The following is a 1,153,433-nucleotide window of genomic DNA, read 5'->3' as shown; positions in this document are numbered from 1 at the left end:
GAGTAGAGATAAGTGGTATACAGTGCATTCACTTAATTTTGTCATCTTATTTGTTTTTCATTAACTTTGCCATATTTGGACCCAAGAGTGACACAAACTTCATATTGAAAAGCTGCGCCTGTGCAGATGATCCTTGAAAGTCACTGTCATTGAATGCCTGCCAACACTCATCTTACCCACAATGTTCCTCAGAAACTGTCCATTTGACCTCAGGGGAGGAAGGAAAAATGAACTGTATCAAATACAATGTATTTAATTTGAAACCAATATTTATGGGTGGAATAAAATTGAATGGGAAAATTAATTATGGCCGGGAACATTGATCAAGTATATTAAATTGAAATGATCTCATCTTAGTATGGTGTGATGACCTCTACTTTCTGACTAATCGCTGAAGGGGAACACATAGATTTGCAACATTTAGGGGTGGTACATTGCCCTAGAAATGGTATAACTTAGGTAGGCTTAGTTAGAGAAATTGTCCGACTTGTCCGGGTAGCTGACCTGTCACTGACCCAATAAATGCTATAAGAGATCGAGAGCAGAGGTGCTGGCAGAGTACTCTGTCAGAAGAATCGAGGTGTTGCTGAGGGATATTTAGTGATTACCCAGTCAGGTTCCTAATTTGGCTTAGAGAGGGGTGTAATGCTGGTGTTGCACTTAGCTGAGGTCACCTGTCCTGATCTGCACCTGTCCTGTACTGTTGGCACTTGATTAGTCAGCAGCCCTATCTTTGCCCCAGCCCATGGCCAGGGTTTATCCTCACATCATTGTAGGTAAATATAATCTATGTGGTATGTCCTTGTGCTATTTCCCTTTCTCACCCTCCCCAGGTACCAATGTTCAAAGGTGTTACTGTGATTTCTTGAAAACTTTATGTCCTATTAATCTTTTCTTACTTGTAAATTTTATGAACACTGTATTATGGACAAAGACTCGTCAAAACTTGCATAGATAAAGTGTTTACAACATCTCCTGAGTCTGTGGTTATTACAGGAAAGGTAAAACTGTTAAATACTACTTTTTATGCTAACACTCTTTCAATCCCTAGGACTTATAGTATAGGTGACAAGGATTGGTAAGTCATGGTTTGCAGGTATAAGTCCTAAAAGGAATCAAAGTACTGATAGGCTGTAAGTAGAAGCAGGACTACTAGTTCTGAAGTGTAGATGTTTATGGACCCAGGTGAGTATGGTAAATTGAGCTGGTAGTCCAGCGCGCCATCACATCTTTGTATATATATTTATCAAGAAATCTAAAAGGTACATAATTTCCTATTATAAACGCCACCCCATTTTTTTCTCTGGCATGCAGCATGGAATTTCTGCAGAAACCATTAGTTCTGCAGACTAGGCACTTTGGAATGCAGGTGGTTGGTTTCCTGAATCATGGCTATGTCAACTTGTTTATGCCTTAGCCATGAAAATAGTGCCTTCCTCTTCATAGGAAATTTGAGACCTGAACATTAAGGGCCACTATGTTAAAGTATGTCAAGTGTCATTCATTGTGATGAGTTTTCCACAGCCCTTGTCAAATGTATTAGTTATCGGCCCATTGTCCTTGGTCAACTGAGACTTTTTTACTTGCGGCTTCTGTTGTGTGGTTAAAATATAGTCAACTGTAATGTCTGGATTGAAGCATTTGAAAACGGATTTCCTGCAAGCACTCATCAACATCCATAGTAACCGATATCTTATCGGATAGGTAATGATAATAAGCAAAGAAGCAACAAACAGTACTGATAGATGGCAACCGGCGACACTGAAGACGCACCTGTTGAGCATCTTCCCTGCAAGGCCCTTGCCCCCACTCAAACTCCCCCCTCTGCATTATTATATTTCTGGCTCTTTATTTCCAAGGGTACAGTTCCGCTCTTTCAGGAATTGTGTCATAATGAAGTTACACACGTTAGTAATTGCTGGGTATCTTGAAAGGACAAATGAAGTCCAAGCCTTTGGCATCAATCTTTTCCTGATGTTGCTTTACTGTCATCCTGTTACCATTGCTTTCTCAGTCTTTTGGATGCTTCAGCAGCTTTTCTTGATAGTTGTTATGTCTATCCCCTTCTTGTGTCTTGGCCTGTGCTGTGGTTGGCACGTTGTCATGGTCCTTACTCTTTAGATTTAGAACCCTCTTGCTTCCTCTGGAGTTCTGGTAATGATTTGCTTGTTTGCCACTGTGGATATTAAACATACAGAGAAGCTCCATAGACTTAGCTGTGAGTGCTGCGAGCGCCGCGCTTTTTGAAAACTTGCAGGAAACTTCAATTTGTAATTTGCCCTGAAAACTGCTTTTAAATCACCTGAAACTGCTTTTAAAATATTGTACTTTCTTCTGTGATTTTACGCTGCACTTGGCACTTTACTTACCTGTAGCAGGCTCGTGTGCTCCGGCCCCGGTCCACCACAGCTGAGGCTGATTGAGTGGAGGGCGGACACGCACGGCCTGACACACCCCCTGGCACGTCCGATGCCTCGTTGCTAGATGGCAGGGAAGCATTCATAAACATCGTCATGAAGCGAGGGCGCGCCTAAGGCAAGCCCGTCTGCGCCCGGCCGGGACCAGGGGCCACGACCCCTGATCCTTGGGCACGGCAGACAAAACTATACTCAGGCACACAGCTCACCAGCCTTAGTGATGCTCACGGCTGCCAACACATCCTCGGTCCCCCATTTTTCATCAATAAGTGCCCTCAGTGTCCTTTAGTCCTTAATGCCAATAGGACAAAAGAGGAAACTCCCCCTCCAGGACAGGAATTCAAAATGTTATTGCTGAATTGTCGCTCTATGCCTAAACACACCATTGAAATCAGAATGATTCTGGAAGAAAGAGACCCTGATGTGTAATTCCTGACAGAAACCTGGCTCAGAGACAGATCAGACCCAGATGTGATCCAGACCCTGCCACCAGGATACTGTATTCAGAGGCAAGACCGTCCTATTAACAGAGGAGGAGGTCTAGCTATTATATATAGAGACACCTTTAGCTGTCGCATGAATGAGGGGCCTATTAGGGATTGTGAAAGCCTAATATATGCCATCGGCCTCTCACAAACATGCACCTTCTCAGGAGGCCTAATCTATCCCCTGGGTCCCTTGGGAGATTTCAACCTGGATTTTCCTGAAAAAATAACCACACTAGCTAGCTCTCTGCCCAACTTTTCGATACTAGGAGATCTTAATATCCACTTTGATGATGCTTCCTCTGCTTTCATCACGGAACTGACAGAGAGCCTGGGAACTCTAGCCCTTGACCTCAAAGTCAACAGCCCTACCCATGTCAAAGGTCATTTATTGGACCCAATTTTTTCAAACACCAATGTGACTGCTGAAAACCCCATCCCCCTACCTTGGAGTGATCATTATTTGATACCATTTACATGGGTCTCGGCAACTAGATACTATTCTGAACCTGCGACAAAAAAACCTGAGCGCAACCTGGCAAAGATCAATGTTGAATACTGGACAAACATCCTGGACAACTCCCGTCCCCCACTTAACGGGGATCCAGATTTAGCCAATCTAGCTGTTAACAGCTGGCTTGAAAGATCATTAGACCTGGTGGCCCCTAGGAAACTGGGGAGAGAGAAGAAAAGCCAAAAAAAGTTAGCCTGGTTTTCCCCGACCCTCAGGGAGCTTAAGCGCAAGTGTAAACAGGCAGAGAGACATTGGCGAAAAGATTTTTCAAAGGAGAAAAAACAAATCTATAGAGAGGCCATAAAATTCTATAAACTAGAAATACGCAAAACACAAGCGAACCACTATGAATCCAAAATTTCCTCAGCTACCAATGCCCCGCGGGAAATCTTCAGAATTTTTAAGACAATCACCACTGTGGCCCCCCTCCCTCCTTCGTCAGATAACATACTCAAACGATGCAATGATCTAGCAGAATTTTTCCACTCCAAAATTCAATCCATCTACCTCTCCTTTTCCCCTTTTACCACCCCCCGGAATCCCACCTTTGACAATACCATGGAGAGTAGGAATGGGATAAAGTTGGAAGTTCTCCACCCTATGAATCTAGAGACTTTAAAATCTTGCCTCAATAAATTAAAATCGAGGTCCCCATTGGACCCAGCACCCCCCAACATCCTCAACCAAGTCTCTCAATCTGTGGCACCCACCATAATTGAGCTGATAAATCTGTTATTAAGCACCGGAACAGTCCCCTCTACCTGGAAACAAGCCATGGTGAAGGCACTGCTGAAAAAAGTGGGAGCCGACCCAGATATCCTCCTGAATTATAGACCCATTTCCCTGCTGCCAGCTATTTCCAAAATCACTGAGAAGCATGTGAATGGGATACTTTCAGCATTTCTCGAGGAAAACGGCTGCCTACACCCGACACAAACTGGCTTCAGACCCCAACAAGGCACCGAAACAGCCCTGATTGCAGTGACTGAGAAGACCAGAAAAATCATGGACATTGGAGGCTTGGCAGCCATCATTCTCCTGGACCTAAGTGCAGCCTTCGATACCGTTAACCATCAACTGCTTATCTCTAGGGCAAGAGAAGCAGGGGTATCGGGGACTGCACTGGACTGGCTGAAGTCCTTTTTAGAGGACCGATCATTCAGGGTCTATGAGGGCGAAGTTATATCGAAAAGCTGGCCATTAAGATGTGGGGTACCACATGGTTCGTCCCTGAGCCCCACACTCTTTAACATTTATATGAGCCCGCTGGCTAAAATAGTGGAACCCTTTGGAATTCGAATTATCACATACAATGACGATACCCAATTGATTGTCTCCCTGAACCAACCAGCAAATAGCCCAGACACCCTAGCAAACTGTATGAGAACAATTGCATCCTGGATAGAAAGTTCCTTTTTACAACTGAACGGAACTAAGACGGAACTGATGTTCCTGGGTAAACCACTCCCGATGGGGGTTTCTACCTTCTGGCCTAATTGTCTAGGCAAAGCACCAAACCCTAAAGACAAAATCAAATCCCTCGGTGTCTGGCTAGACAATAAACTCAGTATGAAAGCCCAAGCACAGAAAGTCGCAGGATGTTGTTTTGGACTAATTAAGATGATGGGAAAAGTCTTCTCACTGCCTTCATGGGAGCCCAAGAAACTAGTAGTCCAGGCCCTGATACTTTCGCGCCTGGATTACGCGAATGCCCTATATGCGGGCTCACCCCAGTCTACAATAAGGAGCCTTCAGGCGGTACAAAATTACGCAGCTAGGCTTCTTATGGACATCCCTCGGAGAGAATCCACCAGAAATGCCATATCCACCTTACACTGGCTACCAGTGGCAGAGAGGATCCAGTTCAAAACCCTCTGTGTCACCCACAAAATCCTGAACGCAAAATGCTCCCCTATATTACAAGGAACCATCCTCCCCTACTTACCTAATAGATCGCTGCGCTCTGGAAAAAAACGCCTAGCAACAATCCCCAAAATCCAGAAAACCAGAAGCGGAGGACAACGATTCTCATATGTGGCCTCCAAAGGGTGGAATACCCTGCCGGACCATATTAGACTGATAGACGACCATCTGGTTTTCCGCAAGCGTTTGAAAACACAGCTATTTCCATCACGCTAAACAGAGCACTCACAGCAAATAGTCCACAGCGCTGGGAGGCCTCTATAAATATTTTTACAATTACAATTTTACAATTACATTATGTAGGGGTTTTCTCTTGATGCCGGTGTGCTGTATGTCTTTAAAGTAGTTATGCCCTGCCAGCGTGAGACGTGAGACATCTTGAGACAAAATATAGTACCCCCTTTAATTTCTATTTTTTAATTTTCTGCTACCTTCTAAAAGCATTTCTTCCTTTTTTTGAAGAAAGGAAAAAATGTTCGGACATCGGAGGAAGTTTGTTGTGTTGTTGGAATGAAGAGAAAACTTTCTGAGTTTGGTCCAGTATCAGCTTGCTGATGGCAGTTCTTGAGCATGGTTTTCTAACTCGGAGTAACTTTTTTAAATTTCTGATGCCCCTAATTTGAACATTGCTCCCATGAGAGGATTCTCAATATCCTCCAATTTTTCAAAGTGCTCTTATTATTTAGATTCTAGAAAGTCAAACCTGCACTTCAGCTTATTAGTTTCATGGGCATGTTGTGCCTGGTTTTTATACACATGATCTCTTCCAGTTCCTGTTTTCAGCAGTGAGTGCTCCAGGTCCAACAACGCTTTGGCAAAATCTGATTGTAGTGCAGAAATGTGCTTATTAGGTTTTACCTGCTCAGCTCTTGCACTGTGCTTATGAAATCTTTGTAGGCATTATCGAATTTGCTTTTTCAGCCTAATCTATTTTGTTCTTATGATTAAATCTATATGTTGTAATAAACATTGCACGTTAAAAATAAAGTTCATATACAAGAGATATGCTATATTTTACTACTAAACAGGCAGCCACACATGCAGTTACCTTGCCGATAACAGGGTCATGACTTGAATGGTGCAGGAGATGCAGTAGCACCGGGTCCAAAAGTTGTCAGAACTCCTCTAAACACATAATATTGAAATATTTCTGACTACTAAGCAGGCAGTCGTAATTGCAGTGAGGTTGCAGTTAAAAGGGACTATGTTTCAATGATGCAGCAGGTGCAGTGGCCAGAAGCTCTGAAGACCCCACTAAACTGAGATTATTGCTAAAATGTTAAACTAAAAAGGCAGGCACGAGTGCAGTTAAATTGCCATCAACAGGGTCATGATTTCAAAGGAGCAGCAGGTGCAGTGACACCAGGACCAACAGCTCTAGGCACCCCACTAAACACCTACATTTGCTAAACGTTCCTAATAAACAGGCAGTCACAGTGCACCTTGCAGATAACAGGGTCATGATTTGAAAGGTGCAGCAGGTGCAGTTGCACCCGGCCTAAAAGCTATCAGAACCCCTCTAAACACCTAATATTTCTATATTTTACTATAATAGGCTCCCCACTCAACACCTAATATTGATATATTTTACTACGAAACAGGCAGTCACAAGTGCAGTTATCTAGCAGGCCCTGGCCATGATTTCAATGGTGCATCGGGTGCAGTGGCACCAGGGCCTAAAGTTGTCATATCTCCGCTAAATACCAAATATTGTTATATTTTACTACAGCCAGACAGTCACAAGTGCAGTTATCATTCAGGCACTAGGGTCATGATTTGAATGGTGCAGCAGGTGAAGTGGCACTGGGCTAGAAAGTTGTTAGAGCTCCTCTAAACACCTACTATTGAAATATTTTACTACCAGATAGGCAGTCACAATTGCAGTTACCTTGCAATTGAAAGGGGCTTGATATAAGTGATTCAGCAGGTGCTTTGGCACTGGGGCTAAAAGTTGTCAAAGCTCCACTAAACACCAAATATTACTATACTTTACTACTAAACAGGCAGTCACAAGTGCAGTTATCTTTCAGGCAACAGGGTCATTATTTGAATGGTGCAGCAGGTACAGTGGCACCCGGTCCCAAAGCTGTTAGAACTCCTCTAAACACCTAATATTGCTATATTTTACAACTAAACAGCAGCCATAAGTGCAGTTATCTAGCAAACACTAGGGTCATGATTTCAATAGTGCAGCAGGTGCAGTGGCACTGGGACCAAAAGCCCCAGGCACCCCACTTAACACCTAATACTGCTAAATTGTGTTCCTAAATAGTAACCTTGAAGACAACATGGTCATGGCTCGAATGGTGCAGCAGGTGCTTTTGCACCGGGCCCAAAAGTTGGCAGAGCTCCTCTAAACACATAATATTGCTACATTTGACTTCTAAACTAGCAGTCACAATTACAGTTACCTTGCAGTTAAAAGTAGGTGCAGTGGCTCTGGGGTCAAAAACTCTAGGGACCCCACTAGACTCAGATTATTGCTATAATTTACTACTAAACAAGACAGTCACACATGCATTTACCTAGCTGGCAATATGGTCATGATTTGAATGGTGCAACAGCTGCAGTAGCACCAGGACCAAAAGCTTTAGGCATGCGCCAAAAAACATACTATATATATTGTTTACTACTAAACAGGTAGTCATAAGTGCAGTTATCTAGCAAACACTAGGGTCATGATTTCAATAGTGCAGCAGGTGCAGTGGCACTTGGACCAAAAGCCCCAGGCACCCCACTAAACACAGAATATTGCTAAATTGTGTTCCTAAATAGTAACCTTGAAGACAACATGGTCATGGCTCGAATGGTGCAGCAGGTGCTTTAGCACCGGGCCCAAAAGTTGGCAGAGCTCCTCTAAACACATAATATTGCTACATTTGACTTCTAAACTAGCAGTCACAATTACAGTTACCTTGCAGTTAAAAGTAGGGGCAGTGGCTCTGGGGTCAAAAACTCTAGGGACCCCACTAGACTCAGATTATTGCTATAATTTACTAATAAACAAGACAGTCACACATGCATTTACCTAGCTGGCAATATGGTCATGATTTGAATGGTTTAACAGCTGCAGTAGCACCAGGACCAAAAGCTTTAGGCATGCGCCAAAAAACATACTATATATATTGTTTACTACTAAACAGGTAGTCATAAGTGCAGTTACCTAGCAGGCACTGGGCCATGATTTCAATGGTGCTACAGGTGCAGTGGCACCGGGCCAAAAGTTGTCAGAACTCAAATAAACACTACCTACTGCTATATTTAACTACTAAACAAGCAGTCACAAGTGCAATTATCTTTCAGGCACTAGGGTGATGATTTGAATGGTGTAGCAGGTGCAGTGGCACTGGAAAACAAAGATCTAGGAACCCCTCTAAACACCAAATATTGCAATATTTTAATACTAAACAGGCAGTCACAAGCGCAGTTACTTTACAGGCAACAGGGGCATGTTTTGAATGGTGCAGAAGGTGCAGTGGCACCGGGGCCCAACGTTTTCATAACTCCTCTAAAGATCAAATATTGCTATATTTTGCTGCTAAACAGGCAGTCACAAATGCAGTTATCTTGCAGGTACTAAGGGCATTATTTGAATGGTTCAGTAGGTACAGTGGCACTGGGTCCAAAAGTTGTCAGAACTCTTCTAAACACATACTATTGCTATTACATCAATTCATTATTTTTCAAAATGTGGCTATTACTTACCTGCACTATGTTATGGTATGGGTCGTTTTATAGCGCGCTCAATTACTCTGGAGTATCCTGACGCGGTGAGACAGCTGTGAGGAGGCAAACACGACAGAAGAGAAGAAAGAATTACAGCAAAATTTTGAAAAGATGGGTCTTGAGTGCTTTTTTAAAGAGATTAAAGTTCTGATTAGCTCGAAGAGCCAGAGGTAGACAATTCCAGGCAACTGCTGCTTTCACAGCAATAGAATGTCCACCAAGGCGGGATCGTTTGAAGCGTGGAACAGCCAGCCGATACTGAGTGGCAGATCGAAGGGGGCGGGTAGGAAGATATAACGAAAAATGTTTCCTCAGGTAAAGTGGGCCCTGATCATAAATAACTCTGTGGGCAAAGGTAAGTGTCTTAAATATAATCCGTTGAGAGACTGGAAGCCAATGCAGGCTGCACAGACGGTGATGGACTCTAGTCTTCCTTGAGATGTTAAAAAGGAGTCTGGAAGACGCATTTTGTATTATCTGAAGGTGATTAGTCAGGTATGCCGGGATGACGATAAACAAGGCATTAGCATAGTCAAGGCGAGAGAGAATGAGAGCTCTCGTCACTGTTTCTTTCGCCACTCTGGGAAGAAGAGGAAAGAATTTGCAGAGAGCTTTGAGAGTACCAAAGCAACTGCAGGTGAGTTTCTTAATATGTTCCTCAAATTTTAAATCTTCCCCGAACCATACCCCCAAGTTTTTTGCTGGATTGCCCACAGAGCTGGCAGATGGAATGTCCAAAGGCCACAGGGATTCTCTGAAATGTGGGGGGAACTGCCGATAGAGTAGAATTTCAGATTTGTCTACATTACATTTTAGCTGGGCATATGCCAGCCAATTGAAGACTGAGGAAAGACAGGTCCGGGCAGATGAAGTGTCCAAATCCGTGGCCAAACAAGTGAACAGCAACTGTGTGTCATCAGCGTAGGTTATTATTTTAGCGCCCAGTTGTTCGGCCAAAAAAATCAAAGGGGTCAGGTATATAATAAACAATAATGGTCTTAAAGTCGACCCCTGGGGCACCCCGGTGGAAAGAAGCTTGGCCGATGACGAAAAGAGTGATAGCCATACCTGCTGAGTCCGGTTGAGAAGAAATGAAGTCAGCCACTGTAAGGCTGAACCGGTAATGCCAATGGATGACAGACGGGTGAGGAGAAGCTGACTGGGAACCGTGCCGAACGCGGCAGAGAGGTCCAATAATATTAGAGCCGATCTGCCGCCCGCGTCCAGACACTCCCTGATAGCCTCAGACATTTCCACCAAAGCAGATTCCGTGCTGTGAGCAGCGCGAAATCAGGACTGAGCAGGGTGGCGGGCATGAGAGGTTTCCACAAAAGTGTTCAATTGCCGGAAAGCAATCTTCTCGCATACCTTGGCCAATACTGGCAGCAGGGAGATTGGCCAGTAGTTAGCTAGAACTGCCGGATCCAAGCCCAATTTCTTCAGCAGTGGCAGAAGTTTGGCCTGCTTCCAGCAATTGGGGACTGTCGCCGTCCTAAAGGAGAGACTAATGATTTCAGTGACCTCGTGACAGAGTACCTCCGCCACGCGCGGGACAGGGGTCAGTAGGTGATCCAGATTTCATGGATTTTAGAACTGCCAGCGTATCAACTACAGATGGTGGGGAAAGTTCCCTAAAGACGTGAATAGTGGAAGAAGAAGGTGGGGAGTGTGTTAGGGCTGAAAAGCTGTGACTGAGACAGGCGGTGCGCAGACTAGTCCGGATTCCTGCTATTTTATTTAAAAAAAATAAGGACAAATCCTCCGACCAACAAGCAGAAGATGGCACTATTGGTTGCTCAGGGCAGGGGGAAAGAAAGCTGTTGACAACAGCAAAAATTTCCCAACTGGTATTATTGGTCTTAGAGATCCTACCTGCATAGTATTCACTCTTAGCCGTCCTGATATTGGCATAATACTCCCTCTGAGCTGTACGTAATATCCCCTTAGCGGTAGGGCAATAGGAGCGCCAACAGCATTTTTCCAGTTTCTTGCAGCCGAGATTCAGCTCCTCTAGAGCAGGTGTGAACCAGGGCTTAGAAGGAGCAGAGCTTTTTTTGCTCTAGCGCTCCGTTTAGCAGAGTCTCCACCCCGAGCAAATCCAGATGTTAAAGAGCTGCACAGCAGTGGTCAAATCAGGGCCTAACGCCGGGCGACCCAGATGGAGAGCATTGGACAGGGCAGGCAGATTGATCTTCTGATGACAAGTGTTAGGCATACTGTTGGAGGGGGGTCTTTCTAAAGACCAGAAGAACCTGATCAGCATATGATCGGACCAGGTGAGTGTTTCAGGGTCAGATATCGTTAAGGGATAGTTAGAGCACACCACATCCAGGATATGGCCCCCCGAGTGTGTGGGCAACATGACCTATTGAGTTAGTTGTGCTAGGCTAAGAGACTCCAACAAGTTTATGGAGTCAGATAACTCACCCACATCCACGTGGATATTAAGATCGCCCAGAAGAAGAAATATAGAGAACCTCAGGGCTCGGGGCACAATAACATCTGCCAGCGCCTTGAGGAATGGTCCAGAAGGGCCTGGGGGACGGTAAACCAGCGTGCCTCCCAGTGTGAAATTAGGTGAGAGAGAAATGAAGAATCTCCCCATCACCTAGCTCATTGAAGGATTCGCTGTGAAAGGACCAAATGTCTTTAAATACAATAGCAGAGCCCCCCCCCCCCCCCTCTCCCCGTTGCTCGATCAGCCCTGATGATTTTAAAACCCCTCGGGATGGCGAGCTCAATGACGGGGGCACTGGTGTAAGTAAGCCATGTTTCGGTTATAAACAAAATATCGAGGTGGCCATCCGACAGGAGTTCACTATAACACTAGTAATAGCACAATATACTGCCTTTTTGTATATAAACAAATCATAACACTTTAACAGAATTTGTGTAACTTATATTATACAACTACTCAGCAAGCTACATTTTACATTAAAAAAAGCTTTGTTAATTATCACATAGGCTCAACCTAATGCATTTACCAATGCTTGTTTAAGAATTCTTGCACCTGCAACGTTATATTTCTATTTGAAGAAGGTAACTGCATTTCAGCTGAATAATCTATATTTTCATTTGTGCATGCTTTCTTTTGCGTCCTGAATAAGTGTTCTTTTTTTTCAGCTTGGCTGGCCACTGGCTAATGCTTTATTGAGTTGGATTTCGGTATTTTACCTGGTATGGTGAACATCTTGTGTGCTCGTAATTGAATGTCCTAGAGAATGTATCACATTGCGGAATATGGCCTGAAACAAATGAAAGATCACTAGCTGTCTTTCTTTGTTTGTACAGCCTGCCCACCATGGTGTAGTCACTTGAGGGTGAAAAGTTGTCAATTCTATACAAGGGCTGTGTTGGTGCATTTCCCAAGCAATAAAAACGAGGGAAACGTATAAATCATCGAAATGACACCCCATTGAGCAAAGAGAAACTCGAAGAAGTCACTGAACTAAAGTGTGCCAAAGGGAGGCAGCTGAAAAGTGAGCAGAACATACTGCCCGACTGCTACTTCATGCACTGGAAGGCACAAGGTGTAATGGATAATGCAGACAGTGATGTCATCTGTGTGCTGATTTGAGGAAGCAAGCAGGCTACGTCGAAGGGTTAATGATCTTCTCTACTACTAGACTGACTGAGCTAAAGTGCATGAGGTGAGCCAATATGATTGGACAGAATCCCTACACAATAAAATGTTTATGTGCTCGGAGTCGAAGAAAAATATTGTTTCTGGTACCTTTGTAGTGAGGCTTAAAAGAATGGGAATCAGATGGAAATAGTTTGTTTGGCAACGACAGGGGAAACCCTGCAGAGCTGCCTTTTCATTCTTTTGCTCAAAGATGTTTACTTCCCTTCTCTGTGCAGCGTGGAGCGTATTCCAATGCAAACTCTATTTTAGTTTTTTAGGGTCCTGAATCACTTACACTTGGAATGACATGCAAATCATCAAATCCAATTCAGTAACAAAGATTTGGCTTTTTGGGAGGTAAAGCAAGGTTCAGTAAAGGTGACACTAGTTAAACAATGATCATTTGAAAAGCATGGCAAACCAGATTATTTCCAAAACAAAAGGGCAGATTTATGTTAACTGGCGCATCCCCAGGGATGCGCCAGTTAACGTGTGACACAGTGCGCCACAGCTCCGCCACCCATGGTGCGCCGCATTTATAATGCGGCGCACCATGGTGCAAAAACGACACAGATGTGTGACCCATCTGTGCCGGAAATGTGGCGCATTGCTGGAGTTGCGTCGCAAGCGCGACGCAGCTCCAGCAAGGCTCGGGGGTGCCCCATCTACACAATGCTGCGTCAAGAGCTACGCCTGCTTCAAGCAGGCGCAGGGTTTTGACGCAGCATTGCCCTGAAAGTGACTGAGTGAAATCTCATAGATTTCACTCAGCCACTTTCAGGAGGTGTTCCTGCGCAGGAACGCCTCCTTATGGCGCAGTGCTTTACAACGTGACGCATCTCCTAGATGTGTCACGTTGTAAATAGGGCGCATTGTTTGCGCCGCAGTTGCGTCGAATAAAGTGACGCAATTGCGGTGCAAAGAGGTGCAACGGCCTCATAAATCTGCCCCAAAGTGTTTTGAAGTGTATAAACGATCATTGCTTTAAACCCACCAGTGTCTCCAATCTACAAAGCACATGTGTGCTGCTGGTCACCAACTAGGTGGTGCAATTGTGGGAAAACTACAGGCAAGACCCGCCCCAGGGATGACCCTTGTGATGGCTGACGCACCCAGTGTAGAATCACAGGGAGGCTGAGAGGGGCATGCCTGATTGACCTGTTAAGTCTTGGCCTGCACGATTGATTGTAATCAAAGCTTGATTGCAGAGAGACAAGTGATCTGGACATTGCACCGCACAGCCAGAGCCTGGGAGGGTGGCGGGACTCCAAGGGGTGGGGCTCGAGTTAAACGGGTATGCTTAAGTGCTGACGTCTAGGGATGGTTTGTGATTTGATGTGTTGAAGGTATGATGTGTACGAATTTCCTTCCCCCTTTTTGTTTTCTCTTGCATGTATATTTATGCTTTGCTAGGAACTGCTGCAACTTCTAATGTTCATAATATTGGAGTGCTCTAGATAGTTACTATGTAATATTGTAAGGCAAAGTATACAGACTGATTCATTACTTTTGAAAAAGAGGAATTGTGTATAACAAAGGAACCCCAATGAAGTTTGTTTTTAAAAAAAGGTCTTGGCCTGCCTTCTCAGCTATGTTAATGATTATTGTAATCTGACATAGTGTTAAAGGCGCAGTTGCACGCTCACATTTGTTCGACAATTTTATTGTGGTGGCCGGTGCTGTCTCGTTGGCAGCGCGCTTCAATTGCAGTATTGTCAGAGGGGCACTAAAATGCGTGACTAATGTATTTTAGTGCCGTGATGGGGAGATCAGCATTAAAATGTGTTAGTCTAATGCCGGATGCGCGCTACATGAGAGCGACCAGGGAGATGCACTTTAGGCCTACAGAATTCAGCCAAGATAAGAGACAACACATACGCTTAAAAGAGCACAGGCATATATGGATAATTAAATTCGACATGTTACGTAAGCACATTAATATTGAAAACGTTCATTAGCTATGAATTCACTTTTCACAATGAGATTTCATCTGGACACGCACACTACAACGTTAATTCTTCGTTTCACAAGATAATATGCCTAACATTTCACTTTGCACGTTATTATAGTACACGATCTAATGACCAAATGTTAGCACAACAAAGTATTATGTGTGGGCGCAAACTACCCATGATTATAATGCACCCCTACAAATGAAAGAGCAAAATTGCGCACCAACATAGTTTTTCTGAAGATAGCCGGACTGAGATCTGACTCTAGATGAATTTAGGTATTCTGGTTTAGATGTTTTGTAGTAGTGCCATTGGTAGTTGGAATGGTAACATGCCAGACACGTAATTAAACCATAGATTTTTATGGTTTGTGCTGTATTTATGACATGTTTTCAAATGTTCAATCCCATGGTACTGTTAGGAATGTATGAGTGCTGGGGTTCTTTAAATGTCAGTAACGAGCAGTGACTAGCACTGGGAAGTCATGCTGAAGCATGGTGTATTAAGATTTTTTTAAATTCCAAATGGAGTTGGACTAGAAAACATTATTAGTACATTATTTGGCAACAAGTTTCCAGCCTATTCAGCTTGGTGGGTGGCAAAGCAGGTATCAGGCCTAAGTGGCTGCTGGGTGGATCAAAAGCGATCAAGGACGGAGTGTGTTCGCCGCAAAGCAGGAGAGCTTACTTCTTTGAGTGGTAACGTAATGGTTTTTAGGACTGCTGGGACCCTATCAATCATGAGCAATCTACCGTGACAGCATTGTTTGTGCCATCAGCTGTAGATTTGAAAAGGCCCTGGATCAAAAGCTTGTGCTGTACCATGAGCTGTGTACGCAAGGTATTGATTGACATTCTTACTTGTGCTGTAAGCTAAGTGCAGAGGGCCCGACCGGCATACCGCTGCCACACATGCACTAAGGAATTTTCTGGTCTTGACTTGGGGTGTCAGAGTGCTGTTTCACTTCAGCGCGAATGTCTGACAAAATATCGACAGACATAAAATAGACCTACAATAATATCGACACAGAAGTATCGAAGTCTAATCGGAGTCCTATCTACATAAAGGTAACAACGCACTACACATAAAAAATAACACAATTAATGTAATTACCAATTAATAATGATTTACCAATAATTTAATTAACAATAAAAATAAAATAAAAAGTAAATATAAATTAATTACAATTAATATAACTTACAATTAATCAACTAAAGTAATTACCAATTAATAATTAATTAACAATAAATTAATACTGGATATGTTCTTAGTCTCGCCGGAGCCGCGTCTCCGAGTGTGCGAACGAGGCAGAGACGCGGCTCCGGCGAGACTAAGAACATATCCAGTTCTGGGGAGGAATCGAGTTACCCTATGCCCGTTCAAGGAAAGTTTTAAAATGTCACAAGATACACAACCAAAAATCGCCCAATAGATCAAAAAGATGAAAGAAAGAAACCCTAATACAAGGAGCTCCTGCTTAAGGAGAGAGAGAAGGTGCAATTAACCACTTTTTGAAACCCCAACAAAAGAAGTCATGAAGAAGGTGCCACAGAATCAAATTTACTGCACCGAAACGCGTCAACGCATTTTTTCAGATATAGAGAATCCAACCAGGGCCCAGTAAACACTGGATGGACATGCAATATTGTTACTAATGTTTACAGAAGCTAAAACAATATAGGCCTGTGGATCTACTGATATATAGTGGCAGAGATATCCAGGAGCCACAGTCATACTAGGGGTTCTTTATGGTGTATTTTTTGTTCCTTGTTTATCGTCTATGAATTGCTGAAATGTTATACACATGTCTCTATTTGTTTTGTGTATTTTTTAATTGTGTTTGAAAAGTATTGGTTTTGAGTGTTTATAATTTTTCAAAGAATATTTCTTTGATTTTAATTGTCTTGTATTTTAATTGTTCAGACATATGTTTTTTAATAAAATTAGATTGTGAACGATTTTATTTCTTTGTGGAAATTATTCTATATTTCCCATAACACAGTGGACTATAGGTTCTCCCCCGTGTCTTTTTAAATGTATGGTTACACGGATCTGTGAGGTTCATTAGTGTACTCCAGGGATTTCCCTTTGACTTGCTGTACTCTTACCCTGTTCCCTGGTGAATGTGGGGTACCCTCTCTTTTGAGATCTAAAAACATACAGTGCCAACTTGGGACATCTGTTCGCACTTTACCTGGACAAAGTCAAAGTTTGAGGCCAACCGTGATGGAGCCATGGTCAGATAAGGTGCGTGGGAGGCCCCGGTCAAAATTTCCCACCTAGAAACTTTTCTGGAACATTTTCTCTCGACAGCGAGCAATGCACTTTGTCAGTCCGGATTTGCAGTGGGTTCACCCGCTTGGTTCAGCGGGAGCCCCCGATCAACTTCTAGTCTTGAGCTCTGGAGCTTTCAGCGGGACGAACCTGGAATCCAGGATGGGTCATGGCTGGCCGTAGTCAGCTTGACTCTCGACGTCGAGTCGGTCCACTTATGGAGCTTTTTCCCAAGGTCGCTCAAAACTTCTCTGAACTTCTGGAATTTCTTCTTGAAGTTCCTCTTGAGGGTTAAAAGTGTCCTAAACACAAATCCAAGGGTCTAGAAGCTCTGAGATGGTCATTGGAATGTTGGAACTACAATTCTCACTATGCACCTGATCAAATCCTTAAAGACCACTGGATGCACTTCAGGCTGGGGACTCCTTGAGGGAGATGGTGCAGGGAAGCTCTCTTAACCTGTTGCTTTCAGGGATTCCACTCCGTAATTCTTATTGAAGCAAGGAAAAGTCCTCATGGCTTTGGTTCCAGGCATGCAGCAGGAACAGTCCTTCAGATTGCAATCCGTTGGGGTGCCCACCAGGGTTCCATCAGGGCAGCCCTTCTTCTCCATGTAGTTTTAGGCAGCAGATCGGAGTTGCTATGCAGCTCTCACATATTTATTCAATTTTCTGAGAAAAAAGGAGGGGGACACCCCTGTCCAATGAGGTGCTGGGTGCTGCTCAAAAGCTTCCTCTAATGTGTGACATATTCTTGTCCCACAAAGCACTGACTCAAAAAAATTCAAGATGGGGAATTCTTCTCCTTGAGAGAAAGACATGGCTAAGCCACCCTGCTGGCGTGGGTCATTTCCATTAACACTCCCCCTCCGGACCTCCTGCAAATTCTATTTCTGGGGCTGCCATCTGGCTGGGGGTACAGGAACAGGGTGTAGGCCTGGCTGGCATTCCTTACTGCCTTGCTCTCTTTAAAGACCAGTATTATTGACCCACCCCCTTCCAGGCCTGTTCTGTACAGCTGCCCCACATAATCTCTGCTCTATGCAGGCCATTTATCATCTCATCAAAGAAGCTTGGCTAAGCCTGTTAAGGCTGATCAGTCAGGAGACGCTGCTAGAAGGTTGGATTTTGGCTCACAGAAAAGAAAGTACTATAACTTCTCTTCTGTATTAGTTATGATAAATTCCACAATGGAAAGTTGTTGGATTTATCGTATAAATCCTTGAATTAAATTTGTAGCTCCTTCCTAACAATATTTATACTAAAATGAAATATTCCAATGTTAGCATAAGGAGCTAGGTATCACCTACGCTAAAAAATGGAATTAGCAGTCTTTCTCTCACAATGACATATAAAACATCTTTATAATGTTCCTGCTAATAGTTACATGGTGCCCCACCCGTAGGGCACCTAGGGGATACCTTAGGGGGACTTATATGTAAAGGTAAGGTAGATTACCACTTTGGAAGTACCTTTAATGTCAAAGTTATTATTATTATTAAATTACACTTGTATAGCGCTATCTACCCGGAGGCCTCGTAGCGCTCATGACTGACACTTTATTGGCACGGGATCAGGGCAGATCAGCGTACTTTTGCATACAAGTGTGTTTTAAGGGTTTTCCTGAAGGAAAGATGGTTAGTGGTTTCCCGAAGGGATACGGGGAGGGCGTTCCAGAGCCTGGCCGCGGTATGTGAAAAGGAGCGACCACCCCATCGAGCCTTCTTGACTCTGACGGAGGTGGCCAGCTGAAGGGAGCCAGAGCGGAGGGAACGCACAGGAACGTAGGGGGTGACCAAGGACTGCAAAATTGCGGGACCAGTGTGATGGAAGGCCCTGTGTAAAATACACATAGCCTTGAACTGCACTCTCGCCGCAATAGGAAGCCAATGGAGTTCTCTTAAGGCATTCCTGGCTGACTGCCGGCGAGGAAGATTGTAGAGAAGGCGGGCCGCACTGTTTTGGGTGACTTGGAGCTTTTGGATGACAAAGGAAGGGGCTCCCATAAAAAGAGCATTCCCATAGTCCAGGCGCGATAGTATCAGGGCCTGGACCAGGATCCTCCTGGCCTGAAAAGGAAGCAAGGGGAGCACCTTCCGCAGCATCCTCATCAGCCCAAAACAGGTGGCCGCAATCTTAGTGGCTTGTACTGAAAAGTTCAAGGCTGGGTCGAGCCAGATCCCTAGGCTCTTTATCTGGGGCTTGGGAGTGGGGGGCTCACCTAGACATGGTGGCCAGATGGATGTAAAAGCGGAGGGGGAAGAATTCCCCAGCAGAATGACATCCGTTTTCTCCCCATTGAGTTTTAAACAAGAGGAGTGCATCCATCTGGCGACCGCCTCCAGACAGGGACCTAAGGTGTGGGACGAACCCTCCGCGTGGTCTAAAGAGACCACCAGTTGGGTATCGTCCGCGTAGGTGACGATACGCACACCGAAGGGTTGGACTATTCTGTCTAGAGGCTCCATATAAACATTAAACAGGGTGGGGCTCAGGGAGGAGCCCTGAGGAACCCCACACCTGAGAGGATGTTTGGGGGACACTGCCTCACCCTCAAAGACCTGGAAAAACCAATCGGTCAAAAAGGATGTCAGCCATTCCAGGGCCGCGCCCGACATGCCCATGTCCGTCAGTCGTTGCAACAACGTGACATGGTTAACCGTGTCGAACGCGGCGCTCAGGTCCAATAGGATAATGGCGACTTTCCCACCCTGATCCAGCACAGCTCTAGCTTCTTCTGTGACCACTAGAAGAGCAGTTTCTGTCCCATGTCGCGGACGAAACCCTGTCTGAGAGGCACGCAGGAGACTGTTTGACTCCAGATAGTTTGTTAGGGTGTTGTTTACGTGCCTCTCAAGCAGTTTGCTCAACCAGGGGAGCAGGGAAATGGGGCGATAGTTTGCCATGTTACTTTGGTCAAGATTGGGCTTTTTCAGCAGCGCTCTTACCATTGCGCACTTCCAAGACGGGGGAACAGATTTGGAGGAGATGGAGGTGTTAAGAACATCCAGTATGATGGGGCGGATCATATCCATCGCCAGTTTGAGAGTGTGTGGGGGTGCTGGATCATTGGGAGATCCAGAGGTGACTTTAGCAGTCAGTTTATCTAATGCCAAAGCATCCAAGGGTGGGATTGTGTCTAGCCTACAAGAAGCTAAGGCATCGAAGGTTGGGAGGGTGTAGGGTTCCGGCTCGTTATTTGTGTCCTCAAATGAGGAGTAGATTGTAAGAATCTTTTGAGAGAAAAAGTTAGCCAAATTGTTGCAGCGGTTTTGAGCACCCTCAGTATCGGGGCATTCGGCTGGGGGGGAAACGAGGGATTTCACAATTTTAAAAATTTCCCTAGGGGCATTGGCGGACGCTTGAATTCTACTGTCGTAGAAGGAGGTTTGTGCTAATTTTATCTCCTGTTTGTAGAGCCTAATATTGGCTCTATATTCATCCTTCTTAGTTTGAGAATAGTCCTGTCTCCAGGCTCTCTCCTGCTTACGGCAGGCTAATTTCATACTCTTAAGTGCGGGGGTATACCATGGAGCAGCTTTTGGTTTTTTTGTAAGATTATTGTTTTGAACAGGAAGAACCCTATCAAGTGTAGAGGTGATCCAACCGTCAAAATTGTTGGCTGCTATGTTGGCATGCGTCACCTTCCCGGGGGGGTCTATAGCCAAAGCAGCTTCCCATGCAGGGAGGGAGAGAGAGGACCATTTCCTAGCTTGGTGTTTGGCGGGACAGTGGGCAGAGAGGAGGGTATTTGTGCGCCAGATGAAAGGTATCACAAAATGATCCGTCCAAGGTAAAGGGATGGGGGGCTCCACTGTAATGTCGTTGATATTACTAAAGACAGCGTCGAGAAGATGACCTCTATTGTGCGTTACATGGAATCCCTTTTGATAGAGGTCCAATGCTTGAAGATTAGCACGAAGCGAGTTAGCAGCAGTATCAAGAGGATCATCGAGGTGCAAGTTGAGATCCCCCAACAGAGTGAAATTAGGTGAAGATAAGACGACGCTGGCAGCCAACTCAGTAATGTTAGTAATAAAATCTTTAAGGGCGCCGGGAGGGCGGTAGATCAGAATGCCAGAGAAGGTGGTAGTGGGGGAAAGTTCTAGCGAAAATTGAAGACTTTCGCAGGTCGATGAGGTAAATGGGGTGATTCGGCACTTATAATTGTCCCGATAAACAATAGCCAGTCCACCGCCTCTCCCAATTTGGCGGTCCAATCTCTTGAGAGTAAATCCTAGTGGGATGGCTCCGACGACTGCCGGGTCGTTGTCTGCCTGAAGCCAGGTTTCTGTTAGGAAAAGGGTGTGAGGATTGAGCTCCTCAATCAGTAGACGTAATTCGATGTGGTGTTTATTAAAAGACCTACAGTTTAGTAAGAACATTCTCCACTCTTGAACAGAAAATGGGCGTCGATTGACGCGGATTGAAGGACTCCAATTACAGTTTTTACAAATGAAGTCTGAAAGAGTAGGCAGAACCAGGTGATCACAAGTCGGACTAGTAGCATGACGTAGGGCATGAAGTGTGGAACAGTCATAGACCATCGTGGGTGCAACCACAGCCATGATAAACAGATATAACCACAGGTAGCAGGAAGCGTCTGGACGCGGACTGGCGCAGACTGGCTTCTCTCTGGCGCCTCTCCGGCGCGTCTACGGCGCTACCGCAGCGCGTCACCGCTGCGCGGTTGAGCAAGGGACTAAGTAGGTAGGCGGAGTGGGAGACTAGCGCGTCAACCCACCAAGTATGGCCGCCTCCAATGGAGCAACCAGGAAGTAGTGCTGCTTGCCTCCCTCCACAACAAACAGCACTAAAAGCTGCGGTGGACCGGGGAGTGAGCGAGCACAGTTGAATTTGCATATAATTTACTTTGAAAGATAGTCTGCAAAGCAGGTCTGCTTTTACAAATGACTGCAGGCAACACAGCAATACACACTCCAGTGCAGGAAATCTACTGGGACTCTAAGCAGACCCTCCAGGATTTAGCGATTTCACGATTTCGCAGTTTGACGCGAAATCGGCACTTTTGTAAAAATGCTGCAATTTTTACAAAAGTGCCCGCGAAATCACTTCTGTGAGGTGGAGGCAGCATCTGATCACAGAAGCACTCCATGGAAATGCCAGGTTTCCAAGATACCAATATGCAAGGCTAGGCCCGTCCTCATAAAAGAAGAATAAGAAAACCAGACTGGTTTCTAGATGTGACCAAAAGAGGACTACAAAAGCTGGAGCGATCTTCTGTAAAATAAAGAAAACAAGAGCAGCCCCAGCACAGAGTTTGCCTGAATGTAACAAACTCAATGCTGAGTAAGAGTACAGACATTTATCTACTCTGTGTAGGGGAAGAGACTAAACATTTGTTGGAAATATAAGGGGACAATGCAGTTGCCTGTTTCCTGAACATAACTCACTGTCATAATGTAATGACTATGAGGAAGAAGATGGACTCGGTGGTACCGAAACTGTCTGTCTTTCTCCTCCATCACTGAGTGCCTATGAATGGCAATGCATCATGTACCTGAAATATGAATGGTATGTATCTTGTAATTGAAATCAATGTAGCACTGTTCTATATGTTAAGAGGTATGTGGGCACAATTTAGAAAAAAATGCTTAGATCTGCACCCTTTAGTTTACTCCTCGCTTGGGTGCAAATTTTACTTTATTTCTGATTTACAAAGCTTTCCCGGAGTTCCCCTGTAATACTTCTCACCTTGAAAACAGATGTACGTTGCCCTTGACAGAAGTAAATCTCTTTTTTGAAGGTGGAATTCGCCATGAAGAAGTTAGTGTATGCCCACAAAACCACCTTTGTATATATTACAAAATCTTTACGGCTTCCCTGCCCTGGAACACCTATTCTCCACCATCTCTGAGCAGGGTGTACGCATGCTGAATATTACATCGTGCTGGCTTGTTTTCTAACATTCACTGATACTGGAAAATACAACTTCCTCGTGTCGAATACATAACAAGTTCAACTTAAAGGTCGGCTTCAGGTTGAGACACAGCACAAGATGACGAGGAGGGAGTGATTCAGTTCTTTCAGAACCACAGTGGGAACTCAGTAGGCAGTGTCTCGCTCACTTTCTCCACCTCCACCCATCCCTCAAACCTATTTTATACATCATTAAATGATAATCTGAGTGCTTTGTCCTGTTACATGTGTGTGCACTGATTTATGTAGACACTGAGAATAAAGATCTCCATGAAGAGCAGGGAGGGTTCAGTGACCCTTGGCCGAAATATTGCCCTTGCATCTCTTGGCCTCTGTGTTGCTGTTGTCCGCTCGCATTTGATGAATGGGGTTTGTAGTGGGCTGCGGGTCAGGGACGACCCCAGGTTTGCAAGTTCTATACTCTATATTAGTCAAAAATTAGCTGCATGAGGAGTAACTGTTCCATACCTTGCATCCCAAGCAAAAACTAGGAGTGACACTTGTAGGGGACATATTATTCCCTAGAAAAAACATGGTTTACAATGCACCTTGGGATCCTCAGTCAAACAGCATCAAGGCAGAGCCAGAGGCTTGATGCAGGAACAGGAGCAAACTTTGCCTGCAATATCTGTAAGAAACTGAGGAAGTGCGCTCTCCTTTGTTCACGCGTAACAAACCCAGCTCAATCCCAGATCTGGTTGATGCTGCAAAACTGCTGACAGCGTCAATTGTGAAGAACGACTACTCACCCGTTAGGGTCTGAAGTTGCTGATTGAGTGGAGTGGATTTGCGGTTCAGTTGAAGAGCAAGGTCTTGAGATTGTTCCCGAATTGAGGCAGAGAGGGTGATTGGCTGGGATGTGGAGTCAGGGAGTTCCAAGCCCTCGCAGCAAAGTAGCAGAAAGATCTTCCTCCAGCTGTGGTCTTGTGGACCCATGGGGGGGGCCAGGGCCAGTTGGGCAGAGTGGGTGTGTGGCAGGGGAGGCGGTGGTTAAGGAGACTTCACCAGTGGGAAGACTTCCTCTGTTCCATATCCCAGGTTGCCTATTCAAAGTGGAATACTCTGCTAAAACAGTTTCATTTTTAAGGCTGAAAATGAATGAGTATGAGTAAAATAAAGGGCCGCAAAATGCAGCTAAATCTCCATATTTGTGCCGCTAAGTTTCCATATTTGTGCCGCGAAATTTGCTAATCCATGACGCTATATCCTGGGGGGTCAGTCTAAGAGAGGTGATTCTGTGCTGGGAGACAAGGAAGAGATTGTAGCTGTTATGGATGCAGAGAAGACAAACAATGGTGTGGTTGCAGTGTCCAAAGTGTATGTTAAGTTGCAAAAACGAATGGGTAATAAACAGAGCTCCAAAATTTGTGACGTGTGGAAGCAATTTTCATTGGGTTGATTCAAAATGTTGTTACACCATTAGTCAAAAATAAAGAAAGTGCGGACGCAAAGGTCATTTTGTTCACATGTACAAAGGTTTTCTCAAATCTAGGGTGGCTGCCATTGAGGAGAGTTCTAGGGAAGCAATGCATGATTGAGTGTTGAGTCTAGGTGAGGAAGAAGGGTGTGAAAGAAAAAAAAACAGGCCAAAGCTTTGTTCACTGTGTTGGAAAGAGATATTGAACTGATGGGGGATTCCTGCGGATATGTTTAGAAGAAAATTGACTAATGTTAAGGTCCTTCCAAAGGACAATTGTTCAGGAGGCTACCATTGGGAAGACATTCATATTGAGGGATATTTTAATGCCACTATTAAGTTCTTAACTAGTGAACCTGAAGGAGAGGTGTACGTTGCAGAGAGGGGATCACCTCTTCTTGGTGGATGAATCAGTACAATTTCAATATTGTTGTAAATCCCATGTCTACTGAACAGGTGATGATTGTGGAAGAGATGAATACTGATGAAATCTTAGACAGTGGAAAGGGAGTGTTCCAGGAGGAATTGGGAGAATTGAAGGACTATGTACATGAGATCAGGGCAAACCAGGAGCGGTGCCAGCGAAACAAAAAGTGAGAAGGGTCCCTCTGGTAGTCAGGGATGAAGTTAAATGAATGATAAATGAAATGTCGAAGGAGGGAGTTATAGAACCAGTGGAGGTTTTGAATTGGATTTCACCTTTAGTCATAACTCAAAAGACAGATGGTTGATTTCGGTTCTGTGTTGATTTGTGTACTGTGAATCAGAATATTGTCATTGAAAATGTTCCCTTCCATTGAAAATGTTCCCTTACCAAACATGAGTTGCTGTTGTTGTTGAATGGTGCTAAATTATTCTCGAAGTTAGATCTAAAGAATGCTAATCTTCAGATTCGGTTGCACAAGAATTCGAAGAACCTTACAGCATTCATTACCATGGAAAGTATATTTCCTTTTACTATCATGCCTTTTTGATTATGTTTGGCAGCTAGTGTATTGTGCCAAACATTGCTACAAAGAGGAGAGTTAAAGAAACTTTTTTGGTGGCCAGGTACTGATATTAAATCAACTCCATGGGTAGAGAGGTGCTCAGAGTGCAAGGAGAGGCTCACAGTTGTCTTACAGTCTGGAATGAGTCATATTCAGGGTACAAAAGAAGCATGGCATAGGGTCCATAAGGATTGTATTGGTCCATTAGCAGGAGTGGGCAGGAACCTAAGATTTTCAATGGTGCTAGTTGATGGTTTTTCAAAGTGGGTAGAAGTCAAATTTCTTTGTGAAATCTCCACAAACTATTTCTGTTACAGAGGAGATTTTCCGGACAGAGGGTTTTCCCAATACACTAATAAAGGATAATTGCACACAACTCACACCAGTAGAGAGGAAGACATTCTTTAATGGCAGTGATAGTAATCATCATCGTACAGCCTTACATAACCCTCAAGCCAATGGTATTTCTGAAAGAACAAACTGCTTGATGAAAGTGCAATTCAAATGGCAGTACAGCATATTTCTAGTGTGCTCATTGCTGGAAATGAGGTAATATGGGCACACCTCACTATGGTAAATAGGGTGTTGCTGCTTTTGCCTTTTGAGGTTATGAGAGGTCTGAAACCTAGGACCAAATTGACACCACTTGGTTTGGAGAAAGATAATGGAGAATGGTAGTGTCTCAGTCAGCAGGCTCCTGTACATCATACTATTGAAGCAGGAGATCGGGTAAAAGTTAAGGATAGGCATATAAGGAAAGGTCTTTTGAAGTTCAGATGTCCCTTTATGGTCAAGGAAGTACATGAATTGCAAGTACTATCGAAGAATGAGAAGAAATGGAAAAAATGTAGAGTAGCTCTATATGAAGAGGAAGGTGAGTGTGAAACTGCTAACGGAGAAGACAGTAGTTGCAGTGAGTTTATGTTAATGGGAGATGAGGAGCTGAGCAGAGGTCACAGATGTGGTTCCTGGGATTAAAGGGAAGTAGACAGTTGTTGGATATCTGGAGCTGGTGACTGGAAGAGAGGTAGAAGTAAGCATGTGGGAGATGAGGAAATGAGAGCAAAACCGAAGACAACCACATATCTGGAAGGCCATGAACAGGAATAACTTTCATAACTTGTTCTTGGATTCTCATTCGCTTGTATTCAATTACTTTGATTTATGTTAAGTTTTAATCTACATGGTTTCATTTCTGACCATTGATTAGTGTTTTATTTATTTCTTATCTGTTTTGTTTTAATGTGCACTGGGGAGGATATGTTGTATTTATGACATGCTTTAGAATGCTCAATTGAATGGTTCTGTTAGGAGTGTATGAGGTGTGGGGTTCTTTCTTTGTCAGTTACGAGTAGTGGCTGGCATTGGGAAGTCACGCTGGAGCAGGCTGAATAAAACTCTTCTTGATTCTAACTGGAGTAGGTCTAAACAACGTTATTACTATAGTTTGCAATCCATCCCACCAACATAGATGTAGTCCTTCTGATTTGTCAACATTTGTTTTCATATGTTCAATTAGCTTTACTACAGTATCTTTTAGTGTGGAGGCATAGTCTCTGCTGACTAAGATTTCTAGGTACTTATAGGGCAACCACTTTGCTAACAGGGTTACCATTGTTTGGTCTTTACAGATATCATAGAATTGGTCTATGCTAAAGTGTTTCATTGTTCTAAAGGGATATAACCCTTCTACCCAGTGAAACACTTTTTCAGCATCAAGGGATAATAGTACCTTTTCATCTAGATCATGCTTTGTTTGTCAGAGTAGATGGGTGAGAATTTGCACAGTGAGGTTTGAAACCAAATTGGTTCTCCTCTACAATCAAATGCATCAGCTTTCCCAGTTTCATTGCTAGAATTATGGCTAGACGTATTATGTTACAGTTGATAAGGGAGATTAGTCTTTAGCTGGTACTGGAAAGCACATTCTATCCTGGTTTAGGAATATGTTTTATGAAGGCTGTATTGAACTGAAGACTCAGAGACCACTGCTTCACAGTACTTTCCAGTAAGGGTTTTTATTGTGAGTGCTTTATATAAATACAATTATATGAATTCAATTCAATTATGTTGAGTTATAATAAAATTAAATTAAGTTATATTCAATTCAAGCATGACTCCATCTTCCCCCGGTGTTTTGCCAATTGACATGAACTTTATGGCTTCCTCAACTTCTTCTTCGGAAATATCTTGGTAAAAGTCAAAACTGTATTCTGGGAGAATATTGGAATCTTGATGTATTCCTTAAAAAGATTTTCTTGTATTATGTCTGGTGTTGGTTTATATGAGTATAAGCTGGCAAGCCGTGTCTGGCAGCTCAGTGGACTAATGTACCCATTTCAGGGACCTGTGTTTGACTTCATGGTCACAGGTTCAAATTTTGGCAGGTCCACTCAGCCTTTCATCCATCTGAGTTTGATAAAATGAGTACCATTGAGTTGGGTAACAATAAGCATCTATTAGTCAGCACCAAGATGCCTCCGGGTGAACGTGCGCTTTACAAATACACGTGTTATGTTATGTTATAGAATTACTGAAATTCATTCACAATAGCCAGTGGGTGTGACAAGACTTCGCCGTTCAAGTCTCTTATTGCAGGTATGGCTCATTGGGCCTCTATTTGTTTTAGTTATAAGGATGGAAACATGTCTGCCTTTTCACATTGCTCATACATTCTCCATTTAATGCGCTGTAAATAATTATTATTTATTTAAGGAGTAAATATAGTTTAGTTCAATTTTTTTCTTAGTTGGAGTATGGAGTTAATCCACTGCAAGGTGTGGATGTTATTTGATTTGATGGTCATGGATCTCTTATTCCAGTTCTCGTTGCTGTTTTTCCATTAATTTCTGAGCTATACTTGTCTCTCCCATACACATACCTCTGAGTTAGGGTGAATAATGTAGTTTAATATATGGTGTGGTTGTGAGACCTCGTGTTTAATAAACTCACTTCCTGTACTGGGTCGACTTATATAAAAGCAACTAGTAACCCCAAGAAAATACTGTATCAAACTCATCACACCTTCAACGAGGAATTCAGCAGGTAGCAATCAGGCTTTCGCCAATTCACTAGCAAATTTCTTTCAAGAGAAAGTTCAGGTCATCTTTAACAGATTTTCTGCTAACAATTCCACAGGCCAGAATAGTAATGATATGCTACTGGTGAATTCTGGAAGGAGCACTTTTTGCGAATGCGATCATCTCACTGAGGAACAAGTCCAATTAGCCATCCTGAACACCAAGTCAGGATCTCCACTAGACCCATGTCCGCCTAGGATCGTCCATCTAGTGCCTGATTCAGCGGCTTTCCATCTGTCCAAGACCTGCAATGCCATGTTCAGTACAGGACATTTACTCAGACAGTGGAAATCAGCTTCGGTCCTCCCACTGTTAAAGCAACCCAATCGGAATGGTTTGGATCTCAATAGTTATCGACCTATATTTAGGCTTCCTTTTCCTGCCAAGCTTGTAGAGAAGGCCACAAGTATGCAACTGGCTGCATTCTAGATGACAACCACCTTCTTGATGACATACAGTTTGGCTTCCGACATGGTCACAGCACCAAATCGGCATTAATCGTGGTCCTTGAGGAAATTAGAGTCACATTAGATAAGGGTGGCAATGCAGCCCTTATCTTACTTGATTTGTCTGCAGCTTTTTCCACAGTCAATCATGACCTTTTGATTGACTAGTAACAGAGCTTAAGGATTGAAAGTGCAGCTTTAGCCTTGCTGTGTTTCTTTCTTACTGGAACATGTTCAATCTGTCTCCTTCGAGGATTTCAGATCTGAGTCTAGTTCTTTGCTGTGCGAGGTCCCACAGGGCTCGTCATTGAGCCTGAATTATTACAATCTCTACATTACACCTCTGGCAACCTTGATCAAGTCATTTGGGTTATCACTAGTATCCTATGCTGACGACACCCAGATTGTGGTCTCGCTCTGTAACGGGTCTCAACTTGTTCCATACCTTTCCGAACTACATGAGCACAGTCAGTCAATAGATGGACAGCACCTGTCTTACACTGACTTCATCTAAGACACAAGTCATCCTTTTCTGGTCCTACTGTCCCCTTCATGTTAGTCAGATGAGTTGGGCTCTATTCCCACGCTCAATCAAGAAGGTTACAATCCTTGTCGTCCTGGTGGATGATAGACTAACTTTCAAAGAGCAATTAAACAAGACTATCTCCACAACTTTCTACACCTTACGAATCATCAAGAAAATCGCTCAATTTCTGCAATTTGACCTTTTAAAGACAGTTGTTCTTGCCTTAGTCCTATTAAGATTAGACTATTGCAACGGTCCTTACCAAAATCTATCCAAAAGGTCTTTGAACAAACTTCAAATTCTTAAAAATTCTGCAGCTTGGATGCTCTTGAAAGTTCCTAGGTTCCATTTGGCCTCTCAAGCCATCATTGGCTTCCTGTGAAGCATTGTATAGTCTTTAAGGTTTTATGCATTGCATTTAAGGCACTTCATGTACTAAGTCCAGCCTGTCTGAAGGAAAGGTTCAGATGGTATTTGTCATGCAGGACTCTTTGTCCCAGCTCTGCCAGTAATCTGGTAGTTCATTTCTGCAAATGTTCTTCTTGGGGGGGCATGAGCTGTGTTATTTGTACCACCCAAAACTGTATCCTTCCCCAGGATCCACGAGCTGCCACCTATCTATCAGGTTTTAGGAAATCTTTAAAAACATGGTTATTTAGACATTAGAAGTTGTGGTTTGTATCCTGACCCTTATCACTCACAGCGCCAAGATGCCTCTGGGTATTTGTTGTGCTCTACAAATTCTAAATCTAATCAAATCATTTGAAAACCGGTATCTCAACACTAGGTAGTCACAGGAACAAGAGTAAAGCATTGAGAAGTGCCAAAACAGACGCATAAGAAAGAAGCAAGACGCAAAGAAGCACAAAACCAATTTATAAAAATAGGGGTTTATCTTTAAAATGATACCTGAATGACAAAGATCCATGGTAAGTTTCTGAAGATATGAATTTTTAAAGGAACAATAAATAACTGTATTTTCATTCAATGAAATAAATCATTGTAATGGACTGCGCTTGAGGTCAAACTTTGCAAACTTTAACAACTTATATAAAGTTGTAAAGTACTACTCTGGCCTGCTGTCGGTAACCAACTCTGGCAGGGAGCAGGTCACAGAGGCCAATGAGGCTTTTATAAACAGTTCCCTCACATTCAAAGCAGCCCATAGTCCAGTTGCAGGTTCTATGGGTGAATCCCCATAGACTTTTATGAAGTCCTCCTGATGCAAGGGATACAATTTGCTGAAAGATGCTGATGGTGCTGATCTGGTGACGAAGGTCTTCCTGTGGCTAATCCACGGTTACAGTGGGGTGACTTAGGCCAAAGGGGCCAATTTCCCTCAAATCAGGTGGCAGTCCAGTCAAAAAACAGCACTGGTATACTGGTCTGTGGTCACAGCGAAATAGTTGTTCCCTTTAATTGGTGATAACTTCTTTCTTTGGTGACCAGACTGCACTTTGATGATTCTCCTGGGTCCAGAAGACTTAGCCTCTCAGGGTGCAAGTTAGTGGTCAGTGCAGTTAGTCATTCTTGGCTATCAAATCGCTAAACCAAGCTTCTTCAGCTTGTGTGGCACTGTAGCTCTAACAATAAGCAAGCCAACTTATTCTTGGAATCACCTCTTCTGTCTGAGGCTCGGGGACAATATTTCTTTGAGCAGGGTACCACAGACTCAGGCCTCTCTGCTGAAGTCTAGTCTTGGTGCAGCATCTCTTGCCTGGTCCAGGTAACAGCAGGGCAGTACATCTTTGGTCAATTCTTCAATACCAACATAACCTGAGGCCTGGGTGCCAGGGGTACCACTTTTATGCCCAGTTAGTGCCCTCAGAGCTGTAGTGAATACCAGCCAAAGTGCTACCAGGTCCTCTCCACCTAGTGACGACTTCCTGTGAAGTGTGGTATTTAGCTATCCCAGAATGCACTGTTCTGCCCACTCACAAGATGGCAGTGCCCATCTCTTGGTGACTGGAGCTCCCAGCCCCACCATTGAGGTGTTGGTGCCAGAGGGCTACACGCCCACAAAAAATCTGGTCGACATCAACTTCCCACTCTCTTTTCCTGTTGCCAATATATCCTCAAGAACAGAAGAGCAGTCCTTCTTGTGTGTGTTCCCCCTTTGTCTTTAAAAGGTGGCTTCCCCTCTGAAGCTTATCTTTTCCCTTTGAAGCTTGCCATTTTGGTCCACACTCTGTTTAGCCTTTCTGCCGCGGAACGTCACACTTCTCCCAACAGCAGGCACTTTGTATTCCTTCCTGAGAGTCATTCAGACCTCCTCCCAAGAGCAACCATAAGCGAATACTGGGAAACTTTGGGCAAAGAAGTGGCTACTTACTAAAGTTGCCAATTATGCAAAAGTAACATTACTACTGCTTGAGCATCAAGACGGGTTGAATGCAATGATTTTTTTGATTCTTTGAAGTATCATATTTAGTTGTCCCATTCCGAAGTTAGCACTGCTGAGTTGTCAGCATGTGACTTGACACTTGCCAATGGGACTACTAACTGTTTCACAGTAAAAACAACAGTGTGGGGGTTTTACTGCCTGGACATGTAAAGTTAAAAACTACATGTTCAACTTTTTAATATAATGCACCCTGCCTTTAGGGATCAGTAGACCTGCCTTAGTGGTGACTTAAGAATATTTTTGGGAAAGTATGTTATTAGTTTGATGGTGTGTGTGAACCCTTCTCAAGCACCATCCACAATCCTTGTGCAACAACCACTATCCCTGTCAGGGTGAACCACTAAAAGTCACAAAATTAGCCTCTTCTTAACAATCTAGTAGCTTGGCATGAAAGCACCCTGGCTTAACTTAGAGGCAATGCGTACATTATTTATGCATCACGTAAACAGTAATAAAGTGAAAACACAACACAGGAAAAATCCTACATCAGATTTGAATAATATAGTAAAATGTATTAAATAATTTGAGACCTAAACAACAAAAATCCAATCAGTAGAACCGGAGATATGCATTTAAAATATTTAGGTAAGTATAGTGCCTAAAAGCACAAAGTCACAAAGGGGGAAAGTAACAACTTCAAGCCAATGGCAGTGGAGCACGGTTTATAAACTGGGACCAAGTTAGTCCTATTGACATTGTTACCTTCACAAAGTCCAGTTTGCGGTGGAGGAACAAAGGAGGAGCAGGGAGAGCATTGTGGATGGTTGTCCCGTTAGAGCGAAAGGCAGACTGGTCATTACAGACATTCATTGATGTAGAACGAAGATACTGTTGAGTGTCACGGCCAGTTGTTGCTGGTGCTTCACATTTACGGTCACCACTGGCTGTCAATGCTGTAGTTCTAAGAGCAAATGTTGCATAGCCGATCATCGATGGTGCTTGCTTTAGAATGAACTGTTGAGTCCATCGGAGCATTGCATTGGCGGTCATTGTGGGCAGCAAGATCTGGGCAACTGACCCGTTTGTGGTCATGAAGAGCCCCAAACTTCAGGATTTCTCCTTTTCATTACAGGAGGAGCTATCTGAATCCAGCCAAGGGTCTAGAACATGGGGTGGCATCTCTTGGGGATCAGAACCTTATGCCAGCAGAGGCCAGCAGAGAGAATGTACATCTAATTGCAAGTCAAGGCAGGTCAAGTGCAAAAGGTCAGCAAGGCAGTTGCAAGGAGGCTTCTGTAGCTCCAGAAATGAGGTCAGCCACTCCACCTTGAATGAAGGGACAGGTCCAGTCTACCTTCTCAGAGAGTGTGGCAGTCCTCTGGCAACAAAGCAGTCCATATTCTGTAGTCCAGGAGTGTACAGAAGAGTTGGTCTGAGAGCCATTATTTTTATACCTGATGACAGCTTTGAAGTGGAATAAACTGGAGTCCCCCCCCCCCTAACAGATGGTTTGGTGTTTCCTCCTTGTCCAGGTTACAAGGTGTCAGAGGTGACAATAGGCTTTGTCAGTGTACTTAGGCAGCTCCTTTGAAATGTTAGTGGGGTAGGGAACAGCTCTGCCCCACACATTCTGACAGGATGGCCCTTCCAGCCAACATCTAGTCCCCCATTGTGTCACTGTCTAGGAGGAATACACAAAGGCCAACTGACATGCTAATCACAGTCATTTGAACCAGGACACAGGCTGAAGGCACCAAACGGTCAGGTCAAGGAAATGACAACTTTCTAAAAGTGGCATTTTCAGAATTGTGACTTTACATCTGACATTACCATTAAATATAATTGTAACTACAATTCTTATGCACCAGCCAGTTCTACTTTTTTCCAAACAAAAGTTACCACTTACTAAATGTGATGAGGTATTATTGGTATTTTATTCTACGAGAGAGGTAGGCCTCACACTAGTGAAAGACAAGGGAGTTTTTTATTACCAGGGCATGCAAAACTTAAATGTTCATGCCCAACGTTTTAAATACACTGCACCTTGTCTAATGGGATATTTAGGGCCTACCTAAGGGGTGACATATATTCTAAAAAAGTTTAAGGCCTGACTAGATGCTGGGCTTTGCCCTTTTTGCAGGGTCATCCCAGAACTCTTTGCCTTCCTCCTGTATTTGTTTTCTAACCTGTTGTTGGGGGTTTTATGACTCTGGGCACTTTGTGCTAAAGTGCATGTGCTCTCTCTTGTAAACTTGGTAAGATTGGTACACACCTGTTTGGCATATTTAATCAAGCAATCAATCAGTCAGAGAATTGAAAGCGCTCTACTCACCCGTGAGGGTGATCAAGGTCCAAAGGAGGGTGGAGTGGGGGATCAGCAAGAGCTAGGACTTGAGAGTCTTCCTGAAGGTTTTCAGGGAGGGGGTCATCAAATGTCTGCAAGGAGCTCATTCCAGGTCTTGGCCGCGATGTATGAAAAGGATCTTAAGCCTACTTTGGCTCTGTGTATGCAAGGGGGTTTGGCCTGTGCAAGGTTGGCTGATCTGAGGTTTCTTTTGGGTACGTGGAGGGTGATTCTGTTGTTGAGGTATTTCAGTCCGGTGTTGTGTAGGCATTTGTAGTCGTGGATGGGGATTTTGAAAGTGATTCTTTACTCCACGGGGAGCCAGTGGAGGTTTCGTAGGTGTTGGCTGATGTGCTTGTGTCGAGGGATGCCAAGACGAGTCTGGCGGCAGTGTTTTGTATAGTCTGGAGTTTGCGGAGTAGGAACTTGTTTATGCCGGCGTAGAGTGTGTTTCCATAGTCTAGTCTGCTGGTGATGAGCGTGTGGGTGACTGTCTTCCTTGACTCAGGGGGATCCATTTTAACCTCTTACAGAGGATTCGGAGGGTGTTGAAGCAGCTGGAAGCGATGGCATTGACCTGTCGGTTCATGGTGAGGGATTAGTCAAGTACGATGCCGAGGCTTCTGGCATGGTCCGTGGGAGTCGGTGGGCTGCCGAGGTTTGGTGGGCCACCAGGTATTGTCCCAAGCTGAGGGGGTGGTTCCGAGGACGAGGACTTCTGTCTTCTCTGCATTGAGCTTTAGGCAGCTATTGGTTATCCAGACTGCAGCGTCCAGCATTCCTTTCTGGAAATTTAGCCTGGCGCTGGTGGGGTCTTTGGTGAGGGAGAGGATGAGCTGGGGCCATGGTGTCAGACGATGGTGGTGAAGGGGGCCATTTGATGTTGAAGATGGTCGGGCTGAGGGATGACTCCTGTGGGATTCTGCAGGTGATTTCCGTGGGATGTGAGAGGAAGGGTGGCAGTCTAATCCTTTGGTTTATTCCAGTGAGGAATGATCAGATCAAATATAGGGTGGTTACTTGTATGTCGATGTCGTGTAGTCTGGCGACGATTGTGCTGTGGGAGACAGTGCCGAAAGCTGCTGACTGGTCGAGTAGGATCAGGGCTGCGGATTGGCCTTGGTCAAGAATGGTGCAGATGTCATCTGTGGAGGAGAGTAGGGCGGTCACGGTGCTGTGGTTGCTTCAAAATCCAGATTGGGACAGGTCGAGGACGGTGTTGTCTTTGAAGAATCTTGTCAGTTAGTCATTGACTGTCTTCTCTGTGAAGGGGAGGAGCAAGATGGACCTGTAGTTCTTGAGGGCCGTGGAGTCAGCTGATGGCTTCTTGAGCAGGGACCTGACTTCTGTGTGTTTCCAGTCGTCTGGGAAGGTGCCTATTTTGAAGGTGGTGTTATTGGTACGGTTGTAGTTCAGGAGCGATGGCAGTGGTGGCTCTGTGGAAGATGCGTGGGGTCAGGGGTCAGTGGGGGCCCCTGAGTGGATGCCTATCATGATCGAGGCGATGTCTTCAGCTGTGATCGGCCTCCATGTGGAGCTGGTGGGCTGGCTGGCATGTCTGGGGGTGCGTTGGCTGTGGTGTCTGGTGGGTGGTCGACAAAGTTATCGTAGAGGTTTTTGATCTGGAGGTGGTGGTAGGTTCCAAGTTTGTCACAGCGATCTTGGGACAGGGTGATGTCAGTGGCTACGCTGCAGGGGTTGGTGAATTGCTGGATGGCGCTGAAGAGTTCCTTGGAGTTGCCGGAGTTAGCGAGGATTTTGTTGTGGATGAAAGTCCTTTCGGTGGTTCTGATTCAGCTGTGGTAGTCCTTCTTGGCATCCTTGTAGGTGGTGTAGTTTTCGAGTGTCTTGCTGTTTCTCCAGTTCTTCTCGAGGCATGTGTGTCTGGCTTTTAGGAGAAAGGTGGTGAACCAGGCAGCTTTCCTGGGGTGCTGTTTGTCGGTGTTGCGTAGGGGCGGCAGGCTGGTCTGCGCCGCTGGAGATCCACGTGTGGAATTCCCTGGCTGCTAGGTTGGCGTCAGATGTCGAGGTGTGGTTGTCTTGGATGAGGGTGGAGTTGAGTTGTTCATTGGTGACTTTACTCCAGTTCCTTCTTGGTGGGCATGGGGCTGGTTTGGGTGGCTTGGGTTTGCGGACAAAGAAGTGTACGCAGTGGTGGTCGGTCTATGGGGGTTGCATTGTGTGGCTGAAGTGGACGCTGTTACTTGCTGCAAAGATGTGGTCGAGGGATATTTAATTTACCTGTAAGTCCCTTTTACAGTGGTATCCCATATATCCATTGCCTGTAAATTAAATGCTACTTGTGGGCTTGCAGCGCTGCTTGCACCACCCACCGAAGTAGCCTTTCAAACCTGTCTCAGGCCTCTGCCACTTCAGGGTCTGTGCGGGTGGTTCACTGCAGCAGTGACGTGGTATGGCAAGTGGTTGCTATGTCCAAACTCCCTTTTGACTACATATAAGTCTCCCCTAAAGTAGGACCTAGCTAGCCCTATGAACAGGGTGCTGTGTAGGTAAAAGGTAGGACATGTGCCTTATCTGTGTGGCATGTCCTGGTATTGACAAACAGCCTATTTGATTTCTCAATGCTGCGATGCTGCCCTCTCAGAGGTTTGCATTGGGGATTCCCTGTCATGTGCTTCAGTGGTAATTTCTGACATGAAAACTGCTTATTGGTGTAAGCGGATTTGTCATTACAATTTTAGAAATGCCACTTTTAGGAGTGGGCATTTCTGTGTGCTCATGTGTCTTTGTGCCCTGCCTGGCTGAGTATTCACCATTTGGTTTTGACTGAAAAGAGAGAGGGAATGTGCATTCACTCTAGACAGTCACAAGGTGGGTTGAGGTGTGCCTTTCCTTTCCTGGATGACTCAGTGCAGAGCTAGTCTGAATACACCTTGGCTAAATTTCGAGTACTTGGAGGAATTTCCCTTGCACCTAAATACGTCTGTTATGCATTTGGAGTGGTGGGAGGAGTTGCATCTGTACCTGAATAGGGCTGTGGCCGCCTTCTACAATGCTGTGTCTGCCCCCCACCGTGGTGTGTCTGGGGCCAGGGCTTGAAATGTGAAAGGGGGTGTTGTGCACTTCTAAAATATGTTTGAAGTGCCCCCAGAACAAACACCTTTGCACTATAAATACAGAGGCTGTGACCTTATGAAAACAGACACTGACACTGCGCACTGCAGCACCCGACTACTGCTGACACCAGCGCTCCTGACTTTAACAAAGAGGAGCTCAATCTGCAACGAGTGTGACTTCGAGAGCCCCGACGACTCCTGCACCAACCTTCAGAACCTGCGGTCGTCGTGCTTTCGGAAGCTCAACGAGAGGTCGCAGACGCCCTGCATTTCTAAAAGATACTATTTGCAGGTCTTCCCGACACCGTAGCTGGCCCGCGATGCCGCGGTCAGCCAGAACTGTTTGGATGTGTTTCCTCACAATGCCGTGATAGCCTGGACGGAGCTATCGATATCAAGGAACTGTTTCTCAAGCATATTTCGATAACTGAAGATTTTTAAGTATTGTATTGTGGATTTTTATCATATTCGGTCTTGTCTTAAGTATATATAAATATTTCTAAACTGTTGTGGTGTCCTTTTGTAGTGCTTACACTGTATTACTGTTGGTTATGTGCAAATGCTTTACACACTGCCTCTAAGATAAGTCTGACTGCTCGTGCCAATCTACCAAGGAGGCGAGCAGGGGCTATTTTAAAACTGTAACTCCTTTCTTCTGACTAGAGTGGTGGTTTCTGCCCGACTTTGGCACATGCCCTAGCAGACCAAAAATCCAATTTCTAACATTTGTGGCAGCGATGGGATAAGACTTGCATTTGCACTTGACTTACAGTGATCGGTGTGCATTACCACCATAGCTCAGACCATTACGTGCCACATACTGTTTCTTTTTCTTTTTGGCCTATTTTTGATTTTGCCGATTTGAACTTGCTACTTCATCATGCCTGAATCAACTGCATCATCTGTTGCATCCCTGGAAGTTGCCTATGAGGAGGATAGGTTGGAATCCTACAGTGTTTAGGTATTGAAAGCGATTTCCAAAAGGCGCTGAGGGCCTGGGTAGCAGCCAGACATGCCAGCGAGCAGTCTCATATTCTCAGTGGAGAGGAGGAGGAGTCTATTCTTAGGGTGGATGTGCTTTTGGGAGGGGGGAACCCTCCAGGTCAGGCAGCAGTAACTTGTCCCCAGAGGAGTTTGAGGACAGGTGGGAAGCAAGGAAGTTCGAATAGGAGAAACTCAGGATAGAAAGTGAGAGGGAAGACAAAAGAATAGCCATGGAGGAAAGGAAGAGTATGTTAGAACATGACATTAAAATGAGAGAGCTGGACTGGGAAGCTAGTAGGGCTAGGCCCAGTTTAGATGGTGGTAGCAGAAATGTAGTGTCCAGTACTGAGGTTGAGGTACACTCACACACAGATTTGGGGGCCTGCTTCAAGGAGGGGGTTGACATACACCGGGGGTACAGGATTGTGAGGTTACTCCAGCAGTACACAGTGTCCCTGAGGTGGATTGGGGAACTGACACAGGGGATCATATTCCTGGTACTGGGAGGGACACTCTACTGACTCTAGATGCGAGGTGCAGGGAAAGGGGTTCCCCCATCATAGAAGCCCTAGTAAGTAAGTATGGAGAATAGCCAGAAGAATATAAGTTCAGAGACAGCAACAGTCAGACACTGTCTCACCAGTCTTGTAATAATGATCTGGGGTACTTTTCTGAGGTACTGGATGGTTGGGTGAAGGGTAGTTTGGTTAACACCTGTGTGGGTCTGTGTGGTTTAATTGATGATGAGCATATTTGAACTCCCTGTTTTCAAGAGCTATGCCAGCACCCAGTGGAGTGTGAATTCTCTGACCCCAGGGAACTTACACTGGAGGCAAACCTTTTGGTGGATTCCAGAGTGTGTGGAAAGGCATCTGGGGGTGACCTGGAAGGAAGTGGCTTAGGTATTTCCCAACCTTTGGGTGGTGGGAAAGGTTTGTTGTAGCATGGGAACGGTATAGGTACTCACGTCCTGTCTCAGTGGAGAAGGAGTGGGAATGGGCTGCCACCCAAGTTGCCCAAAACCCGGTCCCAGAGCCTGGGTAGTACCAGGAGGGAACATCAGGTGGGGAATCTAGGCTGTACTGGTAGGCCGTCCATTGAGGGGGGATCTCCTAGTGTCAGGAGAACATGGAGTGTCTGTAAACAGAGCTCCAGTAGTTTTGGTGTCTGGAGGTGCCGCTCCTAAGTAGAGGGTGCAGAAGTCCAGATGGAGGGGTGAGAGGGGGATGTGTTCCCCAGTGGGAGAACCAGTGGGCTAGGGGTCAGCCAGAAGGGCTGAGCCTCCTAGGAGTGACCATGGTGATACCACTTCTGTCCTGGGGGATCTTTGTGCACTGTCAGATGGACAGGGGTCAGGAGATTTGCGCCAGGCAGACTGTCATTCAACACATGAGTCTTCTGTTACCCTCAGGGGGCATGCATGCTCCCAAGGTAGTCCTGGTGCGCCTGGCAGGTGCTCAGCCACAGGGTTTAGTCCCTGGGTTGGGAGGCCAGGTTCAGGTCCTGCCTGACCTGGAGGGAAGGATGACTGTAAGCAGTGTACTGACCGATTTATGGGGTACCACTCCAGGTGGGAGGGTGCAGAACTCTGGAAGGGGTTGCAGAGGGAGGGAGTCCTCGCCTCTGACCCCGGTTCAACCCGAGGGATTAGATCCTAGTGTGGTGGATCAGTTGCAGGCTCATGGCCCTGAACTAGTGGAAGAATTGTGTAGGATGTCTGGTTCCAGCATCCTGACAGTTTTTGGTTCTGAGGGTGATTCTCCCGGGAGGAGAGTGAGGAACCCTGGAGAGAGAGGTAAAGGGAGGAAAGCCTTGCCTAAGACCTCTGGTCAGCCTGAGGGTACAGACCCTGGTTTGGAGGACCAGGTTCAGGGTGTTCCCCCTGACCTGAAGGAAGGGGTGACTGCTAACAGTGCCCCTACCAGTTTGTCTTCTGGGGGTGCTGCTCCAGGTGGGAGGATACAGAGTCCCAGGGAGGTGAACCGGATGTGGGAGCGCCTACCCCAGTCCATTGTTCAGCCTCAGGGTACAGACCCTGGACTGGTGTACCAGTTGCAGGATAGCACCCCTGAACTGGTGGGCGAATTGTGCTTGACACCTGCCACAGGTGCCCTGACAATTCTGGAAGGGGGTACCGCTCCAGGTGGGAGGGTACAGAGCCCCAGGGAGAAGGAGAGGTTATGGAGGAACCCACACGGTCTCCTGTCCAGCCGCAGGGTACAGACCCTGGGCTGGTGGGCCAGTGTCAGGATGCCATACCTAACTTGGCAGGGATGAGAGTGGAGAAAGGGTGCCAGGCACCTGGGGCTACTGCCCCCCACTCTCTGACGCCACAACAGTTGGAATGGCCTGAAAGGGATAAGACCTGGATCTCATCACTGACAGTTGTCAGTGGCCACTATGGCTGGTTGTCCGGATGGACAGAGTTGCCCCCTGGGAGGGGGACATGAGTCACATCCTGGGGGTGTACTCGGCTACACCCTTGTGTTGACCATGTGGGTACTGTCTGCCTGTTGGGACACATCTGTGAGCAAAGTAAGTTTAGGTGCTGCACAGATGAGGTCCACAGGTGAGGGGAAGGGTTCCCCATGGGTCAGCTTAGTGGGCCCTGAGAGTATGGATAGAGGGATCCAACTAGGTTTAGGAAGGCGTAGCACGGGAAGAAACCCCTGCTGTTGTGGGCCAGGTCTCATGTTCAATCACCCCAAGCAGGGAAGCCTATCGAGGTATGGATTGGTCTACCCTGGCTTTAGGCTGGAAGGGGATTGTGTTGGAAATGGCCCGTTTTACAGTGTCATCCCCAAGCTTTTTGCTTTTTCCTCCTATTTTTTCTTGACATGTTTGTGTTAGTTTTAGGACTCTGGGCACTTTATCACTGCTAATCAGTGCTAAGGTGCATAAGCTCTCTATGTAAATTGGGTATGGATTGGTGTTTCCATGATTGGATATATGATTTACTTGTTAGTCCCTAGTAAAGTGCACTGAGTGTGCCAGGTTCTGTAAATCAAATACTACTAGTGGGCGTGCAGCACTGATTGTGCCACCCACATGAGTGGCCCTGAAAAGGTAACTCAGACCTGCCAATGCAGAGTCTGTGCGCAGTTGTAACTGCCATGTCGACTTGGCAAGTGCACATACTTGCCAGTCCCTAAACCTTCCCTTTGCTTACATGTCAGGCACCCCTAAGGTAGGCCCAAGGTACCCCTGTGGGCAGGGTGCAGTGTATGTGAAAGGTAGGACATGCCCTGGTGTATGGCATGTCCTGATGGTGAATTACTGGCAATTTAGTTTTTCACTATTGCAAGGCTACCTGTTCCCCATAGGATAGAATGAGAGTTTGTTTATCACATCTTATAAACATAACTGGCCCGGGAAACTTGGTAGGAAAATAAAGTTTAGTGTGCCTGAACTCAGAATCTAAAGATGCATCTTTTAGTGAAGGTGATTTTTACATTCTGAGTTTGGAAACACCCCTTTTAGAAAGTAGGTATTTTCTTGCTCGGTCAACCTGTGTGCCTCTGCTGGAACGTGGATTGCCTGTCTGGGTTTTGGATGACAGAAGGGTGGGGAGCAGGAGTGGCTCCAGATATTCTAGATTGGTCAGGAAAGGGCTGAATAGACCTGGGCTGCAATTGGGGAAGGGGGAGGAGATTTCCTTGCACCTCAAAGGGCCTGGTCTGGCTCTGACAATGCCGTCTCCACCTCCTGCCAGGAATTCACACCAGAGAAGGCAGTACTGGTTCTGGCTGGGCACAGACACTCTCTGCCTAAGAGATCAAAGGATTTTGGGATATAAATATTGGGGCCCAGACCCCTGAGCTTTGGAACTCTTTTGGATCAAACAGACTGCCTGGAAGAAGAGCTGAAGAAGCTGTGAGGAGGAACTACCACTTTGCTGTGTGCTATGCTGTTTTGGCCTGCAGTGGCTGCTTCTGTCTTGGGCAGTGAAAGGACTGGACTGAACTTTCTGCAATCTACTTTTGTGAGTTTCTCCAAGGGCTTGAGGTAGAGCTTGCCCCCTGTTCAAGAAGTCTCAGGAACAGCAAGGACTTCGAGAGGTGATTCTGTGCTGGGAGACAAGGAAGAGATTGTGGCTGTTAAGGATGCAGAGAAGACAAACAATGATGTGGTTGCAGTGTCCAAAGTGTATGTTAAGTTGCAAAAACCAATGGGTAATAAACAGAGCTCCAAAATGTGTGATAAGTGTGGAAGCAATTTTCATTGGGTTGATTCAAAATGTTGTTACACCATTAGTCAAAAATAAAGAAAGTGCGGGACGCAAAGGTCATTTTGTTCACATGTGTAAAGGTTTTCTCAAATCCAGGGTGGCTGCCATTGAGGAGAGTTCTAGGGAAGCAATGCATGATTGAGTGTTGAGTCTAGGTGAGGAAGAAGGGTGTGAAAGGAAAAAAACAGGCCTGAAGCTTTGTTCACTGTGTTGGAAAGAGATATTGAACTGATGGGGGATTCCTGAGGATATGTTTAGAAGAAAATTGACTAATGTTAAGGTCCTTCCAAAGGCAAATTGCTCAGGAGGCTACCATTGGGAAGACATTCATATTGAGGGATATTTTAATGCCACTATTAAGTTCTTAACTAGTGAACCTGAAGGAAAGGTGTACGGTGCAGAGAGGGGATCACCTATTCTTGGTGGATGAATCAGTACAATTTCAATATTGTTGTAAATCCCATGTCTACTGAACAGGTGATGATTGTGGAAGAAATGAATACTGATGAAATCTTAGAGAGTGGAAAGGGAGTGTTCCAGGAGGAATTGGGAGAATTGAAGGACTATGTACATGAGATCAGGGCAAAACAGGAGCAGTGCCAGCAAAACACAAAGTGAGAAGGGTCCCTCTGGTAGTCAGGGATGAAGTTAAATGAATGATAAATGAAATGACGAAGGAGGGAGTTATAGAACCAGTGGTGGTTTTGAATTGGATTTAACCTTTAGTCATAACTCAAAAGACAGATGGTTGATTGCGGTTCTGTGTTGATTTGTGTAGCGTGAATCAGAATATTGTCATTGAAAATTTTCCCTTATCCAACATCAATGAGTTGATGTTGTTGTTGAATGGTGCTAAATTATTCTCGAAGTTAGATCGAAAGAATGCTTATCTTCAGATTCGATTGCACAAGAATTCGAAGAACCTTACAGCATTCATTACCATGGAAAGTATATTTAATTTTACTATCATGCCCTTTTGATTATGTTTGGCAGCTAGTGAATTGTGCCAAACTTTTTTGGTGGCCAGGTACTGATATTAAATCAACTCCATGGGTAGAGAGGTGCTCGGAGTGCAAGGAGAGGCTCAAAGTTGTCTTACAGTCTGGAATGAGTCATATTCAGGATACAAAAGAAGCATGGTATAGTGTATATAAAGATTGTATTGGTCCATTGGCAGGAGTGGGCAGGAACCTAAGATTTGCAATGGTGCTAGTTGATGGTTTTTCAAAGTGGGTAGAAGTCAAATTTCTTTGTGAAATCTCCACAAACTATTTCTGTTACAGAGGAGATTTTCCGGACAGAGAGTTTTCCCAATACACTAATAAAGGATAATTGCACACAACTCACACCAGTGGAGATGAAGACATTCTTTAATGGCAGTGATAGTAATCATCATCGTACAGCCTTATGTAACCCTCAAGCCAATGGCATTTCTGAAAGAACAAACTGGTTGATGAAAGTGCAATTCAAATGGCAGTACAGCATATTTCTAGTGTGCTCATTACTGGAAATGAGGTAATATGGGCACACCTCACTATGGTAAATAGGGTGTTGTTGCTTTCGCCTTTTGAGATTATGAGAGGTCTGAAACCTAGGACCAAATTGGCACCACGTGGTTTGGAGAAAGATAATGGAGAATGGAAGTGTCTCAGTCAGCAGGTTCCTGTACCTCATACTATTGAAGCAGGAGATTGGGTTAAAGGTAAGGATAGGCATATAAGGAAATGTCTTTCGAAGTTCAGATGTCCCTTTATGGTCAAGGAAGTACATGAATGGCAAGTACTGTCGAAGAATGATAAGAAGCGGAAAAAATGTAGAGTAGCTCTGTATGAAGAGGAAGGTGGGTGTGAAACTGCTAACGGAGAAGACAGTAGTTGCAGTGAGTTTATGTTAATGAGAGATGAGGAGCTGAGTAGAGGTCACAGATGTGGTTCCTGGGATTAAAGGGAAGTAGACAGTTGTTGGATATTACCAAGGACAACCACATATCTGGAAGGTCATGTACAGGAATAACTTTCATAACTTGTTCTTGGATTCTCATTTGCTTGTATTCCATTACTTTGATTTATGTTAAGTTTCAATATACATGGTTTCATTTCTGACCATTGATTAGTGTTTTATTTATTTCTTATCTGTTTTGTTTTAATGTGCACTGGAGAGGATATGTTGTATTTATGACATGCTTTAAAATGCTCAATTGAATGGTTCTGTTAGGAATGTATGAGGTGTGGGGTTCTTTCTTTGTCAGTTACGAGTAGTGGCTGGCATTGGGAAGTCACGCTGGAGCAGGCTGAATAAAACTCTTCTTGATTCTAACTGGAGTAGGTCTAGACAACGTTATTACTATAGTTTGCAAACCATCCCACCAAAATAGTTGTAGTTCTTCTGATTTGTCAACATTTGTTTTCATTTGTTCAATTAGCTTTAGTACAGTATCTTTTAGTGTGGAGGCATAGTCTCTGCTGACTAAGATTTCTAGGTACTTATAGGGCAACCACTTTGCTAGCAGGGTTACCACTTGTTTGGTCTTTACAGATGTCATAGAATTGGTCTATGCTAAAGTGTTTCATTGTTCTAAAGGAATATAACCATTCTACCCAGTGAAACACTTTTTCAGCATCAAGAGATAATAGTACATTTTCATCTAGATCATGCTTTGTTTGTCAGAGTAGATGGGTGAGAATTTGCACAGTGAGGTATGAAACCAAATTGGTTCTCCTCTACAATCAAATGCATCAGCGTTCCAGTTCCATTGCTAGAATTATTGCTAGATGTATTATGTTACAGTTGATAAGGGAGATTAGTCTTTAGCTGGTACTGGAAAGCACATTCTATCCTGGTTTAGGAATATGTTTTATGAAGGCTGTATTGAACTGAGGACTCAGAGACCACTGCTTCACAGTACTTTCCAGTATGAGTTTTTTTTGTGAGTGCTTTATATATACACAATTATATGAATTAAATTCAATTATGTTGAGTTATATTAAAATTAAATTAAGTTATATTCAATTCAAGCATGACTCCATCTTCCCCCGGTGTTATGCCAATTGATATTAACTTTATGGCTTCCTCAACTTCTTCTTCTGAAATATCTTGGTAAAAGTCAAAACTGTATTCTGGGGGAATATTGGAATCTTGATGTATTCCTTAAAAAGATTTTCTTGCATTATGTCTGGTGTTGGTTTATATGAGTATAAGCTGGCAAGCCGGGTCTGGCGGCTCAGTTGACTAATGCACCCATTTCAGGGACCTGTGTTTGACTTCATGGTCACAGGTTCAAATTCTGGCGGGTCCACTTAGCCTTTCATCCATCTGAGTTTGATAAAATGAGTACCATTGAGTTGGGTAACAATAAGCATCTATTAGTCTGCGCCAAGATGCCTCCGGGTGAACGTGCGCTTTACAAATACACATGTTATGTTATGTTATAGAATTACTGAAATTCATTCACAATAGCCAGTGAGTGTGACAAGACTTCACCGTTCAAGTCTCTTATTGCAGGTATGGCTCATTGGGCCTCTCTTTGTTTTAGTTATAAGGATGGAAACATGTCTGCCTTTTCACATTGCTCATACATTCTCCATTTAATGCGCTGTAAATAATTATTATTTATTTAAGGAGTAAATATAGTTTAGTTCAATTTTTTTCTTAGTTGGAGTATGGAGTTAATCCACTGCAAGGTGCGGATGTTATTTGATTTGATGGTCATGGATCTCTTATTCCAGTTCTCGTTGCTGTTTTTCCATTAATTTCTGAGCTATACTTGTGTCTCCCATACACATACCTCTGAGTTAGGGTGAGGAATGTAGTTTAATATATGGTGTGGTTGTGAAACCTCTTGTGTAATAAACTCACTTCCTGTACTGGGTCGACTTATATAAAAGCAACTAGTAACCCCAAGAAAATACTGTATCAAACTCATCACGCCTTCAACGAGGAATTCAGCAGGTAGCAATCAGGCTTTCGCCAATTCACTAGCAAATTTCTCTCAAGAGAAAGTTCAGGTAATCTTTAACAGATTTTCTGCTAACAATTCCACAGGCCAGAATAGTAATGATATGCTACTGGTGAATTCTGGAAGGAGCACTTTTTGCGAATGCGATCATCTCACTGAGGAACAAGTCCAATTAGCCATCCTGAACACCAAGTCAGGATCTCCACTAGACCCATGTCCGCCTAGGATCGTCCATCTAGTGCCCGATTCAGTGGCTTTCCATCTGTCCAAGACCTGCAATGCCATGTTCAGTTCAGATCATTTACTCAGACAGTGGAAATCAGCTTCTGTCCTCCCACTGTTAAAGCAACTCAATCGGAATGGTTTGGATATCAATAGTTATCGACCTATATTTAGGCTTCCTTTTCCTGCCAAGCTTGTAGAGAAGGCCACAAGTATGCAACTGGCTGCATTCTAGATGACAACCACCTTCTTGATGACATACAGTTTGGCTTCGGACATGGTCACAGCACCAAATCGGCATTAATCGTGGCCCTTGAGGAAATTAGAGTCACATTAGATAAGGGTGGCAATGCAGCCCTTATCTTACTTGATTTGTCTGCAGCTTTTGCCACAGTCAATCATGACCTTTTGATTGACTAGTAACAGAGCTTAAGGATTGAAAGTGAAGCTTTAGCCTTGCTGTGTTCCTTTCTTACTGGAACATGTTCAATCTGTCTCCTTCGAGGATTTCAGATCTGAGTCTAGTTCTTTGCTGTGCGAGGTCCCACAGGGCTCGTCATTGAGCCTGAATTATTACAATCTCTACATTATACCTCTGGCAACCTTGATCAAGTCATTTGGGTTATCACTAGTATCCTGTTTTTTTCTGGGGAGGCATGAGCTGTGTTATTTGTACCACCCAAAACTGTATCCTTCCCCAGGATCCACGAGCGGCCACCTATCTATCAGGTTTTAGGAAATCTTTAAAAACGTGGTTATTTAGACATTAGAAGTTGTGGTTTGTATCCTGCCCCTTGTCACTCACAGCGCCAAGATGCCTTTGGGTATTTGTTGTGCTCTACAAATTCTAAATCTAATCAAATCATTTGAAAACCGGTATCTCAACACTAGGTAGACACAGGAACAAGAGTAAAGCATTGAGAAGTGCCAAAACAGACGCATAAGAAAGAAGCAAGACGCAAAGAAGCACAAAACCAATTTATAAAAATAGGGGTTTATCTTTAAAATGATACCTGAATGACAAAGATCCATGGTAAGTTTCTGACGATATGAATTTTTAAAGGAACAATCAATCACTGTATTTTCATTCAATGAAATAAATCATTGTAATGGACTGTGCTTGAGGTCAAACTTTGCAAACTTTAAAAACGTATATAAAGTTGTAATGTACTACTCTGGCCTGCTGTCGGCAACCAACTCTGGCAGGGAGCAGGTCACAGAGGCCAATGAGGCTTTTATGAACAGTTCCCTCACATTCAAAGCAGTCCATAGTCCAGTTGCAGGTTCTATGGGTGAATCCCCATAGACTTTAATGAAGTCCTCCTGATGCAAGGGATACAATTTGCTGAAAGATGCTGATGATGCTGATCTGGTGACGAAGGTCTTCCTGTGGCTAATCCACGGTTACAGTGGGGTGACTTAGGCCAAAGGGGCCAATTTCCCTCAAATCAGGTGGCAGTCCAGTCAAAAAACAGCACTGGTATACTGGTCTGTGGTCACAGCAAAATAGTTGTTCCCTTTATTGGTGATAACTTCTTTCTTTGGTGACCAGACTGCACTTTGATGATTCTCCTGGGTCCAGAAGACTTAGCCTCTCAGGGTGCAAGTTAGTGGTCAGTGCAGTTAGTCATTCTTGGCTATCAAATCGCTAAACCAAGCTTCTTCAGCTTGTGTGGCACTGTAGCTCTAACAAGAAGCAAGCCAACTTATTCTTGGAATCACCTCTTCTGTCTGAGACTAGGGGACAATATTTCTTTGAGCAGGGTACCACAGATTCAGGCCTCTCTTTGCTACAGCAAAGAGAAGCGGCTGCAGTCTAGTCATGGTGCAGCATCTCTTGCCTGGTCCAGGTAACAGCAGGGCAGTACTTCTTTGGTCAATTCTTCAATACCAACATAACCTGAGGCCTGGGTGCCAGGGGTGCCACTTTTATGCCCAGTTAGTGCCCTCAGAGCTGTAGTGAATACTAGCCAAAGTGCTACCAGGTCCTCTCCACCTAGTGACGACTTCCTGTGAAGTGTGGTATTTAGCTATCCCAGAATGCACTGTTCTGCCCACTCACAAGATGGCAGTGCCCATCTCTTGGTGACTGGAGCTCCCAGCCCCACCATTGAGGTGTTGGTGCCAGAGGGCTACACGCCCACAAAAAATCTGGTCGACATCAACTTCCCACTCTCTATTCCTGTTGCCAATACATCCTCAAGAACAGAAGAGCAGTCCTTCTTGTGTGTGTTCCCCCTTTGTCTTTAAAAGGTGGCTTCCCCTCTGAAGCTTATCTTTTCCCTTTGAAGCGTGCCATTTTGGTCCACACTCTGTTTAGCCTTTCTGCCATGGAACATCACACTTCTCCCAACAACAGGCACTTTGTATTTCTTCCTGAGAGTCGTTCATACCTCCTCCCAAGAGCAACCATAAGCGAATACTGGGAAACTTTGGGCAAAGAAGTGGCTACTTACTAAAGTTGCCAATTATGCAAAAGTAACATTACTACTGCTTGATCATCAAGACGGGTTGAATGCAATGATTTTTTTGATTCTATGAAGTATCATATTTAGTTGTCCCTTTCCAAAAATAGAACTGCTGAGTTGTCAGCATGTAACTCTACACTTGCCAATGGGACTACTAACTGTTTCGCAGTAAAAACAACAGTGTGGGGTTTTTACTGTCTGGACATGTAAAGTTAAAAACCACATGTTCAACTTTTTAAAGATAATGCACCCTGCCTTTAGGGATCAGTAGACCTGCCTTAGTGGTGACTTAAGAATATTTTTGGGAAAGTATGTTATTAGTTTGATGGTGTGCGTGATGTGAACGCTTCTCAAGCACCATCCACAATCCTTGTGCAACAACCACAATCCCTGTCAGGGTGAACCACCAAAAGTCACAAAATTAGCCTCTGTTTAACAACCTAGTAGCTTGGCATGAAACACCCAGGCTTAACTTAGAGGCAATGCGTACATTATTTATGCATCACTTAAACAGTAATAAAGTGAAAACTCAACACAAGAAAAATCCTACATCAGTTTTGAATAATATAGTAAAATGTATTAAATAATTTGAGACCAAAACAACAAAAATCCAATCAGTAGAACCGGAGATATGCAATTTCAAATATTTAGGTAATTATAGTGCCTAAAAGCACAAAGTCACAAAGGGGGAAAGTAACAACTTCAAGCCGATGGCAGTGGAGCACGGTTTATAAACTGGGACCATTGTTACCTTCTTAAAGTCCAGTTTGCGGTGGAGGAACAAAGGAGGAGCAGGGAGAGCATTGTGGATGGTTGTCCAGTTAGAGCGAAAGGCAGACTGGTCATTACAGACATTCATTGATGTAGAACGAAGATACTGTTGAGTGTCACGGCCAGTTGTTGCTGGTGCTTCACATTGACGGTCACCTCTGGCTGTCAATGCTGTAGTTTTAAGAGCAAATTTTGCATAGCCGGTCATCGATGGTGGTTGCTTTAGAATGAAGTGTTGAGTCCATCGGAGCATTGCATTGGCGGTCATTTTGGGCAGCAAGATCTGGGCAACTGACCCGTTTGTGGTCATGAAGAGCCCCAAACTTCAGGATTTCTCCTTTTCATTACAGGAGGAGCATATCTGAATCCAGCCAAGGGTCTAGAACATGGGGTGGCATCTCTTGGGGATCAGAACCTTATTCCAGCAGAGGCCAGCAGAGAGAACGTACATCTAATTGCAAGTCAAGGCAGGTCAAGTGCAAAAGGTCAGCTAGGCAGTTGCAAGGAGGCTTCTGTAGCTCCGAAAAAGGGGTCAGCCACTCCACCTTGAATGAAGGGACAGGTCCGTCTTCCTTCTCAGAGAGTGTGGCAGTCCTCTGGCAACAAAGCAGTCCATATTCTGTAGTCCAGGAGTGTACAGAAGAGTGGGCCTAAGAGCCCTTATTTTTATACCTGATGACAGCTTTGAAGTGGAATAAACTGGAGCCCCCCCCCCCCAACAGATGGATTGGTGTTTCCTCCTTGTCCAGGTTACAAGGTTTCAGAGGTGACAATAGGCTTTATCAGTGTACTGAGGCAGCTCCTTTGAAATGTAAGTGGGGTAGGGAACAGCTCTGCCCACACATTCTGACAGGATGGCCCTTCCAGCCAACATCTAGTCCCCCTTTGTGTCACTGTCTAGGAGGAATACACAAAGGCCAACTGACATGCTAATCACAGTCATTTGAACCAGACACAGGCTGAAGGCACCAAACGGTCAGGTCATGGAAATGACAACTTTTTAAAAGTGGCATTTTCAGAATTGTGACTTAACATCTGACATTACCATTAAAGATGATGTTAAACTACAATTCTTATGCACCAGCCAGTTCTACTTTTTCCCAAACATAAGTTACCACTTACTAAATGTGATAAGGTATTATTGGTATTTTATTCTACGAGAGAGGTAGGCCTCACACTAGTGAAAGACAAGGTAGTTTTTCATTACCAGGGCATGCAAAACTTAAATGTTCATGCCCAACGTTTTAAATACACTGCACCTTGTCTAGTGGGATATTTAGGGCCTACCTAAGGGGTGACATATATTCTAAAAAGGGTTTAGGCCTGACAAGATGCTGGGCTTTGCCCTTTTTGCAGGGTCATCCCAGAATTCTTTGCCTTCCTCCTGTATTTGTTTTCTTACCTGTTGTTGGTGGTTTTATGACTCTGGGCACTTTGTGATAAAGTTCATGTGCTCTCTCTTGTAAACTTGGTAAGATTGGTACACACCTGTTTGGCATATTTGACCAATCAATCTATCAGTCAGAGAATTGTAAGCGCGCTACTCACCCGTGAGGGTGATCAAGGCCCAGGGGAGGGTGGAGTGGGGGATCAGCAAGAGATAGGACTTGAGAGTCTTCCTGAAGGTGTTCAGGGAGGGGGTCATCAAATGTCTGCCGGGAGCTCATTCCAGGTCTTGTCCGCGATGTATGAAAAGGATCTTAAGCCTACTTTGGCTCTGTGGATGCGAGGGGTTTTGGCTAATGCAAGGTTGGCTGATCTGAGGTTTCTTTTGGGTACGTGGAGGGTGATTCTGTTGTTGAGGTATTTCGGCCCAGTGTTGTGTATGCATTTGTAGGCATGGATGGGGATTTTGAAAGTGATTCTTTTATCCACGGGGAGCCAGTGGAGGTTTCGTAGGTGTTGGCTGAGTTGCTTGTGTCGAGGGATGCCAAGGACGAGTCTAGCAGCGGTGTTTTGTATAGTCTCTAGTTTGCGGAGTAGTAACTTGTTTATGCCGGCGTAGAGTGTGTTTCCATAGTCTAGTCTGCTGGTGATGAGTGTGTGGGTGACTGTCTTCCTTGACTAAGGGGGAATCCATTTTAACCTCTTACCGAGGATTCAGATGGTGTTGAAGCAGCTGGAAGCGATGGCATTGACCTGTCGGTTCATGGTGAGGGATGAGACGAGTACAATGCTGAGGTTTCTGGCATGGTCCGTTGAGATCGGTGGGCTGCCGAGGGTGGTGGGCCACCAGGTATTGTCCCAAGCTGAGGGGGTGGTTCCGAGGACGAGGACTTCTGTCTTCTCTGCATTGAGCTTTAGGCAGCTATTGGTTATCCAGACTGCAACGTCCTGCATTCCTTTCTGGAAGTTTAGTCTGTCGCTGGTGGGGTCTTTGGTGAGGGAGAGGATGAGCTGGGGCCGTGGTGTCAAACGATGGTGGTGAAGAGGGCCATTTGATGTTGAAGATGGTCGGGCTGAGGGATGACTCCTGTGGGATTCTGCAGGTGATTTCCGTGGGATCTGAGTCACAGGGTGGCAGTCTAATCCTTTGGTTTCTTCCATTGAGGAATGATAAGATCAAATATAGGGTAGTTCCTTGTATGCCGATGTCGTTTAGTCTGGCGACGAGTGTGCGGTTTTGAGACAGTGCCGAAAGCTGCTGACTGGTCGAGTAGGATCAGGGCTGCGGATTGGCCTTGGTCAAGAATGGTGCAGATGTCATCTGTGGAGGAGAGTAGGGCGGTCACGGTGCTGTGGTTGCTTCAAAATCCAGATTGGGACAGGTCGAGGACGGTGTTGTCTTTGAAGAATCTTGTCAGTTAGTCATTGACTGTCTTCTCTGTGAAGGGGAGGAGCAAGATGGACCTGTAGTTCTTGAGGGCCGTGGAGTCAGCTGATGGCTTCTTGAGCAGGGACCTGACTTCTGTGTGTTTCCAGTCGCCTGGGAAGGTGCCTATTTTGAAGGTGGTGTTCATGGTACGGTTGTAGTTCAGGTGCGATGGCAGTGGCGGCTCTGTGGAAGATGTGCGGGGTCAGGGGTCAGTGGGGGCCCCTGAGTGGATGCCTATCATGATCGAGGCGGTGTCTTCGGCTGTGATCAGCCTTCAGGTGGATCTGGTGGGCTGGCTGGCATGTCTGGGGGTGGGTTGGCTGTGGCGTCTGGTGGGTCGTCGACAAGGTTATCATAGAGGTTTTTGATCTGGAGGTGGTGGTAGGTTCCAAGTTTGTCGCAGCGATCTTGGGACAGGGTTATGTCAGTGGCTTCGCCTCAGGGGTTGGTGAATTGCTGGATGGCACTGAAGAGTTCCTTGGAGTTGCCGGAGTTAGCGAGGATTTTGTTGTGGATGAAAGTCCTTTTGGTGGTTCTGATTCGGCTGTGGTAGTCCTTCTTGGCATCCTTGTAGGTGGTGTAGTTTTCAAGTGTCTTGCTGTTTCTCCAGTTCTTCTCCAGGCATGTGTGTCTGGCTTTTAGGAGATAGGTGGTGAACCAGGCCGCTTTCCTGGGGTGCTGTTTGTCGGGGTTGCGTAGCGGGGCGAGCTGGTCTGCTCCGCTGGAGATCCACGTGTGGAATTCCCTGGCTGCTAGGTTGGCGTCAGATGTCGGGGTGCGGTTGTCTTGGATGAGGGTGGAGTTGAGTTGTTCATCGGTGACTTTACTCCAGTTATTTCTTGGTAGGCATGGGCCTGGTTTGGGGGGCTTGGGTTTGCTGACAAAGAAGTGTACGCAGTGGTGGTTGGTCTATGGGGGTTGCATTGTGTGGCTGAAGTGGATGCTGTTACTTGCTGCAAAGATGGGGTCGAGGAGTATTTAATTTACCTGTTAGTCCCTTGTACAGTGGTATCCCATATATCCATGGCCTGTAAATTAAATACTACTTGTGGGCTTGCAGCGCTGCTTGCACCACCCACCGAAGTAGCCTTTCAAACCTGTCTCAGGCCTCTGCCACTTCAGGGTCTGTGCGGGTGGTTCACTGCAGCAGTGACATGGTATGGCAAGTGGTTGCTATGTCCAAACTCCATTTTTACTACATTTAAGACTCCCCTAAAGTAGGACCTAGCTAGCCCTATGAACAGGGTGCTGTGTAGGTAAAAGGTAGGACATGTGCCTTATCTGTGTGTCATGTCCCGGTATTGACAAACAGCCTTTTTGGTTTCTCTATGCTGTGATGCTGCCCTCTCTGAGGTTTGAATTGGGGATTTCCTGTCATGTGCTTCAGTGGTAATTTCTGTACAAAAGGGGATGGTGATGGACGGAGCATCTGAATCAATTAAACACTCACACCCAGTCAAAAGATCTGGGTTTAATTCATCACCGTTCTTTAGCCCAATCTGCCACCCCAGTTCAGACATGGCTATATGCAAATCAGTCTTATCCTGTGCCTCATGGGAACAGTCCAGCCCGAACTGCCAAGCCATGTCTTCCCTGGACCGGAAACAAGCTTCGGAGGACCGGTTTCTGGCATTCCAGCTGTCTTCAGCCCGGCTTGCTTGAATCCAGTGGCAAAGTGAGCAAGGGACTCACTTCTAAGCATACCCTGCCACACTTATGGCGGCTAAAAGCGGTACAAAAGGGGGTGGTGATGGACGGAGCATCTGAATCAATCAAACACTCACACCCAGTCAAAAGATCTGGGTTTAATCCATCACCGTTCTTTAGCCCACTCTGCCACCCCAGTTCGCCTCATGGGAACAGTCCAGCCCGAACTGCCAACCCATGTCTTCCCTGGACCAGAAATAAGCTTCCGAGGACCGGTTTCTGGCATTCCAGCCGTCTTCAGCCCGGCTTGCTTGAATCCAGTGGCAAAGTAAGCAAGGGACTCACGTCTGAGCATACCCTGCCACACTTATGGCGGCCAAAAGCGGTACAGAAGGGGGTGGTGATGGATGGAGCATCTGAATCAATCAAACACTCACACCCAGTCAAAAGATCTGGGTTTAATCCATCACCGTTCTTTAGCCCACTCTGCCACCCCAGTTCAGACATGGCTATATGCAAATCAGTCTGACCCTGTGCCTCATGGGAACAGTCCAGCCCGAACTGCCAAGCCATGTCTTCCCTGGACCGGAAACAAGCTTCCGAGGACCAGTTTCCTGCATTCCAGCCATCTTCAGCCCGGCTTGCTTGAATCCAGTGGCAAAGTAGGCAAGGGACTCACGTCTGAGCATACCCTGCCACACTTTCCATCACCGTTCTTTAACCCACTCTGCCACCCCAGTTCAGACATGGCTATATGCAAATCAGTCTGACCCTGTGCCTCATGGGAACAGTCCAGCCTGAACTGCCAAGCCATGTCTTCCCTGGACTGGAAACAAGCTTCCGAGGCCCGGTTTCTGGCATTCTGGCATTTCTGGCAGTGTGGCATACCCTGCCACACTGGTACAAAGTGTGGCAGGGTATGCTCAGACGTGAGTCCCTTGCTCACTTTGCCACTGGATTCAAGCAAGCTGGGCTGAAGACGGCTGGAATGCCAGAAACAGGTCCTCGGAAGCTTGTTTCCGGTACAGGGAAGACATGGCTTGGCAGTTCGGGCTGGACTGTTCCCATGAGGCACATGGTCAGACTGATTTGCATATAGCCATGTATGAACGGGGATGGAGGAGTGGGCTAAAGAACTGTGATGGATTAAACCCGGATCTTTTGACTGGGTGTGAGTGTTTGATTGATTCAGATGCTCCGTCCATCACCACCCCCTTTTGTACCGCTTTTCGCTGCCATAAGTGTGGCAGGGTATGCTCAGACGTGAGTCCCTTGCTCACTTTGCCACTGGATTCAAGCAAGCCGGGCTAAAGACGGTTGGAATGCCAGAAACTGGTCCTCCGAAGCTTGTTTCCGGTCCAGGGAATACATGGCTTGGCAGCTCGGGCTGGACTGTTCCCATGAGGCACAGGGTCGGACTGATTTGCATATAGCCATGTCTGAACTGGGTGGCAGAGCGGGCTAAAGAACAGTGATGGATTAAACCTGGATCTTTTAACTGGGTGTGAGTGTTTGATTGATTCAGATACTCCGTCCATCACCACCCCCTTTTGTACCTCTTTTGGCCGCCTCAAGTGTGGCAGGGTGTGCTCAGACGTGAGTCCCTTGCTCACTTTGCCACTGGATTCAAGCAAGCCGGGCTGAAGACGGCTGGAATGCCAGAAACCTGTCCTCTAAAGCTTGTTTCCGGTCCAGGGAGGACATGGCTTGGCACTTCGGTCTGGACTGTTCACATGAGGCAAAGGGTCAGACTGATTTGCATATAGGCATGTCTGAACTGTGGTGGCAGAGTTGGCTAAAGAAAGGTGATGGATTAAACCCGGATCTTTTGACTAGGTGTGAGTGTTTGATTGATTCAGATGCTCCGTCCATCACCACCCCCTTTTGTACCGGTTTTGGCCGGCATAAGTGTGGCAGGGTATGCTCAGACGTGAGTCCCTTGCTCACTTTGTCACTGGATTCATGCAAGCCGGGCTGAAGACGGCTGGAATGCCAGAAACCGGTCCTCGGAAGCTTGTTTCCGGTCCAGGGAAGACATGGCTTGGCAGTTCAGGCTGGACTGCTCCCATGAGGCACAGGGTCAGACTGATTTGCATATAGCCATGTCTGAACTGGGGTGGCAGAGTGGGCTAAAGAACGGTGATGGATTAAACCCGGATCTTTTGACTGGGTGTGAGTGTTTGATTGATTCAGATGCTCCATCCATCACCACCCCCTTTGTACCGTCAGTGGTAATTTCTGACATGAAAGCTGCTTATTGGTGAAAGCGGATTTGTCATTACAATTTTAGAAATGCCACTTTTAAGAGTGGGCATTTCTGTGTGCTTATGTGTCTTTGTGCCCTGCCTGGATTTGTATTCACCATTTGGTTTTGACTGAAAGGAGAGAGGGAATGTGCATTCACTCTAGACAGTCACAAGATGGGTTGAGGTGTGCCTTGCTTTCCTGGATGACTCAGTGCAGTGCTAGCCTGAATAAACCTTAGCTAAATTAAGAGTAGCTGGAGGAATTTCCCTTGCACCTGAATAGGCCTGGTATGCATTTGGAGTGGTGGGAGGAGTTGCACCTGTACCTGAATAGGGCTGTGGCCACCTTCTACAATGCTGTGTCTGCCCCCCGTGGTGTGTCTGGGGCCAGGGCTTGAAATGTGAAAGGGGGTGTTGTCCACTTCTAAAATATGTTTGAAGTGCCCCCAGTACAAACACCTTTGCACTATAAATACAGGGGCTGTGACCCTATGAAAACAGACACTGACACTGCGCACTGCAGCACCCGACTACTGCCGACACCAGCGCTCCTGACTTCAACAAAGAGGAGCTCAATCTGCAATGGGTGTGACTTCGAGAGCCCCGACGACTCCTGCACCGACCTTCAGAACCGACGCCTGCGGACGTCGTGCTTTCGGAAGCTCAACGAGAGGTCGCAGACACCCTGCTTTTCTAAAAGATACTATTTGCAGGTCTTCCCGACATCGTAGCTGGCTCGCGATGCCGCGGTCAGCCAGAACTGTTTAGATGTGTTTGCTCACAATGCCGTGATAGCCTGGACGGAGCTATCGATATCAAGGAACTGTTTCTCAAGCATATTTCGATAACTGAAGATTTTTAAGTACTGTATTATGGATTTTTATCATATTTGGTCTTGTCTTAAATATATAAAAATATTTGTAAACTGGTGTGGTGTCCTTTTTTAGTGCTTACACTGTATTACTATTGGTTATGTGCAAATGCTTTACACACTGCCACTAAGATAAGCCTGACTGCTCATGCCAAATTACCAAGGAGGCGAGCAGGGGCTATTTTAAAACTGTAACTCCCTTCTTCTGACTAGAGTGGTGGTTTCTGCCCGACTTTGGCACATGCCCTAGTAGACCAAAAATCCAATTTCTAACATTTGTGGCAGCAATGGGATAAGTCTTGCGTTTGCACTTGACTTACAGTGATCGGTGTGCATTACCACCATAGCGCAGACCATTACGTGCCACATACTGTTTCTTTTTCTTTTTGGCCTATTTTTGATTTTGCCCATTTGAACTTGCTACTTCATCATGCCTGAATCAATTGCATCATCTGTTGCATCCCTGGAAGTTGCCTATGAGAAGGATAGGCTGGAATCCTACAGTGTTAAGGTATGGAAAGCGATTTGCAAAAACCTAAAAGTCCAAGTCAGAGGCCTCACTAGGAAGGAGGAGCGACAAAAGGCGCTGAGGGCCTGGGTAGCAGCCAGACATGCCAGCGAGCAGTCTCGTATTCTCAGTGGAGAGGGGGAGGACTCTATTCCTAGGGTGGATGTGCTTTTGGGAGGGGGGAACCCTCCAGGTCAGGCAGCAGTAACTTGTCCCCAGAGGAGCTTGAGGACAGGCGGGAAGCAAGGAAGTTCGAATTGGAGAAACTCAGGATAGAAAGTGAGAGGGAAGACAAAAGAATAGCCATGGAGGAAAGGAAGAGGATGTTAGACCATGACATTAAAATGAGAGAGCTAGTCTGGGAAGCTAGTAGGGCTAGGCCCAGTTTAGATGGTGGCAGTAGAAATGTAATATCCAGTACTGAGGGTGAGGTACACTCACACACAGATTTGGGGACCTGCTCCAAGGAGGGGGTTGACATACACTGGGGTTACAGGATTGTGAGGTTACTCCAGCAGTGCACAGTGTCCCTGAGGTGGATTGGGGAACTGGCACAGGGGATCATATTCCTGGTATTGGGAGAGACACTCTACTGACTCTAGATGCTAGGTGCAGGGAGAGGGGTTCCCCCATGATAGAAGCCCTAATAAGTGAGTATGGAGACTAGCCAGAAGAGTATAAGTTCAGAGACAGCAACAGTCAGACACTGTCTCACCAGTCTTGTAATAATGATCTGGGGTACTTTTCTGAGGTGCTGGATGGTTGGGTGAAGGGTAGTTTGGTTAACACCTGTGTGGGGCTGTGTGATTTAATTGTTGATGAGCATATTTTAACTCCCTGTTTTCAAGAGCTATGCCAGCACCCAGGGGAGTGTGAGTTCTCTGACCCCAGGGAACTTGCACTGGAGGCAAACCTTTTGGTGTATTCCAGAGGGTCTGGAAAAGCATCTGGAATGACATGGAAGGAAGTGGCTTAGGTATTTCCCAACTTTTGGGTGGTGGGAAAGGTTTGTTGTAGCATGGGAACGGTGTAGGGACTCACGTCCTGTCTCAGTGGAGAAGGAGTGGGAATGGGCTGACACCCAAAGGGGCCCAAAACCCGGTTCCAGATCCTGGGTAGTTCCAGGAGGGAACATCAGGTTGGGAGCCTAGGCTGTACTGGTAGGCCGTCCATTGAGGGTGATCTCCTAGTGTCAGGAGAACATGGAGTGTCTGTAAACAGAGCTCCAGTAGTTTTGGTGTCTGGAGGTGCCGCTCCGAAGTAGAGGGTGCAGAAGTCCAGATGGAGGGGTGAGAGGGGGATGTGTTCCCCAGTGGGAGAACCAGTGGGCTAGGAGTCAGCCAGAAGGGCTGAGCCTCCTAGGAGTGACCATGGTGATACCACTTCTGTCCTGGGGGATCTTTGAGAACTGTCAAATGGATAGGGGTCAGGAGATTTGCGCCAGGCAGACTGTCATACAACATATGAGTCTTGTGTTACCCTCAGGGGGGCATGCATGCTCCCAAGGCAGTCCTGGTTCACCTGGCAGGTGCTCAGCCACAGGGTTTAGTCCCTGGGTTGGGAGGCCAGGTTCAGGTCCTGCCTGACCTGGAGGGAAGGATAACTGTAAGCAGTGTACTGACCGATTTATCTTCTAGGGGTACCACTCCAGGTGGGAGGGTGCAGAACTCTGGAAGGGGTTGCAGAGGGAGGGAGTCCTCGCCTCTGACCCCAGTTCAACCCGAGGAATTAGATCCTAGTGTGGTGGATCAGTTGCAGGCTCATGGCCCTGAACTGGTGGAAGAATTGTGTAGGGTGTCTGGTTCTAGCATCCTGACAGTTTTTGGTTCTGAGGGTGATTCTCCCGGGGGGAGAGTGTGGAACCCTGGAAAGAGAGGTAAGGGGAGGAAAGCCTTGCCTAAGACCTCTGGTCAGCCTGAGGGTACAGACCCTGGGTTGGAGGACCAGGTTCAGGGTGTCCCCCCTGACCTGAAGGAAGGGGCGACTGCTAACAGTGCCCCTACCAGTTTGTCTTCTGGGGATGTTGCTCCAGGTCGGAGGATACAGAGTCCTAGGGAGGAGAACCGGATGTGGGAGCACCTACCCCAGTCCCTTGTTCAGCCTCAGGGTACAGACCCTGGACTGGTGTACCAGTTGCAGGATAGCACCCCTGAACTGGTGGGCGAATTGTGTTTGACACCAGCCACAGATGCACTGACATTTCTGGAAGGGGGTACCGCTCTGGGTGGGAGGGTACAGAGCCCCAGGGAGAAGGAGAGGGTATGGGGGAACCCACACCTCCTCCTGTCCAGCCGCAGGGTACAGACCCTGGGCTGGTGGGCCAGTGTCAGGATGCCATACCTAACTTGGCAGGGGGGAGAGTGGAGAAAGGGTGCCAGGGGGCTACGGCCCCCCACTTTCTGAAGCCACAACAGTTGGAGTGGCCTGAAAGGGATAAGACCTGGATCTCATCACTGACAGTTGTCAGTGGCCACTGTGGCTGGCTGTCCGGATGGACAGAGATGCCCCTGGGAGGGGGACATGAGTCACACCCTGGGGGTGTACTCGGCTACACCCTTGTGTTGACCATGTGGGTACTGTCTGCCTGTTGGGATACATCTGTGAGCAAAGTAAGTTTAGGTGCTGCACAGATGTGGTCCACAGGTGAGAGGAAGGGTTCCCCATGGGTCAGCTTAGTGGGCCCTGAGAGTATGGATAGAGGGATCCAACTAGGTTTAGGAAGGCGTAGAACGGGAAGAAACCCTGCTGTTGTGGGCCAGGTCTCATGTTCAATCACCCCAAGCAGGGAAGCCGATCGAGGTATGGATTGGTCTACCCTGGCTTTAGGCTGGAAGGGAATTGTGTTGGAAATGGCCCTTTTTGCAGTGTTATCCCCAAGCTTTTTGCTTCTTCCTCCTATGTTTTTCTTGACATGTTTGTGTTGATTTTAGGACTCTGGGCACTTTATCACTGCTAATCAGTGCTAAGGTGCATAAGCTCTCTGTGTAAATTGGGTATGGATTGGTGTTTCCATGATTGGATATATGATTTACTTGTTAGTCCCTAGTAAAGTGCACTGAGTGTGCCAGGTTTTGTAAATCAAATGCTACTAGTGGGCCTGCAGCACTGATTGTGCCACCCACATGAGTGAGCATAGAAACCAGCAAGGAGACCACGTTTGTTAGAGCGCTGGTAAAAGGCTCAGTTACACGATTTTAACTTGTGTTTGAGAATTGTTTTAAAGTTGAATGCACTCACTTGATTCGATTAATTGCGCAGCGTTCGTGTCCCCGGTCCACCGCCAAAAGTTTGATTTGTGTGGAGGGACAGCGAACAGCCCACGGAGGAAGTGATTACGACTTCCTGACCCCCAACCAATCAGCGATTAGCAGCTGACTCCCCACAGGCTTAAAGCTCGCTCCCACAGTCGCTCTGTTGACTCGCTGAGCGTAGAAACCAGCAAGGAGACCACGTTTGTTAGAGCGCTGGTAAAAGGCTCAGTTACACGATTTAAACTTGTGTTTGAGAATTGTTTTAAAATTGAATGCACTCACTTGATTAAATTAATTGCGCTGCGTTCGTGTCCCCGGTCCACCGCCAAATGTTTGGTTTGTGTGGAGGAACGGCGAACAGCCCACGGAGGAAGTGATTACGACTTCCTGACCCCCAACCAATCAGCTTTTAGCAGCTGACTCCCCACAGGCTTAAAGCTCGCTCCCACAGTCGCTATGTTGACTCGCTGAGCGTAGAAACCAGCAAGGAGACCACGTTTGTTAGAGCGCTGGTAAAAGGCTCAGTTACACGATTTTAACTTGTGTTTGAGAATTGTTTTAAAATTGAATGCAGTCACTTGATTAGATTAATTGCGCCGCGTTCGTGTCCCCGGTCCACCGCCAAAAGTTTGGTTTGTGTGGAGGGACGGCGAACAGCCCACGGAAGAAGTGATTACGACTACCTGACCCCCAACCAATCAGCGATTAGCAGCTGACTCCACCCCTGTCCATATAAACCTATGTGTCCTCGGCCGCGCACCGGACGCGCGCAGCGGGCGCGCCGCTGTCGCGCCGAAGTCAAGCCTAAGTCCTGCCCGTCTGCGCCCGTCCGCGACCAGACGGGGCCAGGGGCCAGATTCTATGCCCCAACCTCAAACTTCCCCATCACCTATTCCAGAGATGCTCTCCTTGCCTGTAATTCCGTACAATGCTCCCGAGCCACGGCTCTTAGTTGCCTGCACACCTCCTCAATATGCACCAACTGCAATCTAAGCCTCCTATCCATACCCTCCGCACTAAAATTGGAGACCTCAGATTTTCCGCCATTACGGCCTAGACAAGACCCTACTCCACCCCAACATGAACTCTCTTTTATTAGTCTGAACTGCAGATCATTACCAAAACATAAAACGGATATTTTTGACCTACTTACTACATCACAACCAGCCGCTCTTTTCCTTACTGAGACCTGGTTAAACAGCGCCTCGGGGCCAGATATAGCAGCAGCCCTACCCGCGAACTATACCTACATTAGCAAAAATAGAATGCATAAAGAGGGAGGTGGGATTGCAATCATTTTTCAAAATACCTACACCTGTAAATGGATAGACCTGGACATTCAAAACTGCGAAGCTGGATCCTTCAAGCTTCTGCTATCCCCAAATTTCACTTTATCCGGTGCTTTTATCTATCGTGCTCCGGGTACAGCCAGCATTTGGCCCGCCTCTTTTCCTGAGTTCATTGCCCCGTTCCTGTTGGATGCCACTAACTTTCTGATAGTCGGAGACCTAAACATCCACTTTAATGATACTTCTTGTCACACCAGTACTAACTAACCCTGGGCGGAGTTGGCGGAGTGGGGCTTCGCGGAGCTACGCGAAGTGGGCGAGAAACTACGCCCACCTCTGCACTCTGCGTAGCCCCACTCCGCAAACACCACTGGCCGCCAGCCCCGCCACCCGCCTCCCTCCCGCCCTCCCTAAATACTTTCAAATAAAGGAATCAAATAATTTAAAAAGCACTTACCTTGCCGCCGCTGCCCGCCGCGTCCCCGGGGCTCGCTATCTTCCGTCTTCTGTCTTCTTTAGTAATGCGCATGCGCGGGCGGCCGCGCATGCGCATTTTCTCGTTAAAATGCGCATGCGCGGCCGCCCGCGCATGCGCATTACTAAAGAAGACGGAAGACGGAAGATAGCGAGCCCCGGGGACGCGGCGGGCAGCGGCGGGCAAGGTAAGTGCTTTTTAAATTATTTGATTCCTTTATTTGTAAGTATTTAGGGAGGGCGGGAGGGAGGCGGGTGGCGGCCAGCTACGCTCCGTCTGCGGAGCGTGCGTAGTGCAGCCTGGCTACGCCAGCTCCGCAAAATGCGGAGTAGGCGGCACTACGCACACTCCATGCACGGAGCGTAGCTGGCCGCCCACCGTTAGTACTAACCTCATATCTGACCTAGCAGCATTAAACCTTACTCTGTGTAATTCTGGCCCAACCCATAAGGCCGGCAATCTACTTGATCCGATCTTCTCCAATCTCGACAATATTGTATGTAAGCTACATTTACCTATTCCCTGGTCCGACCATTATTTGGTAGAATTTACTATAACTATCCCCCTGCCTGTCATCTCTCAGACTGCTCCTACAGGACCTAGGGTGATGAGAAATTGGAAAAAAAGTTGATACTACCCAACTGAATGCGTGCCTTGATGAAACTAGGCCCCTCACCACCATAACAAATATTGAGGAGGCAGCAGTTATTCATAACTGGCTTAGTTCTGCCATCAATATATGCCTTCCACAAAGAAATAAAAACATAACTCACATCATCCTCCTGCCCCATGGTTTACGGAATCAATTAAACTTGAAAAAACTGCATGTAAAAATTTAGAGCGTCGATGGCGTGCGCATTACGACCCCTCGATAAAGCTATTATATGAGGCTGCCCTAGCTAAATATCATGCAAACTGTAAAATAGCCAGAGCTGAATACACCAAATTAACTATTGAGAATGCTCAAAACCGTCCCAAAGCACCTTTTAAAATTGTGCAAGAACTCTCTGGTTCTGCCTGTCAATCAAAAGCCCCATGTCTGAACTCCTCACAGTGCAATACTTTGGCAGAATTTTTTATAAACAAAATAGCTAAAATCTACGCAGATTTCAAAGACCCAACTTCTTCTTCAATAGTACCTGAATCTCCCAGAATGATTTCCCACTCTGACGATGCTATACCGGACCCATCTTTATATGACACCTCTCAGCACCTAGTTAACTGGGATTTGCTCAACCCGTCAACACTACGTGAGATCATTAAAAAAATCAAATCAGGTTCCCCTCTAGATCCCTTTCCCCCACAAGTCCTTTTGACACTCGACACCCCTTCCCTCACTCTCATTCTGGAGCTCCTTAACTCCTCCCTAAGTGAAGCTAAAGTCCCCAAGGCATGGAAACATGCTATGGTATCAGCCCTGCTGAAGAAAGCTAATGCGGATCCAGATGGCCCTTCAAATTTCCGTCCAATCTCGCTTTTACCCCTATTTTCTAAAATCTTGGAAAAACATTTGTCACCCAACTTACTCACTTTACGGAATCAAGGAATCTCTTTCACACATCCCAGTCGGGATTTAGGGCAGGATTCTCAACCGAATCGACTCTTCTAGGGGTCTCTGAGACCATACGCCGACAAGTTGACAATGGGGAAACCGTGGCACTCATCTTACTCGACCTCAGTGCCGCGTTTGACACGGTTTCCCACACCATCCTCCTTAACACCTTGCAAGCTTGCGGCATCTCTGGATCTGCCCTTGCATGGCTCAAAAGCTTCCTCACTGACAGAACTTTCCATGTCTTCTCTTCCACATCCTCCTCAAAACCACATGACTCTAAATTTGGGGTTCCCCAAGCCCAAGGCTCGATTCTCAGCCCCATGTTATTTAATTTGTACATCAGTCCCCTTGCTACTTTAGCGGAACAATCTGGGTTGACGATCTACTCATATGCTGACGACACCCAGCTTATTTACTCACTTTCCGCTAACGCACACTCTACCCGTCTTCCCTCTGCTCTGGCCTTAACAACATTGCCAAATGGATGTATGATAACAAACTGAAACTCAATGGAGGAAAGACCGAACTGCTTCTGTTTGGTAAACACACTACCTTGTGGGGCCCCCAACATTGGCCTCCTCAGATGGGACCCACACCCTCTCCCTCCAAAACCGCTCGCAATCTTGGCATCATTTTTGATGACCAAATGTCCATGAAACAACAAGCGGTCAGAGTTGCAGCCACTTGTTTTACCATCCTCAAGTGGCTCAGGAAAATCATATGGATGCTCCCCCAGGACACACAAAAAACTGTAGTCCAGGCTCTAATCACATCTAGACTGGACTACGGCAACATCTTGTACCTAGGAGCCTGTAAGGAAGTCAGGAAGAAACTTCAAACAGTACAAAACGAAGCGGTTAGGCTGCTTTGCAAACTGCCCAAAAAAGTCAGGCAAAGCACCAATCTACCTGAGTTCCCTTGTTCACCAATACTGCCCCCAAGAACCCTCCGCTCCTCAAGCCAACATAAATTTCAGGTACCCAGAATTAACCGAGCAAGAATGGGTGGACGTTCCTTCTCATTACTTGCCCCCTCACTTTGGAATTCCCTCCCTATCCAGCTTCGCACAGACCCATGCTACCTTCAATTCCGTAGGAACTTAAAAACATGGTTGTTTAACCAATAATCCTCTCTTAGGCCCTTCTGTCCCCTTACTGTATTCTCCCTTAAAGTGTCTTTAGCGCCGGGAAACCTCCGGGTAGCTGCGCGCTCTATAAAAATAAATATAATAATAATAATAATAATAACTCAGACCTGCCAATGCAGAGTCTGCGTGTAGTTGTAACTGCCATGTCGACTTGGCAAGTGCACACACTTGCCAGTCCCTAAACCTTCCCTTTCCTTACATGTCAGGCACCCCTAAGGTAGGCCCAAGGTACCCCTGTGGGCAGGGTGCAGTGTATGTGAACGGTAGGACATGCCCTGGTTTGTGGCATGTCCTGATAGTGAATTACTGGCAATTTAGTTTTTCACTATTGCAAGGCTACCTGTTCCCCATAGGACAGAATGAGAGTTTGTTTATTACATCTTATAAACATAACTGGCCCGGGAAACTAGGTAGGAAAATAAAGTTTTGTGTGCCTGAACTCAGAATCTAAAGATGCATCTTTTAGTGAAGGTGATTTTTACATTCTGTGTTTGAAGACACCCCTTTTAGAAAGTAGGTATTTTCTTGCTCAGTCATCCTGTGTGCCTCTGCTGGAATGTGGATTGCCTGTCTGGGTTTTGGATGACAGAAGGGTGGGGAGCAGCAGTGGCTCCAGATATTCTAGGTGGGTCAGGAAAGGGCTGAATAGACATGGGCTGCAATTGGGGCAGGGGGGGATATTTCCTTGCACCTCAAAGGGCCTGGTCTGGCTCTGACAATGCCGTCTCCACCTCCTGCCAGGAATTCACACCAGAGAGGGCAGTACTGGTTCTGGCTGGGCACAGACACTCTCTGCCTAAGAGATTAAAGGATTTTGGAATATAAATATTGGGGCCCAGACCCCTGAGCTTTGGAACTCTTTTGGATCAAGAAGACTGCCAGGAAGAAGAGCTGAAGAAGCTATGAGGAGGAACTACCACTTTGCTGTGTGCTATGCTGTTTTGGCCTGCAGTGGCTGCTTCTGTCTTGGGCAGTGAAAGGACTGGACTGAACTTTCTGCAATCTACTTTTGTGAGTTTCTCCAAGGGCTTGAGGTAGAGCTTGCCCCCTGTTCAAGAAGTCTCAGGAACAGCAAAGACTTCGAGCTCTTCTGCCCTCAGCATTGGGAACTGTGTGTTTTGAGCTGCAAAAGAAGAAAAAGCAACCCAACTACGTCAACGACAACGCTGCTGACCGCGTGTCCTGACTGCACCGCAAAGGGCACAGCTGCAACACCGCACAGCGACCCTGGTCTCAGGGACAATGCCTGCTGATGCCACCACGTAGCCGCTGCTCGCACCATGACCTGTGGGCACCGTACTTTGCAGCGCCTCGCTTCACGACGATGCCTTGGTATTCCAGCCAACGCCGCTACACACCGAAATCGACATAATTGCTTGCACCGTGGGGTTAGAGGGCACCGCTTGTAAAGTTACACGACGCACCGCCCTCATCCCGCACCGCAGCCTTGACCTAACAACACTGGTGCCGTCGACTCCAGTTTGTCAGCAGATGACAGCACTTCAGCAACAACGACTCTGCTGCTTGCACCGTGACCTGCCAATATTGTTAACGAGCACCACATTCATTTCGCTCCGCAACCCTGGTCTCACCGACGACGGTATCTGATGCTGCCGCGAGCCGCTGCTCACACCATGACCTGAGGGCACCGCACGCCGCATCGCTGCACTTTGCACTGCAGCACACAATGCCTGCCGACACCAGCGCTCTCGACATTGACAAAGAGGGGCTCGACCTGCAATGCGTGTGACTTCGAGGGCCCCGGCGACTCCTGCACCGACCTCTGGAACCAACGCCTGCGGACGCCATGCATTTGGAACCTCAATGAGAGGTTATAGATGACTTCCATTTGTAAAAGGTACTGTTTGCGGGTCTTTCCGACACCATAGCCGGCCGGTGATGACCTGGTCAGCCAGAACTGCTTGGAGCTATCAACATCAAGGAACTGTTTCTCAAGCATATTTTAATAACTGATTTTTAAGTACTATTTTGTGGATTTTTATAATTTGTGGTCTTGTCTTAAGTATATAAAAATACTGGATACTTTTCTAAACTGGTATGGTGTCCTTTTGTACTGCTTACACTGTATTACTGTTGGTTATGTGCAAATACTTTACACACTGCCTCTAAGATAAGCCTGACTGCTCGTGCCAAGCTACCAAGGTGGTGAGCAGGGGTTATTGTAGGAGTGTAACTCCCTTATCCTGACTAGCGTGGTGGTTTCTGCCGGACTTTGGCACATGCCCTAGCCGACCAAAAATCCCATTTCTAACAATCTGACTAGGCAGTCTGGGCTAGACTCTTCCTGTTGGAGCAGGACCAAGACTGATTTATGTGTGGCTGGGTCTCATCTGATATTGGCATGGTGGGCAAAAGAAGGATGGGTTGGAATGTAAATTGCCAGTGGTTAGACAAAATGCTAGCCTTACTCTCATCACTTTTAGTGTATTTGCCATAACGCTCTTAGTGGCTAAGAGTATGTACAGATGTTGGTCCCTTGCTCATTGTGCAACTGGAACCAAGCTGCTTCTGAATAAAGAGACCCAATCAGGCCAAAACTGGTATTGGATTCTTGAGTTCCGGTTCAGAGAGGACCTAGCTAGGCAGTTGAAGCTGGACTGTTTCAATTGAAGCAGCACCAAGGCTTGATTTGGGTCTAATCTGAGGTGGCACGGTGGGCAAAATAATAGTGGGTTGGAATTCTAAAGAAATTGCCAGTGGTTTGACAAATTTTAGGTGTTTTCTTAAATAATAAATGACCGGGCAATATAAGTTGAAGTAGTCATGTTTCCTATCTCCGAGCATGCTCTTTAGCCTTCCACTTGCTTTTGCTATCTTCATTCTGGACCACTGGTTATTCCTCAGCCCAAAGGGTCTAACAAGTAGATTAATACTGGGTTTGCTGTCTGTGATTTCTAAAGTCTGATATTCTGCCTGCCTGTACTAATTGTTCACATCCACAATAACCTGTTGCGGTTTTGGTGAGGAGGTTCAGTATAGGCGTTAGTGATGGGGGAAGTATATCTACCCTTTGTGTTTACCTCCACCATTTGCTTTGTACTACTACTAGGCCTGTGCATGAGTGAATGGGAAAATATGTATGTTAACCTGTCTAGAAAACAATGGTTGTACGTTGTCATCTGAGAAAATATTTGAGGATCGCCATCAACTGATGGAGGAATAGGAACAAACTACCTTGAACGTATGAGGGATGTGTCTATGAAAGCCTAGTTAACGCTAGGCTAAATTTTTCCCTTCTTACATATAGTAAATCCTCTTCCTCCACTGGGGATGGCAAAATAGTTCTAAAAGTCAAATTGTTAGCAGGCTTAGTGACTCTACTGGAGAGCAAGAAGTAGACTGGATATCAAGGCAAAACCAGTCCTGGGTTGTTTGTGCTCCAGTTCAGGGAGGATCTGGCCTGGCAGTTCCGGCTGGAAAGTTCCAATTTGAGCACGGTCAAGGCAGATTTGAATATGGATGGGTCCAAACAGAGGCTGCATGGTGTGCAAAATAATGATGAATTGGGATGCACGCCTGAGTAATTACCCCTGCCTGAGATTAATTCAAGCATTCCATCCACCTTTTTTTGTATAATTTAGAGTGTTGCCCTAAGTGGGACTGGTATGTCCAGAAGTGGGATCTCATGGGGGATCTCAAGTGGGAAAACATCTGTTATTTCAGCGCCAAGAGGCCCGTAGTGGTGAACGTGCGCTTTACAAATACCCATGTTATGTGTTATGTTATGTTATGCACACTGTGTCAGTGGAACCAAGTTTACCTGGCCTAATAAGCCATAACTAGAGCGAAACCGGTCTTGGGTTGCTTGTTTTCCGGGACAGAGAGGACCTGGCTTGGCAGTTCAGACTGTATTGTTCCTATTGGAGCAGGGACAGGACTGATTTGGACATGGCCGCGTCCAAACTGAGGAGGCATGGTGTCCAAAATAATGATGAACAGTGATGCGGCCAGAGTAAGTACCAGTGGCTGAGATTAATTCAAGCATTCAATCCATCACTTTTTGTACACTTTACTGTGTCACTATGCGATTCTCCACAACTGACTTAGTTTTGACCAACACAGGCAACATTGTTTCTGACACCCTCTGCGAAACGAATGGAAGAGCCCCCGTGCTTCACTTGTAGATGCACTCTATTACCATTATAGTAACAGGTGCGAAGTCCTTCTCTAGCTCTGTTCCCCTGCCCTCAGTGTAGACCAAGCAGCCTCACCGGCCAATAGACAGATTAACACAGACACTACCTCAGGGTGAATTCTCTTCCCAAATTAAGAAGTGTGCATGTAGAAATGTAACAAAAAAGGGCATAAATAAGATAAATACTTTACCTTGTGTGCGGGTGTCCTGTAATCCCTGCACAGGTCTGCTGCCTGCACATTACCGTTCATAGTGACTCAAATGCCACAGAGGTTGCTGGACCACAATCCACATGAAGGAATGCTGCAGCCTGTATCCCTCACTCAGCTCACTTTTTCTGGGGACAAAAACAAACAGGAAGCCTATACCTACTGACGGTGGGAGGAGTAAGTTATTCATTTTATTTTACAAGGAAGTTGGGCTTTTTATACTTGTCTGTGGACCCATGATGCCTAATATATTTTGAAAATGAACAAGGAAAGTAACGAAGAGGTAAGAGGACTTTTATAATGGATTCAGACAGGATCGCAAGGGTACGCTGAACATTAGGAATACTATGAAGTTGAACGTTTATATGACTACTGCAGGGCATGAGTTTCAATAAAGTTTTCATTTTTCAATTCTATGCACTAAGGAAGCTAGACAGATCCTGGATGTGTCATCTGATATTCTCAAGTGGATGCCCATCACTCTAAAGTTAAATTTGTATGGCATTTATTCGTGGCTTTGTTTTCCATTTCCTCAGCATCAGCACCATTTCTATCAACCCCATGAAATATCACTCAAAACAGACGGTCATTCAAGGATGATGCTAGTCCAGCCTGTGCAAGAACTCCTCAGTGGACTTCGAGAAAGCGTTCAAAGTAGTTTTGCACGTCTTTCTAGAATAAAAACATTAGCGGATGCATTTTAATGAAACTCGTAAAACTTCAAGTGCTGTGATCCATCGCGCTAATCTACACACTGCATCTCCCTTCCATTACAGAGCATCTTTATGGAGCGCTTCCCTTTGATTATTTCAGAGGACATTTTAAAAGATGTATAAAAAGGCTATTAGTAAACTATTTTGTTATTGTAATAAAGATGATATTAGGGGAAACTGAATAGCCATGAAACTGAGATCTAAGCAATAACTGCCAATGAAAATGAAGCTTGGAACAACTGTGTGTGTTGAGTGCTGGCCCTTGGTAAGAGTTTGTGTGGTAGTTACATTTCTGCTGCATCAGGGTTTTTAAAACGAAATGAAAATTATCAGGATACCAAGTCTAATATTGGTGAGTTTAGTGTGCTTTTACAAAGCAATATTTGGACTAGTCACATCTAAACGTAGCAAATTGCTACTGCACAGCTGCCAATAAATACAGAACAATAAGTGGTAAAAGGTGACCTTTGCTTCATTTTCTGTCTAAATGAGCAGTTGCTCCTATGGTCTAATGCTAAGTGGGAAGGTTGATGCTGATATCACATACGATAAAGGTATCACTATGCATGGAACTAACTGTAACTAAGAATGGAATGGGAAAAGGTTTCAAACTTTTGTTGACATCTCCACTAACTGCAACTGGAAGGAGGTAAGAATTCACCACCACCCCTTTCCATCAGGCTAATGATTGATACACCCATTACATAAAATACTATTCCAAGAAAGCATCTGGAGGCAATAATACTCACTTGAGCCCTTTCACTGCAATAACGAGCAGGTCAATCCCTTTCAAGGGATAATGTGGGCAGACAAAGGGATCTCACAGGTAGGTATGCGACTTGGAGTTCCTGATGGTGTAATGCATACATTATGAACCTACAGACGTTCAGTTAAAATGCCTCACCATCAGTTCCTCACTTGCTGCAGCTTAAGACAGAGTGGTGACAAGATGTTGCTGTATCTTGAGCCAGCCATCTGACGATTGACACATTTAGGGGTGGCACAGACTCATATTCAATCTTGTCTTGACTGTGCTAGTTCAATCTACCTTGAGCCATGAGTCAACTGGTAATTGCTGAGAATGTTGCATGGAAAGCGTTTTCAAAATCTGCCAGAAGATCACATATGTCTCAGGACAGTGACAGCTAATCAGGCTGCTTCTTTGAACATTAAAGTCCTAACAATTGTCCATATAAAGCCTTTCTTGGCAATACATTTTAGCCACAGCCATTTGTGGATACTGTGCTTTTCCTACAGCAGCAACCAAACTCTGGAACTCTCTCCCTTGGAGTTGTGGTCAGAAACAAATAACTCTGACACCAGCTGAAAACCTGTATTTTTTGATAAATAAGTATCCCGTCTTTTTTCCTGTCACTTTAAGGTCTTAATGTTGTGCCTCTATAAAGTAATAAGAAGTATCTGCATATGAGCACTTAACAAACAAAATATATAACATAACATATTGTAGTCACTTTGAAGAGCATAGGGCTTGCAATTGCGATACCAAGTGATATTTAAATTACGCCTCTTCGGAAAGGAAGGGAGGAGGATGGAGGGAAGGTCACAAAGCTCTTGATTCAATCTTATTTCTGGACTAAAGAAGTCATGTTTTTTTTAGGTGTGTACATGCTACAGACCTAAATAATTTGAGCACGAGGGCACATCGTAGGATCAATAACGATGTACTGAAAAAGGGTGGGTCTAGTCAGCACCGTTCCAAAGACATGAAGAAGGAACCTAGCTGACTCACGTGAAAGACACATCCTGACTTTGCCATTGGACAGGCCCTAGTCAATGCTTGGCTACATCTGGGAACAGCTAGAGAATGTGAACTTCTATTGCTTGGAACTTACCTCTAACTGTCCTCTAACTAACAACAAGAATGAGTGTGAGCCTTATGGTCTGTGTGGATATCATTAAATTTAGATTGTTAACCTACAATGAATGTTCACTGACTATCCACTTATTTTGCTACAGGATGCTCTCTGTTTACAGTAAGTGTCTGTGTTCTCTTAGGTGAAATGCAGTGCACAGTATTACATGTCAGGCTTCTACCTCAATAAACTACACAACCTGAAATCAAAGCACACAAAATCTCGATTCTAGCAACATGTAGCGCAGTCTTAACAAGCATACACCAGTGTGACTTGGGCAGTCCCATCAGTTTGTTCTGACACGACTCAGACTTGGTATTGTACATAACTTAGTTGCCTTCCCGGAGATGAAACTTCCTAGCCATTCTCCCTGTCCCTGCGATGGTCAGACTAGGCAAAGTACCCTGCATTTCATGCTTATCTGCCCGCTCTATTTGCATCTTCGCCGTCTCTTTCTCAGACCTATGTTTTTAAAATTTTCAGTGTATACTATTACCCAAGCCTTGGAATTGTTATTTGCACTTGATTCTGCAGACATCTGTTCTTTTACTGCTACTTTTTTACTCAAAGCCATTTCTCACAGGAAAAGTCTGGTGTTTTAACTTTCCGAAATTCCCCATTTTTGAGCTAATGTTTTATTATAATGTCTGTATTGTGTTTTATTGTACGCTTTTGTGATTGTTTTTAATAGTCGAATAAAGCTTGAAATGAATGACAAATGAAATATGTACCCCCTACTTGGTTATAAATTCACTGCATTTGTTCTCTCACATCATATCCAGGCATCAAGGTCAAGGTTTAATACTCATACTTACATTTGGAAACATATTTGTTAAATCAAGATTGCAACATAGTCAAATGCTCACATTATCAATTAAAGACACATTGCATAGAATAACCATGAAAAAGCAGGGGACTATGTTTGCTACCGATAACGTTATTAACAATGGTTTTGATTTCAAAATGTACGAACATTTATTTATTAACTGATGGCACTTGCCATACCGTCAATATGCACAAAACCACGTGTAGCATTTGGTGATATAATTTTTAACATTACAACCAGGTATACATACTTTGTCATTTATAAAGCATTCAGATTCATTTGCACTCAAGGCACATTTATATACTTTTCTTTTTTCCATCCGCTGGTGATATATAGTGAGATAGACAAGTCTTTTAGCCAAAAACGTCCTGAACTGTTCTGCTGATGGGATTCTCTGGTGCTGAAGTCTCAACGGGGATTGACCTCTCCACACATCAATTTAGTAAAGTATCTTTGTGTTTTGAAATAAAGAGCTCATCTGTCGATATAATAGCTTTGCATATACTAAAGTAAAGGCATTTGCTGTAGAGATAGCTGTTGGTTGTATTCATTCATTTCACAAGGAGAAAGACAAGGAAAAAGATTTCAGAAAGGGATTGAAAACCTGGTGTAGTGTCCTCTGTATAATAACACGCAGATACTACTTTGATTACACTGAGCTTTATTCAGTCCTTCCAGTCACTGCCTTGTCCCTACTCTAACTGCCCTAAGCTCGTCCCCCTTAGCCCCCCCTGTTCCTGTTCCTCCCCCTTGCTCCACCCCAACCACTAGACCGCATCCCGACATTACATCTCCCCCCTTGTTAACAAAATAAACTTAGCGTCCACCATATCTGTAGTTCCTCGATCAGCCACGCGGGTCTGCAGGCCGCCCGTTTAAGCTATGAAGACACATATCCAGTTCCATGGTGTGGCTTTCTCTTGCCTTGACAAAAGTCTCTGTGACTACAGGGACGCATCTTTGAAATTGCGAAATGTCTCGTGTGATCTTCATGTTCCCAGATTCATGGCGGTTTCCGATAGGGTTCTGGGTTATCCCTCATCTTCAGTCTCCGGGCCGATCACAATTGCCCTTCATGAGGTGACCATGAAGGGCTCCACTTGATGTTGGCGGTCTGTCTTCCTTTGGGGCTCTTGTTCGGTTGACGCTTGATCTCCTTCATGGGAGGTTGTTGTTCTGGTTCTCTTCCGAGCACCGGCATATACTTTTACTTCCTTTTGTCTTCTCCAGTCGAGGGCAGCACTGTCCTCCCGTTCAACGTCATGCATACCAGATGGTGATACACCGTTTGGAAAGATCATCCGGGTTTGGTCCGGGGACTCGTTTGCTGCCGCTGGTTGATTCACCCACTCCCACCTGCGTTTGGGACTGGTGAACCCTTTGACTGTCTGAACATGTGCATGTTTCCCTCTCCGCTGATGATGATTTGTCTCTGTCAACACGTCAAGTTTTCCTTGCAGAGTGACTGGATAGTCCTTTCTCATCCGGTGTGTAATGTCCCTTATATCTGTTTTCATTCGGTAGGTCCTTTGAGTCAGCCTCGCTGACCCCATCAGGGGTGACGGTATATTCTTTATGTCTCGACATACCTGTGACTGACATGACAGGTTGTCTTGTGATGTGATGTTGTCTTCGGAGACATTGGTGTGAGATGTTTTGCCCTTGATGGGAAGAATGTCCTTTGGTTCGATGGTGTGTTCGGGTGATTGATGCCATGTACGTAGTCGGAACCATGACTCGGTCGACCAGAGGGATCGAACAGACATGCTTTCTGAATCGGAGGAGTCTTTTGCTGATTTCCTTCAAGAACGTTCCATTGGGTGTGTCTTGAATGGTAGATTTCTGACGCAGGTAGGCCGTGACGGGCTGCTCATAGAGTCGGAGTTCTCTTTGGGATGTTTCTCTAGGTACCTTTCTTGCAGTGGCTTTGGTGTCATCTCACTGGAGAAGTTGTTTGATAGCCACATGTTTATTTCTGGTGTTTGATCCCACGGTACTTTGTCTCTGCTTCTCTCGTATAATGATGATGGCCTCCTCTCAGTTTCCTCGTTGTCTCGGGTGTCATAAGTGCGTTTGTCTTTGCCTCTCCGGTGTCTGAGTGAATCACTCCGCCTTATGTGGTTTGCTGCTTCTTCTTCTCGTTTGTTTGGTGCACTGGCATCCATGCCATGGGGGTGATGTGTCCCACTGCTTGATGCCTCCTTGGACTCATCTACAGAATTTGGCGAATAGTGGGATGCTCGGGGTTGTTTGTGGTCCAATCGTCTATAGTTTGTCTTTCTCACCCGCTTGTTGTGCAGGCTGTCATCGTGTCCATGGGTGTGATCTGTCCTTCTTGACGCTTCGTCTCTCTTCAGAATAGTTTGTGCCATACTTTGAATGACTCCTTGAGGGCGAACAACTCCTTGAGGTTGTCTTTCGTATCGTTGACTCAGAGTATTCCATGGCTCTGTCGGAGTATTCATGACTTTGCCTCTCCCGCTGTCTTATCTCTGGTCTGCCTTCACCCTCCCTCTTTCTGGTTTTGTTTGTTACTTGAGCTTTATTCCCGGACATGAGGGATGTCTCTTTCCGGGTATCTTGGTGTCTTGCATTCGGGTGCAGTTCCTTTGATCCGTCTCTTGCTTTGACCCGCGCTCCAACTTCGGCCTTCCTGATGATTTCCTTTAGCGACCAATGCCCTCGAAGGATCTTGCGCTTTGTGTTAGGATTTGAACAGCCTTCGATTATCCGGAGCCGAACTGCTACCTCGTTAGTAAATGTGTTGAAATAGCAGCATTGTACCAGACTTTGCAAGCGGTTGATGAACTTTGACAATGGTTCTCCTGGTTCCTGCAGTGCTGTGTTGAAGGCAATGCGATCATGATCCACGTCTGCCTGTGCGTGGAAATGGGCACGTAGCTTCTTTTGGAGTCTCTCATAGGTCTCTGTGTTCTTTTCAGGAAGTGTTCTGACTAAGCGTCGGCCCTCATGACCTACAAGCTGGAGGAGTAGTATCAGACATTTTCCATCTCTTCGTTCACCGATCGTGTCAAGAAAATCGTCCAGTGATTCCAGCCACCGGTTCCATTTAGGACCCAAACACTGACTGTCAGTCTGTGTCACTGGGGGTGGTACTTCAATGCAGGGATTGGACCGGTGGGTTGCTTTTCCCTTGGCCATGAGGGATGAAAGTTTTAGTCTGCTTCTGTCACAGGACTGTTCACCTTGCTTCCCGTCTTATTTGCTGACTCTCTTCGGCCGAGATCCTGTGTCTGGGCGCTTCCTTTGATTTTGGGAAGATTCACCGCTCCTGGTGGCTACTGTCTTTTGTCCGCCCTTAGCACGACTGTCTTGGTAAGCTTCGGTGAGTTAAGCATGGACTTCCTGAATTCGAAATGGCCACCACTCAGCTGCACCATGTGTGACTCGTGGCTCATCGAATTCCCGCTGTCTTTTAGTGTCACATCCTAGCTGCATGTGGTTTGGGGCTCGTCCACAGGGAAGCGTTGTAAAGCTGACATCTTGTTCTTGTGTTTCTTTCCGGACTGGTGCAAATTATCCAGTCCCTTAGTTGATGAGAGAAGACTTTCTTGATTCTTCATTTACTCATGCTTCTGGATCATTTACTTTCGTAGCTTTTTCTACTTTTAATTATTTATCTTTACGTGGTGCTGAAGCTTACTTTGGTACTTGTCTTTGCTTTTGCTTGTTGCTAGTCACTTCGATTCATTGCACCTTTTGTCGCTTGTACCAGTGCTTGATTGTGCTTAACGTCTTCTTTGTTTATTACTTGTGTTTGCTCGTGCTTGTTTCATTTGTAATTCTTGCTTTTGCTTGTGCTTGTTTACATTTTGAACTTCTTGCATTTACTCGTGCTTGTTTGTTTGTTTCCCCCTTTTGCATGTGCTTGTACTTGTTTTCTTATTTTACCTTGTGCATTTGCTTGTGCTTATTTACTTGTTTAGCCTCTTGCATTGGCTCGTGCTTGTTTTCCCTTTACATTTGCTCGTGCTTATTTATTGTGAACCCTTGCACTTGCTTTTGCTTGTTGTGTTGCTGTGGCTTTACTGTTGCCTTTATCTGTCTCTTGCATTTGCCAATGCTTGTTGGGTTGTTGCAACTTTGTTGTACTAGTCAATGTTTGTTTACTTACATCCATCAGTGCTTGTTTTCTTATGTTTGTCAAGGCTTGTTGCTAAACTCTGCTTGCCTGACCTCAAGATGGCCGCCCTGGATCCCTAACAGGGGATTGGAGCAAACTGCCTGACTTCAAGATGGCCGCCACTCCCAAACTCTCATGCTTCACGAGACTTGGCTCTTCTTTAGTTTCACTTTTCAATCAGGCACTCACCCGGCAGTCGCGCACTACGCGGGGCCTGGAAATCTCCCTCAGATGTCCGGTGTCGACGCTATTCACCCAGGAGTGTTCTCTGCTGCAGGTAGGACCGGGGTGGGCTCCCGACGTCCTTACTTCACTCGCCGCGCGACCACGCATTAGGGAGTGAGCACCCGGGCTCAGAACTCGACAGCGCTTTCACGATCGCGCTCCACGTGGTTTCCAGCCACGGAGCTGCAGACAGGTACCGCTGGCCGCTTCACTCTCGGTGCGGGTTTCTTCAATTAGGCTCCACGCGACCAACCAGCCACGGAGCTACCGGCATCCACCGCTGGCCACTGTAGTTTCGGTGGCGGTGTTTGCTCAGGGCACGCGTGTCGCGACGGCGACCTTCCCACATGCTCCGGGACAGATTACTCAGCTCCTGGGGTCCTGCGCAGTGGCACAACGCAGGGATCCCATCCTCGTCGCCAGCTGTAGTGTCCTCTGTATAATAACACGCAGACACTACTTTGATTACACAGAGCTTTATTCAGTCCTTCCAGTCACTGCCTTGTCCCTACTCTAATTGCCCTAAGCTCGTCCCCCTTAGCCCTCCTGTTCCTGTTCCCCCCCCCTAGCTCCACCCCAACCACTAGACTGCATCCCGACATTACATCTGGGTCTTTAAGTTACAGGACACCTGCGCTAGAGCACTAGTGTAATAGTTGGATGAGCTATCACCTGCTACCAACCTGTTTCCTATATCTCTGGATGAGTAATTGGCGCCTAGATGCTCCTTGGAGCGATAGCTGCGCGATATAAAAGACCATTTATATTACATTACATTACATTACATTTCTTAGTAATAATCAGCCACTTGGCTAAAGGAAAGTCCGGGTGCCTTCTCAAAATGTGGTGTGCGGGGGCACACAGGTAATAGTGTGTAATATTAAGCAACGATTAGCACCAGTATTTTTCATGATGGCCACCCATGACCAGATTTCCTCTGGTCTGGGGCTCTTCTGAAATTACTTCAAGTACTGAAATGACAACAGGGAAGCTACTTACTAACGGCTATCAAGGACAATCTTGGCAAGACCTAAAGACGTTAGAAATTGGAGAGAAGAGGCTAGGTTCAGTAGGTGGGTGAAAATATCCAGATGGTAGCCCACTGCCAACGAGAAGTCTTGGCAGAGATCTCGCTAAGATAGGGTATGTCTTCCCATTATATGAGTGATCTGATTTTAAATAGTGTGTATCCACTGACCATATGGCAATATTGTGAGAATGCAATATTACAAAATAGTAAATATAACATGTCCAGTTCCTTTCCTCTTCCAACTGGGATGTGGGGTGTAAGAAACAGAGTTATTGGTTGAAGGGGATGGAAGCCCTACTGAAGAACCAATCACATTCCTAGTCAGGGTGAAACAAAAAACCTTTGCTTAACCCTTTTTCAGCTTGGCATAAGCAGTCATGACTAATTTAAAGGCACTGTGGAAAGTATTTAGGCAGCACACAATCAATAATACAGTGAAAACACAGCACAACAAAAATCCCAAACCGACTTAGAAACATAGTGTACATTTTAATAAATACAATTATACCAGAACAAAAAAAAATGCAATCAGTAGAACCAGTGATATTTAATTTTAGGTTGATATAGCGCCTAAAAGCACAAAGCGCTGCTGGCAGTCAACTGGTCGTGCTAAACCCGGGAAAAGTCAGAAGTTCAATCCGGCTGCGATGAAGCACAGACAGGATACAAGGTCCAGGTTAGCTCTGCTGAAACAGTTACCTTCTCAAAGTCTGGTGCAAACAGTCTAGTTCACAGTTAATGAGGTCGTGAAGAGCAGCGAGAGCGTTGTGATTGGTAATTGCTGCAGCATGAAGAGCTGGCCAGACTTTGTGGACGCACATTGCTGTAGCATGACAAATCTGGTCAGGCATCGTGGACAGTCGTTGCGGAGCCGGCTCATCGCAGTCACAATGAAACCAAAATTTAGTATTTCTCCTTTTCTTGCAGAGGAGTGCACTCTGATGCCAGGCAAAGGTTCAGCACTTGAGGAGGTACATCTTGGGGAAATGGGGCTCACTCTAGCTGGGGCCAGCAGGACTCAGGAAGGTCCAGTTGCAGGTCCAGGCAGGTCCAATTGCAGCAGGGCAGCTGCAGGGAGGACTCTGGAGCTTGTTGTGTCCCAATCACTCAGACAGGAGACAGGTCAGCTAGCACTTGGTATCACTCTGGTATTCCTGGGTTAAAGAAACAAGGCACGTCTCAAGCAGCAGGGCAGTCCTCTGGGGGACAAGACAAACCTCAAGCAGTGGGGCAGTCCTCTGATAGCAGCAGGGCAGTCCCCAGACATACAAGGCAGGCCTCAAACATCAGGGCATGTTTCTGGGGGCCCAAGGCTGTCCTCCTGAAGTCTTTCACAGGTCTAGGAGTGTACTGAAGAGTTCCTCTGAGGGTCCAATATGTATACCTGGTGGTGGTCTTTGAAGTGAGGGGGCATCCTGGCTACTCCCACATCTGGATCTGGAAAGTTTTCCCTTGCCCTGCAGAGTCTCCAAGAAGTCTAGGGTGACAAATGTCTAGTGTTAGGTTCCTTTGTGTTTGCAGGAAGCAAGCCCTCGAAATGTAAGTGGGGCAGGGAACAGGTCTGTCATGATGGCCCATCCTGCCAACATCTAGTCCTTCTTTGTCGCACTGTCTAGGATGAATACACAAAGTTCAACAACTAAGCAATTCGGAGTCATGTGACTCTGGACAGACCAAATGGTTAAGGCAAGAAAATGACAACTTTCTAAAAGGGGCATCTTGAGAATTGTGACTTAAAATCCAAATTTGCAAATTAAAGAGGATTTTAAGTTACAATTTGCTTCAGTTCAAACAAAAGCTAGCACATATTAAATGTAATAAGGTAACCCAATATTATTCAAAAGATAGGCTTTACAGTAATAAAAAACAAATTTAGGAGTTTTTCACTACCAGGACATGTAAAACTCAAAATACATGTCCTACCTTCTGAATAAAATGCACCCTGCCCTAAGGGTTCTTTAGGGCCGATCTTAGGGATGGCTTATAAGTAATAAAAAGGAAAGTTGAGGCCTTGCAAATGGTGTATTTTGCCAGGTCAGAGTGGCAGCTTTAAAACTGCATAGCAGGCTGCAGTGGCAGGCCTGAGACATAATTTAAAGTGCTACTTATGTGGGTGGTATAATGAGTGCTATTGGCCCAGTAATAGCATTTACTTTACATGCTTTGGGTACATGTCCTACCATATACAAGGGACTAATCAGTAAACTAAATATACCAATCAAGTGTAATCCAATTGGACCATGTTTCAGGGGGAGAGCACAATCACTTTAGCTCTGGTTAGTCCTAATGCTAACAAAAAAAAGTTCAATAAACAGGGGGATGAACGCAAAAAAGTTGGAGGTGACACTGCAGTGAGGGGCAAATCCAGCACAAGGTTTGCCAAGCTCAGTAAAATTAACCAGCACTCCTTTATGGCTCATCCACCCTAAAACAAGCGATCGTTTCCCAAAAGAGTTTAACTTGAGGAAAGTGGATAAAGTAAGTTTTCTTCACTAAGCATCAAAGTAATCTAAGCATTTTGACTATCAGGCTTGATAGTTAACACACATACTGGATTAAATTATTTAAAATTTGGACTTCAAGTGTTCACTACTGATTCCAGAACATGTCTCGATAAAGCAATAGTTCCTCACATTACTCAGTGAGGAGTTCCTTTACATTTATTGTTTAAGGTTTTAGAGAAGTTAATGCATTTTGATGTGTGTCATAATGCACTAACCTGAATTCTAACTCTAGCAGGAGTGATCAACCTTTCTACATTTGTTTGTATCCAAAGCCAACCATGCACAACAGGTATGTGTATTACAAGTCTGATTCATCACTCTCCCCATTGCTGACAACTACTGGGTCGTAGTGGATATCTTAAATTGGCTTTTGGCTCACATGCAACTGCTTACTCCAAACACATTGTTGTATTTCTATCTAGGACCCTAATTCGATATTCCAGATTCATGCCCTTATGTGGTTATAATTAATAATATCCTTATAAAGGCATAAGAATCATATCCATATTTAGTAATAACCCATGCAGTCCAAAGCACGGCAAGGCTACTCCCATAGACTCCTAGAAAGCACAACGCGTTCTTTAAACAAACCAAGCCTCCAGCCGCCCGGGAAAACCCCCTGCTCTTGTTTTGATTTGCACAAGAACTCCTAGAGTCCAGAAAGAACTGTTAGTTCTTAGAGACGTCTTATGTCCAACCTTATGTCGAACCCGGCACCTTTGAAGTATAAATATACCAACGTTGCCTTAAGCAAACACACAGTGGTTGGGAGCAGAGCAACGTTCTACTTGCCCGGGAGCCCAGCTGTTATGAGAGCCGACGGAAACCACCCCTCCCCTTGACGCACTGAGAGAGACGCTATCTTTTTCTCCAGCCGAGAAAATCCAGCTCCGGTGTTCCCAAGTCACCTTCGCGGGTTGCTGGGAGATCGAGTCCTGAGAAGCGAGATACAAGACCTCCTTCATTCTATACCCAAGGTACAGAGCTGATTACAACCTTAGAGAGAATTCTTGATTCCGATACTTGTCAAAACTTAACTTAAAACTGCAACTTACTTACTCCTTCCCACGTATTAGGCTTAGGTCAGGTACACTGGGGTAGGCGTATCTTAAAAGCACCAGTTGAGTTCGTTAGTCAATGTTTTTATGTATGTATATATTTTATCCATTTTAAAGTATCATATGGCTAAGAAACCATATCAATACTTTTACAGTATTATTTCCTAATACTACTTTTACTGTACGCACTTTACTTTACAATAAGTATTGCAATTGTGGCAATTCATTTCTCTTGCATGAGAAAGAAGACTGCTCAATAAAATAACACCTTTTATTGAAAACGCCTGTCTCTCTATTTCTCTGCAATCTGGTGGAACTAAGCATGCACGACTGACTGAGTGAAATAGCTGTCTATTGTTTCAAACGACTCTGGAGATACACTCTTTATTCTGGGGGAGCAAAGTTGTCATGTTATATGGTTGTCAGAAGCTAATCCCTTCTTGTCTAAATCAGGTCGGTTAACCCCATCCTGAACATTCGAGAAAGTTTCTAGTGACCTCTGAGCTAGCTGGCAAAACTAACATAGTCAGTAGAGACCTAGATGACCTCAGTCCTATGCCTACACTGCTGTTTATGTTATTCCAATGCGCAGAACCTATCAGGAATATAGGGAACTACACTACAATGTGAAGCCTTTCACCAACTCGTCCCAGTGTTCCGAGTGCTCTGACAATCTTTCCTTCACCAGATAGAGCATAGAACGTCTGGGTTTGGGCTATTACATTGATGCACCTACCCAACATGGGAAGGTGTTTCAGTGCCACAGATCATGAAAACTTACTAATGACACATTGTGTACCACAGGAATACTGCACTATCATGTTTCACATATGTTGTAGCAAAGGACAACCAGCTCGTGCTGATCGGAATGTGGCCCACAGTCTTTAGCATGGGTCTTCGAGCACAGATTTCCCTTGAACTGATGTGACATGCAATACATAGCAAATGTAGGCTGAAAAAATCATCAGTAGCCGGATTTGGTGGGAGAAAAGACCCTACAAGTCAAGGCTATAGTTTCTTGTATTTTAGGAATAAATTGCAAACTTGAGGGGGTGGGTTGTGAAATACAAAAAAAGTACCCACCAATCTCCTTGACCTGCCGGCTTGCTGGCAATGCAATTTCAATAAAGATGCTCCTGCTTTTTCTGTATGAGCATTTTCACCAAGCAAATTCCCTATTGACCTCAAGAGGATCTTGAAATGTGGTGGAAAGTCCTTCTCTGGTCCATACGACACTTGGCTTTCAACACACCAGTGACTTCTGAACTGATGAGACGTGATGCAGTAGAAACAACCAAATGGTCCTGGAGGCCCACTGTGGAGAATTGATGAACTGGTTACACTATTTGTTTTCGCGTTCTTCTTTGTGGCCCCAGGACCTGTAGTGAGCGCAGCTCCCATGCAATTTGCTCTGGCCCTTGTGGTGTGGCCCGTATGGCTGTCCTGACATTCCAACTGTGAGAGGGGCTCATTGGTCATCTGCCTGACATCAGGAGGAGACCCTTTTTGACTGTGGGCACTGATCCAACCTAGTGGATGCAAAACCTTTCTTACACCAGGAACAGGAGGTGGTTATGGTTCTTCTGTTGCACTGTGGAGCGTTGTGGCAGAAGCATTATACTCTAGAGTCTGGATACCCCCTCCCTCTCCATGTGAGCTGAGTCCCTCCTCCCTTGAACCTTGTGGAGGTCTTGAAAGGTGGCTAACATGCGGGGAAATAGAGATAAGCCTGTTGCTTCTTGCACAGAGCATAATATGGACAAATACATGACACGTACCAGCACCAATATCTCACTGGGAGACACGTAATTATACAATAAGCCATAAATGACACCAAGACATCCCTGGAAACCAAGATTGCAGTGGTCTAGTCTGTTGTGTTTTTACTTCAGCAGGACCTATGCAATGCAGCTGAGAGGGTCGCCAAAACAGATTGTAGGATGTAAGAGCTTGAAGACGTGGTTGAGGAGCTCAGAAATATATGACACATTTGTCCTCTGAATCCAGAGACCTCTAGCTATGATTAGAGGACACCAATGGAAGCTGCCACTTGAAAACCTTGAGGATCTTGGGATTCCTGGAGTATTATTAAGGGGTCAGATCCTGAGCAACTTTCTAATAACTTGGCTGGAGTCCTTTGTTTCCTCGCAGGAACTATCCCACTGTTTCATCTTGGAACACTCCCATTGATCCCTAGGGTCAAGGCCACCCCCGGGGCTCCCGGCGAGATCATTGATTGCCAGGTTTTTCAACTATTGAGACAAAGACCTGTACCTTCGAATGGACGAAGGGTACAAATTAATATGATTCCCATACCATCATAGTCTTTCCGGATTACACAAGGGATGTCCAGAAAAGGAGAAAAACCTTCAACTCTGTCAAATAAAAATTAAGGAGCATGGGACTGTATTACATTCTACTGTTTCCTGCAAAGCTGAAGGTCTTCTTTCAATATCGAATCCATTTCTTTGATACTCCAGAGCTTGCCTCGCTGTGGGTAGAGGAGAGGCCTGCACTGGGAAGACAGACTGCCATTTTGGACAATAACTCTTCCATAGCAACCCATGGTCTCAATATCTAATAGTGCAGCTATCCCACTGCTGTGGGAGACTTCCTGGATGGTGCTGTAGCCCTATGGCATACACAGGTCGTATGGCTATGAAAGATGGAAATCAGGTGAATTAAACTGATTCTCCTGAACAATTGTTTACCCACTCTAATATGGCTAGTCCAACATAATTCCCCTCAGGACTTGAATTTGGTTTTACCCCTGCCTGATCCTGTCAGAAACCTTGTAACCACCTCTGCTGGGGCCATTTGCCACTCTGGAACTCGCTCCTCCCTGCTATACCACCACAACACTGGTTTGTGGTGAGGGGTATAATATTGCATAAGGGAGAAAAAGTAGGGCATTGTAGGGCTCACGCCTGCCCTTACTAACTTAAATAAACATAAAGATTGGCGTGGTGCCCTCAGAAGTCTGCTATCTGAACTGATCAGCAGGTCATTAACAGAGACCCAACGAGTTCTCTGTGTGCTTCTAATTGGGCTTTATCTAATCTCAAGGCAATTCCAAGAATTGGACGAGGATGGCAGTGGGTCTAAGGCACCAGATGGCTTTTCGAAGGAGCATGGTAGGAGACAAGTGGGTTCTCTACCTTGACAAAAGTGTGACTACAGGAGAGATCCACTCCAAACAGACCATGTAGCACCTATATAAAAATCTCTACGTTATGACTTAGAATGATACCAGTTGAGAGGTAGGTCCTCTCTTAATATCTATGCTCACCGTACATTTATTACTTGCAGTGTAGAGTACTTAGACATGACCCTGACGAATGCCTTAGACCCACCGCTTAAGAGAGGTGGAAATATATTGGCATGAATACTGTACAGTGACGCATACAGGCCATTATACTATAGTATGGCTCCTGTATTTATCTCTACTTTAGTGGTTTATCCTAAGGTTTTTAAAACTTATTAGCTGGACCTAAATCACTGTCCTGAAAGAATAGAAATATCTAAGAACTCCCTAAGAAAAGCCCCTATCTGAGGTTGAGTCCCCCTGATAGTAATAGATTACCAGGGTGGGATGAGGTGGCAAATGATGAAGCATGTCACATTACCTGAGTGAGCCATCCTCGTCCAATTCTTGGAATTACCTTGAGATTAGGTAAAGCACAATTAGCGGCACTCAGAGAACTTGTTGGGTCTCTGTTAATGACCTGCGTCTCAGTAAAGATAGCAGACTTCTGAGTGCACCACACCAATCTTTGTGTTTATTTATTGTGGGGAGGGGTAACCAACTGAAGTTATTTTCTTGAGTTACTAGTTCACTTACAGGTACTTCCACAACTCCTTATTGCACTGTATTTATGATCCTGTGGGCTTTGGCTACAGAGCTCACCATCAACCATACATACATATTATGTTTGGTCTATTTGGGGTCATTAATGCATTTTCTTCTCTTTTTACTGAATATTTTGTTGGGCTGCTCCAGACGTGGGTGGAAATCTTTGCCTGGACTGGGGTCTTAGCCCTTGTTACACATGACAGGTACTTGGCAGACTAAAGGTTCAACGACTCCATAAGAGACCTGAAACAAACCCTCCGCCAGCGTGAGAGAGCATGATGCCGACTCCCGCTCAGAGTACCTCTATGCCTTCGGAGCTTACAAAAAAGCCATCCTAGCAAGGAAAGCCGAATTTTATGAACTTAGGATCACCACAGCAAAGGACACACAAAACGAAACCTTTTTATGTACTATCAGAGCTGAGACAAACAGAGGCATTGAAGCTCGCCCCTAGCCCAGAAGACTGCAACAAGTTTCAATCCTTCTTCCTAGAAAAGGTTAAGGATATACTGAAAGAGATCTCTGTTACTTCCATCGTCCCCTGTCCACTGCCACCAGTCCCTCCTGTCCCCTTGTACGCTGCACCACTCACCATCTTGCCCACACTGACCACTGACTCTCTGCCTCCTTTAATGGGGCGGGTCAAGTCAGATTCACCAGCGGACCCTTGCCCACTGACAATTTTCAAGATGGACTACCAGGGATCGAATGCGAGGTACTCTCACTTCTCAATCAATCCCTGGTACACGGCATCGTCCCTGCTAACTTCACAGAAGCATGTGTCATCCTACTTCTAAAGAAACCAGGAGCGGATAGGAAGAACTTAAAAAACTTCAGGCCTATCTCCCAACTCCCCTTCCTAGCGAAAGTGCTGGAGCAGCAAGTGTTGAAATCCCTGTCCCACCATCTTGAAACAAGCAACCTCCTGCAGCACAACCAGGCAGGGTTCAGGGCCCATCACAGCACGGAAATGGTTATGCTAGCAGTGCTAGATGATCTCAGGCTTCGGGCAGACAAGAAAAAGCAGTGTGAGCTGCTCTTACTGGACCTCTCCGCGGCATTCGACACAGTCAACCACAACCTACTTTTGTCGCGAATACATAACCTTGGCATCCAGGGCACAGCTCTCAGATGGCTCACATCCTTCCTTAGTGGTCGATCCCAGAGAGTACAGCTGATGGACCACACGTCTGACTTAGGTAGTCTCTCTTATGGAGTCGGGCAGGGATCGGCGCTATCCCCCCTCCTCTGTAATGCCTACCTGAAGCCCATGATAGCCACTCTAAATACCATGGGGTGTCAGATCTACAACTACGCTGATGATACTCACCTCATCATCCAGAGCGACAGCTCCCCAGCCTCCCACGCAAGAATACAAAACACCCTCAAATTTATCGCAAACTGGATGACGGACAATTCCCTTAAAATCAACCCGGACAAGACCGAGGTTTTTGCCATCACCACCGACTCTAATCCCTAGAGCAAACTATTCTGGCATCAGGAATTGGGCACCAACCCGGACCCGGCCGTGGTTGATAAGAGCCTAGGCATCAAAGTTAACGCTAAATTATCCATGATCCAGCAGGTGTCTGCAGTAGCAGGAACATGTGCGGGCCTGATGAGACAGGTACAGAAGCTTGCCCCCCTCCTGACTATTGCCATTCTCAGACTGGTTGTGTCGGCCATGATAGTTTCACGTATTGATTACGGAAAGGCCCTGTACATTGGCCTCCCGGATAAGCTATTGCCAGACTTCAGGTCACTATGAATGATGCTGCCAGGCTAATATTGAGACTGCCTAGAGTGGCCCATGCCACCCCTCTTCTTCAACAGCTGCACTGGCTCCCAGTCAAGCATAGAAATAAGTTCAAGGGCCTCTGCATCGTGCACAAGGCCATTTACGGCCAAGCCCCCACGTACATCAAAGATCGTCAAAACCTCTACACCCCCAACAGGGTGCTTTGATCCTCAGAGGCCTGCCTACTGGCATGCCCTCTTTTCAGCCTTACCTCTAAATGGGGAAAAGCCTTCCCCACCTCCATCCCCCCACTCTGGAACAAACTGCCAGAGAAACTGCACAAGGAGCGTGCCCTTCTCCCCCTTAGGAAGAAGTTAAAAACAATCCTCTTCTCAGAAGCTTGGGGTTCTCCCCAAATCTAACTCTTCATTTCCCCAGGCCAATACGTACCTCTCTCTCTTGACAGCGCTTAGAGACCTGACGGTGATAATGTGCTCTATAAATGCGAAATACATACATACATACATACAAACATACATACAAAGGGGAGTGGATGTTTGATATGTTATTTATTTATTTTTTTTAAATATATTTTATTTTACATTTCAAAAAGCACACATTTCAAAAAAAGAATACAACATTTTCCTCCTACATTTGTTCGTCTCACAATATAACCAAACAATTTTTAAATCGAAACTATTTAACCACCAAGAGGGGAGGCCAAGACAACATATATCATATTATATAAGAAACACAATCGTAAATCAACAACAAAATGAATCATCCTATTCCTGTTCTCCATTTCTCCAAAGGTCCCCATATCTTAATACCTCGCGCTCTCCCTCTCCTACCCTTCCTTGCATATATGTATTTCTCTAAATTATGTATAGCAATAAGATTTGATAGCCATATTTGCAAGGTCGGGGGATTCTTATCTAACCATACTCTGGCTAGCATTAATCTAAAGACAGCTGCTGCCATAAACACAAACATTGCATCGCCTGGGTCCATTTGCACATTTCCTGCGTCCACACCCAGCATAATTAAGCCTACAGTGAAGGTTATCCTTATCTTTAATGAGTTGATTAAAACATTTTCGACATCCTTAATTAGTGTATATATTTGAGGACATGTAGCAAACATGTGGACAATATCTGCCTCTGTAGAATTGCATCTGGGGCATGTAGTACCCTCGGTGCCCCCCCACTTCGCAATCCTGGCTGGAGTATAATATAGCGAGAATAGCGTTTTGTAGTGTTGGGATTGCAAAGGGGCAGAACATAGCATAGACCGGCCTAGTTCCAGTGATTCGTTGAATGATTCAGGTGTAGCCTCAATCCTTTCCCCCCATTTAGCCCTATGCTTATCTAGATCATCAGGTCTATTTTTTGCCAATGCAGCATATATTAGCCTGATGGAGTATTCCTCCCCCATAGTTAGCCCTTCCATCAGTTCGGTTGGGTGAAAGCCCAATGGCCCTCCTTGTTTATTCCTAAGAAAACTCCTAATCTGGAGATACTTAAAGAAGTCCCTTCTGTTTATTTTATGTATTTTAATCAATTCCTCAAATTGTATAATACCCTCTGAATTTACTAAATCCCCGATTTGATGTATCCCTTTACCCTCCCAATCCGCCATTACTGAATCAGCAAAAATTTCTTCAGGGAAGGATTTATTTTTATAGACTTTGGTGTACCTATTAAATCTACCCATACCGGTCTTTTTCAAAAAAATGCTCCAGATTTTAAGTGCCGCCCTGAGAGTCTTGTATGTCTGCCTTCTGAGGTAGCCCAGATCCGTAAAATACAGGAAACCATTAACAGTATTTTGTCCTAGTATCATTGTATAAGCTTCGTTTGACATGTTAATGGTCTTTGATGACCCCCCACCTCCTCCAATTAATCCCTGCATGTACTGGAGAGCAGCAGCCAAATAGTATAATCTAAAATCTGGTGCACCCAACCCCCCTCTATCCCTTGGCAAGGTGATAAATTTATAAGCCCTACGAGTTTTTCCTCGTGCCCAGATAAATCTGTTAGCCACACTCTCCAACCTGCTGAACCATTTGTTCTCAAAAATCAAAGGTATTGACCTGAATAAATACAAAAATTTAGGCAGTACCATCATTTTCAACACATTTGTGCATCCGACCAAAGAGAGATGTAGATTGTTTATCCTTTCCAGGTCCTTTTTAACCTTCGCAAGCAATGGTTCCATATTGCGCTCAACTAATTCCTCCAATTTTGCAGATATATCAATCCCTAAGTATATTGCATTATTGACCACCCTGCTATCTAGACTTGATGCAAACCTATTCACGATAATCTGGGTTTTAGTTTTATTTAGGCTATATCCTGAGATCCGCCCAAACTCATGCGCTTCTGCCTCTACTCCAACCATGGCTATATCCGGATTTGGAGTCAATATAGCCACGTCGTCAGCATAGGCAAGAGTTTTCACAGTGCAACCATTTAATGACATAGGTTGAATAACACGGTTTCCCTCTAGTTTGCGTAATAATGGCTCTATGTACAGGGCGAACAACAGTGGAGAAGACGGGCAGCCCTGGCGGGTCCCCCGCTGTATATGTACTAGATCCGAGTGCCCTCCATTTACTCTAATTTTAACCACCCGGTCTCTGTATAGGGCTTGCATAGCTCGTATGTAACCTGGGCCAATACCACACCACTTCATAACTTCCCATAGATATTCCCAGGCGACCCTATCAAAAGCCTTCTCGGCGTCTAAAAACAGTGCTGAAATAGGGTCGCCTGTGACTTCTGCCGCGTCGATCATAGTGATCAATGTCCTAATGTGCTGTGTAGTACCCTTCCCGGGTATAAAACCATGCTGTGATGGGCTCACCAAGTGTTCAATACAACCTGCTAATCTCTTTGCCAACATCTTAGAATATACCTTGCTATCTGAATTCATCAATGTGATGGGTCTATAGGATCCAGGAAGGGTTGCGGGCTTCCCTTTTTTAGCAATAACAATTATATCTGCCCCACGCCATGAGTCTGGTGATAGCCCCCCTTGCTGTACATATACCATAACCTCAAACATATAGATCAGCAAACAATCACGAAATACTTTATAAAATTCAACCGGAATTTGATCAGGTCCGGTTGCCTTTCCTGATGGTAAGCTGTTTAATGCATCGATAAATTCCTCCAGACCTAGGGTAGAGTCTAACATTTCTCCTTCTTCTTTTGTGACAGAGGGTGAACACACATCTCTAAGATAATTCCTAACTTCCACTATTCCCTCTGTGTTGCCCTGTGTATACAGTTTTTCATAAAAGCCTCTAAAGACATCCCTTATCTCATCTGAGCCTGTGACAATGACACCCATAGAATCTAATATCTCCTTTATCTCTGCATCTGCCCTCTGCTGTCTAACTTTAACCGCAAGTATGTGGCCCACTTTCTCACTGCACTCATATAACTCTTCTTTCTTAGCCAAATATTTTTCAGCAGACCTTTTCGAGAGACTTTCTATCGCGTCTGCCTTCAGTGCTACTAGTGTTAATAATATATTTTCCAAGCTGGATTTAGATCTTACTGCAGCAACTAGTTTTTCTTCTTCGATAATCAGCTTTTGACAAATAGCTTCATTCCTTAACCTCTCTTTCTTACGTCTGGTCATCACATAACTCAGTGTTTCTCCTCTGACACCTGCTTTAAAACAATCCCACGCTTGCCCTACTGAGGCAGTTCCATGATTAATCTCCCGGATGTTTGATATGTTATAATGTTTACTTGCCTATGTCATGCCCTTACTGCGTCCTTATCCAAAGGTGGTCTACTGCCACACCTTTTTACATACCTTCCGGGTATGGATCTTTGGGATGATGCCAGTGTACTCCATTGCCTCACAAAGAACATCATTGTGTTCTTAATAAGGAGAAACGAGGTGCCATCCTTCGCCAGGCCAAACAGTTGTATAAACATGCGCTCTTACTACAAGAAACCAACTTTTGGGAAATCATTGTTGTGGCGTGCATCGGTATGTCAATGCTGTTGCTTACCATGCAGGGTTTCATAGTGGCTTGGGGGAGTGGCAGTTCTGACCCATGCTTGCCTCCCCTTTGAGGTGGACCAGATACATTTGGATGAAATGGGGTGGAGTTTCTGGGTGTCAGGGTCTCTCCATAGTGTTCTGCTCAGTGTATGCCCCTATCCCCTCAAAGAGTAATATTTATTTCGCAACTGAGCTAAGCCTTGCTTTTGGCCCCACTGGGACTTACCATTCTACGGAGATTTCAATGGATTGATAACTGCTGCCCTCAACCCGGCTGGGTCCACACTAAAAGGTTTGCCCTTAGCCAGTCTCTTGAGGACACTTGTTGAGTTAACAAGAAAGAAGAATGCTTGTGAGCGATTCATGCTCTTGAACACACTGTACTGAATGCAGAAAGTGAACATCGGAGAAAGGCCTCTTGAGACATATGCCACATGCTCACACTGGCCCAGGGCTCAAGTCCTAAAAAACAGAAGTGCGGGGACTCACCATGTTTAGCAGATTGGATGTGACAGCAACGCATCTGACATCACAGGAAGTAACACCACTGCGTGTGACAATACAGGAAGCGGCATTACAGCACGTGTCAGTGCATGTCACATCACAGGAAGTGGCATCACAACTCATGACCTTACAGGAAGTGACATCAGATCTTAACACCTCACACATGTTCACCAGGTCTATCCTGAGTACATTTGAATGGATTACAATATTTAACAAATTAGATTTTGCTTTGGGGTAGAGGCAAAATATTGACGCAACCAAGAGGCACAATCTGGGCCTTAACTTATACATTTTTATTTTTAGACCCTCCCACAAAGAAATTGGCAAAAACAAGAAATGTGGCAGTAAGTCTGTTCTGCTTAATTCTTTGCAAAGTCTGTTTTTTAAAATATCTTACAGGGTTAAGGCATTTGCTGCAGAAATCTTTGTGTGCCAGAGAAATCTCAGGGAATAATAATAATGGTAAAACCCACCTACCGACCCATCTTGCTGATTAATTGTGAAGGTAAAATATCAGCTAAAGTTCTTGTGCGGCAACTTATCACATTCATCACAGATCTGATCCACAAAGATCAAAGTGGCTTCATGCTCCGTAGATCGAGAAGCCACAATATATGCAGTTTGCGCAATGCTCTTGCAGTTGTTGCCCAGCTTCGGAGACCCTTAGCTGTTCTCCTCATAGATTTTGAGGAGGCCTTTTTATTGTTTATCATGGACTTAAATGTTCCACGTGTTGCAACATGTGGGCATCGCTTCGCAATGTTTGGCATATGTACAACTGCTATGTGGCAGGGCATTCCCTCACATGAGAGTAAGGGGAACCATATCTGCTCCATTCCCACTTAAAAGGGGGACACAGCAGGGATTCCTCTTGTCACCCCAATTCTTTGCACTTGTGATTGAGCCTGTGGTGCAAATACTTAAATTGACCCTCATGTTGGCATTTTTAGTGGTCCGACACGTATGTGGACTCTACACTGATCAACTCTTTAAGTTATCTTGATAACCCCTATATCTCCTGGACAGTTGTTATGAAGGTCCATGACACCTTCAGGCTCCATTGGGGACTCCAGGTTAATTGTTCAAAGATGAGATTACTCCCTATTGGGCTAATGGGAGACATGGGAGAAATAGTGGAGTACGCACGCCAGACTGGCATGATGGTGGCAGAACGTGGTTTCCACTACATCAAAGCCACGGCAGTCATGACTAGAGCTCATAACCTGATCCCTTTGATGGTCATGATGCACAATAATGTGCAGTGCTGATCTTCATTGCAGCGGTCCTTGCTGGGGTGTGTTGCACTATTGAAAATGATTACTCTTCCAAGACTTCTATAGTTTATCTCTGTTTTCATTTCACTCAAATTGGGGGTGACCCCAGAGAGTTGATTTGCCAAACACGGCATCTCAGTCTATGAAGATGGACTGGCAATAGTTTGCCTAACTTAGTACTACAGGGCCTTCCCTCTATCAGATATAAATAACTGGATTTATGGGTCGGAGGATGACTCAGCAAACAAACTTGAAAGCTGGCTCATGGGTAACCATTCCCCTCTTCACTATGTTGATGCAGACAATTTGCTGTCTCATAAATCTACCCTTTACTTCATCAGTATTGACAATCTAGAAGTCAACACTTAAAAACATTTGATGGGAGGGCACAGTTCCTCTATGGTATGGCACCTTACTGTCGGAGGTGGTGCACTTCAGGGATTTTGGGGTTGAAACTGACTGGCCGTTTCCTCTTTCAGACATTCTGTAGGGGGCACAGGGGTCAAGACGTTTGAAAAACTACGGGTGATTTTCGGTTAGAAAGCTTATGATTCTTTAGATATTTGCAGGTACGACACACCCTCCAGTCATTCTTAACTGCTCAACCAGACATACGCATATACAATTTCCTTGAAGCTCAGTTGACCGTCGATCCTCGTACTAATTGGGAACAGATATTCTGTATATATTCTGTATATACAAGGACCTGGTACTTCATACGCTAGATTATTTCTCAGCCTAAATGGAGAGAGGGGAGAATGATATTGGGCTTCTGGGTGATACATTATTGGTGATGGCTTTGATAAGACCCCTGGGAGGCTGTGGTCATCACAAGGATTTTTGATTCAATATAAGTACCTCCACCGCATTTATCCAAATCTACAGCCAATCTGGCCTATGGACAGGGAGGCAGACACTACTTACCTCCAATGCACTTTGCAGGGGGTGACTTCTTAAACACTTTGTGGAATAGAACAGTCCACTGACCACAGTCATTCCAGGCTTGGCCGGCTGGCCTGTTTTACTCCCAAAATGGCCCGTCTTAAAGTGGTTGAGGATTAAGGGCTCACACATGCTGAAAGAACATTTATGAGATTGGACCTGGTAAAAAGGTAAGTGATATATCTACCATTAGTGGAGGCAGGTTAAGTCTCCAACTGTGGCGATGTAGCGAGTTGAGATGGACCTTTGCTGTGTTATGGAAAAGTCCATATATATAGCATGGGAATGTCTCAGGAAACATGAGGTGGTGTAAGGGAGCTGGCAGAAATTCCAGGATGATATATGAGACTGTTGACTATGTATCTACAGTGGTCGTACTAATTGCTTTATGTTATACTGCTGTTAGTATGTGGGCAGCCCATTACCGACCTGTGGGGATGTTCACTAAACAATGACTGGGGTGACTAGAAAGTTCATGTGTCAGGGTTCGCCATTACAACTCGCATCCAGGTCAATGTGCGGCAGTTATCTACCGCAGTTGGTTTGGGGGACGCAGGGTAGGTTTTGGTAGGCTTAGAGCAGCAGGTGCTGATTACCAGTCATTGCTGGTACGTTGCGGGCGCTCTGGAAAAACTTCCAAAGTTGCCGGTCTAGTCTTTTGCAAGCTGGTGCTGGTGCGAGGACAGACTCAGCAGTCAAGAGCATTGGCAGCATTCAAAGCCACGCACTTCACAAATGATTCCAGAGAGAGTGCATGCTGATATTATTCTAGTTAGTCAAGAGTCAGTGTAGGGAATCTGCTTCTTCTTGTCTACTTAGTATTAGACTAGGTTAGTTATTGTACAAGTGTGTCGAGTCAGTTTGACAGAATATTTAAGGTTTTGAAGAATTAGTGAATTGTTCTAAAGATCCGCCAGGGAAAAAGTATACCAAGAACTAATAGTTCACTCACCTGTTTTGCAACAAGACATTCGGCTTCTTTGACGAGTCTTCAGTCTTCGAATCACAAACACCCTAAAGAAGAAAAGAAGAAAAGCTATGTGGTAAAAAATGCAAAAGATTGTATAGACATTACCAGTTTAGAGAGTAAAACTCCTCAGTTCATTAAATATCTGAAATAAGCAATAAAAGAAAGGCAAAGGTCCTAGCCTCACAGGGTAAGAGAAAACACTGGTAGAGAAATATTGAGCACAGACAGAGTAGCGGGTGTTGAGGTTAATAACATTGTGTTGTTTTAATTACAGTTCACCCAAGTGTTAACACCAGAAGCAGTGCAGAAGGTGCAGCAAGTGGGTGTAAAAGTGAACCCAGAAGCAATCAGTCTCTTCTCTGTCTCCTTCCCCTTTCCCCTGGCAGGTTTCACAGGAGTACTTGTTATATGAAGGCTTGAGTGGAGGCCTGTGTGGAGAATTATGAACTCTCACATTCTGCTCCAGTGAGTGCTTGGAAAGATTGTGAGTGTACAATTGGTGCCTTGACATAATCTTTTCTGTGTTTATTATAAAAGTCAATAGAAATATGTTAAAGAAATTATTCTCAAGGAATTTGAAACCTGGGGTAAATACCACCCCACATGGTCATGGTAATTCCCATTACAGTTTTACATCCCTTTTTTATTACAGATTGTAATGTGGAATATTATGCAGTTTTCGTTTTACCAAATGGTACTGCACATAATCCCCTTCCCCACTTATTTTCTTTCAGCAAATTCCTCCAGGTAATACAACAAGGGTTTTTTATGCAAAGCAAACCTTGGTCAATGTGCAATTTGAACACTATTCAGAATCCAGAAGAGAGTGTTATCACGTTTTGACAGAATTTCTGATTTAATACGGGGCTGACAATGAGCCCAAATTGTTAATAATTCAATTGATTAGTTGATCAATCCAGATTCTTTTTGAGCTAATTCAAGTAGACTAGCTTTCTTCCTTTCACCTTAAAATTGTGCTGGAGCATGACTGCACACTGGACAAGTCAACTCCCTCATTGCATTCTGCTTGCACACCCCGAAGATACAGAGAAAGATCTTCAATTGGCTGCCAAGCAACACAAGATAAACTGTCACTCACACCCTAGTCACCCGCAAGTTGGACTACGGGAACACCCTCTATGCCATGATCACCAAGCAACCCACAGGAAGATTACAGATCATCCAAGACTCATCCTCAAGCTCCCACACAGAACTCGTATTAGACCTCAGTGAAGTGCACTGGCTTCCAATACGCAAACTCCTCACACACACACATACAAAACACTCCACAACTCCTCACACACCCATTCAAGTCACTCCACTACTTGAACAGTCATATCTCCTTCTAAAAACTATCCAGAAACCTACACTCGCCAGACTCCTACTCGCCAATATCCCATGCATATACAGAACCAGATCAGGAGGTGGGTCTTTTCTTACATAGCTCCTAAAACATAGAAATACATCCCTCTCCACATCAGAGCCTCCTCCTCTCTTTTTGAATTCCACAAGAAGCTGAAGACCTGTCTTTTCAGCTAACCAACCTACCATAGGCAGGCTACGCACACCCCGCTGGTGCTTCTGCCAGGATACCTTCAAGGGTGATAGTACGCTTTACAAATACAACTAACATAATAAAAATGTAGATCAGATATCAGGTGAAGTTTGGTGACAAAGAGGAAATATGTTTATACAGACATTAAATATTGCAGAATTGGTCTACAAGATGATGTCTAGCTTAACTTTTTGATTAGAACTGTAAATTACATTTTTAACACCTTGCCAAATCATAAGTGTTAGACCTGGCACCATTGGCGTGGGTCTCCCTTCCATTTTTGCTGTTGCCTTATGTATTTTTGCTGGTGTTAGATGCTTTGGGCACTGTGCCACTGCTATCCAGTGTCACAGTGCAAGTGCTCCCTATTGTAAATTGATGTATTGTTCAGTGGTTCCATGTTTGGCTATTTGGTTTACTTGTCAGACACTAGTGCAGTGCACTGAGTGTGCCCAGGGGTGTAAATCCAAATGCTGCCATTGGGCAAGCAGCACTGGTTGTGCCACCCACAGAAGCAGCCTTGTAAAATATGTTTAAGGTCTGCCATTGCAGAGCCTGCGTGCAGTCTGGTACTGTCATGCTGACTGGGCAAGTGCACCCACTTGCCAGTCCCTAAACCTTCCCTTTTCTTCTTATCACTCCCCCTATGGTGGGCCCAAGGGCAGGGTGCATTATAAGTATAAGGTAGGACACACCCTGGTGTGTGTGGCATGTCCTAATAGTGAATTACAGCCATTCCCGTGTTTCACTATTGCAAGGCTACCTGTTCTCCATAGGCCAGAATGAGCTGTTAGATTATTACATGTTTATAATTCTAACTGTCTCAGAGAACATGGTAGAAATTTGAGTTTAGTATGCCTAAACCCAGAATGATAAAATACATCTTTTAGTGAAGTTGGTTTTAACATTCTGTGTTTGCAAATACCAATTTTATAAAGTAGGTATTTGCTTGTCTAACCTTCCAAGCCTGCCTCTGTTAGGTTGTGTATTCCTTTGTCTGGTTTTGTGAGTGACAGGGCTGGGGGATTCCAAGAGACAGGATGAGTCGGCCGACTGGTGAATAGAGAGATCTGCATCTAGATGGGAGGGAGGAGTTGCACCTGAACCTTGATTAAGGCTGTGCCTGCCTTCCACAATGCTGGCTCCACCTCCTAGGGAGTAGCTGATGTCTCTGCCCTACACACTGAAGGAAGAGAAGGAGTCCTACCAACAAAGTGCTCCAGGACTGCACTTGCCTTCCACAATGCTGGCTCCACTTCCTGTGGAGCGTCTGATGTTTTTGCCCTGCACTGTAAAAGGAAAGGAGAAGTCTGAGAAGCAGAGTGCTTCAGAACTGGTTTGGACTGGGCAGAGGCCCCTCTCCCCTCAGAGAACAAAGGATTTTGGGGTATACATATTGGGAGCCTGATCCCATGAGATTAGATCACTTTTGGACTACAAGTAGAAACCTTAACTGAGGAGAGGAACCTGAAGAAACTGAGGAGAGACTATTCCCAAGCTGAAGTGCTACTTGGGTGATTGGCCTGCAGTGGTTGCCTTACTGCCAAAGGAAGCGGAAAGGAACTTTGTGTACTTTGCTTTCAACTTGTGAAGGATCTCAAAGGGCTTGGAAAAGAGCTTGCCTCCTGCTGAAGTCTCAGGGACAAAGAAAAACCAAAGGAAATAATGGATGGAGCGTTGACAATACAAGCACTCAGCACCCAGTCAACTGATCTGGGTTTAATCCATCACCGTTCTTTAGCCCACTCTGCCACCCCAGTTCAGACATGGCCATATGCAAATCAGTCTGACCCTGTGCCTCATGGGAACAGTCCAGTCCGATCTGCCGAGCCATGCCTTCCCTGGACCGTAAACAAGCTACCGAGGTTCCCATGAGGCACAGGGTTAGACTGATTCAGACGTGAGTCCCTTGCTCACTTTGCCACTGGATTCAAGCAAGCCGGGCTGAAGACGGCTGAAATGCCAGAAACCGGTCCTCAGTAGCTTGTTTCCGGTCCAGGGAAGGCATGGCTTGGCAGTTTGGGCGGGACTGTTCCCATGAGGCACAAGGTCAGACTGATTTGCATACGGCCATGTCTGAACTAGGGTGGCAGAGTGGGCTAAAGAACAGTGATGGATTAAACCCAGATCAGTTGACTGGGGGTGAGTGCTTGTATTGTCAACGCTCCGTCCATCATTTCCTTTGGTTTTTCGTTGTTCGCCAGAAGTCTCAGGGACAACAGACTTCCACCCCCAGCTCCCCAGAAATCTTGTGGAAGTGCCTGCTGCTGTTTTGGGCCTTCTGAGGAGCTGCGTGTCGCAAGGAGCTGGAAACATGACTCATCGAAAAAGAAGCGTGTCGCTGTGCCTGCTGTTGTAACTCCGAAGGTGGGTGTCGCCGCTGGAACTGTCGCACTGCACCGCATCAGGAGAAGCATGCTGCAAGGAAGAGGAAGCGTGACGCCATCGCTGCTGCTGCCGTCGCAACTCCGAAGGAGGGTGTCGCAGCTGTAGCAGTCGCATTGCACCGCATCGAGAGAAGAGTCTTGCAACAAGGTCGGAGCGTGTCGCCATCGCTGAGCCTGCCGTCACAACTCCGAAGGAGGGTGTCGCCGCTGGAACTGTGACACTGCACCGCATCATACAAAAGCGCATCGCATCCCCGAGAACCACGCCTCCGTCGGAGCTGCCGCAGTCACATTGTGGATGTCGCCGCAGTGGTTGTCGCATTGCGCAGAAGTTTCATGCATCGTGGGAGAAAAGTGTTGCAGTTGGAGCTGTTGCTGTCTCATCTCTAACTAAGGGTGTCGCCGCTGCAGCCCACGCATCGAACTGAGAACTTCTCGCATCCCCTCATGAGGTTCTGTAAATTCTGTCTTGTCCCGTGAGGTTATGGTTCGTCACGATTTTGGTGATGTTGTATGAATTTGTCACGTTAACTAGCGCGTTCATTACGTATTCAGGGACTTTGTCTCGAATATGGGTTCCATTTTGTCCGTGCCTCCATTTTGTGTTGCCATCACGTAGGCCAGTGGAGGTAACCAAACAAACAAAGTTGCTTGGGCTTCGTTGTTCATGCACTTATTAACTAGGCCTCTTCTTGACTTGTGAGAAACTGACTCCTTCTCCTGAAACTGACATCGCTAAGCCAATTTCCTTGGTTGATCGTTGTCTGAGATTGCCAATCAATGTTCAGGACATCGTTAACTTTTAGGTTCTTTACACATGCCTTATCTTGCGCGTTATCTGTCATTGTTTCCTTTCTATGTTTCTTCATTACATGCATTGTGCTTTCAATTATGGGTTTGACCAGCTTGTGGAGATTGGATTTGGGACATTCCTAATAATTAACTTGTGGGTTGGGACAATGTAAATTGAGGTTTTTGCTATGTGATGCTGCGTGGGAAAATGTACCTTATTGGCTAGAATTTTGTGCAGTGGGTGTGCATTTATAATGTGAATATTGGTTATAAAAAGGGTTGTTTCGCCTTACAAAATTGAACAGTTTCCTGAGCTGTACACCGTGTTGTATTGCTGGGATCTCTGGTACTAGCTGCAGCTAATGAATATGGTCATTGACGCCACCCAGAAGTATTCCGTGTCTCTGTATACCAAGACAGGTGAATCCGAAGACTTTGGGCGTGCCCCTGGCGCCGCTGGGTTTAAAACCCGGTCCTTCAACTGGCGCCCAACGTGAGGCGACTTTAGCGGTACCGGTCCAAGCCCGAAGATTGTGAGGAGCTTTGTGAGGAAATTCTGGAGGAGGGCCCCCACTTCATCGACCCCTACATGTCGACTGTGGACCGAAGGATTTTACTGCGAGGCTTCCCCCTTTCCGACGGCTACGAAGGACTGCTCCCCTGACTGTCGCCCTGTCTTGGACCCTCTTGTGATGATTTGTTAGACGGTCTTCTGGTGGCGTGACAGACATTTTGGTTAAGTACAAGTGGATCGCTCCCACGACTTTGTTTAGTTTCTTGGTTTTGATTTGGTTATTGCAATTACCAAAGCCGAGGGGCTCGTATATTTGCGAGTATATCGTTTTTTGAAAACCCCCTTAAGTTTGAAGCTAGATTAGTGAGCTATAAGATGCCTGGTCTTAGCAAATTTAGGAAATGGTTTTGTTATAGTTGTAACAGGGATTCCCGATTGGAGGACTCGTGTCCGATACCTCCGGTTGGAACTCCAACTTATGAGCTCTATACAAAGCTTGGCATGGGTCCAATTACGTTTAATGAAGTATGGATCCGCTATACGAAGAAAGATGGTGTCTTACGATGGTAGTTTCGAATCAGAGGTTTTAGATAACCTAGAAGTTGCGCTATTTAGGAAGAAAGCCCGGCCGGCGATGTTTGACTCTTTCCGCCTCTGGTGTAAGGAAGCCAAACAGCGAGAAATTAAGCAAGCTAAGAGAGATAGGAAAGAAAAGAATATATCGATACTACAAGCTGCTAGGCAGTTTAAGGAAGACGAAGAAGATCGTGCAATTGAGGTGTCAGATAGACAACATTGCATGGCCATTGATAAATGTTATCCGGCTTTGCCACCTCTTCTTCCGAATGCGACAAATGACCCTGAAAAGGATCCTTTGATGTCGCATTTGTTGAGATTACCACCCCCATATGTGCAGAGTGCTACAGCACCTCCACGACCCCCAGTTGTTCACCCCCTGTTGCTGTTAAGCCACCAGCTCTTCCCCAGGTGGTTCTTTCTCCATTGGCGCAGTCTCCTTTAGGGCCGCCAACTTTGCTACCAGTTCTGCCTCAAACTCCTTTGCCTTCCTCTCCTTTACCTTCGACTTCCTTTGCTACTGACCCTACATCTCTGTCACCTCAAAACACTTTGTCTCCTGTCCTTATGTCAACCTCTTCTCCTTCTGCTCGAAAACGAATGGCTGAGACTGTTGCTAGTCTTTTGTCTCCACTCTTTGGGTCACTAAATATGACCCCCGTTTCGGAATGTAAGCAGAGTCGTAGTCAGCTTCCTGGTCCAGAAGAGTGGGCAGTGTTGGATCTTTTGGCTCGTAGATGGGTTTTAAATGTTTCTAGGTATAATTTACAAGCGGTTATGGATGTTTTCTTACAGTGGTCTCTGTGTAAGCAAAGGTATGTTTTTGATGTAATGTGTACTTTCCTTCGTGAAGAATGGGAAAATAATGAGTTGGGTCCGATTCAGCAGGAAGTGCTTGATGTTCAGTCTGAATTTGCTAAAGGGACGATAGTGGGTCCCGATGTTGAGGAAGCAGTAGAGACGCTTCTTGCGTTTAGGTGTAGACTTCCTTCTCAGTCGTTGTTCGAACCTGATCCTTCTGTTAGGAGGAAAGTGAAGCAGTATCCGATGAGAGAGGTTCCCCCTGTATGGAGAGAGGCAGTTGTTGCTGATGCTAATCAGGGTATTGCGGCTGCACCAGCTCATTTTCAGCGAGTGTGGTTACATGTTCCTTGGAAGAGAGCTGAGGTCCTGGCTCTTAAACAGACTTTGCCTGACCCCCGTTAAAATCCTGCTGGTTACTACAAGGAGTTGTCTCAGACAGTTGATGCGCGTGTTATGAATTTAGCTGATGTGGATATGTTGTTGGGTAATGTAGTTCCTCAACCTTTGTGGGCGAAGATCCGTCACGAGGATCATGCGGCAGAGTTAGGAGATACGTGGGTTAATATTGTTACTGCAGATGGTCGACAGGTAGGAGGTGCCAAACCTGAGCCTTTAGTTGCAGAATTACCTGGAAGGATTATTAATTTAATGAAAACCTTGATGCCTCCTATGCGAGTGAATTGGGACAAGTTAGCAGCATGCAAACAAAAGAAAGACGAGAGTGTGTCTGATTTCTTCACCGGGTTTGAGGAAACATTTATTGATCACAGTGGTCAGGATATGAGTACAGAAGGTGGTCAAAGGTTGTTCGTAGACAAATTTGGTTTTAATTTGCTTCCTGAGCTTTGTAATAAGTTAAAGGACTCTGAGAGTTCATGGGCTGTTTCTTCCTCGGCCCAGATATTGGCTACTGCACAATACTACAAGAACAGAGATAAAGATGAGAAGGATAAAGCAGAGAAGAAGACTAAAGAATTGAAAACGAAGGTTCTTTTACAACAGGCATATCCGCCTCGCTCAAATCAGCGTCAGCAACCTTCCCAGTTTCAGCAGCCCCCACAGTTTCAGAGATTGTTGCAGAAGCCAGAGTCTTTTCCTCCGCGACTTCCGCTAGGCCCTAATCAGTGTGCTTATTGTAGGGAAGAAGGTCATTTCAAGAATAGTTGTCTGGTTTTGCTACAACGTACTAATGGTATGTCTGGTCAGAGAGGTCGTGGTGGTTTTCAACAAGCACCTAGGGGTAGAGGACGTGGTGCGTTTCCTCCGAATGAACGTTCCTTTCCCCCTCAGAATTCTATGAATTTTTTGATCAACAGAATGTTCCGATTGTTCAGTTTGCTCAGTACTACGCTGATGACTATTATGTTGAAAGCGAGAGTGCTGGTTTTAATGATAGCTAGGACAGCCATGGACAAAGGGAGGGAGTAGTGTCAGTTCCAGTAGGCCAGAGTGGACCTTATGTTGAAGTATTTACATCAGGTGTGGCAGAACCTTTTCTTTTGGATACTGGTACGGCTAAGAGTTCTATCATGCACTCTAAACTCCCTGGCGCACCTTTGTCTGGCTTGATGAATGTCTCGGTAGGATTTTCTGGCGCCCCAGTTCGTAATCCGGTCTCTTGTCCTTTGCCTCTTTCTATTGGGCCTTGTGAATTGGAAGCACCCCTTATCCTAGCGACAGGTTGAGGTGAGAATCTGTTGGGTTTGGATTTGTTGAAAAGATTGTATGCGACATTACATTGTTCTCCTTCGGGAGTACATCTTACGTTGGGTAAGAGAGTGATTTCTCCGATGTATTTGTCTAAAGATCGGCTTCCACTGGAATTGCGTTCGCTCCCTGATACTCTTTGGGCTACATGTCCCAATGATGTTGGCCTTTTGCAGATTCCAACGTACGTTGTTACCCTCAAGTCGAATGCTAAGCTACCTCGCATTCCCCAATACAAGATCTCTAGTGATGGTGAAAGAGCTCTTTTAGCGATCATCTATGATTTGGTTGAGAAAGGTGTGATTGAAGAAACGAGTGGTAATGTGTGTAATAGTACTGTTCTGCCTGTTCTTAAGCGTACTAACTCTTCCCAGCCACCTGTGTATCGGTTTGTGATCGACCTTCGAGAGGTCAATAAATTGTCTTACCACAGTTTCCTGTTATTCCGGACATTGCTGCCTTACTGACTATGATCCCTGCTTCAGCTGCTTGGTTTTCTGTTATTGATCTGAAGAATGCTAACTTTAGTATTCCGATTGCTGAAGAAATCAGGGATATTTTTGGCTTCTCTTTAGGAGGCCGAAGTTTCCGGTTTAAGCGAGCTCCTCAAGGTTATTGTGAGAGTCCCTCAATCTATAGTCAGGCTTTGAAAACTCAGTTTGATGCTTTTATCTTGCCTTCTGGTGCTACTCTTATACAGTATGTTGGTGATCTGCTGGTTGCTGCTGATGATGAAGAGATTTGTAAAGCAGTTACGCTTTCTTTGTTGCGACATTTGTCTGACCTTCACCATAAAGTATCACCTTCGAAGTTGCAGTATTGCCGCCAAGAAGTGACCTACTTGGGTCATCTCTTGTCGAACGAGGAAGGCGATTGACCCCAGAGCGTATTCAAGCGATTGCTCAAATGACTGTGCCATCCACACAGAGAGAGGTGCGTGCCTTTTTGGGTATCACCTCGTATTGTAGACAGTGGGTTCCAAATTTTTCTTTGTTACCGAAACCTTTGTTGGCACTTACGCTTAAGGACACACCAAACGCTCTTCCTTGGTCTGACTAATGTCAGAAGAGTTTTTCTTAGTTGCGTGATGCGTTGTGTTCTGCTCTGGTGTTGGGTAATCCCGATTACAGTAAGCCTTTTACACTCTACGTACACGAGAGAGAAGGTTGTGTGTTGTCAGTGTTGACGCAACAATTTGGAGACTAGCAGCGCCCATGTGCGTATTTTTCAGCTGCTTTAGATCCGGTAGCTAGGGCTATGCCTAGTTGTTTGAGAGCTACAGCGGCAGCGGCTGTTTCTATCCGACAGTCTGCTGGTTTGGTATTGGATAATACATTGATTGTGATGGTCCCACATGCAGTGGATACCTTATTGAATAGAACGAGGACTCAGCATCTTACTAGTGCGCGCTTGTCAGGTTATGAGTTGACGCTTTTGGCTAGTCATGTGCACATAAAGCGGTGCAACACATTGAATCTAGCTACATTGTTGCCGATTTCTGTAGAGACAGATGCTCAGGAACATCATGATTGTTTTCTGCGGACAGAGGAGGAAACGAAGGGTAGAGTTGATCTGAAAGATACTCCTCTTTCGAATCCAGATGGTACATTATGGATAGATGGTTCATGCTTTAAGCTTCCGAATGGCGATACGACTGCAACGTATGAGGTTACGACTTTGCACACGATTGTTGAAACTGCACGTATTCCACAGAATTCAGCTCAAGCAGCAGAGTTGATTGCACTGATGAGAGCGTGTGTGTTGTCGAAAGGAAAGAGAGTGAATGTGTATACTGATAGCCAATATGCATTTGGCGTGGCTCATAGCTTTAGACGTTTGTGGAGAGAGAGAGGATTTCTTACTTCCCATGGTATGCAAATTCAGCATGGACAATTAGTGAATGAACTTCTTGAGTCACAAACTTTGCCGACACAAGTTGCGATAGTGAAGTGCAGCGCACATAGGAAAGTTACGGATGATGTTGGTCGTGGCAATGCGTTTGCGGATGAAGTAGCGAGAGAAACGGCGAAAGATGTGACGAGTCGTATGTATGTTGCAGGTCCTGCTAGATGGGTTATGGCAGGAGGAATGTGTGAAGACACAATAGAAAGTGTGAAATCGATTCAGGCAGAAGCTACTGAGAAAGAATTGAGTGTGTGGAGAGAGACTACGGGAATGTTGGATTCGACTGGCTGTTGGGTTGAGTTGTCGCGGCACCAGCCATGGGTGTTGCCAATTGCGTATGTGCTCCCAGTGGTTACAATGGCTCATGGATTGGCTCACATCAGTTCAAAAGGGATATGTAAGTTGTTGGCTCCGGTATGGCAGAATGCTGGAATTCCTAAATGTGCTGAGAATTTGGTTAAAAACTGTATGTTTTGCTTGATGCATAATCCTGGCAAGGGAACCCCAACTCCAGCGGGTCATTTTGCTCCTCCAACGTATCCATTTGAGGTGCTACAGATAGACTTTATTCACATGGAAAGATGCAATAACCTAAAGTATGTCCTTGTGGTTGTTTGTGCCTTTTCCAGATGGATAGAGGCCTACCCCCTCAAGGATAATACTGCTTTATCTACAGCCAAGGTTTTGCTTAAAGAATATTTCCCTAGGTATGGTTTGCCGAGAATAGTATGGAGTGACAACTGAAGTGAATTCGTGGGTCAGATTATGAAGAAAGTGTGTGCGGGTTTGGGAATCAGGCAGAAATTTCATGCTGCGAATCACCCCCAGTCCGCTGGACTTGTTGAATGCTATAATGGCACTCTGAAATTGTGAATTGGCCAAGATACAAGCAAGCACTGGCCTGACATGGCCAGATGCTTTACCATTGGCACTTTTGTCCACAAGAACGACAGTACATTCTCATGTGGGACTTAGCCGATACGAGATTGTTTTTGGATGCCTGGCAAATGTTTGGGGTGTGCCGAGGCCGAATAAATATAGCGACATCGAGTACCCTATGTTGGTTGATTACTCACATGACTTGACTGCTAAATTGCGTGTTCTTCACCAACATGTGTATGATACTTTACCTTCAGCCTCCGTGGATGCAGGTCACTCGATTCAACCTGGCAAGTGGACCCTCGTGAGAAACTTCCAAAGGACAAAGAATCTGGTACAGAGGTGGACAGGTCCATACCATGTGTTATTGGCGACTCGGACTGCCGTCAAGGTTTGCGGCAAGAAAAATTGTAAAAGGGTACCCTTACCCTTACCATATGACCATTGGGTTAAAAACGGTATTGCCGATTCTGAGACTGAAAGGGTTCCGAGATTTGTGCCTTTTAGTGACGCACATTTGAAATGGACTCAGTCGGAACGTGCGGATGACGAAGTTCTCCAAGAAGCTATGCCATTGCATTTGAGACTTGACACTACGCAACCAGAGACACTTTTCCAGGATGAGACGGTGCCTGGTAAAGAATGCTATAATCTGCGGTCTAAAATGGACAAATAAAATTTGAATCTTTTTGAGAATTATACTCTTTCAGACAAGAAACTTTTTTGTTCTATTTTTCTTTTTCGAGCTACCATCTGAGCTCAGCTGCAGGGTCACAGTATAAGTTCTTAAGGGGTGACCCGCGTATTGACGAAAGGTCTGCGGTTCTAGGGACGTCTAGGACGCCTGGACGTACACTTAAGTGAAGAAGGAAAATTGCAGTGAGCAGCACGTTAGAGGATGGAGTTTTTTGTAACTGAAAGAGTTGGTGAGAAAATGGATGTTAAGACAGGCTTTTGTACATTAATACGTAGCAAATGCTTTATCATATTGTGTTCTTTTATGTTTTTAAGTATCATATTAGCTTGTGTGGGTTGGATTGTTTATGCTACACCACTGAAATCTGCACCCACTTCCCAACCTATGCTTTCCTCTACTACTGTTTCTTTGCACCAATTTTATACGTTGCCTGAACATGAACAGACAAGGAGGTCAGAATTTGTTAACAATTCGTTTATACAGCTGTTGCATCAGCATCAGTTTGTAGTAAATAGCACTAATTGCTGGGTCTGTGGTCTTATGCCTCATACGACAGATAGAGGTATGCCTTATTTGGTTTTGCCTTTTTCTTTCAATGGGTCTGTATGTGCTTTTCAGACTATGTTCATCTATGCAAATGAGGTATATCCCTTACGTTCCGTGAAAGACAATCCAAGTAATAGTGCCTTGATAAAGGGAATAGTAGATATGATCCGAGATATTGATGCATATAATGCTATCCTTGAGGATGAGGTGCGGGCTTATGTTGGTTGGAACGTGACTGGATATAGTACTAGCTTGACAGAGAAGTAGAGACGAAAAAGGTCTCCCCCGATTTGGATTGTACCAGATCGAGGCCACTTTTGTTTGCAAGGTAGTGGTCGAAATCCGAGAGCTCAGCTAGGTAAGAGTGTGTGTGCTCAAACCTATGTCTATTCATCTCAGACTTCTCCTCCGTTCGTGCCAGCTAAAGGCACGTATTTTGTTTGTCACAACAGAGCCTACACATGGTTGCTGCCTGATTTTTCGGGAACTTGTTATGTGGCATTTTTGCTTCCCCCTACATACACTACAACTCCAGACTATCATAGGACAAGATATGGTAGAGGTGTCATCGATCAGGAAGATACCGCAGCACAAGAAGTAGGAGACTTTTTCAAGGGTTTCCTACCGTTTTGGGGTCTTATGGCCAATAGTAGGAATATACGACAACTTATGAGAGTGGTTGAGGCCACTATAAATGAAACTGCTGGTGCCCTTAGTAATGTTACCGCTGAGCTTCAAGCGGATTGTCTTATGACGTTGCAGAATCGCATGGTGTTAGATATCATACTTGCAGATCGAGGAGGGGTATGTAAATTGATCCAATCTAGTTGCTATGTTTTCATACCAGATAATGCCCCTACAGTATACCAAGCCATCTCTAGACTGCATAAGATTTCTGAGTCTATTCATGTGGACGAAGGAGACTAGTCATTGACTGGATGGCTTTGGAGACTACTGTCTAAATGGGGATGGAAGATTCTGGCATCCTTTGGTATGGTTTTAGCTATCCTTTTCTCTTGCTGTCTTTGCATCCAGTGTGCTCCCGCCATTTGTAGTCTTTGTGCTACCTTTTGTGTGCGGAGACCTGTCTCGAGAGAAGTAGAGAGCAGTAGGATGATGATGCTCCAGCAACACCTTGATGATCTGATGAATATTGATTTAGACCTAGATTCAGATTAACATGAGTTTGGATTATTGCCTACGTAATGGCAAAAGGAGGGTCTGAGGTTCTGTAAATTCTGTCTTGTCCCGTGAGGTTATGGTTCCGTCACGATTTTGGTGATGTTGTACCGTATTTAATAAGTACGGCTAATATGGAGTGAATTTGTCACGTTAACTAGCGAGTTGATTACGTATTCAGGGACTTTGTCTCAAATATGGGTTCCATTTTGTCCGTGCCTCCATTTTGTGTTGCCATCATGTAGGCCTGTGGAGGTAACCAAACGAACAAAGTTGCATGGGCTTCGTTGTTCATGCACTTATTAACTAGGCCTCTTCTTGACTTGTGAGTGAACTGTAAGAAACTGACTCCTTCACCTGAAACTGACCTCGCTAAGCCAATTTCCTTGGTTGATCGTTGACTGAGATTGCCAATCAATGTTCAGGACATCGTTAACTTTTAGGTTCTTTACACATGCCTTATCTTGCTTGTTATCTGTCATTGTTTCCTTTCTATGTTTCTTCATTACATGCATTGTGCTTTCAATTATGGGTTTGTCCGGCTTGTGGAGATTGGATTTGGGACATTCCTAATAATTAACTTGTGGGTTGGGACAATGTAAATTGAGGTTTTTGCTATGTGATGATGCGTGGGAAAATGTACCTTATTGGCTAGAATTTTGTGCAGTGGGTGTGCATTTATAATGTGAATATTGGGTATTAAAAGGGATGTTTCGCCTTACAAAATTGAACAGTTTCCTGAGTTGTACACCGTGTTGTATTGCTGGGATCTCTGTTACTAGCTGCAGCTAATAAATTTGGTCTTAGACGCCACCCAGAAGTATTCCGTGTCTCTGTATACCAAGACAGGTGAATCCAAAGACTTTGGGCGTGCCCCTGGCGCCGCTGGGTTTAAAACCTGGTTCTTAAACGAGAAGCGTGCAGCATCTGGAAGATCTTCACGTCTTTATTTCTGTGCTCCTGAACTTTGCCGCATTTCCCTCGCTGCGACATTGCTTGTTGTGGAAACACAACGCAACATAAGGTACATTGACGCAAAGTGTTGCATCTTAAGAACTGAAATGAACTCAGCTAAATCTACCATCTTAAAGTAACAGTATTGTGTATTTGTGTCGTTTCTGGTCTTGTGGTAAAAATATATAAAGTATACTTTTTTATATAAACCTTTCAGTGGTGTCCATCTGTACTGTTGTCACTGGGTTACTGTATGTGGTCACAAATGCTTAACACACTGCCTCTGAGATAAACCTGTCTGCTCGTGCCAAGCTACCAAGGGGGTGAGCAGGGGTTAATTTAGGAGTGTAATCCCCTTATCCTAACTAGAGGCAAGGGTCCCTATTTGTCACAAGTACCTACCTCTGCCAACTAGAGACCCCCAAATCTAATATTTGTGGTCAGCGGTGAGGATTCTGTACTTGCATTTATGACTCATGTACGGTGACTGGTGAACACTACTTAGTGAGTGCAGACCATAACACAACCACATACTTTTGGGTAGATTCCTTTTTGGATTTTTTCTATTTTTGAAAGATGCCTGATTCAGTTGTAGTAGAGAGAGCAGAATCCATAGCTTCCATTGATTGTGAATGAGAAGAAGATAAATTGGAAAGCTACAAAGTACCAAAGCTTGAGCATTTTTGCAAAAAGTTAAATTTTTCCACTGCCGGATTAAAAAAGAAGGAAGAATTCTACAAGGCATTGAGGGTCTGGGTAGAAGCAAGGAAAACTCCTGCGATTGAGGAGGATGACCTGGAAGTTGTGCAACAGGAAGGGTCATTGGGCTCAGGAGGAAGGAGAGTACCTCCCCCCACAGGTATCATTGGTTCTGGCAAAAGTCTGTCTCCAGTGGAGTTGGAGGACAGAGAGAGATCAAGGAGGCATGAAATGGAGATGACCAAGTTCAAGGTGAAAAGGCAACTGGAATTAGAAAATAGAAGATTAGATATAGAGGAAAAGAAAATGCAGTTTGTGCATTAAAAGGTTTTGAGGGAGTTGGAGTTTAAAACCAAAAGTTTGAAGGTTACTCCCTCTGGTGGCAGCATACCATCAGTACATGTAGAAAGTAGAGTGTATATTCCCAAAGATTTGGTGAAAGAGTTTTACAAAAATGATGATATTGGTCTGTGGTTCAGAGCCTATGAGGTAGCCATGCCTTCCCACCGGGTCCCTGGGAGAGATTGGGGAGCGGGGTTGGGGAGAAGGTTCCTTAGTGAGGGGCAGGACACACTGACTTGCCTTCTGAAGTCCACAATTCATACAGCCAGATGAAAGATGCATCGATGTCTAGATATGGTTTGACACCTTAACTCTATAGTACTTGAGATGAATATGTCACTTTCTTTTTCAGAGCATTGGATGGTTGGGTAAAGGGCAGCAAGGTTAATGATTTTCAAGGTCTCTTTGATTTGATTGCATGGGAGCACTTGTCTGATAATTGTTTTCCAGAGCTGCGCCAGCATCTGATAGACAGCAAGTTGACCAATCCTAGGAAGCTTGTTGAGGAGGCAGACCACTGGGTGAGCACCTGGGTCCACAAGGGTCACGTAGGAGACTCAGCCAAAGGTGGGCAGGGTCCCCAGCAGAAGAGTGGGGGGGACAAGGGTAAACAAAAGGAGTTCCACAAAGGGCCCTAAAGAAATTCCCAAGGGAAAGGTGCCCAGCCTTCCCCTGAGAAGAAGCAAGGGGCCCGACAGGTAGTCATGTTACCCAGGGGCCCCTGAAATGTTACAAGTGTGGTGACCTGGGTCGTAAGGCGAATGATACCAGGTGCCACCTGTTTGGTAAACCAGCACCCACTGGTGCTCCACCCCGGCAAATGGCTAGTGTAGCCTTGGGGGAGGAGATTGATGTCCAAGGAGGGTGGGGACTCGCATAGATGACCCTAGTCTCTTTAGGAGACTATTAGATGGTCTCAGAAGCTCAGCTGCCCAGGAACACTAAGAAATATGGGCAGCGGGTGACCATCAATGGCCAAAAGGTGGAGGCGCTTAGAGATACAGGAGCTAGTGTGACAACTGTCAGGTGTCACAACAAAGTAGGGGAGGGTCCGAGGGGAAACTCTATTTAAAGACCCAATAAACCAGCCTACAGCCCCAATTAAACTAGTCACAAGAAATAAAGACTGGTGGCGGTCTGTCTTTAACACTGAAGACTGAGCAGATAGATAGAGGCAAGTGCATGAGTGTTAGGACATACAAGTGTATGAATGGAAGGAAATGAAGCCCATCAGCCCACCCATATGTCGGAGCCTCATCATCTGGGATCGAGTAAGGTCATGGTCCAGATAAGGAGACACACCTGATGATGTAGTGTGTGTTTTTCTCCAATTCTCCAAGACCACCCGAGATGGATCCGACCCAGAGTGCTATGCGTGGGTATAATGGTGTGAGAAAATAAATTGCAATGAAGAAAAATGTGAAACAAAGATCAGAACAAGTGCTAGTTAAAATTGGCTACCATGATGTGGGGAAATATTTATTAGGGACAGATCATGGTGTCAAGATTAAAAGAAAAAGTGTATAACAGTCTGAAATAATGATTGTCCTATATAGTTGATATTGTGGTCAACATGATTCTGCCATGCAGGGGTATCTCCCCAACCAGGCTTTCATCAGGACCAATTAGGATACACTACTGCAATAACGTAATTGAAATCAAAATTGAATCAAAATTAATGTTACCAAATTATAATACTGGATACTGTGCCGTCCGCATGTTGCTCACTGCGTCGGTACTTCCAGTTTTTCAAAGGATTCTTTCCTGAAAGAAATTCAAAACACATAGATATTTCTGTTTTTCAGCTATATCTAACACAAACAAAGCATGCCTATTATTCAAACCATGTTAGTTTTGCTTCAAAGTCTACCTTAACAGTGATAGTGGATAACGATAATATAAGGAAATTAAGTTTTACTCACCCAAAGATTCTTGGGAGTAAACCTCACCTCTCCTGGCCACTGCTCAGGAAATAGAGGCCCCGCTCTGTATTATTGGGAAAAAAAATTCACAAATCTGAGGGTTATCCTAAAAAGTAGAGCCCTTCATGTAAATTCACCACTACGTGTGCTTCCACAAGGAGGCACATAGACAACATTGGTATTAAGTCACTTATAATTTGGAGGTGGCTGACAGGTTTAAGGGCTAATGTCAAAAAAACGGTATACATGTCCTGACACTCAGTATTTTATCATTCACTAAACTTAAGGTATATAATTAGAAACCATTCTCTCATAACCTGATTTTTTGATTATCATCTTAAAGGTTATATAAAGTGGTTACTGTGTGTCTAGGTGGTCATGGACCAAAATTAGATGGCAAAAACAAAGAAAAGAGCAGAGTAATGCAGCGCACTGTTGCTCCTTACCTGTCCGTCGGTACCTCTGGCCTTGTCCTGAGGCTTGGGGGGAGGTACCGACTGGACCAAGCTTTGCAGTTAATATGTCCATTTCTGACCAATCATCAGGCCATATTGCCTCATATGACTCGAGGACCCTGTTGGAAACCGCTGGTGTTACTGAAACAACCGAGAGCGGGAGGTGGCAACACAAGCCAATGCTCATTATTGGCCCTCTAATGGCCAATCAGATTCCAGTTTGAATGTTATGAAAAAGAATCAGAGAAAATTTGTGACAACAAATACAGTAACACTGCAAGAGTGCAAGGCGAAATAATACCCCACCTCCCGATGTGAGAGTGTCCACATACGGTCGATTGACCCCTTGCCTTAGACTGTTGCGGGTTCTATCAAGCCTTGGTGATATTGTCCTTCCCTTTATTGTCCTGATGAAGACTCGCACGGCCGAGGTGTAATCTACCCGTCGGGCCACTAGACGAGTCGAAATGTCGACACCCCATTCATGATCCCACCCGGACTTTGACCCCTCTCTCCCCTCCATAACTCTGACGTGCTTATTTTGGAACTTATGTCCAGTTTTGCATTGATCAAATTACAAAGAAAATTATTAAGGCTGGGTGTTCACTGAGACGGTATTTTCCAAAAACTTCTATTTCGCAATGTAAAAACTGTTACTGTATTTGTTGTCACAAATTTTCTCTGATTCTTTTTCTTACTTTTCTAACAACACTTATATCGTTCTTCATCACGTCTGTTTTTTGCACGTCCCCCCTTGGGGCATAATCACCTTTGGCCAAGTTGTTGTATTAATGTATTGAATGTGACACTTGGAAACTGTTTTATCAATTCAAAATATCCATTGAATTAGCAATGAATTAAATTGCCTGGGAACAAATAAGTCTGTTGCTGTTTTGCTTGATTTCCGTATCATATGTAGGATTCATCTCATAGAGCTGTAGAATTACGATATGCTCTAAATAATTTTGACTCAGTAACTGTGTATTGACTCATGCTATGTTTTATTGATGGTTAGGACCATTGTTTTTCATATCACAATTTACCCAGGTCCTGGACCAATTGGGTTTCCCCATTTTGGAAAATGGTTAAGTGCCAGATCGGGCAGGGTTCCGTGGTGTACTTGGGACACCAATTTGGGAGTGGCCAGGTGGCGCCCTTACAACCCAAGATTGAAACCATCCTGGCTTGGGAGCCATCCAAAACCCAGACAGAGGTGAGAGCCTTTTTAGGACTCACAGGGTATTACAGGAGGTTTGTCAAGGGGTATGGCAACATTGTTGCACCCTTGACAGAGCTGACTTCCAGGAAGCAGCCCAAGAAGGTGATTTGGACTGACACCTGTCACAAAGCTTTTGAGGTCCTGAAAGCTGCCATGTGCACGGCGCCTGTGCTCTGGGCACCCAACATTTCAAGTGAGTTTATCATTCAGACAGACGCTTCAGAGCATGGTGTGGGGGCTGTTCTGTCACAGATGAATGAGGAGGGCCTAGACCAACCTGTAGCGTTCATTGGGCTACAGGTGGGCTGGAAAGTAAAGGAAAGCATCGGAAAATAACGAAGGAGCTCCAGAGGCACCGGGGGACAGAACGGACTCAAAGGACTCACGGCAGTACAGGAAGGCACCCCCCAACCGCAGAGGCGGCTGAAGCGCCGGGGGTCTGCCTAACGGACGTCGCCTGCACGCTCCTCAGCAGGGGAACAGTGAGTCACAGGGAATCACGGAGGCTGTGGAGTGGTAAAAAGACCGGCCGCGCCAAAGCAAAGGAGCCCCATCGGCATCAAAAAGGCCCCCTCCCGCCCGCACCACGGGGGAGGACGCTGGCCACTGTGACTGCAAAGGGACACTGCAGCAGACCCCCCCCCCATCACCTAGCAACGCAGAGACGACGACGGAGGAGTAGTGACTGCCACCGGCTGCCCCAGAAATTGGATGTGATCGGAGGATGTGGCGCCCTGCCCTGAGGAGCGGGAGAAGTGAACCCCGAGACCAAAAAGAGCTGCAGGGGCAGCAGAAGTCTGCAGCATGCCCCATTGTCACTGTTGGTTACATGTAATCGTCTGACCGGCCTCACAGGGTAACACGGAGCCCTGATAACAAGATAAAGATGGCCGCCTGGTAGGAGCTCCTGTGAAGAGCTCCCGGGGCTTGGGATCCCTCAACGGGCATTATCCCTGCTAGCACCCACCGGCACGACCACCAGCACGACGGAACGGAAACCGAAAAAGCAGCACAAGAAGCCGGATCGCTCACTAACTGGATTAGCGGTAGCTGGAGTCTGAAAATGCAGACACCACCATCGCTGGAGCACCGGGAGCCTGCTGAACGGAACGGAAACCGAAAAAGCAGCACAAGAAGCCGGATCGCTCACTAACTGGATTAGCGGTAGCTGGAGTCTGAAAACGCAGACACCACCATCGCTGGAGCACCGGGAGCCTGCTGAACCCTCACCGCGGATCATCCTGCCATAAGACCAGCACTGGCAGCTGGAGTCTCAAAACGCAGACACCACCATCGCTGGAGCCCCGGGGGCTTGCTGATCATACTACATCACCTGCATCGGAGGGCTGAGAGAGGACCCCCCCCCCCCCCCCCTCCGCCCGCTCAGCAGATACGTGGGCTGGAAAGTAAAGGAAAGCATCGGAAAATAACGAAGGAGCTCCAGAGGCACCGGGGGACAGAACGGACTCAAAGGACTCACGGCAGTACAGGAAGGCACCCCCCCCGAACCGCAGAGGCGGCTGAAGCGCCGGGGGTCTGCCTAACGGACGTCGCCTGCACGCTCCTCAGCAGGGGAACAGTGAGTCACAGGGAATCACGGAGGCTGTGGAGTGGTAAAAAGACCGGCCGCGCCAAAGCAAAGGAGCCCCATCGGCATCAAAAAGGCCCCCTCCCGCCCGCACCACGGGGGAGGACGCTGGCCACTGTGACTGCAAAGGGACACTGCAGCAGACCCCCCCCCATCACCTAGCAACGCAGAGACGACGACGGAGGAGTAGTGACTGCCACCGGCTGCCCCAGAAATTGGATGTGATCGGAGGATGTGGCGCCCTGCCCTGAGGAGCGGGAGAAGTGAACCCCGAGACCAAAAAGAGCTGCAGGGGCAGCAGAAGTCCGCAGCATGCCCCATTGTCACTGTTGGTTACATGTAATCGTCTGACCGGCCTCACAGGGTAACACGGAGCCCTGATTTGACATCACGTCCACACAGTGCACACAGATCTACGAAGGAGATGGGTCTGAGTCATTTTCGGAATACAACTTAACAGTCCTTCTGCAAAATTCTGCAAAACTCTGCTGGCAAGCGCAACAGGCACACAGTGTCTCAAGGTATTTATTTCTCCCACTCGCCCACCTAAAAAAAAAAAAACGACCTCCTTTGTTCAAAATGGCTGGGGCCATAAAAGGGTAGCCATAAATCCCCCCTTCCCCTTCCTACCTACCTCTGATGTCCACGAGGCCCCTCAGCTAACTCCCCCACACAGAGATAAGAATTCCTCTCATCCAGACTGAGCATGGCTTGCTCAAACAGAAACAGAAAGCTACCCTTATGCTTAAAACAATAGCAGCAGACAGAGGACTGCGAAGGGAAACTGCTCCTCCCTGCTATCTAGACAACAGCAACAAACAGAGGACTACTGCCTCTATCTCACCTTTGTGTCGGCCATTTTAGACTAGTCTCTCTCCTGGGCGGCCATACTGGTCTAGTCATTTTCGTCATTTTCATCAGTTCTGAGTTCTCTGCTCAGTGATCTATCTACACCTCCCTGGGAAAGGATACCTGCTCACTATTGCAATTTTGTACTTCCACCTATATTTTGAACACTTGTGTACCTTTATTTTGAGCATTTGCAATGCACAGATGGATACCTCATATTTAAAAGAATGTCTGCCTATTATTGTAGTATTATAGTTCTGCCGGGATTTTGAACAGTTGTAATGCACGGATTGCTACCTCATATACCTATACCTATTACGCAGTAGTTCCTACTGGTAATGTACAGTGCGCTACCTCAACTTCTTCTGGCTGCTCGCTAATGTCATTTCTGCCTCACGCAGATTTCTGGCCGCATCGGCACCTAGTCTCAGTATTTCATTCCGGATTTGTTTAATGTACTTTTGCAAGTTGCACTATACCAAGAGGTATACCTCGCACACATCATCATGCAACTCTGTGGTTGCACCAGTATCTTGTCTCAGTACATCATTAGTACCATTCTTGTATCTGTTTATTGTTCATTTGTAAGCTGCACCTATCTCACTTTTTCCTGGAATGCACCGATTGATTCCTCAAATATTTACGTATATTATTGTAAACTGTATTGTGTGCCACCTCATATTTTTTCTTGCATCCCTCCCTTATATACTATCAGGATTACACCTACACTTACACCTTGTACCTTGTAGTTTACCGTATGCTACCTCATATCTATTTTTGTATCCTGCCCGTATATTATATATTATATCAGCTTTGTATCTACACTTACACTATGTACTCTGTAATTTACCATATATATTTGCTCTACCGCACACGCTTATAGTCCTGGCTGTGTTGGGTCATCACTTGCACCACCTTGGTAATTTATAACTTTTTAATGTGTAACCCACTGTACGCATTTGTCTTTCTGCATATCTGCACCACTATAGTGCATTAGTGCACTCTCCCATTGTACCCTACCCTTATAGATTATCAGTTTTATGCACTCTCCCATTGTACCCTACCTTTATATATTATCAGTATTATGCCTACTCTTACACCTTATGCCTTAGAATTTACCGTATGTACTTGCTCTATTGCTCACTCTTATATACTGGTATGCTGCTTGATTACTACTGACACTTCGTAATCTATAATTTATTACTGTGTAACCTACTGTATGCACCTGTTGTTTTGCACATTTGTTTTTCCGCACATCTGTACCACTATAGTGCACTAGTGCACTCTCCCATACCCATCTAACCCTTCAACGCGACATGGACTCTATCGGCAAACACACATACAAAATCAACTACCCACCATCACTCACCAAAAAAGCCGCCAAACGCTTTAAACACAACTTCCTTAGGTCACACCCGGAAACGCCCTTTGCTGACACCTACTTCTCACCGGTCAATAGATCCCTGAACACTGATATCATCTTCCACACCACACGCAGAGCACAATGGAGAAAAGCGTTCCTCACCCTACTCACCGTCTCCTCCACCAGAAAATCCGCACATAGTCTAACTCTCTCCATCACACCATCCTAAGTCTTCCCAGCCAGAGCCACCATCACTATTTACAATAACGGGATTGTCCTATCACAATCGACAGACAGGAACCTGGAACTGCTAGACAACTTGTTCCCCACTTTCAAAGAACACCTCTCCAACTCACGGACAAACACTCACACCTCCCCCAGTCACACCAATCATGACCTCACAGCTACATACGCTTCAATCAGGGACATACCTACCACCCCTGACCTCCCATCCCCTACCCACAACCCCACTACCGCAACTCAGCACTCACACACAGAGACAGATCTCTCCCCCCTTACACCGCTCTCTCCCCCGCCCCCTCTACCAACTCGCGGACCTCCACACATACCTTCAACACTCCTATCACACATACAGCGGGCATCAACACCCCGCTCGGCGCTGACAGCACAGCTCCCACCCATAACACACCTAACGTAGTCCAGCACCAGAATAACACGCACTCCGACAAGTCCCCCCATTTATCCCCCCCCATTCTCAGTCCTCAGTACCCTCCAACCAACTTCGCAGAACATACCCACCCTCTTAATTTAACTCCCCCCCCCTCAACAGGACCATCTCCAACCCCACTTCCCCTCCTACCCTCAGCCCCCATTACCCTCCCTACACCCCCACCACGGCTATCAGGCTCCCAGTCTACACCTTGACCCCCCCGCCTACCACCAATGCCCTCACCCATAACACCAACCTCCTCGCTACCTCATCCACACCCCTCATCCACACCAATGCCCTCACCCATAACACCAACCTCCTCCCTACCTCATCCACACCCCTACCGCCCAAAACCCCTTGCCCTCCTAACTCCATCCCTCACACCAACACAACGCAGACCTGCTCAAACACCAGCCCTCTCTCCCACTTGCACACGAATTCTCTGGTCAGCCATTCACCCTTGACGGTCACCCCCACCCCCATCACCTGCCCTTCGATGGAATACATCACGGCCACCCTCACTCAGATCAAGGAAGAGATACACGCCATCAAAGAACTACTCTCCAAACACCCCATACACCCCCCACCCACCTCCACCTCCCCTCCCAACTTGTCCCCTACTCCGCCGGCTGACTCCCACCCTAATCACGCCCCACACCAGGCGTCAATCCCGGCTCATAGGCACAGCAACTGCCCTCGTCCCCCGCATCGCCCCCGCAATCCCTCACACATCAACACATCCCCGCCCAACTTGTCCCCCACCCCTCCGACTAACTCTCGCGCTCAGCTAACCCACCCCAATCCGACCTCAATCCCAGTTCTTAATCGCAACAACCGCCCTCGCCGCACCCACAATTCTTCCTCTGACCTCGACACACTCGCCCTTCTCCGCTCCTATGACCCAACACCCGAACCTCACTCAACCACACCACACCGCAACATTCCCACAATACACCCAAATCCCCTTAGACCACCTACACTAAACAGCAGATCCTCTATCCCCGATAACCTTAGAAAAATCCCTCTCTCCATAGAATCATCTAACACCCTCTACACACCCAGCCTCAAATGCACTCTTCTCAACTGCAGATCGGCCACGAAACATTCCGCCGCCATTGCTGAACTACTCTTATCACAGGACCTTGATCTAATCGTCCTGACTGAAACGTGGCTAACTGAATCCTCGACACCCATAATGGACATTCTGGTCCCTCCCAACTATCACATTATCAGGCTCGACAGAAAAGGCCAAATAGGTGGTGGAATCGCATGCATCTACAGGGACAACATCTCTGTTCAGAAAGTCAACTCCACATCCCTACCATCCCCTACATCCTGGGAATACATCTGCCTCGACATCATTAGTGAGGGCAAACCGATATGCTCTCTTCACAGCATCTACCACCCACCCAGGGACAATCTCACCTTTTCCCAAGAAATCATGGATATGATCTCAACCAATTCCGGACGGCAGCTCACCCAAATATACCTTGGTGACTTCAACCTCCACTGGAATGACCGCAACGATGCGGTGGTAAATGGTCTTAAAAATTTCCTCGCTGCCCTTAACCTCACCCAAATATGCAACAGCCCAACCCACAAGAAAGGCTCTACCCTCGACCTGATCATCTCCAAAGAGGAATCTATCCAACTCGAATCCATCCAACCCTGTGACTGGTCAGATCATTATATTATCACATTCTTTATCAATGAAAAAGTCAAAGTCATCCCGGCTCAACTCTCCAAGCCCAAAGTCTGGAAAAGAGACTTGAAAAAACTCAAACCAGGCTCTTTGCCCCCTAACAGTTGCAATCTCCTACTCCCACCCACAGGCGCCACGGACGTCCAAACTCTGACTGACCACTATATCAACGCTATGACCTCTATAATTAATGAGGTCGCACCTATGCAGCTAAAAAGAGTCTCTACTAAAATATCCAAACCATGGTACGACGGGAGTCTCAACGAAGATAGACGAGACATGCGAATGGCAGAACGGACCTGGAGATCAGCCCCCTCTGCAATGCACCTAAAAGATCTGAAGAAAAAGAGAAACGCCTACTTCAGGAAAATAAAACGCTCAAAATCGGACTTCTTCAGCCTCCAACTCGACCAAGCAAAAACCGCCCGAGAAAACTGTTCGAGCTAATCAAGTCACAATCAAAGGAGCAACCGCAACCACTAAACACTGGGCGTGAGGCACCCTCCTGTGAAGACTTCGCTGCTTTCTTTATCCAAAAAACCGACAAAATAAAAAGCGATCTCCTCATTGACGCAAGCCTCTACTCCAAACCCCAATGCCTAGCACCCACTGAACCAAAAAACAATGCTACATGGTCAACCTTCAGCATATACTCGGAAGAAGAAATTGGCAAACTGCTCAGCACCCTGAAACCATCCAATCACCTCACGGACCCCCTCCCTGCCTCCGCAGTAAAAGACTTTACCCCTTTTCTTCTCCCTCTCTGGACTAAAATTATCAACAGCTCTCTCCAACAAGGCAGCATACCTGACTCCCTCAAAGTTGGCCAGGTCACACCTCTACTAAAGAAACCTACAGCCGACCCCTCGGATCTCAACAATTACCGTCCCATCACCAATATCCCCACTCTCGCCAAACTGCTGGAAAAATGCGCACAACTACAATTGTCTAAACACATTGAGCAATTCGATCTCCTCAACCCTCACCAGTCAGGCTTCCGAGCAGGACACAGCACAGAAACTGCTATGACTCACATAATTGACGACGCACTTCAAATGCTAGACCAAAACGACACCTGCCTCCTCATCCTTCTTGATCTCTCCTCAGCATTCGACACCGTCAAACATGAGAATCTACTAGAACTACTAAACACAAGAATGGGCCTATCTGGAACTGTCCTCAAGTGGTTCACTTCCTTTCTTCACAACAGGTCGCAAAAATTCAAGAGCAACAACCTGATGTCCTCGCCAATACCTGTAACGCTAGGCGTCCCCCAAGGATCTTCTCTATCCCCAACTTTGTTCAACCTAGTCATGGAACCTCTCACCACCCTGCTACAAGCATCCAATGTACGCTTTCACATGTACGCTGATGACACCCAACTCTACCTCAAGTTACAATCACCCAATGACATCCTGCTCCTGAACTCAACGATCAGTTGCACCCAATCCTGGCTTGCCGATAACCACCTCAAACTCAATGCCCTGAAAACAGAGTTCCTTCTGATCTCACCTCCAGCTAAGATATCAACCACTCAACATTGGCTTAAACTCCTAACCGCACTCAATGTCCAACCCACCATCGTGGACTCAGCAAAATCTTTAGGCATAACACTCGACACTAATCTCAACATGCAGCAACATATCAGCAAGGCAACAAAGGGAGCGAACTTCCAGATCAATACTCTGAGGAAACTCAAACCCTACCTCCCGGCCAAAGACTTCCAAACTGCAGTACAAGCACTAGTCATCCCACGAATTGAATACAGCAGCACCGCCCTCTGCGGACTCCCCCTAACTACAACCGCACCACTAAAAGCTTCTCTAAATGCTGCAGCGAGACTCATCACTGGGTCAAAAAAATACTCCCACATTACCCCTGACCTGAAATCCCTGAATTGGCTGCCTTTTGAAGGCAGAATACAGCTGAAAATCGCCTGCATGACACACAAGGCGGTACACCTAAACTCACCCGGCTACCTCGCTCATAAGTTGACAATCTCTGGGGGAATTAGAAACACGAGAGGCACAAACAATCTCCTGCTGAAACCTCGAAGATTCCGGAAGGAAAAAACATACAAGCGCTCCTTCTCAGGAATGGCGCCTAGGATCTGGAACTCACTCCCTCCCGAAACCAGGCTGATCTCCTCCACTACACTCTTTAAAAAAGAAGTAAAAGCTATCCTCATGGCTAAATACACTTGAGCTACTATTTCGAATCCTATTAACACCTTGCACCGTTCTGTATTACATGTTTGACCCTTGACTTAGTTGTATGAGTTGTTTTATTATCCACATGAGTGGTTGTGTCACTTAGTAGTACTATTATACTGTGATTTATTGAGTTACTCGTTTGAATATGCTCCCCCTTGCACCCTTCTATGTAAAGCTTGATTTGCCTGTTTGACTTTGCTCCCTCATGTACCCGTCTATGTAAAGCGCTCTGATATCTGTGAAGATCTTGTTTGCGCTATATAAAACTCTTTAAATAAATAAAATAAAATTAGTAGGAGGTTACTTCCACAGGGACAGAGGTAGAGTGCTATTGAGCGTGAAGCATTTGCTGTGGTCTGGGCACTGAAGAAGCTGAGAACATACCTGTTTGGGACTCACTTCCGGGTTCAGACAGACCACGGGCCCCTCAGATGATTGACACAGATGAGGGGTGAGAATCCAAAGCTGTTGAGGTGGTCTATTTCCCTACAGGGTATGGACTTTACGGTGAAACACAGCCCAAGTACAGAACACGCCAACAGTGATGGTCTGCCCAGATTTTTCCACCTTAATGATGAGAACCCCGGGAGTTAGGGTAGTTCTCCCACATTTCAGCTGAAGGGGACATGTGTTGCCTCATGTATTGTTGCTGGTGTTAGATATTTCTGCTATCCAGTGCCACAGTGCAAGTGCTCCCTATTGTAAATTGATGTATTAATCAGTGGTTCCATGTTCGGCTATTTGGTTTACTTGTCAGACCCTAGAACAGTGCACTGAGTGTGCCCAGGGCGTGTAAATCCAAATGCTGCTGATGGGCCTGCAGCACTGGTTCTGCCACCCAAAGAAGCAGCCTTGTAAAATATTTCTAAGGTCTGCCATTGCAGAGCCTTCGTACAGTCTGGAACTGACTGGGCAAGTGCACCCATGTTCCAGTCCCCAAACCTTCCCTTTTCTTCATATCATTCACCCCTATGGTAGGCCCAAGGGCAGGGTGCATTGTAAGTATAAGGTAGGACAAGCCCTGATGTATGTGGCATGTCCTAATAGTGAATTACAGCCATGTTCGTTTTTCACTAATGCAAGGCTGTCTGTTCTCCATAGGCCAGAATGGGCTGTTAGATTATTACATGTTTATAATCCTAACTGTCTCAGTTAACATGGTAGAAATTCGAGTTTAGTATGCCTGAACTCAGAATGATAAAATACATCTTTTAGTGAAGTTGGTTTTAACATTCTGTGTTTACAAATACCACTTTTAGAAAGTAGGTATTTGCTTGTTTAACCTTTCAAGCCTGCCTCTGCTAAGTTGTGTATTCCTTTGTCTGGTTTTGTGAGTGACAGGGCTGGGGCATTCCAAGAGACAGGATGAGTCAGCCCAGTGGTGAATAGAGAGCTCTGCAACTAGATGGCAGGGACGAGTTGCACCTGAATGTTGAATAGGGCTGTGCCTGCCTTTCACAATGCTAGCTCCACCTCCTGGGGAGTGGCTGATGTCTCTGCCCTGCACACTGAAAGAAGAGAAGGAGTCCTGTCAACAAAGTGCTCCAGGACTGTACTTGCCTTCCACAATGATGGCTCTACCTCCTGTGGGGCGTCCGATGTTTCTGCCCTGCACTGTGAAAGGAAAGGAGAAGTCTGGGAAACAGAGTGCTTCAGAACTGGTTTGGACTGGGCAAAGGTCCATCTCCCCTCAGAGAACAAATCATTTAGGGGTATAAATATTGGGACCCTGATCCCATGAAAATACCTAAAGATCAATGACGTATGTTGTCCTGCTCTAAAACATAATACCTGGGGCCCCCAAGGGATGCATGTTTTGAATCTCATGTAAATAAACAGCATACGGGATTTTCATTGTTAACTTATAAAGATATTCAGAGTATTATTTAGAGCCAGAAAATTGGCATGGCCTCAGGAACTGAAAAATGTTTGATAGATTTATAAGCCTTACATGATGATCTTTGGGCCATATATGTTACTTCTGGCAAATTTGTAACACGTGGTTCTCCTACCTTTAGAAATTGACTAGGTGCAGAGATTTTACCAAACTACAAAAAGGATATTGGAACTATCCCACTCTATGCCAAAAAGCCTTATATATCATCTAAAAAAACATTTTGAAAATGGTACCAACAAGGAGAGGAGGATTTTGTTATTGACAATCAAATGTATTCTCACTGCCAAACAGCCTCCAAAATCAAAACAGTTCTCACTGTCAAGTAGGCTTTTTAGAAGGAAATGAAGAATACTACAATAAGTGTTTGCCCTTGGTGTCAGACAGAAGATAAGACAGTAATAAATCTTGTATTTTGTGCTACATATTTTTATGACATAGTGAGTGGCTCATACCTGCCATTCAAATTGTTGGTCTCCAAAATGACTCAGTACCTCTACTGGCTTGCAAGTCATCAACATCCAATATTTCTGTTCAATATCTATAGGTCTATTATTTTCCTGTCCTTCCTGCTGTGTGGCCCAATGAGATAACAGACATTTAGAGAGTTTGCTCACTCAGAAGGAAGGCTTATTGTAAATGTTGTACTTTTAGGAAAGCTGGGCCATAAATGACTGGAAATCCTAAACTGTCTGTGAAAGAGGCGGCAAACTCAGAGGTATTGCTTGGTTGACAGTCAGTCTGTAATGTGTTCATAACATTCACATCTTGTACTGCTCGTGGACTCTAACCATCATCGGCTCAAACACGTTCTTCTAAGTTCTACCTGTTGAAGTAGAGTTCAGTAATTTTTCGTCAATCCTCCAGCTTCAGCTTGGAGTAATCAAGCCACAAATTAAACTTCATGACCCAACAGCAATCACAATAAGGTTCCCGGACCTTAGCAACTTATTTTCTGAAGCTAAGGTTGCTCATATGCTTATTTTCTTCTTGTACCATCCAGGAGCAATGTGTACCAGAAATGAAGGCCATAGTTGGTCACAAAGGTGTTGCCGTTCACTTCTCTAAGGTGGTTCCTGTCCCAGAATTGTTGTTGGTTGTGTTCCTTTTTTTAACAAAATTAACCCTCTTGTGAACAGTAAATGTAGGGCAGATGTTCCTAAACTACGTCCGCAGATTGCTGAGGGTCAGAGATGCTTCTTGAAGGTTTCCTCAGCTGTTTAGAAAATTGAAAGTTATGATCAAATTAATAATGTATACATACAAAAAAGCAAAATTGAAAATGTAATGTTTAAAAATGTTCTTCAAACGTTAGGAATCTGAAATTGGAGGCTAAAATTAAGCTGATATCCTTTTCTTGATTTGTCGGAGCAGTGCAAGTTAAACAACCAGAATCTAATATGCATGACTGGGGGCTTTAATTGGTGCAGTGGAATGCACCAACAAAAGGCAAGCATGTATTAGGATACAAAAAAGTGATATAATTGAGTATCCTAATGTGTCCTCTTTAAAAACTAAACTCAATTTTGAGAAGCTCTAACCTTCCATTTTAAAACAAATCTCCGATTTTTCCATATTTTTGTTTGTGAATTAAGTTAAATATGTTGTATTTGTGCATAAGTTTAATTTATACCTGTTTCTGAATTTTGAGGTCTCACCCACTAGACCACGCTTGTGCTATCTGCAGCACGACATACTTATAAAGATCACATAGGAGCTTGGAGCTTGCTCATTGCTTACCATTGGTTGGCTTTTATGTCACTCTTGTTTGCCTGCATCTTATTTGTGTCCCAGCTTGTCAGTCTTGTGTTTGTCCCTCCAATGGAGCATAGCCTATTTATCATCTATTTTATTGCCTGGCTTACATGCTTCCTCTGATTGCTTCTCAGGCACTTCTTTTGTTTCTTTGGGAGTGCATGGATTTTCCAGCCTTTGGCCCTTGTCTATTTCTCTCCCTTTGCATTTTGTGTTGTTCTCTGAGACCTGTGTGCTTCTCCCCCCTCCCTACATATTGTTCCCACCCTCCTGTTCTTCCCATCTCACCCATATGCTTCTTTTTCACCCACTCCAATGTGTTCTCTTTTGCCCATTTGTTCCCCTCAGCATTCCACTTTGCTTTCTCTGTCATCTGTTTTCCCCTTTCCCATGCCCTTCATGTTTTTTCCTTCTTTAACCACTTCCTGTGGCTTCAACTTCCAAACTAGGCTCCCCTCATATTGGTTCTGGCCTGTGTAGCTTCTTTACCCAAGCCCCAGCTGCTTCTATGTCTCCATTGCTTCCATCCCCTGTGTTGCTTACTCCCACCTGCTTAAAAAAGAAACACTTTCATTTTTTATTTAATAATTCAACTTGCATCCATGACTACAAAGAAAACAAGCATTGGCATAGCCAATAGGTCTCGCCTTTGGGACCTTACAAGTGTTTAGCCATGCAACAGTTGTTGATGTTGTTGCACCAAGGATATTGTGCTGGATAACTAAACACTTATAAGGTCCCAAAGGTGAGGCCTATTGGCTATGCCAATGCTTGTATAAGTTTGGAATCATTACACAGCTTTAATGTGCACAGTTCTTCTCATAATTGCTCCCAATCCCACTTGTTTTTGTATGTGTTTGATTTAAGTGCATGTTTTCTATATGTAACACACTTCGCCAGCTTCTTTAGCACTGACCTAACCCACTGATTTGTTTTCAGTGAGTGATTATCTTACATCTCCTTTAGGTGTTGGCACGTGCTTCGACCATTTCATACACTGTGAGCAGGGCCTTATGAGGAGAAACAGTTCCGGATTTTAAAATTGAAAGACAACCTTGTCAGTAGCCAACCAAGGGTCAAGTAGGGTGCCATCTGCCTCCCATATGCGACTCACGAACAAGAGAGGATTTCATACAGATATTCTCAAATGATGTAGTTCAAGGTGCTGTCAAATGCAGTGATGAAGGAAAAGGCGGCACAGTAAAATAAACTAATTGCGACCGATCACACAGTTTGTTCAACTGAGGTAAAGAAGCCGGGACTGATGACAGGTTTCCTGGATTCACACTGCGCCATTCAGACATTAGACTTGCATGAAAGTGCTTGCACTGTGAAAGCTATCTGCATTTTAAATTCCTCTGCGTGGGCGGATGCTGACCCTCTGCAGCAAGGCAACTTTAAGCAATTCAGTAAGAGCATGGGCACAGGGCAGGCAGAAGAAGCCATTAGAGGGGGCGTGGCTTGGATGGCGAGGAGTAAGCACTCGTAGGTCCAGAGCTCCCGACCCCCAAGTCGAACAAGCAGCAAGCATAACGGCGGAGGAGCCCGGAGTGAGGCAAATTGCGCAAAAGCAGGCGTATGAAGGCGGACTGCCCACTTAGATGAAACCGGCAGCACCCGAGGGGAAACAGAAGAGGAGGAAAACCTGCAGAGAACGAGCGAGCAGAAAAGAGCGAAGCAGCACAAGAGGGCGGCGGAAGGCAAGCAAGCAGGCAAGCAGTAACAGGGCGATCGGAGAGATCGAAACAAGGCGAAAGGAGAAACACCGGAACATCGAAACCGCCGACAAGGAGCTGACGACCCAAGCAGTCCAGCAGGGGCAGTAAAAGAATTGGGATCAAGCGCTCGGGACGGTGTGTAAAAAACAAAACTGAAACTGAAGCCAAGGGAGGCCATCTTGCCAAGCCACAATCACAACCAGACGGCGGCAGTCACGCCGGTGGCTCAGGTGGTAGTACCCGCGGGCAGAAGCCAAGGCCACGAGGGGGGCCAACAACCCAACAGCCCACACACGCCGTAGCCCACTAACACGAAGCAGGTGAGCTGGCTAGAGGGCATAAGCGACGGCAGGCGGGAAGCGGGTAAAAGCACCACCGGAGCGAAACGGAGAAGCGCAGCCAGCCAAAACTCAGAGCAAGCCCAAAGCAAGCGCCGCAAGGGAGATACATTCTTGGGGGAGCTAGCGGTAGCTTAAAGGCACAGAAAGGAAGCACCATCGCAGCAGCCATTTAGAATTGGGCTCAGAACCATACGAAAAAAACAAAGTGGCGGCCATTTTGGGAGGGGCACCATAGCATCAAGCTACCCATCACAAGGCGGCAATATTAAGCGGGAGCAAAACCCCTGAAGGGAGCAAACGAACGGGCCAAAGCCCAGAGCAAGCCCAGAGCAGGCGCCCAAAGTAGATCTTGCCTTGGGGAGGCTAGCGGCGGTCTCAAAGCGCAGGAAGCAAGCACCATCGCCATTCTGAAGTGGGGACAAACGAACCAGCCAAGCCCAGAGGGAAGCACCATCGCAGCGGCCATTTTGAATTGGGCTCAGAAAACATACGATAAACAAGCAGCGGCCATTTTGAGAGGGGCATCATAACAACAAGCTACCCATAACAAGGCGGCCATTTTGAAGTGGAAGCAACCCCGAAAGGGAGCAAACAAACAAAACCAGCCATAGTGGCACACAGATAAGCAGCAGGCAGGCGAAGGAGATGAACTGCCGCCGCGACATCCAGAAGCAAGTACACGACCTGGTAATAGGAACAAAAGCCTGCTAACAAAGTGGCGGCCATTCTGTAAGGGGCATGCAAAATAGTGGGAAGCTAGCTACGAGTAACAAATAACAAGTAACAGCAAACCACGCGAGCAGAACGAAACCAGCACACACTCCAAGCACGGCTAGCACTGGCCAATCGCCCCAAGAAGTGTGCAATACCCAGAAGCTGATGAAAGTAGCGCCGGTGAGCGCAGCGTGCAGACAGACAACTAGCCACAACAAAGAAGCGCCTACAGATCAACAGCCAAAGGGGAGCACTCCAAGGAACTGGCGGAGACAAAGACCAGAACCAGAACAGTCAGGGGGCCAAGTCGGTTTCAAAAACCAAGCATACAAACACTGAATAACACTAATGCAAAGGTAACCGGGAACCCCAAGAAGGACCCCAACAAGCAGCAAAAGGCAGGGAGGCTCCTATCACACCAAATCAGGAGAGGGTTCGAAACAATGGCGGGCAAGGATGATAAAAAGATCGCCAACGACCCCAAAAAAAGTAGGAACGAATACCCAGAGTCCCCAGGCAAGCGCAAGAATGGCCAAAGCAATGAAGCAATCACACTAGACACACTCCTGAAGAAAATCACCGAGGGCAACGACCTGGCAAAAGCTACAAAAAAAATAGTGGACAACATCCAGATGGAGCTAATAGCCATAAGAGCAGCACAGAGCAGAGCTGATGGCAGAATAGATGAGGCTGAGAAAAGAGTCAGAGACCTGGAAGACCTCACAAGAATAACCCACAATGATCTGGGCATTGTCATTAGGAAAACGAACACCCTGGAAAGGATCCAGGCGGAGTACGATGACAAGAGCAGAAAGGGGCACATAAGGCTACTGGGAGTGCCAGAAGGAGAGGCGGACACCCCAGGTTCGTGTGCGGCCATGCTGGAAAACCTCTTACCAAAAATCACGGGTCTGAGATTCGAAAGACCATTCGAAATAGAAAAAGCATACAGAATCCCGGCAAGGAAGCTCCAAAACAGCAACAGCCCAAGACCGATCATATGCAAACCACTGAGAGGCAACCAAACAGATGCAATCTTTGCATTTGCCAGGAAGGGCCAACCGCTGATCATAAACGGCCAAAAAATAACTATCACGCAGGACTACTCTAAACTCAAAGTAGAAACCAGGAAGGGTTTCCTTGCCTTACGGGACAAAATGCGTAGAGACAACATCACTTTCAGCTTCGCCGGGCCAGCCAGAATGAAAATAACTGACAGGAACAACACACTCGTATTCGATGACCCCAATGAGCTGAAAAGATACTTGAGAGGGCCGGAACCAGAGAACATGGAGGCACAGGGCCCAGGAGCAAAAAGAAGGGCCTCATCAGACGCGGTGGATGGCGGAGAGAAATAACGCCTACATAAGCGACGAGAGAGCAGACGCTTATGCATAGACCCAGCAACACTGTCTTTTTGTTTTTTTTCCTTTCAACCTTATCGACATACCCAACTCAGTGTAAGAAAGATGGTAAACCCTAAGCACGGTTGCAGAAAAGCGCAAGCACAAGGGGAGAATGCAACCTCAATCTACCTCAGTCTCCTCAGACTAGCACAAGCGTGACAACCTTACCTGACTGAACCAAACCTCCCCAAACGAGTGGCGAGAAGGAGAAGAATATGGACACAACAACTACCTCAGGACGCAGCAGCACAACCATATCCTTTTATCGCAGACGCTATCGAGTAAGGGGGAAATACTATGCAAGGACAAGTGTGACAGGGGTCTTCTGCCCCTTCTCAGCAATTATGCAGACTTGGGGGGAGGGAGAGAAAGGGACTCTTGCTGTCACACGCTCACATTTCAAAAAGCGGGGGGAGGGGGAGGGAGGGGAGGAGGGAGGACGGAGGGGAGGAGGGATAAAGGGGAGATGGCGAGCGAATACCACAGTACAGAAGCATATTTTACTTTTTCTATATGTCTTTACTATCTCTACACTCCTACCTTTACTTACCTCACTTACCCACAGCCCGGGGGGGACATCTCCAAGTGGGCGACAAAGCTCGATTGCGCCCACAGCAGGCCTAAGCAGGCCATCTGACGAGCCACCCATAAGCAACCACACAAAGAAACCACCATGACCGCACGAACACAAGCCAAGATAGCCACAAACCTCAAAGTGGTGTCCCTGAACGTCAAAGGCGTAACCATCCAGTCAAACGCAGGAAAACGCTCTATTACCTGGCAAAACTGAAAGGGGACGTCTATGTACTACAAGAAACAAGACTCTCACAAGAAGAGGCTTCACAGCTGAAAGCGAGGTGGATAGGGGAGGTCTTCTGCTCTCCTGCCAACCACAAGAAATGTGGAGAAGTCACAATAGTGAACAAGAAAGCCAATATGTCAGCTGGGGAAACACACACAGACGAGGAAGGCAGACTACTACTGAGGAGTCTGAAAAGGGAAGACAAGACAATACATATAGCCAACATATACGGACCAAATTCGGATGACAAAGAATTCTGGGAGAGGGTCAGTACAAAACTATCATGTATCCCACAAGAAGACCTCCTCCTTGTGGCAGGAGATATGAACCAGGTCCTAGACCAAGCAACAGACAGACACCCGCACAGAGCAAGCCATGACACCCACAACCCAAAAATTCTGAAAGACTTCTGCACTAAGCTCCAACTCACGGACCCTTGGAGGCTGCAGCACCCTGACGAGCGCGAATCCAGCTTCTACTCTCACCCACACAACTCCTACAGCAGGATTGACCACATCCTAATGTCCAAAACACACTCACATCTGATCGATCACACTGAAATAGCACCAATAACCATCTCGGACCACACACACATCACACTCTCAATGAGCGGGAGGCACAATGACAAACCAACCAGCAGATGGAGACTAAACGGGGATATCCTGCAGAACCCGAGCAACATAAAGGAAATTGAGGAAGCCATAAAAGAATATCTAGAGGTCAACGACAATGGCGAAGTGGAGAAAAACACCATTTGGGATGCACTAAAAGCAACCATCAGGGGGAAGCTTATCAACATCAAGTCCAGAATGAACAAAGGCAGGAACAAGAATATAAAGGAACTGGAAGAACAGATAGGCCTCTTGGAGAAAGGTCACTGTGCGAACCTTACAGACAAAAACACCTTAACAACCCTAACAAAGAAAAAATACGAGCTGAACAAGATCCTGAGTGAAAGAGCAGGCACCTGGATAAATAAATACAAAGCCATAAACCTATGCTCAGCCAACAAAGCAGGGAAACAACTAGCATTGTACCTGAAAGCGAAGCAGAGACAGCACGCAATCGCAGCCATAACGGACAAAACAAACAAATCACAAACGACGAACAAAGGGATCCTAGAGGTCTTCAGACAATTCTACCAAGAACTATACAGTGCAGATGGGAAACTGAACGACGACGGAGGGAAAAGCCTGCTCAGCAGAATCAACCTACCAACACTAACGACCGAACAAAGAGAGACACTCGAAGAGAACATAACAGATGCGGAGATCGATGCAGCAGTCAACCAACTGAAAACGAACAAGGCACCGGGACCAGATGGGTACACCGCAGCCTTCTATAAAACATTCCTCGGCCAACTGAGACCAACCATGGCAGAAACATACATGCACTGTGTACGAAGTGGCAGAATGAAGGAGTCAATGGCGGAGGCCAACATCATCGTAATCCCCAAAGAAGGAAAAGACCCGCAATTCCCACAAAGCTACAGACCCATATCACTCATCAATGTAGATTGCAAAATATACGCAAAAATACTGGCAAACAGACTAAATAGAGTCCTACCACTACTCATCCACAATTCGCAGGAAGGCTACATCAAAAATAGGCTATCCCAAGACAACACACGACTGCTCTGCCACCTCATCAATAAAACAACACACAGTGCAGAACAAGCGGTGAAGATAGCACTAGACGCTGAGAAAGCCTTTGATAGAGTATCCTGGCCCTTCCTGGACACATGCATGGAGAAATTTGGCCTGGGCACTAAATACAGAACAATGGTTATGGCCCTGTACAATAAACCAAGAGCCAGAGTTGTGGTGAATGGAGGTACATCAGAAGCCCTAACGTTAGAAAGGGGCACAAGGCAAGGCTGCCCCCTATCACTCGGACTGTTCCCGCTAGCACTCGAATAATTACTAGCCATGATAAGGGACAACAAAGACATAACCGGCGTCACAATCAAAAGCAAAACTGTGAAACTGGCAGCATACGCAGACGACATCCTCATCACCACCACAAAACCCACAACATCAATCACCGCCTTGATGGACACCATAGAAGAATACGCAGCCGCCTCAGGGTACAAGCTCAGCAAAGATAAATCTGAGTGCAAACCAATGAATGTACACACGACAAGAACTGTACTGGGCCAATCAGGTCTTGCCTGGCAAACAAAACCACTCAAGTATTTGGGACTACTGTTTGGAAGAGACCTAAGTGCCACCCTAGAGCACAACGAAGAAGCAACATTGAAGAAGATAAAAGAGAGACTAGACATATGGTCGCCCAAATACATCAGCTGGTGGGGTAGGCTCAAAACCATAAAGATGATGGTAACGCCGGTCGTAAACTACACACTCAGCATGCTACCCCTGGCCATGACAGAAAACTTCCACAATAAGCTCGACAAATTATTAAACAAATTCTTATGGAGGGACAAGAGACCGAGAATCAGCCTGCAGAAACTGAGACTAACAAAAAACCTGGGCGGGCTGAACATAATGAACTTCAAACACTTCCAAACAGCCTGCCTAGCCAAACAATGCCTATTCTGGGTCACAAACACACAAAACTACGAACCAGAATGGCTGAATGTAGAAAGGAACATTTTAGGTGGGCTAAACCCGATAGCACTGCTCACTGCAAACAAACACCCCCTCAGACTGAACCCTATCATCAGACACACCAAAGAGGCCCTGGTGAAGGTAGACCAACTTATGGAACAACGCATCGGGGAAACAAAATGGGACTCAATTTGGTACAACTCAAGGATACTCTACCAGGGCAAAGTACTGGACAACGAACTATGGATGAAGAGTGGAGTCACCACGCCAAACCAGCTAGAAACAAAAAACTCCCTACTCACCTTCCAGAATCTGCAACAGATCCACGGCCTCCCAGACACAGAACTATACACATTTCTAAAAATAAAGACGGCCACAACAAAGGCGAACCTAAGCAAGACACCACCAACGATCATCAAATACATGGACACCCTCAACACCACAGGCCACCACACAGCAAAAATATACAAACTACTATGCCCCCAAACATCCACGCTGAACAAGAAAGTGATGAACACTTGGGGGGCACTAACAACGAGACACCTCAATGACGAGGAAACAAGCAAACTGTGGAAGTCAGCGACCAGCAACAAAGTCACGCCGCAACTGCCGCAAACAAAATTCTGGCTCCTTCACAGAGCCTACTGGACCCCGGTGAGGCTCCACAAAACAGGCATAAGAGACACTGGAACATGCTGGAACTGTGAAAGAGAGAATGGAAGCCTGGAACACCTCATTTTCGAATGCCAAAAAGTCAGGAACTTCGGGAAGAAAGTAAACAACTTTATCAACGACGTGACAGGCAAGGACATACCAATTACTTTCGTAGATCTAGCCACAGGGTTCATGACACACAGCCTAGGAAACAAAGAGGAAAGGGATCTAGTGGACATCCTACTAACAGCGGCAGTTAAAATCATATTAACAAACTGGAAAAACACTGCCAAAGCCACCTTCAAAAATTGGATAAACTGGGTCACCTTCCTTAGAGGCGCAGACAACATCACAGGCAATTTCTCGAAGGAGCAAGACGCCAAAACTGACATGTGGGAGGCCCTTGACGCACATATGGAACAAGCCTGAAAACGATGTCACCTCTGTCCCCCCTCACCTCTGTCTTCCTCTTTCTCTTCCCAAAGGGGGGGCACTGCTGCACACGGAATGGCAAGCCGAGAAGATATCTCAACATGCACAGCGCACAACCTGGTGGCAAGACTATGCCCAATCCCGAACGTACCCCCACCCCCCCTGCATACTCTGTACTGTTTGTATCTTCTGCTATGTATATCTATATTTTAATTAACACCTTCCATGCTGCTGACGGAACCGTTCCATCACGCCACTCGGGTGGGCTGTGCTGGTGACGGAACTGTTCCGTCACGGCCCGGCCGCCGCGCCTGCGCGGCGCTGATTTCGCGCCTGTGCGGCGGGTTTAATTAAGCGGGCGGGGCCGTGACGGAACCGTTCGTCACAAGCACAGCTCACCCGCGAGCCGTGACGGAACGGTTCTGTCACCAGCGCGGGTGAGCCGAGCGCCCGCCCGCGACCGTTAGCGCTGCAGCGAAATAGCCGCTGCAGCGAAGGAGTTAGAAAAATTGAAAAAAAAAATAATAGAAGCAGCTCATTTTGAGTTCGAGGTACCAGGAGGCTCTCGAGTCGCAGCCAGGCATTTGGCTCGAGCCTTCAATGGCTCGACCACCTGTACTGATAAAACAATGCATGGAGAAAACAGATTAAGACATGAATACAAACAGTACGGTCTGCATGCCCACACAATGGTGAACACACTATTTTATCTGGCAATATATAAACGTTTTTTTTGTCTTGGACATACAACTTCCCTAAGGTTCTCACAGAGAGCAGAGTGAGAACATAATTATGGGAAAGAGTGAGGGACGCAAAGAAAGAGCACAGACTAAATGGGACAGGGTGACTAGGGAGGTCACAACATAATTATAAGGAGGCGTATGAGAGAGTAGACTGATCTGTCAATAAACGTTTTAGAATAAAGATAAAAAGGATTTGAGAAGGTATGCTGGGGTCTAAAAACAAAGCATTGGCTGTGTTGCTACAGCTGGCAAGCTGCTGCCCGAGTCACATGTCTGAGCTGCAACCACTTTTGGAATGTGGGGTGTGCCAGCGCAATGACTCACGGCAGCCTGTGGAGCCAGGCAGAGGTCTGGAATTCTTCATAGGAGCTTGCGAGGCATGGGATACTTACAGGCAGTTATAAAAACAAGCATTGGCCCCGCGACCGGGCCGAAAAGAAATATATATTTTTTTAATCGCGAGTTGTGCGCAAGCGCGACGAAAAAGGTGCTGTGCACGTCGCGCGTGTGCTTGTGCTCGCGATAGTAAGCTGGACGCAGGGAAAGTAGCACTTTCCCAAGCAGCCTACTAAATGTGTCGGCCAGACCAGCGCATGCGCTGGATCAGACCGAGACATAAAAAGCACCCATGTCATTTTGCCGGTGCATGCATGCATGGTGCTCATGCCTACAAAATGACTAGCAGGCCATTCCAAAGGCTTCTTTTTTAATTCTTTAGCCATGCTGCACCAGAATGGCAATACTGCACAGCATTTCTAAAAAGCATTTGCAAACCCAGTAGGTGCTTAAGGCAAGAGCTGTTGGCTTTGCCAATGTTTTGCACTCATGAGAATGGAACTTTAGGTATTCGTCTAGTCCTGGAAGCAGCATAGGAGCACACTGGAGCCGTGTCATGATTTTGGGAGCTGTATCTGAATAGGTAGGATCTGCACCAGGACTAGAAGACTAGAAGCTAGGGAGACAGAGTTAACATCAGTCTTCAATGGCAAGCTCGGAGCACCCATGACAGAGCCTGAAAAGAACATCCAGAAAAGCATGAAGGCAAATCCTGTTGCAGGGGATGCTGGCGGGTGTGGCAATGCCTCTTCGGTGTGTTACTGTTCTGAGTTGTTAGACAAATACAGTATGCCTGATTTGAGTCCATGTTTTTCCCACCTATCCTCTTATTCCTTCAGATCGGCTAGGTTACACTACAACGCTCCTATTTAAAGCCAGTCTTTTTATGCCATCGGTCACATGGAACAAATCACCAACGTGACAGAACCACCATGTGCTTGGAGAGCATTCATCCAGTGCCTCTACTCTGTGTGCTCTTAGTCTGAGTTACCAACAGAATGATGCATCTACTAAAAAACGCACGATTTTATCACTCGAAAGAACAGTACATTTTGATCACAGTACAAAAATGTGATAAATAAAAACATTGGGTACAAGAATGTAACCCACTAACATCGCTTTTCAGCTCAAATATTCCAACAAAGCTTGCCACCTTTGGCATTTTTTTTTTACGAGGGCAAGTGAAGCAAAGTGAAATCAGTTGTATGATGCTTCTCTGCAGATACATCCGGGAGAGGCTTGTCTTAATGCCTGGACCAGCACATACTTGTTAATCTAGATATGCAAGCTACCTTCAACCCATACATACCAAATGACACATCGTGGGTAAAAAAAATAACAAAACCAAAGAAGGAACACTTCTACTAGACTTCCCGCTTATTTGAAGAGACTCACCCTTGAAGACTTAGATACAATACCTGTACCTGAACAGATGTTTGCTTTGTCTCCAACTACTTCAATGTATTATCCCAAAAGGTCATGTTAGAATTGCCGTCACCATTTCTTGAAAACTAGTTGAATAAAAGTTAGGATTGAATCAACATACAATAGTAAATTACTCATTTTTATTCAACCAACAAATTCCGTAACTCGGTGCTGTTAAATCAACTACATGCCTGGTCGGAATGCAGCGACGCTGTTACAATTAATCAATGTATATCCTCTGGCAAGCTACGGCTCAGCAAAAACAAAACCTTCTGAATATTGTTATGAAAGTTTTTGTTGACTGCAGACTTATCGAAAATGTCTATATAATAATAATATTTGAAGCATCATTGTAAGTTAGGCAGTCACCAAATGGTAAAGTTGTTCTCTCTTCATGAAGGTATTTTCCCCCAATTTGGTGGTAGCCATTCCGGGAAGGAAAAGAATAGGGAAAGCAGGTCTGCCATGCCATGAAGGCATGGTGGACCTACGTCACTGTCATTTCTGATAACAGGCTGCCAAAATGGGGGTCTTTCTTGAAAAATGTATTTATTTATTTTCTTATATAGCGCAGGATTCGATCCCCAAGGGGATATCTCCGCGCTTGCGCCTGGGTGCAAATGCTAGACTGATAGTAGAGATGTAGGAATGGAAGACATTAGTTATGACATAACTAATGTCAGCTAAAAGCTTAGACTTCCCTTCCAGTGTGTGTGGGACCAGACTTGGTGATCCGGAAGGGAAATGCTGCAGCTGGGAATAACATATAAGGGCTTCCTAAATACAGATGCCCCTCCAATATCCTTCCTGTTGGCATCCAATCCCTGCCACAGATTTCTAAAGTTGGTAGTTTTGCAGTCCGTAACGCTGCATTCTCATAGCTTCGAAATGAGGCTGGGGAACCGCGAGAACCTCAGTTAGATGCATATCAATTTTTAGCAAATGCCCCATAACCTTTCTATAAAGGAATGAATGAATCAGTATGTTTATAATTGGCCTGATACCATGAGGTCTTTTTGGCAGGGAGGACCTTAACCCACATATTCAGGCTATATATCCCAGATTTTTAATTTGTGATTATACAATAAAAAAGAGAGGCAACTTTTTTCAATCTAGTATAAAGAAAACTGTGTTTAAAATCCATGTAATAAAGCTTCAGAAATGTTCATCTGACATTGTGAAAAGCAATTCTATATTAGTTGTCTCTTCATGATAAAACAGTCAAGGCAGCCAACGTGTTTCGCTCATACAGGAGCTTCATCAGGGCTGTAATTTACAGAAATATAACACATTAAAAAAAACAATAATTGCATATCAAAATCACAACATATACTGCAGATATCACTTCTACAGAACCATATAAGAATGGTCTGATAAACAGATTAGCAGGCAAAACCAATAAAAGATCAAACTGAGTACCCATAAGGGAGATTTCATCACCAAATTGTCTTCAACATGTACACAATTTCACATCATTATATACATGAAATGTTTATCAACCCAACACCAAACTTTTTGGAAAGATTATTTCTTACAGTTGTAGTTCTTTTTCAAAGTTGAATTAGGTGCATTTGGGCCTGACTAATTCAACCAACAAGTTTTAAATCAATTAAAAAGGAATTTCTCGAAACCTAAAATAATTTGGTTTAACATGGTCTGTGTCCTTACTTCAACAAATTGAAAATATAAACACATTATATTACAATATCATGATTGCAATAATCTCCATACAAAATATTTTAATTTTTTTAAAACACAATCGATTCAGCGTTTACCTTATGATTCACATATATTATAATAACACCAGTTTTCATTCATCTATGCATTTGATTCCAAAATGAGCGATTAGGTGTATTCCCACAAAGAAGTGTCCTCAATATGTCACAATTCTGTAAATGCAAGCAGGTTTAATTCTAAAAGTCCATTAACCAATCAAAAACAATTTCATTTCATGCTGACTGGTCCACGAACTTCCAATATAGTGCCATGTTAGAATGGTTCAATTTGTAATGTGGTTTCTATTATTCCTAACTTAATAAGTTATCTTTCATCTAAAAGTCACATCATTATCAAGCCCCTCCAATTAGATCAAAGCAGATAATGAGAGTCTTATTCCGGGTAGTAAAAAAACCATTCTGTGTTTACAATTCATAACTTCTACCTTCTACGCTTTCCTGTTCGTGTATGTGCTTGCCGCCGGTACCTGTTGGGATTGGCTTCAGCTCCTGTTCTTCGCCTGGGCATTGTTGTAGCCCCCACTCCTCGCGCTGCCTGGAGGCAGCGCTGATCTCTGTGGCGTTCTGTCACGGGGCGTGTGGGCTGCTCACAGGACGGGCATTGTAGCGCTGCAGGGACTCACTCTCCCAATAGTCCCTGTCGGCCTTGACCACCTGGCCTGCGCACCTGTGAGCCCCGCCCCCGGACCGCCATTTCCTCTATTTTTGTCAGTCATTCTCCACGCTTCGCGGGACGCGCCGGGAGAAGCCCGGGCAAAGGGCGGGCCGTCTGTGGCCGTCCGGGAACGACCGAGGACGGGACGGGCAACCCTCTTACGCCTTCATTCTCAAGGGGAAGGTAGGATTACATCATTATGTCTACAAATTGTGACAAACCTATAACCGCGGGGGGCAGCAAAGGTACATTGGAGAACTACTGCACCAGGGCCTCTGTGGATTTGGATAAGGATAACCTGTTGACTGAGCATAGGATTGAACGTCGCCGCTCTATCGAGTTCCTGAAAAATTGACCATTTACTGATTTGGCGCCTATATCTGTCCTGCCGGATACTGACACCGATACCTACAGTGAAGATCCACTGCCCTTGGACAATTTTCCCCTACTCCTCAGAGACACTCCACCGCTCCCTGGTACAGCAACCATCACCTAATGTGTTGTCTTCATGCGCTCCTTGCACAGGACCAGACGTTGAAAATGTGCCTTGTGCTCCAGCTAGGGAGTTGCCTAAAAGGAAGGGCAAGATGCTACACATGACCAAAGCCCCTGGCCCACCACCATCTAAAAGGAGAAGGGGGGAGGGGGGTGCACCTCAGAGGGGTAAGCTTAGCCATTCTGAGTTCGGTAAATCCCTGAAAAGTAAGACCACTGTTGTAACTATGACTAAGGCCCCAGCACCATCTGACATAGTGCCAGCGGCAATAGCACTTCTAGACACAAATGTTATATTGCCTGATATCAACCCATTAAGTGAAGCTGGGGTAGTTTCTCCCCTTTGTCAAGAAGCCTTACCACTCTCTGGTACCCCGTGGGATTCCATAGATCAGCTATTTAGGTCCTTTATGCTTCCTATATTGGATATTCCAAAGAGGGTGGAACAACGACTTGGTAATTTATAGGCATTGTATGTTGATAAAGTTGGGGTAGGGCCTTCTACGAACATCCTAAGGCCCACCACTTCATCGACGATTCCACCTCAGACTCCAACTGCCCTTGCCCCTACTCTGGTTGCCTCTAAGGGTCCTAACAATGGCAATATTGGAGCCAACAAACCTTCTGGCAATAACAAACCGAGAGCAGCAGTTGTTCTCAAGAGCTCCAGTAAGGATAATAATACAGCTAACAATCCCCCCAGTAATATCCAACGGAAAACTTCGGCATCCCAGCATGCCCAGGTGCCTGTGGCAACAGCGGCAAAATCTATAGCCCAGGCTGCTAGAGAACCACAGAAGGGAGGGGATAACCCCAGCGTCACGAACCAGCAATTGGGAAGGGGAAGGTTGAGCTTGCCCACTAATGATAAACTACAGGGCCATGATGTTGAATTACCCCCCGAGGCTGTGCCTTTCGTAGTCGTACTCACAGGAGTCCCTACTTTAGAGGCAGGTAAAAGGGAGGGGCATCCCCAGCTAAAAAACAAAATTCTCCACTGGCTAGGACAAAATAGACCACTCCCATACTACATTAACGGAGAGATAGTCCACGTCAGGCGCCTCCCTTGGTTGGGCAGCAGGGAAAAAAACCTCAAGGGAGATATTGTAGTAATAAACTTTAGGGACCCAGAGGCAGTCAGATGTATACTAACGGGGTCCTCGGGGAACTTGAACACAGCCATGGTCCCACACGATCTAACATATTTTTATCCAAGATCGCTTGTGACTCCCCCTTTTTTCCCCGTAGGGCTTGCTGATCCTCACCGCAATAAGAATGCGTACATGCCACCCTATAACAGATACACGGGTCATCCGCCTAGGCCCTTGCCTACTGGGAACACATCGGGTTGGAATACAGTCCCTGTTGGTGGTCACAGCATGCTTCCAGGGGGGTCGGACCATTTGTATGGGAACAGTAGTATGGAGCACTTGATCCCTTTTACCCCGTTGGAAATTTCTAACAGATATGGTGTTCTTTCCTGTTTCGATGGCTGTGATTGACTTCCCGTTTCCACCACCCCTCCCTTAACTAGTTCAAAGGTGTGTAAAGGGGAGCTAGCTTGGGTGGACGCACAGAGTGGGACTAGGTTGATGTCTATATTCCCCCAATCTACCACTGCTCTCTCTATATCCCAAATGGCCAAATCCCCCACATTTAGCCATGACTCATTTAGGGGACAAATGTGCCCTGATTCAGGCGACCCAATCGTAGGAACTGCTACATCTTCCAACCAGTCAATTGAGCCACCTAGCCGACAAAGCAGACATTTAGCGGCCCTATCATGGAATGTGGCGGGTTTGGCTACAAAAGTAGACAGCACTGATTGGTGTGATTTTGTGGATACTCATGGAATCTGTATATTTCAGGAAACATGGGCTACGACCGCCCTCCATAGAATGAGGTATGTTACCTACACTGAACTCGCCATAAAGGGTGCTAGAGGCAGGCCATCTGGTGGCCTGACTATATGGGTGGGTGTCCATCTTGGGTTTTCTGTTAAAAGGATTAGCACTAATAGCCGTGACTTATTATGCATTCTCTTAGCTCGCCCAAAAACACCTAAATTGGCAATTATTAACATTTACTCACGTCCTGTTCGTGTCGGAGGGACCTCACAGACTCTAGAGGCCTTAACTAATTTATTGAATAGTCTCCCTAGCGAGACTAAGGTGTTAATAGGGGGAGACTTTAACTGCCACTATGAACCACTTGGGGGGGCCATTCAGATATCATCAGACGAGGATGACGTCTGCCAGATTCCATTCCCTAATGTCTACCAAACTAAATTCTGGTCACCTATGGTCATGCAGCTCACATCCTTAACATATACACATTCACTTAGAGCATGTAATGGTCGCTTTCCAGGGGATAGCCCAGGAAAGTGTACTTATAATGGAATGGGCCATTCGTCAATAATTGACTATTTTATGGCTAGCTTGTCTTTATGGCCAATGATTTGTAACTTCCAGGTACATGATCGCTCGGAAAGTGATCACAACCCTTTGGTAGTAGAGTTGGATCTGCCACAGCCTGAGGCGGTGCCACAAAAGGCTGACGCTGTATCAAGTAATATTAGAATTATACAGGGTGGGAAAAGAATCCGTTGGGCCACTATTAAGTCCTCACCAGAAAATCTGGCTTTCCTGTACAATAGTGTAATTCCCCAGCTAGAGCGCGTGCTAGAATTGAATGAGAGTGCCTCAAATCTTGCGGCAGGCGCAAAGGCTGTAGAAATCCATTAAGAAGTAATGAAGACCCTGGCAGGCAGTTTTTACAAATCCTCCAACCAGAGCCAACGGCAGCCACGGGACTCTAATCCCTGGTAACACCAGTCATGTAGGAGGGCAAAAACTATTTTAGTATCTGCTCTTAAAACAGGCAGTATGACTTCCATTATGACTGCAAGGAAGGCTTATAAGGATCTCCTGTTCCATGCAAAATCTGAATGGGAAACAGAGATGGCAGGCAATCAAACAGGCACTGATTGTGAAAGATGCACGATCCTTCTGGAATCTGGTTCACACCGGGAAGGCAGAAGGCAAGTCTAAGATCGACCCTAACATCGCTGAGGAAGTTTGGTGTGCTTACTTCAAAGATCTTTACTCTAGTCCTGCTTCCCTAACTCTTGAGCTACCAAGTTCTCCTCTGTGGTTGGATCCTAGCTGGTGCCCGCCTTTATTTACTTTGTTGGAAGTGACACTAGCGGTATTAGCACTGAAACCTAATAAGGCCCCGGGGCTGGACAGGATTCCTGGTGATCTTTATAGAGATGAGTTGAAGATATGGGTCCCCTACTTGACTGTCCTATTTAATGCCATTTTGGACGGACAAGAACTCCCTAGCACCTGGCTGGGGGCCGAAATCATCCCGGTTTATAAAAAGGGCTCCCCGCTGGTACCATCAAACTACAGGCCAATTAGCCTTATTGATGTCACACAAAAAATTTATGCCAGACTCCTTTTACAATGCCTGCAGGATTGGATTACAGAGAATAATATTCTCTCCCACCTGCAAGCAGGGTTCAGAGCCAAAACATCGACCATCGACCAATTACTACAGCTCCAGGTACTTTATTGGAAGCATGTGGTCTTGGATGGGGGTAGCCTGTATCTAACATTTGTGGACCTCAAATCCGCCTTTGATATGGTGGATAGGAACCAATTGTGGAGCATACTAATCAACATGGGGATCCCTCTCTACCTGTGCCATCAACTTAAAAGACTCCATGAAGGAACCTTCGCGAAGGTACGCTTTGGTAAATCTGGTCAGCTGTCTAGGGCATTTCCAATCGAGAAAGGGGTTAGGCAGGGGTGTGTACTTGCCCCCACACTATTTTCCCTCTTTCTAAATGGCCTTATAGAAGATCTGACCAGCGCAAATTTATGCCAGACTCCTTTTACAACGCCTGCAGGATTGGATTACAGAGAATAATATTCTCTCCCACCTGCAAGCAGGGTTCAGAGCCAAAACATCGACCATCGACCAATTACTACAGCTCCAGGTACTTTATTGGAAGCATGTGGTCTTGGATGGGGGTAGCCTGTATCTAACATTTGTGGACCTCAAATCCGCCTTTGATATGGTGGATAGGAACCAATTGTGGAGCATACTAATCAACATGGGGATCCCTCTCTACCTGTGCCATCAACTTAAAAGACTCCATGAAGGAACCTTCGCGAAGGTACGCTTTGGTAAATCTGGTCAGCTGTCTAGGGCATTTCCAATCGAGAAAGGGGTTAGGCAGGGGTGTGTACTTGCCCCCACACTATTTTCCCTCTTTCTAAATGGCCTTATAGAAGATCTGACCAGCGCAAAAATATTGATGCCCCTAATTTAGATGGCGCTAAATTCCCTGCACTAATGTTTGCGGACGACACCCTGCTGCTTTCAAAAACACCAATGGGGATGCAGCGGGTGTTAGACCAATTTACCGAATTCTGTAAGAAAAGGAACCTGGTGATCAACATAGATAAAACAAAGTACATGGTGTTTAACGCCAGCACAATTAATTGCCCCCACCCGAAAATGGATGGACGACCCCTGGAAAGGGTAAATAACTTTGTCTACCTAGGTTTGACACTGAACGACACAATGGGGTGGGGCACTCAAATGTCTAAGGCTAATCTAGGGCTGTCACAGGCCGCGGGGGGAATCTTAAAAGTGCAGAAAACTTGTGTGCATAAACTAGTGAGTGCTCCGCTAGAAATATACAAAGTTCAAGCCAGATCTTCCACCCTCTACGGGGCGGAACTTTGGGGGCACCGACCAGTAAATGAGATCTGTATTACCGAGAATAACTTTATTAGGCAGCTGCTCACTCTACCAAAAAGCACACCGCTAATACCATTAAGGCTGGATCTAAATCTGAGGCCAATTGCAGAAGTAATTGCCTCTCGCCCGCTCCTTTATTGGCGAATATTGTGGAGTGTCCCGGAGCTTGAGAGCTATAGAGAAGAATTGAAGACTGTGATGGCCTGTCAGGGTGCAGGTAGGATACAGTGGCTATCATTTATAAGGGGGTTAGCGACCAAGATTGGACTGAAGAACCTGTGGTCCAATCCTGAGGCTGCACGCCAAGTTATCTCGAGACAAACCCTGGCTGAGACCATAAAACATCATAATCTACAGGAAGCTCTTCAATCAGCCAGGCCCTCCAGTCTCACCGATAGCTTTTTAGATCACAAGAATGTTTACAGCTTTGAGAAGGAACTAGATATGATTGAACCGGTTCTAGCAAAAAAGTTGTATCTACAGTTTAGATATGGCACACTGCCCCTGCATTCATATACAGACAAATGGAAAGAGGGCCCAGCTCGCCCCTGCCCGGGATGTGAAAACTCTAATGAGACCCTAATGCATGTAATCTTGTTCTGTCCTGCCTATAGCAACAGCAGAAAGAAATGGATTATACAGCAATGTCTGAACCTGGGAGTTAGGAATTATCTAGAGTTTTTTAGAATTTTAAAATCCGATACTAATGCACTAATAGTTACAGCCGTCGCCAAGTTTCTGTTCTCTATGTGGCTAATTAGACGGAGAATGCTTCGGAAGTAACAAAGCTCCTGGGTTGTTGTTGGATAACACATCCAGGAAGACTTTGGGCTTCTACTGTATTTTAACTTTTTAAATTTGTTAATGTATAACTTATTCTCTTAGGAATATTAATGGGACTCCGCCACCAAATGGACATTTGTAGTCTATGTATATCAAGTGGGATGTAATATGTGTATTTATTCAATGTCTAAAATGTGTTCTGTACTTTTATGGTTCATAAACAAACCGAAATAAATTTTTGAATGAATGAATGAATAAGAATGGTCTGATAAACAGATTAGCAGTCAAAACCAATAAAAGATCAAACTGAGTACCCATAAGGGAGATTTCATCACCAAATTGTCTTCAACATGTACACAATTTCACATCATTATATACATGTAATGTTTATCACCCCAACACCAAACTTGTTGGAAAGATTATTTCTTACAGTTGAGGTTCTTTTTCAAAGTTGAATTAGGTGCATTTGGGCCTGACTAATTCAACCAACAAGTTTTAAATCAATTAAAAAGGAATTTCTCGAAACCTAAAATAACTTGGTTTAACATGGTCTGTGTCCTTACTTCAACAAATTGAAAATATAAACACATTATATTACAATATCATGATTGCAATAATCTCCATATAAAATATTTTAATTTTTTTAAAACACAATCGATTCAGCGTTTACCTTATGATTCACATATATTATAATAACACCAGTTTGCATTCATCTATGCATTTGATTCCAAAATGAGCGATTGGGTGTATTCCCACAAAGAAGTGTCCTCAATATGTCACAATGCTGTAAATGCAAGCAGGTTTAATTCTAAAAGTCCATTAACCAATCAAAAACAATTTCATTTCATGCTGACTGGTCCACGAACTACCAATATAGTGCCATGTTAGAATGGTTCAATTTGTAATTTAGTTTCTATTATTCCTAACTTAATAAGTTATCTTTCATCTAAAAGTCACATCATTATCAAGCCCCTCCAATTAGATCAAAGCAGATAATGAGAGTCTTATTCCGGGTAGTAAAAAAACCATTCTGTGTTTACAATTCATAACTTCTACCTTCACACAGCGCACCATTTTATTTGTGAGTTATTTTTTTTTGTAACATCGTTTTTATTGCAGTAACAAAATAATTGCACAAACATCATGTTAATAAATAGCCGAGTAACATAGCAGTAAGGCACATAATTAATTTGCTCCCCCTAACACGTTATCTACGTCTCCAGGTAGAAGACTGAGCAACAAATATAATGAGTCCATTTCCTGCTTCATTGTCCAATGTCCATAGCCATAAACACAGGAAGACGTGGACTGCTTTTAAATTTTTGCCCCTCCCCCACCCCCTATCAACCACCCCCCCAACTCCCCACACTCCCGAACACCCCCCCCCCGTGGCAGCGCTATAGTAGAATCCTAGAGAAAAGGAAGGTCTGGTGTGTGCAAGGAGGAGTTAAGCATTCGCTAAAGGTGTGCTCCTAGGTGCGCTAGTGGGGTCAGCCACTTCAGAGTCCGCATCCTCTACTTCCTCCTCATCATTATCATCCCGGAGTGCCTGTACCATCATTTCCCATGCTGTTGCCCTCTCCATGGCTTTCTCATCATCGGTCCTCCTAGCCATCTGTTATAGTAAAGTGCTTGCGCAGGCAGCCCACCTCAGACATTCACCATACCAGCGCTTGTATGTGGGCCCCACTTTCGATTTCCAATTTCCGGTGAATTCCCTCTTTGCCAATATCAGCCCCATATCTATGAATCTGCTGGTAGTCTTATTCCTGGATGTGTGCGGAAACCAGTGCAACACCCCCACTGCTTTGGTGTACTGTATCTCCCTATCCGTGGCGTTATTTAAAGACCTCCCAACCTCCTGCCAGTATTCCTCCAAGGTGGGGCAATCCCACAACATGTGTCCCAGATCCGCCCCCAGTGTGCTGCACCTAGGACAGGCCGCTTGTTCCACTCCAAAGTACTGCCGTAGTTTCCCCGGCATGTGGTATGCCCGATGAATAATATAAAAGTGTATGAGTTGGAATCTAGCGTTCCTTGTGCTCTTCCGCGCCCTCCGCAATAGTTGACCCCAAGTGGCGTCAGGAATCTCCATTTGGAGGTCCAGTTCCCACTTCGCTTTTAGAGCTGTGAGCGGCTGCAAGGCCTCCCGCAACATCCTGGAATACAGACAGGTAACCGCCTTAAAGGTTCCGGCCGCCATCATCGCATATTGGCATGCCATGGAGGTCGCAGGTTCCTGCAATCCCTCTCCCCAGTGGTCTTGCATGGCGCCCGTTATCGCCGCATGTAATAAATAATCGCCACGTGGGAGATCAAACCGCTCCTGTAGCTCCTGAAATGGGAGCAATGCACCGTCTTCATACAAATCGCCCAGCATCTGCACCCCAGCCTCCTCCCAACCTAGCAGTCTCGACCAGTCTCCACCATGAGGCAGGGCTGTGACCATTCCCAGCGGGATCTCCGGAGCATACATGCGGCGGATTCCCGCTCGTTTACGCGCCCGGTTCCAGCAAAGTCGGAACGTCTGCTCTTCCACCGTCAGATCCCTAAGCAATAACTTCTGGTGCAGCGTGACATACGCCAGCACATGCCGCGGAGTGCCCTCATCTCTAGAATGCTACGGGCCTCGATATACCCTTGCGACCTCCTGTGTGAAAGTCTGCAGTTGAGCCGCCAGGTAATAGCATTCGAAATCAGGCACCGCCATGCCTCCCTCATCTTTGGGTCGCAAGAGGGTATCCAGTGCTATTCGCCGCCGACCTGTGCCCCACAAAAATGCTATGACCAGCGATCTCAGGCGCCGAAAAACTGAGCCCGGCACCCATATCGGGAGAGTTCTAAAGTAATATAGTAGCCTAGGCAGCGCCACCATCTTAAGCAAGGAGACCCGACCCGCCAGTGAGAGTGGCAGAGTAGCCCAAAAATCCATACACCCTTTCAAGGCATTAATACAACGAGTTATATTCCCATCCAGCATATCTGCTGGGGTGTGGTACACATAAACGCCGAGGTAGTGCAAGCAGTGAGGTTCCCATCGGAGTTCCTGCGCCGTGAGAGGGCACGGCTCTCCCCGTCTCAGCGGGTACAGACAAGATTTGGGCCAATTGACCTTTAGGCCCGACATCCGCCCGAATAGTTCCAGCAAACGTCTCGCCCCCAGCAACTCCTTCTCCGCATCGGCCAAGAACATCAACAAGTCGTCCGCATACAACGAGATGACATGCGGCCTGGCCCTGTAGGCCAACCCCTTATAGTAGCGGCTGGACCTGGCCTCCGCTGCAAAAGGCTCCATTGCCAACGCAAACAAAAGGGGGGAAATGGAGCACCCCTGCCTAGTGCCGCGTCGTACCGGATATTGATTTGAGATCAGTGAACCCACTCTAACTCTAGCCGTGGCTTCTGTATATAGGACTTTGGTCCAGTTAATATAGACCTCCCCTAGTCCGAAACGCCTCATCACTTCATACAGATAGTCCCATTCAAGACTATCGAAGGCTTTCTCGATATCTATGGAGAGCACGAATGGAGTAGTCCCCTCTGATAACCGAGCCCCCAACAGTCTAGTCAGCCTGCAAATATTGTGGGTAGTATTTTGCGTCGGGATGAAGACACACTGATCTTTATGAATCAAGCTTGTCATGTGAGTCAGCAATCTATTCGCCAGGATTTTGCTCAGTATCTTGTAATCCGTCGTAAGCATAGATAATGGACGGTAAGATGAGAGGGCATCACTTGCTCTACCAGGTTTTAGCAGGGGGATCATAAAGGCCTCGCACATTGATCGCGGAAGTCTACCTCGCGACTGCGCTTCATTGTAGACCAGTTACAGTTGTGGGGCCAGGTATTCCAAGTACCTGCTATAAAACTCTATCGGCAGACCGTCCAGCCCTGGGGTTTTATTCCTGGCCATCTGTTTTACTGCACTCCCTATCTCTCCGACCGAAAGAGGCCGACCCAGCTCCTCTGCTTCCGATTTCTCTATCTGTGGCAGCTGCAACCCTCAGAGGAAGGCTTCCAATTCTTCTGCCCCGCCCGTCAGCCCGCTCTCATACAGATCCTCATAATATGCTCTGAAACTATCCAGGATCCCGGCTTGGGTGTGGCAAAGCCCGCCCCCCTCCTCCTGAACCGCCATGATTGGAGCACCCCGCCTGATCGGGTTGGCAAGCCACGCCAGCATCGACCCTGCCTTATCGCCCACCGCATGCGCTCTCGTCAGATATACCTTGTGGTCGAAGCTACGCAACCTCTCCAACTCAACCGCTAGCGCTTCTCTGGCGCCACTGACCCCCTCTTGGAGCTCAGGGTGATTCGGGCGCTCTCTCTCCTTCTCCCGCAACCGCCGCTCCGCTCTTTCAAGATCATCCAACAAAGTCTTACGAGCACCAGCAGCACTCCCGATACAGTGACCCCTGATCATCACCTTAAACGCATCCCACTCCACAGCCCTAGTGGAGGCGGAGCCACTATTCTCCTCAAAATAACGTGCCACTCGCTCCCCCAAGGCCTCCCTAAAAAGCAAATCATCCAATGTATCTGGTTGCAGCCGCCATGTCGGGACACAGTTGGTTTCCACCATCCAGTTCAGGGACAACAACAGGGGGTTGTGGTCCGACAGCGCGCGGGCCAGATATTCCACGCTTCCCACTGCTGAGAGCATATGCGAAGAGCACAGAAACACATCCAACCTAACATGCAGGTCATGTAAAGTAGAATGAAAGGAGTAATCCCTCGTGGTAGGGTGCAGTGCCCTCCAGGCGTCCCCCAGGTCCCAGCTCTCCTGCCACTCTAGTCGGCGTTTCGCCACCCTGTGTACTGGGGAGGCGTGCAATGGGGGATGGGATCTATCCAAATCAGTATCCACCACCGAATTAAAATCTCCTCCCATGACCATCGGCCCTGCCAAATAACTCGCCAGTTTACCTGAAAGTGTTGTCAGGAAAGCGGTCAAATCCACATTCAGAGCATACACACTACAAAGAGACACTATCCGGCCCCTAAGTCTCCCTTCCACAGCCACAAATCTACCTTCTGGATCTACTACTGTTTTAGTAACCTGGAAGGGAACCCCCGCCCTTATCCAAATCAATGCCCCCCTCGCAAAGGCCGAATACGTTGTGTTAAAGAGCTGCCCCCTCCACCTCCTCTGTAGCGCTACTCCCTCCTGCTTGGTGAGGTGCGTCTCTTGAAGAAAGGCTATATGCACACCCCTACGTTTCAGATACGCGTGGACCTTGTGTCTTCGCACCATGGTATGGAGACCCCGCACATTCCAGGTCACACATTTCAAAGCCCCCGTGTTAGCCATATCCCTCTGCACCCACAGCCAGAACAATGACAGCCATCAACCATGCGCTTGTGCCAACATAATGCTGCCCCCCCTCCCACTCCAAACAAACAAACCCCACATTCCCCCAAAACCAACCTGAGCATCCCCAACTACTCTCGGTCCCCCCCCCAGGACAGGCCCCCCTGCAATTGGAAGTGAACCCATCCAAACTGTCTCAACCAAATTACCCCTCAAAGAAAGGCACTAATACTCGCAGTCTCCACTGCGATGACCTTAAGGGCCAATAGGGTGCGGGCCGTTGCCGAGAGAGTACGTCAAAACAAATCAGTCCCGCATATCCCGCCCCATGATCCCCCCATGAAAGACTCACGAAGTCCCATACAGTAGTAAACAGTGTACACAGGCACAGCGCCCCAGTGTCTGACCATCAGGTCGCTCCTCCAATCCACCATTTCATGCCTCGAGTATCTCCCCAGACGTTTGAGGCATGACGATGGGGCCCTTGGCTCCTCCGAATTCAGAGAGTCCCGTCTCTGATCCCGTGCCCTGCTCCTCCGAGTCCGTACTCTTCCCGGACTGGCTCCTTGCCGTGCCAGAGAGGTCCACCACCGCCTGTAGGGCTGCTTTCCTCTCCGTTTCCGTTTGTGACACCGATGGTTTCCCAGTTCTCCGCCGATTCTTGCGAATACGTTGCGACTTCCTGATCGGCTGTTTCTCTCTAGCCTCTTCCTCCCTGGCCCTAGCACCGTCCATACCAGCCTTGTACTTGTCCTACCAGGCCCAGGCGTCCGCCGAGGTAGTAAAGAAAAGTGACTTGTCGTCCACCACCACTCTCAACTTCGCTGGGAAGAGAAGGGAGTATTTTATGCCCTCCCTACGGAGCTCACGCTTGAGCGACAGGAAATTGGCCCTGAGTCTTTGGGTCTCAAAAGTGTAGTCCGGGAACAGGGTGACTCTGTGATTGTCAACTTGAAAGGGTCCTGCTTCCCTCGCCCTCTGTAGTAGCCAGTCTCGATCTCTGTAGTGTAGTAGCTTAATCACCACCGGGCGAGGTGGCAGGCCCGGGGCCGGAGGTCGGGCTGGAACCCTGTGGGCCCGTTCTAAGGAAAAGAAAGGAGATAGCTCCTCTGGCGCCACCTCAGTGCGTAGCCAATTGTCGAGGTAGCCCACCATGTCATCGCCCTCAATTTTTTCCGGAAGGCCTACGAGGCGAACATTGTTGCGCCTACTCCTATTTTCCGCATCCTCGGCCCTCCTCTCCAACACCTTCAGCCTGTCCAAAGCATCCGCCATTTGTGCTTTCACCGCCGCATGGCCCGGGCCCAACTCCTGAATAGATATCTCCATATCCTTAACTCTGTCTTTGAGCTTATCATGGTCCGCTTTCAGGAGACCTAAGCCCGTCGCCACCTGGGCGATGTCCTGTTGCAGGGCGTCTTTCGTGGTCGTGATGCCCTCTAGGATACGGTCTTGCATACGCTGGAGAGCAGAGACGTCTCGATCCGCTCCATCCATCGTTTCTGATTCAGCCGCACCGTCCCCCTTCCCTTTCGGTTTCACCATCCTGGCTGCAGTAGGTACTGGTTCTTACGATCCCCTTTGCTCTCCTCGCTGTCTCCGTACTGCAGGGCCTCGCCACCGGATAGCCCCCCGGTCAATAGGATCTGGGATCTAAGACACCTGAAGAACTCTGGACGCTGTTCCGATCGCACCCGTGGGGTCCGTTCCCGGAAGTCCACTGCCACAGCGGAATCTCGAGATGGTAGTCTGTGCGCGGAGAGTCGGGATCGTCGTCACAGAGCCGCCGCCATTTTGGTGGCCCCCTCAAGGAACCAGCTTATGGTCGTGTGTCCCCGTAGCTCGCCACCAAAGCAAGGCCACCTGTGTCGATAAGATCAGGGGAGGTTCTCCGGACTGGTAATCACCGCCAGTACTGGATCAACAGGAGAATCAGGCCTCAAACCACCTCCGTTGACTGCGACTATTGTGCAGGCATCAGGACGCCATATTAGATCGATGGCAGCTCATCCAATGCATTTATTCGAGGTCGATTTTCAGGAAGAGGAACAGCTCAAGGTCGTCCACTCTGAGCGCCGCTGCCTCCGTGATGCCTTTAAATCACGGATTTTCCAGTTTTCATTGGAATTCGCATGGATAATCAGGATGATATCTGGGATCGGGCGCGGAGCTCCGGGCTCACACAGCCTACCTCCTCGGCATCCAAGCCACGCCCCCTTATTTGTGAGTTATACCTACACACCCGGGGCCATCTTGTAATATCAACTGATCTCTATTTAAATATAATGTGATGAAATATTAATAATTTCCTGATTTCCTTATCACACAGCTTAATGCAGTAATGAGCATGTTGTTCTGAATAACAGAAGTCATAGCATTAGTAGATATGTGTAACTCTTATCTACATCCCGGAAGCAATCTTATAATATCAACTAGTGCCGGTTAGAGTATATCTTGATGACATGATAGCATATTCATGAATTGAATACATTGTTCTTTAATTCTGTTTTCAATGTCCAACTAACTTAAATTTGTGAAGTGAATGGTTATAGATTATCTTAATCCATGTAGGATTTCTTATGTGCATCATATTTCTGCATCTGCCACTCCTAGACTCCACATTGACTTTTAAAACAAATCTATATGTATGTAGTTAGTCTGCATCACTCACCACCCGTGCTAGACAGTATATATTGCTTTGGGGCAGCTTAATATCAATAATCTAAAGCCATCCAGTGTCAGGTAGAGGTGAGACATCCTAAAACATGGGGGGAAGCAGGATATAAATACAGGGAAGGAGAAAATGATTTGGGTGTTGTCAGTAAAAAGGTGATACAAGTACCCACATTAGTTTACACTATCAAGAAGGAAAGTGGTGCATAGTGAGAAAGGATGGGAGAGTGGACAAATACTTGTGCTATGCTCATTGCAAATGGGTGGGAGTGAATGTCATTAAGCTCCAAGAGAGGCCGAAAGGCATGAACACACCCATTCATAACCATAGGCCTGTGATGCCCAGTATGTTAAGCAGTGATAGTTGTGTACAATGAAAAACACTGTTCAAGATGGTGAATCGACCTATGAATTCCATAATAGGAGAGATTATAGTGATGGGCATAGGTGATGAAGTTGAATACACACAAAACCTGCAGTTTTCATTGAGCTGAGTGCATGGAAACCTCATTGGAGTATCATTGGAGGATAAATCGTGTGAGATGATTGAAGACCAATAGTTCTGTTTCTCTGGCGATAAAGAGGACTAGAGACCCCAGACAAATGGAGTGAGCTGAAGGGTGAGAAGTGGTTTTACATCTGTGCTGAGAATTTACCAGAGATTGCAAGTGTTCCGGAGAAGACAGCTCACTTCTCAGACAGCTAAACACCAAACAGAAGTGTTATTTTTTTGGGTAAAACTTTTTATTGAGAAACAAACATCAGCATTACAATCACATTTCAGAGGAAGTAGTACATCAGGCTTCATGGGAACAGTAGGTGATACCTGTTATACAGAATATACTTTGGAATGGTTACTGAAGACAAGGGAAGGTTGACATATATCTCCTCGGTAGGAATTCCACAAACCCCAAACACGGGTCCACTTCTTGGGACATCCAGGGGCCACATACACTATTTTTTCCTGAAACATTGCCTAATTCAAGTCTCTTTTCCAGTCCCCCACTATAGGAGGAAGTGGCACTCCCCATCGCTGGGCAATGTTTCTCTTGGCAAGCATTAGTCCCAAAGTGACCCACTGTGTCAAGCAAACATTCAAATCTGTTGGCTCCCAGATATTTAATAAACTCCTGCGGGCCTCCATATGGAGGTGAGTGAATAACACAGTGTTACTAATATCGTGAATGTTACGCCAATATGATTGGATCAGTGTACATTCCCAAACTATATGGAGGAAGGTACCCAAATGGCCACATCCACGTCTACAATCCCCCCGTCAGCCCTCCCCATCCGTACCAAATGAGGCCCAGTCACGTATACCCTGTGCAGGAATTTTAGTTGGACAAGCCGGAGGCGAGCTGGTATTGCCACTTCTTTAGGCGAGGAGATAGCCTCTTGCCATTTCTTATCGTCCATCTCAATGCCGTCCCCGGACCACTTCCCAAAAAGGGCCCGGAGGGGATCCGGCAAGTTGTTAACCGATTTTTTGCATATCAAGGAAATGGTACTGTCAGGGATTTGGCCGTCCAATACTCTGTCCTCTAGCAGGGAAGATTCAGGTGGCATGGCCCCGGACTGCAGATGAGTGCGGAGGTGCGTGTCTGACCTGTATATAGCGGAAGAGTTCCACGTCAGCCAATTTGAATTGCTGCTGTAACACGGCAAATGTCTTAATGCATGATTTTCCTCACAGATCACCTATATGAGAAATGCCTATAAGATCCCATTTGTCGCACCCTTTACTCCTCCACAAATTACCCAGCTGTTCAGAGTCCCATGATGGTGTCACAAGTGAAAGCCTCTGCCCCCAACCAAGGCATTTAGTGGCAGTGTGCCAGACATGCACAGCATGTTTCGTGGGGCCTGTAAGTTTATAGCGCTGGGCTTAAAGTAGAGGGCTCTGTTGTAGTTCCCCCTGGAGAGGAGCCATCTATCCATACTGTAACCCGGGTCTCCGGGTGGGGCGTAAGTGCAGTGGTTGATGGAGGACAGATGAGCCACACAATAGTACAGTTTGATATTGGGAAGGTTGATGCCATTCTCAATACCAGTTCAGAGAAAGCTTACAGAGAGCAATATGCGGCTTACCATTCCATAGGAGACCACGCTGGAGCCCTTCCACTTCTCTAAAATAGGATGCAGGTACCGGGTCTAGAGAATTTTGCAGGGCATACAAAAACCGGGGTAGAGACATCATTTTAAAAAGGGCCTCCTTCCCCAACAGGGAAAGGGGGAGCGATTTCCATCTTTCAATATCTTTACTCAGCCTGGGCAAGGGGGGTGCAGGTTATGGGTATAGCGGAGGGAGGGGTCCAGGGAGAGAAAGATTTCCAGATATGTAAAGCCATCTCTGAATATTTGTATGGGACAGTCCTGTGGTGGAACTGGTGGCTCTCCTGCCACCACAAACAGGAGGGACTTGCTCCAGTTTATGGAGTAGCCGGAGTATCTACCAAAACTGATGAGGATGTCTAAGACACAATCAGGGATCGTCTTGGGTAGGTGAAATAGAGGAGGATGTCGTCAGCCTGGAGGGAGATATGGTCCTCCCAGTCCGGTGACCAGCGCATGCCCCAAATCATCGGGTATCTGCGTACCCAAGCTGCCAATGGCTCCAGCGCCAAGGCAAATAAAAGAGGGGATAGAGGGCATCACTGCCGGGTCCCCCTTCCCAGCTCAAGATGAAGATGAAGCGAAGATGACATATCACTTATTGTCTCTTCAGTTAAAACCGGATCCATGCTGGATCCTTGCCCACTCTCAGCTCTTTTTCCAGTGATGGAGTCAATCATACCGGTTTTGACGCAAGTTTGTAACTCAATCTTGTGTTCTGGGACATATCCTCAGATTTTAAAATCTACACTCCATAAACCACTGTTAAAGAAACCTGGGCTGGATAAGACTGAATTAAAAAACTACCGGCCAATTGCCAGTCTGCCATTTATAGCCAAAGTTGTGGAAAAGGCCATGAATATACAAATATCCCAGTATATTGAGACACACAGACTTCTGGACGAAACACAGTTCGGATTCCGGAAATATCATGGGACCGAGACCGCCTTAATCAAAGCCTCTGACGATGTCAGACTAATAAGAGACCAGGGTGGGACAGCAGTCTTGCTTCTGCTAGATCTCTCGGCGGCTTTCGACACTGTCGACCATAGTATCTTGGTCGACCGTGTCGAAAAGATGGGCTTCTGCTCCATGGCAAGGGACCTCATCGCCTCGTTTCTTCTTGATAGAACCCAGGCCGTCACCCTTGGACCTTACCAATCTGCCAAGCTGACACAGCCATGTGGGGTACCTCAAGGCTCATCCCTGAGTCCGACACTATTTAATATCTATGTGTCGGACCTTGCCAACGTCATCAAGGCACATGGGATGAGCCTAACCTCATATGCTGATGACACCCAATTGGTGATGGCCATCAGGGGTGACGGTGGGGAGGTCGCCCAACGCTTCCAAAAGGAATTGACAGAGATAGGAGAGTGGATGGCCTTAAACTGCTTGAAACTCAACTCAGAAAAAACTGAGGTCATGATTTTTGGACCTCTTTCACCGGACTGGTCTGCCTTCTGGTGGCCTTCCACTTTTGGTACCCCTCCTACACCGGTGACTAAAGTAAGAAACTTGGGAGTCACCTTTGATGAAGGCCTAATTTTCATGGATCATGCTAATAAAGTGGCTTCTACAGCCCACTATAAACTTCGCATGATCCGAAAAATAAGTCCTTATCTCCCAGTGACCGCCATTAAAACATTGGTCAGTTCATTGGTTTTAACATCATTGGACTACTGTAATGGGCTATTTCTAAATACCCAAGTCAGAGTCATCAGAAAAATGCAGTCGATACAAAATGCGGCAGCGCACCTGCTCTTTGGCATTCCAAAGTTCACACCAATATCGGATGCTATTACAAGACTCCATTGGTTGACGATCCAGAACAGAATCAGATTTAAGTCGCTGTGTATAGTTTACAAAGCACTTAATAGGCAAGGTCCGCATTTCCTAACAGATCAACTGTGTCCATACCAATCTATCCGTCAGCTCCGATCCTCCAACGGCAACTATTTAGTGGTCCCTCGCTCCAAAACAGTCTCATGGGGTGATCGCCGCTTTATGGATGCTGCCCCCAAACTCTGGAACACTTTGCCCCAGGACATCAGAACATGCTCCACCCTCCTTCAATTTCGCAAAAGACTTAAAACGTGGTTGTTTACCAAATAATTTTTAAACATCTGGGCACCATGTTAGAGCATTGATCTGAATTACCATCTGAAGCTTGCAAATTAACCAGCGCCAAGACGCCTTCGGGTATACGTTGCGCTCTATAAATGGCAATAAATAAATAAATAAATAAATAAATAAAGGCGGCCAATTTTTTATTGTTGACCACAACCTGGGCCAGGGGTTTTGGAGTATAATAGTTGTACCCATTGTATATATTTTGGGCCAAATCCCATTTTCTCCAACAATGCCCACAAATATGGCCATTCAATGGTGTCAAAGGCCATGGCGGCATCTAAGGAGACTATGACTGCCGGCTCCAGGATAGAGGCTGCTCTGCCCAACACATTGTGCACCCTGCGCAAATTAAGTGCAGTGTTGCGATGCAGAATAAAACCAGACTGGTCCAGGTGAACTAAGGTCTCAACCACTGTTAACAGCTGGTTGGCCAAGAGTTTGGCCAGAATCTTGGGTTCTGCGTTTAATAGGGAAATCGGTCAATATGATTTGCAATCGGTTTTAGGTTTCCCCTCCTTATGGATAGTTACAATAGTGGCCGTCCTTTGGTCTAGGGGCAGGAGCCCCATGTCTCTAGAGTCCTCTTAGATAGCCTTTAGGTACAGGGCCAATCTGTCTGCTTTGAGTTTGTAAAGTTCGATCAGCAACCCATTAGGGCCAGAGGCCTTGCCCGATGCAAGGGAACTGATTGCTGCTACTATTTCATCATTAGATATGTTATTCTCCATGAAATCATGGTCGTCCACTGACAGTCTGGGCAGTACTATATCAGCAAGCTTTTGGTGAGAATCTTCTTTAGAATGAGGAGCAACCGATGCGTAGACTGTATCAAAGTGGGCCGCAAACAGGTCCACTATGTCTTGGGTGTCCGTAATGGGTCTACCACCTTGTCCATGGAGCTCAGGCACTAGCATGCTTGCCTAATCCTTTTTATCCAACCATGCTAGTAATTTCCCAGCTTTGTCACCCACCTTATATAACCGCCCCTGCGCCACCCTCCCCAGGGCCTTAGCCTGGTCAGTCGCCAGTGCTCGATAGTCCTGCTGCTTGAGTTTAAGAAGGTGGAGCTTATCAGGTTGGATATCCGATTCTAGGTCTAGTTCTAACTGCTTGACCTCCACCTCTATGGCCTCCATCTCCCTCTGGCGCTCTTTCTTCTTCCCCGAAACCAAAGAGAGGGCCTGGCCCCGAATTACCGACTTGAAGGCTTCCCATAGCGTCTGCGGGGATGCTACAGAGCTCTCGTTTTTAATGAAATAGTTGTCCATAGCTGCAAGGAGTTCCCTACGGATGTGAGGATCCCGAAGATGCCACTGGTTAAAAGGGCCACCCTTCCCACCTACTTGTAATTAAAAGCCCTGTGGAGCCAGACTGGCGAATGATCAGAAATGCCTCTCGCAGGATTTTTAATTTCTCAAACATGGCCAAGTTGAGATGTGGGAATCTAAAAATAATCAATCTGTGATAGGCTCCCGTGTGCCCTGGAATGGAAGGTGTACTGTAGAGTGTCAGAGTGAAAATCGCCAACTGTCCACCAGTCCCATAGCCTCAAGGAAATTGGGTAGCCAGCTAGATGAGCGAGCAATCTCACGTGGAGGGTGACGATTTATTGTGCCTGAGAACACTGAGTTCAAGTCTCCCCCAACAGTAACAGGCCCTCCGGTATGTTCAATAGTAGTGTTCCCAGGTTCCTAAAGGTGGCGGCTTGGAGGCCCGGAGGCACGTAAACTGACAAGAATGTGATAGGATGCCCTTCCCAGGTGCCCAAGACCCCATCAACTACCCCTTGTCGTCTGTCCAGGTTTCCTGTACTACAAGGGGGAAGGACTTCTTCATCAGTATGCCTACCCCTCGGGAGCCTGTGGTGAATCATGCGTGGGCAAACATCAAGTTTCCCCCCTGTGCAGTGCCTTACATACATTACCAATTAGATGAGTTTCCTGAAGTAGGATAACGTCAGGGGTCTGGTGCTTTATGTATTGAAGGTCCACACCACGTTTTATCTTGTCCCCCAACCCATTGACATTCCAACTTAACAGTTTAATCCCTCCGTCCCAACATGTTGCCATAGTAAGTTATAACATTTGAGAATTTTCTTCACCTCCTTTACGGAGAGTGCAATGGGTGTGCTCACTTCCCCTTCTGACATCACAATAGAAGCTTCTGAGACAATGAATACTATAGGAACATAACACAACACCCCGAACCAACAACCCCCCACCCCGCTACCCTGCACTCTGGGCCTAAAACTACCCATTAGGAACTTGCAGAGTGCCTGTCGCCCTAGAAAAAGTTCCAAAAGAAAGAAAAAGGGGGGGAATAGTGTGCTCCGTGTCCCCACCCCTATCCACATCACATGTAGCTCCCCTAAAAGGCATGTAATTCAAGACCCTATAAATCCGTCAGCCCCAGCCATCAGAAACAAATACCCCACTCTTCCAGGCCCACCCCACAGCAAAGTCCCGTTACTCAGTTCAAGAGCTGACGTCCTCCACGGCTATATCTCAAGCTGTCCGGCTGTCCACACTCTCCCCAGCACCACGATTTGTTGGGCTCTTCATTCAGCGGTATTCAATCCACTCTGCCACAGCTTCAGGTTGGTCGAAGAACCACCTTTTTCCCTCGTTTCAACCCAGAGGTGTGCCGGGAACAGCATTGAGTATTTCAGTCTGCTCTCTCTAAGGTCGCGCTTCACAGAGAGGATCGACCTCCTTTGCCTCTGTACGCTCGGCGTGAAGTCCGGAAAAAAGGAGATGTCAGCATTTTCATAATGAAGCGGGCCCCTGCTCTGGAGTTCTAGAGAATAACGAGCCAGGCTGGGCCGCGGAGAGGGACGGCCACCCGGGACCCTGTGAGCACATTCGATAACAAAAAATGTACTAAGGCCTTTGGGTTGCAAGTGTTTAAGGATAAGGTCTTCAACAAACAGGTCTGGGGTCCTCCTAGGATGCGAAGATTATTGCACTGGAGACGGCCTTCGTAGTCATCTAACTTGAGGTCAATGATATTGCAAGAGTCCCGGAGCTCACTTACCTCTCTTTGCAGTTGCGTGACATCGCCAACGAGACTGGAGGTCATTTTTTCTACCTGCTTGACTTTTTCGTTGAGCTTCCCCAGATTGTCCCTAATAAGGTTGATGTCTATCGTCATAGTGTCCATTTTGTGCTCCAACGAAGTTTTGACACCAGTGATGGCTTCCATAACGTCCTTTAGTGAAAGTTCCTGTTCTTCGTCCCCCAGGCTCCCTTGGGTGGCATCCCCAGACAGCCGATTCTTCTGTGTGTCCTTGGAGACTGTGTACCAATCCAGTTTGTTGGTGTGCATGGGTTTCGTCCCACGGGACCCGGAGCCTTTGGAATGCTCCATTGTAGTGTTCAGAGTATGCCCCCAACCGGCCCGGGGAACTCGGGACAGGCTGAAGCACTGCCTCTCAAAGTGCGCAACAGAGAAGCCAACGGGCCAGGAGATCACGTTCAGGGCTCGGGCACAAAGATATCCAGCTCCAATTCCAGCCCCCACCATGGATATGGGCCTCTCAACTCAGCCCCCAGCAACAGCAGCAACCAAGGGGTCCAGCCGTTCAAATAGACATGGGCTCCAAGGGTGTCAGCAGAGCGTCCCCCACAGACCCTGCGGAAAAGCCACCACAGTGTTTCTGGCTTTGGGCTGTCCTGGTCCCAGAACGGAGCACAGAGGGCCACCAACACCCTCACGGCCCCCTCTGGTAGGTCACACCAAGTCACCAAAAGGCTCAAAATGGGCACCGCTAGGCCGTCGCCGGTCTGGGTCTGTGGCAGAAATCCACACCAATGAGGCAGACAGAGGAAGAGCCGCCAATGCTGGGAGCACGCCGCCGCCATTAACCTACTCATGGCGGCCGCGTAGTATGTACGGGCAAACACTTGCACCCTTCCTCTTCACCGAGTGCAGAGCTCAAATCCACGGTCACCACCGCATCTGCGGGCCACAGTCGCCTCCCTGCTGCGATGTTGCAGGAAGATCACGGCGGCACCTCCAGGACGCGGCACCACTGCGTGATGACATATGGCCGGCCAAACCTCCACAGGCCCCCCAGTCACTGTGGGTCCCGGCTTACCGTTCCTTAGCAGGCCGCAACTCTCCGGGAATGATATCTCCTCTGTACGGCTAGTGAGGCGGACCGAAGTAGGCGGGATGGAAATCGCTGCTGTTCTGACAGATGGGCCGTCGTCGAATGGAGCGGATCTTCACTCAGGATAGATTCGGGGCAGAGACCGTCACAGGAGCTTCACAACACACGGCCATCTTCGATCTGCGCTTGGCCACGCCCCCAAAACAGAAGTGTTATTGTTTGATACTATTGCCTCTACTAATTAGCCACCAATTGTGGCCATTTCTATGATAAAGACAAATAATCTGTATATCAAGTGGTTTTTTCAAACCATGTCTTTGACATAGCAGTTTTGTCATTGTTAAGCTTCTTGAAGTTATCCGTCACCCAGTAACGTGATAAAGGATGCCAACTTTAGTTTAATAGTGGCTAATATTTCTTTGATCATGCTTCAGTACCATGCTGTTGGGAGTGGGGGCTTATTTGTCCCACTTGAGTAAAGTTATTGCTTGAATGTTACAGTGTGTGTGGGGGGTGGGGGTGTGCATGTGTGTGAGTGTGTGTGTGTGTGTGTGTAGGTGCATGTGTGTGTGCTAGTTATGCATATGGTAACTGTTAGCAGGACTCCATGGTGAATGTGAGTGTATGGTTATTAAAACCAGTGTGATCCAATTTGGATGCCCCTGGTAAAACATAGCACAAAAGGGTGGTTATGGTGCAGCCTTGTCGCCAAACAGTGATGTAGCCTCACGTACTGGAGTGTGGGCTGCTGGAGAAAGGGCTCCTTCAGAATTGCAGCTGTGAACTTTGTTAGCGAGGACCTACTTTTCATCCTGAGCACAGCTAATTGGATGATGGGTGGTGAGAGCAAGGTAAAAATGGGGATCTCTGCAGAAGGATTTTTTCAAGGCAGGGCCTGCCCCTCTGTTTGTTTGTTTCCAAAGTCCTACTCCAGAAGACTGATGACAGCTAAGTGTTGAGTGTTCACACTTCATTGTGCTTATGTTTTGGGTCCTCCAGTTTGAAGACAGCAGTGTCACTACCTGCTGTGAGAACCATTACTTTCAAGAAAGTTAGTCTGTCCTGTAGTAGGAGAAGGTACCTTTGACAGGGAACTACTTCAAACAGGCTTTGGGGCAAAGACAATTGGATCAGCATCCACTGTCTGTGTTCTCTATAAAGTCTATAAGAGTGGGAACCACTTGGTTCTAGTTTCAGCTCATCATGACGAAGGGAGGGAGCAAGCTAAGAACTACTGAGATCTAGGACTCCTGTTCATGATGTGGAGTCTCCCAGAGGGGAGACCGTATCACCTGTGTTCTGTGCCATCTTGTCAGAGGAAAAGTGTGACTATCTGGTAGCTGTCAGCCTGCCTAGCCCACCAAGACAGAGGTAGTCGCACCTGACAGGTGGATTACTGTGCAAGGAAGAGAATCTCAGCCACTGTGCTTGGAGCATGGGTCAGCTCAGAAGAGGGGACTGAATCAAGGGAGTGTAACCAGCAATAACCTTAGTCTAGGAGTCTGCCTCGGGGTCTCTCATCCTGCCCTTAAGCTTCCTGTTGGACTTGGTCCTTCTGGCAGGTTCACCCCTAAACTTTTTGCTTTTAATTGTGACATGGCGTTAGTGGTTTTTCGCTTCTGCGCACTTTTACCACTGTGTCCCAGGCTAAAATACGTGCGTGTAAGTGAGGTTGGCCTGCCCTCCCATAGGAATGCATGGGGAATGTATGTGTCCCTGGTAGTTCCTGATGCGTGGGGAGTGCAAGCTCGAGTTTGGTATATGAGGATTCGTGTGATTAAATGCTGCGCGATTATGTGTGCGGCATAATGTGTCTAGTGTGGAAGTGCCACTTCTAGAAGTTGGCCTGTCTGTGTAAATTATGTGAATTGGCTGTCTGGCTTGTGATTGGCTTGAGGTGGCTGGTGAGCCTGGCTTCATGAGTCATGATGGGTCTGCCCCGGTGGTGAGTGGAGAGATCTGCATGAGTGATGTGAGGGAGGAGTGCACCTGGGACCTGAATAGGGCTGGGCTTTCCCCACACAATGACGGCTCCACCCCCTGTGGTGCGACTGATGACCCTAGCCTGACTAGTGAATAGGAAGAGTGGTTGAGCACAACAGAGTGCTCCAAAACCAGCTGCGACTGTTTTTTCCCTTAACCCTGTAGCCTAGACAAAGGGATTTGGTGTATAAAAGAGGGGCTGTGACCCCATGTAAATGTCTGTTGCTGATCCTGTCTTGAGGGGGGCCTGCTGCGGCTGCTGGCGCCAGGAGGACCACCACTGGGACTGCCTCCCTGCCTGTAGGGCCCTGTGAGCTGCTCCCTGGGCCCAGCCTTTGCCCCCCCTACCTTCCTTTCTTCCTCGACTTTGTCCCTGGACCTGGGGGGACTTGGGTGGCCTGCCAGCACCTTCAAAGCATGGGCCTACCCCTCCCAAATAGCGAATTGCGCCGCTGGTGAGGCGATCCCTTCCTAGAGGGATTCCCCGGCGTGGGGATCCCCCCTCTTGATCATCGGCACAGGTGCCCACCCTGCTCATTGCCGTGGTTTAATTTTTCATTAGCGGGACCCTACCCCGTGAATTTCTCCATGGAGGACCCCTGATGGGTGCCCACCCCGCCAGGGACTTGCGCCTTATCTCACGGGAGCCTACCCTGTACTTTCCCCAGAATCGCGCCTGCAGGGCCTGAAGGGCCGCCACGCTGCCCGCGGCGACCCGGAAGCACTGTCTCCAAAAATGGGAAGTCGACGGGAGCCCACTCCACGCTCCGGTGTCAGGAGGAGAAGTGCCGGCGAGACCGAGGAGAAGAGCCCTGTGTCTGGTGGCAGCTGTGGAAGTGAGGCAGAGGGGGCTTGAGGCACATTGACCGGTGCCTGCCCCCGCCGCAGTGGGAAGAGATGCGCTGCTCTGCCCGCCAGCTGAGACCCGGTGAGTGAAGACCCGGGTTGTTGGGTTCCGGGAGGTGCGGGGCTCCTAACACAATCACCGAGCGGCCCCGACTGGTAGTGGGCCGCTCCCACGAAGCTTCCTAGTGCTGAAGGGGAGAGGGGGTACATCGGGACATATTGTCGTTGCCCGCTCCGACGTCCGGGGGACTTTTCTTATTTTGAGTCCCCGGAGGAAGGAATCCAACGACGGCAGGTTTATCGGAGCCCACAAGGCTCAGGGGGCATTGAAGCATTCCGAGTCCACCAAGCGGGACTCCAACGATCCCGGGGGCACTCCAGAGAGTAGAGCGGCCCCGGTTGGCAGGGGGCCGGTCCCCCAGTTCAGAGGACACATTTTTGTATTCAGGCCCGAGAGGCTCCAATGACGGGGCACAGTATTATTTAGAGCCTGAGAGGCTCCTGGGCATTTCCTTGGTCCCCGAGTCCCCACAGGGGGGACTCCAAAGGCACAGGCATTTTTTATCTCAAGCCCACAAGACTCCTAAGGGCACGATTGTATTTCAGAGCCCGCAAGGCTCCCGAGGGCACCGTTGTTCTTGTCACAGAGCCTGCAAGGCCCACACATTGTTTTGGGCACCCCTTGTGATTCAGAAGCCCAGAGGACATCCCCAGCTGCCCAGCACTTAGTGGGCAGCTGCTACATTTAGGCCCCTGGCACATCCTCTTTGGCTGCCTGCACAGCCTGCCCTGACATTTTGGACACAGGGCGTTTCAGCCCCAGAGAAGCCAGTTGGCCTGGGGGACAGTTCATGTGTTGTGCCCTTGCGAGGGGTACCTGTTTTTGGCCCTACATGATCTTTGCGCAATTTGTAATGACCTGCCTAATGTAATTTCTGCATCATGTATAATGTATTTGTCCCCATACCTCTGAATGGGCTTGTATGCTTAGGTGGTTGTTTTTCCTAGTATAGTTATACTAGTAAGTTCATGGTTCCCCGCGTGATATTTTCCTAAGGTGGTTAGGGTTGCGTAGGTATTTAACAACAAGGGGTGGTGATGGACAGAGTTTCTGAATTAAGCAGAATACTCTCACCCAGTCAAGAGATCAGGGCTAGATCCAACACCGTTTTATAGCTCACTGCACCATCCCAGCTCAGAACCTGGCTATATGCAAATTAGTCTGTTCCTGTCCCAGTGCATGATGGGAACAGGGCAAACCAAACTACCAAGCCAATTCATACACTGGGAAGGAAACAAGCTTCCGGGGACCGGTTTCTGGTATTTCAGCCGTCGTCGGTCCGGCTTGCTTGAATCCTGATGGTGCAATGAGCAAGGGACTCACATCTGAGTATACCCTTCCAAGCTTAGGGTGGACAAAATATTTAACAACAAGGGGTGGTGATGGACAGAGTTTCTGAATTAAGCAGAATACTCTCACCCAGTCAAGAGATCAGGGCTAGATCCAACACCGTTTTTTAGCTCACTGCACCATCCCAGCTCAGAACCTGGCTATATGCAAATTAGTCTGTTCCTGTCCCAGTGCATGATGGGAACAGGGCAAACCAAACTACCAAGCCAATTCTTACACTGGGAAGGAAACAAGCTTCCGGGGACCGGTTTCTGGCATTTCAGCCGTCGTCGGCCCGGCTTGTTTGAATCCTGATGGTGCAATGAGCAAGGGACTCACATCGGAGTATACCCTTCCACGCTTAGGGTGGACAAAATATTTAACAACAAGGGGTGGTGATTGACAGAGTTTCTGAATTAAGCAGAATACTCTCACCCAATCAAGTGATCAGGGCTAGATCCAACACCGTTTTTTAGCTCACTGCACCATCCAAGCTCAGAACCTGGCTATATGCAAATTAGTCTGTTCCTGTCCCAGTGCATGATGGGAACAGGGCAAACCAAACTACCAAGCCAATTCTTACACTGGGAAGGAAACAAGCTTCCGGGGACTGGTTTCTGGCATTTCAGCCATCGTCGGCCCGGCTTGCTTGAATCCTGATGGTGCAATGAGCAAGGGACTCACATCTGAGTATACCTTTCCACGCTTAGGGTGAACAAAATATTTAACAACAAGGGGTGGTGATGGACAGAGTTTCTGAATTAAGCAGAATACTCTCACCCAGTCAAGAGATCAGGGCTAGATCCAACACAGTTTTTTAGCTCACTGCACCATCCCAGCTCAGAACCTGGCTATATGCAAATTAGTCTGTTCCTGTCCCAGTGCATGATGGGAACAGGGCAAACCAAACTACCAAGCCAATTCTTACCCTGGGAAGGAAACAAGCTTCCGGGGACCGGTTTCTGGCATTTCAGCCGTCGTCAGCCCGGCTTGCTTGAATCCTGATGGTGCAATGAGCAAGGGACTCACATCTGAGTATACCCTTCCACGCTTAGGGTGGACAAAATATTTAACAACAAGGGGTGGTGATGGACAGAGTTTCTGAATTAAGCAGAATACTTTCACCCAGTCAAGAGATCAGGGCTAGATCCAACACCGTTTTTTAGCTCACTGCACCATCCCAGCTCAGAACCTGGCTATATGCAAATTAGCCTGTTCCTGTCCCAGTGCATGATGGGAACAGGGCAAACCAAACTACCAAGCCAATTCTTACACTGGGAAGGAAACAAGCTTCCGGGGACCGGTTTCTGGCATTTCAGCCGTTGTCGGCCCTGCTTTCTTGAATCCTGATGGTGCAATGAGCAAGAGACTCACATCTGAGTATACCCTTCCACGCTTAGGGTGGACAAAATATTTAACAACAAGGGGTGGTGATGGACAGAGTTTCTGAATTAAGCAGAATACTCTCACCCAGTCAAGAGATCAGGGCTAGATCCAACATCGTTTTTTAGCTCACTGCACCATCCCAGCTCAGAACCTGGCTATATGCAAATTAGTCTGTTCCTGTCCCAGTGCATGATGGAAACAGGGCAAACCAAACGACCAAGCCAATTCTTACACTGGGAAGGAAACAAGATTCCGGGGACCAGTTTCTGGCATTTCAGCCGTCGTCGGCCCGGCTTGCTTGAATCCTGATGGTGCAATGAGCAAGGGACTAAGCATGGGCGAATTTTGCGAATCTCGCGTTCGCGAATTTGCGGATTTTTTTTTTGTGTTCGCGCGGGTTTCTGCCAGTTCGCGAGGGTTTTGTACAATTTCGCAAACGCGAACTTACCTGTCGGGTCGCAAGTTTTGCGAACTTGTTGTTTCTACGTGTCCAGCCTGTTTGGGACACTCTTCTTCATCACTGCCACTCTCTGTCACCACTACCACTCTCTGACTACTCATGCCACCCTCTGGCCCCCCCATGCCACCCTCTGTTTCATCACAGCACCCTCTGGTTGTCCAGTGTACATTATTGTGGCAAAGCAAAGCACACCTTCCCTGCCTTAAGTGACCTGAATTAATTTGGGGGTGATTAATGTGTCACAGAATATTTTTTTAGCTGGCACCTGCTTCCTTAGTGCTTCCTGATTAGTGATCTTTTGCACTTGCTAAGTGCTTTCATTGTTGCAAAATTAGTTACAACACCTGCCCTGCCCCAACTGACAATAATGAATTAGGGGCTGATTAATGTGTCACTGGATTTGAACTTCCAGCCTGGCTCCTGCTTGTCTGCCTTAGCTGTAATTCAGGACCTTTGTGAAACTATTCTGAGGGTCAGAGCAGGGTCACATAATAGTTGCAAGTAGGCAACTGAACTCTGGAGGGGCCTCTCAGGAAGCACTACAGGAAATGGCTACTAATGATGAGCTTGAACTTTTGAACCTGGTAAGTAGTTTCAGTTTTGCTAAGATCGTATTTCTGCAATTTAGCGCTTATCGGCGGGGCGCGAAGTTGAACTGGGAAGCCGCGAACTCACGCGAACAGTGCGAGCAAGCCCTAAAATCCACTGCTCGCGGATTTGCGGATTTTGCAGGGAATTCGCGAATCTCGCGGATTGCGAATTTACTGAAAATCCGCAAAATCCGCGAGCGTAACGGATTTTCCGCCCATGCTTACAAGGGACTCACTTCTGAGTATACCCTTCCACGCTTAGGGTGGACAAAATATTTAATAGGGTTGCGTAGGAGGCACTTACCTTTTACCAATGGTTACTGGTTGTGTGCTACATTTGCTATTTGGTGCTACAGTTATTATATGTGTTATGTTCTAAGTGTTATTCCTACAAAGTGCTAATTCTACCAAGTGCTAGTTCTAAAAGTGCTTATTCCTGACAGTGGCCCACGTGGCCCTGTCCCATGTACATAATCCCATGTAAATTCTCCCCGTGCCTCTGGCACATTGTAAAGTGTGTGTTTCTTATCTAATGTGTTTGGTATAATACAAAGGCTATTCTTATATATAACCTTGTGTGGAGTTTCCTTTGTGGTGGGCCTTGGGTGTTGTTGCTGGGTGCGCGCGCAAACACTTAATCTACATTGCCTCCAGGATAAACCTTACTGCTGGCGTCACGTTACCCAGAGGGTGAGTAGGGGTTATCTTTGAAGTGTAACTCCCTTGCCCTGACTAGAGTAGTGGTTTCTGCCTGGCTTTGGCACAAGCCTTAGCCAACCGGAAATCCCATTTCTAATACTTCCAGATCAAGATTCCTATTCTTGCTCAGCCAACAACATGACAGCATTACTGTAGAAAAAAGGTAGGGCTGTGTTGATCGAGAACCTTTTTAGTATTGCCCGGCGCTAACCGCCTCTCATACCACTCGAATCTTTCAAACAAAGAGGCAGGCGCTGGAGACTGGAAGGCAGGAAACAGAAGTTTATTCCGACGGAGCAGAACACGTCAACTCAGACAACAGGGTATCTTCTCGAGGTGCTCTAATACACAAGTTTATTGCTTTATTGCATAAAACACATCTTTTTAACACTTTGATGTACGGAAAGACATCCTCGGAATCCCCGCTTCAAACCCGTTCCCACACACATTTACAGTAGAAGTCCCCACCCCGGTCACAACAGGTAATGATTGTCACGCAGAATGCATGTGGTTGATCGGATCTCATGGGGTGGGGGCTATGATCAGTTGTGGATCCTTTGATGGGGGGAGCTTCCTACTGTATGGGGGCAATAAACAGCATCTGCAGGGCCAGGTGGCGGCCTGGGAACGAGCAGGACAATCGGGCACAGAGGAAAGGGGGTTTTATCAAAGGGATACGGGATCATGAAAGGGATGGAGGGATGTGTTGAGCTGGGAACAGGATGGGGTTCTGAGGCAGAGTTGCGCTGAAGAGGGTTTTATGGCCCAAGCATGTGAGAGCGGGGGCTGTCAGCGCGCGGGGGAGGCCTGCGAGGTTAGGAGAGAGAGAGACAGAGACGCGCTGGCTATCGGCAGTGGGCAGAGAGGCCATGACATTCAAATGGCTGCCGCTTACTCGCACGAATGGGCCTAAAAAGTGACAAGATGGTGCCAATAATGTTGATGCTGCAAACTAGATTTTAACAGTCCTCCCTTTTCAACATATCTAGCCAGCTTGTCTAATCTATATCTATCTTCATCAAGTGCCTAACCTCAACATCGTACAATGCTCTCATGCGTTCTTTTTCGAAGTCCAGAGTCTTAGGGCAGATACAGTTTGCAAATAGTGAACACAGAGGCGGCAGGCATTGGATCCCTAGGCAGAACCCACATATCACGACAACAGGTATTAGGATAATCGTAAATAACCTCCACCCCCAGTTCTTCACAGTACTCCAGAACCAACCACCAAGCGACCATTCTTCTTGTTCCTGGTGAACTTCTGAGGAAAGTCTGTGGAGGTGTTCAATTGCTTTGTATACTGAGGATGAATTGTCCGGTATATATGTGCAGCAGCTGGACCCAATGATGCGGCATGCTCCTCCACGATCCATTAGAACCACATCTAGAACAAGGCGGTTCTGGAGAGCCACCAGGCGGACCGCTTGAAGCTCGGCTGTATTATTTGCAAGGATGCCAGCTGTAATGTTCATTGTTGTTTCGACTGCCTGGGTCAAATGTCGGATGGCACGGCTGTTTGCCATCGGGCCCCAGAGTGGAACAAGTCCCTTCATTGCATCGAGGAACTGTGCTCCGGTGGAGTCGGCTTGTTCAATGTCTTTGGCTCGTTTTTGTCTGTGATGATTCGCTGGAGCCACATAGGTCGGAGGAAGGACGAAGGCGATATAACATGTGCCCCCCCCAGCCTTTGGGGAGCCAGGTGTAAGCTTTTGTGCCACAGACAAAGTACATGTTTGGAGAGGAGACAAAAGAGGGTGGATCAGTGGAGTCCAAAGTTCTGGTAATGCGGCAAGCGCTGCGGCCTACCAGCTGTGTCCCAAGCCCTTCGATGCACATAAGGCCTGTGACGTTGATGACGGATAGGGCCACAGTCAGGGTAGCGGCTGTTCGTTTCCGGAGGTAGGAGAAGGTGGGTCTGGTCGGATTGTTGAACACCTGCATTTCAACTCGTTCCTTGACAGGGATATCCAGGTGGATAGAGTCGTTAGATGTCTGTGGACAAAAGTGTGCAGCAGTTTTCTTTGTTTTGTTCTGCCAGACCTCATGAAAGAAATGTGTCATAGTTCCACTGGAGGTGGCATTATCCTTATAGCTTTCTTGCAAGAGGATCAGCCAAGCAAGGCAGGAGCCGTGAATTGAGAATGGTGAAGGGATGAAGGGTATAGAATGTCCAGTGGCGTGGGGTAGCAACCCACAGATCCAGCAGTTGGTGGCATTGGTAGCAAGATTGTGCTGGTGCAGCAGTTGCACGAAGGAATTGTTCCAAAACTCCTTTCGCCTTTCTCGGAGTTGGGGTGAAAGAGAAATCAGATAATGTTCCTTCATTGTGGTAGGCTGTGCAGTGGTCAGGAATGTCTCACGAGCTGGTGTGCTCTCTTCCACAATCCAGAGGGTGGTCATGAGGAGGAGGCAAAAGAGAAGGGCGATAAAAAGTGCAATAATCTTTGAACTGTGGATTTTGTCAGTCTTTGGATTTCTGTAGAGAATCTTCGGATGTCCGGTTGCTTCCATCATCTTCTTATCGGGAGCTTCCATCATCTTCTTATCGGGTGCTTCCATTATCTTCAAGGGAGCTCGGTAGCGGGCAGAACCACAAACTTTGTTTGGCTTCTCTCCTGGCAGCCTTAGTAGTGTTAGGCCACCGCTCTGAGAATTATGACTTAGTCAGCGGTCTGCTTAGCCGAAGCTCCCTCCTTCCGTCGCAGGTTATACCCTTCTCTGGATGGCACAGTGGGATCGGGAAATTTTGCTAATTCAAGTGTCTCTGTATCAGGATAACAGTTCAAGGATGGCCGGTCTTTGTTCAGGAGCTCTTCCTGGGTAGCCACGTTTTCTGTCGTTGTCAGAGCCGAGGAGATCTTCTTACAGTGGTGTGCATGCACCCTGCTGCGTTTTCCTTCCACTCAAAGAGCTGTTCGGGTGGTGAGGAGGACTTGCCAGGGGCCCGTCCACCGGGGTTCCAGACTCTTTGCACGCTGGAAGTTGCGAATTAGTACAAAGTCCCCGGGTTGCAGGTTGTGTCCGGGACCCCTGGAAGCATCAGGAATGGCATGCAGCACCTGTTGATGGATAACAGACAGTGTCTCAGTCAATTTATACAAGTAATCAGACATTAGGACGTCCGGGACGTCATGAATGGAAGTCGGTTTTGGTGCAGACCAGACGCTCATGGGCCGGTCGAAAACGACCTCGTAAGGTGTCAAGTGGTGTTTGGTGGGGGTGGAACGCATTGATAGCAATGCCAGTGGGAGAGCGTCTGGCCATTTCAGTCCTGTGGTAGCCACTATCTTAGCTAATTTGAGTTTCAAGGTGGCGTTATGTTGTTCAACTAGTCCAGCAGATTGGGGGTGGAAGACTGCATGGAACTTTTGTTTTACACCCAACCCCTTCAAGATGAGTTGGATAACTTCGGCTACGAAGTGGGGGCCATTGTCGCTCCACAAAACTCGAGAAAGGCCGTAACGAGGGAAGAATTCTTTCAGTAGTACTTTTGCAGTAGCAATGGCAGTGTTGTCACAAGTTGGATAGGCTTCCACCCACTTGCTAAATGCGCACACCACAACAAGTACATACTTCAGGCCTTGGCATCTGTCTAGCTGGATGTAGTCCATCTACAGGACTTCAAACGGGTGATTGGGAACCCCAAACCCTCCCCGGGGTACTACAGTTCCTTTCCCAGGGTTGTGTTGCAGGCATATCAGGCATTGTTGGACCAGACGTTTGGCGGAGTCTGCAATCTTGTCGTTGTGCCAAACCTTGGAGACAAGCTTGGTCATAGGGGCTGATCCTATGTGTGCAGGGGAGTGTGCCATGGTCAGTATGGGAATCAGGTATGAATCGGGTAGCAACCATTTGTTCGTGTCTTTTGTTCGCCAGCAGCCTTCATCGTCTTTCAGTCCCACCCGTGCCCATTCAGTCAATTCGTGTTGTGAGCTGGCCATTTGGATGTCCCTAATAGTTTCTTTAGCGTCTGTCCATTTCTCTGCTTGTGACCTGGTCACGTACATGTGTGTCATCGTCCTATTCTCAGCTGTGGTTCGGGCAGTCATGTCAGCTAGTGCATTCCCTTGTCCAATGATGTCTGTCACCTTTTTGTGTGCTTGGCATTTTATTACTGCCAATTGTTTGGGAAGAAGGACTGCTTCAGTTAGGGCGGAGACTAGATCTCATGTAAGATGGGGGTGCCGTGTGAGGTCAAGAATCCCCTCTCCTTCCAAAGGAGCCCAAAATGGTGAACCACCCCGAAGGCGTACTGGCTGTCGGTGTAAATGTTTGCTGTGGTTCCTGCTGCCAGGATGCATGCTCGTGTGAGGGCAATCAGTTCTGCTGCCTGTGCAGATCGTTGTGTGATGCGGGCTGTCTCTACTACAGTTCAGGCTGTGGTAACTGCATAAGCAGCTGAGGTGGTGCCATCAGGGAGTTTGATGCAAGAACCATCCACCCACAGCTCTCCGTCAGGGTCAGGGAAAGCCGTGTCTCTGAGGTCGACCCTACTCCTAGTCTGTTCGTCTGTGAGGGTCACACAGTCATGTACAGGGGACACATTTGGATCGTTCTCTGGTAGGGGTAACAAAGTCGCTGGGTTCAGTGTGGTGCATCTTTTCAGGGTGATGTGGGGTGCAAGCAGAGTCAATTCGTATCCAGTCAGTCGTGCACTCGTCAGGTGTTGCGTCTTGGTCTGGTTCAGGAGGGTGTCAACCGCATGAGGTACTAACACCGTGAGGGAATTCGAGAGTACGATCCCCTCACTTTGTCGGATAGAGATAGCAGCGGCAGCTACAGCTCGAAGGCAGGCAGGCAAAGCTCTGGCTACGGGGTCAAGAGTGGCAAAGAAGTAAGCGCATGGGCGTTGCTTTGGGCCAATGGACTGGGTCAAGACAGACAAAGCACATCCCTCCCTTGCCCTAGGCAGTCCTATGCGAAGTCGTGGGCGTCGTCACAGTCAGACTGTTGGTACTGGTTCTGTCGGGGACGGTCAAATGTATTCGGTCTGCCTGATCTGTCGTTATTCGTATCATTCGTGGACCCTCGTTGCTGTCCTCTATTTCTCGGTCCGCCCTCTACGTCTTTGGGGTCCCTATTCTTGTTCATCTCCAACAGAACCGGGCACTGGGATTTCCAATGGCCGAATCCCTTGCAGAATGCACACTGGTCCTCGCTAATATCTTTACGTCCAACATAAGGTGCTGGAGTACGGTCTTTAGGGGGTAGGTTCCTAAGGGCATTTGTCTGGTAATTCCCCTTGTACTGCTCTCGTCCTACAGTCACCCCTTGCAATTACGCAATCATCACCCTCTCCTTCAAGTCCTTTTTCTTTTTCTCAGTCGCCCTATCGTTTTCGTTCTTCTGATGCTCATAATATTGGGCCATCTGGAGGATAGCCACGGGTTTGGAGGCTGCCCAACTACTCTCGCTGGCCTGCAGTTTCTGAGAGACCTCCTGTGACAGACCTTTGACATAATTCTGGACAAACAGATGGTGTCCGGTGGCAGTGGTCATGTCCTGGCCGCTGTAATCGGAGAACACCGTTTCAAACCGGGAGAAGTATTCTGATACGTCTTCCTGGGGTTTCTGATGACAGGCCGTTACTATCGACCAGTCCACTTTCTTTTCTGGGATCAGGGTTTTCAGTTTCTGCACAATTTTGTCTGGGAGTTCTAAAATGGATTTCAAAGGCTTCTGTCTAGGCTCTCGTTGTCTATCTATGCCATCGAGTTGTGACCAGGTGTGTCCGAACAGCTCAAGTTGGTCGACTTTCCGGATTTGCTTTCACACATCAGCTGGCAGACATAACCCGAAAAACAAATCGAGGTCGGCTAGGGTCATAATCGTTGAACCTAAGGCTGTACCTAATTCAGTGTAGAAGGCAGTGGGGTTTTTACGTAAATCAGGCAGAGATTTTCGGAACGTCAGAATATCCTGCCGATCCCATGGTTGGTAGACCCAGTTATACACTACCGTCCCTCTTGCATCTTGGTGGTTGACATCATCGTGTGTTCCCTGACCTCGTGGGGGAACCCAGTAGGGGGCAGCCTCTCTTATTGGCAGCATGGTGCCAGCTTGCTCTATTCGTGGTTCGTTCGCTACAGAAGTCATAGGTTTAGCTTCCAACCCTTGTTCAGTGAGGTGGTGGAAAAGCTCAAGCATACGCGCAAGGAGGTCCGTCACGTCACACTCGCCCTCATCCCCGATATCGACCTTTCTATACAGAGTCGTTAGGCTCTCGGGACCTTTCTCTCGATATCGGTCCTCATACGCATTTAGGGCATGATAACATAATCGTACAACAAAGTGTCGTCTGTGGCTCCCCGCATATGAGTTGAACATATCCATGATGTGCTCCTCACTCTCCTTTCGTTCTACTAGTGTCCGGACTACCTTGTCAATCCCTGCTCGCTCATCTTTGCTCAACCTGTTCGTTCTCGTGGAATCTGTCTTTCGGGCCTCAGGGTCATCGACATTGTCGCTTGTGCTGTATCTAGTACAAGGGGTTCGGCTGGCGCGGAGGCCATGGGGACCGAGGCCCTGGTACTACTCTCGCCTGTGCTTTGGGGCAGCGGGTGCTGTGCTAAAGCTTGGGAAGGGACATATGGAGGGGGCATGTAGATGATCGGAGGACCTAACAAAAGATCATCGTTGGCTCGCTGCTTCAAGGGTAATTTAGGGTAGAGTGTAGAGGGTGTTCTGACAGGACACTGGCTCGATGTTTCGGACTCTTGCTTCCGTTTGGCTTCCTCTCTCTCCATAATTTCTTCTTCTACTTTTCTAGCAGCTAGGTGGGCTGCCTTTCGTAGCTCTTTCTCTAATCTAATTTTGTTTCTCTTTTTACGTTGTTCCGTTTCTTTGCGCCACATGCCGAGACTATCGAGCATAGTGGGCGTTGTCTTATTGTTACAATGGGCTGTTTCTAGCGCGCTCATTTTATCTTCATTGAAGGATCCTATCAGTGGCCACTGACTTCTCTGATCCTTTTTCGTATATTTATGCCATAGTTTGCTATAGGCTATGGCGATTAATCCATGCTTCATGAACATGTCCTTATTAGGGGTGCCTTCCAGTGGAGCTGGATGGTTCATCTCTAATAAGCGGTCCAGGCTGAACCAACTACCAATCAGTGGGGAGAAGATAGGCATGACAGATTACAACGGGGGACAAAGGTCTGCACTACCTATCCTTTCACTACTTGCAAAGACTAGACAGAATATTTCTATTCTTTGTTATTTGCAGGCAGAGAATATCTCAAAGAACCAATATCGAACAGTTAATGTTCGGACAATCAAACCATCAGTGGGGAGAAAGAATAGGCACAACGGATTACAACGGGGACAAAAGTCTGCGTTACCTACCCCTCACTATCTGCAAAGGAAGAGTGAATCTATTCTTCTTCGTTTGCAGACAGAGAATCTCCAAAAAGAACCAACAATTCAAAGAGTAATACTAGTATTTTCCAAACAATCAAACAATCATTTTGCAATTTGTCGTGTTACACGACCTTACCCGGACCGCATGGACAGTTTCTTGTCTTCCGAATCCAGCGCCCGATCGTCCTCTATTCTCCGTGACTGTCGCGGCACTCCTGATGGTTCCCAGTCAGGACCGTAGATCACTCGAGAGAGGTCTGTTCGGAACCAGTGAAGTTCGGATGATCGGCTGTCAGACGAAGGTCTATCGGACAGGAGCTCTCCCGATCGTTGCAGTCGTTCACTCTGTCGTCAGGACCTCTCCCACTGGATCCACGTGTCACTGATGGGCCCCACGTTTGGGACGCCAATTGTAGAAAAAAGGTAGGGCCGATGTTGATCGAGAACCTTTTTAGTATTGCCCGGCTCTAACCGCCTCTCATACCACTCAAATCTTTCAAACAAAGAGGCAGGCGCTGGAGCCTGGAAGGCAGGAAACAGAAGTTTATTCCGCCGGAGCAGAACACTTCAACTCAGACAACATTTTATTCGGCATATTTTAAAATTGTGATTTTCATTCTGTGTGCACTCAGCATTCTTTACACCCACTTGCACTCACTTTCCCCACATCTTCACGGTCCCAGCCGATTTTAGGGCTAGAGACTGAGTGTCAGGGATAACATCCCCTACGGCGGCCATCTTGAGTGGGGGCGAGAGCGGTGAGAGCGCTCTAGTGTTCTGCATATAAGGATACGGTTGCCTTCCGTGTTAGCGGACGCGTTTGCGGGGGCGCCTCATCAGCGCCAGAGTCTAGCCTGAGTTAGCCCGTCTGCGCCCGTCAGCGTCCCGGAGGCGCTCGGGGCGCGAGCCAGGTGGGTAAGCGACGCCACGAATAGGATATATACTAGAAAGGAGCTCATCTCCTATGATAATAACACTGCTCCTTGTCATCAAATCTTTCCAAATTCTGCTGTGGGCTCGGTCAACTGCTTCGCTTGTGGGTGGTGCCCCGGCACTGCCGGTATCTCCCCATGCAATTCCACCCCTACTAGCAGTAGTTGTGCGCTCCTGAATACTAGGTCACTGCCCCAACACGCTCTTAACATCTTTAGCCTCCTTGCTCATGAGAAGACGGACTGTCTTTTCCTCACAGAGACTTGGCTAGGCGAAGGCTCTGAGCCTGATCTGGCCATAGCCATTCCTCCGAGCCATGCGATTTTTCCGCAAAGACAGAAGCACGGGCAGGGGGGGCGGTGTGGCTCTTATTGTAAATAAACTCATCCCCTGCACGATCCTTCCTGTGGACAATCTACCGGGCTGTGAAATCCTAGCCTTTTCCCTGTCCTTTTCCCCCCAACAGTCCTGCATTGGGCTTTTGCTTTACAGACCCCCAGGCCCTCTCGGCTCATTCGCCGAGGACCTTTTTGCGATCATTTCCACACTCAGCCTGAGGTCGAGACATTGCTTGGTCCTAGGTGACTTTAACATCCATATGGATAAGGCGGAGGACCCGGAAGTGCAAAAATTTCTGGACATGACATCCTCCGCGGGGTTCAATTTGTACTTACGGGCACCTACACATGACAAAGGGCACATTTTAAACCAAATCTTCTCTACTGAACCAGTTACCATATCCTCCTTCGCCCCAGTCCTTTGGTCAGACCATTTTTTAGCCAATTTTCAGATTGCACATCTCACAGCGACCCCACGTGATGGTCAATTGCGCGAGGTTCGCACTTTCAGAGCCTTTCACAAAATCTCTCCAGCCATGCTCACTCAGGCCGTAGAGACCTATCCGTGCGTACTCACAGGCAAGACGTCGCTACGGGTGCTTCATCGGGACGAGGGTCGTGGATGGGTGCCGGCCGTTTTAGCAAGAACGGCCTGCTGGAAAACACAGTGCCCACTCCCTCCTCCCGTGGACAATCAGGACATTCAGTCCACTACTAATTTCTATATCTACTCAGTAAACGACTTGAGACAGATACTAAAGTGACAAGACCGTTTTTACCACCCAGGAACCCCTACAAGCACTGCATTCATTACGTATTAGCATGCTTACAGTCCAGCTTTGTTTAATTCACATTGGAATAAACTAACAAACAACAGGATTACACTATCCGGGAAGGCGATCCTTGTATCCCGGTTCCTTCCATATTCCCTTGCATAAGCGACGTATCTTAAATCCAAAGCCCTGAAGAAGTCCCAGCTTGGGACGAAACGCGTCGGCTGTATATGTTTTACTGATAACTGAAAATAAAGATATAAAGAAGATCAACAACATCTCTCTGAAAAATATTTCTTCATTGTGCTTATATATCATCTTCACTGTTCATTTTGTTACCTCTTGCTGTGTGGTGCACCTTTGCGGTAGCTTTTCCAAGCTGGGTGACGATGTCAACCTCTTTCAGGACTGGCTTACTGCACGTTTCGCAGCCCTCGCTCCGCCGCGGCAGGCTAGGCCACTTCCGGCAAAAGCTTCTGCCCCCTGGTTCTCTGCAGCCTTGGCGGGCAAAAGAAGGTACTGCAAGAAGCTTGAAAGAGATTGGCGGAAGCAGTATGATTCAACCTCCAAGCAGACTTACAGAGCAGCTGTAAAAGAATATCATAGGGATATTACAGCAGAAAAGAAATCCTATCTAGCTAGAAGGATTGAGGAAGCAGATAGCTCCTGTAAAGAAATATTTAAGATTGTTAAAGAGTTTATTTCTCCCACCTGCTGTATCCCCACGTCTTCCTTCTCGGAACCATGGATAACTGAACTAGCAGAATTTTTCACCAACAAAATTCTCACGATCCAAGCGACCTTGAAGGGAACGGATAATATCTCTGATTCCAACTCCAATCCTGGTGATTCCCCCGTCCCCTGGTCACTCCATTCTGACTCAGTCACAGCTACTACCGGTCCTATCCTGGACTGTTTTCCAGATTTGGAGCTCCATATCTCGTTGGACCTCCTGGTTAAATTGAAATCAGGTTCTCCCTTAGATCCTTGCCCCGCCAAATTTCTTGCGACCTTGGTCCCCATTCTTAACCCTAATATTAACCCCATTGTTAATCTGTCTCTTAGCACAGGCGAGGTTCCCACTCCCTGGAAGCAGGCCCTCGTCCTTCCCCCTATTTAATAAGCCTAACATGGACCCGAAACTTCACTCTAATTATAGACCAATCTTATTGCTGCCCGCTCTGGCGAAAATAGCAGAGAAGCATGTACACACCACCCTATCCCACTTTTTAGAGTCTAACTCCTTACTTCATCAGTCCCAGTCCGGGTTTAGATCTAACCTGAGTACTGAAACTGCTTTACTCGAGGTTACTGAGGCTGTGAAGGAAACTCTGGATAGGGGTGGAAAGGCCATGCTTATCATGCTCGATCTGTCTGCGGCCTTTGACACCGTTCCCCATGACCTTCTCCTTACTAGACTTTGGGAGATAGGTCTTAGGGGAACGGTGTTCAAATGGTTCCAATCCTTTCTGGCCGACCGCAGACAAACGATCTGGGCCCCCCTTTCTCCGCCGTGATGCCGCAGCTTGAGGTAGGGGTCCCGCAGTGTTCTATACTCAGCCCCTCCCTCTTTAATATCTTCCTGACACCCTTAGCTGCCCTAGCGGAGGAGCATGGGGCACAGATCGTCTCCTATGCGGATGATACCCAGCTCTTGTTCACATGTGACAAGGCCTGTGACTTCGACTGGGCTGCCATTCGGAGGTGTCTTGAGGCTGTGTTTGGTTGGTTTGGGAAGAGCGGCCTCAAGTGCAACTCGGACAAGTCCGAGATCCTTTTCTTTGGTTGTCCCGCCGACCTGAGATGGAAGGAATGGTGGCCTTCGGCCATGTTTCCGCCAGCCCGTGATTCTGTAACAGCAAAGAATCTGGGCATCCAGGTCGATAACACTCTCTCCTTTAAGGCTCAAGTATCAGGACTTACGGGGAAGTGTTTTGCCATCTTAAGGATGCTGAGGAAGTTTTTGCCGTTCCTATCCTTGAAGCACAGAAAGATCACGGTGCAGGCGCTGATAGGATCGCCCTTAGACTACTCTAACATCCTCTATCTAGGCCTCCCCGAGTATCTCCTGACTCGTCTTCAGGTTGTCCAGAATTCGGCAGCCAGGGCCATTTACGGCCTAACCAGAAGAGCTAGGGCCAGCGACCTTCTTAGAGCGTTGCACTGGCTGCCGGTTCGTAAACGCATCATTTTCAAGACCTTAACGATGGCGTTTAAAGCTCTACATAACATCGGAGCAATGTATCTACAAAAAAGGGTCAACTTCTACTTTCCATCCAGACCCCTGAGGTCAGCTGTCTTGGCCAAGGCAATCGTGCCGGCAGTGCGACGTGCACGATGTGGAGGACGTTCCTTTAACTACCTTGCTCCACGTCTTTGGAACGAGTTACCTCTGACCTTACGCGCTAGCTCTAACCTGCTCGCATTTAGAAAGGAGCTCAAGACTTTTCTCTTTTCCCAATAATTTTTTTTTTCTTCTTCTGAGCACTTTCCTTCGCCCCATTGTCACGCAGCTGGGAATTCCGCTGATTCCCGGAATGCATGTGGTTGATCCGATCTCATGGGGTGGGGGCTTTGATCAGTTGTGGATCCTTTGATGGGGGGAGCTTCCTACTGTATGGGGGCCATAAACAGCATCTGCAGTTCCAGGTGGCTGCCTGGGAACGAGCAGGACAATCGGGCACAGAGGAAAGGGGGTTTTATCAAAGGGATACGGGATCATGAAAGGGATGGAGGGAGGTGTTGAGCTGGGAACAGGATGGGGTTCCGAGGCAGAGTTGCGCTGAAGAGGGTTTTATGGCCCAAGCATGTGAGAGCGGGGGCTGTCAGCGCGCGGGGGATGCCTGCGAGGTTAGGAGAGAAAGAGAGAGAGAGACGCGCTGGCTATCGGCAGTGGGCAGAGAGGCCATGGCATTCAAAATGGCTGCCGCTTACGCGCACGAATGGGCCTAAAAAGGGACAAGATGGCGCCGATAATGTTGATGCTGCAAACTAGATTTTAACATTACCACCAACACGACCATGATATTGCAACCTACTGGAACAAGCAAACTAACCTGTGCTGATTCTGCAAGGAGCTAATACTGTTGTCTGAGGACCTGTGACTGCAATGGAGGGGGGTGGGGTGTATTTGTTTTTGGGCAGTAGGACTACCACAGCCTCTCCTGCCTCATTGCTGGAGCTGCTTAATTCCTTGATCAAGGGGCCACCTGCCTGCCCACACTACTGTTGTGAACCGAAACAAGACCGCTCACACTTCCTTTGTCTGCAGGCCTCATTTCTGTAAGGGTTCAGTGGTTAATGTGAACAGCAGTATCATGGATGATGTCATCAATGATGTTGTTTGAGATGTCCTCTTTGATGATATCTGAGCACACCCATCTCACTGAAGGTGTCACATCAAGTAAACAAGCATTTGCAATGCAATAGGTTTCGCATTAGGAAAGTTTGAGCTATTGACATTATAAATGACAATTTTTTTTATGTGTTGGTCTTCAAAATAGCAAAATTAATAGCTTTGTCATTTACAATGCCAATACTTTTAACTTTTGCAAATGTGACACCTATAGCATTTGTAATGCACCATGTTTTGTATGTACGTGACTTAGATGTATTCATATTACAAATACAAATGGCTTTTAATTTTTTTAAAGAATTAATACTTAAATAAAATTTCTTGTAATTTATAATAGCAATAGCTTAAAGTATTGTAAATAACTTTTGTGAAGAATATGTTCAGTGTATTTTATTGTGACGAAAATCCAAGAACAGAGGTGAAATATTAACATATTTTTGTGACAATTGTAATAAAGCTTGAAACATTGAGAGAACATATTTGAACCAGTTGTTGTTGAATGGTTGCACAGAGTGATGCTGTGAGGGTGATAGATAGATAGAGTGAGTGGCGATAGATAGATAGATAGATAGATAGATAGATAGATAGATAGATAGATAGATAGATAGATAGATAGATAGATAGATAGATAGATAGATAGATAGATAGATAGATAGATAGATACAGAGATAGATTGAGTGGCGCTAGATAGATAGATAGATAGAGTGAGTGGCGATAGATAGAGTGAGTGGCGATAGATAGATAGATAGATAGATAGATAGATAGATAGATAGATAGATAGATAGATAGATAGATAGATAGATAGATAGATAGATAGAGTGAGTGGCGATAGATAGAGTGAGTGGCGATAGATAGATAGATAGATAGATAGAGTGAGTGGCGATAGATAGATAGAGTGAGGGCGATAGATAGATAGATAGATAGATAGATAGATAGATAGATAGATAAATAGATAGATAGATAGATAGATAGATAGATAGATAGATAGATAGATAGATAGATAGATAGATAGATAGATAGATAGATAGATAGATAGATAGATAGATAGATAGATAGATAGATAGATAGATAGATAGACAGATAGAGTGAGGGCGATAGACAGATAGAGTGAGGGCGATAGATAAATAGAGTGAGGGCGATAGATAGATAGAGTGAGGGCGATAGATAAATAGATAGAGTGAGGGCGATAGATAGATGTCTGTTGTTCCTGTCTGTGAGATGCGCCCCCTGTTGGTCCTGTGTGTGTGAGTTGTGCCCCCTGTTCCTGCCTGTGTGAGATGTGCCCCCTGTTCCTGTCTATGTGAGATGCACCCCCTGTTCCTGTCTATGTGAGATGCGCCCCCTGTTGTTCTGTCTCTGAGATGCTCCCTCTGTTGCTCCTGTCTGTGTGAGAAGCATCCTCTGTTCCTGTCTGTGTGAGATGTGGCCCCTGTTCCTGTCTGTGTGAGATGCGCCCTCTGTCGTACCTGTATGTAAGAAGCGCCCACTGTTGGTCCTGTCAAGTGTGGGAATGAGTGAGAGAAAAGAGAGCAAGAGGAAAAAGAATAAAGGTGAGAGAGAGTGAATGAAGGGGAGTCAAAGAGAGAGAGAAATAAGGGGAGATAGGGTAAATGAAGGGGAGTCAAAGAGAGAGAGAAATAAGGGGAGATAGAGTAAATGAAGGGGAGTCAAAGAGAGAGAGAAATAAGGGGAGATAGAGTAAATGAAGGGAAGCGAAGGAGAGAGAGAGAGAGAGAAAGAGAGAGAAAGAAGGGAGAGCGCGAGAGAGAGAGAGAGAGAGAGAGAGAGAGAGAGAAAGAGAGAGAGAGAGAGAGAGAGAGAGAGAGAACAAGTGATATCAAAAAAAGTAAGCCATGCACGAGTGATTAACGAATGCTGATATTTTTAAGCCCACAGCAAATGTTACTTTGCCCAGTGGAAGAATATAAAAAATTGTTTGTAAAAAATTGACAGAGTGCGCAAACCACAGAGTTAATGGCCAATAAAAATAAATCCAAGAGCGAGCCGTGCACGAGTGTATAAGTACTGCTGATATTTTTAAGCACACATCTAATGGTACTTTGCCCAGTGGTAGAATAAAAAACAAATTGACAGAGTGTGCAAACCACAGTGTCAATGGGCAATAGGAAACCAGGAGCAAAACTCCGAACTGTACTCTATTACCTGTCAGCCTTATAAACACGATGTTTTGTGCGCAAAGGATTCTGGAGGTATGTATGGTAATTAGCATTTCCTGTTCACGGCTGGAGCAAAAATTCCTTTAGATGATCGATTCTTGCTCTACACATTTTCTTCTCATTTAATACCTTAAAAAAAAGAGAGAGAAGTCCACTCTGTCGTAGCCCATCACCCCCCAAAAAATGAACAGCAAACAATAACTACCAGATGGGAGAATTATCACAGCTGTTAATTGGAAAAATCCAGGCACTAATAAAGTAACCAAATGTAGCATTTATCCCAACTCCACAACCTCAAATGCAGTAGCTAATGTAGTGTAGTTTGTCGAATGTTTGGTACCGTCCTGCGAATTTGAGCACAATCAGCTCTTAAAGTGCCCTGATACTGAGTCCACTGTACTGTATCCCTATACAAACAAGGCGGGACTGCTAACCCTTTTCATGAATCAAATGCAACGATTTAGAAAGGACAGTAACAGGAGCCAATTGAAATGATGGACGGGAAATGGGTGGGGCGTCAAATCCCTACCTGAATACAGCATGCTTCGCAGAGCAGCGCGCTGGCCAGGCTGGTCATAAAAACTATACCTGAACCAGAGCATATTTAAATGAGCCAGAGCAGGGAATTATTATGCGCCGGCTCATTTCTTTCAGTTATTTTGAGTCCCATTTTTTGCATGTTCCAGTGCACAAATTAAAGATAACTTGTGCCTGTGTTACATTATATTGAGCATTAAGTCTCACAAAAAGACTGTGTGCACTGCAAGGCCAAAATAAGTTAGGATTCTGAGCAACATTTCATCAGGGTGCCCCAGCGAAGACCAGATGGCCCCCAGCAGTGCTTGAAATGGAAAAAAAAGAAGTGCAGGTACTCTGTACTAGAGTACCTTTTTGATTCTGACAAGTGCCAGTGCTCTCCAATTAAAAGCATTATGTCACTCTTGGGAAGTGCGGGTACTCTCCCTCTCAAAATAAAAAAGTGCAAGTACTCCGTACAAGATAGTACCGGCCCATGTAAAGCACTGGGCTGTAGACAGGCCATACTGACAGATTATCACATAAAATCAATTTACCTACAGTCTATTTCAATGGGAATCATTAACAAGGTAATTGGTCATCCAGAAAATATGATAAGCACCCACTCCTCTGGAAAGAGGTTGGCATCGGGATGGTTTTATGGCGAGAAATATAGGAAGTGTCTCTGTTCATCAGACAAAAACTATAATAAAAAATGTTCATATGTTTAATACATGTTTTATATGACTAGGGCACGCTAAGTTAAGGACCAAACAGATATTATGACAGAGTCAGTCAGAGTGGCAAAAAAAAACTCTCTCTCTCCACAATCAACGAAACTTCATTACACACAAAAATGTTATTTAAAGACCAGACCACTCAGTCAGAGCATTTCCTGACTCGTTTGGACATTACTCCGGTTTGTTTGGTCTCCAGTTTGTTTTACCCACAGTGTTCTTAGCCCAGTCTGGGGAAAAAAAGCATTGACCGGCCTGGGTTATATAGGGCTCTACATAGCTCGGTGCCACGTGAGAAGCTTGACGTTGTTGGTATTTAGCAAAAAGCCTTTCATTTAATTCTGGGACCTGTAGTTTCTTGTTTTACCAGGCAAAAAGTACTTAAAAACCTCGACCCGTAAAGTGCTGTTGGTTTAAAAAGAGCTGTGAAGCTAAACGTCAGCGATGGAGTTGTTTTGATGAACCTATGACATTGAACAGTGGCATTCTCTTAGAACCAACTCGATTTGCAAATATTTTACATTAAGCTGGATAAGGTGGGTCCCTCTTTTATTTAAGGTACGATCTCGGTATCTTAGTAGAAGTGTGAACGCATAAGACACCACTGCTTACAAAAAGTTGCTGACAACATTAATTAACACGTACGCCCCTTTTCACTTTGTTGAACAAATAAAAAAAAACAATGTGTGACACCCAGCGCGAAACGAGAAGGGCATATGCTGGAGTTTACCATTTCCTCCTAAAAGAGGTGCAGTGTGTACCTGCTTTTCACAGACTCTCCTACAACCAGCGCCACCTCTCCCCTCCCCTCCCACTGCCGGGAAAGTTCTGCCCACCTTAATTTCGCAACAAAAACAAAACAAGAAATAAACAAAAGCTATTTATTACTTCAAATTCCACAGACAAGAAGTATTTCTTGCAAATGGTCAACTTCGATACAGTTAGTGATAACTTTAATTTGCAAACCCGTGCAATTCAAAAGAGGTTTATTTAGTTAGTGTGCTGCACTATTCAGTCCCCAAATGGCCAAGGAAGTTGAACAAGTGCGCAAACCCAGTGAATGAATAAACACTACAAACACCTACAACAGGAAATAAATCCGGAGAAAATCGGGTATCTTGTTACGCTTAAATGTGAGGCAGCTTTTTTACAACAAGTCCCGCGGCGACCCAGAAGCTCTTGGCCGGCCGGCCAATCCGGTCGCGGCCGACCGGAAGTCCCGCCTCCCGAGCTGCCGGCACATGGAGCGCCCTGCCGGTCGAAGGTAGCCCGGGTCCCCAGGAGGGGGCCATGAGAAGGAGGAGTGTGGCGCCTGTTGCGGGGCTCCTCGGACCTAAGGGAGCCCCGATTGAGAAGAGGAGACGTGCCGCGCCGTGAGGAGCGGAGCGCGAGAGGAGCCCCGCCGGAAGAGCGCAGTCTGTGAGTGAAGTGCGTGCGTGCGTGCCTGTGTGTATGCCTGAGGGGGGAGGGGGGAGGGGGGGGGAGGGGGGGGAGTGTGTGCGCGCGTGTGTGCGTGTGTGCGCGAGGGAATGTGTGTGCGCATGCGTGACTGTGTGATTGAGAGAGAATGCGAGGTAGGGGATAGTGTGCCTGTATGGGTGCCTGTATGTGTGCCGTATGCCTGCGTGTGCATGCGCGCGCCTGTGTGTGTGTGCGTGCGTGCATGCAGAGGGGTGGGGGCTGCCTGTGTGTGTGTGTGTGTGAGCAAGGGATTTGAGTCGCGCATGCGCAGCTACCAGACGCTCGCTCCCGAGGTGAAATCCGACCTCGTCAAAGCGCGCGTCTGGTAGCTGTCCACTCTCCTAAATATCAGCAACATAAGTTGTCGAGCTGATGCATTCATGCTTCGCATGAATGCCACATCAGCTCGACCTAAAAAAGTGTAGGGTGGATTGCTGAAACTAAACCCAGCAACTGTTAATTACTCTTAATGATTAGTATATTTGAATAAGGAAACTACAGTCACACCTTTGGCCTTGACTGATGCTTGCACTAGCAGAATCAGCATTACCAGACAGGTGATACGGTGGTGATCCCGTAGTTGCATTTTAACAATATACAAGCTAGTTGACAAATGCAACGTTTCAATAATAAATGGCATAGGATATCCACCAGACACATCTATACGTTTTTTTTTATTACCATAGAGCATAGTTCCTCTGCAGATGAAAGCCTAGTTTCTTGCAGTTTCTCTCCTTTTTTTTTTTTTTTTTTTTTTTAAACCTTTTTTATTCAGATTTTTACAACATGTTATTTAAAGCCCTTGGTTCCCGCCCCCCCCCCCACCCCCCATGAGGACAGGTATTTCTAATATTATTTACAAAGAGATTTACATTACACAAATACAAATTCCTAAAGAGGGGGTAACAGAGAACAGAAAAAAAAAAAAAAAAAAAAAAACATATTAACATCAAAACCCAATACACTATTGATCATACATTTCATTTTGCGATGATTTAATGAGACAGGTATTGGTATTCTCAATGAGGTTCAGTTGCGTTATTTGGTGGATAAATTTTTTTAGCATTTATACAAGGCATTTTTGAATCCTATATTCAATGCGCCTGTATCCAATCTAGCAAAGGTGCCCAGATTTTCATGCCTCTCTGCCGAATATTACGCCCCTTTTGTTTATAAATGGCTACCTCGAGGCTACATGTCGCAAGTAATCTAGCCTTCCATTGGGAAAAGGATGGTGGAATGGGATCGAGCCAGGCTGATGCGACACATAGTCGAAAGATTGCCATTGCCACGAAGATCACCCCTTGAACTTGTCTAGGCCGATCTTTATTAGTGATGCCCAGTATAGGGGTGGGGGCTGCCTGTGTGTGTGTGTGTGTGAGCAAGGGATTTGAGTCGCGCATGCGCAGCTACCAGACGCTCGCTCCCGAGGTGAAATCCGACCTCGTCAAAGCGCGCGTCTGGTAGCTGTCCACTCTCCTAAATATCAGCAACATAAGTTGTCGAGCTGATGCATTCATGCTTCGCATGAATGCCACATCAGCTCGACCTAAAAAAGTGTAGGGTGGATTGCTGAAACTAAACCCAGCAACTGTTAATTACTCTTAATGATTAGTATATTTGAATAAGGAAACTACAGTCACACCTTTGGCCTTGACTGATGCTTGCACTAGCAGAATCAGCATTACCAGACAGGTGATACGGTGGTGATCCCGTAGTTGCATTTTAACAATATACAAGCTAGTTGACAAATGCAACGTTTCAATAATAAATGGCATAGGATATCCACCAGACACATCTATACGTTTTTTTTATTACCATAGAGCATAGTTCCTCTGCAGATGAAAGCCTAGTTTCTTGCAGTTTCTCTCCTATTTCTCTAATATACTTTCATATTTTAATGCACGAAAACAGTATTTGAGCATGCCTATATCAGCATTCTAAAGGTAGACCTGTTGACTTTGACAGTGCTTGTATTTGCCTCTCTGCCAGTCGACTTGGCCGGTTCTTTGCAAGTGTCTGTCTGAAATTCTCCTGGGAGGAGTTTGTAAACAGAAAAGAGTGCTCAGGGGAAATGCCTCAGGTGCACCAGACTTGGCCTGGCCGCTCCTTAACCAGCCCCACCCTGCTTCGAGGCACTCACAAGTGACTTTATTCAGGTTTTCAGCAGCAAACGCAACCTGAGGTGCGGAGGAAGGGGCATGTTTTCGAATCACAAAGAGGGCACGAGCTGAATGAAGGGGCTCAAACTGTGCGCGAGCAGGAAATAGTCATGGACTGTTTTGGAGCCTCCCAGGTGTTGCTGTCATTAATGTTCGCTGCTTCCGGTAAGAGCCCATTCAGATATATTGTTGCCGTTTGGAGGCAGAGCACACTATGATACTGTAACCCTTCTTTTACAACATGGTTTTATTTATCGTACGCAGTACTGTAGAGCGGTTTCCTGGACGTAACATGTTCCAATTCTAGACTTTCACGCACGGAGCCAGTAGTTGTAGTCGCGTTCAAATAATTGGTTTGAAATGAAAGCTCAGAGTATGCTGTAAAACGACAGCGAAGGCGGTGATTTCGAGCTTCCGTGGGCCGTGGCGTGATTTCCTTATAAACTCAGTATGCTGTAAGCCTCTGTTGTTTGCAACTGTACGTTGTGTGCTGAGTGATGATGTTGTAATATTTGCATTTTAGAAGGTGGATTGACGTCAGTTAAAGAAATGGAGCCAGACTTTTTTTTTCTTTTGTGGGAGGCGGGGGGATTGAGAGGGGAGGGGGGAGAGAGAGTTTGAGAGGGGCTACAAAGCACGCAGTAGAACGCATCTGGCATATAGACCTCATCTGACAGAACACGGAGGCGTTCTTGCCCCTCGCGACCGGAAGTGAATTTGAGAGCCGCCGATAGGGCGGTGCCTATAAGAAACGAATGGGTCCCCTTGGTTCTAACTCAGTTCATCTCGTGGTAGAACGTGGTTGTCCGAAAAATCTTTTAGCGCGGTACAAATGATGATAGGCGTCAGTCACGCACCAGGCTATAATCCGACATCCCAACGACCTATCTTTATAAACCTGTCATGTATGTGTCTCCAGATTGCGCCTCTTAAATTAGCTTTATGGATTCCAAATACGTTCTCAAAGTTATGTACACACCTAGCTTCGTACCGTACTGATACATATGTGAACATGGCAACCTTGTATCTGTATTGATAGTGAGGAACATATTATATTGGTTTACCTTACAATCTAAAACCTTGTACATTAAGAGGCAGATTTACAAGCCCCTTCCGCCACTTTTACGTCACTTTTCCCATGTTAAACATGACGCAAAAGTGGCGCAAGGGGCTTGTTAATCTGACCCTAAATTCGGGGCCATAAAGAATGATCTAAGGCGCCGGAGGGTGGGGGGAGGGGACGCCAACCTTTCAGCCCCCACCCCAAAACATTAAAGGGGGCAACATTCGGCCCAAGACCAATGAATATATGCAGGAGTTTAACCCCTTCGAGGCTGATGACGAGCTGGGCTCGTCATGGCGTAGCCTCCTCGCACACTGATGACGAGCCCAGCTCGTCACGTAAAGTGCGATTTGAAAAATCTCAGCGCAGGAGCGGAATTCCGCTAGCGCGCATGAGGTTAAGTGTGATGAAAAAAGTGTGTGTGTGTGGGGGGGAGGGGGGAGTGTCTCAAAAACAGTTGTGACCTATGTAATGTATTGTAATTGCATTTGTATAGCGCTTACTACCCCTGACGATGTAATTAAAGACGTGGATTATAGTACATTTCTATGACTCATATGTTCCTTCCACTCTGATGTTTTCACTTATTGCCTCCAGCTGCGTAACCAACAGCGGACATACATCGACAACTAGCCAGGACTATTGGCTTTGTCAGTTGTTGTTAGATGTTGAAAGTACACGAGTAACAACGAGTGAGTTGTAAATATTTATTTTTGAAAATGCTTCATTTCTGAAATCATGAGACTGTGAATTAACCCTTTCGATGCTCATGACGAGCTCAGCTCGTAATGAGGCATGGTTGAGCTATGCTTATGATGAGCTGACCTTGTCATGAAACTATAGTATTCAAGCAAGTTCAGCACAGGAGGGGAAAAGTCACAGCAGCCAAGGTGTTAAACATCACTGAGGCCTATCGGAGTGGCAATGGTCTTGAGAATGTCTCTAACACTCCTGTTATGTTTCGTCTGTTAGACATGTACGTCTGTTTTCCCACCACATTTCGTTAATTTCCATACCTTACGCCTCATCTTTTTCCTCTGCAGCACCCTCCTTTCACTCTCTCCTGAATGTATTTCCTCACATCTCTTTCACCACCTCCAAACAACAATGCACCCACTCACCTGTAAGCACTGCATTTTCTTTTACTTCAGCCTTGTCAATGTTATGACAACTGTGTACTTCCTTCATGCACATTTGTACAGAATCACAATTGCAACTGGAATGGGTGCCCAGTGCTCTGGGCGCTCCGCAGGGTGGCCAAGGACTGGATAACCGTAAATTATTTTTGACCCACTGACAGGCTCTGTGAGAAGCTTTCACTACCTTTACCCTCCAATCCAGACCTCTCAATTTTGGACCATTATAAACACCTGGAGGCGACTTAGTTCAAAGCATACACTATACAAGAGTAATATGCTACAAGGGAATAACATACAGCAGGAAAAGAACAAACACTCTAAGGGGATGGAACATTAAGTAAACATATAAACAGAAACAACGTTGTTGACATGGATTATCTTAATGTTTTATACATTCATTGTTCAGAAACCAATTTTTGTGATGTTTAAGGACATCAATATATGTCCCAATAGAGACCCATTTTAATGTCTTCTATTAATTACTACCAGATCGGAGACCCTGAGGGACCTGGTCCACTTAAAGGCCTGAGCAAATGTAAGATATGGGAGACTTGGGCCCCTCTTCCTATTTTGCAGTGGGCCCCAGCTTTTTGCTGCCACTGCTTAAGGTGTGGGTCGGAGCTTAGAAGCGTGCACAGCAGAGGCATAACAAAAATACCTGGCCTAATGCAAGGAAGGAAAATGCCCTCTGTTACACTTATTACATTCTGTTATAGAGCCATAATTTGGGAGAAGAAGGCATCTCAAACCCCAGTGCAACTGCACCTGGTTTACTCTTAATGGCTATGTCTGAGGTGCACAGAATGGGATCAACAAGTAGTCTAGGAAGATATGTTGAAACCAGTCACTTGTTGCGAATGCACAACAATTGAGGCTGGCTTTCTGCAGGAAGGGTGTGTGTTTACTACATTCTCAACAATAGTAACAATTTTTCGGTGTGGGTTGACTGCACAGTTGTGTGCGTGACCTATTGTGTGTAATATAGTGGACTTTGGGACAGTCAATTTAAACAGTGGCTTATATGGATCAGACTCTTTTTGACATCGGTTTGAGGCATTGTCACTCACATTTTAGATCATGTAAGAAGAGTATTTCTTTTTCACTTGCATGCTGTTTCGTGATTCATTCTGCCTTGCATGGGTCAATTTTACATCTGAAAAGTAAATACTGAAAACATTCTTTATTGAGTGCCTTTGTTATGACTTCAATACAAGTCTGACACTAACTAGACCATCAATTACACAACACCACTAATAACACCAATACCAAAATTATCACCACAATTCCAATACTACCAACAACCCCATGCCACCGCTAATGCCTACCCTAAAACTACCACTATACATACCAAAATCACAGATAACAGTATCACCACTGCCAATACTACCATCACCACCAATACCCCATAGCCAAAAAGCCAGACGGATTTGCTGGTTTTGGACCTATCAGTCTTTGGGGGGGTTTCCCCCAAACTTTTTGCCTTCTCCCCTTCTGGTTTACTGAATTAGTGTTGGCCGCACCGGTAGTAGGCAGCCCGAAGCGATGACTCTTCAGCTTGGTTGCCTGTTCTCTGTAATGATCAGTCTTTTCAAGTACAAGCGCTTAGAGACCAACCGGTGATAACGCGCTATATAAATGGAATAAATGGAAATAAATAAATGGAAATGGACCGCAGTGAGACACAATCCAGTAGAGAGAGGAGGATCGGTGCTGCCTGCCTCCCTCGTACGTGTGAAGTTTGAGGGACGGTGCAGCGCGATTGTGCCCATGACGGTGGCCTCCCTTGCAGCTGGTGCTGGAGGCTAGAGCAGCGAGCCGAGCCACTAGCATCAAAGGAACCCCGTAGAGGTAAGGCTGGCCTCCAGGGCCTCGCCCATGGCCGCAAAGAGTTGAGGCTGTGAGAGCAGAACGCGTGATGCTAGTGTCCGCGGTCTACTACAAGGCCCATACTGCAACTGCATCTTGCAGGACTGAGGCTGAACCGCCCGGGTCCCTAGAACAGATACACAAACCAGGCAGCGGCGGTGAGAGTTCCTCGATACAACTTTAATTTACTGATGGAAACGAGACAAGGAGGGGACTAAATAAACAGTCTAAGTCTGTAGTGTGCTGAAAATTAGGCAGTCGAACCCTGGGATATTGAAGTGAGGGGCAGCTGAAAGGATGGAGGAACCTGGTGCCCCTCCTGGGCCCGTGAATTCCTCATGGCTATGCCTGGGGAGTGTGTGGTGGTGGAGGGTCCCAACCCCCGAGGAGATGGCCCTTTGGCACCGGGGTGCCGCTAGGAACAAAAAAGAAAAAGAAAAAAAACTGATTGCTTTCACGGGCTGGACACAAGATCCTAACAGGGGAAATGAGTGGCCCTGCAGAAAAACAACAAGAGGCTGGCTCCCTCCTGTGTGCATCGGGAGCTCCCCCAGTGACGGACATGAGTGCGGGTGCCGGGGATCCCGTGGGTGACCGGCTGCCAGTAATTGGGGAGAGTGCTGCCCTTAGGGGACTGACAGCTGCACTTGTGCTCTCGCCCCCTGTGGTGGCTACAACAGGACCTTGTACATTGTGATCTCTTGCGGGGACCCATGATGGTGAAAGACAAAGGAAACAGACTGGCACAGACCAATAAAATATCAAACGATGCACAGCCGGTGTGAGAAGGTGGCCTGGCATATGCTGTCCACTAGTTATAGTGGGCAACTTGTACCAGTCCAAACAACCCCTTAGAGGTGGTAGGTTAAAGACAACCTTATTTGAAAGCTACCCTAGTGGTAGCTAAGGAGAGCAGCCCTCAGGCTAAGTCTTGAAGGAATGTAAAGCAGCTTGTTTTACCAGTCTATATTCTCTTAAATGGCTAAATGAAAGGAGAACCACACCAGGTATATATATATAAAATATATGTATTTATTACTAAACACACCCTACTAGTCTCATTATGAGGCTAGTGGGCAAAGCACATATGGTACACTTAATATATCACAGTAAATTAGTACAATATACGTTAGGCCCTAGGGGTGAACCAAACCATATATTAAGAAAGTGGTATAAGAGCCACAACTTGACTAGACACAAGGCCCAGAGCCTGTAGAAATGCGGGGACCTCAAGGAACTACCCATGGTAGTGACACAGGGAACCCACATGGGGTGCGTGCAGTGTGAGAGCACAGCCGCAAATCGCATTTATCTTCTATGGGGAAAGTCACGGTTGGAAATTTAAAGATTAAGGACACTTAGGAGAGGACTTTGAGCAAACCTCTTTAGACTTAAGAGGTCCTAGGGCCAACACCCATGGGAGCACCAGAGTACTCAAGTTACCTCACCCAGGGAAGCCGGGTGCATAGGTGTCTTTTGGTGTCGGGAATTGTCGTTGATTTCAATGGTGATCTGCTGCAAAGTGCTGCTGCCATTGAGGAGAAAAGTGTTCGGTGTGATCCAAGCCTGGATCAAAGATGTGAGGAACCTGAAAAAGAGGGGACAGAGTCTGGGTCACTTGCCAGTGACCAGGGGCACGATAGACGAATGCCCACCAATGTAGGGGGATTCAGGTGTGAGGAGGTGATGCTTGACTCTGCCGCCATGAGGACCAGGAGATGTCAATGACAACCAGGAGCTGGATTTAAGCTGTCCCACAAAGGATGTCGAGTGCTGCGGTATTGGTGCCCAGATTGAACCCAACAAGCCTTGGCTACAGCCATCCACGCAGAAAGAGAAAAGATGCTTTGGTGCGGACCAGTAAGGTCCGGGGGACTCACCAGGTGGTGTAGAGTTAGGACACGTCTGGAGCAACCAGAGAAATCCAAGGAAAGTCAAAGTTGCCTTCTCAGGAACCCACCAGTCAATGGACCAGGGATCGCAAAGGTACCTCAAGCATAAATACAAAGGGCCGGCTCACAGAACACTTGTGGAGTGTAGGCCAGCAATCATCCATGGAAAAGGTGCTCAGGGTCGGGGTTACAAGTAATCCAATGCACAGCCTCAAGGAACGTCGAGAAGAGAATGCACTTGCAAATGTGCACGGTGTCCAATTGTTCTTGTTCCACAGTACCCACAAGGGCTACAGGACTCAGCTTTGCTGGGGTGTGAGGTCGACCTCGGATGAGTTGGGAAATCCACCTCCTGTGTTGCAAATACTTCAGAGTCCGATGAGAGCTTCAGAGATCAAACCGGTCAGATGTGTCTTTGGTGCCTACCAAGCAGGGGAGTAACTCTTTTACTCCAAGAGAGATTCTTCAGTCATCTAGTCGTGTAGATCATCGAAGTTCCGGGATTTCTGTAGCAGAGTTTTGTCCATGTGTAATCTAAAGTCCTGTAGTCAGGGGTTCCTTTCTTATACCCAAGGAAGGGGTTGGATATACTCGGGGAACCCACCTCTGGGGGGTCTGGAAAGAGGGGTTGCTAGACCCATTTCCTTTGTCTAGTTTCACACCAGAGCAGGGGCTGGTCGCCCCTGCAACCGGTTTGAACTGGGCTATGCACAGGGACACCTAATGTGCCCCCAGTGCAGACTTCAAAGCACTCTTAGAGTGCACCCACCCAGCCCCAATACACTAAAACCTATCTGGGAGGCGGTGACACCTCCCTGTGACTGGAAACTTATTGTCCAGGCCTCCCTTGCTGGAGTTTCGTCCAGGTGCTGGAGGCTAGACTCGTGTCTGTGGCATCCATTTTGTGATGCCAGGGTTCCTTTAAACTGGTACCGGGTGTACCGGTGAGGCAATGTATGTCTCTCCCTCTAGAAGGGTGGGATCATACCCCCGCCACCAGGACTGGGCGGGGGGGGGTATGATTCCAAAGTGTTTGACACCAAACATGACATGTTTCCTTGCAGCCATTCCAAAGTTAGCATTTACTGCGAAGTTATAATGCACTTAAGAGTATATGGTCTCGCTGCATCACAGAACAACCACGGAGAATAGATTTCAAAGGCTGCAGAGGGGCCATGCTCATGCATGGGCACCCTCTCACACAAAACCCAGCACCCTGCCTTCAGGATTGATAAGGCCTGCCATAGGTGTGACTGATAGGTTTATATGTATAGTGATTTAAGGTAGATATAGGTAACCTATATCTAAGTAAGGGGTGCATGCAGCACCTTACCCAGGCTGCAGTAGCAGTCCTGTGGTGTCATTTTGGAAGGCAGCCCCTGGTAGGCCTCTGGGGTGCCTATGCCCTGGGTTCATAGTATACCATATAATAGGGACTTATAAGGGTACCCCAGAATCCAATCTGAGGTCTACCTAAAGTACTGGGAATCAATTTAGATTCAATTAAAAAACAGTGAAACATCAGCAATGAGTGGGGTAACCATAAGAAGTAGATCCTACTCTCCTACAGCCGGTGTCTACGGGCCTGGGCTGCTGGAAACGGGTATGGGTGGCCTTGATGAGAAGTTGCTGAGGGAGGCAGAGATGACCCCTTTGTTGGTAAATGTACTGGCAACAATCCAGATCACACCGGATGAAATGGTACAAAATATTGACACCATTGCTATTGAGGTTAATTTACTGCGATGCGACCTGCGTAAGGTGTCGGAAAAGGTGGCCACCACATAACAAAATAGGGCCCTGTTTCAGATGGAGGTTCGCTCTCTCCGAGAGATGATCTTTGACCTCCAGAGGTGCACAGGAAGCCTAGATGACAGAGCGGCGGACTCTGAAGGGAGGTTGCGCAGGAATAATCTTGCTTTGTTGGGTTCCCTGAGAAGGCGGAGGGACCATCAGGTGAGCTGTTTTTAGAGTGGATTGTCGACACCCTGGTCTCCTAATTTTTGAACACATGGGGCACCTGTGCCTCTGCCAAAACCTATAGTGCAGCCAAGGGCGATCATTGCCCACCTCTTCAATTATAGGGGACCTAGACGCAATCCTGCAGGCCTCACTCACTCAAAGAGCCTTGAAGTTCGAGCATCACCCTATTTCTATTTATGCTGACTAAACACAATATGTGCAGGATCAATGAAAAACGTTCCTGGAGGTCAAATGCCAGGTACGTGAGATAAATGTGCAATACAGCCTCCTTTTCCCAGCCAAACTAGGGGTTGAGTGGAATGGAAAACTTTTTTCTTTTTTTCAGCTGCAGAGGTGAGCAACTGGCTGGACTCTCTCGGACATTTAGGTGCATGTTTGGTACCCTCAACTGATTCCTCAAGGATCTTCGTTGTGAAACAAGTCAGCACTAGACAGGACGTACCCGAGTCAGTGGAAATCCAGTCAAAAAGATGGGACCACGGGGTCAGATCCTGGTCTGCCCAGATGGTACGTCAGTGGACTCGGGCACCACCCTGGAATTGGAGGAGGCATGCCAGGGGCAGGAGACTGATCGAGTCTTGATGAAGGATGCAGCTAATTGAAAGCTGGGACAAGGACTGGTCTATGCTGATAAACATGAGTGGCAGAGATGAGTGAAAAGGGAAATTTGGGGGTCTTCATGATCTAAAGAAGGGGCAGCTGGGGAGAACCTGAATGAGGAGATGCTGCAAGAGACATTAAAGAGGGGGTAGTTCCTCCAATATTTAGTAAAAGATTGTCCCCATACATAAATCTTAACATGGGTAGAGTGGTGGATGGTCTAAGTGCCTCAATACGGTTCTGGTGTGACTTGCCTTTACCTCTTATGGGCTGTGTAACCATAATAAAAAGGATCATTTTACCCTGGTGTCTCTATGCACTGCAGCAGTTCTGGTACACAGTCCCCAGGAAATACTCCTGGGTGCTGGATAGGTTATTGGTCGATCCTTTTTGGTGTACAGGTTGCAAACAGGTGAGCTTGAAGACGTTACAGAGAATGTGGGACTGTGGGGGGACTTGAGATTCCCTGTCTAGAATACTATTACATGACCTCTCATCTTCAACATTCAGTCCACTGGTTTTATGAAGACGATAATTGGGGAAAGCAACTTCTAGCTGGTCATACGGAGCACTACCAACACTACCAGAATTATTAATGCTTGAATCAGGAGTTCCTTCCCATCTCTCATACATTATACGTTCAGTGGCTGCTGTGTGGGAATCCACAGTTAGGAGAGTGATGGGACATGTGCCCTATGTCCCAGACATTGCAAAAAACACAGTTGATGGACAGAATGTAGAGCAATGTCATACATTCACCCCAGTACAAGGATCTGGGCCTAAATCCATCGTTTTTTTGCACTCCACACCACCCCGGGTTAGACACTAGCTATATGCAAATCAGCTCTGACCCTGTGCCTCATGGGAACAGTCCAGTCCGAACTACCAAGCCATGTCTTTCCCAGACCGGAATCAAGCATCCAAGGACCGGTTTCTAGCTATCAGCCTTCTTCAGCCTGGATAGCTTGGCTCCAGTGGTGTGGAGAGCCTGAGACTCACGTCTGAGTATACCCAGCACAGTCTGGGTGAACATTGCAAAAAACACAGTTGATGGACAGAATGTAGAACAATGTCATACATTCACCACAGTACAAGGATCTGGGCCTAAATCCATTGTTTTTTTGCACTCCACACCACCCTGGGTTAGACACTGGCTATATGCAAATCAGCTCTGACCCTGTGCCTCATGGGAACAGTCCGGTCCGAACTACCAAGCCATGTCTTTCCCAGACCGGAATCAAGCATCCAAGGACCGGTTTCTGGCTATCAGCCTTCTTCAGCCTGGATAGCTTGACTCCAGTGGTGTGGAGAGCCTGGGACTCACGTCTGAGTATACCCAGCACACTCGGGGTGAAAATTGCAAAAAACACAGTTGATGGACAGAATGTAGAACAATGTCATACATTCACCCCAGTACAAGGATCTGGGCCTAAATCCATCGTTTTTTTGCACTCCACACCACCCTGGGTTAGACACTGGCTATATGCAAATCAGCTCTGACCCTGTGCCTCATGGGAACAGTCCAGTCCGAACTACCAAGCCATGTCTTTCCCAGACCGAAATCAAGCATCCAAGGACCGGTGTCTGGCTATCAGCCTTCATCAGCCTGGATAGCTTGTCTCCAGTGGTGTGGAGAGCCTGGGACTCACGTCTGAGTATACCCAGCACACTTGGGGTGAACATTGCAAAAAACACAGTTGATGGACAGAATGTAGAACAATGTCATACATTCACCCCAGTACAAGGATCTGGGCCTAAATCCATCGTTTTTTTGCACTACATTCTGTCCATCAACTGTGTTTTTTGCAATTTTCACCCCGAGTGTGCTGGGTATACTCAGACGTGAGTCCCAGGCTCTCCACACCACTGGAGTCAAGCTATCCAGGCTGATGAAGGCTGATAGCCAGAAACCGGTCCTTGGATTATTGATTCTGTTCTGGGAAAAACATGGCTTGTAGTTCGGACTGGACTGTTCCCATGAGGCACAGGGTCAGAGCTGATTTGCATACAGCCAGTGTCTAACCCAGGGTGGTGTGGAGTGCAAAAAAATGATGGATTTAGGCCCAGATCCTTGTACTGGGGTGAATGTATGACATTGTTCTACATTCTGTCCATCAACTGTGTTTTTTGCAATTTTCACCCCGAGTGTGCTGGGTATACTCAGACGTTAGTCCCAGGCTCTCCACACCACTGGAGTCAAGCTATCCAGGCTGATGAAGGCTGATAGCCAGAAACCGGTCCTTGGATGCTTGATTCCGGTCTAGGAAAGACATGGCTTGGTAGTTCGGACTGGACTGTTCCCATGAGGCACAGGGTCAGAGCTGATTTGCATATAGCCAGTGTCTAACCCAGGGTGGTGTGGAGTGCAAAAAAACGATGGATTTAGGCCCAGATCCTTGTACTGGGGTGAATGTATGACATTGTTCTACATTCTGTCCATCAACTGTGTTTTTTGCAATTTTCACCCCGAGTGTGCTGGGTATACTCAGACGTGAGTCCCAGGCTCACCACACCACTGGAGTCAAGCTATCCAGGCTGAGGAAGGCTGATAGCCAGAAACCAGTCCTTGGATGCTTGATTCCGGTCTGGGAAAGACATGGCTTAGTAGTTCGGACTGGACTGTTCCCATGAGGCACAGGGTAAGAGCTGATTTGCATATAGCCAGTGTCTAACCCAGGGTGGTGTGGAGTGCAAAAAAACGATGGATTTAGGCCCAGATCCTTGTACTGGGGTGAATGTATGACATTGTTCTACATTCTGTCCATCAACTGCGTTTTTTGCTAAGTCCCAGACATGCCATTGTGGGTGGTGCGGCCCTTTACTCACATTGCTGGCTCAATGTCGGTGATGAGATGAAGGTGGATGCCTGCTTATGGGTGATTTATATGAAAATGGGCAATCATTGTCGAGAGAGAGAGGAGGCCTAGACCATCTTTATGCTGGGAGCGGGGTAGATTTTGCAATAAGAAAACATTTCTAGAGTAGCCTGGGTAACCCCCCCATACTAATGTCCTGACAGTGATGCTTTATATGGCTCAGGGACGATGGCTGGTCTCACATTTGTAATGGGTGCTCAGAGATAATTATCCATGAGGGACTCTGCCAGTGCAGAGGAAGTGGGATTTCATAATGGAGGTTGCATTAACAGATCGGGAAATGCTGAGAGTGCATGAGGGTGTGCATGAGGGTGTGCGAGAAGTGAGTTCTAACGCCCCTTTGAAGCTTATTCAATATGATTTTATACACCAGACATATCTTACACCACAAACACTTCATATGATATACCCGGGCATCTCTGGAGCATGCCCCCAGTGTTGATCTATGGAAGCAGAGTTCTTCCATATGATATGGATCTGTCCACCTCTGACATAGTATTGGAACACTATACTTGACCATTTGAAGAGAGCTACGGGATGGGAGATACCCAGTGAGATTAGGTCAGTGGTCCTGGGCCTTCTCCCTGCTCCCAAAAGCAAGAAATTAAACAGAAGGGTTGTTCTTCTGGGTCTAGTTGTAGCCAAGAGACATCTAGCGATAACATGGTTGGCTCCTAAGCACCGTTACCGTGTGCTTGGTTGAAAGACTTTTGTGTATGGCCAACCGCTAAGGTGGTGGGAATGAAACATGTCAGAAGAGACGAAAAACTTGAAGAGAACATACATGCATGGGAAACTATGATATCTGATCTCTGAAAGTCCCAAAGGAAGATGAGCTGAGAGACCTGAATTGGGGGTGTGGGGAACTCAGGTTCAACACAGCACCGATAAGGAACTAGCGGGTAATAAAAACGAATTATTGATACCTTGGTCCATTTCGAATGTTTTTAGATAACCTGTCCTGTTTGAAAGGAGAGTGGATCGACACAGAGGCTGGGTAGGGGGTGGGTTATGGGGGTAGGTTTTAATTTTAGGTTTAATGTTGGCATGTGACAAAGTAAGAAAGTGAAAATGGTTGTTCCTTGATATGTGGTAAATTGGAGATGGGGAACCGGGAGAGAGGTTAGAACTCTCCTTGAGGATTTTCTGTACTGTAATTGCCTGTTTTTGACTCTCAAATGCAAATAACGTTATTTTAAAAAAAATACACAAAAAACAATCAACGCTTACTTAGAAGGTGAGAAGGATTTGCAACAATATATGATGTAGGAATAACATACATTAACGTTTGATTTCCTGCGCAATATTAAATGTATTGTTTTTTGTTTAAAACATCAGTTATTACATTGATTAAAATTTAGATATGATTAAAAGATCCTAAAGTCCCAATTCCTTTTGGAGCCAAGATTTAATCCCAGCTATTATTCTAGCATTTACTTGTCGAAGCTCAATAATGTTTCAAAAGGATAGTTCATGGGTAATGCTTATCTACGGAAATGAATTGTAAACTCTCTGTAATCATTGATTCTATGATGGGGTTCACCGACTCAAGCAACATGGTATAGGTACCAGAAAGGCCGCAACAAAGTATCTTTCAGGACAATAACTCATCAAAATTTTAGTTTAGTTTCTAGGTTACGCTGGGCCAAATAAATGAAGTTCACTGGGCTGAAGCCATTGCTGCAGCAATTGTCATAACACCCACCCCCTCACCCTCCCTCCCTACACCCAAACAGTGACCAGGGATTCCTAACCCAGAGTTCAGATTTATAGCTGATTTGGTCATGGGAAACGTAACAACATTTCTAGTCACTGGGGTGTCCAGTGTACAAAGGATTGAGGGCCTTGGTGCTGTAACAGAGGTTGCCAGGCACTTTTCATACAATTAGTTAAGGCTCCTTTAATTTTCCTACAAATTCAGAAGGAGGACCCGGTAAAGTGGATGGTGAGTTGTTATGGCTTACCCTGAAAGATGTCCCAAATTTCAGGGATTAGAATCTTATAAACAGCGGGTCAGGTTCATGATTTTCAAGAGTATCCAAGGGCCAGAGATCACTGACTGCATTAGTTGGCAACCATGGGTCATGGAGGGGCACCTTAGTTTATACACCTACCAGACACTTAAAATGCGACAGCTCAGGACTGAATGTTAAAGAAGATGGCATTCTTACAAGTCCAAGTACAGCACAAACAACCCTAGCAAATCGGATGGGGCCGGGACATGATAAAATGGGAGCCCCTGCCTTCCTCTCAGGTTGAATGCTTGGCAGCATTTGGTCTCACTAAATCAAGGAGAAAGAGATGTTATGACTGTCTTTAGGTCACTCTTCCTAAGTACCACTAGGTCAGTGGCCAAGTGCACCCTACAGGGTGTCAGGACAGATGTTTTGGGCAGTACAAGCTATATTAATGGTAGTGGGCGCAGATTTAGAAGTCACAATTGGGTACAATCCTTCAGTGTAAAGATGATTCGGTCTTTCCCTTGGTTGTCAGCCAGACAGGATTTCGTTCTTTCATCTTCTTTCATGGCCAGTAGCAGTTCCTCTTCACTAGGTAGCCAGCTCCTAATTTTCTAAGTAGGGCAGCAGCTTCAACCTTTTCTCTGTTTCATGTGAGGGCCTGGAATTTGATAATTGTTAGTATTCAATAAGTTAAGGTAACCTCTCAGGTCATTTCTACGACTTGATTAGTTGACCTTAGATTGGATTAATGTAGCCACAGCAAATAATGAAAAAGAATCACCAGGATATTCAATATTGATTTGTATTTTCATCTAGCTTCAGATAATTAGCATACAATCTAATTTTAAATTTGATCATATTTAATAAGAACTAACAAGCTTGTGAAATCCAGACATGAAGGGAGCTATCTTCCCCAGCCGAGGGAAATTTTATTCTAATAAAGTAAATATATATTGGAAAATCAGTTGTTTCTCATACCAACCCAATTAATCAAAGTTCAATACATTCCAAATAATAACCAGTTCCAGATCATGGATGGAGTTGTCTGCCTCTGTCTGCACTGCAGCGTCAATGTCACAGCTGCTTGTTGGAACCCTTTCATTCAGAAAGGTTCCATTACACAAGCATTCCATCCGGTAGCAAAAACAGCATTTTGTCACAGTTCGCGTTGTTTCTGGTGGCCCAAATTGTCAGTCTCTGTACTGCAAGATGGGTAGTGAGGGGATGGACAAGATAGGAACCGCCCATGTTCACAATTCAGGCAATTATACTCCATCGATTCTAGGTTCTCACCCCTGACATTGCCAAATTTGTTGGACCACTCTGTCCAATTAGTCAGTTTTCGACAGGATGAGATGATGTAGTAGGTAAAAGTATACAAATCCGGAAGAATTAAGGAATCCATTACTTTGCCTTTTCCTTGGAACCACTGTTCTTTAGTCATATGATTGGCTGTGACACTTAGGAAGCAGGCGAGTTAATGTTCTCACCCTTTGTCAGTCCTTTCCCAAGCAGTGTGCTTTAGGAAATAACAATTGCTTTGCTGATCTAGTCAAGTAAGCTACAAATGTGAATAGAATCATTTGAGTGTTAGAATACAAGATTAAACTTTAGGAGAGGTTCCATAGGCTTCAGACTATTCAGTTCATAAGTTCATACTAGGATAGAAAGCAAGTTTTGAGGCCTTCATGAAACACAGCTTGTGCACAATGAATTTGTGCTAAAATATGAATCTTACATTATTCAAAACAGTGCATTAGTTCCTCAATTAGGCAGATTAATGAATTTCAATTACGTCATATAAGTATAAGGTACCTCCATTTTTTTTACTAACATTTCACTATTATTTTGCATATCATTTTGTAAGTCTCTTTACACGTTATAGGTTAATACATCATTCAGGATTTGAAGGACATTTTAAATAAGCTTCCACAAAGCACAAAATATATCATTACTTTGTGTAGCATCTATTTTTCCCGTCAATATCAATGTTCCCATTACACATTCTAGTGCTAATTAACCCTTTTTCGAATATATGAGAAATGTTCTGTGTTATTGTTTATTTACCATATTCATCCAAGCATAAAAACATATGTCAATATGATTGTTAAACTTCGGATTAGCTTACTGACTGTTAAGTGTTACCAGAAACCTGCATCTAATATTCTGCATGCTTTATGATGCAGTATCTAAATCAAGTTTCTTCTGTGTGTTTTCTTAATTTTGATAACCTGACACACATTTGTCATTATCGTAAAATAATGGCACAAATCATTTTCAGGGTAAAGTTGTACAGATAGATGAAAGATAAGGTCAATGCTCTATCATATATATGCATAGTCCATCAGAATGTTCCATTTAGTTGTGGGCAGGGAGCAACTACACATGCAGCATTTCTTAAGGTTAAAGGCAGTAGGCAGACAAACACAGGGTAGTCTAAAATGCTGTAAACCAGCCATGGTGGATCTGTGTCCTAAAAAGGGCATTTTTTACTTTACAGTGTTACAAATATTCTAGCTTAGAAGTCATTGGCTTTACAGGTAGGTTTGCAGAGAAACCTAATAAGTATTCCAACACTTCAGAGTTTGACTAAGTATTGTGATGATTTTTTTTCTCAGCAGCATCAGAGTCGGCATCTATCTCTAACAAAATTGTACCCCAATGACTCAGGTCTGCTTTCATGTTTGGATTTGCGAAGAATCTCCACATTTTCTAGCTTCCAAAATCAGCGCCGCACTCCAAACTCAACCGGGGATTTATTGTTTTCCCTATGGCCAAGCACTGTTGGCATCAGGGGCGCAGAGATATCGAGCAACAACAAATAGATCTATTTTCGGCGTACAGCCATAGACTACTGAAGCATTCATTAGTGGGTTAGGAACCCTCCTTCTTTGAAAGGGTGGAAATGTTGTGTACCCTCTCTAAGACTAGTGAGATGCACCAGAAAGGAAAGGGCCAACTTGGGGATAGAGACAGCTCCCTACTCCTGGCATGGTTGGACTGACTGGCCTATAGGGTAATCAGGCAATGCCCGATGGGCTGTTCTAAAACCTCAGCGGTTTTCTGCCTGTTTGTGGGTCTGTTTTATCCGTTGATTTCCATGATACTAAAGTAAACATTGCCTTCAGCAAGCTCAAATCCATACAGTTTTCCAAACCTTGCTAAACACTTATAGTGCTTGTCTTTACAAGTTTAAAAGTGCCCCAATTTGCTTACATGGGACAGATGTTTTAACTGTCTAATTAACTAATGGGGGACGCTTTTATTTTGGTGCACGGTCCGCTTTTCTGTTTCAGTCCGACCCTGATTCTTGGATTCCACCTAGGAACCCGAAACCCTGTACGCCTGTCACAATGGACTTCAGAAAAGATAGCAAGAGAGCCAGTGATCAGACAGGATTCAAGCTGCATTTTAATATATAATGCCCGTATGTCTCATTATCGCTTTAGCTAGTTATGTGATAGTTGTTGCTCCCAGCTGCCTGGTGGCTCTTGTTCCTAGAGGTATGATTGCTTTTGTTTCTGGATGTGTGGCTGTTATTCACGGTTGATAGTTATATGGCTGTTGCTTCTGGCTATCTGTTGTTCTGTTCATGGCATAGCTGCTGTTCTTGGCTGTGCACTATCTGTCATGCTTAGCTCTGTAGTGGTTGTTGTTCCTGGGATGGCTAAGACTGTACCTGGACAAATGAGGACAGCACCTAGTATATGATGGCAGCACGGCGATGGTGTCTGCGCGGCAGATCTTGGTGCACTTCTGTATGCAATGGCTTTACCTGGACATATGAGTGTCATGACTGTGTATGCGAAGGGTCACATAGCATGTTATAGAAGTCTCTGCACTTATGTGGAGGAGACGTTTGGAACGTAATGAAACTTATGAAGTTGTACTCAGACCTACTGGTCTGTCCTCAAGTGTTTGTGACTGTCTGTTTCTGAGGGCAGTTGTTACATCAATGGTGCATTTATGGGTAAGTCTGTTAATCCATATGAAAAACATGTTTCTGTCGTAAATGACTGTGGGTCTATTTGACGAACCTGAGCTGGACTTTCTCAGAAATATACATACACAAGTTTCAATTTAAAATTGGTCATGAGTGGCAAATGTACATGTTAGATCCCAAAAGTTGTATTTTGCTTTTAGACTTGTGTTGCAGTATTTTGAAAAGATAAACTGTGCAAGAGAAGAGTTGCTACATAGTAAACTTAAACCTATACAGATGTATGAAATTAATGTATGAATTGTAGATTTTGCTGTGAGGGAGGAAGGACGATGAGGTTATTCCAAGCATTTTCTAGTTCAACATAAAACATAAATGCATGGGTATTAAATGTATTATTAATAAGACATTTGAGCAATGAGGCTGGCAAGCATGCCCAAAACGTTGTGTTAATGGGATTCTTGAGTTAGAAGGCATTTAAAAGTTGATTTTAAGATGGCTAAGGAGTGAATAGCCCCCTATTCAAGGTCGGGGTGTTCTACTGGAGCGAGCCAAGGAAACAGAATGAGCAAAAGTGTAATGAAGGTGCAATGAACACAAGTTGGATTGGTAGTGAGGGAAAGGATGTAAGGTTCTGTGAGTAGATAAGTTGTCAGAGATTGTTTGGGAGAATGCTGAATGAGGGTATTTTGAAGGTATGGGGGCTATGCCATTTCACTGCTTTGATAACTAGGCTAGGGAGTTTAGATTGGACCAGTACTGGAAATGAGCCGTTATGCTTCGAGAGAGTACATGGGGGTGGAGTGGACTTGTGCCGTAGAAGGTTGCGTAACACTTGATTTCCAAGCGTGTTGCTTTGTTGCTGGGAGAGTACTGTTTTGGGGCGATCAAATTGCACATTGCTAATGTAATCCATCATGTTTGTCAATTTATGATTTTTTTTGAGGTGTTGAATCCACAAGGGAAGCTGATTCTTTTTAATGTTAATCAGCAGTTATCCAGCAGCACCCCCAGAGGTTGTTGTACACAAACATAAGTTTAGTTTCATCTGTGAGTCAGAAAACCTCCCAAGGCTTCTCACTGTAATGAAGAGGGGCCGTTCATGAGCTTAGAGGCAAAGGTGCTCGGAAGAAGAGCATTTCTGTCCTAGATTAAATGATCGTGAGAGAAAGGATTGCTTCTGCAAAGGTAGATGGCCTTTTGGCAGTTTTATTTATAGCAAAGGAGTGAGAGACAAAAGAAAAAGATTTGAGTAGCCATAGCTTTTAACATTAATGGAAGCAGCATCTGATCATTGCACTCAGGAAATAGGGTGCAAAGTGAGAATAATATAATTTCCAAATTAAAGGCATTGATATCACGGGATATCCATGACTGAATAGCGATTCTAGGACAGAATGCAACATTTTGTTAAGGTTATCTAAGTATGCATGGGGTGAATTAGAAAGGTTGCTGTGTACTGTGTTAAGAAAGGGTGGGTTAGAGTCCTGATGTGTGCTGTGTATTGATAGGTACGTTTTACTTGGCACCCGTGGTAATGCAAATGCCATGGTGATGTGAGCAAGGATTTAAGAAGATGGATTGAGGAACAACTGGGAAAGTCTAATACTGTTGGATTTCAAAATAAGTTACATTTATTTACTATATAAATAAGTGTGAGACATGCAGGGTGTGGCGAGTGTGTGGCTAGCGTGGAACTCTAAGATGATTGTGCTGTGTGGGTGTGTGGTTTACCTATATCTGACAAATCCAGTAGTGTTTTTGTAGAATGCATGCCATCAATTCACATTGCACAGAAAAAGGTTTAATGGGTCTGTTTCCATAATCCAATGTTTGTTTTGAAGCTCAAGATGTCTGCCGCCATTAGTCCTTATGTTTTGTGATTAACATTTGTAAGTATGTAAGTCTACATTAAAACCATTGGGTGTTGTGAAAGTCATGTGACATATGGAATTTTCAGTAGAGCCAGTTCATTAAAAATTGATTTTATGAGTCTGCATAGGAGTTGGCATCCTATATGCGTCACTTTGTTCATCTTTAAATTGAGTCTGCAAGTGTGCTGCTAGCAGAGGTAGAACCAGAAGTAACAATGTGGTATGAGCCTGTTCAACTGGTATCATCGTCACTTGACTACTTTGTTCTACCCCTTCTTTCACCCTGAGTATTAAATGATCTAGCAAACCCTTCCTACCTGTCCATTGACTTTCATTCCACACATCTTCCACCACTCACCTCAAATCGGCCTCATTCCCGATCTCATCTGCTTTCACCCATAACACATGTGAAACTTGGGTCTTGCGTACCACTGCTCTTTTCCAGCACCGCAGGTTGCCACTGACTCGCCTTTGCTGTTTACACCTTACCTATACTGCTAATTTTCACTTTGTTCCCTCCCATCTCTATGCCTGTTCTTCTCTCTCAATTATTGATATTTTTTGTAATCATGCACTCAGTGGCTCGCACTCCTGGTGTAATACTTGTCCTGCAGTTATGCTTAAAATTACCAAAAATACTCTTTGAATTCTCAGCCTGAAAGACTGTTGTAACCTTTCGAGCCTCCATCCATACCTCCTCTAACCCAGTCACCCACTCAATCACTAATTCATCCACCATGAACTCATTCATCCATCCGATCTTTGACTCATTCTTGCATTTCCTCATTCGCCCATCCACACAACTTCACAGATAAAATTGCTAAGAAATGAGAGAATGTTTTTTCTGGTTTGTATTCATAGGTGCATCTTCGCTTATAGATCGCTTGTCAGTGCAAACTATGCAGCATGTATAGACATACACGTTTACTGTTTTGTGCTGACCATTGATGTTCTATTTGGTCACTTATCACATAAATGTCTTCTCTACTTCCTATCATTCACCTATCAGGTTTCCTTCTAATGCTATTTTGCCAGATACACAATTTGAAAATCGTATTTCACTCGCATCTCCAATTTCTTCCCCTTGTTAAGTTTGTTACTTAAACTATCTACTTCTAACTAAAACATTTGGTACAGTGGCGCAACAAAACTTGAGCCCCCCCCTCTGTAAAGTACATGGAGAGGCCCCGCTCCGGACTCACTCAGGAGTTCTCAGGCCAGGTTACTCTGCTGAGGGGGCCCCATGAGCTCGCCTTCTCCCCAGCGCCCATTCATCAGTCTTTTTAAAACCATTGTCAATGCACTGAAATCAAGGATCCATCATGGAAGTTGACTTTATGCTTGATCTGCAATCTAAGAAGTCTCCACTTCCCGACTATTTCTTCATTGGCTACTTTCCCACACTTCTTTGCAGGATTTGCACCTGCCACAGAGAGCCTTCAACCTGTAAACGCCACAGAAATAGTCAAACATTACCTCCTTATTTGCCAGTATTGTATTGTGACCCCAGCAGACCATGGAAGATGGCTTTGCTTTCTCTGGCAGCCATCTTGTAGAACTCCTTTTGATTTCCTTCAGGTCTAAAATGAACTAATAACGAGGTGCCTGTTAAGCAATTTATTCTTATTATATACTCCAGTTTCAAGATACATGGAGACCGAAAGAAGTTTGGACCTCAGTGTGCGCTTTACGAATGATCAAGTCGTTCACTGACTTGACATTCATTCCATTGCAAATTGATGGTCAAGGAGAAGCCCCCCTGCCAACCCTAGTCCCCCACCCCATATGTTTGAGCTTCACAAATGTAACATTGAAAATGACAACTATAGCAGAAACATGACCCCTTTTCACATTTCCAAGAATTCAATTATCTGCATTTTGTATTTCCTCCATCAATGTCGAAGTTGTGAAATCATAGTTAACCAGAATGTTTTATTATAATTTTGTTCTAGTAAAGTATGTAGTGTCTTGTTTTATATGTTTGTATCAGAATATTTGCCAAATAAAGGAAACAATTAGTACTGGGCTATAATTAATCATCATGTGTTTACCATCAGGAAGCATTGTTTCTACTATATATTGCACTACATGGATTTTCTAGACTACAGATATTTTACCGCCTTCTAAGCTTTGTTTTTTACACCTTTTTTTCTCCGAGCAAGACCAATAAAAATAGCAGATGCAACATCAGGATGGTGCACAGTCAAAACTCGATTGCAGAAGCAGGACGTTTGCACATCTCTCTTCCCTTCACTAGTTGCAAAGCAGGAAATACCACTTGCTGGCCCCTTTCCACATCTTATGCTTTTCAATCTAAAATAGATTTGACAGGAATGCATGACGCATTCACGAGGCCAAACCTAGAAAGTATGTACCACAAAACGGATTTCTAGTCTATACCTATGCTCGCAGTGCAGATGGACACGTTTGTTGATTAAAACTTTATTCTGAACTTAAAACAGCCCGGCCCTTACCCTCTATGATTACTAGATATTCAGTTACCGTGGAGATTCTGCACGAGCATTCCCAAGGCAAAACGTGCACTCCCCCCACCCACAACCCCATCCTCCGTCCCCAAGGCATAAACAGCATTGTCTTCCATGACTACATTACTAGGCGATGACATCAGTGAAAAGAAGTATATATATAGATGTGTGTGTGTGTGTGTGGGTGGGTGTATATATATATATATATATATATATATATATATATATATATATATATATATATATATATGTATATATATATATATATGTATATATAGCTAGCTAAGGGATGTTTGCTTGTGTAAAGCTCTCGTTGTAGTCCTCTTTCTGGTCTAGCATTCATACCCACGCGCTGAGCTTTTTGTTTCAAATGACAAATAGGCTAATTATTCTATCATATACCGCTAATGAATTGGATAATAAATGAGTATGTTATTTTATCATCATTCGTCAATTCAGTTTGTGGTGTTCACTTTATTTGCACTCATTATTATTAATATCAGTGCTGAGACCAGTTTAGCAATCAGCTCTCTGAGAATGCAGAGAACCGTGATAAATACAAAAAATAATTCTCATCAGCATTGTTAATCCTGCACTTGGGGATTTTGGTGTTTCAGTAGAGCTGTTAAAAAAAAACTAAGGAGATGATAATTTAGTTATGGAGATTGTAATAGGAAAACATGGGTGTCCTCCTTTGTAGCTCTTGCTCAAAGCATAGGCACCAGTACCTTGCTCTCTCATCTCTCTTGGTAGTTCTAAGATAAGACTGATGTTTAGCAGAGCCCACACTGAAAGCAATGACTGTTATAACTGCATAAAGAAGGGATTTCACAGAAACTAGATCCCGGGGAGCTCAAGGCAGCAAAATACATAGAAACCATACCGTACAGTATTGCAGTTGGAATTCTGAGTTTTTAGAGGTTTTGCAATTAAGGATGGATGCTGGATAATGGAGTTTGAAGACATGATCACTTGTGACCGCCATATCACTGGTCAGCAAGAATATAGAAAGATGACGAGGAGCAATAAACCCACCTGCTAAAGTGAAACAAACTGGAGCTCCGCAATGTTCAGATCTTGCGACCTTATTGAATGTGGTGACATGCCTGATATGTGGCCCTTATAACCGCTATCCCTACAGGGGCCAAACATTGCCCCTGACAGAAACTACACCTGGGCCACAATATGCACTGCGAAAACCAGTAAGAGAACGTGTAGTATCTTCACATTATGTTTATTATAAAGACATATCCTGACTATGTCTGCTGTGTCACCGATACGCCTGAAATCCACGTATGACAAAGCGGTATGTCAGAAGAATGCCACTGCAACTACAATCCTAAAGTAAGCTACATTAGGTAGATGTCACTGCCCACTGCACCGTCAGTCTACCTACACTGCCCCAAAAAGCATTTTTGTCTCAAGACCCCTTTTCAGGCCCAGGCTTTACAGTCTAGAACATCACGCACAGCCTAGTTGCATACTATAATCAAAACATTAAAAACCTGCTTTAAACTCAATGGTTTCAAAACCAAAGTCCTGGTCCTCGTCGACTCTTGTACCTCTGCCTGCTATATTACGCAAATCTGTCCTTCTCAATCACAAGGTCATGGCCTATGTACCATCCCAGGAGCTTATCTCTTTCTAAGGTCGCAAACTGGGGCAGTGGTTAAATCCTCATTCTACCAGTTCAAATTGCTCAAAAAACTACCATTCACGCATTCTGAACGTTATCGCTCGGTAGCTCCTGCTTGCAATGGTGCGCAGTTTTAACCAATCAACAGACTTCAGATAAAACAAAGCCTCATTTGTTATCTCCAAAGTTTTAAATCACTTATATAGTTCTATGTCTCACTTTTATATACCTAGAAATCTCTGCTTCAACTTATTTGCAGAACAGTGTCGAGCTGCATATCTTCTGGAATCCTACAAACAGCCCAAGTCTCTCAGTTGACCACAAAAGAAACTTCAGGAGTTGAAGAGAAAGTTTATATTCACCTATGGAATAACCTACCCCACATGTTCATAATTCCCATACCCTCCTAATCTTCAGAACATCACCGAAAACCTACTTATGCTAAATCCTAATTCAATCAATCAAGGGTTTGAAAAGCATGACTATTCACCTGTGAGGGTCTTAAGCGGCTGGGGGGGGGGTGCGGGGGGGGGCAGCTCCATAGGGTGCTGTGGTCATCTGAAGAGCCACGTCCTTCCTGAAAGGCAGTGTAGGGCTTTGCCAGAGATAGAGGGGGAGGTTGCTCCAGGTCTTGACTGTAAGGTAGGAGAAAGACTTTCAACGCTTTCTGGTCTTGTAGATGGTTGGGATGTTGGCTAGGGCAGAGAGCTCAGCTGATCCAAGGTTTCTCTTGGGAGCGTGGAAGGAAAGGCAGTTGTTTAGGTATGCTGGTATGATGATGTGGAGGGCCTTGTATGCATGTGTGAGGAGCTTGAAGGCTATTCTTCTTTTGACGGGGAGTCAGTGGAGATCGCAGAGGTTTTGGGTGATGTGGTTGTGATGAGGGATGTCTGGGATTAGTCTGGCTGCGGCGTTCTGGACGGTCTGGAGCTTGTGAATTAGTTTTTTGTTTATTCCAGCGTAGAGGGCGTTGACGTAGTCCAGTCTGCTAGTGATGAGGGTGTGCATGACTATTTTTCTAGATTTGGAGGGGATCCGTCTGAATGTTTTTCGGAGTATGCAGAGGGTGTTGAAGCAGGCAGAGGATACTGCGTTGATCTTGTGGTTCATAGTGAGAGATGAATCCAGTATGATGCTGAGATTTGTTACATGGTCTGTCGGGTGGGGGCATTTCCGAGAGTGGGGGTCACCAGGTGTCGTCCGGTGCTGAGATGGGTGGAGCCCAGGATGAGAATTTCTGTTTTCTCTGAGTTGAGTTTCAGGCAGTTCTTTTACATCCAGGTGGCGATGGCTTTCATCCCTTCTTGGAAGTTGTGCCTGGTGATGTTGGGTTCCTTGGTGAGGGAGAGGATGATCTGGGTGTCGTTGGCATAGGAGATGATGTTGAGTCCATGGTTTCTAACAATGGTTGCGAAGGGGGCCATGTAGATGTTGAAGAGGTAGGACTGAGGGAGGATCCCTGGGGTACTCCACATCTGGTCTCTGTTGGTCCTGAGAAGTACGGCGGGAGTCTCACTTGTTGACGCCTCCGGGCATTTGTGCGCTATACAAATCCCACAATCAAATCAAATCAAATCAAATTCTGCCTGTGAGAAATGTGCGTGTTCATTTGAGTGCCTTTCCTCGGATGCCTACATCGTGGAATCTGGTGGCTAGTGTGCAGTGGGAGACTGTGTCGAAGACAGCTGAGAGGTCCAGGAGGATGAGGGCAGCTGTTTGCCCCTGGTCAAGGAGGGCACAGGTTTTGTCTGTGGTGGTGGGTAGGGCGGTCTCAGTGCTGTGGTTGCTGCAGAATTCGGATTGAGAGATGTCCAGGATGTTGTTGGCTTCGATGAAGTTTGCAAGCTGGGTGTTGACTGCCTTTTCGATTACCCTGGCTGCGAAGGAAGCCGTGAGATGGGCCTGAAATTCTTGATGTCTGTCGGGTCTTCAGAGGGTTTCTTCAGGAGGGGGTTGACTTCAGCATCTTTCCAGTTGTCGGGTAATGTGGCGGTCTCGAGGGAGCAATTGATCGTCCAGCATAGTTCAGGTGCGATGGCCGTGGAGGCTCTGTGGAAGATGTGGGGGGGACAGGGGTCTGAGGGTGCACCGGGTGGATGCGCTTCATGGTCTTTAAGGTGTCTTCTGTCGTGAGCAGGGTCCAAGTTAGTTGGGTCTATTGGATGCGTTGCTGGGGCTGGGGCTGAAGCAGTGCAGAGGTCTTGGTTGTCGAAGTTGCTGAGAATGTTTCAGAGGTCTTGGGAGGGTGGGACATCTGTTGTTTTGCTGCCAGGTTTGGCAAATTCCTGGATGATGGAGTAAAGTTCTTTGGATTTGTGGGCATTGGTGATGATTCTGTCTTGGCGGAAGTCCTTCTTTTTGGATTTGATGAGTTGGAGTGCAGGGGTGAACCAGCTTATTTGCTTAACCTGCTACCTCCCAAAGTACACTCTTTGCAGTGACTAGAAGCAATTAATTCATGCCGTGTGTGCTATATAAAACATACACAAAACGTAAATAAAATGGTAGATGAGAACTCTCTAGGTTGAGAGATATACTTTTGTGCGTGTTAAAAGATAAGATAAACCTAGGCCATGCACTGGAAAGGGATCAGTGTTGCATAACTAAACATAATAAGGAAAGATAAGTAGCTTTTGTGTTTTGGATCCTAATTTCCACACCCTTCAGCTGATTGAAGTGCAGGGCATTTTAGTTTTCAATAGTTCAAAAGTTAATGTTCATGATACACAACCATAACTTTACTTGAGGATATATTTCCAGTTATTTAGTGTGTGTTTTGGGGGGCCAATGAAATTATGTAAAATGTGGCTGCCTTCAAGCTCTAGTTCTTGCTGTTTCTTGAGCTTTACCCAGCAGGCATTGTGCACTAGGTGTGGCTATGTGTCAATGCCACTAACCACCTTACCTGTGCTAAGATCCCTCAGGTAATGGCTTTAGTCTGTGTTTATTAGAATATGAACAACACTTGTGGATTTTGACCTCTTTACCTGGTCACACCCAGACGTCAACTCCTGCATGAAGAGCCATGCCCTGTCGCCTCTGTGAGTAGGGCAATATCATAGGTCGCATGCTGTGCCCATGCTTCATGACAGAGAGTGGACAAGGTATGACATTCAGTCATGCCCAACAGACTATGAGAACATAGTATGCCCACTTCCCCAGCACTCTGAAGGCTCTGAACACTGTAAATGCTCCTCAAATCCCAATGGCGCCTCCTCTCACTAGCACAGCCTTTGGCCTACTGTGTCTACTTCACATGAACTCCAGTGCCACTTTAATTATGCTGTTCCAAACATCCTTTGCTCTATCTTTATAGCATTATTTCTCCTTTTCCAAGAGTTCAATGAGTGTATTTTGTGAAACTCTATGTGTAAAAGGATTTCCAAATATGTACCTAATAGATCAAGATTTTTGGTTCAGAAAAAAAACATTTTGCACCAGTGTTAGGGTTCTTATGGAATTGTGGGTTCTTATATTGGCTCCACATGGCTCCAGCAATCGAAAAGAAGTTTCATTCTTCTTGATGAAGTGGAGCAGACCATGATGTTCCTTTCTGATCATTTTTTATCCGGGTAACTTGGTGTGGTGGTTCTGATAGCTTGCAGCCATATGGGTGCTGGGTTATCCCACACATGTACTGAGAACACAGGGGTACACCCTAGAAGAATACAAAATACGATAGTTAAAATAAAAACGTGATGTGAGGTTTGAAAATCAGCATTACCGTTAACAAGGGTTGTGAAACAAACAAGGAGCAAATGCAAACTTTCTTCTATCATTTTAATTAGGGATATATAGAATAAATGCGTTTGCGAATCAGGCAAATTGATCCATATGTCATAAAAAAAATCCCAGGCAGGGCTTACAAAACTGTTCTCTGACTTGAAACATGGGCTTGGGCACACAAGCACCGTATCTTTCACTAGCCTCCCTGTTGAAGTGGCAACTGAGGAGGCTTACACTGTATATAGGTTTTTCCCTTCTCCCTCTTTGGCCTTCCTAGGACTGGAGATAGGGTTGGATGTCATGCCCCCCCCTTTCCTAAAATATCCTTGGCCAGGAGCTTCTACGTCACCATGATGTGTTAGCTCCATGGTCCTCTGAACCTGTGTCCCCTGCCCTTATTTGCCTAGGAGTTGGGGTGTTCAAGCCTCCTCATTCTATCTCTACAACAGCTGGTAGAGATGCAAAGCTCCTTTTCTGCTGTAGATGAATGGCATGAGCTAGCACAGCTGATGGCTGTCAACCTTCCTCCAAAGTAGGTGGTTTAACGTGATGCCTGGGAGCTCTACCATCCCCTGAATGGAGAAAACAAGGAAATGAAATACAATGCCCATGAAGGCCTTCTGTTTCTCTATTGGGGACTGTGCCATCCCCCTCAGATAATAAACATTTAGCAAAATATCCTATTCTCTTAACAGGCTGTAGAAATACCATGTTCTATGTACCTAGAAGAGGGACATTGAATTGACAGAAGTGGTAATACCCTCTTCAAAACATAATATGAGTTGGCAGTGCCCCTAATCTCAGCAGCCATTATTTTCAACATACACAAATGTCATTGATGTTGACACTTAAGATCTATGTAAATAGATAGTTAATGTAATGTAAGCTCACGCACTAGCATAACAAAGGCTCTAAAAGCAGTAGGTGGTTGCCGAACTTCATGTTGCTAAATGACCTTTTAATTAGTACATAGAAGAACAAAGCTTTTTTTCCACTGTCTGTAAACGTGAAAACTGCAATTTAATTTTATTTTATGGCTCTTCCAACTCCAAATAATAATAATGAAGATAGGTAACCGATGCGCACTCCTACTGGTTTGGCCTTTGTATACTTCACCTGTACGCCAGTGCCACTTTTCAGTATGCTGTATCCAATATTCCTTGCTCTGTCTTTTATAACCTTAGTCAACGTTTTCCAAGAGTTCAGTGTGTGTGTTTTGTGAAATCCTAAGTGTAAAATCATTTTGAAAAAATATACATAGTAGGTCAAGAAATGTGATTTCTTTACTCGCGCCAGGCAAGAGGAAAGTTGTATTCCCTGCCTGGGAATGTACATGTAGGGAATAAAGTTTACATTCCCTGTCCGCACACCTCTGTGTAGGAAGCAATAGTATCTCAGGGAATGGGGTACTCGGGAAATTGTTGACACAAGTCCTCGGGATGGGGTTCACAGTGCCATAAGATAGCTCGGGCAGAGAGCCCCCATGCCTCTCTCTCCAATTAAAAAAGCCTTCAGGGCCTCCAAAGGCCTTAGGAGGGACCTTAAAACCCCCTACCTCATTTAAAAAAATACTTTGGCCCCGGGGATGAGGTCCGTTTGCCCCCCTGCTATTAAAAGTAAAATGGTCCTGGGTGATGGGATCCCAGGACATGGAAAAGGCTCGGGGATGGGTGCTCCACAACCCTTTCCCCTTAAAATGATATCACATTGACTCAACCCCCAGGGCGCTGACCCCACCCCATGGGGCTTTTTAATGAAAATGGCAATAGCCCTATACTATTCTTTTTAGTTTTTTTCGCAGAATTAGTAGATCCTCTATGGATCTCTTGCACAACTAAAAAAATACTGATTTGGGCCCCATGGAGGACACCAATGAGGGACCCTCCCAACCAAGCGTAGGAGGGGCAAAGTATCCCCACTCTGCCCCATATTTGCTTTTTTAATCTTTATTCAGACAAGGGACTCTGACCATGAGTCTTAAAATGGCTACTGACATCTTTGGATTTGTTGGAACCGCTGCTACCCCATTGATGTGATATATACATACATATTGAACTTTCATGTCACAAAAATTACTGAACGGATTTACTCCAAATCACAAAAAGTACGCTTTCTGGATATGTGTTAATAGGTGTGTTATTGTGGAAGCTTTTATTATTTATTTACATAAACAACATTTTTCATTTTGTACAACTAAAACTCCAAAGTAGTAGTTGATAAGCTGTGGTATATAGAGGAAAAAGTTTTCATAGATGGCTGAAGCCTGTGCCCAGTGGGCTCCAAGGTCATGGGTACTGGCAAATCGAAGGTTCATACTAAAATATATCATTATAAAATGTAAGAAATATGCTGCGAAACGTGTTTTAAAAAAAATATATTTTTATTGTTATTGCAAGAGGAGAAAGAAACAAAAGCATTTTCGTTCATTACATAACATTAGAAGAATTAGTGTAAAATATTAATACAGAGAAATCCATTATGAAATGATTTAGAAGAAATAAAAGCATATGACATAAGTGCATATTATAGTGGTCTTAACAACATTTAAAGTCAGATATTCAGATAATCAAAAAAATATTCCCCAAATGTTCTCCCATTTTCTTAATGAGTGGCGCCCCCTTAGCCTTGCTAATCCTATCTCCATCGTATAAATTTCATTGACGAGAGCCCACCACTCCATAACATGCGGAGGTTCCGAAGAGATCCAGGCCCTGGCTATTATCAATCTTGCACAAGCGAATAAAATAGTATTCAGATCTTTATGTGGGCTATTTACATCCTGTAATAAAATTAAATGAACTGAAAAAAGGCGGAAATATAATTTGTTTCTTAATTAGAGCACCTTCTACTCCTTTCCAGAACTCAGACAACACAGGACAGGAAAAGAGCATGTGCTCCAAATCAGCAGCCTCCAGGTCACATTTAGGACATTTAGTGCGTTCATTCAATAAGTTATTTAGTGACCAACTGGAGATTCTTTGAGGAGTATAGTATAATTGACATATGGTTTTGTATAGTTGAAATCTTAAATTCGAGGACTGGACCACTTGATTAATTTGACAGAGAGAAGCGGATATCTGATTTGAAGTTATATTTAACCCTAATCTGGTCGACCATTTAACTGCTAGTTTACAACAGTCATCCGCTTTCCCCTGATTTAAGTAACTGTAGCTTTCACTAATGAGTGATTTGGTCCAATCAGAATACAGACACTTTCAAATATCCGAATGACAAACTTCCTTAATTTTCATTTTCCGGACGAGAAAATCCTGGATTTGCATATATTTAAAATACATACCATCATTCAGTTTGTAAAGAAGTTTAAGTGATGTAAAATCAAGTATTCCTCCAGAACCATAAAGATCGTCCAGGGTATTAACACCACAACTAGACCATACAGTCCCTGCACCATCCGAGAAAATTCCAGGGAGCCTTGGATTTCCCCATAGTTGTAGTTCTGCATGAAAAAAAGAGGTCTTGCAAAAAATCATAATCTGTTTTCAGATTCTTGTTATATCCCTGGCGGTCTTAAACTTAACTTGTTTGAAATAATTTGGATCATGAACCCTAGCCAAGAATTGGTTACAATCAGGTCCTAACATAAGCTGATGAAAAAAAAGCGAGTTTTCGTTTTTAAGCAGGCTTCGGATCCGACCAAAACGTGTTAAAGAAAAGTTTGTTTATTTACTAAGCTCATTACGAATCAGAAACCTAAATAATTCCATCACAAACTCTCAGGGTGAAGGTGTACTTCTGGCTGACCTTACACAATGGTGGGCTTTTGTGTCCCTTCAAATTGGTGCTCCACACAAATGCTAACCCTTGCAATGAAATAGACCATCTCAACAACTTGGGATTCTCTACCTTCATAGCTATCAACCAATTCAGTGGCTTATGATCTTCCTGCACCAAAAACGTAGTACAAAACCGATACAGATGGAACTTACGCAAGTCCCACAATATGGCAAAGCACTCCTTCTCAATAGACCTCCCAGTTCTGCTCTCTGGGTAGTAATCTGCTACTAACAAAGGCTACTGGACGCTCTCTATCCTTATCATCCAGTTGAGCTAACACCACTCCAACTCCATTGTCAGAGTTATCCTTCTGTACAATTAAAGGATGACTGTAGTCAGGTGCTTTCAGTACCTTTCAGTACCTAGTGCAGTGCATAGTGCCTTCTGCAGTTGCTCAAATGCAATTGTCTTTGGACACTCTGCAGTCCATAGTACCTTCCTGGGCTGCTTCCTAGAGGTCAAATCAGTCAATGGGGCAACAATACTTCCATAGTTTTGCCAGAAAGATCCTGTAATGCCCATTGAGTCCTAAAAATGCCCTAACTTCCGTCTGGGTAGTAGTTACCTCCAACTCCATCACTGACTGAATATTTGGCATCTGTAGGGTACATCTTCCAATTCCCCTACTCAGTCTATAGAGGACTGCCCCAACGGACACTTGGTTGGATATTGGAGGTTTTGCCTCCTGTATCCTAGCCAACACCTGTTCCATGTTCCTCAAGTTGTCTCCACATGAATTGCTGAATACCGTAATGTCATCTAAATAGGCCACAGAGAACATAGTTAGCAGGTGCGAAAAGTATCAGGAGTATTCTTCAGCCCAATGGGCATCAATCACCTTTAACTGATATAGCCCCTCAGGCATAGAAAACGAGGTGCTCTCCTTTGCACTGGGTGCTAATGTTATCTGCCAATAACCACTGTCCAGATCAAAGGTGCTCAAGTATTTGGCAGCACCTAACCGATCCACAAGCTCACCCACTCTGTAGATTGGATGTACATTGGTTTAAGTTACCACATTGAGGGCTCAGTAGTCCACACAGAACTGCGAGTCAGTAGACCCTTACTTTGGTATGAGAACCAGAGGACTAGACCAAGGACTTTGAGATCTCTCAATCACCCCCAGGTCCAACATTTTGGCAACTTCTAGCTTAATGCATTCCTGAACCCTGTCAGACATTTTGTACATTCTACTCTTCACTGGCAGACTGCCACCTGTGTCTATGTCATGCACACAGACAGGTGTCAACCCTGGAGTTAGCAAGCAGAGGTTGGAAAACCATTCAAATACCTCTCTACACTTTCTCTGCTCTGCTCAGGCGTTAACTCAGAAGCTAACTGCACCCCTTCCACAGTAATATCCTTCATGTCACTATGCAGCAAGTCAGTCTTCCTCCACGTCCTCTGCCATTGCCATGACATTCACTGTGTAGTCTCTGCAGAGGTAAAGCTTCAGCCTGTTAGCATGGAACACCCTCTTGGGTTCTCTTGTGGCACCTGTGTCCACCAAGTCGTTTACTTCAGACACTTTTTGAACTACCTTCTATGGCCCACACCATTTGTCCTCCAAATCCCTGGGGCAAATAGGCTTCAGCACCAACACCTCCAGTGCTTTATGATGCCCAGTCAGAGTAGCTTTCAGGTCATACCATTCTTTGATCAGCGCTTGGCTAGCAAAAAGGTTTCCATTTGCCCGACTCATCACCATCAGCTTCCTGAGGCCAATCACATAATCTGCCACATTTTTCTATGGAGTTTCTGAGGTTTCTTCTCAACCCTCTCTAACTAAGGCAATTGAATCCCTCACGTGTATCCATACAGAAGCTCAAAGCGATTGAACCCTACTCCCTTCTGTGGAATCTCTCAGTAGGCAAATAAGAGGCATGGCAGGAGAAGATCCTGCTTCCTCCTGAGTTTCTCTCGTAGCGTTCCCATCATGCTCTTCAGTGTTTGGTTAAGCAGCTTCCCCAAACCATTGGTTGTGGGTGATATGCGATGGAAATGTGGTATGTCACACTAGCTTGCTCCCACATCTCTCTCATGTAAGAAGAGACAACGTAGGTTCCCTATTTGGAAATTACAATCTTTGGAAAGCCGGCCCTAGAAAAAAATCCCTTGGAGAGCTCCCACTATCACGTTTGTAGTCTTGCTCCTCAGAGGTACAGCTTCAGGATACCTGGTGGCTTGATCCACTACAACCAAGATATACTTGTTGCCTGTCTGTGAGGGGTTCAAATGGACCAACTATATCTATTCCCACCCTCTCAATTGGAACACCTACAGCTTGTAGAGGCACTAACAGTGCATTTGTCTTCCCTCCTGTCTTACCACTCAGTTGGGAAGCTGGACAGTTTCTACAGAACCCCTCTGTATCTCTGCGCATCCCTGGTCAGGTCTAACCTATCTTGGGTATTCAAATCCCCAAGTGTCCTGCCAATGGCACTTCATGGGCCAGTGACAACAGGAAGTTCCTGTGCACTAATGGAACCTCTAGCCTTCCAGGCTCAGGATTTACTGGTTCACGATAAAGTAAACAATCCTCCCAGCCAACATAGTTTTTCCCGACCAACCCTTTGCTGACCTGTTCTTGGGCTTACTTCTGAAGTCCCTCAAGTGTCAGACACTCCTTTTTGCCTTGCAGAAATCCTCCATGGGTAGGCCCTCCAGCAGCTAACATCCCTTGCAACTCTGGAAGCGACTCAGACTCCAGCACATGGTATGCTTTGTTAACCTTATCCTCCACTCCCTGTTGAGCAGAAGCGATTGTCTCCATGGCCACCGCCTTCCCAGAGTCTGCCCTTTCCTGCAAACTATCATGTACTGGTCTATGCAAATTAGAGATGAACCCAGCCTCACTCTGTGACTTTGCTACAGCATGGGCTCTGGTCAACCCAGATGACGTTGTCCAAGCCATAAAGGCTTCTGGTCCTGGCACACACGCTAAGGACAATCAAATCATTGCCCAAGGGACATCCAGCTTCGTGCTTTTCCATTACTGCAACATTAATTATGGTCACATTAACGTTGAGCTCAATTTCAACCCTGGCACGTGGGTACTCCCTGCCCTCTACACTGACTACCAATCCAGTATCCTTGGTTCCAGGGAGTATCTCCTCAGGCTTAAGGTACATCTTCTCAACTATAGTGTGGAAGGCTCCAGTATCCCTCAGGGCAGGCACTTACCTCCCATTAATGTTATTTTTCCGGCACAAATCCCATTGTGATAGCATGGATATGCTTCAGAGCACCTGGGCTCCATTCCCAAATGCCCATAGCTACTAGGTTGAGTGCAGTTGTTCCTTCATGGGAACCTTCTGTGAGAAGTTGGCCTGGTATATAATGCTCACTAATTCTAGTGATCACTTTGTACCATGCCAAGCAACCCTTATGATGATTGGTTGTAAGTCAACCTTATAGACCAGTTATCCTAGTGGTAACGTGGACAAAGCAGTTTTAGGCTAAACTCTGAAAGGCATGTGAAGCCAGCTGTATTACCATACACAACCCCCTTGAATACCAAATGAAAGGACACCACACAGATATATATTGAACATATATATTGGTTTATTAACTAAAAGTATCCCCTGGACTCTTTATGAGCACAGAAGCACAAGCGTTAAACACAAGACAGTTTAAAATACACAAAAGCTGCACAATATGGATGAGCCCTAGGGGCCACCTAAACCATATACTAAGAAAGTGGTATAAGAGATACCAATCTGAAAGGAAACAGGCCTAGGGCCTTGGGAATCGCTGGAGCTGATCGGGACTAGCAGTGACTAAATCGGGAAAAGCCCGCGGGACTCGGGTGCAGTGTTTAAAGTGCACGCACTCACCAATGCAAAGTCTATGGTGCGTAAAAAGTACAAAGTAACTTAGTTCGGAACCTTCCGAGTGACCTAGAAAGCTGAAACTTGAGACACAGGCCCTAGAGATGTGTACCAGTGTAGAAACACCGGCGGAGCTGAGTTACCTGACCCACAGGAAGCGGGTGCATAGGGTCGAAGAAGTGTCGGGTTTCGTAACGCTGGTCGATGGTGCTTGGAGCTGAAGATGCTGCAGGCGGCTCGATGTGAAGAGTTCCAGTGGATCCAAGGGTGGATCTGAAGTTGTGAAGACCTGAAAGCAGAGGGGACAATGTTCAAAGTCACTAGCCAGTGACTACCGTGGAACCAGATTGGAACCAGGCGATGTTGGGTGCAAACAGGCTTTGAGGTGTAGCTTCTCTCTGCAGCCACGTGGACACCGGGGATCGAGAACGTCCAGGAGTCGGTCACGAGCTGTCCCACATAGGCTTCTCGCTGTTGGCGGCATCGGCAACTTGATCGGAGCAAACAGGCCTTGGCTAATGCAAGCCACGCAGGAATCAAAAAAGGCTTATCACTCGGACCAGCAAGGTCAGAGCGGGTGCTCCTTTTTACAGGAGCTAGTGCAAGTCTAAAGCAACCAGACTTGCAGTGTAGTTCTTCGGTTTCGTCGCCAAGATGGCCGCTGACCACGTGGCTAGTGGCCGGGATGGCGTGTCAAGTGGCACAATGCAAAAGGGCCTCACGCAGATCGTGGAGATGCTGGAGGGCTCTTCTTCGGTGCAAGGGCTGCTCGGTGGTGGGGGTTCTCAGTCCTCAAAGCACAATGTCGAGGATGCCTCTGAGGCTGCGCAGTCAGCTTTTTGGGTGTCTTCCAAGAGGTCCCTCCACGGGTCCCTTCTTTGCAGGGACTGTGGATCGGGCTGTGAGAAGTCTGGGAGTCTGGGTCTTGTCAGGCTCGGAGGCGGTGGCAAAGCAGACATCGAGTTGCTGGTTGGTTCCTTTGTCCAGCTCCTCGCCAGGCCTGGGTCTGGAAAGTCCCAGGTCCGGTTTGGACTGGCTTATGCACGGGGACACCTTGTGTGCCCCGGGCATGTCTCAATCTATTCAGCCCTGTCCTACCCAATACACAAAACCCTGTCTGGGGTGGTGCTCACACCTCCCAAGGCAGGAAACCCTTTGTCCAAGCCTCCCTCGCTGGAAGCACTCCCAGCAGCAGTAGGTCAGACTTGTGTCTGTGGTGGCAGCATCCATTTTGTAATGCTGAGGCTCTGGTTAACTTTAACCGGGGTTAAGGCTACACACATGTCGTGTCCCTCTAGAAGGGTGGAATGCTATCCCCGTCGACAGAACTGTCGAGGGGATAGTATTCCAATTCGTATGACACCTTACTCGACATATTTTGATAAAGCCAAACCAAAGATAGCATATAACCGCGAGGATTATAATGCACTTAAGAGTATATGGTATGGCAATATCCCGGAACAGCTTAGGGAGTGGTTCCGGACAGCTGCAGACAGGCTCAGCTCATGCTAGAGCCCCATCTCACATATTTCCAAGCACTCTGCCTCCAGGATTGATGAGGCCGACCATAGGAGTGGCTGATAGGAACATATGTGTCCAGTTTTAAGGTTAGATATAGGGATACTAGACCTAAGTAAGAGGCGATTACACCAACTTACCCCAGCTGAGTGATCAGCCAGTTGTGTCAAATATGGAGGCCAGGCCAGGGGTGGCACAATACATGCTGCAGCCCCTGGTAGGCCTTGGATGCACCTATGCCCTGGGTACCTATGGTACACTGTTACAGGGGCCTATAGGGTGAACCAGTATCCAATTCGTAATGCACCTAGAGTGCATTGGCAGTAATTTAGAGAGAGAACAGCAGGCTGTGGGTCTGATTAGCAGGCCCACAGCCACATTAAGTAATAAACCAGTGATGCAAAAAACAAAAATTTCTGGTGACCATAGGATAGCAGACCCTACTCTCCTACACCTTCAGCCATGTGTTACATGCTTGTGATCATAGGCACAGCTGTGTCAAGGTATTTTTCTTGACCGTCTTTCTTGTAATGTCCTACCTTATGGCACTTAAAACAAGTTACTACCTTGGACTTAAAAGGGCTTCCTTGCCTTCTCTTCTTGTGATGCTTTTTCCTGGACACACCATTACCATTGTCATATTTTCTGGGCCCTCCTTGAGTATATCACAACAAATGATATCTGGGGGTCAAAAAAGGAAAAGAGAGTTCGACAGTAAGAACCACAATACCAAAATACACAGACTAGTATCAGTGAGAAATAATAATTAAAGAATGGTCAAGTCAAGACTCATGAGTACAAGGAGAAAAATATTGTTCCCATCAGAAGCCACACTGTACCGCCCTTGTTGTCATCATATGGGATCTCCTTACCCAGGAGACAAGACGGCCGGTAAGCATTACCGTGACCGAAATGTGGTATGAGGGCAGATCAGAGGAGTGTGGTAGTGGCTAATGAAAAAAGCAGTGTAAGGTGATTTGGAGTGGAGAAGTGAAGGGTACTAAAATTAGGTGAATGGGTGGAAAAAAGCAATTTATTAGTAACCCCCAAACCCTAAGGTTAAAAAGGCAGGTGTGGGTGCAGGTTTTAAATAATAACCGCACTTATAGGTGGTCGACATGTTTCAGCATATTATAAGATTTTCTTAATGCATTCCTCAGGACCTATAAATAATACACTACTGCTTTTAGAAAAATAAATAAATTAGGAAAATATCACCTGGAAATCCAGGCGTACTCAACCATATACTGTCAGTGCAACGGTAAGGGATCCAACATGTAAAACAAACAAACAGATAAACAAATAGAACACAAAGAGTTATTCACATCGTTATTGTTTGTATTCATAGTGGCATTACAATATGTTCAATCATACCTGATCATTATTACAGGTATGCACTCACCCTTGCGTGTAGGCTGAGGAGCTTCACCCCACCTGGCTGCAGCGCAGGTAAAAGGGAGCGCCGCTCTGTGAGAAATCACATAATGATTGTAGAGCGGTTAGTGATATGACACTGACTTATTTAAATGGCAAAATATACTTTGAGATGTGAGGTTAATTAAGCCTCTTGAAACCAGGCTGGGCGTAAACGCCCCACTATGTCAAAACCCAGAAGCGATGACCACTCTGTAAGGGCAGCAAGTTCTAGAAAGCCGATCCGTGTCACTTGAATTTAGCAAACACACACCGAATCCGCTTCAAATTAACATTATCAATGGCGGGATAACATCTGTCAGCACACTCGCACAAGATGAGGAAACGCGCACGAGAAATGCTACGCGTTATTGACGGCGCGTTGGCCTCTAGAGGCGTGTAATCGCAGCGCGAGGCTGCCGAATGTTACGCATATTGCGGTGACTCACCTAACCGTCGGCGTCTCCAGGCAGTCTTCAGTACTGCTCGGGGGGCGCCGACCGCCGAATGTGCTGGTATTTTGTATGCTCACACGCCAGACGTGATGTCGACAGTCACGTGACGGCGGGATTCCTGGGAGTTGTAGTTCGCTACCCAGTATTGTCTCTATACGATAAAAATAGAGTCACAATGGCCTAAGACCTGTGTGCACTGATGCGCTATGAATTACAATTAAGTGTAATAACACACAAGTGTTTGTATTAATGTTAATGCGCTGTTAGAAGGAACAAAATTACCAGTATTATGAAGCGCTACTGAACTCTGGCTTTCTTAGATGCAATATTATTACGTGGACAGAGTCACAAAGGCATACAACCTATGATATGTGCTCTGGATTACAAATGGGTGTAAATAATTACAAACAAATGTTTATAATATATAACGCTGTAGGAAAGAACATAATTATCAGTATTATGAGGCGCTGTTTAACTCTGGCTTTCTTAGATGGACTTTGTTTAGTGTGTATTCACCCATGCGTGTTGGGTTACCAATAGGTATTTGTATTGCCAAGAGGTATGTGTTTTCATAGGCGGTGTAAAATGGATTACCTTGAGTACCATGGAAACTACTCTGGTCCTTACTCTCTGGTTTGAAGCCAGTCTGTTAAGAGTTCTTCTCCCCCTTTGTCTTAGAACTATGCTGCTCCAGCCCTTTATGAACCCTGTTAGCTAACCACTTATCAGCTAACACTGCAAGTTTTGTAGGTTCCCTCTCCATCTGAGCAGACAGGTACTGCCTAAGTGGAGTAAAAAACAACTCCTTCTTGAGTCACTCTGTCACCATCAACTAGTGAAGAGACTGAAAATCCTTGGACTCCATCCCTCCTACGCACTCACTCCAAACACACAAAAGACTATGAATCCAAGTCTTAAACAGAAAACGATTTGATCTCTTGTAGTTATGGAAGCTTTGCAGGTATTGAGCTGACTTCAAACCAAACCTCCTAAAGAGAACTTACCTCATTCGCTCATAGACCATCTGATCTGCCACAGGCATCCTTCCAATCATCGCTGTCACTTCCACTGGCATGCGGCCCATTAAGGCAGCTGCCTTAACACCTCATTCAAGACCTGGGCCTTACAAGCAACCTCAAAGCTCACAAACCATTCCAAAATAGCCTGGCCTTCCACGTGCACAAAATCTTTTGGAACCTTGGCCAACACCTGGCCTAAACTGGAAGTAGAATCACTAATCGATCTTTGAATTCTGATTGCTGTCATCCTAAGTTTCTCTCTTGCAAGGACTATTCTTTCACTTTCCATATCTCTTTCCTTTTCCTTCTGTTTCTCCTTTCAAGCCCACTACTCCTGTCTCTTTAGCCTCCTCTCCTCCTGTTCCTGGCGAGCTAGTCTTAGCTTCACCCTCTTGAACTCTCTGGCCTTTTCATCTTCCTCAGCTTTAACTTTTTGAAGTGCCAACTGCAAGCTCAGGGTCTCTGCTAAACTCAACACACCCAAGGGATTTATACTTGAAATTGGTAACAGTGGTACCCTAGAATTTCGAGGTGGTGAACACACCTGCGTTATTCTAGTAACTAAAGGTGGTGAGTGTCTTGGTGAAACTCTAAAAAATGCATTAGGGGACACACTCGGCATGTGTTTGGGATCATAGAGACTGAATCCACAGCACACTCTTCCTGGGTTCCTAACATGGTTCTCGCCACAGTCAGCTACAGCCTTCTCCATTTCACCCAGTATCTCAAACTGGTCCCTAATGAAATCAGCAAGGACTTCTCTGTCCCTACTCCTGGGAATCCTCCACCCTCCCTACATAAATCCTTCATCTGATCTATGGGCAAGGTGTTGAGGACAGTCCCCAACCATGTATTATCATTTGCCAAAGCGTGTCACCTTTGCACATAGACAGAAGCAAAAACTAGACTTATTGCAACTCTGCTGCGAATTGAAAATGGCCAATGCCACCTCTGTATCTTTTGACCCCTAAAATCTTAGGTATCTGGCCTCTAGTCACAATTGTCAGAACTCCATTCAGAGGGCCAGAGGACATGCAGGCGTTGCTGGGCCCCACCGAGGTGTTTGGGATTGTTTCCTCCTGATGTCCCAGGGCCCACACTACTATGAATCCCACTCTACTGGGTCAAGCACCTCCTTCTGCACCTGACTCTCAGTTAGTAATGTAGTGTGTGCAGTTAAGGCTCCATCAGAGGAAGGTGAAGATACAGATCAGTGAACACAACTAATTGTTTATTGTGCAAGCAGTACACACAATAAATCAATGTCCAGTCAAATACTTATTTTGTTTAAAAGAAGTATTTTTATTCTAATTGTGCGCATGCAAAAGTAACAACAGTCAACATGCAATAACACAGTCCACCCCTGAGGTAGGCACCCTAGTAGTTGTCAGGCCATCCTCCTGGCTACCCATTCCCCATGTCACTGGTGTGCTGTTATTCTCCATTCACATGGGGCAACATCCAGGGAGTGTAAACTACTAGGCCGTGTACATGGGGGTTCTCCTTCTTGGACTCAGTCAACAAGATGTAGTTACTTAGTCAAGTAAGGGTGCAAAAATCCAAAAGCAGTATATCCACCGGGACCTGGTAGGACAAGCTCTGAGCGTACTCACTCTGGCAGTATGAACACTGGCAGTGAGTAAGTAAAGTTTATTGTTCATTAATAATTAGTAATTAAAACTTACAATAAAAAAATAACCTAATTAAATTAAAACCACATAATATCCATCCATCTTTATAATTTGTGCTCCAAGTGCAGAATCACCAAAATATACAATTCGTAAACAAGGAGTTCACTAATAATTAGTGCTTAGTGAGTTAACCAGTTGCGGCATACACAGGAGACTGTGCCCGGGTCATGATCCTAACTTAGAATTATTAGAAACAAGAAAATATGGCAAGTTAAAGTGCCGGTGAGTCAAGATATAAATGTGACCAGCACGCATTATGCAACTAAATATACCCTTTAAAACTTGCTTAATTAAGTGCGTAGGGCCCGATTCACAGAACTAACTTAAGACAAAATCCTAAACGTACTACCATTTTGGTATTCACAGAAGGCACTTACTCATTTTGGTATTCACAGAAGGCATTAACTCATTTCGGTATTCACAGAAGTTAGGAGTCCTAACTTTAGGACTCCTAAATGCCTTCTGTGAATAACAAAAGTCTTAAAGTAGTGCCTTCTGTGAATACCAAAAGGAGTAAGTGCCTTCTGTGAATACCAAAATGGTAGTAAGTTTAGGGTTTTGTCTTAAGTTAGTTCTGTGAATCGGGCCCTTAGTACGTAAACATGACCGGTGCAAATGAGGCGAATTAATATACAATTTAAGATTTGCTAATTTAAAGTGCTTAATGCATAAGCACTTTGCATGGTACTGGAGAACTATACGCCCTCTTCAGTTATAGCCTCGGGGAGGGCAAATCAGATTAACATGTTCCCATCATAGTGCCACAGAGTTTGTGTTCTAATACTGAAGTATTGTACTTAGTTTTTTCAGTTGTTTCTTTGAGGCATCTTTTATTCGCCTGATTTTCTGTCACACATGGAGGTGTCAGCATGTGAAACGCACAAACTGCTGCGACATACAGACTCAACGTCTTTACTTGCCACGGCGATTATTATGTATTCACTTTTTAGCCAACATTTGACCAACATATGTCCCTGGACAGGCTTTACTTCTGAGGCCGTTACCCTGATCATATCTAGGATTAGATCCACCACTACACTCTAAGATGGCCGTCACACTCAGTGCAATACACACATCCACTACAGCCGTCTTCGCTGTCTCCCATGTTCAATCGGCCACGTTTGGTAGCTTGAGTTATACTTGTGACTATTTAAGTACCCAAATTGGAGACTCCGATACCTTCCTGGAGAGCAGCGGCTGGGGTAGGTCTGAGGGTTTGGTTCTTAATGGACTCAGGTAAGCGGTACACGAAGTATGCATTTTTGATAGTTGTGCCAATGGTGCCGTTGTTGTATGGACCTATGTTTCCTAGTTCTTGTTGAGACCCGGCCCCTGCGGGTCTTTTTTAACCTAGGCCACACACAATGGGGGGCACGTTGTGCGGCCACCCGCCTTGACGGCTGCACGCACTGTAGCCCCTGAATCACGACCGTCCGGGAGTCAGCTAGGAATCGGGGGCACGCCAGTTGGGTAGATCCGGTAACCTTAACGTTGCCTCCTAATCACCCTGGTGTCTCGCGGTCCCGGCTTGCTTTGGACCCGGTCGATGAGTGAGGCACCTCGAGACCGGTCCGTGCCATGACATACTGCTCCCCTCGTCTGTCTACTATGTTTTTATTTGACGTCTGTGGCTCCCTGTCATGAGTAACAGAATCTTCTCCATTGCACATGAGCCTTCCTCAAGCTAAGCAGACGCAATACTCGCTTGTCTGCCTGCTACGTTCTTTAACCTTTTTACTTGACCTCCCCCCACTCTAGCGACGCTACTATTGAGTGTCTTTGCGAACCGCTCCACCAGATGAGGCCATACCTTACAGTGCTTTAGGTGAGTCTTTTCTCACCAACATCCTACTGGCTTTACCTACTGTCAAATGTTGATGTGTTCTACTGCTTTCCCTGTAGTTCTTGCTCAAGCACCGTGCGCACTACGTGGCCACTAATTAATGGGTGGCTCATGTGGCACATTATGCTTTCTATTTTATTAAAGGGCATTTCCACCTTCCCATGTATATTAGATGCATAGCAATTCATGAGCAGTAATTTATGCGCTCAGATCTGCTATATTGTTGTTTTTTCCTTTTTATTTTCATTACAGGTAGTCTCTGGTCACTAGGAGAACCCCCCTAGCCGTTTGTCAGTGGTACAGTATACTCACCACTTTTTTACGTAGATAGATTTTCTTCACACTGTGTTTCACACATGGTTCTGAAGAATCGCCACTGATCTTTTATGACAACTACTAGGCGAGAAACATGTCAACCTTCTGGGAGTTGAGTATATATTCTGTTGCATAGTTAACAGGATATATTACCCCTCACTTAGTTTTTTACTTTAAGCAGGGTACCCAACAGAATAAAGATTTCACCAGTGGAATCCCTGACCTATTTTAAACCACAGCACACTCATCTACATTTAACTAGGCCCCTCACCCCCACTGCACCCTTACGGCGAGGAACAAAAGATCTCCGATAAAGAGCCCCTTTAAGGGTGCCCGTTGGGCATTGCAGCGCCGGCCCAATGAGGAGCATGCTCATATGATGAAGCATGACACCTAGCTTGCTGGGTGTGTGAGAGCACTAGTTCCAAAAGGAGGAATTCTCCTCCTCCTCACTCCTCTCCTTTTTTTGACCCCTGTTTCTTTGTCCCTTTTTACATGGCCAGACAACCCAGTCTTGGATCTTTGTGGTGAATATTATTTCACCAAGGAACTGCGTACACTTCTTTGTCTCACACATTGGCAATGCCCCAGTCTCTTTTCTACTATGGTGAGGAATCTTATGAAGCTGTACTGTAGTTTTGTTGTGGAACAGACAGATCAAAATAACCCAATACTACCTGTCTGCAGGTTTGAGTGCTTTTTTAATTAAAGAGAGGGCAGAGCATTGTTATTCGTTCCTCCAATAGCTTTGTGCATATGCATATTAAGTGCAGAAGATCTTCCTGCCCAATTCCACACAGGTAGCAGGAGGTCATTGTTGGATTCCGCTTCTAGGGTAGTAGATGTAGGAGCAAGGGTAAAATGCCTAAGTGGTATCTCAAGAGTTTTTCATTCACTGCCACCCACATCAAGGGACTCCAGAATAGCTTCTGATATTTCGACTAACGCCAACTCCGTGCCTCTACTGGGCTTAGAAGCCAGATTAAGCTGGGTGGAGAATTTTAAATCTCTCCGCAAAGGCAGACAGTTGAGTATTGGCCTGTTTTTCAATAATTTTGGACACTGCTAGAAGAAGCGAGATAGGGTGATAGTTGGAGGGTAGACTTGTCTTCTATTATCAAAGTAGAGCTCTTAAAACCAATCTATTCCGCTCTACACTTGATTAGTGGCTTGCTGGCCCCTCTACTGTCTCTCACCACAGCGCGGGGACACGCCGGTGCGCGTAACCAGGCACTTTATACATTTCTGTAATAATAATAATAAAAGTCATTTTGACGGTTGTGATACCTAGTTTTTTTAATCTGACATGTCTTGCTGTTATTTCCTAAAGGGTCCCTTAAGCCTATCTGTGTTAAGGAGTCATGAAGATAAACTCTGGCTGGGGAACTATCTCAAGAAGTCAACTTCACCCAGAGATGCGAGTTTAGTGTGTTCCATTTAGAACTCCTGATCTTGTGCCAGAATTTAATATACATCTCCCTTCTGGCCATGGTTTGTCTCTGTAGGCCAAATTCTAATCTTATTTGTGCAGAGGAGGTGTATTTTGGGATACAAAAGATCATTCTAAATGCCCCAATAAGAATGCTGTCCAAGGTAGTTGCAACTCTCCCTCGCAGTGTCTCACTCCCATATGATATTGTTGTTAGGATTTTCACTTCAATTTCCTTGAGTAGAGGGGTTAAGGAGGGACCAGCCACATTCTTCTCCAAGGACATCCACGCTAATCCTATGGTGGTACCTTATGTCTCAGGGCTTCTTTCTGCGGCTTGAAGGGTTCCTTATTGTCAATGAAGACTCCTAGGTATTTACATTCTGTCAAAGGTGCCAAACTGTGTTTTCCCCAAGTCCATTTTAGTTTTCTCCCTTTTGTGTAGCTTATTGCCATGGTTTTTGTTTTTTCCAAGTTGATTGACAGGGCATTTTCCAGCGAGTACTCTTGGGTGGCATCGAGTAAGTGCTGCAATCCAACTGGTGTCTGGAATATTAATACTAGACCGTCTGCATAAAGAAGGCTTGAAAGGACTATATTTCCCAGTTTCAGGGCGTGCGACTTGCAGTTGTCCAGTCTTGTGGTCAGGTCAGCTTTGAAGAGGTTGAGCAGAGTAGGGGCAAGGATACACCCCGTTTTAAGCCTTTGGTGGTTGGAATTTGCATAGTGAGTTCATCCCAGCCCCCAGTTTGACCTTTACCCAAGAGTCTGTGCTGTGTACAGCAGGACTAGCTCCCTTAGAAGGGCTGGTGAAATATTCCAGTTGGCCAATTTCTGTCATAATTGTGCTCGGCCAACATGGTCAATGGCAGAGCGATATTTGATAAGGCATGAGTACAGTGATAGCTTGTCCTCTTTAGCGCTGTCATTCAGCAAGGATAAGGTCAGGATGTTGGTGGTAGTTCCCATGTGCTTGCATAAACCAGTCTGGTTTGGAGGTGTGACGGATTTACTTGCGACCCAGATTGTAGCTCCTCCAAGATCGATCCTGCACAATATTTGGCATCAATATCGATTAGAGCCACCAGGTGGTAAATATTGCATTGCTCTTATCGCCATGCTTGTAAATAGAAGATATAATGAATCCTTTCTAGGAGGCCGGGATCTATTCTTCTACCAGAATCTGTCAGAATATTGGTTTCATAATTCCATACCAGTATAAAGAGTGTTGTTTGAATAATACAGGTGGTATCCCATTGGGGCATGGTGCGCCTTCCTGTCTCCCTTTGGCTAACTGTCTTTTGATTTGCAGTACTGTTTTGCTGAGGGTGTCTGACTGAGTGATTTGTACAGACTGGTTGTCTTGGGATGCTATGCCACCGTTGTTAGTGGCAGTGTCATTTGTGGGTTCTGGGAGTGTTTCTTCTGCTGGGTTTGCGCAGATTGCTGCAAACATTTCAAACTGCTCAAGGCAGTTGAAATGCCTGCTCAAACATTTGACCTGGGATTCCTCAGGGAGATGAGAGTTTATTCTCAAGTGAGTCAGGGTTTGAAGATAGTTAATTGTTCCCCAGAACTGCACACTGTCATTGCTTTTGATGTTGTGAAGCAGCTTTGCTGGCAGTGCATCATTTTCCTCTCTTTTCATTGACCAAATTAGCTTTTTTAAAGCGTATTTCTGGCATTTTAATACACACTGCAGAGTGAAATCTGGCTGACTCCTGCGTAGTTTTCCTTAAAGTTTTATTTATAGATTGCTTGAGTCTCTTAGTTTAGGCATATTGTAGAGCAGTGGGGTTGGGCGGGTGCCTCCCAGACTGGGGCACACTTCTAGTTGTTATATTCTGTGGCGGCTCGCCGAGGGAGTGCTGCAGGGCAGTGAGGTGGGGAGGGGCAGGGTGGGGGGTAGTGGAGTCCGACATATGACGGACAGGAGTATGGTAAGTCATTAAATAAATAAAACAATTTTACCTGTGCGCCCTGCATCACCAACTTGGCGATACAGCACGTGCAAGGTAAATTGTTTTATTTATTTAATTACTTACCTTACTCCTGTCTGTCGTATATCAGACTCCACTACCACCCCGCCCTGCACCTCCCCTGCCCTGCCCCCCCCCCCGCCATGCAGCACTCCCTCGGCGAGCCACCACTGGTTATATCAGTTGCAAATGTACCACTGAATTCCTTGGTGAAGATCTTCCATGAAGCTAGGGGTTCCCAGGTAAAATTTGCTTCTGATGCAGTAATCTGTTGACAGATTCCAGGAGTTTATCCACCAAAGAGGGGGTGCACTTGACCCATCTGTTGTTAGTGGCGAATACTGAATTAACTATTTCAGTTGTGAAGCAGAGAGGAGTGGCTGAACCTTTGAAGGTAACTTCTTGTGGAAGATGATCACTCATATCTGTTGCGCCCAGGTGGAAAGAGGAGGTTTTGTGGAACATGTGGCAGGTGACAAATTTGTAGTCAAGTATTGAACTGTTTGTTGTCGAGTGGAAAGTTGATGCAGGCGGATTGTCATCCTGAAAATGCCTGTTCAGAGCCTAGAAGCTGAGGTACTCCATCTCCCTCAGAACTTGAGTGCTGATCCGTGATTTTTCGCCTGATTTGCTGAGCCCCTGTTCCAGGATGTTCCATTGCGATGATTGGTCAGATAATAGATCTTCATCTGCTGTTGTTCTCAGAAGATGAAGACTGAAGTCCCCAGTTAAAATATTAAGTTGTATGTTTGTTCTTCTTCAAGGAGCCTTAATAATTCACTAATCAGTTGTTTTGAGACCATGGCCCTGTCTCTGGGCTGCAGGTAGACATTTACTATCACTACCTTCCATTCTTTGTCATCAATCCTGAGTGTCGCTCTTATTGCTTGTGTTTTACTTGATACTGTAGACTTCACCTTCACCACACCCTTTCCTTGTGATCTGTGGCTGAATCAAGGAGTCATTTGAAATGCACAGGGAGAGCCTGGCTCCCCCTTACTCAGTGCTTGTCCCACTCAGCTTACAAGAATGAAGCAATACACAATTCTGTCTGGGGAGATTCCTCTACTCCTCATGTTTCCACCAGGCAAGATGGGGCTTCCCGAAATGGAATCTACGGTCCTTCTTGTAATGTACAAGAGCAGACTTTTTTTCTCGCAGCATACATTCACAACACACCTCAATGTCTAGTATGGTTGTACCCATGTACCATGTTACCACAAGTATTTAGACATGCAGCACAAAAACTCAGTTTGTGCACACTGTTCAATACTACAGTCTCTCTATACTGCATCAGGGCGTTTCACCTTAAACACCCTCTGTCGGCGCTCACACATTTACCTTGTGCTTACTGTTCCACACTGAACCGTCAGTCTAGTTTATTTCCTCCATGCTCACACGTACTCACCACTACACATGCACTTCGACATCAACCTGATGCAGGCAAAGGGTGAGTTAAAAATAAACAGCAGTGGAACTTTTAAAAAGGTGAGTGAGCCTGTAGGCCTCTCTCCAATGACACAGGGTAAAAGGGACCTGCTCACTACTAGTAAGCATCACACGGTATGCTGCCACCACTGCACTTGTGCTGCTTAACTCTTGGTGAAGGAGTAGCCTTCCACCACTATGAGGGTAATGCTTTGGGCACTGCTCGCAGTCCAACAAGATTGCAATCTGAGAGACAGTCCCATGTCATGGCACATACGCATGATCTGTGTTCGTCTATGACAAAATAATCTGTGTTTAGGATCCAGAAAACAATACAGTTGGGCACCCAGGGTAGGGGTAAACGTCTTTCCCATGCAGTGGTCTTTTCAGTAGTGGCTGGTGTAAGGGAAATGTGGTGGGGTACCACTGGGGGCTTGAGGTGGCTGAAACAATTACAAAATATTCCTGCCTATCTGCTCCTCACCGATCTTATCCTCTGGGTACAGGTTAAAGCTCCCAGCTTCTCCAGAAGCCAATCACAAGGCTGCTCTCACCATGAGAGCAGTGTTAGGATTGGGCAGAGCAGGCTTATTTTTCCTCTCAATCTGGAGCTGGGCGCTTGTGCATGCTGATCTCTCCACCCAGCAACACAGCTGGTTAGGAGAGATGTCCATGCACATGTCGGTTTGGGAAGCCAATCCGCCAAGCGCACTGACAGCAGTACCCACCACTCCTCCTCCCCCTGCTGCAGTGTTGTGGCCCTGTCCCCCAAACTCAGCCACAGGAGGAAAAATAAAATGATCTGCATTAAGATCATTTTATTTTTCGCTTGTCTCTACGGGCAGTAGGGTGATGCTCCTCCGCCACAGCGGAGGAGCCGCCCCTGGGACTTTTCTGTTTTTAACAGATTGTAATCAAAAGTATATGTACCTAATACTTAAAAACATTTCCTCAATTAATAAAATATGTAAAACTCACACAAATTCCTGATTTCTTTCCATTATTGAAATACAAAACTATTCTGAAACATTATTGTAAGAAGCAAAGTTGGTGTAAAGAAAAATGTCTCTCACTGTAAAAGTCTGAAAGTTTACCTGCAATTCGCTATCAGTAAATATGCTTTATCTTAATATTCGATATTCAGAAATACATTTTAGACAAGAGTGAGGCCTTGAGGGAAATAATTCTATTTAGTACGTATTATCAGTTCCGGATTTAAAACCATTTTCTGTCCTCTTGAATGATATATTTGTAATTCATGCAGTTAGCCCTGCCAGTTGTGGTAAACATGGTCAAACAAAGCATGTCCTCTTGAAAGCAAAAAGAGATTTGTGGTTAATTGAGCCCAATTTTCCCGTAGGCTATTGAAAAACGTGGTGTCCAGGTTGTGAAGCAAAGCAGCTGGCCCGAACAGGCATTTTGCCATGTTGAGATAGAGGGAGGTTGGATTAAAGCAAAACAGGAAAATGAAATAGGAAATGTGATTCAGGAAAATGATCGTCATGATTAAAGTTGTAGCCAGCTGATTAAATGTGCATGCCTTCCAGGTTGCAGCCGAAAATAATTTTACCTATGGTTGCAAGGCGCATATCACTCTGACTGTGTTATCCGAAGTCCACTATGAGAAAAATGAACCTGAAAATCTAACCAGTATTATCTTGGCCTACCTTAACATGGAGAAAAATGGATTTGCCATAAAGAACTTTATGTTTGTGCTATAGCATTTGTTCTAATGAGCTTCACTGCATGAACTGTACTCCTATTGCACATGGACACTTTCTTGTCGGGTCCCCAAAATGGCATTACTCTACACCAATACTGTCCCTACCATAACAACCCACCTACTGTACATCTTAAATGAGGATGCAGGGCAACACCCCGTATTAAAAAAACTGAAAGTTAAACTGCAATGCAGTGCACATTCTTTTTGAACAAAAACTGGCCAACATAGGAGAAAATTAGGCAGGCTGTACCATGGCGATGGGCCACTGGCCCACTATTGAACTCATGTATAGGGCGCAACGAACCTCTATTATTGACATGTGGACTGGTTTCAATCCCCTGCCCCCCATTCTCCCGCCCCTCAGAATCTGTTGCTACTCTGGGCATCAAACCCCTCAATTTTGAGACCACAAACAGGTACTTTGACAGAGGACCCACAATTTGATGAATTGGAGACGGAGTTAAACTTATTTCGTAAGACAATATGTCACGGAGGTAGGCACATCCCAGCACATCACAATATCAAAAATACATTCAATTTAGTAGGGCCCACTTAACAACTGAGCTCTAGATTAGTAGAATAGTTTGAAGATTTCATAGAACATGCAATATAGAGTGGATGCCAGGAAGGCTCTTCAGCAAATTGAGCATTTTGAGAAGTGCAGAATCAAAATTCCCAAGTGGGCAGCAAAATCAGGAGAGAAACAGACATCATCCCTAAGTAGCTAAGGAAAGGACAGGTGAGGTCAAAAGTGACATCCATCTTGAACAATATGGCTTGTAGGCTGAAATTGAGGCCTAAGTGACAAAGGTCAAGAAAACATTAAGCATGGGCAGAAAATCCGTTCCGCTCGTGGATTTTGCGGATTTTCGGTAAATTCGCAATCTGCGAACTCTCGCGAATTTACCGAAAATCCGCAAATTTGCACGCAGCGGATTTTTTTTCTTGGTCATACAATATTGCGGCGTGCGGCGTTCACTTACCATCATTCAGCGTTTGCTGAGTTGTTTTTCTTGATATTTTGCTAGTGCTGCGCCATTTTAGATCTTGCTGCGGGATCCCCCTGGAGTTTGGCGACGCATCGCGAGAGTTCGCAATTGCGAACATGTAGGTGCGGCGGGCAGCAACAATCTTGCACTCGCGAAATTACAAAATTTGCAATTCTGCACAAGAAATCCACTAGCAAGCAGCATAGACCTTCTGAAAATGATGATTTTTATCAGAATAACTCCTCAGGTTGACATTTGCCTGCACTTTTTTGGATTTGAGGCCTTTTGACTTTCTTTGGATCACTTTTGGATTAGAAATCAACTTTCACAAGTAAGTTTGTTTGGGGCATTACAGTTGCTGTTCTGCAGAAAAACGAGTTTTGCAAAACTGAAAGCACTCAGCAGGTGCAAAAGTTCACTCATCATTAGTAACCATTCCCTGTAGTACTTCCTGAGGGGCCCCTCCAAAGTTCAGTTGCCTATGTTTGTTTGGGGCATTACAGTTGCTGTTCTGCAGAAAAACGAGTTTTCCAAAACTGAAAGCACTCAGCAGGTGCAAAAGTTCAAACTCATAAGTAGTAACCATTCCCTGTAGTGCTTCCTGACTGGGGCCCCTCCAGAGTTCAGTTGCTAGTTGCAACAATTCTATGACCCTGCTCTGACCCTCACAGCAGGCTCATAGAATAGCTACAAGTAGGCCACAAAGGTCCTGGAAAAAAAATTGCACTGCAACAGAAAGCAAATTACGGATAAGGAAGCAGGTGCCAGACTGGAATTTCAAAACAGTGACACATTAATAAATCAACCCCAAATTAATTCATGTCAGTTGAAGCAGGGCAGGTGTGCTTGCTTTTCCCCCCCATAATCTACAGTGATGAACAAGAGGGTGGCATTGATGTACCAGAGGGTGGCATGGGTGAAACAGAGGGTGGCAGTGGTGAAACAGAGGGTGCTGGGAACCTGTGATGATGAACCAGACGTAGAAACAACATAGTCGCGACCATTGTGAGCTGACAAGTAAGTTCGCAATTGCGAACTGGTACAAAACCCTCGCGAACTGGCAGAAACCCTTGCGAACACACCAAAAAAAAAAAATTACGAAAATTCGTGAGAATTCCCGGATTTTGCGGATTGCGAGTTCGCAAATACGCAAATTCGCGAACGCCAGATTCGCAAAATTCGCCCATGCTTAGAAAACACACTTCTACACAACATATGAAAATCGTTTCAAAAGCAACAGTACTGTATCAATGTGTATATGTATAATCAAGTGTGAAACTTCATTCTGCACGCTGATAATGATGTATAAATGTATAAATGCACAAATATGCTCCACAGTGTTAGACCTGGCACCATTGGCGTAGGTCTCCCTTCCATTTTTTGCTGTTGTCTCTTATGTTTTTGCTGGTTTTTGATGCTTATGGGCACTGTGACACGGCTATCCAGTGCCACAGTACAAGTACTCCCTATGGTAAATTGATGTATGGATTAGTGACGCCATGATTGGCTTGTTTGGTTCACTTGTCAGACCCTAGTACAGTGCACTGCATGTGCCCAGGGCTTGTAAATCAAATGCTGCTGGTGGGCTTGCATCACTGATCGTGCCACCCACCGAAGCAGCTTGTAAAGTGCGTCACTGGCTTTCCATTGCAGAGCCTGTGTGTAGTCTGGTACTGCCATGTTGACTTGGCAAGTGCACCCACTTGCCAGTCCCTAAACCTTCCCTTTTCTACATATTAGTCACCCCTAAGGTAGGCCCAAGGGCAGGGTGCATTGTAGGTAAAAGGTAAGAAAAGCCCTGATGTGTGTGGCATGTCCTGATAGTAAATTACAGCCATTTTCGTTTTTCACTATTGCAAGACTATCTGTTCCCCATGGATGTATGACGGTACAACGCGTACCGTCACAACGCATCCCTTTACCACGCATCCCTTACAACGCATGTCGTTACCACGACTTGCATTGGGGGCGCGGATTTTGAATAATATAATTTACTATTCTAACACCAGTCCCCGTGGACCCAAGGGAAGGTGTTGGGATAGCAAATTTACTATTTTTAATCCTTTAGCGCCCTCCAGCGCAAGTCGTGGTAACGACTTGCGTTGTAACGGCCGCGTGGTAAAGGTACCGCGTGGTAAAAACTTTGTGGTAAAGGATGTTTACCGTTCCCCATTGGCAGTTTGGTTATAACATCTTATAATCCTAAATGACTCAGGGAGCTAGGTAGAATTTCGAGTCTAGTGTGCCTGAACTCAGAATGATAAAAATACATCTTTTAGTGAAGTTGTTATTGACATTCTGTGTTTGAAAACACCACTTTTAGAAAGTATGTATTTTCTTGCCTAACCATCCAAGCCTGTCTCTGCTAGGTTGTGTATTCCTTGTCTGGGTTTTGATTGACAGGGGCTGGGGGGATCCAGGAGACAGGGTGAGTCAGCACAGGGATGAATAAACCTATATGCAGGTAGAGTGGTGGAAGGAATTGCACCTGGGCCTGACTAGGGCTGTACCTTCCTTCCACAATGCTGAATACACCTCCTGTGGTGTGTCTGATGACCCTGGCCCACACTGTCAAAGGAAAGAAGGAGTCCTGTAAATCCAGGACTGCACAGAACTGGTTTTGACTAGGCACAGACACTCTATGCCTTCATAGACAAAGGATTTTGGTGTATAAAAGAGGGGACCCAGACCCCAAAACTTTAGATCACTTTTGGGAATCAAGACAACCCTTTGTTGAGGAGAAGAACTGTGGAACTGGAGGGAAGGAGGAGACTGCCCCTAATCTGAGTGTTGTTGGGGTTGGCCTGCAGTGGTTGTTTCATTGCCAAAGAATGGAGAAAAGGACTAAGTGTGCTTTCATCCACTTGAGGAAGATCTCCAAGGGTTGAACTTGAGTTTTCCTCCTACCTGAAATCTCAGGGATACAAATTCACCCTTTCTGCTAGACTGCATCTAGAACTGCGGTTTTAGCTGCTGCAGAAGGAAATTGCAACACCGACCCGAGTGAGTGACGCCGTGTTCTGCACCGAAGCCGTGAGCGCTGCTCCGTCTTGCACTGCAGACCCGACACCGGCTGCCGTGCCACATCGACGCCAGCCAGCTACACCATAACCTGCCCAAAGCCGTGAGAGCTGCTCTGACTTGTGCTGTGGTCCCGACACCTGCTGCTGGGCAGCATCAACTCCGAAGCTGACATCAACATTGTGTAGCCGATGCTTGACGTGGGTGACCGAGAATCGATCAACAGCACGACATCGTAAGGAAAAGTGGTTTCGGCACCATTGTGAACTCACCTCCCCGATGCAGTAAGGAACCGTCGTCTCACCTCACCTGCGCTGCAGTAAGGAACCGAGTCTACACCTCCCTTGGAGTCGTAAGGAACCGATGCTGCACAGCGCCAACAAAGCTGCACCTCCACCATGCCGCGAGCTGTCTTTGTTTATCATTGCTTTTCCAAGGTACTGTTCTTCGAGGGTCTGTTTTACTCTGGGCCCGACTCCGTGCACCTCACGGTCGGCACCGTACTTTTGCATTTCTTCTGTCACAACATCGCTATAACTAACGTTGGAGTTATTGGTTGCTAGAGACTGATTTTAAGTGAACAACCTATTTTTAAGTCTATTTTTGAGTACAGTATTGTGGATTTTTGTATTTGGGCTTGTGTTAAGTCTGTATAAAAATACTTTTATAATACAACCTGTGTGGTGTCCATCTGTAGTGTTGTCATTGTATTACAGTATGTGTTCACAAATGCTTTACACACAGCCTCTGAGTTAAGCCTGCCTGCTTGTGCCAAGCTACCAAGGGGGTGAGCAGGGGTTATGAGTGTAGCCCCTTACCTTGACTCGACGCAAGGGTCCCTATTTAGTCAGAGGTGCCCTCCTCTTCCAACGAGAGACCCCCAAATCTAACACACACTATACTCAATTTCCAAGAGAGAGGACCAGGGAAGGATTAGTGTCTTTTTTAAAAAGTACAGAGAAGATGAGGGGGGAACAATGCATCGTCTCTCACTGCCAGAATGTATGGGGTGGCCACTATTTGTGTCCTAGAATTTAGCCCTATATGCACTTTTGTCCATTGTGTACTTTAGATGACATGGGAAATTAAATTATATCATGTGTAATATTTTAAACATTTTCGATTTTCTTACCTGTTGAAGCTTTTCATGACTCCTTCCATACGAGGTTTGTCGACAATAAAGAATTAGTTATAACAAGCATTTTGTTTTTCTTTTGTATGGTGTCACTCAGTACTATCCTCCTGTGACGCCCCTAAGTGTATTGTTTTGAGATGTGATGTGAGGCCTACTGCTATGGATTTTCTTCTGAAAATTGAAGAACTTTTTTCAAGTATAGCCCGTGCTGGGATTCCATTGTCATATTAAATAATGCTAAATTGGGTGGTCAGAGCAAACCACGGCCACTATCTTGTGTGCTGAGAGCAGTGGCTGAAATGCATTATTTAGCTTGATGGCCCAGAAAATCTAAAAGGCTGAGGCATTGATCCACAGGATAACAGAACACAAGGGTCACAGAAATGTTTTATAACTGAAGTTGAACTTACCCATATCATGATAAACACCAAGAGTGTATTTCCATCCTGCAATTAATGGATCACTGAAATAATATCGAGGGACAAAATATCGACTTGCCAAAATATCGTGGACAAAATATCGACAGTCAAAATATCGAGTTTGTATCTACAAACAGGTAAGTACAAAAATATCGAGTACAAAATATCGTTAACAATAATATAGATGTAAAAAATATCGACTTTATTAAAAACAGTGTTAAATTAAATTAATATTACATTTTAATTACTAAAATATACTTAAAAATACTTAAATTAAATTATAATAATTAAATAATAAATGAAAATAATAAAAATAATTTTTTACAATCTTATTTGTTGACCCTGAACCCTAAAAATACCCCTTTACCCAAAAACCCAAAACTGACCCTGAACCCTAAAAATACCCCTTTACCAAAAAACTGAAAACTGACCCTGAACCCTAAAAATGCCCCTTCACCCAAAAACTGAAAACTGACCCTGAACCCTAAAAATACCCCTTTACCCAAGAACTGAAAACTGACCCTGAACCCTAAAAATAGCCCTTTACCCATGAACTGAAAACTGACCCTGAACCCTAAAAATACCCCTTTACCCATGAACTGAAAACTGACCCTGAACCCTAAAAATACCCCTTTACCCTAAAACTGAAAACTGACCCTGAACCCTAAAAATGCCCCTTTACCCAAAAACTGAAAACTGACCCTGAACCCTAAAAATGCTCCTTTACCCAAAATGTATCAATATTATTTAATTACCAATTAATTATTAATTAACAATAACAATAAAGTAAATATATTAGCACATTAGCTGTAATTATTTTAATAATTAATATTATTTTTTCCAAATTAATTACTTAAAAATAACACAAAATTATATATATTAAAAATTTACTCTAATTAATGTAATTAACTAATTACAATTAATTAATTACCAATTAATTACTAATACAAAATATGTTCAAAATTATATTAATTAATTAACTAATTAATATTAATTAATTATTAATTAAAAATATTAACAAACATATATTAATTAATTAATTATTATTAAATTGCTTCCCACCCTATTCCCCTATAAACCCACAACCCGCTACAGAATTACATTACGCAATTATTATAAAAACAAAATTCATTTAATAAAATATTTTATAACATTAAGACACACTTTTCACACATATTATTACATAAAAATACACTATAAAATATTATATATTATTAAAAATTCGATATTTTTGCTATCTATATTTTATACAGTCAATATTACTTCACTTACCTGAAAAACGATATTTTTGTAGTCGATATTATGTCCAGTCGATATTTTGTCCAGTCTATATTTAAAACTCGATATTATGTCCAGTCGATATTTTGGAGTCGATATTTTGTCTGTACACCGCAATTAATGTGAGCCATTCCATGGTCACGCATACAATAGCAAAATCTGTGGTGGACTCACCAGGAATGGTAACCACGCTATGCGTACGTGTACCAGGACGAAACACAGAGTTCATGTTGGAATCAAAATGTATGACCATAGCATTGGAAAAAAAATATAAACAAGAAAGGATAAGGGAGCTGAACAAACTGTTTGCAGGATTCAGCAGTGTGACATCATATTTTGAAGCTGTCTGAAATAAAGTATCACTTAGAGACATATCAAGGGCTCCAGAGTTGTCTTTGCGTGCCACATACCTTACATTTCTCCACCTTTTTTAGGTCTTGCCTGAGCTAGCGCACATGCTCTGCCCTGCAATGCTTTTAGTAAGGGGTTTAAACCCGGACCACACGCTCGTTCGTGTGCTTTTTTTTGCTAGCAGCTATTGGCCTTTGCGTGCGTCTTTCTAAGAAAGACAGCACGCAATTGGGCAAAGGCCGGTGCATGTCACTTTTTCAACTGCCCTCAGCCTACGGCTTGAGAGAGAGAGCCTCAGCGCCATCTGTTTCCAATTATCGCTCTTGCGTTCGCAATAATTGGAAACAGATGGCGCTCGCAATGGCCCTGGCTTTTTTTTCTTTTCAGAGTAATTAAGGCCGTGCTTGTTACTCTTGGCCCTTCTCGGAATGTTAAGATTTATTACTTCGTTTTTTTACTTTACTGAAATGTCTTGCATGTCTTTGCTTTTTTGTAGCTCTGTTTACTTTTTTACTCTAGCATATGTTTAATAATAGTGTCCGCATCTTTATTGTTGCACAAATTGACCGGCTCTAACAATGTCACATTAAAATGGATGTAAATGCCCCCCCAAAATCATTGGACCGTTGTCAACTTGTATGTGGGCAGCAGTTTGAAGATTTTCATTCTGTGGCACAGCACTGTCCAGCTGATCGCCCCTCGGTACTTCCACACCAAAGGAGAGCATCCCGCAGTTAAGCCTTAGTTCTCAGAGAGAAGTCGAGAAGGGAATAAAGACCTGCACAGGCATCTGCTCAGTCGACGATTAAATGTCAACCATTCAAACAGTCCACACGTCAAACGCTTTCAAAGTCTTTAAAGAGTGGTTATTACCAAACGGTTATTCCCTCACCATCTCCAGAAGGGCAGAGTTAGATCACCTACATGTTACGTGCACACCTCAGCTCCAGAGGCTTCTGACGCTCGGCTGCCACAGGCTCATTTGTCGACTTCTTAATGGCAACCACGACGCACAGTCCCACTGGCCATCAGCACTTCCTGGGGCAGGAAGCAGTAAAACAGGGCATCTGCCATGGTCAGCTGACACCTTTCTCCCCTAGTGATGTTGAGTAAACTTAAAATAAAGTAGGAAGAGGACACTCGGAATGAGGTCAAAAGTACCAGACCCTTCTGGGAAATTGACAACCTCTTTCTAGGAAAGGCCGCAATTGATCCACACAGTCTAATTAGCAGGGCACATAGCAAGACACTGACTCGTGCAAAAGCAAAACTGCCGCTTAAGTGGTTATCGTTCCTGCTGCCGAGATCTGTATATAATCTACACCTTTTCCGAGGTCTGTGGAAGAGTGCAATTGTGTTAGGTCCGTTGTTTAGGGGGTTTTAGTACTCCACCTGCACCTGGGTCACAGGGCTTCAAGCACTTCTCTGATAGGAGGGCCACATTGCAATGCAGACAGAAATATAGAAACATAGACTAAAAACCCGAAAGGCTATCCTTTCACCCATTTCACGATCCCTCCTTAGTGGTTATCCCATATAATGCAGACCACTTAAGGGCTAGGAGCCTCCAAAACTAAATTAAGACCTTATTTGTTTAAACAAAAAAAAGTTGTTAATCCATTCACCTAAAGCCATCGGCCAAAACACCAGGGTATTGGAAGGAAAATGTGTGTTTAGTTTGAAATGGCCAGAGTGAAACAGTATGCAAGCTGCGTTCTTTTTCACTCTTCAACTTTTACGAGATGCATTTGTTGAGGCCAGCATTTTCCCTCCAGTTCTTTTGTTTTTGTTGTATCACACATCTGTTGATATAACTGCCTGTTTCATGCGTTTCCCGCCTTATAACCATGCTTCCCTTTCTACGCATCGTGTGTTCATTGGTTGACACCCCACTTACACCGGCTCTCATTGCTTGCATAGAACTTGCTGTGGAACATAGAACTTGCTTGCTTCGTCTGCACAACTTCGTACAATACAGTTAGGACTTATTGAAGGACCGTACTCCTTTCAAACTGTTTGACAGCCGCTTCTCATGTTCTTTGTCTTTTACATTGAAGTGATGTAAATGAGGCAAATGCTTCATGCTCATTTAAAATTGATCTGGGCCCCACGCAGTGAGTTGAAATTTCTCAAAAGCAACTCAGAAGCTTTTTTGTAGTGGTTAGGTGTGTGCACCGAGCTGCTCCCCTTTGATTAGACCCAAAATGCATCTGGTGTTCTTGTGCTCTTTGAAGACAGGATGTGGCTTAGAGGTTTAGCAGTTATTACAGACAGGTCTTCTAGTTAGATCAAAATTGTTTGCATATGGCCACCCATGGAACTAAAATGACGAAATGGCATGCCACAAAGAGGAATATCACGGTTAAAGGGTTTCCATCCAACACCTGACCATTGTTGAGTAAACCTGTTGAGACACTATTTAAAATTTGTGTCAATCAGTCAAAAGCTTTAGTCAGCTAACATGATAGCCATAGAGTGCTTGCTAACAACAATAAGTATTAAGAATTTAAATTCAAGTAAAAACAAGCATTGGCATAGCCAATAGGTCTCGCCTTTGGAACCTTATAAGTGTTTAGTTATCCAGCACAATATCCTTCATACAACAACATCAACTGTTGCATGGCTAAACACTTATAAGGTCCCAAAGGCGAGACCTATTGGCTATGCCAATGCTTGTTTCCCATTTCAATGACTTTTACTTTTCTTGGTGGTCCATGATGCACAGTTCAAACGAGAGCCGGAGGCTGCCTCCAGCAGCGAAAAGCCTTTTCTGCGGGCTAAAACAAGTCTTCACCAAGAAGACCTGCCCTTGACAAGGCCTAAAAATGAAGAGTTTACTGAAACAAAGACAGCATTGACTCCTGAACTCCTGGGAGTGGAAGGAGGTCCCAATGATCGGAATGTGAGCAGGGCCTTCAAATATTTACCAAATGGCTAAAAGATGTGGATATGCGTCGAGACACACTGATATTGATGGAGATGTTTCCTTAAAATAAGGACAATTTTTAAAGCAGTGGTGAATAGGAATGTGCTTACTAATAGTGTTTGGGCTTAAATCGGAAACCATGAAAATAAGCCAAAGACACAGCTGAGGGCAAAGCCTTTTTTTTGTCCTCATTTGCCTTAACCCCACTTAAAAAGAAAAGAGAAAAATAACCTCCATCTTTCATTTCGTGTCTTGCTGATCTCGTTGTTTGCTGCCATCAGCCGAAGACATTTATTTACTCAAAGGAGGATCGTGGGAAAGAGATTTTTGCTCTACCTAGGATTTTACATAACCTGCCGGACCAGATGCCAGGGAGACCCTTTTCAGTAGTCCGAGGAGCATTAAAGGCATAATCATAGGACCCGGGGGAAAAAAAAGCAAAAAAACCCCCGGAGTACTACCTCGACGACTTCAGTAGATCCCCAAAAGCCAGTTTATTCTTATTACAGGATCTAGCCATATCAACCTTAGACACTTCATACAGCGATGTCAGCCATTCTGAGTGAGTCGGCGGTATGGACTACTCTACCCAATTCTTGCATATTTGTCTTCTTGCCAAAAGTATTGCGTAGAAGAGTAAGGATCTTGCAGGGCCCATAATGTTGTCATCAAGGCCGAAGATGATTAGCTGTAGACTAATAGTCAAAAGGACCCTCAGGATGGATTCCATAGATATTATAACTTTGTCCCAGAAATCGGGTAAAAGGGGGTAGTCTTTAAACATGTGTATATCCGATGCGTCTGGGAATCCACACTTGTTACATGCTTTACTGGGCTGGAATTTTGATAGTTTGAGCGGAGAGAGGTACGCTCTATGGGCTGTAAAGATGTGATTGCGCCTAAGCCAAGCAGGTTTGACTATTCTAAACAGAGTGTTAAATGATTCCATCCACAACGACTCGCATTGTATATTCATCTGTTCTACCCATAAGTCATCAGCAAGTTTAAATTCGCCATCTGCTTCCTCTGCAATAGCCCAGTACCACATAGAGACCTCCCTTCTCCCCCCAGGCTTTTCCACGAGTTGCTCTTCTAGGTTGTTCTCCCTCCCGAATAGCACATTACACTTAGCCTGTGACTGGACCCAGCTATTCAATTGAATATATTTAAACTTGGAGAGACCAGGCCCCACCGCCTTGCCAAGGTCTTCCCAAGAAAGCAAGGCTGCCCCTTCCAACAAGCCTCCCCACGTCAAAAACCCAGAATCTCTCAGAGGCGTACTCAGACTATCCCGGAGGCATGCAGGAGTACCAGGGGAATCCCATAGTGGTGCCCTTTTTGAAAAATAGCCCAGCTCTACTCTCCTTGTAATTGCTAACCAGCTTCTAGCTATTGACTGAAGAATTTTCAATGTAACTTTTTTGAAAAATGTATGGTCTCCAAACTTAACCCCTTGCATGCTCATGACGAGCTGAGCTTGTCATGAGCTACAATGCTCCGGTGCTCATGATGAGCTGAGCTCGTCATGGCCTTTAGAATGCTTGCACGCTGGGCTAATTCCCCTGCTGTGCTGAGCGTTCTAAAGAAACGGGTGTGGCCGTGACAAGCTCAGCTCTTCATGAGCACAGGAGCACTGTCGCTCATGACGAGCTGAGCTCGTCATGAGCACCGGGGCGCGCGTGTGCCCCCCTCCCCCCAGCACAGCAGTGGGATGTGCCCAGCAGGGAAGGGGTTAAACATAAAACCAACTTCCGACAAGTCTGATCCCCTTAGCATGGCCCGGAACAACTCTCCCACAGTTGTACTAGTGGGCATCTTCAACAACATTCGTGAATGAAATAACTGGAATGCCCATGCACAATATTGCAAATCGGGCATTGCCAGTCCCTCTTTCTCCCTCTTCCGCCTAAGCTTCTTCCAAGCTAATCTGGTGGCTCTGTGCTTCCAAATTAATGAATTCAATTCTCCTTGACATTTCGCTATTTGTTTCGTGTCAAAAGCCAGTGGGATAGAATTAAAAAGAAATGTTATCTTAGGGAGGATGGACATTTTAACTAGGTTGATCCTTCACAAGAATGATAAGGGAAGGTGCACCCACGAGCTCAGCTGTTTTTGGCACTCTTTAAAGACGCGGTTAAGATTAAATTCCGGGATCTTTTCAACTTCCTGGGTTATTCTAATACCTAAGTATCGCATGGTGGTAGCAATGTGGTAATGTGTATTTTCCATATTCCACGCCATTATCTCGGTCTTATTAGCATTAATTTCATATCCCGAAATTGAGCCAAACTCTTCTGCACATGCAATAATCGTAGGGAAAGCTGTATCAAGGTCAGCTGTAAAGATCAGAATATCATCTGCATACAGGGCCACTCTCCTCTCCCACTCTCCAAATTTAAAAGGGACAATGTTATGGTCTTCTCTAAGTACCTGCGCGAAAGGTTCTATATAGAGGTTAAACAGGAGAGGGGAGAGGGGGCAGCCCTGTCGCGTGCCCCTAGTGATCGTGAAGGAGTCTGTCAAAGCCCCCCCCATTGACAAGTAATCTGGCTGTAGGAGCCTTATACAACAATTCTATAACACAGCAGAAACCACTTCCTAAGTTAAACTTCTTCAACACCTCAGAAAGGTATGGCCAGTTAACCCTATCAAAGGCATTAGTCGCATCTAATGTTAGTACAGCCAAGGGGAGGGTGAAGGAAGACGCAATATCAATAGCACCTATTAGGTCGTACGTAAGGTCTGCTAATTGATGCCCTTGAATCAAGCCTTTTTGGTTTTCATGAATGATATTATCCACAACTCCCCCCCAACCTTTTTGACAGAATGGTGACAAAGATTTTATAGTCGCAATTAAGGAGTGAGATTGGGCAATAAGAGTCACAGTCAGTCGGAGGTTTTCACGGTTTTAATATTAAGATGACTGTGGCTTCACTCCAAGACCCAGGAGGATCTTCTCCCTTCAAGAGTATGCTGTTAAAAAGTTTCACCAACACTGGGATTAGACTCTTTAAGTAGACGATATAACTCTCCTGGAAGGCCATCAGGCCCTGTCGCCTTTCCTGTTTTTGAGAGATTAATCGCCTTTCTAACTTCATCTTCGGTAATTTCGTTATCCAAACCAGCATGTTGTTAATTCGTGAGACATGGTAGACAGATCTTTTCAAGCCATTTTTTCCTTTTCTTAGGATCCTCAATGGTATCATTAGTATAGATTGCTTGAAAAAAACTCACGAAAGGCCATCCCTATATCTAAATTGGATGACCGAGGTGATGTCTCCCCTTCCACCATAATCTGTTTAATATGGTTTCGTACCTGATCAGATTTTACTTTCCACGCGAGTAGCTTACCAGCACGTTCACCTAACTCAAACTGGGAAATTTTACTCGCTTCCCATCTGCGAGCAATTCTCTCTTGGAGAATACTCTCCAGTTGTTTTTTAAGTGAATCTAGTTCTTCCAAGTCTGCCTTTGAATCAGTTCCTGTTTGAGTGCTTAATTTTAGTTGTACTCTGACCATATCTTCTTCCAGCCCCTTGATGGCATTTCTAAATTTCTTTTTCCTAAAGGAAGCTCTATTAGAAACGCAACCTCTCCAAAAGGCTTTCAAAGTATCCCACACAACTGATATGCTAGATGTATCTAGGTTCGTCTTGAGGAACTGAATAGTCTCAAATTTGAGAAAATGTATCTCATCCTCCACTAGTAGAATAGTACGGTCAAAAGACCACGATCTAGATTGTTGTTGCTGTGTGAGAGATAGGCTAAAAGCTAATGCAGAGTGGTCCGACAATTGGGATCGAAGATATTCGATGTATTTAATCGAATCCCTTAAGGTGTAACTAAACATTGCATAATCAATTCTAGATTTGTGATGGTATTTTAGGTTGATAAACGAAACCCCCGGTTGATCTCCTGCGCGCTCCCTCCAAATATCTGAAAGAGCAATCTACCTCATTATACTCAAAAGAGTCTGGCGTGATTTAGAGATAACTACTGCTCGTGACTTAGGGGATTTATCTAACCCAGGATTTAAAACAATTTTGGAATCACCTACCCAAATAATAGGATCAGGGAAGTCAATCAGATGGTTGCGAATATTATCCAAACAGGAGGGATCATCATGATTAGGCCCGTAATAGACCACCAAAGTGATAAGCAAATCCCAAAGTAGTGTTTTTAATATAAACCATCTTCCACTAGAATCCTCCCTGCATTCCAATTCTTGCGCCTTGGCTTGTTTTTTTAATCGAACCACCACCCCTCTAATGCTAGCTGATTGGTCTATACACATTAAAGCATCGACCCAGTTCTGTTTTTTTTAATTTCAGTTGACTCTACCTTTAGTAGGTGTGATTCCTGGATGGCAATGACCTGCGCTGGAGAATCTCTTAAATACTGTAATATTCTACCTCTTCTGTTCTTCGTGCGCAGGCCATTGACATTCCAGGACAGAAACTGTATTAATGCCATAATGGGTCTTTCTTCGCGACCTTTGATGCCGTCCCACAGCCCAAGCCCCAGTCTGATTTTAACCACATTTTGTGGTCCGCAACCACCTCAGCTGACAACTGAACTTTCTGGATTATATCCCAATAGAAGTTGAAAGAAATGAAATGACAATAGAATGTCGACAAATGAGGACATTTTATTCTTATATCACCGGTACCCCCCCCACCCTTTGGGAAACCCATCCCTTATTGCTATGGCCTGATGAAAGGCCACATTCGCGTCCCACTGCTTCTGCTGATCTCCTCTCCCCCACCTCTTAAAGTATACTATCCAGAGCTATCCAATGCTAACATATAAATTAAAACATTGCTAATTCTGTACCAACAATATTTCAACCCACCACCCACTTTATCACTAAGTTTTCAAGCCTCAAAAGTTTTTTTTCCCTTTTTTAAGCTTTTATTTCTTTTTCCCAATTATTTCTACCAGATTTTTTTTTCACTACTTTTTTCCCTCTAAATATTGATAATTAAAGTGGTTAAGGCTTGAGCTAAAAAAAAAAAAGAAAGAAAGAGGGGGGAAAGAAAGGCCTAATCTGCACTTTTCCCTTATTTACTCAGAAAATTCAAATCATTCTTTTTCGCGACTGCTTAGAGATTCCAGTAACTCATCAGCCTCATACGGAGATCTAATGTTATAGATTTTGTTATTATGCATAATCTTGAGAAAGGCGGGGAATCTCAACTGCACTGTGGCCCCCAGTGACCTGAACTTATCCATTCTCTGGCCTAATTCCCACTGATGCTCCAAGGTCACTTTAGAAAGATCAGAACGCACCTCATATGAAAAATCTGGCCCCTTTAATGATTTAGCCTTGAGTGCCAAGTTCAAAATCTTCTCCTTTACAGCGTAAGTAAGGACATTTATGAGGATCTTCCTCGGTTTAGCCATACTAGGGTTCAGTCGAAATGGAACCCTTTCTATCCTCTGAATATCTTTTTCTAGGAACCCCATTGATTCCTCGAGATTCAGAGAGTCCTTGAGCAATGCCACTATATAGGTCTTTAAGTCACTCCCCTCCTTTCCCTCCGGGATCTTTAGGAGGTGTAAGTTATTCCTGCGTGAGTTGTTCTCAAGTTACTCGATTCTCTCTCGCAGGACTTCACCATCCCTGCGCAATGCTTGAATTTTGACCTCTGCCGACCCTAGGTTAGCTTTAAGATGTTCAACAGAGCCCTCCAAATTCTCAGTCCTTGCATTCAGTAAGTCTACTTTCTTTTCCAGGGCGTCGCATGCTGCTCTAATCTCAGCCTGATTCTCTTCGGAGACTGCAAACCCCTGTTTTATGTCATTTTTTTAGTATTTTTTTTGTTTTGAAAAAACCTTTATTTTCAGTTCTGGAAAACACATTTCAGAACCTACAACCCAGGGGCCGGCAGACGTAAGCATAATCATGTCAAAGGAATACAGCCCTCCAGCCGACAACCATGGGGTCCGGCGGCGTAGCAAAATAAGAGATACGATCAGTCCACATGAGGATATAATAACGACCTGGTTTTCTTTATCAACTAAAACAAGGAAAGCAGAGTCAGGAAACAGGTGCAAGCATTACATCTCACAGCGAATCACACACAGATCAAATATAATTACACGTTCACAGTACAGGTCCTCCCATATGGCCATTTCGGGACATGGCCAGTTCAACTGTAGGAGAATCACATAGCTCCCCACGATAAACATTCTAGTGCCCCCATTTTTTGTCCCACAGTTTGGGGCATCCACGAATCTTGTACACTGTCTTTTCAGCGATCATGCATCGATCCAATTCAGCCACCCAGCTCACCACCAATATTTTGTCCGGCGAACCCCATTTCATCGCTATTGAGCGGTTGATCAACAGGAAGCCTAACGCCGCCCATTGCAGCTCAGGGTCAGTCAGGTCGTTGGCCCCCCAGATGTTAAGGACACTTTCCTTGGGTGTCAGCAAGAGAGGTTTCCCTAGGGAGCTACTCATTTTTCGGATCGCTCCATTCCAAAACTGTTGCACCATCAGGCAATCCCACAACACGTGGTAGAAGGTACCAGGGAGGCCACATCCGTGCAGACACAGGGTGTCGGGGCGTCGGACAATTCTGGCCAAGATGAGGGCAGACATATATGCTCTGTGTAACACCTTCAATTGGATCAGCCTAAATCTATGGCAGATAGCCGATTCTCTTGGGGACATTAAAGCCTAGCGACAATCTTCCTTGTCTAAAGGGCCCAGGTCTGCTTCCCATTTGGAACGCAGGGATGGAAAGGGATCAGGGAAATTATTGCATAGCTTACGGTAAGTAAGAGAAATGGCCTTCTCTGGGAGAGGTTCCGATAGTAATCTGTCTTCAAGGGGAGAGGTCACAGGAAGGTTCGCAAGATCCGGGACAGCCGCAAGAATAGCATGTTTGATTTGCAAATATCGGAACAATTCAGTGGGCGCTAGGGCATATTTAGTCTGAAGGTCATCAAAAGTCAACAATTTACCCTTATGAACAAGGTGTCCAAGCTCCAAGATCCAGAGCATGTCCCATCTATCGAAACCCTGACTGAAGCAGAGGGAGCCCAGGCCCTGCGCAGACACCAAGGGTGTCGCTCTAGTGTATCTGTTCGCCCATCCCAAGCATTTAGTAGCCTTCTGCCAAATAGCCACTGTGTGTGCCATTGGTCCGACATATCTATTTCTAGAGGGCTTGCTATAAAGAGCCCCTAGGTATCCCTCACGACCAGTGAGAGACCTGTCCAGGAGGAAGGCCGGATTCAATGGCGAACCATGTATCCAGTGGTTCACAGCAACCAGCTACGAGGCCCAGTAACAGAGGCGAAGATTAGGGAGTGCGATACCCCCGTCATACCAGCCCTGGAAATGTTTACAGAGGGCAATCCTAGCGGCCCCTCCATCCCATAGCAAAAGTCAGAGTTCGCTCTCAACTGTGCGAAAATAGGAGTCTGGGACCAGGAAGGGGCAGTTCTGCAGGAAGTAGAGGAAGCGCGGCAGGACCAACAGTTAAAACAGCGCCGCTCTACCTGGGAGTGAGAGTGGGAGGGAGCGCCAGTGAGCAACATTGGTGCGAAGCCTTCGCAGGGGGGCCAATAGGTTACGATCGTAGAACACCCTGGAATCTGGCGTGACAAAGATGCCAAGATATGTGAAGCCCTGCTTGGTTTCTGTGATGGCAAATCCTTTTGGCAGTCTGGGCGGGGGGCCATGTAGCACAAAAAGCACAGATTTAGTCCAGTTTATGGGATATCCTGAATATTTGCCGAAATTGGTAAGCACATGAAACAAGCTGTTAATAGAGGATCGAGGGGAAGACACGTATATTAATATGTTGTCTGCATAGAGGGAAATTTTATCTGTGACGTCTTTAGCCCACTGTATGCCTCTGATAGAGGCGTCTGTGCGGATCCAATTAGCCAGGGGTTCCAGGGTGAGGGCAAACAATAGTGGGGAGAGGGGGAAGCCCTGTCTGGTGCCCCGACGATGCGGAAATCTCCTGGACGTGTGCGTGTAAACTCGTACTTGGCCCCAAAGGTCCGTATAAAGAAGTCGTACCCAGCTAATAAATTGGGGCCCAAAGCCAAAGCAGCGGAGGACTTCGAATAGATATGGCCATTAGATCGAATCAAATGCCATAGTGGCATCGAGGGACAAAATGGCCGCATCCTGCTGCATTGTGGGTCTACGACTCAATACATTGAAACTCTACGAAGGTTTAACGCCGTATTATGACCTGGAAGAAAACCGGATTGGTCATCATGGATCTGGGAGGGGAGCATTAAGAGAAGGCGCGTCGCCAATAGCTTAGCTAGGACCTTTGCCTCCGCACTGATCAAGGAGATAGGCCTGCATTCATTGGGCGGTTTAGCGGGTTTAAGAAGAACCACTATAGAGGCTAGCCTCTGGGAGAGTGGAAGGATTCCGTTCTCCCTGCTTTCGATAGACATATTTCGAAGAAGGGGGATAACGTCAGGGACCATGCCCTTCAGGAACTCAATAGGTACCCCGTCTGGGCCCATAGCCTTGCCGGAGTTAACGGCAAACAGTGCCGCGGTGAGTTCCTCTGCCGTGATGTCAGCGTCTAGGGCCAGTCTATCTTCGTCCAACACAGTTGGGAGGCGCATCTCGTCCAGGAGTTGCCTGGATTCTTCGGACGTGCAGCCATCACAAGCTGTATAGACTTGTTCCAGATGGTCAGCGAAGGCCTCCGCTATGTCTCGAGGGTCTATCACCGTGAAGCCATCTGGCAGAGCTATGGACGATACCCACCTTGACCCCTGATCCCGGCGCTCCAGCCACGCGAGCATCTTACTCACGCTGTCTCCAAATTCATAAATTCGGTGGTGCGTATGAAGTAATCGCGCCTGTGCCTTTTCTTGGGATAGGGCCTTATATACCAGTTGTTGGGTGTGGAGCTTAGCCGCAGTAGCGTCTGCCGGGGCGGCGTTATAGGACATCTCGAGGTTAATGAGGTCCGACTCAGCCTAAAGTATTCGTTTGTTGTGCTTTCGCATGTAACCCTTCTTTAGGGCCAGTGCCTCTCCCTTCATCACTGCCAAGTACGCCTCCCGGAGTGTGACCGTCGAATCCACAAATCCAACATTTTCAGCAAAGTATTGGTCAGTGCATTTCTGCAGTGCTTTCCTAATGTCAGGGATTTGCATTATCCAAGGGGTAATGACTATGGGGCCTCGTGTAAATTAACGATTATAGGTAAGGTCTACACTAAGCGTGAGTGGTCGCAGATGCCGCGCGGGAGGCCTTTCGGGCGGATGAAGCAACCAACGTCCGCAGTCGGGCAGAGTAAATAGTCAATCCTAGACACACTGTTATGTGCATTGGAGTAGTGAGTGAAGTACGGCGTGTCGGGATGGAGGAGTCGCCAGATGTCTGCCAGCCCCATAGCATGTGCAAAGTCTGCTAGTTCCAAGCTATGTCGGTGGGAGCTACACTTGGGTTTACGATCAATGTCATCGCACATCGTCACATTAAAATCACCGCCTATCAAGAGAGTACCCGAAGAAAGACCTAGTATTTGGGCACCAAGTTCCTTGAGGGAATCTCGGATCAAGGTCAGCGGAAGATACGCTGAAATAATATTGAGGGGTGCCCCTCCCAGGCGGCCTCGGCTAGCGCAAAGCGGCCCAGTGGGTCTGCCCAAGTCCGAGTATGAGTAAGTGCCACATTCTTGCAGACTAGAATCCCAGTGCCTCGAGATCCCAAAGAGAACCCTGCGTGGACTAATAGTTTATACCCCCCTTATTGGAGTGCCTGGCATGCATTACCAATTAAATGTGTTTCTTGGAGGAGGACGATGTCAGGGGAGTGGTGCCGATGAAACTGGAGGACTACACTCCTGTTTATTTTGTGACCCAGCCCATTGACATTCCAGGACAGGATATTAAGGGTCTTAGAGACAGGCTGTGTCATAGCAACGGGAGTGACGGAGCTGATATGGGTGGGGGCCGGAACGGACCCGCTCGTGGCATCAAGACCCCGGAACTGGTCGGTTCATAGGGTCAGGAGGATCGCCGGCCCCGGGGGGGCTGGAATCCAGCCGAGGTGGCCAATCTGTCAGTAAGGAACCATGTGTGAGCAGATAATCATGACTGAAGAGGACTCCGCTAAGAACATTAAAAGACATTAAAACGAAGACAAAACATCTGAGGACAAAATTGAACAACATCATAGCAACTAAACATTGCCACCCCTCCCACCCCACACCCTTCCCCCCCACCCTACTTCCCTGCCTGCGGATTCAGAAATATCCACTCCCCAACTCGGCAGAGTGCCTGTCGCCCTCCCACTCGTAACTGGGGTACTCGTGAGCCGCCAGTGCCACATGCCCGACTTAAAGAGTCGATGTATGTACAATACACTGATAAGAAGACATGGTATGACTTATGCAACATTCACAAGATAGAAAAATTACTTGTCAGTCAGCAGGTGCAGCCCAACTTCGGCCGATGGAAACAGGATCCAGGAACAAAGGTCAATACAGAAGGAGGAAGCCACAGGTCCCGGACTTCTGCGGCAACCCAAAGGGAGCCACGTAGCTAAGACCACAGCCTATTTGGAAATGCTCCGCTGTATTAGGGAGTGTCACTCCACACCATCAAGAGGTCCGGTGAACAATTCCTGACTTTCCGGCAAAAGATCGTCTCTTGAGAGCTCCTCCGAAGCAGATCGATTTTACGGGGATCCTGCGCTTCCGCACCAGCTCTCCACCCAGTCCCACACCTCTTCCAACGAAAGAAAGAACCACGTTTTCCCCTCCCTTTCAACACGAAGTTTCGCCGGGAAGAGCATGGAGTACTTGACGCCTTTATCTCGCAGCACCTTTTTGACCTCCAGAAAGCTGCGACGTCGCGCCTGCACTTTTACCGTAAAATCCGGGAACATGGAAATGCGAGTGTTCTCTAAAAGAAGAGGCGGGCCTGATCTAGCAGCCTGAAGTATAGCGTCTCGGTCCCTGAAGTTGAAGACCCAGGCGATGATGGGACGGGTGGGGGGCCCGGCTTCGGTCTACCACCTGGAACCCTGTGTGCTCTTTCAATGGAAAAGTAGTTCGAGAGCTGCTTCGGGTTAAGGTGCTTCGTGATGAGGGACTCTACAAATAGGTCAGCCGAGGGCTCCTCCATTCTCTCCGGAACACCTAGGATACGGATGTTGTTCCGTCTTGCCCTCTCTTCATTGTCATCCAGTTGTTCACTCATCTGCCTCTGTTGTTTCTGAAGCTGGGCGCCCTCCCGTTGAAGTGTAGACGTGTCATCAATCAAGGCAGCCGTCTTAACATCCACGTCCTTAACTTTGGTGTCCGTTTTGCGCAAGTCGGCCCGCAGGAGAGTCACCTCAATATTCACTGAGTCAATTCGGGTCTCAAGGGAAGAGTGGACTCCAGCGATAGCCTCCATTACGTCCTCAAGGGTTAATGCCTTTGCTCCCTGCGTAGGGGACTGTTATGACGGACTTTTTTTCCGGCCCTTTGTGGAGGGAGAATGATGGAGATTGACTCCAGTCTATCAGGCTTATAGCGTAGGGGTTAGGACTATAAGTAGGACCCCTCTGGAAGACATGGTAGGGTATATTCGTACCCCTTTTCCTAGAGTAGGGCTTACAAATTTAAGCTAGGGAGCAGATATATAAGTATTAGTCATGATCCACCCTTTTCCTAGTGTGTTAGGATATTTTCCATGGAGTTATACGTATTCTGGGCCCTGTAGGCCTTAAACGGGACAGACTCCATCTTGCTCTCTGCCTGGTAGCTTGAGAGGCTTTCTAGGTCAAGTGTAATATTTTAGTTTCAAGGTGTTGTTCGCTTGGAGAGAACCGGCTCAGGCTGGCCCTTATCGAAGGAATGTATTTTTCTCCACTCCGAAGACACAACTTCAGGCCGGCCGGCTGGGAACGTGTCCTTGGTACGGGGAGGTACAAGAATTTGGTGGGCGGCAAGTTACCGGCCGTAACTTTCCATGAAGGAACAGGCTTTGATATTAGCGAAGGTGTTAGAGAGAGAGGGAGTTAGTTCCTAGGCGGCAGCTAGCCGTTAGCATCTCTGCCATTAATTATTTTCTTTGGCGGACAGTCGCCATCTTTGAAGTCCGAGAAAGATTTACCACCGAGACTCTCTGAGAAAGTTCGAAGGAGAAATAGCGCGGAACGCATAGAAACAGAGAGAGAGAGAGAGACCCGGTAGCCAATAACCAGCAAGGTTCCAGTGACTTGGAGGGAAGCAGACGAGTTTGAGCCTAGCGGTGCAGACGTGTACTTGTGACGGCTGGGGTGTGACTCTAAGACGAGCCAAGACACAGAGACGAGAAGGGAACCTAGATGACTGCCGAGCCCCGACTTCATATTAACCAGGTGATCTCCGCCCTTTCTTTAATTCATTCTAACATTTACCTTTCCTTTGCAGAATATATATATTGCATAGTATTGTGTTTGTAACTATTGTCAATAAATACCCCGGTTTATTGTGAACCAACATGTGCCTGGTGTTCCTGTTCAATCGCGGTAACTGATCTTTGTTGTCTGACATTGTTTGCATGAACGGATGTGAAATCCCGATCAGGTAAGGAGTGATCAAGCCAATAGGAATCGAGGGGACCTTTGATGTCGGGAACAGAAGGTACATATCCCAATTAGAAGAAACATACTAAATTCACATTGTCCTAGTCTTATCCCAAGTAGATAAATGAGAAGTTCCTCCCATAGGTGTTCATAGGAAGGTGGTCGTCGTTGATATGCGGCGTTAATGAGAGCGCTGGGGGGGAGACCAGCGTGTAGGTTCGCGGGACTGTGAACCGAGTGTAAATGAGAGCGCTGGGGGGGAGACCAGCGTGTAGGTTCGCCGGATTGTGAACCGAGTGTAAGTGAGAGCATTGGGACTGCAGGCCCATGTGTAGACACGCCAGATTGTGTGTCATATCTGCCCTGGGGTAGATTAGTCTGGGTCGGAGTGGCCGCGAGACTAGCTGATATGTATAAGATATGGTAGAAAACCCATGCATGTTTATTGCTATTCCCCTATCCTTAGGTGTGAGATGTACATATATGTATCTATATTCATTGTAAATACGTTCTAAGGAGGGAGGTGGTTACGTTTTGACTGGGTTGGCGGGGCCCCTAGGGGCGGATTCCATCTAAACGGAAAATCCGGTCATTACAGGGACGCGAGCTTCGGGTCCCCTGGGAGGGCAACCTCTTTGTTATCAGTCTTAGCGCCCCACGAGTTCTTGTTAATCTGTCTCTGATTAGGGGGCCGCAACCCTCTGCCGGATGCCATCCTTATGTATCCGGCGAGTTCCCGAGTCAATCGGGATGAGGTAGAGCCAAGATGAAGGTTGAAGACCAGCGCTCCCCCACAGGTGGATGGTTACAGTGGAGTGGTGTGGCTCACTGGTTAGAGGTGGCAGACCCAGAAGCAGAGGTCGTCCCGGGACCAGGGTTCGATTCCCGACGCGGTAGGGTCTTGGCCCATGGTCCGCGGACTCGATAATTCTCGCCTCGGTGCCTATTCCAACCATGGGTCCCACTCAGCAACTCTGGGCAATAGCTTGCTTAATCTCTACTAACGGCCCCATCAGCGCCGGGGATGCTTGTCTTCACCTTGGAGATGCCCAGGAGGGACCATCTCACAGGGAAAGCCAGGATGGGTTCTCCAGCGGTATACAGCGCCGGGACGCCCCTTTGCTGGGGCAGCTGTGCGCTTTACAAGTATACAACATTTAACATTTAACATTTACAATAGGAGCACACTCCACAGCACACCGGCAAGACCCTCAGCGGCACCGACAAGGCCCACTACGCAGACGTCCACACCAACAGGTCTAACCAGCGTCTGGATCTCGGACTTATGGCGTGAAACAACTCAGTAAGCTCCACAGGGCACACAAGCAAACACTAATGCTGGCATGCCCATAATGGTTGAAGAGCCATTGTGTGTGTCAGGTCGCCAAGGAGCCAGAAGGCGATGGTAGGTTCATGTAGGGGAGGGCCGCCACCCAGGCGCAGAACAGAAGCGTTGGCCGCCAAGGCACCGGAGGACACAGCGCCCGGTGCGGGATTACTGTGGTGTCATAGATTCCATGGGCGACAATTACAGGGTGCACCTTAAGGGAGCGTCCAGTCTGTTCAAAAGAGGCCCCACGCGATTCCGGCCCCTGAGGGAAGCCCCAAATCCAAGGGCGGTGCCCCCGACCTGGTCCGATGGGAGGCCAATAAGAATCAGCAGTCACCTGGGCTCTCTGTGACACACCACCCTCAACCTCGCATCGGTTCCAGCCCGTAGACCTCAGGTGGGGGGGGTCGCAGGTCCCCTCATGGGCAGGAGGATAGTGCACTGGAGCCCCGAGGTCTATTGGCCCCAAAGCCAGGATGCTGGGTCAATGGCGCCCCGGTGAGCAGTCAATCCTTGTAGCTCACCTTCAGTTAGGTCGTCAATGGCTGGGAAAACCGCACACGGGGTCCGTCTCCCCCCCCCCCCCCCCCCACCCCCCCCACCCGCAGGGGAAAAAGCAGCTCCGGTGGACAGCTCCGAGGCAGAGGCAGGGCGGGTGCTGACCCAGATCCGGGTCCAGCCAGCAAAAGGAAGACGATGCGGAGTTCCGCCGGCAGCAGGCCTCAAAGCCAGGGCGTCGTGTGAATGGTGCCCTGGCCGACCAGCGATTCCTCCAGCCCTCCTCCACTCAAGGGAGAGATCGCCGTCAGTGTGTCCAGGGGGGCTCGCCCAGCCCCAGGTGGGAGAGAAGCGGGTCTGGCAGGTAGCGGTTGGGCGTCACTGATTCCGCCCCCAGTCTGGGCCCAGCGCTCCTCAGCCGAGTCCGATGCGAGGGCCGGCCGGAGCTATCGTACGTCCGCCATCTTGAGGGCCCTGGGGGATCTCTTCACGCCGGGCTAGTCGGCTCCGCAGAGCGCCGATGTGGCCAGCACCACTGAAATATGGGCACAGTCGGTTCACAACGGGAATCTCCCCACTGGAAGAGGAGTTCCCGGTCTGCAGGCGGATAAGTGGGGCGGATTGCCGGGCATGGGTCGGGAGTCGTGCTAGCAAGCAACCATTCCCGTCGGCTGTTGGCCACGCCCCCTCTATGTCATTTTTTAATGACAAGAAGAGGGCCTCTATCGAAATACCATCTGCACCTTCCCCTCCTCCTTTTTCACAAGCCACCAAAGGAACAACCTCCGAAGGGATTTTAGTAAGTAAGTCGGACGCCGTTAAGTCCTCATAGGAAGTTATCTTACTTGTGGAATCAAAGATAATGCCACGGGTAGTGTCATGGGGAACGTAGCAGGTTTAGATGTGGTAGATGTGGTATATAGCCCCATAGTAGGATTAACAGGATTAGCCATCGTGGAAGAGGGGGGAGGAGAGCAAAGAAGATTTTTCCCAAGGGCAGGAGTGCAGGCCTGCTCAGTGGATGCCTCTTGACTCGTGACTTTTAATATCTGGGGTTGTACCCTGAAGAAGGAGCGTAGAGAGGGGGTGACCCTAACAGAGGTAGCCTTAAAAGAGGCCTTAACAGAGCCCTTGCTTCTCACCCCTTTAACACTCCTCCCCTTCACCTAATAACGCTGGAAGGCAGTGTTGCGCCCTGCCCGAGACTCTTCCTGCTGCTGTCCCCCTTTCAAACCAGGTTCTAGTGTGCCATTGGAACTGCCTAGAACCCCAGTATCCCCTTCTAAACCGCAAGCAGAACTATTCAGCAGCTTCTTTTGTGTGCTCTTCTCACACTTTCCTTTCCTTTTGCCCCCTCTTTTGCGTGTGGTAGGCTTTTATATGATTTCAGGAACTTTGGACTCCAAAACCTGAACAGAAATATGTGCACTCTTACCGGTTTCAGTTTCGAAAACCTCTCGTCTCCGCATCTGCCTTCATCACCTTGATTAAGCACAGGGCATGCAGAGATATCGGAAACCTTACCAACCCCGGCTTTCGTGTGAACTGTCCCCTCCCGCAGGAGGAAAGCTCCGATGCCGCTTGTTCTGACGCCGCCTGAGCTCCCCCGGAGTAGACCACGAGCCGCCACTCGGCAACCGTGTCTCAGCTCCAGGGCAGCTCTATCCCAGCGCGGCAGGAGCAAGGGGCTGGGAAGGCGTAGAGACCTCTGCCCGACCGTGGGGCACATCCAACAAGTACAACCAAAAAACTTAGGGGTCTAAACTAGAAATCCTTTGGTGATTTCTTGGAGTAGTGCACATCCAACAAGCCCTCACCACACCACAACAGCAATGGAGGTAGGTTACGTCCGTTTAAGCTTTCAGTAACACGATAGCACCATTGTTTCCACGAAACTCCTTCGGTGGTAGAAGGGGGGGGAACGCAGAGCTAGGACGCGCGCTGCCGCTCAGCTAGCGGGCACCATGTTTCCCATCACCTATATTTTACCTTTTGGTTGAGGGCAAAGCCTTTTTACTAATTAAACAGTAATGTTGATTTGATACCACCAGATAGAGGCCCTGTTTCAAGCAGAGCTACAGTAACTCAATATGCAACACATCGAAATTATTCAGGTCTATTCTCATTCTGCTTTTAGTCCTTTCCCCTAGAACCTGTTGTTAAAGGACCAGTCCTTCTAGCACAATTCATTGTTTGGGCATTTTACGTCTAGTAAATTGACACCGAGACAGTTTTTTCATGGCTTCGTTTTTCAATCAAATCAGTGTTGATAACAACCTAACACCAGATCTTGAAGACAAACACAAACCACAGACATGTCTTGTGCTAAAGGAATCTCCACCCGAGCATCCTTTTGTTTACTGCTAGGAAGATTCATGTTTCACTTGCCCCGGACACTTCCTTGTCATGGCCACTTAAAGAGATATAACTAACACCTTTGGTGTCGGAGATCATCAACAGATGACCTTGCCTTTAAGATTCATGTCATTTTAAAGCTAATAGTATGCGGGCTTCCATTGAAAGGTGTTTTTAATCTAACTTGAGAGATGGCTTCAGGTGTTGCTTCTGTGAATCCAAGCACTTTGACATTCAACTAGCCATGTATGCTCTCAGTCTATGTGGTTGATGACCTGCTTCTGGCTTTAAGTCAACGTTATTTTGAAGGCCCTGCCAAGCTGAATATGTTGCCCATCTTTAATGCCATACAAGACTGGGTGCAGCTGCAAGACGAGGTGACCTTGCTGGTATGCTGAGCACCTTGTGCAATAGACCTCCTTGCTCTTCATAGCCACATCCAAAATTCAACATAGGGGGTCCATGTGCTATCTGTAGGTCGTGCCCCTTTGCATAATGACAAATATCAATGCACCCTCCAAAATCGTGAGGCCTGATAGTGTCAATTCACCGATCATATGTATTTTTCTGTGTTTGCATGGCAATCCAGAGATACCTTTGAGTCAACAACAAATTGGCAGAAGAGACCATCTGAATGGAAAAAAGGCCTGAAGCTTAATTTCCAAAAGACTTATGATAGTGTGCTGAGAGAGCTGCTTGGTCACCGAAGGAAGTGAGTAGCCATTATTTCATGGTCAGCTTTTCATTTTTACCAAGGGAAGGCCCTGCATGACCAACCACTTGTTTGGAAACAGAGCATCCTATTTTGCGATTAAGAAATGGTTTATGAGAGCACAAACTCAGATATATATGAAAACATATATAGTCAGTGAAAAAAAGTAAACAAAAGGATGCTCGGGTGGAGATTCCTTTAGCACAAGACATGTCTGTGGTTTGTGTTTGTCTTCAAGATCTGGTGTTAGGTTGTTATCAACACTGATTTGATTGAAAAACGAAGCCATGAAAAAACTGTCTCGGTGTCAATTTACTAGACGTAAAATGCCCAAACAATGAATTGTGCTAGAAGGACTGGTCCTTTAACAACAGGTTCTAGGGGAAAGGACTAAAAGCAGAATGAGAATAGACCTGAATAATTTCGATGTGTTGCATATTGAGTTACTGTAGCTCTGCTTGAAACAGGGCCTCTATCTGGTGGTATCAAATCAACATTTACCTTTATTCTCCTCTTGTCCTCATACTGGGTGCCCAATTATTCAGCATAATTGGTTCCTAGCATTAAAGTGTCTAAGATTTTACTGTTCATATTTTTTAAAGGAAAGACACCAGGTAACTCTCCATGTAGAAAAATAAAGGTTTTTCTTGTGGGTCACGTACATCCTTGCTAGGTTACTGAAGGTTACTGAAGAAGTTAGGTGGGAATTTTAGTAACAACATAAGAGTTTTAAATGCAGAAAACCACTGAAATTCACCAGATATAGTTATCTTAAGTAACTATAACTCATACCCCTAGCTAACTTTAACTTCCACTATCAATAATTGAATTGCAAATGTTGCTGTGATATTTATTATCTATGGTGTCATAGAAGATGCCATGAATGATGTAATATGTGGGGTAATTACAGTGCATGGCAAGGGCCTACGCTGTGACTCAGCATTTTCAATGGCTGTTTTGGGGCAAAGGTAATGGCAAACTCAGATCGTGCTACCCTCATCAGGACCAGGGATACCATTGGATGGTAGTACTTTCTTGTGTGTGGGTATGGAGAGCTGGATTATATTCCTGCCTTTCATTGGATGCTCTCGAAGTCTTGCACTATTCTGGTCCATTTTCATGTCCTAGTACTAACAATTCACCTTTAACATTTTATACATTCAGTGATCTCACCGAACCATTGTAATTTTTCGATGTTTTGTGAAATATTCTATTTTTACTCTTTAAGGGTTGGGCAAGGTGATGTTTTACAAAAACAATAAAATAAACAAGCATAAATAGATGTAACAATGGTGTTGAAATCAGTAATGTAATGGGACTAACACTACCAAACCTCTTTCCTTATGCACCCCCTGAAGAAGGTTGTGTAAAACACAAACAACAGCACTACGGTCATACACAACTTACGAAAGGCTAACGAAATACTGCCTGAATCTGTAAATGCTTTATGGGTGCCGTTACTACTGTACCCTTAGACAGCTCTTCTAACACACAAATTCATTCATGAGGGAAAAAAACAAATGTTTTTAATAGACATTGAGCTGTTTTAATTACAGAACAGAAATCTGCGTTGGAGCCAACAAAATGAGTTACCTTGGCAAACCCCAAGGTTTAAACATAAAGGATTATTTCACGCCCTTATGATGCATGACCAACCCTTGTTGATCCAGGAACACTTGCTGGCCATGCAGCACCCTCCCCAGCAGCATTACAGAAGGACCCATAGTCACTTTGATCCTGGTAATCGTCAAAACTTGTTCAATTGCTGTGCCCAGAAACTCTGAATCACAGGGCAAGACCACTACATTTGGAAAACAAACTTGCCATTTTACCACATCCTCTCTAGCCAATATTAAGAAAACAGTGGTTTGATTTCTTGATAGTTTAGAGGGGTGCTGGAAAATAGTTTGGAGCAAACGGAAAAATGTCTGGCCTCACATGGAAACTGTGTTAACCGATCTCATTGTTAAATACTCTTGTACATTATGATTGATGGAAATCTCTTTGATCAGGTTTCAAGAGCATGTTTCCCATCCAATACAACATGTGACTTGCATTTAATAAGTTTTAGAAACTAGGACTGAACAGCGAAAAGAGCACTCTACCACATCCAAGTTATGGCAACAAGTAGCAACAGTATTATTTTTTTCCAAAAACAAAGTTATAATTTGAATATCCTCGCCATTGTTGAATCTATTTGTTGAAAACATCGTTAATTCTGAACGTGTTCCTCCCAGATGTCAACCGAACTGGATACATAACTTTCCTTTTGAGTTAAGATGATTTTGACATTAATGTTCTAGTCTGCACGTTAGCGCACACAACACCATAGTGTGAGACTTGGATCATCACAGGCGCATACATTAGAAGTTTGGAACTACAAGATCTTTACTGGGAATGCCAAAGTAACAGTCTATACTGGCTATAAAATGTAAAATAAAAACATTAGAGCACTTGCTGTAGAAATTATTTGCATTTGGAGTATGCGCTTCAAGTTCAATGATCTCTCTCCTTTACCAGTTAAATCTGAATCCAAAAACTGCCATCTTGTTTTAAGTTCTTCACTCACTTTTCTTGGTTTTGGTAATGTGCAAAGCGACCCTATGTCAAAGTTTAAACATGCAGTTTACTTTGTCTTCCCGATTAAATGTTATTTATTTTTACCTCAAAATACAAAACTGCAACAGACTTTAAACTTGATTTTATTTTCCACAAAAAGGTATTCAGAAATAGAATAGCCCTATAGTTTTTTTTAAAAGTATTTCCATATTTAGCAGTATATTTTGTTGAATTGTTAATTACTTTGACTACTACCTAAATTACTGATGTGCAGGAAGATAGCATCAGTTGGTATTGCTCCTACTTTTTTTATCAAGGGAAATAGTGAATATGACACAAATGTAAACAAGGTCATTAAAGTGCAGACTGTTTGGTTAGTGATGGCGGGTTAATGGAAAGCCTTGTAGATCAGCAAGCTTCATCATTTGCAATCTTTCTCTCATTAAGCATGGACTTGTGGAATTGCATATAGTGAAATGCTTACTAGGCACCAATTAGAAACGCTGTATATTTAAATGCAGACACAGGGGCAAGTTTGACACACACATGCACCTATGCGCGTGCACACACTCACACACATACACACACACGCGCACCCACACACACACACATACACACACAAATGCTCCTTGGTATCTAGTGGTTTCTTTACCCTTAGAGGTCAGATGAGCTTAATAATATTGTTGATCTGTCCCCATTGAGGGTATACATGACCAAAATGTGTGCCCAAAAAAGGGGGATCGAACGTAGCCTATGGGGCCGCTCCCTGACATGCTCATAAACATATACTTGGTGCTTGTGGGCTTTCTGTCCCCTGGGGGGAGGCGAATGAGTGTAATAACCACCATCTGCCCCAAGAGGGGGCAGAAAGAGTGTGCCCATGTTATTTAGTGGAGCTTTCTGGGCAGTCCCCACACTGCACCAAGAAAAGAGTCCCAGGAGCATGGTTGGCTTTCTTCCCAACCGGGCAGGCAGATCGGGAACTGTTGGCCATCACCCCCCCCTCCCAGAAGAGCAGAAAGACTGTGCCAATTTTTTTTGTTGTGGATGGAGACATTGGCATGCCCATTCTGGACAGCCCCACCTCATAAACTAGGAAAAAAATAGTCCTTGGTGCCTACTGCGCTTTTTAACACCCCTGTGGTTGTCCATATCTGTACCCAACAAGAGCAGAAAGACTGTGCCTATTTTTTTGTGGGGGTAGGGTATTTGCATGCTTGTTCTGGGCAGCCGCCACCCCATAACTATAAATAAAATAGTCCCTGGTGCCTTGTGAGATTTCTGACCCCCCGGGTGAGCAGAAAGACTGTGCGTAATTTTGTGGGCTGGGGTAGGGGCACTGGCATGCCCATTCTGGGCAGCCCCCCTCAAACTACAAAAACAATAGTCCATGGTGCTTAGTGGGCTTTCTGCCCTCCTCGGGGTGCGGAAACACTGATTTTGCAGCAAAACACCGGCGGGGGAGCAAGAGCCCTTGCCTAAGGGGCTGCTTCCCCCGACCTGGCATCTAGTGGTGGATTCCTGCCTGAGGATCGCCCTCCTGCGGTGATTCCCAAGCAGAGATCCACTAGGGAAAGGTACAATTGGGAAGGGGAGATTATCTCCTTTTAAATGATATCACTCCCATGTGCTTCTGTGCTCTGGGGGCTGAGAGAGCCTTGTGAGGGCCGAAGCAGTGAAACTGAAATGAGTCAATCGGCTCACTTCACTTTTTCCCTCAAAGTAATGATGTCAATGTGCTATGTGCCATTACAGTGGAAAAAATGCCTCAGCGGCTAGAGAAGGTCTTCCCCAGCTCCGGACGCAGAAAAAACAAAAAATAAAATCTCTCCGCTGTTTCCTGGTCATGTGCAGAGGACGGAACGGTTCTGTCTTCAGCAAATGAGCACCGTGGCTGAAGATGGAACCATTCCATCTTCAGAACCCAAGGGGTTAAAGAAAATAGCCATCTAACTACCCCTTCCACATAGAGGGGACTGTGGGAGGGCTTACCTTCAATGGCCTTAACTTCCTCGGTCTGTCAGAGAAAGCTTTATGCCAACAGAGTAAATTTTACTCCACTGGCATAAATCTGGCGGTCTGCCAACTCAAAACTGGGTGGACGGATTAACCCCTTCGATGCTCATGACAGAACGGTTCCGTCATGAGCATCGGTCGCGCTGTGCTCATGACGGAACTGTTCCGTCATGACCACACCCGCGATTGGAATGTTCAGCACCGGGGGAGAATCGGCACCGCACGCAAGGTGTTAAGAGTTTTGGCAGACAGGGTGATCCATTGCCTTTGCGATTGAGTAGCCTGTCCGCCAAACTTAAAATCGTTCCCTAAACCTAATTGGCTGCGATCCCTTGAATAATTCCAGAGGGTAACTATCTTGTTTTGCTTTCAATTGATGGTTAACATTAAGATGTAGTTAGACCAAAGGATAAAAAGCAGAGGAAATTGGATGTGTGAGAGAAAGAGAGAGAGAGAGAGAGAGAGAGATATTGACATGTTGCAGAAGCTGAGGTGTGTGTGTGTGTGTGAGTGTCTACAGCAGGGAGTGTGACAGTGTGCATGAGAGAAGTGTGTGTGTGTGTGTGTGTGTGAGACAGAGAGAAAGACAACATGAATGAGTGAGGGAGAGAGAGAGAGAGTCAGTGATAGGTGTTTCGGCACAGGAGCTGAAGTGTGTGAATACATCTCAGAGAGTTTGACAGTGTGGGTGAGTATGACAGAGAGAATGAGATAAAGTGAAAAAGCAAAGTGTGTGGTTTGGAGAGAGAAAATGACAGTGTGAGAGAGGAGGTAACTGTGTAAATGATTGACAGTGTGTGACAGTGTGTAAGTCCTTGTGTCCAGGCTGGTATCCCCATGAAGGAAGCTGAAGCCACCAAGCAAGGGCAGATTGAAGACTGAGTCATAGACCCCTTCCTTCAGCATGTGAGATGGTTCTGACAGGCTTTGCAAGAGGGGGTAGCATCACAAGAGATGGTAGCATTGGAAAAGAAAGAGTATCATTGGATAAGAGAAGATAGCATCAGACACGAGAGGGTAGCATCGGACAAGAGATGGGAGCATGGGACAAGAGAGGGGAGAATCGTACAAGAGAAGGTGGCATTAGACTGCTAGTACCATGTGTCAAGACAAGCAGGGTTGGTAGCAGAAGGATGTAGGAGTGAACATTGTTGAAAGCAGGGAGATCCAGCAGCAGTTAGTGGTAGGAAGGAGGCCCGGCAGCAGTTAGTGGTAGAAGGAGGGAGGAGTACACATTGGTGAAAGCTGGAGACCAGGCAGCAGTTAGTGACAGAAGGAGGGAGAAGAACACTCTGGTGGAAGCGAGAAACCAAGCAGTAGTTAGTGGCAGAAAGAGAGAGGAGTGCACATTGGTGACAGTGGGAGACCCAGCAGAAATAAGTGGTATGAGGTAGCCCCGGCAGCAATTAGTGGTAGAAAGAGGGAGGAGAATAACAGCAGACCTTGTGCAGTGCAGTGCACCAGGCACACACTATAGGGGTCCCTTGGTAGGTTGTAACTGTCCTGTAAAGTATTGTACTGCCAGCACCCCATATCTGCCCTCAAGGCCATGACTTACCTTAACTCTCTTTGTGCATCCAGTCTGCAAGAGGCAGGTGGTGATGGCAAACAGCTAGCAGAGAGCAAGGGATGGCCCGGCACAGAGGGTAGGCAACCTAAGGGGAAGCTTGCAAGGGCTGGCTGAGAGAGAGGACACAACCTGTAAGGCATGAGGCACGGAGTGTAGACTGCCTGGAACCAGCCTGTTTGAATCTGGCACAGAAGGAACAGCCAGGATCGCAAACACTGTTATTCCACCAGAAGTTCATGTGCATGCGATGTCTATAGATGCAGCATGTCATGTGTTACTCTGCAGCCATCTTCCTGATTGCAACAGTAATAACTAGTCAAATGACATGCTGCACGAGGCACAGAATTATAGTGTACTCGTTTTGAGCCACACTCTTAATTACATAAGCAGCGCCTCTGGAGCAGGATTTATGTTCTTTTTGGGCCACGCCATCTTTTGTTTTATCTCAACTTAAAGCTGTGTATAGTAAAAACCATAGTTAGCTGTATAAATGTTTTTCTTAATCCAGTATGTCTTTCAATATGGCAAAGTAACAGCGCTTCACATCATATGCAATAAACGCCACAGGATGGCTCTTGGAGATGACATTTCATACTATCAACTAAAGAGTTCCACTGATAAACCAGAGAGCATCATGTTCTACAGAAACAAAACACCAATACATTTGTTGCTGTCAACCGACCACTGTGCTTCTGAAAATTTGTTTTTTTTTCATTCTTCTCACAAGATATAAAGATATCGATGAATATATGCTCACAAACAAGAAAAGGTGGTCATGTATTTTTAGACATTTACTCTCACACAGTGACAAGTCTCACTTCTGAGCATATACTAGATGGGAGCCCGTGGATTAGGATTAGAGCATGTTTACGTATTAACCACACCAGGATAACGGCCAGAGAAGCATGCATTCTGGAAGAGCCCCTCAGCAGGGGCCAGAAGGACTAGAGTTTAGATGGCAATAGGAAGATAAGATGCAGGAGATGATGTGTCCGCATTCACAGAAAGGCGCTGGAGGCAGGCAGACCCCACTGGGTCTGCCAAGATTTAGACAGGGGCGACGACGCCACAGCTCTAGTTACTGTTCCCAGCATGACTGCTCTAGTAGGACTCTAGCTAGATAAAAACTAGACAAAGAAGACAGACTAACCGTTGTTCCTTGCTTGCTGTTTCTGTATGTGAGCATGATTTAGACCTGGAGTGCCCCGCACCTCCAAGAGTGAAACTCGGCAACTATAAAAAAAAAAACGTATTTCGCTGTGAGGCTGAGCCCTACTACTGTAAATAAAGTTTAAAAAAATATGTGATTGGCTGAGAGGCCGAGCCCAGCTAACTGTGAATAAAGTTAAAAACAAGACAGGAGCATCTCTATTTTGCCATTAGGGTATGGACGGGGAGCAAGTAAAATCCAGGTGACGCTTATCAGCTGGAGTTCTCCTTGTAGTGGATGTTGCAGGTTGACCTTCCAGCACTTTTCTACCTGTTGCTGATCAAGGAGTTCACTCCTTATTCTTTAAGACAGGCAAAGTCCTTTAGTTGTGAAGCTTTGTGAGTGCAGCAGGTGCAGCCCTTATGAGTGTAGTCCTCTCTTGTGCATTCCAAGGATCTAGTAGGGCAGTCCTTCTCCAGATGTTTCTTTTTGGTCTTTGAGGGCCCACAACACCAGCAAAGGCTCCAGAAGCACTAATTTGCCTCATGGAGGTTTGGGACTACAATTCCCACAATCCTTTAAAGTCCACGTGAAGCTGGTCAGCTGGGCTTGTCTTGATGGAGTTGATGCAGGTGACGCTTTGAAGCTCTGTTGTAGATGTTGCTTTCAGGTAGTCCGCTCCTTATTCTTTTTTAAGTCAGGCAGAGACCTCTTTTGTGAAGCCCACAGTGAGCAGCAGGTGCAGTCCTTACGAGTGTAGTCCTCTTGTGATGCAGACCAGGGTTTCAGCAGGGCAGTCCTTCTCTTGATATTTCCAGGAAGGGATCTGATTTGCTGGGCAGTTCTCCCATATTTATCCATGTTTCTGGGCTGGCAAGAAGGAGGGTACCCTTGACCAATGGGGTACTTGGTGCCACCCCGTGTGATGACCACTTCCCCTAAAGTGTGTCATTTTGTTTGTCCCAGAAAGCACTGTTCAGGTCTGGCTACGCCCATCCACAGGTGTGGCTAAGATTCCCCTACACTCCCCTTCCAGACTTTCCTCTTATTCAATTAAAGGAGCCACCACCTGGCTTGGGTACAGGAAGTTGGGGGGGGGGGGTTCCCTGGTTCATGTCCTCACTGTTGTTCTCCCTTTGAAAACCAGTTTGCCTACACAGCCCCCTTCCTGCCCTGGCATCTGCTGCTGCAGATCTCCTGACATCAGATGTCTTCTTTGTCTCAGCCCAGGCCACTCCACACCTCATTAAGGCAGCTTGGCTCTGTCAAAGGCTGGCCAACCAGAAGAGGCTGATCCATAGCTGAATCAGGTAACTTTAGGAAAGCAATTCTATAACTTTTTTCCTACAATAGTTATAATAAATCCACCCTTGGCAAGTTGTTGGATTCATTATAACTATTATTTTGTAACTTTAAATTATTTGTTTAGCTCACTCCTGTCAAAAGATAGCTTGTGTTAATGTTAAATAAATACTTCCCATGTTACTCTAAGAAGCTAATGTACTGCAATGGGGAACAACGAAATTGGCAGTTGTTCCCTCACTAGGACATATAAAATATCTGTCCATGCTTGTTTTAACATTTCACCCTACCCTGGGGGGACCTAGGGCTGTCCTTAGGGATGACATATGTACAAATAAGCTAGTTTAAGGCTTGGAAACACCTTTAATTCCAAAGCTGTATTTGGACATAATTTTTTATTGCAGCCTGCAAGGCAAGGCTGGCTTTCAGAATGACAGCAGGAAACATAACAGTGCACATGTCAGTGCATTAAATCTACTGGGCCTCTAAACCTGCTACCCTACCATATACTAGGGACTTACACAGGGGCTGTCAAAACCTATGATAATCATACCCAATAATCATATATCTTTTACCAGAGCACTGGCCCTGGGCCTGGGTAGCAGGGCTAGGGGCACATTCATAGACAGTAACCCCCCCAGTATCATTCAAAAATGGAGACAGGGGGACGCTGCAAAAAGATCTGTTTTCTCACACTGTGGCCTTCATGCTCTACTGAGACATGTGCGTTGTGAACAGAAAAACGTGTAAAAGTAAATTTCTTCAGAGTAGAAGAACTCCACCACGACTTCTACACTTTTGTTTGTGTGCCAACCACCAAGAAACCAGGTGCAAACTTTTAAAATTAGCATTCAATGCAGACAATATTTCAACATAGTGTTACCCATCTCTTCTATGAATTATAAAGCTCAGTTTCGGCTAACTGGGCAGTGCGTGCAATTAAAATTATTCTTTCCAAGGGGATTTGACATTCAGAAACATCCCACGGCCATCACATGTATTTAATTGAAAGGCAGATGGAGGTTGGAATCTCTCTTGAAAAGAATTACTTGATGACATATTCCTAGACATTACCAAGACAAAACTGCTTAATCTGATTTGCACCGTAGAAAACACATGCAATGTGTAGTACTTTCTGGAATGGACCGAAGACAGAAGTTCTAGTGGAAATTATCTGTCGAGGAAAGAGATACAGGAGTAGCCTGATAGATGCTCCTTTCTATTACACCGTGAGAATAATTTATGAAGCTTTAACCATAGGGTTATTGGGCATGACCCCTTACTTTAATTGAATGAATTATCCTGAAATGAGATGTTGAACTTTATTCTTGGATTCAATAAAATGAATGAAAATGCATATTTGAACTCAAGACAACGTTCTCTATGAAAGGTTACAGATAGAAAGATGGTGCAGAAACACTACAGGCAAGTAGAAAGGTTTTAGAATGGTGAAGTCAAAGCACTCAATTTCATATTTGCAAAATATTTTGCAGTCTTAAGTGCAATTTAGAGCCATTAAAAATGTGATTTAGGTTGGAGTTCCTACAACCTGATCCACAGACTCCGATTTGAGAAATTTTTAAAACATGATTCAACCTCATGCAATGAAAAATATATTGGTGTCGTATTGCACATTAATCTAGTCAAATCATTCTAGGTGGTGGTTTTGCATAGCTAATTTGTAGACAAATCTAAAAGTATTAATGCTGAGGAAAGCATTCAACTTTCTTTTTATATTTTCAAGGAGTATAGAGGAGGGCTTTCCTCTACATGGAAAAATGATTTCCAACTGAGGCAAAAAAGTAAAATATGGAAATGAGCTTAGCCCTGCAGTTGTCTAGGTAAAAGTTGAGTAGTAGGCGTGTGCCTCAAAATATAAAAATTTTGAGGATTTCAAGATTGAATCTTTGGGTGATTTGTTGATCATGCAAAAACAGGAATCCATGCAAATGGTTGTTGAAAATATGTGGGGTATATTTTCTTGTGACTTTGTGCATTGACTACATTTATCTGACAAGTGTGAATGAAAAACCTGCAAAAACAAATGTATTTGGCAGGTAGTTTTCATAGTAAGAACAATTTCTCCAACATCTGCAGTAAGTTGGAAAAGACAACTGCTTGATGAAGAACATTTTAGAATTAAGTATTCAGTAAGCAAGGACCCCTACAATAGGTTTGGGAAGAACATAAAGTCGTAAAGAACTACAATGAACATAAGCAGGTTTTCAAATTGCCTACTACCTGCAAAATACCAATATAGCCAATACTTAATCAATCATTTTTAAAGCTGCCTTTCTAACAGTCCTATATCTGCAACCTTAAGAACTGGGTCATCCATTGGTCCAGGATTGACAGATTAATGTCATAACATAAGGGCTACTGCTACGGAAATGATTTTCATTTACATCAACTGTGTGCAAATTTATCTCAAATGACTCTTAAGACAATCTGGCATGGACCCAGATATTGCCCCTGCTTTAATTGACCATAGAATCAATAGTAATATGATATCTAAGAAACCATGTTTGACTGGTAACTGCTTCCTTTAGCAGAGAAAGCATTTCATTTATGCTGAAACTTTCTGCCATTTTTTCCGTCTCCCTACTTAAACTTTCCAGACCTCAATGGGAAAAAATGGAGATCGAGTAATATCCTTATTCTTAAAATAATATCTCCCACTTTGAAGATTATCATTGTTAGCCGATATGCAATATTATGGGGTTATTAAAATAGGAAACAGGATTGTGGTCGAGGTATTTGGGGAAAGTAATACAAGATTCGTAACGCAATGTAAAGTTGGATATTCTGAAATGGGCTAAAACATATGTAAGATTTTTACGCAGCATCTTGGGTATTAAACATTTTAACATGGTCAGTCTTCAGGATGACTTATCTCTTACACAAAATATTCAAATAGCTAAAAGTGTTTAATAAACTTGTCACTTACTGATACTAAAATACAATACAATAAAGAGGAGGCTAGTGTAAATAAGGTTACATCTTTCTTTGTTCACCAAAAAAGGTCTCAAATTGTTCAATAATATAACTGTCCTTTGCTCCATTATCCTTGAAGAAAGAAAGACTGACCTCCTTAATGGAGACACACTTTATTTTGATAATCAATCACACATGCATGTCCATTCTAAAGGAATCATAGGTACCATTGTTCAATACAAACAAAAAGAAACATTGTTTTTAAAATGAGATTCTCTACGTCAGTATTGATGCACTTTTGACTGTAATTAATTGACGTTCACCTTTTTGGGCAACACAACGTTTAAGAACAGTCATGCATATTTAACTACACTGTGAATTGTCCATTGGCATATGAACCATATATGATCCAGGTCCATGGTACTTGTTTAACTGACGCAAAAACAACAATTGATTGACAAAATGCCGAACAATGTCATACATTGACCCCAATTCAGAGATCTGGGCCTAAATCCATCATTTTTTGCTCACCATGCCATTCCAGTTTGAACCCAGACATATGCAAATCAGTCTTGACCCTGTGCCTAATGGGAACAATCCAGCCCGAATTGCCAGGTCAGGTCCTCACTGGACTGGAAACAAGGATCCTAAGACTGGTTGTGGGGTTTCACCCCTCTTCAGCCTGGATAGCTTGACTCCAGTGGCCTGGGGATCATGGGACCCACTTCTGGGCATACCCGTCCCACTCGGGGTGACAATTGCAAAAACAACAATTGATAGACAGAATGCAGAACAATGTCATACATTCACCCCAGTACAGAGACCTGGGCCTAAATCCATATGCAAATCAGTCTTGATCCTGTGTTTTACTGACCTCATGAGGGAGGAAAGATAAGATGACCCCACAAGCGTTGAATCCTGGGATCTGCAGGGTGTACAGAGAGTTCTGAAGTTTAATGTATAAACACATTCAGCAACCATATCAGCTTTGTGTGATGGGCAATGCAGAAGGAATGGGATGAACACTCATTGTCTCTCTTTTAGCTAACAAAATGTTTTAATGGTTTGGGTACTCAGTTGCATATAGTCACACAGTCAAAATTATACTTATTCCCTCTTAGGCATGAAGTGTAATCTCTGAGGGCAGCATGGGGACAGAGGATTCCTAGAATGACTATGTGGCCTCTCTCTGCAGCAGAAGGCAATTTCTTTAATTGGTGCAAGGATGGCAAAAATATAATTTCCAATTAAGATTCAATATGACATTTCTGTGGAGGACTATGTCTTCATGGATAAGAGTGTGTCAATGCCATTAGTTACTTGGCATCTCAAAGGAACATTCAGCCACATGTAGTGGGTCATGAGACAAGTTATTTTCAAAGTCCAAACAATCCTGAGCCTTTATAGAATAGACACTGGTTGGCTACTCCCCTGGCCAATCTACATGCTGGGTCATTTCGTGGCCATTCTGAATGGTCACTTGAAAGTCAGGCTCAACAAGTCTAATGTTTGCCTACTTTGCTTTGCAGAGAATTGCACCTGGTATAATGCCCTTTTTCGCTGGACTGTGTTTTTGTTTTGCCTTCAGAAAAGACAAGAGCTATTTATGTCTGTTATCCTCTGAATATGTTCACAATTTCCAGAAGAAAAAGACACATATGCACTGATGGTAAACAAAATATACATATAGAATGGCTACTCAGTGGCAGCAACCTCGGTAGCATCTAGTCGAACACTTAATATATCTGTTTGCAAATGTATCCTAATACTGATGTAAAGCATCATATTTGAAGATTTCATTTTCTTCAAAGCTTCTCTTTCACAAAGTGGCAAATTGATTCCTGCAATGATTAGGTTACTGAACGCTTGTTTGATTTAAATCCGCAATCTGAAACCCTCTAAATCCAAAATCCAATAATTTGCAGTGTGGGTGATTCTGCCTCTTGTATCTGTGACAGCTTTTAATCGAAAGAGAACTAATGTTCAACAGTCACAGATGGAGCAAATTCGTTGTACTATGCTAGGTGATGGACAGCTGTGTTAGAACAGGAACTCCTTACCGAACGCGGACATGATTTTTCCTTTAGTAATTAGTACTTACGTTTAAAAACGAAACTGATGTTGAATACCTATTGTGAAATAGATGTTAACTATTAATGTAAAAAGATCTTCACAGTTTTTATTGCGGTTATCAAAGCAGATGTTGGTTACATAATATGTCAGTGGAAATGCAGCTGTATTAAAACATTACTACAAATGCATTAGGTAAAGGAAAGAGGATGACAGCCAGGGTCAGATTGCTTGCATTTTTATATGTATATTGTAGAAGTTGTATGTATTTTCAGCCAGATTTAATCCAGTTGTCTGCTGTTGTGTCATTCACATTTGTCTTCCACCCACTCCAGCATGCATCCTGGGGCAATGGGTCAGTCTACTTCAGCCATTCACTGTAAGTTGTGGTATGTTGTCCCTTCAAAATGAACACATCCACACACAAAGTAGTTGCCTTTAGCGCCAGGGACTCTATGGTAGTGTGAAGGTTCCTGAGACCAAGCAGCTAACAACAGACCTACTGGCTTGAGAATGCAGTTGTTTCCACCAAGCCACATCACATGTTCAGCATCTTCCTACTGGTCAACTTTTGAATGGCATTTTTTGATGATCTCCATGCCATCTTTGTGAGGTAGAGCAATTGGTTTGCAGAACAATTTCTCTTGGCAGACATTCTTGACAAGAGTAATTTGTTTGCTAAGAAACATTGACAATGTGTACTCTTTTAATGACAATAACTTCTGTCTTCCCTTGCACCTCAACTTGGTCAGTAAACATCTCTCTAGATGGGACACCTGCATATATACATTTGTTTTCATTACTTTTTCATCAGCCAGTTTTTCATCTACTCATTAATCTTTTCTGTTCTCAGGATATCGATTTCTGTTGATAATCAAAGGAATAAAGTGCTGCTGCTGACAATAGGACTCGCCAACGTTTTTATTGATTAATTGATTGTATGTGTGGATGTATTTTCTTCTCAAACTTTTGGTTTACAGTGGCAAGTTTGGATTAATTTGCAGCATTGTTTGCCCAACGTGAAAGGATTATCATAGGTTTGGAGGGGGATGATTAAAGCTGGCAGCAGCTTCCACGTTAAAATGAGTAAAGATATCATGAATGAGATGCCCACCAGCAAAAGTGCCTACAGTCAACATAGCGACATATGAATGGAGGACCATCGTATTTAGTACTTCTAAGTATTCTACCCGGTATGCTTGCAAAATGGGAGTCAGAGACTTTTGGAACTCATTCTACATGTACACTTACTTGTGGCCCCAGTTAAAAGACCTCAAAACCCAATGAGGAAATTCTCGGGTCCAGTTGAATACAGCTTTCTAATTTATAAAGCTTGAAAAGTATCGCCAAATTTGTGCTAGACAAGGCTATGCTAAATGGGATCAATCGTCAACATCCTCCTTTAAAAACCTATTACAAGACAGATAATATATATCTTATGTAGAAAGGTAGGAGTGCAATACTGATGTTGCATGAGGAAAAAGTACATCTGTGTAAAGTTTCTGCTTTTGATTGTTGCAAAGTTATTGGCATTATTTGGATGAAAGTTGTTGGTTGCTCAGATCCAACTTAGCAACTTGACTTCAAATTTGGTTATATGATAGACAGAACCGAGATTTATGATCGAGATATAAATTTGTGAAAACACTCAATGGTTTCCATTGTAAGCCCACTACACTATATAAATATTATACGACATAATCTTGCTCTGGTAGAAGTGGCTGATCTACCTTTCTGTTTTCCCGTTTGGTTTATTCTTTGAATACTGGTATATATTTTATTTTTAAACAACTCTTCCTTTTAAAACAGTCTTGCATTTCAGGATATCGCTAATTATCCAAATGTGCCACCGAGCGGGTTTTGTCAGCAAGATTTGGAACTCCAGGCAATACAATACGATGATTAAAGTCTGGCTGTTATTGACCTTTTCAGAAGGTAGACGCCAGTGCACTTAGGAACAACACAGTGGATGGTGACTTTCCTTGAGAAATTAAGAACCACCTTAAGCTTCTGCCAAGTAAACAGGTCCCAGATATTTGTAGAATATGTCAACCCATATAATTGTTAATAAATTGACCACCGATTCACAGGAATTTGTGTGTGCAATGCATCCCCAGAGTGTGTGATAAAAATCCTCTCCTTCAACATTACAGTATGGGCATGCTGCATGTGTGTGTGGAAAAATAAGGTAAATAAGTTAAGGAGTTACATACACTCTGTGTAAATAATATTATTGTGCAAGTGTAAATCTAGCATTACTATAGATGCGAAAGGTAGCGCTAACAGTGCAAGTCCAGTCCCAGTCTGTGACTAGAGTCACTATATCCCTTTACCACTTACCCCGCAATCCTAGCAGCTCACATTTGGAGTTTGAGCCAAATGCTTTATATAGAGGAGTAATCGCTTTACGTTTCCCATTAATCATAGAAATTCCCTTTAAACAGCCATGTGATTAACCCAGGATATACAAATGGTCTCCACGACCTGTTGGGCATTAGGATGCATCGTGCACTGTACTCAGGGGCTATTCTCCACCCTGAAAAAATTGTGGTTTCCTCTCACGCAGGAGACATTAGTGAAACGCATGCTCGGGAAATATTCTCTAAGCACCTTCCCCAATGGCCACGTGTACACTTGATGGATATCACAACAGTAGAACCCATCCCTTATATAGACCTTTTCTTTTTAAGAGACTAAATAATACTCTACGCTCTCTCCTCCCTACCTACCCGTTTCCACCTGATGACATTCCCCCTTTAACTATAGCAGCCTCAGCATCAGAGGGCATCACATGACTTCCAGACTCTACCACCCGTGTATGACCATGAGGCTGGACACTACTAGCGAATTTGGGGTAAATGGGAGGAGGAATTGGGTACATCACTGACGGATCAGATATGGAGTTATTGCTGCACACAGATCAGAAAAATATCTGTTAACCAAAGGCATAGACTAATACATTTTAAGTGTGTGCATGGATATTATCTCTCCCCAGTAAATATTGCCAGATTTGACCGTTCGAGACCAGATAACTGCCTGAGATGCTGTCCCCCGGGAGCAGACTTTACGCAAACAACGTGGCTTGCCCGAGAGTCTCCCCCTTTTAGCAGGCCATATTCACACATATATCCACCATGACGGGACATGCCAGAGCTCAGGACCTCGAAGTAGCCCTACTGGGATATACTTATTATGTACCACACTTGTCTCGACATCTAGTCTCAATGGCCCTTTTACTGGGTAAGAGAGAGGTGGTTATGTGATGTGGAAGTGGCAGTTCACCCACACCCACGGAGTGTCTGGAAAGTGTGGGCCATTGTAAAAGTATGGTAGGGGAATATGCTAATTTACAACCCCTTACATCAGGCCCCAGGAATACCTGGGCACCCTTCCGAGCGTACCTTCACAACCTCACACAACTACCTGCTGATGATTCTCCCACTCTGCAGCCCACAGACCACGTGCAGCACCCTGCTATCTAGGTCCCCTATGGTCCGGATCCATATCTTTCTAGCCGGAACATATTGATAATATAATGGATGATTGGAATACTATGTACTGCAGATTATTACATGTGATCCAGTAGTGTGCACGGATGATATCTTGCAATTGTATTTTTCTTTTTTGATGTTGTATAAAAATTCAATAAAAACAATAAAAATAAAAAAACAGCCACGTGATGGGGCACTGACACATCGCACTTCCAACAGTTACACATTACAGCCCCCATCACTCCATACAAGAGGAAGTATTTCAAGGGGACCCAATACTCATAAAATAGTTCCTGAAAACCCACAAGCTGTTCATCCACAAACAGACCCCCACCAAGACCAGCCCCTTCTCTAACCTAACACGCAAGCCACTCCAAGTATACACATGTGGCTGCCGCAGCAATCCTCCAATCAGTAACTCTCGGGCATACAGGAGATTTTCTCTGAACTGAACGCCTTTTCGATGTCTATTGCAAGTGCAAATGCCTTTGGGTAATCCCATAACTAGGAGAATGAACTATAGGAGGGAATTGAGCCTTTTCTGAACAGGGTAAATGAGCCCGATACACTGTAGAAGAAGCAGATTGCCAGGGTTTTCCTGAGAATCTTAAAATCCACATTTAAGATAGATAACGCTCTGTATGATGCCATTAATTCTCCATCCCCATCTTTTTTAAATAAGGCAACAAACAACGCCTTGTCCATCACTTGTGGGAATTGCCCAGGCAATCTGGCCTCATTATGTTATGCATGCAGTACAAGGGCCAGATCATCAACATAGGTGGCATAGAATTCGATAGGCAAGCCGTCCCAAACAGGCACCTTCCCCTTGGCTAAAAGATTTATAGCACCTTGTACTTCTTGGGGTGTTATGTCCCCTCTCTGGCTGAACACATTTTTACCAGACTAGTGTCACTTAGTGGCCATCACATACTTGTGCATTGATTCAAAATGTCCGGTGTCCCTAGTAGCTTATAGCTGTGTATGATAAGTTCCAAATGCCTCTTTTATTTTGCATGCGCATAGACCAGGTTCCTGTCGACATTGAAAGTTTTGAGGATCATTGAGTCTTAGCTGTCTGGATTAGCTAGCAATGTGAGTAATCTCACCATTTTATCCCTCTTTTCATTTGCTTTTACCATATCTGAATGGCAGTCATACCTCTTCAAGTGATCTATCAACTTGAACAGCTTTTTCATCTCCACAGACAGAAGGCGACTAGCGTCTGGTTCCATTACCGCCTTAACCTCCAATGCATCTAAAATATTCTTTTGCTGAACAACCTCCCTCTTAATCTGTGCCCAGACCCCCATTATCGTAGGTATGCATTGACACAGAATAACTGTTTTAAAGGCTTCCCAGTCAGTGACAAAGAACCTGTGTCCTTGTTTTTACTAGAGTAAGTACAAATGGCATCTTCCAGCACAGCATGGAAGGCCTGATACTCAAGAGCTTCCACATTTAATTTCCAGGTCGGTATATCTGACCCAGCAATATCAATATCCCAACTAATCAGAACTACCAAGGCCTATGATCTGAATGGGATGCTAAATACTCAGCCTACATCACTCTTCCATGCATAACACTATTGCACAGAAACTTATCAAGCTGTACGTGCAAATAATGCATACCAGAGTATAACAAGTACTCCCTGCTTACTAGATTGTGTGTTCTCCATTAGTCTAAGAGGCCCCACTGCTACATCTATCCACATAAAATCCTGGTCAATCTGTTTATCAGCGAAGAGGGCAGCGGTGTAGTTTGTCAAGCATAACATCTTCTATACAATTGATACCTCCAAAAAGAACAGTGAGGAATGTTGTAAGAAAGTGCCCCTTTTTGCATGGTCACCCTCTAACTTTTTGAACGATATCTGATGCTATTTCACTAAATGTTGCTCGAGTCCCTGCCAATCAAGTTCCCAGAGCCTGTGTTCTTTCCCAAAACAGTACCATTGCTCCCACAATTGGCACACATCTGCCCACTTATAAGTCCCTTGTAATAGGTACCAGTGATACCAAGGGCCTTCTGACCAGAGAGGGTCGCTTAGGGGTGCAGCATGTTGTGCCACCCTAAAGGACCACACACCTAACACATATACACTGTCATATGTGTTGTGGTGTGGCTAAACTATAAGAGTACAAAACACACAACAGAGCAGAACAGGTCAAAAGGTGGTGTGTGACTATATCAGAAACTATGAAACAGTAGGATGCAAATGTAGACCAATGCTGTTGCAAATTATTGGTAAAACAAAGCTGGAACAATTCCCATCAGCCCACCCTTATGGTGGAGTTAACGTCACGTGGGAATTGTCTGATCAAACCATACCAGGTCCGGCCATATAGTGCTGGTGTGGAAAATGGATGTCAGGAATCTAGCCATGGTGTTTTACCATGAAGTGGACTAGATAATGTGCAGTGCTCATGTGATTGTGATGGATAAAATTGACTACGCAACCCCTGAAGGAGCGTACATACAGAGGTTAGTGTGTCAAGGGTTAAAAACACGCCAGGTAGGGAGGCTACCTTGTGGCGCTGTGCAGGACGGTCGACATGTTTCACCCAACGGGGCATTTCCCCGGCTTTCTTCAGGACCCTACATATAGAGTGGCTACTGCAACTATAACTACAGGTGATATGTGAAATGGAAAATAACCAAAAGTTTACTACTAGACAGATACATATCTACCAGTAACTTTAACGCTTAGACGTCCACTGGCGGGAGAGAAGCATGTCTTCTTCCTATCAACAAACAAAAAAGTATTGATGTATAACAACACTAGATTACACCACCACAACCATCTGAATACAGAGAGACCGTATAGAAAGAACACACCTGCATGAATAATTGACGTTCTGCATATATTGAAAAAAAGCATAATAGCTTAATCACATAGAGGCATTTCCTCAAAGTGATACTCACCCAGCCTTGTGTGGGTGAAGACCTCACCTCACCCGGCAACCGCTCGGGAGTATGAGGCCCCGCTCTGTGGTGTAGAAAAAGGGGCACAGTAAGCACACTGCTCTACAATGCCCAAGCCAATTGCTCTACACACATAACCCAACAAACGTGTGATAGGTGCCCAACTGCCAAGCCCACACAAGGCTGGGTGAGTATCACTTTGAGGAAATGCCTCTATGTGATTAAGCTATTATGCTTTTTTTCAATATTGTTTTACCAATAATTTGCAACAGCATTGGTCTACATTTGCATCCTACTGTTTCATAGTTTCTGATATAGTCACACACCACCTTTTGACCTGTTCTGCTCTGTTGTGTGTTTTGTATTCTGACAACAGGGGAGCGAGCAGGCAGGTCGTTAAATATTCCCCTTGACCCTCCACACATGTTTGTTTTTAAACTATAAGAGTCTCACATTGATTTTTTCTCTCAGAGTATTGAGAATACAAACAAAGGTGAATCTTCTGTTTGATTGGGTTACTTTATTTCAACCCTTTTGAAATTTTGAATTATTTTTAGATATATTTTCATGGGTGAGAAAAAAACTTTACACAAACATTTACAAATATTTGCAACTATTATACAACTAACATATATACAAGTAAATGAACATTTATACACAAACTTCTTTTACACAAAAAAATAGCGATTGTATATCCACAAATAATTATTCTTTGCGAAATTTCAAACCACTATAGTGCCCAAAAGGTAAAAAAAGAGAGGCAACAAGAATTACATTTTTCTTTTTTGGATAATTTAGAATGATGAATAATCAACTCAAGGACTAGTAATTTTTGATGCCTGTTTGCCGTTTGCCGACGCGTTTTGAATCTGGGAAAGATCGCAGATTCTCCTCAGGGCTCTTTCAATGTCGTAATCTATATGAATAGAAATATAAAGGAACTTCGTTTCAATAACTGGAAACTAATGGTTTTAATGTCCCCTATACGTGCTGGTAGCCACTAGACTAGTTACCTTCATAAATGGGCGACGCGGTCCCGCGGTCCAAATATTCAGGTGGGGCTGTGAACCAAGGTCTTTTGATTGTGACAGTGAATCTGTTATGAAAAAGTTGTGGAATGGTTACTGGACCACCACAGGCAGCACAGTCTAATTGGCTCTACGACTAGACGGCTCAAATTTCCTACCTTTATCCGTTGTGGCGGTAAGGCTATGGATGATTTCACACTGAAGGTAATATGCTCATGGAGCAGTGCTGATGATATCTGCAATGCACAAACATAGGTTGTGCTCAATGATAATTATTTTTCTATTTTCAACAACCACACTCTAGATTTTATGAGGGGAGAAGAGGGAAAACATACCTGTGTTTTTTTCAAATTGGAGCGGAGATCGTTGATCACATTGCCGTTACTCTAAACCTTACGCTGCCGAAGGCTTTTCTGACAGGCGGGGAGCTAGGTTTGGGCTCCTCCGCGGCGTGCGGGAAAGCGTGCTGCAGTCGCGCTGAATTCAAAAATAAAAAATTATTTGGTTTGGGGCGAAACCGCGATGATGTCTCTACCATTTGTTGAGACCTCGCTAACACTCACCTCACTCTTGCGTGGAAAGACCAGGAAATGCGAACTCATTGGTGGCGGGGCCACCATGTGGGGCTCCTACATCACAGTGAACGCTCCGCTCGGCATTGTGGTTGTTGTAGTCATTGGGGAATTCAGTGCGTTGAGGTTTTAAAGACGAGAAATCTCCGATAGTGAATTCAACCCCGTTTGGGTGCTGTTGAATTTTAGTATCAGATAGGCCTCTTTCCTCAATAGAATTTGCTCAGTAGTGGTACCAGATTTGGATTGATTAGTACTAAATAACACAGTCCATTGGAACTCGTTCTCTCCATGTTTATTGTCAATAAAATGTTGGACCAGGGGCGCGGTAAGAACTTTGTTTTTAATGCGTGACCTGTGTTGTGTCATGCGTCTTTTAACCTGTTGATTCGTCTTGCCTATGTAGATTTTAGGACAGGGGCAAATGATGGCATAAACGACATTTTTTGTTCTGCAATTGGTAAAGCCTGAATGAGTCCACGTCGTGTTGGTATGTTGAAAGGTTTTACCCTCAATTGTCGTGTCGCACGCAATACAATTTCCACATCTGTGGTGTCCCTCTATTGGTTTGAGGCCCCATTGGGATAATATATCACTTTTAGGTTTAATTGTCCTGATGTCTGCACGAACTATTTGCTGGCCAATGTTTTGGTTTTTCTTAAATGCAAATATTGGGCGAGGGACTGGTGTTTCTAGTTCTTCTAAAAGATGCCAGTGTTTCAACACCATTTGTCGTATTTTATGGGTTTCTGCACAGAATGTCGTAACGCAGACCAGGCTCTCTAGATCACGTTTAATTTTTTTTTCAAAGAGACACTCTCTAGGTGTATATCGAGCTCTCTTGAAAGAATGTTTCAATAATTTTTTCGGGTAACCCCGTTGTACCAATTCGTCACAAAAGTTTTGCCCATGCTTTTCAAACTGTCCTATCTCGGAACAGTTTCTCCTAATACGGAGAAGTTGCCCATATGGCGAATTCGCCCTCAAATTTCTGAGATGCGAACTTCCATAATGGAGGATGGTGTTTTTATCCTTTGCCTTCTTGAATAAGGACGAATTTAAAGTCCCACCAACATTTTTTATTTCCACATCAAGAAAAGACATTTTTACATTACTTGAGTCCAGTGAGAATTTTATGTCCTGATGTCTTGTGTTTAACCACTGGTGAAAGTCGCTCAACTCGGCGTGGCTCCCCTGCCACAAGAGCCACACGTCGTCGATATAACGATACCAGTGCACTATGTGATGTTTGAAAGGGTTATTTTCCTCTACAAATTTCTTCTCATATTCGGCCATGTACAGTACGACCATTTCAGGAGCATAAGGGCACCCCATCGCGGTGCCCTTAATTTGCATAAAGAAGTCATCATTGAAACAGAAATAGTTCCTTTTCACCGTTATTTCGGCTAATTTCAACATGAAAGATGTAGGAACTCTAGGGGGTCTTTCCCTAGAGTCAAGATAAAGTTTGAGCACCTCTAACGCATCGTCCTGTGGGATCTGCGTGTAGAGTGACGTCACGTCCATAGTCACCATTAGTTGTGATGTATCGTCAAACAAGGAACCCTCCACTTTCATTTAAAAGTCGGTCGTGTCCCGTAAGTAGGCCTTAACTTTTACCACAAAGGCTTTAGGAAGAAGTCCACATATTTGGACAATGGCTAGAGGCACGATTCACAACCCTAGACGATTGGTCGTCCCGGGGGATTGGACAAGTTTTTATAAATCTTGGGCAAAAAATATGCCACAGGGGTTCTAGGAAATTTCTTAATCAGAAAGTCACTTTCTTTGGGACCCAAGAAACCACTGTCTCTGCCGGTTTGGACAATCTCTGAGATTAGGGACTGTATCTGTTGTAGTGGATCTTCCGTCAGTTTCCGATACCATTCCTGGTTGTTTACCTGGGAGAATCCTTCTGCTAAGTATTTTTCTCTTGGCCAGATGACAACGGCACCGCCCTTGTCGGCCTGCTTTATTACCACTGAGGGATCTTCCTTTAGATTTCTCAATGCTGCCCGTTGTCCCTTAGTGATGTTCGGTTTCACAATTTTCTGCTGGTGTTCTAGTTCATTAATTGATGACAACAGAATTTGTTCGAATACATGTACCTGTTTAGGAATGTTTTGAGTTGGTACGAAGGTGGACTTCTTTCTAAGGCCCGTGGTCTCCATGTTGATGATCGGAGGTTGGTTCGCAAAAAAGGCTTTAAGTCTAATCTTACGACAGAATTCTATCATTTCCAACTTGATTTTAGTAAAATCTGTCTGTCTGGAAGGGACAAATTTAAGCCCCAAATTAAGGACTGACTCTTCATCCCTTGTCAATGTCCGAGCGGATACGTTGACTATGGTGGAGGGGCCTTCTACGATTTGTAGTAGTTTTTCCGGGTTCGCATTTCCCATGGTGCTTTGAATCTTACTTATGACTGTTGGCCTTTCTCTAAAAAAGGAGTTTGTTTTTTACTGTTGCCCCCTCTTGCTTCGGAGCCTGATGACTCAGAAGACGAGGTCTCAGAGAAAGTTTTGAACCTGTTTCTAGATCTTCCTTGAAAATTTGTAAGTGCTCCTCGAGATTCTGGTTGGGAGTAATAGTCGTCTTTAAGGAAGGGATAAGCCCTTTCTAATGTAAAGGATTTAGAATCCCTTTCGTACTGAGCTGTCTTACTATTGATGGTGTTATCTTTAAAAGACTGTATCTCTTTGTCTATTTTCTCTAGAAGAGCCTTAGAGTCGAGAACCACCTGGCTGTCCCTGATGGCCGTAGTAAGTTCCTCAATTTCTTGTAGCTCCTTAGCACATAATCTCTGCGCTGTTTCTATGGTGTGGACCATCAAGTCCCTGCTGCAGTTCATGTTTATTCAGCTGAAACCCTTTTTGTAGTCCGCATCATCAGTAAAGATCACAGGGACATTCTTCACCTGAAGACCCCACGAGATGGTCCCACCCCTTAGGTGCTTCAGGAGAAAATGGCCGTGCAATTCCGTGCGAATCTGTTTTTTCCAAAGTCTAGTCAATTTATCAGTTTCATTTTGCTGTTGAGCTGAAGAACTCAAAGTGACCTCAGCAAAGGGGGATGTGGCCAAAAGATTTTGAATGTGGCTCTCAGAAAAAGAAAGAGTGTCTTTCTCACCCATTACTTTGGAGGGACAAAAAGTCTCTCCCCGCTGTGAGCTAGAAACAACTTACAACATTGAAAAATCCTAATGCCCTTAAAACTCTCGCGGGTATAAACCCGCTCTAAAGTTTGTGAAAAAAACGGAGTCTGGTCCTGGGACAAGGGGGCAGCTGGACCTAATATGTATGAAGAACAAACGAGTTGCTGGCCCTCACATTGATTTTTTCTCTCAGAGAATTGAGAATACAAACAAAGGTGAATCTTCTGTTTGATTGGGTTACTTTATTTCAACCCTTTTGAAATTTTGAATTATTTTTAGATATATTTTCATGGGTGAGAAAAACACTTTACACAAACATTTACAAACATTTACAACTATTATACAACTAACATATATACAAGTAAATGAACATTTATACACAAACTTCTTTTACACAAAAAAATAGCGATTGTATATCCACAAATAATTATTCTTTGCGAAATTTCAAACCACTATAGTGCCCCAAAGGTCAAAAAAGAGAGGCAACAAGAATTACATTTTTCTTTTTTGGATAATTTAGAATGATGAATAATCAACTCAAGGACTAGTAATTTTTGATGCCTGTTTGCCGTTTCCTGACGCGTTTCGAATCTGGGAAAGATCGCAGATTCTCCTCAGGGCTCTTTCAATGTCGTAATCTATATGAATAGAAATATAAAGGAAGTTCGTTTCAATAACTGGAAACTAATGGTTTTAATGTCTCCTATACGTGCTGGTAGTCACCAGTGGTTAAACACAAGACATCAGGACATAAAATTCTCACTGGACTCAAGTAATGTAAACATGACTTTTCTTGATGTGGAAATAAAAAATGTTGGTGGGACTTTAAATTCGTCCTTATTCAAGAAGGCAACGGATAAAAACACCATCCTCCATTATGGAAGTTCGCATCCCAGAAATTTGAGGGCGAATTTGCCATATGGGCAACTTCTCCGTATTAGGAGAAACTGTTCCGAGATAGGACAGTTTGAACAGCATGGGCAAAACTTTTGTGACGAATTGGTACAACGGGGTTACCCGAAAAAATTATTGAAACATTCTTTCAAGAGAGCTCGATATACACCTAGAGAGTATCTCTTTGAAACAAAAATTAAACGTGATCTAGAGAGCCTGGTCTGCGTTACGACATTCTGTGCAGAAACCCATAAAATACGACAAATGGTGTTGAAACACTGGCATCTGTTAGAAGAACTAGAAACACCATTCCCTCGCCCAATATTTGCATTTAAGAAAAACCAAAACATTGGCAAGCAAATAGTTCGTGCAGACATCAGGACAATTAAACCTAAAAGTGATTTATTGTCCCAATGGGGCCTCAAACCGATAGAGGGACACCACAGATGAGGAAATTGTATCGCTTGCGACACGACATTGGAGGGTAAAACCTTTCAACATACCAACACGACGTGGACTCATTCAGGCTTTACCAATTGCAGAACAAAAAATGTCGTTTATGCCATCATTTGCCCCTGTCCTAAAATCTACATAGGCAAGACGAATCAACAGGTTAAAAGACGCATGACACAACACAGGTCACGCATTAAAAACAAAGTTCTTACCGCGCCCCTGGTCCAACATTTTAATGACAATAAACATGGAGAGAACGAGTTCCAATGGACTGTGTTATTTAGTACTAATCAATCCAAATCTGGTACCAATACTGAGCAAATTCTATTGAGGAAAGAGGCCTATCTGATACTAAAATTTAACAGCACCCAAACGGGGGTGAATTCACTATCGGAGATTTCTCGTCTTTAAAACCTCAACACACTGAATTCCCCAATAACTACAACAACACAATGCCGAGCGGAGCGTTCACTGTGATGTAGGAGCCCCGCATGGTGGCCCCGCCACCAATGAGTTCGCATTTCCTGGTCTTTCCACGCAAGAGTGAGGTGAGTGTTAGCGAGGTCTCAACAAATGGTAGAGACATCATCGCGGTTTCGCCCCAAACCAAATAATTTTTTATTTTTGAATTCAGCGCGACTGAAGCACGCTTTCCCGCACGCAGCGGAGGAGCCCAAACCTTGCTCCCCACCTGTCAGAAAAGCCTTCGGCAGCGTAAGGTTTAGAGTAACGGCAATGTGATCAACGATCTCCGCTCTAATTTGAAAAAACCACAGGTATGTTTTCCCTCTTCTCCCCTCATAAAATCTAGAGTGTGGTTGTTGAAAATAGAAAAATAATTATCATTGAGCACAACCTATGTTTGTGCATTGCAGATATCATTGGCACTGCTCCATGAGCATATTAACTTCAGTGTGAAATCATCCATAGCCTTACCGCCACAACGGATAAAGGTAGGAAATTTGAGCCGTCTAGTCGTAGAGCCAATTAGACTGTGCTGCCTTTGGTGGTCCAGTAACCACTCCACAACTTTTTCATAACAGATTGACTGTCACAATCAAAAGACCTTGGCTCACAGCCCCACCTGAATATTTGGACCGCGGGACCGCGTCGCCCATTTATGAAGGTAACTAGTCTAGTGACTACCAGCACGTATAGGGGACATTAAAACCATTAGTTTCCAGTTATTGAAACGAACTTCCTTTATATTTCTATTCATATAGATTACAACATTGAAAGAGCCCTGAGGAGAATCTTCGATCTTTCCCAGATTCGAAACGCGTCGGCAAACGGCAAACAGGCATCAAAAATTACTAGTCCTTGAGTTGATTATTCATCATTCTAAATTATCCAAAAAAGAAAAATGTAATTCTTGTTGCCTCTCTTTTTTGACCTTTTGGGCACTATAGTGGTTTGAAATTTCGCAAAGAATAATTATTTGTGGATATACAATCGCTATTTTTTTGTGTAAAAGAAGTTTATGTATAAATGTTCATTTACTTGTATATATGTTAGTTGTATAATAGTTGTAAATATTTGTAAATGTTTGTGTAAAGTGTTTTTCTCACCCATGAAAATATATCTAAAAATAATTCAAAATTTCAAAAGGGTTGAAATAAAGTAACCCAATCAAACAGAAGATTCACCTTTGTTTGTATTCTCAATACTCTGAGAGAAAAAATCAATGTGAGGGCCAGCAACTCGTTTGTTCTTCATACATATTAGGTCCAGCTGCCCCCTTGTCCCAGGACCAGACTCCGTTTTTTTCATAAACTAAAAGAGTCGACATGGCACACCTTCCTGGCTGCCATGCCTATACCCCACTGTCTGTGGCATAGGTAAGTCATCCCTCTGGCAGGCCTTACAGGACTAATGCAAGGTACCCTATACCACGGGTGAGGGCAGGGCTGCATGAACAATATGCCCCTACAGTGTCTGAGTCCATTCTTGGACACTGTAAGTGCAGTGAAGGCATTTTGAGTACATGGGCTGGGAGTTTGTCAACATGAACTCCACAGCTCCATGATGGCTTTACTGAAGACAGAAGTTTGGAATCAAACTTCTCAGCATAATAAACCCACACTGATGCCAGTGATGGATTTATTCTAAAATGCACTCAGAGGGCATCTTAGAGGTGCTCCTTGAAAAACAACCAACTTCTAGTGTATCGGCTGACCAGTCCCTGCCCGCCACCACAAGATAGGTTTGTGACCTCATGGGGTGAGAGCTTTTGTGCTTTGGAGGTCAGAAATAAAGCCTGCTCTGAGTGGAGGTACTTCACACCTCCTCCTTGCCGGAACAGCAGCACTCAGTGGTGAGCCTCAAAGGCTCCCACTTATTTATACTGATTTTGGCAACTCCAACTAGTGGGGTGCCTGTCCCCCTGTCCCCACCCCTCTTTTTGGCAGCAGGACAGGCAGGAGCATTAGCCAGAGGAGGAGAAGTGTTTACCTGGGCTTGGAACACTCCTAGGGTGGTCATGGGCTGAGATAAACCCCTCTCTTTAAAATTCTCGCTCTTGGTTTGGAGAATTTGGACCAGTAAGGATAAGGATGCACCCTTTTCCCTAAAGAGAGGGGGCACCGAAAGGGTATAGTCATCCTATGGGACAGTAGCTATTGGCTACAGCTCCCCGACCTCAGTAGTGCCCTTAAATGTGGTATTTAAGGGTTCTTTATAACCTTGTTCCAAAGATTTGACGACGTAAGAAGAAGGTCCGAAGAGCTGTGCAGCAGCGAAGGAGGAAGACAACAACTGACTTGGCCCCAGCCCTTCCGGCCTGTCTCCTGCTTCAAGGACCCTGTTATCAGAAACCGGCATATACTGCAGCCAGCAACCTCCAAGAAACCCAGAGACCAGAGCTGCCTTTGACAAAGACTTCTTTCTCCCGTAGACACCGGATTTATCCAGAAGGAAACAAACCCAAGGACTCTGGATCCAGGAGGATCCACAGCACTTGCACCACTCTGCACCCAATGCCCATGGCCCAAGTCCAGGTGGCCCAACCACCCAGTGACTTCTCCCTGGTGATCATGACCTGGGATCCAGTGTTGGACAACCTCTCCTGACCTCCCCCACAATGCCTGAGGCCTCATCCTGAAGGGTCCCCCGAACGCGACCTGATCTGGTCAGGGAATCCCGACACCTCACACATCCCTGCACCCACAACCCCCAGGCTTTGAGTGCCCAAACGATGGTGCCCCAGCATCCATCCCCACTATGCAAAACACCTCTCCAGTTGTTGTATTCCTTCAACCAGTCTTCAGGACGGAGCCTGCAGCCTTTGTCTCCGACCAAGGATCTTCTTTGATTCCTATAGAGCACCCAATTCCCCTTTGCACCCTTCACCCAGCCGCACCTGTGCCACTGTATGTGCAGTCTTGGTGCTACTTGGTGACCCCAACAGTGCTGACCTCAACCCCTAGGGCCTGTGTCCCTGGACCACAGTTACTTACCTGCAACAGTTGTCACTTCAGGTTACCCCCAGCTCCCATAAGATAACATTGGGCCCAGTGACAACTGCACCCATCTGCCCCAGTGCTGCTGGTGGTGGTGCAGTAGCTATCTGAGTCTGATCCTTGCCTAGTGTTGGTCAAACCCTCCGCAGACTGAACTTGTAGGTCGAGTGCTTACCTGAAAATTACTTACCTGCCTTTCCTCCCGTATGATTGCATTGGTTTTTCTCTGTATTGCAATATGTGTTGGTTCTGAGAATAATATGAAGTGTCTCTTTTGACATTGACAAGCATTACATGCACATGTACAGTATTTTGAATGCTTATACAAACCGTATATTGAAAGTAGTACAATTCTAAAAAAAAAAAGTCTACTCTCCTGTAACTGAGTTCCACTTGATTCTAAAATAAAAGTAACTAAAGTAATATTTTTGCAAACATTGGCCTGGAGTTAGTCATTGAATGTGGGTTCCTGCCTTGCATGAATGTGCACAACAAAGGCATTCATTCTACCCTCTGATAAGCCTAACTGCTCAGCCCAGCTACCACCAAATTGAGAGTAAGGCATTATCTATTTTATCTTCTGCTATACCTTTGAGGACTTATGGACTCTGTGCACACTATATCTCTTTTTGATATAATATATACAGAGCCAGCTTCTTACAAATGTTCTATAGTCGCAATATGGGAAACCATATTCTCCAGGAAAGCCATCTTTCTGTCCAAAGTTTGGGGCCTAAATATTGACGATTGCTATAACCTTACCCTCAAGTCTGCTGAGAAATGTGTTATGATGAAAATCCCTGCTCTGTGTGCTCCTAGGACATAATAAACTATTCATATTTCCCTAAACTGTCATGTAATTTAGGTACAGCACTGAAAAATAACATTTAGTCATGTGATTATGCATGTATTCAATCACATATGATAATTATAGAGTAAGTCCCCACAAGGATGGTAACACCTGTTCAAGTCCCCACAAAGATGGTTCTGTGCGCGTTATTAAATAACAACATATTTGCAGAATTGAAGCAGGATCCAGTATTATGATTTTTTTCTTAACATTTTTCTGTTATCGGTATATTTTTAAAACATTGGGAAGTGTTAGTCCCCACAAGGCAGGTGAAAACACATAGTCCCCACAAGGATGGTAACACGTGTAGGTGTGTGTGTGTGTGTGTGAACTGGAGTTTGGCTGACAGTCTGTCTGTACTGGCATTTGGCTGGTCATTTATATACTGCCATTTTGGTGGTGGTGTTTGAGGACCTGATCTTGGCTGGTGGTGTGCATGGACAGGTGCTTGCCTGAAGGTGTATGTGGGTGATGCTTGGCTGGCAGTTTACATTAATGGTGTTTGGCTGGCTGTTTGCATGGATGGCGCTTGGTTGGCATTGTATGTGTGGACTGCTGTTTGGATGGAATTGTGTGTGTACTGTTGCTTGGTTGGTGGTGTGACTTGTATGGATCCCCCAGCATTTTCTTGCCCAGAATCACCTGCAAACCTCAAATTTAAATAAAAAGTTTAATCTTTCTCCTACTTCCATGTGGAAAAGTTGTAGGATCACTGCACTGGCACAAATTTCCTACCACCTAGCGGTCCCCTTGGTCTCCCGATAAAAATGATACCTCCCTTGTGTGGGTACCCAAGGCAGAGTAAGCCCAAAAACATATTTGCCCTTTTGGACCCGCTTTGGTTGCCCCTCAATCTCTACACATTTTTAGCCCTTCCCTGTCACAGGCATTGGCCACCCACACAAGTGTATCGGGAGACTAAGGGGAACGCTGGGTGGTAGGAAATTTGTTCTGGCCCGGTGATGTCACAACTTTCCCACACAAAAATGTGAGGAAAATGTGACTTTCTAGCTAGAAATCATTGGAGGAGCCATGCAAGTCACACCTTCCTGGATTTCCCAGGGTTTCTAGTTTTCAGAAATGTCTGTGTTTGGTTGGATTTTCCCTAGATGGCTGCTAAGCCTGGGACCAAAAACTTAGGTGCCCCCTATCTATCACAAAACTAGGTCATTTTCTGATAGATACTTTAGATGTCTCCACAATATGTTTTGGGTTGCTTCCTGTCGCTGACACTAGGTCTACTGACACACATGAGGTATCATTTTTATGGATGAACTTGGGGGAATGCTGGGTGGATGGAAGTTTAGGGCTCCATAAAGATTTCAGGTCTTTCCATCACAGAAACTTAAGGACAACTTGTTTTTTGTAGTCAAAGTTTGAGGTTTTCAAGGGTTGCCGGGTAAATAAATATGGTGAGAGCCAAGCAAGTCAGCCCACCCTGGATACCCCTCAGTGTCTAGTTTTTAAAAATGTACAGGTTTGCTAGGTTTCCTTACATGCTGGCTGAGCTAGGGCTAAAATTCCTAGACTTTGCACTTTGAAAAAAAGGGTCAGTTTTCCATGAAAAGATGTGATGTGTCCACATTTGCGTTTTGGGCCATTTCGTTTCACAGCCACTAGGCATACCCACACAAGTGAGGTACCACTTTTATCAGGATACTTGGTAGAATGCTGGGTGGAAAAAAATGTGTGGCTCCCCTCAGAATTCAGAACTTTTTATCACAGAAATGTGGGGAAAATATGTTTCTGGGTAATAGAACCTGTACAGAGCGACACAAGTCCCTGAGTGTATAGTTTTCACAAATGAAATGTATAAGTTTGATGGATTTCCCCAGGTGCTGGTGATGCTAGGGCCAAAAAATCCACTGCTAGTCACACTGCAAAAAAAAAGGGTCCATTGTCAATGGAAAAATATGATGTGCGCACGTTGCATTTTGTGCCGTTTCGAGGGCACTGGGCCTACCCACACAAGTGCAGTTCTTTTTATATCCGAGACTTGAGGGAATGCCTGGTAGATGGAAGTTTGTGTTTCCCTGCAGATTCCAGAACTTTTCATCACAGAAATGTGAGGAAATGTTTTTTTAGACCAATTTTTAGGTTTGCAAGGGATTCTGGGTAACTGAAAGTGGTGAGAACCACACAAGGCACTGGATCCTGGATTCTCCTGGATGTCTAGTTTTCAAAAATTACAAGTTTGCTCAGTTTTCCTAGCTGCTGGCTGAGCTAGAGCTAAAAATCTACATGTAGGCACATTGCAAAAAAAAGGATCAGTTTTCAGTGGAAAAACGTGATGTGTCCGTGTTGCGTTTTGGGCCCTTTCCTGTTGCAGCCTCTAGGCATACCCACAAAAGGGATTTATCCAGCCCCCTCTGTATGACCCATTGCCTCCAGCTTCTGAAAACCATTTTTATCGGAAGACTTGGGGGAATGCAGGTGGGTGTAAGTTCATAGCTTCCTGCAGATTCAAGAACTTTGTATCACAGAAATTTGAGAAAAATGTGTGTTTGAGACCCATTTTGAGGTTTGCAAAGGGTTCCTAGTAACTGATCCTGGTGAGAGCCATACACATCACCCCAACCTGGATCCCCCTGTGTACATAGTTCAAAAAAATGTGCAGGTTAGCTAGGATTCCTGTTAGAAATTCATCCTTTTGCCCTGTTCACCTTCATTTGTGCATAATTATACTGGTGGTAATAGATTATGACTGTACCCTTGTCTCTGCTAACCAGGCCCAGGCGCAGTGTTATGTTTATAAAGGTGCTTATAATAGGGTATACTTAAAATTGGTAATAACATACCCTATAAGTCCCTAGTAGATAATGGGGCCAGGGGTGCAATCTACTTTTAAGTCCCTAATATATAATGGGGCAATTGAGGTTTAGCGGCCCAGCAGATTTCCTGCACTTGCGTGTGTGCGCTGCTGTGTGCTGCTGTCCTTTTAAAGGAAACCTGGCTTTGTAGACTATCTTTAAATATAACTTGTGTACAGATTCATCTTTGGTGGTATGGGCACTTTAGATGTGATAATCTACCATTTATTCTATATTAGGCACCCCCACATTCTCCGCTAGGTGTCTCAGGGTTGGAAGTCATGTAACTATAAGCAGGGACCTAACAAAATACGTTTTATATGCCCTGGTGAGGGGAACAACTGTTCATTTCATGTTTCCCCATAGTATATACTTATCTCCATAGGCTAACATTTCAATATTTTATTTAGGTATAGAGATTGCAGGGAAAGGAGCTAAATATCATTCAAGGACATAAAACGGTTGTTATTTATAAATTCAACAACATGCCAGTGTTGAATGTATCATACCTATTACAGAAGAGAAGTTATAAAACTTTCTCTTTTGTAGGCCAAACTCCAGCCTTCTGGTGGTCACCCTTAGCAGGCTTAGCCAGGCTGCTTTGATTAGGTGATAAGTAGCCTGGCCGGAGCAAAGGCTATCTGACTGAGAGAGTTCAGAAGCTGGAGGCAATGGGCCATACAGAGGGAGCTGGATAAATCAAACTGAGCTAAAGATAGAGCAGATCAGTAAGGAATGCCAGGGTTACCTACCCCACATCCTGTGCCCCAGCAGATGGCAGGCTTAGGACAGGAATTTGCAGAGGTCAAGGGAGAGGAGAGCTAATGGAAATCAGCCACACAGGGGGTTGGTTTGGCCAGCTGTTACTCCTCTGGAGAGAAATCATCAATGTCGGATTTTGGAAGTGCAGTGCTTTGTGGGACAAGAAGATGCCACACTCCAGAAGAAGTTATCATGCTTTTGGGTGGCACCCAACATCTCACTGGACAGAGGTGCCCCCCGCTTTTCACCATAGAACACTGAATAAATATGTGAGATCTGCATAATGTCTCGGATTGGCTGCCTGTCGCTACTAGGAGAAGAAGGACTGCCCTGCTGTTATCTGGATCTCCGCCCAAAGGCCTGCATCTGAATGACTGCACCTGCTGCACAATCTGAAAATACAGCCCTAGGGACTATGCCTTGCTTCAAGGATGATTAAGGAGTAGCCTCCCTGCAAGCAACAGGTTAACAGAGCCCACCTGCATCATCTCCATCAAGAATCCAGATCTTGGAGTGCGCCCAAGGGACTGTTAAGAATTTGGCCATGTGCATTTTAGGGATCGTAGTCCAGACATCTCAGAGACCATCTAGGAGATTCCAGACCTTTGAATTTGTGTTATGGACACTTTGAACCTACAAGGGGACATTTAGAAGCACCTCCTGAAGTTTGGAGAACTTTTGTGAAAATGTTTCATGAGGTGACTGACTTGATGTCTTGGGGTAAGCCAACTACTTTCAACTGAGACCTGGCAAGGATTCCAGGTTCATCTCACGGAAATCTCAGGCGCTCCAAACATCCAGGATTTGATTGGGGCCTCACAGATAGTCAAGCTGGCGAACCCTCGCCAAATCCGGCCTGTGTTTTTGGCCATTTCCTGTTCCAGGCAATAGGTATACCCATTTTTATCAGGAGGCTTAAGGGAACACAGAATAGCAGATCAAGTTTAATAACAAATTGTCTTTCTCTGTATTTGCGTCTTCCAAATGTAGGACACGGTATAAAAAAAGAATTCATTTTGAGAAATGCCTTCTATTTTACATGCTAGTATGGGTACACGCAAATTCAGAGATGTACAAATAACCAATGCTTCTAAACTCCATATTTTGTGCCCATTTTGGATATACATAGGTTTCCTTGATAACTATTTTTCACTCTTTATATTTTACCAAAGGATTTGCTGTATACCTGTTACACAATGGGAAACCACTACAAGGTGCCGCTCAGTTATTGGCTCTGGGTACCTTGAGCTCTTGGTGTACCTACAAGCCCTACATATCCCCCAAACCAGAAGGGTCTAGCAGACATAACAGTATATTAATTTTGAAAATCTGCCATAGTTAGAAGAAGTTCCAGATGAAAACGTAGACACAAAGTGCTGTTCTTTTTCAATTTCAATATTTGTTTAGTTCACTGTTATTTTCTAAGGGAAAACTTTGAAGGATCTACGCAAATGTCCTCTTGGTGAATTCAGAATTTTGACTACTTTTTAGAAATGTTAAGCTTTCTGGAATCCACCACTGGTTTCACACCCATTTCCACCACTAACTGAATGGAGGTTGAAAGCACAAAACAATAGAAAAAAGGGGCTATGTTCCAGTAAAATTCCACAACTGTGTTGAAAAATGTGTTTTTCTGGCAAATGTCTACCTGTTCCTGAATGCTGGGAAGATGGCGATTTTAGCACTGCAAACCCTTTGTTGATGCCATTTCCAGGAAAAAAAACAGACACTTTCATCTGCAGCACTTTTTCCCAATTTTCCTAAAACACCCAAAATGTAACTGTATTTTGGCTAATTTCTCTGTCCCCTCCAGGAGAATCCACAAACCCTAGGTACCCTTTGAATCCCCGGGATGTTGGAAAAAAAGAACACACATTTGACAAGCATACTTTATGTAGACAAAAAGTAGTTGAGACCTAAGCACAAACTACCCCAAATAGCCAATAAAAAAGGCAATACGAGGAGGTGGAGGTCTAGCAGTAAAGAGATTAATGTCCATCATGGCTAGGCACATTTTGGATTCTTAGGAGTTTGTTCGTAGAAAAGAAACACATATAGAGGTTTGATGCAAATGCCCGTCATCAATGAGGAACATATATCAAATATTTAAATGACTTTGCATGAACAACCATGATGGTGGTTCATACAGCTGTATAGAGTTTGCTGTAGGGCCGTTGAATTTGGCAGGCATAATAAAGGTAGGGTGGCAAATGCAAAAGTCCGCACCCTCTCTCTTACTGCCTTTACTCTGTCCACCAAACTCTAAAGCGGGCTCTTAGTTTTTTTCAAGAAGATTAAAACACTCCAGCAAATTATAAGTAATTTAAATTTGTTCAACTCATTAAAATCTTCACTATAGCAACTTTTAAAATAAAAAAATACAAGAATGAAAGACATCTTTAAAATGACATGTCATTTCAAAAAGTACAAAAGTATTATGCCCAAAGAGAACTGGTCTGCCACACAGCATCTATAAAAATGTTTGCTCACAGCTGATCAGGGCATGTATAATTCTCAATATCAATCCTATCCCTCTAATCGCCTTTTTTATTTTCCTCCTAGTTCCTTTGAAACAGAATATATGCCATTGGCAGCGACATTATATATTCAAGCGTTCAGCTTATTTTGGCCAAACCGGCCTGCATCATTGTACTTTCTAATCCTTCCATTTTGCGTGCTTTGTTGCAGCAATCTTCTTTCCCCTAGTAGGACATTTAAAGTAGCAGTTTTTATGTATTAAGGATTCATCTTACATCCACCTAGCCTGCGGTTTCCAGAAGTAAACAACACATTGACTAACTGCTCCTGAGTTTGTACATTGGCAGATTAAGACAACACACCATGAATATTTTCTGTCTGTTGGCCCTTTTCTTTCTCTTGAATAGGCTTGCCATTCCTCGTGTATGATTGTATTATCTAATGAGTGCGCTTTTTCTGACCAAATTCCCTTCTATCATCGGCTCGAGGCATAAGATTAATGGAGATTTATCAGATGTACAAAATCTGCATTTTAGGTTTTATTTTGCAAGGCCTGCCCAACTCAGAATTTCCTAATGGAAGTAGTTAGCCGTTGTGCACATAGATGTAATCCAGAACATTCTTTCCTGTGCATGATTTCCCAAAAGAAGCCTTTAGAAAGATCTTTATTATGCACCGCTAATCCTATAACAGAGTTTTTAAAAAGCAGCTTTACAAGCTAAATCGTGTCCTATTAGCCAAAATTCTAACCGAATTTGGCTGTCTTAGAATACTTTTAGAAAAACTTGTCATTTATGCAGAGCGTTTCTTACATCGAGATACAAAGGAACGCTTTCTTGGCCATAGGTCAACGAGGGTTGTAGTTTGGCTTTAATTACTTTCATTATTGTGTGTGTTGATGAAGCTTCTAATTTTGCATATGGTCTAAACATACAAGTTTTAATTATGCTGCCCTCTTATTTACTGCAAATAAATATAATTGAGGTGCCTCTGGGTCAGTAACCCAAAAGCCCAGAAAGCTGTACAAAGATACACATGACAAGTAAATATAACACACACACATATGTCATTTATTTGCTGCATTAACTTAGTTTTGTTTATGTTGATTCTACGCTTAGTGTTTTTTATTTCGTGTCTACAGCTTTAAGAGAGTTGGCTAGACCTACTACCCACATCCTATCCATAATCAGGATACCATTTGCATATCATAACATTTGAACTTCATTTGGCTTCATTCTTGTAGGGAATTATTTTAGGACTTCTAAACGTCTGTAGCAGATGGCCGAACACACATCCGTGCTTCAGCCTCCTAATCTGAAATATTAAGGACTTTCAACTTTCACTTTAACCCAGGCCCCTATGGCCCCTATATTCCCTAGGCTCCATGTTTCCTGATGCTGCATTAAAATTGACAAAGCAGATACAAAGACTATTTTTCAATGTTTTGTTCCGATTTAAATTAAAAACAATGGTTCTTGCTTGTTGTTGATAGTGCTGCATTCAGATCTAAACACCATTTGAAAGAATGGAATTATGGGCCATATGTAGGTAATTGCCAAATACCGAATTCTTAATTCCGAATTTTACAGCTTCGGTATGAAGAATTTAGTATTTGTGATGTAGGTAAATATTCGGTAAGAAAAACCGAATCGTTAATATTCCTTATTACCGATTCGGCAATACCGATTCGGTGATAAGGAATACCTACCCATTCATTCCTATGGGCTTGGAGGCCCATAGAAATAAATGTGAAGACATTCGGTATTACAGATTCGGTATTACCAAATCGGTAATACCGAGAAGGTATTTCCAAAGTACACCCTGTTGCACCCCTGAAATGTGCATGTGTGCCACATGGCACTTTAAAAAAAGCAAAATTTTCTTTTTTAAAGGATTTCGGTAATTACCACCAACTTGAAGTTGGTGGTAAGTAACGAATTCCTAAGGCCCAAAAACACTCTTAAAAGTGCTTCCTACATTGCATTTAAGGAATCGGTATTACCGATTCCATAAATACAAGGCCAATTAGGAATCGGTATTAAGGAATCTGTATTTACCGATTCCTTAATACCAAATCCTTCCCTACATCACGAATGCCTAAATACCGGCAGGTAACGGTGAAATTTAGGGAATTTCACCCTTACCGACCGGTATTTGGGCCACCTAAATTGGACCCTATATCCTTGTTTTTCAGGCATATGTATCTAGCTCGTTCAGGAATGTCCCCATTCGTATTTATTTTAGCATCAATAGCTAACAGAACAATTCAGTTGTAAATTGATGACTTTTTGTGGGTAACTTTTTTATAACAAAGGCTTTTTAGGGTGTCTTCTTTTCTGAAAAAGACTAATATATAAATATATATATATATATATATATATATATATATATATATATATATATATATATATATATATATATATATATATATATATATATATAAATATATATATATATATATATTACCTACTGGCAGTCGCCAGTAGGTATATATAGTTAGGATTTTTTCTCTATGGGATTTTTGAAAATTCTATGTCTAATAACTTTGGCGTTTGTGGACGGAATTGGCTGAAATTTTCAGGAAAATGGAACATTTTGTTTCTGAGCAGCCCCTGACAATTTGGGGGAGTTTCATCAAGGGGGGGCCGAGAAAAAAGGGGGGTCCCAAAACACGTTTTTCCCATGTTAATTTCCATAGGGCGGTTGGCCTCACTTTTAGCTCGAACGGCTGAATGGATGTGCACGAAACTTGGCAAAATTGTAGGGACTGTTAGCCCGATGTGCCTTTGCTAGGTCTCAATATATGTGCTCCAGTGGATTTTGAGTAATTTAGGTTCAAAAAAAGATATATATCTGGGCGGAGCCTAACCACACATCTGATCTGATTGGCTGTCAGCACTTCATCCAAGAAGTGTTGGCAGCCATCTTGGGACCAATATACATGATAGCACCTCATTAAAAAGCATTGTAGTTAATAGAGGGGTTTAGGACTTTAGTTACATTATAAATCATTTGTTGATGGTACCATACTCGTTTTAGGAATTGTGGTGGGTTCTAAGGTGATTTTACCATGTGAAAAAACCTTCTGCTGTGATATCAGGAATATTGTTTGAAAGAAAACTAATATCTCATGATTTTCCCACAGTGGTTTGGAAGGGGATCTATAAGCTAAACTGAAAGCATATTTTCTGTAAATTCACATTATCTTTCTCAGTCATGTGAAAATGAAGTCTGACATTCTCAGTAAAACATGTACATCCAACAAGGACAGAGACTGTCAGTTGATTCCTTTGTGTTCTACTGCAGCCTCCTAGAGTGTTCTAAAGAACAACTAGAGCGCTAACAGTCCTACTTATTACAAAGGTATGGCACACCTGAAGCCATCTTGATTGGAATAAAGTGGTAACTCTTAAAACATTTAATTTAAAAAGAAACAACATGAGGGGGTATATTTTGCCATAGAAAGTATGATTAGTGCTGCAGAATGAAAAATGAGGGCACATTTTGAGTGACTTCTCAAATCCTTTTCTGTTTCATTAAAACATTCTGACATGCAGTCTCCCAAAATGGCCACCAGAGACAAAAGAGCCCAAATGTAGCCCAAATATCACCCAGATGTAGCCCAAGTATAGCCCAATGACAGAATGTCCCAGAGTGTTCTAAAGAACAACTAGAGTGCTAACAGTCCTACTTATTACAAAGGTATGGCACACTTGAAGCCATCTTGATTGGAATAAAGTGGTAACTCTTAAAACATTTAATTTAAAAATAAACAACATGAGGGGGTATATTTTGCCATAGAAAGTATGATTAGTGCTGCAGAATGAAAAATTAGGGCACATTTTGAGTGACTTCTCAAATCCTTTTCTATTTCATTAAAACATTCTGACATGCAGTCTCCCAAAATGGCCACCAGAGACAAAAGAGCCCAAATGTAGCCCAAATATCACCCAGATGTAGCCCAAGTATAGCCCAATGACAGAATGTCCCAGAGTGTTCTAAAGAACAACTAGAGCGCTAACAGTCCTACTTATTACAAAGGTATAGCACACCTGGAGCCATCGTGATGGGAATAAAGTGGTAACTCTTAAAACATTTAATTTAAAAAGGAACAAAATGAGGGGGTATATTATGCAATAGAAGGTATTATTAGTGCTGCAGAAAGAAACATTAGGGCACATTTTGAGTGACTTTTCAAATCCTCTTCTATTTCATTAAAAAATTCTGACATGCAGTCTCCCAAAATGGCCACCAGAGACAAAAGAGCCCAAATGTAGCCCAAATATCACCCAGATGTAGCCCAAGTATAGCCCAATGACAGAATGTCCCAGAGTGTTCTAAAGAACAACTAGAGCGCTAACAGTCCTACTTATTACAAAGGTATGGCACACCTGAAGCCATCTTGATTGGAATAACGTGGTAACTCTTAAAACATTTAATTTAAAAAGGAACAAAATGAGGGGGTATATTTTGCCATATGAATTATGATTAGTGCTGCAGAAAGAAAAATTAGGGCACATTTTGAGTGACTTCTCAAACCCTCTTCAATTTCATTAAAACATTCTGACATACAGTCTCCCAAGATGGCCACCAGAGACAAAAGAGCGTAAATGTAGCCCAAATAACACCCAGATGTACCCCAAGTATAGCCCAATGACAGAATGTCCCAGAGTGTTCTAAAGAACAACTAGAGCGCTAACAGTCTTACTTATGACAAAAGTATGGCACAGCAGAAGCCATCTTGATTGGAATGAAGTGGTAAGTCTGAAAACACTCAATTTAAAAAGGAACAACATGAGGGGGTTAATTTTGCCATAGAAAGTATGATTAGTGCTTCAGAAAGAAAAATTAGGGATCATTTTGAGTGACTTCTCAAATCCTCTTCTATTTCATTAAAAAAATTCTGACATGCAGACTGAAACATGCACTTTGAATACCAGCAGCAGACGTCCCTGGTGAGCAGTAGCTTTACTACAGTGATCTAATGTGCAACTAGAGTGCTAACATTCAGAATTTATGGCAAATGTGTGACACATCTGAATGCCTTCTTGATGGAACCAAAGTAAACAAGCATTGAAAATGCAATAGATCTCGCCCTCGTTTAAGTTAAAGCCATTCTGTTTGTAATGAGGTGGCTTTTTAGCTTTGCTTTTATTAGTGTTTTTTCAACTTTCATGTAAATAACATGCATCTGTATGCATATAAGTTTATGTATGCATGCATTTATGTTTGTATTTATATAGATATACAGATGATATATGTTTATATATGTATGTATATATATATATTCACTGAAAAAAACATAGGCTATAGACCATATATAGTTAGGAATTAGCATTTACAAAACCTTGAAAATTCACTGAAAAAACCATAGGTTATAGACCATATATAGTTAGGAATTAGCATTTACAAAACCTTGAAAATTCACTGAAAAAACCATAGGTTATAGACCATATATAGTTAGGAATTCGCATTTACAAAACCTTATTTTACTCACACAAAACCATTGAAATTCCATATATAGTTAGTTGCACTAACTATATATCGTGCACCCGCAATCCACTGCTGATGATGTCACATATTACATCATTCATGACATGGTCAGTGGCATCACTGATGACATCACTGATGACATCTCAAATGACATCACTGATGACATCACTGATGACAACATCCAGTGACTGTATGTTTCTGTAAAGTTAAAATATGTCTTACATATTGAAGAATGAGTGGATGTATAAGTGTCTGGATGAAGGATTTAGTAGGTGCATGACTGACTGTATGAGTGAGTGATTAAATGTGTCTCACTGAGTGCATGGGTTAGTGACTAAACTGTCTTAATTTGTGCTTCATTATGTCTGTTGTTCTGTAAACTGCTGCATGTGTTGATAAGTAGCTATATGAGTAACTATATGGGTTATTGATTGGTTGCCCAAGTATTTGTATGGGAGACTGAGTGTGTGTGTGGGTGGCTGGGAGGTGTATGACTCTGTGCACAGATGTGTGAGCAGTTGATTCACTAGATGTATGGTTTCAAAAGTGCATGTGGAAACAGCTGTATGGGCGGTTGACTGTGTGCATGAGTGTATTGGTGAGTGAATGGATATCTCAGTGCTACATGTCAAAGTAAGTACATATGTAAAACACAGTACATGTGAGAGTTGACATATATAAATAACTGTGCATAAGAGCCAGTGAATGTGTGAGTGGCTGTATGGATCATTGTGAACTTGTATCAGGGATTGTATAAGAGAGTAAATATGTGTTAGGATATGTTTGAATAAGTAAAGTTTGTATAACTGTATAGTTGAGGAAATGGAGGTGTGATTGATTCTTTGCATGACTGACTAGGTGTGTGAGTAACTCCATGGATGAGTGACAGTCTGTGAGTGTCTGTTTACACTGATTGTATCTAAGGTTATATTAAAGTCTGAAGAGGTTCATCGTATTATCACATGAATGATATCATCAGTGATGTGATCAGTAATGTCAAATGAGATGTCATCAGTGATGTCATCAGTGATGTCATTTGAGATGTCATCAGTGATGTCATTTGAGATGTCATCAGTGATGTCATCAGTGATGTCACTGACCATGTCATGAATGATGTAATATGTGACATCATCAGCAGTGGATTGCGGGTGCGCGATATATAGTTAGTGCAACTAACTATATATGGAATTTCAATGGTTTTGTGTGAGTAAAATAAGGTTTTGTAAATGCGAATTCCTAACTATATATGGTCTATAACCTATGGTTTTTTCAGTGAATATATATATATATATATATATTTTCGGCATAGAACGTACGTCAGCAGCAGCATGCAGCAGCAGCAAAGTAGACGAAGCAAACCCAATATCTGTGAATGTGGTAAGTTTTATTTCATTAAATCGCTCATCACCACTCCGCCATGACTCGTTTCGGTGCCAACAGCACCTTGATCACATGACAAACGTTGCAAGGCGGGCGTGCTCATTTTAAATTGCTTGGAGCCAATCAACAGTAACGTCATAGACATAGAAGACATATGTTGAGAGAAGTTACTGCATTAATGCATTGCTGTATATAAAAGCATAAGTAGGACATTGTTAATAATCATATGGTCTTACAAAATGAATTAAATTGGTAAAATTGGTGCAATATCATGCTGTGCAAATGAATTTAAAATTCAATAAATAAATAAATACATATAAATATATACTCATATAAAATTTCAAAATTCATATATATATATATACACTCACACATAATTGATTGATTCTCACTAACAGTAATAGGTCAAAATAAATAACCAATTTGCTAAAAGCTTAAAACCCTTTCTTAAAAGAATTTTATACTGTATGAGAAATTGCATGATACGGGAGCAGTCGTTGCATAATGCATATGATACTCCTGTTGTGTACCAATTATTGCCTACTGACATATACAATGCTAAAAAAGTTTTTATCTTTTGTGGACTCCGAGCTAATTGTGCAACCCCGTGAAAACTAAAGAAAAATGTGATATTAAAATGTGATATTTGGTCTGAGGCAGATACTATGTTACTTAAAATGTTACTATGCTGGAATGATAAATAGGTTGATTAGAATTACAGATAAGTATAGCAGTCTTCCCCTGCATTGAGTCCATTCGGGCTCTTAGTGTCGAGTAAGATGATATGTCGTGTTTCCAATCTGCGCAGTAATAGATCACGGTCCCCACCCCTTCTCTGGGGAGGGACTGTGTCTATCACGAAATAGCGCAAATCAGCAGCCTTTTTGTTGTGCATCAATTCAAAGTGTCTTGCTACCGGATACGTTGTGTCGCCATTTGTAATGGCCCTTAGGTGTTGGAGTATCCGTTTATGTACTTGTGGCCTTGTACTTCCCACATAACGTAGGCCACAAGGGCACTCCAACACGTACATGGCGTATTCGGTACGGCACGTCAACTTATACCTGATGGTAGTCGGTATTTTGTTGAAAGTCGTGGTATATTCCTTCTTACTGACTCCATTCTTGCAAGCCTTGCAAGTTGGACAGCGTAAGAACCCTTTGCTCTTATCTATCCATGGAGTCTCTGCTCGGGTTTCAGGACTGCTTGAAACCAGACAACTGCCCAAAGATCTTGCCCGCTTGTAAGCAATCAAGGGAGCCCCCTTAAATTGATTACCTATAACTGGATCACTAGAAATTAGTGACCAGTTGCGTTTGATAATATTTCTGATGGTACGGTGCTGGTTACTGTAAGTTAAAATCAATCTAGTTCTGTTCTCCTCCTGTTGTTTAGTTGTCTGTAATGCAGTAGAGCCTGTCATGATGGTTGTATTGGGGGCAATGGCAGTGATGGCTAATAATGAGGCTCTTGGCTGTGCATTTGCATGGTTCATAGCCCTCATTATTATATTATGGCGATAACCTCTTTTTTTAAATCTAGCCGCACATTCATGCTGCGCTGACAAACAACCATCTTCCGTACTGCAAATCCGCCTGATGCGGAGCATCTCACCATAAGGTATGCTATTGATCAAGTGGACAGGATGGTGACTGCTTGAATGGAGGATACTGTTACCAGCTGTTGCTTTTCTATATAGCTTGGTTTCCAGTTTTCCTCCATTTACAACAATTTCCACATCAAGAAAGCTAATGAAAGTATCACTGATCTGGCTGGTAAATTGAAGATTCATATTATTTACATTTAGACTATCAATGAACCCCTTAGCTTCCTGTAAACTTCCATCCCAAATTACAAAAAGATCATCTATGTACCTTAACCAAGAAATGACTTTGGTAGCCATGATCTCCGAGTAGTTAGCCGATAGGACCTGCTCCTCCCAGTACCCCATGTGCAAACAGGCATAACTGGGAGAGAAGCAGGCCCCCATCGCTACTCCTCTAGTTTGCTGGAAATATTGCTTCCCAAATAGAAAGAAATTATTTTCTAGACATAAGGTGATCATATCCATGACCATGCGTGTATGAGTTTTGCAATGTTCTGGCCTGGCATTTAAGTTGGTGGTAAGTAACGAATTCCTAAGGCCCAAAAACACTCTTAAAAGTGCTTCCTACATTGCATTTAAGGAATCGGTATTACCGATTCCATAAATACAAGGCCAATTAGGAATCGGTATTAAGGAATCCGTATTTACCGATTCCTTAATACCAAATCCTTCCCTACATCACGAATGCCTAAATACCGGCAGGTAACGGTGAAATTTGGGGAATTTCACCCTTACCGACCGGTATTTGGGCCACCTAAATCGGACCCTATATCCTTGTTTTTCAGGCATATGTATCTAGCTCGTTCAGGAATGTCCCCATTCGTATTTATTTTAGCATCAATAGCTAACAGAACAATTCAGTTGTAAATCGATGACTTTTTGTGGGTAACTTTTTTATAACAAAGGCTTTTTAGGGTGTCTTCTTTTCTGAAAAAGAATAATATATATATATATATATATATATATATATATATATATATATATATATATATATATATATATATATATATATATATATATATATATATATATATATTCCACTCCTCCTGCTTCTCCACGCAGAACACAAGGACCATATATATGCTACATATATATATATATAGGATATATATATATGTAAGTGTATATATATATATATATATATATATATATATATATATATATATATATATATATATATATATATATATATATATAAGTAATGCATGCACATTGGAAAAGAATACTTTTAGCGCTTTTCAAAAATGGACACACCACAATTCACCATACTTTGAAAAGCCATCTTAGCCAGGCCCGTACTATGTGCCTTCTAAGTTTAGGGGATTTTCGTTCAGCCATATTTCATGCTTTTTCTGAGAACTTTGTCTATGGTAATTTATATTGTTTTCAGAGAAAATACATTTTTGAAACCCCAAAATATATCTTTGTAACTGTTTATCAATGAGCAATAATTAAGGCAATAAAAACAGTTTAACTGTAATGTTTGGGGTCAGGATGGGGCAACGTTACCAGCACACAGCTGCCAAGGTTTCAGATTTCTATGTGTGACATTTTCATAATTTCAGTTTAGTTATCAGTGACATTTCAAGGACTATGAGTGAAACTTTCTTGCAGGCAAAATCAAGCAATAAAGATGAGGGAAACATATAAATATTATAAATTACACCCCGTTGAGCAAAGAGAAACTCGAGAAGACCATACTGCCTGACTGCTCTTCATGCGCTGGATGGCACGGGGTGTAATGATAATGCAGACAGTGATGGCATATGTGTGGTACTTTTAGGAAGCAAGTAGACTACTTTGAAGGGTTAATGATCTTCTCTCTTACTAGACTGACTGAGCTAGAGTGCACGAGGAGAGTCAATTTGATGAGATAGAATCCCTACACAATAAAATGTTTATGCGCTTAGAGTCGAGGAAAATATTGTTGCATAAAAAAAGGGAATCAGATGGAAATAGTTTGTTTCGAAATGAGAGGTTAAACCCCCGCAAAGCTGCATTTTCATTCTTTTGCAGAATGATGTTTGCTTCCTTTCTCTGTGCAGCGTGGAGAGAAGCCGCGGTCGGCAGTAGGAGTTCCTGCAGGGCGGTGACGTGGGGAGGGGGAGGGGTAGGGTGGGTGGTAGTAATGTATGGATTACGGAGTTTAACAGGTAAGTAAACATATAAATAAATAAAATGAATTTCGTTGCGCGTACTGCATCGCATTTGGTGATGCAGTGCGCACAACAAAATTCGTTTCATTTCTTTATATGTTTACTTACCTGTTAAACTCTGTAATCCATACATTACTACCCCCACGCTGCCCCTCCCCACGTCACCGCCCTGCAGGCAGGGGCGTAGGAGACACTAAAATTCTGGGGGGGACAGGGACAACCTTGTGGATTTTCCATTGACCCTATACAAATCACCACCCATTAAACAAATACATTCGTATCGTTTTGAAGTGAAATATTGAGAAAAGCAGGCATGTAGTCACAGTTTGCATGTATGCTTTATTGTTGTTTACATTCACATAGTAATCTGACCAAATGTTAAAAAAATGTATATGAATCTTGCATCTTGATGCACCAAGCAAAAAAGGATGCTGACTTCGGGTGAGGGCGTCATGGTTGCAAGTGCATTATGGCTTGAAAAGTACCTGCTGCTGCATTCCTGGTCTCCAGAAATTTTCAGGCAACAATACAAATGTGAAGATAACTTCGGTAATTAATGATCTTTATTGAGAGAGATCAGAGGTCTGAGTACTGGAAGTTTTGACTCATGGTAAGGTAGCCACAGTGGGGTAATATGCCCGCTACAAAGATCGTGTACCACGCAGATCACAAAATATATATAATGTAAATAGGTCAGTAAGTTACTGCTTTTGTCAGAGAGATTCTTTTGCTATTTGCAGTTCATAAGTTAAAATCCTAACACTGAACAGTGAGCTATTACCCTTCATCAAAGAGCTGCATGAAAACTGCAAGGTATAGATTAGAACGTTATGATTTTTACCCAGTCTTTCATTATCCTAAAGTTTGAAAATGGGTTCATTAGGATGGAAATCCATTCTGATTATTAAAGAGAACCCCCAACCATGGTGTTATGTTTTAAAATATGGATTTGTACTTCTCTAGTGTTGCAAAGCCATCTGTGCCCTGGGCACTCCCCAACTTTTTGCTGACTGGTACTGGTGGTACCTGACTCTGACTGACCCTGGCCTCTGACTAACCAGGCCCAGGGCTAGTGCTATGTTGAAAGAGACACTTACAAATACAGTAAAAACACCTACATACACTAGGGTGCACTATGGGTTAGGGTACCTACATGATTGACATGACCTCTCCTATTACATAATAGGGCATGGGTATTGAAACTACCTTTAAGTCCCTAGTATATATTAGGGCATAGTGGTTTAGAGGCCAGCACCCCTTCCTGCTCTTGCAATTGTGCACTGCTGTAGCCTGAGGTTAGTTTAAAAGCAGACCCGTGTTGGAGGACTGCTTTTAAAATGCAAATTGTGCCCAATCTTGACTTTTGGGTTTAGGGCACTTACAAATTGATAAACTACAATGTTGGGGCATATTAGGTATCCCCAGGGGTTCCCTTAGGTGACCTAGGGGTTAGAGATCAGGTATCTACAAGGAAGGCCCTTGTAAAATGAGTGTTATATGCCCTGGGTTTAGTGAAATTGCACATTTCACTGCCTACATTGTAGTATAGTGCTTCCCAAAAACGGCTTTTGTGCTCGGAGCACTGTGAAGTGAGGATCTGCAATATTTTGATATAATCAGAACCCCTAAAGTCTTTCCTATGTATTCTAGGGGTGGGGGTCCTGTAGGTATAAGGCGGATCCTTATACAGGCCCTGGTATTGGAGAAATTGGCCAGTTAATGTTTCCATTGCAGATCCCCGGCCCATAGATTAACATTGCAAGAGGTTATTAATTAATAACTGGAGAAAGGAAAGCCATGCAACTAGGATTAAAGGACTCAGAAGAATGTTAATGATAAATGCAACAATGTGGTATTGTTGAATTTATTCTAAAATGTACAGACAAGAAGTTATAAGATTTTCTTGTCTGCAAGCCACAATTCAGCCCTCTAGTGCCCTGCCTTGATTTGTCAGAGGTAAATGGATTGGACTGGCTGTTTGAAGAGATGATAAATGACCCCTGGAGTTAGGTGGCCTGTTTGAGAGTAGAGTTTGCTGGGCATACTCACTCCAACAGCAAATTGTTGTGAGTATTTTCGTATAATTGTGCAAGATGCATCATACTTTCCAGAACCAACAGGCTTCCCGTCGTGGTACTAAACAACTCATTTACCTGCATATGTCATTAACCCCCAAATAAAAATACTGAGACTAACTAGCTCCAAAAGTAATTTTTACCAATGTTTGCGTATAGTTATGCAAACTGCCTCGTATTTGCCAGAACCAACAAGCTTCTTGCCGTAATACTGAGCACCTCCTGGCTAAACGCTCGTATGGTACTCGAGCATACTCGTTATCTATGTCTCATTACCCTTAAACAGAGTCACCCACTCTAACTTAGCCTCTTACCTCCCTTTCCTCAAAGAAATATGCTGCTACCGCACCTCTGTGTGGCGTCTCGGCTTGCACCGGCAAATTAAATACACTTGCGTTTACCTTGCAAGGCCTGCTGACAGCCTATCGAGAACTTCCTTACTCCTTATGGGCGCCGAACGAAAAATAGACCAATCAAATGGGCTCATGTTTCCAAAACTGTGTTAAACATTTTGGACTCGTTTTAGGTGTTACTTATTGGTATTATAAGCACACATATAACTGCTATATGGAATCACTAAAAGGCCTGCTTTTGAGTAAAAAGCCCAATTTTGAACCTATATTGTTACTTTTAGGTGTTTTAAGCACATATAGCGACTAAATATGAATCCTAATTTTAGTTATAAAACCTACTTTTAGAATTCATATACAGCCAAAAAAGGCTGTTATTATTATCTATGAAAAAAAGTCTAGTGAGATGCCACATATTAAAAAGTATAAAACTTTATCCAGGTATAAAATCCAACTTTATATTGCAGTCCCTCCAATAATGCATGCGAACATTCCCAGTATTTAATTGCAGTCCCTTCACTAAAGCATGCAACAAATATCAGGGTAAATACCACATATTATAAAAAGGTGATGTAAACACTCAGGGGCAGATTTACAAGCACCTTGCGCCTCTTTTACGCCGCTGTTGCTGTTGCACTTTTGTGACGCAGCGGCGGCGGAAAAGATGCGCCATGGTGCGGGATATTTACAACGTGATGCATCTGGGAGATGCGTCACGTTGTAAAGCCCTGCGTCAGAAGGAGGCGTTCTGGCTCAGGAGGGGGGTGTTCCGGCGCAGGAGCGCCTCCTAAAAGCGGCTCATTGATTAGTTGTAGGATAATTCTGATGCTCTATCAACTACTCAAAAGGCTGGAATCATTCGATTGTCTACAATTATGAATGTGGAATTTACATTTTTCACATTTTAATCATGTTTTTAGTTCCTGGCAAATTGATATTAAAACTATCTGGGTATGTTGTGATGCCTCACATGTATAGGTAATGTATGCTAAGAGAGTTTTATGTAATCATGGCAGTGACGACTGGGGTAGCACCTGAAAATACTTGCACTAAGTGAATGCTGGCTTGGCCTGTTCATATAGATGTGGTGCGTAGCTTATTGTGGGCTCTGGAAGGTCATTAATGGGACTAGTTTTATTGAGGAAGTTTGAAATACCAATATGGAAAGTTGATTTTGCCACATCAATGCACTCTGATATGCTTTAACTCAGCAGGTATGTACAAAAAATAGATGTGTATCCTTATATTTCAGTCGGACCCTTGAAGTCATGAAATTACTGCTATGAATTATTACATTTGTGGAATTGGTATTTTATTAATGTTAACTAAAAGACGACTTTCAAACAAGAGATGACTTCGACTTTCTGCTTTTTTTCCGTTGGACAAAATCACATTGCTTGCTATCAGGATACTTAAAGTGAACTATTTTTCCAACTCAACAACCTATCCCACAGATGTGCATACAAATAAATAATTTAACATTATTCCTTTGCACTCTGTTTCTTCCATTTTCATATTAATCATAGTAATAAGCAAAAGGCTTCTTCTCAAAACTTACCTTCTTGGTGTCTGCATACTTTGTAATGCCCCATTTGATTAGTGGTAATATCCTCTGTCACAACGTAACCCAGATGCGTGCTTAGACTACGACTAATGCTAATTTGTTTTAATGTTCCAGGGTCAGGTGAGTTTCAACTGCTTAAAATAAACATTTAAGCAGAACAGTAGCCTTTGAGTGACTGAATTGCGTAGGTAGTGTGAATAAGGTCAAGTCGGTGCTGGGGAAGGGCAGGATGCAGACAGCAATAAACAAACGACTTCTCTCCCTTTGTCCTGAAGTGCAGACTGCAGGCAGCCGGGGTAGCGAGAACGAGGTGTGAAATGATTCCTGGAGCTTTGCAGCACACCAAAGGTAAAGTCACACAGGTTAAGTACAGGGCCATTGGCACGTCAAAGCACTAGTGATTTTTACGTGTCAATGGCCCAGCAACTAATAGGAGAGAGAGGACAAGTTATTTCGTCCCCTCATCCCCCCACCCTTGTCCCTCGTGTCCCCCCCACTAGAAAATCTGGGGGGGATACGTCCCCCGCGTCCCCCACACTTCCTACGCCCATGCCTGCGGGAACTCCTACTGCTGACCGCGGCTGGTGGAGAGTATTCCAATGCAAGCTCTATTTTACTTTAAGGGTCCTAAAAGCATAATTCTTGACTCCTGAAACGCGGTGTCCTCACCAGCAGCTACTGTCTGACAAGGTAGTAAGACAGCGGCTCCCCATCTCTGGGGAGAAGGTGGTAGCTTTTATGGGACACCTTTCTTATGAGAGTGAATTGAGAGGTAAGGGTTGGTTAACAACCTGAAACTCATGAAGTCCAATTTCCGTAAAAAAAGATTTGACTTTTTGGGAGGTAAAGCAAGCTTACACTACTTAAAGAACAATCATTTGAAAAGCATGGCAAACCAGTTTAGTTCCCCAAAAAGTGTTTTAAAGTGTATAAACGATCATTGCTTTAAACCCACCAGTGTCTTCAATCTACGATGCAATGTGTTCTGCTGGTCACCAACTAGGTGGTGCAATTGTGGGAAAACTACAGACAAGACCCGCCCCAAGGATGACCCATGTGATGACCGATGCACCCAGCGTAGACTCACAGGAAGGCTGGGAGGGGTAGGGCTTATTGATCTGTTAAACTCTGGCCAGCCTGCTTTACTCTGGTAATGATTATTCTACTCTGACATAGCATTAAATTTGAAGACGCAGTTGCACACTCATATCTGTCAGATCATTTTATCAAGGTGGCTGGTGCTGTCTCGTTGGTGGCGCGCTTCAATTTCAGTATTGTCAGAGGGTCACTATAATGCGTAACTAAAGCATTTTAGTGCGGTGATGCAGAGACCAGCATTAAAATGTGTTAGTCTAATGCCCTATGCGGAACTTGGAAGAGCTGTCAATGATGCACAAATGTATGACAGACATACACACGCATGCATGCACGCACACAACAAAAACAGATTAAAATTACGTTATACTTAGATGTTGAAATGAGAGAGAACTAACATTGAATAGACCAAAACCGACTGAAGTACGAGAGTTATAGTTCATGTGATTACAGTGCTTAATTTTTAAAATAAAAGGTGTCTGGCCCAAACTTTTGCTGAGAAGCTGCCGTCAACGCTGCAGAAGGCGTGGAGCTAAATATCAAGGCTTCGTATTCTTGATTCCCTCCCATGTACCTTTTATCTCTCACCAGGTGCTCTTTACTCCTCCTTGAGCTCACTTCTACATATTTCTCCCTTTATTTCTGTTTTTCGTCTTTCTCTTCCTCCTTCTTTCCCCCTTATGTATTTTTCTTTTTCTTGTTCTGGATCAAACTCTGATGAAGAAAAATGAGTGCTGGTGCCTAAAAATTGGTGCTGGTGGGTCCCAGCTGCACCCACTGGTCTAGATTAAGCACTGGTAATTAACTATAAATTACACCCTCATCGCACACTTCATATGACCTGACATATTGCATTGGGAACCTAGGTACTTATCCATAACTAGCAGCCCGTCCCGACATTGTCCGGGAGCAACAGGCTTTCTCGACCCCCGCCCGCCCCGACATTGTCCAGCAGCTCGGGCCCCCGCCAGGCCCGTCCCCCGCCTGCCCCGAACCCCGCCTGCCCGGACCCCCGCCTGCCCCGACCCCCGCCTGCCCCGACATCGGTCCCCTTATCTCAGCCGCGCTACTGCCGCCTGTCCGCTGCTTGCACCACCGCTGGCCTGTCCGCTGCTCCTCAAGTCACCGCTCCTTCCCCGCGCCATGTCCGCCGCTCCCTTACCTCAGCCGCCACTCCTCCAGCCTGTCCGCTGCTCGCACCACCACTGGCCTGTCCGCTGCTCCTCACGTCACCGCTCCTCCCCCGTGCCATGTCCGCCGCTCCTCGTCGCGCTCCTGGACACCGCTCCTCCCCACGCTCCTGACGTGAGCACGCACGTCGCGGCCGGTGCTACTTTGGAGGGACTACTTTTTTTTACTGTCAATTTTTTAAATACCGTTTTTTTTAAATGTATTTAGCCTATAACCATCTACACACCCTGACAATTCCAACGGTGTATCGGGTGTGTGGATTGGCGCTGTGGTTCCTGAGTTTACCCGCCTCAAAGGCTGAAAGTTCTTCCTTTATTATAGTAGTATAGATTTAACAATGTTCTTTAAATCTAATGAGTGATTTCATCAAGGATGTCATTTACCTTGTCATGTGTGATGTCATATTTGCGTTCATAAACAGTGCAGGCTCGGGGTCAGTGTGCAGGCCACGTGCAGCAGCGGTGGTCTGCCGAACCTGGCCGTATAGTCAGGTCCTTTACCCAAGCCTTTACTGGCACCCAACCTGTGCTACACACTGTCGTTGCCTGTGCGCTATGCGAGTTGGCCAAGGTGCCTAGCCTCAAGGCTAGTGCCTGCACCAGGAGAATGGTGCAGGCACTAAGAAAGACAAGAAGACGTTCCTTACAAAAATAAAAAATAACCTAGTGAAATTGCTTCAGGATAGTTTATCATATCTGATGGCATATAAAGGCTAGAGCATTGTTAAAATCGAGAAAGACCTGCAGCCTAGTGATCAGTGATTGCAATCCGCGCAGATCCAGCTGAGTACTCCCAGTGGGTCTGTCCAAATGTCCCAACCTCCATTTGCCACTTGGAGAGACAGACTAAGTGAAAATGTGAGGAGGTAGAAAGTAGGTCATAAAGCAATAAAGTGTGCATTAGAAATTTGAAAGAAGGGATAGAAGTTGACAACATGTGGGTCAAAGGCATCCTGAAAGAGGAACCAGATTTTCAGATAAAGATATAACATGTCTAGAGAATGGAAAAACATCAAGTGATCAACAGTGACCAGGCAAGAGATATTATGGAGAAGCTATCAATGTTTTGTCGAGAAGGAAAGAATAAAGACACCTGCCCAGCTCCTGGAAAAAGATCCCATTTTATGTCAGTGAGGCATCCCTCTACCAAGATTTGGCAGCTGCATCCTTGCAATGGAGCCTATAGTCTTATCGTTAGGAGGGAGTGCTCTTCATGTTCTTTAAACTAGGGATACGGATGTCTGGAGCTATATGGACTCTAAGCCTCAAACAGAGACACCAGAATGGGGGAATTTTATTCTGCCCACACCAGACTGAGAAGGACAGGTCCACGAACAACAGATGAGGAGAGGTCTATGATCCAAGAGGTCAGTAAAGGTAAACAGACTGCATCACTGAGGGGAAGAAGGGTCATATCACAGGCTCAGTATGTAAAGATGTTCTCTAGAACACAACATGAGACACTAATGGTGAGAGGGGGGACGAGATTAAAGAAATATGCCTAGAGATGGGTAGGCGACTCCACTGAAGGCCATTTTTATAAGGGAGTGATTAGGGAGTGCTAGTTACTAGACAGTGGATGAGGTTCGTAATTTTGCCCAGCATAGGGATATCCATGCAACAACCCATAATACTCCTGGAAAATGGATGTGTTTGGGTCCAAGACAAGGCTGGGGGATACCCAAATCTCACTTTGTTTCCTTGCTTCATTATTGTGCGAATTTGGTTATGGGTTACCCGCACATACATCACAACTCATTGTGGAGTGAGATTGGGAGGAGAGCAAGCAAAGAGATGCTAACAGGACTTAAACCTTCTCTCTCCGTATGTAAGGGACCCCCAACTCTCCCCCAGTAAAATGAATAGGTTTGGAGTTACCTTAGATGGCAGGACCTGGATATTAATTTCCTTCAGGAGACTCACCTGCTAAGAGGTCAACCTATTTTGAATAAAGTTTAGAAGTTACCTCACTCAACTTTGGAGAGCCCAAAAATCAAAATCGGTGGGAGTTGCCAATATTTGCAGAAGGAGTTTTGGTTTCACAAAGCTACAGATCACCCGTGATCCTGAGTGACTATATTTAGTGGTAGACTCTGAGGTGCAAGGCACTTGGTACCCATTTATGAATGTGTAAACCCCCTAACTTGCTGCAGGATGAAGTGTTGGGAAGACCAGTTTTCATGGCAAAATATTTGCTTTTTACTTTGGTGGTGTTTGATTAAACTTCCCCAAACTTTCCAAACAAACGGTTCTTCCACCTCAGCTACTTCCTGTTAAGCGTCCAGGTGATTCAGTAAGCAGGGCAGAGAAAAAGAGGGGTTCCCAAAACACTTTTTCCCCCACGCAATTTGCTTAGGAACAATTAGAGAGCGTACAAAAAAATAGCTTACCAGAATTACACCAAATTTAGTGGAAAGCTAGATCTTTAGCAATAAAGCATGCTTTTTGTGATTTGGTGTAAATATCTTCAACTGTTTTAAAGAAATTCAGGTTTAAAATAAACACAACAATATCTAGTGCCACAGGATTTCTGCAGGAGTTCCACAGAGAAAAAAAACTACGAATGAAAGCATTCTGATTGGCTGGCCTTGTGGGACAGATAGCTGTAAATAGCTAGACACAACATGAAGAGAAATGTTGTATCCGCTATTACAGGACTCTGTCTCCAAGTCCTAAAAATTATTCAGAAAATATATATGGGGGCATGGTAGGGATACACTGCCACCCTAGTCCTTGGGGAAGGGGACGGGGGGTTGGAACACAAAATAAACAGGCATTTGCAATGCAGTAGGTCTCGCAATTACTAGAGTCAGGGCTATTTGCGTTGTAAATGACAATGTCTGTTACCCATGTGTTTGGGTTTTTGAGTGGAGTGAACGTATAAATAAGCATTTGCAATTTAATCAGTTTCACATTTATGAAAGTTACAGCTCTTGGCATTGAAAATGACAATGTTTTTTACTTCTGTTTTTTTGCAGGGGAATAATGGCATTTGCATAGCGCTATTGCCATTCATATGACCGTGTGGTGCTGGTGAACCCAAAAATGGAAAATAAGTTATGAGGGAGGGGAGACAAGAGTAATATGTTGGCTAAAAAAAAAAGTACCTGCATTCTGGAAATGTCAAGGGAGTGCAAGATTAAGTTAAGCATGTGAAAATGTAAGCAGGAGCAACATAGTTACCTTAACACTTTTACACTTAATATTCAGGAATCATTGCATGTTTTTGCCTGCAAAGTGAAGAACATGACTAAAGGGCCGGAAAGGACCTGTTTAAATGTCCATTGCTTATAACCTTACAAAATGTAAGCAGTATGATCTAAAAATACCACATCCTAAAATACTGAGCTGCGGTATACATTTTATAAACTAAAATATGGAAAACCGCTGATAAGGTTCACATTCAACATTTACCACTTTAAGCATCAACCAGGTATTGCATTACCTCCAGGAATGGTGCACTTCCCCGCCCAGGGAAACAATGCTGTTCAAAGAAAGAGGAGAAAACAAAAGCAGCACTTCACTGGAAAACTCTATAAAGTGGCACTAATATGTGTGGTTGGGAATAAAACCAATCAGGCCATATTGCGACCACTCTGTTTCTTTATTTAGTTTTTCTTTCCTTCTGCAAAAAAAGTAACAGGAAAGCTGTGCCTCTTTTAGTGAGCGTAGACACCGAAGCGCTCCCAAATGTGCATGCATGCCTAATTGCAAAGTGAAATTAAACCCTGCTTCATAGTAGTGCACAGAGCAAGATAGGCTGATTATAATACAAATGTCCTCGTTGGAAAAAGTTAGTGTGGCGAGCTGCCACTTTGGAACTGGTGCTTATATAAAGAGCTCCAATACCTTCCGGTGGGGTTTGCGCTCCAACTGTGTTAGAAATGGGATTTTTGGTTGGCTGAGGCTTGCGCCAAAGCCAGGCAGAAACCACCATTCCTACGTCAGGGCAAGGGAGTTACACGCCAAGATAACCCCTGCTCACCCTCTAGGTAACGTAACGCGAGCAGCAAGGCTAAACTTGGAGGCTATGTAGGTTAAGTGTTTGCGCGCGCAACCAGCAACAACACCCAAGGCCCACCACAAGGGAAACTCGACACAATGTTATATATAAAAATAGCCTTTGTATTATACCAAAACACATTAGATAAGAACACACGCTTTACAATGTGCCAACAGGCACGGGCAGAATTTACAGGGGATATGTACAAGACAGGGCCACCTGGACCAATGTCAGGAATAGGCACTTTTAGAACTAGCACTTAGAACATAGAGTATAAAATCACTGTAGCACAAATTAGAAAATGTAGCACACAACCAGTAATCATTGGTAACAGGTAAGTACCCCCTACACAAGCCTAACCACCTTAGGAAAATGTCACGCAGGGAACCAGGACCTCACTAGCAACACCTGTACTAGGAGAAAAACAACCACCCAAGTATCACCATACATTTAGGGGTATAGGCACATTACACATGATGCATCAAAACACATTCAGAGGTGCAGGGAAGGAAAACACATGATGCCTAAAAACATTCAGATGTGTAAGAACAATTTCACAGCACTCACATTAGTCACCACCTGTGACCCTGTGTCCCAAAGTCAGGGGGACCTAAACGTGGCAGCTGCCCACTGAGTGCTGAGCAGCTGGAGATACAATGATGGGGCCACGTGGGAGCCTCACAGGCTCTGAACAACTGACTGCCCTCAGGAGCCTCTTGGGCTCTAAACAAAGCAATGCCCCTGAGGCTCCGGGGCTCCACACAATGTGGGCTGCCCAGGCGTTGGAGTCCCCCTTCTGGGGACTCGGGAGAAATGTGCCCGGGATCGGTGGAGTCCCTCTCGGGGGACTCGAGTTTGCCAAGATGTCCCTGTGCCCTCTCTGGGCTTTAAAACTAAGCAATGCCTCTGAGCCTCCGGGCTCTACACAATGTGGGCTGCCCTGGCATTGGAGTCCCCTCGGGCTCGTCAACACATGGGGCCATTTGAGCCTTTCAGGGCTCATTCACAAACATGCCCCCGGATGCTGGAGTCCCACTCAGGGGATTCCGAGGCAGGAAATGCCCTGGGAGCCTCGGGGCTCCTAAATTACAAATGCCCCACTCGTCGGAGAGAACACACTGGGGGGTGGGGCGGGCACTGGCAATGTGCCCCGACGCCCCCCTCTGCTAACGACACCACAAATGCCCCACTCACCGGCTCTGGTATGCGGCCGGTCTTCTTCGGGTGTCGCCTCTGGCCTCCTGTGCTGCGTGGTGGAGCCCCACCCTTCAAAGGGGCTCCTCGTCAGTGCTGCGTTCTCGGCGGCGTTCTCGGCGGCGTCTCCCTTCGGTGCGGGGCTCTCCCAACCTCACGGGAGCCCCGCGCTATCTCCGCCCGCACTTCTCCTTCTCTCCCCGGGCTGCGGGGGTGGGACTTCCGGCCGCCTGGCCCCAGAACCTCCGGGTTGTCGCGGGCAGCGCGGCCACCCGTCCAGGCACTGTAGGTGGGGGCTAAATTCACTGAGGGGTAGGCTCCCTCGAGTGAAATATTAAACGGGGTCCAGGGCACGGCTATCTCTTGGGGCAATGCCGGGTGGGCACCGGCTCCAAGTACATAAAGCGCTCCCCAGCGCTACCGACAATCACACCGCTCCTAGGGGCTTTAAAGAAGAAATAAAGTGCTCCCAGCGCTAAGCAGTGAAAGTAAAGCGCTCCCAGCGCTTAAGGCAAAAATAAAGCGCTACCAGGCACTAGGGGTGAAAGTAATATATAAAGAAAACAATATCCCAACTGGTATTATTTTTGGACAAGTAAAAAGGATATCTATACAGTATTATCCATCAAAGAACAAGGAAACTCATTTTGATTTTCATATGTGCCCGAGGCATCATTTTATCATCATTTATGCGCAAAATTAGGGCAATTGTAGTTACAGTTGATATCAGCACTCTAATTTGTGAATAACAAGTGACAGCCCAAAGATGTACAAGGTGCAAAAAGTGGGTGACACTACAGCGACACAAGTGAAAGTGGAATCAGCGTGAACGGCGCAAAGTGTGTGGTCATAGAAATATATACAGTGATTAAAAACAAAGGGGTTTATCAAATAGTTCAATTTTGTTTTTACAGTTTACATTTTTTTTCAAAAACCACTAAGTAAAGGGCGCCTAATGTCTTGCTGGAAAGTCGACGGCGTTTCGATCCATATGAGTAAGGATCATCATCAGGACTGAGGGGCTGTAAACAGTGCCTTGGAAAGCTGATTGGAAGCAAAACTGGGGTTCAGGCGGTAGGAGCAATCTCGAGGCACGTCTCAAGGCTAATTAATTATCGTGCCTGGAGTGTCATCCAAGTGCTTGGGAGCCGTACTCTGTGCCCTCCTCCTAGGTCCGTGCCCCCTCTCCCGGGGGTGTCCTCTCTCTGGGCCCCTCAGTTGATGCAGGTCAGCGAATAGAAGCTGCTTCAAGGCGCTAGAGTCTCTGAGCGCCTGGACGCCACGGCGGTGGAGGTCGGAGTGGAGGGGTGGGGTCACCCTGAAACTGCCGTTGCAGGGTCTGAACTTGTCCGGGCCCCTCAAGGGCTGACAGCAGAGCCCCCCTTCAGTCCTCGTGGGTGAACAGCCGGGAGACCCCCGCACACGCACACCCATGTCTAGAAGTAGCACTTCTACACTAGACACATTCACGCCACACACATCATTGCGCAGCATTCAATCACACGAGTTTGCACATACCAAACTCGAGCCTGCACACCACACGCATCAGGAACTACCAGGGACACAAACATTCCCCATGCATTCCTATGGGATGGCAGGCCAACCTTACTCCACGCACACTGGGACACAGTGAAAGTGTGCAGAAACCAAAAATCACTACCACCAATTCACATTAAAAAAGCAAAAAGTTTAGGGGTGAACCTGCCAGAAGGGCCAAGTCCAACAAACTGCAAAACAATAAATAAATAGCAGGAAAGCGGTGCCTCCGTTAGTGTGCATAGACACTGAACCTCTCCCAACTGTGCACGCAAACCTAATTGCAAAATTAAATTAAACACCTCTTCATATTAGTGCATAGAGCAGTCATGCTGATTATAATAGAAACGGCCCAGTTGGAAAATGTTAGTGTGGCGAGCTACCACTTTGGAACTGAAAAACTGGTGCTCATGTAGAGTGCTCCAATACCTTCCTGTCATGTTTACACTACATTTGCAAAAAATAAAAGGCTGTAAACTTAGGTAGCAATTAAAAAAAAAAGAAACTTAAAAATGGATGCCATACTGAAACATAACACAACAAAACAACTGCCAGTACTGCCATTCTATTCTCAATCTTCTTTTTAGGGGGACGTATTGATGTGAAACAATATGTACCATGGATTTCTTTTTCAATCTGAGCTAAATCAATTTGTTTTATCTAAATTTTTCATAACAAAATATTTTTTTCTTTTTCAAACTTTTTAACACATAATTGACATTTGCACCTTGGTATATCCTAGAAAACTATAAACGTCAATAGCATTCACTCTCTCTCTTTCTCACATTCTTTTACATACATCCATGCATACAACCAACACCTATCTCAAAACTCTCAGTTTTACAAAAACACTATATACATTTGACATTTGTTATTTACAACAACAAAGCCATGGAAAATAATATTTTGCAAATCCATATAGATTGTAACATTATGAACAAATCCTATGTCTGAAAGAAAAACTGGTCTACGTGTTTCAAACTCCCTCAGTTGAGAGGAGTTCTCTTCAGTACCACGTAGCTTAATCTTAATTTGATTAACTGTTCTCACTTGTAAGAAGTGGGGTGTCTTCTGAGTCTGCTATTTCGTTTGGTTTTTTCGTCTTAATAGCTTTCCAAGGTGCGCGCGTTACTTTTTTTGTTTTGTTTGTTTTAACGATGAGCCCAGCCACTTGGCAGCTGCCGGTTCGGCTCTGTGTATGCCTCACAGTCTACTTCCTTGTTCGTTGTCCAGTACTGAAACATAAAGTGTGGCTCCCGTGTACCTAAAAGTTATCTGCGCTACTGCCAGTGAAACAGGTGCTGTGATGATAAAAACAAGAACAGGAAATAAAACAAGTAGTCTCCAAAGGAACACAATAAACACCTACAGCATAGGGGAAACTGTAGTTGGTTGGTGCTCCTGAGAAAAAAATGGAAGTAATGTATCAGGGGCACTAACCAATGAGGAGCCAGCAAAGAAGAACAAGGCAGGAGTGTACCAATGGCAAGCAGCAGGCGGGAGTACACCCCATATAGTGATTACAGGAGGTTTTGCAGACAGCTCGTGCATGCTGCCTAGGCTTCGCCTAAAAGGTTTGTGGTTGTTTTGGTCCCGTGATACTCCATCAGGAGCCAATGTGGATCACATGTGCTCCAGCGGGACTCCTGAAACAAAATGTAAAAAGGAAAATGTGGGGTGGAGGGGCTCTGTGGCTGGTTGGCGCACCACTTGAGGGTCGATGGAGGGCCTGACTGCATGCAATGCCCTGAGGCCAATCCCACACCACACAGGGACAAACGTTACCGACCTAATTATTTACTGCACCGTTATGATTCACTGCTAATGAACTCACATACTTCCTCACTAATGACATCTGATCGGTATAACTTGCATTGCTATGATGTACTCCCTATAACCTCACATATTACGTCACTGATTACATCTGAAATCTATGGCAGTGAAAGGTCTTCTTAATATAGTAATGCATAACTGGTGAGTTTCAGTGTGTTTTGCTTTTTAAATATTCGTTTAATTTATTATTAGACTAAGTATATGTATTAAAATCATACATGAGTTCATGACTGATCTCTTCAATTATGTTACTTGAGGTGTTATCAGTGATTTAAGGAATGAGATCAGATAATAATTGAGTGTGAATAATGGTTTGATTAGCTAACTATAAATGTTCATTTTCAGGGGTGAGGTACGTGCCTGGTGGAGGATGTCACTCCATTCCTTGTCTGTCAATGTATATTAGCATTCTGTCTCTCACCTTTCATGGGCCGGTGAAGCAGGAGGACGGGATGGCATTATCAAAAACAAGTAGATATCTGAGAGTATATTTTTATAATTTCTCGCCTAAGTATCCACTTCTCAAAAGCTGTCAATGCTCTGCTGGCATGAGGGAGGATCCAAGGAAGTGCAACACAGTGAGCTACCATCAAATATTGCCAGCGTTCCATTTCAGGCTATCCGTAGCAGGTTTGTAGTGGGCGGAAGGCCATAAGCCTGTCTGTATCGAACAGGTGTCCTATACGCTTGCAGTTGGACTCCTTCCATGCCCCAAATGCCACCCCATAGCTGCTGGTGGAAAGTCTGGATTCCCTATCAAAGGTGTCTGTGGAGAGATAGGGGTTGAGCGACTGAGTCGCAATTGTACTCTATCCTAAACTCCCATCATAACCCAAACAACTGAGGAAACATACACTCCCTTCGGCATATGCGGTTTTGGCAGCCATGATATTTTCCAAATATGTACAGTGGCAGTCGCCTGATCAATGAAACACTAATGCTTTTTGCTGAGTGAATGACACCATTCTACCATATATGGGTGCTTAGCCACCTGGTAATAGCAGCGAAGGTTTGGGACACCCAAACCCCTGCAGATAGGGGAAAGTATGCGTGAGTTCTGGCCATCCTCGCTCATATTCCCTCCCATATGAAATCCCATATACATGTCTGTATCCTGTCTAGTACCCGCAGGGGAGGCTGAAGAGGCAACGTTTGCATGACATATAGGAGTTTAGGGTGAAGCGTCATTTCGACCGCTGCCAAGGGTCCCAGCCACAGGAGATGGTGAGCCTTCCCCTTAGTGAGGTCGTTCCTTGCCAGTGTTAAGAGGTTCTCGTCGTCGTATGTGGCAGTGGCTCTGAGTGTGGGGTATATCTGAAGCCCAAGGTACGGGATACCGCCCTCTGCCCAGCGATACAGTAGTTGGCCACTGAGCCGGGTTCGCTCAGTCTCTCTGAAATGGTCAGCCCGAGGATTAGGGTTTTCTGGGGATTGATTTTAAATCCAGACGTGTCCCGGAACGCAGCCAGCTTCATCGAGGTGCCTCCTGAGACGTGTCTGGGTCGGTGAAAGTCAAAAGTATATCATCTGCATAAAGGATTATCTTATGTTATCTATCCCCACATCTTTATGCCAGAGATCTGCCGGTTGGTCCATTTTCGTTCCGCAAATGGCTCCATAAAGAGTGCAAAAAGCAAGGGGGATAGAAGGCAAACCTCTCTGGTACCTTGCTCTATTGGGAACACAGATGATCTTATCCCGTTCACCTGTATGTTAGCTTGGGGAGCAGAGTAGCATGATTGAATCCAACCTCATAGTCATGACCCAAAGCCAACCGACAGAGGTACGGCCAGTGTACTCTGTCAAATGCTTTCTCAGCATCAACAGTCAGCAAAAGTGTTGGGACACATGTCCTGTGTGTCTTGTCCAAGAGCTGGCACAATTTTTTTGTGTTGTCACTACACCCTCGCTCTAAGATAAAACCAGCTTGGTCAGAGTCCACCAGCTCTTCTACATAGGAGCTTATCCTGTATGATAAAATACTGGTGAAGATTCTCATATCAACATTGAGGAGGGAGATTGGATAGTATGCGTGCAGTCTCTGGATCTTTGCCAATTTTTAGAATTACTGTGACAGTTTCCTGGAGTATCAAGTCCAAAACCCTGCCCTCCCAACTCAGTGTGTTATATACTCTTGCTAAAATTGGGGTGATCCAGGCACAAATAGTTTATAGAATTCCACCCTGTACTGATCAGGGCCTGGCGCTTTGTTGAGTTGTAGTCTCTGAACCACCTGTAAGGTGAGATCCTTTTTCCAACACGGCAAAGCTGGTCCTGTGTGGCACTGGGGGAGGCGCAGATGCTAAATAACTTTTGGCATCTGAATCTCGAAGCGTCTTTGCCTTAAGTAGATTCTTAGAGAAGTCTAGAAACACATTGGCAATATCTATGTCGGAAGAGCACATAGTGCCATCTGCCCTCCGTATCTCAGAGACCCTGTGATCTGACGCCTGCACGCGAAGACAATGCGCTAGCATGAACCCTGCTTTATTACCCCCAGCATAATACTTTTGGCATATTCTAAGAAGGGCATATTCCGCTCATCCCATATCTATGGCCCTATCTATGGCCCTCAAATGCTTCTTTGCCACCGTCAGTTGACGGCGGATCACTACAGAACTCGGCCTAGTGTGAGTTGACTCTAGTTCTTTAATCTGAGTTTCCAACTGGCAGCATTTCTCCTTTTGCTCCCAAGTTAATCCTGCCTGCTACGCTTAAGAAGTGTCCCCTCAAAACCACCTTCAAAGTTTCCCATAGTGCATGGTTGGATGCCTCGGAGTGTCGTTATGTTTTAGGTAGATATGTATTGCTGATTGCTTGTCTGTTCTTATTTTATCATAAGTCAGGAGTTTTGTGTTCAGTCGCCAGTGAGAAGGTGTGTGCATTTGTCCTCTGTTGTTAAACCCCAGGAGGAGGGGGGAGTGATCTGAAAGTGACGCTGCCCGATTTCTACAGAGAGTGTATTGCAGGTGACCGCTAGTGTTGTGAGGAAATACTCTATACGTGCATATGTCTGGTGGGACGCAGAAAAGACTGTGAAATCTACTGTTGTGGGGTGTATGTGTCTCCATATCCGTGAATCCTGCCTCTTTCAGCCACTGTCTGTTGCCTTGTGCAAGTCCCCCCATCTTGGCCCTGATCTCAGGGCTGGTCGGTCCCTGCTTGTGCCCATGTGAAATCTCCTCCCATCATTTTTCGAAATACATTTTTTAGAAACAGATTTTTACCTGAACAGACCATTTGGGTAATTTATGAGTGTGAGATGCATTTCATAAATTACTAATAATTACTCATAATTATGCGTAATTTTGCCTTACTTTCACTTAATTACACAAAGGCAAGTTACAGGAGATTTGCACACCCCTAATTGTTAACAAACTGTAATGTTTTATGCCTTAACATAATCAACAAACAATTTTAAGTGAAGTTTTACATACACCTTTTATGTTTTAATATTCTGTGCTTTCCATCAGTCTGCAGTGAACAACCACTGGACATCCCCTCCCAGCTTCTGCTGTTGGGGTGGGAGAATGAGATTGACAGTAGGGTCTGAGTTGTAACTGTGCCTTAATCACACATTTGTGTGCTGCCAGACAATCAGATTACCTGGATACTAAAATCCTCTGAGGAGTCACAGATCCTTCACTCAACAAAGGGTAATAATGCTCCCTCTTCAAATTATACTGTTTATGAGTCAAATTGTTGATTCTCACAAAGTCATTAGCTTTATCCCCAGAGTTCATTCTCTGATTGAACTTTTAAAGTATGCCTGATTGTTACATAAATACCTCAAAAACTAAAGAACAAATTTACACCAGAACATAAATTCCTTACTCTGTGTAAAGTTATAGTTTCATACCTCGTTTGGTGTAATATTGTTTTAGCTTTAGTAGTGTGTAAATTTTTCTATGGAACATTGCAGGGGGGCCATGACTTTTGTTTATCATCCGGTACCTTTTCTCCCAATAAAATTACCTGTATGAAACGGAGCTTGGTGATATGTAGGAGATACACCAACTCGCACCAATCTTTCATACAGCGAATAATAAAACCAAATAACACATTTCCAGTGGGTGCCGGTCCTAATTTTAAGTGCATGTATTACGTCACTGATTACATCTAAAATCTATGGCCGTGAAAGGTCTTCTTAATATAGTAATGCATAACTGGTGAGTTTCAGTGTGTTTTGCTTTTTAAATATTCGTTTTATTTATTATTAGACTAAGTATATGTATTAAAATCATACATGAGTTCATGACTGATCTCTTCAATTATGTTACTTGAGGTGTGTGTTATCAGTGATTTAAGGAATGAGATCAGTTAATAATTGAGTGTGAATAATGGTTTGCTTAGCTAACTATACATGTTCATTTTCAGGGGTGAGGTACGTGCCTGGTGGAGGATGTCACTCCATTCCTTGTCCGTCAATGTATATTAGCATTCTCTCTGTCACCTTTCATGGGCCGGTGAAGCAGGGGGACGGGATGGCATTATCAAAAACAAGTAGATATCTGAGAGTATATTTTTATAATTACCAGCTAAGTATCCACTTCTCAAAAGCTGTCAATGTTCTGCTGGCATGAGGGAGGATCCAAGGCTATGCAACACAGTGAGCTACCATCAAGTATTGCCAGCGTTCCATTTCAGGCAGTCCGTAGCAGGTTTGTAGTGGGAGGAAGGCCATAAACCTGTCTGTATCGAACAGGTGTCCTATACGCTTGCAGTCGGCCTCCTTCCATGCCCCAAATGCCATCCCATAGCTGCTGGTGGAAAGTCTGGATTCCCTATCAAAGGCGTCTGTGGAGAGATAGGGGTTGAGCGACTGAGTCGCAATTGTTCCTAATTTTAAGTGCATGTATTACGTCACTGATTACATCTGAAATCTATGGCCGTGAAAGGTCTTCTTAATATAGTAATGCATAACTGGTGAGTTTCAGTGTGTTTTGCTTTTTAAATATTCGTTTTATTTATTATTAGACTAAGTATATGTATTAAAATCATACATGAGTTCATGACTGATCTCTTCAATTATGTTACTTGAGGTGTGTGTTATCAGTGATTTAAGGAATGAGATCAGTTAATAATTGAGTGTGAATAATGGTTTGCTTAGCTAACTCTATTCTATTGCTTATTTTATATGCAGTCTTTGTTTACAAGACATATTGACTCTCAGTATAGGACAAAGTTATTTCATTCCTTAGTTCAATCAATCAATCAAAAATCTTTATTTGGATTAAAATTAATCCACAAAAGAATAAAAACAACAGCAGACTAAAAACACAGCACATTCATTTCCTCGTCACAATATAGCGACACAGCATCTCATTCATTACAGTCAGTTTGGAGGTAAGGTTCCTAGCCAATCTAAAGTGCATAAAGTACGTATTGTGCAAAATGACCAATTGTGTAGGTACAGGAAAGGAACAAACCAATACTAAGGTATAATACTAGATACGTTTAAAGTCATCATCTTGTCGAAGGCATATTCAAAACAGATTGAAGTACATAATGATAAGCTACGTTTTGTGCGAAGGCATCCAACTGTGTAAAAATGCATGAAAAATGTTTATAAATGACAAGATCCTTTTATTCAAATAATAAAAAAGATCATAAAAGTTCAGACAAATATTTTAAAATGCAATAATAGAGCCTTCAGCTGTTTCGTGTGAAATTGTATGTGAAATGCATTAGAAATAATTTAAAACATGGTTCAAGTTATCATAAAATATTTGGTGTGACCTCTTGTCCTCGGTGCATGATTCTTAAAGGCTATGGAGTTTCACCAAAAAAGTGAATTTTTTTAAGAATGCTCCTACAGAGAGAGACACATAGGGCTAGATGCATCAAGGGTTTTTGCATTCGCAAACGGTGCAAATTTCAAATTTCGGCCGTTTGCGAATGCAAATCCCGTTTTTGGGATGCATGAAGCACTTTGCTATTTTCGCAATTTAAGAACTCGCAATTTTATTGCGATTTCTTAAATTGCGATTGCATTTAAGAAATCGCAATTTTGCGATTTCCTAAATGCAATGCATGATTACTTTGGAATTGCGAATTCGCAATTTGGAAGGGGTAAATTAGCATGAAGTTGAACTTCATGCTAACTTACCGAAAACTTTCAAACATGCACTAGTTGCATATTTGAAAGTTTTCATTTACACACACACATGTCCTTGGGTCATGTGCGTGTGTAAATTGCACTTACAGTTCAATTTCAGGGGTGCAGGGAGGGGTTCTTTGAACCCCCCCCTGCACCCTTGAAATTGCATTCACATTTTGCGAATCGCAATTTGAAATTCGCAAAATGTGAATGCCTTCCTATTCATTCCTATGGGCCTTTTGGCCCATAGGAATCAATGGGAAGGGTGTTCCTTAATTGTGATTCGCAAATTGTAAATCGCAATGAAGGAAAACTACAGAATCGCTATAAAATTTGTGATTTTTTATGCATAGCATTTTGCGATTTCTTAATTGCGATTCCTTAATTTTCGCAATGAAGAAATCGCAAAATGCTACAATGATGCATCTAGGCCATAATGATTCAAGAGCATCCACAGGTAGTAAAGGGAGGGCACAAATTGATTAAAACCTCATTTTTTAAGTAACAGTAAGAAGATTTTATTTCCATGGAACTTCATAAAACATGCAGAAAAATATACGTGCCAAGGTTTGGGGTGATGAATCAACACAGGGACAAAACAGAATTTAATTTAGGGTCGAATTTTCCCAGAGGAAACCACAGGTGATATCTGATTCCTTAGATAGTACACATACTTTGTAAACAAAACAAAAAAAAATAGGATAACGCTTTTCAACAGGCCAGAGTCTTGGCAACTGTTACACCTATAAGTTTGGCAAGGCTGGAAGGTAAAACAAACCCTCTGCCTTTGGACAAACTGTGTAGTAGCTCTAGGGAGCGTGGCATGTAGCTCTTGGTGGACTGAAGGTTTTGCTCTGCATTCCGTCCATCAATTGTGTGTCTTTTGCTTTCTTGCCCTAATGTGCCGGGTATGCCCAGACGTGGGCCCCGGTCTCACTGTGCCACTGGATTCAAGCTATCCAGGTTGATGAAGGGTGAAACCCTGAAACCGGTCCTAGGATGCTTGTTTCCGGTCCTGGGAGGACCTGGCTTGGCAGTTTGGGCTGGACTGTTCCCATGAGGCACTGGGTCAAGACCGATTTGCATATGGCCAGGTCTAAATTGGGGTGGCATGGTGAGCAAAAGAATGATGGATTTAACCCAGATCTCTTGACTGGGGGTGAATGTTTTGATTTGCTCTGCATTCCGTCCATCAATTGTCTGTCGTTTTGCAGAAGGAGCACAGAGGCACAACACCTGGCCACAGTTTAGGTTGAAGTGGGTGTTTAGTTAATCTGATAGCCAGACTGGCTGTTCCTCTGCATCTAAGAAAGCTGTTCCAGTACCTCAATCCAAGTGAACAATTCACAGATTATCTCTCAACAGCGCATACTTGTACACATGCTGAATATGCTGAAGGGTTATCACCTTTGCCATTATATTAATAAGCATGTGATCCATGACATTTTAATTCAAAATAAATCATTTACAGTGTAGTACAGATTATTTTCACTGAGATTGAGTAGAGTTTCGCAATAAACGATGCACACCTATAGTTCTCCAGGGCACTGAGTTAGCTTCATGTTTTTAATAAAACTCTCAACCGCAACAGGATCAAGAGACAGCAAATGAAAGTAGTTTGTGTCAGGTTTCACCTCCCTAGACCACATCTACTCCTCTCAAGCACAGTCGCACGAAGTATAGCACAGTATACTCGATTTGTTAGTAAGTAAGCTACGCATCAGTACACATGACATATATCTCGAAATGATTGGAGAGTGACATAGTAAAATTTATAAGAGGGTTAAACAGAAGAAGCATATCATCATCTCAAGGCCTTTTATGTCATAGTAGTGCTGATTTTGATGCGAGGGAAGGAGGAAAAGAGGACCTAGCCACATTATGTTCCCACTAACAACAATGTATCACTTGCATCCTCCAGGGCTTGTGCCAGAAGATAGCTCTGGAGAGGGCCCAATATATCCTTGGGCCTGGAAGCACTTGGGAGTGTTTCAGTATATATAGTATAACCCAACAGAGCAATGAGAGGACTGCACTCCAGCGAGATTGATGTTATTCTCTCCAATACGTCAAAGACCTGTACCCAGTATTCTTGGACCCGTAGACATTCCCAGGCTAATGTAGGAATCCGGCCCTCGGTCTATTACATCTCTCGCAGTGATTTGTGTCTTTCAGTTTAAACCGAAACATTTTTACAGGGGTGTAATATAAGCGCTGCAGGAATTTATAATGTGTAAGGCATGGTTTGCAACTGGCAGAAATGTGTGCAGTTTGTAAACAAGAATATTTCCAATGTTCGTCCGCTAATTCAGCCCCTAGTTCAGTGTTCCAGTTTGCACGAGAGGTGTTGGGGGACTCTGGTCGTTGTGAGCGGATACTGTGATATCATATATTGTGGATACCAAGTGTCCCAGTTTTGCAATTCCCCGCAGCTGATGTAGGGGTGCAAGGCTGGTGGGTTCCTGGGGAAAAGCCAGAACCACAGAGCGCATTCACTGTCGGAGATAGACATAGAGAAAGAGGTCCAGGGAGGAGGGTTGCATTCCATGCAAAAAGTGATCTGATTAGCAAAATGTTCCATTATGACAGAGATCTCTCTGTTTGGTGATGTTGCGGGCTCACATAGCTTGATAACACTGCTTTCTTGGAGCAGGGGCATTCGGGGATGATAGGAGAGAGGGAGTAGAGGCGAGTATACTATGGGGATCTGAGGAGACGGGAGATGCAATGCCATGCATCTACTGTGCCTGTGATCTTAGTGGGTGCTATGTCACATGTGCCAATGGGTGCGTGCAGTATCCCGTCCAGGGGGATAGGAGCAGCCAGCCAGTGCTCCACTGCCACCTGTGGCATGTACTTGGGAGGATTAATCAAATAATAGGCATAATGAGCTTGTGCACATGTAAAGTATACTTCAAAATCTGGAATATCAAACCCTCCCGGCGCATAAGGTCTTGTGATTATCGACCACTGTATTCGTGGCTGTTTATCATCCTAGAACAACCTTATCATTTCTCTGCAGAGTATCTTGAAATAAAAAACGGCCAGGATGATAAGGAATATTCGGGAATAAATACAAAAGTTGTGGGAGCACCACCAATGTTATTAAGGAAGCTCAAGCTGCAAGCGAGAGAGGCAGGGAAATCCAGCGGGTGACAGTACTTGTGAGGCGAAAATAATAATCCACAATTGTAAAGCACACAATCCTCCGTACGGGTCTTTAGGCGCTGGGGGCCGTCGGGTAGATTAAGCAAGCTATTGCTTGGAGTCACATGGTGCTGGGCTAATCTGCCGCCGGTGCCGGGGATCGAACCGTGATCCCCAGGTTCCAGAGTCAGTTGCCCTAGACGCGGCGCCACACCTCTCCCACTTCATTATCCATAAGTGTACCATAATTGAGGCGTATCAGTTCTTTCCTGTCTCCAGAGATTCAGATCCCCAGATATCACAGGTCTGTTTCACATTATTCTAATGGTAAGTCCAAAGAGAATTTAGTGACTGCGGGCGTTATGGGGAACATTAGTGATTTTCCCCAATTGATATGGATTCTAGAGTGTTTCCCAAAAACAATGAGTTCCCGCAGTAGAGGATTAATATTTTGCTGAGGGCATTTTACGTAAAGGGTAATGTCATCTGCATATAGGGAGATCATGATTTGGCATAGATAACAACAGAGTGCTTTATCCTGGTGGTGTTGTCTCAACTTAGATGCCAGGGGTTCGACCACAAGGGCGAATAATAAGGGGGATAGTGGGCATCCCTGCTGGATGCCTTCTCGAGATGGGGAATGCAGATGAGAAATGACTGTTTATTAGCACTTTGGTTGTGGGATTTTGATACAGCAATCATATCCAGGACATGAAGAGGGGGAGAAAGCCCATGCATTGCAGAACGCTGAGGATGTAGTCCCATTCCACAGAATCAATGCCTTGGTTGCATCTAAGAATACTGCAGCCAGTGGCTTATCAGGAGCTACATTCTGGAGAACGGAGAATAGGGTGTGGAGGTTGTGAGTGGTGGTGCACCCTGGAACAAAACAGATTGACCAGAGAGGACAAGTTTGTCCATTAGTAGGGCCAGACGATTAGCAATGGCTTTAGCCAAGATTTTTGTGTCACAATTTCTGAGCGATAGTGGCCTATATGAAACACACGAATCAGGGGGTTTGCCATGTTTCAAAAGGGAAGTGATAAACGCCTCTCTCATAGACGGGGCCAACCTCCAGAGACTCTTTGTAAAGCTCCTTCAGAAAAGGGGTCATCAAGTCTATATAGTTTTTATAAAATTCGTCAGGGAGGCTGTCTAGACCTGGTGCTCTGCCGGATTTCATCTGCATTATCGCCTCACGGATTTCATCAATCTCAAAAGTGGCACATAAGAACAACCTCTTGGAATCAGCTAACCAACTGAGTGCTACGTCCCGTAGAAATCTGTCGAGTTCAAAATCATCACTCCATTGCGAAGTGTATAGCGTGGAGTAGTGTGTGGTAAAAGTCACAAGTATGTCTGCCCAATCCTGGTATATCACCTCCCCAGGTCCCTCAATCTCCAGTATGTAGTTAGAGAATTGTGGCCGCCTTATCACTTCAGCTAGTGCTTTCCCAGGGCGTTCGCTTTCTTCATATCTTCAGGCCACCCAGTTTTTGCCCATGAATTTAGTTTCACGTGCTGCGGTATCAGCATATTCTGATAGTTTCTCTTGAAATTTGTGTTGTGTCTGTCTCTCTCCTCCTGCAGTGAGTCGAGTCTCTAACGCTCTTGGGTCTCTTTCCAGCTTCTGCAATGTGCCCTGTATATCTCGTAGTACCCCAAAGCTTTTGGAGATGCAAAACCCTCTAATCTTGACCTTGAAGGCCTCCCACATAATTTCCACACTGTCGACAGACCCCCTATTTCTCTGAAAGAAGTCTTTCATTTCCTCACCTAGCTCGCTATGGAAAGCAGCATCTAAAAGGCTGTAGGCTGCAATCTCCAGGTACATCTGGGCATATCATAGCCCGGCGGTGTAAGCATGAGATTCATGGGAGAGTGGTCAGAGAAGGTCCTGGCTAGATGTGTGGCATTCTGTATATATGGTACTAGGCCGCATGAAAGTAGGCAATAATCTATCCAAGCCCATGTAGCAGCCTGTGTGTTAAACTGTGTACCTTCAATTGCATTAGGGTGAAGATGGCGCCAGGCATCAATTAAGCCTCACTCCATCTGTATCCCCTGTAAGACTGCCTGAGATTTATTGTAATGATGTGATGTGGTGTTGTCTGCTGTGGGTTAATGTGGGTTTCCTGAAGCATAGCAATATTTATCTGGTGATGATCCAAGTATGCCAGTATCTGTCGGCATTTTCGCCGGTCACCCAGCCCCCTACATTCCAAGATAGAAGCTGTAACTGTTGGATGGTTAATGAATCAGCCTCACTCCCCATTGGTGGAAAAAATGATGACTGTGCGTATCTACACTTATTGCAGTGAGAACAAGAAGATAAGCATAATTATGCCTGTTTTGCTGTGGTGTATGCGCAGAGAAGTCCGTATGAAAAAACCCACCAACCCCCCCTCCCACTGAAGCATTCCAATCATGCCAGACCTGTCTATCCCTCCCCCACCCTATTCATAAAAAAACAAAAACAAATGTTCCACGTCAAACGGTACAGTACTATTCGAGTCATTCAAAGTTAAGAAAAAGAAACGGGAATCTCCCATAGAGGGGAAGTTCCTAGGCGGCACACAAATACCTCTCTCCCTTCAGGGCTATCGAGATAGAACCTCAGAACCCAGGGTGCCTGGTGACAGTAATTTCACATTACCCATCATGTGACACAACTAGCCAAAGTACGTCAATATCCCACACTGAAGGGATCACGTTACAGTAGTGTCCGTGGCTTCACCACGATTGAGTCTCTCTGGTCTTTGGTAATGAGTGAACATCTTCTTCTTGTTCAATGTGTCGACGATCTTGGTGAGGCATCCGGGGTGTGTTTAGTGGCGTTTTGGCGTTTGAGTTTTTTCAAGAATTCTTTGGCTTTTTGTGGTGTTGTGTAGAACATCTGTTACCATTGATGAGTAACTCGAAGACGGGCTGAATACATTAAGGCATAGTCTATTTGGGTTTGTCTTAGCTACTGTTTCACGGGAAGAAACTTGTGCCTCTCCTCCTGCATGGCTGCTGTGAAGTCAGGATACATGGTGAATGGCACTCCCTCGAAGTGCAGTTGTTTCTTTTCCCGCGCCATTTTTAGGGCGACATAGCGATCCCTATAATTCAGGAGGCGTGCGATGATGGGCCGAAGGGCGCTTCCGGGTGGAGGTCTCGGACCCAAAGAACAGTGGGCTCTTTCGACTATGAAGTGAGGGGAGAGAGACTCTGCCCCACTACTGCCAGTTGCAACTTCTCAATGTATTCTTCCATTTTGCCCGTATTTGTACTTTCTGGAATTCCTAGGACACGAATGTTGTTCTGTCTGCTTCTCGCTTCGAGGTCCTCTTTCTTTGCGGCAATTATTCTCAGCAATTTGTCAATTTGCGACACAGAGTTTTCAATGGAGAAGAGGCATCCTCAGCAATAGAAATGCAGCGCTCTGTCTCCTTTATGCGCTTCTCGTGGCCATTTATTTTATGTACGATAGCATCCATTCGGGTAGTCATGACATCCATTTTATCTGCGATAGTTATGACGCCTTGCCTGACCTCTAGTAGTATGCCTTTCATGTCCTCGTTCTGAGAAGGAGGTGATTCCTGTACCTCAGCGCCTCCTTCTACCTCTGTCTGCTGCAGCCAAGTAATTTTCTTGGCTTCAAAAGTCAACCTTGGCTGTCTCACGTCCTGTTTCCCCATGATTAGTGCACAACTATCCGGAGTATGGTACTTGTCTCTGGCTGGGGTAACTTTGAGCGCCAAACGCCTGCGGATTCACTATTTATTATCTGCTTCACTGAGATGAGTTCTACAATGCTACTTTACAGGTAACAGTAGAATAGTAAGAGCAACTTAGGAATAGTCAGTTAAAATCTCAATGTCTATGCAGGGCACTCCAATTTTCAGGAATGCCCAATGGAAACCCCACGCGCTTACATGCCTTTCAAATGGTGGATATGCTCTCGCGCTTAAAGTTGATTTTTCCCTTTGTTTCTGTGCCTCCAGTTTTTTCAAGTGCCCAGCTCTGTAGTGGCTATCATGGGGCTCCTGTCACTTTGAGTTATCTTTGGTGAAATGCGCAGCCGGCACTAGCGACGCACGACCAAGTACAGCAGGGCTAAGGATGTAACAGTTTATGATATGGGCTTCCCGCTTGTGTAAAATGTGTTCACTTTATGCACTTTACAGCCTTGTAGGATGTGGGTAGAGAGCAACATCACTTATGGTCGATACGCCACCCACGCGGCCTAATTTGAGATGGCACCGTACTTTATGAGCATTCGTCTTGCGAGGATGAAGTAGCCGCCTCCACCTGCTACGATCACTTGCCTTGTGCAGCAGTTAACAGGGTCTTTTAAACAACAAGGGTGGGAATCAATTATTTAACACAACACTGGTCCCTTAGAGAGAATGAGTGGAAGGCAATGAATACAGACCCAATCAGTGCTGTATTTGTTGAACTTGTCCAGCCGGACAGTAGTTCAATGTTTAATTAGTCAACAATTCTATAGGGAATGTGCGGACAAGGATACTGAAAGTGGGTCACAAGCCTGCGTCCTACTACAGAAATATAGAGACATACATTTGGGGAAACATTAAGGGGAGGCTCAGGCAATGCTCACGGTTTGTTTCCAAGACAAATCAAACAAATTGCAAGGAACAACTCTACATAGGAGATAGTAACATCACAGTGTACGTATGCACCTTTCCTGCCCATTTCACCACATCCTTCCTCCATACCTCCGTTGCTGGAGCCATGTGGAATTTCCAGAGCAATCCATTGCTACACTAGCACCAGAGGCAGGCTCTGGAAGCAGACTATCAGCTTTGTTCGTTTAGTGAATGTGTCCACCTTCCAGCAGGCGTCTGAGTAGATCGTGCAGAAATATAGAAGCAGTTGCCTCAGAAATATATTGCGTCACAGCCCCAAGAATGTAGATGCTACCGGGCAGGTTCATACCATGTGCACAAAGTCTGTGTCCAACGTGCAATATCTAAAACAAGTGGACTGGGCACCAGTATACATTTCCCTATCCTGTCTGGGGTTAGGTAAGCATGGTGTAAATATTTCAATTAGATGTAACAGAAAATAGCGTTTCTAGACACAGTCTTGATCAATCCCAAGCAGCGAACCCATGAAGTCATCGTTATCTCGTCATAAGCTTGTCTTCCCACCAGTTATTGAGAGTCTGCAATCACCCTATGGGGCCTTGCAGTAGGGCCCAATAGAGTCCTGTAAGTGTGTGTTTTGTCTGCACCAAATCTAAAACCATCTCTAGCTGTCCTGCGGTGTTGGGCAAGCCTTGTTCTGAACCCCACATCTCACCCATGAACTCCACTTAGGGCAGAGTATAAGAGGAGTTGTTCTGGTACCAGGGCATGAGTGGCCATTAGGCCCTCAAATGAGTGCAGCCTCTTGTCTCCGTTAGGTCCCCCATACCTTGATGCCTGAGGTGGTCCAGGTTTTAATTTGGTGCAAATCCAGCAGTTTCCTATTTTGTTGTGGTACCCAGAGTGGAAAATTTGGAGCATATGCTAATACCCTCCCTTTGTGTATGTACTTTCTTCAGCTCCATGCGACAACTTTCAGCAGCACATTATTAATACCTCTCATGGACGGGATGCTCAGGAACCCTTCCAATAATAGGCGAAAACGCAGTTCGATTTGGGTCAGAATGCACCCCGGATTCTGTAACTTCCCCAGCCAGTGAATCAGCCACTGCAGTTAGGCTGCTGCATAGTAAAGCTCGTAATTTGGTGACCCTAATCCTACCTCTTGCAGTGGGGCATACAGCATATTCATTTCCACCCTATCTTCCATTGCCCCATATAAGCGCAGTGAGCAATTGCTGCAGGTCTATGAGGAATGGTTTCTTCAATACTACTGGTAGTGCAGCAAAGAAATGCACAAGTCTGGGAAGGACCAACCTTTCTGGGATCAAAATCCTACCCACTGGGATCCCTCTAGTCAAAAAGGCATGGTCTGTCTGATTAAGGTCAGTGCCCTCCCTAAGTTACCATCAATTAGATTGCGCTCAGTGTAATATATTTGTACACCCAGATATTTAATGGTGTCCTGTTTCCATTGCAATTGTCCCTCTTGGAACTCCTGCTGCTGTGGCATGGGTGGTCAATCAGTATAAGAGGAGTTGTTCTGGTACCAGGTCATAAGTGGCCATTAGGGCCTCAAACAAGTGCAGCCTCTTGTCCTCTATTAGGTCCCCATGCCTTGATTCCTGCGGTGGTCCAGGTTTCTATTTGGTGTAAATCCGTCAGTTTCCAACATTGTTGTGGTGCCCATAGTGGAAGATTTGGGGCATATGGCATTGCCCTCCCTTTGTGTATGTACTTTCTCCAGCACATGTGACAACTTTCAGCAGCACATTATTAATACCTGTCATGGACAGGATGCTCAGGAACCCTTCCAAAAATAGCCGACAACTTGGTTCGATTTGAGTCAGAATGCACCCCGGATTCTGTAACTTCTCCAGCTAGTGAATCAGCCACTGGAGTTGGGCTGCTGCATACTAAAGCTCATCATTTGGTGACCCATCCTACCTCTTGCAGTGGGGCGTACAGCGTATTCATTTACACCCTATCTTTCATTGCCCTATATTAGAACTTTTAGTAATTGCTGAAGGTCTACGAAAAATGTTTTCTTCAATACTACTGGTATTGCAGCAAAGAAATAAACGAGTCTGGGAAGGACCAATATTTCTGGGGTCAAACTCCAACCCACTGGGATAACTTTAGTCAAAAAGGCGTGGTCTGTCTGATTAAGGTCAGTGCCCTCCCTAAGTTACCCTCAATGAGATTGCGCTCAGTGTAATATATTTACACATCCAGATATTTAATGGTGTCTGGTTTCCAATGCAATTATTCTTCCAGGAACTCCTGCTGCTGTAGCATGGGTGGTCGAAGCAGTGGGAGCAGACACCACTTGACCCAGCTAATCCGTTGTCTGGATATCCAGCCGAACCCATTTAACATTTAACAAGCGCATAACCTCTGGTAGCACAACAAAATCCGCTCTTATTATTATTATTATTATTATTATTATTCTGAGTTTTATATAGCGCCTGGTTACCAAAAAGGCATCCCAGCGCTCACCAGAGAATGAAACTACAGAGTAATGCGGGGGTTTAGGCAGAAAACAGAAAAGTTTTTAAAAGCTTGCGGAACCGAAGCAAACTGGTTTCCGAGCGAAGTTGTAGGGGAAGAGAATTCCACAGAGTGGCTACATTTATAGAGAACCTTCTGCCACCAGTTCTTACTTTCTTCACCCTCCCAACCTGCAAAAGATGTTGGTGATCAGACCGGAGAGAGCGGAGGGCTTTGTAGGGCTGAACCATCTTCCCCAGAATAGGTGGACCTGCCCCCTGCAGGACTTTATGGGCGATGCAGAGTGATTTAAACTTCACCCTGTCCCTCACAGGGAGCCAATGCAGTGCCTTGAGCGCAGGGCGAGCAGATTGATATCTGGGTATGCCCGTCAAAAGCCTGGCGGCAGCATTCTGCACTTGCTGCAGTTTGTTCATGGTAGATTCTGGAGCACCCAGGAACAACGCGTTGCTGAAATCCAGCCGCGAGATGATAAGCCCCTGGATGAGAAGTCTCCTAGTGACCGCTGGGAGCAGCGGTAGAATCTTCCGAGCCGAGCGGAGCAGGCCAAAGCACACGCCAGCAGTCTTTTTGGCATGGGTTTTAAACGACAGGTCCTGCTCAAGCCAAACCCCGCCAAACCAAACCCCGCTCTTAGCTATATTAGTGAATCATCAGTGTATAAAGACAACATTTTGGCTATGTGTCTATATAAATAACCCAGTGTGGACCCCGTGCGCATAGCATGCTGGCCAATGGTTCCATGTTCAGTATGAATAATAATGGAGAGAGGGGGTAACCTGCCTGAAGTCCCTCTTTATGAGGATCCAATCTGAAATAACCCCACCTGTCCAGACCCTGGCCATCGGACACTTGTACAAAAGTGATATCTTCATTGGAATTGCAGTCCTATGCCCAGTCTGCTCATCGCAGGCTGCAAACATGCCCTCCCCAGGGTATTAAAGACCTTCTATATAGCTAAAAAGGCCACCCAGCACTGTTTCTATCCGCATGCCCAGGCACTGGTCCAGAATAATCGGCAGAAATTCCGGAATGAATTTCCATCTGCTATAAAGTCGATTTTATCTCGGTGCACTACTGTATAAACTGTTTACCAGTGGGATCAGCCTGTTGGCGTGTACCTTGCCCAACATTTTGTAGTCAAGGTTTAGTAATGATAGGGGGCAGTATGATGCAACCTTCAGTGTGTCTTGTCCCTATTTTTAGAGCACCACTATTAGTGCCTCTCTCATAGTCAGATAGTATACCCTGTGCCTGTGCTCTTTTCTAATCTTTTAATAGCTGTGAGGTCATCCGGGTCTGGTAGGTGGCACAGAGCTCAATTGGAAATCAGTCTGTGCCTGGGGATTTACCCCATGCAATCTGGTGCATAACTAATTTAATTTCCCCTGCAGAGGGTTGAGAGTAGGGATCACAAAACATCCTAGATAGTCTGAGTTATCGCCGTTTCTATTCTCCCATCATCCCTGTACAGGACCCGTTAATAGTTTTTGAATGCCTCCTTTTAATTCCCAGTTGAGAGACTAACCCTTAAATCAGGGCTGGTACGAATAGCTCCTGTGGGGGTACAAGAGATCTCTGCTTTCAGCCACCAAGCTAATAAGCTGCTTGCTTTATTCCCTTGATAATTTTGAAGTTTAATGTATTCCTTATACTCTAATTAGATAATTGGTTAAGCAACTCCCTATACTCTTTCTTAAGGTCTTGTAATGTGGTATGCAGATCTTAGTTTTTTTACCCATGTTCTCTCTCTTGTCTTTATATAGTCCTCCAGGTCCAACAACCCCTCACTCCCCAGACTTTTTTTTATTCCTTATTGTGTTGTCATGCGCATCCCTCTCAGCACTATTTGAAATGCATCCTATTCTACTACCCTCTCAGCACTTCTTTAAATGCATCGCATTCCACTACCTTGAGGTAATATAAATTTTATGGTCATGTTGTGTTCCCTAGCGAGTACCCCACCGACTCCATGTACGAGTTAAAAGTGCATGTAACTTCCCTCCTGTACCAGCTATGAAGACGCAAATACATTTGCGTCCAACGTTAACTTGTCCTCTTTCAGACCCACCATGAATGGGTTTGATGGTCCGTTCCTAAGTATGCTATGCCAACGTCTTTTTGAAGTGTACTCCTACGTTTTTCAGCCTGGCTGAAAGTAGGCCCTGAATCTCTGCCACCGAGCCTCTTTTCTGGCTTCTGACTACGAGGGCCTCTGCCCAAGCAGCCCCCGTACCCGTGAACTCTGACTTACTTCTAGCGCGGCCCTCCGTGCTCAGCTCAGCTTGCTGCCTGCCAAGATTGACTATAACCTTCGAGTTATCTGTTTTCCTTTCCGAAGATACATTCCAGCCTGCTAGCTTCAGTAAACATCCTTCCTCAGCTACAGGGCTAAAGGGCCGACCTGTCTTTATGCAAGTAATTCATAGCCTCTGTTGCCATGCTTCCATGGAAGGCCCCATGCCCCCACGCTTCTCATACAGACACTCAGGCGCTTATACACGCACTCACAGCAAGTATAGAATAGCTTCTGCTCTAGAGACCTTTCTGCCCAGATAGCTTAGTTCCTAAACATCAGATATCAGATATGATAGAAGCACAAGTTGATCTGACATGCCAGACTTCTGTCTCTTTCCGCCAGTGTAAATGTCAAGTCCCCTGCACCCCGTCTATCACACGTCATGCAGCTGCGCGCGCATCCAAGCTTCCGATTTCCGCTGACATTGCAACATTCTGTTAGCACCACCCCTTGGTGCCACCCACTTGCGTCACCTATCAGTGACGTTTTCTAGCACACACGCCTAGTTACGCCTAGTTTACGCCTCTTGATGATGTACTAGCACCACGTGTATACTGTTATCTTGTCTTCTCTCAGCTGTTACGCCTCTTACATTGAACATTATGATGTAAATCAAGTATATAAGCTATGTATTGTCAATAAACGACGGCGCGCTCATCTATCCCTTCTGACATCCTGTGTGGTGGTCAGAACATGATATCCTGATTCCTTTATGAGGAATAAAACCCTTAGAAACTCTTACACCACGGACTCTGTTTTCCTTCTTTCCGATTGAGTTATTATTGATTAAGTACTTACCTGCATAGAAATTAAGAGAGTAAATTAATTATTTACATCATTTTGGCGCCCGAATAGGGACCCCTCCCCCACCTCACGCGCCGGAAGGTGCGTTGCAATCCGTGTCCCCTGCCATCAGTTAGACGGACAACACGTGTACTGGCAGGATTTCCTGCATCCCCCTCTGACACACGGAGGTGACGAAGACTGCGATCAGTGCCCAGACGAGGCGGTGAGGAGTGCGGAGGATCCCGACCAGAGCCCAGCCGAAGGAAGCAAGGTCCGAGGTGTGAAGAGGCCCACCAGTTTTCCGAAGTTTTCCGAAGTTTTCCGAAGTTTTCCGAAGTTTTCCGAAGTTCCGAGTCGAGTCCAGTCGAGTTTTCCGAGGCCTTCTGTTTTCCGTGCTTCCCGGTGAGTACCATTGCTGGGTCGTATCTAGACGGGTTTGGGTACGCAAGTCCGGTCTGCACTGTTTTTAGGCAGTGTATCTGTACTGTTTAGCAGTATATAAAGTATTCCGAATTTCTGCACTGTTACAGCAGTGTATCTGTATCGTTGAGCGGTACATTTAGAGTAGGGGGAAGTTAGCTATGTCTTTAAATGTTTCATGTAATTAATGTCGTGGTATGAATGTGATTGTTTTTGTGCATTATTGTGTTCTTGTATAAATAGTTACAGTTGACATTAAGTATCAAGGATCAAGCATTCCAGTATCAAGTAGGCACAATGCCGTTTTTTAACAAATTAAAGCAGATAGGAACTAGGAAAGGGATGTTAGAGGAAGAGATTCCAATCCCCCCTAGGGACACTCCAGGTAATTTCATGTATAATAAGCATGGCATAGACGCCATCTTGTATCTAGAGTTATGGACAGATTATACCAAGCACCTAGAGGAAAGATACCGATGGCCAGTTAACGGAACATGGGATGCCGAGTGCATCATAAAGGTAGAAGAAATATTACGGAAAAAGAAAGCTAGACAATCTCAGAAAGACGCCATAGAATTTTGGCGTAAGGAATCACGTAAGCGTGCTGATAGAGCACTCCGTAGAGAAGACAGGCTTAAAGAATCAGAAAAGGCCCAAGAAAACGAATTAGTTACTGAGGGAATTCGAGTAAAAGTAGAACAAATAGATCGTATCCTAAATGGCAAAGTGAACAACATGTATCTTTTGGCCGATGGTACCCCTGACGCCATTTCAGAAATACCGAAAAATTTGCCGTCACCATTAGTTCCAACTAAAGTAATGCATAAGACTACTAAAGACATATTCCTAAATTCATATCTCGAAGATGTAGCGCCAGCTTACACCAATCTGCCTGTTCGTGCCCTGCCTACTGACAGGGCCGGGGGTGGTACTGCCCCCCAAGATCACTCTCAGCCGACACCGAAAAAGACTAGTTCCGTTCCGCCAGCTCCGCCACTTCCCTCACCTAAAACTGATCTGCCGAAACCACTTCAATCAGATCCTACTAAAAGACAAATTCAGATACTGACTACACACAGAGATAATGCCCAAGTTTCCGCTTCAGGAGGTGCGACCGCGGGTCTCCAGACCCCGCCACCGACTCACAGATTAAATCTCAGAGGTATGCAGAGTCCTTTTACGCACAGATCCCCCCGTTCTTCTAATTCATCCCGTCTTGATGCACTAAAAGAAAATATGTCAGTTTGTAGATATGATCCAGAACCTGGACAGGACGACTTAATGGTATTAGCGTCTTTACGGTTAAGATCTGCTACTGATAGTTTGTTATGTTATGCAGGAATGAAGGAGCACCTAGATAGAATATATGAGTTCGTTCAAACGGGAAAGGACCCCGACAGTATTAAGGATGCCCTGGAGAAACAGAAAGTTACCATGCAAGCACTGATACTACGATTTTTCATAAATTGTCTAATAAGAGAACGAGACAGGCCCGGAACAGATCAGAGTGAATTAGATGCATTGAACAAGTGGGGTCAAAATATAGCCGATGGAAAACATGACAGACAAAATTGCATAGAGGCCATGTATAAAAAGATTAAGAAAGCAGTGATAGCAGTACACGAGAAAGAGAAAGAAAAGGCTCCCTCCGAGGAGGAAGAAGAATCTGAAGAACTAGAACCGACTACAAGCACTATAGCATATGTAGGTAAGGGAACTTATCTTAGGAAGGGTATCCGTCCAGAAAGCAAGAGAGTTTTCTTCTCTGCCTTAACGAATCCGAATTCTGCTGAACATCAGTTCCAGGAAACTGATAAACGGCTTCGAGATCGAGTTGGGTACCATGTACTCAATTCTATGGATGAACAAGAATTAGCCCGATCAGCGGTATCATGGGCCGAAAATGCAGACATATATAATGATGACACCGTAGCACAGACATTTCTGAACCTCTCCCCCGACGAACAGAAATTAGCAGGTATATATATGATTCAGCACCTTCTCATTAAGTACAGAAAACATTATTCCGATCCAGGTCCCTTACATGAGACACTAGAAGCACTACTGATGGATAGATGGAGAGGCTTAAGCACTAAATTAGTTCAAATAATTCTAGAACAACGACGCAGATATGACACCTTTGTAAGTCCTGAATATGTTCCCGCCCCACCTCCAGAAAGGAAAATGTACCATATGCAGTGCGGGGGTGGTATTGAAAGTCAGAACCCCTTGCGAGAAGTGCACCCTGTCATGGGTGAGGATAAAATTTTGAAACGCGTGTATGTACACACGCCTCTAACTAAATTAGAACTGTTAGAAATGAAGAAATTAGTACCGTGCCATGATAAAGACCCTGCAGGTTTTCATAGAGAGCTCAAAGACATGTTACTGATGGGGGACTACACATATGATGATATCATGAAAATGTTGAAAGTATTATTGCCTACGGGTATATTCGAGAAATTAAAGGAAAAGGACTGGGAGGTGGGAGACGCAAAGATTGCCTGGGCAGAAATAGAGGATGAAGAAAAGAAACGGGTTCCAGGGTTAGGCCTTGGGGACAAAACTAAAGCATTACCAGGTTTAATAGTACAGGTCCTGCCCAGATTATTGACAACTAGAAAGGAGGATTGGGATGCAATCTCGTCCTGTAAACAGAAACATGATGAAGATACTAGCGACTTTTATTCAAGATTCGAGAAATGTTTTATTATCAATAGTGGCCTCCAGCCAAGTAGCGAGTCGTACCCACATCTTTTTGTATCAAAGTTAGTCGAGAATTCCCTACCGTTAGTTAAAAATAGAGTGTATAAAGTCGAGAGTACATGGCAAGCAAATACGCCATCCCAGATGTTACAAATGTTACAATATCACCAGAATAGAATTAGGGAAGAACAAGATCAGGAACAGAAGCGCATGAAAGACACGAAAATGAAAATGTTAGTAGCCCAGACGGTCCCATCCGACAGTCACAGGAAAGGTACGACCCAGACAAGTCACGCCGCAGCTCCTGTTAAAGGGACATGCAATTATTGCAAGCAGCCAGGTCACTACGTACACGAATGTGCAGTTCTGAAACATAACATAGCGACAGGTAAAACTAAAGAGAGACCGCATCCGCCTAGACAAGACCATAACCAGCATCAGTCTATACAGAATACACAGCCCATGCATGCATCCGCACAGACAGCACAGACCGTAGCAGTACCACAGCCACAGCCCATTGCTGCAACTCAGCAAGTCTCACAACAGATGTACCAGTATGCCCAGTCTGCTTACCCCGAATATTCCCGATATACATGAAACAGCCTAGAGAGGGAAGGTGGCTTGCCTCTTATCGAGATTCCTGTAGATCAAGAAGGTCCTTATGTACACAGTCAAGTATTGGGGAAAGATAGAAAGTTTTTAATTGACACAGGGGCAAGTCGCACTACAATAAGTCATGACGAAGTTCCAGGGGCACCCCTCTCAGGCTCACAAAATGTTTCCCTTGGTTTTTCAGGACAACCTATTGTAAATGAAGTCTCAGAACCAGTTCCCCTGGCTGTGGGTCCATTATCACGCGTTACAGACCTGTTACTAACAAAATCATGTCCGGAAAATCTGTTAGGAATTAAAACACTGAAGGCTCTAGGAGCTATAATATGCTGCTCCCCGGAGGGGGTTAGACTCTTTCTGCGGGATTTCAAGGGTCATTACGTCCTTCGTGAGTTTGACGTCAGATTGAAAAATGTACCTGATTACTTGTGGGCAAAGGGCCCAACTGATGTAGGATGTATGCACATTACACCATACCGCGTTACCCTCAAGGCAGGTGTTGTATTACCCAGAATCAGACAATACAAGTTACCACCCGATGCTGTAGCGGCTTTACTGAAAATCATTGAAGAGCTCATTGCCCAAGGAGTGGTCGTCGAGACCGACTCCAATATCTGTAACTCACCCATCATTCCGATTCTTAAACGTACTGATCCCAATGCACCGCCAGTATATCGGCTGGTGATTGATCTTCGAGAATTGAATAAATGCATTATCCCACAGTATCCTGTGGTCCCCGATATATCATCTCTCTTGACTGCTATTGATTCAGAAGCAACGTTCTTTACTGTAATTGATCTCAAGAACGCCTTCTTCAGCGTGCCTATTGATCCAGAGAGCCAATATCTCTTCGGATTCTGTTTAAATGGACGCAGTTTCAAATTTTCGCGCGCACCTCAAGGATTCACAGAAAGCCCCAGCATCTATAGTCAAGCACTGAAAAGACAACTAGATTGTATTCAAATGCCAGTTAACACCGCTTTACTACAATACGTCGATGATCTGCTGATCACCGCACGAAGTGAGCCCGCATGTGAAAAAGCATCACTGACAGTTTTACATTTCCTGGCCGACAAGGGACACAAGGTGTCTCCTTCGAAGCTACAATTCTGTGTTCAGCAAGTTGTGTACTTGGGTCACTTGCTGTCCAAAGTGGGGAGACAGCTCACTCCCGATCGCATTCAGTTAATTGTGAACATGCCGCAACCCAAGACACAAAAGGAAGTGCGGGCCTTCATAGGCCTCACCTCGTACTGCAGACAATGGATTCCCCAGTATGCATTTCTAGCTAAACCACTCATCCAGTTAACGACACAGGAGGCAGCGACTTCGACTGTCCTCCCTTGGACTCAGGAACACACACAAGCTTTTGAAGAATTAAAGAAAGTTTTATGCCAAGCACCAGTTTTAGCGACACCATGTTACAGCAAACCGTTTACACTTTTTGTTACAGAACGTGATGGCACAGCGTTGTCTGTCCTCACTCAAGACCAAGCAGGTTCACATAAGCCTTGTGCTTATTTTTCTAGTACATTGGATTCAGTAGCTCAAGCACTCCCTGCGTGCTTAAAGTCAGTAGCAGCAACAGCGTTAGCAATAAGACAAAGTGATTCAATTGTTTTAGGTCATCAGTTAACAGTTCAAGTACCACATTCTGTAGAGGTTTTGTTAAACAGAACCCAGACTCAACACTTAACTATAGCACGACTGACAGGTTATGAATTAACACTATTCCAGCCACACATAGAAATCAGACGTTGCAGCATCCTGAACCCAGCAACACTGTTACCTACAGTTATGACAGATCCAGCTCCGCATGATTGTATAGAAATAATTAATGCAGTAACTAAGCCTAGACGAGACTTAACAGATGTCCCATTGACAAATCCAGACCTGACACTTTATGTGGACGGTTCATGCATGAGAACAAGTACAGGAGAATTAGTGGCCGCGTACGCCGTGACCACTGAAACTGAAATTAAAGAAACACATCGTATTGACACCCTGTCTGCTCAAGCAGCAGAGCTCATCGCTCTGACCCGAGCTTGTATTCTAGCCAAGAACAGAAATGTTAACATATACACAGATTCCCGCTATGCCTTCGGAGTTGTACACGACTTCGGAGTCCTCTGGCAAGAACGAGGTTTTCTGACTTCCCACGGGGCCAAGATCCAACATGGCCCCCTCATTCAAGCACTGTTAGAAGCAATACATTTGCCCTCGGGCATATCAGTCATGAAGTGTAAAGCACATACTAAAGTCACAGATTCTGTTTCCCAGGGTAACGACCTGGCAGACCAGACAGCAAAACATACAGCATTGACTTACACCCAGACTACTGATGTGACAAAGACAATAGTCCAGACCCAGTGTATGACAGTTAGAGATCCCGCCCTAGACGTAATTGACATCCAGACACATGCTACTCCAGAGGAGATAAAGAAATGGACTGAACTAGGAGGGATTCAGACAGATCAAGGTTGGGTGACGAAGGGAAAATCTATATGGTTTCTCCCCGACTCAATGGTTCAAGTCATGATAAATACAGCACATAGTCCTGCCCATCTTGGAGAGAAAGCCATGTTAGACAGTTTACAGAATCTCTGGTACAACAAACACTTACGAGCAGCAGCAAAACAGAAAGTGCGTACTTGCATGATCTGTTGTCAGTTCAATCCAGGTAAAAGCGTCCCTGTTGAGCAAGGTGGATTTCATCCTCCCGATCACCCTTTTGAAGTCCTCCAGATGGATTATATCCAGATGAATAGCTGTAGAGGATTTAAGTATGTCCTTGTAATTGTTTGTGCTCTGTCCCGCTGGACCGAAGCATACCCAGTCCCAGACTACACTGCTCCGACCACTGCCAGACAGTTGGTTCGTGAATTCTTCCCACGGTACGGTTTGCCCCGTGTCGTGTATTCAGATAACGGACAGCCGTTCTCGTCCGAGCTGATGAGACAAGTTTCCCTCTTGCTAGGATATCAGTGGAGGTTCCACTGTGTCCGACATCCCGAAGCAGCTGGCCTTGTAGAAAGGCATAATCAGACACTAAAGATCCGTCTTGCCAAGATCTGTCAGGAAAAAGGGGTCGACTGGATAGTCGCCCTGCCCGTGGCACTATTCTACATGAGGATGGTTGCCCACTCGAGATCAGGGCTATCTCCGTACGAAGTGGTCTTTGGAAGACCGCCGAATATGTGGGGGACGCCCGTTCCGAAAAAGATCACTGATATTGATTGTAACATGTTGACAGATTACCTTGCCTCCTTGATGTCTGCACTCCAATCATGTCGTTCACAGGTTGCCGCAGCCTTCCCTGACAACACCGATGTAAAGGCGCATGAGGTCCGTCCAGGGGACCTGGTAGTCGTCCGGAATTTCGACCGGAAAAGTCCGCTGGAACCCCGCTGGAAGTCTCCAAAGACCGTTCTGCTTACCACCAGGACCGCCGTGAAAATCGAGGGGAGAAAGGGGTGGGTCCACACGAGTCACATCAAACTATGCAATGAACTAAAAAACGGACTGAAACAGGACTCTGACTCGTCCACCCCCACCAAAGACTGTGTTGAAGCACAAGACGTTACTGTGCCTAAAAGAGAAAAGACTCCTCAAGAACTTTACCGAATGAAGCTTCGATCTAGCAAGTCAGACAGTTTAATTGTTTAAGTCCTCCCCTAGGTGAATCGGTTAAATAGTTTCTGACATGTATCCCCTAGATCGAGTTAGAGAGAGAGAGGAAAAGAGAAGAACATATTGCAAATCACTTCGTAGTCACTGCATAGTGACACTAATAATCATGTTTATTCTGAGTATTCTAATTATTATTGCCAGCATTCTGCTTCCTATGTACTGGCCTATTTTCAGGCGTGAACAATCTGCTTACAATGTCTCTGCTGAACACACTTTTAGTGAACTTCCTGCACATGAACTCTCTTACAGACTTGCGCTGCGCAACAATACATTCATTAGTATGTTACACCATTCCCATCAGACAAATAATGCTACAGACTGTTGGATATGTGGCCGACTCCCTCCCTACCAGAATTACAAGGGAGCTCTGCCCCTCTTTCCGTACCCATTCACTCACAATGGCTCCTGTGGAGCATGGTTTAAAATAATTAATTCTTTAGATCCTGATATTGCTGTTTTCGATGGGGGCTGGGTTTGGGGAAACTTGAACTTAGTCCTGCTCAACGTCTGTTATCCTGATCAAGAAGGACTTCCCACTCGAATAGGAACTGATCTAGAAAATGAAGTATATGGATTAGGTAATTACACAATTAGCCTTATGATCCTCACTGTTGAATCTGAAACTGCTCCAGTTCTGCCCCATATGTTAGTACTACCAGTCACAGGTGAATTATGTGTTAGCAAGAAAGGTTCAGTACACGTAGGTCATAGTAAATGCACTACTGTGGTCGAGTTCAGTGACCATGGTAAATCGTCTTTTAAAACTACCAGTCATTCCTACTTTGTTTGTGGTCATACCGCATACATACGTTTGCCCCCAGATTGGGATGGTACCTGTTACATTGCATTCCTTCTGCCACCTGTTTTCCTAGCTCCTCCTGATTACCATAGAAATACGAATCTAGCACCGAATAGACCCAAAAGAGATATTCCCCTTGTCGACTACACAGAAACGGCATGGGAACAGTACACTGATTTCAATAAAGGATTCTTTTTCTTCCTAGGACCTGTCCAAAACAGTAAATTAATACGCAGATTAACGAGAACACTCGAAGCAGTAGTGAACGAAACTGCCTCCGCTCTAGGTAACTTAACAGAGGAGCAGTCTGCTATACGGACTGTTGTCCTTCAAAATCGTCTTGTGATTGACGTCATCTTGGCAGATAGAGGTGGAGCTTGTAAGGTCATCGGGTCAAGTTGCTGTGTTTTCATTCCACAAAACGCACCATCTGTCTATCAAGCTATCACCCGTTTACATAAAATTGCAAATCAGATACATCAGTATCCAGGCACCTGGACTTGGTCCGGTTGGTTCTGGACTACGTTGACAGCTTGGGGATGGAAGATCTTATCGTTCCTAGGCATTGGCCTTGTTATAGTATTCAGTTGTTGCCTGTGCCTGCAGTGTGGGCCAGCGATATGTGGACTGTGTGCCACATCCTGCATTGAGCATTCCAGTTGCCTCTCAAACAGTCAAAGAAAGAAAGACGAACATATAATGTTACAAGAACAAACTGATCGATTTATGAGGATCGATATATCATGAAGGGTCCGTAGGGAACAAGGAGGGAATGAGGTAATATAAATTTTATGGTCATGTTGTGTTCCCTAGCGAGTACCCCACCGACTCCATGTACGAGTTAAAAGTGCATGTAACTTCCCTCCTGTACCAGCTATGAAGACGCAAATACATTTGCGTCCAACGTTAACTTGTCCTCTTTCAGACCCACCATGAATGGGTTTGATGGTCCGTTCCTAAGTATGCTATGCCAACGTCTTTTTGAAGTGTACTCCTACGTTTTTCAGCCTGGCTGAAAGTAGGCCCTGAATCTCTGCCACCGAGCCTCTTTTCTGGCTTCTGACTACGAGGGCCTCTGCCCAAGCAGCCCCCGTACCCGTGAACTCTGACTTACTTCTAGCGCGGCCCTCCGTGCTCAGCTCAGCTTGCTGCCTGCCAAGATTGACTATAACCTTCGAGTTATCTGTTTTCCTTTCCGAAGATACATTCCAGCCTGCTAGCTTCAGTAAACATCCTTCCTCAGCTACAGGGCTAAAGGGCCGACCTGTCTTTATGCAAGTAATTCATAGCCTCTGTTGCCATGCTTCCATGGAAGGCCCCATGCCCCCACGCTTCTCATACAGACACTCAGGCGCTTATACACGCACTCACAGCAAGTATAGAATAGCTTCTGCTCTAGAGACCTTTCTGCCCAGATAGCTTAGTTCCTAAACATCAGATATCAGATATGATAGAAGCACAAGTTGATCTGACATGCCAGACTTCTGTCTCTTTCCGCCAGTGTAAATGTCAAGTCCCCTGCACCCCGTCTATCACACGTCATGCAGCTGCGCGCGCATCCAAGCTTCCGATTTCCGCTGACATTGCAACATTCTGTTAGCACCACCCCTTGGTGCCACCCACTTGCGTCACCTATCAGTGACGTTTTCTAGCACACACGCCTAGTTACGCCTAGTTTACGCCTCTTGATGATGTACTAGCACCACGTGTATACTGTTATCTTGTCTTCTCTCAGCTGTTACGCCTCTTACATTGAACATTATGATGTAAATCAAGTATATAAGCTATGTATTGTCAATAAACGACGGCGCGCTCATCTATCCCTTCTGACATCCTGTGTGGTGGTCAGAACATGATATCCTGATTCCTTTATGAGGAATAAAACCCTTAGAAACTCTTACACCACGGACTCTGTTTTCCTTCTTTCCGATTGAGTTATTATTGATTAAGTACTTACCTGCATAGAAATTAAGAGAGTAAATTAATTATTTACATCAACCTAATCAGTGGCAGTTCCTTTATTATCAGGCAAGGAATGACCAATGGCTTTTTCCATTTGTGTACTGGACAGGACATGACTCAGCACCACAGGTTGCAGATAGCATGTAGGGGTTAAGAGACTCAGTTGCCCCCGGCAACCTGCAGTGTTATGATCGGACTGTGGCAAGCCCAGATATTCAGTAAATATGCATTTATGTGCTTTAATTGTGCTGCAATATACCAATTCATGTTGCAGTGCATGAAACGCTGAGTAGAGGAGTACTCCAGTATGAGTGGATGCTTGGCCCTCCATATGTCCACCACCTGTAAGTTGTCCAACCACTGTTGAATATATTTAGTGTTAGTGTGACTGAGCCCTCAGGACAGTTGGAGTGGACATATCTCATTCCAAATCTTGGACTCAATAGAGTCCCCACACCATAGCTCTGGAGGCAGTGCAGAGTGTAGGAGCACAGGTGTTAGGGAGGTGAATAATAAAGGTTGCCCCACATCCAGCGCATACAGTTCCCCCAATGTTTAGGACTCCCTGTCCAGTAGTCCTTCCTGAATGGCATACCAGCATTCTAAGTCTATCTGGAAGTGTTCCACAGTAAATGGCAATCCCGGGGCCACCATATCAGAGCACCCCTAGCATATTCCGAGTAAGTGGTGCTGTATACTATTCCCCTCCATCTTATGTGTATCTTGTTTAATTCCCCCACTGTTAAGTGTGTCTCTTGGAGTCATGCAAAGTTTATGTAGCGGTCTTTCAGATAGGTGTGGGTTCTGTACCGTTTTGCATAGGTGCCCATGCCCCTCACATTCCATGTCAATATTCAATATTTTTGTGTTCCAGTGTCGCTAGTGTAGGCTTTGCTACTTGTGTGGTGGGAGCAGTGGGTTTTATGCAGCAGAGAGGGTACCTGCAACAATAATATACACAAACAAATCCCAACAATCCCACTTCACAGACCATGTTCCTCGATTGATCATAGTCACCTGATGTCCACAATGATTTAGCAAACAATCGATAATCATTCTGAGATTTGAGAGGGACCGGATGGTCAATTAAATACATATGAGAGTCGACCCACCTTCCATCTTCATCCCTTGCACCCCTTTCCCACAGACCAGACGCCGGTCCCTACTTGTCAAAGTCCCTTCATATTTAATCAGTTCTGAAACAGGACATAAAGGATACATAATGCATTACGCACACATTGGTAGGTCCACTGTAATCAGTGTAATGTGCGTTTTACCCCCCTCAATTCCTCCGGGTTTTCTTCCATGCCAGATGGATTGGAAGCTTCCATCATAACCAAATCAGAAATTCGGGTATCAGTCCCGAATGCTCCAGTGTTTTTCGATCATCTGCCAATACTTGGGTCCTTCCAATAGCAGCTTGTTCCTTCATAGGTTTGCTACGGATTCTTTTGTTGAAGCAACGTCTATTTTTATGGGTCTTACACCCCTCTCTGGCCTCTGTTGGAGAGGGAGTTACCATTTCTCCCTCTGCTTCCAACCAAACCCACACCTCCTTCAGTTAAGTGAAAAATCGTGCTTTATTCTCATCTAGTACTGCCTGGAACAGCAGTGCATTTTTAACATTTAGAAGGCAAAGTTGTGGTTTCACCTTATGAAAGGACTCCTGCTGTCTCTGTTATTTCGATGTGAAATCCGGGAATATTGTGACTGTGCTGTTTTTCACTGTCCATGGGCCCTTGACTCTGGCTATTTGCAAGATGTTGTCTCTGTTCCTAAAGTTGAAAAGTCACACATCTAACGGGCGTGGGGGTGCCCTTGATGGAGGCGGCCTACATGGAACTCTGTGGGCCTGTTCCACCAAAAAGAAAGTCGAGCCCCCCCAATTCCTGCTCCGTTAACCAGGTCTCTAAATATAGGTCATATTCGGGCCCTGTACCCTAATGGGTAGTCACACTGCCTGAATGCTATTTCACCTAGAGCGGCCTCAGCATCCTTCATCCTGGAGCGCAATATGATCACTTTTTTTGGAGTGCCTCAAGTTGTGCCAGAGCTGTGGTCACAAAGGGGTGCAGCTATGCTAACGTCGTTTCAGTATTACTCACCCTTTCTTTCAGCTTTTTTTGATCTTCCCTGAGAAACCCCACATCTAAAATTCGTGTATCCAACTTGGGTTCTAAGGAAGCTATCAGGGTACTCTGCAAGGAATTCCATGAACTTCTCTGCATTCTCTTGTGAGGTGCACACAACGAGGTCCACTCCAGTTGACATAGCAGTTCAGTGCAGCTCTCCCTATCCCTCCATCTTCCAGGCACGCCTAATGTGCCATAGCCCGGGAGCTCCAGCCTTTAGATGAGCCCTCCAGACCCATGAGGCCAATGTTGGACGCAACTTCACGGCTTGTAGGGGCCAAGTTCCAACTCTTGTGCTGGTGGACTGCTAAGCAACTCCCATGGCCTTGGGGCCAGTTTCTGCAGCCCAAGAGACTCTTGAACTCCACACTAGATGGGGAAGGAGCCACAACCATCTCCAAGTGGCAGTTTATGGTGGCGGCTCCTGCGTCATCCCGCTGTTGCCAGTAGTCAAACTGCCCATAAGTAGGTGAAAAGAAGTGTTTCCAGTGTTGGATGAATACTATTTCATCCAGCGCCCTCACGCGAGGGGAATGCGGGACAATGCCTCACGCCAAATTTCTGTGGGTGGACGGAGCATCCATTTATGCATCTAGTCTAATTGCCGCCTTGGAAATGCCCCCAATTGCTGGAAATGACCAACATGTGGGGTGGTATCAGATTGTTGCCTTGACTCTTTTTGTTGGCTGTTGAACTCTGCATTATGTGATACCCTTTTCAATGGGATGAAATTGGCATGAAATTGGCATATCCCTGATTGCCAATTTTCCTTACCTGAAAGCTCCTGGTACAAGGCACACATTTGTACCCAGGGGCTGTAAGTTAAATTTCACAATTGGACAGTAGCACCCATGGTGCCATCCACTACAGTGAAAAAGTAAACTCACCCCAGAAAAGGCAGGTAAAGTTGGAACAGTTGAAGGAAAGGCCGCTAGTTGTGTCTCAGTAGTTTTAACAGGAGGTCAGCCTTATGATCTTTGGAGTCCACCTCTTTCTCCTGAGTATATAAGAGATCAGTTCCAGTTCTCCAGTCACACACAGTATGATACAACCTCTTCTGATCTTTCTCATGTCCAGTAGTGTTCTGAGGTGGGCACTGGGGATGCACATGTATTCCTATCACCAGCTTGTGGATGTGGATAACTCCTGGCTACTCCCTAGCCAATGGGGTAAAACTTCCCTTGGGATACCCTACCCACTTTTGTAGCATTATCTGTGTGGCTTACTGAAAACAATTCCACAATATCCCTCCCTGCGTAAATACAAGATGGCAAACCGCCTCCCCCTTAGTGCAAAGCCTGTGTGCCCACCCCAAATGTGTGGCTGGAAAAATGACCAACCCCCGCTTTGTGGTCACTTCAAACCAGGTCTGGGGACAAATTCCTCCCTACTGGAATTTGAACCTGCCTAACTAGGGGAACAAAGATGGGTGCAGGTGTCTATGACAGGGAAGGACCCTTTGCATTTAATTAAGATTATGGGCACTGCTGTAATGGTAATTCTGCAGAACAATAGAAACACGTTGCTGCACTGAAGCCTTTGTTTCTGTTCTGAGAGCAGTTTTCATATCTCATTCAGGGCTGAGCCCACTTAGAGCTGCAGCTAGAGGCTAATACAAATCTGACTTCTGGGGCTTTAGGCAGCAAAGTTAACTTTCTAATAGTACCTTTTCATTTGTAGTTATGTTATCAAAACTCAGACTTCACCAATGAATTGGGCTGTTAAGAAACACAAAGGATCGAAGTATGAGAGTTCTATGAGTTTCCTTGTGGAAAATAGTATTATTAAATGTAATATTGCATCACAGTGTTTCCATATGGAACAGCCAGCCTTGTTACAGTAAAAAATAACTTTTGGGACCTAGTCACTGTAAGGACATGACTAACATTACATTTTGTACATGTCCAACTTGTAAATACTATGCACCCTGCCTTATTGGCTTTAAGGCCGATGTAATATTTAAAACAACCTATCAAAAGAACTTATTTCAAAGGATCGAATCAAGGTTTATAAACTGTTCCAGTCAGGCTACAATGGTTAGGCTTGAAGATGTTTTACACTGCCACTTTAGTGGGTCGTACAGTACATGCTGCAACCCACTAGTGGCATTTATCTTACAGGCCCTGGGCGCACTATGTCCCATATATTAGGCGCTTACATGTAAGTTACACATGTCAATTTTGATTATGCCCATTCAATCGTGGTTAAAGGTGGACTACAGGTACTTTACTACTTGTTAGCAGGGTTAAAGTGCACAGAGCTATACATCCAGCAAAACATATAGGGCTAAAATATGGGGTACCTAAAACAACCATGAAAAAGATGGTAATTCCTACACCATTTTTTGTTTTTTAATTTTTCACTGCTTCAGGTTTTTTTTTCATTATATGTCGATCAGGACCCAAAATTGAAGCCAGACCTTTTGGCTTTGCTACTGCTTGTTTTATTTTCCGTAAGGAGCCTCCCCGAATGCATGTGATTTCTTGCCCTCTTCATGTTTCATGCTTCCCTTCCTACAACTCGGCTCCTCAGTAATCTCCATGTTGTCCTCTGACAAACATGTCCATTGCTTCCCCAAATCATCAGCACACAACTTGGCTTTGGTCGTTGTTTATTATTTTTGTATCGCTCACCCCAGCTCCTCTGTTGCTTCCCAGCCTTGTTTTGCCATGTCAGAGCAGTATTATCAATAAACATTTTATTTTTAATTGTACCAATGCTATACAGTGTCCAGAAAAAACACTGTCAAAGCCAAAAGGCAAAACCTATTGACTTTACCAATGCTTCACACTCCTTTGTTTGTGCTACCTCTGTATCTCCTATTGTAGTAATTGTCACTTTTGATGCTTGTTAGTGCAGTACCTGCCCCTTTCTTCTGTTGGTGCGTTTCATTGTTTGGAGGAAAATTGGGACACCTACCATATCTCGGACTTAAAAAATGAGTTTCAACATCAAACATTTGCATGATAAATATAAGTATCATTATGATGATTTGCTGTGCTGATTAGATATGTAGCGGAATGAAAGTTACCCATTACCACTAGGTGCTCTGCGTTTGTGCCTGAATTCTTTTGGAACAATATCAAAAGTCTCACTTTGAGACTTTTGATATTGAGCAGAGGAGCAATTCAGTCAATTGGAATTTCAGTAGCAAAAAAGAGTCAATGTTCAAACTCATTGCCACCGTGATGAAACAGATACTGATAACTGTTTTTCCCTGGCTCGGCTACTTTTATACAATTAATTCAACTAGACGAGGCTGTATTTCGTTGGAAATCATGTGTGTATTTTCTCTGTGCACAGTTGTTCGAGAATTAAGCACGTCGAGCCATTTCCTCACCACCAGTTTGTATATCCCTGATGTGGAATCACAGCATTTTTTGGAAAACCAATTAAAGTTGTAGAATAATTGTTACAAGCATCCCCTTAAAATGGAATTCCCGTTAATTGAAAGAAGATGAAATAGGAAGAAGAAAAAACATGTTTTATTTTTCCTTTTTCTCTTTACTTAAGCACTGTAAGCCTGTGTATAATGGTCAGGAGGTACATATAGTTTGCTAATATATTCTAAAGCAACATACTACTTAGAGAAACTTAAATCATTTCTATAATGACATTTTGAAAGGGCAACCATGAAATTGAGGGAATTATCTCAAGGTAGTGACAGACATAGAAGATTTCCTTATACAAAAAAAAATCAGATTGGATAGCACTTTTAAAGAATCATCGTTGAGAAGACAGGCTTTTGGAAATTGTATATCGTCGCCTCTTTTTATACTTATTTTATGCATAAGCTGTTTGAAAATGGCTGTGGTTAAGGGGAGGGCTTATTTCTGGACTAATGCAACACAACATCAACTTGTCTGGTAATCATTTAAGACATTACTTTGGAATCTAGACTTGGAATTCAAATAAACTTGTTAACAGCCTGTGCCTTGGGGGTGATAGACATACAAAAAGTGGAGTGAGTTGGTGTAACAAAATACAATTCTGCTATGTATCACTTTATTTTCTTGGCCCTAACTTCTTAGATATCCATCTGCTTATGCCGAAACTTATCTGTGCTGTCTTTGCCATGTCTTAGTTGAAGGTGCCGTCTCTCAATTATGCTTCTGCTCATCACCTGACCTGAGAAAATGGGGCTCTGTGTCTAGGTCATCCCATTGGGTCCGGGTATTAGTGTTCACATTCCATTGCAACACCCTCCACAATTGCCTTCTGATGTTATCAAGTAAAGAGTTAAACCCTGGTCATTTTAGATTTGTCCTTCAACAATATTTTTGGCCAAATCTTTAAAAAAAAATCCCTGGTTCATCATTGCTAATTTATTTATTTATTTATTTATTTATTTATAGTATTTATAAAGCACTCTGCAACCCTACGGGCATCTTGGCGCTGTGTACATATAGCTGAAACGCTGTGCATCAGGGGTAGAAGGGATATCATTTGATTCTGGGTAGTTAGAATTTAGGGAAAAGCCATGTTTTCACCTTTTTTCTGAAGGCCATCAGTTCATCTGTTTTCCTGATGTCAATAGGTAGTCTATTCCACACATGAGCTGCCGCTATGCTGAAGGCTCTGCCACCATAGGTGGCTTTCCTGATCCTGGGTATACTGATGAGATTAGAAGAGGAGGATCGAAAGGACCGAGTGGGTTCATACCATTTAAATTTGTTTTGAAGTGGTCGGGGGCCCATCCCATGCACTGCCTTAAAGAGAGTGCATAGGGATTTAAAAAGGATCCTCTGGTGTACAGGTAGCCAGTGTAAATCAGCCAGTGCGAGGGTAGTAGAGGATCTTCGTCCTCGGGAGAGTGCCAATTTTGCTGCAGCCGCCTGGATGCTCTGAAGTCTGGAAATCAGGTAGGCAGGGGATTCCAGGAGCAGAGCATTACAGTAATCCAGGCGGCTGAGAATGGTACTCCTAATTATGGTGGCTCTAACCTGTGTTGGTGAAAGGGGCAGCAGCTTTCGAAGTCCTCGCATTAAGGCGAAGCAGCTACTCACCTGCTTATTGACATTAGTCTCTAGACTCAGACTGTCATTGAAACTGACTCCAAGGTTCCTCACTGATTTCACTGGGGTTAATAACTCCCCTGGCTCCAGAGGCCAGAAGTCCGTGGGTAGACTTCTAGTGATTCTACCTACTTTGCAATGCATTATTTCGGTTTTGTCACTATTAAACTGTAATGAGTTCTGATTTAACCAAGATGTAATTTCCAACATACAGGTGTGGAAGGTCTCAAGTGAGTCTGCGTGGGCACCATCAAGAGAGATCATCAGCTGCATGTCATCCGCATAGTTGATCACGCTAATGCCGTGAGCCTTGATGATGCCCATCAGGGGTTGCATGTATACGTTAAAAAGTATCGGACTAATAGCAGACCCCTGTGGGACCCCATGTGGAACTGTAACAAACTCTGACTGGTACGGAGGGATTGCTACTGCCTGCCATCTGTCCGTCAAATAGGAGTGAAACCAGTCGAACACAACTCCGCCAACTCCAATGCTCTTCAGTCTTGTCAGCAGAATGTCATGATTCACCGTATCGAATGCGGCGGACAGGTCCAGCAAGATTAAGATTGCTGATTCTCCCCTGTCCGCCTTCATTCGTAGGTCGTCCAGAACCGTCAGTAGAGCTGACTCGGTTCCATGATCTGGTCTGAAACCGAATTGCTCCTCTTCAAGGATGTTGTTAGTTTCCAGGAAGAGGGCCAGTGACCTACTGACCAGCCGCTCCATGATCTTAATTTGGTATGGCAGGAGCGATATAGGTCGATAGTTTTTATGGCAGTTCGGATCTAGATTTGATTTCTTCAATAGGGGGGTGACAACCGCCAATTTCCAGTCTTTTGGTACAGTGCATGTGTTAAGAGATTGATTACACAGCTGTCGAAGTACTGGAAAGAGTTCGTCCCCGAACTCCTTTACTATTTTATGAGGTAGAGGGTCCAATGGGGATCCTGATGTTATATTGAGGGCTGTTCCTGTAAATTCTTGTTCTGTCGGGGTCTCAAAATTCTCCAAGATGGCCTTTGGAATGGGGCGTCTTACATTTCCTTTGCTCTTCTCCCCATTCTCGGTATTACTATTATACTGCACTAGAGGGATGGAGACATCCTTCATACCCTCAATGATTTTAGTGATTTTTTAATTCCTGCCCTTCTAAAAACCACACATCAGGGATGAGACTAAGGCGTTTTAGAGTGGATGGCCTCATCAGCGCATCAAAATGCATTGGAGCCCAGTTTTGAAGCTCCCTGGTTAGGGATCACTGTACGGTTAATATCTCTCGCTAACCCAGCCATCCACCCGCATTGTCTTTAATCTGTGCCGCTTACTACTCCTGGACCACAAATCTCCAATTTGGAGTCACCAACCTGTACTTGAGGAGCTGGACGCCCCGGACTCAACAAGTTCGCCGGTCCCTGCCTCCGCACACACTGCGCTCACCATCCTCGCTGGACCACCCAATGCACTCTCCGTGGGTTGTGACCCACGCTCCCAGCTCCTGGGTCCGCTGTCGAGCCTGCAGTCCCGGCACCAGCTTCTTTGGGATTCAGGCATCTGAGGTGCTCTCACTCGGGTGAACCCAATTGAGGTCCTGACCCGCTCTCTGACCGTCTCTTCGCCGCAGCGCCCACAACGCCCACCTTCCTCAAAGATTTCATTTTTGCTGTCCGCCTGATGCGTTCTCTGTTGCTGCGGCCCTCGCTTCCATGTCCTGTGCCCGTATGCTGAGGTGCAGTGTCTTTGGTCGCACGGCAATTGAGGTGTTTTCACTTCAGGTAAACTCAGTCGGGGCTCATGACCTGTCCGGCAGTTCGTGGGGGTGCTCTGACTCCTATGCTGTTCCGCACCGACGGAGCCTCATCACCTGCTCGTGGCCTGCCCTGAACGCCGCAGCCGACCTAGAACAGAAGATCCTATTGTCGGCGGCTTGCCGGCTGTGAAGGTACGTCCTGCATCCCTTCTCTGCCTGACATATTACGCCTGCGGCCGGTGCTTGGCTCCCACCTGGGTCATCGTGATCTCCAACACTCTAGATCACCGGTCTAGTTACAGCTGAGAGGGCAGAATTACGAGCTGCACCTAGTGAATTTACCCCATGCCTGTGCACTCTAGAAACAGCTGAGACGGCCCTGATTGCGACTGTGGTACGCTGGTTGAATTCCCCTGCCGACTTTCCCTCTCTGTCGACTGGAGGGCTGGCAGCCTGGCCCAGAGTGATTTTTGGCCTGACGCCCCGGTGCACACTGTTTTTTTGTTGTTGTTTAGCACTTTTGGAGGCAGCTAACTAGATTGGTGCACCTTGAGACAATTCACTGTTGGTTTTTCTTTTGGTGTTTTTTTTGGTGCTTCTTTTTCTTTTTTCTTTTCTATTTTATGTTCCTGTTTAGCCATTGTGAGGCCTCTAGGATGAGGTAAACAAAAAGACAGTAGAGGTCCTCACCTCTACCTCTTCATAAAAATAGAAAGAGGACTGATAGAGCACTAGCAGAGGCCATCTTGGCACGGACTCCCTACTAACTAGTGTCTGCTGCTTACAGGCCATTCCTAGTACCATCTGCCTCTCAACATAATCATGAACAACTGAAGTAACATATTCACTGAGCAACTCGCAAATGGCGGGTCTGCCAATTTGAGAGGCTCACCCTTCATTAACTCATCAGTGTACCCAACAACTAAACATCTGGCCCCCAGGCTTCAAAAGCATTGCAAACCGCTGAAATAGCAAAGCAAGGATAATAATGAGACATTAGCTCCATCTTGTGGCCCATTTTTCATCCTTCTGCCAGTCCAGCAATCCTAATGAATGAATGAATTCGGATTTCTAAAGCGCGGGTAGCTGCCCTGAGGCGTCCAAGCGCTAAGCATATCTCTGAGGTGTGAGTTAGGAGGAGGGTAGATTCAGTACCATGGTTATGTGGTGAACAGGAGCGTTTTCAGCTGTTTGCGAAAAGAGAGAATGTCGGGGTTTGATCTGAGATGCTGGGGTAGGGCGTTCCACTTTTTTGCCACATTGAAGGAGAAAGAGCGGCCTCCGGATCTTGATTTCTTTATTTGCGGTACAATGGCTAGATGTGCAGAAGTGGAACGCAGCTGTCTAGTGGGTAGATAGGGTGTGATAAGAGGGAGGTTGATGGTCGGGCCTTGCGACCAGAAAGTCTGGTGTGCGATGCAGAGTGATTTGAAGTCTACTCTTTCCTTTACGGGGAGCCAGTGCAGTTTCCTCAGTCCGGGCTTTACTGAGGATCTGCGGGGGATTTGTAAGAGTGTTCTGGCTGCACAGTTCTGTATTAGTTGTAATTTGCGCAAGGTGAAGTCGGGAGCTCCGAGATATAATGCGTTTCCATAGTCCAGCCGCGATTGAATCAGGCCCAGGACTACGGTTTTTCTTGCATCAAAGGGGAGTAGCGGCAAGATCTTCCTAATGACTCTCAGGATACCAAAACAGGTGGCAGAAAGTTTTGTAGCCTGTTGGTCAAAGGACAGGGACCTGTCGAGCCAGACACCAAGGCTCTTAATGGCGTCTTTAGGTGTTGGAGCCGGGCCTAGGCTGGTGGGCCAGAGATTGTCTATGGTCGATGGTAAAGTGTGACCCAGGAGCATGAGCTCTGTCTTGTCTCCATTAAGTTTGAGACAAGACTTGGTCATCCATCTTTTGACCGTATCCAGGCAGCCTGCGAGATCTACATTTGCTGACGTACCGCCCGCCTGTGCCAAGGAGACCACCAGCTGGGTATCGTCCGCGTAGGTAATGATCTTGATACCGAACGGACGGACGATCTCAGCCAGTGGCCTCATGTAGACGTTAAATAACGTCGGGCTCAATGAAGATCCCTGTGGGACCCCACATCCCAGAGGTTTGCTGGAGGAAGTAACATTGCCCTCATACACCTGGAAGGATCTTTCACTCAGGTAGGACTTGAGCCACTCCAGAGCTCTGTCAGATATTCCGGTGTCCTGGAGACGCCGCAAAAGGATACCGTGATTAACGGTATCGAATGCGGCGCTCAGATCGAGGAGGATGATTGCCACCGATCCTCCCCGATCTAAGATTCTCCTGGACTCCTCTGTGACTGCCAGCAGTGCTGTCTCGGTCCCATGCCTGGGGCGGAAGCCAGTCTGGGATGGATCGAGAAGTTGGTGTTGTTCGAGAAAAGTTGTTATGATACTGTTTATATGTTTCTCCAGGATTTTGGCTGCCCAAGGCAACAAGGAGATCGGGCGGTAATTGCTGAGATTCTTGGTGTCAAGATTTGGTTTTTTAATCAGGGCCCTTACCATAGCCTGCTTCCACGCTGTTGGTACTATGCTGGTGGTGATCGAGGTATTGAGTACTTCAAGCAGTGTGGGGAGGATGGTTTGAATCGCCGAAACTAGAACATATGGGGGTGCTGGGTCTCTAGGGGAGCCCGACTTCACCTGGTGCATGAGGGAGGTGAGGTGATCTGCCTGCAACTGGGGGAATTCCGCCAGTACCGGGAGGTGATTGGATGGGTGATCTGCCTGCAACTGGGGGAGTTCCGCCAACACCGGAAGGTGATTGGGTGAGTGAATTTGAGGGGGACAAGGGGCTGCTTTGATCAGAGCGGTCTGGTCTGTAGAAGGGAAAGATGAGTATATAAGGTTGATTTTCTGCGAAAAGAAATTAGCCAGGTCTTCACAGCGGAGCTGTGGGTTCTCCGTTATAGACGGGGGTGTGGGGAGAGTAATGAGGCTTTTTACTATGCTGTATATCTCTTTTGAGCTAGAGCTGGCCTCTGCGATCTGGTTGGAGTAGTATGAGGATTGCGCACTTTTTATATCTTTTTTGTATGACCTGATGGCATCTCTGTAGATAGTTTTATCTGTTTCTGCGTAGCCTAGTCGCCATTTACGTTCTAGTCTCTTGCAAAAACGCTTTTTCTCCCTTAGTTCAGTGGAGTACCAGGGAGCTGAAGTTCTGGATCTTTTAAAAACTGTTTTCTTGTGGGGCTTGTTAGTTGTGAGTTTGTTGTTCCTGGTGATATCAGTTGATGTGATAATGGTGGGTGTTTGGAGACGGAGAGTAGGGGGAGTGTGATTGAAGTGAGTGATGGAGGATGTCCATGAGTTGACCGTGATTAAGCCTCCTTCTTGCTCCACGCCCTTAACTTTGTCAGAATACTACTCCAAGTTAAGTTGCATATAGGCATTTATGACAGAGAGAATGTAGTTTTACTTTTTATTGAACTGCTCCTCTGAATCACTATTTTAACATAACTTGCGTGCATTTTGTTGGCCCTGTACTATGTATGCTGATACTCTCTAGTCTGTGAGAGTTTAATACTCTGTTGTTTGCCCTCCTCCACCCTGCATTCGTGGCTCCACAAGATGGTGACCTGAAGTCAGTATGGTCAAAGCAATCTCACCAAGCTCTGTCTACCATCCCAACTGAGGATAATCTACCACCTCAGCCTACTGCTTGATTGCTGATTACGACTCGTCATTTCTACCATTCAATCATGTACCCGCCTAACCCGACCCAGAACTCTAAACTTGTGCATTACGGACCCAACTCCTGGTCCCTTAACTACACAAAAAAATGACTAGTAATACAAAAAAGAACTTCAAGCACATTACTCTAAAACAACACCCGGAAACATTGTTGATAACTACCACTCAGCGATCAACAGCAGCATGAAAACTAACTTCATTTTTTACACTAATCGCCCGGCTAAATGGAAAAACACCTTCTCTCTTCACCTTCAAGTCGCCAAGTCAGTAATCATTCCCTATGGTGGAAAAATCTCCACTACCATATCCCCGACCTTCAAAGGGTAACTCACCATTTCCATCTACAGAACTGGAACCATTCACATACAGGCCACTGACCTGCACCTCAACACTTTTGACCACCACTTCCCCACACTTCTTTCCTCGTTAACTCAACTGAGCCATCAAACCCTATCTCCCCTATCCCCCTCCTCCTTCACTAATAACGTGGAACTGATCCAAACTCCCTACCCTGAGGACCCACTCCTCAACTCATGGACATCCTCCATCACTCACTTCAATCACACTCCCCCTACTCTCCGTCTCCAAACACCCACCATTATCACATCAACTGATATCACCAGGAACAACAAACTCACAACTAACAAGCCCCACAAGGCCGTTCTTGACAGCTTGGTCTCTAACCCTAGCCCTCCTGCGGCTGAAATCTTCACAGGCACTCCCCTCTCTACCCCTGATAATCTGGACCCGCCCTCACAATCTTCCCCTACCACCTACACAGACCCTGTTCACCCGACCCCTACTTCCCCCTTATCCAACATCATCTCCAATCCAGTGGTCACTCTCCCCCCTTCTACCACTGCTCACTCCCCTGCCGCTGTCGCACTCCTACATACAGAACATGCCTCCACCGCTGACCGCTCTGACATTCCCCGGAACTCTGAAATCCTTCCTAGAATTTCCCTCCCTCCTCTCTTGGACACTAGTCCCACTTCTCCTCCTCTGAACTCCTCGAATGGGAACATCTCAAATCCGGGTCCCTACGTCCAACCTCTCTCCTCTCCTAATCCCACGGACTCCTTTCAATTCCTGACCACTCTTCAACCTCCCTCCAGAGACCCAAGTCATTCTCGGCCCCTGCCTAAAACATTTAACGTTTTCAGCTCAATAACACAGCACCTGAACAGAATGGAGCTGAATATTAACTCTTGTGCTGCTGATTTCCTATACTTACAAGACCTTCTCAACAGGTCCAAGCCACATGGCCCCCTCCCCCCGGGTAGTTTTGCTCCTTCCCCCCTCAATACCTCTACCATGGCCCCACAGAGCACCCCTTGAACCTCCAGTCCATCAGCGAGTCAGGCACTTCGACCCAACTAGGATCGCCAACCCTTTTCGGTACCGAAACCTGATGAGATCAACAACTCTTAACTTGCTTGGAGCCAGAAGTCAGCCCCTTTCCACGTCCCTATTATTATAGGCACCAATAGAATCCCTAAAACTGTCCACGCGCCTAGACCTCTTACTCAATACTCCTCTATCCACCTAACTCCCCCCATCATCGAGGCTCCCTACCCTCTCTCTTGCATGCTCCTAAACTGCAGATCAACAGTACAACACGCCACAGACATTGCTGTAGCTCTACTCGCTGAAGAAATTAACATCGCTTTCCTCACAGAATCCTGGCTCAATGTCCACTCCAGCCTCATTCTTGACATTCTCACCCCTCCAGGGTACACCATCATCAGACAAGACAGGCCGATCAAAACTGGGGGGGACTAACCATCATTCACAAAGCTGGAATACAGATTACCAAACTCAAATCTGCAGAATACCTATCGTTTGAATACCTGGGTGTCGAACTCACTGCCAAGGGCACCTCACCCATCAAATTCCACACCATCCACCATCCTCCTGGAGACCAAACACTTTTCCCCGAAGAACTAACAGACCTAATAACACAGTTCTCCTTGACAGACACTAAAGACGTGTTCCAGGGTGATCTCAATATCCACTGGAACGACCCAGAAAACTCCACAGTCCTGAACCTATCCAACCTATTGGAAATATATAACCTCAAACAACTCTGCAATAAACCAACTCACATCAAAGGTGCAACACTGAATGTGATCATTACCAAGAATGAACTGGTCTCTCTGAGAGCAATTTCTCCCATTGACTGGTACGACCACCACCTCATTCTGTTCAAGATTGACACACTTGTCAGCCACCAACCTTTCGTGATGACAAACCTAAACTCTTCACCAGAAACATCAAAGAAGTCCCTTTATCCGAACTTGAATCTAGGATTCATGCCCATCTTCAACTCCAACCCTCATCATGGACTACACACTTTAACTAAAAATGACACAGGTTTTAGACCAAGGAGCTCCACTCAAACTGAAACAACTGAGGAGAACCAAATCTAAACCCTGGTTTAACGTGGATCTGAATGATGAAAGGCGTCAACTCAGACAAACAGAAAGGTCTTGGAGACAAAACCCCTCAACCTTACACCTAGCGCAAGTTAGATCTGCTCGGCGGGCATACAAAAAACACATTTTCAGTGAAAAGGCGTCTTTTTTCCGCAGCCTACTAGATCTGGCAAAAAACAGACCGAGAGAACTCTTCAACATTGTCAAAAGCCAAACTAACTGCACTCCCTCTCAAGAAATTGAAGCCACCAATGAGCGATGTGAAGAAATTGCCACCTTCTTCACTGATAAAGTCTCTAAAATTGATCAATCCTTCATACAAACCGCTAACCCTCCTTCCCTCTTAACCTGCCCCCCTTCAACCACCCTTGACAATTCAGAAAAAGTTCTTAACAAGGACAATCAGACCTGCCTCCAGCTAAAAAAACAATGCACATTAGTTCGGCTTTGAGCTAATGTCAGAAAACGAGGTCTTCAGTATAAGTCTAATATAAAACCTTCCTCCCACACTATGGACCCCCTCCCATCCACAATTTTAAAAGAACTCAACCACACCATTTCTCCTTTCTGGACAAAAATTATCAACACCTCTCTCACTTCAGGCTGTGTCCCAGACTCCCTTCAACTAGGACAAATCACACCCATTCTCTAGAAACTTGGGGCCGACCCGAATGATCTTAACAACCTCAGACCTATCTCTAACCTTCCTTTCCTTGCAAAAACATTGGAGAACTGTGTTCTACACCAACTCAATAAACACATTGATGAGTTCAACCTCCTCGACGCCTTTCAATCAGGATTCAGGAAAGGCTGTAGCATGGAAACAGCTATGCTCAATGTCTCCGACGACATTCACAAGGCCTTAGATGAAGGTGATGCCTGCCTACTCATCCTTATTGACCTATCTGCGGCATTAGACACAGTAAATCAACCAGTTCTTCTGGAGACCTTGTCAAAGCGCTTCGGCATCAATGGCACAGTACTAAAATGGTTCACCTCCTTCCTTCAACACCGCTCACAACAAATTAAAATCAACTCCTGTCTCTCGAAGCCAACAAAAGTCTCACTTGGGGTCCCACAAGGCTCGATCCTCTCCTAGTACCTCTTCAATCTCTTCATGGAACCCCTCACAATCATCTTAAAAAAAGCTGGAGTGAATTACCACCTTTATGCGGATGACACCCAAATCTATTTCAAAATCAAGTCTCCCAGCGACATCCAAAACCTCAATGCCACTCTAACCGAGATCCAAACTTGGTTCAACGTTAACCACTTAAAGCTCAACCCAGATAAAACAGAACTAATCCTATTCTCTCCAAAAAGCAACCATCATCCAATCCAAGAGTGGCTCAAGAATCTGGTTGCCTTAAACTGCCCCCTCGTCCTATCCGACTCAGTTTAGTCTCTAGGCATCACCCTTGACAAGAACTTATCAATGGAAGCCCACATCAAAAACTCTGCAAAAAGTGTTCTTTTCTCTCTAAAACACCTCAAGAAATTGAAACCTTTTCTTCCCCAAGATGACCTCAAGACAGTAGTACAATCCCTAGTTCTCTCTAAAATTGACTACGAGAACGCCATCCTAACAGGGATTCCAAAAGCTCACTAGCTTCTCTTAGGGCAGTGCTGAACATGGCCGCTTGACTCGTATCTGGAGTAAAAAGATTTGAACACATCACTCCAGCTCTCAACTCCCTCAATTGGGTTCCCATGGAAGGGAGGTGTATTTACAAGCTGGCCTGCATCACACACAAAACCCTTCACTCTCCGGTCCCCAACTACCAATACAACAAACTGGTAAGAGCAGGTCAATCCAGAACACTGAGAAACTCCAACTCACTCCTTCTTATTCCCCTGAAACTGAAAAAGAAAACCACCCAATACGATCGTTTTCTGGCAACGCTCCCAGGATGTGGAACGCTCTCCCTGGAGTGCTCAGTTTCAACCCCTCCTTCTCCTGTTTCAAAAGGGACCTGAAACTCCATCTCCTTAACAAATACTTTCCTGACCAACATCATCTAACCTAGACTTCAATATCTGAGCCGACTCCTCTCTCTCTTGACATTCAAGGCTAGTTGGTGACCGGACTATGTTAATTACCTTTCTTTTTTATTGTTCTCTCCCCCTTGGATGCACTGTTTATTTAATTTCTCATGCTGTATTTTTTTTCTCTGGTTTCCTTCCTTACTGCCGGCCTACTATGTAATGTAATGTCCTTCTGTTTTTTACAGTGTGTATGTAAAGCGCTCTGATATCTACGGGTCAAGCAAGCGCTATATAAAACTTTTAAAATAAAAAATAAAAATAGTCACGCATTATAGCACCCCTCCAACTACCCTGAGGTGCATTAGGAGGATTGCTGCAAGTCTGCTGCTGGCAGAGTAGCTATGGAAACAGTGTGCGTGTGCTCAGGCTAACCAAAAACCACAATAAATTAACTCTGGACTATTTGGGGAAATCACAAAATCAACCACATCAGGCAAGCCAAACTACATGCTGTCAGTTGGGTGCGTGGGGTAGTCATAAACAATAAAAGACTGACCATCCAATGCCACATGTGGATATGTGTAGAGGTGCTGCTGTACTTGAGCCAGTAAACTCTGGCACTATACAGACAAATCAATTCCCATCATCGGTTGACTCTGCCCCACGTGGATCCTGGAATGGCACTGTGCCTGTTATTTTTTGACAATGAGTCTGCCACACTGCACTGACCATGCAGTGTGATTTACCCCAGAGGTAGACACTAAGGCGGTCGCATCTTTGCTTTTTGTTGCCCATGCTCCACATCAGCAGAGTGGTGCCTTTTTGCCCTTACGCGACCAGGAGTAGGTTCCATTCACTGACTGGCACTGTCAGTCTTCAAGTCCAAAGTGAGCACCCCACTTACTAGTGTTGGGAGGTGGTCAGAGCGGGCAGTGCAGGAGGGTGCAGGATGCTATGTACCAGCACCAAAGAGAGACATGTAATTTCTCTCTACCGTCCCTGCTGGCCCGCATTGCACCCAGATTTTATCGGCTGCGTTATTTATTATTTCTCCTGCTGCTGTAGCCCATAGCCCTCTGCCCATTCCAGCTGAAGAACATCAGCCCCAAGGTATGTCTCAGCTGAAGATAATACTAGCATGCAAAGTGCTCAGCCTCAAAGACGCTCCCCAGTCACTTGTGGAATGGCAGCAGTCAGGTGAGTTATGCATTTTCACTCTAATGCAGGCATCTCCAACCAGTCGATCGTAAGCTACCAGTAGCTCACAGACACCGTCAGAGAAGGTCACCGCCTTTACTACATTTTTAAATAATTAAATAAGCACAGAGCCACATTTTCCTTTTAACCCCTTGAATGTAGTAACGGCATAATGGTTACATCCTCAGCCATGATGCTTGAGTGCTGAGGATGTAACCGTTACATCCTTGCACCCACCCATGGGGAAAGCGCTGATGCTCCCCGTGGGCCTCCCATCTACAAACTCCCACTGGGGGTAGCAGCAGAAGTGCTTCTGCTGCCACACCGACCTCTCTCCCCTCGGCGATCTGATGACGTCAGTGCACCCGATATGTGCTGACGTCATTAAAATATGCTGAGACAATCTGGAAGCTGTTTACTTCCAGCGAGTCAAGAGAAGAGGTGAGTTTCTTCTCTTTGGGAGGGTATAGGGTCTGCTCAGATGCACCGGGGGAAGAAAGGAGCTTTCCTTTTCCCTGGTGTCTCTTTGCAGTCCATCCCTGCTGCACAATTACTGGTGGGGACGCAATTGCACAGCAGGAATGCACACACTAGTCCACCATGGATTTTTGGCAAGGGCTGCTCGTTTTTATATATTGGCAAAGTTTGTCCATTTCTGCCCCGCTTGGTGGCAGATCAGCCAAGGGGGCAAAAACCCCTAGACACCAGGTATATTGCTATTTGGCATGTAGGGAGCTGCCCCATAGGCAAGGATGCTCCACCTTTTTGGGGCATTATTTAGCGGTTTCTGACCCCCTTTTGGGCAGATCTGCCATATTTTTAGGAGGATCTGCCTCCAAGGGAGGCAGAAACCCACTAGATACCAGGGATTTTGTAATTTGGCATGTGGGGGAGCGGGCCCTTAGGCAAGGGGGCCAACCTTTTTATTGCAAAAAGAACAATTGATGGACAGAATGCATAACAATTTCATACATTCTCCCCAGTACAGAGAACTGGGCCTAAATCCATAGTTTTTTTGCTCACCATGCCATTCCAGTTTGGACTTAGCCATATGCAAATCAGTCATGACCCTGCCCCCAATGGGAACAGTCCCGCCAGGACTGCCAGGCCAGGTCCTCCCTGGACTGAAAACAAGCATTCGAGGACTGGTTCGGGCTTTCAGCCCTTATCAGCCAGGATAGCTTGACTCCAGTGACATGGAGAGCACGGGACCCATGTCTAGGCATACCCGTCCCACTCGGGTGACAAATGCAAAAAGAACAGTTGATGGACAGAATGCAGAACAATGTCATACATTCACCCCAGTATAGAGATCTGGGCCTAAATCCATCTTTTTTTTGCTCACCATGCCATTCCAGTTTGGGCCCATCCATATGCAAATCAGTCTTGACCCTGCGCCCAATGGGAACAGTCCAGCCCAAACTGCCAGGCCAGGTCCTCCCTGGACTGGAAACAAGCTTCCTAGGACCGGTTACGGGCTTTTAGCCCTCATCAGCCAGGATAGCTTGACTTCCCTTTTTATTGGGGCATTATTTTGGCTGTTTCTGCCAGTCTTGGGGCAGATCGACCATATTTTGAAGCTGATTTGCTCCCAAGAGGGACAGAATCCAATTGCCACCAAGGATATTGTAAATTGGCATGTGGGGAGCGGCCACTTAGGAAGGGTGCTCCCCTTTTTTGTGCATTATTTTGGCCGTTTCTGTCCCTTTTTTGGGGCAGATCAGCTATATTTTTAGGCCTACTGGACACCAGGGATAATTATTTGTGCAATAAGGGAGCGGACAATCTGGGAAGGGTCGCTCCTTTTTATTTGGCCACATATTGTGGCTATTTCTGCCTCCCCCGGGGGCAGATTCACCATATTTTTACTCCCATCTGCTCCCAAGGAGGACAGAAAACTACTAGAAATCAGGGAAAGTTTCTGTGTGTGTGACATTTGGCTGACTGTCTGCGTGTACTGGCATTTGGCTGGCGGTGCCTGTAGACTGGCACTTGGTTGGTGGTGCGTGTGGACTGACGCTTGGCTGGTGGTGCATGTGGACTTGCACTTTTGCTGGCAGTGTGTGTAGACTGACGCTTAACTTGCAGTGTGAGTTGACTGGTGTTTGGCTGGCAGTATGTGTGGACTGGCGCTTGGCTGGTGGTGCATGTGGGCTACCACTTTGCTGGCATTGTGTGTGGACTGGCGGTCTGTTGGTGGCTGGTAGCCAGTATCTATATTGACTTGCTTGACGTGTGTTTTGTCAGTTGTCTTTTAATTGGTGCTTGGTGGTGGGACTGGTTTGTTAATTCTGTTGGCATATGAGAGTGATGATTCATTAAATAGTGCTGTTTGTAAGTGTAAGTGTTGTGTTGTCTTAGGCCCGCAGCTGGCAGTGTGACTGGTTTTCTGTGTTCAATGCATGAAAAGCATGTGAATGGACTACAAAGCGGTTGGTGCCTTGATGTGGCTTTACAGCTCACAAGATGTAAGTCAGTGGTTCATGGATGTTGAAATTATTAACAATTATTTTTATGGATTTTATTTCGTAAAGTTATTGGTGAATAAAGTTTTTTTTAATTTACCATTTAGTTACCCTAATGCCAAATCCAACCAGTATGCCTCTGATTGACTAGTAGATGGGTGTGCAATAATGGTTTGGTGTTTTTTGCTTTTTACCGTCAATGCATTCTTTCCCAGTAGTGAACATCTTCTGTCCTCACATCTTTTTGGAAACTGGTCACTAAGGAAGTAATATGTGGTGTGTTTTGGGTGGATCCCAAAAGGTTTACTTGCCCAGATGCCCTTGTAAATTGACATTACTTTGGGACGAAATGCGTTGGCTGTGTCTATGTCCTATTTGAACTTCTCAAGATGAAAATAAAGGATACAAGTTTAATCAGACAAGAGGAATTGTCTAGGCCAGAGATTTAATTGATTGATGACTGATATTGTGTTTTTTGCTTGGATAATTTCAAATGTTGTGATGGCACTCACTGAGTGCTTCTCCTACTTTCTTTTGTTTAGCTGTGATTTGGGTTTTCTTTGGAACAGTTGAACCGTAGAGTGTAGCACCAGTATGTTGGAATGACCCGGAGTTCAGTAACCTATACTGCAACACCTCCTAAAAAGCTAGTTTAGCTTCGATATGTATGCACCTATATATTTATAGCACAAATGTCGCCAGGAGCAACAGGGCGCTGTACATCACAAAAGGCAAAAAATATGACCAGGTATGGTTTACAGGGCAGAGAGAAAAATCTGCTGAGTTCATTGAGGGAGGGGACCTGAAAAATGCTAGAAGGGGTAATAAAAGGAGATTGTAGTATAGTAGCAGAAGTGTCGTGTTAGTAGCCTCTGTAGTTTCAGTTGAAGGGACACGATATGGAAAAATCAAGCTGCTGTATTTGCTTCCTTCAGCATGTGCTGCTACATGCCCAAGGACCATTTTGTTATAAATTGAAGGCAATTTCTTTCTTTCTTTCTTTCTTTCTTTCTTTCTTTCTTTCTTTCTTTCTTTCTTTCTTTCTATCTTTCTTTCTTTCTTTCTTTCTTTCTTTCTTTCTTTCTTTCTTTCTTTCTTTCTTTCTTTCTTTCTTTCTCTCTTTCTTTCTCTCTCTCTTTCTTTCTCTCTCTCTTTCTTTTTTGTGTATATGTATTTATTTATTTAGTTAATTTTTTATAGCCTCAAAACTCTGTTTTGAATTACTGTGTGTTTAATGAGTAAAATGGTTGCTCTGGTTGCATTTGGTTTATGATGTTTGTCTCTGACAGGACACAAAGTGGGCATCCAGCCACCATCATTGCTTAGCAGAAATGTCAACAAAGGTTACATCGATGTTCTGCATAAAAGGTATTGATAGACGCTGGTATTTATCTATCATTAACTTCCAATCCAGGGCCCATTTCACAAAGGTTAATAGGCCCCTAAATCATCTTAATTGCACAAACAAATACGTTTTCTGAGGGACATTCTAGTCCTGATCCAGAAAATTGGGATTGGTGAAATGTTATTCTCATATAAGAAATGCACGATGCAGACATTCTGACAGTATGGTGCAATTTCTTCACTCACAACTGTAGAGTTAGGTGTCTGTGCGCTTTCTTTGGTGATATTACCTACAAAGCAGGTGAGTTCCCACAAACCTCTATATTTGTGGGTATTCATTCACATACCATTTGCAAATGATTTCACTCAGTGAAAAAGGTACTAACGTTACTGCTGTGAAGGGAACACTAACATATTTGGTCAGGCCGTGGGGAGAGCATGTACTTGTAGAGAAAACACGTTCGCTGTGGGCAACAAAACTATAAAGAAACATCTGCAAATATATATTTGAGCAACATGTTGAAATTCTGATCTTTTACAAATTCTGCATGTGACTAAGGCATATGTCGATTTCCAGGAATGGTACTGGCATTCTTTGTCAACCTATGAGCTCTAGGAAATTTGCCACAAACATGAAACAAATCCAAAGGCAAGAAATCTACACTTCATTTTCAGTTTAAAAAAAATTTTTTTATCTGATATATTAGTGTGGAACTGGTCTCCTTAGATGACCAGTCCTGCGTGGAGGAATCTCTTTTGTGGACAATAGAAAATATTGAATTAAGTCATAGCAAAGCAGATACGTCTCCACTGAAAGTGGGCACAACACGAATACAGGGAATTTGACCATTTGTGTTGCTGTAGCAGGAGGCGTAATGACCATAGCGGGCAGCAGCTAACTCCCCGTCTCATGGGCAGCTCCCAAAGGGCATGGCAACGGATGGTGCAAATATTAGTGCAACAAAACAAGGGCCAGTAAAATGACCCAACCAAGTTTACATTTAAAACGCCGATCAGGGAGAGGGGGATGGCCACAAAGGTGGCCAGAAGCGTGACTGAGGGAAGCGGTTGACATTCCAGCGGTTTGAGCCCCCTTGGTAAGCAGATCCTACCCACCCACACCAGATAATGTGGGTGTTACAGCTGCAAGGAATGCAAGGGCAGGTAGTTACATGGTTCAACAAAAACATATGTTCACACGAGGACATAAAAGGACAATTGCCCGAATGAGAACCTTGGGATGCCTCATGGCTGGCATACTTGAAGGCACAGAAAATGGGTTAGATATGGGTATCAGTGGGCAGACACTGCACTTACTGCCCAGGCATTTCCAAGGTGGCCACGAACGCCAGACATTCGGTAGCAAGGAAAACTTCAAAGCCATGGCCAAATATAATCAACAGAAGGTGAGCTGTCACAGCAGCTGAAAAACTATGATGTATGACAACCAGTCAAAAGACTTTTGATTTGTAGGATAGTGCATTGCAGATTATAATTGATATATTTTATATGCAATAGAGATAAGATTATACTGTGTACCAATTTTGAACTATAGGCTGTACAGAGCTGAACATATTAATGCCTGATGCAATTGTGATAAGTCATGTACTAGCTTACGAAGTGAATACATTGTGGGCATTCTAACACCACAAATTCCTTGGTGTCCATAATTAATGGGAGAATTGAACAACAGGAGGCTGTGGGATTCTCGCACAGCTGGGGGAGGATGGGGTTAAATAAAAAAAAACTACAAACAATGTAATTAGAGTGGGTTCTTCAGAAGGAAGGGAAACCTGCTGTATCTTGAGTATGTTTATGGCCAGCTGTCTCAGCACAGCGCCACTGCAGTCAACTGTTTCTTGTACTGAAGTGGAATTTCCTCTCCACAAGTGCACAACTTTCAATCATAGGACATGCCAATGTAAACACCACTTCAATCCATAAGCTGGCCCAAAATCACACAAAGATGTGCAAATACATGCTACCACATGAATTTCTGCTACACGCTATTCAACACAAACAGTGACTGTTATGTCAGATACACAGCATTTCAGTACAAAATGTGTTTACTAACCAAAAGAACACAAAATATATCCATCCACAAGAAGCGCTTCACGGGAAATGTGCCTGGTTACGATTTTACAACACAAAAGGTGATTTAGGGTAGCTAGTGTTAACAGCTACCACCCTTGACTTGTTCTTCGGTACTCCTATCACCTCCCTTGCTGCCTTTGGTCTTGGGGGTCCTAAAGATAGCAATACAAACAAAAAATAAAGATGGATCTGGGAACCTGAATTGAGTTTTGTTGTTTGCATTGTCAGCCTTAATCTTCAAATAGGAGGCTCCTGAGGGACAAAGGGTGAAAGAGCCCTATGACGTTTTTTGAGGTCAAACTGTGTATGATATCACTTCCATTAGTCATGACATTTTGTCGAATTGACGTGCATGGGTTTCAGGCTTGTAAAAAGCAATAATCTTTCTTTTTGTGTACCCCTTTAGGTGTGGTGAATTTTGTTAGTGGATCTTTTTTTGGGAGCTCCTTTATTCTTCCGGACAACCAAACAAAGAAAGCAAACCATAGTGAATGTGAAGGACTGGTTCTTCTTTCTTACAATGGGACGCAGAGTCTGGTAATGTCAATTCCACACTTTTTTTTAATTTGTATTATTTTTATCCATGTAAGGAAACACCAGGGAGCAATACCTTTGTGGCCAATGGCTTAACTAGTAGTTTTACAAACAGTGTTAAATATGGTATTTCAAATAAAGTAATTGCTTATTCTTCACTTTATCAGCGTTGAAGCAAGGAATGAGCAATTCTTTATATGAACATTGAGGGTAGCAAATAGTTGGTAGAAATTCAATTGTTTATCCCAATGTTATTTTTATGAAGATGCATTTATGTGAGACATGCATTCCCTGGGAAACATCGTTTACAACGCACGCGCTACAATGCGTGTCATTACAGCACATTTTTTACATCACAAAATCCATTACAACGCATGTCAATGCATCGCATAATCCATTACAACGCATTCCCAAAGTAATGCCCCAGCGGAGTTGGAATAGTAATTGCATTGTAATGGATTATGCGTTGTAACGACAAGCGCTGTAATGGATTTTGCGATATAAAAAATACGTTGTAACAATACATGTTGTAACGCTTACGTTGTAAAGTGTCATATTCGCATCCTCTATTGTAAAATAAGGACAGAAAGGTAGTCACAAAAGAAAGCTGTAGAATCTATTTATATTTGATTATTTACCCTAATACAATGCTTTTGATAGAGAAATTGGCAGTCTGCAGATGAAGGAAGAGGAAAAAAGTGAGCAAAAATGATTAAAGAATAATCTTGAATGAGGCTGAAAGAAATATGAAATGGGTAGATTTTAAAAAGGCAAATAAGTCTTATATTTTATTTGGGTTTTGGAAGGAGAGGGGAAAAAAGAAGGACGGATTAGAAGCCTTTCTTCATTAGTTTATGAGTACAAAGGTAAATCATTGGAAAGGTAAAATGGAAACTTTAATGCCCATGTTTCAAAAAAATATCTCGTATTTGTTCTTTTATATAAGGATAACACTTATAAAGCACACATTTCATATGTGAGTTTGTAGGAAGTATATACTTACACAAAATAAAAACCTTCAGGTCTTTACCATATAATCTAGCATTGAGTTAATCTTCGTTCCACTACATTGGTGTATGCTGAAAAAGTGAACTTTGCACCCTATTCCTCCTATAGATACCAGTTGGATGAGATAAACATTTGCATTGTAATTATTAGTTGTGGGTTGTAGTTTTCTTATGGTAATTTATTAATTCGTTTAACGTTGTTTATGGAATAAAAACTGCCCAATAACATCATAAACAGGATTATATTGTATCCAAAAACAACCGTGTAAATACATGCATTTAAAATTGCACTCGAGTAGATTTCATACAATATGAAATGTTTAGAAGTTATGTAACGTTTTCGAAGGTTAATACATTGTAAAAATCCAAATTACTCAATAAATTCAGAATGCTTTATCTCTGACTTAATGTTCGCAAATGTTAAATGCATGGCAGTGGACTATATTTGTTCAAGGTAGGTAATGATTTGTTATATTGAAAACAGTCTTGTTAAAGAATTTGGTGTTTATTTGGAGTGGGAGCACCACTGTATATTGGTTACTCTCCCACCACGCCTAAAGTGTAGATCCATTGGTGGTCCCGTGCACAGAAATTGCCCAATGGTCCATGCACAAGGAGAAAACTCACTGTAAATTAGGGTCATTGATCTTTTGCATTGTAGGAATAAATTCCCACTTTCGAGTTTATTCTTGAAAAATAAACCACTTTGTACATCAAACATGGTGCCCACTCTGCAAAGCTTCACGGCCTTCAATAGAGCTGCTGTATCATAGGCAAAGAGTTCCCTGCCCCTCTGGTGGGGATCTATAACGTCTGCTGATAGAGCAGGCTACCCACTATACTCTTAATGAGGCTTTTGGTTCGCTACAGATGGGTAAAGATTTGTTGAAAATTGATGATCTCATTTCTCTCAAGTTTGCGAAGCTGTGTGGTATGCTCCATGGTGTTCTATTGGCCCCCACTCTATTCAATTAGTATTCTGAGTCTCTGAGCTCAGTGTTGTAGCAGACAGGATGCACTTCACCATTATGTTGAGAACGCCCATCTCTGCATCAAATCTTCATGCTTTATTTACATCCATACCCTTTGCTGTAGCCCTGTTAAACTTCAGTCCCACATGTCGGACAATTTTTTGCTGTACAATTCCTTGAATACAAAACTCCTGCTTATTGTGCCCAAACACAGAAATAAATCTGATCCAGAAGTGACTGATAAGCTCAACGTGGACAGCATTTCTCCATGATTGGAAATATGTGTAATATTGTTGGGATTTAAACTCGACCCCTTTTTATCACTTACCCCTTGGTTCCCCAAAGTTGGTCCTGTGGGCTAGAACCAATGCAGATTTTGAGTATATCCCTGTTTAGATAAATGTAGTTATCTTAAAAATCTGGCATGTTGCCGGCCCTCTAGGACCGACATTGGAGAACCCTGACATCAATAGACTCTCAGATCAGCTAATTTTTATCTACACTAAAGATCAAATGCACAACCGAAAAAAACACCTGCTCACCCACTGATCAGCCACTGCCTATGTTTTGGCAATCCGAGATTTTCTAGGGTTCCTTAAACCTCCTGTGCATCTCTCAAGTTAGCCTTGCAATCATCAGCCAGACTCCTGCTATCTACTAGAAAAGTCAATCGTTTTTTGACCAATTTAAAGGAAATGTATTTTTTTCCATCGAAAACAGCATTACATTCCAGAACTGTTGTCTCGGTTATATTGCATTCACTTAAACTGCCCTTGTTACTTGCCCAATCTTATTATCTCATCTGGTGAAAAAAGGCCATATGAACGCCAAAGCACTGAACCAAAATTGCTCAGATGCAGCAGCAAACTTCTGAAAGTCCCTTTCAACAACCTTACAATTAAACCAATGTTCCCATTGTTCACAAAACAACTTAAAACGACCTCTCTTGTGTATACTTGGAATGAAGTTGTTTAAAGTTCAATTTAGAGTATTCTTCTTAAGTTACTGACTTAACTATTTTCAATGCTACTGCTGCTTATAGTGATGTTTTATCTTCTGCAGTTTTACTATAAGTGCACTGAGATCATATGATAAAGGGGGTGCTACTTAAAACACTAAATGAATACATATGTTATATTTTAGACATTGTATCAAGTGCCTTATATTATAAAATTGAACACATCCATTGTTAAGTCAAAATGTCTAACCAACCAGGGCACATGCCACTGAGTTTTGGTACTGAGACAGACATTTTGTATTCAAAGAATGCCAGTATCTGTAAATTACAGCATTTGTAAAGCCACCACTACCTCTGACGGAGGTGTCCTGGCGCTGGGAGCCGTCAGGAAGATTAAGCAAGCTATTGCCCAGAGTAACATGGTGCTGGATCAACCTGCCACCAGAGCAGGGGATCGAACCATGAACCCTGTGGTCTGGAGTTAGGCACCCTGGTCGCTGCGCCATTCCTCTTACCTAAGAATGTGTGCTGGGAAGACACTGAGCAGTGGCAGAAATCGGGCAATCCATCGGTGTGTGCCAAACAAGCAGTTCTTACTTCACTCTCACTGTTCTTGGCCATATTTTATTTATTATAACTTCATGGCGCCAACAGGACCCTAACGAAACAGAACCTTTTACAAATGAAAGAAAGTGTACAGCAGAAGTTATAAGTGTCTATGAACATGCTGTACACTACGAAAATGTACATTCTTAAAACATACTGCAATGAGGTTTTAGGGAAACAATAAAGGATCTCAAGTTAACGTGCCAACAATATATTAATATAAAATAAAAATAGTGTTCAGTCTTGAAGATCATGTCCTGCGATACTCCAGCCTTCAATCTGCAAAAGTTACAGGTTGCTGGGGGCGGTGGATGGGGGTGGCTTCAATGCACAGGAGGACGAACAAGCGTTATTAATCTATCACCATAAAAAAGCTGAACATGCTCGATATCGTTGATTTATGGTTTTGCAATAAGTCATTTTTACAAAAATACCAAAGCATCAATTGCATCATTTAGTAGTGTTGCGGCCAGAAGTGGTTTTAGAGTGAAGTAAAAAGTGTAAATGGTGTAACAAAATCTCAACAACCATTGCAGTGTTAAATTAAAAAAGGATGTGCTTGTTTGTGACATTCTTGATGCATTATTTTGCATTCAGTAAACATATTTTTCTGCACTGCCTATGAGGACGAACTTTAAATGACTAATATAAGATTATATTAGCAGGAGTAATGATGATAACATACCTTTCTGGTTAAGTGTTTAGTCTAACCTGAGGTCAAAGCAAGGTATATCTTTTATTCGGATTAGGAGTTACATGTGCCTGGGGTTTTCACTGTATAGTGATCTGTAAAACAGATATATGAATTTGTGTTGTTGTTCAGAATGTTCGAGAGCCCGCCTCCTGGGATGTCCTCCTTTGGAATGTTGGAGCTGGCTCTGAGGTGAAGAAGAAAGTTAGTTGCAGTCCATGGGAGTTTAGATGCAGATCAGGGAGCTGGTGGGGGGAGTGTCTCACTTGATATAGCTATAGCTCGTTATGATTAGCGGATCACAGCATCAGCCTAGGTAGGATGGCAATGTGATGTTTTCTTTAAGATGTAGAAATAAGAAATGCATATAAATTGGGAAAAGCAAGGTCTGCAACATGTGTAATTCAGTTGCGTGTTTAAAGTTTAAATATTTCCCAGTCTAAACATCTGACTCTCTTGACTTCTTTTTTTATTATTTGAAGGACAATGCACAGTGCGTTATAGATTCCAATTGTTTCTTTGCCCATCTTGGCCAGAATATAATGATACATCTCTAAATTATTATTTAACAGGTAAGGTAGAGGCCACTTTTATTGGGAATAAATGCTCACCCTATCCAAAAGTTAATTTAATGGATACACATAACGAGTTTGGATGATATGGATTCCGGTCAACTTAGCCTCAGGCGTGTTTCTGAGACAGAACCTGTCTCATGATTGTACCATCCACCACCAATAAATAAAATGAGGCGTCTGTGGTATTTGGGCCCTAGGCCCTCATACTAATGTAAATGAGGTGACGCAGACACAGGCATTGTTAGTTACTGAACTGGCCCTGAGCACGTGCGCTCAGCCCCTTTTATTTGCAGGGTCATCTGACTGATGACGCCTGTGGTGGGTGGGTGTTCAGTGTGTGATACAACATGCTGGAACACTAGAACGTGTCCCACGATAGTACATCCCTCCCAAACTTTAACGAAGGTCCAAACAAAATGAAGTCCGAAACTGTGGGAGAGAATACAAAATTGCAAACCAAAACATTACTCAATGTGGACGACTTCCACATAGTCTCTTCACTGCTGGTCATCTGCCGGCGAGGGTGTCCTTCCAGCCGGGACCATTAGTTCTCCTTGGCACAATGTTCTGGTGCTCTGTGGATGTGCTCCTTTGTGTACTTGCGCCGTGGGAGTGTGCTTTCCAGTTCCTTTCTTCGAACACCACAGTGGGTGAAAAGTGCAGATGGAATGATGGTGGATCATTGGTGTTCTGCTGTCCACTGTATACTCCTGGTTGAGGTGTTTTCTCAAACTGGTGGCTGTCTCTGATAGGATCTGCAGTTGCAGGATATCACTCTCACTGATACCCCTCTCTCGTGGGTGTCCCCTCTCACTGGACGACCCTCTTTTCACTTTTCCCATCCAGTGTTTCCCTTCTGGTGTGTGTTGTGGTGTTCTGTCACGCACACTTCTTTGCTTTTCTCCTTTCCTCTCTTCTTCCTTCGTCGTGGCGTCATGCCACTCAGGATTGGTCTACTCTTTCACCCTTCGCAACTCGGTCTGGTCTTCTATCTGGTTGTTCGCTCTGACTGGGCTTCTCCGTGAAGCGTGCATTCCACACGTTTCCCCCTGGTCTTGTCCAAGCACTCGGACACTGTCTTTTCTTCGCTTTGTGACTGGACCGGTCGACGCAACCTTCTCTCACTCAATTACTTCTGACATTTAGTTGGTTCCGTTAGACTTGGCTTCAGTCTTCTTCCTGGACATCTCCTCCAAATTTTTCTCTTCCCAGATGTCTTCTCCGTTCTTCTTGTCGGATGTCTTTGTCTGATCTCTTCGCTCGCTGACTTCTTGAAGGTAAGCATCCTCCTTCGAAAAATGGGGTGGTCTGCTTCTTCCTCCTTGCGACCAGCGGTGTGGTCGGCTTCTTCTTCCTTGCGACCAGCGGGGTGGTCGGCTTCTTCTCCCTTGCGACCAACTGGGTGGTTGACTTCTTCCGCCTTTTCGACCAACGGGGTGGTCGGCTTCCTCCTCCTTGCGGCCAACTGGGTGGTCGGCTTCTTTTGTCTTGCGATCAACAGGGTGGTCGGCTTCTTTTCCCTTGTGACCAACTGGGTGATCGGCTGATTCAGTCTTGTGAATCTTCATGCTTCTGATGGCCCGCGCAACTGCTCCGTCTTCTCTCCGCAGTTGCAGTGCTGAGGCACGCTTCAGATTGCGCTCTCCTGTCCCTTCAGTGATTTGGTGCTTTGGGCGGCTGTCTTGTAGTCTTGCTTCTGCAGTGATTACCTGTGGCCACTAGGCATCACCGCGCTCTCCGTATTCGGTCCTGGCAGTCTCTGTTCAGCTGTGCGATAGCCTTCTCTCTTCCATTGGTTATCCCCGGGCGTCTCCGGTTTAATTTGCCGGGTTGCTTGCTTACTTCTTTCTCGCTTGAATGACAATGTCGTAGGAGTCTGATTGTCCCTTCAGTCAATTCCTGTTAGCGGCCATTACCTGCTTTGGGTAGCTTGCCCATAACTGTCTCTGTGTGGATTTACTGCACTCCTGGTGCGTTCCTGCGCCGTCTCTTAGCAGCAGCACACCAGCATGGCAAGTCTCTTGTGCAGTCTTTTGCTGTACTTGGCTGTCCAGTGTTGCCTTTCTTTTCTCTCCCTCGTAATGCTCTTTGTCCCTTCATCCTTTTGTGCAGCCAACTGCCGGTCTCGCGTTGTTGCTGCTAGTACTTCCTTTTGGGTGGGACTTGGATGCTTTGGATATCCAGCTGTGGCACTAGTGTCAGGCAGGTGTGAGCGCTTTTCCCCTGTTGCAGACATGCGTTACCTCCTTGCAGGGCTGATTCTCCTGCACTGTGCTTTTGTTTCGGGGTGCAATTCGCTGTATGGCTACACAGTGACAATGTGTCTTTATTTTTCAATCCATGAGCCTCTGCAGCTTTCCTCATGCTGCGGGCTTCATGCTCAATGTCTCTGTGCTCTCGGCTGCTTCTTCCGCATTCTTTGAGCTTCGTGTCGCCTGGCTGCCCCGGGACCTGCAATCTGCTGGCATGGCCTGGTTCCTTTTCATTCAGTTACAGCCGGCCACGCACACGCCTCTCCCACGGGCGGACTGCTGGCTCTGATGGCTGCTCTTAAATCATGCACCTCCGTAGACTCACTCCCGGTAAGTCTCTTTGCATATTCCTACCCCACAACGCAGGTCTTTCTTCCCGCCTGGGGTCGTTACCTCACGCCCCACTGAGGGACTCCTCCCGTTCAACAGGCTGGGCGGGGACCAGCGCTGCTAAGGGCAGTCTGTTAGCTTTGCAGGGGGGGTTTCAGTGCATGCTGGCCTTTTCTCTCTCTGCGGGCTCCGTTGCGGGTGCCAGCGCCGCTCTGGTCAGCCGCGGGCAAGACGCTGTCTTCTTTCGCCTACCCCTGCCGCCTCCTCTTTGCTCACCCATTCTGCGTGGGAAGGGGGAGGCTGGCTTCAGTTTACGGCCACCGCTGTCTCCTTCTCACTCTCTTGTTGCTCTCCCCGCCCACAGCAGCCTCTCAGTACACTCGCTGCGCGGGGTGGGGGGAAGGTCGGCACTTTTGCCAGAACCTGCTCTGTTCTGGGCAGAAAACGTCTCTCGGGCAGTGCGGGAGTCTCGCACCTTTACCGCCTCTGATGGCTGTCGACCAGAAGGTTTCCCTTTTCTTTTCCCCTGCTGCTGCAGCTTCTCACAGCTTATACACTGCGCGTGAGGGGGTGAGGGCCGCTGCGGTACCTTCCGGGCCTCTCACCAGTCATTGTCCACTTTCGGCCGTCGTGGCGGGGTGAGTACCTGCAGGCTTCATCACTCTGTGGCCAAAGAGCACTCGACTAGTGTCTCACCTCGGGCTGGTGGGCCTTTCTTCCACACGGGTGGGCTCCGTGTGGTTCTTCACTTTGCGGGGGCACTCTGTCGCTGCTGATGCGGGTCAGCTCCTCTCGGCCTGCACTTCTCCCCCCAGGGCATTTCCTCGCAGGGGCTTCTCACAGCGGGCTCATGAGGTGTGGGGTAGGCTCCCGGTCACCTCGTGTCTTGAAGCAGGCCCGGGGTTCGGCACATGCCCCGCGGACCTCCCGGCGGCCAGCGCCGTTCACAGGGGGTGCCCTCTAGACAGGCAGCTCTCTCCCCCTTTTCCTAGATTTTCATCTGTGGCACACAGGGCCAGAACTTCCCCTCATCGCCATTGTGGTATTTGGGCCCTAGGCCCTCATACTAATGTAAATGAGGTGACACAGACACAGGCACTGTAGTTACTGAACTGGCCCGAGCATGTGCGCTCAGCCCCTTTTATTTGCAGGGTCATCTGACTGATGACGCCTGTGGTGGGTGGGTGTTCAGTGTGTGATACAACATGATGGAACACTAGAACTTATCCCACAATACTACAGCGTTGATGCTCTGAATAATAGCTGGTATTATACATGTAGTGCCACTAAAGTTCATGGAAGGGAGAAGTGGTAGGAAGACCAGGTTCACTGCCAGGAACGTCGGTATGTCCGATTTTAAATCTGCAGGCTGTAAACTTCACAAAGTCTGCTTCAGCAGTTATTTATTTCAAAGAAATACTTTTATCAGTGGCTGCTACTTAACAGAGGCTCCAGGGGGCAGCACAAATTCACAATAAACAACATAAAGGTTGTTTTTTAGGTTGTCTGCCATCCCTATCACGTTCGGTGGTTGTGGAGACAATAGAGCAAGTGTTACCGCATGCATGAGGTGATATGAAATCTCTATGAAGTATTTGTTGTTCTTAGGTAGAGAGGTTGGTGTTACTGAGCACATGCATAAGAAGGTTGATGCGTTTGGGGTCACTGCCCCAGACAAGAGATACATTAGGGAAAGCCAGGGCCAGAACCCTCTACTAACAGCAGGACAACATTGGCGTTATTATCGGTACGTAGAGCTACCATATTTCATCTTCTGTATCACAAAGTGTGAGAAGTTCATTAATGTCAAGGTGTGGCATGCATCCTGCCTAAAGGGGAATTTAGCAAAGGATTAATAACGGTCCAGGAATATTTTCTGTCATTATTCTGTACACCTCTGTTGCATTCAGATTTCTGATTTAACTGGCATACAACTGTAATTTATTATACTTTATAGTGCTAGAGCATTAGATCATCTCCGTTGGTAAATGTTAATGTACATTGCCTTGGTGCTTGTTTTATATTTATTTTTGTCAGACTCCTCTCACATCGGTAGCGCGAACATCTGTTGTGCCCAGTCACCTTAGTTTTTCTTTGACAGTTGGGTAGTCTCCTTGGTGAAGTGGTTCCACTTCTTGTCTTAGGCTCTACTTATAAATAAACATTTAATACTTCTCAACAAGAATTTTGTTCAGTACTTCATGTCCTCTTAATTATTACTTTCTAAATGAAAGATGAACATTTCTGTTGCTAGGAAGTAACGTTGAATCCTTAATATATTATAATTTTGTATTTGAGAATTCAAACTCTGGAAGAATCGAAATAATAATTATAAGTAAATATTAAACATGTTAGGATTTCATGTTTAAAAAGTTATATGAGTTCTTCTGGAGTTTTAAAAGCACAGGAATTATTTATATCTCACATTTCTTTGAAAATGTTCCCTTCTGAGGCAAAACTTCCCTGTAATTATATTTTACGTTTGTTTTGAACTAAAGATCGGTTTTAGATATATCAGATTCTGTAAACGTGAAACAACAGGAAGAAACACATAAAATGCATATTATAGTAACTATACCGTAAAAAAAAAAACAATGTTGAATGTTGGAGAAACTTTCCCATTTGGCAGGTACTGGCCTATAAAGATGGTGCCTAAAAATGTATTATTTTTGCCAATCTTTGGTTTTTTAAAGGGTTGGGATAAGGTAAGGCGTATTAATGGAAAGTGTTTGATCTACTTTTATAGCACGAAGGGTGCAGAGAAGAACCATTAGGAAACTTTGGGTGTCCATCACCTTAATACACAAATTAATTTCAAGGTTCTAAGAGTGAGTTTGTTTAACAAATGGATGCAGGCTTTACTAGGAATAGAGTGGTTCCCTCCTAATAATGTTTTCAACTAGGCTTAAATGACATACAAACTGTGCACGAGTTTCAGTGAAACTTTATGGAAAGGTGATACATAGTGAGAGTACCTGAGATTAGGTAACATTTCATCTCGCTGAAAGAGTGGGAATTTTCCTGAGTATTGTAACTATGTACCAAACGTTTTTCTTCCTTGTTATGGCGTTAAAACTGTGAGAGAGTCTCATACTTTGTCTTCACAAAATAAAATGCACCCAAGTCCACTTCTGAGTTTCCTGACACTGTTTTGAGTGGTGCCGCCTCTGGTATTTGGGCTTTTTGGATTGAGAGAGGACATTCTGCATCCTAATATCCAGTGCGCACTTTGGATTTGTAAATTTCTGACCCATTCTCAAACTCTTCATATATATATATATTTGTATCTGTTTATTAATTTGATTTTTACGAGATGATCATAAAAGATGTATATAGAAACCTGATCCTTCACAGTATATGCATGTTAGAAGTCAATTAACAGCATTTTATAGAACAATACATTTAATAAATCAAATTAATTCATTAAGCACACGTCTTTCAAACAAGTTCTTTTTAGCGAAAAAGAAATCCATATTATAGAGTTGGTAACAATCTGTAATCATGGTTCAACTCATTAGTCCAAAGTTTGCGTCTTGCTATTTTTTTCCAGAAATAGTTAGTACTTGGTGGTCCTAGGCGTTCGAACTTAACGGGAGGAGAGACACACATTTACTGATTGCTACCAAACTGTGTTAAACAAGTTTTTCTGTCCATCTGTCTAGAAGGCTGTTAGAAATGGTCGCCTCGAGTTGGCAGAGGTTGGTACCTTTGTCCAAGTAGGGGCCCTTACTTCTAATCAGAATAAGGGGGATACACTCCCAAAATAACTCTTGCTCACCCCCTTGGTAGCTTGGCACACGCAGACAGGCTTATCTCAAAGGCAGTGTGTAAAGCATTTGTGAACACATACAGTAATACAGTGAAAACACTACAAATGAACACCTCCCCAGTTTAGAAAAATAAGTAATCTTTATCTAAACTAAAACAAGACCAAACAACGAACATCCACAATTCAGTATCAAAAATAAGGCTTTCAAATGGTAGAAATAGTTCAGGTCAATGCAAGTTGTAAATGTGACCCCTTCCTCAAAAGCATCACGCAAAACAAACAAAATGGCCGCAGGGAAGGTGATGCATCTGTTCCTTATACTCAGGGGAGATGATGCGTCTGTTCCTTACAGCAGCGCAGGGGAGGTGATGCGTCGATTCCTTACTGCATGGGGAGGCAATGCGTCTGTTTCTTACTGCGGCCCCCAACGATGAGACAGTCTTGGCGCCTTGATGCAATGTGTCGATCTGGTATGATGCGTGGTTTTGTGCAGCCACACAGCAGGCTTGCATCAGAAGCGGTGCAGCGATCTCGGACTTCCTTGATCGATACACCCGTGTGGCGATTTCCCAAGCCAGCATCAGGCGCTGCGACTGTCTTGCAGGTTGGAATTCCCAGCAAGAAAATTGAGGGGAGCTGGTGGTGAAGTCTTTGTGTCCCTGAGACTTCAGAACTGGAGGCAAGCTCAGTTTCAAGCCCTTGGAGATCTTTTCTTCAAGCAGGTGACAAAGCAAAAAACAAAGTCCTTTTTCTCCATTCCTTGGCAGCAAGCAGCCACTGTAGGCCAACCCCAGAAAGCAAGCAGCACAGGGGCAGTATTCCTCCTCAGTTTATCTGGCTCTTTTCCTTGGCAAAAGTTCCTCTTGATTTCCCAGAAGTGATATAAAAGTTTGGCATCTGGGCCCCACTTTTTATACACACAAATCCATTGTTCCCTGCAGGCAGAGAGTGTCTGTAACCGGACAAAACCAGTTCTGTCCTCACTGGTGCAGCATCCTGGCAGGGGGTGGAGACAGCACTGTTGAAGGCAGACCAGGCCCATTCAGGTGTAAAGGAAATCTCCTCCCTCTACTCTAAATGCAGCCCGGGTCTATTCAGCCGAGCTCTGATTCATCAGACTTTTGGAGCCACAGCCCCTCTCCAGCCCCTGTCATCCATAAGCCAGACATGCAATACACAAACCTAGCCGGAGCACACTGGATGATTAGGCAAGAAAATACCTACTTTCTAAAAGTGGTATTTTCACACATAGATGTAAAAATCACCCTCACTAAAAGATGCATTTTATCATTCTGAGTTCAGGCATACTAAACTTTACTTTTCTGCCTTGTTACCAGGGCCAGTAATGCTTATAAAATGTTATAAACAAACTCCCCATTCCGTCCTATGGGAACATGCAGCCTTGCAATAGTGAAAAACGAAATTGGCAGTAATTCACTATCAGGACATGCCACACACATCAGGGCATGTCCTATCTTCAACATACAATGCACCAATGCAACATACAGTGAAAACACAGGAGGACACAGCAAAAATGGAAGGAAGACCCACGCCAAATGTTCCAGGTCTAACAAAGGCTATATATGGAGTCTATGTGTCATACTCAGAGAAGGTGTCATGGTGCTATTGTCCTTTGGTAGAAAGGACAAGGTGCTCTGCAAATGTAATTATCGGAAACCGAGCTTTTAATTTTTTTCCTGAGCCTGAGATGGTTTGAGTCTCACCTACTATCTGGGGGGCAGTTTGTTTGATCCACGTAATGTTATGTGTTATGTTAGAAAAATTTATAACGTGCTCAGCTACTCGTGAGTGTCCCGGCGCGGAACCAAGGGCGATAGCAGTGGGCTTCACATGAACAAATGTGTCTTCAATTTTTTCTTAAATACACCAAGGTCCTGGATGGAACGCAGACCCAGAGGAAGGGCATTCCAAGCAACTGCTGCTTTACCTAAGAATATTTAACAACAAGGGGTGGTGAGGGACAGAGTCTCTGAATTAAGCAGAATACTCTCACCCAGTCAAGAGATCAGGGCTAGATCCAACACGGTTTTTTAGCTCACTGCACCATCCCAGCTCAGAACCGGGCTACATGCAAATTAGTCTGTTCCTGTCCCAGTGCATGATGGGAACAGGGCAAACCAAACTACCAAGCCAATTCTTACACTGGGAAGGAAACAAGCTTCCGGGGACCGGTTTCTGGCATTTCAGCCGTCATCGGCCCGGCTTGCTTGAATCCTGATGGTGCAATGAGCAAGGGACTCACATCTGAGTATACCCTTCCACGCTTAGGGTGGACATAATATTTAACAACAAGGGGTGGTGTTCTGACTGACTTTTTCGGCCCTTCCTTGAGGGAAGGTGATTGGAGGTGACTTCAGTCTACTATCATTCTAGTGGAAGGATTAGAACCGTAAATAGAGCCTATTCACAAGGCGTGTTGATATAATTCCGTACCCTTTTCCTTAGATCAGGGCTTATAAACTTATGTTAGGGGATAGATTCATTAGTATTAGTGATAATCCGTCCTTTTGTAAGAGTATTAGCATACCTTCTATGGAGTTATGCTTATTTTGGGCCTTGTAGGCCTCAAACGGGAGAGACTCCATCTTTCTTTCTGCCCCGGCAGCTTGAGATGCTTTTAGGTCAAATGTAATGTTTTAGTTATGAGGTGTTGTTCGCTTGGAGAGAACCGGCTCAGGCTGGCCCTTATCGAAAGACTGTATTTTTCTCCATTCCGAAGACACAACATCAGGCCGGCCGGCTGGGAACGTGTCCTTGGTACGGGGAGGTTCAAGAATTTGGTGGGCGGCAGGTTACTGGCCGTAACTTTCCATGAAGGGACAAGCTTCCATATTAGTGAAAGCATGAGGCAGTGAGTCAGTCAGTCTGTAGGCGGCAGCTAGCCGTTAGCATCAATGCCATTAATTATTTCAGGGCAGACAGTCGCCATTTTAAAGTCCGAGAAAGATCGAGAAGCTGTTACTCTCTTAGAAAGATTGAAGTTATTTTAGCTGGAGCAGCTGGCGAGCTTTGACATTAAGATCAGAGCATACAGAATGAAGCAGTTAGTTAAGGGAATGAATACCAGAGTGGCTGAAACTGAGTTATAAGATTGAAGCCGAGAAGTGAAGATGGTCCGCGATTGAGAGGAGAGAGGAGTAGTGCAGAACAGCCAGAGAGAAAGCAGCTGATGAGAGGAAGGTTCCAGTGACTTGGAGGGAGGCGAAGGAAACAGAGCATAGCGGTGCAGATGTGTATCCGTGACTGCAGAGGTGTGACCTTAAAGACGAGCCAAGGCACAGACGAGAAGGGAACCCAGATGACTGCTGAGTCCAGATTTCATATTAATAAGGTGACGTCGACCCTTTCTTATTAGCGTGCACATTCTTTTTTTTTTTTAGTTTGAAGTTTATTAAAGTATAAAGAAACAAAGACAGAAAATGAAGAAACAATCATAAGTTATAAAAAACAAGAAATCTCTCTTACAAAAATGTAAATCTGATTGATAAATCAATACAGAAAAATATGGCAAACAATAATGCTTATGACAACAGAAGTAAGGAAGTATAACCTGTAGAATAAAACACATAAGTGATATGAAAAAACATTAAATGTAATTAAGAAAATGCAATCACTGTGGTTTTTGGACCTCAACAGTGCGGACTTGAGAAGTGGGTGGGATTGTAACAACTCTGGATAAATACTCAGTAAGGGGAAGCCATAAAAGATCACGTTTGATTGCAAGGGAAATGGGGGAAACAAAATTAGTATCTAGACGGTGATTAAAACAGACTGCATTCCACCAAGCACTGAAGGAAACATCATTAGCTTGTTTCCAATGAGATGTAATATGGTGTAAGGCAATGGCTATCAAAAGGTCAATTAATTTATGGTTGTGGGACGAATTGGCAAAAATAGGAGAAAGAGAACCTAGAAAAATGTTAACAATGGAGAAGGAAAAATGAAAATTGAAAATCTTTTTAAACTGGGACCAAACCAATTGCCAAAAACGAAAAATGAGAGGACAATCGAACAACATATGCTTCAAATCAGCTGAAGAGCAGAGACAGGACCAACAAGTGGAGGGAGTGTCTGAGGAAAACGATGACAAAAGTAATGGAGTAAATAATGTACGATTATAAACAAAAAATATGGTTTGGGTAGTGTTAGCAGCTCTGGAGGTACTATGAATTTTTGACCAAATTTTATCCCATAAAGTGAAGGACCAAACTTGAGATAAATCTTTTTCCCAAGCCAACTCAACCTTAGATTTGATACGATCAGTAGAAGATTGAATTGATTTATAGAGAAAAGAAGCAGAAGGGGAATGATCAAGCGCATTAGACACAGGAAGATATGCAATAGGGATAGAATTTGTAGCAGGGAGTGAAGAAAGATATTGGGTAAGAGAGGGAAGAAGTGATATATATTGTGTACGAGAAGAGGAGGGCAACGAGAATTGATTTTGGAGGTCCTGAAAAGGAAGAGGTTGATCACCCAAAAGTAGTTGAGAGATCCATTTTAAACCAAGAGAATGCCAGGTTTTCCAATATAATGAGCGAGTACGGATTTTGAGGTGTTTATTATGCCAAATAGGTTGGATATGGGTGGAGGAAGCAGATGGGTAAGAAGATGGTAAGTATGGTTGAAGAAGAGAACGAGAACGGGAGATAATGGGGGAGCGAAGAGACGTTACGTTAGAAGTGAAGGAAAGAACCTCGTTAAAATCAAAAGGATGAAGGAAGGAAGATTCTAACTTCAGCCAAAGAGGAGGATAAAAAGGGAGGTCAGAAGAGAGCCAACGCAAAGCTTGCTTTAATGAAAAAGCGTTATGATAAGATTTGAAATTAGGAAATTTAACCCCTCCCAGTGATTTATCTTTTTTTAAAGCAGAAAGAGCTATTCAAGATTTTTTACCCTTCCACAAAAATTTGAGCAAAATAGAGTCTATCGACTTGAAGTAATAGTCTGGAATGTGAATGGGAATCATTGAGATGGAATAGAGTACTAGAGGTGCTAACATCATTTTGATGGAGTCAAGACGGCCCCACCATGAAAGGAAAAGAGGATTCCAGCGAGTAATTGCCGCATTTAGTTTTGCAGAAAGTGAATCGAAATTAAACTTAAGAGTATCTGAGAGACGAGGAGCAAACCAAACACCCAAATATTTAATCTTAGACGGTTGCCAAGAGAAGCCAGAAGTATCAAAGAGATGTTTTTGACAGAGAGGATTTAAGGGTAAGATTGCACATTTATCAATATTAAGACGGTAACCAGAAACATTAGAAAAAGAGGAAACTTGATTTAAAAAGAAAGGTAAAGTGGATTGTGGGTCCGAACAGTATAATAAAATATCATCAGCATAGACTGATAATTTAACTTGTTGTTGGGAGCCAAAATGAAAACCAGAAATGTTTTCATCAAGTCTGATCTTAGTCAAAAAGGGTTCTAAAGCTAAAACAAACAAAAGAGGGGATAAGGGGCAACCTTGACGTACACCCCTTTGAAGAAGAAAATAATCGGAAGCCAAACCATTTGCAAAAATTGAAGCATGAGGGCTAGAATAAAGTAAAGAAATAAGAGAAATGAATTTAGATGAAAAACCGATCCAACAAAGAGCTTGAAACATGAAGTCCCATCCTATTCTATCGAAAGCCTTTTCGGCGTCCAAAGAGATGGCAGCCAATGGATAAGAAAGTGAGGGAGCTTTACTTAAAATATCAAAGAAAACACTGGAGTTATCTGACGATAAACGACCTTTAACGAAACCTGATTGTTCTGGGCCAATAATATTTGGTAATAGGGGATCTAATCTGAGAGCTAAGATTTTGGCGAACATTTTATAATCTGTATTTACAAGGGAAATGGGGCGAAAATTTTTACATAAGGTGTGGTCCTTGTCTGGTTTGGGAATTAAACAAATTAGTGCCTCCTGAAAGGATCCCCGGGAAGATCCAGAATCGACAAAAGATTGAAATAACAGGAGTAGTTTAGGAAGGAGAAGGGAGGGAAAAATGATTGTAGAATTCAATAGTGAAACCGTCAGGCCCAGGCGCCTTACCACGACGTAGAACAGAAACAGCATGTGAAATTTCAGAGAGGGTGATATCCGAATCAAGTGAGTGAAAATCAACATGAGAAGAGAGAGGGGAAGGAATGTCTTGAAAATAAGTAAGAAGATCAGTAGGATCAGGACTGAATTCAGGAGTATATATACACATTTTGATAGAAAGAAACAAATTCATTTAATATGTCCTTATCTTTAAACAGAGAAATTCCAGCCGGGCCTTGTAGAGATTCAATCTTTGTCCTGTCTTTTCGTATTTTAGGATAGTTAGCTAGTAATTTACCCATTTTGTTTTGACCTCCATAATAACGAGAGTTGCATTTAAGTAGAGAATTAGAGGCAGCATTTGTGGTAAATTTATTAAAATCGAATTTGGCTGAAATGAGCTCGCGAAGGGAGTTTTCACAGCCAGAATTATAATAAGCATATTTTAACTTCTTAATGTTATCCAAAAGTTGAGTTGACTTAGAAATTGACTTCTTTTTCTTTTGAGAAACATAATTAATGACAAAACAGCTGCTTTAAAAGAGTCCCACACCATTACAAAGGAAGATTCAGGGAGATGATTAAGTGTAAAAAATTCAGTGGCAAAAACAGTGAATTGAGTGCAAAAATCAGAGTCAAGGAGTAAAGAATTATTAAATCTCCAACGTCCTGAGTGAGGAGAGAAGGGGATAAGGTCAATATCAACAAAAACGGGAGCGTGGTCTGAAATTAAAATGGAACCAATGTCTGAGTGAAGGACAAGTTGAGCTAAGGATTTGCTAAGAAAAAGGTAATCAATACGAGATTGGGAGTGATGGGTAGGAGAATAAAAAGTGTACTCTCTAAGGTCAGGGTTACATAGTCTCCAAATGTCTACTAATGCGTTATTCTGAATAGATGCAGTAAATTGGGAGTGCATTTTGGAGGTAACAAATTTAACCTTAGAATTCCTGTCTAAAATGGGGTCTAGTACTTGATTGCAGTCACCACCGAAAATAACATATTGTTCATCAAGCGTAACAAGTTTTTCAGAAATAGCAGGCCAAAACAATTTATCAACACCTGTGGGAGCATAAACATTAAAAATAACTATTGGTATCTTGTCTATGAGTAGATTTACAAGAACCCAACGACCATTAACATCACATTCTTGGGATATAACAGAAACAGTTAACTTTTTATGACACAATATAACAGAACCATTTTTCTTACCCAAGGCAGGAGAATGAAAAACATGTCCCACCCAGCAACGTTTGAGTTTTAAAGCCTCCTTTTCCGAAAGGTGGGATTCTTGGAGGAGGGCTACATCAGCTTTAAGCCTAGTCAAATGCGTCAGAACTCGTTGAAGTTTAATGGGGTTATTTAACCCCTTAACGTTCCAAGTGACTACTCGGAATGTAAATCAAAAATAGAATGATATGGAAAAGGAGATAGAATAGAAAAAATGAGATGATGAAATAAGAGAATGGTAAAGGAAATGTAGATAAAGAGTAGGTAAGAGAAATAAACAAAGAGAGAACAGCGAGAATACAATGAGAAAGAAGGAGAGAAAGAGCGAAGAAAAGAGATAGTAAAAGAGTACAGTAGAAAGAACAGAGCAATATAAGAAGAACATAGAAACATACCAACAGATACAGAACGAAGAATGGGGGTGATGACGCCAGAAGATGACGACATCGACAACGGAACACACGCCACCGAACACCTGAGGAACCAGCAGAGGACTGAATTGGACGGATGAATGAATAACACCGGGGTGAAGAAAAGGGAAGATCATCTGTAATAAAACGAAAAATAAGAAGAATATTAGAGATACGTACGAAATAGAAAATACAAAATACAAAATACTAGGGCATGACAAAATCAGCAGAGAAGAAGGAACAAAAATATGACACGATAGGATAACGAAAAGGCAAATAGTTCAGTCATGCGTGATTAAACAGCTCTTGCAGTGTCCATGACGTCGGCTCCTTGCTGATGAAGACATTCTTGAAGGACTTGTGGATCATCAAAAGTTGTTGTCTTATCCTTATAGGTCACCTTGAAGAGACATGGGTGAAGCAGACCGAACCTGGCATTAAGAGCTCGTAGTTGTGGTCTCGAATCAAGGAACTGTTTTCGACAATCTGCTGTCACTTTAGCCACATCCTGGGATAGATATAACCAATGGCCTTCCCACATAACTTGTTTTTTAGCTTTTGCTGCTGAAAGAACCTGCAGGAGATCAGTATATTGTAAGAACAGCATAATGACTCGCGGGGTTTGGTGGAAACTTTAGGACCAATTCTATGCGCACGTTGAATGTTGAGTGAAGAGGAAGGAGGAAGGTTCAAAATTTTCGGCAGAAAGGTTTGAAAAAATGCAGTTGGATTGGATCCCTCTGTATGTTCAGGAAGTCCATAAATTCGTATGTTATTTCTGCGATTACGACTTTCCAACTCCTCTGTCTGCCTCCTCAGGAGAGATACATCTTTTTCCAAAAGTGAAATCCTAGAACATGAGGACTGGAGGGACTCCGTGGATTGTTCCACTAAAAGAACACGCGATTCAAGAGTGGACCATTTGTCGTGGAGAAATTGCAATGTCTCAGCCATGAAGGGTTTGAGCGCACGAATTTCCTCAAGAATAAGATCCATAGACGCAGAATGCGATGAGGAGCCTGAGGAGGGTGGATCCTTTTTCAGGCGTTTTGTCGAAGCAGGTTGCAAAAGTTTACTTGAGGAAATTGTTTTTGGGATTGCCCCAGGAGCTAAGTCAGGCTTATGAGAAGTAGGATCTTCCATAGTTGGAGTCGTAGAGTCAGAATCCGAGGAATGACGTGGTTTGAGCGTAGAAGAAGTAAGCTTGAGGGTACGCTATTTCCCCATGTAAAAAAGAGGAGGATAGATACTAGTACTACCACAGACCTCAGGAAAAACTCGGTAGAAATAGTGTGCAAGGGAAAAACACTGTGGCACAGCAATATTAAATGCGTACAGGAAATGCGGTCAAAAAAAGGCGCCAAACAGGAACATCAAAGCTGAGGAGACGCAGGATTATGCAATATGGCAGCTGTGTATCACAATCTTCATCTTCAGGAAAACCTCCGTAGACGTTTTGCACAAAGAAAACACTATGGCAAATCAACAAGCAGTGTATGTGCATACAAGCGGTGGAAAAAGGTGTCAAACAAAGACAGCAACGTCGAGGACACGCAGTTCATCCAATATGGCAAAAGTACATTAGAACCATGTTTCTTAAGAAAACCGCTGTAGCATCATTGCGCAAAGAAAAACACTGTGGCAAACCAATAAGCAAAGCGCATAATAATAAATGTGGTCGAAAAAGGCGCCAACCAGGAATATGAAAATTGAAGAGAAGAGGCAGAGTTATTGAAAATGACGTCTGTAGGTCAACATGGGAAAAGAAGAAAACTGCGACTGAAGATGCATTCCGCAGTGATTAGGAGGCTGATGAAAGAGGAAGCAGGCAACAAAAGCATTGTAGATATTTGAAATGAGGCATTTATGAGGGAGTTACCGCTCGTAGAAAATCGCGGCAAAAAGAAAATGGCGGCCGCGGTAAAAGTGGACCGCGTCACAGCGAAAAGTAGCTCATGTCGCTGGATTTAGCAGATAAGGAGCAGAGCCATTTGCTCACCTCATGCTCCCACACGCAATTCAGGGCTTTTCAACCGTGGAAGTCCGGTGAATGCGCAGGAATCCGCCGGTGCCGGTGTTCGTTTAGCGGAGCTCCGACGCTAAGCCGCCATCTTGTGCGGCGCTCAAGCCACGCCCCCAGCGTGCACATTCTAACCTTTCATTTTCCTTTGCAGGCTATATGTTATAGTATAGTGTTACGTTGATATTGTTGTTCTGATAAATAAAGTACCCCAGTTCTTAGTGAACCGGCATGTGCCTCTTATTCTTATATGAAAAGGTAACCTGTTCTTCTAGTCAGGTACTGTTTTGCGAACGGACGCAACTCCCGATCAGGTAAGCAGTGGTTGAATAATGAGGGAGAGAGGAGCCCTTGAAGTAGAGGATAAGTTGTACATCATCTAATTTGGCTATCATGTGTGACCCATAATATCGTAGTATTATACCTTTAGTAAATAGCGAGAGATTCCCCAATATGGAGAGCTAACGGTATTCATAGGAAAGTGATCGTCGTTGTAAGGCGGCGTTAATGAGAGCACCAGGGTGGATACTGGTGTGTAATGGGATCGCCTCTAGAGAAAGTGGCGTTAATGAGAGCATCGGGAGAGACACCAATGTGTAATGAGATCGTCTCTAGAGAAAGAGGCGTTAATGAGAGCACTGACTGAGGTTAGTGTGTATACCCACAGGATTGTGGCTTGTGTTTGTATAAAATAGTGAGAGCACTGGGGGGATACAGTGCCTATCTTAAGCGAGCACTGGGTGTAGCCAGTGTGTAATGGTAAGTAATCAGAACTGCCCTAGGGTAGATTAGTCTGGGCCTATATGGTCGCGAGACTATATTGTATGAGTGTGGTATTGTAGAAGATCCAAGCATGTATATTGCTAAATCCCCATCCTTGGGTAGGAACTATAGATACCTGTTGTAAATAGGTCCTAAGGAGGGAGGTGATTACGTTTCGGCTGGGTTAGTGGTGCTCTGATGAGCTGATTCTATCTGGTCCGAAAATCCGGTCGTTACAGGTGGTGATGGACAGAGTCTCTGAATTAAGCAGAATACTCTCCCCCAGTCAAGAGATCAGGGCTAGATCCAACACCGTTTTTTAGCTCACTGCACCATCCCAGCTCAAAACCTGGCTATATGCAAATTAGTCTGTTCCTGTCCCAGTGCATGATGGGAACAGGGCAAACCAAACTACCAAGCCAATTCTTACACTGGGAAGGAAACAAGCTTCCGGGGACCGGTTTCTGGCATTTCAGCCGTCATCGGCCCGGCTTGCTTGAATCCTGATGGTGCAATGAGCAAGGGACTCACATCTGAGTATACCCTTCCACGCTTAGGGTGGACAAAATATTTAACAACAAGGGATGGTGATGGACAGAGTCTCTGAACTGTGGCAGGGTATACTCAGACATGAGTTCCTTGCTCACTGCACTGGGCCAGGGACAGACTGATTTGCATATAGCCAGGTTCTGAGCTGGGATGGTGCAGTGAACTAAATAACGGTGATGGATTAAGCCCTGATCTTTGGACTGGGTATGAGTGGTCTGCTTAATTCAGACACTCTGTTTATCACCACCCCCTTTTCTGAATCGTTTTTGGCCACTATAGGTGTGGCAGGGTATACTCAGACATGAGTCCCTTGCTCACTGCACCATCAGGATTCAAGCAAGCCGGGCCGACGACGGCTGAAATGCCAGAAACCGGTCCCCGGAAGCTTGTCTCCTTTCTGGTGAAGAATTGGCTTGGTAGTTTAGTCTGCCCTGTTCCCATGATGCACTGGGCCAGGGACAGACTGATTTGCATATAGCCAGGTTCTGAGCTGGGATGGTGCAGAGAGCTAAATAACGGTGATGGATTAAGCCCTGATCTTTGGACTGGGTAAGAGTGGTCTGCTTAATTCAGACACTCTATTCATCACCACCCCATTTTCTGAATCGTTTTTGGCCACTATAGGTGTGGCAGGGTATACTCAGACATGAGTCCCTTGCTCACTGCACCATCAGGATTCAAGCAAGCCGGGCCGACGAAGGCTGAAATGCCAGAAACCGGTCCCCGGAAGCTTGTCTCCTTTCTGGTGAAGAATTGGCTTGGTAGTTTAGTCTGCCCTGTTCCCATGATGCACTGGGCCAGGGACAGACTGACTTGCATATAGCCAGGTTCTGAGCTGGGATGGTGCAGTGAGATAAATAACGGTGATGGATTAAGCCCTGATCTTTGGACTGGGTAAGAGTGATCTGCTTAATTCAGACACTCTGTTCATCACCACCCCCTTTTCTGAATCATTTTTGGCCACTATAGGTGTGGCAGGGTATACTCAGACATGAGTCCCTTGCTCACTGCACCATCAGGATTCAAGCAAGCCGGGCCGACGACGGCTGAAATGCCAGAAACCGGTCCCCGGAAGCTTGTCTCCTTTCTGGTGAAGAATTGGCTTGGTAGTTTAATCTGCCCTGTTCCCATGATGCACTGGGCCAGGGACAGACTGATTTGCATATAGCCAGGTTCTGAGCTGAGATGGTGCAGTGAGCTAAATAACGGTGATGGATTATGCCCTGATCTTTGGACTGGGTAAGAGTGGTCTGCTTAATTCAGACACTCTGTTCATCACCACCCCCTTTTCTGAATCGCTTTAGCTAAGAAGGAACTGCCCCCTATCCTCTGATGCTTAAAACGCGGGACCTGGGCCAAAAATAAAGATGAGGAGCGCAGAGAGCACGTAGGCGTGTAAAAAGAAACGCGCTTCTAAAGATAGATAGGGCCAGCCCCGGAAGCTTGTCTCCTTTCTGGTGAAGAATTGGCTTGGTAGTTTAGTCTGCCCTGTTCCCATGATGCACTGGGCCAGGGACAGACTGATTTGCATATAGCCAGGTTCTGAGCTGGGATGGTGCAGTGAGCTAAATAACGGTGATGGATTAAGCCCTGATCTTTGGACTGGGTAAGAGTGGTCTGCTTAATTCAGACACTCTATTCATCACCACCCCATTTTCTGAATCGTTTTTGGCCACTATAGGTGTGGCAGGGTATACTCAGACATGAGTCCCTTGCTCACTGCACCATCAGGATTCAAGCAAGCCGGGCCGACGAAGGCTGAAATGCCAGAAACCGGTCCCCGGAAGCTTGTCTCCTTTCTGGTGAAGAATTGGCTTGGTAGTTTAGTCTGCCCTGTTCCCATGATGCACTGGGCCAGGGACAGACTGATTTGCATATAGCCAGGTTCTGAGCTGGGATGGTGCAGTGAGATAAATAACGGTGATGGATTACGCCCTGATCTTTGGACTGGGTAAGAGTGGTCTGCTTAATTCAGACACTCTGTTCATCACCACCCCCTTTTCTGAATCATTTTTGGCCACTATAGGTGTGGCAGGGTATACTCAGACATGAGTCCCTTGCTCACTGCACCATCAGGATTCAAGCAAGCCGGGCCGACAACGGCTGAAATGCCATAAACCGGTCCCCGGAAGCTTGTCTCCTTTCTGGTGAAGAATTGGCTTGGTAGTTTAGTCTGCCCTGTTCCCATGATGCACTGGGCCAGGGACAGACTGATTTGCATATAGCCAGGTTCTGAGCTGGGATGGTGCAGTGAGCTAAATAACGGTGATGGATTATGCCCTGATCTTTGGACTGGGTAAGAGTGGTCTGCTTAATTCAGACACTCTGTGCATCACCACCCCCTTTTCTGAATCGCTTTAACTAAGAAGGAACTGCCCCCTATCCTCTGACGCTTAAAACGCGGGACCTGGGCCAAAAATAAAGATGAGGAGCGCAGAGAGCACGTAGGCGTGTAAAAAGAAACGCGCTTCTGAAGATAGATAGGGCCATGCCCGTGAAGCGCACGGTGTGCCCTGACCAATATCTTGAATTTCACCCTGACAGCCAGGGGCACCCAATGATTCAATCGCAGCTGAAGATGGACCCCTCTTACAGCCACAGGTGCGCTCAAATGCTCCCATTACTCTTCCTTTGTATGAAAAATGCATGTTTGTCAAATATATTTGTAATAATTTCTATTTTTTCATTTTTTCTAGTTTTATTAACAGTCAGTTTTTCCTTCCCGTACATTTCCGAATTGACACTGTCCATCCATCAGAGAAAACTTGCTTCATACTGATTGATTGAGACATCTTTATTCGATTATTAGTGAAAAATAATAAAAGTATGAACACAAATAATACCGTACAGATAAAATAAAAGAAATGTTGATTAGACCATTAAAGCTAAATTATCAGAATATATTATTTAAAAATACACTGTAAAGTCAATTCATAAACTGTAAAACACTGTTCCTGTTTCACATATTTATATATTTATGTGTTTAGTATAGCATTCAGATACAAAGCACTTCTCAAAAAGGACACAACCACAGCTATAACGGCTAGGTCGGCCAGCATCTGAAGGTGGAGAAAAACAGGACCATATTAAACAGGCCAAAAACAGCCCTATGATCTTAAAATCGGCAGCAATTATCGCTTTAGAGGGAAGTCATACATTTTACAGAATGAGATGAGATGTTCTAAAGTTTGTACTGAGCTGCCATCACAGGTACAATACAGTATAGATGTGGGATTATATTGTCCAGGAGGGGAACAGAGCCTATAGTGTATTGAACCCAACAGGAATGTATTGAGCAAGGACCTCTCTGAGGGATTTTTAACCTTAGTGAGATAGAAATCAAGGCCCTCTCTAGTTTGAATGATCTTACGGGCTCTCATAATCAATCTATCCAGGGCCACAGTTTCCCTTCTCTCCACAGCCTGATTTAAAAACAGCTCTTTGATTTTCCTTACCTAACTTTTAACAATATGCTAGGGGGCATAAAACAATTACAGATGCCTCAAAGTAATAGTCACATTTTTATTGTAGAATAGCCACAGGATTTTACACCTATAGTCGCAACCTAAACAATCAAGGTTCACTTCCCTATTAAAATTAAAAATGTATTGTCCCCACTCCAAACCAATACCAAAGGCGCCGTGGGACTAGTTTTACATAGTCCTCTACGTACCCCAATCCCAGCTCATCATGAACCAAGGAACTTGGACTAGCTGGCCCTTTTCCAAGCAATGTTATAAAGAACCGATTCTCCTCCTGCTGCATTTGCTTGCAGTTCTGAAAAACTCATTTTGTAATTACCAGCAAACATTATCCCCCAGATGCATCAAAGTTATGTTTTGTGAGTCCTTAATAGCGAATTTTAAGGATTCGCTATTAAAAACTAGCAAAACGGGATGCATGTAGGAATCGCAAAATTATTTGCGATTCCTTCTGATTCCTTATTTGTGATTCGCTAATTGCTAATCGCAAATAAGGAATGGCTTTCCCATTCATTCCTATGGGCCTAAAGGCCCATAGGAATGAATGGGGAGTCATTCCTTACTTGCGATTAGCAATTAGCGAATCGCAAATGTACCGCAATTTCAAGGGTGCCAGGGTGTCCAAAGGACACCCTGTTGCACCCGATAAATGGTAATGTTCACTGGTGTTGCGCACACACGTCCCAAGGACATGTGTGTGTGTAATATACAACTTAGAAAAATGCAATAAAGTGCATATTTCTAAGTTTTTGCTATTTACCACGTAGTTTGAATTCGCGGTAAATAGCGACCCCAGATTGCGAATTCGCAATCTTGGAATGGTTCATGCATTGCATTTAAGGAATCGCAAATTGCGATTCCTTAAATGCAATCGCAATTTGAGAACTTGCAATTATTTGCGAATTCTTAAATTGCGAGTGCATAAACCCTTGATGCATCTCAAATGCCATTTTTGCAGGCGCAAACGGCCGAATTTTGCGATTCGCATCGTTTGCGCTCGCAAAAATGCTTGATGCATCTATAATCCTATAAATGTGGAGCAAATGAGCTATGGGCTTACACCCAATTGATGCCAAGAACTTAAGAGGGCACCGGATACTTGGTTAAAGCGCTGGCATTTAGCAGCTAAACAAGGGGTTTAGATGTTATGATGATCAAAGGTGACGCCCAAATATGGAAAGGAACTAACCTTTGAAATAACTTTCACTTTGATGGTTAAGGGCCTCATTTTAGAAGGCTGCCTCTCACAGACCATTATAAAGGTTTTAGCAATATTGCTGTCTAGATCAGTTTCATCCATAAATTTGACAAACAGGTCTCCCAAAACCCTAAGGCCATTACCGGTGTGAAATAACAGTAGTGTGACATCGCCATATAGCAGAGATGGGCCAAAGACGATATTAACCTTAGGCATGTCTTTCCCTTTTGATGTCAAAAATATGTTCAAACCATTGATATGCAACCAAAATAGAAGAGGCACCAGGGCACACTCCTGCCTGACTCTGTGGGTGGAGATTTAAAGATTCTGTGCACTCCCTATCTTGTCGACCCAACAGCAGCAGCTATATCAAAATGCAGAGCACCTAAAAAAATCTAGCATGATTTGGGGCATTCCTAAGTCAGACAACATAATCCACATTTTAGATTGATTAACTTGGTTTAAAGCACTACTTAGGTCCATAAACGCTAAGTAGATAGTGCTTTGCTTCGCCACCACATATTTTCATATCAACAGTAGGGGTGGGCGAAGAATTCCGCTCCACCAGTGGAGTTTGCAGAGTTTTACCCACCCCTCTCTCTGCATGGAGTTCTGCAAAACTCTGCAAAGTGACGCCGAGCAGAGTTTTTTTCTTTCGCACATCTCGCCAACGTTAAGACGGCGAGAGCGAGCAAGAAAAATCGCATGCTACACCTCCTCCCATGAGATTCCTCAATACAGGCTATAGAGGCAGGTCGCGAATGCTTAAAATGAGAAATCTGCTGCTCGCATTAAAGAAGCTGCTGCTCAAGTAGAATATCTACCCGAGGTGCAGAAAGAAGCAGCGCTCACTGGAACAAAGCATAGTGATGTTCAAGGTGATTTTACAGCACGCTTCAAACTTCCAGTGCTAGCAATCAGTCCAAGCAGCATGACTTGCCACACTCCACTTCTTGCTGAACTCCCCAAACTCTGCCCGGGCCCAATCAACAGGTTGAGGTTTAAGCATTGTTCTATTGTGCCCCTGCACTCCTTGAACCCATACTGGACAGGAGTAAAGATATTATTGAGCTAGGCCCACTCTTCTATTTGATTCAGAATAATTCTACCTGCCACTTTGATCAGGTTTAACAGGGAGATAGGCCAATAATACCTAGGGTCTTGCCTGTTTACATTTTTTAATATGGGCACTATTGTGGTGATGTTCCATTCCTTAGCGATGCCTCCTACAGCAGCTGTATTCAGAGCATTTGCATTTAGCTGTCCCAAAAAGGACTTTTAATTTAATATAAATTGATATGGACCCTGTCAGGGCCAGAAGCTTTATTACGGGGACTGATCCGAATAGTTACACTAACCTCCTCCATCTCAAACCTAGCATCCAAGGGGAACTTAGGTGGTTCCTCAACGCTTTCTTAGGCCCGTTGAATAGATTGCAGCAAAATGGGTCATTCAGTACTATGGGGGTATGTGCGTTCCTATATCCTCATGGATATCTAGGAGCAGATGTTTACCCATAACTATCTTCCAGAATCCCTTAGAATCTCCTTTGTTGCAGGTATGCATTAGTCGATCCCATTCTTCTTCCTTCGGGATTTATTTCCTTACCCTAATGGTCAACCTATAGTTCTATCTAGCAAAGAGAATGTGTTCTTGGATCCTTGGCTGAGTATTGAGGGCCTCTCTTAGCTGTTGCCCTACAATTATGGTCAAACCAACCAGTTTTAACTGGTCTTTTAGAACCAGAGAGACATTACATTATCGGTTTAATTGGATAGTTGGGACATTTTAATGCCTCCAAAACAGCGTTCAGGGGGGGTCACCAACGAGCAGTGGGTCTATAAACGTATTAAAATTTGCCACAATAATAAGAGTTACATAGTGCCGGAATTGGAATACTGCACCTGTGCACATTCGCATATCAAAGACAATGAGGTTCTGATCACTAAAGAAAGTATCCAAAACATTTATTCTTGTACCTTTGCTGGAAACACGCAGATATCAACGCCCTGCTGAAGAAACCCTCTGCTGACCCGACAGACCTCAAGAACTACTGACCCATCTCTCTGCTCCCATTCCCTGCCAAAGCCATAGAAAAGGTCATCAATGTCCAACTCTGAAAGTTCAGTGAAACAAACCACATCCTGGACCTCTCCCAATTGGGCTTCTGAAGCAACCACAGAACCGAGATAACTCTCCTCGCTGCAACAGGTGACATCTGCACCCTCCTCGACCGAGGCTAAATGGCATCTCTCATCTTCCTGGACCTCTTGGCCGCCTTCTACAACTTCTCCCACCTCAACCTCTGGGCAAGACTCCATGACAATGCCCTAGAATGGCTCTGCTCCTTTATCACCGGCCGAACACGGAGAGTCAGACTTCCTCCATTCTAATTAGAACCAACAGATATCAGCTGCAGAGTACCTCAGGGTTCCTCCTTGAGCCCCACCCTCTTCAACATCTACATGGCCCCACTGGCAGCCATCATCAAAAGCCACAAATTCAACATAGTTTACTACACCGACGACACCCAGCTGATTCTCTCCCACACAAATAAACCCACGGCCACCAAGACCAACTTTCACAATGGATTGAAGACAGTCGCCACCTGACTCATCCTGAACATCCCCCGCCGCAGCCACAACATCAGTCACCTGAGAAACCTTCAATGGCTCCCGATCAATAAAAGAATCACCTTAAAGCTCCTCATGCACATCTGCAAAGCCCTCCACAATGCCGGACCTGCATACCTCAACCAATGCCTCTCTTTCTACACACCCAGCAGACATCTCCGCTCCGCCCACCTGTCCTTGGCCACCATCCCACAGACCTGCAAGACCAATGCTGGTGAGAGATCCTTCTCCAACCTCACTGCAAAGACCTCGAACTCCCTGCCTCTACATTTCAGGCAATCACAGTTGCTGCCTCAATTCAGGAGGGACCCCAAGACCTGGCTCTTTGACTGAAACACAGATCCCCCCCCCCACTCAGCGCCTTGAGCCCTACGGGTGAGTAGTCGCACTTTATAAGAAACCGAATTGCTTGCTTGTTTCCAGGTACCTTGAAAGAAATACGTAGTCAATGCTCCATCCCTCAAAAGTTGTTTTTTATGTACGTTTTGATTATAGATCCCACAATGAGTATATCAGACTGCCCTAGGACACTAGTCTCTCTCTGACCCCTTTCATCGACCTCTGAGGGGTAAGGGGGAGAATCCTCCCTCTCAAAAGGATATGTATCAACAAGGGTCTGGCTATCTTAGCATTAAAATCCCCACTAAGCACCACAATAAAATATTTCAATTTGGAGAGATTCCTGGCCTCTAGAATAGACAATACCTTAAACAGTGACATGATTTGACAATTGAGATTATACACAAGTTGCAGAAGTTAACTAGAATAAAGCTAAACTTTCAAGACACCACAACCCACAGAACCTGGATTCCCCCATGCCCCGGGGAATTACAACAGCTTTAAAAAGTTGTGAAACCAGATTAAGGATGTCTACCCCACCCTTGAGATCTCTGCTCTGCAATAGCTTTAGCGGGCATACAGAAAACACTCATACCCATCTAAAAAATGCAATTCCTATGCCCAGGTTTCCTGCAGCATTATCACATCATACTGTGTCATTTGATCAACACAATCTGGGCCCACAACTTTAGATCTATTTCCAGGAACATTCCAACTAACGATTCTCAAAGCTGGGCCACGTTTTGATTTTTCCGTAATTACACTGGGGTTTGATGGCAAAAGCTGCACTATATTCTCCGGTTACCAGAAGAGACAGGCATGGCAAGGAGTCAATCATTGCAATCCATGTCTGACAATGGAAGAAACCTATACGAGGTAAAAATGGAAAGATTTTCTAGGGGTCTCTGTGGTAGAATTCGCCTTTCCTTGCGAGTAGGTTGCAAGTGTCCATAAAAGAACCTTAGTGGCACACTGCCAATACCCTCATCCAATGGGCATTGGATTTTGAAATCGCCATTTCTATTGCCATGGTGGTGCAGGATATCTGCAATTCATCCCTATACAGTCTCCCCTCAGGTGTTTCCTGGAGGGTCCCACCCACTGACCCCACTCTCCTGACAAAAATAATATTGTTATACTTCCTCACATTAAATTGAGTGTTTTTACTGAACCAGTGGCAAGCTATGTTTTGCAACATGAGGCTCAGTACCTCATGACTGCTAAACAAGGTAGTCTCCTCATTTGTTGTGGTTAGCTCCAGGACCCCAGTAATTATAACTACATGGGGGCAGCATTCTGGTGGTAAATGCAAGATAAGCAGTTTATTGTTCTCCTGGCCATGGCTACAAGATCCGACCCTGGCCCTCTTTTTGCACACTGATTCCCCGCACAAGACCTCCTTGCTTCTTTAACAACTTTACTGTTCCTGATGGGGGCACTATAGGTCTTCTAGGACTTGGCCCTTTTTGCAGGGTCATCCCTGAACTTTTTGCCTTCCTTCTAGCCTTTTTTTCTGACGTGGTGTTGGTAGTTTTAGGACTCTGGTCACTTTAGCACTGCTGTCCAGTGTAAAGTGCGTGTGCTCTCTGTGGTAAACATGGTACAATTGGTCTACACTTGTGTGGCATATTTAACTTACCTGTCAGTCCCTTGTAAAGTGGTATCTCAGATACCCAGGGCCAATGAAATAAATGCTACCCATGGACCTGCAGTACTGCTTATGTCACCCACAGACGTAGCCTTTCAAGCCTGTCTCAGGCCTCTGCCATTGCAGGGCTTGTGTGTGCAGTGTTACTGCCGAAGTGATGTGGGACGTAGAGTGTGTGACCCAAGTCTGTGACCCCCCTTTTAATGCATATCAGTCACCCCTAAGGTAGGCCCTTAGCTAGCCCTATGGGCAGGGTGCTTTGTAGGTAAAAGGTAGGACATGTACCTTAAGTGTGTGACATGTCCTGGTATGACAAACAGCTATTTTGGTTTCTCACTGCTGTGAGGCTGCCCTCTCATAGAAATCCATTGGGGATTCCCTGATAAGTGTTTCAGTTGTAATTCCTGATATGAAAGAAGCAGTGTGGTAATGTTTGGTATGTTTGGAATAGTAATCATAAATGTTGCGCAATAGTGTGCAGAGATTTATTATCACTATTTTAGAACTGCCACTTTTAGAAGTTGGCATTTCTGTGTGCTATGTATCTGCCTGCCTGATGTGTATTGCATGTCTGCCTCAGGAGTAAAAGGTGCTGGTGATATGTGTGTGGCTCCAGGGAGGGCAGGGTGAGTCAGCTCTAGGCTGAATTGGAGATCTGTATTTGGAGCAATGGACGGAGTAGTCCCCTGACCCTAAATAGGTCTGTGCTTGCCTGGGTGAATGCTGGCTCCGCTTCCTGTGATGTATCTGATGACTGAGCCCCCATCAGAAAAAGGGGAAGAGGAGCACAGTAAATGGAGTGCTCCAATACCCCCCAGAACCAGTTGAGACTAGCTCCCTCAAACCCTGTGCCAGGGCAGAACAATGAAGAAATGCTGTATAAATATTGGGGCTGTGACCCCATGTGTGGTGTGCTTCCTTGTGCTCCTTTGGGACTTGCTGCTGTTGGGCCCCAGGAGGAACCACACGGAGGGACTGCCTCCTTGCTGGAGGGCCCTGTGAGCTGGCCTCCCTGGGCCCAGCCTTTGCCCTGAAACCTTAGGGGCTCAGTACCTCATGAGTGCTAAATTTCTACTCCAGGAGGAGTGCTGGTGGCCTGCAGCGCTTGGCTGCGAAGTCTCCTGAAGGGAATCCCGGTGTGGGGATTCCCCCGTGCTGCGGTAGGAAAGTGGGAGCCTACCCCGCATTGATGTCCCTTTCAACAGAAGCCTACCCCGCATTTGTGCTTATTTTAAGGCGCGAGCCTACTTCGCCGTTTTGTACTCCAAAGTGAGCCTCTACCGTGGGCTTGTGTGGTGCACTGGCGCGGCGCGAGCCGGAAGTCAGGCAGGCCACCTGAGCGTGGGTGGAGCCTGGCCCAAGGAAGCAGGAAGAAGCTGTGTGATGGCAGGAAGTCAGGCGAGCTTGCTCCTGTTTGTAGGTTTGTAGGACATCATCCGGCCATCGCGCTGTTTTGACGGGACCCCATTTGCGGCCCCGCCACGAGCAACCTAAGGCTCGCAAGGAAGAGGCTATTCCCATTGAGTGCCTCGCGTGGAACTGACCCTAGTTTACGACGCCAAAAAACAACCCCTTTTACACTGAAGTCCTGTATCGAGCCCACGCTAAACGCGAGGCTCACTTGGTCATGAATAACCCTACCGCTGCTGGCCGGCCTTAACCCTTCGATTCCATTGAATCACTAATCCGGTATCACCAGTAATCGGTACTAATTGGAGGCTTGTGCATCCACGACTGGCCCTTCCAGCCCGGCTCGTGGCTCACTTGACAACTCAGGCAAAATTAATTCTAGTCCTGAAGATGATCCCACTACATTATTGGAGATAGGGATCGAAACGTTCGTCGACTGTTTAGCAGTACTGCTCGCTATATGATCTCTAACTTTTCCGGCAGTTACTGTGGGTTTGTGCTTATTCAAGAACCTCTTGCATTGTATTGTAAGCCACCCTGCTCTCCTTGTTTGCCTGTGAACTTTATGTCCTTTTCTTTTTTGTATTGTCTCCCTTTGACTTGGTACAGGCTTGTGCCCAGTTATTAATGTGCGAAATGTTTTCGCCTCATTCAGATTATCTCAACTATCTTGAAAAATAAATACTTCTATGTCCGGCTGGACACTGAAGCAAAAAAACACAGTCTTTATCTTTGGCCTGTGCAAACTAATTCTCTAAAATATCATTAAAACCCAGGACCTTTTGTAAAATAAAATTAGTGCTCCTGTTTGTAGGCAGGGCTTCCGTGGCCGGAGGAAGCCCATCAGCTGAGGCGCAGAGTCTAATGGGCATGACACAGACGGAGACCTCACTCCATATCCCGGCATCATTGGAGGAACTCCGGTGAGTGGGGCAGGAGGGAGAGCACTCAGGCCAATTCTCTCCCCCAAGAGGAGCCAGGGCCAGACTGGCTAACGGGCATTTTGGCATTCTGCAGAGCTGGGGGCTGATGTCACTGCCGTGGGGGCTAATTTCATAGATGGAGACCTGCGTGTGCTTCGAAATCAACAATGCAAAACGAACTTTGTTTTGCACACGCAGGTTCCCATCAAGAAATCAGCCCCCAGCTCTGCAGAATGCCAAAATGCTCGGTAGCCAGACCGGCCCTGAGAGGAGCCCCGGGAAGGAGAGGCTCCTTAGGCACTGCTAGTGCCACAACTTGGTCTGCCACAGCTGCACAGCACATGTGCGGGCAGCTGCAACGTTGGGCCATTTTGTCTTTAGAGTCCCAGTGGGGGCTCAGCAGGCACTGCAGTGCCAAAGGTGATTCCTCAGCTGCACCACAGGAGTGTGGGAAGCTGCAACGTTGGGGTCATTTCTTTTAAGGGACAAGGAGGTAGTGAGATACACCCCCTCGGCCCCCAGTGCATGGAGCACATTGCTTTTTCTGCAAGGTAGCCAGAGGGCGGGTGAGAGGCCCTACGTTTAGAGCCCTGAAATTTTGGACAGAGGGCATTAGGGCCCCAAGGAAGGCCAGCCTGGGGTCATTATTGTGTACCAGTAGGGTGCAAGGCCCTAAAAGGCAGGCAAAATGCAGTTATGCCAATGGTGATGAATGCACCTGGGGAGTGTTACTAAGGTGCACTTCAGTAATGTGTTTTATGCCTAATGTGATGCCTATTGCATATTGTTTTTATGCCCATGATGTTTATGCATAATGTGTTTTATGCCTACTGCGATACAGACTTAATGTGTTTATGTTGCTAATGCTAATGCTGAGTCCAGTATTTTGCCAGTAGTTACTGGTTGTGTTTTACATTTGTTACTTGTGCTTTGTGATGGTTCTGACAGTGGCCTGATTGGCACTGTCATGTATATAATCCCCAGTGAATATCTACCTGGTGCAAGCTGGCACAGTGTATATTGTGTGATTATGATTTTAATGTGTTTTGGATAATGCATAGGCTATTTTTATATAACCTTGTGTGGAGTTTCTTTAGTGGTGTGCCTAGTGTGTTGCTGCTGTGTGTGTGTTGCGCAAACGCTTTACACATTCCGTCCGGGATAAGCCTGATTGCTCGTGCCAAGCTACCAAAGGGGTGAGCAGGGCTTATCTTCGGCGTCTACCTCCCTTGCCCTGACTAGAGTGGTGGTTTCTGCCTGGCTTAGGCGCATGCCCTAGCCAACCAGAAATCCAATTTCTAACAGGTTCCATCACCCATTTATTTCAGTCCATATGATATAGGTTTGTGGATATAAAATATCAAAAAGGGGAAATTACACCCCTCAGCCCTGGTGGAACAACTAGGAGCTACTGCCAAGCCTTCCCCCCTCTCAAGAATCACTGGCAGCTGAAGAGCCAGTTAAACTATCTATTTTCATCAATAAGACAGTAAAAATTGATTCCAAGCTTTGAAGTTTTTCAACAAAAGGGACCATACATTTGTACATTATTGGTTTAAATGTATCCACTATAACATCTCAGTTTGTTGTGGTCATGTCCTGTATAGCATCAACATCAGTGACCTTGCTTTTTTTTCCTTCTTTCTTTCAGTTCATGTATCAAGTTTCTTCCCCCCTGGTCGCTAGCTTTTGAACTTCCTTTTAGCTGCAGGTACATAGTTGCTACCATTGAGGGCATCTATCCTGCTGATCTCCATTAAACCCGCGTCGGGTGAAGGTTGCGGATTGGATGTGGTAGCTATGAACAAGCAGTTGTTACTGTGAGTAATGCTTGACTGCGTACATCAACAGGTTGTGGACCACACCCCTCATCTAAACATAGATGATGCTCAACTAAATCACTTTAATTAATAATTGCACCCATTACTCGGGCCAAATATGAGTCCAAATTATTCTCACTGGGAAGGTTTATTGGAACTGCCCATATCCTTGCTTTTATCCTGACAAAGGTTCTGCTTAGCCACTTCTTCCAGCCTCTGCGATCAGCAGCCGTGGCCTGTGCAGGTAAGAGTGGTGGGCGGTGGGGTCGAGTTGCGGGGGTTTTCGATGGACGATGACGAGGGAAAAATTATTATTTATTTAATTATCCGTTGTCATCCGTCAAAATCTCCCCTCACCCGGCCCCACCACTCAACCACTTTTACCTGCACGGCCCGCGGCTGGCGATCAGACAACCACTAGGGGTGGCACTTCTAGGCCTCCCTCAGGCACATATGTTGGGTGTAGGACAGGCCTGCCATTGGCCTGCATGCCTCTCCCCCAGCGAAGAAATGAGGAGCGTTAAGTAGTGCTGCAGCAGGCACAGGTGCAGTGAAACACGGGAGCGGCCTTCAGGGGCCCTGTGTTTGATAACTGTAGTCCGGTAACCTCCAAAGAGCCACAGCGAGTCCCGCATAGCAGGGGAATGATAAGCTGTACAAGTAGCGGCCCGTAGAGGGAGTGCCGCAGGGCGGTGGGGTGGGGCGGGGGAGGCGCATGGTGGGGGGGTAGTAAACTCCTTCTCATGGCTGACTGGACTAATGTAAATAAATAAATAAATAAATAAATTACATTGCACGCTCTGAAACGCCAATTGCGGTCCGCGGGGGCAATTAAATTTGTTTTATTTATTTATTTATTTACATGACTCTGGTCGTCCATGAGCCAGAGTTTACTAACCCCACCCCTGCCTCACCGCACTCCCTCCACGGGCCGCTACTGTATATAGCATGACCGCAGGCATAGGTGCAGTGAAACACAGGAGCGACATCCAGGGACCCTGTGTATGACGGTAATGGTAGTCCCCAAAGAGCCATAGCCCATGTTTCATACTTTTAAATTCTTACAAGACAACAGGTAGATAAGCATGAGGTTAATTTGTTAGTTGATGATTTCTCTGCAATAAAATTTTGCGAACAATGTTTATTTGTTGTGCGTGAGTAGAACGGATGCAGTCAGGCGCGCAACACCCATTAGGCTCACAGGGCTTCAGCCCCCCCTGCCCCCCCCCCCCCGTCCTGTGTGTCAGCCCGGCTGACACAGCTTTGCGTGATGGCGATCGTCTGATTGCTGCCGCACCCGAGTAGTTAACAGGTCTTTAAAAGAACATTTACTTGTAAATTAGGCTTTTGTTATTTTTTCACCCCTTCATACAGCCACTCTGTCTATGGTTTGATAGAATTAGCCCCCCCCCGATACATTTTTCAGCCCCCCCACGAAATTTGGCTCTAGTTGCCCGCCTGTATGCAGTACCTCTGCATCAAGTGTTGGTGAACTGGCGTTTTTAGAAAATCTGCATTCCTTTGATTTGGACCAAAATCGACCACCAGTTAAAGAATCGTGAGTCACTGTCAGTCTAACTTTTCTGAAAGTATGTGATTCTGGGCAAAACACTTAAACTCCCCGTGCCTAACAAAAAAAAAAAAGAAAAAAAAGAGTGTGTCCTCATGTAAAGCAAATAGCTACTGACCGGATGTACATCCGGTCAGTAGCCAGTAGGTTCAGCAAATAGCTACTGACCAGATGTACATCCGGTCAGAAGCTATTTGCTAAACCTACTGGCTTTTTTTGCACTGAATTGTTTTTAACATTGGAAGTGGACGGCACCAGAATAAAGTATTTTTGCGCTCACTCTCCAATTTTTATTGAGCACTTTTCCTTTTTCGCATCTTTTCCATGCACTGCTTTCAGTTACTAACACCAGCTCTTTGTGCCCCTTACCCTATAGAACTAGCCATTCCCATTCACACCAAGTGAGGTGGCAACAACAAAGACTCTCCACTTTGGGAAGTGGTTCAAATGATGAAAGGGCGGCAAAGGAAGAGTAACTGATGGATATCTTCCCACACAGTGCGATATCCTGTTGTGTGCCCTACTAACACACCTAGAGTACACATCGAGTCATCTCGACGCACATAGATTCATTGTAGACCCACAGTTATTCTTTTTGTAGTACATATCAAGTTTAGGGGGTAGTAACTGTGTGGTCGTTAAATATTCCCTAGGACCCTCCACCCACCTGTTTGTTATTGTTGATTACCCCACTGTGGCTACCTTACCAAGAGTCAAAACTTCCACTAGACAAACCTCCGATCTCTCTCAATAAAGGATATTAATCTCCAAAGTTATCTTCACATTTTTATTGTTGCCTGAAAATTGCTGGGGACCAGGAATGCAACAGCAGGTATTTTTCAAACCATAATGCACTTGCAAACACGACGCCCCCACCCTAAGTCCGTGACCTTTGATTGCTTGGTGTATGAAGATGCAAGATTCATATACATGTTTTTTTTAACATTTGGTCTGATTACTATATGAAATAACAAACAAGCATGCATGCAAGCTGTGACAACATGCCTGCTTTTCTCAAAATTTCACTTCGAAAGTATGCGATTGTATTTGTTTAACGGGCGGTGATTTGTATAGGGTCACTGGAAAGTCCACAAGGTTGTCCCTGTCCCCCCCAGAATTTTAGTGTCTCCTACGCCCTTGCCTGTTCCGGAACTATAAGTACTTTTTTTTTTTAAAGCAGAAAGAACTCCTCTTGGGAGAGCATGTGACATGAAACTGTGGACTCTTCTAGGATAAATATACAGGCAATTGCCATTGCGGCACAGGTGCTCAACTAACAGAAATTAAGAAGCGCTTACAAATATGAATCAAGCAAGCGCCACAGTGGTAGGCCCACTTCTGTAAATGGTGAAACAATCCTAACTCCGTGTACTTGACCAAGGCAAAGGCAAGTCTGAAGGGGTTGGGGACGTGTAGCAGCAGGAGGGCGGCACAGCAGCAGCATAGGGCAGTGGGATCACAATGGACCTGGGAGTGAGGTAGCAGGGGAGTGTACCCTGAGAATAGGAGTGGCAGGGGGAGAGGCAGCAGCAGAGGGCAGTGGCAGCACAACAGGCCAGAGAATGAGAGGGCTGGGGAAAGCAAATGGAGAACGATGGAGAAAAGGCAATGGCAGCAATGTGAGCCAGAAGCAGCACAGGAACAGGACAACAGGCCAGTTAGGGAGGAGTCAGAGCATTCAACCCTAGAACAGGGACCAGGGGAAGGAGTGCAGGAGAATGGGCAGCAGCGAAGGGCAGTGGCAGAACAACAAACCAGGGTAAGAAGAGGAAGGGTGAATGAGGAAAGCAGAGGCAGCAGAAAAGGGCAGTGGCTGCACAAGGCCAGTTGCAGTGCAAAGGAGCAACAAGGAAGTGGACAGGGGCATACACAGGGTGGTTCGGCGGGGCACGGATGGAGGGCAGTTGCAATACAGGGGCAGTGGCAGCACAACAGATGCTTTACGGAGGAGAGGGGGCACGCAGAGAACTCACAGAGAGGCAACCAAATGCTGCTCAGTTGGCACAGTGCGTGAAGCACAGGATTTTTAAATATATTTAAGCCACACCCCTAGTTACATTGGTCATGCCTCTGGGAAAGGGTACCAAGTTCTGTAGCTTTGGCTGCGCTCTTTTACAGACTCCCCATCTTTTTCATCCCACTTAAGGCACTGTGAGACTGGAAGTTCCCTGAAGGTTGTACATGACCCCCTTCAGGATATGCCTCCAAAGATACTTGTTAAGTGACCACAAGGAAAACTATTTCTACCCCGTTCAATTTCAATTTGCCCCACAGAACAATGTTCTACGTTGCCAAAGAAAACTACAAGACAATTTGAAATATTCTCCTAGGGGGAGCATCACCCTAAGGACAGCAGTATTGCCCCCTGCTGGTGAAACAGGAGCTGCCATCTTAGAAACCTTCCCAAGGAGGCACCGCTTCACAAATTCTCTCATATTGTATTTCTAATCTTCATCTCTGGATCGGAACTGTGCTACTTCTTAAATGTAACTTTGTTTTGAGTAAACCCAGGTGTGGGCTGAGAGTGCAGAGCCTCCTGTAGCAAGCATATTCTGGGCTGCAGCAGCAGAAGACAACATCGAGAAACTCTCCATCAACATATTCATTCAACTTTATACTGACTTTTGTGTACATGCATTTACTCATTTTTTTTCCAGCTCATCCAACCACTCACTCATACACTCATCCACGAACCCTAATTTGGGCGCCCATTTATCCATGAATGTACTCTCATTCAACAGTCAATCATTGATGCATGCACCTTCCTAGAGACTCAACCATTCATCCTGTCATAGAGCCATGCATTTCCCTATTTATCTGTCTAAGCACTTACTCGGTCATCCATTCACACAGGTTCTGTTTCCTATATGAACACACATCCCATTCACATATACACGCGGTCAGTAACTTGCTCATTAGTGCACTGACCCATCCATTCATTCAACCACCTATTGAACCATGGTTTCTGGTTGCTACGTCGACTTCAGTAGGAGTCTGAAGTTAATTGCAGATTTATGTAATGTAATGTTTATCGAGTGCCAATTCCGGTTAGTGTTTTAAACTATTAATGAAAATGCGTGAGTGAGATTTGAATTTAACCAGCACATTTTGCGAAGTTTACAGTCTGTGCACTTCAGTAAGATGGAAGGTTTTCTAAACTTGACTACGATTTGCTTGTGTGCTAAAATTATTGCTAAAAAGGATTTTGCAGAAGAGCTCTTGTGTAAACATTATTTATACAACAGAAGTCTCCTACCAAAAGTGACATTCCCTAACCGGTTTTGTCAGATTTATTTTTCATCTCACACTTTTAAGTTCGTGAAATGTGCTGAGGAAGGTTTTTTAACCCCCACCCCCAAGACTGACCTCTATTTAGAATTAGAATTTAGAAAACATAAGACAACTAAAAGTGCTTGTATCGTTATGTATTGTTATCGTAGCTGCATATTGGTAACTAATGTTTGGCATAGGAAAGACTTTGCGATTCACTATGGCCCATTGGGGCGTAAGACAGACCCTCGCAGACCCCGTGTTGCGCCCCCCCCTCACTCAGCAGGAGCCAGCAAGCGCGAAGCCACTTTATCTTGATGGTGACGACGCCTGCCTCTTCATTAATCAAATGGTGCACTGAGCTCAGGAGCCGTCAACATAACCCGGCGTCGAGCCCCTAGGTAGAAGGGGGAGAGGGGAGGGACCCAGTTTGGTGCAAAAAGCAGGCCTGCCGAACAAAGAGCAGGGAAAGCCCCCAAGCATCCCCCCCTCATCGCCGTGGCCAATGCGGTCAAGTTTGGTGCAAAGGCATTGGCGGCAGCACCCCGCCCGACCACACAGTTTAGTGGACAGCAACTGCGGCAGCACCCCGCTCAGGAGGCATGGCCAAAAAGGGGAGCACGCGGCAGGACCAGGAGGACCTGACTGACCTGCTGAGGAGAATACGGGCAGCCTCGGCGGTGCATGGGGATGACTGGCTGCAGCAACAAATCAACCGCGACCCGGGGGAGGGTACAGGCGGATAGTAGCACAACACAAGCACGCCGCCAGCAGCCAAGAGGAGTAGGAGGGCGCCAGCGAAGCTCGTGGATGCAGTAAGGACCACAAGGTGCCAAACAAGCGGATCCAGCCACCTATAGCCAGCACGGTGGCGGCGGGACCGTTCCAGGGGAACAATGACACATCAACTAACGGTGAGCATATTAGCGGGTTCATTCAGGAATGTTGCAGGACTATGGCACCACTGTTGTTGAAAGTATTGGGGGTGCAGAGCGCAGTGACACCAGGGGCGCAAGCGAGCACAGGGGCAGGGGGCCTTGCAGACAGGGGGAGCCACGGACCCACAGGGAGCAGAGATCACAGGTTTACCTTGGCACCTGCTCAACCCAAGCATGGCGCTGCAGCGCCGGTTAGGGGAGCAGGCCTCAGTGAATGCAGAAGGGGAGATAGGGTCACCCACGGTGGCATGGGGAAACACCATCCATGACCACCAGGGCCACAGGTCTAGCCAGCCTCATACCCTTAGCAATGAAGGAGAGGATCTGGAGGAAAGAGTTTATAGATATATTTTCATTACTAGAAATACAGTTAGAGGGTTTGGATCTGACAACATGCGACAAGAAGGAAGAAGATAGGAGGCAGAGGAGGAGAAAGCTCAAGGAACGGACATTCGACAATTGGTTAGACGCATTCAGGATCATGGAATGCATCATAGTTGAAAAGTTCCTGCGCTGCGCGGCCGATCTATGGCTTTACGAGGCAAACATACACAACGCACAGCGGCAGTTCCAGGGTGACGCATAGCTAGAATACGATAAGGGTTTCCGGCTAAAAATTCAGACACACCCGGAAATGGAGTGGAATAAGGAGGACGTCTCCAGTTTCATTCATAAGATGATGGTGGCGAAAGAGGTCAGGACTTGGGGGGGTAGGAGCGAACACTCATTTCGTGGCCCCTTTCAGAAGGGGAAAGGGAGGCCTTTTCAGGCTTTTCAAAAGCACAAACACGCCAGCGCAGGGAGAGGAGCACACGCCAGAAGGCCGGCGGCAATATACTGTAAATTTGAGGCCAACGAATGTACATACGCGGCTGCATGTAAATTCAAACACATCTGTTCAGCATGCGGGGGGGGCACCCTGCTGCAAGCTGTAGGCGCAAAGACGACCCGAAGCGTGACAAAAGGGAGAAAAAGAAGCAATGAGGCAGGCAGAGGGGTTGTAGAAGGGAGAGCGAGGCAGGGAGGCGCCCCGCTAGCGTGGTCTCCCATTAACACCCAAAGATTACGTGTGCTAGCCAACAGATACCATAACAAAACAGGCGCAGAGATACTGATGCACGGTTTTGAGAATGGCTTTCCCATCCCCTTCAGCGGCCCCCTCCCCCCCAGCTGTGAGAGAAATTTGAAATCAGCAATGCAGCACCCAGGGGTAGTAACTAAAAAGATAGAGAAGGAGAGACAATTAGGCAGAATCGTGGCCCCCCTGCCAGCCACTTGGGGTGGTACCGAAAAAGGAACAAGAGCAATTTCGACTGATCCACCACTTATCATTCCCAGATGGCATGTCAGTAAATGATGGGATAGAAGCAGAGGTGTGCTCAGTAAGCTACTCTACGATTGATGATGTGATAGACCTGATAAGGGCTACAGGCAGCGGGACTCTCATGGCAACGGCAGACATCGAGTTCGCGTTCCGCCTACTCACGGTTCACCCGACAGCTACCACTTGTTAGGCTTCCAGTGGGAGGGTCAATACTATCATGACTAAGCAATGCCAATGAGATGCTCAGTGTCATGCGCATACTTTGAGCCATTCAGCACATTCATTGAATGGGCACTGCATGATAGCCACCCTGCAGGCGGGAAACTGCATTACCTAGATGATTTTCTGTTTACCGGTCCAGCTGCGTCCCCTGAGTACAAGGACACCCTGAGAGCATTTGTTAAGCTAGCAAGCAAACTAGGGATCCCCCTATCCAAAGACAAGACGGAGGGGCCAACCACAAAAATCACGTTCCTGGGGATCGAGCTGGACTCGGTCGCCGGGACATCTAGACTACCTCCTGAGAAAGTAGAAGACTTTAGACAGGACATCAGGAACCTATGCGGGCGTGACAAGGCTACACTGAGGGACATACAGCAGCTCATAGGGAAATTGAATTTTGCAACCAGGGTCATCCCAGCAGGCAAGGTGTTCGCTAGGCGATTGACACAGCTGACACGTGGCCTCACACACAAACACCACCACGTGCGGCTTGGGGCGGAAGTGAAAAGGGACCTGCGGATGTGGGATACCTTCCTGGCAGACTTTAACGGGGTGCTGATATGGAGGGAAGGCTGGATGACCAGTAAACAAATCGAGTTGTACACCGACGAGTCAAGGAGCACAGGGTTTGGTGCAATCTTGAGGGACAAGTGGAGTGCAGGTCAGTGGCCCAGCAGCTGGCATAGGCGAGGCATAACGGGCAACATAACAGTTTTGGAACTCTTCCCAATCATAGTGGTACTAGTAATTTGGAAAAAGGAGATCCGGGACATGAAGTTGACCCTATGGTCTGACACTAAGGGCGTAGTGCAGGCGATTAACAAAGGGTCTGCCAGGTGCACAGACACACTGAGACTAATGCGACATCTGGTTACCTTACAGCTGGAGGGCAACATAGAGCTGCGAGCAAGGCATGAGCCAGGGGTGGAGAACGAAATAGCAGACGCGCTATCCAGAGCCAAGGTGAGCAAATTCAGGGAACTGGAACCCAGGGCAGAGACGAACATGACCCCCTCTCCAACTCAGCTGTGGGAATTGGCAGGGTGGACCTTTCAGAACTGATCACACACGCGCTCGCCCTCGTCGCTGCCAAACGGTATAGCAAATACATAGCAACGGTGATGAGAGTGGGGGGCATCCAATCCCTAGCTAATGAAGGAGACACACGCAGGGCAGCAGAGCAGAGCATTGGCTGGGCCTACGACGGGAAGAGATCTAGATCCTGGGCGCAGGCCCACCTGGCGGCCGTGGCACACTACGCGAAGCTGGAAACAGGTCATAACCCAATTGCATCACACTACATCAGGACAGCAATGAACGGTTGGAGAAGAAAGGAGGGAAAGACAGTAGACACAAGGCGCCCAATAGATTTTGAAAAGCTAGGGGCACTGTTGGGGGGCATTGGAGGGCATAGTGACAGACAGATACGAGCTGCTGCTCTTCAGGGCGGCATTCACCACGGCCTTCTTCAGGGCATTCCCCATCAGATAGTGGCCCCTGCCAGGGAGGGCCAGGCCGAGCATTGCATTCAGGCCAGCGTTGTAACACCCCCAAGGCAAAGGGAGTGGAGATGGTGCTACCGTGGTCAAAAACCGACCAGGCTGGCAAGGGGACCATAGTCAGGTTACAATGCATCCAAGACCAGAGACAGTGCGCAGTATGCTGTCTGTTCGCATTCATGGCAGTACGACCAGCTTGGGAGGGCCCCCTGTTCAAACACAAGGACGGCACCCTGCTGAGCAAGTTTCAGTTCACAGCAGTGATGCGCCTCGCACTCAGCAGGGCGGGCCTACTCCCGAGGGGCTTTGGGTCACATTCTTTCTGGATAGGGGCAGCCACGACCACAGCGCAACATGGGATAACCGAGGCAGGAACACAGGCGGTAGGGAGGTGGCGCTTGCGCGCATACTAATTTACGTGAGGCCCCAGCTGCTATGACCGGAGGGCACGCGGTGCAAACAAGGGAGTGACTGGCCGTTCTTTCCATTGCCCTGACAGGGAAAAGACCGCACCTGGTATGGGTGGTGGGCCACTCGTTTATCAGATGGATGGGGGCCTGGTGGAAAAACACAGGTCACACACTCCGGGACAGACTGAGGCACACATGCATCCAATGGTTCGGACGGTTTGGCATGCAATGGGAGCAGCTTGCGGCGGTCCTCAAGGGCCTAGGGGAAGAAGCTGTGCGGCTCCCGGACGTTCTGATCATACACCTTGGGGGGAACGACCTGGCCAGGATGGGGCAGAGAGCTCTACTCCTCGGGATACAAATATTCCTCATCGAGACGTCCAGGGCGTTCGGGCCCACGCCAATAATCTGGTCCGAGCTGATCAGCAGAAAGAAATGGCGCGGGAGGAATCGTACAAAGGGGTGGAGAACTCAAGGAAAAAACTAAACCTCACAGTGAGCAGGTTCTGCAGGGCAAATGGCCTGGGATCAATCAGGCGTGGGCTGATACACACGGGCCACCCAGAATACAACGCCAGTGATGGGGTGCACCTCTCCGAGCAAGGCATGGGAATGTTCTGGAGCAACCAGTGGGGCACCATGGTGTTGGCAGGTTGTTAGTAAAAAGTCAGGATATAGGGGGGGTAGCCACAGGAAGACAGCAGCCTCCCTGTCGGCGTGGCGAAGGGCTACGCTGAGAAGGGTTGGTACGGAGGCACACCGTAGGGCGGTGCGCCAGAATAGGTCCACTCACCTTCAGATGCCGCACGGCTGGGTGAGGTGGCCTAAGGACAGCGACTCTGGGATGCCTCACGGCTGGGTTACATTGCTACCAAAGGAAGGGATAGCAAACAGAGACGTCGCTCGCAGCCCAGCCCCGCCGGATGGCAGGGCACAACAAAGTCAGACAAGGTAGCGTGGCGGCCTAACTCTGGGACAAAGGCTACACCCTTCCTGCACAAATGAGGTGCAAGAAAATTCCAAACTACCAAAAATCCGTCCCAGAAGGGCCGAGAGACAATAGCAATGAAATATATAATGACATAGCATACGAAATGCAAAGATATACCTGTTTCCTTGTAACCTTAACAAACTGCGGCCAACAAATGACAACCACGAGACAAAAAGTGTAGTGGATTTCTTGGCGGGAGGGGAAATACAGAAAGGAAAGGTGATGGCATATGCATGTAGGAGTGTGGCAGAGTGCAGGGGTTATTGCAGAGGCGGGCCCCGAAGGGGGCTCAGGAGCCGGAGACATAACCCGGCGTCAAGCCCCCAGGTAGAAGGTCACAGGGGGACCCAGTTTGGCGCTAAAAGCAGGCCCGTGGAACAAAAAGCGGGGAAACCCCCCCAAGGGTCCCACCCCATCGTTGCGGATAATGGGGGTACATGCGATATTCGAACCACCCAATGGCGCGAGGGGGCGCGAAACACAAGGGCAAGCCGGGGGGGCTTATAAGCGCTGCTCCCCCAGGTATGCTCCTATCTTGAAGGAGCGGGGGAGCAGCAGAGCGGAAGAGGAAGATCTTGTCCCACCCACTCACACCAAAGGAACAGCAATGTCGCAGGGCTGAGAAAGGCAAAAGGCATGGCGAAGGGCTACGCTGAGAACGGTTGGTACGGAGGCACACCGGAGGGCTGTGTGCCAGAATAGGTCCACTCACCTTCAGATGCCGCACGGCTGGGTGAGGTGGCCTAAGGACAGCGACTCTGGGAGGACTCACGGCTGGGTTACATGGCTACCAAAGGAAGGGGTAGCAAACAGAGACGGCGCTCGCAACCCAGGCCCCACCGAATGGCAGGGCACAACAAAGTCGGACAAGGTAGCGAAGCGGCCTAACTCTGGGACAAAGGCTACCCCCTTCCCGCGCAAATGAGGCTGAAGAAAATTCCAACCTACCAAAGAACCAGCCCAGAAGGGCCAAGAGACAATAGCCAGGAAATGTATAATGACATAACATGGGAAATGCAAAGATATACCTGTTTCCTTGTAACCCTAATAAACTGCGGCCAACAAATGACCACCACAAGACTAAAAGTGTAGTGGCTTTCTTGGCGGGAGGGGAAATACCGAAAGGAAAGGTGATGGCATATGCATGTAGGAGTGGGGCAGAGTGCGGGGGTTATTTAAACATACAAATAGATAAGTAGATGGCTCAGACTATGCATGGATTCCCCAATTCAGTGTTTTCCTGCCTGCCACTATCTGAAAGGTTTGTTTTTCAGAACTTAGGCAAAGTTCAATGAAATAAAACTAAGGCTAAGGCATGTGAAGCAACATTCATGTACAAGCAGAAAAGAACATGAGTACAAAAAAAGGTCGAAAGCTTAGTGGACAGCCAGGACCAGGGGTGTAACACAGGCCCCTGTGGCCCCCATGCTCCGGGGGCCCCCTCCGCAGCGGCGCGGCTGCTCAGCCGGTGGCGTGGGTGAGTGCGGTCAAAAAGAACTGGCGGGAGGAGCACCACCGCCAGGGGTGCGGTGTAACACAGGCCTCCACGCTCCAGGGGCCAACTCCGCGGCGGTGCCGCCGAGCAGCCAGCACTTACGTTGCCAGTGGCTTGGGTGAGCGTGCTGGTCGCGGTCAAAAAGAACCTGCGGGGGGGAGGAGCCAAGCAGGCAAACAAAATGGCCGCATAGTCGCTCGGCTCCGTGAGCCCTTTCACCCCACACGTATATCCTGGCGTTTATCCTGAGCCTAGAATGCGAGCTTTAATAGGAGAAGGAGAACGAGCACTTACCGTCTGCTCCTGAGGCTCCTGCATGCGGCAGGCCCTGAGAACTGTCCCCGACTTCTCTGCGGCCCACGTGGTGATGAGACCGGGGCGTTGACCTGGACGTGCATCCGGCCGCAACTGCGACAACAACGGCCATTGGTGGCGGTGAGGAGCCAGCCGGAGGGTGCCGTTGACTTGAAGGGCCGGTGATAGCGGTGAAGGCCCGGTCCACTTGGCGGTGACCCTTGAGGGGCAATGTGGCGAAACAGGATCGGAGGGGGCGCATGACTCTTGCCCCCTCCCTAAACTTTTTGCGCGGGCATAACCAAGGATTGCCCCCGATATAGGCGGGCGACTCCCGGGGTGCGGCAGGGATTTTAGCCTTTTGGTGACTCTCCTCCGGGGAGCCCTCCTCACAGTTTTGAGCCCCGGTGGAGCATCCGGTCGTGCCCCCGCATTGGGGCCTGGTCCCTGAGTGAGGTGAAGAGGGACGGGGCCAAATTGACTAGATGGCGGCTGGTGCCCGCCTCTACGGTCCATGTCCATGTCGGACGGCTGTCACACGGATGGGGCCGGGATGCTTGCAACGTACGCAGGAGCCCACACCCAAGGACGTGTTGGCTGCCCTAACGGTTTTGCACGAGACCCTGATTTGTCATGCTCAGGACCTGGGTAGAAGAATGGCCGCCATTGCTGTCTCGCCGTCTCTAGCGGCCACGGTCCGATCCCAAGGGACTGCCGACGAACCCGCAGCTATGTCCACGGAGGGAGTCCCAGCTCCGCCTAGGTGCCGAGAGCCGCTGAAAGGCCCGGTTCCTGTGACCGATCGGGCCGACATGGCTCTACATGTGGGTGTCTCTTTGGGACACATGTTCAACTGGCGGCTGGGGATGAAACGCTATTTTCCTTTTTGGACTGTCCCAGCTATGTCGTGGCGCTTGCCGGACTGTGTGACTCTCCTTTCCTGGATGGTACTACTGTGTGTGAACTCTGGGAAGTGCCTGGGGTCAACGTCGATATTACCGGATCTCCGCTGTCGATGCTTGGATGGATTTGGATTGTTGTACTTTCCTATGGCTACGCTCCGACCTGACCCGCCCAGATCGTTTGGACTTTCCGGGCTGTTCTGTAAACCGATTGACAAGTGGACTTCTGGCGGTAACATTGCCAGTCAGGGTCAGGGGTGATGTGGTTCACAGTCTATTGGCTTTATTGTTGACAGACGGTGCAGTGAGTATGTTTGACCGAGATTTCATCGCTGTTGTGGCCGGGACTTGATGTTCTTCATTACTGTACTACTTCGTTTCTGGGATTTTCCTGGGAGTAGGGGTGAAGGGCGGGGTCGAGCGGCAGGACCGAGGGCTCTCCTCCTCTTATCCTTTTTCTCTCCTTTCTCTCTTTTCTATATTTCGGGTCTCTATTAGGGCGACAGGCACGCTGTTGGGGGGGTAGGCCATGGCCTTCTGCGGGTGTGCAGGGTGGGGGATTGGGGGGGTGGGTGTTTGTTTGGTATTTGTTTCTATGGCCCTTTAGTCTTTCTTCTCTTTTTAGTGTCGTTGTCGTTCATGGTCTCTGCAATATGTTTAGTTTTGAGGGGTGGGGTTTAGATTCGCTACGCGCCGGGGTTGTGCCTGCATTTCTCCTGCTTTGTGTATCTTACCCCTGATATTTCCTTCGTATCTGTACTGTTTGTAGATATCCTGATTCGCGCGCAGTGTTTTAGGACTGTGTGCGACTGTGCGACACCTTTTTCAGTTCCCTATTTGAAAATGAACCTCTCAAATCCTGATTTCAAGTTTGTGCATCTGATTACAAGATCTGTCTTAGTATTTTTATGACCCCGGTTTTCGAACTGCTATAACTTTTTGATATTGCTTGCTGTACTCTTGCTCTGCTTAGCGGCCGGCGCGATGGTTGTAGGCCCATACTTGTAAATGCCTGTATTACTAATAAAGGTTCACCCAAAAACTGAGCTGGATGCAAGAGCGTGCAGTAGCGGGTAATCAGGGTGATTGAACAATTAAGGGAAGATTTTTATGTTGCCCATTTAGAGCAACTTGGCGCTTTCTAAAGAAAGGAGGCCAGTGATGAGTTGTTGTTGTTTGCACTTGCTATTTCTGATGTCAGGGTGCACTGATCTCAAATTTGCTTGTGCTTCTCCTTTCCCACAAATCTGTGTCTGGGGACAGCGTGGGAAGCGAAACAGAGTGGGGTGTTGCAGGACAATCTGTGTGCAGATAAATATACCATTCCTTGGGAGTGACGTAAGCTCAGTGACGTCTACAGCCAACTGACCACATTTTTGTGTTTGATACCTCCAGTAACCATGGGTTCATAGCCAACAGCACTGCATTTTCTGATTAGCAGTTTAACGTTTGTCTTTGTAGCAGGTGACTGCAAGCCTTAGACCGTTTGGATAAAAGAAAAAAACTGAGACCTGGCTGAAGGTGTCGTACTGGACATGATGCCACGTGACAGCTCTGATTTTTACAATTATGCAGCACCTCTGCCTGGTAGCTAACTTTGCTCACAGCATAGCTACATCGACCATCAACAAGCTGTCAGGGTGAAGATGGGATGAATAATACTGGCAAGGATGGGAAACCGAAAGGAACATGCGGTAGGGAAGTGTGACGTCTCAGAGTGGGAGGGGATGGTATCCATCATATGTGTGATTGGGTGTTCTTATGGCACCAGGGTCCCAGAGTTACTTGCTCAAGAGGTGGTGTAGTGTTTGCAATGGGAGGATATTCATTGGTGAACAGGTGGTGATTAGTTTTTAAAAATCAAAGGTAGGGTCAGACTAGACAAGGTAAGGAAATGGTGAGGAGGATTTTATCTGCCCCTGTATGCCTTTTAGGACGTACGTGTGGCTGGGGGCGGGGGGCGGGCACTTTTATGTTAGGAGTTGAAACTTTGCCTTGAAAATTGTATTTTCTATTGTGCAGTCAAAAGGCCTTGAAAAATGCGGTAAGAATGCAGGCCAAGAGGCAGCATTTTGTAAAGTCGGGTGGTTTAATATTCAGGGAATGCAAGCGCTTCGGTGAACAACTGGGATTCAATTTTGTCATTTGCCTACTATTGCTGAGCGACTTAAGTATTTCACCTTAGAAATACACAATTTAGCTCAGTGACTCTCAATGGTGTTGCTTTAACAAATGAAAAAGGATTTGAGAGAAATGAAGGGGATGGGTCCCGTGGATCAGTGGACACATGCATCTACCCTACGAGTCTGAGTTTGACATACTCTATGAGTCTGTGTTTGTCCTCATGGTCTCACGTTTAAAATTCAGTGGGCCCACTCAGCCTTCAACCTTCTGAGGTTGATAAAATAAGTACAGCTGAGCTGCATAACAATAAATGGCTGGGCACGGATTTTCTATTCTTTGAGACAAGGCAACGGTGCATCAACGTTGTTTCACTGTCTTGCTTCAAAGGGAGAGAGAAACAATGAGCTGTAACAACTAAGATATGGTGCATTTTTCTCTTTACCAGTGCTGGTTCACCTTAGGAAAGCAGCCCAGCTTCCATTGGTGCTGTAGGTACAGTGGCACAGGCCCACTGAGGTCCGAGGGGCCACTCAACCCTGATTATTGTTATATTTTATCATTCAAACAGTAGCCAGAGGGCCATTTCCTTCCTTGTGCCGAGGCCCATGACACACTGGCTTTGCTACTGCTTATAGCAGCAATGCACACACCCTTATGCCATAGTGCAAGGGTGTGTGTGTTCTCTGAAACATAGGTCTTGTACTGGAAGGAGAGCCTTCAATACAGAAATTATGCTTTTAGGCTTGTTCCACTATGTATGCATGCTGTAGAATGCAGCTCACAGGTTAAATGGGGCAAACGAGGATAATTTATAAACCTTTCTCCTGGTTACATCTGCCTTGAGGAGTTGTAAGATTTTGGCACAAACCCCTCTCTACCAATGATTTAAATAGGGATTTGCATCAAAGCCCATCAGTGGTCACATGGCAATGTCCATGCACCAAACAAAGAATGCCCCGTAGACAGAAAGTAACACAAAGCAGCGCATACCTCAACTTTGGGTTACTCTGGGATAGTATACAATGCAAATCATGGATAGCAAATCACTCCCTTACACTTTGTGAGAGGTTTGTGTCACAAAAGTGTCACAAACCCTATACATAGCATTAGAAAATGTGGGCCCCTGTGGATGGTGAACGATTAACTTAAAAAACATGTTATATTTAATACAAGGTCCATTGTGCAAGATAATATTTGTTATAGACTAAACTGGCTCCTAAGAGAGTTTGGATGGGAGCTTTCAGGACTGCGACTTGTAGCAAGGCCAAGAAGGCTGCCAATTGCAAAATGAGGGTATTTTATGAGTTGTAAAGGACTCACAGAATTCATAGGAGATTGTAATTGAGGACTATGTGTTATTTATTGACAATGATGCCTGCATTTATTTTTTTGGGGACTGCGTACTACTTGCTGGAGTTTTTGGTATGAATTATACTTTTTTTTATATCTGGACTGAGAGGCCAATTTGGCAAGGGGTGGGCCTAAAAATTGATAACCCCACGTCAAAAGGTAATTAAGGAGTTAACTGGAGATCAGATGGGAATGAGGTGACAGATATGTACTGAGGGGTAGGCTGAGGACAAAGGAGGTGTAGGTGGAGAGGACATTTTATGGAGGCCGACGGATAGGTTTGAAAGGACAAGGGTGGCTGTACGTACAACTGTTTGGGTCTGCTCTATTAGGGAGGCTATGAGATTAGACTGAAAGCAATGTGCAATTTCGTGAGTGTGCACATGCCAAAGCGTTATTTTGCACATCAGCCCCATCCTTTTAAGTTACTTAGAACTTGCAGTTTTGGCAGAAACAAAACATGATCGTCTGACTAGGGCATTTGCTCTAATGGGGTAACGCCGCCTTTGGTATTAGAACCTTTGTTGTTTCTGGGGACACATTCACCAGATCAAACATGGTGGAATATTTCTCCAGAAAAAGGCCAGAAATTGGGGAATTAGTGATGGAAACAGGTGTGGCAAAACCAATTTTGATGTTAACTCTTCATTCCTTAGGGGCTACCTCAAAATCCATAGGTTATTTGGCAGCACAAAATTACCAATATCCATGCGTCCTGTACTTTCACGGTCAATATGATCACATCAGGATTTCCAATGTACTTGGAATTAGGGCCTAAGGAGAAAGTCTGTTGTGACTGTAGCATCTCCCCCAAAGGCACGACAGACCTCATTTGCAATATTTTGACACACAGCAGCGCAGCAAGCCTTCCTGCTGCTCTGTCGTGCATCATATTAAAAAGGCTGAAATGCTCCGTATCTACAAGATATGGCCCATTCCTGTCCTTCTCCCCTGCGCCAGTGCACAAACAGCAGCCATGCATCAGAGCAGAGACCCTTACCTCATTTTACAAGGGTGCCAGTGCTGAGATGTTTATTTTTGTGCAGGACAGGACACCTTCCTGCACAAAAACAATCATTAAAGGCATTTTCCTCTTTCTATGCGTGCTGCATTCCCAGCTTTACAAAATGTTGTAATTCTATGAATGCGTCAAGTTCCATAGATGTTGAGTGGGAACACCCACAGCAAAACCCTTGGAATGTCAGTCTCATTCAGACTTATGAGTGAAAGGGTAAACATATTTACAATGCCATGAAAAGTCATGCAGGATGACTTAACATGGCCTTGTAAATATGGGGAAGCCCATTGCGCTGCTGGTTCAATAAACGTGATGCACCGGCGGTGTAATGGGCGTGTAAATAAGCCCCAGTATTTGCATGTATAATGCAGGGAAATGTGCCTGAAGGAAAATGAGAGGGGACTGGTTTCATAAGTGCCCTCTTCTTCAAGGGAACTTTCTTCTAAGGCTGGACTTACCATTTATTCCATTGGGCATTTCCCCATGGGGATTGGAGCCATAGGAGGCCAGTTTTTGAGGGCCTAGGGCGGCTTCTGGAACCACTGCGATTTCCTCCAGCTCCCCTAGGTAATTACAGCAGGTGCATCAGACACTTTAGACGAGAGACAGTAAAGAGGGGACAAGGACAGAGAGAGGAGAGAGTACGGGGCTTAGCTATTGTTGGTGCAGCTGGTGCAGTGGCACTAAGGCACAAAGCTTGAGGGGGCTCATTGAACTCTGATAATTGCTGTATGTTACTTCTCCATCAGTCAAGAAGGACAGTTTCCTTGCGCTTGCTGAACCCACTGCATCCTTGCTACACCACTTTGAGATTCAGTTAAACTACCCCTCTCCCTCTATTTTGTTTGGATTAACATATAACCATTGGGTTTTGTACAGCGTCAAGAATAAGTGCCAGGGCCCTTCTCGGAAGGCCATTGCCGTCTGCACCATGCATTGCCCCTGCCAGCGCTGTCAAGGACAGTACCAACATAACACCCAGCCATCGCACACCTACAAGTGTGACAATTCAGACTATTTCAGTCTACACAAAGCTATAATAATTGTGTGAGAGGCTGGTATATTTCATCCTCAATGCGATTTAACTTAAACATGGGTGTTGAATACTCATCTAAAGATTAAACAGACAACACCACCATGCAGTGGACAGTCATTAGAGCCAGTGCTACCAAGTAAGTCCTGGTACTGAGCACCGGAAAGCACTAGCTCAAATTAAGCATTTGTGTCTTGCATATTATATGTTGTAAATATGATCACTATTTGAGCACAGCGTTATCTGCTCATTATTCTGTTGTATGACTCTGTATTATGTTGTACAGCACATGAATTGTTTTAATACTGATGTCAGAAACTCAGATTTGCTTCCTAATGCAATTCACTTGGAACAGAGCTACATTTCTTATTTGTGATTCCACTAATGTCCAGATGCGTTTTCCCTATGCAGACGAGAATACACTTTGACCCCTTGCCTCATGTCATATAGAGGCGTCCTTGTTGAGTATATATAGGAGCTGTTAGAGTGGGCAGGGTTAATATGCTAAATTACATAACAAGAAGACCTAAAATAAAAGGAAATATTGCCAGGTTGTCTCAGTGGCGTAACAATAGCCTCAAAGCTCCCGCGATGCGGGGTACACGCAGGCTTCAGGGGACCCCTTCTGGCACTGTGCAAAGATGGGTCTGAGAGCTCCTGACAAGGTACAGAGTGTGGAGGGCCCCCTTCATGCACTTTGCAGGGGACCCTCCGCAAGTTTCGTTACTCCACTATTATTATAACTAAACGTGTGTCACTTCACCATGATAAGTGGGGGAAGTGAACCACCTTTCGTGAGCTTTAGATTTCCCCATGCCCTGTTCTGAAAACAAAACTCTATATGAAACTATTGACTTTTCAAACTGTTGCATCATATTCCACTGCATATGTAATGATGGTCTTGAAAGGAATACAGGCAGAAAAAGTTATTAATTAGAACATTTCTCCCCCACAGGGCAGAATGTTCTTAAAAAAGGAGAAATCTACAGACTGTCATTAAAACTGTGAAACTCCAGGCTTTACCACCCATCATTGGCCTTCTGCCAGTCCATTATCTTTAGTGAAGCTCCCATCATTCCAACGTTCTCATTTTATTATTCACAATTATATTTAAATCACGCAGCTTGAGCTGTCCCTGTTGGAGTAAAAACAGATTACCTAGGTCACTTTTATGTGACTGATGGTTTTCTTCAAATTACCATCACAAATAAGAAATCAAAAGAATAAAGTAGTGAGCCATACTGGGCAAACAAGTAGATGATAAGTGGAAACATACCTTTTCAAGAGATAATAAAGTCTCCATAGTTATGAATGTAATATTTTATGTCATATTTCGTGTATGCATTTTGGAAGAGACGAGGCTGTGATGCTCCTTAAATTTGTCTGCAGAATGTATGAGTTAAACCACATATTTAGGTTAAAAGCAATGTTATTGAACTGACATTTAGAAGTAAAATACGACTTCTTAAATAAAAAACAGATGCCCTTACATATTATTTTAATTGCTTAGACAGGATGGAATTTCTACCTGTGCTGCAAATTAAAAATATTAGACTTATCAGATGTTGAGGGACTTCCAATGGGTTATTGCCATCCATAAATAATGTCATATTGTAATGAATAACCAGTCTGTACTATTTTAGTGGATGCATAAAATACACGTTTTGTAGTTCCATCTAGAAGTTGGAAAAGTGTTTCTGTGCTCTTTCTGATAATCCTAGGAAAATCAATATCGAAATGATTTTGATAGATTTCTGTTGCCAGTATTGTAAAGTTTATTACGTGAAAGAATGATTGCATATTTTTTTTGAAGAAGTCACATTTCTTGAAAGTGGATTTTGAACTAAAAAGAATTCACCGAAAGTCGCTAATTTCTTGTGATGGCAATTCTGATTGTAGAGCCATCACAAGATTTTCACATCTTTGTTAGAAATGTTTTTCTCCATGGCCCTTTTATTGCCACAGTAGGCAGGGGTGTATTTTAGTCAATATTGTTAGAGGGGTGTGAGTCTGAGATTTCCCAAAAGGCAGCGTACCCAACTCAAGGATAGGAGCAAGCATGCATCAGGAACCACTGCTGGAAAAAAACAGGTATCGGTATTATTATTGTACAGGCAACAAGGGGATGGAAGGAATGTACAAAACAATCTCAGCCACTGGCATTTGCTCTAGCCACGTTTCAGACCTTTGTTTTTCACCCACTATGTACTCTAAACAGGGACCTGTGACATGTCAATCCGTCTTGGTCCTACTCAAATAGCAGTCCAGCTGAAATGCCAGGCTTGGAAACAAATGTATGACGATACAACCCATACGTTTACAACGCATACCTTTACAACACAGTTTTTACACCACTAAATCCCTTACAATGCATACATTTACATCACATACCATTACAACAAATATTTTTAAACTACATTTACAACGCATTCCATTACATCGCATTATACCTTTTCAACACATACCATTACAATGCATACCATTACATTGCATTTAAGGTAAGTGTTGGCTAGTATATATGTAAAAATTACTATTCTAACTCCAGGGGGTGCAACAGTAGGGTAAGTGTTGGATAGTGTAGGGGTAAAAATTAGTATTCTAACCCCAGGGGGTGCAAAAGTAGGGTAAGTGTTGGATTGTGTAGTGGTAAAAATTACTATTCTAAATCCAGGGGGTGCAACAGTAGGGTAAGTGTTGGATAGTGTAAGGGTACTACATGTTGTAATGGTATGCCTTTTAATGACATGCAATGTGATGGCTGCGTTGTAGTGACATGCGTTGTAAAGGATGTTGCGATGTAATTACTGAATTGTAAATGTAGTACGATGTGATGACTGCGTTTTAAAGGATGTTTCCCCCTGGAACCACTTCTAATGGAACCCCAAGCAACCGCAGACCGGTTTAACCCTATTTCGGCCACTTCAATGAGGTATATCTTCAGTCCTGAGGCACAGTGAGCATGAGATAACACAAAAAAGAAAGCAGATTTCCCTTACCCGCCACACAAATCTAATGCAAATATGTCTCAAAATTATGATAAGATCTTGGTGACAAAAGCTCAACAATATATTACATTCTTTCAAATGATGTAAGTTTTATTTCATTTTTTTTATCCTTTGATTGTCATTGCTTTTCATATATAGAAATTTCTTTACCAATTTTTCACAAAATAGAAAATTACCATTTTTTTATAAGAGATTTTTTCATACATAGATTTTTTTTAAATAAAGTAGAGAAAAAAGTGAAAAAAAGAAGACATAATAAAATACATACAATGCATAGCTATATACAAAACTAATTTCTTACAAATTTACACATAATTCATTATACCCCTGGTAGTAAACAATTAATCACAACATTATCACACATTCACAACATTCACAGCATTCTCACCCTATCTACATGCATCACCACACCATTTGAAACAAGTAAGTAAAATCGTGAATACAGGTCTCAAAGATCAATATGAGACCCCGCACTTGGTCGACGCGCGTTTCGGCGGCTCAAGGCCACCTTCTTCAGGACCTCTTCCAGAAAAAGCAACCCAGGTATCCAGGGGATCTATAATATATATACAAAACATTGTCACCAAAATATTACTACCAAATTAACGCATAACATTGTGGAGAACAACAGACAGACATCCCAATTGAGGCGACCAGCATGACAATTTTAAAAGAAAAAGAATAGAGAAAAGACATTCACATGTGCATAGAATATAAGGCCAATGTACATAAGGAGACAACAAGTGTGAGTGCAGACCAATATACTATCCTCTTCACCTTTCCGCTTTAAGATCTTCTATTCAATACAACTATTACGATCTGAAGTGGATCTGATAAATAAATACGCCCTATATTGTAAGTAAAGCTTTTAAATACTTACATAAAAGGGCAAATTTTATAGGCTCAGGGGAGTTTCTTATGATATTATCCTGTATTTGTATTGGACATTCCTATTTAGTGCATCTTCCAATATGATATTCTGTAAGTAGGACCAAATAGTAAATCTTTGATATCTCTAAAGCTAATAAGGTCATAGGTAATATGCATGTCTAAAATTAGCTCTTACCCCTGTGGAGGATTCTCAAAAAGTCACATTAAGTCTCTTCATGTAACCAGATAATTATATTCTCTTCAGCTAAGAAAAATGAAAATCAAGAAAAATGTTAAGGGACCACTATGACTACAGAGGTACGTTCCGAGGAGGCTAAATCTGATCTCTCATACCTACCTCTATAAGCTGGGTGGTATATCCAAAGTGTAATTTGTATGCCGCTTCTATTTCAATTATGCGTGAATGGACGCCTACCAATACCTCCCAGTGTCCTGTCAAAAAAGATATCCAAATCTAAATTCATGCAGAAAGGATGTATGCATTGCGTGCCTGAACACATGGTATACTACTGTTCATGCTGCGGGCCCCAACCTTGATAATAATAAGGGACGTCTTGAGACAAAAAGATTTTTTATCTTGTGTGCATAAAAAAAGCTCAAATGATGATATGAGACACTCGTTCATAAACGAGTCTCTAGATATGAGAAAGGACAGTATTGCCAATGATATTAAGCTATAGGGCAAGATATGTCGATAACGTTATGAATCTTGATGCCCCAAAAAAACATGATTCCCCATCACAAACTACCAAAGGTAGCGCCTGAGTATACTATTCAAGGTAGTGATATTCAGGGATATTGTATGAAACCTCTACAAACATTAAAATAAGGCTGGCAGTTGAGACATATCGATAGCGTCTTCTGTCTTAATGTCACAAAGACGAGGCATAATTCCCCATCAAGGGCAACCAGGAAGGGCGTCTAAATATGCTGGTAAAATTTGTAATGTAGGCATATGCAAATGTCAAACCAACGCGATTCATAAATCAGCATACACTAAAGGCTCACTATACATGATCGAAAAATTGAATAAAAGATGTTACTGGTAACCAGTCCGGGATCCCCAAGTGAGAACAGCCAAATCAGCCCGCTTAGGCCAACATGCACTAAGTTACACTAAAATCCTAACACTCACCTGGCCTCAAAATTGATATACGTGCCGGCGTGTCCTTCTCCTAGTTCGCCAGGCCAAAAGATGAAAAACCAGGTTACTCTCCGTGTTTTTAAACATCTGACTTCACAATAGAATATCGCGATGTTAAGCGTGTAACCGGAAATGAAATGCGTGAATGCGATGCAAAACGAAAAATAAACTACGCACTAAAGTACCGCCATGATTGATGGGGGCACTAGAACTGATGAGAAAATCCGCAAACATTTATAATGAGATTGCTCCGTTTTTCGAAAATGTATCTATATGGAAACGCTTCATAGATGACATTTTATTTTTATTTGGAGTGGTTCTGTTGAGATGTTACAGGCGTTTGTTCTTTGGCTTATTGCCAGTGATACTAATCTAAAGTTCACAGTGAATTACAGCCAATCCCAAGTAGACTTCCTGGATATTAAGATTGATGGTACCAGTGGACAACTGAAAGTGAGCCTATTTAGGAAAAAAAAGGTGAAGAATACGATTCTACAATTCAATAGTTATCATGCGAACTGCCAAAGGGAATCTATTCCATTTGGTGAATTCTTACGTATTCACCGTAATTGTACGGATATGACTGCTTTCCATGAACATGGAGATGCACTAAAAGAGAGGCTACTCAAAAGGGGCTACCCGCACAGGCTTGTGCGATACTCCTACAAGAGAGCGAAGTATTATGACAGGGAAGCGTTGCTACAGGGGTCCAAACGTGTTAAACAGGATCGTATAACATGTGTAATTAATCATTCAACCCTTAACCTTAAAATAAGGAATGTCATAAATAAAAATTGGAAGATCTTGAATTTTGATGACAATGCCCCAGCTATACCGTTGCCACTGTTGGCGTATAGACGTAATAAGAACCTTAAAGATATGTTGGTTCATACGTGTCAAGGAAAGAGACCACTGTATGATGGCCAACGATCCATTACAGGCCTACCAACGATATTGGGCAATCACAGGTGTGGCTCCTGCCACGCATGTGATGCAGCCATAACTTCTGATGTCATCTCTTACAATAAAAAAGAAATTAAATTACGTCATCTATCCAATTGTCGCAGTAGCAATGTCATATACATTCTGTTCTGCTTGTGTGGACTAGCTTACATAGGTGAAACTGGTCGTGAATTTCGCCTACGATTTAGTGAACACAAGTCTGCTATTAGAACTAAGAAGGTGACGGCACCGTTGGTACAACATTATATAGATATGAACCACAGTGAACAAGAATTAAAATGGTCCATTCTTGAAAAAGTACACCTAAATATAGGACAGCCAGTAGAAACCACACGCAAAAATCGAGAAACGTTTTGGATCTACCATCTTGATTGTGTTAAACGTGGTCTCAATGAAGAAATAAACTGGTATGTCACCAAATAACTATGCTTTCGATGTTCATATTTCCATCTATATCTGAACTTCCCTCGTATCCAAGTCACATATTTTGAAATTAAATGTGACTTATCAATTAAACTGTTACAGTTATCTTACTGTACATGAGATGAAAATTGTACATGATACAGTGTACATTCATATTAAAGTTCTGAACTTTATTTATTAATTATCACTTTTTGTGCACTCCTTAGGTGTAGGGTCTGATATTTTTCTATTATTCTTTCATAAGATGTCTTTCCCTCATTTTTTCTTTTGTTTTAATGACGATATGCTATTATAAAGGGTTACCGAAAATTATTAATTTTTAGTTCAAATGACTCAAGTATGTTTCGTCAGGGGGTAATGGCACCTGGTGAGTGTGCTCATGAAGCCCTCTTCCACCAACCTAATTGGTGGCATGCTTCATCATCGGGCCCACCCAGTGACACCTAGCGTGTCCCGGGTGTGAAATGAAATGAAATGAAAAACAATTTTTATAGCGCAACGTCAAGGCGCATAACCAAAAGGTACCAGCTATTCAGAAGTACTCCTATTGTGGGTAGGCCTTGACGAAACACCAGGTTTTGAGCGCCTTTTTAAAAAAGGACAAAGAGGGCTGAACCTTAATCTCTTGGGGAAGCGAATTCCACAGTTTGGGGGCAACGATGGAAAATGCTCTATTTCCCCAGCGTACCCTTTTGGCATGAGGTACAACCAGCAGGTTCAGCTCTGCAGATCTAAGAGATCTACCTGGCAAATAGCGAGTCAATAGAGTGCCTAAGGGATCAGAAGAGCTTTCCGACAGAGCTCTATAGGCTAGGCAAAGAATCTTAAATGAAATCCTCAAATGAATAGGGAGCCAATGAAGAGTCCTTCTAGCCATAGTGGCAGAAGATGCATTAGGGAGTGCCAGAACAAATCGGGCAGCAGCATTTTGCACGACCTGAAGTCGATGAATGAGCCCCTTGTTGGTGTCTGCATAGATTGCATTGCAATAATCCAACCTGGAACCCACCAATGCCACTACCACCTGCTTCCGGGCTGGGAGAGAAAGATAGTGAAGAATTCTCCTGAGAACTTTTATGACCCCCCAACAAGTGGCGACCGTGCGGTTAACCTGTAGAGTCATGGACAGTGTGGTGTCAAAAATTACGCCAAGATTTCTGGCTGACTGGGAAGGAGAAGACATATTCCCAGCGAAGACGGCCGCCACTCATTAGACCAGATATCCTGGTCTTTGCCAAAGACCAGGATCTCAGTTTTGTCACCATTCAACTTCAGGGAATTCTGAAGCATCCAGTCAGAGACTGTCTGCATACAGATCCTGAAGTTGGTGGCGGATGTAGAAACTGAGTGGGCTAGTGACACCATGATTTGAGTGTCATCCGCGTATGACACCACTTCCATTCCCTGAGATTTTACTAACCTTGCAAGGGGGGGCGACATAAATGTTGAATAGGGTCGGACTAAGAGCCGACCCTTGAGGCACCCCACACTGCAAGGATTTAACAGGGGAAAGAAATTCACCAAGCTTGACTCTCTGCTCTCTGTGCTGTAAAAAGGAGTGCAGAAGGTTCAGAGCCGCACCGGAAATCACTGCCTCCCTCAGCCGAGATGTTAGACTAGAGGGAGACAGGGTATCAATTGCTGCGGTGAGGTCCGCGTGTATACACGCCCTAAAGTGTTTTAGGTTCTGCGAACGAGGCACTACAGGTCGAAAGCAGGCTCTGCCAAGAAATTCTGGCCAACCCTTGCCACTTCACAACCTTGAAGCAGAATACTGCTTAAACTAGCGTGTTTTGAGAAGGGAATCCCCCTCTCACACATAGAAAAACACTTTAGGGCGTGTATACACATAGTCTGAATTACACACCCACTAGTTTTAATCACACACAGATAATTTTAATCGTCCTGAAGAAAACCAGCATATTCATAAGGCACTGGCTGAAACATGTTGACCCATCTAAGGATGTGGGAGGTCGTAACTCGCCTCTAACATCCAACAGCCTTATTTTTAACCGCTGACGGTGGCCCAGGTATTAAAGTCTAATTCACCTCCGGGAACTGGGACCCCCGCCAAGCCGTTTTAATTCACATTTCATAACACTCTTCACCGCACACTCAGCGACATACCTGCTCCGCTGTAATCAGGCGTCAAAGCACACCCGGGACACGCTAGGTGGCACTGGGTGGGCCCGATGAGGAAGCATGCCACTAACTAGGTTGGTGGGTGAGGGCTTCATGAGCACACTCACCAGGTGCCATTACCCCCTGACGAAACATACTTGAGTCATTTGAACTAAAAATTAATAATTTTCGGTCACCCTTTTTACTTTAGCTAGTCTCCTTTTGATTAACTTCATATAAACACGGGGATATGGACTAGCTTTCTGGTCCTCTCTCTCCCTCTTGATACACGATGATATGCTATTATATACACAATTTATTTTGTGTATTATATTATAACTTGTTTCAGCATTCTCATTATTTATGCTGCGAGTTTAGTCCGTGCTTCTTCTTTTCTAGTTATCGTGTGGCAATACCGATGCGCCACGATTCATGCTTCAGGATCTGCGTTTGTTTGCGGATTTACTCGTCAGTTCTAGTGCCCCCATCAATCATGGTAGTACTTTAGTGCGACGTTTATTTTTAGTTTTGCATCGCATTTACGCCATTCATTTCCGGTTACACGCTTAACATCGCGATATTCTATTGTGAAGTCGGATGTTTAAAAACATGGAGAGTAACCTGTTTTTTCATCTTTTGGCCTGGCGAACTAGAAGGACACTCCGGCACGTTTATCAATTTTGAGGCCAGGTGAGTGTAAGGATTTTAGTGTAACTTAGTGTATGTTGGCCTAAGCGGGCTGATTTGGCTGTTCTCACTTGGGGATCCCGGACTGGTTACCAGTAACATCTTTTATTCGATTTTTCGATCATGTATAGTGAGCCTTTAGTGTATGCTGATTTACGAATCGCGTTGGTTTGACATTTGCATATGCCTACATTACAAATTTTACCAGCATATTTAGGCGCCCTTCCTGGTTGCCCTTGGTGGGGAATTATGCCTCGTCTTTGTGACATTAAGACAGAAGACGCTATCCATATGTCCTAACCGACAGCCCTATTTTATTGTTTGTAGAGGTTTCATACAATATCCCTGAATATCACTACCTTGAATAGTATACTCAGGCGCTACCTTTGGTAGTTTGTGATGGGGAATCATGCTTTTTTGGGACATCAAGATTCAAAACATTATTGACATATCTTGCCCTATAGCTTAATATCATTGGCAATACTGTCCTTTCTCATATCTAGAGACTCGTTTATGAACGAGTGTCTCATATCATCATTTGAGCTTTTTTTATGCACATAAGATAAAAAATCTTTTTGTCTCAAGACGTCCCTTATTATTATCAAGGTTGGGGCCCGCAGCATGAACAGTAATAAACCATGTGTTCAGGCACGCAATGTATACATCCTTTCTGCATGAATTTAGATTTGGATATCTTTTTTGACAGGACACTGGGAGGTATTGGTAGGCGTCCATTCACGCATAATTGAAATAGAAGCGGCATACAAAATACACTTTGGAAATACCAGCCAGTTTATAGAGGTAGGTATGCGAGATCAGATTTAGCCTCCTCGGAACGTACCTCTGTAGTCATAGTGATCCCTTAACATTTTTCTTGGTTTTCATTTTCCTTAGCTGAAGAAAATATAATTATCTGGCTACATGAAGAGACTTAATGTCACTTTTTGAGAATCCTCCACAGGGGTAAGAGCTAATTGTAGACATGCATATTACCTATGACCTTATTAGCTTTAGGGATATCATAGATTTACTATTTTGTTCTTCTACTTACAGAATATCATATTGGAAGACGCACTAAATAGGAATGTCCAATACAAATACAGGATAATATCATAAGAAACTTCCCTGAGCCTATAAAATTTGCCTTTTTATGTAAGTATTTAAAAGCTTTACTTACAATATAGGGCGTATTTAATTATCAGATCCACTGCAGATCTTAATAGTTGTATTGAATAGAAGATCTTAAAGCAGAAAGGTGAAGAGGATAGTATATTGGTCTACACTCACTCTTGTTGTCTCCTTATGTAAATTGGCCTTATATTCTATGCACATGTGAATGTCTTTTCTCTATTCTTTTTTTTTCTTTAAATTGTCATGCTGGTCGCCTCCATTGGGATGTCTTTATGTTGTTCTCAACAATGTTATGCGTTAATTTGGTAGTATTGTTTTGGTGACAATTTTGTGTATATATATTATAGATCCCCTGGATACCTGGGTTGCTTTTACTGGAAGAGGTCCTGAAGAAGGTGGCCTTGAGCCGCTGAAACGCGCGTCGACCAAGTGCGTGGTCTCATATTGATCTTTGAGACCTGTATTCACGATTTTACTTCCTTGTTTCGAATGGTGTGGTGATGCATGTAGATAGGGTGAGAATGTTGTGAATGTTGTGAATGCGTGATAATGTTGTGATTAATTGTTTACTACCAGGGGTATAATGAATTATGTGTAAATTTGTAAGAAATTAGTTTTGTATATAGCTATGCATTGTATGTATTTTATTATGTCTTTTTTTCAAAAAAAATTCTCCACTTTATTTAAAAAAAAAATTAGGTATGAAAAAATCTCTTTTATAAAAAAATGGTAATTTTCTTTTTTGTGAAAAATTGGTAAAGAATTTTCTATATATGAAAAGTAATGACCATCAAAGGATAAAACAATGAAATAAAACTTACAACTTTTGAAAGAATGTAATATATTGTTGAGCTTTTGTCACCAATATCTTATCATAATTTTGAGACATATTTGCATTAGATTTGTGTGGCCGGTAAGGGAAATCTGCTTTCTTTTTTGTGTTATTTCATTTCCCTCCTTTCCCTGACCTGATTTAGTCTTGAGGGGGTCCCATCATTTTTGATACAGGGAGCATGAGACCCATGGCTAGATATAGGCGTTGCACTGAGGGAATCTACTGCAACAAACAACAAGGTGATGGAAGGAATTCGTAAATACATTTCAGTCACAGGCAATCACTCAGGCTGCATTCCAGTCTAGCGTTTTAACTGACTGAAGGCAACAGGCATTTCAGTTCAGGTTAGACGGTACGTTTTTGGAGCGGGACCAAGCTTTATTTACATAACCAAGTGAGATTTTATATGGCTAGATTTTGTTTAGAGCAGCATAATGGGTGAGAAACTATGGACTATTAGGGGACTTGAGTGACTGCCATTCCTCCAATCAACCTATTTATTGTGGCTATACAGATATTCTTAACCTGGAGCCAGCCCAGCTCCTGCAAACCTTCCCACCTTTGTCCCAGAACTAGAACACATGCATCAGTACCCATGAATACTGTGTGTGCTTTGTGGAGGGGCAGCTTGCAGTTGGTAGAGGGTGCCAATGTTTTCGTTTCAAGCATGATCTAGATGCAAAGGCCCAATGTTATGGACAAATACAATCCCAGCAACTTTCTGTAGAGGACTATTGTCTTTCTGCTAAGTATCAGGAAGGAAGACAAATGCGCACATACACTCACACACTCTCTCACATATTATCGCTCACCACACAGTTTTCACACCAGTGAGACACTTCTGCTGTGATTGTTTGGTAAAGCTGATGGCAGCAGCTGAAGAGATTCATGTTGTAGAAGTTGGCAGTACAAGAGTGAGATCTGACCCTGTTTCTAACTGTCGTTAAAAGAGTGCTATTAGGTGTGTTACCCCAAAATATCTATTGCATTTAGAACAATTTAATTCCTAAATCCTTGACAAGAGTGCTCTACTTTTAAAGGTTTAGAGACATTGATAAATCACTGTAAAACTCTAAGTAGAAATGGCCAGGTAAGTACTAGTGACCACAAATGTAGTCAGTAGTGCACTTTTTATCCTCAAAAATGAACCTCACATTCTGCCTAATTGTGCTTTGGAAACATTGTTTAGCAACTGATTGGCACATATACCAGCCATTTCTTGTCAGGATCAGGGGTATGATAAGGAACAAGACCAAAAATAGCAGGGCATAGGGAATGGTGGGAAAAAAGTGGTACAAGTGAAATTGGAGGATTTGGAATGTTGTGCAGTGATGGCTGGGGTACACAGGTGTCAGGCGAGAGTTCAAGGTCATGTCAGCTCTTATTCTATCACATATGGACAATCCAAGACCATTTGCTAAGTTGCAATTGTAGCCATTATCTTGGAAGAAGCTCCCGAGCCTGGGGACCTTCATTCAGTGGCCTAATATTCTCAATCAATATCAGCAGCTAAAATTAGGTTTATGATCTATCATAGTGGATTATTTACTGTAAAAGAGGCCTTTTCTCAAGGACGGAACATCTGGAGGCTTTGGAATTCCCTGTAAAAGTTTCAACTGATCACTAGAATCTCAGTATCCTCCAGTTAATGTTAATCCTTTTTCTTCCCGTGAGTACAATGTATCATCACCTACCATTCAGGAAATAAACAAGGCAGGGCAATGCTTTATCTCAGCAATTCATAGTAGAAGATACAAATCCTGAGCCCAGGACAACTTTAATGTCTGTACAAAGGACATTTCAGATCGAGATATACTTCACCAAATATTAAAAAATCCTGCAAGAGCAAAGTAAAATTGAACAAGACACATGGGCACAAAAAGATCCCTCTAGAAGGAGTACATAAAATGGAAAGAAAACTACTGAAGTAGTCAACAAATTATTTTAGTGGCTTAATATCTAAAAGAATGTACAGTTTTATATTAGTAAGTGTGTAACTCGTCCCAGATTAAATTATCCCACCTTAAGAAAATAGGATTGTTGAAATTCCTACCACTTCCGAAGCAACCATAATATTCCAAAATCTCATTTGATTCTTTTGTGTGGATGTACCCGAATGTAAAGGGTACTATTTGTGGTGGTTGATTAGGTTGATTATTTATCTAAACAGGCTCATTTGGGTCCAATCAAGGGATTGCCCACACCTACAGAACTTGCCAGTCAGTTTGTAAGAGAAACTGTTGTACTTCCTGTACTGCCTGAGATAATGAACAAAGACAGTGGAGCATTGCAGTGGATGGGCACTGTTAATTAGAAGTCCACGAGCTACAATGCCCAAACTGATGGTAAAAAAAAGACTAAATGAAACTATAGAACAATAGCTGTGCTGTTTTGAAACTTGCCATCAGGAATACTGCGTAGAGTGATTCTACTAGCCGAATTTGCTGACTTGCTAACTGAATTTGCTTATGACAGCCCACTTCATGGTTCCCTGAGAATATCACTTTTTATTTTGCACATATGGACGTAATCTATGAGTCTGGTCTAGCCAGTTTGGTTCTGTAAATATGACTTCTGTACAGAAAGTTACAAGGTTAAATTAAGGCCCACAAAACAGCACTAAACCCCTTTAAAGAGCCAGACACAGTCTCCCTACTCCTTTGTAAAAGCTATGGGATTTCATGTGGTTTCCTGCAGCTAATTTGGTGCTAGCGGCGTCCAAAGGAAGTAGTGAACCTTTCACGTCAAGGCCCCTAGAGAACAAACAGAGAAAGACTTGAGGGAAGGCAGGGGCTTCTAGGGGACTTTAGGAACAACCAAAAACATTGATCAGTTGCCTCAAACATGCCTAGTTATATAGTATTATGAATGGGGAGATGTGTGAGGAAGCGACCAGAGCGGCTAACTCCGGAGAGCGGAGCTGATGGTTCAACCCCCAGCAGGGGCTCAGCTCAGCATCATGTGACTCTGGGCAATAGCTCACTTCATCTCCCAAATGGCCCCCAGTGCCCTGAAACCTCAAAGGGTGATATGTTTGCGCTTTACAAATATGGATTATTATCATTCTTATTTATTATACTCCTAGATTGGCCATTGTTGCGCCTTGTCCGCACCTTTGTTGTTTCCCCCATCCCTTCCATTTTGCCTTGCCTGGTTTGCTGGCACCTTCATCAGCTCTAATCAGACCTGTTATGCTCTGAGACTACCTGACTGTATTCCTCCAGTGATTAATTCCTTAACATTTGTCCGGCTGGTTTACCAGTACTCTTGGCCGGGTATCTGGTAAGAACCTGGTAAGTCTGGGACTGGAGTGGGGGCTGTGGCTGGAAGTGGTTCGGCCTTGTGTTAACTATCTCCTATGTCCTGTTATGTAGACAGTGCTGGGAGGACATGTGCAAGTGGATGTTTGTCTGTAGAATCACCACTACCTGCAAAGCTGCTATCAAACCACCAAAGATGCCTCTGACGTTTCTTTAACCCTTTCCCCCATCTCCCCCCAATCAAAAGGGTGTGCTCTGACTTCCAGTCACTGACAACCGCATCACTCTCTACGAGTGGTGTCTTAGCACTAGCATCGGAATCCACCAAATATAACCTTTTAGGGGTCGAATTTCGTAGATCCACAGAATCTTCTACTGATTCTGTGTGAGGAAATTAGTTACATTTCAAAAGTTTGCCGTCTTGCTCATGGACCCAAACTTGTGGTTTTGGAACATTACAAATTCTTTATCTATTTCTCATGTCAGTTATCACATAAATGAGGGTAGGTCCCTGGCCCGCATCGTTCTACTGGCAGGATGGAGCCTGCAGATTCTGTCTGTGTCTTAAGGATCACCACGTAACTGTGGACCCATCTCCTATGTTATCCAATTGGCCACAAGGATGGCTTCAGCTCCCCATGAGGATAACTACCATTGTAATTTAAGTACTTGTCCCTGCATGTTAAAGGCTTTTTGTCTTAGTGCTAGAACTATACTGTCTGTGATTTGGCTGCTTTTTTTTCATTCATCTTCGCGCTTAATCACTAAATATGTATCCACTCCTGGTGTTCCCGTTCACTCCGGACTTCAGAGTGTTTAGTCTTTCTTCTCTCCTTCAGCTTGTGACAATTCTTCAAAGGCTTGCATATGTATTTTTCTATCTTTCAGATATATAGCAGAAGTGCCTTGTGCCTGAATTCAATCAAGAAAATTACCCCTACTACTGCCTTGGGGAGTAAAAGGTAGCCATAACTGGCCTACATACAATGAGTCCCTCACACCGCAGTCTCCTGTATCAATCGACTGCCGCTGCATCACTAGATTATAGTTATGTCCTTGTTCCTTAGTGCCTAAAATATCAGCCCCACAAGGACGATGGTGGTCTTGAGGTAGTTTGATCTGGCAGGTTTTGCTCAGAGTTGGTATTTCCCTGGGAGAAAACTAGAAGAGCTTTATTCTGCCTGTCTTATTTCTGGTTCATGGGTTCATATATCAGGTAATCTCTGCTTATCCGGTTTTCTCACTCCATGATGCCCTTCGTCTCATTGGCTTGCCATTCAAGGTAACTAAAGTTTTTGTCAGTTGGGCATTGTATCGTTTGTCTGCTCCTGTGCTGTGCTATGTAATTCTGGAAAACTGTGAATTTACTGTTCCTTTATTCAGTGGTCCAAAAAACGAAAAACGTAATGGATAGATAAGTGTAAACCAGTATTAATGAATGGTAGATTCTCTAAGTAGTTAGGGGTCTTACAGGCTAATGCAGCTAGGAATAAAAGGACCAAAAGTTTAGACACCTGTACAACTGCTCACATATGATGAGGTGGTTTCATTAGTGATTGGTTGATTGCAGTTGTCATTTATGGTGTATGGAGCATCAACGTTATACAGACATTTGGCCATTTTATTGATGGAGCAGTGAATGAGTCCACAAAGGCTAGGGGCATTTCCCCCTTTATTGTCTTTATAGTTCACAGTGTGACAGCTTAGGGACATTCCTCTCCAATGAGCTACCTCACATTGCATCCATCTCCCCCAGTGCTACTGCAATCACCTTTCTCCTTGCTTGTTGACGCCCTTCCACCCTTGCCTCTGTTCTTGGATACTTCTCATGCGGTATTCCACCGGCCGTCACACTCTCCTCCTCTCACTGTCCATTGTGCCATATATTTTTTTGCTTTGCTCAACTCTGGCAGGCACCTCACTTCCCGCTTCATGTTCTTCCCTGTTAGCCATCTTTGTCATTCCCATTTGAGCTGGGCTCCCAAGTTTCTTGCCGTGCTGTTCTCTGTTTCCATGCCATACCCTCCATACTCTGACCTTGTTGTGAATGTTTGGAGAGACAACCATGGGAGCTGCGTGGGCTGGCATGAAGGACCTCAGCAACAGTAGCAGTGGTAGAGCAAAGCTGAGAGCAGGGTGGAAGCATGGCAGTGGAAAAAAATATTGCCTTCAAGGGTGCTCCTATTACAACTCATAAGGTGGAGAATGCAGAAGAAGAGTAGGAAACCTCAGAGGGCTGCAGAGATGGTGAGCGCACCTGAGATAGGACCTTGTTGTTCTATTTGTTTTGATTAGAAAGAGGTGAATTCAGATCTTGGAAAGGGTGGAAGGTGAATGTGTACTTCTGAGGTAGAAGGTTGCTGCTAATGCTCAGCCCGAAACTTGGGGTTGTATTCCTCTGCATGAAGAACAGATTGCTTGTGTGCCAGTGGCTTCTGCAATGTGGTGTTCTCCTAAATTCAGAACAACTACTGTATAGGGATTCTGAACCTATTTAGGACAAGCATTTGCAAAGCCAGTGGGTCTCATCTTTTGAAGTTGCAAATAGCTTGATTAGTGCAAATGCGAACTGCATTGGCAAAATAAGAAAAAAGCCCCAGTGCAATGATATGCAAGCGTATATGCGCAAGCAATGAGCTCAACTGAATCCTACTCTGATTATTGGTCAGTGTGCACAATAGGTTTTAAACAACAGACAGTTAAACCCTTTAGGTAGGTGATGAGACCTAAAAATCAGGTCTATATGTAACGTTGCCTGTGTTTCATCTTTGTGTTCCTTCTTATCTAAACTATATGTGCATTTTTCCTTATAGAGATTCTCTGCGAGTAAGTCAATTTCTAAGTTTTCCGTAGCTAGGCAATATTTCTATATTATCCCTCAGATCTGTTGTCTAATAATGACCCTCTCAAGATGACCTAGCTCAGGTCTGCTGCAACCACCTCAAGCGGCCTCCCAATAGCATGTTGTGCCCTACAAATCACCAAACATGAAAATCACCAATTTCGGCTGTTCTTGGTGACTGCCTAAACCAACACAAGAAGTGGATTTAAAGAAGGGAGAAGCTCGAAGTGGTAAACTGCATTTCTGAGCCTTTTGTAATTGTTATTCTACGTTTTTAGATGTACCATTGAGACAGTCGCTGTACACAGTTCCAACTACTACAAGATTTAATGGTCTTCCCAAGATAATGGAATCTATATATCGAGGTAAAGTATTCCATATAGAGAGGGACAAAAGCTTGGATCCACAAAACCATTAGTTGTTTTGTTATTCAGAAATGTATCAGCTCACGTTCATCAGCCATTGATTGGTTGTAACTGTCATTCTTGATGCATGGAGTTTCACATTTGCACATGCATACAACCTTTCCGTTGGCGCAGTAGTCAGTTTACATAGGAGGTGACATCTATAATTTTGTGTAGGTGTGAAAATTGCTGCTTTGTGTGCAGTACTTCTTGCACACAGAGACGTTTGAAGGCATGGGCTAAGTGGGTATTGGCTCAGGGTCCCAGCCTTGCAGATGGCCCCCTCATAGAAACAGCTCTGTTCTCCTGAGCCTTGCCCTAATGACCATGAACATTTCGTAACAGATTGTTTTAAATACCATGTTCGTTTATTTTTTATTTGGGTGATGTGTGAGAGTCCATTACTCATATTTTGCAGAGAAATGAGCAACAGCCATAAAAACGTTTCTTTTTGATCAAAGCAAGATCTCACATGATGAAAAGGGAGGGTGTCACAACGATTATTCGAAGTAATATTAGTGAGCAGCTGCTGTGTTACAATATTAAAAACAGGTCACCATCCCTGAATATGAGCTATAAGCACATTTAGAATTTGGACGTGTGTTCCTGTGCACTGTCGCTGACCTGGCCAAAGAGGGCATGAAAGAGCTGAGTTTGGATCATCAATTCAAAGTTGTTCTGAATAGGGACCTCTAAAATACGTTTGGGTCAGGCTGCTAGCTGCACCATACTTGACCCCTACAACTAACTTTGCTTTCTTTTATAAGGTTGGGCAAATTCCATTTTGCAGCCCCCACTTTGATTTGAAGGTGGTCCCCTAACAACATCACCAGCCAAGACACCATCACAATCCTGTCACACCATAATAATGCATGATGCAGTGAACAGAGTACTGATGAGGAGTCCAGGTGACTTTGTTAGAAGACCTCAGTGACTGCCCAGACTGCCATCTAGTTAGACGAGTGAGGAGTCTCATATTTGAGGAAGCTGGGTCCTCGTGCATTCCCTGATCAATTTTTCGGTGGCTGCTCACGTTATTGAAGCTATGAACCTCTATTCAATGCGGAAGGTAGCTGTAAAACCAGTTCTTCACCCAAGACTACAGCTTCTATTCCTAGGAAGGATAGGCTGGTGTCCCAAGACAGTCCTTCCCGCTTGGCCTGAGGTGGCCTTCTAAACCAGTTCTTAAGGCAAAAACATTTTGATATTTTATGGATGCTCAAACAGAACAAATGATATAAAATCCTGGAAAAACACAATGGTTCAATGGGATGTCAGCAGAGAATTCGATGGACTGCATTTAAATCTTTTCATGACATCACTTGGATCTTTGACTTAAAGGATTACACCTAGGACATTATGTATAGATGCAAAGATTTTTGTGGGAGAGTTTCTTTTTGTAATGGACATTTTGAAAACCACATAATGTGAGTAGATTATTGTACAAAGCTTAACATGTGATTATTACTCCTATATCACCGGTTATTAATGACACATCAATACATTTGCTCAAATTGTGAGAAATAATTGGCAGTCTAAGCCAAAGCACCGCAAGATAGGAAGCATGCTTCAAGCAAGTTGTTTTTGAATATTTACTGAGACACAAACTAGTTTTCCTCCGCTGTCACTTCATGTTAGTACACTACTGAAATTATTATTTGGTAAGTGAAATAGACGTATCTGCTTAATTTGGCAATTATTTCAGGGCTCTTAACTTTAGTGATGCAATTCATGTTATGTCATCAGAGTTGAATGGCATATGACATCACTCCCAAGGAAGACTTCAGATTCTTTGATGTCACTTCCTACTGGCATTTTGGTGAATCAATATCCATGCAGGCAATGCCATGCATGTTTACAGATAATGGATCTTTCTTGTACACCTAGGAAAGTTCATCTGATAGTCGCATTTGTGTGTTGGAGGAGCTATTTACTGCTCCCTCTAAAACAAATGTTTATTCTCAAATGGATAGGAGACCACTTCTCCCAAATTCTAAATGCTACTCTTGTACTATGTGCATAATCGTAGATGAGCACTATCCCACGTTCTTTGTTTAAGGAATGAATAAAGCCCCTCTCCTCTTCCAAGCCAAAGCTTTCAATCACTCACTTGCCCAACCCATCCATTCACTCACTCACCACATCTAACCACTTATTCCATTTACCCATAAATTCATGTTTTTATCTCCATCCATCCATTCAGTCATCCATCCATCAATATATTTTTTCACGCCTCCACCCATCCATCCACCCACCCACCCTGATGTTCACTCATACATCTGTTCTGCACCCTTTAACCCAGACAAGCATTCACTTGCTTCAAAATTAACACATCTATCCTGTTGCCTCTCTATCTACCACTATAACCTTTCGCACACTTCTATCCACATATCTGTGCATTCTTTATGTACACACACATGATCACTCATCTGCCTATTATTTAATCCATATGTTTGTCCACCCATTCTTTCCTGCCTTCTTTCATTAATTTACTCCAGTGATGAATTTGTAAAAAAATAAGTGCTGGGACTCTGGAGGCAGCTTTTCCCAGCCCATTAAACCAGAAGCACCTACTAACCATAGAAGTTGGTAGAGAATGTGGTATAATGGCCACAGCTGAAAACTTTGGGGCTGGGAAACCAGGTTCGAATCTCAGCCAGCTCAACATCCTGTGATTCTGAGCAAATCAGTTAATCTCACCATAAATGAATTTGTCCTTAACTGCTGCTCATGAAAGCGCAGGTGTTGATGATTAAGTGCCGGTGCTGAGCACCTGAAACCACAGATTCAAATTAAGCACTGATTTACTCACGCATCCATCCATTTGTACAAGAATGGATAGTCTATCCAATAGCACAAGTTGCCCATTTCTATTTACCCAAGCTACACATCAAATAATGCTTGTTATTTTACCATTTTCCATATCTTCTTAGTTACCAAATCTAATCGGTGATTTGTATATTAGAAGGCAGTGCGTTTTGTGTCTATAATAATCCATCCACCCTTTCACCCATTCGCACACTGAATCAGTCATATATCCAGTTATTACATCGATCCATTCTTCCATCATCCATACACTAACTGAATCACTCAACCATCCTTCCATTCACCCACAGAACTATCCATTTGGTCATCCATTTAATTATTGATCCATCTATCTATTCGCCAGTTTACCAACCGTCTCACACACCGTCACCGTTTTAAAGAAACCAACTAGCTGGTCCGTCTCGAGAGTTTCTCTGGGGTAGCGTGTTCACAAGAATATTGCATTTGTTTCATAGGTTAGGGATAGGAGAAGCTTTCCTACAAAATTCTTGTCACGTGTAAAAACATATTTCGTGTTGAGTTGTAGATGGTGAACAGACTTCCAAGCGAGGAGCAAGGAGATTTATAGCAAGGCGTTTCCTATAAATACTGAACTATTGACTGCACCTTTTCGTAACACTATTTTAAATGAACACATTTATTGGATTGAACATAACGACAGAAGCTTTCATTACATAAAAGCAGTTGTTTTAATGGCCAGAGTATCTAAAGAGGGAAAATACTTGTTTTTATAGGCATATATTGGCCAGTAAAACTCTTTTGAGAGAACCACTTAAAAGGCAATTTTACTTTACTCTTTTATGAAAGCAAGCCTATTACTGAAAGTAATTTGTCTCTCATAGTTTCCAGCTGCAACAGGAACATGTTCTGGTCATTGCTAAGAAGCGTTTACTTCAGTCTTTTCTTTGAAAAATGGTTGGAATTTGCAGTATGGGCCTGCCAGTTTGGGCAGTGATCAATAAAGACACCTGTGGATTCAATAACTTAAACATGCAATTTCAAGTATTCAAAACAGCTTTGGAAATTCTTGCTTTCTAGAGATCCTTAGAGGCAACAAGTCTTAGGTCAAAGTTTACATGTATTGGCAAAGTCAGTAGGTGTGATAAGTACACTAGAGTGCTTATAAAAAGCTATTAAAATGCCTTCTAGGAACAAACATTTAAAAAAAGGAGTACTGTGCTTGTACAATGCATGGATTCGATAAAGAAGTCAAGTTGTGATGACAGAGTCTTCTTTTCAGATGTAAAATAGTCCCTCATGCATTTCTGTGGATGTGGAAGAATATTCACAAACAGCAGATAAAAGGTGACACTGAAATATTTCTGTGGCTGCCCATTACGATGGTGGAAGGACGAGCACCTGACCTCCATTGTTTCGGGCTGAAGACTGTCCAACAAGGAGTCGACGGTCGTAAATATCCCTTTTTCCATTGCGGCATGTGCAGCGGCACGGAAAAGGGCAGCAGAACAAGCCACAATCGAAAAAGGGATGTTTTTGAACATCCAAGCACCAAGTGCCCATAACGGAGGTCTGCGAGGACCTTAAGGGACATCGTAATCCCTACGGCAGTGCCTGTGTAGGCACCACCCCCATTGTAGGGATCACGCTCCAACCGATGCCCCGACGAACTCCTTGAGCCTTGGTTAAGCGTCGGTCTATCTCTCCGACCGAACATACCCCCAACACGGTCCCTACACTGAAACACTACCCTGCACGACCCCCCAACACTACCCTAAACCCTAAAACAGTACCCTACACTACACGAACATCACAACACTACCCTAAAACACTGCCCCCAGCACGACATTGCCCCAACCCTATTCCTGTCCCTACTCCCAAACACTATCCTTAAAGACCCCAGACACTACCCTAAACCCAAATACTCTACACTACGCAAATACAACTATTCTACCCTTAAACCAAAAAGACTACCCCCTGCACGACCCTCCCCTCCCCTAAACCCTTCAATACTACACAGCCTCTTTTACCTCGCTCTCCTCGGTTCCTCGGTTCCTGTCTTCTTGGGCTTCCTGCGTCGTCAGTGTTGCACGTCGTTGTGATGAAACGGGAGCCATTCAATTTCCACACAACGATGTGGATAGCCTTTCCTTCACAAGCGTTACAATGCATGCAATGTATCAACTTGCGTAGTAAAGGCTACGCGTTGTAACATCGCATGCATTATAACGCTTGCGAAGTAATGGTACGCGGTGTAACAGCCACGTACTAATGGATTTTTACCTTCAGGGTGGTCTCCACCCACACGTACCAGGGCTTCTACCAAGGTGGAACCCCCCTCCCTGCAACTCTCATCTAGAGTCAGTAGAGCACCCCTACCGCTATTAGGGATATGAACCTCTGTGCCAGTTCCCTCAATCAACCTCAGTGACCCTGCATACCACTGGAGCTACCTCATATTCTTGACCCGCCTGGTGTATGTCAACCCACTCCTTCAAGTCAGTCACCCAGTCTCTGAGTGCATGCACTTCTGTCTCAGCATTAGACATCACGTTTTTGCTGCCACCATCTCAGCTAGACTCCACACACATGGCTTCAACCTCCAGCTCAGTCAAGCTGAGTTCCAGAGCTACACACATTTCCTTTTCTTGGCTAAGACCCTCAAGGCCTCAACCCTCTTTAGTTCCTCATCAAGCTCTCTCATTCTCTGCTCATGCTCCACATCATTTCCTTTTCTCATCATTTACGTTTTGCTAGCTTCAAGTCCTGATCCCCGGCCCTCTGCTTGTCTGTCAGTTCCTCTACAAAACCCCCTGACTGATTTTCATCTCCCAGTTCCTCGTCATGATCCTCAACCCTCTGGTTTTTGGATGTCCACCAGGCCAACAAGGCCTTCCGCAGTTCCCCCTCCTGGTGGAACTTCTTGCATGACAACCAAGATCCTGATAGAACTGCTTTAGGTCACTCACAGCGTAATAATGCTACTTGTTAATATTAAACGCACTTTCTGCAAAACAACTGCACAATTACTGCACATATTGTGCGGCTCTTGCTGTAAGGCCCGACTTTAAATGGCCTTCCTCTCCCATTGAGGGATCCTCTAACCTTATAGAGCGGAAGCTCCGTCTAGGTCTTCCCCATAATGCCTGCCAACCAATATCCCCAAAAATGAGTGGCAGCTGCCCACGACATGTGGTGCAGGTGCTGAGACCAACTGCGGCAGGGCACCTCCTGGTATCGCCTCGCAATGGGCACAGGAGCAAAGCAAAGCCTCAAAAGGTGTACAAAGCTGCAGCTGCCTCCCATCATGCAGTACAGCTGCTCTTAACCAGAACACATAGGAGACCTCGATCTCATGCGTTCAACCCGCAACCAGGCCTACCCGCCTGTGTAGTGAGCATGGGGGCACAGGCGGAACACAACCACCCAACAGGGAGCCCTCCTTTAGATCTCTGAGGCAGGAGACGCGGGGCACCAGCTTCTGCCAGTAGAGCGCGGCCCGACAGTCCTGTGTGGCTGGTGCGGCAGGGCTCTGGATCTTTCGGCACTACCGGCTCGTGCTGGGGGTTAGATTGTGTACTTGTGACCCAACTTTGTCTGCGCTGGACCACCTTCAGTTCCCTGGGCAGTTCCTCTCTTGCTTCCCAGCTTTTCTTCCTGGCAGGCAGGGCCCCACTGAGGGGGGTCTCTGCCCTGCGGTCAGCCCTGCTGTTGTGGCTCCTGCATTGCTAAGACACCCAGCAGAGGCCGCACCAAGACTTCCTTCCTCAGTGTAGCACCCTGGCTGTTGCCAGTTCTGCACAGCACGGGGTCACCATAGCAGAGCCCCTGCCTCACTGCTCATTGACATTGGGGCACACTCTGCATAATAAGCACTTCTCGCACGCTTTCACCATTTGGCCCTGGAAATGAGGGGAGGCACCCTTTTTTATGTGAATAGTTTTTTATTCATTTTGACAAAGTGATAACATTAATATCTTCATGCCAACGTATTTCATCATTAATATTACAATGATAATAACTTGAATGGCTTAGGCGGAACGCCAGGAGAATCTAATGCAATGTAGAAGAAAATACATTTTGTTAACTGTGTTGCCTTACATTTCCATAACAGAACATTTACTAACAGTTACTCAGGTCCTAGAATAATATGAAATACTCATCAGTGTTACACATTTCAATTCTATCATTGAGTCATCTGCGGGTAACAAGATTAAATAACCTAAAAGCAAAAGGAGAAAAAGAACTAGAGGCCAATCTCTGTGTACAGGCACAGCACAAGCTGAAGTGTACCTGTCAGTGGAGTTTGGGGACTGGTAACACGTGTGCAGCTATGTGGGTGCTATAATTAGTCTGGTGGTGAGTTGACCGGGGAGGGCGGGAAGAAAGAGAGGGGAGAGGGAACGTCTGAAGAAGAGGGGACATGAGAAAGGTAAAGAGGGGGAAAGGGTGTGGCCAGGGTCTCTAGTGAGCGGGAGTACATACCCATGTAAGTGCAATTCCCATACCGCTGAGGGAGCTAAAGACTCGGTGCTGGCGCCCTGGGTTCAAAGGAGGTATGGGGAGGGTGGCGCGCTGCATCTACCTTGGTGACAGGTAGTCTTGCCATATGGTGGGGTTCGTTCGTGAAGTCGCTGTCGCGCGCACTGCGTTTGCTAACTGATTTGTGTGTTCAGACACAAGCGCCCTACGGAGGTCATGCTAGGGCCCATCTGCGCCTTCCAGGTCATGGCTATTTTACGTTTGGCAAGGGCCAATGCATGAACCAAAAACGTATTCAGTCCCTTACGAGATGCACTGCATTTCGTGATGCCCAAAAGGAAATGGGTTGGTTGTGTCTCCACTCTGGTATCGGCTGCCTGTAGCATCCTGCTACAATAACTACAGACACCATCAATTATAATTACTGGAGCTTTATTACTATGCATCCATCCTTATCCCTGTCCCTACTCTAACTGCCCTGGTTCCGGTCCCTGGCCCCTCCTGTTCCTGTTCCTCCCTCTCAACTCCACCCCAACCACTAGACCACATTGTACAATCTGACATCTCCCCCCTTCTTAACAAACTGAACTTAATTTCCACAGTGTTCGCAATTCTTCAGTCCACCACACGGGTTGGCGGACAACTTGTTCTTCGAGTATCAGTAGCGTCGAATCCGTGGGGGTCCTGACGTTGATCACTCGTTCCGGCGTCTTAGCCAAAACATCCTTGACTACCGGATTGCACTTCTGAGAGTGTGACCCATTGTATATGGGCGGCTTATTATCCAGTTCCGCAGTTGTCATGGTTCTTTCATGTTGTGTGACTGCTGCTGGCTCAACTCGGCCGTGGCAGTCTGCGTGCCTTGGTGACTCTTGTTCTGTTGACGGTTGATCTTCTTTAGGAGTGGATAGTGTTCCGGTCTTCTTCCAAACTCCCTCCTGTAAGGTTATCTCTCTTTGTCTCGTCCGGTTGGGAGCAACACTGTTCATCTGTACACCGTCGGGCACGCCAGACGTCAATGTACTATCTGAGGTGGGTGTCCTGTCTTGATTCTTGGCCTCATTTGCTGCCACTGTTCGTTTCTTCCCTTCTCGCTCATGGTTGAGGCTGGCGAGACCCTTGACCACCTGGTCATGTGTCTGTTTGTCTCTCATTTGGTGGCAGTTTGTTTCTGTCACCACGTTCGGTCCTCCCCGTAGGGTGACGGGATAGTCCTTTGCCACTGAATAGATATTGTCCCATCTCTCTGTTCTCCTTCCATCAGTTCTTTTAGTCAACCTCTCTGACCCCATCAGGGGTGACGGTATCTTATTCATGTCTTGAGGTGGCGATGTCTGACGTGACGTGTTGTCCTTTGGTTCTGTTGTGCGTCCGGGTAATTGATGCCATGGCTGTGGTCGGGACCGTGATTTTGTTGACCCAAATGATCGGACAGACATGTCTTCCGACTCGGAGGAGTCGGTTGCCGGTTTCCTCTGAGAACCTTCTTTTGAGGGTGTCGTGACTGATATGTTTATTGAGTTGGCATTCTGGGATGACATGCTCCTGGAGTCGGAGTTGTTTACGGAGCATTTCCGTGGGTATGTTTCCTTTTGTGTCCTCTGTGTTGTTGCTGTGGGGGGATCGTTTACGTCATTAGTTTGGTCTCGGAGCATTTGGTCTTCACCCTTTCCACTGGACATCAATTGTCTCTTCTCCGCTTTTTCGTTGACACAACTGTCTGTAATGCACATGCCTCTCCCTTTCCGGTGTCTGAGTGGCTTGCTACTCCTCGTGCGGTTGGTTTCTTTTCCTCGCTTGTTGTTTGTGTTAACGTCCGTGTCATTGGGGTGATTTGTCTCACTGCTTGATGCTTCCTCGGACTCATCTGTAGACTTTAGTGCATGGCGGGAGGATGGCCGGGGTTGTCCGCGTGCTGGTTCCCGGCATTGACGGGATAGGTCCCTTCTTCCGTGGGTCATCTTTCTTACCTTCTTGTTGAGCAATCTGCCATCTTGTCCATGGGTGTGATTTGTCCTGCTTGACACGTCATCTGTTTCATAATCGTTCTCGTCATCAGTTGACGGACTCCTTGAGGTTGAATAACTTTGTGAGGTTGTATCAGTGTCCTCATCTGTTGACTGACTCCTTGAGGTTGAATAGCTCCATGAGGTTGCATCCGTACCGCTTTCGCGATCCTGATTCATCCTTGTCTTTTGTGATGGTGACTTGGAGTGTTCCATGACGTTCTGTCTCTGGATTCTTGACTCTGATTCACCCTCCCTCTTTTCAGCTTTGTTTGTTTCCTGGGCCTCTCCCTTAGGCATGAGGGGTGCCTCTTTCCAGACATCCATGCGTCTTGCATTTGATTGCACGTCTTTCGAGAAGTCTTTTGCTTTTATTCGCACTCCAGCCTCGGCCCCTCTGATGATTCTCTTTAGCGACCATTGTTCCTGAAGAATCTTGCGCTTCGTGTCTGCGCTTGAACAACCTTCGATTATTCGGAGTCGAACTGCTTCCTCATTAGTAAATGTGTTAAAGTGGCAACAGGGTACCAGACTTAGTAACCGGGTAATGAATCTCGGCAGTGGTTCTCCTGGTTCCTGCCGCGCTGTATGGAAAGCGATGCGAGCATGATCCACTTCCACCAGTGCATGAAAATGGGCACGTAGCTTCACTTGGAGTCTTCCATAGCTCTCTGTGTCCCTTTTGGGAAATGATCTGATTAGGCGACGGCCCTCATGACCGACTAGCTGGAGGAGTAGTGTCAGACATTGTCCATCCCTTTGTTCATCGATTGCATCAAGAAAATCGTCCAGGGAGTCCAGCCACCGATTCCATTCGAGACCCAGATTCCGAGTGTCAGTCTGTGTCACTGGGGGTGGCACTTCAATACAGGGATTAGACCGTTGAGTTGCTTTTCCCGCTGCCATGAGGGAGGAAGATTCTTGACTCTGATTCCAGGACTGTTCACTCTGCTCAATCGTTTGTCTTCACTTGGTGCCAAACGTCTACTTTGGCGCTTGTCTTTGCTCGTACTTCTTACATTCGAGATCTGCGTTTGTTTGTGCTCGCTGACTTCGGAGCTTGTGGTCGTCCGTGCTTGTTTATGTTCAGTGCAGTCTTCGCTTGTTTCCGGTACCGACTTGTGCTTGGCGCGCTGTGAATCGTGTAGGTGCCAGTGCTTGTTGCTGACAGTTGCTTTTATTCATTCGCTTCCTTGTCACCGGTATTAGTGCGTGTTTGTGTTCACCGTTTACTTTGCTTGGCTATGGCATTTGCTGGTGTTTATTTCCTCCGGCCGATGCGTGTTCTTTCATTACGCCTGCCACGGCTTGTTCGCTTGTGTGGATCAATGTTTGCTTCTCCTCTTTTGCCAACATCCGTTCATTTAAGGTTGCTAAGACCGATTCCTTATTGTTCATTTGTAGGTAGCAATGCTTGTTTCATTCCTATTACTGGTGCTGGTTTGTTAAAATCACTTCGGTTCATCACACTCCTTGTTGCTTGTATCAGTGCTCAATTGTGCTCAAGATAGTCTTCGTTTGTTATTTGTGTTAGCTCGTGCTTGTTTCATTTGTATTTCCGGCATCTGTTTGTGCTTGTCTACAAATTGCACTTTTTGCATGTACTCGTGGTTGTTTACTTGTTTAGTCTCGGGCGTCGACTCGTGCTTGTTTTCTCTTTACCTTCGTTCATGATTATTTATTGTGAACCCTTGCACTTGCTTCTGCTTGTTGTGCTATTGCGGTTTTACTATTGCCTTTATCTGTCTCTTGCAATTACCAATGCTTGGTGGATTGCTGCCACTTTGAATTTATCAACGTTTGTTCGTTTCGATCCACCAGTGCTTGTTTCCTTCAAGACTTGCGGTTGCTCGTGTTTGTTTGATGACTTTCTCTTGCGGTCACTCGTGCTTGTTTTCTTGGTGCACCTCTTGCACTTATCTGTGCTTGTTTTCTTTCATCCTTCCTGCCTTTGCCAATGCTTGATACAACATAGGTGTTTTTGGGCCCTGTGGCACTCACCAATGTTTATTTGCAATTTCAGGTCTTCTGCCTGACCTCAAAATGGCCGCCGCTGATCCCTCGCAGGGGATTGGACACTGCTGCCTGACTCCAAAATGGCCGCGCGGGAATCTCGTTTTTGACGGGATTTCGGCCGTTTTTCGTTTCTTCACCGGAGTTACTGCATTTCTCAGTGCTTCCACTTACCGGTTGCAGCCAGGATCCACCGCTGGAGTCAATACTTCAGGTAGGGCAGCTTTCCTTAACTTCTGCCGCCGGGGTGGGCTCCCGCCTTACTCAGCGCTCTTCGCGCTTCTCAACACCGACACCCTGCCAAATTACACGCATCTGGCGTGAGGGTTTCTCCTTCCGATCACGGGCATTCAGGCCCCAGTTCTCCGGCGCTCAGTCGCGCTCCTCAGCCGGTCCTTCAGGGAGCGATTCTCCCACCGCTGGGCACCTATTCCAGGTCTCTGGGGGTCTAGCAGGGTCGGAGTGGGCTCCCGACTCCTGTCTTTATGAGGGCCACTCACTGCACACACCGCCGGCGTGATTCGCGTTTTGAGCGCGAAGGGCTCTTCTCTGGCACCGAGCGTTTCAGCGCTCTTTTCAGTCGCTCCTCTCGGCTCCCTCACGATCTGCAGAGGGGTCGAGTTGCCTGCTGATGGCCTCTTCAGTCAGAGCAGCAGTTCAGTCACGCTCGACAGCTCGATTTAGGCTGCTGCTCGGGACAGGGTATTTTCACAAGGTGCTGGGGTCTGTGGGTTTTGCTAATCCCACCCTCGTCGCCAGTTGTAGCATCCTGCTACAATAACTACAGACACCATCAATTATAATTACTGGAGCTTTATTACTATGCATCCATCCTTATCCCTGTCCCTACTCTAACTGCCCTGGTTCCGGTCCCTGGCCCCTCCTGTTCCTGTTCCTCCCTCTCAACTCCACCCCAACCACTAGACCACATTGTACAATCTGACACTGCCTTTGCAAGTACAGTGGCTACATCAGTCCAGTATGTTTGAATATTTACCCAGGTCCACACCATATGTATGAAGGTGGCCCCCGAACCTCGGCACTTGGGACATACAGGAGTTGGATACATGCATGTCAGCCTATAAGGTGTAAGGCAGGTATGATCCAAATAATTAAACTGAGTGCATTTAAATCTGGCGTTGGTTAAAATGTTTTTTCGGTGGCTAATGCATTCTGCTCATTCCTTATCAGAAATGGTAATGGACAGCTCGGTATCCCAGTACACGCATAATGTGATCAGTGCAGGTGCCTCGTCCAGCCTAAGAGAAATGCAAATGGCTTTCACGGCGTGCCTACCCCTCCCATTGGTCAGCAGCGTTTGCAAAACATTCGAAGTGGGGGGTTCTGTGCGGTCATTATATCCCATTTGTAGAAAGTGGTGTGCAAGTAATGCATGCAACAGGAATGAGCCCTGTGGTACCTCATACGTGTCCACTAATTCTTCAAGTGTTTGTAGGTGAGAATCCATATACAGGCCCCCCATGTATCCAGACCCCTCTCCTTCCAAAGACCAAGTTCCATGCACCCATGGCAAGCAAACATGCCCGACAGTATCTCCAGTGGCATACTGGGATGCGTATGGAGTGGCCCGATCCTTGGGCAGCACATATCTGGCCTAGCTGCGTCTGGCTGACATCATTAATATGTTGCCTTGTTGCTTCTGGAGCAGGGTGGTAGTGCCGGATAACCACTCCAATAATACCGGGTATTCTCAAGTTATGGCCTTTGTGGCCAATCCAGTAAGATTACTCTGAGCCAGCCATCTCATTAGCAATTGCAGTTGTGCTGCTGCATAATAGCGCTCATAATTCGGGGCACCCAGGCCACCATTCGATAGTGGCAGATATAATTTATATAGGGCTACCCTGGCCCTGGAATTCCCCCATATTAGAATGACTAAGAAAGATCCCAGATCCTTAAAGAATTTCTGTGGGAGGCGATAGGGGAGTGTGCAAAAGAAATACAATAGCCGCGGGAGAACCAGCCTCTTCGAGATGTCCAGCCACCCCATGGGGGACAGAGGAAGGCACAGCCAAAACGGTAGAGTCGAACATGCTCTGGTAATGGCACGTCCCAGGTTGCCGTCTATAGTATCGGTCCCTGAGTGGTATACCTCGACCCCTAAGTATTTGAAAGTATCAAACACCCATTCCATCTGTGTATTCGGGCCATCAATATAGGCGTCATTGGGACCACCACAGATTTGGACCAATTAACTCCCAGTCCGGAGACTCGCACATGTTCGTTTAAGAGGTCCATTATCTGATGTAGTACCTCAGGTCGGCCCCGCATATATATTAATACATCATTAGCATATAATAACACGATGTGCCACCGGGGATCTATATTTAGGCCCCACTCCGTAACCCGTTGTCATAATCTACATGCCAATGGCTCAATGGCAGGGCAAAAAGTATCAGCGACAGGAGGCAACCCTGGTGGGTGCCTCGTTATATTGTAAAGAGTGAGGAGAAAGTACAACCTGTTTCCACCCTGGCCTGCGGCTTATAATATAACAGTTGTATCCAACGTAGGAAGTTGGGACCATTACAAAACCCAGAAAGCACCACCAACAGGTAGCTCCAGCTCAGTGTATCAAACGTCTTTTTGATGTCCAAGTAGGCAATACAGGACATCCCCACTTCCCCCTTTGCCCACTCCAGTAGGGCAAATAGTCGACACAGATTCAGGCCAGTGTTTCTTCCTGGTATAAAACCATTCTGGTCCTCATGGACCAACAAAGGGATGGCCGCGACTAACCTGTTCGCTAGTAGTTTCCTGAGAATCTTATAGTCGAAGTTCAACATTGATAAAGGGCAATACAAAGCCATTTGAAGAGGGTCTCAGCCTGGCTTTGTGAAGGATCACTAGCTTCTGCTCTCTCAGGGTGGGCGGGAGTTCACCCCTCTAAAAGGCCTCAATATACATGGTGGCCAACCGTGGTGTTAGCTGTTCAGAGTAGGTAGAATAAAACTCCATGGGGTGGGGTACCCTTAAGTGCTCCACACGCTCTAAGCACAGACTCCGGATTGAAGAAGTCAAAACCGCGCTCCCCGTGTGCTTTTACTTTGGAAGGTAGAAAATACAGAGCTCACCACATGCTCCAAATGAGGAACCATAACGCACTCAGTCTTTATGCTTCCTTAAAAAAAACAGGTTGAAGAACAGCCCAGTTCTACACCTGCTCCAGCCAGGAGTAGCAACTGCAGACCATCCTACCCCACACACATCAGGGGGGGCACTCATCACACAGCTTTCAGACCTCCTTCCAGGCAGGTTTTCCCTTGAGATCCGGCAAGGATCATTCCTGAAGTCTTTCATATCCCTGAGACTTTCAACAGGAGGCCAGCACTGACACGCCCTTGGAGATTCTTAACAAGCAGGATACCACAGCAAAGCAAAAAGAGTCAGTCCTTTTCATCCACCATAGACAGAAGCAGCAACTACAGGCCAAGCCACCCTTCACACAGAAAAGGCAGCACTCCTCACACAGTCCATCCACTCTTCTTCTTGGGAGGGTCCTCTTATTCCTTGAAGTAATCTAAAGTCCTGGGGGTTTAGGTGCAAAACATTTACCCCAAATTGCCATTGTTTTCCTTGCTGTAAGGGTTTCTGAACCCAGTCCAAACCAGTCCTGTCCTCCCTGGTGCAACATGAACACAGAGGGTGGAGGCAGCTTTGTGAAAAGGAGACACAGCCTATTCAGGTGCAAGCAACACTCCTCCCACCAGTCAAACAGCAGACCAGGTATTTTCAGCCAGAGATTAGTAACCCTAGCAAGGCAGGGCTCACCTTAACCCCCTTAGTTACTGTGTAGAGTAAATGCCCATCCCTAGCTGCTGTCACTCAAGCACCAGACGCTAAATACACAAACAGCCAGAGACACACAGGATAGTAAAGTAAGAAAATGCTCACTTTCTAAAAGTGGGATTTTCAAACACAGAATTTAAAAGCCACCTTTACTAAAAGGTTCATTGACAAATTAATGTTGAGTTTAGAGAGCCTAAACTCCATTTCTCTGTCTTGTCCCTATGGAAAGTTATACTTGTAAGATGTTACAAAGCAAGTCCCAGGTTAGGCCATGGGACAGATAGCCTTTCGATAATGGAAAACGAAATGCACACTATTTCATTATCTGGATATGTCACACACATCAGTTCATGTCCTTCTTAAACATACATTGCATCCTGCCCATGGGGTTACCTTGGGCCTAACTTAGGGGTGCATTACATGTAGGACAAGGGAAGGTTGAAGCCGGGCAAGTGGGTGCACTTGCCATGGTCACATGGCAATTTACAACTGCGTGCGCAGACATTACAGTTACAGGGCTACTACTGTTGGTTGTGCAACCAGTGCTGCAAGCTACTAATTACATTTTATTTACTGGCCCTGGCACACACAGTGCACTTTACTAGGGACTTACCAGTAAATCAAACCAATCATGGCTAATCAATCATATCATAATGTTTACAGAGAGCATATGCACTTTAGCACTGATCTGCAGTGGTAAAGTGCCCAGAATCCTATAGCCAACAAAAACAGGGTAACAAAAAATAGGAAGCAAAAGGTTTGGGGATAAACCTATCAAAAGTGCTAGGTCTAAGAGATAGGTAGAAACATATAGGGGGGTTTTCAGCCCAAAAAATGAAATTACAAAAACAATCACAAGAAGAACCTGGAGTCTAGCTGAAGAGCAGAAAGCTCCATCTGGGAGTTCTTTACAAAAATATGATTAGTTCTCCTTGAGCCACGGGTTTAATAGCACAGGGGACTTTCTTTCTTTTGTTTGTAATGGTTATGGAGTCTTCTGGACTCCCTGCAGCCCCCAACATTAAAAATGGCTTGGTGGTGCCCCTCCCCATTCTAGAGGCACCACCAAGTGCAAAAACGTATTTTAATAAGCCCTTGCGGGGCACTATGGGGGGGGCTCCGTCCTAGGAACAGTCAATAATAAACGAGCGTCTCCTGCCTCTCATTTATTATTCTTTAAAATGTTTACTTTGTGTGTCCAGTGCCCATCCAGGATACCTATAAATCATTTTTTGTAAGGGGATAGGGGCATGCAGACACCTATCCTGAGCCTTTAAAGGTCCCTGGGGCTGTCATTTTTTGATAAGGGGAGGAGGTGTCTAGTGCCCATTCTCCAAACCACAAGTGGCCATGGGGACCCCATCCCCTGGGGCCTTAATTTACAAACAAAAGGGAGGGGACTTTAACCCCCATCTCCAGGCTTACAAGGGCCCCAAGGACTCATTCCCAGAACCTCAAGTGGGTCCCTGGTGCACCCACGAACTACGTGTTGGGAGCTGATGGGACCCTGCACTTTGTTTTTGATCCTGCCTGGTGGAGGCAGCTGTTTTAACATGGAGTATGGAAGAGTGTGAACAAAGTATGCCTGCACTCCCGCAGGCAGGTAAACACAGTGTCCCATGGGTGGACTCCGTGGGACACTGTTGATTGTTGCTACCCAGGGTATGGGGTCCCCAGGCTGATATAGGCACTGGAAGGGGGACACACAATCTCCCTTTCCTTCTATTAGTGTTTTGATCACCGGGGATGGGTCCCTCAGGACCCAGGAGAGATCGGGCAGGGAGTCACATGGTCCCTCCCCTTTGTTACCAATTTGGCCCTTGGGGATCAGGTCCCCGGAACACATTTGCAGCATAGGGAGGGCTACATGCCCACTCCCCTTAAATTAACATGTCCCCCATGCAACCCCAATATTTAAAAAAACATATTTTTTTTAAACACTAGTGGACATTTTTTTTTAAAGAAAAAGTGAAAATTACGCAGGAGTCCTGTTGGACTCCCACAGGATCACGTCTTTGCTTAAGATGGGATCTAGGTGTGGGGCCCCAGGGCCCTTTGTGGATCATGGAAGCGGGTACAGTCATGACCCCTCCCCAAAAATTAAAATGATAAAACCCTGGTGCCCTTGACCACCCCAGGAATATATAATATTAATACTGGTGGTCACCAGTAGGCAGTTATAGGTAGGACCATGTTTCTATAGAAAAAAAAACATTTTTGACAACATTTTCAAAATAAAAGTGTCATAGTGATTTTGATGTGATCTGTTAAGCGGGGCTGAGAAAATGGAAACAGAAAAAAATACGATTTCCTATGTAGGAGCTTTGAACACGGCTACAGCCCAAACCGCTGGATGGAATTGCAAGAAATTTGGCAGAAAGTTGAATTTGCTTCGCAGATAACGCTTTCAGTTATTTAGTGTAAATCTGTGTAATAGGTATTGAGAAATTCAAGGGAAAGCAAAGAAGTAGATCTGGGCTAGGACTAAGCACAGATCTCATGGTGAGATCTGATTTGCTGTCAGAACTTCAACCACATGGAAAAATGGTCACACATTTCTCAGGATGAGCAGCAGTTTGGACTGGTTTTTGATTTCTGGTTTGTCAGCTTTGTCTGGACGTCACTTTTGTCAAGCAAGTGCACATCAGTCCTCTGACACACCTGCTCACCTTGGAGCGCTTAGCAGGAGCCAGTTGTTTTTCTTCCATTTCAAGACAGAAAGCAAGGTCAATCGGCACATCCTATGCCTCGATACGCTTGTTTCAAGGGGTGAGGCAAGTCCCTATAATGGAAACATAACTAGCACAGGCAAACTATGGATTGCTCTTCAATCACTTCTGCTTTTTGGATTTCAGGTTTGTCAGCTTTTGGCAACACGTCGCTTTCATAAGGCAAGTGCCCGTGAGTCCTTGTACACCATGCAGCTGTAAAATAGACAGTGAAGCTCCAAATGGTTCAGTCAATCACTTACTCTCAACATTTGCTGAAAGTTGCTTCAAATCATTGTAATGGGCATGCAGTTCTATACCGCAGTACTTGCATGCTGCCTACGTATTATCTCATTGTATTAGGCAAGCCATCCTATGATTTTAGAAACCACTACCACTGCTTTTTATATATGAACATATTGAGCTCACTTGTTCATGTTGCACTCTTTAAACTGCAGCTGCTTGACTACTGGTATAAGCTGTTCAATGATTAATTGTGTCTTGATGAGAGGTCAGGTGACTACCTGAAACTACAACAGACAAAGGATCATCTCTCGATCTGTACTGGCAAAACTGTGGTAATCCTAGAGCTAATATATGGCAATGGCACGGTCTCCATCAAAGTAGGGGGAATATAGGTGTGGCTGATCTTGATAAATTAATGTTGTGGAGCATTCCTGGTGCTTAGCAGTGTTATACAAAGGATGTCACACAATCTGAAATTGTAATTTTATGACCTAATGTTGCTATAATAAACATACACATACGTGTTCGGCAATCATAAGTCTCAATTAAGAAGGTCACACCCTTTCACCTGTAGAGAGGGAGCACCTCCAGTATCCATATTAAGGCAAGTATCTGCAGGTAGACAAGGCTGGTAAGAGGAAACTTAATGACTTATTGCGGCAGTGAAGGCTTTGCGACTTATAAGTTCCAAGAAAGTGAAATACTGCATTTGCTATATTTTTTGTACAGGCTTGCTTTAATTCAATCAAGCCATGGTAGCTGCTTACTAGTCTAGTAGTTTAGGTACATGCACAGGGGTTTTGTCACCAACGCATCCTCTGAGCCATCAATCAATAAAGAGTATCCAGATTTTCCAAAATCTTGTTGCAGCATTTCTTCGAAATATTGTGTTCAATCTCTAAATCTCTTACTGCCTTAACTGTGGTTATTCTACAGTGAATAAATGACAGTGGCAAAGGATGCATTACAGCAATTTTGTGAAAACAAGGGTTGCCTGCAGCATCAGCGTAGTTATACACTCCAATTCAGAAGTATACCAGGTTTGGTGCCTCCCAGCTGCATAGCAGTGTTCCACATAGGATGCTGTGCAAACGTGTAATTTTAAGGCATCACATTGTTCTAGTAAATGCTCTACACAATTAATGTCAGTGGCATGCCTCCAACCAATGTGAGATACAAATCCTTATAGTCAGCCTGGTGGTTTGATGAGTGGGAAAACCAGTTGTAAGTGTCTCTGATCATGAATTCCATATTGCTATGAATGCTCCTTATTGCTTTCTTAGAAGTGATGTAAAGGGAGTGGCAAATGCAGCGCATAAGTTACAAGGAAGTTTGCTTATCTCTCAACAAGGTGAATTTTGAGAGGTGCTTCCCAAACATGATGCTTGCCCCCTCTGTGCCTATGCCAATTAAATTTCTAATCTCAAGGTTCCAATTTCAAGCAAGTTTAGGACTGCACTTGCTATATCTTCGGAACAGGCCTGATCTAATTCTACCATGGCAAGGAAGGAGCTTACGAATTTGTTAAGCTTTTTTGCTGAAATATTTTACGCAAATGCACAGCAGTTTTTTTACTTCAATGTCAGTTGATTCATTAATCAATAAAGAGAATGGTGATGTTCCAATATCTTTCAGCAATTCCTCTTTAAAATAGGGGCCCAACACAGCATTAATTAGTGCTGTACATTTGGTGCTGTACATTTGGAAGGCAAGGAATTCATCTTTCAAAGTTTCACCATGCCCATCTATATTACTAATGGATGTACAACAAGCAGTTTGCATGGCAACACTGATTTCTCTTCTTTTCTGGCTGTTAGATATCAAAGGGTTTGGCTTTACAAAGAATGCCATAGATGTGCTTTCTGCATTCCAGTGTGCTTGCTGCATGTTACTTCAAATCATTATAATGGGAACGAAGGTCTATGTGACAGTACTTTCATGCACCTTTGCTATTATCTGTTTTTACAGAGGCAATCAATCTTTTTAGTTCAGGATACAACTCTCACTCTTTTCTGTGTATGTTTTTAGATTGCGCCCACCTGCCCATCTTGCAATAATTAAACTAACAAGTCAGCTGGGAGCAGATCAATGATGAACTATGTCAGGCCGGGCGACTACCTGAAAATGCCAGAGACAAAATGCAGTCATTGTCCCTAGCTCACTGCCAAACATGTACTAAGCAATAACAAAATGCTATTTAGAAATGGCTACTGGCAATGAATACTGTAGCATACAGGAGTGGCCCATGCAGGCAAGAGCGGTATGGCGGGGTGGGGGGATTCGACAGACAAGGGAAATATCATTATTTATTTAATTTGCCCTCAGGGTCATCTGTTTAATCCCCCTACCCTGCCCCACTGCTTCTACCTGCATGGGCTGCTCCTGGTAGCATACCTCTACTTTGTACTTGTCCAAGGATGTCATTTCATTATTTTGGGGTGCCACACCAATAAAATCAAAGGAGACACTAAGGGCGAGATTCCGATGCAGTTTGAAAATCTTCCTCACCGAATTGGTTTGGGATTGGTTTCCGACCGACTCAGATTGGAAGAGTCCAACCGACTGAGTACGATGCATCTGTATGCTTCCAGATATGATTCGGTCGGACTCCCATTTACTTCAATGGGAGCCTATGTTCCGTCCGAATGCATAGGCTCCCATTGAAGGAAGTGGTGGCTGTGGAAAATCGGGCATCCTGTGGTGGGCACTCCCTGGTGCCTGACACACTGTCCATGGCTGGTAAGGAGAGGCCCATGGGTACCCCCACGGGCCATATTGGGAAGGCTCTGGGGGCCGGGAGCCTGCTACGGGCCCCCAAAGTCTAATTCGGACTGCCAATTTGAGTCGGGCGGCACGATTCAGAAAGGCTGTCCAAATCCAGCATTGTATTCGGTCATTAAGAAACGTGGCCCGTGGAAACGTACGATTCTTCTCCATTCTGCTCGGTCATTTCAAATTCCGTCAGGTTCAGATTGGGATATTCTTTAATGCCTAATTCGCATCGTACTCGTTCGGTAAGAAACCTTTCTGAGTTGGTCGGAAACCTTTCTGAATTGGTCGGAAAGATATGTTCCCGATCCGATTCGGATGTAGCAAATGCCGTTAAGAGCACTTCATAACCGCATCGGAATCAGTCGCTAGGGGGTATTGACGCTGAGCTGGGGCAAGTAATTATTTCTAAGGCTGACACAATTGAGTCTGAGTGGGATTTGTCATGTTTTGAAATGGAGGGTGAGCCAAAGGGAGTATGCTCTACCTTTCAATCTGTTTATAATAAACAAGAACAGCTTTCTGATAACAGCAAAAATGAATACATCCTAATGGACTTTCCCTCATACTTACTCAACTTTCCATGTCGGGCTCAAGTTTGTGGCAAGCAGACACAACCCTGCTTTCCCCTTTGCATTTTACACTACAAGTACTGTTAATCCCAATAAAATGTCACTCCTGACATGCAAAGATAACCTTTGCATCATCATTAAGCTACAGTAATCAACATCCCTATCTAATGGATTCTAATGCAAATTATATTAATCACATACAGAACTCTAAATGAATCTTCTTCTAGGCATGGAAAATACAACCAAAATAAGGCATATGAAGGATTGTTTTTGACTCTGGGAGTTGTTAAACCCTTAAATCTAGAATATAATCATTCAAAACAAGTGTACACCATTTTGTTGCCCAATTCTTTTTTAGTGAGAGTGCACTGTTTTGAATACTTAGCACGCTGAGAACACGCACCCCACAGAACAGTTCAGAGTTAGTCCATTCAGCATCACCCCTTTAGAATTCCATGTATCTCATATGACTGCGCTTTGTGCATCATGTATTGATTCAAAATGCATATTATACTTGTAACAAACAACATCTCATTTAACATCCAGAATGCTCAGTTTTCATGTACATATGCCCCTGGTAAGAAAACTCTGGAGGATAATGTATTTGCTGGAGGGATCCATTTTTGTCCAGTCCCAGCTTTTCATTTAAGGAGCATAGAGGGTTAATATGTCTCCTGAAAAGGACATTATGTAACATGCAGATGCCAGATTTTTACTTAATATAGATTGGTAAGTGGTATTCAGATTTTAGCACAAAGAACCTATTTTTACTTGAACTTCATACATTCTAGTCCTTTCAATATAATACAGTGAGCTGTGATGGGCATGAGACTTCTATACCTTGTAACCCTCTCTGTCTTGTTATCTGACACATCCTCTACATTGATTACCATATGGAGGGGTGGGGCATTTCACATCACGTCCCACATGTAAGAGTGCAGAGACTCGCCGGCAAGGTACATTTTGTGAGAGGTGCAGTGCTTGCGGCCAGAGATATAATTTAGCCCAGCTGAGCCTCCACAGCAACGGGCCAAGGCAGTCATTCATGATGTTTGGAAACGTAGCCCACTTTGTGAATGTATTTTGAAGTCAATAACTCTTTAAACCTTAAATAAACATGTGTATCCATTGGTTGAATTAAATGAAATAATGAACTATAACTGGTCAGTGAAATGCCAAACAAATACTAAAAATTTAGTTGTTTTGCTCTTTCTGGCCACACCTCTTACTCCGTCCACTCACCTGCTTCTCAGGCAATTCCTGCCTTCTCATTCTCCACCCACAGTTCCCTTATCGCCCCCTCAACCACTGATTAGAGTTTATGTACTGATTAAAGAAAAGCAGGACATTTATTAGAAGTGACTTGTCTCCATGTAAAAATCTCTACATGAAAGTCACAATATATGAAGTTAAAAAAAAATCTGAGACCTAGTGGTTCTTTCATACACCTTGACTTCTATGATCAAAAGAAATTGTCAGAGCCATTGGTCTATTAATAACCCCTTGGACAAAAATGCACTCCAAAGTCTAAAAGGATATGTGAATTCATTTTGCAAGAGCTACTAATCAGGATGATGTACAGAAGGCCGTTCGTTTCCTAGTCAGGGTTTCAGCCTGTCTGTTACATTGGCAGATGTGCCAGTAAAAATCTAGGTTAGTTTCTATTTGTGAATCGCCAGGACTTGGACTGAAACAACCATGCAACCACTGAGACACCAACGAGGGCACAAGACTGGGTTACACAGCGTCCACCTAAGATTTCCACAGGGTGAATGCCATCGACCTTGCCAAGATGGTGGGCCCTACAGAAATATGCTGAACTTTTCCTGGTGTCATTTTCAGACACCTGGACACGTTCAGGAGCACCTGCACATCGTCTACTTTTCATTCCCATCAGCATTATGCAGGTGGGAGGGGCCTTTGTTATTTTCACCTCCAGCTGGGCCAAAGATAAAGGCCACATTAAGGGGCCATCAGGCCTCCTTTTGATCGAGCGGCCTGGAAACTCCCACTTAAATGTAAATGCAAATGAGGGAAACAAAGTACACTGCTTGTTATCTCTTCACAGGCACTTAAGAGAGACATGCTTTTTAATTTCTTCAGTCCCTTTATGTAAGTGAATGAACTGTAGGAATAACAGATGTATTGTTCTGTTCCAGTATTTACACACATAATTTAAATAGCACTATTTTATTTCTTTTATTGCGCTACTCATCCCAGTGCAGTGTGTCAGTGCTCTTTACATAACATACACATTGACAATGAATCATGCAATTGTGCAAATCAATGTACAAGATGTTTTGCATGAGTCAGTGAGTGTTAAAAGGTGTAGGGTAGCAGTCACATATACTACATAGCTCTCTGTGCTATATTAAAAGGCTTACTATTTTATAAACTGCAAGTAACAAAAGGATCTGTGTTCAAAGCAGTTACCCACTTATCTAGCTACATTAAAAATAAAATTCTGTAATCTGCATATTACATGATTTGGTTTGCAAGAGACACATTAACCTTCTATACTTTTTATCTCACCAATTATTATTCCCTGATATTTACTGGGCATGTCTTAACCCCTTAGAAAACGCAGACTTTGCAACCAATTAAGCATTAAAGATCTGTTACCATGCTTCTCCTTGTTGCCAATTTCTATGAGGCAGGGTTTTAATAAAAAGAATTGCAAAATTAGTTGAGGCCCAGATTTTGTGTCAGGATTGTGCCTCTTTTTTAGCAAAACCAGAAAGCAAAATCTAATTTGTTTAATCTCATAATGCACTTAAATGCACTTATGATATACCTAATAAAACAAACGTGTGAGATCTAATTATCTTCTTGTGATGTCACTTACTGTGATGCCACGTGTGATGTCACACAGTGTGAGATCATGGGCTGTGACGAGACACTCCGTGATTTCACTTGCATACTGACTAACTAGGTTAGTCCCCCCACGTTTTGGAGCTGCAAGAAACTCCATAGCTTCAAGGAGTTCCATTTTAGGAAGGAATAATTGTACCCAAAAAAGAAACCTGCTTTTTTAACTTTTGCCAATAACTACCCCCATTACTTTCAAAAGTAAAAAAAAATGCAATTTACATATTTTTCCCTTTAATGCGTCTGCAAAGGCAACACACCTCGTCCCATGGAAAAAGACACTATAAAATACACAGGGAAGGCATTTTCATACTTTCTCATCCATATGCATTTCCACAGGCCTACCCCTTACCTCCGGGTAACTTGACATGTGGTGTCAGTCAGCACTGCAGTCATTCGAGAGTCCTTTGAAAAGCACCACCACTGGCCCCAGGTCCAGTACTGCTTAGATCATAAACTAGAAGCGTTCCTACTTTGACCCATATCCAACAATGGGACCAGAGAGATACCTTGAACAGACACCCTGAAGTTGATTTAATAAATATGAGGTTGTCAGCACACGGCAAGGAAAGCATTATTCAGTGCACACACAGATAGATATGAATGCACCACTCTCTGTGGCATCCATTTCAACCTAGACCAGTGCCCACTGCTGCTGTATAGGGCAGAGGTAAAAATTCCTTTTCACTTACTTTATTTAATTCTGGCAGGGGCCTGCTTCTGCTTTCTGCGGACGGCCGGCCGGGCCCACACACCTCTCACTCACAAATGGGTCTCTCTCATTTCTCGAGTTGACTCAAGGTGATTTCTAGGACGCGGGGCCACAGTAGCACAGGCCAGCCCAGTGCCACATGCATCACCACCAGCAGGCAGGTCTCCATCAGACTCGGTAGAGTGTGTGACTTAGAGTGAGTCATAAGTCACGACCTGGTCTGGGGTTTCGGAGCGGGACTCGTGGTGGTCTCGAAGTAACAACTGACTGCTGGAGGATTGTCTGTGTCTACTCTGGAGCAATTAGCAGCAAATCAATTGCCCAGCACTGGCACTGCCCGCTGTCCCCCGCAGGCGGAAAGAGAGGGTGGTGTGTGGCCCTGCTGCATTTAACAGAACCACATGGAGTCTGGCCCAAAATTATGCCCAGGGCCATCATTGTTAGCACTTTTGCGCGCTACAAGATTGATGTCCCTGAGATCCACATACATGGTATGTGCTGCACCACCACTATGCTAGGGTGCATCATTTGCAAGCAAGTGCACTTGCACTTACATGCACGTGTGCTGCTCAGTCGCTGCATGTGAGGTGGGGTGGGTGGGTGTGTACATACATCATCAATGATAGTGCAGTCAGTCACTCACTAGTGGCTGGTCCTCCTCCAATCATTCCCCAGTCATCAGCGCACTTTGCACGCTCATTTGCCAATCCTGGACCTTGCCAAACAGGGCACCACTGTCATCTGTGCTGCTCCAGCTAGTATTTTGTGTACAGTGGGATGGTACCTGCCCAGAAAGTAGCCCTACCACCAGGTATGGGGTTTCCCCACACAAATGGAAAAAATGTCACCCATTTGTGCTGGAAATAGCTCAATATGGCAACACTGTTCCCTTGTGTTCTACTGCAGCCTCCCAGAGTATTCTAGAGTGCTAATAATCAACTTACGACAACGGTATGGCACACCTAAAGCCATCTTAATTGAATCAAACAGGTAAAACTGTAAAATATTTAATTTAGAAAGCTACAAAAAAAAGGGGTTAATTTTGTCATGGAAATTATGGTTAGTGCTGTAGAAAGAAAAATTAGGACAAGTTTTAAGTAACCCTGGGGGGAGCTGGTGGAGAGGCACTACGTGGAGGTCCAAGAAGTTGGGGACCAACTCCGTGGACACTCCACTCTTCTCTGCCGCCTGTCTCCACCCCCCTAGGAGGAATGACATTAAATATGCATTAACGGTAAAAAAAATAAACACTTACCATGACTGCGGCGTCCCCGGGCTGCCGTCCTCCTCTTTCTCGGTTTCACGATGATCTGTGCATGCACGCGCGCCCCCGATTGCCCATTTCTCACCAGGAATGCACTCTCCTCCCTTTCAGGAAACGCCTCAAACCACTTCTGTTCAGAGGCGTTAAATTCCATCTAATCATCTGTCATGCATGCTCCTGGGGACTGCAGTGGGTTTTGGGTATTAGCTTCCTCTCTCAAAGTGCTAAGAGACCTGATGGTGATTATGCGCTATAGAAGCAGCAGTTAACATTAACATTACCATGCAAGGTGTGCGCAGATCATCGTGAAACTGAGGAAGAGGAGGATTGCAGCCCTGGGACGCCGCAGTCAAGGTAAGTGTTTATTTTTTTAACCTTTAATGTATATTTAATGTAATTCTTCCTAGGGAGGTGGAGGCGGAGGCTGGTCAACTCCGCTCTGCCACGGAGTGTGCGGAGTTATTCCTACTCCGCGTTCTCCGCGGAACGCGGAGTACACACAACTCCGCACACTCCACGGGTGGAGCAGAGTTCTCCACCCGTGGTTAGTTTTAAGAGACTTCTCAAATACCTTCCTCTTCTATTTCATTCAAACATTCTGACATGCAGACTGAAACATGCACTCTCATCACCTGCAGCAGACTGCCATGTTCACTCCATGGTGATCAGCACTTTATTACAGTGTTCTGATGAGCAACTAGAGAGTAAACATTCTGAATTCATGCCAAATGTGTGGCACATCTGACCACCATCTTGATGGATTCAAAGTGGAAAACTGAAAGCATTTTCTACTGAGGATACTGCAGTAAATGAGGAGATTAGGGAGCATCACAACAAATAAGTCTCCCAAGATGACCACCAGAGAGAAAAGAGACCAAACGTAGCACACATATCTCCCAAATGTAGCCCTAAGTAAGGAGTGTGCAAAACACTCACACATATTGGGCTTCTTTATAAAAGTGCATGAAAGGATTAAAACATACTAACCATTCAGGAATGGAGTGACAAAATAAAAAAATGAAAGATATGTTTTTTTTGCTGCCTTACGCACTATCATAGGGTGCAACGTTGAAAATGCTGCCATTAAGGTTTGTTTTGTGTGAGAGTGGCGTGCCATTCTTATGCTTAGTCTTCATGTTTCCTGGCAGTATTGTATCTATCTGATAAGACCAAAACATAATATTTGATAAATGATCTCAATTTTCAGGTATGTGAATTGCATTTAATTTGGAGAAAAAATGATTGAAAAAATATATGTGCATGTGAGAATGTTGTAAGAAATTATCAAATATTTTTGAGAAAATATTGGAAGATATGAGGTAATGTATGAGTGGCTTCTGAGTGGCTTTGTATTTATAAAAATAGGTTAGTATGACAATTTATGAGTGTGTGAGAATGCAACAGTTTGGCTGATTTATAGTATGTGAGAAATTGGTTCACAATCTCATGCTTTGAATTATTGTGCTGTACATTTGCTGCTTATTACATGGTGTATTTCATAGTAAAACAAACCGGTGCATTAAGAGTTAAACTTTTAGTTAGCCAGAAATTAGACAATATGGAAATATTTACTTGTGTGTATATAATATGCTGCTCTCAAAGAGTGTTTTTCTTTGAATTCTAGGTGTTGTAGTTCAGTTACACTGCTTTGTCAGACAGCTACAGAAGCACGTATACATTCAGTCACTTACCCTGAAACTCTTTGTGCATGCCGCAGATTCAAACATAGTTCTAGTCACATCTATATTGCTCTCTTGTCCGTAGGCACTGAGGTGTTCGTTTACAGCCACTTACTTAGATATTTAGAGAGTCATAGAGATACTAGTATGGACAGTCACATACCGGCACATTTACTTAAACTGCTACATGTGTACTCCTACAATTTCTCAGATATGTTGGCAAGTACTGATGCAAACTTCTCATTCATGTAAAGAAATACATGATCGTAAATTAAAAACAAGAATGAATGAACACAAAAGTAACATAAGGTCACAATCTACTAAATCTGTAGAGCTGCCCATTTCATAGAAGCGCAACACCACATTAGCCAACTGAGAGCATGTGTTTTGGAAATAGTGGACAAAAAAGAGGGAAGAGACAACAGAACCACGCTACTGAGGAGAGAAAATCATTGGATCTATCATTTGAACACTCTCAAACCCAACGGGATGAATGATAGAACTGAATTTTTATGTTACCTATAAATCATTAGAACACCTGGATATGGACATTGAAGTCAGTAGGGGATAGAAACCCTCACTTCAAATATAGGTTGTATGACGAACCATCGCGCGCAATCGCATCGCGGCACTTTACATCGCGGCCACGACATCGCATCGGCCGTTACACCGGCCATTCTTTCGTCGCAAGCATTTGCCCCGCAAATGCGGCAATTCCATTGGATCGCGTGTCACATCGGCGATTTAACATCGCGCGACATGACAACACGATGTGTTAGCCTACAGTTAAAAAAAACATTCAGCCAGTTGCCAGTACTTGAAGAGTGCAAGAGTTACCTTTCTCCTTCCAATCGTACTGCTATTCTCGTAGGTTGCACCAGGCAGGTCTGATGAGCGGCTGCCTCCTGATCCACGGAACACAACGTGCTCTCGCCTGCACGCTTCTCTGTTACTTATTCTTGGAAATGAATTGGAACATTTGCAATTCAAGTAACCAAACCCTTAGGGTGCTTTGTCATTTGCTGTCCTATGTCAGTGTGCATCCCACGCACATGCACCTTAAAGCAACACAAAAAGACAGGTCATCGGCACTTATTTCTAAAGACTGGCACTTACTTATGATAGTCCACAACACGGCTGCCAGGCTTTTATTCAACATAGCTTATCAACAAAGTGTTCAATATACTTAAAAAAATAAACTAGGCCATCCCTACAGCTTAAGGTGGCATGGAATGATCCAAAACGTCGAATTTGTAATACATGATGGTTAGTAGCTGGCCATGCTGGCAGATAGGGGATTGTGTCATTCATGGTAAAATACTCAGAAATAACTCGGGCTCTGGCATTTACATTTTTCAAAAGTAGCACGTAGGTATTAATTAAAAGCCTTTAGCCGCGTTTTATCAAGTCCCCATATTTAGCTACTCAATTCCCCAATCAAAGAAGCCACCTGCGCCTAAATGCTTTTTAAGACTGACCACAACATTTTAACCGCAATTTCACTTTAAATGCAGTAGTAGTAAATTCAAAAAAATGCCAACCTTACAGCACTACAAACGCAGTGAGGTTCTTCTGCCATTCATTTATTAAATAAAGTTCTATTACCGCGGCCTTCTCCAGCAGGGTATCAAAGCAGTGTCTTAATTGTTGTGATAGACAATAGGTAGAAGCAATTACCTTTTATTTATAACTACTTTCATCACATTCCGATTGTAACTTTTTATCCTATATTATTTATAAAAACCCAGACTGGATTCTTTGTGTAATTTCATGCAGCAGAGTTGCTCTGGTGCATTTTACGACAGATCTTCAGCGATTATTTTTAGGGCTAGCAAACTGCACTAAAGAGTGTCTAATCAAACATGACAGCAGCATAATTTTTAATATTCTGGGTCCTTAGACCCTGCTTCAAGGAAGACATTTTTGCTGAGTGTCCATGGAAGGTTCAAGGCAGACAAGTGCTGCTTGCCTCTAGCGGTGAGCTGTTTCAACCTACACACTGCCTCATTGCGAAGTAGCAATTGATAAGAGATACTTAAAATCACATGAAGTCCCAGCCCCTCTGGTCACGAGGGCTCGAAGACTACTCGCCCAAGGCATGGTCAGTCCTAGAGGCAGTGGTGCGGGAACAATTTTCTGACTAGGGTGCTGGCCAGGGGCAGCCGCTCTCTAAAACTATTGGAACAAACAGTTAATACTACATGAAACGATAACTGATTGAAAGGCGCCATTGGTTTTTTCCTTCATTTTCGCTGCGCTCTACCTCCAGGCCTGGGGTGATGCAGCACCCCTTGTTCTAGCCCCCCTGCCTACAGGTACTTTGTATAAGACTCTGTGATGCTTATCACTGGAATATCTGACCAGGTAACCCATAGTGTTGCAAGCTTCTGGCATCTTCAAAGCTATTACAGCACCTCCAGCTCAGAATTGCGCTAATTAGCCAATATGTCTGCCACCCAGCAGCCAGGTGAGCACTGGTTTGAAACACAGAATGATGTCTATTTAGGTGGCTAGAGTCAGTGCTTTGTCCTGCTAAAGAAGATAAGTATATTAAGAAAAATAAGTATATAATCTTGGTCTGAGTGGAAGATTGCAGGCGCGAACCGTGTCTGTCAGCACCAAAGTCAGTCTATGTTTCCGTTAGACCACATGTTGTTGCAGTGCCTGACGTTGATGTTTTGCTCATTGAAATAAACATATTTCCAAATATGCACCGCTTTGCTTGTTTCTGTTTATGCTTTCCATTTTTAATAAAATAGTGGCATTCCAGTCATATACAGAGTACCATGGGAACACAGGGTATTTGGAGATAAGATCCTCTTGCCAATGTGCTTTGCTAAGTGCTGAGAGAAGAGGGCATGTGTGAGAAGGTCCAAAATATTCACTATCCAGTCATTTTATCGTACTTTGTGCACCCCTTTCTTTAATAACCTGCACTACTTGCAATATGTAGTGTGTAGTGTTTTTTCAGCATGTGGATTACCGTCAATTTGCAGTTGTTTGGGCTTGGCGTTATTAAGGAAATAATTGAAATTCTATTTCACTGTATTACCCTAATCATTCTTAGTGAAGTATATGCTGTCCGCCTAACATGCAGCCTATTATTCCTCTTTCCATAATCTCCGGGTGGTGGATTGTGCGTTGGAGTGCAGGTGCTTTAACAAATACAATTCATTGGTTAGTGACTTGTTGTGACTACTTTTAGCTCTGCATGACGTAATGAATGTTTACTATGCAAAGAAATATGACATTCCTTGAAATAAACGTACCTAACTGGAGCATGTGTAAGGATTATTTGTGGAGCATTAGATGTAACGTTTGTAGGATGCCTGGTTTTAGTGGATCAGCTTTCAACGGTGCAGCAGGAGCAGTGACTCCGGGTCCCATGGCTTTGACAATGGCTGCTAGTGGGGCTTAATTAACACGCTTGTATGCATAAATATTTCAAATAAGTACCTTAAATAAACATTGTTTTTTAATGATGCTTAAATAAACAAATAAACATTGTTTTTTAAAATAACATGTAAACACTGTCATAAGCACCTTAAATAAACATTGTTTCTAACGATGTATTGCATGTAAACACTGTCATGTTTATGCTCGCTTCCCAGACGATTCGATGTCATCGCTAACGATGTATTAGGTAATGCGATGCACTTGCATGCGTCCTGATGACATTCGAGGTAATGACGGGCACGATGTAATCATCCGATGTAAGGGGTGCTTCCCCAAATATAGGAATCGTTGACTTTATTGGTCCTTACGAAGAAGAACATTCAACATGAACGTTGTTTTTGTTTATGTATACAAAAAACAGTTTAATTTGCCTTGATTTTCAGTACTTGTTCAACCACCTCTAAACGAGAGTATTTTTGAATAAGACATTGCCCAATGAGAAAGTACAGAGTTACAAACAGATTGGTTATGTTTCTTTATACAACTTTATTGAGATACAACAGCACGTTTACATATATAATGCTATTAGCAGACGGCACCTTTAAGAATGTGAAAGGACGCTAGGCGCCGCCCGCACGTATAAGCAGTGTGTAACACAAACACGCTACCACGATCTCTCGATGCAGACGAGAGAACAGAGCAGCTCTGAAAACCAGTAAGCACGTAAGCTTAAATGATAAAGAAGCAAGCGTTTTGTAACAGGAATGAGTCACGAGCACGATGGAATCATAGAACCGAGCACGCGTTATATATTCAACAAAGTTAGCGTCCCCAGGTGAGTTATCATCCAGCTTGGTTAGCATTTTGCACAAACACGTAAAATAAACATCGTGCTCATTTATTACGCATAGCACCATGATTTAAATAGCGCTTGTAAGCTGCACAGGAAGGTCACCACTTATTGAAAGAAAATGACGGCAGTAAATAATTTTAAACATAACGATTTTGACACACTGTTTGTGTTCGCTTTGAATCACAAGTTGCAAAGGTGGCGGTTGTATTCAAGGTAGTGAGTCTAAAATAATTGCTACAATATCGTTCTTAATGTTTACGACATTCCCCTGATGAAGGCATTTCATGCCGAAATGCATAGGGAGAAGGTTGAACATATAGTGCAAAAATGAAGCATTATGAGATATTGAGTTCTAAATGCAATGAATGAACTGAAAAACGAATACATTGGAATGTATGTGAAATACAGCATCATTTTAAAAAACACTTTATGAGAAGAGTATTCTTTTGCTTAATTTGGCTGTAGTTACAGCAATTACCAACCGGTGCCCGGAGAGACACTCTACATTAGTAGTGGTGCAACCCAAACATTGAATCTACACCACCGAGTGGGAGGAGATTCTCAGGAGCACGGCAAACCATTAAACTACACTAGAACCCAGCAGTGCACGACCAACACTCATTTAGATCAACTCAAAAACTCATGCGCCCATTCACTGACCTACCCAGACACTCATGCACCCACTTAGATATCTACTCAGTCAGAGACTCTTTCAGACAGTGATGTACCCACTCATTGAGATACTTATGCTGGTAGTCCCAGACTCACTCAGACACACACACATACAGTCAAACACCAATTGAGACACTCACCCATTCAGTCACACACCCACTAAGGCACTTTTAGACTCGTCACACTCTCATTTCAAAGGTTACAGGTAGGAATTAGAATTTTAAAAAACCTTAAAAAATTCAATGGAAACAAAAAGGTTACAGTTATGAAATAGAATTGAAAAAAAACTTATAAATTCACTGAAAAACAAAGGTTAGAGGGGTGTTATAGTTAGGAAATAGAATGTAAAAAACCTCAGAAATTCAATTCAAAAGCCAAAGGTTAAAGGAATTTTATACTTACGTTCACATTTCACTCATTCAAAACCAGTGAAATTCAGCAGTTATAGTTATCTGAGCTAGCTATAACGTACGCCCGTGCAATACACTGCTTAGGACCTCACATATTACATCATTCATGACATGGTCAGTGACATCACTGATGACATCTCAAATGACCTCACTGATTACAACATCCAGTGACTGTGAGTGTTTGAAAAAAAATTCTGAGTGTTAAAGATATATACTAAGATACTACAAAACTTAAATAAATGTGTTTGCGTACTACTAAAGAGTAATACTATTTTTTTCACTGCGTACCAACGTGTATCTGTATGTGAGTAGGTGTCTGAGCGGCTCTATGGGTGTGTGAGTGGTTGTATAAGTGAGTGAGTGGCTCTATGAGTGGCTGTATGTGTCATGAATTATGTAATATGTAAGGTTATAAGCAGTGGATTGTGGGGGTGTAAATTATAGTTAACTCAGGTAATTATAACTACTGAATTTAACTGGTTTTGGATGAGTGAAATGTGAACCTAAGTATAACATTTCTTTAACCTTTGGCTTTTTCATTTGCTATAATATACTATACTATAATATAATATAATATAATATAATATAATATAATATAATATGATATAATATAATATAATATAATATAATAAAATAGAATAGAATAGAATAGAATAGAATTCAATAAAATAACAAAGGTTCAAGTGATTTTACACTTGACTGAAAATATACATTTTAAACAAAAAACAACCCGGAAAATCACCACTTATATTTAACTCAAGTAACTACAACTCACCCTTGCCATGCATAGTGTTGTCATCAATGATGTAATTTCAGTTGTCAGCAGTGATGTTATCAGTTTTGTCATCGAACATGTCATGAATTTTGTAATATATGAGGTCATGAGCAGTGTATGGTGAGGGAGCTAAAGCACGACCCACGACCCTTGCTGGCTTCCCAGCCAGCACCTATCCTGGGCATTGGCAGGAGCCAGCTCATTTGCTTTGTTCCCACCCAGCTGGAGTAGCTTTTGTTTCTGCTCCTGTTGGGCAAGAGCAAAGCTATGGCTCCTGCCTGGGAGGTTGCCGACTGGGAATTAGACTTTGATTCCCTGCCTGCTATATCCCAGGCTTTGAACCATACATTGTCCCCAGAACACTATTTCTCATCAGGCCTACAGGGATGGGGCTCCCTAGGGCCATTGCATTGGTCAGGAAGGGGGTACTATGGCTCCCTCCCCTAAAAAGTATATCAAGCCTGGGAATGGGATTCCCATGGCCATCAAAAAGCTCAGTGAGGGGGTGATGCAACGCCCCCTCTTCTTACAAATTACTTTATCCTGGGGGTTAGGGTCCCTGGAGCATTCTAAATGCTCAAAGAGGGGAGCTGCACACCCCCTTCCCATACAAATTAGATTGGCCACAAGGGATGGAGTCCCAGGGGCCTTGTAATGCCTTTGTGAGAGAGGCAACATGCCCGATCACAAAAAGAAAAGAACAATGCACTAACCTTTTAATTAAATAAAATTTTTACCACGGATCCATATAGAGTTTTTTTCATTGTCCATGACCGCAATTTGGATAACTGCGATGATTTCTTGTATGTGCATCCTACCTCCCTCACTGACAGGCTTACAACCCCCCCTTGTGATTTATGATCTGTGAACCTCTTTGCAGTCCATATTGCAGTCATCTATTGAGAACACATAAATATTCCCTCTAGTAAGTTGTTAACATGATTTTCTAAATTGTTGTCTCCATGGTGTTGGGATTTGACAGTACAGCATGCTCACATACCCCACCTTGTCATAAGTGCTTCATTAACTTGGGCGCTTCATTTTCATTCACAGATTCCAATGAGTTCCTCTTACAGATTGCAATGAGTTCCTCTCAGTTAGTAGCCTTCTTGCAATTAACCATGTTTAACCATGTTTAACACACCGTTAACACACCGTTGCTCATTTCCAATTTTTAACTCCATGTTACTTCTAAGTTTTTCTGTAGTTCACGTCGCTGCTCATACTATTTTCAACTTTTTTGATAATTTCCCACTAAAGACCTGGGGTCAAAATGCCATTGACATATATGGCAATCGGAACAACTTATGGGATTTAATCAACCTGTGGCTCATTATACTATGTATTGATATTGTCAGTTTGTGATTACTGCTACAGTTCCATTGTTACATTTTTATTCACACTACAAGTTCACTCTATCTTTCACCTTGTGAGCACCTTTGAGCACTGAGCACTTTTTGGTGTAGCAGTCAATTGATGTGTATTATTGCAAAGAGTGCGCTCTTTTTTATTTCCTAGCATTTTTTCCCCTTTAAATTGTGTACGTATCAGGGTTTGTTACCTTTTGAGGAAGGCATTTAATGAACATTTTTAAACGTATGGGACCATTGTCTCTTATGCGAACAACAGATTTAAAGCAAGTTGGAGTAGTTAAAGAGTGGTACTGGGCAATATAGCACATGAGCGAGAGCGAGCAACTATGTTTTTTATTTATAATTGGGTGGCTGGTTCCATTTGAGTTTGCATTTATATTGCTATTCTGGGTTCCTGTTGTTTATAAATACCAGAGGTCCTAGGGATATCCTCTCTTTTAGCATTACACAGCCTTCTTGATTAAAGATTGCTTTAAGGAATTGATTCATATCTTTTCACAATGTTTTATTCCTAAACGTTTCTTCTTTGTGCAGATCTGTTGTAGATTTTAACCAGTGTTTTTCGGAGATTAATTTCATGGTTATACTAGTATAATGGGTGTAAGAAAATGCCTCTTTTTGCATGTTCACACCCATGGACAGAATCTGCTGGTTTTTCAACTCTGAGAGTGCATTGAGGCCTGCTAAACAGACATCAGAACCAGTTTTCTAACTCCTTACCAAGTATATGTCAAATTGCCTATGCCAAATTGGTAAGTGCTGATTTACTTGTTAGTCCTAATATATGGTACCCATGGTACCTAGAGCATGTAAGGAAGAGTGCCCCCACAGGGCGTGGGCATCTTGTTTTTTCCCTGTTTATGGTGCTGGGGCCTACTTTTCAACTCTCGCTTAAACTCTTTAATCCTCACTCTATCAAACTTAGCTATCCTTCATTTTTATCTATTATATTATTGTGTATCTTTGTGTTTGTATATTTTTTGTGTTTTTTTGTGTTTTTTGTTACTTTTATACTTTTTTGATTTTTCACTTTACTTTCTTATTTTTTCCTTCCTTCCTTCCTTCCTTCCTTCCTTCCTTCCTTCCTTCCTTCCTTCCTTCCCTCTTTCCCTTTTTCCTTCCTTCCTTCCCTCTTTCCCTTTTTCTTTCCTTCCTTCCTTCCTTCCTTCCTTCTTTCCTTCCTTCCTTCCTTCCTTCCTTCCGCAGATACATTGGGAGTGAGTAGTTAATAGTCTCTTCTATCTGCAACTCAGTAGACACAGGTTCAGAATGAACTTTAAAATGATAGCTTGATAGAAAATGGAAAAAGGATGGAAGGAGAAATTATGGGTGAAATGAAATATGAGAGAAAGGATGCATCGGTGAAAGGATGCATAGATGTGGGTGATAGTATGCATAGGCGGGTGAAGGATGGATGAAAGGGTATGCAGGTGAAAGGATGACTGCCTGGGTGTGTGAAAGGGTATGAATGAAAATTATACCAGCTTGGGTGGGTGAAAGGAAGCTTGAGTGGGTAAAAGCAGGATGGGTGGAAGGGGGAAAGGATGTATGGGTGGATAAATGGATGTTGGTGAAAGGTTCATTGATAGCCATGTTTGGATAGATGGAAATATATGGATGAATGGTTTTCAATGGTGAAAGACTGAATGAGAGAATATAAAGCTTAAATGGTGTGTATCAAAGCCCAAGGTGAAGATAAAGAATACTTAACAAAGAATACAATGATGAATGGATAATTGTTTGGATGAAGAAACAAGGGAGATCTTCTGGATAGACGCATGCTGACCTACTACACTTGCTTGGGGGGAGGCTTCTTTGATGCACACTGGTCCAACTGCAGTCCGACCATGCATGTGTCTAAACTATTATGTCTATATTAGTCTGTCAGACACAAACATAGAAAATTATATAATGTTTTCCTAGCTTTATCCTACTTTTTTTTTGTCAAAGCAGTTTGGGGATAGAAAGTTCCTTTGGTGGCCCAGGCCTATTCAATAGTCAGTGAAGTAGAGTCTGTTCTCAAACTCAGGTGGTTCACCCAGAAGTTGGTCAGCTAACACACTACCATGACCTGAGTCTGACCAATCATCCTGATCCTCTTCCTGTCGTACTTCAGGTATGGTGTAATTTGATAGTATAAAGTGCTGATTAATTTCGATCATGGTTATTCTCTCTACGTTTTAGAGCAAGAAACTGGTCGTTCTCACTTTGACAACTGCACCAGTTGCACTGAACACATGCTCAGGAGACACGCTGGCTACCCGGCAAGCCAAATTCTTTATTGACAGTCTGCTGAGCACTGGCCATTGGTACCTCTTCCCATACCAATACTCCAATGGGTTGTGATCCAGATAGACCTCTGTTGGGTCATTCAGCTAGGCCTAGATCAACCTCTCATTAGTCATTGATACTCCACCTTGCTCTGCCTCTTTTGCCTTCTCCTCAGCACCGGAGCTAAGCCCTGCCTTTAGAAACCAATCAAATGCAGATTTTAGGGTTGATGCTCACGTTGTTGTTGCTGGTATTCTTGTTGTTGGGTTTGGCTGCTGTGAGCCAACAGCACTGTCCTCAAGCTGCATTGTGGTTGAAGGCTGCACCTCAGAACATCTGCCCGGGAGTGGCTTGCTTAGGAATCTACATCTTGTAGTTTGATACCCAGTCTGAAAAAGGAATAAAAGTGGTCTGTAATTGTTTGTACCTTGGTTCAAGAATTGTGGCACAGATGTATTGTTTAGATGACACAATGTCACTTTGCAGCCTTGTATTAACAGATAAATGAGGGATTAAGCTCTCCACCAATTCATGCACATCTGTTTTTCGTCCACACCTGCATACATTTCAGACACCTCCTTTAGCTGTTCCTGTAGCGTACACAACTGCAGAATAGCTTGGCCCATGGTACTCTCCGCCTTGCTGACTTCCCGTGTGAAAACCACAAAAGGAAGCAGCATCTCTGTCAGGCAGTTGACTAAGCATCATGGTCCATCTCAATGATCCTGTACTTCACAGTTGCATCCCCTCTTTGCATGACATATTCATTGATTAATCTGTACTGCCCAAACAGATGTTGCAACATGTAGTAACTCGAGTTCCAATGTGTTGGTACCTCCTGTGTGAGTGCTTTCTATTATCATGCTAAATGAGCCTCAACTGCTTCTGGGTTTTAAAAGAATGGCTGAAATCAGCACAGATTCTTCTGCTGAAAAGTCAGTTTCTGACTTGGCCTACTTTTTTTTTAGGAAGTCCTGTACAATGATGTTGATGCAGTGTGCCAAACACAGGACCCTGAAATAGCCACCATCTGACATATTACTGCTATTGTCCGTGGCAACAAATCCAATGTTGAGCCCTCTGGGTTGCAGCCATTCAAATACCTTTTTGTTAAACTCATGTTTGCAGCTGTGTGGCATTTCTCCATGTCAAACATGGCTACTGTTGCAGGCTTCAGCATTGTCAACACCTGCAGATATTAGTTCTGTAATCCCCACAAAATAGATCCAGTGTGCAGTGGCTTGGCAACTGGTGCACATGTCTGTTGTCGGGTGGATAGTGTGTGCAGCACTCTGCTGCAAAGCTTGGCCAACAGGTTCTAGCATTTTGTGATGTAGCACTGGAATAGCTACTCTGGCAAAATAGGTCCAGCTGGGAACCTTCCATTTTTGGCAGATGGCTACCACCAATTCCTTCCTTAAAAGAAAAAGAGAGGAGGTCCAGCACTAACACTTTAACCAGCTTGCCATTGTACAAACGTGCCATTGAGTGGTTACATTTGTACTGCCCCTCCTGCCTACACATGCCAAGAATAGTAGCCTGAAGTTTTTGCTTTTCTGGTGCCACTGATGAAATGACTTCTTGTGAGCAGAATATGGTAGGCTCAATGTGCATCTCAGGGAGGCAGTCACTGGATGCTATTACCTTGGTGTCTCAACCTGACTCTGAGTCATGCGCCATTAGGATGTTGTCAATGTGGGATACTACTGCAATGCTGGGAACACAGCTGATTTGCATTAAAAAATGTCATCCTCTTCTTTAACTTCACCTTCCACCGTGATCAGATCAGATTCCACGCTCTTACCACCTTCATCAAGACCACTTGCAGTTTTTTGGCTAAGGTGTGCCTCCCAGCGGAATGCATGGTGTTTTCACAACTGGGTTGTTCCGCCTCCGGTACCATAGATTGCACCAAGCGTACATCAACTAACAATGGCTTTGCAAATGGAGCATATGGCAATGTTCGTATCCTTATTGATAGCTGTAAAGAAGTCCCAAACTGGGGACGTCAACTTTCTTACACTGGTGCCACTGCCAATGTCAAAAGAAGTGGAAGTAGGTGGTTGTTTTGTCATTTGCTTCTCTTGTAGTGTAGTTCCTATACTCCCAATAGGCTCTGCGCATTAGAATAACATATACTATAGTTTAGACGTAGGACTGGATCGACTAGGTCTCTATCGTATATATTAAACTATAAATTGTGAGTGCCAGCTAGCTCAGAGGTCTCTAGAAACGTTCTCGAATATACAAGAAGGGATTAGTTTCTGACAACCGCATAAACATGTCAACTTTGTTTCCCAAGAATAAGAAATCCATCTCTAGAGTCGCGGAAACAATAGATAACTATTTTACTCAGTCAATCGTGCATGCTTCGTTTCACCAGAGGTGCTGAGAAAATAGAGAGACGGGCGTTTTCAATAAAAGGCATTTATTGAACAGTCTTCTTTCTCAAGCATAAGAAATGTACTACTACAATCGTATAACTGGTTATAAAGTACAGGGCATATAATACGAAAAGTATTATAAAGTAGTACTGTAAAAGCATGATATGGCTTCTAAGCCATAAGTTGCCTAAAAAGTATAAAATACATAAAGTAATAAAATAATGACTAAAAGTACTCAACTGGTGCTTCTAAAATACGTCTACCCCGGTGTACCTAACCTAAGTCTAGTACAAGGGAAGAAGTAAGTGAGGAGTAGCTTAAGTTTAGTATTTCTCTGCCAAGGATCTGTCCAAGAATTCTCTAAGGGTCTAATCAGCTCCATAACTTGGTTTAGAATGAAGGAGGTCTTGTATCTCTTTCTCAGAACTCGATTTCCCAGCAACCCGCGAGGGTAGCCTGGAACCACCGGATCTGGATTTCTCGGCAAGAGAAAAGACAGTGTCTCTCAGTGCGTCAGCTGGAGGGTCGGCTTCCTTCGGCACCTGCTGCTACAGGGCGTCGGGCAAGTAGTTAGTCGATCTGCTCCAAACCACCGTGTGTTTGTCTGGGCAAATCTAGGCATATTTATACTTTGAAGGTGCCGAGTTTGACGTGTGATTGGACTTAATAACGTCATCAAAGACTCAGTTCTTTGAAAACTCCATGATTTCCTAGATAAATTAGTATTCAGGCAAGGGGAAGTCCCTAGCTGCTGAAGGCGGGTTTTTCTAAGAAATCGTTGTTGATTCTTGGAACTTAGTGGAAGTAGCCATGCCGTATTTTGGCTGCATAGGCTCAGTCTAAATATGGTAATGATTTCTATGCCTATATAAGGAATGGATAATATATACCTATATAAGGGTATGAATCGGGAAAATGTACACTAGGGTCCTAGATTCATTTACAACACTCAGTGGTGCCTACTTCTACTGAGGTGGTTGTAGATGTAGGTCACAGCCGGGGCTTTGCAAATATGGAAGCTGGCAGTTGTGGTGGTGGTATCTGTGCCACATCCCTCAGAGCAGGTTGAGATGGGGGGACGTCGGTTCCATTGGGGCTGGGCTAATACCCTTAATGACTGTCTCGTCATCATCCTCCTCTTCTTCATCCATAGCTCCAAGGCGTTCAGGAACCTTCCTTTTAACTAGCCTCTCCTTGCATGTATCATCCAAGAAGAGTCTTTATCATCAGGAGAGGGGCTTGGAAAAGAAGATGGTGGAGTACCCTTCCATTTCTTGCGGCAGATCTGGAAGACAAAAGATCTTCTAAAAGAGGGGTTTCTTCTGCTTCCTCAGCTTGAACATCAATCAATCAATCAATCAATCAAGGCATTTATAGAGTACACTACTTACCCGTGAGGGTCTCAAGGCACTGGGGGGGAGCCAGGTCTTGAGTAGCCTCCTGAAGGTCAGAAGGTCTTCAGTCTGCTGTAGGAGGATGGGGAGGTAATTCATGGACTTGGCGGGGAGGTAGTAAAATGATCTGCCGCTGATGGTCATTCTTGGGATGCGGGGGACGGTGGCTAGGGTGAGGTCGGCAGAGCGGAGCTGGCGATTCGGGGTGTAGAAAGCGAGTTGTCTGTTGAGGTATGTTGGTCCGGTGTTGTGGAGTGCCTTGTGTGCATGGGCGAGGAGCTTGAAGGCGGTCCTCTTGTTGACGTGAAGCCAGTGCAGGTCTTTCAGGTGTGGGGGTGATGTGGCTGTGTCGAGGGATGTCAAGGATCAGGTGTGCTGAGGCGTTATGTATGCGTTGCAGTCGTTTCAGTAGTTTGGCCAGGGCTCCCACGTAGAGGGCATTTCCATAGTCCAACCTGCTGCTGACAAGAGCCTGGGTGACCGTTCTTCTTGTGTCTGTGGGGATCCACCTGTAGATCTTTTGGAGCTTGCGGAGGGTGTTGAAGCATGAGGATGAGATGGCGTTGACTTGCTTGTTCATGGAGAGAGTTAAGTCCAGTATGAAACCCAGGTTGCGTGCGTGATCGGTGGGTGTAGGGGCTGCAACCAGGGCAGTAGGCCACCAGGAGTCGTCCCAGGCTGAGGGAGTGGAGCCGAGGATGAGGACCTCCATCTTGTCTGAGTTCAGTTTCAGACGGCTGTTCTTCATTCATTCTGCGACAGCTGTCATTCCTTCCTGGAGGTTGGTCTTGTCGGTGCCAGGCTCTTTGGTGATGGAGAGGATCAGCTGTGTGTCGTCGGCGTAGGAGATGATGTTGAGGTCGTGCAGTCTGGCGACGTAGGCGAGCGGGGCCATGTAGAAGTTGCTTCATCAACAGGGGTGCAGGGGGAAAGTATTCGGTAGGGCTGCCCCCCACTCAGACCAAGATTAAACAGCAGATACCCCACCAAATCAAACTCATCTGTATACCAGACCAATTCAAAAAGTATAGTATCCTAATTTAATACTTATACCTAAAGTGTGTAAAATAACACTACTTCAATGGTCAGGATGTATAGGTAACTTGACACACAAAAGACAACAACACAGGCCACCACATTCATAGACTTAGAAAGAATTTGAGAAATATGAAAAATATGTGAAGAATAGAGTGAGGGACTCACGGTAGCAACACCGAGGGGGTTCCCAGCTAGCAATCACCGGTATACCCACTTCTCATCATTGGTCACTCACTCTATAAAAGAAAGCAGGAGTGCACATCTACACAATACAGAGTGCACACGTGAGAATAGCGACAAAGACAAACCAGTGTGTACACATAAACACTACTAAACACAAACGTGCAGTGGCGGTGCGTCCATTAGGGGCGTTGGGGCGTTGCCCCACTAGCCATGTATGACCGCACACTGCAGGAAGTAAATAAATACTACTAGGCTTCAAAAAATAAATTATCCGCTTTACTAAGCGGCGCACGCGCACTCGCAGCAGTTTGCGGAAGAGAGAGCTGAGCAGGATAAGCCCGACAGAATCGGAATCGCGGATGGCAGTGGGGGCGGGGCTGAGGGAGGCAATGAGTGACAGCACAGACATAGGTAGCGCAGCAGGCACTGTGTGTGTGTGCGCATGTTGTACTAGTGATTTTTTAGACTGGCCCACGCATGCACACACACAGTGGTACCTTCCCTCCTCCTCCTCCCCTACAGCACGCAAACAGGCAGGGACCCGGCTCCCCCGGGTCTCATAATGGGCAGTAATAGCCTTGCTCTGTAGCCAATCCTGGCGCAGTGGCGCTGGTAATGCTGCGCCAGGATTGGCTGAGACACAGCGGAGACTTTAGCACTGGTGCCGCGCGTGGGTGGTGGAAGTTTGCTAAATTCTGCACTGTAATGGCCAATCACATGTGGCTTATGTCAAGCCATGCAGTGGTGATTGGCCAGATTTCCCCATGCACGTCACCGCGCCTGGCGTGCACTGCAGTCCACAACAACACACGACGAGGACTGGAGTGAGAGAGTCACGAGGAGAGTTTGTAGTATTTACTACTCTCTGTGTCATGGACATGTATCCCACAGTACCCGCCTTGTGACTCGTGCGTGCCTGCTGCGCTGCAGTTTCCACACAGTCAGTCGAGACTAGTGTCGATGTCGAGTGAGTCAATCAATCACGTCACCTCACAAAAAGTACTTTTTTTTACAGTACAACAATCTCCAGTACAGAAGTGCGTCGATGACTGACCTATGTGTATGTATGTTGGTGAGTCTGGTGGTGACTGCTTGAACCCATGTGCGTGCGTGCCTATGTGTGTGAGTGCGAGACTGCTGTAACTGAACTCGCATCTCCCATGTATGTTGTGTTGTTTTTTTGTGGCTGCCGCTGTGTGTCTGTGCTCGCCCGGGCCCCTTGCAGTTATTAAAAAAATACTGGCAAAGGCTGACTTGACTTCGTCGTTCTCTCTCGATCTGATAGGCTTTAGCTCACTTTACCCGCTTTATGGGCCACACGCATCAGTTTCACTTTCTCTACAGATGGGGTTCACATCACATGTCTTACCTGCAATCATCAGGGAAACAGTGCTTCACCATCACCAGCAGTGACCTCAACTTCCGATCGGCAGTCGGCACCCCACTGTTCCCCATTCCAACAGTAAGCGGCGGAACTAATTGCCACAGGTATTTGCACTGAGCAAGTGTGCAGTGTGCACATTTGATTTTTCTTCCTTCTAGACTTTAGAAAATATGTAAATAACCCTTCTATTCACTCGCCATTGCGTCTTGTCATTTACCCTGAACGCGTTCAGATTCCGAAAGGGTCATCATATTTAGCGCGCAACAAATTGTGCAATTGAAAAAAGTAAGTAAAGGCTTCTCCACAGGATGTGTTGTGTTGTTTTTTTGTGGCTGCCGCTCTGTGTGTGTGGCAGGTGGAGGAGAGCGCCAGGTCGGAAGAGAGAGGACAGCGGGAGGGAAGGAGACGAGAGAGAGGTTGGTACAGTGACAACTGTGTTTAATTCTGAATATTAAAGATAACGGGGGAGATGGTGCTCCCTCTGAGGAGGCCGTGCCGGCGCGAGCAGGTCTTTGCTGTCACCCCAGTCCAGGCTGAGAAAAAGGCTTTTTCAGCACTTGTTTGAACCTCGCATTTTATTGCAATTCTTGAATAGCCCGTTTCATTCTTAAGAGGGCGGAGAAACGCACGCTGCAGTTTTCAGTTTCACAAACTAATTTCAATAACATTGATAATGGCATGCTGCTGTGTAGCAATATAGTATGTAACAATTGTATTGTGTTTTTATGTTGATGACTGTTTTATTCTTTGTATTAATCCAAATAAAGGTTATTTGAACTAGCAGATAGACTTCACCTTTATGTAAATGTTCAGAACGTTATGTCCGATTTGTAGGGTCGATGTCTCAGTGCTCATTTTTAAGCTGAAGTAGCACATGGCTTTGATTAGTATATTGGTCTTGGAAAAACCTTTCAGCGTTTTTTTTCTATGGCATTGAATGACTTTATTCTGGATGGGTAGGTTGGCAATAGGCCTGAGAATCTTTAAATCAACCATGTTGAAGGTTTTTTTTTTTTAAAGTAATTGTGTGACTCGACCCAGCTTGAGAGAAGAAGGAACTATGCCTACGTTCAGACAAGTGTTTACTACTTTGAGGAGGAGGCTAGAGATTATATCCATACATATTTGGACAGGTGCATAAATCGTTTAACTGAGTCGATTGTGGTGTAAGAGAATCCGTGTCCTGTACTCTGCTGTCTGCTAATCATCTACCATTAATTTAGGCTTATTGCCAGTCAGTTTCCAAATATTATTTTGCCGTTTTACAGGTGCCCTCTAATTTAATGTGTTTTACTTATTTCTATTGTGTAGGGGTGTTCGTTTTCCTCGTTGCATTACTGTCCGCACTTCATCTCAGTAAATGGAATGTTTACTTGTATGTATGCTTCATTAACTAACCAGGCTGCATGGGGCTGATTCTGGGCCTTTCTTGTGTATTCATTTTGTTCAATTTTTTCTTCTGAGTTGTTGTGTTGACATAAGATCTGGCACTACTAAAGCTGCCATCTGCGCAGTCCAAAGTAAACTTCAGAACCCCAGGTTTTGCTGCCCTTTGTTGCAAGTGTCTTCACTGGCGCCATTGCGACCCCCATGTAGGCAAAAGCTTTCCTTTCAGTGTGACTTACAGTACCGTATTTACCCCCCACCACTTTCAAATGTCACCAGCCGCCACTGCAAACGTGTAACCATAGACCCCCACACAAACAAATATAACACAGGGGAGAGGTTTGCTAGCTACTTATCCTTTATTCTGGTGCTGCAAACACCTCCCGTTTAAAAATGGTTAATTAAATACCATGCAGATACTTCCTCAAGCCGACATGTTTCATTGCTCTTATTTTATGCAATTTCTTCAGGGCATATGAGGGTTTTTTCTATTCTCAAACTTCACATATACAGTATGTCATAGGACCTTGTGGTGAACCAATCAGTGTTTACCGGTCACCACCTGTTGGACTCCGTGTCATTAGATCACGCGTCCGCCAATGGCTCCTCAATGATGCAAGCCACTACTGCCGAGTCCCTCCGGCGCTTCCTTCCTTCCTTGAGGAGCCATTGGCGGACGCGTGATCAGGGTCGGGCTGAGGGATGATCCTTGGGGTATGCCGCAGATGATCTTGGAGGCTTTGCATCGGAAGGGGGGGGATCGGACGCTCTGCGTTCTTTCGGAGAGAAAGGAGGAGGTCCAGTACAGTGCTTTGCCACCGATTCCAGTCTCGCGGGGGCAAGTGCGTAGGGTGCGGTGGCAGACCGTGTCAAAAGTGGCCGAGAGGTCCAGGAGGATGAGGGCCGCGGTCTCTCCATTGTCCAGCAGGCCCTGATGTCATCGGTGGTGGCGATGATGGCCGTTTCGTTGCTGTAGTTGCTGCGGAAGCCAGACTAGGACAGGTCCAGGATGTTGTTCTCCTCGAGGTAGCGGGTCAGCTGTTTGTTGATCAAAATCCTGAAGTGATCCTACTTCGGTAGGAAGTACTATTGCTGGCTGCGTCTGTTGTTGTCCACTTAGCTGAGTTTCTGGAAACGATTGAGTACAACTTTGAGAAAGAAATAACTCCAATTTATTTTCACTGCTCATCTTTGTTGCTGTAATTAGAGTTGGCTGCCTCTGTGCCTGACATGGGCTTGGACCTAGGTTGTGGTAGGGCAGCTGATGCTGGAGTACCTCTCCCAGCTTGCTCCCTAGAGACCAGTGCTTCAGGCACAAGTATTTTCCCGAAAAAGGTCTGGGATGACATACCAGTTGTGGTAACCTCCTTCTTATCACTGGCCACTTTCTTGGTAGCATATTTCTTTAGGGATATCTTGAAGCTGTCAGTTGTCAGTGGCACTTAGCTTCAGAAGCTTAAGAGATGTCTGAGTTGTGTGGTCACATGTCACACCATGCACAGGCCTTCTGTCTGGCAGTACTGTTGGTCATGTCTCTTCTCTTGTGCACCTAAAAGTAAACAAGCAAGAAGAACATCAGTGAAACATGGCATTGTTGCACCTGAATTAGTAGTACAAGCAATATCATTATGTGTGGTTACTTATGTTATAAATAATTAACAACATTACAGTGAATCCATTCATAAAACCACACCAATCGCAAGAAACAGGTGGTAGTGTTCCCAAAGGGAAGCGTCCGCACACACTCTACAGAACAATCTTAATATCTCCACATTCGGTACACATCAAATAGTCTATGTCTTGTAAGAAAAGTAATCATAAAAGGGTGCTAAAGAAACTCAGGGCACCTACCACCTAGAGGTGCCATTAGTGCACACAAAAGTGTGACACATACATTCAAACAAAATTTAGAGAAACTATTGACAGCACTCCTGTAGGCAAGTAATGCTAACAATTAGGGCATAAGTTATAAGCCCTGCTTAGCTCCAATATATCAAGCTCTACTAGTTATAGAGCATTCGAAAAGGAAACTGATGACAAAGTAGCATTCAAATGAATGTTGTCAACACAGAGGGTTTCAAAATATAGTCCACTTATTTCGTTTTCTTCAATCTTTATTCTTTCAATTTTCATAAAAACAGATATTCCCAGCAAAAAATAGAGATCACCAACACGTGTTTCGTCCTACACAAGGACTTTTTCAAGGCATGAGTAAGACAACCTGGGATGTGTGCGCGGCATCAAGTTAAGGCAGCGCCAACCGTAGTTTTCGAAATGAAGCTTAATATCCAAGATGTATATGTTGCAGGGTGAGAAATGTAGCACGTTGCGGAAATGGGGAAAATCTTCCGGCTGCACAAAATGTCCACCAGCCACATGGTCAAACAACAAGCAGGAGGCATGTATAAACAAAGAACACATGCAGGCATATGACAAAAGCACACTGGCTGCTTCGACAAAATGGCCGCCAGACACATTGTCAAACAACAACAACAACAAGCAGGAGACATGGCCACAACAAAGAACACATGCAGGCCAATGACAAAAGCACACTGGCTGGATACCCAAGATAACATCCAGCCACATGGTCAAATAACACCAGCAATGAGGCATGGCCACAACACAGAACAAATGCAGGACTGCAGCAAAAGCACGCTGGCTGGCTAAACAGAAATGTCAACAAGCCACGTGGCCAAACAACAAGCAGGAGGCATGGAAAAGGCCTGGGGAACAAAGACAAATGGTGGTGTATCACAAACATACTCACACTGTGTCCAGAGTAAGGAGGCATGGTGACACAGGAGAAAACAACAGTAATTCAGCAATGTAAAAAAGAAAAATTAACTGGCTAATTTTTTTTACAACAACACGCATCCTCCAAAGGCATCAACTATATTACCCCATCTAGACACTGTTTGCCGAAAACAAATTGAAATACCCCAAAAAACACATTTTGTAATTTAATCCAATGCCATCCATGGCCTAAATGATGTTTCAATTCAACAGACACCAAAGAAACAGTTTTAGAATAAACAACAAAAAAGCTCCAAGGGTACAAGGCAATATGACCGCACCTATCTACAATTTGGTCTCTTGTGTGCACTGAATATGGGTGCCAAGAACCTGAAGCCACATACCCTAGGCTCCCCAGGGTATTCACCCGACCTTTTCTGTAAGCGGTGACGTGTGAAGGATGATGACATTAATCTTAAGTGGATTATAAGCGCCCCAATGATTGGTTGAGAAACCTGGAATAAATCCAAGGAACACGGTGTTGCCAAAACATACTGAAGCAAATGATCATAGGACGAACTGATAACGTATTTATAAGGTGGACATCCCTGTATACTCTTGCATCTTTGAACTTTCACATCCATGACCATATCCATTGAACGTCAAAATCAACAGTTGACATCTTTTTCACTACTTTTGCCCTGAAGAAGTCCTCTGGACGAAACGTGTTGGCTACGCTTTGCATGAAGAAATAAGAATAAAATAATTTTTAAGCCCTACTGAGTGGATTCTTTAAAAGTGTTTGGCTTATTATAACCATTGTGTTTTGTTACCAAAGAAACAGTTGTTTAATGCACCCATGACTAGTACTTGTTGGAAGGCCCATTGGCAGACTAGGCCACATAGTGAATTAAATGAAGATTGCTAATTTTTTTTTAACATGGAGAAAATGTACAGAACTGTGCAATATTTTTCCTTGATAAAAGAAGAAATATTACATACAAAAAATAAATAGCCCTCTACTGAAACTAGTGAATACATTTTTTTTTGCCACAACTTCTTTTTCATTCAGCTCATTATTCTTTAATTCGTGTCTCTAAAACATGCACTTATAAAGATAGAGGTGTCAGTTGGAGATTAGAAGACTTTCAATTCCCAACCCTTAAAATTCCAATCGAAATTAAACCTTCTCCAATTTAGGAAACTTTTTAAAAAAAATTAATTTCTGACTCACTTCTGTTATGGCCCTGTCTTGATGTAGTAGTTAGTTGGTTACATAGTACCATCTTGCTTCTGTGAATGCTAACTCCAGCAATACCTATCCATACATTTTAGACAGTAAAACATTGAAGTTTTAATGTTTAAGACTTACATACTGGGATGTAAGCTATTGGTGACTAATTGTGTGAAAAGCTTTGTAGCGGGTGGTAAGGTGTAGGCAAGTGTATACTAGCACCTAAACTTGTAGTATTACAATATAACACTGGGGAGTAGAAGCCATCTCTTCAAATTGTACTAGCATATAAACCACAGAACAATGTTTGTCAGTCAGGGAGGACATGTCTTTACCTCTGAGTGTCAGCCTGTAAAGAAAATTATATATCAACTTTTCTGAAAAATGAGGAGCAAATATTATGTTGCAAAGAAAGAGTATATTTGACAGGCAAGCATGTGGTAGACACATTTTGAAGAAAAACTATGGATCAAAGCGTTTTGCAATGGATATCTCGGCACTGGCATGCAATAAATGTCCTTTAGTGTAACACTAAAGTGCAAAGGAGTAGCCAGGAAAAAAATACCCCCTATTTAAACCACGTTGGAAGTGACCATGAATGAACATGAAATGTGGGCAGGCCCAAATGTCACTAGGGGAGTTCCACGGGGTGAGTTTTGTACAGTAAAATTATTGAAGAATTTAGGAAAAAAGTTTCACGTTTTCCGTACATTTCTCGAGGAGTGGTACAAAAATCTCTGTCTGCTTACTAAGGCTGAATCTCCACAGAGCGTTTTGTGGGATCATTCCCAGAAAGTAATTAGTAAGTAATTTAACCAGATCACACTGAGTATTCATCAAATAAGCCATCATCAACCACTGTGTTTGTGTTCCTGTTTTTATGGTCTGGCTTGACATCCCTAGTCAGCAGGCGTGAGAATTACCAGGAGAGAGGTTTTGGCTGTGCCCACATGCTGGCAAGCGGAGTACATGTTTTGGTTGGGCAGAAGTTATGTGCTTCCACAAAAATTGCCCTCCACAAGCTGCCTAAGTTTGAACATTTAGGAGCAAACACACGCCATTGTTATGCTATTAAAGTGCGCTACATAATTTATGGCATTTTTCTCTGGCAGTGATACAGATGGGAGGAGGGCAGTCATTAATGTATATTGATATTTTGTTTTAGGATTGGCTTGATAGTGCATTCATAAGCCAAACCTATTGGTATTGTCAATGCTTGTTCCAAGTTACAATTGCAGCAATGTATTCATTAAATATCTGTAACTAAATACTGTAGGTAGTCATGATCTTTAAAGACACATACCTTCCATCATTCAATGAAGCATCATTTTGGGTAATTCGAGTGTTCAAAAACTATCTTGCTTTTAGGTAACAGGCTGGCACAACAAAGTTCAACCCTCTCTTTGGCATATTTTAATGCTCCTCTGCATTCAACTTCAGCTCAAGAAAAATTTATATTTCTGTGTATTTCAAACATATATGCGAAGGGATGCAGTTTTGCAGCAGTAACTCTCTCTCTCTATATATATTTATGCCAATAATTACGTTTTAACTTTAATATACACCAGAGAGAAAACATTTGACAAATGGGTAGAGGTCAATTGTTGTGTTGAGTGGCATGTAATGTGGCAGCCAGAGTGTGACCCAGCTGCACTCTCCATTCATAAAGAATCAGTAAAAGACCCTCTGAAGGTTCTTGTTCTCCTTGTCAGTTCCCAGAAATGGGTTGGTGCTCCACCTATTCCTTTGTGCATGTGACCAGTCTGAGGAGCTTTCCAGCCATCGCTTAAACTGGTGAAGCAGGGGCCTCACAATGCCAGTGCTAAAGGGTGTTCTTTCTATTGGAGCGCTCATATGAGCCTGTGCACATAAAGAAACGAGATGCTGTATTATACTGACTCTGCGGCCTTTTCATCTTGAATGAAGGTATGTTATGAAAGAGACTCTTGTTGTATACAATTCAGAAGATAACTTAGTATTAATTTGAACTCATTGAGAGCTGTCTAGAAATAGAAGACTTATATCTGGAATCAAAGGTTTTTTTAGGTCAGCTGCTTGAAACTGAGGGATGATGGATGTTGGACTTGGCCCTTTTTAGAGGGTCATCCCTGAACTTTTTGCCTTCCTCCTGTATTTTGTCTGACCTGTTTTTGTTGGTTTTATGACTCTGGGCACTTTACCACTGCTGATCAGTCCTAAAGTGCATATGCTCTCTCTATTGTAAATTGATGTATGGATAAGTGATTCCATGATTGGCTTGTTTGGTTTACTTGTCAGACCCTAGTACAGTGCACGGAGTGTGCCCAGGGCTTGTAAATCCAAATGTTGCTGGTGAGCTTGCAGCACTGGTTGTGCCACCCACAGAAGCAGCCTTGTAAAATGTGTCTAAGGCCAGCCATTGCAGAGCCTGTGTGCAGTCTGGTACTGCCATGTTGACTGGGCACGTGCACCCACCTGCCAGTCCCTAAACCTTCCCTTTTTCTAAATATCAGACACCCCTATGGTAGGCCCAAGGGCAGGGTGCATTGTAAGTATAAGGTAGGACATGCCCTGGTGTGTGTGGCATGTCCTAATAGTGAATTACAGCCATTTTCGTTTTTCACTATTGCAAGGCTACCTGTTCTCCATGGGCCAGAATGGGCGGTTAGAATTATTACATTTTATAATCCTAACTGACTCAGTCAACATGGTAGAAATTTTAGTTTAGTATGCCTGGACTCAGAATGATAAAATGCATCTTTTAGTGAAGTTGGTTTTAACATTCTGTGTTTGCAAATACCACTTTTGGAAAGTAGGTATTTGCTTGCCTAACCTTTCAAGCCTGCCTCTGCTAGGTTGTGTATTCCTTGTCTAGAGTTTGTGAGTGACAGGGCTGGGGGATTCCAAGACACAGGATGAGTCAGCCCAGTGGTGAATAGAGAGATCTGCATCTAGATGGGATGGAGGAGTTGCACCTGAACCTTGAATAGGGCTGTGCCTGCCTTCCACAATGCTGGCTCCACCTCCTGTGGTGAGGCTGATGTCTCTGCCCTGCACACAGAAAGAAGAGAAGGAGTCCTGTCACCAAAGTGCTCCAGGGCTGCACTTGCCTTTCACAATGCTGGCTCCACCTCCTGTGGGGTGTCTGATGTTTCTGCCCTGCACTGTGAAAAGAAACGAGAAGTCTGGTAAACAGAGTCCGTCAGAATCTCTTTGGACTGGGCAGAGGCCCTCAGAGAACAAAGGATTTTGGGGTATAAATATTGGGACCCTGATCCCAACAAATTAGATCACTTTGGGACAAACAAGAAGAAACTTCTGCAGAGGAGAGGAACCTGAAGAAACTGTGGCGAGACTATTCCTAAGCTAAAGATCTGCTTAGGGGATTGGCCTGCAGTGGTTGCCTTACTGCCAAAGAGAGGACAAAGGAACTTTGTTTACTTTGCTTTCAACTTGTGAAGGATCTGTAACACTTCTGAATAAGGTTGTTGCTGCTGGAACTGTCGCATTGCACCGCATCGAGGAAAGCGCCTCGCATCCCTGAGAAGCGCGCCGCCGTCGGAGCTGCTGCTATCACATTTCTGAACAAGGATGTCGCTGCTGTAGTTGTCGCATTGTGCGGAAGCTTCACGCAAATGTGGGAGAAGAGTGTCGCAGCTGAAGCTGTTGCAGTTGCACTTCTGAAAAAGGGTTTCGCCACTGCAGTCCACGCATCGAACCGAGAACTTCTCGCATCCCCCGAGAAGTGTGCCGCATCTGGAAGATCTATAAGTTATGACGGGTTTACAAACCTGTCTAGACGCGCACTGTTCACTCGGTGTGATACACCTTCACAATTTTGAAAAACATTCTACTGAACTCTTTACCAGAAAACAGTTCATTATTTTAATACATGATACTCTTTGTTTACTGTACATTTTTACTCAATGCTGATTAATTCATCATATCAACAAATGCATCATGTTATTCACTTTTTCTTTTGATTATTCATATTCAATATACATTTCATTGTAGTTTAAAATCACAGTGTTCTTATTTTGCCCAATGCATTTCGGTACACAATGGTACCTTCATCAGGGGCAGGTCTGTGTGGACAAATCACTGCGCCTGCGGGCGCGTTCCTTAAAAGTGATATACTGTGGATAAGCTGAGCTGCTGCCAAAGTGTTTCTAATCCTCAACGCTTCGATGTTCAATCTGAACTAGTATCTCTTCCCGTCTGCACGTTACCGATGTTGTCAAAGCCACGTTCCTGGAAGATCTTTGCGTCTTTATTTCTTTGCACTGAAACTTTGCCGCATTTCCTTTGCTGCGACATTGCTTGTCGTGGAAGCGCAACGCATCGTAAGGTACATTGATGCAAAGTGTTGCATCTTAAGAACTGAAGTGAACTAAGTTAAAACTACCATCTTAAAGTAACAGTATTGTCTAGTGGTAAATCTATATACAATATACTTATTTTTTTATATAAAACGTTGTGTGGTGTTAATCTGTAGTGTTGTCACTGGGTTACTGTATGTGGTCCCAAATGCTTTACACACTGCCTCTGAGATAAGCCTGTCTGCTTGTTCCAAGCTACCAAGGGGGTGAGCAGATGTTATTCAGGAGTGTAATCCCATTACCCTGACTTGGGGCAAGGGTCCCTATTTGTCACAAGTACCTACCTGTGCCAACTAGAGACCCCCAAATCTAACAATGGAGTAGTCTCCACCATGGCCAAACTTAAGGTCCATCTGCATATAGATTGCGCGGGCGAGCCAATATGTTAGCGGGAGGGAACTCCGTTGCTGACTTTCCGGAGTTACCTTACTGCCAACATATAAATCAGGCTCATAGAGTTATAAAAAAGGAGCCTATACAAGTACCCTCAAATAAATCCTAGATTGAAAACTATGTTACCCTCCTCCAGCAATCTAATGTTTGTCAGATAGATAATTCAGCTTTCCTAGCTATCACAGCATATAACCACACAGGAATTAACATAAAGCATTGTGATCAGTTATGTACAAATTATATTTTTCTTATGAAGGTCAGACGATTGATGTATGAATATCCTACTTCCAATGGCTTTTTGATTATTAGCAGACATCAGAGACAAGGCGCACAACACTTCACAAGCACTTAACAAACATTAAAAGTGAAAATAAACATTTTGAACTTCTAATTCAGTTCAAGGGTGGTCTTTAGTAGCTCCGGAGTTGGATGTCTGGTATCAATTGGTTCCAAAAAAAGTCAGCAACATCAAAAATATGCAATTAGAAATTGAGGTGGGTTGCATACATTTGTGTGTACTGGCATTAGTAAAAATTTCATTTTGTGGAGCTCAGCAGAAAGATCCCCCCCACCCCCCTTTGGCCGTGTGCAACAGGAAATAGGCTGCAGTGCCTGGCCTCCAGCCAGGCCCCGTGGTAGCATTGTTCCCGGCGACCATGCCCCCCCACCACGATTTCATGGCGAGGAGTTGGCCACCCTCTCCCACTGAGTGCTACTCCCTGCTTTGCACTTTCTAATTATCTGAAAATAACCAGTCACACACCCAGTCTCCCAGCTTGACAGTTATGAATAGGAAGGGATTTATTCTTTTATGGTTTTAATTACGGAACATAAGATGGGGAGGTAAGATGATCATCATTCTAACTAGACTAATGTGGCTATACTACAAAGTGCCTAAAACAATAGAGGAAGTGTAGAGGTAATAATAGAATCACCCTCCTAACAGATTTATATAAACAAAAGGATTCTATCAATGTGTGATGGTGACTAATTTTTATTTCTTATATATAAAATATAGGTGTGGTACTAGGCTCTCTCTTAGGCATGGAAAGACGAGGGCACTATGTGCTTTTAAAATACCCCTCACACACTAAAAATCCCTTAGTGTCATGCTTCATTATGGGGGTCTTCCCATCCCTCTACGGGGCGGGGCGTGCTACGACCTATGAACTACGCGGGAGCGCTGATTTTTGTGACAGAAGGCTATGTGTTGGTGCAGTGTAGGTGATATCAGTGAGGTGTAAGGACCTAAATAAGTGAGTGCAAGTTTAAAAAAGGATTTAAAAATTCCCTGGCTAGTAGAAAAAATATATTTTATTCACTTCTTTTGCTGGGAACATTAAGAAGGGGGTTTTGTGGTAAAGCAATTAGCTGGCTACCTGGTCGACATGTTTCGTAAGCAGTCCCCTACTGATTACTCATCAGGACCTTCTAGTGGTCCCTACTAGACAATGCTCAGTTGTAAAGTGATATGCCTAAAGTCCTACAAACAGGTGGCAAAAACAGGCTGCCCGTTTGAGCTTCAGGGCATGAGCTGGCCCTAGGTGAAGCGTAGAATTTTTGTCAAAACATTTTGTCAAAAATATTGACCTATTGCGGTCTTAGTTCGACAATTGTTGCTTGCCCCATGAGCTGGCAGGCAAAGGGTTTTCCACGCGGTAAAGTTTACCGCTTGTGTGCAATGGCTTATTTCTACCCTTGTGCCGCTCCGAGGAAACCATCACACATTGATAGAATCCTTTTGTTTATATATATACTACAAAGTGTCCAAGGGAGCAGCCAGAATTATTGCTTATTTTATGCACTCCTGGGGACTTTGATATTACAGATGGTGATCCAAATTCCTGTGTACTCCATTTTCTAATACTTTGCAAATGTACTCACCAGCCAACAATGGCATACACTCATTAGCACGGTGTGTGGTGTTCAATTATCTATGCCATAATACAGGTGCAAGTGCTGGGTAAAGAGTCCCTAGTTGTACCACTGTTGCAGGAGAGCATTCTCAGTAGCAGCTGAGAGGCAATGGTATGAACGTCCACTTTCTTCAAGAGGCATCACCTCTCTATGTTTAGAAAGGCTTGGAAACCTGGCTATTTGCCGTTGGTAGTAAGGCACAGTCTGGTCACCCTTGTCTTGTTTGTTTGCCAGGCCTGAAATACCATGTGGTGTATGTTCATGATTAACAAATACTGTAACACAAATAGAACACAATATGTGCGCCCATCATCCTAAGGCACCCTTTGCTAGGAGGCATAGTGCTCCATGGAAATTCACAGACTCCATCCCTGGTCCACTTATAAATGAAGACACCATTTAAACCTCCAGATAACATGCTTACTACATCAGGTCCTCGTGTTGGTGTATCTGTAGTTACAGTAGTCTCACAATACAAACCAGCCTCAGAAGAGGAAACAGAATGCCAGTAAGAGGGTGGGTGTAGTAAGTGGCTGTACCTGTATGAGGCCTGCAGCTTCTGGGGCCTCTCAAGTGTAGAGGGACAATTTCAGAGTAATGGATCAGTGGATGACCCAAACATTTGTCTCTCTGAATTGCATACACTCATTCCAAGAAGTAGTGTAGATTTTCGAAGCAGTACATTTGTTGATGTATGATGTAACCTAGCACACATTCCCTGCCAGCACACAGTATATTCAATAAGATCGTGCAGTCGGGACTTTCGTCTAAATTCATAATCAGGCCCCAAATGTTTACCTCCAAAACTTGTGTCTTATCATTTAGTGTGGATGCCTGATGTTGAGTGGTCTCCTTAATGTAAGCCCCACCTATCAATCAAGACAACCCTTCAATCAACTATTTAGCCCCAGGGGTAAATAATTAAGCTTTGATCTTTAGAAGACTGTCCGATCACAACACACTTCGGACAACACAGTGAGAAAAACCAATAGAACAGTTACTATGCGCAGAACACTCAATACTGTCAAAGCCATTGACACAGATAAAGGAAGTACAAGACTAAGGAGGACATAGTGTATAAAACAAAACTGACAAGCCAAGAAGGAACATATTTAAAATGGGCAACCATTAGCAAAACAGCAAATCCCCCCCAAAAATGTACAGAGCATAGTGAACCTAACATACCAGAGGAAATCAGGGGCAAAACAGACACTCCCGAAGCCCTCATGGAGCACAGGGCCCCAGTGTTCCATATATAAAGGGTGGACTCTTCAGCTTGTCAGCTCAAGGGTATGGGTAGTGTGAGCTGCCCCCTCCTCATTCCTTGCAGGGTGGTCTCCTAAGATGTCATTAAGCCACTGGAGGCAATGAATAGGCAAATAATGGACTGCAAGACAAAGTCAGTAAAAAAGAGGGAAAGATTCAATCTAACAGAACAATTTATGCTTGAAAAGTGGCGTGGGTAAGGCCAGAAACAACGAGGAAAAGGTGGAAAAAGAGGAGGGGGATAAAATACAGATTTACATATTTGATGGCAAACCAGAGGAGAGGTTTAGACAACCAAAACTATGATATGTATAGATGAAAACCAGTTGATAGATAGGAAAAAAACTCTGGAATCTTTTAGAGCCAATGTGTGAGGAATTGTGGTGTATTATTTGGTGTGGTTGTGCAATTTTGCTGTGAAATACTTTCACATAACCAACTTGGGTCTAGTCAGGCTCATTTGTTAAACCTTAGCTCAGTCTTTGGTAGCTGTGGCTTCAAACAGTCAGGCTTAAGCAAAGGACTAGGGGCCATATGTATCGTCAACTTGATTTGTGATTCTCAAGTAGCGATTTTTAAGAAATCGCTATTTGAGAATCGCAAATAGGTATGTACATACAAAATCACATTTGTTTGTGATTTCTTAAAATTCCTTAATTGCGAATAGGAAATTGCGAATCGCAATTAAGGAATAATTTCCCATTCATTACTATGGGCCAGGAGGCCCAAAGGGATGAATGGGACGGTATTCTCAATTTGCGATTCGCAATTTGAGAATCGCAAATTGAGAATAATTTCAAGGGTGCAGGGTGTCACCCCTGAAATATGCATGGGTGCACATGTGGCGCACATACATGTCCTAAGGGCATGTATGTGCATCACATGGCACTTTGAAAATGCGCATTTTTCAAGGAATTCGCAATTTACCACCAACTAGAAGTTGGTGGTAATTTGCGATTGCTTAAGGACAATTTGCAAATCTGCAAATTTGCTTGATACATATGGCCCCAGGTGTAGAGCATTTAGTAGTGCCAAAACAACAGAATAAGAAATTCATGCAACAATAAAGAAATCTGTCACAAATTTGTAAAAATCGATTCTATTTTTGAGTTTATGGACACCAAAGGATAAAAAAACATTCTCCAGAGGGTTCCTTAGATATAGATTTTCAATCAAAACATATATCTATTACTTTAGAGTCTTCATATGATTTTGGCGGTCTCAGAGCAGGGCTGCCACGCTGCTGCCCTGCTCTGAGACCATCAAAGCCATAAAAAAGATGGCCACCAGAGTATGAATTTTAAAGTCTATGGAGAGCAAGTCTTTGGCGGTCCCAAGGCGGTGCCTTTGAACATAACACCATAATGGGAGCGTCAAAGGCAGTTCCTGCAGGGCATGGTCTGTCAAGTCCATGCCCTGCAGGAACTGGGAGTGCATACGGACCACAACATGTGCCCCCTGCATACACCCCATGGCGCTGAGGCACAAGCGGGCCTGGCCCCCTTTGTTTCCTCACCACCACACATTTAATTGCTGTCGCACCACGATGAAAAGTGTGGTGGTGAAGAAACTTATATTGCTGCCTCATGTCTTCTGTGACACCGCCAAGGATCTCTAATCCCTGGTGGTTGCGGCGGTTCTAGGGTGGCATGAATGCCCTGGTCATAATATGACAGTCGGAAGACTGCCGCCACAGTGCCCCCATGAGTCTAGTGGTCAGTGTACAACCAGACTCGTAATAAGGTCAACAATCATCACTTTGTAAAACATTTAATTACTTGTGTTCGGCTACTACAGCCCATGATGGTTGACCAAATTAAGCAGGGGGCAGACCAGAGGTCCAACAAAGAGTAGTAGGACAGTTACCTTGACACCAAACCAGCCACAAGTCCAGTTCCAGGCGCTGTGGGCAAACCATAGTAGACTTCAATGGAGTGGTCCTGATGCAAGGGATACAGGATGCTGAAGATGCAATATGATGGTGAGGATACAGTGAGTTGATGAGGGTTTTGCTGGGACAACCCCTTGGTCCATTGTCCAGGTGGCTGAATTTGGTCCAGCCAAAACCAGTTATCAGTGCACTACTTGTCTCTGGTCACAGCAAAACCAGTGGTTCCATTTGGTGAATGCCAGGGTCCGTCTTGTGCAACCAAACTGCACTTCGATCATTCTCCCAGGTCTGTCAGACTTGGATGCAATTTGTGAGCATTGGGACTCATTCATCCTGGCTGCCCGTCGGCAGTCAGCAGCGATCAGGCAATTGTGGCTACTGTCTGACCCGAGAGGGATTCTTCAGCATTGTGACCCTGGTGCTGTAACAGTACATCAACCAACTGACTTTTGAGTTCACTTTATTTGTCTGGAGCTCTGGAGTGACTGTCCCCTGTACCAGGCAGCGCAGGCACACTCCTCTCTTTTCTAACCCAAGGATTGGCTCGTGCAGTCCAGGGATTGGTGCAGCCTTTTTGCAAGGTGCATGAAATAGTAGGACAGCCCTTCTTCGGTCCTCTCTCTAGTCCAGATATGATCTGAGGTCCAGGTGCCAGAGGTGCTATATTTATACTCAGAAAATGCTCTTGGGGATGTGGCAGTCAAAAGCCAATGGGTTAGTAGGAGCTTTCCCACCTTATGATGACTTTCTGCATAGTGTGGCAATTTGATATCCCAGAGTGCATTATTCTGCCCACTCCCAAGGGGGCAGAACCCCCTCTCGATGTGTGGAGCTTGGTGGCCTACCCTAAAAGTTTGGCTACCTCAGGGCTGAACGCCGATGGGAAAACCACTTTGGCAACTGGTCTTTCCTCTCTGTCCCCAACCCAACCCCTTTACCTCAACAAAAAAGCATCCCCTTTAATGTGTGTCCATCATTTGCCCTTCAAAGGTTGGTCGGAGCCACGGGTAGACATTCCCTGGATGAGAGAGCTACTTTGATGATTGTGATCCTCCCCTCCTGTGTTTAAGCTCATGGGGCCTTAGTTAGGGACCAACAATATTGTTCCCAGGAACATACCAAATTACGTATGTTATGGATGCATGCTTATAATATGCACATTAGACCTTGACATTGATCATGCAGACCACATAGGTTTTCTCTAGAGTAGTAGAATGGATCAACCTCTGTGGTCCTGAAAAAGAAGCCTAGGGGAAGGCTTCGTAACATGTACCAGGGGAGGAACAGCTCATCATAGCATACATTTCTCCTTCCCCTTTTTACTAATACCAGCTACATGGAGTATTAAAATTTAGTTTTCAAGCAGCCAGGTATTTTTTGACTCACTACATTAGATTCTGACTCTTCCACTCTCACACCTACACATAGAATAGCCTCACTTAAAAGTGCTCCCACGTCTCCGTCGGTTGTAGCATGCCCCAACCCGCAGCGGGTCAGGAAGAACCCGATGATGAAGAATGCCACCAATGGACCTTTTGGTGGGTATGGGTTATTTTAACAAAACATAACATAGGCTGTTTTTTCTATGTATGAAGGGTGGACTTTTTGTGTTTTTTTTTGCAATATATAGAAGAGGCTGAGTCCACAGCTTATCGTACCTCTTCACTCCCTCTTTTGTTCAAGGGTGTTTAAGGGTGCTATATTTATACCCAGAAAATGCTCTTGGGGATGTTGCAGTCACATGCCAATGGGCTTGTAGGAGCTTTCCTGCCTTATGATGACTTTCAAAGTGTGGCAATTAGATATCCCAGAGTGCATTATTCTGCCCACTCCCAAGGTGGTAGAACCCCCCTCTCGGTGTGTGGAGCTTGGTGGCCTGCCCTAGAATTGTGGCTATCTCAGGGCTGCACGCCGATGGGAAAACCAAAGGCAGCTTCTCCTATGAAGCTCCCCTCTTGAGCTCACAGCCTGTATGGTTTCCTGTCAGGAAATAATGCATCTCTTCCAATGTCAGACTCCTCTTGTCTTACTACAGGGACCCATTTACACTTCTCCCCAGGAGTGTAAAAGGCTGTCTATGTGACGATTGATTTGATGCCTTGTAGCACCAATTTTAGTAGTCCTCTTCAGAAGTTATAACTCTGTACTTGCAAATGGGGCTACTAATGTTTCTGCAGTACAAATGACAATTTTGGGTTTTTACTGTTAGGACATAAAATACATGTCCTACTTTTTAATATACAGCACCCTTTCTTAGGACTCACTTGGGCTGTTGTAGGAGTGATATATATATATATATAAATATACATTAAGAAGGGAGGTTTAGGCTTTTCCATCAGATTAGATAGGATAATTGTGTTAGGAGTTTAAAACTGCTCTTCAAGTCTGCAGTGGCAGGCTGGCGGCCATGTTTTCACATTGTCATAGCCAGGGTTGCACAATATGTGCTGTATCCAATGTGTGACACTTTAACTTACAGGGCTTTGGTACCCTTGGTACCATACCCTAGGGACTTATGATTTAGTTAATTTATGCCAATTGTGTGTAGCCAATCAATCATATATCTTTAAGGGTCAAAGCGCTAGCACTGATGTCTGGTTAGTAGTCCTCAGTGCACTCCAAGGGGTATATTCACAAGAACGTGTGCTAAACATCACCAAAATATGCTAACGCAACTTTACACATCGCAGCCTATCGTGGGAAAACGACCCAGTGTCAACGTGGAATTCACAACAAGGCGGTACCATGCAATAGTCTGCCAAAACTGCGGACAATGTCCGCGATACAACCACCACAATGGAGATACAAACACAAACCCCAACATGCGATGAGCACATTCGCGTTGAGGAAAGCAGGGATAAGCACCGCCAGGCCCCCGAAACACACAGCAGGCGGGAATAAGCACAACAAAAGCCGGAAGAAGAAAGACAAACCAAGCAAAGCACAATGGAGGCAACCCGAGCCAGTATACAACCCCACAAGCCCAATTGGCACCAAAACATTGTACATGGCAGGCCATCTCGGACAAGGTGAACGCAGCCTGAGAGCAGAGGAGGATAATGGAAGAAAACCAGAACATCCGGAATAATGCAAAACGCACAAACAAGCAGAAACACAACAACAACAAGAATGCAGCAATGCACACCGGAGGTGGGAGTCCAGCGCTACACCAGGAGGTGGATGACATGGAGGAAAGGGTGTCCACCATATCAGTCTGGAGATGGTGGCAGGACGCGGGGACCGGAAACTGCCCAAAACAACAGACACAACAGCAACAGGGAGAGTAACCAGCAGGGACTGGGGGAATGGGGGGAGATGGGAACAATGGCACACATGCACAATTAAGCACAGCACAACTGTAGACAATCCATACCCAAGAGTAACAACACCAACCAAGAGCACAAGTCACACAATCCGGCATTATCACACCACTGAACAAGCACAGAAGTGAAAATCACACTGCCTGAAAGGGAGAAGGCTGAGCCAAATCAGAGCTGAAGGGACATCTCACACACAATGCAGCGCACACACATAGGAAGCTGAGCACCCCAACATCAAACACAATATAGTACAAACACCAACACATGCACAACCGAACACAGGACGCAAGTGCACCTGCCTAAGGCCGGTAAACGGCCATTGTCATCTGGCAAAGCATGAAACAGGGACATGATAATGCACAAGTACAAACCCACAGACCGGATGGGGTAGCAATGCACTTATGGCAGGGAGCCAGAGAGTCAGTGACAGACACATTGGCATACAAATCAAGACATATCACAGTTGGATACAAGTGAAAGTGCAGAAACTTATCAACAAGTGCGTGTCAGTCCGGCTAAGAGAAGTGCCGCGATATGCAGACCAATGTAGCAGCATGCCTAAATGAGGAATGTAGGAAAGCGCCCATGGCCACCTCGGGGGAGGCCATCACCAACACAAGTCAGTGCCAACCCGCGTTGGTTGTCCGCGCCTGGATCATGAGTCCAGGCAAATGCAGTCATGTTCACTGTCGTCTTGGGACATGTGAACAGATTCCCAACATGCAACCAGGCATCGGGACGCGTGCAATGGGTCACATCCAGTTGTGGCTTCAGGTACCTTGTAACTCGTCCATGGACGAGAGTGCAGCAGCGTAGGCCAATATCTCCAATGAGCGATTGTTGTCCACCACATCTGACATGTCGTCGACGTAATCCATCAGTTGACCAGGACATATGTGCATGGCTGACTCCAACCACTGGACCCAATGTGCACCAAAGCCCAATCGGGTAGTGGCTCAATGTGCTCACTGCACATGAGGACTTGTACAATCTCCCTGGTCCAGTTTCCAGCCTGCATGCCAAACATCCATGCATACCATAAACGGGCATCATGGTGACACTCCTGGTCGTGGGCCAACAGGGGTGCACCCACATGTCGAAATCCAGGTCAGCTACCGTTAAATTGGAGAGGCAGACATCCATGGACAACTCTAATATGCACGAGCGACAATGCAACACAGGCTCAATGCAGGTGACGTCCGCAAGACGGAAGCTCAGCCTGTAACTGATCCGCAGCACTGCCAATGGCAGTGCCCCCAGTACATGCAGCAGATGTGCACGGTACAGGTCAATGACATTGGAGCCGATCATGTGTCCGGGATGGTCTGCCATTGCGTCAGTGGCTCTGCTTGAAGCGACACTGGCTTGCTCTGCGCCAGTCCTGTGAATGAAATGGCACAGCTCTGTGCAATGAGCAGTGTCTGTGTGCAACTAGTGCAGGCCTAGGGTGGGATTGGAGTACATGTGAAGGCCATTTCACGCATGCTAACTACGACCTAGGACTTCTGCGTGTGGAATGTGTACACGTTGGACTCACTTTGGGCAGTGCGTAGTGTGGGAGTTGCAAGCAAATGCCATCGTATCTGTCAGGGAGTGCTGGCCAAATGCCACTTCCTGCTCGGAGCTGCAGATGTGCTACCGCTTGATAGTTCAGACAAAGGACCTTTCATCCCTACAGTAATTTCACCATCTGCATGCATACAGGAGATGTACAGAGGTCTGGCGGGAGTGTCTGTGGAATGTCTGGGACCCTGGGAACACCGTGACGCTGGCCTTTGAAGGTGTGCGGCCACGTGAGTGTAGGCCGATGGTCCAGACTGGGCCGACAGAGGTGTACAGCCCATGGATGGCTGTGATCGAACTGCGAATGAGGCCAAGCAACTGACTCATGCATCTGCAGGACTGATACACATAACACTTGGCATGCATGTGCCAAGACCCCGAGCGGTCTTGCACTCCTATATGTCCCCGTACTAGCGGGCCCGCCTTCCTGGTGCATGCTACATTGCAACATCGACTACTTTAGCCCTGGTGGCTAATCTGGTAGCTACTACACCCCAACACAGATACACACTTACTGCACTTCCTGCCCAAGGCCAGGTTCGAGCCACGCCCTGCTCCCCCTGCCGAATCAGTGCACCCCTGTGCTGACCTTACGTACGATGGACCAGCACACACTGCTTGTGCATGCAGGGGGGTGAAGCGAAGCTACATGTCCAGGGTCACTGAAAACACTGAGGTGACATGGTAATGTCCGCTGAAGACAGCACACTGTGATGATAATAATGATGAACTCCCACATATAAGTTTTACTGCTAGTTGCTACTAGTATTTCCATATGAAATATCCCTCATATCATCCAAACATACCTGAGCTGCTGCCAAAATGTTTCTAATCCTGCAAAAATATATAACTGGTGTTATATTAGTTGACGAGCCAAATACTCATGTGCTCGATATAATTGAATTGAATTATGTTCTGTTTAATTGGATTTACATAACTTGTTACTCAAAATCTTTTGTATGTCAACAAAGTAATTTGTATTTATGTATAAATATATAAACCGTAAGGCAAAAAGAGAAAAATAATAAAAATAATGTTTTGAATAAATCATATGACTTTTTCTTACAGATAGCATCCTTTCTTAAATTATTTGTGAAGAACATCATTGAAAAAGTAATATAGGTCTTATCAGAGGTACTTCCTTAGCTTTGTTTTTTTTCTCCCTCCTCTGGACCTAAAACTATACCGGGAGAACTCTTCCTTTGAGTGTCTGTGTTGCCATGCCGTGGCTGGGTTGTGGGCATGGCAAGGCCGGATTCACAATGGAGTCGTGTTGTTGTGTCTGCTCGATTGGCATGTTGTGTGTCATGTTGGATGTAGTTGTGCTGCGTGCCCATTGTCAGTGTCGCGAGTTGCATGACTGTGGGCTGGAGGTGTGTGGTGTGTTTATTTTGGACTTACCAGTGGGCACTGCATTGCCATGTGTGCCATCCTGGGAGCACTGGGTGATGATGGGCTCTCGGGAGATGTGAGTATCATGCACTCTGCCTGGGTAGTTGGCCACGACATTGTTGGGGAATCCCGGCTGGTCCACTATTGCCTGCACATTCATGGTATGCAGGTGCTTTCTGTTGTGGTAGTTGTGTGCAGTGTGGGCAGGGGGCACGAGGGGTACATATGTGCAGTTGATTGTCCCTGAGCAAATCCAACTATGTCGTAGGGGCCTTGCTTAGTCTACAGCTTCTCCTAAGCACTGTGGGTGACGTGGGGGTGCTGGGGTACCAGGCTGATATTGGCATCCAGGACAGTTGTGATGAATTTGGATGGGGCTGGCTGTGTGACTCCTCCGACTCTGGCAGTTGTGGGTTGGATGGTACCAGAGGCCGGCATGTGCTGCGCAGCTGGCAGCTTTGTCTGTGGAGGGATGTTGGTTGTCCGCTGGGTTGGGACCATCAGCCGTTGGGGGATGTGGGTCAGGATGCGGGGGATGGTTGTCCTTTTGGGCCTGTTGTGTGCAATGTCCTCCTCTGGCATTGGGTCTGGGTGGTAGGTGCATGTCAGGTGGGTGTCGGTGTCTTTGTGTACGCTGCCTCTGTGGTGTTCCCGGGGGAGGAGGGTGGGACAGGCCCTGGGGGTGGTGGCGGCCTGGTGTTTTTGCGGTGGGTGTTGTGGCCCTCATGGGTATCCGCGTTGCATGATCATTGTCTCATTGGCATCTGTGGATCTTCAGGTTTGGCTCTTGGCTGAGCTCCCTTTTATACTGCAGGTAGTCGTCCTGCTTAACACCAGCAAAAGGCAGGTGTTAATTCCCTGCTGCTACCGCGGCTTCGCGCCTGTTTTTGGTTCGCATCACAGATCTGACAGTTCATTGTGAAAGTGGTGTTGTGGTTTTTTCATGTGTTTTTGCACAGAAACGCCTACTCTGCATCTCATTAAGGTTAGTTGGTGGTGTCGACCGTGGAGATACATTTTGGGGCAGTTATCGCGGGGATACTGGCAATGTCTCCAGTTTGCACCAGCTTGTGAATGGGGTGTTAAATCTATCTCCACTTTTGATGCGTTAAGGTGGGGATAAATCGGATCTGAGTCCTTGTGAATATCCCCCTAAGAGTCGAAAAAACAGTGGCATTAGCAGGGTCAGCTCCTCCATTGGAGCGGAGGAGCATCGCCTCACTTAAATGCCCCCAAATGAAAAATAAAATGTAATTCCTTACCATTTTATTTTTCAGCCTCCTATCCTTAACCAAAAGGCAGGACGAGGTGGGCATAGTGAGAGCAGCTGCAGGGTGCTCTGTATGTGCACTTTTGAAAGTGTGGATGTTCCTTTGGCCTGCCAGCTTGCAACGGCCAGCCAGACATGCGCACTTTGAAACTGTTAACCCGGGTTAGAGCAAGTGCAGGCCTCCAGAGCACTGTTAAACGCCGAGATAGGCAGCTCCTCCAATCAGCTGTGAGGGCTGAGGGCCAGGATAAGATCTGACAACTAATCGAACGTAAATTAAAATCCATAATCGTCTGTCATTCCTACCATTCCAAAACCATGACAATTAAAATATAGCGTCTCTGATAGACCACAAGGAAAGACTCATAGAGCATCATGAATTTACTGTAAGCATAGAAAAATGTTGATCCATCTTTTGTTGCCCTTGCTGATTATTTGCAATGAAGTTGACCTATAACAAGAACATTGACCACCCAGAGGCATAGGTCTATGACTGAGAAGCAAACCTCCCACAATACCTCCATTGATTATTCCACCGATATGTCAGACAAAAGCACAATTATGATCCAAGACAATGACAAAAACATATGGCTGTTCCATCACCCAAAGGCTTTCAAGCTGATGCAAAAAACACCAGGATCACCTCACAGTGTCCAAAATCAGAGAAGACCTATTCCAAAGGCTATAAGTAACACCCGAAACTAGGTAACTTCTTTAGCCTTTCCGGCTACATCATTGCCTTTTAAAGCACCAATCCAGACACCAGAGAAAACATGCTGAAGCAAATGTGCTGTCCCAGTGTAGGTCAAAAAGGCACCAGCAGCATGCAGTGCCTGTCAACAATAACATGAGATACCAGAAACGATGCCCTCATCTCATGGATGCAGAATCATGGAACATCTATTCTCCAGTGTCCCAGAATATGTTGTTTTACTAATGCGCAGGAGTCCAGATGTTCTACGTAGATGGCTAAAATGCTCAGAAATGTAATCTACCCTTGTTTTTGATCATACAGTCAACCGTCAGTACTCTATCTCTCTTCCTCTCTCGTAGCGATGAGGGGGCGTTTGTCATCCTCTCCTTTAAGCATCTATGTTTTTTCAACGAGGTGAATGACCACCGCTGCTCCTGCAGTGTCTGTGCCAGGTTCGAACGGTTTCATTATTCGCAGTTATCAATATCAATGGTGAAACGAGCTGCTGTAGATTTTCACAAACTGAGTGTGTGTCAAAGCTAAACAAAAGATAGAGCAAGCAGATAATCTTGAAACACGTGAGCTGTATCCTACAGATACTCTAAGAAGACGACACCTCTGAGGTAATGAGGCCTACGTGGAAACTTGTCATCGGTTTTTGGGCAACCGAGAGATCTAGGCCAAAGTCAGTCTCCAATCGGATGGACGGTGCAACGCTGTTAGGTGATTGTCTTTGGTCTCCCCCCCTGTCGTGCATTGTAATATCTCCCTGTTTTCCCATAAACGAGCTTCCCTTTGGCATTCTGTGGTAATGGCGGTAATGCCAATGTGCAGTTCCCTGTTTTTTGTGCGAGTGGCATAGTGTGTAGTAGCCGTTTGTACAGGGTTAGTGTTCTCACATTAGCAATATCACTTCCTCACGTTCTAACCAATCATGCAGACATAAAAATGTACATTGTCTATTAACAGAGCTATTTTTAGTCGCTTCCTCCGTTGTTGCTTGTTTGGTACATGGAAAAGTAACCTTGCAGACAGTTGTGTTTTTAATCGTTTCCACTTGTCTGTGACTTAACAATCGTTTCCCACCTAATTTATTTCTCCAGCCTACTTTGTTTATGCCGCAGCTGCATGGGTTGCTGGGTTTGTTAAAAACAAAAGCACCGAGGCGCATTCTCTTTAACTTAATGCGTATGTTGTTCCGCGTTCACACAGGAACATTTTCAGACGAGGTGCACGGGTTGGAAAGACTGTGTTTCTCAACCTTTCACCTTGAATAAATGTTTGAATGCTTGTTTGAACATAGACTAGTGGAAATTCGTCTTACCAGCCTTGGCCCCTTAGGCCAAAGGAAGTGGTGGATCTGAGCAAACACAACTTAGCATCGCTAAACGTTTGAACTCGTGTTTTGCAAATGTATTTAGTGACATAATTTGGTACAGATGTGAAATGTTTTAGATGTGGGCTTGAAGTTCTTCTGGGATTGGGAAACACAGAACTCACTTTTTTTGCAGCTCTTCTTACCACTTTGCAACCCATCTACAGCTACGCTTTTCAAGTCCAATAGTGCCTCTCTGAGTGCATATATATTCCTCTAAGCGGCCCTGACCTGCAGTATGACTGTCCTGTGTGACCAGCTGATCATCGTCTAGTGTTAAAAAAATTCCACACTCACCCCACACCCATCCATCACAGGTGTCACTGGTCAGATAACCCTGCAAATAAAAGGGGGCAGGCGCATGTGCTCTGGGACAACTCCAGAGTATACCACTATGTGTCTGCATCATTGTTACCTCTGTATGAGGGCCTAGGGTCCTACTATTTGTACTGACAATGAGCGGGTCTGCTCCACATGTAAGCTGGATGCCACCTCACAGTTCTTGGTGGGGGGGGGATGTGTACGTGCGCCTAAAGGCACCCCCCTACACACACACATGCATTCAGTGCGATTGCGACCAGGGCTCAAGTCCTGAAAAAAGAAGTGGGGGACTGACCAATTTAGGCGGCGGCACAGGAAGTGACATCGCGACCGGAAGTGACATCACAACAGGAAGTGACATCACAACAGGAAGTGACATCGCAACAGGAAGTGACATTACATGTGAGGCAGATCTATCATTTGCACATATTGCAAGATTTAACAATTGAAGCTGCTCAGTACTTAAGCCTGTGACTTAAGGTCCCTGTGTGGGGGAATTAAACAGCCCAAATATGGATGAAGTTTGGCATACAACTAAATTAGTCAAGCCATTATGTGCTGTAAGTTAGGCATACTGAAACATGGCACCATGAAAAAAAGCACAGTTTGTGGGTTGAAAATAACCTAAAGAAAACCACATGCTAGAAACCACAATAGTGATTATCAAAGCTATAAAATGTATTACGCTACCTAGAACACCACATTTAAATAGGCTTCTGACACAACTCCAGCAAAACGCCACTTTTTGCACTGACAGATACGTCCGTTATAATGACGTATCTGTACTTCCTTGCAACATGATGCGTCAAATTGTAAATATGACGCATCATTGGTGTCGCAAGGAGGGTGCACTGAAAAGTGGTGCATCACTGCTTTCATGCAGCAATGCGCCACTTCTCGTAAACATGGCCAAAAGTGATTTGTCCAGAATCACAGGATGTTGAACTAATGCTGTGACTCCAAGATAGTTCCTGAGTTCCAAAGTTGGAATCTCTGGTCAAGGTAGCCTCACAGCTAGGCCTGTGCAAACACACAAGTGCCCCTGCCCCACTCCTCCCACACACCTTACACTCAGTGCAGAAAGACACAGCCTAAGATGACTAAACCTGGTCCCTAGCAAAGCCCTTGAATTCTCTCTCCCTCCCTGTTCACCAACGCCTGAGTATGATGTGATGATCCAGTGGGGGAAAGGCCAGGGGAACGAGTGCTTTTGGGCTGGGTCAAATCCAAGGTGGTGATGTGAAAATGACCCTACAGCCAGAGCAGCAACTGGCCCCCAGGCTGGCCGCTTCCCACTCACCCCCTCCCCAGCCCACTATAGCCTCAGGGATATGGCCTGGCAGAAGTGGAAGGAAGCAAAGAACAAAGCTTCTGGGCCGGCCTCTGAGGTGAGGGGTGGAGGGGGCAATGACGGCTGAGGTGAAGATGGGCCATCGGCCGTTATCACCTGACACTGAACTCCCCAGTGAGGCTGCTTTATTCTTCGAGTCCCGTCTCTGTTTGACAGCCCAGCAGGGGAGAAGGAACACTACTTTGTCTGTGCAGCCCCCCCGAAGGGCTAAGCTGATGTCACTACGGCAAGCCTTGTGACACAAGTCCCTGCCCTGACTCGCCTCAGCTACCTTACAATACCGCAGCCTGGCTGGGGCGCTGCCGAAGATAGCAAGGTTCTGTGAGCCAGGTGACACAGGGCTTAAAAAACGGCCCACGGGTGTGGAGCCGCGTGTGGAGTGAACGCGTGGCCGCCAACGCAGCTGCGGCGATTGTTCTCATAGCTCCTCGAGGAACTCGGACCCCGGGAGCCATTCTCATACTCCAGACGACCTTTTTTTTTTTCTCTGAGTTTTATACAGCGCAAACTTGACCCGAATCGGGTATCAGAGCGCCTTACATAGCACCAGTTACGTTACATGAGGATACACATTCATTTTTGTTAGGCAAGGAGAGATTAAGTGATTTGCCCAGAATCACAGGATGTTGAGCGTTGTTGCCGAGACTCGAACCCAGATCCCCAGGTCCGACGTCAAGCACCCTAGTCGTTAGGCTATGCAGAGGGGGTCTACATGGATCCAATTATTTACTAGTCCATTCTACCAAAGATACATCCTTTATGCACGTCCAAGGCATAATTAAGGCACTTCCGTTTCACTGCAAAGAAAAGTAAGTAGAACTCTCTACGCATCAGCACAGGTACAGATGCCAATGGACTTATCTTACTGCCACCAACACCATGCAAACCGCTTTGACAAGGCAGTAAACACTCACTCGAAGAGGAGAACCACCCTTGAGTTCCCAAAAGTCTGGGCAAAGCAGATGACATACAAAAACATCAGCACACAGCTAGTTACAGCCATGTACACACCGAAAGATTGAAGTTACAGACTGTCCCAATTTTAAGGTATTGTGATCAGAGCAGTAACCCCTTCTACGGGTTAAACAGTTACCAAAAAAAAAAAGTTTTACCTTTAGAAAAAACAAGTTCCCATTCAAAACAATTAGTCCGATTTCCAATTCATAGACACCTCAATGTTCTAGCAAATGAGAAAGATGTGAGGCCCATGCATCAGACTGGAGCATGGTGGGGGGGTCAAACCTGGGGAATCCTTGCTGCCGGTGATCCCCCGCTGCGGCTCACATTACGAGGTGAATATATGGCCTTTGACATTGAGCCAGATCACTGTTTTCCCTCACGTTTTTTCAGCTGCGGAATGCTTGTTAACTGAGCGTGAAATCAATCCCCTTAAGCTGAAAGTGGCACGGCTTCAGTGCTTTCTGCTTCCGCAGTCTGGAGTGGGGGCTCACGCGCCGCTGACTCCCGAGCACATCATTGTCTCTGCCCGTCAGGGGCGTGGTGATCAGCAAGCAATCCGAGGCTGGTTTGGTCGGTGTGTGCTGTGCGCTCTTTATCGCATTTTGAAGGACCAAATCCAGCGGAGGGTGGACAGCATTTTGAAAAGCAGGGGGGAATGCGTCCCCCCGGGAAAATAAGTGGGGGGACGCCGTTCACCCACGTGGTACCACGACTCGAGCCCCGATTGCGACTGACACTGAGCAAGAGTAAGGCAACTGAACGAGTAAGCCAGAGCCTCCTGGCAAAGCCTTGCAGCCCCTTCCTTGACAACCAGTCCAGCGGGGAGATAAGCTGATGCTGTAAGAATGGCTGCTGGCAGGTGACAGTGGAGGGACCGACATGGTGAGTACTGCAGCCAGCGGAACTACCCCCACCAACTGCCTGCTGAGTCTATCATCTAATGGGGTGCTGCCTTCCAGTTAGTGGCATCCCACTGCATGACCTGCCGCACCCTAACAGCAAAGCATTAAGGAAAGGTCCAGAACAGTACCGCCCATACGAAAAGGCTGAGGGCAAAGTGAATTTAAAGCAACAGGAGCGCCATGAGCATGTTTATACTGCCATATCTGCTGAGGATCTGTAAGCTGCCTCAGTCTACCACCGTCTGTCCATGCGGGTGAGGAGAGCATGGTCTCTGCTGTGCTTGATGTCAGAGCACTGGAGGAGGTGCTGTGGCCTGGTGAGCGGTGTCCCGACGACTGATCCTGGTGGCACACCTATGTGAGTGCCCCGCGCCTGTCTCTGAAGCAGCCCAGCGGGATGCCGGCCTTCAAGTAAGAGGGGAGACTGCAGAAAGGCCTATGCCTGGATACGCCATCATCGTGGTGAGGGAGGCCAAGTCGGCAGAGTTGTGCAAGTCCCAGAGCGCAGCACCCAGATCAGAAGAGGGAGCCAGGTGTGAAAGCCTTGCTGCCCTGGAACCTTCAGTACCAGTGCAACTTTAGTCCTGCAGCATTTTGCATTACCACAGAGTGGTAGCAAGTGGCACTGAAACCAGGGGTTTGAACTGGCTAAGGGGACAAAATGCAGAAAAATGGCAAAACTCCCCAGAGTGAGGGATAGCCCTGGAAATCATCCCCCTTCACCTCGCCCTGTTGTTCTGGAGGTCAGCCTCCCCCTTTTTTTTTTAAACATCTTTTTATTGAGCAATAATAAAGACATTACACAACACAAAACTGACCAGATCGCATTGAGTGACTGCCTATGAATACAATGAGAACATAGACCTCCACCAGAGATAAGTCAACAGAATATACAGAATATGAAAACAGACCTAGGTGTCCTCCAGTTCCATGCTCTAAGGATCTTTATCAGGTGGCATACATATGTCACCCCGGAAGGCGTTCCACACTCCCCAGACCTTGCCCCACTTGCGGGGTCGCCCCCTCGACACATACACGGATCTCTCCCGGAACATACACCAGTCAAGGTCCTCCATCCACTTCCCAACCCTAGGCGCTCGAGTAGCACCCCAGAGTTGTGCAATATTACGTTTAGCTATCGTACAAGCTAGGGTGACCCAGAGTTTACCATGAATCGAGAGGTCGGAGGGTTCCCAAACATTCAACAGACAGCGACGCGCCTCCAACTCAATCCGCACTCCCCAAACTTCACTCATCTTTAGATGGATCCTGGTCCAGAAATCACAGATCTTCTCACACTCCCAAAGGATATGAAGGAACGTAGCAGGCATTCCGCACCCTCGCCGACAATCCCCAGATACTGCCAACCCCATTCTCAACAATCCAGGGCCCGTGGTGTAGGAGCGGTGCAGAATCCATATTTGGACCAAACGGAGTCTCATTGGGACAGCCACTACCCTAGGGGAAGACACCGCCTCCCTCCAATCTTCCTCATCTAGGACCAAGCCATCAGCCACCCACTGCTCCCTATGCCGCACCAGGGGATCCTCAGCGTGGTTAATAAGTCTCCTATAAGTCAGCGATATTGCTTTGGTGGGCAGATGACCATCCAACAGTCTGTCTTCCAGCGGAGAGGCCACTGGGGGTGTCACACCACCGGGGATCACAGCATGTAGAGAGTGTCTGACCTGAAGGTGTCTAAACCGTTCCGTTTAATGCAGCTGGTATTTGGCCTGCAACTCCTCAAACGTCAACACCCTATCTTTGCCCCACACATCACGCACCTGAGTGATACCAATCAAATCCCAACGGTCAAACCCTTTTGTTTTCCAAAGAGTGCCCAACATCTCCGAACTCCACAAAGACGTAGCTAGCGTTATTCGCCCCTCCCATTTGATGGCTCTGTTGGCCTCGTGCCATACCCTTGTCGCCGTCGATGGAGGACCCACCAAAGGGAAACGATCGCACCTCGCATACAACACTCTGGTATACTCTCCCCCGGGCACCTGGCCACGATCCATTGCATTGCCCGGGTCAACCAGTGAGCCATAGATGACGTGGTTGATAGGCGCCAGTTGGGACGCCCAATAGTATTTCCTGATATTAGGCAGACCAATACCCCGTCATCAGCCTCCCCTTTTAGTGAGTGGGCTGATAAATGTACTTTCAGGAGAAAAGCTGCTGGGGCCTCGAAATTCTTATTGCAGTGCCACCTAGGGGCCATAGGTAGTTACTGCAACTGACCAAACTAAGTATTTCATGGAGGCCCAGCCCACAGTGCCAGCTAGGAAAGTGCCTGTGGCCCATAGTTGACGTGGTGGCAGCACCTAGGAGCATGAACTGTGAAGGGGACAGCGACTGCGTACCCCCACATCAGAGGACTCCAAGGAGCTTAGAGCTGCCCCGGCCAAGGGCAGGCAGTGAAAGCCAAGGCTGTGACACTGCAAGTAGACAATAACAGCCAAGCCACAGGTAGAGACAGAGAATTATCGAGGTGCATTGGCCAGAGAGATGAGGTCACTCACTGACAAAGACTGTGCCAGACCTGGAGAAGAAGGAGACTCTCTGAGAAAGGAAAGAAGAAAGGGAAAAGCAGAGCCTGCACGAGTCAGCCACCCCAGTAGCATGTGGCCACCATTGGCCCACTGAGCGTGTCACATGGAGTGACCGGCATGGAGAAGCATGCCCGCACTTGGGCAGGACTAAGTGCCACCACAGCATAGCCTTGAGGCACCAGGAGTTCATCCTCAAGTAAAGATGAAGAGGCAAAGGAGGAAACATGTCCCTCCGATCTGGGAGTGGAGCACCAAGAAGATCCCTTAGGGAAGAGACAGGACCTATGATAGATCCACCACTAGAAGAAGAGTTGAGTCCTACAGAGAGGACAGAATGGGACTAGGGAGGTCCCTGTGAAAAGAAGATCACAGCAAGAGACCTGTTCAATAGACTGAGGAGAAAAAAGAGTTAGTCTAAGGGGTAGGACATGACCAGGGTGGGTCCAAGTGAAGTGCATGTCACATGGCGAATCCTGGTCAAAATAAATAAGAGAAGAAGAGTGTGACAAGATGGCATGAGGCCTCGTCCTGAAAAGGAAGAGAAAAGAAGAGAAACAAGATGGGAAAGGAGCAGAAGAGTGTGGCTGGAGGCCACAGCACTAGATCATGAATATGAAGAAGGAAGAAGAGAAAGTTGTCAGTGAGTGCCATCATAGTCAAGTCCATCACTAAGACCATCTACAGAGCACCAGACATCTAAAGTGGAGCCCTCTGCCTGTGAAACACCAAGAGGTCTACAAGGCCTCTTTGGCGCTATGGGAGGCTGGCCACCCAGAAGCCTTCTGTTAGACCTACTGAGCCTGAAACCTTCCTAAGAGAGCATACTCAGGCATTGGTACCATCCACATTTGGGGTTGCACGAGAGACTTGGCAGTAGTCATGTTTGGACTTCTACCAGTGACCTCAGTCGGGGGGTCGTTAGGAGGCTACGAGCAATCCACACAGACCCGTGGTAATCCAGGGGCAAGGGTCTCTGAGAATTTCAGTGAGAGGGGAATCCCAACATGGGAGATGCATTTGTGGCAGCTCCTCAACAGGCACCAGGAAATACTGAAGTGGCGGACTGAGACTGGTCGCACAAAGAATATCTGAAGGAGGCATGTGCACCAGAGTCTGGATAGCCATAACGCACAGACCCTGAGACGACCACCAGTGTAGCAGTATACTGTAGGCAGTTCCCCAGTTGCCACTTTGCATGGCCTGCAAGACTTACCGCACAGTCTAGAAAGTCCAGCGGAAGCTCGGCAGAAATGACCTCAAGGCAAGTCCTGTGAGAGAGGAGCCCTGACACTAAAGGAAAGTCTGAAGCTCAACCATCATTGGATACCAGAAAGCACCACTGACGTCAAAGAAGACTCTCAACCACCATACTGTAGTCCTCCGTTTTTGCAGGGAGGTTATCGATGGAGACAGGGTGATTCAAAGATATCTCTGCAGCAGATTCCACGACTGCGCTGGATGCTCCATCACAATGAACTTGTAAATAAACTCTAACACCGTGAGACCCGGATGAACGGGCTACAGACTTTATCCACTCTGCCCTTGATGCCAGAGTATTCTGTCTGAACTCTGGAGGCATGCTGTGATGCAGTGTGCTCCCAGCTGCACCTGTCCACTCATCATGTCCTGCAAATAACCTGAAGAGACTCAGTGATGTTTTTGTTTTGTTGTTTTGTTCTCTCCCACGGGTTGTATTCGTTGTCTGTTTTCAATAAAGTTTGGAGGGATGTAGTGACCAGCTGGTCACAGTCTAGTGTTTATAAAATATTGTGTTTTCACCAGCCACTCTTCGAGAGCTGACTTCCACACTCACCCCACACCTTTCCATCACAGGTGACACCAATCATGAGACCCTGCAAAAAAAAAAAGGGTCCGGGCGCACGTGCCCAGGGCCAATTACGAAGTACATCACTATGTGTCTGGGTTATTATTACCTCTGCAAGAGGGCCTAGGGCCCTACTCATTACATGGCTGACACAGGAAATGTGATTTCCTACTCTTATTTTGGATGAAAAAGACATCATTTAGGTGTCACCAGGGGTTGCAGATGCAACCATTGGGTTGACCCTGGGACCCTTGGCACTGCCTTTCTGACCCTTGGCCTCAGGCGAGGCAAAGTCCGTGCCAAGAACACAATCTTATGGGCATCGGGTTCCAACCTTGCTGTTTTCCGTTCATTTTCTATTACATGAATAATGAAAATTAGTCTAATAATCTCTATTAGTTTGATACAAAGTGCAGCAGCAGGATTTGAAGCTGCACATTGTGCATTGTGTGCATGCTTGTGGGTAATAGGGTGTGTCAGAAAGTTTGTGTATGTGCCAGCATGCATGTCTATGGGTGGGAGCCTGTGTATGAGAGAGAGTGCGTGATATATAGTGAGTGATAATGAATGAGTGTGAGTGTCAGTAAATGAGTAGTAGTGAGTCAAGTGAGTAAGAATGAGTAAGTTAGAGAACAAGTGAGAATAAATTAGAATGAGTGTTAGAGAGTGTTCAAGAGTGTCAGGAAGTATGATTAAGAGTGAGTAACAATATTGTAACTGAGTGAGGAGAGTTACAGTGAATGAGTTTAAGTGAAAATGAGTGTGACTAAGAGTGGGTGCAAATCAGTGTGAGTCAGAAAATATGAGTAAGTCAGAGTGAGTCACAGTGAATATGACTACAATAGAGTGAGTGAAAATGGCCAATTTTGTTTCCCATTTCTGGTCCATGACTGTTCTAGATTTCTAAAGAGGTGCACTTCAAAAATGGACAATGCTATCCAAATAACTCCTTATTAGAGATACATATCTTAAGATAATCTGCTTTTGCTGGTTGTTCTATCTTTCAGTGCCTCAAAGGATTGCTTTTGCTTAAAACTGGTCAAAGCGCACACAGGGCAGACTCTTCAGTTTATCGCATATAGTAACACAAGAGGCACTTTAAAAATGATGCACTTTCACTTCTGCAGCTTTTTTTTCTGAAACATAGCTTATAAATACAATTTGTTTAATCAAACTGTACTATTTGACTAATCATTTTTATAAAATCGTATGACAGATAATCATGCTGTGTTAAAATATACAGATTTATGAGCCGAATTGTTTTTGATTTAGACTATTGATGCATAGACCAGCACTGGACGTTTTTACACCCCACTTTTCTCTTGTGAATCCTTGTTTGTTGCAGAGACTCATATTAACCCATTACTTTCAAGGAATTGTACCATTCTGTCTACGTTAAGTCATTAAATTTCTTAAGTCACAGCGTGTGTTAGTCAAACTTATGCAGAGCTGCCAGCATGCACCTACTGTTTTTGATATGGGAAGCATCTTCCTATTCAAAGTCGTATGGATTCGTTTATGTCTTGAGACTGAAGAACACTTTGACACCAGGGTTGTTGGCTTTTCTGCCAACAGCTTTTTGTGACCCAGAATAAGAGTTTTGTTTTCTAGCGTGCTTTTCCTGCCTGTTCATGTCTGGGTCTTCCATCTTAGCGTAGCACCAAGGTGACATTAAAATTAATTAGGATGGGACATCACTAGTGTCCTTACAGTGTCTGGAACCACTGACCACTTCAGCACTTTGTAGGAGAGAATTGAAAGGGTTCTTGAGGCGGGGTCAGAGGACCCGAAACTAAGCATGATTATCACTAGTAGGTGTCAAACCTTATCACTGCTACCCCTTTTTAGGTGTCATCTGCACAGTATCTACGAAATCTCTTTAAAAAAAATATCTTAAAAAAGGCAAGGAGCCTCCCAATACTTAACATTAGTTACTACTGGCTGCCTTCCAAGTCACTCTTGATTCCTTGCTTCTGATTCGCCAGTGCTTCCAGCGCCTCTTCCTGCTTACTCCTGTGTCTTCAACGTCATATTTGCTATGGAACATGGACCTAGTACATTTTCCTGTCTGCTGCCAGTGTCCTTTTCCTGTTCGCAGGCTCCTGCTGGTACCTTATTTTCTTCAACTTTTGGGCATGCACTCTCGAAGAGTGCTTGTCTCTACAGTCTATGTTCTGCCCTTCTCCGGCTCCCTCGTGTTGCTTTCCCCAACCCACTCTACTCTCTTCAAACTGACAATTGTTGGTACTCCATCACTACTTGTTGTTGTTCCCGCACCTCCAGCATGTTTATTTCCCACTGCCTGTTCTTGCTGCTCTTTAATTCCTCCCCTGCACCTTCGTCAGGTGGCTTGTTTAATTTATTTTTAGGTCGAGGCTAGCGGCAGCTCGCGTGCAGTACTCACTCTGCATGGCATGCAGTAGTTGAGTATGCTGTGGAAGCCTCGCCTTCTCTCCGCCCATATTTTTGATTGGCTGGTGTCATTTTCCTTGGTAAATGCTGGCTTCAGATTGATAATAAGGCTTGGTAGTCCCTCCTTGTTACCACCATTTGCACTGCGATCCACTTTCACTTTAGTGGCTGCTCTTGTTTATTTAATTAATTTGCTGCACGGGCCGAAATGGAGCATTACTACTCTCAAATCTAACAAGCATTTGCAATACAATAGGTCTCGCATTTACGCGAGTTTGAGCTGTTGACATTGCAAATACAATGCCTTCTATTTTTGTTTTCATTTGTAAAACTTAAATATTAGGCATTATCATTTACAATGCCAATAGCTTAAACTTGTGTAAATGTGAGACCTATTGCATTGCAAATGCTTGTTTTTATTAATGCCCCCTCTGGCCCTCCTGTCCACCACAAAAAACTAAAAGATTAACAAAGCCAAATAGCTCTTGCAGAGCTATTAGATCTGTTAATATTTTTTAAAGCTGTTGCACAGCAGCATGGTTTGAAGTAAACATAAAAAGTACTATTGACTTTAATCCATGTGCAACAGGTCTAGAAAAATATTGACAATGCCAATAGGTCTGGCATAGGCGAACCTATTGGCTTCGCCAATGCATATTTAATGGTAAACTCAATTTAAATCGTTGCCCATGCCCTTCAGTGTCCTAAAATATATCCAAAGTATTTCCAATGCAATATCAAACTTGGGATTTGGTTGGCACGCTATGGCTTCCATTATTTGAATTGTAGTTTTTTGCGGGCCACTCATTACTTCCTGTACGTATATACAAATACGTTTTGCATGTAGAGTGTTGCCATTTGTTTTAAATGTTTGTTGGGTGTTTGAATTGGAGGTTGGTTACATCGTTATACTTGAATATCTTTTATGTTTTAGTTTTGTTTTCGTCATCTGGCTTTAGGCCCACTTAGAAGGACTCGGAGTGCTATTGAAAAGAGAGAGAGAGACCATATTCTTTATGTAAAATGTCACAGAGTTCCCACAAGACCTAAACTTTCTGACCCACAAAAGTAACTTTTTCTGGAAGAATGCCTGGTTCATCTTTGGTAATGGTGTTACGGCAAGTATCTGCTTAGGGTGCAGATGAACTGCTCAGAGCCTCCCAGACCACTCCCTGCTCTGTAAGCCTGGCAGGCCTAGGAGGAATAAGCAGGATAACTCACGAAGAACTGGAGAATCCTAAAGACAACAGCTTCAGCAGCACAGTAAGGGAGTTTACTTAGCACGCAATTATGGTGAAATTTATGTTTAAGAGTTTGAGAGGCATATTTTATTAACTACCCATCCACATGCACAGAAGTGCTTATTCACACTGCAAGGCATGCTTGCAGAGTAATAGCTTTCAGTCTCAGAAAAGAAATCCAGAGAAAAACTAGCAGGAGGCAATATTCTGAAGAAAACAAAAAGTGTTGATACTCATGGAAAAACGACAGGATTTAATGATCAGGAGGACTAGAACTGCTATACATTGTAAAACAACGTCCTGTTTCTCCCAAGGCATTTCATAGGAAGTAAAACAATGTAATTTGCTTCATACATGGAGGAGATAATTATGCTTAAATTTGACATTGACAGGTAATAGATGCAAAACTCACCAAACAACAATACATTAAAAAAATAAAACTATCCAAGCTCGGTTAACTTAAAAGATAAGAACAGATAGGAAAACTGTAAAATAAATGAACAAAATCATAATCTGGGACAAAAGCGACATTAGAAAAAAACACCAGTCATAGCATATCATTGTTAAAAAGGCATTCGATTTTCGCATATGGGAACTGAGAAAAATAAAAATAGCCAGTTCCTCCATGTAACCAACCTGGCCTTGAGCACCGCAAGTGGTTGAACCATGACTAGACGCACGCATACGAGTTGATGGATTGTCCCGTTGATAGTTTCTGTCTTGCAACTTTTCTTCAGGGCAAGGTTGACCCTCCATTCGAATAGGCTTCTAAGGTTGCATACAATGACACAGAGTCCCCACTATAGCCTTAAACTTTGCACCACGTGTATCCTAGCAGCAAAAGCTCAAAACCTAAGCCCATTGAGGTTGCATCATTTACAGGATTAGTTTTGCAATAGTTCTGCTAACTTAAATGTAAGTTCTCAAATATTGATTACTGTTCCTTCAGCCTCCAGACTACCTCTTTTGGTTATAGTGGGGTCCCCATAACTATACTTCCAGATCCACAAGCATTGTTCAATACTAGCTGCTTGCTGGAATTCTTTCATACAGGCCTGTTTCAAGGTAATCGTTACACTTCAGTCCAAGGCAGAAGGAGCAATAGCTTTCACTGCCAAAAGTTTGGCACCTATAGACCTAGTACCACGTATCCTAGGCCTAGAAAAAAATGCTGGACATGACATAGACGTTCAAGCAAAGCTGGGCTACACTCTCCTCCTGTGTTTCCTTCAAGCTGGCAGGAAATATCCTGCGCAGAGGTAAGTCAGTCTTTTTTACGCCGAGCCTGAGTCCACGCGCATGCGCTGCTCTTTGAGACTTGTTGTAGTGGAGTACGTAAGAGAAGACCCGCCCACTCTCCACTGATATTTTTCATTGGCCTGTGTCATTGTCCTTCGTAAATGCTGGCTTGCGAGTTGTTGTTAGGGATTTTAGTCCCTCCTTAGTACTGCCTTGTCTGCAATTGTAAACACCCATGGCGACTGGCCCCTTTACTTCGAATGCGACACAGCATGTCTTATTTAGTTTGTAAGCACTCTTTTCTTTAATGGGTTTCTCCTACTGCGGGCACGGCATGCTTTTCCCGCCATGCATGCTTTCACTTTCAAGCAGCCGGGGACAATGTCGGCTGAGGTCTCGCATTTACAAGAGTTTGAGCTATTGCCATTGTAAATGACAATAGCTTAAACTCTCGTAAATGCGAGATCTATTGCATTGCAAATGCTTGTTTCTCCTGAACTCCAGTTAGATTAGATCATGGGCAACACACAAGGTGAAGTGAGGTTATTCAGAATATAAAAGTATGGTTTATTTGAATGCATTGCAGCGGAGCTCATTTAGACAATACATTTCACAGCTAGTGTAATGGTATTTGTAAGTGGAATCTAAATTCACCATTGGCCATTACAGTCCAGGTTAATTTTATATTTAAAAAAATAACATATTTTTCCATTCAAAACCCATGATGATTGATCACTGGATGAATGCTCACTGATTACCTCTGTAGGTCGTGAGTTGAATCATGGCAAGGCCAAGCTGAGGCTTCCATCCTTCCAAGGTCTAAAACTGAGTTCCATTAAGTAGGGCAATACTTAAATTTGCTAATCACAGTGCTGAGAAATGTCAAGTGTCATAAAAAAATATTATTAATATTAATAAAGTTGAAAAAATATGCCACATTATATTTTAGGGAGGAGAGTCTGGGTGCACAACATGTATTCTCGAATAACCGTCTAGGTTGTAAAAGTAACACAAAGTAAAAATATATCCTTTACTTCTGTACTGTGGGACATCTCGAGAGAAACATTTTATCTTACCATAATGACAATGAAGGCAATTTAGAAATAAAAAACATATCATTTAAACAGATCACATGTAGGTGAGCCTGCATGGCAGGCTGCAGCTATGCAAAGTTCTGCCCAAATATCAGACACTCGAAGCAAAGACATTGATTAATTGTGTTTTTATGAGCTTCAGTGGCTGTGATCTACTTTCGTACTGCACACAGTGTCAACATTATGCAAATCTCCACCACTCCAGCTACCGCCTCTGGATTGAAAGGCAGGCTATTTGACATATGTGAGTGTTGCAAAGTAAGTGCCAGATATACGACCCTGGAAATAGCGCCTTGCAAATTGAGAGTCTTTTATGACTCGCAATTTGCAAGACGCTATTCCCAATGTACAACAGTGTATTTCACACAGTTTGTGATTCCCAATGGCGTCACAAATATAGAGACTCATGAATATTAATGAGCCTGGCGCAATTTGGGACCCCTTTGGGAATTGGAGGCCCTCCCAGTTATAGTGGCTTTGCCTGCATCATGTCTCTCTCTCTTTTTTTATGTCTAATTATGTGTATGTCTCTGTATATTTGAATGAGAAACTCCAAAAATAATATCAATTTATCATGAAATGTATTGAAATGTATCTAAAAAATATCTATTTATAATAATAAAAAAAAAATATTTTTCAAAAAAATAAATTCTGAAAAAATATGTATTTGTGTAGTCTGTGCATAGTGGGCTATTAGATATATATATACCTAATTGATGTGTATGTCTAGTTATAGGCCTTTCCAATCTAGATTCTTTTCCCTATGTATCACTAGCATTTTTTTTATATAGGGTCCCCCACTTTCTAAACCACTCAGCAGACCACCATGCCTGGGACTGCTTTGAAATAAAGCATTTTTTTTTCAATACAACCCGTTTTCCTTAAAGGAAAACAGGACGCCTTAAAAAAAAAATGAAACAAAAAGGCGGGCAGTGGTCCCTGGGACAACTGCCTTCCCTTAAAAAATATTTTTCCCTGTGTTTGCAAAGGAGGAGGGGTCCTCTGGGTACCCCTTACCTTTTGCCACCTCATTACCACCCTCTTGAAGAGGGTGGTAATTTGCGAGTGTTTTGTGCCCGCAATTGCAGGCACAAAACATTCTTACATAGGGTTGCACACGCTATTAGGAAGGGAACGCCTCTTCCTGATAGCGGGTCGCAAATGCCTATTTTGCGACTCGCAAAATAGGGTTTGTATGTAATGTTATGTTATGTTGAAGAAACTTGTTAAGCGCCAGTACACCAAACGGTTTCATGGTGCTGGAGTCAGAGGGGAAGCTGCAACAGTGAGAGAATTAACTTTGTCATACACCTGGGAGAACAGCAAGGTCCTAAGCTGTTTCCTAAACTGTGCTAAAGAGGTCACAGACCTCAACTCCACAGGAAACGAGTTCCAAAATTGCGGAGCCGAGATTGCAAATCTCAGTCCCCATATTTCATACGTTTGAATGATGGAGTAGCCAACAGATTTAAATGAGAGGACTGTAGGTCCCAAAAAGGAGTATCACGCTGGATTCCAGAAAAAATAAATGCTGGGCTATTACCAGCGAGGGATTTGAAGATGGTACATCCCAACTTGAAGGCACAGCGTTAAGCCACAGGAAGCCAATGTAGGCTTTTCATTAGCGGTCTGACGTGATGCCATTTGGGCTGGTGAAAAATCAACCTGGCAGCTTGGTTCTGCACCAGCTGTAATGATGTAATTTATATGCTGGGATACCTACATACCGGAGATTACCAGAGCTAGGATGACTAAGGCCAGGGCTTCAGTGGTCAAAAATCTACTGATCTTCCTAATTCTTCGCAATTGAAAGAAGCAGGGGGAGACCACTGAGCCAATCTGGGCTTTCATAGACAAGTCATTGCTGATCACAATACCCAAACTCTTGGTAGAACTTGCTGGGAGTGGGGGATTTCCCAAAAATGGAGGCCAAAAGTTGGAGTTGCACGGGTTGGCTGGCTATTGAGACTTAGCATCAACAAATGTGATTGCCATACAAAATTGACCCCGACCCCATAGCATCAATATAGTCTTGGAGTTGAAAAGCAGGCAGGTTAGCCACTAAACTCTATAAAACACAAATCTCTAACTAGGGTCTACTATGTTATTATAAAATAAAGTGGTAAAACTACTAATTCATAACTTTCAGAGGCAATCACTATGGGCCAGATGTATGACCCTTTTTTGCAGCCGCAAACGGGGAATCCTCCCGTTTGTGGCCGTAAAAAAGGGTAATAGCATAAACAAATGCTATTTTGCGAGTGCGACTCTCTCTATTAGGAAGGGGCGTCCCTTCCTAATTGGGAGTCAACATGCTATGTACTAATATTTTGCGGCTGCATTTGCAGCCGCAAAACACTTGCAGTTTACCACCTACTTCATGTAGGTGGTAAACCAATCGCAAAGGGGAAGGGGCCCCCAAGGGACCCCTTCTCCTTTGTGAGTATGTGAGAAAATATTTTTTAAGAGCAGGCAGTGGTTCCAGAGACCACTGCCTGCCCTTAAAAAAATGAAACTGAAAAGTTATTTTTTTCTTTTTTAAATGCGTGCCGTTTCCCTTTAAGGAAAATGGGCGGCATTTAAAAAATAAAATAAAACTGCTTTATTAAAAAAGCAGTCACTGACATGGTGGTCTGCTGACTCCAGCAGGCCACCATCCATTCCTTACAGGGTAGCAAACTGCGCCTGCCTCATTAATATTATTGAGGCATGCAATTTGCGACTCCATTGGGAATCACAAACAGTGTCTGAGACACAGTTGTGCATTCAAATTAGTGAGTCTCAAATGCAAATCAGTTTGTTACTCGCTAATTGGCGGGTTGTACATCTGGCCCTAAGGCCTAAAAATCCCCAAGCCCATCCCCATCGTACTAGTACCTTTATGTAGATGGAACATTACGGCTAGACTACTAGGCACTGCCTCACAATGGGGTGCTAATTCCAAGGTGTAAAAAATATATCAAGGCCGTCAGGGAATCACTTATGATGCCTAGGAAGAAGTCTGATATGTATAATGAAGATTTTTCCTATTAAAAAGGAAGCGACTCTGAAGCACGTTTAGATCCTCCAGGGAACATAAACATGAATAAACGTCATTGTAGTTGCTAATATTATTGGTTAAAATAATGGTTTTAGATACATTTTCAAATTTCAGTACATAAACTACAAAGTAAAATTAAGTGAATGTGCCTTGAGTCAATCTTCCCTCACATGGACATTTTATAGCTGCCTCTGGCCGATCTTTCATTTTTGGAATGGCTACGAATACATGAGCCGTTCCCAGTCATAAATGTGTGAAGACAAAATGATGTTGGGTGTTAGATGTAATTATAAGATACCTCTGCAAGCTCTCATTTGGCGCCACAGAAAGGTATCCTACTACTGAAGGTCTAACACTATCTTTGGTACACCTAGCATCAACCTTATTCTTGTGAAGTAAAAGCTTTAGTTCCTGCTCGCTAAAGTGCATTTTGCTATCTGGTTCGTCTAATGTCAGAGGATCATTGGGCCACCTCTCTGGAGATATACAGGAGCCACGGGATTCTCAGTGCATTGTCTAATCTTAAACAATCCTGTATAATTGCTTTTGTGAAATTGGTCTTCTCTTTACTCCAATTAGAGTGCCACAACTGGATGGATTTCAGCGCTAACAGGGCTCACAAATGTTGCATACCCAATTCCCTGTATGCTATATAGGCTGATGTAGATTGTGGTGTGGCAAGTAATCACCGAAAAAAGATATTTGATATTTTATTGGATTTGTAAAATAGTGGATTCTGTAAAACCCCATAACCTATTGCCGTAAGAGGCTGCAGTTAGAAATCTGGCTCTATAAATAGGGACCTTCTCCAGAATTAGTTTACAGCCCAACTCAGTGGCAAACCTACACATGCCCTCACAGGACGTATCATCTTTAACCTGTTATTTTCAATCTGCTTGGCCTAGAAACTGCTAGCAGTAAAAAGAATACCCAGATAGGAAAATGAAGTGTAGCATTGATGTAATGAACACGTGATTTACAGGCTTCATTTCCACAGATCATTGTGTAGGTTTTATTTAGATTTATTTTGAGTTCCCTGTCCTCTATAAATGCAGCAAAGAGACCCATTATTCTTTTGCAGGCCGTTTGCGGTCGTTGACAAAAGGACCGCATCATCAGCATACAGGAGGACAGGGACTGCCCTTCCTTCCTCTCATGGAGAGTCGGCGGACACATCCTGGAGCAATATCCACATCATTCATAAAGAAAGAAAACAAAAAGGGCGCCAAAACGCACCCCTTCCTAACTCCTCTCCAGGTTTTGAATGGCGGAGAGCACTCCCCAGTTGGTCCACAGTGCAATATAGATGATAAATCCCTATATACCTGCAATAAAAATGACTCTTTTTCTAACAGTGCACCCATGGAGGACAACTTTTTCCACATGATTAAATGATTTATCAACTCAAAAGCTCTGTACAGGTCAACAAAACATAAATATATATGCCCAGTCTTAGCCCTCTTATATTTCCCTAAAAGAAGATTCAAATTAATACACTGTTCTACTATCCCCAGACCCCTCCTGAGCCTGTATTTTGACTCTGTGAGGACCATGTTAACCCCAGCCGAGAGTTCTAAACTTTCCAAGATCACTCTAGCCAGTATCTTGGTGGAAAGGTCCAAGAGGGAAATGAGGCAAATGTATTTAAGATCACTGTTAAAGCCACTTTGAAAAATTGGAATTACCAGTCACTCTCCCCAGGTTATTGGTATATATCCATTTATAGGTGCATTCAGTATTTGAGTCAGAAAAGGAGCCCATGAATCAAGGAGATGTTTATACTTATCAACTGTGACTCTATCTGGTCCTACTGCTTTCCCACTGCCACTTTTCTCAATAGCCCCTACAACTTAGTCTAGAGTGATCATTGGTGACTGACTCATACTAATAATTAGATGTATTTGGATTGAATTCTTATCTGAGTGGTCTAAATTGTGTGATAGAATAAAAATGCTTGAAAAATGTCCACCCACACCTGGGTCTGTGCACGCGAGTCTAAATTGTGATCGGTATTATCTTTTAGAAAAGGGAACTTCATTTTCTGCCAGCATAAAACACGATTATTTGTAGCTGCTGTTGCTTCTAGCCTAGACCAGGCTTCCTCTTGTAGCACTGCTTTCCTGGAAGACTGCGGCTCCTTGTACTGTTTTCTAAGGATTGTGACCTGGGTTCTCTCTCTTGGGGGATGAGTTTAGGGCTTGTTTAACCTTATTTAACGTCAATGAGCAGGAATTGTCAAACCAGCCCAACTGGCCATTTAGAGTTCGGACGGTTCCCAAAAGCTATTTGAATGTCACTTTAAATAGCTGCCTCATACAAACAAGATTCAAGTAACTGCTTATGAGTATCAATTATGTTTTGGGTGAACTGACTAGGTTCAATACCGGTCATTTTAAGGCATGGCTCATTTGATCTTGTTACTCCAACATTATTTATGATGTTATGATCAATGTGTAAAAAATGTAAATGTAAATGTAGTGTATTGCACACGAATCGACCCCAGCTGGGGTATCTTGGCGCTTGTACGCATACCGCTGTGGAACCCTTCCTGGCTTTTCCCTGTGAAGTGCCCACTCCTGGGCACCCCCAAGGTGAAGCCAGGCATCCTAGCGTTGTTGGGGCCGTTGTGGAGATTAAGCAAGCTATTGCCCAGAGTTGCACCCATGATTAGAATAGGCACTGAGGCGAAAATTATCATGTCCGAGGAAATCGAGCCCAAGACCCACCGAGGCGGGATTTGAACCCTGGTCCCAGGCTAGACCTCTGAATCAGGGTCTGCCGCTCTAACCATTGAGCCACACTTCTCCACCATGCTCACTAGTTTGGAGCCATAGGGTGAGAACCCGCAGAATATGATCACTAACAGAGTTATGTTTCATAACAAAAGTTACCAGATTAGAAATGCTTTTTGTTGATAGCATAATATGATCTATAGCAGTTATTGTTCCCCTTCCAATAAACATATGATGTTGTCCAGATTTGGCGTTTCTTTTGTCTTCCAAAAATGTTAGATTATGTTTGAATAATGTACTTTTCTGAACATTCCTATATGTGTTAAACAGGAAGTATAGCTGACTTCCCCAAAGGCATCAATGGCACTGCACACTTCCTTGGGCAGCAGTGAACATTTAGGAATATTGAGGTCTCCAACCCAGAGGAGTATGTATTAGGTCACCTTTGGAGGAATAAATGAGTTCAGATCTTCCTCCAATTTGGTAATTATCACACTTAGGGCCTCATTATAATTGCGGTGAATCCGCATACTCCGGGCCGGCGTAAGCCACCGCCGTCCCGGAGTATTCGGATTCACCGCTGCAGCCACATAGAACACCCACCGCCAGATTAGGATGGCGGTGGGATTGCGGATGGACCAGCGGCGGACTGCAGGTCCGTCCGCCACTGATCCGCGGGGAGGGGAGGGCTATTTGGTGACGGTGTCTGCAAGACACCGTCAGCCAAATTAGGATTTGTACTGAGACATGCTTTTCCGCGGCGGCTTTTCCGCCGTGGAAAAGCATGTGGACTTTGGCTTTTGGGGGCCCGTTGCGGGCCCCCAGGGTGTCGGGTGGTGGGGGGTGCACATGGGGGGTACCTATGGTACCCCCCAATATTTACATGCACAAAGCGGCAGGCACCGCGCGGTGCCTGCCTCTTTGTGCATGTTAATTTAATACATGCATTTTTAACATTGCGGCGGGTGCAGCTTGAAGCTGCACCCGCCGCAATGTTAAAAATAGAGGATGTGACCGCCACCCTGGCGGTCACATCCTAATCTGCATGGAGTGACCGCCGCTGCCCCTGCGGACGGTCCCTCCTTCTCTATGGTGGCGGACGGACTCAGGTCCGTCCGCCATCATAATCGGCCCCTAAATGTAGAATCAAAAACATTGTTATAGAAACTAACAATCAGCAAGTAACAATCTTTCCTCAAATATAGGAGAACAAATTGGTAATGCAGGGAACTTCGTAACTGTCTTATTGATATATGCTGAAAGCTATTGATATCGGCTAAAAAGTAATGTAGAAAATAAAATGGCTAAACCCCCCTAGAGCTTCCAGAACTGGAAGGAGTCGTTGCAGTAACCACTGACTAGAATTCCTCAATGTGAATGTGATCCAGAACGCAGGGTTTTTGTATATAGATTATCTGAGAAGATGTTACTAAACTATGCCAATCTGGAACCAATAACGTGCTCCTGAGTCCATCCACATTCCATGCATTTATTTGTATCTAGCTACTAGTACGGGACCGGTTATCCTAATCATGAATAGAAATATATCCTATTTCATAAACATTTTGTCAAGAAATAACTGGTAACTTATTGTGTTGATTAATTGAATATAATAGAACAGTATCAGCATAACCTGGGATCTCCCCTAAAAAACCTGCCAGTCAGCCAGTCAATCAACTTTATTTGGAAAAATACCATTAAAGGTGCATTACAAGCATACCATTTCAAATTCAGAACACAATCAGGTTATCAATACAAAATCAGTTCATCTAATACTAATAGCACAGACAAAATATTTAAAATAGGCTAATTTCACATTCCAGTCCAGTGATAGCCAAATAAATAAATCACGCAAACATTAGTCATGGCACTAATTCATACCTTTTCCCCACTACTAAAACTGCACATATAAAATGTAGTACTGCACATCTTATTTCTTGAGTCTCAAGTCATTGTAAGTATATCATACCTTTCTTATGACATTCAATAGCAGATGTCTGCTGGATTGGCACTAAAACTCGTTTTCATAAAGTGCTATCTAAATCTAAAGTACAAAATAATGAAAGATGAGTAGTACTTTGTTCTGGCATGTTGTCACGGGCTTACAAACCAGTCTCCCTGATAAGGAAGGTTACCAAGAAGTGCAAAGGCGAAAGCAAGTAAAAAAAAGTTGCTTTATGAATTACTTGAGGTAACCAATTAGGGTTCTATACTAAGGAAAGTTGTAAGGAGGATTAAACATGGCTACAGTCGACATATCTTGGTATTGGTCTGACCTCTCCTTTATACACTTATTTAAACACAAGCTTTTTATCCTTTGTTTGCTATTCTCATCAATCATCACAGGATTAGAAAAATATTCTGGAACACCAAGCCCTAACATAGAATGTTTATTTTACATGAGCCAGAGAATTTTTTATTGAATTATTCAGCTCTAAGCAGTCTTTTAAAACTGTTTTTGAAAATGCTGCCTCTTTTGAGAGCCAAATTTAAATCAATAGCAATAGATGGGCTAATCGTATACTGTCTGATATTTAGTTTACTCATGATCCAGTGTGACAAATGTGGGTGGCAGTGCTCGTGGGTATCGAAAGGAGGCGATGTAAAAAAACTTTTCAGCTCTTTGAAGAGTTCCGGAGTTAACGTGATCCCATATACCTACCCCATATAGAGCTACTGGAATGAATGTACTACTATAGCACTGAAACATCACCTTCAGGAGTCTGTGACCGAGCTGATGGCAAAACAAAAAAACGCCTGGGTCATTTTTGCAAATTGCGGCGATCTTAAATTTATCAATCGACCCCATTGCAATGAAATATCAAACATAATTCCCAAATAACTGAATGTAGTGACCTTATTAACCCCGCACCCACAATAAAATGTGACTTAGATTTCAAATTTCTCGGTTCCTTTGTCATAATAAAAGATTTACTAAAATGCAACTTTAAATCAAGATTACTCCCAAAAAGTCATAAAAGTCTCTATTAAAATATGAAAGGCGTTCCAGCTAAAAGCACTGCGTCGTCAGTATATAGCAAAGTTAATCTTTCCCAACCTGAGGCACGTTAGCACCATATTGAACAAAATTTTAGGAGCGTGACAAAATGTACAATAAGGGTTTCAATCTTTTCAGCTAGATTATCCTCAGTACTACCTGAGTTACAAACCTGAGAAAGTGGGCCAACCATCTTTCAGCTGAGATGTCATTCTCAATTCTAGAGGTGGTGTTATAAGCCAAGTAGGGGTAAATTATAATATTTCAGAATCTCTTGGGATCTCTATTTAATGATAGTGCTTCAAGATTTTCCCATGATGCCTTTCTAATCTCGTCTTTACAGGTCTCTATGCCATTTTATTAATTAAACATACTTGTCGGACCCTAATGATGTCGTGAGGGGTCTGTTTAAGTGCCTCTAAGAGTTGTCTATGAGCTGCAGAGCATGCTGAGTCAAACCATCTCTGTAATGGTGTATTCTTTTTGAGATACTTGATAGTAAGCATGCGTGAAATCTCTTGACTAATCAGTTCATAGCTATTTACAATAGAGCTAGCGCTGACTTCCAGTGTCAGGCAGGTAATGATAGAGTTTAATTTTCTGATAACAAGATCTTTCAGAAACTGGGAGGTTTCAATTTTATCGCACTTGATTCTTGCCACCGTTATTTTCATTATAGGCTAACTTAACTTTCTGCACCTATTCAAGGTCTTGCCTTGTTACTAAATCAAAGTTCAAATGTAAAAGGTTATAGTCACTGATTCAGTTTGCAATCACCCTACATTTTGTAAATAAAGTATTAACATTCATGCTCATCAAGAACAAATCTATAGTGCTTCCCTTACCAGAGCATTTAAAAATGGGAATATATGTGATATCTTATGTGCCTAAATCACTTGCTAACACTAAGTTATACTTTACGATCAGATCATTAAGGGCCTCCCCATATGTGGTATATTTGAACTGTGATGTATCCTCCCCAGAAACATCTACAAAGCTGTAGACTGGGGTGTTACTTAATTTACAAATAACAGTGTGAAAATTGCCTACCAATATCAATGGTATTAACTTTTGCAACTGGTTGACAAATTTAGGACCTTATTTAGATCCCTGCGGATGGGCAACTCTGTCACAAAAGAGACGGAAATCCAGTCTGCCAAAATATAATTCCCATTATACCCTAAGGGATTTAAATTTTGGCGGATGAGGATATCCGTCACAATTGTGATGGAGTAACCCTTCCGCCAAGATCTAAATCAGACCCTTGGTCAGAGTGATTTCCAGCATATCTGTTACCTTCGTAGACTGGTTATTAAAAGTATTGTTATAGAAATTTGTAACTACCAAATCAGATTCTTTAGAGAGAGAAATGCAAAACTTGAAACCAGGCAGAGCTATGCTCTGTAACAACACTAGAGCATACCATTTTGGTGGAGACAAAAATCACCAGGTCCTTTTAGTGCTTTCCCACTAGAGATGAAGTAGGAGAGTGGCAATAGGTGTGATAAAAGTCAAAGTAGAAGTCCACTCTGACCCATGATTTTTGGCAACAAATAATATCATACTTTTTTATAAGGTCCAGTCATTCTGAGTTTGACATAATAATAATAACCTGTCAATTTTGATCCTGTAATAATAGCGGCAAAATCCATGGGCAAATTGTAGTCTCCATTGATGGAGCCAGATGATTGAGATCAATTGTAGGTTTAGGTTTAGGGCCTGTGTTACCCTTGCCGCAGGGGAAAACTCTCTGGGCATTGTGGCAGAATTTGTTATGCAGACTGTACACTTCCTTTTAGCTCTCAAGAGAGTGCATGTGTTTTCTAGCTCTCTCCCTCATATGCTGCTTCCCCTCTACAAAGACCAGCCCTCTTGTGTACTCTGTGGGGGATATGTACAATGAAGTGGCAGAGCATGTTGTTAGCCTCCTTGGCTTAATGACATGCTCCACCACTTCGGAAACGCAAGGCTGCACTTTATTTACAAGAATGTGGTGCAGCCTTGCATTTCCCCCTGCGATGGCGCTAAGTTTAGCAACTTAGCGCCAACATAGGCACCCTTGCACCAGAGTGCAAGGGTGTCTTTGTGCAGGGGAGGATTGTTCATGTGTAGTAAGGCGTCTCTTCCTGCACATAAACAATCCTAAAATGCCATTTTGTAACTTTCATGTGTGCTGCTTCATGCAGCACACACGAATGTTACAAAATGGCATTTTTGTAAGAGGTTTATTTATGTACAGGAAGGAATACCTTCCTGTACATAAAAAAAATGGCATTTTGCTTTTTGAATGTGTGCTGCACAAGGCAAAAGGATTTTCCTGGTCCTAATTTTGGCTCTACCTCCTATGTACGCCATCCTTGTACATAGGGTGTTGCGGTGGAACGCCCACCACAACACCCACTGCAGTCCCCTTTCACGCTAAATTAGTGTGAAAGGGTACCTTATGTACAAGGCAGCGTTAAGCCACTTTAAGTGGCTTAACGCTGCCTTGTACACAAGGGAAGGACCCTATCGCCAGGGAAGCATCACAAAAAGTGACATTCCTGTGGTGATAGGGGCTTGTACATATGCCCCTGTGTTGCTCCCTCATCCCACCTCAATCAAGCACATCCATTGCTTTCCGAACGCCTTCCTGGCATTTTTTGTTCTTTATTCATTCCTCATCCTGCCTGCATTCTGCCCATTAGTTTCCCCTACCTGCTCCCCCGCTACTCATAGAACCCGCAAGCTACTCTAAAAAAATACTTTAAACTTTTCAGTAGGTTTCGGCAGCTCCTTAATGCAGGCATGCTGTTCCGTCTGTGAAAGTGCACTTTTACACAACTTTTTTTAAAAAAAAGTTTCCAATCAAAGTGTGTCCGTGATGTCGGATCAATAAATAAAAAGAAAGTTGCACCTGCAACATTTCGTATCTGTGCACCTATGGAATGACGCAGCTGCCCGTTGATCGTGTACTGATGCTGCACAGCATCAGCAGTTTTACTTTTTGCCTATACTGCACAGCTTCAGCAAAAAGCAAAGGCAAAGCCAATTGTTCAGAAAGAAATGACTCATTGGCTTTGCTGATGCTTTTTTAATGACATATGTAATGATTCGCAGGATAATGCATTAACCCCTTACCTGCGGGGCTAATTCCCTCGCTGTGCTGGGGGCGGGGGTGGCGCGCATAGCGCCCCGTTGCTCATGACGAGCTTAGCTTGTCATGAGCCACAGTGGCCGTGTGCTCATGACGAGCTGAGCTCGTCATGGCCACACCCGTTTCTGTAGAACGTTCAGCACAGCGGGGGAATTAGCCCCGCTTGCGAGCGTTGCGGCCGTTATGACGAGCTCAACTCGCCATGAGCACGCAGCCACCGTGGCTCATGACGAGCTGAGCTCGTCATGAGCATGGGAGGGGTTAAGCTGCATACATTGGAAACCAATTCAAAGAATCTAACCCACAGTTTTTGTTGTCATTTCCGCATCACTCCATGCATTTTAGTTCAAAGAAATCTTTTACAAACGCATACAACCATAATGTCCAACCCTTAGACCTTCATAATCATCCCATAACTCCCCCAAAAAGCATAACATTTTGAAGAGGTGCAAGTCATGCAGACAACACGGTGCCAAGAGTCATTGGCTGAGCATTTTGCAGTAATGTGATTAATGAAATCGTGATAATGCTTTAGAAATGCTCCTCTAACTCCCCATAGGCCCACCCTGCAGGTTTCAGCATCTGTTCGTAGTTAATGTATAAGAACAAGCCAGGCTGTTTGCTAATCACTTGAAATATGTATTTTGTTACCTAAAATTGAACACTAACACACGACTAGGATTCATTGTAACAATCTTTTGGCCGCCATTATTCACTCTTGTAGATTAAAGCGACATTATCTTTCAGTTGAATTGAAAAATAGTTAATCAGTTCTCTTTTCGGTATGTCGTATGACTGTACACGTTTTTTTTTAAAAATACAATTGGCTTCCTGTTCACAGCCGAGAGTAAACAAACAGAGGATGTGGCATGTGGTATATCAAAAACCGCATAGATTTACTCATGTATAAATCTACTCCTGCACCTAGGAATATCTTGACACCTTTTTTCCATTCACCATTCTGAGTGCAAAGTTATTTATAGGGGCAAACTTACATGACTTCACCCACTTATGGAGCTTCCTAGAGCAAGATTTTGTTAGAGTAAAGCTCCTAGTCATAACATTTCGTAAGTGGCGCTCTCCGCCGGGCGGTCTACTTATGGTAAAGTTCAGGAGTATTCTTAATGTTTATTAAACTTAAAATGTTTTATTATAAAATATGAATGTAAAATAATATATATCTTTTTTAAATGTAGAATGTGTATTAACGAAGTATTTTTTAGACATTTATTTAATTTAAAAATAATATCTCTAAAGAATACATTTGGTTAAAATTCTGTCAACATCAGAATATAGTGTTAGGCAAGTCAGGTAGCTCAGACTCGTGCACAAACCCATCACGTTGCTTGATAAAATCGGTAAGAGTGCTCAACGGAAAGGCATCTATTGTAGAAGGATGTGCATAGCCAAGAAGGCAATCTGTCTGAATTCCATAGACTATGCTCAGAATTTCATCTTTTTAAGGATGATGGAATGAGTTACATTCAGTTGGGTAATACACGTTAGAGGTCATTAGCGCATAGAAACGAAAAAAATCATAAAGTGCATTTGCCATATACTGTGCTAATTATTTCATCATATTATTGATAAAAAAAACAACAAAAAAACAACAAGATACATTGTTATTACTTTAATTATAATGATATACTATTACTAAATCTGCTGCTGCTGATACTATTATTAATAATATTTAAAAATGTATATAACATAAAGTAGCTGAGAAAGCCATGAGTTCAGTAATTACCGGCTCATCAAATGTTTTGAACCACTTTATATCTTACGAAATGTCATTTGTTCATTAATTTCCAGTATGGAATTTCAACCAATATATTGAAAGTCTTTTTAGTTTGAAGATATACACCCTGCTGTAAGTGTGGATTACCTTTCCATACAGAGATGTTTGCCTTGTCAGCTCGTGTGTGCAGGAGTGAAGGCAGCAAAAAGGGCAGTGCTTGTTTTTTTCCCAAGGTAATTGTTCCACATTAAAGCTCCAGATTCCATTTAAATCCAGGACTCCAGCTATACCGTACGTGACAGTATGTCCCCGTGAGCATCGGAAAACTAAATAGCCGCGTAATTGGTTGAAGAGTAACAATACTACAGGTTTAAAATTAGACCCAGCCGGTGGCATTTTATATTTTAAAGAAACGTGCCAGGAAGATGCCCTTTCTAAGCACAGCTTGTGTCAAGAGATCATTTACCGAGACGAGCATTGGAGGAAACTTTTTTTCAAGGGATGACGCACGTTATAATTAAGATTATTGACAGATTTACTATTTATTTTCAGTTTTTTAAGCTAAAGCAAACGTAGTGGTACATTTTGAAACCCCAGAGCAGCTGTAAAAGCCTTTTCAAAATTCACTATACTGACATTTGTGGCCTTGTCTTCACGGGGGATATGTTCGACGGTTTTTCTATTAAACCAGTGTGGTATTTATAAATTGTTTTGTGGGAAACAAACAGGAACCAGAATGTAGGGGGAGATATGCAGGCGGCCCTGTGTAAAGTGGCCTACTTTGCAATACCGAAGGGAAAATACATTCACAGATGTGCCTGTAGGGGCAGCAGTGTGAAAGAGGAATTGTGCACTACAGTATGTAGCAGGTTTGACACATCTCAGCCACCTCGCGAATATGGTTTGTGTTCTGCTTTCACAGCATTTTTAATCACCACCTGAGGTATCAGGGGTCCTGGGCAGTCACAGCTGGCATGAATCGTGGGTGGGGCTATGGGTTGGGGGGGCGCACGGTTAGCGTTTGAGGGTTAATTTAATAAATATTAAAATAAAAACTTACCTACACATCCAGTTGCGGACTCCCGCGTCGCGTATCCTGCTTTCTGCTCACAGGAAGCAGACGCAGACAGCCTCCCTCTCTTCGCCATAGCCAATCACAACACTGCAATGGCAGCGTTGTGATTGCCTAGGGCGCCATCCTTACAAGCGTCTACTTGGAGGCCATTTTCTTCATGCAGGCTGTGCAGCAGCTGACATGAAGAAAACGAAGAGTGCTACGACTGGTTTGGTCCGCCCTGGGGCCGACCAAACTGTCAGTGCCCATAACATTGGGCTAGCCACTCCTCCCTGACCCGTTCACCCACCCGCCTCCAACCAGGCATACCCTTCTTCTGCTTTCTCGCGATAAGCAAAAACGTAAAATGGAATTTATACCATTTTGCGTTTCTGCTTCTCGCACTGCAGGAAAGCAGTGTGGCGACGCTCCGACGCCCACGTGGAGGAGGCGCCCCTGGTCCTGGGGGCAGGGTTATGTTAGCGTTATAGGACCAATTGGACTGATAAGGTGTTCTAGTGCAACTTGTGTGTGCACCTGAGAATGACTGCTAAGAAGATTCCGAAGGCCTAAATTTTGGTCACTTACTAGTGTAGAATTGTAGTATTAAAAAAATAAGTGCTGGCAGAGGTATAAAGATTTCCTTAGGAGTGTGCTTTCAGGTACTGAGGCGTGTGGTGTCCTGCTTGGCACGTTCTAGTGTTCCACCTCTGTTTCCACCCCACACTGCACACACACTCATCACAAGCGTCACTGTTGAGGTGACCCTGCTAATAAAAGGGAACGGGCGCACATGCCCAGGGCCAGTTCCAGTACTGAATATCCTGTGTCTGTGTAGTCCTTTATCCATCATGCCAGCCTAGGGCCCAAGACCACCACAAGCGCTCTAGTCTTGATTACACCTCATGACAGTTTCTTTGGCCAGCATAGACTTTGCCTCTTTATCTCACACTTCAGGCTCTTTTTCACCCCTGCATTTTCCATTTGTCACTGTTTTTGTATACTTTTCTTCCTCCCTCCATCTCCTTATCATCTCTCTTTTTTTTGTCTTGCTCATGGTAAACGCCTGATGATTTAAAATTAGGTCCTGGTCCACAGAAATGAGTGCTGGTGCCCACCACCTACAGCTAGCAGCATAAGTTAAGCACAACTGGTAAATAGCTGTCCATTCCCAATGCCTGACAGTCATTGAAGGTCGCCAAGAGAGAGTGAGAGGTTGTGTACCATGCCAATGGTGCAAACAAGGTGTCTTATTGTGTTTTTTCAAAGAAACAGACAAATGATGATTCTGCACCTATTGTAAGTTGTTGAATTCAGTCTTAGGTCCATTCCGGTGGAACCTGATAAAGACTCAAAATGAAAATCAAGGGCAAAGTTAAACTCCCAAAACAATTACGTTTTTATGTTTGTTATAGTGGGTACAAAAACAAAGCTCATTTGATATGAGGAATGCAAAGGAGCATGTTAAAGTATGGAAAAAAAGACTTGGGTGAAGAAGTGAAATTGCTGCGTTTTGATTTTCACTTTGACCTCAACGAAATAAAACAAGTGTTGGAAAAGCGAATAGGTGGGGTATCCACACAAAGACCAATCAAAGAAGAAGGATATTCACTTAAAACATACATTAATAGCGTCCAGAGATGGCCAGTGGCCTGTCCCTTTAAGCCAAGGGTTTGTTACGAGTGGTATTCAGATTTTGGATCATCCACAGCCCATTCATTAGGTGTTTTGAGTGTTAGCTACATTTTGTGTTATGCTGCCCATCCAGACTGGACACTGGCCAGCTTTGTGTGCCACCCTGTAGGTTAATCCAGAATGTTATTGGCACTCTAACAGAGCCGTGCCTAGAAAGGGACTATTTTTAAGACTCTCTATATGTATTATTTTTTAGAAATATTGGGTAGGCAGCTAATGCAGCCTTTTTTCTAGGACTGTCCAATACATCCTAAAATGACTTTAAAAGACCAGGCATGAACCCTACCAATCATCATTTCCATATATTTTTTTAACTTATCAAACGTTCATGGTATTCTGCTTCCTCAGACCGAAGAGTACCATGAATTTGGAAGGTCAGGTAGGAAGGTAATGTCCAATTTGGGTCTGTTAGAAACGGGTAGCGTGGTGCAGAGCGGGCAGGCGAAACTCCAGAGGAAATGTGTAAAGTATCCACGCAGCACACACAGGCGACACGCAAGGCACACTACAAAAAGAGACTCCACACCAGGTTATGTGAAAAACAGTATGTGTATTGTAGAATGAACACATCAGAACGTAATCACAGTTGCATATACAATTTGCCAACCGGCACTGCATAACCATATACAGGGGACTATTTACAGGGCAGCACCAATCGGGTCGCTAGCCAGAACCATCACAAGCTATAAAGATGAATGTAAAACCGAGAGGATTAAATGTGCCTCAGCCAGTACTTACGAGTAAAGCAATGAGGGCAGCAATACTGCTGTAACATCAGCCACATAAGCTCAGACAGGAACATGTGAGTTCAATTTCACATCAGCATAAAACTTAGCAACAATTCCCTAAGCATAAAAGCATTAGCATTAACACAGTAGCCTAAACCAAGTGGACCTACACAGGAAGTTTTGGGCATAAACACATTAGGTCATAAATAACAGCACATTCAGCATAACCACATGAGATCAGACGTAAATCTAGAATATCTGACACCTCATTAGGCATAAAACATATTATGTGTCCTCATTAGACCTAAACATATGCATGTGGCATCTCAATAGGCATAAAAGCACCTCAGGCACAACAATAGGCATAAACCTCATCAGCAGCCTGGAGCATGGCACATTATGCGGAACACCAACCTGGTAAGGGTTAGGGGAAAAGAAACCATTAGCATTGTAAACACATGCATTAGGCATAACACACTAGGTATGTCAATAGGTGCATGAGCATGAAGAATAAACCATTTTATGCATAATCTCAGCATCACATTGACTGGGAAACACATTATGCATGACAGTGGGCATAAAAACCTCATTAGCATAAGTGCAGTGTCATTTGGCATAAATCATGAGGCATCATAACTTGACATTAAGCTTAGGCCCAAAAACGGAAACAGGCATAAGTCATGAGCATGGTGCATAATCGTTAGGCAGAACACCAACGGTATAAGCCTTGGGGGAAAAAGAACATCAGGCATGAACCTTAGGTTTTGAAACACATTACGCATAATATTAGCCTGCAGCCCCTTATGCGGTAAAACAGATGAGGCATAAATGCAATATCATTAGTGTAAAGACACATTAGGCATACATCAAGGCATTAGGCATCATCGAATACAATAAGCACCAATCCTGGGGTATAAACACCTTAGGCATGAATCTTTGCAGGTACATTAGGCATTATTTGGGCATTTATCATTAGCATAAGAGCATGGACATCATGGTATGATTACACTGCACATAGAAATGCATTAGGCCTCAAGTCAGAAGGGCGAACCTCATACATGCACACACGTTGCAAAGATTGTCACCACTCACTGGAAGTAGCTGTCTCTCAGGTGGGCAGTATAGATAAATTGCTCTCCTCATGCAGAAGTAAAGTTACAGTACTAAGTCCAGGAATGCAGACTAAGAGTCCTGGGGGCTGGAAAACAGTTGCAGCACTTCACGAGGCGCTAGATAGCAAGGAGAGCACAGTCAATGCAAATATAGCACTGGCAGCACAGCGCTGCGGGACCCACGCACCTTCTTCTCCTGGGAAGGGTCTGGAGGCGGCGCTCTCAAGGCGCTAGATGGCTCACAGTCCCAGGGTCCTACCCGAGGGAGTAGTGCCCACGCTCCTCACCTCCTTGGAGTGCAGACAACCAGAAGATAGTCCTCGGGAGGTGCTAGGCGGCAGGAAAGTTCTTAGGGGCTTGGATAGTGCTGCAGCCCTCACAAGGCACTAGACAGCAGGAAGAGCCCAGTCATTCCAATTATAGTGCCCACGAGGTGCTAGGGGAACATGCAGGGGGACTCCCTCACCAGACACAAGCTGCAGGATCCACGCTCCTCCTCTCTTTGGGGATGGAGATATAGCTCTATGACAGCACCGCGCTGCAGGCATCAGCTCCTCCTCTGGCAATCAGGAAAATAGTGCCTCTCAAGGGCTAGGGAGCTGGCGAGGATCCAGAGCCCAACACAAGAAAGTAATGCCCACATTCCTCACCTCCTTAGAATACAGGCAGTGAAAGCATAGTGCTCAAGAGGCGCTAGGGCAGCAGAGCAGACAGGCCAGGCTGGGCAAGATCAGCAGACAGTGGGCACTCATCAGTACAGGACAGCAGCTCCTAGAAGCAGTCATCTCCCATAAAGTGGCACTCCTCGTGACATAGCAGTCTTCACTCCAGCAAAGGCTCTCACTGGCCCTGTGGACAGCAGAGGGGTACAGATGGGCTCAGGGGCCAGCAAACAGGCCCATGCGGCGGTACCTCCTGGCAGAGTGTCCCCTCTCAATCCAGTCCACCCGCAGTCTGAGCACATGGCAACTCTACTGCTCTACATATACACCCCTCCTCCCACCTACTAGAAATGGCTGGAAGCTTCTAGAAGGTCCTTGGCAGTTCCAGCCTCAACTGTCACTGTGGGGGAAGTGTAGAGCACCTTGTCACTTCGAACACTAGACCGCCAACCCACCTCAGGCAGGCGGCACAAGCAGACAGAAATGGCGTCCATTTTAAAAGTGACATTTCACAAAGGGGCATTTCTACAATGGTGGAAATAAAGGTGTGTTGGCAATTGCACAACATTTATTATTTTCAGTTCAGACACACCATGTCAGTAAAAAGGCTTGGGGGAAAAGTGAAAAATGATAGGACAATAAGGGCCAAGTCTAACAGGGTCTCAAATGTTTGATAACATTTTAACATTCATATCTGGGAAAGAATTCCTTTAAGAAATGCCTCACTTGAGGCCTTTTCATTACTTTCAGATTTCAATTTTCAGTATTCCGTCGTTTTGCAGATTCTAATGGGACAGACGTTGATTGAATCTGGTTCCTTCAAGAGGTCCGCCATTCCTTCCTAAAGGAAGACCTTGAGGCAAATTGGCACAGCCAATTGGGTATGGTCATGTATTCAGAACTGCACCCAAAGTGTGCTCTGAAATTTGGAATTATCAAGTCCTTCAAGATTTGTCATATCTCAACACACCCTCAGCCCACTTGGTCTTGCAAACAGAGGAATGGGATGAGAAGATCCCTTAACACAAATGTCCAAGGCTAAATGGTGTAGACCAAAGAGATGGGTGGAATTTCCCACAATATCCACTTTATGCCTTCTGTCCAGTAAGACATCATAGGTGAAGAGCATGAACAGGCCCAGACGGCATTTAAGGAATGAGCCTAATCAGAGGCACCAAGCAAGTTAGCATGCAAGTTGCCACTGCGGAGGACCCTGACTCCATCTCATTGTGTTCAGTTCAATTGTGAATGCCTCACAAAGTTGTGATAATAGAGGTTTTGTTTTGGTTTCAGTCTGGATATTTGCTCACTGAGTATGAAAGGCTAAGGATAAAGAAAGCAATATGTTTGGGACTTAGTATACACAGTGGGTGGGTAAAACAATAGTCCTTGGTTCTGCCTTAATAAAACTGTAATTCAGAGCTGACGGAAGACTCCGGGGTTGGCCACCATGGTGGCAAAGCATGACATAGCAACTGGCTGGACAGAACCCTCCCCCTGGCTGTCTTTAAGTGGCGCAGGGGGGTGGATTGGTGTGCCATGCAAGAAAAAACTGTGTATGTGGCGAGAGGATTTCCTACCAAGTATGATTGTGTATGGGGTAAATGGTTGGGATCGGCGAAATGAGGGTTCCTTGCCCGACTGAAGGTGGATGCAAGGACCTGTGTAGCGAGCACTGCAAGACTGTTTATACTGGGTAACACTTGGGAGAATTTGGGAATGTGCTACATGATGTGTTGTAATGAATTATTGTGCTCTTGTTTTTAAAAACCAATAAACATTTGATTATAAAAGAATTAAACTGTAATTTGTATGTTTTATCTGATTGCCTGCTCTTTTTTGTCAGTTGGATCTTTGCTTGTTGACATTGGTATAGAAGCAATGTGGAACGAGAACATGAGTCTTACTGCACGCACTGTGTGGTCCAGCAATCGATTGTACTGGATATGTGGCCTCAAATTCTTATTATCTAGTGAATGTGTTTGTTTACCTGTTTTTTTTTTACACCTTTACATTCATATTTATGTTACCTTATTTTCTCCTGAGTTCCTCATTCTTCTCTTTGCGTTTCCTGTCTTGTACTTCATGTGCAATTGCATCTACTGCTGTACCTTCACTTCACATATCTTCTTAGGCCCGAAAGGGCACTTTCATGCACCAGGGTAAGTTTCATTCTGTTTATATCACTTTCACACTGACTCTCACAACCCATTCCAATACCTATGACCACACACAAACATGCCCGCAGAGAGCAACAGGCACTATTGATCAATGGTTCCTCCAGTTCGATCTATGGCCATCCCTCAAAGGGGGGTCTAGATGAGAATGTACTAAAATCATATCGATGGCGAATAGTGCCGTGTAAATGCCAATAACACTTCATAGTTAGGTTTCTGAATTTCAAAGTGTTTTTCTGAAATGGCTTATACAAGGAGATTGGATTTCATACTTGAGCACCTAGGGGTTTCCTGGGCTGTTTGTTGTATACTAGAAATGTATTTTACTACATAGGCGCTCAGGCTCTTATTCACATCTCTGGGTTTGAAGACATTTATGTAATTTTAGCATTTAAAATGCGTCCCTGGTTTCTGCGCCACTTGCATCTAAAGAGTTCTCATCCATTTGGAGACTGTGTTGCAGGTATTTTTTTATAACCAATATCGATGTGCTAAAAATAATTTTCAAATATGTGAAGCGTGATTTTGCATTGTATTTCGGTTCATCAATTCAGGCAGTAAAGTCTGCTTGCCCGCTGCACATATTAAAGCAGCTGGCATGCACCCGACTTTCTCATATGCACAGGGTCAAATAGGTCACGTTGGTAAGGATGATTGATCGTACTGATGCCGGTCAACTTTGACCCCTCACCACCCTTAACTCAGATCATCCATAAAAACAGCAGTGACATGAACACACCATGAAGATAACGTCAGAGGCAATGCCTTAATATATATTTCTTCCACTAATTAAGTTGTAGAAACGTTATACTTTAGGGGGTGGGTGCGTGGGAGGGGGTATAGGTGTCTTCGTCTGTCACCATTGTGCATTCAAAGAAAAACCAAAAGGGATGATGGACGGAGCGTTGACAATACAAACACTCACCCCCAGTCAACTGATCTGGGTTTAATCCATCACCGTTCTTTAGCTCACTCCGCCACCCCAGTTCAGACACGGCCATATGCAAATCAGTCTGACCCTGTGCCTCATGGGAACAGTCCAGCCCGAACTGCCAAGCCATGTCTTCCCTGGACCTGAATCAAGCTTCCCAGGACCGGTTTCTGGCAGTTCGGGCTGGACTGTTCCCAGGAGGCACAGGGTCAGACTGATTTGCATATGGCCATGTCTGAACTGGGGTGGCAGAGTGAGCTAAAGAACGGTGATGGATTAAACCCAGATCAGTTGACTGGGGGTGAGTGTTTGTATTGCCAACGCTCCGTCCATCACCACCTTTGGTTTTACCATTGTGCATTCCTCCGATGCAGTCCTGTGCTGGAATGGACTTCGGTAGAGAAGAGAATGAGATCTTGACTGTGAGGAAATTACAGGGGTGTCTCCTCCGTAATGGCGGAGGAGCGATGCGCCACTGGTCAGTCAGTCAGAGGTCAAGTGAAAAATAAAATGACCGCTGACGGACTGAGCCAATCCCAGCAGTGTAGGGATGAAACGGGGCCGGGCATAGCAAGGATGAGTGGTAGACGCACTGTAACTGCACATGTCTGTTTGGCCTGTCGTCTTAAATCTGCCAAACAGACAGGCGCAGTTAGGTTTCTCCAAACCAGCTGTGTTGCACAACCGGGTTGGAGAAATGTCACAGGCTCCTAGGCACTGTCTGAGAGGGAAACCAGGCGGCTCAGGCCAATCCTAAAACTGCTCTCATGCTACGTATAGCATGAGAGCAGTGCAGGAATTGGGTGGGGAGCCTGTGCCTGAGTGCATGCTGTGAAGAATGCTGGAGAAGAGGATCAAGGCGTCTGCGTCGACAGGTTAGTTAAAAAAAATAACTCTGCCTAATCTTTGTACCCCCACCCACTTTAGTATTGTGGCAGCAACCACTGTGACATGATCCAGAGATATATGTACGTGCCACTCCGCCATGCCCAATGTTTGAGCCCACAGTTTGTCATTGGTGAATCCAGGCGTTTTTGAACTGTGCACAACTACGCTACAGTATGGCAGTGTGCTACCTCCTTTTGAGAACTGATGCATGTGCAAAGTGTGTTTCGCTCCAGTTAGACCTGGCACCATTGGTGTGGGTCTCCATTCCATTTTTGCTGTTGCCTCATGTGTTTTTCTGGTGTTAGATGCTTTGGGCACTGTGCCACTGCTGTCCAGTGCCACAGTGCGAGTGCTCCCTACTCTAAATTGATGTATTGATTAGTGGTTCCATGATTGGATGTTTGGTTTACTTGTCAGACCCTAGTACAGTGCACTGAGTGTGCCCAGGGCGTGTAAATCCAAATGCTGCTAGTGGGCTTGCAGCACTGGTTGTGCCACCCACAGAAGCAGCCTTGTAAAATGTGTCTAAGGTCTGCCATTGCAGAACCTGCGTGCACTCTAGTACTGTCATGCTGACTGGGCAAGTGCACCCACTTGCCAGTCCCTAAACCTTCCCTTGACTTCATATTAGTCACCCCTATTGTAAGCCCACGGGCAGGGTGCATTGTAAGTATAAGGTAGGACAAGCCCTGATGTGTGTGGCATGTCCTAATAGTGAATTACAGCCATTTTCGCTTTTCACTATTGCAAGGCTACCTGTTCTCCATAGGCCAGAATGGGCTGTTAGAATTGTTACATTCTATAATCGTAACAGACTCAGAGAACATGGTAGAAATTCGAGTTCAGTATGCCTGGACTCAGAATAATAAAATACATCTTTTAGTAAAGTTTATTTTAATATTCTTTTGTTTGCAAATACCACTTTTAGAAAACAGGTATTTGCTTGCCTAACCATTTGAGCCCGCCTCTGCTAGGTTGTGTATTCCTTGTCTGGGTTTGTGTGTGACAGGACTGGGGAATTCCTGGAGACAGGCAGTGGTTGCCCGATGGTGAATAGGGAGATTGCATCTAGATGAGAGGGAGGAGTTACACCTGGGACTTGAATAGGGCTGGGCCTTCCCTCTACAATGCTGGCTCCACCACCTGTGATGTGTCTGATGTCTCTGCCCTGCACACTGAAAGAAGAGAAGGAAGACTGTCAACAAAGTGCTCCTGGACAGTATTCCACAATGCTGGCTCCACCTCCTGTGGGGCGTATGATGTGTCTGCCTTGTGCTGTGAAAGTAAAGGAGAAGTCTGGTAAACAGAGTGCTTCTGAACTGGCTTGAACTGGGCACAGGCCCCTCTCCCCTGAGAGAACAAAGGATTTTTGGGTATAAGTATTGGGACCCTGAGCCCATGAAATTAGATCACTCCTGGAACTGACAAGAAAAACCTCTGCTGAGGAGAAGGAACCTGAAGAAACTCAGGAGAGACTATTCCCAAGCTGAAGCGCTGCTTGGGGGATTGGCCTGCAGTGGTTGCCTGACTGCCTAGAGAGCAGAAAGGACTTTGTGGATTTTACCTTCGCTTTCAACTTGTGCTAAAAAATCTTCAAGGGCTTGGAAGAGAGCTTGCCCACTAACCAAAGTCCCAGGACCAGTGGACTTCACCAGCCTTTGTGAATTGCTGCTGACCCAGTGGCTACAGAGGCAGGGAGCTGTGACTGACTCTCACGACCGGCCCGGTGTCCTGTTGGCACTGCACTGAGCTACGTATACCTCGAACAATGCAAGCTCTGCGCTCACCGACTCCGTCTCAACGCCGTCAACTAGCTGTAGCCTGCACCGTGACTGGAAGGACACCGCAACGTGAAACGCCTGGCTACACCAACTCGAACTGGTCTGACCGATGCGTCACTGCTGCTGACTTCGAGCCCTGTGACTGCACCCTTGCACACTTCGCGATGCACCTCCTGACTTGCACCGCTGTCCGGACTGACCGGCGCCAGCTCCCGAACTCCAGCTCGAATTCCGCACCGTAAAGCTGGAAGCACCGCAACGACCAACGTCCGCCCTGAACAATTCCAGCTCTGAGCTCACCAATGCCGTCAACGAGCCGTAGCCTGCACCGCGACGGAAGGGACACCGTGACCTGCAACGCTTTCTTTTTGTACACCGCGACGATCCCCGGAACCGGCTTGCACATCCGTCCCGGCCACCTCAAGGAAAAGGTACTTTGTTTGAGTCTGTCAACATTTGAGTGGGCCCGGACCGCCACGGTCCGCTGGATTTGTTAGACTCTATGTTCTTTCAGCACGCCGTAGCCGGACAAGGCTACCGACTCACACAGAACTTTGATTTACACCTTTTTAACCAGAACTCTTCAAATGTAATAGTACTGTGGATTATTTTTGTCGTTTATTGGTCTTGTGATAATTCTATATAAAGTATACATATTTTTTGATACAAAACCTTGTGTGGTGTCCCTTTGTAGTGTTGTCACTAGGTTATTGTATGTCATCACAAATGCTTAACTTACATCGCCTCTGAACTAGCCTTGACTGCTCGCGCCACGCTGCCTAGAGGGTGAGCAGGGGTTATTTTAAGAGGGTAATTTCCTTGCCCTGACTAGAGGAGAGGGTCCCTGCTTGGCACAAGTACCTACCTGCACCAACCAGAGACCCCCAATTTTAACAGCTCCTGATCCGAAAGAGCATAGACTGAGGTGGAAAAACCTATTATATTTGAGCAAAATTATATTCAAATGGGAATGTTTTGTATAGATGCGAACACATGAAAACTATCCAAGTTAAACCCATGTCCACATTCTGAAATTGTTTTATTATTTGTTCCATGCACTCAAGAGTTATGCACAACATGTTCCATTTGAACATTTTCAGAATATAGTTCTTGACAACATCATTCTTCTTCGTGGTGACAAACTGCAGCTTACAGTCCAACTTTCTGAAAGGACAACAAGAGCAATGTCCAATGAAACCATGATGTCTCCAGAAAAGGACAAGGCTGACAGAGATAATCTACATCTATGTATCTGTAATAGAGTCTTAACCTCCTGGCAACTAAGTGAGGGAGAATTTCAAGCAATACCAGAGGCTCAAATATGACACATTCTGTCAGTCATAGCCTGTGATACATGAGCTAATGGCTTGCAGTAGAAAGTATTATTAGGAACACTTGGATACAATATTTTGATAGAGAAAGATTTAGTTAACTTACAGAGGTAAAAGTCCCCCTTCATTAAAAGGCCATTGCACAATGAAATATAAAAAAAATGCTGGAAGTCCCAACAACTAGAGTAATTAAACTCCCCCAAACCTTAATATAAAGGGAATGTAAAGCTCTTCTTACTTGAAAATATCCCACTAAATCACAGACTCACCTTTTACTAAAATATGACCTGCTGATACACCAGAAATGTTACCAACAATAGTGTGATGACCTTTGATGGACAGGGCCCTATCTGCAGGGTCATCCCAGATGTTTTGCATTCCCTTGTAGAACCCGTTTGTATTGGCTTTTAGCAATCTGTGTACTTTACTCGTGCTAATCAGTGATAAATTGCATGTGCTCGCTCATGAAAACATGGTAAAATTGGTCTTCACCTATTTGATGCATTCAATTTATTTGTAAATCCTTGTTAACTAGTACTACATCTACCCAGGGCCTGTAAATTAAATGCCGCTGGTGGATTGCTCTGTAAATGTGCCACCCACTAAGGTGGCACTGTCAAACATGTCTCAGGCCTGCTGCTGCAGCATGTAGTGCAGTTTAAAACTGCATTTCAATGTGGCAAAATAAACCTTTTGGCAGGCCCCCACCTTCTTTTTATGGTCTGGCTTGACAGCACAGCTTTCGCCAGAAAATTACGAGGGAACCACCAGGTGAGGGGCTTTGGTTCCATCCACATGTTGAAAGCCAAGAGTACATGATTTGATTGGGCAGAAGTTCTGTGCTTCCACAAAAAAAGTGCTTGCACACACAGCATTGTAATGCTATTAAAGTGTCTTAGATCACTAGATTATTTATTGTGTTTTTCTCTGGCAGAAGCACTGTTGGGAAAAGGGCAGTCATTACCCTTTATGGATAAAAGCTATAGTATTGATTAGTGCACAGGGAAATGTTATGCCTGATGCCATTGGTCAGGCCTGTTTTTTATGAAAATGTATTACAAAGGCCTGTTTATTGTATTGTGAAAAGCATGTGGTAAAGCCAGTAGGCCGCTAAAAGTGGAGTGTTGACACATTATGTTACATGCCTTAGAAAGGTATTTGGGTAAATTTAAAGTCACAGAACACCATTGTAAGCAAGAGGTATGGTTTTGGTCACCCACTCTGACAAACCGTTGGAGTAGAAATTTACTGTGATGGTTCTTGTTAAGCTCTATTGAGAGGGGCTATATTATTTTTCCCACTGTAATTTTAAAACATATTTGTAATTTATTTTTATAAATGTATGCCTGATAGTTGCTAGATTCTGCATACTTCTTTGCCAGTTTCCACCCACTTTTATAGGCCTATGTTGTGAATAGCATTAAACCATTGATTAAGGGGCAATACCTTATCAATTTACTTCGGAAAGTTATGTCAGATTCCTTCGGTGAAATCTGTTCATAATGAAAAGCTGTGACTAAAGAAGTAGGCCTTTTTTTGTGAAACACATGTGTTAAAGGCAAGCAGATTTTAAGGTGGATTGTTATTACACTGTGCTAAAGCTTGTAGGCAGGCATTATGTTACATGGAATCTCACAGTTCACGCTTTTGGTGCTGGTGGCCAACCTGAACAAAGCATGGGAATTGAAGATTTGCACTATAGTAATCCTTATTAGGATCTTTTAGTAAGGATTTTGCACCTGTAATTTGTACATATTTTTAATGTTATTATGATATACCTGATTGTTGCCTTGTGAGAAAGATTATGAAAGAATATTGTAGGGATGATTTGCTTGTTATGACAAGCCAATGATAAAGTTATATGCTTGATGTTTATTAAGAATCGTTAAGATAAAGTCAGTAGGCGTGACTTATGGATTATGAAAAGTCTATCTTAAAGTCAATAGGCATTTACATGTAAATTGTTAAAGCCTACAGGTAGGAATTTTGTTACATGGAATCACGCAGATTAACATAGCAGGCAAGCATTTTGGTGCTGGTTTCCCCCCCTCGGACACACCATAAGCATAGAGTATTTGTACTATCAGAATACTTGTTAGGCCCTCTTAGGAGAGATAGTATTTTTTTCTTTGTCAACTGTAATTTTGTATACTATGTAATTTTAAGACTCTATGCCTGATGGTTGCCTTGTGTGAAAACGTAGGTTCAGTACAGGAGGCTTTAGTTGGTTATGGTTATAAGCCATCAATAGCAGCTACTGGCCTTTGGGTCCACTCTGTTCTGCTTTTGATCTGTCTGAGAATCATTTACACTCAGGTTCTATCAATGACAGCAAACTGCTCAGTTTGCATCAGTCATCAGCTCTTTTGCCCTGTCAATGATGGCATTTTCTTATCACTAAACAGAACAATTGCCAATACTGCTCTCCTCAACTCTTCTTATTTTTCACAGCACATTTGGAGTTAAACCAAACATGGGTCCAAGACTTATAAATCAGTCTGAATAAATCAATATTTTATTTTGTCACTTGAAATACATTTGTTTATACCATTTATTTATACCATTTATACAAAATAAGAAGAGTTGAGGATAACAGTATTGGCAATTGTTCTGTTTAGTATAAGGTCAGTGGCTTGGCCTTACTGTTGGGAGCCCATGCCCAGTAGTGTTTTCTAAGGCATTTTCTTCTCAGCACCTGAAAATGAGTGCGCTTCAGCATAGGCTTGCTTGCCGCTCCTTTAATTTTGACTTTTCTCCTTTTATAGTTGTTCCTTAATTTCTTTTATTCTCTTATTATTTCTTAAGAGAATACCACAGCTCTGCAGGCAATGATAACTGGTTGTTTGCTTGTCACTCATTTCATTTGCATTCCTTGTGACCATTTCCTCTTAACCAGGAGGTCAATATGAGAGAATGTTGTCTATATGTTATCATTGTTTGACCATTTCAAGATGGCCAAAATGTTGTCTCTGAATTTGGCGGCCATTCTTGAAATTTAAAACGAGGATAGACTCCAAAATTCACTTGCAAGACGGACATCTATGCTATGTTTGGTTTTGTTTTGCAAACATATACCTTCAGTGTTTAAAACTGAAGTATACAAAAAGGTGGTGGATGGAATGCTTGAATTAGTCTCCACCATCTGAAATTACTGTGGGCCTCATCCCCGTCCATTGCTACTTTGGATTAAATGCCATCTCAGTTTGTAAGCCAACCATATGAAAATCAGTCTTGTCACTACTCCAATAGGAACATTTCACCCTCCATTGCCAAACCCTCCCTAAACCAGAACACAAGCAGCCCAAGACTGGTTTTACCCTTATTGGGGCTCATCATTAGGTATAGCTTATAGCTTGGTTCTAGAGGAACAGTATGCATTGGAACCACATCTGAGCATATCCATCCCATTTATGGTGTTGCACTGAAGTATAAAAAAATGCTGGATGAAATGCTTGAATTAATCTGAGCCATTGATAATTTCTCTGGATACATTCGGGTCAATGTTTATTTTGCACATCATACCACCTTAATTTTGACCCAGCCATATGCAAATTGGTCTTGACACACGTACAATAGGAACACTCAAGTCTGCTAGGCCAGGTCCTCCCTGAACCGAAACAAAGGCAATCCAAGCCCTGTTTCAGCAGTATTAGGGCTCATCAATCATGTATAGCTTGGTTCCAATGGCACAGTGTGTACAATGTTTAGAAGTTGGCATGTTTCCTTTTTCTACGTGTATTCTTTTAATTTATCTTGCATATGTGGTTGAGTTTGTATTTGTTTCATTGCAGTTGTGTCAGAGGGTGAACTGAAGAAGGAGTCAGAAGACTGATGAATGGGTGTATGAGCACAACGATGAGTGACCGAGTATGTGTATGAAGACTTATTGAGTGCCTGCACCCATTGGTGACACAAAAGGATCTTTTGTTCATATGCCAGACCTATTGACATTGCCAATGCTTGTTAATACCTATAATTTACCCCTAAGGTAGTCACAAAAAGCTTCTAGGGAAAGGTGCATGATATTTAAGCAGTGACATGTAGATTTAAGCTTTAGATGTCCTGGCAGTGAAAAACACCAATAGTCATATTTCACTGTAGTAGGGCTATCTCTCCCATAGACTAACACTGGGATACCTTCTATCACTTAATAAGTGAAACATTCAGTTTGGGAACAGATAGAGAAATGTTCTTCCACTCATTTGAATTGTAATTTAAACCCCCACTTTAATGGTAAAGTTGGATTTTGAGGTACTGTTCTGGAAATGACTGTGAATGACTCGCATGTTGTGTGTTTTGTATTCATCCAGACATGGGAACAAAAGGGACCTAGGTATAGAGAGAGGTGGTCTTCCTGACAGGGTGGCTGGGAAGGAGCTGTGCCCTGCCCTGCCCTGATTGCCCTTCAAAGGACAGTATGTACAGCACACTCAAAGGAACCTGACACTAAGACTTCCCATGCCTTGTCCCCCCAGTTTGACTACAACCCAGGGTAAGGTGAAAAACCTCCCAGAACTAGTTTATGAGTAGGCCAGTGTTGGACATGGCCATTTTTTCAGGGTTATACCCAAACATTTTGCCTAGTTCCTCTCATTTTTCTGAAACTCTTTTTTTGGCATTAGGACTCTGGGCACTTTACCACTGCTAATTAGTGCTAAAGTGCACGTGTTCTCTCCTCTAAAACATAGTATTAATTGGTTTACACCTGTTTGGCATATTTCATTTATATGTAAGTCCCTTGTTAAGTGGTAGCCCATTTACCCAGGGCCTGCAAATTAAATGCTACAAGTGGGCCTGCAGCACTGTTTATGCCACCCAGTGATGCAGCCTTTCAAACCTGTCTCAGGCTTACCACTGCAGGTCTTGCGTGTGCAGTTTATTGCCACTATTACCTGGCATTTAAAACTACTTCCCAAGCCTGAAACTTCCCTTTTACTGCATATAGGTCACATCAATGTTAGACACTAGTTAGCCCTATGGGCTTGGTGCTGTGTAAGTTAAAAGTAGGATACGTGCCTTTATTGTTTGGAATGTCCTGGTAGTGACAAAAAGCATATTTTGTTTCTCCCCACTGTGAGGCTTACTCCTCCCATAGGCTAGGAATTCCCTTATGTGTTTGAGTGGTATTTCCTGATCTGAATGGAGTAGCTTTGCCATGTTTAGTATGTTTGGAATAGAGATGATAAATCCTGCTTACTGGTTTAGTTGGATTTTACATTACTATTTTAGAAATGCCACTTTTAGAAACTGAAAGGAACAAATGATTAACGGATGACTTAACAATGCAAACATTCAGCTCCAGTCACAAAGATCTGGGTTTCATCCATCGTTCTTTTGCTCACTACCCCACCCTAGTTTGGGCCTAGCCATATGCAAATCAGTCTTGACTCTGTTCCTCATGGGATATAAACACTACTATGTCTGACCTCTATTGAACAGAAACTCTCATATTTTTGGGATCTGAAACTTTCAACTTCCAAAGCCAGTCCAGACTATTATTCGTGAACTGCTAATCCTTACTGTTCAATTGAAGAAAGGAATGTCAATAACCTCATTGCTTACACATAACCAAGTGGTTTCAAATCATCACATAAATGTGTACAAAAAAAAAGTGAGACAAGGCCAGAAGGCACCTCACGTATGCAAACCCAAAGAGCTGCTGGATGGTACTCGCCAATATGCCCACGTTATCATCGGTTGCTTTTTTGGCCTCAAAAAGAAAATGTGTGCTTTGAATTCCTCCGAGGTGAAAAATGAAACAAACAGTGAAACATAAACAAATGTATGACAGGCAGCACTGAGAATAAATGACTCACTCAGTGACCACTGGTCCCCAACCGTGAAAAGAGAGAACTTATTCATGTCATTAAAATGGGGTACCACTCACATACAAAACATCCTTTATTGAGTGTTGTGAGTGTCCTCAGGTTTAGGCAACTTCGTCAGGGCTGTCGGGGAAACCAGTCTTCACCTTGTTCCTTTATCACACCAAATCTGTGATTATTGACAAAATTATAAAAGAAAGAAGAAGAACGTGCCAATCAAGAACAAATCTTATATCCATCACACTTCTTAGACATCTTCTTTCAAAAAAGAGAAGAGAAGCCCCTCCACACAATCGTATATTTTCAGAGTGGTTGCTGTTGTCTCTTGTACCTGCAATCAACTTCAATAAAAGGTCATGCGCCAAATGGTCGCGTCCACCTTCCAAACTGCAATTGTCAGTCTCCACCTGTAATCACACATATCCTGAGTGACTCTTATGCAACTGCATATCTCCACATACTCATGTTACATGTGTTCCTTGCATCGCCCTGTAATCACTAACCCTTTGTTGATAATGAACAACCTCAAAGAACCTACAACCAATCTGAGGCCGAATACTCTCTCAGATGTCTTGTAGTATGTATCATCGCCTAATTAACTATTCATCTTTTTGAGCAGACCAAATCCCGATGTTTAAAGACTCATAGTGCCATTTCAGCTAATACCCCGTTGTTCATTAGTGTCACCAAACCTCATCCTCAATGTACCTCAATACATTGTTAAACACTTGTTACAATGATCAATACTGCAGTACATTGTCCTACTGAGCCAATCACGATCGCGATATCACTGCCCTCAGCATGCGACCCGTCTATATCCAGGCGGGATTGCATGAAATATATCAACATTTCCAGTGAGGCCGCCTCTTATGGAACCTCCTTATTGCACGTGCGCGGTGGTCTAGGATTCACTCTTCCCTTCCGAACAACTGCTACAGACGCTAACGTTGTTTTTATTGGCGCCCGGGCCCGAAAACATGTTACACAGAAGCCGAGCCTCAGGAATAAATTTCCAATTACAATGTCGCCAGCATGTCGCCCATCTTAGAATGGTACAATCTCTCACTGAAACTGAACAAAGCCAGCCCGTTGAGACCCTGATGAATAATCTACGGGGCTTAAACCTATCTTTACAATAATATTGATAGCCATTTAAAAGGCAGGAAAAGAAATAGAATATTTAAATTTCAAAATGATTTAAAAATAAAATTAATTAAAAACAATTTAGAAAAATTTTTTTTAAAAAGGGCCTCCCATTTTCACTTGGTATAGCCAATATGCAAATAATGAATCAATGCAGGGATTATTCTTTGAGAATCACAAATGGCCCTACTGTTTGCCTACTTTATTCCATTCAATAGAATCATTGAGGCCCACACTGTCCACTTTATTGGTGAAAATCCATTTAGCCTCTTTTCTGGACAAAATATCATCGATGTTGTATTTCTCACAATCCACCTTCTCCAAAACTACCCATCCCAGATCCCTGAGGTCAGGTTTTGATTTCTGAAAGTGTTGGACAAGGCCTGTAGTCAACTTTCCTGCTTTCAGAGTGCTCATTTGCTTTTGTATCCGTACCTTAACCTTTCGTAATGTAAGGGTTATGTAATGCAGCCAACACCCACATGTAATCCTGTAAATAACGTGTGTGGTGTTGCAATTGCTGAACTTATTGAGGAACCATGTTTTTCCACTCACAAGTTGGATACTTTTTGTCACTTCAGTTAGCCCACATACTGAACAGCCACCACACCGATAGTGTGAGTTGCTGTTTCTATTCAATAGAGGTCAGACCTAGTAGTGTTTATATTTGATGGAGGGGGGGGAGGGGCGTTCTGACTTCTTAATCCCCCTGTCCTCCCTTTGTGTAACTGTTCCTCATGGGAACAGTCCAGTCCTAACTGCCAAGTCAGGTCCTCCCCGGCACTGGAAACAAGCATCCTGGAACTGATTTCGGGGCAACATCCCTCTTAGCCAGGCTAGCTTGAATTTAGTGGTGTAGTGAGCATGGGACCCACATCTGAGCATAACCATCCTGCTATATTTAGGCTTGCCAGAGTATTTCCTGGAGAAGCTACAAGTGGTCCAAAAGTTTAGTTTTCATGTTCCAGCTAGACCCTGAGTTCTACCAACTATTGGCGGTGACTCCCAGAATTCAGAAAGTCCTATCCAGAGGAAGATCTTTGGCTTATCTGGGTATCACTGCTTGGAACAAGCTCTCTCTGGAACTTCACACTATTAGTCACCCAGCAGCATTTTGAATAAGGCTGAAATACTGTTTTTTTAATTAGGAATAAACTACAGAACTGGTTTCTCTTTAAATTTTTGCTGACCTTTGCAAATGCACTGGGACACTCTGCAGAGTAGACATGCAAAATGTATGTCATATTCATCATCATGATCATCATCGAAGGGCTGATTTACCCCCTACTGATGTCTGGAGCCAGGGCTGGGGTTGAAAGGGAGTATTGTGCACTTCTAAGGTTTCTTCTAAAGTGCCCCCTAAAACAAAGACACTTTTGAATATAAGTACAGGTGCTTTGACACCATGGTTTCAGAGCACTTTCGTAACTGGGACTGAACCTCTGTCAGAAGGCCTGCTGCGCTGCACAAAGGACTCATCTGGACTGCTCTTCTGCTGCTGCTCTGCTGCCTGCTATACGCTCTGGCATATGGCAAAGCTGACCCCACCCGAGAGGGGAACTGCCGCAGAGTCTCCCCACGAGGCTCTAAGCCGGCGTGTTTTTTAGCACCCAGGGGTGAGCCAAGAATATGAGGATCATCGAATTGGCATACTCCAAGCCAGCTCCGTGTGGTGCTTCGCCAGGGAATACTGAACCTTGACAACGTGGGCACTAAGGATTCCCAAGGCCTGGGTCGTCCCCCAAAAGAAGAATTGCCCCTACAGAAGGTATTATGAGGAAGGAAGGCTCAGGGATTCCCTGGGACCAGGCCACTATAGAAAAGTTCCCTTTTCTGGTCAACGCCCAGGTCATGAGCGACTATGAAGGCGTTCAGGACGAAGGAGGCTACATTCTTGAATAGCAGCCACATTGCGTGCTTGCAGTGGCTGTACTCAACCTTCCTGCACACAGCGGGGATCCATCGAGGACTCCCCACCTTCCCTGAGACACGCAGGGGTCTCTGTGTCTGTGTTGTGGAATCCTTGCATTCCTTTGTTATTCTTTGATGGTGACATATGATGGTTCATGCATAGGTGTTATTTCCTAAGGGATTACCTTTCAGGCTCTAAATATGCACAATAGTGTGTTATATGTCAGTGGGGAATTATTGCACTACTCTGAATTACAAGTATCATTCTTCAGTATTTATTTCAGGTGCACTGATATATGTCATTTTATGCCTCACATTAGTCAGGGTCATGAGTAACACCTCAGGCTTTGCTTGCCTTATGATCTATGTCATTTTGGTGCATAGTATTGATGATTCATCTGTCTTTATCTTGCAATTTGTTGCATTTCATTCCCCAATGCTATAATGTATGAATCTTACATTGCCAGGGGCACTTTAGCACTGTGGTCCATTGTAAAGTGCGTGCGCTCACCGTGTAAGTGTGGTGAGATTGACCTGCCCTCCCATAGGAATGCATTGGGGATAAGTGTGTCAGTGGTAATTCCTGGTATGGGAGGAGCAGAGTGGTCAAGTTTAGTATGTAAGAAGTTTTCATAATAAATGCTACGCACTGGTGTGCGCTGATTTATTATGACTGTTGGAGAAATGCCACTTTTAGAAGTTGGCATTTCTGTGTGCTTTGTGTCTGCCTTCCTGATGTTAATTGCATGTCTGGCTTGTGAGTGGCAGGAACTGGGAGGTGTGTGTGGCTCAAGGAGGGGCAGGGTGAGTCAGCACTAGGCTGAATGGGACATCTACTTTTTAAGTAGTGGGAGGAGAAGTCCCTGGGCCCTGAATAGGATGGTGCTTTCCCTAGTGAATGCTGGCTCAACCCCCTGTGGTGTGTCTAATGACGAACCCCAACCTAACAATGGGGAAGAGGGGCCTGTCAACAGAGTGCTCCAATTTCCCCTGAACCAGTTTCTGCTGGTTCCCCAAGCCCTGTGCTGGCACAGACAAAGGGAAATGGTGTATAAATGCTGGGGCTGTGACCCCATGTTTGGTGTGCCTTCCTGGACCTTTGAGGGGCTTTCTGCTGCTGGGGCCCAGGAAAACCGCCATTGCGGCTTACCGCCCTGCTGGAGGGCCCTGTGTGCTGGCCTCCCTGGGTCCAGCTATGCCCCATAGACCTGGAAGAACTTTTCTGCCTGGACCTTTTGTTTTTCTTGAGAACCAGGACCTTTGCTTCCTCCTAGCGCCTCATGAGTGCTCTGATTTTTATTCCCCAGGAGAGAGGAGCATGTGGGTCTGCAGCACTGTGCTGGTGGGAGAGAGGGAATCCCCAGTGTAGGGATTCCCCCCAGATGTGGCAAGGAGCAGATGCCACCCCACATGGTGCCTTCTCTGGAGCGGGTGCCCACCCTGCGTTCTTTTTATTGATCGAGCGGGTGCCCACCCCACTTTATGCCTCAATAGTGGGAGCCCAACCTGCTTTGTGCTTATTTTGATGGCGAGTGCCCATCCCGCTTCTTGTTCTAATTAAGAGCGGGTGCCCACCCCGCCTCACCGCCGTGGCCCAGGAAGAAAACGGGAGCCGCCGCCAAGGACACCAGAACCGAAGGACAGGCGCCTGCGCCTGTCTATGGGCGTGACCTGGTGAGGAAGCTGGTCGGGCCTGGTGCGCTCCATTTCCGCTTCCCCCTGCCTTGGGGGAAGCCGTGCCAAGCCTCGCGGGCTGTCCAGAGAAGTCCTGGGTCCCAGGAGGGGGTGAAGGGAGAAGGAACAAGAGAGGTTCCCCGGAGATCAGCGCATGCCTGCGCACGGCTACGGTGAGTGAGCAACAGCCCTGCGGGTGCCAGCAAGGGAGAATAGCTAGGAGAGCCCTGCCTTCGCCCAAGCACCGAGAGGAGAATGGGTGAAGTAGGCAGAAGGGCCGCTGCTCACCCCAGACTCCGCCGAGAGCCGGTGAGTTGAGATGGCTGGGAGAGGCGAAATTGAGGAACAGGTGCCGATCTGCTGAGCTGCCCCACTTTACAGTGGGCCGCTTCAATGCATGGGGACATTTTAGTTTAGTGAGTCCAGGGGAGAGGGATCCGGTGAGATATTGTTGGTTCCTGTTGGGGTACATTTCCGGTGCCCAGAGCCGCAGGAGTTGCCCACAGAGAGCCCAGTGAGTTGGCCTCAATTGTTCACAGGTCGGGGTGTGTCGGGGCACATTGCCGGTGCCCGCCTCTGGTGGTCGTGCATGTGTCACTGTGAGTGCCCGTGCTGATTTCCCAGCCGCTCCGCCTGTCAGTGGGCAGCTGCAACGGTGAGCATGTCTTGTTTAGGAGTGCCCATGCCTACAGTTTTCCACTGCGCCCAGTAATTAGTGGGCAGCTGCAACGTTTAGGCCAGTGCCTCTGCGCACTTTCTTCTTCTGCTTTGGCAGCCTGCCCTGACATTGGGACATAAGGTATTCAAGCTCTTTGAGAAGGCTAGTTGGCCTTGGGGCAGTTTGGTGACATTGGTAGAGTTCCAGGCTCTACCGAATTGCGTAATGTGTCTATTACTAGGAGTGTTGCCAAAAGAATAATTATGTCCCATTGTGATTTATGCACCCTGTGTTTATGCCCAGCTTTCAGGCCTACTATGTTTGCCTAACAGGTTCAGGCAAGATGCAATGTTACCAGTCATGAATGGTTGTTTTACTAGAATGTGATGTGATGTATGTCCAGTGTTTAGGCATAATGTTGTGTTGCATAATGTAGGTATGGTGATGTCTATGACATAATGCTTTTATGTTTAGGATGTTTATGCATACTGTGTGTATGCTGGTAAGGCCTATTGCGTAATGTGATTATGCTAATGAGGTTTAGGCCTAATGTGTTTTATGCCTGACGTAATAATACTGAGGTAATTATGGTACCAGTAGTTACTGTTTGTGTGTTATATTTGCATTTACTTACTTGTTCTGATGGCTCTGACCATGGCCCGATTGGCCTGCTTCTGTATATAACCCACTGTGAATATTGCCTGTGCCAGTCTGCACAGTGTAAATGTGTGATTATGTTTCTAATGTGTTTATGACAATACAAAGGATATTTATTTTTTATATAACCTGGTGTGGAGTTTCTTTTGTGGTGTGTTGTTGCTGTGAGTGTGTGTTGCGCAAATGCTTTACACATTGCCTCTGGGATAAGCCTGACTGTTCGTGCCAAGTGGTGGTTGCTGCCTGGCATAGGCGCAAGCCCTAGCCAACAAGAAATCCCATTTCTAACAGGGACTGAATTAGAATTGGCATAATATGCACAGTAATTATAATTCATGTTCTTTTGGTCTAAGTGTTATGCATAACATACCATTAATTTTAATATTATCGACTGTGGAGTTTCCTATGTAGTGCATTTATCTGGTTACTGGTGTGAGTGTGTTGCGCAAATGCTTGTGAGTGTATTGTGCAAACGCTTTACACATTGGCTCTGGGTATAACCCTGACTGCTCTCTGTCAAGCTACGGAGGGGGTGAGCATGGGTTATGTTATATACCTTGCCCTGACTAGAGTGGTGGGTTCTGCCAGGCTTAGGTGTACACCCTAGCCAACCAGAAACTCACACAAAGGCTGGTACTTATGAATGTAGCAGGTTCAGAATCTCTCTCCAGAACACTCCTGCACCTGTGGAAGATTCAGAAGAAATACTGCCCTGCTGTCTGATGAAGGAAGAGTAGACTTGGTTGCCTTGAACCCATATTCCCCAGAAGTTAATCCAAGGGTTTAGTGGACTGACCTTTAGTTTGAGCTACAAGCACACAACAGGCTTCCAGAGGTCACCTGCAAAACTGCCCAGCTGACCAACATCACCTGGACCTGTTGAGCCCTGCTGCTGACCTCTTCTGGAGTGAGTCCACAAGAAGTGACCCATGTCAAGGACCATTGGCTGGCATTAAACCATACTCCTGCTGATTCAAATCTACAACATTTTCACTCCTCTCATCAGCAATGGTCACTGTGACTTCTACCAATGCAGTGATCTGATGGTGACCTTCTCTTCATACCAAACAGCGACCAACCACATTTCCAACCAACATGAAGATCCAGCAGTGACTGTTCCTTGCTCTGACATTGATCTCTTTGCCAGAGCAAAGCTCCAAGGCTGAGGCTTCTCATGTGGACATGACAATGAGAAGGTAAACTCTTTACCTGGACAAACCTTTTCCTTGTATGTAACCCATGCTTCACAGTGGTCAGCCTGCGATTGTGACTTTGACCCAGTACAGCATGACTAGAAACCTGCAAGTGTTCTTTTGCGCTTTTTGTCACTATTTTCCCGTAAAAGTAAAAAAAATTCTTGACTACTGTGATACTTATTCGGTTTTTGTCATTTGGTGTCATTTTATTTATTAAATGTTCCCCTATTTTTCTAAACTGGTTAGGAATTTTTCTTGGGTTGTGTTTTCACTTTATTACTGTTTGAGAGCTTCATAAATACTTTACACATTGCCTTTAAGTTAAGCCTGACAGCTTTTGTACCAAGCTACTAGGAGGTTAAGCACATATGTATTTAAATACTTTTGTTGTTCAAACTAACAAAGATTGTGTTTATTGTTTGAGTGGGGCTTCCAACCCTCTCAACTAATAACCAAATGTTATACAACCTTACCATCGGAAAAAAACTAAATAAAAAAGTTAAGCATCTCTACTAGATAAGTACAGACTGAATCAATGTGCTTTTTCACAGGTCATCTGTTCTAGACTGTCAAGGCTTGTCTGTAATCTGTCTGAGTGGGAGCCCATGAATCTCTGATGAATGAAATGCCAAGGGCATTTCAGGAACTCCAGAAATCTTCCAAACCATCAAGGGAAGTACGAGGCTGAGTGGAGAGCACATTGAATCCAGTAGTAGCTGAGGAAATTTTCAAAGACGTCAGCCAAAGTGTATTGATAGTTACCTAAGTTGGGTTCACCACACTGGAGCAGGGAAAATGGAGCCAAACACCACCACTTCTGCCCTGAAACCTCATATTATTGGACCAATTTCAAACATGAAGGTGAAGAAAACCATTCATAGCTTCCCATTGCGAATCTGGACCCAATCAATGAAACCTGGCAACAGAGTCATAAGACCAACTTCACAGTCCCACAGGGTGGGGCCCCTCATGATTCATCATCCTGGAGGGGACACTCAGCAACTTCTACAAATTGTTGTTTGATGGTAGTGAAAACATTAATCAGCAACTATTCCTGGGTACACCTTCTAAAAGAGGTGTACTAGTGCTCTGTTTTTCAGTACAAATAGAAAGTTACACCTTTTTAGGTCGAGCATTCGAGACACTTGTATATACTTTTGTATATTTTTATATGTGTATGTACTTTGTCGGCTTTGGTGATCGCCCCTAGAACTTGACTTCTTCCACTTAGGGACTTTTTTTTCAATTGAACTGTCTTGATAAAAAACGACCAGTAGAGGTCAGTAAAATAAAAGAATTGCTTTCTGCTTTTTCAACTGCCTCGATTTAACTGTCTTGATAGAAAACGACCAGTAGAGGTCAGTAAAATACCAGAATTTCTTCATGCTGAAGGACTTTCTTTTTTTTAATTTTTCTGGCTACTGCCTCTGTTTAACTTTCTTGATAGAAAAGGACTAACAGAGGTCAGTAAAATACCACAATCACTTTAGCATTCTCTAGATTCCACTCCATTGGAATTGCCATCTATGAGCATCTGTAGACAATTATATATATTTTTAAATTTTGAATTTTCAGTGATATGACTACTGAAGGCCCTGATTTTATATTAAAAATAGAGCTTTGGACTATACCATTTCCCGCCGAAATGAAAGGCAATATTTCTCTCCATTTGTACCCAGACCTGGCATGTCACGCAGTTTGGTGCTTACTTTCCCTCCATGTTAAAGAACAGTAGGTGCTTCTGCATCCAGGCTAATGTGCTGCATAGCTGAATACATATAAGGTCCCAAATGCGAGACCGATTGCATTGCAAATACTTGTTATAACAGTTATTTATTGTTGCCATCGGTGAGAGCCTTAACAAAAAGATGACTCCCTGTCATTCACTAGCAATGAGTATGTGAACGAAGGCAGAGAAGTGTGCAGTGATGGTAGCGGGCATTTACCTGCTCAGTTTACCATACTCAGCTGGGCCCATTTACATACACACCATGAACAGGTAATCCTGCTCTACCTTCCTGCCCATCAGAATTAATTTCTTTTAGGACCTTTACCTTTGACTTACCAATCCTTTTCACCTGTAATTAAAAGTCCTAAGGGATCGAAGGAAGTTAGCATATTTAGAATATAACCGTTACTTTCATAAAATAACCACAGACTCTGGAAAGTTTAAACACTTTATCTATGTAAATTCTTATTTGCAAGAGTCCATACAAGTACAGTTAAAGCCCTTTCAAGTAAAAAAACAATAATCAAAGTAATGATCTGTAAAAATATTACGAGATTTCTATTAGAAATTGATACCTGGGAAGGGTGAGAAAGGGAATCAGTATAAGGATCACACAGATTATATTTACCTAGAATGGTGTGAAGACCAACCCTGGCCACAGGCTGGGACAAATACAAGATTCCCGATAGCTCCAGTACCCACAGGACAGGTGCAGATCAGGACAGGACAGGTGCAGATCAGGATAGGACCTCAGCTAAGTGCAACACCAGCGTCACACCCCTCTCTCTCTGCAGCTAACACTCGGAAACTGATTGGGTCATCGATTCTTCTTCCTCAGCGAACTATTGATTCTTCTGGCAGAGTGCTCGACTAGCACCTCTGCTCTCGATCTCCTTCAGCATACGTTGGGTCAGTGACAGGTCTATGACAAGTCGGACAATCTAACTGGACCAACTCCCAAGTGTTGCAAATTTGTGTATTCCCTTGATTAGATTGATCAGAAAGGCGAGGAGAGGTCATCACACCATACCAGTATGAGATCATTTCCATTCAATAATGTAGATCAATGTTCCCGCTCATAATTTACTTTTCCATGAGTTTATTCCACCCAGCATTACTGTAGCAAAATGATATACAAAATATAACAATTTATATTGTCTTTGCCTCTGGAGAGTTCACAGGGTCAGTTCCCAGGCGCATCACAGGCAAGACTGTAATTGCCATTATTTCAATGCCACTGTTCGAGGACTCTTGATACTTTGACTCATGCGCGGTACAGTTTTCAAAATGGCGTTTCAAGTTACTCTACAGGCCCAAAAGCGAGCAAATGATAAAGTCAAAGAAAGACACATTAGAATGCAAAAATAAATGAATGCACTGTATACCCCTTATTTCTACTCTATTCCCAATATTTTAATTTAACTATAGCATTATTAGTTAAGCAGAACTAACAAGGGTAATTCAAGCAGTAGCATGTGCATAAATGTGTGAGACATGAAGCGGCCATGATTAATAGTAGTGCGCAGCTGCAAAGATTTCCCACCAAAAGCGGAAGACGTCACACCACGTAGATGTGGCAGATGCATGCACAGAAGAGTTCCCTGTCCTTTTCGGCAGCCAATTTTTAGACACTCAGGTTACTGTTAGAAAAAGCACATAGGCAAGCTTCCCCTAGATACTATAAATGTCGTGGGGTGCAATCATTAGTTAAAACAAACATGTTGATTAATAAGTTTACTTGTTATTTCGAGCACATTTCTTTACGTATGAAACCTTGCTCCATCAGCAGTACAGCAGAGGTGAAAGAGGGGAAGGAGAAGGTACAGAGTAGAGGACATGTGCACAACAGGGATAGCTGAGAGAGAGGTGGTAAAGAGCTGACAGAGCCAGCATACAGGTGTTTGAGTGTAGAGTGAAAGAGACAAGCTTGTGAGAGAGATACAAATATAGATGGAAGAATTCTCAGAGTGAAAGAGAGAGATCTGATAAAGAGACAGAAGCAGGTGAACAAGATGAAAGACAGAGGAATACAGTCTGGAATGTAGAGCGCGGCGATAGTATAAAGACAGACATTGGTTAGAAAAGACAGTTCAGAAAGTTCAGGTGGAGAAAGGTAAGAGTCCTGGTAAAAGACATTTGCGAATGAGAACAATGAGAAAAGAGAAAACAGATGACAATCAGATGAAGACAGGTGAGAGGAGTGAAAAAGAGACTGGAAAGGGTGAGTGACAGCTAATTGAGGAAAGAAGGCTTGTGACAGACATGTGACAAAGAGACAGAATCAGATATCAGAGAGCCAACAGAGAAAGCAGTTGATAAGGAGACCATTACACTTGAGTAAGAGACAACCAAGAAAAAAAGAAGAGAGTTGGCAGAGAGACAAATGAATATATAAAAGAGAGAGAAGAAAGAAGCAAATGTGAAGAAGGTGGATTGGGAAGGAGTGAACAATGGGAGAAGAGAAAAAGAATGGACAGAGAAGAGGTGTAAGATAAGAATGGCAGAATAGAGAAACAATGGACAAAGAAGAGATGAAGATAAGAGCAGCCAGAACAAGGGCAAGTCTGGCAAGTCAGGAGAGATATGTGGGACACAGTACGGAAGAGATAAGAGAGCAAAGAGATGGGAGAGCAGAGATACGTTACAGGCAGTGGCAAAGAAGAGAGATGAAAGGCGCTCAATGTGTGCTGGTGTTGCCAGTGCTCTGCATCTGCAGCACTTATTTATAAAGACCAGCACAAAATTATGACGTTCCGCCTCATGACGTGCAGTCTGGCTTTTTTTTTGTCAACCAGCAAAGTATTTCACAATTCCATATGCTTAGTCAAACATATTACACTTGTACCAGTGTCATGGTTACTAGGTAGCAGTGGAACAAGTATTTACAGATGTTAGAGGGGCAGTCGATGGTGTGAGCCCCGGTGCCCGCCTAAGTAGTAAAGTAGACCCTAGCACTTAAATTTCTTTTTACAAATTAACCTCTGAAAAAGAGTTTGGAAAGTAGACAAATTTTCTTCAACATTTCTATCCATAATCTGGCACAGTCTAACTGTGTAACAAATGTGCACTTCTCAGACATGATATGATGTGCATGTATCAATAATCTCCAGTTAATCTGTGGCAAAATTGTATTCTTTCTTTAGGAAGTGAACGGGTAATATTCTATAATGAAGTGATTGACATATACTTTTGTTGTGTTTTTGTTTTGTTTACACTGTTCTTATTGTAGCAAAATGTATGCATAAAAAAACTGGGCTATGTTAGACACATGCCTCTTTTTTTGCAGAAAGTTTATAGAGATCCCGGCAACAAATGGCTCAAAATGTTCACCTCATGAAACATACACTGCCATCTTGAGGAAAAGGAGGCAAATAAGCAATCATGATATCAAAGGATGCCTTTTGGAAATGGCCCTTTTTGCAGGGTTATGCCCAAGCATTTTGCTTCTTCCTTCAATTCTTCCTGACCTGTTTTTGTTTGCTTTAGGACTCTGGGCACTTTATCACTGCTAATCAGTGGTAGAGTGCATATGCTCTCTGTGTAAATTGTAATTATGATTGGCATATTTGATTTACTGGTAAGTCCCAAGTAAAGTGCACTGAGTGTGCCCAGGGCCTGTAGCTCAAATGCTACTAGTGGGCTTGAAGCACTGATTGTGCCACCCACATGAGTAACCCTGTTTAAGTGTATCTCAGACCTGCTAGTGCAGTGTCTGAACACACAGTTTTAAACTGCCATGTCAACCTAGCTAATGCACTTAGTTAACAGGTCCTAACCTTCCCTTTTCTTACCTGTAAGTCACCCCTCAGGGAGGCCTAAGGGACCTCTAGGAGCAGGGTGCAGTGTATGTGAGATATATGTACTGGTATGTGTTACATGTCCTGATTGTGAACTACTGCAAATTTCACTAATTTTTCACTAATAAAAGGCTATCTGTCCCATAGGCTAACATGGGAGTTATTTTGTGACCTCTTACAAGTATAACTTTCCAATGGGGCAAGATAGAGCAAGCATTGCAATGCAATAGGTCTCGCATTTATGCTACTTTGAGCTGTTGGCTTTGTAAATGACAATGCCTTTTATTTATATTTTGGTTTTTAAAACATAAATAAAAGGCATTGTCATTTATAGTGCCATAAGCTTAAACTAGCATAAAGGAGAGACGTATTGCACTATAAATGCTTGTTGTCTATTTCGTTACATGCTGAAAGTGGCCGCTCACCATTTCCTTTTGTTTTCATTACTTCTGTTACAATTGCATCAACTGCACAGGTGCTGTGATTGCATAAAAAGTAAAGAAATATAAAAGCACTTTTTTTCAACATTTTTTACTTTTGATGCAATCGTGGCACCCCAGCAATTTTAACAAAAGTAATAAAAACATAAGGAAATGAGGGCGACAAGAGACTTTTCAAACTTGTGCGGCAGGGGTGCGAAAACCTAAATAAACGATGAACTTTTGAAAGGTGTTTGACAGGGAACACACAAATAGCTGCAGTGTTCAGGACACAGGTCCAATTGAGTGAAAAAAAGAGTGCAGCAAACACGTGAAATACAATTAGAATGTAAGTGGACATGTAACATGGATGGTCACCACAAGGTGAAAAACACACCTAAAGGTGGGCCAAAGAGCAACGTTGTGCCAATAAGAACAAAAAAATTAAGAAAGGAACAAATGGAAAGTGGTGGGCGGGGCCTAACCAACCTGACTAAACACTACATGCCTCGCAGAGAAGCGCATGCGTGTTGCTAGGCTGGACCTAATGATGGAGTCTAGGCTCTCTGAACTCAGAATTTAATAACGCATTTTTTTTAGAGAGATGGTTTTTAAATTGTGTGTTTGAAAATGCAACTTTTAGAAAGTAGGCATTTTCTTGTTTAACGATTCTGTGTGCCTCTGCTGTTTGTATATTGACTGTCTAGTGTTGGAGAGACAAAAGCTGGGAGGTGCAATGCCTGTAAACAGTAACAAGGGGGGTTGAGGTGTGTCCTACCTTTCCTGGTTGAATCATAGCTGGGCTGAAAAGACCTTAGCTGCATTTAGAATTGTGGGAGGAGCGTCACTTGCACCTGAATAAGCTGTCTCCCTTGCACAATTCTGTCTCCACCATCTGTGGTCATGCTGCACTAGAGAGGACAGAACTGTTTTGGACTGGGCTCAGAGCCTCTTGCTACAAAGAGAACTCAGAGAAAATGGGATATAAGTATTGGACCTTAAACCTCAGAGGATTAGATCACGTCAGGACTCAGGACGAACCTCTGCCAAGGAGAAGAGCTGGAGAGCACTAAGGAGGAGTACTACCCCTTTGATGTGTGTGCTTTGCTGGATTGGGATGCAGTTGCTGTTGCTGCCAAGGATAGTACAACAACTGCAACTTTGCTGTGAACCTGTTTGAAGAAGAATCTCCAAGGGTTTATGTGTGCTTGTCTCCTGTTCCGAAGTCCTCTTCTGTGGACTCCTATATTCAAAAGGGTGCCAATTCTAGTTCCTGGGCCCTGAGAATTGGGTTATCAGTGCTGCAAAGCAAGAAGAACAACTCTGATGCCTTCAACGACATTGCCAGAGATGCAGCGACCTGCACCGAGGCCGGGTGCACCAATCGTGAATTGCATAATGCACCTCCCCACCTGTACCACAGCTCCTTCGCCCTTAGACTCCTGCTGTTATTGGTCTTCAAGACACCAGCACGTGCACCAAGTGCACCAAGACCATCACACCAGCGCTATCATGTTATCGTGCAGTCAATAACCAACGAGGGTGACTTCACAAACTCTTTGACGTCACAGTGCATCACTGGAACCGATGCCTCACTGCCAATGTCGCCCAACTTCCCTGTCCCAGGCTCAAGGCCTCACCTCCTCACAAGCTTAACTCCTCACCTTCCCCATGGCAGAAAGGAACCCGCTTTGTAGTGGCACCAAAACCTCTCCTCCACGATGCTGTGCATTGGCTGTTGACTTTTTCTTTCCAAGGTACTGTTGTTTGGGGGTCTGTGTGACTCCGTTCCCAGGCCGGGAACCTCGTGGTCGGGGGTGTACTGTGGGGTTGTGCCTGTCACGATGTCGTAATAGCCCCCGGTGGAGCTATTTTGTATCTATAAGTGCTATTTTTAAAGAATCTGTTTTAAATGTCATATCTTAGTACATGTATGTTGGACTTTTATTGTTTTGGTCTTGTTTGGTTTAGATAAAGATATGAAACTGGTGTGGTGTCAATTTGTGTAGTTTTCACTGTGTTAGTGTATGTTTGAGTATAAATACTTTGCACATTGCCTTTGGAATAAGCCTGTCTGCTTCTGCCAAGCTACCAAGGGAGTGAGCAGGGGTTATCCAAAGTATGTAATCCACTTACCCTGGCTAGAAGCAAGAGTCCCTACTTGGACAAAGGCGGATACCTCAGCCAGAGAACTCCATTTCTAACAATGCCTCAATATACTACAGATTGTGCTGTAGCTGGAATATCAATGGTTGAGGCCTTCCGATACTGCACTATATCATCCCACCCTGGGACTGTCAAGGTCTGCGTCTATAAACACACTCTTATCTCTGTCTTCCATTACTTCTTTAGGCAGAAAGAAAGAAAGAATAAAATACTTCAAAGGATGAGCATTCATATTCCATTCTAATAAATAAATCAACATAATATACCCCTACATCTGTTAACATATTTACCCTTAAAAGCATAAATTACAGTCCAGATGTGTGTATAGGGCAAGCCTAGCCTACATGGGAGCAGAGTGCTGTATCGGGTCAGAGGTAAGCATGCAGTCAATGAGTGATATTAACTTGGCTGACTGCATTGTGATGTAGTGTTCTTTAACCCCTTCGATGCTGATGACGGCCCCCAGCCGTCATGCACTACGGTGGGTGTGTGCTGATGATGGCTGGGGGCCGTCATAAACCCGCCCACTCGCGATTCTGCCGCACAGGCGCAGAATCGCGGCCACGCCCAAGGGGTTAAAGAGATGTGTCATGAACTCCGTCCTTAAGTAGAGCACTGTTGGGGCAGTCCTTACAGATACTGGGGGATGTTGTTACTGATCCTGGGTGCATAGATAGAAAATGTCTACCGCCTTATTTTTTGTTTGTTTTTTTACACATTTTAGTTTCCAGTCTTATTGTGGCCTGCCTATTGGTATGTCGAGAGCCGCCAGAGATGATGAGCTTCACCTAACGATAAGGGCGCTGTTCGGGTCATGATGGCTTTGTAAATGATGCAACTGGTTTTGAAGACAATGTTTTGAAGATATTTAAAAAAAAAAAAATAAGGCATGAAACATCAAGCCTGCACTGAAAGATTTAAGACAAACTGGGTGTCAGACATCTAAGTAATTTAACAAGCCTGCTGAAGAGTGAAGAAATGAAAGTAAGATGAACGCTAAAAAGTAACTCTCTGTCGGTCAGCTGAAAAATCTAATGTAAGGAGAAATGTGTGCCTGTCGATGAAGAGATAATACAGAAGTTGCTCACTGGTTGAGGTTTGCAAGGCACAGCAGTCTCAGGACTTGAATATCAAGCAGATCTCATTAGAAAGAAGCACCTCTTAAACAAGAAATGTTTACTAGATATCCAGTACATGAACATCATATACCTGTATATTTCATTTGTGCACAGCAGTCACAAAAATACTAGAATCTTACTGGATGCTGTGATAGATGGGAGACAATATCTGACAAGTAGGACTAGAAAAAGGGATCTACAAGGATGGTTGGGAGGACAGAGTTAGAGAACACAGGCGAGGTAAGTATACATCAAAGGGTATATGGATGGTTATGAGAATAATCTGGTCCTGGCAGAGATTTCTAAACCATGCTTTCATATTCCAGGGATAGCAATGCAGGTTGGAGGGAGTGTCTCGGAGGCCAGATGCAGAATATTGTCTTTAACCACTGCCATAGTGCCAGTGGGGCCCTGCAGAGGCAGGAATGTACCTCCTCATCCCCTCACCACATCTCAGCTCAATGTTCTCATGCATGCCTCTCCCTAATAGATATATTTAACTGAGAAGCCAAAGCTTAGTAAAGCATGGGGGGGTATGGGAGTTGTAGTTAATTCCATAGGTGCTTGGCCTTTTGGAGGAGATGCAATAAAAGGAACGCCTCTCTACAGAGTGATGAAGGCATACCCCCAGCATTTGCAAAGCCAAATGTGGTGTCACATCCGCTTTTATTGCTCTGCCCCTCAATCTATGATGTGTGGATGGCTTCTCCCATGAAGCTAATCTTGGCCTGAATGGTAAAATGGCTGGATATTTCTAGTAATCCTGAGTTTCAGTTTGCAAAATAGTACTATGAAGCCTTAGATATGTATGTACTCTAGGAACCTTATCCAGAGCATGTCCCTTGGTATAACATACTGGCTTTTTATTTTTTTCCCCCAAATTGTAACATATTGTGAACAGACAGTACAAACCAAGAACCTGTGAACAGACAATGCATCTCCACAGATGTGTGGGACTATAAGATGTTAGATGCCACAAACAACATGCTTGAGTTATTTTCAGCCACTCGCAATATCTTGAGGCCTCATTCCAGTCTATCTAGCCCGTTATATCACCTCACATTAGACCTAGTCATATTGATTGATTGATTGATTGATTGATTGATTGAAGGCTTTATTTCGATATAAAAGAATATCATAAAAGCATAATACAATGGGTTAAAATCAATATTTACATGAACATTCAATTTACACAATAAAAACATTGTATAAGTAGTTAAGACAAGTATTAAATTGACAGGGCAAGCCTTTTTGAACAAATTATCCAAGACCATTTCAGGAACTTGGATACACCGCAAACAAACAAAGTGCGAGTTTCGGACATTAAAATACGGAGGGCCACTTTATGTTGCCGAGTGCCCAAGTGGCTACATAGTGGTTTGAGCCACCGCCGCCTAGGGGCTAGATAGGCCGGACATTCAAAGAAAAGGTGGGCAACAGATTCCAACACACGTTGGACATGACGCCCAAAAAGGAGAACGCTGGTAGGGAGTTTTCCACCGTGCTAACAATTCGTTTACAGGAAGCGTCCCAATTCTGAATTTAAAATACATCGCTCGATCTAGGGGGTTGGATAGAATATCTAGATACAGTTCATAAACCACCACATCCTTAATATTCATAAAATCTAAAGTCGATTTGCAAGGTTTAGAGTCTGTAGAGTTTTTACAAGAGATCCAAGTCCAGTACAGGTTCTTTAGGATGGCTTTGGGGGGTCAGTCATGGACCCCCACACTTCGCCGAGACCAATGACCCCAAGCAAGCGCTTCACGTCCCTCAGCCACTTGATCTTGGACCAGCCCTCCATTTGCATCACCTCTAACAGAGCTTCTGCATATGAGGCCAACTCGGGCACACGCCACAGGCGAGCCCAGAGTAGCAAGGGACGTAGTTGGGCTTGGTCCTTGATCGATCTACAACCCAGATCCATTAAAACGGGTACGTAAGGGGTGCTCTGGTGAAGGGCCATCAGTTCCTTCAAAAATTTGCACTCTGATCTAGCTAGGGCTTCAAGGTTGCACGTACCCCACAGCTCCGCCCCATACAAAGCAGCACTAACCCTTCTTGCTTTGTAGATCTTCACTACTGGGGCGATGGGCTTGGTTGAGGAGGAGCGTTGCTCCTTTAGGATTACACCACCCACCCTTTTATGGCCAAGTATAATTTTTTGGATGTGCGAATTCCAGTGCATTGAATCAGTTAAGCGGATTCCTAGGTAGTCGAATTCGGCCACCCTCTCCAAAGGCACGGAATTCAGCACCGGGGGGCGACCGATTTTTTTGGGGGGGGTTCAAAACCAGATATTTAGTTTTATTGGTGTTGATAATCAAGCCCCTAAGTGAGCAGAACTCCTGGAAGCTGTCAGTCATATGCAAATCAACGTTGGTCCTGCTCCTGTAGAAAAAGTCCAGCTGCTAGAACTGACAAACCAATTCTTCTCTGAACAAGAAGATAAGCAGCCCAACCCTGCTTTTGGCTTATTTGTTCCTCTTCAGGATATAAAAAGTGGGCACACTTCATACTGAGTTACTATATCCTCAAATTGAAAGAAAACCCAAAAGCTGTTTCACTATATGAGCAAATTAGATTCATAGACCTAAATCAAATTACAATATTTATTTTCTACGTTTTTTTAGTATAATGCTATAAAAAATGCTCCAAATTCATATTGTGCTTAGTTTTTAATTTAAAATCTGACTTAACGGTGTGTTCAGATTTTTGGTAATTCAAGCAGATAAGTAATTCAGTAAAATGTATTTTAGTCTATCTGTGTCCAAAGTGACTGAAAATCAGTTCTGTTACTCATGCCACCTCCAGAGTTGGAATACTCATCCTTGGGTGGGAGACTTCCTAACTCAGACTGCAATGACTTACCTCTGGACCCAAGAAAGACCAATGTGTGTTAACTGCTGACTGGTTAGTAGGGATTACCAGCCTAGGAGGGGATAATATTAGTGCTCCCAGTTTTGACTACGAGATGCCAAGGAGGGCTTCTCCAATTCATTCCTAGGACCTCCTAGCAACCCAGCCCAGCCCCAGATGGGAGGGGGTGGGTAGAATAAGTTCTTCCGCCTATCACACTTTCAGAGCAGGAAAACACATCTTTGGCTATGAAAGTAAACTACTGTTTCGGAGGACAGCTGCTTCCCTCGTGGCATTAGAAGGCCAATGGGTGTGAACTGCTGACCACTTAGCAGGAATTTGCTAGCTATCTTGGAGTGGATAGAAACAGTTGGCAGAACAAAGACAGCAATAGCACTAGTTCTTTTGACTAGGAGATAACAGGGAGGGCTTGTACTATGCATACCCAGGACCCTTCTTGACTGTTATGCTTCAACCACAGTCAGAGGGAAATGCAGGTTTAAACCTGTCAGATAGGGGGTAGGCAAGAAGCTGAAGACATGCCTGCCTGGTGTTTGCTAAGTATCATCATCTTGCAATAGCAGCACCCGATTAATTTCACAGTAAAGCTAAAATGAAGTGCTATAAAAAGAGATAATGGGCTATGACATTCTAAGTGGGCAGGAACATAACTCCATTCAGAGGGCTGGTGCACAGAGTAAATCTGACACCTCCACACCTACCTCCTCAGAACATTCTTGGACCTAGGAGGGCAGGCTGGCAGAAGACCTCTGACTTCTGCTGGAAGAAGAATACTCACACAAGGGCCCAAGCACCTATGTTAAGTTAGTTAAGTTAAAATTTGGTAGAGCGCAACAGCTGCCCCAGCAAAGGGGCGTCCCGGCGCTAAAGAACCACAGAATCATCACAAGGAGGGAGGGAGCCAGGAGTCATAGACCTAAAGGGGGGGAAACAGAAAGGTTTTGACAGCTCGCCGGAAGGCCAACAGGTTTTCCATAGAGCGAATGTTTGCTGGCAGATTGTTCCAGAGTTTGGCTCCTAGAACTCTAAAGAAGCGTCCACCTGTGCGAGCTAACTTTGTGCGGGAAACTGTCAATAAATGTTGGCCAAGAGAGCGCAAATTGCGCTGTGGCACATAAGGGGAGAGGAGAGGGCAGAGAAGTTCAGGGCATCCAGTTTTGAGAATTTTGAAGATCATGACAAGAGCTTTAAACTGGACGCGGGACTCAATCGGCAGCCAATGCAGTTTTCGTATTGTGGCTCTAGCCGAACACCTACGGGGAAGTCCAACCAAGGTTCTGGCAGCGGTATTCTGTATGCGCTGCAGGCGCGCAATCTCAGCTTTGTTGGCGCCCAGGAGTAACACGTTAGCGTAGTCTAGGCGGGACAGAATTGTGGCTTGTATAATTGTTTGACGGACCTTGGAATCAAAGAAGCCAAGTATGGGATTAAGGCTCCTCATCAAGCCCACACAGGTGGCCGCTACTCTTTTTGTGTGGGTTTGGAAATTGAGTGATGAATCCATCCAGACGCCTAGGTTTTTGACCAGGGATTTGGGAGGAGGAATGGTGCCTAACGACAGAGGCCACCAGTGTTGGTTCCAGTAGTTGGTGTTCTTTCCAAGGAGCAGTACCTCCGTCTTGCCTGCATTGAGCTGCAGGCAATTATCCGTCATCCATTGGGCTACGGCAGCCAGCCCATCCCTGAACCTCGCTGCAGAGATAGAGGGGCCTTCGGTAAGAGTGATAGCTAGCTGAGTGTCATCAGCGTATGACACCAGCGAGAGGCACCATTCTCTGGCTACTGCTGCAAGCGGCTGAACATATAGGTTAAAAAGGGATGGGCTGAGTGCAGAGCCCTGGGGTACTCCCTGTCCGATGTAATGGGACTGGGAGAGGAAAGGAGGGGCTGAGACCTGAAAAGACCTGTCCTCCAAAAAGGATTGGAACCAGTCCAATGCATGGTCCGAAATACCTGCCATGTTCAGTCGGTGAAGTAGAATGTTATGCGATACCGTGTCAAAGGCCGCGCTGAGATCTAATAGGATCAGCGCAGCACTTTGACCGGCATCAAGTATCGTCCGAAGATGTTCTGATGTGGCTAGGAGAGCAGATTCGGTGCTATGGCCTGGTCTGAACCCGTTCTGGGATGGATCTAAGATGTTGTTTAGATCCATATGCTTGGACAGGATGGTGTTGACGTGAGCCTCTGCAAGTTTGGAAATCCAGGGAAGCAGCGAAATGGGTCTATAATTTTCTGGTTTGGTGGGATCGAGGGTCGGTTTTTTGATTATGGGAGAGACCCGTGCTTGCTTCCAAGCAGTCGGGACATTGGCCGAAGAAAAAGACCGATTTAATATGGATACATCCAGTTGTTGTCCAGGGTCTGGAACTGCTCTCCAATATTCAAGTGAATGGCTTGAAAAAGCAGCAGAAGGACTTCTGACCCCCAAGATGGCCCAGTTGTCTAAAGATGGCTAGACACTGCATGTTACCTGGCTGGTGAGAGAGTGGTTCTGAAAAGCCTACCCTGAGGAGCTAGGGACTACAGAATTGACCAAAAGAAGCTCTACAAGCATTTGAAGACCAATTATGATGGTAAAACCTTTCACCGGGGCAACACACTTAGTGTATGCACCCCCCCCTCCATCGTGGATGGCCCTTGAAATTGAACCTAGGTCCTGGACCACCTTAAACTGTTATCTTTTCCAAATGCTGACTTTTTGAAGTCGCTTTTCACCTTAAAATTTTAAAATTCCATACTTGTCCTCGAAACGTAGCCTAAAGATCTTGATGTCTTTTTACACATTAATATTTTCCTATTTGTAAATTAGTTTGAGAATTCAATTGTGCTGTGTTCCTTACTTTCAATAGAGGGGGGTGCCGGTGCACACCTGAGTTGCGACAATTTTGTATACAATTCTTTGGTTTGGGGTAAGTTATTTTATAAGTGTGTGAAGAAGTTGCGTGCTATTCCCGAATTGGAAAACGACCCTAGTTTCCCATATTATAACAGCAAAAGAAGCTGTGGGAGAACCCACAGTGTGTGGAATGCACAGCTCAAAGACAAGATGTCTCAAAACAGTTCTATAAATGCAATTATACTAGTAGTGAGAAATGCTCAAAGGCAATAGGTTCATTTGATATCATCAAATTTAGTGATATTACATTCTACAAATTAAATTTGAAAAGCCATAGTTAACATATACAAAACATTGAAGTTCGATATAGACTAGCCCTGTCTATTTTCAAAGCATTACTAAGCAAACGCAAAAATATATTCATTGAATCATAGAACTCCAGTAGCATATAATTCTCTTTTCAGAAGTCCCTTCAAAAGTCCCAATGCATTTCGGGTTATAGAAACCCTTCGTCAGGGGAATAGGTTTTCATACATATGGTGATCTTCACAGTCAGTGTAGACTCTGCAGAAATCTAAAACACAACAATATGCAGTAAGAATACGGCTGAATATGTAGGATTTGCACCCCGAATTGTGCAGTGAGGGGAAAATACTGAAGTGCACCCTGTTTCAGCTGAAATGCATGCAGTTACAGAGGAAGGTGTGTTCTAAGATATATAAAGTGAAGTGATAAAGAACCCACAACGATGAGATGTAAATGAAACAACTGTGGCTTGCCTGAACGTTCCAAAGAGCGCTGCCTGCAACAGGGAGTCTGTTGCAATACGGAGCAAGGTGTGAGCGTTATCTGAATGAAAAAGTAATAGAAAAGGAATAAAAGCGCCTGTTTGTATAGTAGTCCCAGAGAAACCTAATGAATAGCGTGCTAAAGCTTACCGGAAAAACCGGAGAATGTTCCTGATAGCAGTGAATTGAAACCGGGGCTCAGGGGCTGTACTAATAAACAATGAGAAACGCGCGGTTATACACTCGTGTGTATTGATGGGTCAGGGGAAACTAAAAAGTAGAGGAAATTAGTGTTACATACCCGAAGTGTAAGAAGATCTTGGCTATCATTAGACATTAGACTTTTTCATTCAGATAACGCTCACACCTTGCTCCGTATTGCAACAGACTCCCTGTTGCAGGCAGCGCTCTTTGGAACGTTCAGGCAAGCCACAGTTGTTTCATTTACATCTCATCGTTGTGGGTTCTTTATCACTTCACTTTATATATCTTAGAACACACCTTCCTCTGTAACTGCATGCATTTCAGCTGAAACAGGGTGCACTTCAGTATTTTCCCCTCACTGCACAATTCGGGGTGCACATTCTACATATTCAGCAGTATTCTTACTGCATATTGTTGTGTTTTAGATTTCTGCGGAGTCTACACTGACTGTGAAGATCACCATATGTATGAAAACCTATTCCCCTGACGAAGGGTTTCTATAACCCGAAATGCATTGGGACTTTTGAAGGGACTTCTGAAAAGAGAATTATATGCTACTGGAGTTCTATGATTCAATGAATATATTTTTGCGTTTGCTTAGTAATGCTTTGAAAATAGACAGGGCTAGTCTATATCGAACTTCAATGTTTTGTATATGTTAACTATGGCTTTTCAAATTTAATTTGTAGAATGTAATATCACTAAATTTGATGATATCAAATAAACCTATTGCCTTTGAGCATTTCTCACTACTAGTATAATTGCATTTATAGAACTGTTTTGAGACATCTTGTCTTTGAGCTGTGCATTCCACACACTGTGTGCTCCTTACTTTAACATTTTTGGTACTGCTTGAATTTAGCACAGACATCTCTGGGTACTGCCTGTTGCTTGTGCCATAGGTGCCAAGGTTCGAGCAGAGGTTCGCCCAGAACTATATTTAGATGTAACCAGAGAGGGTTTGAGTTGGCAGGAGTGTCCCCCATGTAGTGAGCCAACTGGCTGCTACAATACATTGTTTACACTCAACTCCCTGGGCCAGGCGCAGACCGGGGAGTATTTAATAAAGGGTGATGTCAGCACACGTGGTTGATGGCACGAACTGAGCACTGGAGTAGACGTCCTTCATTGCAGCGCCACTGTTAGCAGTTAGACCTCCTGGGAACCCCCTCCGCAGTCCCCCTGTAGTCCGTAGAAACCTGACCATGAGAACACAAGGCTATACCTGTTGCTTCCCCGCTCCTGGTTACCCCTTACCTACCTCTGGGGTAGCACATTGGTGATGAGGCAGGATCGGACTCTGCAAGCAACCATGTGGCCTGCGTGTAGGCTGGCTTTGTTGACGGTCGAGCGGCTGGAGTACATGGGGTGTAGACGTGGTGAGTGCCTGGTGGGCGACAGAGGCCCCGGATCACATGGAGCAGCACCGACAGGTGGGCGACACGTGTGCCTACTCAGAAAGGAGGTGTGGTGTATAACAGGAGGCGGCCATGCCGGATTCTCCTGAAAGAAAGGCTGCCGTGGGAGCTGCAGGAGGGCGACCGGGTCACACGGCCGCGAAAACTCTCCCCAAAGTCAGTCAATTGGGGGATCTCGCAATGGCTCTTGAAGAAGTGGCTGGGGCAGCTGGAGAACTACTTTGTCGCTACCCGAGAGACCGAGAACACGATGAAGGGATCATTAATGTTATTGATGGATGGCGATGAGCTATATGAACTATTCCAAGACCTGCCTGATACTGGGGACAGTAGTGATTATGACAAAGCAATACAGGCCCTGAATCGCTACTTTTATCCGCAAGTAAAACCGGATTTCGAACATTTCAAGTTGTGATAAGCGAAACAACGGGGGGAGGAATCGATCGACAAGTTCTATGCAAGATTGAGGAAGTTGGCCAGCACCTGCAGTGGGGTCGATCGAGCCTTTGAGACCAGGGCCCAGCTGATTGTGGGGTGCAAATCCCGGAACGGGCAAACTGATCCTCCACCAGCCGGGAATCACGTTGGATGAAATACTGATCCTGGGAAGGTCACATGAGCTGGCAGACGCACGTGCAGGTGAGATGGAAATGGCGCTTGCGAAGAAATCGGCGGGGAGTCAACCGGTGTTCCCATCTCCCATCAAAGAAGAAAGGGTCGAGGTGCTGAAGAAAAGGTATGGCCGAGGGGCCAGAACAGGGGCCAAGCAGGAAAAGAGGCCCCAAAGGCGAGAGCGCCGGGACTGCGGCATGGGAGCGCATGCCCAAAGAGTATCCCCAGCACAAGGGAGACAGTGCCTGTACTGCAACAAATATGGGCACTACGTCAAAGTGTGCCAAAGTGGTAGGCAACAGGGCGGAAGCAGGCCTCCATAGTCGAGGCCCACAAAGTCAGCCAAGACGGTGCAGGAGGAAGAGGAGGTGGAAAACCGGGGGTAGCAATCATAAACCACGGAGGACGAAGAGGACAACGTGTTTGTGATATCCCACATCCAAGGAGTGAACATAACCAAGAGACCACCCCCTACCTGCCAAGTATGGATAGGAGAATCCTGTGAAAGGGCACTGATTGACACAGGGGCTTCGGTTAGTATACTGGATGCGGAGCAGTGTAGGAGGCTCAACCCGAGGCCCCGACTGATGCAGACAACGCCCCGGATTCTCACATACGGAGGGAATACTCTGATTCCTATTACAATGAGTGATTGATGCGGAAGTGTAATACAAGGACAGAGTCACAGCCACCCGGTTTTATGTCACCTGTGATCGGGCAGGCTCGTTGTTAAGCTGCCACACCGCCGAAGATCTGGGATTGGTAAAGTTCGCAAAGCATATACATTAATCACCGGCGGTCCGAGTTCTAGAAGAATTCCCCGGGGATGCATGAAAGGAGTGGAGATCCAGCTGCACATTGACGAGTCTGTCCAGCCAGTAGCGCTTTGTCACTGGAGGGTACCCTTCCATCTAAGACCATTGGTTTAAGCAGATCTGGATTGTCTGGAACGGGAGGGAGTCATTGAGAAGGTGTCGGGCCCCACGCCGTGGGTGTCCCCCTTGGTGATAGCACCCAAGCCGAAGCAGCCGGGGGGCCATCCGGCTGTGCATGGACATGAGGCTGCCGAACAAGCCTTTCTGCCGGGAGAGGCACATCACCCCGACCATTGATGAGATCGTAACCGACTTGAATGGGGCACAATGGTTCTCGAAAGTAGACTTGAACTCTGAATACCATCAACTGATGTTGGTGGAAGAAAGCAGGTACATTACGACGTTCTCCGCACTTGTGGGGTTACGCCATTTCAAAAGACTGAGTTTTAGGTTGTCCTTGGGAGCAGAGGTTTTCCAAGAGGCCCTGAGGGAAGCACTTTCCGGCCTAGTGAGAGTCATCAATGTAAGCGATGATATACTGATCTTCTCGAAGTCGCTGGAGGAACACCATGTGAGGTTGAGAGCCACTCTTTGGAGGCTAGTAGAACAAGGCCTGACTCTGCATCAAACGAAGTGCGACTTCTATGCCACTGAGGTCGAATTCTTCGGGTATCGGTTCTCAGCCAGAGGGCTGCAGGTGTATCCAGCCAAAGTGGAGGCCAATATAACGGCGGCCATCCCTCAAATGCCATCCGAAGTGCGGAGCTTCCTGGGGATGGCCAACTACTGTGGCCGATTCATTCCGTGATTAGCGACTATCTCGGACCCCTTATGGCAACTCACCCGAAAATACACTACCGGGCAGTGGACGGACAAGGAGGCCCAAGCCTTTGCCGATGTGAAGAAAGCACTACTAAAAGGGGCAACGGTAGCTTACTTTCTGCCGGGAGTGGCCACGGAACTGATAGTGGATGCTAGCCCAGTGGGGCTGGGAGCCATGCTCCTACAGAGGTCAGACCAGTACCTATTGCCTATGCCAGTCGAGCACTCACAGCGGTGGAAAACCGATATGCGCAAATTGAGAGGGAAGCCCTGGCCATCCGGCGGGCATGTCAACACTTTCACATTTACCTATGTGGACACAGTTGCACAGTGGTGACAGACCACAAGCCACTGGGACCCCTTTTTGCAGGAACGGCCCGTAACGGACCACCGCAAACTGAGAAGTGGGCTGTCCAGATCCAGCAGTATCGGTTTAAGGATGTATATCATCCAGTAGTGAGCAACCCAGCTATCTTTCACAACACCCTCTGGCTCCCAGTGGTGTCCAAGGGCCGATGTGGACGAAGGTGCTGAAATCGTTGTGAGGCAACTGCTGGAAGAAGCCCGCCCCCAGGCGTTGCTGCTCGAGGACATCCGGAAGGCGTCGTTAGAAGATGAATGCCTACAGGCTGTAGCCTGCAAGCTATAAGATCACCAGTGGAAGTGGTTCCTCAGCGGGAATGACCGACGGTCGGCCGAGGAAAATGAATATTGTGAGAGCATGTGGAAGTGTCGAGGAGAGCTGAGTGCGGCAGGGAATAGAGTAATCCTGAGGGGCTCACGGATAGTCATAACTGCAACTCTCCGAGACTGCACAATCGAATTGGCGCACCAGGGGCATAAGGGAATCGAGAAGACCAAAACCCGTCTGCGAACCAAGGTATGGTTCCCAGGTGTGGATTGGCTAGTAGAAGACAAAGTCATGAGGTGCCATGCATGCCTCATAATGGGGGCTGATCCCCCGGAAGTGCCTATCATCAGAGAGGACCCCATCATGTCACCGTGGGAGCGAGTGAGTTTGGACTTTGGCAGTTTCCCTGATGGCCGGCAAATGGCTGTGTTGGTTGACAGCCATTCAATGTTCCTGGTAGTGGAGCTGGTGTCCTCGACGGCTTTTGAATGCCTTCAGCCGGCACTGGAGAAAACCTTTGCCCTGCTGGGGCTGCCGATGGAACTCAGAGCAGACAATGGGCCGCCGTTCCAAGAGCAAGAATTTCACAAGTTTCTCGAACAGCATGTCATCCGACACAGGAATATAACACCTCAGTGGCTGCAGGCCAATGGAGATGTGGAGCGGTTTATGCAGACATTAAACAAGACTTTAAGGATTGGGGTAGCTCAGTGGTCAATTTGGAAACCTGTCTACATCAGTTTCTGAGAGCATACCGCCAAACACCTCATTGTACGACCAAATGTGCTCCTCGTGATCTCCTGTTAAAGAGAGCTGTGCAGGATGGAATACCCAGCAGTGACGTATAGACCCCGGCAGTTCTAGATGTGGAGCGGTCTCAGGCCCACCTCCAAAGCAACAATGATCGGGCCAGCACGAAAAGAGGAGCTAGACCGGCTGACATGCATATTGGAGACTACATGGTGGGAAAAGATCGATATCCGGGGTCGAAGTTCCACACGCTATTTGAGCCTAATCCATGGAGGGTGGTGCGGCTCCAAGGGACCCTAGTAGTGGTCGAGAGAGGGCACCAACGCATAACCCTCAACATGTCCTGGTTCAAGAAGATCCCCAGGCAGAGTGAGGTGGCAACGGAACCTGAAGTGGAAGTGTGGGGAGAGGAAGAAGCAGAAGTGTCGGGGAATGGGAGCCAGACAGTGGGGGTGACCCCGGGAAAGACCCGACGGAGGGGCCGACCAAAGTTGGTCTGCCCCCAGTAGCACCAGCAACCAACACGGGCCCGAGAGTGAAGAAGGTAGGAGCCAACACCCTCGCTATGAGTTCCGCAACAACCCAGTGCCCAGCACCAGACTGCGGGACTTTGTGCGCTAAGGCCTCTCGGAGAAAAGCTGACCCCGTGCCGCGCTGGATGATAGGTACCGAGTTGTCCTCCGGAAGTTGATATACTGACTTGGCATGTTATTGTTCGGACATTATCTTTTCAAGTTCAGAGGTTGGATGGGATGTTGTGAGCCACCCGGCCGCTACAATACATTGTTTACACTCAACTCCCTGGGCCGGGTGCAGACTGGTGAGTATTTAATAAAGGGTGAAGTCAGTTCACATGGCTGACAGCACGAACGGAGCACTGGAGTAGACGTCCTTTATTGCAGCTCCGCTGTTAGCAGTTAGGCCTCCTCGGAACCCCCCTCCCCAGCCCCCCTGTACTCCGTAGAGACCTGACCGTGAGCACACAAGGTTATACCTGTTGCTTCCCCGCTCCTGTTTACCCCTTACCTACCTCTGGGGTAGTACACCTGCATAAATTAATAATCTCATTCTGAAAGCAGGTATCCATAACATTTGGTGACAAGTGCTTGCATATCATGGGAATCCCTGGCATTTGATTGTGATACATGGGCATTTGAGATAGATTCTGTCCAAGTAGTTCTGTAGTGCATGTATGAAAAATGTATGCTTGTGTTTTGGGTCCATTGTGTCCTACTAATTGAGAAGATAGTATTTTAGGGGGAATATTTTCAAAAACAGTCTAGTGTTTTTAAGCATTTATTCTGTTTACCCAAATGAACAGCTGAAGTTTGTGTATGAATGTCTGAAGTTTTAGACAATGTTAAGCTAATGTTTGGGGCAAAATGGTCTTTCCATATTATATTTAATTATGGTAAGTAAGTAATAATTCATGTTGAGTTAACAATAGAATTCTTATTTGAGTTCCATAGTGCAGGAGGGTTCTTGCTGCCATAAATTAATGTTCATAGCTCATGTTGAGTTATTTTATCATGCTCTGTTTAATGTATTAATATGTCTGTTGTATTAACCTGTAACCTGTAAACTGCAAACCTGCACACCTCCTCCACTGAGGCTACTGACTGAGATTACCAACCTGTGTAACATTTCATTTTATGACCAGGTCTCCTCTATTTGACTAGAACTCTTCTGGGAAGCGGTATAATAAGAAAAGTAAAAAAGGTCGAAGATAGAAATGGGGAAAGAAACTCCTCATAATGGATACAGCCAATATCTGGCTGTATTTTCAGAATATTCGAACTTCCTGTGAAATGAATGCCATGTGTTCCTATCTTTCGGCAACACTGTACTAAAAAAATGCCCTTTATGGCACTAATCTTTTTTTACCAGGATTTCTCTCTGGTTAACCCACTCGCCGCTCCAGCCCCCATCCCCCCACACACACACACACAACCCCTTACGGGTACTGTACTTGTTTGCATGCCATGAATGAAAAGGAATTTTTTATGAGCACCTTTTTAGAACTGCATGTATAATCTAACTTTTGTAGTCAAGTTCTTTGAAAAACTTCCCACAAACTGCGCTATGTATTTGCTTAAATGGTTAGATCAGTCTTGCGTACTCTCTGATTTTCGATATGGTATTTACGTCTTACCATTTAAAAATGTTTACCAAATACCACCGCCTATAGTTTCGTCAAAAGGAAGGAAAGGGATGAAAAAGCATATGCAAGTAAGCTTAACACTGACTTGCTGAACGACGCACTGATATGAGAAACCATTGTCTTGCTGATAAGCAAAAGTCAACACACAAATGTGAACTCAAGTAATATAAAATCTTCACTAAAATGCAAACACGTATAAAAACGTGAGCCAATGAAAGAACTTGAGCATCGATCTTTGTAAAAGCCCCTTACCCTGTGTCAAGCTACTGATGTGTAGGACAGTTCAAAGAAAAGCCTTTTTCAAAAGTTGGAAATCTGCTCATTTTAGTATTTGCACCCACAATTTGAGTGCATTTATTATTTTTGGGGAAGTCGCAAAAATCACCATCGATGAGAAATCCGGCAAAGGCACACGTGCCCATAAGTGCCTCTGGTGCCCTACTCTAAGGGCCAGATGTACAACGGAAAATTACATGCGCAAACCGGTTTGCGACCCGTTTGCACATGCAAAAGTCCTGTGGGCACTATTTTGTGACTCGCAAATTATTTGCGACTCACAAACTAGTCATACTGACATGGCATTTAGCGACTCGCAGTTGAGTGCAATTTGCAAGTCGTCAAATGCCCTGGTCGTACATCTGGCCCCTACTCCTTAAACTGTGCTTACTGTGTAAGGGCCGGATGTGCGACCATGACAATTTGCGGCTCGCAAATTGCGCTCGATTGCGAGTCGCAAAATGCTATGTACAACAGTGTCAGAGACACTGTTTGTGATTCCCAATGGGTTCCCAAATTGCATACCTCATCAATATTCATGGGGCATTCGCAATTTGCGACCTCATTGGGAATGTCTGGCCCTCCCAGGGATGGTGGCCTGCTGGGCTCAACAGACCTCCATGCTTGGGACTGCTTTTAAATAAAGCAGTTTTTTTTTAAAATGCAGCCCATTTTCCTTAAAGGAAAACGGGATGCGTTAAAAAAAAATCTGTAACGTTTTCGTTTCATTTTTTAAGGGCAGGTAGTGGTCCCTGAGACCCCTGCCTGCCCTGAAAAAATATGTTGCCCTGCATTTGCAAAGGGGACACAAAACACTCATACATGGGGTAGAGAGTCGCTATTAGGAAGGGACGCCCTTGAAATGCCCCTTCCTAATAGCGAGTCGCAATTATTATTTAGTGAATCACAAAAAAATTGCGACTCGCTAAATCTGAATTGTACATGGCCCTATTTGTTTTTGCATGCGCAAACGGGTCACTAACCCGTTTGCACATTTAATTTAGGGTCGTACATCTGGCCCTAAGTGTCCCTTGAAGGTAAAATATCTCCTCCGGGTGTTTGCAAGATCCTGGAATAAATTTCCACAAATAAAATTAAAATGTTCATTTAAAAATATTATTTATAGAGAAAACAGTCAACTTGGTATTTATAAAATACATATCAATCAATAAGCATTTGTAGAGACCAGCACTGTCACCGCAGGGTATTAGGGCACTGGGGTGCGAGGTCTCTGTTGAAAAGCCAGGTCTTGAGAAAATGGCGAAAAAGACGGAAGAAAGGAGTAAAACAGAGTGTGGGAAAATGAGTAAGCAGAAAAGTCAAAACAGAGGGCAGGAAAAGGCACAGAATAGATGCCTTTAACTGTCAGAACAAAAAACAATTGAACAAATAGGCATTGCTGTATTACCAAAAGAAACGTTATTCATTTTTCTTTGTTCTGCACCAGCAATCTATTTGTTCTGGCAGAGAAAAGCGTTTTCACACTTACGCATGAAATGTGAGGGTACTGGGAAACTCTTTCATCCAATAGCATTCTTCTTTCAACATTTTAGAGAGTGTGTTAAAATTCGCAAATTGGCTGGAAACATGCTTTGCGGTGGTGTGGGAATCTAAATCTAAAACCTCATGCACATTTGCTACTTTGCCAATAACAAACCCTTGCCCCTCCCCTGTGCACATGTCACACTTACTACTAAGAAAATCCTATAACAATATTGACCTTTCCTTGGCAGGGATATACATATATATATCAATATATATATATAAAAAATATATGTATGTATGTATATATGTGAAATCAATCCCCAAGCCTCCTTCATTTAAATTTGCTCCGTTTTACTTCTTGGCTTCAAAATTGAAGAAGGAACACATCTATCTGGTCTGGTTTCCCATGTTTCTTATTCCTTCATTTTAATTCAAAGTGCTCCGTGCTGAGTACAACAGGCCAAGGTTTTTCAGCAAAAGCATTGTACTGGGCCATCGAGTTACAGAGTAAAAAGTGTTTATTTAAATGGAAACTTCCCTATTTTTACCACAACACCCAATTAAAATCAAAACATTAAACCTTGTCATAATTATTTTTATAATCATTTTCTTTTTTGCATTTTCATAATATATCACGTACTGGCGGTTGCCAGTAGGTAGTTATAGTTAGGACCTAGTTTCCATAGGAAAAGCGTTTATTGATTTGGCAACATCTTTGGCGTTGTTTTGCAAATCTTCATGAAATTTTCAGAACTAATGGGGCAATCAGGTCAGCTACTGTGTTGAATCTTTTGGGGTGATTCGACAAGCGGGGGCCGAGAAAAAAGGCGTCCCAATACGCGTTTTCTCCATGATAATTTCCATAGGAAACTTTAGACATGGCTACAACCCACACTGCTAAACGGACTTATACCAAATGGCAATAAGGTAGCTCTTGGTTCAGAAAGTACTCTTTTTGTTAAATGGTCTAAATCCGTTCAGTAGTTCCTGAGAAATGTAAATATATCTCAGATACACAACTGGGGACGCTGAGAATCCATGAACCATCCCACTCTTGTGCCTGCAAACTGGCTGCCAGCACTTCAAACCAGGAAGTGTTTGCAGCAATCTTGTGACTCGGTTGAATCGAGTCACAAGACAAAACAAGAAAAGGCTCAGGGTAGAAACAGCCTAACCCTCTAGGCCTGCTCAGGGGGTCCCATAGGGACCCCTAGGGTCAAAAATAGAGTGTTTTTCAAAATGTTTGGCGGGATTTTCAGTGGTAACACAAATCCGGCCCCAAAAAAAAAAACAAAGCGCGGGCTCCTGCATTTTGTTTCCTTTAAGCCCCTGGGTAGGTCAGGCCCCGGGGTTAATAATAAAATGAGATGGGGTGGCCCGCATGAGTCCCCGCAGCCCCGGAGACCACCACCTCACTGGGGCTTATACATTTATTGCGGGGCTATGAGGCCCCATGCAGCCCTGGGGACCGCCCCGCCCTGGGGCTATATTGTCAAAAAAAGCATGGGGGGGGGGCTTCTGCCACCCATGCAGCCCCAGGGACAGTCACATCCCGGGGCTATGGATGTGAACTATTTGAAGACCACAGGGCCTCCCTGCAGCCTTGGGACCGCCACCTCCCTGGGGCAATGAAGATTATAATGCGTGTGTGGACTCCTGCCCCCCACGCATCCCAGGGGACCACCACCTCCCTGGGGCTATTAAGATTATTATGTGCGCAGTGGCTTCTGCCCCGCACAAAGTCCCGGGGGACCACCACCGCCCTGGGGCTACATTCTACATTGGAGGGGGCTGTGTGACCCGTCTCTCCTGTAGCCGTAAATATCCCTGGGGACCGTCGCCCCCCAGGCCCGGCTCCAGCAGTGTCCCAGAGTGCCACTGCTCCCTCCATCCCATACTAAACAGTGTGCTTGCTTTGAACAAGGAAGAGCACTTTGCTCTCACTTGTTCAAAACGAGCACTTTGCTTTTTACCCCCAGGGAGCTGCATGTTAGCAGCTCCCTTGGGGTAAAAAGCAATGCCAGCTCCCACAGCAGGCAGGAGCCAACCTGGACTGTGGGGGCTTCATGCTCCCCGTGGTTCCAAAGGAGATGGCCATGCTCCAGGGGATGGGATCCCCAGGGCCAAAAATGGCCTGGGAGGGGGGCAGCTTCCCCCTCTCTTTTTTAAAAAATGAAAAGGAACGGGCGGGCCATGGGAGATGGGGTCTTCGGGACTGAAATCGGCCTGTGGAGGTAGGCCAAGTGGCTTCCCTTCTTTGAAACAAACTTTTAAAGTAAAAGGAATGGCCTGGCCCCAGGGCATGGAGTCCCTGGGCTGAAAATGGCACAGGATGCCATTTGAGATGTCATCAGTGATGTCATCAGTGATGTCACTGACCATGTCATGAGTGGTGTAATATGTGACGTCATCAGCAGTGCATTGCGGGGGCGCAAGTTATAGTTAGCTCAACTAACTATAACAGCCAAATTTCTCTGGTTTCGTATGAGTAAAATGTCCAACTAACTATAAGGTCCCTGAAACCTGTGTGACTTTTTTCAGTGAATTTCAAAGGTTTTTTAAATTCTAATGTCTAACTTTGCCTACAGAGGTAGGACATGTGCAGAAAGAGGAAGAAAGGTGCAGAAAGAAGCAAGAGATGTGCAGAAAGAACCAACAGAGGTACAGAAAGAGGCCTTGTTGCATAGCCATCCTGTGCCCTGGGCACCCCGCCAACATTTGGCTGACTGGTACTGCTGGTAACTGACTCTGTCTGACCCTGGGCTCTGCTTAACCAGGCCCGGAGCCAGTGCTATGCTAAAAGACACTTAGAATACAGTGAAAACACTTATATACACTAGGGTAAGCTAGGGTTGGGGTACCCCTGTGATTGGCATGACCTCCCCTGTAAGGCCCTAGTACATAATAGGGCAGGGGGACTAAAACTACCTCTAAGGCCCTAACATATAATTGGGCATGACAGTTTAGAGGGCATCCAGCCTTTTCTGCACTTGCAAGTGTGCACTGCTGAGCCTGATGTCAGTTTAAAAGTAGCCCTGTGTGTGCAGAAGAGGCACGATACATGCAGAAGGAGACAAGAGAGGTGCGGAATGAGGGAAGAAGAGTGCAGATAGAGGCAATAGGGATACAGAAAGAGGCAAGAGGGGTGCAGAAAGTAGCAAGAGAGGTGCAGAAGGAAGCTAGAGAAGTATAGAAAGAAGCAACAGAGGTACAGAAACAGGAAAGAGGGGTGCAGAAAGAGGCAAGAGAAGTGCAGAAAGAAGCATCAGAGGTGCAAAAAAGAGGCAAGTGAAGTTCAGATAGAGGCAGCAGAGGTGCAGAAACAGACATAAGAGGTGCAGAAAGATGGAACCTGAGTGCAGAAAGAGACAGGAGAGGTACAGAAAGAGAGAGGAGGGGTGCAGAAAGAGGCAATGGCGTGCCGAAAGAAGCAAGTGAGGTGTAGAAGAAAGCAACAGTGGTGCTGAAAGAGGCAAGACAGATGCAGAAACAGGCATGGGAGGTGCAGAAAGGCATGTGAGGTTCAGAAAGAGGAAATAGAGGTGAGAAAAGAGGCAAGAGAAGCACAAAGAAGCAACAATGGTACAGAAGGAGGCAAGAGAACTGTATAAAGAGGTAAGAGAGTTACAGAAACAGGCAAGAAAGGTGAATAAAGAAGAAAGTGGGGTGCAGAATGAAGCAAGAGGGGTGCAGAAAGCAGAAAGAGAGGTACAGCAAGAAGCAACAAAGTTGCAGAAACACATAGGAGAGGTGCAGAAACAGGCAAACAGGTTCAGAAAGAGAGAACAGAGGTGCAGAAAGAGGCAAGAGAGGTAAAAAAGAGGCAAGAGAAGCAAAAAGAAGCAACAACGGTGCAGAAGGAGGTAAGAGAACTGTATAAAGAGGTAAGATAATTACAGAAACAGGCAAGGGAGGTGAAGAAAGAAGAAAGTGGGGTGCAGAATGAGGCAAGAGTGGTGCAGAAAGCAGAAAGAGGGGTACAGAAAGAAGCAACAAAGTTGCAGAAACACATAAGAGAGGTGCAGAAACAGGCAAACAGGTGCAGAAAGAGAGAACAGAGGTGCAGAAAGAGGCGAGAGAGGTACAGAAAGAGGAAGGAGGCGTGCAGAAAGAGGCAAGAGGGGTGCAGAAAGAAGCAAGCAAGGTGCAGAAAAAGGCAACAGTGGTGCAGAAAAAGGCAGGACAGGTGTAGAAACGGGCAAAAGAAGTGCAGAAAGAGGCAAGAGAAGTGATGAGAGAGACAAGAGAGTTGCAGAAAGAAACACGAGAGGTGCCTAAAAAAAGCAAGAGACGTGCAGAAAGAGGCAACTGAGGTACAGAAAAAGGCAGAAGAAATATAGAAAGAGGCAAAAGATGTGCAGAAAGAGGCAAGTGAGGTGCAGAAACAGGTAAGAGGAGTGCAGAAAGAAGCAACAGAGGTGCTGTTGTATGTTGATTTAGATTCCAAATGAATTTTCCAGATTCATACCCTTATATAGGTACAATTCGCATTGCCCTTATATAGGCATAGAAAACCAATCCTTATTTAGGCATAGCCCATGCTACCCAAATACAGGCATGGCTACTTCCATCTGTTCATCTACGTCACAACAATTTCTTAGAAAACCAGACTCTTAAGCAGAAGGGACTTCCCTTAGCCTGGATATTGATTTCTCCAAGAAACTCATTATTATGCATGAACTTCTATTCCTTAGGGGTTCATCCATGATGTTCATATGCCCTACTTTTACGTCAATACTGGCATTCCTAAACACCTTCAAGGTATAAATATACCTTCATTTCCTATAGCAAAGATCGGTGTGGTTCGGTGGAGTTCGACTACCTACTTGCACGACACAGCTTGCTACAGCAAGTGCTGAAGGAAGCCAACTCTCCAGCCTGCCCCTTGACCAGAAGTGTCATTCTCCTGCCGAGAATCCAGCTGCAGTGTTTCTGACTCCCCTTGTGGGGTTTTGGGCTATTGAGTCCTGTGAAAGAGATACCAACCTCTCTCATTCTAAAGGTATGGAGCTGACAGCAATACTTGGCAAAACTAAACCTATGCTAAAGATAACACCTACTTCTTCCCTGGTACTAGACCTAGGTTAGGTACAGTGGGGTAAGCGTATTTAGAAGCACCAGTTAAGTATTTTAGCCTGTGTTATTTATCTATGTATTTTAATATATGTCATAGCAACAGACAATGCTATTACAGTATTATTTTATATTACTGTTTACGCTGTATGCATTTTACTCTACATTCTGTCTAACGATTGTAGCAGTTCATATCTCTTGCATGAGAAATAAGAATGTTCAATAAACCCCTTTTTATTGAAATGCCCATCTCTATAGTTTTATGCAACTCTGTAGAAAGGAAGCATGCACGATTGACTGAGTGAACTAGTTATCTATTTTTTCCATGACTCTGAAGATATGTTTCGATTCAAGGGGAAACAAATTTGTCATGTTTATGCGGTTGTCAGAAATTAATCCCTTCTTGTTTATTCAAGAAAGTTTCTAGTGACCTCTGAGTTAGCTGGCACACACAATTAAGTTTAATATACTCGATAGAGACATACTGACCTCAGTCCCATGTCAAATCTATAGTGTATATTATTCCAATGCGCAGAGCCTATTGGGAATATAGGAACTACACTACATGGCGCCCAACGGTTTGGTAAGGCACCAATTTAATGCTAGATACAAAAGTAACTCAGTTGTGCTTTTCTCAGAGACCCCCTTTTCCCATAATACTCCAATAGATGTCTGGAGAGGGTAAAAGGGATAATATCCGTCATAGCTGAGTAGGACGAAGAATCCTATGTATTAGTTTTTGGTTTGTTCAACGTTGAAGGATACAGTGTTCCAAAATATTGTGCACCTTATCTTTAGGCCCTTGGAGCTTGCTCTGCAAACTTTCAGTCAACAAAATGGCCGACGAAGATAATCCCGAGGCCAGTGGAGCTACAGGCGACAACACTGTACTAGCTTTTAATCAAACAGATTTTAATGAAACCAACGAGGATGCTATAGCTATAGCTATTCCTTTAAATTTAAGGAAAGCCATCACTATAAAACTTATAAAACATGGCCTAACATCAAGAGGTGGTAGGGCAGCTTTTGTGGTAGAGGCACATGAATCTCCAGACAGAGGTATTCTATTCATGGATAGTCTTCCCAGAAGCAAATCCAGTAACACATATGTTTCACTTCTACAAAGAAGATGATCTACCAGAGGAATACATTACTTTCGAGGATATAGAAATTCCACTCACATACCATGAGCATGAGCTCTGGTTTAAAGGCGACCTAAAACATGTAAATCACGTTACCAGGCTCGGTCCACTAGGTAGACCAGGAGCAACATGGCCGATTTTAGCCTGATATATACCACATCTTGACATTGAAGAGATGTCAGATGCGGAGGACTAACTCAACTCAAAGAGTTAATCAAAATCTATAGACAATTGGTTCAATATGTCATGCATTCTTTTACAGTCCAACCAGAAGTAGTTTTTCCACAACAAAACTCTCACAAGGGGAGTACACTAAAAATTACACAACAGACTTTACACTCAGTCATAGGTAAACTACCTACAAAACGTGAACAAATTACATCCTGGATAGCTCCAAAATTGCATCAGTATTTCCTAATACTAGCCCTCATGAAAAACACAGGATCTTAACAATCTGTTTACCAATGGGGATTAGACCACATCTGGAGGACTGCATAACTTGGGGTACAGTCTTTGCTGCTATCTACACTAAAACACATGGTGGTCCGTCCATAGCGGTAATACCAGATTCAAAACAAATACGGGGCAGTGCTTGCTTTAAATTTGGGTATAAAGCTACTGAAAGATTTCAAACAGGTCTCAGCAATAATATTAGCAAATATTAAAGGAGAAGCAGCATCGGTGGCGATCTACCATATGTTAAGGGAATTTGATATAACAAAACATCCACAAGAACTAGCCAGAATAATTGAAAAATCCTAAGAAGAATTAGGCAGAGACAGTTTAAGTGGGAAACCAGTTAAAGCACAACTGTCTGAAAGTCCTGAAAAAGTATTTACTAAAAACACTCCTATATTTCCTAAAAAGAAGTGGGAGAATAGCAAACACAATTCTAAAGAGAAGCGTTCTCATTGCAGAGGTGGGTCTCCTCAAAAGGAGCCCTCTCAAAGGAGGTGTAACCTCAAGAATAGGGATAATTTGAGAAAACCTGATAGATATCAATACACTGATACACGTTCCTCTCATACCTTTCAGACTTCATCACAGAAATTTGAAAGAAGAGGACAGTCAGAAAACAAGGAAAAAAGTATGAAGTGCAAAGACGATCAACACGTTCAGAAAAACAAGAAACCTCAATTCACCAAAAAGAAGGTAGCAGGTCTAAAAATCAGACATACCGAGGACCTTGAGGACACAAATCAAGAACGGAGAATGGGCTCAGACAATGTTGGACAGCGCAGCAGGAGTCACAATAGCTCGCCAGTACCTGAAGGGTCTTCTGGAGACAGTGCACTTGAATGAATTCATTGAAGTTGAAACTGTAGATACAAGGGTTAGTTCTCCACATAGGTTATATGAAATAACACTCCGGATGGAGGGAGACATACCAAGAAAGGTGAAAGCACTCTTTTGGGAGCGACTTTCTAAGGGTTATGACATTCTTCTAACTGAAAAAGTCTGGCCACCAACAGGGAGTGCCCATATGGCGAGGACATCGTAATGCCAGCCTTCACTAATCATATTCCAATTCATTTAAAATATACTTATGCCAGTAAATGGGCAGTAGCCCAAGCTCCTGCATTGTACAAAAATCATATAGGATGGGATGAGGATTCTCCTCACCATAAAATCCAGTAAAAAAATCAACCAACTGCACAAAGGCAGTACCTAGTTAAGCAAGAAGCTAAAAAACATGTCAGGGAGATCTTAGATCAACTTGAATACCAAGGGGTGATTGAAACATGCCCCTCATCAATGAACAATCCTTTGTTTCATGTCTCCAAACCAGACATATTGTCTAGTATTGGATTACAAACATCTAAACTCTTGTTGCAAAACAATTAATGAATAACATTGAGCGTAAAAATAAAACCACATTAGATATTTCTAACGGTTTCCTTTGTCAAAACATTGCACCAGTAAGTATGTATTTGACCGCTTTCTCAATTATGGGGACACAGCATCACTTCTGTCGTCTCCCTCAAGGATTCAAGAATAGTCCTGGGTTATTCTCAGCAAGGGTAACAGAGTTACTACAAACTTATGATGATGAAGCATTGTCATATGTAGATGACATCTATCTAACGGATGATGACTTGGATAGGCACTTGAATAGGGTAAATACCATTATACTTGGATTCGCCTCTGAGGGTTATAAATTCAATTAAAAAAAATCTAGAATTGCCCATCTCAACATCCTTTTCCTAGGATATGAATTATCAAGTAAAGGCAAAATCCTGGCAGCAAACTTTTTAGAAAAATGTGCGCTGCTCCAACCTCCAGAAGCACTGAAAAACTTACAGTTGATTCTAGGTTTCTGAATTTCGGAAGAACTTACATTCTAAATTACGCAGAAATGGTTAAATCTCTCTACAAATTAATCAAACCTGATTTTAAAACAGTAAATTGGACACAAAAATACACAGAAATTTTGCATTCACTCCAAACAGACATGTTAGCAACTAAACATTTGCAAACACTGGTAAATGTACGCAACTTAGTGATCCGGATCATTCCAGGACAATGCGGATTCCATACTTAACTTTTAACAAAGGTGAAAAAGTACCAATAGCTTACAAATCACACTTGTACACACAAGCAGAAATGAAGTTCACTTCTACAGAAAAAAATCTGACAGCTGTTCAAACTGCTGTAGCAAAAGAAAGAGCCCTAGCACAGGGGAAACGCATTATGGTCGTAACTCCTGTACCTGCGTTAGAGGCAGTGACAAAAGCAAGCATCCCAAATGCAAAACCTTTACATCCGAGATGGATACAATGGGTTAGTTCTCTTACTGCAACAGAGGTTGAATACATTTTGTATCCTTATTTGAAAACACAAGCATTTCTACAATACGTACAAGAATGTCCTCTGCCTACTGAAATTCTGCCTCTTGATCAGTATGAATTTATAATTTATACTAACGTATCAGGCTATAGTGCTGCGAGCGCGATCGTTAATGGTCCGCTGCGTGATGGCAAGTTTAGACCAATGGTCGCTAAGACTCAATCCTTAGGAGATTGTACAGCTCAGCGAGCTGAACTACAAGCATTCAAGATGGCACTTGATAATACGGATCATGAATTCCCCACACTCATAGTGTGCAAATTGTTTTATTGTGTTCAATCTTACAATGAAAACTTGTAAAACTGGCTTCAAAACAGTTTCAAAGATGCAAAAGGTGGCACAATTAACCATAAAACACTTTGGGAACAAGTAGTTCAGTTACGAGAAGGACTACAAAACACTCATGTGATACATACGCTGAGTCATCAACTTGATGGCGTTCATGTTGAAGGGAATTCATTGGCTGATGAAGCCACAAAGGAAGCTGTGTAAACGGCTTCCATAGCTGCAATCACTCATTCGAAAATTAAAATAGACAGCAACATAATGCTAGCTGTCAATGCTTCAAGCAAAGACAGTGGTAAAACTTTACCGAAAGGGTTTCCACTCAAATACTGGTATATAACTGATGCAAACAATGCTCTGTTTGCTAGAATGCCTGGAGTGGGGGATAGGGTAATTCCAAACAAGGAACATAGATTAGGACTAATCCTAGAAGCACATGAAAGGCTCACCTCTGCACATGCAGGTGTTTCCACCACGGTATCACTATTAAAACAGAGATACAGGTGACCGCGCATGAGGAAACAGACCAGAAACTATGTTTTGGAATGTGAGATATGCCAAAAGATGAAAGTCTCTACTGTGAAACGTCCTGCGCATATGCCCCTGTTAATTTCAGATAAACCATTAGCTTGCGTTTACCTGGATCACTGCGGTCCCTTACAGAGGGATGATAACTATAAATATATCATGGTCGCAGTAGATTCGAGCTCAAGGTTCATTTGGATGTGGCCTCAGCGCTCGGCTGATGCTCGAACTGTTATAAAAGATTTGTGAGTCTTTATCGGCACATACTCAGTCTGCACGCTACATTCTAACCAGGGTCCTGATGTTAGCTCTCGAGCTTACAAGGAGGCCATTGCCAATTTGGGATTTGCATTGTGATACTCTAGTCCATTCCATCCTGAGGAAAATTTGGTTGTGGAGAGAAAAAAACGGGACATAAAGCAATCTATAACAGCTAGAGTATTAGGTTTGGGTGACGGTGGGTGGGTCAAACATCTAATAAGTGTCCAACGTATTCTTAACAACTTGCCTATAAGTTCTATAAGTTCTCTAGGGAGTGTCACTCCATATGAGGTTCTTTTTGGGACAAGCATGCTGGTCGCGGACCTTGATTGTCAGACATCAGTGGTGGACCAAAAAGAGTTTGATATCAAAGATCGTTTGGCTGTTTTACAGGACTTAAATGAACTAAGAACGAAACATAGCAACGTGATCATGAAGCCAACTGCAACTGAAGAAAAAAAAAACATCGCAGCAAGGCCTGTCTAGATCCCGAAGCTTGGGGATGTAGTCAGAGAAAAGATCATGGGCAAGAGGGAATTTGGGCCTTCTTATAGACAACCAGTACCTGTCCTAGCAATCCAAAGATCAAGAACAGTTTTACGGCCGCCCCTTGCTGGTAAAAAAGGGAACAGGTTCATATCCATCGACCTGATACAACCACACTATGTGGCCGATACTAAGCAGTAGGCCAAGTGGACTCCGACCAAGTAGCAGATGCCCAGCTCTAGCTACAATCCAAAAGGGTCAAACTGAGAGACTCATCACCTTTGAGAAATTTGCAGTGCGAAAAGAAGACTATGCAACAAAGCTATGGAACTTGTACCTCTTGAGACCCAAATAACTGTTCGTCAAGAAACACCTGTCTACAACGAAGTAGCACCTGTCTACAATGAAGTAACAAGTGATCAAGTGGTTCCAGTGATTTCAACGAATCCTGATGCAATCCCAACAATTGACAGAACTGTCTCTGGCTATTTCATTAACTTTGATACGTTTTCTGAGGATCCCAGCGGACCTGAAACAACGCCAGCAAAAACAAGCAACAAAGCTTTTTCATCCATTGGAAAAGACTTATCTGGTTTCACCATGGATTGAACTTTGGATTGTGTTGGGAAAATGTTTTCTTCTACTTTGGTTAACTCTGGTAATAACTGTGGGTATGCTGATAAATGGAAGATATGTCAAAATGGACACAGCAAGTAAGAACGTCAACTTACTCCTGAAACCACACAAATCATCCCATCGTGAACAAAGAGACTTGTCATCAGTGAACATCACAGCCGTTCCTATACCAGGTGGTATAGCTTGGGACAAAACAGAATATTACATTTTTGGCCCCTCGGTGCTGTTGAAGATTCCGCACTTATTCAAGATTTCATTAAGTGACTTTGTTTCATTTAGTACCTTTTCTGATGATTGGGACTTCGAGACTGTTAATAATATGATGTCAGACTTAGAAATGTCTTCAGTATTCAAAATCCTGAATATTTAGAAGGTTCATCAGAATATGAACAAATGTATTGGTATAATCATTATGGTCATTATTTCTTGCACAAATCTGCAAATCCTAGAAACATATTAATGTATAACCAATGGAATCATTGTCAGACGCCACCAAAGGGTAGCTCAAAAACATTTGCTATGAAATTCCCCTACTTGTAAGGGTTCAATGTATCAAATGCTGAATCATTTTACTTTAAAAATGTAAAAAAAAATCAGGAATGAAAAGTATGTTGACCAATACTAAACAGATTTATTCGGCAGCTTTTTATGCCCAACTATCTAAACTAGGTTTCGACTTTTGGAAAGACAACATTGAGGCAAGGGCTGTCTGGGGTACAACAGATTGGCAAGTACATTGTGTAGAAGCTTTATTCAGAGCTTGCATCATCCCAGAGCAAATTATGTTGTTGAATGACACTGTCCAACAGACGTCTTACCTTGGGTTAGCCAAGATCAAGGACATGAACAATCCATCCATACCTACACCTACACCTGAAAGTAATAACACTTCAGAGGGGCAGTTTGACATACATACTATTATGCATCACAACAGAACAGATCCAGATTCGAATTGATGGTTGATCTGGCCCAGAGACACAAACAACTGTCAAGATAGATTCCTGAACAAAACGCAGGGTTTTACATTCAAAAAGCCAGACCCAAGATACGGTCAGAGGCAGCATCCAGGAATAGTAGCAACATACAGTGTAGGGAAACTCTGGCTTGATTGGCTACAAAGATCTACACTTAAGGATGTACAGCAACACTTATCTGTACTTAAAGATGGCGCAGGTGTATTTAAGACCATATTTTCTGGACAGTTAGCACCTTTTCAAGCAGTCCTAGGAATATTTCCAAACTTTGTGCACTCTGTGTTTGGCGGACTGCCCCTCCTTTTAAAACTCATTGCAGGGATGCTACTTTTGTTCCTTCTGCTACAATATTGCAAGCCAAATCGCCAGTACCACTCCAAGCACCATAGAAAGATCTCTAATGGAGATGAAGTGTCATGAACTCATCGTTCAAATTTTGAGATTAACTCGTCTACGAGAATTAAATACCACATGGTTTCTGTTATTCAGACCAATCTGGCAAGATTGCATCTTACCTGTTCTACGCTGCCTGCTATGCGGAGAAGAATGTGTGCTAGACATCTGTCTAACACTCCCATCAGTCATGCCAACGGATGTTGATACTTTGCTGGACCCAGTAATGGCCCATGCGCAGTGTTGTCCACAGCGGCTACCAATTCTGATGACGGCATTCATTGAGATCTCACAGACGCAAAATGCTGATGCTGAAGTACAAGAGGAAATTACAGGCACACAGGTACCATCCAGTTTGAACATTGCTAATGCGACCAATGCTGACGGCGATACTTCACATTTATGTGCGGTTAATCTTCTAAATGAGGTAATCCAACTATCACCTACATTGATAGATGAGTTTTTTTACAGACATAGAAGATTTCATGTTTTCTCCAAGCACTAACACTGACTTTTGAATTTGGCACACAGGGTTCTGAGAGACTATGGATTTGACCTTCATTTTTTACAAAACAAAGAACTTTTTCCTATGATTAATTTTTTTTTTCCAAATTTGTATTTTCCATTTTTGGCACAAGTAATCTGCTTAAAGTATAACTATTCATAGAGAACAAGAATTATTTTGAAAACTTCCAGAGACAATATTTGACCTTGTCCACATGCAAACAGTTTTTTATGTAATCTGACATGAAATGGATTCGGCCTATTTTCTTCTGTATTTACAAGCCATTTCATAAATGCATATTTTGGTGATTCATTCATTTAGCATTCAAATGTACATATATGGTTAGAATGAAACATTGCCTTAATGCGTACAGCACCAATGCATCTTTTATGTGTACAACCAGTTCTAATGCATTTTTTATGTATTTGGGACGTTTTTTCACATTTTGTTTGTAGATATGTTTTAGATATGTTAAACATGTTTAGAATTTAGTAACGTGGTACATAAGAAAGTGGAGTGGGTGTTGTATGTCGATTTCAATTCCGAATTAATCTTCCCGATTCATGTCCTTATATAGGTACAATTCACATTGCCCTTATATAGGCATAGAAAACCAATCCTTATTTAGGCGTAGCCCATGCTACCAAAATACAGGCATGGCTACTTCCATCCATTCATCTACGTCACAACGATTTCTTGGAAAAACAGATTCTTAAGCAGAAGGAACTTCCCCTAGTCTGGATATTGATTTCTCCAAGAAACTCATTATTATGCTTGAACTTCTATTCCTCAGAGGTTCATCCATGACGTTCATATCCCCGACTTTTACGTCAATACTGGCATTCCTAAACACCTTCAAGGTATAAATATACCTTCACTTGCTATAGCAAAGCAGGGTGTGGTTCGGTCTAGTTCAACTACCTACTTGCACGACGCAGCTTGCTACAGCAAGTGTAGAAGGAAGCCAACTCTCCAGCTGACGCACTGACCAGAAGCTGTCATCCTGCCGAGAATCCAGCTCCAGTGTTTCTGACTCCACTTGTGGGGTGTTGGGAAATCGAGTCCCGTGAAAGAGATACCAACCTCTCTCATTCTAAAGGTATGGATCTGATTAGAACCTAGAGAAACCTTTTGCAATTCTTGGCAAAACTAAATCTATGCTAAAGACACCACCTACTTCTTCCCTGGTACTAGACCTAGGTTAGGTACATTGGGGTAGGCGTATTTAGAAGCACCAGTTGAGTATTTTAGCCTGTGTTATTTATGTATCTATTTTTATACATTTCATAGTAACAGACAATGCTATTACAGTATTATTTTATATTACTGTTTACGCTGTACGCATTTTACTTCGTATTCTGTCTAACGATTGTAGCAGTTCATATCTCTTGCATGAGAAATAAGACTGTTCAATAAACCCCTTTTTATCGAAACACCCGTTTCTGTATTTCTATGCAACTTTGTAGAAACGAAGCATGCACAATTGACTGAGTGAACTAGTTATCTATTGTTTCCACGACTCTGAAGATATGTTTCAATTCTAGGGGAAACAAAGTTGTCATGTTTATGCGGTTGTTAGAAACGAATCCCTTCTTGTTTTTTTTAGAATGTTTCTAGTGACCTCTGAGTTAGCTGGCACACACAATTAAGTTTAATATACATAATAGAGACATACTGAACTCAGTCCTATGTCAAATCTATAGTGTATATTATTCCAATACGCAGAGCTTATTGGGAATATAGGAACTACCCTACAGTGCAGAAGGACGCGAGAGAACTGCAGAAACAGGCAAGAGAGTTGCAGAAACAGGCAATAGAGGTGCAGACAGAGGCAAGAGAGGTTCATAAATAAGGAAGAAGGGTGCAGAAAGAGGCAAGATGGATGCATAAAGAAGCAAGAGAGGTACAGAAAGAGGTAAGAAGGGTGCAGAAAGAGGCAAAAGAAGTGCAATCAGAAGTAACAGAGGCAAGAAAAGTGCAGAACGAGTCAACAGATTTGCTGAAGCAGACAGGAGAGATGCAGAAAGAGGCAAGAGAGGTACAGAAAGAGGCAAGAAGGGTACAGAAAGAGGCAAGAGAGGTGCAGAAAGAGCAACAGTGGTGCAGAAGGAGGCAAGACAGGTACAGAAACAGGCAAAAGAAGTGCATAAAGAAGCAAGATAAGTGCTGAAAGAAGTAACAGAGGCGCAGGAAGAAGCAAGAGATGTGATGAAAGAGACAACAGAGTTGCAGAAAGAAACGAGAGGTGCAGAAAAAAGCAAGAGAAGTGCAGAAAGCTGCAAGTGAGGTGCAGAAAGAGTCAAGAGAAGTGCAGAAGCAGACAAGAGGTGCAGAAAGAGGCAAGTAGGGTGCAGACATAGGCAAGAGAAGTGCAGAAAGAGGTATGAAAGGTGCAGAAACAGTGCTGTGTCTGCACCAGACATGAGCTGTGTGTCTGTACCAGATATGAATGTTGTGTCTGCGCCAGGTGTGAACTCTGTGTCTGTCCCTTTTGAGAACTGTGTCTGAGCCAGATGTGAGCTCTGTGTCTGCAACACGCGTGTAGCATTGAACCGCAGGCTGTATAGATTAAAATTATTTCTATGGAATCTTGTAATTGGTTCTAAAATAGTAATACCTTTCATGTGCAGCGCCAAGAACACGCAGAATGTATTCAGGAATCACTATTCTTAAGATGGTCACGTTATTAAATTGATGACATTGGAACATCTTCACAGCCTTAAACCCTGTGATCCTCCACAAACTATTTCATACACCTTTTCTCAGTTCTCTAAACCAATGAAGCACTTAGAAGTGAGAAGGCTACTAGTATGAAGCCCCCCAGCTGAAAATCATGCTTGGTGACTTGTTGGGTGTGCACCTGACTCTTTGATTCGATATCATCTTTGATCGGCTCTAATGGTAAATGTGTACATTCAAGGATTGTCAGGAGTAGTAAATGCTATTTAAATGAATTTACATAGATGTGCACTAAACATCCTATTTACTAGAACAGGTTCATTTCACCACTGGAGCACCGGGTGCACAGCAAGTCCAAGTCACGATTTTGAGACTTGCGTCCGGGCTGTTTTTGACATTAATATAACAGTTTTGCACATATATTTGAACATAGCGCAGACTGCATTGTCTCTTATTACTTCAATAAAAGACGCTAAGAGGTTAGGTGTGCTATTTTTCCCCACATTAAATGATGTACCCATTATCTACTTCGTACAGATAACAGTCAAAGTTGGCCCCACCAAAGACTGAACCCTGCTACTTGCAGGCTGCACATATCCGCTGCCGTCGCCCACCCACTGAGCTATCTTGTACCTCGGCTGCACAGCTGCCCTCGTGGGTTGTGAAGGTAGTCTGTAGTGACAGGGGCACCCTGGAGGAGTGTTGTGCCACATCCCTCCCCTCTTCCTGGTTCTCTCTGCCCCCGAAAGCTTCACATGACTCATTGTTGGGATTTCGGGCCACAGAGAAGAAAAGGTTTTGTTTCAAACAGCCGAGTCTCCCCAGTCTCACCCCTGAGTCGCCCTTCTTTCGGCACTCCATTCCCTAAGCACATGTGCCTATGGGGGCAATGTGTTCCAAATCTTGAACCGGGGTTGTATCCCCTAAGGATGATTCAAAGTTTCTGCCCCGTGAGCTTCCTGGCCAGGTATAAGATATCTCTTGGAGTCGATGTTCCTGAAACAAAAACCAGTGTGTAAGCCGGGGGTCAAAGGTGACGGTGTCTGCAAGTTGGCCTGTTGGGTCCAATGGCCTTCGATGACCCAGTGGGACTTTCAATGGCCCCGTGACATGCATAGACCTGTGCGTAAACAGCAGTTCATATATTTCAGTCTCTGTTTCATCTCTTTGGGTTCGTGCACCTGCTGCAGAGAGTTGAGTGCAACTAGGTCTGTTTTACCTGCATGAAATGCCAGTGGGTTGAGGCACCTGCTGCATGGAGATGTGCATGAGTAGGTCCGGTGTTCCTGCATGAAATGCCGGTGGGTTGATGAGCCTGCTGCAGAGAGTTGTTTGTAACTTGCTACTCACAAGTCTGTGTACCTTTATGGTATCTGAGGCAGGTGCACCCCCTGTACTGAGATGGGGTGTTCTGACAGCTGCACTCTATAAATCTCAAATACTATCTCTGCATATATATTACTCATTACCCCCGGGACCTGGCCCATCCGGGGGCTTTTTTTTTGCCAGATTTGAACACCTAATGCAAATCCGACTGAAAATATATAGAAATAGCTTTTTTAGGGCCTGGGTTCCCTGTGGGACCCCCTGAGCAGACTAGGGGATCAGGGGTTTTCTACCCTGCCACCTTTTCTTGTTTTTTATCTTTTTGTTTACTGTTTTCTTGTGACTCGGTTCTACCGAGTCATGAGATGGCTGCCAACACTTCCTGGTTTGGAGTGCTGACACAGCCAATCAAAATGAAGCTTGTGCTAGCGAGGGTTCACGAATACTCCTCGGCCCTCAGATATATTTATTTTTTCAATTTCTCAAGAACTACGGAACGGATTTACACCATTTACAAGAAAGAGCTCTTTCTGAACCAAGAGCTTCCATTTTGCCAAGTTTGGTGTAATTCCGTTCAGCAGTTAGGACTGCAGCCATGTCTAAAGTTGCCAGGGAAATTAACATGGGAAAACGCGTTTTGGCACCCCCTTTTTTCTCGGTCCCCATTTGACGAATCACCCCAAAACTTTCAAGACAGGAGGTGACGTGAGTGAACCATTAGTTTAGAAACTTTTGCAAAGATTCGTCAAACTGCGCCAAAGATATTGGGAAAAGAACGAAAGCTTTTTGAATAGAAACTAGGTCCTAACTATATATATATACACACACACTACTAGCGGACACTTGTAGGTAGTTATAGTTAGGACCACGTTTCCGTTTGACAAGTGCCCTGGTGAGTCTAGCCGCGTGTGGAAAGTTTCAGAGTGATCCATTAAGAGGGGGCAGAGAAAAATTAAGGGTCAAACATAGTGTGTTTTCCATGGTGATTCCCATAGGGGCTTTGAACATGACTACAGCTCAAACCTCTGGATGGAATTATACCAAATTTAGCTGAAAGGTAGTTTTTGGTTCACAGATCACGCTCCCAGCTATTTGGTGTAAATCCGTTAGTTTTCTTTCTGGAGAATGAAGGAAATCCAAATGTGTATATCTATGACCGCAAGTGGTTTATGAGTATTGACAAGCTTGTGCATAGATATGTGGAGCACTGATTGGCTGCACACTTCAATTAGGTAGTGTTGGCAGCCATCTTGGAAAAAAAAATCCAAAAAAAGGCAAAGGGGGCAGGGTACGCATACCCTAGCCTTGTTGCCTCGGTCCTGTGGTCCCAGAGAGACCCTGGCAGGGCAAAAAAGCTCTGTTTTTAAAATTTACAGTGACATTTCCGAATATTGCTGTGAATTTAAAAATAAGCATGGTCTCCTGTGCTTGTTTTTAATGTCGACCCTGGGTGGGCCAGGTACCGGGGTATGTACAGCTCATAAAAAACTGAAGGGTGGAACATGGGGCCCACATATAAAAGGGATTATATATGCCCCAGAGACCACCACCTCCCCGGGGCTCATGCTAATATTAAGTGGGGGAGTGCATGGACCTCTCTGTCCCTGAGAACCACCACCTTGCCAGGGCTGTAAATAAAAAAGTAGATGGGGCTGCACAGACCTGTAACATTTGATAGTGAGTGTGTGAGTGCATGAGGGTCTCAGTGGGTGTGGGAGTGAGTGCGTGAGTGTCTCAATGGGTATGTGAGTGGGTCTGAAAGTGGCTGCATAGATGTTTCACCGGGTGGGTGAGTGGGTGCCTTAGTGGGTCCTTGAGTGGGTGTGTCAGTCCCTGAGTGGGGGTCTGAGTGGGTGCAAGAGTATCTGCGCAAATGTCCGGGAGGGTGTGTGAGTGGGTGTGACAGTTTCTGAACGGGTTTGTGAGTGACTCTTTGAGTGTGTGAGTCAGTCTGTGAGTATGTGTATGAGTGTCTGAGTGGGTCTGTGAGTGGGTGTGTGAGTCTCTGAGTGGGTCAGTGAGTTGGTGCATACATATCTGTGTAGGTCTGTGAGTGGCTACGAGAGAGTATGAGTGGTTCCGTGAGTGAGTGTATGATTGTCTGAGTGGGTCTATGAGTGGGTGCATAAGTGTCTTAATGGGTTTGTGAGTGGGTGCATGAATGCCTCAGTGGGTCTAATATTGTGTGTGAAAGTGTCTAAGTAGATCTGTGAGTGGGTCTGTGAGTGGGTGTGTGAGTGTCTGAGTGGGTCTGTAAGTGGGTGTATCAGTGTCTGAGTGGATCTGCCAGTGGGTGTGTGAGTGGGTATCTAAGTGTCTGTGTGGATGTATCAGTAGCTGTGTCAGTGACTGTGCCACAATGGAACCGCACCAGCATTTTTATCCCACAAGTGTCCACAGTTTGCACACAATATCTACTAAATTAGAGTTATTTCTACTGGTTAATTACTAAGGGATTAAATACCAATTGCCAAGTTAATTACTAAGTGGTTAATTATTGGTTATTTACTAATTGCTCCTTGGGTAAATGTCCAGTACTTATTCTACACTACAGTTGGGCCATGGAGGACAAGGAAATGTCACTGGTGTCCTTGTGTGCATTTTAGTAATGTGATTGTTCTTGATGTATCTTCATTCATACATATGTGATAAAGTGAATCTTCCTATAGAGAAGATGACAAGACTACAAAGAGGTAACCATCCACCAAACAATGGTCAGTCTTCGCAACTATATGACTTAAGGGCTTCTTTGTTTGGTGGAGATGCCCTCATATTTCTCGGCATCGAGAACTCCTCACCAAAATTGGTGGGAATCGCGCTGGGCGGCTGTTTATTAGACTGCCCATAATCCTGGCAAAAACGCAGGAAGACCTTTTGATACTATTAAGGTGGCAGGGCCAAATGGGAAAGCATCCATGTGAGTTACACATGAATAGAACACATTACAATGCACACATTTAAAAAACATGCCTTTACAACGTGGTTTTTATATCGCAACATCCATTACAACGCATGATTTTACAAGGCATGCCATCACAACACATTTTTAGAAACCACATTTACAACCCATTCCATTACAATGCACACCATTCCAATGCATATCATTACAATGCATAATACTTTTAGGGCTACAGTAAAGTAAGTGTAGGGGAAAAAAATACTATTCCCACTCTAGTGAGTGGAACAGTAGGGTAAGTGTTGGATAATGTGGGGGTAAACATTACTATTCCCACCCAAGTAAGTGCAATAGTAGGGTAAGTGTTGGGTGGTTGGGGAAAAATTACTATTCCCACTCCAGTGAGTGGAACAGTAGGGTAAGTGTTGGATAGTGTAGTGGTAAAAGTTAATATTCTCACTCCAGTGAGTGCAACAGTAGGTTATGTGTTGGATAGTGTAGGGACAACAATTACTGTTCCCCATTACTTACCTTATAATGCGTTGTAATGGCATGCGTTGTAGTAACATGTGTTGCAAGTACATGTGTTGTAGTGACATGCGTTGTAATAGCTGCGTTGTAATGGTATGCGATGTAAAGGCAGTTGCGTTGTAATGACTGCATCGTTAATGTAGTGCAGTGTAATGACTGCATTGTAATGGTTCTTTCCCCTTACACATTTGCATATTCCCAGCTATTTAAAGGGAGAACCATGGTCTCCGCTCTGACCAGGATAGACAACAAAGAACCCACTTGTCACTGTCACTCCAATAGATCAATGCTTTCACCTCCACAAAGGATTTCAGATCATTTTTCAATATGGAATTTCTGAGAAATCACACTTGCTTTGCCTTCCCACGTTAGGATCATTTGTCCTTTACAGAAGTAGAGCTTCAAAGGGGGAACCTGCTCTGTTTATACTTGTTGTGCCTCTCGTTGAGGTTTAATTTCTGTGGAATGAGCATCAGTCCCAGATTGGCCCCAGGGACCCCAACCCCTGGGACATCATCACAACTTCTTAGGGGAGTGGGGCCACGCGGCCACCCTCTCCAGGCCAATTTTAGCCCCCATCTCCGGCTGCAAATCAGTGGGGGAGGTGGGCTATGCAGCACCCCTTCATAGGCCAATTTCAGCCCCGGGAACCCCACCCCGAGCTCCAGTCACGTCTCATTGGGTGCCCTGGTCCCTCCCAAGGCACCCAGTCTGCATGTTAGTGACCATGGGGGGAATGTCAAGGTCCCCGGTTCCAGCCGTCCACCTGCCTCTGGCGGGAGCCGGCATTGCTCTTGCTCGGAGGGAGCTGCAGCAAGTGCACCTTCCTGTATGTGAGAGTAATCATTTCATCTCTTTCCCTGCTCCCATAGTCTGCGGGCAGGGAAAAGGATGGAAACTCCACTTCCAGCAAGAGGGAAGGGTTTGACATCTCCCGGCAGCTGGAAGTGGAGGGTTTGCTTTTGCTTGGCGGCACCTGTGAAATCTCCTGCGAATAAAAGCAAACGGCTATATCCTGGAAGTAGACACCAGGACATAGCAGGAGCCTGAGCTGTGGGGTGGCAGACTCAAGGGCCATACATGACCCCAGTAGAGGGGCCGCAATGCCCCCTCCTTTGAATTTATAGAGTTTGCTCCAGGGAGGTATTGGTCTCCGGGCCAATAGAGGGCCGGGAGGGTGACTGCATGGCCCATCTCCTTCTAAAAAAAAAATGTTTATGTTAGCCCCAGGAAGGTGGTGTTCCTTTGCACCCTGGGGGGTCCCTGATCCCACCCTCACTACAAATCGATCATGGCCAAAGGGAGGTGGTGGTCCCTGGGACTAGGGGGGCCAAGAGACTCCCCCATAACAATAAATTAGCTTCAGGGAGGTGGTGGTCCCCGGGGCACAGGTGGGTCCAAGAAGCCCACTGAATTATTTATTGAAATTAATCCTGGTGAGGTGGTGATCCCCGGGGGGGGGGCGTCCGAGAGGCCTCACATTTAAAAATAAGTAAGCCCCAGGGAAGTGGCCGCAATGGAACCATGCAGGCCTCCCCGCATTTATTTATACAAAAGCCCTGTGGAGGTAGCGGCCTTAATAAGCCCCAGGAGTGGGGATCTGTGCGCCCCCTCCTTTATTTTAAAAATGCCCCAAGGACCTAGCCCACCCGGGGGGCGATTACTAATGAAGCACAGGAGCCTTGCTTTATTATTTTTTTTATTTCAGTGGCAGCTATGGATTCAGCACTGCTCCCGGCAAAATATATGTTTTTTAAATGCTTTTTTGACACTGTGGGGTCCCTCTGGGACCTCCCCAACAGGCCTAGGGGGTCAGGGTATTTCTACCCTGCACCTTTTTTTCAACCTCTTTTCTGGGACTCAGCTCAAGCTGAGCCCCAAGATGGCTGCTAACTCTTCCTGGTTTGAAGTGTGCCAACTAATCAGATCTCAGCATGAGATCAGGAGGGGTTGTGAATCCTCTGCATCCTTATATAAACAAATTGGGATTTTCCTTAATATTACTAACAGTACAGATCAGATTACACCAATTTACAAAAAGGTGGCTTTCTGGACCAACAGCTACCTTTCTGATAAATTTGGTGTAATTCCGTTCAGCACTTCGGGCTGTAGTTGTATCTAAAATCTCTATGTGAGTTATCATGGAGGAAAAAGCATTTTCGGACTGACACCCCCCTGACAGAGACTGACAGAGAACGAATCGAACATGTACACCAATTCTTAGAATTAGATATAACTAGACATATCCGGACTTAACATCAATGCGCTTGCATCTTTTCTAATTTTTATCTTTTGTATGTAAGTTTAAAAAAAATAATAATAATAATATGAATTTTGTGCCACATGTTAATGGTGATAGGTCAGCATGCCCATTGGGGACTGATTGAAAAATATGAAATATGGATTAAAGAGAAAAAATACACTTTAAATATAGAAACTGCTGCTGATAAAGTTTTGAAAAAATGGCCCATTCAGGGCTCAATTATGATGCATTTGGGGTTGTTTAAAGACCGTATTTCTAATAGAATATGTTAATTTTTCTTAAATAGGAGATCAGTCTGATTCATATGCTATAAAGTTTGACATTATGGTTATGAATTTTTCATTAGGATGACATATATTGATGAAATCAGCCAGAATAATGTTTATATGTATATACATGTTTTAAATAATGACCTATTTGCATATAGGTAATTCTGAATAAGTTATATTATTCTTTTATTACATTTTCTCACTTAATTTCACTCAATATGGGCAGTATGGATACACATTTTTCGTAAATCCCAAAAAAAATACCACGTTACAAGATGGCCACCAATTGTCTAACTTGTGGTAACCTATGGTCAACACTTTTTCTATGTTTATGAAACATCATGTGACCAGTGTATCTATGGTAAATACTGCTGAGAAAGCACATGGAAACTGACATTGACAAAGCTACGGCGAAACGCGTCTGTCAGGGGGGACTGTACTAAATAAAGTATTTCTACTGAAATAACCACTCCCGTTTGTGCTTTCCATTCGTGGTATCGGAGTAAGGATACCTGTTGTGTGCGTGCATATATATATATATATCTTCCAAAAGTTCGAAATCAACACAGCAAAGCTCACGCTGAAGACGAAAAGTGAGTAAAGCCACAAACTCCGTGCTTTCGTTTCAGTGCATTTTATTCGTGAATAATAACAACCCACCAGTCACCATGACGCGTTTCACCTCAGCCGAGGCTTGATCACATGTCACGCAGAGGAGAAAGGAAGTGACATAAAAAGTGCAAGTAATCACATGATCAGTAGTACATCCTTCACAAATTAAAGTGATATACACCAAATTATAGTATTCTTTTATTACATTTTCTCACTTAATTTCACTCAATATGGGCAGTATGGATACACATTTTTCATAAATCAAAAAAAAAATACTACGTTACAAGATGGCCACCAATTGTCTAACTTGTGGTAACCTATGGTCAACACTTTTTCTATGTTTATGAAACATCATGTGACCAGTGTATCTATGGTAAATACTGCTGAGAAAGCACATGGAAACTGACATTGACAAAGCTACGGCAAAACGCGTCTGTCAGGAGGGACTGTACTAAATTAAGTATTTCTACTGAAATAACCACTCCCGTTTGTGCTTTCCATTCGTGGTATCGGAGTAAGGATACCTGTTGTGTGCGTGCATATATATATATATATATATATATATATATATATATATATATATATATATATATGAGCAAGGCCACCCCATTGGCCAAAACGCGTCATTTGTCAGGCACTTTGCACTTTATATATGGATAAATAAATATGTTACTGCGGCCAGCAGTAGCAGAAACTATTCAATGAGTCCGACTCTCTATTTTTGGTGACTGAACGCTCCTGAGCGGTAACTGGATATATATATTTATATTTATATTTATATATATATATATATATATATATATACATATATATATATATATATATATATATATATATATATATATATATATATATATATATATATATATATATATATATTCCTGCTCCAGCTCTACCAGGTAATCGTACCCGATAAAGAAGACAGCACTCACAGGGGGGTTTCCGATCAGATTCTATTCAAAAGGACGGAAACCTGGGCACACCAGACGCGTTTCGGCACTCAGCCTTTGTCAATTGTGTAAGAGACATTTCTATAGCGCTTCTTTCACTCCAAGGAGTATCTTGGCGCTCACCCAACCCAGATGGAGGAGTTGGAGGGAAAAGGATGACTTACACTCTACACCACAAATTACACCAAAGCCCTACATGTCGCATCGGGCAAAGAGAAGATCCAAGTTTTTAATGCCTTCCTGAAAGAAATTTCTTGGGAAAATGAACGTAAAAAGGGCGGAAGCTTAATCCAGGCCTTGGTGCCTAGTACAAAAAGGGATTTCCCACCTTTTGTAGCCAGCTTGAATCGGGGGGGTGTGAGTAGATTCTGACTGGCAGACCTCAGACAGCGCGTCGGGTGATATCTTTTGAACCCATTGCATATGTATTTTGGGCCTTGCTGATGAAATGCCCTAAAGGTAATTATCAGAATTTTAAACAAAATTCTTTTACCTATTGGCAGCCAGTGAAGGATGTTAAGTGCTGCTGAGGCTGAAGACCTACGGGGCCAACGTAGTACAAGGCGGGCCGCCGCATTTTGGACCATTTGTAACCTGTGGAGAACGGTTTTATTGGCTCCAGCATATAAGCCGTTAGAATAATCCAGCCTAGAACTTATTAAGGCCACTGCAACTGTTTTCCTCGCCGATAACGGAAGTAGATCAAAAAACTTCCTCAGTGCTTTTATGATCTGAAAGCACGTCCCAGCTACTGCCACAGCCTGGGGTTTGAAAGATAATTGGTCATCAAATTTGATGCCCAAATTGCGGGCAGATGTAATAGTATTGGGAGGGGCTTCTGCCTCCGCTGGCCAGCACATTTTTGGGGAAAACAAATTATGACTCCCGAATGGTAGAATTTCTGTTTTTCCGGCGTTACATTTTAAATGATTGTTGGTCATCCATTTGAAAGTTGCTGCTAGACATTCCTTAAGTTCTTCCTCGGCACCTGGCCGTTCACTGTCCAGCACCAGAATGAGTTGGGTGTCGTCAGCGTATGAGATAGAACTGATCTGGAATGACGCGATCAGTTTCACTAGGGGGACCATGTACAAGTTAAAAAGTACAGGACTTAAACTTGAGCCCTGAGGGACCCCTGAGCTGACGTCTTTAGCCTCAGACTGATATTGGCCCAACACTGTGACTTGGCGTCTATTGCTAAGGAAATTCCTAAGCCATGCCAAGACCTGTCTTCCTACCCCTGCGGCAGCCAACCGGTCCAGTAAGATGTTATGTGAGACCGTATCGAAGGCTGCCGACAGGTCAAGTAGGATAATGACAGCCTTCTTTCCTTGATCCATAGCCGCCTGTAAGGTCTCTGCTGTAAAGAGCAGGGCCGTCTCGGTAGAATGTTCTGACCGGAATCCTGACTGACTAGGATGGAGAATGTTGTTCTTCTCCAAAAAGTTCGTCAGTTGACTGTTGACGAACTTTTCAGTCAGTTTGAACAGGACAGGTAGCAAGGAAATAGGGCGCAGGTTGGAGAGGGTGGTGGGATCAGCAAGTGCCTTTTTTTGGAGAGGCTTGACAGCGGCAAGCTTCCAGTCATTGGGAATGTCTGCGGTAGTTAGAGAAGAGTTAATAATCCTGTTGATTATAGGATTAACCATCTCTACTAAGGTATGTAACACCGGAGGAGGACAGGGGTCAAAAGGGGATCCCGATTTGCTTGCCAAAATAGCCTTGGAGGTTTCTTCAAGAGATACTGGGGCAAATTCCTCGAGACGGGGAGAGGTCTTCATCTCCACTATCTGTTCAGCAACCACAGTCGCGGTTGCTCCCGATGGAAAAGTCTTCACGATGGTACGGATCTTATTATCAAAGTAGTCAGATATCGCATTACAAAGATCTTGAGATGGAGGAATCTCCTGCGATAGAGCTGATGGATTCATAAAATCCTTTACAATCTTGAAGATTTCTTTTTGTTCCTGGCCTGCCATGGATAAGGCCTGTAGATAATGGGTTTTCTTTGCGGATTTTATTCCCGCATGGTACTTCCGTCTCGCTGCCCTATAGATATTGCGGGCGGTGGCATCATAATTTCTACGCCACCTCCGTTCCAGTACTCTGACCTCGCCTAGCTCGAGTTTCAAGGTCATTGAGAACCAAGGGGCACTCTTTTTGGTCTTGATGGTTTTTGAGTTGTTGTTTCTAGATGAGCTTAACAGGGTTCCCACAATCCAGTCACAGAAAGTCTGATTGTCTGCCGAGGTGAGGTCGGTTAGAGCTGGTATACTGTCTTTTAACTTATCAATCACATCAGATCTACTGGGTAGTAATTTCCAATTAGGGGTAGGTTTGGTTTTGGGTTTGTTTATGCGCATCATGGAGTTGGCGATGGACTTCGGGTACCATACGATAGTAAAAGGAATAAAAAAATGATCAGTCCATGTCTGAGGGCTAGGGGGTTTGACTCTCAGGCTGGAGGAATTGGAACAAATGCAATCCAACAGTCATGCAATCAATCCCGCCTGATGAGTGGGTTCCCGATTCAAAAGTGTAAGTCCTAGCACATCAATAATGTCCATAAAGCAGCCCACTCCAGGTTCTTTAGGGGACTCTAGGTGCAGATTTAGATCGCCCAATACTGAGAAATGGGAGAATCTAAGTGCTAGTTCGCTCAAAGCGCCGCCCACTGTTTCCAGGAACTTCGATGGAGGTCCCGGGGGGGCGATAGATGAGGGCCCCAGAGAAGACAAAGGAGTCGTGAATCTCCAACGAGAATGCTAGCGCCTCTGCCCCCTTAATGTCCGTCAGTTCTTGAGTGGAACACTTAAGAGTATTACGGTAAATGATAGCAAGGCCCCCTTCCCGTAGTTCAGGTCTATCCAAGCGTTGGATAAGAACATTTTGTGGAAGGGCTATGGCTAGGTCGGGATTACACCAAGGTTTTAGCCATGTTTCTGTGACCAAAAGCCAATCCAGATGAGTCTCGACGATAAGGTCATAAATGTTCTGGGCATTCTTGGAAAGAGATTGTCCATTAATTAATCCACCCCGTAGGACAGGGGAATCTGTAGATGTTTCCATAGGGGACTCGGGAGTCAGCGTCGTACGACACTGAATACAACAAACGGGGCCATGCCAATTATCAGGAAATAGCGCGCCGTTGCAATGGGCATGGAGCCCTTTATAGGACAACAAGAATTCCCTCGACATACCTAGAACGGAATAGGTGAATGGCGGTATTGATCGCACAGAGTCTCCCGCCTCTCACACCTCCTTAGCGCTGACGGGCGCAGACGGGCAGACTCTGGCTCGACTCCGGCGCGAGTCGGGAGCGCCCGCTGCGCGTCACCGCTGCGCGGGAGGAGTGAGGATTAAATAGAGGCTCACCTGATCGACTGCCTGAGCACTAGAGCGCTCAGGCCGATGGCACCACAAGAGGTCCCGGCTACACCTAAGATGGCGGCAAGACGCCACGAGCAGCTGACACAAACACGATTCAGTCCGCCCTAAGGAGCGGTGGGGGCACAATTATAGTGCGAGTATGTGGGCAAGATGATATTGTTTAAAATCAGGGGAAAAGAAATTATAATTAACAAAAATAGAAAATGCAGTGATATTTAAAATAACGCTGCAAAGCCCTGCTACACGCTGATTTGAATTCTGGTAAGTTAAATTGCGCAGTAAAATACAAATGCTACCTTTCCCTAGGACAAGTTGGTTGAAGTGTTCGCCTTAAATAGAGGCTCACCTGATCGACTGCCTGAGCACTAGAGCGCTCAGGCCGATGGCACCACAAGAGGTCCCGGCTACACCTAAGATTGTTGCACAGAAACGCCGCGGCCACCATTGCTTTTATCTACTATAGAAAAAAGTTTACAGCACATAAACAGTGAAAGAGGACTACGCAGTAAAACCACCATAATGCCGCCATCTTAGAACAGGCAAAGTGGAACAGAATCAACATATATAACGCACTTCCTGTATTAACTAAACATGTAAACATTAAGAGTAAATTCCCTTCGAAAACATGATTCTACAAATGAAACTCAAATGGGTTAACAAATGTGAAAAACTACAATGTCGACCGAGACGAACAAGACCATAGTCTGGACAGAGTACTAACTATTGCTAAAAGGTACGACAATCCAAGAAAAGAACTTAGGAAAACTGGCATAACCTACGGCTGCGGCCCCAGAAACCTCAGAGTCTGAGGTTACAGGAGATGAATGGTCTGGTGAAGAAGGCCATGGCGTTACATCCACAATGAAAACTCCTTTTTACGAGGAATTCAAATTAATCAGGAAGCAACAACTGGAGGGGGGCAGAGGCAAGCCACCAGAAAGAGCGGCAAAGGAAGACGAGGCGGGGCCAAAAAAACTAAAGGCTCACCCCCCGTTACTCGCAGCAAGAAATTCTTCAGCAAGAGGAATTAGATGAGGAAGACAACTTAACTATAATTGATTTTACACTGAAAGAATTGACCAAAGAGGAAGAGTCGATTTTGAAACTCGGTCTCTCTTTTTGTTCACAAAAAAACTTGGAATTTGCCCTGACCAAAATTGACTTGATCAAAGTCACCCGTAAACTTAAGCTACATAAATTCTTTAAGCTTAAACCATCCTCAACTAAACCTAAAATATCAGGATTGGAGAGGAGTGAGACGGATGAATTAACATTTAAAGACATTGCAGGACTGAAAACGATGGAAAGTTTGAGAATGGATGCGACTGAAGCAGAGGATATGGATATCAGAACCACACAAGTATTGGCACAAATGGAAGTCCAACCGAGCGGAGGCTTGAGTACTTTTAAACCTGTCTCTGGATTTGTACCGCAAATGGCGACGGTTGCCATTGATACATTTGCTGATGCTGTTGTTAAAGATCTGATATTCCTACGAAATGATAACAAATATCAACATAAAACCAAGAACTTTTCAAAGACACAACAAACAACATTAAATAAATGATGCCAGGATTTTTCCCTCATTGTAAACCATCTGACAAGGGAGGGAATATTGTTTTATTGACTCGAACACAATATGAAACAGAGGCATATCGACAACCTAATGACACAACATGCTACATCAAGATAAATGATAAAATCTTTAACCAAAGCATCATAGACTACTGTCTACTAATCTCTAAATGGTACAAAAAGAACATGCTGAGCTCTGAGGAACATTTATTTCTGAGATGCCTTAATCCTACCATTCCAACTTTCTATTACCTGCCAAAGGTTCATAAGGACATAATTAATCCTCCTGGTAGGCCAATTGTGGCCTCGCAGGGGAGTTTAACTGAACATTTGTCAATGTACATCGACTTTTTTCTCTTCCAACATGTGATTAAACTAAAATCATATCTAAGAGACACAAGGCATTTTTTGAGCTGCATTGACGGGATAGATTGGAAAGATGGTTATTGCATGATGGTATTAGACATTGATAGTCTCTATATACGTGTATTGCACACAAAGATGGGCTAAAGGCAGTAAGGAGTTTCCTAGAAACACAGCAACTGAGATTTTATGAACATAGTAACATGCTACTTGAATTTGTGACTTTTTTTTTAACCAACAATATATTTCTGTTGCAAAATCAACTGTTCAGAGAAATGTCTAGAACGGCCATGGGCACCTGCTCCGCCCCCAGCTACGCAAATCTTTTTGTGGGCTGGTGGGAGGAGCAGGTGGCCTGGGTGAATTCCAACCAACAATGGAATGTGAGAGAAAAACATGGCATCGTTATATTGATGATCTTTTTATTATATTTGATGGTCCACCAGAGTTGGCTACATCATATGTTGAAAGATTAAATGATAATGAGTTTGAGATTCACAGGAGAAATCAGCACTTTAGAAGTCAATTATCTAGACCTCACGGTGTATATTGAAGAGGGACCCATTTGTAATGAACTTTTCAGAAAGTCCACGGCAGGAAATTCCACTTTGTTTGCTACCAATAATCACCCAAAGAAACTTATAAATAGTATCCCTTACGGAGAACTATTAAGACTTAAAAGGAACAACCCTAGTGACATAGAATTTCAGAAGGCAGCGAAATCCAGCATGCAACGCTTTAGAGTGAGAGGCTATAGCGAGGCCGTACTGTCACACGCTTTATCTAGGGTAAGTGGTCTTTAGAGAAGTGAGTTGTTGGCCATTAAGGACAAGAAACAACTTGATAGTGGGACCTTTAGGATTGTTACCACTTTCTCAGACAATGCGGGCCAACTAAAAAGAATATTGCGAAAGAACTGGAATATTCTTCTCACTGATAACATCATTAGAGATGATCTACCTGCCAATCCATTAGTTACTTTTAGAAAAGCTAGGTCACTTAGCCATCATGATGTTAAACCCATCCATATGGTCGATGCAAGGCCTGTAAAATAAGTAAGCGCACTCTATCCTATGATGTGCCTGGGCTAGGGAGACCGAAGAAAATAAAGACATTTCTAACTTGTCCCACCCCATATGCCATCTATAGTTTGGTATGCCTATGTGGGCTCAGATATGTTGGGAGTACCATCCACCCAGTAAAGATATGCATACTAGAACATATGTGGGCCATAAACAATATAGATGAAGCATACACCGTAGCAAGACACTACAACAAGGTACATGGTCACAATAGGGATCTATTGTCGTACTTTTGTTTGGATTGTGTTCCAGCGAGTCCTAGGGGTGGAGACTGTATACAAAAATGTAGGCGACTAGAGTCACGCTACATCATAGATTTACAGTGCAAAAGCCCATCAGGTCTTAACAGCAGCGAGGAATTAGCGGTACATCTAGGCTAACTGGCTCATTGTGGTTCACTTTAATTATATCCTATGTGTTTTATTCTGAATGACAGTTTTTGGGCATTCTGAATTTTTAATGGGGATATATATGTATTTTTTGACTCTGATCGAACTTCCAATTATGTGATATAATGTGCTATATGAATTTTTTCATGAAATTGATATGATGATTTGTGCTTGTGATGAATATTGTTTTCGGCCATGAATTGTAGAGGCTTATGCTGATCCAGGGCGAGATTTGAAACATTGCAGTTTTTCACATTTGTTAACCAATTTGAGTTTCATTTGTAGAATCATGTTTTCGAAGGGTATTTACCCTTAATGTTTACATGTTTAGTTTATACAGGAAGTGCGTTATGTACGTTGATTCTATTCTACTTTGCCTGTTCTTTACTGTGGTTTTACTGCATAGTCCTCTTTCACTGTTTATGTGCCGTAAACTTTTTTCTATAGTAGATAAAAGCAATGGTGACCGCGGCGTTTCTGTGCAACAATTGACAAAGGCTGAGTGCCGAAAGAAGTCGCCACCACCACTTGCTGCAGCAAAAAAATGACGAAGAGTAGACCCAAAAATTGCTTGTGCAAAAATGTAAAGTGTCTTTATTACGCCCAGCGCGCCTGCCATGACGTGTTTCGCTTCCCTCTGAAGCTTGATCACATGACGTGTTACGCAAGAAGAGGACAGCTTTTAAAAGTGCTAGTGCAAGAAAGGACTAATTGCATTCAATGCAAAATAGAAAGGCATAGATACAAAAGAAACACTGCAAACATCATATGATCAACATTTGCAATACAATTTTATTATATTCTAAAAGACAACAAGCTATGGGGCATATATAATTAATAAAAACCAAGGTTGTTTCTCTAAAAAAAAACAATCAAACCTCTAATGGAAATTATTGATAAATACCTTAAAACGTAATGTCAGTAAATACAGCCCTACATTTCATAGCAGTATAAATTTGTTGCAAAATCAATATTAATCACAATTTATCTTTTTTGACTATTAATGTTACAATATATGCCTTGTAATTCAATAAAGCCCACAGTGGCCCAAATAAAAAAAACATTGTCCCTTGATTCCATTCTTAACTTATTAAAGCGAGCCATCCTTATTGATCCTGTGTGCAAAATACACTGAATGTGCAAAAAACCGGTGTGAGTGCAAATATTTGAAATTTTACATAAAACCAATTTTTGCACATTGTGAATTATTAAAACCAGGAAAAGCAGAAGCAGCCTTAAGACTTTTGTACGTGAATGAAAAAATTCCCTAGATCTTAATTCCTCATTCACATTTAGCTCAGTCACAGTCCCTATAACTAACAATAAAACAGAATGTTTGTTATAAACCCAGACAGACATACGAAAATCTGAAAATTTATAAACAAGTGTGCAAATCTTCCCTGTCATTAAGCCCATTAGGAATTTTACTATCTAGCTCCAGTATATATCTAGTTTCGAGGTGACGTAATTTAGCTTCACAATCTCCTCCTCGTTTAGATGGAAGTACTGTATCAACTACATAATACTGGAGATGAGCTGGGTTACCTGCATGATTAGTTTCAAAATGCCTGGCAACTGGGTATGCCTGATCCCGGCCTGTGATAGCCCTGATGTGCTGGAGTATCCATTTGTGGGCGGGCAGTTTGGTACTCCCAACGTACCTCAACCCACACGGCCACACCAGCATGTAGACTGCAAAATCAGTTCTACACGACAATCTTTTGGCAATTGCGGTCGGTTCCTGCTTAAAAGGACTTATGTAATGAGTTATATTACTCCCAAATCATCATGCCTTACATTGGGGACACTTTCTGAAACCCTTGCTCAAAGACATCCACGTACTCGAAATTTGTGTTTCTAGGCTATAGCTAACTAAAGCTTTGGCCATGGAAGGAGACCTTCTAAAAGTGAGTGCCGGTTTACTCGCTACACTCTGACCAATGATTGGATCACTCCTTATCAAATTCTAGTTTTTACAGAAGATCTTTCTTAATTCCGTGTGTTGTCGATTGTAAGTGAGGATAACCTGGAATGCTATACTAGGTTATTTGTCCTTCTCAAGATTTTGTTTAGCTTTGGGGATAAGTGCTTCCTGCCTCGTCATATTCCGAGTACTTCCGATAGCACTATTCAAAATTTGATGAGAATAACCCCTAGCTTGGAAATGAAGCCTGCTAGCCTCCTGTGCAATTGCACATTCAGGGTCAGAACTGCAAATCCTTCTGATCCGCAGCATCTCCCCATAGGGAATACCGCGGATCAGATGGTGCGGATGATGACTCGCCGCATGCAGAACGGTGTTTCCGGCCGTTGGTTTCCTATAAAGTTTTGTGGCCAAGTTGTTGTTTTCCACATATACTTCTACATCCAAAAAACATATTGAATTAGCATGTATATTGGATGTAAAGTTCAAATTCAGGTTATTGCTATTTAGCTCATCCACAAAAGCCCTGGCACTGGTTTCTGAACCCCTCCAAATAAAAAACAGATTGTCTATGTATCTAAGGTACAGGAGTATGTTACGTTCTGCAGTTTCTCGGTGTTGGCCCAAAAGCACCTGCTCCTCCCACAGCCCCATGTGCAAGCACGCGTAGCTGGGGGAGAAGCAGGCCCCCATTGCAACTCCCCTGACCTGTTGGTATATTTAGTTATTAAGAATGAATAAAGTCTGCTCTAAACACATCTGTATCATAGAGATTAACATTCTGTTGTGAAATGAAAAATTCATTGGACGTTTGTTCAGAAAATGTTCAACTGCTTTTAGTCTGTCACAGTGCCTTATTGATGTATAAAGGGCAGATATATCCAAAGTCATTAAAAGCAAGCCCTATCCCCAGACTACCTGATCAATTTTACGTAAAAAATCAGAAGTGTCCTGAACATAAGACAATCCTTTGATCCAGTCCTGTACAAAATAGTCAATATATCTCGATGTATTTCCTATTGAGCTATTTATGGCCGAAATAATTGGTCTTCCCGGGAGTCTCTATGTTTTTATGTACTTTGGGAATCAACTAGAAGGTGGGGATGATCGGGTGTTCCTTCTTCAGGAAGGGAAATTCCTCCTCTGATAACATCCCACCACTTCTCCAAGCCTGGAGTTTCAAGTATTGATCCATCCATGCTGATTTTATAATTTGTAAGTTACTTCTCCTGTAACAAGATGTATCTCCCAAATGAGACTCTGCCTCCTCCAGATACAGTTGGCGAGGCCACAGGACGATGTTGCCGCCCTTGTCAGCTTGTCTGACTATTATGTTGTGGTCAACTCCAACTTCCCAATCAGCTGTTTGTAGCACCGATTTTGTTTGCTGATTGCGAAATTTCTCTTATTCGTGGCGGTATATAATTTTTTCAAGTCCTGAATAACCATATCCTGGTATACATCCAAATAATCATGGACCATTATCGGCTGGAAGATTTATTTTGGTTTAAATGGAGTTATACATTTAATTGAATCTCCAGCTAATGGTGGCTCAGCCATATTTGTAGATTCACCCTGTACATTCTGTAATGACCATATTTCTTCAAAAGACTCACAGTCTCTGGCAGTTAATAAGGAGGGACTTATGATGTTTTCGGTGGAGTTTTCTTTTTAGGTTGCAACCAATGGAATTTGCTTAATTTTAATTTATGTACAAATCTGAAAGTGTCCATTCTTGTATCCGCGTAGTTGAGGTTGCACGGAGGGCAATAGGAAAATCCTAGTCCTAGGATTGCTTCCTCTCCTGCAGTCAACTTCAAATTAGTCAGATTGGTCACTGAGTTGGGGTTTTTTGTGGAGCCGGATTGCGATTTTGAAATCGATTCCAACGGCCCTGTGGTGCCTTTTTGGCCCCGTTCCTGTTTTCGTTTGTTGCACTTGCGTCGCAGGCTACGTTTGTAATTTGCCTTTGCCTTTGTTGCCGCGGGGCATTCGTGGTCTTAATGTGTCCCGGCGATCCTGGCATAAGCAGTTGACTTCCTGTGCCAGTGATAGCTTGGTAAACCCCAAGTTTGGGTCTCTGGTGGCATCCCCTTCAGGATCACTCTCTGCAGCTGAACTTAAATCTGAAGCGGACATTGACATCGTAGTTGTCTCACTTGATATCCTTTGGGGCGGTCTGTTTGCTCTTGCTTTGACTGTGTCATACCGACAGGAAAACGTAAAAACCTGCCCATTTTGATAGTCCGCTCGGTCCCTCTCAAATTTGAAAGCTTTTCTTTTTTTAATTACTTCCTCATCCCTGTGAAGTCTAGTCATCATATCGTCCCTCATCTTTTTGATTTGGTCACTCATCTCAAGCTTGCCAATTTCAATCTTCAAGGAATCTATTTCAATTTGTATTTTGGCCCGATCACTTTCTGCATATTTTACTAAAATAGCCATCAATTTGCTGGAAGATTCAAGGTTCGGTTCCGCCCATTCGGCCAACATTGCCGGGTCCGGATTATCGTAGCTCTGGGCTGATGTGATTCATAATCCGCTGGCCACCCTTCCAACTTGTAAATAGCGAGACAAAGACCGGTGCTCCCACCACTTAGAGTGTTCTGAGCGCATGAGTCTTTCTAGATTCCTGAATAGGTCTCTTGTGGTGGGATTGCCGGTGGCTGAGCTGGTATGCACTGCAGTCATCGACCCCCCCCCCCCGAGGTAGTCGGAAAACAACATGTCTGCTGCCTCCCCTTGGCATCGTAACACGTCCGCTGACATTTCGCTGTATTTTTTTGGCAATATCTTGTTGCACTTTTTAAACGGCCACTAGAACTCTGTACAGTGTCCCTTCTAGTGCCGCACACACTCCCTACTAAAAACTCCGCAAGCATCCTACCTGCGTTAGAATGCCAGTGCTGGACTCCGGTCGGCCGACACGGAACGCGCTGACTTCCACAAGCAAGTTGATCAGTCAGCGGCTTCTAGGGGCTCTTCGCGGCTTGCTCCTTGCTGGAGTAACGTAATTCTGGTTCCAGGTTGTTCCGAGTCAGCTGCTTCCTGCCGCGTCGCCCAATTCGGGGAGGGGTTCTACTCGTACCGTTGAAGCATCTCAGTACTCAAATGAAAGAAGTCGCCACCACCACTTGCTGCAGCAAAAAATGACAAAGAGTAGACCCAAAATTTGCTTGGGCAAAATTTTAAGTGTCTTTATTACACCCAGCGTGCCCGCCATTACGCGTTTCGCTTCCCTCTGAAGCTTGATCACTTGACGTGTTACGCAAGAACAGGACGGCTTTTTAAAGTGCTAGTGCAAGGAAGGACTATTTGCATTCAACGCAAAATAGAAAGGCATAGATACAAAAGAAACACTGCAAACATCATATGATCAACATTTGCAATGCAATTTTGTTATATTCTAAAAGACAACAAGCTATGGGGCATATATAAATAATAAAAACCAAGGTTGCTTCTCTAAAAAAAAAAACAATCAAACCTCTAATGGCAATTATTGATAAATACCTTAAAACGTAATGCCGGTAAATATAGCCCTACCTTTCATAGCAGTATAAATTTGTTGCAAAATCAATATTAATCACAATTTATCTTTTTTTGACTATTAATGTTACAGTATATGCCTTGTAATTCAATAAAATATGTATATATATGCAGAGATCCATCACTTTCACGCTGAAGCTCTCCTCGTGCGCAGCATGCATGAACGGACACGGACCACGGTATTTAGACGCCAGTAAATTTATTTCAGTGCTGTTGTCATAACGTTTCGGCTCCGCAAGGCCTTGATCACATATATATATATGGAACCCCTATCTAAGTATGTGGACTATTTTTTGCATGATATAGTGGAAATGTTGCCCACGTTTATCAAAGATATAGGCCACTTTTTATCTAAATTGAACAATGTAAAGTGGGAAAGTGACTATGTTTTGATAGCTATGGACATTTGTGCCTTATATACCAGTATCCACCACAAATATGGTATGGCGGCAGTTAAGTACTACCTAGAACAACGTAGCATCGAATTTCGCCAACATAATGAAATGTTGTTGAGAATGATTCAACTCTGTTTAGAACATAATTATTTTTTATTTGACAAAACCATGTATCAACAGTTGAGGGGTGTGGCCATGGGGGCGTGTTTCTCTCCAACCTATGCATGTTTACATGTAGGGTGGTGGGAGGAGCACGTCGTCATGGGCACCCTCAAGATGTGTATGAGTCTAATATTGTGAAAATCTGCCGATTTATAGATGATATCTGTATGATCCGGAAAGATATAGAATCAGCTGGGGAGTTTGTTAAAGTCATTAGTCTCAATGAACTTAATCTACAATTCACTGCAGATATCAGCAAGAGTAGAATCCACTTTTTGGATGTAAAGATTTACATTGAGAGTAAAAAAATCGAAACTAAACTACATCGCAAATCAACGGCGGGCAATTCCATATTGCACGCCAGTAGCGCACATCCTGGGCACTTAATCAAAAGTATTCCCTATGGGGAGTTTCTAAGGATGTGCAGGATTTGTAGGTCACCCAGTGACTTAGAGATCTGTCAGACAGAAGCATTTGGGAGATTTTTGGCAAGGGGCTATAGCAAGCAAACCCTCACTGAAGCTAAAGAGAAGGCTAACTGCCAATCTAGAGATGAATTTCTTAAAACTATGAATTCCAGCAGTTTGAAAAGAGGCAAGGATGTTGGAGGTGATCCTCTAGCCCTGGTTCCTATTAGACTTATAACCACTTACAATACAGAAGAGAGGAAGGTTAGGGCAATAATCAAAAAACACTGGCCCATCCTAAAAACAGACATCACATTATCAGTAATGCTCCCTGCACAACCATGTATTGCGTTCAGAAGGGGACCCTCAATGAGGGATGCACTAGTTAAATCTAGCCCAGAAGTAGCAGTCAAAAGGAATTGGTTATCTAACAGAATGGGATTTTACAAGTGCATCTCATGCAGAGCTTGCAAGTTCGTTGTTAACACTACTGAATATCAAGCTATTGTTCAATCAACTCCCACAAATATTCAGGGTCTATACACATGTCGTACGGACCATGTTGTATATATACTTGAATGTACATGTAATTTAAAATATGTCTGTAGTACGAAATTACAAGCTTCTGTCCACATTTGACAGCATTTGAGAGCCATAGTAAACTCTGATGATAACTACACAGTTGCTCGACATTTTAAGCTCATACATGCTAAAAACTTGAAAGATTTGAGCTATTATGTTATAGACTCTGTACCCAAAATCATCAGGGAAGGAAACAGAGAGAAAAACAGCTTAGACAACTGAGTCTAAATATATCCTGATGTTAGATACAAGAATCCCCAATGGGCTCAATATAGGGGACGATTTAAGAAATTTTCTGTAGCAAAAGCCTCTGTATCTTTAGATTTAATATTACTACTGCTGCTCACTCGTTGTTTTCTCATTGCCACTGTGTAGCCATTTGAAGGTATTATTATCATGAATGAAATATTGCAAAGAAACGTTTCCATGTTTTGCACAGGCACTTTATGAACTTCAATTTTTTATGGATTTAAGTTTTATACAACCTTGGTTTCTCTTATTACAATAATTTTAAACTTATTATCCTGGAATCTACTTTTGATATGAATTTTAATATCATGTTCTTCCTAGAATGCGGTCAATGTAAAGCCTGTGATAGTTGCCTACAAACTAAAGAATTTCTATACAAACAGAACAAAATTCAATTGAGATCTCTAAGCAATTGTAACACCCCCACGGTGATCTATGCGATTGTGTGCCCCTGCAACCTCATCTATATTGGACAAACCCAACAGAAAATAAAACAACGTGTCCTGCAACACATGAGCCGCATTAGATGCGAGGTGTCCGGTGCCCCATTGGTTGACCACTTCAGATCACAGATCAGCCCAACATCCACCTGAGAGTCTTAAATGGGTGGTAATTGAAAAAATCTATCTGGGCCCCAGGGGAGGTAATTTATCCAACATACTAAACATCAGGGAACTTAAGTGGATGTTTTATTTTGACTCTATAAATTCAGGTCTTAATGAACATGACAGTTCTTTCTCACAGCTTGCTACTTTGGTTTAAAAAGTATCACTATTGTCCTTATGATAACCACGGACCCTGTATAGACTACCATTTACTGTGATATTTATATACAAAATGCCACTGCCTATACCGTCGTGTGACAGGTACGCAGTACACTTGACATGATATATCACCGATTGATATACACACTGGCTGGTATGTGACCATACGTAATGCTCACTAAACAATTATTCTTGATATGAATTACCATCTGATGATAGGTACACCCCTTTTTTACCAATATTTTTAATCCCCGCTGGTATGTATTAATGTACTCACTGCCGCCCCCTCAAATGTGAAGGTAACATACCATCCGGTGTCCGTGATGCGATACCGAGTAACTGTATCATTCTTTCTCGGAACAACTTGGCGGTTAGACTACGCTCTGACTCCCATACGCGAAGTCTCTGTCCCTCCCTGCCTACTAGTCGGGCCGCATACTGGCATGCCTAATCACCATATAATTTTATCACTAAACCCTTTCAAGCACCGTCTATGTTAATACAATCATGTCCACGGTGTTTTGATGTATCACGTTACCATGGTAACGGATGAGCTCCGGGAGTCTTTCCTCACTACCTATCCCTCGTGACCCCGGTTTCTATAACAACCTAGGTATCAGGAAGTCTCCGGCCCGCGAGGAACTCACTTGAAACGCCGAGCTTTCGAGCCGACCGGTAAGCCCTTCTCCCCGCCGATGCCTAATACATTTGACTAATCCCCCTTTTACCATTATTATCGACTATAATGACAGCGTACTATGCTCTCCTTGTCCCACAGGAATCGCGCCTGATTTATCCGGCGATCCCTCTTCATACTACAATATACAACAGCGGACATCAAAGCCATTCGGTAAGCTCCGCCCCCCCCCCCCTTTGAACTCCGCAATGTAGTTTTAGCTATACTTAGTCCAATCCTAAGTGCTGTCCCCTCCTTTTTGGTTAGATTGTTCGAGCAGCAATCCGTTCAGCACGTGGACCCAACAGGGTATCCCGACTTCTCCTCAATAGTAAGTCCCCTGACAATTTCTTTTAATAATTTGGCAGATCCAATCTGATGCATATCTTTCTGATTAGTGTAATTACTTTTTCTTAAGGTTTTGAATTCACATCATGGACCTTTTTCTGGAATAATTCCATCCTCAACTGGATGTACGCAGGTACGTCTACTGTTTACCCTACCCACCCTGACCAGATTTAATAAGACTTGTCCAATATAAAATTAATTAAATAATCCTTTTAATACTAGGTTGGCTGCCCCTAACCTACCGCCTGTCCTGAAGAAGACCCATGTGCAAGGAAATCGACCAATCCTGCTTTCCTAGGGTCGAAACGTCGACCCACTCACCTACCCTTTAACAGCCCCGCTCAACCCACTACTTCTACATAGAATGGACATTGGGGCATGTTATTGTAAACCATGACATTGATTAATTGTTTATTTGTCTACTATTGAACAGTTTGAATCTTACCACTAATATCTGATCAATATCGCGTTTTTATTGTCACTAAACCCTCCCCCCACCATACCTTCACTACAGCACGTTTTCCCCCTTCCCCCCCAGGGGCACCAATATCACTATGAATGTGTATTCTTTGTGAATATGTAATATCGCTCCTTTCCTATAATGTGATTAAAACATTATAGAGGTATTTTCTTTGTTGATTAGTATCATTTTAACTATTTATGTAACCACATGCTCCTCCTTCACTGGGACCCCTTACTCTTAAACGTTAGCTACCCAGGTCCCAACGACTTTTTTTGGGTTAACCCTGTTCTTACTCAACCTTCCTAGATATTATGCACTACTTTGCACATTGGGACATTGTTAAATTTTTCACTAGCACTTTTTTTAAGGAGTTGGTTGTATTTCCAAGTGACACAGAAATTGAATCTATCTAAATAGGACCCTAGAAATATACAATGGTTTCATCTGGCCACTTGGCCTTCATTTACATTTAGGACTATACTAATATTGTTTGACTCTGATTTTTACAGGTTTTTATCAATATTTACCTTTTGTATTACATTTTTTATCGTAAACAAATTTATCTGGTTTGAAAACATATTTATGTTTTAGTCGCTAGTATTTACGATTTACCTTGTACATTGTGTATTTGAATCCAAGATATCTATATGATTATTAGTAGTATTTTTTCGTTTCTACTTGCCGAGCAATCTAGCCTGACCAGGAAGTGTTTCTATTTAAGTCGAGCACTATGTCCGGTGTGTCATGTGATCAAGGCTGCTGCCCCACAGCCGAAACGCGTCATGCTGGCTAAACTGCAAATAAAGATTATGCACTGAACTATTTTCTGTCTGGCGCACATTGTTTGAAGGTCTGTAGTGATTTCTTGGAGACGGAGGTTCCGAAGTTTCAGTATTATTGCTTTATATATGTTTGTTTACAATGCTTAGATCGGACTTTCTATGTTTTAGCCATATATATCGGTGTATATTTAGATATTTATACACATACATACGAAGTCTTAGTTATTAAAGAAAGGGGTCGGCAAGGTGCGATGTCAGTTTGTTTTTCTGTGTCGTCTCCTGGCACATTCATCAGTGGTGGTGGGGCACAAGAGGAGGAAGGGGACAAATAGGATTGGGATATTGTATGGACCAGTCCACTTCAAGAGACGCAAGTGCAACTTGATTTTAAGACCACGCTTATATAGAAGAGAATTATCCAGTAAACATAATGTTTTTAATCATTTCCAGTAGTGTGTCTACCACTCTTGCTGCAGACATCGCATGCGTTTTTGCAGGAGACCTTTATGAGTGTTTCTTGGATTCGCCTTAATGTAAAACCGATGGTATAGCTATTTTTAGCCTAGTTCTGTTATTTAAGAATGCAAATGCTATTACAACAAGCAAAAACAGCTTAGTGGAAAATTATGCGAGCCTTTGACTGGAAATGTCACAGCATAACGGACCAATTAGACGCCCTCTCACGCTCACGCACGGAAACAATTTATACCTGTATCACTCCAACAAATGTGGCCCCTTGCGGTCACAGAATGTAAACAATTGCTAATATTCCCAGCCGCTCTGCCTTCCAGAGTTCTGCAGTTTGTGTGATTTTTACTCTTCATATTCTGAATGTGGTTCTTAATTTATTTCACAACTTTGGTTAAGTTTCTTTTTTTTCATACGCGGGTTTTATTGAACCATTTCGCAGATTGCTGTGTTTGTGTGAGTTGCAAGAATATTTTTAAATTCCTGTTGTATTAATGCTGGCTGCTGTCTTGAACATTCAGAGAGTATAGTAGTAGCGCCCTACCCCTCATACCGGGGATCGTGCCTTAAGACCTGCCAATCTTTTTGCCATAGTGGTTCCGGGGCCAGCTAGCATTTGTATACTTCCGCCTTTTTCCTTTGAAAGTTTTTTTCAGGCAATGCTAAGAGCCTAATCCCGTACATCGGACCAGTGATGGACAATTTTAAACCACTTGTAACGTTATTTTGGCACTAGTTCTGGACAATTTTTGAAGCCACATTTGCAACTGCAAAAACTACTTTTGTGCGAACTGATCAGTGCAGAGAGCCATTCTCTGCTAGTCGATCAGTGTTAAAATCTATAGTGCAAACTTCCCTTGCTCTATTGAAGATATTCCTGGACTGGTGCAAAGTATATCATCTGCCTATATGTCTTATAATGGTCGGCTATATCCAGTGGGTAGATTATGCCAGTGTATGTCTGTGGGCTTCACCGGCACTTATTTGGTTGACCATGTCTCATTGATTTCTATCGGACAGTGAACACAATGGGAGGAATGAATGATTGCTTTCACTACCTTCACTGTCTAGTGTGTTAGTTCTGCTGAAGCAGTGTCCTACACGCTTGTTATAAACAGAGGGCCTCATTTATGGGAAATTGGCATGGGGCAGCGCCACAAGTCTTCATGCTTCGCTACGCCATTGTGAAAGGGCAGGAATGCACAGTATTTATAAAGTAGGTGCAAATGCACCGTATTATTAAAATACGGTGCATACTTGTCCTTTCCTCTGCCTTGGCGCACAATTTGCTGCCTAGCACTAATGTAGGCATCCTTGCTGTCTGTGTTGCATGCAGGATAGTTTTTGTGACAGGAATGGTACTTTCCTGCACAAAAACAATCCAGAGCGGCGTTTCCTCTTTCTGTGTGTGCTACACATGGAAAGAGGAAAAAACGAGGATGAAATAAAAATATCTCTCCTCATTACACCTGCTCAGGGGAGGCATAAGATTGTTGGCGCTGCCCCAGGTTTATGTGAGTAAGTAAATCTGTGGCAGTGTCAAAATATATGCATGTTGCATGGAAATGCCCATGGAATGACTCCCTGGCACAGAGTAAGGCAACACAGTTACTTGCACTACCTTTTAATTACTGCATATCTATGAGGCTATGCAAAGCCATGCAAAGAGGGAAACATCCTTTACAACGCAACTTTTACCACGCAGTGCCTTTACCACGCAACTTTTACAACGCAAAACATTACAGCACATTGCGCTGGGGGGTGCTCTAGGATAGGGAATACATTTAATTTACTATCCAACACCTTCCCTAGTGTCCATGGGGACTGGAGTTGGAATAGTAAATTAAACATTCACTATCCAGCACCCCAAAGCACTATGCGTTGTAAAGGTTTTTGTTGTAAAAACCGCGTTGTAAAGGCATGCGTGGTAAAAGCATGCGTTGTAATGTCATACATACATGCAAATTGGCTTTGCCTGGCCTCATAGAAGTGTTTGAGAGGTTTGTGCCACCAGAGCGTCAGAAAAAGTGACGCCCCGGCAGTGCAAGCCTCTCATAAATAAGACCCAGACTTTTTTGTGAGCAGAACAGACACACTAGATGGTGAATGTAGTGATTGTAATCATTCATCAAGCTCTGCACACTGTAATTCTCAATTTCTACTCCTCTTGGCCATCTATGTGTCGGATCCCTATCAGCAATTCCGTCATACTTCCACAGAACATGAAACGATTAATTAAAGGATCACCAAACTGGAAATGCATCCAGGCCTTCGCATCCCATTGATGAAAGTTATTAAAGGTTTTTGGCACCTAAACATGTTTTTATTTTTTTTAACAAGGGAACCCCTGACTATAACTGAAAATACCTCATGCAATATGGATTAGTTTAAAATCCCCCTGGAAAACTTCAATAGCTAATTAACACCATTCTTAGCAGGAAAGGGGATGACTGCAAAGAAAATGTGTGAGGGATATTGGTTGTTGAGTATTCTTTTATTCATTAATGAGTTTTTGAAATATTTTGATGATCAATATATGTTCAGCTAAGTGATGACATATTTTTACACCACGTTAACACAAAGTAAGTTTGAAGGAAATGATGATGGAAAGGAAGTAATCACATGTTTTGCTCCACGGAGCGTTTATCTCCAGATACCCTAAGAAGCTTAAAACGAAATGAATTGAAAACACCACATCAATATGCAATTTGGAGTTTGGTGGACAACAGTGACGGAGTGCCCTCTTTACCAAACTCAAAATGTGAGCGCCTGATTTACAGACCGGCAGACCTAAAGAACATCAGCCATAGAGATTATAACCGACTCAGTTGGCTGTTGAATGGCCAGTTTTTACTCTTCCTTATTGTCATGAAAAATGAAATGGACATTAAACATGTTTAAATGATCTCAGTACCATGAGATGACACTCCAGTGGCGTGGGCAACAGTATCATCCGTCAAACTTTTAATACATTGACTGGAACTACTGTGACAGAAGTTCTTACCAATTTCTACAGTTGTCTGCATGGCTGGTGGACAACTCTAAATTTGGCAGATGGAGGACTCTCGGTAGGTGTGAGTAAAGTACTCTACCATACCAACAGACTTTACAAACTCTGAATCAGCTCCTATATGCCCAAAGAACAATTCAAATAAAGCAAAGGAGTAAAGAAATGTAATTCTAGGTTTATTTTGTTGCAAAGATAGATTATTTATTTGTCTAAGCTATCCGGCAAATTCCAACAAATTCAATTTTAGTTTTTGCAAAGCAGTAAATAATTGTTTGTATTCCAGAATCCATTATCACAGGCACTGCTAGTGCAGCTAAAAGTAGCATTAACTCCTCATCCAAACTTGGTTGAAGAAGACCATCAGTGTTCATTCATAACAGATATTTTATACAGCAGAGAGTTAGGCTTCTGGGCAGCAGAGCGCTTTACAATTAATATGAAATACAGCGATGAGAGGTCGAGTTATATAAACTGATCAGTAAGAAGAAGTAGACAGAAGAAATATCATACATGAAAAGGTTTGGTTAACAATTTTCTTTTATTTTCTTTACTTAACAGCATCAATCAAAATGTGTTCCTAGTCGTTCTTTCTCTTCCAAAAGACAATTATTTTTTACATAGGTTTATTTATTTAGCTTTTTACCTTAAAACTCTAGGGGAACCCAGTGAAGATTGCTCAAGGTAGGGGAGGATGTAGTTCAATTTATTTGCCCCTTTATATAGCACTAGCAGTCCATCCCGACGTTGTCCGGGTATGAATTGCTGCCGGCCAGTAATATATTGTTTTGTAGGATTTCGTTTTGATAGCATTTCTCATCTGTGACAGGCCTGTGAAATGCTCTGATTCACAGTGCACTGCTGATGCACTTAAGAGTGCGCGTTCAGTAGTGTGTGAACTCGAGTTTCCGAACTTTATTTTTCCTTGCAATGTTATATAGCGCGAACTCGACAATTTTTGTATGAGCACAATTTACATTACCGAAGAACACATTCATTTGTGGTAGGCACGGGGAGACAAAGCGATTTGCCTGGAATCACAGGATGTTGAGCGGATTCCGAGATTCAAACGTAGCTCCTCAGCTCTAAAGTTCGCAATTCTAGAACTTGTGGCGGGAGGTGTGTCTAAAAGTGTATGTCGGTGCTGGCTGTCAATGAGAGAGACCTGTGCATTTTTCAAATGAGTGGTGAAAAAATATGAGTATGTTGCTGGAGATGTGGGCCGCCGTACCACCAATGTACTTACCGGGGGAGGGTAAACCCCCATCATTCCGCAACTTTCTTTCTGCATACCATCACTCCGCATATTTTCATTACGAAAGTACCATGACTCCACAATGCTATTATAACGCATGGCATTACATTTTATATGCTTTTAACACGCATACATTTACAACGAAATTCGTTGTAAATGCATGAATGGTAAAAGCATGTTTTTCTTAATGTTTGGGTGAGGTAAGTATGGGTATAGGGTATATGTTTTGGGGTACTGAGGTATATGTTTTGGGGTGTTTGGGTATTTTAAGGGTTCAGATATAGTTTTGGGTTATGGGGTACAGGGGTAGTTTTAGGGTTTAGGGATAGGTATGGGTTTTGGGGTACAGGGGTATTTTTAGGGTTCAGGGCTAGGTGTGGGTTTTGGGGTATAGGGGTATTTTGAGGGTTAAGGGGTAGGTTTGGGGTTTGGGATACAGTAGTATTTTAAGGGTTTAGGGCTAGGTTTAGGTTTTGGGGAACATGGGTATTTTTAGGGTTCAGGGCTAGGTTTGAGTTTTGGGGTAGAGGGGTATTTTAGGGTTCAGGGGTAGGTTTGGGTTTTGGGGTAAAGGGTTATTTTTAGGGTTCAGTGCTAGGTTTGGGTTTTGGGGTACAGGGGTATTTTTGGGGTTCAGGGGTAGGTTTGGGTTTTTAGGTACAGGGGTATTTATAGGGTTCAGGGCTAGGTTTGGGTTTTGGGGTACAGGGGTATTTTTAGGATTTAGGGATAGGTTTGGGTTTTGGAGACATGGTTTATTTATAGGGTTAAGCTGGGTTAGTGTTTAAGGGTGTTGGGGTATTTAAGGAGTAAGGGTGGGTTATGATTATGGGGTGCAGGGGTATTTAAAGGGAGCAGGGTGGAATTCGTTTTTAGGGTGTAAAGGGGAGCGCGGGGCAAACACACCCTGAGCTGGAATTACAGAACCTGGGAAGAAAAAACAATGAAATATTAGGCACAACGTTAGCTTTTTTTCCGTAATCCTGCGCCCCTCACACACCCACACCCCCAGCACATGACCACAGCACACGGTATGAGACATGGCATGAAGGGAGGAACGTACCACACGCCCCCAGCATTTGTCAAGCCCACAGCACAACGCAGATACGCCCACAAGGGACTACTTTGCTGGCGCGGTTCTTTTACTTTTTATATGTATATGGTGGGCGTCTGCATAGCCTATGTCCTTCTGCTGCAACTGTCCTTTCCAACGCTGTATTGGGTGTTGTGATTGGTGCTGTGGTTCCTGAGATTGCCCGCCTCAAATGTTTGGGCTTTCTCTTTATTATATTAGTATAGAAGATTGCAGTTGATGTATGATAATTCTGAGTGGTACTAGGGAATTTTTGGCAGGCCCGCGAGTAAGGCATTTCCACTGTCTATTTTTTCGAGGAGCATTGATAAAATAATGGTCCTAAAATCTTCTTAGGGAATCAATGATTTTAGTTTCCTTATTGGGTGGAGCTGGAATTCAGTGGTTTGGTCAATTTGGAGATGTAAGGTCATATTGATGTTCTGATCAATTGTGAACCCCTATGATTTTTCTGAGGTGACCAGAGCTGGATTGAAGTCCAGGTCCTTTAGGTTAAGGTCTGACCTATACTGGCGGACAAGTGGTGAATGAGTATAAGAAGGGCACAGTGAACATTCAAATAATATACCTACGCCTAGGAGGGTAGCACAATGAATGGAAGAGGAAACAGGAAATAGCTTCACCCTTGTTCCCAACCTCACACGTCCAGTTTCATATTAACAATGAAATAGATTCCCAGCTTTTTAACATAGGTGGCCATGCCCTAGACATGTATCTCACCAATGGTTCCCATACAAGTTCAAAAGAGTTCTTTGGGGCTGATAAGGCTGCAGACATATGGTCCATAGTAAGAATGTTATGAGTCTTAGGTACCAGTTTGCAACAGAGGGCAAATCCCGATTCGTCCAGACCTAATAATAATAATACTGGAATTTTTAGAATGGGGCTAGCCATGGGGAGATTAAGTGAATTGCCCAGAATCACAGTATGTTAAGCTGGTACCCAGATTTGAAACTGGATCCTTAGTTTCAAAGTCAGCAGCTCTGACCGTTATGCCATATCTTCTCCGCTGAAGTCGTAGGATGCCAGGGTTATCGTAGCTGCACCCAAACAAGTCCACATCAGTCCACAGGAGAAGACAATGTTTGATGTTGATCTCTCCTGCATTTCTGGTTTGTATTTTCTTGGTGCCTAGTGTTGCTGATCGGAAGATGATCTGCAACTATATGGAATATATGTGCTCTTTTGAATTGAGTAAGATATTCTTTCCAATATGTTTCAATGCAGTGTTTTGTGTATTGGTCTGTGCTGTGAGGCACAATACATAAATTATAGTTTGGAGGTGTACTAGTTGAATGCATTCAGTCAATATACTACCAGCCCTTTCACATGAAGAAGGTACAGATGAAGTGTTTCTTGGGTTTGGGGTCCATTAAACCCATAGCTTGAGCTGTATTAAAAAGAGACCGGATCTCAGTAATGTCTGTTGGTGATCAGAGCTACAGTTCAGTCACAGGTTGAGCTGGGTCAGATTAAGATACAGTAGCGGTCAGTGGTGGTAGTGCTGCCGGATAGTGATGTGGGGTGGGAGGAGGGGCAAGGTGGGGGGTAGTAAACTACGGAATACGCAGATGCAGGTAAGTAAACATATAAATAAATAAAACAAATTTCGTTGTAGGCGCTGCATCGAATTTGGTGATGCAGTGCGCGCAACGAAATTCGTTTTATTTATTTATATATTTACTTACCTACATTTGGCCGTATTCCGTAGATTACTACCCCCCAACCTGCCCCTCCCCCACCCACGTCACCACCCGGCAGCACTCCCACCACCGACCACTACTGTTAGGATAGCATGTTGTGATACTCTATCGGCTACTGGCTGTTGGTAGGTGGAGTCAGTGAGACTGTTAGTGGTAACAGAACGAGAGCTGAACCAGAATAAACAATGCTGTAAATCGGAAGGACTTTCCAGCAAATAGCTTTGGGGGTCTTTGAATTGTGTGAGTCATGGATACATCTGCAACAAGACCAGCAGAAGCATGATCGACACTTCTCGACAACTTCTCATTTACAGGAAAAAGTAGGGTATTTTGATTAGTAGTTGTATGATAATTTTGTTTTGATATATTTGGCATACTTATTCTTTGGCAGGAGGGCATTGGTTCTTCAAATCCTGCCTATTCTAAAGGATATCACTTAAAGACGGTGTCATGTGCAATTCTGAATCATTAAGAATACATTTCAATAGCAGGTGGACCCAAAAAAAGCGTAAGTGAATTTCGGAAAAAAGCAAGGATATTTGACTAAGAAGAAGGTAGAGATCACTGCCCAATTTGAGGATGAATACTATTATAAGGATGAGGAGACATTCATAAAGCAAACCAAGACATTTTAGTTCTAAATCAAGTTAAAACTGTAGACATGAAGAGTATGACAGGCTTCTCCTTTGTCCTTGCAGCCAAAGGGGAAAATATAAAATTTGAAAGTTCAGATTACTAATGTACCCCACGACTCAGGACACACAGAACAAGGTCTGCTAGGAAAACTTGTTCTCCCAAGCATTCGTTGTTCGACAGGTAGCTGTGGATGAGCAGTCAGTATCAAGCTCAAAGGATGTCGTTTGTTTTTGAGTCAGCTCAGCACAACACAAATATCACAGTTGTACTGAAGAATTTTATATGCATTCAGAGTTGTGGTTTATTGAAATTCTACATCATTTTAGGAATCTCAAAATAAAATATTTCTGTCACAAACAGTAAAAGTCTAGACATACATATGTTAAGGTACATTCTCTAATTTTCACCATCTACGTAATAATTCAAATTCAATAAATGACATGCTTTCCAAAATATAATTTCTATACAGCACCTCTTAAAACTTCACAACATGCCTTCAATAAGGTTGGGGCGATCTGACTCCCCAGCCTGGTCTATGACTGCTGCTTTGACCCAATGATCCACCTCTTTCCTGGACCAGTTATCCCATCTTCGGGTCAATGATTTCCAAACTGGCTATATGACTTCTCCCTCTCTCAGCACAGAGACACTAAGTCTAGTGACTCCCAATCCATCCGAGTTACTTCTAGTCCAGCCCAGTGACCACCAGTGGAGCCAACTAAATCACAGTCCATTCAACGGCCTCCCAGTCCAGCCCAGTTAAGTGACTGCCAGTCTCAACTTCACACATTCCCTGGCCAAGACCAGGCTTCTGATTGCCAAGTACTCTGAATGAGACGAGATGCAGATATACCTTTTCAAGATTGTTATTTCTTATTTTTGCTCTGAGTATCATGAACGATCATGGTTTAATGTTAAGTAGCGAACACATTTAGACAGTGCGCCGTTCTTTCGGAGCACCCACAACTTTCAGCCGCACTACTGTTTGAAATGGAGTTAGTTCGTCCAAGACAGCTGTAGAAAAGCCAGCTATGCACGGACACAGTTTCTATATACTTCTACTCCTACTGTTTTACTCTACTACATTTAATCCTCAATATGCCTGTGGCTATTCATACTTATTCCTACTTTTACTCTATTCTTACTTCTTACTTCTAGTTATGCCTGTTTACTTTTACTCATAATACTACTTACTCTTGTTAGCCTTATACTTACTCTTACACTTACACCTGGATTCTCCTATACTTATTCTTATTGTTACTACAATAGTTAGGTATTTTTATTCCTAGAATTAGTTCTAGTGACTCCGAATTTCACTCCTACTTATACCTATTTTTCCGGCTATGTACACATACTCTTCCCCCGGTTTTTGTTCACTTGTAATGAATTCTATGATTACGCCAACATACCTCTATTCTTGCTTCTACTTCTCCTTCTTTATTCTCTTATTTGCTCATAAACTCTTCTATTCTTAATTCTAATATGCTTACTTCTACATATTTTTACTTTTGCACATACCTATTTTTACTATTCTTACATGCTCATATTCTTCTACTTACTTCTGCTAAACTCCATCTGACCCTATAACCAGTCTCTGTCACTCTCTCTGCTCATTGGTTATGTCTTTGCTGTAGGTTTTGTCCTTGGCTCTTATTTTAAAGCTGTCCCTCCCTCTTTAGTTCTATCATTCTATCTCTCTCTGCCCCTATACCCCTTCGGTCTCTATCCTTCTGCCCCTGTCTAAATTTGTCCCTGTGTCTGTTCTACTGTCCCCTTCCCTGATGCTTTCTCTATTCCTGTCCCTTTGTAACTGACTTCTGTCCCTGCCATTCTGTATGACTCATTTCCCAGTCCTTATATCTCTAATCATGTATTTGTTTCCCTGTCCCTCTATAGTCCCGCTTTCCTTGTCCTCCTCTTTCTCTCTATTTCCATGTCCTTTCCCTTTATCTGTCACTCTCTGCCCTTTCTGTTCCTTTGCCCTTCTTAATGTTCTTGAACACTGGGTGCTATAAAATAGAGTAGTAGAGTGTAGTGAGTTCTTTCACACATTGCTTTGGCCAATACTTGCCCACGGGTGATTCACTTTTTAATCTCTCCCATTGTTCACAGAATTCAAGAGAATTAAAAACAAATTGTCAGAGCTTTTTCTTACACACCCTCACACCTTGCCCAGTGTTTCTGCATTAAGGTGCTTAAACCTGCCTGCTGTGTCCAAGGATGTGGGGAGTGTACTGGTGTTAGTACCCCCACCATGCATAATGTAGTGTGTGTCCATCTCCACTCACCATGGCCAGGGATAACGTGGGTAAAACCTTTTAACCAAGGGGGAGCAATTGCAAGCTGTTTCATTCCTCCGAGGGCCATAGAATTCTGTGGGCAGTGGAGGGGTTGGGCAACTTACTGTTTGAAATTGAGCACCTGGAAACTGCCAACTGTTCTGCTCATCCATGTGAATGGCAAAGCACACAGCTACAAGCAAATGTGTACAGGGCGCTGGGAGCCTGTGATCTGTTTAGTTTTCGATGGGGCACCAGTTCCAATTGGGCTCTGAAAAGGGAGCAGCTTTGCTGCTATTTCTGCACCCTGAGGTAACAGTGATTTTTAGAGTTAGATTATAGCCATTGGGTACATAGGAATTATATAATGCTGATTAAGTACTGTTTCCCCAATACGGAATGTTCTGGAGGTGTTCCTAACTGTATTCACTCTTCAGCAAGCAGCTAAAGTCACTGCTCTGATATCTACTAGATCTGAGTATGAAGCGGGATAGCATTTTGGCTAGAAAGTTTAGATCATAACAGGTGTAATTTAGAATAGTATGTTGATATAAAAAAAATCCATATTTCAATTGTTTTGTACACTGTCTATGACCTACATTATTCTAGTATGCTTAATTAAAGCTTAAAACACAGATCATTAAAACTATGAGAACGCATAGACCGTGAACTCCTTCTTCCTGGCCCACTGCAATGGAAGGTTCTAGATGCCCAGAGGAATAAAAGGAGTTGGGATCAACTAAAATTGATCAATTACAGTGTAACCCATTTGGCCACACAGTAAAGCTTAGAGTCAACTCGTGGGATTAGGTATGGATTTATTACAAATTCAAAGCCAAGCTGATATAAATCATCACAGAAACATAATATAAAAATACAGAATCACTTGAGGATATCCGAAATGATGTGCAACATTGATCTTCAATAAGAAAAATCAAATGAGGAATTCTGTAGTTGCAATGCAAAGATTGAGAAACAAAGTCTGGTTAATAGATTGAACATTTCGATCCTCTTGTCTATACATTAGGTAGTCTAGGAGAACCTACTAAACCCAATTGTAAACGAGAAATATGGGAAACCCCATTAGGCCAGTGAAGCAGAAAAAGGTGTCAGCATAGCAGAACTTCTGTAAAAGTTCTTAAAGTAAAGAAAATTGTATAGCATGAAGCTGCACAACATAGATGTCACAAAGAAGTCTGTACTTCTCAGAGTCAAAAGAAAAATCTGATTAACCTAAAGTGTTCTGGCCAATCATACTCACCAAAAGAAACTACGAGAATCAGATGTTACATTCCCAATTATTTTTTCCAACTTCAAACAGTAAAACTTGGCAACTACACTTGAGATTAGTTTCCTTTGGTCCACACATTAGAATGTCCTTGGATTCCTCCTGTCTCCCTATCCGGCACAAACAGAAGTCCACCCTTTCTACATTAAATCTTCTTATAGATATTTTTTCGAGTCTCACAATTTTTTTCCACACAATGTGCCTTTCTCTATCCATGATCTAATGCAACTGCACCTGCAGAGGAGAGAAAAACATTGCACCCAAAGCAAGCATTCACATTAAAAGTTAAACATTGCAAAATCCAATAGATTACGGACTTTGGTCAGCTTAGTGCGGCAAGCGTTCCGATACATGATTTGAATGCATGATTACAGATTCATATACAGTTACAATATAGATGTAGACCACTATTCAAATTGATACATTTTAGTTATAAAATAAATGGAGAGAAATACATGAACATATAAGGAATACACTGTTATTCAAACCACACAAATGTAGAAATATGTGAGAACTGCAAGGCATTCCTACTATAAAGAAAACGTTAATAAACACACTCATATAAATGTCGAGATTACACAGTAGATGCACTTTCTATAACTGTTCAAGTGCACTACATTACATTAATAATGTTACACCGCACAAGTAGATGAGGCCATACACATATATGTTGCATAACTGAACCTGAAAGGGTGGAGCCAAAATTGTGCTGCTCCGACTTACCAACGGTTTCTCCATTTTCATCACTAACATGTGACAAGGACTCTCTTTTTCCAGCTAATTTCTTAAGATAATTCCTACATTCCAATGACCAAGCTTAAGTATTAGCTGCTATCTTCTCTTAAGATAATTTGATCCAGCTGGTGTGTCAGGGATAAAATACTCCACACGATTCGCTGGGGGTCAAGTTTTATATTTCACTCAGATGTCGATTAGTTAGTTTCCAGTATTCTTAAGATTTTCAAAAACAAAATATATAGCCTAACTAATCTTTCAATGATTAACACTCTTTTCTCTGGTTGATGGACCAATATTTGAGTTAGTTGATGGTGATATTAACATTTTTCTAACTAATTCATATATCTTGGTGAAATAATCACAGACTCTGTGTAAGATTCATATGTTTTATCTAAACTTCAGTCATAAAAATGAAACGCTCTTTCAATAAAAATTCAGAGTGCAAACACCATCATGTTCACATGGGAGAGATAAATCATTTAGCAGATGCAGCCAATGACACAAACTCATTCAACAAATCCATGCAAACGGAGTGGATAGATGAAGAGAGAAAAAGGTTCCGAAGCAAAAATACATTTGCACTGAAATATGCTAAATATGAGTCAGAATAATATTTACTTATTTGAAATTCTGAACCCCCTCCCTCCCCCCCCCTCCCCCCTTGGCAAAAGGACTGGTGGGGGTCCCCTGAGTTAGTATCAGGAGACAAAGACTATAGGACAGGATCAGGACATGTCAGTTACTTACTAAACTTCTCTATATACTTGACGTACCACTGCGCATCCCTCTCTTACACTCTCTCCCTCCTTGATGTTCTTCTGGAAATCTTCGAATCTAATCATGCTGTTATTCGAATCTGAATCTTCCTAGACTGCTCTCGAACCCATCAACACCAAGTTTCTCTTGGCGTGGCAATCGCATCACCAAACTCTCCATCTCCAGCCCCCTAACATTCTAAATTACACTCTAGCTATAGTCTTCATTTCTACATGTCCCACCCTCAATAGTTGCAAATATTATTAAAAAATGTAATATGATTGGACAAGGCTAGGGGAGTTTTCATCACACTCTGCTGACATATTCATTTTTATTCAGGTACCCAGTCATATGTAAAAAAGGCCCAAGTGTACACTATTGATCAAAGAATCATAAACAGTTGTTATTTTCTCAAATATACATTTCTCACTGTTCACCACTCCCTTCTACTCTATCCCATATCATTATTATTTTTCTGGGCAAAAGCATTAATGTAAGCAGCTTTCCTTTTAGTTCAGGCAAGCAGATGCTGGGCATGCAGTTTCGCAAGACCACATGATAGTCCTTGCGCATGCGCAGAGATTTCCCTCCAAAAGCGAGTTAGTCATGTTATATCTACGTAATTCTAGCTTGCAAAAGCGTAAAGCATTTTTACAAATCAAAACAGTTTAGTCACGTTTGCACTTTATTCCACAATAATTAAAGATGAGTAAAGCTTTTCCCATGTGTCGGTGTCTGGTGTATATTAGTTTTCATCTTATCTACAACTTTAACAGTTAATAAAAGTTAATGAAGGATTTGTTTCGAGCAAGTTTTGTTTCTTGAATCCTTGCTCCATCAATTTCATGCTACTATGATATCCATTCAATCCTTGTTTCTTTTCTAAGTAAAAACAATAGATGTGCACTGTACAATTATTCATTATGTCTAAAGTCTTGCTGAGCCAAGATGTTGTAGCAATGGCTAGGTTATGTTATTTTATACCACTGTATGAGTAAGTGAATTGTGTTGCTTCTCCATAAAATTATTTTATGCCCAGTGTTTAATTTGTAAAATAATAAGTGAGGTGGCCAAAAAATGTTCGTAGGAGGCCACACCCATTTCCTCTGCTCCACCCATCTCCCCCAGTGGCTTCACCCACATCCACAGTTGGCACGACTGAAAGCCAGGGTGAAATACCTGATCAGAATTTCAGCAAGCCTTCCTAAAGTAAGGTTTTGATAAGTTGTTCTCACCTGAAAATGTTTTGAAAAAAAAATGAAAGCAAATAGTGCATTTAAAGCACAATTTTGGCAAAAGGGTATCTCAGTGACATAAACCCTTTGTCTATGATTCACATGATTTGGGTAAGCAGGGAAACTGGATTTGACCGCAGGTTCTCCAGTTTCACACTGTGCGCTTTAGTCAAAATCTTGATGCTTTTCCCTTAGTTCATATCAGATTAGACTAGAGCAGGGTGACAGACAGAATCCCAATTTTATTTGTGTCACTTTTACTTGGTGCAAACCCGGACCAAGGACAGACAAGCACTTCTCAATTCTCCAGACTACTTTATACTTTTTTTCAGACAAAGGGAGATTTGTTAGCTTCACAGGGTGCTGCTGATCTCAGGGATTCAAACCTGGTTGAACTGTGTTTCATGGTCGGCAGCTGCAGTCACTAGGCCACATGATTGCCTCTTGTAAAAGCTCAGCTTATTCTGTGTGGGCATGCGGTTCGAGCTTTAAATTAATGTAAATGAAAATAAAAGCATCCATGCACAATTTAAGCAGAAAAAGTGCTCTGACCTCTTTTCCATAACAAAAGTTGAATTTATGAGCAAACTCACCCGTTTCTGCTCAAATACATTTTTTTAAAACAAAAATAGAATCTGCAGAGATAATGCAGCAAGTATGCGGAATTCATATACAGAAATACTTTTCTGCCATTAGCTAACCGTGCTCAGCCCATTAACCTTAACATTTTAAATCCAAAAAGCGCTCCATTTGATTCTGAATGACATGGTTCTCATCAGACCGTCTTTTCATTTTGTTACAGCCAAAAACAACTTGCTGATTAGAAATGCCATTCTCACTCCGACATCTGCTATTTCTTTTAATGAATGTGGACTGCTTGCTCTTTGAAATCCTGTTACTCCCTCCTGAGGTCGGCATCCAATGCTAACTGATGCCCGCCATAAAGAAAAGTAAACACAACAAAAATGCAATCAGTCCTCTTTCTCAAGGCAAACACACATGTTACAGAATCATCAGGGGCCCTTCCAGCACCGACAATAATTTTATTGCGCTTAAAGATTCATAAGGGGTGATCACATCTAGTCACCTTTGTGTTGATCTGGTAGGTGCTGTAATGAATTTGTGCAGGCAGGAGGGTGTCTGCAGTTCAGCAGGCTGTGCAGTGCCAGCTGCTCCCCATAATGCTGCCACTGACAGGCTCATCCAGCATAGCAGTTCGCGTACCTGTAGTTTTTATAGAGTGCAGAACAGCACATGGTCCGACAGTGACTGCAGTTGGTAAGGGGCCCCGGCCACGAGCATGTCAAATGCACAATATAGACAGCTGCAGTTGATTTAATTTCAGTGCGAGCTTATGAAAAAAGAATGCTAGTACTTTTACTTTGATGTCTTAGAAAAATTTGCCCTGCGCTCTCCCAGCCTGCATTGCCCCAGCTCAGCCATGAGCCCACCTTCAGCCACGATTATCCAATAGAAATAACAACGACCCTCCCTGAAAGGCAGGCGTGCACTGCTGACATCACTAACGTGAAGATGAGGCACATTCGTCAAACCTGGACCAGGATGGGCCAGCTGTGAATACATACCAGGCAGACACTGAGGGAGGACCAGTACATTTATTTTTAATAATTACCAGGCCTACACCTCCCAGAGGAGAAAAGTCATATAGACCCAGCCCTGTGAAATATGTGCCAGTGCTAAGCACCGGAAACCACCAGCTCAAATTAAGCACTATGTATGCCTACTATGGAACACAAAATGTGAACAGCCATGGAGCATCCTGCCAATGTGAACCACAAGCTATCTGCTTTCCGCATTTCCTGAGGTTCTCCAGAGCAAAACGAAGCCAAGGAAGAATATTAGGAACCGTTCAGGTTGTGGGCAGCCTAGGCAATTGGTTGTTTCTGAACCTCGCTTAGCAAAGGAAGAACCACATGCACGACATGAACTAGGAGAAACATCCCCAGATCCACCTATTTAGCAGTTGCCTTGTGGAGAAAATGTAAGCATTATTTGTAATCCAATTTGAATTTGTAAGTGAGTAAAAAAAAAAATGTTGGATTTTGCCTGTTTCACAATTTGTCAAATATTACAGTAGTTAATCTGCATATACACTATTCCGAACATTACATTCTGAGATACAGTCACTAAATAATATTATTCCAATACAATAATATTTCAATATAATAATTTCCACAATAGAAAGAAAATCATAACAATATTTAAAAGCTAACTTTTATTTTGTACTTACTTCGATAATTTCCTGTTAAATATGAACAGTGTCTAAAAACAACGTGCTTAATATGCTTTTTTTATTTCTGTAGGTATGTGATGAACTATGGAGTCCAAGTTCACCCCTTGCTTACCTGGTCTGTCATGAAACTGGCTGTGGAGTCCCCTCTAGCAAATCGATGGGGTCTTCTTTTAAGCACCCTTCCTTACCCACGGTGCAGGTTCACTGCAAAGGTATGTACAAACAAGATATGCAGACAAAAAGAAATTTGCACAAACTGGTAAATATTGCAGTGCATTCTCAATATTGACAGACAGTACCAGCCTTCAGCAAATTCACCTAGCCCTTACCTAAAAAGAACTCATTTTGAAAGCTGACTATAAAATTCATGAAATAAGTAGCCTTTGCAAAATATATGTGACTAATTGCACACAGTTCCACATTAGAATGATATATATCAAATCACCACGGAGTTCTGGCCTATGAGGTGGCGCAAGACTACGAGTTCTTTGGTGAATTATATAAGTGATTAAGTATTCCCTGCCATACATTATAAAAATATTCAAAGTCACAGAGGTGTTCCATATCCATATAGAGGAAAATGCTGATTTCATTTATTAGGTTATGGAACTCCGAGGTGACTTACAATATCCTTGTTAGATTTGGATGTCTCTAGTTGGCACAGGTGGGTACTTGTGACAAATAGGGACCCCTGCCTCTAGTCAGGGTGAGGGGGTACACTCCTAAAATGACCCCTGCTCAACCTCTTGGTAGCTTGGCACGAGCAGACAGGCTTATCTCAGAGGCAGTGCGTAAAGCATTTGTGACCATATACAGTAACCCAGTGACAACACTACAAATGGACACCACACAGTTGTATATTAAAAATAAGTATTCTTTATATAGACTTAACACAAGACCATAAATGACAACAATCCACATTTCTATACTTAAATGCGACACTTTAAATCAATGTACCTTGCAATGCGTGACGATTCCACAACATACAGTGTTGCAGGTATGGATATGCTGCAAAGTTCCGGCGCAAAGAAATAAAGACGTGAAGACCTTCCAGATGCGACACACTTCTCCGATGACGTGAGAAGTCTCGGTACAATGCGTCAACTGCAGCGGCGACACCCTTGTTCAGCGATGCAACGGCATCAGCCTTGGCTGCATCACTTTTCTCCGACGTTGCAAGAGGCTTCTGCACAATGCGACAACTACAGCGGCGACAACCAAGATGCGACAGAAGCAGCTCCGACGGCAGCGCGCTTCTCCGTGGATGCGAGGCACTTTTCTTGATGCGGTGCAATACGACAGCTACAGCGGCGACATCCACAATGTGACGGCAGCAGCAGCGACGGCGACGCGCTTCTTGCTCGTTGCGAGACACTTCTCTCGATAAGGTGCAATGCGTCAGCTACAGCGGCAACATCCTCCTTCGGAGTTGCGACGGCAGCTGCTGTGACAGCGACACACTTCTTCCTCTTGATTCGTGCTTCCAGCTCCTTGCGACACGCAGTCCCTCAGAAGGCCTCAAAGCAGCAGTAGCCACTTCCAAAGAACTCTGGGGAGCTGGGGTTTGAAGTCTGCTGTCTCTGAGACTTCAGCAGGAGGCAAGCTGTGTTCCAAGCCGTTGGAGATCCTTCACTAGTTGAAAATAAAGCACACAAAGTTCTTTCTCCTTTCTTTGGCAGTCAGGCAACCACTGCAGGCCAGTCCCCCAAGCAGCACTTCTGCTTAGAGATAGTCTCTCCTCAGTTTCTTCAGGTTCCTCTCCTCAGCAAAGGTTTTTTCTTGTAGTCCAAAAGTGATCTAATTTCTTGGGATCAGGGTCCCAATATTTATACCCCCAAATCCTTTTTCCTCTGAGGGCAGAGGGGCCTTTGCCTAGTCCAAACCAGTTCTGGAGAACACTGTTCATATGACTCCTTCTTTCCTTTCACAGTGCAGGGCAGAAACATCAGACACCCCACAGGAGGTGAAGCCAGCATTGTGGAGGGAAAGCACCGCCCTGGAACACTTTGTTGACATGATTCCTTCTCTCCTTTCACATTGCAGGGCAGAGACATCAGGAGGACCACAGGGGATGGAGCCAGCCCTGTGGGGGCAGGCACAGTCCTATTCAGGTCCCAGGTGCAACTCCTCCCTCCCATCTAGATGCAGATCTCTCTATTCACCACTGGGCAGACTCATCCTGTCTCCTGGAATTCCCCAGCCCTGTCACTCAAACTCCAGACAAGGAATACACAGCCTAGCAGAAACAGGCTCTGATAATTAGACAAGAAAATACCAACTTTCTAAAGGTTTTATTTTCAAACACAGAATGATAAAACCAACTTCACTAAAAGATGTATTTTATCATTCTGAGTTCAGGCATACTAAACTCGAATTTCTACCATGTTCCCTGAGTCAGTTCATATTATAAAATGTAATATTCTAACTGCCCATTCTGGCCTATAGAGAACAGGTAGCCTTACAATAGTGAAAACGAAAATGGCTGTAATTCACTATTAGGACATGCCACACACACCAGGGCATGTCCTACCTTATACTTACAATGCACCCTGCCCTTTTGCCTACCATAGGAGTGTCTGATATGAAGTAAAAGGAAGGTTTAGGGACTGGCAAGTGGGTGTACTTGCCCAGTCAACATGGCAGGACCAGACTGCACATAGGCTCTGCAATGGCAGGCCTTAGACCCCCTATTACAGGCTGCTTCTGTGGGTGGCAGAACCAGTGGTGCAAGCCCACTAGCAGCATTTGGATTACCAGCCCTGGGCACTCCTGGTGCACTGTACTAGGGTATGACTGGTAAACCAAACCAGCCAATCATGGAATCACCAATTCATACATTCATTTATAATAGGGAGAGCATATGCACTTTAGCACTGATCATCAGTGGTAAAGTGCCCAGAGTCATAAAACCAACAAAAACAGGTCAGACAAAATACAGGAGGAAGGCAAAAAGTTCAGGGATGACTCTGCAACAATCCTTATATACATCAGAAGATATGTTACCCCACAAAGTATATCATCACATCATCACCTTTCTCACACACCACATAAAACTTGGTGTCTAGCTCTTTCATGTGAAAGAGCAAGCATGTTTGCAAACATGAAAAATAAAACCTCTAGTGCAAAATTAAACACATCAAAAACCAGTTCAATACAAGTCAGTTTTTTTAGAATCCATCGTTTTTATTGAGCGGTACAATAACTCATAACACAGTTCAACTGCCTACATCCACTGGCTGACAGAGCAAAGTCTGGGAATAGTTAACACAGCGTTTGGGCCTACACCCCGGAGGGTGAACCCGCGATGAAAGCACCAGACCGTATTAAGCAGCCAGGGCAGATGCATGGTTACCACCTTTTAAGAACAGAGACAACAGACAAAAAGAAAAGAAAACCCCACTCCCCCCACCCCCCAAACCTCCCTACCACCACCCCCACCCACCACCGCATCAGTCTCACATTCCTCTTCAGACTCCACACCGCCCATAGGCCCCCCGTACCGCCGCTCAGGTAGGCTTAGCAGCTCCCCCAGGTTCCAAAGAGATAAGTTAAAGAATCTGTAAGTACTTCGGACAAGTGACCTCCCTCAGGTCCCTAGACAGCAGATGCAGGAATGGACCCCATAGTTCTGCGTACTCAGCACTCTTCCCATCCATGCTTACCGAAAGGCGTTCCGTAGCTAAAAGGTGCCAAAGTCGCCGGATCCAGTTCCTCGGATCAGGTGGGTCCGGGGAACCCCATCGCGCCAGGATGACTAGTCGTGCTGCCAGCAAAGCTAATGCAATCTGCCTACCCCTCAGCGAGTGCAAAGGAAACAATTTGGCGTGTGGAAGCCCCAATAGCGCATGCTCCGGTGCTCGGGGGAATGTGATCTCAAAGGCCTCGTCCAGGTCATCCAGAACCACCTTCCAAAACCTCTCTAGCTTCGGACAATGCCACAGCAGGTGCGTCCAGAGTACTAGGAGAACCACATCCCCTCCAACACAGACGTGTGTTTGTTGCATCCCGAGCTTTGATACGTGCTGGTGTGTAGTACCAATAAGCGACTACCTTATAGGCAGACTCGATACCCGCTACGTTAGCAGTGGTGTGATGCGCACAATAGAAAATGTGTTCCCACTCCTTACGCATCAGCGGGCACCCCTGCTCCGTCTCCTAGCGAACCTGCGCCTTTGTACGTGGTGATTTGTGGTGGGCCATGATCATAGATATAAGCTTGCGGTCATCCTTTTTGCAGACTACCCACTTTTCAAAGGCCATCAAAGGGCGGGACATAGAAGCGATATCAGAGGGTTGGGTAACCCAATACGCCACCTGCGAGTAAGGAAAAGCATCGGACTCCAAAAGAGAATAATAATCTCGACAAAGCTTGGGAAATGGAATCAGACCGTCGAGGTCAAAGAGGGAGCCCACTCTCTTAGAGCCCTTTTCCCTCCACCGTTGGAAAATCAGGGATGCACCGCCCAGGGGGAAATCCGGATTATCCACAATGAGTGTGATCGGGGATGGAAAAGTAGTCCAGCTCCTGCGCTGCACCAATTGGTGCCAAGCTTTCAGCGTCGGTAACGTCACTGGAGAAGAGTAAAGACCCCACTCTCTATGCTTGCGAGGTAGTCACAATTCGTGCCAGATATTACACCCCGCCACCGTCTGATCCATAAAGTTCCAGTGCTTACTGGACCAGGGCCTGTTCCACTCAATGACATAATGCAAACACGTTGCTTGAAAATATGCCTTCAGCAAGGGGAAACTCATCCCCCCGACGGACTTAGAAGCCTTAACAAGTAATAGAGCAAGTCTCGGTCTTGTATTGCCCCATAAAAATTTATGAAGGAGTCCCTGTAATTTCTGGAGGGCACCCGGAGGGGGGCTCAATGGGAGCATCTGAAAGATATACAGGATGCAGGGGACCACCATCATTTTGACTGCCACCAGCCTCCCGTACCAAGCCAAATTAAGACGGGAGCAATCCGTCAAGGATTTGGCAGTCTGGTCCACCAACATCTTGTAGTTGAGAGAGGCCGTTTTAGCTATAGAGGGGGTGAGATGAATTCCCAAGTACTGAATATTGGAATTTATCCACTGGAAGGCAAAGTCCTCCTGCAAGTCCTGCACCTCCGCATCAGAAATGGATATATTAAGGATCTGCGATTTGGAGAAATTAACTTTAAAGCCCGCAACCTTGCCAAATTCGAGGACTTCACTGGACAAATGCCGCAGGGAGGAATGAGGCTGAGTGAGCGAGAGGATCACATCATCGGCACATAAGCTAATTTTGTGCACATCAGCGCCAAACCGAATCCCCGATAAGCCCTCTTTGGACCGTATACGCTGGGCAAAAGGCTCCATATAGAGCGCAAAAAGCAGTGGGGATAGGGGCACCCCTGCCGTGTCCCTCTGGTGATGGGAAAGAGGGTGGACCTGCACCCGTATACCCGCACCGCCGCCTTAGGAGCCGCATAGAGGCAGCGGACCCATCGCACAAAGCCGTCGCCCAGACCAAAGGCCTTTAATATCGCAAACTGATATTCCCAGTCTACACGATCAAAGACCTTCTCGGCGTCGATAGATAGGAAAAAGGCCTGTGCACGAGAGCGGTGAACCAGATTGGGGAGGTGAAGAAGCTGCTTAGTATTATCCCCCCCTGGTGGGTTGGAATGAAGCCTGACTGGTCAGGGTCTATAACTCCATCCATCAACGGGCTAAGTCTCACTACCAGGATACTGGCAAAGAGCTTCATGTCAATGTTAAGGAGCGAGATCGGGCGGTACAATCCACACTCCTTAGTATCCTTCCCAGGCTTGGGAATAACCGTAATGGCTGCTTCTGACATGGAAGGAGTCACCTCTCCCGTAACCAAAAAGGAATTGAAAAAGCGGGTCAAATGGGGAGCCAGCTCTACACAATATGTCTTATACAAAATGGCAGAGTAGCCATCCGGCCCCGGGGATTTGGCCACCTTCAGATGCGCAATCGCGGATAGGACCTCCTCTATACGGATCGGGGCCTTCAGAGCGTCTGCCGAGGTCTTAAGGAAAGGCGTAATATCACAGGATGCCAAGTAAGCCGCTACTTGCCCAGAGTCTGGTGCCTCCCCGTTGTACAGGTCCTGATAGAATTGCCGAAAGGATATCACAATAAGTGAATCAGTAGTATGTTTTACTGCTTGAGAATCCCGAATGGATTGAATGGCCGTCAGCTGCGCTTGCGCTCTCAACCAATGCGCTAGCATCCGCCCCCTATGTCCCCACTAAGGTAGAATTTGTGTTGCAGGAGCAAGAGGGCGTACTCTGCCCTATCTAAGTCTAGATGCTTGAGCATGCGCCGCTTTGTCTCCAACTCCCTCCAAATTTGCGGGGCCCCGTCCTCTTATGTATCACTTCAAGGGCACCCACCTCCTTTTCTAATTTCGCACACTTCTCTTTGCGCACCCGCGCATACGTCGCGGGCATCACAATAAACTCCCCCCGAACCACCAGTTTAAGGGCCTCCATATCAACGCCAGGGACATGCCATTTTGGTAATAATTGACGAAGTATTGGGTGATAGAGTCTCTGATTCGAGTAACTGCGGACTCTGAATGAAGGAGGGAGTCTTGGAGATGCCAACCAGATGGTGGCGGCCGCTTGCTGTGACAGGTTCAGGACTGAAATGAGAGCATGGTCGGAGAGGAAGCGTGGAGTGATAGTCGCTGCAGACAGGTGAGGTAGCAGAGAGGACGAAGCTAAGAAATGGTCTAAGCGTGCATATGTTTTGTGTGCAGAGGAATAATAAGTGTAATCCCGCTCAAGGGAATGCTGGACGCGCCACACATCATGCAGCCAAGTAACCCTTGCCTCCTCCCCTGCAGCAAAGCCCCCGCCTGATGAGACCGCATCGCAGACCTATGCAGCCTCGGGTCCATTACTATGTTCAGATCCCCCCCACCAGTACAAACGCAGTCGGGGATGCCAACACCTCAGAGAGGGCTGCCCGCAGGAATGGCTCTTGCCGTTTATTTGGAGCATACAGTGACCCCACAGTTAGTTGCGTGTCTCCCCATTGTACCCGGACAGCTAAAAACTGCCCTCTGATGTCAACCACTTGGGAGAGAATTTTGCAATGTGCGCGTGCACTAAAAATGATTGCACTGGTAGTCCCTGAAGCCTCACACAGCCCACAAGACAGGGGGCCAGCACCTCTGTCTCTCCTAGGTGGACCCAGTAGTTCGATGCTCCGCTGGGGCCAGCCTGCCCAGAAAGGACAGCAATCCAGCCGTCAGCTGCGAATACGCACACCTTCTGCACCAGGCCTCTCGTAGGCCTCCAAGCCCGCTCCCCAATGTCGGGATGCTCCCGCCATGCAGATAACGGCAGGTCTCAAGCGCGGTCCAGGAATGTAGAGGAGCAGCGTGTGAGGTGCTGCCCGCTGATGGGCTGGCCGAGCCAGGGCCTCCCACCCTTCGCAGTATGCACAACCCCGGTACCACAGAGCAGGCCTCTCTCCACCAGCACACTGGAGAAGACCTCCGCAGCCCACAGGGCAAATCCGCAGGGCCCCCGTGTCCACTCAGGAGGCCACAGCTCGTCAGTCACAGAGGGAGGGGGGCACTGACCACAACACACACTGATACTGGCAACGAGGGCCCACCCACGGGGGCCTACCACCGTCCGTGGATTCGTGGACCGACCTCCTCGGTGCGAGGTAGCAGCCCCTCACCCCTCACCGCCTTCCCCAGGGCCCGAGCAAGGGCACTCCTCCGCACTGTGTTTCGGGAGCCCCTGCGGGGGTCTTGGCCTCAGCTGCCGCACTCTGACGAGTGCCCGGACCGCCCCCACCGCTTCAGGCCGCTCCGCCATCTAGGCCCCTCACTCCCCACGTGTGCAGGCCGCCGCATCATGAGAAGGCAGCCACGCCACAGGTCCCAGCTCCGTTCCTCCACCACCGCTGCGCCTCCTCACACGTCTCCGGGCACGCAGGCTCCTCTCCGTCCCACAATCAAGGCAGCGGCCATGCCAGGCAGACGGGGCCCCACACAGGAGGCAGTCTCCGCCGCTCTCTTCCGCCAGGCCCGCCGGGCCTCCGAGATGCCGGGGCTGCGACGCCCGGCACCACCTCCAGACACACCGCAGCGCGGAAAGAAACACACCGGCAGGCTCAGGGCAGTACACAGAGGCTGGAAATCCCCACGGGCTGCGCGGATGGGCACCAGATACGGCGATACACAAGGCAAATGCACAGGTGGCGCCAGAGGGACGGCAGAGCACGTTCTACACCACCGCCATCTTGGCCACGCCCCGCACTAGCTCGGAATTTGTAGAAACATGCAGAAAGCAAGATTCTTGCTTTTCTCGAACTATCTAAGGACTGCAAAAAATAAACATGTTCTCTTTGCTTGTCATTGGAAGCTAAAAAATAGAGCAGAAGAAAGAAAAACAACATTCCGTTAAGTTCTGACGTCTTCTCTTTATAATCTGTGATTGGGTGAGTCACAAGTGACCGTTTATAAAGAAATTCGAGACTGGCTTATACAGGTGTTGCAGAATTACATGCATTATCCTTTTCACATATTACAGGAAATATGTTATTCCTTATCATATAAGAAACTACTACTTCAGCTATTTTCCTGTATGTTATTTTTATGTTTTCCTTCACTTCTTCCACAAGTACCTAAAAAAAATCCAGTGACATTTTTTTGATGCAATTCTGCCTTTTTCAAATGTTGTCATGCAAGTGTTTTTTTTTTCATTTGGCTGTAGCTAATTCTGCTGCGTCCCCAAACATCCAAGCAGTGACCACGTTTCTTATTTACAGGTGGTTTTGAAGTCGCAGTTAACCTTTAGAAAGAAAATAACGTCCATGTGTTTATAAATGTTTACACTCGCCTATTTGTTATCAGAACATAGTTTTCTGCATCAGCTTTAAAGCTTTACACCCAACCGTCCACCTGACATTGCAAACAAAATAAAAATATCACGTGGGCAATGCAAAATCTAAAACGGAAAAACCAGAGGGGAGAAGACAAGATATTAGCCTTCATGTACACTGCCCAGGCAAACTGAAATTCTCATCAGGTTCATGTCAATCCCGCCTCCTCCCTCCTTCATGTGCATAAGCAAGCGCAGATCCATCAGAGCAAGCAACCCTTCTATCCTGGGTAACACTTTCCTAATGCTGGAGCACAACTGAAGAAACCCCCATTCCCCCCCCATGATTTTCTACTCCTTCTGTGCCCTATCTGAATGCCACACCCCATTGCTTTACTAGGTGTGTATAACCCTCCTCTCTTTGTATGTACCTTCAACTCTTATTTATACACACATACATTCATACATACAGTCATACATAAATCCACATTTTGAGTTTCACCCTAATATATCTTACAGCATCTGCATCCGAATTGCATCAAGTCAGGCCGTCTGCCAGTGTAAAACACGTAGAATTGTTTATGATGTGGGTGGGAGAGAAGGGTATGCGCTGTCGGCACACTTATAGTAAGTCTGGATCAGCTGTCATCAATAAGATTTTTGGACATGATTCTACTAGTAGATTATTTCTCAAGATAAGCAACTTAAGTTCCAGGAACATAACTTTAAAGAGGAAAAATGTTCAAAAGAAAATACTTTTTATCAATAATATGTACAATTACATTATTTGAATGTATCAAAGGAAGTTTCTGTCAAGGTAGCCCTAGTGTTGGTTTTTTCCTTTTTTTAAAAACTTTTCTATTTCAATAAGTACTTCTTTTCTCTCACTCTCTAGGAGGAGAATCAAATATAAGTGAATGCCAGCTTATGAGAAACTCTGTAGAGGACTGCAAAGAGGAACATATAGCAACTTTGACTTGCACTGGAAACACCGTTACCCAATTAGGTATGAACGATTCAGGTCTTGACTAGAAAACTAATGCGCTGTCTCTTCTGGATCTTTTATTTTCTATCAGTGGGCTTAGAGACCACCCACTGCTTAACATTGGTTGACTTCAGTTTCACTCATTTGCTTTGTTCTTATCGGTCAGCAGCTTTCTCTTCATGTGTTTGTCCATTTCCTATATCAGAGGATGGGCACATTGCTTGTGTCCTTCCACTGATCATTTTTGTAAGTGCTATGTTTTTCTTTTTGCTTAAGCACACAAGAGTGTGTTTTTTTCAGCTGGATTCTTAGTGTATTTCTTGCCCTTTCGTTGTCTGTTTTCTACTTGCCATCACCAGATCGCTCTCCCTCTGATATTGACTGTGTTGCTGGCAGCCCTTCCTCGGGATGTTTCTGTCCACATTGCTTGCCCAAACCCACCCTCTTTGCTTTGTTGTCCATGTTGCTTTCCCCTGACTGCCCTCTGTGGTTTTCTAAGTTGCTTGCCCCAGCCGTCCTCCCTACCTCCATTGTACCCACTGTTTCTTGCCCCAATCCATTGTTGTCCTTTTTGCTTGATCCTTCCATTGTCCATGTTGTTTTCCACCCTTGATGTCTGTGTTGCTTGTCCCACCTACCCACCCTTCATCTGTTGCTGGCCATGTTGCTTGTCCAATTCCGCCCTCACTTCTTCTGTTGCTGTCCGTGTTACATGCCCCATCTCTCTCCTCCGTCCTTTCGTTGTAGTCTGTGTTGCCTGCCAACTACCCACCCCTGCTCTCATTGTTGTCTGTGTTAGTTGCCCCTGCCCAAACCCCATCCTTCCTTTGTGGCTGGTGTAGCTTACCCACCCTCCCTCCTTCCCTTTTTGCCAGTGTTGCTTGACGCCGCCCGCCCAACCACCCTCCTGTTTTTGCAGCTTGTGTCTTTCATCCAGCCGCCCTCCCACTGTTGTCCACGTTGTTTCCCAGCCACCATTAAAAAAAACGTTATGACGCCATACCAATGGCCTCATCATTGTGTTTGTTTTCCCACCTGCCTCCAAGTTGCCTCCCGCATCACCCCGGCAGCAATATAAAAAAAAGAACTCTGACATACAGCCACCACTGGCTGCTTCATAGTGCTTTATAGTGCTTTATTTTCACTACGCTGCAGCCGCACTGCTGCATAACATGGCTAAAACATTGACAACAACAAATCCTCGCCTAGGCAAGACCTCTTTGCTTTGCAAATGGTTGTTTAAAACATGTTTACGCCTTGAGACCCTCACGGGTCAGTAGCGCACTTTATAAACCCCCTGATTGATTGATTGATATTGTGAAAGCTATTGTGTGCTTTGATTGCGAAATATTATAATTTGAATGAATGTCTACTGCTTGTTGGCAGTTTATTTCATTTATAAACCACGATGGTTGACTGGCAGAGATGTAAAGCAACAATTTCATATGAGTCGGAATATATGCATTTGTTCACAAATATATTGTTTTCGTTTACTTTTCCATTGTACTAATGGTGTAGGTTAATGCACCTGTTTCAGATCTGTCAATCAAACCTCTGTGCAGGTGACAGGTTCAGACCTGCACAGCTTCAAACTCCACTTGTTAATGGTCTGAAGTTGAAAAAATGAGCACTGTGGATTTATATTAAAACCTATTAGTTACAGGGCCTCGAAAACTACCTAAGTTTGGAGGAAAGTGTTTTGAAAAATCAATTATTATGTTTTACCCCTATGTGTAAATATGGGTCTGACTTTAAACATGTAGAGCACTATAATGTGTATAATAAAGTGTTACATGAGAAACCGAAAAAGAAAACGATAATTATGGTATTTTTTATGTTTGAGAGGTTTTTATGTGTTGGTGTCCTAATGTAATAACCCCTATTTATAATTGAACTGCAACCTTTGTTTTGTTTTATTTCAGTTTTTTCAGCAACAGCAGTTTATAAATGTGCGTCCATATATAATAAATAGTTTTCATAGGACTGTGAAAATGTGAAATTTGTTTGGAATATTTTGGTGCTATTGGGCTTTGTTTTTGTAGCCCAAATAAAAGTGTTTTGTTATGCAAAGGTGTTAAAAATGGATGTATGACGTTACAACGCGTTATTTTACAACGCAGACCGTTAAATCGCAATTTTTACAACGGAGGATCCATTACAATGCATGCCTTTACAACGCATGTCATTACATAGCAGATACTATTACAACGCATGCCATTACAACGTAAGTATAGGTAAGTATATCTTTAATTAAAAATGTATTTAAGTTAATTTAATTATTGTAATTTAATTAATTTAATGTAATTATTTTAAAATAGTAATTAATTTAATTTAATAAATTTAATTCTAATAATTTAATTTAATTAATTTTAAAATAGTAATAATTTAATTTAATTAATTTAATTTAATTAATTTAATTTAATTAATTTTATAATTGTATTTAATTTAAAATAAATAAATTAAATTAATTAATGTAATTTAATTAATTTATAAATTGTAAATTATATAAATTTTTAAATTTAATTTTATAATATTAATTTAATTTAATTAATTTTAAAATTGAAATTAATTTAATGTAATTAATTACATTTAATTAATGTAAATTAATTAATTTATAAATTGTAAATAATATAATTTAATTAATTTAATTTAATTTAATTAATTTAATTAATTTAATTTATTTAAAGTCGTTTTTTTAAAAAAACTGAACCCAAAAAATACCCCTGTACCCCCAAACCCAAACCCAGCCCTAAAACCTAAAAATACCCCTGTACCCCAAAACCCAAACCCAGCCCTAAAACCTAAAAATACCCCTGTACCCCAAAACCCAAACCCAACCCTAAAACCTAAAAATACCCCTGTACCCCAAAACCCAAACCTAGCCCTAAAACCTAAAAATACCCCTGTACCCCAAAACCCAAACCCAACCCTAAAACCTAAAAATACCCCTGTACCCCAAAACCCAAACCCAACCCTAAAACCTAAAAATACCCCTGTACCCCTGTACCCCAAAACCCAAACCCAGCCCTAAAACCAAAAAATACCCCTGTACCCCAAAACCCAAACCCGACCCTAAAACCTAAAAATACCCCTGTACCCCAAAACCCAAACCCAGCCCTAAAACCTAAAGATACCCTTGTACCCCAAAACCCAAACCCAGCCCTAAAACCTAAAAATACCCCTGTACCCCAAAACCCAAACCCAGCCCTAAAACCTAAAAATACCCCTGTACCCCAAAACCCAGCCCTAAATCCTAAAAATACCCCTGTACCCCAAAACCCAAACCCAGCCCTAAAACCTAAAAATGCCCCTGTACCCCAAAACCCAAACCCAACCCTAAAACCTAAAAATACCCCTGTACCCCAAAACCCAAACCCAGCCCATAAACCTAAAAATTCCCCTGTACCCCAAAACCCAAACCCAACCCTAAAACCTAAAAATACCCCTGTACCCCAAAACCCAAACCCAACCCTAAAACCTAAAAATACCCCTGTATCCCAAAACCCAAACCCAACCCTAAAACCTAAAAATACCCCTGTACCCCAAAACCCAAACCCAGCCCTAAAACCTAAAAATACCCCTGTACCCCAAAACCCAAACCCAGCCCTGAAATCTAAAAATACCCAAACACCCCAAAACATATACCTCAGTACCCCAAAACATATACTCCTATACTCATACTTATTTTTAAAATTACTTAAATTAATATATTTAATTTATAATATAAAAAATATAAATTAATATATTTATTTATAATTAATAATAATTAAATTAATTAAATAATATTAAATAAAATAAAATAAATTATATACTTACCTAAACTTACGTTGTAATGGCATGCGTTGTAATAGCATCTGCTATGTAATGTCATGCGTTGTAAAGGCATGCGATGTAATGGATCCAGCGTTGTAAAAGTTGCGTTGTAATTGACTCCCGTTGTAAAAGTTGCGATGTAACGGTGCAATACCGTTAAAAATAGGTAACACTTTAAAGCTGTAGTATACAAGTGCTACTATTGAGCGAGGAATAGGTTGTCTTGAGGATATAGGCAGTGTCATCATTTTTTTTGTTTTTGTTTTTGCTGGTACTGTGGTACTCTGCGAGTATTAAACAGAATCTGTCAGGACGAAAGACATTCCTTCCAGCCAATAGAAAGTTTTTTTTTTTTATTTGAACTGTTTGGCTTGTGGTTTGTAGATGATCACAAGTGTTCCAGGCCTGCTGCTTCATGTACTGCTGGTTTGCTTTGTTTTATGTGACATTGCGGAAGGAGGCCAACTTGCTGCAGCTGCTCGACAACCATTTATGGAGGAAGAGAATGATATTGAAATGGAGAAGCTAGAGTTTGAACGGCACAAAGAAATTAAGAGTTGGTCATCTGGCAGTTTGTCTCGAATCCAACTGGTGAGAAGAAAGTTTACGCATGGCTGGTGACTTGTGTGCTATGCATTAAAGTCCTCTCATGTGGGACAGGGCAACAGAACAACGGGGATTCATATGGCCTGGATACCCGTCACCCCGTCCCAACACTATCCCCAAGAATGGGAAGACGGATACAGTTCTTGAGCTTTTGGAAGGCGGGAGGGAGTTACCCTCCCGGCCGTATTTATTAAAATATGAAACAAAATTAAAACATTAAAATAACAGTTTCATATCATGTACAATTTCATTTATACATTATGATGTTTATTGGCTAACCTTCACATATCTCTAATACAAAGGTTCTCCTAGCCGATTCTAAAACATCCTGTAAATGCATTTCTCAAAATTCAAATTGTACATCCTAACATTACGGGCCAACGGCAAGGTCGTAACCGGTGTCAGATCCCTAATACCAGAACTCCCCCCCTTACTTGTGAGGGGCGGGCGCACAGAGGACTGTACCTCTGTGCCAACTTTCAATTTCCCTTGTCTTAACGGGGGCCCATACTTACTCGACGCCATCTTGGTGGTCGTCCGAGGACTCGTGTGAGGTGTCTAGAAGGTAGCGTAGACCCCCCTCCCACCCCACACTGCTTACCACATCCGCCGTCGCGGATGTCCTGGCCCCGGGAAATTCCAAGGAGGGGACCCGTAGCCCCTCCTCCCCAGGGAGGAGTCTTGACCGCCTTCCCTTTCGGCGGTCCCATCCTTAGAAGGGTACCGCCTCTCCGTGTGAGGGGCCAATGGCCGCCTCCCCCCGGGCGCTCCCATCCATAATGGGTGGCGCCCCACCTCTAGGGATCTTCCAATTACTGCTTACCGATCATGACCTTACCGCCCGACCAAAAAATAAATACAACATTGTTTAATCTACTGAGAACGAAATATACAGTTATACTAGCATTTCAAGTATAAACTTTTATCTCTACAATACACTTCTTTCATCACAGCTGCGATACTCGCCTGAGTTCATGCTAAAAGAGCAACCATTTATTGTATATCAAAACATCAAACTTTATTAGAAACAACCTGAAAAAGAGATAATATCATCATCAATCAACTTTATTGCAATACAAAACGCTGTCATCAGGGGCTGGTGGGTGGGTCAAAATTGGCTCTTGTTCCGTCAAGGGCTCACGTGCAACGAAGAGGTGCAGCTTCCAAGCACAGGAACAAGAGGATGCTTCCTTGGATTGCTGCTCCTTTTATTCTTCTCCGGGAGGGCGTGGACCCTCCTCCGACCCCCTACAGGGCGTGGCCAATGGTGTAGGTGTCTAGGACAACCCCTCTTGGGCGGGAAAAGGCGCGCCTCGGCTACGCCGCTTTGGGCATACCAGCCGTGACACGCCTCCCGCCCAAAATGGTTTCCCGGGGGGATCGGGGCACCCGACCATGCGTTCGGGGGGACCGAGTGGTCGCCCCTTTCCATATGGCCTGGATACCCGTCACCCCCTCCCAACACAATCCCCAAGAATGGGAAGACGGATACAGTTCTTGAGCTTTTGGAAGGCGGGAGGGAGTTACCCTCCCGGCCGTATTTATTAAAATATGAAACAAAATTAAAACATTAAAATAACAGTTTCATATCATGTACAATTTCATTTATACATTACGATGTTTATTGGCTAACCTTAACATATCTCTAATACAGAGGTTCTCCTAGCCGATTCTAAAACATCCTGTAAATGCATTTCTCAAAATTCAAATTGTACATCCTAACATTACGGGCCAACGGCAAGGTCGTAACCGGTGTCAGATCCCTAATACCAGAACTCCCCCCCTTACTTGTGAGGGGCGGGCGCACAGAGGACTGTACCTCTGTGCCAACTTCCAATTTCCCTTGTCTTAACGGGGGCCCATACTTACTCGACGCCATCTTGGTGGTCGTCCGAGGACTCGTGTGAGATGTCTAGAAGGTAGCGTAGACCCCCCTCCCACCCCACACTGCTTACCACATCCGCCGTCGCGGATGTCCTGGCCCTGGGAAATTCCAAGGAGGGGACCCGTAGCCCCTCCTCCCCAGGGAGGGGTCTTGACCGCCTTCCCTTTCGGCGGTCCCATCCTTAAAAGGGTACCGCCTCCCCGTGTGAGGGGCCAATGGTCACCTCCCCCCGGGCGCTCCCATCCATAATGGGTGGTGCCCCACCTCTAGGGATCTTCCAATTACTGCTCACCGATCATGACCTTACCGCCACAGGCCGGATAGTTGACCGGCTATCCGGACCCCCCACAAAGCTCCTACTAAAGGTCATGGTTACGTAAACTCTTTAACCAAGCTAAGAAGTCTCCTATGAGTAAGACATTTCCCTCCCGGGACAAATGGACCCCATCCACCAAATACATATTGTCCCCCCGGATACACCCGTGTGGAATACACTGCAATTTACCTGTACGGAACAACCTACTCAATTTGTTATTAACCTTCTTTACTGACTGGTTCAAACCTGGCACAGAGAGGGCCCCCCGCCACACCTTCCGAGGAATCATGTGTGACAATGCGATTGTGCACCCCGAAACCCTTCTTGCCAACCAACTTACTGTGGACAAAATAAACTCGAGAAGCACTCGTCGACCAATGGTCACCAAATCGTTGCCCCCAAGATGCACTATGATTACAGATGGCGGTGACCTCGTCCGCCCTAACAGTCCCTCAATGAAACTTTGAAACTGGTCAATACAGAGCCCGCCCCTTCCGTGGAAGGTCACCCTGTACCCGTATTCCCCAGCCACGTGAATCATGTCACCTGCTTTGAATACGTCTGCGGCGCGCCTCACGTATGAGTGGCCAACGACCCACACCACTCTTTCCTCAGCTGGTGATCTTTGACCGCTGGTCCCCAGGTGTCGGGTCAACTGCACAGTCCGCCCCGCAAAGCCTGCTCGCGAAACTGTAAACCAAACAGAAAACAAGAAGCGTGAGTGCATGACATTAGCTTCACAACATGTGCAAACGCACATACCTTTTATAACAGTTTGAGGACCAACGCCCCAACCGCTTCACTTTTTCAACACTCAGACCCCTGGCTGTAGCCTCTGTAGCAGCCCCTATCCGGAAGGAATGGGTCCCAAAATCGCTCGGGTTCAAGCCCGCCGCCGCGATTGCCATTGTTAACACCCGCTGAAACTGAAACCTCGTCAGTGGGGTGGCATCGGTGTGCCTCAGCAAGCTTCCCCCCCATGCTGCCGCCCTCAGCGCTAAGTACTCTTCAACGCATTTAACCGGGCACATGGGAGATCCCGGAATCCGCTGGACTACCACACTGTCCCCGATTGCTCCCTGATCGGTCTTGGACCTGGCTATCGAGATCACCATTGTCTCGCCCTTAATTTGAATGTGTTCTCGACACAGTCCTCCCCCCGTGTCCTGCTTGTTCCTCGCTACCAGTTCGCTTACCCGCATAGCCCCATGGAATGCTAATGCAAAAGCGGCCCGGAACAGCACCGTCTCGGATTGAGATGAACATGTCCAGGAAGTACGGACATTAAAAGGGACAATCTTTCCAAACCTATCGGGTGCCTCTCATCCACTCTACGACCCTCAAGGCGTTGCCACCCACGCAGCGCCTTCTGTACCAGAAAGGACGATGTGGGGTCCTGGATGCCATTAGCCCGCGCCATGAAGGAAATGGCGGCCCGGTGCCTATTGGCCGTAGCCACTGATCTGCCTTCCTGATGTAGTGATACCAGAAATTTCAGGACATACTCCTCCTGCCCCCAGTGCTCCCCCCTAGCTGAACCCAAAAAGGACCAATAGGAACGGAACGCCCCTTCATATGCCTTCCTTGTCCTGGGTGCTAGACTCTCTCCCACGAGGTTTTGTAATCCGGGGCACCGAGAGACCATAGAGCTTCGGGAAATGGTGCTGCCACCGAGTCCGCTGAGGGCAGAAAACCCCGGAAGGCCTGCATATGGGAACGAGAGAGTGCATCAGCTGCCTGGTTTAGTACCCCTGGCACGTGTCTTGCCCTAAAGTGGACGTTTAGTCTCATACATAGCAGGACAATTTCCTTCAGCAATCTCAAAATCCATTTGCAGCGTGCTGCCTGATTATTGATACACTCAACCACGGTCATATTATCAGACCAGAACACCACAGAGCGATCACGAAACCCCTCTGGCCAAGTTTTCAAGGCCACCAGAATGGGGAACAGCTCCAGAAACCCAATGTTACCAGTGAGTCCATTATCGTGCCACCACACAGGCCAGGTTCGTGCCGACCATTGATTGCCGAGTCGGTCCACAACCCCAGTTCCTCCGAGGAAACTGGTGGCTTGGTCCACACGACACGACCGTTGAAATCCGCCAGGTATGCTAGCCATATGCGCATATCCTGGCGAACCTCTGCTGACAGTCTTGTGCGGTGGTGCCCTTCCTTGAGGCCCACCATGGCTTGTGCGATAGAACGGGAAAAGGGGCGAGCCATCGGTATTACTCTCAGGGCAAAGTTAAGCTGACCCACAGCCTGTTGTAACTGATGAAGAGTTACTTTTCTCTCGCCGAGACACATTTCGAGCGAGGCCCTGAATTTCATTATCTTCCCTTTGGGCAAGCGGAAGCACCCCTCTACAGAATCGAGCTCAATTCCCAGAAACTCGAGTGTAGTAGATGGCCCTACCGTCTTACCTGGTGCCAGTGGCACACCAAATTCCTTCATAAGAGTACAGAATTCCCTCAAAGCCTGTGCACATTCCGTGTCCCCGGCTGCCCCCAGAAACAGAAAATCATCAAGGTAATGCATAACCTGTGTAAAGCCCGTGGCTCTTGTGAACGCCCATTGCAAAAAACTACTGAATTTTTCAAAATACGCACAAGAGATGGAGCAACCCATTGGCATACATTTATCCATGTAATAGCGTCCTTGAAACATAAAACCTAGGAGACGCTGATCATCTGGGTGTACCGGGAGCAACCGGAACGCTGACTCGATGTCTGATTTAGCCATCAGCGCTCCGGGCCCCAGGCGATTCAAAATGGCGACGGCCTCATCAAAGGAAGCGTACCGCACCGAACAAACTCCCGGGTCAATCGCATCGTTCACCGAAAGACCCCTAGGAGCAGACAAATTGTGTATTAACCTGAACTCACCTGGGTCCTTCTTGGGGACCACTCCCAAACGGTGAACAAAGAAAATCGCCAACTGGTGGCATGCCATATGGTCCTGCAACCCGACCTCGGGCCACTTCCTTCCCAATCTTTGCCTGCACCACCGCCGTATTTTGTTGAACCGATAGTTGGTTCTTACATTGTGCCTCCCCCCGAAAATCCCCCGCCGGGATGCGGAAACCATATGAGAAACCGTCTCGCAACACCCCGGCGGAGATATGATCAGGGTATTCGTTCAGCCAAGGGATCAGTGCCATGATATCAACAGGAGTAGGTAATGGTGCCCCTCGGTCGATTTTAGACCTGTTTGGCGCCTCCTCTACCTCCCATATCACCATTCTTGGCTCTGCACGAACTTTCGGGGTGTGAGGACTGTCCGCACCCTGCACACTCATGCCTGAACTTGCATGTCCGTTGTGGCCTAGTGCACTTGCCTCTGTTAAAGTTCCACAGACCCCTTTCCTACCCGAGTTCCCATTATTCTTTGCGTTCTGATCACTGCTTGTGCCCGCTCGAAAGGGCGCCCCCAAAGAATGGCGGGAAGGCTCAACCCCGTTCCCGCCCAAAGAAGGCGACTTCGCCGTGTTCGACCTCTCAAGTTTCTGCCAGGAAATGGAGTCGAAACAATCCCACGTCAGGGATGAGTCGTGCTCCTTGGACTTACGAAATGTGCTATCATAACAACACCATTTATTGCCCCCGTACGATTCATAGAATTCCATGATACGTGTCTGATAAACGGCTAGTTCCAACAATAATTCGGGCCTACGTTCCCCCATAATTGCAGTGAACATTCCAAACGCCCTGGCCCAATTGGCGATCGTTTCATCTACTCTGAAACCCGCCATCTTTGCACGCCATACACTAGGATGCAACAACTCTTTCTGATTTTTCACATGCTCAATCTCATAGTGATCGGTCAACAAGGAAAACATGTTCACATATTTATCTGCCCAAATCCTTTCTTTCACATCCATCGGGATATGTTGCACAACTTTTTCCCTCCTTGAGGGTAACGACCCCTCCCCCGCCATCGGCAATGGCTGCTTACCCGAACCAGTAGCTGTGACCGTTGTCGCTGCCGAACCAACGCCCGATACTGGTTGCTCCATGGGAACCTGCGGGGAAACAAGAGGACAAGGTGCCTTCGCAGCATCTTTCGATTGCCGCAACTGCTTCATTATCGACCTGGCTTCATCAGCCGTGGCCCCCTCGTTCTCTCTGCCCAACCATGCCGCCAACTGGGCAGCCAGCTCAGGAGGCATATCCCCCTCGTTCACAGGAGTGACCACCACAGGGATCGGTTGTCCCCCTGTTCGGGACCGGAACTGGGGCCTCGATCGGAGTGACCGGGCTCGCTGGAGGTGATTCGGGAACCGGAGCCTCCCCTCCTGATGCCCCCTTCCTGGCCCTTCTACCTCTCCCGTTAGGGATTACTCCCGGCAATGCTGGTCCGATGACTCTCTTTGGTCCACCCGCACCATTCATTGCCGCCATCTGCTTCTTCATGTCCGCCATGTCCTTCACCAGCATACGAAGCATCTGGTCGGTTCCAACCTTCTTTCCGACCTTCTTGCCAGGCATCGTTCACGGATATTCCTCGAGGTCCTAGGTCAAGAAGCTTCGAAATTGCTGAAAGAAGAAAAACAAAATTAAAAGTTCTCAAAATTGGCTCTTGTTACGTCAAGTGCTCACGTGCAACGAAGAGGTGCAGCTTCCAAGCACAGGAACAAGAGGATGCTTCCTTGGATTGCTGCTCCTTTTATTCTTCTCCGGGAGGGCGTGGACCCTCCTCCGACCGCCTACAGGGCGTGGCCAACGGTGTAGGTGTCTAGGACAATCCCTCTTGGGCGGGAAAAGGCGCGCCCCGGCTACGCCGCTTCGGGCATACCAGCCGTGACACGCCTCCCGCCCAAAATGGTTTCCCGGGGGGATCGGGGCACCCGACCATACGTTCGGGGGGACCGAGTGGTCGCCCCTTTCCAAAAGCACTTGTGCATCATTCATGGGACCTGTTTGGCCCAGACTGAAAGGAGGCGGGAGTCAGAGTTGACCGAAATTTCTGAGAGAACACTGCGTGCACCAAGGGGACATTACACGGTCACCTGCTACTGTACCATCTACTTCTGGCCTTAACAGTCAAGTTTGACCACAACATTCAATGTCTGGTCCACCAGCCATTCAAGCAGATGGCTTCCAAGTTGATGTGAATGGGCAGGAGGGCAACATTGTGGAGCCATCTGCTACTTACTGTCTGTACTGCCAAACATTTATTGTAGCAGGGGAGAGTGACTTAAACATTCACCGGGAGCATGCTAGAACTTCGACTTCACTACACTCGCTCACTGCTTACTAAAGGTATTTGATTGTTTTAAAAGAAGATGCTTTGTGTGTGGATAATTGGGCACAGGTATGTATTTTGGGCTACAGAGTATGCTAAGAAAAGAGGATTTGAGTATAAATTAGGCATCAGAAATGTTGAAAACACGTAGGTGGGTGAAAGAGGTTTAAGGTGGAATAGCATCCTACCTCTCATGCCATAATTTAGTAATTGTGAGCACTTTGTAATTGTGAGCATCCACATGTTATAACTATGGTCACCTAACTTGTAACATTGAAATTGTGATGAAAGCAACTTTCAAATCTTTAATGAGTTTATTTCCTAACACCTATTTTATCTATTCCAATATTTGTCAAAGGACACAATGGAAGTACTCAATTGAAAATGCATAAAAGTATAAGAAAAAAGCCAGACATATAAAAAAAACCGAGTCTGCATTCCTGCAAGGTCACAATATGTCCTGATATATCACCTAAACATTGTTTTTTAAATGTTTTCCTTTATTGTGCAAGTGGTGTCCATTTTACTGGAGCTGGCAATAACATCTTCATTACCAACATCCGACACCTCCTACTGCAGCATATCTAAATCCTAAAACTAAACATAAAAAGGCTCTTTTAAGAGCAGGCCTAACAGGAGCCTCAGTAAATAGCAATACATATGGTTGGTTTTAAAAAAAATACTGACGATATCATGGTACTCTGTAGAGCCCCACGAGGCTGTACTGTGTTAATCCGTAAATTTTTGAAAACACAACGAAACATTTAAAATCTTTATTCCCGACATATCCCACCTATACTAACCTGGGTGTAATTAGAATTACAAGGCTACATTATTTTTTCAGTTATTGTAAACCTCTATTACAAAACACACTGAAATTGGTGTGCAAAACACTATGACTGCCATGAGGTTTTAGAATAGTTCAGATTAGCCAATCAGCTAAGCCCTAGTCATCGCTATATACTCCCTTTCGCCATCGGAACGTCACTTTTTGTGACGTTTTGTGGCGCAAGAACTGCATGATATTCATCAGGCAGCACTAAGCCGCTTTTATTTGGCTAAATGCTGTCGGATAAATATCAGTCCCTTTAACGCAGTCTTCTGCGTTAAAGGGGCGTGCAATGGGTGTTGATGGCGGCGTTCCCAGTAACGTCCATGGCCTTCTGACACTGCCCCAGATTTACGAAAAATCAGAAATCTGAGGCAATGCCAAAAGCTTATGCCTCCCCAGGGGAGGCGTAAGGTAGGCGCAACGGGGAGAAATATCTTTATTTCTTCTTGTTTTTTTATTTCTTCTTGTTTTTTCTTTTTCTATGTCTGCTGCATTCTGCAGCAGACATAGAAAGAGGAAAAGCCTCTTTTGATTATTTTTGTACAGAAAGGTTTCCCTTCCTGTACAAAAATAATCATCCCTACAACGCAGGCACCCTTACACCATTGTGCAAAGGTGCCTGCGTTGGCGCAAGCAGCCCATTGTGCACCGGCGCAGGGGAAAAGGACAGGAATGCGCCGTATCTTATAGATACGGTGCATTCCTGCCCTTTTCTTTTGCCTTAGGTAAGCGCAGCAGGAAGGCCTGCTGCGCTTCCCTACGGCAAAACCTCATAAATGAGGCACTGAGGATGTACCCTGGTACTACCAGGGCCACAGATATTGCTAAAAAAAACCTTATAACTTAACATTTGATTACTGTACTTTCCTGCACTTCCCCAAACATCTTTTATACCCTCTGCTATGCTATATTTCTTAATTTTAGAAAAATCCACTTGACTGTTTACGTGCTACCTGAAATACAAATCTATGGAAAATGAATTTGATTTAAAATCCTGTTTTGGGACTCCCTTTTTTTCTTTGCACCCCCTCTCAGGACTCTGAAAATGAAACGGGGGCAGCAGGTCTGCAAAGTTTCACGAACATTTATCAAAAGGGTACAACGTTATTAAGGGACAAAAATCAAAAATTTCATTATCTCTGGTCACCCTAACTATAACTACAGAGGTCAGCCCTTAACACCCATTTGTCCTTTTAAGTGCCATTTTCATTTTGCTTCCACTCACCACAGCATAAAACAATGTGTTAGCCCACTCAGCCATTGGCTCTATTTACTGTCAATGACAGCATTTGGCTTGTGCACATCTGTGCATCCACCTAAAATGTAGTCTGTGTCTCTGAAAGGGCTGGTGGGTCAATGTATTCTTTAATTCCTACTTTCTTTTCATGTAGGATGCTTTTAAACTATTTCTGTGATTGTTCATTTTTTCTTATTTTGTTTCTGACAAACGTATGTATACCACGTTAAGAGAATATAATTTTTAAGTTTTATGACTTTAAAATACTTAATGTTTAAATAGCAATTTGCCAAAATACATTAAATGTTTGTCTAGGACAGACCTATTGGCTGTGCCAATGCTTGTTGAGGAATAGCTGAGAATAATTCTGTAAATGAAACACTTCAGGGTGGTGCAGAGTATTTAAATGCAGGTACAACCTGCCTATTTTCACACCTTTTTTCGCTCCAGGAACTAGTTTTAGCAGAACATAGCCATATGAGAAATGGTTAGAACAGAACATGTGTTGTGGGAGGCCTTTTCTCTGTGAACCAATCCCCATGCTAAAGACACACAATTGCTGAACGGAATGCAGTACAAATAAAAACATTCACCCCCAGTCAAGAGATCTGGGTTAAATCCATTAATCTTTTGCTCACGATACCACCCCAGTTTGGACCTGGCAACATGCAAATCAGTCTTGACTCTGTGCCTCATGGGAACAGTCAATCCCGAATCGCCAAGCCAGGTCCTCCCTGGACAGGAAACAAGCATCATAGGACCGTTTTGGGGATTGCACCCCTCTTCAGCAAGGATAGCTTGATTCCAGTGGCACAGTAAGCCCAGGACCCAAGTCTGGGCATACCTGGCGCACTTCGGGCGCGAAAGCAAAAGAAACATAATTGATGAACGTAATGCAGAACAAATCAAAACATTCAACCCCATTCAAGAGAGCTGGGTTAAATCCATCATTCTTTTGCTCACCATGCCACTGCAGTTTAGACCAGGCCATATGCAAATCAGTCTTGACCCTGTGCCTCATGTGAACAGTCCAGCCCACAAGCATCCTAGGACTGGTTTCAGGGTTTCACCTCTCTTCAGCCAGGATAGCTTGATTCCAGTGGCACAGTGAGCCCAGAACCCCCGTCTGGGCATACCTGGCGAACTTAGGGCAAGAAAGCAAAAGATACACAATTAATGAACGGAATGCAGATCAAATCAAAACATTCACCCCCAATCAAGAGATCTATGTTAAATCCATCATTCTTTTGCTCACCATGCCACCCCAGTTTAGACATGGCCATATGCAAAACAGTCTTGACCCTGTGCCTCATGGGAACAGTCCAGCCCGAACTGACAAGCCAGGTCCTCCCTGGACCAGAAATACTCAACCTAGGACCCGTTTCGGGGTTTCACCCCTCTTCAGCCAGCATAGCTTCATTCCAGTGGCACAGTGATCCCAGGACCCACGTCTGTGCATACCTGGCGCACTTAGGGCGAGAAAGCAAAAGACCCACAATTCATGAACGGAATGCAGAACAAATCAAAACATTCACCCCCAGTCAAGTGATCTGGCTTAAATCCATCATTCAATTGCTCACCATGCCACCCCAGTTTAGACCTGGCCATATGCAAATCAGTCTTGACCCTATGCCTCATGGGAATAGTCCATCCCGAACTGCCAAGCCAGGTCCTCCCTGGACCGGAAACATACATCCTAGGACAGGTTTCGGGGTTTCACCCCTCTTCAGGCAGGATAACTTGATTCCAGTCTCACAGTGAGTTCGGGACTCATGTCTGGGCATACCTGGCGCACTTAGGGCGAGAAAGCAAAATACACACAATTGAGGAACGGAATGCAGAACAAATCAAAATATTCACCCCCAGTCAAGAGATCTGGGTTAAATCCATCATTCTTTTGCTCACCATGCCACCCCAGTTTAGACATGGCCATATGCAAATCAGTCTTGACCCTGTGCCTCATGGGAGCAGTCCAGCCTGAACTGCCAAGCCAGGTCCTCCCCGGACCGGAAACAATCATCCTAGGGCCGGTTTTGGGGTTTCACCCCTCTTAAGCCAGTATAGCTTGATTCTAGTGGCACAGTGAGCCGAGGACCCACGTCTTGGCATATTTGGCATACCTGGCGCACACCAGTGACTTTAGTATATGAGGAAAGTCCTGACATTCAACGATCAATCACTATACTCTGAAGTGTATTTTGTACGATTTTCACATGCTATTGTGTACTTTCCCTAATGGTATCTGTAGAAATGAGGTAGTAGGCTTGTAGCTCCAACCCTCCAAATATACAACACAAAAGCAGTCAGCTCTGCCTTCTACGGTGCAGAAGTCTGGGGTTTTGACAAACTCGATGAGCTCTGTAGGTCAGAACATACATTTTTAAGAGACCTGGTTATGGCACCCAAATATATCCCCCTTGCCACCTCTATTGCTGAACATGGGTAGGCAGTCAATAGGTAATGTTGCTAGGTTATGCCCTGTACTTTTTTAGGCTCGCATTAGGCGGACCCCCAATCTCTCTTCCTACGCAGAAGCCCTCACTGAGATTATCCGCCTGTACACCGGCGGAAAAATAGTCTGGATCCTCGACATTAGAAGAACGTTGACCGCTGTAGGTCTTCGTGGTTGCTGGGCCAGTCAGGAACCCCCGAGGAGAGACGATTTCAAACGCCTATATAAGAATAGGTGGATCTTCGAGAGAACTGCAAACCTAATGTGGGTAAACTAACATCAAAATTCTACTCCCACAAACAAACTAGATATTACAAGCCCTTCCTTGATTCAATGAAGGCACCTAGAGACAGAATTATCTATATGCAGTTTAGGTTCGGAACTCTTCCTGTCTGTGAGGTGACAGCAAAGAGGGGCACAAGCAATGGGAAAAATTGTCCCTGTTGCAAGGCCCCGGCCGAAAACATTGCCCATTTAATGTTTGCTTGCCTGGCGTACAAAACATTACAGGGAAAATGGCTGAAACGGCTCTGTCAACAATTGGACACATGGGACCACCACACAGCACTATGCATTCTTAGGTCCGATCCCAGGCCGTTCTATACATGGTGCGTAGCAAAATGTTTGGGACAAGTGTGGCTCATAAGGTGGACTGGGCTTTCAAGTAAGTCATAGCCTTAACTGAAACATGGTCAGTGGGAACTTTAAGGTTGTAACATTTAATCTGCTAGAAGTATAATGCACAAGCACTATATTTGTTAAAACTCGCTGCTAAGTTAAGGAAATTAAATTACTTTTTATTTTAATGCTTCACCATAATGACGAAGTGTCGCCTGTTTTTATCCGGGTTTTTAAGGTTAATATGTATTAGATAATCTGAACTAAGTTTTGTACTTACTATTGTTACTATGTTTTTATTTTTAATAATTTGAACATGATATATGCATTATTGTATCAAGAGCTCAACTAATCACTTTGTTGCATCAATTTTTATGTACATCAATAATGTTGCATATCTGTATTCTCTCTTTTTAAAGAACCGCAATGTATTTTTAATTATAGCTTTTATGACATTTCTATCAAAATAAAGCTTAAATCAATCAATCGAAATGAGGTAGTAAGCTTGTTTTTGAACTAAACATTAAATGAAAAGGACCAACCTTTAAATGGCATGGGATTGTACGAATATTCCACAGTAACTTCTGATTGGAAAATGCACTGCAACCTATGAAATATTTCCTTCTCTGTAAATTTGAGTGGAAGAGAAAACCCAGCAACCATTTATGTTGTCCAAGCTTCACGATTAAGACTTGAGAAAAATAATGTCTTGAGCCAGGGCCTGCCTTAGCGCTGGTTGTGCCCTTTGCGGCAGTCTTTGTTGGGGCCTCCCAGTGACCTCATTCTGCACAGATTCCCTTATTACCACCCTCAACATTGTCCCTCATTTCTCCATGGCCCCCTTTTCACATTTAATTCATTTTTATAGTGCTACTCACACCAGTGTAGGGAGTCAGAACACTTCATAGCGCACACATTATATAGAGATAATGTGTTTTAAACAATATACAGGAAATGTTACATACGCAAGAGAGGACTACAAGGTGTAAGAGTCACATGTCATCCATGCTAATATGCAGTATATTTTAAGAGTGGTCTGGAGAAGCAATCACTCACGATTTTAAATGAGATGCAGGGTGGGGTTCGTTTTACTAATTAAAATGTATTCCTACCCAAACGATCCCTTTTAGCAACATCAGGATAATGAAAGACTGGGGGAAACATAGCGTTCTGACCTATTCCATGCAGTTTGCATTCAGCTCTTTCAAGACAGTTCATAGCTCACTGTGTTCTATTGGGATTGTAATTTATGAGTTACAAGTGACAAAAGGATCTCTGTGACAAAAGCAGTAAACCACTGAGCTAACTGCATAAAACACAATTCTGTGATCTGCATGAAACAGGTCAGTTCAGTAGACAGCACTCCAATCTTTCTCCAGTAGTGTCATTAATCGCCAAAGTTGACATTGTTATTGTTGCCTGAAAATTGCTCGACACACAAGCAACTCTACCAGGTGTTTTTTAATCCTATAAAATATGTCATCATCATAATAACTTTATTTCGGCCAATATGGCCATAAAAATACATTCAAGAGAAATTAAAAAAAGAAAAAAAACAATGGAGAGTCCAATTCACAGGTGCAAATATATAAACACTGTAAGAATACAATAGTTCTAAATAGGGAGAAAGGCCATTAATAGCGGCAGTCTGGGAAAAGGTTATAAAAATATGTGGTAAAAATATAAATTAATATGTGGATATTAAAATCGAATCAGAACAATATTATAAAAACATCGCAAGCATAAAGACAGTGCCTCCCCCTCGTCCCCTAGCTCGCACACACCCCGCATGGTGGCACCGGTTGCAGAGCCCTAAAGCCGGCCCTGCTCGGTGCATTATCTTTAAAGACAAAAAATGACATAAATTATGTTGATTTGTTAGTTTGCAGGTTATACATGGCGCCTAGTCCTCGACTGTGATTTGACATTTACCAAAAAAGATGTGCCTGTAATTTCTTCTGCAACCAAGCACTGTGAATCTTACATTGTTCCTCATTTACTGTTGCAATTACTTTAGCGTTGTGGGGCATTTTGTCCTGGTGCACATGTTGAAAACCAGAATGTGTGTTGGCCAGCGCTGTCTAACAAGCTCTCATGTTTCTCTGGTCTAGATGATGATTGGAACGAGACGGTTCGCCTCACGGGAGGGCGTTCGAAGTGTGAAGGGCACGTGGAGGTCTTTACAGAAGACAGATGGGGATTTCTGTGCTCTAACGCCCTGCCTCCGAGGAAAGCCCACGTTCTTTGCAGACAGGCAGGTGACATCCTGATAATGTAGCCTTTTGATTGTTGATCCTTTATTTAAGTCTGCCCCAGCATTGCCACCTTTATTCAGTCATGCTTTCTTGCTGATTTTACCGTCCATACAGAAACTTTCTTTTCAGGAAAAACTCTGCAGCTTCTGTACAGGACAGGGAGTTTTAGGGGATCCTGGTGGAGTACTATTGATTGGTGGGTGGGCTGTCAAGTTTTGATGTTGTGTGATCTTGGTTGCATGGCTTTGACTATTTAAATATGTCAAGCGCTCCTGCACTGATAGGCCTCTTGGCATCATGACGTGGCCTGAGGAGCCTTCTAGATGGAGATGGAAGTCTAAAATCAACAAAAAATCTAACAGAGAGAGATGCCTTTTTTGTAATTGTAGAATGGCTAATTACTGACTGGTTTAGGCAATGGACAGAGAAAGCGCCCAAAAGAAGGACCGGGCTTCTAAGACCTGTTTTCTAAACCATGCAGCTGAGTTTGGAAGTAGAGCACAATGAAGGGCTGGGTCTGTTGGGCTTGAGCTTGACCTGCAGAGAGGGACTGCATTTTAGCATTAGCCAGACAGTAGGGATGCTACTAAAGTGAGTCAACTGATTGCCAGCCATTGTAGCCTTTGGCATGCTTCAAAGAACTGGCCAGATTTCTTGAATCCGTACCGTAGCAGCTGCCTGAATTCCCTACCATTTAGAGGTTTTATTCTAAAACTTCAGAAGAAATGTGAAACGCAAATGCAGGAATTATTTTTTGTTTTTGTAATTGTTAATGTCATCTTTTACTCTACTTTGGGGGATGCAGGCATGGTTGGCAACCAGACAAACTCAACACCCAATTTCTAGGCAATTCTATTTCTAAACAAAATAAATGCTTATCCTCAGAGCTCTTATCTGCCCCACTGTGTAGTGACCCTTCCATATCCTTTTTTCAGGAATGCAGCTGCCAAAATGTCGCCCTCACAGCTGAACTGTCACGGCTTACAATAATAATGTTTTTTGGGCTTGTGAAAACAGGTGTTAACATGGTGGTGGTGGGTAGCCACCATCCTAATAAGGAGAAAGGCAGAATGTATTTGAAGCAGTGGTCAAAGTGCAGTAAAAAAAGTATGGGAAGTGTGATGTTGCGTGCAAGGGGCGGGGCAAGGGGTGGGGTTAGAGAGTGTGGGCGTGTCTAAAACAAATCACAAATATTCTCTACCTTTGTTCAGTCTTTTACCTTCTGGTAACTACATATAAAATAACACATAGCTTACATGAAAATTAATATGTTAATCAGTGGGAAATACACAATCTTACGGTATGAAACATCTATTAGTTCATACACTGCACCATATCCTAGTTGATGCAATGGAGAATAGTGACTTGCATATGTTTAGTGCTACAGGGTCCCAGTCTGTGACAGAAAGCACTGCGGACATGCAAGACATTATTTCAAACTTGCATTACACACAGTATAAAATAGGCTGCTACAGAATGTGCAGAAAGGTTTAAGATAAAAAATGTTTCCAAAATATAGATTTTTTTGCAAGGTGTACATAGTGCATTTTTGTTATTTTTAATAATTGTCTATTAAAAGCACACAACACACAGCTTAAAATGTAACTCCATTACCATACCCTTCAAAAAGAATAAATGTGTGTCATCAGGAAGCATTTTTTTAATGGTTACTGTCTTTTAAAAAAACACACACCACATCTTAGCAGGTAGCTCCCTTACAGTACCTCTCAAAATTAATACATTTGTATTCCATAATATTTTTAAAATAAAAGATAAAAACACAGATGGAAATAAACCAAGGGAAGGTAGATTAACACATGAAATACAAAACTGTTCACCCCATTTGTGTTATTCTCACAGTCTGTGGTATCAAGCGTGTAAAAACAACCCAACATTCTTAAGGATGCTGCTCATTTTCTTTTCGTTTTATCCTCCTTGGGTGTTTGGGGTATATTATAAGGTGTATTAGATGATTAAAAAAGGATAAAAAGGAAGCTTAACAGGGTCTCTTTTGCTTAAAATTGCGGTATGCTTGATGAATGAGGTTTACTAGTCTTATATTTAGGGCTGTATTTTCAGGGTTTAAAGCGGCGATGATTGCTTGCCTACAGGTACGGACGCCCAACTTGTTCCATTCTGCTTTTAATTTGCACCTGCGTTGGAAGTTGAAGAGTGGATAAAGGCAGACCACATGCGACAGAGTTTCAGCCGTTTTACCACACCCTCTACAGGTTGAATCTTCCACCGTACGATGCCAGGCAGGCAGATCTTGCAAAAATCGCCAGTCACCCAATCTAATGGCTATAAGGCTGCGTTTTAGGTACAGTGAGTATGTGCAAGTCAGGTAGATGGCTGGGGCTAGCCGTCTGTATGAATTTATGAGAGCCCAAGCATGGCTACGTTTCGCAAAAAGTGCTTTATCCATGATGAGTGATCTCGTTCTCACCCCTTTTTTAATGGGCATTTTAAATGCTGTCTGACTGGGATTAAGGGCCCCTAGGTCGCTCACTGACAGTTGGTGAATGGCGGTCTTAAAAAGGCGACCAAACGTTCCACCCACGTTTTTCTGGGAGATTTCTAACCAGACTAAGGATTCTAATGTGCCTGGGTCCACTTGTCTCAGTTTATGACAGAGGTTTAGGTAAGTGCCATCGTTGGAGGCCTCATAGATTAATAACCCCATCTCTAATCTTATCTGTGCTGCGGATGCAGAGTTTGGTAGCTGGAGAACTCTTTTATATATTCTGGTTGTATGTTTGTTTAAGGTTTGTAAAAAAAATCCTAGGCAGTCTAACCAGTAGGCAAACAATTAATCTGACCCAATAGCTGATGCAGCTGTTTTGCACTTAATAAAATATTTTAAAAAAAAATATTTTTTTATAAAAGAAGCATACTTTTAATTGACATAGTAAAAATCATATAAAGACCTAAACAATTATCTAACTATATGATGAATTCATACAATAATCAAAACATATATAATTAATACATGAAATTTAAAAAAGATTTTAACAATTTAATAAAAAGACACCCTAAATCATAAGTGGTGCCTAAAGTGCAATGGCGAATAAGAACTCAAAAATGTATGTTTGTTTAAGACAGTATTCAATTTCCCCCTGCATATCTCTATGCCATATGATAGGATGGGGACAATTTTCGCTCTCATGACCTCCAAAAGCGGCATTAGTGTTAGGCCTGAGAGGTTTTTGGAGAGCTTACCTAGTGACACCGCAAGGTCGTAGCTTTGACCGAGATTTCGTTGCGCTGATTTATGAGGTTGCATCTGGAGTCCAGATGGACACCTAGATATTTGTATGACTGGCCAATGGCGAGGCTTATGTTGTTAAATGACCACCCACCACCTGCGTGTCGTTTTTTACCAAAGAGGACAACTTGCGTTTTCTTAAGGTTAACCTCTAGTTGGCTCGTAGTTGAATAGCTAAGCAGTTTATCAAGGAGCCTTTGCAGCCCGACCCTAGTGAGGCTAAAGAGGGCCAGGTCGTCGGCATACATAAGGTTACTTAAGGCCATGCCTCCCACCTTTGGTGGTTGGCTGTTTGTATCGTCCAGAGTTCTTGACAGGTCTGATATAAAGAGGTTAAAGAGAAGTGGAGCCAGCACACATCCCTGCTTCACACCTCTAGTTGCCATAATTTTCAGCGAGAGGTGTGTGCCGGACCCCAACTGCACCCGAACCCAGGTGCGGGAGTGTAATTGAATGATTGCCTCTAGTAGTTTATCAGGAATCCCCCAGTGTTGGAACCTAAGTATGTCAGGTCACCTAGGGTAGCCTGGCCTAGGGTAAGACACAATCACTAGAGGCACATGTGTAAAGGTTGCAAACCACCCAGCAGTAATCCAACGCAATATCACCCAAAAATGACACTACACCAATGTTTGGAAAAATACGAGCTTGTTTATAAAAATAATCTTTGCTCTTTTTGTCAAATATTTAGCTCTAGTAAATACAGTTCATTACATCACAGCATCTTTAACCTCTTCACTTAACCACATCTAGCAGGTATACATCTACATACTTCAACAGTTCAGATGAGCAATTACTGTACTCTGTTTGACCCCTTTCTGAATCTTCTTTTAAAAACAAGGTTTAAACAGATAACCACCACTTCCCACAATTGCTCTATGGCCAGGTACAAATTAGCATTCCCCAGCCCAGGTTATCGATCTCCTCAGCAGCCCCACCCTTTCTGAGGACAAGCTGTCTCAAGTTTTCAGGCACCAGAGGCTAGGAAAGAATGTCCCAAAAGACTGGCTAAGGCCTCAGTTTCCTTTCACCCCTCGAGAGTACCATAGGATTCTTTAAACTGTAGGCTTACCAATATGCGGTTAGTTAACAGTCCCGAAACCCCTTTTTATACACAGGAATTAACCAGGGCTGCACCACTTTGTGGAAAAGGAGTTAGACGATCTGGAGCATAGCCAGCTCTCCTTCGCCACCCCTTAGACTTCCCCGCTTACTTGGAGGTGTATGCCTGCAGGCGTGTTCTTCCGTTACACCCCTTCACTTAAGGGACACTTCTCCTTCAAGAATCGGGCCTCCCCGCTCCCTCACAGAGGAGCGGAGGCCCTTCTGGGTGAAACTCGAGGCACTCATGCGGGAAACCAGCCGCTCGACGGAGCTGCTTCCCTCCTTGGATCTCCTCCTCGGCGCTTCAATGGGAAGCCAGCCGCTCGACGGAGCCTCTTCCCCCTTGGTTCTCCCCACCAGTGGCTGTCGGAGGTTCCTTCTCGAAGGCGCATTCGCGCATGCGCTGATGATAAGTGTCTCGGCCACAGCAGCTGCTTAGTCGTCCTGACCCAGATTAGTGACTCCGCAACGGGCCTGCTCGGTCCTAGGCCCCTCCTGAGGTGACAACTTGGCTCAGTCAGGAATATGCGCAGTGGCGCTGAATATCGAACAACTTGCCCCCTTCTCTCGGATTTTCAGTGGCACTGACACGGAGCGCGATCGGCGCCCCAGGGGTCCTGCTCACAGCGGAAACAGAGAGAAACTACTCAGGCCCATTGAATCCTGTCTCCTCACTCTTCTACCTCACAAGTCGGGAGGTTGGCTACACGTTACAGGTCCAGGCACCGGTAAGAGAGTCCCAGCGCTATACAGGGCAGGAGCTTACTTCTCGCCCCAGAGAGAGGGGGGGTAAAAGGGGAATCCTTCACGCTGGAGCCCCAGATCTCTTCTTCAGCAATAGTCCACTAACCCTCCTTACTGGTCAGATATAGGTGCACAGGTGATCTTCTAGTTTGGTTCCCACAGCCGGGGCCTCCTCAGCTCCACAGACCACTGGGATTAACCCTTCACCTAACTTGAGCTCCTCTCTGACCAGGGTCAGCAGGACAGAACTAACTCGGCTAGGACAACAGGAATGGGGGGGTGGTGAACCCAGACAGAGGGCAACCCTTGTAGAGCAGTCCACCCTTAAGGACCCTACCCCTACCAGACCTCAGCCTTCACTCTAGCTGTTCCTCACTGGCAAGACAAAATGGCTGACCAGCATTCCGCCTTTTATAGGCTGACCCTCAGTGGTCCAGAAGGGACCAGAAGGTTCTGGAATGCCCTATTCTATCCTATGGTACAGGTTCCAGGTATGACAGTTGGGACAGTTAGTAGCTACCATTTTGTGACTCCAAGGGAATTCCTGTCAGGAAAGGCCTCTAGGCCTGAGGTGAAAAACTATGAGGGTGAAAAAGCACCTATCCCCTAGACCAACACCTTGTAAAAGCTAGTGGACACAAAAATAAATAAAGGCATGAGGGGCAAAAAGGGGACAAAATAAATAATAAATTGGAGGGACTACGCAAAAAGTCAGACAGGTCTAACACGCGTCACCCCCAGCTGAAAGTGGGGAGAACTACCCAACCCCTTGGGAGTCCTCATCACTAAGGCGGAAATACCTAGAGAGACCATCTGCATTGGCCTGGTCAACTCCAGGTCGATGTTCCACCCGGAAGTCCATTCCCTGTAGGGAGATGGACCACCTCAACAGCTTGGGATTCTCCCCCTTCATCTGCATTAGCCAACGAAGGGGGCGGTGGTCAGTCTGAACCAGGAAGTGCGAGCCAAACAGGTATGGCCGCAGCTTCTTCAGAGCCCACACCACCGCAAAAGCTTCCCTCTCAATTGCACTCCACTTCTGTTCCCGGGGAAGCAGTCTCCTGGATAAGAAGACTACAGGCTGATCCAGGCCCTCTTCATTCAGTTGCGATAACACTGCCCCAATGCCATGTTCTGATGCATCTGTCTGGACAATGAACTTCTTGGAGAAGTCTGGGGCCCTCAGGACCGGTGCTGCACACATTGCCTGCTTCAGTTTCTCAAAAGCTTGCTGACAAGCGTTCGTCCAGACTACCAGTCGAGGTTGTTTCTTGGAGGTGAGCTCTGTGAGGGGCGCTACAATAGTGCCATACCCCTTCACAAAGCGACGGTAGTAGCCTGTGAGGCCCAGGAAAGCTCGGACCTCAGTCTGTGTCTTGGGAGGTTCCTAGGCCATAATTGCCTCAATCTTTGCCTGCAGGGGCTGCACTGTCCCCCTACCCACCAAGTGTCCAAGGTACACAACCGACCCCTGCCCAATCTGGCATTTGCTGGCCTTGATTGTCAATCCAGCTTCTTTTCAGGGCCTGGAGAACTGCTTGCAAATGTTGCAAATGGTCCTCCCAACTGCTACTGAAGACAGCAATGTCATCCAGGTAAGCAGCAGAGAAACCCTCCATTCCAGAGAGGACCTGATTCACCAGCCGCTGAAATGTGGCTGGGGCATTTTTGAGCCCAAAGGGCTTCACGCAAAATTGGAAGTGTCCCTCAGGCGTGGAGAAGGCTGACCTTTCCTTTGCTCCATCTGTCAAGGAGATCTGCCAGTACCCTGAAGTGAGGTCAAAGGTACTTAGATATTGGGCAGCTCCTAGCCGGTCAATTAATTCATCCACCCTAGGGATCGGATGAGCATCAGTCTTTGTAACTGAATTCAGTCCCCGGTAATCCACACAGAACCTCAGTTCTGGTGTGGTGCCTGGTGGAGCGGTTTTTGGCACTAGCACCACCGGACCTGACCAAGGGCTGCTGGAAGGTTCTATAACTCCCAGCTCTAGCATCTTGGCAACCTCTCCATGGATGCTAGCCTTCACCTTGTCGGACAGCCGGTAGGTCTTCGACTTCACTGGTGGGCTGTCCCCTGTGTCCACATCATGGGTACACAGGTGAGTCCTTCCTGGGAAAAGGAAGAACAACGTAGAGTACTGCTCCAGTATCTGGCGGCAGTCCTCCTGCTGTTCAGGAGTTAGAGTGGGAGAGAGAATCACTCCCTCCACTGACCCATCCTTCTCTTGAGACGAGAACAAGTCTGGGAGAGGTTCGCTTTCCGCTTCCTCTTCCCCATCAGTCACCATCATTAAAATGACCTTGGGCCTCTCATGGTGGGGTTTGAGTCGGTTGGCATGCAGCACCCGTAGGGGCTGTCGAGGGGTCTTAAGGTTCACCAGGTATGTGGCCTTACCCTTCTTTTCCAACACTTCAAATGGGCCTGTCCAGCGATCCTGGAGGGCACTAAGCTCTCCAGGTTCCATCACCCACACTTTCTGGCCAGGCTCCAATTCCACCTGATGAGCATTGTGGTCATACCACTCTTTCATGACTGCCTGGCTGGCCTCCAAGTTGTCAGAAGCTTGCTTCCACAACTTCGCCATTTGGCTTCTGAAGGCCAGCATGTAGCTCACCACATCCTGGTGGGGTTTCCTGGGAGACTTTTCCCAACCATCCTTCACCAGGCTGAGAGGACCGCATACAGGGTGCCCATACAGAAGTTCAAAGGGGCTGAATCCCACTCCCTTCTGTGGCACTTCCCTGTAAGAGAATAGCAAACAGGGTAGGAGGACGTCCCATTTCCTCTGCAGGCTTTCGGGCAGACTTCTGATCATGTCCTTCAAGGTTTTGTTGAACCTCTCAACCAGTCCATTCGACTGGGGGTGATAAGGAGTGGTGAACCGGTAGGTCACTCCACACTCCTTCCACATTGCCCGCATGTAAGCTGACATAAAGTTGGTTCCCCTGTCAGACACAACTTCTTTGGGGAAACCCACTCGGGTAAAGATCCCCATTAGGGCCCTAGCCACCACAGGTGCAGTGACTGTCCTCAGAGGAATTGCCTCTGGGTATCGTGTGGCATGATCCACCAGAACCAGGATGAACCTGTGACCAGCTGTTGTTGGTGGTTCTAAAGGCCCTACAATGTTGATGCCCACCCTTTCAAAGGGGGTGCTAACGACTGGAAGTGGTTCCAGGGGAGCCTTCAGCTTCACCCCTGTTTTCCCACTGGCCTGGCAGGATACACATGTCCGACAGTAAGTGTTGGACGCCACTTTCATCTGAGGCCAGTAAAAGTGGAGGACAAGCCGAGCAAAGGTCTTGTCCTGACCTAAGTGTCCTGCCAAGGGTATAGCATGAGCCAACTCTAGCAGAAATGCTCGGTATTGTTGCGGGACTACCAAGGCCCTTGATGAACCAGGTAAGGGTACCTTGGGTTCACTGTAGAGGAGTCCATCCTCCCAGTAAATATGGTAGTGTCCCGTAACATCACCTGCTGCCTGGGCTTCAGCCTGTCGCCTCAGTCCCTCAAGGGTAGGGCACTCCCTCTGCCCCTTACAGAATTCCTCTCTGGTAGGTCCTCCCTCCACATGCCACTCAGCAGGGATGGGTAAATCCTCCAGAGAGTCTACTTCCCCCTCCACAGACTCCTGGTCCACCACCGCAGGTGGCCGATCTGTCACATGGGGCGTGGAAGCCGAAGCAGGCTCTTCCTGTCTTCGGGTCTGTCCCTTTTTGGCAGCAGGTTGGGCCATTGTTCCAGGCTCCAACCCAGGCGAACTCCCTCTCCGGGCAGTCGCAGACCGTGTGCTCACACAGGCCCAGTCAGGTGTACCCAGCATCGCAGAGTGCGTCCGGTATTCCACCTCTCTCCAAGCGTTGTGCAGTGCTCCTTATCATTCCCCAGCAGACAATCAACTGGCACGGCAGGGCTTACGGCAATTCGAAGTGAACCTGCAACCCCCTCCCACTCAAAGGGAACCTCAGCCACTGGATAGTGGCCCATTCTGCCGTCAGCCATCACGGCGGGGTGGAGTACATGGGAAACCACCTGCTCTGGAGACACCAGTTGACTTCTCACCATAGTCATACTGGCTCCTGTATCTCTCAGAGCCTACCCTCTCTGGCCATTGATGGTGACCCATTGCCCATACTTTGCAGTATTTGGGGGCACCTGGATCTTAGGAACCATCTCCCGTTCTCCCAGGGACACTAAGGTGACACCCGCCCACTCACCCCCCTTATCTAAGGGCAACTCCTCCCCGAGCGCTACACTAGCTACTACCGGTTGTTTTCCTCCGGTGGGAGGGGGTGGTCTCTTTGGCAATCTGACATCTCCCTTATAATGTCCAACACCACCACACTCAAAACAATGGAGAACCCTTGGCTGCTGGCTTTGGCCAGGATTAGGGTTTCTGGGCGGGTTTGCCTTAGGGGTGAAACCTGTTCCCTTTCCTTGGAAATTGTTTTGGGGACCTTTAGAGAACTCCCTCTTTTTATCTCCCCCCCCTTCTTCTGGGGGGCGCCCTGTCCGGCCTTTTGGCAATCCCCTCCAGTCCCCTTTGAGGGCACCCGGGTACTTGCCCAGATGTCCGCCTCCTCTGCAAGCTTCCGGGGATTGGTCAGCTTGCTGTCCACCAGGTGTTGGCGCAGCTCGGGAAAGCATTTCTCGAAGAGGTGCTCTTTCAAAAATAGATCATACAACCCCTCATAATCCTTCACCTCACTGCCCTTGACCCAGCCCTGCAAGGCCTTTCTTGCGTAACTAAGGAAGTCCACCCAGTTCTGGGTGCTTAACTTATGGCTCCCCTTGAACTTCTGGCGATATTTCTCAGGGGTAAGCCCAAACTTCCTTACCAATGCTAGCTTCATGGTGGGGTAGTTGGTTTGCTCCTCCGGTTCCAGGGCCAGCAAGGTGTCCCGACCAGCAGGAGGCATGTACTTATACAAACCACCCCCCCCCAGTGCTTCTCCTGCACCCCATGGGCTCTTAAGGAGACCTCATAGGCAGCCAACCACTTGGCTATGTCATCTCCCTGACTAAAGCTAGCAATGAGGTCTTTTGGTAAATAGGGTCTGGACTCCCTGGCTGTTTCTTTGGATTCGCTGCCACCATTCATTACAGGAGAGGACCCCCGTCGCAGGTTCTGGAGTTCTAACTCTTTCAACCTAAACTCGTGAGCCATCCTCCGCTCCTCCTTCTCCTGCTCCAGCTTAGCCAACTCCCATTTTAATTGTCTCATTTCCCTCCTGTCGGTGAGCTCGGCTTCGGTCATGCTTCCCCCGGAGACACTCCTGCCCCTCCTGGAGTAGGACACTGGTCCTGGGAGTAGGTTTTCCCCCTCTGAGTGGAATAATCCTTCTATCTCCACAACCGTGTCCCGGTCTGTCCCTTCATCCTCCTCCTTCCCTTCTTAGTGTGCTTCCACCCAAGCCCTTAGACTGGTTTGGAGTTCCCCCTTCCTGGCACCATGCTTAAAAAATACCCCCATTTGTTGGCAGAAATCTTTCAGCTGAGCCACAGAATAGGTGTCTAGTTTCTCTAGTGCAAACTCCATTTTTCAACAAGCAATACCAAGTTATACACACAAGGAAATTTGAGTTGCAAGGGCAACCCGAAGCTACCTCCACCCCACCACCAGGAAAACATTTGGAAAAACAAAAGTAAAAATTAGGAGGGCCGGTAGGAGAAAACTCCTGGTGTAGGCTAGTGAATTACGCTCAATTACTACTGAGTAGCTGCAACCACAGTCAAGATCCCACCGCTAGACACCAACTTGTTGGAACCTAAGTATGTCAGATCACCTAGGGTAGCCTGGCCTAGGGTAAGACACAATCACTAGAGGCACATGTGTAAAGGTTGCAAACCACCCAGCAGTAATCCAACGCAATATCACCCAAAAATGACACTACACCAATGTTTGGAAAAATACGAGCTTGTTTATAAAAATAATCTTTGCTCTTTTTGTCAATCATTTAGCTCTAGTAAATACAGTTCATTACATCACAGCATCGTTAACCTCTTCACTTAACCACATCTAGCAGGTATACATCTACATACTTCAACAGTTCAGATGAGCAATTACTGTACTCTGTTTGACCCCTTTCTGAATCTTCTTTTAAAAACAAGGTTTAAACAGATAACCACCACTTCCCACAATTGCTCTATGGCCAGGTACAAATTTGCATTCCCCAGCCTAGGTTATCAATCTCTTCAGCAGCCCCACCCTTTCTGAGGACAAGCTGTCTCAAGTTTTCAGGCACCAGAGGCTAGGAAAGAATGTCCCAAAAGACTGGCTAAGGCCTCAGTTTCCTTTCACCCCTCGAGAGTACCATAGGATTCTTTAAACTGTAGGCTTACCAATATGCGATTAGTTAACAGTCCCGCTACCCCTTTTTATACACAGGAATTAACACCAGGGCTGCACCACTTTGTGGAAAAGGAGTTAGACGATCTGGAGCATAGCCAGCTCTCCTTCGCCACCCCTTAGACTTCCCCGCTTACTTGGAGGTGTATGCCTGCAGGCGTGTTCTTCCGTTACACCCCTTCACTTAAGGGACGCTTCTCCTTCAAGAATCGGGCCTCCCCGCTCCCTCACAGAGGAGCGGAGGCCCTTCTGGGTGAAACTCGAGGCACTTATGCGGGAAACCAGCCGCTCGACGGAGCTGCTTCCCTCCTTGGATCTCCTCCTCGGCGCTTCAATGGGAAGCCAGCCGCTCGACGGAGCCGCTTCCCTCTTGGTTCTCCCCACCAGTGGCTGTCGGCGGTTCCTTCTCGAAGGCGCATTCGCGCATGCGCGGATGATAAGTGTCTCGGCCACAGCAGCTGCTTAGTCGTCCTGACCCAGATTAGTGACTCCGCAACGGGCCTGCTCGGTCCTAGGCTCCTCCTGAGGTGGCAACTCGGCTCAGTCAGGAATATGCGCAGTGGCGCTGAATATCGAACAACTTGCCCCCTTCTCTCGGATCTTCAGTGGCGCTGACACGGAGCACGATCGGCGTCCCAGGGGTCCCGCTCACAGCGGAAACAGAGAGAAACTACTCAGGCCCATTGAATCCTGTCTCCTCACTTTTCTACCTCACAAGTTGGGAGGTTGGCTACACGTTACAGGTCCAGGCACCAGTAAGAGAGTCCCAGCGCTATACAGGGCAGGAGCTTACTTCTCGCCCCAGAGAGAGGGGGGGTAAAAGGGGAATCCTTCACGCTGGAGCCCCAGATCTCTTCTTCAGCAATAGTCCACTAACCCTCCTTACTGGTCAGATATAGGTGCACAGGTGATCTTCTAGTTTGGCTCCCACTGCCGGGGCCTCCTCAGCTCCACAGACCACTGGGATTAACCCCTTCACCTAACTTGAACTCCTCTCTGACCAGGGTCAGCAGGACAGAACTAACTCGGATAGGACAACAGGAATGGGGGGGGGTGGTGAACCCAGACAGAGGGCAACCCTTGTAGAGCAGTCCACCCTTAAGGACTCTACCCCTACCAGACCTCAGCCTTCACTCTAGCTGTTCCTCACTGGCAAGACAAAATGGCTGACCAGCATTCCGCTTATTATAGGCTGACCCTCAGTGGTCCAGAAGGGACCAGAAGGTTCTGGAATGCCCTACTCTATCCTATGGGACAGGTTCCAGGTATGACAGTTGGGACAGTTGGTAGCCTGCTAAGTGTTGCTGGCTATGTGTCTGCTACTATTATGACGATAGAAGACAGACTGGACAGTTAACCACTGTGAAAAATGTCCATCAGTTACGCGATTTTGGGCACCCAGTACATCATTTGGTCTACTCCACAGTAGTTTCACCACCACTCTATCTCCATAGATATATATTGGGGATACGGAGTGATGGGTGGATGTCTGGTAGATTAAGTTTATTTGTAACTGTGAGCAGTGCACAAAAAATGAGTGTGATAAAAATGATAAGTGTAAGATTGGATGGTGCATACAATTATTACTTTATTCTGGAGTCATGCACCTCCAAAGTTAAAAACAATAGTGCAAAAAAGTCAGGTGGTTCAAACAAATACCTTCTGACTGGGCTATCTGGTCGACATGTTTCTGCGGTTACTGGTCAGTTGTTATACCATCCGCTTCCTCAGGACCCATAAACTTAATTGCTACTGCTAAACTAGTGATATGTGGAAAACAGGACATTTGTGAACGAAAAAAAGTGTCACCTGTACACTTCCATCGCGTAACTGATGGACATTTTTCACAGTGGTTAACTGTCCAGTCTGTCTTCTATCATCATAATAGTAGCAGACACATAGCCAGCAACACTTAGCATGCTTTGAGCTCACTTTTAGACCCACAGTTATTTGTTGTTCTTAAATACTTGTGTGGGGGGTATAACTGTGCTCAGGTCTCAAAACACTTCCCTTGAACCCTAGAATAATTGCTTGTTGATTACAGTTGGTAGCCACCATTTTGTGACTCCAAGGGAATTCCTGTCAGGAAAGGCCTCTAGGCCTGAGGTGAAAAACTATGAGGGTGAAAAAGCACCTATCCCCTAGGCCAACACCTTGAAAAAGCTAGTGGACACAAAAATAAATAAAGGCATGAGGGGCAAAAAGGGGACAAAATAAATAATAAATTGGAGGGACTACGCAAAAAGTCAGACAGGTCTAACACCCAGTTTCTTAGTTTTTCCCATAAAGCCGCCCTGGGGACCCTATCAAATGCTGCTTTGAAATCGACAAAGCAGCAAAACACTGACCTAGATGTTAAAAGTGCTTTGTCGACGATGATTGACACTGCAAATAGGTTTGTCGTTGTCCCTGAGTTAGCAACAAACCCTGTCTGGTTCATCGGTATCAAGTTGTGTTCCTTTGCCCATATCCTCAGGTTCTCTAGGAGGAGTCCTGCATAATGCTTAGCCTCGATGTCCAGGAGGGCTATGAGTCTGTAGTTGTTCGGCGCGGCGCAGAATCCTGATTTATAAATTGGATGGGTTATGGCTCCCCGCCAGGAATCAGGGATTATAGCAGTGTTCAGAGCATAATTAAAAAGGGTTGTTAGGATTCCTGACCAGAAGACTGTGTCAGATTTTAAGAGGCTCTGTGGCAGGTCATTTGGCCCGGCGCTCCGTCTGATCTTGCCTTTGTCACTGCTGTAGTAACCCTTTCTTGGGTCACTTCAAGGACCTCGTTGACTGGGTGTAAGCACTCAATCTCTCTTGGAGGGCTGTATCCTGTTGGTCCTTGGTGTTCTGAGGCCCTGAAGTGATCAGTGAGGACTATTACTCAGTCCAATTCTTGAATATTAGCTGTTCCAAAGCTCGGTGTGCTCGAGTTTGTGTGGTTAATTAAAGCCCAGAATTTTCTTGAGTTTTTGTTCTTGCTCTCCCACACCAATTTGCACCAGAATTGGTTTTCATGCGACTGTTTGTCTTTAATCACCGCCAGCCTAAAGGACTTTTGAGCAGCTTGATATTGGTTTAAGCATTCTTTGTTCCCCGGGTTTTTAGCAGTTAGCCGCAGAGCGTTGTTTCTGGCTTTCTTGAGTTACTTCGCCTGTGTTGACAATGAGAACTTGCGAGGCTGGATTGGCCTTTGGGCCTGCTGATTGACTGGAAAAAGGTTGGTCAGGTGAGAGCAGAGCATTGACCATGTCACAGTTGGTGAGGCATCTTGGTTAATTCCGTCTCTAATGATGACTATGCTTTCATGTAGGATGTTCAGACTAATTTCTTCACTCCGCTTGAGGCGCTTTAAGTTCTCGGTGTATGTTCCCCGGCAGGTCAAAGGAGCAAATTTGTGATTCAATGGTTTTGAGGTGAAGGATGTAACCTGAGGCCTATGGTGGCTTTCCGTTCGTGGATGGATACGAAAGCTGGCCAGACAGTGTAGCAGGGCTGAGTTACAGATGGTATAGTCCAGATAGGATTGCTTACTGCCGTTTGTCCAACACCAGTTTGGATGGGTGTATCACCAGGAAGTTTCAAGAGATTCCTCAGTTAAAGCCAATACCGACTTCCCAGCACCCTTTACATTTGCAGATTAAGCATTTGGCACATTTACACTTCTTTCAGGTAATCAGGCACCCTATCAAGAAGACTTGTCTTTTTGTCTTCCCCTCTCTCTGTTTTACAGCTCAGCAGGCTACCTGAATGACACTTTGGCTGAAGTTTTTCAGCTCCTGGAATTAACCATCCCAGAACAGATGACTTTTGACAAGAAGTAGGGGTACTGTTTACCTAAATTTAAAAAAGTAAGGGCACGCCGTGCCCCTCAGATGCCCCCACTTTGACCACTGATTTGAAGGTACATCCCTTGATCTTCCGGAACAGACGTCCCCTGAGTGCAAAATATAATCTACAACTCCAAGGGAGAGCCCTACGGTGTGTAAACCGGTATGGGTTAAGTAAAGGTGGAGAAGACATCCGTCTGCAGTCTTCCGTCACAGATACTACTGCTCAACACTCCTACAAGTAATGGTTATGTTACTTGTTAATCTCTGGGACATGGGTGTGCCAGTTCCTTCAATAGACCATGCACTGTAGACACCTTCGGACCACCACCATATGGTTCCAGACGTTCAGAATCTCCGTAAGCGGAGCAACTGGTGGCAAAGTCTAAAAAGTCCCTGCGGGAAAGGAACAGGGAAAATCAGCAAAGTTGGGAGAACGCAAAACCACTGATGAACTAAGCGAGAACTAAAGCCCTACAACACACACAGAAAGTTGCCACTCTATTTATAGTGGTATGTAGAGAGTGTGGGTGCTCTATTGACTCCAATGGCTCTGCCCTGAAGTTGAGTCTCTGTATTTTTTTGTATGTGTGCTTCGAAGGATAAACTTGGTCTTCCATATTCTCCGACCTCTCTCGAGAAACTAACAATCCTTGTTGCTTTGTCATACTTTGTTGAATCAATTTATATTTGTTACGTTCCTTGAATGAAAATGTGACAAGTGGTTAGGCAGGTACTCAGTAGACAGATGTATGCGCCAAGAAAGTCACAGCTGAAATTAGTCACTGTTATCCAGTATTAGGGTATCTTTCATAGATTCTCATGCTTTATTCATTCCCCGTCGTCGGGATGGGAGTCCCCGGTACATAAACAAAGTAATGTCTCATAGACATATGTACATAGTAATAGGCCAAGGGCTTCTCATTAGTAACATATCCATGTCCTTTTGTAAAAAGGACCAACGTTCGGGGAAGAGCCAGTCAGCTATCACCGCCCTCTGGAACCTTCCTGGAAGGAGCTCTAGTCCCTCAGATTTTCTACCGCATGTCGCGCTAAGGGAGTCTCCACTGAGCTCTGCTCCACTTTCCTTGGTTTCTGGATTTTCCAGTGTTTTTTCAACAAAATTCCTTCATCTGTGTGGAGTTCTCAGGTTCTCATGGCTGATACTCCTAAGAAAGGCCATTTTAGGGACTCTGCTTCCTGTGGTAAGAAGAGACTTCATGTGTATGATCAACACAAGGACTGTCTCTATTGCCTTTAACCAGATCATTCTTCAAAAGACTGTAAGGTATGTCATACCTTTTCTTCAAAAACCTGACTGCAGAGGTTCAAAGATAAAGACCAAGTTGTGTCTTCTGAGGAAAGTGAATGTTCTTTCAGGTCTTCACATTCCTCTCAAAAGAGACCTAGGGTGGACTCTCCCGGTCCTTCATCGCAGCCACCTCAAAAGAAGACGCACAAAAAGTCTTCAGCGGCACATTCTAAGGCTTTGCTGGTAAACGTTTCTCCTAAGTAAACTGTTCACACCTTCAAAAAGCCTGTTTCCACTTCATCTACGACCACCTCGTCGACGATAGCTTCATCATGAGAAAATCTCCATCTATGACTTTGACTGTCATCTCGTTGACGACGACAGTATCAACTTCTGTGGCATCTTCGGCCTTATCCACGTCAAAGTCGACCAATTCATTGGTCTATCTCGTCGACGATAAAAATAAGGAAATTGTCAACAATGAAGCCATCGCCGACTCTACGATCGCCGACGAGCATGCCCACGCCTGGGCGTCGACATCTATCCCGTCGCCGACGAAGGCTCCGTCGACGACGACGAAGACACAGTCGACGCGGACACCGTCGACGCAGACGCCGTCGACGCTAACACCATCGACACTGACACCCTCGACGACAGCACCGTCGACGACAGCACCGTCGACGACAGTACCGGTGGTGCCCGTCAACGTCTCCTCGTCGATGACCACTCCGTCGATGGGCTCGTCGACGACAACTGAACCTAACCTGCAGAGTGTGTATATACATCTTAAGATTATAAAACGCATGCTGACACCGGCTTTCACTTCTCCAAGCAGGGTCCAATCCTTGCCACCTGTTCACCTCCTGGAGGAGGAATACTTTGATGATGGCAGTATGTTCAGAGCTGCTACCAGTCCATCTGAACTTCACGTCAAATATCACAATAGTTCGGACTATGATGATCAGGAGCTGAAAGATTAGGTGGATTATCATGAGGAATGCCATCCCCCTCAACCTCCTACGGTTTGCCTACCAGCATCCCTAGTTTTCGACCTTCAATTCCTAATAACGGATTATAAACAGAGGTTTCCAACTCAACGTTCTCCGGTGGCCTCTCCGCCACCAAGACCTCGGCCTTCGCCTCTAATTTTACAACCTGGCCCTTCCAATTCACAACCTCCACCTTCTTCGGATGATGAAGAAGAGGAACAACATGAGGAAGGGGAACTTCAAGATTCTTAATCAACACATGAAGAGTGTGATGATTATGTAATTCCATGTCCAGCATCCCCGGTACCTACTCAGGCTGACTCGCCCCCTGAGGATATTGGGGGTTTCCATAACATCCTTGAGAGAGCGGCACAGCGTTTTCAAATACCTATGCCGTCCCACAAACAGGATTGTTTCCTTTATGACTTTAAGGAACCCTTTAAAAAGTCTGTCAGGTCTATACCTATTACCGACTACATATGGGACCAGGGTGTGAAGATTATGCAAAACACTTCTTCTCTACCCCCGGTGCTACCTATACTGGACAAAAAATACAGGGCTCCAAACACCGCTCGAGCTTGCCTGACTGGACACCACAGACCTGACTCTGTTATCACAAAGGCTGCTCAGCGGAAATCTTAAAATCCTTCTGCGCCTCTAACCGCCCCTACAGATAAGGATTGGAGGCGGCTAGATAACATGGGGAAACGGTTTTTGTCCATGTCAGCATTAACTGTGTGCGCTTCCAACTCTTTGGCACTGCTGGGACATTATAATCGACAAATGTAGGCAGACATTGCCCCATATCCGGGGCCTTGCCGGAAGAGTCTAAAGAGGAAGCAAAGAAGATCTTGCTGGAGGGTGAACGCTCAGCGTCCGAGATCATCGATTGCGCGATGGATTTTGCATTTACTGGTTTTCGCCAACTGGCGGGAGTGCGGTCCTGCGACGCCAAGGTTGGCTGAAGGCAACGGCATTCCGTCCGGAGATACAGACGAAAGTCCTTGACATGCTTTCGAGGAAAAGGTGGTTGACAGAAAGACGCCGCTCGGCGACAATGACTTTTCACCGCCACAGGTCTCCACTTCATTTCCACCCTCCAGAGTTGGAGGAAGAATTTCTCATTTCCTGCGCAATTGGAAAAAGATAACAACAGATCGCTGGGTCCTCCAGCTGGTTCAGTTTGGGCACTCGCTGGAGTTCATCCGAATTCCTCGTCAGACCCCTCCTCGTCCTATGCTCCACAATAACTTACGTCTTCTACTCTTGGAGCTTACACTAATTCTCCGAAAGGGAGCTATAGAAAGAGTTCCTCCTGGTCAACTGGGGAAGGGGTTCTACTCCCGCTTTTTCCTGGTGCGGAAAAAGGAGAAGAAATGGAGACCTATACTAGACTTGAGAAGTCTCAACAAAGTTCTGAAGAAACAGTCATTTCGCATGTTTTCTATTCAAGAGGTTCTACAACTTCTCAACGCAAATGACTACATGTTGTCTTTAGACCTTCAGGACGCCTACTTTCACATCCCAATCCACCGGAATCACAAAAAGTTCCTGAGGTTTGCTGTGGTGGACAGACACTACCAATTTCGGGTCCTGCCCTTCGGCCTCAAGTCAGCACCACGCATTTTTACGAAATGCCTGTCTCCAGTGGCTGCGTATCTCAGGCAGCAACACCATCAAGTCTTTCCGTATCTAGACAAATGGCTCGTCAAAGCACCCTCTCTAGAAATCGTGACCAGGTCTTCCAACGCCTGTCTTCAGCTTTTCGACTGTTTGGGCTAAACTCTCAATCAGGACAAGTCCACCCTCCAACCTTCCCAGCGTATAACTTTCCTGGGTGCTATTCTCGACACAACCCAGAAGAAAGCTTTCCCCTCACAGGAGCGACGAGACAGGCTGGTTGCCTTGGCAAGTCGCATAAGATCAAAAAAGTCTCTTACAGTGCGCCTCTTTGAGTCTCCGCTTGGGATGATGTCTTCCTGCATCCTGCTGGTCCCGCACTCTCGCCTTCACATGCGCCCGCTCCAAGAAGCGCTGTCAGCTCAATGGGTCCAGTGTCCAGGGTCATTTGACGATGTCATCTGAATTACATTTCACATAGTCAAGGCTCTACAGTGGTGGATTCACCCTCAAAACCTTTCGCAAGGCTTGACTTTCTTGCTTCCAGCTTCTCCGCATGTCATCACAACATATGCATCCCTGGAAGGCTGGGGAGCTGTCCTCCAGGAGCTCCGGATAAGCGGACGGTGGTCCCCTTCCAAGCAGAAGCTTCACATAAATCTCCTCAAGCTGCGAGCTGTCTACCTAGCTCTCCTGGCATTCGTCCCACGAATAAAAAATTCTCTAGTGCTTGTGCGCACGGACAATACCACGACAATGCACTATTTAAACAAACAGGGTAGAACCTGTTCTCTGACACTATCTCAAGAATCGCAGAAAATCTGAAATTGGTTACTTCTTCACAACATTCACCTTTGGGCGGAATATGTCCCAGGAACAGACAATGTCCTTTCAGAGTCACTAAGCAGACAACGGTCAATGTGTCACGAGTGGGAGTTAAATCCTCGGACTCTCAAACACATTTTGTCCCAATGGGGCACTCCTCATCTGAACCTATTCGCAACCAAGCAGAACGCCAAATGCCAACATTATGCAAGCTGGCATCCCCAAAAAGGGATCTCTAGGGAATGCCTTTTCGATCGCATGGTTAAAATTCTTTGCGTACGCCTTTCCTTCATTCCCCCTAATTCCCAGGGTTCTCAGGAAGTTGAAAGCAGAACAGTGCACTCTCATTCTGATAGCTCCAGCATGGCCGCTCCAGCACTGGTTCGCGGAGCTTCATCTCCTGTCACTGGAACCGCCAATCCCATTGAAGCTGTTTCCCTCTCTTCTCACAATGAGCCAGCAGCAAGTACAACATCTGGATCCAGCATCACTCAAATTATCAGCTTGGCTCCTGGGTTCAGAGAATTCCATGGCCTAGACATTCCTTCGGACTGTAGGGCTGTTCTAGCTTGGGCTCGAGCTAACAGTACCAACAAAACATATTCCCTAAAATGGAAGAGATTCTGCATCTGGTGCAAGTCAAAAAAGATACACCCTCTTTCATCTACTGCAGAACAAATATTGCCTTACCTTCTCCATCTGGCGAATTCAGGACTTGCACATGCTTCCATTAAAGTTCACCTGGCAGCAATATCCCGTTTTAGAAGATGCTCTGCAGGCCCTTCTCTTTGGTCTAGTAGGTTAATTAAGCAGTTTCTCAAAGGCCTATTCAGGCTGTTTTCCTCCTGTGAAGACTTTACCTCCTACTTGGCAACTTAATACAGTTCTTGCTCAGCTTATGAAACACCCCTTTGAGCCGATACACAGAGCTGATCTTAAGTATCTTTCCTGGAAAACGGCACTTCTACTGGCTCTTACCTCGGCGAGGCGAGTAAGTGAACTTCAGGAAATATCAATTCAAGACCCTTTCCTTCAATTCAATCACGACAGGGTGATACTAACGACAAATCCTAGTTTTGTGCCCAAGGTCCCGTCGGACTTTCACCTCAATGAACCCATAGTCTTGCGGAGCCTTTCCAAATCCTCAAACGGCAGCAGAAAGGACTCTCCATTCCCTCGATCTTAAACGCTGCCTTAAATTCTATATTGACAAAACAAAGACATTTCGTAAAACAAATCAACTCTTCATGGCTTTCAGTCGACCTAGGAAAGGTCTTCCACTTACTAAACAGAGTATTTCTCGATGGAGGAGTGCCCTTTACAGACATCTGCAGAGCGGCAACATGGAAGACGCCGCATAAGTTTACCAAGCATTACAGCTTGGATACAGGACTCATGAAGGATGCAGCAGTGGGTCAAGCAGTGCTCCGTCATCTTTTTCATTAGAGGTGAGCCTTTCTCTTCATCCCACCATGCTTTTCTATACACGCACATTTCTATTATCTGTCTTGCATCTTGGTACCTTCTATATTTCACATTGATATGTTATTATCTGGTGATGTTCTTGCTGTACCATGTACCGAAATGTGCTTATCATTGCTTGCTACTCTGATTCAGGCATGTGAATCTATGAAAGATACCCTAATACTGGATAAGAAACATGCATGAACGGTAGGTCCAATGGACTGCTGATTGGAAGTGGAGCCAGAGCATGAGCACTATGACACCCATGCTGAGAGTAGCATTTTTGTAATATACTTGTGATACACCGCAGATCTCAACACTTCCTCCCTAGCCCCTAGCCAGTGCTGAAATCAGAATACAGGCTGAAAGACAAAGGATGTATGAAAAGAAGAGGGATAAGCTTGCCAGTGGCAAAGACGGAATCTTGGAGAGAAGGAAACCGTATGTTCGGAGCACCATACACTCACTCCAGTCCCTCTGCCCTCTAATGCTGGCTGCAGTTCCTAACTGGGGGACACACAGGCAAATAACTTTGCAAGAGACATGGTAGGTATAATCATTACTTGGCCATCATAATCATGTTTGTAGGTGGGATTGGATACCAACAACTAACTCCTCAGGGTCTCTGAGAAGCCATCATTGGACTTCTCCTGTTCCGGACAAGAAGGCACCCTACCCATCAGTTTCAGATGACATCTAACTTGGTCATTGTCCCCATCTGCAGCTAGATAGCATCCAGAAAGACGAATCTACTTTGGGTATTTTAGTCTGAAAAATGTCTGCGAAATTACAGGTAAATTATGTGATAATTCAATTTATGGGTATTGTGCATGACGAATAATATTCTTAATGTCATTTGTACATACAATGAGAATATATGTATAATATCAAGGTACATATATGTGTTGTACATAGACAGTATACTGGTAGTTGATATCACGCACTTGATATTTTTGACTGTCACTAGGGAGTTGGTCTAGTTATATTAGTGATGGGTACATCACCAAGGTGAACCAAAATAAAGGAAAGATGACCTCCTGGTGCAGTATGTATTTGTGCATTATTTCTGAAGTATGAAACTAACTGAAAGGAAGCAAAGTATTGTAGAGAGTCTAGAGCTGTGTATACAATGCAGCTAGTTTTGAAGATGGTTTGGGTATTATAAGGGTGCCAATGCAGTTCCATCAGAAAGGGGTGATGTGGTCATTTTTTTTCTATATGCTCTGGATGGGATGTGTGTTGGAGCATGTTAAGACAATGCCTATGTCACGTCTATAATGCCATGATGCACAGCATTGTCACCTTCCAGATGCAATAGTAAATACATACATGATAAATGCATATGAATTAATGAATAATTTATTGTGTGATTACTTAAAATCAATACAATATAAGAATAAAAAGACATATGTCTTAAATTAAAACATTGTCGGACTTTAAATTCATAGCAGCAAAAGGGTTTGTAGTCAGCTGATGCTGACTGCATGGTTGGTTCTAAATATAACATTTCACCTTAGTTTATTCTTTGAGTCCCTGGGGTACATAATCTTTGCTGAGTGGACTTTTGGTATGTAGGAGTTTCTCTGACAATTAATCGTTCTCGCTGTGGGGCATTTTTTCTTTCAGAAGTGAGTGTGCATGGTAGATGAATTTGCCAAACGTTAGCCATGTTCTTTACTGTATCCAAGGTGTAGAGCTGGCAGATGGCGTTCTTTGCAGTGAGTGAGCCCAGGGAGAGAAGTATGGGTCTGAGGTAGATTCGTAGGCTTGACTCAGAGCCGGACAACATAGGAGTATATGTGCCAGAGACTCCCTTCTATAGTTGCATAGTCGGCATGCAGTAATGTCTGTAAGTTCTTTCGAGGTTGGATATATTTCTTTTATTGGAAGAGGGTGACATCTTGTAGCTAAAATCTTGTATAGTGCCTGGCTCCCAACTACCTGTGTGAGATGATGCTTAGTTGCTTGTAGAAATTGTGGCATGCATAGAATTTCATGAAGACAAGAGCGTCTATGTCCAGTTTACGGGAGCGAAGGTGCAGCTGGTATTTTATCATTGATTTGATGGTTGCCTAGTCTACTGTACTCGGGTCCCAGTTCCCAATGACTAGCTGCAGTTGCTCCTTAGGCGCTGCAAGTTTGACAGTACAAGGATTGTTTGGTTTTGAAAAAAATGTATTAATGACAGCCTTCATAGACTTGGCTGGGGTCATGATTGCCGAGTGATGGTACTTTGTTAAGATAGCCAGTTTTTCTAATTGTTTTCAATCTCTAGGCGGATCAAGGTATTTCTTGTGGATGCGGGCAGGCAATATCTTTTCTTGTACGCTGCACATTGAATTCATTATATGCTATTTATCCTACGGGATATTATGGTCTTAGTCACCCACCTCTGAACAGTGAATAGCAAACAGAATGAGGACACATAAAGCACAAGTTAAGAGAGGTAACGTATATGGAGTGGCTAGCACAACTGAAATAACAAGCATTGACAATGCAGATGGGACTCACTTGCATGTAAAGGTAAGGAGTGATTTGGTAATATAGTAGCAACAACAGCCATGGGTGAAGTCACAGGTGACTGTTAACCCCAAATACATCCATTTTGGAGGTTTAGCCATGGAATGCCCTGTGGCTTTTGTCACTGCTATGTTACCAAACCACTCCTTACCTTTACACACGTGTTTGTTGAAAACGTGTATATCTTGACTGTGTTCCACTCTAGCAATCAACATCTGGTTAAACTTTACTATCCAGAGAATCGGCAAGGTTAGTGACTTTAATAATAACCTAATCTATCCATGTAGTCTTATGAATGTGGACTTTACATTAACCTACCTATAAACACGCGATATTGTACAGTAAAATATCCACACAAACGAATCTCGTCATTCTGTTCATTCATTCTTCAGTCACAAAGTTATGTGCACACCTTCTAAATGTTGCCTTAGATTAATATATGGAGCTGTCTCCTCCAATCATGACATAAATCGACTGCATGTTGCATAGGTTAATCATATTAGAGTTAGATGATATGTAAAGTACAGTTCAGATCCACTCTTGTAAGCGAAGCACTGGAGCTATGGCATTTAAACTGGTCATGCAGTGGGACTCAGAGGTATTGTTGAGTGCACCAGTCAGATGCCCTGATTACGATTTATATTCCGCCCGCACATACACTAATGTTTATGCACGGACTGGTAGGTATTTAACACATCCTATCATTATCAAATGGGCTAAATACCTCAACATTTGTTAAATTTCGGCAAGGCAAGAATGCTGAAATTTAATGAGGGAAAAGCAGACAGTATTTACTGTATCATGTGGATTTTGCTCCATTAAACACCAACATCCGCATGTTATTCCACACCAACATGTATTAGTTTTTTTTATTGCACCTGACAAATAATGTACTCTGTGGTATCATTACTTATCAAGTGTGGTCAGTGGCACCTGTTTGGATGAGGACGCAAAGAGAGTTGCAGTATGGCAGTCAGCAATGCAGTTAAAATCACAACTGATTCTAGGTGAGCCAATTACCGAGACAATAGACTGATTTGGACTCCGATTTCATGACATCATGTAGCTCTGATTTAGCAGTCATTTGAGAATTGCATACATTGAAGTTATGGATGGCTATTTAAATAAAACCTGCCATGCTCATGGCCCTATGGTTACATAACATGTTGAGAGTAGCTGTTTTAGCCATATTACAGAAATCCGTATCTGCGCTGTCTACAGAGAATGAAGATTCTGCAGATGATAAAAACAAAACAAAAAGGTCCTCTATTGTCCATTGCCGTCGATTGCGGAAATGGCATCACATACTCTTTGACCTTAATGACATAACAGGAAGTGACATCATATGAACCTTGACCCAATTTCTTTCCAAATAGGCATGTTACATCATCCTAAAATCACAACAAGTTCCATAATAATTTCATGATTAGCATAACACAAACAGATGCCTGTGTTCAATCCTTCCTATATTCTGCTGCTGTCTCCATCTTTGATAGTTGGGAGGGGCACAGGAGAGCCAGGTCGCAAGATGGCCCCCACACTGTGTGGATCTGCGGACCTGGAACAAAGAGCCAACATTTATCCAGCTCTGTTGGCAGCGGTGACTGCCAGCTGCTGGAGAGGACTACAACACTATGGGAGACCTTTGTTTGCCAGAAACTAATGCGGGAAGACACCTGTTGGCCGTGTCTGCTGCTGAGGCCTTGTGCCCTGAACTGAATTGCACTCGCCACAGAGTGGAGAGCTACGCTATGCATGAAACAGTAGAGTGGCAGACGCAGAGGATCTGCTGAGGACCGAGGTCTGCTGCACCCTGTAGAAATGGAAACCAGATGTGCGGCTGTGGATGTCCGTGGTGCTGTGGTGGGTATGTTGCTGAGTCCCACGCGTCACTGAGGGAGGGGACGGCAGCTCGAAAGGAGCTCAGCATCAGTGATGGTGCTGCTGGATCGGACGTGAGCCGGACAGGATTGTGGCCTGTGGGAATATGCCTGACCTACATGTGCACACTTACCTTTTTTTGTGAGGTGCTTCAGGGGTCCTTAGGCCCCCCCCGGGCCCCCTTGGATTTTCATGAGCTAATTGGGATAATAGCAATTAGCGAATGCATTTGGCCCATAGGAATTAATGGGGTCACATTACCTAAGAGCGATACACAATTTCTGAATCACTATTAGGTAATGTTAAGGAATCGCAATTTTTGTGTGATTCCTACAAGCATAGCATTTTGTGATTCCCAAATAACGAATTAGTAACATTCGCAAAATGCAGGCTTGATGCATGTGCCCCTAAGTGGATTAACTTGTTTAACCCCTGTCTATCTCACAATGTCGGACACCTGTGGTTGCTGTCAGTGGCAGGGTAAAACCATGGATGCAACAGCAGGAATAGCATGGTCAGTGAGGTAGCAGGCACTACGTAGGGAGTCATTATTTAAATACTGTGACAAAATGAATTTATTCTGCTTTCAAGTTGGGTATATGCAAGTGAACATGTTGTTGCCACTGATTTTGGCTTCATTAGCTATAATTTAACCACACGACCTTGTAAGGGCAGGGTTCAAACTTATATATAATCCTGGCTAGCACACTTGTAGTTCATCACTCAGGAATTCCTGTTATCCCCCATGTTACGCTAATTGTCTTTGGTGTAGTCCATATTGTTTGTCATGTTCTTTAGCGAACCCTGATTTGTGGTCGTGAAGAATAAACAGATGTTTAATGTCATCCAAGTAGAATTGGTCATCTCGATCCGGCTGCAGTCCAGTGCATTTGATATATTACCGATTTATTACTCTCTCATCTGGATCTAATTTTGTTTACTACGTTTTGGGTTTCTCATTTTTTTGAAAAGTGTTCCTAAATTGTCTGACAGTTTCCTCCTGTGTTTTTTCTTTCTATGTTGTTGTGCCTTTATGCTCTCTCCCTGCATCAATCTCTTTACCTTGATTTTCTTGCCAATTTCTCGGCTCTGCTTTTTCTCGCGCATTTCCTTAGAGTAAATATTCATTCGTTTATTTGAGCCTGTACACTTCTTTACCAGATGGTGGCAGCTCTGTGTTTTTATCAGCTTAGCTTAATATTGAGGAATGCCTTGATTGGCAAACACCGACTGAAGCAGGACACCGTTTACGAATTCTGAAAATGACAAGCACACGGGCCCTCATCGTGAAGAGTCATTTTTGGGGGTAAATACCATTCAGCCATACTAGGCGTGTTCAATTGTTTTCGACCCAAAATGTCTGGACCCAGAACCGCTGAACTCTTTTTTACCAGGTGTGGATCTGCACCAGGGCATGTATGGGTTGTGGGCAGAGTCAATGCCAACCCTCACCTGTGCCTCCAGCATCACAGGAGGTGTAGACAATGCTCTACCCAGAAAGTTCAAAGGATCACTTTGTCCTCTGTTCCAACAAACACCAGCCGTTTGCCTCCTGACCCACAGCAATCCCTACAATCCCATTTATCACCTACTCTGAATAGTAGTAATCAGGTTTCAAATGGGATAAAGGACCCTTTAGTACTCAGTCTGCATGTGTTTTCTCATTCTGGTGTCATTAACTTGTAATGCTCGTTTTTTGGAATAAGAATACCATCTGAAATCGTTTGAATTCAACCCCTACCCCCTCCAAAAACAAACTATCACCCTGATATCTAACTACCAGGAAGCAACCTTTGCCAATTGGTCATTACCATACATAGCCATTACCACTAGTCATTTAAGTGAAATGACTTTGCCACGCATTGCCTTTACTACAGAAGTCTTTACCATGCATATGCCTTTGCCACAAATGCCTTCACCATAAAATTTGTAAGTATATATAAGTGAAACAATAAAAAAAATATTAAACATATATGTGGGCACACACATATAAAATGTGTATATATGTATGTTTTCGAGCTGCCTGGCAGAAATAAAGAATCAAACATCGCATGTGGGCCTCCACGTTTGGGTGCTTTTCAAATGATATATATATATATATACACCAAACAGTTTGCCACAAGTGAGGTGGCCACGTAAAAATAAGCGTCTTTCAATGAGGGCCCCAACAGACGCAGCAAGCAGTCTTCATCGGCAAAAGAACGGCTCAACATGTTTCGGGCTGCCGCCCTTGATCACGAGCCTCACGGAATGAAGAACATGGCAACTCAGAGTTTGAACACCTGCGTATGTTTATTAAAGTCCGCCTGAATAGGCGTGTCATTCAATTTAGTTTTGATTCGGCACCCCAGTGCCTACTGGTACTTGCAGTTCAACTCAATTCAATGTTCCCCCAGTGGGTAGCGCCCAGTTCCAAATTCGTGATTAAAATTCCCAGTGGGTCCGAGGTAAGCAGCCTGGTGAGTTCATTAGGTTCCGTAACCCCTCATAGCGACAAAATTCCTCTCCTTTCGGCACCCGGCATTTCCCGATACCTGGATCCGCCTCACAGCGGCGGGCCAACCTCGCGACCAAGCCTGGCCGCTAATATACACCAAACAGTTTGCCACAAGTGAGGTGGCCACGTGGAAATAAGCGTCTTTCAATGAGGGCCCCAACAGACGCAGCAAGCAGTCTTCATCGGCAAAAGAACGGCTCAACATGTTTCGGGCTGCCGCCCTTGATCACGAGCCTCACGGAATGAAGAACATGACAACTCAGAGTTTGAACACCTGCGTATGTTTATTAAAGTCCGCCTGAATAGGCGTGTCATTCAATTTAGTTAGTATATATATAGTACCTACTAGCAGTCGCCAGTAGGTAGTTATAGTTAGGATTTTTTTCAATGCAAAATCTCAAATTTCTATTGTGAATAACTTTGGCGTCGGTTGACGAATCTGGCTGAAAATTTCCTCAAATTTGCCTCGTCGAGCTCCGGTCTTTCCCTGAAAGTTTGGGGGGATTCGTGAAGTGGGGGCCGAGGTAAAAGGGGGGTCCCAAAACGTGTTTTCCCCATGTTAATTTCCATAGGGCGGTCGAACTCACTTTTAGCCCGAACGGCTGAATGGATTTCCACCAAACTTGGCAAAATTGTAGGGACTGGTAGCCCGATGTGCCTTTGCTATGTCTCAAGATATGTGCTCCAGTGGATTTTGAGTAATTTAGGTTAAAAAAATATATATATCTGGGCGCGCCACGCGAGGTGCGCACGGAAAGCTGATTGGCTCTCGGGTGTCTGTAAACATTGAAACAGTCTGGACCGGCTGCCATCTTGTGTCTCGGTAGGATAGAGACACAAGAGGTGGAAAATAAAAGGGGAAATGACCTTAAGGGGGCAGGGATAGACCCCCCTGACCCCTATGTTTGATGTGGAGAAGTGTGGCTCATGTGGTTGGAGCGGCAGACAGCAGAGGTCTGGCCCGGACCAGGATTCAATTCCCTGCCTCGGCGGGTCTTGGGCTCAAATTTCCCTGGACCTGACAATTCTTGCCTCGGTGCCTATTCCAATCATGGAGTCCCACTCTGTAACTCTGGACAATAGCTTGCTTAATCTCCACAACGGCCCCTCGCAGCGGGATGCCTGGCTTTCACCTTGGGGATGCCCAGTAATGGGTTATCTCGCAGGGGAATACCAGGACGGGTTCCCTAAGCAAGTGCTGGGACGCTTTCAGGCAGCCATGCGCTCTACAAATCAAATTTCATTTCATTCATGTGGGGGCCATAAAAGGGCCCAGTGGGGTAAAACAATTTTTTTCTTTTTGATTTGCGCACCGGGGAGCGGACCGGGGAGCAGACCATGGTTAAAGAAAAAATGACAGAGTTTTAAAAAAATGTAGCCTTTTTTTATAAATTGGAGGTAGTTCTAAAAAGAACTGTGTTTTTTCTTCTTTTTGTTGTTTTATATTTTATTTTTTGTTTTTTTGAACATTTTTAACTTTTTTGGGGTTTTCTGAACAGTTTTATATATGTTTTGTATTTTTCATGGGGAGAAAAAAAAAAAAGGGAATTGAAAATGGCTCAACTGGAGCAAAAAAAAAAAGAAAAGAAATAATTAGGGTTTTTTGGGGCATTTGTGGTTGTCCCCAGCAAGGACGATGAGCTTTACGCTCTGTTCTCCGTATGAGATGGTCTTCCCACAATGTTTACAGGTAATTCGGAAATCCGCAAACCGTTGCTGAATGCAAGGCATCGTCTCTCTTGCCTCTTGTCCCAACGGAGTACGTTGCTTTCTTTTGGAGGAGGTGCTTGTAGTTAGGGGAGGGTTTGTGGCCAGTTCCCTCATCTCTGCAGCAGAATAGTTGATTGGATGCCTGCGCTGCATGTGTCTAATCATTGTGTTGTTTCTGAATGAATATTTTTTTAGGGGTCCCCCTAGAAAGTTCCATGCCACAGATTAGGCAAGTCACCTTGGCTGCATTTACTTTTTTCTGCCACTCTGGGATCGAAAAAAACTCCCATATAATGTGTGGTCTTGGCTGGTATGGGGTATTGTGTTCTTCAAGCCATCTTCTTCTCCCCTCTTCCTCCTCCTCCTCCTCTTCCTCCTCTTGTTGACCACCAATGTAATCTTGTGGTGGTCCTCTTGGTGGTTGTGGTGGTGGTGGTGGTGCAGATGCAGCAGCTGCTGCTGCTACTGAAGCCATTATATAGATAAAAGGGTACAGAGAGGTACAAACAGGTCTTCCTAAGTCAAAGGACAAAGTCAGAATAAGGAAAAAAGGTGGGGTCTTTCATCATTTGGAAAAAAAAACTGTCCTGAACCAATGAGAAGTGTTATTTTAAGGTCACAAGACCAGGGATTTCATCATTATGAAACCAAAACTGTTCTGCACCAATAAAAAGTGTTATTTTCAGGTCACATGACCGACGTGCTTACGCGACGCGCCACGGGTCGCGTTGCATAAGCGCGTTGGATGTTTACGTTGCGCGATCGTATTCGCTCGAGTGCTTCCGGGTGTGTTTATGCCGTGCGTATCACCCGGATGCGGCTACGCGATACATCACGATCATGTTTTCGTTCGCGACATTGGCGCTAATGGGACGCTTCCCGGTTCGCGCACCGGGGTGCTTCAAACGACTACGCTCTCCGGGGCGGGAGCGCTCCAGGGTAAAAAAAATAAATAATAATAATTGTTTAAAATAAAAATAAAATATAGGATTCATTCATTTTCAAAAATATTACATTTCATAGCTATAGACATTTGCTATTAACCAAATTTTGAAACTCAAAGAAAAAAACATAGGTTTGGGGCCTTATATATAGTTAGGAATTAGCATTTAAAAAACCTATGAAATTCACTGAAAAAACCATAGGTTTCACACCAATTATAGTTAGGAATTAGCATTTAAAAAACCTATTAAATTCACTGAAAAAACCATAGGTTTCACACCAGTTATAGTTAGCTGGAAATTTTACTGACATAAAACCATTGAAATTCCACGTTATAGTTAGTTGGACTCACTATAACTTGCACGTGTAATGCACTGCTGATGACGTCACATATTACATCACTCATGACATGGTCAGTGACATCACTCATGAAGACGAAGACGGCTAAAATGCCAGAAACCGGTCCCCGGTAGCTTGTTTCCTTCCCAGTATAAGAATTGGCTTGGTAGTTTGGTCTGCCCTGTTCCCATGATGCACTGGGCCAGGGTTAGACTAATTTGCATATAGCCAATTTCTGAGCTGGGATGGTGCAGTGAGCTGAAAAACGGTGATTGATCAAGCCCTGATCTTTGGACTGGGTAAGAGTGGTCTGCTTAATTCAGACACTCTGTTCATCACCACCCCCCTTTTCTGAATCATTTTTGTCCACCATAAGCGTGGAAGGGTATACTCAGATGTGAGTCCCTAGCTCATTGCACCATCAGGATTCAAGCAAGCCGGGCCGAAGACGGCTGAAATGCCAGAAACCGGTCCCCGATAGCTTGTTTCCTTCCCAGTATAAGAATTGGCTTGGTAGTTTGGTCTGCCCTGTTCCCATGATGCACTGGGCCAGGGTCAGACTGATTTGCATATAGCCAATTTCTGAGCTGGGATGGTGCAGTGAGCTGAAAAACGGTGATGGATCAAGCCCTGATCTTTGGACTGGGTAAGAGTGGTCTGCTTAATTCAGACACTCTGTTCATCACCACCCCCCTTTTCTGAATCATTGTTGTCTACCATAAGCGTGGAAGGGTATACTCAGATGTGAGTCCCTAGCTCATTGCACCATCAGGATTCAAGCAAGCCGGGCCGAAGACGGCTGAAATGCCAGAAACCGGTCTCCGGTAGCTTGTTTCCTTCCCAGTATAAGAATTGGCTTGGTAGTTTGGTCTGCCCTGTTCCCATGATGCACTGGGCCAGGGTCAGACTAATTTGCATATAGCCAATTTCTGAGCTGGGATGGTGCAGTGAGCTGAAAAACGGTGATGGATCAAGCCCTGATCTTTGGACTGGGTAAGAGTGGTCTGCTTAATTCAGACACTCTGTTCATCACCACCCCCCTTTTCTGAATCATTTTTGTCCACCATAAGCGTGGAAGGGTATACTCAGATGTGAGTCCCTAGCTCATTGCACCATCAGGATTCAAGCAAGCCGGGCCGAAGACGGCTGAAATGCCAGAAACCGGTCCCCGGTAGCTTGTTTCCTTCCCAGTATAAGAATTGGCTTGGTAGTTTGGTCTGCCCTGTTCCCATGATGCACTGGGCCAGGGTCAGACTAATTTGCATATAGCCAATTTCTGAGCTGGGATGGTGCAGTGAGCTGAAAAACGGTGATGGATCAAGCCCTGATCTTTGGACTGGGTAAGAGTGGTCTGCTTAATTCAGACACTCTGTTCATCACCACCCCCCTTTTCTGAATATTTTTGTCCACCATAAGCGTGGAAGGGTATACTCAGATGTGAGTCCCTAGCTCATTGCACCATCAGGATTCAAGCAAGCCAGGCCGAGGACGGCTGAAATGCCAGAAACCGGTCCCCGGTAGCTTGTTTCCTTCCCAGTATAAGAATTGGCTTGGTAGTTTGGTCTGCCCTGTTCCCATGATGCACTGGGCCAGGTTCAGACTAATTTGCATATAGCCAATTTCTGAGCTGGGATGGTGCAGTGAGCTGAAAAACGGTGATGGATCAAGCCCTGATCTTTGGACTGGGTAAGAGTGGTCTGCTTAATTCAGACACTCTGTTCATCACCACCCCCCTTTTCTGAATCATTTTTGTCCACCATAAGCGTGGAAGGGTATACTCAGATGTGAGTCCCTAGCTCATTGCACCATCAGGATTCAAGCAAGCCGGGCCGAAGACGGCTGAAATGCCAGAAACCGGTCCCCGGTAGCTTGTTTCCTTCCCAGTATAAGAATTGGCTTGGTAGTTTGGTCTGCCCTGTTCCCATGATGCACTGGGCCAGGGTCAGACTAATTTGCATATAGCCAATTTCTGAGCTGGGATGGTGCAGTGAGCTGAAAAACGGTGATGGATCAAGCCCTGATCTTTGGACTGGGTAAGAGTGGTCTGCTTAATTCAGACACTCTGTTCATCACCACCCCCCTTTTCTGAATCATTGGTTCTACCGAGGCACAAGATGGCTGCCAACACTTCCTGGTTTGGAGTGTTGACAGACAGTGGCAGCCAAACAGCATGCCTTCCCGAGAAAGCAGCATGCTCATTGGCTGTCAACACTTCTAACCAGGAAGTGTTTGCATCCATCTTGTGCTAGGTAGACCGAGGCACAGGAAAGCAGAAAAACAAACGTGTAGAAAAAACACTTTTGGCGATATATATCGATGACATATGTATGATCTTGGATGGTAGTAAAGAGGAGGCAACTAAGTTTTTAACAGCAATTACCATCAATTCACAAAATCTAAAATTCACTGCTACCATAAGCGACACAAATGTAGAATTTTTAGATGTACTCTTGAACATCAATGAGGGGCAGATCCATACTATGTTGCACCGCAAAAAAACTGCAGGCAACTCTATCTTGCATGCGCAGAGTTCGCATCCCTGCCACTTGATACAGAGTTCTTGCGAATTTGCCATATCTGTAGCTGTAACACTGATCTAAATGCGTGTTAGAAAGATGCTTTTGAGTGCTTTTTAAGTCGAGGGTATAAAAGGTCCATGCTAACCCAAGCCCTGAATAAAGCCAATACAAATCTCAGGGAAGAAATATTAATACCTAAAAGTGAACGTCTGGTAGCTCAGGTTCCCTTCAGCGATGGTAACAATAGTGACAAGCAGAATATAAGACTTATCACTACGTTTAGTAAGCAGGAACGTAAAATATGTCAGATCATCTATTCTCATTGGCCCATAGTATTGACTGATTTGACCCTGAATCCAATTCTGCCATCTTTACCAGCCATTACATTAAGGGGCTCTCTCAATCAGGGATGATCTAGTAAAAACTAGCCCCGAATTGAAACCTAAGACAACTTGGCTAGCGAAACCTGGGTTTTACAAATGCAACTCATGCCGCGCTTGCACGTTCGGCTCTAATATAACACACTACCAGACAGCCTTCAATACTAAAATGGTCCCTATAAAGGATCATTTAACTTGCCGTACTGAGTTTGCAATATATCTATTATGTTGCACTTGTGGGCTTCAGTACATAGGGAGCACTAAGCTCCCTGTACACAAACGTATTTTACAACACATGAGGGCAATCATCAATTCGGACCCTAATTAGCCTGTTGCCAGACATTTAAAGTTGGTGCATCAGAATAAGCTCAATGATTTAGAATATTCGGTATTAGGGGCAGTACCCATACCCAGATGGGGAGCGAACCATGAAAAGAATCTGTGCCAACTTGAATCACATTTTATTCTGGCACTCGACACTAAGATGCCTAATGGCCTGAATACAAGTGAGGACATGCACAAATTCCTCTAGGTCATTAGAGCACACAAGCATCTCCAGTCAACTGTAAATCTCATGACATGATGTAAGGATAATAATGTCTATTTATCTTCAGTCCCCGATGATTTTCTAAAGAATTTTTGAATTTCAGTTAAGTAGAGAAATAGGGAGTGAACACATCTGTTCCCATCTTTTAGGTACAGTTCTATTTGTATATGTAATTTGCACTTGCACTTGATTGATTATGAGATATGGCGCATCATTTTTGCCTCTGTCATAAAGGAATATTTACATTATTTGCACAGTACTACTTGCACTAGGTAGTGGTTCTTTTGCACATAAGCACAGCACTTTATTTAACGGACTGTTTACGCATAGGAAATAGGCCATGAGTCAGCCATTTTGTATAATGAACGTTCATGATGTTTTAAGAGTTGCTAATTGTGGTTTTCTTTGTTGATTGTAATCAGACTGATCAGTGTTTTTATCTCCTCTATTTATGTTTTTTCATATAGCAAAATAATGTCCCAGGTAGAGTCAGCACTGGTGCTTTATTAGCTCTATTGAAGCTTGTGACACAGAGTATATGAGTTTCCAGTATTCGAACAGTCCTGAGGTATTTGTTAAGCACTGCGATACAAAAGGGGATGATGGACGGAGCGTTTGAGCAAATCAAACACTCACCCCCAGTCAACTGATCTGGGTTTTATCCATCACCATTCTTTAGCTCACTCAGCCACCCCAGTTCAGACATGGGCATATGCAAATCAGGCTGACCCTGTGCCTCATTGGAACAGTCCAGCCCGAACTGCCAAGCCATGTCTTCCCTGGACCGGAAACAAGCATCCTGGGACCGGTTTCGGATTCATAATCCTCATCAGCCAGGCTATCTTGAATCCAGTGGCCAAGTGAGCAAGGGACTCACGTCTGAGCATACCCTGCCAACTTAGGGCGAACAAAGCGATACAAAAGCGGATGATGGACGGAGCAATTGAGCAAATCAAACACTCACCCCAGTCAACTGATCTGGGTTTAATCCATCACCATTCTTTAGCTCACTCAGCCACCCCAGTTCAGACATGGCCATATGCAAATCAGTCTGACCCTGTGCCTCATGGGAACAGTCCAGCCCGAACTGCCAAGCCATGTCTTCGCTGGATCGGAAACAAGCATCCTGGGAACGGTTTCGGATTCATAATCCTCATCAGCCAGGCTATCTTTAATCCAGTGGCCAAGTGAGCAGCGTGTTTAAATCCAACAAAACTTTGCCTCGATGCGGGAACAGACACAGCAGCTGGTAGGTTTGAAGACCTTTATTGCAAAAACCGGCAAAACATCCTCCGATGAAAAGTGAAATCCTGACGCGTTTCGGAGCTGGCAATCGCCCCTTATTCATAGGATGACGGCTTGCTGGAAAGCTCATTAAGGCGCCATACTTGCATGCTGTTTAAATAGTCCCAGTTGTCTTTTCCCAAGAATCAACAGTCCTAAGCATGCTGGTACCTGTAGTTTGTGAAACTTCGAGCACACATCACTCCCAAGTGGGACCTGCACACTTTCAAGTCACTCCTTGTCCTGCTTTATCCCCCAAGAGGGTCTAAGAGTGCGTATTTGTCAGTGATTAACTTGAACATCTGCGCCTCAAGGTTACGACAGTTCACAACCTCCTGGCTCCACACTGATTCAGTACGTGAGATGTCATCAGTGATGTCACTGACCATGTATGTATGTGTTATGTATTTGAGCTTTTATAGCGCACAGCTACCCGCAGTGGGTTTCCCGGCACTTGCTTGGGGAACCCGTCCTGGTATTGCCCTGTGAGATAACCCCGGCAGGGTGTCCACAAGGTGAAAGCCAGGCATCCCGCCACGAGGGGCCATTGTGGAGATTAAGCAAGCTATTGGTCAGAGTCGCAGAGTGTGAACCCGTGAGTCGAGAAGGCACCGGAGCGAGAATTATCGAGTCCATGGAATTTTTAGCCCAAGACGGGGAATCGAACCCTGGTCCAGGGCTGATCTCAGCTTCCGGGTCTGCCGCCTCTAACCCCTGAGCCACACTTCTCCACATGTCATGAATGATCTAATATGTGACATCATCAGCAGTGCATTGCGGGTGTGCAAAATATAGTTAGTCCAACTAACTATATAGGAGCAATTTCAATGGTTTTGTGTGAGTGAAATGTCCAGCAAACTATAACACCCCTACAACTTTTTTGAGTGAATTTCAAAGTTTTTTTTAAAGCTAATTCCTAACTATATAAGGCCTGAAACCTATGGTTTTTTCAGTGAATTTTAAAGGTTTTTTAAATGCTAATTCCTAACTATATAAGGCCTGAAACCTATGGTTTTTTAAGTGAATTTGCAAGGTTTTTTAAATGCTAATTCCTAACTATATAATGCCTGAAACCTATGGTTTTTTAAGTGAATTTGCAAGGTTTTTTAAATGCTAATTCCTAACTATATAAGGTCTGAAACCTATAGTTTTTTAAGTGAATTTGCAATGTTTTTTAAATGGTAATTCCTAACTATATAAGGCCTGAAACCTATGTTTTTTTAAGTGAATTTGCAAGGTTTTTTAAATGCTAATTCCTAACTATATAAGGCCTAAAACCTATGGTTTTTTAAGTGAATTTGCAAGGTTTTTTAAATGCTAATTCCTAACTATATATTGCCTGAAACCTATGGTTTTTTCAGTGAATTTGCAAGGTTTTTTAAATGCTAATTCCTAACTATATCTAGCGTGAAACCTACATTTTTTTCAAAAAACTTCAAAGGTTTTGTAAATGCAAATGCTATTAGCGAATAACGTTTTTATGTTAATATCCTTCTGGTACCACCTGAGCAGACATCTCATTTCTCAGTAGAACTGAGGCACAAGAGAGCACAAAACAAGAGTGGAAAACACAAAAAGGGGGCAGGGTAGAGACCCCCTGACCCCCTAGCCCTTCTCAGGTTGTTCCAGAAGGACCCCAAGGGCAAAATTATTTTTTAATAAAATCATGGGGTACGCGCACTGTACGCGTACGGTACGTGCACCTGTACGCGTATCGTGCGCGTACCCCGCAATTTTTAAATTTTTTTTTGTTTTGCCCTTGGGGGTCCTTCTGAGACCCCCTGAGAAGGGCTAGGGGGTTGGGGAGTCTCTACCCTGCCCCCTTTTGGTGTTTTCCGCTCTTGTTTTGGGCTCTCTTGTGCCTCAGTTCTCCTGAGAAACAAGATGGTGGCCAACTCTTCCTGGTTTGGACAGTTTGGAATGTTGACAGTCAACTGCCAGCCAATCAGGATTGTGCTCGCACACGTTAGGGTGTGCGCACGTACGCGTACGGTATGCGTACGGTGCGCGGACCCGTAAGCTCATATAGATATGTATGTGTTTTTGAACCTAATTTTCATAAAAACCACTGGAGCAATTTTCACCAAACATAGCAAAGGCACATCTGCGTACCAGTCCCTACAATTTTGCCAAGTTTGGCGTAATTCCATTCAGCGGGTCGGGCTGTAGACTTGTCAGACCGTCCTATGGAAATTAACATGGAGAAAACACGTTTTGGGACCCCCTTTTTTCTCAACCCCCACTTCACAAATCCCCCCGAAACTTTCAGGGAAGGAGCGGGGCGCAGCGAGACCATTTTAAGGAAAATTACACGCAAATTCCTCAACCAGTGCCAAAGTTATTCCCAATAGAATTTTCGGAATTTCCTAAGTAGCCAATCCTAACTATATATCACTATCACCAGTAGGTTTTATATATATATATAATTTGCGCGCCGGCCCGAGACGCGCTGGAGGGTTCCGCCTCATGAAGTGGAAAGAGTGAACAAGGGCAATTTGTGGCAGTTACTTTTCCAGGGTACTGGAGCACTCTAACCCACCGCACCCGCATATGTACAGTGCCGCTGCAGTTGCAGTCTGTGAACTTTCACGGAGGAACCAAGGGCCACTGTTTCTGAGGTTTCAGACCAGCCCACATGTGGACAATTGCGGTTGAGGCGTCTTGGGGACCCAGCGGGTGATTTCGACTCTGCAACGCAGCTGGCCAGAACAAAGCACCACGTTCTTGAAATTTCCCTGGATCCCAAAGATCGACACTGTGACACGAGAGGAGTGCCTCATCCAGCATGCAGTGAGAGGTGCATGCTGGGATCTGTAGTCTGCCGACGCGGCTACAGTATTCTGTGAGACTCTAATCCTGCCCCCAGGGACAACCACCAATGGTAGAACAAGTGGGTGTTTATTAGCTGAGCACTGGCGCGAAGCTGTGATGTTGGCAGGCATTTGAGAAAGTCATTTATGACGAAACGCGTCATGCCGACGCTGTTTGAGGAATAAATCACCTACCTGGCTCCCCGCTGTGTCCCTCCGATTCTTCCTTTGGCTTGAATCCTGTGTGGCATAATTTGCGCGCCGGCCCGAGACGCGCTGGAGGGTCCCGCCTCACGAAGTGGAAAGAGTGAACAAGGGCAATTTGTGGCAGTTACTCTTCCAGGGTACTGGAGCACTCTAACCCACCGCATCTGCATCTGTACAGTGCCGCTGCAGTTGCAGTCTGTGAACTTTCACAGAGGAACCAAGGGCCACTGTTTCTGAGGTTTCAGACCTGCCCACATGTGGACAATTGCGGTTGAGGCGTCTTGGGGACCCAGCGGGTGATTTCGACTCTGCAACGCAGCTGGCCAGAACACAGCACCACGTTCTTGAAATTTCCCTGGATCCCAAAGATGGACACTGTGACTCGAGAGGAGGGCCTCATCCAGCATGCAGTGAGAGGTGCATGCTGGGATCTTTAGTCTGCCGACGTGGCTACAGTATTACGTGAGACTCTAATCCTGCCCCCAGGGACAACCACCAATGGTAGAACAAGTGGGTGTTTATTACCTGAGCACTGGCGCGAAGCTGTGATGTTGGCAGGCATTTGAGAAAGTCATTTATGACGAAACGCGTCATGCCGAAGCTGTTTGAGGAATAAATCATCTACCTGGCTCCCCGCTGTGTCCCTCCGATTCTTCCTTTGGCTTGAATCCGGTGTGGCATAATTTGCGCGCCGGGCCGAGACGCGCTGGAGGGTCCCGCCTCACGAAGTGGAAAGAGTGAACAAGGGCAATTTGTGGCAGTTACTTTTCCAGGGTACTGGAGCACTCTAACCCACCGCATCCGCATCTGTACAGTGCCGCTGCAGTTGCAGTCTGTGAACTTTCATGGAGGAACAAAGGGCCACAGTTTCTGAAGTTTCAGACCTGCCCACATGTGGACAATTGTGGTTGAGGCGTCTTGGGGACCCAGCGGGTGATTTCGACTCTGCAACGCAGCTGGCCAGAACACAGCACCACGTTCTTGAAATTTCCCTGGATCCCAAAGATGGACACTGTGACACGAGAGGAGCGCCTCATCCAGCATGCAGTGAGAGGTGCATGCTGGGATCTGTAGTCTGCCGACGCGGCTACAGTATTCTGTGAGACTCTAATCCTGCCCCCAGGGACAACCACCAATGGTAGAACAAGTGGGTGTTTATTAGCTGTGCACTGGCGCGAAGCTGTGATGTTGGCAGGCATTTGAGAAAGTCATTTATGACGAAACGCGTCATGCCGAAGCTGTTTGAGGAATAAATCACCTACCTGGCTCCCCGCTGAGTCCCTCCGATTCTTCCTTTGGCTTGAATCCTGTGTGGCATAATTTGCGCGCCGGCCCGAGACGCGCTGGAGGGTCCTGCCTCACGAAGTGGAAAGAGTGAACAAGGGCAATTTGTGGCAGTTACTTTTCCAGGGTACTGGAGCACTCTAACCCACCGCACCCGCATCTGTACAGTGCCGCTGCAGTTGCAGTCTGTGAACTTTCACGGAGGAACCAAGGGCCACTGTTTCTGAGGTTTCAGACCTGCCCACATGTGGACAATTGCGGTTGAGGCGTCTTGGGGACCCAGCGGGTGATTTCGACTCTGCAACGCAGCTGGCCAGAACACAGCACCATATTCTTGAAATTTCCCTGGATCCCAAAGATGGACACTGTGACACGAGAGGAGCGCCTCATCCAGCATGCAGTGAGAGGTGCATGCTGAGATCTGTAGTCTGCCGACGCGGCTACAGTATTCTGTGAGACTCTAATCCTGCCCCCAGGGACAACCACCAATGGTAGAACAAGTGGGTATTTATTAGCTGTGCACTGGCGCGAAGCTGTGATGTTGGCAGGCATTTGAGAAAGTCATTTATGACGAAACGCGTCATGCCGAAGCTGTTTGAGGAATAAATCACCTACCTGGCTCCCCGCTGTGTCCCTCCGATTCTTCCTTTGGCTTGAATCCTGTGTGGCATAATTTGCGCGCCGGCCCGAGATGCGCTGGAGGGTCCCGCCTCACGAAGTGGAAAGAGTGAACAAGGGCAATTTGTGGCAGTTACTTGTCCAGGGTACTGGAGCACTCTAACCCACCGCACCCGCATATGTACAGTGCCGCTGCAGTTGAGGTCTGGGAACTTTCACGGAGGAACCAAGGGCCACTGTTTCTGAGGTTTCAGACCTGCCCACATGTGGACAATTGCGGTTGAGGCGTCTTGGGGACCCAGCGGGTGATTTCGACTCTGCAATGCAGCTGGCCAGAACACGATTCAGAAAAGGGGGTGGTGATGAACAGAGTGTCTGAATTAAGCAGACCACTCTTACCCAGTCCAAAGATCAGGGCTTGATCCATCACCATTATTTATCTCACTGCACCATCCCAGTTCAGAACCTGGCTATATGCAAATCAGTCTGTCCCTGGCCCAGTTCATCATGGGAACAGGGCAGACTAAACTACCAAGCCAATTCTTCACCAGAAAGGAGACAAGCTACCGGGGACCGGTTTCTGGCATTTCAGCCGTCGTCGGCCCGGCTTGCTTGAATCCTGATGGTGCAGTGAGAAAGGGACTCATGTCTGAGTATACCCTGCCACACCTATAGTGGCCAAAAACAATTCAGAAAAGGGGCTGGTGATGAACAGAGTGTCTGAATTAAGCAGACCACTCTTACCCAGTCCAAAGATCAGGGCTTGATCCATCACCGTTATTTATCTCACTGCACCATTCTAGTTCAGAACCTGGCTATATGCAAATCAGTCTGTCCCTGGCCCAGTGCATCATGGGAACAGGGCAGACTAAACTACCAAGCCAATTCTTCACCAGAAAGTAGACAAGCTACCGGGGACCGGTTTCTGGCATTTCAGCCGTCGTCGGCCCGGCTTGCTTGAATCCTGATGATGCAGTGAGAAAAGGACTCATGTCTGAGTATACCCTGCCACACCTATAGTGGCCAAAAACGATTCAGAAAAGGGGGTGGTGATGAACAGAGTGTCTGAATTAAGCAGACCACTCTTACCCAGTCCAAAGATCAGGGCTTGATCCATCACCGTTATTTATCTCACTGCACCATCCCAGTTCAGAACCTGGCTATATGCTAATCAGTCTGTCCCTGGTCCAGTGCATCATGGGAACAGGGCAGACTAAACTACCAAGCCAATTCTTCACCAGAAAGGAGACAAGCTACCGGGGACCGGTTTCTGGCATTTCAGCCATTGTCGGCCCAGCTTGCTTGAATCCTGATGGTGCAGTGGGAAAGGGACTCATGTCCGAGTATACCCTGCCACACCTATAGTGGCCAAAAACGATTCAGAGAAGGGGGTGGTGATGAACAGAGTGTCTGATTTAAGCAGACCACTCTTATCCAGTCCAAAGATCAGGGCTTGATCCATCACCGTTATTTATCTCCTGCACCATCCCAGTTCAGAACCTGGCTATATGCAAATCAGTCTGTCCCTGGCCCAGTGCATCATGGGAACAGGGCAGACTAAACTACCAAGCCAATTCTTCACCAGAAAGGAGACAAGCTACCGGGGACCGGTTTCTGGCATTTCAGCCGTCGTCGGCCCGGCTTGCTTGAATCCTGATGGTGCAGGGAGAAAGGGACTCATGTCCGAGTATACCCTGCCACACCTATAGTGGCCAAAAACGATTCAGAAAAGGGGGTGGTGATGAACAGAGTGTCTGAATTAAGCAGACCACTCTTACCCAGTCCAAAGATCAGGGCTTGATCCATCACTGTTATTTATCTCACTGCACCATCCCTGTTCAGAGCCTGGCTATATGCTAATCAGTCTGTCCCTGGTCCAGTGCATCATGGGAACAGGGCAGACTAAACTACCAAGCCAATTCTTCACCAGAAAGGAGACAAGCTACCGGGGACCGGTTTCTGGCATTTCAGCCATTGTCGGCCCAGCTTGCTTGAATCCTGATGGTGCAGTGGGAAAGGGACTCATGTCCGAGTATACCCTGCCACACCTATAGTGGCCAAAAACGATTCAGAGAAGGGGGTGGTGATGAACAGAGTGTCTGATTTAAGCAGACCACTCTTACCCAGTCCAAAGATCAGGGCTTGATCCATCACCGTTATTTATCTCCTTGCACCATCCCAGTTCAGAACCTGGCTATATGCAAATCAGTCTGTCCCTGGCTCAGTGCATCATGGGAACAGGGCAGACTAAACTACCAAGCCAATTCTTCACCAGAAAGGAGACAAGCTACCGGGGACGGGTTTCTGGCATTTCAGCCGTCGTCGGCCCGGCTTGCTTGAATCCTGATGGTGCAGGGAGAAAGGGACTCATGTCCGAGTATACCCTGCCACACCTATAGTGGCCAAAAACGATTCAGAGAAGGGGGTGGTGATGAACAGAGTGTCTGATTTAAGAAGACCACTCTTACCCAGTCCAAAGATCAGGGCTTGATCCATCACCGTTATTTATCTCACTGCACCATCCCAGTTCAGAACCTGGCTATATGCAAATCAGTCTGTCCCTGGCCCAGTGCATCATGGGAACAGGGCAGACTAAACTACCAAGCCAATTCTTCACCAGAAAGGAGACAAGCTACCGGGGACTGGTTTCTGGCATTTCAGCCGTCGTCGGCCCGGCTTGCTTGAATCCTGATGGTGCAGTGAGAAAAGGACTCATGTCTGAGTATACCCTGCCACACCTATAGTGGCCAAAAACGATTCAGAAAAAGGGGTGGTAATGAACAGAGTGTCTGAATTAAGCAGACCACTCTTACCCAGTCCAAAGATCAGGGCTTGATCCATCACCATTATTTATCTCACTGCACCATCCCAGTTCAGAACCTGGCTATATGCAAATCAGTCTGTCCCTGGCCCAGTGCATCATGGGAACAGGGCAGACTAAACTACCAAGCCAATTCTTCATCAGAAAGGAGACAAGCTACTGGGGACCGGTTTCTGGTATTTCAGCCATCGTCGGCCCGGCTTGCTTGAATCCTGATGGTGCAGTGGGAAAGGGACTCATGTCCGAGTATACCCTGCCACACCTATAGTGGCCAAAAACGATTCAGAAAAGGGGGTGGTGATGAACAGAGTGTCTGAATTAAGCAGACCACTCCTACCCAGTCCAAAGAACAGGGCTTGATCCATCCCCGTTATTTATCTCACTGCACCAGCCCAGTTCAGAACCTGGCTATATGCTAATCAGTCTGTCCCTGGCCCAGTGCATCATGGGAACAGGCCAGACTAAACTACCAAGCCAATTCTTCACCAGAAAGGAGACAAGCTACCGGGGACCGGTTTCTGGCATTTCAGCTGTCGTCGGCCCGGCTTGCTTGAATCCTGATGGTGCAGTGAGAAAGGGACTCATGTCTGAGTATACCCTGCCACACCTATAGTGGCCAAAAACGATTCAGAGAAGGGGGTGGTGATGAACAGAGTGTCTGATTTAAGCAGACCACTCTTACCCAGTCCAAAAATCAGGGCTTGATCCATCACCGTTATTTATCTCACTGCACCATCCCAGTTCAGAACCTGGCTATATGCAAATCAGTCTGTCCCTGGCCCAGTGCATCATGGGAAAAAATAACTTCGAAATTATTGCAGAAAGCAACAAAGATACAGAAATTGACTCTGAATTCTTTGATGAATCACGGGACTTTGAACTTCTGCTATGTGTAGAATCAGTGGATTACCTAATTGAAAATGAGAAAATTTCTGACAATGAATTATTAGAAGTTCTTTTTAATTTTGAAAACGAATCATAAAAATAAATTTATATTTAATAATTCAAAAATTGTTTGAGACATTATTCATTTTTATATGTATTTTTTAAACTAGTAGCAAAATGATTATAATGTAAAATCAGACTTTTTTGGGTTACATAGTAAATTTGCTCATAGTTACTTCCTTTCTTCCACTATATTATTTCCAATGTGTATTTAACATCTCTTTATCATCTCCTGCCTCCATGGTGTTTCTGCTTTCCTGACAGACTACGCTATGAATTCCATATACCACAATAACTTCTGAAACAACATGCAAGATATCTACAAAGAAAACAGTGTATTTTTATTTTTAGACTCTGCATTGGTACCTACATGTTGGTACTTAAATAAAAAATAAAAAATAAAAAAATCAAAAAGAACAATCAATAAACATGCAATATTTGAGCATTCTTTCATCCTATTTTCCCAATATTACGCTTCACGGACCGCTTCCCGGTGCGCGTACCGAGCGCTCCCCCCCCCAAAAAAACGACTCCGGACTGTTTAGAATGTTCACAGTCACCGGGGAGCCAATCCGCTTCTCCTAGCGAAGTTCCGTTATGAGTCAGGTATGCGAACCGGAGCGCTAACCGGTGCGCTGTTACAGATATATCTGTTTTTTGAAATGTTAATTTCTCAAAATCCACTGGAGCACATATATTGAGACATAGCAAAGACATGTCGGGCAAATCATATCTACAATTTTGCCAAGTTTCGTGTAAATCCATTCAGCCGTTCGAGCTAAAAGTGATTCCAACCGCCATATGTAAAAATGAATGGGAAAAACGCGTTTTGGGACCCCCCTTTTTTCTCGACCCCCCCTTCGCAAGACCCCCCCAAATTTTCAGGGGCTGCTCAGAAACAAAATGTGCCATTTTCCTGAAAATTTCAGCCAATTCCGTCCACAAACGCCAAAGTTATTCGACATAGAATTTTCAGAAATCCCAAAGGAAAGAAATCCTAACTATATATACCTACTGGCGAATGCCAGTAGGTAATATATATATATATATATATATATATATATATATATATATATATATATATATATATATATATATATATATATATATATATATATATATATATATATATATATATATATATATATATATTCACTGAAAAAAACATAGGTTTCACACCAGTTCTAGTTAGCTGGAAATTTTATTGACATAAAACCATTGAAATTCCCACGTTATAGTTAGTTGGACTCACTATAACTTGCGTGACTGCAATGCACTGCTGATGACGTCACATATTACATCACTCATGACATGGTCAGTGACATCACTTTTGCGGGGGAACGCCCCCTCTGCATACATTATACCTGACACAGGTATAATGTGGCGCAGGGTTTTAAAAGTGACCCATCTACCTAGATGCGTCAGTTTTTAAACATAGCGCAACGAGGCGCATTATTTTACACCGCTGGTGCAATGCGTCACTTTTCTGTGCGCACTCCTTACGACATTCCAGATGTGTCATATTTAATGTATGACGAATCATGTCGCAAGGAGATACAGATACGTCAGTATTTCTGAAGTATCTGTAAACACAAAAGTGACGCATTGCTGGAGTGCGTCACAAAAGTGACGCAACTCCAGTAATGCGTCCTTTCACATGGGGAAAGCACCATGTGAAAGGTCTTGCGTCAGTCTTACACCTGCTGTGAGGCAGACGCAAGATTTTGACGCAACAGCATCCTAAAAGTGGCGCAGTGAAATCTCATAGATTTCACTGCGTCGCTATTACGAAGCTTTTTGCGGGGGAACGCCCCCTCTGCATACATTATACCTGACGCAGGTATAATGTGGCGCAGGGTTTTAAAAAGTGACCCATCTACCTAGATGCATCACTTTTTAAATATAGCGCAACGAGGTGCATTTTTTTACACCGCTGGTGTGTCACTAAAGGTGACACACAGGCGGTGCAAAACTTTCGCAAGGCCCTGGATTTTCCCCGTGCTTCGCTCCCCGGTGCGCTTCCCGGTGCGCATACCGGGCGCTCCCCCTGCGCGAATCGAAAAAAAATATTTTTTTAAAATGCCCTGCGGGACCCTATTTTAGCCCCCACATCAAACCTAGGGGGTCTACCCTGCCCCCTTATAGTCATTTCTCCCTTTTTTTTATGTCACCTCTTGTGTCTCAATCCTACCGAGACACAAGATGGCGGCCGCTCCGGACTGTTTCGAATGTTTACAGACACCCGTGAGCCAATCAGCTTTCCGCGGGCAACTCGCGTGTCGCGCCTGGTGCGCTCCCCGGTGCGCGCACCGGAGCGCGCCTATAGATATATATATTTTTTTAACCTAAATTACTCAAAATCCACTGGAGCACATATCTTGAGACATAGCAAAGGCACATCGGGCTACCAGTCCATACCATTTTGCCAAGTTTGGTGGAAATCCATTCAGCCGTTCGGGCTAAAAGTGAAATCGGCCGCCCTATGGAAATTAACATGGGGAAAACGCGTTTTGGGACCCCCCTTTTATCTCGGCTCCCGCTTGACGAATCCGCCCCAAAATTTCAGGGAAGGACCGGAACGCCGCGAGGCCATTTTGAGGAAATGTTCAGTCAGATTTGTCAACCGGCGCCAAAGTTATTCCAAATAGAATTTTGAGATTTAACATTGTAAAAAATCCTAACTATAACTACCTGCTGGCGACCGCCAGTAGGTAATATATATATATATATACATATATATATATATATATATATATATATATATATATATATATATATATATATATATATATATATATATATATATATATATATATATATTTATATTGTGCTCAAATTCCTCGTATCAAAGAAGAATAACTGCATTCATGGGGGGGCATTTTAGCAAGATCTTAGAAGAGGAATTGGAGAAAGAGGAGGATGTCAGTAAAGTAGAGGAACTCAAGGGACAGATGAAATCACATTTAACCAAATATGAACAAAAGATTAAAATGAGAAAACAAGAGAAGTATGTCAGTGATGAAAATGACTATTTGCAAGGGCGTGTTCTAACTTTCGCCAAAAAATGTGATGCCCCCAAGGAAGAGGTTACATCAAAAAAGCGCAATCAGCACCAGATTCGAATGTGGCAACCTCTAAATCCGAGGTCACTGAGAATGACTCCAGTGATGACCAGTCACTCCCGAGAGTAAAAAAAGAGGCAACTTGGTCCCTTTTCACGACGAGTTCAAGATTATCTGACAATGCTGGCTGCGGGAGGCAAAAACTAACCCCCCGAGGCTCCCATAGAAAGACCCGAAGAGCAGGTGGGGATTGGCAGAGGAATTGGACTGGTCGAAACAAGAACAGAATAAACAGGCGTTGGGAGAAATGACAAATCTCACTGTGGTAAGTCTGACCAAAAGAAAATTAACGGACATGGAAATTGAACTCTTGAGTCTTGGTTTGACCTTTTGCCCAAGCAACCACTTGGAGTATACGCAGACTCTGATAGACCTCTTCAGTTTTACAAGAAAGCTGAAACTGCACAAGTACTTTAAATTGAGGCCTCACTCTAAAGATCCTAAGGTCTTGCCGATGAGACTAATAGCTACAGACATACTGAGTAGTAAGGATCTACCGGGTATGGAACTCCATGAGGATCTAAGGCTACAACAAGATCAATGTTCAGGAATTTCAATTAACATTGCTGAAAGAGCATTGAGACAAGGCATTGAACAAGAAAGGGAAGAGAGCCCCTTTAAACCACCTTCTGTCTTTATTCCCCAAATGCCCTGGAATGCGATAGATGTTTTCACGGAGGCTATGACTAATGACCTGTTAAAATTCAGAAAGAATAGTAACCATCATACTTATGCGGGGAATATTACAACAGCCCAAAGAACAGCATTGCAAGGTCTAATGAATGATGTTAACATCATCGTGAAACCATCGGATAAAGGTGGGAAGGTGGTTCTACTAACCAGGGAATACTATCGCAATGAGGCAATCTGACAATTTTCGGATGTGAAGTACTATGAGCAAACCAACAATGAGGCCTACAAGCAAAGTGTAAAACTATATGACACTCTAATACGAAAGTGGTATGATCGTTTTATGTTGAGTAGTGAAGAACATTTGTTTCTGCGCAGTAGCAACCACACAGTCCCGACCTTTCACCATCTTCCTAAACTTCACAAGGACAATCAACATCCACCTGGCAGACCTATTGTGTCTTCAGTGAATGGCCTAACGGAACATATGTCTAGGTTTGTCGATAACTTTTTGTTGCCCTTTGTAGTACAGCTACAGTCATAAACTAAAGATACAAAAGATTTCTTGAAGAAGATGCTGGTATCACCTGGGACTCCACCTATTTGTTAATAGTGTTGGACATTACGAGTTTGTACACTTGTATTGAACATGAACATGGCTTGAATGTGATCCCACACTATTTAGACCAACAGCAATTGCGCTTTGCGCAGCATAACATGATGATATTGGAATTTGTCGAGTTCTGTCTCTCGAAAATATCTTTTGTTTGAAGATCAGTACTTCAGACAAGTTTCTGGAACAGCTATGGGCACCTGCTTTGCCCCCAGTTATGCAAACTTGTTCATTGGCTGGTGGGAGGAGCATGTGCCCAGACATCACTTGGGACAGGACACTGGTAAGGTTGTACAGTGGCATCGTTATATTGATGACCTATTCAATGTGTGGCAGGGGACAATGGATACGGCTCAAAGATACATTGATGACCTTAACAATAACCATTACAACCTCCACATCTCGGGATACCCTTAGTCCATGGCAGTGGATTATTTGGACCTCAGGGTGTTCATTGACAATGGTCAACTCCATACAGCACTTTTCCGGAAAGCAACTGCCGGCAACTTCACTCTTTTTGCCAGCAGTAATCATCCACCTAAACTGGCCCAAAGTATACCCTATGGTAAACTTCTCAGATTTTGCAGAAACAGTTCTAGAGAACAGGATTTTGAGGCGGCTGCCGCAGAATGTATCACTAGATTTAATCTGAGAGGATATGAGAGGGGTTCATTAGAGAAGACACTCAAGAGGTTCAGAAATATCCCTAAGAAAGAACGCCTTATAGACAAATCCAAGGAGAAAAATACAGATAAGGAAGGTAAATTCCGAATGATTCCTCCTTATTCCTCTAAGGCCAACTATCTGAAGAAGATGCTTAAAAAGAACTGGCATATTTTTCAAACAGATAATGTAATTAAGGATGACATACCTGAACATCCACAAGTCACTTTTAGAAAAGCTAGGTCCTTGCAGGATATGTTGGTAAGGAGCCATCTTGAGTAACCGATATCTAGAGTAAACACTCTAAAGTGGATTTTTCCCCTGCAGCAGATGCAAAACCTGCGCAGCTAGCAAAAGGGTCCTCACATACACCTTACCTAATACAGGAAGAGTTATGGAAATTCAGAAGTTTATTACCTGCAGTACACCGTATGCAGTATACTGCTTGGTCTGCCCATGTGGCTTACGCTACATAGGCAGCACCATCCATCAGCTCAAAATTAGAATTCTTGAGCATTTATGAGCGATCGATAAAGCAGATCCTGCCTATCCGGTCGCACAGCATTTCAATGAATTCCACAACAGGGATAGAAACAAGCTACAATATTTTGGTTTAGATTTCATCCCTTTAACCCCTTCCATGCTGATGACCACCGACATGAACCCGCCCACTCGTGATTCTGCCGCACAGGCGCAGAATCGCGGCCGCATGGAAGGGGTTAAGTATCAGAGGTGGGGACAGGTTGTGGAGGTTACGATGGCTAGAGTCTAGATACATTATTGACTTACTAACTAAATTCCCAAGAGGTTTAAACAGTGGGGAAGAGCTGGCAGTGCATCTAGGAAAATAGTTGAGTACCCCTTGATGTTTGGTTTCATATCTGCAATGTATCTTTTGCCTGTGGTGAAATACTGTATGAATTCATAGCATAACAATTGAATGTCTATTGAATGTCTATGATGATATCAATAGGCATCTGAGGGTGCAAATGTGTTATAACACATATGATGTAGTCACCTTTATTACTTATTCTAATTTTATTTTGTTATTGATATGTTTTTCATTTTTCATTTTATTTTTATTCTTTGATGATTTGTATCATTCACTTTGGGTTTCGCAAAAGTTATGATTGCAGCTTTCCAGTTAGGGACATAAGCCGATCCACGGCGCGATTATGTGTAATATTCTACACTTTTATGATTTTGCACCCCTTTGCGTTGTATAAATATGCGTCTAGTATTATGCCGATTCATGACTACACAACAATGCTGTTTATGCTTGCATTCGAACAATATTGATTGTTAGTATGCTTTGTGTATTTGATAGTGCACACTCCAATATCGTGCCCATTAACTGTTTAGGGGTTTGTGTCACTTCTCGAATGCTACTGTGTGAAGAAACTTTATTAGCGTGTCACACGGTTGGTGTCATGAACACCGACGAAGGCTGGCAGCCGAAACGCATTTGTTCGAGCAGAGAAAATAAAGAAGCCTGCTGAAATGCCCCCCGTGAGTGCAGTTATTCTTCTTTGATATGAGGAATTTTGCGCACTATAGTGCGGCTGTCCACGGCCGAGAGTGCTCCGTACCAAAGGTGGAGACGGAGCGAAATATATATATATATATATATATATATATATATATATATATATATATATATATATATATATATATATATGTATATATAAAACATGTTCTCCTTTTGGACTACCGACACGCCAGCAGAGTATAGAATTATCTGCAAACAGGGTGATTATAGTTTATTGAGTGAACGCCTGTATTCACCAAAGTGCAAAACAACAATTCATAATAGTATGGCTGATGTGTTTTGGCTACACGCCTTTAACTCGGCCTAACAGAGTTACAATGGACATTGTTTTATCAGTTAGTCCTTTCGCAATATCATTGGCCCTCAGGTACTAACCTACAACCTTTTGTCACAGTGACTCAGTTTGTGATCATTTTCTCAATCTAATTAATCCATTTCTTAAGAACGGTACCTATTTCATAAACATGAACTTTGAAGACAATACATCTCTCCATATGTATGTAGATGGGTTCACACAGTTTTACACGCATATTTTGCACATATTTATAACTATTTCTTATCAGTTCAGTCCATATCCGTCCATATCACTTTTGGAGTTATGTATCAATTGCTGATCGTCTTTTTGGCACTGATGGCAATACTTCACACATTCTTATTTATCAGAATAGTCCTGTCTGGCAGCATTGATAATGTCCAAAATGTATAGTGTATAATGCACATATGTATATTGAGATTTTAAAAACTTGATTTGTGCACAGAACACTCCTGTCCCAATGTTCATACACTGTTCCTCCAACCCAAAGTGCATAGTACCTATAGCACATATATACTAAAGAGCATCTGTTGGACCTCTCAGCATTAGGGTGGTCCCCCCTACATTTTTGCCCTTTTTGCCTCCCACTTTGACCGTACATTTTTGTTGGACTTAGGACTCTGGGCGCCTTACCACTGCTAAACAGTGCTAAGGTGCAAGTGCTCTCACCTAAAAACATGGTGACATTGACATACCTGCTGCAGGCCCCTGCTACAGCAGTGAGGCCTACCCGTCCATAGGCTTACATTGGAAACCCCCCTTATGGGATAACTTCTAAATGGCACATAATAAGTATGTCATGTTTGGTATGGTTAGAATGGTAGCGGGGGACCCTCTCTAGTGGGGTATTGGGTTTTGGCACTACTGTCTTAGAAATCCCACTTTTAGAAAGTGGACATTTTCCTGCCCTGCACTTAGTCTGTGCTTGCAGATTTCCCCCTCCCATCTGTATGCTGATAGCCTCCCTGGGCTGCGAGGAGGGAGTGGTGATTCACACCTTCCCACCTGTATAGGCTGGGCCCGGCTGCCCTACAATCGACTTAACTACCCTGCCTTTTCGCTGTAGGCAGCCAGGAGCCAGGTCAGGAAAGGCAGGGAACACCCCAGAACCCCCTAGACCCTTCCAGAAGCTTCTGCCACCTTCCAGTGGCTAGGCACCAAGGTATAAAAGGGAGGGTCCTGGCCACACATCCTTGTTACACCACTGGATCAAGAAGAAACTCTGCTGGAGTAAAGACTGCTGTTCCAGGAGTTTTGCCACTTTTGCTGAGGCTGACTGGTCCCAGGATCTGCTGCCCCTACGGCCTGCTGATCTTGCCCTGCCCGAGGGGAATTAAAGATCATCTCCAGAGTGTCTCCCTCATTTTCTGACTGCCCTCCTGGTTACTGGGGGGGTCACAAGGACAATAAAGATTTCAAGGACTGTCCTGGCAACTCTGTGCGTGTGGAACTGCGCCTAACTTACCAACTGCCATGCTTAAAAAGGACTTTGTGCTCAAGATCGTCCACCACACGGAATGCGTGAGGCTGCGCCCAACTTGTGATTCAAACCGTTATCAACAATTGCCCCTGAAATCACTGCCACTGCACCCGAGTCTACAACAGGACTGATATTGGCAGCAAGGACGCCATGCAGAGATCCATCGTTGCTCGGTAAGCGGGATTCCCGTGGGACGTCGGTGTCCCAGCAGAGAGGGATGGACGCGCTCGAGTCAGGAAGGGCTGCCCCACTCCTCCCCCATGCAGCCTCGTCGAGAACCCAGCATCCCACAGACCAATGAAGCCCCGAGCCGGCGCCTGCCTCAGGTAACTGTCGGCACTGCAAGCTAAGCGGCTGTGTAGCTGAATTTGACTTGAACGGGTTACCGAACTGCGGGGACTGTCTCCCTCTGATAGCTGGCCTGCCGAGGACTGTAACAAAATCTGGATAGCTGGCCTGCAAGACACTGTTTGGGGCATTCCTGTTAACGGGATTCTCTCTCCCTCCTCCTGGTAACCATCACATTCCGTACCAGTCTACAAGAGCACTGTGGTACCGGAACTGATTCGCCCTAAATCTATTATCTGGCAGTACTTAAAAGCATAATCCCTCCATGGCTGACCACGTAGGCAGCATTGCCATGGCAGTGGGTGCAGGATAGTCAAGAGCACCATCCCAGCACGAGGGTGACATGTCCTTGTAACCATGTGATCTGTGCCCGTAACGTTCTCCCATTAAGGAACTGTGCTACCTAACACTTTCTCTCTGAAATACAGTTTCTACCATACTGTTTGTGACAGCCTTCTTAGAGACATTTTATTTTGGTTTCCCTTTCTTCTGAAACTTCACTTGTGCATAATGGATTCTTGTCATTTTTGACCTTGCCCGATTTTAGATAAAGATACTTTTTCTTTTCTAAAACCAGTGTGGTGTACTTTTGTGGGGTTTTACTGGGTGGCCGTGGGTGTGTTATGAAAATACTTTCCACATTGCCTCATGAGTTAGGCTTTCCAGCTCTGCGCCAAGCTACCAGAGGGTGGTCCAGAGTGTTGTTGGACTTACCCTGTCGAACGTGGCGGTCCCTACTTGGACAAAGGTGCGTACCCCTGCCAACCACAGATCCCGTTTCTAACACCATCTAGAAGTAATTTTTCATGCAGCAGTGTCCATTACAATATGATGGTATAAAGTGTTTCATGTGCCCCAGATGCATATCACATATGTGAAAAATAGACGTATATCGTGAATCTTATAGGGATTTCCCCATCTAAATTGCAAACGCAAAGTTTTTTCTAAAGTGCTTCAGATTTAAAGTGCAAACTGTATACCAACAAATGCATATTTCGATTTACAGTATTTCAAAGTTAAAATGCATGGTGCATATGAGCAAATGCATATTTCCTTTAACAGTTCTTCAACTTGCAGTGCATAGCACATATGCATGATATCCTCATCTAGTTTCTATAGATAACTGCTCATACCTCAGGTGCATAGTATTTTTCCATTAAAATACACAATAACCACTTAAGGGTCTTCTTGCTAAGGCGCAGGACTGATAATGTATGGATGTGCCATATGTGCAAATCTGCAGTGCTTCAGGTTTATAGTGCATATTGCATACATGGAAGTGCATATTCTCATTTGTAGTGCATCAGATTTAAAGTGCATAATGCATACATATAATAACCTCATTTCAATGCCCATAAGCAGTTCCTCACATTTAAAGTGCATAATGCAAATGTGTAACCATGTGTACTAACCATTAAGGAATCACCATCCTAGGATAATAAAGTGCAACTTCATAAATGTTTTCAAATTTAAAGTTCATAATGCATACGTTTGTTAATCTAATTTTAGTACCCATAGATGGTTTCTTCACATCTGAGGTGCATAATGCATATGTGTTAATAGACTTAAAAATGAAAATGCAAAGATGTATTGTAATATTGATGGATATCAAGGTTATGCGTACAAAGTGAAAAGGTGCTATGTGTAAATATCTCATCTAGCAAGAACATATGATATTAACATAAATATTAAATTAAAATACATTCACCGTTGACACTTTTAAGAAGTTCAGACAAGGCAAAGCACAGTCCAATGTTCCATTACAGATGGACATGTAACTCGGCGGATCACTGACATAATATCGAGGGACATAATATCGACTATCAAAAATATTGTTGACAAAATATCTACAGACAGAATATCGAGTTTGTATCTACAAACAGGTAAGTACACAAATATTGAGTTAAAAATATTGTTTACTAAAATATAGTTTATAAAAATATCGACTTTATTAAAAACAATGTTAAATTAAATTAATATTAAAAATTAATTACTAAAATATACTTACAAATACTTAAATTAACTTATAATAATTAAATAATTAATGAAAGTTATAAAAAAATACGTCATATTTATAAAAACATATATATAGAGTAACATAATATAATTAAATAATATCCAATATTATTACCGTACAATAGCGTAAGTGTAAAGATTACTATTCCCACTCCAGAGAGTGCAACAGTAGGGAAAGCGTTGATAGCGTAGGTATAAAAATTACTATTCCCACTCCAAAGAGTACAACAGTAGGGAAAGCGTTGGATAGCGTAGGGGTTAAAATTACTATTCCCACTCCAGTGGGTGCAACAGTAGGGAAAGCGTTGGATAGCGTAGGAGTAAAAATTACTATTCCCACTCCAGTGGGTGCCACAGTTAGGAAAGCGTTGGATAGCATAGGGGTAAAAATTACTATTCCAACTCCAAAGAGTGCAACAGTAGGGAAAGCGTTGGATAGCGTAGGGGTTAAAATTACTATTCCCACTCCAGTGGGTGCAACAGTAGGAAAGCTTTGGATAGCATAGGGGTAAAAATTACTATTCCAACTCCAAAGAGTGCAACAGTAGGGAAAGCGTTGGATAGCGTAGGGGTAAAAATTACTATTCCCACTCCAAATAGTGCAACAGTAGGGAAAGCGTTGGATAGCGTAGGGGTTAAAATTACTATTCCCACTCCAAAGAGTGCAACAGTAGGGAAAGCGTTGGATAGCGTAGGGGTAAAAATTACTATTCCCACTCCAGTGAGTGCAACAGTAGGGAAAGCGTTGGATAGCGCAGAGGTAAAAATTACTATTCCCACTCCAGTGGGTGCAACAGTAGGGAAAGCGTTGGATAGCGTAGGGGTAAAAATTACTATTCCCACTCCAGTGAGTGCAACAGTAGGGAAAGCGTTGGATAGCGTAGCGGTAAAAATTACTATTCCCACTCCAGTGAGTGCAACAGTAGGGAAAGCGTTGGATAGCGTAGGGGTAAAAATTACTATTCCCACTCCAAAGAGTGCAACAGTTGGGAAAGCGTTGGATAGCGTAGGGGGAAAAATTACTATTCCCACTCCAAAGAGTGCAACAGTAGGGAAAGCATTGGATAGCGTAGGGGTTAAAATTACTATTCCTACTCCTGAGAGTGCAACAGTAGGAAAAAAATATAAATTAATATCTATAAAAAGTTAATTAAAAGTAATTACCAATTTAATATAATATAATAATTAACCTATTAAAATGACTAATTAACATTAATTATTACAATTAGTTACCTATTAATACAACTAATTACAAATTAACAAATAAATATTTAACAATTAAAAATTAATTAACAATTAATTGAAATGAAATACAATTAAATAAATTTAATTATTTAATTAATTATAAATAAAGTACTTCCCACCCTATTCCCCTATAAACCCAAAACCCGCTTCAGGAAATAAATTAGTAAAATTAACATAATTAGCAATAATTCAATGAAATTAAATTAATTGGCAATTAAAATTGTATTAATTACACATAAAAACTTAATTAACAATTAATTCTAAATAAATACCAATAATTAATTTTACATATTTAATTAATTATAATTAAATCACTTCCCACCCAATTCCCCTATAAACCCACAACCCGCTACAGAAAATAAATTAGTAAAATTAACATAATTAGAAATTAATCAATTAATTAAAATTAATTGCCAATTAAAATTTAATTAATTACCAAATATAAATTAAATAACAATTAATAAAAAATTAATACCAACAAATAAATTTACATATTTAATTAATTATAATTAAACTACTTCACACCCTATTCCCCTATAAACCCACAACCCGCTACAGAATTAAATTACGCAAAAATTTAAAAACACTAAATTCATTATTTTAAAATTAATTATAACATAAATACACACTTTTCACACATATAATAACATAAAAAAACTATAAAAAATTTGATATTATTAAAATGCGATAATTTTAATAACCTATATTATATACTTCGATATTTTAACTTTCTATATTTTTAACATTCAATATTACATTACTTACCTTAAAAACGATATTTTTGATGTCTATATTATGTCCATTCGATATTTTGTCCAATCTATATTTAAAACTCGATATTATGTCCAATCGATATTTTGGACTCGATATTTTGACTGTTTACCGTAACTCGGCATTCGTGTAAGGGCCCCAAGGAATCTCTGTGCCTAGTGAAAATTATTCACGATTCTCTTATCCATAGTTCCTTTTCCCTATCTCCCCATCTTGGGTGGGGCCTAAAATGCATGAGTCCATATTATCTGAATTGCAAGAGTGCGTTTGTGGTGTTGCTTGAAGTGACAAGCCATGGAGTAGCTCTTCTCTCAATTTGTGATCACCCTCATATGTTGAAGGATCCCAGTTTTTAACTTATTAATGGTGCTCCTAACATGTTGTTTGTCACATCCATATTTTAGTACATTCACCACATGATCTGTGCTACTGGTATTTCTTTCACTGATTGTGATTCTGGTAACTCTTGCAATTTAACCCACAACAACGTGCCTTACAAGAGCTACATTTGATGAAACTCTGTGTGTTGTTCAACACCCAACTCAACAACCAATTCTTCTCTCTTTTCAGGTTCAAAATAGCTAGATGTTAGCATGTCTCCCATTGGTTTCGTTTTTTTGGTGCTTATCCGAGGGCCCATAAAAGCAATATCTCTCAAATGCTTATCTTTATTCAATACATGGTAGTTTTTTTGTGGTATCTTTTTAATACTGGTTTGGGTCGTGTTATATTCCAGGAACAACCTTTTCACCTTACTGTCCTTTTTAGGTCTCGCCTAGCGTTGCAGAGCGAGTGCGTTGCCATAGCTTTGCGAGGAATGCAGTATACACTATAGCTGAAAGCTTTGTGGAAGCTCCGCCCACTCTCCACCCACTCTCCTCCCCCATCTTTTTTATTGGCTTGTCTTTTAAATGATGACTTCCTATTGGTTGTAGGCTTGATAGTCCCTCCTTATGACAAGCATGTCGTCATTTGTGTACTTCCATGGCTACTGGTCCCTTTACTGACAGCACTATTTTCATCCCGTGCCTCCTCCCCCTCCTGCAGTCCATGCCTTCTCAGCCCCCCTCCCCCTGCACTCCCGTTCGTGCCTTCACACTTTCTACCCTTTGCCCGCACTCCTGTTTTCAATGCAATATGTCTCGCCTAAATGTGAGTCCTATTGCATTGCAAATGCTTGTGTTCTGTTCCTGTACATCCAATTGAAATGAGTGATGCGTGTTTCAGAGCAGCTTGGTGCCGTGGTAGATTTTGTTAAGGCTGGGAGAGGAGCTGCTGTCAGTTCTCGAAGGGGAAGTGGTCTTGTTATATGTGAGTTCATGTAGGAGGCGTACCTGCAGAGACAGGGAATGGGTTAAGGAGTCAGGCAGAAGTGGGAGGCGCCTGCTCTGCTCCAGCTGCAGGCATAAGAAGTTTAGAAATATGGTTGAACTGCTGCTGCACAGGAGTGCTGTTGTCATTGCAGCCAGAGCTAGTGGTGCTCTTGCCATGAGAGTGCAGCTCACCCTTGATTTTAAGAAACTTGTCTTGTTTTCAATTTCCCTATGTTTTTAATGCAGTTATTGTTGCTGTTTTTGGGGCTCTTTCTACCTCACATTGCTTTCTTTAGACATACTTTTCTTTATTTATATCCCATCTTGCTCCCCGCCTTGTGCACAATTTTTATTTTTAAGTTTATATTTTCCAGTGATCCCCTCTTCCCCATCCCTCCCCGAAAAAGCCTCCCTTAGCTCCTCTTGGGGTGTTTTTCTTTTTGCCCCTCTTTGAGTTCCTCACCCCTTTTTTGGCTACATACCTCCACAATGTGCTACACAATATGCTACTCTGATACTACTTTTGTGTTTTGATTTGATCTATAAAGTTTTCTACCACCTTTGGGTCTCTGATATGCATTTTGTTTTGCCACATTATTCTTAATGCTGCAAGAAAACGCATTTGGACTGTCGCTCTTAGTGAATTTAGTTGCTGCATGTACTGGTCTAATTGCCGTTGCCTGTCCTGCATTGTCTTGGATATATCTGATCTTACTCTGCACGCCCAGTCTTTGATCTGAAACGAGCCAGCTTTCAGGCCCTCACTCAAAATGTTTTCCTTCAGGGTGTAGCTCTTGAGGTTTATGAGGATTTTTCTAGGATTCTTTCTGATCTTGCTTCTAACAAATGGGTCCTGATGGACTCTCTGAATATTCTCTGCCAGGTCAACGGTTTTTGTCCATGGTAATAGGTCCTCTAGTAGCTTGATTATAAATGCTGTAATGTCTTCACTTTCTAGGCCATCAGGTACATTTAAAATTCTCAGGTTGTTTCTTCCCGCTTGATTTTCCATTGCTTCCAACCTGTCGTAGACCACTTTGTCTATTTTTTCAGAGATCTTGAGTTGGTCTATTTCTTTTTTATTTTCTTCCATTCTCTTGTTTAATGCCTCAACTTCCCGTTAGACTGAAGCTACTCTCATCATAAGACTGTTTATCTTTTGATCCATCTCCTCACATACTTCCTGGATTTTTGTCTGATTTCTCAAAATTAGATCTCATCTCTCCCATCCTGGTAGTCATCATACTTTCCAGACAATCCTTGTTCCTTTGTGGCGTTATGAGCTCCTCTGGTTTTTCTACACCTGTGAGGTCGGGGGCATCCGTTTCTGTCTCCTGCTGATTTTGTGCTTCTAAAACAGCATACCTCTTACTAGTGCTTACTTTTGACATTTTTACCAATGTCCCCTCACTGTTCGTCTCTCCGTTGTATGTCACTTTCCGTTTATCAGGCTGGGTCTTGCTCTGTTTTTTTTTCCTTTTCCAAATTATCTCTCAAATTTTCTTGCACTTTGAAGAAAGACTTAAGTGAGGGGGTTATCTTTTGTTTTATCAGACCGGGTGCTGTTAGTTTGGCCTGACTTGCTCTAGACGTAGGATATAGCAGCTTTTCAGTTAGATTCGGTTTTCTCTTCTTTTTAGTAATTTTTGGGACAATCAGGGGGGATATGCCTGATGATTTTACTACTTCTGGGGGACGTACTACATCTAATTTTCGCTCTCGGTATCGATCCCCCACCAGGGTATTTCTACTACTTAAAGAGTAATTAATGCCTTCCCCTTGTTCTCTTAATGACCTTTTTATATCCAACCACACTTGAGGGGGAGTTAATACTTTTGGTTTAGCACTCCCTTCACCATTGCTCACTCTTGCCTCATCTTTCTCTTCTGTCTCCCACTGATCCAGCTCTGCGCACTGCTCTTCCCCTGCACCCCCACCTGCACTTCCCCTTGGCCCAGGATTGCTTTTTACTCTTAGCAAGGGTTACTATGAGGGTGTATTCAGTTTGCTTCTGTTCAGGAAAGCCTTTTGTAAGATCGCTTACCCCAATAAAGCGGGTGTCATGGGGTCCGGTTCTCCCTGGGGTAACTGGCTGTCGAGACACTCTTGCCTTTTCTACCAGCTTTGCCGTGATGCTTCTGCTTTTCTGAAGCGCTTTAGCCGCTTCAAGCCACTCCTGAATAGTGCGGTCGCCCTGGAGTTGCTGCACCTCCACTTTTCCCTCAAGTTTTCTATGCTGCCACTCAGCTCTGGAAATGCGGGAAAACGAGTGCCCCTTAATTGCACGGTCGCGCTGAAGTTTCCTCCACTTTCTCTTGGATTTTAATGCCACTGCTCATCTCTGTAGATGTGAAGGAATGTCAAAAATGCAGCTCCCAGCGCCGCACACATTACTGCTGCCGCCACTGCTGCCTCTTCCCTCCTCGACCTAGAAGGACAGAGCACTGCCTCCCGTGCTTCTCTGCCTCACCCCGCCCCTACGCTTTGGAGCTGGATCGAATCTCAAGCCCACACTGCGAGCCCTGTTCCTTGGCTCCTGGGTCGAACCCGTCGGTAAAAGATTTTCTTCTTGCGTGCTTCTCCCGTTTATTTGTTCATCACGTAGGTTTTACTGTAGGATCAGTATTCCAATTCATCTTTTCTGTGTGAATCCTGCTGTTTGGGTGAGGAGCTCGTGACCGAGCCTCCAAGCCGGCCGCCATCTTTTTCCACTTGTTCAAAAGTGGATAGCTAACTGGGTATGTACAAACCAGAATTGCACCGTGAAAGGAGTCACACTCTTAATTAAGAAATCAATTGGAGCTCAGATCGAAGCGACTGAAGTAGATAAAAAGGGTATATGGGTAGTGGTAAAACTAAAAATCAGCAGTAATAGATATACAGTGGTTTGATATTACCGCCCCAACCAGGACAGTCCAGAACCCTTGCAAAAATTGTACTCACAACTCATAACTGTACAAGCCCCAATAATAATGGGAGGAGATTTTAACATAATTCTGGATCTTAAAAAAGATAGGTCCCACCCAAACATGGTCCAAATTTACCAAAAATGAGGGAGTGGGTGAATCATTGCATCAAATATCTGGGTTTGGTTAATATATGGAGAGAGAAAAGAGGAAACCTCAATAAATATACATTGTAAAATAAAAGGTTGGGACATGCATCAAGGATGGATTCTTTTTTAATAGATATGAGACTATCAAAAGCAACACTAAAAGTTGATCATATACCTGCTCACTTATCGGATCACTCAGCTGTGATCTTACACCTTAACCATAGCGATGCAATGCATACACGTAGATATACAGTAGATAGGGGAATTTTTTTAGAAGCAAGCTGCCTAGAAACCCTGGTAAAAGAAACTAAAGAGTTCTTTTAAATCAATAAAGAAGGAACCTCGAGGCAAACTGCGTGGGAGGCATACAAAGACTATATTAGAGACAAATTAATCAGCCTTGCGGCCTACAGAAACAAAATCAAAAGAAATAAGATACAAGAATTAGAGAAGGGAATAGCATCCTTAGAGCTTGAGATTAGTAGATCTGGGAGTCTTGAAGCAAGAACTAGACTCAAGTGGGAGAGAGATAAGAATAAGATGGAGCTGGTAGACTTCCTTGAAGTGATCTTAAAAGACAAATGGGACGCGAGCAAAATAGCTCACTATGAGTATGGCGAAGGTTGCAGGAAGTTATTGGCGTGGAAGCTCAAAACCGACACAATAAGAAATAGGATAGAAAAGATCCAGGTGGGAGACCAAAAATACACGACAGAAGAAGAGGAACTCAGAAATGAATTTGTAGCATTTTTTGGCAACTTATACACCAAGGACGAACCTCCTACGGAAGAAAAGAATCAACATATGCTGGAAAAATAGCCCTCCCAAAACTCTCACAAGATCAGAGAGATAAGATCAACAAGGAAATAACCAAGGAAGAAGTATTAGGAGTATTAAGGAACCTAAAAAAAAGTAAAGCGGCAGGCCCAGACGCACTCCCAAATGAGTTGTACAGTAATTTGTGCGAGGAATTAGTAACTCCAATGACGAAACTGTTTAACTATATATTTCTAGCAAAACAAACATTACCAGACTCTTGGAATGAGGCAACAATCAATCTAATACTCAAGCCAGGGAAAGATCCAACAAGAACTGAATCTTACAGGCCAATATCCCTCCTAAATACGGACTACAAGGTCTACACGCAAATTCTAGCCAAAAGGCTTGGCGAGATTGCAGGCTCAGTGGTTCATGTAGACCAAAAAGGCTCTATTAAAGGACGGCACATACAAGAATTAACACATGAGCTTGTCCTAGCAATAGACATTGCAACTCACCATGATACACCATTGTCTGTTTTGACCCTAGATGCTGCCAAAGCATTCAACAGTGTAAGCTGGCCCTTTTAACAGCCACATTAGCGAAGTTTGACCTAGGTGACATATTCCAACAAGCATTGGCATAGCCAATAGGTCTTGCCTTTGGGACCTTATGTGTTTAGCCATGCAACAGTTGTTGTGGAGAAGTGTGGCTCAAATGGTTAGAGTGGCAGACCTTGATGCAGAGCTCAGGCCTGGGACCAGGGTTCGATTCCTGCCTTGGCGGGTCTCGGGCTCATAAATTCCTCTTACCTGATATTCTCGCCTCAGCGCCTATTCTAATTATGGGCCCCACACTGCAACTCTAGGCAATAGCTTGCTTAACCTCCACAACGGCCCCCAACAGCGCTGGGGATGCCTGGTTTCACCATGGGGGTGTCCAGGAGTGGACACTTCACAAGGAAAGCCAGTAAGGGTTCCTCAGCGGTATGAGTACAAGCGCCGGGAGACTCTTGTTGGGTAGCTGTGTGCTATACAAGTACAAAACATTTACCTTTACATGTTGCACTAAGGATATTGTGCTGCATAATTAAATACTTATAAGGTCCCAAAGGCGAGACCTATTGGCTATGCCAATGCTTGTTTGTGTATCTTTCTGCAAGACTATATGCATGCACATATTTATTTGTAGAAATTAGAATGTATTAATCCATCAACATATTGTCACAATAGTGAAGTGAATCAATAGAAAGCACAACACATTGGTAACACTGTACCTTTGGCAGACTAAAGCTTTCGAACAGGATGTTTCTCTTTTGTTAAAAATCCATAAATCAACAATTAAAACCACATTGATCACCAAAGTAAATACATCAATGTCAAACAAAGACACACTGATCTCAAGTATAAGCTACATGTTACACCTTCAGTCCACCCAAAGGACTAATCAATGCCCCATCACCAAAACTTAATGGAAATACAAATGGTATAATGTAACTAGGCTCAAAATGCCATGGCCTTCATGCACAGGCACCCTAAGCAGTGGCAGACTTTTAAAAACACTTAAAAGATAAACGCTGATCAGGACTGACCCAAAACCTACTCTCATGTTACACTTTTTATTGTAATTTTTGGAGAAAAGATAACGAGGCCAAAGATAACGCTGTCTACCTTAAAAAACGTGGCTGTCCTGGATAGAGAAGAGTTTTCTGGTCAAGGTGCGGAAAGTTTGCTGAGATATTAAGCATGATCAATGCACTAGCTTAACCCTGGTCTCTGACGGTGAATGTCTCTTTTGTAATATTCCTGAGAATGTTTACAGTCCATCAAGGAAGGAGGAAACCAGACTGAGTCAGTCAGGGGTGTTTCATTCAAGGTGTGGACATTCACTAGCAAAAGTGGATTCATTAATGCACACCTCAGCACTGCTTTTAAAACTTTTATGGAAAAAGCGCGAATGTGTTTGTTGTTTATGTATTTTATGAAATTGCTTTTGCCTCGCCTGGGACCCTGGACTGCTGTTTTTACCTTTGCCTTCACCCAAACTGCTCGCGGAACCCGCTCCGCGGGTCCCGCTTCGTGTGGGGCTCCTTGTGGGAGGCTGACTCTGCAGGGCTGCGAGCGTGTTGCGGCGCAGGACTACAAGTCCCAGGAGCGCCAGCAACCCCTAACCGCTACCACCTGGGACGCTCTCCCTGCAGCTCCTCCCTGCAAACAACAAAGTTAAAAGGCGTCTCCGCTAGCTGCAAGTTGGATCACTTTGAAATTGCTTTTGCCTCGCCTGGGACCCTGGACTGCTGTTTTTACCTTTGCCTTCACCCAAACTGCTCGCGGAACCCGCTCCGCGGGTCCCGCTTCGTGTGGGGCTCCTTGTGGGAGGCTGACTCTGCAGGGCTGCGAGCGTGTTGCGGCGCAGGACTACAAGTCCCAGGAGCGCCAGCAACCCCCAACCGCCACCACCTGGGACGCTCTCCCTGCAGCTCCTCCCTGCAAACAACAAAGTTAAAAGGCGTCTCCGCTAGCTGCAAGTTGGATCACTTTGAAATTGCTTTTGCCTCGCCTGGGACCCTGGACTGCTGTTTTTACCTTTGCCTTCACCCAAACTGCTCGCGGAACCCGCTCCGCGGGTCCCGCTTCGTGTGGGGCTCCTTGTGGGAGGCTGACTCTGCAGGGCTGCGAGCGTGTTGCGGTGCAGGACTACAAGTCCCAGGAGCACCAGCAACCCCCAACCGCCACCACCTGGGACGCTCTCCCTGCAGCTCCTCCCTGCAAACAACAAAGTTAAAAGGCGTCTCCGCTAGCTGCAAGTTGGATCACTTTGAAATTGCTTTTGCCTCGCCTGGGACCCTGAACTGCTGTTTTTACCTTTGCCTTCACCCAAACTACTCGCGGAACCCGCTCCGCGGGTCCCGCTTCGTGTGGGGCTCCTTGTGGGAGGCTGACTCTGCAGGGCTGCGAGCGTGTTGCGGCGCAGGACTACAAGTCCCAGGAGCGCCAGCAACCCCCAACTGCCATCACCTGGGACGCTCTCCCTGCAGGCTCCTCCCCTTCTTTTAGGATTGTACATCAGTAGCAGCCGTGCCCCGCTGCGCTGAAGCGCGCGGGAGAGCGCCTGGGAGAAGCCGGGGACAAGGGCGGGACCGTCTGTGGCCGTCCGGGGCCGAAGGAGGCCGGGCTGGGCCAGGTCTCTAACTCCTATCCAGTAACTGTGTGCTATCCTTTCCCCTGTTCATAGCTCTTGTGCATGCTGTCAGAGGGTCTAGTATCTTGTGGTTATTTTTTGTCCTATTGCAAATATGACTAGCTCCCTTCCACCAAGTGCGGGTGTCTCTTTTCAGGGGCCCCTTGATAAATCTTTCGACAAGGTCACTAAGGAGATTGATAAAGAACTTCTTCTAGCTGAAAAGCGGGCTGATCGTCGCCGTTCTATTGAACTCCTGAAACAAACATTGTTGACCACTCAGCCTGCACCTAACAATTCCCAAGATTTGGCAGTACAAGCGAAAACGATTATTGATTTGGACCTAACAAGCACTGACCAAATACCGAGTATTTTTCGTGTACCCAATTGTTCTCCTGTTTGCTCTCTTATGAATAGCGAGGGTCGACATAATAGTCCAAATCCTGTCCAGAGTAGCCTTATTGATTTTACTGATCATGTTGAGCAGATTGATGCCCCAGAGTTACATTCAACCCTTACTAATCATTCATGTTTAAGTGAAGCTCAGGGAAGGAATTCGCTGACCCATTCTAATATTGTCTCTGAATCTAAAACCTCTAGAAAAGTAAGAGCTGTCTGCCCCCCACCCAGGAAGAAAAGGAAAAAGGGTGGTGTTAAAAGGAAAGGTATAGATCAACAAACCTGTCCTTCCTCCCCAATCACGCAGTTAACCGATTTTTCGGTACTTCCTGTAATTGAGGTTCCCGTTGGGTCTCCCCATCTACCAACACCCTCGGTGGATACCACAACTGGGTTTAACAAGGAGTGTTATGACATCTTTGAGAAACTTCTGAAACCTTACATGTTACCCATCTTGGAACGTGTAAGGCTATTAGGTGAAAAGATGGACCAACTTTTACTCACTCGGGTTCCACCTTTACCCACGAGCATGGTTGGCCAGCTTGCCCCTCAACCAAAGCCTAGTGTTACTACTGCTCCCTCGAATACTCAACCTGGAGCCACCAGTACCACTAACAGTATAACACATAATAAACCTAAAACACAGCACGTGCCAATCGCTCCAAAAAGTGCTTCCAATACTGTTAAAGATAAGCCGAGCGTACCAAGTACCAAGCCATCGGCTGTGGGAAGTAAGGCAACCCACAACACAGGTGTAGCCAAGCCGGTCAATTCCACTTCTAGACCCAATTTAAATCGCAGGAATATGGTAGATCTTCCACCTGAGTCTGCTAATTATGTTATTATTATGACGGGTGTGCCTCCACTCCTAAATGGTAATAGGGAAAGTAATGTTAATCTAAAGAACAAGGTCATCTTTTGGTTGAAGACCAACAGACCTCTTCCGGCCCATCTTAATGGTGATATTATTTCAGTTCGTAGATGTCAGTGGGTGGGTCCTCGCCCAAAAGATATTGAGGGAGATATAGTGATTATTAACTTCAGGGATCACAGGGTAGTTTCCCACCTCACCGACTGGTTTGTGGGAAACTACGATGGTGGTATTTCCACGAGGAATCTAAGTTATTTCTACCCTGAGTCCCTGGTTAAACCACAAGGTCAATTACAAGGACAATCACGTCCGATAAGTAACCCCTACCCCCTCAAATGGACCAATTTCACCCACAGATTTAATGGGCCCCAGATCAACCCAGAAGCCATGTACCATGCCTATTCACAATCAGCATACAACAGTTCAACTTATACACCGTCCTGGACTAACCATAATGCAAACCCCCAGTTCTCGGGTTATCCTGCACCACATGCTTACCCTAATCCTCGGCAACAGTATAGCCACCCTCCCAATTTCAGCAACCCTGGCAAATTCATCCAGCAGAATGAGTTTTGGAACATCCCACTGAGGAATTTGTATGAGCCCCTATCAGACTTGAATCATATTGATTGACAAACTACCCTTACAAGGGCTAGTGTGGGCAGTCTGGAAATCCCATGGGTTGCAGTTTCTAAACGGAATGATTTCTGTAAAGATTTAGACCCCAGGGGTCATCCTGTTCACAATGTAACTGTTGCTTCTGTCGAATTGTATGGTCCAGGGACTCATTAGTGGTGCTAGAGCCTATAGAACCATTAATTGCATCTATAGAGTCTGGAACCCTAGCAGTAAGTACTCTGGGTGAGCTCTCTGGCTCTGGTATAGTTGATGAAATGGGTGACAGTGTTGCTAAAATGGGAGTTGCTAGTTTGCAGGCAGCTGTTATCTCTATTGAAAATGCTGAGTGTTCTCTCGATAAGGGGATATCTAGTGCTTTATCAGGAGGACAAGGTACTATTCTGGGTAGCTGGAATATAGCAGGTCTGGAGTCTAGATTGTCTATACCGGATTGGGTTAGTTTTATACGCAGAGGGGATGTTTGGTCCTTCCAAGAGACCTGGTCACTCCAACCACTGTTCCTTACTGGCTATTTGTCCTTTAGCAAATTGGCTGTTAAGGGACAAAAAGGTCGTGCCATGGGGGGCCTGACAGTGTGGGTTAGGCAGAAAGCGGGCATCATAGCTGAAGAAGTCTTTATTGATAGTCCGGACATACTACTTGTTAGCATAAAATCCACAAGTGGCTTGGATATTTTGGTGATTAACATTTATGCCAGGGGTATTCAGGGAGGTAAGATCTCTCCATCCCTTATTACCCTGGATGACTATTTAAGTACAGCTTCAAATTCAGGGTTAAAGGTGGTAATGGGTGATTTAAACTCTTGTTTTGAACCCCTGAGCCAGGATGACGGCTCTTTTACTGAGCCTGAAGATCAGGCCTGGGGGATCCCTCAATTGGATCTAGCCCCGATTAAAAGGTGGTCTCAGGTGGCTATTTTTATTAAAGGTATGTGCTTGGACCAAGGCCTGCGTGCCCTCAACGGTAGAACAACCTCTGATAGGTTAGGAAAGGATACTTTTAGTAATGGTAGACATAGTAGTAGAATCGACTATGTTTTACTGGATGTTAAATTGTGGCACTTGTTGGTGGACATTGAGGTAACGTCACGCCCTGAAAGTGATCATGGTCCCCTAGTGGTAGAATTAAGGGACACAAGTTTCTCAGGCCAAGATAATCATGCTCTTAATGTCATACAGGATAATGTCACTCTCACTAATGACACAAGAAGAGTACTCTGGCCAAAAATTAGTGCAGATCCTGAAGCCTGTAAAACTATCAGAGCTGTGGTATCCGATTCCCTGGATAACATTTCCAAATGTGAAACTCAGGAGGCAATTAACTCTATGATCACTGATATTCACACTCTTATGTTTGGGTCTCTAAAGAAACTTTTCATTAAATCCCTCACTAAAAGGGGGGTAGGGAGTGTGCAAAAAGGTTAAATTGGTTCGATGATGAGTGTCGTCAAACCCAAGCCGAATTGTTCAAGGCCCTTAAACTGAGGGATCTGTGCCTCATAAGGGATTGTAGGAAGGCTTTTAACGCAGTGAAACATAGAGCCAGGGTGAAATGGAATGAAGAAAGGTGGTCCACACTGGCTGATGCATGTAGCTCCAAGAATCTCCAGCAGTTCTGGCATTTACTTAGATGGGGCCTGTCTCAGGATGATCGGCCGAGCCCTTCATCGGTGGGTGAACAACCGTGGGTTAGCTATTTTGGGAACCAATTTAAGGGTCCAGATTGTTCTCTAAATAACATTTGTTGGCCTTTATCAGCAGACCCCCTAGTGTTTACCTCTATAGAAGTGAAATCTGTCTTGAATTCTATCCAGAAAGGGAAGGCTCCTGGACCAGATTGCATCCCAGCCGACCTATTCCTCCAGGATCAAGATCTATGGGTTCCATATCTGGTACACTTGGTCAACGCTCTGGCCTCTGGTGCCAGAGTTCCTGATTCCTGGGCTGGGGCTGAAATATTGCCTATATATAAGAAAGGTGATAGGTCGATTCCTTCCAACTATCGGCCTATCAGCCTAATAGATGCAGTACAAAAAATTATAGCCCGTCTTGTCCTTGTTAGGATTCATGATTGGATAGATTCAGAAAATATTCTGACTCCACTACAGGCTGGATTCAGGTCCCATGTAAGCACTTTAGACCAGGCCTATCGTTTTATGTTACTTTTCTGGAAGACGGTCTTTTTAGGCAAGGGCAACCTATATGCAGCATTTGTAGATCTCAGGTCTGCTTTTGACCTTGTACCGAGGGCTGGTTTATGGAAGAGCCTTTTAGATATGGGCATGCCAGCCCCTATTGTCAATTTGTTAATTAGCTTACATAGGAATACCTATGCCCAGGTGCGTTGGGGCAAACCTGGGGAGGTGACTGAAAGGTTTTCCGTGGCTAAAGGTGTTAGGCAAGGCTGTGTTTTAGCCCCTACCCTTTTTTCCTTATATATTAATAGGGTTGTCAACTACTTTGCTAATCACCCCACAGATGCCCCTTCATTAGCAGGAATGAAAACACCTCTACTCATGTTCGCTGACGATACCCTTTTAATATCTAAAACCAGACAGGGTCTCCAGCAGGCCCTCTCTAGGTTTGAGCTATTCTGTCACGAACATGAGTTGGAGGTAAACGTTTCTAAGACCAAATTTATGGTCTTAAGATGCCATAATCAGATTTCCGCAAGGGTCACAATGGGGGGTTTGCCCTTAGAACAATTGAAGTTGTTTACATATTTAGGAGTTACATTTAGCGACTCCCTAAGCTGGACCCCCCAGATTGAGCTTATGGCCTTGAAACATCTGCAGATTGGAGGTGCGCTGATTAAAGAGCACAAACGCTCCTTTACTAGGCCTATCTCGCCCCTTATTAAGATCTATGGATCCAAGGTTCTTCCCTCTGTTCTTTATGGGGCAGAACTTTGGGGGTTTAGCAACTTGGACCCGCTGAGATTAGCCCAAAACAAATTTCTCAGGGTGGCCTCAGGTCTGCCGCAATCAACCCCAAGGATCCCACTTATGTATGATCTAGGGTGTCTTCCGGTTGAGGAGCAGGCTAGATTTCGCCCATTGGCGTTCTGAAGGTGCCTATGGACGACGCCGGAACTTAAGCTGTATGCCAGGGCCTGTCTACATGTTAGAAATACCTCTGGTTCATCGAACATAAGTTGGTTTAGAGATCTTAAAACGTCACTTTATGCCTTGGGGTTAAGTAATCTTTGGGTGGCCCCTGATTCGGCAGTCTTCCCCACAAAGAAAATATTAAAAGCACTGTATTGGGACTGGGTGACCTCAAACCGTCATCAGAGATTGCCTGCCAATAACCTTTCTAGTAATTTCATTGATCTCAAAGATGCCCCCAAGCTTGAAAAATATTGGGACCTAATCACCAAACCAATGGATCGCAAATTGTTCCATCAGCTTAGATGTGGTACGTTGCCTTTAAGGGTATTTACCAACAAATGGTGTTCAAGTGGGTCTGAATGTTGTCCTCATTGTCAAGTTTTGAGCGAAAGTGTGGATCACTTTTTGTTTGTTTGCCCACTGTATGCTGCTCCAAGGTCCAAATGGCTTGGCCCAGTTTGCAGATCCCTGGGTACTCGCTCAGCTATTGAGGCTAGCAGACTCTTAAGAACCGACCTAACCCCTCTTATTGTCACTGGTGTGGCTAAATTCCTTGGATGGGCGTGGGTGATTAGAACTAGGTATTTAAAAAACAGTCAGTGCTAGGCTTGCCTTTGAACATTTTAATGTGACTTTTAATTGTAGATCTAGGTCTTCCAGGTTTTTATATTCTATTACTAATTATTGCTATGTACCCATTATAAGAATGTCTGTAATATTTGATTTAATACTTTTTTAACGCCACAATGAATTAATGTTTTGTACCCATTATAAGAATGTCGGTTACAACTGATTTTATGTGAATTTGTTATTTTATCATGTATAATTTGTATGTACGTCTTTTAAGATGAAATAATCGAATAAAGACTTCTTAAATGGTAATGGTATTTGTACCTATTTATTTAATATAGCGCCTATAAGGCCCTAGACGTGAGCATCGGAGAGCTTTACCTGCTCTGGTTAAGAGTTTTTTTACCTACCTACTAGGGGTGGAATGCCGGGTGGGTGAGTGCTCAGTATGTTAGCCCCCCCCCCCACCCTTCCCGCTTGCTTCGTAGCATGTACCACTCTGTGACCCCACAGGGTCTCTGATCACTTCTAAGGCGCAGGGGACAAAAGCGCAAGTGTGCACCTCGAGGCACAAAGATGAGTGTGCACTTTATTGCGCTATCAAAACCCCAGGTGTCTGAGTTGTTCCTACATGTTTAGACTGCCCGGGGCGTCGAAAACATGTTTAGAACAGCAACTTGTGTTGTCTGCAGTTGTAAATGTTGAAATCACCGAGGCCTCTCTTTAGGACAAGTTTTGGTGCCAAAAGTATTTGGGTAAAAACCATGTTTGATGCACTATACATAGCGTTTCATATTTACAAGCTAAATGTAAAGTATCAAAAATACTGTGGTGTAATGTGAATTTTTAACTCACTATGTTGACTTAACCATGCCTCACGCGTACTAATTACGTGTCTTCTGGTATGTTTTAAATTCATTTGACATGCGCTCGATGCAAAATTAGTGTGACCGCTCTTCAAAACTTCCCGAAGTTGCCAGTACTTCTGTCACGAGCCAGTCTTGTTTTTATTTGCTATGTTTACTATCCAGGCATGCTCGAATTATGCTTCTCGTGAAGTAGAAGTGTCGCACCTAGACTTTAAACTATCAACTTTTCAATTTAAAAGATATTTACATTTCAAAGCGGGTAGTGAGGCAGATCCACAGAACGTTTCTTGGGGGAAACATTGCCAATATTCGGTTAATAATGTGCCACTTTTTTAATTCAATGAGAAACTATTTATCACTTTGTATTTTATGAGTAAAATCCTAAAATAGTCTGCATTCAAAGTCAAATCTAAAATTTTGCGACAGTTATATGTCCAGACCCAAAGACTGAAAAGTGCTCGGAAATTATTTCTTTAAATACTCTACGGAAACTCTTTAAGTTGTTAAAATGTCCTCGACGGTTGGTTTTTTAGGTCTCAGCCTTCAAGCAGAGTGTACAGATAACACTAGTTGATTATGAAAAAGGTCTCACATACTTTGTCCCATGTGTGTTTGAATACTTAGAAAACTCTAGCGCTGTTTAGTGCGACTAGAAGCATTGGCGTAGCCATTGTGTCATGGGCCCATGTGCAAGGAAGGAAATGCCCTCCTGTCTGAACTGTGAAATGCACTAATGATCATGGTACAGCTGCCCCCTCGGGCTTCTGATCCCGGTGCCAATGAACCTGCTGCACCAAATGGAAGCTAAGCCACTGAATTCAATGCCAGTGCGGCCTGGTCGATTATATTCAGTGGCAAAGTATGCATACCGTGAAAATAGCAATCAAATCAAGATGTAGGTGTTCACAAGTACAAAGACACCACAATATCCGTTTCAATGTGGCCACAAGGTGTGAAGTGTGTTCACAAGTACTACAAGGCCACAAAGTGTTTTCACTAGTACAAGGCCATTAGGAGGGTTGACCCTCACCTATGAGTGTTTACGAGTACAACTAGGCCACACTGGTCAGGAGAAGCAAAGTGTGCGAAGTCACTAACACGAGGAGGCTTCACAGAGTCTGTTCATAAGAAGTGTTCATGGTTGCAGCGTTTACTTGCACCACTCCTGAGGTTGTCAGTGGTCATTAGCACAGCGAGACACACAAAGTTGCATGGAGATGGATGTACTGGTGTGGAGTCGACCTTGCAGGCATGACAATGCCCGGCCGCTTGTGCCCACAGGACATCTGCCGCCCAGTGGCACCCCAACGATAAAGTCAGTCAGTTCATGACCTGGTATTGACGCAGCACAAAATCACAATTCACGTTCATCCCAGGGAGGAATGCAAAGCCACCCTTAAAAAGCACACGAGATATTCACCTTCAAATGTAGAAAGAAGCTTTTAGGCCCGTGTCCGGGGCGTCTTGTCTCCTACAACGTCTTAAGCAGCCAGGAGCTTCAAGAGACGCGCTCTAGTTTGGGGTCCTATTTTGGTAGAGATGAAAGCAATGGGGGAGCAGAAGCGTTTTCCTGGTGTAAGCCATCACAGAATAAAATGGCGTGCCTATAGGGACGCATGTGTATGTATCCCGCCCCTGCTGCTCAGTCCCTACATATGTTGTACCCGTAGTTGTTTCCGGGGGCCACGCGCCCTGGTCGGCCGCCTGCCGCGCGGTGACTCAATCAGGGACACGTGCGCTGCGCATCTGTAAATTAAAGCAATCACGGCGTGGACACTTTCCAGTGTGCTGCGTGATCTCGGGGCAGTCATCAATCACCCTCAACCGAGCTGTCAGTGGAGGGAGGTGGCCTGAGGGGGCCGAGCCCCACATATGGGGCGGGAGTGGGAGTCATCATCATTAATTAGAGAATGCCCCTGGGCGCTGCACATGCGCGGGCACCTCCCCTCCTCGGAGCCAGTCTGCACGTGGGGTGTACCAACCACCCCACCTCTCTCCCCCCAGGACGCGCATGGGGGGACCCAGGGAGAGCCGTGCGCGAGCCGGTCTCTCCCTGGGTAGATTCGCGCAAGGGTTGGCCATGGGGAGCAGGTGATAATCAGCGCAAGGACAGAGGGCATAAATAGAGGCGGGGAGAGCGGGAAGGGAACTGTGCCGGCGGGAGGCGGGTAGTGTAGTTTGTTTGGCCCCACCCACCCTTCCCTCTTTTTCCCCCTTCCCTCTTTTTCCCCTGTCAGGTGCTTTAGGTACTGACAACAATGTCTGTAGGCTTGCCACACTAAGACAGGTTTAGGTTCATTTATTTCAGTTGGTAGGCGGGTTTTAATGGGGGGGTGAGCAGCCTGGAGTGGGTTGGTCCATCCTCAAAGGGCAGTTAAAGGAAAGGAGGTGGGTGTCTACAAGAGTCAGTTGCTTCTGGGTTTGTTCGAGTTATCTTGGTGCGGGGTTTCCTTTTTAGTAAGGATGCTAAGTTAAGCTGAAGGAATTTTGGTTTATTAAATAAATAATGAAAATAGTTGTGTTTCAGATTTTGTTTGCACCTGTCTTAATAAAGTAGCCTTTCTTACTAACTAAGAAGTAGTGGACAGTGATTTCTTGCACGAGTCAAAGAATGCAGCGCCACGCGCCTCCTGTGAGGCGCCCAGAGCCGAGGCTCCGGTGTGCAGTGTCCAGTGTCCTCCTGCACCCCCCCCAAAAAATAAATATTTAAAGTTGCACAACGCACTTAAGAAGCTTCTTGGCGCTCATAATAATTGTGTTTTTGCGACAGTAGAGCGTATATGCATATAGCGCACGTCATCGTCTGAATGGGTTCTTGCTGCATTTGTTACAAGTTTTAGTGCGAAAAACCGGGTCACGTTTTTCTCACTTCGGAAGGGCAGCGATAAGAGAGTGCAGCTGAATACAAATGGTTGGTAACTACAGGGCTTTCGAGTTGCCGTGTGGCCTCGAGGCACTGAACACAGCAGGTGTTATTGTCATCTATTTCGAAACTGGTCAGGTGTTCTGCTTCCCAACAAATAAATGCTCTCTTGGCTCTTTGGTATTTGTCCTGTAACTGTCCATTGGACATGAGTGTTGGGCAGGCAGTGCGCAACCCACTGAGGTGCCTTCCGAGCTAAGAGGCTTCAGAAAAGTAGCCAGTGCAAATGGTTCGGGGGGTGCGTGTGTGTGTAAATACAATGTATTTATATAGTTCTGTACATATTCTGCTTCCAGTGACTTTTAGCGTAGGTGCCTGTTGGTGCCTACTTTCCACAGTTGCGAATGAACAGCATGCAAATAAAGCGTTACATTATATATTGTTGGGTTTTACCGGAAACTGCAATCCCAGGAAATTCAATTGAATGGAAAACATTAATAAAAAGAAGCGACCCGCAGGTGATTTATGAAGGAAAAGCTAGTTGTACTCTGTCTGTATTTCGACTTTCCTGGCGCACGGTGTCTAATGTACTATAATCTCGGGGTAAAGTGCAGAAAGGTGATGTTTGTTCTTCTTTTGTGTTTTCTTCCCAAAAGCCCCTCGGTGGGTGGTTGTTAGAGGTGTTTGTTTATCATTTAAGCGGTACGTCAACGCCAAGCCTCCCGGGACTCTCCATTCACACCTGACCTCCTGCATAATGTTTTTTATATATATATATATATCATGAAATCCTCTGTTTATAATTGTGTGCTGACAGGAGAAGCGCTCACTCTGCCCGGTGCCGAGAACTCTGAATATTTATATCTTCTCTCTAGAATCCGTTTACTAATGATACGGCGGGATTTTTGATCTCTTATCTATAGATCTAGATCCCCACTCAGGTCGACTGAACCTTTGTTGCCTGTCATAGAGTAAAAAGTAATCCACTACCAGGTTATTCAGCTCAAGAATTTCCACAACTCTGAAGAACCACTTACCACGAATAAGTTTTAAAATTTTATTATAAAGCCAAAGATAACTGGAGATACAAACATCTCAATATAAGGTTCAAAAGATATACTGGCATCAATACAAACATGAATTCTCTAAATGCTCTTAGGCGACAGAAAAATATCACCAAGACTAATTCAAAGATCAGCAAGTTTGCAAGAATAGACACAAGTTGTAACTTGAGCGTCATTTACAAAAAGGAAATTACAGATTAGACTGTCCCTACACTAAACTAAGTGACATCACTACTTAGCAGAATCTTAGCCTAAAAAGGTGTCAGCCGTGGTGACTTCCAAAGAAGTGCACTCACTTTCCCTTAGTCTCTGTTGTAAATCTGTGCATCGCAGTTGTCCTCTCTGCCTACCCATCCGCTCTCTAAGGTTCCTCAGGCCATCTGCTCTAACTCCACCCAAGGGTGCTGTCCCTAATACAAAATCACAATTACGGTTGAAACGCCCCTCTGAGACTCCCCTCACGTACACCTCTCACGTGGTGTCGGTTCTGGCTTTTTCCATACTGATACTCCTCTGGGTTTCTCGTTAGCGTTGACCTTGCTTCTCAGGCTCTTTCTCCGGCAGGACGGTACCCCCCAGGAAATTCCTGAAGCCTCCTCCAGGCCTGTGCCTGTCTCCCAGAACAGAGCTCTATTCATCACTCTCTTGATTTGAACCCCCTCACACCTGCAAACAGACACCCATGAAGTGGGCCCCAAATTCCGACCTCCAGCTTATCTCACAAGTCGTAAAACTTCAAACATGGTCCACAATTTATGCTTAACAAGACCTGAATTTTAACTAGCCCATGCAGATCAAAGAAACAACTTTATCTTTCCAGGCCTACTAAATTACATGAACGGGCCTGTGCACTCTATGAACCTTTATTTATCCGACTAAAACAGTATTCTAGCTTATTACACTCTGATTATAGGAAACACTTCTATAAAACATATATTCAGTCTATGATCGATAATACTTTGGATTATAATAGCATTAATCCATTTATGTAAAAATGTAAAGGCACGTTTTCGTTCTTAATGCAATGCCATGAGGCCTGCACATTTCTATGTTTAGCAGCATTACATTCCTTTCTGCAACAGCCACATAACATGGAATCTAATAGCATTCTAACATTTCTAAACATTACTACATTAGTTTTCACACCAAGATATATATTCTATATTGATTAAACACTTGTGAGTATATGCATTCTACATTTTTGACACTCTAATATGTTCCTTTAACTAAACTCGTGCAACGTGCTTGTAAATATGGTGCACTTCTACATTTTACTCAGATTGCGCTCTCTCAGTTCCTCCCTTTGATGACCTTTAAAGGTCATCACCATCACAACACCATCCCTGAAGGAATGAATTGAATCAAACAGAACTCGTTGCAATGCTCCCTCGCTTCATCATTTCTAGAGCCCTCAGACTCCTGTACTGGTTATCCTGCATCGCAGCTAACCTCTGCTCCTACTCTCTCATGGATCTTTGCAACCTATTTGACCTATACCATTGATACAGCCTCACCAATCCCCACAGTGTGATTACACAAATCACTTTTATGATGATGATAGGTTTCAGTATGTACCAAATGAAGCTTTTCCCTAGATTGGCGAACCAACCTCCAACTTTACCCATTCCGTGACCCACTTTTTCCCACACATTCACTTTCGACAGATCCTCAATTTCTTGATGGATTTCGGTGATATTATGTATGTACTTCTCAAGAGGTTTTGAATTGTCTGGAATGTAAGTGCAACATTCCTGGACCTTCAAAGCCTTACAGACTCCGCCCTCTTTGGCTAACAGAACGTCTAAGGCAAGTCGGTTCTGGAGAACCATTGCCCTTATCGATTGCATCTCTCCTTCTACCAGCATTAATGATCTAGCAGTACTGGCAGATAATCTATCTACAACTGTTGCCAATCTCCTGATCTTGACATCATTCAGTATTAACCCTAAAAGAGGGAACATAGCACCAAATACATCTCCAACTACTTCAGCATCGCTTACATCCCTTCTCCCTCTGGCTTGAGTTTTTCCCTCTATGATTTCTAGATCCTTAGCGTGATATATTTTGGGGAAGACAATTGCTAAATAACATGATCTGTACCAATTATCCGGTAGTTTCACGTATGCATTTCTTCCACAGACAAAATATACATTTGGAATCACCTGCATTCCTTTCAAGAAATCCTTTGTGTAGTATTCTAATTGAAAAGCATGTTCACAACTTACTTCTCCCACAAATACATTCTCATAGTAGGTTTTACCCCTGTATATACATAGTTTCCCTCTTTGCACTCGATCTAAAGCTATTGGACCGTTACTACCCTTCCTCTTGTGTGACTTTTCCTCCTCGGCCCAATCTGTTTTCCATTGGCCTGAAGCCTTTAGAATCTTCTGCCTTCTGTATCGATCATCCACCTGCCCTATAAACTTTTTCTCAATTTCTGACACTTTGCAAGTCAAATTATTTCTTCGGGCATAAGAAGTATCTAGCGTTTTCCAAGGAATGAAAAATTTCCTTAATCGATCCTCACTTTTGTAGTAGTCCCATTTATTCATATGCTTATAGGCCGGGACTTCTGGTAAAACAGCATCAAAATTCGAGAAATAATATTCAAAGCTATCTCGTTCATAAAATATACTAAGCAGCAAACTACATGTAATTCCATAAGTCAATTGGAGATGATGATACCTAATACCTTTGTCTACAGAGGCTGGCAATTGCATACAGACGTAGCAGTCTTTCGCGTCCATTGCATCAATGTACTCATACAGTAATTTACCATAGGCATTTGACTTAAAGTTTCCCTGTGACTCATCTACGTGCAACCTACGAGCTTCTGCTGCTAGTAAAGCTTTATCCTTCACTGCATTGTCCCCCTTTTTACCAGCAGTAGTAGGTTTCAATGTTACTACAACCTTTGCTTCCTCTGTTGCTTTCACTTCATTTTCATGTCCCACTATATATGATACAGTAACTACTAAAACTATAAGGAAAATTACTCCCGCTAAAAGTGCGCCTACTATGCATTTTGCTTTGCGGTTCGGGTTGCCGGCCTCCATGGTCTCAAGTCAGTGTAGTTCTAGTTTCTCTGCCACAACCCAAAGTCTCTTTTCTTTGCTCCTTCAACAATATTTGCTTTGCTTATTCGGTCTTTTAGAACCACACCTGGAGCTGACAATCCTTCTTGCCTAATTAGTCCTTTGAATTAGAGCAAACAGACAACTCTAGCCCTTCTCCGTCAACTACATGGAAGAGTCCCTAAATTTCTTCTTCTTCCACTTGGCGCTAGGTTATCTTCTCAATCTTGTTTATTTACAAAGTCTTTAGGTATCTACAATCATGCTGGTTCCAGCAGCTCTAATCACGTATTCTAAAAGTTCTAAGCGAAGGATGGTTTCTTCGAGTGCTGATACCGTTGTACCAAAAGTCGGAAATTCTACTCTGTTTAGAACCAGTTCTCTTATTCTGCTCAGGTAAGGAGGATTGGGGACAGTGAGTGTCAGCAACCCGTCAGCTTCTACTCCGGGTACCAACAACGCCACCTCCAACGTTATGATTGGGTCAGTACTGGTCACTGTCACTTCCCTCACCCTCCCGGATCTCTGTGCACAAGACATCTGCTGCCAGGTAGGTCCACTCAGGAGTGGCGTATCTTCTGCAGGACACGCGTACCCTCCTTGATATTCTAGGACTCTCCTGTTCTCGATTCGGTGCACTTTCGTCTAGATCTGAGTCTTCGGATATAGGAGCAAGGGTTCTTCCTGGAGTTGACTTCAAGCTCGGCCTCTTCTTTCTTTCATGCCTTGTTCTCCTATTTCTTGCCCTCACACTCAATTCTTGGTCACTGGTGTCTTATTCAGTGTCTGAGCCGTATTCAAAGCAACTTTCTCCTTCTGTGGCAACGTCAGTTTCACTGTCGTCTTGTCTTTCTTCCGCTTGATCTGACGCGCTCCCAGCTTCCTCCGACACCCCCACAGATTGACTGGTCCCCTCTATTGATTCTTCATCCACAGCTGGATTTTCATCTGCGAGAGGAGCTGTTTCTTCCAGGGGTGCTGGAACTCTTCGAGTGTGGGAGGCGTGTATCCAGTTTGGCAGCCCTCCGCACTTGACAGCAGTATTCGTTGTCAGGATTATCTGGTAGGGTCCTCTGCAACGCACATCCAGGCAATTCTTCCGGATGTGCTTCTTCACCACGACCCAATCACCAGGGCACAGGTCGTGGCATAGGTCCCTGGATGATGGAATTTCAGCTGCCCGCACCTGAAGAGACACAGAATGAATGACATCAGAAAGTCCCTTGCAATAATCCAGGATCAGATCATCTGTGATATTCAACAAAGCTGCAGTTGGAACAGATGGAAGTCTCATTGCCCTCCCCATTAGAACCTCATGTGGAGGTAGACCTGTTCTCCTGTCAGGTGTGCTACGTGTACTCATGAGTACCAATGGCAGGGCATCAGGCCAGCTTAAAGATGTCGATGAACACACTTTGGCAATTCGGGACTTTATCGTCCCATTGATCTGCTCCACAATTCCCGAAGCCTCAGGTCGATAGCTACAGTGCAACTTCTGATCAATGTTCAATGCAGAGCACAGCATCTTCACAACTTCACTGTTGAAATGTGTTCCTCTATCTGATTCCAAAGAGGTTGGCACCCCGAAGCACGGTATTAACTCTCTAAGCAACAACTTTGCTACTGTGAGTTTGTCGCACCTGCGTGCAGGGTATGCCTCGACCCATCTGGAAAATATACATACAACCACCAGAACGTACCTGAGACGGTTGCATTTTGGCATCTCAATAACGTCTAATTGCATCCTGTTGAAAGGCCCACCAGACCTCCCAATGTGGCTCAGTGAAACTGGTGTCCTTTTCCCAAGGTTTAACTGCTGACATGTTACACACCTCTGATACACTGCTTCTGCGGCTACTCTAAACTTGGGACTATACCAAGTCTGCCTAAATACCCGCAGCATGGCATCTCTTCCTAAATGTAACGGACCGTGTATCTGACGTGCCATTGGACTCACTAATTCATTTGGTATTACTGCCCTTCCATCTGCTGAAATCCACAGATCCATTTCACTTTTTACACAACCTGCAGTTTCCCATGTCTTTTTCTCAAAATCTGATGCGTTCTCTTGCATGCCTTTTAAATCATCCCAAGTATCGACTGTCTCTAGCATCATGTTCAATTCTGTCTTTTCCTGGGTCCCACCCACTTCCACTTCCGTGAAAGAATATCCTTGCTCTGCACAGTAGCGAGCAACCTCCTCCGCGTATCTGTTTCCTTGGGACACAAAATCTGTATTTTTTGTATGGGCTACGCATTTGACAACGGCAATTGCTGCCGGACTTTGTAACGCTTCTAACAATAGTTGCACAAATTCCCCATTTCGAATAGGTGAACCTGAGGAGGTCATGTAACCTCTCTAAGACCACAATTGCCCGAAATCATGAACTACACCGAAACCATATTGGCTATCAGTGTAAATGGTGACTCTAATTTTGCTACCTGCTAAACAGGCACGTGTCAATGCAATGATCTCAGCTACCTGAGCGGAGTGTACCCCTTCCAGGCAAGCAGCTTCCACAACTCCAGTAATGGTGCAAACAGCATAAGCTGCTCTCAACTGACCAATATTGTCTCTTACACATGAGCCATCAACAAAGAAAATTTCGTCAGGGTCTGTCAATGGCTCATCCACAATATCTGGTCTTGGCTTAGTACATAGTTCAGTCACATCAAGGCAATCGTGATCTTCACATTCTTCATCTTTTATATCATTAGGGAGTGGCATCAAAGTAGCAGGATTCAAGACAGAGCACCTCTTAAGGGTCACGTTCTCCGCAGCAAGAATAACTTGCTCGTAGCGCGTGAGCCTGTTATTGGTCAAGTGCTGTGTTTTGGTCCTGGTCATTAACAGTTCCACAGAATGAGGTACATACACCACTAGCTGGTGTCCCATCACTATACTCTCACACCTTTCAATGCTGACACCCGTTGCAGCAACGGGTTTGAGACATCCAGCAACGCTGCGGCTACTGGGTCTAAAGAAGCCGAGAAATATGCAACTGGTCTACGGGCATTTCCATGGATTTGGGCTAGAACTGACAAAGCACAACCTTCTCTTTCGCAACAGTAAAGTAAAAATGGTTTTTCGTAATCTGGCATTCCCAAAGCAGGAGCACGACACAAGTCCTCTCTCGGCTGTAGGAATGACATCAAACAATCCTTGTCCCATGGTACCGGATCACTCACCTCCTTGTGCGTCAGTCTTTGTAAGGGTTTTGCTTTCAGGGAAAAGTTAGCTATCCACTGTCGGCAATAACCAACCATTCCTAGGAACATCCTGACCTCTCTCTGTGTCGTGGGCAAGTTCATTTTCATGATCGCCTCTATCCTGTCTGGTGACACCTTCTGCTTCCCTTTTTCAATTCGGTGTCCCAAGTACTGTACTTCTGTCAGACAGTACTGTAATTTGCTCGGAGACACCTTGTGTCCATTTTCAGCAAAATGGTTTAGCAAGGTGATGGTGTCTATCTTACAAGCTTCCTCGGTTTCTGACGCAACAAGTAGGTCGTCTATGTACTGAACTAGAACCGAGTTCTGTGGCAGTACTAGACTTTCAAGATTTTTCTTCAGCAGCTGGTTAAAAATCGATGGGCTTTCTGAATACCCCTGTGGGATACGACACCATGTTAATACGCGATTTTCCAGCTTAAATGTGAAAAGAAACTGGCTCTCCTCATCTAATGGAATCGAAAAGAAGGCCTGGCAGAGGTCTATCACTGTGAACCATTCAGCTTGGAACGGTATCTGGAACAATATCACTGATGGATTCGGTACCACTGGACAACATGAAACAACTATGTTATTAATCTTTCGGAGATCCTGGACTATTCTGAATTTCCCACTAGGTTTCTGCAAACCCATAATCGGGGAGTTACATGGACTACCCACGATTTCCTTCAGTATTCCCTGCTTAATCATAGAGTCGATCACGGGCTTTATTCCTGCAATCGTCTCTGGAGTCAATTTGTATTGAGGCGTTCTTGGATATTCAACATTTGGTTTTATCATGATTTTCACTGGTTCTACTCCTTTAATCAATCCTATCTCTTCCCCAGTGAAATCCCATACCTCTGATGACACAGTATCCCTCAGGTCCCAAGGGAGCTCTTCCACCGTCAGGGTAGGATACAGCTCTACACATACTTTTGAATTTGCAACCTTAAAGGTGGCATCATCGTCGTTGGTCTGTACCTCTACTCCCTGAGGCGTGCAGTATATTGTGCAATTTAGTTTGCACAATAAGTCTCTTCCTAACAGACACACAGGTCTAGAATCGCATACTACAAACTGATGTTCATCGCTGTATTTACCTATTCTCACTAGCACTGGTTCCGTCAAAGGGTTAGTCATTCTCCTATTTGCAAATCCTACCACTTGAATGGTTTCCCCCAACATTGGCAGGTCTGGAACCACGGCTGATCTCAAAGTTGATTGAGTAGCCCCAGTATCTACCAAGAATGTCGTAGGACACCCTGCCACTTCAGCCTCGACAAACGGTCCCCTTTGGTCTACCTCTAGAACTGCCTCGAGGGTACAGTCCTCCTCTCTACTCACTCGCCGTCCAGTTAGCGGATCAACGTAGTAACACTCTTCTCCTCCTACTAAAAGAGGCATTTGTCTATAGATTTTTCCCCCTGTCGCAATCTTTGGTGGTTGAGGGAACTGGGCTCGAGGAGCCAATGTCCCCCCTTTGGCCACCTTACCCTTAGGTACTGTCACCCCTTTTACTGGAATGGTCTGAACTTCTTCCTCCTCTATTTCCAGTTCTCCATTTTCAGGATTATAGGGACACTCGCGTTTCCAAAGTCCCACCTGGTGACACTGGTGACACTTTGTCGTCTTTTTCAAGGTGGCAAGGTCTACTCTAGGCCTCGGATTTTCCTCATTGTCCCTATTCTGATTATTTGATCTCCTTCCCATTGTCCCTCTTCCCTGTTGCTGCTGTCCACCTTTTCCAGCCGACTGCATCTGAACCATCAATAACTTCTCCTTAAGTTTCTTTGCTTTTGAATCTATTTCGTCACTGCAGTACCTTGCGTATCTCAAAATTTCATCCAATGGTTTGTTTTGCCAGCAAATTAAATGTTGCTGAATCATCAAACAAATATCAGGTCTCAAACCCAAAACAAATTTCGATACAAACTGTCCTATGTCTTTGGGATCCATTACATCTAATCCACTGTATTGTTTGAACGTTTTCAGCTATCGCTCATATTATTCATGGACTGTCTCCTTGGGTTCCTGTCTAGTTCGGTCTATTTTCACCCAATCTATATCCTGCTGTGGTACCTTCTCTTTTAGCCATGTCTTCACCCTTTCATATTTCTCCATTACCCTATCTGACGGTCCATTAGTATGAGCATCTCTCTCTGGCTCTGTTGTGGGCCATACGACGCTAACCTTGCACGCTGTCCACAAGTCTCCTGGGACCACAATATCAAATAAGGTATTCAGATCAATCCACAGTACCTTAGAGATTTTCACGAACCTCTCTACCTGTTTGTACCACTCTACGGGATTTTCTCTTAATTTTGGAAATGAATTGGTAAACGCAGCCAAATCTCCCCTACTCCAGGGCACATGTACATAACTCCCATTCACTATTTCCAGCAAAGGGTATGCTTCCATCCGCTGTGGCCCTCCCTCCGGGGACATCACAATTGTGCTCCGCCTGACAGTCCCTTTCTTGGACCACCTTTATTCCCATTTACCCAGATCTCTCCATGTCCTTATTCCTATGATCAGTTCCCTAATGTGTGTTTTTAATCCAATTGTCCTCCTCTCATCAAGGTCCTGATCTGAATAATGCAACCTATGGTTACCCTGTAATGCCTTTGTTCTCGACAAGTCTACCATATACTTGTCTGCCAGTTCAGATAATTTCTTGTGTATTGCTCTCGCCTTCCTGGTAAAATCCTTTGCTATAAACAGCACCTCATCCTGCTCATACAGATCAATCCTTTCTAAAGGTAACGTGCCATCTATTATCTCGTCCAGATCAGATTTTAAACTGTTTACATCGAGCCTTTTTGCCTTTATCTCAGCTTTCAGTGTGTTGTCTCTAGAGAGCTCATTGACATCTCTCCCATCCCAGCTCCGAGCCCTACGTCTGGGCTCTGGCGAGTTATGGGGAGTCCTCCCATGTTCCCATGTTCCCATCTCTCCAGATCCCATGCAGTTCCATCCCCTCTTGGTGTGTGGTGAAACAATGCTCTATTCCCCACAGTCCCACACTGCCCATTCTGCTTGGTTTCTTTAAATGCGTGATAAGACACTCCATCATTCCCCATGCTTTCGCAATTCCCCTGCTGTCTAGTATCACTCAACACATGGTAAGACCCTTCGCAGCTCCCCATGTTCCCGCGATCCCGCTCTTGCCTACGATCGCTTGACGCATGGCGAGGCGCCTCGTGGCTCCCCATGTTTCTGTGATTCCAATGCTGTACATTATCCCCAGGTGTATGGTGGGTGCACTTAAAGCTATCCCTGTACTCTTGCGTCCTTCGGTCTCCCTCATTGTGAATGAGACGAGACGCCCTTCCACACTCTGTACTTCTTTCTTCCTGCTCCTGTCTACTTCCACTGTGGATATTACGTGTAGCTCTCCTACTCTCCTGACTCTTACCATCACACTCTTGACCACTTTCGCTAGCCCCGCAATGAGACAATGTCCCATTGCCTCGACTTCCTCATTCAGCTTCCCCTCCTGACCTGTTACTTTGTGTTCCTGTGGTAGCATCCCACTCTCTCAAATCAGCCCTCAACTCCTTAAAGGACTTCGGCCGTGGTCCTCTTAGATCCATCGGTCCTCTCTGACCCCCCTGATCTGTTATGGGATCCACTGCTGAATCCAATGGGGTGCTCCAATCTCTTGGTCCTGGCAACTGCCTTCGGGCATTGGTCATATTGTTCCTTCTTTCCATTTCTGCTCTTTCTCTGTCTAGTCGTACCTGTTCCTCCTCTCATACTTTCTCTGGGTCATAAATTGATACTATAGGACCTATGGTAACGGGTACTTGAAGAGCATCTGGTAATTGATAGGACTTAGCACGCTCCGTTTCTGGCACTTTTTGTACCACGAACCTTCCGACTACTCTCTGTACTGGACTAGGTTGAGGTGTTTCCTCACCTTTAGTGGGTTCCCAATCCGTTATAGGGAGTGGTCTATACTCCCCTATGCCAACCCTATCTTCCCTTGGGAGCTCGGTACCTTCCATCTCTCTGTTGTACGGAGGCAGTCTATCTGTCAACAACCTATTTATTAGGCTATCCTCTGTCTCGCTCTCATCGTCTTCCTCTGGGGTTCTCTTGTCTCCTGTAACCTCTATCACTGGGTACAACTTATCCACTTCAATAGTCTGCACTCTCCATTTCTTGGCTTTCTCATCCCATTTGGCGTCTTGCACTGCTCTTACCGATCGTCTCACTCTTTCTTGATGCCTGTTCTGGTTCCTGTCATGCGCCGCCCTAATCCACGCATTAAGGGCTTCAAACTGTGTTGGTCTAGGCAAAGGTCTCAATGAGGACATAACTGCTTTTAACTGGTGCAACACTTCTAACCTAAACGTTCCGTACTTTGGAAACGTCAGTTCCTCGTTCCCTTCTGTAATCTCATTCCAATTAGAAATCCACAGTATAGTATGCAACCCAACGTACGTAGCCATATAATGAGCTGGTGTACCCTCTGGCGGGGCCTCTTCCCCGTAATAAGAGTTCCTTCTGTTTCTCTTAAAGATCCCTCTCAAGCATTTAAAACACTTCATGTTCAAAATCTACAATTTTCCTATTTCCCTGCGTTCGTTTACTTCCTGATGAAAATCCACCAATCCCAGCGCGGTTCTTGCTAACCGACCTATCCCAGCGCGGTTTCACGCCAACCGGCCTATCACAGCGCGGTTCGCGTCAACCGGCCTATCACAGCACGGCTCTCTCTGACGTCACTCATCTCCCCTTCGCAGCAGTTCCCCTCCTCTCTCAGCTCGTCTCCCGGTCATGCATGCGTCCCATTCATATTCTGAAAAATGATTACTTCCGACCAAGCGATCACTTTTCTTGACTGTACGCCCACAGTCTAACTGTAATTGTCACCTTAACTGACGAAATGTCTTTCCGTGTACGTCCAGACACTCGCCTTAACTGATAGGTTACTTACACACGGTAACTTCCGACCAGTGTCCGTTACCCATACACTCACTCTTGCGTTCCCCCTATCTCGGTCCTGCGGGCGATCAATGGTACCTCATGACCCCCTTTACAATGGTCGACAATTACTCTGGATGTCCAATACACCCGAACCACTTAAGCTCTTCCCTGAACTTAAGATTTTTACCAGGTTGCGCGTGCTCACAACCCTGCCTCAATCACACTACATTATAATGAAAGATGGCCAGCAAGGGGTTTTATTGTTTTCTAATTTCTCAGCACTGTTAGGACCTGTTTTGGAACAATCAAAGTACCTGAACCTGAGATTAATCAGTGGCTGTCCTATGTTATTAAATTATAAAGGGAGTTCCACAAAATAAGAACAAAAGATGTTACCACACTAACATCATATATACAATAAATGATCAATAAAATACAAGAAACCAGGATTTTGTGTTGTCTGAAAATTATTATTTAAATGCAAGGCAAAAATATATATTTATGTACAACAGGATGAGCATTCATGTGGGGTAGGGTACATACATGGATATAACTTGGATATTCAAGGTATTGGTTATTTTTCCTTTGACATATCCAAATATTGAGTCCAGACTGCTTAAGCACAATTATTCATTGATTTCAACTTAAAATCAGAAGAAAATCAAAGGATGACATGAAACAAAACGTGCAGAGTTGGACTAAACAAGTCGACGTTTCGGTCTTTTTTGAAGTTTTCTTAAGACCATCACCAGGACAAAACTAGTAGTATATACAATTGATGACCCTTTTGAAATCAAAAGCACGTCAGTTATAATTCAAGACGGCAGCAGCACCTTCAATTGTGGCGTGGGAATACGGCAAAGAGATAAATCATTTGTGCCCAGAATACACTCGTATTAAATACAGGAGTGCAGTCTACAATTTCTGACGGAATGTCCAAGTTAAATCAATTTCGAATCACTTGAATGTTTTTTCAATATCGCGCCAAGGAACGGCAAACGAGTACGGCAAAGAGATAAATCATTTGTGCCCAGAATACACTCGTATTAAATACAGGAGTGCAGTCTACAATTTCTGACGGAATGTCCAAGTTAAATCAATTTCGAATCACTTGAATGTTTTTTCAATATCGCGCCAAGGAACGTCAAACGAGTCCGGTCAAGGTTGACCGGACTCGTTTGACGTTCCTTGTCGCGAGATTGAAAAAACATTCAAGTGATTCGAAATTGATTTAACTTGGACATTCCGTCAGAAATTGTAGACTGCACTCCTGTATTTAATACGAGTGTATTCTGGGCACAAATGATTTATCTCTTTGCCGTATTCCCACGCCACAATTGAAGGTGCTGCTGCCGTCTTGAATTATAACTGACGTGCTTTTGATTTCAAAAGGGTCATCAATTGTATATACTACTAGTTTTGTCCTGATGATGGTCTTAAGAAAACTTCAAAAAAGACCGAAACGTCGACTTGCTTAGTCCAACTCTGCACGTTTTGTTTCATGTCATCCTTTGATTTTCTTCTGATTTTAAGTTGAAATCAATGAATAATTGTGCTTAAGCAGTCTGGACTCAATATTTGGATATGTCAAAGGAAAAATAACCAATACCTTGAATATCCAAGTTATATCCATGTATGTACCCTACCCCACATGAATGCTCATCCTTTTGTACATAAATATATTTTTTTGCCTTGAATTTAAATAATAATTTTCAGACAACACAAAATCCTGGTTTCTTGTATTTTATTGATCATTTATTGTATATATGATGTTAGTGTGGTAACATCTTTTGTTCTTATTTTGTGGAACTCCCTTTATAATTTAATAACATAGGACAGCCACTGATTAATCTCAGGTTCAGGTACTTTGATTGTTCCAAATCAGGTCCTAACAGTGCTGAGAAATTAGAAAACAATAAAACCCCTTGCTGGCCATCTTTCATTATAATAAACTTTGCCCGAGCCCGCAAGGGTATATTGGGTTGCTCACCTTCTTATCCAGTTCAATCACACTACAGGCATTCAACTCCGCATGACATTACAACACAGATACAACACAAAACACCGCAATCTGACAACGCATGACCCTTATTATACTCACTCTCGACCGACTCTGCTGCTTTTCTCTCGCACCGTCAGCACCTTCTTTGGCAGGCGATTCTTCTGCTGCTCATCTCTCGATCTCTAGGGGCCTCGGGGTAATCTTAACCTAGTCTAGATCACCTTCCTCTAGAAGGCAACCATCCTACACTGCTACCAACTGATACGGCTGGATTTTTGATCTCTTATCTATAGATCTAGATCCCCACTCAGGTCGACTGAACCTTTGTTGCCTGTCATAGAGTAAAAAGTAATCCACTACCAGGTTATTCAGCTCAAGAATTTACACAACTCTGAAGAACCACTTACCACGAATAAGTTTTAAAATGTTATTATAAAGCCAAAGATAACTGGAGATACAAACATCTCAATATAAAGTTCAAAAGATATACTGGCATCAATACAAACATGAATTCTCTAAATGCTCTTAGGCGACAGAAAAATATCACCAAGACTAATTCAAAGATCAGCAAGTTTGCAAGAATAGACACAAGTGGTAACTTGAGCGTCATTTACAAAAAGGAAAATACAGATTAGACTGTCCCTATACTAGACTAAGTGACATCCCTACTTAGCAGAATCTTAGCCTAAAAAGGTGCCAGCCTTGGTGACTTCCTAAGAAGTGCACTCACTTTCCCTTAGTCTCTGTTGTAAATCTGTGCATCGCAGTTGTCCTCTCTGCCTACCCATCCGCTCTCTAAGGTTCCTCAGGCCATCTGCTCTAACTCCACCCAAGGGTGCTGTCCCTAATACAAAATCACAATTACGGTTAAAACGCCCCTCTGAGACGCCCCTCACGTACACCTCTCACTTGGTGTCGGTTCTGGCTTTTTCCATACTGATACTCCTCTGGGCTTCTCGTTAGCGTTGACCTTGCTTCTCAGGCTCTTTCTCCGGCAGGACGGTACCCCCAGAAAATTCCTGAAGCCTCCTCCAGGCCTGTGCCTGTCTCCCAGAACAGAGCTCTATTCATCACTCTCTTGATTGAAACCCCCTCACACATGCAAACAGACACCCATGAAGTGGGCCCCAAATTCCGACCTCCAGCTTATCTCACAAGTCGTAAAACTTCGAACATGGTCCACAATTTATGCTTAACAAGACCTGAATTTTAACTAGCCCATGCAGATCAAAGAAACGACTTTATCTTTCCAGGCCTACTAAATTACATGAACGGGCCTGTGCACTCTATGAACCTTTATTTATCCGCCTAAAACAGTATTCTAGCTTATTACACTCTGATTATAGGAAACACTTCTATAAAACATATATTCAGTCTATGATCGATAATACTTTGGATTATAATAGCATTAATCCATTTATGTAAAAATGTAAAGGCACGTTTTCGTTCTTAATGCACTGCCATGAGGCCTGCACATTTCTACGTTTAGCAGCATTACATTCCTTTCTGCAACAGCCACATAACATGGAATCTAATAGCATTCTAACATTTCTAAACATTACTACATTAGTTTTCACACCAAGATATATATTCTATATTGATTAAACACTTGTGAGTATATGCATTCAACATTTTTGACACTCTAATATGTTCCTTTAACTAAACTCATGCAACGTGCTTGTAAATATGGTGCACTTCTACATTTTACTCAGATTGCGCTCTCTCGCTAATAGTAAAGAAAACAAGAAAAGTGCTCGCGCGGCAGCAGGGGGGATGGATTCACTCGCGGGAGCGATAATTGCCACCAGATGGGCAGCGCGCTCCCGCGAGTAGATCTCCTAACGTGCACGCGTTGCCATTGAAGGCAATGGCAACGCGTGCACGTGCTTAGCTGAAAAGCCTAAGCGCTCGGAAAAGGTAATTTTCCTTTGCAGCGCATGCGCTGCGAAGGCTCGACCTAAAAAGCAATAAAGCAAATATACAAGAATCCAACAGCAAAGGTGCTGGTAAACGGAGTTCTAACCGATAGCATAACAATAAGAAGAGGGACAAGGCAGGGATGTCCCTTATCACCCTTTCGACTTATATATTGAACTATTGGCAGAAAAAATAAGGAAGGAAACAGGAACTATCCCATTGAAATACCAAGGATGGGAAAGGAAAGTTGCACTTTTTGCGGACGACCTAATGATATTCAAAAGTAATCTGGAAGCTTCTCTACCCAAAATAGAAGAAATAGTTGAGGAATATGGAGTAATATCAGGCTATTTAGCAAATCAATCCGAAGCTGAAATTTTACAGTGGAATAATCAGTATCAAGACCCCAGAATAAAAGAAAAAATTAAATATCTGGGCATTGACATTCTAGTAAATCTCAAGAAAATCCCGAACCATAACTTTGAGAGAAAACACAAACAAGTAAAAAAGTTGATGAAAGTATGGGTAGGTCTTCCACTATCATTTAACGGAAGGTCCAATACAATAAAGAGTGGCAGACTTTGAAAAACACTTAAAAGATAAACGCTGATCAGGACTGACGCAAAACCTACTCTCATGTTACACTTTTTATTGTAATTTTTGGAGAAAAGATAACGAGGCCAAAGATAACGCTGTCTACCTTAACAAACGTGCCTGTCCTGGATAGAGAAGAGTTTTCTGGTCAAGGTGCGGAAAGTTTGCTGAGATATTAAGCACGATCAATGCACTAGCTTAACCCTGGTCTCTGACGGTGAATGTCTCTTTTGTAATATTCCTGAGAATGTTTACAGTCCATCAAGGAAGGAGGAAACCAGACTGAGTCAGTCAGGGGTGTTTCATTCAAGGTGTGGACATTCACTAGCAAAGGCGGATTCATTAATGCACACCTCAACACTGCTCTTAAAACTTTTATGGACAAAGCGCGAATGTGTTTGTTATTTATTTATTTATCTGTATTTGTACCTATTTGTTTAATATAGCGCCTATAAGGCCCTAGACGTGAGCATCGGAGTGCTTTACCTGCTCTAGTTAAGAGTTTTTACCTACCTACTAGGGGTGGAATGCCGGGTGGGTGAGTGCTCAGTATGTTAGCCCCCCCCCCCCCCCCCCACCCCCCCACCCTTCCCGCTTGCTTCGTAGCATGTACCACTCTGTGACCCCACAGGGTCTCTGATCACTTCTAAGGCGCAGGGGACAAAAGCGCAAGTGTGCACCTCGAGGCACAAAGATGTGTGTGCACTTTATTGCGCTATCAAAAACCCAGGTGTCTGAGTTGTTCCTACATGTTTAGACTGCCCCGGGCTTCGAAAACATGTTTAGAACAGCAACTTGTGTTGTCTGCAGTTGTAAATGTTGAAATCACCGAGGCCTCTCTTTAGGACAAGTTTTGGTGCCAAAAGTATTTGGGTAAAAACCATGTTTGATGCACTATACATAGCGTTTCATATATACAAGCTAAATGTAAAGTACCAAAATTACTGCGGCGTAATGGGAATTTTCAACTCACTATGATGACTTAACCATGCCTCACGCGTACTAATTACGTGTCTTCTGGTATGTTTTAAATTCATTTGACATGCGCTCGATGCAAAATTAGTGTGACCGCTCTTCAAAACTTCCCGAAGTTGCCAGTACTTCTGTCACGAGCCAGTCTTGTTTTTATTTGTTACGTTTACAGTAGAAGTGTCGCACCTAGACACACTTTAAACTATCAACTTTTCAATTTAAAAGATATTTACATTTCAAAGCGGGTAGTGAGGCAGATCCACAGAACGTTTCTTGGGGGAAACATTGCCAATATTCGGTTAATAATGTGCCACTTTTTTTTAATTCAATGAGAAACTATTTATCACTTTGTATTTTATGAGTAAAATCCTAATATAGTGTGCCCCGTTTCCACGAATACGTGCATTCAAAGTCAAATCTAAAATTTTGCGACAGTTATATGTCCAGACCCAAAGACTGAAAAGTGCTCGGAAATTATTTCTTTAAATACTCTACGGAAACTCTTTAAGTTGTTAAAATGTCCTCGATGGTTGTTTTTTTAGGTCTCAACCTTCAAGCAGAGTTTACAGATAACACTAGCTGATTGTGAAAAAAGGTCTCACATACTTTTTCCCAAGTGCGTTTGTATACTTACGAAACTCTAGCGCCTTTTTTAATGCGACTAGAAGCATTGGCGTAGCCATTGTGTCACGGGCCCATGTGCAAGGAAGGAAATGCCCTCCTGTCTGAACTGTGAAATGCACCAATGATCATGGTACGGCTGCCATCTCGGGCTTCTGATCCCGGTGCCACTGACCCTGCTGCACCAAATGGAAGCTAAGCCACTGAATTGAATGCCAGTGCGGCCTGGTCGATTATGTTCAGTTAGCAAAGTATGCATACCGTGAAAATAGCAATCAAATCAAGATGTAGGTGTTCACAAGTACAAAGACACCACAACATCTGTTTCAATGTGGCCACAAGGTGTGAGTATTCACTAGTACAACGAGGCCACAGGGTGTGATTGTTCAATTGTGCAGCAAAGCCTACACGTGCCAGTGTTTACTAGTGTAAGAAGACCATGAAGTGTGTTCACAAGTACTACAAGGCCACAAAGTGTGTTCACGAGCACAAGGCCATTAGGAGGGTTGACCCTCACTCACCTATGAGTGTTTACGAATACAACTAGGCCACACTGGTCACGAGGAGCAAAGTGTGCGAGGTCACCAACACGAGGAGGCTTCACGAAGTCTGTTCATAAGAAGTGTTCATGGTTGGAGCGTTTACTTGCACCACTCCTGAGGTTGTCAGTGCTCACTAGCACAGCGAGACACACAAAGTTGAATGGAGATGGATGTACTGTTGTGGAGTCGACCTTGCAGGCATGACCTAATGCCCGGCCGCTTGTGCCCACAGGACATCTGCCGCCCAGTGGCACCCCAACGATAAAGTCAGTCAGTTCATGACCTGGTATTGACGCAGCACAAAATCACAATTCACGTTCATCCCAGGGAGGAATGCAAAGCCACCCTTAAAAAGCACACAAGATATTCACCTTCGAATGTAGAAAGAAGCTTTTAGGCCCGTGTCCGGGGCGTCTTGTCTCCTACAACGTCTTAAGCAGCCAGGAGCTTCAAGAGACGCGCTCTAGTTTGGGGTCCTATTTTGGTAGAGATGAAAGCAATGGGTGAGCAGAAGCGTTTTCCTGGTCTAAGCCATCACAGAATAAAATGGCGTGCCTATAGGGACGCATGTGTATGTATCCCGCCCCTGCTGCTCAGTCCCTACACATGTTGTACCCGTAGTTGTTTCCGGGGGCCACGCGCCCTGGCCGGCCGCCTGCCGCGCGGTGACTCAATCAGGGACATGTGCGCTGCGCATCTGTAATTTAAAGCAATCACGGCGTGGACACTTTCCAGTGTGCTGCGTGATCTCGGGGCAGTCATCAATCACCCTCAACCGAGCTGTCAGTTGAGGGAGGCGGCCTGAGGGGGCCAAGCCCCGCATCTGGTGCGGGAGTGGAGAGTCATCATCATTAATTAGAGAATGCCCCTGGGCGCTGCTAGGGTGACCAACTGGCATTGGTGCAAATTCAGGACGGTGAGTGTAAAAATTCAGGACAAAGGGTCAAAATTCAGGACACAAATTCAGGACAGGAGGTCAAAATTCAGGACAAAACTTCAGGACAATTGGATAAGTTTTACAGACACATCAGAGGTCGCGCAATAGTATATAAGTAAGCCCAGCCATATCCAAACATTCAACCATTTGCAAACCTATCCATCATGTATCTTTCCATCTATCCTTTCACTCATCCATCCTTTATCAATCCATCCACCCTTTCCCCTAGCCATCTGTACACTCATCCATCCACTCTTCTACCCATCCATTCACTCATCCATCCAGCCATTTACCCTTTCACCCATACAGCCTACCTTTCACTTACTCATCCATCCACCCATTCACCCTTTTAGTCATTCATCCTCCTCCTTCTCTCTCTCCATCGTCCCTTTCACTTAGCAGTCCTTCCTTCCATCCATCCTTCCACCCACCCATCTACTCATCCACTCATGAATACATCCATTGACCCTATCACTCATCCATTTATCCTTTCACTCCTTCACTCATCTATACCATCCCTTTCACTCACTCATCCATCCATCCTTACATCCACCCTTTTACTCATCTGTCCATCCATTCACCCTTGCACTTATCAATTCATCAATCCATCCATCATTTCACTCATCCATCCACCCACCCACTCATCCACCTTTTTACTCATCCATCCTTTCACTCATCCATCCACCCTTTTACCCATCCAGCTACCCTTCCACCCATACATCCAGCTATTTACCCTTTCTCCCTCCCATCCTTCCACCACTCACTCATCAATCCACCCATCCTCTTTTATTATCCATCTATTCAATATTTATTCATCCATTCACCCTTTCACTAATTCATCCAGCCATCCACCCATCCCTTCACTTACTCACTCGCCCACCTTTTCATATTAATTTTGAGCTGAGCCTTTTTGAGCTGCAGGAGCCATTCCTGGACTGGGACAGAAGCCACCCAGGGCAGAGACAGGATCCACCACAGGGGGGGGGGGGGGCAGGAGCCATCACTGGGGGGAGGGGGGTGGGAAGGAGGGGGACCAGGATCCACCAGGGTGGGCACAAGGGTGGGCATGCAGTATCCTAGTATCATCTTGGTCTCTTCCAGGGTGGGGTAGGGCTCCTCACCCCCTCCTGGACAAGACAATGAGAAGTCAGTCTCTCTTTCCAAAATGTTACTTTTACCAGCCCACACTGTGATGTACAGTACTTAAGGAGATAATCCAAGAGAACTGATTTAACCGATTGTCCTCCATACTTTGTTAATCAGTGTGGGTGCGATTGTGCCATTTCTTTATTTTATTACATTAAAGACTTCATGTTTGAAGAATCGAGGTTTGTTTAGAATTTAGTGACAGTAATTAAGCTGTGTGCTGTGAAGAGAACCAAGTACTGCCTCGGTGTAATCCAGACCGTTGTAGGATGTTTGGGGCCCTGGGCATAAAGGGAATGTCTCACACAAATTGCAGAGACATGACGCATTCAGGGCTGTTTGCATCTGAATAGATGCCCCCTTCTCCTGAAGCTGCACCCCTCCCTCTCAGTCGCCTTCAAGCACCTCTTAACAGCTCATCAAGGGCTGGAGGTGTGAGGGGTGGGGGCTGCAGCTTCAAGAGCAGGGTGCATCTATTCAGATGCAAACAGCCCTGAATGCGTCAAGTCAAGAAGGGAGGTGGGTGGTAGCTGTGCCAGCTTTAGGGAGGTGTGACCGGTGCCCGGTTAAAATTACGGACAAATGGTGTCCGTTAAAGAATCCTTCATGGACAACGGACAGATGGCCGAAATTACGGACTGTCCGTGAAATTTACAGACGGTTGGTCACCCTAGGCGCTGCACGTGCGCGTGCACCTCCCCTCCTCGGAGCCAGTCGGCACGTGGGGTGTACCACCCCCCACCACCCCTTCTCCCCCTGGGACGCGCATGGGGGGACCCAGGGAGAGCCGTGCGCGAGCCGGTCTCTCCCTGGGTAGATTCGCGCAAGGGCTGCCCACGGGGAGCAGGTGATAAACAGCGCAAGCACAGATAGCATGAAAAGAGGCGGGGAGAGCGGGAAGGGAACTGTGCCGGCAGGCGGCGGGTAGTGTAGTTTGTTTTACCCCACCCACCCTTCCCTCTTTTCCCCCTTCCCTCTTTTTTCCCTTTCAGTTTGTTTTAGTTTTTAGGTGCTTTAGGTACTGACAACAATGTCTGTAGGCTTGCCACGCTAAGACAGGTTTAGGTTAATTTATTTCAGTTGGTAGGCGGGTTTTAATGGGGGGGTGGGCAGCCTGGAGCACGTTGGTCCATCCTCAAAGGGCAGTTAAAGGAACGGAGGGGGGTGTCGTCTACAAGAGTCAGTTGCTTCTGGGTTTGTTCGAGTTATCTTGGTGGGGGGTTTACTTTTTAGTAAGGATGCTAAGTTAAGCTGAAGGAATTTTGGTTTATTAAATAAATCATTAAAATAGTTTTGATTCAGATTTTGTTTGCACCTGTCTTAATAAAGTGGCCTTTCTTACTAACTAAGAAGTAGTGGACAGTGATTTCTTGTACAAGTCAAAGAATGCAGCGCTACGCGCCTCCTGATTTGTGCCCAGAGCCGAGGCTCCGGTGTGCAGTGTCCTCCTGCACCCCCGCAAAAAATAATATTTAAAATTACACAACGCACTTAAGAAGCTTCTTGGCGCTCATAATAATTTTGTTTTTGCGACAGTAGAGCGTATATGCATATAGCGCACGTCATCGTCTGAATGGGTTCTTGCTGCATTGGTTACAAGTTTTAGTGCGACAAAACGGGTCACGTTTTGTTCACTTCAGAAGGGCAGCGATAATAGAGTACAGCAGACTACAAATGGTCGGTAAATACAGCGCTTTCGAGTTGCCGTGTTGGCTCGAGGCACTGAACACAGCAGGTGTTATTGTCATATATTTCGAAACTGGTCAGGTGTTCTGCTTCCCAACAAATAAATGCTCTCTTGGCTCTTTGGGATTTGTCCTGTAACTGTCCATTGGACATGAGTGTTGGGCAGGCAGTGCGCAACCCACTGAGGTGCCTTCCGAGCTAAGAGGCTTCAAAAAAGTAGCCATTGCAAATGGTTCGGGGGGTGACTGTGTGTGTAAATGCAATGTATTTATATAGTTCTGTACATATTCTGCTTCCAGTGACTTTTAGCCAAGGTGCCTGTTGGTGCCTACTTTCCACAGTTGCGAATGCACAGCATACAAATAAAGCGTTAAATTATATATTGTTGGGGTATAGCGGAAACTGCAATCCCAGGAAATTCAATTGAATGGAAAACATTAATAAAAAGAAGCGACCCGCAGGTGATTTATGAAGGAAAAGCTGGTCGTTCTCTGTCTGTATTTCGCCTTTCCCGGCACACGGTGTCTAATGTACTATAATCTTGGGGTAAAGTGAAGAAAGGTGATGTTTGTTCATCTTTTGTATTTTCTTCCCCGAAAGCCCCTCGGTGTGTGGTTGTTAGAGCTGTTTGTTTATCATTTACGCAGTACGTCCACGCCAAGCTTTCCGGGACTCTCCATTCACACCTGACCTCCTGCATACATTTTTTATATATATATATCATGAAATCCTCTGTTTATAATTGTGTGCTGACAGGAGAAGCGCTCACTCTGCCCGGTGCAGAGAACACTAAATATTTATAGCTTCTCTCTCGAATCCGTTTACTAATAGTAAAGAAAACAAGAAAAGCGCTTGCGCGGCAGCAGGAGGGATGGATTCACTTGCGGGAGCGATAATTGTGACCAGATGGGCCGTGCGCTCCCGCGAGTAGATCTCCTAACATACATGCGTTGCCATTGAAGGCAATGGCATCGCGTGCACATGCTTGGCTGAAAAGCCTAGGCTCTCGGAAAAGGTCATTTTCCTTTGCAGCGCATGCACTGCAAAGGCTCGACCTAAAAAGCAATAAAGCAAATATACAAGAATCCATTAGCAAAGGTGCTGGTAAACAGAGTTCTAACCGACAGCATAACAATAAGAAGAGGGACAAGGCAGGGATGTCCCTTATCACCCTTTCGACTTATATATTGAACTATTGGCAGAAAAAATAAGGAAGGAAACAGGAATTATCCCATTGAAATACCAAGGATGGTAAAAGAAAGTTGCGCTTTTTGCGGACGACCTAATGATATTCAAAAGTAATCTGGAAGCTTCTCTACCCAAAATAGAAGAAAAAATTGAGGAATACGGAGTAGTATCAGGCTATTTAGCAAATCAATCCAAAGCTGAAATTTTACAGTGGAATATTCAGTATCAAGACCCCAGAATAAAATAAAAAATAAAATATCTGGGCATTGACGTTTTAGTAAATTTCAAGAAAATTCCAAACCATAACTTTGAGAGAAAACACGAACAAGTAAAAAAGTTGATGAAAGTATGGGTAGGTCTTCCACTATCATTTATCGGAAGGTCCAATACAATAAAGATGGCCATACAGCCGAAATGTACATACCTATTCAGCACTATCCCACTGGATTTCAACCCTAACCAAATAAAAAAATTACAAGGGGAACTAATCAGTTTCTTCTGGGCTGCAAAAGGGGCTAGAATAACTTGGAAAAAATTAAGAAGGAAAAAGCTGCATGGAGGGATAGGCAGCCCCAGTATTCTCAACTACTGCAGAGCGTTCCAATTAAAAAATATCATAATACTACTAGGACACTATGATCAGTACCTCGACTACCTTAAAGCAGCATTACATAAGGAAGGAACTAATTTTTTGTACAAGTACTTCAAAAAAATAAGGCAAAAAAGCCTAAAGGCAGCACTCTGGTATCAGATGAGAAGAACGCTCAAAATATCCTATTATAGCAGATGCGCAGCTATATGGGACTCACGGGAACACCCAAATGCTTACAGGATAAGTTAGTAAATGTTTTGAAAGAAAACAACGTTATTAAATAAGGTGAGTTAATAGTTCTGAATTCTGTAATAGACTGGTGAATACTAAATGGAAAAACAAATGGAAAAATCTCAAGATTCTAGTATTATCAAATAAGTAGTTGGATTAAAAACCTTAACAATATAAAAGAGGGCTATGGAACTGCAGAGGAAACGATGCAGGAATACAAAACTATTAAAAAAGAAGTAGCATGTTGGTACTGGGAGCTGATTGAGGAAGGAGAAGAGTATTATGATGTCCCCAAAAAGATCTGGGGAGAAACATTCCCAGAGCTTGACATAACGAATGAATGGCAAACCTCGATGATCACTTGTTGAGAAACAGTAAAATCAGCACCATTGAGAAAAAACCATATCTTTACAACACATAGAGCCTACTGGACTCCCAAGAGGCTGTCTAAGTTCAAAGGTCAAATCGAGAGGAGCTGCCCCAAATGCGGGAAATTGGGCGCAGATGATCTTCACATGTTCTGCCAATGCCTCCATCTGGAAGAATTCTGGAGAGAGATAGGTAAAATCGTGTCCAAGGTATTGGGAGTACAGGTGAACGTGAGTATGGATTTAATTATTTTTGGGAAAATTTGGAATTTGACCAAGGCAACCAAAATAAGTAAATATAAAGAAAAATGTTTGTTTGTGTTAACATTGCTAGCAAGAAGGGAGATCTGTATTAACTGGGTAAAGAACTCACCACCAAGGCTCAAAAAGTGGTTGGCCTCTGTCCAAAGAATAAACAAACTGGACAGGAGTGGCAACAGGGGGAGAGCAAATACATTTTGGACAATTTGGGAAAACCATGTGAATAATAGCTAATATCACCTTCAACAATGCAATTGTCCAATGATTTAAAGCAATGCAATAGATAACTTCAAGTGGGAACTTGAAGGAGTAGTCAAAGTGACTAGCTCACCCCAGAACCACTACCAAGCTGGAATGGACATAAAAAGGGCTTGAGAATACTTAAGAATAAGAGAAAAATGAGAATTCTCCATGCTTCTCTTTCATTTACTAAGTATGGGCGAAATTTGCTAATTCGCGGTCCGTGAATTCGTGCAAAATGGCAAATAAATCTGTGAATTCGTGAATTTTCCCGCAAACTCGCGTATTTTTGTGCCATTTGCACAAATATGTGACCACGTGTGCCTGTAACTTTGCCAGCGCGCCAAAAGGCGCCGACGTCCCTTGAGTGAGCTGGCCATTATAGTGGGGACGGGTGGGAAGATGTTTCATACCGCTAGTGTGTGGTGGATGGGGCCAAACGGGCGGGGCTTCTACGCGAGTTCACATGCATCTTGTTTATAAAGGGTCAGAGACCGAGCAGAGCAGCAGATGAGGAGAAAGCAGCCTCCTGGTCACAGGAGCTACATGTGAATGGGGCTCGGGAAACTCATGGATGCAAAAATACGTTTGGCACAGGACCCCAGAATCCTTCAGATGTCCAAGATAGCTCTGCTGCGCTTGTTGGTACAAAGCCATTCTGATCCTGCTCAGTGGGTTCAGGCGCATGCAGCTGCTGCTGCTGGACAATGCAAAACAAAAGGGGATGATGGACGGAGCATTTGAGCGAATCAAACACTCACCCCCAGTCAACTGATCTGGGTTTAATCCATCACCATTCTTTAGCTCACTCAGCCACCCCAGTTCAGACTTGGCCATATGCAAATCAGTCTGACCCTGTGCCACATGGGAAAAGTTCAGCCCGAACTGCCAAGCCATGTCTTCCCTGGACCGGGAAACAAGCATTCTGGGACCAGTTTCAGAATCATAATCCTCATCAGCCAGGCTATATTTAATCCAGTGGCCAAGTGAGCAAGGGACTCAAGTCTGAGCATACCCTGCCAACATAGGGCGAACAAAGCGAAACAAAAGGGGATAATGGACGGAGCGTTTGAGAAAATCAAACACTCACCCCCAGTCAACTGATCTGGGTTTAATCCATTACCATTCTTTAGCTCACTCAGCCACCCCAGTTCAGACATGGCCATATGCAAATCAGTCTGCCCTGTGCCTCATGGGAACAGTCCAGCCTGAACTGCCAAGCCATGTCTTCCCTGGACCGGAAACAAGCATCCTGGGACCTGTTTCGGATTCATAATCCTCATCAGCCAGGCTATCTTGAATCCAGTGGCCAAGTGAGCAAGGGACTCACGTCTGAGCATACCCTGCCAACTTAGGGCGAACAAAGCGAAACAAAAGGGGATGATGGACGGAGCGTTTGAGCAAATCAAACACCCACCCCCAGTCAACTGATCTGGGTTTAATCCATCACCATTCTTTAGCTCACTCAGCCACCCCAGTTCAGACATGGCCATATACAAATCAGTCTGACCCTGTGCCTCATCTGAATAGTCCAGCCCGAACTGCAAGCCATGTCTTCCCTGGACCGGAAACAAGCATCCTGGTGCCAGGGGGGACATGTGTTTATCTGGTTCATCACAGCACAGCATCCTCTGGTTCACCCCTGCCACCCTCTGATTCATCACTGCCACCCTCTGGTTCATCACTGCCACCCTCTGGTTCACCACTTGCACCCTCTGGTTCACCACGGCCACCCTCTGGTTCACCATTGCCACCCTCTGGTTCCCCACTGCCACCCTCTGGTTCACCACTGACACCCTCTGGTTCACCACTGCCACCCTCTGGTTCATCACAGCACCCTCTGGTTCACCACTGCCACCCTCTGGTTCATCACTGCACCCTCTGATTCACCACTGCCACCCTCTGGTTCACCACTGACACCCTCTGGTTCACCATTGCCACCCTCTGGTTCATCACAGCACCCTCTGGGTCATCACTGCACCCTCTGGTTCATCACTGCCACCTTCTGGTTTATCACTGCCACCCTCTGGTTCACCACTGCCACCCTCTGGTTCATCACTGTCACCCTCTGGTTCATCACTGCCACCATCTGGTTCATCACTGCCATCCTCTGGTTCATCACTGCCACCCTCTGGTTCATCACAGCACCCTCTGGTTCACCACTGCCACCCTCTGGTTCACCACTGCCACCCTCTGGTTCATCACAGCACCCTCTGGTTCACAACTGCACCTTCTGTTCATCACAGCACCCTCTGGTTCACCAATGTAGATTATGGGGAGAAAGCACACCTGCCCAGCCTCAACCGGAGGGCTGTTTAATGTATTACTGAATTTGAGCTTCAAGTCTGGCACCTGCTTCCTTATCTGTAAGTGCTTCCTGTTGTGGTTTAATTTTTGTGACAGCCTGGAGCATTTAGCCATACTTGTAACTATTATTTGACCCTGCTTCAAGGGTCAGAGCAGGGTCAGAGAATATTTGCAAGTAGGCAACAACTCTGGAGGCGCCGCTCAGGAAGCACTTACAAGGTTACAGCAGGTGCCCAAGTTGAAGTTAATTTCTTTGTAACCATTTTGTAAATGGTTACAAAGAAATTAGCTTCAACTTGGGCACCTGCTGTAACCCTGTAAGTGCTTCATGTACTTCAGTTTTTGAAAATCCGTCCCGCACGCGATTTCGCAGATTTTTCTGCAATTTCGCGAGATTCGCGGACAGCGAAATTGCAGAAAATCTGCAAATTCCGCGAACGGAATGGATTTTACGCCCATGCTTAGCATTTACCCAGGAGAAATTCCAGAAGATTGGCATTTCCATGTAAATTGGGCACTCGATACCTCTAATTCCAAACTATTGCTTTATGAAGGACAAAATAAAAATAAAATAAAAAAGAGTGCAGCTCACCTGGTATTGCTTCCCCAATTACCCTGCTGTCTCCTCGTCTCTCCCACGGTCAGTGCTGGTGTACTGGCCCATGCAGAGATATCCACTGCATCATGACTCACCACCCCGGGCAATGATCTGCTCATACCTGGCTCAAAGACTTAGGCCGCTTCTCTTGTCATGTACCGTCCGCCACAATCTAGCAGCGATAGATGTCACTCCAGTTAAAAGAACACAATGTACGATTAGATGCTAGGGGTAGGCACTGTCCTGACAACAAATGCCAAAGCAGGAACTGTTGTACGTAGTTCCCGGGTAGCCTATTTTTCTTCTCTGTGTACTATGGGCTTTGGGACCAGAAAACCAAACAATATTTAATCTCAGCTGAAATCTTTTTGGCAGAATTCACTTTTATGGGGACATTGTTATAAAAAAAACCATTTTTTAAAATGTAATCTGCACCGCTTTCACGCCCAATTCCCAAAAAAGGGTGATTCAGAAATTTCCTACTCAGAATTTTAGGGGCCACGTTCCTTTCCAATTGATGCCTATAAGAAGGTGCAGAGCGAGTACCTCTTGAAAGTATGAGAGAAATTCTGCTGTTCCTTTCTGAACTGGGATGGTCGGTAATGTTGAGTGGCAGCACAGAGAATTGTGGTTGATAAGGTTTTTTGATGTACAACTTACTTTCTGCGTTTAGAAGACAACCATGTTTCCACCGAACACAGCTTTAATTTGAAACCATTATTATTCACAACCTTAATTTCTTTCACAAGTGACGTTGACATTTTCTCCCCAATGGTTTGATCTTGACCAGGTCCATGAATTTTATGTAAATTGTTGAGCTCTGTTCCGCAAGTGATTTCAAAATATGAACTACTGAGTAATCATACGCATTTGTAAAGGCCCTGTAAAGGCAATCAAACAAATCAGTTAAATAGGGGTGGACACACCTTAACCACAAGACCCTGGTGAGATTTGTTTAACCTTGTGGCTTGAGAAATGGTTGTGCATAATATAATTAGAGGGAACCTCTTCATTTTATATAAAAGATATAATTGGTCGCTCAAATGATTGAGTACTGTGTGTGTGTGTGTGTGTGCGTGTACATATCTATAAAAATATATATATATATATCTATATATTGTTTTTTACGGACAATGGTACAATTTTGTAAGCAGAAACCCATAACCATTTACACTTTTAACCTATCATTTTGCTAAACAGACGCCAATATAATTAAAGAGCTTTTTTTGAGCTACAGTCCAGGTTGTCACCCATTGTTGCCAGTATATGCTTGCTTGCGAAATGCATTGTTTTTTTAAATAGTCTAAATTGTGACACATTTTTGCGATGTAAAGGATGTTGCGTTGTAATGACTGCATTGTAAAGGTAGTGCAATGTAATGAAAGGTTGTTTTCCAACCACTATACATGAATATTTTCATCAGAAGAACATCATCTTTTTCACATACTGTTTTCTCCTTCCTGCATTCCCCAAACACGCTCTGTCTTATTGCACTCTTCATCTCCTTTAATTTCTCCCTTCCATACATGCACTCCCTCCCTGCTCTCATCCCTTCCATCCATGCTCTCCCTCCCTGCTCTCTCCCTTCCATCCATGCTCTTCCTTCCTGCTCTCTCCCTTCCATCCATGCACTCCCTCCATGCTCTCTCCCTTCCATCTATGCACTCCCCCCATGCACTCTCCCTCACTTTCATCCATGCACTCCCTCCCTGCTCTTTCCCTTTCATCCATGCACTCCCTCCCTGCTCTCTCCCTTCTGTCAATGCACTCCCTCCCTGCTCTCTCCCTGTTGTCCCTTTCTGCTACTCATTCCCCCTCAGTGCAAGATGGTAGACAATAAATGCCACTGGTGAGGGATACTTTATTGGGACAAGTATGTAGTAAGTAAGTTGTCTCGAACCATTACAATGATAAATCCTCCCACCATTAATCCCCCCACACACATAACGTCATGTTCCCAAATTGTATATGGTTATCTTTACCCTCTTCTTTTTTTCTGTCCGCTTTTCTCCTCGATTTCATTTTCCCTCCCACTCCATTCACACTTGGATTCACCTCCCCCTCCAACCTTACTTGACCACTCTCCTTCACCAGCTACATTCCACCGATCTGTGTCCTTAATATCCCCTCTCTGTGTTTTTCGTCAATATCTGCTCTCTCCATTCTTTTTCTCTTCTCGTTTACCCTCCACCGATTCCCCAGCCCCTCCATTCACGTGCTAACTCTTTCCTTCCCCCTTTACTTTCTTCTCCTCTCTTTCGGATCGTTTCTATCTCTCTGCCTCGTCTTGTCTTGCCAATCTTACCCCTCCTCCGCGCCTCTCTATTATCCCTCCCCTCCCTCCCACCCACTCCATTCTCCCGGCTGGGGAAGTTGCTTTTGCATCAAGTTCGCGACACCCAAGGAGCAGATAAGCTTTATTTATAGCATATCACGTCCCTGCCATCCAAGCATATCCTCATGCTCCTCAGATGCACCATACCATCTGGACATCAACAAGGCTTTACTGCAAGTGTAAATCATATATGTATTTTGTTCTGGAACCTCTCCTGTCCCCCAAGAGGAAATCCAGCCATGTATTTGTGATAAAATCTTAATTGAAAATCTCTGCATTGCTCTGTATTTTGCTCATCTCTTTGTGGGTTGGGTGAAGTGGAGGGAAAGCAAGTATTGTTCCTTTGTTCGGTTTGTGTAAAAAATTGCATTACAGGCGCAACTCCACAGCCAACAGGAAATCTTCCAAAACTCTTGCCATGTAGTGTTGTCTGTGTCAAAATGAAGTAAGGAATGCATTATTTAATGAAGGATTGTAATCAACAGAGTCATTTATACATTCCAAAATGTGGGACGACGGTGAAAAAAAAGGATCAATATACGGGAAAAAAAACTAAATACAGCAAGGCAAAATTCTCGCAAAGTGTCCAAATTAGATTTAATCACAATCACACACATTAGCACCACTTTACCAACTTTGCCAAAGTTCCAGGTTACCGACTTTGCCAGTGAAGCGCTACTTTCATTTTCTCGTAATTCTTTGAACCTTTATTTCCACAGGTTGGGGAAGAGCACCATTCCTGGAGGTACTACAATACCTGGTTGATGCATAAAATAGTATCGTTTGATGTGATCCATATCTGCTCATCCTGATTTTAATGTATAATATGTGTACCGTGGCTCTGTGTGCTGGGATGTTGTCATTTTAAATTATGATCCTTATGTTTTGTGCGATAATGTGCTGCATCGCTAAATACTTATAAGGTCCCAAGGGTGAGACCGATTGCATTGCAAATGCTTGTTAATTTAAGTTATTGTTTTGTGAGTATAGTAATTTTTCTCAGGATTTCTTACTAGCTTTCTTTTTTGCATCCTCAAAGATGTTCTTGGGGTAACCCATCTCAGTGAATTTGCTCAAAATATTAGACAATTCTTTGTCAAATTGCTCATCTGTCGAGCATATCCTTCTGGCCCTTAGCATCTTGTTATAAGAGATACTCCACCTAAGTGCCCTTGGTTGGCCACTGTGGGCGTGTTACAATAAATTAGTTGTGGTTGACATCCTGTATATAATTGTCATCAATTGATTATCAATTACATCAAGTTATATATCCCGGAAGTCACAATGGGACCTGCTATATGTGCTGTTGAATTGTAAATGAAGAGGATTAGAGGCAAGCATTTCTATGTAGGAACACAGCTCAATCTAATCCCCTTCCCACAGAATGAACAAATCATCTGTAAATCGCATCCATAGTGCACCCATCTTAACAAATTATTAATTTTCATCAGCCAAGGCGACCTCCTTCTTGCACCACCTCATAAAGAAGTTTACATAGATGGTGGCGAGGGAGGTGCCCATCGCCGTACCTTGTTGCTGTACATAATGTACATAATATCTATTGTTGAAAACGAAGACGTTGTGGGTGAGGCAACATTTTAACATTCTCAACAGCATTTAGGTGTGTTTAAGTATTTATATTAGCCTATCGCTCAAAAATTATTCACATGCCTTAATTCCTTTGTCATAAACAATCGTATTGCAATGTTACGTCAAGAGTGACCATTATATAGTCCTGCTCCCTTGGGGTGTCATCCAATTTTTTCAAAAAATCTGTGGAGTACCGCAGATATGAGGGCAGATTAATTGCATGCTTCTGTAGGAATAGTTCCAAATATCATGAGCTGTTCTTCAGCAAGGGCCCAATGGAACTCACAATAGGTCTCCCTGGTGGTATTTGTGTGTTTTTATGTACCTTGTGGAGAAAGTTGATTGTAGCAATCCTAGCACGTTCAACCCATAAGTACTGATATTCATCTCAAACTGAAAGATTGTGGTCCTACCATGATTTTAGTTTCAAATTATATTCTTCCTACATCTTCTACATGGGGTTCCCCAAGAGACATATATATTGTGTGGTATTACTCAATTGCCTCCTTGCTTCTACCAGATAAATGCTATGGTACATCAGGACAATATTACCCCCCTTATGTTTAGGTCTAAGAAGCAGTGTGGGGTTGTTCTTTAGGTCAGAAATATCTCTCTGTTCCTTCAATGAGAAATTCCTTTTTCTCAATTCATTATTCATTCTGCCATTTCCTCTGTGGTTTGTTTAATTCTTCTACAACCAAATCCTGGAATAGGTCAATACCATTCCCTGGGGGTAACTGGGGGCAAACTCTGATTTTTAGTTGTCAGTCCACATTTTACTTGTTGGTCTGTTTCAAATCCCATATCTTTAAGGGCATCTGATTGGAGACGGGGTCCTCGTGGTTCCTGGTCTCCCAGCTCATCATCACTGTTCATCCATGTCGCAGGTCCACCATCTCTATCCATGGTAATGTCAGTCAGTTGTACAATGTTCACAGTGTATTCTGTTGCCTGAATGGCAAAAAGATCAAGGATGTATGATATTTGAATGTGGAAGTCTTAAGTCCATTCGGGTATGGGTCACAGCTTTTTTGGGTCTCATTTGAGGGTAGTTGTGGAGCTTCAACTTTCTGATATATTTATAATTTTTGATCCTGGTGTCTGTGAAATCAGGTCTTGATGTGGGGTAAAAGGGCAAACACATATTGAGTAATCTTTCAATCAAACAATCAGGGGAATTGTAACCTCACTACTCACCCATGAGGGTCTGAAGATGCTGGGGGTGAGGGGGGTCAGCAGTTCCATTCAGCCAAAGAGCCAGGTCTTGAGAGTATTCCTGAAGGTATTCATGGAGGAGGCGCGTCTGATCAATCAATCAATCATTTGTAAAGCACACTACATATCCGGGAGGTTCTCAAGGTGCTGTGGGGGGTGCTACTGATCGAACTGCCAGGTCGTGAGTATCCTCTTGAAGGTCAGCAGGTCTTGGGTCTGTCGTAGGCTTAGTGGGAGGGTGTTCTCCCACCGATTGTTGTTCTTCTGATGCGCGGGACAGTGGCAAGTGAGAGGTCGGTGGAGTGTAGCTGGTGGTTGGGGATCTAGAAGGAGATCCGTCTGTTGAGGTAGGCTGGGCTGGTCTTGTGGAGTGCCTTATGTGCGTGGGTGAGGAGCTTGAAGGATATGCTCTTGTTGGGGGTTGATGTGGCCGTGGCGTGGTACGTCGAGGATCAGTCGCGCCGAGGCGTTTTGGATGCGTTGTAGCCTTTTGAGGAGCTTGGTCGGGGCTCCCTCGTGGAGGGTGTTTCTGTAGTCGAGTCTGCTGCTGACGAGGGCCTGGGTGAATGTCTTTCTTGTATCTGTCGGGATCCATCTGTAGGTTTTGCAGAGCATGCAGAGGGTGTTGAAGCAGGAGGAGGAGACGGCGTTGACTTGCTTGGTCATTGAGAGCGTTGAGTCAAGGATGATTCCCAGGTTGCATGCGTGGTCAGTGGGTGTTGGGGCTGCCCCCAGTGCCATCGGCCAATAGGAGTCATCCCAGGCTGAAGGGTTGGAGCCGAGGATGAGGACCGCCATCTTGTCCGAGTTCAGCTTCAGACGGCTGGTCTTCATCCAGTCGGCGACGGCCTTCATTCCTTCATGGAGGTTGGCTTTGGCAGTGATGGGGTCCTTGGTGAGGGAGAGGATCAGCTGAGTGTCGTCGGCGTAGGAGATTATGTTGAGGTCATGCTGTCGGGCTACGTGTGCGAGCGGGGCCATGTAAATGTTGAACAGCGTCGGGCTGAGGGAGGATCCTGGGGTATGCCGCAGATGATCTCAGAGGCTTTGGAACGGAATGGAGGGAGGCGGACGCTCTGGGTTCTGCCAGAGAGGAAGGAGGTGGTCTAATCCAGAGCTTTGTCTCGGATCCCTGCGGCGTGGAGGCAGTGGCAGACGATGTTGAAGGCGGCAGAGAGGTCTAGGAGGATGTGTGCTGCGGACTCACCGTTGTCCTGAAGGGTCCTGATGTCGTCGGTGGCGGCGATGAGTGCAGTCTCGGTGCTGTGGTTGCTGCGGAACCCTGACTGGGAAGGGTCCAGGATTCTGGTTTCTTCGAGGTATAGGGTTAGCTGTCTGTTGATGGTTTTCTCGATGACCTTGGCCGGAAGGGGAGCAGAGAGATGGGCCGGAAGGTCTTGAGGTCTCTTGGGTCTGCCTTATGTTTTTTGAGCAGGGCGTTTATCTCGGCGTGTTTCCAGCTCTCTAGGAAGGTCGCGGTCTTGAGGGAGAGATTGATGACGTTGCGCAGGTGGGGTGCGATGGAGCTGCTTGCTCAGTTAAGGACGTGATGCAGGAATGGGTCTGACGGAGAGCCGGAGTGGATTGGGTGCATGGTCTTGATGGTGTCATCGATGCTCATGCTGGCCCAGGCTAGCAGGTGGTCGTGGTCGATGGTGTGCAGAGGGTCTGTTGTGTTGCTGTCTGTTGGGCTGTCTGGGTGTTGAAGCTGTCGTGGATGTCTACTATCTTGCGGTAGAAGAAGGTGGTGAGGGAGTCACACAGGGCTTGCAACAGCGGGATGTCGGTGTTGGAGCTGGGTTTGGAGAGTTCCTTCACGATGTTGAAGAGCTCCTTGCTATTGTTTGCATTGTTGTCGAGGCGGTATTTAAAGGAGGTCCTCCTGGCCACCCTGATGAGGTGGTGGTGGTTGCAGTTGGAGTCCTTGTGTGCTGCATGGTTGTCCAGAGTTTGTTCACTGGGCCATTTTTTCCTCTAGTTTCCGGCAGGCTAGCATGGAGGCTAGGAGTTTTGGAGCGAACCAGCTGTCCCTCTTGCTGCTGAGTACACATATTCGAGGGCAGTTTGTCGTGTGTGGTGCACGTTTATTAATACTCCAAGTCGCCGTCTGCTGCAGGCCAGAGTGGAGGATGCAGCCTCATTGGGGATTGAATGCAGTGACGTTTAGAGTTGTGCTTTGCGCCCCAGGCGCTGATTACTCTTGAGATTGTGTGTTGTCCTGACAGCAGAGACCATAAATAACTGAGTGCACATATTCGAGGGCAGTTTGTCGTGTGAGATGCACGTTTATTAATACTCCAAGTCGCCGTCTGCTGCTGGCCATAGTGGAGGATGCAGCCTCATTGGGGATTGGTAACTCCTAACGTGGTGTCAGAGAGAGTGAGGAACCAATAGTTGGCCTTCCGTTCGCACCTTCTATGAGCCGACAAGCACACAGTAGGATGACGCGAGGTAAGGGAGTTCCTGCTACCTGGAAGCCTCATTGCCCCCGTACAACTTTGGGACGGGCTGCTAGTTGTACATACATGTATAGGTGTATGTGTGTTCTGGAAGTTTGTCCAGAATGAGTCAGCCCACACAGGTAAATGACCTGCTTTAATGAAGAAAGAACGGCTTTCCACTCCCAGCGCGAAAGCCTCACACTCAATTCAGTCCTGAGGTGCCCGACGCGTATCATTCCCAACCAGCATTTCATCAGGGGCTTCAGGCAAGGCAGCTGGAACTCAGCACGTCAATGGGAAGAACACTTTAAAGTAATTAAGTCCCCGCCCAGATGGGCGTAGCCACCTCCGTGGCCGCTGGATCTTGTAGTGATCGCCTTTCATCTCATGTGAGTTGCTCGTGCAAAGTTCCACAATGATCAATATTAATCCCAAGTGGGTGGCTGAGAGCAATCCGCGTTGGTGTAGGAGCATGTGGTAAGTTCTTCCATTGAGGTTTACCCGTCCCAAAGCCGTGGCGTCGCTTGGCACCACAGCGGGGCTGCACCAGAGTGCAGCGGGGCTTGACTCGCGGCTCAGGCTGCGCCTCTTTTAATACCAACAAAGTTTGCCCAGAATGAGTCAGCCCACACAGGTAAAAGGCACATGGCCCCCACATCCTCGGGGACCGCCAACCCCAGCACTTAATAATTCAATGTTGGAGGGCCTCTAAGTCCCCCCCGCAGCCCCAGGGACTGCTACCCCGGGGCTTAATACTTTAATGTTCGGGGGCCTCTAAGGCCCCCCCGAGCCCCGGGGACTGCCACCTCCCGGGAGTCGACATAAGTTTTGATTGTGGGGGGCATACTGCCCCCCCCACAGCCCCAGGGACCGCCACCCCCAGGGCTTTATTTTTTTTAAATACATACCCTGTGTGGGGGGCTCAAGCCCCCCCACGCGCCTGGGGACCGCCACCTCACCTGGGCACTAAATATTTAAATTGGGGGATCCATGACGGACCCCCAGCCCCGGGGACCACCACCCCCAGGGCTTTGAAAAATGTGGTAGGGGAGCCACACGCCCCCCCTCCTGGAGCCATGTCATGGCCCTAGGCACCACCACCCCCCAGGGCCGGCTCCTGCAGTGTCCCGGGTGCCCACCCCGGGACACTGTAGTTTGCTATGGCAGGGCAGGAGCCTTGCGGCTCCCGCCCTGCCATAGCAAACTGCTTTGCTATTTGGAAGAGAGAGCAGGAAACCTGCACTCGCTTCCAAACAGCAAAGCAAATTGCATTTCCCAAGGGGGAGCTGCATCTTAGCAGCTCCCCGTGTGGAAAAGCAATTCCGGCACCCGCAGGAGGCAGGGAGAAGGCGGGACCGTGGGGGATTGGGGCCCCCCCCCACGGTCCCCAACGGAGTAGGCCAGACCCGGGGGATGAGGTCCCCGGGGCTATTAGTGGCCCAGGAGGGGGGCCACATGCCCCCCTCCTAAAATTAGAAAAAAAAATAATAAATCAAGAATGGCCGGTGATGAGGTCCCCGTTGCCATAAGGAGGGGGTCAAGGCAACCCCCCTTCAAAAGATAATTTTTAAAAAAGGCCCATGCCCCGGGGCATGGAGTTCCCGGGGCTTATTAAGGCCTCGGGAGGGGGGCCATGCGGCCCCCTTCCCAATTTTAAATTTCAAAAATAAATAAATTAGGGGGCAGGCCCTGGGGGATGGGGACCCCAGGGCCCAAAAAAAAGAAAAATAAGGGGGGCTATGCAGCCCCTCTTCTTAAAAAAAGAAAAGAAATACCAGCATTGTGCCAGAGGCCACGCCCCCCCCTTTCAGCACCCTGCAAAATGCTCCCCCGGGTGCGCTTGCAGATGCGGAACAAATTCCCCTTGAATACTGGGGGTCCCTGGGGGCCAACTAGCCCACCAGGAACCTCCCGTATGCGCCAAGGCGCTGCATTGCAGAGAGGTCACGCCCCTTTTTACACCTCTCTGCAATATAGTTCCGTGGCGCTTAGTGGAGGTAGCTGGTGGGCTAGTTGGACCCCAGGGACCCTCAGAATTCAAGGGGACATAATTCCCCAACTTAAAACGCGCCACAGGAGCGTTTGCACAGTGGTGAAGGTAGGGGGAGGAGCTTGAGTTCACATGTGTGCAAACACACCCTGTGGCGCGGTTTAAGTTGGGGAATGAATTCCGCATCATTCCCGAGGGTCCCTGGGGGTCAACTAGCCCACCAGGTACCTCCAGTAAGCTCCACAGAGCTGCGTTGCATAGAGTATTGTAAAAAGGGGCGTGGTCTCTGAACACCTCTCTGCAACGCAGGCCCTGGCGCAGGTGACGGCACTGCTGCCGGTGCTCTGGTCAGATCATCGGCTGGCCAATTTCTATGTACCGTGCACTAAGAAACCATCGAGCACTGCTTTGAGGCACCAGGGACCAGCATCTAGGGCGTATCACCGGGTGACTCCGGAGATGCTGGCCCAGGTATCTCTGGACCATCCCTGCCCTTTTACGGGTGATTTGGATAGGGATTTAGAGTCCCTGCAGACGTGGCTGATGGACAGGCTGAACGATCTAGCCCCTGTGATCACCTCCCGATCAACATCTAAACGGGTCTCCGCCCCTTGGTTCACCGAAGCGCTATCGGACTCCCGAAGGCGGTGCAAAGTGGCTGAAAGGGCTTGGCGGTCACAGTATGATTCCGATGCCAGGCTTGTCTACAGGACAACGGTTAAAGCCTATCACCGGGAAACCCTCCAGGAGAAAAAAGGCTATTTTGCCAGGAGGATTGAGGCTGCAGCCAATTCCTGTAAGGAGATTTTTACAATTGTCAGGGAATTTACGACCCCATGATGTAATTCGACTCAGGCCGCCCCTTCCGAGTCATGGGTGTCTGCCCTTGCCAACTTCTTTACCACCAAGATAAAGCTGATCCAGGACTCTTTTCCCGTGAGGCTGGTTTATGTTTCTCCCAGCCTCGAGGATGGGCCAGCTCCATCGGCCCCTTCGGGTCCAGTCTTGGCGGACTTTCCGCCATTTTCAGTATCCTCATCTTTGGCACTTATGACCAATCTTAAATCCGGGTCTCCTCTTGACCCATGCCCGGCCAAATTTTTGGGGAAAATGGCGGCAATCGTAAATCCATTGGCAAACCCGCTCTTGAATCGTTCCTTGAGAAGGGGGGTGGTCCCGCAGGCTTGGAAGCAGGCGATGGTCATTCCCCTCCTTAAGAAGCCGGGCCTTGACCCTGAGGCTCTGGCCAACTATAGGCCTATCTCTCTCCTCCCTGCATTGGTTAAGATCTTGGAGAAACATGTGCTTTCCAACTTCTTGGAATCCCACGATCTGCTACACTCCTCTCAATCTGGTTTCCGCCCCAATTTAAGTACCGAGACGGCGCTTTTGGAGGTGTCTGAAGCCATTAAAGAGTCGCTGGATTCAGGAGGCAAAGCTATGCTTGTCATGCTTGATTTGTCGGCGGCTTTTTACACCGTCCCCCATGAGGGTCTCCTCGCCAGACTTTATGAGATCGCTCTGAGGGGGACGGTGCTCAGCTGGTTTAGATCTTTCTTGACTGGCCGTCAACAAATGGTCTGGGCCTCTTCTAGCTCTGCCGAGATGCCGCCCTTGGGAGTCGGAGTCCCACAGGGCTCCGTGTTGAGCCCAACTCTCTTTAACATCTTTATGACCCCTCTGGTGGCATTGGTGGAGTCCTTTGGGGCCCAGATCGTATCCTATGCCGACGATACCCAGCTCCTCTTTACATGCAGGAAAGGAGAAGACTTCGACGGAGAGAGTATCCGCGAGTGCCTTGGGACTGTTTTAACAGCCTCAAGTGCAACTCAGATAAATCTGAGATACTCTTCTTCGGCTGCCCACTTGATTCTGATTGGCATGAATGGTGGCCTGCAGACATGTTCCCTCCAGCGCACTCGTCCCAGCTGGCAAAGAACTTGGGAATTAAGATTGATAACGGGCTGACGTTAAGATCCCAGGTTCTGGCTCTCACGGGAACTTGTTTTGGCCTTTTCAGGATGCTCTGGAAGTTTTTCCCCCTGCTTTCTGAAGAGCATAGGAGGACTATGGTGCAGGCCTTAATTGGTTCAAGATTGGACTACGCCAGCATATTATATCTGGGCCTGCCAGGGGATCTTCTGCAACGTTTGCAAGTGGTCCAGAACACGGCCGCGCGGGCCATTTTTGGCCTCCACAGGCGAGCCAGAGTCTCTGGCCTATTGCAGTCGCTCCATTGGCTACCTATCCGAAAGCGGATAGTGTTTAAGGCCCTGACCTTGGCTCACAAGGCTTTGTACGCCACGGGAGCTCAATATCTCCAAAGGAGGCTTGCCTTTTACCATCCGACCGATCTCTGAGATCTGAGTCTCTGTTCCTGGCTGTGGTTCCTCGAGTGGGAAACATCACTTACAACGCAAGCATTACAACGCACTACCATTACATCGCAACCATTACAACGCAAACCATTACAACGCATTGCGCTGGGGGGCGCTCTAGGATAGGGAATATATTTAATTTACTATCCAACACCTTCCCTACTATCCACGGGGACTGGAGTTGGAATAGTAAATTAAATAATTCACTATCCAGCGCCTAAAAGCACTATGCGTTGTAATGGTATGCGATGCAAAAACCGCGTTGTAACAGCAGGCGTTGTAATAGCCTGCGTTGTAACGTCATAGATCCTCCTCGAGTAAAAAAGGCCCACATTGGAGGTCGCTCTTTCAGGTTGCGGGCACCGCAGCTCTGGAACTCTCTTCCCTTGGCACTACGCAGTACATCTAACCTACTGACTTTTAGGAAGGGCCTCAAAACATGGCTCTTTGCCCGTTAGTGCGCTCTCTTTCTTTTGCTGGATCTGTTTTTAACTTTCTGTTGTGTTCCTATTTTTACTGTGTTGTGTTTTGTCTTTTTCTGGTTGCTAATAAAAGCGCTGGGACACTCTATCGGAGTAGCCGTGCGCTATAGAAGACCAATTTAACATAACATAACATAACATTAACATACCGTAGGCACCTGGTGGGCTAGTTGGCCCCCAGGGACCCACATGATTGAGGAGTAATTAATTCTCTAACTTAAAATGCCCCACAGGGCATATACCTACTAAATGTACATATGGGTGTTTTAAGGGATTGCGGTTGGGTAGGGGTATAGGATGGTAAGGGTGAATTTAGGATTTAGGGGTGGGTAAGGGTGATCGCAAATAAGCGTATTTTTAGGATTTAGTGGAGTATTGGGTGGTAAGGGTGTTTTTAGGGTGAAGGGGTAGGGGTATTGGGTGGTAAGGGTGAAATTAAGGATTTAAGGTGTCTAAGGGTATTGGGTGGTAAGGGGATTTGGGGTGATAGGGGTATTGGGTGGTAAGGCTTTTTATAGGAAAGGTATGAGTAATGGGTGTTAATTGTATTTTTAGGGTTTAGGGTTTAGGGTGGGTAGGGGTATTGCGTGGAAGGATGTTTTTAGGTGTTAGGGGTGGGTAAGCGTATTCATGGTTAGGGTATTTTTAGGGTGTAGGAGTTGATAAGGGTATTGGGCTGTGAAGGTATTTTTAGGGTTTAGGGGTGGGTGAGAGTGCAACTGTGTTTTTAGGGTTTAGGGTGGTAAGGGTGTTTTTAAGGATTTAGGGAAGGGTAAGGGTATTGGGTGGTAAAGGCTATTTTTATGGTTTAGTGTTTAAGATGGGTTGAAAGATTGGTTGGTAATGGTATTTATAGGGTTTATGGTGTTTAGGGGTATTGGGTGGTAAGGGTGTTTTTAGGATTTAGGGAATTGTAAGGATATTCATGATGAAGGGTATTTTAGTGTTTAGGGTGGATTAGAAGTTTGGGTGGTAGGGGTATTTTTTTAGGGTTTAGGGTGGGTAAGAATATGGGTGGTAAGTATACATTTAGGGTTTAGGGGTGGGTAAGGGTAAGGGTATTGGGCAGTAAGGGTATTGTAAGGGCTTAGTGGTGGGTATGGGTATTGGGTGGTAATGATATTTATAGGTTTTATGATGGCTAGGGGTATTGGGTGGTAAGGTTGTTTTTAGGATTTAGGGGTGGCTACAGATATTCATGGTGAGAGTATTTTTAGGGTTTAAAGGTGGATGAGGGTATTGGATAGTGGGGGTATTTTTGGGGGTTTAGGGTGAGTAGGAGTTGGGTGCTAAGTGTGTTTTTAGTGTTTAGGGGTGAGTAAGAATATGGATCGTGAGGGTGTTTTTGGTTTAGGGATGGGTAAGGGCATTTAGTGGTAAGGGTGTTTTTAGGGTATAAGGGTGGGAAAGGGAATTGAGTGGTAAAGGTACTATTAGGGTTTAGAGTGGTGGGCTGTTGGGTGGTAAGGTTTTTTAGGATTTTGGGTGGGTAAGGTTATTAGGTGGTAAGGATATTTTTAGGGTTTTGCGTGGGTGCGGTATTGGGTGGTAAAGTTGTTTTAGGGCTTGGGGTGGGCAAGGGTATTGGATGGAAAGGGTTCTTTTAGGGTAGGTAGAGTATTGGGTGGTAAGGGTATTTTTAGGGTTTAGGATTGGAGGGGTATTGGGTGGTAAGGGTGCTTTTTAGGATTTTCTGGTGAATTGGGGTACTTGGTAGTAAGGGTATTTTTAGATTTTGGGGTAGGTGTAAGGGTATTCTTAGAGTTTACGGGTGGGTAAGCATATTGGTGGTAAGGGTATTTTTTGGTTTTGGGTTGGGTAAAGGTATTGAGTTGTAAGGGTGTTTTTTAGAGTTTAGGGATGGGCAAAGGTATTGGGGTAAGTGCACTTTCAGGGTTTAGGGTGGGTGGGGTATTGGGTGGTAAGGATATTTTAGTGTTTTGGGTAGGTAAGAGTATTTGGTGGTATGTTATTTTTTAGGGTTTAGGGTGGGTAGGGGTGAAGGGTGTTTTTAGGGTTTGGGGTGGGTAAGGGTATTGGGTGGTAAGTATATTTATAGTTTAGGGGTGGTTGAATTCAGGGGCTAGAAATTAAAAGAATATCAACCGTATATACATACATACTAATTTATATTCAGTAAGAAACCTATGGTTCGAGGGGCGTTAGGCTCGGATATTGCACACATTAAACCATAACAATTCAGCACTTATAGTTATCTCAAGAATCCTTCCGTCAGGCACAGTTCTCTCATCAATAATTTTATTTTAAATGTTGCAGTGATATTATCAATGACATCCCAGAAGATGTAATGACTGATGTAATATTAGGGGGAATTAGCAGTGCATGGCGAGGGTGCAAGTTATATGTACCTTAGGGCATGAGATAATGTTTCTTGAGATAACTACCTATAACTGCTACATTTTTATGGTTTTATGTATGTAAAATCAAAACTGAACTATAATGTCATTGTAACCTTTGTCTTTTTAGTGAATTTCTAGGATGTTTTAAGTCTGGTTCCTGACTAGAATATCCCGGTAACCTTTGGTTTTTTCACTGAATTTGTATGCTTTTTTAATGGGATTTCCGAACTATAACCTCCATGTAACCATGTTTTTTTGAGTGAATTTTTAGGATTTTGTAATACTATTTCCTAACTATAACTTCCTTGTTATCTTTGGGTTTTTTCCAGTGAATTTATAGGGATTATTTAACGTAAAGTACTATTTAATAAACATATATTAATACAGCTGCCACTCAAGGCCAATGCTCTGCGAGGGTTGGCCTTAGAGTCTGGCCTTCAGCCAGGACCTGTGTCCAACTCTCTGCATGCAGCCAACCCCACACCCTTTGGCCATGTGGAGTGGGGAGGTGGCCAGAGGCCAGGCCCGGCTGCTACCCCCCCTAGCAACCAGCCCAACACTGTTCACAGCCTTTGGCACATATTCCCCATTCCTGGGCCGATATCAGTGCCAGGGACCCTATCCCCTAGGACTTGGCCCATTACTTAATGAGTAAGAGGCATGTGGCTCCCCTCCATCGGACAATTTCATCCTCAGGCACCCCATCCCGCAGGGGCCCGCACATTTAAGAGGGAGATGTCACATACTAAAATTGTGCTCCCTGCGGGATGGGGCAATATTTTCATCTATTTCCCTGCCTGCTTCAATGCGGGCAGGGAAACTGATGAAAAGTCCACTTCCAGTAGGCAGGAGCATTTCCCATGCTCCCACCTGATGGCAGGGGACTTGGTGTTTGCTCCTGCTTGGCAGGAGTTTTTTTTCAATTCCTCCCACCAGGTGAGAGCAAACACAGGTTTCCCTGCCCGTAGCAGTGAAGGCAAGAAAAATGCTATGTCCCGGGGTTGGCACCCTGGGGAAAAACATATGATTGGGGTGGCCAGGGTTATTAATGTCTCAAGGTCGGGGGCTCTGCATCTCCTCTCCATCTTATAGTAGTGACTGCGCCCTTAGGATGGGTCCCGGAGGTCTAAATTGGTCCATGGGAGGGGGTTGCGTTTCCCCTCCCCTTTGTTGATTACAGCCAGGTCCCTCTGGCAGAAATAGGCCTGGGAGAGGGAGTGCATGCACCCCTTCCACTTCATTTTAAAAGACTAGTCCACAAGGGATGGGCTCCCTGGGACTGAAATTGGCCCAGGGAGGGAAGCCCCCTTCTTACAATTGGCCGGGCCCTGGGGATGGGATCCCCTGGACAAAATTGGCTTGAGGAGGGGGGCCATGCGCTCCCCCTCCCACCAAATGTATAATTTATTTCTTTTTCGGAGCTGGTGAAAAAATAGCTTTTGCTTTTTTTAGGACTTGGGCCGAGTCCCGAGACCTAAGATGTCTGCCACTGCTTCCTACTTCCTATTTGAGGTGGTGGCAGTCGATCAGCTCTCATTTCGACATCTGTCGGATCCACAGAGGATTTGTGTCTCTAGATATAAATAAAACTCCTTTCTTTTAAACTCTAAAACTACTGAACAGATTTACACCAAATTACAACAAGCATTTGCAATGCAATGGGTCTCGCATTTATGAGCGTCTGAACTATTGGCATTGTAAATGACAATGCCTTTTATTCATGTGTTGTTTACAATGCCAATAGCTTAAACTCTCACAAATGCGAGACCTACTGCATTGCAAATGCATGCTACAAACATTAACAAAAGCGTTAGGAGAGCTTGTGTCCTGTCTGCAGCAGCAGGTAGGGTAAAGCTATTCGAAAAAATAGTGCTCGGAGGCTGTAATCAAATCCTATCGACAAACAATACACGTAACATGGGTGGTGCTTCAAGTCTCTACCTCAATACAGCATGCCTCGCAGAGCATACGCTGCCCAGGCTCGACCTAGAAAGCACTCTTTCTGGACCAAGATCTAGCTCTCTACCAAATTTGGTGTAATTGCGTTTGGTTGTTCGGTCTGTGGTTGTGTCTAATATCCCTATGGGAAATTGCATTGGGAAAATGCACTTAGGCCCCTTCCTTTATCTTTTGCCCCCGCTTGACAAATCACTGAAATACCTTCCAGAAAGCATCTGAAGTGGCTGACACACTAGTTTTGAAAATTTGGTGAAGATTAATAACACTGTGCCAAAGTTATTATCAAAACAAAAAATGGTTTCCCTATGGAAACTAGGTCCTAACTATACTGATGACCGCCTGTAGGTAATGTGCATATATCAAGCAAAGATTTATTTCGATATATAAAAATATCTTAAAAGCACAGAACGATTAAAATACAATACATTTTTGATTAAAAAAAACACTTCATAAATAATTAAAAAACAAGAATAAAATAACAATAAACCATTTACAGCTTTGAACATATTTTGTAAAAATAAAGGATGACCTAATAAAATTTATCATAAGACTTTATGTCTAATCACCCATGCCCAGCTGAGGAATTTAGCTACCCTACAGGCCAATGTAGTGTTTGGGTTTGTCTGTAAAATTCTTAAAGCAGAGACATGGCTCCTGGTCTCGAGCTGCCGACAAACAGGTTTTAGCCATTTAGATCGGGGTTTGTTATAGGCGCTGCAAACGAAAAAAAAGTGCGGAATAGTTTCTAGTGCAAAGTTACAGAACGGACAAGTGGCAAGTGTCTGGTGAGGAGGTTTCCACTTGGAAGTGCGTTCACGAACCGGTAGGGTTCCCAACCTGAACTGGATGTATAAAGCCCTGTCTTTGGGTTTATATATATACGAATGCAGCGGTACTGCACAAACTCTTGGGATACAGGGGGTATTCAATCAATTTATTTTTTCTTTTCTTTTTTCTTTCTTGTACAAACTCCTCAGATATTCACAAAATGCTGAATAAATGAAAATTCGACGACAGACGCGTTTTGGCTAACGCCTTTAACTGGGCATATATGTTATATATATAGATATACACATACATATACGTGTGTGTTTCCCCTTACCTGCGATATACTTACATTTTCGTTGTAAATGTATGTATGGTAAAAGCAGTGCGTGGTAATGACTGTGTGGTGATTGCATGTGTGGTTCCATCATGGATCCCTTATTACCATCTAACAGTCAAGTCAAAATGTGTCCCACTGGTGAGGATCAATTCCTGCAGGTGTTATAGTTAGCTGTCTTAAATAGTACAGCAAATGACATGTGTTAAGTGAAGCACCATTAAATATAACACTTAAATATAGTAATTCCATACCCTTCCTGAGTGAAATGAAAAAAATTGAAAAATTGCATTTGTATAGCGCATAACCGCCCTGGGGCCTCGCAGCGCTTGAAGATAAAATGGTTTTAGCGCAGGCTCGGGGCAGATCAGAGAGATTTAGCAAACAAATGCGTTTTTAGGGCCTTTCTGAACGAGAAGAGGTTGCTGTTACCCGGGATGGCAAAGGGGAGGGCATTCCAGAGTCTGGTCGCCGAATGGGAAAAAGAGCGGCCACCCCAACGGGCTTTGTTAATTTTTGAGGAGGTGGCTAGCTGCAGGGTACCAGACCGAAGGGGGCGTGTTGGAACATAAGGCGTAACCAGAGGGTGCAGAATCGCTGGGCCTACACGGTGGGAGGATTTGTGCATGATGCACAGAGCTTTGAACTGCACTCTGGCAGCCATTGGGAGCCAATGAAGGTCCTTCAGAGCCTTCCTCGCCGACTGCCGACAGGACAGATTGAACAATAGGCAGGCCGCACTGTTTTGTGTGACCTGGAGCCTCTGAAGGACCAAAGCCGGTGCTCCCAGGTAGAGAGCGTTCCCGTAATCCAGGCGAGAGAGAATGAGGGCCTGGACCATGATCCTCCTCGCCTGGAAAGGGAGCAAAAGGAGCACCCGCCGGAGCATCCTCATTAGTCCGAAGCAAGTGGCAGCAGTCTTAGTAGCCTGGACAGAGAAATCAAGGGCAGTGTCAAGCCAGATCCCGAGGCTCTTTATCTGGGACTTGGGCGCAGGAGGAGCGCCAAGACATGGTGGCCAGACGGGTGCGAGAGCGGACGGGGAGGGATTTCCAAGGAGAATGATGTCTGTCTTCTCCCCGTTAAGCTTGAGACAGGAGGCTTGCATCCAACTGGCAACAGCCTCTAGACAGGGGCCTAAGGTGTTGGATGATCCATCTGCGTGGTTTAACGAGGCCACCAGCTGCGTATCATCCGCGTAGGTGACTATACGCACACCAAAGGGATGGACTATCCTGTCCAGAGGTTCCATGTAGGTGTTAAAGAGGGTCGGGCTCAGGGAAGAGCCCTGAGGGACCTCACACCTGAGAGGATGTTTAGGAGAGACTGTCTCACCCTCAAAGACCCGGAAAAAGCGCTCACTCAAAAAGGAGGTGAGCCAGTCCAGAGCCGCGCACGACACGCCCATGCCCGCCAGTCGGTATACTAGCGTGGCATGGTTCACCGTGTCGAACGCGGCACTAAGGTCTAACAGGATAATGGCCACCTTTCCTCCCCGATCCAAAGTCGTTCTTGCTTCCTCTGTGACCGCCAACATGGCAGTTTCTGTGCCATGTTGAGGGCGAAAACCTGTCTGGGAGGCACGCAACAGACAGTTGGACTCCAGATAGTCTGTTAAGATATTGTTGGTGTGCCTCTCCAGCAGTTTACTCAACCAGGGAAGCAACGAAATGGGGCGGTAGTTGGACAGGTTGTTCTGGTCCAGGGAGGGTTTCTTGAGAAGCGCCCTCACCATGGCACACTTCCAAGCGAGTGGGACCGACCTGGACACAATGGAGGTGTTTAAAGCTTCCAGGATCACAGGACGAATAACGTCCATTGCCTTGACAAGGATCCGGGGGGGTGCCGGGTCATTGGGGGAGCCGGAAGAAACTTTGGAGATTAATCTATCCAGGCTGGCGGCATCAAGAAGCGGAATTGTGTCCAGTTTGCAGGGAGCCGAGGAGTCAGCTGGCCTAGGAGGGACGGAGGGGGTATTGACTGTAGGATTACTAAAAGATGAATATATGGTCGAGATTTTCTTGGAAAAAAAGGCAGCTAGCTCATTACAGCGGTCTTGTGCCCCTTCAACAGAAGGACGCTCAGCCGGAGCGGAAATGAGGGACTTAGCTATCCTAAAGATTTCTCTAGGCGCATTTGCTGCAGCACTAATTTTACCTTCATAGAAGGAGGTTTGCGCCATTTTAATCTCTGATTTATAGAGCCTCATTGCGGACCTGTATTCGTCTTTCCTAGACTGAGAATGGTCCTTCCTCCACGCTCTCTCTAGTTTGCAGCAGTCAAGCTTTAATAACCTCAGAGCAGGAGTTTACCAGGGTGCAACTTTAGGTCTTCTGATGAGATTACAAGGGCGTTTGGGAAGAACTTGGTCTAAAGTGCTGGAGATCCAGTGATCAAAGTTGCTAGAAGCTGAGGCAGGGTTCAAGGCCTTTCTCGGGGGGTCTTGAGTAAGGGCGGTTGTCCAATCGGTGAGGGGAAGTGAGGACCATTTCCTGCCCATGTACTTTATAGAGGTTTCAGGAGGGGGACAAGAGTTAGAAAGCCAGGTGAACGGTATCAAAAAATGATCGGGCCAAGGCAGAGAAACAGGGGACTCTACATTAAGGTTGATATTACTGTATATATGATCGAGAAGATGTCCCTTCTTATGGGTCGCCTGATAGCCTCTCTGGCAGAGGTCTAACGCTTGCATGTTGGCCCGCAAGTTATTAGCTGCCGTATCCTGGGGGTCATCTGAATGGATATTAAAATCCCCAAGCAGAGTGAGGTTAGATGAGGTCACGGCTGCGTTAGCGGTGAGATCAGTAATTTGAGTGATAAAATTGTTGAGGGAGCCTGGTGGTCGATAGAGTAGAATACCAGAAAAAGTGGTGGTAGGGGAGAGATCAAGTGCAAAGAGTAAGCTCTCACAAGGAAGGAAGCAAGCAAGGAAACAAGCAAGGAATTAGAAGTGACCCGACACTTAAAGGTGTCCCTATATATAATAGCTAAGCCCCCGCCTCTCCCCGATTGGCGGTCGAGGTGCTTAAGTGTGTAGCCTGGAGGAGTGGCCCATAATAAGGACGGGTCGTTGTCAATCTGAAGCCAAGTTTCCGTTAAAAATAGGGCGTCAGGATTAAGCTCATCAATCAACAGATGCAACTCTGTGGAGTGTTTAGGTAGCGACCGGCAATTAAGGAGATACAATCTCCAAAACTCTCCCAACGGGAGGGAGCCGCTACATGGGCGGGAGGTGCTCCATGTACAGTACTTGCAGTGATGGTCGGTGTTAGCTGAAGAGACGGAATGGGAGCAGGAAGGACTGACAGGGGGGCGTAAGGAGTGTAACCACAAAGAGTTGTAGACAGCTTGATTACCGACCATGATGCCGGTAACAACCCAAGACCAGGACCAGCGAGAAGTGTCTGGACGCGGACTGGCGCAGACTGGCTTCTCTTTGGCGCCTCTTCGGCGCGTATATGGCGCTACCGCAGCGCGTCACCGCTGCGCGGGATAGGAAGAGGTCATATAGATTAGGCCAGGGTGGAGACTAGCCCGTCAACCTCCCCAAGATGGCTGCCCAGAATAGGACAACCAGGAAATGGTGTCGCTTAAGCCTCCCTCCACACAATCAGCACAAGCTGTGGTGGACCTGGGAGAAGCGACCAGAAAACAGGTAAGAGGCACAGCAATGTAATTTAAAAACACACATTCTTCAATCAGTAGGTTTTTAAATTGAAGTAGCAGCAATCTCATTTTAAAAACACATATTCTTAGTCAATATGTCTTTAAAATTATTAAAAACTAAAGTAGCAGCTTGCAGAACTCCTGGCCGCATTCAAACACTAGCGCTATGATCTTTGTTGGTAAGTGATCGTGCGCGCAATACTCCCGCCCTAAAATAGTGAGGGCCAGGGGGGAGACTAGCCCGTCAACCTCCCCAAGATGTCTGCCCAGAATAGGACAACCAGGAACCAGTGCTGTAAATTTCAGATGATGCTCAAATTCCTGACCTCTGAAGAATAGAAGGCATAGTCTGCCTTCCTGGAATACCACTTGTGATCGTTGTAGCATTGCAGAAGTGAGAGGCAAGAATAACAAGCTCAGATGTCTTACTGCCTCACTTTTGAGCTGCTGCCATACCTCATGTAATCAACCAAAAAACATCTTTCCAAAGGACTGAGGAGAGAGGGACATAGGTTCCGCCCACATGCTGTTCTCTTGAGTACAGCATTTGAGTGAGAAGAAATTGTGTGTTTCCACAGCAAATACATGAATTGGCTTTTTTTCAATGTGAAACCTAATTCTCAATGCAGAAGGGCTGTGCTTGTTTAGCATAAACCAAGCAGCAAAGCTATGGGAATGATCTGTTCATTTTGAAACATTATGATAACGCTAGTTGATCTAATTTATTAATTGTGAAAAGTCTAGGTTAAGGTTAAAGGATTGTTATTAGACTGCATTGCAGCACAAAGACAGGTGTCTTGTTACATGGATTCTCTTTTTAAAAAAAAATATTTTTATTGTTCATCAACATCAAGATTACATTTTCATTTTCATTATGTATTTCCCCAAGATAAGAAAATCAGATCGCATTCATTATAACAAATTAATCCTTTAAATAAGTTCATAAATTCATAAATTCATTGTGTAAATTCTGTCTATACTGATTCTTATTGACCCAACGTAAAGCAAGTTATTAAATGTCTTACTGTGTGCTTACTCCTCCCCCAGCCTTTGCTTCCAATATTATTGGAGCCCATATTCGTCTCGCAGCTTCTCTTCTTACCCTTCCCTTTTTTTGATATAGAGTCTGTTCCAAAGTAAAAATCGCCAGCAGCCTAGAGACCCATTGTTGTAATGTCGGTGGTCTGGGATCTTTCCATAACGACGCTATACATAATCTACTTAGTACCATGGCTATATACAAAAACCCATAGTGAGGTACATCCAAGCCATCCTTAGTTACTCCTAAAATCATTACTTCATCCAACAATGCTATACTCATTCCCAACGAATTATTAAAAAACTGTTCCAATTCTTGTTTATACCTATCGAAAGCAGGGCATGAAGCAAACATATGAATCGTATCGGCTTGGCTAGATTGACATCTTGGACAGGTTATGCCGCTTATTCCACCGCACTGTGCCACCCTGTGGGGGGTATGATATAATTCAAACAGTGTTTTATATTGCTGGGTTTGCAGAATTGTTGTTCTCAGCACCGTATTTGACATTTTTAACGATTTCTCAGCCTCATTCCCTGTCAGCCCCAGTTTAGTTCCCCATTTCTCATACATTTTTTCCGAGTCATCCTCCTTATATTTACATATTTCACCATACAACTGCGATATGGAACATCCTGTTTCTTTTCTTATGTCTTCCATCAAATCTACCTTTTGCATGTCAACACCCCCGCCACGCTTTTTTGATAAGACTGACCTAATTTGTAGATATTTATAAAAATCTCTATGCCTTAGATTATATAACCGTTGCGCGTTCTCATAGGTGATTATTAACCCTGCCGCCCCTATAAGGTTTCCTATAGTTCTTACCCCTTGCCTATCCAAACCTTTCATTATGGAATTATGGAATATCCCTGGGAGTGATGGGTTCCCATATAGCGGTGTATAATAGTTCATTCTACCCAATTTTAACTTCTTCTTAATGGTAGACCATATTGTTATTGCAGCCCCCAGGGTCTTGAAGCGTACCTTCTTGTAATAGCTTTTCTCATCATATTTAAGAAGCCATCTATCCGAATCCTTAACCAAAAGTTCGTATACATCCGGAATCATATGTAAAAGGGGTCGAAGACAACCAGTGACCAAAGACCCTTTTTGTGTTGCCCGGCAGTATCGCCTCTATGACCCACCAATATTTACTCAACGAAGAAGCAGGCGCTGGAGACTGAAAGGCAGGAAACGAGGGTTTATTCTCTCCGGAGGAGAACACATCAATTCAGACAGCAAGTATCGTCACGAGGTGCTCTACCTGCATCTCTGAGGCCTTGCCTCTTATACTCGGGTTTATGATCTTTATTGCACGTAACACATTCTTGCAACACTTTGATATATGAAAGAACATCCTCGTAATCTCCCCCTCAGGCCCGTTCCCACATACATTTACAGTTGAATTCCCCACCCCGGTCACAACAGGTGATGATTATCGCGCAGCAGGACATTCCGCCGATTCACGGAATGTGTGAAGTTTGATCGGATCTCGTAGGGTGGGGGCTTTGATCGGCTCGAGGGTCTTTTGATGGGGAGGGGAGGCTTCCTACAGTACGGGGTAATAAACAGTATCCGCAGGGCCAGGTGGTGGCTTGGGAACAAGGAAGACAGACGGGCACACAGGAAAGAGGGGGTTTGCATCAAAGCGCCTGAGACTATGAAAGGAATGGAGGGAGGTGTCGCGCTGGGAACAGGATGGGATTCTGAGGCAGATCTGCGCTGAAGAGGGGTTTATGACCCAAGGAGAGCGAGGGGGTTGCCAGCGTGCGGGGGGATGTCTGTGAGGTTAAGAGAGAGAGAGAGAGAGAGAGAGAGAGAGAGAGAGAGAGAGAGAGAGAGAGAGAGACGCGCTGGCTATCAGCGAGGGGCAGAGGGGCCATGGTGCTCAAAATGACTGCCGCTTACGCGCAAGGCATGTGAAAGCGGGGGTGATCAGTGTGTGGGGGTGCTTGTGTAGGTGGAGAGCCGTGCTGGGGGTCAGGGGTGTGCAGAGGGTGGTTCTGGTCAAGGCAGCTAATGTGGTGGGCGTGTGCGGCGAAGAGTGTGGCATCGGGGCAAAAGGGAAGATGGCGCAGATAATGTTCACCAAACCGTATTAAGTTTCCACAGTCCTCCCTTTAACATTTCTAAGACATCTTGCTGGCCTATTTCCTATCTATGTCTACTGTTGTGGTCATAAGTAAGGAAGTGATAACCCAGGTGAAGGAACTGTACATAAACATCACATTTTTAAAATCTTTTCATCCAGTGGGCGGGCTCATCGTTAAGCTTTGTTGCAGGAAAGTCATAGTAATGCAATATCAGACAAAAATTATGCAGTGAGAGCGTTGGGTACAGATCATAGAAGCTGGTAGTCATTCGGAATAGGAGCCGATAGGTTACCAAGTAAGTAGGTTCTTTTTGTGCTCGGTTGGGGCATAGTCAATTCAATGGTGGTTGGGAGAGAAATGAGACATAGTAAAAACAATAATCAGTGTTCCCAGTGTCTTATGGTCGTGGACCATTGTTAGTCAGTTCTCGGCATTCTTTGTCGTCTTCTGTTGGCACTGTTGAACATCTGTATTACAATTCGTTCGTTAGCAGGAATGTTCATGTGGGTTGAGCCGTTGGAGGTCTGCGGGCAGGAGAGTGCCTTTGTACTGTTTCGCCAGGCCTCATGAGAGAAATGCGTTATGGTTTTGGAGCAGATGCATTTTCTTCCATAATCCAGAGAGTGGTCATTAGAAGGAGACAGAAAAGGATTGTGGTGAAGGGTGCAATTGTCTTTGAGTTGTGGAGTCTGTCTGTTCTTGGGTTTCTGTGGTGGGTATTTCCTGTTGCTTCCATCATCTTCAAGGTGCTCGGTACCGGGCAGAACCACATACTTCGTTTAGCTTCTCTTTGGGGTGACCCTTGGTGGTGTTTTAGGTCACCGTTCTGAGATTCAACACAGTTCGTGGTCTACTTAGTCGGGGCTCCCTCCTCTTTGACGCAGGAAATGCCCTTCTCCGGATGGCACAGTAGGATTTAGAGGATTTTGGAAGTTCAGGTGGAGGGAGGGTGTGTGGGTGAATAGTCTTTATGGCAGGTCGGAGGAGGAGGGGATGGAGCAGGGCCAGGTCGGGAACAGACCAGAGAGACGGAAAACTTTAGAAAGGCGGGTCCATAATCACGTTCAGAGAGCAGGGACCTTTCGGCACGCGTCGATCATAGAGCAGGGGCCTCAGGTCAGCCCTTTCCTTTAGGTTTGTCGGAAACAGTGCCTTGTCCTGCGACTCCTTACTGTTGTGGTCTCGCCTTGGCCTCCGTCGCTGAGGTTCCACGGTCTGCAGTCAGGCCACGTGCTCCCACATCCGGTCTCTTTCTCCTCCGACAGTGGTACCCTTAAATGAGTTTGAAAAGACAGTCTTTAGAGATTTTGCAGAGGAAGGTAATTACGTAAATCTATTTCTCTCCCAACACCAAGCAACTGGGGTAAACATCCGCTACATTGAGGTTTGCAGCCAACGTATAAACAATTGATGATGGGTTTGCTGGATTCCCAACAACTTCCCTTTGTGGTTATTTCATTGGCGTTTTGTCGGTTTATTACATTCATTTTGTCGTGGTACGAGGTCTGATACCCATTTATTGCATTCGTTTATTACAGTCATGTCAGTTCTCCTGGTAGTGACCCATTTCCCTAGTACGAGTCTTGCAAGGCTAGACCGGTCTTCAGGGCTTGGTATTTTACGGAAAAGTGTAACGTGTTATTCACCATAGTCTGATGGGCATCCTTCTGAGGAATGAACACAGGCTAAACTATTCTCCATTACATTAATGCGTCCTATCTTTGGCTAAACATCTCATTTTCAACAAGGTTTAATACAACAAGTTCTTTCATTTTTCGATCTAATTTTAACTTTGTAAACATTCTAATCTCTACATCGTTTCTTACAACCTGGCTACTTCATTAAAACTCGGGGGGGGGGGGGGCTTGCGATAACTATTAAACTCATCTTTGATGCGAGTGGGGTCTTATGGGAAACAACTAGGAACACAGTGAATTGGAGCAAGGGACATTTTTCAAATTCTCGTCCAGGGCAGCCGATACAAAACTGATGGCGTCCTGGGAAGGCGGGTGTATCTCGGTCGCCTTTGCTGATTGGGGCATTGATACAATTTTGGGACGGGGAAGGTCGCGCTACCAGAAACATTTTATCATGGATGCCACTGACAAGTAGTTCCCTCAAAATGGGTCAGATTAGAGAACCTTAGTCGTCTTACCTGTCCTTTTCCTTTCGGTCAATCTAGGTTTCATCAACATTTAGCAGAAAAGGAGAGGTAGTAACGTGGTATCGATGCAATTTATATTTAAGACAAATTTGTGCAAATACTTGTGGTATTTGGAGCCAATCAGGTGGTGCACCAGGGGGTAGTGGTTTGCCAATTAGGTGCCAGTTGCTAGGAAGAGCGAAAGAGTGGAGGAGAGAGAGAGAGAGAGAGAGAGAGAGAGAGAGAGAGAGAAAGATAGAGAGAGAAAGATAGAGAGAGAGAGATAGAGAGAGACAGATAGAGAGGGAGAGAGATCAACAATAGGCTAAATAGTACACGTGTGACATGGAGAGTGGCCATGTACTATTTAGGCTATTCAGTGCATTACCCAACATGAAACATTTTGGGTTTGTGTTAGAAAGCATGCAGTTTGGGACGGAAGAGCATTAGGCCAGGTACATAAGGACATGCATTGAGTCGGGTGTCTTTAGGTGCCATCTTGCAGCGTAGGTCCGCTTCATGTATCGGACATGGCATGGCTCCAGGTCTTTTACTATACCCTAGTCATTATTCCAATGTAACCTGTAGAGGGAGAAAAAGGAAGAAAGGGAGGGGGGGGAAACAACATTCGAGCATATCAAATGTACGGGCGCGAAAGTTATTTACTTACCATATACTCGCACTTATCTCCTCGGGATATAATCCCCAGGGTCTTGGTTTCTGAAGTCAAGGGAGCGGGCAGTGTGATAGGTTGTTCGTGGGGGGTTCGAGGGTGGCGTTATAGATCGGGTGTAGGGAAACGCAAAAAAAGGAATCAGAGGCGCCTAGCGCGAGGTACCTGGTTTTGTAGATGTATCTAGCCACCGGGATCCTTAAATCATTCCCAAAGCTGTGATGTTCTAAGGCATATCAGTTCTTCGGTCAACCCTGTCCCTTAGTACCTTCGACCACCATACCTTTATAACGTTCTATCATTCACACCGCTGTACTTTACCCATTCTCAGAAGTCGAGGTCCTTCTTCATGCGTTAGTTCCTGAGCCTAGTCGCATATTTGGAGGCAGCGTATCATACCCTTTGAATCGATCATCAATCCAGGGCCGAACAATCATTTTCTAATAACCTTGAAAAGAGAGCAGAACTGTTGTGCACAGAATAGCCCTCCCGCCAATTCCCACATTTACAGAAGTATGCGATACCTGTTCATAGTTTGGAAAACCTTTATTTGCGTAATCGTTTAGTAAGTAAATATGTGAAGACAATCGTATTTGGTCGGACACGGCGATGGCTGAAGCACATACAATAGGGGGCTATTTTGCAGTATTTAAAAACATTGAAAAACGTCTACTTAGTTATTTGCAAGAAACTGAAAACGTCTTTTAACAATTGAGGGGTCATAGGGTATTTATTTCATAAATTGAAACACAGTCAGGCTAAATGCAATCATATTTCCTAGATGTACACCGTGGGCGTACGTCGCAAGCTACGTTATGTATTGGTTACAATAAATATCATAATAAATCGTACATTGAAATCAACATATTAACGGGATCCTTTCAAATGTCCGCCAAGTGAACCCTCCTCTCTTCTTCGTCAAGTGTGCAAGGGTTCACATACATAACTCAGAACATCAAGTCTTGTTAGTCAAAGAACACCACGAGGTGTCCGTAAGTTCCTATTGATACCGGCGCCATTTTGGGCGATGCCGGGTTGGTTGTACCAGAATCCCTTTCGGCAGTTCAAAAAAACCTGTGCTAACAGAGGGGCTGGTAATGTGTACCGTCAATCAAGAGGGGAGGGAGGTAGAATCTTCCCTACCAGGTCACGTTGAGGTTCAGCCAGAACTCACTTGAATTCGTTAGCCCACAATGTTCCTGGGTGGCTCAGACTGAAGCTGGTGCGGACACGAGAGCACCACCGTCTTGCGGCTATGTCGTGGTCGTTCCAGTTGTTCCCTACCGGAAGCCTGTAGGGGCCGAGGGCTTCTGGGACTCTGGTAGAATCTTCAAAGCTGTGGGGATGTTGTCGGAGGTGGGGGCTCGTGCCCAGGTGGGCAAGTGCCCGAGTTGCAATACCGGACAAAGTTACTCCAGTGGCCTAGACCCGCCTTCCAGAGGGCCCAGACGCCATTTTGAGACCCTGCAGCCGCCGCCCTTCGTCGTGTCTTTCGGGAGTGGAAGAAACTTCTTGAGGTGACAAAGACAGAACACCATGCTGTTGGAGCAGGACATTTGGTTCGGGGCACCAGGGGGCAGCTGTGGAGCCTTCACCTGGGGAGGTGGGGGGAGGCTCGTTCGCGCCACCTCCCTCTCCCAGCGCATCCCATGCCGTCCCTTCGAATCAGGGGTGCACATGATGACCACCCTACACCCCTGACTCCGACTCTTGGGCGGACCATTGTATGTCCGGTGCTGCGAAAATAGATCCGTCGGACATTGTACGTTCTGTGCTCCGCAAATAGGTCCGCCGAACATTGTACGTTCTGTGCTGCACAAGTATATCCGTGGCCCGGCTGGAGGATTTCGGCGCCGGGCCGGGGCTGGGAAGCCTCCTATCTGTGGAGGTGGGAGAGGCTTGACCGCGTCGCCTCTCCCTCCCAGTCCCCCTGCACCAGTCCGATGGAGGAATTCGTGATGGCCGGACCAGGAGATACGAGGGAGGGGGTCATCTGGATCCGCCCCCTCCCTACTCGTGGCCCAGGGGACGTCACCCCAGGAAGGAGAGTATGGGAAGACCATTTCATGTCGGCCCATGGAGCCTCCTGTACCCTCTCATCGGCGATTTCTTTTGGTCTATGGCTGATGACTGGCCCCGCCCCACACGTGCTATGTGTTTCACCTTCCGGATGGGCGGGACCGTTGACTCGTTACATTTTGAAGACTTCCGGAGTGAGCGTAATATGTTTTGTATTGTTCCTATTAGTACAGTTTACCTTAAAGAATGTTTTACCAGTTTTTCTATTTATCGTTGGTTGCGTGTTATCTCTATCGTAATTAAACCCTAAATTATATAACAGATGCTTGGTTTCCCTGAGTCCTTTTTCTAACAGGAGGTTGTCTACGCAGGCCTGTACTTGCTTTTGTTTTCAGAGTGGGGGGCAACAGGGGGGGGGGGGGGGCAATCAGTCCCAGAACTCTAACATGTCGTTAAAATTGGTCTGACGAAATTTGTGCCATCGAGCATAATCGAACGTGGTGGTTCTATCCGTCCTGTCCGTGTTTGTCTGATTTGTTTTTGTCTCGCGCCCTTTCCCTTTCTGCCGGCCTGTTATTTTTGTCGACCCTCCGCTCTTACTTATGTTTTGTAGAGTCGGGCATTGGGCTTTCCAGTGCCCGAGACATTTACAGAAAGCACATTGGTTTTGCCTTAAATCTGTTCGTCCTGTGCATAGTGTCGGGGGATTACTTTTGGGTCGTTGTGTCTCGGGGTTGTCCCATCGGCACATCCCTTTGCACCTTTCTCTTTTTGTGTCTAATCCTCGGAACTGTGTCGTCCTTGGCCCTTCCTTTTGCCTACCAGACGTTTGGAGGATTGCCTGTCGTGTTTCTTTAACTATTTTGACTTCGTCTCTTTCTTTTCGTTGCGTAGCCTCTTTGCGCCACATACCGAGACTATCGAGCATAATAGGCGTTGTCTTGTTATTCCGAAGGGCTATTTCCACTGTTTCTATTTTGTCTAAATCGAAGGATCCTATCAGTGGCCACTGTTTCTCTTGGTTTGTTTTGGTATACTTGTGCCATAGCTTACTATAGGCTATGGTAATTAATCCATACTTTGTGAACATGTCTTTATTAGGGGTGCCTTCCAGTGGGGCTAGATGGTCCACCTCTAATAAACGGTCCGGGCTGAACCAGCTATCCATCAGTGGGGAGAAGACAGGCATGACGGATCACAATGGGGATAATAGTCAGCACTACCTATCTTATCACTGCGTGTAAAGACTAGACAGAATATTTCTATTCTACGTTGTTTGCAGGCAGTGAATACTTCAAGAACCAATATCGGGCAATCAGTGTTTGGTCAATAAAATAGAAAATAAAAAATGGTCAATGGGGAGAATAAGTAGGCCCGCAAAGGTTTGCGTCACCTACCCTTTCACTATCTGCAAAGAGGGGACCTATTCTTTCCTGTTTGCAGACAGAGAGTCTCCAGAAAAGAATCCGTAACAGTTAATCAATGGGGGGGGGCAATTGATCAGTGGGGGAGAAAGATAGGCACCACGGGTGCGTTACCTATCCTTCACTGCTTGCAAAGAGAGAGCCGGTTGTTTCTCCGTTTGCCGACAGCGAAACTCCAAATAAATTAACAAAGAACAAATACTAGTATTTTCCATCAATCATCAATCATTCCGCAATTCGTCGTGTTTACACGACCTTACCCGGACCGTATGGACAGTTTCTTGTCTTCCGAATCCAGCGCCCGATCGTCCTCTTCTCTTCGTACTCCTCGTGGCACTCCTGATGGTTCCCAGTCAGGACCGTAGATCACTCAAGAGAGGTCCGTTCGGAACCAGTGAAGTTCGGATGATCGGCTGTCAGACGAGGGTCTATCGGACAGGGTACCTTCCGATCGTTGCAGTCGTTCACTCTGTCGTCAGGACCTCTCCCACTGGATCCACGAGTCGCTGATGGGCCCCACGCTTGGGACGCCAATTGTAAAAGGGGTCGAAGACAACCAGTGACCAAAGACCCTTTTTGTGTTGCCCGGCAGTATCGCCTCTATGACCCACCAATATTTACTCAACGAAGAAGCAGGCGCTGGAGACTGAAAGGCAGGAAACTAGGGTTTATTCTCTCCGGAGGAGAACACATCAATTCAGACAGCAAGTATCGTCACGAGGTGCTCTACCTGCATCTCTGAGGCCTGGCCTCTTATACTCGGGTTTATGATCTTTATTGCACGTAACACATTCTTGCAACACTTTGATATATGAAAGAACATCCTCGTAATCTCCCCCTCAGGCCCGTTCCCACATACATTTACAGTTGAATTCCCCACCCCGGTCACAACAGGTGATGATTATCGCGCAGCAGGACATTCCGCCAATTCACGGAATGTGTGAAGTTTGATCGGATCTCGTAGGGTGGGGGCTTTGATCGGCTCGAGGGTCTTTTGATGGGGAGGGGAGGCTTCCTACAGTACGGGGTAATAAACAGTATCCGCAGGGCCAGGTGGTGGCTTGGGAACAAGGAAGACAGACGGGCACACAGGAAAGAGGGGGTTTGCATCAAAGCGCCTGAGACTATGAAAGGAATGGAGGGAGGTGTCGCGCTGGGAAGAGGATGGGATTCTGAGGCAGATCTGCGCTGAAGAGGGGTTAATGACCCAAGGAGAGCGAGGGGGTTGCCAGCGTGCGGGGGGATGTCTGTGAGGTTAAGAGAGAGAGAGAGAGAGAGAGAGAGAGAGAGAGAGAGAGAGAGAGAGAGACGCGCTGGCTATCAGCGAGGGGCAGAGGGGCCATGGTGCTCAAAATGACTGCCGCTTACACGCAAGGCATGTGAAAGCGGGGGTGATCAGTGTGTGGGGGTGCTTGTGTAGGTGGAGAGCCGTGCTGGGGGTCAGGGGGGTGCAGAGGGTGGTTCTGGTCAAGGCAGCTAATGTGGTGGGCGTGTGCGGCGAAGAGTGTGGCATCGGGGCAAAAGGGAAGATGGCGCAGATAATGTTCACCAAACCGTATTAAGTTTCCACACATATCCCTCCCTCTCCATTTATCCGTTATTTCCCACCCAGCATCCCTCTTATATATTGCAAAACTGTTGCCCAATAATAAGCTTTGAAATCGGGAAGCATCAACCCGCCACGTTCTCGGGGCAGCAACAACATTTTTTGGCTGCGACGTGTTCTTCCTCCTGCCCATATAAACCTGTTTGTTACCCCTTCCAGCTCCCTAAACCATTTATTATCAAATAACAGGGGGATGGTCCTAAAAAGATAAAGCACTTTAGGTAAAAAAGACATTTTTATCAAATTGCACCGGCCAATTGTAGTCAAATGTAGATAATTTAATCTATTAAAATCAATTTTAGCCTTACATATTATAGGTTCTACATTTTTTTCCACTACTGTTGAAATATCAGAGGTAATTAAGACCCCTAAATATATCGCTGTTCCGGTGATTCTTTGATCTACCATCGTTATTTTTTGATTTATTACAACTTGTGTTTTATCTACATTTAGCTTATATCCTGATAGTTTTCCGTATATAGCTGCCTCTGCTTCTATCGCCCGTAATGCCATTTCGGGATCACAGGATGTGACCGCCAGATCGTCCGCATACCCCAGAATTTTTGTTTCATATCCGTTCAAAACAAATGGCCGTATGTCTATGTTCTGCTCTATTCTTCGTATAAATGCGTCTATATATAGGGTGAAGAGGAGTGGAGAACAAGGACACCCCTGTCTGGTTCCCCGCCCAATCATTATCGCATTGCTCATTTCACCCATAATTCTAAGTTTTATTCTTGGATTAATATATAATGCCCTTACAGCTTTTATAAAACTATTCCCAAGGTTTACCTTCTCTAGCACTGCCCAGAGGAATCCCCACAAGACCCTATCAAATGCTTTTTCTGCATCTAATAATATTAATGACATAGGGTCTCGTGAGGCTGCTGTTCCATCAAACAGAGTTAATACTCTCCTGATATGCTCTGCAGTGCCTCTCCCAGGGATGAACCCATGCTGTCTGGGGGATACAATCTTACCTATTACACTCCCTAATCTATTTGCCATAATTTTGTAATAGATTTTCACATCGCTGTTCATTAAACTAATTGGTCTATATGACCCAGGATTAGTTGGAGGTTTATTTTTTTTAATAAACACGATCATGATTGCTTCACTCCAAGACTCTGGGGGGGGTACCATTTTGAATATTAATTATTAAATTAAAAAAAATCCCCTTCTATTTCAGGCAAAAAAGTTTTATAAAATTCTAGTGGTATAGAATCCGGACCAACAGCTTTCCCTGCTGGAAGATCCAAAATTACTCTATGCATTTCCCCTCGATTAAACATTGTTTCCAGAGCTCTTTTATCAGCAGCATCCAGTTTTTCTAAATTTTCTCCTTCGAGAAACTCCTCTATCTCATGTATCTCACCCCCTTGGTCAGGATTGTAAAGTATCTGATAAAACTCTTGAAACCTTGCACATATATCCCTAGGTGCTGTTACCATGCTACCATCTTGAAGCATTACCTCTGCAATATCTCCCTTTGTAGCCGCCTGTCTTGTTCGCGTAGCTAATATGCGGCCAATCTGTTCGCTGTATTTATATTGTTCCTTCCTCCAAGCCAGGTATTTCCCTGCTGCTTTAGATGCGAATATCTCCCCCACAGCTGCTTTAGCCACTGCTAATCTCTGTGATATTACAATAATGTCTTGTTTAGACCTTATAGCTACACCAAGTTCTTCCTCAATATTCACCACCGTTCTTATTCTCCCTGCCATCTCCTCCCTTTCTGCCTTGTTTCGTCTGACTGAGTAGCTAAGTGTCTCTCCCCTTATGCCTGCTTTCATTGTATCCCAGACTATAGCAGGGGAAGCTGTTCCTTTATTAACCTCAAAACATCCTTTCAACCATCCTCTCATAGAATCAATATACTTAGCACCTTGTAGCAAGGCCCTCTCAAAAGTCAAATTTGAGGTTTGTTTATTTTGTGTTGGAATTGCAATGTCTAAAATCAGCGGATTATGATCCGACATAACCCGGGGGAGCCTGCTCACTTTGCCCATAGTTGCTATTGTAGGGGATACCAAAAAATAGTCTAACCTTGCTAATATTTTGTGAGGTGCAGAAAAATACGTACTGCCCCCACCGACATTATGCTGTTGTTCCCATATGTCTATTAAGCCATTATCTTCCATTAGCCTTATCAAAGCCGTATGACTTCTCTTTTTCCTCCCCACAAAATGTTTGGGATCATTCTTCGATAAGCCGTTCAAGCGTTAATATTAAGATCCCCACATACCACCAGGGGTTGGGGCCAGTTAGCCAATTGTGTATTCATCAAGTTAAGCATTTCGGGATCATCAACTGTCGGGCGTACAATGAGCATAAAGTAAAGTTAAATCCCTTCACCTGGCATTCCATCAGCACCCAACGCCCATATGAATCTACTTTTTGCCTTTTAACATTCACCATACCTTGCCGTGCTAATACAGCCACCCCTCGTGTCCTCGTCCCTTGTGTTGTGCAAGCAAGCAGTTGAAAACCTAGCTGCCCCAATAATCCCTGTTGGGCCACCTCTATATGGGTCTCCTGTAGACAGAGCAAATCAACATGGATTGTTTTTAGATACTCCCTCACCTCACCTCCCTTCGCTTCCTTCCGTCATTCAAACCACAAATATTCAATGTACCTATCCGCATTGATATTCTTGTTTTATCCTCAATTCAGCATACAGTTTTTCTTCAACTCTCTCATCTTTCAAAATTTGGTGTTTCTGAACCTCCCCTTGTTTGATCTTGTCTTGATGTGATGTTTTTTTTATTTTTTCCCCCCTTCCCCCTCCCCCCTTCCCCCTCCCCCCTTCCTCCTCCCCCCTCCCCCCTCCCCCCTCACCTGTTAGAGCAAGCAGGCCGCTGGCCTCTGTGATGGAGTCTGGCTATCGACTCCCCTTTGCCGACCTATATAATTACATTAAATCACCTGGATTAGTTACTTCACTTTGATATCTCCTTCACAACCCCTTTAACCAAATCACCCGTATATTTACCATTAGCCTCATCATTACATTCCTTTGTCCTTATATTATCCCCAGTCAAAATTTACAATTCTTGCCCTCTCTCTTTCATATACTATCTCTTGTATATATTAGACAAGGCTAAACCCCTCTAAGACCAACTTGTCTCTTTGCTAAGCAAAGGTGTTAATTAATGAAAGCATCACCGGTGAAATCTTCAAGGTTTGTCACTGGCTTCTCTTCTGGTTTCACCACTGGTACAAATCATGTCCATATATTCTTTTGCTTGGATTTCAGAGAAAAAAACCTTGGTAGAGTTCTTATAGATTATCTTTAGTTTTGCTGGGTTCATTAAATAGGCCTGCAGGCCCATCTTATGGCATGGATCCAATAATTCTCTGAGTCTCCACCTTCTTTCAACTGTGCTATGACAGTAATCTGGGGTTGAGAAGAAGGACTGACTCTCAAACGTACGTTTGGCGTTGGGGCGAGCTTTTGCATACACCTCTTCCCTCAGCAAAATGTTGCCAAAGTATACTAAAATGGCTCTTGGTCTTGGTACCCCCTCTGTAGTGGAGGGCCCTTTCTTTTTTAAAGTCATTGGGAACCTGTGCACTCTTTGAACTTCCCTGTCCCAATCCTAATGATTCAATTCCGGGAAGGCTCCTTTGAACATTCCCAGGGCGTACGCCCTAATATCCCCGCCTTCTGCCCCTTCTTCTATACCCAGAATTCTGAGATTGTTTCGTCTCTGACGATTCTCTAAATCCTCCAGCTTCCACTGGGCATCCACCATCTGTTTTTCATATCCCATCAGTCTAGTCGAGTCTTTGGCTTGTTGATCCTCCATCATGCCCGTTCGATCTTCCAGATGTGTCATCCTCGTATTCGTGGCTGTACAGATCTTGGCCACCTTCTTTATAGCTCCTTGCAAATGTTTAGTTGCTAAGCGTTTTTTTTCCCCCTCGGCCTTTGTAGCACTTGCAATTGTTTGATTGAGTTTAAGATTAGCTGAAGAGTGGGTTCCGCTGATGGTGTCTGTCCGTGTGCCCCCCCAACTTTAGGATCCTCCTTCTCAATCTCAATTTAATTGTAAATATGCTGTCTATCTGAGTAATCCCAGTTTAGAGCTGCTTCTGTTTCGGTACTTGCTATACTTATTCGTCTACGGCTGCTGCCTGCTTTCTCTTGTGACTGCGTACTTCTTTGTCGCCTGGACAACCTTTTTTTCCTTGGTTCTTAACTTTTCCCCTTTGGTGAAGATCCGCTTCCCCCTTCCAAACTTAAGGACAAACTTGAATCAGTATTTATCCCACCATTCTCTTCCAAGCCTGAGCATGTATCCTCAGATGCATCTGACCCATCTGTTACTGAATAAAAATTATCAACTGGATCTATGTTATCCTCTAGCCCGCTCAGGCTGCTATTTGCAGTTATTTTCTGTACCAATAGTCCAGTTTGTTGCGCTAAAGTAGTTGTTGTCTCTGGAGTCCCTATGATTGTGTCCCTATTTGTTGCCACTGTTGTTTCGTCATTGGGACGTGTGTTTTCCTCTGTGCTGTCCATAATATCATTGAGGTCCATGATGTTGCTCCACTGAGTCTCTGCTAGGGGAGTGTTGGGTGGCTCAGAAGTATTGGCAGTGTTCTCTTTGGCTGTATTAGCTGTATTAGCTATATTAGAAGGGGTAAAGTATCCTGTAATACTTTTTGATTGACCAGATTGACCAGATGGCTGTGTAGCATTTATTGCCGCCTGTTTCCTGGTTCTCGCTTTACTCCAGGCAGCTGCTCCTTCCTCATTCATAGCGCTGTGAGCTTGGGCTTGTAGGTCCTTATCTCCCCCTTTATTTTTCACGACTTGCCCTGAAGCTTGTTTCTCACCCCCTTCGGGTACTTTTACTTTCCCTCCTCGAGTAGGTTTTGGTGCCATTTTAGCCCCCTCAGTAGCTGCTGCCAGCTCTGATACTTCTGCCTCTGTTACCAAATTATGATGTTTATGATGGTTATACTGTCTCTGCAAGTCTTTCTGCCGTTTTGAACCAAGCAGGCTCCAACTCAGGCTCAGGCTCAGGCACCAGCGTGGTGTGTATCTTCCTATTGTGCTTGCTGCGCCCGCAGCCCTGCCTGTTCGAGTTATCAATGCCGGAATTTCTCTTGCACCCCCTCTAATCCCATGCGCTGCTTCTGCCTTACCAGCTATACCGTGGTTAGCCTTGCAGTCCTTTAGTGCGGTGGTGTGGGGTGTTCTCAGGCCGTCGCTATGAAGATCAAAGTAGCAGTGTAGCCGTGCGTGCCTCTGCCGCTGCCGCTTGCACCACCTCCGCTGTCCTCGTCTCGGCTGCCATCTCGGTGGCGTTTCAGCCGGTGCTCTGCTCTTCTGAGCTCCGCTATCTCTCCTACGCCGCAGGTTGCTGCCGTTTTCGAAAACGCCTTGCTCCGTCCAATGCGCTCCGCTAATTCCGCCTCCTCCGCTAGGATGCCGAAAGTGCCATGAGGGTTGCACCTCAGCTACTGCCGCCACAGCGGCTGTCACTGCTGCGGTGATCGACTCCAGAGCCTCTCCAATCCCCATTCAGGCATCGCTGGAAAATATCTTTTGTCTTTGTTAAAGATCAGCGTGCGATTTCTGCCATCAGCGTTATGTCTAATCCATATTCCTCAGAACAAACAGGTCGGCATCGGAGCGTTCTCCTCTAGCCGCCTAGCCAGACGCCATCTTGCTCTCCCACCAACCATGCTCGTTACATGGATTCTCACAGATTACTTGAGGAGGCAAGGTTTTTGGTGTTTCCTACTCTCGCTGATTTTCACTGTAATAATACTTTTTAGGCCCTTGCGGGAGGGTTAGCATATTTTTGTATATATTTGTAGTTGTATGACTTTATGCTTTATTGTTGCATTATAGGAAACTTTATGTGCATTACATTAGGTTTTATTGGTTATGGTGACAAGCCAATGATAAAGGTAATATTGCTAATTGGTTCACTGGGCAAAGTAATTTTGTAGTGTAGTTCCTATTTTCCCAATAGGCCCTGTGCATTGGAATAACATAAACAATAGTATGGACGTAGAAGTACGGTCTTCCAGGTCTCTACTGACTATGCTAAACTTAATTGGGTTTGTTACCAACTAGCTCAGAGGTCACTGGAAACTTTCTTGACTCAATAGGAAGTGATCAGCTTCCCTGGTACAGACAAGAAGGGATTCAGTTTTCCAACAACTGCATAAACATGACAACTTTGCTCCTTAGAATAAGAGTCAATCTCTAGAGTCGTGTGAAACAATAGACAGTTATTTTACTCAGTCAGTTTTGTGCAGATTACTTTCACCAATATGCAGAGAATAGAGAGACAGGCGTTTTCAATAAAAGGTATTATTTATTGAACAGTCTTTCTTCTCATGCAAGAGAAATGAATTGCCACAATTGCAAGACTAGTTATTATAAAAAGTGCGTACAGTAAAATTAGGATTGCGAAATAATACTGTAAAAGCATTGATATGGTTTCTTAGCCATACAATGGTTAAAATGAATAAAATATATACATTCATATATACATTTAGCTAACGTACTCAACTGGTGCTTCTAACTACGCCAACACCAGTGTACCTGACCTAAGTATAATACGTGGGAGGGAGTAAGTAAGTAGCAGTTTTAGTTATGTTGGTTTTGCCAAGGTTTGCTTCAAGAATTCTCTCTAAGGGTTTAGTCAACACCATACCTCTGGAATAGAATGTTGGAGGTCTTGTATCTCCTTCCAGGACTTGATATCCCAGTCACTTGCAAGAGTAGGCTGGAAACGCCGGAGCTGGATTTTCTCGGCAGGAGAAAAGACAGCGTCTCTTTCAGCGCGTCGAGGAGGAGGAGAGGCAGCATCCGTGGGCAGCTTGTATCTGCTGGGCTCTGTAAGGGACAGCTGTTCTGCTCCTGTGTTCACCACAACATCGCTATCATCGATGTCGCGGAGGCAGCGTTTGCTTAAGGCAACGTTGGTAATATTTATACCTGAAAGGTGCCTGGTTTGACGTAAGTTTTTGGACATAAGACGTCAATAAAGATGTCACTAGGAAGTGATCGTCTCTTAGTGCTCATTAGAGTTCTAGTACTAATCAAAACATAGCAAGCGGGGTTTTCCCAGGTTGCTGAGTTTTATCTTGTTGAAGAACTCGGAGTGTAATCTAGGAATCTTAGATAGTGGCTTCAGCTGTGTCATTTGCTCTAATGAGCTGCAGAGGAAGAGATTCTGAAATGTGGCTCTGATCGTGTTAGGCCAGAGACGAGTTTCTGAAATATCACTCTCGATCGTTCATGCCATTATAGGGGTATAAATGGATTATAGCCATATAGGGGCATAAGGTCACAGTATTGATCGGGGTCCTAGATTAGAACGCGACACCCACTCCACGAATTTATGTCCATCAATTTACTAAAAACTATAGCAAAAGATGCATGTGTAACATTACCCACCCCAAAATACATATTCGCATTTGAAATGGCGTATTTGAAATACATGGATTGTACTGTACGTCTTTAAGCATAGAAATCATTCAAAATTATAGCATATGTAATCAATGAACGATTTTGCGAAAAATTACACATGAAATATCTCTTTATACAGAAAAGAAGGGCGAGATAATTTCATCACATATAAATGCATTGCTGTAAAATGTGCTAGAGGCTGATGCAGAATTATTATGTCTCTATATTTACCTAAAATAGAGGTTCTGTTCTTTATGAATAGGTCTACTTTAAGCAAAGAATTTTGTGCCAGAAAAAGGTAAATATTTTGAAAAATTGTTCAATTCAAAGAAAAAACTTTCTTGGTGAATGGGGGAATAGAGTTCCAACGCTTTTTAGCAGTTTTTGTTGATCAAAACTGAAGGCCGAATTCATAGTTCATGGGAACGCTGTGTGTCGGAAAGCTTTTCAAAATTATTGTTTCTGTGCAGGGGAGAACATCATATCAGACAGGCTCTCAAAGAATTGGTCTACAAAATCAGGTGACAGTTCGACCAAGTTCGATAGTGCTGTAACTTGGCAGGTGTGAGAATGATTGCTATCATCAAAGTCTGGATCAGCAATGCTCACAGAAGGTCGTACCTGGGTGTTGTTGCTTTTATTTCTCGCTCCACTGTTACCACCTAGTCGTAGCACAGGAGTCTCAACAAATGCCGTCATCAGGATTGGTAGCCGCTGGGGACAACACAATATGTGAGCCATTATAGGACTTAGAAAAGTATCAATATCCATTGGTACTGCTGATGGGAGTGCAAGACAGGTGTCCAACATGCATTCATCTCCGCATAGCATACATCGAAGCACAGGTAAGATGCAGGTCTGCCATATAGGTCTAAATGAAAGAAACCAGGTCATGTTCAGGTCTCTCAGCCTGGCCAATCCAAGGACTCTAGTTATGCGGTCCCGGTAGCGTACTTCTAGGATCGTTTCTTCCATCATTTTCGGAGTCATGTCTGAGTTTTGGCTTGCCATATCGGAGCAGGAGGGTCAACAATAAAATGCCTGCTACAAGTCCCAAAATCAGGGGTATGCCGCCAAAGACTGAATGGACAAAATTAGGAATAATTCCTAGAATTGCTTTGAATGGTGTTAACAGTCCCATAAAAATGGTCTTAAATACGCCTGGTATGCCTATGGCACTAGGTATGTTAAGGATTTGGCTAAGCATTTCTGTGAAATGCACGGGGCAATTTGTTGATAAAAGGTCATGAATCTCTGATGTTGTCCTTGCAACTTGGAGTTCATACGTCTCTTTCGATGACGTGATGGGCACTGTTGTCTGCAAAAGCACAGACTTCATTCTGCTTAAAGTATCAATTCGTATAGAAGAGAAATTCAAATGAGGCCACATGGGAGTCTCAGTGTCTCCAGGGCCGTTTGGAAACAATGCTTGCATACAGCATTTGACCATGGAAGTTACGCTTACGAGATATGCTTTTCCTGGCAAAATGCCACAACAGCTGTGATCCGTTATTAGAATGTAACTCCCATTCAAGAGCTGCTTAAAGAAAGGCTCTATCTGTGTTGCAGGTGTGACATATTGGTGGCATGAAAGGTTGCTTGAATTTCCTTCACAGGCTCCATGTAAATTAATACCTTGGCACAAAAGTATACCGCTTAGTGAATGTTTGCAGTTTTCACCACTAAGAAATACATTTTTGTTGCTGTCACTATAGCATGTATGTGTGTATGGTAATTTCCATGCTGACTTAATGTATCCTTTACCCAATCGTTCATACCGGCCAGTAGGTATGGATTCAAGGCAATTTTTAAATCGGAAAGTTGTTATCGGAATTGTGATAATCCTTTGTATTATCCATTCATTGACAGGACTTTCTGACATTGTCAAAGGTAATCTCTCAAGTTTTTCGATGCTCAGGATTGTATAGTCTGCTCCTTTCTGTGCCAAGCTGATTTGTTTATCAGTAAGGTTAAAGATGGAAAACAATAATGTTGTGTTAATTAAACACCAAGGCACATAGCCCAAACGAAGATTTTGCAGCGTCCAGCCTAACTGTACAATAGAACGCAATTGTGACTCGCCATGCTGTAACATTAGCAAGTCTTTGTCTATTATATCTATGGCAGATGATACAATACTGTCCAGTGAATATATCCTGGAGGACAGAGTCATTAACCCATTGTCCACTACAGAAAGTGATTTTTCCAAATTAATACGATCAATTTCTCGTATCTTTTCAGCTGTTTCAATTTGTGTGACCTTCCAAGCCTCGTTGTAAGCCGCATATATACTGGTCGCTATGAAACGTTTTTGACGCTGTTTGCGTGGTCCCAGAATTTAATCGCGCAAATCAGCACCATCTTTAGGTAAAGATAAGTGTTGCTTAATTTCAGCCAGTGTGGATGATTCCAGCCATTCAAGGCATAGCTTCCCTACACTGTATGTTGTTACTATCCCTGGATGTTGTCTCTGGGAGTATCTAGGGTCTGGTCTGGTCATTGTTAACCCCTGTGTTTTATTCAGAAATCTATCTTGACAGTTATTCGTGTCAATAGGCCAGATTAACCACTTTTACCAATCAGGATGTGTTCTGTTTAGATGTAAAATTTTGGATACGTCCATTTCAATATCAGTAGTTGCATTATCAGGTATTGGCTTTGGAATAGACGGTTTGTTAAGGTCTTTAATCTTAGCTAGGCCAAGACAGGTTGTTTGGTGAATTGTGTCATTTAAGAACATTATTTGTTCTGGGATCATGCAGGCTCGAAATAATGCTTCTAGGCCTTGTACCTGCCAATCTTTTGTACCCCAGATTGTTTTTGTTTCAATGTTATTTTTCCAATAATCAAAACCAAATGTCATCATTTTTTCATAAAATGCTTCTGAATATATCAATTTAGTATTTGTCAGCATAGTTTTCAACCCTGTTTTATCTAACAGTTTGTAATAAAACGTTTCTGCAACACTGGTGTTAAACCCTGAGAAGTACTGAAATTTCTCATAGAATGTTTTAGAACTGCTTTTAGGTGGAGTAGCACAATGTTCCCATTGGTTATATTTAAAAACATTTCTAGGTTGTGCAGATTTATGCAAGTTATGATCTCCATAATGTGAGAAACAATACATCTGTTCATAACTAGACGAACCTTGTAATTAATCATGATCTGTAAATCTTGCTGACAACACTAAATCAGACATCATATTATTAATACTTTCAAAATCCCAATCATCAGAAAATGTACTTGGTTTTACAAAGTCACTTAAGGAAACCTTGAACTGATGAGGATATTTCAGAATTTCGACCGGACCATATATTTCATAGTCAGTTTTGTCCCATACTACCCCGCCAGGTATTGGAATGGCTGTGACATTTACTGTTGACAGTTCTCTTTTCTTCACGTGGGATGATCTGTGTGGTTTGAGGACTAAGTTGATGTTCTGACTTGCTGTGTCCATTGAACTGTAATAAACCTTCCTAAAATTAAAACTAAAATTAGGCATAGTAGGAGTATGAATACCCCTGAAATAATCCAATGCTCAATCAATGGTGCATCCAGATATACTTCTTTGATTTGATGAAAGAGTTCTGTTGCTTTTTCTTTAAAAGTCTTTGTTTCTGGCATCACTTCAGAGTCGTTTATATCTTCGGAAAAGTTATCGAAATTGATGAAGTAGCCAGAGGCAGTTCTGTCTATTGCTGGGATTGTTCTTTCAATTTGTCTTTCGGTAGCACATTCTGATGCCACATCATTGTAGACTGGTGTTTCTTGACGAACTGTTTCAATCTGTGTTTCAAGAGGCACGAGTTCCATGGCATTATTGCGTAGTCCCTCTCTGTGCACTGCAGGCTTATCGAATGTGATTAGTCTTTCAGTTTGAACCTCTTGGATTGTTGCAAGTTTGGTATTCTGTTGTTTCTCTGGAGTCCACTGGGCCTACTGTTGATTATAGGCCACATGCTTGTGGTTTTACCAGGTCGATTAAAACAACTCTGTTCTCCTTTTTACCAGCAATGGGCTTTAGTACTACTGATCCTGTTTCGTTGATTGCTAAGACAGGTACTGCTTTTCTGTAAGAAGGCCCAAATTCCTTCTTCACCGCTATTTTTTCTCTGACTAGATTCCCAATCTTTGGAATCCAGACAGGCCTTGCTGGGGCTGGTGGTGCCTCGTCAGTGGTAGTTGGCTGTTGCTTTAACTTTATGTTGCTTAAGGATTTTCTTGCTTCATTCAAGTCCTGTAAAACAGCCAAACGGTCTTTGATGTCAAAGTCTGTAGTCTTATCTTCTACCACTGATACCTGACTATCTAAGTCCTGAATGTACATTCTAGTTCCGAACAATAGTTCGTATGGGCTGAAACCTTTTAGAGAATTTCTTGGCAAATTGTTAAGACTTAACTGGACACTTATTAAATGTTTGACCCACCCATCACCCGAACCTAATACCTTCGCTGTTATAGATTGCTTTATGTCCCGGTTTTTTCTTTCTACCACACTGTTCCCTTCGGGGTGTGACGGACAAGAGTATCGCAAGCCAAAGCCCATGCTGGCCATGGTCTCCTTATAAGCTCGAGAGCTGAAAGCAGGACCCTGGTCAGAATGGAACATGGCATTTGCGTATGTGCCGATAAAGACTCGCAGATCTTTTATAACCGTTCTGGCGTCAGCCGAGCGCTGAGGCCACATTTTCTTAAGTGGATTTTGTCTTAATGATATACAATGGGACGCGTTTCTCTTGTTTGATTGCGCGGATAGATCGCCTTATGCTTTCTATTAGGGTTCCTGACACTACACTGGCCGGTTCTCCACTGCGATCTCTGTTGCAGTCTTCACAATTTTTTGCAAATTCATGAATATCTACGCTCATCCCCGGCCACCAGTACTCTGATTGTAATTCTTTCAGAGAGTCCCTGATTGTTTGGTGTCTCAAACCCAACCCCATATGTGCTTCCTGTGTAAGGAAACCCCTCCGGTTCGTGTTTGGAATTACCCTATCCCCCACTCCAGGAATTCGAGCAAAAGGAACTGAGTTTGCATCAATTACGTATGCATAATTGAGTGGATAGTTCACGGGTAGCACTGCCCAGTCGTCTTTTACGGACGTTTTTACTGCCAGCATGGTTTCCCCGTCTATGTATTTTTCTGAACGCTTTTTTGTGGCTACGGAAGCCGGTTTAGTTGCTTCCACTGTGGCTGTATTAGCCAATGAAATCCCAGCAACGTGAACGCCATCACGTTGATGACTCAGAGTGTGTATCACGTGAGTCTTTTGTAGTTCTTTCTGTAAAAGAGCTACCTGTTTCCAAAGCATTTTATGCTTGATTTTAGCACCTGTGTCATCTTTGTAATCAATTTTAATCCAGCTCTGCAACTTATTATTGTAAGAGTTGATGCAAAAATGCGAATCACACACGATTAGTATCGGGAATTCACATTCTGCATTTTCAAGTGCCATCTTTAAAGACCTGATTTCAGCTCTCTGAGCCGAACAGTTTCTTACTGATCAGTTTTTGTTATTTTCGGTCTGAATTTACCGCACAGCCAGCGACCTTTAACAATCGCACAGGCTGCATTGTAGGATTTGTTCTCTACGTTGAAATGCTGTACAAATCTATCTGTATAGATTATACAGGCGTACTGTGGGAGAGGCAGAAGTTCGATTGGCAGAGGATATTCTTCTTCATAAGTCAAATCATTCAGTTTTTCGAATTGCGGGGCGAAATAGTATTTCACATCTTCCGCTCCAAGAGAATTTACCCACTGTATCCATTTCGGATCCAGTGACACTGTAGGCAGGTTTATTGGGCTGAATAGCGCCTCGAAGGCGGATTCCGCTGTGAGGATATTGATCCTTTTGCCATGTGCTAGTTCTCGTTCATTTGCTAATGCAGTTTCTACTGCTTTCACAGTATTTTCTGTTGGACTGAATGTTTTTTCCGCTTGTGTGTACAAGTGAGATTTAATTGAAATTGGTACCTTTTCTCCCTCATTAGAGGTCAGGTACGTGAATCCGCATCTTCCTGGGATTACTTTGATTACAAGATTGCGTGTGTTATCACGTGTATCTAATTTTGTTTTTGCTAACATGTCTGTTTGCAGTGATCTCAAAATTTCTGTGGGTTTTTGAGTCCAGTTGATTGGTTTAAAATCAGGTTTAATTAGTTCGTAGAGAGGTTTAACCCTCTCTGGATAATTTAGAATGTAAGTTCTACCAAAATTCAGGAAGCCTAGAATCGATTGTAAGTTCTTCAGCGTTTTTGGAGCTTGGAGTACAGCGCACTTCTCTAAGAAGTTGTCCGCTAAGCTTTTTCCTTCACTTGATAATTCGTATCCTAAAAATAATACTGTCAGATGGGCAATTCGAGACTTTTTAAAGTTGAATTTGTAACCCTCTGCTGCGAACCCAAGTATAATGGTGTTCACTCTTTTCAAGTGAGTATCCAAGTCGTCGTCTGTGAGATAGATGTCATCGACATAAGATAATGCCTCATCATCATACATTTGTAGTAACTCTGTTACTCTGGCTGAGAATAGTCCTGGGCTGTTCTTGAATCCCTGTGGGAGCCTACAGAAATTTTTCTGTGACCCCATTACTGAGAAAGCGGTCAAGTATCTGCTTTCTGGTGCAATATTTTGACAAAAGAAACCATTAGATATGTCTAATGTCGTTTTATATTTTTTCCTAACTATGTTATTCTTTAGTGCAGCACTATGCGAATTTTGTACTGCAAATGTTTTGCAACATGCGTTAAGGTGTCTGTAGTCCAAAACGAGACAATATGAATTGTCTGGTTTGGAGACAGGAAACAAAGGATTGTTCATTTGAGAGGTGCATGTTTCAATCACCCCCTGGTATTCAATTTGATCTAAAATCTCCCTGACTTGTTTTTTAGCTTCTTGCTTAATGGGATACTGCCTTTGTGCAGTCGGTTGACTATTTAACTGGATTTTGTGAGGAGGAGAGTCCTCATCCCATCCTACATGATTTTTATATAGTGCTGGTGCCTGGGCCACAGCCAATTTCCTTGCATATGTATATTTAGTGTGAATCGGAATGTGATTCGAGAAGGCAGGCATTATCATTTCTTCGCCACGAGGGCACTCCCTGACAAACTCTGGGGGCCAATCTTTTTCAGCTAACAGAATATCATAGCCTTTTGAGAGTTTATCCCAAAATAGACCCCTTATTTTCCTAGTCTTATCACCCTCTATACGCAGTGTTATTTCGTATATCTTATGGGGCTCGCTAACTCTGGTGTCGGCAGTTTCTACTTGAATGTATTCATTTGTTTCCACTGTCTCCAGATGACTCATCAGGATCTTGCAAGCTATGGTGATTTCTGCTGCACTGTCTAGCATTCTCTGTGCCCACTCCCCGTTTTTCAACTGTGTCCAGTATTCTCGGCATGTTCGATTACTTTAATACTGGCTACCTTCTTTATTGGAAATTGAGATTTTTTACTTTGAGCAGGTTCCTTGTCTTTGGACTTGGTGTGCTCTCCTGGGTCTGACCGTCCTCTTCTTTCCGATTTCTGCGAAAAAGATCGAGAGGGACGTGTATCAGTTCTTTGATATCTGTCAGGCTTCTTCAAATTATCCCTATTTCTAAGGTTGTATCTTTTCTCAGAGGGCTCCCTCTGGGGAGACTGGTGTTCTCGAGTCGGAGTTCTTTCCCTCCGTCGAGGAGACCTTCCTGGACTGGAAAACTTTTTCCTTGGGAGTGGATTGTTTATTTCCATCCCAGCTCTTTTTAGGAGTGTTTGAATTATTTTTAATAAATGATTTTTCAGGATTTTCGAGCAGTTAGGGCTTTACTGGTTTTCCACCCAAGCTGTCTCTACCTAGTTCTTCATAGCATTTTTCTATGATTCTGGCAAGCTCAATTGGTTGTTCTGTTATATCTGTTTCCTTCAACTTCTGGCGGATCGCTTTATCCTCCATTGCCAATTGAACTAACTCTCTATATGCCTTTGTTAATTCTCTTATTTTAACTAACGACTGTGCCACCTTGTGTGGTCAGTCCATTTTCTATAAGTTTTGACGCTATAGATTTTCTTATGTTGACCGGGATGATTATTGCACCCGGTTCATTAGTACCGTCGGGACCCTGCTCACTCGCATTTACTGCGGGTACAGCGGTTCCGTTTTCTCCTGGCATTGTATAAATGCAAGGTTTGCAGAGCAGGTCTCCAAGGAGACAAAGATTAGGTGCACAATATTTTGGAACACTGTATCCTTCAACGTTGAATAAACCAGAGCTTTACATAGGAATCTCTTCCTACAAAGTTTGGGCGGATTTTAACCTTTCACCCACTCCAGACGTCTATTGGAGTATTTACGGTAGAAAGGGGTCTGTGTGAAAAATGCACGACTGAGTTACTCTAACGTCTTGCGTTAGTTTTATCGCCTTACCAAACATTGGGCGCCATGTAGTGTAGTTCCTATTTTCCCAATAGGCCCTGCACATTGGAATAACATAAACAATAGTATGGACGTAGAAGTGCGGTCTTCCAGGTCTCTACTGACTATGCTAAACTTAATTGGGTTTGTTACCAACTAGCTCAGAGGTCACTGGAAACTTTCTTGACTGAATAGGAAGTGATCAGCTTCCCTGGTACAGACAAGAAGGGATTCAGTTTTCCAACAACCGCATAAACATGACAACTTTGCTCCTTAGAATAAGAGTCAATCTCTAGAGTCGTGTGAAACAATAGACAGTTATTTTACTCAGTCCGTTTTGTGCAGATTGCTTTCACCAATATGCAGAGAATAGAGAGACGGGCGTTTTCAATAAAAGGTATTATTTATTGAACAGTCTTTCTTCTCATGCAAGAGAAATGAATTGCCACAATTGCAAGACTAGTTATTATAAAAAGTATGTACAGTAAAATGAGGATTGTGAAATAATACTGTAAAAGCATTGATATGGTTTCTTAGCCATACAATGGTTAAAATGAATAAAATATATACATTCATATATACATTTAGCTAACATACTCAACTGGTGTTTCTAACTACGCCTACCCCAGTGTACCTGAGCTAAGCCTAACACGTGGGAGGGAGTAAGTAAGTAGCAGTTTTAGTTAAGTTGGTTTTGCCAAGGTTTGCTTCAAGAATTCTCTCTAAGCGTTTAGTCAACACCATAACTCTGGAATAGAATGTTGGAGGTCTTGTATCTCCTTCCAGGACTCGATATCCCAGCCACTCACAAGAGTAGGCTGGAAATGCCGGAGCTGGATTTTCTCGGCAGGAGAAAAGATAGCGTCTGTCTCAGCACGTCGAGGAGGAGGAGGGGCAGCGTCCGTGGGCAGCTTATATCTGCTGGGCTCTGTAAGGGACAGCTGTTCTGCTCCTGTGTTTACCACACCATCGCTATCATCGATGTCGTTGAGGCAGCGTTTGCTTAAGGCAACGTTGGTAATATTTATACCTGAAAGATGCCTGGTTTGACGTAAGATTTTGGACATAAGACATCAATAAAGATGTCACTAGGAAGTGATCGTCTCTTAGTGCTCATTAGAGTTCTATTACTAATCAAAACATAGCAAGCGGGGTTTCCCCAGGTTGCTGAGTTTTATCTTGTTGAAGAACTTGGAGTGTAATCTAGGAATCTTAGATAGTGGCTTCTGCTGTGTCATTTGCTCTAATGAGCTGCAGAGGAAGAGATTCTGAAATGTGGCTCTGATCGTTCATGCCATTATAGGGGTATAAATGGATTATAGCCGTATAGGGGCATAAGGTCACAGTATTGATCGGGGTCCTAGATTAGAACGCGACAATTTCAAACAATATAGATCTAGTCTGTTTATTATTATACGCTTCTAGCATGGATTGGTATTACACTGTGTTAAAGCCTGTAAACACGGATTTTTTTTCCAGCTATCGCTGAGCATTTTTCGGTCAACATGGTGTGTAGCATTAGTTCCCAAAACCATAAATAAATTAAATCAGAATAAATTAAAAATTCTCTCTGATTATGATTGAATGTAATGTTGATCATTGGCCTGACAACTCCGGGGCTAAAAGATTTACACTGTGATAATCATTGTTAGGCCCTCCTCAGAAGGATTATGTATTATTTTACCAACTGTAATTGGGTCATATTTTTATTTCTTATACTGTATAATGCCCCCTTCAGGGCCGACCTGGGAAACCAAAGCAGCCCGGGCAAATTTTGCTGCACTAGCCCCCTTATAGTGCATAATGATTGAGCCCAGCAAGCAAGCCTGGCCACTACAAAGGAGCTTGGGGGAAGGAGGGGCTCTCCCCACAAGAAAATGTGGGAAAAATTGGGAAAAATTGCATATTCGACCCCATAGTTTTCACTATCTATTAAACTGTATTTGTTGTTAAAGCATAGTAAATGATGGCCTTACAGTGCGCCAGGAAACATTATCTTAATTAGAGGTTTTCAGTGATTCCCTCACTATCACCCTCAAACAATGTCTCTCATCTCGCCATTGGCCCTCTCCCACATGTATTTCAAATGTTTTATAGCACCTCTCATACAAGTGTAGGGTGTTGAAGCATTTCACATCACAAGCACGCACAGAGACAATGAATCATACATGTGTAAATTAGTGTATAGAAAATTTTACATGAGACAAAGGGGACTTATAAGGTGTAGGATTCACATGTCATCCATTCTGGTAGGCATTTGTTAGAGTGCTTGGTCTCTGGAAGCACTCGGTATTCAGAATGTAACACAGTGGTTAGTGTTGACTTTACTAATAAGAATATATTTCTACCCCAAAAAACCTTTTCAGCAGAATTTGTGACAAAAACAGATATCATAGGTCTGATCTCTTTTTTGCAAAAAATGACAAAAAAGCCAGTGGCTTAGCTCACCTAATATTTAAAGCATATGCAAAAGCTAATTGGCTTTTGAAATTGGATTGTTATGCATCATGTTGAAGCATGCAGACAGATATTATGTTATTATGTTGCATCAAATCTCACAGATTATTTTAGACTTTTAAATTAGTTTATTCCTGCTGACAACCCCTTGTGGTAGATGTTTTGCTCAGTGATATTGTGTGCTGAACTCTAGATAAAATACAAATATACCTATAGCTAGAGATGAATAGAGAGAGAGAGGTTTTAGGTCAGCTTTCTTCTTCCATTGATCTGTTTGAGTATCATTTACATCCTGCTTAAGACAGATATTTCTTAATGGGTCTAGCAATTTTAGCCAATGCCTCTATTGCCCATTGACTAATTGTTATTTGTCTGATCACCTATGCACATCTGCCTCGAAATGTGTTTACTTCACTGCCAGGCTGGTGGGCCAGTCTTTTAGTTTACCCATTTCTACTTTTATAGGTTTCATTTTCTTTGTTTGCTTCTCCATTTTTCATGTTGTTTTTATAGAGTCAAGATCTGCAACGAGATCAGCACTTCTGGAGGGAATTTGGACTACTCCCACTTCTCCGTTTACCTAAGACCATATTGGTGTGATTGAGTCAAAAATGAAATTAGCATGTAATCAAACAAATTAACATCCGTGCAACCAATTTGGCTACACAAAGAGGGCTAAGAATCAGAGGTTAAAGTGTAGTAGATTTATTACACATTTTCAATTAGTCCAGAATGTTTGCAAGTCATGATAATATCAATGAGAAGCAGAATTACTTTGAAATAGAAGGCATGAAACAAACGCAATCACAGAGACACAGATTATTACAAATAAAATGTGGTGTTCCTTAAGGAAACTCTGATTCTCCCACGTAGCATGAATAAGCTTTAAAGTCCAAATAGAATTTGAATCAGTTGAAATTACCTGTATCTCTAAGGAATCTGTAAAATGTAGTAAGATTTGGAAAGTTAGGAAGTTCTCAGCATTGTGGAAACTTCTGTAAAGCTTTTCCAAAAGGGAATGAGTGTTAGCATAAAGCCAAACTCAGGAAATAATCAGGACAGCAGAGAGGTCTGTAGATCTCAAAGTCCAAAGGAAGTCTGCTCCACCATGAAGTTTGTGAACACTGGGATGCAGGAAAAACGTGAGATTAGATGATTGTATCTTGATCGCACCACCAATATCCAATGAGAACATTTTTTCAGGTGCTTTGCAACGTGGCTTCCAATTCCCACCATGTATGCTAGGCAGCCATTCTTAACCTTGGCCACTCCCAATACTGGGTGCATAGAAGACTCTCTCATAATATGTTAGACCATCATGTTCTTGCCAAGATTTTTTTTCTAGTCTTGCTATCGCTAATACATTGTCCTCCTAACTCTTACTAATGAAGTCACAAGACTACACCTGCAAAGGAAGAGTTATTGCAAGCAGAATGAGGAAAAACAGCTTCAAGTAAAAAAAACAATGCAGGCCTCGTCAAGCTAACATTATCATTAAAACTAAATGTGCACGTTTAAAATGAGACTATAAGTGTGCATACAGCTACAAATAAATGGAACTGTTATTAATAATTCTGTATTGCACTTGTTATATTTTCAATAGATGTGATTAAATTCTGAATATGCAGATGTAAAAATGAATGAGAACTATGTTACAAATTATTTATGAAAACATTGGAGCACACGTATATGAAAGGAGCTCTAGTTTTTACAAGTTATACGTTTCTAATGTGCACTTGGTTTCAAACAGGGACTATATATTGCAGTTCTTATTAACAATGTTAGAGCACACAGTGTATATATATGGTTTAGTATATTTAAATAATGCACTTTCTGTGACATGTAAGGGATAAACTAAAATGATGCTGCTCCAATCTCCCCCTAGCCATCACATCAATACCTCTATATCAGATCGACCAGTCACAATTTCCTGGGCTTCATAAACTTTAATCTGGACTCCTCCAAACATTTGATATCATCATATTATCTGCAATTTTTGTCTTCTAATTCTATGTCTGCTCTCTTTTTATTTACCCCTGTTTTCACCTTTGATCTTTGATATCCTTTATAGATCTCAAATTAGAGTATTCCACAAAGAACCAGTATCACTAGGGGCTTCAGGATGCTACCTACAATTCCACTCCCTAAGTTTCCAAACCATCTATCCTTCAGTAGAAAATCCATTTTTTTTGCTTCCCATGTATCCGTTGCTTCTAACTCCTTCAAACCTTTGTTCAGATGAGTAATATTCTTAATATACTAATTCAAATGTTTAATCTTGTTAGGAATGTACGTGCAGCACAGCTGAACTTTTAACATGCTGCAGACGCCACCCTCCTTTACCAGAAGAACATCTAATGCAAGTCTGTTCTGCAAAATTATGGAATGCTTTGCTACCATTTCAATATCTACACCTAAAATGCTCCAGGTGTATTAGTAGACAGCTTGTCAATCACAGAAGACAATTTTCTAATCATATAAGAAGTCACTAATACTCCTACAGATGGAATAATTGCACTAAAGATGTCTCCAGCATTTTCACTAGCACTTGCGCCTTATTTGGATCAGGTATGTTCTCCTCCTACTTAATCATCAAGATGCTACATATGATAGATTTTCAGCAAAAAGATCCACATATAACATATACCATATCATCTTCTGGGTAACCTATAACAAGCTTGTTTCCCATAGCAGTAGTAAACTCCAGGAATAATGAGATCCTCTTTCTCTAAATTAAATACCCAATGTCCACGGGTTTCAAAAATTTGATCGCATGCACCCCAACCTCAAAATGTGTGTCTAACCTGGATCTTTTAGAATATACGCACACTTTGCCTTAGTGTTGCCAGTGTAATGCTACTGCTGCTATATTCCCTGCTACTTAATGCTCACTCTCTTTTTTCCCCAATCCGGTGCATTTGTATGATTTGTTGGTCTAGCCATTATATTTCTCCTTCTGTCTTCCCCAAATTTCTTCTAAACATCTGTTAATATGCAAGTTAAATTGGGTCCGTATGAGTCAGCAGTGTCTAATGTCATGGTGGATTTAAAGAAATGTCCAAATGTCTCCAGTGTTTTAGTATATCAATCATCATTGAAATGCTTCAGCAAAGTAAATTCTGAAAAAACTAAATTATAATTCATAAAATAATATTGGAAATGACCCTTGCCATAGACAATACTCATCAACAAAGCTACAGGACACATCATAAGTTAGAGGCGGAGGATGATACTTACTATCCTTCTTTATAGAGGCAGGTAATTGTATACATACATGACAGCCCCTAGCATCCAGATTGTCAAACTTAGAGTAAGCATTCAGTGAATAATCTTGTTTAGATGTATCTACATGTAAGTCTTTCTCATTAAATATAGCCAAACTAATGTCAGTGGGAAATGGTGCTTTAGGAACAATTGTGGACCTAACCTCTCCTGTACTAGAAGGTGTATGAGAGGATCAATCCTGAAAGCAAAGAAATGAATACTATACTGCAACAACTAACACTCCTGTTATTATATACATACGTCTTCTACTATTGTTAAGCTCCATGACTTCTCAAAAATCAGACAGTTGGGGGGAACGTAGCAGCTGCAGAATCTTCACTGTCAAGTTTGACCTATGCAAACATGGCAAAACAAAGTTCATGCAAAGAAATCCAATCTCCTTCTTCATTTATATTATTAAATATTAATATATATTACTATTTATTATTATTATTATTATTATTATTATTGTATAAGTGTTCCTTAACCCCACTGCATGTTCCTCTAAATGACAACCTTATGCTCCTCCTGCAAACTGTGGCCTAGGTATACTTTCTTCCTACAAAATTCTATTTAAGTGTCTCTAATAGTTCGCAGCTCAATGTTCAGGAAATAGTAAATCAATCAAAAGCTGTGTCAGCTAATTTAATGGCAAAGTATTTCTGAAATGTAATTTAGTTACAACATTCTGTTCAATGAGGCTCACATGAATCTGGACTGTTATAGCAAACGTTCCAGAACTCTCCATCCAAGTCATTGGCAATAAAGTATGCCCATTCAGGCGAGGAGAACTTTTGACTAGCTCTCTTTGATCTCCATAATGCATTCCCTTCTTCTTCTTCACTGTCACTTTTGTCTGATTCTTCTGTTTCCTCTGAAATGGCTGGAGGCACACGTTCTGCAGTCAAACTCTGTTTCCTTCTCTCTTGCCTTCCTGGCCACCAGTCTTCAGACACCACTCGCAATTCCACAGTTCAAGGCCCTTTGCCATTGTCTGAATCTGGCTCAGTCAATACCATGTGCGAGACTCTCTTGTTTCAACTTCAACTGTTGAGTGATCAAGACGTACATCAGCTTTAACATGTGCTGTTCCACTTTCTCTCTGGTCCCCAAGAGCTTAATTGACCTGCTCCCTCTGTCTCTCTGTACCTACCAGCCCTTCAGGGAGAGGTTCTGTTACATAATTAAAGGGACACTGAACTCTGCGAGTATGGACTGCATGCACCCAGTTGGGATGAACACCCACACTTTACATCTGTTGTGCTGAGTAGGAGAACCAAGTAAGGCCCACACCAATGAGGTTCCAATAAGTTCTTTCTCAAGTCTTTTTTAAGAACCACCCAGTCATCTGGACCAAGGTGATGACACTGCTCCTGATGCGGCGGGCTGTGGCTTCTCCAACAAGATGAGTCACAGAATGCACTGTGTCAATGATCAACAATCATGTCATCTGTAATGTTAACAAGCACATTTGCAGTCTTATTACTCTGCCCTTGATTATCTCATGGGGAGACAACCTTGTTCTCCTGTCAGGAATCCTGCATAAACTTATCAACACAAGGGGCAATGCTCAGGCCATTTCAGAGATGTGAAAGCACACACTTTATCAAGTCTGGACTTCAGAGTCCCATTCACCTGTTCCACGATACCTGAAGCCTTAGGTCGATAATTGCAATCTAGTTCTTGCTCCACTTGTAATGCTGCACATGGCTTCTTCAGGATCTCAATATTGAAATGAGTTCCCCTATCTGATTCCATAGAAGTCAGGAATCCAAAACATTATTAGCTTTCTCAACATTAACTTAGCTACTGAGAAACTGTGGGAGAAGATACACACTATCACCAGAACATATCTTGATCCATTTCACACAGGCATTTTGATAATGTCCAGCTGCATCCTTTTACTGTGGTTCTTCTACCTACGTTCATTTCTAACAGAATTTTTCCGCCATTAATCTGAACCGGGGGTTAAGCCAAGTGTGCCTAAACAATCTGACCATGGCAACCCTTCCTACCTGTTCTGATCCATGTGAATACTTTTCATTGGGGTTGACAAACTGTCTGGCAACACAGGTCTTCCATGTGCTGAAATCAAAATCTCTTTTGCATAACCTGCTTTGACCCATCCTTGTTGTTCTGTTTCTGACACTTCTTCCTACAATCTCATAACCTCATCCCATGTATCAGCTGCTGTTAACAAGAAATTGGAATTGGTCTGATCGGCATCATCATTTACAAATTCACCATTGAAAGTACAAGCACAGTTGGTACAATGGCGATCTCACCAATGAACCTAATACCCACTGTCACATAGTCATTTCCTGTGTGGTGTGCAAAGCATTTCGCAATTTGGACAGGCTTTTGCAATACCTAAATCAGGTTCTTTACAGTTTCCCCATTACAAATGGGGGAGCCTAAAGAGGTCATAAATCCTCCTTGTGACCTTAACTGTATGAAGTCATGCACGACACCAAAGCCAAACTGACTATCAGTGAAAATTGTCACTTTCAGTTGGTCTGAAATAAAGCATGCTCTGTAAGAGCAAGCAGCTCGGCCACTTGTGCTGAAAACCCTACTTGAAGCCAAGAGGTTTCAACCACACCTGTGACCAAACACATAGCATGAGCAGCTCTTAGACTTCCTCTGTGGCCTCACAAACAGCAGCCATCAACTAACAGCATGTGATCAGGTTTAGGTAGGGGCTCATCTAATATATCTGGACTTGGCTTAGTGCACAGTTCAGTAACACACAGACAGTCATGTTCAAGTTAATTCTGATCAACATATTTGCCAACAAGGGACAACAAATCAGCAGGCTCTAGAGAGATACATCTCATAAGGGTGATATGATATGACTTGTTCATACTTGGTCAGATGACTGTTGGTGGGGTACAGGTATGGGTTAACAATATTTCCATGGAATGGCACACATGAACTGTGAGTGGATGGTCCATGACAATACTTTCACAATTCTCAATGCTCAATGCTAACACCCTCAGCAGCCATGACTTTGAGACAACCTGGCAGTGCCGCAGCTACTGGGGCAAGTGTAGCAGAAAAGTAAGCAACTTACCTTAGACTATTGCCATGTAACTGTATAAGCACTGAGAGAGGAAAGCCCTTGCTCCCACTGCATAAGAGTGAAAATGATTTGTAGTAATTAAGCATTCCTAGTGCCAAGGCCTGTCAAAGACTTTCTCTCAGCTCTGGGAAATCTTTCATGCATATGTCTTCCCATGTACCTGTGCAGACACATCCTTGTGTGCCAGCCTCTGTAAAGGCTTGGCCTCTAGATAAAAGTTGGGAATACACTGATGACAGTAGCCCACCATTCCCAAGAATATCCATATTCCTCTCTGCTTGGTTGGCGGATTCATTCTGATAAGCGCTGAGTTTCTTTCTTGCGACACACTCCTTGCTGCATTCTCAATGTGATGTCTATGATACTGAACTTCTTTCTTACAGTTCTGCAACTTATCTGGGGACACTTTATGTCCATTCTCAGCTAAGTGGTTCAACATAACAATGGTATCTGTCTTACTATCTTCCTGTGTATTTGACACAATCACCAGATTGTCAATATACTGGACCAGACCTGAGTTATAAGACATGATTAGGGATTCAATATTCTTTCTAAGGATCTGGCTGAAAATTGATGGACTCTGCGCATACCTTTGTGGTACTCTGCACCATGCCAAAACACTGCTGCCAAACTAAAATGCTAAGAGGAACTGTCTGTCCTCATGTAACGGTGTGAAGAAAAAGACTTGGCATAAATCAATGACAGTAAACCACTTAGCCTACCATGAAATCTGAAATAAATTCAGAACTGGAATCCATACCACAGGACTACAAAGAACCACTATATCACTAATTTTTCTCAAATCCTGAACAATGTGGTACTTACCGGTAGTCTTCTGTAAGCCCATGATGGGTAAGTTTAATGCACTCTCCATAATCTCTTTTAATTTGCTTTGCTGAATCATTGAGTCAATCACAGGAGTAATCCCAGCAATAGTTTCAGTGGTTAAGTTATCTTCACGGCTTCTTGTATACTCTGCATTAGGTTTCAATGTTATGTGGAGGGGCTTACCACCTTCTATGAGAACTATGTCCTTTCCTGAAAAATCACAGATTTTAGGCTTCACTGTGTCTTTAAGGTCTGTGGGTAAATCATCATTTGTCATCACTCAGTACAGTGTGGTGTTTGTGCGCTAACATGCGATTTTAAAGGCAGTGTCCCCATCATATGTATGGACTCAGTGCCTTTTTCAGTACAGTATATAGTGCAATTTAGCTTTCACAAACGGTCACACCCTAGCAGATTTACAGGACTTGAATCACACACACCACAAATCGGTGATTCTTCTCAAACAATCCTATCCTTACAGGTTCTTCTGTTGCAGGGCTTATTTGTCTCCTACAACTTGAATTCTTTTTCCCGAGAGGAGTAGGTTGGGAACCTCTGCTGTTCTAACAGTAGAGCAGGTAGCACCAGTGTCAACTAAAAATGACACCGGTGACCCTTCATCTCACCTTCCACGAATGGACCACTTGGTTTACCTCTAAGGTTGTGCCAAGCAGACATTCCTCCTTCCTTCTCAGGCACCATCATTGAGATGTATCAGAAATGTAAACCTCAAATGCTTTTATCAATGGGAACTGTTAAAAGGTAGCCTAATTCACAATAGGATTCCTATTGACATTCTGGACTTGATTTGTATTAAATTGGGAAATGTTTACATTTTGCTGTGGCATTGGGGTACGGTAAAGTTCTGGATTCTGCACATTCTGTGTCTGAACGGATTATTATTTTGAGTTTGCACAAATCCATTACTCTGAACTGAATTTTTAGAATTCAGGCGACATTCCTGCTTCCAAAGCCCCAACTTTCCACAAACGTGACAAGGATTCGATTTCTTTGAAGATGCCACATTCAATCCCAGTACTCAGGTCAATTGTAACACCATAGAAAAACCGATTTACACATTACATCATAGTAATGCCCTGCTATTGCACTCCTTGCATAGAACCAACATCCCCAACAAAAGGCTGATGTTGACCTTTCTGTGTGGCTGTCATCTGTACCACCATTAACCTCTCCTTTAGTTTCTTGTACTTCATCTCCAATTCATCACTGCAATACTTCACGGACCTTAAAATCTCATCAATTGACATATTCTACCAACTACTCAAATGCTTCTGAGTCCTCATACTAATTTCAGGTCTCAATCCCTGCACAAATCTGAAGGCAAAATGCCCAAAGTCTTCTGCTTCATCGGTCTCTGTACCAACTTACTGTTTAAATACTTGCTGCAATCTCTCATAATAAGAACGTATTGTCTCATTGGAATCGGGTCATTCTATCTTGAGCCAATCAATAGCTTTAGGGGATCTCTTTGATTTTAAAATGTAATCACCTGCTGAGACTTTTTAATCACTAACAGTAATGGAGCCTTTGTCACAGGATTTCTCATGGGCCCCCTATCAGGCCATTCTACAGATACTTTACATTTAGCTCACAAATCACTTGGAACTGCTATGTCAAAAAAAGAATTTAAATCTGTCCACAAAACATTTTATATTTTTTAAAAATGATTAACCTGTTTGTAACACTCCACTGGATTCTCTCTCAGTTTTGGGAAATCATTCATGAATTACGCAAAAACACTCCTGCTCCAAGGCACATAGACATAACCTCCACAAGACACTACTCTCAATGGAAAATTGTACGCACCCTCTTCAATCCCTATAGATGAAGGCACCTCTGAACTTGGTTTCTGACCAGCGGGGCGAGGTACCTCCGCCATTATGGAGGAGCCGCCTCTGATTACTTGCAGAAACTAGAAATCCATTCCTATATGTGTGCTCTAATGTTTTCATAAATAATGTGTAATATAGTTCTCTTTCATGTTTACATTTGGATATTCTGAATTTCATCGCATCTTTTGAAAATATAACATGAGTGTAAAACTGAATTATAAATAATGTGCCCATTTATTTGTAGCTGTATGTGCACTTATAGTCACATATTAAATGTGCACATTTAATGTTCATGTTAACGATAGGTTGACAAGCCCTGCCTTTCTTTTAACGTGAAGATGTCTTTTCTCCTTCTGCTTGCAATAACTCTTCCTTTGTAGGTGCCTTCTCATGACTTCATTAGTAAGAGTTAAGAGAACAATGTAGTAGCGATACCAAAGCTGGTAAAAAAATCTTGGCAAGAATATGATTGTATAACATGCTATGAGAGAGCTTTCTGTGCAGCCTGTACAAGGAGTGGCAAGTTGTTCAAGTTCAGAGTCAGTCAGCGAAAAATAAGATGATTGTTATTTTATTTTTTGCTGATTGACTGAGCCAGGGAGTCTTGGGTGAGGATGGGCCATGGCAAGGAGGAGGAGTGATGGGCACTGTAAAGTGTGCATGTCAGTTTGGTTGGCTGTCTTAGGCCGACCAAACAGACATGCACACTTAGGTTTCTCAAACACAGCTGAGCGAGCCTTAGACCAGTCCGCTCAGGCCAATCCCCAAGCTGCTCTCCTGCTTGGTACAGCATAAGAGCAGTGACTGGATTGGGTGGGGAGCCTGTGCTTTGTTCCCCAGTACCTGCCGGGAGGAGAGAAGTTTTGAGGTGGCCCGCAGCATCAGCGCCGGAGGCATGACGGGTATGTTTAAAAATATATATTATTCCTCAACTCCCTCGTCTCATCACCCGCATTAGTTTTTCAGCAGTCACCACTGCACGTAATACCTTCCTAATGTGAATATGGTTTCTAACAGGGACTACCTATTACATTTCATACTAACAAAGTTGGGGCACACAGCATATATATTGTTGAGTATACTTAATAATGCACTTTCTGTGACATGTAAAGGAGGAGCTAAATGTATGCTGCTCTAGTATCAAGAGCTCATCAGAGACCGATTGAACTCAGAAGAAGAAGCAGCAATAAGCACAGAACATTGATAGAAGCTGTGATCACATAATGGCGGGGTGTGCTCACTGCCTGGATTGTGCAGGTGTCCTGCATCTTTGGATGCCAAGCTGGGTTTTTTATGAGCTGCGCAAAAACAGAAAAGGAAGGTTAGTGCCAGGCTGTCAACTGTCAGTGTGGCTTGAGGAATGTCAAACGTGCTTTTTCGTTCATTCAACAAATGCCAGCAAGTTCTGAAAAATGTGTGATCATACTTTCTATGGAGCATTTCCCAAGGTGGTGGTCTGTCCACGGGAGAATGCCTGAGGTTCCAATCCAAGATGAAGTAAAAACCTTCCCTGTGGTGTCAGCTCTCGTTTGAAGCATATATAATTTGGGGTGGCTGGAGTTCTCCGTGTTGCACTATGCAGAATTTCAGATAGTTGCATTGGAATGGAGCTCATGACACAAGGCACATCCGACCGCGAAGATAAGGATGCAGCAGCAAGGAAATAAATAAATACGTGGGCGGTACAAAAGGGCCCAGCACGGGAATTATTCTCTTAAATGAGCACATTTTCTGTGTGCCCAGCCGAAGCCTATGTCTTCAGTCACCGCTGCCTGCTGCTGCGACTGAATGCCCACGCTTGAAAAGGATGTTAAAGAAAAAGACTGTTGGAATTAAATGTGTTTTTTAAAGAACGTAGATTTTAGTTCATTGAGCTAGTGAGGTTTCTTCACTCATCACCTTATGCCCAGTTTTTCCTCAGTACGTAGGCCAGTGAAGGATGGAGTTGAAGAGAGGTTTTCTCGCTGGAGGTGATGGGGCAAACCACAGGACTCAGGGGTCATAAGGGCACCAATGCTTGATGCATTTCTCTCTTGACAACTCTTTTCATGGCATGTGGTCTGCTGCTGACCGTGCGGGTACCGGCTTGATAGCTCTTCGATATGAATGTGTGTAATTATGGAGCATATCGGTGGTGAGTTGTAACTGATTCAGAGAACATGGCAATATTCCTGGAATAAAGGAAGCATAAAAGGCACGCCTCTAATGGCATTGGAGGCATGAAATTAATCCCTCTGGGAAGGAATGAAGTAGTTATTAGAATGTGCTGTCAGATTCACTACTGTGATGAACTGCGATTCGCATCATTCATCTTGCCCAACCACACCACGCAAGCATCTCATATGTAACAGATATATACCCCAAGTAATTACCAAAGATTGGCTAGGAGTGAACCTGAGACACATGAATGAATTGTTGCACCCCTTGGTGCAGGGGGAATTGAGGGACAGAATGCACTCTTTAAAACTGTGATATATTCCATAATGGATCACGGGCCTGCTGACCTATGTCCCATAATCGTTGTAGGTGGATACCTATCATATTAGGTGACTAAACTGGTATACAGATACACTGTTGACTACTAAGCTACATATTGATTGTAGTAAATAAAGATTGTATTTGAGTACAGAAGGCCACACTGCAGCCACGGCAAGCAATGATCAACCACTATCTCACATTTTAACCATGGTTGTTAAACAATACTAGACATGCCAACGTTTTGAAAGCCTCCCTCCCATTCAACTTTGTTTTATCCACAAGTTATGCCTTCGCAATTAGCCCCGCCTCTGCATGGGCAGACCTTCTCACCTCTCACTTGCATCTGGGGGAGACTTTTGGGCCACTTGTCCTTCCCCGTGTCTGTGGGACCAGACATGTCGGCATAGAGCAGTCACTTCGGTTTCTTGGAGTGAGAAGGAATGACTGGTGATGCAGGGGAAACTAGCACTGGCAAGGTGGGCAATACTGAGTTATCCTACCAAATTATGCGTGCACTGTCTCAGAAGCTGGAGGAACCCATCATGCATTGGGCTGTGCTTCTGCCAGAGGTTTGTGGGAGAAGTAGTTCTATGTGTCTTGGCGTCAGAAGTCTTTACTGTGGCGGTATTTGTACTATGGAACAGAGTTATTTAAGAATGTTAGGGGAGAACGGAGGCAGCAAGGTCCACCTTAGAGGAGATATTTGACACAATATATGTACAATATTCTATGTAAATATGTTCAAAATAAAAAATTTAAGAATATACTTATATTTCTTATATTGCTGTTTCATTCAATCGCATCAATGACCACTGTCATGGCCATATGTCATTTTCCCGAAGCATATCACAAGGCCATTAAACACCAGGCACCTATTAGTGGAGATAGACAGAACAAGAGTGATTGCTGGAATACTTCACAATTTCAATTCCCAAATTATATTTTCATAAAGATTCATGCAAAACCATATGGCTGACTCACAGCTTTTCGGTGGGAGGGAGGTACCTTACAACCCTTCCCCATTTTATCCTATTCCTGACCAATTTCCAATCCATGATTACCTCCAGACATTCCCCTCAACTGATGTGGCTATTTGCTCAGTGGAGTTAGCACAAGGGCCTGGAAATGTCTGCAAGCCTAGAATGAGAAAGCTCAAAAGTTTGCATGATTATAGGGTAACAATATAACTTCTGTACTGCAAGCTGATATATTGGCTAAATGTGGCTTAATGTTGATGCCACTATCATAGGATTTGCAGACATGTTTTGCTGTCTAATTACTACTATCAAAGTTTAATGTAATGATTGAAACATAATTGAGATAGAGTGGAGCTCTGGAATACCATAAGACGTCTGTGTTTATTCAGAAAGATGGTGGTCAACTTAGTGGCATTTAACAAAGAGAAACAGCTTTTTTACAGGAAAAAATGCCAAAAGCTCTATTCAACTGAAATTTGTCAAAACAAGTAGCAAAAGAAAGGAATTTTAGGGGGGGAGGGGTGGGAATATGGAAGATACTGTTGTTTGGAATAGCCAATGAAATCCAATATCCAATATCGTGTGGTAAAATCGATAAAGAGAAGAATCAGGAGGAAAAGGGGAGGCTTGAAACATCTTGCATAGATACCAGTTTAACAGGCCTGTTTTCAGGTTTATTCTTAGGCTGATAAAGATCTTCTTGGCACTGAAGTTTTTTGAAAGACAGTTTGTGATGTGGCCTGTTGAAAATTGACTTTCTAGAGTTTCAGTTGAACGAAAATTGTCCCTGCTTTCAATGTTTTTCGGAGATGTTTTGACGGAATTCCTTGATCTCTATCATGAGACCAATGATAATTCTTGCAAATATTGTAGTCTAATGGCCCAAGCTTAAAAATTATTGTTTCACTACAAAAAAAGGTATTTGATACGGAAATTCGAGGATTAGATATGAAAATAAAACAAAGAGATAAGTTTGACCTATTCCTACCTAGGATATCAGGAAATAGTTCAGTGTGAAGCATTTTGTTAGTATTGGGATTTTAGAACAATGGGCCAAGTACAGCATTGGCTTGTCATTCAGGATGCTGAAATTTTATTTAAATTAACTACATTATAAATTGTTACAAATAATGTGCAGAAAGGGTTAAAGTCCGGTTTCACATATTCTGATACAGCAGGCAGAAAAAGACAGGATGTGTGGACAGTTTCCTTCTAAATGTTAGCAATGGATGAAGATTAGGGAAACAAGAGCAAATTGTGACATAAATTCCGACAGTTAACATCATTGAAAGTAATTCTCAGGAATAGGTTTATTTTCTAGGCACTATTGCAACGCAAAAATAGGTAACACAATACTTTTACTAGATTTTGCCAAGACAGCATGCACAAATGGCCTTTTGTGCAATAAAAAAAAAAACCTTTCCAGAATAATTTCAGATGTATTTTGTTATAGGCTTTTTAATATGCCTAGTATAATGACAGAAGGTACAAATATGTTATTGTGTTTAAAAAAAGAGACAATCCAAAAAGAGTTGGTTTCATATACCAATCTTATAATTAAATATTAGCATACACTATCTGGCAAACTTATGTCAAGAGGAATATCGTACTAGAGATCGCTTGGCAACCTGGATAATAATTGTAAATGCCATTGGCATGCACCAGAGTCCTGTTCTTTCTGATTGAGATGGGTCTTGGATAACCCTACAAAACAAAGTTGCATGAAAGTATCCATGTGAAGCCTGTCTTTAAACAAAGGTGTATTCATTAATATATAGCATTTCTGTTTCTTTGTATTTCCATTTTCTTTGTGATCTTGCAAAATAACGTAGACTAATGATGGGTCTTTCGTCAGCATTCACATGATCATTCTATGTTTCCTGGCTATTGTTCTCAGTAGGTATGTGTCACAGTACATCAGTTAAATTACAGTTTCTGAGATAAAGAAGGTGATTAAAGGTTGATTTTGCTGGGCTTGTTCCTTGATATCTTTTATAATCTGTTTGTAGATGTGTGTTTAAATCTTTACACTTTGGACATACCCAATATATATTCCAAGATATCCCATTTAAACTCCTGTCACCTGTATCATCTTCACTTGCTCACCCATTCCCACTACATCATTTCAACTTGTGAAACTCACCCAAGTCTCTATGAGTGGTGTTTGCCAATAAAATGGCTACGGAAAAAGAGGCCACTACCTTGTTAATTTGTATGCAGATCATACACATATACTTTGCAGGCTTCAAACTAACTTCTTTGAAAAGAGCCATTCTGCTTTAGCCCATGTTATTATCAGGGCCAGATTGGATTATTTCTGCCCCTGTGTATGGATGCCACACAGAGGGTCTTGTGCAGACTACAGAAAATCCAAAATGCTGCTATTAGGGACTTTCTGGGGTTAAGTGTTTGAAGCACATTGGCCCAACCATTCAAAGATTACATTGGATCCTGATAGCTGTTTCGGTGAAATACGGTGTTTTTGTCACAATAGATGAAGCTATCTTAAAAAATGGTTTAGGCAATGTGTCTTAGGCCTGAATTGTTACACCCCAAGTAGGTTTTTGAGTTCTTCTAATCACGCTTTATGGTCCCTTCAAAGTTGAAGTGGACAACATTAGATGGTAGACAGATAAAGACAGATGGATTGGAACAGTGGAAGCTTCCACTGGCATCTAGAAAGGATAGGTGTTTATAGAATTTCAGGACAAAGATAAAAACCTTCCTTTTTCAGTCATGTTGAACCCAGGGGTTTGCCCCATTGCCTGCATATCCAAGGGTTTAAGTGCTTTATCAGTTTATTTGACTTAATTGACGAGCTATTAATTTAAAGGACCTCAGGGCAACTTTCTAGTGGAACTTTCGCAAGTGTTATCACATATTGATATTAACACTTGAACCCATTGCAGGTCATAAGTGGCTTCATTATGTCACGCTGTAATGACACCTGACATAGCTACTTGTTATTTTGCCGTTTTATGACAGGTCTGCCAGTGTCCCTGTGGGTTTTGGCATTTGATTTTTTCTGCCTTAAAGATTGGAAGTTGTGCTACATTTCTACACAAAGATATTTATGGGGAATGATTGTGACAGAAGAACATGCTCTCTGAGATCCTTCAAAATTCAAATGCCAATAATTTCACTTGCAACCTCTACCAAATTGTGCAAGAGCTCTCAATGCCTGCAACTGTTTCTCCCTCTTTCCATCTCTGTATATCCCTATCCACCTTTTTGCTGACAAAATTGCACCAGCTGTGCTCATTTCCTCAAATGAGATGACAATGCTAATGCAGCATTTAATGCTGATGCCCTTCAAGCCCTTCTTTTGATTTATTCACCACTCACTCAAGACATTGTCAGTTTTCTAAAGACTACATTCAAATGAGGCACTCGTTTGACCCTTTCCCAGCTCATGCCTTCAATCAAGTCCCAGATCATCAGCCCTAACATTATTAACCTTTGAATAATGCCATGATCACTGTCACTGTTCCTCCTGATGGGAAAACCATCATGAGTGTCTCACTCCAGGAAAAAATATCTCCTTATCCCTCCAGGTTTAGCAACTTCTGTCCTATATTTCAACGTCCTTTTCAAGCAAAAAGCCATGGAAAGGGAGATACAAGGTCAGCTCTCTGCCTTCATCAAGACCAATGCTCTTCTTGATCCTGTTCAATCGGGATGTCGTTTGTTCAATTTAAAGAGCAGAAACTGATCTTGAAGGTACATTTTGGATCAGGAAGGGTGGAGTTTTGCTGCTCAATCTCAGCACAGCATATGACACCATTTAGCATAAACTTGTTTTCTCTTAACTGTCACGGCTCGCACAGGCGGTGTAGTGGAATTCCACATACAATGGGATAGTGAAGAGTAATTATATAAATAAATAAAACCATTTACTGGTGATGCGGCGAGCGCAAGGTAAGTGGTTTTATTTATTTATTTACCCTTCACTGTCCTGTTGAATTCCACTACCCCCCACCCTGACCCTCCTAACTGCCCCATCGTGTTTACCTGTGTGAGTCGCCACTGTCTCTTACTTGTTTCTACTTAGTATACGAGAATCTTCACTAAGTTGACTTGAATGATTTGTTCTGATATGTACCTTTTTTCTTTTCAGTCTTTTTTAAGTCTGTCAACCAAGGGGTTCCTCAAGCTTCCCTGATGATCCTGATCCTTTTCAGTGTTTGTATTTGCCCGCTGGCATTCAGCATCAGAACCCTAGGCATTTCACTTATATGTTATGCCAACAATACACACATTATTGTATCTATCAAGAAAATGCTGAGGTCGTTCAAAACAAGTTTCGGTCTTGTTTATCTAGTGTGGCTTCCTGAATGAGCTCCAACTCACTCGTGTTAAAGGGAGAGAAGACAGAGGATATTTGTTTTGGTGGTTTTCCATTTATTTGGACTTTTGTCTTGTGACCTTCAGAATGAGGTAATGTCCTCGCTCATTCTTCATCTGTGTGGAATTTTTGCAATTGCTTTGATGATACTCTCTCCTTTGGCACACAGGCTAATAAGAAGCCCCCTATTTGCTTTATGATGCTTCGGATTTCCTAAAAGGTAGTCCCTTGCAGCTAATATCTAACTAGTATTCCATCTAGGCATAGGCGGCAGCGGAGACAACGATCACTGCCCCCAAGAAACCAGCTTTAAGATCGAAAAGCCCAACTTTGAGCTATCTAAAGAACTGAAAGAGTCAATCCACACCGTCAATTTCAAAGAAAATTAAATATTCAGCAGCTATAGACGAAACTCTAGTGGAAAGAGCAAAACAGCATCTTGGGAGCTGCTCTGGATCCAGCGAAACCAGGAAATGGAAACAATTTACAAACATCATGTCTACATATGCAACAAGACCTAAGCCACAGTCACAAACAGGCAATGAAAGATCGGGCAAATTCTCTCAAGAACATAAAAGTAAAATTAGAGGCATAAAAACCAGAATCTATCGCACAATGAGAGAGCTCCAACAGGAACCCAAAGACTCAGAAAAGCACGACCAATTACGGAAATTAAAATCAACTTTGAAAAAAACAGAATGGGAAGCAAACAGATCTGCTGAGGATAACTTATGGGCGAGACTTCACGCTGACATTAAACGGAACGATGGGGCAAGGTTCTGGAAATCAATAAACTTATTCATAAGACCAATGCACCATGGGATCTCATCTAACATCTCAGAGGACACATGGGCAAACTATCTTGGTACCCATTTCAACCAGGCTGAGGTATATAACCAGGACCAGGAGCTTGCTACTTACAAAAAACTTCCAGCGAGCAATGGTTTAAGCTCCTCAGAATGGCACTCTCTGAGCGAAACAGGGAATTTGCCGAACTTAAAAAACATAATTCAGCACCAAATCAAGAAGGGAAGAAGAGAGGGAGCTCCAGGGCTGAATGAAATCCCGCCAATTCTTTACAAACAAGATGCGGCAGGCTGGGCAGCAGCCCTGGAACCCCTTTTTTTAGAGATAAGACATTTCAACATCCTGCCAAGCTCCTGGAAGGGCTCAATTATCTCTCCAATTTACAAGGCAGGAGAAAAGGCTTCCCCTCAAAACTATCGATTGGTGGCTTTAATCAACAATGAGGCAAAATATTTTGCAGGCATCCTTCTAGAAGAGTTGATGGCTTGGGCAACAGAGAGATCCTTAATCCCGGCCAACCAGACAGGCTTTGCCAAATCAGTAGGCACAATGACTAACATTTTGAGCATGGGCATGCTCATAGATAAGGCAGAATTAAACAAAATGCCCATTCATTTCTGCTTCATTGACTATAAGGCCGCTTTCGACCATATAAACCGGAACCTCTTATGGTCTAAACTGAACAACTGGGGGATATTGAGACCACTTTTGGACCTGCTAATCAACCTCCACACAGAGACCTGGGTACAGATAAAGGTGGGGGATGGCTCAGTTCTGTCCAGGCGCATACAGACCAACAAGGGCCTGAAACAGGGCTGTGTCCTGGCCCCCACCCTATTTAACTTGTTCCTAAGCGACCTGGCCCCCATTTTAAACGGTTGCAACTCCCACGCTCCGAAGCTAGGGGGACTGCATTTACATTGTCTACTATATGCTGATGACATCGTCCTTATAAGTTATACCAAGGTAGGACTTCAACACTTCCTGACTGCAACACAATCCTACTCAGACAAAAATGAGCTTACAATAAACCTTGAGAAAACACAGACAATGACCATCAGCAGGAAAAAAAGGAAACCAACATCATGGTACTGGAACAAGACAAGAATTGGAGATACCCCAACATATAAATACTTAGGAGTGAAGATTGATAACGGTGGGCAGTTCTCCCCCCAGAGAACGAGTATACGGGGGAAAGTGCTATCTTTGGCAATTTCGCAGAAGTCTCTTAACCTCAAACTTTCTGGCCCCTCTCTTCTACCCCTGATGCAAGTAATCCGCGCTAAACTTCTCCCAACAATTACCTATGGGAGTGAGGTACTTAGAGGAAGGGATGCCAAGATTATTGATAATACAATAACAGCAGCCTACAGAATCATCTTTAGCCTACCCAAACAAACCTCACCAGCTCAAATCAGGCTAGAATTTGGCATCGAGCAACAGCTCCTAGCAAGGCAGGGAGCCTACATGATAGCCTGGGACAAAGTGAGGAAGTCAAAACAGGGAACATTAAATGAATATTTGTGGAGTGAGTTAGCACAACATCCATCCTCAGCAGCAGCCAAGTTCCTACTGGACAGCCGGACGAACAGGGGACTAGAGCAGCTCTGGGATACCCCAGTAAGCCATTCAACTTTTAAAAAATTGATCAAGAAATTGATCAAACAGCTATCATGGGTCCAAGATAAGGCAGCCCTCTCCAAAAGAACGCATGGTTGGATGACCCTAAACTCGTACACTACTATGGCACCACAGAGAAACCTTGGCGAGGGATACTCCAAATCCGTCAAAATGCGTTTCTTAAAGCATAGGCTGGGCTTGCTACCCTGTATTCAAAATCTCCTGCGCTGGGTTAAAATAAAAGCTGATCCCCTTTGTCAGCTATGTGGCTTGGGGCAAGAGGACATGCTGCACTTGATATGCTCTTGTGAGAAATTACACGATGAACGGAAATACTTGTTGAAACAACACTTCAATCAGCAAGGAATCCACACACGAAGGAAGGCAGTTCTGGCTTGCTTTTCTCCCCATGACTCCCGCTTGAGCTGTAGCTTCGTAAAATTTATGAAGGCGGTGGAAAAAAAGATGCCTGAAATAAATCTATAACGGTCCCTGTACTATTGATCTATTACCGCTTTGTCGAATGACATTACTGACTCAAACAAGTTTATGGAGATATCAGGAAAGTGGAAATATTTTATAATTATAAAGCTGACATTAAAAAAAAAAAAAAAAAAACTTACTGCTTACGAAGTTGCTGCGTGCACATTCGAACTAAGGAAATGTGAATGTTTTATTCTCTTTTATTAGAATTTTACTTTTATTATTCCCTGTTCTTAACCTTTTCTTGTATTGCAATGGTTTTAAGTAACTGCGAAATAAAATTATTACTATTACTATTACAATCTTGTTTAGATTACTGCATTTCTCTTTATCTTGGACTACATGTTCTCTCTTTCAGTTTTTCCACCTCTTTTAGTACACGGTGGCATACCCCATTTTAGGACATCCATTGTCTCTCTCTTTTGCCAAATGGACAGGGTTCAAAACATTATTCATTTGTTACGTGCAACTTAACAATAAGACACTTAACTTAGGAAACAAATCATGCAATATCCTGTTTTCCCCATAATTTTTTTGCTCTTCCTTGTTTGTGCGGTGTACTGAGAAATATATTTGATTTAGCCTTTATTTTTTATTTTTCTTTAGTTTAAATAACTTTTTCACGAATTACATTGGCTATTTTTTCAAGGATTTGTTGTAGAATTCGTGTTATGTATCCACGTTGTTTGAATTTCTGTAGCATTTCATTTTCATGTTTTTAAAACAGGTATTCTTCCAAAACAATTAGTCGAATTCGTAAAACTTGGTTAGGAAGCATAGTGCCACAAAAATAAAGGTGGATGACAATGTATAGCTGATAGTAGTTCTTTTCGAGCTGTATCTTGAATGTGAGCATTTTCGGCAAACTATGATATCTAAAAAAATTTCTCTGGTGTTCTAATTGAAATTTGCTTTTATTAAATAGTGGGTTTCTTTTAAAACAAGCGGAAACTACTATTTTGTACCAGTCCATATTGTTTGTACACGTCTATGTAATTCCACCTTCATTTTATCTCGAGTTTCTATGATGGACTTTGTAAGATGTACTCTTTGTAATATAGATATTTGAATATTCACTGGCAGTGTTACTTCCTTTTTAAGCTTCAATTTGTGGGTATCTTTTATCATCGAAATTAAAATAGCTGTTTTAAATGCTGATAGTATTAGCTAGCAATTTCTGGATGTTCTTAAAGCATATCTTCAACAGTGTGTACCTTGTGTGACTGATATTTCCATTATCTTTGCAAAAGCAAGGGTAATCCGCATTATTTCATTGTGTACCGGTTAGTTTGGTCCATATCTTTAGACTATTGGTCATAATGGCGGGTTTATTGGATCATTGTGAATTAGTATAAAACTGGGGTTTTTGAAGCTTTGTTAATTAGCAAGATTTGGTTATTTTGTTTACTTCTCTATTATCAAAAACTATAATCACTATCTCTCGAGTAATGTTCAGCTGTTTTGCTGTTGGTCCTCGAAATCATTCTTTAAACTGATTTTAGGATACATATGCTAAATATTTGTAATACATGATGAATTGTGCTCAATTGTAACTCCTACGCCTTTATCAACTTATTTTATGACAACTGGATTTCATATGTTTTATACCCAGGTCGCTTCAGGTTTGTGTGGTATATAGTAGAAAGAAGAGGAAAGCTCTAGCAGGTAGCAGCAGAACCTGGAAATTTGGAAAAATTGGCAGTTGGCGCCAGAGGTATAGGTTAGCAGACTAGCATTTTGTTCTGGAAGCTTAACCTTTACTTCATGGTCATCATGAGCACCCCTGCATAAGAAGATGTATAGAGCACTGAGACCTTGACTGGCTAATATGTGTTTTGCCATTGTTTGCTTTCCTTCCTTTGTGTTCGTTTTGTTCTCTCATTGCCTTCTCTTTTATTCTGTTTATAGTTGCTCAGTTAGGCAGGTTGTTGCTGTTCCATTTGTTTCCTCCATCTGCAGTTGATGGCTTTTACATCTAGGCTTTCGCCAGGTTGTAGGGAATGTCTCCTGGTCTTCCTTAAAGATCAACTAAGCACTGATGTCAGACCTCGAGGTAAGAGGAATGCTAACTGTGGATTATTGTGAGTTTAGCTAGTATGTGGGTTTCCTATTGATGTGCTATTACTCTGGATTTAAGGAGATGTAAGGTATTGTCTTACCAGTATGTAGCTGAGTACTCTGATGAATACTTACCTGCAAGCAGTTTGCAAAGAGAGGTTTTTTATGTCATCCTTGGAAGCGACATTACTGAAGCAGTGCTTTTCTCTCTGTCCCCCCTACCTATTCTCTCTGCAACCTTCAGCAGTGTTTCGCTGTTTATCACTAACATTTAAAGCGGGAAGTTTGAATTCAGGTTGGATTCAAACTCATCTGTTCCATACCTGTTTTAAATTGGCTTTTTTGTTGGGAAATGTATAGACCACTTACTGAGCATCGCTTAATGAAACTCTTACAACTTAGAGCATATGCCATCTGTACTGGCTTCTGTGAGAATCCGGATTTAAGCCATGGTGTCACGGATCAGCGTGTCATTTCCTGGACCCTCTTCCCACTTTTACATATGATCTATTATACAGGAATTCATTTCCATATTCGTCCTAAACCGTTTGAGTACTACCACATCTACCTAAAATGTCTTGCTGTACAGATTTGACTATTTCTTGTGGTGTATTAGTGCAAAATGAAAGAATAGTAATCAATGATTAGTTGCTGAGGTCCCCAGCGAAGAATGAAAAAAGTATGCCTTTTCATATTTACATCATGTACCGGAGCACTTCTAATTTCGACTTCCTGTCATCCTCAACTAGCATCGGGTGCTAAACCGGTAGAGGTTATGACACCCAATATTCCATCAGGCTCTTCGTTGAAATTGGTCCTGTCGGTATAAAATAAGAGGGCCATATTCTCAAATGAAAATTTATACTTTTGGTGTAAGTTTACTAGTTATTTGCTATTCACAAACTACAAGTGTAGTTTTATGTCTACTATTTTTACAACTACAGATTCTGTCCTATTTTTTAATGTGCGGAGATCTCCACAGTCTTGAAGATACTACACGTAAAACTACAGTTGTAGTTCCTTAATAGCAAAAAAGTAGTAAACTTACACCAAAAGTAAAAGTTTACCTTGGTGAATAAGACCAACATTGGTTTGTATCGAGTCTCTGAAGAGAAAGCAAAACTGAAGATAGAGTGTTTGCGTGAACACAAACTCCACGCAAAAATTGATGTGTGTCAACGATACATCCACACATCCAGATTATTGCAGCGCACCTTGTGATATCATCCATATACAGACCAGTACACTTAAAACCAACTAGACATCTACACCGCCAGATATACCAGAGCATCCAGTGCAAAAACAGAACCAATATATATATATATATATATACACACCTACCACCGCACCAACCATCACTGAATCACAAAGAACAGCAGCCATTCGCTAACTTAGAGCACAGAGACTAAGGCCCAGATGCATCAAGCTAGAATCCGCTTGCAAAGGGGCAGATTCTCAGAAGTTCCTTTTTACACACAGACATGCCCTTAGGGCATGTGTGTGTGCAAAATGTACCCATATGCAGATTTCAGGGGTGCAACAGGATGTCCTTTTGACACCCTGGCACCCTTGAAATTGCAATCTCAATCTGCGATTCTCTAATTGAGAATCGCAAATTGAGATTGTCTTCCCATTCAATGGAATGAATGGGGAGGTATTCCTTAATTGCTAGTCGCAATTAAGGAATTTTAAGAAATCGCTATTTTTTAAGCGAGTTCTTCATGCATGGCATTTTGCTATTCCTTATTAGCGAATCCTTATTTTTCGCTAATAAGGAATCGCAAAATGGATGCTTGATGCATCTGGGGGTAAGAGTCGAGCTGGCAAAGCTCCACACAAACATGCACAAACACCTACACAAGTCTGTCTCACACAGACTGCATACAACCAGGCATAGGCATATACTGATTTACGAAAGGACAACCAGACGAAAGGATAAAAGGATGGATGCAGGCTTTATGGCTACCTAATTATAAGCAAAAGACCATTTCGTTCTTGTTTTCTTCTTAGAGAAGTCACTTCTGCGTAATGATAAAACACATACATTCCCACGACCATCCAGTGGTTTAGGTGTAAAAGAAAAAGCAATCCACTGCACCACATTCATTATGCCTCCTCACAGCAGACTCTCACAACAACCAAGAGGGATCATAAGCAATAGGAGGAAAACATTTCCATGTTCTGAGAAATGCTAAGTGATTAGTGGCACATTTTATCATGTCCTGAAATTTAGTAAGTAATGGATGGCAAATTGTAGTTTGCTATCATGAGTAGTAATTGAAGGAGAAGCACCCTGACCTGTATGCTGTGTTGAAGCAGGGCCGCCGAGTCTGTATCCTGATCTTCAGAGCCCTTTCAGCCACACCAGCGCCGCACCTCGCCGCACCCGCTTCGCGGGTGCCGCTTCCTGGCGTGCGCCAGAGGGTGCGGGGCTCTTTGGGAGGAAATCACCCATGGCCTGAGGGAGGAGCAGAGCAGGGACTCCAGGAACCAGGAGTCCCAGCGAGGGCCGCGTCATCTGGCCGACGCCCACCCCTAGCCACGCCCCCATGCCGAAAAATCTGTAAAGCGCTGCCTCGACCATCTGCAAGTGGGATGCGCTAATTGAAGGAGAAGCACCCTGACCTGTATGCTGTGTTGAAGCAGGGCCGCCGAGTCTGTATCCTGATCTTCAGAGCCCTTTCAGCCACACCAGCGCCGCACCTCGCCGCACCCGCTTCGCGGGTGCCGCTTCCTGGCGTGCGCCAGAGGGTGCGGGGCTTTTTGGGAGGAAATCACCCGTGGCCTGAGGGAGGAGCAGAGCAGGGACTCCAGGAACCAGGAGTCCCAGCGAGGGCCGCGTCATCTGGCCGACGCCCACCCCTAGCCACGCCCCCACGTCGAAAAATCTGTAAAGCGCTGCCTTGACCATCTGCAAGTGTGACGCGCTAATTGAAGGAGAAGCACCCTGACCTGTATGCTGTGTTGAAGCAGGGCCGCCGAGTCTGTATCCTGATCTTCAGAGCCCTTTCAGCCACACCAGCGCCGCACCTCGCCGCACCCGCTTCGCGGGTGCCGCTTCCTGGCGTGCGCCAGAGGGTGCGGGGCTCTTTGGGAGGAAATCACCCGTGGCCTGAGGGAGAAGCAGAGCAGGGACTCCAGGAACCAGGAGTCCCAGCGAGGGCCGCTTCATCTGGCCGACACCCACCCCTAGCCACGCCCCCACGCCGTCACACGCCCTACAAGAGTGACCTTGTTACCCGCTACGCGGGACGCATGCAGGACGCCCCGGGACAAGCCCGGGCAAAGAGCGGGCCCTCTGTGGCCCTCCGGGGACCGAGGAGCCGGGCCGGGGCCATACCCTTTCCATCACCGTTCCTTGCCAGATACCAGTAAAATAAACATGTGAGTGAGAAACTACTGTTCATAATTTACTTTTGTTCCCCACTTGAGTCTGGAACTATCCCCCATTATACCCTCCAAACTGGTAACTATGGACAATTATTTAATTAAAAAGGTTGCGCAAATCAACAGCAACAGAAGGGCGTCCTTGGGGTTGGAGCATTCTCCTACAATTACACCGGAGCTTCCATTTACTGTCACAGATAAACCCTTGTCAGAGGAGCCCTCTGCCCCTGCAGGCAAAGTAACTACCGTAGTTGCCATGGTCCATGCGGGTCAGCATGACAAGGATTCCCACGTTCAAGCCCCTATAGGGACATGCATAGGTTCTTCTGAAATATATGAGCCTGCAGCAAAAGAATCCCCTAGAAGATTTAAGAAAGCCCGAGTGAGATGCAGGGGGAAGCAAAGGAAAATCAGCCATAAAATTACACAAGGAGGGGGGGGTGAGTTTGGAACTTTACCACTATTTACAGAAACGAGATCATCTAATTTAGGAGAAATAGGGGATGCCATCTCGCCCAAACGCCCCAGAGATTCTTTGTTGCTTATCGATTTATCACACTCAGGGGTCACAGATAACATTGAAAGCCCTTCTGCTGACCCCACCATGATAAGCAAACATCTCTTGTCTAGTACACCTGCTAGTTTATCCTTATTGGACTTACCTACTGGGAATGATAGTGTTAGGCTATCGGGCTCCCCAAAACTCCATATTGAGCCGTCGCCCAAGTCTCCTACATCTCCCCTCATTACGAGAAACAGCAAAAAAAGCGGGGGCGAGCCACTGGGTAACCGAGCACATAAAATAAGGAAAGGGGTAGTTCACGCTCCTCAGTCACAAACTGGCCAAACTCTAGTATGTGAGGTGGCCATGATGGCCAAAATTGTAGAACTTATCAGGGGTGTGACGCAACCACTTCTGGATAAGACTATCATGATGTGTACACATCTAGATCAAATAGAGAAGAAGGTCGAACAGAATTCCCTCCTCTTATTTGACCTGGTAAAGGGGCTAGAAAAAGCTAAGACGAACTCTTCATTAAGAGCCAATCCACCTGTAAAATCCATAGTAACAGCTCCCCCTCCAATACTAGCACCTATAACACCAGCACCTATAACATCGGCACTTGTGCAAAAACAGAAATCTGTGCAAGAAGGGGTAAGATCGGGTAGCCCTGCGATTACGTTATTAACTCCAACTCCACAATTGGCCACACCTCAACTGGCGGCTCCAGTAACTAAGGAGCAAACACCTAAACCAGGGGGAATTCAAAATCAAGGTGGTAGCAAGGACTTATTAACGACTAAGTCAAGTAAAGGGAATGCTTTGGCCATTGCTCCCGAAAAAACTAGTCGTGTCATAGACTTAACCCCTGATTCTGCCCCTTATGTTATTGTAATGGCAGGGGTCCCAGAACTGCCTGCAGGTAAATGGGAAGATCATGGAGCACTACGGAACAAGGTTGCCTTTTGGCTCCGTGATAATAGACCGTTACCTGCATCAATAAATGGTGAAATTATAAGTGTAAGGCGTGCCAACTGGGTGGGAGCCAGGCCAAAGGATAGAAATGGTGATGTTATAATCATCAATTTTAAGGATCATAGGGCCGTGAGGCATATTGGGGACTGGTTCGATGCTAGAAGCAGCGGTTCCATCTCCACACATCTTCTATCCTATTTCTATCCCTATGCACCGCCAAAAAGCTTTAATAACTGGGGCAGGGACAGGCAGCTTATTAAGAAGCCAGTCTACCAACGTCGGGGGCATGGAAATGTAAGACCATGGGATAGGGTTGGACCTGGGGGGGTACCACCTGTGCTGGGTAGTTCTGTTTATGCAAGTGGCAAAGGCCCCTCTCTTTACACTCAGAGGCCGGAGGACTTTTATCCCAGAAATCAGCATCAAGTCTATCAATATCCCCCTTTCAGTAATCAATACCCACCATACTTGGGACCCAACCTTACTCAAGGTAGACCATGGAACAATAGAGGATTGCTTCCACATATGTATAACCTACCAATCCAAAACCGCTTCCAGATCTTCTCCGGTCTGGATGGGGTAGATTGACAGCAAGCCCAGATTCCTAGAGAAACTGTGGCTGGGAAAAACCCCTCTCCCCCAGTTTTTCAAGTTCTGACTAGGCGTGGGGTTCTCTCTAATAGCACTGAGGCCCTCATTGAGTCATCTCAAGAATCTCCCATATTAAATAAGACCCTCACTCTCGATAGGTTGACACCTTGTGACAGTGATATCCTGGAGCAGATGCAATCTATCGCAGGTGATAACAATGGGAGCAGGGAAAAGACAGGAAATGGCCCGATACAGGTGAAGAGTGACCTGTGTGCACTGCTTTTTTGGAATGTAGCAGGGTTGAGGCAAAAAATTACTAACCCAGCCTGGGAGTCTGTAATAAGCGGCCAGGATATAGTGGCCCTGCAAGAAACATGGACTCAGGACCAAATCCATGTAAATGGTTATAGATCCTTCTTTACCCCAGCAGTTGGAGGCCATTTTGGAAGGGCAAAGGGTGGTTTGACTACGTTTGTTTCAAATCAACTCAAAATTAAACAGGTTCATTGTCATTTATATTCTAATTACTTTCAGCTCATAATTCAAAGAGATTTTAAAGGAGCGAAGGTGATTATTATTAATTTCTACAATAATGTCCTGAGGGAAGAAATTGTGGTTGCGATGAAGCAGCTCAAGGAGGAAGTTCAGTTAGAGGTAGATAAAAATGACAGAGAACTAGTAATTTTATGGGGGGGGGGATTTTAACTGTTCACTCTGTACCAAAGGGAGCCAGGGCCTATGTGGCCTAATGACAGAGAGAGATATGTATCTGACTCACTTTGATCACACTTTGATGGGGGACTTGTTGAACGAATTACTATTCATGTTTGACTTGGGGTTTACTAATGAAACAGCGCTAAACCCCACACCCTTCGCCCCGACCTTTGTTGGTAGAGGTTTGGTATCAACCATTGACTTTATTATCTCCTCCAGTAATCTTAATCATAGAGTGGTGGGGGTTACAAATATCCAATTGCCCATAAGTGACCATCTCCCCCAATGCCACAAGGTAGCAGATTTGTTCCCAGACCCATCTACGGCCGCGCCTCCTGTTGAGGCAGCGGTTGATGTGGTTCTCGGGAGACAAAATGGGTACACACTCAATTGGAGCAAAGTAATCCCCGCAACATTCTTCAAGGAACTCTGGGAGGCGTGCTCTACTAGCTTTATGACCTGTTTGGGAGATAATTCTAGTAATGATCAAATAATTGAGCACTTTTGTATAATAGCTACAAACATAAAAAGTAGCTTAAGGGTGGAGGCAAAACGTAGAGGTAAGGGGTCCAAGAGTTGGTTCGACAACGCATGCACCAGGGCGCTGAAAAATTTAAAACATGCAGTACACAGAAGCCCCAGGGCCACAGGTGAAATAAGAGCATGCAGGTCCGCATATAACCAGGCCCTCAAAGTAAGGAAAACTGTGCTAAATAAGGAGGCAATAGATTCACTCTGCGAGGCTTCAAAAACTAAAAATTCCGCCGCATTTTGGAAAGTAATTAACACCCCTTTCCCTTACGAAACCCATACGGCGCGAATTGAGATCGCAATAAACGAGGATAATTGGGTGGATCATTTTTCCAATCTCTACAAGGCACAGGATGATATTCGTAGCGGAGGTCCTCATATTAGCTTGGACTTACAACCAGGCCCTAATTTGGTTGTAACACTTGATGAGGTATTGCTTGCCTTGAGAGCTACCAAAAGAGGCAAGGCAGCTGGGCCTGACGGGATCCCTGCGGACCTATTTAAAGTAAACACTGAAATCTGGGGCCCAATGTTGGTACAACTTTTTAATGCGGCTTTATTGAGGGGCTTGAAAGATTCCTGGTTTTCCTCTGTCATCGTCCCAATTTATAAGAAGGGGGATAGAAACAGCTGTGCCTGTTACAGGCCAATCTCCCTTCTCGATTCTTCAATAAAAATCCTGGGACGAATAGTGTTGGCAAGACTCCAAAGCTGGGCGGAGGAAAATGAAGTCATGAGCGACTTGCAATTTGGTTTCCAAAAAGGGATTGGCACAATCGAGCAAGGCCTAAATTTAATGTTATTGCAACACAAATATATAAGGATAAAGTCGGAACGCTTGTATTTTACCTTTGTGGACCTTTCATCAGCGTTCGACTGCGTGTCACACACCAAATTGTGGGCAATAATGAAAAGTTTGGGAGTGGATAACACCATCATCTGTTTCCTGAGGGAACTTTATAGTGGAGCCACAGCTTCTGTTCGCTACGGTAGGGGGGGCGAATGCTCCAGACAATTCAGTGTGGGCCGTGGAGTGCGTCAAGGTTGTGTTTTAGCACCTTTTCTTTTCCTCCTCTACATTAATGGGCTTGAGCATCACCTACTGCAGGAGTGCAGAGATATGCCCAGGGTGGGGAGGAGGGCAATCCCTGCGCTCATGTATGCGGATGATGCCGTGCTTATGGCACGTACTCCTCAGGCTTTGCAAAAACTAGTAGTAAGTTTTGAGAACTTTATGCTGAATCTAGACCTACTAGTAAATTGTAGTAAAACTTTCACAATGAACTGTGGTCCAAAATCAGGTAAACCAATGAAACGGATGTTTTTAAATAATGTTCCATTAGACAACACCCCAACTTTTTCCTATTTGGGCATTTTATTCCATGAGTCAGGTTCTTGGACAAGCGCAATTAAGGCCAGAACTCTTCTATTTATGAAAACGATCATGGCCCTAAAGAATTTTGTTAGAAAATTGGGCAGTAAGCCGATAAAAGAAATGTTAACTATATATAAAGCAACATACTTATCCGTGGCTATGTATGGCTCAGGTTTGTGGGGGTACGCAAATGTTGATCCAATCCAGGTGGTGGAAAACAAATTTATGAGGGAAGTCCTTGCAGTTCCACAGTGTGTTGCCACATTTAACTGTCACGCTGAACTTGCTCAACCCTACATAACAGACATTATTAAAATTCAACCTATCCTTTTGTGGCATAGGGTATGGACCACAAATGAATGCGTTATGAATCGGGCTCTATTACAGGATACCCTCAGCCTGGATCATGTGGATAGAGCAGAATGGCTGGGATACGTAAAGTGTTTCCTGACTGGGATTGGGTGCTATTCTTATTATTTGGATCCATCTTCAATGGATAGCATCTCAAGGAGTACACTGAAAACCCTCTGCCTGGACCATCTTGAGGATAAGAGGAGGAGAGCTGAAACTCTGAATTATTCAGTACATTCCCACCTCCTTACTCTATGTGAGACTAAGTCTGCACAGCCATACCTATCCCTGCCCATGGCAAACTATGATCGCTTTCTTTTAACTCGTTTTAGATTTTGTATATTTTTTAGATTGGTGTCTTTTCCTAGTATGAACTCATGGATACGTATATTGCCCACTTGCTCGTGTGATGGCATGTCACATCAATCGGATATCCATATCCTTTTCTTCTGCAGACTTTATAGTGCCTCTTGTAGAAAAATTATCGTCCCTTTTTTAAAAGAAATGAATTTAACCAGATGCCGCCCAGCTTTTTTAGAAGTCCAGAGAATGGATACGGTTTTAACTGTAACTGTGGTTTTAAGTTTTTTAGAAAGTGTTTTTAAATTACGGAAACAAATGGTAACTGAAATGGTTTAAATTTTTTCTTATTGAATAACTTTCTAATGATCTCCCTCAGTGAACTCACATTATGAGCTGTAATCATTGTAATCTGTTTTTATGTCTGTTACTTTTATGGTTACTTGTTTTTAACCGAATAAAGTTCTTTGAACTGAACTGAACTAGTAATTGATAGGTGGATGACATGAACAGTGGATAGATATGTAGGGGGGTAGAGATGTATCGGCGCTGGGACACACACCTGAGCCTGGCCTGGGCTACTTGTCAGCTATGAAAAAAACTGTATGGATGTAAATACAATACTAACATAATTATCCTCTTTATGATATAATGTTTTACTTCTTCTCATATTTTGCTTTTAATTTAATTACTTTTTGCCATGGTTGCACAAATAGATGATGAAGTGGAAAATGAAACTGCACTTATTATTTAGGAACCTATTGATCTCATAGGGTATATTCTTCATTTGCCTAAGCTTACTTTTCCTTACCAACAGTGAGACACATGCAATACATATCTATAATGTGAGAAGGATCTAAGCTTCAAGTAGTCTTATATGCAGCATATCCAGTTGGTGCATCACATTCCACTTTAGGGTTCTTTTCAATAACGCTTTGGTGTAAAAGCAAAACCTAAACACAGTCATTGGTTACCTTCTAAGAGCCCTTTCTGGGAACTGAAACCATTTGTAAGGGGATAGGAGAAAGGACTTTTGTCGCAGTGTCTTTGTTTACAAATGTAGATCAGTTATAAAAAAACAGATGAGATAGTTGGAGCAGATAGAATCATGGAAGTGTGCCTTGAGAAAAGAAATTGTGCTGTATTTGGTAAAAACTGAAAATCTGTTACAAATATACGGTCTGTTTTTTAGATTGGGTGCAGTGCCCAGCAGATATCTTTCACGACAACAAGACACAGCCCATACTTTGAGCGAGCAGTACCAGTCTGGTCGGACGACATCCTTTGTCAAGGGAATGAATCATCTCTTATGGACTGCCAGTGGAAACCAAGCAACTCATGCACATCTGGCCAGCATGTTTATCTCCACTGTTTGGAAGGGAGGTAAGAGGCTGACATGGCACGTGATCAAAACGGATGTCACCATATTAAGCCATGTTTTAACAAAGGGACATTTTAGAAAGTGGGGTTTTCTAGTGCAGAGACAAGTTGATTGCTTTTCTTATGACACCACCACCAGGCTTCTTCCTGAATTAAATACACGAACAAGGTCAACCTAATTTGCAGACACTAACCACTTGAATGAAACCATATGAATACAGTGAATGGGCGAAGTAGTGTCATTCCGAAAATATGAGGCTTAAGTGTGGAAATAAATGATGCATCTAAAAAGATATTCTTTTGCTTATTTAATTAATGAAGGTTCTTTAAATTATTATAAAATACACAAATATTCTTAAACTTTTTTGTATATAAGAATCCAAATAACCCAATGGGCCCGATCACAAATGGCTTCGTGTTCCTGCACAAGGATTTCCCGTATGCAGCAGCATCTGGCCCAATTGCACCTACTGGGAAATTCTGTTGCTAAATTTATATGAGGATTAGATTGCAAACACAGCTCTGTTTCAAGTCTCCGCTCATTTGAGATCCCATCCATTCTACACGAGGGGGCATAGAAAGTTCCCCCTGCCAGTCAACAAATGTTTCCACTTCTGCCACCAGGCGCCTTTTACTGCACTGTCGCACATTCGCTCCCACTTAGCACCAGCTCAGAACTGTTGGTAAAAGGGAGGAGAGCTATAACCAGAAAATAGACTCCGCAGGCAAGTTTGGACCTGCTGAGTCTGAGTCCTCATCTTATATCCAAGAATAGAAACTCAGAATGGGCAAATTGAATGCAGGGTTACAGGTCAAAATGTTTATTTCCGGCCACAAGGTCTCACCACGCCATAATCAGGACCATTGGTAATCGGGGCATATATTTCAAACAAATTGAGCAAAGAAAGAAAATTATTACAGAAAAAAGCAAGACGGCAAAGGGATAGTAAAGTTGGAATATCTTCGCTCCCAAACTTTCTTACGAAGAAGAATATCAGAAATGTTACATTTTTTTTCAGTTTAAGAAATTTTTATTGGGTTTTAACAAAGACAAAACCAAGCCATACAATGATATCAATGAACATAATAATATAAAACAGAAGGCAAAAAATGAATGAATGAAAAATAAGGGGTTAAAACAAGGGAAGAGGAGAAAAAAAGAAAAGAATAAGAAAGGAAGAGAAGAAAGGAAAGGAGGAGGAGGGATAGGGGTAAAGGAGGAGAGAGAGAGAGGTAAACCAAGGGTAAGGAGAATATATGCCAGGAAAGAACGGAGCAGTAAATCATTTAGGAGATTTAGACGAGAGATATGAAACAAAAGGGAGCCATAGGAGATCAGGTTTGATTTTTAGGGAAACTGAAGAAGAGGAGGCGAAAGCAATCCTATGCTCATCACAAATGAAGTTCCACCAAGTAATTACGGATAATTTGGAGTTCTCTTTCCAACAGGATAAAATCACTTTAAACGCAATAGCAATGAAAAGATCAAGTAACCTAGCATTAGAAGGGGCAATATCTATATAATCCGAAACAGAAGAAATGTTACATATTAACAGCAAGTTCTACATTGCAAGGAAGGAAATGCAAATCCTCTATAGCCTTAAAAAGTTGTTGGGGAAAGGGAGAAGCATCATATCCCCCTCAAGGCTTTTCCTATCAGGCACCTTGACTATGTCCCACGCTCATGATATCAAAAACCGTACTTTTCGAAGAGGGGTGGCCAAGCGCGGACCATGATGGCCGCGTAGTCCATGAGCTCCGCAGTCTTAGTGCTCCCTCATCCATCCTGAGTGACTATCAGTCGTCCCTGAAAGCAACCCGTGCTAGTGGAAGGCTAGCGGTGCCCTTTTAGGCTACTCCGGTGACCGTGCCGCTCTGGATTGTGGAGTGATAGGGAGCTGAAGATCCAGGACTGTGAGGGTCCCTGGAGCCGGGACCCACAGTGGTGTGACCTGCTCGGCGTTGCTCCCTGCCCAGCCTCACTGAGTGCATCGTGGGGCGGGGCGCCGCACGTCGTTGTGTTAGCGGTGACTGCCGGCGGAGGAGCGGGAAGGGGGAGAACCCCCAAACTGCTGTGGGGAGACGGTGGGGGCGGTGAAAGGCCTAGAACCGAAGAGAGTGGGCGCACTGGCTGTGCAGTGAAGATGGCGGCGGCGTGACCCAGACAATGGAATCTGCCCTTCCTACCTCCTTCTGATGACTCCTGGCAGCTGCTCGTGGTGACAAGCTGAGGCTGGACCTGGAGTGGGGGCCTCGAGGTGCATTGCCTAGGTGCGCTCTGGGGGAGTGCTGTGGGGGCTTTGGCTCCACTGGAAATCCTGCTGCTTCCATTTTAACACCAGGGTGGCACCTCAAGACAGTGTTGGCTGCGCAGCACAGGCGTGAGGTCTCTTTGCTGCATAGAGGGAGATGGGGCCCCACTGAGGCTGCCATTCAGCCCTGTGATTTATGCCGATGTGGTGTTGGTGGTGTGATCTCCATGGCTGCGGACTGAAGTATTGGCTGTGCCTGAGTCTGGCGGGGGCTGCCCCCCTCCCACCCTGGGTGCAAGTTAACAACTCCCCTGCTTTCGTTACCATCTCTAATCCTGTATAGCCTGGAGAGAGGAGTGAGGGGGACTGTGTGGAAGGTGGCTCATCTACCTGTGTTGAGTGGTCTGCTGAATGGGAAAGACTTGTCGGGCCACAGCACGGCAGAGGGTGCGGCCTGTGGGACGCTGAACGACTTTGGTGCAACTCTGTGGGTTAGACCATCTCCCCTTTGCCGGTGTGCTTCTCTGTTGGTGGCCTCGGGGGGCCCCTCCTCCCCCCCTTCCTTCCTCCCCCTATGGAGTGTTGTGGGACTCCTTTAGTGGATTGTCTTTCTGTGGGCCTACACTGAGGATGGTGGGAACAGTGGTTGGATTCATTGCTCAGCAAAACGACCCACAGACTGGTGGGCCCATTAGTGTACATGTTGCTGCCTTTGGGAGACGGATCTTGTGATCTACCGTTGACGAACATCCAGCCCGGCGGCGGTGGTGAGGGGTGAGGGGCCTGATCCGACACCCGTCCAGGACGCAGGAGAGGGCTGCGGGTGGTTGGTCTCCGACTCACCCTTGACATCTGTAACCCGTTTTCTGAGCAGAGACCTCACTGACACAATGGACCGGGCCAAGGGGGCCAGAGCAAGAGGGCCGAAGCGAGTCCAGACTAATAAATTGGACCGCTATACAGTCACCAAGGAGCCACTGCAGGGCCGACAGTCTGAGGAGGCAGCAAAGGGTGGTCCGGAGGAGGAGGAGCAAGAGCTATCCCTTAGGGATGTCATGGACGCAATTACAGGAGGGAAAACGTCTCTGGAACATAAAATGGACTCCATGGCCATCGACATTAATCTCATCAGGGCAGATAAGGGGAAACTTAATGGAAAGGTAAAGCAGGTAGAGATTACGGCCACCAGCCTCGCGGAGGACGTCTCATAGCTGCAAAGAGAGGTCCGGGAGCTGCAGGACTCTCACACCACCATGGACCACAAGCTGGACAATTATGAAGGCCGGCTCCGCCGAAACAACCTTCGCATCCTGGGTGTTCCAGAAAAATCGGAGGGGCAGGCTCCTGATCTATTTGTGGAGGACCTTATTATTAAACATCTGCAACCCAAGGGCCTTAGTAAGTTCTTCGTAATAGAAAGGGCTCACAGGGTCCCGGGCCACCGTCCCAAACCAGGCGTTCCCCCGCGGCCCATATTGGCTCGGGTCCTGAATTTCCAAGACAGAGATGTGATCCTCCAGAACGCTAGACTCACTGCTCCTCTCCGTTATGAAAATGCATACACCATCTTTTTCCCGGACTTCACGCAAAGAGTCCAGAAGCAAAGAAGATCTTTTCTGTCAGCAAAGCGTGACCTGAGGGAGAGGGGATTGAAATATTCAATGTTGTTTCCAGCTTGCCTCTGAGTTGAGGCCAATGGAAAAGCATGGTTCTTCGACCGGCTGGAGATGGTGACGGAATGGATGGAGTATCAGGGGAGTCAGGGCTCAGCGGACCGTGGGGGAGGTGACAGGGCGGACATTCATCCAATTCCATATTTCTAGTTTGTAGTAGGGGGCAACAACTCTGATTGGGACACAGACATGGAGCCCACTGGTGGTCCCCCCCCCCTGTTTTTTCTCTTCCTTTGAATTTTTCTAGGGCGACAGGAGTTGGAACGTAAACGGGTTGGGGGACAAAATCAAACAGAGTGTGGTTCTTCAGTATCTTAAAAGGCAGGCTCCAGACGTGGTCCTGCTTCAGGAGACGCATTTAGTTGGAAACTCGTGCAAAGCTCTGCACAGAATGGGGTATAAATTGTTCGCAGACTCAGGGTTCACATCGGGTTCCAAGGGGATGGGGATTTTGATTCGCAATGTGTTTCCATTGGCAGTGACTTCCACGTGGGAGGACGAGAGAGACAGATACACCGGGGTTATGGGCATGTGGGAAGGTCAATACATAACATTCCTATCTATCTATGTTCCTCTGGGGTTACAGGGTACGACATTTGCCGATTTGGGAGGGGCCCTGCTCGCTGTCCCTGAGGGACTCTTAACCCTGGGAGGCGACTTTAACGCAGTTGTCTCTGGTATGATAGACAGGCCACCCCCACGGGATGAGGGATGGTCGGCGCAATGGCTGACAGATTTCATGGATCCATAGTCCTGGTTGATAGTTGGAGATTGCTTCACCCTGATCAAAAGCAGTATACATTCCACTCGGGGCACACAACAGTCTCTCGTGACTGGACTACTGTCTTGTCCCCGCCGCACAAACGTCCTACATAGCAGAAGTCACGCACTTGGCTAGAGGCATCTCAGATCATTCTCCGCTGTGGGTCCACATGGTTGTAAATTGGGGAACGGCGGAGAGGGTGGCCCTCATCAATTCATGGTATCTGCGTAATCCCAAAATTAGCAAAGACCTCTTGCAACACTTGATGAATACTTCACCAACAATGTGGGGTCGGTTTACTCTTCCCAGTCCCTGTGGGAGGCCTTCAAAACTGTTCTCAGGGGTCAGGCTCTGTCTTTGATAGCGGGCTCTAAAAGGGAGAAGCAGAGGGAGGTGGTGGAGCTGGAGACTGAAATTAGTAGGTTGGAGGGAGAGTTGGATCCAGGGGTAACGCAGGCTAAACTTCGTCTGTTGAGCCTGAAACAACATGACTACAAGGAGCTGGTCACTATTAGGGCTAATGCTCTTAGTAGGGAACAACAGGGCAGGCTCTATGACCTAGGGGGTAAGGCTGGTAAGCTTATCGCAAGGCTGGAAAAGAGAGAATGGGCTAGCCGTCTTGTCCCAGAGCTCCTAACGGGGGAAGGGGTATCATGAAATGCAGGACATAGAAGATGAGTTTGCTGATCACTTTCAGATGGTTTACAAATCAGTCTCCCCTCACTCAGAAACTTACTCCCAGGTATTGCTCCATGACATACAGCTCCCATGTCTTTCCCCTGAAGATCGGGACTATGTGGATAGCCCACTAACAGCGGATGAGATTGCCCAAGTAATCCGTTCATTAAATTCTGGTAAGGCACTAGGCCCCAGTGGGCTTCCTACCGAACTCTACAAACTCCAACCTGACAAACTAGCACCTTATCTGAAAGCAATGTTTGTGGAATCTAAAGACAAAGGGATATTACCCAGGGAGCAGAGAGTGGCTACGGTGGTCGTGATTCATAAGGAGGGCAAGACTAAAATGGACTGTGCCTCGTACAGACCTATCTCACTCTTAAATGCTGAACCGAAAATCTTGGCCAAGCTCCTTGCAAACAGACTGGTGAAAGTGATCAGCAGACTGGTACACCCCGATCAATCGGGCTTTATGCCCCATAGGAATGCATCCCTAAACTTGCATAGATTGTATGGGGTGATAGACTAAGTTCACACTCGGCGGGATCCAGCCATAATTACGTCGCTTGACGCAACAGTGGCCTTCTACATGATTGAATGGCTCTATCTGGGGGCTGTCTTGGCCAAATTTGGGTTCAGCCCCGAATTTATCAGGTGGGTGCATCTGTTATATACGGAACCGCTCGCACAAGTAGCAGTGAACAACAGAGTCTCGACTCCATTCTTGCTTGGTCGGGGCACTCGTCAGGGTTGCCCGCTGGCCCCCCTTCTTTTTTCTCTGGCCTTGGAGCCTCTTGCCGCCTGGATACGTTGGGAACCAACGATTAGGGGTATGCGATGGTACGGCGGAATGGAAGATCGCATATCTTTATATGCACATGATATTCTGCTTTACCTGACCTCTCCCCGTAAATCCCTTATTGTGCTCCTCGATGTCCTGGCCTCCTTTGGGAAATATTCGGGACTATCAATCAACTGGAAGAAATCCTTATTGTTTGTATTGAGGGGAGATCCCCCTGTCCCTCCGCGAAACTGTCCTATACAGGTCAACACAGAAGGGTTCAAGAACTTAGGAGACTTTGTCTCTCTGGATCCCTCAGTTAGGTATGCCCGGTACCTCCTTCCCCCCCTGCAGAGGCTTAAGAGTGATATTGCCAACTGGCGGAAGCTTCCTCTTTCCTTTTTGGGTAGGGCAGCCCTCTTTAAAATGATAGCATTGCCTCGCCTTCTTTATGTTACAGAATAGCTTGGATGTGGTGCCAGCTGGCTATTTCCATGAGATTGAGAGCCTTCAGCAGAGTCTACTATGGGATTGCAGGCCCTTTATCACTCTGAATAAACTAACACTCATTTGGTATGATGGGGGCATCAGAAGATACTATTGGGCGTCCCAACTGGCTGCGATTAACCACGGCACGTATGGTCGAGTAGATGATCTCGTATATGCCATGGATAGATGGCTTCTCCCCGGGGTTAGGTATAACAGGCCCCTATATTCCAGACCGAAGAAACTGGCATTAACAGGGCCAATGAAGCATCCATTTCAGATCTGGCATGATGCCAAGGGGCTCCCTGGGTAGGAAAGACAAATTAACTATGGCCACCCCGCTCTGGGACTCCGAGAGACTAGGTAATCTCTGGAGGTGAAAAGGTTTTGATAAGTGGGACTTTATAGGAATCTCCACTATCAAGGATATCTGGGGGAAGGGGAGGATTAAATCCTTTGAGGAAATTCAGGAGGAATAAGGACTCACTAATGCCGAATACTTCAGCTATGTACAAGTCCGACACTCGCTTCTCTCAGCATTGCCCGGGGGAATGGAGCCCTCAGAGACTTCACCTCTGGAGGATAGAATACTGGATGGCCTCCTTCCCGAAAAAACGATCTCCTTAATATATAAAAAACTAATCAACCACAAAGCAGATCCCCTTGAGGCGTTAAGGGACAAATGGGTACGTGATGGGGTAGAGCTTGATGACGAAGATTGGCAGACAGCAGTGTCATCCCCAAGGGAAGTTGCCATCCCAGCCCGCCTGAGATTGGTCCAGCTTAAGATTCTACATAGGATCTACATCACGGGACCCCAACTTGTATGCATGGGACTGTCGGACATGAGGCTATGCAAACGAAAATGTGGTCTTGCAGGTACCTTCATACATATCATCTGGGAGTGCGCACACATCATCACCTTCTGGCGCAAAATACACAACACTCTACATAAGGTACTGGGGGTCTCCCTGACACCGGAGGCGAGGAGATGCCTCTTGAATATTTTGGAGCTTACTGACTTAAACACCTCGCAGACACAATGGGCCCCTGTGGGTTTCATGTTAGCCAAAAGAAATATAGCCCAGTTGTGGGGAGCAGAGCAACCTCCCACCTTCGAAGCGTGGGAAAACAATTTAGATTGATGTATGTTTAGGGAGAAAATTACATATCTTGCGAGGGGATGCCCTCGAAAGTGGTCACAGGTCTGGGGGCCCTGGAATCACCACAGAGGAGAAATTTGTACGCCACCCAGAATTGCTGCTCTTGATGAACCCCCCTCCCCGTGAAGTTCCCCTTTATTTGTATGTATTGTTTATCCTGTGACCCCCCGATGTAGAATTTGCAACTTTGAATGAACCTCTGAATTGTGTCTCTTTGCTGATGCTTTATTTCAATAAAAAGAATTTTAAAAAAAAACGTAATTTTCGATTTCAAGCTATCCACGCCTATTAAGGGAAAATGTTCACTAATTGTGGGAAAAGGAGAGGGGTTGTGTCCTTTTTAATGCAAACAAGTAGAATCTTATTCAAAGTGGGTACATCATTCGATATCTAAATTGCTGACTGATACCCACTAATCATTTTAGGAATTTTACACAATTAACAAAATAATAATGGCTTGTACCTTTATTACAAAGTGTTGCCTTTGTTGCATCCTATATATTTCACACATTACTCTGAAAAAGTACTTAATTATAGTAAGAATAGCATCTTGCGTAGGAAAATGGCCCTATTTGTGTGATCACTCCCACTTTTTGATACATTATTTTGCTGGTTTTTAGGGCTCTGCACACTGGGACACTGCTGTCCAATGCCCAGTTTATGTTCTTTGGCCCATAAAACGTGTTGAATTAGTATACCCGCAGTTGACATACTTAATCAATCAATCAATCAATCAGAGTACTTGTAAAGCACTCTACTTACCCATGAGGGTCTCAAAGCACTGAGGGGAGGGGGGTGCTGCTACTGTTCGAAGAGCCAAGTCTTGAGAAGTCTTCTGAAGGCGAGTAGGTCTTGGGTCTGCTGTATGTGGGTAGGGAGGATGATGTTGAGGTTGTCGTGGTGGGCCACTTGTGAGAGGGGGGCCATGTAGATGTTGAACAGCGTCGTGCTAAGGGATGAGCCCTGGGGGACGCCACAGATGATGTCAGTGGCTTCGGATCGGAAGGGTGGGAGGCAGACTCTCTGGATTCTGCCTGAGAGGAAGGACGTGGTCGTGTCAAGGGCCTTCTCTTGGATTGCAGCTTCTAGGAGGCGTGTCTGTAGAGTACGATGGCAGACCATGTCGAAGGCGGCTGACAGGTCCAGGAGGATGAGGGCTGATGTTTCGCCATTGTCTAGTTGGCGCCTGATGTCGTCTCTGGCGGCGATGGGGGCTGTCTCTGTGCTGTATTTGCATCTGAATCAGGATTGGGACGGGTCCAAGATGTTGTTGTCTTCCAGGTGGCGCGCCAATTGCATGTTGACGATTTTCTCGATGACCTTTGCCAGGAACAAGAGCAGGGAGATGGGCTGGAAGTTCTTGAGGTCCTTGTGGTCGGCTTTGGGCTTCTTGACGAGGGCGTTGATTTCGGTGTGCTTCCAGCTTTCCGGGAAAGTCACTTTTTCGAAGGAGATGTTGATGACCTTCCGTAGTTGGGGTGTGATGGCTGCGTCTGCTTTGTTGAGTATGTGATGTGGGCACGGGTCTGATGGAGATCCAGAGTGGATAGAGTTCATGACCTTACGAGTCTCGTCGTCGTTGACATTGGACCAGGAGGTCAGGCGGTTGGCACTGGTGGTGTTGACAGGAAGGTGGAGTCTGACGTGATCGGGCGGTCGTGGTGTTGAAGCTGTCATGGATGTCAGCGATCTTGCGGTGGAAGAAGATGGCTAGTGAGTCGCATAGTTCTTGTGAGGGTGGGATGACGTTGGCGTTGGCGCTGGCACTGGGGTTGAAGAGTTCCTTTACGATGCTGAAGAGCTCTTGCTTAACATACCTATATTTCCCTATTTTATGTTACAACATATACCCAGGGCCTGTAAGTTAAATGTCTGAAGTGGACTGCAGCACCCATTGTACCACTTAATACAGCAACAGTGCAAAAATGATTGCAGACATACAATTGTAGCTTGGCTGCGCAGTTCTAAAATCTTAAATACAACCTGTCAAAAAAAACTCTTTTGACAGGCCTAAATCACCCTTTTAAACATTAATAAGGTACCCATAAGTAGGCCTTCCAACCCATGAGGCACTGTTCATTGTAGGTAAAAATAACATATGAACATGTTTATTGTTATACATGTCCTTACAGTGAAAAGACAGAATAGCTAGTTTCACTATAGCAGGGCTGACTGTTTCACAGAAAAGTATTGGAATATTTCATGTAATAATGTTATTGCTGGCTAGAAAACATCTGCACATTTCATTATTGAACTTTTTGAACTATGGATTACAAGTTCAATTAACTTGTGAAGTCACATTTTAAATACATATTTTGAAAAATGTACTTTTAGAAAGTTGTCTTTTCTCTTCCCAAACCCTCTGGAGGCCCATTTGTGTGAGCTCCAACTAGCACCTGGCAGCTGAATAGCCCCTACATGAGATGTAAAAATGTCATGTAAAGCAGGACAAAAGCCTTGGGTGTGGGCACTCCTTTCTGTTTCTCCAGCAGGAAGACCATCAGGGCTGTGGCCAGAACTTGATTAACTTCAAAGACGCCTAGCCGGGCACAGGCAAAAACTAGCTCACACCCGGTCTTCTGTTTTATTTATTGATTTATTTTGATGCATGGCAGTGTAGCAGGGAGGCTTGCTGCGCTGCTGTGTGTCAAAATATTGTAAATGAGAACCTCTGTTTTTTAATTTGTATTTAGTAAATCTGGATGTCAGATTACACAATCCAATGCTTCAAACCCACAATGTGAGTCAGAACTTGTGTCTGTCTCAGCATTATATGCATTTTTAGGTAGCTCTTCAAACAAAATAGGTTCATAATTAATTGGATCAAATAAGTGTATGGTTTTTGATTAGTAATAGGACTGATAGACATGCTTGTTTAATTGTAAATATAATTGAGATTGTGCCTACCTACATATATTTGGAACTTTGGGATTGAGTTGGAACTATCGACTTAATGATCATAAATCAGTTTCAAGAGCTTACCTTGGGGGTTTTACTATTGAGTTGGTCTTTAAAATTAAATTACATTTCTAATTTGATTACCCTCATGATTCCCTAGTCTTTATATTGTATAAGAATTATACATTTGATCAGATCAAAGGAAAAATGTATAAGAGGCCTTTTGACTTAAAAAAACATTCCAATTTAGAGAATTGAAATTGAGAGTGGAGTAAGAACTTCTAAAGTCATAGTGATACAACGAATAATTCTAAATTGGTACAGGACAACTCTACCCTTGTGGATGTTTTCCTCAGTTATCTACCAAAATCATAATCTGATAAGTTAAATTGATAGTTGATTGATATATGTGGTAGCATGCTGTTCATGACATATCATATTTATTGATATTTGTTTAAAATCCCTAGAACTTAGTATAACCTTGTTTTATAAAGAGTTCTCATAGAAATATCTAAGGAATGTTATATGGTTCATTCACACTAATTATCAAGCCATACAATGTATTTTCAATATTATATGAAAGTATTAAAAATTACTTCTTGGAAGGTGATCAAGTATTGTAGAAACAAGGTTTTACATTTTACTATGAATTAGCCAGTTTTGCATAGGGTTTTGACTTAGTGATGGAAGGGCCCCATAACAGCAAGAAGAGTGCTGAGCTATGTAATATTCATTCTAAAAGCTTTTGTCATATGGTTTTGTATGTGGTAAATTGTTAGAAAAAGAGCTTGTTATCCTTGGTACTTTGATTTGTAGAACTCATAGTAATTTGAATGGAGAATAAAAAAGGATTAGTTTATCTTCATTGTAGCATCGATTTAAAGGTTGACTGAATATATACAGATGGCTATAATGAAAATATTTATTTTATCATACTTATGGAAATTAATGTTATTATGAAACTAATTTTGTTGACATCTATTTATTTATTTTATATACTGTAAAGGTATGTTTACAATGTTTAAGGTTTATTTTAAAATGGCACAATATAAATAATAAAATATATAAATAGTAACAATGGATTAGGTATTTGAATTTGTGATCAGTTAATGGATAGTTAAATGTAGGCTTAAACTGGTGCTTTAGAATATCTGGAACTGGTGAGAATCATCAGTCCAGTAAGCTGTAATTGGAAGTTCTGTTAGAATGATGTGTGTGATTCAGACAATGTTTTTAGTAGGTCAGGAAGTGTGACGGTACAGTTTCTTATATTCATGCACATATGTATCTGTAGCCAGTCTAACTTTATCTAGCCCTTGGTAGAACAACTAAGGGCCATCCTCGTGTGATCAAGACACAAGTTAGTGTTTGAAACGCGTAGCGTTACCTGAGAATAAATACTTACAGCAAACCCAGCTTCTGAGTGTGCGTCTGCTTACGAGCAATTTTTGGTTTGGAATTAAAACTTTAACGGCAATGAGGTTCGCCGAACAACGCGCCACCTGACGAGGGAGATGATCCCGGAAGGACCCTTCTTGGTATGAATATATATATATATATGTGATCAAGTCCGGGTTCCCCGGACGAAACGCGTCATGCTGCTGCCCATTCTGGAATAAAAGCACTTCTTCACCCTTCGTTGTGGTCTGTACCTGCTTTTTGTGCTGGTGTTCGCTGGAATCCCTGTGCTGAAGGGTTTTAAACGATGTCCAACCTGCAAAGCATGCACACATGGCGTAAATACAAAAACGTACCTTAGCCCCTTCAGAACAAAACCATATGCAATCAACAAAATGCTCAACTGTAAAAACGAATACGTAGTATACGTATTGACCTGCCCATGTGGGTTAAACTACGTGGGATCTAGTAAATTACAGGCTCATGTTCGTATATTGCAACATCTACGAGCCATAACGAATATGGACAACACGTATCCAGTTGCTAGGCATTTTAAAAAGCACCATGCATCGAATAATAAAGGGTTGAAATTTTATCTGATTGATGCGATAGCTCCCAACAGAAGGGGTGGGGATCGTGAAAATAAGTTACGCAAGCTGGAAACACGGTACATTCTTCTATTGGATTCAAAACACCCCAATGGATTGAATCTGACCGAAGATATGTACACGTGCTTAACTTAGAAAAATCCATGTGTACTAAATAAATATAAGTATGTTCCACAGAGGGAAGGGATGAAAAGTAAAAGATGAAGTTGTTGACAAACTGTTCCAAATACGACCAAAGACGAATATTGTTAAGCATATGAAATATCCCCGATCACCACTTTTATTGGTATGTTGTAAATAGAATGTACATATATGAATTTGATAGATCGCTGTAAATATTTTACAAATATTTTATTATTATTGTGTGAAAAGTTGTTCAGCATGATAGTTAAGGGGTCATTGCATTATACTGTCAGAATTTGGAACATGAGGACATACACATAATTGATAGAACAATAAACATACATAACAACATGGTAATCGAAACACAAGAGCTGATAATATGTGCTGATAACATCAAGGGAACACTTATTATGGTAAAGTTATACAATATATAAACACAAATTTGAAATGGTGCACAAAACAGCCACCGGAAAGTAAATAAATGTAACAGAAGTGAAAAACGAAAATAAGGAAGGAATCTTTTTTAACCAGGTGGCAACACCGAGAACACACAGCACACTAATAATGTAAAATTCACATAAAAAAATTATTTTTTCAATAGTCATTGAGAAATCTTGTATATGTGATATGAGAATATCAAGGATACAATGGGTTAATGGACTTATGTATTTTACATGTATTTAATGTAGTCCTACAATGAGTATTTGACCATTTGATAAAATTTAACGTATAACCAATAGTTAAACAAAAATGTATTTTACTTATATAAAGTGAAACGAGTTACTGACCCGCATTGTACATAACGTATTTTACGACAACTATGTCAGAAAAGTACAAGTTTCTTCTATGTCTATGAACTTTGTAAATCACGTGATATTTGAATCACAATAGCACTGTCACTTTAAAAAGCCCTCGCGCTCAAATGCAAATGTCGAGTGAACAAGCGGCGTTCGCGCTGCGAAACGCGTCTCAGGCATCTGGCTGCAATAAACATTTGAAGCACCGAACAACAACTGGGTCCGTGTCCTGTTTTGATCCAGCGTGAAGCAAGCGTGGGTTTTAAATGCAGGATTTGTGATATATATATATATATATATATATATATATTGCTTTCACGAATCAGTTCAATGCGAATTGATAGCCCGGACACTTTTTCTGTGCAATAATATTTAAAGGTTTATTGGCAACAAACCCACATCCCTACATGTTTTGAGAACATAGCATGGTGTTCTCCCATGAGGACCCGCTTCTCCCACCAGCCAATGTGCAAGCACGCATAGCTGGGTGAAAAGCAGGCCCCCATGGCCACACCTCTCTTTTGCACAAAGATCTCTCTACCAAACATATAATAGTTATTATAAAGACTCCATGTTACAAATTCGATTATCATTTTGTTATGGTTGTATTATTCCACTGGCCTGGTACTTAAAAAATACTCCAAAGCTTTGAGTCCTGTTTGGTGGTCTATACTGGTATAAAGTCCTTCAATGTCTAAAGTTACCAGCAAGCAGTCTTGTGTCCAAGCCATGTCCTTTAGTTTTTGTAAGAAATGCCCTGTGTCCCTTATGTATGTTGGTAGACCTGAAACAAGGGACTGTAGAAAATAGTCAGTATATTGGGCCAAATGTTCCGCTACACTGTCTATGGCCGATATTATTGGCCGACCTGGGACTGGTATTTTACCTTTGTGGACCTTAGGTATTAAGTAAAACCTAGGTATCACCGGCTCTTCGACATTGAGAAATTTGAATTCCTCTAAAGAGATCTGTCCTTCTCTTTTGTATTTATAAAGAAGTTTTTTCAGTTTCTCTTTTGCTTGGTCATACCTTTTCAAATTTGTCTTTTGATAGCATACTTCATCCGAGAGTTGTCGATTGGCTTCCTCAATATATTGGGTTTGGGGCCAGATGACGATATTACCCCCCTTATGGGATGTACAGACAATAATTTGATGGTCATTTCTTAGTTTGGTATCAGTGCCCAGTATTGTTTTTCCTTAGATTCCTAGGTTCTTTTACGGTGTTTCACCTGGTGGTCGAGTTTTTTCAGATCTGCCGTTACTACTTCATGAAAAGAGTCAATCGCATCTTTTGGCATAATTGGAATAAAATTTGAGGCGGGTTTAAATGGGCTCGCCCCTGCTCCCATTTGGTGTATTTCCGCTTCCCTCAATTCTTGCTGGGTTGAGGGACTGGCATCATTATTGCTGGTGGGGTCCCCTAATTGTTGTAGGGTAAGAAGTCCTCTAACATCACGGGCTTCAAATCTTGCTAAAGGGGCACTTATTTTTGTAATTCCAGTCTCTTGTGATCCTTCCTTTATGTTAAAGAATTTCCGCAGTTTAAGTTTGCGGATGTATCGGAACACATCCACTCGGGTTGAAGTGTAATTAAAATCTGGTATGGGGCAGTATGAAAGACCCAAGCTCAAGAGTTGTTGTTCCGCCGTTGTTAATACTACTGTGGAGAAATTGATTATAGTATTATCCTTTGTTTTGTTCACTTCTTGCTGCACCAGTACTGCTTTTTCTTTTTGTTGTTGTTTTGATTTCCACTTTTTCCAGCGCTCTTTGCGGCGTTTGTTGATCCTTGCCCTTTTTGTGGCTGAGCTTGTTGGTGGGGGCGTAAACTTTGGAGACGCCCGTTGACTAAAAAATCAACCTCCTCTCCAACATCCAAGACTAATTGTGGTATTTGTGCGCCTGTTCCCCCTTGAAGGTCATCGTCTGAATAGACACTGCTGTTGCTACTATTGCTCCCACTGTCAGATTCCACATCATTATTTTCTGTCACTGGCACATGTATTCCAGTATTGAGTCCTGCACTTGACATGACTGTGGTGGCTGTGATGTTTGTCAAGGCTGATTTTTGATTTATCCGTAAGCGCTTAGCATTGTCAAATTTGCGCGCGAACGTGTAAATTCTTCCATTTTCAAAGTCATCTTTATCGCGCGCAAACTTCCACGCTTTCCGGGCCTTTATTTTATCTTCATGTGCCTTAAGACGTTCTTGTGTTTCCTTTTTTAGTTTGGGAATTAATTCATTGGGCTCTAAGCTTCGTAATTCAGTATTTATTTCCTCCATTTCCTTTAGAAGTTCCTGCCGGTCTATTTCCGCATATTTAATTAGGATGTTTAACAGTTAACCCCCATTCTTTTACACATGTCCGGGTGTGGCTTGTCCTAACTTGGTGCTAAGAGGATTCTTATCCCTCGTGGGACGCGACCTTCGGCCACATACATTGAAAGGGATTTATGTTCCCACCACTTTGTGCACTCATTTCTCATGCATTTTTCCATTCGTTTCAGAAGCTCTTTTATTTTAGCCTGGTTGGACAAGGGAGCAGCCTGTGCATTTCCGGAGGCCCCTGCTATTGCACCTCTGTTTGTAATTTTAGGCAGATTTTGGAAGAGCTCCAATGATGCCGCCTCCCGTCCTCTCACAGTTTCATCCGACATTACAAACTGCCCCCTGCTGAGTTTGCTATTGCGGTTAATCAACAATCAGCGTGTGATGCCTAAATCTTTGGTCGGCTTCCACACTTGCCAAATGTCCTCCCCACCACCTGGGTTTCAGTAGCAACACTCACCCCACGTTATTGCTGCACCTGCGTGAACTCCTGCTGGTCAGCTCCGTCGTTTCTCACGGGCAATCTCAAAGCGGTGTTTCCAGCGTTGCAAACCAGTTTGTGGGCGTGTTGACTGCAGGCAGGGTCCGTCGTAAAATTCTATTCCCATAGACTTGTGAAGATTGGTTGAGTCCGACGGACAGCTTTCAGAGAGTGGACTTGTGGCGGAAGCAACCACCTTCCGCAGATATATGAATGGAAAAGGTCAGTTCACATTCCTCCCAGCTGTTCAGCTGTTTAAACAAAGACCAACGAGTCCCAAAGTTTTTGGCAAAAGGGTTTATTCCTGCAAACTCAGCAGTGCAGTAAATGACGCGTTTCGGGCAAAAGCCCTTGATCACATCAGATTTAAATTCCCACAATGCCCTCTTTAAATACTTGTGAATACACCATGTGACTAGTGAAACTAGATAACATACTACTAGTAAAAGCACTTGGGGTACATATATATATATATATATATATAGGCTAGCAGCCCGTCCCGTCGTTGTCCGGGTATGAATTGCTGCCGGCCAGTAGTATATTGTTTTGTAGGATTTCGTTTTGATAGCATTTCTTATCTGTGACAGGCCTGTGAAATGCTCCGATTCACAGTGCACTGCTGATGCACTTAAGAGTGCGCGTTCAGTAGTGTGTGAACTCGAGTCTCCCTACTTTATTTTTCCTTGCAATATTATATAGAGCGAACTCGACAACATGGCATGAGCACAATTTACATTACAGAAGAACACATTCATTTGTGGTAGGCACGGGGAGACAAACCGATTTGCCTGGAATCACAGGATGTTGAGCTGATGCCGAGATTAGAACGTAGCTCCCCAGCTCTAAAGTTCGCAATTCTAGAACTTGTGGCAGGAGGTGTGTCTAAAAAGTTTATGTCGGTGCTGGCCATCAATGAGAGAGACCTGTGCATTTTTCAAATGGGTGGTGAAAAAATATGAGTATGTTACTGGAGATGTGGGCCGCCGTGACACCAATGTACTTACTGGGGGAGGGTAAACACCAATTATTCCGCAACTTTCTTTCCGCATACCACCACTCCGCATACTTCCATAACGAAAGTACCATGACTCCGCAATGGCATTATAACGCATGGCATTACATTTCATATGCTTTTACCACGCATACATTTACAACTAAATTCGTTGTAATGCATGAATGGTAAAAGCATGTTTTTTTTTTAAATGTTTGGATAAGGTAAGTATGGGTATAGAGGTATATGTTTTGGGGTACCTAGGTATATGTTTTGGGGTGTTTTGGTATTTTAAGGGTTCAGATATAGTTTTGGGTTATGAGGTACAGGGGTAGTTTCAGGGTTTAGAGATAGGTATAGGTTTTAGGGTACAGGGCTAGGTTTGGGTTTTGGGGTACAGGGGTATTTTTAGGGTTCAGGGGTAGGTTTGGGTTTTGGGGGACAGGGGTATTTTAAGGGTTCAGGGCTAGGTTTGGGGTTTGGGGTACAGGGGTATTTTTAGGGTTCAGGGCTAGGTTTGGGTTTTGGGGTACAGGGGTATTTTAGGGTTCAGGGGTAGGTTTGGGTTTTGGGGTACAGGGGTATTTTTAGGGTTCAGGGGTAGGTTTGGGGTACAGGAGTATTTTTAGGGTTTAGAGATCGGTCAGGGTTTTGGGGTACAGGGTATATTTATAGGGTTAAGATGGGTTAGTGTTTAAGGGTGTTGGGGTATTTTAAGGAGTAAGGGTGGGTTATGATTATGGGGTGCAGGGGTATTTAAAGGGAGCAGGGTGGGATTAGCACACAATATGAGACATGGCATGAAGGGCGGAACATACCACATGCCCCCAGCGTTTGTCACGCCCCCAGCACACGCCCACAGCACAACGCAGACACGCCCACAAGGGACTACTTTCCTGTCACAGTTCTTTTACCTTTTAAATGTATATGGTGGGCGTCTGCATAGCCTGTGTCCTTCTGCTGCAACTGCCCTTTCCAATGCTGTATTGGGTGTTGTGATTGGAGCTGTGGTTCCTGAGATTACCCACCTCAAATGTTTGGGCTCTCTCTTTATTATATTAGTATGGATATATTTCACTAAGGACACAATGCCCAACATAAGCGTATCCTTGGGCGTCACCAAAGATCTGGAGTATGTGAAAAATTGGTGGCTTCACCTGCCTCAGAAACCTTCAAATAAGAAGTTACAACAATACTAATTATGTGAAATTATCTTTCTGTTTTTCAGACTAGAGGAAAGTTGGATAGTGTGGATGACCATAATATTTGCAGCGTTGATGATTGTGGTGTTTTGTTGGGTACGAGTTATCAAATCATGGAAAGGCTGCAAGCATATTGTGAAGAAGCAGGGACAGCAATGTCATAACTTTATAATTGAAGCATGGAAAACCTGCCATGGGTCACCTACCAGGAGGAGGAGGACAATCCACAGGGAGCCTCCAGAAGTTCGAGTGCAAGAGTCACAGAGTCCCCCCACCACCCCGTTAATAACACCAAATGTGGAAGGTAACGGTATCAGCAATTTTTTTTAACCCTAGAAAAAAGTTTGTTTGGCTTGTTCTTTCTTTTCATTTATTTAATGTAACCAGTCAGGAATATATTAAGTTTTGTTGCTGTGGATAATTCACTCGTACTTGATACGTCAGCACTAATACTGCACAATTAGATTTTTTCTGAAAGTTACTTTCTTCCACTTTATTAGACTTCAATTTCATTAACAATGTCTCGAGCATTAAAATAAAAAAAAATGTTTTTTAGATTATTATCTTTTCCCTTCACAGATTTTTTATATTACCATGTCACTAACATTTGAACTTAGGCAGTTCATCATAGCATATATATTAGTTGTATTGCTTCAGACTTGGAACACTAGGGCACAAGTAAAAAGGAACTCAGCATTCTTCCAAAATGAGGCACTTATCAAGGTGCTTCCAAAATGAAATAAATGTATTTATTAATAAAGCACTTTGAAAAAAAAGACAAAATATACTTGTTGATGCACTTTCCTAGATGTCAAAAGAAAGAAGTCAGATATTGAGAACATGCTTGCAAATCAGGAAATCATATGAAATATGTGCATGTAGCAAAGAAACTTAAAGACTATATGCTCAAAGTAAGTAATAGAAATTTCTCACCAATAGTGTATCTTTCAACATTATGTCAAGAATGACTGGGGAACCCTCACAGTCAAGCAGAAGTCTCGATCGGGATCGCAAAAGTTCCCTGTGTCAACTCGTCCACTCCACAGCGAGCTCCTGTCTGAGAGCCAAGTTCCACTCTCTGTAATACCTTTATTCAACACAAGGAGAGATATCTGGAAACCTCTTCCCCCTTCCTTATGTTGCGAAAACAAGTCTGGCCATCCTGGTCTGCATCAAGTTCACTCACAGGCGCTGGCCAGGACCCGTGTTTGCTCTGAAGCAGAGCAGTACATTCCACACAATTCTCTGGCAAAAGCAATCCCAACCCTGTGGACGGTACCAAGTGCTAATCCCAACCAATATGTTCAAGCTTACTCTGCACTATGAAGAACAAAAGCAGGTGAATAGCAAAAACAGCCCCTCCCTACCTGTTGTGTCCTAGTGGACACAGTCTAGTTGTTTAAAGTGTAATGCTACACTCAACACCCACCCACCACTGATGTCACGAACCACCTGACACAGATAATAAAAGGAGCCGAGCGCACGTGCTCGAGGCTCATTAACCCACCAGCCAGCCTGTGTCCATGTGCTGTCAATACTACCATGAAGGGTCTAGGGCCCCCAACACAACAATGGCGACGAGGAGTGGTAGCTGTGCCCAGCGTGCCACAGCCACTTTCATCACAGGTTAAGGGGAGAGAGCAGCGGGGCGACATCGTGCCCCTCCCCTCCCCCAGGATAGGCGCCAGCCTGCCGAGTGACCCGCAGGGCGTGTGCTGAGACCCGGGCCTGAAAGATAAGGAGAGAGTGACCAGGATCCCACCCCGCATCTCTCTAGCGGCCGAAAATAAACTTCATATGGCAAAGGAAGGCCAGCGGAGCCCACCCATGGCCTGCCTGCAGCTTCCCTGTCCCCCGCCGCACATCGTGTGAAAGTGAGGCGAGCTGCGGCGGTGGGGAGAGCTGCAGGGCACGTACAGATCGAAGCGGAGCCCACTCGCTGTAGGAGGAGACGCTGCCCTCGGACCCCGATACCCCCTCTGAAGCTGGAACCCCCCCTGCGTCCAGGTAGAATGACCGGAATCACCGGCAGTAGAGCCAACATTCAGCAGCGCTGACATTTCCCCCAATCTCCCCCGCCCTGCGCAGCATGTGAGCGTGAGAGGCTGCCGCGGGCGGGGAGAGCAACAAGAGACTGCGGGGGACGAAGGGAAAGGCTGCATGCGGCCAGCGCCAACTAGAAGAGTGCTATAATGTCCCCCGAGCACCGAAAGCACAAGTGGGGCGCACTGAGATGCCTTACCTCTGTCCGATGCCAACAAGGAAAGTGCCTGTGCCCTCCTGCCTCCCTGGAGCACAACTAAAAGAAGAGGGCATACCTGGCATCCTCGAGGCCGGCTCCCAGCACACCAGCAGAGCCAGAATGGCTGCAGCGCCACCTGCGCCCATGCAATGCTACGGGACCATCAGAGCACAGTGTGGACAATCTCACCCAGGCAGCCTTCAATCACAAGAGCCAAATTGCATGAGGGCTGCTGAACGTGCAAGTCATTGCAGCTGCACCCATCAGAGTTGCACAGGGGAAATGAATAACACACGGCATTGAGGAGAGCTGTCCCACGGCCTGGACGGGCCCTGGTGAAAGGGCACTAGCAGCGGCAATGGATAAAAAAAAAATACATACCCCGTCAATTAGGGGAGTGAGCAGGAGGCCCGCAGCATTGAGACACTGCGGAGACAAATGGAACTCAAACAAAGCAACACTGCCATCTGGTGGCCATTGTCATCCACTGCAGCCAAAAAAAAAAGCAAGGATAAAACAAGCCTACGACAATGCAGGAAGAATAAAGCAATGCCACGCTGCGGCATGAGACGGAGACCCATCATTACTGCTGAGGTGAAGCCTAGTGGCCACAGGTGATCACCGCAACCGCAGGAGAGACAACATTACGCTGGACAGTGAGGGAGTTCCAAGACCATCTACCGCAAGCAGCAAGATTCAAAGGCAGCCGATGGAAGAGCGCAAGTGTACCCCGGACGTGGACGGTACAGGACAGTGCCTGAAGAATATATACAGACCCTAATGGGTGGCCCTTCCCTTCTGTCAGGTCCACCCATTTCCTCTTCTTCTGCAAATCCTTCCAACAATTCACGTGTTCTCTTGGAAAGGTTAGAAAAACTCAAAAAGAAACAAATTAGAACCGACCTACATGCTCGGATGTTGACGGATTATCTACGCTCGGGTGTTATCCCAGTGGGACTCTAGATCCGGAACACCCCCGCTATCTTTACCCAAGATCCAAAATTCCGGGCCAGTTTCAGCCACCTATCCACCACATGCTCACGCCATTGGATGGTGTTGTGTATCGACACGGCAATCAAACATAGCAAAAAGGAGCTCCAGGAAATCGAGGAACTCGAACAACTTATCCTAGCCGATTCTACTATTCCTGACGCCAAAAGTCTACTAGATAAAGTACATTCCACCATTGCGACCTTCAACACATTTGAATTAAATACAAAAACAACTAAAATTCAGAAGGATATAAAATTCTATAAAGTTGAGAACACCTATCCTTAACTCAACGAGGAATTTTATAATACACCATACATTCCCCCAAGAACAAAGAACTGGGGCAGATACAGGAATAATCAACCTTCTCGGAGTCATCTAACACCTCTGCAGAAGAGACCGACCCAGGTGAAGGCTCAAGTTCTAACAGACCCATCATCAGACCACCGCCACTACTTCCACAAGGTTTTTTAGGCCCGGGCCGCGGACGCGGCCAACCTCCCACCAGGCAACCACGAAATCGCCAATATCAAGCGCAATTACCAGGAGAAAGGCAAACTCGCAACTGCTTATACCAATGGTGACCCTCCCCCAATAATTCCCCTAGGAACGGAACCTCCTTTGACTGAAACTCGACCCACCACCACCAATGATGAAATTATACCTATCTTCAACCTGCCGAATCATATCATGACTGATGAGGAAACACACATTTTATCTCGAGGGTTGAGTTTTGTGCCCACTGAGCGGACCAACTATCTGGAATTACAGTCAAGTTTATTGAGATTCTTCCGGAGAATACGACTGAAACAATTTTTCCACAATGAAGCAGAACCACTGAATCAATGATTCCACGTTTTCACCCTGCTTCTACATTTAATCCGCCCTCAGCCACTATTCCTCCTGAAATTTTGGCATTTGAACGTTTGGTCCTACGGGACATAGCGGAACTACAATCGCAGCCACAATTCGTCCCTTACAATATCCCTTTCTCCGAAAAACAAGCTCTTGTGGCCTTGAAGGGAAATACGGACATTATCATCAAGCCCGCGGATAAGGGCGGCGGGATTGTCATAATGCAAGCTGACAAATATGACTGTGAAATTAAACGGCAACTCAACAATGCCGAACATTATCGTCTACTGACCAAAGACCCACTCCAGGAGATCAGATGCAAGATTTTGGACGTTACAGAAGAGGCTAGAATGATGGATATAATTACTCACAAAGAGTTTCTCTTTTTGAACAACCCACATCCACGAACACCTGTCCTATACGTCTTACTCAAGATTCATAAAAACCGTCAGGATCCACCTGGACGACCCATCGTTTCCGGTTGCGGATCTGTTTTGGAGCCCATCGGGAAATATATCGATGCAATTCTGAAAGAGTTTGTGCCTATCACAAATACCTTTATTAGGGATACTACAGACCTAATCAACACCATTGAGGACCTTGACTATGATATGAATGAGAACCTTATGGCAGGACTGGACATCGAGTCCTTATATACGAACATTCCCCATACAGAAGGCCTGCAAGTTATAGGAGCCCTCCTTGAGACGAGACCAAGACCCAACAAAATACCCACTCATTTCATTATGGATTTACTTTGCATAGCCCTTCAAAACAATTACTTTTTGTACAGAGACAATTTTTATTTACAGATTAAAGGAGTCTCCATGGGAGCGTGCTTTGCCCCAAATTTTGCTATCCTGTATGTGCATCACATGGAAAACACCCTCATTCTGCAACCTACTAATCCGTTTTACATCAATATAAATCTGTGGCGTCCATACATTGACGACGTGCTGCTATTTTGGAATGGTACTGAGGAAATTTTACGAACCTTTATTGATTGGCTCAATCAATCACAGGAACATCTTCGTTTCACGTGTGAATGCAAACAGAATGATTTACCCTTCCTAGATGTTACGATCCATGCGGAAGGAGGAAAATTAGGCACCCGAATATTTAGATAACCTACGGAAAGAAACACCCTCCTCCAATACACCAGCTACCACCCTAGAGGACTTAGGGACGGATTGCCTTTTGGTCAATTTCTCCGCGTCAGGCGAAATTGTAAATGGCGCCAGGACTACTTCCGGGAGGCCGATATCCTCACCAAAAAACTGATTGCTCGAGGATACCCAAAGCGCCCCGTTTCGAGAGCTCGTAAAAGAGCCTGGTACAGCCATAGAGAACATTTGCTCACCACACAAACCAAAACATCTCTCAAAAGGATCCCATTTGTTTCAAAATTCAGCCCCAGTAGCAACAAAGTGGCTAAAATAATCAAGAAGAATTGGTCCATCCTCCTCCCTTTTGCACCTTTCCAAGATGAACCTCTCTTTTCGTATCAACGTGGAGATAATGTGTCTTCTCATCTGGTCCATGCGATCACCTGGCCCGAAAAAAACCCAGATCACCACACCATCACTGCAGCATGGGGCCTTCCTCCAGTACTGGGCCATTACAAATGTCAGAATTGCTCAGTATGTGATCTTACCATCAACACTAAAGTGTTCTAGTTTAAAGACAGGACCCACACCTTGAAAAATCACACAAACTGCAGATCTACAAACGTGATATATGCCATTGAGTGTCCGTGCAAACTAATCTACATTGGCCAAACTATCCAGAGCTTTAAAAACAGGATTGTACAACACAAGAGCCGGATCAATTGTAAAGTGGCTACAGCCCACCTGGTGTCGCACTTCTTGGAGAAAGAACACAAAGACACAGACATCAAATGGCAGGTAGTCGAACAAGTAACACTGCCCACCAGAGGTGGCGACATCAGATCACTACTAAACAGGATGGAATGCAAATGGATGTCACTTTGTGATTCTGTTAATAATGGATTAAGCACCATTGATGAGCGAAATGGAACCATCACCATTTAAAGATCATATTCTGATGCTGGCCTTTCGCACAATGCAACTGACTCCTCCATACTTGCTGTACTTCTGCATCCACCTTGTGCTTATACCAGCCCTCTGCTACTGTGCATTCTGTACTGTCATCCCTGAACCCTTTCGATATGTCTGACAGGCCCTCTCATCACTAGTCTTATACCAGAACTACCCATTAAGTCTCTGATTTTAAAAGACTTCGAAATACCATGATACTGTAGCTCTTGTTATCTCTATATATTCATTATTATTATTGATTAATTTTGTTGTTGTCTGTTGCTTTAAAAACTGCTCGTACTGTCCTTATGATATACATACTGTATATGAAATATACTACCCATTGTCATATTGTATAATCAATTATTACTTATGTTTAGATGTCTGCTGTAGACATTTCGCTTAATTAATTAATTAATTGTGCTCACTGTGTGGCCATATTGGTCGGGTTTCATTATCATAAAAATCTATGCCCAGGTCTGAGGTATCCCGTGCGTGTGACTATGATCCGTCCCTTCCCTGCAGGCTCGGCCCAATCCCACCTCTCGCCCCACCCCTTTCCCGCCAGTGCTCTATCCACATCCAGCTTTCAACTTCATCCCTCCACGTCAACTCCCTTCCCGCACAGCCCTATCAGTACTTAGCTCTTTCTAACCCCGTGTGGTTCCCCTAGCAACGCCGATACTGCGATTCATTCGCTCGACCGCTTCTCTAACTAGAGGTACGTCTCTTTCCTTGCCCGCACCTAGTTGGCTTGCGCCCTCTGTATCCTTGCTTCACCGACCCCTCCACTTTCTTTCAGATTAATTCCTAGCACAGAACCAATCACACTCTGGATCGACTTCCGAACCCGCCGACTCTTTTTCCATCGGCTTGACCCTCGGATCGTAAGAGACCGGGAATGTCCAGATTTAAACCGACAGCTTTAGTTGACATTTGATGGGTGAGTAGGCTTTATTACCTTAACTCCCTCTTAGTGAGTAGCCTGCCTCTCGCCCACACATCACTTCTGTCACTTATTCCATCCCTCTCTCTTCCCAGACTCCCTGCCTCAGCTCTATCTTTGATGTTCTTCGTGATCATCGGTTCACAATCATGGGACCCACGGAACACTGAATCTACCCAAGGAGCGCCTCCTTCATTCCGTTTACTCCGGGTGAGATTTCTCTATAGTCACTCCTGCCCCCCTTTTCCTTCACCTAGCCCCCCTTCCCTCCCCTGTGTTCACACCTAGTGACACCTTCCCTTTCTTCCCCTACAGCACCGCACTCGACCCTTCTAGTCCTGAAGATGATCCCAAATTGCACGGATCGAAACGCCGTCGACCCTTCAGCCTGATTTTAGGCGCTACTTACATAGCGATTTTATGTAAAAATGAAATACAAAATCAACTGTTGAAAGTGTTTTGAAATCCCTATGTTCGAAGTCACTGTAAATATTTCTGCACTCAACACTTTGCGCCGTCCCTCGCTTATCCCTTTGTCACTTGCGTCGCCGTAGTGTCACTCACTTTTCACTCGTGCACCTTGTACACACTTGGGTCATTGAAATTTTGTATTTACAATTGCAGTGCTGATATTTAACTGTAATTCTCTCCTGTCCTAATCTCTAAATATGTTGAAATAAATTGATGCTTTTAGCACTGAATATGAATGCATAGAGTCTCCTTGTGCCTTCCTGGATAATGTTTTCATATACTTAATATTTGTCCTTTAATCATACCAGTTGGGATATTGTTCAATATATATATGACAGTAAGGAAGCCACACCTCAAGTACTAGAAGAACTACGCAGCAAGTACCCAAAGTACTGGAGAAGCAGAAGTGCAGCATGCACATGGAGTAGAGCGACAATGCCAGAGAAGCTAAAGAAGAGCAAGGAACAAAGCGACACTGAAGATGTAGAACGACGGTAAGAAGTGAAGCACAAACTTGCAACTGCCATGCTCAATGACGTGCAATGAAAGAGTGACGCAAGATCACCACGCTAAGAAGCTAAAGAGCCTCACCGGCAGCGCACACGAGAAGTGCACCCACCAGAGAAGGTCCATGGAGCGGTGAAGTAACCCTCCGGAAACAGCAGAGCCAACGAAGAGCGCAGACGAAACTGCGCCAATGCAAAAGCCCTGCAGCAGAAGCAAATGGCGATTCCAACGATCGCGGATAGCGAGAAGACTCACGAAGAGGAAGCTGTCCACCCCATCTGGGAGCAAAGAAGATCACCCAAGAAGAAAAGGATGATCCGACCAGCCAGAGGGGCGCCCAAACAAAAGCTGATCACCTATATGGTCGCCCGAGAAGGAAAAAGAAGAAAACCAACCTGCCAACAGGTCGTCGGAAAGCTGACCCGCCATAAAGGCGCAGCGAAGGTATGCTGCTAGGAAGTCAGGATGAAGATGTACTGCCCAAAGACGTCCGTGAACTGAGAGATCAGGAGAATGTCTGGAAGAAAACCCGGAGTGACGGACGCAACACCTACAAGAATTGGAAGCAATAGGAGGCAAGAGATAAGATCGTAACACCCGGTCCAGTCACAGAAGAAGGGAGAGAAGACAGTGTTCTAAAGCCAGGGCAAGACCAGAGGGAAACAGGCGGAGTGCACGCTGCTTGAAGAAGCCTGGTCAGAAAGACGAAGATATAAAGGTGACCGCACCGTGTCGTGAAAAGAAAGAATGAAGAAAGAAGCCATGTGGCACGACGCCAAGAACAACATCTGGAAAAAGTGAGGAGAGGTGTGATAAGTCTACACACTTACAAGTAGAGGTGACACACACCACAACATCGTGAACAGTGACCTGCACGTCCAGGAGAACACTGATGGCACCAGGAACAGAACAGGCACCTATTCACAAGACCCCGACAACCAGTCGACTACAGGAGAGCACAGGCCGGACCACTGGCAACACCCACCTTTGGGTTCGAGCTGGAACCTGGATGAGGAGGGAGCTCAGACGGCCTGAACAAGGAGAACTGACCAATCCACACCAGCCCGTGGAGATCCAAGGGGCAAAGGCCTCAGGGACACCAGTGGCAGAGGGTCCCGACAAGAGAGATAAATCCATTGCCATCTACCCTGCATGTCCCAGGAAGAAGAGGAACTTGTGTGCAAAGGCAGGAGTCAACAACTACCCTTCAGGTGGAGCTACGGACTTTGTGAGGTAGTACCCTCATCGTCTCCTCCATTCACATGCAGACTGTGGAGTTGGAGCAACGCTGTGGAAGAATGCCCGGCCCAGTGGAAACCTGATGTGAAGGACATCCGGGACATCTCGTGGCAGGAGAACACCCGAGAGAGGGGCGTCCTAGTGAGAAGGATGTCTTTCAATAACTCCATCCTTTGTAATGTAAAGCCAAACTGCCTACAGTGAAGAAACCGACTGACCAGTAGAAGACAACATCCTTCAAGTCTAACATCTGGTCATCCTGTTTGGCGTCACCCTCAAAAGCAAGATCTCAGTGGACTGACCAACACCCGTCCAGGGCGCAAGTCCAGAAGAGCAAGCCCACCGAGAACCTGAACGTCGAGCGCAGAAGAATTAATATTTTAGCAGCAATTTCCACCGTCGTCATCAAGCAAGCAGCTGAAGAGACTCAATGTAAATCTGTAATTAGTGTATATTTATGTACTTCCTCCCACATGTTCAGACTTTTGTCTTTCCTTAATTTTTATCAAATTTTGGGAGGAATGTTGTGTCCTAGTGGACACAGTCTAGTTGTTTAAAGTGTAATGCTACACTCAACACCCACTCACCACAAAAGGAGCCGAGTGCACGCGCTCGAGGCCCATTAACCCACCAGCCAGCCTGTGTCCGTGTGCTGTCATTACTACAATGAGGGCGTAGGGCCCCCAACACAACACCTACCCTGTAACTGCGTAAGAGCACACTAATGGAATTGTGTATTCAAAATGGATTCAGTGGTCACCATCTTACTCATGGCATTACAGTAGTACATAGTATAAAGTTTGTAGTGCAAAAAAGGATAGAAAATATGCAGAAAGAGAAAGAAAATATGCAGCGAATTTGGCTCAGTGCATCTCAAGTGCTGATTAAATGGTACGCAGGGTTTCCAGTGGAAGCAAAAGAGAAAGGTAGAGAGGAGCTGTCTTGCCATTGGAAAAACTGCTTTTGAAGTTTGGATTCAAAGCATTTTATACTCTTCTATGTTTGCATTCTGAGATGTTCCCACACACACTCACAGAATCTGCACACAACTATTTTTCCATAAAAATCACAATAGTGATAATGTAGGGATTACAGCTATGATATACATTCCAGAACCATACCCATGTTAATAAGTGAGTATGCACAATTATAGATGGACAACTCGAATAAATGATGATTTTCACAGGGAGGTTCTGAATTACATCAAATAGGAAAAGTGAGCAGATTTCAAATTGTCCATGATGTTACTCATAACCATGAGGTAGCAACATCCCCTTTATTCACAGTTACCAAGCTACAATTTTATATAACCCATTTCCATTTGTATCTTCCCCTGCTCTCATCCGCTGTGCAACTCATGAAGAGTCAAAGGGGAGCAATACAAATAATTGGCCACCTCACCTACTTCAGCCACCTTCCCTGTCTTAGACCTGATGTTCCGCTGCACAACTCTAATTATTTTCATCATACCTCCCTTACACCATCCAAACTGTGGAAAATGTACCTGACATCCGGCCACCCTCCCACATCTACCTCAGAACTACTTATCACTCCATAACCTGAATAGTCAAAAAATTAACTTTGTGTTCTTATATTACAATGAATGTGAGAAGAGATAAGATTCAGTCAGTATAATATATGGGAGCAGGTTGATTTAAAACAGTAGCATAATAGGAAGCCACTTGAAGTGAATGAAAGAGATTTGATTTTCTTCTTTATTTTACATGTAATGTGGGTCTACGCTAATTATTTGAGACAATAGATGTAGGGGGAAAGGATCTGAACATATTTGCTTGAGGTAACAAGAGTATGTTGTGCCCTGATGTGTGAGGAAAGGCTGGAACACATCAGCTTGGAGAAAGAACATCATGCCTTTATGACTGTATAAGATGTTTCATTGAGTGGTCTGACTGACTGAGATTAGTGTTGTGGAAAACAGGAAGAATAGTCTATTGAAGTGCGTGGGACCATGTTGATGAGGCCTCTGTACATTGGGTATAGGATCTTGAATCAGAGTCCTGCACTGAGGATGAAAGTATTTTGTGGACTTTCTTTGGTGGCTGGTTTGGTATCTGAAAGGCCTATCTTTCATTTTATTTGTTTTTTTAAATGTATAAAGCAATATATAGTAATATATAGCGCTAACTAGACCCGTGGGTAATGTGCTATTAAAAATGTCCCATTAAATCAACATGCAATTGTAATCACGGGTACGTTTGGAATGGAAGAATCGGTGTAATGGACATTGTTCTGAGCTGTTAGTATCATGCTAAAGCAGAAACAAAAACTGAGGAAAGAGTACCTTAAACTCAGACAAACAATAATAAAGCTGAAAATAATCAAGAAGTCAGTGCACATGAAATCTGCAACTATAGCAAACTGATAGCAACCACAGATGCAACATGAACCCTGAAATGACATTTAAAACAGTGTGACACACAAGAATATAGATAATGAGATTTGCATGACCAACACTTTAAAAATAACCCTTCAAACATAGTTTTCATGAAATTCAATTAATGCCTAATGCTATCCCAATTTAACAGTGGTTAAGAAGTTCATGAAGTCCAGAATATGCCATATTTGACACTTGGCTGCATAAAATATATATGATGGTTTAAGATGTTTGTTTACAAGCTTATACGAGCTCATTTGATAAGCAGCATGTGCTTTCAAAGCTTTGCCACGGATACTGTTTCATTGTGCTGCACATTCTCAGTTCTAAAACAACAACCACAATAGAATATTTATAAAACTAAAAAAGCAGGCTTCATTGTCGAACAGTTATTGTATGATGTTGATGATTAATAATATACAATACATTAGAAAGTGGTAACAGTAAGAAACCAAAATGGATTCTGTAGGAAAATAGCATTGCATTTTAAATGGAAATTAGGTCCTTTGGCCTGCAGTGGAGTGGTGTGGCTCACTGGTTAGAGGCGGCAGACCCGGAAGCAGAGAATGGCCCGGGACCAGGGTTCGATTCCCGACGCGGCAGGGTCGTGGACCAGGGTCAACGGACTTGATAATTCTCGCCTCGGTGCCTACTCTAACCAGGGATCACACTCGGCAACTCTGGGCATTAAGCTTGCCTCATCTCTACAACGGCCCCCCACAGATGCCGGGGATGCCTGGTTTCACCTTGGAGATACCCAGAAGGGACCATCTCACAGGGAAAGCCAGGACGGGTTCCCCAGCGGTCTTCAGCGCCAGGACACCCCGAGATGGGGTAGCAGTGCGCTTTACAAGTATCATCATTGCAGTAGCCACAATTATACTTTCATGCTTCGGTGGAAGGAGTATGGAAAGGGGTGACCACTCGGTCCCCCCGAAGGTATGGTTGGGGGCCCGGATCCTCCCGGGAAACCATTTTGGGCGTGGGGGAGTGTCACGGCTGGTATGCCCGAAGCGGCATAGCCGGGGCGCGCCTTTTCCCGCCCAAGAGGGGTTGTCCTAGACACCTACACCGATGGCCACGCCCAGTAGGCGTACCAGCGGAGGGTTCACGCCCTCCCGAAGAGGAATAAAGAGAGCAGGAATCCGAAGAAGCATCCTCTTGTTCCTGTGCTTGGAAGCTGCACCCACTCGTTGCACGTGAGCCCTCGACGGAACAAGGAGCAATTTTGAGAACTTGTAATTCTTGTGATTCTCTTTCAGCGACTTCGAGGCTAAGGATCCAGGACCGTGTTGATCAACTTGGATCGAATATTCGTTAATTAGGCCTGGCAAGATGGCAGGAAAGAAGTCCAGGACTGACTAGATGCTTCGCATGCTGGTAAGATATATGGCGAACATGAAGAAGCAGATGGCTGCGATGAACAATCCGGGTAGACCAAAGAAGGTAATAGGCCCGGCATTGCCGGGAGTTGCCCCCGAGGGTAGGGGGAAACGGGTCAGGAATAGGGCGGCAGGGGGGGAGGTCCCGGTTCCCGAGGTTCCCCCGGCGAGCCCGGCCAGTCCAGTCGAGGCCCCGGTACCAATCCCGGACGCGGGTCAACCGATTCCGGTTGTTGTTACGCCCGCCAACGAGGAGGACATGCCTCCGGAATTAGCCGCCCAGTTGGCCGCATGGCTCGGCAGGAAAACAGGGGGTGCTACGGTGCCTGAAGACACGGCCGAAGAGGCCAAGTTACTAATGCAGCAGTTACGGCAGTCGCGAGCTGCTGCAAAGGCGAATCTCCCTCTTGTCCCCCCACAGGTGACCTTGGAAGGACCGGCAGCGGGCGTCAAGAAAACAGCGGGAACGACAATGGAGCCGGGTAAGCAGGCATTGCCAATGGCGGGGGAGGGGTCGTTGCCCTCAAGACGGGAGAAGGTGGTCCAACATATACCGTTGGCCACGAAAGAATTGATATGGGCTGATAAGTATGTAAATATGTTTTCTCTGCTGACTGACCATCGCGAGATGGAGTATGTTAAGACACAGAAAGATTTGTGGCACCCGAGTCTATGGCGAGCAAAAATGGTGGGATTCAGGGTTGATGAGACAATCACAAATTTGGCCAATTCCTTTGCGATGTTTACTGCAAATATTGGGGAACGTAAGCCCGAGGTTTTGCCCGACTTGTCTTGCTATCAGGCACGAATAATGGATTTTTATGAAACGTATGAGGGCAATGAGTGGATGGGTTACGATATGAAGTTCCGTAAGGCCAAGGAGTAGGATTCATCTCTGACGTGGAATTGTCTCGACTCGATTTCTTGGCAGAAGCAGCTCCTGCCGGGCGCAACGAAGTCATCCTCGCTAGGCGGAAATAGGTCGGGGCCTTCCCGCCAACAGCCCTCGGTGCCCTTTCGAGCGGGCCCCGGTGGCGACCACCAAGCAAGGACTGGTGGGAATGGGGGTAAGAGAGGGGTCTGTTGGAATTTTAACAGGGGCAATTGCACCAGGCCACAAGGGACATGTAAGTTCAGACATGCGTGTGCAGGTTGCGGGAATTCCTTGCACCCCGAGAGTTCGTGCAGATCCATGAATAGTGGGACGGGGGGTAGAGGAGGGTCCAAACAAGACTGAGGGGGACCATTGTGTACCGCTACCTACCCCCGTTGATATCATGGCAATGATCCCCTGGCTAAACGAATACCCTGATCATGTCTCCGCTGGGGTGTTGAGGAATGGCTTCTTATATGGTTTCCACATCCCGGCGGGGAATTTTCGTGGGGAGCCACTTTGTAGAAACCAACTGTCGGCTCAGCATAATCCAGCGGTCGTGGAGAGGAAGATTGCAAAAGAGGTTGCCCTTGGCCGGGTTGCTGGCCAAATAGGCACCCGCCAGTAACTAATTTCATCTGTTCCCCGTTAGGAGTGGTTCCCAAGAAGGATCCGGGGGAATTTAGGCTGATCCATAACTTGTCAGCTCCAAGGGGTCTCTCGGTGAACGATGCGATTGACCCGGGAGTTTGTTCGGTGCGGTACGCATCCTTCGATGATGCAGTCACCATGTTGAATCGCCTGGGGCCCGGAGCGCTGATGGCGAAGTCAGATATCGAGTCGGCGATCCGGTTGCTCCCGGTACACCCACGGGATCAGCATCTGTTAGGCTTTGTGTTCCAGGGACTCTACTACATGGATAGATGTATGCCAATGGGTTGCTCCATCTCTTGTGCTTATTTTAAGAAATTCAGCTGTTTTTTGGAATGGACATTCACCAAAGCCACTGGCCATAGCTATGTTATGCATTACTTAGATGTTTTTTTGTTCTTGGGGGCAGCCGGCGACACAAAATGTGCGCAGGCGCTACAGGAATTTTGCACCCTCATGAAGGGATTCGGAGTGCCATTGGCACCAGGTAAGACGGTTGGACCATCTACTTCACTCGAGTTTCTGGGAATTGAGCTCGATTCTGTGGAGGGATGTTTCCGTTTGCCAGTAGGGAAAGTAGCAAAATTCAGTGCTTCCCTGGAACTGTGCCTTAGCAAGGAGAAAGTTACCCTCCATCAGTTACAACAAGCGGTGGGTCAGCTTAACTTTGCCCTAAGAGTGATACCAATGGCCCGCCCCCTTTTCCCGCTCTATCGCGCAAGCTATGGTTGGTCTCAAGGAAGGGCACCACCGCACGAGACTGTCTGCAGAGGTTCGCCATGACATGCGCATATGGTTGGCATTTCTGGCGGATTTCAACGGTCGAGTGGTGTGGAACAAGCCGCCAGCATCTTCGGACGAGCTGGGTTTGTGGACCGACTCGGCGGGGAGCGTGGGATTTGGCGCAATCTTTGGTAATCGATGGTCGGCGCAAATATGGCCGACGTGGTGGCACACCAGCGGTCTCACAGGTAACATTGGGTTCCTCGAGTTATTCCCCATTTTTGTGGCTCTGATGGCATGGCCGGATGAGTTCAGAGATCGCTCTGTGGTGTTTTGGTCCGACAATATGACTGTTGTTGAATCTATACTACTATTATAAAGAGAGAACTGTGCCCTTTGAGCCAGGTAAACTCGAAAAGTACACCACCAATCAAAACACCCAAGACATCTTTGAAAACCTCAGGGCAAGCAGAAGGACATAGGCTATAAAAAATTAAAAATATACGTTGTTTAAAAAAATTCGAAATAAAAATAAAGTAGTCCCTTGCAAGTAGCGCCGGCCGCGACGTCTGCCTGATGACATCATTTGCGTTTGCGCTCCCTGGCAACACTTCCGGAAATGGCGCCGAAGATCGCGTCCTGCTGGGAGGACTGCCGCGGCCCTGCTTGCTGCTGGGCGAAGTGGCGGCCTGTGCGGGCGAGGCGCATGGAGAGTGGTGGCCTGTGTGGGCGGGGCGCCTGGAGAGTGGCGGCCTGTGCGGGCGGGGCGCCTGGAGAGTGGCGGCCTGTGCGGGCTGGGCGCCTGGAGCGGGACCGGCGGCTAAGGTAAGGATCAGGCTCTCCGGGACACGGGCGTGAGGGGGCCGGGACGGGAGGGGGCCGGGGCGGGAAAAGGCTGGAGTGGGCCGGGGGCAGAAGTGCACGCAAGCCTCAAATGCTGCCCCCAGCCCCTTTCTGCCCCAGGCAATGCTGGGGCGGGCTGCTAGTGTATATATAATCAGGCAGCACGCTGCAAGTGGATATTACGATTATTGAAGGAAATTGTACTACTTTGCATGAGACTGAATGTGCAATTCAGGGCGAAACATGTGCCGGGTGTACTGAATCAGGCTGCTGATGCACTCTCTCGTTCACACATGCAGGCTTTCAGGGGTTATCTACCTCCGCGGAGCTAGCGGCGGCACCATTTCCCGAAGCACTCTGGCTACTCGGTGCCCCGGATTACAAGACCTCGTGGCAGCAAGCTTAGCCCCCAGGACGAGGAAGGCATACGAAGGAGCGTTTGGTTCCTATTGTGCATTTTTGGGTCCGGCAGGGGAGGACAAATGGGGTCAGGAGGATTGCTTCCTAAAGTTTCTGGTAGCATTACACAGGGAAGGCCGATCAGTAGCAACGGCCAATAGGCCTTTTTGGTAAAGAAAGCCCTTCGTGGCTGGCAACGCCTGGAAGGTCGTACAGTAGACGTGAGGCGCCCGATTGGGTTAGAAAGGTTGTCCCTGCTTATGTCGGCACTGCCCACGACATGTTCCTCCCATTTCAAAACAATTCTGTTCCGGGCCGCTTTCGCATTAGCGTTCCATAGGGCTATGCGGGTGAGCGAATTGGTCGCAAAGAATAAGAAAGAGGTGGAGGGAGGTCTGTGTCGGGATCACATCCCGTTTAGGGGTGATTCAATGGTAGTCACACTAGCCAAGTCCAAGACTGACCAGAGAGCTATGGGAGACGGTATTGTTGTCCAGCGCATGCGAGGGTCCCCATGTGCCCGGTAAAGTGCGTTGAGGAATATTTGGCGCGAAGGGCGGATACATGGGGGGGGGAGCCTGCTGAGACACATTGATGCCACCCCACTGACGAGGTTTCAGTTTCAGAGGGTGCTAACAATGGCAATCGCAGCGGCGGGCTTGGACCCGTTCGATTTTGGGACCCACTCCTTTAGGATAGGGGCTGCTACTGAGGCTACAGCCAGGGGTTGGAGTGTTGAAGAGGTGAAACAGTTGGGACGATGGTCCTCGAATTGTTTTAAAAGGTATGTGCGATTGCACATGTTGTGAAGTCAAGTTACATGCACTCCCGCTTCTTGTCTTCTGTTTGATTTACAGTTTCGCGAGCATGCTATGCAGGGCGGAATTTGCAGTCGACCCGGCACCAGGGGACCAGCGGCCAGAGATCACCGGCTGAGAAGAGAGTGGTGTGGGTCGTGGGCCACTCATACGTGAGGCGGGCCGGGGACGTATTCAAAGCAGGTGACGCGACTCACGCAGCTGGGGAATACGGGTACAGAGTGACCTTCCACGGAAGGGGCGGGCTCTGTATTGACCAGTTTGAATATTTTGTCGAGGAACTCTTAGGGTGGCAGAGGTCACCGCCATCTGTAATCATAGTACACCTGGGGGGCAATGACATGGTGACACTTGGTAGGCGAGTACTACTCGAGCGAGTTTTGTCTACTGTTAGCTGACTGGCGAGAAGGATCCCGGGGTGCACGATAGCATGGTCCCACATGATTCCCAGGAAGGTGTGGCGGGGGGGCCTCTCGGTGTCAGCACTGAACCATTCAGTGAAAAAGGTCAACAACAAACTTGGTAGGTTGTTTCGCTCGGCGCAGTTGCACAGTATTCCGCATGGATTTATTCGGGGGGATCACATGTATCTAGAGGATGGGGTTCACTTGTCCCGGGAGGGGAATGTCTTACTCATAAGAGACTTCATAGCTTGGCTAAGGGGTTTGAGGAAGCATGACCTTTAGGACGAGTGTGGGGGGGCCGGATAGCCGGTCAACTATCCGGCCTGTGGCGGTAAGGTCATGATCAGTGAGCAGTAATTTCAAGGTCCCTAGAGGGGGGCGCCACCCACTATGGATGGGAGCGCCCGGGGGAGGCGGCTATTGGCCCCTCCCACGGGGAGGCGGCACCCACTAAGTATGGGTCGCCTAGGGGAAGACGGCCATAGGCCCCTTCCAGGGGAGGAGGGGGCTATATGCCCCTCCTACGAATTTCCCGGGGCCCGGATATCCGCGACGGCGGATGTGATAGACAGGGTGGGGTGGGAGGGGGAGTCCACGCTGCCTTCTTACAGACACCTCACACGGGTCCTCGGACGACCTTTAAGATGGCGTCGAGTTAAAATGGGGGGCCCCACAAGACAAGGGAAATTGGAGTTGGCACAGAGGGTACAGTCCTCTGCGCGGCCGCCACTCACACCGTTAGGGCGAGAGTTTTGGTAGTAGGGATCTGACACCGGTTGCGACCTTGCCTTTGGCCCGTAATGCTAGGATGTACAATTTTAATTTAGAAAGTATGCATTTGCAGGATGTTAGACTCGGCTAGGAAAACCTTTGTACTAGAGATTTGTTAAGGTTAGCCAATGAACATGTCTTCATCGAAATGTAATAAATGAAAATTGTACATGATATGAAACGTTTATTTTAATGTTTTAATTTTGTTTCATATTTTAATAAATACGGCCGGGAGGGTAACTCTCTCCCGCCTTCCAAAAGTTCAGAACTGCATCCGTCTTCCCATCCTTGGGGATTTGTGTTGGGAGGGGGTGACAGGCATCCCGGCCATACATATATTCCTATCATCATCATAATGGATAATCCGAAAATGTAGAAGTGGTTGAAGGTAAAACATAAAAATATTTTTTGTTGCCTCATAATGCATATGTGTATCAACCTTTTCTGGTGTCTGAAATCCCAGAGACAGGAGCATTTCAAAATTTGCAAAGATGCCCTCACAAATCTCGACTCTCTGAAATCAAAGTGCTGCCATTACGTCACTGTCTCCTTTTAACCTCACCCTCAAGGGCTGTCTCACTTAAATAATTCTCTTCTGCCCCCTACACCACACTGCCCAGTGTCAGCATCTGCAACTTCTTTGTAAAGCCATCCCAATCAATATTACTCTCCACACACCTGCCTAGCATATATCATACATAGTACCATCACATCATTTTGCTCATTTACCTGCTTTCCTCATCTGTTTAATTTATCTTATTGAAATAATAAGCTCTGCAATCTCCAGAGATTTCAGCCTCCCAAACCAGTGAGTCACATTCCTCTCTTCCGAATGTCTGACTAAATATCGCAATCCACAATATCGATGTACAAAAATATCGGAACAAATATATCGAAATCAAAAATATCGACTTCCTATACTTAACTATATATATACACAAATATCGATTTTTTAATATCGATATACAAAAACATTGTTTACTGTGATATCGACTACATTAATATCGTAATCCAAAAATATCGCTTTCTACAAAATATAATGGCATTAACTATAATATCGACTACAAAAATATTGTGCACATCAATATCGGATTAGAAGCTGTATCGAATTTTTATAAGCATCTGTTAGCATAATTAATTAACGTTTTGTATGTTTTCACATCAAAATAAACATACAATACTTTCATTAATACTATAGACACACTATTAATTCATCAAATATTTCCAATTGGTATAATTATATCACCTACACATATAAAAATATTCTATGCTAGTTTGTATACTTTTATAATTATTTTTGGTTTTTCACTTCTAATACAAAGTAATCACAACTGAAATTCAAATATACTAACTAACCAATCACAACCCTAATTTTTTAAATTAACCAATAGCAAAGTAATTACTACTGACACTCCCCTATATAAGCAATGAAAATCTAAGCACAAACTACTTGCCAAAAGTCACTGAAGGAGATTCATCTCTATCCGAATTGCTGCACAACAACTAGAATAACCAGACTATCAACCTACTATTACATCTTCTAAGTAAGTAAATAAAATAGAAACTGCATTATTTGCTAATACTACTTACTTACCTGCTAAATACCCAGTGGCCCTTTGCTATTCATACTACTTAACATGCTAAATAATGATATAAAAATATTTTTTTAGATACTACCACTACTGAATATTCTACTCAAAATAACTGTGAACAAAGCATAGGAATACAGATTCTAAAAACTATGTAAGTAATTTCACATTGTTTCATTATGTGCACATAAATCTAAACACACAGAAATAATGACTTTTGCACCACATATTTCTATTTTTCTGTAGATTCTACTACTGAAAACTGCACTACTAATGAACTAAGGACATCAGTACTATTTCTACAATACTTTTTAGTAAGTAAGTAAATAAAATAGAAACTGCATTATTTGCTACTACTACTTAATTACCTGCTAAATACCCAGTACCCCTTTGCTATTCATAGTACTTAACATGCTAAATAATTATATAAAACAGTTTTTTTAAGATACTAAGACTACTGAATATTCTACTCAAAATAACTGTGAACAAAGCATAGGACTACAGATTCTAATAACTATGTAAGTAATTTCACATTGTTTCATTATGTGAACATAAATCTAAACACACAGAAATAATCAGTTGTGCCCCACATATTTCTTTTTTTCTGTAGATTCTACTACTGAAAACTGCACTACTAATGAACTAAGGACATCAGTACTATTTCTACAATACTTTTTCCTAAGTAAGTCTATAAAATAGAAACTGCATTATTTGCTACTTCTAATTATTTACCTGCTAAATACCCAGTGGCCCTTTGCTATTCATACTACTTAACATAATAAATAATTATATAAAACTATTTTTTTAAGATACTACGACTACTGAATATTCTACTTGCCCCACATATTTCTTTTTTTCTGTAGATTCTACTACTGAAAACTGCACTACTAATGAACTAAGTACATCAGTACTATTTCTACAATACATTTTACTAAGTAAGTATTATGCAACTGAAATTAATGTGGAAAAACCATACAAACATTTATAACTGTTCTAATTATTTTCTATTATATATTGTTTATTTACAGAGCAAACACAGCGAATAGATATACAGACATAATACAGAACTCCACATTCTGAATAATACTGATACTAATCACAAAGTAAGTATATTAAAGAACATAATTACCAGATAATGTATTAAAAAACGTACCAACATGGTGATTATTCTAACACATATGTTCCTTATTTTTTTAAGATAACACTACAAACTACTCTCCAGAAGCTGAAGAAACAATTATACTGCCAAATACCAACCTAAAAAAATATGTAAGTATCTTCACAATGTGAATCATGAAGATACACTTTTGTAGTAGAAATGAGCTCTAACATTGCAAATGTACCGAAACATTAATTAATAATATACTACTTTCATGTTTTTCATTACAGCTACAACAACATCACAACCATTTATCCCCAACTAAAGAATCAAGCAACTCCTACGTTTTGCTGTAAATTCTAAAACACGTAAGTATAAACATTCCTACTTATCACTAACATAGATTATTTATCACATGTAATTTGACATTAACTATTATATATATATTTTATAGATATACAAAGTACAAAATGACCGAAGGAGCCGAATTTGTGACCAGCCAGAAAGGAAAACTATTACTATGCTACATGGGTTACACGTATACACAAGAAAAGCAATATGGCATGAAAGTTAATTGGAAATGTTGTAAATATTATTCTAACAAGTGCTATGGAAGAGCAACAACTAGAGAAGCTACAGTACTGTATACTAGGGAACACAATCATCCACCTAATGTTACTGAAATAGAAGTTAGAACAGCTTTGGAAAATATAAAAGAAGCTAGTACAGGTTCCCAAAAGCAAACAAATGTCATTTTAAAAGAAGCCATTCCTAAAATCCCAAAAACAGCCACAACCCAAATGCCAAATATCCTGTCCTTAAAAAGAACTATAGCACGAACTAAAAAAGCTACTACTGCTACAACACCATCTCCCAGAACATATCAGGATATAAATTTAACTGCAAACCAAATAATAACTTTAAATAAACAACCCTTTATAGTTTATGACAACGAAAACGATGACAAAAGGCTTATAATTTTTGGTACCAATATGAATTTAGTTAAACTGCAGCAAAGCCAATATTGGATGATGGATGGAACATTTAACATCTGTCCCAAACCAATTTTCCAATTATACACAATACATGGCCTCTACCACAACTGCAACATCCCTTTGCTATATGCACTATTGCCAAACAAAAATAATTCCACATATATGGAATTATTAAATATCATAAAACAAAAAACTAATGATTTTTCTCCAGAAAAAATCATTCTTGATTTTGAGCATGCAATGCTCTCAACTATTCTAAAAATCCACCCCCATACCTGCATTCAAGGCTGCTATTATCATTTCAACCAGTGTTTATGGAGACACCTTCAAAAAACTACCCTAAGTGTCGAATATGCTACAAACTCCTCTTTTGCTTTCCAAATCAAAAAACTCATTGCACTTGCCTATGTGCCTGAAACAGATGTAGCTGAACATTACAACATTATTATAGACAGCCCATTCTACAAACAAAATGAAGCTAGATTAAGTCCATTTCTCGATTACTTTGAAGACACCTGGGTAGGCAGACTCCACAGATCTGGCCACAGACGAAATCCAAAATTCCTCATACCCTGGTGGAACGTTTACAAAAGTACCCTTAACGGAGAATCAAAAACTAACAATGCCGTGGAAGGTTGGCACAATGCATTTGTACAATCAACTGGCAGAACCAAACCTACTTTAGAAAATTTCATTAAATGCCTACAGAAAGAACAGAGCTACCAAGAATTTAGAATGGACCAATCTGTAACAGAACTTGTCCCAAAAACATCAAAGCAAAATAAACAAATGCACAAGTACCTGGAAGAAAAAGTAAAACTTTACCCTAGTACAAAAGGCATAGAATACCTAAACATCATAGCCAAAACACTACTGTAATTAATTCTCAAAATATTATAAAACACTAAAAGTATCACCTAAGTATGCAAAAATATGTAACGTGACCTTCTAAAGTATTTAATGTATGCAATATATAAAGATATTATTATAATATATGCACACATTAAAACTAAATAACAAGTAAAAAACATTTCCATAATAAAAATGACATTACCCACCCACACAAAAATAGAAACCAATGACTTACCAATTATGTTGTCAATCCAATAACGTCCTTCTTCACCAAAGTAATCCAGGTAGTGCAAAATTAACCCAAAAAAAAATGGAAAAATACAACTGTTCCAAAATAAAAAATCCACGTTGTCCTGAGCCATCGAATAACCATAAAAAACCCGAAAAAGTTGAAAAATAGAAAGAATCGCTCCTGGAAACCCGAAAAATGTAAAGAAGTGTTTGTAAAGCAGTGTTTAATTAAACAAACAAATACTTCCTTGAAAAAAAAACGGAACTTCCGATGTAGCGTACACCTATAACAAAAACATAGAAAACAGACATTCCCACCCACATTAATTAGCTAGTAATTAGATACCAACATATTAACATTGATGATTTAACTTGTAGATATACCCTAAAAGACTAAAATGCACTCTCTAAATAAATAGTTAACTAACTAACACTACGTGTATATCCCATAAGTAAATATCTGTTTTCAAAATCTAAAACATAACTCCCTCACATTCAACAACACTAAATATAAGGTCACTAGTCTCAAAACATCATAAAAATACACATAAAACATATAAATTCAACCTTACCTGAAGCGACGTGAAGTGTCTCCCAACCGCGATCAGCCCTTTCTTCCAAATAAGCCAAAACGACCTAACCCGGTTACAAAATAAAGCACCCAAATGCAATAAAATAGTCCCAAGTTTAAAATATAATATCTATACTTAACAAAATACGGAAAAATAAAAAATAAGTTTATATTATTGTTTAAAAATATTTTATTTAATCCTACAATGATTTCATTAACAAATATGTAAATGAATGTAATAAATAAATATTATGAAAACAATAATGTTTATGTTAACAATGTCTAGAAATATAACTACAGCCCCCGCGCCCAGCAGAGGGCGGGATGGGGCCGGACTCTCCCGCCTCACAGGGGCGGGCGCTTGGACTCCCGCGCAGGTCCGCAGCTCCTCAATATAATCAGCCGGTGCGGGGCTTGAGCTATCACTTCTGCTCACAGCACCGAGAGGAGAACATGTCTGGACGCGGCAAAGGAGGGAAGGGGCTCGGCAAAGGTGGCGCCAAGAGGCACCGCAAGGTGCTCCGGGACAACATCCAGGGCATCACCAAGCCGGCCATTCGCCGCCTGGCGCGCCGTGGCGGAGTCAAGCGCATCTCAGGCCTCATCTACGAGGAGACCCGCGGAGTGCTGAAGGTTTTCCTGGAGAACGTGATCCTGGACGCCGTCACCTACACCGAGCACGCCAAGAGGAAGACCGTCACCTCCATGGATGTGGTCTATGCCCTGAAGCGCCAGGGCCGCACCCTCTACGGATTCGGCGGTTAAACACTCGACACCACAGGAAAAAAAAGAAAAAACAACCCAAAGGCTCTTTTAAGGGCCGACCACCATGTCTTGTGAGAGCTGTCTCTATGAACTATTATTCCCGCAGCGCAGGGCTGCTAGCTAGGCCCACACTCGGCCAGGAGGGGGGAACCCGGGGATTTGCTCCGCAGCCACTCTGCTATGGAAGGCACGGCCGGGAAGGTGGGTTCAGCCCCCGCCCAGGGGCCCGCCACCATGGAGCCCTGGACTGGGTACCTAAGGCGTGTTTAGCCCGCCCCAGGGGCCCGTTATCCTGGGGCCAGAAACTGGGGAGATAAGGCAAGGTTAGCCCGGCCCAGGGGCCCGCCATCATGGAGCCCTTGCCCGGGGACCTACGGTGGGTTTAGCCCGGGCCTGCCGTTTCCCCGACTATTAAGCCCCCTGGGGGCTTACAGCATAACATGGAAGAGGGACAAAGTTGGAGTTAGCGCGGCCGTTCCGCCGCCCGGCCATCTGGTCACCAAGCTCAGTGGGCCATCTGGACGCACCATCGTGCGGTGACCAGATGGCCCAGTGTGCCGTGCGACCAGATGGCCGGGCGGCGGAACGGCCGCGCTAACTCCAACTTTGTCTCCCGTCCAGCCGCTGTAAACCCCCACTGCGTGGGGGCTTAATAGTCCATAAAGTAGTGTAAATAATGTGTGACTTATATTATAAATATTTGATCTTTACAAATGAAGCTGAAAAAATCTTAATAGAATCTTAATAGAAAAAACTTGTGATATTTCTACATTTTTTTCTAAAATAACAATATGTAAAAGAGATAATAAAGAATGTTAATTTTTGTACAAAAAGTTCCAAAAATAATAATGCTTCTGTACAGTTGTTTTTCATTGTGTTTATAAAAAATTATTTAAAAGTGAAATGTAATAAAATAAATTGTATGAAAAAACATGTTATTTTTGAAACATAAATAAAAAAAATGTTTCTACAATCATGTTGAACTATTTGTATCATTATCTTACTAGAAATTAACAATCTTATTAAAAATGTTTCACTGTATATTAAATGTGAGTATATGTTGGACTCTAATAATGTAATTATTCATATACCAAATCCAGTGTACATTAAATTAGAGTAGGTGCTGCACACTAATTATATAATAAATAATATTCCTACTCCAGTCTACATTAAATTTTAGTTGGTGCTGGACACTAATTAATTATTAAATAATATTCCAACTCCAGTCTACATTTAATTAGAGTTGTTGTAATGTTATATATTTGAAATTTCCTTTAATTGATTGAATGTAAATTAATTATATTTTTACCCTGTACAACTGTACACAAAAAAAACCAAAAGTGACCCTGAACCCTACAAATACCCCTGTACCCAAAAACAGAAAACTGACCCTGAACCCTAAAAATACCCCTTTACCTACAAACTGAAAACTGACTCTGTACCCAAAAAATACCCCTTTACCCAAAAGCTGAAAACTGACCCTGAACCCAAGAAATACCCCTTTACCCAAAAACTGAAAACTGACCCTGAACCCTAAAAATACCCCTTTACCTACAAACTGAAAACTGACCCTGAACCCTAAAAATACCCCCTTACCTACAAACTGAAAACTGACCCTGAACCCAAAAAATACCCCTTTACCCAAAAACTGAAAACTGACCCTGAACCCAAGAAATACCCCTTTACCCAAAAACTGAAAACTGACCCTGAACCCTAAAAATACCCCTTTACCTACAAACTGAAAACTGACCCTGAACCCAAAAAATACCCTTTTACCCAAAAACTGAAAACTGACCCTGAACCCAAGAAATACCCCTTTACCCAAAAACTGAAAACTGACCCTGAACCCTAAAAATACCCCTTTACCTACAAACTGAAAACTGACCCTGAACCCTAAAAATACCCCTTTACCTACAAACTGAAAACTGACCCTGAACCCAAAAAATAACCCTTTACCCAAAAACTGAAAACTGACCCTGAACCCAAGAAATACCCCTTTACCCAAAAACTGAAAACTGACCCTGAACCCTAAAAATACCCCTTTACCTACAAACTGAAAACTGACCCTGAACCCAAAAAATACCCCTTTACCCAAAAACTGAAAACTGACCCTGAACCCAAGAAATACCCCTTTACCCAAAAACTGAAAACTGACCCTGAACCCTAAAAATACCCCTTCACCCAAAAACTGAAAACTGACCCTGAACACCAAAAATACCCCTTTACCCAAAAACTGAAAACTGACCCTCAACCCAAAAAATACCCCTTTAGCCAATAACTGACAACTGACCCAGAACCCTCAAAAAACTCCATTACCCAAAATTAATTATTATTATTTAATTACCAATTAATTATTAATTAACAATAACGTTAATATATTAGCTCATTAGCTGTAATTAAATAATTTAAATAATTAATATTAATTTTCCCAATTTAATTAACACATAAATAAATATATATTTAACAGAAATTAACCTAATATAATTAACTAATTAATTTTAATTAATTACCAATTAATTAGTAATTAAAATTTGTACAATATGATATTAATTAATTAACTAATTAATTTAAATTAATTACCAATTAGGTATAAATTAGAAATATTGACTACCACATATTAATTAATTAATTATTATTAAATTACTTCCCACCCTTATCCCCTATAAACCCAATAACCCTCTCCTATAACTAGATATCTATTATTAATTTATTTTTAATATTTATTTTAAAACAATTTGTTATTTATAATTTTTTTTACATTTTTTATTATTTTAGGTTTTTTTACATACATTTTAATACACTCCCCACCCTTATCCCCTATATACCCAATTACCCGATCCTAAACCTAGATATGTTTTAAAAAAAAAAAAATTATTTAACATATTTTTTTTAAGATACAACTTTTTAAAAACAATTATTGTACAATTATTTTAATTTTTCCTATACTATTGATTATTTCCATTACTACACGATATTTTGTATTGTCGATATTTTGTCAAACGATATTATTGTTTTCGATATTTTTACTTACTTACCTATTACGATATTTTTGTATCCGATATTTTTGCTTCCCAATATTTTTGACCTTCGATATTTTTTCTTCGATATTTTGTCTTTACGATATTTTATTTTCGATATTTTGTCTGATTACCCTCTCTTCCATAGTCGTTTCTTGCTAATCCATATTCTTTAGCCACTCTGTAATGTCTAGCACCAACCACAGTGCTTTAAACCCGTAAGACAGATCTCTGATTACATTCTATTCCTTGTCTTTCACCTTATCTTCTGTAATTACTTAACATATTACAATATCCTTTTTCTATTATGGTATAGTATTGTCCTGTTACTATGGCCCTACACTAATGTTGGAGTTCACTACACTATTATTGGAGTTTGGGTTCCCTCATGCCCTGAATCTCTCATTATTTTCAATGTACCTGACATCCACCCACCCTACCACATCTCCCTCTGAACTGCTTATCACTCCATAACCTGAATATTAAAAAAATGTACCTTGTGTTATTATATTACAATGAATGTGAGAAGAGATAAGACTCAGTAAGTATGACATATGGGAGTTGCTTGATTTTAAACTGTAGCATAATAGGATTTGCTTGAGGTGCCCTGATGTGTGAGTAAAGGCTGGAACACAACAGCTTGGAGAAAGAACATCATGCCTTTTTGACTGATATAAGATGTTTCATTGAGTTGCAGTGGTCTGACTGACTGAGATTAGTGTTGTGTAAAACAGGAAGACTAGTCTGTTGAAGTGGTTGTGACCATGTTGGTGAGGCCTCTGTACATAGGGTATAGGATCTTGAATCAGAGTCCTGCACTGAGAATGAGAGACTTTTTGGACTTTCTTTGGGGGGCTGGTTTGGTATCCTAAAGGTCTATCTGTCAATGTGCTTAAAAAAATGTCCCATTAAATCAACCTGCATTTGTAATCACAATACAAACTGAGGTTTGATTTCTGGTTGTTTGACATGGATAATAGGTAGTATGGGAGGGTACAGTGTGCTGCTTTCATGAATTTTGTTGGTACTTTGTGTGTAACGTGGTTAGTGTTCACATGTAGCTGGAGGTCTTTTCTAATTTGGAGCATGTGGGCAGCAGGTAGCAAATAGTGGGTGCAAAATGTGCAGCACATTTTCATGCAGTATCTATCACAGAGATGTGGCCTGCAAGTGGCACCAAGGAGCAGATGCAACTTAAAAAAAAATCTGTTTGGGAAGACATTAGTGAGAGCAGGCAGTGCTTCCCCGGACCACTTCTCACTCTGCCGAGTGCACCCTACACACATCCCAAGGGAGAAGCTGTTCACTTGAGACATAGCATCCCCTCTGTGACTGAGTTACCGCCTCCTTTGTGATGTTGGTAACTTTTCAATGACTTGCAACCTCAACTGTGAATTGCAAATAGCAGAGGTTGCCACTTTTTATGCTCCATTCCTCATTTTGAATGAGTTCTAGAACTTCTTACTTCTTTTGAGATATGGCGAAACTTTTCTAAATTTCAAAAAGATTTTAGCAAATTGTAAAGCAAAAAAAGAATTTGCATTTGCAAACCCTGTGATTTTGTGAGTTGCACTGTGTGTGACCACTAAGTGGTTTCATATATCAGGCCCAAAGGTATTTTTTTGCCATTGGGATAACTCTCCTTATTGGTCTATGGCAGAGATAGATGAATTATCTTTCAGGAAAGTGGTTTGTCTTCTTTTCTTCTTGAACTTCAACACCTTGCCTTGGTTCCTGCATGGGCCTCTAAATTGTAAGCCTAGTTTATGCTTTTTGGAGGTACCTAAACAAATAGTTATAAATCCTATAAAATTCCTACATTCCCCACTACTAATTTTATGACAACTGTGATGTGAATCATTCTCTGTTGAGCTGCTTTGTAGTTATTTCCCGGAGTCACCTAATATATAACATTTGAAGGTCGTAAGTCCTTGCCCCAGCCATACCAGGCTTATTTCTCTCCACAATTACACTGACGTTCTTATCAGTTCAGCCTCCAATATCTCTAAGGACAATCAGTCTAATAGGACTTGGTCCAAGCCTCTTGAAGGGCAGAGATCCTAATAAATGTATCTTAAACTAGTTTCTGAAAGGTAAACTGTGTCTTAATTTCTAGGCAGAAGCAGATCTTATCTTACTAGAATCAAGGAAGACCTTCTATTACCTCCTGAGATTTTAATGTGTCCTTCTTCTGTGAGCAGCAGAGCAAAATAATTAGCGGATGTGAATTTCTGTGAACTCCTGCCCAATTGTATATAACATTTAATTGCATTGTTTCTCTTAAACTATACCATATTTCACAACTATTAAAAGGATACATGGCAATTCAACCTTTATTTATATACCAGTTGCCTGTATGCTAGCAACTATATTTTGATCACATTGATGATTAAGTGTCAGACTCCGTTACTACTAACCCATAGATCCAAATGTTGATGCAGGAATGGCTTGGATCCCACCATTCTCCCCTACTTTAGACAGTGCCAAACATGTCCACGACCGTACTTTATACTGATAGTGAAGAGGGTGAGAAGAAGATAGGGAATTTAGAGAAGGCACACAATAGACATTGTTGAAGTTTAGTCACCTAGCTTGTCTCGTCAATTAGAAGCTCTGCCTTGTTGTACTACAGTATCTCATAAGTGATGGCTCTTTTATACTAAGCAGAACACAAGCCTACTGTTACTCTCTGCTTCCTCATCAATTCTAATTGCATGCAGGTTTCTACATGGGTTTTACATGAATAGTAATGTTCTACAGAAACTGGAAAAATAACCAAGAATCACTCTAGCAACATGTGCATTATAGTAAACACTACGTTTCATTGCCACTGTACCTTTTATCTTGCTGGAGCCTAGGGAGTCATTGTGAGACTGCTTCTGTTTCGATGTCCTAATAACTTGGTAAAACGTAACAATGAGAGGCACCAAACAGAAACAAAGAGGCAGTTTTTACAGCTCAACTTAGAAGGTGTGGCGGAGTTTCAGAAGGTGTAAGGGGCAGTTAAAGAATCCAATATAAGTCTCAGAATCCAAACAAATAAATTACTGCATCTTACTCTTAGCTAATGACTACCCTGAAGTCTCTGAAGACAGCTGGAAGAGATTAAAGAATTCCAATGATGCAAGAAAAGTCTTTGAAGATGTCCAAAGATGCTAGGACATTCTTAAAAGTGATGCTGCACAAGTTCCAAGTTTCACCACAAGCAGAAAAATTTTTGGGAATGTGAGCTTGGCTTCTGCCTTGAAGATTCTGTCAGCTGGAAAGCCTGGGACACAGGAGAAGTACAAACCCCAACCAGCGGAACACAGGTGAAAAACAAATCCCAAGCTAATGCTTCCTCTCATCAACATAGAGGAAAACGTAGAACCTGGCTATGCCAATTGGTGTGGATTATGTAGCCTGTAGAAATCTTGAATCTAGTAGTAGGTTCTGGAATCACGGGATGCTCAGATCCTACAGTACATCCTCAATTCCTGTACTTGAGTAATGTGGTAGATCCTCAAATCCTGTTGCAACCTGCCCCTCACGTGGGCCATACTGTCTCTGCTCTTTGGGTGCTGACATGGGGACAGAATTGGCTATACCGGTGATGTGTGTCCAACTGGGCTGTGGCAGCCAGAATCATGGACAACATCCTGAGTGGCACTGCACCATGAACAATAGATCGAAGGAGTAGTCAGTGATTCCAAGGCCCACAGGTGAATGGAAGTGGGGACGAGTACCTGTGACAAGCCATGTCATTCAAAAATTACTAATACCGTAGTAACATTTCTATAGAGTGAATATTCTGAGGAATCAGTGTCAAAAACACAAGTGAGCGTGAATGATATATTTAACTCATTTGTAGGACCATGTGATTGTTTTCTATGTGGCTGCATAATTGGTAAACTTCGTATTACATGGATCTTACAAAATGTTGTGAGATTCACGGACACAGTAGTTAGGATAACTTTTCCCACAGACTGCTTCAAGCACAAAATGTCTTGCTTGTCTTTGGCAGAGATTCTCTACTTAAATAATCCCCATTGCAGGTTTCTTGATTGGCTTTTGAACGTGAGATAGTCCTTTGTGCTCAATTTAACACGAGATACTGCCAAGGTCATTAAATGAAATGTAATGACATTTTGAGTTACTGTCTGGAAATGTCACTGCATATATTGTATTGGCACTCACAGTTTATTGTTAGTGTAACCAAGGCAGAGCAAGCCAATTTCTAAGTTTCAGAAACCGAAAATAAGGCAAGCCCAGTTATTTGCACAGAATTTTTTTTGTACTAATATGGAAAGGCATCTATTTTATTATACATCTAGGACATTTTCATCACATTTCAAAGAACAACCATATGTCCCCTTTTTATAAGACGACTGATCACTTATGCCTACACATAAATTCACTTCTTAAGAACCAAACCAAATCTTTCTGTATCTGAAAGAGAATAGTATCTTTACCTGATAGCTCTCTAGACATGTAGCATACTTAGAAAGACCTTATTAAGTCAACAGTGGCCTAAAACTATGATTTTAATATTTCCCACTCAGTCCAGTTAATAATTGCATAACTTAACTGTCTTAGATTAGACACTGGACTAAAATCTATTTACATGTAGCACTATAACTGAGAAACATCAGATTTGAGAATTACTTTCCTGGAATAGGTTTATCACCACAGACAAACATACCATTACCCTAGGTTTATTTATAATGTTGATACTAATAATAATAATCATAACAATACTTTTTTCATTGTGATTAATATAATAACATTCACATACAACAATAGGGGTGTCTAAAAACGGAGTATTTGATAGGCTATTACTCCACCGCAATGATACATCATACATCACACCGGTGCCCATATCGAAATCTTGGTACAATAGAAAATTACCAAGAGCACCTTGGAATTCAATTACATTTTGGTGGCATAATAGACAAACTCCCTTGTCCCTGTTCTAATATGGATATTGTTGGGCAAAGCAATATCGCATTATTTTATTCTCAGTATTCTGGTTAAAAGGTATTTTGCCAAGGACTATGGTTTTAGCTGTAGCAGAACTAATGGCCTAATTGCTATTTGCAAGGTGGGTGTCATGTGGTGTTTCTACAATGGAGGATGATGTCACCATGCCACATATAGTCTGCATAGTCAATGCGAACAGTCTGTCACATGGGTTGACAAATGTTATATTTCATTGGTTAGGATAGTGAAAATTGAACATAATGACTTAAAAGGTACAGTTTTTACGGTGATAGACTTAGCTTGCTTAGCTCATTATGATATCTTTGCTAATGTTAGTTCCAATCTTTTTATTCAGAACACACATAGGAACAAAAATCACCTACTACATAGCGATGAAAAAAATAAAATACTGAAAATACAGTGAGCTCAATGACCATGCTCTGTCATCCTCTACACCTTAATCCCTGTTCATTGTTACTTGTTTTTCCGCTTTCATCCTTCAATCTATTCCTTCACATACTAGTACTAGGGCAAAACTAATTTCTGCCAGTATTTAAATTTGATTGTGGAAAGGTTTTTTTGACAGAACATTTGGGAGATTATAAATAAAACTGGGAACAAAAGAGGAAATGGCTGAATCTTCTGCGTAGGGTTATCAGTATACAGGAAAATTGGCGCACATAACAGGTAGTGGCAAAAGTAGGAATAGGTACTGAATGAGGAAGGTGATACTAGGTGAGAGGGAACCCAAAACCCCTGTAAAAGAATGGGCCAAGACCCACCCTGTAGAATGCAAACACAAAGTCCTGTGCACACGTCAAGTTAATTACTTCAAAACCACATATATCAACAGTTATTTACTTTTAGAAGTAGAAAATCTGAAGACCGGGTCGACAAACAGTAGTTAGTTTTTTTCTTTGTTTTATGTATTAGTGGTCCTCCTTCAAGAGGGGATACCAAGAAGAAACCAGCCGACACATGTTTCGTCAATCGGGTACTTACCTGTGACTCTTCAGGGCTGAAAATATTCCGAACCAAAACAGGATTGGGGAACTGGTGATATATCCAACCCGGTTCAAAAACCGGTATAATGTGCAGGAACACGCCAGTAGTGCCCGTAAATGTCTAAACATGTAGGCTAAACATAAAGAGCTAAACATTCTGCGGATCTCTCATGAACCAGCAGATATCCTTTAAACAGGGATTGGGATCAACTGTCCCAACAAGCCCACTGGCCGCCGCTTGCTTGGGAGGGTAATGGAATGACAGGAGTGCCCCCGCGCTGTGCCACTGATCGCAGGACCTTTGTGGAGTGACCTAACCTGCTGCAGAGAAGGGTAGAAGTGGGCGAGACACACAAGCATGTACCACTTTGCGATTTCAGCGTGCACTGCTTGAACCTTGTGAGGTTGATTCCTAGGGGAAACACACAGATAACTCTGGGACGAGGAACAAACGCTGTGCCCACAATTGCCCTCAAAGTTAGGAATTGCACCTGATATAGAGTTCGAGCCAAGGGACTTGGTTGAGGCCAATTTATTCTTTGGAGAGCCTTCTCAGGGCAGTTCCTGACTTCCAGATGGGGACTGAGACCAGTCTTGACCACCTTGAGGGGGACTCTGGAGGCTCCAGGCCACTCCTAAACTGAGCTGTTGGGGCATCTCTTCTGATCCCCCTTTACATAGGCGCTCCACCCTGGGGGCATTTCAAGGACGTGATGTCTACTGTATGATCGGGCCAGTAAAATGCCTGACTCTTAGATGGTGCCCGCCCCCTGCCCCCGTTCGGCCTGCTGTCTTCTCCAGCTTTCCGTGTCTGCTTCTCCTGGCTATCGAGCCTCCTGCTGATGGCGCCTTGATAATCACTGAAACAATATCCCTATGCCCATCTGGATTTTGTTTGGACATTGGGTTTCTCATCTCTCCAACTCCCAACTGGACATCCGGCTCAGCCTCTCCCCATCTCCCTGTTTTGTCTTCCTTCCTCCCCACCCCCTGACAGGGGAGTCTGAGTATTATGGCCGATGCCCGGTGCCAGACAGCTATAGAGGAGATCAGCACTTATTCATCCCCTTGACCGTCACTTACCCAGCAGGACATTGAGCACAGTTTCTCCCCGCTCTCCTTGTTTTTTCTTCTTCCTCCCCGTCCCTCTGACAGCGGAGTCCAAGCATTATGGCCAACGCCCGGTGGAGCTGCTAGACAGCTTTAGAGGAGATTGGCCCTAGTTCTTCCCTTTGACTGTCACCTACCCAGCCGGACATTGGACACAGTTTCTCCCCGTCTCCTTGTTTTGTCTCCTTCCTCCTCGTCCTCTGATGAATTTACCTTAACACTGCTTTTTAATTCTACGTTTGATTATGCTTTGTAACAAATGTAACTTGTAACCTGTTATTCACTGATCCTCATGAAAAGCGCTCTGATACCTATGGGTCTAGCCAGTGCTATATAAAACTCAAAAAATAAATTTTATTTATTTATTTATTTATTTTTAATATTTGTAAAGCGCTGCTTATACCCTTGGGCGTCAAGGCGCTAAAACCAATATTGACTAAGGAGACATGAGGGCATGAGTGAATGGATCAGATATAACGGATGAAAAAGAGATTACTGAGAGAAAAGCCAGGTTTTCAAAAGTTTGCGGAACTGAAGCAGTGTGACACTTTGTCTGATGTTGAGAGGCAAGGTGTTCCAGAGTCTGGGGGCCGCCACCAAGAAGCGTCGGTCACCCCAGGAAACTGTTTTGGTACGAGGGACAACCAGTTGGCTGAGGGTGGCTGATCGTAGAGCTCTTGTGGGTTTGTAGAGTTGAAGTTGGTCTCTTAGAAAATGTGGTCCTTGATTATTGATTGATTTGAAAACTATACAGAGTGCTTTGAAATGAATTCTTTTTTGTACAGTCAGCCAATGAAGATCTTTTATGTTTTTGGAAATAGGTTCGAACTTTGTTTTGCCGGTGAGGAGGCGAGCTGCTGCGTTTTGTATAGTTTGAAGTTTTGCAGTTACTCTGATTTGAGCATTAAGGAATAAACCATTACAATAATCCAGGGATGAGAGGACAAGAGCAGAAACCAGTGTCTTAATGGCAGAGTCAGGAAGAAAAGGACGTATTTTGCGGATCATTTTTAACTTTAAGTGCACTGTGGATACTGTTTTGTTGGCATGATTCATGAAATTAAGTCCATCATCAAAGATAACACCCAAATTCCTGACCTTCGAGGTCGGCGTGGGAGGAATACCGAAGGTCTCTGGCCACCAACAGGTGGACCAGGCTGGGGAGAGTGGACCAAAAATGAGTACCTCAGTTTTTTCTGAGTTCAGCTTTAAGCAGTTTGTCGCCATCCAATCTCCTATGTCTAGGAGCCCTTTCTTAAATTTTTCAGCTACTTGCTCTCCGTCGCCTTTAATCGCCAACACTAGTTGGGTGTCGTCAGCGTACGAGGTAAGGCTCATCCCATGTGCTTTGATGGTCTTAGCTAGGTCCGACACATAGATGTTAAAAAGTGTCGGACTAAGGGATGAGCCTTGAGGAACTCCGCAGGGGGCGGAGAGTTGAGCTGATTGAAAGGGTCCTAGGATGACAGCCTGCGTTCTTTTGGCAAGGAAAGAAGCTATTAGGTTTTTGGCAGTGTGGCAGATGCCAAGTCCTTGGACACGGTCGACCAGGATGTTGTGGTCGACCGTGTCGAAAGCCGCAGATAAGTCTAGCAGAACCAGTGTTGTAAACAAAGCTCCCACTGCATCGGGAGCAGTGATGGATGGGCGGGTATAGCCGTCTGAATGGGAAAACTGCATGTGCAGTACGAGCGGTAAACCAACTGTGCTCTATCCGGAAATGGCAACAGCGACGACTAACGCACATCTAGAGAACATTTTGCAAGCTTGTCTGTAAAAATTTCACATCTTCATTGGAACATATGCCAAGGTAGAATGTGTTTGGGCTAGTACAGGTAACAGTCATTATGTTCATCACTTTATACCTATTCATCAGAAAGTTACTGAGATCCTTTGACTCAGAGAGAATGTCATTTTCAGCTTCATGATGGAGGAAATGCAATTTTGAGATGAAGGCTTGAATTGTATTCCATTTGGAAACCAAAGCTGAAGGGACCTGCCTTCCCATGGTATACACCACACATAAGAAAACATGTTGTTTGCTATTTGATTGATAGGTTCCTTCAATTAGTGTTTGTAGGAATGAGTGAAGGACATGTTCAATAACTCCTTTATTCTACTAAATAAAAGAGTTTACAGGCCAATATTAGAAATAAAGTGTATTTTCCGTATAAAAAATGTATTTGGCCTGAGGGCCTGTTATCTTTTTGGTTGTCACTTGGACGGGTACTTGGTAAAGTTAGTGCAAGGACTTGCATTCTAATTTTGTACTTTCCAACTCTGATAATAATAATATGTTTATAAATATATAGATATTAATTCGTTCTGCTTAACAAATGTACATATTACTTAAGGTTATATTATTTTATGTTTAACACATATGTAAGTTACTGCATAAATAAGTACATCTTTATCATAACTATCTATAATTGCTTCACTATTGAATTGCAAACAGAAACAATTATAAAAACAAATAAACTATCTTAAAGTTCAGCAACACTTGAAAGTCTGAGTTTATTAAATACAACCTAAATCTACAGATATTACCTTCCTTATACAGATATACCTTCCATATACTTAGTATCTTTATATATTCAGCTCAAAAACATTTATTTCGGTCACTAGGACCATAAAAGTGTACAAGAACAAACAGTATAAAAATTAGCGACCCACACAATACAAAGACATCAAATTAAAGAGAAAATGGTTGCTAAAACATGAAAACATAGCAAGTTCACTGGGACAATACACTATGGACATAGGAGAGGGGAGGGGGAAAAGACACAGTGCATGGGCATAAATGCCAGGAGCAAATCAATTCATTTAGTGTAAGAATGCTCAATGCACATGAGATAGCAGCACTATTTCAATAAATAATGAAAACTGCAAGATTATATTAAAAAGCACATTCAATATAAAAACATTAAAAAGCTGTATCCCGTTATCAGGCAATGTAATGATCACATGCTAGGCATTTCTAATAAAAGTGCGGACTGATTGTCAATTTTTTGTTGTTTTTCCTTGTCAAGGAAAACCCATCTCTTTCGCCACATTGTATTTAAAAACCGAGAAACAGCAAAAACAATGGGATTGGAGTTGTCGCTCTTTAGAACTTTAAAAGCCTCCGTACAATGGACTAACCCCAAGTTCCAGCAGAGTTGTGCAAGCCAACACCGCCTTGCTGCTTGGTACCCGGGGCAGAAAAATAAAACATGAAGTTCAAATTCCTCTTGATTATTGCACGCTTTGCACCCGCGTTCGGACTGCCCATCCCATTTCGCAGTAAAAACCCGCAAGGGTAGGGTGCTATATCTGAACTGCACATATAACTTCCTGGCTACTTGTGGTAAAATATCATCCAGGAGGGTTCAAGTTCATAGTTCTCCTTCACGGTAAAGAACTGTGTAGTGAAGGCCCCTAATTTTGAGTTTGACTGGGTCACCTCAAGCTTTTGGGTTCGATACATCCTCGGTAAGACAGTTCGAGGAACCAGAAGGCTGGTTTCCGCTGGATTACTCCAGAGAGTTGGTTTGCCATAACCTTTCACATTCATGCTTTACATGCGAAACCAAGGTACTTTTTTCAATAGCCCAGGGTAGGATAAAAGCTCTTTGGTTTCTGCTTGAAATGCCACTAGTTCAGGGGTCGCCCACAGCCTGCGCCAGAAGGTTAAGGGTCTTAGAGCGACCTCATCTTGAATCTGGGCAATGCCAAGGTCTAACCGCAAGGGGGTTAGCGGGTGCTAGCTGGTAGGCCCAATATTTGCCTGAAGAAGCTATTCTCCACTGTAGTTAAAGGAGCGGGAGAACAATGCCCCCAAAGTTCCGCCCCATACAACGTGGCTCCCCTCGCTTGTCCCCTATACATCTCAATTGCGGGGCCAATGGGTTTAGTTGTTGATTCCCTTGCCATCTTAGCTATGCCCCCGGCGGTCTGGGCTAACTTAAGCTTGGCTTTGGCTATCTGGGACGCCCATGCCATGTCTTCCGTAAGGGGGACGCCCAGATAGTCAAACACAGAAACCCTTTCCAATGCTATTTCGTTTAATTGAGGATTAGGGCGTGTTTTCTTAGGCGGATTGACTATCATGAACTTGGTTTTGGTGGTATTAATCACCATATATATATTACTTTACTTCTAGTTCAGCATATCCAAAGCACTACCCTATATCTCTCCCTATACTTCTGTCTATATATCATCTACCTCCACTCTCTGATGCATCGGAAACCCCATTCTACTATTATGATCCTCAAAATATCCCTTTCTAGACTCCTCCCTCCTCTAACCCTCCTTGCATCATCTCATACCTCTTTTATTATTCAGATATCCCAAACAAGCCTTTCTAAACCATTCCCTCTTACTCGTCCAAAACCTCCTCCTACTGCTGTTAGCTCCAAAAACAAAATGTGAATGTTTTTTACTTACTTGTTTTGGAGTGGATGTATGTGCTTTGCAATGGATTTATGTGGTGTGTTGTGCAGTAGAAATATGTAGTTAGAAATTATGTGGTATTTATTGGGATGTCTGTCAGTACACAGCGATCATTTTGATCGCGGTACTTTACAACGCGGTTTTCACAATGCAAGTTATTACAACAACTTGCGTTGGAGGGCGCTGGATTGTGGATTAATTTAATTTTCTATTCCAACTCCAGCCCACGTAACAGTAGGGAAGGTGTTGGAATAGAAAATCAAACTATTCCTTAAGCAAGATTGCTATCCAGCGCAAGTCGTAGTAATGACTTGCGTTGTAATGGCTGCGTCGTAAAGGTGGCTCGGTCAAAACACCGCGTTGTAGAGGATGTTTCCTATTTATTGTATATGAATTATGGGGAGTGGCATTGTGTGCTATGGAGTGTTATTATGTGGTATGGTATTGTGGTGGAGTGTTATGTAGTGGAGTTTAAATATGTGGTGTGCAGCAGAATTGTTTGCTGTGGATTGTTTGTATGTGGTGTGATGTGTAATTGTGTTGTTGATTTGTATTATGTGGTTTCTGGGTTAATTATGTGGTGTGTAATGGCAAAGTGCTAGGTATATTTGTGTGGCATGGAACTGTGTGGCGCTTAGTGAAATTATGCAGATTGTAGGTAATGGTAACAAACTGTTTAGTTAATGTGCTTGCCATATATCTTATTTATAATGGTACATTTCTAGTGGGTATGCTTAACAGTATGGGCACATTGAGGGTAGGAGAATAAGTGTGCTGAAGTGAATAAAATAGGTAACTTTGGCAACGTCTGAGTGGGGAGTTATAGAACTGCTAGCCGTCATGGGAGGAAAGACTCAGGGCCTCATTTATGAAAAGTGATGCATTGCTGCGAGAAAACAGCGATGCTTCACTTTCATTATGCCCTCCTTGCGACGCCTATGATGCGTCATATTTACAGTATGACACATCATGTTGCAATGAGTTATAAATGCGTCAGTATTTCTGATGCATCTCTAGGTGCACAAATGACGCATTGCTGGAGTGTGTCACTGGATTGACGCAACTCCAGCAATGGGCCATTACACATGGGCAAGTCCCATGTTCAATGTGCCTGCTTCAGTCTTACGCCTGCCATGAGGCAGGCGTAAGATATTGACTCATTTGCGTCCTAGAAGTAGCGCAGTGAAATCTCATAGAGTTCACTGCATCACTTCTACGACCCTTTCTTGCGTCTGAACGCCCCCCTGCATAAATATTTAGCAGCTAAATATAGCAATATTTGGTGTTTAGAGGAGTTATGACAAATTTTGGCCTCAGTGCCACAGCCCCTGCAGCACCATTCAAACCATGACACTATTGCGTGTAAGTTAACTGCATTTGTGACTGGATGTTTACTAGTAAAGGTCAGCGATATTTTCTGTTTAGTGGAGTCCCTAGAGCTTTTGACTCTGGTGCCACACCATCTGTTGCACCATTCAAATCAAGTCCATTTTACCTGAAAGGTAACTGCAATTCTGACTGCCTGTTTAGCAGTCAAATATGGCAATACTATGTGGTTAGAAAAGTTCTGATAACTTTTCGGCCCGGTGCTACTGCACCTGCTGCACAATTCAAATCATGGCCCTGTTGTCTGAAAGGTAACTGCACCTGTGGTTGGCTGTTTAGGAATAAAATGCAGCAATTTTAGGTGTTCTGTGGGGTGCCTGGAGCATTTGATCCTGGTGCCACTGCACCAGCTGCACTTTTGAAATCATGACCCTAGTGCTTGCTAGGTAGTTGCACTTATGACTGCCTATTAAGTAGTAAAATATAGCAATATTTATTTAGTGTTTAGTGGAGTTATGACAACATTTGGCCCTGATGCTATTGCATCATTTAATTCAAGCCCCTTTCAACTGCAAAGTAACTGCAATTATGACTGCGTGTCTAGTAGTAAAATATAGTAATATTAGGTGTTTATAGGAGTTCTAACTTTTGGGCCCGGTGCCACTGCACCTGCTGCACCATTCAAATCATGACCCCAGTGCCTGAAAGATAACTCCACTTGTGACTGCCTGTTTAGTTGTAAAACATAGCAACAATCGGTATTTAGTGGGGTACCAGAAGCTTTTGGTCCCGATGTCAATGCACCTGTTGCCCTATTGAGATCATCATAACCTAGCACTTGCTAGATAACTGCACTTCTGACTGCCTGTTTAGTTGTAAAATATAGCAATATTAGGTGTTTAGTGGGGTGCCTAGAGCTTTTGGGCCTGGTGCTACTGCACCTGCTGCACCATTCAAATCATGACCTGTTGTCTGCAATGTAACTGCACTTATGATTGCCTATTCAGTAGTAAAATATAGCATAGCTTTTGTTTATTAACTTTATTTTTAATGTGCAATGTTTATTACAACATTTATAATTTGATCATAATGACCAAATAGATTCAGTTGAAAAAAATCAATCTGATAATGCCTACAAAGTGCAAAGAAAGGTAGAGAGACATGAATAGGATATACCACAAATGTTCTAAGGCTAAAACATTTGCTTTACACAACATCGTAATACAAAGCAAGCATTTCAGCATAATGTTCGAAGCTCTCTACCTTTTGCGTGGGAAGAGATCTAATCTTGACAGTGAATGGAGCTTAAACAGTGTGAACAGCTGTAGTAGAAGTATCTTAAATGCCTGCAGCCAGGGGGAGTAAACAAAAAAAAGCAAATTAACAGAGTAATTTGGCAAAGGGAACTGAAAAGAGCCCCCTTTTGAGATATATTAAATACAATAAATGTCTTAAGCATTTCTCTGTGCAGGCGACACCTACAAATGGTAAGTATGTTTTCATGACGCTAGAGAGGGATTTCTCCATGATCAACAGCGGTGTTCTTGTCCTTATCTGAAGGTCACCAGAGTTGAATGACTAAGCTGAGATCATGTGATTGTTGTTCTTACCACTGCTTGTGCCAAAGCTTCTCCAAAAACGCTGTTTCAAAAGCTGTATGAGGACTTCGATAAAAAATTATTAACAGATGAAAAAGAGAATTGTGAGGAAATAGCATGAGTGTTCATCCACATGTGAAGTACCATTTTGCAAAGCTTAGTGAGAAAGAAGCAGACAATGGATGTTGTCTATGAAGACGTTGATGTGTAGAAAACACAGTCTTGTACAGGGCATATTATGCAGAGACAAACAGTTATAATGTTGAGTTTTGTAATATCAAACACTTGCGTTATCCTTTGGGATACTTTGTGTAACGTGTGCTTACTTTGAAAAAGTTTCATTGTTTTTTTTACCAGATTGTTCTTATTTTTGTTGAAAATTTGGACTGTGGAGTAAAATTCTCTGAAAAAGGGCACCATATTAGAATTGAGAAACATTTGAGTCTACAAAATCGGTTTACACCATGTGGTGAAAACTGGAATTAAATTGTGTATTGCTGATACAGAATAATTTATAAAGGCCTTAATTCACATATTCACAACAGGAGTAAAGACATTACTGAATACATCGTATTAAATGTTCGTACGGATGACTTTTCATTTTTCTCATATTCATCGGTACACTTGACATATTTCTAAGATGCCAAGGGCCTTATTTATGAAGGCCTTGCGCCGCCGGTGCGTCACTTTTAACATGGGAAAAAGTGACGCATCAGTGGCGCAAGGCTTTCATAAATGAGGCCCCAAGTACTTTTAAGTGACATTAGGGTACAGCAGGTTAATCCATGATGGAGCAATTATAAAAATAATTCTTTTGATTTCAAGAAGATTTTATTAAGAGAGATAATGATATCAATAATAAAACCAAATACAATATAAGTGATACATTTTGACACAAGAGAAAAATACAAACATGTACTCGACCATTAGCATTCGCTAAACAAATGTATCACCTTCTGATTTAAGGATGGGGACAAGGGAGGTAGCAGAAGAAAAGAAAGAAAGGAGGAAAGAAGAGAAAGAAGCAAAAGAAAGACGAAAGGGAAGAGAGGACAGGAAAGAGGAAATAAGAAGAAGAAGAATGATTCCCACAGGACTGGCCCAGTGTAGAACAAGAAAAAATAGACAACAATTAGACAGACAAATCAAAAGGGAACTGAGGGACCAACCCTTTCGAGGACAACTCCATATAATCGTCCAAGGCTGTCCAGACCCCTTTAGAAATGGAAGGCGAAAGGTGTGCTTGATCAACCGAGGTGTGAGCACTGCGTAAAAAGGAAACCCACGCCCACCACGTATGATAAGAGACAGACGCAAAGGATTTCCATTCCATAAGAATGATTTTTACCGCTACAGTCAAGAGAAGATCTAGTAACTGTAATTCCAACGGGTCTAAAGGGAGAGGAATAGGAGCAGCCAAGGGACCTAGTAAAATTAAAGGAAAGGAAAGTTGGAGGTCAATGTTAAAAATAAGAGATAAGTGTTTCTGAATGAGGTCCCAAAAAGATTTAAGTAAGGAGCAATGATAAAACATATGAGGAAAATCACCCGCCACCAAACCGCAGCTCCAACAGAGATCATCATCTTTAAGGTTGAGCGAATGAAGACGCACAGGCGTCCAATGGAGGAGATTGATCGAGAAAAACTTAGATTGCATTAAGGAAGGAGCTATTTTATTACGGAGAGCTAATTTACCAATAGATTGCCAAGCTTCGGACGAAATTTGGTCCGTGATGTTGTGATCAAAATGGCGTGACCATTTTTGTTGCGCAACCGTCTGTGCGGGAAGCGAGGCAGATGACAGAAATTTATATATTTTGGAGGCAACATGACCAGATTTGAGCCAAATGCGGAAAAGAGAGATGGTGGAGGAGGAGGGGTGAAGACGGACTTTAGAAACAGCTACTTTGATTTTAAGAAAGGTATAAAAGTCAAGATTTGTTAAAGAGTGTTTGAGAGCCAAGGAAGAGAAAGGTAATGGATCACCGGAGTCACTGTACAGATGCTGAACAAGAGAGATTCCCTTTTCCGCCCAGTATGACATGAGAGTGGGAGAAATATTAAGCTTAATTTTGGAGTTTCTCCAAATAGATGACCACCTAGTTTTATGTAGGGGAATAGCCACCTTCCTATCTAATTTCTTGATCGCAGTAATGGTATCAATAATGATAGAACGGGAAAACAGAATATGTAACGTAGATGTAGTACAGAAAGAGGCAATAGGTAGAGGAGAAGCCAATTCCTGTTCAATGAGTAGCCAAGAGGGAACATGACGAGTTGGAGGAGAAAACCAAAAAGCTCCCTGAGAGGCCAAGAAGGCAATTTGGTATTTCTCCCAATCAGGAAAGTTACACCCTCCCATATCAGGAGGTCGACGCAAGAATTTATACGCTAATCGAGCTCGTTTGTTATTCCACAGGAATTTAGAAGTCAGACCATCAATTTCTCGAAAAAAGGAATCAGATAATTTAAGCGGAAGCATGGAGGAAACAAAGTTAATAATCGGCGTGATCATCATTTTTAGAGTTTGTAAGCGACCCCACCAAGAAATATGTTTTGGAGACCACGAATCCAAAAGACGACGCACTTTGAGGAGAGTCTGAGATTCATTATAAGTGACGGTGGCATGAAGAGTAGAACAGAAATAAATTCCAAGGTACTTCAGATGATTAGACTGCCACTTAAAGCCAGCCGAGCCCATATGAGCAGGAAAACAATAGGCATTCAGAGGAAACATCTCCGTCTTATCTTTATTTAGGGTATAGCCCGAGACCGTTGAAAACAAGGAAATGGTGTCGGAAATAGCAGGGATGGCCAAGGCGATATCATCCGAGAAAATAAGAACATCGTCCGCGTATGCGGCAGTTTTGAGACAGTGAGAACCAAAAGAAAAACCTTTAATATTAGGGTGTAGGTCAATCAAACGAAGAAGAGGATCAATAGATAATAGAAATAAGAGTGGGGATAAGGGACAGCCCTGTCTCGTGCCTTGGCGAAGATCAAAAAACGAAGACGTAGCACCATTGACTCTAATGTTAGCTTTAGGTTGGGAATATAAAGACATAACCATATTAATGAAGGAGTCTCCGAGGTTATGCGCGTATAAGACAGCGCGAAGGAAAGGCCAAGAGACCTTGTCGAAGGCCTTTTCCGCATCAAGGGCCAAGGCCGCTGCAGGAAGCTGAGACCTTTTGGCAGCACCAATAATATGGCAGAATGTGCGTATATTGTCCCTTGCAAGACGTCCTTTTACAAAACCTGTTTGGGAGGGATGTACAAGATGGGGAATAAAGGATTCTAATCTTTTAGCCAGGATTTTAGCAAAAATCTTTGCTTCCATGTTAAGGAGAGAAATAGGTCGGAAGTTTTTAGGGTCCGAATGGTCTTTTCCCTCTTTCGGGAGTACAACTATGGTGGCTTCAGCAGCCGTGCCAGAGACAGATCCATCTTTAACAAAAGAATCAAAGACCGATTGTAACTTAGGGACTAGCGAAGGGAGAAAAGTTTTATAAAATAATATTGGATAGCCATCAGGGCCCGGAGCCTTCCCAGAACGAGTAGCCTTAATCGCAGACACTATTTCTTCGGGGAAAATAGGTTTATTTAGAAAGGAACGATCCTCCTCAGAGACCGATTGAATCGGAACCGATTTTAAAAAATCACGACAGTGGTCAAAAGAGGATTGGTTAGAAGGGGTATATAATTTATTATAAAAGTCACGAAACACTTCAAGTATTTCCCCTGTTTGGAATCGTTTAGAGCCGGTGTGGTCCGTAATAGAAGAGATCTGCGAAGACTTAAACGAGAAATCTTGAAATTTTAATGTAGCCGCTAGAAGTTTGCCAGCCCGATTCTTTAATAGCAACTTCTTGGACTTTTGTGCTTGGATACCAATATGAGCCCTCTTGGTGACAATGGTATTGTATTTGTATTTTAGTAGTTTAATGTGTTGTAAGCAGATCGGATCCTTAGAATGCCTGAAGGAAGCTTCCAGAGTTTTGATTTCAGTTGACAGATCTGTGAGCTCCTTCTTAATAGCTGAATTACGTCTAGACATACATTTAATGACCTGACCCCGGAAAGTACATTTAAAGGAGTCCCACAAGACGATTGGGGAAGAGACAGATCCCTCGTTTTCACGGAAAAAAGTATCTATAGCCTTAGAAAATTCAGCAACCTGAGGAGGGTCATACAAGACTTCAGTGTTCAACCTCCATGAACGCGCGCGTGATTTAGGGGCAAAGGATGAAAGCGTAAAAGTGACCGCAGCATGATCAGAGACCAAAATAGGGTGAATAAGCGGAGAGGTAGACGATGAAACAAGAGAAGAATGAACGAGGAGATAATCAATACGAGAAAAGGAGGAGTGAGGCGAAGAGAAGAAAGAAAAATCACAGCCAGTGGGATTATGGAGACGCCAGATATCGTGAAGATGAGAGATGGAACACATGTTAAGCATTTGTTTGTGGGATTTAGGAGGGCGAAACTGAAACGAGGAATTTCTGTCTAAGAGAGGGTCCATTGGTAAATTAAAATCGCCACCAACAATAAGATTACCAGCGTGTGGAGTGTCATGTAATTTTTTGGTAACGGATTTCCAAAAAGCCGGATCATCTACATTCGGGGCATAGATATTCATAACATATAAATCGTGCTGACCATCCGATAATTTAGATAACAACCACCGACCATCAGAATCATGATCGGAAGAGAGTATTGATAAGCCAGATTTTCTCGAAACTAAAGTGACAACCCCATTCCGTTTGCCAGAGGCATCAGAACAGGAAACATCCGAAACCCAATCTTTCTTCAAAAACAACGCTTCTCTATTAGCGACCTTGGACTCTTGAAAAAGAACCAAATCTGCAGAGAGAGACTTACAGTAATCCAAAATCTTCGACCTCTTCACCGGGTGATTCAAGCCCTTAACATTAAGGGATAGCACATTTAAACCCGACATGTATAAGAAGAGGGGTAAAGAGAAGACGAGACTGATAGTAGAAAAAGAACCAACGTCAGAAATACAAGGGAACAACCATTAAGGAAAAGAAACACTGGGGGAGCATCCATGTGGGAGGACCAAGAGAAAGGAAGAGAAAGAAGAGATGAAAAGAGAGGAGAAAGAGGAGAGAAAGAGAGCAGGAGGGGAGGCCTAAAAAAGACCAACATCATGCAAGGGAGAACGTGGAAGAGGCGAGCAAAGGACCCGTACTAGGAGCATAAGTGGGTAAAAACAGTAGCCCATCACTAAAATACCTTGGCCGATAGCAGGAATATCGGAACTGTTAACAAGGAACAGATAATATCGCAGAACATCATTATACTGGAAATAATAAAAACTGATAATGAAAAGAATACTACACTGTAGCATAGAATAAAACAATCTAGCGAGAGAAATATCTAAAATAAGCAACATTAGTAGAAAAAATAAGAAACCGCGTGAGTATGAGAGATAAAGTCTAAACAGTAGATAACTGCGAAGCGAATACAATACAGATTTAAAAAGCTAACAACATAATAAGGAACAAGCAATAACTGTAAATGACTATACTCTGAGGATGAATGACAGAAGCAAGAAAAGAAAAAAAAAAGTGATGTATGAGAAAAGAACTGATAGAAAATAGCAAGTTATATAGATAGAGAAAAAGAAAAGTAGAAAAGATATCATATATATCAAATATGAAAAGCAATAATGACGAGATTAGTGCACCCAAATGAACATATCAAAACCTTAGCGAGAGATATATGTATAATAAACACTATTAAGAAAATATTACTAATACACTAATTATATGAGGTAAATCCGAAACAGGAGATAAATGTAAGGTAGAAATGCATACCTAAAAAAGAATGACATACTTAAGGAACAAGCTATAACTGTATATGGCTAAAGTATGAAGCTGAGACACAAAAGAAAGAAAGTAGAGAAGGAAGGGAGAAGAATTATAGTAAAACAGGAGAGTAGGAATATAAAGAAAGAGAGAAAATGACTAGTAATATAAAGAGGAGTACAAATGTTGAAGAAATACATAGATGAACAAAGAAGGACAATAGATAAGAAAATAGATTAACGAGAATGCGGGTAAGAAACTTCAGAGAAGATGAGAGACAGGGACCCAAACAAAAAGGCATGATAAATAAAAGAAGAGAGCAAAACAAGGAAAAAAACAGGGACCGGAATAAAAAAAAGGAGAGTGAGAAGAAACTATGAAAAGAGAAAAGAAAAACAAATGTGTTTGGAAATACCTGTAGGAGGAGAACTATAGAAAGAACGAACAAGTAAAAATAGAAATGCAAGAAAGACGACTAGAACAGAGATGAATATGAAGAATAGAAAAATACCATTAACAGACTTGAAAGAGAAGAACAACCGATAAGCAGAACAAGAGAGAACAAAGCACCAGGCATACGGAAAAATATATCAATAAAGGAAAGGAGACAGTTTAAGTGCCCGAAGCACCGGTGGGCTGCGAGGTCGCTTTCTGAATCTCCATCTCTATCTCCAGTTGGTTGTCCAGGAACGTAGCTAGGTCAGCCGGCTCATCGAAAATTCTGGAACGTCCTTTATAAGTAATGCGGAACTTCGATGGACCAGAAAATGAAAAAGGAATACCCATCTCAGAAAGACGTTTCCGAAGATTTAAGAAGCCTTTCCTCCTTATAACCGTGTCTCTGGCAAAGTCCTGAGAAATTGAGATCCGGTGTCCATCCCAGATGACTTGTTTAATTTTCCGCATATGAGAGAGAATCAGTTCAGTATGTTGATGCCGCAATGGCTTAAAAATGATTGCTCTTGGCTGGGTTGCCGTCTTGGATCGAAACGTTGGAACACGGTGTGCTCTTTCTATCTCAAAGTCTCTGGTGAATGAGATTTGTAAGGTATCTGGAATCCAATGGGAAAGGAACTCTATCATAGAGGAAGATGATTTCTCTGAATCTTCCGGCAGGCCAAAAATACGTAGGTTAGATCTACGATTACGGTCCTCCTGCTCAGTGAGGTCTCTGCGCAAAGCCGCCATTGAACGCTCTAAGTGGTTGAGGGATCTGGATTGTTTTTGTATACCATCTTCAGCACCACTGATTCGTGATTCAGTAGCAGAAACACGCAGAGAGAGGGCTTTAAAGTCACTCCTGATAGCAGACATCTCCACTTGTAATAAATCCGTGTTAGTTTTCGTTGACTGCGCAATATCATGCACTTCATTGAGGCGCGCCAGAATTGTGTCCAATGTGGAAGTGGTGTCTGACTGAGAAGACTCAGGTGTAGGAGACCCTGACTTAGGTCTTTTTAGCGACGTTCCAGTATCTTTGGAGTCTTTGTTGGTCAAGGTGCGACCCATATTTGCAGCCATGAAGGAACAGTCTCCAAAAGAAAGTATATAACCACTTAAGAGGAGGGAAAGCTGCGCAGCCTGTATCAAAAAAGATATAGTAGACTGAGCTCAATGGGCGCTACTTTATTAATATCGGCGGACTAATATGCAGGGCAGGCATGTAGCAAAATATCAAATAGCTACAATAGAGCAGGGGAGCACTGTAATGAGATCGTAGAAAAAAAAAAAAGACCTACACCTACATGAGAGAACTGCACTGAAAGAAACAGCGCGTGGACAGCTTAATTCCAGCCAAGCAGCAAGAAAATAACAAAAAAAAAGTAATAACTGTTACCACTTGCAGGCATCATAGACGAAACGACCTGGAAATCCACTTCAAACTGTAAGAATGTAGCCACAGCTGCGCTTCTGAGGAGAAACTGTGACAGTGTCAAGAGCGGTAAAATGGCGGCCGTCCGTGAGGAGAGAAGGTCGTCTCAGGAGGTCGAAATATAAATGAAGCAGCCGGTGCCCAAAATAGCAGGAAACCTCCGTCAAGCAGTTCCCTGCATGTTCCGCCGCTGTGGTCTGCCTTTTCCGCCACTAGGGGCAGCTAGGAAACGGAGAAAATAGCTCACCGGGCTAAACTCGCCTCGGAGCTCAAGCGCGACCCGCCATACTGAAGCGGCGCGCAAGCCACGCCCCCTTATAAAAATAATTCTTCAATGAAGTAGGCGCACATTGACAGAATTGTAAAATGTATTAAATGCTGAAATAATTTGATGCATTCTCTAAATAAGCCGCTTGATGGCAGTAAAAGACTACTTAAGAAGAATAATCTGATGCTATCGCTTATCTTTTACCATCCATAAAAGTGAGTCGAATTATAACTGTAATAAAACTAGTGTTGTCTTTGTTTGTATTTTTATCGTTGTACTACTTCCTGTTTGTTTCTGTGATTGAAATGTGATGTAGTACCTATTTTTATTAAGTGATTTTTGTGTGTATTTGTGTCCCCTGACATGTTTTTGTCTTCTTTCCTAATTTAATTTTCACCGCGTCCCGTATTTTGTATTGTGTTGTCTTCAATGACGGGGATATTTCTTTATTTGTCGTCTCTCTACGTTTGCTATGCACTCGAGGCAGCTCCAATTTTTACCCTACTCTTTAGTTTTCTTGAATATGTTTTGAAGCTGTCTTTTAGCAATACTCATTGTTTTCAATGAGTATTGCTAAGCAAGCAATTTGGCTGTGCCGTTAATTCTGAAGCAAAGGAGCGTGGCATATCAACAACGGATCCCTTAAATCTCTCCTGCACTGGCGCACAATGTGATGCTGTGTGCCGACACAGCCACCCTTGCACCCTGGTCCAAGGATGCCTGCGTCACGGGGATGATTGTTTATATGCAGGAAGGTGTCCCTTCGTGAGCATAAACAATCTGAAATGGCGTTTTCAACTTCTATGTGTGCTTCATTGGCACACTTAGGGGCAAATCTACAAGGAAGTGCCACAGTGCGGCAAGGCAAGCCCTTTGGCTGCGCCACGCGGCAGCACTTACGAAGCACAGGAATGCAGCACAGGAATGCAGCATATTTACAATAATATGTTGCATTCCTGTGCTCTCCCCTGCGCTGGTGCACAAACTGCAGCCATACGCCGGCACAGGCACTCTTGCACCATGGTGCAAGGATGCCTGCGTCGTGGGGAAATTGTTTTTGTGCAGAAAAGGGTACCTTTCAGCACAAAAACAATCACTACAGGCATTTTCCTCTTTCAATGCATGCTGTAGAAGGCAGCATGCATTGAAAGAGGAAAAAATGAGGAGAAATGAAAAAATGTATCCTCGATGCGTCCCACTACTCTACATTCAGACACATTTCCAGATTTACGATTCTTTGTAAATCTGGAAATGTGTCTCGTTCCATGGGTGTTGCGTGGGAACACCCACAGCAACACCCATGGAACGCCCCTTCCACGCAAAGTGCTGCATTAGAAGGGGTAATATTTACAAGGAGAGGAAAAGCCATGCAGGGTGGCTTTTCCTCTCCTTGTAAATATGGAGAAGTGAAATGTGCCTCCAGTACATCACAAAAAGTGACGTACTGGTGGCGCAGGGGGCTTGTAAATCTGCCCCATAGAAATTGCAAAAATACATTTTTTTGTAATGATTGTTTATGTGCAGGAAGGGACACCTTTCAGCACATAAACAATCACCAGAGGTGATATCTTTTTTCTATGTGGGCTGCAGAACACTCCATGGGTGTTGTGTGGGAACACCCACAGCAATACCCATGGAACACACCTTTCACGCAAAGTGCTGCACGTAAAAGGGCTTTATTTATAAGGACAGGAAAAGCAGTGTGGCTTTTTCTGTCCTTGTAAATATGGGGCAGCAAAAGGACGCACCCATGGTGCAAGGGGCTTGTAAATAAGTCCACATGTACTTAGAGTGAGCTTTAGTCGAGCCTCCTGCTGCAAACTAGTAACCTCCTGTCTTTCACAGAATTTGCCACAGGAAAGGAAAACATATGATGGGACAGTAATTGTAAAACTCATCTAGGTAAAGATTGTTTTTTTGAGGAGTAGTAGTAGAATGTTGACGGGTTTATATGAGGGAAATGAGACCTGTGAGAGTATAGGTGTTGCAGGCCAAGCTGGGTATTGGGCATCAGGAAGCAGGGTTTTCATGGTATATGATGTATGTGGTTAGTCATGGCTTGTGTTGGTAAAAAGTCAGACTTTTTCTCTGACCTTGCAGTTAGTCAAAGATTAAATTGCAGGAGTACTTCCCCTAACTTGGAAAGTGGCCACTCTGTGAAGGAAAGTTGGCCTCCCCAGCTTCCTTGACTTTCCGAATACTTTGGTTGAGTAGTCAAAGGCTAGCTCAAAGGAAAGAGGGAGTTGAGGTTACAGTGCAACATACTTGTTGCAACTGCAATACAGATGAGAATGTCCAGCCAGAAATATTACATATAAAAGAATAACACTTTAATAATAGCTCACAATTAATAACTATATATTCAATCAATTTAAAGCCAATAATGAAACACAAATAAATCCGAACACAAAATAACACAGTTAAAGGGAGATGCAACATTGACTGTCAAGTTACGCACAATGTATAAAGTGGGCATGACTAATTGCTTGTGAACTCTGTCCCTCCTAAAATCAGTTTCTCACTTCTCACCATATGTGGTGGATGGATGAATGATCACAAACACCAGAAATCAAATTTAAAGTGACACAATTGGGGTAAAATGTGAAGGAGTCAATGTAGGCCTGCCACAGTAAAGTCAAGTGTTTATGAGTGCAGAGTTTCAGGGTTATGGAGCAATGAAAATATTATTTGTACCTGGTTTAGTATTAAGTTATTTTTGCTTATCGAAACCGAATATGTAGGGGGTTCTAATAATTCTGGGACAATCGTCCCATGATCACAGGGGTCGGGTAGAGGCACTTACAGGGGTAAACAACTGTCTGATCCAAAAGGACATTAGATGTGTGAGTCCACGGGCACAAGAGTCTATACTTGAACCATAAATGCCCCCTTACAGTGACCTCCATCTGTTGGGTACGTATCAAGTCAGTTTGAATGATTGACCTCAGGACTGCAAAGGAAGGTCACAGGACCCTCATGTGTGGCTCCAGATACTTTGTCCAGCTTCCAGGAAATGTTAGGCTAGTGATGGTCCTGTGTGAAAGAGACTCGATAATGAGAAAGGGCAGGTTGTGGCTCATGTGATGGTGTTTTAAATGCAAAATACAAGCTTAGGCACAGGGAGACAATTTACTAGCCAGGCATGTCTACCACTGATGTCACCTAGCCTTACACATAATAGGTTCTTGTGCACCTCTCTCCCGGTCTGTGATGATGGGCAGTGCTGGCTTCACTGTGTTCTATTTGAGTGTCTCTGAACTTTATGAGCTCCCTTGGGACTTCCATGCATGCAAGGTTATGAGCAGCCCGGCAGGTCAACAGAAATTCACCTGGGCACCATACTTAGTCCTAGACTTGAGGAAATGATCATCAAGGATCATAACATTCAAGACACAGTACAGAAGGTACTACACACGTGCGCTGGTTTATATCTTCAATAAGCCAGTGTTAAGCTCCAATAATATTTACAACCGTTTGCATATTAGCACCAGCCCACTGCCAATTAGTGGGAGTGCATCTCCCAAGTTGATATTTCAAATTGACCAACTTTTCACCTGGGGAGTAGCTTGATCTGTAATATTGTTGGGGAGGGGTGAGTTTCAGATTTTCCAACAATCAGGATAGCATAACATGTTAGAATACATTATGTAACAAGCAGGGTGCATGAGAGGGGCCCAAGGGTTAGAGGAAAGAGGAAGGAATGCAGATTGATAGGAGTACTAAGAGAAAAAACACAATATTTTGAAAAACACCCTGATTTTTTAGCGCTTTGAAAACAGAGAGGGAGAGAAAGTCTTCGAATTTGTCTGTTTGTATGTAAATCTTCCTGGTATAATCTGGCAGACATCTGCCCTACCCCTGAAGCTTCGTGCCTCCTTTTCACATATCAATATAAAGGGCCGTGATCTGGACAGGGGCCTTTTGATTCCTAAAGAACGAGGGCTCTTGAACAAATAAAGAAAAACATTGCAGGGCAAAATTCAAAGTAAAAAAATGTTCACTCAATATGTAAGAATCATTCCAGAAGGCAAAAAGTAGTTAGCCAGATTTAAATTAGCGCCAATAATGCTTATAAAAAAACCAACCTTGAGAGTTTTAACAGAAGAGTATAAGCCATAACCAAATATAGTTCAGTAATGAACCAACATAAATCTACTTAGTTTGTATGTCAGTGTGATGAAAAAGAGGAGGAACACGTAGTCTGCCTGAGGAAAAGATCTATATCAACAGACAGTTAGTTTAAAAGCAAAGAAAAGATTCATTATAAAGTCAGATGACAATCCAACATTGGGACTGCTCAGAATGAGAGCAAACAAATGTCTAATAATCGAAACCAAATAAACAAGCAGAAAGTCTCACGAAGGTATCTAGCAAGTCTGCTACATATCCTGGAAAGGGCAATTTTATATTTTCAAAGAAGCGAAGAAGAACGCACTCAATGTGGCGTGAAAGTGGTGTTATAGGGCTGTATTGACAAATATACTTGACATGAACCAATCAACATTGTAGAAAGTGTGCTACATAAAATAAGATGTTCTAGTAAACGCCTATATTATTAGCAATTAGAGTGAAGCCTTTAACTAACAAACAAGGAAAAATGACATTGCATTATTAAAGGAAACTGAAAAATAAGCCATAATATAGTGAATTAAAAGTTGTGGCTTGGGCAGCAGCCGTCCTTGACTATTGTACCATGCAAGAACATCTTGTCATGGCATCCTACTAAGGCACACTGATACATTTTATTCAGTACAAGAAAACAACAACTTGAAATGTATCCTATTTTGCCTATTTGATGTAAAGGAAACACCTAAAAGAAACAAAATCATAGGAAATATGTTAGTGCAATGTTAAAACCCACATTTTCTTTAGCATCTATACAGCGGATGCCAGTGCAAACATGCATAGGCCCAGTAATATTAGATTTGCAGCATAGTTATATTAAGTAAACCAAACATAAAACACGAAGATTTTATAATTAATAAAAGCACATTATCACCAATTTGGGGGAAGGTTTTCCTTTCCTAAAAGATCTCTGGGAAGCCACACATTTTGCTTTTGTGGGAAAGTGCTTATTTTTGCATGGTTGCCCCCCACTTTTTGCCTAATGTTGATGTAGTGTGAGTGTGCCCTGGGTTCCTGCCAACCAGGTACCCAGGGTCTATGTTCTTTCCCTAAACTGTACTGTTGCAAAATGCAATTGGCATCTCTCTGGTCCCATGTAAGTCCCCTTGTAAAAGGTACCATAGGTACCAAGGGTGCTGTGACCAGGGAAGTCCTCTGAGGGCTGCAGCACTTATTTTGCCACCCTTAGAGGATCTATACATTTACACACACACTGCCATTGCATGCTACGTGTTTTGGTGCAGAAAAAAGTGAAGAGTCGAAATGGTACACATCCCTGTGTACCAGGCCTACAATCCACTGCCCTGCCCTAGGTAAACCACTCCTCTAGCGGGATGCACTATACCAGTGGTGAGGGTGCAGATGCATGAGCCCTGGGCCCCTACAGTGTCTATGTCCATTCTTAGACATTCTAAGTGCAGTAATGCCATAACAAGTATATAGTCTGGGAGGTTGTCATTACGAACTCCACAGTACCATGGTGGCTTTATTGAAAACTGGAAAGTTCATTATCAAACGTATCAGCGCATTAAACACCACACTAATGCCAGTGTAGGATCTAATCAAAAATGCACTCAGAGGACATCTTAGAGATGCCCCCTGAAAAACGACCTAACTCTAGCGTCCATGTTTATGGACCCAGCCATTTTCTGGGTCCTGAAACAGAGCACATCCTGGGACGAGGTGCCAAGCCTCCTCCCACAGGATGGGCTGGGTCACGAAGGGGAAGCTCAAAGGCTTGCTGCCTTTGTGAGCTTCCCCAGCCATTTGGTGCTTGCATCAACTGGCTCCCACTGGTTCTGACCTCCACTTTGGGCTGGAGAATCAGCGGGGAAACCAAGATAGGAGGAGAGGTGTGCCCACCTTTGCCAACCCCATCCCTCAGGTGGGGGAGGCGTGGTGAAGCACAACTCTCAGTCCCTGCCATCTTGAAGATGGGGGGACCCAGCCAACCAGAGTGACTCTTATGCCACCCACCCAAAGGAAGGTGGTCTAATAGGGGATATACCCACCCCCAGGTAGGGACTCATTGGTCCTGACCTGTACCTACCTTTAACACCTCTAAAGTTTGTATTTAGGGGCAACCCTGAACCTTGCCTCCTCAGACTAGAAGAAAGAAGGAGAAGGAGCGAAGAGCCGTGCTGAGGAAGAAAGGGAGGACACCAACTGACTTGGCCCCAGTCCTACCAGCCTATCCCGACCTTGACCAACTACAGCAAAATCCCAGTGAATCCTGTAGCCAGCAGCCCCCAAGATCCCAGAGGACCTGCCCTGCCTTCACCAAAGCAAAGACTTTGTCTCCCATGAGCACTGGACTTTCTCAAGATCAACCAACTTTAATTCTGGGCGACTCCGTGAGTCCCCCACCACTCAGCACCCGGCACCTTGAACCCGAATCCTAGCCTGGGTTGCAGTGACACCTGAAACCCCACAAGCTTCTAACCTGCGCCTGCAGCCCTTAAGTACAAGGCACCTTCCAACGCAACCGAAGGTGACACCCCAACTAACTCTCTGGCTAAAGCAGTCCAAAGAGTACAACCGCGACCATCCAACTGAATCCGTCTGTGAGCCCTTCCGGTCACAAGGTTGCCAATACCTCATTCGCCTTCCCAGTCACTGACGCAATCTCAAAAATCTCCAACCGACTCTGCTGCTTGGACTAAAACCGACGGTCTGTACTGAGAAACCCTGGGACTCCTGACGACTGCATCCTACACCCAGCTGCCCCAGTGCCATTGGTAGAGCAGTGATTGTGCTGGCCATTGGGCCATTCAGTGCTAAACACAACATCAAGAGCTTTTTCGTTCTATCAACCAGGTGGCCTGCCCTTCAGCAGTTCCAAAACCAACAACCGTGCTTGGCCCCTTGGCTAACGTGTGGTCCTTGCACTCCGTACCCAGCCACACCTGAACCACTGGCAGTGTGAAACGAGTGCCCATGTGACTGGATCCAACTCATGGACTGTACACTCACTTTTGTTCTTGTAGGACTAAGAGGGTCTCATGAGTAACCTGGCAAAACTGTGCACTGTATTACAAAACACATTACCTTTTCCTTCCATTAGGAAAAGAAGGTAATGTGTTTAGTAATACAGTGTACTCACTGAGTAAGACACCTAAATATAAAGTCATTTCAACTGCTTATTGCCAAAATATACAAACCTGTAACTAAAGCTAAGTCAATGTCAAATGCATATTCATAATACTGTTTCTTTAAAAGTACAATTTTGCCTATGATCTGGTTCTAGTAATAACATAACCCTAAATAATATTTGTATACTAATCATTTGGTCTGAGTTCAGTCTTTGAGTGTGTGACACCATTTCTTGCATAAGTGTGTACAATAAATCCTTAGCACTACCCTCTGATGAAGCCTTACTGCTCGGCCACACTACCACAAATAGATAGTAAGGTGTTATCTGCTTTTAACTTTGCCTAACTTTGGAGTTTGAATGGATTCTGTGCACACTATACCTTACTTTGGTATAGTATATACAGAGACAGCTTCCTACACTACTGCATGAAGGGACCATTTTTTTTGGCTAGGGAAATTTTTCAAAATTGTTATTGTTGTGTTATGACTGTGATATTCTGAATTCTTACTTGTATTGATGAATGTAATGAGTCAGTAAATGCAACCCCACCTGAAGCAACTTTGCTGGAAGGAGAGTTGTTTTTGCAAATTAATAGACTGCTTTAGCCTGAACTGTGGAAGACTGCCACTTGGCCTATACACACTTTACTAAAAAATAATTTCCTGACATGATAGGGGGGCAGAGACATAGTTTGATTCCCCTTGTTCAAACACATTTGTAGGCAATTGGCTAATGAGTACTGTCTATGGTCCCTTATATCAAGCATGTTGGATAATGCTGGTAAAATCCTTAGGAGATAGCATTCAGAGGCAATCGATTCCACTGGAAGAAAATGTTATGTATCTGTGTTGACATAGAAAGTGATGGAAAGTAGGTTGGCTCAGCATAGCTATTTTCCCATCCATGCCTCTCAGTATTCCCATTCATCTGAGCGACTAGAATTATGGAAACCGAGGAGCATGGGTAATTCACAATGTATGGCCATTTGATGCCAGTGTGACATGCTTTTTATGGCTAAGAATTGGGCTAATATATTTTAGATATGTAGTGCCTTATTTAGAGTTTGCGAGATGGATGACTCCATCACATACGTGATAGATATTGTGTCCACCTTATAACAAGCGAATCATATCTTTTGCACTCGTAATAAAGCAGACAGAATCCAACATAAATTGATGCCTCTGTCTACCTGTCAAACTCATTATTCCTCTTCCTAAGTTGGAGTTGGGAATTACGGTCAGAAAAAATTAAAAATACACAAGAGCAGGCCAATAAATATGGCACCTGATTTCCATTCACCTGTGCCTTCATTACACCTGCTGCACCAGTAGGTACATCAAAGACAAATTGATCCCTTTCCATGTAGGCAGAGAACTCTATATCTGGTCAGCAGTCCTCCTCCAAAGGAGTAGAGACCAAGACCTCAGCCTATCAACCAGGGTCTAAATGACTCCCATAGAATCTGAAGAGCGAAAAGGCACCCATCCGCACCAATATTAATATAGGTACATGCGCCTTGGCAATGAGGCTTACCAACCATGCCCTGATCTAAAGCTGAGCCAGTATGTTAGTCATATCTCACTTATAAACCAAAGTGCCTAATGCTCACAACTGAACCAAACTAAGACCTGCTTGTATGCTACCCAGACTTTTGAAAGCATAATGTCAAAGATCAGGGTAAATGCTTAATGTGTATTATGAATCATGAACATAACTTTGGCTCTTTATTAGATTTTCGGAAAATGCAATAAAAATATTTTATAAGGCATACATTATGTAGTAAATAGATGGTACAGTATCCACATGCACGTGGTATTTGTAGGTCGGTAGTCAAGAACGGTCCTCGTTATGATGCTCATATGACTTCTCAATACAGCCTATGATCTCACATCTAAATGAGCAAATCTGAATCCCAGGACCAAGAAATGTCTTGTATCCTGTATCTAAAGTTACTCTTTCCTCACCTTTTCCCTTGAAATGCTAACAAGTAGTTGTGTAGAGCTGAGGCCTCTATACAATACCTCTTTCTACAATAATTACTAATTTAACAGGAGCTCCATGATTCCAGTTGACAAACATGTGAATTTCTGGAACTGCACAATTTGCAGACAATGAAAGCAATTGTATCATAAGTAGAAGACTACTTGTGACTTAGATAGATGCAGGCTCTGTGATTGGGAGCTATATAGACCATGTTGCACTTGCAAGGTATCTCAGTTATGCAAACTTCTGATGATGACATATAGCACGATTGCCGTGTCACAAGTTGAAAACCCATTAGGGGCAACCTAGCCAGCTATCCTTCCAAACTTCCGAGGATGGTAAAATGAGAACGATTACATTGAACAATTGCTTATTGACTGTAGAAATGTACTAATAGGAGTAATAGTATTAATATTAATATTGCTTATATTTATTATCGAATAATGATAATGATAATGCTACTACTAATAATTTGAAAAGGAAATAATAGGAATAATAACAGTAACAGCATGTGACCAATATGATATTCTTCATTTAAAATTGCGTATCCAAAGAATTCGAACAGATTTGCAGGAATTCAGAAGCAATATTGAGTATTGCCTTAAATATTCCTCAATGGATATTTGCTCCCCCTTTTTTTCTCTGGAAAAGAATTATCTTTTAGAATGTAACACATTCATATCAGAAGAGAAACACTTATTTGCATATATCGGTTTATGATTTTGTAAATGTATGCATTTGCATTACTTAAATCCTTCTGTGGGATACTGCTTGGAGCCACCCTTTTTCTTTCAAAGCTTGCCTTTATGAGCATATTTGTATTTAAGCTATTTAATTGTATTAGGCTATTTAATGGCATTAAATATTTCTGTGTTTCTTACCAACACGTACCTGTTCATGTAGTGACACTTTGATCATGTTTGATTTCCCTTTGTTTCAGAAGTCAATGCTCTTCTTGCTCCTCACGGATTCTGCCTGAACAATACCATCACTCCTCCTCCAAGTTACATGAAGGCACTGAAAGTACTGTCAAAACCTTTGGAAGCCAGCCAGACTCCTCCACCCAGCTACCTAGAGGCATTAAGGATTTTGTCCCGGCCAGTGATTGTTCATGTACCTGCAGCCACCCATGCAGAGGAGGAAGAACTTATTACAAGCAAACCTATTGAAAAACAGGATCAGTAATTGGAAATGAAAATTTGGATGATGTTCAGTTTTCCTTTAAAGCTCCAAATGCTGAGAATGTTTCAGAACTGAGAGAGATAAAGAACTTGTACTACCTATCAAATCATAGCTAAACCAAAGAAGTGTCCACTTCGCAATGGCTAGGAATTGGGAAATGAGTCTTCTCTGAGGTAGACATTAGAAGGTGATGATTTCATACTGGTGTACAATGAATAGTCTTATTTGCCCCATTGATACAATCTTTTTTCTTATTCCTCAGGGTCGATGTGATAAAGCCTGGCTAGATTCTTCAACATTGCTTGATTATTGGTTAAACTGTTACTTCCATTTTCAGAGGGATTCCATCTTTTCACTAGTTCATTCCTAGTTTTGGGGATACATAGATCTTTTCAGTTTGCTTAATAGTGACAATAGAGTAAATGGTGATTAAAACTAATGAATTGTCGTTTTCATTGGTAAAGTTGAAACCTGTAGGTCAAATTTTTTAGCAAACACTGAAAATCAATTGGCGGTTGCACTTCTAGCCTTCTCCACCTGTTTGTCTGACAAACAAACTAGAATTAGATCAAATCAAATCTGCTGTAAAATATGTTTTTTAAGAAAATGCAATTTCTATGTTATGTTACAAAACTTTCATTAGATTAAATTAACATTTCTTTGACTTGTTAACCCCTTCCATGCTCATGACGAGCTCAGCTCGTCATGAGGCACGGTTGAGCTGTGCTTATGACGAGCTGAGCTCGTCATGAAACAATAGTATTCCAAGCCTCTCAGCACACAAGGGGAAAAGCCATAGCAGCCAAGGTGTTAAACTGCTTTTAATGGGGTGTATAAAATACACATCATTTGAATTTAGTAAATATACAAAATTTGAGGAAATGTATGAGAAATTCAAACAATTAGACAAAATGAAAAGCTGCTATTTAACACTGTATTTTAGTGCAAAATGTGTGCGTGGAAGTTTTTCACATGAGAACGCATTTTGTGGTGAAAAATGTAGCACGATAAACACAAGTGGCATGAGCAGCAGCCGCTCATGTGTAGCAATTCTCATTATCCCCAAGTGCTCATGGTAAAATTTTGCCACAAATGATATGTAATTACTTTACATGGCATAATGGCATACTTTGGGGAATTTTGTGTAACAAGTGTAACACAAAAATCCCACAATTATAAGAATCACGCTGCATAACTTACATTTCTCCCGAGCCTATTAATGACCTGCTTGACTAGATGCAAAATATAGAAAACTATTCCTTTCTGATAATGAGATTGGAGAAGGTAGTTTAAAAACATTTCAAGTATGGTGTAGATGAAAGACAAAACAACTATGACTTCCTGCTAACCAGAAAGCATACTCCATCACTGGTAGAGTTCTCAGAAGGGAAAACCACTGTAACACTGCTACAAGATGTCTACTAGCAAACATTTCCCTGCTGTCAAAATAGATTTGTTGAAGTGTTTCTGAACAATTGTGAATAGAAATTTCTTCAGCCTTTACAAACTGAGCCTGATGCCTCAAAGCAGAAAGAGAAAAAAGCAAGTTCAAAAAGGCCATTATCCAAAAGAGTTGCACATGTGAATTGGAAATAGAAAGACTAAAGGAAACAATGCTCTGTTGAAGACAATTCAGAATGTTATCACAGGATTCACAACAGACATGGTTGTTCAATGCCTGGTAAAATATTCCCAACTTTGAAATGTTTAACTCAAAATAGCATCTTCAGTGGATTTGTTTACTAGTGTTTGTGCTTTTCTTAGTGACACATTCTGAGACTATAAAACATTTCTCTTGATGGACTGTGGTGAGTGGCGTTTATATCTTAAGAATGTTGGTGTTCCACACCTAAGTCTTGTCCACAAATCAATCCTTTTTTCATTATTTCGTGAAGCATAGTATGCTCCACAAAAGGTCAGAGTACATATTAGTATAAAAACATGAAGGTTTATTATTTGTTAATTGTACAGAAGGCAAAATCCTTTTATAAGTAATTCATAATCAGAATACAGATGCTTTAATTAAAAGCAATTAAATTAGATCAAATCTTAAAACACAGAGGACAAACCAGCATGGCGTCATTTCAAAGGAAACATCAAAGGAAAAGTCAGTCCTCTCTCTGAGAGAGCACTCTAAAATCTCCTACTCTGCTCTCTTGTCATCTGTTCTGAAGTCATAAAAACTGTAGCATTTTACACACCTATACACAGTTCTTAGGAGGACTGTCTCCAATCAAGTTAAAGTGAAATGATATAATTACATAATAGTTTCTCAAGGTTTCTCACCCTACAAGCGTCCTTCAAACTTACACTATCTTTAACTAGATAAGATACATGGGCATTTTCGCATTCCAGATTTCTCTTGCATACCCTAATCATTAAAGCATTACACAATAGTCACAAAGAAAAGAATACATTTCTTCAGAAGGGAAAGAAGGAGAAAGGAACATTGTGTTCCACAATTAGAACCGAAGCTTTCCTAGAACTAAAAACAAAATGACAACCTACTTTAATTCATTTTGTAAGTCTGGCCTACATAACCTATAATAAAACTAAACATGAATAAACATTTATTGTAAAAACGTTGCCACCATTCATAGCAAAATGTCATAATTTTTTCTGCCGTAGCAGAGTGTTCAAAAATATGAATTTTATTTCAGAACCTTGTGTGCCTGTTTCATAGGTTCTGAAAGTAGTGCTTTGGTGGTGATTCAATATAATAAAATAACCATGCTGGAGTTCAGAAGGAGAATGAGCAATAAAAATGCCTTTAAAATTAGTTTTTATCTGATCGCAATTGATATCCATTAGAAGGTAGAGGTCAAATGTCGGCGTATGTCTTTGGACAAATTGCTGATCCTTCCTTTGCCATACAAATTGTTGTTTAGTTTTCTTTCATTAGACTGCAAATTGAGGGGAATTTTGTAAACTGAACCATGTTTCAATCTTACTGGGAGTAGAGGGAGTGTGAAAGGAAAAGCTATAAGATGTTAATAAACAAAAACATTTTAATACCTATAAATGAAGTGTACAAATTTGGGCAGCACAATTGAGGCACATTTTTGGGTAATTCTGAAGCATGGTGGAAATAAAGACTTTAATAGGAGCAAAACAAACCAAGCCACTTTACTTGGTGATGCAGAAATTATAATTTTTTGTGGAAAAGTATTTCTGCACATCATCATTTGTGCCTAATGTAATTGTATCACTGCAACTGCATTTCTGTGCATGTTTGGTTACCATTTCAGTAGAAAATGGGCAGTCTGCAAAACACAGAAAACTGGCACACCATGCTTTTACTAATATATTTGGGACAGTCCTCTCTAAAATGTACCACTCGCCACATACCATACACTTGTCATTCTCCTACTGAATGTACGTGGCTCATTTGCTACAATTTTTCTATTTTGAGCCTTGTATTTTTCACAATCCATATGAGTTCAGTGATGTTACATTGATGGTAGCACCCACACTCTGAAAATTTTTCAAGCTCCACTGGTCGGTTGTACCTCACACTGATGGTAGATCTATGAATTGCTTTAAAAATAATCTAGAAAATCCTGTTCTAGACTTAACTTTTAAAATGACCCCCTGTTTCTTCATCTACATTTGCCAAGATCATGTTTTTGGTACAAAAGAAAGCAAGCTATTGATGTATTCAATTTCTGTATGTGTGTGTGAGTAGAGATGTCCCGCCAACAATTATTGATAGTCCAAAATGTAAAAATGCTGTTCACTGTGTAAATGGGGCAACTACTGCCTCCTGTTTTTATAATTAAAAGCTTAATTTTGCCATCAAATTACAGCAGTTGTCGCAATAATTTGATCGAAATAGTATAATAACTCTCCTAATGTATGTGTTTCTATGACGTTTTGCACATTGATATTTTTCTTCACTGTTAGACAGAATGAAGAATGTTGTTTAAATATTCCTATCCTTGAGTATATAAATAAAGAGAACTTATTTTTCTTACTCAAGGGTCTTGACCCTGTAACTAACCTAATTCATTCTTTGTTCTCCAGCCTGCAGAACTTAAACACTTATTGTTTCTTGTTTAAGATGCTGAGAAAAGTTTGTTTCAAAGAAGCAAGGGGCATATTACCAAGAAGTGCGTTAATAAACGCACAAAGCACATCCCCATATCGCCGGCTATCGCCGGATTTCATCGCCATTTTAGCGCGCAATTATCAATGCGCATCACGTAGGCGATTTGAAATCCGACGATAGTCTGCGATATGGCACATTAGTGCATGAAAACAAACCTTGTTTTCATATGCTAATGTGTGCCTTGATAATATGGGGGGGGGTGGAATCAGTGTTATGATCCACTCCCCATATTATCAATGCCTAACACCTGGTCAGAGCAGGCGTTGGGAGACCTGCGATAAACAAGTTTATCGCAGGTCTGCCTCTCCCAACGCCGGCCTAGGTAATAGGCTGTTCCCACCTCCAACCACATTTTACATGTGGTTGGACGTGGGAACACCCACTTTCCATGTCATTAGCGATGTTTATCGACGACATGCAAAGTGGGCTTGCGCCAGGCTTTAAAATGCCCTTGTTAATAGGGCTCTAGCAGTATCGCCGCTTTCTCGGCACAATTCGCCGAAAAAGCGGCGATACTTGCCCTTGGTAATATGCCCCCAGGTTCCAGCACTTTATGAAGAGCCAGGAGGATTATCAGAGCATCCTCAACACAAGAGAGTCCGATTTAGTCCTAAGTGAAATGTGAGATGCAGGCGACCCAGGGTCCACTCATCACATTCTGCATGGAGTTCCATCATTTTACATTATGACACAGGTGTGAAAGAGATTGATTTGAATGCTGGCATTGACAAGTAGTAAACTAAACTATTACAAAGCAAAAGGTATTCAATAAGCTAATATAGGCTTTTGTGGAAGAAGAAAGTCCAACTCTAATAAGAAGAAAACTCCACCTATCAGGTGCCCCTTAAATATTCTAACTTGGTGGGCTTGCCTTCTGCTTTCATTCCCTGGGTGGCGCTTGCTTATCATTTGACTGGATTGTTTTCTCTATTATGGCGTCCATGGCTTCCACCACTTTCACTCAACAGAGACTAAATGTGTTTTGCTTCCACTCAAGACCTCTACATTAATCTACCAGTTGTGCCATTCTATGCAGTCATCCTGTGGGTCAAACTTCCAGCATGTATGAGGGCATATGTTCAGAATCTTTAGGTTCTGAATACTTACCTGCCTCCAACAGTTAGTCAGCACATAGAATGACACAGAAGTTCCTGCAAAATAAAGGGGATCCCCAAAACCTTGGAAGAGAGGGGGAGAAGTTCCAAACATATTTAGTGGAAATTGATGCCACTAAATGACTGCTGAGCAGAATAAAGGGATTTTGTTGCATTGCCTATGATATGGAGATCAGGATATTTCACCAAAGTACCGAAATTCGAGATACCTAAGTAAGACGAGTATGATGATTTTGATTATTCATTATTGAGCTTTATCCTTTCTATACCAAGAAGCTAAAAAAGGGGGAGTCTTTTGATGAGTTTCTCACAGTTCTGAGAGGATTATCTGTAACAAGTGAGTTTGGGGAGGGAACTGGTGAAATGATTTATGATCAGCTTATGGTCAACACTAACAGTAATGAAATTCAGGAGAAATTGTGAGTCTTTGGCAATCCAACACTGGAGGATGTGGTCAAATCAGCCAGGGACACTATAAAATCTATTTCATGGGTGTGATGAAAATTCTTGGAACAAGAACAGTGACGCATGTAGTGAGATGAGCAAACCTAGAGAAACAAAGGTGAGTAAACCAAAGAATAGTGAAGGAAAGCTAATTTGTTTCAGGAACTGTAGCTCCAAGCATCTAGCTTCCTTCATTTTCCTGCTCTGGGCAAGGAGTGAAATGTGTGTGTGCGTATAGGCCTTTTTGGCATGGTGTGTAAAGAAAGCAAATGTTCACCGAGCCTGAGAATGGCTCAGATTTCCAATGAGCAAAAAACACAGTTGATGGACAGAATGCAGAACAATGTCTTACATTCACCCCAGTACAAAGATCTGGGCCTAAATCCATCATTTTTTGCACTCCACACCACCCTAGGTCAGACAATGGCTATATGCAAATCAGCCTTGATCCTGTGCCTCATGGGAACAGTCCAGCCCGAACTACCAAGCCATGTCTTTCCTAGACCGGAATCAAGCATCCAAGGACAGGTTTCTGGCTATCAGCCTTCTTCAGCCTGGATAGCTTGACACCAGTGATGTGGAGAGCCTGGGACTCACGTCTGAGCATACCCAGCCCACTCGGGGTGAAAATTGCAAAAAACACAGTTGATGGACAGAATGCAGAACAAAGTCTTACATTCACCCCAGTACAAAGATCTGGGCCTAAATCCATCATTTTTTTGCACTCCACACCAAGTCAAGCTATCCAGGCTGAAGAAGGCTGATAGCCAGAAACCGGTCCTTGGATGCTTGATTCCGGTCTAGGAAAGACATGGCTTGGTAGTTCGGGCTGGACAGTTCTCATGAGGCAGAGGGTCAAGGCTGATTTGCACATAGCCATTGTCTGACCTAGGGTGGTGTGGAGTGCACAAAAACGATGGATTTAGGCCCAGATCTTTGTACTGGGGTGAATGTAAGACATTGTTCTGCATTCTGTCCATCAACTGTGTTTTTTGCAATTTTCACCCCGAGTGGGCTGGGTATGCTCAGACGTGAGTCTCAGGCTCTCCACATCACTGGAGTCAAGCTATCCAGGCTGAAGAAGGCTGATAGCCAGAAACCGGTCCTTGGATGCTTGATTCCGGTCTAGGAAAGACATGGCTTGGTAGTTCGGGCTGGACTGTTCCCATGAGGCACAGGGTCAAGGCTGATTTGCATATAGCCATTGTCTGACCTAGGATGGTGTGGAGTGCAAAAAAACGATGGATTTAGGCCCAGATCTTTGTACTGGGGTGAATGTAAGACATTGTTCTGCATTCTGTCCATCAACTGTGTTTTTTGCAATTTTCACCCCGAATGGGCTGGGTATGCTCAGACGTGAGTCCCAGGCTCTCCACATCACTGAAGTCAAGCTATCCTGGCTGAAGAAGGCTGATAGCCAGAAACCGGTCCTTGGATGCTTGATTCCGGTCTAGGAAAGACATGGCTTGGTTGTTCAGGCTGGACTGTTCCCATGAGGCACAGGGTCAAGGCTGATTTGCATATAGCCATTGCCTGACCTAGGGTGGTGTGGAGTGCAAAAAAACGATGGATTTAGGCCCAGATATTTGTACTGGGGTGAATGTAAGACATTGTTCTGCATTCTGTCCATCAACTGTGTTTTTTGCAGATTTCCAATGAAGCACATTCAACAAATGGAGTCAACAAAATGTGAAGGGAAAGAAATGATTCTCATGGTCAGAGATGTACATTTGTTCTCGGAAATAGCTCAAAACAAGGCTTACTGTGTGCTGGTGTGCTTTGGGATCACCATATATCATAATTACTGAAGACATGTATTCCAAGAAATTCACCCCATTTTTAGGCTTGCTGATAAACCCTGATGGTAAGGCTGTAGCATTTGATGGAAGATCAATTGACTGTTTTGGCTGTTTTTGTACATTCAACAATGGAGTCAACAAAATGTGAAGGGAAAGAAATGATGATTCTCATGGTCAGAGATGTACATTTGTTCTCAGAAATAGCTCAAAACAAGGCTTACTGTGTGCTGGTGTGCTTTGGTATCACCATATATCATAATTACTGAAGACATGTATTCCAAGAAATTCGGCCCATTTTTTGGCTTGCTGATAAACCCTGATGGTAAGGCTGTAGCATTTGATGGAAGATCAATTTACTGTTTTGGCAGTTTTTGTACCAATGCTGAGTTCAACATATTTCGGACCATGAGGAGTGTGTGCATTCTGGGGTGGAAATAACAAAGAGTTTAACAAATTGTGCTGAAGCCTAATGCTCTTGATACATTTTTTGTGATACAGCAATATGAATTGAGTAGCAAGTTGATACAAGAATTTTCCAAGACCTTCAGGGAAGGCTTAGGGAATCTATTGGGCTTTACACGTCATAGACGTTTAAAAGAGGAATATTCCCACTTCAAGCAGTAGGTAAGGGATGTACCCTTAAGTCTAAGAAAAGATTTGCAAAAAACTGTTACAGGAGCTCCTTTCACAGGAAATTAATTGACAAAGAATACCAATAACTACCTTCACTTGTGTGTCGCCCTCAGAGCTCTCAATGTGAACATCATTTTAATGGATATCCTCTACCAAAATCAAATTAATTCATATCTATTCCCAATTTAGCTGCAGAGTTTTCAACATTGGATTTATGACAGGCAGACCACCAGGTTGAATTAATGGCATATTTGAGACCATTATCTGCTTTCATTATTTCATTTGGTCTTTTTCAATATAAAGTAGTGACATTCGGGTTGACATCTGTGTCTTCTAGAGAGCCCATGTATCATATTTTTAAAGACATGGAGGGCCATCTAAAATGTATAGGATGACATACTTGTCCTTTCCAAAGATACTCAACAATATAATGAGGTATTACCCAAGTATTCTTAAGGGTGGAAGCCAAGGGTTTAACTCTTTCCCCAATTAAGTGTAAACTATTCCAGGAGCAAATTTAGTATCCGGGTCACAGGTGAACAGCATATGATGTGGGTCCTAAAGAGTCTCTGATCAATGCAATTAACAAAGGCTCCCACATTGAGACCATTCAGGAATGGCAAGAAGTGCACCATCACAGTTGATTCCAGTGCATATAGTTTGGGGCTGTGCCGTCATGGTCATGAGGAGTGGGTAGTAGGTTATGCCTCCAGAGCCCTAATCCTACTGACAGCGGTGAACCACGTCCATCATTTCATATGCTGTACCAAACTCAATTTGCAAACTGACCATAAACTTATAGTTTCTATTTTGTCACCTTGGGTGGTGAAATTCTATGGCTCACATTGCCAGGTTGTGCTAAAAATTGCAAAAATATGGCTTTGCTGTGTTGCATGTTCCCAGGAAAATAAAAAAAAATCTGATTGTCTATCCATGTCTTCTTATTCCAATCATATTGAGGATGAGAAAGACGAAGGCTATCTGGATGTAGTAGTAAATGTGTGTGAGAAAGTCACATTGCAAAATGTGGCTTTGACAGAAGAAGAATGGTTATGGGAGGATGCTAGTGATTAGATATTGAGTAAAGTGAAAGAATACACACAGATAGACTGGACACCGATCATACAATTATGTGGTGAGTTGCACTCTTTTGGTCAAGTGGCACAATAATTGAGTATATCTAATGGAATTGTATTCAGGAATGACAAATGTGTGCCACCTGAAGCTGCCAGGGGGTCATTTTAATAGCTTGTCACCAAGGGCACATGAGCCTGTCAGCTTAAGGGCAGAATTTTGATTGCCAGGTATTGATCACGAAGCAGGTCATAATGTGAGAAACTGTGAAGAGTGTGTAAAGTGTGATACGAACCATAAATACGTTACACCCCCAAAGCATCCGGTCAGATGGCCCCATGCTCCATGGCAGAAGTTAGCTTTTGATTTGTTGGACCTGTTTAAAGGTGTACCTGCCCATATGCAATATGCTATAGTTATGGTTGATTATTTCTCTAAAAGCCTGAGGTAACATTTGTTGAAATGGCGTCCAACGATGAAGATTTGAATTTCATTAGGCAGATTTTTAGCAGAGAAGGGTTCCCTGAAAGTATTGTCATGGACAATGGTATTCAATTTACATCCAACCAGAATTTCTGAACTCACATTAAATAAAGCATAACTTAAAAGTGGAACGGTTTAATCATTACTTCAAGGACAGCATCCACAATGCCTTTTAAAATGGAATGTCTGCTTCTAATATATTCAAAGAAAGTGTGTGGGCATACCGTATCAGTCCTAATTCTGCCAAGGGGGTCAGTCCTTTCAAGATGTTAAGGGAAAGAACTCCTTCCTCCGATGGGTATCCATAGTGTTTACACAAGATAACCACAAGGCCAATGTAACGGTGAACTTCAGAAGACATGTCTAAAGTTTCCAAATTTTTGAAAATTGTAAAAAGGAATGAAGGGAGTGTCTTCACAGAGGATGGCATATTCTAGACTATAAGGAGAGTTGCTGAGTGTCTCAAAGGACTAATATATTCTGGTATCAATGAAAAGGTGGACAATGTTGATGTAAGATACGCTTTGCATGATCCCAAGGTGGCACCCAATTCTAGCAATGACAATGTATCTGATGTTGGCAGCAACCTACATTTTCTAGCTTAACCAAGTTGCGAAGATATGATTGAACTAGAGTTTGACCATGCACATTCCTACATTGAAGATGGCTCCATAACAGACAGAGTTAAAATGTCTATAAGGTCAAGAAATCCCTTGGGGAAAAATCTTCAAGGATAATCCTTCTGTAAGGAAAAGGATGCGCTACATCTAAGAAAGTAAATGCTGAATAACCATTGTATGCTTATTCATCATGGTTACGTATATTTTTTCACGTGTTGTCTCATTATATTTCCCTTTCCCTTTTCCACCCTCCCCGTCTTTGTAAATGGTGAATTCTATAGAACATTGAGATGGGTACTTATATGACGGTTGGGACTCACCCCAGTTCATATGTAATAATATGCTCTCACAGAAATGTTTGAATATAAGGCTTTGTGTTACAACTTTGCCTCATGTTGAACAGGGACCCCTGAATATTGTACCCTGCACCTCAGGGGCTACAAACCTGTGTTAATCCCATGGAGGTGTCCTCCATCAACCTCTTCACTGCCCTGCCCTTTTGACATGGCAAAAAACAGGAATGAAAACAACTCTTGCAATTCCACTTTTCATAGATATTCAAAATTCATGGTGATTCAACAGACCTTTAGGCGTACATAAGCTCATGTTGTCTGAGAAACTTTAACCATTGACCAACAGATTCAAAGTCAAGGACCTTAAGCACTATGCCACATGTAACGTTCTTCGTAACCCTTACAGACAAGGCAGATGCAGCAACATCTAGGCCTGATGTGCTTTGAGGGAGTGAAACTAGAAATTGTGCATAGCATTGGAAAGCTGACCATACTCAAGTAGCATGCAGCCCTTGAGAACTGGAACTAACAATGTGAACAGATATCATTTCCATTCATGCAAATATTTAACCAGAGCCCAAAGCCCCCTTCTGGAATTTGAATCTCTCGGCCGATAGTCAAGTCACTCAGGAGCAGGTTTGTACATAACCAGATCCTAAGGCAGTGCCTCAACATACATACACAGAGAAAACAAATTGTGCGTTTTCTCTGTATTTTAGAAATGTTGTGATGCACAATTGATTGCAGGTTATACAGATTCAATGCCTTAATGCAAGTGAGGAAACTAATGCTTATATGTCCTGTATTGATAGTATAAGTCAGCAATAATTGGGTGTTGGGGGATCCTCACACACCCAGGACCCAGTGCCATTGCAACTGCTCCAATATTAGGAGCTACGCACCTGAGTGCCTGTGCCGAAGTAAAAGCTGAAAGGTAGCATCACCCACACCCTTTATGATTGCTGCAGTTGGGGAGCCGACCCATAGTTCCAGAAAGCAAGAGTGCCCCTGAACTTGGGGACAGATTCTGCTAGAAGATACAAAGCCACAAGCTGTTCAGTGCAGGGAAGTACTGTACACAACAGAGGAATACACAGGGGAAGGGAAAGTGAGAGTGGAAGATGCAATGAGAATAAATTAGAAACAGAGACAGGGTAGGATAGGAAAGAGAGGCTCAATGCAAAAGGTAGAAAGAATGTCAGAGTCTATGCTCTTCACTTCCAAACCCTTCCCTTTCTGTGTCAGCATCCATTTCTCCACACAATCCCTGTGTCATTGTTTTGGTTTTCCCCCATGCCTTCTCCAAAATCCACAACACTCTATGTTGCTGTCTCTTATGTTCTTTGTCCAAATCCTAACTTTGTATTAATATCACCCTAGTCACTCTTTGGGCCCTCCATTCAATCATCAACCACTTGACTTGATAACTCGCCATCTGCTCTTTACCCTTACTCTGCCCAGTCTACCAAGCTTTACTCATGCCCAGCATCCATTTCTGCAGACTCGCTGCTCCCAGGCTTGCTTTCCTTTTCCTCAACCATCCAGCCTTTTTCCCTATCCTACTTAACTACCTAACTTACCGTCATGGAGCCTAGAACAACAACATTCATTTACTCCAGAAAAACACCACTTTTTAATGAATTACCTCTGAATTAACTTTTTTGCACTCTCCTCTGTAAGCAAAACCCCCACTATTCCCCATTCACCTTTTAACCTTTAGTCTCTTTGTAGGCAGACTAACCGCCTTTTTCACCAGCACTGTCTTCCCAGCCAGGTCTGTTTGTTTCATGTCACAAAAAGATCTCTATTAGCTCCACAAGGTTCTGGGTTCATCCACTGATGGCCAGCACAGAAACTGGATGGTCTGTGTACATCTAACATTCTAATGTCCATTAAAACTTTTCTTCAGACCAGTCACCAGTGGAAACAAACACTGTTAGACCTCTTTGACATGAGTAATGGTCTCGTTCAGCAACTTCATAGCTGTCTCCACTAGTATCTCCTTTTAATGATACAGACCATTCGATTTTTTCTATATTCCTGACCGTTACGTCCAGCTGTTTCACCTTGGCCACAGAGGCTGCCATCTTCATTTTAATCTTAGCAAAGTAATTGTACATCTTCTCTATATAAGCCAAGGCGACCATCTCCTTCTAGGAAATGTCCTCCATACCATGTTCTACATCAAGTTGATCGTCTGTATGCAAGGGCTGTCCTTTTAAATACATTTCTAGAGGGAGAAGTGCCCCTCCTGGGAGTTATTTGTAGCTCCATGGATCCCTATGGATGTTTCTGTTGTATCTTGCTTAGTACATTAACCTTGTGCTAGGAGTACAATGTTCTAGTTCTCAGGTTCCTAAAAAAGATGTTGGGGTTTGAAATAGGAGAGTTGGTATCAGTGACACAGAAGGAACAAAGAGAACATGCTGGTGCCATAGAGGCAGATCAGTATTCTCATTGAATTAAAGCTATGGGAAAAACATCTCATCTGTGTCTGTAGTTTGTTACTACAGATATTTTGGTGATGATTGAGTTGCCTCTCGAACCTCACCAGCCATTTCATTTTCCACACTATCCAGATGACGTGATCTTGCTGTTTTAGTCTACGCTGGTTGACCGATGAGAAAATAAACAGAAGCTTCATTGGAAAAGGGCAGTACTGCTTTTGCTCCTGTACTAAGGGAACTTCACAATTTGTCTTTCTACTCTGGCCGAGTCCCAAAACAATAGAAGCATTCCATGGTCATTCCTTTGTTAAAAAAAAAGCCTACCTTAGACCCATTACTACCTGAGAACTTAAGACCTATCTCATTACTTCCCTACTTTGCAAAGGTGGCGGAGAAGTTTGTTAACCAACAGCTAATCCAGTTTGTAGAGGAATACGAGCGCCTCCATGAGACACAGTCTGGCTTTAGACCCCTCTTTAGCACAGAATAAGCGCTACTTCTACTTTCAGACTCTATACGTAAAATCACTGATGATGGTCAAACAGCAGCTCTAGTCATGCTGAAGTGCTGCCTTTGATACAGTGTCTCATGGCCTGCTACTTGACAGATTGCACCAGGCAGGTATATGAGGTTTGGCCTTAGGCTGGCTGGCGAGCTTCCTTGAGGTCGCACTTTTCAAACTACTCTGCAACCGTATGTCTCCTCTATTCAACATGTCAAGTCAAGTCAAGTCAATAGATTTATATAGCGCGCTACATACCCAGAGGGTCTCAAGGCGCTTGAAGAAGGGTGGGGAATTACTTGTCGAATATCCATGTTTTGAGTTGCTTTCTGAATGCTATGTGGTTCTGAGTAAGGCGAAGGTGGGTGGGAAGTGAGTTCCAGGTTTTAGCTGCCAGGTAGGAGAAGGATCTACCTCCCATGGTGGTTTTGTTGATGCGAGGTACAGTGGCCAGGGCTTGGTTGGAGGATCGTAGCTGGCGGGAGGGGGTGTAGAAGGACAGTTTTGTGTTGAGGCATTCGGGTCCGATTTCGTAGAGTGCTTTGTGTGCGTGGGTTAGGAGGCGGAAAGTAATCCTCTTATTGACGGGGAGCCAGTGGAGGTTTTTCAGGTGATCAGAGATGTGTTCTTTACGCGGGATGTCTAATATGAGCCTGGCTGAAGCGTTCTGGATGCGTTGGAGTTTTTTCTGGAGTTTTGCGGTAGTGCCGGCGTAGAGGGTGTTTCCGTAGTCCAGGCGGCTCGTGACCAGTGCGTGGGTGACCGTTTTTCTAGTTTCGGTGGGGATCCAGCGAAATGTTTTTTTGAGCATGCGAAGAATGTTGAAGCAAGATGAAGAAACGGCGTTGACTTGTCTGTTCATCGAGAGTGAGGAATCCAGGATGACGCCCAGGTTACGTGCGTGATCCGTCGGGGTGGGTGCTTTTCCAAGGGCCTCTGGCCACCAAGAGTCATCCCAGGCGGAGGGGGAGTTGCCTAGGATGAGGACTTCTGTTTTATCTGAGTTCAGTTTCAGACGGCTGTGCTTCATCCATTCGGCTATTTCTTTCATTCCTTCATGCAGGTTGGTTTTGGCAGTGTTAGGGTCTCTGGTGAGTGATAGGATCAGTTGAGTGTCATCGGCGTAGGAGATGATGTTGAGGTTGTGTTGGCGTGCGATGACCGCAAGGGGGCTCATGTATACGTTGAAGAGGGTGGGGCTGAGTGAAGATCCTTGTGGTACGCCGCAGATGACTTCAGTGGCCTCTGACTTGAATGGTGGAAGGCGGACTCTCTGGGTTCTTCCGGTGAGGAACGAGGTGATCCATTCCAGTGCTTTTCCTTGGATTCCGACGTTTCTGAGGCGCTGTAAAAGGGTGCTATGACAGACTGTGTCGAAGGCTGCGGAGAGGTCGAGGAGGATGAGGGCGACTGTGTCTCCATTGTCCAGTAGAGTTCGAATGTCGTCTGTTGCTGCGATGAGGGCCGTTTCAGTGCTGTGCTTGGCTCGGAAGCCGGACTGTGATGAGTCGAGGGATTTGTTGGTTTCGAGGAAGGCGGCGAGCTGGTTGTTGACCGCTTTCTTGATGATTTTGGCCGGGAATGGAAGGAGTGAGATAGGGCGGTAGTTTTTGAGTTCGGAGGGGTCAGCTGTGGGTTTCTTCAGGAGGGCGCTGAGTTCGGCGTGTTTCCAGCTTTCCGGGAAGGTTGCGGAGTTGAGGGAGCAGTTGATGACGTCTCGGAGGTGCGGTGCTATAATGGAGTCTGCTTTGTTGAAGATGTGGTGAGGGCATGGGTCTGTGGGGGATCCTGAGTGGATAGAGTTCATCAGACGGATGGTGTCCTCAGTGGAGATTGGGTTCCAGTCGTTGAGGATGTTCAAGGGGGTGTGGGGGTCCTGCAGAGGGTTGGGTGGGTTGGTCTTCGGGTTGGTTGTCGAAGCTGTTGTGGATGTCTGCAATTTTGTTGTGGAAGAATGAGGCTAGGGAGTCGCAGAGGGCTTGAGAGGGGGTGATGTCGTTGGAGTTGGCTGAGGGGTTGGCTGAGGGCCCGACCCTGTTTAATCTATACATAAGGGCCACTGGCAGATCTGTTGAGCAAACATGGGGTGCAGGCGGTGTCATGTGCAGATGACACGCAGCTAAACCTCACGTTGGCCCAGGACACTGGCAAAGCAGCAGAGGATCATCTGTTTTGCATTGGGACGTGGCTAACTGGATGAAACACAGTTGCTCAGGCTTAATGCTGACAAAACTGATATTCTAGTGGTAGGAAAACAACTCTCCATCTGGTCTTCAAAGTGGTGGCCTATGTTGTTAGGATCTCTTCCCACTAGCCAGAAACTAAATAATCTTGAAGTGTGGTTTGATTCACCCTATACTTCTCTGATCAAATTTCAACTCTAACAGGTACCGGCTTTGAGATTTCAAAGATGCTGGAGAAAAAGCTAGGACTTATCCAGGACGCGATGTAATTAAAAGGCAAGGCAGTGCAGGGGTGAGTGAGCAAGAGTCAATGGTTGACTCGTTTTTAATAAAAAAACGATTTCCAAAATTTTAAAATAGTAAGTAAAAGAATTAGCAGCAGGAAATCAGAGTGCTTCGTGACTCAAGCAACACAGATAAATAATGCACAAGAGGAAACCTGACAGAATTAGCACCACAACCTCCCGGCTTCCGCCTCAGGAGGGACTCCCTTCCACAAACAGCTAAGACGAAGTCTTGATTTTGATAAGCTAAGGACCTTTGTCCCTCGTAGCATATTCTCCCACGGATCATAGCTAACTGTTTGGGTCCCCTTGTTAGACATAACAAACTTTAGCGCAATCACTGGATTGCAAGGGTTTTACGTGATAAAATTGCCAACCCTCAGCCGAGGGTAGGCCCCCGAGTACCACTTCTCCCTAATACCCCCTCTCCTCTATTCTTTCATTTCTTCCTTATCTGACATGTCCAAGCACGCACCACTATACACCGATGATTATATAAAAGAGCTCTGTCAGAGACAGTCCCTTTTATCTGATACCCCAGACACTCCCAATGTCACTAATACCATGTTGCCTGAGCAGCTAGAGAATCTTCGTAAAAAACAGGTACGGTTGCAATTAATGATCTTAATGCGAATTGATTATCTGAAGGCTGAAGTGATTCCACTAGGCCTGCAGGTACGAAACAATCCCGGTATCTTTACCGACAACCCTAAATATATTGCCAATTTCAGTTACATAGGAACAACCTGTTCCAGGCATTGGCTTGTCCTAGGAATTGATATAGCAACAGAGACACTCAAATCACTAGAAATAGAGATTGCCGACATAGAAAAGCAATTGGCAGAGACAGACCCCACCTCTGATTGCAAAAAACTTTTAGAGCAATTGGAAAAGACTGTAGCGGATTTCTATCGAATAGAGCAAAATAAGAAATCCGATAAAATAAAAAAGGATATTAAGACGTATAAGTTTGAAAATACATATCCTTACCTCCACAAAGACTTCTATATCAATAGAACTTATTCTTACCCACACACTAGCAAACCTTGACAACGGTATAACCGTCGCCAGAACCTTGTAGGATTCTCCGACACTTCCGCCGAGTCCTCTGATAGTTCAGATCCAGGGGAAGGAGCTAGCACAAACGCAAGACGAGGAGCAGGCCGCCCTAATTTTTTAGCCAGAGGCCAGCCAAACACCCCCCAACGAGGGCGAGTAAAGAAACCCCAGAGATGGCACAACCCTCCAGGAGAGAGAAAGACTAGGAACAACTTCTACCAATGGTAATTGAAAAACCAGCAGAGGTTATACCTATTTTCAACTTATCTAAACACACGCTGCTAGACACTGAACTAGAACTACTAAAGAAAGGCCTGTCCTTCGTACCCACAATCCGCCCAAATTTTATGGAATTACACACGGAACTGCTAAGATTTTTCAGAACAATCCGTCTGAAGGCCTTTTTCCAATTACATCCCAGCCAACCTACTGATCCATGCACCCCCTTCGGACCCCCGTCCACTTTTTCACCTTCAGCGTCAATGATACCCCCCGAGATCATAGCATTTGAGAAACTAGTACTCAGGGATTTGACGTCTCTGCAGAATAGTAAACTGTTTATTCCATATAACATCACACTGCAAGAGAAAAAAGCAACTGAAACGTTAAAAAACAACAATAACGTAGTCATAAAAAGTGCAAACAAAGGGGGAGGCATTGTTGTTCAGGAAAATGAAACTTACAAGGCTGAAATTATCCGCCAACTAAATAACACAGACCATTACCAGAGGTTACCGGGAAATCCGACCAAACAGATCCAACAGATTATTACTAAGCTTACCACTCAAGCTTGCACAGAAGGCTTTTTAAGCAAAAAAGAATATAACTTTCTGAATGTAAAATCACCTAGATGTCCCGTAATATACACGCTTCCAAAGATCCACAAGAATCTAACCAACCCCCCTGGCCGGCCCATTGTGTCAGCATGCAGTTCAGTATTGGAACCGCTGGGAGCCTACGTAGACTACTTTATCAAGGAGTTTGTCCCAGGTTAGACATGCTATGTGAGAGATAGCATGTCCATGATCAACCTGGTAGAACACTTAGACTACGATCCCTTGAATGAAACATTCTGCAGGTTAGATGTTGAATCATTATACACAAACATCCCCCAAACGGCAGCATTGTTGGTCATCCAAAAAGTCCTAGACACCCGGCCAGGACCGCATAGTGTGCCCACCCTTTTCATTCTCCAGTTGCTGGAAGTATGTTTAACCAAAAATGTCTTTCTCTTTGACAATACATACTTCCAACAGATTAAGGGGACTTCCATGGGGGCTATTTTTGCCCCCAACTCAGCCATATTGTTTATGGACCAATTAGAAACCGGTTCCAACTTGACATCATCCAATCCTTTCTTCGCCGGCATAAAAATGTGTCGAAGATATATAGATGACATTTTTCTCATCTGGAACCAGACAATTGAGACCTTGAATAATTTCTTACACTGGCTCAATAACAACTGCTGTGGGCTTACATTCACACTCAGCCATGACAAATCCTCAATAGCATTTTTGGACCTTACCATTTTCCATTCGGAAGGTGTCCTTTTGACCCGACTCTATAGGAAACTCACGGAGCGTAATACGCTCCTATATTACAGGAGTAACCACCCAAGAGCACTGAGAGACTCTTTACCATACTCCCAATTCCTCAGAATTAGACGAAACTGCTCTTGTAAGACTGATTACTTTAGAGAGGTGACAGTACTATCTAACAAATTGAATGACCGTGGATACCCAAAAAGAATAATCAAGCAGTCCTTGAAGCAATCCTGGTACTGTCCACGTGAGGTCCTACTTTCGCCCAAAAACAAGGAACAAAAAGAAAGAATCGCATGTGTCACAACTTTTTCACCAGTGTCTAACAGAATTAAAAAGTCTATTTTAAACCACTGGCCGACAGTTAACGCTGGCTCAGTAAATATTGAGAGACCCCTCTTTACATTCCGCAAATTTAACAATCTAAAAGATCACCTAGTAAGAGCAGCACTACCAGTGACACCACAGGGTACAACACTAGACGCAGCCTGGGGCCTGTCACCACTAATAGGCCATGTAAAATGCGGATGCTGTAATGTCTGTGATTACACGGTGGAGGGAAAGAAATTCACCCACAATAACACCACGGTTGAAAGACACTCATTTTCAAATTGTAATTCGGCCAATGTCATCTATGCTATACTATGCTGCTGCCCAAAACTAAATATTGATCAGACCACACAAAAATCCAAGACACATATCTGCCAGCATAGAAGCAGAATAAGGTGCAAAACAGCCAATGCTCCCCTGGTGGACCATTTCACCGAAGCAGGACACAACGAGAACGACTTGAAATGGACAATACTGAAATTCGTGAAATTACCACCCTGAGGGGGAGACATTTCTCAGTTACTTAACAGAGAGGAACTAAAGACAATGATACAATTCGACACGATAAGAAACGGTCTCAACAGAGCGGAAGATTGGACAACGCTATTATAACCGAATAACTGCCCTTCCAGGCTTGGTAATCGGCAGACCTTGAGACTTTGTATGATTCTGCAAATCCTAACCTGTTTTGATCGATGTTCTGACCAGACTGTTTTTAATTAATTGCAAACATGTCACAAAAAGCACTATTGTCACCTGCACATTCACAATATCACAAATTGCACCTAATTTTTAATGTCCAATTTCTTGTTGTACTCTTGTTACCTATTGAACTCTTGGAACAGGTTCCAAGATGGTGCTTAAAATCCATCCCATTACCCATTCTAAGATGGCCGATGCGCGTCCTACTTCTATCTCTACTATATTGCCGCCTTAAGCCCATTGAGCCGGCTCTCCGCGGCACTGCAATACAGGCAGCGGACGGACAGGACATCGTTCCCCCGATCCCATGACACCACTCCTATGGAGGCATAGTTCTCCCCAGGTAAGAGCATCCCTAAACTACTTGATCTACCCTTGCGTTCCGCTCCTGTTTCGGAGTGCGCAGAATTGATCACATCTCTGTGTAATCCTTACAGAGACACCGGCTGAGGCGCAACAGACCTCGCAGCTCCACGAGATTGCCCGTACCGAATTAATCAGGTATGCCGTCGCGCATGAGCATCGGCCCCCAACCCCCCCTACCCACTCACCTCAGGGTTCTCCCAAACACCAACCCATACCTTGTTTTCCACAGAAACTCAAGGTGTCCTAACTAGGATAGCAACCAAGACGCCTAGTAACCTACCACCCAGGTAAAACTCAAGCCTGAGCATACCGTAAGCACAACCCCCTGTGTCATTAGGTCACTGTCTCAATCCCCCTCAGCCCCTCCCTTCCCAACAGGTACCCTATCGTTCATGTGGGTGGTTAAATTAATCCAACAAGCTATAAACACCCAAGCGCTGCACCAGGGTAAGCGAACCTTTCACCTTCACTTTTATCTGCACTACCGCGAGAATGCAAGTATGTATGCACGTATGTATGGACACTCTCAGACAATTTTAATAATATAAGGTGATTAGCAATGCGAGCTAATGAAATCTTGAACATGCTATGCAGTTGTAATTTTACACTCCGTGTAAGCTCTAAGACTCAATTTTCAGGTTTACTCTGAGTTCTTCATCATGGAACAGTATACAATGTGATAAACACCAGTCACACAAGCACAAGTTCCTGTGTGCCCGAGTTTTGCACAAATACGAGACACCACCTAGAGCACGCTAAGTCTATTCCGAGCAACTGCAAAAGTGTATATAACTGCTCCTGCATGTTAAACTGAAGGACTAGTCAGTAATTCAGCCATTGGTTATTTTTCTCCCTATTCTCTTTCCTATTCTCTCCTAGACAGGCTTATGTATTATTACAGGCAGGCAAATGTTGTCAATTTTAGTCCTGATGATGGTCCCATGTAATTGAGCAAGAGGGATCGAAACGTCGACTCCACATGGTGTTTTCACAACCGTACCATTGTGTCTCATTCTGTTGTGTCCAACACTCTCTGGCAATACTTCTATCCAAACACTGAGTTAAAAGTGGCCAGTATTGCTCCCTTTTTGCCTGTAAATTTCTCCCTTATTTGTTGTTTGTCCTTCTTGAGCTAGGTACAGGACTGTGCCTCTTAACCATTTATTCTTGTTCATCTTTTTTAAATAAATACCCTGTCCGGCTGGACAGAGGACAAAAATATAGTTTCCTATTATGGCCTATATTACATTATTTTTCTTGATTTTGATAAGCTAAGGACCTTTGTCCCTCGTAGCTATGATACATCCCTATCATCCCACGTGCATTCTAAGATCAGTCGTAACCAGACTGGTCTGCATCCCTAAATTCAATTGGAAACGCTTTGGAGGTATCTCTTTTAGGTACCAGGCAGCTAAAAGATGGCATTTTCTTCCTCTATACCTAAGGAGACCTCAGAATCAATTTTTAGGAAGCAACTTAAAACTTGGTTGTTTTTGAAAAATCTTCCTCCCTAGAATTTTCATCATCTCTTGCTTTAATTATGATCTTAGCGTCTGAAGGAATTCACCGCTGGGACACTGTGTAATGGAGTAACCATTGCACGTTACAAACTGTTGTGAACGTATCTAGGACCCTAATTACATATTCCCGATTCATACCCTTATGTGGTTATAACAAATCATATCCTTATAAAGGTATAAGAATCATATCCATATTTAGTAATAGCCAATGCAGTCCAAATAAGGCAAGGCTACTTCCTTAGACTATTAGAAAGTACAACGAGTTCTTTAAACATATCAAACCTCCAGCAACCCGGGAATTCCCCCTGCTTTTGTTTTGATTTGTCCTAGAACTCCTGTGAGTCCTGAAAGAACTGCCAGTTCTTAGTGACGGTTCTTATTGACGTCTTATGTCCAACCTTACGTCAAACACGGCACCTTCCAGGTATAAATATACCAGCGCTTGCCTTAAGCAACACACGGTGGTTTGGAGCAGAGCGGCTATCTACTTACCCGAAGCCCAACTGATGCGAGTGCCGAAGGAAGCCGTCCCTCCCATTTGATGCACAGAGAAAGACGCTGTCTTTTCTCCTGCCGAGAAAATCCAGCTCCAGTGTTTCCAGTCACCCTTGCGGGTCACTGGGAGATCGAGTCCTGAGAACGAGATACAAGACCTCCTTCATTCTAAAAACCAAGGTACGGAGCTGATTAGATCCTTATAGAATTCTTAATTCAGAATCTTGGCAAAACGAACTTAACTTAAACTGCAACTTCCTTACTCCTTCCCACGTACTAGGCTTAGGTTAGGTACACTGGGGTAGGTGTATTTAGAAGCACCAGTTGAGTATGTTTAGTAAACTTTTATCATTGTTTATAATTGTATATATTTTATCCGTTTTAAGTACCATATGGCTCAGAAACCATATCAAATCTTTACAGTATTATTTCATAATACTCCTTTTACTTTACTTAATGACAAGTATTGCAATTGTGGCAATTCATTTCTCTTGCATGAGAAAGAAGACTGCTCAATAAATAACAACTTTATTGAAAACGCCCGTCTCTCTATTTCGCCGCACTCTGGTGAAACTAAGCATGCACGATTGACTAAGTGAAGTAGCTATCTATTACGTTGCTGCGTCAAATCCTTATACCTGCTTGAAGCAGGCGTAAGGAGTGAGGCACCATGTTGAGTATGGGCGGCCCCTGTGCATTGCAGGAGTTGCGTCGCGCTTGCGACGCGACTCCACCAATGCGCCGCCCGTGTGCCTCAAGATGCGTCACGCTTCTGCCCCTCCTTGCACCATGATACACCGCATTGTAAATGCGACGCATCTGTGGTGGCGCAAGGGGGGGATTACGTGACGCATCTATTCTGGCGCATCCCTGATGATTTGCAGAGATGCGCCAGAAGACGTAAATATGCCCCATAGATTCTATGCCTCAGAGACATTCTACGGTGTTTCTCGGTTCCTTAGACACTGAATCCAAGGCATCTTAGTGACAATTCCTTCAGAGCCATGACCCCAGTACACCATTGAAGACTGCACTCTTTGTCCTTTTTAAGTCTCCTCTCCAGTTCCTTATGTAATTGTGTGCTTGCCTTTACTTCATCTTTCTGTTTCAACCTGCACTTCAACACATCACTCATTGCTTCACTACTCCTTGCTTGCCCTGCCATGTGCAATATATCTGGTCCCTCAACCGATCCAGGCTATGCCTTTTTTTGCTGGTTTTGAGACCAGAATACTCGACTAACACCTCTCAGCCTTCATATGCCAAGCTACTGTTGGCAACCAAACTATACAATCTAACTCATACATTCCTCATATTATAGGAACACTCTAATTTTAAAAAGCAACCAAAGTGGGATCCCTATGTGCTCCAATCCAATTCTTGGAAAGGCAGTTCGTTCCAAGGGAAGAAATTGAGGCGCAGATTTACAATTACTGGTGCATTCCTGCATATCGGCAAGGGATGCACCAGTAATTGTGCGGCGCAGCTATGCCACCCTTGATGCGCTGCATTTACAATGCCGCGCACCATGGGGCAAAAACGGCACAGATTCGTCACGCATCCGTGCCGTAAAAGCGGAGAATTGCTGGAGTTGCATTGCAAACGTGACGCAGCTCCAGCAATGATCAGGGGGGCCCTATGTGCACAATGCTGCGTCAATCCTTACGCCTGCTTCAAGCAGGGTTTTGATGCAGCATGGGCCCAAAAGTGACTGAGTGAAATCTTGTAAATTTCACTCAGCCACTTTTGGGAGCCGTTCCTGCCTCTGCAATGGTACGCCTCTTCTGGCACAGGGCTTTACAACGCGACGCATCTGGAAGATGTTGTAAATACCCCGCACCATTGCGCATTTTTTGCGTCACCGCTGCGTCACTAAATTGACGCAGCGGTGGCGAAAAGCGGCGCAAAGGGCTTGTAAATCTGCCCCTGAGTACTTCCAAGCTTATCATTGGCTTTTACATGGTTCAATGTACTCTTGCTCTAACCATTAACACCCCACTGCTGGAGATAATAAATCATATTTGCTTGTTTTCTACATGCTATCATTAAACCCGAGAAGGGGGGTCTTGCTCACAGTAACGATTTTATCCCAAGGAAGTCCAGCCCTGTTTTTTCTTCCACCCTCATTCTGCTTCCTTTTTCCTGTTGTTCCCTGATCCCTCGGTTTGCATTGCTGTGTTCCCCATCACACTGCTGAGAGTTGAAGGGTCGGCAGAGTGTTCTGAGCAGGTTCGTCCTCTGCAAAACAAAACATAGGAAAAAATGAATCTCATAGAGTAAGGAAATGGGCACCCAATGTGGGAATAATCATGTCAGGGGGAGTAATGGCTATCACTCATAAATACAAAGGAGAGTACTTAGGGGTCCAGGTGTAATGGCTTTGGTTGTGTGACTGGCAGTCGGTACTTCTGCCTCAATATCAATATGGGGACATAGAAACATTGATCACAGCCGATTTCAGAATAAAATGAGAAGCGAAGCATGGGCACTCTACAGAAATAGCTGCAGGAGAACCAGTCATCTTGTCGAACCAGGAATATCTGAATGCGCAGTGCACGGTTTAGACTTGTATTATTAAGGAGTTGTGCAAATATGGCAGAGTAGAGCTTTACCAGGAATAGTAGTTGACACAAATACAAAGTCAAATCGAAAAAAAAACAGCTGTTGACTTCCTTAAAAAGTTACAGAAAGCCACAAATATTTTTTTTTAAACTCCAGCTGATGGCCGAAGTACGCCAATAGGGCTAACCTAAGCCGCATGTTTTACCTTTGGCCAAATATAATGAGAAAAGACATAGAATGAAGTACCCTGTGGAAAGCAGAGGGTTATCCACAGTGCGAGAACCAATAAGGTAAGCAACTTTCTGAAATGAAACCAAGAAATGCCCAAAAGGAACAAAGATAAAAGAAACCTTATTTTTCATCAATGTGGCCAAAGAGCAGTCCAAACTGTTCCTATCAACATGGCCACTTCCGATGGACGGTATTATACTTCTAGCGGAAAAATTGACTCACTTCCCTATCTTGGCATCAATAAAGAATTTCTCAAGACATGTTTAGATCTTGAAATTGTGCTTGTCATCATGTGACATATCGAACAGGACCTCTTATTTCAACCCTGAGAAGTGGCATCCACACCCTAATGAGAAAAAATGTAAGATACTCGAGGGACACTGGGCTATCTAAGCACAATTTTTGGAAGGTTTTAATCTTTCCAAATAAATTACCTTTAGCCATAGACCCACATAGTCACTTTCCAAGACAATTGTCTCCTTCTACAAATGACTTTATGCAGAGCACTTTTGACTGTCAGCAGTGTAAGGCGGTCAAAAACTCAGGGATGCATTTCCAAATTTGACTTTCTTGACCAACAAATGTTTTGAGTAAAGTCAATCACCAAGGACACGGATCGGTCCATCCTTGTCCTGTTTTTTTACCGTCTGTAGTGTGCTTTTCAACCATGCCTGACCATGAGGACCAGAAAATGTGACTTACACACAAAGGTGTCCCTCTGCCCGAATTGATCCATTATATTTTATATATATAGGGGCATATTTACAAGTTCTGGCGCATCTCTGCATATCAGCAGAGATGCGCTAGAACAAATGCGTCACGCAAAACTACCCTTGCGTCATGGCAGATGCGCCGCATTTACAATGCAGCGCGCCATGGCGCAAGGGTAGGCAGATGCGTGATGCATCTCGTGACGTAAGGGCGGCACAACGCTGGAGTCGCGTCGCATGCGTGACGCAACTCCAGCAATGCTCAGGGCCGCCCAATACTTAACATGCTGCGTCAGTCCTTACCCCTGCTAAGGAATTGACAAAGCATTGTCGCGGAAGTGCCTGCGTGAAATCTTGTAGATTTCATGCAGGCACTTTTGCGAGGCGCACAGGCGCTGGAACGCCCACCCTGCGTGGGAACGCACCCATTGTGACGCTGGGCTTTATAACGTGCCGCATCTCCCTAGATGCGTCACGTTGTAAATGCCTCGCAGGGATGCGCCACGTTTACGCCGCTGTTACGTCATGCAAGGCGGCGTAAACGTGGCACAAGGGGCTTGTAAATCTGCCCCCTAAAGAGGGACGCACATTAAGTTCCAGCATACATCCTTAGATTAGCAAGATCACAGGGATATGCGGTTCCCTGTGACGACCTCCATTAAATGTTATACCTGTTGCTCTAACGGGCACGTTTACAAACTACGATATCCCTATGAAAAGATGTTTTTGTTAAAGTTTTATATCGACATTTACTATATTCTGTACGTTATTCATAAATTCCTTGAACAGAAAGCTTTTCCCGAAAATGTGTGGTGAGGAATCTAATTCGCTTAATTTAGAATTTCGGTGTAAATGCGTTAAATATGTATAAATGCTATCAAGGCAGAGCGGGCCTCTTCAAAATATTTTAAAGATGAGCGATAAATCGTCATTAAAACACACCGGGAGAATGTTTTCTGAATTTTCTGACAATACAACCTGCAGGGATCGCCTGATGAACGTGCATAATGCTCTTTGTATACTCCTGTTTATTAGAGTAGCGATTTGATCATTAATAAGTACGAGGAAATCCGTCTTTGAAGTAAAGCAAGTTTATGTGAAAAACAAATAGGGGGCCTATTAGACAAAAAAACAACTCATAAACAGCCATTCATACCAATTAATTTCGCTAGCTGTCGTGTTCTGTTTTTTTTTATCCTACTCATAACAGCTATTACTCACCTCCATTTGCTAAAACAGGTGTTCACATTACAGAAATAACCATAAAATAAAGAGGCATTACCAGAAACTACTACCACTTTCAGTAAGCAATAAAATTACAGAGTAAAAAATGCACGCCTGCTTAATTTCTGTCTCACTCTGTTTCTGTCTCTATTTCGTTGTCTCTGTAATATTTGTTTTCCTGTTCCTTCGTTTCTGTCGCTATCTATGAGTCATCATCTCTGCCTCCATCTCATTCCTTTCTATCCCTATTTTGCCGTTCCTCTCTACTTCGCCCAACGAAGCATGTCTTCCCTTACCTCCTAGCCTAAACTCTCCACATTTTCCCTTTGCATAGTCCCTCCTCTCTCTCTCTCTCTTCCTTCCATTCTCATGGGTCCCCTCTCGGTTGCCCGTGTCCTGCAGCTGGTCACTAGCTCTTCTCTTTGTTTTGCCTCTCCCTGCCTTCTCTCTTCCCTGTGTCTCTGTCCGTGTGGTACACCATCCTTTCTCGTTCTACTTCTCTCTTCTCTGTTCACCTCCTCTTACTCCCTGCTCACATTCTGGTGCATCTTGTCTTACGGTACCAGTGCGGTTCACTGTAATCATCCCCTGCTATGTCTTAGTGCCTGAGGGTCCCCAACACTGGCACCGGTGCGCCCCTTCTCCCACAATACCTGATCCATTCTTCTTTAAAAAAAAATATAAATACCTTTAGTGGTATTTCCGGATCTACAGTGATCGATAGTAAGAACACCCAGTACATCAGCAGTGCATGCTCGAGGGGTAATACATTCACAAGCCTCTGTGTGCCATCTAGCTGTCCATATTTTGATTTATTTTTGCTGAAACCCCAGGCTTGATATACCTTAGCGTTCACACCCTTCCTGTGATGTATTCCCTTAGCCCAGCTCAAGGTCTGGAGTGTCAATGTCACATCATCTCCGAGCAATATTCCCTTAGCTGTGATCAGACTTGTGTGAAAGAGCGCATGTTGGTATAGATCCATGTCAAATTCTGAGAGAAAAATAAGTAATGCCAGGGGAAAGCTTATTTGGCCATCTGACAACTTCAGATAATAACGTACAAAAACGCAGAAAGGACCTTATTTATGTTATAGTAGATGGGTTACTACATCACACAGGTGACAGATATCATGTTTGCTGCACCGCAAGTGCATTATGTTCTATAACACTTGTAATAAGGCGGGCAGGATTTCCCACTCATTTGTTATGAATTACCGCATCTGTCAAACTTTATTTCAAGCCCAAAGTCTCCCACTAAACTTTATTGTCTGTAGAACATCTACCTCGAATCCCTACATTTTATGCATTCTTGAAAGGAGTTTCACCTGAAGTGCCAGTGCATTTTGTATGTCAAATATATGTAGTGCCGATATTTATATTCAACTAATCTAAAAATTGGGTTGCAATCGCTGCTTCTCATCTGGCCATCAGTGTCTTCCGCCAATAACTATACATATGCTTCCCTTACCACCCACGTTTGCAATCTGTGTCTCCTTTGCTTACATTTGAGGAATTCCATTTAATATTACCTTGCAGTCTCTCATGCGATGTCAAATTGTGCCCATTAATAACAAGCATTGGCATAGCCAATAGGTCTTGCTTTTGGGACCTTTTGTGTTTATCCTGAAGCTTTGGCTATGTTGTAGAGCATTGTGGCTAATGTGCATTATGTTGAAAAGTTATAATGAAAAGTGTTAAGCATTTTTGTTACTTTTATAAAAACCAAGACAACATTATATACAACTGAACAACCTGATTAAAAACAGATTTTAATATAAAAATGTTTTTTATTTTTTTCGTACTTATGTGGTACAGTGGCATTATGTGGAGCGTATTTGTTGCATTGAATAGAATGTAATTATGTGACGTGTACGTATGTGGCAATAAGTGTTATTATATTGAGTGTATTTTTGTTGCATTGAGTGGAGTGTAATTATGCGGCATGTAATTATGTGGGACTGCGTGTTATGTGTAGTGTATTTATGTTGCATTAAGTGTTGCATTGAGTATAGGATAGTTATGTGGTGTGTAATTATGTGGCACTGAGTGGTATTATGTGGAGTGTATTTATGTTGCATTTAATAGAGTGTAATTGTGATGTGTGATTATGTTGTACTTAGTGGTATTATGTGGAGTGTATTTATGGTGCATTGAGTATAGTGTAATTACGTGGTATGTAATTATGTAGTACTGAGTGTTGTTATGTGAAGTGTATTTATATTACATTGAATATAGTGTAATTATGTGGCATGTTATGACTGTGTATGTTGCATTTAGTAGAGTGTAATTATGTGACACTGAGTGGTATTATGTGGAGTGTATTTAAGGTGCATTGAGTAGAGTGTAATTATGTGGCATGTAATTATGTGGCTCTAAGTGGTATTATGTGGAGTGTATGTTGCATTTATTATAGTGTAATTACGTAGGGTAATTATGTAGTTTTGAGTGGTATTTTGTGTTGCATTGAGGAGAGTGTAATTATGTGGCGTGTTATTACTTGGCACTGAGTGATATTATGTGGATTGTATGTATGTTGTATTGAGTAGAGTGAAATTATGTGGCATGTAATTATGTGGTACTGAGTGGTATTATGTGGGGTGTATGTCGCATTTAGTAGAGTGCAACTATGTGGCATGTAATTATGTGGTATTGAGTGGTATTTTGTGTTGCATTGAGGAGAGTGTAATTATGTGGCACTGAGTGGTAGTGAATGAAACTATCTGTTAATGCTTGATTAATACTGTTAAATGTGATACAAACCAATGCACATACATCTTTGGTGACTTGTAGGTCTGGCAGCGGTCTTTTTGCCCTGAATTTATACGCTGCCTAGAACTTGCTATCTTGTCAGGTGGTCATTCTATCCCGAGTCTGTGAAATAGTGATATATTCTCTCGGCCTGGGGCACAGGGAGGGAAAAGGGGCTGCCACGAGAAATGTACTCATCAAGCAGAGGAATGCATCACGTCCAGCATTCTAAAAGCTACAGCTCTCACAACCTTCTGTTCTCGCACGAGGGAGCCCCAAATGCACTTTGCGCAACTCAAGTTAATGGCCCTGACTTCCCACCATTGTCACATGTTTGCTGGACAAGCAGGAAATGCCATCTAACCTGGCAGCCAATGTCCAAACTTTTTAGTTGTCCCTTCTTACACGCCCAGTTCAGTCTCCGACAACCTGCGGCTCAGGAGCATTCAGAAGAAGCCGGGTGACGGCGCTTGTCTTCAGCGGAGCACACGTGGGAGCAGCACCAGTATTGTGAGTGAAGAGTAGACCTAGGAGGCCCTGATCAGCTGGGGCAGCAGCGACATGCCTACACTCCAACCCCAGCAAATCAACTCGCAGCACTAGGTGGGTCTCGCAGGGCAGCACTTCCCAGTAAGCTCTGTGATTGGCTAGAAAGACATGATCCGCCATAAACCCATGCCCAGAAAGAAACTATTCTTTAGCTTGCGCCAGAAGAGGACCGCCCTGCTGCTGCACTGGCAGTGAAGACCCAGCCACACATGTGCATTCACGTCCTGCACTTTATCTTCTGTGATAAAAGGGCACCTACATAGAGCTTCACCTGGATGTTCTAGAGAGTGCAAGGAAAACAAGCATACCCGCCTCATGCTAAACATAAAAAAAAAGACGAGAGGAGGAGGCAGTAGGGGGAGGGGAGAGAGGAGGGGGCCTGCATCGAGTTGCCGATCGTGAGTGTGGAAAATAAACCTCCTGGCAAGATTCTCAACGCAAGGAGCTCAGGTTTCTCATTGCGGGTGGTCGCGTATGCTTGCGACCGCTCGCAATGAGAAATTACCAGTGCGCATTGAAAAAGCTGCCACTCGAGTATAAATCTACTCGAGTGGCAGTAAAATACAGCTCGCACTGTGCAAGATGCCATTTTCAATGATTGCAGAGTGCGGACAAGCATCCGGCTCTGTGCAATCATCGCGAACAGGGTACTACGCAGTTCGGGTAGTGCTATGTACAGCTCACATAGGGTGAAGTGCACTTTCCGTAGCTACGCGTAGCGCTACTTCGCGAACTACACCCTGGGTTAGTTATTTCTAGCTAAACCTTTGTTTTCTCTTGAACGTGTTTCTCGTGTGCTGAGTATGTTTGTTGATGGGAAGTCCTTGGGGCCCGTCACAATTTATAAATGCTTACAGTTAAAACCTGTTTCTTTGGGGGAGGGGGTGTTTCGGCGCTGTCCTAATATGGCATAATGACGCAGAACTCCGGTGGACAGCGGGCTGGTAAATGATTTAAGAACATTTCCAGCGCTCGCCGAGGGTTGAGATTCGAGGTATCTCACCCTCATGATATGGTGAGTCGCGGGAATTATTTATTTCTGAGCTGCAACGTTTTTGAAGAATAGAGTGATGTCGAGGAATTTTTTGACATTTTGAGGTGGTGGCCGCCATTTTGAATTCCAAGATCGTTTTCCTCACAGCTGCAACAACCCCTTTGAATTCTTTCACAACTATATGATTCAAGGCTTTCTTTTTCAGGAAGTTTTGCTGCCTTCTTCAATGCGTTTCTTTCTGCTAATATGCAGCTGGCACATTCATTTCAGGAAAACAGACATTTGCCTTGCTTTTCTGTGCCCTTTTTTTTGTTGAGCGGAGGTTTATTTATTATATTTTGGAAGGCTTAAATATCCTCATCTTGTGAACTATATACTCTACGATTTACATTTACAGTGTCTTAATTTTTATTTTATTTTTTAAAATTTTTGTAAACCTTTATTTGAGAAAATGGATGCATACAAATACGGGCCTACAACCCGGTGGCCGGCCACGGAACAAAACTGGAAAGCACCATTATCCATTAAAGGCACAGAGTGGTTAGACGATATTACCCAACGCTGCAAGTCCATGATACTAACTAAATGGAACCACTCGACATAGGATCGAAGGAGGTTAATTTTATATATATGAAAAGAATAATGGATAAGTTGTATAGACAGCAACCTGGTGTACATGACGGGGAACAAAACCAGCTACATCATAGCAATAAAGCCACAAAGCAATAATCAGAAAGGTCCAGATCATGCGAAACATAGGTTCACTTACAGTTCCTCAATGGTAGTGTCCACTTGCGACCTCATGTACCCAGAGACAAACTAAACAGCGTTTCCGTAACAGTAAAAACCATCAGGGAGACAGATAAATTGCAATCATTATACAACCCAACCCAAGAAATAAGAAAACAAAAAATACTAAAAAAGAGGGAGTAGAGGGACTCCACGTTACTGTACCTGCCCCACGGTGGTAATGGCGATCAATAATACAAATAGCGAACGTGCTTAGGGGCGGGGCAACTAATTCAGGATAAACAGAGCTGTGGGTACCATATTACATATAATACCTTTTTCTCCCCCCCAATAACTCACCCCGCGGGAATACGCACAGTCGTGGAGATCCAAGAAAAGGACACAAAAGAGCCATAAAAACAAAGAACTATCTAATAGACCCTAATCAACCCACCCCACCCTGCACCCCTGCAGAAGGCTATGGCCTACCCCCCCAGCAGCGTGCCTGTCGCCCTAATTATGAACCCGAAATATAGAATGAGAAGATATAGAGAAAAGGAAAGAGAAAGAGAAAAAAGGAAAACCTGGGGAGAGGAACCATGTAGCAGAATGCGCGGCCCCCACCCCCCGCCCAGACAAACCATGAGCATGGCCCAAAACGAGACTGGCAAGTGTTCAGTTATCCACAATTATGAAGGAATCAACAAAGTATCCCCATTTGGGGCAGTCCATAAATCCGTGCGCCGATTAGTAGTCCTCCGAAGTAAAAACCGGCTCATCCTAGTCCTTTCTTAGCTAACACCACGATGTACGTCGATGCAGTGGGCAGGAAACATGGCGAAGAGAAAAGGCCGGGGAAAAGTCGCTGGACGATCAATGGAAGCAACCCATGGGACCTCCCCTGCCGATGGCAATGCAGGAGCTGTTCACGGTAGTCGTGTTTAACAGTGTCAATGATCACCAGCGGTTCAACCCGCTCACGTATCGGATCATCGCTACCCCAACCAGAAAGCGGGGAACAGTCAACGATCACCTCTGGCCCATCCGCGTCCTCAAGAGAAGACCCGGGAGCAATGGCGGCCGTTACATCGTCCTGTACACAGGAGACCTGGGCCATGGTCAATTTCCAAATCTTTAGCGCTTGCAGGACGTCGCCAATCGTGGGTTCGCGCTCACCAGTGCAGGCCCAAGCGGAACACAAGGGCAAGGAATCGGCACCCAGGGAAGTTACACAGGGCATGGCCTCAGCCGCCATTTTGTGACAATTGCGCCGTCTCGTCGAAATCATCTCCAGGGGTGGGCTCACATGTAGGGCCCCTGCGGGATCCCCCTCAAGCGTACGAACCGCACCCGTGGCGCTGAAATGCCGACCACCAAAAGAGGGGGACCCGCCGGTGACACCGCTCCGCTGGAAGCACTCTCCGCCACCGAGCAATAGAGTCCGGCACGGCCGGACGGCAACAAAGGGGCGAGCCATCAACACAGCGTCCCCCACACACAGCTTGCCGCACACCACCTCTGGAGCACCGGACGGTAGTCCCAGGCGCGTTCAATTGCCTCCGGGCTCTTCGCACATCAGCATCTTCCGGTCGGCCCCATCCTCCGCCCGAGGCCGCCGACGACACCGTCTCGCCGGCAACTCGCTAAGGGCGAGGCCCCGGTCTCAACCCCGGTCTCAACCCCGAAGAGGCCGCACTTTCCGGGAGGACGCCGCTGCGGACCCACTGAGCGCCGGATCCACCAGAATGGATGATAAGTGACTGCGAAGCTTTGCATATAAGTTGTTGTCCTTAGTGGGCGGGAGGAGTGACAGGATATTAGAATTTAGGCAGGTAGGCCGGCGGAGCCGAGCTAACGTGCGGCCATCTCGATGCCGAGCTTGGCTCCTCCCCCCTACAGTGTCTTAATTGATTAAGGAGGTGGACGCTGCGATTTCCTGTCATTCTTCAATATGCACTATTCTTTTAGAGTTGGAATCTTCTCTTCCTCACTGTGTGTCTATTTTAGCTTTTAAAGGTTCAACTACGCACTTCTTATTAAACCCTCTTCGTCTCTTTTATGAGGAGACTAAAGAATCTTAAACTATCTACTGCCACCAAACATATTGCGCACTCAGATTCAGACTCTATTCATAACAAAATAGAGGACACTTCTCCTCAGAAGTCTGACCACACTCCAGGCGCCATTCCAAAAAGACAGCTTCCAAGCAAAATATCTGTGATCTCCACCAGGAGAGTGAAAAAAGACCCCTGTCTACAGTGAACTTTTTTGGATCTGTTGGTGGCCATTGCATGTCTGCTTTTGTTCTCTGCTCTCACAACGTATTTGCGGGGATCGCGACGTCATTGCGAAGATCCCCAATAACCAAAAAAAAGGATCTTATACAAGAAAATTAACAATGCTTCGTGCACTAGGGTGGCTTTGAAAAGAGCCTTTGTGTTGCTTCTGGGTATATGGCTACTACACATAAGACCTGATGCAGAGTTTTAGGTTACTTAGAAACATATCTTGTTGTCTTCACCAGTAAAGTGCACTCCATCTTTTCTATGAATTATATGCATGTCAAAATGCATATTATTTTTACAGATACAGCCTATGTGATGGTCTCTGAGGAATGTAGAAACTGTTTTATTAACATGTTTCCAGCCTTTGTCAATCGTGGAACAGAATTGATTTGACCACTTCCATTTCTGTCTGTGGCATATATTAGAGTACAAAAAGAACAATTGATAGACAGAATGCAGAACAATGTCATACATTGACCCCAGTACAGAGACCTGGGTCTAAATCCATCATTTTTTAGCTCACCATGCCATTGGAGTTCGGGCCCAGCCATACGCAAATCAGTACTGACCCTGCACCCGGTGGGAACAGTTCAGACCAAATTGCCAGGTGAGGTCCTTCCTGGACTGGAACCAAGCATCCTAGGACCGGTTTCGGGCCTTCAGCCCTCATCTGCCAGGATAGCTTGACTCCAGTGGCATAGAGAGCACAGGACCAAGTCTGGGCATACCGTTCCACTTGGGGTGACATATGCGTTAAAGAACAATTGATGGAAAGAATGCAGAACAATTCAATTTGAGAACAAACGCATCTCACTATACCCAGACTTCACCTTGGCAGTCCAGAGAGCTAGAGCCACATTTCAAGAAGTTAAAAAAAGGCTGCGAGCCCATAACCTGAAGTACACTCTGCTCTTCCCTGAAGGACTTTTAGGGACAAAAAGCCTTGTTTTTTGACAATCCAGAGGAGGCTACGGAATGGGCTGAAATTACACACACACTGGATACATTGCAGGAATCGTTTCAAGCAAGCCGACGGCAACAAGCTCAGTCTCAAAGAATTGGAAAGGCGAAGAGGGACAGAATGCAGAAAACTTGATCTGTTGCCAGCGCGAATCCCTCCCTGGAACATGCGGGGAATGAGATTTTAATATCTTTTATGATCAATTTGATAACTTATCTCATTCTTCATTTTTGGATCGCTTGTTTTCTGTCATTGAGTAAAAGACAAACCCTGCATAGGTTAGATAAACCCCATTAACTGACGCAACTCTGAAGAACCACTTACAACTGATGAAGTTTTAAAAGTTTTATATAAAATCAAAGTTAATATGCATATACAATCCTCTCAGGATAAATCTCAATCAGTATACGAAAGAATACAATTAATATCAACTCCAAATCGTAGCAGATTAAAGCATTGACTTAATGTGGTCTTGTTGCGTCATCTATAGAAAGAGAAAAATAATCAAGTTAAATCTGTCCCTACCCTATACTAGGTGACATCCCTACTTCGCAAGTTTCTAGTACCCTAAAAAGGTGTCAGCAGTTTGACTCCCAAAGAAGTTCAAACTCTCTTAGCCTCTAAAGGTAACTTAAGTTTAAGAAGCAGTACCCTCTCTCTGCCTACCCATCCGCTCTCTAAGGGTCCTCGGCCTACTGCTTTCTTGCGCTCTGATCTCTCTCAGCGCATCTGTTCAAGTCATCTGCTCTTTCTAACTTGCCTCTCGCTCTGAGCAATTCGCTATCTTCTCCCCGGGGTGCTGTCCCTAAAATACACAATCACAGTGTGGGTGGAACGCCCCTTCGACGCCCACCACAGACTTTCCCCCATGATGTCATTTTCAGCTTTTTCCATGGCTTCGTCTCTTCGCGTCGTCCGTTAAGCTGACCTTTCTCCTTGGACGCCATCTTCGTCTTCTTGCTGGTGACTTCATTTGACTTTACCTTTGACACTTTCGGAGCAAAATCTATCAGCTTATCAGAACTTTACTCTTTACGACTATGTATGTAACCTTTCTTGGTCTTGTAAATGGTAATTTCAAAACAAGACTCAAATTCCAATCGTCTCCTCTCATGTTTAGGCAATAAACTTCGTCCGACATTTGTCACCTTAAATCTAACAAGAACTAGACTCTTTGGCTCGCACGTTCACATCAAGCTATTCATGACTCCTGTGAGCCCACTAAATTACATACAGCGGACTACACTCCTGCGAACCCTTGGTCAGTCAGGTTATAATCACAAATGACCTAAACTCTTCTAATATTCCTACAAACTCCTTCTACACAGTATAATCTTTAACACACATATGATCGCATTAAGCAAATCCTTTGCTTATATGTGAATACATTTTACATAGAATATAAACCTTGATACATAGAATATAATTTTATACTCTCATTTGTTACATCGTTATATATATATGATCTCTGCACATTTCTCCATGTTACATTTCTCGCCGTTTCTGCATTTAAAGTTACACACGTACATGAATTCTACTTTGTACGTTCTTCTGTTCGTAAGCATTTCTACACATTTCTACATTAGCCCACTACATATACGGGCCTTTTAAATCTAATATATTCTAAAGTGAATACAGAATACATTTCCTATATTACTTTGGTCACATCTGTTAACTTTATGCTATAAGCGTCAACTTCACGTTCGATATACATTTCATTCCTACGTTTATACGATATGCTTGTAAATATAACTCGGATATACGTTTTATTCAAATTGCGCTCTCTCAGTTCCCCCCTTTGATGACTTTTAGGAGTCATCACTAAATGCAATTTGAATAGCACCTTTAAACAGAACTAGTTACATCATTTCCTCTTTTCATCATTTCAAGTGCTCTCAAACTTTTATACTGTTGATCTTGTAAAGCAGCTAATCTCCTTTCTTGTTCTCTCATAGATCTTTGTAACCGGTTCGTCCTATACCATTTATATAGTTTCACAAATCCTAACAATGTGATTATACAAATTAATACTATTAATACAGGTTTTAATATATACCATACAATGCTTTTACCAAGGTTAGCAAACCAACTTCCAACCTTTCCTACTCCATGACCTACTTTTTCCCAAACATTTATTTTTGACAAATCTTCGATCTCTTGATGAATCTGTGTAATGTTTCTTATGACCTTCTCAAGTGGTTTTGAATTATCAGGAATATAAGTGCAACATTCCTGAACCTTCAAAGCCTTGCAAACTCCGCCTTCTTTTGCTAATAGAACATCTAAAGCAAGTCTGTTCTGAAGAACCATTGCTCTAATCGATTGCATCTCGCCTTCTATTAACATTAATGACCTTGCAGTACTTGCAGATAATCTATCCACGACTGTAGCTAGTCTCCTGATCTTAACATCGTTAAGTATTAAACCTAACATAGGAAACATCGCTCCAAATACGTCTCCTACTACTTCTGCATCTCCTACTTCTCTTTTCGTTCTTGTCGAAGCCTTTCCTTCTATGATCGCTAAATCCTTTGCATGATATATTTTGGGGAAGACAATTGCCAAGTAACACGAACCATACCAATTGTCAGGCAGTCTTACATAGGCATTTCTTCCACATACAAAATATACATTAGGAATCACTTGCATCTCCTTCATGAAATCTTTCGTGTAGTATTCTAATCTAAAAGCATGTTCGCAATTAACTTCACCTACAAATACATTCTCATAATATGTCTTGCTTCGAGTTAAACATAACTTTCCTTTCTGCGTTCTATCCAAAGCTATTGGACCATTGCTCTCTTTCTTTTTATGTGCCTTCTCTTCTTCGGTCCAATCAGTTTTCCACTGTCCTGACATTTTTAGAATCTTCTGCCTCCTGTATCGGTCATCTACTTGTCCTATGAACTTTTTCTCAACCTCTGACACTTTGCAAGTCAGATTATTTCTGCGTGCGTATGATGTATCTAATGTATCCCAAGGAAGAAAGAATTTAGCTAGTCTATCCTCCTTTTTATAATAGTCCCACTTATTCATTTGTTTATAATTCGGAACTTCAGGCAGTACCGAATCATAATTTGAAAAGTAGTACTCAAACCCTTCTCTACCATAAAATATACTAAGCAGTAAACTACATGTTATCCCATAAGTCAGCGGGAGATGATGATATCTGATGCCCTCATCTACAGAAGCCGGCAATTGCATACAAACGTAGCAATCTTTGGCCTCCATGGCATCGATATACTCATATAATAGTTTGGCATATGCATTTGACCTAAAGTTTCCCTGTGACTCGTCTACATGTAATCTACGGGCTACTTCTGCCAATAACGCTTTTTCACGGACAACATTGCTCTCCTCCTTCTTTCCATCAAGAGCAGGTTTCAAAGTCGTTACAGGCTTTACATCTGCTGTTTCTTTATCATTTTCATGTCCTACTATGTATGATATGGTTACTACTGTAATTATGAGAAAAATTACCACTGCTATTAATGTACCTATTATGCATTTGGCTTTTCGGTTTGGGTTGCTGTTCTCCATGTTACCAAAACAGCGTAGCTCTTTCTTTTGCGAAAAAGTTTTCTTTTCCTTTCCAGTCTTTGCTTTATTTGCTTTATTTTCTTTCTCAGTTTGTAAAGTGCTCTTTAACAACAAAAGTCTCTTTTTCGCAACAATGTCTTTATCTTTAACAACAGACAACCCTAACCCTTCTCCGTCCTCTAAATGTAATCCCTAATTTTATTCTTCTTTCCACTCGGCGCTAGGTTATCTTCTTCTTTATAGCTTATATACAAAAGTCTTTATACATCAACAATTATTTTCGTACCTGCAGCTTTCACAACAAGTTCCAATAATTCAAAACGAATGACTTTTTCTTCTTGTTCTGGAATTTGATGACCAAAAGTTGGAAACTGTAATCGATTTAGCACTAGATCTTTGATCCGACTCAAGTATGGGGGTATGGGAAGTGTGAAAGTCAGTAATCCCTCAGTCTCGAGTCCAGGAGTCAACATCCATATCTCCACTGCCACAAATGGATCGTGATCGATTACTTTCACTTCCTTAACTCTCCCAGATTTCTGTCCCCAAGACATCTGCTAGATAAGTCCACTCTGGGGTGGCGTACCTTCTGCAGGGCACACGTACCCTTCTCGATCTTCTTGGACTCTCAGTGCCTGAGTCTGTAGTTTCTTCTTCCTGATCCGATTCTTCAGCGATCGGGACAAAAATTTTCTCCTGTTGTGCCTTTAAGCTTGGCCTTCTCCTTCTCTCTGGCCAACTAGCTTTGTCACTCCTTGTCCTCCTGCCCCTTGTTCTTGGACTTGTCTCTTGGTCACTTTCAGCTTGTTCAGTATCTGATTCGATCTCCCAGTTATTTTCTTCTCCTGAGGCGACTTCGGTCTCACTGGTGTCCTGACCTTTGTCGACCTGTTCTGACACAGTCTCAGCCTCTTCGATCACCTCTACAGCTTGGCTTTCCCCCTCTATGGCTTCTCCGCTTTCCGCTGGATTCTCATCTGAGAGAGGAGCTGTTTCTTCTAGAGGTGTTGGCACTCTTCGAGTGTGTGAAGCATGTATCCAATTTGGCAGGCCTCCACACTTCACTGCAGTGTTCGTGACAAGTATGACTTGAAACGGTCCTCGCCAACGTACGTCTAAGCAGTTCTTCCTGACATGCTTTTTCACCAAGACCCAGTCCCCCGGACTCAGATCATGGCACAAGTCTTGTGCTGATGGAACCTCTGCAGCCTGGACCTGGAGGGACACAGAATTAATGGCATCAGATAGTCCCTTGCAGTAGTCCAAGATCAAGTCGTCTGTGATGTTCAATAACGCTGCAGTCGGAACCGATGGCAATCTCATAGCTCTCCCCATTAGCACTTCATGTGGAGAGAGACCTGTTTTTCTATCTGGTGTGCTACGTATGCTCATAAGAACCACTGGTAGTGCGTCTGGCCAACTCAGGGATGTTGATGAACAAACTTTGGCAAGTCTGGACTTAATTGTGCTGTTGATTTGCTCTACAATCCCTGAAGCTTCTGGTCGATAACTGCAATGGAGCTTCTGATCGATACTCAAAGCTGAACATAGCATCTTCACTATTTCGCTATTGAAATGAGTTCCTCTGTCCGATTCCAAAGAGGATGGCACCCCAAACCTCGGTATCAACTCTCTAAGTAACAATTTTGCTACTGTAAGTGTATCACATCTACGTGTAGGGTAAGCTTAAACCCATCTAGAAAATATACAGACAATCACAAGAACGTATCTGAGTCTGTTACATTTAGGCATTTCTATGAAATCAAGCTGCATCCTATTGAAAGGCCCCCCAGACCTCCCAATATGACTCAATGTGACTGGTGTTCTCTTTCCTACGTTTAGTTGTTGACAGATAGCACATCTCTGACATACTGCTTCTGCCGCTACTCTAAATTTAGGATTAAACCACGTTTGTCTGAATACTCTCACCATGGCATCTCTACCTATGTGTGCTGATCCATGCAATTTCCTTGCCATTGGACTAACAAGTTCATTTGGTAAAACTGCTCTCCCATCGGCAGAGATCCAAAAGTTCATCTCACTTCTAGTACAACCAGCCGTTTCCCAACTCTTTTTCTCATCTTCTGGTGCATTTTCCTGAACACTCCTTAGCTCATCCCACGTATCTACAGTATCTAACAACATTGTCAATTCAGTTCTTTCTTGGATTCCCCCCACTTTCACATCAGTGTGAGAATATCCTTGTTCTGCGCAGTAACGCGCTACCTCATCCGCATAGCGGTTACCTTGTGACACAAAGTCTACATTTTTTGTATGCGCAGCACATTTGACAACTGCAATGGCTGTCGGGCCTTGCAATGCCTCTAACAAGAGTCTCACGAATTCTCCATTCCTAATGGGAGAACCCGAGGAGGTCATGTAACCTCTTTGAGACCATAACTGCCCGTAATCATGAACTACCCCGAAACCATACTGGCTATCGGTGTATATGGTGACTCGAAGTCTGTCACCTGCTAAACAGGCACGCGTCAAAGCAATAATTTCAGCTACCTGAGCGGAATGTACTCCTTCCAGGCAAGCGGCTTCTACAACTCTGGTAATTGTACAAACTGCATAAGCTGCTCTCAGCTGACCAATATCGTCTCTTACGCATGAACCATCAACAAAGAAAATTTCATCTGGGTCAGTTAATGGCTCATCTACGATATCTGGTCTCGGTTTGGTGCATAGTTCAGTCACATCAAGGCAATCGTGATCTGTACAAATTTCATCATCCACATCATTTGGAAGTGGCATCAAAGTTGCAGGATTCAAGACGGAGCATCTCTTTAGGGTCACATTCTCGGCAGCCAATATGACCTGCTCGTAGCGTGTGAGCCTGCTATTCGTCAGATGCTGAGTCTTAGTCCTGGTCATTAACAATTCCACAGAATGCGGTACGTACACCACTAACTGATGTCCCATTACCACGCTTTCAGATCTTTCAATGCTGACACCTGTTGCAGCAACGGATTTGAGACATCCGGGCAACGCTGCGGCTACTGGATCTAATGTAGCCGAAAAATACGCAACTGGCCTACGCGCATCTCCATGAATCTGGGCCAAAACTGCTAAAGCGCATCCCTCTTTTTCGCAGCAGTAAAGCAAAAATGGTTTCGTGTAATCAGGCATTCCTAAAGCCGGGGCGCGACATAAGTCCTCCCTCAGCTGCAAAAACGCCATCAAACAGTCTTTGTCCCATGGTACCGGATCACTCACTCCTTTGTGCGTCAGTTGTAATAAAGGTTTTGCCTTCAGTGAAAAGTTAGCTATCCACTGCCGACAATAACCGACCATGCCTAGAAACATCCTGACCTCTCTTTGTGTTGTAGGCGCGTTCATCCTCATAATCGCCTCTATTCTGTCTGGAGACACCTTCCGTTTTCCCTTTTCAATCCTATGGCCCAAGTATTGCACTTCAGTAAGACAATATTGCAATTTACTTGGAGACACCTTATGCCCATTCTCGGCCAAATGATTTAACAAGGTGATGGTGTCTACTCTGCAAGCTTCCTCAGTTTCTGACGCAACTAGGAGGTCGTCTATGTACTGGACCAGAACCGAATTCTTGGGCAGTACTAGACTCTAAAGATTTCTCTTTAATAGCTGGTTAAAAATCGATGGGCTTTCTGTATACCCCTGAGGGATACGACACCATGTTAAAACGCGATCTTCCAGCTTAAAAGCGAAAAGATACTGGCTCTCTTCATCTAAAGGAATCGAAAAGAAAGCCTGGCACAAATCTATCACGGTGAACCATTCAGCTTGGAACGGTATCTGAAATAATATCACTGATGGATTCGGTACCACTGGACAACATGAGACAACAATATTATTAATCTTTCGAAGATCCTGCACTATTCTGTATTTTCCACTAGGCTTCTGCAAACCCATAATCGGGGAGTTACATGGACTACCCACGATCTCCTTCAGTATTCCCTGTTTAATCATGGATTCGATCACAGGCTTTATTCCTGCAATCGTCTCCGGTGTCAACTTATATTGTGGTGTTCTTGGGTACTCGGCATTGAGTCTTACCATGATCTTTACTGGTTCTACCCCTTTGATCAATCCTATTTCTTCTCCAGTAAAATCCCACACCTCAGCTGACACTTTCTCCCTCAAATCCTGTGGAAGTTCCTCCACTGTTAAGGTAGGATATAGTTCCACGCATTCCTGCGAGTTTACAACCTTAAAATCGGCATCTTCATCGTTGGTCTGCACTTCTACTCCTTCAGGTGTGCAATGTATTGTGCAATTCAGTTTACACAACAGATCTCTTCCTAGCAAACACACAGGACTAGAATCACACATCACAAACTGATGTTCGTCACTGTAATTCCCTATCTTTACTGACACTGGTTCGGTCAGAGGATTCGTCATCCTCTTGTTTGCGACTCCTACCACCTGAATCATCTCTCCTGATATCGGCAGACCTGGGACTACCGCTGATCTCAACGTGGATCTAGTGGCCCCCGTATCCACCAAAAAGGTCGTAGGACATCCAGCCACTTCAGCCTCTACGTATGGCCCCCTCTGATCTACCTCCAGGGCTGCTCCTAGAGTACAGTCTTCTTCCCTATTCACTCGTTGCCCTGTAAGAGGATCAACGTAGTAGCATTCTTCTCCTCCTACAAACAATGGCATTTGTCTATAGGTTTTCCCTCCATTTGCAATGCGAGGCGGTTGAGGAAACGGGGCTCGAGGAGTCTGAGTCCCCCCTTTGATAAACTTTCCCTTCGGGACTGTCGCTCCCTTAACCACGTTGTTCTGTACCTCTTCCTCCTCCTGTTCTAATTCCCCTGTCTCAATATTATACGGACACTCGCGTCTCCAATGTCCCACCTCATTACACTGATGACACCTGGTTGTCCTTTTCAGTGTTGCGATATCTATTCTCGGTCTCGGTCTTTCTTCCTCATCTCTGCTTTGATTATTCTGTTTCTTTGCTTGCGTTGCTAATCCCTGTTGCCGCTGTCCACCCTTTCCAGCTGCCTGCATCTGTACCAACATCAGCTTTTCCTTAAGCTTCTTTGCCTTTGAATCTATCTCATCGCTACAGTACCTTGCATACCTCAGAATTTCATCTAAAGGTTTGTTCTGCCAACAGATCAAATGCTGTTGAATCATCAGGCTTATGTCTGGTCTCAGTCTGAGAACAAACTTCGACACAAACTGTCCTATGTCTTTAGGATCCATTATGTCCAACCCACTGTACTGCTTGAATGCTTTCAGTAACCTCTCATAGAACTCGTGAACTGTCTCTTTAGGCTCCTGAGTCGTTCGATCTATCTTAACCCAATCTATGTCTTGCACCGGCACTTTCTCTTTTAGCCATGTTATTACTCTCTCGTATTTTTCCATGACTCTGTCTGATGGACCATTTGTCCGGGTATCTCTCGGAGGCTCACAAGTGGGCCATTCAATACTAAGTTTGCATGCCGTCCACAAATCTCCGGGTACTACGATATCGAACAGTGTGTTCAAATCGATCCACAGCACCTTAGAGATCTTCACGAATCTCTCTACCTGCTTGTACCACTCTACGGGATTTTCTCTAAGCTTTGGGAAGGAATTAGTGAATGCCGCTAAATCCCCCCTACTCCAGGGTACATGAACGTAGTTTCCGTTCGCGATTTCTCGCAAAGGGAAAGCTTCCATTCGCATTAGGTCTGTATCCTGGGACTTCACAAGTGTACTCCGTCTGACAGATCCCTTCTTGGACCATTTTTCCTCCCATCTATCCAGATCTCTCCATATCCTAATACACATTACCAATTCCCTTATGTGTACTCTTAGTCCAATCGTTCTGCGCTCATCTAGATCTCGATCCGTGCAATTCAGCCTATGGTTGGCCTGTAAAGCCTTAGTTCGTGATATGTCTATCATGTACTTTTCAGCCAATTCAGATAACTTCTCATGAGCTGCTCTCGCTTTCCGAGTAACGTCTTTAGATAAAAACAGTATCTCATCTGGTGCGTACAGCTCTAACCTCTCGATTGCCACTGTGCCGTCAATTATTTCATCTAAGTCTGATTTTAAACTCATTACATCAATCCGTCTTGCTTTTATTTCAGCTCTCAGTATGTCAGTCCTAGGTTGATCGCTCACGCCCCTCTCACCTCCACTATGCGCCCTACGCCTAAACACAGGTGAGTTATGAGGAGTTTTTCTTCTATCTCTTTGTTCCCACCACTCTAGATCCCAAGCTTTTCCATCTTCCCTTGGGGTGTGGTGGAACAATGCTCCATTCCCCATCACTACATTCCGTCTTTTCGGCTCGGTTTCTCCAGATACGAGATAGGATCCTCCGTGCTGTTCTAAACCACTGTAACTCGCTTGCTGTCTGGTGTCACTCAACAAACGATAAGGTCCTTCATGGCTCTCCATGCTCCCGCGATCTCGTTCGTGATCACCGGATGTATGGCGAGACGTTTCGCGACTCCCTATATTCTCATGACTTCGTTCTTGATCACCGGATGCATGGCGAGACCCTTCGCGACTCTCCATGTACCCGTGATTCCGTCCGTAATCACCGGAGGCATGTCGAGACGTTTCACGACTCTCCATGTTCCCGTGATTCCAATGTTGCACATTTTCATCCGGGGTATGGTGAGTGCATCTGAAAGTATTTCGGTACTCCTGCGTCCTTCGTTCTCCCTCACTAAAGGTGACGCGAGGCACTTCGCCACACCCTGCACTTCTGTCGTTGCACATTTGCCGATTGCCACTAGTAGTAGGGCAAGTATCTCCCCTGCTTCCTTGACTCCCTCTCTCCCACTCCGGGCTGCTTTCGCCAGCTCCACAATGAGAGAGGATCTTGTTATCCTGGTCTCTCCACTCTGCTCCTGTTTCTAAACTTTTATTCCTAGCCTTTTCGGCAGTATCCCATTCTTTCAGGTATTCCCTTAATTCCTTATAGGATTTCGGTTTAGGTCCCCTCAAATCCATTGATCCTCTTTGACCCCCTTGTTCTATCCAGGGACCCGTTGCGGAATCTAATGGGGTACTCCGACTCACTGGTGCTAGTATCTGCCTCTGAGGATTCATCGTGTTATTCCTATTCTCCATCTCTGCCCTTTCCCTGTCCCATCTTGCCTGTTCCTCCTGCTGGACCCCCTCTGGGTTGTAGATTGACACTATAGGGCCTATGGTAACAGGTACTTGTAGAGCGTCTGGCATTTGGTACGACCTTGCATGTTGCGTTTCTGGCACCTTCTGGACCACGAATCTTCCCACTACTTTCTGTTCGGAACTAGATTGAGGTATTTCCTCACTCTTGTTGGAATCCCACTCTGTTATTGGGATCGATTTATATTCCCCCCACCTAGCTCCGTCCCCTTGTTGTAGTATGGGACTTGCGGTTTCGCTGTTGTACGGAGGTGGTCTATCTGTTAATAGCCTCTCTATCAGATCCTCCTCCGTCTCGCTTTCCTCATCTTCCTCTAGAGGTTTCTTTTCTCCCGTGGCTTCTATCATTGTGAACAGTTTGTCCGCTTTTATCTTTTGCACTCTCCACTTCTTAGCTTCCTCATCCCATTTGGCATCCTGTACTGCCTTTACTGATCGTCTCACTCTTTCTTGGCGCCTCTTTAAATTTCTTTTGTGTGCTGCTCTAAACCATGCACTAAGTGCTTCGAACTGTGTTGGCCTCGGTAGAGGTCTCGTTGCAAGCATTACTGCTTTCAGTTGGTTCAACACTTCTAACTTAAATGTTCCAAATCTCGGAAACGTCAGTTCCTTATTCCCTTCTGTTAGCCTATTCCACTCGGAGATCCACATTATCCAGTGTAAGCCTACATTTACTGCCATATGATAAGCTGGTGTGCCTTCTGGTGGAGCTTCTTCTCCGGCATACAAGTTTCTTCTATTTCTCTTAAAGATTGCCCTTAAACTCTTAAAGCACTTCATTTTTGATAATCTACGATTTTCTCTTATTAATTCTCTTCCTTGTTTACGTCCTGATGACAAACCACCAATCCCTGTGCGACTCTCGCTAATCAGCCTATCCCAGTGCGGTTCTACGCCAACCGACCAATCTCAGCGCGGCTCTACGCTGACGTCACTTGTCCCCTCTGCAGCAGTTCCCTTCCTTTCTCAACTCGTCTCGCGGTCTCGCATGCGTTTCATTCATACACCGAAAAATGACTACTTCCGTCCAAGCGATCACTTTTCTCTGACTGTACGGCCACAGTCTAACTGTAATTGCTACCTCAACTGGCGAAACGTCTTCCCTCTGACGGTCAGACGCTTGCCTCAACTGATAGGTTACTTACACACAGTAAACGTACGACCAGCGTGCGTTACTCATACACTCACTCAAACGCTCCCCCTATCATCGGTCTGCGGGCGATCAATGGTACCTCATGACCCCCTTTAAATGGTAGACAAATTACTCTGGGTGTTCGATACACCCGAACCACTTAAGCCCTCTCTGGACATAAGATTTTATCCGGTTGCACGCGCTCACAACCTTCCCTCAATCACACTACAGGCATTCAACTCCGCTTGACATTACAACACAGGAACAACATAAAACACCGCAATCTTACAACGCATGACCCTTATACTCACTCTCGACCGACTCTGCTGCTTTTCTCTCGACGCACCGTCAGCACTGTCTTCGGCAGGGATTCTTCTTCTGGTCGTCGATGACTAGGGACCTTGGGGTAACCTAAACCTGACCTAGGTTGTCTTCCTCAAGAAGAAAACCATCTTTCTCTGCTACCAACTGCGGGGAATGAGATTTTAATATCTTTTATGATCAATTTGATAACTTATCTCATTCTTCATTTTTGGATCGCTTGTTTTCTGTCATTGAGTAAAAGACAAACCCCGCATAGGTTAGATAAACCCCATTAACTGACGCAACTCTGAAGAACCACTTACAACTGATGAAGTTTTAAAAGTTTTATATAAAATCAAAGTTAATATGCATATACAATCCTCTCAGGATAAATCTCAATCAGTATACGAAAGAATACAATTAATATCAACTCCAAATCGTAGCAGATTAAAGCATCGACTTAATGTGGTCTCGTTGCGTCATCTATAGAAAGAGAAAAATAATCAAGTTAAATCTGTCCCTACCCTATACTAGGTGACATCCCTACTTCGCAAGTTTCTAGTACCCTAAAAAGGTGTCAGCAGTTTGACTCCCAAAGAAGTTCAAACTCTCTTAGCCTCTAAAGGTAACTTAAGTTTAAGAAGCAGTACCCTCTCTCTGCCTACCCATCCGCTCTCTAAGGGTCCTCGGCCTACTGCTTTCTTGCGCTCTGATCTCTCTCAGCGCATCTGTTCAAGTCATCTGCTCTTTCTAACTTGCCTCTCGCTCTGAGCAATTCGCTATCTTCTCCCCGGGGTGCTGTCCCTAAAATACACAATCACAGTGTGGGTGGAACGCCCCTTCGACGCCCACCACGGACTTTCCCCCATGATGTCATTTTCAGCTTTTTCCATGGCTTCGTCTCTTCGCGTCGTCCGTTAAGCTGACCTTTCTCCTTGGACGCCATCTTCGTCTTCTTGCTGGTGACTTCATTTGACTTTACCTTTGACACTTTCGGAGCAAAATCTATCACCTTATCAGAACTTTACTCTTTACGACTATGTATGTAACCTTTCTTGGTCTTGTGAATGGTCATTTCAAAACAAGACTCAAATTCCAATCGTCTCCTCTCATGTTTAGGCAATAAACTTCGTCCGACATTTGTCACCTTAAATCTAACAAGAACTAGACTCTTTGGCTCGCACGTTCACATCAAGCTATTCATGACTCCTGTGAGCCCACTAAATTACATACAGCGGACTACACTCCTGCGAACCCTTGGTCAGTCAGGTTATAATCACAAATGACCTAAACTCTTCTAATATTCCTACAAACTCCTTCTACACAGTATAATCTTTAACACACATTTATATATGATCGCATTAAGCAAATCCTTTGCTTATATGTGAATACATTTTACATAGAATATAAACCTTGATACATAGAATATAATTTTATACTCTCATTTGTTACATCGTTATATATATATGCTCTCTGCACATTTCTCCATGTTACATTTCTCGCCGTTTCTGCATTTAAAGTTACACACGTACATGAATTCTACTTTGTACGTTCTTCTGTTCGTAAGCATTTCTACACATTTCTACATTAGCCCACTACATATACGGGCCTTCTAAATCTAATATATTCTAAAGTGAATACAGAATACATTTCCTATATTACTTTGGTCACATCTGTTAACTTTATGCTATAAGCGTCAACTTCACGTTCGACATACATTTCATTCCTACGTTTATACGATATGCTTGTAAATATAACTCGGATATACGTTTTATTCAAATTGCGCTCTCTCAAACAAATTTCAGAAAGTCAGAAGGATGCATTATTAGCGGAGGCAGTGATGGTGGATCAGGTTGTACAATCCATAGCTCACTCTGCTGACTTCTCGGAAGATGCCACTGTGCGCTCAGACTCTGAAAATAGTTTGGCGCTGTTCCCCTTGGTCACCCCGCAGACTGCAAATGACTACCTGGGATGAACACTGGGAATATTCAATGCAGGTCTATTACTCTAACAGATGAGTAGGAATCAAACTAACCTTTGCCTGTGGATGGTCTCTATGTAATTTGTACTTATACTATGATAGGGCCTAGACTGGGGCACTGCAAATGGGATTGATGTGTGTTATATAATGCACTCTACGAGAATGGTAGTTTCCACTTACCCCATGGTGACTGCACTATGTTATAAACTAAACAGGGTTCATGTTGAATTTGTTTTTATTGTTTGGTCCTCTAAAGTTCTAAAGGGGAACCTGGTATTGGGGGTTCTAGTGGGATATGTACGTACAGACTCAGTTGGAGCTAATCCTTTTTAGAGTCAGGAAGAAGAGGCGAGTGCCCATGTGTCACCACAGTAAACAAAGATAAATGGCTCAATCTGGTAAATATACATATACATCCTGGAATGTAGGAGGCCTCAACTCAGTGGTTAAAAGACATGGAATTTTTGCGGCGCTTAATCGCAGGAAGACACACATTTTTTTTCTTCAAGAATCCCACCTTATGCAAGCAAAGGCCGTTAAATTACTAAAGAACTGGAGAGGTCAACTATTTTTTACATCCTACTCAGCATTTGCTCATGGGCTGCGATATGGCTACAAAATGGTACCCCTTTTGTGCTTTTTGAACAAACAATAGACTCGAATGGAAGAAATGTGCTATTGCATGGTATGTTGGATGGAGCACTCATAGTGCTAGAAAGTGTATATGGCCCAAACAAAGCATTTTTAGGAGTGCTAACCAATGCGTTAGTGGGATGGGATGCATACCACTGGGTTTTGGGAGGTGACTTCAATGCAGTGCTAGACGTGGGGTTAGACCGATCACACCCTCCACTACAAGGTACCAGTTGCAAAAAACAGGCAAGCACACTTAAGGGATGGGCGGAGGGGATGCATGACATATGCGGTACCCTGCTAGTGAAGAATACTCATTCTTTTCACCACCACATGGGTTACATACACACATTGACAAAATCTTCTGCTCCATGCATTTAATTGCTACTGTAGTAGACACCACAGGGCAGATTTATGAAGGGCTTGCGCCACGTTTACGCCGCCATTGCGTGACGCAACGGCGCGGAAACATGGCGCATCCCTGCACCCTATTTACAACGTGACGCATCTAGGAGATGCGTCACGTTGTACAGCACTGCGCCATGAGGAGGCGTTCCTGCGCAGGGGGGGCGTTCCTGCGCAGGAACACCTCCTGAAAGTGGCTGAGTGAAATCTATGAGATTTCACTCAGTCACTTTCAGGGCAATGCTGTGTCAAAACCCTGCGCCTGCTTGAAGCAGGCGTAAGGCTTGAGGCAGCATTGAAAGAATAGGCCCCCCCAGAGCATTGCTGGAGCTGCGTCGCGCTTGCGACGCAACTCCAGCAATGCGTCACTTTTACGGCACAGATGCGTGACGCATCTGTGCCGTTTTTGCCCCATGGTGCGCCGCATCATAAATGCGGCGCACCATGGGTGGCGTAGCTGTGGTGCACTGTGGCGCATGTTAACTGGCGCATCCCTCGGGATGCGCCAGTTAACATAAATCTGCCCCAACGTACTTAGGCAAAATATTATCTGATCTTAACTCCCTTGAGGTCACCTTAATATGGGGGAAGATCCCCACACCAATCCTGACCTAGAAATTGCAGCCCTCACTTCTTGAAGATCCGGTCTTTCGTAGCTCCCCATCTACGGTGATTGATATTTTTTTTATTAAAAATGAAGGCAAGGCAAGTGGAGTGGGAGGCATTCAAAACTGTGATATAGGGGGTGGCAATTAGTACATAAGTAGGAGCCCGCTCTTCCCTACTCAGGGAGCTTACAGAAGTTGAAAATAGGCTGGGCAACCTGGAACGGGAATCTCCCGCCAGTGAAATGAATAGGGACAAACTACAAGAAGCACACATAAGACATGCACATCTTCTAGAAGAGCTCTGTACTATAGATTATCGTCTATACACGCAAAAGCAGCATGCAGAAGCAGATAGACCGGATTCGCTACTTGCTAGAATAATTAAAAATACGCCGGTGACGGCTCCCATTACTGAAGTTGTGTCTCAAGAGTGCACCACTGCCTTCACCCAGTTAGAAATAAACACTGCCTTTAAAATAATTATGAGACATTGTATGCAGCACCAGCAGAGCTTCGAGAAACCCCAGGTATTGATGGACTCCCAATAGAGTCTCGTTTGAAACAGGTTCTCTTCCACGTACTACATTTCAAGCAATAGTGGTTTCACTGCCAAAACCGGTTAGGGACAGTACAGATATAGCAGGATATCGCACCCTTTCACTACTAAACACTACTAAACACAGATTATAAAAAAAACTATGTAAGTTATTAGCAAATAGGGTCCTTCAATACATACCCAAATTAATTCACATAGATCAGTGTGGGTTTGTGCCTGGAAGATGTACGGCCCTTAATATTAGGAGATCACACCAGGTTATGACACAAGCAAACACAACTGATAACACGCTGTGTGTCTCTGGACTTACGTCAGGCATTCGATTTGTTACACTGGAATTACATGCTCCGTACTATCCTGAAATTCGGATTACCAGTAGAGTATGTGACATGGGTTAGCCTTCTGTATACGAACCCCACGGTGAGTGCACGTACAGGGACTCATATTTCGCAGCAATATAGAGTAGCACAGGGTACCAGGCAAGGGTCCACTCTCTCACCCTGGCAATTCATATTAGCATTAGAAGAACCACGTATCACCGAAATACGTCTGTAGCAGAACACAAGGCAATACGGGTGGGTAATGTCACACATATCGTCTCCGCATATGCAGATGACTTACTATTATACTTTAATAATCTTAAAGAAGATCATGAATCAATCCCTACAATATTTTATAAGTTCCAATCACTGTCCAATCACTGTCAGGGTTATCTATCAAGCAAGTAAAAATCTACTCGAGCAGCAGAAAACTACAGCTCGCACTGTGCAAGATGCCCTTTTCAATGATTGCACAGTGCCGGATGCTTGTCTGAACTGTGCAATAATTGAAAATGGCATCTTGCACAGTGTGAACAGGGTACTATGCAATTTGTGTAGTGCTACGCTTAGCTCCCGTAGTGTGAAGTGCACTTTGTGTAGCTTCATCTAGCGCTACTTCGCAAACTACGCCCAGCCCTATCCAACACTACTAAAAATTGCATTGATTTAATGGAAAAAGGCACTTCGCTATACAGAGGATCTGGTCCCAAATGCCCCAACATTCCATTATTAGGACTCCCTATACCGCTATGGCCTATAACACTTCAGCGCATATCTACTTGGATTGGCACTGGAGTAAGAACAGTGGGAATGTTATTTTCGGACAACACTTTAATGAATCATGACCCAACTATGAAGGAACAGGGAGTACCAAATACACTATTTCTTCTCCGTGATAAAATTACTAGGTATGTCTGACTCACATGGGCCCCAGAAGGGATGGAATCCCCAACACATGAGTTAGTACACATGCAATATCTCATGGGTAACGGCAGTCACCTAACTAAGTGGCTGTATCAGGGGATCCGAATGCATGCTGCAGTCTCACTACAGACACTCCATGATAAATGGAATGGTGACATAGGCCGTGACTTGACTGACATGGAGTGGGGAATTATATTGGAATACCCGAGAAAGGTATCACGAAACCCAAAGTTCAAATGCATTCAGCTCATGATAGGCGCATTGTGCCTATTTGACCCCCAGCAGACTAAGTCTCATGTTCCCTGATATAGTGGGCGCATGCCCTCGTTGTCACGCCTCCAATACAACTTTGCTACATATGTTATAGGTCTGCCCACGACTGACACACTACTGGACAACGGTGCAAACAATATTAAGCACTGTTGTCTCAGGGGGAGGGGGTGATCCACTAGAATATTGTATATTGAAGCTAAATCCTAGGTGCGAGAAAGGAGGCCCCAAAACGAGATTTGCAAATTTGGCACTAGTTCTAGCTGAGCGTACCATAATCATAAGATGGAAGTCTGCAAAAGCGCCATCAGTGCTAGAATGGTATAACACAGTGGTCAGGTGGGGAAGCAGAAAATACAAAGCTAAAACGCGAGAAACAAAGAGGGCTCTGAAAAAAACCTATATCGATGGAATGGAATGTGATGTTTGAGGAAATTATAGACACAATCAGATGAGTAATGCACTTTACTCTGCACTGCAATTAGGATGTATCAGGGAGAGGGTACCGGAGGATGTATTAATGTAACAGACTGCAGGAACTGCTTGCTGGATTTGTGTACACATTATAACTGACATGTACTGTTATGCTGTCATCAATATATACAAAGGAAGAACTGAGTCTGTGAGGAAGGAGGGGTGGGACATTGTTGGTTTGTTATTAGTTGTGGGTGTGGGGAGGGCTGTCTTTGATTATTATCATGGTGATAGCAGCCTGCAGGTGAGGTAATGTCAAAATTCCTGCGGACATGGTAATGTAAAAGCAATATAAATACTGAACCCAATGGATAATACTACTGGTACACTATAATAATTTGTAGTACTATGGTTTTCCTCTCTTTTTTGTCTTTTTTCTCCCCTAGCTTGTCGGACACCAATGTAATATGCAGTATAACAAATGACTGAGAATGTTGACATATCAAGAAAATCAATAAAATATGTTATAAAAAAGGTACATCAGGCCAAATGCATAATTAGGATACTTGATTTATAAATTAAGGGAATAAATCAGAGAAATTTGAAAAAAAAACATATAATAGAATTCATGACTTATGCCTTATGCCGAGCCTGCTCGAAATGGTCTCTATGAATGGTCATCAAGGTCTGAGGAAGTGGGATTTTCTATATCTCATTCTTCAGGAATTGTTATTAAATAAACCCCTCCACTTGTTGTATGGCCCTTTGTTAATTGACGAAGAGAAATGAGGAGCATTCATCTACATATTCAATAGATCAATAAAGACTTTAAATTCATTCAATAAAGAGAGCTGTTGTGAGTTAAAGGATTTAATTTTCAGATCTTTTAGTCTTTCATCTATTTATTGGACATTAATCTTTAGATTTCAGCTTTAGAGGTTAATGTAATTCAACAATCGATATTTGAATATAAAACTCTAATGCCAGAAACCGGTCCTCGGAAGCTTGTTTCCGGTCCAGGAAAGGCATGGCTTGGCAGTTCGGGCTGGACTGTTCCCATGAGGCACAGGGTCAGACTGATTTGCATATGGCCATGTCTGAACTCGGGTGGTGTGGTGTGCAAAAAAACGATGGATTTAGGACCAGATCTCTGTACTGGGATGAATGTATGACATTTTTCTGCATTCTGTCCATCAACTGTGGTTTTTGCACCCTACTCTAGGAACACACACTAATATAAAAACAAAAATTCGATGTTGCAACATTATTTTCTTTCATCTTCTTTATCCACAAATAGTATATCAGCAACTCCTGGTAATAAGCAAACTACCTATTTTCTCCACAGAACATAATAGTCTTTCAAACATTTGTATTTGGAGAGTTTTCTTGCGGTCCAAAAGCCTCTTCCCATGAATCATCCTTCGTGTCGTTTTCATCTCCTCCCAGTGAGAACCCTACTATCAGTTGTCTAGTGCAAAACACGTGTCTATTCACCAGCTAACAGTAGCCTTCTGAAGTTGTAACATCTGCAGCAAAGAGATGAAAAGCATCTTGCACAAACTGTTCAATGTGAAAACAGGCATTTCAGCGTTAATGCATAATTTTACACTTCAAATGGCATCAACAGTTAGGCTAACTTAATTCAGCATCTCATTCATGGGTAGGCACCTACAACATTTACGAATGACTACCTACTGCAAATTTTGCATTTAGCATATGTTTTATTCAAATAAAAGCTTGTGCACATTGTTATCAAAAGTGTTTCTTACAGAGTACCTTTGTGCAAGAAGCATATTAAGAATCTATTGTTTGGGGAATTTCTTCTATCTTCAATACACCTAAAATCTGGTCAGATCTGCTTACAGTCAAGTCAGTCCCTCTGCTCGAAATATCCAAATCCTACCAAATAACATTTTCCACAATCTAATATCTCCATGTTCTGTCCTCTCCCGGCACACTAATTAGAACGTTTCCACTTGACACAACTAAAAAACCAAACAAAATATGGGTGAAATGCTTTAATTAGAGTCATACAATTACAGTTACTCTGGGCTGCATTCCAGTCCATATTGTTATTGCCCACTGTTCCATTCAAGACAGAGAGCAATCATAAACAAATCAGCCTTAGCCCTGCTACAATAGGAACAGTCAAACCATAGCTGTCAGGTTGGTTTGGGATTCTTTATGTTCCTTTTAGAGAGGAGGAGGGTTATCCCTGCATGTCAGGCTCTTCCTATTAGAGCCAGACAAAGGCTGATTTGCAGATGTTTGTTCTATTTTTGGACTATCAGAATCAGCAAATAAATGTTGGACTAGATTGGAGCCCAGAATAGCTACTAGTCACTGCGGTTAATTCCATCTTTCCACCAATTACTTTTTTGTTTCTATCATTTAACACAAATCCTGTGCTCTTTGATCATGATCCGTTCAGCTTACATCACATTCTGGAAAATACAGCACTCTTTTCTTACATTTTTAAAAAAATGAAAAATAATCAATTTAAACAGAGTAGCTGTTTCTGACAACTACCAGCGGCATATGGCAATGTACGGCACCTGTATGTGAACTTAAATACGTTTTTTAGCAAAGTAAATGACGGTTGATGTGAGTTGTAAGTGGACAGTTCAAAATAATGTTAAACCACCTGTTTAACTTCAATATATCTGCCTCTTCTTAGATAATGTTCATAAATGCTCTCGCTCACAATTTACTCTGTTTAAGCAAACCCAACAGGTGTTTTCTTAAACTGGCAAAACATTATTCAGCTTCTGAAAAGGGCAGTTGCTGTCGCACTTCTTTGTCAAAATAATAGCAATTAATTCCTTCTTTAAATAAATATTATACACCACACCCTTTTATCTTCATGGAGGAAAAAGGCAGTGAATTCGCTTGCAGTCACTTTTCTCCCAGCTCCCAGCAACAGCATCCTAATGATTAAAACAGTAATATTTCAGTGTTGTATCAAACTTGGACAGTGTTACGGAGGCCATGGGAGTTAAAGCAGCCCCTCAGAAGTGATGATTATAAACTGAGCCTATGTTTTCTGGGTTAAAGAATCCCTGATCCTCCGGAATTCTCACTCCATTTTTCAAAGTACTCCTAAGGATGGATCTTTTACTCTACAGCTGGGAGTGCAGCCTCTTCTATGAACTAATTGTATGTTTGCATGTTAGGTAGCCTGAAGGTGTTTAAAGAAGGTACCTATTGTAAAGCGCTCTCCAGGAACTGAATTTAATGTGGGACTTTATGTGATCAGAAACTTGTATTTTATATGGCTAGAAGTATATAAAAAGCACACAGACACATGGTTTGTTAATTTTAAAATGCTTTACAGACAGAATGATGTTGACAGTGATTATTGATCAATAAGTTTATATTTTAATAACATTAATAAGTACATTTACCACAAAATAATGATGTTTTAAACATGTAGTTTGTTGATCTTAAGCCCTTAATAAAGTCAATAGGTCTGTTTTAGCTAAAGTGATTCCCTCTATATTATGATGTGTTATCTGGTATAGGTGGGAATACTGTGATTTTGGGGGTCATGACCTTTAATGGTCAAATGTTATTAAGCAATTTCATCCATGGTATTTTCAATTTGACTAATGTATATATTTGTAAATGAATGCATAGTATTTAGTAGTGTAAATAAAAACCACTGACTGGACAATCATTTATTCAGTATTAGTATTGTGTGCCAGCGAATGTTGATTACTAGCAATGCCTAATTTGAGCAGGTGGTTTCCAGTGCTCAGCACCAGCACTTGTCAGCACCAGCACTCATGGCAGACTCCACATGGTGACACTGTCAGTCAAATTTAGAGGTAAGGTCAAAATCTGTTTACAAATTTACTACACAATAAAAACATACTAATATCTACCACCCTGGACACTTTTGAAGGTTTGGGGGCCTGGGATTGTCACACTTTTAAGAGTGTGATGATTTTAGTGTGTTGGTGCTGTTATTGGCAGCACTGGCAGAGGCAATGGGTGGTGCAAGTCTCAGTGGCCTCCTGGCAGGGGACCTGGTACTCATTTCTTTACAAATTAAGCACTGATTACTAGCCCATACCACGTGCCCTGAGTAGGCTTTTCGACTTCTCTACTTCATTGCCCTGAGAGAATCAGGTAATACAGTGGGATGCTTGGGTCCCAGTGAGGGAAACTTGTGGACCTACTACTTGTAAAGGTCTCACATCCTTCACAATTAATAACCCAATTTCCTACATACAGTTTCTCATTTCACTTTAAACTCCACAAAATGAAACTTTAGTAAGCAGCACAGGAAACAGTGGTGAACATTATATGCAAAGTGACTGAATAGATAATATTTCTATTTAAATTTTCAAATAATGTGACAGAAATGTCCATATAGTAAGATGGAGCTAACCCTATAATGTATGATATAACTTCCCATTGCATTGTTTTAGCAGTCTGAGACTGAGAAATGTATAGTGTATCTGAACTTCTCTTATCAGGTGACAACTCCTTTTAAAACAATGTGTTCCTAGAACTGCAAATACCTATTCTTCTATCACTACTATCACTGATGGTATCTCTAACTGTATTAAACACATACAGGCGTACCTTCCTGCACAAAACAATCCTGCCTGTAATGCAAGCACCCTTGCATCATGGCACAAGGCTACCTGTTTTGGCGCTAGGCAGCAATCAGTGCACCACTCCAGTGAGAAGGCAGGAATGCGCCCTCTTATTAAATACAACGCATTCCTTCTCTCTCCCCTTGACGCAGCACAGCAAGTTGTCCTAATACATTGTGTTGTTTCAACTGTTAGTAAATCTGGCCCTTAGTCTGTAGCCTGCTTAGTGCTACACATCTTTGTCCATTAGCCACTGCTGTTTTCTGATAATGGCTTGAAATTGACATCACTCATTAGGTTATGTTAACTGCTGCTTCTATAGCGCATAATCACCATCAGGTCTCTTAGCGCTTTGAAAGAGGGGTCTACTACCCAAGAACAATTGCAGTCCCCAGGAGCATGCGTAACAGATGATTTAGCTGGAATCTAGCACCTCCCTAAACAGGTACATTTTGAGGCATTTCCTGAAAGGGAGAAGAGCGCATACCTTACGGAGGTCATCGGGTAGTTTATTCCAAAGCTGTGGGAGCAGGGCAGAGAGGGCTCTGCCTCCCTTGGATTTTGTGTTAAACAAGAAAACTGCCAGCCGGCAGCTCTCGGCCGACCATAGTTCACAGCCTGGGATGTCGTTTTGGAGGCGCTCTTTGATGTAGGTCAAGGCCTGGCCATAGATTGCTTTGTGGGCAATACAAAGGCCCTTGAATTGGGCCCTCTGTTTGATGGGGAGCCAGTGAAGCTTGCACAAGAGAGGGGTCGCATGTGCCCTTCTGGCGAGCCTGAAGATCAGCCTAGCTGCATCATTCATGGTTACCTGTAATTTGTTGGTTAGTTTTTCCGGAAGGCCTATATATAGGGCGTTCCCGTAGTATAATCTAGACAGTATGGTAGCTGCTACTATAATTTGCAGGGCTGCCGTCGAGAGGAGAGGATTCAGAAAAGGGGGTGGTGATGAACAGAGTGTCTGAATTAAGCAGACCACTCTTACCCAGTCCAAAGATCAGGGCTTGATCCATCACCGTTTTTTAGCTCACTGCACCATCCCAGCTCAGAACCTGGCTACATGCAAATTAGTCTGACCCTGGCCCAGTGCATCATGGGAACAGGGCAGACCAAACTACCAAGCCAATTCTTATACTGGGAAGGAAACAAGCTTCCGGGGACCGGTTTCTGGCATTTCAGCCGTCTTCGGCCCGGCTTGCTTGAATCCTGATGGTGCAATGAGCAAGGGACTCACATCTGAGTATACCCTTCCACGCTTATGGTGGACAAAAACGATTCAGAAAAGGGGGTGGTGATGAACAGAGTGTCTGAATTAAGCAGACCACTCTTACCCAGTCCAAAGATCAGGGCTTGATCCATCACCGTTTTTTAGCGTTTTTTTGAGATAAATAACGGTGATGGATCAAGCCCTGATCTTTGGACTGGGTAAGAGTGGTCTGCTTAATTTAGACACTCTGTTCATCACCACCCCCTTTTCTGAGTCGAGAGGAGAGGGGCAAGTCTCTGCATCTGTCTCAGCAGGCCAGTGCATGTACCAGTCACGGATCGCGCTTGGTTGGACATGGAGAGGTCTGCGTCTATCTTGATGCCCAAGCTTTTTACAGCTGTGGCCGGCAGAGGCGTTGTGCCGAGCTCTTGGGGCCAGAACGATCACTCCAGAGGGTTGTCTTCCTGGGGATGACTAGGACCTCAGTTTTGTCTGGGTTGACCTTTAGAGATTTAGTGGTCATCCAGTTCGAGGTGTATCTCAGAATATTTTGAACCATTGAGGGGGCCTGCTGGGAGTTGTCGATCTGGAGGATGAGCTGAGTTTCGTCCGCATAATTAAAGACCTGGCAATCCATACGCGCCAAGGCAGTTATTAGCAGTTGGAGATGAATGTTGAAGAGGAGCTGGGACCGTGCTGAGCCCTAGGGGACGCCACAGGTAAGAGCGCCCCTTTCAGACAACTGCTCCCCAAGCTGGACTTTCTGTGAAAGGAAGGATTCAAGCCACCGGTATGCCATCCCACGGATGCCCAGCTCCAAGATGCGGGCTAGAAGCTGCGCGTGGTTGACTGTATCAAGAAGTCTAACAGCACCAGGGCGCTCAGTTTCTTTTTATCGGCCATGACTCTGAGCTTGTCAAGTACCAATAGCATTACCTGCTCTGTGCTATGGTGGGGCCTGAAACCCGTCTGCCACCCTTGGAATAGCCAGTGTTCCTCCAGGAAGGCTGTGAGTATTTTTAGGGTGTGCTGCTCTTGGACCTTTGCCAGGAAGGGGAGCTGAGAAACTGGTCTGTAGTTTTTGGGAGTGGCCGCATTGGCCCCAGGCTTTTTCAACAGGGGGTTGACCCTGGCTACCTTTAGGCTAGTGGGAAGATAGGCTGTCTCTGGTGAGCAATTAGCCAAGGATCTGTCTTTCAAGACCTGGGCGGGCCATGTGAAAGATCCTTGGAGAACAGGGGTCTGCCAGAGAGCCCGATTTAATATGACTCATCCGGTCGGACAAAGAGACTGGGTCTAAGTTGGGGAAGGAGGGGTGCTGGTTGGTCGGCATAGGGGGTGTGGGGTGCTGTTAAAGTAGGGCGAGATGCGTCGGGGTGCTCTCAATCTCAGCTAGGATGTCCGTGACCTTGTGCACAAAATAGGTCTGGAAAGTGTTGCAGTCTACTGATGAGGCTGTAGATCCTATTGTTGACTTCTGGGTGAGTTCTTTTAGTATTTTAAAAGTCTCTGTTTGTTTGATGCAACCGTGATTCTTGCCTCATAGTATTCAGCCTTCCTGGTCATAATGGGTTTATTGTTAAGCAAGAGTTTGTAGGTGGCCAGATCAGATTTCCGCCACCTTCTCTCAGCTTGACGGAGAGTATGACTGAATGAGAGTGCGCAGTAGTTTGATTACTGTTCCCCATTTGCACTGGACATCTTTGCAGTGAGGAAGTTGTGTAAGTGACAGATGTGTATATACATGATGCGATTTTCTTCAAACAATGATCAAGCAATGCAATCAACTGGCACACTTGGGAATTGAGAGGTGCACATATGAGGTTGGGTAAAAAAAAATTCTTTGTCAGTCCTAGTGTTGAGTCGCTTGGGTAGAAGTTTGGAATATATTGTCAGGAGGTACAAATAAAGCATGTCCATACCTTTACTGATTGGGTGCTAAAAACCTGGTATAAGGCGCTGGCACTTTCAAGTTCATTTAGATATTTTGAACCACAAATTATGTAATCTATGGCTAGAAAACGAGAACATTCAAATATAACATAGTCTTATAGGTAATTCCAGAATATTGCTGAAGTGAAGGCACTTTGCCAACCTAGCCTGTAACAGTGGATATAATGTATGCATGGCTGATTGAGAGGAGCGCGTCTATTTTAATTGGAATAAATAACATCATTGATTAAATGAGGATGGATTCACTTATTTGGTCCGCTGATTGGTAAACTGTAAGAAATTAAACGCTACGTGCAATATTTAATTACATTGAGTGTATTGTAAGGGGAAAAACAAGCTACACTACAGTACAGCAGTGAGTTGTATGATCTATTTAATTTGGAGGGAAATAATCTGAAGGAAAGCATTGATTCAGAACGTTTCTTTTTAATTTTGTCAGTTTTAGGATTTGGTCAAAGATGTCAAGGGCAGGACTCTTCAGCGATGCAGTTGGATGATTCTTGCAAAGCTGGTAAGTCATGCTGCTTATACCAACTTTTTCAAAATCCAGATTTAGAACTAATTCAGGTGTATTCACAGAAAGTAGACATATGAAAGTGTCATACTTCAGAAGGAGAAATAAAAAAGTGTCTGAAACTTCCTTTCCCTGACAAACCTTTGCTGCACAGCTAACTTTAATGGACATGAGGAGGAGGGATTGTTTAATGTAGTAACACCAATTGTTTGTAAACCTCATGATCTTGACCACTCCCTTTGATATCGAACTGTGGCCAAGATATTGCTTTGTCCATAAAACTTGCAGATGTTGAACTGTACTTGAGTCTGGAGCTGGAACAATTTTCAGAGTGGCGTGCTGGCCTGTGCCATCAATGCAAAATTTTGGGGCCTCATTTTGAAGCCAATTGCGCTGCCGCTGCATCACTTTTTTAGAAGCACCAGTGGGGCAGTGAGCCTGCCCACATTTACAAGGCGATGTAAAGTCACACTGCATGACTTTTCATGGCCTTGTAAATATGGGCCCCTTTGGCGCATTACTCTGCATGAAAGGGGCATTCTATGGGTGTTGCTTTGGGCGTTCCCACACAACATCTATGGAGCTTAACACATTCCCAGATTTAGAAGGTGTCGTAAACCTGAGAATTCATCAGAATCCCAGGCCTCTTCATGGGAGACATGGGAGTGGTGCAACGAGTTGAAATACTTTCATTTCACCTCCAAAGAGCAAAACACTGTTAATAATTGTTTTTGTGCAGGAAGGTATCCAACAACAATCATCCCTCCAATGCAGTCACCCTTGCATCATGGCCCAAGGATGTCTGCATTGATGTATGGCTGCTGTTCGCGCAGCAGCACAGGGGAGGAAAGGAATGTGTTGTATCTTGCAGATACGGCACATTCTTGCCCTTTTATTTTGATGCAGAACAGTACAGCAGTAAGGCTTGCTGCGAAGCCGTGCCTAAAAATATAGTAAATGAGACTCTTGGTGTTAATACAACAGATTTTAGAAAATTTGGAAAAAATCAACTTTGCAGCGGAGTATGGAGTAAGGCTTCATATCAGTTTTTGTGATAAAAGAGCACAAGATTATATTATACATGGTCAGATTTTTTTTATTTAAGGACAAAAGATTAAGGGGCAGATGTATCAAAGCAATTTTTAGTCGCAAACGCTGCGATTCGCAAAAAAGCAGCGTTTGCGACTAAAAATTTGCTAAACGGTATGTATGAAGAAAATTGCATAGCAAAATTAAGGAATCGCAAAATTTGTGATTTCTTAATTTTGCGTAAGCATTTAAGGAATCGCAAATTGTGATTCCTTAAATGCTATGCATCAAGCATTCAATTATTGCGATTTCTCCTTAAGAAATCGCAAATTACCACCAACTTCAAGTTTTTGGTAATATGCTATTTCTTTCACAAATGCACTTTTTGGCATTTGTGAAGGTGCCATATGGTGCACATACATGCCCTTAGGGCATGTATGTGCGCCATATGCGCACACATTTAAATTTCAGGGGTGCATCAGAGTGTCCTTATGACACCCTTGCACCCTTGAAATTATTCTCAATTTGCGATTCTCAAATTGCGAATCGCAAATTGAGAATAACTTTACATTCATTCCTATGGGCCTCCTGGCCCATAGAAATGAATGGGAAATTATTACTTAATTGTGATTAGCAATTTGCTAATCGCAATTAAGGAATTTTAAGAAATCGCAAACAAATTGTGATTTTTTATATACATACCATTTTGAAATTCTCAAATAGCAATTCTCAAAAAATCGCTATTTGAGAACCTCCACCATGTGTATTGCTGAGCTTACCACTGTTTTTTTTTTAGTAGTAACCTACGCTCGGAGGGAGCATATTTATGACACAGCAACGCAGCAAGTCAACTTGCTTACGCACACAGCAGTCGATCTTTAGTTCTTGTTGGGAAATGTATTTACAATATTTTCCATACTATTAATTTCATCTTTATTCTCTAACCAGTAAACTAATCTTTTCACCCCTTCCAAGCTTTTGTCGGCCAACGGCCGTAGCACGCACAACCTTCGTAGTGCTGCGCACGTCCTTTGGCCGACGCGGCCCCACCCACTGCGCTGGAATTGCCGCTGTGGTTAAGCGGTTAAACAATAAAACGGTAATGTTTTGAAGGTGATGAATGGGGACAGTTTCCAACTGACCTGTCTATAGGGCAAATCAGGCAGTGTCTAATCGTCTGGCCTGATAGGTCAGTGTGTTGGCCAGGTTTGGGCTATTTGTGGACCTGTTTTGTGAACTGCTGGAACGGTGTTTACAGTTGATTTCCCTGATAATAAAACAAGCATTGCCAGCAGCAGTGTTCAAATCCATGCAGTCTTTTCTATTTCTTGCAAAACATTTAAACAGTGTCTCTTTACAAGCTCGAAACTGCCCAAATGTATATACCTGGGCACTTTTTTAGCTATCTAATTCACTATTGGAGCGTACTTTTATATTGGTGCTCTGTCCCAGTACAAACCTGAATGTAGGCATCAGAAAAAAATAACAGAAACCCACATGAAGCAGTGTAAAATTATACTGCACTTTAAACCATAGCAAATAATGAACACTAGATGGCAGGAGGAGATCGCTCAGAACATGTTCTTTTGTGACCAGTTACAACACATAGATGCCTCATTTAGACTTTCTTGAGAACCGCTCCCATCCAGTGGACATCTGAGTGTGCTGAAGAAAGCTTTACATGTCCTTCTTTTTATTAAAAAACAATATTGTGGGCGTGGCTAAGATGGCGGCTCGGTAAGACGTGTCTCGCAGAGGCTCCCCAGGCCTGATCCCCCGCCAGGGAACCTTGCGGACCTTCGCCCTCACCGAGCCGGCCAGCAGCAGCGGACAAGGTCCGGGAGCAGTGCGGCAGCAGGGGAGTCGGTGGCGAGGCTCGAGGCTGCCACAGAACGCCGAAACACGGAGCTGCCTGACGGCGATGGGCATGTGCGGGCGGCAGTGACCCGAGCGCTGGGCCCGAGCGGCCCGGGGAGACCCCAGGCGGCATCTGAGGCCTGCGAGTGGGGGAGTCGGGGATCCCGACAGCGACTCCGGAGCCCCGGAGGTATCACCCGGCAGCACCAGGTGGCGGCTGGAGCGGACAGGGGAGAGAGTACGAGGCGCCGGGTCCGCCGGCCCCGGAAACTACGCGAGGCCCCGGTGTGGGCCTAGTGGAGGTGAGCGCCGAGGGCCGGAGACGCCGGGCAGCAGCCGGAAGGCGCGTCTGAGGGGCATCAGCGCTGCTGCCGAGAGACGAGTTGGACCTAGCACGGCGCTACAGGCGCAGGCCGAGAACTGGTGAAGACCCCTGCGGTGTCTGCGGGGGCCGAGGGGAGCAGTCCTGCAGCAACCGACTGCGGCCAGCAGACTGAGAGGGGCCGGGTCCGCCGGCCTACGGGGCTACGCGGGGCCCCGGCGTGGGCCCAGCGGAGGAAGCGCGGCCCGGCTGTGCAGCGGGCCGGTGGGGCATATCGACCTCGGGCAGCAGAGGGGCCCGGCGCCCTTAAGGAGAAGGTGAGCGGCGCCCTGGGGGCGGCCGGGAAGCAATAGTGGACATGACTGGAGATCCACCCCCCCCACCCACCCGGAGGCACACATGGCACGGGGCTGAAACGCGACTATAACTCTGGGGAGGCCTGAGGTGGCGGTGGGCCCTGGGAAGAGGAGTACCGAGCGGGTGGACTGCAGCCCAGGGATACCAGGCGGGCGCCAGCCCTATACCTCGGGGTCGAGGCCTATGGCCTAGGGAAGAGGCCCCTGGGACACGATACTGGCCTTTCCAAACTACGGCCAGAGCACACCGGAGCACCTTGCGGAAGCACCCGGAGCCCTGACCAGGCTGAGGCCCACGGCTGGGATAGCCATGTCAAACCGGAAAGGGAACCGCAACATCTCGGAGATGCTGGTCAAGGGACCCCCCAAGCCCGATAAAAGCCCAGACAAACCGGCGCCGAGGCCCCCCCCCGGGGGGAAGGATCTACCGGAGGGCGAGACACCGGCGACCAAGGCGTTCATGGAATCCCTCTTCGCCTCCCTGAAAGACGATATTCAAACTTTCCGGCAGGAAATGACCGGGGAGCACAAGGAACTCCGGCGGGACGTCGACGAACTGGGGGAGAGAGTAGCGGCCAACGAGCTTTCAGGCCAGGCCCGAAGCGAGGAAATAGAACTCCTTCGGCAGGAGATCGTCCGCCTTCATGACCAGCAAATGGATCTCCAGACCCACGCGGAGGACCTGGAGAACCGCTCCAGGCGCAATAACATTCGAGTCTGGAATGTGCCGCTCAAGGCGGAGGGGGAAGACATGGCGGGATACCTGCAGGCTCTCTTCCGGATGGTGCTGGGGGAAGGAGAGGACTTCGCGGTTCGTATTGACAGAGCCCATCGAGTGGGCCCGGCCCGCCGGACCCAGGGCCCCCCGCCGGACATTCTGGCCTTTCTACCGGACTATCCCTTGAAGGAGCGCATCCTGAGGGAGGCTCGTCACAAGCAGCCCCTCCGCTTCCAAGACCACAATGTGGAATTTTTTCAGGACTTGGCTGCGTCCACCCTACAAAAGCGGAGGGCGTTTAGGGTTGCCACAACTTTCCTGCGTAAAGAGGGGGTCCCGTATTCCTGGGGACACCCGTTCCGCCTGGTCTTTAAGTGGAATGGTGCCCTCCACCAGCTGCGTTCCCTACGAGACACATGTGCGGTGCTAGGCATCCCCCAGGAGGACCCACAACAGGACGACGGGGCGGACCGGCAGTCTTCCGGGGCCGGGACGGGCTCCCCCGGGACGTCGAGGGACGGATGGCAGACAGTGAGGCGGGACAGACAGCGGAAGAAGCCTCTCAAGCCCGATCCGGACACGGTGGCCCTGGAACAGGCTGCAGCAATCCAGGAAGTATCCAAAGACACAGGCGCAGCCCCCTAAATGGATTCTGGTGAAGGTCGACATCAGATAAGTTTTGGCTCCTGGATGGGGGTGCTCGGGGGGCCATGAGCCGCCACTGCCACACACCCACTCATTGACTCATTTACCACAGGCCTAGACTGTCTCATGATTGGCCTGGGACTATGTTCACCAGTTGGGGGGGAGGGGTGATGGGGAATGTTGGGGGGGGAGTTGGGGCTTGGGAGGAGGGGAGGGGGGGAGCTCGGTGTGTTCACTATCGATTGGCGTTTGGTACCAGGGGTTGGGCTGGCTGGAGGTCTGGGGCAAGGCAGAAGGGACGCACGCATACTCATGGCTGCTGACAGCATAAGTATCCTCTCACTTAATGTCAAGGGACTCCATAATCCCATCAAGAGAAGGGCAGTCATCGCCTTCCTCGAGCGCTCTGGGGCTGAAATATGTCTGTTACAGGAAACGCACCTGTTGGCGAAAGATTGGCACCGCATGAAAGCTAGGGCCTTCCCTCACCAATTCTACTCCGCGACCGGCGAAAAGAAAGCGGGTGTAGCTATACTTGTGGCCAGGCACTTCAAAGGGCGGGTAGGGAATAAGGTGGCCGAAATCAGGGGCAGGCTCCTAGCACACAGGATACACGTAGGTACCTCTTCCTTCACGCTGGGCTCCATTTATGCACCCAACACCAAACAGGAGGTTTTCTTGAAGGGGGCGCTGTCTGAAGCGCTCGTCGGCGATCTGAGACTGGTACTGGTGGGAGGGGACTTGAACCTGGTCATGGACAATGAGAAGGATAGGTCTGGGAGGAGGTTTGGGGACTCCGGAGCGTTGTCGGTGACAGGGAAGCAGTGGTTAGGGGACAGGGGGCTGACTGACATCTGGCGGGACAAACATCACACTGCCCCGGGATACACCTTCTACTCTCATGTGCACCACACATACGCCAGATTAGACCACTTCCTGGGTTCGGCTGACATAATTCCCATGGTTCGGGACATTGACATTACACCGGCGGCACTTTCAGACCACGACGCGGTGACCCTCCAACTGACCGTCCCGCGTACTCCTCCTCATAGGGGCAAGTGGCGACTCAGGGAAAGTATACTGGCACGCAAGGGAGTTGTGCAGCAACTGTCCCAAAGCATCACCACTTATTTGGACCAGAACGACACGGGAGAGGTAACCCAGGCGACACTGTGGGGGGCGCTTAAGGCGGTCATCAGGGGAGAAATAATGGCGATCGCCGCGGCAGAAAATAAGGAGCGAAAGGATCGGAGACGGGACCTGGAGACGCAGGTGCTAGAACTGGAGCGGGTCCACAGCCGGACGGGAGCCCCCCGGATTTGGCGCAAGCTGAAAGCGGTCAGGGCGCAACTGGCGAGTCTAGACCTGGACAGGGCGGAATACGCGGCGCTCCGCCTCTGCCACACGTACTACGTGGGGGGAGACAATACGGGCCGCCTGCTGGCCAGCAAACTCAAGGCCAAAACCGTCCGCTCGCAAATCCCTGTGATACTCGGAGACGATGGCGGCGAGGTCCGAGAGGATGACCACATAGCGGAGGCATTCCGGACTTTCTATGAGCCGCTGTATGCCGCCGATCGAACCGTGGGGGAGGAGGCGGGGAAGACATACCTGGAGTCTATGGAGGTCACTGCCCTTAACGACGTGAACTCCGCAGCGTTAGATGCTCCCTTCCGCCTGGAGGAGGTTATAGCGGCCATTGCCCGTCTTGAACCCCTGAAGGCTCCGGGCCCGGACGGCTTCTGCGCGGGCTTTTATAAAACCTTTTGCCCCCTCCTGGCGCCAGTCCTTACAAAGCTGTTCAACTCATTCGAGGGCCAGGGCTCCATCCCGAGGGAGATGTTGGAGGCAGAAGTCGTAGTCCTTCCGAAACCGGGCAAAGACCCCTCACGCTGCGCTGCGTATAGGCCGATTTCGCTCCTCAACGTGGACCTTAAGCTCTTCACGGGCATCCTGGCCTCCCGGTTAGGCCCGTGCCTTCCGGGCATCATCGACCCTGACCAAGCGGGCTTCGTCCCCTCCAGGCAATGCGCGGATAACACGAAGCGCATTATGCATGTCATAGACAAAGCTTACGCCAACGCCTCGGACGCAGCACTGCTCTCGGTGGACGCCGAGAAGGCGTTCGACAGGGTGGACTGGAGGTTCCTGGAACAGACGCTGGTCAAATTCGGCGTGGGTCCGCGCTTCCGCTCCTGGGTGGCGGGATGCTACACGTCCCCGAAGGCGACCATCAAAGTCAACGGGGTCAGCTCTAAGCCGTTCGACATCCAGAGAGGCACGCGGCAGGGCTGCCCCCTCTCGCCGCTCCTGTTTGCCCTTTATATCGAGCCATTTGCCCAGCGGGTTCGGGACAATCGTGCCATAGCCGGGATCAAGTTTCACAGTCTCTTTGCGATCTTAGATCAGCTGTCATAAATATGCACAGGAGTATGGGAATACTGAGAAGTAGTAACCTCCCTCAAAAGTGTAAGTTACCTTTGTGAATCAGGCCCTAGAATGATCATTAAATGATCACCTTCTTCTGTCTGGTTCTGATCATGCTCCCATAAAGTTCTCCAATTCTGGTGAGCACAACCTCATGAAATTCCATCACAATGACACCTGTCTTGAAAGCTCAAAATCAGTCATTTAGAATCTCCTATTAATGTGTTACTGGACGTTGATCCCAGGGGATTTCACATCCCTTTCAGCATCCTACTCATCACCGAACATTGCGTAACAACCCAACACCTTTGACAGGCTTAAATCTTACACCCAAAAATGTGCATGCTCCTAACTTGTGTCATGTAATATGTGAAGGAACCACCACCGAAAAGCAATAGTGGAACTCCGATCTCCCTTCTGCTTGTACAGCTTATTCTGGGCAAAACGTATTGATGCACACTTGTTGAGCAAAAAAAGGAAATCTTTTTTTCAAATATGTATTTTTAATCTAGGCAGCTCTACCAAAGAGCACCCTAATAATATAAAAGAATTTACTATTTTACCCTCTTCCCCTCTGTCAGTGACCTAATTCCCTCATGACCAACTTTCATGACATATTACTCTTCTTATGCCCTTACTTGAAAAGTAACTGCAAGTACAAACAAATATAAAAGCTAATTTCCCATCCTCCCATTTTTGCTTGCTCTACCCCTTCTAGCACTTTGAAAAAATCTTTGGATGGAACTAGCTTTATGGGGGTTTAAACACATATATAATTGAATAAACACAAGTGGTGCAAAACAGGGCAACTGTTGATATCTATTCATTTACAGTTCTATTAACGATAATAACTTTGTTATGCAAGGCTCTCATATATACATGCAAAAAGAACAATTGATGGGTAGAATGCAGAACAATGTCATACATTCACCCCAGTAGAGAGAACTGGGCCTTAATCCATTGTTTATTTGCTCACCATACCATTCCAGTTTGGACCCAGCCATATGCAAATCAGTCCTGACCCTGCGCCTAATGGGAACAGTCCAGCCTGAACTGCCAGGCCAGGTCCTCCCTGGACTGGAAACAAGCATCATATGACCGGTTTCAGGATTTCAGCCCTCATCAGCCAGGATAGCTTGACTCCAGTGAAATGGAGAGCACGGGACCCACGTCTGGGCAAACTCATCCCACTTGGGGTGACAAATGCAAAAAGAACAATTGATGGACAGAATGCAGAACAATGTCATATATACACTCCAGTACAGAGATCTGGGTCTGAATCCATCGTTTTATTGCTCACCATGCCATTCCAGATTGGACCTAGCCATATGCAAATCAGTCCCAATATAGCGCCAAATGGGAACAGTCCAGCCCGAACTGCCAGGCCAGGTCCTCCCTGAACTGGAAACAAGCATCCTAGGATCAGTTTTGGGCTTTTAGACCTCATCAGCCAGGATAGCTTGACTCCAGTGGCATGGAGCGCACGGGACCCAAGTCTAGGTATAGTCGTCCGACTCGGGTTAACAAATGCAAAAAGAACAACTGATCGACAGAATGCAGAACAATATCATACATTAACCCCAGGATAGAGATCTGGACCTAAATCCATTTTTTTTTGCTCAACATACCATTCCAGTTTGGACCCAGCCATATACAAATCAGTCCTTACCCTGCACCCAATGGGAACAGTCCAGGTGAACTGCCAGACCAGGTTGCATATAGCTGTGTCTGAACTGGGGTGGTGAAGTGAGGTAAAGAACGATGATGGATTCAACCCAGATCTGTGACTGGGGGTGAGTGTCTGAAAAGTTTCAGCACTCTGTCCATCATCTCCTTGTGTTTGGTTTGTTCGCCCTAAGTTGGCAGGGTATGCCCAGAGGTGGCCCCCTTGCTCACTTTGCCACTGAATTCAAGCTAGCCTGGCTAATGAGGGCTGTTAGCCCGAAACCGGTCCCAGGATGCTTATTTCCGTTCCAGGGAAGACATGGCTTGGCAGTTCGGGCTGGACTGTTTCCCATGAGGCACAAGGTCAAGACTGATTTGCATAAAGCTGTGCCTGAACTGGGGTGGCGAAGTGAGTTAAAGAACGATGATGGATTCAACCCACATCTGTGACTGGGGTTGAGTGTCTGAAAAGTTAAAATACTGCAGCCATCAACTCCTTGTGTTTGTTTGGCTCTCATAAATAGCCTGGTTTCTAAAGCTCATAACCCTCTGCTTTGGCATATCAACAGTTGATATCTAAACTCGTTACCCTCTGTTGCTACGTCCTAAAGACCTGACAGGCCAGACTGACAGAGCTCTCTGAGAGCCTGTGAGCACAGTGCTGATTGTCTCCTTTGACTGAAAGCAGAACGCACAGCTGCAGGAGGGGGAAGAAAAGCGGAGAAGGTGGTGGATGAAAGTTAAGGATGGCAGGTAATGTATTTATCTTACAAATATGGGTCAAGGGCGAAAGGCCAAGTTATGTATTGCTTCCTCATTACTTGTCTGTTTCTGCGCAGCAGTTGAAAGCAAGGCCAAATGATTTTGGGGCCATACAAACCATAAAATTATAGATGGGAAAAAAGTGAATTATGGGAGTGTTTTTCTCAGCCCGGGGTTCTGAGTGACATCATAGACAACTCCAGCTTCGCTCTTGTCTATTTGATGTCACTCCTAACCCCTCAGTGAAAAACATCCCTGTAATTCACGTTTTGCCCACCTATAATGATATATTAAAACTTTCTAGAAACATGTGCTAATTACATTTTTGTTGTATTTGATAAATATCTATGTAAATCCTTCTTGATACTTTACAACAATTTCTGTTACTGAGGATATTGTTCCTTAAAAACAGAAACATGTGCTTCTTTTTGCAAAGCACTCTATTGTCCACTGGATGGTGCCAGTGACCAAGAAAGTCCTCACACATATCCAACAGTGCAAGTGCTAATTTAAGGATAACAGACTCTGCCACAGTTTGGGGCTTGCTGATGTTATAAATCGTTGAAGTGATAGTGCAGCGTAGTTTGGGCTGGCTGATTTACTAAATGGTTGATGACCTAGGCAACATTATTTTACCACCTTAGACAAAGACACATTAATGCTTCTTACATGAGCCTTAAAGCAACTTAGAGCTTTTGGTTGCAAATTAAGCAGTATTTATTGATGCATTTAAAGGAAACAACAGAACATAATAATATAGAATAGAAACTATGATCTATAACACCACAATTAAAATGTAGCAGAACATAACAAATTAGTATGTAACACAACCACAGAATGACACAACTTCCCTTTGCAATAATGCAGCACAAAAAACACAGCAACACAAAAAAAACAGAAGCACACATCACTGTCATAACAAGATGCCACACAACAAATATGAACATTCTTCACACATTACCACCCTGTGAAACCTGTTTTTATAGTGTAGTAAAATATGTTTGCACCAGAGGGAGACTTTTGCTGGTTGTTGTAGGAGCAGAAGGGGACTCCAAGGTCCAGGAGCCCTGGGAGACAACGCACCTGTGCTCGCCCGCCCACTTGTGCCTTATTACCTCTCGAGGCCCCCGCTTCAGGGGAGCCTCCCGCAGAGGGAGACTTTTGCTGGTTGTTGTAGGAGCAGAATGGGACTCCAAGGTCCAGGAGCGCCAGGAGACAACGCACTTGTGCTCGCCCGCCCACTTGTGCCTTATTACCTCTTGCGGCCCCCGCTTCCTGGGAGCCGCTCGCAGAGGGAGACGTTTGCTGGTTGTTGTAGGAGCAGAAGGGGATTCCAAGGTCCAGGAGCCCCGGGAGACAACACACCTGTGCTTGCCCGCGTGGCCCCTCCAACAATTAGTACTTCATCCTGCATGGCTCCCGCGGAGTGGGGCGCGCACCCGGCGAAGCCCGGGTGAAGGGCGGGCCCGTTTGAGCCCGTTAGAGGCCGGTTGAGGACGGGACGGGGCCACCCCCTTTCATCTGTAAATTAAGGTTAGTGCACGTATATCTTTTTTGGCAACTCAATAGACTTATAATATATACGTTATACATTCTATAAGTAAGTACTGAAGAAGCTGCCTTCCTTCCCAACACTGTCATGACTACCACCAAGGCAGCTAAGGGGAGGAAGTCCATTACTGGTGGCAGGTCATTAGTGGGCACCCTGGACCAATTCCTTACGAGGGCATCATCCGTGCTGGCCCGCGAAATAGAATTGACTGAAAGAAGACTTTCGTCGGAGCCTGCCTTTGGCAAACGGTCATCTTTGGGTATGTTGGTACACGCAGTGTCGCCTAATAAGACTGAAACTGCCTTGATTAGAGTTAATGGCGAGGGGAGTATTCCATTACAAGTCATTGAAGATTCGCGCATATCCTCTGATATTACGGATGCTGCCCCGGCCTATCAAAGCACATCCGACCCCAACCACAAACATTCAGGATCACTGATTCCCAGGCCAAAAACACGATCTACACAGAGTTCTAAACTGGAGGCCTCAAATCCTGCAGTACATCCGGTTGTTAAAACAAAAAATAGGAAAGCGAAAATCAAAAAACAGAATAATGAGGGGGAAGGACAAAGTACAAGAACTCTAAACAGCCCAGTCGCAAGCCCGCTCACTGTACAAGCGGCTATACCTACAACGAGCTTCAGTGAGGTGGGTCCTACTGAGCTGGGAGCTGTCTTTTGGGCCAAATTGGAACTTATCTTTACAAAGACTTGTCTCCCTATCTATGAAAGACTCACTATGATAGAAAACAGATTCTTGCACCTAGAATCATTGCACAAATCCACCCAGGTACGGGACGGTTTACAGGATGCAGGGGCGAATGGAAACCTTGATAGGTTGCAACATAATGGAGATGGTAACCAACACGCCCGCCTACTAGTAATAATATACCTGATCCATCTCTTTTGGTGGCAGCGCCTAATGAACCCCTACCCCGATCAAGGGACATTGCTGTAATTAATAACAATGATTTGATTAGAAGGGGGTGACTGGGGGGGTGAGTGGGTCTGAGAATCAACAACCCTGAGCAAGCAGAAAAATATAAGCCTCAAGAAGGACTAATAAAAGCTCTACCACTTATAGATCTTCCCCCAGAGTCATTATCATATGTGGTGGTGCTTGCAGGGGTCCCAGCTTTGAGCCAGTGGGAAAAAGAGGGCTATAATGAGCTTTAAAATAAATGCATGCAGTGGCTCAACCTCAATAGGTCACTTCCTTTACAGGTTTCTGGCTAAATTTTGGTTCCAAGACGAGTAGATTGGGTGGGGCCAAGGCAAAAAACTATTGTGGGAGATTGCGTAATAATTAATTTCAGGAATAGTCGTGCTGTGGAATATATTTGCAACTGGGTACCAGCAGGGTCTGAAACGCAAATTCAATCCCTACACCTATCGTACTTTTATCCCGCTCCTCAGCCTGATCCCAGTCGAAACCGAGGTGGACAGTTCTGGGGGGCTCAGGACATGTTTCGCAATAGAGACCAAGGGGAGGCAGCAAACCGGAAGGGTGCAAATATACTTATCCCTATACTTGCAATGTTTCCTCAAAGCAATAGATTAAGTACCCTAGATCAAATAGATTGATGGCTTGGGAGCCGATTGCCTACACTTCCAACGATTGATGGCCAGGGTTCACGAGTAGAGAGAGTGGGATTAATTGTTGATGTAAATGTTTCCCATATCCCAATAAATACCCAACAAGAGGGTGTAGGTGGCAGGGTGGCATCTAGGGCTAGCGTGGGGCAGGTTACGGGGAGTGGCTATGTGGCCATACATCGTGGAGCTCTATCCCCGTGATGCAGGTGGATGTCGGCAGTGATTCATCTGAGTTGTTAAAGGGAGGGGCCCAGGAAAGAACCCAAGGAGTTATGTGGCCAATGTGCACTAGACGGGAATAATCTGGTGAAGCCTCTCATGCTGGGGAAACCACCTGCACGAGGGTACTAGGTGTAACAAGGGCTAAAGTAACGGGTGGTAACATTAAAATCCTCCCCTGGAATTTGGCAGGGATTAAAAGCAAATTATCTTCCCCTGAGTGGGGACTGTTTATAGAAAAATGCGACATCTGCTTAATGCAGGAGACGTGCGCGCTGGAAGAGACCTCGATGGCCGGTTTTGCCACCTTTAATATACTGGCTACAACACGGGGCAGGGTTAGACCATCGGGGGTTTAAGCACCTGGGTGGGCACATACTTGGGTGCCGAAGCAGCCCATTTACCAACTAACTCACCTGATGTTCAATGTGTTCTTTTCTTTGCCTCAGTTGATAGAAATGGGAGAGACTGGGGATAGGAACACCTACCAAGAATCTTTGATTAATCCCTTGGAAATTCATTAAAAGTTGGTTGCCAAACTGTCTGATGTGTTCTACCCCGAAGGAAGTAAGAAGGCAAGAACAGTTGCAACCCATCCCTGGTATAATGCTACATGTCGGAAAGCAAAAAAATATCTGCTAACCGCAATAAAAGCAAAAGTTAAGCCAAGCATCAAGCAATGCCGACTTAAGTACAATCAGATTATTAAAAGGGAAAAGAAAGTTTGGGAAGCAAACAGATGGGAAGATTTAAGGACAGCACTCTCACGTAGGGACTCTAAATCATTTTTGGCTATTGTAAGCTCTGGGGTGAGAGAGGGTAGAATAGCTTCTGATCCGAACATAGCAGCTGCAGTTTGGGAAGCCCACTTCGGAGCTCTCCATGCATATTCTGGTGAAGAGGGTCCCTCGTTTCTTACCCCAGGACCCCTCCATGAATATCGATTGGAGGGGTCCTAGGATATTACGTTAAGTGAGGTCGAAACCGCAATAGTTAAACTCCTACCCAACAAGGCGCCGGGCCTGGATAAGCTTCCGGGGGATTTATTTCAGTCTGAACCGAAAATTTGGGCACCATATTTGGGTGTTCTTTTTAATGCAATACTAAAGGGCACGGATCCGCCAGATACCTGGCGTGGAGCGGAGATAGTTCCTATCCACAAAAAATGTTGTCCCCTAATGCCGTCTAAATATAGGCCTATCAGTTTGATAGACATCACACAAAAACTGATGGGAAGGATCATTTTAGATAGAGTCCAGGGGTGGATAGAGGAAAATAGATTCTGAGTACTCTGCAGGCTGGGTTTAGGCTGGGTACTTCAACCCTTGATCAGATATTTAAACTCCAGGTATTGTTTTGGAAAACGGTGAGTGTGTAGGGTGGCAGCCTCTACCTCATCTTTGTTGACCTGCGGGACGCATTCGATCTAGTGCCGAGGAAAAAGCTGTGGATTGTATTATTTGATCAGGGCTTACCTACTTATTTATTGGATGTGCTAATTAGACTCCATAGTGATAATTATGCTCAAGTCAGGTGTGGGAAGTACAGAGAACTGTCGGCCCGCTTCCCAGTGAAAAAGGGAGTCCGCCGGGGGTGTGTACTGGCCCCCACCTTATTCTGTCTTTATATAAATGGGCTAATAGACCACCTGCTTGGAGTAAATGATAATGATGCCCCTAGGCTAGCCTCAAGTCAGGCGCCCGCGTTGATGTTTGCGGACAACACTTTGTTGTTGTCCAAAAACATCAAAGGGTATCCAACGAACTTTGGATGGTTTTGCTGCATTCTGTGCTTTGCGAGGTTTAGAAATAAACTTAGATTAGACTACGTTTATGATTTTTAATCCCCTAAGGCAGACCCGTCCAAATCCACTTTTGAAGGGAACTTTTTTGTAGCGAGTTAAGACCTTTGAGTACCTAGGCATCACTTTGACAGAACATCTTGACTGGGGTACGCAGTCAGCAAAGGCGGCTCTTAGGTTATCTCAAATGGCGGGGGGGAATTGGTAAAGTGCACAGAATATATGAATTTAAGCCTGCGGCCCCGGTCATAGAAATTTATAAACTTCAGGCTAGAACGGCTTCTATGTATGGGGCGGAACTATGGGGACATCAAAGTACAACCAGCCTCATGAGGGTAGAACATACCTTCATGAGGAACCTATTGGGTTTACCAGCCAGTACATTACTTGTTCCCCCTACACATGGACCTGGGGCTAGATCCTATAGAAGAGGAAGTAGCACTATGGCCTTTGAGGTATTGGAAATGATTTTAGTCTGTGCTCGAATTAGTCTCCTTCAAAAAATTCCTGGATGTTTGGGCTACGTTGAGAATTAAGAACCTTCCGTGGCGCTCACATATTAAGGCAGTTAGTACCAGGATTGGCTTACCTGAGCTGTGGGATAATCCTGAAGAAACATGTCCAGGGTTATCCAAGACAGTGATGGTCTACCATTTTAGAAAAGGGGGTGGTGATGAACAGAGTGTCTGAATTAAGAAGACCACTCTTACCCAGTCCGAAGATCAGGGCTTGATCCATCACCGTTATTTAGCTCACTGCACCATCCCAGCTCAGAACCTGGCTACATGCAAATTAGTCTGTCCCTGGCCCAGTGCATCATGGGAACAGGGCAGACCAGACTACCAAACCAATTCTTCACTTGAAAGGAGACAAGCTACCGGGGACCGGTTTCTGGCATTTCAGCCGTCGTCGGACCGGCTTGCTCGAATCCTGATGGTGCAGTGAGCAAGGGACTCATGTCTGAGTACACCCTGCCACACCTATAGTGGCCAAAAACGATTTAGAAAAGGGGGGTGGTGATGAACAGAGTGTCTGAATTAAGCAGACCACTCTTACCCAGTCTAAAGATCAGGGCTTGATCCATCACCGTTATTTAGCTCACTGCACCATCCCAGCTCAGAACCTGGCTACATGCAAATTAGTCTGTCCCTGGCCCAGTGCATCATGGGAACAGGGCAGACCAGACTACCAAGCCAATTCTTCACTGGAAAGGAGACAAGCTGCCAGGGACCAGTTTCTGGCATTTCAGCCGTCGTCGGCCCGGCTTGCTTGAATCCTGATGGTGCAGTGAGCAAGGGACTCATGTCTGAGTATACCCTGCCACGCCTGCACCATCAGGATTCAAGCAAGCCGGGCCGACGACGGCTGAAATGCCAGAAACCGGTCCCCGGAAGCTTGTTTCCTTCCCAGTATAAGAATTGGCTTGGTAGTTTGGTTTGCCCTGTTCCCATCATGCACTGGGACAGGAACAGGCTAATTTGCATGTAGCCAGGTTCTGAGCTGGGATGGTGCAGTGAGCTAAAAAACGGTGATGGATCAAGCCCTGATCTTTGGACTGGGTAAGAGTGGTCTGCTTAATTCAGACACTCTGTTCATCACCACCCCCTTTTCTGAATCATTTTGTCCACCATAAGCGTGGAAGGGTATACTCAGATGTGAGTCCCTTGCTCATTGCACCATCAGGATTCAAGCAAGCAGGGCCGTCGGCGGCTGAAATGCCAGAAACCGGTTCCCGGAAGCTTGTTTCCTTCCCAGTATAAGAATTGGCTTGGAGTTTGGTTTGCCCTGTTCCCATCATGCACTGGGACAGGAACAGCCTAATTTGCATGTAGCCAGGTTCTGAGCTGGGATGGTGCAAAGAGCTAAAAAACGGTGATGGATCAAGCCCTGATCTTTGGACTGGGTAAGAGTGGTTTGCTTAATTCAGACACTCTGTTCATCACCACCCCCTTTTCTGAATCATTTTGTCCACCATAAGCGTGGAAGGGTATACTCAGATGTGAGTCCCTTGCTCATTGCACCATCAGGATTCAAGCAAGCCGGGCCGACGACTTCTGAAATGCCAGAAACCGGTCCCCGGAAGCTTGTTTCCTTCCCAGTATAAGAATTGGCTTGGTAGTTTGGTTTGCCCTGTTCCTATCATGCACTGGGACAGGAACAGACTAATTTGCATGTAGCCAGGTTCTGAGCTGGGATGGTGCAGTGAGCTAAAAAACGGTGATGGATCAAGTCCAGATCTTTCGACTGGGTAAGAGTGGTCTGCAATTCAGACACTCTGTTCATCACCACCCCTTTTTCTGAATCATTTTGTCCACCATAAGCGTGGAAGGGTATACTCAGATGTGAGTCCCTTGCTCATTGCACCATCAGGATTCAAGCAAGCCGGGCCGACGATGGCTGAAATGCCAGAAACCGGTCCCCGGAAGCTTGTTTCCTTCCCAGTATAAGAATTGGCTTGGTAGTTTGGTTTGCCCTGTTCCCATCATGCACTGGGACAGGAACAGACTAATTTGCATGTAGCCAGGTTCTGAGCTGGGATGATGCAGTGAGCTAAAAAACGGTGATGGATCAAGCCCTGATCTTTGGACTGGGTTAAACAAACAAAAGTATGGGGCGTTGCTGAAATGGATAATTTTTATTAGACCTCAGGTGGTCTTCTTTCAGGAGACTCATTTGAAGTCTAATAGTCCGAAGTTGTTTATTCCTAATTACTTTTCTAAGGTATTTTTCTCATCAGCAGGGGTGGGCCAGAGAGGGGTTGCTATCTACTTCACAAGGGATCTTGCCTGGCAAATTCTCCTGGTTCATAGAGATGTTAAGGGCAGATGGATTTGGGTAGTTGCCAAACTGCAAAATAAAATTATAAATTTTGTCAACTATTATGGCCCCATCCACGATGATATTACCGGTCTGTCAGAAATGTATGAATCTTTGAGGGGCGTCCCAGGACAGATAATACTAGGAGGAGATTTTAATTTTATTCAAGACCTGTCAAGAGATACTTCTAACAAGAAAAAGAAACAGCTAAAGCCCAAAACAAAATGTTTTTTTGAAGCACTCTTACATGAATATCAATTAAGGGATCCATGGCGTTATAGAAATGCTGAAATTGAATCTTTCACATGCTATTCCAACCGGTTCCGAACTGCATCCAGAATAGATTTTTTTTTAATATCTAGATCTTTTTTGATCTTAAGAGCTGTGATTGGATACAATCCATTTTCGGACCACGCTACAATTGAATTAGAATTAGAATTGGGAGGAGTGGATGAGATGCGCCCCAGGTGGCAGCTGGATCGCACCCTCTTACAGAACCAGGACTGGGTTTCACAATTCAGAGATTGGAGTACACAATACTTTGTAATAAGTGTAGAAGAATTGTTGAAGTGAAGTTGTGAAGTCTACTTTCGTATGTGTTTGGCCGCAAGGTTTATACAACGGTAAGCAGAGAGGCCTACATCTACAATTCCTTTATAGGAATGCATTAGAAATAATTCGGCATAATGGGCGTTAGTAACGCAGTAGGCACTTCCACATAGACACCACTTGAATGCTGCACTATAACAAGTAAAATGTACCAGGTACACTGCACTCGTAAAACTGTAGTGTTAGCTTTATTTGTGAAACGAGAGAGGGCCATATTATCAAGCCTTGGCGACAAAATTATAACCACTTTATCGGCAGCAAACTGCCGCTAAAGTGGCAATAATGGGTTTGATCTATAATTACCTCCGAGCAATGACAACAGATAGGTTACAACAGTCTGACAAACAGATCCACAACTTTATTACGCCACTTTTGAGTCACTTTTAACATGAGTAAAGTAACGCACGGAAAAAATCTCAACTCCAGACTCTGCGACACAGTTTTAATGTTGTTTTCTCTCTCTTTCTCTCTCTCACACTCTGTGACATAATTTCTCTTTCTCTCTTAAACTTAGACACTGCTGTCTTCGACGTGTACACATGTAGAAGAATTGTTCAGAATAAGTTGTGACACCAACTGCCTGAAATGTTTACCCACAAGGTTTATACAACAATAAGCACAGAGGCCTAGATCTACAAAGCCTTCACAGGAATGCATTAGAAATAAGTCGCCATAACGGGCGTCAGTAACGCACTAGGCACTTCCATATAGACACCACTTTAACAAAGCACTATAACAGAACTGGAATGTACGAGTCACACTGCACACGTAAAACCGTAGAGTTACCAAAACTTGTAGGGGCATCGTATCAAGAACGGCGATAAAATTATCGCGTTTCAGCGACAAGGAACTGCAGCTAAAGCAGTGATAATGGGCTTGATAATATGCCCCTGTAAATTGCCATAGTAGCCCAGGTTAACACCAGAACATGCACTGCTATGGGAATTCACAACAGCATATTATAAAGCCCATTATCGCCGCTTTAGCTGCAGTTTCCTGCCGCTGAAACGGCGATAATTTTATCCCCATTCTTCATAATATGCCCCGTAATCCTTCAGCTCATTTACTCACATCTACATAATTCTAAACTCTAATTTTCATTTTTATTTTGTAGATTACCAATCGGACACCTTTTGGAATCTATTTCACAATTTGTTTATAACATTGTTTAAGTTATTGTTCCAGTTCTAATATAGTTCTAATAGAGTTTCGTTTATATTTATTGTTTAATAAAAGTGAATTAAAAAAACTACATACTTCTTTTATTTTGTGGGGGAGGGGTATGACGGTCCACAATAAAAATAATGTTGAAATACTATAGTAAGATATTCAAGAATAGGATTGGAAACTACTGAGTTCTAACTAACAGATATAATAAAAACAATATTGAGAAACTACAAAAATGGCGAGGGACGGAGCACGTAATCAACGTTTGGCACCTCGGCACTACCTTTCAAATAAATATATTAAAAATATGACTAATAATACTGTACAAAAGAACAGCAGCGGATGACACACACGAACCAGGAAAAGAAAGCAACAGATTTACTAACTGATACAAAGAAAGGTTTGCTTGTTGAACTTGGAAAAAAAAAACGTGGGCTTTGAAACGACGTTGAGCATGCGAAAAGATTACAACTGCTACACCAAAAAAAAAAGGAAAACTTCACATACTGTCAAACAAATGAAAATTGTAACACTGGTCTTTGATAATATGCACCTAAGTTTACTGGTCAAAAAAAGAGCAATGAGTTATATTATCCACAAAAGGCGATACATTATAGCCCTTTTTATCGACAGGAAACTGCTGATAAAGCGGCGATAATTGGCTTAATAATAGGCCCTTGTAACTTCCCATAGCAGCCCAGGTTCTGGTATTAACCTGGGCTCCTATGGTTATTCACAAGGGCATATTATCAAGCCCATTATCGCCTCTTTATCGGCAGTTTCCTGCCAATAAAAACTACGATAATGTATCGCCTTTTGCGGCTAATATGACTCGTTGCTCTTTTTTTGACCAGTAAACTTAGGTGCATATTATCAAAGACCGGGGTTACAATTATCCCCGTTTTATTGGCAAGAAACTGCCGATAAAATTGTGATAATGAGCTTCATAATACGGCCTTGTTATTTCCCATAGAAGCCCATGTTAACTCCAGAACATAGGCATCTATGGCAATTAACAAGGACGTAATATCAAGCCCACCCTCCCAACATTAATAAAACAACATAGGCCCTTCTAATTTCCCATAGCATCCCAAGTTCTGATCTTAACCTGGGCTTCTATGGTTATTCACAAGGGCATATTATCACGCCCATTATCGCTGCTTTATCGGCAGGTTCCTGCTGATAAAAACGACGATGATGTATCGCATTTTGTTGATAATATGGCCCATTGCTCTTTTTTTGACCAGTAAACTTACGTGCATATTATCAAGGACCAGTGTTAAAATTATCGCTGTTTTATTGGCAGGAAACTGCCGATAAAATGGCGATAATGAGCTTCATAATACGGCCTTGTTATTTCCCATAGAAGGCCATGTTAACACCAGAACATAGGCTTCAATGGGAATTTACAAGGACGTATTATCAAGCCCACCCTCCCAACATTAATAAGAAACTCCAGACAATACAGGTACCCGGAGCTGGAAGGTCATTTTACATATCACTGCCCCAGAAATGTGGCATTCCCCGCGAAGTGTCCGGGGAGAGAGAGAGAGAGAGCTCAAAACATATTTTTTTTTTAAAAAAGACCAGAGGGGTGCCGCTCACGGAGACTGCGGGGATTAGGACCGTAACCCCCCGCATACTTCAAAATAAAAACAGAGGAGTGCCGTTCCCCAGTGCTCGGGGCACCTTACATGCCCCCATTATGCAGAAAAATTGCCCCCGTAATTTCCCCCCCCCCGGGACCTAATGAATAAATCAGACTTCTACTTTGTTTTCATCTTTTCCACAGTGTACAAGTACTGCAGGAGTACCCGGCCATTTTTTATTTTTAAAAAAATTAAAATTGAGCCTAAAGATCCATGTACCACCCCCTGACCAAGACTATAGCCTCAGAATCTTTCCACCGTGCCCTGTTTCCTTATTTGTTAACTTTGTTTTACTGTTCTCTTGTGACTCTCCTCTCCCGACAAACAACATGGCGGCCAACACTTCCTGGTTTGAAGAAATGACAGCCAATCAGCATGCAGCTCCTGCTCATAATTGTACGTATTTCCATACACGTACGCCACAATTTTTCTTTAAAAAATGTAATTAAAAAATAGAGCCTAAACATCCATGTAAGACCCCCTGAGCAAGCCTAGAGGGTCAGAATGTCTCCAGCCTACCCCCTTCCCTTATTCCTCAACTTTGTTTTACTGTTTTCTTGTGACTCTGTTCAAGCGAGGCACAAGATGGCCACCAACACTTCCTGGTTTCGAGTGTTGACAGACAGTTCACAGCCAATCAGCATGCAGCTCACGCTCGTAATTGAACAGATTTCAGTACGCGTGCTGAGCACCGTCTCTAGATATCGGTATGATTTTACTTGCAATTTTCTCAGAAACTACTGAACGGATTTACACCATTTAACAACAAGCACAGTCAACGAACAGAACTCTACCTCTCTGCCAAATTTTGTGTAATTCCGTTCAGCCGTTCGGGCTGTAGCCCTGGCAAAAGGTCCCAATGGAAAATTGCATCGGGAAAACATGTTTTGGGACCCCCCTTTTTTCTCAGACCCCACCTGACGAATCACCCCCGGAACCGAGCAGGCCATTTTGTTGGAGAAATTCGTGAAGATTCGTCCACCGGCGCCAAATGTATTCCAAATAGAATGTTGTGGATTTCCTATGGAAACTAGGTCCTAACTATAACTACCTACTGGCAACTGCCAGTAGGTATTATATATATATATATATATATATATATATATATATATATATATATATATATATATATATATATATATATATATATATATATCCGCTCAATAGTCCCTTCCCGCAATGAACGAGAAAACAGGAAGCAGCACTCCCAGGGTAAGTTCACAGATGTTTTAATTCTCAAAAAAAAAAACGTGCTTTCGGCACTCGGCCTTCCTCAGTAATGAGACAGAGAACCAAGGCAAACACAATCCATTTAAGCCATCACGTGTCATAAACGCTAAACATAAAGATAGGACAACAATATATAAAGTGTCCGCCATCTTGGAATGGGTCTGTATCTAAATGAATAGTGGCAAATTATGCAAGACCAGTATATCAATTGCAATCGATTGGATATCCACAATCAGTGAGAATCCAAATTAAATCATCAGATTCATTGACAATCTAAGCCCTGAATGGGCTATGATGCCGCATAACGCCACTGCCAGATCCACAACATTGTACTATGCTGCCCTGAATGGGCTACTAGTCATCATATTATAGCTGACGTGGTGGTATAATGGAACAACCCAACAAATCATATTAACATAAAATCAGTGGAAGAAAATGGAAGCAATGATATGGTTAATCAATAACAGTCATAATACATATCAATCATAGTTCATATTAGATGGACAGCCAAGTCCTCATGCATATTCAATCCCATTGGCATTTTGCTCTGTAGATCGATGATATAACGCGATTCCAGTCTCCTGAGCTTTTGTAATCTGTCCCCTCCTCTTACAATGGATGGGACAGAGTCTAAACAGAAGTAGGCTAACAGATCCCTGTTACGTGCGTGCTCCTTGTCAAAATGTCTAGCTACAGGGTAGCTCACATCCGCATTCTGAATAGCTCTTTGATGTTCTAAAATCCTTAGTTTAACTGGATTCGTTGTGCTTCCAACATACCTTCTGCCACAAGGACATGTCAGACAATAAACAACGTATGGCGTGGTACATGTAAGAAATTTCTGTATTTTCTTGGGCTGTTTCACTCCAGGTACACTGTATTGTATAATACGTTTACTCGCTTTACACGCCTTGCAGCGTCCACAAGGAAAAAAGCCTTTCATGGGTTCTGACTTGGGTTTGGGTTTGGACTCTTCATTGTGACTGTGGACTAAATAGTCTTTCAGTGCTCTCACTTTCTTAAAAGTCACCAACGGATTAGAGGGTAAGTCTTGTTTGATGACATTGTCTGTCATCAGGATGTTCCAATGTTTACGCAAGAGGCGTTTAATGTCTGAAGCATTGCTAGAAAAGGTAGTTATGAGTCTAAACGACCCACCCTCCGCTTTCTTATTCTCTGTTTTGTCTTCCAGGAGTTTTTTCCTTTCTAGGTTCTGGACTTTACTTAAAGCTTGTCTGAGTACTCCATCCTTGTACCCCCTAGCTTTAAATCTCTGTATGCTCCTACTAGCTGCTCTATGGAACTCCTGCTCTTTGGTGTTGTTTCTCTTTATCCGTAATAGTTCCCCATAGGGTATACCATTGACTAAGCTCTTCGGATGCCCACTGGTCGCAAATAAGGTGGAATTCCCAGCGGTCGCTTTCCGAAAGAGCTTAGTATGGAGACTGCCATCTTCAACAAAAACTGTAAGATCAAGATAATTAACCTCCCTTTGACTGATTTCTCCTGAGAACCTCAAATTATTGTGGTTGTTGTTGAGTACCTCTATATATTCATTGGCCAACTCGACAGACCCTTCTATGATAATAAAAAGGTCGTCGATATACCGATACCAACATTTCACCAAATCATTCCATTTATGATTGGCAGGAGACCAGGCCACCTGCTCCTCCCAAAACCCCACGAATAAATTCGCAAAGTTATTTGAACTGGTTACACCCTAAGTGGGTGTGGTTACTGAAGAGCAGGTCCCCAGGCAGGCTGGTTACTGTAGTTCTTTGAAGGTGACATGATTCTTTACCTTCAGTAGGCGGCGTGATTTTGTGCAGTCTGTTAAGTCTTTAAGTTAATTCTGTGGTAGGTCGTGGTGGGTGGGTTCCGAGGTTGCCAATTGAAAATGAATGTCGCGCTGGAAATGGAGATGTTGTCATCTCACCTCAGCCTTCACTGGCGTAGCGCTTCCTGACACCAACATGAAGTGGAGCCTCTTCCTCACGGTAGGAGCCGACCGTGTAGAAAATCGAAAAGCAAAGCGCCCCAGCGCTATGGAAGAGCTACACCACGGCATCCAGCCATCTGGCTTGAGAGTTAGCACCCAGCAGCCTCATCTCCTGCCCTCCTCCCTCCAAACAGTTTGTGAAAGTCCAACGCGTTTCGGGGCTGGAAACACCCCCTCCTCATGGACAAAGCAACAGCTCACACCTTGTTCACCTTCATTTATTCAAATGCGATTTATTTGAACTGGTTACACCCTAAGTGGGTGTGGTTACTGAAGAGCAGGTCCCCAGGCAGGCTGGTTACTGTAGTTCTTTGAAGGTGACATGATTCTTTACCTTCAGTAGGCGGCGTGATTTTGTGCAGTCTGTTAAGTCTTTAAGTTAATTCTGTGGTAGGTCGTGGTGGGTGGGTTCCGAGGTTGCCAATTGAAAATGAATGTCGCGCTGGAAATGGAGATGTTATCATCTCACCTCAGCCTTCACTGGCGTAGCGCTTCCTGACACCAACATGAAGTGGAGCCTCTTCCTCACGGTAGGAGCCGACCGTGTAGAAAATTGAAAAGCAAAGCGCCCCAGCGCTATGGAAGAGCTACACCACGGCATCCAGCCATCTGGCTTGAGAGTTAGCACCCAGCAGCCTCATCTCCTGCCCTCCTCCCTCCAAACAGTTTGTGAAAGTCCGACGCGTTTCGGGGCTGGAAACGCCCCCTCCTCATGGACAAAGCAACAGCTCACACCTTGTTCACCTTCATTTATTCAAATGCGATTTATTTGAACTGGTTACACCCTAAGTGGGTGTGGTTACTGAAGAGCAGGTCCCCAGGCAGGCTGGTTACTGTAGTTCTTTGAAGGTGACATGATTCTTTACCTTCAGTAGGCGGCGTGATTTTGTGCAGTCTGTTTAGTCTTTAAGTTAATTCTGTGGTAGGTCGTGGTGGGTGGGTTCCGAGGTTGCCAATTGAAAATGAATGTCGCGCTGGAAATGGAGATGTTGTCATCTCACCTCAGCCTTCACTGGTGTAGCGCTTCCTGACACCAACATGAAGTGGAGCCTCTTCCTCACGGTAGGAGCCGACCGTGTAGAAAATCGAAAAGCAAAGCGCCCCAGCGCTATGGAAGAGCTACACCACGGCATCCAGCCATCTGGCTTGAGAGTTAGCACCCAGCAGCCTCATCTCCTGCCCTCCTCCCTCCAAACAGTTTGTGAAAGTCCGACGCGTTTCGGGGCTGGCTCCACTTCATGTTGGTGTCAGGAAGCGCTACGCCAGTGAAGGCTGAGGTGAGATGACAACATCTCCATTTCCAGCGCGACATTCATTTTCAATTGGCAACCTCGGAACCCACCCACCACGACCTACCACAGAATTAACTTAAAGACTTAACAGACTGCACAAAATCAAGCCGCCTACTGAAGGTAAAGAATCATGTCACCTTCAAAGAACTACAGTAACCAGCCTGCCTGGGGACCTGCTCTTCAGTAACCACACCCACCTAGGGTGTAACCAGTTGAAATAAATCGCATTTGAATAAATGAAGGTGAACAAGGTGTGAGCTGTTGCTTTGTCCATGAGGAGGGGGCGTTTCCAGCCCCGAAACGCGCCGGACTTTCACAAACTGTTTGGAGGGAGGAGGGCAGGAGATGAGGCTGCTGGGTGCTAACTCTCAAGCCAGATGGCTGGATGCCATGGTGTAGCTCTTCCATAGCGCTGGGGCGCTTTGCTTTTCGATATATATATATATATATATATATATATATATATATATAAATATATACAAAATCGCCATTCCAAAACTTCCCGGAAAAGAACAACGAGGAGTCGACACGGGTACTGGTGCAAATCCTTAGTGCTTTATTTGTGCAAAATAGAAAGCCAGCAATCCGCCATGACGCGTTTCGCCTCCACCAAGAGGCTTGATCACATGACGTGCCATAAACATTAAAGAAGGCATTTATAGTGCTAAAAAAGTGTGCGAAAATCGGCTACTCATTAAAACAGTAAACAGTGAGTAAATTCTACTTCAAATCTGTTGTTTTTGGACAATGAATAGGAGACATAGGGCCAGATGTAGGTCGCCCAATGCCGGTCGGTAACAGCCGAAATTCGGTAATTTAGGCTGTTACCGACCGGTATCCTGAAAATTAGATGTAGGAGTGAAAATTTTACCGAATCGGAAAATATGAGTTGGTATTTTTCCGAAACAGAAAATACCGAATCCATAGTTACCGAATTCTTACTTATCGAATAGGTAAATAAGAAATGGGAAAAAATGCCTATGGAGATGTAGGAAACCAGAAAAATACTGAATTCAAGAAAATTCGGTATTTAAGAGTCGGTATTCACCATGGATTGAAAGCAGGTGGTAACCAGGTGCAGGCTATAAAATAAGGCCCCAAAATGCAACAGTGTAACCATAATGGCGGCTTTCTACGTCATAGCAAGGCGGCAACGGCTACAGGCAGCAGGAGAGAGGGAATGGATAAGGGAGGAGCAAGTGTACAGGCAGAGGATAACACTTTTCCAACTGACTGAGGCAGAGATACTGCAAAGGTACAGGCTACACCCCCAAACCATCCTGAACCTGATCAGGGACCTGCTCCCACTCCTGGAGCACCCAACACCAAGGGCACATGCCATCCCACCCCATGTGCAGGTGCTGTGTAGCCTACACCTGCTTGCCTCTGGGAGTTACCAAAGTGTGATTGCTGCAGTAGGTGGTGTGTCGCAAAGCTGCCTGTCCCGTTTCTTTAGGAGGTTCCTTGAGGCCATGATGCAGAGTATGCAGAATTATATTTCTTTCCCTGACACACCTGCAGAACTTGCAAAGACCAAGACTGATTTGTATCAACTAGCACACTTCTCTCACGTGATAGGCTGCATAGATGGCACCCACATCCCACTCTGCCCACCTGCAGCCACAGAACACATATACAGGAAACGGAAGTCAACACACTCCATCAATGTGCAGGTGATATGCAATGCTGGCAACATCATTACAGACATCGTGGCTAAATTCCCTGGGAGTACCCATGACTCGTACATATTCCAGAATAGTGGTATATACACACGCCTAGTCACTGGAGACTTTGGGGACGGATACCTGCTAGGTAAATGACTTTGACACACCCTGACAGTCATAGTAGATGAATGTATCATGATAATTCAACTAATGGCACTCTCTTTTCCCCAGGCGATAGTGCATATGCCCTGAGGTCCTTTGTGCTCACCCCCTACCTCAACCCATCCACCAGGAGTGAGAGGCGTTACAATGTGGCTCACAGATCTACTCGCAACGTTGTGGAGTGCACATTTTGACTCCCCAAGAGCAGATTTCCCTGCCTTCACAAGAGCGGAGGCGCACGCCAGTATACTCCAATCCTGTGCTGCAAAATGATAGCAATCTGTGCCATTTTGCACAATCTTGCCACCAAGGATGGCACAGAGGTATAGATTACACATCATGAGGACATTGATGATGACACAGAACAGGCAGAGCGCTATGCAACAGGAGCAGCACCAGCAACATATGGGAGACTGAGACGGGCAGAGATCACACGACAATATTTCTAAGTAAGTAATGAGACACAGACAGGCTTACTATATGAAGTACGTAGTTTAATTGTCACTACGGCATTCAAATTATACCACACCATGGTATTACAATGTCAATTTTCATGACTGGGTGGTCACAGTTTACCCCACCGTGACTTGTCCTGTGGGTTGAGGGCATTTTTAACGTTTGCGTCCACGCAGTACAGTGCGGGGTGGACGAGGCTGGATGTCAAGGCTTTCGGTGGTGCCTGGCTCTGCAGATTGTCGCCTGCTGCTCCGACAGATGGCAGGAACAGGAGTGCTCGAGCCACTCCTGCTGGTGGATTCATCCGTTTCCCCCACACCAGTATCTCCAGCAGTGGCTGCCTGTTGCGTGAGCATCAGCTCAATGGCAGAGGTGACTCCACACATCCCCCTAGACAAATCGGTGCAACAGTGCACAATTGCATCCTGCATAGCAACAGGACATCTGCACAGCAGGGAGGTTGCAGTGCCAAAGCGGTTCAATGCTTTGGTCATGCTGCATGACCAGACAATCCCTGCGCCTCTCTAAGTGGTCCCTATCTAATTTGTCACACAGGACAGTCATGCACTGGGTCATGTCTGTCATCCCATTTGCCAGCGACTGCATGCTGTCCAAAATGCTCCCTATGCCCTGGTCGATGTTTGCCATCTTGCTGTTCATACTGAGCACCTGCCTGAGAACTGCCATCATTGCCTTTGCCTGCAAGCGCTGTACCTTCACCATGGTGGCCTCCAGACCACAGAAGACACCCTCAACATCCTGGCCTTCACCTCTCTCCCGTGCCCTTCGACCTCGGATACTGGCCCGCATAGCTCTTGGAATGGGCTGCTGCACAGCGTTGTCTGACACAGGTGGAATGGTTGGCATGTCACCTTCCTCATCTTCCTCCTCTGATGATTCGAGAATCCGGAGAGGGGGCACATCAAGCCACCTTGCCCTTCCCTGCATAGGTGATGGTGATGTTGGTGTGGAGGAAAGTGCTGCTGCTTCTGAGTCTTCAGTCCCAAACAACAGAGTGTGGCTGTGGTGGGCTTGTTGGCTCAGGTGTCTTAGCAGCCTGCGCTGTGGTTTTCCCTAGCTGAACTGCAGTGGGACCTGGTCCTTCTCTTCTCTTCTCCCTCCTCTGTTGTCGGTGCTCTCTCCTCCCTCTCCTGTGCTGTGCTGTGTGATGACTCTCCTGTGGACAGACATGGACATTGTGTCAGTGGAGTAGTTCACCTGTGTGTCAGGATTAAATCACATTACTATCCAACATTTGCCTGGTCCTCATCTGCTTCTGGAAGTAGTGTGTTGCAAGCCTTGCTGAATTCTATGGTAACTGCATTGATGTATATACCTATGAATATGTCTCCCATTATGCATTGCTGGACATTAGTAAAACCTGTTCTGGAGTGTGATGCAGGCACACACAGTGGGCAAGTGGGACAGGGAAATGGGTAGGGATTATTGTCCATGCTTCTTACCTTGTTTCTTTGCAGCTCTGGCAGAGCTGTCAGCGTCCCCAATGCCATGGATGCTTCCTGGCTCCAGGGTGGATTCCACAAGCTCCTCAAGGTCTGTGAGCCGTGGTGCTCTGTTTTTTCCTCCACCTGTTGCTGCAGCTTCTTTTCTGTGTGCAGCTATTTATTTCTTCGTAATGATACGCAGATCGTACCACCTTTTTTTGAGGTCCTCGATTTCCCTCTGGGTGACCCCAATGGCATTGACCTTGGCTTGGATGTCAAGCCAGGTAGTGCGTTTCACAGACTCTGCAACATGCAGAGACTGTTTTCTAAAAATTTTGCAGTGGCGGTTCACCACCTCCTCAACCAGCACCTGCAGTTCTGCAGGGCTGAATATTATTTTCCTCCTGCGCTCTGCTGCATCCTTCTGGCCATCCTGGGTCTCCATTATGCTGCTCAGGATTGCTCAGGGAAGCCTGTTCCTCTGTCTTTCCTCCTGCTCTCTAAACTGTTCAGTTGGTCTGCACCTGCATGGGTGTGTCCATTCCCAGGTACTGGGAAGGGGTGCTTGATTCTGATTGGTTGCTTCCTCTGTATCTTTGTTGTGGGGTGTGGTGAGTGTTCCTGATTGGTTCACAGGGTCATATGTTTGTTATTTTCAAAATTCCGATTCAGTATTTACCGAATCGATATTTATCGATTCGGTAAATACAGATTTGGTAAAACCTATTCATTCCTATGGCCCAGGAGGACCATAGCAATCAATGGGTTTTACCGATTCGGTATTTACCGATTCGGAAAATACTGATTCGGTAAATACCGAGTTTGAATTCCGAGTGATACCGATTCGGTAAATTTTACAGATTTTTTACCTACATCCCGTTTTCCAATTCTGAAATACCGATTCGGTATGAGTCAGTATTTAAGAGTCAAAATTTTTACCTACAGCTGGCCCATAGTGTCTAAAAAACCATACGATATATAATATAAATATTCATACAAAAATATACACCTCTGTACTTCATTTTCAAGAAAATATACATTTTCTAAATTCATATATATACACAATATATACATGCCTATTTATAAATTGATTTAATATATTCAACATCTCAAATGATTTTCTTGTCCAAATCCATTCCTATTGCTGGTATATATGATATAATTTGCAATCTATACCAGCCAATTGTCAAAAATGAAACAGAGATAAAATGATCTAGAGTTATCAACCTATGAGTAGCATGGAATTAATTCATTTCTTATCGCTTTATATTAATGCCTTCCTAGAGTGCTGTACATCGAGTGTATATGATACATTAGTGCAAGTGTTATTAAATTATTTGTAATTTTTATCTACCCAGCTAAAAACAACTGAACCAATTGTTGACCACACATTGATGTTAAAAACGTCTTCTAGGCAATACATTCTGAGTGATATACTCCTAGTTAAAATCAGTGGTCACTCTCTCAACCTCCTACTAAGACACGCTACATAGGTTCCGTTACAATTTCCCACCTAAATCAAACCAGTTAAAGACCAAGTATAGCTAAAGACAGGTGTATAAGTCTTCGCTGGCATTTAATCCTCCTTGGCTTTTACTGTCTAACTCCAATGTATAACGTGTCTCTAAGAGACGCAGTTTGGTTTCCCTATTTCCTCAACATTTCAAGGGTAAGATGGTATCTACCAAAAAATATTGGAGATATTTCGTATCACTTTCGTGTTTAGTTTCGAAGTGCCGAGCCACAGGGTATTATTGGTCCTTTCCTGATATAGCTCTGATGTGTTGCAGTATCAGTTTGTGGGCGGGCAAGCGGGTGCTGCCCACATAACATAGCCCACATGGACACTGCAACACATATACCACATATTCCATTTTACATGTCAATCTTTTGGTGATCGGTATTGGTTTGTTCTTGAAGGGAATTGAGTAGTGAGTTTTATTAATGCTGTAGCAACAGGCTTTACATGACATACATTTCTTAAAGCCTTTACTGAAGGCCATCCAAGTGCCTGAGAGTGTAGTATCAAGACTGTTGCTGACCAAGGCATTGGCCATCGACGGGGATCTTCTAAATGTCAATTCAGCTTTGGTGGCCACCAAACCCCCATTTACTGGATCCCCCCTCTCCAAATTCCAATTTTTGTTAAAGATTTTCCTGATTTCTAAGTGCTGTTTATTGTATGTTAGTATGGCTCTGTGTGTACTGGCTACCTCTAAATTGCCTCTTTTGCTCTTGGGGATTAATGCCTGTTGTCTCAAAATTGATCTAGTACGGGCAATGGCTTTGTCAATTGTTTCCTCAGTGTATCCCCTTTCCAAAAAGCGCCTCTTACTCGTTTCCTGAGCCTTAACACAGTCTAGATCAGAACTACAAATCTGTCTCAATCGCAGCATCTCCCCATAAGGGATGCTGCGAATGAGATGGCGCGGTGTTGACTGGTTGCATGAAGCACCGTGTTGCCCGCGGTTGTCTTCCTGTGTAATCTGGTTGCCAGGCTGCTGTTCTTGACAAACAACTCCACATCCAAAAAGCATACTGATTCCTTATTTATTTCAGAACTGAACTACAAATTGAAGCTGTTGTCATTTAACAGTTTCACAAAGGTGTCTGGGCTTCTTAAGGACCCCTTCCACACAACAAATAGATCCTCTATATATCTCAGGTACAGCACTACATTATTGGTCATGATGTCTCCATGTTGACCCATGAGGACCTGCTCCTCCCACAGCCCCATGTGCAAGCACGCAAAGCTAGGGGAGAAGCAGGCCCCCCATGGCGACACCCCTTACTTCTTGATATACCTGATTATTGAAGATGAGGAAGTTTTGTTCCAAACATAATCTTAACATGGTAATGATCATTAGGCGTTTGCCTAAATAATGTTCTACCACTTTAATGCCATCCCCGTGCCTAATAGACGTATATAACGAGGTGACATCAAAACATAATCCATACTCCAGGTTATCTTTTCCAATTTACAAATAAAATCTGTAGTGTCCCTTACATAGGAGTTCAAATTCTTTACCCAATCTTGTAAAAAAAAAGTCAATGTACTTGGAAATATTTTCAGTTGAACTGTCTATGGCTGATATTATCTGCCTTCATGGCGGTACCTCAATTTTCTTATGGATCTTTGGTATTAGGTAAAATGTTGGGATGACGGGGTGGTCTTTTTAAAAAACTTATAATTCATCATTGGTGATTAAGCCTCCACTTCTCCATGCTCCCATCAATTCCTCCAACCTCAGATAGACTACTGTCTGAAGTAGAAGAATGCTTCCCTTCACAAATTCTAGAAAACTCAAAAATATTGATTGTTACTCCCATATAAAACATTGAGTAATGCTAATTTCTGAGAGCATTTAATCTCTGACAATACCCTACCATTGCGCCATCATTTCATGACAGTCACCCTTTAAAAAGTAACCACTTACCCCAAAAGAAAGAGTCAATCAGTCAATAGCCCTTCATAGGTGTTATTAGCGCAAATGGTTTCAACATAAAAAGCTATTTTCCAAACCTGTATCCTCTCTCTTTTACTCTCCACAGTGGCCCATGTCCCAGGTAATATTTGATAATCTCAGTACTCATTTTCGGGACATGATATCCATATTCAAATCCAACATATGTGCCTTGTACCAAATAAATCTTGCTTCTCCTTACATCCTTTTGTGCAAATACATTTAACAAGCTGATTTCCCATCCTCCTTTTAACCCTTCCTTACCCAGGTTCTTAAAGCCTCTGTGAAGCTCCAGCGCATAGTAAGTTTGACAATTAATGAGTATATAATAAACTTTCTAAGGACTATGTGTAGTTACATTTGTTCTAATTAGTGTTGCAGCTTTCAAGTCTGACATGCTTTTTCATCTTTTTGATGTACACAAAGTCCTATTTTAGGACGGGTGGTCCTGCGGCGGTCTGACAGCAAGGGTCTACTAGGCTCATAGAAAAGCCTAACATGCAGACTGCTGCTGTCAGAGCATCGACTCCACCTACCTGTACGGTGGGGCTTACATGCCACTCTGCCACACCCTGCAGGAAAGGGTAGATGTAAAGCTAGAAGGGCACTACATATGCCCCCCCCAAATGCATCTCCAGGTCCAGGAGTGCTTTTGTTGCCTCTCCACCACCCTTTTCGTGATGCGCTCACTGCCATGAAAAGGGCAGTGGACATGCAACTCCTAATATGGTTGACAGTGCTGCAGTAGCACCGCCAGCATATTATTGCTCCTGACCGCTGCACAACCGCTGTAGGATCCTTGATCCCCGGCAGTCTCAGGGGTCCTGTGGTGCTCTGACTACCACACTCACAATACTACGGGCGGGCCCACAGTGTGGCGATGGTCAACTACCACCACGGGTTTACTGGTCCTTGTAATAAGGCCCTAAGTATTTTGCAAGGAATGGAAGACTGCATGGATTTGAGCTTGTTGCAGGCAATGTTTGTTTTATTATCAGAGAAATCAACAGTTAAAACCGGTCCAACAGGTCCTCAAACAGCTCAAAACTGCCCAACACACGGACCCATCAGGCCAGACCATTAGGTATTGCCTGATTACCCTGTAGGTCAGTCTGTCAGTGCTTTCATTCATCACCTTTAAAACGTTTCAGTTTTATTGTTTAATGGATTATTTTACTGGTTAGAATATAAAGTGAAACAAATAGAATGGAAAATATTGAAAACCCTTTCCCAATAAGAACTGCTGTGTGCGTAAGACAATAAGTTTTCTTGCCAGAATCCGTACATCACCAAAGTAAATGATCATATGAATATTTGATCCCAGCTTCAAATCACCCTGACCAGATTATTGAATTTGATTTTTTTCGCTACTGTCCTTCTCAGCCACTTTTTAAGCAGGAAAGCTGCATCATCTCATGGAAGACGTGTTTTAAAGATATGAACTCGCTTTGACCCTAAATTATTATTTGGAGTCTGCATTCGTTTATTGTATAGAAGCAAATAAGTAGTCTTTCCATGGTGAAAATGTACATACCCATGTTTTCCTTTTCCGTAATTTTTCAAAATACGAATGGTGAAGTAATCCACTCAGATTTGTTTTGCGCATTTTTATTTTGATCAAGAGGGTAAAATATGGTTATTTAATCAAATGTAAAGCAGGGAGGAGCTATTTTTGTGAAGTTATATTGTGATATTGGGTCACCATTGCTTAGCTTGTAAACAAATATAAGTGCCAGGGACATGGAATTTCTCTGCAGACCTCTGCTGCAAGTAGACCTGTCATCACTGCTAAATGCCAGTTTAAATGCTCCCTACTAAGTAGCACTCTCCTACAAATGTGTCAGCTAGGACAATGTCAGACCACCCAAAGCTGTAAGAACATTGGGGTATATTATCAAGAACAGCGTTTAAATTATCGCCAGAACATGGGCTTCTATGGGAATTCACAAGGGCATATTATCATGCCCATTATCGCAGTTTCTTGATAATATGCTCCATCCCGAGTACCTTGAATATTTTGTTTTTAATGTTCATTTAATTGTAAAACTGATATGCTGTGCTCAAAAATGAACAGACAGTGCCATCAGGTGGTAGACCTTCATAAATAAGTGCTGGTATTATGAATTCAGTGCCAGGGCCGAGCACATTGCAGTACTTCAAACACCAGCCAAAATTAAGCACTGGCTACTGTGGAGTGTGGCGCCTAAAGACTGAAGGCTCTCAGACTGCCATTGGCCCAAGCATCAATCAGAAAAACAAGAGGCAGGCATCAAAGATGTAAGAGCTACAGGTCATAATATTCCCTGGGGTGTACACTCAACAGCATTTGAGGTCAGAGGGTCCCTCCTTTCTCTCTCTTAAGCTCTGAAGGGATTCTTGGAGAGAGCACCAGCCAAACAACAAAGAACAGCATCTAACAATGAAGTTCATTTAGCTGCCATTTGTTGCAGGTTGCTGCCTCCACTCCTTGTTAGCTGCTCTCCTCATTACCAGCAAGCTTGACAACATTGTCCAGACACAGCATGTTGTGGAACTCTGTGGTCAGGTCCTTAGTTAACAACTACTACACAGCTCTTGCAAAATCAGGCAACCTCTCCCTTTACACCTCCCCCACTCTGATTTTAGCCCACCCATCCTGGCATCAATCGCATCATCAAGTTGTTTTTTTTATTTAGTGCTAATGTACGGTCCATAGTCACACACTACTTGCGATTAAAGTAGTTGGTCTTTCAGGTAAAGCTCTTGAATATCTGTTTCAGTAAAGCATTTTTGCAAACATATAGTAATACAGTAAAAACACTACAAATAAACACCACACCAGTTTAGAAAAATAAGAAATCTTTATCTAAACCAAACAAGACCAAAAGGAAAAAACATCCACAATAAAATAATCAAAATATGAAGTTCAAAAGGTAGAAACAGTTCTGTGAATAGCAAACTATGGATGCAGCACTTTAAAATTAAAGGACCTTGAATGCGTCACAGTCACAAACAAAAACAGCCACAGGGAAGGTGATGCGTCAGTTCCTTACGTCCATTGAAAGTGATGTGTCGGTTCCTTACTCTAGGGGAGTTGATGTATTGGTTCCGTACTGCAATGCAGGGGAGGTGATGAGTTGGTTCCTTACTGAAGAGGAGGTGATGTGTCAGTTTCTTACTGTGCGGGTAGGTAATGCGTCGGATTCTTACTGCTTACCCTGTGTTCTTGTAGACTTGGCACCAAAGTGCGATGTTTTGCTCAATGGAGTTGAGGCGTTGCTTTGTGAGGCTTCGCGTCATCCAGCGTTGGTGCTGGGGGCTGGGCAGGAAGGCTTTGTGTTGCCTGGCTGGACTCGATGCAGGTTTGCATCGCCCAGCCGTAGGTCCGAGAGGCTTTGCACAGTTTTGCACCAGTTCTTGTAGGGATCAGCTGCAAAACCCCCTTCTGAGAAATTTTGATTGCAGAAGACACCTCAGGCAAGGGTAGGACTCTACGATGTCACTAATCATGACCGTGGGTGGAGTGTACTGCAGAGCAGACGTTGGTGACAACAACTAAAATGGTCACTGGTGTTCGCTGTTCATATTTTACAAAGTAATTTCCAGCTATTGTCCAAGGTTCCATGCTAAGGAAAGCAAACTATGACACTCTCACATTGTTTAAGTTGTGAATGAAGTCACCATCTTCGTTTTCTAAAAACATTTTTGCAATTCTGATGCAGCAAATTTTCCATATGCAGTAGATTTTCAAATGCTTTAGCTCAAATCGATGAAATCAGCCAGCTTTGCAAAAACGTACTGTGTAGTGTTTTTTTTTTCCAGTCATTGACATTGATTCACCAAAAATGCAAGGGGTAGCGAAGTGATGTCATAGTGCTGACCCCTACGAAATCTCAGAAGCATGCCTTTCACTCACTTATATCTTTAAAATAGCATGGAAGCTGCAACATGGTGGATGGTACTAATATTTAATTCCAGGGAATGCAACAGTCTTGTTTAGTAAGACAAAAGGGGTGAACGTGCTTGTAAAGTGAACTAAAACTAAAATGTGGGCATTACTGTAAAGTAAATGAGACAGCGCCAGAAGTGTCAATGAATAGCTATGGTCCTGATGCTGCTTATACATTCTTTCATAGGAGTAGGGAGGAAAGCATCACCGAGAGTGAAAGTTGATGGCTTTAACATGGCACGAACGGTTTAAGCTCACCCTAGCACCTGAAGTCACGCTGTTATCTAAGACATTTGAATAATTAAGGTGAATTCTTTGGAATACCTAATGAAGCATTAGAGAACTAGTGGGGTGGAAAGGGGAAAGACAACTCATGCGCTGACAATAAATGAAGAGTTCCCATCTATTTGGTGTCAAATGATTAGATGATGAACTACGTACTTGGTGGATCTCCAAAGTTAATCCAGGTGAGACCTAGAAGCATTATATCCTTGAAACAACATTGCTGTCCAAATACACAGACAGCCTGATTTGTGCAGCTTGAGCTATATCCCCGCTCCCTGACGCCTGGGCATGTAAGGTTCGTGAAACCTGAACTATAGCTCCATTGTTAAACAAGCATTGGCATAGCCAATAGGTCTCGCCTTTGGGATCTTATAAGTATTTAGCCATGCAACAGTTGGTGTTGTTGCACTAAGGATATTGTGCTGCATAACGAAATACTTATAAGTTCCCAAAAGCGAGACCTAATAGCTATGCCAATGCTTGTTCTCTTGGCCCAAGAAGTTTAATTGACTTTTGGGAGGATGCTTTGCCCGATTGCTAGACAAAGCTTTATTTGATGTATAGATCTTATTTTACAGAGGCTTTCCATGCTGACACCTTCTGCCTGACTTCTCGTAAACTTTCCTGACCTTTTCCAAGCTTAAATATGTAGGAATTTCCCTTCTATGAGAAAACTGAGTCTCCTTTGATTTATTTTAAGATACTTTTATAACAGTCTTAACATTTATGATATGGAATGCTTTGAATTATATTGGCTAATGCATTCATGCAATGGCTATTGCCTTACAACTCATTAGATGATTCGAATTTGTAACTTTTCTAATCTTTTTAGTAAAACCTTCATGGTTTGCAAATCTAATAATCTTTGTCATCTTTGTGGGTCCGACCATGCTTTGCATTAATTAATTGTTTTGATTGCTGTGACAGCCTCAACCCAGAAGTAAAGATCCATCAGAGGGCATCCTGGACCTGAATTACCACAAGAAATTTGCATGGTGCAAAATGCTGCAAGAACTTTCTTCCCGGGAACAGTCAGATGGTGCATGGTGTCCAAAATATGCTGCTACATGCTGGACAGCCTCCCACAAGGGAGTAAAGCAACCAAAGGGGCACTGGCAAACTAATTCTTCCCATACCTCCTCTCATCCTGCCACTTTCTTTCGCAGAGAAGAGGCAGCGGCACAAAGGGCAGGATGAACAGTGCCTTCGGGTGATGTGATAGTAGTCAAAACACACTAAAGCACAAGGAAAGGAAAGAGCGTGCTTGGGCAGAAATGCAAAAGGCAAAGAGCAAATATATAAAATGTTAACTCGTGTCTCTGGGCACCAAGCCTGATTTTAAAATCCATTGTTCATGGGCTCATTAAAAAAACAGGGAGGCATATGGACTGTCTGAGCAGCAGGTGTGTTAATCCACGGGTCTACCCTTGCTGAAATTGACATAAGGTAAAAGAAGGTGAAGCAGGCACTAGCTGACGGTAAAAATGGGGTGGTGTGTGTGTGTGTGTCTCAGATCTAGAGCATGGCCTCCCTTATTCTCCCACCAGGATGAAGTTTTCCCAGAACCAACTGCCACTTGCAGAAATTATAAAGAGGACCAAGTGGTAGACAATACGAGTGCCGGGCCGGGCCGACTGTGGCATACTATGCTGCTGTAGCAGAAAGCTTCGGGAACACAGTGCCAGGTGCTGTCCATGCACAGTGCCATGCAGATCCGCTCTCTTCAATCTATTGTGGGTCTGTCTACCTTTTATCGACAGGAAACTGCTGCTAATTCGGAGATAATAGGCTTGATAATATGCCCTTGTGATATCCCATAGAAGCCCAGGTTCTGGTGTTACCTGGGCTTCTATGGGAATTCACAAGGGCATATTATCAAGCCCATTTCGCTGCTTTAGCGGCAGTTTCCTGCCGATAAAAGCGGCGATAATGTATCGCCCTTTCTTGATAATATGGCCCTGTGTGACATGTTATGTCCAAGCCATCACCCTTCAATCAATACTGCCTGACAGGCTCACAAGCAACATCAATGCTTTGACCTTAGCTGGCCTTCCTTTTGGGATAAAAGAGACAACCAGGAAGATTTTACTTAGAAGGTCTGGACTGCTGCCTTACAGGACCACATTTTAAAATACCTTGTCCCAACTATTAAGCAGGACCACTGGAATTATGTAATTCTGAAGCTGCCGCATTTTTTGGATCATTATGGATTTGCCACATATTCCATCATCTTTAATGTCATTTGCAGATTTTAACATAACAAAATGTGCTTCTAGTATAGACCGATCAAAACTTACTAAAATGTAGCAGTCCATGTGTTGTTGCACAGTGGAAGGTCTTAAACAACAGTTGACCAGCCACCTTTAGTTGCGTATAAGGATGGGCGTAAAATCCGTTTCGCAGGCGAATTTGCGGAATTTCCGCGATTTCGCGATCCGGAATCTCGCGAAATCGCGGTAAAATCCGCGAATCAGCGGGGACGAATTTTCAGCCAAGCAAGGGTTACAGCAGCAGGTGCAAAAGTTGAACCTAATTTCTTTGTAAACTTTTACAAAAGGGTTACAAACAAATGAACTTCAACTTGGACACCTGCTGCTAATTGCTTCCTGGCGCCTCGTTATCTACTTGCAACTATTCTCTGACCCTGCTCTGACCCTTGAAGCAGGGTCAGCGAATAGTTACAAGTAGGCAACAAGGCACCTGTCCAAGGAATTAAACCTCATCAGGAAGCACTTACAGATATAAAAAACAGGAAGAAGGGAGAGGATGGCAAATACACCCATTTTGAGTTGTCAGGAGGGGTTAAACTAAAAGAGACCTTTACAGTACAATTTTCATATGCATTTTCCTAAAAATAAAAAACTGTATGTTCTGTAGGGGTAACTCAGGAATCTGGCCCTTCAGAGATCCGGCCTCTCTTTCTTTCTCTCGTTCTCTCTCTCCCTCTCTCTTTCCCTCTCTTTCTCTCTCTTTCTATCTATCAATCTATCTATCTATCTCTCTCTCCCTCTCCCATAAACGACTGCATGGGTAACTTCGCTATGCAAGCGGCTTGCGAAGACGCAAAAAGCTCCGCGAACACGCAAAAAACCCCGCGAAACACGCAAAAAAACCCTGCGAACACGCAAAAAACAAAAAACGCAAATTCGCACAAATTCGTGAATTTTGCAGATCGCAAATTCGCGGATCGCAAATTCGGAAAATTCGCCCATGCTGAGTTGCGTATTGCTTGCTGTATGCGAGTATCAAACTAGTACTAGTGAGGGCAAACCTTAGTCCAGACGTATAAAAACTACAAAATAACAAAGTAATACTATCACAAAATGTGCCGCATTATGCTGCATAATTTCCCAAACGAAAGCTCCCACAATGAGCTAAGATTTTGTGAATCACAGGTAACCGCTACCCCCTCCTATGAAAACATGTTGCAATAGCAGTAGGCCTGGACGCTAAATTCTATTCCGCTCGCGGAATTTGCAAAATTTGGGAAATTTCGAGCTCCGCAGAGAACGCAAAATTGCCCAAAAGTCTGCGTTCCGCGATTTCCCAAATTTTTTTGCTTGTTCGCGTTCTCAAAATGCGTGTTTGGGAGATATTTCCCCCGAGCATGCAATTGTGAACAGGAAAAAAGCATTGCGAACAAGCGATTCCACGTGCTCGCGGAATTACTGCGTGTTTGTGAGATTTTTTACCGTTTCGCGAAGATTTGCGTAACACGATTATGCAAATTCCCCTCACCCCTAAATAGCAGCAACAGAAGCTGAAGTTGTCGTGCAAAATTTTTTTTGCTCCGATGCCCGTTTTTCCGAACAGTGCTTTGACCAGGTTAATCCTGCGAAAATCACCTCAAAGCTGCAGCCCAGGCTATTGCACACGAGGGGAGGGAAGGGCCCGACGCTCTTTTAGCCAAATGGGTAAAAAGTAACTGTAAATTCGGCATCTTTCAGTGTATGTTTTAGCCAAAGTCAACCAAAGGAGATTCCTTCGCTCAACTGGAGACTTCTCACCTCAGCCTGTTTTGCACTCTCAGTGCACACTGTACTCACTATGCGGATCTGCGTGCTAATGAGGACATAAGGCATGCTTGCAGCTTAGAATGTTAGCACTTCTCCGAGGCACTTCAGCAGCTCTGCTTCTAAAATGCCGATGTAGAACCAATGTCACGCGACAGGAAACGTCAAGGGCTGATGTTTTCTGGCACTTTGTGATGGACCGTGCTCTCGGTGGCAGAGTGGGCTAAAGAACGGTGATGGATTAAACCCAGATCTTTTGACTGGGTGTGAGTGTTTGATTGATTCAGATGCTCCGTCCATCACCACCCCCTTTTGTACTGCTTTTGGCTGCCATAAGTGTGGCAGGGTATGCTCAGACATGAGTCCCTTGCTCACTTTGCCACTGGATTCAAGCAAGCCGGGCTGAAGACGGCTGGAATGCCAGAAACCGGTCCTCGGAAGCTTGTTTCCGGTCCAGGGAAGACATGGCTTGGCAGTTCGGGCTGGACTGTTCCCATGAGGCACAGGGTCAGACTGATTTGCATATAGCCATGTCTGAACTGGGGTGGCAGAGTGGGCTAAAGAACGGTGATGGATTAAACCCAGATCTTTTGACTGGGTGTGAGTTTTTTGACTGATTCAGATGCTCCGTCCATCACCACCCGCTTTTTTAACGCTTTTGGCCGCCATAAGTGTGGCAGGGTATGCTCAGACGTGAGTCCCTTGCTCACTTTGCCACTGGATTCAAGCAAGCCGGGCTGAAGACGGCTGGAATGCCAGAAACCGGCCCTCGGAAGCTTGTTTCCGGTCCAGGGAAGACATGGCTTGGCAGTTCGGGCTGGACTGTTCCCATGAGGCACAGGGTCAGACTGATTTGCATATAGCCATGTCTGAACTGGGGTGGCAGAGTGGGCTAAAGAACGGTGATGGATTAAACCCAGATCTTTTGACTGGGTGTGAGTGTTTGATTGATTCAGTTGCTCCGTCCATCACCACCCCCTTTTGTACCGATGTAGAACCAATGTCACGCGACAGGAAACGTCAAGGGCTGATGTTTTCTGGCACTTTGTGATGGACCGTGCTCTCGTTATTAGTGCTTTCAATGGGCATGGGTTTCGGTGACCTTACTAATGATTGGTGGACATTGAACTGGGTGGGTCCAAACATGTGAGCTGCCGGGAGAACAGGGTGAAGTTAACCAGGCTGTGAAGTGCAGACTTGAGTGACACTTCAGAGGGTCAGTGTTTTATGTATAACGAGGAGCCCCGGCACTGTGCGCATGCATGCACTTGCGTTTTGCAGTAGTTCAGCCAGCCAGTTTAGCAGTGGGAAACTGAATTCACATCAGCAGGTAACAAGGTGAGCCTGTTACTTTACGTTTAGTGTACGGAGAAAGAGGTGTCAGTTTGGTGTGATGTGTGGGTTTACATATGATTTGATCGCAACTCAGACTTCCGATTTGGGGCTGAATAAGTGCGCAACAGCTTCACCCTGGATGATCATCTTGGTGCAGTAGGGCACATGGTTTACTCTACGTGCTGTAGTGGTGGTCAGCCGGGTCTTTAAAGGAGTCGTGGCTTACTAACCCTTCAAAAGGGCCCTAGGTGAGGGGTGACATCAGTGTTACCAATAACAACTGCATGGCCTGAAAAAGGAGGAGGCAGCAGGGGAAGAGAGGAGGGGGCCTGCGCCAGTTTCCCTTGCGGGAGCGAGCCAGGGGCACCATATGTTTGGTAGTTAATGACAAACATATGGCTTCAAGCTCGCTCCCGCAAGGGAATCGCCAGATGTGCACGCGTTGCCATTGAAGGCAATGGAACGTGTGCACGTTTTAGCCTGAAAAAGGCAATCAATGGCTATAGTTCTCTTTCGTACGCAGAGTAAGCATGGGCGAATTTTGCGGATCTCGCGTTCGCGAATTTTGCGGATTTGCGAACTCGCAATCCGCAAAATCCGCGAATTCTTGCGAATTTGCGGATTTTTTTTTGTTTTTGTGTTCGCAAGGATTTCTGCCAGTTCGCGAGGGTTTCGTACCAGTTCGCAATTGCGAACTTACATTTCGTCGCGCAACGGTCGCGAATTATGTTGTTTCTACGTCTGGTTCATCATCACAGGTTCCCAGCACCCTCTGTTTCACCACTGCAACCCTCTGTTACATCAATGCCACCCTCTGGTTCATCATTACTGTAGATTATGGGGGGGAAAAGCAAGCACACCATCCCTGCTTCAACTCAGATGAATTAATTTGGGGTTAGTTTATTAATGTGTCACTGTTTTAAAATTCCAGTCTGGCACCTGCTTCCTTATCTGTAATTTTGCTTTCTGTTGCAGTGCATTTTTTTCCCCAGGACCTTCTTTGTGGCCTACTTGTAGCTATTGTATGAGCCTGCTGTGAGGGTCAGAGCAGGGTCATACAATTGTTGCAACTAGCAACTGAATTCTGGAGGGGCCCCAGTCAGGAAGCACTACCGGGAATTGTTACTAATGATGAGTTTGAACTCTTGCCCCTGCCGAGTGCTTTCACTTTTGAAAAACTCGTTTTTCTGCAATTTCGCGGGGTTCGCGGGGTGCGAACACGCGCAAGATCGGATTCGGAAGCCGCAAATTCGTGCGAATATGCAATTTGTTTTTTTTGCGGCGTGTTAGTTGGCAAGGTTTTGTGCGTTTTTGCGAGCCGCTCGTAGCGCAAGACGCGAAGTTACCCTCGCGGTCGTTCAAGGGCGCAGCCATCTTGTTTGCCTGACGTATTTCCGTTTCCGGGCGCGAAGTGTAATCTCGCAAAGTCCGCGGTTTGCCAGTACAGTCTCGCGCGTGTTCGCAAGGAAAATCTCGCGCGAACTTACCCGCGCGGTCGTGAACGGGCGCGGCCATCTTGTTTCTCATTCATTGCTATGGTTCTGGGCATGGTCTTTGTATCCTCTGTCAATCTCTGCCATCCTTTGCTTGTTTGAAGTTTTTTTTAATCTATTTTACTTATTATCTATCCCTCTATTTTTCTAGCCCTATATTTTTGTGTTTACTGCTACTTTTGGTTAATTTTAAACTACTTTTGTAAACTCTTTTCTTTTCTTCTCTTCCCTATTCTATTTTCTTTATTCCTTTCCGCCCAGACCATGGTGAAGGGAGCCGGGAAGCATCCCGAGAAGGGGAAGGGTCCCGCACCCCGTGTCCGGCTCCCGTGCGGGCGTTTGAGGGGGGAGCTAGTGATGCCACGGGAGATCTTTACCCCGGAGGAGGTGGCCCAACTCATTTTTTATGTTCAGCGCCGCCTCCCCAGGACCATCATGGGAGGCGGCAAGATCAGTGCCGGGTACGGGGCCCGGGAGCGCCGGAAGCGGTGGGAGAAGGTGTGCCAGGCCATTTACCACCACTCTCGGGTCTGGCGCACCTACAACCAGGCCACCCACCGCTGGACGGATGTCCTGACCCGTGAGCGAGATCTGCTCGACCTCCTTGGCCTTGAGATCCCCGGGCTTGGTGAGTAGTAGTAGCTATGTCTTTACTACTATGTTTTCTCCTGCTGTGTTATTATATTGCAAATTTTTGTTTTTTACCAAGAGCAATAATGCTGCTCATTACATTGTAGGTACATTTTATTTCAAAATCTTCTGTGCATTTCAGGTACACTGCTCTCCTTCTCAGTAGTGTTGCTACTATGCTTATTTGTTTTAGATTTTGTGTTCATTTCATTGGCCTGTGAAATTATGTATGAGTGTAGTTGAAAGAACTGCGCAATGCTACACACTAAGGTTCAGATTTTTAATTACCGGCGCATCCCTGCAAAGTTGCAGGGATGCGCCAGTAATTGTGCGTCACGCCACCATCACCCATGGTGCGCCGTATTACAATGCGGCGCGCCATGGGCCCAAAACGTCACCAAAGCGTTACGCATCTGTGCCGTAAAGGTGGCGCATTGCTGGAGTTGCGTCGCAACGATGGTGCAGCTCCATCAATTCTCTGGGGTGCCCTATCTCCCCAATGCTGCGTCAAGCCGTACGTCTGCTTCAAGCAGGCGCAGGGTTTGAGTCACGCATCATTGTCCTCAAAGTGACTGATTGAAATCTTGTAGATTTCCCTCAGCCACTTTTAGGATGCGTTCCTGCGCAGGAACGCCCTCCCTTGCGCCGGAACACCCCTATTGGCGCAGGGCTTTACAACGTGATGCATCTCCCAGATGCGTCACGTTGTTAATATACGCCGCACCATTGCGCCTCTTTTGTGCTGTCGCTGCGTCACAAAAGTCACGCAACAATGGAGCAAAAGAGCCGCAAGGGCCTTATAAATCAGCCCCTACAGACTCAAGTCCAGTCCTTCCTTTGTACACATGGCGATAAGAAGAAATAGTGGTGGTGGATTAATAGTTTGAGTATTTTAATGACTGGTGAATGTAGTAGGAAACTTTAGTGTTGTCGCTGATCTTCAATCACGATGGACTTTGGCTGTCACTTTGCGTGCTGCGGACTGCTGCCTGCCAAACCTAGGCAAACCTTTTTAGTACTTTGTTTAGTGAGTTACATAGGGTAGTTTCCAATTCGACGGTCCGCAAATCAAGCAATACTAAAGTAATGACGTAGTCGACCACATGAGATTGGTCAATAATATATCCCGTGGAGTCGTTCCCTATTTGCTATTTCGCAAAAATATTTTGTTACTTTGTTAGTTCTTTTTTAAATGTTTGATTTGGTTGAGAAATAAATATCATCCATGTTTTCTGTTTTTCTTTCTTTCATGTTGTACATCAGCTTCCCCCAGGGGCAAGAGGAGGACACAGGAGGAGGAGGAGGAGGGTGCTGTTGTCGATGCAGGCCAGGACCGGGCAGTCGAGGGCTCCTTTGCTGGCCCCAGTAAGTTTTAATTTTAATATAGAGTACTTATTTTTTCCTAGCGTTCCTCATTCGATTTTTTCTAAATCGTCTTTGATCTTCTTGTAGACAGGATCTAAATTCTTATCCCTATGACTCCGTGTGGTATTACTAGATTATTCTTATTAGTCTGTCTGTGTAGCTAACTAAGATTGCACATTTGGCATTTCCATTGGACTCCCATTCTAGTCAGCAATAGCTCTATGCACTGAGTGTAGTCCTCTGGGATTGTCCATAATGTCTTTTCAAGTATTCTAAATGTTTATGCTTTGACCATTGCCAACAATAAAAAGGTGAATGACCACCACCAAGAAATAATAAGATACTACTTTACTTTTGGTTTGGATAGGACAATCCATTCTACTACTGTTGCAGGGACAAATCTGCACAAACAGAACTATGGACACTAAATAATGCATCGCTTAGCTTATCAATTATAATAGGTGCTGTAACTGTTAGACTTTCCACATACCTCAGTGATAACAGACTTTGTAGTTGAACCCCCAATCTCCTTACTGACTAGATAGTGTGGCAGAGTCATTTAGCTCCCAAAGTCACCGATGGCAGAGGCACGGACTCATGCTTGCAAAAATTCGAAAACCTTTAGCTCATCCACTCTAGTCTGGAGGACCAAAAACCACAGAGTCTATTTAAGTTTAAAAGCTTTATTAAAAGTAAACACATTTATTAAATTCAAGTTTGTCATAAAAGTGAACGTGTAACTGAAAATGGAAAAGTGCTTAGTGCTGACGATTAATTGGACACATTTCTTGTGGTCGAGCCGAGCTCTCACCTGGTTTGAACTTGATCCTGCTCGTGTTCTTAGAAGTCAAGGTTCTGTCTGTTAGGAGAAAAAGTGGTGCGTGTTAAAAAGTAAAAAGCAAACATTCATCAGTTGTGCCAAAAAGTGCAGCAAGACAACAGCCTTCCCTGGAAAAAGGGACATTTTTACTCTAGAGTACACAGTCAAAAATTATTAAATTGTACACTTTTTTTCACATTTCTTTCTTCCTCCTAGACCAAATATTATATAGTAGTGAGTGGTGTATTCTAACATTATTAAATGTACTTTGTAGGTGGAACATCTGGAGACGGGGCCAGCGCGGAGGTGGTGGCATTGGACGAGGAGGACAACTCTGGGGAGGAGGCGGTGCAAGTGCCGGAAAAGGACATGCCTGTGAGGGTTCACACGGTGGTGGCGGGCAGAGGTAAGCTATACATTCCTTAGTCATTGAGATTGAAGACTGCAGAGTGTGCTTTCTGCACGGGTGTATTATAAAAAAAGCAGGTAGTAGCCTCCTCTAAATGTACTTCGACTTAGCTGTGAAGTTTTTGGCGAGAAGAATCCCAATCAGATCTGAGGTGAACTTGATGGATGGGATGAACGAAAAGCGAAAGAAGGGTATAAGTAAGTGTGGAAGCACGAGAAATGTAATGATGACTGGCAAAGAAGAATGATATGTGTTTGCTTGGTCCCCGAGGTGGCTGGGAAGGTAAGAAAATGGTATGGTGCATGGCTGGGTGAATGATGAAGCAAGGATGGGTGGAAGGAGAACAGCCTGGGTGGGTGAGACAGAAACTGTATGTGTGCAATATACTTTGAATGGATGGATGCCTGGATCATTCATGGTACTATCTGACTCTTAGATAGCATATGTGAATCTAGAGAGAGTAGACGGTCACTGGATGAACTAAGTGTTACTTTGAAGAGCATGTAACACCGCACCCGTCCCGCACGTCCGTTCCAGTGTAGGAAAGGCAAGGAAAAGAAGTTGTAACGTTGTCCAAAGACTACCATGAATAGTAGCAGTAGTTTGTATTGCAACTGCAAGCACAGCATATATCCAGTTATTACGGTGGGCACTCCCTACCTCCCTTAATAACTTTAGTTTAGTAGTAGTACGTCATTCATGTGTGGGGGTATCACTGTTCACTCAATAATAAGCAAAGCACCTAAAGTCATCCCATATGTCATCAAATACATCCCATGTGAAGTGATAGATAATCAGATAATTTAGCTTCTTCATTTTCCTTTTCTAATACTCATTTGCACTGTAGGGTGAAAGCTAAATTAATTAAGCAGTAGCCCTTTTAACAGAGTATTCTCAGTGCCACCCGTAATAGAAAAGTAAGAGCTTCACCACCTGCATGTACTGGACCGGTACAGTAAAGCAAGTCTGTCTCACTCACCATGGTGTGCGTCTGTTTTTCTCGGGTGCAAGTTCACTGCGCTGGCATTATGCCGGCTTGCATAAGATAACGTACCAATTTTCCTAAACAAGAGAGAAGAAGAAGAATAAGAGTGGTGTACTGTCATAGTCGACTGTAATAGAAGTCCATAGTGCTCGTAGAATTTGTTCCTTAAACTCCCACTAATGTTAGAGCAAGGATGAAGAAGTCGGAGGTTACATAGATACTGTCCTCAATAGTTATGCACTGTGCTTTCAATTTGCTACTTGTACTCTGACAACTTTCTGCTCAATCATTTTGTGTTAATCTTAAGGAGCATTGGTTACAGACTATGTCTTTCTTTTTTCATGTAGTTGCTCCTTCCAAATCCAAGACACCATCAAGGAGGAAGGAGCTGGCTCGAATGGCCCGGCAACGGAGGCTGGATGCCACTGTTGCTGAATATCGGCGGCTGGTGTCCCTGGAGGAGGAGGAGACGCAGTCTGGAACAACAACAACGTCCACTGGGACAGCTGCCTCCTCCTCCGTGCGGGCTGCCAGCCAGCGCAGTGCTCCAGCGGTACGGAGCCGGGCTACCAAAGCCAAACGCCACCGCCCAGCAGCAAAGAAAGCAGCTGCCCCTCACAGGATTTGCAAGGCACACCGGCGCCGCTTATCCCTCAGACTGTCCTACCTGGAGCAGGAGGTCCATAATTATAAGAACGTGGTGGAGGGCCTCCGCTTCGAACTTGCCACCCTCCGCAAGGAGCATGATGCCCTGGCTGCTAATTCCAACAGCACCCTGCCATAGTGTCCCTTGCCCCTTTTTTAGAGACTTTTGGGGGGTGGGAATTGGGAGTTGTGATTTTTGGGGACTTTTGAAGGACAATCGTTGGGGTTAGGGAGGGTCTTGCGGGAGATTCTTTTGTTAGGGCTATAAAAATATACTTTTTGAAACTTTATCTGACCATACCTGTTTTTTACTGCTTTTGAGTCTGGTGGGTGGGGGTTTAACATAACAGTAAGTTTGTTTTCCTGAATAGTCCTAGGACTTTAGTAGTACTACCGTCAATCAAATCTCTCGTCTCTCCTAATACTCCATTATACTACCTCCAACCAAACGCCTATCTTACCTGTAATTTCTGTTTGCAAGTAGGGCTAGGCCCAGGGCTGGCTCCACGGGAAACAGCAAATAAGGTTGGCAATCCTGGGCGGATAAAATTTCCTCATAGCGGTGGTACTAGTGGTGTGACACAGTGGCAGTTGCTTGCCTATGAAAAAAAGAAAATGAAATCTGGTTTGTCCTCCTGAGCAATACAAAGGTACAATACAGAATATAGCAGGTGACAGAAGTACACTAGAACAGTGCCACGTTGTAGCCTAACAAATGTTAAAGTATAACTAATTCGGTTGAAGTTCTTTGACATTAGCCATGGGTCTTTGTCAAGCAGAGTAAGAATATATCCTCGGATTTCTTCACCAGCCTGTTGCTATCACCTTATCCTCCCCAGCAAGTGTGTGGATTTATTGCTGTAATTTAGTCACACATCAATCAAAACCACACAGCCCGGGGGAAGAGGGTTAGGGTTTGAAAAATGGATGGGTACGGGGGTTTTTGGGAAAGGTTTTGGGAGACAAGAAAAAGTAGCACAGCATGGACGAACAATTGTGAACATAAACAAATCTTTGGGTACAAACCTATCCATCAATCTTTGAAAGTGCATACACTACTGTAACTGCATGCATGTCAGTTAAAAGTAATTAGTACTTTCGACAACTGTGGAAGAAAGAATGCGACAGTACAGGGCGTGGGTGGAAATATTGATAACTATATTCAACATAAGGTCTCTGTAGCCAGATACCTGAGAGCCTTGCTGGTCACTATAAATCCATTCACAACAACACTCAATGGGGTTGGTCTGGAAGGTGTCAGGTTTACTCCCCGTGATCCAGTCGATGCAAATATGGTTCCACCTCCAAATGTCACCAACACCCAGAAGTGTAAACACAGGGTGTTCGAGGCATTAGGCGGGGGAGAAAAATAACAAACTAAAATAAAAAATGTGGGATGGGTAAAGGTAGGGTCAGCAGGGAAAGGATACCTGTAACAGAAGACAAGACAGGCATCAGTGAAGTGCTGTCCTAACATACAAGGGTACTCTCATATAGTCTCACTAAATAGTCTGCAAGTCTCCCGCCTACTCATGGGAAATGTAGTTTCATAGTACGGTAGGCGCTTAGGGGCTGCGTAACCTGACAGAAGGTATAGTAGATAGAAAAGGAGAAATTGCTTTTTTTCTAGGTGTCCCCTCACTCACCAGGGTTGCCCCTTGGTGACATGCTTCATCATTGGGGCCATCCCAGTCCTCTACGGCCTGGGGCGTGCTGCGACTTGCGAATTACGTAGGAGCACTTACAAATGACTATGTGTGGTGCAGATGTGATAGTGGAGTGGACTAAGTGATGTGTTAAGGGATCAATGTAGAAGCAGAGAGAGAGCCAAGAAATGCAGTCACAGTCAGAGAAAAAGGCAAGGGATACTGTATCTATGTGGTTGTAGTGGTCCTGTTGGAAGTGGTAAGTAAGTTGCCCGCAGAAAAAAAATCCTCCTATTAGCGGCACTCCTCCATTGCAGCCGACGCTTCGTCCATCGATGTTGGTCACCAGATGACACCCTGTCCACTGCCTGCCTGATGCTGAATTGTGGCTCGCTACTGTGAAGCCTGACTCCATCCTTTTTTCCCCATTGCAGAGACTGAAACCCGGCCTGTAATTATTCAACGAAAAACAGGAAGTGATATAATATTACAACACCACTGATAAATAAATATAAGGTATGTAGGCTGTGGAGTACAAAAAGTCACAATTTGTTTTTCCTAGTAGACAGTACAATGTTTTTGAAAGTGCGTACTCTGAGTCACCTTTTGAAGGATAAATAAGTATGGGCAAATTAATGTATCGGATCTTGCCCCTCAAGCTAGGTGTACTGTAAACTGTGTTTTAGAACAAAATTAGATCTTCCTAGCAGTGCTCCCACCCAGACCCTTACTAAAGCCAGTCGCAAAAATGTAGAAGACCCCCAATCAAATCTCAAAAAACGAGGCCTAGCAGAAAACTGGTGACAAAACTTACTTTGAAAGTAAAAGTAGGCCGAAGTACCCTAATTACCCATTACCCACCGTGGATTGCATTCAAACCACTTGCAAGCAACCAAGCAAAAGTAGCCATAGCCAGCATCGCTCCAAGACTCGAAATCCCCCCCACTCAAACACATGCAATAGAAATACTGCTAACCCTAACGAACCCTAAGTTAAGAATAGTGGCAAAGGCTTTCTTTAACTATGCCAAATCCCCCCTTTCCCACCATGGATTTTCTTCAAATGACTTGCAACCAAAATTACACATTCTCACGAGTGCTCTAAGACCCCAGAACTCAGTTTGAAAAATCTAGAACACCCCGAAACACATGCAATCCTGCTGCTAGGGCTAACCCTAACGAACCCTAAGTTACAAAAAGTGCCAAAACTAAAGGCTTTTCCGCGCGGATTTTGTCCCAACCACTTCTACCCGGTATTAGACCTTCCCAGGAATGCCCCAAGACCCGGCAACCCACCCGCCAAGAAGCGTAACACCCCCAAACAGGCCAAAAGCAAAATCTCATACTTGCAATATTTCTGGGCTTTCGGTCCAAACGCGCTGCGTAGCTAGGCCATAAGTCGGGGTTGGCACGACGGATTTCCTGAAAAGCAAATGCAATCAAGATTAGAGTGTCCCAGCAGTGCTCCCAGACCACGAAACTCACCCGCAAACAGACGGAACCCCCCCTAAGAGCACCTCAAAGGCAAGCAAGTCATCAAAAACACAAAAAAAATTCCGCCTGGGATTTGGTCCAAAACACTTTTATCCGGTATTAGAGCTTCCCAGCAATGGCCCCAGAGCCGTCAACCCAGGCGAAAACGAGTAGAAGACCCCCAAACAGCCAAAGAGCAAAAGTACAAAAATGGGGACTTAGTCACTTTTTCACAAATTTCCCAAATCACTCCGCGCGCGCTCTGCAGCTAGGCCCTAAGTCCCCTCAGCCACCATGGATTTGCTTCAAACCTCTTGCAAAGTAAAGTATATATAGCCAGCAGTGCTCCCACACCACGAAACTCACCCACAAACACCAGGAAGCCCCCCAAACAGGCCCCCGAAAACGCTACATAGAGCAAAATGTCAGAAATAGCCCAAAAAAAAATCGGCCTGGATTTTGTCCCAACCACTTCTACCCGGTATTAGACCTTCCCAGGAATGCCCCAAGACCCGGCAACCCACCCGCCAAGAAGCATAACACCCCCAAACAGGCCAAAAGCAAAATCTCATACTTGCAATATTTCTGGGCCTTCGGTCCAAACGCGCTGCGTAGCTAGGCCATAAGTCGGGGTTGGCACGACGGATTTCCTGAAAAGCAAATGCAATCAAGATTAAAGTGTCCCAGCAGTGCTCCCAGACCACGAAACTCACCCGCAAACACCAGGAAGCCCCCCAAACAGGCCCCCGAAAACGCTACATAGAGCAAAATGTCAGAAATAGCCCAAAAAAAAATCGGCCTGGATTTTGTCCCAACCACTTCTACCCGGTATTAGACCTTCCCAGGAATGCCCCAAGACCCGGCAACCCACCCGCCAAGAAGCATAACACCCCCAAACAGGCCAAAAGCAAAATCTCATACTTGCAATATTTCTGGGCCTTCGGTCCAAACGCGCTGCGTAGCTAGGCCATAAGTCGGGGTTGGCACGACGGATTTCCTGAAAAGCAAATGCAATCAAGATTAGAGTGTCCCAGCAGTGCTCCCAGACCACGAAACTCACCCGCAAACACCAGGAAGCCCCCCAAACAGGCCCCCGAAAACGCTACATAGAGCAAAATGTCAGAAATAGCCCAAAAAAAAAATCGGCCTGGATTTTGTCCCAACCACTTCTACCCGGTATTAGACCTTCCCAGGAATGCCCCAAGACCCGGCAACCCACCCGCCAAGAAGCATAACACCCCCAAACAGGCCAAAAGCAAAATCTCATACTTGCAATATTTCTGGGCCTTCGGTCCAAACGCGCTGCGTAGCTAGGCCATAAGTCGGGGTTGGCACGACGGATTTCCTGAAAAGCAAATGCAATCAAGATTAGAGTGTCCCAGCAGTGCTCCCAGACCACGAAACTCACCCACAAACACCAGGAAGCCCCCCAAACAGGCCCCCGAAAACGCTACATAGAGCAAAATGTCAGAAATAGCCCAAAAAAAAATCGGCCTGGATTTTGTCCCAACTACTTCTACCCGGTATTAGACCTTCCCAGGAATGCCCCAAGACCCGGCAACCCACCCGCCAAGAAGCATAACACCCCCAAACAGGCCAAAAGCAAAATCTCATACTTGCAATATTTCTGGGCCTTCGGTCCAAACGCGCTGCGTAGCTAGGCCATAAGTCGGGGTTGGCACGACGGGTTTCCTGAAAAGCAAATGCAATCAAGATTAGAGTGTCCCAGCAGTGCTCCCAGACCACGAAACTCACCCACAAACACCAGGAAGCCCCCCCAAACAGGCCCCCGAAAACGCTACATAGAGCAAAATGTCAGAAATAGCCCAAAAAAAAATCGGCCTGGATTTTGTCCCAACCACTTCTACCCGGTATTAGACCTTCCCAGGAATGCCCCAAGACCCGGCAACCCACCCGCCAAGAAGCATAACACCCCCAAACAGGCCAAAAGCAAAATCTCATACTTGCAATATTTCTGGGCCTTCGGTCCAAACGCGCTGCGTAGCTAGGCCATAAGTCGGGGTTGGCACGACGGATTTCCTGAAAAGCAAATGCAATCAAGATTAGAGTGTCCCAGCAGTGCTCCCAGACCACGAAACTCACCCACAAACACCAGGAAGCCCCCCAAACAGGCCCCCGAAAACGCTACATAGAGCAAAATGTCAGAAATAGCCCAAAAAAAAATCGGCCTGGATTTTGTCCCAACCACTTCTACCCGGTATTAGACCTTCCCAGGAATGCCCCAAGACCCGGCAACCCACCCGCCAAGAAGCATAACACCCCCAAACAGGCCAAAAGCAAAATCTCATACTTGCAATATTTCTGGGCCTTCGGTCCAAACGCGCTGCGTAGCTAGGCCATAAGTCGGGGTTGGCACGACGGATTTCCTGAAAAGCAAATGCAATCAAGATTAGAGTGTCCCAGCAATGCTCTCAGACCACGAAACTCACCCACAAACAGACGGAACCCCCCCTAAGAGCACCTCAAAGGCAAGCAAGTCATCAAAAACACAAAAAAATTTCCGCCTCGGATTTGGCACAAACCACTTTTAGTGCTTCCCAGCAATGGCCCCAGACCCGTCAACTCACCTGCAAAGAGGTAGAACAACACCCCCACAAGTGCTGAGTCTTTCTTCATTGGGCGTAAACCAGCCCTCTGCTTTGATGGAAATAGGAGTCTGGAGGAGGAGGATAGAGGAGCATGTTCTTCTGAACTTGTGAACCTGAGGAATGCAGACTGCGGCACCTTCAAATAAATTAGCAAACAAGTGAAGACAGTTCTGCTGATGGGCTTGTTTTTGTGATTATCTGATTAAAGTTTGAATTATATTAACTGTGCACAACAAAGAAAGACAGACACACAGGAATAAAAGTGAATAAGGATGAAAAAGAAAGTTATTGATTCGTTGTCTCATTTTCAGGGCTCGAAGTCGGTATCACGGTCCAGGAATAAGAATAAGGCTTCGTCATCATACTCTGCGAATTCAGCCAGGGTGAGGTCAGTGCCACCTGACAGAGTAGAAATTCCCTCATCTATGGTGCTGGCCACCTCCTCTTCATCCGGCACGCTCTCTCGTACTCTTATATCTGGTGGTATGAGGTGCTGATTCATCTTGATCATTGTTAACCTCTCCACATTTTTGGGCGAGAGGCGGCTCCGTTTGGGAGTTACAATCCCACCAGCCGCACTGAAAACCCGTTCAGAAGACACACTTGCGAGTGGGCAAGACAAGTAGTTTAAAGCCAGGTTGGTGAGCTGTGGCCACAATTCTTTTTTCCCATGCCAATACGCCAATGGGTCAGAATTAACATAGACCTCTGTGGAGTCATTCAGATAGTCCTTCACCATCGACTCAAGGTCCTCCTCCAAGGTTCCTCCACTTTGCGTAGCTCTTGCTGTGCCTCTGACCTTTTGAGAACCAAACCCACGCAGAGCTAGCCAATCCTCTTCAGCCTCCAATGTTTCTGTTGTCTTTCGTGCAGATGATCCGGTTGCCGGTGTCTTTAACGGCTGAGAGGTCACTTGTGCCACAGCCACAGGTGCAGAAGTGGATTGTTTTGACTGGGGATGGCCTGCTGATGTACTGCCATTTCCTTCAATTTCCAGCCGTTCTGTTTCAAACTTCTTGGCTGACAAGGCTAGCCAACGTTTGTACTTTGTAACATCTTCATCAGCAAAAGGAAAGAATGCTCTGCCTGCCAGCGCCTTTTTGTAGCGTGGATCCAGAATAGTAGCACAAATGTAATGCTGTTCTGAGTGGATCTTTTTAAGACGTTCATCACCTTGTAGGAGCTCTAATAATTGCTCAGCCAGAAGCAAAGAGTCTTTCTTTTTGTCATCTTTTCGAAACACAGAACACACCTCCTTCAGTTGGTCCTCCAGCATGTACAACAATGGGATAGCTTTTCCCAAATTAGAGTCCTCCTTGCTGACTGCACGCGTGAAGACCTCAAAAGGACGAAGCATGCGTGTTAGGCTTTCAACTATGTTCCATTGCGGCCCACCCATCCTCAGCTCCTCTATACCCTCTTTCAAGAAATATTGATCGAGTTGCGTATACTGCTCATACAGACGCTCAAGCATGTAGAAGGTTGAGTTCCAACGTGTTACCACCTCCTGGATGAGTGCTTTCACTGGCATTTGACATTGATATAGCATGCTCCTCAGCTGCTTGCGGGCCTTAAAAGAATGCCTGAAATGCTTGCAAATTTTTCGGCAGTTCTCCAATACACTGTACGCTGCACTGCGTTTATTACCCAAGAATTTTTGGACAACCAGGTTTATACAGTGCGCCAAACACGGCACTCTGAAATAGTAACCGTCCCTCATGGCCTTAACTATATTGGAGCCATTGTCCGTGGAAACATAACCAACCTTGCGTTTTAGTGGGGACAGACAGTTAAGGACCTTTGTGTTAAAGACATCCAAAATGTTTTCTGCTGTGTGACGTTTCTCCAAACCAAACATGGCTAGTGTTGCATGTTTCCGAGCACCTTTAAAAACAATGTTAGTGTCAACACCTGAGTTTAGCTTTGCTTTAGCCCCTGAAAAAGAGACCCAGTGTGCAGTGATGCACATGTAATCAGCGCCTGCGCCACTGGTCCACATGTCTGTTGTCAGATGTATAGTGTGAACAGCACTCTTCTGCAAAGCTGCCCCAATCACCTTCAGAACATCTTCATGTAGTGCTGGAACCGCAACTCGGGCAAAATAGAACCGGCTAGGAACCTTCCATTTAGGGCAGAGCGCTGTCACTAATTCTAGAAAACCAACCCCTTCTACAAAAGAAAAAGGGAGAAGGTCCAGAGCTAGCATTTTAGCCAGCTTAGTGTTATACAGACGGGTCATTGGGTGGTTGCGTTCATATTGCGCTTCTGTAAACAACATCTTTTTAATGTTGCCCTGGACCAATGATTTACGGGATGATGATGATCTCTTCGACCCAGTTACGCTCGCTGATGAACTTTTCCGCATTGATGTCTCACTCTCTCCCACACTCTTAGTGTGGCTCCCATGGGGTGTGCTGCTGACATGGGAACTGGGTGTAAGTGAAGTGTTTGAATCGTCTTCTTCTACCTCCTCGTCATCAGCAGATGACAAATCAACGTTTTCATTACGTGCAATTCCGGCTTTCTTGACCGCCTCTAGGTGCGGAAACCATTCGACAGCGTGCCTTCTCTCAAGATGACCTCTCTGGCCTCCGGTACCATAGTTAGAACCAAGCTTACCACGACTAAATCGAAGCTTACAAAGGCTACAAATGGCTATGTTTTCCTTTTTTGGGCAAACACTAAAGAAGTCCCAAACTGGAGACTTGAAATGTCTTCGGGGGCCGGAGGAGGCGGCGATACTGGTGGTGGTGGTCCTGCTGCTAATGACAGATGAAGTGGAGGATGTGGATTGCCGAACTTCAGTACGTTTTGCACTTTCACCACCACGAATTGAGGTCGAGGACGAGGTGGGTACCTTCTTGCGAAGAAATATGGAAGCGGTAGGTTTTGGTGTACTACTTAACTCCAAATCTAATGATTCCATTTCCATTGCCTCCTCGCCGACATCATCATCACGCTCAGCAGCTTCTCGGGATAGGGTCAAAATGTCTCTTTGCTGCATGCCCGGTGGGGCTGCAGTGACCTTTGTGATGACTGGCTCGTCGTCATCGTGAGAGGCTTCATCACCAGCAGTATCTGTCACTTCTTGTTGAGCCTCATCACACTCCATAGGTTTGAGTTTTTGGACGACCTTCCTTTTACGCTTAGGTGCCGGTGTCAGATCATGGTGTGCCTCTGCCTCACTGTCAGACCGCAGTTGTGGTTCCCAAGACAGATCACTTGCACCAGAACGAGGTGGGCTTGAAGAAGATGTAGACACCCCCCTTGATCTTTTCCTTGCTAGGGATGTGGAAGACAATGAATGATCATCAGGAGGAGTGGCTTCCAATGATACCTCAGCTTCAATGTCGATTTCCAAATGTGCCCCTACTTCGGGAGGAACAACTATTGTGGGCACTTGTGAACCTCCATGCACCTTTGCTTGCGCATCTCCTTTTGCTGCCTCTCCTTCCACATGTACTTGGGCGTGTACTTGCACATGGTGTTGTTGCGGCTGTGGTTGTTCAACACTTGTCAGATGAGTTACAACAACCTGTGTTGATTCAGGGACATTGCTGCTACTTTCTTGCGATGAGCCAACATCACTGGTCGATGGTGATTGGAGAAGTACACTGACTGCCTCTGAAGCACTCAAGGGCTTTGACTTAAGTTGCCTTGGTGGTGGAGGCACTGAACCCAATGGAGCAGGGGTGCTGCTCTCAGGTTGGTCCCCAGCAGATCCTGCTGCTGCAGGCGTACTTTTTTTTTGCTCCCAAAAAAAGTGGCGGGTGGCACACCAGCCTCCTTGGTAACTTGCTTCTTCTGCTCCTTACTAGCAACTTTCTTGCTAGAGGAGCTACGGAGAACTTTCTTTGGGGGCGGGGCCATCTTCTTCAGAGCAGGTCAGACAGCAGGCCGCAGTTGCACGAATTGTAGAGTTGTCTGAGGCCAGACGTGACGTCGCGTGACGTTATGCTGCACACACACACCGCTGCAGGACTTCTTCCTGGCACTGGTGGTTCTCTTGAGTCTTGTGCACCTAAAAAAAATGGAAGACAGAGGAACATCAGTTCAGTTATAGAGCACAAAAAAATCGAAAAACACTGCAAAATCAGCACAATCCCAATCCATCCATGCCCTCCATAATGTTTAAATTCAAGACAACCCACAGAAAGACTAGGCCCATGCAAGACTCACTACCCCTGGGCATAAATAAAGGTTGAAAAGTAGGCAAAATGGTTGGAGGCCTAACAACAAAGCCTGCATTCAAAATGGCCACTTGCCTGCCAGCACATGGCCAGTGCCTGTAGCTGCACTCAAAATGGCCACCAGCCACATGGCATGTCCCTCCCCATGAACACCCCCAAAAATCGAAAAACACTGCAAAATCAGCACAATCCCATTCAATCCATGGCCTCCATGATGTTTAAATTCAAGACAACCCACAGAAAGACTAGGCCCATGCTAGACTCAAATACCCCTGGTGAAAAGGCCACAAGTACAGGCCCAAAAATCGAAAAACACTGCAAAATCAGCACAATCCTATTCCATCCATGGCCTCCATGATGTTTAAATTCAAGACAGCCCACAGAAAGACTAGGCCCATGCTAGACTCAAATACCCCTGGTGAAAAGGCCACAAGTACAGGCCCAAAAATCGAAAAACACTGCAAAATCAGCACAATCCCATTCAATCCATGGCCTCCATGATGTTTAAATTCAAGACAACCCACAGAAATACTAGGCCCATGCAAGACTCACTACCCCTGGGCATAAATAAAGGTTGAAAAGTAGGCAAAATGGTTGGAGGCCTAACAACAAAGCCTGCATTCAAAATGGCCACTTGCCTGCCAGCACATGGCCAGTGCCTGTAGCTGCACTCAAAATGGCCACCAGCCACATGGCATGTCCCTCCCCATGAACACCCCCAAAAATCGAAAAACACTGCAAAATCAGCACAATCCCATTCCATCCATGGCCTCCATGATGTTTAAATTCAAGACAGCCCACAGAAAGACTAGGCCCATGCTAGACTCAAATACCCCTGGTGAAAAGGCCACAAGTACAGGCCCAAAAATCGAAAAACACTGCAAAATTAGCACAATCCCATTCCATCCATGGCCTCCATGATGTTTAAATTCAAGACAGCCCACAGAAAGACTAGGCCCATGCACCACTCACTACCCCTGGTCAAGGCCCCAACAACAGGTCAAAAATCGAAAAACACAAAATTTTACAAAAAAAAAAAATCGAAAAACACAGAAAAATCAGCACAATCCCAATTCATCTATGGCCTCCATGATGTTTAAGTTCAAGACAACCCACAGAAAGAATCAGTCCACCCACCACTGAGTACCCCTGGGCAAAAGGCCCCAAAACAGCCCAAAAATCGAAAATCCCAAAATTTTAGTTGCAGCAACTGTAATGCCCCAAACAAACTTACTTGTAAAATTTCTAATCCAACAGTGATCCAAACAAAGTCAAAAAGGCCTCAAATCCAAAGATCCAGCAGCATCCACAAAAAGTAATCCTTCCAGGTCCACATCCAAATGAAAAGTGACCAGGAGATGGACAAAGCACTGGGAGGAGCCTGCTGAACAGGAACAGGAAGTTGAAGACTATGGGGCACTTCCTTCCTCCCACCCCCCTGCCCCCTCCCCAAAATGGACTCCTCGCTAAAAAAGTGCAGGCAAATGTCAAACTAAGGAGTTATTCACATAAAAATCATCATTTCTAGAAGGTTTATGCTGCTTGCTGGTGGATTTCTTGTGCAGAATTGCAAATTTATATTTTCGCTCGCCGCATCTCAAATCTCGCAATTGCGAAGTACCGCGAGACGTGATCTCGCCGTACTCGCGTTGACAAACTCTCGCTGTGCAAGTTGGCAAGCCGCGATGACGTAATCGCGCTCGCCAAATTCCCGCGGGATCACACAGCAAGATCCAAAATGGCGCAGCACTCGCAAAATATCGAGAAAAACAACTCGGCAAACGATGATAAACGCCGCGCGCCGCAAAAATTGTATCACCAACGCCGCGCGCCGCCAAAAAAATCCGCTCTGTGCGAATTTGCGGATTTTGCGGGAAATCCGCAAATCTCGCGGATTGCGGATTTCCCGAAAATCCGCAAAATCCGCGAGCGGAACGGATTTTCCGCCCACGCTTAACGCAGAGCATGCGCGCTGCGTAGGTGAGACCTAAAAACGAAGGCCTGCAAGATCTGATTAACCTAAGGCATAGTTTTGCTGTCTAACGCTATTCCCAGAAAACATTATGAAACATAACATTTAATTTATCTCTTTATATAGATATTACTGTTTTGTTTTACTTGTTGTAAAGCGTCACTCATAGTGTCACACATGCAACACTAAAATGTCACACAAGTATACTGAATATATATAATTGACACACATAGGCAAACAGAAAACTTGGCAGGTGTGGGTGAGAGTCATTTGGATCGTAGTCTGGGCCAGAAATGCAGCTGCTAGCCCCTTAGGAACCGGGCAAGGGTCACGGCATTACTTGCTAAATAAACTTTGTGTGGCGCACAGTACGTTCCCCTCTGCTCAGCGTGGGGTATTTAGTGACTGGCAGGGACTGGACTGGCCGTAGCGGGTGGGCCGGAAGGGTGGGGGCCAGCTTTTGGCCAGTGGAGGGCAGTTTTTAGGTCTCACTGAGCCAGCGCATGCGCTGCACTGCGAGACTTTTAGTGTGTTGCTCTAGAAAATGTTACCACACGCTTTTGCTTGTGGCAGCCTAGAGATTGTGTTTACGCAGGCGGATGGGTGCTTCCAAGCACAGGAACCATCTTGCCCACGATAACTTTCATTTTTGCGGCCACTTGCCGCGTCAATTTCATGGCGGCGCGGCCAAAAGCTTTCAATGTGGATCGAGTGAGTTTTTTTGTCCAGGTTCGCTAATTACACAGCTAATGGGTGCCTCTCCTTTTGTTCACTTTAGCTGCGGCGGGCGCTGGCGCCCGCACCACTTTCAGAGCCGGTTTTATTTTATTTTGTTTCTTTGTTTCATTTTAAGGATAAGGTATTGCTACCTTACATGTGAGCGCCTACACCATTTTGTCAACTAGGTGACTGAGAGGCGTCTCCATGCCCGTATGTGCTCTCACTTTAGCTGCGGCGGGAGCTGGCGCCCGCACCACTTTCAAAGCCGGTGGTTTTCTTTTTGTTTCTTTGTTTTATTTTAAGGATAAGCTATTGCTACCTTACATGTGAGCGCCTACACCATTTTGTCAGCTAGGTGACTGAGAGGTGTCTCCTTGCCCGTATGTTCTTTCACTTTAGCTGTGACGGGCGCTGGCGCCCGTGCCACTTTCAAAGCCAGTATTTTTTGGTTTCTTTGTTTTATTTTTAGGATACGCTATTGCTGCCTTACATGTGAGCACCTACACCTTTTTGTCAGCTAGGTGACTGACAGGCTTCTCCGGGCCGGTATGTGCATTCACTTTAGCTGCGGCGGGCGCTGGGACCCGCACCACTTTCAAAACCGGTGTTTTTTTGTTTTTGTTTTATTTTAAGGATAAGCTATTGCTACCTTACATGTGAGCGCCTACACCATTTTGTCAGCTAGGTGAATGAGAGGAGTCTCCGTGCGTGTATGTGCTTTCACTTTAGCTGTTCTGGGCATTGGCACCCGCACCACTTTCAAAGCTGGTGTTTTTTTTTATTTGTTTGTTTTATTTTTTTTAAGGATAAGCTATTGCTACCTTAACTGTGAGCGCCTACACCGTTTTGTCAGCTAGATGACTGATAGGTGTCTCCGTGCCCGTATGTGCTTTCACTTTAGCTGCGGCGGGCGCTGGCGCCAGCACCACTTTCAAAGCTGGTGTTTTTTTTTGTTTGTTTGTTTTATTTTAAGGCTAAGCTATTGCTACTTAATATGAGAGCGCCTACATTGTTTTGTCAGATAGGTGACAGAGAGGCGTCTCCGTGCCCGCTTGTTTTAGGATCCTCGAGACCATAGACACGGAATGACTGAAAAACCTACATTCAACTAAAAGGCAGGAAATTGTCTCGGCGAAGTCTTAAGTTTGTAACCACTTGTCAGGATATTTAACTCCACTAAACTCCTCAGGCATACTGCTACCCGGCAGCTGGTTGCCCAATGGCCTCTTTTTGATGCTTGCAAGGGCTGAACAGCGGTGTGTGGGTTTCTGAGGCTTAACCAGGCTGGATTGTAATTCTGCCGGTGTTTCCTGTAGTCTGCTTCCATGAAGTGAGTGTCCCTTTTAATAACACCCAGGTCATCTCCGTTTACAGGGACCTTTGTCCTCAAGGTGATGATGTGAAGAGGCCGGGGGACATTGAAAGGGGCCCTTGGAAATCGCAGTGACGTTCGATTGATGACTAGGTGAGCTGCTACTCCTAACTAGCTGAATTTGGATGGTAAAGGGTTTTATTTGGTTCCTTTTTCTTTTTCTTTTTCAAAACCTTCAGACCAGTCATGAACAGACAAAAAAGAACAAGTGAGCGAGAATCGAGCAAAGGGGTTGACCTAGATGAATTTAGAACAGCTGTTTAAGTAGCCTTTATCTGCGATTATTTCTATTTTTTTAAAGCCATAAAGCACATTGCGTTTTGGATTTGTATTCATGAAACTAAAAAAAAAGGAATGAGAGATACTTGGAGGATTCCCAGCCAGACCTAGATATTTAATTACTGTGGAAACCTTGTCATAAGTCAAAGGGCAGTTTGGTTGCTTTACTTGAGAGCTTTTTTTCCCATCTGCATGTCACTCTGATTCTTTACCCTTCTCTGACTTATTTTCCGAGCCCATCTCTCAGCCACTCCCTCCATTCATCCACTCTCGGCTTCTCACTTTGCTTTCTTTGCCCCCTCCCCGTCTCCTAGCTCTCCTTTCACTTGTTTCAGTGTAGCCGGTCTCTCCTCTCTTCCACCTTTGCTGTTCCTTTCTCCTCTCTCCTCTTTGACTCCCTGCGTCCCTCCTTCTACCCCCTCATCGCCAGGGCCAGGCCTCCTTTCACTGTTTACATGGTATGTTTTATGACAGAGCCCTTTCTGGGTCCTCCGCTGCAGGTATCATTACCCTATCCTTGCTAGGAGCACAGGCCAGCTGGAGAAAAGTCCAGCCTGCAGCAGGAAGCATGCTCACCTCCTGGTTACAGAGTAAACCTTTAATATTTAAGTTTGTCTGCAAACCAATACCCTCTGGGTTTTTCTACCTTCAGATTCTAGATTCGGAAAAACAGCATATTTCGTAGTTCTCCCAAAAACATTTGTTACCTGAAACCATCCTCGCCCCGACGACTATAATTTCCAAACATAGACGACTGTCTTCACCAGCAAACCGAATACCAGCCCTATGACACAGAGCAGGAACCACTCTCCTTCAGCCCCGAGTTTCAATTTGAAAACAAACTGCATTCTGGGATGTTGCCCTGTGTCAGTGGTGAATAGACAGACATACATACAAACAACAAAAGAGTGCCCACACAGGGGTAGTAGTGTCCAGCACAGATACAGAAAAGTCAAATCAACCTGAATAGGAATTTCCCAGGGATTTCTTGTAAGCCCTCACTCACCACCCTGGGTGGTGACATGCTTCATCATTGGGCCCACCAGGAGAAACCGAATGCCTCCCTGGTGTGCTGCAACGCCAGGTTACTGCGGAGCGGGATTTTTTGTGACAAAGTGTGCAAAAAAGTGAGTCTAAAAAATACCAAACAGCTTTACCAAACAAAAAACTTTATTCCGTGGTTAGCTGGGTATTGGTTAAAAGTATGTGCAGGGAAATGTACCAACTAATGTGTTGGGTGTTTTCCCCTTTTAAATTACAACGGGGGACCCCATTGTAATTTAAAAGGGGAAAACACCCAAGGGGAAAACACCCAACACATTAGTTGGTACATTTCCCTGCACATACTTTTAACCAATACCCAGCTAACCAGGGAATAAAGTTTTTTGTTTGGTAAAGCTGTTTGGTATTTTTTAGACTCACTTTTTTGCACACTTTGTCACAAAAAATCCCGCTCCGCAGTAACCTGGCGTTGCAGCACACCAGGGAGGCATTCGGTTTCTCCTGGTGGGCCCAATGATGAAGCATGTCACCACCCAGGGTGGTGAGAGAGGGCTTACAAGAAATCCCTGGGAAATTCCTATTCAGGTTGATTTGACTTTTCGGTATCTGTGCTGGACATTACTACCCCTGTGTGGGCACTCTTTTGTTGTTTGTAACTACTTCCCGGGGGACCGAGAGTGCCCCTTCCCTCTCTCTCTCGTTGTTGTTATTATTAGACAGACATACAGACACACAAACACAGACTCCTGGTTGCATGGAATCCCCTTTTAACCTTACCATAGGGACCAAAATAAATAAATAACTAGTGCCACAGAAACCAGAAGCCTTCACATTACCACCACATTACCACCACCCAATAGATAGAATCCTCGAATCCCATTGTTAGATTTGGGGGTGTCTAGTTGGCACAGGTAGTTACTTGTGACAAGTAGGGACCCTCTCCTCTAGTAAGGACAAGGGGATTACACTCCTAAAATAACCCCTGCTCACCCTCTAGGCTGCGTGGCATGAGCAGTCAAGGCTTATTTCAGAGCCAATGTAAGTTAAGCTGTTATGACCGCATACAGTAACCCAGTGACAACACTACAAATGGACACCACACAGGTTTTATAGAAAAAATAAGTAGACTTTATATAGAGTTACCACAAGACCATAAACGACAAAAATACACACTATGATTACTTTAAGATGGTAGATTTAAGCTTAGTTCAGTTCAGTTCTTAGATGCGACACTCTGCGTCAATGTACCTTAGGTTACGTTGTGCTTCCACGACAAGCAATTTTGCAGCATTGGGAAATGCGGCAAAGTTCAGGTGCAAAGAAATAAAGACATGAAGATCTTACAGATACGGCGCGCTTCTCGGGGATGCGAGAAACTCTCGGTTCGATGCGTGGACTGCAGCGGTGACACCCTTACAATGCGACGGCAACAGCTCTAGCGGCGACGCCCTTCTCCGCGATGCGTGAAGATTCTGCTCGATGCGACAACTACAGCGGCGACATTCAAGATGCGACGGCAGCAGCTCCAACGGCATTGCGCTTCTCGGGGAATGCGAGGTGGTCTTGGTCGATGCGGTGCAATGCGACAGTTCCAGCAGCGATACCCTCCGGCTTCAGAGTTGCAACGGCAGGCACAGCGACAGCGACATGTTCCGACCTCGTTGCAAGATTCTTCTCCTGATGCGGTGCAGTGCGACAGCTCCAGCGGCAACACCTTCCTTTTTCGGAGATGCGATGGCAGCAGCAGCAATGGCAACACGCTTCCTCTTTGATATGGCATGCTTCTCTCCGATGCGGTGTTGTGCAACAGTTCCAGCGGCGACACCCTCCTTTGGAGTTGCGACAGCAGGCACAGCGACGGCGCCACGCTTTTTCTCGTTGAGTCGGGCTTCCAGCTCCTTGCGACACACAGTTCCTCAGAAGGCCCAAAACAGCAGCAGGCACTTCCAAAAGAACTCTAAGGAGCTGGGGGGTGAAGTCTGTTGTCCCTGAGACTTTAGCAGGAGGCAAGCTCTTTTCCAAGCCCTTGGAGATCCTTCACAAGTTGAAAGCAAAGTACACAAAGTTCCTTTCTCCTTCCTTTGGCAGTAAGGCAACCACTGCAGGCCAATCCCCCAAGCAGCACTTCAGCTTAGGAATAGTCTCTCCTCAGTTTCTTCAGGTTCCTCTCCTCAGTAAAGGTTTCTTCTTGTAGTCCAAAGTGATCTAATTTCATGGGATCAGGGTCCCAATATTTATGCCCAGAAACCTTTTGTTCTCTGAGGGGAGAGGGGCCTTTGCCCAGTCCAAACCAGTTCTGAAGCACTCTGTTTACCAGACTTCTCCTTTCCTTTCACAGTGTAGGGCAGGCACATCAGATGCCCCACAGGAGGTGGAGCCAGCATTGTGGAAGGCAAGTACAGTCCTGGAGCACTTCCTTTACAGGACTCCTTCTCTTCTTTCAGTGTGCAGGGCAGAGACATCAGCCACTCCCCAGGGGGTGGAGACAGCATTCTGGAAGGCAGGCACAGCCCTATTCAAGGTTCAGGTGTAACTCCTCCCTCCCATCTAGATGCAGATCTCTCTATTCACCACTGGGTGACTCAGCCTGTCCCCTGGAATTCCCCAGCCCTGTCACTCACAAAACCAGACATAGGAATACACAAACTAGCAGAGGCAGGTTTGAATGGTTAGACAAGCAAATACCTACTTTCTAAAAGTGGTATTTGCAATCACAGAATAGTAAAATAAACTTTACTAATAGATGTATTTTATTATTCTGAGTTATGGAATACTAAACTCGCATTTCTACCATGTTCTCTGAGACAGTTAGGATTATAAAATGTAATAACTCTAACAGCCCATTCTGGCCTATGGAGAACAGGTAGACTTGCAATAGTGAGTAATGAAAATGACCACAGCCGTACCCAATAGGTGTTTCTTCTGTTATTAGTAGGTGAGAGTAGAACTCGGGCATTTCATTTGAATAATTGAACTTTCCATTATATTTGTGTTGATTTAATCTCTCTCATAGCTTGGAACAATTACGCTGGCTGTAGACCTGATCCCCCGTTACCCCAACACCCTTCAGGGTCCAAGTCCAACGAACTAGCCACTTACTTTGATCAGAAAATAAAAAATATCATATCCACCCTACCCCAAACGGAGAGTCCTTTATGTAATGAGAATTTGCCCCTGGATTCGGTCCCTCAGCTGAACGCCTTTAATCTAATCTCCGAGGAGGATTTCCTAAAAATCCTACCCAGCATCAAAAGCGGCTCCCCCAGCGACCCAGTCCCGATGCGTTTCTTGAAACAGATAGCTGCCTCCATTTCCACCCCGGCAACTGAGCTCATCAACCTTTCTCTCTCCCAGGGCATTGTGCCTCCCAGTTGGAAAGGGGCCATTGTCAAGGCCCTTCTAAAGAAACCCCATCTCGACCCTCTAGAGCTTGCTAACTTTAGACCTATTTCCCTCCTCCCTGGACTCAGTAAGATCACAGAAAAAGTGGTGAACCACCAACTCTCCCACTTCCTGGAGTCCAATGATCGGTTGCGTAATTCCCAAACTGGATTCCGCCCAGGCCAGGGCACTGACACCGCCCTCCTCTCCATCATCGAGGAGGCTAGGCGCATTCTGGATTCAGGAGGATCAGTGGCAGTGATCCTCCTGGACCTGAGTGCGGCCTTTGATACGGTGAATCACCGTATCCTGATCCAGCGCCTGGCCGAAGCAGGAATACGAGGGTCTGCTCTGACCTGGCTAACATCCTATCTCTCCAACCGCACCTTTCAAGTCTGGGAAGGCAACTCACAATCTGCCTTGATACCCCTCCAGTGTGGGATGCCACAGGGCTCGTCCCTGAGCTGCACACTGCTTAATGTGTACATGGCCCCCTGGAGGATGTGGTTGCCCCTTTTGGGATTAAAATAGTTAGCTACGCTAATGACACCCAACTGGTCGTCTCACTCTCTCAACTCGACCAATGCCCCGATAATTTCCATTGTTGCCTGACAAAGATCCATGCCTGGATGTGTGACTCCTCACTCAAGCTAAATGGATCAAAAACAGAAATCATGATGCTAGGCCACAAGTCGGCCTCTATGCCCTCTTCAATCTGGCTGGCTTGTCTTGGGGACCTACCCACCCCAAAAAAAGAAATCAAAAGCTTGGGGGTCTGGCTTGAGCAGGACCTTTCGATTAAGACACAAGCGAAAAAGACAGCAGGTACCTGCTTCGGTCTACTCCGTTCTACTAGTCCTTCCCCTCCTCCCGCATCACTCTAGGAGGTTATTGATACACGGTCTAGTTCTTTCCAGACTAGACTTCAGTAACGCAATTTTCTTGGGAGCCCCTGAAGCCACAATCAATAAGCTTCAACAAACCCAAAATGCCGCTGCTAGGCTCTTAATGGGTACCCCCCCTAAGGTCATCAGCCAAACCTGCTCTCAAAGCGCTTCACTGGCTCCCTGTGTAAGAGAGGATTATCTTCAAATCCCTATGCATCACCTACAAAATCCTGCAAGGTAAAGGACCCCCGATTATGAGAAGCCTAGTCACCCCCTAAAAATCCAATAGACCCTTGCGTTCAAATAATGGGTTTCTGGCCACGGTGCATAGAATTAAGAAAGCTCGCACCGGAGGCCGCCGCTTCTCGGTGAATGCGGCCTCACCCTGGAATTCTCTCCCACTGGAATTACCCGCGGAATTTGCCCATCTGCCCGTCCGGAAAACACTGAAAACCTTCCTCTTTCCTAAATGATCCCCTCTCCCCTCGCCCCCACAGAGTATTATTCTATCCCAGCGCTGGGATGCCTCCTGGTAACCACGCGCTTTACAAAAACGTCATACAATATAATTCATTCAATACAATACAAAAAGTCTAACCCATTCTAAACACCTCTTGTTGCACACACTGAACCCATGTTACTGGATTTTTGCCTTTCAAATGACATGCCCTTTAATAGTCCTTATTTCACCCTATCTGTTCTAATGTTATTTTATTCTCTGTGTCATCACCCCCACCATCTATTGCAGTGATTACTCCCCAAAAATGCTACATTTGCATGGCAGGTCAAATCAGTATACTAATATTACATCATTCCCAAGTTTGGAGACACTTGACACTTGACAAGAACACACTTTGAACCATAAAACTCCAACAAAGTACCGCATTTCCAATACGCTAATGCGCTTTGCACCTCTTGAGAGTTAAGTGTTGCTACTAGAACCTAGTTACAATACAATACACCGTGGCAACCAGCTATATTCTGTGAAGTGGTGTTTTTTATCTTTTGTGTTTATTGGTCTTACTGTGATACACTGCGAAAAGCTATGCTATCTTTTACCTATTTTTGGTATTTGCCTTCTTCACCATATTAATTTTCCTTACAGAAAGGGAAATAACCCCCCGAGAGGGCTATGCATGCAAGTCAGTGTAGGAGAAGTGCCTGTCTCTATTTTTTCTTTATCACACTGCTTTTAGGTGTTTTGGGCCACTGAAATTATGAGATTCTGTGGGCACCGAGACTTTTATTATACTGATTTATTTACTGCACTTACCACATAATTCAACAAATGCTGAACCATTTTCGATGTCCACAGAAAAATATATCTAGTGCATTTATCCACTCAAAGTTACAAAAAAAGTTGCCATAAGTGGTGCTGTAAAGTGGTAGACCATTTTAGAAAAGGATAACTGGTTACCTTTTAGTTGCTGGCCTTGATGAAGTTAAACGATTGCCCAGAGAGTATTCATTTGACTTCAAATCACAAATAAATAAATATTAACACCATAAAATGTGCTGTTTCATGCTGCAAAATATTTCAGTGCTTCTGTCCCTCAAACCCACACTCTCCTCTTCTCTGGGTGTGTTTTCATACAAAGGTGCTCCCTCTTTTTGCATCTGTGGCCTGCTCCCCCTTCTTTCTCTCTTTTTCTGCTCTTCTGTCTCGAGTTCATTCACCACTTCCTGCACAAACTACCTAACCCTCTTTAACTTCCTTTCTATCTATTATTTGCAGCTCTGTCCCAATCTATTCACCATGCCACATAAATCGACTACGCAAATATACTCAACACCATAAAATCCCATCCCACACAATTCCATAACTAACAATTCCAATAAAACCCACATAATTCCACTCCACACCACATTCATCCACTACACACCATACCAAAACACATAGGTAAAAGACATTGCCATTTACAACACCTAGGGGCCAGATGTAGGTAGGCTTTTACCGGGTGGTAACGGCCGAATTCGGCCGTTACCACCCGGTAAAAGCAATTTGACATGTAGGTCCCTGTAATTTACAGACTCGGTAAATTTACCGATAGGTAAATTTACCGAGTATGTAAAATACCGAGTCGGTAACATTATGGCTACCGGTAAATTGGTATGTAGGTGGGACTCTTCTGAGTCCCACAAGCAGTACAAAATCGGTATTTTACCATCAAATAATACTTGATGGTAAAATACCGTTTCAGGTGTGCATGCACATGTGTGCATGCACACCTATGCCATATGACAGGCAGACCTGCCCTTAGGGCAGGTATGCCTGCCACATGGCACCCGAGCCTCTTTTGGGGGTGCCAGAGGGTGTCAAAGTGACACCCCCTGCACCCTGGTGGCTATCGGTATTTACCGATGTGGTAAATACCGACCGGTAAATGCCCGTTCATTCCTATGGGCTTCAAAGCCCATAGGAATGCATGGGCATCAACTGGTCGGTATTTACCGCATCGGAAATTACCGACTGTTTCCGATTCGGTAATTGCACATCTGCAATTACCTACATCTCGGTATTTTTATTTTCCGACCTCTGAAATACCGAGTCGGTATGACTCGGTATTTAAGAGGTCGGAAAATAAAAATTACCTACATCTGGCCCCAAGACTTATAACTCTCACAAATGCGAGACCTATTGCATTGTAAATGCTCGTTTATTACTTCTTTTTATCAGAGAAAGCCTAAAACGCAGAGATATAGTAATGCCACTTTCATTTCCCCATAGAGGTATACGTACGTCACGTTAATTGCACCTCTCTTTGGTATGTTGCAAAATAAGAACTGTTTCATTAAAATAATTTGTTTGCAAATGTTATAATTGCTTCACAGTTCTTCTATTTTATTCCATTCAGTGTCCAAACCACTCTGCTTCCCTTGTAGTACCCTAGTGTGAATCTGTACTTATCTTAGTGCATCAAGTTCTAATGTTTATAAATTATTGGGGCTAAGAGTTTCATGAACGGGGTACTCTGCCACAATTATGGCGAAAAACCCTGTCTACCAAAGTGATGTTCCTCCTGATCTGCTTAGAGTCATGTTTCTGTCCACCAAGCCCCCACAGGCTATGCCGATTGAAATCTTAGAGCAAGAGCCCAGCGAACCTTAGGTAGTCTGCCCCATGTTTTTTTCTTAAAGTCCCTATTCAAGACCATCTGGAAAGTTCAGTGGTCCTAAACCAAAAAAAAAAGAAAATATTACCACCGTAACCAGGGAGAAAACTCGCAGAGTATGAGTTATTTGTTTGTGTTTTTAAAATACATGTTCCCACTTTTGGGCGTTTGATTTTGAAAAACAAAAAAGTTTGGTGTGTGGCCGCATAAAACATGGGGGCATATTATCAAGAACAGTGTTAAGATTATTGCCGCATTAGTAGCAGGAAACTGCCGCTAAAGCAGCGATCATGGGCTTGATAATATGCCCTGCGAATTCCCATAGAAGCCCATGTGCTGGTGTGAACCTGGGCTTCCATTGGAATTCAGAAGGGCATATTATCAAGTCCATTATCCCCACTTTAGCGGCAGTTTCCTGCCGCTAAAGCGGCAATAATTCTAACGCCGTTCTTGATAATATGGCCCATGGTTATTAACCACCACCCCTCCAGGCTGATCACCTAACTCAAAATAAACCTCAGTCCTTCTTTACGAGTGCCCCGAAGATGTAGGCAAGGTGTATTACGCCTTCTTTATTACACCCATTAAAAACAGTGGAGCATATTACCAACAATAGCGATAATTATCGCTATGTTGGTTTCGCAGCGATATTTTTATCGCCGAGCTGCGGCGATTTTTATCGCTTAGGAACCTTGATATTATCAAGATTTATCTCCTAAGCGATAAAAATTGGCCGAAATGCATGAATATCGCTGAAAAGTCAGCGATATTCATGCATTACCGAGCTAATGCTTTTAGCCATGTTATCCACCTACCATTGGATAACATGGCTAAGAACTAGTCAGGGGCAGTTGTTAGCTTTTGGAGATATTCGCGCTTAGCGCGAATATCTCCAAAAGTTGGTAATAGGAGATAGCGATGTTAGAGACTGTTTCCAGTCGCTAACATCCTGGCACGCCCACTTTGCATGTCATTAGTGATAAATATCACTGACATGCAAAGCGGGGCCCAAGATGGTCGCTATCTCCTACTAGCTGTAGCTAACTGGTGTTAGCGACAGCTAGGTAATAGGGAGATAATTTTATCACCGCTTTCTTGGCTTTTAAAGCCAAAAATGCAGAGATAAACCCCCTTGATAAAATGCCCCAGTACTCGCAGTTTTAATTTAATGTGAGTGATAGTATAGTACCTATCACTACTTTAACCCTAAAACATTAGTCATATTGTTCATTTGTTTTTTTCCACTATTGTTCTTAAATAAATGGAATCAGGTTTAACCCCCACCCTGGAATTAATGAGGGGGTGTGCGCTTTATCTCACCAAGTAATTACGGGGCGGGGTGTTTTAACTCTGACAAACTTGTGTTTGGAACACGTGAGCAAACAACTTTTAATTACAGAGCCACTCATAATCAAGGGATCGGATCTAGTGTAACTGGCAGACTTGCACGTGTTTTCCTCGCCAACTTCCAACTTCACAGATGCCCTTTATAAAGAATCTCTTTGAAAGTTGCTATCTTATGTTTTTTGTTCTTTTGCAACTTGCCACAAGAAAGCATCAACATGGTACCCTGTCCATGTTTCCATAGCAACGAGGAACAAAGCAAGAGCAAAGCATTTGTCAGCTTCTGTTCAGGCCGCCTTCCATAAGATACTTTATGTTCTGAGGATGCCAGTTTCTATTTGTTAATAGCCTCAGTGATATATTAAAACAAACATGAGTATAAAACCACAAGCAAACATTGAAAATTAATTAAAAGAGCTCACAAAAGACACTAGTGTATTTTGATCTTAAAGAAGGCGACTTGTCTATGTCAAGCACCTGCATTAATAACTGTTTTTGTTTACAGCTCATGCCATATTTCTCTGAGTAAGCTCAAAGTCAACATAAAATGTCACAGGAGTATTATAATGCGGTCAGGTGCCATTTGAGTGATGAGAAATTATTGTCTGTTTCTGAGTGTTGCCGGGCTTTCTGAATTAAAAATAGACGTTGAGGGAGACAAAGGTTCATCTGAAACGAAATCCTTGAGTGTTGATGAACGGGCGACATCAAGTGGAAGATTGTGCATCTAGTGAGTTGCCATAGTGAGCAAGGCAAACTGAGCTCATCACAAGTATTTATTTGGTGACACTTTGTTTTTTGGGCACCTTGTGATTTGTTTTCGTAGATACTAGCTACTTCATAATGAACCTCGAGAGATTATAAATCCCATTCCTGGCCTTTCCCACAATTTCCAATGGTTAGTTAAGGGACATTCAGTGTTTATCTTGGATTCTTAGGAGCAGATTTACTCGTTTCTCACACAGCGCAGCGGAGCAACCGCAAATGCTGTACTGCGCTGCGTGAGGAAGAGAAAGAAATGGAAAGCCATATTTAAATAAATATGGCATTCACAGTAAGCTTTTCCAAAGATAGTGCCCTGGGCGTGGGCTGAGAGAAATGTGGTGACCTTGCAGATGGTAGTGAATTAATCGAGGCAGCAAGGGGTCTCTTTTGCGTTCACTGCTCACTACCTGGATGAGCAGGGACTGGCCCCCAAACATACCCAGACCTCACTCAGCTCACCTAAATCACCCATAGCTTAACTGCCTCCCACAGATGATGGTTTTGTTGATGTGTGCCAGCAGGGTTCAGAGGATGAAGGAAGAGATCGAAAGGGGGCTAAAGGGGTGTTAAAAATATCGCTCACCATATGAGTACAAAGTACTAAAACCATTTTAAAATAGCAAATCAGAGAGAAACTAAAAGACAGGGACAAGGACAAGGCTGGAGCAAGATGGGAAGGGCGCTGTTGGTGGCATAACCTTAATGCGCACAGCTCCATGTGCCCCTCAGTAAATTGGCATACTGGGCATGGGCCCAACTCGCCCATGCTAAATGCCTGCCCTGATGGCACTTTCTTCCCCTCTCCCTAGAGCTGATGCAGAAATATGCTCCTGTACGCCATAGACACACCTTGCACTATAATGCAAGGGTGTCTCCCTGACTCTAGCATATTCTCGCATCTAGGGGTAACCAGTTCAGGGATTGAAGGTCCGGGGATATGTGGGAAAAAGGTTTAGAACCAGTTATGAGTCTTGCTGCAGCATTGATTGAGGTTCTAAGGGGTGCAGTTGATGCTTTGGGCAATCCACAAAGGGTGACGCAACCGTATTCCACTCTGGGTATAACCAGAGCTTGTACTGCCTGCTTAAAGACATTGTGTGGAAGGAAGGGTTTTAGTTTTCTCAATGTGTTTATCTGAAGGTTGGCTCCCTTTGTAACATTACTGATATGTTTTTGCATGTTGAGGTTACTGTCCAAAGTTATTCCAAGTGACTTCGCTGAATCCACAATGATCGGTTGTACATTGAACGCCGTAATATGTTTGATCCAGTCTTGCAATTTCAGGATTTGGGCTGGTGAGGCTATTAGGAGAAATTCAGTTTTTAAGGCATTCAATTTCAGATGATTTTCTGCCAGCCACGTTTGTGTGTTTCTAAGCGCTGTGTTGAGTAGTTGGATATCCTCTAAGGAGTGTATTATGAGGTATAGCTGTGTATTGTCTACATACATGTGGTATTGCACATTAGAGGTTTGTAGAATTTCCGTTAGAGGTTCCAGAAAGAGATTAAACAGTGTTGGAGATAGTGCTGATCCGTGCTGAATATAGCAGCACACATACAAAGTCTGGAAATAAAGGAGAAATGAAAGCATTTCTCCTTCATAGCGCCTATTTGAAATGGGTGCAATTTTCCCACGCTAAACCCTGTCTACTTTTTTTTAAAAGTTCATTGGATTTAGAATCAGAAACGTTGGGTGGTTGCATGGGAACCTCGTGCACCACCCATGGTACACCCCCTTGGAGCTAAGTAATGCAAAGCAGAGCTATGCGCTGCTTTTGAATGTTTTCCAGCCCTAACATGTTTAGCGCTGGAAAGTAATTTAGTAAAAACTACATCATTTTGAGTTACTTTTATGAACCAAACAGGGTGTTAAATATTAATAAATAGACCCCTACGTTTCTAAAATGCTGGAGACTCCTTCTCTATTCTATCTCTAATCCTAAACCTTGTTTTTTCTTTTAGATTACACTTTCTCTATCCCAAAACCTACTTGAGGAAAGTTTTTTTTTCTCTTCTCAACCCTCACAGTCTCCTTAAACCTCTTCATTACCTTAACACTTTAACACTAATATTTTCCCTTGCCTTGCCATTTTACTCTCACCACTTCGTTGAAATCCTCCCAAGGTTTTTGTCTTCAATTCTATTTTTTCCCAAAATTACCATTTTCCAGTGCATGTTCCACTGCAAACTGCTTTTGTCTCATTCAGATCTTTACTCTACTGTGCATCTTCAACTCGCATGAGCGACTTTTTCTCTCTTTTCACGAGTATCAGTCAGCATGACTCACGGGTGGAGGAGCGGGGGCATGAGGTCGCGCAGGAAGGGGGTCACGCGGGGATCAATTATTAAAAAAATTATAATTTAAGTTTAGCTTTCCGCTGCATCTTCACTGCTCCTGCTCTCCTGCCTCTGACAGGACAATAAGCAGGCAGCCTTCCTCCCCTCCCCATACCCAATCACAACACTCCAGGGGAGCATTGTGATTGGTCACCGGAAGTTCCATATGGGCCCTGCCCACAATGCCCTCAGCTGTCTCTCAGTCTTAACCTTCAACATTCCTTCATATTCCAATACTTAGATCTACACAAGGCCATTCCAAAATACTCCAGTCCCTTGAAATTCAAGACCATGGAACAACATACAAATAGCACTCCTAACACTGCGCTCACCTAGCTCTACAAATGTACCTTAATCCTTAAATGTAGTGTCCCGGGTATTCCAATTACTAATATTCAGAAAGTGAAAGTTCTGCTATTGGTCATCAAAACTATCCTGAAGCACATAATCTCATAACAATTCCACTACTGGCAACTAAACACAACTATTGTTGTGCTAAAATCCATTTGCAACATAATCTAATTTACAACTAATTTGTGTCACTCACTTATATTCCATAACCGAAAACCCACACAGAAATTGCCATTGCAGCTCTTACAAATTCCACAAACCTTGCCTAGAGCAGTTTTGCGATTCCATTTTCAATACCCACAATCATCTCTTTTAATCCAACGTTCATCCATCAACAAAGCCCATGTTCTTCATCCTAAAGTGAAGTGTGTGTATGCTTATTCATAGTTGAGACATGCTAATTAGAAATACATTCAACACTGTTGACTTTGGAAAAGTATGTCAGACATGATTATCAATCTAAAAAATGTAGGATTTCCTACCCTATGTAAACAAAATGGCAGGTTTCATACTCTGTGGAGCACCAAGTGCAGGATTAGTGGGGCATATTATCAAGGAACTACGTTAAATTTATCACCGCTTTATCGGCAGGAAACTGCCACTAAAGCGGTGATAATGAGCTTGATAATATGCCCTTGTGAATTCCCATAGAAGCCCAGGTTCTGGTGTTAACATAGGCTTTTATGGGAATTCACTACGGCATATTATCAAGCTCATTATCACGGCTTTAGCGGCAGTTTCCTGCCGATAAAGCGGTGATAAATTTAATGCAGTTCCTTGATAATATGCCCCACAGTTCCACAGGCCTGGCCCGTGCAGGGCGATATACCGGGGCGGTGACGTCAGGTGGGGGAGGGGCAGGTGGGGGGTTTTAAAATGTGGAATATAGACCATTACAGGTAAGTAACGAAAAAAATAAATAAAAAGAATTTCGTTGCCTACGCTGCATCACATTTGGCGATGCATCGCGGGCAACGAAATTCGTTTTATTCATTTTTTTCGTTACTTAACTGTAATGGTAGATATCCCGCATTTTAAACCCCCCCCACCATGCCCCTCCCTCGCCTGACATCACTGCCCCGGTATAACGCCCTGCACTGGCCGGGCCTGTGCTGCAGTATCCCATGTTACCTAAGATCTAGTATTTACTTCAATGATTTGGCTTCTAGCAAAGGAATATTAGTACGTATGTTATGTGTATTTAGTAGCTGCTACCAGGTAGTAGTGGATTTGGCAGGTTTGAATGATCAAAAGTGCAGGGGAAGATTGAAGGTTTCTAGCTGGTATTATTGGGGCTTTGGGTGTCAGTGTATGAAGGTCGAAAGTAATAGTCTAGTGGACCTCAGCTGTATTACTTAGTTGGTAGAACCAAGGGAACCCAACCAGCCAACCGAGAAAGGCAAAAGACCCAGAGGCCCGCACACGGAGGCCGGAGGGCGGAAGGGACCAGGCCAAGCCACTAGAAAGGAAGCGAAAGGCCAGTAAAAGAAACCAGAGGTGCCCACCTCCGCACACGAGGAAAAAGAAACATTGAACACCCGTAATCGAACACTCAACGCCGAGGGGAAGAGAATAAGCCCACAACCATCAGGCCACAGGGACTCACCCAGAGGACCCTAAGCAGAAGAAAAAACACAGAGCCCGAAGGAAGGGACACGCAGCATGGCGAGCCGAGACCGCCATCCCAGGAACGCCCCACAAGATGGAAGCAAGCCGCCAAAGCGATCACCCAGGAGAAAGAGGGCGAAACAAGCCCAAGCCACGGCAACACACCCAGAGAGCCACCGAGCCAACAGGTGACACAAACCCACACCTAGGTCTCACCCAGCCGAAAATGATGATCCGACAGGAACCAGAGGGAACACAGGGGCAAGGCCACAGGCAGCAACCCACCAAAAGCGAGAAAGACAGAAAAACTGGGCAGAACAAGCACGAGAAGGCCAAAACCCCCAGGGAGAAACATCGAGCCGGAAGGACCCAGTACCCCCATTTTTCAGGGAATAAGAAGAACAGGTTTCCAAACAACACAAAGAGCGTTGGGCCCGACCGGGGAAGAGAACTGGGAAAACCAGCAGCCCCGGGTAGTGAATTAATCGAGGCGGCAGGGGTCCCTTTTGTGTTCACTGGTCACTACCTGGATGAGCAGGGACTGGCCCCCAAACATACCCAAACCTCCCTCAGCTCACCTAAATCACCCATAGCTTAACTGCCTCCCGCAGATGATGGTTTTGTTGAAGTGTGCCAGCAGGGTTCAGAGGATGAAGGAAGAGATCGAAAGGGGGCTAAAGGGGTGTTAAAAATATCGGTCAAGGCGTGGCCAAGATGGCGACGGAGTGAGACGCACTTTCAGGTCTCTCGGGTGCCAAGTGATCTTTAAGCCTTGTTTAAGCTGCCCCTTGGGGGGTTTGAGGTCCTAGCCCTGCGATGACCGAGCCCTGAAGCTGCCCGAGATACCCGGTGGTCCAGCGCTGCCCGATGCGAAGCTGTCCGCGGGGCCCGCGGGTGCGACCTGCCGAACGGCTTTTGCGAAGTCGGCCTGATTCCCGCCGAGCCTACGGCCGGAGCTCCCCGGTGTGGTGATTGCCCGCCCTTCGTGATCGGGGCAGCCCGGAGCCTGCCCTGACGACGCTCGACCTGCCACCGAGCCTAGCGGAGGGGCGGTCCCGAGAGGTGAGGAGGCGGCGCATCGGTGCCGGAGAGGGGCTTAGCTGTAGGGGAGCACCCGGACTAGGTTGCAGTGACTCGCCCGCCCCAACAACGCGAGTCCGCTGCTTCTGGGCCTGGGTGGGCCCGACTTGGATTGGTGCCAGAATCTCCGGCCTGCTTCTACGGGGGGCTGCCCCGGGGCCTCCCAGCATGCGGGTGGACATTAGAACCCCACGGAGCTCCCAGGCTCCGGCCACATCCGCTGCCTGACCCCACATGGTGGGGCCTATTACAGACCGAGGAGTACAGCTGGGGAGTCCGGACTCAGGAGGCCCGACCTCGGGGCTGCGTGAACTCGGCCTGGAGGTGAAACGACCTAACCATAAAATGGCTGCACCACTTACCTGATCCCTGCCCTGGTTGGAGGATTAAGAGACTTCTGCGGGATAGAGTTGAGACGGGGGAGACTCGGGGGCCCCGCCGACGCCCCGGCCGGGGGCTTGCCACGTGGTTTGGCTGAATGCTGCTGGACTGGGGCCCTACGCCCTGGATGTAGAGCGGAGGTGGACCTGGGGCTTGGCGGAGCCTAGCTGGTTCCCAGATCGACTAGCTGAGGGTAGGGCGGAGTCCTCTCAGGCCCCCTTCCGCCACCTGCGACTGCGGCCTCCTTGGAGCTTGAACTTCCCTGCACAGAGATCTGTGCGACTCCTTGCCCTGAGCACCCCTCCTAAGAGGAGCACGTTGTGAAGTGCAGGGTGCACCTGGTCTGGGGTGCCCTACCGGACTCTGAGAAATGGCGGGCAGGCTCCGTAAGGAGAAGCACAAGCCGGGAAAAGAGGGCCTGCCGGGGGACCTCATCATCGACACCGCCGGGCCCCAGTAGCTCACCGAAGCAGAAGGGCGGCGATGCCCCGGCAACCAAGGCCTTCATGATGGAAATTTTTGCAGCGATAAAAGAGGATATCTCGGAACTACGCACCCAGCTGGCCTCGGACCTTCGCGAGGTACGGAGGGACGTAGACGGCATAGGTGAGAGAGTGGCGACACATGAGGAGCATGACATGGGCCTAGCTGGTGATGTGCACCAGCTGCAGCAAGATGTTCTCAGGTGCACAGAACATAACCTAGATCTCCAATCTCACGCTGAAGATTTGGAGAACCGTTCCCGCCGGAATAACATCCGCATTCGGGCGGTGCCATGCGAGGGAGAGGTAGGAGACCTACGGGGCTACGTAGAGGCCCTCTTTCTACAGATACTGGATGAGGAAGATCTGCGAGAAATCCGCATGGACAGGGTCCACAGAGTGGGCCTTCCGAGGGGAGCTGGGGCCCCGCCCCCGGATATCCTGGTGTGCATCCACGACCTCCAGCTCAAGGAGAGGATTTTGCGGAAAGCCAGAGGGATCACCTCGCTGAAATTCCTGGGCCATTGACCCCAGCTGTATCAAGATCTGGCGGCCTCTATGCTCCAGAAGCGGCGTGACTTCCGGTCAGTAACAGCCTTCCTCCGTGAGCAGAATGTGTCCTACTCCTGGGGCCACCCATTCAGACTCATCTTCAGGTGGCAGAACAAACTGGTTCAGATCAGGTCCGTGCAGGCAGCAAGGGACCTCCTTGGCCTAGACGACGCTGCTCCCTCCTCGAGAGATGGGAGCCCTCGGTCGCGACGGCGCCGGCCCTCTCCATCCTGGCAAAGGGTGGGGGGACTGACGACGCGGCGAGATTGGATCCCACAATGGGCCTGCAGGAGCGTGGAGCGGCGGTCACCGCGGTGGCGTCGGCAACGGTAACTCCCTCATTGCACAGCTCTTCGGCGGCTTGACCCCAAAGGGGGCACCGACTCGGCGCCGGGGGGCCTCCTCCCCCCCTTCTGGTCCTGTGAGTCATCATGTTCTCTATGGGAGAACATTGCGATAAGAGTTCTTTGAAGAACATTGACTATGGACTTGACCCATGTGATTTGAAAGTCACTTCTATTACATGCGTCCTGGGTCCATTGATGCTTTTTCTATTTCTAGTTGGGGTTGTTTGGGTTTTGGGGGTGGGGGGAGGGGAAGGGGACGAGCGAGGGTGTGGGAGGGAGTGGTGTTAACCAGGGTTGGTGGGAATGCGTGCAATTCAACTGGGAGCCTGAGATATGGTTGTGCCTTCCCGAGCTCGTTGCCTCTTGATTGTAATATGGGCTTCAACAGAGTGACCCTCACACTAATAGCGGAGGCTACCTCAGGGTATGATGGGGATTGGAGTGGGGATGAGGATGGTGGAAAGTTCATCTGGCTGTACCGGGTGGTCGAGGGAGGACTGGGAGACAGGACAGGGAGAGAGAGTTGAGATTTGAAGTGTTGGCTGACCCCTGCGGTCGCCTGTATGGTACTTGACAACGATTGCTATGAATTGACTTGGGGGGACATGCAACTTGCTTGTCCTGTGTTGACTGGTCATGTGTGGTTTGCTGCGAGTCATCTGAAAGGGGAAGGGGGAGGTCTGAACTGTAATGCCCCTGACCATAGGCACATGGAACGTGAAGGGCCTGAATTCCCCACAGAAACGTCAGAAGGTTTGGAAGTACATAGTAGATCATCATCTAGATGTGGTGGGCCTCCAGGAAACACACCTTACCCGCAAAGACGAAACTAGACTGAAGCATAGGCAATTCCCCCTAATTTACCGTTCCTCTGCTGCCTCAAAACATAGAGGGGTGGCCTTGATGTTCCGCTCCACCCTCCATTTCCAGCCTCTGGGGGTCAGAAATGACAAGAAGGGATGATGGCTGATGTTCAAGGGAGTGCTCCTCGGTCGGACGTGCACATTCCTTGTCCTCTACGCCCCAAATGTGGGGCAAAACCGGTTCCTCCGAGATCTTCTGCGAAGGGTGGGGGACTTTGTGGAGGGTGAACTCGTGGCTCTAGGGGACTTTAACTTGGTATGGGACAGAGAATTAGACTGCTCCCATCGCCTACGGTCCGATGCCGGCCTCTTTGCCGCCGATACCCAGGACCTGTTTGGGCGACCTGAGCCTTTTGGATGGATGGCGGGCCCTTCACCCCCAGACTAGGGATTACACCTTTTTTTCCCATGTCCACCACACATACTCTCGATTGGATCATATCTTTGTTAGTCAATCCCTACAGGGCGACCTCCGAGAGGGCAGCATATTTCCTCTGTCAGTGTCGGACCACAGTCTTCTGGCGCTGTGTTTAACTTGGTCCCCCGGGACGACGACCCACCGCAGGTGGTACTTCCCACCATCCTTAACTCGGGGCGATACATACTGTAAGGAATTGCGAAAGAGCATTCGCGACTTCTTTGACCTCAACCTGGTGGGAGACTCCTCCATCTTCACTGTGTGGGACGCCTTCAAGGCCACCATACGAGGCAAGTGCATAGCACTTAATTCCGCGCTTAATAAACTACGACGAACCGAAAGAGAGGACCTAGAACGGGAATTAACATCACTCGAACAGGCGCACAAACAGAATCCCTCTAGGGTAACGCTTCATCCCTTGACGGCTGTTCGGAGTAAACTTAGAGCCCATTACAATAATCGGGCGGAATTTACCATGCTGAAACTAAGGTGCCTCTCCTATTCCCAGGGTAATAAAGTTGGGAAACACCTGGCCCAACAGCTCAGGGACAAGAGGGAGAAGGAATACATAGGAGGTAACCGGGACCCGACGGGTGCCCTGATACACCGAGACGGGGATAAGGCGAACCTTTTTGGGGATTACTATGCCGCCCTCTACTCTGGGGAGGCTCTACCCACGGACGCCCAGGAGGAATACCTGTGGGCGCACCCGCGCCCCCAGGTTTCCACGGCGTGGAACGACCTTCTGGCGGCCCCCATTATGGAGGAAGAGGTTAGGGAGGCTATAAAATTGCATAAAGCGCCGGGCCCGGACGGATTCACCGCGCTGTTCTACCAGTCCTTCTCCTCCGACATTAGTGGGTTCCTGACGCAGCTGTTTAATACCATGGGTGAGACAGGAGCGACTTCATGTTCCATGGCGGAGGCGGCCATATCGGTTATCCGGAAACCAGGGAAAGACCCGGCAGAGTGCGCCTCTTATAGGCCTATTGCACTACTCAATGTAGATGCCAAACTGTATTAATCTATTCTAGCACGCAGATTACAGGATTTAATGCCGGCCCTAATTCACCCGGACCAGTCCGGCTTCATCAAGGGCCGTCAAACGCATGACAATACCAGAAGAGTGGTCCACCTCATTGAGAAGGCCACCCGCTTCAGGATCCCGGCGGTCCTAGTGGGCCTTGATGCCGAGAAGGCCTTCGACCGTGTGGACTGGAACTTCATGTTCCGGACCTTGGAGGCCTTTGTCTTTTCGGCTAAGTTTCTCAGGATGCTCAGGGCCAACTACAGCAGTCCTCGCTCGAGGGTAGCGGTCAACGGTCAATGTTCTGCCTTCTTTCCACACTCCCGAGGCACGCGGCAGGGGTGTCCCCTTTCGCCCTTGCTGTTTGCTCTAAGAATCGAACCTTTGACGGTGGCGGTAAGGGAGAACCCAGAGATCCGGGGAATACCTTTGACGGGGGGAGCAGCATAAACTCTCTCTTTTTGCAGATGATATTCTGCTGTCTCTGGCGGACCCCGCCCACTCCCTTCCCCATGCTCAGGAGGCCCTAGGGCAGTTCGAAACGGTGGCGGGATTTAAGGTCAACCTAAATAAATCCTATATTCTCAACCTTACGCTCCCCTCAGCCGAGGTCGAACGCCTACGACCGTTGTCGCCGGTCCCGTGGTCCCACTCTTCCATAGTGTACTTAGGGGTCCATCTGACTCCCACCATTGGGAAACTGTTCGCAGCTAACTTCCCCCCACTCCAGACGAAGATTCAAGGTGATCTAGGCCGCTGGAAACCTATGTTTATCTCGTGGCTGGGACGGGTCCACGCGATCAAAATGTCCCTCTTACCTAAACTACTGTACCTCTTCCAGGCTTTACCCATACTCCCCGAGAGCGAATTCTTTGGCCACCTCAGATCCATAATGCTTCGCTTCATCTGGCAGGGTGGTCGAGCCCGTTTCTCATTCAACACCCTTCGACGCCCGCTGAGGAGGGGGGGTGGGCCTCCCAGACATGCACCTGTATTACAAAGCAGCACAACTTCGGGTCCTTGTGGAGTGGTTACAGCCCATGTCCGAGAAGCACTGGCTGCATATGGACCGTTCAGTGGCGGGGAGGATGATTTGGGACTTGGTGTGGAAGCCAAAAGGGGATAGACCCAAAAATAGGGGTGTTACCCCTACGAGTAATACCCTGAAGGTTTGGGACTCGGTCTCCCAAGATGATAGATGGACGTCCTTCCCGTCCCCTGACACACCGATTCATTTTAATCCTGCATTTCCTCCTGCAGAGCGAGAGGGTCCTTTTGACGCCTGGAGGGCCAGGGGCTGCTACGCACTTACGCACCTATTCCATGGGGATGCACCACTCACGTTTGCCAATTGTATGAGGGACTACTTGGTCTTGCCACTGGAGCAATTCCACCACACCCAGCTGCTTCACTGGGCGCTATCGCCCTCAGTTTGAGATGCTGCTACCAGACCGCCCACTGCCTTTGAGGCATTTCTCGCAAAAACTTCCACCATGCGAGGAACCATCTCCTTCCTGTACAACCTCCTACTCTCTACCACTATCTCTCCTAGGCCACGATATATGGACCTCTGGGAGGACCTCCTTGGCCGCTCCATTCTGGACGAAGAGTGGACTCATTTATGGCATGACATTGCAAAACACAACAAGATCTTGGGAAGGCTCATCTCAAAGTCACAATGGACTGGTACATGTACCCGTATAAATTAAAGAGGATTTTTCCGAACTCTTCGGATAGGGGCTGGAGGGGCTGTGGGTTGCTGGGCGACTTTCGCCACATATGGTGGGACTGCCCAATCATTCGTCCATTCTGGACGGAAATCCAAATCCCACATCAAAAAAATCTTGGGCTACCCTGTCAAGGACACACTGGGCCATCTTCTCCTAGGCCTTCTAGACCCTGATCTTGAACACCAAACACGAGCTGATAAAAAGATCTTTTGGCTGTGTACGGGGGCAGCCAAACTGACTTTGGCGGCAGCCTGGAAGAAAAAGGAAGCCCCGGCACTCGCTCTATGGCATGCGAGGCTATTGAAGCTGCTAAGTATGGAACTTTTCTGAATCATTTTTGTCCACCATAAGCGTGGAAGGGTATACTCAGATGTGAGTCCCTTGCTCATTGCACCATCAGGATTCAAGCAAGCCGTGCCGAAGACGGCTGAAATGCCAGAAACCGGTCCCCGGAAGTTTGTTTCCTTCCCAGTATAAGAATTGGCTTGGTAGTTTGGTCTGCCCTGTTCCCATGATGCACTGGGCCAGGGTCAGACTAATTTGCATATAGCCAAGTTCTGAGCTGGGATGGTGCAGTGAGCTAAAAAACGGTGATGGATCAAGCCCTGATCTTTGGACTGGGTAAGAGTGGTCTGCTTAATTCAGACACTCTGTTCATCACCACCCCCTTTTCTGAATCATTTTTGTCCACCATAAGCATGGAAGGGTATACTCAGATGTGAGTCCCTTGCTCATTGCACCATCAGGATTCAAGCAAGCCGGGCCGAAGACGGCTGAAATGCCAGAAACCGGTCCCCGGAAGTTTGTTTCCTTCCCAGTATAAGAATTGGCTTGGTAGTTTGGTCTGCCCTGTTCCCATGATGCACTGGGCCAGGGTCAGACTAATTTGCATATAGCCAAGTTCTGAGCTGGGATGGTGCAGTGAGCTAAAAAACGGTGATGGATCAAGCCCTGATCTTTGGACTGGGTAAGAGTGGTCTGCTTAATTCAGACACTCTGTTCATCACCACCCCCTTTTCTGAATCATTTTTGTCCACCATAAGCGTGGAAGGGTATACTCAGATGTGAGTCCCTTGCTCATTGCACCATCAGGATTCAAGCAAGCTGGGCCGAAGACGGCTGAAATGCCAGAAACCGGTCCCCGGAAGTTTGTTTCCTTCCCAGTATAAGAATTGGCTTGGTAGTTTGGTCTGCCCTGTTCCCATGATGCACTGGGCCAGGGTCAGACTAATTTGCATATAGCCAAGTTCTGAGCTGGGATGGTGCAGTGAGCTAAAAAACGGTGATGGATCAAGCCCTGATCTTTGGACTGGGTAAGAGTGGTCTGCTTAATTCAGGCACTCTGTTCATCACCACCCCCTTTTCTGAATCAAGTATGGAACGGATGGCAGATATATTTCGGGGGGATTTCAAAAACTTCTCCTTCCGCTGGGGTCCCCTGGTCCGCTTCCTATCCAGCGGCTTGCCTTCTGCAGTTTGTCCTCCCACCTTGCGAGGTCTTCATCTATTCCAGGCCTGAGCTGCCCTGATTGACTGAGCTATGCGTGAATGTGTGTTACAACCACTTGGGGGCGGGGTGGGAACGGGTGGGGGTGGGTAAGGGTGTTGGGAAGGGTTATAGCGACACGCGCAACGTAGAATAATGGGAAGGTAAGGGGTGCAGACTATGATTGCCACACCGGCTATTTGGCATGATGGCGGTACGCCGCCCTGAACGGAAGTCCTTTGAAGGCCTCGAGCCCCTACATAAGCATGGGCGGAAAATCCGTTACGCTTGCGGATTTTGCGGATTTTCGGGAAATTCGCAATCCGCGAGATTTGCAAATTTCCCGCAAAATCCGCAAATTCGCACGCAGCGGATATTTTTTGCGGCGCGCGGCGTTGGTGATACAATTTTTGCGGCGCGCGGCGTTTATCATCGTTTGCCGAGTTGTTTTTCTCGATATTTTGCGAGTGCTGCGCCATTTTGGATCTTGCTGTGCGATCCCGCGGGAATTTGGCGAGCACGATTACGTCATCGCGGCTTGCCAACTTGCACAGCGAGAGTTTGTCAACGCGAGTACGGCGAGATCACGTCTCGCGGTACTTCGCAATTGTGAGACTTGAGATGCGGCGAGCAGCAACAATCTCGCACAAGCTAAAATATAAAATTTGCATTTCTGCACAAGAAATCCACCAGCAAGCAGCATAAACCTTCTTGAAATGATGATTTTTATTTTAATAACTCCTTAGGTTGACATTTGCCTGCACTTTTTTAGCGAGGAGTCCATTTTGGGGAGGGGGGTAGGGGGGTGGGAGGAAGGAAGTGCCCCACAGTCTTCAACTTCCTGTTCCTGTCCAGCAGGCTCCTCCCAGTGCTTTGTCCATCTCCTGGTCACTTTTCATTTGGATCTGGAGCTGGAAGGATTACTTTTTGTGGATACTGCTGGATATTTGGATTTGAGGCCTTTTTGACTTTCTTTGGATCACTGTTGGATTAGAAATTTTACAAGTAAGTTTGTTTGGGGCATTACAGTTGCTGCAACTGAAATATTGGAATTTTCGATTTTTGGGCTGTTTTGGGGCCTTTTGCCCAGGGGTACTCAGTGGTGGGTGGACTGAGTCTTTCTGTGGGTTGTCTTGAACTTAAACATCATGGAGGGCATGGATGGATTGGGATTGTGCTGATTTTTCAGTGATTTTCGTTTTTTGGGGCTGTACTTGTGGCCTTTTCACCAGGGGTATTTGAGTCTAGCATGGGCCTAGTCTTTCTGTGGGGTGTATTGAACTTAAACATCATGGAGGGCATGGATGGAATGGGATTGTGCTGATTTTTCAGTGATTTTCGTTTTTTGGGGCTGTACTTGTGGCCTTTTCACCAGGGGTATTTGAGTCTAGCATGGGCCTAGTCTTTCTGTGGGGTGTCTTGAACTTAAACATCATGGAGGGCATGGATGGAATGGGATTGTGCTGATTTTGCAGTGTTTTTCGATTTTTGGGGGTGTTCATGGGGAGGGACAGGCCATGTGGCTGGGGGCCATTTTGAGTGCTGCTACAGGCCCTGGCCATGTGCTGGGAGGCAAGTGGCCATTTTGAATGCAGGCTTTGTTGTTAGGCCTGCAACCATTTTGCCTACTTTTCAACCTTTATGCCCAGGGGTAGTGAGTCTTGCATGGGCCTAGTCTTTCTGTGGGTTGTCTTTAATTTAAACATCATGGAGGGCATGGATGGATTGGGATTGTGCTGATTTTTCAGTGATTTTCGTTTTTTGGGGCTGTACTTGTGGCCTTTTCACCAGGGGTATTTGAGTCTAGCATGGGCCTAGTCTTTCTGTGGGTTGTCTTGAATTTAAACATCATGGAGGGCATGGATGGATTGGGATTGTGCTGATTTTTCAGTGATTTTCGTTTTTTGGGGCTGTACTTGTGGCCTTTTCACCAGGGGTATTTGAGTCTAGCATGGACCTAGTCTTTCTGTGGGCTGTCTTGAAGTTAAACATCATGGAGGGCATGGATGGAATGGGATTGTGCTGATTTTGCAGTGTTTTTCGATTTTTGGGGGTGTTCATGGGGAGGGACAGGCCATGTGGCTGGGGGCCATTTTGAGTGCTGCTACAGGCCCTGGCCATGTGCTGGGAGGCAAGTGGCCATTTTGAATGCAGGCTTTGTTGTTAGGCCTGCAACCATTTTGCCTACTTTTCAACCTTTATGCCCAGGGGTAGTGAGTCTTGCATGGTCCTAGTCTTTCTGTGGGTTGTCTTGAATTTAAACATCATGGAGGGCATGGATGGATTGGGATTGTGCTGATTTCTCAGTGATTTTCGTTTTTTGGGGCTGTACTTGTGGCCTTTTCACCAGGGGTATTTGAGTCTAGCATGGGCCTAGTCTTTCTGTGGGTTGTCTTGAATTTAAACATCATGGAGGGCATGGATGGATTGGGATTGTGCTGATTTTTCAGTGATTTTCGTTTTTTGGGGCTGTACTTGTGGCCTTCTCACCAGGGGTATTTGAGTCTAGCATGGGCCTAGTCTTTCTGTGGGCTGTCTTGAAGTTAAACATCATGGAGGGCATGGATGGATTGGGATTGTGCTGATTTTTCAGTGATTTTCGTTTTTTGGGGCTGTACTTGTGGCCTTTTCACCAGGGGTATTTGAGTCTAGCATGGGCCTAGTCTTTCTGTGGGTTGTCTTGAATTTAAACATCATGGAGGGCATGGATGGATTGGGATTGTGCTGATTTTTCAGTGATTTTCGTTTTTTGGGGCTGTACTTGTGGCCTTTTCACCAGGGGTATTTGAGTCTAGCATGGGCCTAGTCTTTCTGTGGGCTGTCTTGAAGTTAAACATCATGGAGGGCATGGATGGAATGGGATTGTGCTGATTTTGCAGTGTTTTTCGATTTTTGGGGGTGTTCATGGGGAGGGACAGGCCATGTGGCTGGGGGCCATTTTGAGTGCTGCTACAGGCCCTGGCCATGTGCTGGGAGGCAAGTGGCCATTTTGAATGCAGGCTTTGTTGTTAGGCCTGCAACCATTTTGCCTACTTTTCAACCTTTATGCCCACGGGTAGTGAGTCTTGCATGGTCCTAGTCTTTCTGTGGGTTGTCTTGAATTTAAACATCATGGATGGCATGGATGGATTGGGATTGTGCTGATTTTTCAATGATTTTCGTTTTTTGGGGCTGTACTTGTGGCCTTTTTACCAGGGGTATTTGAGTCTAGCATGGGCCTAGTCTTTCTGTGGGTTGTCTTGAATTTAAACATCATGGAGGGCATGGATGGATTGGGATTGTGCTGATTTTTCAGTGATTTTCGTTTTTTGGGGCTGTACTTGTGGCCTTCTCACCAGGGGTATTTGAGTCTAGCATGGGCCTAGTCTTTCTGTGGGCTGTCTTGAAGTTAAACATCATGGAGGGCATGGATGGAATGGGATTGTGCTGATTTTGCAGTGTTTTTCGATTTTTGGGGGTGTTCATGGGGAGGGACAGGCCATGTGGCTGGGGACCATTTTGAGTGCTGCTACAGGCACTGGCCATGTGCTGGGAGGCAAGTGGCCATTTTGAATGCAGGCATTGTTGTTAGGCCTGCAACCATTTTGCCTACTTTTCAACCTTTATGCCCAGGGGTAGTGAGTCTTGCATAGGCCTAGTCTTTCTGTGGGTTGTCTTGAATTTAGACATCATGGAGGGCATGGATGGATTCGGATTGTGCTGATTTTTCAGTGATTTTCGTTTTTTGGGGCTGTACTTGTGGCCTTTTCACCAGGGGTATTTGAGTCTAGCATGGACCTAGTCTTTCTGTGGGCTGTCTTGAAGTTAAACATCATGGAGGGCATGGATGGAATGGGATTGTGCTGATTTTTCAGTGATTTTCGTTTTTTGGGGCTGTACTTGTGCCCTTTTCACCAGGGGTATTTGAGTCTAGCATGGGCCTAGTCTTTCTGTGGGGTGTCTTGAACTTAAACATCATGGAGGGCATGGATGGAATGGGATTGTGCTGATTTTTCTGGGGTTTTTTTCGATTTTTTTGGGGTGTATAACTGAACTGATGTTCCTCTGTCTTCCATTGTTTTTAGGTGCACAAGACTCAAGAGAACCACCAGTGCCAGGAAGAAGTCCTGCAGCGGTGTGTGTGTGCAGCATAACGTCACGCGACGTCACGTCTGGCCTCAGACAATTCTACAATTCGTGCAACTGCGGCCTGCTGTCTGACCTGTTCTGAAGAAGATGGCCTCAAAAAAAAGGTGTCCGTAGCTCCTCTAGCAAGAAAGTTGCTAGTAAGGAGCAAAAGAAGCAAGTTACCAAGGAGGCTGGTGTGCCAACCGCCACGTTTTTTGGGAGCAAAAAAAAAAGTACGCCTGCAGCAGGATCTGCTGGGGACCAAGCTGGGAGCAGCACCCCTGCTCCATTGGGTTCAGTGCCTCCACCACCACGCCAACTTAAGTCAAAGCCCTTGAGTGCTTCAGAGGCAGTCAGTGTTCTTCTCCAATCACCATCGACCAGTGATGTTGGCTCATCGCAAGAAAGTAGCAGCAATGTCCCTGAATCAACACAGGTTGTTGTAACTCATCTGACAAGTGTTGAACAACCACAGCCGCAACAACAACACCATGTGCAAGTACAAGCCCAAGTACATGTGGAAGGAGAGGCAGCAAAAGGAGATGCGCAAGCAGAGGTGCATGGAGGGTCACAAGTGCCCACAATAGTTGTTCCTCCCGAAGTAGGGGCACATCAGGAAATCGACAATCAAGCCGAGGTATCATTGGAAGCCACTCCTCCTGATGATCATTCATTGTCTTCCGCATCCCTAGCAAGGAAAAGATCAAGGTTGGTGTCTACATCTTCTTCAAGCCCACCTCCTTCTGATGAGACGGATCCCAATTGGGAACCAGCACCACTGCCGTCTGAGAGTGAGGCACACCATGATCTGACAAAGGTACCTAAGCGTAAAAGGAAGGTCGTCGAAAAACTCATAGCTATGGAGTGTGATGAGGCTCAACAAGAAGTGACAGATACTGCTGGTGATGAAGCCTCTCACGATGACGACGAGCCAGTCATCACAAAGGTCACTGCAGCCCCAGCGGGCATGCAGCAAAGAGACATTTTGACCCTATCCCGAGAAGCTGCTGAGCGTGATGATGATGTCGACGAGGAGGCAATGGAAATACAACAATCATTGGATTTGGAGTTAACTAGTACACCAACACCTACCTCTTCCATATTTCTTCCCCGCAAGAAGGGCCCTCGATCCACCTCGACCTCAATTCGTGGTGGTGAAAGTGCAAAATGTACTGAAGTTCGGCAATCCACATCCTCCACTTCATCTGGCATTAGCAGCAGGACCACCACCACCAGTATCGCCGCCTCCTCCGGCCCCCAAAGACATTTCAAGTCTCCAGTTTGGGACTTCTTTAGTGTTTGCCCAAAAATGGAAAACGTAGCCATTTGTAGCATTTGTAAGCTTTGAGTTAGTTGTGGTAAGTTTGGTACCAACTATGGTACCGGAGGCCAGAGAGGTCATCTTAGGAGAGCACACCCTGTCCAATGGTTTCCGCACCTAGAGGCGTTCAAGGAAGCCAGAATTGCACGTAATGAAAACGTTGATTTTTCATCTGATGATGACGAGGAGGAAGAAGACAATTCAAACACTTCACTTACACCCAGTACCCCTGTCAGCAGCACACCCCATGTGAGGCACACTAAGAGTGTGGGAGAGAGTGAGACATCAATGTGGAAAAGTTCATCAGTGAGCGTAACTGGGTCGAAGATATCATCATCATCCCGTAAATCCTTGGTCCAGGGCAACATTAAAAAGATGTTGTTTACAGAAGCGCAATATGAACGCAACCACCCACTGACGCGTCTGTATAACACTAAGCTGGCTAAAATGCTAGCTCTAGACCTTCTCCCTTTTTCTTATGTAGAAGGGGTTGGTTTTCTAGAATTAGTGGCAGAGCTCTGCCCTAAATGGAAGGTTCCTAGCCGGTTCTATTTTGCCCGAGTTGTGGTTCCAGCACTACATGAAGATGTTCTGAAGGTGATTGGGGCAGCTTTGCAGAAGAGTGCTGTTCACACTATACATCTGACAACAGACATGTGGACCAGTGGCGCAGGCGCTGATTACATGTGCATCACTGCACACTGGGTCTCTTTTTCAGGGGCTAAAGCAAAGCTAAACACAGGTGTTGACACGGACATTGTTTTTAAAGCTGCTCGGAAACATGCAACACTAGCCATGTTTGGTTTGGAGAAACGTCACACAGCAGAAAACATTTTGGATGTCTTTAATACAAAGGTCCTTAACTGGCTGTCCCCACTAAAACGCCAGGTTGGTTATGTTTCCACGGACAATGGCGCCAATATAGTTAAGGCCATGAGGCAGGGTGACTATTTCAGAGTGCCGTGTTTGGCGCAATGTATAAACCTGGTTGTCCAAAAATTCTTGGGTAATAAAAGCAGTGCAGCATACAGAGTATTGGACACCTGCCGAAAAATGTGCAACCATTTCAGCCATTCTTTTAAGGCCCGGAAGCAGCTGAGGAGCCTGCTATATCAACGTCAAATTCCAGTGAAAGCACTCATCCAGGAGGTGGTAACACGTTGGAACTCAACCTTCTACATGCTTGAGCGTCTGTATGAGCAGTATACGGTACTCGATCAATATTTCTTGACAGAGGGTACAGAGGACCTGAGGATGGGTGCGGTGCAATGGAACATAGTTCAAAGCCTGACACGCATGCTTCGTCCTTTTGAGTTCTTCACGCGTGCAGTCAGCAAGGAGGACTGTAATTTGGGAAAAGCTATCCCATTGTTGTACATGCTGGAGGACCAACTGAAGGAGGTGTGTTCTGTGTTTGAAAAAGATGTAAAAAACCAAGACTCTTTTGCTCTGGCTGAGAAATTATTAGAGCTCCTACAAGGTGATGAACGTCTTAAAAAGATCCACTCAGAAGAGCATTACATTTGTGCTACTACTCTGGATCCACGCTACAAAAAAGCGCTGGCAGGCCAAGCATTCTTTCCTTTTGATGATGAACATGTTCCAAAGTACAAACATTGGCTAGCCTTGTCAGCCAAGAGGTTTGAAATAGAACGGCTGAAAATTGAAGGAAATGGCAGTACATCAGCAGGCCATCCCCAGTGAAAACAATCCACTTCTAAACCTGTGGCTGTGGCACAAGTGACCTCTCAGCCGTTAAAGACACCGGCAACCTGATCATCTGCACCAGACACAACAGAAACATTGGAGGCTGAAGAGGATTGGCTAGCTCTGCGTGGGTTTGGTTCTCAAAAGGTCAGAGGCACAGCAAGAGCTAAGCAAAGTGGAGGAACCTTGGATGAGGACCTTGAGTCGATGGTGAAGGACTATCTGAATGACTCAACAGAGGTCTATGTTAATTCTGACCCATTGGCGTATTGGCATGGGAAAAAAGAATTGTGGCCACAGCTCACCAACCTGGCTTTAAACTACTTGTCTTGCCCACTCGCAAGCGTGTCTTCTGAACGTGTTTTCAGTGCTGCTGGTGGCATTGTAACTCCCAAACGGAGCCGCCTCTCGCCCAAAAATGTGGAGAGGTTAACAATGATCAAGATGAATCAGCACCTCATACCACCAGATTTCAGAGTACGAGAAATCGCGCCGGGTGAAGACGAGGTGGCCAGCAACATAGATGAGGGAATTTCTACTCTGTCAGGTGACACTGAGCTCACCCTGCCTGAATTCGCAGAGTATGATGACGAAGCCTTATTCTCATTCCTGGACCGTGATACTGAGCCCTGAAAATGAGACAACGAATCAATAACTTTCTTGTTCGTCCTTATTCACTTTTATTCCTGTGTGTCTGTCTTTCTTTGTTGTGCACAGTTAATATATTTCAAACTTTAATCAGATAATCACAAAAACAAGCCCATCAGCAGAACTGTCTTCACTGGTTTGCTAATTGATTTGAAGTTGCCGCAGTCTGCATTCCTCAGGTTCACAAGTTCAGAAGAACATGCTCCTCTATCCTCCTCCTTCAGACTCCTATTTCCATCAAACCAGAGGGCTGGTTTACGCCCAATGAAGAAAGACTCAGCACTTGTGGGGGTGTTGTTCTACCTCTTTGCAGGTGAGTCTTCTACTTGTTTTCTCCTGGGTTGACGGCGCTGGGGCCATTGCTGGGAAGCTCTAATACCGGATAAAAGTGGTTTGGACCAAATCCCAGGCGGAATTTTTTTGTGTTTTTGATGACTTGCTTGCCTTTGAGGTGCTCTTAGGGGGGGTTCCGTCTGTTTGTGGGTGAGTTTCGGGGTCTGGGAGCACTGCTGGGACACTCTAATCTTGATTGCATTTGCTTTTCAGGAAATCCGTGGTGGCAACCCCGACTTATGGCCTAGCTACGCAGCGCGTTTGGACCGAAGGCCGAGAAATATTGCAAGTATGAGATTTTGCTTTTGGCCTGTTTGGGGGTGTTATGCTTCTTGGCGGGTGGGTTGGCGGGTCTTGGGGCATTCCTGGGAAGGTCTAATACCGGGTTGAAGTGGTTGGGACAAAATCCAGGGCGATTTTTTTTGTTGCTATTTCTGACATTTTGCTCAATGTAGCGTTTTTGGGGGCCTGTTTGGGGGGCTTCCTGGTGTTTGTGGGTGGGTTTCGGGGTCTGGGCGCACTGCTGGCTATATATACTTTACTTTGCAAGAGGTTTGAAGCAAATCCATGGTGGCAGAGGGGAGTTAGGGCCTAGCTGCAAAGTCCCCATTTTTGTACTTTTGCTCTTTGGCTGTTTGGGGGTCTTCTACTTGTTTTCTCCTGGGTTGACGGCGCTGGGGCCATTGCTGGGAAGCTCTAATACCGAATAAAAGTGGTTTGGACCAAATCCCAGGCGGAATTTTTTGTGTGTTTTTGATGACTTGCTTGCCTTTGAGGTGCTCTTAGGGGGGGTTCCGTCTGTTTGTGGGTGAGTTTCGTGGTCTGGGAGCATTGCTGGGACACTGTAATCTTGATTGCATTTGCTTTTCAGGAAATCCGTGGTGGCAACCCCGACTTATGGCCTAGCTACGCAGCGCGTTTGGACCGAAGGCCGAGAAATAGTGCAAGTATGAGATTTTGCTTTTGGCCTGTTTGGGGGTGTTATGCTTCTTGGCGGGTCTAGGGGCATTCCTGGGAAGGTCTAATACCGGGTTGAAGTGGTTGGGACAAAATCCAGGCCGATTTTTTTTTGTTGCTATTTCTGACATTTTGCTCAATGTAGTGTTTTCGGGGGCCTGTTTGGGGGGCTTCCTGGTGTTTGTGGGTGGGTTTCGGGGTCTGGGCGCACTGCTGGCTATATATACTTTACTTTGCAAGAGGTTTGAAGCAAATCCATGGTGGCAGAGGGGAGTTAGGGCCTAGCTGCAGAGCGCGCGCGGAGTGATTTGGGAAATTTGGGAAAAACTGACAAAGTCCCCATTTTTGTACTTTTGCTCTTTAGCTGTTTGGGGGTCTTCTACTCGTTTTCTCCTGGGTTGACGGCACTGGGGCCATTGCTGGGAAGCTCTAATACCGGATAAAAGTGGTTTGGACCAAATCCCAGGCGGAATTTTTTTTGTGTTTTTGATGACTTGCTTGCCTTTGAGGTGCTCTTAGGGGGGTTCCGTCTGTTTGTGGGTGAGTTTCGTGGTCTGGGAGCACTGCTGGGACACTCTAATCTTGATTGCATTTGCTTTTCAGGAAATCCGTGGTGGCAACCCCGACTTATGGCCTAGCTACGCAGCGCGTTTGGACCGAAGGCCGAGAAATATTGCAAGTATGAGATTTTGCTTTTGGCCTGTTTGGGGGTGTTATGCTTCTTGGCGGGTGGATTGGCGGGTCTTGGGGCATTCCTGGGAAGGTCTAATACCGGGTTGCAGTGGTTGGGACAAAATCCAGGCCGATTTTTTTTTGGTGCTATTTCTGACATTTTGCTCAATGTAGCGTTTTCGGGGTGCTGTTCGGGGGGCTTCCTGGTGTTTGTGGGTGGGTTGCGGGGTCTGGGCGCACTGCTGGCTATATATACTTTACTTTGCAAGAGGTTTGAAGCAAATCCATGGTGGCAGAGGGGAGTTAGGGCCTAGCTGCAGAGCACGCGCGGAGTGATTTGGGAAATTTGGGAAAAACTGACTAAGTCCCCATTTTTGTACTTTTGCTCTTTGGCTGTTTGGGGGTCTTCTACTCGTTTTCTCCTGGGTTGACGGTGCTGGGGCCATTGCTGGGAAGCTCTAATACCAGATAAAAGTGTTTTGGACCAAATCCCAGGCGGAATTTTTTTTGTGTTTTTGATGACTTGCTTGCCTTTGAGGTGCTCTTAGGGGGGTTCCGTCTGTTTGTGGGTGAGTTTCGTGATCTGGGAGCACTGCTGGGACACTCTAATCTTGATTGCATTTGCTTTTCAGGAAATCCGTGGTGGCAACCCCGACTTATGGCCAAGCTACGCAGCGCGTTTGGACCGAAGGCCGAGAAATATTGCAAGTATGAGATTTTGCTTTTGGCCTGTTTGGGGGTGTTATGCTTTTTGGCGGGTGGGTTGGCGGGTCTTGGGGCATTCCTGGGAAGGTCTAATACCGGGTAGAAGTGGTTGGGACAAAATCCTTGCGGAAAAGCCTTTTGGCACTTTTTGTAACTTAGGGTTTGTTAGGGTTAGCCCTAGCAGCAGGATTGCATGTGTTTCGGGGTGTTCTAGATTTTTGCAACTGAGTTCTGGGGTCTTAGAGCACTCGTGAGAATGTGTAATTTTGGTTGCAAGTCATTTGAAGAAAATCCATGGTGGGAAAGGGGGGATTTGGCATAGTTAAAGAAAGCCTTTGCCACTATTCTTAACTTAGGGTTCGTCAGGGTTAGCAGTATTTCTATTGCATGTGTTTGGGTGGGGGGGTTTTCGAGTCTTGGAGCGATGCTGGCTATGGATACTTTTGCTTGGTTGCTTGCAAGTGGTTTGAATGCAATCCACGGTGGGTAAGGGGTAATTAGTAAGGGGGTACTTCGGCCTACTTTTACTTTCAAAGTAAGTTTTGTCACCAGTTTTCTGCTAGGCCTCGTTTTTTGAGATTTGATTGGGGGTCTTCTACATTTTTGCGACTGGCTTTAGTAAGGGTCTGGGTGGGAGCACTGCTGGGAAGATCTAATTTTGTTCTAAAACACAGTTTACAGTACACCTAGCTTGAGGGGAAAGATCTGCTACATTAATTTGTCCCTACTTATTTATCCTTCAAAAGGTGACTCAGACAGAGTACGCACTTTCAAAAATATTGTACTGTCTACTAGGAAAATCAAAGTGTGACTTTTTGCACTCCACAGCCTACATACCTTATATGTATTTATCAGTGGTGTTGTTATATTATATCACTTCCTGTTTTTCATTGAATAATTACAGGCCGGGTTTCAGTCTCTGCAATGGGGAAAAAAGGATGGAGTCAGGCTTCACATTAGCGAGCCACAATTCAGCATCAGGCAGGCAGTGGACAGGGTGTCTTCTGGTGACCAACATCGATGGACGAAGCGTCGGCTGCAATGGAGGAGTGCCGCTAATAAGAGGATTTTTTTTCTGCAGGCAACTTACTTACCACTTTCAACAGGACAACTACAACAACATAGATACAGTATCCCTTGCCTTTTTCTCTGACTGTGACTGCATTTCTTGGATCTCTCTCTGCTTCTAAATTGATCCCTTAACACATCACTTAGTCCACTCCACTATCACATCTGCACCACACATAGTCATTTGTAAGTGCTCCTACGTAATTCGCAAGTCGCAGCACGCCCCAGCCCGTAGAGGACTGGGATGGCCCCAATGATGAAGCATGTCACCAAGGGGCAACCCTGGTGAGTGAGGGGACACCTAGAAAAAGAGCAATTTCTCCTTTTCTATCTACTATACCTTCCAGACCAACCCCATTGAGTGTTGTAAATGGATTTATAGTGACCAGCAAGGCTCTCAGGTATCTGGCTACAGAGACCTTATGTTGAATATAGTTATCAATAATTCCACACATGCCCTGTACTGTCGCATTCTTTCTTCCACAGTTGTCGAAAGTACTACTTACTTTTCTCTGACATGTATGCAGTAGTGCATGCACTTTCAAAGATTGATGGATAGGTTTGTACCCAAAGAATTGTTTATGTTCAATTGTTTGTCTATGCTGTGCTTTTTTTACAGGGTGTCTTCTGGTGACCAACATCGATGGACGAAGCGTCGGCTGCAATGGAGGAGTGCCGCTAATAAGAGGATTTTTTTTCTGCAGGCAACTTACTTACCACTTTCAACAGGACAACTTCAACAACATAGATACAGTATCCCTTGCCTTTTTCTCTGACTGTGACTGCATTTCTTGGATCTCTCTCTGCTTTTAAATTGATCCCTTAACACATCACTTAGTCCACTCCACTATCACATCTGCACCACACATAGTCATTTGTAAGTGCTCCTACGTAATTCGCAAGTCGCAGCACGCCCCAGCCCGTAGAGGACTGGGATGGCCCCAATGATGAAGCATGTCACCAAGGGGCAACCCTGGTGAGTGAGGGGACACCTAGAAAAAGAGCAATTTCTCCTTTTCTATCTACTATACCTTCCAGACCAACCCCATTGAGTGTTGTGAATGGATTTATTGTGACCAGCAAGGCTCTCAGGTATCTGGCTACAGAGACCTTATGTTGAATATAGTTATCAATAATTCCACACACGCCCTGTACTGTCGCATTCTTTCTTCCACAGTTGTCGAAAGTACTACTTACTTTTCACTGACATGCATGCAGTAGTGCATGCACTTTCAAAGATTGATGGATAGGTTTGTACCCAAAGATTTGTTTATGTTCACAATTGTTTGTCCATGCTGTGCTATTTTTTCTTGTCTCCCAAAACCTTTCCCAAAAACCCCCGTACCCATCCATTTTTCAAACCCTAACCCTCTTCGCTGTGTGGTTTTCATTGATGTGTGACTAAATTACAGCAATAAATCCACACACTTGCTGGGGAGGATAAGGTGATAGCAACAGGCTGGTGAAGAAATCCGAGGATATATTCTTACTCTGATTGACAAAGACCCATGGCTAATGTCAAAGAACTTCAACCGAATTAGTTATACTTTAACATTTGTTAGGCTACAATGTGGCACTGTTCTAGTGTACTTCTGTCACCTGCTATATTCTCTATTGTACCGTTGTATTGCTCAGGAGGACAAACCAGATTTCATTTTTTTTTTCGTAGGCATGCAACTGCCACTGTGTCACACCACTATGAGGAAATTTTAGCCGCCCAGGATTGCCAACCTTATTCGCTGTTTCCCGTGGAGCCAGCCCTGGGCCTAGCCCTACTTGCAAACAGAAATTACAGGTAAGATAGGCGTTTGGTTGGAGGTAGTATAATGGAGTATTAGGAGAGACGAGAGACGTCTACGCCCGTCCGCGCCTGGACCGCGCCCAGCGCCAGAGCCCCTGGTCCTCACATTATCCACCCCTCCCGCATTACTTACGATGCCACCACCCTCCTAGCCCTTAACCCCGGCTGTACCCCCAACTGCATCCAAGCCGCTCCTGGACACACCCATGGACCCTTTTCCTGCAACTCCTGCAAGTTCGACGGCACCAACAACAACTCCTCATCTACGAACACACAACAGATATCCGACCCCAACCACCTACAATGCATCCTGCTCAACACCCGCTCGGTCCACAGGCACGCCATCGACCTCTGGAATCTACTAGACACCATCTCTCCGGACGTCGCCTTCCTAACAGAAACATGGATGAACGCCACATCAGCCCCAGAATCACCATTGCCATCCCGGAAGGATATAAGATTATTCGCAAGGACCGTACCGGCAACACAGGAGGAGGCATCGCTATCGTCCATAAGAAATCCATCCGCATCTCAACCAGTTCTGACGTTAATCTCGCCAACTCTGAACACCTTCACTTCCAGATCCACACCGACCCCAAAACCACACTCAGAGGCACCCTCCTTTACAGGCCACCAGGACCCCGCGCACAATTTAGCGAAGACATCACGGACTTCATCACTCCACACGCGCTCCCCTCCGAGGACTACATCCTTTTGGGAGACCTCAATTTTCACCTTGAAAAGAACAACGACCGCAACACCACCACCCTCTTGGACAACCTCGCAAACCTCGGACTTAAACAACTAGTCACCACCTCCACCCACATCACAGGTCACACACTCGACCCTATCTTCACCTCCAGCAAACATGTCTCCTTCAGCCACACCACAGCTCTCCTTTGGACTGACCACAGCTGCGTTCACTTCTCCTACAACAAGCCCACACCCAACAACCACCCCCAACCCACCTTGCAAAGAAACTGGAACAAAATCACCACCGACCAGATCTCCTCATCGCTTCTTCAAAACCCCCCCGCCCACTCCTCAAACCCAGACCAAGCAGCAACCAACCTTACTCAATGGTTATCCAACAGCGCCGACATCCTAGCACCACTGAAAAAACGACAAATCAAACTAGGCAGCAAGAAGGCCTCCTGGTTCAACGATGATCTTAAGAAATCCAAGAAACTCTGTCGCTCCCTCGAGAAGGCCTGGAAAAAAGACCCAACCACCAGCACCAAGGACGCCTTCAAAAATACCACCCGCATACACCACCAACTAATCCGAAATGCCAAGAAAGCCGCTTTCAAGGACCGGCTAGATAACAACGCCCACAACAGCAAGGAACTATTCAACATCGTCAAGGAATTTACCAACCCCTCAGCCAACTCCAACGACATCACCCCCTCTCAAGCCCTCTGCGACTCCCTAGCTTCGTTCTTCCACAACAAAATTGCAGACATCCATAACAGCTTCAACAACCAACCCGGAGACCAACCCACCCAAGCCCCTGCAAGACCCCCACCCCCCCTGAACATCCTCAATGACTGGAAGCCAATCTCCACTGAGGACACCATCCGTCTGATGAACTCTATCCACTCAGGATCCCCCACAGACCCTTGCCCTCACCACATCTTTAACAAAGCAGACTCCATTATTGCACCGCACCTCCGAGACGTCATCAACTGCTCCCTCAACTCCGCAACCTTCCCGGAAAGCTGGAAACACGCCGAACTCAGCGCCCTCCTGAAGAAACCGACAGCTGACCCCACCGAACTCAAAAACTACCGCCCTATCTCACTCCTTCCATTCCCGGCCAAAGTCATCGAGAAAGCGGTCAACAACCAGCTCGCCGCATTCCTCGAAACCAACAAATCCCTCGACTCCTCACAATCCGGCTTCCGAGCCAAGCACAGCACTGAAACCGCCCTCATCGCAGCAACAGACGACATTCGAACTCTACTGGACAACGGAGACACAGTCGCCCTCATCCTCCTCGACCTCTCCGCAGCCTTCGACACGGTCTGTCATAGCACCCTTCTACAACGCCTCCAAAACATCAGAATCCAAGGAAAAGCACTGGAATGGATCACCTCATTCCTCTCCGGAAGAACCCAGAGAGTCCGCCTTCCACCATTCAAATCAGAGGCCACTGAAGTCATCTGCGGCGTACCACAAGGATCTTCACTCAGCCCCACCCTCTTCAACGTTTACATGAGCCCCCTCGCGATCATCGCACGCCAACACAACCTCAACATCATCTCCTACGCCGACGACACTCAACTGATCCTATCACTCACCAGAGACCCTAACACGGCCAAAACCAATCTACACCAAGGAATGAAAGAAGTAGCCGAATGGATGAAGTACAGCCGTCTGAAACTGACCTCAGACAAAACAGAAGTCCTCATCCTAGGCACCTCCCCCTCCGCCTGGGATGACTTTTGGTGGCCAGAGGCCCTCGGAAAAGCACCCATCCCGACGGACCACGCACGGAACCTGGGCGTCATCCTGGATTCCTCACTCTCGATGAACAGACAAGTCAACGCCGTTTCTTCTTCTTGCTTCAACATTCTTCGCATGCTCAAAAAAACATTTCGCTGGATCCCTACCGAAACTAGAAAAACAGTCACCCACGCTCTGGTCACGAGCCGACTGGACTACGGAAACACCCTCTACGCCGGCTCAACCGCAAAACTCCAGAAAAAACTACAACGCATCCAGAACGCCTCAGCCAGGCTCATATTAGACATTCCGCGTAAAGAACACATCTCTGGTCACCTGAAAAACTCCACTGGCTCCCCGTCAATAAGAGGATTACTTTCCGGCTCCTAACCCACGCACACAAAGCACTCTACGAAATCGGACCCGAATGCCTCAACACACGACTATCCTTCTACACCCCCTCCCGCCAGCTACGATCCTCCAACCAAGCCCTTGCCAATGTACATCGCATCAATAAAACGACCATGGGAGGTAGATCCTTCTCCTACCTAGCAGCTAAAACTTGGAACTCACTTCCCACTCACCTTCACCTTACTCAGAACCACCTAGCATTCAGAAAGCAACTCAAAACGTGGATATTTGACAAGTAATTCCCCACCCCTCTTCAAGCGCCTTGAGACCCTCTGGGTATGTAGCGCGCTATATAAATCTACTGACTTGACTTGACGGTAATACTACTAAAGTCCTAGGACTATTCAGGAAAACAAACTTACTGTTAAACCCCCACCCACCAGACTCAAAAGCAGTAAAAAACAGGTATGGTCAGATAAAGTTTCAAAAAGTATATTTTTATAGCCCTAACAAAATAATCTCCCGCAAGACCCTCCCTAACCCCAACGATTGTCCTTCAAAAGTCCCCAAAAATCCCAACTCCCAATTCCCACCCCCCAAAAGTCTCTAAAAAAGGGGCAAGGGACACTATGGCAGGGTGCTGTTGGAATTAGCAGCCAGGGCATCATGCTCCTTGCGGAGGGTGGCAAGTTCGAAGCGGAGGCCCTCCACCACGTTCTTATAGTTATGGACCTCCTGCTCCAGGTAGGACAGTCTGAAGGATAAGCGGCGCCGGTGTGCCTTGCAAATCCTGTGAGGGGCAGCTGCTTTCTTTGCTGCTGGGCGGTGGCGTTTGGCTTTGGTAGCCCGGCTCCGTACCGCTGGAGCACTGCGCTGGCTGGCAGCCCGCACGGAGGAGGATGCAGCTGTCCCAGTGGACGTTGTTGTTGTACCAGACTGCGTCTCCTCCTCCTCCAGGGCCACCAGCCGCCGAAATTCAGCGACAGTGGCATCCAGCCTCCGTTGCCAGGCCATTCGAGCCAGCTCCTTCCTCCTTGATGGTGTCTTGGATTTGGAAGGAGCAACTACATGAAACAAGAAAGACATAGTCTGTAACCAATGCTCCTTAAGATTAAAACAAAATGATTGAGCAGAAAGTTGTCACAGTACAAGTAGCAAATTGAAAGCACAGTACATAACTATTGAGGACAGTATCTATGTAACCTCCGACTTCTTCATCCTTGCTCTAACATTAGTGGGAGTTTCAGGAACAAATTCTACGAGCACTATGGACTTCCATTACAGTCGACTATGACAGTACACCACTCTTATTCTTCTTCTTCTCTCTTGTTTAGGAAAATTGGTACGTTATCTTATGCAAGCCGGCATAATGCCAGCGCAGTGAACTTGCACCCGAGAAAAACAGACGCACACCATGGTGAGTGAGACAGACTTGCAATACTGTACCGATCCAGTACATGCAGGTGGTGAAGCTCTTACTTTTCTATTACGGGTGGCACTGAGAATACTCTGTTAAAAGGGCTACTGCTTAATTAATTTAGCTTTCACCCTACAGTGCAAATGAGTATTAGAAAAGGAAAATGAAGAAGCTAAATTATCTGATTATCCATCACTTCACATGGGATGTATTTGATGACATATGGGATGACTTTAGGTGCTTTGCTTATTATTGAGTGAACAGTGATACCCCCACACATGAATGACGTACTACTACTAAACTAAAGTTATTAAGAGAGGTAGGGAGTGTCCACCGTAATAACCGGATATATGCTGTGCTTGCAGTTGCAATACAAACTACTGCTACTATTCATGGTAGTATTTGGACAACGTTACAACTTCTTTTCCTTGCCTTTCCTACACTGGAACGGACGTGCGGGTGCGGTGTTACATGCTCTTCAAAGTAACACTTAGTTCATCCAGTGACCGTCTACTCTCTCTAGATACACATATGCTATCTAAGAGTCAGAAAGTACCATGAATGATCCAGGCATCCATCCATTCAAAGTATATTGCACACATACAGTTTATGTCTCACCCACCCAGGCTGTTCTCCTTCCACCCATCCTTGCTTCATCATTCACCCAGTCATGCACCATACCATTTTCTTACCTTCCCAGCCACCTCGGGGACCAAGCAAACACATATCATTCTTCTTTGCCAGTCATCATTACATTTCTCGTGCTTCCACACTTACTTACACCCTTCTTTCGCTTTTCGTTCATCCCATCCATCAAGTTCACCTCAGATCTGATTGGGATTCTTCTCGCCAAAAACTTCACAGCTAGGTCGAAGTACATTTAGAGGAGGCTACTACCTGCTTTTTTTATAATACACCCGTGCAGAAAGCACACTCTGCAGTCTTCAATCTCAATGACTAAGGAATGTATAGCTTACCTCTGCCCGCCACCACCGTGTGAACCCTCACAGGCATGTCCTTGTCCAGCACTTGCACCGCCTCCTCCCCAGAGTTGTCCTCCGCGTCCAATGCCACCACCACCTCCGCGCTGGCCCCGTCTCCAGATGTTCCACCTACAAAGTACATTTAATAATGTTAGAATACACCACTCACTACTATATAATATTTGGTCTAGGAGGAAGAAAGAATTGTGAAAAAAACAGTATACAATTTAATAATTTATGACTGTGTACTCTAGAGTAAAAATGTCCCTTTTTCCAGGGAAGGCTGTTGTCTTGCTGCACTTGTTGGCACAACTGATGAATGTTTGCTTTTTACTTTTTAACACGCACCACTTTTTCTCCTAACAGACAGAACCTTGACTTCTAAGAACACGAGCAGGATCAAGTTCAAACCAGGTGAGAGCTCGGCTCGACCACAAGAAATGTGTCCAATTAATCGTCAGCACTAAGCACTTTTCCATTTTCAGTTACACGTTCACTTTTATGACAAACTTGAATTTAATAAATGTGTTTACTTTTAATAAAGCTTTTAAACTTAACTAGACTCTGTAGTTTTTGGTCCTTCAGACTAGAGTGGATGAGCTAAAGGTTTTCGAATTTTTGCAAGCATGAGTCCGTGCCTCTGCCATCGGTGACTTTGGGAGCTAAATGACTCTGCCACACTATCTAGTCAGTAAGGAGATTGGGGGTTCAACTACAAAGTCTGTTATCACTGAGGTATGTGGAAAGTCTAACAGTTACAGCACCTAATATAATTGATAAGCTAAGCAATGCATTATTTAGTGTCCATAGTTCTGTTTGTGCAGATTTGTCCCTGCAACATTAGTAGAATGGGTTGTCCTCCTATCCAAACCAAAAGTAAAGTAGTATCTTATTCTTTCTTGGTGGTCATTCACCTTTTTATTGTTGGCAATGGTCAAAGCATAAACATTTAGAATACTTGAAAAGACATTATGGACTATCCCAGAGGACTGCACTCAGTGCATAGAGCTATTGCTGACTAGAATGGGAGTCCAATGGAAATGCCAAATGTGCAATCTTAGTTAGCTACACAGACAGACTAATGAGAATAATCTAGTAATACCACACAGAGTCATAGTCGAGGCAGGATAAGAATTTAGATCCTGTCTACAAGAAGATCAAAGACGATTTAGAAAAAATCGAATGAGGAACGCTAGGAAAAAATAAGTACTCTATATTAAAATTAAAACTTACTGGGGCCAGCAAAGGAGCCCTCGCCTGCCCGGTCCTGGCCTGCATCGTCAACAGCACCCTCCTCCTCCTCCTCCTGTGTCCTCATCTTGCCCCTGGGGGAAGCTGATGTACAACATGAAAGAAAGAAAAACAGAAAACATGGATGATATTTCTCAACCAAATCAAACATTTCAAAAGAACTAACAAAGTAACAAAATATTTTTGTGAAATAGCAAATAGGGAACGACTCCACGGGATATATTATTGACCAATCTCATGTGGTCGACTACGTCATTACTTTAGTATTGCTTGATTTGCGGACCGTCGAATTGGAAACTACCCTATGTAACTCACTAAACAAAGTACTAAAAAGGTTTGCCTAGGATTGGCAGGCAGCAGTCCGCAGCACGCAAAGTGACAGCCAAAGTCCATCGTGATTGAAGATCAGCGACAACACTGAAGTTTCCTACTACATTAACCAGTCATTAAAATACTCAAACTATTAATCCACCACCACTATTTCTTCTTATCGCCATGTGTACAAAGGAAGGACTGGACTTGAGTCTGTAGGGGCTGATTTAGAAGGCCCTTGCGGCTCTTTTGCTCCATTGTTGCGTGACTTTTGTGACGCAGCGAGAGCACAAAAGAGGCGCAATGGTGCGGCGTATATTAACAACGTGACGCATATGGGAGATGCATCACGTTGTAAAGCCCTGCACCAATAGGGGGCGTTCCGGTGCAAGGGAGGGCGTTCCTGCGCAGGAACGCATCCTAAAAGTGGCTGAGGGAAATCTACAAGATTTCAATCAGTCACTTTGAGGACAATGATGCCTGACTCAAACCCTGCGCCTGCTTGAAGCACACGTACGGCTTGACGCAGCATTGGGGAAAAAGGGCACCCCAGAGCATTGATGGAGCTGCACCATCGTTTTGACGCAACTCCAGCAATGCGCCGCCTTTACGGCACAGATGCGTAACGCTTTGGTGACGTTTTGGGCCCATGGTGCGCCGCATTGTAAATACGGCGCACCATGGATGATGGTGGCGTGACGTATAATTACTGGCGCATCCCTGCTACTTTGCAGGGATGCGCTGGTAATTAAAAATCTGAACCTTAGTGTGTAGCATTACGCAGTTCTTTCAACTACACTCATACATAATTTCACAGGCCAATGAAATGAACACAAAATCTAAAACAAATAAGCATAGTAGCAACACTACTGAGAAGAAGGAGAGCAGTGTACCTGAAATGCACAGAAGATTTTGAAATATAATTTACCTACAATGTAATGAGCAGCATTATTGCTCTTGGTAAAAAACAAAAATTTGCAATATAATAACACAGCAGGAGAAAACATAGTAGTAAAGACATAGCTACTACTACTCACCAAGCCCGGGGATATCAAGGCCAAGGAGGTCGAGCAGATCTCGCTCACGGGTCAGGACATCCGTCCAGCGGTGGGTGGCCTGGTTGTAGGTGCGCCAGACCCGAGAGTGGTGGTAAATGGCCTGGCACACCTTCTCCCACAGCTTCCGGCGCTCCCGGGCCCCGTACCCGGCACTGATCTTGCCGCCTCCCATGATGGTCCTGGGGAGGCGGCGCTGAACATAAAAAATGAGTTGGCCCACCTCCTCCGGGGTAAAGATCTCCCTGGGTACGACCTCCTCCCCCCTCAAACGCCCGCACGGGAGCCGGACACGGGTTGGGGGACCCTGCCCCTTCTCGGGATGCTTCCCGGCTCCCTTCACCATGGCCTGGGCGGAAAGGAATAAAGAAAATAGAATAGGGAAGAGAAGAAAAGAAAAGAGTTTACAAAAGTAGTTTAAAATTAGCCAAAAGTAGCAGTAAACACAAAAATATAGGGATAGAAAAATAGAGGGATAGATAATAAGTAAAATAGATAAAAAAAACTTCAAACAAGCAAAGGATGGCAGAGATTGATAGAGGATACAAAGACCATGCCCAGAACCATAGCAATGAATGAGAAACAAGATGGCCGCGCCCGTTCACGACCGCGTGGGTAAGTTCGCGCGAGATTTTCCTTGCGAACACGCGCGAAACTGTACTGGCAAGCCGCAGACTTTGCGAGATTACACTTCGCGCCCGGAAACGGAAATACGTCAGGCAAACAAGATGGCTGCGCCCTTGAACGACCGCGAGGGTAACTTCGCGCTGTGCGCTACGAGCGGCTCGCAAAAACGCACAAAACCTTGCCAACTAACACGCCGCAAAAAAAACAAATTGCATATTCGCACGAATTTGCGGCTTCCGAATCCGATCTCGCGCGTGTTCGCGCCCCGCAAACCCAGCGAAATTGCAGAAAAACGAGTTTTTCAAAACTGAAAGCACTCGGCAGGGGCAAGAGTTCAAACTCATCATTAGTAACAATTCCCGGTAGTGCTTCCTGACTGGGGCCCCTCCAGAATTCAGTTGCTAGTTGCAACAATTGTATGACCCTGCTCTGACCCTCACAGCAGGCTCATAGAATAGCTACAAGTAGGCCACAAAGGTCCTGGGGAAAAAAAATGCACTGCAACAGAAAGCAAAATTACAGATAAGGAAGCAGGTGCCAGACTGGAATTTTAAAACAGTGACAGATTAATAAACTAACCCCAAATTAATTCATCTCAGTTGAAGCAGGGCTGGTGTGCTTGCTTTTCCCCCCCCATAATCTACAGTAATGATGAACCAGAGGGTGACATTGATGTAACAGAGGGTTGCAGTGGTGAAACAGAGGTTGCTGGGAACCTGTGATGATGAACCAGATGTAGAAACAACATAATTTGCGACCGTTGCGCGCCGAAATGTAAGTTCGCAATTGCGAACTGGTACGAAACCCTCGCGAACTGGCAGAAATCCTTGCGAACACAAAAAAAAAAATCCGCAAATTCGCAAGAATTTGCGGATTTTGCGGATTGCGAGTTCGCAAATCCGCAAAATTCGCGAACACGAGATTCGCAAAATTCGCCCATACTTACCCCTACATCTGTCTGGGACTATTCTTCTATGCTTGATCTGAAGCCTGAGGACCTTCAGCCGGGTTTACTAGTTAGCCGAACACATTGATGTCTGTGTCCCTGATGCCGTGCCCCCTGCAAGGGAAGTTGAGCGGGTTTGTCGCTTTTTGTGGTTTTATCTTTCTGCAAATGTCAATAAACACAAATTTTCCAGCCAAAAAATATCGGTCACCATATGAGAACAAAGTACTAAAACCACTTTAAACTAGCAAATCAGAGAGAAACTAACAGACAGGGACAAGGCTGGAGCAAGATGGGAAGGGCGCTGTTGGTGGCATAACCTTAATGCACACAGCTCCATGTGCCCCTCAGAAAATTGGCATACTGGGCATGGGCCCAACTCGCCCATGCTAAGTGCCTGCCCTGAGGGCACTTTCTTCCCCTCTCCCTAGAGCTGATGCAGAAATATGCTGCTGTACACCATAGACACACCTTGCACTATAACGCAAGGGTGTCTCCCTGACTCTAGCATAGTTTTTTTACGGGACGGGAACCCTTCCAGTACAAAATACCATACTTATACTAACTTGAAACCTTTTCCTACTTTGTATCTGTGCTGAATAGTGCAGCACACATACAAAGTCTGGAAATAAAGGAGAAATTAAAGCATTTCTCCTTTATGGGGCCTATTTGAGATGGGTGCAATTTTCCCACGCTAAACCCTGTCTACTTTATTTTAAAGTTAATAGGATTTAGAATCAGAAACGTTGGGTGGTTGCATGGGAACCCCGTGCACCACCCATGGTACACCCCTCGGAGCTAAGTAATGCATGCAGAGCTATGCCCTGCTTTGCGCTCCTTTTGAATGTTTTCCAGCCCTAACATGTTTAGCGCTGGAAAGTAATTTAGTAAAAAAAAATTACATCATTTTGAGTTACTTTTATGAACCAAACAGGGTGTTAAATCTTAATAAATAGACTCCTACCTTTCTAAAATAAATAAAATAAAATAAAAATAAATAAAACAAATTTCGTTGCCCACGCTGCATCACATTTGGCGATGCAGCGCGGGCAACGAAATTCGTTTTACTCATTTTTTTCGTTACTTACCTGTAATGGTCCATATCCCACATTTTAAACCCCCCCACCCTGCCCCTCCCCCGCCTGACGTCACTGCCCCGGTATAACGCCCTGCACGGGCCGGGCATGTGCTGCAGTATCCCATATTACTTAAGATCTAGTATTTACTTCAATGATTTGGCTTCTAGCAAAGGAATTTTAGTATGTATGTTATGTGTATTTAGTAGCTGCTACCAGGTAATAGTGGATTTGGCAGGTTTGAATGATCAAAAGTGCAGGGGAAGATTGAAGGTTTCTAGCTGGTATTATTGGGGCTTTGGGTGTCAGTGTATGAAGGTCGAAAGTAATAGTCTAGTGGACCTCAGCTGTATTACTTAGTTGGTAGAACCAAGGGAACCCAACTAGCGAACCGAGAAAGGCGAAAGACCCAGAGGCCCGCACACGGAGGCCGAAGGGCGGAAGGGACCAGGCCAAGCCACTAGAAAGGAAGCGAAAGGCCAGTAAAAAAAACCAGAGGTGCCCACCTCCGCACACGAGGAAAAAGAAATATTGAACACCCGGAATCAAACACTCAACACCGAGGGGAGGAGTATAAGCCCACAACCATCAGGCCACAGGGACTTACCCAGAGGACCCTAAGCAGAAGAAAAAACACAGAGCCCGAAGGAAGGGACATGCAGCGTGTCGGGCCGAGACCGTTATCCCAGGAACGCCCCTCAAGATGGAAGCAAGCCGCCAAAGCGCGCACCCAGGAGAAACAGGGCGAAACAAGCCCAAGCCACGGCAACACACCCAGAGAGCCACTGAGCTAACAGGTGACACAAACCCACACCTAGGTCTCACCCAGCCGAAAATGGTGATCTGACAGGAACCAGAGGGAACACAGGGGCAAGGGCACAGGCAGCAACCCACCAAAAGCGAGAAAGACAGAAAAACCGGGCGGAACAAGCACGAGAAGGCCAACACTCCCAGGGAGAAACATCGAGCCGGAAGGACCCAGTACCCCCATTTTCCAGGGAAAAAGAAGAACAGGATCCAAACAGCACAAGGAGCGTTGGGCCCGACCAGGGAAGAGAACTGGGAAAACCAGTAGCCCCGGACAATCACAAGCACAGAGTGAACGGAACGCCGCAAGGGGCAACAAAACACTGAGGCAGGACACAGAACCTCAGAACCAAGGGAGCCAGAGCCCACGGAGGCCCAACATGGAACACGGAGCAGACCCGGAGCCAAGACCCGCAGGAGCAGAAACGGGAAGAACCCAGGTGGACCCCACCAACAGGACAAACGACCTGGCCAGGCCCCCAATCCCAGGCGCGAAGCAGGGAGCCCAGACAAGAAGGCAAGAAAAACCAGCACCGGGGACATAAACTGGAAGAGAGTGACTGAGCGCAATCCGGGCCTCGAGGGAATACCGAATAGGTTGACATACGGCGAGCCTCTCAGCTTTAAGTATGACTGTGGGACCAGGGAAGAGAACTGGGAAAACCAGTAGCCCCGGACAATCACAAGCACAGAGTGAAAGGAACGCCGCAAGGGGCAACAAAACACTGAGGCAGGACACAGAACCTCAGAGCCAAGGGAGCCAGAGCCCACGGAGGCCCAACATGGAACACGGAGCAGACCCGGAGCCAAGACCCGCAGGAGCAGAAACGGGAAGAACCCAGGTGGACCCCACCAACAGGACAAACGACCTGGCCAGGCCCCCAATCCCAGGCGCGAAGCAGGGAGCCCAGACAAGAAGGCAAGAAAAACCAGCACCGGGGACATAAACTGGAAGAGAGTGACTGAGCGCGATCCGGGCCTCGAGGGAATACCGAATAGGTTGACATACGGCGAGCCTCTCAGCTTTAAGTATGACTGTGAGTGAAGATTTGCCTAACCCTGTGAGCCCATGAACCGTGAGTTATCCCGAGGAGAGTAAAAAATCTTTATTTTCCTTCATTTCCATTTCCTAACGGTGTGGGCAGGCCTTAGCGTGCCTGGACCCCCGTAGGATTTTTTATTTTTACAATTTGGTCCTGAAGAAAGCTGAGCTGACTATAGCACTACCAGCGGAAACATGTTGACCAGTCACTCTTTCAGGTCCCTGGATAAAAATTAAAAAGTCCAGTGACTTCACAGTTTTTAATGTGAACAACTGGCCCCTAATAAAGTTTGTTGAGGCACAATTGTGATCTTTTAACACACACCTTTGCACTGATCACTTCTTTCACACACACCAGCTCCGCTGCACTTGCAGGCGTGGTAGCACACAGGTGGGGATAGTCGGCCCCCCCTGTGACTGAATCCCATGCATAAAGCATGTCACCTCTAGGGTGAGTGAGGGTTCTTTTAGAAAATAAATAATTTTCCATTCCCTCTCATATTATTTAATGACCATTTACATTTAGGTAGATTTCACCTTGTGTTCACTGTGATATAGGGTTTCACTCGTGTTCCCCTGGCGCTCTTTTGTTGATGATAGATATTTAAATAAGGGGTGGGAGAGTAGCCGCTATTCCCTTCCTCTCTTGTTGTATATACACAGTGACTGAGGCAAGCCCGCAAACCCCACAGGGAACAAGGCAGAGCACAAACCGCCCAGGAGAGCAACAAGAAGCCCCCGCGAGGCAGGGGCAAAAACAAGCCAGGAAGTGGCCAACAGAAGGCAGACGAGAAAGCGCCAACCGACCCAGCACAGACCCAAGCACTCCCCATAGGCGGAGAGGTCGCCCACACCAGGGAAGGGAAGCCACAGAGCACACGGACCAACCAGACGGGGAGAACCCCCAATGGACAGACCAGGCAAGTACCGCCAGTCACCCAGATACAAGGAGCCCAAAACCCACCCTACAGAAACCACGGTGGACAACACAGACAAGAATACCCAGGAGGCCACACAAAACCTGACAAAAGGGGACAGCCACCCAAGGCAGGAGATCAACCTCAAGAAGGAAGGAGACCGAAGGAAGGACCCCAGCTCGCCCATGCGGCCAACCGAGACCATGGCACCCTGAAGGTAAGGAAAGACAGATCCATCCACCGAAGAGGCCCAAAGGGAGGACCCGGCAGAGTCCGCAGGACCAAGGGAAGATTCCAAGGAGGAACCAGGCAGACAGCCCGAGGCCCCTGCAGAGAACCGCCCGCAGCAAGGGATCAGACTCATTCAGCCAGGAACACCGGAAACCAGTGTCAAGGAGAGCACAGAAGATGGACAGAATGCAGAACAATGTCATTCACACACCCCAGGACAAGAGAACTGGGACCAAATCCACTGTACACATATGCACACCATGCCATTCCAGTGAGTAACAGCAAAACACCACCAGGGAACACCAGCCATAACACGTGCACGGGAGCGCGTGGGGAATACCACATCGCACACCACAGGCAAACTGGCAACCCCAGAGCACTCAGGAGGCAGCTGAATTGAACACGCCCCACGAGCACCCGCTGAGTATGTTAACCACACCCGAGGAAAAGGGTGCAAGGGACGCCCGGCGAGCAATGGAGCAGGAGGAGGAGGTGAAACCACCACCAAGGCCCATGGAAGAAAAGCCAGACTGCAACAACAGGAGCAGAAGCCAAAAGCCATCCTGGAGACCACAGAAGCAGCCCGAGAAGGAAGAACCGGAACAAACAGAGGACCGCCCACAACAGACATGCAGGCGCCCACAGCCCCCAGAAACCCCCAAGGCCAAACCAAGCAGGAACGACCAGGAACAACCGTGGAGGGCACATAAATGGCAAAAAACACAGTCCCACAAGAGGAACTGAGAACCACCATGTCAACAGCACCAGGTAATCCCAGGAGGAGCCCCAGCCAGGCACTAGCCCGACCATGCCAAACGACAGAGAACAGATGAGAATGGGCGCACACAGCGAGAACGGAACACCCAGAAGGAAACTGGGTACCGAAGAACACAGCAACCAAAGACCCATAACCAACACCAAATCGTCAGGAACTGACCCATGACCTCTGAGGGCTGGACAGACCAAAGAAAAAAAACACTGAGGGGGGGCCAAGAGAAAAACTCGAGACCCAAGAACACAGGCCTCCACTGGGAGAAAAAAAAGAAGTGCACAGAGACACAGAACGGCGAGGGCTGGAACCTGGAATGGAAACCAGCCACTCAGTGACAAGGAAGCCCAACGCAGACAGAACAAAAAGAAGTGTAAAACATGCATCAGTTCAATAAGTGTAAATATCGAAATAAACACCTCGTCTGAGAAATAACCACCCGGGGACACGGACACAGTGGAGGCAGGACTCAAACCCAGGCCTGTGAGAGCTGGCGCCACCAAAGGCAAAACACGTCCCGCTGAGCTAGAGCTCCCTCAAAAGAGCTAGGCACTGCCATTGTAAACGAGTGTCGTAACCGGGAATGGAAACCAGTCACCCAGGAACAAGAATGCCCAACGCAGACATAATAAAAAGAAACGCAAAATATGCATCAGGCCAATATGTGCAAACCGTGAAATAAAAACCATCAAATGAAAAATAACCACCCGGGGAGATGGCACAGCATAGGCGGGACCGTGACCCTGGCCTATGAGAGCCGGCGCCACCAAAGGCAAAACACTGTCCGTTGAGCCATAGCACCTCCAAAGGAGCGAGGCACTGCCACTGTAAACGAGTACTAGAACCGGAAAATGGAAACCAGTCACCCAGGGACAAGGAAGCCCAATGTAGATAATATAAAAAGAAAACTCAAATATGCAAGAGTATAAAATGCGCAAATAATGAAACAAATACATTGTTTGAAAAACATCCTCCCAGGGACATCATAGCATATGTAGAACAAGCATTTGCAATGCAATGGTCTCGGCATCATTATAGGTAGAGCTATTGGCATTGCTCATGACATTTCTTTTTTTTTCTTTAAATCATAAATAAATGGCATTGTCATTTACATTGCCAATACACAGCACTCTGCACTCAACAGCACACACCACTCTGCACCTGCACTCACTGCTCTGCACACTCACTCTGCACTCACTACTGTGCACTCACTACTCTGCACTCACTACTCTGCACTCCCTATTCTGCATTCTGCACACTCACTCTGCACTCACTACTCTGCACTCACTACTCTGCACTCACTACTCTGCACTCACTATTCTGCATTCTGCACACTCACTCTGCACTCACTACTCTGCACTCTGCACTCACTACTCTGCACTCACTACTCTGCACTCTGCACTCACTACTCTGCACTCTGTACTCACTACTCTGCACTCACTACTCTGCACTCTGCACTCACTACTCTGCACTTTGCACACTCACTCTGCACTCACTACTCTGCACTCACTACTCTGCACTCCCTACTCTGCACTCACTACTCACTACTCTGCACTCACTACTCTGCACTCACTACTCACTACTCTGCACTCACTACTCTGCACTCACTACTCTGCACTCACTACTCACTACTCTGCACTCACTACTCTGCACTCACTACTCACTACTCTGCACTCACTACTCTGCACTCACTACTCTGCACTCACTACTCTGCACTCTGCACTCACTACTCTGCACTCACTACTCTGCACTCACTACTCACTACTCTGCACTCACTACTCTGCACTCTGTACTCACTACTATGCACTCACTACTCTGCACTCTGTGCTCACTACTCTGCACTTTGCACACTCACTCTGCACTCACTAGTCTGCACTCTGCACTCACTACTCTGCACTCACTACGCTGCACTCACTACTCACTACTCAGCACTCACTACTCTGCACTCACTACTCACTACTCTGCACTCACTACTCTGCACTCACTACTCATTACTCTGCACTCACTACTCACTACTCTGCACTCACTACTCTGCACTCACTACTCTGCACTCACTACTCACTACTCGGCACTCACTACTCTGCACTCACTACTCACTACTCTGCACTCACTACTCTGCACTCACTACTCATTACTCTGCACTCACTACTCACTACTCTGCACTCACTACTCTGCACTCACTACTCACTACTCTGCACTCACTACTCTGCACTCACTACTCTGCACTCACTACTCTGCACTCACTACTCTGCACTCTGCACTCACTATTCTGCACTTTGCACACTCTGCACTCACTACTCTGCACTGTAAGTTTACGTTTTAGGAGAGAATTATTCTGTCCTGCAATTTCTTGGAAAACAGCAGTGTTTACAAAAGCTTGTCAGTGAAAAAGCGGTCCGTTTGTTGGTTATCATAGTTCTGTAGCCTGTGCTCCCAGCCAAAACCAGCCTAGCAACTCAGAGGTGAAAAACAAAGGAAGCCGACCACCTCCGACCCAGACAAAACAAGATAGGGACTCAAGCACTGGCACACACTAAACATAAAATCACACAGTGAGGGCATGCCAGGAGCTAGGCGAACCGGCGCGACTGCGAAATAGTTTACAAACCTAAAATCTGCCCACTTCATGACCCTATCGGTTCCCACAGAATGGCGCCTGCGTCCTATTTTCATGTCAAAAACAAATACTTTGCAATGTCACGCTTTTTGGCTCTCATTTTGAGGAGAATGCCCGGCCTACTTTCGGATGTCGAACTGCACCGACGAGTCATGTCCCTTGCGGTAAAATAGATTAGGGAGCATTAGGGTCATGCAGGGCGCCATAGAGCTTTCATCACCGCCACAGAAATTCACCTAGGCCGGTTTAAATTGCGTTGCGCAATATACCACTCTGATCGGAGACCGGTAACACATCACTAGTGTCTCACCTAGGTTTCACGAAGCCTCAAATATTTGTGTCTCCTTGGAAACCGATACCTAAAAAGAATGTTCTGTAATGCCACCAGGTGGAGGGGGTGGGGATGGGTGTCAGTCAGGCAGCTATGCCTCTGAACAGAGCAGTGTCTGCTGACTTAGAGGGAAACGACTTGTTAAGCTGTGGCTGTGGTTATGTCCAATTTTAGTGTTACTAATGTCGTAAAATGGCGTGCTGTCTTTACATACACAACAGCAGAGTGCATTTTACCCATAAAAAAGGCAGCTGCTCCAGAGGAGTGCTCAAGGCGAGAACTTCCCCAGAAAAGGAGAACACGCCCTCAGTACAAGACAGTGAAGAGTGTTGGCAACACATAATCAAAGCATGCAGCATTCCTGTAATAAACCATTCTTTGGCCTGCAGCCCCAACGGACTAACTAATTGATGCATTCATTTGTGAATAGCCGGTTATCTGCAACCCCTGTAATAGCGCTCATCGTGTGCACTTAACTTTCATTGCAACTCGTCGCAAGCTCACGTGCACTCTCGAGGGGGGTGGAGTAACTCCCACTGCCCCCGGAATTCCGTCGCACCGGAAGTCAGGCAATGTCGCCTGTGACGGGGGCGGAGCCGCGTCCGGACCGGAAGAGGAGGCAGGCGGAGGAAATGCGTCGAGCGGCCCGGGGCTCCTGCGAGCGTGGAGAGCCCCGGGGCCGACAACAGGACGTTGCACACGTGTTGCGGGGCTCCCTTGACCAAGAGGGAGTCCCGGGAAAGGAGCTACCAAGAGCCGCAGCGTCAACTATCCCTGCCCGTGCGGAGAGCGGAGTCCCCCAGATTGCCACAGTAAGTTAAAGGGGAGGGGGGAGAGGGGGGCCGGTGCACGTGTGTGTGTGTGTGTGTGTGTGCGTGTGTGCGCGCGTGTGTGTATATGAGTGGGGGGGTTCTGTATGTATGTGCGTGCGTGTGCGCTTCTGTGTGTGTTTCTATGTATGCGCATGCGTGTGTTGTGTGGGAGCTTCGCGCAGCGCTCGTACTTATGCGCGTGCCAGTGTAGAAACGCCTGCGCGCGGCCAGGAGTGTCTCCTGGGAAGCACACTCGCTGACAAAAGATCTCGGCGGAGACGCGCTTACGCGCGGCTAGCCGAGACCTAAAAAACGAGTGTAGCGAACCACACCCGACCACCCGCCCCAACAGCGTGAACCAGGGAAACAAACTACCGCACCAGCGGGAAGGAACGGAATGGAGGAAGGAACACAGAACACCCATAGTTGTCCCGCCGTCCAGCACAGGGCCACACTACTACCCAAAAACAATGCAAACGCGGGGCCTCTGCACACCAAGCATCAGTAAAAAAGGCAGTCCGGACCGCCAGAGCCGCCCCACAGGAAGGATCAGCCATCCGAACACGAAGCCAGGGGGAGCCAGACCCCGCCGCCACAGGACGACCAGCAAAGCCCGCAGCCAACGGCCGAACCCAGGAGGAGAAGCCAACAGCCCGACCCCATCTCACGGAGACATAGGGAAACGGCACCCGCCGTGCTGTGGACCCCCGCAAAAACCCCCAAGCAGACCCCGGAGCACCGAGGACTGCACCAACCCCGGCAACCGAAGGTAAGATGAGGATACAGGAACAGGGGCGCGGCTGCAAAAATGGAGGAGCTCCGCCGCCAACAGGCGCACACAGGCAACCAAATGGTCGGCCGTTGGGCACCAAGCCGAGCAGGCAGCACCCCAGCCCGCCACACAGGTAATCGAGACGGGCCGAGGGGAATAATAGAAGCTGGGGAGACAGGAAATGCAGGGAATGGTATATCCACAAGGCCAAGAGTCAACAAACGGCCACCCGGAGAAGACCGGGAGATGAGCACACCTTGCCAGACATCCCACCTGGAGCAGGACCCAAACAACAGAGCCCGCTCAAGCACGGCGTGCATTCTCAGCCACCCGGAGGAGAAGTGAGACACAAAGGAAGCTCGCAGCCACCCAGGAGAGGAGAGCACACCCTGCCAGAGCCCGCCAGCCAACCCACCAGAGGTGCCTACCACAGAGACGGCAGGGCCCAAAATAGAAAGCCCGCTAAAGCAGGGCAGAAAGTAGAAAATGGAGGGGGCGCAGGGCAGAACTCCCAAGAGCCCGCAAGCACTAGAAGCCCGCTAGAGCAGAGCTGTGAACCCCAAGGGACAGTGCGAGGGCCAGAAGGTGGGGGAACAAGAGAGTGAGCCCGCTGGAGCAGGGCCTCCCCCCCAGGGCACTGGGACCTGCTGGAGCAAGACCACAGCCCAACTTACCTGAACAGACGCTCTGGAGAATCTGCAACACAGAACTAAAAAAACAGGCTGATGGGTTGGGCCTCTTATAGAGGTCATGGGTGTAATGGGTCTGCCATATTGTGAAAGGATGGGAGGCATGGGAGACTGACTTTTTACTTTGGAGGGTTCTGGTGTTGAGCTGAAGCTCACTTTGTTAGTCATGTGGCGAGGAAGACTAACAAGGAGGTAATGTAATGCTATTCAAAGCTGAATAAAGTTATTTATCAGGCAGCTACGCACAGAGAAACCTGCAATTAGCAGGACTCCTTTCACACAGAGATTCACAACATCTGAGGTCTGGAATGTCTGTTAATACATGTCATTGTAGCCTCTAAAGATCTATGTGTTCCTGCACTTCCATGTTTCCCCACAAAGTACATGTTATGAAAACTAGGGTTCTCTACACCAGCAACAATCACATTAAGCAAGATCAGAATAATTTTTTAGGGCACGGGAGACTGGGTGATTTGCCCAAAATCACAAGATGTGTTGATCCGACTCTGGAACTCGAACTTGTTTCTCCAGTTCCAAAGACTTTGTCTCTGGCTGTAACACCACACCCAACTTGTGAATATGTACATATTGGAAGAGCGGCATGATTGTTAAAGTCTTAAGAACATCTTCTCACAACAAAGTGCACAAAGTCTTTTTCATCACAAAGCAGGCAATGCAAGGCAATGGGATTGTTAGATGCGGACTACAATACAGCGAGCTCAACAACGCTGTACAAGGCCACTGTCAGTAAGTGGAATATCTAAACGGTACCCCAAGTCACTAGGCCATTAGGTTTATTGTTTGAAGAGAAGGAGACCGAGTGGCAATGCAGGTCACAGAAAGTCCCTTTCAGAATGTTCTCGTAGAAGCATTTCAGAGAAGAGAAGAGACGGTTATGAAAGAAAAAAAAATGTGCGTGCCAGTGAGCTGGGGCTTTGCAGGCTTCAACCTTTTATTGAATTCAAAATCTGTCTTTGCAGTTATTATGTAAAGGCATGCACGCTGAGTACTTAATAGCAACATAGAAGCAAGCTCCAAGAGACCACAAAGCACTCTTTAATTACAGTGGCAATGATTCTTTGGGGAGCAGATGAACTTCACTCAGGGGCTGTCTCTTGCAATACATTACTGCTGCCAGAAGTCTTACATGGGACAGCGCTGTCAGTGTACCCACTATTACCATAGTATATGTGTCCCAAGTAGCAAAAATAAGTACACAGTCACATCAGCAGGCTCCCATGTTCTTTGATTTAGGCCTTCCTATTATAAAAACTCACATGTCCTTATGTTTTATAATGGCGTGAGGTACGTATTTTAGTATAATTTGGGATAATGTACTGCAATTTTGCAATGATTTTAAGTAATTATGCAAAAAATAAAAAATCATTAATTCATTCATCATTCATTCATTCATGTCCTTAACGATTAGGTGCATCATGGCAAAGACAATCGCAGTTGCAGAACAAAGTGAAGATAGTCGGGTTGGGTGGTGTGGGAGTCCAATGTGTTCCTCTAGGTTAAGGAGTGTGAATTGACTACCAATCAATGCATGATGTGGTTTTTAGCACGCAGGGCTTCAGATTGAAACACAGGTTTTAGCTTCACCAGTGCTGAACATCACAAAGGGTTAAGTTCTCCTGATGGCGAACAATGGGTGTAAAGAGGTAAGTCATGAATCATGACATCGCCCAGCCATCGAGATTTGTTGCATATGCAAGTGCGCATCTGCACTGCCAGTGCCTGGCTGTCTCATCATAATCTTCGGGCCAGGCAGTCAGATACATTTCAAAAGTAATATGTTTAAAAACAATGGGGCAGATTTACAAGCCCCTTGCGCCTCTTTTCCGCCGCCGTTGCGTCACTTTTGTGACGCAGCGATGGTGCAAAAGATGCACAATGGTGCGGGGTATTTACAACGTGAAGCATCTGAGAGATGCGTCACTTTGTGAAGCCCTGCGCCACATGAAACCTGCGTTAGGTTTCATGTGGGCGTTTCCACGAAGGGGGGGGGGCGTTCTGTCGCAGGAACGCCCCTGGATAGTGACTCAGTGAAATCTACAAGATTTCACTGAGTCACTTTACTAACGCTGATGGGTCAAAACCCTGCGCCTGCTTGAAGCAGGCATAAGGCTTGACGCACCACGTTAACAGATAGGGCAAGTTGGAAAAGTGCTGGAGTTGCGTGCCACATGCAACACAACTTCAGCACTGCGCCAACTTCACTCCCTAGATGCGACACGCATCTGTTTATTCCTGCGCCATGGTACGCCGCATTGTAAATGCGGCGCATCATGGGTGGCGCAAGGATAAACTTGCCTGCCGTATCTTTCCTGGCGCATCTCTGCTGATTTGCAGAGATGCGTCAGGCAACATAAATCTGCCCCAATGAACTAAAAATGTTAAGAATCCGTCCTGCACTTCAGAGGGGCAGCGCTCCGGGACCATAAGGAACAAGTGCTGCTGTTGTGAAGTCCAAAGTATTCTTTAATATAAGTTGTAAAGTCAGGAGGTGTCAGCAAAAAAATTGATAGATAGAAATTCCAACATAATCAAAAGAAACAAGGGATACATGTACTTTCCTTTACTTTGTATTGTAGCTCATACATGCTATTACAAACATGGACCAGACATGTTCAAATCATCAACTGTCATCTCCAAAAACAGTAGTCTGTGCTCTGAGGGCCTCTGAACAATCAACCTGAGACATGTTATGGCTTTCTTTGTCCTTAATAGCCATATGAAGATTAAGGGCCTTATTTACAATTTGGCCGACATGATACTTTATCACAAATGTGACGGATGTCCCATTGGCAGTATTACAAGTGCCTTATAACTTATACACTTGTACTACAGTGAATGGGATATCTGTCACATTTTGATGTAGCAATCCATCCACGAAACTTTAAATAAGGCCCTAAGTCCCTATAGCAGAGTCCACTCAGAACTACATCTGCATACACCACACCATTTAAAAGACTCAAATAGACAGTACACAATTGTTTGATACAAATATGTATACCAGTTTAAACAATTGGTACTTTTTCTGGAACATTCAAGTCTGTAATTTTTTGCTTGTCTTTGCCATTATAGATGGAAACATCCTTGACAACATAGTCTTGCCCATGCATGCCTTTAGCAATCATTATTTTACCACGCCTGCCTTTCTCATACATGGTTGGTACAGATATAAAGCATATACAATTAATGTGGGGGCCCACACATCTCGCCCTCGCAGCCTCCGGGAACGCAACCACCCCGGGGCAATTCATTTTGATTTTAAGGGGGGTGTGGTCTTCCACAGTCCTGGGGACCACTACCTCCCCAGGGCTGAAAGAAATTAATGTAGGGGGTCTGTTCCGGACCCATGTCCCCGGGGAACACCACCTCCCCAGGGCAAAGTTTTGTGAAGGAGGGGGGTCACATAGCCCCCCTCGTGGAGCCATTTATGGCCCTTTGGACCTCCACCCCCGAGGGCCAGCTCCTGCTACCTCCAGTGGCGCCCACCTGTGCGAGGGAGCAGTTTGGTTTTGCTAGGTGGGATCTTACAGTTCCCGCAAAGCAAAAGCAAACATAATCCCACTTTCTGCAAGCCAGAGCTGTCAAATGGCTCTGGCTTGCAGGAAGCAGAGTTTTCATCTGTTTTCCTGCACACAAATATGTTTTCAGAAAACAGATGAAAACATTGCTGCCACAAGCAGAGAGCTGATATTTAAAGCAGCTCCCTGCTTGTGGGAACAATGCCAGCTCTCACTGGATCAGGAGCCTACGGGATCGTGGGGGCCTTGAGGCTCCCTCCATGGTCCCAGCAGAACAGGAAGAGGCAAATAAAGGTCTGAAACGAGGAGAGAGAGGCAGGATGAAGGTCAGAAATGAGCTAAAAGCAGCAGAATAAAGGCCAGCATTGAGCAGAAAGAGGCAAGATAAAGGTCAGAAACGAGCCCAAAGAGGCAGAAAAAAGGTCAGACGTGATCAGAAATTGGCAGACTAAAGGTCAGCAATGAGCAGAAAGAGGCAAAATAAAGGATAGCAATGAGCAGATAGAGGCATAATAAATATGGGAAACAAGCCGAAAGAGGCATAATAAAGGTCAGAACAGAGCAGAAACGGGCAAAATAGATGTCAGAAATGAGCAGCGAGACATAATGAAGGTCTAAAACAAGCAGAAAAAGGCAGAATAAAGGTCAGCAACGAGCAGAAAGATGCAAAATAGAGGTTGATAAGAGCAGTAAGAGGCAGAACAAAAGGCCAGACACTAGCAGAGAGAGGCAAAATAATGGACATCCAATGAGCAGAAAGGGGCAAGATAAAGTTCAGAAACAAGCATAAAGAGGTCGAATAATGTTCAGAAATGAGCAGAAAGAGGAAAAATAAAGGTCAACAAAGAGCAGAAAGAGGCAAAATAGAGGCCAGCAAAAAGGCAAAATAGAGGCCACCAACAAACAGAGAGAGGCAAAATAGAGATCAGCAATGAGCAGAAAGAGACAAAATAAAAGACAGTAAAGAACAAGAAGAGGCAAAATGAAGGTCAGAAATGAGTAGAAAGAGGCTAAATAGAGGCCAGCAATGAGCAGAAAGAGGGAAATTAAAGATACGAAACAAGCAGAAAGAGGCAGTATAAAGGTCAGAAACAAGCAGAAAGAGGCAAACTAGAGGTTTGCAATAAGCAGAAAGAGGCAAAATAAAGGTGAGAAACGATCCGAAAGAGACAGAATAAAGGTCAGAAATTAGAAAAGGCAGAAAATGACCAGAAACCATGCAGAACCCACTCAGACACCAATGCACCTGCCTACAGAATCACACATACTTTCTCTCACCCACTCACAATTCTACTCAGAGACTCAAATTTTGACCTACAAACCCACCCAGAGACTCAAACACGAGCAACACATCGGCAACAAGCAGAAAGAGGCAAAATAAAATCCAGCAAAGAGAAGAAATAGGCAAAATAAATTTCAGAAAGGAGTAGAAAGAGGCACAATAGAGCCCAGCAATGAGCAGACAGAGGTAAAATAAAGGTCAGGAACAAACAGAAAGATGCAGACTAAAGGTTAACAGTGAGCAGAAAGAGTCAAAATAAAGATGAGAAATTATCTGAAAGAGGCAGAATAAAGGTCAGAAATTATCATAACCAGACAAAACAGAGGTCAGAAACGAGCAGCAAGAAGCAGAATGAAGGTCAAAAACTAGCAGAAAGAGGCAAAATAAAGGTCAGCAAAGAGGAGAAAGAGGCAAGATAAAGGTCAGAAACAAGCAAAAAGAGGCAGAGTAATGGTCAGAAATGAACAGAAAGAGGCAAACTAAAGGTTAGCAACGAGCAGAAAGAGTCAAAATAAAGGAGTGAAACTATCCGAAAGAGGCAGAATAAAAGTCAGCAACAAGCACAAAGAGGCAAAAAAGAGGTCAGAAATTAGCAGAAAGAGGCAGAATAAAAGTGAGCAACAAGCAGAATGAGGCAAAATAGAGGTCAGAAACAAGCAGCAAGAGGCAGAATAAAGGTCAGAAATAAGCAGAAAAAGGCAAAATAAAGATCAGCAACAAGCAGAAAGAGGCAAGATAAAGGTCAGAAACAAGCAAAAGGAGGCAGAATAATGTTCAGAAATTAACAGAAAGAGGCAAAATAGGCAAAATAGAGGCAGGCAGAGAGAGGCAAAATTGTGATCAGCAATGAGGAGAAAGAGGCCAGAAATTAGAAGAAAGAGGCAAAATTGTGGTCAGCAACGAGCAGAAAGAGGCAAAATAACGGCCAGCGATGAGCATAAAGAGGCAAAATAGAGATTAGAAAGGAGGAGAAAGAGGTCAAATAGAGGTCAGAAATGAGAAGAAAGAGGCAAAATAGTGGTCATCAATGAGCAGAAAGAGGCAGAATATAGGTCAGCAAAGAGCAGAAAGAGGCAAGTTAAAGGTCAGATATAAGCAGAAAGAGGCAGAATAAAGATCAGAAGCGAACAGAAAGTGGCAGAATAAAGGTCAGAAAATATCATAACCAGGCAAAATAGAGGTCAGAAACATGAAGCAAGAGGCAGAATAAAGGTAAGAAAAGAGCAGAAAGAGGAAAAATAAAGGTCATCAACAAGCAGAAAGAGGCAAGACAAAGGTCAAAAGCACCCAAAAAGAGGGAGAATAATGTTCAGAAATGAGCAGAAAGAGGCAAAATAGAGGCAAGCAGCAAGCAGAGAGAGGCAAAATAGAGATCAGCAACGAGAAGAAAGAGGAAAAATAAAAGCTAGCAACGAGCAGAAAGAAGCAAAATAAAGGAAGACACAAGCATAAAGAGGCAAAATAGAGGCCAGTAATGAGAAGAAAGAGAAAAAACTGAGATCATAAATTAGTAGAAAGGGGAAAAATAAAGGCCAGCATCGAGCATACAGAGGCAAAGTAGAGATCAGAAATTAGCAGAAAGAGGCAAAATAGAGATCAAAAAGGAGGAGAAAAAGGTAAAATAGGGTCGGAGATGAGAAGAAAGAGGCGAAACACTGGTCAGCAACGAGCAAAAAGAGGCAAACTAAATGCCAGCAACAAGAGGAAAAACCCAAAATAAAGGTCAACAACAAGCAGAGAGAGGCAAGATAAAGGTCAGAAATGAGCAGAAAGAGGAAAAATACAGGTCAGAAACTAGCAGAAAGAGTTAAAATAAAGGTCAGCAACAAGCAGAAGAGGCAAAATAAAGGTCAACAACTAGCAGAAAACTGCAAGATAAAGGTCAGAAATGAGCAGAAAGAGGAAAAATACAGGTCAGCAATGAACAGAGAGAGGCAAAAAAAAAGTCTGAGGGGAACAAGAAATAGGCAGAAAACAATCAGAACCCACGCAGCCAACCATGAACCCACTTACAGAATCTCTCATACTTTCTGTCACCCACTCACAGATCGAGTCAGAGACTCAAGTCCTGACTCACAAACCCACTCAGAGACACACACACCCACTCACAGACCCACTCATCTACTCCTGTACCCACTCACAGACTCACTCAGACACTCATGCAGACACTTATAGACTGACTAACACACGCATGGGGGCACTCACAATCCCACTCAGACACTGTCACGACCACTCACAGACCCACTCATACACTCGCACACACACACACACACTCAGTTAGACACTGATGCACCCACTCTTAGACCCATTTAGACACTCATATGCTCACTCACACACTGATTCACACCCAAATGGAAGCCCTTGCAAACCCACTCACACACTCTGACATCCTCTCAGAGACCCATTCAGACACTCACTCAGACACTCATGCACCCACTCAGACACTCACACACCCACTCAAAGACCCACTCAGACACTTATGTATCAACTCTCAGGTGCACTCAGATACTCACACACCAACTCACATACAATGAGGCACTCATTTACTCACTCACACAGCCACTGAGACACTCATACATTCAGTCACACACTCACTCTAAAAGGTTACAGGTTACAGTTACAAAATGAATTAAAACACCTTAGAAATTCACTCACAAAACCAAAGGAAACAGGGACATTATAGTTAGGAAATAGAATTTAATACACCTTAGAAATCCACTGAAAAAAATAAAGGTAACATAGATGTTAATATTTAAGAAATAAAATTGAAATAACACTTAGAAATTCACTGTGAAAAACAAAGTTTGCAGGGTTGTTTTATTTAGGCTCAGATTTCTCTCGTACAAACCTTAGCAATGCAGCAGTTATAATTACCTTAGCTAACTATAACTTACACCACCGCACTGCTTATGACCCCATATATTACATCACTCATGACATGGTCAGTGACATCACTGATGACATCCCAAATGGCATCAACAATGACATCATTCACAGATCCACTCAGACACCCACTCACACCCCATAGAACCTCACAAACCAACTCCCACACAACACCTCACATTCCCATTCACAGACCCGTACTAGTACTCACTCAACCAATCACTCATACAGCCACTCAGCCACCTGGTAACAAACGCATACAGCCACTCATGCGCCCATTCACTCACCAATACAGCCACTCACACATCCAGTAATACATACTGACACTTAAACACCAATTCATACACCCTTACAGCCACTCACAATCCACTCAATCACCCATACAGAAAGTTACACAGCTACTCATGCACCCATAAAGGTACTCACACACCCATACAGTCACCTATACAGACACTCAAGCTGATACTCACTAAGCAATGCAGCTACTCAGATACCCACTCACTTATTCATACAGCCGCCGACACAGCCGCTTACTCACCTATACAAGAACTCACGCTCCTACTCACATACCCACAAAACCACTTACATACCCTTTCACACAGCTATAATATCAGTCACACACCTACTCCCTCATCCTTATAGCCACTCACACAGACATTCACTCTCCAAAACAAACACTCAACCCCACTCACTTATCTATACACACACACAAACAGCTGCTCACTCACCTATAATAATAATAATAATAAACACATTTATAAAGCGCCTGGTTACACTAGGCTAGTGTGTCCCACGCTGCGGTACAAACTTCACTCGACAACTAAAAACCAACCTAAAAGAGGAGACTATGCAGAGGGGAAAAGATATGTTTTCAGTGTTTTTTGGAAAGTGACCTCCGAGCTCTCCAGCCGGAGGCTCTTGGGGAGTTTGTTCCACTGCTGTGCTTCCGCATAGCGAAAGGAGCGGCCACCCATCCTTGCTCTCTTGATGTTAGGAACACACACCTGACCCGTCCCGCTAGATCTAAGTTGACGGGTCGGTGAGTAGAGAGTAAGTAAATCAAACAGGTAGGAGGGGCCAGTCCTTGGTATGATCAATTGACAAACGCACAGAGCCTTGAACAAACTCTCTCCCTAATTGGCAACCAGTGGAGGGAGACTAGCGCCTTATTGGAAGAGGCTCTCCATGGCAGCATAAGAACCAAACGAGCTGCTGCGTTCTGGATATCTTGAAGTCTCTGCACGCATTTAGCAGTAGCACCCAGGTACACTGTGTTCCTATAATCCAGGCGCGATGTCACTAGGGCATGCACAATGGTTTCCAGGCTGTCATGGGCAGCACATCCAGGGTTTTCCGTAGGCCCCGTAGGACTCCAAAACAGGCGCCTGCCACCCGCCTGGTATGGAGCTCAAAAGAGAGCTTGATATCCAATTATACCCCAAGGTTCTTAGCCTGTTCACAGGGCATGGGGGTGGGTCCCAGAGACTGGGGCCACCATGCCGATGACCACACTGATGGAGCTTTCCTATCACAGGCACCTCAGTCTTGTTACCGTTCAATTTCAGACAGTTATTAGCCATCCAAGATGCCAGTTCTTGCAGGCACGACACGAAATTGAAGGATGCCGTATCCGGTGCCTGTGTAAGGGAAACCACCAGTTGTGTGTCATCTGCATAGGACACAACGGTAATACCAGATTTTTCTCCAATCTTCGCTAATGGCATAACATAGACATTGAACAGGGTGGGGCTCAGAGCAGACCCCTGAGGCACTCCCTGTTTCAGTTTGATGACTTTGGAATAGTGGGATCCCTGCATCACCTGAAAGCTACGCTCAGACAGGAAGGAGTCCATCCAGCTCAAGGCCCTACGTAACACATCTCCTTTCCTCAAAGAGTGCAGCGGGTATGATGGGCAACCGTATCGAAAGCGGCACTTAAGTCTAATAGAATTAAGAGCGCTGTCAACCCTGCATCCACATATTTCCTAATGGTCTCTATTGAAAATAGCAGAACCGATTCGGTAGAATAGAGGGCCCGAACACTGGACTGGGTAGGGTGAAGAAGATTGTGTTTACAGATATGCACTGTAAGCTGAATATTTACTACCTTCTCCATAACTTTTACTAATTAAGGAAGCAAGGAAAAAGGATGCAGATTATCTAGTTGATCTAGACTGATGTGAGGTTTCTTAGGTAATGGGAGGACAACTACTCCCTTCCATCTTTTTGGCACCGTTCCCGACATAAAAAAACAGCTCCAAGAGATGTCTAATGCAGGGTTCAAGAGTCTCAATACTCCCTCTAAGCACCTTAGGGGAGGCGGGATCTCTGGGTGAGCCTGACTTAACGTTAATGGTTATTTTGATAAGCGTCTGGGGGGGACGGTGAATTTATCAATACATTCTGTCTCTAGAATGTAGACCGGTTCCACCGAAGACACGTGGCCTACTGGAGCAGAGACAGGGATGGAGGAGTAAATCTTCTCCACCTTTTCTGCAAAAAAATCCTCCACACGATTGCATGACTCCTCTGAGCCAACCACTGACGCTGAAGTTTTCGCTAGGGAGGATATTTCTTTATAGATCCTAAACAGTTTTTTCGCAGAATTCCCCGCTGTCTCAATCCTTTTTTGATAATAAGATGCCCTAGCCTTTCTGATGAGCGCATAATAGCTCTTCAGAGTTGTTTTATACTCACTCTACACCTGGGCAGAAAAATCTTTCCTCCACCGTCTTTCTAGGCGTTTACTCTCTGCTTTTGCCATTCTCAAGGCATTGTCATGCCAGGTGGCCGATTTTTGTCTTCTTCCCAGCATTTTCCTGGTCCAGGGAGCAGTGCTGTTCAATCCCTCTGTAATACACCTATCCAAGGCTTCGCAAGCACACTCAGCATCCAAGCCGCCCGGCAGCCCACCCTGTCGGAGGGCATTATTAAAATTCACCTGAGAGAAGCATACGCACTTCCTGTATGTTATTTTCATCTTGTATTTCTCCTGTACCTTACGCCTGGGCAACCTTGCCGAAAAAGGAATCAGGAAGTGATCCGACCATGAGACAGGAAGCGGGGGCTTCACTACTAGGGCACCCAGTTGGCAAAAATAGGGTCAAGTAAATGGCCACCCCACTCGTACTCCCTCACCCATAATACCACTCACATAGCTACTCAATCACCTATGCAGCCACTCATACAGCCACTAACTCACCCATACAGCCACTTAAACACCATCTCACTCTCCAATACAGTCCAAGACAGTCACTCACACAGCCACCCACTCACTCATACAGTTACAAACATACCCATTAACACCTCCATACAGCCATTCACACACCCATACAGCCACTCAGACATCCACTTACACACTGATACCCAGAGTCATACAGCCACTCTGATGAGAAAAGTTAGAAATAGTATGACTAAATTCTAGTAGCAATTTAATGTATGCTGTAGCTTAGTATATAACTTTGAGTCTCAAAAACGTTTGCAAAACACTTACACTCATGGGATAATGTCATCAGTGATGTCATCAGCCATGTACTTTGAGATGTCATCAATGATGTCTTTGACCATGTCATGAGTAATGTCATATGCAAGGTCATAAGCAGTGCATTGGGGGATAAGATATAATGAGCTCAGTTAATTATAACTGCTGAATTTCTATTGTTGTGTGTGTGTGCAAAATCTGAACCTAACTATAACGTCCCTGTAATATATATTACCTACTGGCGGTCGCCAGTAGGTAGTTACACTTAAGACCTAGATTCCATAGGAAATCCACAACATTCTATTTGGAACTACTTTGGCGCTGGTGGACGAATCTTCGTGAAATTCTCCAAATAAATGGCATGCTCCGCTCCGCTCCTTCCCTTCTGTAGAAGTAAGTGTAGTGGTGTGTGTATAGCTGTATATGCAAGTAAATGGATGTTTGATTGTTTATTTGAATGTGTGAGTATGTGTGTGAGTAACTCTATGGATGAGTATCGGTTTGTAACAGGATGTATAGGTGTATGAGTACATATGATGAGTGAGTACATGTTTGAGCGACTATATAGAACTGTTGGTGAATGAGTGTATGTGCATGTAGAGTTTGGAATTACTGAATAGGTTATTGTAACTGGTATTGGTATCTCCATTTTTTTGAAAATGTTAGTTTCTAATTTCTGAATGTGTGTATCAAAGGATATATTATGGTGAGAGGAGGTCTGCCACTCTTTCACAAGTATGATGTTATCAGTGATGTCATCAGTGTTGTCATTTGAGATGTCATGAGTGATGTCATGAGTGATGTCATTGACCATGTCAAGAGTGATGTAATATGTGACGTCATCAGCAGTGCATTGCGGGTGCGCGAGTTATAGTTAGCTGAACTAACTATAACAGGGTCATTTTCAATGGTTTTGTATGAGTGAAATGTCCAGCTAACTATAATATGTGTGAAACCTATGTTTTTTTCAGTGAATTTCTAAGGTTTTTTAAATGCTAATTCCTAACTATAACGTGGCTGAAACCTATGTTTTTTTCAGTGAATTTCTAAGGTTTTTTAAATGCTAATTCCTAACTATAACGTGGCTGAAACCTATGGTTTTTTCAGTGAATTTCAAAGGTTTTGTTAATGTATTAATTGTTATATTTTTTATACTGATTTACTACATTCTTTTAAAGTATTTATTTTTAGATATTTTATTTTTTGAATTACATTCCATATTTTTATTATAAATTGAAAAAAAATAATTTTCAAAAATATTGAAATTGTAATGTTTGTTTATTTTATTTTATATTTTTTATAATTTATATATATTTTATATAGCAGGAAATTATATCCTGTGGAAGGAAATTCAAGTGACTGGTAAGTACGGTTAAAATTCCTTTTCAGGATCAGTACTAGGCTGAAAGATGCAGCAATGAGGTCTCGCCTGATAATAGGTGAATAAATTGGAATTCGTACTGTGATGTCTTTGACCATGTCATGAGTAATGTCATATGCAAGGTCATAAGCAGTGCATTGGGGGATAAGATATAATGAGCTCATTTAACTATAACTGCTGAATTTCTATTGTTGTGTGTGTGTGTGCAAAATCTGAACCTAACTATAACGTCCCTGTAACCTTTGGCTATTTCAGTATCTATATATATGTGCATATATATATATATATATATATATATATATATATATATATATATATATATATATATATATATATATATATATATATATATATATATATATATATATATATATATATATATATATATATATATATATATATATATATATAATTCACTGAAAAAACCATAGGTTATAGACCATATATAGTTAGGAATTCGCATTTACAAAACCTTATTTTACTCACACAAAACCATTGAAATTCCATATATAGTTAGTTGCACTAACTATATATCGCGCACCCGCAATCCACTGCTGATGATGTCACATATTACATCATTCATGACATGGTCAGTGACATCACTGATGACATCACTGATGACATCTCAAATGACATCACTGATGACATCTCAAATGACATCACTGATGACATCACTGATGACATCTCATTTGACATTACTGATCACATCACTGATGATATCATTCATGTGATAATAGGATGAACCTCTTCAGACTCTAATATAACCTTAGATACAATCAGTGTAAACAGACACTCACAGACTGTCACTCATCCATGGAGTTACTCAAACACCTAGTCAGTCATGCAAAGAATCAATCACACCTCCATTTCCTCAACTATACAGTTATACAAACTTTACTTATTCAAACATATACTAACACATATTTACTCTCTTATACAATCCCTGATACAAGTTCACAATGATCCATACAGCCACTCACACATTCACTGGCTCTTATGCACAGTTATTTATATATGTCAACTCTCACATGTACTGTGTTTTACATATGTACTTACTTTGACATGTAGCACTGAGATATCCATTCACTCACCAATACACTCATGCACACAGTCAACCTCCCATACAGCTGTTTCCACATGCACTTTTGAAACCATACATCTAGTGAATCAACTGCTCACACATCTATGCACAGAGTCATACACCTCCCAGCCACCCACACACACACTCAGTCTCCCATACAAATACTTGGGCAACCAATCAATAACCCATATAGTTACTCATATAGCTACTTATCAACACATGCAACAGTTTACAGAACAACAGACATAATGATGCACAAATTAAGACAGTTTAGTCACTAACCCATGCACTCAGTGAGACACATTTAATCACTCACTCATACAGTCAGTCATGCACCTACTAAATCCTTCATCCAGACACTTATACATCCACTCATTCTTCAATATTTAAGACATATTTTAACTTTACAGAAACATACAGTCACTGGATGTTGTCATCAGTGATGTCATCAGTGATGTCATTTGAGATGTCATCAGTGATGTCATCAGTGATGTCACTGACCATGTCATGAATGATGTAATATGTGACATCATCAGCAGTGGATTGCGGGTGCGCGATATATAGTTAGTGCAACTAACTATATATGGAATTTCAATGGTTTTGTGTGAGTAAAATAAGGTTTTGTAAATGCGAATTCCTAACTATATATGGTCTATAACCTATGGTTTTTTCAGTGAATTTTCAAGGTTTTGTAAATGCTAATTCCTAACTATATATGGTCTATAACCTATGGTTTTTTCAGTGAATATATATATATACATACATATATAAACATATATCATCTGTATATCTATATAAATACAAACATAAATGCATGCATACATATACTTATATGCATTTTAGGGTTGTTAGGGCGTTTTCGTGTGTATTATGTTGCTTTTTTAGGGCTTTTGGGTCAATTAAGTAGGGTTCCCAGAGCCTAGGGCTGAGGGGCCGGTTCAGTTTCGTGCGTATTGGTGTTGGCAAGGTTTTGAGGGATTTTGGCGGTTTTTGGTCGAGATTTGGCCGTTTTATGGCTTTTTTTTGTGTTTGCGAGGGGCGCGTATTCGGGTTGAAATTCGTCCCCGTTCCAGTGGATGGATTGGGCTGAATTTTGGTGAGATGTTAGGAAATCGCTGGAACTAGTGTCCAGCCAAGTTTGAAGCGGATCGGAGCAGTGGAAGTGCTTTAAAGAGCAATTTTTGTGCGGAGTAGCGAATTGCCATGTTATTCAATGGGAGTTTTTGGTGCGCATGGAGAAGGTGAATTTGGGGTGTTCCAGTTGCGCTAGAGGGACGGGGCTTGGGTGAGCTGTAGGGAGTGTGGATCGGCAGGTGTGCCGAATTTTTGGGATTTGTTGGCTGAAGGGAAGGGTGTGCTTGGGCAAAGTCGATTTGGTGAAAACGGTGCGTTATTTACATGAAAGTTGAAAAAACACTAATAAAAGCAAAGCTAAAAAGCCACCTCATTACAAACAGAATGGCTTTAACTTAAACGAGGGCGAGATCTATTGCATTTTCAATGCTTGTTTACTTTGGTTCCATCAAGAAGGCATTCAGATGTGTCACACATTTGCCATAAATTCTGAATGTTAGCACTCTAGTTGCACATTAGATCACTGTAGTAAAGCTACTGCTCACCAGGGACGTCTGCTGCTGGTATTCAAAGTGCATGTTTCAGTCTGCATGTCAGAATTTTTTTAATGAAATAGAAGAGGATTTGAGAAGTCACTCAAAATGATCCCTAATTTTTCTTTCTGAAGCACTAATCATACTTTCTATGGCAAAATTAACCCCCTCATGTTGTTCCTTTTTAAATTGAGTGTTTTCAGACTTTCCACTTCATTCCAATCAAGATGGCTTCTGGTGTGCCATACTTTTGTCATAAGTAAGACTGTTAGCGCTCTAGTTGTTCTTTAGAACACTCTGGGACATTCTGTCATTGGGCTATACTTGGGGTACATCTGGGTGATATTTGGGCTACATTTAGGCTCTTTTGTCTCTGGTGGCCATCTTGGGAGACTATGTCAGAATTTTTTAATGAAATTGAAGAGGGTTTGAGAAGTCACTCAAAATGTGCCCTAATTTTTCTTTCTGCAGCACTATGGCAAAATATACCCCCTCATTTTGTTCCTTTTTAAATTAAATGTTTTAAGAGTTACCACTTTATTCCAATCAAGATGGCTTCAGGTGTGCCATACCTTTGTAATAAGTAGGACTGTTAGCGCTCTAGTTGTTCTTTAGAACACTCTGGGACATTCTGTCATTGGGCTATACTTGGGCTACATCTGGGTGATATTTGGGCTACATTTGGGCTCTTTTGTCTCTGGTGGCCATTTTGGGAGACTGCATGTCAGAATTTTTTAATGAAATAGAAGAGGATTTGAAAAGTCACTCAAAATGTGCCCTAATTTTTCTTTCTGCAGCACTAATAATACCTTCTATTGCATAATATACCCCCTCATTTTGTTCCTTTTTAAATTAAATGTCTTAAGAGTTACCACTTTATTCCCATCACGATGGCTCCAGGTGTGCTATACCTTTGTAATAAGTAGGACTGTTAGCGCTCTAGTTGTTCTTTAGAACACGCTGGGACATTCTGTCATTGGGCTATACTTGGGCTACATCTGGGTGATATTTGGGCTACATTTGGGCTCTTTTGTGTCTGGTGGCCATTTTGGGAGACTGCATGTCAGAATGTTTTAATGAAATAGAAAAGGATTTGAGAAGTCACTCAAAATGTGCCCTAATTTTTCATTCTGCAGCACTAATCATACTTTCTATGGCAAAATATACCCCCTCATGTTGTTTCTTTTTAAATTAAATGTTTTAAGAGTTACCACTGTATTCCAATCAAGATGGCTTCAGGTGTGCCATACCTTTGTAATAAGTAGGACTGTTAGCGCTCTAGTTGTTCTTTAGAACACTCTGGGACATTCTGTCATTGGGCTATACTTGGGCTACATCTGGGTGATATTTGGGCTACATTTGGGCTCTTTTGTCTCTGGTGGCCATTTTGGGAGACTGCATGTCAGAATGTTTTAATGAAATAGAAAAGGATTTGAGAAGTCACTCAAAATGTGCCCTAATTTTTCATTCTGCAGCACTAATCATACTTTCTATGGCAAAATATACCCCCTCATGTTGTTTCTTTTTAAATTAAATGTTTTAAGAGTTACCACTTTATTCCAATCAAGATGGCTTCAGGTGTGCCATACCTTTGTAATAAGTAGGACTGTTAGCGCTCTAGTTGTTCTTTAGAACACTCTAGGAGGCTGCAGTAGAACACAAAGGAATCAACTGACAGTCTCTGTCCTTGTTGGATGTACATGTTTTACTGAGAATGTCAGACTTCATTTTCACATGACTGAGAAAGATAATGTGAATTTACAGAAAATATGCTTTCAGTTTAGCTTATAGATCCCCTTCCAAACCACTGTGGGAAAATCATGAGATATTAGTTTTCTTTCAAACAATATTCATGATATCACAGCAGAAGGTTTTTTCACATGGTAAAATCACCTTAGAACCCACCACAATTCCTAAAACGAGTATGGTACCATCAACAAATGATTTATAATGTAACTAAAGTCCTAAAACCCTCTATTAACTACAATGCTTTTTAATGAGGTGCTATCATGTATATTGGTCCCAAGATGGCTGCCAACACTTCTTGGATGAAGCGCTGACAGCCAATCAGATCAGATGTGTGGTTAGGCTCCGCCCAGATATATATCTTGTTTTGAACCTAAATTACTCAAAATCCACTGGAGCACATATATTGAGACCTAGCAAAGGCACATCGGGCTAACAGTCCCTACAATTTTGCCAAGTTTCGTGCAAATCCATTCAGCCGTTCGAGCTAAAAGTGAGGCCAACCGCCCTATGGAAATTAACATGGGAAAAACACGTTTTGGGACCCCCCTTTTTTCTCGGCCCCCCCTTGATGAAACCCCCCCAAATTGTCAGGGGCTGCTCAGAAACAAAATGTTCCATTTTCCTGAAAATTTCAGCCAATTCCGTCCACAAACGCCAAAGTTATTAGACATAGAATTTTCAAAAATCCCATAGAGAAAAAATCCTAACTATATATACCTACTGGCGACCGCCAGTAGGTAATATATATATATATATTACCTACTGGCAGTAGGTATATATAGTTAGGATTTTTTCTCTATGAAAAATTCTATGTCTGATAACTTTGGCGTTTGTGGACGGAATCGGCTGAAATTTTCACATTTTGTTTCTGAGCAGCCCCTGAAAATTTGGAGGGGTTCCGTCAAGGGGGGGCCGAGAAAAAAGGGGGGTCTCAAAACGCGTTTTTCCCATTAATTTTTCCATAGGGCGTTTGGCCTCACTTTTAGCTCGAACGGCTGAATGGATTTGCACGAAACTTGGCAAAATTGTAGGGACTGTTAGCCCGATGTGCCTTTGCTGGGTCTCAATATATGTGCTCCAGTGGATTTTGAGAAATTAACGTTTAAAAAAACAGATATATCTGTGACAGCGTACCGGATAGCGCACCAGTTCGCGTACTTTTCGCGTAACGGAGCTTTGCGAAGCGAAGCTGATTGGCTCTCCGGTGTCTGTCAACATTCTAAACAGTCCGGAGTGGCCGCCATCTTGTCTCTCGGTGGGATCGAGAGACAAGAGGAGGCCAAAACGAAGGTGGAAATGAAGGAAAGGGGGCAAGGTAGACCTCTTCTGACCCCCTAGGATTGATGAGGGGGATATTAAAGTGCCCCGCTGGGCAAAAAAA

The 1,153,433-nt window shown here is 44.6% G+C and overlaps 1 protein-coding gene across 5 annotated transcripts; it reads left to right on the top strand.

Moving 5' to 3' along the window:
* Window positions 1-189,660: 189,660 nt before the first annotated feature.
* Window positions 189,661-958,369, top strand: LOC147679997 (CD5 antigen-like). 5 transcript variants are annotated; one of them, XM_086943541.1, is made up of 9 exons: window positions 189,819-189,974; window positions 380,423-380,501; window positions 382,978-383,108; window positions 660,134-660,275; window positions 669,805-669,915; window positions 689,011-689,153; window positions 875,287-875,477; window positions 894,126-894,403; window positions 954,328-958,369. In XM_086943541.1, exons 2-9 carry the CDS (start codon window positions 380,465-380,467, stop codon window positions 954,570-954,572), a joined length of 1,278 nt encoding a protein of 425 aa, XP_086799667.1. In that variant the 5' UTR covers window positions 189,819-189,974; window positions 380,423-380,464; the 3' UTR covers window positions 954,573-958,369. The 5 variants fall into 5 exon arrangements, with proteins under 5 accessions (XP_086799666.1, XP_086799668.1, XP_086799667.1 ...); XM_086943540.1 differs by lacking the exon at window positions 380,423-380,501 and having other exon boundaries at window positions 189,661-189,974; XM_086943542.1 differs by lacking the exons at window positions 380,423-380,501; window positions 669,805-669,915 and having other exon boundaries at window positions 189,669-189,974.
* The last annotated feature ends 195,064 nt before the right edge of the window (window positions 958,370-1,153,433 follow it).

This window comes from Lissotriton vulgaris, chromosome 11, assembly GCF_964263255.1.
Source record: "Lissotriton vulgaris chromosome 11, aLisVul1.2, whole genome shotgun sequence".
NCBI classification, from domain to species: Eukaryota; Metazoa; Chordata; class Amphibia; order Caudata; family Salamandridae; genus Lissotriton; species Lissotriton vulgaris.
The sequence above is the reverse complement of the archived record's forward strand: the minus strand, read 5'-3'. Positions and strand labels throughout refer to the sequence as shown.

Bases quoted from the DNA above. Each gene is read 5' to 3' on its own strand.
- LOC147679997 (XM_086943538.1), top strand. From the start codon at position 614,231: ATGGAGATGAAGTGTCATGAACTCATCGTTCAAATTTTGAGATTAACT. The intron at 614,651-660,133 runs GTAATCCAACTA...TTATTTCTGTAG, and splicing joins CGGTTAATCTTCTAAATGAG to GTATGTGATGAACTATGGAG. The intron at 894,404-954,327 runs GTAACGGTATCA...CCTTTGTTTCAG, and splicing joins AATAACACCAAATGTGGAAG to AAGTCAATGCTCTTCTTGCT.